Here is a 1147326-nt window from a genome sequence, read left to right as displayed (position 1 = left end):
TATATTTTTGTTCGAGCTTCATCTGCAACCCTGAGCTAAGGCATGATGCATACATACCATACATGCTTTTGTATTATTCGAGTGTGCACGCCCCTTACGGCTTCTATAAATGTTGCCGAACTCCACAGCTCGCCGACTTGTCAGACTACCATGCATTAGAAGCGGGTTTAAAACGCTTCATCAGCTAATTACTGGTCAGGCTAAAGTTTATAAGAGGTACAATCCTTTCTGTGTAGCCTTTCTGTGCATTGTGTTTGGGTCTCCCTTGTGCAGTATCCTGTCCTGTCTATAGATATAATTCCCTAAAGATGTTTCTGTATTGGGGTTGGGCATGCCCACTCTGAGACCCAGCCTTTCCTCCTCTAAAACTCTTCAGAAACAAGAAGCAAAAGAGCCCTTGTACCCAATTTGAGTGGCTGATATTGCAGCCATTTACTACTCGCATCTAACAACTTAAGCTGTCCAAATGAGCATGTATGGTTCATGGTTACAAACATTTTAATGTTAGGGTGAGTATTGTGAACCGTGATGTGAGCACTAAGCAATATCGGTTATGTATTTAGAGATTCACACATACAATCCTTTTATCACAGACTTGTTTATCAAATGTATAAATCGCTGATCACTGTTATAGTTCTGAAATGCTCTGTGATTTAATGCAAAGCATACAGGAACCCTCACTGGTGCTATTTGTCCACTTTCCCACTCTCAGATAGGTATTTTGAAAGAGTACAATAAGAGTGTACCAGACTGTCCATCTTGGAATGATAAGCTACTACCAGAACATTATTCATATGGTTAGTCTAGTATTGCCCCCTGTGAAATACATGTGAGGTGGTACAAACAGAAAACCTGGCTGCAACACAGGGCCAGTGGTCAGTGGGCCCTCAGACCCCTGCAGGCTGATCACACCGCAGTGTGCCAGTACGGACAGTTTGAAACTGCATTCAGGCAAGCCCTTCACTAAGAGCAGGTGACAGAAAAACCATTAACTTGGGCAGCAACAGCTATGTTTTCACATTAGAATTGTAAAGTACTTGAATTACAATGTAATGAAACTAGCTTCATTTATATAGCAATTATTTATTCATATTGAGGAGAGGTTTTGTCGCACGACAGAGGTGTAGTTTGGAAGTGACATGAGCCAGTCGGGGTGGGGAAGGGGGGGCGCCAACGATGCTTCCCGCCTGGGGTGCAATCTGGTGTAAGACCCGCCCTGGTGGTGATGGTGTACCGGTCCAGGCGGTACAGGGTGTGGATCTGCTCAGCGGTTAAGTTGATTGGACTGGCTCTGATGCGTGGGATTGGGGGCTGCCTGCGTGGTGGCACTGGCTGTGCTGGTGGGGCATGCTGGCCCTGCCTTGCCCTCCTTCTCCTCCTGCGTCTCCTCTGTGCTACCTGTTGTTGTTGTTGTTGTAGCACTTCCACTGCTATCACGTCTTCCAGCCCCAGCATTGCTAGTAGTATTGGAATCATTGTGGAGTGTGACTGGGTGTGGGAAGGGGTAGGGTGTGCTCCTTTTGTGCCTGCCCAGTCTGTATTGCCTCCACCTGTACTGATTGTGTGCACCTGTGGCAGTTGGGAACACTGCACATGGCCATTTACGGTTGGTCCGCAATGGTGGTATTAGCACCATGGCGGTAAGGTACTTTACGGCCTTCACAAGGGCGTTAATTGCATGTCCGCGTAACTTTTAATGCTCCCCACTTTGCGCCATGCCGGTATTTACGGCATGGGAGGTCGCGTGCCCGCGCCCTTGGCGCTTTTACCGGCACCGTTGATTACTGTGCTGCTAATAGCGCTTTCTCAGGTCATAATCGGGCGAAGTGATAAGCGATGCCAGTAATCGTTTATCGGCATCGTTTTTCACTTACCGGGAGGGTCGTAATGAGGGCCATTGACTCGCAGTATTGGGATTAAACCTACCTTTTTGTCTTTACTTATAGCTGGATAAACATTAGATAAACAAACTTTGCTGCATGTATGCTCTGACCATGCCCACAAACAGCAGCGGGCACAGTACTTTATTTAGCAGCTGCCTTTTTGAATTTCCATGCCAGCATATATTATAGAAAAGCAAGTAGGTAATAAGGTGTTTAATGTATATTCAATATGTTAACTTGGAAAGGAGAACTAGACTGTTGTTTACTGACTGCAATCTTATAATTGTATCTCTGCTATAAAAGAATTAAACCTGCCATGCAAAACCGTAGGGATAAACCTGGGATGGTGGCTCAACAACATGACATTTTGTCTGCACCCATTGTGTTTACTTCAAGAAGAAATAGCATGGCTAGAGCCTTAGTGCTTCCTCTGCCGCCCTTTCCCCCCTATCCCACTTCCCCTTCTAAGATGGCAACTGGAACGTTGGACCAGTGTGGGGGTGAGTTGTCACAATTACTTTTGGATTCTGTAAGCTCTGCAGCTGTGGTACACATACCCGCTGAAAAAGACGCACTCAAGCAAGTTCATGCATCCACAAACTCAGCTGATTTATCCTTCTTGGACACTACGCCCATTTTTGGAGCAGGTGAAATATCCCTGTTAGCCCTGTCTCAGTATCCCTTGAGACAGGGCGAGGGGTTGGATTTATTTATTTATTTTGACATTTGTCAAGTGCACTTATCCAGGTGGCATCTAGGCGCTGGTTACAGAAGCGTGTTGGTTACAGTAGATATCTCCGGTTACATTCATGGATACTTCTTTACCCTCGGCCCAGGCGCCTGCCCAAATTCAGGAGGAGGGACCAAACCATACGTTCATGGGGGGACTTCAAGGGATGATACTGAGCGAATTGAGGGAGCACACAAAGTTCCTCCAGGCTATCACAATCCAACTGATCAATCTGAATGCCCACCTAATTGGAGATACAAACATTAGTTCTAGAGGAGCCACTCCTGACATGGTAATAACAACACCCAACACATTATCTAGTAAGGCAGCACAACTTGTAGGGAAGACGGTGGCAGCATGTTTGGATTTAAATAATTCTGTCCTGGTAACAGAACCAGGAGGAGTGGCTGTGGCCCATGAAATTCCAATTGTGTCCGTAAGTAAGCATATTGAGGAATCCAGGCCGGAAAAGAAACAAGGCCAGTGAAAAGAACAAAAATTATAATTTGGATTCTCGTAAAGAATTAAATAAGGGCCTCAGAAATTCTTGGAGAAACATGGTTAGGAGCGATATTGCAGACTCTCTTGAAATTGGGTTCTATGACTGTTCCATAGATGGTGAATCCAGTGACACTATTGAAATAATCACCTAAAAGTCTACATATCCCACTGTCCTGGAGGAGGGTGGTTGCGAATTTCAAAACTCGCCAAAATCCCAACGATTGAGTGAACCGACCTGTCAAAGAAAGACTGTAAATGCCACAAACCCCCTAGTTAGTGCCATGAAACGTAAAGGTGGGAAAAACAAAACCCTTATGACAGGGATGTACCCTCAGAACCAAAATGTGGTATTCTCGAAAAATAAAGGGAAAGGGGAAGGTGGGGGCTGTGCCTCACAAGGGTGTAAATACAAGATGTCTGGTATCCATGTGAAGGGGTAGGGGCAATACCATGGGGGTGGGGGGGAAATCCAAGGTAGAGAGTTGGGTGAGGGAGTAGTTGTTACCAAGGAGATACTGGAACAAATGGTTAAGACCACAATCATGAACATGATGGGCGTGTGGGATGGAATTAAACCTTCCACCCAGGGTGGAACCCTGGGAGACATAATGTCTAATCCAAAAAAGGCAGCAGGGCCCAACTATGGTAAAAAAGTAACCACAGAGCTCGTCTACTATTAGTGGAAGAACAAAACGACAGAGACTCGTTAAACCAAACGGGTCTGCTGTGGACAGAAAACAAAATATCCCAGAATATTGATGAGGACTTTACCTATAATGAGTAAACTGCTCCACAGCTGCATCACACGTCCATTCATTTCTCCCCAAGGGAGCCTAGGCTCCCAGAATCTGTCTTTTAACATTACACTTAGTACCATCCAATGGAAGAAATCAGGCTTTCCTGATGACCCAAGTCTAATAGTATATGTTCGGGTATGGGGGACCCGATTAATTAAATAGATGGAGAGTTCTAGCCCTCTTAACTAAGTCCCAAGCTTAAAACATATACCATCTGGGGAGTTACAATTGGTAGAGTTCATCCACCCAGATAGGTACAACCATGTTCGACTGGTTTTTCACTCCCGTGTCGTTTACGAGGCACTGTTAGCGGAGGTAAATCATTGAAACAAATTGGGATATGATCTCTTAACCTTTACCAGAGGATTTAGCAATCCTCACTATGGCACCCAAAAGGGTGCTACATGGCAAGGACAACATGATTGCAGTCCGGAACAGCGAATGGGGGGCTTGATAGATCACTTGGAGGAGGATCGGAATTGGAGATGGTTAGCTCTCTCATTGAGAGAATCCATCTCTCAACTACAAGACCTAAAAACCCAGCTTTAGCCAGACTCAATACTTCTCGATAACATCCTGCAATTCCTGAGGCTTTCTAAATGTATGCACCTCTACGGAATTATGTCTCAGCCTAAAGGAATTTCCAATAATCTGTCTACAGGAACATGGTTGACCTCCATCGCATGTTTTGACGGATATGATGTTAGAGCTGAATTAGAGCTGAATTAGCAACAAAGGGAATGAGAGGGAAGCCTGCAGGTGGGCTGTTAGTAGCAATAAAAAATAATGGGCATGATATTAACGTGATTAACTCCTTAAATGTCACCAAAGGAGTGGTAGCCGTCACATTAGAGTTCTCCCTAAAGTACCTGTGTCAAGACCTCCTGCTGATGAATATATATTAGAACCCCCTATCAAATCTTAGAGAGACGCTAAGAGCAATAAATGAGTTGATCGAAGATTGGATGATCAAGACGCCTGGGGGCCAGATAATTATAGTAGGAGATCTAAACGACCAGTGAGCCTATACACTTAAATGGTCCCTTTTTGCGTACCAGAAAAACTCTTCAAGGCCAAATCTGGTTAGATATATTTGTCAACTGGGGCTTATATACTATAAATGCACTTCTTGACCCCACTGCAAGCACAGCCACATTGTCAGATGGAAATCAAACATTGAAGTTTATGTCTAAGGCTCTTTTTCATCAGGTCCAAGAATTCAAAATTAAAGACACCAAATTTAGCGATAACACAATGCTTCAGGCCCTCTTATATGCCTCTATAGGACAAAATACAAGGAAACACTATGTCACCTTTATGCGTGAATACTAATAAATCTAAAATTGTCTGGCATAAAGGAAATGTTGGTAAATTAAATACTCTTTTTATGACTGACTTCATTAGCTCCACCATAGGTATGAAGTTGTATACATACTCACATACCAACTTTGTTCCTTAAATCCAGAGTTATTTTAAAATAATTGTGAAAGACCCGGGTGTTCGGCCGCTATCCAAAAAGCATAAATATGGGTTTGATCTGATGGCACAGAGTATGAAGAAACTGTGCCACGAGAAATACGTACAATACTGAAAGATCCAATACCTATTTAGCAAAAGCGAATGGCGTAAATAAGCCTAAACAAAACTTCAGAAACTGGACAAGGGGACACAGGGTGCGTATGTATCAAAATGACAATGAAAATATGATTGAAGCCTTGAAAGATGGTAGTACCAGACAGTTTTGGACGCTAGTAAATGCCATGAAAATCACTCAGTCCTCAATTCAAAGCAATGTAATATCTGAAAGGACTTGAACAGGGCATTTTGGTAGTATCTATTGAAAAAAAAGTATGGTATTTATGGAAATGGATGCTCTGAAGGCTTGCACCTTGGACATATCCTTCACAATTGATGATATTAAGAACTTAATTAACAAGGCCAGCTCGTCAAGAGCAGCGGGACCTAACGATTTAACAAATACTCTGTTCAAAGATATTGTTCTAACTAAATGTCTGCCCTCTTCTTGGATGTTTTCATTTCTTGTTCCTATCTCCAAGAAGGATGGCAGGGCCTCCCCTCAGAACTACCGACCAACAGCACTACTAGAGGCAGATTCTAAAATGTATTCTAGTATTGTCTTAAAATATATTGAGGAATGGAGTACTAAAAACGAAATCCTATCTATTCAACAAATTGGATTTAGAAGGCAGGTGGGAACAGATGTGGGACGCCTTCTAATATGTGCCATACAAACAATGGCTTGGGGTAAAAATGGCTTGGCAGTTTATATGGCCTTCATGGATTTATCCCAGGTGTTCGATTTGGTTGACGGGAATGCACTATGGACTAAATTAAACAAACTGGGTGTTCCGGGGGGTCGCCTGTCCATACTAATCAATTTGCATGAAGGGTCAAAAATCCAAATAAATATGAAGCATGAGGGGCTTCTATCCAATAATATTTGTACTTACAATGGTCTCCGACAAGGCTAAATATTTGCACCAGCCTTATTCAATTTGTATATGGCTGATGGAGGAAATATACTGGATGAGGCAACCTTTGTCCCTCAGAATATCAAGGAAAGAAAATGTGTTGGTCGGCCTAGCAAGACGATTGTATATTGTGAGACCATACCCCTATAGGACTTCAAAGACTAATAATTGTGTTCAATGATTACATTGCATCAAACTCTTTAAAGGTAAATTCACAAAAGATAGCTGTAATGAAGTTAAGTAACTGTACTACTCCTCTTGGCCCGCAAACAAATTGTGCAAATGAAGAAAATAGATATGAAATACGGTACATTTTATATGTTCCCAATTTTACGTTTCTGCCATTTAAAGATCCTGCCGCGGTTGTGTTATGGCCTAGAACTATTCCCAGTATGGGCAGTTGGAGAGATGAATTAATATCAAGCTCTGATCTGGAGGTCTCTTCTATGCTGTTTACCAAAGTGTGTGCCACTATCGGTAATTCGTTACGAGTTAGGACTTCAATCTTTTGAAAGTATAGTGGAATGGAGAAGGATGTCTTTGTGCAGAAAACCTTTTATGAGTCTGAATGAAACCCTTCACTCATTATGGGGGAAGAGGATTCATGAAGGACCGCCACAGGTAAGCTTTATCTACTCGTTCTATGATGAATGTCTTCTGTCACTAACAAATTTGGCGTCATCTCTTAAAACCTTACTTCAATATCCATTGATGGTGAAAAGATCCTTGCAGCATAATGATTGGGCCAAAACTGTGGACGCAGTGTAAGTAGCATATTGTACGCTCATACTATTTCGCATTAAAAAAATGGGTTGTCCATAATCATATTTAGTAACATTCCCTGATAAGATTAAGCGGCAAAATGTAATGCGTTTCAAATTTAATGTATTATCGACAAGGGAGATCTTGCTGGTAAGAGGCGAGATAAGTAGAGAAATGGTGCTATGTCGCTTCTGCAATAAATGTGAACATAGGGAAACACTGTAGTATCTGTTGACGGAATGCAAAGCTTTGAGGGGCAGCGTATACCATGGCACACCATCCTTCAATAAAGCCAGAAACATGCCCTTTCTAGACACGTGAGAATCTCGGCTGTCAAACCTCTTCCCAGAAGTGCGCCTTTCATTTTGCCCCTCCCTCTCTCCCTCTCTCTCTCTCTCTCTAGGTCGTTCCTCCGGTCTTTTCCATTCCCCTAGATCTGTCAATTGTCTAATGGCATCCACTACTTCATCAGTTATTTTACCCGTCATTCCCACCAATAGGGTCATCGTGATGTTCTTATATTCAGGCGGGGAAGTTCGAATAAGGGTGTTTCTAGCAGAAACAGATAGGTTCAGCAACCCCATGTGCTCCAGAGTTTCCACATGAATGGCTTCCTTCAACGTGTACCATTTCTTTTCATCTGTCAGTCAATCCAACGTAATCGGGTAGTTGTGATTACATCCCTATGCTGCTAACTGCAAAAGAGACATCTGTCTCTCATCACCATTAGCATACCGAGGAGGGCCCACACACAGGGTCTCCTGTATCTGGACTTCTTGTGTCAAGGGTTGGAACCTAGCGGAATATGTTGCATCTATCAAGAGACCTGCTGCCCCTCTATCTAACAGTCTAACCATCCAGGATAGCAAAGACTCACCAGCCCTCTGTTTCAATTGGTTAATTATCTCCCCAACCTCCTACGGTGAATAATCCTCAAGTGCAGTCATATCCACCACACCCCCTCCCATATTCATTGGATGATGACCCATCCTTCTGCGTAATACGGGTTTAACAGTCGCCTCTTTACGAGCCGGTTCTGGCTTGGATAAAACTTCTGGTTCGTAACCACTATCTGTAGAAGTACTATCGAACATATCCCCATCCCACTGATCGGGATCCCAATCCACACCTGCGGAAGCAATCACAGTAGCCACTTTATGAGAATTAACCCTTCCTCTTCTCTTCCGATATTTATAGCGAGCAACCCTCACAGCAGCTCGTTCAGCTACCGCTTGGTAGTTGTCTGCTTTATCATGATACAATTTCATTTGGAGTTGCTGCATTAACGCAATTTGTTTTTCAGCAGATAATTCTTTCTCCAGTTTTTCAACACTTGTTTGTAATTCCACATTCTGTTGATGGAATCTTTGAAAAGCATGCAATAGAATCCAACCTCTTTCTAGAGCCAGACATTCTTTACCCTTCTCTACAGACACTTGTTGCAAGCATTTTGCCACTTCGGCTGGACTCGCTTCTCCTATACTTGTATCTCAGGTCTCACTCAATCCTGCACCACATGCCCAAGTTTGTGCGATCTTATCATATGGGCCCTTAGTCCATCCTGGGATAGTTACCTCAGGACAGTCTCCGCCGGCGCAGTTTCCTTTTTTCCTAAATAGGGAACTCATTGTATCAAATGGATGTTTCACCTCCCTATCGTTAATACTTCAACATATACACACCTATGTACATGTTCTTCTTTTCCCTTTTTCTCTCCTCCGTCTACACCAAAAAATTCTCCCCCTTTTTTTATTTTATACATTTTTCACCGCTCAGAGTCCAAAACTTAAAATTCAATTTATTAGCAGGATCCTTTGGCATCAATATCAGCACAAAAACCCTGCTCACAGCTCCAAAATGTTTTGCTTTTACTTGGCCACGTGAGGAGAACCCTTACGCTTACGTTTTCCCAGGCCCCTGGCAAAACAAGTTATTGGACTCAAACAGGCAAAAAATCACACTTAGACTAATTGTTATAATAAAAATGAAAATGGCTCGTTTTAGGCCCTTTATTCACTCAATATGTATATATGAACTCAGCATACAAAAACAAACATATACTCAGATATATAAAAACATATAGAAAATGGCATCACTGTTAGCAAGGAAGCAGAAGACACTTTCATCTTAGCCACTATGACACTGCTTAGTCCCAGAGCAGGTAGGCGAAGAGATCACTCGTACTAATGAGGTCTGAGGCGGAGCATCCTCCCTCTCAGCGAGACTGCATCACCCGGGGGTCCAAGTTCTAACTGCCTTCCACAAAATACCCTCTTATCTTTATAGGGGCATGTCCCCGCCCTTCTCAGTTGTGACTACCCTCGGCTGAAGAGCAGATCACAATTGGAAGGGGCAGAGAGTGGAAAATATCAGTCAGGAGTGGAAAAACCCAGCGCCCCTCTCCTTGCATTCATTCCCAGAACCCCCTACATGCACCTGCAGAACGCTCCAACTCCCTCCCCATATTCGTCCTTCAGTGGACAATACAATAACTATTGTCCACAGTTCGTCCACTCAGCAACAATATTTATGTAGGTATGTGACCTTGCTGTGCTTTTGCTACTGAAATATTCGTTCATTTTACCAAGCCTGCGGAGACGCAGGCTTTTATTGCAGTGATCGGAGATGAGTGTCCAAAATGTCTGCGCACTGATGCCATGTTGTTTCAACTTGTATTTTGCAGAAGCATTACAGGGAGATGCTGGTTTTACACACACTAGGGAGTGAAACAGCAGCAAGAGGGATTCCCGTGTACCTCAATGTGTTTATTTATGGGGTTACTGTGTTGATGAATACCGTACCAAATTTGGTCAACCTGTGTTGGAGAGTACCATCTGAAGACTTGTTTAGACCAGCTCAGCCCCAGGAACATGTTGCAAGGACCATCATTGTGCTGGGGCTAGAAGGGGTGTTGTTGTCCAAGGAGAAAGTTGTTCTGATTGGGACGGACATGGAGGGAGGAGAGTGGCGTACAGTTTGTGCATAGACCCAACTCAGCTTTTAAAGAAAGTTTGACAGACAGCAACTTGTTTGAGGACAGAGACAGTGAAGGGGAAATAATACTGACAGTGTGTGATTCATGTGAGATAATGATTCAATAGCGATCTGTCCCATGCCCAATGTTCCTGGCAGAGACATTCCTTCCTTTGCCCAAAGTGACTTAGCGCAGGTACCTGACAACTTGTGGACTAACAATACCCATGATGTAGGACGTTTGCATAGTGTTGCGCCAATACAGATTACGCTCAAACCAGGGGTGTTGGCCAGGGTCAAACAGTATCCCCTATCCACAGAAGCGGAAGAAGGAATAAATGACAGTATCACGACCATCTTACACCAAGGCATCATCGTGCCATCTAATTCTCCCTGCAACACGGCCATAAACCCCATTAAAAAATCAAAGGGATCTAGTTGGAGGATGATTCAGTATTTACACCCTCTGAATGATATAGTACAGGCAGAGTTTCCAATTGTGCCCAACCCTGCGACTATATTAAGTAACATACACAGCACAGCATCCAAGATCACGGTCATTGACTTGAAAAATGCATACTTCTCTGTTCCACTAGACCTTGACTCTCAATACCTCACTGCATTTACACATGGCAGGAGGCACACTAGGCTCCCACAGGGGTACCGTGAATTCCCTAGTATCTTCAACTGATTGTTACATGCATATTTGGCCAATATACATGTGCCCAATACCATCATCCAATATGTAGACGATCGGCTAGTATGTAGCACTAATGAATAACAGTGCAGAGTTACCTCCATTACCTTACTGGCTGACAAAGGATATAAAGGAGATAGAGCAAAATGGCAGTACTGTCAACAAGAGTTGTTATACCTCGGCCAACTGATTTCTGTACACAATAAGAAATTGACACCAGAGTGTGCAGCAGCAGTGAACAGTGCGCAGCACACCCCAACCAACGACGGTTACTGTAGAGCATGGATTTCTGAGTACACAGCATACTGTACAGGAGGGTCCTTTTCCATCAAGCTTTCTGACATCTGTGAATTCTGACTCAGAGACAGGAACAAAGGAACGGACACCTGGTTGGTTTTTCACAGCAGTCTTTTATTAGCTGAGGTTACAAGACACTTCTGGAAAAGCACACACAGTCATTCTACCTTCCCCTGCTTATATAGGCTTAGTTGGATGATGCAACACCCTCATGCAAATTACTACTTTGTTTGAGCATATACCTAATAGGTCCCATTAGCCAGAGAAATACCCTCTCTGTTTTTTGATTGGTTGGCGTATCTGCAGCTCATCAAGCTCACATTAGGTCATAGTTGCCAAACACTTGCTGTCTGACACATACCATGGATAAATACATATAAGCTCAATTTTGATGCCAAGCTGGTCTGTCCAAATTGGTAGCTTCCCCTGCCTTTATCTGACTTCATCATCAAGTTGTCTGCTTTCCTGCCAAATCCTAAGATTAATCTCACAGAAGTAATTATGTCGTAGTGAGATGCTGCCAAAGACCTTCTATTGTATCAGCATGAGCCAGGTTCTCTCATACCTGCCCTTAAACTAGGCACCATTTTGTGCCTTGGGCATCCATTTTGGAATATATCCTTGTCTGCCTACTGTGCTACCCAGCAAGGAGTCATCATTTAATTATTTAAGCATTTCTCGCTTTGTACCTCATATTCATGATATATGTGTGATACTTAAAGCACCCTTCACTTCCTGGGTCATTTTAACCAAGATATTGACAGCGCTACGTGCACTTTTTACTATTTTTAAAAGAGGCGCTATAACCTTGATTTCTGCAATAATGGACTCATTGATCTGCCTATAATGTTGTTTGTACTCTGTTGAGGGGGAAGGGGGTCGGCACCCCTCTACATTACACTTCACTGTGCAGTAGCACCTTTTGGTGTACTTATGCGCAGAATGCGATTTCCATAATAAATTATCTCAGACCCAAATAACCGGACAGACTCAAAGAATATGGCAAAATACGGCTTTATTATCAGTTTGATAAAGTAGGGAAAGCTGGCAAACAACAAATTGTAGCCCAAACACGCTCAGTTACATTTCGGTCACACAAATGCTTTATACCTCGATGTGCGTCAGCTATGACGTCATTCTACTATCGGACAGAGGGATTGGTTAGGGGAACATATCTACTCATAGTTTATGTAGGTGTTAGTGACATGATTGGATGATCCTCAACTGGCAGGCATACCTTGGACCTCCCTCCAACTATGTAAAATACAGACTATAGCAGCATAACAACAACGGATTGGCCCCTGCAAGAATGCATGCTCACCATTGCATATTCCTTCCTGCTTAGTTGGCATTCGCTCCTGACATTGGACATACGGCTCGTTAGCAGCACATAAGCAAAAATAAACCCAGTTGCAGAGAACAACGTCAGACTACTGTTCACTTGCCCAATTAGTCTACCATCTCTCATCAGCCAAACCTACAACCAAGGCTTCGCCTTTATAGTTGACCTTGCTGACTGTTCTCTTCTCTGGGACTTTTAAGGGAGTGTAGGTACATCACTATCTTCAGTTAAAGCCTAATGAATAGGCCTTGTTTTCAAATCTTGAAAGTGTGAGGAGCCCACGATTTTGCCCATCTCGCCGTTCTATTTAGTGCTATTTGATTCCATTATATCAGGTGTCATTACCCTGTTCGGCCTCTGGAGACTTGGTTACTCCGTCTCACATATGCTTTCTGCATCTTTAATTGTTCAATAAGTAGCACTTGCAGATGCTTTCTTCTGTGCTTAATCTAAGAGAAATATGCCATGCGTACATGGCCTATCTTGGTTGACTCTCCTAGTGCCTTGAAATTATTTCTTGAAGTGGCATTCTTAATCCCAGGTCAATAGATATTCTTTGCTCCTCACACAAAGCTGTTTTCCAGTGACTTTCAGCTCTACAGCCCTGGTCTTTCTCCTTCAAGCTACTTGCTTACTTTTATTCAGAGCTGACATCCATCCTTTCAACATTGCTGATTTACCTGTGTTATATTTTCTACTGCAGAAAGCTTCTATATGACTCCTCGACCTTGTGTTTCTGCATATATACATTTACTACTTATCTGGTTACTTATCTTCTTTGTATATATGGTTTCTTCTCACTCGTATATATGTTTCCTTTGCTTCTTCATTCCTTATTCTTATATCATTTCTGTGCGTCATTGAGTCTTCTCCTTATGACATCACTTTGCACTTGTCAGATTTCCTTTACAGCTCTTCGATGTTTAGTAGTGTCTGCAAATCTCCTACTACCAATTCAGTTTGAGGGTACATCGGTAAGGTTATCTGAGTGCATACTGTCTCTCATACACTCGAAGCAGCATTAGAATGAAAACTGGTATCATTCACAGTATTTCTTGTTATTCATCCAGTATGTCAGAGGCGAGGAGGCGGGTTCTGTCAATGATATACACCTCTGCTTCTTTACATTCCACCCTCGGGTCAAGTCCTCAACCATCTCCTCCTTGCACTGTCGTATGATTATTCTTATAATACAGAATTCCAGCAACACTAACACTAGTATTGCTCCAAGTAGTTTGAAGGCGTTTGCCAACCAGGTTGGAGCCCATGAAAACAACGTCGAAAACCATCCTCGGTTTTGTCTACTTCTTCCACCATCTTCGTATGCAGGGTTGACAGCATAGTTATTGCTTCTGTCAGGGTCCCATTTACTCCATCGTGGGCAGGTGGGTATGTACAACAGGAAGGGCCGATCTTGGTGCACACGCCTCCTTCCATAGCTGTAATTAATCCCAGGACATACCTGTTCTGGAGGGCCATGAGCCTGATGGCCCTTCGTTCTTCCATGATCGCATTAAATCCTTTGATTGTCGTGTTGATCATTTGTAACAGCTCCCACCTAGTGTTTGTAACCACTTGGCATTTACTGCAGTTTGAATTCCTGGCATGAATATAGCTGTAAATATCACTGCCATTCTGCTGAACAATTTATGCTCATCTGGAATGTCGTAATAGGCTTCTATTGATTTTGCCAAGAAGTAATTCTCCCTCTTTTGTCGAACAAGTTTAATCGATCTTTTCTTTCTCTGTTGTGTATCCATTTTAGAAAAGTCTGTGATCTGCAGATCACTTTGTGGTACTACTAGGGCTGGTATGTTCATCACTACTAAAGAACAAAATCCTCCCCATTCTGGTGGCAACTTCATATCTGCTCTTGATCCACAGGCCCAGTAGTGGTCCATCAGGACTGCTGGTCCTCCCTTCATGCCTGGTATGTCAAACACACGACCACACTTGAGGTTTTCCCAAACTTTTATCATGCCATTATTTCTGAAGCATAGGGATGCATTCTTAAGGGGTAATATCCGCAATGGTCCCCCCTCATCGTCGACCTACGTTAACAACCTTGTGATGTTAGGCCATTGGTCCATGCATTCTTTTTCTGCATTCACCACAACTGCTTCCCATTGTCCTAACAATGCCATTGCCTTGCACACGATCAGTCCATTGGCCCATCCCTCAGGAGTATGAACTGTTCCTTTGATTCGTAGTTGACCTCTTTCACAGCATTCTGGTAGTACGTTCCCTTTCTTATCCTTGTATTGTAACATCAGATTTTCATTGAGTCTGATTCCTGCTCCATTTATTTATGACTGCTCATATTTTATCATTCGACTCTGCTTTGCTCTTGACTTCATCTCTTGTACATAATTGTCTTCCCCTTGGGATTTCGCTTTATCCACCCATACTAATGATGCTGTCTTGCCTTGGAATTGTCATAGAATTGGGGATAAGGGAACATACATTACAGCTTTCATCTGACGTTCTTCTCCCTACTTCCTTAATGTGTTAATACCACGTTATTCTTTAATTGGCCGAATTATCAAGATATGAATTTATATATTCATTATCTCCCCAGCATCCCTTGTAAGTCAGACAATTTGTTTAGAAATGTCAGGAAAATTATCACTTGTGCTTTTGTTGGGGATACGAATGAGTGTCTCATTCTGGGATACTTCATTTGAATCATAATACAATATATCACGAAATGTAAAGAACATAAGCAAATAAAGACAACACATAAAGCAAAATGTAGTTGTAAGAAGTATTGCTGGTATTCGGATGCCACATTATCTCTTTTGGAGGTGCTGGTCTTCTTGTTAGCAATGTGTTTCTTAAAAAATTAACAATTCCCATTTTTTATGCAGTTATTCACCTTCAATCACGTTTTAAAATGAACAGGAACTGAATTAGGATTGTGATAATAACTCTGCAAATGATAGGACTGTTTTTAGGATTTCCCAAAAATACAACAACATCCATGTTTTGTTGCATTAGAGCTGGATATGTTCGGAGTATGAGCTCAATACTGGAACGCCCTCCCACTCAACATTAGGACAGACCAATCCTACTATAGCTTCTCAATACTGGAACGCCCTCCCACTCAACATTAGGACAGACCAATCCTACTATAGCTTCAGGCGAAACACCCTCACCTGGTTGCGGGCCAATGATCCTCATGACTAACCCTGCCATCTCATCTGCCCATGCCGTTGTTCTAACCTGACTGCCATGCACAGCTTTAAATATGTAAATATGTAAGTGCAACCAAACTGCCCCTATGCACAGCACTAAATATGTAAATATGTAAGCATTCGTTTATGTATATATGTACACTCCACGCAATGTAATGCTATGTCTCCTTTTTTTTTTTGTTCTTTGCTCATGTGTGCCTTATCCTGCAACTAAGTTTTTATGTAATCCTATCTTCCTGCCCTCTGTTGCACCCTGTTACCTCTGGGTTTTGCGCGCCATACTAAATAAATAAATAAACAAACAAACAAACAAAAACAACATGTGTGCATCTGTGTGTTTGGTGCTACGCTGAGTTATTGGAGTCCTTCCTTTTGGCCCGTGACTTTGGAGGAGGAGCGCTGTGCGTGGCAGAGCAAGCACAAGCTTGAAATACACACTCCTATGCATGGAGCGTGTGAGGTGTGCAGCTAAGTGTTTGGTGTTTGGTGTGTGCAGGAGATTTGGAGGGGCAGCTCCCATTCCTACTGATTTACAAAACACAGCTGATTGATAGGGTGAGAAATCCTTCTCCCCTTCCTTCAAATTTGGATTTAATTGCAAATTGACTCATAGTGCTTCCATATACAGTGTAGTCTGACAATAATGGCATATTCTCTGTGCACTGTAATGTCTTGCCAAAGACTGTTGTTCCAAAATGCTGCCTCTCTGTCAAAAAAGGAAGTAACGTCTAATGCCTTGGCTAACGGGAATAATGAAGACGAACTGCTGAATTTGGAAAATACCGTGGCAACAATTAAAACATGAGATAATAAAGATGATAAGTTTCTACTTCCTTCTTTTATGGAAATCATTGCAGTAAAACCGAATAAGGAAGGAATATTTCAGTCTCTATACTCTGTAAGGAAATCATTAAACACCTCTGTGAACCTCTGTATGGATCAATTGGAGGTTTCTATCCAGAACTTTTCTGAGGCGTCATGCTCGCTGGACCACGTTGATATAGAGGATTTTATAAATTGTGCCCACAAAGACCTTATCACTGATGTATTCATGCTGGGGCCTATTGTTTCTCATGAATTAGCCAAGCGGCTTCGACTGTCTCTGGGTTCAGAGAGGGTTCAGTCTCCGGCATGAGACAAGCAAGAGAATGTTTGTCTGTTCAGAACCCTGATGGTTCTAGGAGAATCTTCTCCCAAGTTGAAAAACAAGGCTTGATTAGAATATTTGGGCCTGTTCCAGCGACATTAAACAGCTTGGTTCCCAGTTTCCCTTGCCACCAGCAATTCAGGAGACACATGGTCCCCAAGGCACAGAGCAGCACCATCAAAGTGTGCTGCTGTTTTCACCTTCCATTGTGGCACTGCCGCTTGTTGTACTGGTGTGTGCTGTGATTGCTGTGGGATCTGCTGTGCTTTCTGTGTTTGTGGCACGCCTGTCTGATACTGCGTGTGATCTTGAGCATACTATTCCTGTGGTTCTGTATTGTACTGCAGATAATACCCTAGCACCTCCCTTGGATATTAACAGTTTTGTTGCATGCCTCCCCCTCTACATTTTCTGGCTATGACCTGTCCTCCAATAATTCCAGCATTGTTGTGGCTGTCTCCCATTAAATCCTCCTCCCCTTGAGGTTTTTGAAATCTGCCTCGTCCTCTAGGTCCATTCCCTCTAACTTGTGGCCAAAGGTTGTACCCACTTTGATCCATAGGGTACACTACATTACTCGGCTGCACTGGCTGTACTTCTTGTGTGGCTACGCCTTCACCACTTGTCAATACTGCTCCTTCTATAGCAAACTTTGACAATTCTTTCTGAACTAGATTTGCTACCTCCAGCTTTATATTTTCAGCTTTCTTCTTATTTTTCTCTTTTTACAATCGACAATGGTGTACAATAGTCAACTGTATTTCTGGCCATGGCTTCGCTTCCATCCCTTCTTCATCTGCCATTGCACTGGTTAAGGCAGTTCCTGACATAAAATATGATAAAATAATGCCACTGTTTTATTCCATGGTTCTTTCATCTTGAGATGCCAACGTTCCTGAATCTCCTGGATAAAAGCAACAGGATCTTCGTACTCTCCCATTTTCCTTGTCATAATAGCACCCATGTCTGATGAGTCAGGATACTGTACTCTAAGCATCCTCCATGTGTCTACCATTCAATTATTAAATGGCGCACATCCAGGTCATTCCCAAATGCTGCCAGTTCTCTCCCCTAGAATAGCTGCCAGTAGGCTTTTTACATCACCCACTGCTAGTAACATTCCTGCTGTCATTCTTTCTAACTCATTAATCAATTTTTCACACCATCAGTCAAACTAGGTAATTTACATTTCATATTTTCTTTATCCATTTGAGGCCATGGAATATATTGTGGTTGTCCTCCCCCCTTTCTCTAATAACGGGAATTGTGTAAATCCTGGTCCAAAATCATATCCCCTACACTTCCCATCTTCCATGTGGGGTTAGTTTCGCCCGTTTGTCTTCTTCTTGGCAGTGACCTTAACCTGCTTACATAAGGCGGGGACATATCCCCTACACTACGCAACCCTGCTGGTGGTCATTCAGAATATGGTATAGGTGCTGGTGTTTTCTCTTTCGGGTCTTCTAAAACCAGCCATTTGACCCCTCTCTCTATGTTTGGATCTATTGAAAAACTGCTTTCTCATTCTCCTTGTTCTCTTTGTCTGACTTCATTATGCCCTAACTGGTATGGCTGTTATCCCTTTACTCATCATCAAGATCTAGTCTACTTAGAGACAGCCTTCTATGCCTTCCTTTAATACGTTATCTGCTCTAACTGCTGTTACCTTCGGTGGAGATCCTGTGATGCTCCCCATAGTCTCATAACCACCCTTCTCGCTCATCTGTCTATATAGCTCCCCAATCCCTTTCCCTATGCCTTCTGCCTCATGCTCATCGGCCCATGGCTGTATTCTCTGTATCCCTTACAGCTCCCTGGGGGCTGTTGTGATCCTCTCTCTTCTTCCTATCTCTCTCGTGCTTCAATGGGTATCATACTTCTATTAACAATATGATCCTGAAACAGAGGTCAAAGCCAGATAGCCCTCTAACTGGTATTTATCAAAAAAGAGACAACACACAGTGATTGTGGTATACCAAATGCAAGGCAACCCAGCTTTATTGCAATATAGACCGGGGGGAAAAGCAAGATTAAAAGCCAAGCTCTCACTCAAGAATTTCTCCACATCTTGACAGGAAACAACAGGTTTTATAGGCATTATGATGTCACAGTTATGAAATCCTATCACTCCTGGTCATTGGCTCGCTCTACTAAGCTACATATATCATTCTATATGTCCACAACTAGTGATTGGACAAGCATTATCTAAGATCCCACCCATAACCCATCCCATAGAAAATGTGCTACTCATCATACTTGAATATTATTGGTAGGCCCTAAATTACTTCTGCAGTGAAAAAAAGGACATGTGCTCATCGGTTAACAGGCGGTCACACTCTCCATGAACTGGCTGCCTGATGACATGACTTATGTAGATGGGAGGAGAGAGAGGACAAGCATATTGTTTTGTTCTTAATTACATAAAATAGCCCATGTTATCTCCTGCCATGATGTCCCAAGCCTCAAGGACCTGTTCTCGCAACAGTGACCGCTATCCTGTTCTTGACACATTTATGAATAACTATTTTGTGAGTCATGCTACTTCCACCCTGTTAAGATTTAAACACAGCAATTAGTTGTCTTTTTAGTCGCACCGCGTTCCTCCGTCACGCCTAGTCGATTGCAGAGGCATTCATCTGCCAACCACATATGAACTTCCTTGGATGTTTATGTACCATAATCGTGAAATGGTCTGCTGTGTTATCATAATTTAATTTACCTTAACAGCTGGATGCACACAATGGTATCTCGTTCAGCCATGTAACCCTCCCCCTGCAGCCTTGGGTTTTGACATTCCTTTGAGGCAGTGTGATAGAGAACCTGTAGCAGCGGACAGGTTATTGGGAAATGATAAAGAACAAAACGGTACAAAGGGGTAGACCTCACACATCACAGCAGGCGGAATGATTTCTACAGTAACGACACGGACTACAACTCCCAGAATGCCTCAACAGATGCATTCTTTAAATAAAAGCCAACAACGGGGAAAAGAAAACAGGGAAAGAAGGCAAGAATCCACATTTCCTTATATGAATAGACTCTCCCAGTTAAGGGTGAAAACTAACGCTGATTCCGCGTGTATGGAGCAGGAAGGAGGGGAATTATCATCGGCTGTACTGCGCCCAGAGGCAGCACCTGTGATTAATTGCTGGGGAGGAGGAGGGGCACACGGGTTTAAAGCTGCACTAAACGCCTCAACGTGTGTCTCATTTTTCAGGAGTGGAAAGCGACGGCCGGCGTGGATTCCGAGTGGGAAGAGACCAGCTCACAACACCGGTGGGCTTATTAGAGGAAGAAGGGAACTCCGCAGGACGAACCCTTATCGAGACGGCAGGCAACACTGTGCGCGGAGCAGAGCACAGTCACCACAAGAGGGACTGTTCACAAGGTGATAACAAAATACTGGAGTTTTGAGTTTGTTCTTTCACTTCAAGGACGGCAAGAATACTGGAGGAACTTTACATGCCAGATCGTAATGAAAGGCTAGATCTCTCTCTCCCGCGGGTGCTCAGACGAGCGTGTGAAGGAAACCGCTCAGCACGGCACGAACGAAGGTACTAACGGAGGACTTTAACCCGTGAGGTCACGGTATAAACTGAAGGGGGGGGGGAGTGGAAATAGTTGAATGGCTGTGACAAACTGCCGGTTTAAACATACCGATCCATTGTATTCCTTCTTGATATGATATCGTTTTCTTGGAGGTAAACCTGAACTTATGATTATGGTCACATTCTGAAAAAGGAATTCTGAGAAGCCTGGTTGGCACTTTAATTTCGAATTGAGACTTTCTGCATAACCTCCCTTTTTGCAACTTGAAGTGCTAAAAAAATAAATATCATTTGTCAAAATCCTCTGGTGTCTCCGGCTCACTACTTAACAGTGGTGGCAGCGGTGGGATGCTGTAGAGACACGTCTACTTTGACATAATGGAAGCAGTCATCAAAGCATTGGCTGAAGGCCAACAACAATTACAACAGCTGGTACAGGTTCAAGGACATCAAGCCCAAGCAGATCGACAAGCCCTGCAACAGGCTCTACAGGTACAAACAGCAGCCCAAGAGCAGGGCAGGGAAGCTCCGCGAATTCTGGGAGAATCAGTAGCGGCGCACAGGACACATCCAGCCATTCCACCCACAGTGCTTCAAAAATACCAAGCAGGAGACAATCCCAGTTTCTTCTTTGTGAATTTTGAACGCATAGCCCGAGCGGCACAATGGCCCCAGGACAGATGGTCTTTCTTTTTGGCGCCCCTGCTCATGGGAGTAATGCAAGGGGCATATCAAGCGGCCAATCCGAACGGGGACACCCCGTATGTGGACATCAAGAAGTCAGTACTGGAGAGGCTAGGGTTGATGAGGAATCCTATAGGCTCCAGTTTAGGGAAACCAGACTAAAACCTGGCGAGAGCCCAAGACAGTTGTTTTACAGAATACAAGATCTAATGGAGAAATGGTTGCAAACCAATACTGCCACGATCGGGCAAATCAAGGAGAAGATAATGCTCGAGCAATTTATTGAAGCACTGCCAGGTCCTATCCAACGGTGGGTTAGGCAACATCACCATTTGAAATTGTCCGAAGCCATAGACGTGGCCACAGCCTACCAAAAAGCTAGAATTCCTCGCAGTGTGGCAGCACCAACAGCAAAGCATCACTATGATCTTCCCGCCTTACGCAGTAACCACCGGGGAAGTGCACCTGAGCCACGAGTCAGACAGGAACCTAAGGCAACCAACGGAACCAACATAACAAAAGGAGAGGCACCCCAATGCTTTGAATGCGGGGAATGGGGTCACATCGCCCGGTTCTGTGCAAAGAGAAACAAGACCGAACCCATGGAAATAGGCACCTTACAACCGCAGGGGAATAGAAGAAGACTTCCCTATGTGATAGAAGTTACTGTGGATGGTCATCCTCAACAAGCCATGATGGATAGTGGAAGCCGGCAGACAGCCATACAACCCCATGTGAGTGAACAAGATCCAGGACAGGTGAGAACTATTGACATTAAATGTGTACATGGGGACGTTAAAGGGTATCCCACAAAAGACGTTGTGTTAGGGTTACAGGGAGAAGAAATACCCGTTAAAGTGGCTATTATACCCACCCTACCCCCACCCGTACTAATAGGGACAGACATTCCCGAATTTGATAAATGGTTAAAGGAAGCTCCCTTTTCACAAACCGAGATAAGAGGGAGGAATCCAAGGGGAAAACTCACCAAGAAACAGAAAAAGGAAAATAACCAGGCTGGGCATCTGGGAAGAGATATTGCCCTTATAGATTGGAGGGTTGGCGATCATCTGCCATCCTTCAGGACCGAAGTCGGTCTTGACGAGACTCTAAAGCGAGCTCGCGAACAAGCTTTAACCATAAAAGACTCACCAGTTACCACTCCCTACTTCAAAGAAAAACAAGGGCTTTATTACAGAGTGACCCGAGGAACAGACAACCAAGAGAAGGAGCAACTGTTGGTTCCTCAGTCATATCGGAAAACCTTGATCCAACTGGCACACGATCATACTACAGGGGGTCACTTAGCTGAAAATATGACGGGAAAGAGGGTGTTACAGAATTTCTACAGGCCTGGGATTTATTCTGAAATAGCTAAATATTGCCAAGAATGTGTCATATGTCAGAAAACAAGCAATCATATCCCGGCTCGGGCACCCCTTCAAAGAATGTCTTTGATCAAGGAGCCCTTTCAAAGGATAGGTATAGACATAGTCGGTCCGTTAGAACCCTCCAGTAGAGGTTTTCGGTTCCTCCTGGTCATAGTGGACTACGCCACCAGATATCCCGATGCTTTTCCTCTAAGAGGTATCTTTGCCAGACAAGTGTGTGATGTACTGTTAACATTCTTTGCTAGAGTGGGAATACCCCTTGAGATAGTGACAGACCAAGGGAGTAATTTCATGTCGGTAGTAATGAAAGAGGTGTGCAAAACCTTGGGTATACACCACTTGAGAACCTCAGTGTATCACCCCCAGACAGATGGGTTAGTCGAGAGGTACAACAAGACTATCAAACAGTTGATAAAGAGAGCCACCAGCCCTACCGGTTTGGGATGGGATCGGGTATTGCCATGGGTTTTAATGATACTCAGAGATACCCCTCAGTCCTCTACAGGTTACTCCCCTTTCGAGCTGTTATTCGGAAGACAACCCAAATCGTTGTTACAGATCCTAAAAGATAAATGGGAGCAACAAGAAGAAACGTCCCTCACCGAATATGTTCAGGACCTAAGAGAACAGCTGGGAAAACTGAGGGATTTTGCTCAGGAAAACTTGGGTAGAGCACAAGAAAAACAAGAGAAGTACTATGATCAGGGAAGCAGACCTAGATCCCTGAAGATAGGGGACAAGGTACTGGTGCTACTACCGACCCACACGAACAAAATGCTGGCTCAATGGCACGGGCCGTATCAGATAACAAAAATATTAGGACCCGTGAACTATGAGGTGGAACAACCAGAACGTAAAAACAAGTATCAGAATTATCACATCAATTTACTCAAGTTGTGGAAGGAAGGAACCCAAAGTGTGCTGTGTTCAGCCTTATCAGACACATCTGTCCCAGAACAATTAATCCCAAACCATCCTTGTGGTATACGAGAAGTACAGTTGGGGGAGCAACTAAGTGAGTCCCAAAAAGCTGAGTTGTTCTCTACTCTAAACCCGATATCTGAGACCTTTTCTAGCATACCAGGACGGACCCATTTGGCTATGCATTCAATACCTAGAGAGGAGGGGAAAACGGTACGCCTCAGACCATACCGGATTCCAGAAGCAAAAAGGGGAGAGATTGCCAAGGAGATAGAGAACATGTTAGAATTGGGAACCATTGTCCCTTCAAAAAGCGTCTGGTGTTCCCCTATAGTATTAGTTCCTAAACCGGATGGCACCACCCGGTTCTGCATGGACTTTAGGCAACTAAATGCTATTTCCCGGTATGAGGCGTATCCGATGCCCAGAATTGATGAGCTCATAGAAAAACTGGGTTCAGCCACATGCCTAAGCACACTGGATTTAACAAAGGGATATTGGCAGATTCCCCTCAACCCAGTCGACCAAGAGAAAACCGCATTTGCCACACCACAGGGTCTGTTCCAATTTACGGTCTTGCCTTTTGGGCTACATGGGGCCCCAGCAACCTTCCAAACCCTAATGGACAAAATACTGAGGCCTCATGATCAGTATGCAGCTGCATACTTAGACGATATTGTAATATTCAGCAAAACATGGAAAGAACATTTGGCACACTTAACCCAAGTAATAATGGCATTGAAAGAAGCCGGGTTACACATTAACCCGAAAAAATCGAAACTGGCAGCCAATACCACAAAATATCTGGCGTATGAAGTAGGGGGCGGAATGGTAACCCCACTGTTAGATAAAATCCAAGCCTTGCAAAAGCTAAAAATGCCTGAAACCCGAAAGTAAATTAGAGCCTTCCTGGGATTTGTAGGGTACTACAGGAGATTCATGCCTCATTTTTCTACCATAGCAGCCCCACTTACGGACTTAGTAAAAACAAATAGACCCCTACATATATCCCATGAAGCAAAACAGGCATTCCAGACATTAATACAAATGATTTCCTCCAAACCAGTTATCCATTGTCCGGATTTCGGCCAAGAGTTTTACTTACAAACTGATGCCTCGGGATGTGGTCTAGGAGCGATACTCTCACAGGGTACCGAACAAAACCTGTGTCCAATTGCATTCATCAGTAGGAAGCTCCTTCCACACGAGCTTCCGTATTCAAGCCTTGAAAAAGAATGCCTGGCCATTAAATGGGCAGTAGAGTCCCTCAGATACTACCTATTGGGGAGGAGGTTTACCATCTTCACAGATCACGCCCCACTGAAATGGTTGGCAACACAAAAAGACTCCAATCATAGAGTACTATGGTGGTTCTTAACTCTACAACCATATCACTTCATAACAGTTCACAAACCTGGAAGGTATCAATGTGTGGTGGACTATTTATCCAGAGCAATGGACATGCCCGAACGGCATGGGTCTTCGGGGGGAGTATGTGATAGAGAACCTGTAGCAGCGGACAGGTTATCGGGAAATGATAAAGAACAAAACGGTACAAAGGGGCAGACCTCACACATCACAGCAGGCGGAATGATTGCTACAGTAACGACATAGACTACAACTCCCAGAATGCCTCAACAGATGCATTCCTTAAATAAAAGCCAACAATGGGGAAAAGAAAACAGGGAAAGAAGGCGAGAATCCACATTTCCTTATATGAATAGACTCTCCCAGTTAAGGGTGAAAACTAACGCTGATTCCGCGTGTATGGAGCAGGAAGGAGGGGAATTAGCATCGGCTGTACTGCGCCCAGAGGCAGCACCTGTGATTAATTGCTGGGGAGGAGGAGGGGCACACGGGTTTAAAGCTGCACTAAACGCCTCAACGTGTGTCTCATTTTTCAGGAGTGGAAAGCGACGGCTGGCGTGGATTCCGAGTGGGAAGAGACCAGCTCACAACACCGTTGGGCTTATTAGAGGAAGAAGGGAACTCCGCAGGATGAACCCTTATCGAGACGGCAGGCAACACTGTGCGCGGAGCAGAGCACAGTCACCTCGAGAGGGACTGTTCACAAGGTGATAACAAAATGCTGGAGTTTTGAGTTTGTTCTTTCACTTCAAGGACGGCAAGAAAACTGGAGGAACTTTACATGCCAGATCGTAATCAAAAGCTAGATCTCTCTCTACCGCGGGTGCTCAGACGAGCGTGTGAAGGAAACCGCTCAGCACGGCACGAACGAAGGTACTAACGGAGGACTTTAACCCGTGAAGTCACAGTATAAACTGAAGGGGGGGAAAAAGTGGAAATAGTTGAATGGCCGTGACGAACTGCCGGTTTAAACATACCAATCCATTGTATTCCTTCATGATATGATATAGTTTTCTTGAAGGTGAACCTGAACCTATGATTATGGTCACATTCTGAAAAAGGAATTCTGAGAAGCCTGGTTGGCACTTTAATTTCGAATTGAGACTTTTTGCATAACCTCCCTTTTTGCAACTTGAAGTGCTAAAAAAATAAATATCATTTGTCAAAATCCTCTGGTCTCTCCGGCTCACTACTTAACAGGCAGCTACCATCTAGCTGACCAATTTTCTGAATTTAATGTATTTGTTCAAGCGTGCTTAACTGGGGGCTTTTTCCTTAAAGCTGCAGAGCTCAATATCTGCTGTGCTGGTGCAATTTAAAATGGCAACTGCTTTTCATGTTATTTTCCTCTATAGGACACATATGTTCTGCATTTATTTTGCTATCTACCGAGTCCTGGTGCATGCCTTACACATGATACCTCTACCTATGGGTAGAAGCAACCTGATCTTACCTACAGTCATTCTGCCCTACTTGTGTAGTGAGACCCTATCTTGGGTACACGCCTCCCTGTCTATTCTATTTTAAAACACACTTATTGTGCAAGCTAATGACTTATCTGTCCCCTATTTTGTGCCAGATGCATTACCAGGAGAATTTAAAGTGCAGTTTTAAATGTGTCCTTTCTGATTTTATAATTCTGTTCCTTCTGAGGAAGACAGGGGTGCACATGCTCTCTAGTCAACAATTGCCCCACTATAATCTATTTCATCATCTTTTTGTCCCCTCCTCTTTCTCATTTCTTCTTCCCTTCTTGTCGTCTCTATTTTCTCTTCTTCCTCTCACCTTCTTTGCAACCTAAATTCTTTTATCTCTTCACGTTTCTTCTCATCTATGCTCTCTCTCTCTTTTTCTGTTCTTCATACCTTCTCCATTCTTCCTTTCATTTCCTAGATCTTTCTTTCTCTTCCTTGTGTACCCTTTCTCATTCCTTTACCTTCTTTTCTCTTTCCTCTGTGCTCTAGCACCTTGAAGCGTCTTAGTGCAAGATGGAATTATCAATAAAATGTCTTAGAACAAATAACCGGACAGACTCAAAGAAGATGGTAAAATACTGCTTTTATCTCAAGGAAGGAAAGTAGAGTAAATCATCATTCATCAAACTGATTCATACAGGATCACAATGTCTCCTTGATTATACTTAGTTTATATAATGCTAGATGTGTCATCTATGTTGTCATCCTACGTGACATTACAAAAACCTAATGAGGGGTGGAATTGGATTAGGGGAACAAGTCTACACATAGAATACATGAATATTAGTCTCCCATTGGCGGTCCCTTGTCTGTAGAACATGCCCTGAGCTACTCCTAAATATGTATGATACTGAATACAGCAAAGAATATAGCAGCGGAATAATACATGCAACTTTAGATGAAAAAGTGCATGGCAGGCTTTTCTGATTGGTTGGCAACCCAAATTCAACCTTGGACGTTCGGCTCCATAGCAGCACGTACATAGAAATGAAACCCAGGTGCTCTTCCCTTGTTTTCCCAATTAGTCTACCCTCTCTCATCGGTAGGCCTCATGCCAGTGTCGTCTGTTCAAAGATTGGCTTTGCCAGTATGCCCTGTCCTAGAACATTCAAGGGAGTGTAGGCACACCATTATCTTAGTTTCAAGCCGCATGAATAGCCCTTGTTTGCAAGCTCTGTATCCCGTGTTAAGAGACCACAAATCTGTCCATTTCGGCGCGTATTTAACATTATTTTATCCAATTATACTGGGTGCAGTTGCTTCTCTTTGCCTCTAGAGACTTGCTCATTATATCCCATTAGAAACATTATACTCTTTTAATTGTCCAATACTTGGCATCTGTACATGTTCATGTTCTTGTAAATCTGAATCTTGAGAAATATGTTCTTCGAACATGATCTGCTCGTTAGACACCCTTCATACTTTGCCTTCATCTCTCGAAATAGCATCCTTGGCCCTAGTCCAATGTACTTGTTTATTTGTCAAAGGAAAAACAGCCTCTTCATCGTCTTTTCACTTCAGGATCCTGGGCTTGTATTTTGAGGTAGCTGGGTTGATTGACATGAGCCGGCATCCATCTTGTTCTAATGGTTGTCCTAAACGCAAGCTTCTTTCTACCTTGCGTTACAGCGTATTTACAGTTATTGATGAGTGAGTCACTTCATTCATCTTTATGTTCATGATTACTGTATCATTGAATACATGTGAATTTTCATATCGTTTCAGCATAGGTTCTTATATCTTCTTTATGACATTCTTTCACTGTCGTCAGACTTTGTTTTAATGTACATCCATTCTATTCATGGCTGCATTTCAACAGCTCGGAAAAGGACATCCTTCTTGGTAGCTTTCCTCTACTAAGTCAGCTTTCGGGTACGCTGTAAGTGGTTGCCTGAGTGCATATTGTCTCTCGTATACTTGATGTGGTACAGGAATATTGCAAGAATTCATGCACGGATTCCCAATTGTGGCTCATTCCAAGAGGATAGTGCTAAGTGGTGGAGATCAGGGAGAAGGTGTCCACCTGCTCCTCTACAGCTCTCGTTCTTCTCTCTCTTTAACATCTTCAATGCCCTTTCCGTCTAATTTTGGTAGTATCTGTCCTACCATCCACTTGTTTTGTACTATTGTCATTACACTTGCTTTGTCTTTCTTTCTCGTCTCCCGACTTCCTCTTCTATTTCTGTCTGTCCCTTCTCTCATCACCCTTTATGTTACCCTGCCGCTGCTTTTAATCCCTATAGAGGATAGATTCCCTGTTTGTCTTCTGTTGTGCCATCTATATTAGGAGGAGAAAGAGGAGCTGAGGGTGTTACTTCCTCCTCTGTATGCTGATTGAGCATCCACTTCTTCGCAGGCGGGTCTTCCCGCTCACTCTGATACATCTTCCATAGTTCTAAAACAGCTAACCTTTTCTGTAGCTTCTTCCGTGTATATGTTGTATGGAAGTATGTTGTCATGTGCCACAGTACTGTTTTTGATAATGAGCCTTCTTGAGGCCACTGCATGAGTGTTTTGTTAGTCGTGCCTTTTACCCACTCAGCGTGATACTTTCTAATTGTAGGTGTGTATCTTGGTAATGTCCTGCATCAATCTAAAATGGGAGTGTCCCCCATAATGACAAGTCGCTTTTAACTGTCAATACTTACTGCGATTTTTCATTTATTATTTATTTAATCACACTACAACAACCACTTCCAGCCCCATCAATCGCCGCCTATTGCCAAAAAACTATTTCTTCAAACAATTTCCAAGCCTATACAACAATATCCATTTTATCTCTTCATTTATAATTGTTATCAATTCGTACTATCCTTTTATTATTTTGGATAATTTAAGAATTTTATTTCATTGTATTTTTCCTCAAATACTACCCTCCTATTGGTGCCAATCGCTTGCTTTTCTACAGTTTAATACATTTCTCAAATTGTATTACTATCGTACTACCCTCCTATTGGTGCCAATCGCTTGCTTTTCTACGGTCCAGTACATTTGTCAAATTGTATTACTATCGTTCTTATAGTATTTAAGCTTTCAACCTATTTTATCACCACTAATACAAAACACGTCCATATATCTGTTTTCACATTTTCACTGATATTGTTTCCAAACCCCCAAACACTTGTGTTCACTTTTTCTATGATCATCTTGTCTTAATCTCCTGATAGACGTATCTCATCACTACTTTACTCCATTTTGGAGTGTGTCACACACCCTTCTTTGGCTGTAGCCACAGGAATCCCTTAATTAAAACTCCATACGGAGTTTGGTGCGGTCCCTTCTCCCTCTTTGAGGACAGGTATTGAGGCATCTCCTTTTCCTTCCCTAAAAATCCCATTGCATTCCATATATATATTTGAATATATATATGGAATATAAATATATATATATGTATACACACACACACACACGTAATACGGCCCCTCCCCTTTTATTTGGCATTTTTCAATGCTTCTACTAACATCCGTCATTCAGTTTGAGCCCTTCTGTATCGACACTTCCCCAATCAACCACCTCTCTTTAAGTCCACGGGGCGTTTGCGGGGACCGGACAGGAATGTCTCCAATGGGGTACCTGCCAACCATCTCATGTCACACGTGTTGTACTACAACTCTCCACAGGAAACTCTGCGAGCTTCTAGCTAATGGTAGAAGACATAAAGCATCCAAGGGTCTGGGTCTGAACCATCTGCACCACTACCAAAATGTGCAATAGCACCTTTGGGCGTTCTTATGCGCAGAATGGGATTACCATAATAAATTATCTCGAACCCAAATAAAAATACTACTTTATTATCAGTTCAATAAAGTAGGGAAACCCGGCAAACAAAAAAATCATAGCCCACACACTCTCAGTTACATTTTGGTTACACAAAGGCGTTATGCCTCGATGTGCGTCAGCTATGACACCATACTACCTACCAAATTATAAAACCTATTGAATGGAGGGATTGGTGAGGGGAACATATCTACTCACTTTATGTAGGTGTTAGTAACATGATTGGCTGCCTCTCATCTGGCAGGCATACCTTGAACCTCCCTCTAACTATGCATAATACAGATTATAGCAGCAGAACAACAGCGGATTGGCCCCTGCAACAATTTATGCTCACCATTGCATAGGCCCTCATGATTGATTGCCATTCTCTCGCAACCTTGGGCATTCAAAAACAAAACCAGGTGCAGAGAATAATGTCAGACTACTGCCCACTTGCCCAATTAGTCTACCATCTCTCGTCAGCCAAGCCTCCAGCCAAGGCTTCTCCTTTATAGTGGACCTTGCTGACGGTTCTCTTCTCTGGGACTTTTAAGGGAGTGTAGGTACATCACTATCTTCAGTTAGAACCTAATGAATAGGCCTTGTTTTCGAGTCTTGAATAATGTGTGAGGAGACCACGATTTTGTCCATCTTGCTTTTTTATTTAGTGCTATTTGATTCAATTATGTCACTTGTCATTACCCTCTTTGGCCTCTGGAGACTTGGTTACTCCGTCTCACATATGCTTTCTGCATCTTTAATTGTTCAATACTTGGCACTTGCAGATATTTTCACCTGTGCTTAATCTAATAGAAATATGCCACGCGTACATGTCCTATCTTCTTTGACTCACCTTGTGCCTTCCAATTATTTCTTGATGTGGCATCCTTGATCCCAGGCCAATGGATATTCTTTGTTCCTCGCATGAAGCTGTTTTCCAGCGCCTTTCAGCTCTACAGCCCTGGTATTTCTCCTTCAAGCTTCCTGCTTACTTTTATTCAGAGCTGATGTCCATCCTTTCAACATGGCCGCTTTACCTATGTTATATTTTCTACTGCAGCAAGCTTCTATGTGGCTCATCTCCCTTGTGTATCTGTGTATATACATTTACTACTCATCTGGTTACTTATGTTCTGTGTGTATATGGTTTCTTCTCTCATATATATGTTTAATTTGCTTCTTCAGTTGCATCTTCATTCTTTAAGTATTCTTATCATTTGTGCGTCATTGTGTCTTCTCCATCTAACATCACTTTGCACTTGGCAGATTTCCTTTACAGCTCTTCGATGTTCAGTGGTGTCTGCAAATCTACTACCACATCAGTTCAAGGGTACATTCGTTACAGTTTTCTGAGTGCATATCGTCTCTGATACCCTCAATACAGTATTGGACTGATACCTGATGTTATGCACAGGGTCATCTTGTTCTTCGTCCAGTATGTCGGAGGTGAGGGGCGGGTTCTATAAATGACATACAAGTCTGCTTCTGTACATGACCATTACTGCAGGCACTCAAAGAAGCTCAAAAGACAAAGAGTGCCATCACATGGACTGAAGAAATGCGTACTAGTTTTCAAGAGCTCAAACATGCTATTGCTACTGCTCCAGTTCTAGTGACCCCTGACTATTCTCAAGAGTTCTATCTCTTTTCACACTCAGGCGGCCAAATTATGACAGCAGTGTTGACACAAACAAGCACCATGGGCCACAAACCTCCAGCATATTACAGTGGTATGCTGGACTCAGTTATGCAGGGTCAATTCCTGTGTATTAGACAGATTAATGTATGCCCTGTTGTGTCCCACTCTAGCAGCAGTGGTCAAATGTGCCACGCATATCAACATCACAGACTTAATTTGTCTTGGGAACGATGCAGCAGACCAAGCAGCCAAGATAGCATTCTGTCTCAAAGTGCCAGACATTACTGATAACCAAGGGATAGTGAGTAGGCAGTTAAAATGACAGGTTCCATACCCTTCACTACCAATAACTCAAATAATTGAATTGCAAAGTCAAGCACCACAAGCCGAAAAACTTCTATGGTAAAAAGAGGGTGTGAGCAATCTCCCACAGATCTCATATTTAGACAGGGTAGGTGGTAATGCCCCAGGAACCGGTGCTGGTAGAATTTTAGGAACAGCACCACCCATCCCATCTGTTGAAACAGCACATCGCTATGGACATACAGAAGAATTGGTTTGTGCCGAATCTGCAGGAGTTACTGAATGTATTCATCTCCAATTGCTCAATATGTCACACATACAACACAGAGAAAACATTACAATTGCTACAAGGTACCTTGCCCCGCCCCAGGAGGCCATTCAGAGAGCTAGTCAACGACTTTGCTGACATGGGAGAACGGTGCAACACATTTCGTTATCTGATTGCCATTGTTTGTCCCTTCACCCGTTGGGTTGAGGCTGGACCTTGCGCATATCCAGATGCTAGGTTTCTAGTACGAGAAGTGTTTCCTCCCTGTGGAGTGTGCGAAGTGCTTGAGTCCAATCATGGCACCCATTTCTTTAATGAGCTATCTAAAGGAATGACAGCTCTATTACGAATCAGACATAAACTGTGTTCCATCTACCATCCTCAAGCCAACGGCGTTGTCGAGCGGATCAATGGCCTCTAGAAGTCTAAGCTTTCTAAGTTATGTGTCACCCTGAAAAAGAACTGGGTCCATTGTTTGCCCATGGCTCTTTTCAGTATGCAGACACAACCCTGCAAAGACAATCACCTATCACCTCATGAAATAGTGACAGGGCAACCCATGCGAAGTGGCTCTGATGGTCACGGGGCAGCATCGATTCTGGTTGATGAATTTAAAATGTACTTATATAACCTCATAAAGTCAATAAAGATTATCTCTCAACAGATAGTGCCAAGGAGAACAGAAGAAGAAAACAGCACTGCACCAAAATCTGTGACTTCGTCACCCCTTCAGCTTAACCCAGGAGATGTGGTGTATGTCAGGAATGTTGTCCACAGGTGAAGTGAACCAAGGTATAACGGGCCATTCACTGTGGTTTATGCCACTCCATTTGCGGTCAAAGTAAAGGAACTGCAGTATTGGGTACACCTCTCGGATGTCCTGCGGTCCACCCCATACAGCACCTCCTTCATCTGAACCACCAAATTAATTGATGTCAATTCTGTTTCTTTATTGTGCACCAGCAACAAACTCTTATTGTTCATTGATTGTTGTTTATATTATATATCTATTTTCTACTATTCTAGTATTATTCTTTTCTATTGCATCAACCGAACTACCTCAATACAGCACTACTACCTCATCTCACCCAGGATCGATCACAGCATCAGCAGTAGATGTCAGGTTTCTCCTGTTGCAATGCTCACTGGATGCTATCAAACAATTACTACTGGATTTGTACATTTGATGGGTACCTTAGGAAATGCAAAATTGACTAATACTGCTCGCTCTCTTTAGAATTCTCATCAAATGTTTCTATTGATCTTTGTTATATATGTGTTTTGGATTTATAGTAGGTTTCAGCATTTATACATTGAGCCAAGTTATATGGTTGAGACATATAAAGGGACGGTATAATATAGGAGGGTGTATGGAAAATGATGGCTTTGGGTAGGGTACAGTCTGTACTGATGGTCTCCCAGACAATCTGATGAATGTACAAACACTGTTACTTGGCAATGGAAACATAGATGTAAAAGGGGGCTGGGGGCTGGCTCAAGAAAGGGTATATGACCAGTATAAAGAGGTTGTATTCGATACAATGTGATGTGCACGATCCGGAATTCAGTAACGTGTGGTACAGCCACATGAGCAGAGTGGGGAAGCAGAGGGTGAATGGGAGCTGCTATGTTTGCTCTCTGATCCCCCATGCATCAGGAGCCCCCAAAATGTTAGTGCCCCAAGTAATGCCATCTCTATATACCCAGTTTTTAGCTTAGGAAGGGCCTTGAATAGAGAGTTAGTCTTGAGAAAGACTTAGGGGTCTAAATACGTGTCGACTGTATTTTTCCAGGGCATGACAGCTCTGAATTATGTTTGAATATATTATGTCAAGGCACCTAATATATGGCAGATGATATGATAGGAAGATCAATTGAAAATATTGAGAATTAAAAAGCCAAAGATATATTATATTATGCTAAATATATAATCACGGTGCATCTATACTACATAATAGGTGTGGGGCAACACCTATCTCAACTAGGTTTGCATCTTACCTACTACCTATAGATTGGAGGGTACCACAGCACACAACTACCCTGACATTACCCCAGGTTTGTCTTTAGTTGTGTAGCAAGTTTTGTAAATTTAAGTAGGGGCGGTGTGTGTGTGGGTGTGGGTGTGTGTGTGTGTGTGTGTGTGTATATATATATATACACACAAGAAAGCCTTCAGGCCTGATAGATAACATATAATTGTAACATGTTGCAGGCCTGATAGGAATGTGAATGGCTGAACACAGGTAGGTCTGCGCCTGCCACAGACGACAAACCCATGGGAGCCGGGGCAGAGGCCTGCACTGCTAAAACAACCCATCCCTGATTTAGGTCACTAGTGACCCCCAGAAAAATGGTCGTCCCATTTGAACTGCCAGTTGGCCGCAAACAGAACCCCTAAATCCTTCACAATTTGGCTGATTAGTGTGGACCTGGAGAGATCCAGGTAAAGCTCCAGGGATGGGCAGCTGTCAAGGGAGGGGCACAGAGCACAATGTCCTGTTACTTGTACTACAAGGTGCAAGGGGTCATGCCAACAACTCTAGTTCTGCACCGGGCAGGCATGGAAGGCGCCCCTGCGTGTCTGGGATATATGATATGATAGTTTATTTGTATAGCGCCTATACACAATGTGTTTCAAAGCGCTCACGAGATATGCTTCTTTATTCCAGAAGGTCAATTTGACCTCAAAAGTATCCACTGAGCTCATGTCAATGGCACATCACATGATTCCACCCATGGGGAGGGTAACATTCTCAGATGCCTGCCAATCATGTAAATATGACCCAAGGTGGCGAGGTAGAGGATCACATGTCAGGGGGGCTGAAATAGATTAGATGCAGCCAATCAGTCCAGGTACCATAGAAGACTGGTAGTATGTACATAGGGGTAGCCAATGGAGATGGGGAATGAATACTGTATATTGGTTGCATCACGAGTGGTAACAATGTGATTTAAAAAGCCTTGCTTGCTTTGAACTAATGCAGTGCGCTCTGTGGCAGTTGGGTTCTGAGGCACCCTCTTTCACTTTTTCCTTTTTATATACAAAATAAACCTTGTTATCCTTGCTAGAGGTGCACCAGGCCTTTTTCCTTGGTAGATTGTTTTATTTTGTCTGGTGGTCTGCTCTACAAGTGAAACAGGCAGAGCAGTACGTTATGCATTCCCCACACGTCCCGAGCATAGCCCTGGTTAGCCACAGTCCTTTCATGAGTCGTGTCAATGGTGCAGCTGCCACGCAGCATACGGACACGCCTTGGGATCTAGAGCCTAGGCCTTGCCGACTTAGCTTTGGAGAATGTTGTAGGTTGTCTCTTCTCATACAAGGGTGGGCCACTTTCCTTGAATGGTGAAGCCATTTTAAAGAAACCTTCTACCAGCACAAATGTAATTTTGCACCGCAGTTGCAGCAAGGCAAAATGTACCTTAATTCAAGTACATACTGTTTCAATGCAATTTAGTACCTGGACAATTTTTATCCCAGTGCGAATACTATGCATAGTTGCACTGCGCAGGTGCACCTTTTTTGTAATACAGGTCTTGATGTCCTTGTTAAAGCAGAAGCCATGCCTGCGCAGGAAATATTTAGGTGTGCACTTGGCAAGGCAACACCGCTCCCACCCACTCACATGCACTAGCTCTGCCCCTTATAACGCACACCCAGTAAATGGGCCTCATTACGATTATGGTGGTCTGGGTAAAAACACATTTACAGCTGAAGAATTACCACTTGTTGTAAATCTGAAATAATCCCTCTGGAGTCATATGGATTCCCAAATTCTATCTCTATATAGAAAGCAGAAAATATGTTAGTTTGTTCCTTATACAATTTCACATTGTTCGACCAATCTGCACTAAGTTTTGCATAGCTACCTGTTATAACCCTCGGGACATTACTGGCTACATGACATTTGGACACCCCACGCTTTTCCCTGGATTTCAGCCCCTTCACACATGAGACGGTTCCCTGAAATCGGAGAAACATCAATGTGGTCATAGAAGGACCGGACAGAGCTCATTTTAAGCGTATCAATGCGAGGAACTAAACTGACCTGTAAAGGCCATAGGATTCACCATTTCGGAGATATTTGCACTGCAATACACCACGCCAGGGTGAGGCGACAGGTGAGAGGAGCGCACATAATGCCCCAGTATGCTGCAGCATGCCCACTCGTGCCTCCCCTCCATGTCGGCTCCAGGATATGTCAGCCAGCCGCACGCGCCCCTTCTCAGTGCAGTTCACTTCAGACTGCCAAGCACATCAAGCAAGAAGCAACTCCAAACAGCAACCTACAGGATCATTGATTTTCAACAATTGATGAGAGTGTTATCATGTCTGTCTACAGAACCTGTGCGGAGTACGGGTACTTTTTTGCTAGTAGAGCTTTAAATTACAGTGCCTTGGCACAGCTCTTCATCCCATAGTAACTCCATGGGTCCGAGTGGTGGCAACAGTAAAGGCCAAGTGTGTCCATCAGGGAGAGATTCCGGCTACAGGCAGAGTCTTCTGCAGGCACCTTGGAAAGGAAGGCGGGGCTGCATTCCTGCAACTGCTCTTTCCACGCCTCATGCTTTCTGTGCTCTTTAGGTCTAGCTCACTTTAAGCCCTGATTTCTCCTCCATTCCCATGCTGTTTCCATCCCTTGTTGCTAGCCCCCCCATCTTCTCTTCTAACATATACAGCACTTTGAAGTGGCCTGCATGCAGCTTGAGTGCTTTTCAATAAAACAACCATCGTTCGTTCACAGGCTCGGACTGGCCTATAGGGCAATAGGCCCATGGCTGAACCAAAAATGCAAAATGCTGGGGTGGGCCAGTTTTTTTGGGTAAAGTGGGCCACTGTTTTGCCTAACGTGTGCCAGTTCGATGAGTTACTTCACTATACAGCTACACAGTTGGGACCAGTGTTGCTGAATAAATGTTCTTTATAATGCACAATTTGCATCAAATTGTATCAAACATCTCCCCCCTGGGTATAAAACAGTTGGTCACAAAAGTAATGAATTGCCATTTGCAACGGCAGGTCACTTTTTCACTGGTGCACGAGACAGTTTTGTGGCCCAGTCCGACCCTGATCTTTCATATATACAGTAAATAATTGTAAGGTAGAGCACGTATGGCACAGGTCAATGACTAAACCACTGCTTGGCATATCTCAAAACAGAGACATAGAGCCTGATTCATGGAACGTTTTCCTATGGGATTGCGCCATTATAAAACACTTCCATGAAACAGGCCCATAGTTTATGCACATGTGGAGTATTAATGATATGTACTGGCTGAACACTGAGGGGTTGGTTAATTGGGTTCCGGTAGGTCTTTTCAGACCCTTTCAGAATGTATAGTGTGGCACGCTTACCGTAGAACGCTGTGCAGAAGTTAAATGTTAAAGGTATTTGTACCGCGCACCGTCACCAACGAAAGAGGGAGTAGGATATGATATGATATAGTTTATTTTTATAGGGCCTATACACAATGGGCCTCATTACAAGGATGGAGGTAACCATGCTGTTTTTTGCGGCATGGGTACCCCCATACCAGGTACCAGGTCCGGGTTCCCTGAATGGGGAAATACCGGGCCATTCCGACCTTGGAGGGCCCGGTATTTCCCCATTCAGGGAACCCGGACCTGGTACATCCCCATTCCCATTGAGCCCCTATAGGGCTCAGTGGGAATGGGGATGATGCTAACAACGGGCCCGTTAATGACAGCCCAGTTGTTATCATCCTGGTCTGCTTGCAGGGCCCACTAAGGACGCCTGGTTTTACCAGGCGTCCTTAGTGGGTCACGCGACCAGACCTCACAATGAGGCGGTAGGTGGTTAACGGGGCCAGCAGCTCTACTGGCCCCATTAACCCCCTACCTCCTTCCTCGTAATGAGGCCCAATGTGTTTCAAAGCGCTTCACGACAAAGGAGGGAACAAGGGAAAATACAAGACATTCTCACAGGACATGAACAATAAGAATGTTAAATTAACTATCGTACTCGGCTTAGCGACATTAAATAAGAGAAGTGGTGTCCTGTTGGTAGCTTCAGTTCGGTTTACACTGTGCGCTGGGATTTGGTGCGAGTATGGGATCGAGGTCAGTCCTCGTGTGCTTTTGGTGCAGCTTATGTGTTGTTTGTTTGGCGAAAGTGGGCGAAATTTCTACCAGCTAAGTGAAAATTGAGGATTTCGTCTATATTTAACTTTCGCCTGCATGAATCCCACAGTTTCACAGCCGAAGTTGCCGCAATTTTGCTGCAGCAATTATCGACTGTGAAGTTTCATAACGTTTGGTACAGGAAAACACACGTTTTCAGGTGTGGTGAAATGTGGCCAAATAGGAGCATTGCGCATGAAATTTCCACGAAAGGGATTAGCAAAATTGCAGCCGCCCCTCATGGTGTGGGAGAAACGTACAGTGAGTGCCGTTGATACAGCCTCACTGCACGGCTATGTGTGAATGACTTACTGTGTCCTCAGAGCAGTAACAGCGAGTGCATCCTAGTAGCTCTGTACACACTCGTCGTATGGTCGCACAGGGGCGTGCTGGGGGGGGCTAAGGGGGCTATAGCCCCTGATCTTTTGGTTGTAGCCCCGGATAGAATCTCAGGAGCTACAGCCAAAAGACTAGCTAGCCCCCAGTCCCAACAGTTCCGACATCAGCTTAGCCCCGGGTCTTTTCCAGACCTAGCAACTCCAGGTCGCACCTTTGTCTAGACGTCACTGGATTGTTGCACGCCCAGTTCATTGTCCTAAGTTACTAAACGCATGTTTTATGTGAGGCACAGCTCTTTGCTGTGGAAGGACAGACCCGCATGTCCCGAGTCTCCTTGTAAGACGTGTTTAGCTCAGTCGTCTTTAAGTTGTTTGTTATCTTGGGCACAAAATATGTGGCGCTGTACATACAGAACGGGATTCGCGGTAGGAATAATGGTGTATTTTACATACAAATTCTAGTCGGGGCATCTGCTAAAAGAAATAGTGCCACACACACCACAATTGTTTTCCCTGACTAATAACATGGATTTGTAATGTCCACCTCACACTCTGCGATCTTAAACTCTGCTCAATCTGGCAGCCCCTATCTGCACCTCACTGACCCTATGGGAACAACGCGTCGATAATAGCTACTGTAACTAATGTATTATGTTGCCATTCTGTGACGCCCCTGCCCATGCTTCCAGGTAGTTAGTGGTCACTGCATGCCGCGCGCTCCGTGAGCCCCCACACCCTTGAACACAGACACACAGACACAGTGCTGCTGGTGCCGGCTCCCCAGTGGCTCTGAGGCTGCCGGGAATGCCCCGTTTATTTATACAGGCACGCAACGGAGTGAGACGTCACTCCGTCGCGTGCGCGCCCTTAAAGGGCCAGCGTCACACTCCTCCTTTTCCATAACAACAAACAACTGAAAAGGAAGACCCAACTATCAAACCATCACAGCACACAATATCAACATGTCCCTGGAAACCCCTTTAATGATACCCACCCTGGGTCCCCCAGTGGCATCCATCATACTCCACAGGCTCAGGGATATTAACAACATGACAACCATCACTTAGTCCAGGACATAGTCCGTAAGACGGGCAGATTTCCCTCGCCCTGTCCTCAGGGGGTACCTCCTGCCTGTCTCTCTGGTTGGTGTTCCTTCGCCATGCAAGTCGCGGGTCGGGGACTCCACTCGGACTGAGGGTCCGCCTCCTTCATCTGGCACCTCCTCCAGGTCCATGTCCGCCATAGTCTCTGCCCTGGGCTCACCCAGTCTCTTAAAGAAGCTGGCATTCCTGGTGACAGATGCCGTTCCATCGGACGCGGTCACCATTGACCCCTTGACTGCCACCACGTCCAACTAAGCTGGCTCATAAGTGAGGCAGAGCTTGACCTGAGGGTGACGATTTCTCACCAGAACTTCATCCCCCGGGGTGAGTCTTGGTGGTCTTAAACCCCTCCCGACGTTCTCCATCTCTGTCCGTGCCCTTCTCTCCTCTTCCACCTGCTCATTGTTGATGACGGCAGGTTCTCGCTCCCCCACCTCTGGTATGATGTCCCTCGGGCAACATTGGAACAACACCTCTGCTAGCGCCACCCACGTGGATGAGTGTGGGGTGGCCCTAGTACCCCTGCAGGAACACACAAAGTGCCCTTTGCAGGCACTCGCCTTTGCCTTGTGCGATCCGGAAGACCTTGTTCAGCGTGCACATCATCCGCTCCACTTCTCTGTTCGCTCGGAGCCACAGAGGAGTGACCTTCCTATGGTGGATGCCATACCCATTCATGAGGTTGGTGAAGCTCTCACCCTGGAACGGGGCACCGTTATCAGAGCATAGTACCGTGGGCAGTCCATGGGTTGCGAAGAGTTTCTCCAATGCTACCACCACTCTTTCAAACGCCACAGACTCCACAAACTCTACCTCAGGATATCAGGACCAGTCATTGACAACCACCAGGAAGTGGGTAGCCCTGGTCGTGGAGCCAAAGTCTGCGTGGACCACCTTCCACGGGCTTGTCCCTCGGGGCATGGTTTTGATGGTTGGTTCACGCAGCGCAGGTGAGGCTGCCTGGCACCACACACAGGAGGCCACAAATTCCTCCACTCTCCTTTCTAGCTCCGGGAACCACACTTTCTGCCGGAGGCGGGACTTCATCTTGGGCGCGCCTTGGTGTCATTGGTGTGCCAGGGCAATGATTTGTTGCACCTTGGCCTGTGGGATCGCTATTCTGTCCCCTCTTAGCAGCAGTCCAGAGTCCGAAAACGCCAGCTCCTCGCGGACCCACCAGAGTTGTTCTCCGGGCCAGGGACTCCATCATCGTCGTCCTCCATGGCCGCCTTCAGGATCCCGAAACACTCATCTGCCTGCGAGGCCCGTTCCAGTTCTTCTACCGGCACCGAATTTGGCGTGGCCACCTCAACCACCAGCCGGATATGTTCAAATGCCTCCTCTGCACACATGGATGGCTGGTCACCCCCTCTTGGGTGCCTAGAGAGATAGTCTGGAGCGTTGTTGCTGCCCGGATGGTATACCAGCGACACACCATATTCCAGGAGCGCCAGCATTCACTGTTCTATCCTCACAGGAGGTTTGGAAGATGACCCCGCTAGGATGTGAAGTAGGGGCTTATGGTCCGTGACCACCGTCACCGGTCTCCCTTCGACATACAGTCGGAAATGTCTGCAGCCCCACAGCACCTCCAGCACCTCCAGCTGAATTTGAGAATATCTCTGTTCCGTGCCCAATAGTGCCTTGCTGGCATACGCTATCGGGCGAACTTCCTGGTCAGCCCCCACTTGAGAGAGGACCGCTCCGAGGCCATAGGGGCTGGCATCCACCATGATCTCCGTCTGCAAAGCTGGGTCAAAAAATGCCAAAGTGTCCTCGGGAGTGAGGGCGCCCTTGATGTCATCGAAGGCAGCTTGTTCCAGTGGCCCCCACTGCCAGGTGATATCTTTCCTTGTTAGTGTCCGCAGTGGCTCAGACCAGGATGCCAGGTTCCGATTGAACCGGCCACAGTACGTGACCATGCCCAAGAAGCTCCTCACCTCAGCCACGTTCTCTGGCGGCCTGGCCTCCTGAATGTCTCTCACTTTGCACGGATCAGGGGACACTCCGTCCGCTTTAAAGACAAAGCCGAAGAACTCTATGGTGGTCTTAAGAAATTCACACTTGTCCCTGTGCAGTGTGCGTCCCAAAGAGCGCAGGCGTTCAAATGTCTTTGCCAGATGGGCCAGATGTTCCGCCTCTGACCTCGCGAACACTAGGATATCATCATTGATATTAAGCACCCGTCCAGGTCTGCGAGGGCCCTTCTAATGATATTTTGAAAGACCTTTGCTGCTGACGACACCCCAAAGCTGAGCCTCTTGTATCTATACAGCCCCCAGTGAGTGGTGAATGTGGTGATATATCGTGACTCTGGGAGGAGCACCACCTGATGGTACATGGCCCTGAGGTCCAGTTTGGAAAATAACCTGGCACCATGTAGCTCTGTTATGATGTCATCAATTGTGGGGGTTAGGTGTCTCTCCCGCTTTATCGCCTTGTTGGGCAGGCGAGTGTCCACACAGATTCTCACTGACTCAGGCTGTTTGGGTTTCCCGGCAATCACAATCAGGGAGACCCATGGGGTGGGGTCCTCCACTTTTTCAATAATGTCCAGCTTGACCAGGTTATCTACTTCTTGATCCACTAGGTCTCTGAGGTGTTATGGCACTCGCCGATGTTTCCGCGCCACTGGCTGGATAGACTTGTTGATGTGTAGCCGGACAGGTTCACCAGCCATCTGTCCTATGCCCTCAAACAGAGGAGTTTGCTCAACAGCACCTGGATGTCGTCTACGTACACCGAGTACGCAAAGGTCACGATGCCTAGAGCCTCTGCCGCAGCACAGCATAGTAAGGTGTTGTTACTCACTGGTGTGATGTAGAATCTGGCCCGGATTTTGGCTCCACTATACCTCACATCTGCAATGAATGCACCATCCAGCAGGATTGGCTGTGCCCCCTCAAAGGTGAAGATGTGCGACTTTGGTGTGGATAGGCAAGGCGGGGATTGCATGGTGTCATAATGTTCCCTGGCCATTACGTTCACAGATGCGCCTGTGTCCACAAGCATCGGTACAGAGTCCTCATTCACCAGAACATTACATCTGGGCTGTCGCTTGGAGTTGGACTGCAGGACACCACACTGGACATGAAGAATACGTCTTCTTCTTCTTCTTCTTCCCCTTCCTCACCTTCCGGACCATTTCCATCGTCCCCCTGGTCCACCTGAGCCACATTTGACGATCGCTGCTGGCGGAAAAAACCCACCCGGACCGGCCCTCTTGGAACAATTGTCGGTGTCACGCTTTGCACATACGGGCGTAGTGATCAGCACCTCCACAGCAGCCACACGTTTTCCCAATGGCTGGGCACTCTGCAGGATGAGGGAGGTTGTACCCGCACTTCAGACACGAGTTGACTGATGACTGCCCCTTATCCCCTTGGTTGCCTGCTGGGTATCTAAACCCTCTGCCTCTGCCAACGGCGCAGATGCCCTCCACCTTGTTGGGGCGCACTCGCGCCTCCATGCGGGTCACCCGCAGCTCAGAGACTTCATGGCACCTCCCCAATTCCAGGATGCGGGGGAGGGTGATGGCAGGCTCCCTCACGATCTGGCGGCGCAACTTGGCAGAAACACACCCCTGGATGAGTTGGTTCCTTATCATCGTATCGGGGTCATTCCAGGAACAGTGAACCTGCCAGCCTGTGCAGTCTCCCATAAAATATGTCCAGTGTCTCATCATCCTTTTGACGGGCTGCGCCCATGAGGAAGCGTTCATAGTCGGCATTTGCAATGGGTAGAAAATGATTGTGTAGAGCGTCCTTAACCGCCACATATGAACCATTTGCAGGTTGGAGGGACAGGAACACCTCATGTACCGCAGGGCCAGCACAGTACAAGAGGGTAGCCACCTTACTGTCATCACTAGTCTCCATGGTGGCTCTAAAGTACATTTCTAACCTGTCCATCCACATTTTCCACCTTGGCCCTAGACTTGATGGTGCGCCTGAGATATCAAACTCAGGCATTGGCTGCAGCGCTCCAGGTGGTTTCAGTAGTGGTCTTGGTGGTAATACTGGCAATGGCTGTTGGCCCACTATTGGAGGGGCTTGCTGTTGGTCAGCAGCTGCAGCTTGGCCGGCATCCATGATGGCAAGCTCACAGGCACCCCTGATGTAGTGAAATAACAGGGGCCGCAACTCACCACCACGCCTCCTTCACAAATGGACCTAGGCAGCCCTTAGGTGATTGACAGGCACCAGATGTGGCCACTAGCCTCCAGGATCAAGGTTCCCCACAGTCACAATGTTCCTCAGTATGGCAGGGCAGATGCCAGGCAGTTCAGAGGTCCCAAAAATGTTACAGGGTGGGCTCAGGGTGTGCACACAATAGGCCTTCCCTGGCTCCACGCCCAATTCCCGATGAAAAACAGTGAAAATGCGAAAAATTCACTTCAAGAAACACATTCAGTGCATCATGTGGCTCTCCACCACAGGAATATCCAAAAATCATGCCTGGATGACTCACCGTCGCTTCAAACGAAGCCGCGACCTCCCAGGGCCTATTGTCAAAGATGGCCGCCGACCGTGTGGATTATTCCCCTCTCCACGGCATGTTACATGAAGTGCACTTCACATCCGATCATTCACGCATCCGGATACTATTTCCACCTCGTCGCCACTGTTAGCGGTACCCCATGCTGCGCGCCCCGTGAGCCCCCACACCTCTGAACTCTGACACGCAGACACAGTGCTGCTGGTGCGGGCTCCCCGGTGGGTCTGAGGCCGCCGGGAATGCCCCGTTTATTTATACAGGCACGCAACGGTGTGAGACGTCACTCCGACGCGTGCGCACCCTTAAAGAGCCAGCGCCACACAGGGTATCTTCACCACTCCCCCACCTGGTTCACACACTGCTCAATCATTCAATTATCAATTTGATCGATTGCAAAGCGTTTGCTCAGCTCACTGCGTCAATCCTCATGCTCCGTGTTTCTGACTGTAGTACTCGCCTTTCTTGCGCAATAAAGACAAAACACAAATACAAACAAAATATACATTAAAGTTACATTGCAATATTTTGGCGGCCATCTTGCCTGGCCATCAGGTCTGCAACAATGATTACAGCAGTGCTTGCATTGCGTGCGTGCCATGCCCCAGTTACATCACACTTCTCACCAGCTCCCTTCCGGGGTTACAGTAATGTTAGCACTGCGCTTTCTGAAGGGTCTGACACCTGCGGCTCTCAGATGTTTTGGGCTACTGAATCGGAGCTAGTTGCAGTAGTTGATGATATCCACTGGATGAAGGAGGCGCCAGGGCCTTGTTGTACCATTCCATGGCCTTCCATTCCATTCCATTCTTCAGGAAGTTCTCTTGGGATGCGTTTCAGGGCTTGCTGGAGAAGGTGCCTTAGATCGCATTTGATCGTTTCTTAAACATAGATCGCAATCTGTGGTGAGGGCACATCCCAAGTCCTTATTTCAACCTCCGTTATGTGGCGTCCCATAGCAGTCTATGTTGCCTCCCCTTCTTTTTAATATGCATATTGTCCACTGGACAAACTGATGAGATCAGTAGTGCTGACCTTTGACATGTACTGTAATGATATGAATCTCCTGCACTGCACCATTCACCACTATCGTGATTTTATTGTGCCAATCCCTTGTCTGAAAACATGGTGTATAGTGCCCCTGCCTCGGGTAACCAGACTATAATCTGGGGAGGGAGAAGACAGTGCAAAAAGTGGGGGGCAGAAGCATGTATAGTATAGGGACGCGCAGAGCTCACAAAATAGGACGATATGATGATTGTGGTAGAGGAAATGGGATTGTACAAGTAGGGGTACGTGGGCAATGGATCTGGCGGGAATGCTGATTGAAAAAGAGGGAAAATAAGAAAACTTCTGATAAGCATTTTCTGGTGATAGTGGTTTCTGGTACCATGAAAGAAGTACAGCTATTGGAATCATGCTGGTGCAATAATCCCAATATATCTGCAGGAAGCCCTTGATGCATGGCGGTCAGAAAGGGCAGGTAGCGTTTGTTTAGGCGCCCATTGAAAGTGGCAGGTGTATAATCTGGGAACACCAATACAGCTGCCAGAAGTGACGGAGCCAAGGATAGGCTGTGTAAAAAGGTGAATGCATGGAACCACAATAAGAGAAAGAAAATAGAGAAGAAGGCAATAGAACACATTCTGTAGGGGCCATACCTCTATGGCTTCTCCATGAGTGCAAGTTCTCTGATGTGAGCAGTGGAAGATGTAGAATTGATAACTATGGCTTTTACGCCCCAGCACAGGAGTGGATGGAGGGCGGACATGGGCTTTAACGGCCCGCAGCCTGAGCTTTGGTTGCGAGGCCCTCAACCCATGTCTGCCACCCTACCGGGGCGTGAAAGCTATTTGCAACCTGGGATTTACCAGAGTGCAGATAATTATTTATTTATTCCCTGACTTCCGACAGGAAATCAGCTCAGCGCTAGCCCATTTACCATCAGAGAAAAAAAATGGCTGCCACAATTGAAATGGAAAAGGGACTAGGTCCCTTTTCAGATGATCGTGGCCATGGAAAACATGTTCCAAAATGGCCACCGACATTCTAAAAGGGACCTATCCCCTTTTTTCTTTCAATGGCGGCAGCGGCTAGATGGGAGGAGTTCAGGACCCAACAAAAGGACAGGGCAGATCCATGGAGCCTTTGTTAGTTAATAAGGCTAGCTATGGCAGGGGGAAGGTTTGGTCCTCCCACTTTTGGAGAGGCATTGGGTACTTCTCTGGTCATATCCCAACTAAATAGGACAGGACGGACTGCGCCTGTAGGTTGTGTCCACCCAGAGTTCATGGGTCTATGCATATGTCGTGCAGTGAACCTAGGAAAATATGTGGGTGTTAGCCCCACACTTTTTCCGGAGGTGTATCTACCCTTATTTAATTTCATTAAAAAAGTTCAACAAAAAAAACAGGCGAGTGCACATCACATCAAATCCCTCACACTGACTCCAAGCGCTTCCAACAGCCGGCTATAAAGCGGGCTCCTGGCTGTCACTGGACCCCAGGCACATAAAGTAATATATGAAAGATGGGGTTTCTAACACCATCAGTGTTTTCCTAGGCTTTATCTAATTTGTTTCTACAACTAACCCTGGTGAGCACTACCAAAAGGTTGGGGTATGCAACAGACATCCCTGGACCCTGGCTCAAAGAGTGGGGAGGATGGCAACTCCATTAGCACACCGCTGCACCGCTCAACCAGACACCCCAAGATGGAAATACAATCTCTGCTGCAGGCAATATTGAACGAAATGAAGATCATCAGACAACAGATGCAAGAATAACGAATAACACTGTCCAAGATATAAGGAGAGAACTGCAGGATGTGAACACCCGTCTGATCACCCAAGCCGAAAGAACTACAGACAATGAACAACGCATCAGCACACTGGAGAATAACCAAGACACAGTGTCTACAGACGTCGATGAGATCATCAAGGAAGTGTCACACTTGGGCGACAAACTGGAGGACCAGAAAAACAGATCCAGGTGCAATAATCGCTGCCTCATTGGAATTCATGAAAATGCAGAAGGTACCGATCTGGAAGGTTTTGTTTATGATCTCCTGCAAGATAAGCTGCATTTAGAACACCCCACAAAATTACATCATTGAAAAAGTACACGAGCCCCTATTCCTAAACTAGCCGCACTTTCAACATAAATTGCCGATTTTGAAGGCATCTCACACTGCAGAAAACATACATTTTATTCATTGGATATTTGTAAGGTGCCTATACAAGAAATGGTGTTTTAAGGCGCCACAAGAAGGGGGTGGAGGAACATGGGAGAAAAATACAATAATGGTACTACTAGGCCTTGTGACATTCGGATCATGCAAGTGCAGAACAAGAAGCATAAGGGGGTGTGGGGGAGGAGTGCAGGTATGCACACAAACAAAGTGCTAGGGTGGAAGGGAAAAGGGTGAAGAGGCGAGGTGCAAGTGCTAAAGGGTTGTCAGAGGGCCAGTGCCAGGGATTGCAGGTAAGGGAAGGGGGGCGGACTGGGACGAGGGGGCATGGAGCCCTGTAGTACTCAGAAGGAACCAGGCAGCCAGTCACTGAGGCAGAAGAAGTTGTTAGCAGGGGAGGGGGGAAGTGAAGGAGGAGGAGAAAAGAAGGGTCTTGAGGAGTTTCCACAATATATGGAGAACTCCAGTATACAGATCTACAACAATTAATCACTCAAAGTCTCTAGGCACAGTTAGGGCTTTAACACATTAATTGAGACATTGAAAAATACTGAATATAAATACTATTAATACTCAAATTTCTGGCAGTGTGGTGCATACAGATGAATTTGGCAATGGCACTCATTTGAGGACCAAGAAGAGGCCTGGCGATTACTAAAATTAGATTTTGTCACTACTGATCATGTCCCAATGGTGGACAAGGATATGCAGGCAGACCAACTACCACAGCACCATCCTAGGGCAAGGGATGGATGGAAAAAGGCAGGTAAAAAACCCAGAGCTATTGAGCGCAGGCAAGAAGCGATTTCAAAGTAATGGTCTAATGGCTACGCACTCAGGGTTATCAGGCAGGCTTAGACGAGTACTAAACAAGAAAAGTCCCTGACCTGCTCCTTCCATCAAGGACATCCTGTGCATCAATAATGCAATATCTGTCTTAAACTCCTTTGCTATAGACTGCCGTATATGGACTCAGGATACATGGATGCTCGATTCGATCAATATGCTCCTGAAGGAATGAGATGTGATGTATGGCTCTCACCCATGGTACACTTCTTTCCCCACCTTACAAATGTACCATGCACAAGTAAGGTAAGATACCCAATGTCTCATCTTCAGGGACACTGGTATGCGAAGGGAGGGGGATGGCCTGCAGGCCCCACCCGTCATACCCCACACATGGGCTGCATTTGCTATGTATTGGGATACAGTTTTTCGATCCCAATGTTTTACTTGCTCTTATTGTTACTGTTTGTTCTATTACTGAGGAAAGTTTCAAGTGCATGCTTTCTGTCATGAAGGTAATCTGGCTGGAAATGACTGCACTAACGCTGATTACTTTCAACATCCAGGGCCTGTGCCATCCCATTAAAAGAAGCCAGATGCTCAATTATATGAGGGATCTCCAGGGTGATGTAATTTTCTTGCAGGAGACACATGTAAATGCAGCCGAATCCATGAAATTGGGTTGTGGCTGGGTGGGAATAGCAGTGCACTACCCATGTCAAGGGAAAAGAGGGGTCTCCATCCTGCTCCATAACGTGTTCCCCTTCAAATGAATAACACAGTGACAGATAAGGAGGGGCTACATGTTCTGACCAGCAACCTATCATATTGCTCAACATTTATGCACCCACCACATCTACCCCCAAAAGTATTTACACACACTTTGACGACAAGTGCGCACTTCGTACGTAATCTGACATTTTGTTAGGGGAGTGGTTTGAATGTGACCCTCAATCTATGAATGGACAGGCAAAGTGTGGGCACAACCTCATGCACTGCCACCCGAAAAGGTGTCACCCGTGGTCTTCTCATGGAGGACCTTAGATTAAGAGTAGTTTGGCGCCTCAAAAGCAAGGGACAGAGGGATTATACTTGTATTCTAATGAACATCACAGTTACTCCAGACTGGATTACTAGCTTCTCCAGGGCCCTACACATGGTTCCAAACTGTAGTATACGTCCCATGACTCTTTCGGATCATGCACCAATACTATTACATATGATGCTGAAGAACGTATTGCGACAGGTATCGTCATGGAGACTAAACCTTAGGGCCCTGAAGCACATGGATTTTGTAGCACAACATGAGAAGGACTCCACGGTTTTCTGGCAGACTAACCTGCTGCCAGAATACACAATTCATGAGCGTTTGGATGCCTTTTAAGCCCTACATGCGTGGACAATGTATATCTCAATGGTCATTTAAGCTGAAAACATCGGTTGCGTACGAGACACAATTGTGATCGGACATTCTCGAGACAGACAAATTGCATAAACGCACGCATGACCCAAATATAGGCACACCTACTTAAACTTCACACTGAATTAAAACAAGTGCCATCAGTCTGGGCCCAAAACTTCACAAGCTGGTCCCAAACCTTCCACTCAGAAAGTGACAGACCGCTTTACATGATGGAGTTGGCCTTAAGGGGCAGACAAATGGCACAAATGATCGCCTCCGTCCGGGATAAACATGGTGCCCCCATGGTGGGTAATGACAATATTAGCATCCGATTTGCAGAATACTATAGTGAGGTATATGCAGAGCCTTCATACCGAGATTTACAGCAGGTTCATGATTTTCTCCACTCCATTCTGCTAACCAAGATTACAATAGCCCAAGCATACACTCTTAATGCCACATCACCACAGATGAAATAATTCAGGCAATCAAATCCCTTACAGCAGGTAAGGCTTTTGGCCCGGATGGCTTGCCAATCGACCTCTACAAGAAGCTGGCCGAATCGTTAGCCCCAATACAGGAATCTGTGTTCTCTGAGGCGAGGGAGTGTGGTCAGCTCCCGAGCACTATGCTCACTGCTAATATTGTAGTCTTCCTTAAGAAGGGCCATGACCCTGAGGACTGTAGCTAATACCGTCCTATTTCGCTGATCAACTCAGAAGTGAAAAGGTTTGCAAAATGTCTGGTGCATCAAGTGGACGGGATACTTCTGCTACCGATTCATAGTGATCAGACCAGATCCATCCGTGACAGGCACTCAGCAGATAATGTAAGACGACTGCTCCACATCATCGCAGGGGAAGCAGACCCAGGAGGCACAATCCTATCCCTAGATGGCGAAAAGGCTTTTGATACGGGTAGATGGGATTTTATGCTCGCAGTCCTAGACAGTTTTGGCTTTACAGCTCAGATTATAAATCTGATCAACCTGCTCGATAATAACCCTAAAGCCTCCGTAGTCACAGTGACATCACATCTGCCCCATTCTCCCTACATACGGAGACACACCAAGGGGCACCCTTTATTGCCCCTCTTATATTCACTCACAATAGAACCACTGACGGTGAAACTACACAACGACCCGGGATGGGCAGGTATCCCAACGGGTCTGAAAGAACACAGTTTCCATATATGCAGACAACCTTCTGCTCTATATTAGTTAATGCTCGATGTCTCTACCACGCATACAGCTTCTCTTGCAGGAATTCGGTCCTATAGCAGGGTATAAAATCAACTGGGACAAGTCAGATATCCTTCCACTAAGAACTGACATTCTGTGAGACCCAGGTGGATTTGCACCTTTTAGATCACAGCTATATATTAAATACCTAGGGATAAATATAAGTGCAAAGCTAAATGACTTGCTCAACCTGAATTACTTACCAGTGCTTAGTAGAATTCAACTGGATTTATCCAGGTGGGACTCGCTGGCCCTATCGCTCTTGGGCAGGATAAATGCTTTCAAAATGAACTCCCTACCAAAGCTGATATGCTTAGCCTCAATGATGCCAACCTCACCCACGCCTAAGCCATTTGAAGAATTACACGCACTAATTTGTAAAATCACATGGTGATGGAAAAAAGCACAGTTTAATCTGAAAATGCTACAAGCTTCTAAAGCTGATCGTGGTCTGGCACTTCCTTCCTAGAGAATTTACTACCTGGAAACTTAAGCATGTTGGTCCAAGCGATGGCTGAACCCGGAGGACCTATCGAGCTAGCGAAGGGTGGAGCTTTCACTGTTAGCCCTTCACTCACCACTTGAGATCCAAGCCATCTCACTGGCAAAACATTCAGGTCAGATAAAGACACAACCCATTTTGGGTACCGACAATTAGTTGCATAAAATGAGATCCATGGTGGGTACGGACACCGGGTGGCCCCAGCCGGGATCAGTGTCTGAGCAATACTGTCATACTGACTGAAAAACAAACTGCACCCCAGGAAGGATTTATAATGGCAACACGTTAGGGTAATGGACCTGTATGATGATGAGGAACCCTTGCCATTCCAGGAGGAGTGGGTTTAGGGCAGTCGGACTGGCTTCAATACAAGACTCTACAGTCAGTGATCACTGCAGACACCTCTAGACAATCCCGAAATACTGGACCATCTATATGTGAGGCGGAATCGGAATGGGACACAGCGATGTTCCCATGCCTACACATGTTCTATTCCATGTGCATCCCCAATAATATGGGCAGAAATAACACCTTGGATTAAATGTGGTCTGGTGACTTGGGACTCACACTAGATTCTGGAGATATTTATGAATATTTTGCCAGAATTCCACCAGTATCCTTCAATCTCAAGAATAAATAAATTCAGTTTAAAATAATTCAGCGGGCGCATTACACTCCTACCAAGTTATATAATATGGGGCCAGCACATTCACTGACATGCTGGAGACATTGTGGGGGTCTGGGCTCCATGCGACATATAATGTGGACTTGTCCCCGAATTGGACCATTTTGGAGCATGGTACATCCACAGATCTCACAGATAGGTGACATTGAGATTGAGCAGTCCCTGTGCCCCATGGTATTTGGGGAGGGTCGAGATGACTGGCATGCTGATCCAGCGAAACCCAGATGTATTCATATTATGCTTTACGCCGCCCGCAACTTATCGTTCTTAATTGGAGGGTAGACACTCCACCCACTAAGGCCCTTTGGTCAGCCCTACTATCTAAACTGTGTGAACAGGAGCAGAGTAGTTAAAAACAAATGTCTAACTCCACACATGCAGATCAATTCTGGGAATTAGTTGACTTATTTGTACAAGGGATTAGCGACATAATACAGGGTGGACCACACACTCTACAGTCGGATCAATGGTGAGATTGGGACACAAACAGATGGGCCGCGACCTGATGCTGACCTGATGCTGAAGGGGAATGGATGTTGATATGTGTATATATTTATGCCTGTGTATATGTTTACACACAGTCATAATGCTTATTACCTCATCAATGCCTATGCCGGAAGCAGGACCTCACATGAACATGAAGTAAACAGTCCAGAGGTGCCAAGGCTTAAAGCATTAAAGCCATAGATCAGACCATCTATATAATATGTTGTACCAAGCAATATGACGCATAACATGTAGAGTGGGGTGGGGAAATGGGAAGGGGTGGCGGATAATTTGATTCTTGATTTGGGTTGTATAACTCAGCCGATGTATGTATCTTTCTTTACAATTGCAATTGCTATGAGGTCCTCCGTGTATTGTTGGGTTTGACTTGTATTGTGTTTTATTTTATAAATAAAAAAGAGATTAAAGTAAGAAAAAAAGGATGAAAAAACATCATTTATTTGCTGTTCATAGGAACTGAATGAAGAGTTATGCTAAGCTCAGTGATTTTTCCACAGGAAGCCAAAAGGTCAAGCACTGTGCCTTCTCGCTCTATCTAAAAATCACTTTGAATCTCACAGAGCCAGGAAAAGGACAAAGCTTGTGCTAGAATAAAGTTTTATGAGGTGAATAGGTGACCCATGTCAAAACAGAACCAGCTAATGAAGGTGTACTCAGAATTAAAATTTGATTCCTGGGGATGTCCAGGATCTGAATGACAATTTACATGTACCAGAGAATGGCCCATGAGAGAGTGGGTGAAGTTGTCTTCCTCTGTTCGGATAAGATAAGCAGATCTATGGCCCGGCTATTCACTTTGAAAGGAGCTAATGAATTAATAGCAGGCCATGTCAGCAAAGGAGCAGATGGCTGGAAATACATGTTCATTTTCTTGAAGAAAGGAAATGTAATGTGTAATTGAAGTTAAAATTATGCATATGACTTGAGATTACCATAGGTGCTATGGGGAAATCCTAACTGTTGATTATCTCAGGAACCACAAAGCGCACAAAAATGATTCAAATATGCTCGAAAATCTTATGAGAAGACCGATCTGATGAGCCAACTTTGATAACAATTCAACCTTGAGAACTAAAGTTTTAAACTGAAATGTGATGATGGCTTCCCAATTAGACATCTCTATAGAAAATCTTGTGTTGATAACATATTCGTTGAATAAATTACAAAAATCTGCCATTCGAACCTGCGACATCGTGCAGACACATTTCATTAAGTCTGGCATGGTCAGACTAATTCATATACATATATTTTATGATGCTTATTTGTAAATTGAAAAAGATCGCCATGCTGTAAATTTTAGTTGCAACTGTGAAATTGTTCAGAAAGATAAAGTAAGTGGAGTCATAAAACAAGAATTCAGCCTAGTAACTAAAAGGGACCAATCATAGAAAAGGGGAGGGCAGTAGATGTCCAATCCAGATCAAGAGCCAATAAGCTGGCACCTGATCATTTATATATTTTGTGGGACTCGGTTTAGATTTTTAGAGGAGATGCACAATGGGAAAGGGAGAGAACTGTCTGAAATCATCCGAGTGGGACATGCTGGAAAAGTTTCAGGAGAACCAACATTGCCTGGGAGGTGGAGGGAACCAGGGAAAGAGACATACGTTGGGATCCATACAAGGATAGGCAAATAAAAGGATGCTTGCGCTTATCCAGGACTTATGTTGGAGTCTGTCCAAGCCCCTGTCCTTTACTGTAAGATGACCCATGAGGTGATGTCCTTTCTGGAGCACAAAACCCGTAGATGTTCAATGTAAGTAAGCTTGTCCAACAGAACCAGGTATTATGGGGATCTGTTTGAGTTAATACCATCCCCTTATTTAATGGGTGGGGTACGGAAGTAGATCCCTAGCGTGTTCTTACCAAGTAATAATTGAATTAATTCCCCTATAGCCGAATGACACAGGGTGTTTTTTTGAAGTTCTTCCTCAACAATATTGCTTCCAGTGTGAATAAGAAATATAGGGGGTCATTACGAAGTAGGTGGTAATGGAAAAACGATACTGGTAAGGGATTACCGGCATTGCATACTGCTCCGGGCTATTACGACTCAACAGCCCGGTATCAGCGCCACCTCTGATACCGTATACCCCCGTATCGACATGAGTGCGGGCACACGGCCGTTCGGCCCAGCAATACCGGGATGGCGCTAACAGGAGGACATCACAAGTCATGCGGACATGCAAATACCGGCATCATGAAGGCGGTAATAAGGGATACCGGGATGACGGCATCACCGGTATTGCGAATCACCCGCAAACAGCAATGTGCAGTGTTCCCAACTGTCACAGGTGCACATAATCAGCACAGGTGGAGGCAATGGAGTCTGGCCCTGCACAAAATGAGCACACCCACACACCACACCCCTTGCCACACCAAAATGATTCCACTTGCAGTAGCAATATTGGATTTCTACACCAGCAACAACAACAACAGGCACCACAGAGGAGACGCAGGAGGAGGAGGAGGGTGAGACAGGCCCAGCAAGCCCCACCAGTGCAGCCAGTGGTACCACGCAGGCAGCCCCCAATCCCTCGCATCAGAGCCAGTCCATTCAACCTAACCCCTGAGCAGATCCACACCGTGTACCGTCTGGACCGGGACCATCACCAGCATTATGGACATGATACACGACGACATTGTAAGCCTGATTGAAATATGCACCCCCACCTCCCCTCTACTGAAGGTAGTGTCTGTGCTCCACTTCCTGGCCACAGGCACCTAGCAGCACACAGTGGGGCACATGCATGGCATATCACAACCCTTATTTTCTCGCATGCTGAACCAAGTGCTGGATGCCCTCCTAAAGCACTCGAGGAACTACATATGCCTACCATGGACTGCCCAGGAGATCTTTGTCACAAAAGTTGGCTTCTATGCACTGGCAGGCATGCCAAATTGTATTGGTGCACTTGACTGCACCCATGTAGAATTAGTGGTCCCGCGTGCCATGGAGGTGGTGTACCGCAATCATAAGCTATAACACTCCATCAATGTACAGATGACTCCAGCAAGATCATCACACATTGCTGTGCTCGATTTCCCGGATCAACTCATAACTCATGTCTCAATGGTCCTACCAAACTCCACGCTACCATGCTACATGTAGCGACATGCAGGACGACGTGCCTGGCTGCTTGGTGAGTCGCATGACAGGCACATGGCAGTGTAACGGGGGGGAGAGATGCACACACCACCATGGCGTCATTGTTGTGGTGACAGCACAATCTCCACATCGCCAGGTCCTGTGTATCGAGGATGGCAATGGATTGTGTTTTTCAAGATGGCCGCCGCGCCATTTCACGTTCTGGCGGGATGACGTTACTTCCGGTTCCGATATTAGCAGGCTCGCTATTAGAGGGCCCGCTAATGCCGGATCCGTTAATGTTAATGTTAATTAGAGGTGGACGGAGGCGGAAGGGCTGTCAGTGCTTTCAATGATGCCGCTAAAGGATGTTTTAGGGACTTTTGCAGCAAGCCGGTGCTGTCAATACCGGCATGCCGCTACGCGCGTGCACGCATTCTCGTAATCGGCCGCTGTTAGCGGCGTCATTGCTACCCGGGCCTGGTATTGCCTCCATGCCGGTAAAAACAGGTTTTTACCGCAAATCTCCTAATGACCCCCATAGTCTGTTATAGTGATTGGTTACTCATTTTCTTTTTGCCAACCCCAAAATTCCCTAAAGTAGAGAATGCATAAAAAACAAAATTCCCTACTGCTTCCCATTCACCAGACCCTTCCTTAAAGCAGAGTGGTTTCAATAGTAAACTGAGGTTGTGCTGGGGCAGAAAAGGGTCTTGCAAAATTAAATAGAATGCAGTCCCAAATTTAAAAGCACACTCTCTGTAGAGAATGAGAAAGGGACTCCAGGTAGAAGAGAGATTCTTCATTGCATAGTGGTGAAGGAAAAAGGGTTTAATCTCTAGAACAAGTGTTTTGTTCTTGTTTGTGCTCCAACACTGCTGGTGTTGCTAAGTGCACAGGGAGATCAAAATAAAGGGCGCTGCATGTGTGAAATGTATTATTCCAATAGAAAAGTGCTGCATGTTATTGAAATCAATCTCAATGTAAAGTATATTGTCAAGCGTATGATCCACTCAAGTTTCAAGCTGCTGCTTAATTTATTACATTAAGTATATCGTGATTAACCCCATCATTTGAAGTGCTTATTCAGCCTGTGTGTCTTTTTACATGAGAGCAGGATTGAAAACTCACATGTGGAATTTTGAATATTTGTGAATTCCATTATCAAAAAGTGAATAGATTTCAACCGATTTGTAATGAAGTTTGTGTCACAGAGTAAGGTGGCGTGTCTTGTGATTTGTGCAATATTGACTTTTCCTATTTATTATTGAATATATATTCTTTCTACACACTGGCCTGAGTCTTGGCTTATCTATTGCACACGGGTGAGGGAAAGAAGTGATGGTATATAGTTCACAGACAGGGCTAGATTTATCCACCTCGCACCGAGCAGAGTGCACAGACGAGTGCTGTTCTGCTGTTTCATGTGCTGGAAGCAATTTTGGTGAATACTGTTTGTGTTCTTGGGCCCAGCCCCTTTTTGAAGTTGCAGTGGATAAAGGTAGCTGTCACACACACCGAGCAGAGTGGACAGACAAGTGCTGTTCTGCTGTTTGGTTTGGGCCGCTGGCGTAGGAAGACCTTGGAATGCTACAGGTGCATTTTGGCAGCTGGAGGAAACCTTTTCGCACCCAGTGTGGTCAGGTTAAAAGTTCCCCTTGCTTGAACTGTTGAGCTGACTGTGTTCATTGTGCATTATGTATGATTTGAGGGAAAGAAAGAGGGGTTCCCAGTCTAAAGTGACGCTATCGGAAACCCCATTGATCGTCTCCAACAGACGCGAGAAGTAGGAGTTTAGCGGTTGCAATGCTACTCCTACCATGTTGCTCGTTAGTCTGCTCCTTGTATGTGTAGCAGTGGAAACACACCAATTATCGGGACAAACAAGAGGAAAATTAATACTCCCGAAGCACACAACTGATGACTATTTCTTATCCCACTCAAGCACTGTAACTGATTTTGTTGCTTCTTAAGGCAGTGACCTGGGCTCCTTATCCCCAAACCATAAAAAATCAGATCCTTGGAAAATCAGCTCCTCCTGAGTATGGGGTGGGGGTGTAGGGGAGCAGAGGGCAGGGATGAATATTATTGACTTACCCCAACTATCAGCCTTACTGCTTAATACTCCCCATATTTTTAAAGAGAGGACTTATCAGTTTATGGCTCTGAGTCTGGACTGAGGTTGAGTCAGAAGTAAAGAACACTAGAGAAATTAACTGTATTAAAAATACAGCCCCAACGCCTCCTACTGATATGGTGGCGGTGGTTCCATCCCCGTTAGGCTCCTCACTGAAGGAAATATACAGGGGACTGCTGGATGAATTAAAGGGCCAGACAAGCATTGTGAAACGAATTGCTGCCTCACTTAAATAACAACCAGTTGCGTAAATTGGAGACTCAGGTCCGTCACTCTTGGGGCTGGAGGAAAAGGGAAGTAAAGCTAATGGATCACAAGCAACACCTTCTTCAAAACACACTGAACCTCCCAGGTCAAAGGGACTGTGAATGTAATAACTGAAAAGAATGGTGAGAGGGATAAGGGCAATGGATTAATGAAGGATGTGGGTCAATCCAAGATGGGCAAGGTCAAAGGGAAAAAGAAAAGAAAAAACTTCCCAACCAGCATCCGAATCATCCAGAAAGTTCCTATAGACACTTCCAGAGTTCATTAGGAATTCTTTAGTAAACAAAAGGAGGACTCTCATATTCGGCATATGTCTTCGGTCAACTTTAATCCAGCCCTGACATGTTCAATGATGGAGGTTAAAGACCAAGTCTCCATGATTACAGTGGGGAGCTTTCTGTACCATGACAGATCGGTATCCCCTGCTCATCTGCCGACTTCAAGCCTAATAAAATGCCTGTGGAGACGGATGGGATGAGCAGCTGCAACTGTAAACAGACCCAATGGAATGGTCAGTAAGTGAAAACCTGAAAGACATGGTCCTGGAAACAGGTAACCTAGGAGTGTCTCCCTTGATGATTAGAGCTACCAATGCTCTCTGTCTAACGACTAATCATATATGGGACTGGAGCACCCAAAGGGATGTTAGCTTGAGGTGGGTTACTGGGAAGGACTGCCAGCAAATCAAGAAGCCTCTCCAGAGAGAAGCCTTACTTGTGCCCAAGGATGGGACCAATCACCCGCGATCTGGATCTCTCAGACCCCCAGTATTGTTCCTCTCCGGAACACAGTGGGAGAAGGGTGATGAAGAGGCTGGGTCAAGTCAGAGACATGCAGACTGCCAGACATCCAGGTTATCGGGGCTTGACCAGGGCTAAGATCTCTCAGAGGGAACTCATAAAAGCAACAAGGAGGCCATGGTGGGAAAGTGTGCTTCAGGAAAAAGCGTGGCCTAAAGATGTCTCAATTAGAGATCCAAATGGTACCAGGTTGCTGTTAGAATATATGTTCCAAGTAGGTGGCCCTGGTGTGCTGAATAGAGCTAAGGTGTTGGAGTTATTATGTGAGATACCTAGCTTATGCCTCATTACCTCCACAGATATCTACTTAGTAATTGTGCAGCTCAAGTGGTATTGACCGTTCCATCACGCCTGGTATACAATGCATTGTTGGATGAGATAGGCTTCCTGAAGCATACGGGCTATGATCTTGCATCCTATAAAGCAAGGGCAATTGTCATTGAGGGAGGGTCGAAAGTGAATGCCCAAGAAGGCAAGCTTAAGTCAGCATTTGGGAGCCATGAAGGCCCCCTGTAAAGAAGTAGCATGGCAGGAGGAGCCACAAGTAACCACAGCTGATGCTAACTTGACCAGGGCTATTGAGTGGCGATGGCTAGCCCTCACGCTGAAAGAATCAATCACGCAATTGAGAGATCTAAAGCACCAGCAGCTTTAGAGCTGTGGAAGCCTTTAGTTGTCTATCTTGGAACTGAAGAGGCCAAACATGCCTAATGAGCAATGAACGCCTCTGCCAGGGCCTATTTAACCACCCTATTGTGTTCCTCCAGGAAGTTTGGCTGACCTCAACCCCAGTAATTAATGGTGTACAGATGAGGCTACAGCCAGCTATAAAGGGCAACTGGGGTCGGTCATTCTTCGGAGGGGGGGGGGGGTCAGAAACGATGCAGGGCTTATTTTTGTAGATCAATTGGAGTCAAACAGGGGTATTGTAGCCATCGGCCTACAAAGGAGGGGTGAAGTGGAAGAAAATGTCTGGATTATGAATATTTTTTTTAGAGGCACATTGTGGCCTCCAGGTATTCTTATTTAGTTTGGCGGAACTCTTGGAAGGTTGGCTTGTAAGATTCCCAGGAGGAGGACACTATTTCTTTTTGCTTGCAGCGAGTAAATGGGTTGGGCCTGTGCAACAATGAAAGAGTGCACAGGGGCGAATTGTGGTGCCAATTTGCAGAGAATTGGGGTCTATATGTTCCCTAATAAGCAATTTCAGGGTGACCACACTAGCGCCCCCACGTGGCACAGAGGCCAATCCAGCTCAATCGTTGACTTTATCTTTGTCTTCCGGAAGATGCTGGATAAATGTATCCCTTTCGATATTGGGCCAACTGATCTCAGTGATCACAACATGTTGATTGCTAGAATCAAGGGACCAAATAAAAAAGGGATGCCATGAACCTGCGTGAACTGAATGTAAACTGCGTTGGCAACAGGGTTAAATGGAACCATCAAAACATTGGGGTCATTAGGAGTCAGCTTAGGTATGTAATGATTAATATTATGTAGCAAAAGGTGGATATGCTAACGGTTAGGAATATGGGCTTTTGATAGAACAGCTCTGGGGGAAATTACCACAATGTCCCACTACCGTACCATTCAAGAAGCTCAGCCATCGAATGGATGGGAACGTGTGGCCGAACAAAAAAAATACTCAAGAAGTGTAATTCAGTATATTTTAAAAAAGTAACTGAAACTAATAAGGCTTGTGCGGAGCTGGTTAGGCAAGAGAGGCAGAGGTATAAAAACTGGCTGGCCAACCACAGACATCAGTTATTTCAACAAGATGGAGACAGAATGTTATCCCTATTGCTGCAAAACCAAAATTCGAATTTCTGGTTGTTGGTTAATAGCTTGGAGCTGAATCAAGTAAAGGCCCAACCTATGTCACTCCTGGAGGAGTCATGGAAACATTTTGTACAATTGTCAGGATGTAACGAAGGCAAGGAGATGCCAGTAATGACCAGTAAAAAAAACCTCATGGCAATTACAATTCACAGTGGAAGATGTGGAAAGGGTAATTAGGAATGCAAGCAGTTCTAGAGCTGGGGGTCTGAAATAACTTGCCAATAAACTCCTTAAAAGGGAACCTGAGCTGTGGGCAGGGGTAGTATCTAGTTATTCCTTGATATAATAGAAGAAAAAAAAACAGACACCGCTATCATAAAAGAATGCTTTGATCAATCCAATTTATAAGAAAAGCAGTCGAATAGATATAGTTAACTATGTTCCCATAGTGCTTGTAGATAATGATAGCAAGGTTATCGCTGTGCTACTATTAAAAGCAGAGGCGTCCCTAGGGGAGGGGGGGGGACTGAGGGGGCTATAGCCCTGCGTCTTTTGGTTGTAGCCCCGGATAGAAGCTCAGGGACTACAACCCAAAGGCTATAGCGTGCCCGGAATCCCGCCAGTCCCAACATTAGCTTAGCCCCTGATCTTTTCCAGAACTAGCAACACCCCTGATTAAAAGATCCAGAAGCCTGGGCCAATCAAAAGGGCATCCTAAAAATAAATCAAACAGGCTTCAGAAGGGGGATAGGGACCGACTGCAACGTGCTCATAATGTCATGTATTAAACTCCCACATTTGTTACATCATTTGACCTATCTATGGCCTATGACATGATAGATGGAAACGTGCTGTGGACTAAATTAGATCCATGGAGAATTGTTCAAGGCTTACTAAATATATTAGTTCATCTGCATAAGAACACTACGATGCAGGTTAAATTACAGTGAGGGCCATCTATCTGGTAAAATTGATACCATCTTAGGATTGAGGCAAGGATGTGTGTTGGCCCCCTGTGTATTTAACCTGTATGGCAGATATAGGGGTCCATCTAGACAAGGATTCCTTCGTTGCTCCGCGTATTCGGATATCTTAGGATAACATGGCTCTCCTATGTGGATGACTTTGTCCGATTTGATTAGACCCCAATAGGCCCCCAACGACTCTTGACAGCTTTTAAAAAGGATATGAATTCCTCTATCTCTACCTGTGGTGTCCCCCAGGGGGTCTAACCTCTCTCCCTGGCTGTTCAACCAATACCTGGCACTTCTTGCCCACCACATTGCCGCTCTCTGCCCCAACTTTCAGTGCTATGCCGATGACACTCAGCTCATTTTCAGGCTACCCTCGTCCACCTCTTCTCCATCTCTCAACTCTGACTGTCTGTCTGCCATCCAGGAGTGGTGTGCCGCCAATGATCTCTGCCTCAGTGCCCGTAAAACCGTGATTCTCGTCATTGGCACGCCCGCTCCCTCCTTTCCTGTCACTCCCTGGCCAGCCTCTCTTGGCCCTCTTCCTGCTCCCACCGACGAGGCTAAAAACCTTGGGGTCATCTTCAACTCCACACTCTCCTTCTCTCCTCCCATCTCTGATGTCTCTAAGAAGTCAGACTACCAGCTGCACCTCCTCAGAGGTATTCTTCCTTTCCTCACTTCCCACAGAATCTCACTGTCTCCAGAGCTCTGGTTCTCTCTAGGCTGGGCTACTGCAACAGACTCTTTTATAAATCTGCCTGCTTCTACTCTCTGCCCTCTGCAACTCATCCAGAACAGGACTGCGAGACTTGTCCTTGGCCTCAAGCCCAGAGATCGCATCTCTCCAGGACTGAAATCTCTGCACTGGCTCCCAGTGGCTGAGAGGATTACGTTCAAAACCCTCTGCTTTGTCCACAAGGCCTTCTGTGGCCGGGGACCTCAATACCATCAACTCTCTCTTCCTAAATATCTTCCTTCTCGAGCTCTTCGCTCATCCGCCTCCAACTCCCTCAGGGTCAGTCGCTTACTCCAAGCAATGAGTTGGTGGCAGATCGCTTTCTTCAGCTGGGGCCTCCCTCTGGAACAGCCTCCCTGCCTCCCTGAAACTTGAGGAAAACCATCTCCGGTTCCGGAAGCACCTCAAAACCTTCCTCTATGCTTCTGCTTTCTCCCTTCCTCTCCCCTACTGAACTCATGGCTGAAACTGTACTGGTTACCTGGCCACACCCTGATCTCGGGCCCAGACCCCCCCAGTTGCACACCTGCACTGCCTCTCTGGCAACCCCTGCACTTGGGGACTGTTTTCTGTATTGCTATAGTCCCCCACCAGCACTTGACACCTGATGTCTGAACTTACCCTTGCACTTGCCACCAGCTGGCCGTACTTCTCTTATTGTTTTATTTATTCTATTTATCCCATGTACTGCACTGTCCCCACCCCCCTCCAACCCTGCACTTTGCCCCTTCCCCCTTCCCCATGCACTTGTACGATCTGAATGACACTAGTAGGATCGTTGTCTCCGTCTTCCCTCTGCCCCCCCCCCCCTTTGCGGCGTTGCGCCTTGAAACACTTGTGTATAGGCGCATTATAAATGCCATATCACATCAATAGACTAAAGATGAATCCCCTGAAAACAAAGATTCTAAGCATCAGAAGCAAAAAGAATAAGCAGAGTTTTGCATGGTTTATGGGGAATACACAATTGGAAGTCATGGACAATCGGATATATCTTGGCTTGTCTGTTATGGCTACCCCAGTGAAATCATCTTTGCGAGAGCTCTTGCTGGTGGTTCCAGTCCCAATGCTCCCCTAGAACAAGTATGGGGTAGGTTTTTGGTACCCTATTCAGCTTCTGAAGGGTGAAACCCAGTCCATTTCCATTTTGATAACCAGTCCATTGCTCCTGTTGCAAGTTGAGTGTTGTCCATTTGGCTCAGGTGCATTGTGTTACTTGTAGTTTTTTCCCAGGTTCCATGATCCATGCAGGTTTCTGATGAGTCTTGTGATGCTGGTCATCGTATTCTCTGAAAGAATAGAGAAAGACATGGCCAGGAGAGAGGCTGATAGATTTTGGGATAGAAGGACCAATGTACATGCACATCTTCAATCATATTGAGTAGCTGGGAACAAAGGTCCCCCTTTATTCAACTACACGACCTCTGGGGTAGGTTCAGCCTCTCTCTTTGGACTCACTTTTCCTCATCTGACTTCACCTGGATTATGGGGCCCTGTGATTTGAAAGGGCATCCTGTGACAGGTGTGTGTCCTTGGAAGGGTTGTCTCTTCACACAACATGCCAATTTTACTGGGGGGTCTCCCCCTGCTTCCCAGTATTGGGTATCGGGGATGGTGCTCTTTTATGTATTCCTTATCCAAAGTTTCCTCACACCATCTATTCTCTGGAAATGGTCCTGTGGATCTTCCTCCTGTGCACTAATCTTGAGCTTCTTGGTCAGGAGTTCCTTCTAACCGTGTCGTTCTGCATTAATCTTTTACCTTCCCGAGGTGTCTGGTTACTTATTGGTGTCAGGCAATCCTTGATTAAGATCTAGGTTCTTTTCAGGCTCTTATCTCTTTGTTGATATCATCCCCTGCATGTTCGGGTATCAGGCTGAAAGGTTCCTGTGGAGGTCGGGGCTTCACGTCCTTTTCAGTAAGGGATCCTACATTTCCTCCAGTCAGGGCTCCCGCTTTTCCTGGAATTGGTTCCTCAGCCTTCTTGCTGACCAGTGTGTATTTTGGGGCAAATGTTTTCATTCTGTTGCTGACCCAGGTTTCAGCATTCCCTCTGATCTGTGCTTCTGAAAGTTGTTAATCCATATCCTTGGCCCAGGGTCAATGCCAGGCTTCTTTAGATTTTCCATAGACCACTTCTACACCTGGGCTTTCATGGATTTCTTGTAGGAGTTTTCCAGACTTTAAGCAATGTTGCTGCTCTGCAGGTTTCTACCTTACCTGAATATTATGGGGTGCATCCTTTTGGCAGAACACCCAATACACAGGTTCTGGGTTTATGGAGGGTTGGTAGGGTCAAATGTTGAAGCTATTGCTTTAGTTCCATTAATGCCCCCATGCCATCTTTCCATAGCCGCCTGACTCTGCACCAAATGGGAATAAAGTTCTCCATGTTTACTTGTCCTTTGTTACTCAGGGTTCAGGTTTAATATCTGCTCATACTCCTATGGCAATGTCTCCGTCAGGTGGTTGGATGAACTTGATAGCTCAATATTGTCCCTGGATGGGACATGCACCAGCATCTGGGCTCTGTCCTGCTAGTGTGTGCCTTAACAGATCAACTTGGCCTTAATGGGGTCTCTGAATTCCCCCGAGGCCCTTCATGCCTATGTAGCAGTCTTTTGACGAATCCCCCTTGGTTGATTGCAGCATTGTGTTCTCCTTGGAAGAGGTAGCCTTCTGTCCCTTGAGATGTAAAAATGTTTGCAAAATCTCTGAGACCAGCAATGAATTCATCCTCATCTGTCTTCCATTTGCTTGGTCTTTTTAGCCATCTCTCATTCCACTTGTATCCCACAGGTAAGGTGTGATTTTGACTAGACATCATCCACTCACCATCTCAGGGCTCTCTCCAGTAGTCCTCTTCAATATCTGACTAGTCCACTTGCTCCTGCCAACCACACTGCTCAGTTTTGTTGTCAACCTTGCTTTGGTACGTAGGGCTGGTCTATTGTTCTCTAGTGTCTGGACTCCGACATAGATATGTACTTTAGATAGATATGTTCTTTATTTCGGTCCTCACCAATTACAAACGCAATAAAATACAATACAAAATTCATTATTAAAAACAATCATGTTAAAATATAGAGTGCAACTTTTAAGAACAAGACTTGATAAAAGGGGAGAGAAATATAAACTTAAAATGTCCTTGCCATGCGCTTAAAAGAGGCAATAATATACTTGCATAGGTAGTTAAAGCAAGCATCAACATATGACAATTCATTGAATCTGAAACAAGCCCAATAAAAAGTGTTTTGGTACCACATCTTGAGTGGGTAAACATTTGCAGTGTGTTCTGGGTTAAGCAGTATGGTTCCTTACCTTTGAACTTGAACATTGTCAAGGGCTACTGAACAGGTACTGTGCCAGATTGTTGGTACTTAATGCCCATCTCTATGCTACCCTTGTGAACTCTCTATATTGTGACCTAAACTATCCGATTGTAACACCACTCCGAGAAAGGTGCTCAGTGAGCCAAAATCAAAAAGTTTCAACTTTTATTCTCAAATATGTACACAAAACAATTTGGGTTCCAGTCTAGGGGTGGTCCCAGTACCCTTCCCCTAAACCTTGAAGGGGGCTCCCTATTCCACAACGGCTTGCTCCGAGGTTGGTTTACTAACCTTGGTTTCCATCCTTCCTCATCGTGGGGCGAGGGCAGGAGCCCCCCCAGCACCACCAGCCCAGCAGAGGAACCACGCGCCGAACCGGGAACTCGGACAGGGCCTGCCTGACCCTGTCCCCACACGGCGCCTGACTCGCCCATGCCGGGCGCAGCGCGGCGCGAAACCGAGGCTAAGCCTCAATTTCATCAGCTGGAACCGCCGGCAGGCGGATTACGCCGGCGGCCAGCTCGAAGGCCATTCTAAGGCCTGTTGGGTGCCTGTTCGGAGCCACAGGAGCTAGGGGCCAGAAACTCTGCCCTTACCAATCCAGAGCCACCATGAGCAGGAGCTCCTTCCATCTACTGCTGGAGCTACTGACACCAGGTATGTCACGAGTCCCTAGCTACAGCACGAGCGTGCATCTTGAAGCAACACGCGGCAAATTATTTAGTAATATCCGCACTGCTCCAGCGTTGCCCAGTGCGGCCCTTCCTGCCAGGATCTGCCCCATTAATGCACTCTAAGTGCATCCAGCCACCAATCGAAGCCCTGAGGTTCACACCATTTAAAGATGGCTGTCCGCCGCATCTTTAGCCCTCCATCCGGCCCCGCTACCCTGCAAACATCGTGATTGGCCCCTCTCCTCTATTGGGAGCCAACCACAAGCCAGCAGGTTCCGAACCGGCCCACCTCGAAGGCACTGTGCACTGTGCCTATCTCTAGCCTGTATACACCACCGAGCATAGGGCTAGATCCCCTGCCCATCTCCTTTGGGGTAACATACCGCCCCTTACTGCAACCTTTTTTCAACTGTTCCAGCCAGCAACCTGAACTGTTTCAAGCCTTCACTGAACCCTGTTCTCGCAGTACGGTATAACACAGACTACTGCTCACATTGGGTAGTGCCTTATGGTCGCTTAGAGACCACTATGACCACTTGTGTAGTGTCTTATGGTCGCTTAGAGACTACTGTGACATTGTGTAGTGCCTTATGGTCGCTTAGAGACCACTGTAACATTGTGTAGTGCCTTATGGTCGTTTAGAGACCACTGTAACATTGTGTAGTGCCTTATGGTCGCGTAGAGATCACTGTGACCACTTGTGTTGTGCCTTATGGTCGCTTAGAGACTACTGTAACATTGTGTAGTGCCTTATGGTCGCGTAGAGACCACTGTGACCACTTGTGTTGTGCCTTATGGTCGCTTAGAGACTACTGTAACATTGTGTAGTGCCTTATGGTCGCTTAGAGACTACTGTAACATTGTGTAGTGCCTTATGGTCGCTTAGAGACCACTGTGACAACATTGTGTAGTGCCTTATGTTCGCTTAGAGACTACTGTGACATTGTGTAGTGCCTTATGGTCGCTTAGAGACTACTGTAACATTGTGTAGTGCCTTATGGTCGCTTAGAGACCACTGTGACAACATTGTGTAGTGTCTTATGGTCGCTTAGAGACTACTGTGACATTGTGTAGTGCCTTATGGTCGCTTAGAGACTACTGTGACATTGTGTAAGTGCCTTATGATCGCTTAGAGACTACTGTGACATTGTGTAATGCCTTATGGTCGCTTAGAGACTACTGTGACATTGTGTAAGTGCCTTATGATCGCTTAGAGACTACTGTGACATTGTGTAATGCCTTATGGTCGCCTAGATTACACTGCGTATTAGTACTGGGTATCAGCACTGTGCACTAGCATTTCTCCGATTCTCTGCGCTAGTACCCTCACTGCAGCACCATTGTGTACTAACATTGCGCACTAGCTTCTCTCTGACGATTTTGTGCGTCAGTTCCCTCTAAACTCAGAAATGATAACCTGGACCTTCCTCATTATGTTCCCATTCTGCCTGGTCCCCCATGACACCCCTTGTACAGGGTCACACTTTCGCTTACACCCCAACGGCCTCAGCAGACTAGCCTGCCCCAGACATTATCCCATACCCTGCCCCACCCCCTTCCTACCCAACATCAACCCCTTCCAGCCTACCTCCTCCATTGACTCTCATCGCATAGCAGACACCCCCAGCCCCCAAGAAGCATCACAAACTACTCCCATCGGCCAACCCACTATCACGAACCTCACTACCAGCAGATCCTATCCCTGCTCAGGATTATCGAGATTCACCCGACTCAGATCCAGAACACACACACCCGCATCCTTCCCCAATCTAGGCAACAAACAAAACATAACCTTTACCAAATCTGCCCCTCACTGCACACGCCCTACACTTCCGACAGACCAGATATCACACGGCCTGATCGCACCCTCCCCCCGCACCCACATCAAAAAATCATGCATCACCACCGAAACCATTAAAGGTGCACTCATCAATGCGAGATCTGTAGTCGCCCATGCCTTAGACATTGCCGACATTATTACCGTTAATGATCTCGACTTCATAGCTATTACAGAGACCTGGCTCCACCCAGAATCTGGCCCCTCTCTATCACTTGCTATACCCAATGACTATACCATCTATCGTGCAGACAGACAAACAGCTAAAGGTGGTGGAGTAGCCGTTATTGCAAAAAGTTCCATCAACATTAGACACATACAAAACCAATCACTGACATCAGCGGAATTACTCACCCTCAAACTATCCACAACGCACACAAGCACTATCACCATCCACCTCATCTACAGACCACCAGGCCCCATACTATCCTTTAATGACGACATAGCCCTTCTACTCTCTAACAATATCAAACCTAACTCTCGACTACTCATCCTAGGAGACTTTAATCTAGGTCTCAATGATGAGAAAGATGACAAAGCTCACACTATCGCCAACACTATTTCAGAATTAGGACTCACCCACCATATCGCACAACCCACACATAACAAAGGCCGCATCCTTGACTGGATAGCTGACCTCAATTGCAACACTACCATCCTCTCCAACACTCCATGCGCCTGGACCGATCACCACCTTATTACCTTCACCATCAACAAAGGCACTCAAACACCAGGGCCCTCCTCCAATGCCCCACCCACACTCACAAGAAACAACAAAAATATCACACTAGAGAAACTCCTCCCGCTACTCCAACCCATCATCGACTTCTCACCCACCATGACCAACCCTACTGAATTAGTAGATTTATACAACACAACTATCCTTAAGGCCATAAATACCATAGCACCACTCAAGCTTCGGAAAGCCAAACCACGAGCACACCTCAATTCCTGGTTCACCCCCAAACTAAAAACACTCCGCAAAGCCAAAAGACAAGCTGAATTAGCATGGAAACAGTCACCATCCACTATTAATAAGACATCCTACGCACTAGCATCGAACATCTATAAATCAGCCATCATCCAGTCTAAAAAAAACATGTACAATGAAAGAATCAGCAACGCCAAATCTAATACCAAAGAGCTCTTCAATATCCTGAGAGAACTCGAATCACCCTCCCCCATTCCAGACACTTGCAACAAAGACATCCACTGGTGCACGAACATCCAGGAAGCACTCCTAGGCAAAATTGCCACGCTACAAGCCAAAATCCTGACAAAGAAAGAAAGCCTCACCCTCTCCGATAACATCACCCCCTCTACACACACCCACACCACCCCCCAAAATGATGACAATAACCTCTTTGAGTTTTCCACCATAACCATTAAAGAGGTTGAAGAAATAATCTACTCTCTTAAACCGTCCAAATGCCAAGGCGACACTTGCCCAGCCCCTATCATTAAAGATGCTGCCAAACAACTTGCTCCCTTCATCACCTCCCTCATCAACGCATCTTTCACCTCCAACATAGTGCCCAACAACCTCAAGGACTCCTGGGTTCTTCCTTTACTTAAGAAGCCCACCCTTGACCCTAATGTCCCCACCAACTACAGACCCATAACGACTGTACCCTTCCTACTAAAAATCCTCGACAGAGCTGCCTATCTCCAGATACAGAACCACCTCGAGAAAAATAACTTACTAGGACTCAGACAATCAGGATTCCGCCCCAAACACGGCACTGAGACCGCCCTGATTGACCTTAAGACACAGATGGACAACATTAAAGACAATGGTAAACTAGCCCTCCTTCTCCTCCTTGACTTATCGGCCGCCTTCGACCTGGTCAACCACGACATCCTCTGCAAACATCTATCCTCAGCAGCCAAATTTTCAGATAACGCCAACGCATGGATCCATTCCTTCCTTAACAACAGATCCATGAGAGTCTTCGTACCCACAGCCTCTGCCATCCCAGCCCCAGTCACTTGCGGTGTCCCCCAGGGCTCCTGCGTCTCCCCCACTCTATACAATGTATTCACGAAACCCCTCTTTGACATACTGGACCGCTTGGGTGTCATCTACACCAACTACGCAGATGACACCCAAATACTGATCCCTTTAACAGGCGACTACTCCACCGACCTCACTGCTCTCAACAACATTTATTCCATTATCCAAGAATGGATGGCCAAGCATGGCCTATGCCTTAATGACGACAAGACCGAGCTTCTTCTCCTAGGTTCCCAACCCAGACTTAATAAACTCGACAAACTCTATCAAACATTCACTATAGACGGCAATAACATCACCGTCTCTAACAGCGTCAAAACCCTAGGAATCTACCTCGACTCCTCCCTCACACTGACAAGACAGATCAATTCCATCTCATCAGCCACTGCTTACACTTGTAAACTTATCAATGCCAGCAGACCTTACCTCTCACCATCCAACTGCATCACCTTAGCCAGAGCGCTAGTCCTTTCCAAAGTTGACTACTGCAATGCGCTATACTTGGGAACCAGTCAGAAAAACATCAACAAACTACAAGTCATACAAAACAACGCCTTGCGAGCAGCCCTGAACATACCCAAACAAGAACACATCTCGGACGCCAGACGCACCTGCCATTGGCTATCCATACCACAAAGAATTGAATATAAAACCATCTCACTCACACACAAATGCCTAGCTAACCAAGCACCCAGATACCTATCCGACAACCTCAAGCACCACACCCCAGCGCGCCCTACCAGATCAGCTCAAACACACTGCTTAAATATCCCAAGATTTAAGCTCCAAAAAGCAGGTGGCTCCAGCTTCCCCGTGCTTGCCTCCAAACTTTGGAATTCACTTCCACTCGAGCTGAGATCAGAACCGTCCTTTCACAGATTTAGACACAACACCAAAACTTGGCTTCTATCCAAAGAAACTGCCTAGCCCTACCGCACTAGCATGCACCAAGACTGTACATTTGTAAATATGTAATCGATTTGTACATTTCTGCTGCATTATTCTTGTTGTATTCATTATTCTTGTTGTATTCATCGCAAGCGCCTGGATGCCCTAGGGCCAGGCGGCGCTATACAAATAATAAACTAAACTAAACTAAACTAAACTAAAGCCAGGGTTCTCCTACTGTCTAAGCACTCCCTGCCGTAGGAAGGCTTAAAGTCCATAGCCTTATATATCAGACTCCATTAGGGTCTGCCTACGGGACCTGAAGGGTAGTATGGGTGTCTTAGCACCCTTATCATCCAGATGGCCGTCTCTTAAGCTTCACCTCACTCGCTAGACTCCTCTCTCTCTCTCTTTCTCTCTCTCTCTCTCTCTCTCTCTCTCTCTCTCTCTCGCTTTCTCTACACACTCTTTCCCCTGGTCTTATGGTTTTCACTTCTTTCTCAGTATCCACTGTACAACTGATCTCTCCTGGGCTCTCCCTTTTCATTTAACTCAGTATTCTGGTTTTATCTCGCTCTTCCATCTCATGTCTCTGCCAACCAGCTGTCTTCTGATCCCATCAGAGTCCCTCCAAATCTCATAGCAACCTCCCGTTTATTCTCCTCCCTTATGCCTCTCACTTCACTCTCCTCTCTCCTTCTTTCTACCCTCCTACTACTTGCCCTCCAAAATTACCTCCAAGCAGCATCAACCACACCAGGGGCAGCTCTTCTATAATGAGCGACAGGGCACTGACCGGCCACCGTCCCCATTATGGATGAGCTAAAGCCAGCCCAGCAATAGCGCGCCCAAACACTGCTGGGTTGGATTTTACTGTCAAAGGGAATCAGTTTCCCTTTGACAGTTTCCTTTCCCCAGAGAGCACGCCCAATGAAGATTACACCTGCTAGCTGTGCAGGGAGTATTAATTCCATTAAAGACTAGGCGGCAAGCATTATGCTTCAATTTCATTTATTTACTACTCTTCAGCAGTTCAACAAACTTATATAAACTTTGCAAAGTGTTCAACAGAACTCTTTCCTTTAAAAACTACAAAATCCATAAGTCTCTGTAGTCCATACCCTCTCAGCCAGTCACAATCCACTTCCTGTGCTTGGACTCCTCCTCTGCTTTTACTCACTCTGTCAACTCCTCAACCTCCATAACTGATCCTCACTAACGGTGCAAAGTCTCTCTTGAACTTGGTAACTCAACTGCCGGTGAACATCCGGGCTCCTGAAGTACTCTGCTACTGGTCTGCCTTCAGTTATTCTTCTGATCTTCCCCTATCAGACAATACAATAGGAGATTTTAGGGTGGTGTCTATGTAGTGTTCTTTCTAGCATGCATACAATACAATTTTAGACAGTACAATACTCAGGAGGGAATTTAATGCTCGCCTCCTAGTCTTTAATAGAATTAATACTCCCTGCGCAGCTAGCAGGGGTAATCTTCATTCTATGACAAGACTGGAGCCGAGCATTATGCATGTTCAAAGCTTTCCCAACACCGTTCCTGCAAGACTCTGTAGATTTAAAATAAAACTCTTTAAATGTATGATCACTCGACCAATCTGCTGCTAGCATGATCTCACTTAATGATACTCCTGCTCTCACGGCTTTCAAGGCCATTGCTCCTCTCACTGAATGAGCCCCATAGATGTTCACATTCACACCTGCTGCTTGCATAATCTCCTTAACACATCTCGCGATGGTCGTTGTAGCAACTGCGTGAAAAGGCTTCCTACACGCTATTAGTAGCTGTGTGGTGCCTACCGCTCTATTCTCTGCAGTCCTATATTCATACTCCTTAATGCATCATGAAACGCACCATTTCGTATTATTCGGGAAATAGGGGTAATGGACCGTAGTAGTCCCTGTCTTGGTCCTCCTGACTATTGAGAATGTCACTCCCTCCGGTCCGAAGGACGGACTGTTAATCTCCAGGGCTTTAAAGTCTGATACTTGTTTACAGGAAATCAGACATAATAACATAGCTAGCTTTCCCGATAGCTGCTTGAGGGAGAGGTACTTGTCTGTTGGCCAATCTGATAGGAAACGTAATACTACAGCCATGTCCCACGTTGTACTATACCTGGGCTCAGGTGGTACTTTGAATATCGCACCTCTGATGAGCCTCACTACTGCAGTGTGTTCCCCTGCTGGGGTGCCTTCTATTGGCAGGTGACTTGCTGAAATTGCTGATCTGTACACACCTATCGTACGGAAGGCACTTCCATTCTGTAGCAAGTTTGCTAAAAAATTCAGTATCTCCACTACAGGTGCTGAAACGGGATGAACACTTCTGTTCTTACACCAGCTTGTCCATTTTGCCCAAGCTGCGTCATAGCTCCTCCTAGTGGATGGAGCCCAGGATTCAGCAATGAGCTCTGCAGCCTGCGCCGAAATTCCTGGCAGTGCCCAGCGTCTCCTGATATCCTGCACGTGACTAGCGGGAGTGTCCCTCTCACTCTCAGAGGATGATATGACCCAGCTGGGTCCGTGAGCAGTCGCTCTCCTTCGGGTAGCACTCTAGGTATGTCCGCTACTATCTCCATTAGCGTTGGAAACCACACCTGAGATTTCCACAACGGCACTACTAATACCAGCTCTGCTTTCTCCCTCCGACATTTCGCTAGAACTCTGCTCAACATCACGAAGGGAGGAAAAGCGTAGTGAGGGCCTCCTGTCCACTCCTGCAGGAAAGTGTTGGTTCCCTGCGCTCCCGGATCTAGTCTCCAGCTGAAGTAGAGACTCGTCTGAGCATTGAGCCGGGAAGCGAAGAGGTCCATGTGTAATGGTCCCCATCTCGTGTTCAGCTTCTGAAACACTGCTGGATCCAGTCTCCAGTCGCTGGAGTCTGTCAGATAACGCGAGTTCCAATCCGCTACTACGTTCAGTGTACCCAGCAGATACTCTGCTGTCACTGATGTCTCTGATCGCAGGCAGAAATGCCACAAGTCTTTCGCTAGATCCGCCAGCATCTTGGACCTTGTACCGCCCGGGTGGTTGATGTACCGCACTGCTGATATGTTGTCCATCTTTAGCAGGGCGCAAGATTTTACTCTGTCTCTTGTGAATGACTTGATCGCGAATGACCCTGCTAGGAGCTCCAGGCAGTTTATGAGGAGACAAAGCTCCTCTTCGCTCCACTTGCCTCCGGTCTGTATAGTTCCACATCTGGCCCCCCAGCCCTTCCAGCTGGCATCCGATTCTATGATCAGATCCGGTTTGTCTCCGAATATGGCTCGCCCATTCCAGGCATCCATATTCTTTAACCACCACTCCAGCTCCCTAATGGACTCCTGATCTAGGGGTATCATCTGATGATACTTCAGTCCCTGTTGAAGGTGCTTTATCTTCAACCTCTGCAGTGCTCGGTAGTGCAGGGGACCTAGAAATATGGCTTGAATAGATGCTGTTAATAAACCCACTATTCTCGGCAAGGTTCTGAGGGATACTTGCTGCTTCTCTAAGCATGCTCTGATCTCTCTCTTGATATCTTTTATCTTCTGAGCCGGAAGCTCTAATGTCACTCTCCTGGTATCTAGTACAAACCCTAGGAAGTCTAATCTCTGCGCTGGCGTGCTATCGGACTTCTCTGTATTCACTAGAAATCCTAGCGATCCCAGAAGGTCCTGTACCCATCTGGTTTGGTACACTAGTACCTCCCGATCTTCTGCTAAGAGTAAGAGATCATTCAGGTAAATGATCATCCTGACGCCCTACTCCACGAGCGTTGCCGCTACTGGCTTCATGAGCTTCGTGAACGCCCAGGGTGCTGCTGCAAGCCCGAATGGCATTGTCTTGAATTGCCAGAATTGTCTTTGCCAGCGAAAAGCTAGAAATGGTCTGTACTCTTTGAGTATTGGTACTGTAAGGTATGCGTCTTTCAAATCTACACGTGTCAACCAGTCTCCCTCTCTCAGGGAGTCTCTGAGCTGATGGATGTCTTCCATCTTGAAATGTCAATATATGATACATCCGTTCAGCTCTCTGAGATTTATAACCGGGCGTATCTTCTCTTTCCTGTGCACCAGGAACATGTTGCTCACAAACCTCGGGTTTGTTACGCATCTCTCTATCGCTTTCTTGAGGACTAGCTGCTCTATCTCGCTGTCTAGGCATGCTTGTTCCGCTTGCGCTAACCTCTGACTCTGAGGTCTGCTTAGCTGGACTGGGGCTTCTATGAAATCTAGCTGCAAACCTCTGATGGTCTGCATTATCCAGGAATCACTTCAAAGCGCACGCCAATTCTCTAAAAACATGCGCGTCCTCCCCCCTAGAGGGGGATACTGACTTGCTCTCACCTGGTGTAAATCCCTAGTCTCGTCCTGTTCCTCGGGACCTGCGGCCTCTGGGAATCTCCCTCTGGATGGGAAGAATGTGTCTTGGCTTTTGTTTTCCCAGTATTGCGCCCTGGGGTCTTCTTCCTCCTTGATTGCGACCGGCTGCGTGACCCCTGAAGCGGCCGGTCCCTCTAAAAACTCTATTCAGAAAATGTTTGCAGATAGATGCATGTGCCTTCTCCAGTGAAGCGTACGTTCCGACGAACTGCCCCATCTCTTTCCCAAAGTTCTCTCCAAACTGGAGGCATTGGGCTCCTTCTCGTGCTTCATATGATGCCAAATAGTCCTCTCCTCCTTTCCGAAAGGATGGCACAATTCGCATTTCCGAGGAGGCAGACTGCTCTCTGAGCCCGGCCGGCGAGAGCTTCGGGGTCTACTTCTTCCTCGGTGTCCTTTGCCCTCTCTGCGAGGTCCATAATCTTGGCGAGGGGCCCTGCCAAGTCCAGCACTTTTTCCTGGCAGCTTCTCCAGGACCTCTCAATACCCTTGCGGGGGTCTTTACTCGTCTTAGACACGAAGGTCAGCATTTTCGGATCGAGCTTGGGCGTCTCCGCCACCTTTCCAGGCAGGTCTGGTCGCGGGCACTCCGCTCTTAGCCGCTGTCTCACTTCCTTAGCTAGCGGTTTGCGCAGTCTCATGGTCATATACTGCGCCACTCGAGGGGATGGTTGCCATTCAGTAGATCTCGGATTCCGGATGCTATCCGGGTCAAACATATCCTCTGCTAGGAGGTGTTTCTCCTTCCGTGCTCTCTTCCCCCCACTGGGTCTTGCCCAGTCGTCATCCGCGGCCTCTTCTTCACCCTGTGAGACCTGATCTTCTTGCTGCTCCTCTTCCGAGCCTGGGTCTTCTCCGGTATTGTCCTCCCCTGGAGAGGGGGTCATGAGGTCTGGCACCGCCTGACGCTGAAGGTAAGCCTCTTTAAGCTTCGTGAAAGCGTCGGCTACCTATGGGGCCTTCTCTTCTGCCCCGTCCAAAGAGCCCTGGGGGTTGTCAGAGGCTTTCCTCTTGAGGGCTAACTTACTCCCCTTATGCTCCTCTTTAGAGGGTTCTGTGGGCATGCCCTTAAGGTCTTTGGTGCTACTGGGTTGGGAGAGCATAGCTTCCAGTATCTCCAGTCTCTCTTGCAAGGGTCTGACCCCTTCAGCCACTTGATCAATAAGGGAGCTTCCCAGCACTTGCTTAAAGCTGGCAGCAAGGTCCTGCGTTTGTTCCTCCTCGCTCCACTCAAACTCTGACATTTTCTCTACTGTGCTGCGTGCCCATATACCTGCATCAGGTGTCTTTATAGTCTTCTAGTGGATGCACCAACTTGTCTGTCTCTTGCCTTCAGGCTGCTGCGAGTGTCCTCGCTTCTGTCGTGCCAATCTACTGCCTCTTGACAGTGTAGGGAGATGATTCCCTGCGGTCTCTTGCTCACGCTGCCAGAGCTGCTGCCTCCTCAGCTGTCAGTGCAAAGCTGATGGCACTGGGCGCGCTCGCGATCGTTAAGACCGCTTGTCTTTGTAATGTAATTGAACTTATATTGCTCGTATGAGCGTTCACTGCGATGCGGTCGCTGCAGAAAAACTCGCTTAATAGCGACGTATACCGTGAAGCGCGGGCTTGTCGCACTTAAGCTCCTCCCACCTGCGGGTGGGGGCTAGAATGTAGCTGCGCAGTGCGCTGATCTACGCGAGCGGCCGCTCCGACCCCCCGAGGGTGGGGGCTATCGCTGTGAGTCTGCACTGCTGTGCAGGCGTGCTTGCGGGCGCAGCTCCTCCTACCCAAGGGTGGGGGCTAGGCCTTGCGAGTGCAATACGTGCTCCGGTACACCGTCCGCGAGGCTGGCCGCACCCCTGAAGTGCCGAAATTGCGACACGGGGCCGCCGGCCTCACGGACAAAACTCCTATAACTTACCTGACCTGATGTCTATTGACTCAATACACCTATATTCTCAAAATAGGTACCAAACCTATACGCGTGCGTGCACCCGGACAGAATGATACGTAATATTTAAAATCTTACAACCAATCTTCCTCCACACGTTCACTGTGCTTTATATGTGCATGATTAATGAAATGTTATCCTTACTCCCTCACTCATTCCTGACTAATTCTCACACAGGAAATATGGAGAGAGAAGAAATGGTACTTATCTGCTTGAAGAGCAGTAAAAGAAGAGAAGGAGTCCAAGCACAGGAAGTGGGTTGTGACTGGCTGAGAGGGCATGGACTACAGAGACTCATGGATTTTGTAGTTTTTAAAGGAAAGAGTTCTGTTGAACACTTTGCAAAGTTTATGTAAGTTTGTTGAACTGCTGAAGAGTAGTAAATAAATGAAGTTAAAGCATAATGCTCGCCTCCAGTCTTGTCATAGAATGGGCCATGTAAAGCTGGGGAGTTTTGCTTCACCAGCCATGCACGGCCCATTTTGAATGCAGGCTGGGGAAATGCAGGCCTAAATGTCCTCAGGGGGTGCTTCGACCTTCACAACACATTTAGGTTCTCCTCGGCCTGCATGAGGGAGGCTCTTCAAGTCCACCGTGTTTGGCTTTAGGAACCAGGACACTTGCTCTGCTTCTTGGATCGTGTAAATGCTGCGCAGGAGCCTGCGGGCCTTCGCGGAAGATGACATCTGGACCTGGGCTGCATGTAAGGAAAGTCATTAAATAGGTATGAATGGCAATGTTTGTATCTATAAGTGAGCACGAGTGAACGAGAGAGTGGTGTTGTATGTTATGAGTGGGAGAAATTAATGAATGTGTATGACTGAGGGCCTGTGTACCGCCTAGGGAGCGGCCCTCTGATTGCATGCAGGGTTTAGGGAGAGTGAGGGCGGTGGTATTAAGAGTGGCCCACGCTAGAGGACTAGTTTGAATAAATGTTCATTTCGTGGCATGTTTAAATGGGCATCAAGAGTAAAACTAACACAATAAGTGTTATTAAATGGGTAGGTTGGGCCTTTTTTGATAGAATCAGTCTGGATATTTTTTTTTTTTGCAGCATTGCATTTTTCACTGGCATCCAGGCTAAAGCCAGTATGATATGGGAATGCTGGAAGATATTGGTGTAGTGAGCATGAAAAGGTATAGGCACAAACCGAACGAAAAAGCTTTTTTATACTGGGATATATTATGGAAAAAGGCACCTTGGAAATGGGTTGAAGTGCGTTGTCGGTGACTTGCATCTATTGTATTTTTTAAAGAAGCAGCCTACAAAACCAATTGCCAACTGTGTAGCTTTTTAACCACTTTAAGAAAGTAAAACGTGCAGTAAAAAGCACAGTTTTAACCATTATTTTAAAAATCTTAACGCAAACAGCATAACGCATATATCGAACTGCATTAGATGTCCACCAACAAAATGGAAAAATATGTGTAAAAAATAACCTACCGAATATTAATTCAACTTATCTCAAGCACACAATGGTGTCCCTCATCGTTAAATACTGAATATGAAGTACTAAAATACGTATTGGTATATACTACTTTCAGCGCCACGGTATAACAGGGTTACACACCAAATCTCGTTCTTGCCTGAAACTTGGGACTGCAGGAGCTGCAGTAGGAAATATAACCTCATAACAGAGAAAGCGAACTATACCAGCGCAGAGATCCTCAGTTCCCATAATCTCCTGCCTCTGAGCCTACATCTTTTTGATTCAGTAACATGTTCCCGTGGGCCAAGGTTGCTGACCGCACCAACGGCCCAATTCTAAGCTGTTTGGAGGTTTTTAGATTGTTTTTTGATGACCCAGCCATAAGCAAGCCGGGAGTTTACAAGCGCAGTGGCTAAAGAAGAGAGGTGCTTAAATGATAGGTAGGGCTTAATTTGTTTTAGGAGTTTGTTAAGCGCAGGATGTTTTTACATGCAGCCCATGTTGTTTTATAGTCAGCCCGAAATCAAGAACTCCTCCTACTGTTTTTATGGCGAGACCTACTGGAATAGTACGGTTTGAAATTGTGAAATCACTAGATTTCAGGTCAAGCTTTTGTATCTGCTGATTGGAGCCGACAATCATTAACTCTTGGAGTTGAACTCTAATGAGTTAGCAGTCATCCAGCCTTGTATCAGGTTATAGGTTTTATCAATGAGAGCGGAGTCAGTGTCATAATCTCCCGAGAGCTCAAAGACCAGCTGGGTATCGTCATCGTAATTAGTGAATTTAACGCCAACAGTATCTAACAAGCCGAAAAGGGGGTGCGTATATACATTGAACAAAATGGGCAAAAGGCATGCACCCTGTGGAACTCCACATGAAAGAGGCTTTGGGGGGTCCTGGAAGACACTCACGGCAACGCTGGCCTTTCTTGGACCAAGCAATGATGCACTTATCAGTTTCCCTAGTCTCTCAAGCAGTAGAGGGTGATAAACCAAGTCGAATGCAGCAGAAAAATCCAACAACGTAAGTAGTGCGATCGTGCAGATATCGACAAATGCGGCTAGATTAGTTTGCAGGTCTAACATGGCTGTCGCTGTGCCATGCATGGCACAGAATCGAGACTGATGGATACTTAAGAGACTGTGGGCCTCATTACGACCCAGGCGGTAAGGGGTTTACGGCAGCGTAAACAGCGCCGACCCTTACCGCCTGATTCCGAGGTCCCTTAGCGCCATGGAGGATTTAACACCTGCTTTTAGCAGGTGTTAAAATCCATGGCGCTAAGGGACCTTGTTGTTAATTACGCCACCGTAATTTACGGTGGCGTAATTAACGCCTTCCCCACTCCCATTATGCCCTATGGGGCAAAAATGGGAATGGGGAAGGCTAAATGGGGATTGGGGACTTACCGCCCCGCCAACCTCAGAATGGGGCGGTAAGTCCACCAACCACCATGGCGTAAACATAGTTTACGCCATGGTGGTAAAGGTACGACCCAAGCGGTAACTTACCGCCTGGGTCGTAATGAGGCCATGTTTCTCAATATGCTCTTGGAGCTGTAAGTACGAAGGCTTATTGAGAATTTTCAACAGAAACTGAGCATTTGTGATTGGTCGATAATGCATCCATGCATTCTGGGAAGCTTGGGACAGATGTCCCAAACTCCCACACATGCCTCTGGAGTAGGACCAGCTCAGACGCTGCTCTGGAAGGCCACCTACCCCTGGTTGAGAGGGGTCCTCGACCCCCCTTGACCGGTTTTACCCATGACACTGTCAGATATTGATAGGGTTTGATATTCCTACGACCCATTTAAAGGAAGTTGATATACATTGGTTTCAATAAAGAAAGAAAAAACAGCACCTCTGTATTAATTATGTAGATTTCACCCCACCAAAACACATCTTTAAGGTATCTTTCCTCCTCCATATACCCCTGCTGTAAGGGTTCAGAAGTAAGAGACCAACACAAGAGTAGCATTTTTATTATTATAAACTTTTATTCAACTTAATAAGTGTTGGGAAAATACCTCATTAGCCGGAATGCTAAGAGGGGATTCCTTACCTGAACAAAATGTTCTAATAGGTCGCACAGAATGTCCAAAAGCAATTTAGTCCACCATCTTGTTAAAACACCATCTCTAACCCTCACACTAACAACTCAAACTAAAGCAAAGGGTGTGGGGGTGGGTGTAAGACTACTTATTGCTATTTCCACTGTAGCTAAAAACACAAAAGTTCTCAAAGGATGCAGTACAACTCCAAAATGATAGGCAGCCTTGGCCCTGCAGTCGATCAGCTCCTGGTGTTGCCAAGAGAGGGTTTACTGCCTCTTGGCGGATGACAATTCCTAATTTCCTTCAAGGGCTTTGTTTAACAACACAGTTCAAGGGTGCATGTGCCCCTTCCTCTTCTCCTATTCTCACTGTCAATCCGGGTACACTAACCTGCCAGACATTGTGGTTTTGAAGATCAGTATGGGTGCAAGCATTGTTGCTCAACTCGCCCTTCTCAGGATTAGGTTCAACAGTCTTGGTTTTATGTCTCTTACAGTCCCAGCCAACCTTGTACACAAAACCTGCCAGGTGTTGTGGCTACGGAAATCTCTTTGGACACAATTCATCTGCATATGTGGGTTCCAGACCCTTAGTTCTCTTCCTTGTGCCTGTAGCAGATCTGGTGCATTCACCTCCCAGGTACTGCCACAAAGAAGATTGCCTTGGATGCATATGTGTGCGGGTCGCAGACTCGCCTTATTCTTTGTCCCATTTCCTTGTGCTTCCTTTTAGTCCACCAGGGGCCCTGACCCTGTATTCAGGGTCTCTCCCCTTCAGGCAACTTCTGCAACCACTTGTCAGGGCCCCTGCATCTACCCAATAGCCAACTTACTTTGTTTCTTGGTCCGCAATGGCTGTGGTTCTCTCACAACACCAGCGGTCTGCTGTGGGGCTCGATCTGCTTTTGCTGTCCTCCGGCATTCCTCTGTGTACCGGCAAAGGTGAGGCATCAGGGACGCAGCGCTGCTTCCACGTGTCTCCCACGGCCAAGCACACCAGAAGCTTCTGCTTCCTTGTGCAGAGAGCAGTCTCTCATCTTGGGGCAAGCTTCTCGCCTTCTCGCTCTCTTCTTGGTTTCTCGCTCTGCCTGCTTTACGAACTTCGTGAACCGCTTGTGACTGTGGTTCCTCCAGGGAGGGCTTGACCCCATGCCAAGTCCTTCTTTTATCTTTATACTGGTAAGCATTCTTAATTGTCCACATTGACTAGACCGCAGTATTCATCATTTTTCTGCGCTTCTTTGTCCCAGTAGTTTTGCTCTAATGTTCATTTGGGTAGCTCTTGTTCTTCTGCAACTCAGTACATGGTGTGGCATTCATGTAGTCTACCCTAAAGCACAACATGGGGGAGTCAAGGACCATGTTACCCTGTGGATTGTCTAAGGGTATGGGAGTTTGGTAAGGGGTATCTGTATACCACATTCTCCCTCATCACATGAGGGATATCCCTCCCCAGTTGATCCTGCCGCTGCGTTCCACCCCCAGGGAATTATTGGACTGTGGCCGCACTGTCCTGGCCACATGAGAATTGTTCTCCCCCATGGGAGAAGGGACAACATCTAGGGATTCGCCACACCATTAATAATGCGTTGCTCCTTATGGACTTTTAAAATGTCATCTTATAAAGTGCAATGCTCAGTTTGTTATGCTGTGTTTTGCTCAGCTTGTTCCCCCTGCTGAAAGTGGGTGGCTCCTTTTGGACCTTTAAAATGTCATTTTATAGAGTTTTACGTGATGTTCACCAAACCCCATTTCTAAGGTGTTCGCCCTCATATGTATACTCTGCTTATTATGAGAGGCAATTTCTGGCGATTTAAAATGTCATTTCAAAGTGATAAATTCTTTCTGAAATTGCCACTTTGGAAACTTGGATGAATGGAATAACATTTGTATCAAGTACTACTTATATTTTCTCTTTTTAAAATAATCATTATTGATAGTTGAAAAGCAAAGTGCTCTATTGGAACATCTTATCAAGTTCTACTTCTACAAATCTTTGTATCCTTGGCACTGGTAGCATAGCTCAGTGGCAACATGCTTATTTTGGAAGCAAGACGACGCAGAGCAACAAAAGTACGGATCCTGGGTTCGTGCTTAGAAACCTCTTCAGTATTAAGCGTGTTATATAAAACCAATCATAATTTGTTGTTACTGATGTTGGGGAGATTGCATTGTAAAACTTTGGTACATAGTTGTCATTTTGAAACGATGCAAACATTTTGTTTATTTTTCAAAATTAGAACACATTTACATCAAATTAATAATTGGGGAAAACATTTCTTACAAGGCTATAGAAGAGGATTGTGATGTTATTAGATTAGTAACCTACAATGGATTTTTGGTTAGTGTTGAAAAAATTAGGTCTTTCTTTGTGCAACATCATTGATGGAATGGGATTTAAATGTTTGTATAGAGAAAGTTGTGATCAGAATGTTTGAACTTTATTTTTTATTTTGTCTCTAATCCTAGTTATGTGTAATATAATTGGATTCTACCATATTCGTTGTGTATATTTAGGTTTCAAGATCACAAGACTAAAATAACCCATTTTGCGTCAATGGTATATTTGTCAAATATGGCAGTGTTTTGTCTATATATTATTAACCGATGGTTTTACCATAAGTACTTGTTAGATACACCTTCATTTTGAAATATTCTGCACGTAAATGTAATTTGTTGATACAGGTTTCACAGAACTTTTACATATTTCCTCAAATTACTTGACATGTTTCTTTTTTGTTAGCATATGTTAGAATCACCACTTTTCTTTTGTGGCAGTTGAGACCTGTATGAGTAGGTGACAAACAGATGTTACATACTTATGTTGTCTTAATTTTTGGCTTAATTTGACCATTTTAACAGCATGCTGACTTACTGTCAGTTTCCCCATTTTATTTTTTTAGATTAGCAGCTGGGCAAGATTTTCAAGCTGTAGTTTATTTTTTAAAAGTTATGTTTTTTTGCTGCCACATTCGATTTACTATATTTGAACATGTGATATTTCTTTACATTACCTTATATTTACATGTTGGAATCAACTCTCATTAGGGACTTAATAAGAATGCTTTGTGTGAAGTTGTACCTTATTCAACCAACAATGGACATCAGCAGACTGTACAATAATATTCCTACTATGAAGAAGGGTTTCAGAACAGCCACTTTGAGAATGTAGGAGAGATGTTTAACTAATTAGAATAATATGAATTTTATTTAGAGCCATTTAAATTTGTTACAGTAGGTACTGATACAGTCCTTTGTTTCCGTTTAACAAATTATCACTATTCGTAGGGCTGCCTATTAATACATCTAATATAACATTTTTGCTTGGACAGAAAATACATCAATGGAACTTAAGAGCAGAGTATTCACTAGTGAATAGCTTCTCTGAATAATTAAATATTTGAAGCACTTCCCTTTGTAATTTCTTTTTTGTTAAATTGTGGGCAGTCAGATTTACTCCTGATGAAGGGTTAGTAAATGGCCTGAAACACATCTTTCCTGTCACTATGCTAAAAATCCCTAAAATATTGTATTATTTCTTTAAATATTTTTGAGATTACAATAAGCTAGAATTAAAATTGCTTTTAATTTCTCAAAGCAGATTTCACTAATGTGTTGTTCAGGCATAATATTTGAACTGTTTAAAATATAAGATTCAGAGGCGTTGAAACTTCATAGATTTCAATGTAGATTACGGTTTACAGTGAAATTACCTACATCAGTTTGGCCATGCCACATTTTACAGAACTCCTATTTGTAAGGAAGGCATGGTATCAACAGCAAGACAGATACAAGTGACCACAGTTCAAGGGTGTTTATTGAACTTCAATTGGGTTTGAAAAACACCCATCTAATCCTAAATCTAAAAATGGGAGCAATAACGATCATAAAATAATAACACAGCCCTAGTGGTGTCTTCTCAAAATAAAAGGGCCTATACTAATAAACCTATTTCCAATCCTTACTTCTAAATACAAATAGTGTGGGAAACAATGCTATGTAAAAGAAAAGTGTTCAAGAAATATGTCAGGATGTTCAAGCTGTGGGCTTCCCTTCCTCACCTTTTTAGCACGGGATAAGGCGGCACACTCGAGCTTAGCACAGTCTCTGGCTTCTCTAGCACAAGGGTGCAGTTCAAGACTCCAACATCATGGCCTTCTGTGCCAAAGTCTCTTTGCCGGTCAAAATTTCTTCTTTCAGAGGGCCTGATGCATCATACACATAATAAAGCTCCTTTCCTTTCAATATTCTCCTATGTACACTTTTCCCAGGTGATTTACTGTTCACTTCGGATCCACCTCTGCTGGGCTCAGATCTACTTTAACACAGTTCTTATTTCACATATGCACAGTTCAGATCTGTTCTAACACAAAATCTTCAATTGAACTCCCTCTCCCGGACTCATACCAATGTATCTATTGTGACACAAACTTACTTTAACACAAAGCTTTCAATTGATGTCCGTCTGTCGGGCTAGGACCAAGTTTATCAATTTTGCCATCAACTGTATCAACATCGAAGACTTTCAATTGTGCACAGGATTTTGCTTAACCTGTTGCAGGACCACTTCGATTCACAATCCTTTGCCACTCTTTCATTTTTGTCAACTCAGCTGGATACCTTACAGAGACCTTTGATTGAGCATGCATGCTGTGCCGGACCACTCTGTCAAAGGTATCGTATATCTTGGTTTCAAAGTTCAATCACTCATCGGCAGTTCTACTTTACTCGCGCTGGTTATCACACGCATTTCATACAATGTTCGCTCCAGCGCTCGCCTATACAATGTTTCTGCTTGCAACCTTGGCTTCAACACAGACCAGTCTTTTATCAGTCTCCCCAACTCACTGTCTGTGTTGACTTCCCTGATGCTCTTTCTTGTTGGAACCAAGGACAGTACCACAGCAGCTGGCAATTCTCCCCGCCTTGATTATCGCTGTGGGAGGGCCCAGGATACCTCCGACACACAATGCAGGATTCCTCAGCCTGGTTGCCTGGTCTTACGCTTTCTACTCGAGGCTTCATGAAAGTAACTGTTACTTGTCAAAAAGGTCAAAGGAACTTCCCTCCTTGTGATCCCCTTCGGTTTCGACATCTTTCTCCTTGTGTTAAACTGCCATTTTGGAACTGCTGTTTCCTTGCATGCTTTGACTCGTTCAGAGTGTGCTCTCATGCTCCGTCTTTTATCCATGTCGTGAAGAGTAATGGAAGTCATGTGTGTGATGGTCAGTAATTGCCTGACCCTGCCTGAACATTGTATTGGGACACATCAGGATTATGGCTTGGGTGTTAGTCCGTTTTCTCTCATAGCGGGCTGTCCGCAAGAAAGTTTTCATTTTGTGAATGGAGGAGGGGCTGAGTTCCTAAGTATCCTACCTGGTAGGATGAGGTAAAGGTAGACTGGTGAATGGTTACCACCTTTCCAGTGAGTTTGGTATAAATAGAGGCCTAAAGCAGGGATGTATGTTGGCCCCCCTCCTCTTTAATTTGTACCTCACCGGTTTGATTTGCCGTTCAGAAGCATTATGTACATGGTCACCTAAAATTGGGCAAGATCGACTCATGTCGATTTTGTATGCAGACAATCTGGTGCTATTGAGTCATACCATACTTGGAATGAAAACCTTACTAGTGTCAGGATCGGCCAGAAACACTCATTGCCTTATATGTCACAAGGCAGTATCTCTGGCAGAACCCTTGCAAAACTCACGTCACGTTCGGATTCCCGTTACATACACACCCAGTTCAGGACGCATACAGCTTCATTGCCATGGCGGTTGTGGCATCCACTCCACAAGCGTAGCGCTATCACGTTCCGCAGGGGAGGAGTCAAGCGGAAGCGAGGCCGCGCTCACCCGCTATAATCCCTTCCGGGTTGCCGCACTCGTTGCTTCTGATTCTGATTTCAAGGCCAGTTTGTTCGTACCTTGCTCATGTTCTTGACCCCCCTGTTTCCCTCTTTTGCCTGGTTTGCTCTCCCCCTGGCACACGACTCCAGACTGTTTCTCTGGCCTGCATTGTGGATACGTCTTACCTCTTGTTGATTACACGCTGCTGAATTCGACCGTCCAACGACCTGCCTCATCTTTTCGGATATTACCTGCATTGCACGCACGCTGCTTGATCTCGGTTTGTTCAACGACCTGCCTCCTCTTTTCGGACATTACCTGTGTTGCTCACCCGCTGCCGACCCGGAACGCCCAACGACCTGCTTCCTTTTCTTGGACATCATCTGCATCTGCCACACGCCATCAACTGGGGAGCGGCTCCCGGTCTGCTACGGCTGATTGGGCGGCCGTGTTTACTTGCCTCCACTACTGCCTAGAGCGAGCCTACACCATCCCATTCTCGGCGCCTGGACTAGAGACTGTGAACATTGGCGCATAAGGCGTTAGGCGTCCTTGTTTTGTTGGGATAGTACCTTGGACTAGAGACTATTTCCGCATAGGCGTCCTCGTGTCGGCGAGGTGTTAGGGTTAGGTTGGATGGTGTACGACTTCCTTGGTAGTAGTCTCACCATAGACCCCAGTGGTAAGTGTACTACATTTCATCTCCTCGTTTCTTCTTGCTCCTTGCTGTTCAATGTTCTTGTTTGGTTCTGATGTTCATGGCCTTGTATAGTTCTTGGGAGAATACCTTGTTTTGAACTCAGGTCTTTTCATTTAGGCAGTCATCAGTATTGGAGTTTCCAACCAGAGGCTAACAACGGTGTCTAAACTTGCCAAACTACGGATGCAGTGATCTCCATCTTTTGGCTAATTGATCCCTTTGTAGTTTTGATTAATAATACAAAGGGGTACATTGGTAGGAAGAACTCTACAGCGACGCTTCCAGCTCTTCTACCGGATTATTCTCAGGACCAGCAGCCTGACAACTAGAAGACCTGGTAAATTATGGGAATGAAAACGAGCTAGTACTAAATCTTGATAAAACAAAGGTGATATTAGTATCCTATAACAAAATAAATAGGGTATGCACTGAATTAAGTAATGGACAGATCCAGTACACACCCCTATATAAGTACCTGGTCTAAACCTGATGTACAATGCAAGTTACTAAAGTATATTAAAAATGAAGACCTCAAAGGCAAGACAATTGACTTTTCTGATGAGTCCTTTTTCAAGAGGGCATTCTGGCTTCTCTATGAGTGAAATATTATTGCTATATAGGCAATGGTTCTGCCATACTATAATCTATGGGCTAGAAAGACTGCAGTTGCCAAAATTGGAATGGTTAAATCGGTTAGAGTTTTTCTTTTGGCGTAACATACTGAGATTACCTCAAAACACTGCCATGGAATATCTGCGCTTAGAATTGGGTTATCGCTAAAAGCAATGGTGATGAAACGCAAGGGTTAACTGTTCATCCACACACAGGGCCTCATTACGAGTTTGGAGGTAGCCATGCCCTTAATAAGGGCATGGCTACCTCCAAACTCGGGTCCGGGTTCCTTGAATGAGGAATTACTGGGCCATTCCAACCTTGGAGGACCCAGTAATTCCTCATTCAAAAAAGCCATCCCCATTCGAGCCCCCATAGGGCTCAATGTGAAAGGGGAGGGAGCTAATAACGGGCCCATTAATAACGGGCCCGTTATTAGCTCCCTGGTCCCCTTGCGGGACCTGCAAAGGACATCTGGTCTGACCAGATGTTCAGAGCGGGTCCCGCAAGGGAACCTCATAATAGGGCGGAATGGGTTTACCGGCACCATTACCGGCACCGTTAAACCCATTCCGGCCACCTCGTAATGAGGCCCACAGACTTTAGCCAAGGGCTCTCTGATGGCCCATATGGCTAGTTATGGCCATGCGAAGACAAATTCAATTGATAAATACTGAGCATTGATAAATTAACTATTTATAAAAGTAAACTGGCAACCAGATTTTCACGGAGAACCAGCTATGTAAAATTTAAAAAAGTGTTTATCAGGAAGTTAGCTCAGTGGGATTGGCTGTGCAATTATACCCACCTGGGAACTTTGCATGGTTACACTCAGGTATCACGAGTGGTTCATTGTTTTATGCGTCCCAAACCATATCTTTTCATCTGCCCTGATCCTAAGGTAAGAAGACTAAGACTTCTTACAAGGATCAATCGTCTCCCGGTGCTTTCATCTATCGGTGGTCGACTAAAACTGAGCCAAGAATTTAGATTCTGCAGAATATGCAGAAACCCTGGGAACATGGAAACCACACAACATATCTTTACTGAATGTCCAAAACTTGGTCCTTTATACATCGCATATCTAGGACATCTGGTACACAATTACGAATCAATATTGAATGAAGATTTCTGGATTTACCGTTTACGTATTAATTCCACATCGGTACATATCGCCCTGTACCAAATTTGGACAAATATCAGAAGGCACCTTGAGTAGGAGTAATACCGCACCTTGAAAAAATGGGGGTAAACTCTAAGAATTTGAAGATTTTAAGAAATTCTGTGAATCATTCATATGAATTTTTGGAGATTAATGATAATTTTATGTGTGATAACTTGTTTTAATTATATATGCAATGTAAATTGTTTAATCAGCTTTTAGATATGTTGCTGAGTAATATGAAAGATGAACTTCATTAATGAAGTTAGTTTTAGATTTTGCAGGTTATGAAATATCCCAGTAGAGGCAATTAATTTATGTTTGCAATGAGGCCTCAGGTCTGATAGTTGTTGATGTAATAAAGTATGTAATGTATTTGCAAACGAAATATACAAAAAGTTCTATGAACTAAAACGTAAAATAAATAAATTAATTAAAGGGAAGGGGATACTGCGTCTCACCATCCGGTGTCCCACTCCCCAAAGATCCTCACCCAGGTGATCATTGCCCCCTCCCCTGCACTGGTCCACCCCCAGGAACTGGATCCAAAAGCGATGGCCATGTCCTGGACACCTGGATGACAGATCCCCGGGGACTAGTGGGTAAGACACCTTCTGGTTTCTCACATGCCGTTCCCCTATGCAAGATGGATATAGTTGTTCTTGTTCTTTCCCAGGTCTTCAAATTGAAGAACCTGGACAAGACCAATAGATATCCAAGGACTCTCGCATATTCAACAGGTTTCTTTTCCTCTGTGTTGACAGAGGCAAGATATTTCTATTTTTCTCTCGAAGGTATGCCAAAAACTGATCTCGAGTGGGTGACCCTGGATTTGTGGGCTCTTTGTGCCTCGTGGAAGGTTCTTGGTAAATGGTAGGTTCAGGGTGTTCCCGTCTCCTTCCAATCCCATATTGGGGAGTTTGGGGAATAACAGTTAGAGTGCCAGTAGTCTTCAAGTATAAATTCCCTATGGGGAGTTGGGGATTTCTGCAAAAGAGTGGAGAATGTAGGCAAGTCCCTTCCCACAATGACTTCTTCGGGGAGCCCAGGAATGATGGCTGATGATATCAGACATGGTTCGCCCCTGATGTTAATGTGCACAGGTATTTTAGGGTATATTTCGTTATCACTGTGTACAGAGGTAACTAACTAGGGTGGCATTCTCGAGGTCTGTTGTTGTGACCAAATCGGCCCTTATGGTGGTTTGTTTGCTACCTAAGGCAATTAATGCTTTTACTTGTTTCCCATTTACCCGGGGCCTTTCCATATGTGAAGTCAGCAGAGGACTGACACACACATATTTTAAAGGTTTCCAGATTGTCTTCGGGTTATTCCCACCCTTCCCCTTTTAGACAGCTTATTTCCATGGGTTCTTCCTTTACATTTTTCAGACAGTGTCTGGCCAAATGGCCACTTTTTCTACATGAAAAGCAGATAGGAGGAGGTGGTTTGCTCCCTTTTCTCCTCCTTTTACTTTCCACTCTACTTCTAGGGTCAGGTCTTTTAACTTCCATTCTTTCTTTCGGTATCTACTCCTTGGTTTTATATGATCCTCATCCCCTATCTAATACCTGGGGTTGGGGCCAGTGATTAGGTCTGTGATCTTTCCGCTCCTCACCTCGGTGTACCAAGTGGAAGTGTTTGACTGCATCCGAGTGGTTATGGGCAGTCTCAATGGCCATGGCTAGGGTAGGTCGATTTAGTTGTAATACTGCCTTTTGCAAAAAGGGGCGGTGAGGGGGAATTGGTGTTCTAAAGTAATCATTTCTACCAATTCTTCCATTGTTTTGTTGTTAATCGGAAGAGCGATTGTGTTTTTAATTCGTTAGCCCATTCAAGGGGGGGTTTCCCTGGGATTTACTCTAATAGCCTTTAATTTTTGCAGATAGAAGTTACATATTTGGCCTACTCTTTTCAACAGTCCCTCTTATATGGATATCATGGTAGTTCCCTGGGCAAGATTAAGTATCTGGTAGGTGGTCTGTATCTCACCTTTCAGCAGAGGTCCCAGATACATCTTTTCTTTTTCTTCCCATCCCAATTGCTCAGCTAATAGTTCGAAGTTAAGAAAGACATTCCCTAGATATTCACCCTCTAGGTATGGCTGAAGTATCCCTTGAGGAAGCAGGGACCTTGCTTGTAACTAGACCAATTTTGTCAAGCACTATTGCAGCCTAGCTTCGGCCTGAATTTGATAGATGGCCAGCTGGGCCATGACAGCTGCCATGCCTGCCATTTCTTCCCTCGTGGTAAGGGCTCCTTCTGTAGTTTTTTCTGAATCAGAAAAGAAACAGGTCTGGACTCCCTTTGATGGAGTTTCAACATCATCTGACACCTCAGAGTCTGATACCGCCAAAGGGAAAGAGATAGATTGGTTTCTAAACCTGATGAACCAGGGACTGACGTTAACTTGGTACCAAAAAAAATTTTGGCACAAGGGGGATTTAGAGCACTAGGTCTAATGAAGGTGTGGTCTGGCCGTGTTTTTAGTATTATTCGATACCACTATTATAGTTGGATAATGGTAGGGTATCTAATAACAACTGGGTTTTAAAAAACAAATCTTGTTGACCAGTTGGTATGTGTAGCTGGGAGAGTAGATACACGGTCAGAGTCAAGGAGTTCAACAATTCCATTTTCCCATTCTGGTGGTTCAACGATTATCAGCATGGATGCTCAATTTTTATCCATGTAATCATATCCCATTCCTGACACCACATGTAAGGAAGGCATGGTATCGACAGTAAGAAAGACACACGTGACCACAGCTCAATGGTGTTTTTTGAACTTCAATTGGGTTTCAAAAATGCCTATTTAACTCTAAATCTAAACATGGGAGCAAGCTACAACCATCAAATAATAATACAGTCCTTGTGGTGTCTTGTCAAAATAAAAGGGTCTATTACTAAAACCTATTGCCAATCCTTCCTTTTAAATACACAGAGTGTGGGAAACAATATTATGCAAAAGAAAAGTGTTCAAGGAATGATATGTCAGGATGTTCAAGCCGTTGGCTTCCCTTCCCACATTTTCAGCACAGGATAAGGCAGCACACTCAAGCTTAGCACAGTCACAATTCTCTAGCACAGTGGTGTAGTTCAAGACTCCAACATCATGACCTTCTGTGCCAAAGTCTCTTTGCCGTTCAAAGTCTCTTCTTTCAGAAGCCTTGAAGCATCATACAAATAAAGCTCGTTTCCTTTCTGGATTCTCCTACGTACACTTTTCTCAGGTTATTTACTGTTCACATTGGATCCCTCTCCGCCGGGCTCAGATACACTTTAACACCAAGTTTGTATTTAACATATACACAACTGTCTTAGGATTTCCACGTGTCCAATTTCTCGAGTGATTAACAGTTCACCCTGGATCCCCCTCTGCCAGGCTCAGATCTGTTCTAACATTAAATCTTCAATTACTCTCCCTCTGGTGGGCTCGGACCAATGTATATATTGTGACACAAAGTTTTCAATTCATCTCCCTCTGTTGGGCTCGGACCAAGTTCATCAATTTTGCCATCAACTCTCTTTACTGTATCAACATCAAAGAATTTTGATTGTTCACAGGATTTTGCTTGACCCATTCTTGGACCACTTACATTCACAATCCTTTGCCACTCTTTCACTTTTGACAACTCTCAACTGGATACCTTGCAGAGGCCTTCAATTGAGCATGCACGTGGTGCCAGAACACTCTGTCAAAGGTATTGTACATCTTGGTTTCAAAGTTCAATCACTTATCTGCAGTTCAATTTTACTTGCGTTGGTTATCACACGCGTTTCATACAATGTTCGCACATGCGCTCACAATACAATATTGCCGCTTGCAACCTGGGCTTCAACACAGACCAGTCTTGTATCAGTCTCCCCAACTCAAAGGCTGTGTTGATTTCCCTGATGCCGCTTTGTTGTTGGAACCAAGGACAGTATCACGGCACGTGGAAATTTTCCCAGTCTTGATTATCGATTATATATTGTATACATGTCAGTTATATGGGTCGGGTGTTAGTCCATTTTCTCTAATAGCCGGCTGTCCATGAGAAAGTGCTTGTGTTGTGAAAAGGGGGGTGAACTGAGTTCCTAGGTATCCTACCTGGTAGGATAGGGTAATGGTATTATTGGGAAGGGGATACCGCGTCCCACTATCCGGTGGCAAATAATACACAATGCCATAGTAGGTAGAAAGCTCCTTCAGCAAGCGTCTACAAGTGTCTCAGGGTTCCCCTATTTTGTAAGGAAAGGCAGGAGTGCAGACAAGGGAGAGTCAGGGGGTCATGAGGTATGATCTACAAGGGTTTTGGGCACCCCTAATTGTTAATTTGATGGAAGTGGAAAATGAGACTGATTACCAACTACCCTTTGGAAGTTGGATTCTGTGTTATGCATAAAGATCCCTGGACTTCTATTTCAAAAGGTTAAAAAAGGTGTTGACGAAAATGAAGTCGAGTAAAAATGGCAAATTGGGGTCTGTGTGTTGACGAAATAGTCGATTTATGATTTTGAATTAAGAGATTTTTTAAAAACATACTTTATTTCATTAGAAGTAGATAGATTTAGCTGGCTGTGAATATTTAGGGAAATGAAAAATGTGTTGCAAACATTTGCATTAGAGCTTTCAGTTCCACTGATAATGCAGAGGTCCTGATGAAGCCAGATTTTTCATTAATTGTTTTGAAATCTAGTTCACTCGAAGGGAAACTGGGAGCAAGCCGTACAATAGAGGTGTGAAGCCATATTAAAGTAAAGCCACTCTAGAATTAGAGTCCATCTTAACCCCTCCCCTGTAGATGTCGTCCATGGTGTCATTTTTTGTCTCGTTGTTGATCCCTGCTGTGATTTCATGTATGTGCTCATGGGCTCAGCAACAAGGCGGGACTCAGAGTTACGATGCTCGTTGCCATGAAACATATCGTCTAAACTATTATATTTGTTTCACTGAATTTAAAGCTTTTTTATGTTAAATCTTCTCCAAGGCCCGCTAGGCAATGGCCACTGACTTTGCTGTGGCCACTGTCCATATTTTACCAATTACTTAAAAAGACAGAGGCCTTAGGCCATGCCCGGTGGCCCCGGTCTACAGCCATGGCCCATATTCCCCTTCCTTGGTAACTAACCAGATCCCACTGGCCATGGCCTTTCGGCAGTGTCCACATTGCACAATCTAGGCAAAAGGACCATGACCATAGTCATGGTCCAGCGTACAGCAGAGACCCCCATCCTACTCTATATTATGGGTGCGGACCCGGTCTCACATGTTACACTATTTGTAAAATTAAATTCAGCCCGATACATAAATATATCTATACATATGAGATTTTCATGCAGGTGCTAAATCCCTGGACTGCTATGGAATCTGCTTGCTTTCATCATCTGATAAAAGCATGCGGAATCCATTCTAATTATCTGCAAAGTATAATTTACATGCACCATTTACATATTTGTTTTGTAAAGGCACGTTCATCTGGTTTTACTGTTCACCTTTAAATTCCATTATGGAAGGGTTTTCATTTGCAAGCAGTGATGCCATAGCACGTATGTACTAATATTGGTGGACCTCTGCATGCAATGAAACATTTTTTGCACAATTACCAACTTGTTGATTTAGCATATATTTTAAAAATAGTTGTTGGGAACTTCCCATGTTCGCTTTAAATGCGACACAAAATTACTGGGATTTTACCGCAAAATGACCCATGAAAACTTCTTGCATTGATGAAAAAGAATAAGATGGCGGTTTTTCATTTCTGAAAAGCCCCCGTTGCTATATTGCATCATGGGTGAATTAAAACAAGATCTGTGTTCTTCCAGGGGTACTCGCCTCACTGTCGAATATTTTGAAACCTATTGGACGGATTTACAACCATCTAAAATAAGACATCTGCTGAGCTTTGTGCCCAACTAGTTTCTTACAAAATGTCCAGTTTCGAGGGGCCTGTGGATGCGATTTAGTTTTAAGGTGTATCGCGAGCCAAATGTTGTTAGCAAAAACCTTTAGGCAATATTACCAACCTTTCCTCCATTCCCTCAGTGGAGGCAAGAATTTAGAGGAAATAATTGCAGGTACTTTATGAGGTATTTCAACTCCTAATTAGGTCAATCTAAGTAGTGAGTGAGGGTGGAGTTTGTCCTTTCGTTCTGGGGCAGTGGATTTATGAGAGATGTGCCGGCTGCATGGCGAGTGATGTGTGGTAAACCCTTATGCGACTAAGAATAAAGTATAAAAAGACCACTTGCACTATGTGCTTCGCCACTATAATTATAATAAGTCTCCTGGTAAAATGCCCATCAAATTAATATTGCAAAATCTTTAATGAGATCAATATCAGTTTTACAGGGTAATTCATAGAATTTCGCAGAAAAGTGTCGCAAGCGGCTGGCGCAGAGTGTCCGCGTGCGATTGTCTGCGCCAGGCACGTGCGCTAAAACCGATTTCCGCGCACAGCGTATTCATGGATTTTAGGCTCCCAAACCAGCCGTGGCGCAGAGTATCGCAGCGACCCTGCAGCAGCGCCAGTAACGCCCCCAAGAACGCCCTCGCGCAAGGAAAAGCCATCAAAATCGCTAAATCATCGCAAAGGGCTGCGCTAACCCTGGACCAGTCTACAGGGCTGCCAAACAAGGAACGCAAAGCGGGTAACGTGCATATCAGGGGTACGCGTGAAGTTATACACGCGATTAGCCAGGGTACGTGTATTACAGGGGTACGCGTGAAGTTTTACACGCGATTAGCCAGGGCACGTGTATCACAGGGGTACGCAGGAATTCTCACACGCGATTTGGCTGGGTACGTGTATTACAGGGGTACACGGGAAGTTCTACACGCGATTCGGCTGGGTACGTGTATTACAGGGGTGCGCGGGAATTCTCACATGCGATTTGGCCAGGTACGTGTATTACAGGGGTGCGCGGGAATTATCACACGCGATTTGGCTTGGTACGTGTATTACAGGGGTGCGTGGGAAGTTCTACACGCGATTGGCCAGGGTACGTGTATTACAGGGGTACGTGGGAATTATCACACGCGATTTGGCTGGGTACGTGTATTACAGGGGTACACGGGAAGTTCTACACGCGATTCGGCTGGGTACGTGTATTACAGGGGTGCGCGGGAATTCTCACATGCGATTTGGCCAGGTACGTGTATTACAGGGGTGTGCGGGAATAATCACACGCAATTAGGCTGGGTGGGTCCTCACAGGTGTTCCCTGTACACCCTCCATGGCCCCTGCAGGCAGCCCACAAAACAGGGGACTACCCTGCACACCTGCTCATGTCCCCCTGCACCCCCACCCCCCAGCAGTGCAGGGGCAGCCTCCACCAGGCCCCCACCCATGTCTCCCAACACCCCCACCCCCCAGCAGTGCAGGGGCAGCCTCCACCAGGCCCCCACTCATGTCTCCCACCACCCACACCCCCCAGCATCCAGGGGCACCCTCCACCAGGCCCCCACCCATGTCTCCCACCACCCCCAACCCCCAGCCACCAGGGGCACCCTCCACCAGGCCCCCACTCATGTCTCCCACCACCCCCACCCCCCAGCATCCAGGGGCACCCTCCACCAGGCCCCCACCCATATCTCCCACCACCCCCACCCCCCAGCATCCAGGGGCACCCTCCACCAGGCTCCCACCCATGTCTCCCACCACCCCCACCCCCCCGCCACCAGGGGCACCCTCCACCAGGCCCCCACTCATGTCTCCCACCACCCCCACCCCCCAGCATCCAGGGGCACCCTCCACCAGGCCCCCACCCATGTCTCCCACCACCCCCACCCCCCAGCCACCAGGGGCACCCTCCACCAGACCCCCACTCATGTCTCCCACCACCCCCACCCCCCAGCAGTGCAGGGGCAGCCTCCACCAGGACCCCACTCATGTCCCCTATCACCCCCACCCCCCCCGCCACCAGGGGCACCCTCCACCAGGCCCCCATCCATGTCTCCCACCACCCCCACCCCCCAGCAGTGCAGGGGCAGCCTCCACCAGGCCCCCACTCATGTCTACCACCACCCCCACCCCCCCGCCACCAGGGGCACCCTCCACCAGGCCCCCACCCATGTCTCCCACCACCCCCACCCCCCAGCCACCAGGGGCACCCTCCACCAGGCCCCCACTCATGTCTCCCACCACCCCCACCCCCCAGCAGTGCAGGGGCAGCCTCCACCAGGCCCCCACTCATGTCTACCACCACCCCCACCCCCCAGCCACCAGGGGCACCCTCCACCAGGCCCCCACCCATGTATCCCACCACCCCCACCCCCCAGCAGTGCAGGGGCACCCTCCACCAGGCACCCACCCATGTCTCCCACCACCCCCACCCCCCAGCAGTGCAGGGGCAGCCTTCACCAGGCCCCCACCCATGTCTCCCACCACCCCCACCCCCCAGCAGTGCAGGGGCAGCCTCCACCAGGCCCCCACTCATGTCTACCAACACCCCCACCCCCCAGCCACCAGGGGCACCCTCCACCAGGCCCCCACTCATGTCTCCTACCACCCCCACCCCCCAGCGCTGTGGGGCACCTGCCAGCAGGCCCCCACCCATGTCCAACCCATGTCTCCCACCACCCCCACCCCCCAGCCACCAGGGGCATCCTCCACCAGGACACCAACTTCCCTGGCACTGAAGCTGGTGCCCCTCTGCCTCCTTGGCCGGGGGTTGCCACTGGTGCCAGATGTTGTAGTGCCCGACATGGCAACCCCAGAGGCAGGAGTGGGTGGGCAACTGGGTCCTGGGGCTGGGCTGTGGGGCGACGGAAAAGCAGTCGGGAGCCTTTGGTTCCAGCAGGGGTGGTCACAGCAACAGCACCCCTGGCTGATGTGCAGGCAGCAAATGGCAGGGCACGTGGGCAGCAGGCAGTCAGGCAGCAGCAGATGGCAGATGGGAGCGTGCTCAGGGCTCTGGGGGGCAGTAATTTGGCCTCCTGGGCAGGAGCGTGGTCTTTCGTGTGTGAACGCGTGGACAGCTTGATACGTAGTGAGTGATTTTGCACGTGAAAATCCCACACGTCTGCGTGTAAATCGATGAAAGGCCCTTAGCGCGTAAACGCGTATGCGCGTCTATGAAGTCACGTGCACGCGTAGGAAAAAGTTGCGTGACATGTCCGAGTGTCAAAGCGTGTTATTGGTGGAAATGGACCTACACGCAGAAGTGTCAAAGCGTGTAATTGGTGCAAATGGACATACACGCAGAAGTGACAAAGCGTGTAATTGGTGCAAATGGACCTACACGCAGAAGTGACAAAGCGTGTAATTGGTGGGAATGGGCCTAGCACGTACACGCCGCGTAAGTGACGCTGTACGTGTAGAACACCAATTCCTTGTACTGCTTTTCGTGGAGAGCGAGTGGGTGAATTCTGTACTTCTTGTCGTTTCACACGCGATTTACTTCACAGCGTTTCAAGTTCGTACTCCCTGTTACCTCTGACAGCTTTTTCTATTTTTTCTCTTGTACTGGTTTACCTGGGCCTGTTCCCTCAAACAGTGTTCCCTTCTACTGTTGTCCTGTCTCCTCAGACAGCGTACATATCTTCTTTTGGCGGGGGTGTTGCCAACCAAACGCGCTCATTTTCACGCTCTTTTACCTGGCAGACGGTGAGTCACGCACGTATCTAACATCTGTGCTTGCCCCGTGTGTAGCCTACCCCTTCAGAGGTCATTCTAGGCTGCGTGTGACACGCATACGTTCATTCTTGTGTTACTGGGTGCCACAGCGTAGTGCAGGTTTTTCTTTCTGCACACGTGGTCTAGGAGGGGTTGCGTGCACGTCATCTCCCTTTTTTGGGCCTCCTGTGCGTTGCGTGACCCGTCATCTTTCCCCAGGGGTTACATTCAGCCTTGCTAGAGCACTAGGGTACAATTACCATCTGGTACCCAACCCCTTTGACCCCCAATTGCCCAGGACAATAGTCTACATCCACTCCCATACGCACATTAACATCAGTGCCATGGCTGGGAGGCGAGGATTCCGTAAGGGTGGCAAAGGTGGAAGAGCCACAAGTGGTGGCTGTGGTGGATCCGGTAGGGGACGTGGTCGTAACTTGCAGGGTGAGCCTGTCCCCCCATGTGTGGAGGACCAGTCACGGGCACCCATAATTCCCCCCCCCCCTCCCGTTGAGGCTGATGTGGCAGACACCATCCATGCTCAGCCCTTGTTGGACCAGCCCATTGTGGCACCAGACCTGGCTGACTCCATGGCTGACTTCCAGGTCAGCAGGGCTACGACACGTGCGGCTGGTGCACGTTGATGCCATCATGCCACGTGGATCTGGGGCAGCAAGGTCATCTGCTGCACCAAGGAGGCAGGGCGGAGAGGCTGCAGGGGCAGCTGCGGCTCCATCCACCCCAGCCCTCACACACCCAGCCAGGACAGTGTTGGTCCTAGTCCATGCTGCTGACATTCCCCCTGACACCATCACACTAGAGCCAATGCCTGCACCAACTCCCATGCTGAGTGTGCAATCCCACACTCCTGATACAGAGTCCACCAGGGCTCCTGCCCCTAGTGTCCAGAGCGGCGCAGGACACTCAGGATCACCACCACCTTCCAAGCGGAAGAGGAAGAGTGCTCGTCCGGCCCAGGCTGATGCCCCAGACACGGCTACACAGTCCGGCCCGTCCAGGAAGCCCAGCTTCACGGATGACGAACTGAATGCACTTGTCGAGTATGTGTCCGGACATGACAACGAGATGGTCATTGTTGCAGGATCCAAGACCACACCTGCACAACGCCAGGCACACTGGCAGACCGTTGCGGACATCGTAAGTGCCCTTGGAATCGTGAGGCGCACAGCCAATGATTGCTATAAGCGCTGGAATGACCTAAAGCGCAGGGCAAAGAGTAAGCTGGCCTCAAGTCATGCCGCAACTCTAGTGACTGGAGGTGGGTCTCCAGTAGTAGACATGGAACTCACTCCACATGAGTCAGTCGCTGGGACCTACGTCACGGAGGAACAGATCCAAGGCGTGGGAGATCTGGCTGATTACGAGGCATTGTCCGGTGAGTGCACATGCATGTGTGTGTCATCCATGTGCATGGTGTGTGTGTGAGGGCTTCTGTTTGTGTGCCAGGTGAGAGTGTGTGCGCCTGAGTCGTATGGGTCAGCCATGTGCTTCATGCAATACTTCCTGCGCAGCTGCATTTGGCCATAGCAGTATCCCTTCTGCCAACAGTAGACATCTAGCCCAACTACACGCCAGTTGCCCTTGAAGTGTCACCTTGCCACAACATAGTTGCTTATTTTTCACTGTTCATTCAGTCAGATTGTTTGCATTCCCCCACTTTTACTAGCCATGTCGCTGTCCACTATTCACATGTCTGACATGGCTATGGTAAAGTGGAGTGACTTTGTTACCTGGATATCATTTGTACACACATGTCCCTGTGCAATTGGACCATTTCAGACTGGCAGCTCCAGGTGAAAAATCTGACCTGTTAGAATTAGAAAAGCAATTACATGCGGGAACTGGACTGAATGAATAGGTGCTGCCCTCCTCTCCATCTTCACTCAATAGCAATGGTACATGCCATCTGTGTGATGGCATGTGTGTTTCACCTGGCAATCACAGGCCAATGTGTGATGCCACTGCCAGGCAGCATGCAGAAAATGTGTTCATCTTCCATCTTGGTGTCATCAGTGTGTGCCATTTGCCTGCACTTCATACGCAGTGAGGGTGCATGCATGGGAGGGTTTTAGTCATGTGGGACATGTGTCAATCAAGTACTGGTTCTCTTGCTTCTCAGCCCTCATTGTGTGCCATGGTGCTAATGCCTGTTTCCATTTCTTTGTTTTCATGTCTTTGCAGGGGAAGACGCACCTGATACTGCTGGGGTTGTGGAGATGGTGCAGACCCAAGAGGGGTCCGAGGGCCGACCAACCACCAGTGAGGGACGTGGTGTGGTGGTGGGGGAGAACCCACAAGTGCTGCAGGTCGTGCTCTCAAGGGGTGTCTCTGGCTGCACCTCCCCCGAGCTGTACTCAGGTGTTGATTCGGATGAGACCTACGTGCCGTCGCAGGTGAGTGTTCCAGGGAGGGATTCTGTTCTGTCTCACCCACCTGCACCAGGGTCAGAACCCTCCATGGGGATGTCAGTGTTGGCAGCTACGCCTTTGGTGGTTACGGATGCAGGGTCACACTCCGCGACATCTGATCCTGTTCCTGGGCCAGCAGATCAGAGGGGGAATGCAGTCCTGCAGCCTCAGGCAGTGCCGGCACAGCAAGGCGCAGTTCGCCTTGCCCCAGACAGGTGTGGTGCCCGCCGACGTGGTGGCCGTATGCCACCTGGCAATACCGCATGGGAGCAATCCATTTACGGTATGGCAACCCAACAGGCTGCATCATCCGAGATGATGGCTCAGGCCATGGATAGGGTGGCCACTTCCATTGTCCCCCCAGAAAGGCTGATGGAGCGACTAGAGCAGGCAACCGACTCCATCTGCCAGTCACACAGGGAGGACATGTTGGGGTCCAACAGGGACAGGCGGGCGGCACTGGCGACTCTGCAGGAGGCCATCTCCATTGAGTCCCAGGGCCACAGGGAAGCCCTGAGGCAGGAGCTCCTTCACCTCAGGACGACTCTTGTTGAGCTTGAGGCTTCAACACACCAAAGGACAGAACAGCAGCTGGAGCGTCTCACCCGTACGCTCTCAGCTGAGATGCAGGCAACGAGGGCGGAGGTCCGGGCATCCCGTGAGTTGTTGCATGGGGACCTCCGCACACTCATCCTCCAGAACCAGACCTACCACACCCGCATGCTTGCAGCCATGGAGGAGCAGACTAGGGCCTTGCGTGGGCTGCCTCCCATAGTGCAACCACCTCCGGATGCAGCTGCACAGGGTGATAATAGCGACAGTGATACTCCCACAATAGGGTAGCCATGTGGGCCATAAGCCCATTGAGGTGTTTTATTTTCCCAGGATCCACGCAGGTGGGTTCTGGTGTGCATCCTGTCCTCGGACCTCCTGGGTGGCCTCCCCAACCCCCCCGGGCCCATCAATGGCCATTTTTGATTGTTTCTTATTTTTATTTTTATTTTTATTTATTTTATTCCCTATTTTTTTGGGACGATTTGTTGGCTTCCGTGGTTCCTGTGGGCATACGCTGCATTGTGGCTGGGCACATGCAGGCTTGTAATGTATTTGGTTCAGATGCTTGGGTTTGAGTCACACACACCCCTCCTGCTTCCCGTTTCCATGGGCTTGCAAAGGGTGTGCCCAAGTGACAGTGAATTACACAGTGACGTTGGACTCCCATGAGCTGTGTGGGCAGTCTGTAGTCAATACTGTGTATACATTCCTAGTGCATATTGCTGTTGTGTTGTACACTGCATGTTGCATTGATGTGTAACTCATCTTCTGTGTCTACCTCCCAATTTGCAGGTCCCTTCCTCATGTCTACACAAGGACCTCTAGTCTGGAGATGGGGTCCATGTTGGCAGCAGTGCACCTACAACTCTACATGGCGCCAACACTGCACAGTTGGTAGTGGTGGGAGTGCAGGCATTTCCAGGTGGTGAGACTACTAATATGTAACATTTGTGATGTCATGTTAATGGTAGTACGTGCTCAAGTATGTTGTTGGTCCGGCATTGCTGTGAGCATTTCAGGTGTTGCAGGTTTCTAATAGGGACACTGTACATAGTGACACTAGTGTCATGTTGTGGGGATTACTTTGTTTACCTGCAAATAGCATGACATGGCACGGTGTGTCATGTGGCGGTGCTGGGGTTGGGTTGGCTGACATGGCACTGTCCTCTTGTTGCATTTTGCAAGTGGGTATTCTTTTTAGCTGCTTGAATGTGTAACTCCACAAAACTGCATTGGTGGTGTCTGTGTGGGTAGGGATGCACACATTGTGACACTTCCAGGTGAACAATCTCAGGCTGATATGGTATTCACGGTTCATTCTCCAGACATTCAGGATCAGTGTCAGGTTGAGTCATCATTGATTGTCAGATGGAATGTGCCAGGGCAGTGTGCACTCCACAAGGGTGTGATTTCTATGTGAAGTAATTAGCCACTAGCTGTGTACGGGCCGCCTCCCCCCGTGCCCTTTCCCCTCCCATGCGCAGCGGCTGTGCATGTGGTTGGGGATGTGGGGCCACCACCATGTCCACGGCCAGGCCCCGGCGTGTTGCAACGTTGTGCAGGACACATGCTGCCACTATGATCCTGCACACTACTGGGGGAGCGTATAACAGCTGGCCGCCAGAACGGTCAAGGGAGCGAAAGCGTGACTTTAGCACTCCGAATGTGCGCTCCACTATGCCCCGGGTCGTAATGTGGGCTGTGTTATATCTTACCTCGGGTGGCGTGGTGGGGTTCCGAATTGGCATCATCATGTGGGGGCTGAGAGGGTAGGCACTGTCCCCTGTGGAGGTGGTGATTGGTATCATTGGTGGGGTTGTGACCTTGCTCAGTATCCAACATGCATGCATGTGCAGTGGCATACATACTCACCAAGCAGCCATGTATCGCCATGCCGCCCAGCTTCTAGGTCCCGGCTTAGGGTGGACATTCGGTAAATGAAGCTGTCGTGGGTGGACCCGGGATAGTTGGCATATACTGAGGTGATGATTCCCTTGGCATTACATGCTACCTGCACGTTGATGGAATGCCAGTGCTTGCAGTCCCTATAGATGTGCTCAGATGCCCTGGGGGGACGTAGAGCCACATGGGTGCAGTCGATGGCACCTAGCACTTTGGGGAATTGTGCCACACCGTAAAAATCCAGGGCGGCAGCATGCCTTTCTGCAGGTGTTCTGGGCAGGTATATGTGCCTGCGGACTGATGGGCGTGCAGTGATGATGTTCAAGACCTGGTGTAGGCAGCGTGACTGGGTGGCCTGTGACACCCCACCCACTATGGCACTTGTCCGCTGAAATGATCCAGTGGCTAAGAAGTGCAGTACATTGAGGACCTTCTCCAGGGGGCTGAGTGCTTGGGAGCACAGGGTGGGTGATGTGAGGTCATCCTCCCACTCACTCACCAGGTCCAGTATTATGTGTGGTGGAAACCTGTACCTCCCATACACCTGGTCATCAGGCATCCCGAAAAGGCTGGTTCTGGGTGTGAATATTCTGGCCCTGCCTATCCTCCTCCTCCTCCTTTGGTAGCCCACTGCCACTGCTGCTAGGAACGGTATGTTCATCCTGGCGTCTGAGCTTGTTATTGTTAAAGTGCGCAAATTTATGCTTTGCGCGTGTTCTAGGCGAGCGTGTGACCCGCGCACCCCTGGAATCCAGTTCCCAGTCCAATAGCGTGTGGAAATTCCCACGCACCACGGGATACAGGTGCGCTGACGTACTTGCGTGTGTAAGTGCCCGCGCAACCATGAAATACACGTACATAGGCCAATCGGGTGTACGCGCACTTTTGTCCAATTACACGCTGACGTGCAGTATTTCCACGTGTGCTCCGTCATCACGTGCTGAGTGGGGAACACCCGTGCGGGTCACGTCACAGATGCGCTTACGCGCTGAGGGACTCTGGTCCAATAGAATCGCGTATGCGTGCTTACGCGCTAAGGGCCTTTCCTCGGATTTCACGCTGACGTGCAGGATTTTCACGTGCCAAATCACTCCGTATCAAGCTGGCCACGCGAAAACACACGGAAGACCACGCTCCTGCCCAGAAGGCCGAGTTACTGCCCCCCAGTGCCCCGAGCAGCCTCCCACGTGCCATCTGCTGCTGCCTGCCTGCCTGCTGCCACCGTGCCCTGCCATTTGGTGCCTGCACATCAGCCATCTGCAGGGGTCCAGTTGCTGTGTCCACCCCTGCTGGAACTGAAGACTCCCGACTGGGATTACATCGCTCCACAGTTCAGCCCCAGGACCCAGTTGCCCACCCACACCTGCCTCTGGGGTTGCCATGTCGGGCACTTCCACATCTGGCACCAGTGGCAACCCCAGGCCAGAGGGGCAGAGGGGCACCAGCTTCACTGCCACCGAAGTTGGTGTCCTGGTGGAGCATGTCCTGGGGCAGTATGATGCCCTCTTTGGATCGTCCCGCGCCAGCAAGGAGGGACGGGAGAGGATCTGGGCTGACTGTGTGGTTGCCATCAACGCGGAGGGGGTGGCAACCCGCAACGTCCTGAAGATCAAGAAGCGCTGGGAGGACTTGAGGTCCAGGACCCTTGTGAAGGCCCGGCGCCTCGTGGAGGGGGGGCCGGGGCCGCATGAGTTCCATCCAGATGAGGGTCCTGGAACGCGTTCGCCCAGCGCTCCACGCCCAGATCCTTGAGAGGGAGGCCCGTCTGGAGTTGAGCGGTAAGTGTCCAAGCATTACTGTGTGAGACAGGGCATGTTGCGGTGTGCTGGTTCTATGATACTTGCCTGTATGTGTGCCATAGGCCATGTATGCATGTATGTGTGCAGGGACATCATAGTAATGCATGTGCGACCAGTGATGTGTGACCCACATGGTTGTTGCATGTGTTCAAATGCCGCATGGGGAGCCCTATGCAGATTTGTGCAGGGATGGGTGCTGATGCCAGGTACATATATGGTAGCCATGTCTGTGTGCCTGACCTGCGTGTCTGTGACTTGTGCATGCCATGGATGCATGACACATGTGTGTGACAATGCACAGATTCAGTGAAGCAGCCAAATTACCCGTGTATCCGCTGTGTTTGGGGCCAGATGGATGTGACTGAGGTGAAGTGTGTGCATGTGATAGGCATGAGCCATGATGCATGTGAGTTACATATCATTGAATGTTTCAAGAGTCCATTGGACATGCATGGAAATGTCCATGGCATGCACCATGCCTGTTACTGTGTGTGTTTTGCCTGGACTGACCCATGTGTTGTGGAGGGACATGATGGAAGTGTACTTTGACAGTGGTGCTCATCTGCTATTGCTTCCTGTCTAGGGGACCATTGTACAGTACCCTGATGCTTGTGTTCTTTGTCTCCCTCTACGCAGCGGCTAGTGAAGAAGAGGGCGGAGACGGCACTGTGGAGCAAGGCGGCGGGGATGCCCCCACGGCTGCAGCGGAAGGGGTGGGTGAGCCCCCACAGGGGCCTGCTACGGTGGGAGATGGTGAGAAGCCATCCAGGTTGGTGGTTTGCACAGAGGAGGAGGAGGCCGCCACTGGGGCACACATGGGGCCTGGTGGGGGCATCCCTGCTGGTGCAAGTGGTGCAGTCCAGGGCCAGGGGCAGGAGGCAGCACAGGTCACCGTGGAGGGGCCTGTGCATGTCGCTGTCCCTGACCCTGTGAGTGCACCACCATGCACCAGCAGGGATGCCCCGTCCCAGGCCCGTCCGCAGGTAGAGGGGATGTCCATGTCACCTGACTCCCCTCCACCTGCGGACGTGGGAACCCCTGGCCGTGTGGAGAAGGTCCTGATTGGGGTCGCGATGCGCACGGCTGTGATTCGTGATGCCGTGCATGCTTCCCGGGAGGAGCACGCACGTCATCACGAAGTGCACCGTGCCGACGTGGCCCAATTGGGATCGGCCATGTTTGGGGGTTTGCTGCATGTGTTGGCCAATCTGGCGGCCCTCTCCTCCTCTGTGCAGGCTATACACCAGTCGTTCTCCTTGCCGTCTTCCGGCCCAGATGCCACCAGGGCCCCCTGTGGACCTGCCCCGACCAATGCAGCCAGCTCGGTGGGGATCCCATCCCTGCCACAGTTGGGAGTCGGAGGTCCAGCAGGGGTGGACAACACAGCAACTGGACCCCAGCAGATGGAAGATGTGACAGCATCATCGGGCAGGGCACATGCACGACGGCGTCGGTGGTTTCCATCAGCCTGGATGCCGTCGTGCTGGCAGAGGCAGTGGCGTCGGAGGCAGCAGCAGGCTCGACGTGGGAGGCATCATGGCTCGGGGCCATCAAGATCAGAGGGGCAGGCATCGGCCGGAGGGCAGGGCAACCCTGGGATGGTGGTGTCTTCCGTGTGGGAGCAGTTGGTCCAGCGGATAGGTGCGGAGCGGCAGCGGGCGGAAGAGGAGCGGCTCACCATGGTCAGGGCGGAGTTCTCCATGCGTCGGGCGTTGAGGCGGGCTGAGTGCCTCGAGGAAGCTCGCAGGGAGTTTGAGCTGGACATGGGGTTATCCCTGCGAGACCTCGGGGCCAGGACAGAGTCCCGCCTCCAGGACATCGACATGGAGTTCGATGATGCCCTGGCCAGCAACATCACCGAGTGAGCCGCAGGACTTGCCCGCTGCCTTTGTATATAGTTATTTAGTTAGTTAGTGTTATGTTTCCTTTATTCATTTTTATTTTTTTGGACCGCTCGGACAATGGCCACTTTTTTGTAGATATTTTTTTCATTAGGTAGTAGTAGGTTTCATTTATGGTGTTGGGCTCATGGACCCTGGAATATTCGTGTATATAGTTTGCTTTTTGAAGAAACATTTTTTTTTATTGATTATTGTGTTCACCATGAGGAAATGGTTTTTCATTATTTTCCTTCCACATGACATTGCTTTGGACAACATTTGTTTTTGGATTACTTTGTTTTTTTTATTTTTAAATTTGTTCTCGGACATGGACCATTTATTTTGTTATCCCCATTGTTGTATGTTTGATTTGTTTACTTATTTTTCATCTTTAATACATGTTTTTTTAACTTTCACTTGTGGTATTTTCTCATTGGTTTCATACATGTCATGATATGGGTTTTGACATTCACTTGCACCCGTTGTGTATGTGTGTGTGACGGACATGTGTTCATTTACATACTTGCCATTGGGGTTGTATCATGTAATTGCATTCACTATGTGGGTGGATGCAATCCTTGCCTGGGTGTTTGTGCTGGGTATGCTGCCCATTACTGCCATGATTGAGTATCGTCAGGACCTGGGGGCAGGGGGACATGTGTGGGTGCCTGGTGGAGGATGCCCCTGCACTGCTGGGGGGTGGGGGTTGTGGGAGACATGGGTGGGGGCCTGGTGGAGGGTGCCCCTGGTGGCGGGGGGGTGGGGATGATAGGGGACATGAGTGGGGGCCTGGTGGGGGCTGCCCCTGCACTGCTGGGGGGTGGGGGTGGTGGGAGACATGAGTGGGGGCCTGGTGGAGGCTGCCCCTGCACTGCTGGGGGGTGGGGGTGGTGGGAGACATGAGTGGGGGCCCGGTGGAGGGTGCCCATGGTGGCAGGGGGGTGGGGGTGGTGGGAGACATGAGTGGGGGCCTGGTGGAGGCTGCCCCTGGATGGTGGGGGGTGGGGGTGGTGGGAGACATGAGTGGGGGCCTGGTGGAGGGTGCCCCTGGTGGCGGGGGGGTGGGGGTGATAGGGGACATGAGTGGGGGCCTGGTGGGGGCTGCCCCTGCACTGCTGGGGGGTGGGGGTGGTGGGAGACATGAGTGGGGGCCTGGTGGAGGGTGCCCATGGTGGCAGGGGGGTGGGGGTGGTGGGAGACATGAGTGGGGGCCTGGTGGAGGCTGCCCCTGGATGGTGGGGGGTGGGGGTGGTGGGAGACATGAGTGGGGGCCTGGTGGAGGGTGCCCCTGGTGACTGGGGGGGTGGGGGTGGTGGGAGACATGAGTGGGGGCCTGGTGGAGGGTGCCCATGGTGGCATGGGGGTGGGGGTGGTGGGAGACATGAGTGGGGGCCTGGTGGAGGGTGCCCCTGCACTGCTGGGGGGTGGGGGTGGTGGGAGACATGAGTGGGGGCCTGGTGGAGGCTGCCCCTGGTGACTGGGAGGTGGGGGTGGTGGGAGACATGAGTGGGGGCCTGGTGGAGGGTGCCCATGGTGGCAGGGGGGTGGGGGTGGTGGGAGACATGAGTGGGGGCCTGGTGGAGGCTGCCCCTGGATGGTGGGGGGTGGGGGTGGTGGGAGACATGAGTGGGGGCCTGGTGGAGGCTGCCCCTGGTGACTGGGGGGGTGGGGGTGGTGGGAGACATGAGTGGGGGCCTGGTGGAGGGTGCCCATGGTGGCAGGGGGGTGGGGGTGGTGGGAGACATGAGTGGGGGCCTGGTGGAGGCTGCCCCTGGATGGTGGGGGGTGGGGGTGGTGGGAGACATGAGTGGGGGCCTGGTGGAGGGTGCCCCTGGTGACTGGGGGGGTGGGGGTGGTGGGAGACATGAGTGGGGGCCTTGTGGAGGGTGCCCCTGGATGGTGGGGGGTGGGGGTGGTGGGAGACATGAGTGGGGGCCTGGTGGAGGGTGCCCCTGGTGACTGGGGATGTGGGGGTGGTGGGAGACATGAGTGGGGGCCTGGTGGGGGCTGCCCCTGCACTGCTGGGGGGGTGGTGGTGGTGGGAGACATGAGTGTGGGCCTGGTGGAGGGTGCCCATGGTGGCAGGGGGGTGGGGGTGGTGGGAGACATGAGTGGGGGCCTGGTGGAGGCTGCCCCTGGATGGTGGGGGGTGGGGGTGGTGGGAGACATGAGTGGGGGCCTGGTGGAGGGTGCCCCTGGTGACTGGGGGGGTGGGGGTGGTGGGAGACATGAGTGGGGGCCTGGTGGAGGGTGCCCCTGCACTGCTGGGGGGTGGGGGTGGTGGGAGACATGAGTGGGGGCCTGGTGGAGGGTGCCCCTGGATGGTGGGGGGTGGGGGTGGTGGGAGACATGAGTGGGGGCCTGGTGGAGGCTGCCCCTGCACTGCTGGGGGGTGGGGGTGGTGGGAGACATGAGTGGGGGCCTGGTGGAGGGTGCCCCTGGATGGTGGGGGGTGGGGGTGGTGGGAGACATGAGCAGGTGTGCAGGGTAGTCCCCTGTTTTGTGGGCTGCCTGCAGGGGCCGTCGAGGGTGTACAGGGAACACCTGTGAGGACCCACCCAGCCTAATCGCGTGTGTAACTTCCCACGCACCCCTGTAATACACGTACCAAGCCAAATCGCGTGTGATAATTCCCGCGCACCCCTGAAATACACGCGCCCAGGCTATTCGCGTATGGAAATTCCTGCGCACCCCTGAAATACACGTACCCTGCTGAAATCGCGTGTTAAACTTCCCGCGCACCCCTGAAATACACGCGCCCAGGCTATTCGCGTGTGGAACTTCCCGCGCACCCCTGAAATACACGCGCCCAGTCTATTCGCGTGTGGAACTTCCCACGCACCCCTGAAATACACGCGCCCAGGCTATTCGCGTGTGGAACTTCCCGCGCACCCCTGAAATACACGTACCCAGCTGTAATCGCGTGTGGGACTTCCCGCGCACCCCTCAAATACACGCGCCCAGGCTATTCGCGTGTGGAACTTCCCGCGCACCCCTGAAATACACGCGCCCAGGCTATTCGCGTGTGGAACTTCCCGCGTACCCCTGAAATACACGTACCCTGCTGTAATCGTGTGTGGAACTTCCCGCGCACCCCTGAAATACACGCGCCCAGGCTATTCGCGTGTGGAACTTCCCGCGCACCCCTGAAATACACGCGCCCAGGCTATTCGCGTGTGGAACTTCCCGCGCACCCCTGAAATACACGCGCCCAGGCTATTCGTGTGTGGAACTTCCTGCGCACCCCTGAAATACACGCGCCCAGGCTATTCGCGTGTGGAACTTCCTGCGCACCCCTGAAATACACGCACCCTGCTGTAATCGCGTGTGGGACTTCCCGCGCACCCCTGAAATACACGTACCCTGATGGAATCGCGTGTGGAACTTCCCGCGCACCCCTGAAATACACCTACCCTGATGGAATCGCGTGTGGAACTTCCCGCGCACCCCTGAAATACATGCGCCCAGGCTATTCGCGTGTGGAACTTCCCGCGCACCCCTGAAATACACGCGCCTAGCCTATTCGCGTGTGGAACTTCCCGCGCACCCCTGAAATACACGTACCCTGCTGTAATCGCGTGTGGGACTTCCCGCGCACCCCTGAAATACACGTACCCTGATGGAATCGCGTGTGGAACTTCCCGCGCACCCCTGAAATACACCTACCCTGATGGAATCGCGTGTGGAACTTCCCGCGCACCCCTGAAATCCACGTACCCGGCCAAATCGCATGTGAGACTTCCCGCGCACCCCTGAAATACACGTACCCTGCTGTAATCGCGTGTGGGACTTCCCGCGCACCCCTGAAATACATGTACCCTGATGGAATCGCGTGTGGAACTTCCCGCGCACCCCTGAAATACACCTACCCTGATGGAATCACGTGTGGAACTTCCCGCGCACCCCTGAAATACACGCGCCCAGGCTATTCGCGTGTGGAACTTCCCGCGCACCCCTGAAATACACGCGCCCAGCCTATTCGCGTGTGGAACTTCCCGCGCACCCCTGAAATACACGTACCCTGCTGTAATCGCGTGTGGGACTTCCCGCGCACCCCTGAAATACACGTACCCTGATGGAATCGCGTGTGGAACTTCCCGCGCACCCCTGAAATACACCTACCCTGATGGAATCGCGTGTGGAACTTCCCGCGCACCCCTGAAATCCACGTACCCGGCCAAATCTCGTGTGAGACTTCCTGCGCACCCCGGTATACACGCACACCTATTTTTTGTCAGCGTGTCCGTGTTTGTGGGTACCCCTTTGCACGTCATTTGTCCTGGAGGGCCACAGTATAGGACATTCATCATGGCAGTATATGGGTGCTATTTGTTGCCGCACCTTTTGCGCACATTTCTTACAGCCGCAGAGACGCTACCGCCTGCTTTCTTGTGGCGGTCGTGTTTGTGCCTGTGCGCTGGTTTGAGCGTGCGCTTTTTTGCCCTATTCTATTCCATGAATACGTGTTGTAGGCGAGCGTGTGGGTGTTCCGCGCACTTGTGCCCTGTACTTCCCCCGTGACGCCCACGTTTTTGCAAGTTGTTCCCCATTCTGAGTGTTACGCCCGTGTTCCGCCTACTTTTGTTGCGTGCGCCGCGCTATGTGCGAATTTCGCTGTGGCCTGTGCGATTTTCGCTGTGACCTGGCGCACGCTGTTAGATGGCCTGTGCGCCAACGTGCGCGGCACACTTTTTATCGCACATCCGCTGGTTTTCTCGCGCACGGACTTCCATGAATCGACGTGCGCTGCTTTTCGTGCGATTTTCGCACTTGCACTGCGATTTTCGCTATTCCACTGCGATTCGCACGTTTTTGCCCACTTGCGCCGCGCTAATTATTCCATGAATCGGCCTGTTAATCTCTGATAATAAATTTTGTAGAGAAGTAGCCAACACGTGTTTCGACAATGAGTCTTTTTCAAGGCTGTATGTACATATATTACAAAGAAATCATACAGCAATAGGCATGTTGATAATGTTTGATTCACATTATACAAGTTAAATTGCAAGATATAAATTGATAAAAGATCCAAATGTAGCATTGTGTCAGATACGTGTGTACAATTCATTGGTGCATACCACAGAAGGAAAAGTCCAGGGAGAGAGAGAAGAGATATATGAACATTAGAAAGATTAATCATTCACATTTGTTTGATTGGTGCATCTATTGTAATTGGTTACAGTTTGTCTTGTATAGTGCACATGTCATCCATGCATTTTTTGATTGCATCTCATTGGTCATCTTTTAAATCCTACAAAACATGCACTGTGAATAATTACTATGAAATCACTTTCGAGGTTGTGGTAATTGTGCAGTGGGGGTGGGCAGTGGGCCACTGTGCCAAATAACTATGAACAGGAGAAGGAAATAAAAGCATGCAGTTAAATAATGCATGTATAATAACATCACTTTTCTAGAATTATGGTTCAAATACTGTAAACAATCAGTATAGACTTCATATCGAGAAGGAGTTCTCCTCAGGCAACCGCCTCTATTACACCACTGTTTGTGTTCGGATCCAACATACTTGACCATTCCCAGTTATCTAAGCACATCAGACCTAGCAGAAGGCAGTCCATCTAATGTGTTCATGTCATTTCTTCACTCATTCTTAAAGATTTTATTTGTCTCTCAACTCACATTACATTTCCTGCTCTTGAAACCTTTTTCCAGTAGCCACTCAGCACATTTGTGGTGACCCCTTTTTATTTCATAGTTTGCCACCTGTGACTCCGATGGCATTTCATATAGCCTTCACAATTTGCACAGGTTCAGCATATTTGGACATTCATTTATCTGGAGTAGAGAGGTCCCAAATAAAGCGTGCACTCCAATCGTCCATTTTGAAGTACAAGGAACATTCACACCGAGATACGGGACGTATGATGAGCAAATAAACCAGCAGAGAGCCGCAGTTGGGCTCTGCCCATTACCTATCAGAAGAGCAACACCCATTGAAGTCCCAATACCCAGAAAACCATGGACAGTAAGATATCCATTAAGAAAACCCTAACGGCAAATAAGACGAAATGAAGATTGCCTCAGTACTGTTCCCAAAGAAACCAAAAAAGCCTTAATGGAAGACGAATGGTGACGTCACGAGGGCCTGGACAGACTCACAGATAGAAGAAATGATGACCCGAGAATGACACACAGACGAAACGCCATGAATAAAAATATTGTGAACCTAAAAGGGGAGAACGATGTTGAAATACAAAGAAGCTTAAGCTGTAAGCAAGATGAAGATATTCAACCAGATAACACCTGTAAATACGCTTGAAACCGCAAGAAAGCTAAGAAAACAGTGCGGCTTGCTATGCCAAGAAGAATAGTGCGGCAAGCGCTATTTTACATAATCTACCTCAAAACGAAGCACAGTATTATAAGTGCGATTCCACTTTGCACAAAAGGCAGAATCAACCCAGGTTACTAGAGGCCAAACAAGAGAAGATTCATATTCTAGCTAAACGAGAAGAGGCGGCTGAATCGAAACTCAGCAGATGCAACTCGTGCCAGGAGAGCGAAGGTCATACCAATAGAAGGAACAAACAGTAGCCACTTATAATTGAAACTTAAGAACAGAATATCCTGTCTTTGAAGAGTCGAGATAAGGAGGCGTAGGCAGGTGGCAAGCCGAATAAGAATTACATGCACAAATTGAGAGAAACTAGACAAATTCACGGTGTGGGTAGCACGCGACCAGCAGAGCGGGAAAAAGCACGGGTTCACACCTACGCTTGCCATCCGCCCAGGCAGAGATATCAGAACTTTTCCAGACAGAAGATGCAGTTTTGAGGCCAACCACAGTGAACTAATTGACACATAGCCACTAAAGTGATGATATATCGAAGGAAGGCCGGGTGAATCGGGGGGCACCCTGCACCTGGCTGACCATTCTGCGTGCTGCTAAGCAAAGTGGAAATATATGCATGGGGTTGGGGCCAACCCAATCACAATGGACCAAATAATCTACGGTCCTATAGTTAGTAGAACCAATGGGACGTTGTACTTTTAGTGATGTCTACAGTAGTCATTTTTGAAGGAAGGGCTTAGACGGCCACCTGACAGTGTTTACCCAATCCACTCACTCCGTTACCATATACAGATATAGTACCTATAATAAAGTTACCTTTTCCCAACCAATAGAATTGCATGTTAACTTTTGAGTGTTAAACGTCAATTATGACGAGTTTTGAGTATAAATGTTACAACTTGTATGAAGTTCATTGGAGTTGAAGCGAGACGGACTATCGCATCACTGCTGATTTCCATGACTTCCCTGTTATTTGTACTTGTCATTAAACGGACTCCCTTTGCCAAACCATTGAGGTGTCCTTATTGATTGGTGTTGGAGTAATAAATCTGCACCCCCATCCATCTCAAAGGTGCAGCTATCTCGTCTTAAAGTACTTCGGAGCAAACCTCGGCTCTATGGGCCGGCCGGGGGTCTCCCGAGTACACTTGGTAGCAGAGATTTGCTGGTTATCGATTATTGATTAGAATAAGACACCTATTGACCGTCGACATAAAGTAACTGTAGGTCTTCGGTAATATCACAAGTCCTTTGCCATTCGGCTGAGTAGACCGTGAAGTTCCCCGTAGACAGTGGTAGTATAAAAAAAACTGCAGACCAGGGCCTGAAGGGATGCATGTTCCCCACGCATCCCTTCCCATTCCTACGGGCAGCTGAGCGGGTGAAAAGCCGCAGAAGGCGGTAACGAAGGCGGTGATCCCGATGGTCTAGAGAGGAACCATGTGAACGGTGAGTAAAAAAGACTAAATGTTCTGGCAAAGTGCATGCTTTAGAACAAGTAAAAGGAAAAGGTAACGGAGGGAGGCGGGAAAAAACTAAATATAGTTAGAAGTAGAGAAGACTGTATATATGTAAGGGGATAATGACTCGAGAATAATTAAATAAATAAAGGTTACCGGGGAGGACACGCAAGAAGAGAGAGGTTACCAGGGAGGACGCCCGAGAAGAGAGAGAATTTGCCTTATTCCTACGCTTTTAATACAAGTGGCTAAAAGAAACGTGTACCCAGAGTCCCAGCTAAAGGGGGAACGATTATACTACCACAACGGTTAAAGACATCGTGAAAGGGGTACGTTTAGACTCCATGAACGGTTAATGATTAGAGGCAGAGATATCTGTGACCAGCTGGTGTTCGTCTAGCCTGTCAAGCATCTGTCTTACATGTTTTTTGTTGTGACGTCATAGACCAAAACATTTTCTTTGAGAAAACTGATTTAATATTTATGCGATTGAATAGTTGAGATAATATTGCATACGAGTTGATGGTTTTTGAGTAAAATAGAAGATATAACATTTTGTGGAAAATTTGGGATTGGAGCTTGCAGTGTTTGGTGCTCGTTCATATTGTTGGATCTATTTGACAAGTGTTATATAAGAGGAAAAGGAACAGATTTAAGCATGGTGGACATAACTCCATTGACACACTTATGCAAACAGTTGCCGAAACACGCACCCAAACTGAAGAAATAGAGTACAGAATGGGTTAAGGGAACCGCCCACAAAATGTTTATGCCATGGCCACATGGTGGGTCCTTATCTAAAGCCATCTTGCAGCATATGATGACATATTTTCATGCCACATACACGGGCAAAAAGCTAGAAAAACGCCTAACTATTTTAGAGCTTTGGAAAATGTATGAACAAGAGAAGGGAGAGGAGCCGCCAGTAGATTGGATACTTAATATATGCTCAGATGGGGGGCGAGACGCCTACCGCACCACCCACCCCATCCGAAACAAAGGTTGAAGAAAATAAGGATGAGGGATTATACCCGTTGAGAGCGTAAAGCAGCTACGGGGTACAGCATCCCTGCATATGAGTCACCTATGCATAGTAGTGACGAAAATCAAGGGAACGATAAGGGCAAGGATATTACCTCCACAATCCAAAGGAGAGACGGGATGATGAAAGAAGGGATCAAGCACAGACAAGTCATCTCTCGGCAAGGAGAGAGAAGGGAAAAGATGGAAGGGAAACGAAAATAGAACCGATGAGATAGCATTCGCAAAAAATGAATGCATGGGAGGACACATTTTATTAAAACTTGATGGCAAAGGCATTGATGGCGCGAAACAAAAAGAAAGGATAGAGGATGTACAGGGAAAGGGGAATGAGAAGGAATTAAAAGACGAAAGGATAAGAAAGAAAGACAAAGGCGAGAACAGCTATATTGCGAAGAGCAAGAAAGACAGCTCGACGCAACCCAAGAGCAGCCATTGACCAAGACAGACAGAAACAGCAGAGGTTAGAGGAAGAGCAAAGAATACGCGAGAAAAGAATAAAGAGACGAAGAGATGAGGAAATTCGAAGGGCAGACGAATGTAGAAATGAAAAGAAAAGGGAAGAAGAAAAAGTTAGAGAAGAGGCGAGGAAGCACAAATAATTTGATGACAATGTAGAATGTAAGCGAAGACAGAGCACACGATCTTGAATATCTGGGAGAGAGGTTAGAATACCCGCTCCAGTAGTAGATTGGGAAGAAATAGAAGAATTCTTTCCTGCATATGATTCAGTAGCAGGCACGTCTAGGGCAGACATTGAGGATGACTTCCACACCAGAAGCATCGGAGATTGATAGAATATATGATGAAATGGGGTTAGAACAAACACCCCAAAGGGAAGGGGAAGACGAGCTCCTAGAGAGCACTCAGCTCTACGACACTGAAGATGTCACCTGAAGTAGTGGGAATAGGGAACTATCCTTGGATAGGCTAGAAATAAGTAAGAACAATGAAGATACAAGAAGTTGCGCAAATTGGGCACAGACAATGTCCGACTCGGAAAGGGAGGAGCGTGAGGAAAATGAAGAAAGGAGGCGAAGCGAAAGACGACTCCCAAGGGAAAAAGGAATAAAATGGTCAGACGCTAGTGAGTCTGCACCAAGAGCAACAGAATCAGCCACACAGTTAGACCGGCATGACAAAGTATCTCACGGTCAGAGGGGGGCGTCTTCACCGCCCTATGTAGACAGGCTCAGGACATTGCCAGGCAGACGGTGATGCAGGAATATTACCGCTGCAATAGACAGGAGAACAAAGAGAAGAGAGAGGGCTATGCATTCCAATTTCTGCTACTCCAGAAGGGGGGAATAAGATCGCATTATATTCCATGGCCACACATGGATCGGGAAAATTTGAAAAACAAGCTTCCTATGTTGACATCGGGAGCCGGAAAGTGGATACATGAGTCAGAAAAAATGATAGGAGGAAACACGCTAGCTATAGGGACATCAAAGGTCTCCTAATCGCCATACTTGGTGAGGAAGCAGACGATGTGTGGGCATGAGCAGGCTACCCTGGTGTAACCACAATTAATACCTCACATGACGGAGTTCCATTTAACAATTGTAGAGCCACAGTATGGAAAGCGCTACAAGTGCTATACCCAGATACTTCCGATATGGGAGCTATAATGACGCGGAAAATGAAAGTGAGGATCTGTTAATTTACATGCAGAATTTTCAAGACTCATGGGTGCTGGTGGCTCATGAATCGTGGACAAAATCTATACCTGTGTTTTGCCATATATTGTGCCAAGGGCTGCCAGAGCCAGTGCAGAAACAACTCAAGAAATTGGTGGGAATTGAGGCCAAGCCTTGAGCTGAAATACAGTTGACTATTGCACACTATTGTAGGGTGCTGCAAGAAAAGAATCAAAGAATCGCAAAAAGGAAGCTGCACGAAAGGTTGAGGAAGTGAAATTGGTGCAGAAGAAATTGTCAAAGTATGCTCTTAAAGGAGCCATGATAACTGGCACAGCTAGATCGAGCATGCAGCAGGTGACTAATCCACAGCAGAATAATCAGAGCAGTACTGGGTTTTATCTCAGGGGGAGAGGATTTAGGGGAAGAGGACGTCAGAGTAATCAGGGAGGCTTTCAGAATTACCAAGGAGGTTTTCAGAATATGCAAAATGGCAATCAAGATATGTCAAATGGGCAAATGATCCGACCACCGCCAGTATGTTGGTTGTGTGGAACGACAGGGCACTTAGCTTGCACATGCAGAAATCAAGGCATGATGCAGAACGGCCAAGGGACAGGTGCAGGCATGGCGAATCCACCTGCAGTCTTACAGCAGGGTGTTTCACAGAATCACAGTGCAACAACAAGCGCCAGGAGTGCAACAAGTCGTGCAATCTCAGAGCATGGGGAATTTTCCACAAGGACAGTCCCAACAGGCACCGTTGCAATTATCACAGACAATGAGCGCAGGGCAGACCCCAAACCTTGGAATGGGAGGTAACAATGGGAATGGGGGAAATCCATCAGCACACACTGGGCCAAAATTGTATATGGACTAGGACAGCTCACTGAGAACCCTGATGTGTTCTATCCTATCAGTGACACCAGACTCTCACAGGGAACCTAGGGTGGATGTCGTTATACGGGATAAAGATAATTCCTTCCTAGTTGACATGGGTGCAACACGCTCGTGTATACGTGAAGGCAAGTTTTCCTTGTCCGGCAAGGCCATAAATACTCAAGAGTTTTACAGGAGCTACCAGTCGCGTTCCCTTCACAAATGCACTTCCAGTCTCCATAGGAGAATGTGAAATGAATGTGCCTTTACTATACTCACGTCAGAGCCCAGTAAAAATTTTGGGTCGAGATTTAATGAAAGTTAAACATGACAATCTCGTTCACAGAGGAGGGCATAATATGTTCAACTCCAGGAATGCACTATTAAAATGTATGCAAAATGATCAGGGCCTGCTCAGGACACATAGCCTGAGGGCTATACCATTAGAGCGAGAAATATTTGCATATGGTATGCGTGTGCTCATGGCAGGATTGCCAGGCCTAGCAAACAAAAACATGAGAACCCCTGATGAATTCTTATTTAGACAGAGAATATCGATGCACAAGACAAAGGGACAAGTATTTCCTTTACTGATACACACAGCTGCAGTACGAGGGAGGGTGGCTTTGGTTGATGGTTATGATGACGAGGGGCGATAGTGGTGCGCAATAATTGCAATTGAAGAAGGATATTGAGTGACTGACATCACCAATGACGATCTGTTCGAAGAACAAGCAGACATGGGAGAGACAATGGTGGAAGTGAGTCTCACCTTTTGGGTAAAAATTATCAAAAGAGAAGTACCTCAGAGAATGATGTTGGCACGAAATAGTCATGAATATTTGTCAGGAGTGCACTTCGATCTGGCCACAAAAGATTGGGGAAGTTACCTGCTCAGCGCCCTGTGTTCCGAGTCAGGGTTACGGGCAGGTCCGCCAACAGCGCACCGTTTTTCAGGCATTGACAGTTACCATGGCGCCATGGACGCCTAATGGGCGTCCCACGTCACGTGATGCAGCGTCACATGACACAGCGTCGCGCCAAGATGTTCGCTTCCAGAAATAAAGGTGGAAAGGGAAAATGCAGTGGTGCTTCTGATTGAGCATTATTTGTGTACAATCTGGTGGCGCTTCGTTTTGGAACACTTTGTTTGCTCTGACCTCGGCCTGCTTTTGGACTTCTCTTGGAACTTCCTTTTGTCACTCTGCCTTCATGTGTACTGAACCTCGGACTGCTAATTGGATTGCTTAGGGTTTGCCCTGTTGTTGTCGTGGCCTCTTACCTGGATTACTACGGACCCGCTTCACTGTTGCTTTTGGATCCTTGTTCTTCTCTGGTTCTTGGTACTCTGGGATATTCTACCTTGGAATTTCGGATAACATCTTTCTGCATCACATAATCAAACCAGATATATAGACACATTCCTGTTTCTCTTTAGGCGTCCTCGTGCTGGCGGGGTATGTGGTGTTTTTCAGCAGCTTGGAACGAGAGACGCTTTCTTGTCTGCTGCGTAGGCGTCCTCGTGCCGGATAGGTGTATTTTTGGAAACTGTGTCTCCCATCTGGATTTCCTCATGGAATTGCAAGATCATACAGCTTTTGAACTTCGAATGTCCCAGACCTTGGCTCATGGTAAGATCTGACCAGTTTTTTATTATTTCTTTCTGGATTACTGTCTGATCAATTCATTAATTCTGGGTCCTCTTATGTTTTCATAGGTTTCTGGGTGTGCTCTCGGATATCACTTTCTTGATTACTTCCCTGTCCTCTCCGCCTACTAATATTATATACAGGTGGGAACCTTTCTGATGCGGGGCAGGGAGACATTCTAGTACTACTGAATAGTAACCTGTGTTATTTTGTTTACAAACAGGTGTTCGGAGTTATGTCCAATTTTTCCGACTACTAGACCCCTTTGCTTGTCAGTTTAAAACAACAGAGGGTTACAGTTGTAGGAAGAATTCTTCTTCTACTGTCTGATGATCCATAGTGGTGGAAACCTATTACGAAGTTGAGGAGGATTCATGACAATATTTTGATGATGATATGCCTGCCTCAGTATGGACTACAGGCCGCTATGACGTAGGCCTCTTGAACGGGGTTGGAGAAGTGAAGATTAAACTGAAACCAGGAGCAATTCTACCAAAAGCCCGACAATATCCCATGTCCAGAGAAGCAGATGAGGGGATTTTTAAGACAATTTTTGCAATGATGGAACAGGGCTTCTTAGTGACATCAGAGTCATCATGTAACACTGCGGTTTATCCGATCAAAAATTAAAGGGAGGGTGTTGGCGTTTAATCCAAGACCTGAGGCCAATAAATGATATTGTTGAGGCAGAGTTCCCTCTAGTCCCTAACCCGTCTACAATTCTATGTAATATACCTGTTGAAGCAAAATATTTCACGGCGATTGACCTGAAAAATGCATTTTTACTCAATCCCATTTCACCGTGACTCACAGGGTTCTGACGTCATTCACGTTCAGACAAATGCATCTGAAAAGCACAAGGCTGCCACAGGGGTACCGTGAGGCTCCTCCTTCAACAGAGTCCTGCAGATGGACTTGAGCTATATTACATTAAAAAGTGTCGTCCTGCAATATGTGGATGACATCTTAATCTGCCGCACAACAGAAGAACAATGCAGGCACGATTCTGCTCAGCTATTGACTGTACTGGCTGAGAAAGGATAGAAGGTGGACAATGAAAAATTACAATGTTGTCAACAAGAAGTGCTGTACATAGGCCAGCTGATCTCACATGAGGGAAAGAAAGTGACCGCAGAAGGGGCTGAAGCCATACTGAACACGGCTAAACCACACATGATAAAACATATTCAGAGTTTATTAGGCCTATGCAACTATGTCAGAGCATGGGTCCTTGACTATAGCTCTTACACTAAGCCTTTACTTCAGGCCCTAAATAAGGCCCAAGTAACGAAAGAAAAGATTGAATGGTCTGAGACCATGGAGAAAGGGTTTGCTGAACTCAAAAGAGCCATTTGCACAGCACCAGTTCTCGGGATTCCCAATTATGCAGAGGAATTTTACCCATTTTCACACACGAATGGCAGCCTTTTGACAGCAGTACTTACGCAGAGAACCACGTAAGGGTACAAGCCCCTGGCATATTACAGTGGAAATTTTGACCCAGTAATGAGAGGTCATTTCCAGTGCGAACAAAGTTTAGCTGCTGCAGCGTTCGCCATAGAGAAGGCTACAGCCATGACATTGTACGTCGAGCACTCACTATTTGCCATTCTAACGAGACCAAAGGGCACACTGACATCTCAGAGAGCTTCTGCTTATGAAGTGATCATATCAAATCCATCGATTAAAGTAGTCCAATGTAAGATAGTGAACCCAGCTATGTTTATAGCAGAGCCAGTCACTGAAGGAGAACCAATACATGACTGTGCAAACTATGAAGAATTCTATGATGAAATCCCCAAGGTGAAAGAAAATGCCTTGCCAGGAGTTGAGATCGTCTTCATTGACAGGTCTTCAAGGATCGATCAAAGTGACGGACAAAGATATACAGGCGTTGCTGTAATGAAGCACACAGCAAATGGTGAATTTTGAGTACTTGTTAGTGCGCGAATACCATCTCATTACTCAGCACAGGCTGCAGAATTATTGGCGTTTATACTCGCCATTGAGAATCACGCAGACTAGGAAGTAATGGTGTACAGTGACTCCGCCTTTGTGACGTCAACAGTGCACGCAGGCCTAGCGTACGGGAAAAGGAGGGGCTACCTCCGAGTGGACGGCACACCAGTGCAGCGCGCAGCCTTATTCGACGGACTGATCAAGGCACAACAGCTCCCAGTGGGCATATCGGTCAGAAAATGCGCCGCCCACATGAAGGGGACAGATTTTATTTCACGTGGAAACCAAGCGGCCGACACAGAAGCAAAGTGTATCCCATCCAAAAGTTAGATGATCATGGCAGTGGAAGTTATCCATGCCAACGAACAAATGATGGTTACACGAACTGCACCTGAAAGTTACAGTAATTTGGGGAAAACACAGCTAATGGAACTCCAAGGGGAGGCACCACAGGAAGAGAAGAACCTGTGGAAACGTTGAGGGTGTTCTTTAAACCCCTCTGACAGCTTATGGCAACAAGACAGCACTGCTAAACCAGTAATGCCTGTAGCCCTATTAAAAATAGCACTGGAACAGTTACATTATCTGGCGCACATGACAAAAGAGAATCTAGCAGCAATGCTCGCTGAAGATTGGTTCATACCGAATTTAACTGAGCACGTTGCATTCTTTATAGTGAACTGTATAATTTGCCAGCAATTCACGGCAGGGCACACATTAAAAGTAATGAGAGGAGTCATTCCCAGGCCGAATGGGCCTTTTCAGCACTTGCACGTTGATTACATCGACATGATTCAAGTATGTAACGGGTACAGATATTTAATTGTTGTGGTGTGTCCATTCTCTAGATGGATTGAGGCAGGTCCATGTACACACCCTGACTCTACCTGTGTGGCCACATTTTTAGTGAGGGAAGTGTTCCCCAGGTGGGGGTTGTGCGAAGTCATGAGATCAGATAATAGCCCTCTTTTTGTCAATCGGTGTTCGAACAGATTAGCTTGCTGCTTGGTATAAAGCACAAGTTCTCGTTGGTGTATCATCCGCAAGGTAACAGGGTTTGTGAGAAGCTCAACGGCTTGTTAAAGGAAAGGATAGCCAAGTTGAAGCTTACTCTAAGGAAGGGATGGTTGCACTGCCTTCCACTGGCACTGTGTGCACTTCGGAATCAACCCCGGTTCCGACCATCATTTTACGCCACATGAGATAGCCACAGGAAGAAAAATGAGAACTCCTTTGACACCCCGAGATAGAGCTAGATGTGATGCCCAGTCAAAAAGCAAAACTATCTGAACTGCATGACATCTTGCCTTACTGTAATTTCAGACCAGCTGCAGCAATGACGAAAGGGGTGCAGGGCAGCACGGAACACAGAAGAAGATACTACTACCAACCCAGCTCAAGGGTTTGTTTACCATCCATCTTCCCTGGAGACACCATCCTTGTGAGGAATCATACCAGGAAAAAGTGGGACGAGCCAATATTCAATGCTCCTTTTACAGTGGAGGACTGCACCCCATCCGCAGTCAAACTACAAGGCAGGAGAGCTTGGATTTTTCTCGGCGGTATCAAACCCTACATTGGAGAAGGCCCCCTGCCTGCACCCCAACGAGAGGAATCGACAAGCAACTGGGGAAGAACCACAGCACGTGCAGACGAGATCCATGAATATGAAGAAGGACGCATGACCAGCTAGACAAAGAACCTTTTGCAAGTCGTGGCTTAAATTGAACACTTCCTCTAAGCAAAAAAAGGGGATAAGAACATAAAAACTGACACTCTGTTCATCCTAGTTGCAGGGTGATGAAGAAGAATTGCATGCATAAGCCACAAAATAGCCTGCAAACTTTGATCTTTGGACTGAGGCACACTTAAGCCTTGACGAGAAAAGAATATGCCAAATTTTGACCAAGGCCACTTACATTGGAAGCAAATACAGTATCCCGACTCAGTCCACACCAAGACCCTATTCTGAATCACTTATGGTGTCCCACAGCAGCGACATCGCCAAGGATGTGGTCACCTATTTTGATCTAGTGCTAAGATCATACCAGTCATTGGTAGGGAGGCTCACCAATGTCGCTGACTTTCTTCAAGATCCTGAAAATGAAAAGACAGTAAGACAACTGCTCACTGTCATTGCTGAACAATTTTTCCTACTCCTTGAGTACAGTGATGAGAAACCAAATGTCTCAAACACAGGCGGAAATCAATGAGCTTATCAACACATTGTTCTTTTGTATAATCGAAGACTGTCCAACTCTTATCGGGAGATACACTCACGTTTCTTCGAGACCCAGCAAATACAGAACATTTAATCCAACTTTTAAATAAAATAGTGATCCTAGTCGCACTCCATGCGCCCGGACAATGCAGACATTGTTTACATTAAGGAGAAAGTATACAATCTTGAACCTCAGCAAGACAGGACGATGTCCCTGTCACTAGAAGACAGCAGATTGGCTCACAATGTCCTTTTTTGCCTAGTCACTGACTTTCCAGATCTAGTGGGGAGATTGAGCCATTTTGACGTCCTCACATTCATCAGAGATCCAGCTAATGTTGCACAGATGGGCTTGCTCTTGCATGGAATCGTGTTACAGATAGAGCTCTCGAACCATCAACAGAACTATCTGAGGAGATTCTAAAAAGCTTTCCGCCGAGAGACAGATCGAGGAAACAGTGTCAAGGACTTCACGAATCATATTTGTCATTATCCTGTCTTTATCTTTTATATTGACCAGCATACAATATGTCCTCAGGACTGAAGCAAATTTGAGGGGTGGACTGGGAGTTTACTTACTTTGAAAATGCACAGTAAAAGGACATACTGAGGTGTTATTTAATTTGATTTTTTCCATAGTCTAGCAAAGGAACTGTATCCTGAAAAAAGGAGACAATCCATCACCCACAAGAGGGGGGACACTTGTGGAGCATCTGACACTCTTAAACACAGAACTCGAAAGACGATATTTGTTAAGGGAATATAATACATTTGACATTTGGAGAATGATCGAGATGGGGGTCAGAGCAGCAATTTGGTCCTCCTGCAGGAGGAGAGAAACCATGTTTCTCTGGAAGTAAATGCCGCCTGACATACAGAGGCATAATGTATCTATGCATCATATTCATTATTGTTTTACTGTCATTAACGATCAGAACTGCATTTTTCATTGGTGCACAACGTGTTCCAATTGCAGTGCAACCCCTAATGCACGCATGAATCCCACAAAAGCACACAGACCTTATATAGTCATTCCAGTCCCTAGAAGATCTAATGGAGGAGTGAATGAATGAACTTGAAATGGATGTGATTAGAAATTATACACACACACACTTGTGGTAACAAACAAAAAGAAAAGCGGAGACAGGGTCGGTAAAGAATGAATGAAGAAAGGTTATTGACAACTACATGCACACACAACAGGCCTAGTGTCAATAACTGCAGAACCACAAGCCAGACCAGCAGAGAAAAAGAGGCTGCCTGCCATACGAAACATCACAACAGACATTGTGGACGGACAAGGAGAATTGAAGAAGAAACCAACAGAAATAATGATGATAAACATTCCTGAGACTACACTCATGAAGAAAAAGACGAACTCAAAAAAGATCTCACAAGCACAACTGATAGTAGACTCATTATTTCAGTTCATAGCCAGAGCCAGGAAAATACAAGAGGAACTAAAGAAAAAAACCGCAAAGGCTGTATTGCCAAGCATATATATTCCAACACAAGGGACAAGTACCAGTTCCACAGTACAACCATATACTATTCAGAGATGTAGTGATAGCAAACTACATGAAAACCTTAAGGACCAAGAGAAGCATGCATGGAGATGACAATGAACTGAATGACTACCTGGACAGCACAGCACAGCACACATGGGAAATAACATTTGGTACCAGCACATGAAGGAAGTTGGAAGACGAAATTCCGTAGGGGAATGCTTTGTTTGTGCACTCCTACCATAAAGCATGGGGGAAGTCCAAGATCTTCGTGGCTGTAGAAATTGATGTCCAGATAGCACACTGTCTTTCACACGTAGCTATGTGCAAAACTAGAGGCCAGTTTATGGGAAGTGACGCGTCCCTAATATGGGCAACTGAAAAAGCCTATCCCGATGAAGATGATTATGTTCAAGACTAAGACGAGAAACTGAGCTCATACTAGGAATCATGTGATTAGGTACGAGAAGCATGGAGTTCAAGGAGCAGGAATAAGATGGGAAGTGAACCTGAGACTAAATGTCCAAGGGAAAACTCCAGAGGAAGCTCGAAAGTGGAAGAACAGAGCCCAAATGCAGATTTGGGGAACAGTGCTTTCACCAGATGGATGGGAAAAAGGAGTGGTGATTTGCAGAGCCTGGGTGATCACTGGACTCTACAAAGAAACTGTTGACATCGTGTAGAATGGCTGCAAGCCATTGTGGCCAAAACTTGCAAAACTATTGACATGGGTCGAAGACAGAGGACCCTTGCAGATAGTGCCACTAGAAAGCCCAAAATTCTGCTTCAGGAATAATGGCACAAGAAGGATAGGAGAGAATCGGAACTCTGCACAAGTATTTGATGCTCCAGGGATGGTGCATGGAACTGCAGTGATTATGGATCATTATTGGGCATGCGGATCCAAGGCATACATCAGGCTGCCAAGAGACTGGGTAGGTATATGCACAATAGTGAATGTCCACGTTCCAGCATTAGTGATCCCGAAAAGTGACCTGAATAATGACAGTTTCCCAAAAGCAAATGCTCACTTAAGGAAGAAGAGATCTGTGAAACTCATAAACTGAATGAAGAGAGAATTATTTCTCTGCTAAATCAGAAGAAGCATTTCAAGCAATCCCATTTGAACAAAGGCTGTTCAGCTTCACCTCTTGTGTGTTCACAATGATTTTCATGCCCAGGATCCAAGTTGGGGTAAATACAAAATGGTTGCAGATAACTAGATGGGAATTGCTGCAGACCATCAACACGACCATAAAAGGATTGAATGCAATCAAGGAAGAGGTAAGAGCCATCCGACTGATGACACTCCAGAACAGATATGTCCTTGATGTGATCACAGCTATGGATGGGGGAGTTTGTGCAAAAATTGGAGAATCATGTTGTACATTCAAACCTTCTCACGGTGAGGAGAATGGAACCTTAACAGAAGCCATAGGTATGTTGATGAAGCTACAGAACCAGATGATCGACGAAACTGACGAAGTTGATGACAATAGCTTGTTTGGATCACTATTCCCGTGGGTCCCGCAATGGATGGCAGATGCGTTCAAGTTCTTGGGAGCCCTGCTAGTGATGATATAAGTAGGATTTTGTGTTATCAAGATAATAATCTCGCAATGCCAGAAGACTGCGAAAAAAGCCATAGGGATGAAGATCATGATTGATGTCAAACCAGGATGGAAGCCCAAAGACCTGACTAATGAAGAAATAAGAGACTTTGTGAAGGCCAGCATTCACGCACCAGAAGGAACAACGTTTCTCTATCCCAGAAACCACATAAATTATGTGGGAAGATGGGTTTACTGTAGCCCAAATGGACAATGTCAACTAATGACATGGAATAAACACGAAAATTTAAGAACAGCAGGAAGCCTGAAAGGAGTAATAAAAATATGGACACCAAAGAGACACTTCTTCAAACCATCATGTATAGACCCAGAAGATGAAGAAGGAATGAACCCAGGCGATGGAGTGAAGATAAATACAGAAGAATCAAGTAAGTTGAATTCAAAGACGGAGGTGAAAGATACGTGATGTATGATGAGCAAATAAATCAGCAGAGAGCCGCAGTAGGGCTCTGCCCAGTACCTATCAGAAGAGCAACACCCATTAAAGTCCCAATACCCAGAAAACCATGGACAGTAAGGTATCCATTAAGAAAATCCTACCGGCAAATAAGACAAAATGAAGATTGCCTCAGTACTGTCACTGAAGGACGACCTTAGAATGACACACAGAGACGAAACGCCATGAATAAAGATATTGTGAACCTAAAAGGGGAGAACGATGTTGAACTACAGAGAAACTTAAGCTGTAAGCAGGATGAAGATATTCAACCAGCTAACACCTGTAAATATGCTTGAAACCGCAAGAAAGCTAAGAAAACAGTGCGGCTTGCTATGCCAAGTAATAGAATAGTGCGGCAAGCACCATTTTACATAATCTACCTCAAAACGAAGCACATTATTATAAGTGCGATTCCACTTTGCACAAAAAGCAGAATCAACCCAGGTTACTAGAGGCCAAACAAGACAAGATTCATATTCTAGCTAAACGAGAAGAAACGGATGAATCAAAACTCAGCAGATGCAGCTCATGCCAGGAGAGCCAAGGTCATACCAATAGAAGGAACGAACAGTAGCCACTTATAATTGAAACTTAAGAACAGAATATCCTTTCTTTGAACAGTCTAGATAAGGAGGCATAGGCAGGTGGCAAGCAGAATAAGAATTAAATGCAAACATTTAGAGAAACTAGACAATTTCACGGTGTGGGTAGCACGTGACCAGCTGAGCGAGAAGCCGCACAGGTTCACACCTACGCTTGGCATCCGCCTAGGCAGAGATATCAGAACTTTTCCAGACAGAAGATGCAGTTTCGAGGCCTACCACAGTGAACTAATTGACACATAGCCACTAAAATGATGATTGATTGAAGGAAGGCCAGGTGAATAGAGGGCCACCCTGCACCTGGCTGCCCATTCTGCGTGCTGATAAGCAAAGTGGAAATGTATGCATGGGGTTGGTGCCAACCCAATCACAATGGACCAAATAATTTAGGCTCCTATAGTTAGTAGAACCAATCTGACGTCGTACTTTTAGAGACGTCTACAGTAGTCGTTTTTGAAGGAAGGGCTTAGACGCCCACCTGACAGCGTTTACCCAATCCCCTCACTCCGTTACCATATACAGATATAGTACCTATATTAAAGTTACCTTTTCCTAACCAATGGAATTGCATGTTAACTTTTCAGTGTTACACGTCATTTATGAGGAGTTTTGAGTATAAATGTTACAACTTGTATGAAGTTCATTGGAGTTGAAGCGAGACGGACTATCGCATCACTGCTGATTTCCATGACTCCCCGTTTTTTTTTTACTGGTCATTAAACGGACTCCCTTTGCCAAACCATTGAGTTGTCTTTATTGATTGGTGTTGGAGTAATAAATCTGCACCCCCATCCATCTCAAAGGTGCAGCGATCTCGTTTTAAAGTACTTCGGAGCAAACCTCGGCTCTATGGGCCGGCAAGGGGGTCTCCGGAGTACACTGGTTTGGTATGAGATACATTACTCATCGTAATCGTATTTCTGGTGCTTGTAGCTGGTTAGATTCACATGCTGTGCATATAGTCCAAAATCTAGTGGTAATCTCGGAGTATTGCATTTTATTTTTTTAAGATTGAGAAAGGGAAATCGACCAGGGCATGTCTAACACTATCCCTACTGTGAAGTGTAGTGTACCCAAGATCCCTCACGCATTGAAGTCCTCCCGTTTTTTTGTTCTGCCACAAGGGGGCCTGAAGAGAATGCACGAGTACAGACAAAAAGTAGGTGTAAGATGTCTATGTTGCTGTGCAGTAGCATTTGGAGCGCTCAAGTGTCAGATGGGATTACCAATAAATGATCTCAGGCCCAAATAACCAGACAGACTCAAAGAATATGGAAAAACACTACTTTATTATCAGCTCAATAAAGTAGGGAAACCTGGCAAACAAACAGATTGTAGCTCACACACTCTCAAATACATTTCCATTACACAAAAGGCTTTATACCTCAATGTACATCAGCTATAACATCATCCTATTTATTTTAATGGTAATTTGTATGGTACCTATACAAATGTGTTTCTATGCGCCACAAGACCAGTGGGGGTTGGGACATGGGAATCAAAAAGAAAACAGTTATATTGGCCTTGTGACAATCCTACCATGCAAGTGCATGACAAGGTGGTAGTGGTAAGTGCACTGGGGGCGGGGGTACCCCTAAGGGCGGGGGCAGCAAGTGCTGGGTGGGCCAAGGTGGCAAGTGCCTTGGGAAGTGGGGGGACGGAGGATTAGTGCGGTGGAAAGGGAGGACCAAGTTGGGCAAATCCCGTAAAGGGGGCCCGAGAGCAAGTGCTGGGAAAGGATGCTGGGCGGACTGGAAGTTGGTGGTCTGGCCCCTGTATGACTGATGGGGCCAGGCCCCTGTCGCAGCAGCAGATGGAGTGTTAGCACACGAGGTGGAGAGGGAAGTAAGAGGAGAAAAGGAAAGTCTTGCAAAGCTTTCCGGAACTTAAGAAGATCCAGCTCAAGTCTGAAGGGGGAGGGAGGCTGTTCCAGAGGGAGGAACCAGCCGAGGAAGGGGATCTACCTCCCAGTCTCTGCTTGGAGAAACATTTGATCTGCAGAGTGTTGGAGCCAGTAGACCGAAGGACTCTGGCTGGGAGGTATTTAGGGATGGAAAGCTGGATGTAAAGAGGTCCCAGGCCCCAGACAGCCTTGTGGATGATGCAAAGGGTCTTGAATTTAATCCTTGTGGTCACCAGTTGCCAGTGGAGAGCCTTTAGTGCTGGAGAGATGCGGTCCATGGGCTTGAGGCCAAGGATTAGTCTCACAGTCCTATTCTAGATTAGTTGAAGGGTCGAAGGGAGGAAAGAGGCTGTTACAGTAATCTAGCCTAGAGAGAACCAGGGCTCTGAAAAAGCTGAGCTCCTGGGGGAAGGTGAGGAAAGGAAGACTGCCCCTGAGGAGGTGCAGCTGAAAATTGGATTTCTTGCCAAGGTCCATGATGTGTGGAGAGAAAGAAAGGAGTCAAAGATGATCCCAAGGGTTTTTGTCTCACAAGTGGGTGAGGGGAGAGGATCAAAGTAGTCTGGCCAGAGAGTGTGGGGGTCAGGGGGACCAAGAAGCAGGGGTCCCAATGAGAAGGATCTCCGTTTTACTGGCATTTTTTATTTTTACTGTGTTATAGTTAAATGTAACTTTTTTTAACACTCTTCCACCATTGCAACAATCATCTGCATCTGGCAATTCTCACATTAAAAAGTCTTTAGTCTTTTGAAGCGACCTAGCACTTACGTGACTTACTTTGTCATTGGTTCTTCTGCTTTTAGCACATCATTCAAAAAGTTAATCCCTGCACAGGTACGGCCGATTCTTTCTCCAGCTAAAAATAGCCTCCACCATTCATCAAGTGACAGAGTGAGTGTTTCTTCTAAATACCTGCCCAGATACAGTGATCTTTTTCCTTTCAAATGTTTGCAGCTTGTTATTAGATGTTTTGTAGATTCTACAGTGTTCTCTAAACCACAGTTTCTGCAATTGTTGTCCTGGATCCCGGGTTGACGTCTTCTATTTAGAACTTCCTTTGTTTGGTATGCATTTAGTTTTAATCACAAGAATTGGTTACGATGGTAGGGGCTTGGAAATTTCTTCAAGTATGTTTGAATCCTATTCACTGTTCTATGCTCCCAAGGAATCCGTTCTAGAGACTTGTAATTCATACTGATATTTAGACTTAATATCCAGTCATATTCTTTCACCTTTTTTTAACCGCATCCGGATTGTTAATCAGGAGGTCCATGGTCGTATCCAGTTGATTTAATTCAATTTGACATTGTTGTTGCCATTCTCCAATAGGCCAAGATTGGGACCCACTTTCTTTCTGCCACAACATTTTGTATGCTCTCGCCGCATCTTGCATTATTGACTTCCTAAACAAGGCAAGGGTTTTCCACGTTAATACGGATTGAAGGCCAAGTTCGTTTCTTATAGCTGCTATTGGGGTACTCTTTGGAAGTCTCAGCACTTTTTTCCAAAAACAGCCTTCTAAAATGGGCCAGATGTTGCAGTTCATACTTGGGGCCGTTTCACATCCGAAGGTCACGGCTGGCACTACTTTTTGTTTATAGAACAACAACAAGGCCATGAAGGTGAATTTCCCATGTCTGGAATGAATTATGGATCCTTGAGTCGCTTGGACTTTCATTTTAACCTTTAAGTTGTTTATCCAGTCTACTTCTCCTAAAGATTTTGAGAATTGGATCTCCAGATATCATATCACTTCAACCTGTTCTATGTGTTCTAGGCCTATGGACCATCGGAAGCCAGAGTGTTTTTGTTTTTTTCCACCTGGTCTTGCTGTCAGATTCACAATTTTGGATTTTTTAGAGTCGATTACTAACAAATTTACTTCCATATAACTCTTTTGTGCTGCAAGCTTACATTGCAATCCAATTTGTGTCTTGTCAATCAGTACAGTATCATCAGCATATATGATCCATGCCACATGCTGGTTGTTTAGCTTTGGTGGAAAATCATTCATCTTGACCATAGCCTGTGGGGGGTCAGCCAAATAAAGGTTAAATAATGTGGCTGCCAATGGGCAACCCTGTTTGACACCATGTTCTGTCGATATGGATGCAGATGAGTACCTTGTTTGTCAAGTATCACTTGGACCGACATGTTGGTATAAAAGGCTTATATTTGTTCAACTAGCTCTCTTGGGCATTTCCAGTTTATTAATTTCTTCCACAGTGTCGCCCCACATTCTCATTCAGGGCTTGTTTCAATGGGGTTGTGCGTTTAGGCAGTTCATAAACAGTAGAATTTGTCAAGAAGCTCTGTAGGAATGCTTTCAACCCATTCATTTTATTTGGCTGTGAAGCCCGATTACATAGTCTTTTAGGTGGCCCACTCTCTTTCTGGACCTGGTCTGAGGACAAGCACTCCATTCTGGCCCCTCCAGAACTTTTTCCAGTTTTTTCTTCTTTTTAAAAAGATCATATAATTGAACATTTGATGCCGCTGGAGCCTTCGATTTTGTTCCTTCATGATTTCCTTGTGTGCATGGGTTATCTGTGGTAACTATTATTTCGTCAGTCAGAGGCGTTTTTGGTTCAACTGAACATGAAACCGAGTCATCTGCGTTTGGCTCAACTACTGTGTTGAGTACATTTCTTAGAGGGATAGAACCCCGTTCTATGTCTTGCCTGCTGTCTCCATGTTTTTCAGGGTTTTTACTCAAATCTCCATTCTCCGTAGTACCGTTTCCTGATTTTTTCTTTCCAGTTTTTACTCTTTCTTTATTGAAGCATGTAGGGAGCCCAGGCTCTTTGCATCCTTTCCTTTGTGTGTCCTTCCCACTTATTTCCTTCTGGGTCTCGTTTGAATTGGTGCTATTAACAGGAGCTTCGAGTGTTCGCGGCGTGGCGGGGAGGGGGGGATCATGCTGTTTTTCTGCATCCATTTAAGACAATCAAGAAAAGGGTCCATCTTATTTTTCCTCTCTACATGTTCACTCTGCGCCAGATCACTGAGTCTTGCATGCCTCATTGCTGACGCTTCCGCTTCTTTTTTCAGTCTTTCCTGAATCGAGTCAATTACAGATTCGATTGGGTTTATTTTGGTTTGTATCATGGCCGGCAAGATTTCATGGTCCTTTAGAGAGTCATGTATATTTTCATACAATTTAAGGTAAGGTGCCAGTGATATGGTCAGGGCAGCCGAAATGTTGTTATGAATTTGAGCCCCTAAGTCACTTGGGAGTCGTAATGGGTTCACTTCTTTTTTTAGACTAGGTGACGTGGGCTCAGTTGATATGGATAGTTGGGAGTCTGCAGATTTATCCTCGTTCAGAAGCTTCTTTCCTGGAGCACTTTTATGCAGAGTTCTTATAGGATTTTGCTGGACATTTGAAGGTAAGGATTCCACATTGTTATCACACCAGCGACCGTCCAGTTCTTTGTCTTGCTGCACATATGGCACACGGTGTTCATTCATAATAGTTGGAGAGGAGGCTGCTCATTTTTCACTAAACCTTTCGTGGCATCCTTCGAAAGAGAATCTCAAAGATTGTTCACATATTTGTTCTCTTATGTCTTTTAGGTCTTTATTTAGCCTTCGTTCAAACTTCGCATCACATTTTGCTATGAGTTTGCTAATCTTGTAATACGCCCTGCAGAGTCTGTTACAATAATGTCATGTACTGACAATACAGCTCCTTTAAGCGTATCTGCCTTTTCCAGACTTATCAGCAGCATTCAGTTATCCTCTTTGTGTGTACTGTGTCTCTCAACATGGGCTGCAGTATGTGTGAGCATCCCTGCAGTCCTGTCTAAGAGCATTTCCCTCAGTTTGTTCCATAATTTGCTGTTTATACAGTCAGTGCCTGCTTTTGTCCTCATTATTGGGGTCATAGCAAAGGAGAGGTTTCTTTCTATGTGGCTTACATGATTCTGGGAGGAATCTAAGCCACTTCTATTGTTTATGCTTTCCACAACTCCGTTCTCCCCGGGAAACGTCCTGGGGGTTGGGTCTCATTGAAGTGCCCAAAGTGCTTCTTTGACTTCTACAGGGCTGTGAGGTCTGCCCAATATCACAGTAACAACCGCCTTTGTGTCTGGGGATGGGCTAATACTTTGCAGAGTCTCCTTTGGTATCGCACTGGATAGTCTAGCTGTCATTTCTAAGAGCTCTGCGTCTGTCACGTAATTCGTGTCAGAAACTGCATACTGTCTTTCACTCATGTCCAGCGGTATGAACTCATTTGTGCTCAAATCTCCCCCTTGTATTGTATTTGCATCTACCATCTGATTTTGTAACTCCCTCAGTCATTTCATTTGATGTTTGAATATTTGCTACTTTATGAATATTCTTTGTTATGTGTTCGTTTGGAAGGAGGAGGGGAAGCGTTGTTTCACTTACCGGCGGGGACATGGAGGAGAAGCCGATGTTGCTGCTTCCTGGTACGCGGACCCGGCTGCTCCACCATAGTTCCAGGAAGTAAAACAAAGATTATTGGTCCAGTGGCTGTTTGTCAGTTACGTTTACTTTCACTGTAAACGGATTAGTAGTCGGAATAGCAACATTCCTACTGATAAATTCTCTCTGCGTGTAAATCCTCGCTGGCACCTCAATGGCACTTTCAATAGGACTCGCGGGGAAATGATGAAATGCAAAGCCCATGTCCTTTAAATATTCCTTTACAGCACATGTTTTCCCAAACACAGTAGCAGAGTAGAAAACGTTGAAACTGTGAGACTTTGCTCACGACTTTGGGCACGCTTCGCGCTTGCCCCCTCATCCAGCATCCGTGACTAGCCGACCTTGCGAAACTCCAGGGCTTTGTAGTTGATATTGGCGCAGCTTGCAGACTTGCCGGATTGCAAGAAGGACTTGAACTAATAAGGATACACAGTAGCAAGAAACACGTCAAGATGACACAGATTCCGCCAACGCTCAGTGTAACTGTGAGACTTTGCTCACAACTTCACTAAGGCAGCGATCATTGGCAGAGCACCATGCCTGAATAGCAGTCAGGTATGGGGGAGGAGGTAGGGGAAGGCATCTTGAAAGAGCTGTGTGTCATCTGCATAACACTGGAAATAAGGGGAGATGGTAGAGATCAGGTGGACCGGAGGGGCCAGGTAGATGTTGAAGAGCCATGGCAATAGGATAGATCCATGAAGGACGCCACAGGTAGAGAGTGAGGTGGAGGAGAGAAAAGGACCCATTTGCACTTGGGAAGGTATGTTTCAAAGAAGGTCGTCAGCCGCACCAGGGCCCTGGCCGTGATGCCTAGGGTTTTATGGAAGCGGTTTATGAGGATAGAGTGGTTGACTGTCAAAAGCAGAAGAAAGATCGAGCAGGATCACAACAGAGGGAGTAGTAGAGTCCAGGTTAGAGAGCAAGTGTTCAGGAGAGCTGTTTCCGTGCCTCTGGTTGCCCAGAAACCGGACTGGTGGTCATGAAGACAGCCAGCCATTGGGAAGGTCTGTTTGAAAGGAAGGAGGTCGGCCTACATGGCAAACAGTAAAAACCTATCAAAAGGAGGGATTGGTTAAGGGAACATATATACCTATAGCTCATTTAGGTGTTAGTAACATCATTGGCTGCCCCTCATCAAGTAAACACGCCTTGAACTATTGCTAACTATGTATATACAGATAATCACAGAATAACAGCAGCGTATTGGCTCTTCCAACAATGCATAATCCATCAGTACATAGGCCCTCATAATCGGTTGGCATTCTCTTGCAACCTTGGACATTCGGCTCGATGGCAAAACGTAAGCAAAACGAAACCCATGTGCGGGGATCAATTTCAGACAACTGTCCACTTGACTAATTAGCCTACCATCTCTCATCAGTTAAGATGGTTGCCAACTGTTCGCTTCCTCTGAACTTTAAAGGGAGTGAAGGTACATTGCTTTCTTCGTCTGGTGCTTTATGAATAGGCCTCGTTTTATTGTCTTGCACCCCATGTGAGGAGACCATGATTTTGTCCATTCCAGCCTTCTATTTACTGCTATTAATTCAATTATTTTGGTTGCAATTACTCCTGTTGACCTCTGGAAGCTTGGTTGCTCTGTCTTGCATATGCTTTCTGCATCTTTAATTGTGCAATACGTGGCACTTGCAAATGTTCACTCCTTTGTTTAATTCGAGAAATATGTCGTACATATGTAGCTTATCCTTTTCAACTCCTTTCGTGCCTTGCAATTGCTTCTTGCTGCGGCATCCCTGATCATAAACCAAGCAACGACAGACATTCTTGCACAGAGCTGTATTCCAGTGCCAGTCAGCTCTTCAGCCTTGGTCTCTCTCCTTCGGGCTCCTCGCTTACTATTTATAGTCGATTGCCATTTTCTTATCAGGGCTGCTTTACCAGTGTTATATTTTCTACTACAGTAAGCATCTATATATCTCATCTACCTTGCGTTTCTGCGTATATACATCTACTGTATCTTTTCTCACTCATCTTCTTAGTCTATATAGTTTTCTTCGTATTCGCATAAATGTTCACTTTGTTAGTTCATTCACTTCATTCTTTAAATATTCACATATTTTTTCAGTGCGTCTTCGTGTCTTCTCTTCATGAAGTCACTTTATACTCACCAGACTTTAATTATAGTTCTTCTATGTTCAGTGGTGTCTGCAGATATCCAACTACCACGTCAGTTCGAGGGCACGTTCGATACGGTTATCAGAGCGCATAACTTCTTTCATATTATCAAAGCAGTATTGGGATGATACCTGGTGTCACAGTGTCTTCTTGTTCTTCAAATAGGGCAGAGGTGAGGTGGCGGGCACTATAGATAACATGTACATCTGCCTCTCTACATTCCTTCAACTCGAAGAGGGAAGGAAGTGTGGGTACATGTGAATGTAAGCAGATGCAAGCACCAGAAATACAATTACGGTGAGTAATGCATGTCTTCTGATGCTAGTGAATCTGCTTAGAATCACATGCTGTGCATAGACTAGCGAGCAGTACCAGTCGATGGTAGTGGGATGTGTGAAAGAACAGAAGCGAAGAAATGCCTTAACATCATTCGACCCATCTGAGAATCAGTTTTAGAATGTGCATCTAAGCAGTAATGTTGTGTAAAGTGTGAAAAGAACTCCAGGTAGCTGCTTTTCAAATAGAATATATAAAAACATTTGCAATTAAAGCTATAGTAGCTCCTGTGCCGTGAGTAGAATGTGCTCTAGACGTGATGGCCTCTTGGAGAGAGTAACACATTTCAATACATTTAGCGATCCATTTACAGATTGCTGACTTCGAGACAAAGCCTCCTTCTCTACCAGCGGCAACAGAGACAAAGAGCTGATCAGTCTTTCGAAGTGGTTTTCTCCTAAGGTACTAAATCACTACTCTCCAAACACCAAGTGCACGAAAGCTTCTTTCAGCCGAGTTAGTGGGATTCTGAAAGAAAGTTGGAAGTTCAATAGACTGGTTCACGTGGAACTTGGAGATGAATTTAGGCGCAAAGCTTGGATATGTGGGCAAAACCACTTTGTCCTTATGAACAGTACCAAATGGGTCTTGAACTGGGAGCGTCCACAGCTCACTAACTCTCCGAATGCAAGTAATAGCCACCAGAAAATCAGTCTTGTAGGTGGGAGCTTTAAGACTAGGTTTGAACATTGGTTCAAAAGAAGGACCCATAAGTTCAGTAAGGATAACATTCAAGTTCCATCCGGGAGTTGGATTAGAAATGGGTAGGTCAAGTCTTCACCCTTTCCATAAAAGGCTTGTTTAACGGGACTTTCTACCAGGAAATCTTGCTCTGAGAGGTAGTGTAAGCAAAGAGGGCAGAAAGGTGCACCTTCATGAAGTTAAAGACTAGTCATGAGTGAGATCAAGGACAATGTGTGTGGGTGAACAATCAACGGCTTGATGTTACGAGTACCACACCAAAGGGCAAAACGTCTCCATTTGCTGGAGTAACAGTATCTGGTATTTAGTTTTCATGCCTCCCTAATAATGTCCATACATCTTTGAGGTAGTTTGAGAAATCCAAACTCAATGATCTCAGGAGCCATGCTGCTAAGTTGAGAGCTTGAGGGCATGGGTGTAGAGTTGTCCACTGATCATGGGACAGCATGTTGTAGGGACAAGGCAGTTTCAACGGAGGGAGAGATGTGAGAATCATGTTTGACAAGTCCACATTGGTGCCATCAAGATTAGTGTAACTTGTTTCTGGTGCATCTTCTGAATTATTCTGTTGAGGAGAGGAGTTCCGGGAAAAGAGTAGGCACATCTCCCTTACCATTGAGACCGTTCCCATTGGACATCTTTTGGTGATACCAGGAGGCGTAGTCTGGCCATTGCACGTTCTCCAGTACTGCAAAGAGGTCGATGTCTGGGTACTCCCATTCTGTAAAGATGTTGTGCAAAATGTGTTTGTGTAAACGCCACTCATGCTAAGGGTAGCTGAACGTCTCTGCTGAGTAAGTACCAAAGAAAATGGCGTTTCCCTGACAGACGGAACAGGTTGTGTTTGAGTGCCCACTTCCAAATGCTTTGTGACAGTTAGATATCCCTGAAGAGTAATTACCCCCGTTAGTTTATTTAAAACATGGCTGTGGTGGTTAAGACCAGAACGGTCTTCCCCTGTAGTCGTCGTAGAAAAGATTTTAGTGCTTTGAATAATGCTGGTAGCTCTAATAGGTTGATGTGTTTGTTCGCAACACATTGTGACCACGTTCTGTGCGTGGCCTTTTGGAGTAGGTGATCTCCCCACCCTGACAGGGAGGCGCCTGTGTCGATGGGTGACCTCTACTACGGGGGTGGTGAATTATTTTCCCTTCAGAGGGTCGTCCTTCATCCACCGCTGCAGTGATAGAACAAGGGCTTTCCAGACAGCCACTAGATCATCCCACTGGCCGCTTGTTTGACACCATTGGCTCAAGAGCTACTCCTGCATAGGACACATGCGCAAACAGGACTAGAAAAATGCAGGATGCCAGTATTCCCAATAGCTGCATGGCTCTCCATACGGTTATCTGAAAACCGGCTATGTAGGGAGGGATCTGCAACAACATGTTTTGGAACCACTCGTAGGAGGGGAAGAGAAGTTAGTCTTCTGTCCAAATTAGGGCTCCCAGAAATTGTTTCACTTGTCTAGGGACTAGATGATTTATTTTCAGTGACAGGGAACCCCAGTTGAAAAAGTAGGTCTATAGTTTTCTGGGTGTCCTCTAGACACACCCGATGTATGGCTCCTCTAATGGGAATGAAAAGGAAGTTCTCAAATATAGGAAAATTCCCGTCGCCTGCACACTGTCAAAGGCTGAAATAATTCAGCCAGACATTCAAATGTTCAATAATGGTTGAATTCTTATGTAGTATACCAATTGATGATAACATATTTACAATTCAAGATATATATAACAAAATATCTTTATTGAAGTATCCCAACGCATTTCAAGAATTAACTCTTAATAAGGGGTAATATTTCTGCAAAGAAAATCATACAAAATATTCTATGAGTGTGGACTCATTATAATTTCAAATGAAATGTTGAGAAATAAAGTAGTCATACATAGTAATTAAAAGTTCTACTCTTATTGACAAAGTATTGAGTGTACGTTCAACTCATCAGTTAAAGTAGTATCTTCAATTCATAACCATGAGGAATTATCACACGTTTGTTAAATATTTGCCCACAATGGTAATGATCATCTAAATCTATCATAGCTGAACCGTTCTAGTAGACATCTGGATGACAAATATCAATGGATATGTTATAATACAATGGAAACATTCTATGGTTCTAAAAAAATGCTACGAGTCTACTATACATCATACGTACCTTAGCATTCAATAATGCCTCTTATGTGAATGCATAGATGTCGGCCATGTTGATGGCTTCCTAGGTTCATTGAGAAACATAATATTCCTTAAGTGTCAATGTTTAAGCTAAGAATTTTGCAAAGATTCTGTAGATTAAAGGACTATTAATGGTTACTCTGGAGCTGAATCCGGTATGACTACTAGATAAGTGGTCTTCTCTATTGGTATCGGTGGGTAGGAGCAATGTGCAATTCTAATCCTCTTATTTTAGTGAGGAAATCATAGGTTTTATGCTAAGAAGTGGCTCACTTACCAAAGGTAGCCACTGGTATCCGTGATAGTTAGTGAGTCCTATCTGAATAAGGGTGGACTCGGTGGGTACCTACAGTGGAAAAACTGGAATTAGCTAGCGTCCAGTATGTTAGAATTAATTCTAAAGTCACCTACAAGTGTGGACTTTTATGACTTACCTCTAAAAGTCCTTTGTGTCTCCGGTTATGGGCCAGTCATCTAAATAAGGGTACATCGGGACGGACCATCTGCACAAGTGAGCTGCCACCACTGCCAGAATCTTGGTAAAGACCGTTCGCGCTGAGGCAATACCGAAGGGGAGTACTTTGAATTGATAGCGAGTGCCCTCTGTCTTGCACCTCAGGTACTCTGTGCGCTGGCAACATTGAAATATGAAAGCATGCATCTTTCATATCCCTGTGCTTCAGCAGTGGAATTACCTCCTGCAGAATGGTCACCCTGAGTTTTTGAGGCTTGACATACTTGTTTGCAGGGCGCAGGTCTAAAACAGGTGGCATGGTCAGGTCCTTTTCGGGCATAAGGAAGTATATTGAATAAATACCCTTGTTTACTAGATGATCTGGGCCGAATTCTATCGCTCCCTTCTGCAGCACCGCTTCCACTTCTACCTGAAGGATGAGGAGATGGTCCGGAGACAGTGTTCCGTTTCTTGGCAGTTGGTACCGAGGTATCTGAAGAAACTCGATGCAGTAACCCTCAGCCACTGTCTTGAGCACTCAACTTGTCTGAAGTGATCCGCTCCCATGCGTGGGTGAAGCATGTTATCCAACCTCTGCCTGGAGATGCATGGGAGGGGACCTGGATCAGACAGTTGGCAGGGGCAGGTGAATCTCTGGCGGCTGCATTTCTACCCCTTCCTTTGCCATGCCGAAACCCCCACTGTTGCGGGGCTTGATATGTGTTGGACACCTCTTGGCCAGAGTACAAGGGAGGTCCTGATGTACTAGAAGAACCTTGTGTGGTTCTAGAAAAGCATTGCCCCCGAAAGGAGCAGGGGGTATTAAAAACCCCACCAGCTGGCCACACTTACCTACTGTTTTTATTTATTCTATTTATTTTGTACTGTTGATCCTGTGTTGCACTGCCCCCTCCCGGCACTTTCCCTTTTCCCCTGCAATTGCATGATCTCAGTGTCACCTGGCCTAGTAAGATCGTTGTCTCTGTCTTCCCTCTGTTCCCCCTCCATTGCCTCGTTGCACTTTGAGGCACTTGTGTATAGGTGCGTTAGAAATGCCATATCATATCACGCTGCACGTACGGCTTGCTGGAAATCTGGTTTACAGACTTCAGGGTCTCGTGTTCCTTCTTTACCGTTTCAAGTGCGTCCTCCAACGCCTTACCAAAAATACCAGATTCTTCAATGGCCTTATAAGTGAGGCCAGCGTCTTGAGTTTAAAACCCTAGTTGTTCAGCCAGGCATGGCGCTTCAAAAGGGTCCCTTCCTTTAACACATCTCAGCGGTGTCCAATGTGTTTTAAACAATATTTTGAGTAACTTGGTGTCCTTCTTCGACAGTAGCTAGTAGCTGTGATTTAGCTGGTTCAGGAACAATCTGCATACCATCCTGTAGGAGACCCCACTGGACATCATTGAAGCTGGTAAGCAAGGTGGTGTTATTGGCAATGCAGTCACTATTAGCTGCAGAAGAAGTTATTCTTTTGCCTAAGGCATAGAGTTTCTTAAAGCCTTTGTCAATAAGAGCCTCAGAAGATAAAGGAAAAACCTACTCTCTTTATGGTCATGGTGACCACCAGGGAATCCGGGATGGAGTGTCACCGAATGTAGAGGAGGGGGGTCTGAGGGAGCGGGCCGAAACATTTTCTTAACGCGTGGGTTCAATGCCCGAGTTAAGGGAGGGTGTGAGTAAAGAAGGGGGGGACATACACTTCTTTATGGAGTTGAGAAGGAGGATTGACTGACCGGTATCTTTTTCCTTGAGGGTGTCTTCCAAAAATTCTGAATCAGGCACCACTTCCTGGGTGACAATCTTAAAATGGTCTGCTGCCTTATTAAGAATGTTATTGAAGTGCAGCGGGTCGACAACAGGGGAAGCCTCCCTGGGCTGAGTAACGGGCGTGGCGTCTAAAAAGATATTGGGGGTCATTACGACCTGGGTGCAAAGGGATACCGGGCACCGGTAATGACACCGGTGCCGGTAATCGCTTTGCGCCCTATTCCGAGGTCCCTTTGCGGGTCCCTCCCTTAACGCCTGGTTTTACCAGGCGTTATGGACGGGACCCGCAAATGGATACTGAGGTCAATAACGGTACCCCAATTTGCAGTACCGTTATTGCCGCCTTCCCATTGAGCCATATGGGGCTCAAACGGGAATGGGGAATGGCTCTGGTGAATGGGGAATTACCGGTCCCGCCGACCTCGGACTGGACCGGTAATTACTCCCTTCACTAGACCGGAGTCGGACCGATTTTGGAGGCAGCCATCGTGCTAATAGCGCGATGGCTGCCTCCAAACTCGGAATGAGGCCCATTCTCAGGCTCTGCCTTGTGAGCAGGTGTAGTGGGCCAACCCCCCGGTTCCATGTGTTAATTCTGCCACAAAAATATTGCCATATCTTTGCTGTGAAATTCACACCTGGACCCTGCGAGGGACCACCCCGCAAGCCCTGCATAATTTTTTAATGTGCGGGGGACACCCCCGCAACCTCCGCTCCCACATAATATCCCCCCAAAAATATCGCCTATGGCGAACCAAACGGCCATATCTACAGGGATATTATGTAGCGATACCCAAAACCCCCAGTCATCAGTATTAATCCAGGTATCCCGGTGCTGAGAGGTAGGATCTTGGGACACATCCTCCTGGTCAGGAACATAGAACAATTTGTCCTCTTGATCATATTGATCATCCTGAAAAATATCCCGCAAGGGGTCAGCCAATTTAGGTGCAGGAGAGGTAGAGCAGAAAGCAGAAGGCCGAAGTCTAGGAGATTTGCAGGGCATAGGGTCTTCCTCAAAGGAGCAAGCCCTCTTATGAGCAATCTCATCAAACTCCTCTGAAAAATCAATGAATTCAGACACCTACAAACATTCTTCAAACCTTGCCCTGGTCCAGGACCAGCTAGTTGGAATCTCAGGGAGTGGAAAAGCCAACTATCCCTGGACAGGAGGATTCTGATCATGAAGGGACTGCGGCGACAGAGAAGAGGAGGCCTGGACATAGCCTTGAGGCAAGGCAGGAGCCTGGGGCCAGAACCACGGGAATCAGGGTGAGAAAGGGCCTTGGGGAACTTTCCCTTTAATTTCTGGTGTTTTTTTACTTGAAGACATGTCTTTCGAAGTGCCTGAAACAGGTGCCAAAACTTTAGGGGGAGCACCTTGAGTAGCAGAAAGCTTAGGACCATGCGTCAAACACAGATGTAGAGGGTCTTGAACCAGATGGTTCAGCATGGGGAGTCTAAGATTTCAAAGGTCTTGCGGGTGCCATTGGCTTCTTCGATAGCTAAGGGGCTTTGTGCTTAACCTTGGTGTGAGTGTGTGTGCTCTTATCGCCATTGGGGGTTTTCCCCCTTAGCAGTGTATTCGGCATGCCTAATGGGGCTGGGGACGGGCACGCAGAATCGGAAGACTCTGCCACAATGTCTTCAGCCTCCGAACTGGAGCCATTGCTGCTGGAGGGTTCCTCGCCCAAGGTGACAGCGCCGGTAGTGGAATGGGATGAGGCCTGCATGGCATAGGGTGCCCTCTGCTTGGTTATGAGGTAAGCAGTTATTACACTCCTTAGTGTCCATCTAAGGAAACATCCTATTGAAAAAAGGACACCATTTAAATTTAAATGGAGTTCTCTCGATCGTGAAGTCGAAAAACAGCAGCCAGACAAGGTGAAAGAGGGGAAAAGCAAGAAAAGGCATTCTCTAAAGAGTAATGTTGAGAAGAAAGGGCCCCGAGTCTCCTGACCGTGAAAGGCCGAAGCCTTGAAGGCTGCCACCAGCCGTCTAGAGGTCAGCCAAAGTCTGTAGATGAGACTAGGAAACAGTCATCGAGTCAAACCATCAAAAGTGTGCAAAGACACAATAATATACAGCAATAAATCTCGCTAACATGTGCTCTGCATTAAAGATACTGACCAGTATAGCGGAATATAACAATCTGGGGGACCTCGACATGTGAGGGATTCATGGGTACACTACACGTCACAGTGTAGTGTAGATACCTTTTCGATCTTTGAACAAAAGATGCAATACTACCACTAGATGTCAGACTATATGCACAGCATGTGATTCTAAGCAGATACACAAGCATCAGAAATAACTTTACCTTCACTCAATATCCTCCCAGGAATTAACCATAGTACTTCTTTACACCACTTCTATTGTCAGAAATATCTTTGGCAATCATAACCGGTATGGCATTAACTTGCAATTTTTTTTGTAAAATCACCACACTACACATTTAACGTTATTTCCCATCAGTGCTATGAGAGTGGTGGTAATTATTTTAAACACAAAAAAGCAGTGATAAAGAAATTACTGACCCTTATTTACTGCACCACCAGACTCATAATGAGGCCCTTTGTACTTCACTTTGCTTCTTCTCAGCTTCAACATTTACTTCATCCCTGTTCTTACGCATTTGCCAAACAGGACAAATATTTACCATGGGCATGCAACCTTTCAGACTGAAAGATATCTCTCCGGTATCCACATGATCTGTGGTTCTGCAGCTCCCGAACATTACTTTCTTACTGTTCACCATTAGAACTCTTCTTTAATGGTCAAGGTATACATTTCCAGAACAGTTGATCTGTTCAACCTGCCCTTTATTTTTCAGAAGGAACACTGGAGTAAACTTCCACTCAAAACGTTTCTAGTTAATTGAGCTCCATTATCACTCAGCACAGACTGGGATACACTTCTTACACTAAAAATCTCATAAGGACCAAGAATAGCAATTCACAGTTCTAACCAGGAACCTTGTGGGTGGGGTAAGGAGTTCAAAGGTTGTTTGAACACTGTGTTTATCATTGATTGCACACGTGTAGCACTGCTGAACACCTCTTTCGATCATCAAATTCAACACTGGTTACCAAGAAGGTTTTCACACTTGTCTATTTGTGAAAGTGATTCTCATGCAGTCTCCTTGTGCCATTTTAACTATCCTTTCTCTGTCCTTCTGATGGTATCTATTTCTCTTCTCTCATCACTTGCTCACTCTCCAATTCATTCCCATCTTCCCAAAAACCATTATGCTGCTCATGTACATTTTGTTTACTTGGCCGTCCATTCATTACACTTCCGTATAGTGAGCACAGCTTCATCTTCTTCCCAAGTTGGCCTCTCCTATTATAGGTATAGCACTTGCAAAACTCCCAATCCGTTGTCATCTCTTAATTCGTTCAAGGCAATCTTGATAAGCAATCCTCCCTGCAGTTCTTTTTTACCTGACAAGTAAAACCCTCCCAAAATTGCATTCCTGCAGTTTCACACACAACCTTATTTATATTCAGACAAGCTTTCAAAATTCCCTTGAACATTAGCACATGCTGTAAAAATACATCCGTTCTGGCCTAAGCACACACACATTGAATCGTGCAATCACACCATCCAAACTCCATCTTGGTCATTTTGCTCACTTTTCAGGTTTTCCCCTCTACCAACGGTGAAGGTTCACAGCTTGGAAAGCTCTTAACGTGTCTTTGCACAGAAATGCAAGAAATGCTGAGCACATTGTCTTTAGCTTAGGGCCTTGAAGAGCTGACACGAATGTAGATAATCAGTAATGTATGTGCCTTCCTGACTTTCCGAGGCTGTGTGCGACTAGATGATTAAAAGGAGCACAATTGATGCCATGTGTATTTCTGAAAGTCTGAACTACCAAGTCGAAATACAGAATGACCTTTTAGCTAGAAATAACATATAAGATAATGGAGGGCGAGGAATGTTACCTTGTGCTAGAACAAGACATACTCCTACACCTTGCTCTTCTGTTCCCAGACAGTAAATTGTCTGAGGGATGACGTAGAGCGCTGCAGCATGTGTCGCCATAGCAAAATACCCACGTTTCAAAGGTCATGAACTATTATCACGCAATGGACTGGGGCGAATTTGAAGTGTTTTGAGAATGTATAAAATGTGTTTGCTCCCCCATGCCTTTGCTCACCTTCTCTATGGCTGAACACAGTTATGGTTGGATCTGGGTCCGCTTAAGTGACAATAAAATGTTATACATTTGTTTCGTGACTGGTGTGTCTTCATTTATTCACAGTTAACTCAGATTTGGGACTGACAATGTATCAAGAGTTTACACGCACACCTTCTTCATGCACCTAAAGGAATCACTCTTACTTCCTGTCTAGTTTGTACCTCAGTCACTTCTCTAGATGAGTGATATTATGCACTTCTGTCCTTCCTGAATTTGAGACAAGGCCAACAAGAGGCCTTTTGCACGCACCTACAGTCACAATGGAGGACACTTTAGGATGAATCCACTCGGACGCTGCCACACAATGCTGGTGTCTTACATATGTTGTTTGGTTATCAGAAAAATTACTACATTCCTTATCCCATGCAAACCTCACATCCTTCTTCATTTTCATTCTTGGAATCAGTTAATTCAGAACCATTTTTGATGACCATACAGTAATATTGCACCAGCCCTAAAGGCTCAAATTGGGTCCATGTGCTTTTATGTTTTCTACATATGTTTCACCCATTTTCCGCAAAGCCGCATGTGGATATGACAACCAGGCAGGCATAGGAGTCCAAAGCCATGTCAGGGATCCACATGGTAGGAAGGGCCTCGTGGGTGGACAGCCCAGAAAAGGGAGACACTACAGACCAGATTGTCCCCTAGATAATCTTTACTCTGTTTTTGAAATTTACAAATGGAAGGCTCTGTTGTTGACCCCCTGCCCTTTAGTCACTTTAGCACACTTTCTAACTTCCCAGTAAATCTTTCTCAATCTTTCCCCATTGTGAATCCTTCATCAAGTAATATCAAATGCCACCTTTTTAAAATTCATTTTTGCAATAAGTCAGTCAATGAAGCTAGCCAAAAAGGCATGATATTATATTGGAACACTCGAAAGGGTGTGACGAAAAAGGCCAGCGTTTCAAATTCATGTGTACAGGTAGCTCGTGGTATGCAGGTGACAGGTTTGCAAACGTGAACACCTCTGCTCCTCTTAACGAGTTAAGCTCGGTTCCTACGCCAGATAATTTCTCTTGGATTCACACACACAAACTCTTAATTTGTTTAACATCTTTCCAATACCAACTGGTGACAAGCAATATAAGTTCAATTACTTGATTAAGGAACCCCAACACCTAGCAACCACGACGTAGCCTGGTTCAACAGCAACTTTTTTCAAATGAATTCCCAGGTTACCCAATGGCATTCCACATATTTGTGCAGGATTCCAAAAGAAGTTAGAATGCTACACAGCCACTAGGCTTTTCCTAATTACAGGAAAATAATTAAAAAGAAGTTCTCTTTCAGAGAACAATACTGATTGATCACACAAACACACTACTATTGAGGCATTGTGGAGCGCTGTACAGGTGCAGTGTTTAAAGAAGGAGAACAGCCACACTGAGCACTGTCTCCCTATCTCCCCCAAGCCCCCGCCCCACCCTCCGTTTCAAAGCAGCACCCCTCTATAAAGCCAACTAATACAGGAACACAGATGTAGGCTATACAAATCTGAAGCTATTTCATAATCAACTCAACATTTGTTAACAATGTCCTTTTCTTAAACCGTGGTATATAAAGGCAAATAGAGTCAGATGAATTCTGGGCGTTTTGCTTTTTTGGGAAGAACTATACCTCACCCTGACTCACTTTGTGGACTCTGGGCCAACATTATAAAGTTTTAGTGATACACTGAAGTGTGTGTACAGCATGTTTTTATGCTAATGATTTGTATGTTGTAATTGTTATTTGATGTTTTGTAAATGTGTGAAAAACAGTTTCAACTGTAACACAACTAAAAATAAAAACGAATACATATAGGGGTAATTCATAGATTATCGTGCAGAAGTAGCGCACGCGGCTGGCGCAGAGAGGGTGCGTGCACCAGCAGTGGCGCTGCGAACATCCAGCAGCGCCAGTAACGCCCCCAAGAACGCCCCTTGCACCAGAAAAAGCCATAGAAATCCCCAATACAGCACAAAGGGCCGTACTAACCCAGGACCAGCTCACAGCCCCCTGTAATCGCGTGAAAAACTATGCGTACTCTGTCGCGCTGGTCAAATCATGTGAAAAGCGCACTTGCGTACCCCGGAATACACGTACCCCGGTCGCGGCGGCCAAATCGTGTGAAAAACGCACTAGCGTACCCCGGAATGCACGTACCCTGCTCGCGCCGCCAAATCGCATGAAAAGCACACTCGCGTACCCCAGAATACACGTACGCCGCTTGCACCAGCCAAATCGCGTTGAAAGCGCACTCGTGTACCCCAGAATACACGTACCCCGCTCACGCCAGCCAAATCGCATGGAAAGCGCACTCGCGTACCCCCTGATTCGTGCACAGCGTGTTGAGGAGCCAAATGCACCCCCTGCAGGCAGCCCACACCACAGGGGACCCCCCTACACTCCTGACCATGCCCTGCAGGCAGCCCCTCACCCCTGACCATGGCACGCAGGCAGCCCATACCACAGGGGACCCCCCTACACTCCTGCCATGCCCCGCAGGCAGCCCCTCACTCCTGACCATGGCACGCAGGCAGCCCACACCACAGGGGACCCCCCTACACCCCTGACCATGGCCCACAGGCAGCCCCTCACCCCCGAATATGGCCCGCAGGCAGCCCACACCAAAGGGGACCCCCCCCTACACCCCTGACCATGCCCCGCAGGCAACCCCTCACCCCTGACCATGGCCGCAGGCAGACCACACCACAGGGGACCCCTCTACACCCCCTGACCATGGCCCACAGTGTTAATTCTCACAACTGAAGTAACAAAGTTTTAACAATCTCACTTTGACAGATCGAATGGTCCGTTAGGGAACAATCAAATGCTGCAGTGAAAGCTCCCCTGTAACTGCCCTGCCCTCTCCATCCCGGAATGGGAGTAACCAGGGGAAAGAACAGGACTGCCAGGGAACCCCTCGAGAGGGAAGAAAACCCTAGTCGAGTCCGGGCGCTTCGTGGATCGGGATGGATGCAGAACTGTCCTCGATTCGTGGCAGTGGGTGGCAGGTGGGAAGGCTTCTTCTGGATGCACAAAAGAATATGGTAAGAGTATTGCAGAGAAGGATGGAATCTGAATAGTATAGCGGAAGGTTGAATAAAGAGTACTCTCACCAGAGACGGCGGGACTCGAGAGTTGGATGATCGGTCTTTGGTCTCAGGAGAGAGACGACTGGAAGGTGGGAGCTCTACAATACACAATCAGGTAAGTGCCAAAGTCGAGAGAAGGGAAAGACCCCGATATAAAAGCACTTACTCCTAGCGAGTGCCAAAGAAATGACAAAGCCGGGCTAGAGCATTTGCATAGCCGATGGAGATAAGGGCTTGGTGGGTAGATCCGAACGCTAGAAAGGCTAGATTCAAAGGGGAGAGCTGGTGACGAGATCTGGGAAGGAAGAAAGTACAGAGTTAGTAAAGCGGAGAAGTTTGAAGAACTAGTGGGTAGTAGAAAGTCTAGTAAACTCACGGAGCGTCAGTAGAAACAGAAGCGACGCAAAGAGATGTCGGCTCTCATTCCGGATAAAGGATCACATGAGCGGTCATGAGCGTCTCAGGGAGACGTGAAAAGACTAGACTGCTACCCTCTGCTCGGAGATCACCTTGAGCATTACTCCTGGAAGTCGTACTGTGAAGCGTATCACACAAGTGGTTACGAGCCCCCAGAGACCATCTCCCACAATGTGTAACACACAGGCAGCCCCTCACCCCTGACCATGGCCCACAGGCAGCCCCTCACCACAGGGGATCCCCTACACCCCTGACCATGGCCCTCAGGCAGCCCATACCACAGGGGGCCCCTCTACAACCCTGACCATGGCCCGCAGGCAGCCCACACCATAGGGGACCCCCCTTCACCTCTGACCATGCCCCGCAGGCAGCCCCTCACCCCTGAGCATGCCCCACAGGCAGCACAAATGGCACCATGCACCTGCGAGCCCCGACTCATGCCCCCCCACCAGTGGCGGGCACATGCCAGCAGGCCCTGACTCATGTCCTCCCAAACACATTGGGCCTCATTACAACCTGCCAGTCCGGGACCGTGCAAAATCTGTGACGGCGGTAAAAACGTTTCCGTGTCCGCAAGGTTGCGGAAAAACCGTCTGATTACACGCTGTCGGTCGCGCGCCCCACACGGACTCGGAAACGTTGTTACCGCCGTCACGGAAAACCCCACGGAAATGGAAATAACGCAGCCACAAGTGGCGCAAAACCCATTTCCGCCTCCGCCGCCACGGAACCGGAAATACCATGATCGCCAAAACAGGAAACAGAGAGGCGGCCATCATATAAAAGCACAATCCATTGCCATCCAGAGCCAGCACAAGCACAATCTTAACTCTGAGAAGCCAAAAGGGACCACCAGCATGTCTGCCAGGATTCCTGCTCAGAGGCAGCGCAAACACCGCTTCAGCGAGGCGGAGCTAACCGTCTTGGTGGAGCACATTGTGGACAATGCGAAGATGCTGTTCAGCGCCGACCAACGGCGTGCCACACAGCAGTGGAGGAAGGAGGCGTGGGCCGAAGCTGCACGCAAGTGCACCGCTGTGGGCGTGGCAGTGAGGAGCGTGAAGGACTGCCACAAGCGGTGGGACGACCTGAGGCTGAGGGTACGCAACCTCATTTCCACGCACCGCCAACGCAGCAGTGGGACAGGCGGAGGACCCCCTTCCCCACTGAGGCTGCAAGCATGGGAGGAGCGTTGCAGCAGCGTCCTCCACCTAGAGGGAATCCATGGGATCGGGCAGGCTGAGGCAGGAGTGAGCCCACCTGCAGATGCCGGTAAGTGCCCAAACATGAATGCCACATGTAAATATGCAGTTGTGAGTACTGGGCCAAAGGACCCATTAACAACACCCTCCTCCCCCCAGGCAGTACATGTGTGGGCCAAAGGACCCATTTACAACCTTCCCCCCCCAGGCAGTGCATGTGTGGGCCAAAGGACCCATTAACAACCCCCCCCAGGCAGTGCATGTGTGGGCCAAAGGACCCATTAACAACCCCCCCCCCCAGGCAGTGCATGTGTGGGCCAAAGGACCCATTATGATCCGTATGGCAACCAATAACACAGAATGCATACACCAGCAATCAGATGCATGTGACTAACACTATTCAATGTACAATCTTAATGACGCATGTGATGCACCCATCTGCCACCACAACAACACTAATTGCATGCCCTTTGTGTCCCCACAGCCGTTTCAAGTGACAGTGATACTGCACAACAGGCCAGCCAATCTGCACCGGCAAGTACACAAGCCACCGCCACCACACAGGAGGATGCTGTCGGCAGTTCTGCACCTCTGGCCACATTACCAGCCACTACAGATGTGCGGCCCACCACCACCACCGACATCCCCACCGTCTCCACACTGGCTGAGTCTAGACAGGTGCCACGGGAGCCTATCATGGCCACCCAACACAACACCGAAGGCAGCAGAGGGGGCGGCCTGCAGTGATAACAGTGCCCCGCAAGAGCACTCGGAAACGGGGCCACAGGGGGAGATGCCCACATTGGAAGACCTGGGCTCCTTCCATGAGCTGGTGTTCAGCCCCACTTCACTGGGGAGTCCCATGAGGTCGCACACCCCATCCATGGCCGAACTGAATGCCCGCATGCAGCGGATGGAGGACCAGCAGGCTACCCTCACCCAGCTGGTGGAGAGGCAGCTAGAGGAATCCAGGCTGCAGAGGGAGAGCTACAGCGCCTCAGTGCGTCGCCTGTCGAGGTCCATCAGACGCTTTGCGAGCACTATAGTAACCCTTGCACGCCATGTGCGGGAGGGCAACGACCACACCTCCAGGCTTGTAGAGGCCATGTTGGTTGGCCAACAGGCAAATCTGGCACGGATGCCTTCAATCCCAGATTCTGGCCAATCAAACACAACCACCCCATCCAGCTCCACTACTGCCAGTCCAAGGAGGCACTCGAGGAGGCTAACGGGTCCCTCGGGCAAGGTTGCACAGGCACAGAAGCGCACACGGAAGTGATGGCATGTGTGTGGGGCAGTGCAGGACACATGTGGACTACAAGGGTGTGAGAGGGGTGGGCACGTTTGGGTGGTGGGGTAGGTAGTTTTGGGGGTTTGAACAATGGGCTCGGGTGGGGGTGGGCACGTTTGGGTGGTGGGTGGCCCCGGGTGTACAGCTTCCCTAACCAATGCACCTCCTTCCCTGTTGTTATTACATCAATACATCACCATTTCAAATCAAGACATACATGTGTGGACATTGATCATTTATTTTGCAGTGCAACTATTAATTCATTGTCGTCACCATGTTCGTGCATTTCTGTGAATGTGCTGTGACTCAAAAGTAAATGCGAATCAGGGCATCCCGTGCTCTCTGGCCATCATGTGGACCCCCAGGGGGAGGCGGTGCCATCCCATCCCCATCTCCATCCCCATCCCCATCCCCATCTCCATCTCCATCTCATCCCCATCCCCATCTTCCTCATCTGCGTCTGGTGGCATTGGGATGTTCCTGCGCAGGCATATATTGTGCAGCATGGCACAAACAAGCGTGATTTTACCCGTCTTCACTGGGCTGTATAGCAGTGATCCGCCAGATCTGCTCAGACAGCGGAAACGGGCCTTCAGCAGTCCAAATGTCCTCTCAATCATTCCACGTGTGCGGATGTGCCCTATTGTATGCCTCTTCATGCCTGTTCCTTGGTCTCCGTACAGGTGTCATCCTCCATGGCGTGAGTACATATCCCGCATCACCTACATGGGATGTAGATGGGGGAACATGTCAGTGTTTGTGGCATCATGTCCTCATCTGCTGCTGTGCATTCTTGTATCATCATTCATTCATGCATATGTACCATGCAGTGTATGGAGGTATGTTTTGGGCATCACAATGTATGTCGCTGACTGCATATGGGCCTACACATTAACTTGCATGACTGTGCCCTGCGGGTGACATTTGATTGTGTGCATGTCACGGTGCAGTGCTGTCCACACATGGCAGAGTGACTCCACTGTACGGAAGTAGTATATACACGTCGTCTCATTTACACGCCCCTCGTGCTTTTTGAGGCAGTGTTTCAATTGAGGGTGGGTGTCTGCAGTGGCACAGGGTTCATGGGACAGTGACGGGATTGGCTGTGCCAGCGTGTGCACGGGCACATTGTGGTGCCCTGTCATGTCTTCCTTCATGATGTTTGGCATCCGCTGTGTATTTGGTAGATGGAAGGGGGGTGATGCATGTGCGGTCACAGCGGCACACTCACAATGCTCATTGGCCTGGACACACACACACCACTCCGACAGGGTTGTAGCATCGTCAGCTGTACTCACCCAATAGCCATGTGCTTTGTCCGGCACAGCGTTCCATGTACCGTGGCAACGTGGAATTCCGCAGTATCATTGAGTCATGTGATGAGCCTGCGAAACGTGCGCAGCAGTGTGTAATCAGTTGCATGGCATCACAAACCATCTGGACATTCAAAGAGTGATACTGTTTCCTATTGCTCGACGTGGGTGCAGTCAACTGCGCCTATGCAATTTGGCATGCCTGCTATGGCATGGAAGGCCAACTTGGTGGCAATGACCTCGGGGAGGGTGCGGGGTAGGGCTATGTGTTCCGACACATGGCGCAACAGGGCATCCAGTACCTGTACCAGGATTTTGGAGAAACAGGGTTGTGATATGCCATGCAGCTCACCAACTGTGTGTTGATAGGTGCCAGTGCCAAGGAAATGCAGTACTGAGACAACCTTCAAGAGGGGGGGGGTGGCGGTGGGGGTATCAATTAGGCTGCTGATGTTGTCCTCAATCATGGCGGTGATGTGCAGGATTGTTGCACGGTCCAGCCTGTATAGTGTGTGGATCTGTCCTGGGGTGAGGTTCCAGGGTGAGGCCCTGATGCATGGTATTGCTGGCTGGCGGCGGGGTCGGGCTGGCTGGGCAATGGGGTTTGCCATAGCTGCAGGGTTGGCTGGTTGCCGCCTGCGCCTCCTCCGCCTATGCCTCCTCCTCTGCGCCATTACTGCCACCATGTGCAGTGCTGCCTGTTGGTTGAGTAGGCCCAGTCCCAGTGCTACTAGACCTGCTGCCTGCATGGTTCTGTGTTGTGTTGTGTTGGGCTGGGTGTGGCCCTTTTGTAGGCTCCCAGTGGCCTGCTAGGTCCAGCTGGGCTGATTTGGTGCACCTGTGCCCTGATTCAGTTCAGCAGGCAGTGTATAACGCCATGTTTGCGGTGGCGGCGGTTCCGCCACCGTGATCACGGTATTTACACAATTTTTTTGCCGGTATTTCAGTGTCCGCGCTAGTTGTGATGCTCACGGTGTTTCGTGTTGACGGTAACGGAGGGGTTTCCGTGCAGACGGACTTAACGGGAACCCTATTTCCGCGGTGGCGGTTTACGGTGGTGCTATTACCGGGGCCGCGGGTCATGATTGGGCGGACATGGAAACGGTGCCGGTATGGTTTTACTGGCAGTGTTAATTCCGGACCGGAGTACTTGTAATGAGGCCCATTGTCACAGCATACATGCATGTACCAAATGTCCACCCAAATGCCACCTCACACTGCAACTCCACACCCACTTCCTAGTACAGGTCCTATAGCAGGTCATGCACAGAAGGATACATACATGCATGCATGCACCCAAAGATATGCCCAACATGGCCACACACCACCGACACATGACTGAGGCAATGACGACTGACACATGCACCAAACTAATGAGAGCACACAACACAAATATATGAACAGATGAAAATGTATTAAAATAACTGAAATCTCACAAACGAAAACCAACCATGACAAGGATAAATAAATGAAAGTGAACTGAAGTGAAATGCTAATTCTAAAATATATGTGATCAAAAAAATAAGAAAAACATGAAAGTGGTCCATTCTCCAGAAAAATGAAAATCCGAACCCAAAAGGGTAAATGAAAAAAAAAAAACATTCCATCATGGGTGTGAAAAAATCAGAAAATAATAAAGTCCACAGTTCCACAACTATATACAATGAAAGTTCTCAGGGTCCATGATCCCAAAACCAAATGAAACCTACTAAAAATACATACAAAAAAACAACTATGTACAAAAAGTGGAGCAAAGTCCATCAACTCCAAAATAAAAATTAAATGAAAGGAAACCTAAGCCTAATAAACTCCATACAATGGCGGTGGGCTAGTCCTACGGCTCACTTCTGTTGTTAACGTCTCAAGCCAGGGCATCATTGAACTCCATGTTGATGTCCCGGAGGCGGGCCTGGGCACTGTCTTCGAGGGCTCGCAGGGACGTCGCCATGGTCTCCTCCAACTTCCTACGAGTCTTCTCAAGAAACGCTGCCCGTCTCAATGCCCTCTCCGCCCACTGCCACTGCTGCGTCTATCTGCTGGCCCAACTGCTGCCACATGGAAGACACGCGTAGTCTAGGGTCCTCATGCCCATCGGCCGATGCCTGCCCCTCGTGATGTAGACGGCCCTGAGGCCCGACGCCTCCCATGTCGAGCCTGACGCCGACTTAATGCAAACTGCCTCTGCAACCACAACTGCGCCCGGGAAGATGGAAACACCCGGGGCCGTGGTGCACGTGCCCTTATTGATGTGCCTGCATAACCTCCGTTGCCAGGAGTCCAGTTGCTTGGATGACCACCTCTGACTCCTGACTGTGGCACGGATGTGATCTCCACCAGCGTGGCCGTGGTGGCTTGGGCAGGACCACAGGGGGCCCTGGTGGCATGTGGGCCGGAACACGGCATGGAGTACGACTGGCGCATAGTGTGTAAAGAGGAGGAGTGTGTCGCAAGAGCGCCCTCCACATGGAGGAAACCCCCGACCATGAGCCCTCCCAGCTGGCTCACGTTGACACACATCTGTTCGTGATGACGTGCATGGTCCCCCCAGGAGCACATCATCATGAATGTCATGTGTGCGCAACGCGATACCGATTAGGACGGGCTCCACTCTGTCACGGATCGCCACGTCCGCAGAGGAGCGCCAGTTGACATGGGCCTCCCCCCTACCTGCAGGCGGGCCTGGGACGGGGCATCCCTGCTGGTGCATGGTGATGCAGTCTCAGTATCAGGGACAGGAACATGCACAGGCCTATCCGCAACGGCCTGCGCTGCCTCCTGCCCCTGCACTGCACCACTTGCACCAGTGGAACCACCCCCACCAGGCCCCATGTGTGGGTCTGATGCGGCCTCCTCATGCTCCTCCTCCTCCTCCTGGTTCTCCTCCTCCTACTTTTCCACCTCCTCCTCACCCACCACCAACCTGGATGCCTCCGCACCATGTTCTGCTGTGGACAGCCCCTGTGTGGGCTCACCTGCCCCTACCGCTGTCGAGGAGACCACTTCCAAACTCTGCCTTGGACGCTGCACCAGTCCCCTTGCCCCCGGAAGATGACATGTCCTGGGAGGGTGACTGGGCCATACGTCCCGCCTGGTGGAGGCATCCCCGCCACCATGCTCCACATCGCTGTCTCCGCCCTCTTCCTCAGCCGCAGCTGTAGACTACTGAACAATAGTCTCCTAGACACAAAGCAATTGCACATGAGTGGCACTGTCAAACATCACTTCCATCATCACCCTCCACAACACATGGGTCAGTGCAATCAACACACATGCAGAAACAGGCATGGCACATGCAACAGACAGTTGCATCCATGTCCAAGGCACCGTTGGAACATCCGATGGGGGGCTGAACCTCACATGTATCATGGGACATGCTGATCACATGCACGCACACCACCGGACAGTCATGCATCTGGCCATATCTACCCCCTGACATAGTGGATTCATAGAGAACTAGGCCGCATCAGTGAATTCACACATCGTCATGGACATGTGTCATACATCCATGGCGTTTCCCAGTCAAACACATACTACTCAGACACTTGCACATGTACACCATTCATGACGGTGACAGCAGCATCCATGTCTCACACCCCAAACATGGCCAAGTACAGACACAGACATGCAAACATGTGTGCATTCTCACATGCTGCTGCGCATTATGCATTGCAACACATACACTATCCATGTGGAACACGCCTGACTGGACTCAAATGCAGCACCATCAAGTCCCTGCACACACACTCATCCATACATATGACCCGTGTCACACATACAGTCAAGTTGCAAACTCCTTCCACACTGCAACATGCACTGTGTTGTACGAGAATGCATGGGATCTTACCGCTCTACTCCAGACGGTTCTGCATCTCGAGGACCTGGTGGTGAAGCACTGGGCGAATGCGCTCCAGGACCCTCATCTGCTAGATGGTAAGCTGGCCCGGCGCCCCACTGCGTCCTCTGCATCAAAGAGGCGCCGGCCTTCTTGAGGGTCCTGGACTTGTAGTCCTCCCAGCGCTTCTGGATGGGTTTCAAGTCGCGGGGTGCAACCCCCTCCGCATTGATCGCACCCACAATGTCCTCTCAGATCCTCCTCTGTCCATCCTTGTCGGCACGCAATGGTGTGAAGAGGGTATCATAATGCCCCAGGACTTGCTCCACCAGGATGCCAACTTCATTTGCACTGAAGCTGGCAGCCCTCTGCCTCTCTGCCGGGGGGGTTGCCACTGGTGCCAGATGGAGTTGTGTCGGACATGGCAATCCCTGAGGCAGCTGGGTCCTGGGTCTGGGCTGTGGAGCGACGAAACACCAGTCGGGAGCCTTCTGTTCCAGTAGGGGTGGTCACAGCAACTGGACCCCTGGCGATGGCTGATGTGCAGCCACCAAATAGCAGAGCACGATAGCAGCAGGCAGCAGCAGATGGCTCGTAGGAAGCTCCCAGGTGCTCTGGGGGGCAGGTAAATGGCCTTCTGGGCAGGAGCATGGTCTTCCGTGTGTTGTCGCGTGGCCAGCTTGATGCAGACTGAATCCGCACGTGCAAAACCAGCACGTCAGCGTGAGATTGTGTGAAATCCGAGGAAAGGCCCTTAGCGCGTTAGCGTGCAAGTGATATTACACGCGCAGGCGTTTCCCTCAGCACAGGTTAAAGGTGAGCGCGGGCCAGCAGTTCCCTGTACGTGCTTTTCGTGTAGACCGACGCGTGTTTACACTCCTCTTGTGGTTTCACACGCGATTACTTCACAGCAGATAGGAGTTCGTACTACTTCTTTTGGTGGAGGTGTTGCTTACGCGCACAAGCGCGTGTGTTTTGCTTTTCCATGCAAGGCAGACGGTGAGTCGCGCACACTATTTTTCCCACTGTTGATCCCCCTGTGCATCGTGTACCCGTTTGAGGTCATAGTAGCCTGGTGTTGCACGCGTATGCGTTTTTTGTGTCCCTGGGTGCCACAGCGTACTGCGGGAGGTTTCTTGCGTGCACATTTATTATCTTTTTTTGGGGTGCCTGAGCGTTGCGTGACCCGTCATTTATCACCAGGGGTCACAGACAGCCTTGCAGGATCACAGGGGTGTGTCTAACATCATGTACCCTGCCCCCTTCACCCCAATTGCCAGGACAATTGTTGAGTTCACCTCCCATTGGCAATATACCATCTGCGCCAAGGTTGGGAGGCCACCAAAGGTAAAGGGCTGCAAATTTGGTTGTCCACCCAGTGTTGTGCATGGTCGGGGACGTGGCCGGGGTGACCAGGGGGTACAGGGAGTCCAGGGTGGCCACAAAGGGGAAGAGACAGGGGTGCACCACTAGGGCAGGATGTCCAGCTACCACCCCCAGTGGCTCCAGGAGATGCAGCTGTTGCATCTGGCCAATGCGCCCATATGACCCGACAGTCAGTTACATCTGCTGTCACAGGCCCACCGGTAGTGGTAGCTGCAGGTGCAGGTGCAGCTGTGACTACCACCACCAAGCCTCTGGGTCGGCCAGCGCATGATGTGTTGGAACTCCCAGGCAGAATTCCAGGTGGTCAGGAAGCACAGGCCACATGTGTCCAGGGTTACTGTGACCGAGGCACACGTATCTGGGGAAGTGGTGACATATGCTTCCCCAAGCAGCCAGGTGGTGGTAACTGCATGGGCAGATGCAGCCAACACCACTCCGGCTGTGAGTCTGCCAGCCAGGACTGTGTCGGTCACAGACCTTGGCACTGCGGCAGATGTGACGCTGGATCCTGGCAACAGCACCCAGCAGCCACTGACTCCATTCAGGCCTTCCGTCCTGGTTCCGCCAACCACTCCTTTGGTTCAGTCCACCAGCGCCACTGCCCCATACAGACCAGGGTGACATTGGCCACTCAGAGTCCGTACCACCGCCCAAGAGGAGGAAGCGTGTTCCTGCGTAAGAGGCTGGGACTCCAGACACGGCTCTGGCCTCTGGCACGTCGAGGAAGAAGCCTTTCAACAAGCAGGAACTGGACTTCCTTGTGGGCTACGTGTCGGTACACAAACACAATATATTGGTGGGCCCACAGTGCCTTACTACGCCTGCCCAGCATTGGGTCCACTGGCAGCATATTGCGGATGGTGTGAATGCCATGGGATTTCAGGTGCGCACAGCTCAAGACTGCTACAAGAAATGGAATGACTTCCGACGCGGTGCAAAAAAAAAAGCATGCCTCCAATTATGCCATGACTCAGGTGACTGGCAGTGGGCCAGCACCAGAGGAGGATGCACTCATTCATCACGAGGAGGTTGCTGCAGAGTTCACCAACAAAACTGAGATCCTCCTCATTGGTACACCCCCATCCATCCTTTCCCCTCACTCTCTGGCTGGCCTACCTTGGCCCTCCTCCTGCCCCTACCGGCGAAGCTAAGAACCTCGGGATTATCTTTGACTCCACACTTTCCTTCTCTGCACACATCTCTGATGTCTCCAAAAAGTAAAACTTCTTACTGCACCTCCTTAAAGGCACTCTTCCTTTCCTCTCCTTCCCACAGAAGCTCCTGGTCTCCCAAGCTCTGATTCTCTCGAAGTTGGACTACTGTAACAGCCTCTTTCTAAATCTACCTTCCTCCACTCTCCGCCCTTTACAACTAATCCAGAACAGGACTGCAAGACTTGTCCTGGGCCTCAAGCCCTCGGATCATATCTCTCCGGCTCTGAAATCCCTTCATTGCCTCCCTGTGGTAGCAAGGATTACATTTAAAATGCTTTGCATTGCCCACAAGGCCTTCTGGGGCCTGGGTCCTAATTACCTTCAACTATCCCTCCGTAAATACCTCCCTTCTAGAGCCCTCCGCTCCTCCTCCTCAAACTCCCTCAGTGTCAGCTGTTTTTCAAAGAACAAGCTGGTGGTAGATCCTCATCTTCTGCAGGGGCCTACCTCAGGAACTGCCTACCTGCCACCTTGAAACTTAAGGAGAACCATATACAGTTCCGGAAGCTCCTCCAGACCTTACTCTTCACCTCTGCCTTTGCCCCTCTTCTCCCCTGCTGATCTGCTTTCTCTCTCAGCAATGCTGCACCTGGCCACCTTCTGCCCTTCGAGCCCAGGTACCTGCTCACCCTACCACCCTCCTGCACTGCCTCCTGGCCACCCCTCGCACTGGGGCCTGTATCTGTACCCATAAAGCCCCCCCCCCATCCCCCCACTCTTCTGCACTTGTCAGATACTCCCTTTCTGACTAACCTTGCACTTGGCCACTCACAGGCTGCACTTCCACTGTTTTGGATCACCATATTTATTTATTTACTTATTGTTATTGTTATTTTGCATTTATATAGCGCCTTATATACCATTGGTATGGTCTGAAGGCGCTGGTAGGTTGAACGCCCTTGGGAACCGAAGTTCAGATCAGTAGAGAGAGTAGAGAGAGTCAAAAAGGTGCATGCGAGCACCGGGTATGTGTGCAGCTGGTGCGGTATTCGTGTAATAGCTGCTTCTTAGCGGTAGGTGTGGTGGTTGAGAGATCAGTAGTATGTGTTCGGTCTAGCAGGATTTATCCAGACCGAGCGTGGCTGTGTTAGGCCTGAGGAGAACGCCTGGCTGGGGGGTGTGTAACCAGCAGTGTTTTACTTAGAGTGGTGTGGAGTATGCGGCGGATGTTGGTATGAGAACAGTTATACCGAATGGTGTCATAGTATCTCTGTGTTCTACTTGAGTGGTGGTGTAGAGGGGAGAGTAAGCGTGGTGGTGTGATATGATGGGTTGTATGCTCATTCAAAGCGTTCTCTGAATTCTAAACCATACTATATACTATATACGTCACGCAATTCTAAGCACTCCAGTCCGTTCCATGCACTCCTATCCACCCCAATCTGCTCCACACACTCCAGTTCGCTCAATGCACTCATGCGCTCCCGTCCGCTCCACGCGCTCCAGTCCGTCCCACGCATGCACTATGCATTCATCTGTTTTGCGCACTCATCCCCTCTACGCATTCCCCCCCATTTACGCACTCGCCCCCTCTACGCACTTGCCCCCTCTACCCACTCATCCCTTCTACGCACCCCTTTTTTCATATGCACTCTTTCGCTCATATGCACTCGTCTGCTCTATGTACTTGTCGGCCCTACACACTAGTCTGTTCTATGCAGCCCTCCATTCTATACATTCTTCTGGTCAGCTCATCCATCCCGCTCTGCTCATCCATCAGTTCCCCGCACTTGTCGGTTCTACACACTCATCAGCTCTGCATGCATTCCACACTCAAACGTTCTACATGATTATCTGTTCTGTGCACTCATCCGGTCTATGTAACTCCTCCGCTCTAGGCATTTGTCCGCTTTATCCCCTCGTATGCACCATACCTTCATCTGCTCTACGCATTCATCCACCCTACGCAATCACATTCTCCCCCGCACTCGCCCGCTCCCCAAACTCACCAGCTCTCCATGCGCATCCGCCCTCCGCACTCATCCGCCCTCCGCACTCATCCACTCCCCGCGCACATCCGGTCCCTACGCATTCAACTGAAATATGCACCCACCAGCCTTATAAAGTCATTCGCTAATACGCAGTAATCCTGTTCTATTTATTCGTCTGCTCTCTACACTCATCTGCTTTGTACACCCATCCGCTCTGTACACCCATCCGTTCTGTGCACTCAGCCGCTCTGTTCACTCAGCCGCTCAACCTGATCATCCATTCTATACACTCATCCAATTTAGATATTCATTCGATTTATACACTCATTCAAATTATATAGTCATCTATTCTTCCACTCAGTGCATTCATCTGGTCCACACACTTCATCTATTCTAACTATTTCACCCATGCCATTTATTTCGTTCACTCCTCATGCATTATGTCCATTTCAGGAGTTTCAGTCTCTTTACTGTTTCCGTACGATTTATTCTTATTAACCACTTCATTGTGATTGTCCTTTTAGTTTAAGTTAGGGGTTTACTAGCTGTAAATTTCTTGCATCAGGTAGTTTGTTGGGTTGGTGTCATTGAGATGCTGTTAGTCTGTTTGCGTTAGTTTGGTATGGGTTGGTTTTAGGGGAAGAGCCAGGTTTTCAGCAGTTTGCGGAAAGAAGTTAAATCCTCATTTAGGCGGATGTGGGGTGGGAGCGAGTTCCATAGGGTGTGGGCCAAGGCTGAGAATGATGATCCGCCTAATCTGACTGCGTTTGTCTTAGGTATGACTAGGAGGACGGCTGAGCTTGATCTTAGGGTGCGTGGGGGGTGATAGGGTTTTAGCTTGTCTTGAAGATATTGAGGTCCGGTTTTATGCAGTGCTCGATGGGAGATGCATAAGGATTTGAAAGTCCCCCTTCGCACTACAGGAAGCCAGTGCAGCGTCTTAAAGGCTGGGGAGCTGTGGTCTCTTAGGCCGAGCGCAAGTAGCATTTTGGCTGCTGTGTTTTGTGCCCTTTGGAGTTTATTCAGTTGGTAGGTGTGGATTCCGAGGTATAGTGTAACGCTCACCTGATTCCCGTAGAGGCGACTGGGCGTATACCGTATCTGCAAAGGTGATGTGTAACACACGGCTGGCTCTTTGGGCTGGACCTCTGTGCACTGTATGTCTGACTTGAAGGGTAAGATGTCTGCAGAAAGAAAATATGGGATTAAGGAACTGGGTTATTGAATGTCTCTCTCTTCTTCCCTTTCTCTTCTCCTGTAGAACCCCAAAGGTTAACGCTCTCACCTTAGGTAAGTGAACGCCGTGCTCTCCATCTGCTTCGGGGCAGGGTGCTGTAACCAGTTTCTTCACTGGATAAGGGAAGCAGGCCTCTTGACTTCAGAGGACTGCTGTCCGTCGTTTACTGCACGAACGGTAAGTTTCGAGTAATTCTAATGTCTTTAAAGTCTTTAGTAATGATGTTTCTTGTTTTGCAGGGTTCCGGCGATGGCGGATGACGGGCTGAAGTGAGTTGAAGATGGAGCCCGTGTGATGAATAGAAGCGCCTGGAAGCAAGTAAGTAAGCGCTTGTTGCCTGCTTCACGATGCGCTCTAACTGTCTTTTTATTTTGCAGGTATAAGTTCGGAGCGGCTGCAGGGTGCCGGAATACCCACTGGGTTAGATGTGGAAAGGAGTAATGGCACGTGAGTATTAAAGTTCCCCAATGTCTTTAAACACACCTTGTTTTGTCTTTCAGATGCGGGATGCAGAGCCGAAGGCCTCCGGAGCGTGCGAAGAGTTGGTAAGCTTTTGTCTTTCAGATGCCGGAATGCAGTGTGAAGACCTCCGGAGCGCACGAAGAGTAGGTAAGCCTTTGTCTTTCAGATGCCGGAATGCAGCGCGAGGCGTTGGTGACAGCCGATGGACCAGGTAAGTGAAGAGCTGTCACTGAAGACCGTAATGCTAACCTGTTCTTTCTTGTCTTTATAGGTGTTGCTGAAGACTGGATTCAGGATGGTAAGCCTTTTTCCTTAGGCCCAGGATCAGATGCAGAAGACACGATGAACGTTCTGCTGCAGAGGATGCAGAATAACGCAAAGCAAGATTCATCCATCGGGTGTGGTTTAAATAGCCTCCTGTAGTGCTTAGGTGCCTCCTTCCACAGCCACGCCTAGGTAAGAAAAGAGTTCCTGCTTTCCAGAAGAGTTCCAGTGTTCTGATTCTAGGGAGTGGCTCCTGCCCCACCCAACAGGAAAAGTAGTTCCAAACAGAAGAGGATCAGAGGCTCAACTGGCAGGCAAGTAAGCAGCATGGTCTGCTGCAGTTAAGTCCACCCAAGCATTATGAGCCCGGCGCTTCCAGCTCTGGGACTGGGCATATTTATGAGCCTGGTGCCACTGGCGCCAGGACTGGGTCCAAAAGGTCCCAATTGGGACTGGTTGGCACTCGGAACCTGGGTTATGGATCTGCTTCCAAGGGAGTTGGGAAAACCCTGACCTTTTGGAAGCAGAGATCATGACATATAGGGGGTTTGCGTAGTCCAGTCTTGATATAACGATTGATTGGACAGCGGAGAGTGTGTTGGGAAAGGAGAGATATGGAAAGATGCGCCTAAGGGTTTTAAGGTGGTAGTGGCAGGACTTTGGGACGTTGTTGACTTGGTGCGAGAGAGTTAGGTCAGAGTTGAGGGTGCATCCAAGATTTTTCACTGAGTTGGAGAGGGTCGGTGAGTTGCCCATGGTGGGTGCCCATGGTAGTGGGAGCGGAAGAAGATCGGAGTTGCCACAAACCATGATTTCCGTTTTGGAGGGGTTTAACAAGAGGTGGCTTTGGGTCATCCAGAGTTCTATGTCAAGGAGGCAGGAGGCCAGGTCAGGTCAGGTCGGAAGTTGGGTTTTGAGTTCAGGAGTTTTAGAATTAGTTGAGTGTCGTCGGCGTTGTTGTAACACAGGATATTGTGTGAACGGATTATTGGTGGGAGGGTGATCAAGTAGCGATTGAATAGGAGGGTGGATAGGCATGCTCCTTGTGGGACTCCCGTGTCGACCGGTTGGGCTTGGGAGGTATAGGTGGAGAGTATCGTTATTTGGTACCTGTCTTTGAGGAATGAAGCTATCCATTTAAGAGCGGTTCCACGAATTCCGAGGGAGTGGAGGCGATCTAGTAGGATTGAGTGATTGATTGTGTCAAAGGCGGCGGATAGGTCTAGAAGGATTAGTGCAGCGCATCCCACGGAGTCTGCTGTCATTTTAAGGTCATCCCAGATTGAGGTTAGGGTGGTTTCAGTTCCGTGCCGGGCTCTGAAACCTGATTGTGCGGGGTCTAGGAGATTGTTGGCTTCGACAAAGGCATTTAGTTGGGAGTAGGCGACTAGGTCAATGAGTTTGGCAAGGAACCTGGTGTTTGAGATGGGGTGGAAGTTTTTGGTCTCGAGAGGGTCGAGGGAAGGTTTTTTAATCAGAGGTTTGACATGGACTGTTTTGAATGCGTCAGGAAAGATACCAGAGGAAAGGGAGGTATTTATGATGGATCTTGCATGTTCTCCTGCGCAGGTGGAAGCGAAAATTTCTTTGAGGGTTGTTGCTGGGCAAGGGTCTAGCGGAGAGCCAGATGGTTTGTGGGCATATAGAAGTTTGAGAAATTGCTCTGGTGATATTGGACTAAAGGATTCGAACGTTGGTTGCGTAGTGGTTGCAGCTGATGGGCAGGTCGGTATGGGGGGGGGGTATTGCCTGGTGGATGTAAGAGCACCAGTTTGGTGGCTAGAGTATTTGTTCTTTCGAGAGCTGTGGTGTAAAAGTGGAGGGAGAGTGAGTCGCACAGTAATTGCGAGGGGGTTGGGACGGTCGTGGTGCAAGCCGGTTTGGTGAATTCGGAGATGATGTGGAGTTCTTTGCTCTGGTTTTTGCAGTTTAGGATTCAGGAGTTGTAGTGGGCTTTTTTTGCTTTCCGGATTTCGGCCTTGTACTGATAGAGGTGTCGGGCCACGGTGGCCCTGCTCTCCTGGGTTTTGTCCTTCTGCCATTTGCGTTCTAGGTATTTATGTAGTTGTTTAGCGGTCTTCAACTCAGGAGTGAACCATTTGGGGAAGAGGCCACGGCGGGTTGATGGTTTGCAAGGGGGTGTGAGCCACATCAGAGATGCGTTGAGCCATGAGTCAAAGGCATCAGGGGTTAGTTGTTTACTGAGTTGGCAAGTAGGTGGCGGAGACTGGATGAGCGTGTCGGCTAGGTCCGTGACGATAATTAGTTTTTTCAGGCATTTGCGTAGATTCGGAGGTTCAGATTCGAGTACGGGAAGGGGGTCGGGTGAGCGAATGGCGAACGAGAGAATGAAGTGATCGGACCAGATGATAGGGGTGGGGGGGTTTAGATGAATCTGGGTGTTGGAGCTAAAGATGGCATCAAGAGTGTGTCCTTTATAGTGAGTCGGGCCATTTATGTGGGGTTGGAGGTTAATTGCGTCTAAACCGTCAACCAGCGAGTGTGTCATAGGGTTGGTGGGGATGTCGAGCCATATGTTGAAGTCTCCAAGAAGGGTGAGGTTGGGATGGTTTAGTTGAAGAGTGGCAATTGAGTCGCAAAGGTTGTTTGCAAATTGCCTATCATAGCCAGGGGGCCTGTAGATTATTAGGAAACTGTGTGAGAGCGAGGCAGAGAGGGATAGTTTAACGAGGAGAGATTCGCAGGAAGGAATGGAAGGTTGGTTGTCGATGATTGAGGCGTGGAAGAGAGACTTGAAGACGAATGCTACTCCCCCTCTGGAGGGACGGTTCAGTGGGATGAGGGAGTAGTCAGGGTGGAAGGCTTCCTTAGCGATTGGGGCGAAGTCGTCAGAGAACCAAATTTCGGTGATGAAGACCAGGTCTGGTTTGTCAGAGGCGAGGAGGTCAAAGATGCAATATCTGTTTTTTGCTACGGATCAGGCATTAAATAGGATGCAGTTCACATCGGCAGGCGAGGTTGGTCTCTGAGCTGGAGCGGAAGGGGGTGGAGGCGGAGAGAGTGGAAGCTGGAGAGGGTCGGTGATCGATGGGAATAGTGGGCGAGCAGAAGTATTGGCGGGCTTCGGGTGGCTGCATGTGTTAGGATGATCCGGTCTGGCTCTGGGAATTTGAAGGCGGGGTGTGGGCGGTTAGAAGTTTCAGTTGCAGTTGATGAGAAATCGAGGGAGAGGGGTTTCAGGAAGGGTGAAGCCACGTGGGAAGGAGGTGAGAGGGGAATGAGGTGGTGGGTCGAGACAGGGAAGCGAAGAGAGCTGAGAGTTGTGGGGGACCAAGTACGTTTCCGCTTTAGTGTCTTTGTTGCAATTGGAGTGTAAGAGAGGGTAGGGGGGGTCAGAGGGGGAGAGGGATGCGGCTTCGGTTCTTGCTAGGGCTAGGGGTGCAGTTTTTAGGGAGGGGAAGGGTGCAGTCGGGGGGGGGAGGTGGCGGGAGTTTGAGGGCAAGGCGGCAGGTGGATGCTTGCAGGGCGGGGTGTGCCAGGTATGATAGTGAGGGGAGCAGGCATGGTCAACGTTGGCTGGTTGGTGGTGGGGTTCAGGGGAGGAGTGGTCTTAGGGTGGTTGGCTCGCCATCGTGCCCCTCTGGCTTGGTGTTTGGAGAGAGGAATGGCAGGGAGGGGGGCGGGAGGGAAGGAAGATCTGGGAGTGGGGGCGGTCCAAGGCAGTCGTTTCCGACAAACTGTGGGTTTGTGGGTGCACTCATGCTTGGTACTGGCCTTTAGGTGGATTTAGGAGTGCTTTCTAATTGTAGTTCTAAGTTCAGGCACACTTCCAAGTTCAAATTGCACAGAGATAATATTAGGCTATTAGGTACTATTAGGAACACTTCTAGGATCAACTGTACACAGATGACATTAGGTCCAACTCTAGATTCAATTTTGTATAGAGGGGATATTAGATTATTAGGCACAGTTCTAGATTCTACATGACACAGATATACTATTAGGTATAGTAATAGGATTAAATAGGATATTTAGGCACACATCTTAGCCCTATTATTTATCTTGTTCTTTCTTATGCTCTGCATTCTCCAATTTGTCCCCCCTCCCATGCACTTTCCCCCCTTTCCCTCCCCATGCACTTGCGCATTCTCAATGTCACTGGGCCTAGTAAGATCGTTGTTTTTGTTTTCTCTCCTATTCCCCTCCCTTTGCCTGGTCGCACTCAAACACCTGTGTACGAGTGCGAAATGAATAAATGATATCATATGTTCCTGCTCACTCACATGTCTGCATGTAGCCTGTGGTGTTGTTGCACTCAGCCTATCTGATCACATGACTGTCGTGTATGTGTGGACAGCCTGCAAGGTGGTCCTCCTAACGGGCACGCTTCCTTGGCTCTCAAACCCAATGCTGCTCAATTTCAACATGGCACTGGTGAGTCACATATTGAACTACTGCAATTGCCTGTTCCCCGTTCCTGTGTACATGCACACTTCCCTCTGCAAACCTGCAAAACACGTACTGTGGTGCAGTGTCTCACTCAGACTGTGCAGATGGCAGTGGCTCCCTGTGGACATGAGTGCCCATTCATGCTACATGTGCATTCCATATATGCCCCTATGGGTCCTTGACAGGCTGATCATTGTGGTACATCTCCAGGATTATATAAGTGTCATGGTATTTGGTCATCCATTCGATGCTCACTCTGGGTCAGTACCTCATCACAAGTTTAGGGTCTCCTTGTCTGTGTCGTGCACAGGCCTCACTCTGTTACAGGCCCCCTCTGCTTCTGTTCAACTGGTGGCGTGGATTCTGCATGCATGGGTGTACTTCTGATGGTTCCTCATGTGTCCTGCTTAATGTCCACTTCTCATCTGCTGCAGTGTCATTTGACTGAAGAGATTCAATTGACGCATGCCAACACTGTCTGCCAATGCACTGTTCTCTGGTCAACCTTTCATTGCCATGCACTGCCTACCTGCAATTCCACAAAGGGTGGGGGGCTCACTGTATCCATGTAACTCAGAGCATGCACTTTGCACATGATGGCTGCACTTGCCCTTACACTGCTGTCATCTTAAGAGATTGACATCACTATGTACGTGTTAATGTTGGAAGTTGAGGCGGTACACATGCACTGCACCCAACCACTTCTGAACAATGTTCCAGCCTTCAGCATACCTACACAATGCTATGTCAAACTGACCTGACATGTATGTTCCCATGTTCATTCCTTCATTGTATTGAAATGCACTAACGTAGGTGCATCCTGTGATACATGTACTCTGTATTGGATATGGTTGTTGAGTGCTGCATGTCAACATGCATTTTACATGTGTCATGGTGTGTTTGCTTTCACTTGCAGCTGTGGCTATTTGGGTGTTCCACCATGCTTATGCTATGTGCCATCTCTTTGTGGCCATCTCTCATTTCTGCCTTGAATCTGTGCCTGCCAGAGGTTGTGTGTGATGCAGGTGATCTGCAACATGCAGTACATGTGTAGGCTTCACATTTTACACACATCCATTTCTGCTTTCAGGATACCCTTGCATTGCAATGACACTGGATGCATGTCGGAATCTGAGTTTTATGTGACATGTGTGCTTCTTGTGTTGGCTGTCGATGTTGTGATGTCTATGTGTGTGGTATGTGCTGCTGACATGTGTGCTCATGTTTCTTTTGTTTACATTACAGGTGATGAGGTACTTGAGGCAGAGGATGTGATTCCAGACACGGTGGTGTGTTTACGTCACCAACCTAGCACCAGTGGTGGTCGTGGGGTGATAGACCACGAAAACCCATTGTTGCTCAAGGCAATCGTGTCCAGGGCTATGAGTTGAGCTCTGATGAACTCTCTAACCACAATGTTGAATTGGATGTGCATCATGACATCCGCCTGTGGTGGTTACGGGTGCACAGTCACACTCCACACCAGTTGCTCATGTTCCTGTGGCATCAGGTTGACGGAGGGAAGCAGTCCTGCAGCCGCAGGCAGTGCCAACCCAGCAAGGACCACAGCTCCTTGGGCACATCAGGTGTAATGTCCGGCAACGCGGTGGCCGTGCGCCACCGGGAACCACTGAGTGGGGGAATGCCATGTAAGCCATAGCACTGCAACAAGGGGGAGCAGTTGAGATGATGGCTCTAGGCATGAAAAGTGTGGCCCGTTCCATCCCCACCCCCTTAGAGGCAGGTGGAGCTCAAGCAACAGGGAACGCGGTCCACGTGCCGCTCACTCAGTCTGGGCATTGCACCTCAGACAGGGCACGCCAGACTGAAATGGTGGCTCTGCGCGAAGCACTTGCTGCTCAGGCAGAGGCACACAGGGAGGCCGGAGGGAAGAACACCAATCCCTCAGATCTACTCTGAGTGTGCTTATGATGACCCAGAGGACGCAGTCAGAAGAGAGGATCGAGCAGCTTGAAAACCCCAGCTCGGCTGAACTCTGTGCAAGCCGGGAGGTGCTCCGTATATCATGTGAGGCCATGCAGGCACAAATCAGTCATACACATGAGACCTTGCAGGAGGAAGTATGTGTATCACGTGATGTGGTGCATGCAGACCTACGTGCCATAGCCATGCCGGACTGGGATTACCAGACCCGCATGCTTGCTGCTGTCGAGGGACTTGCTGCAGATGGGCGTGGTCAGGCAACTGTGCCACGTCCACCTTCTGATTTACATCCAAAGGGTGATGATGACAACTTATCTCTCACACAGGTCAGGCCGTGCAGGCGTTGAGCCCATGGAGGATTTTCTTTTTTTATCTCAACATCAACACATGTTAATGTGGGTGTTGAGGTGCACCCTGTACCTGACCCCCCCCACCGCCTCCCGGGTGGTATGTGGCCATTTTTATTTTTGTTTTCTATCATTGTTTGTCTATTGTGCATTCATGTGACAGTGTGGTGCTTTGTGGCATTTGAAAGCATCCACTGTGTGTTCCAGCTAAACCCATACAGGCTTGTCTCGTGTGTTTGTGGCTTGGGGTCAGGACACATATGCCACTCCAGCTTCCCCTTTCAATGGGCTCGCAAGGATGGCTCGGTGTGACAGCATCTTACACAGGGGCATTGGGCATCAGTCATATCTGTGACCAGTCTGCAGTCCTACTTGTGTATACACCCCTAGTGGGGATTCCGGATGGTTTCTCCAATGCATGTCTTTTTATTTTTTTAAATATCTTTATTAGATTTTAACAATTTAAACAAACCATAGTCGTAATCAATGAAACGTTCTCAAATCATACATCTAATCTCCAGCCCCACCACCCCCCCCCCGACCACAGACATTTCATCAGTCCTCTTCGTGCCAGCTTTCGAGCTAGGGCTATCCATTCCATCTGAGGTACTGAAACTTTGGGATGGAGCAATGGTACTGTTAGCGCTACCCAATGGTGTAGTTCTTCGCTGGAGTCTAGTCTCTGTTCATGAATTGCGGTTTCCCATGCTCCAGTCTCAGCGGTTATCCACCTCCCAAGATCCCCCCACCATTGTGCCTCACTCAGGCTTTTGGGGCTTTTCCATCCCATGGCTATGGGACTTTTTTGCCGTAATATATATATATTAGATCCTTGAGTCTGTTTAGAGGCTTGTTTTTTCTGCTGCACTTGTATCTGCCCAAAATACAGGCCACCGGCTGATGTACTTCCACTTCAATGTCCACGTCAGCCACTCTTATCTCCAATGCATGTCAGCACTTCATTTTGGTGAGTATTTTGTTGACTGTGCATTTCATCATGTTTCTTGTGATGTTTTTTTATGACTTGCCTGTCTATGTTGCAACACACACTGATGATGGGAGGGGTCCGTGTGGTGACAATGTCACATTGGGACACTTGGGCTACAGTGATTGGTCACTGTCTGACATTGTCAATGTGGTGCACTTTGTACATGATGTGTTCTGCTGGTCAATGGATGATCCTGGGTTGTATTTGCTTTTGAGGTGACGGGATTGGTGTGGTTTACCACACAGGGGGGTCCACGAGGGCAATGTTCACATGTGCTGTGTACAGAACACTGAGGGTCACTTCATTTCACATGCATGCATTCAGTGCATGCCCCTACTGACACAGGCACTTAGACAATGCACCCCACACCAACAACATCATCATCATCATGCGCACACATGCACCCAGATTGCCTTCTCAGACATGCTGTGTCCACGCAGTGCATAATCACTTTCAATTCCTTGATCATGTACATGCATCACAGGGTACTTTTGGTTGATTGTACTTATTTTTCATGATGCTCAAGGGGTTTCACCAATGCAAAGCACACTCACTGTGCTGTCTGGTGAGCGGCGTGTTGCTGCACACAGTGTTTCTGTTGGCAAATTTCTATTGCCCGATGTGCATGGCAACAGGCATTTTGACTTTTGTTGCTTGTACTGCTGGTGGCATGCATTTGTGCCACACTTTTTATGGGTGGGAGGTTTTGGTCAGTCATTTCATCAGATTCCATGTCAGGTAATTGTCTCGTGCCTGTTTACATTTCTCACATGGCACTTCATGACGATTTGGTCATGTGTTGTGCATTTGGTTTGCTGTTTTGCCATTGCATGCCATGGCGGACAGGGGTCATGGGGGTTGGGAGGGTTTAGGTGACATACCAGTATTTTCATGCCCCGTTTTGCAGAGGGGTGGTGGGATATGCACCTTGCATGTGTTCCTTTTGGTCACACGGGATTGGTTATGTTTAAGTAGCTAGAGATGCACACAATGTAGCACTCCCATGGACACATTCTCAGGGTGGTAAGGTTGTGACAGTTGACTGTCCCTTTGTCATCATCAATTGTCACCTCATATGTGCCAGGCCTATGTGCACTACGCAGGGGTGGGAGTTTAGGTGAAGAATGTGGCCACAAGCTGGGTACGGGCTGCCTCGCCAAATGCCCTTTCCCCGCCCATGTACAGCACCTGTGCATGTGGGGGCACCACCTTGCTGCGTTGCAACGTTGCGCAGAACACATGCTGCCACAATGATCCTGCACACTACGGGGGGGGGGGGGGTGCAAATAGCTGTGCCCACCAGAGCGGTCAAGGGAGTGAAAGCGTGACTTGAGCACTCCGAATGTGCGCTCCACTATGGCCCTGGTTGCAATATGGGCTGCGTTGTAGCTTACCTGGGGTGGGGTTCCGTATTAGGGGGTCATCATGTAGGTGCTCAGAGGGTAGGCACTGTCCCCTGGGGAGGTGATAATGGTTGTCATTAGTTGGTTTGGTGTATTGGTCTGTGTGTGGCATGCATGCATGTGCACAGCAATTTGTACTCACCAATGAGCCATGTGTTGCCATGCTTCCCAGCTTCCAGGTCCCGGCTCAGGGCGGACATTCTGTATATGAAACTGTCATGGGTGGACCCTGGATAGTTTGCATAGACAGAGGTGAGGATTCCCTTGGCATCGCATACAACGTGCACGTTGATGGAATGCCAGTGGTTGCGGTAGATGTTCTCGGTGGACATAGGGCCACATGGGCGCAATCTATATCACCGAGCACTTTGGGGGAGTATGCCACCCTGTAGAAGTCCTGGACCACGGCCTGCCTTACTGCGGGTGTTCTGGGCATGTATATTATATGTGCCTGCGGACTGAGGGGCGCGCAGTCATGATTGCCAACACCTGGTGTAGGCAGCGTGACTGCGTGGGCTGAGCTCCTCCGGCAGTTGTCCGCTGAAATGACCAAGTGGCCAAAACATGCGGGACATTGAGCACCTTTTCCAAGTGGGTCAACACTTGGAAGCACAAGGTGGGTGATGTGAAGTCATCCTCCCACTCAGTGACCAGGTCTAGGATGATATGAAGTGGAAACCTATACCTGCCATAGACCTGGTCAACAGGCATCCAAAAAAGGCTGGTCCTGGCCAAAAAAAAATGCAAGGCCTGGCTATGCTCCTCCTGCAGTGTCCCGCAATCACTGCTGCCAGAAATGGGACATTCATCGTAGCTGTATATGCTGGTTTGTTGTTTATGCGCACTTTTATACTGCGCAGGGGCGCTTCCGCCTGCTTTCGTGTGGCAGACAAATTTACGCGTGTGCGTGTCTTTGGCATGCGCAGGTTTTCCCTATTCGATTCCATGAATACATGTTTGAAAGTGTGTGGGCATTGCATGCATTTCCCAGCGGCACTTCCCCCGTTACGCCCACATTTTCACGCGTTGTTCCCCATTCCATGTGTTCCGCTCCCTTTTTAGGTGTGCACTTTTGCTGTGCTGGTTGCGCACAGCCTTTGGAAAGTCGCAGTGACGTGTAAGGTAAATATGGATTTGGTGCAGCTCACGGAAAAGCCACGCGCAGAGCCTTCCATGAATCACTTGCGTGCGAATCGCATGCGTGCGCTGGCTTTTTCACGCTTGCGCCACACAATCATTCCATGAATTACCCTGATTGTCTTTGCGTATCGTCGATTTTGGAAAATGCATACACAACTTAGATTACATGGACTTGTGGCAGAATATGCTGGGTGGGAGGTCTGTGGCCCTTACACTTGCTGTGGTGAAATTTCTTCACTGTTACAACTTATTTCCGAGAGGGTAAAAAGTCACCTCAGTGGGGTACTGCATTTCCTTTGTCTTGCGCCTAAACCTTATGCAGGTTTTACACAGTTATAGGCCATGCCATTGAACACTTGAGACCGCATCTCCTTTTCGGTCTAATAACACAATGAAAAATCTGCTACTTCCACTTTGTGAATTGCAGTTTCACTAAACACGTTTTCCGCAGTTAACGCCCATTTCCCATACTCGTCGCAACCTGTATCTCCAGCTCCAAGCCATTTTCTCCACCCAATTCCCATCTCGTGCATCACACACTCTTAGCAGGGGGACGAGCCTGGCAAGGCCTGGATCAGCCGTGGCTCCAGCCTAACCCTCCTTTCAGGCCGGTACCACCGGATGCCACGGGCACACCCATGGTTGCCCAATGCAAAAATAAAAATGGAAAAAAAAAGCATTTCTATCCAAATTGAAAGCACTTGTTAAATATGAAAACAAATAAATGGCCATTTCTTTCCATTTAAAGAAATGCCTATTTATTTGTTCTCATTTGACCATTTATTTCCATTTTGCCTGCTCGGACCTGCAGGCTCGGCCCTGCCCATGAAATCCCTGGCTCCACACACTCCTCTGCCGCTTACCTTTTACGCTGTCAGCTACCCTCACACTCCCGTTCGGTCTTCCGCTTCCTGCCTTGTTGGACTGTCTTGTTTAGTGCTAGATGTGCTATTTGGGTATTGCTAATTTTGGAGGTGATCTTCCCATCTCTGTTGCCACCGCCCATTTGTGCCTCTCTTATTGTTACCTCTTCATTTCCATGCATTACTATTGTGCCTATTTCATCTAAACGGCCCGTTTGGTAGAATTTCCTTTGTGCAATATATTCTTCCCAATTGCGAGTCCCCCAACACTTTTGCTGGACACTTGGATTTTTTTTAATCAGTTATCCTGAGTGGGTGGGTGGGTGGTAACCGTTTTCCCCACTCAGTCTTTCATTCTACCACTGGGAACCTTTTTCAACCCTTTTGGTTGTATCTTTTTGGAGTAGTTAAGGCATCTGCAATTATTGCAACTCCCATCTTCTGTGCAGTGTTGATGGGAGCTGTTCGAGTGGCCCTTTTTATTTTCTTTGTGATAACTACGGTTTCCGGGGATGGGGGATAAAACTTTATCCTACCTTAATAATATTTTGAGGAATCAGCACCCGCCCCTCCACCGTATGTGGCATGCCGAGGAGACACAACGCATCCTTTTTCCTCTTCTCCTGTAACCTTCTAGTTACAGTGACAAGTTAATCAGAGTGGCTGGTTGCAATGAACGTTTTATACTGATTTTTAGTGAAATGTATACACAGGCTGTAACGTGAATTAGAGACACCTATTAAGTTTCCGCACCTCAAAATTGTGTTTCAATGATAGGCTTAGACTTGCTTTTACTTTATTGTAGTGAAAATGTATTTGATTTGAATATAGATTAAGTTAGATGTTACTTCACATCAAATCCGTGGTTACTGGTCATTGAATACTTGAAAGTCAAAAAACAGAAAAATTTGAAAACTCAAAGACCCTAGACACGTGTTCCTCCAAAAACAGTCATTTCAGGAGGGTAAGTCATACATTTAGACTTGTTAAGGGCTGTAAGCAAAATATAACATATGTAAGCATTATTGGCCTGTTAAAATAATCATTTGTAAATTAAATAACATGCATTTCAAAAAAGAATCTTGCATAATTATAGAAAGAAAATTCACTATTTTTATAGTGGTTCATAGCAAACATACATCACAGCTACGGAAAGGGACACATGGGCAACCATAAATCTAAAAGGGTGCTGGTCGTCTTTTTTCACGAACTCTTGGTGACTTGTCCTTTCTTGAGCCTTCTTCTACTTAGCTGGGTGGGGGGAGGTCTTGATAGATCTTTTGTCTTTGGTGGGCTTCCTTGCGAAAGCCTACTAAAGCTCTCAGAGTGCCTGAAAGGACAGGAAGTGGGGGAGGGGACCGAAACTCCCCTTGTCTTTGTCCTACAGTGTGGCTGCCTAGACCCAGTTTGACCTTGGAGGCTGTCTTTTTTCTTAAACAAGCCAGCCCCCAGATTTGAATGGTGATTTGATGTTCCGCCATTATTTCCTGCATAAAGGCCAGGGTCCTGGAGCAGCAAGAGAGAGTTAGCCCATGGAACGAAGAATCTGCGGAAGACAGATGTCTGCAACCACCACCAGTGACTGCTTTTGTGCCAACCTCCTCTACTGACCGACAGGGAAGACCCTGATCAGACTACTTCCTCCCCTTGACTGGTGGGCCTAACCAGTCTTGAGAACCTGCATTTTGAGCTGTCCCTCGAAGAGCTGCCACAGTACTGGATTGCAATTTCCCAATACCCTGTGACCTAGACCAATTTGCTGCGCATCGGCTCCTTAAGCGCTGTTTCGGTTGGAACTTTTTGGGCATACGGCTGGATCTTCAGTGACTCTTTCCCTCCCTGAGAAGTCTACCCTTCCAAGTCGGGGACAGAGAAACAGAGCAAAGTCTGCCGTGTGACAGTCACTGAAACCTTTTGGAAAAATGTTTGCAAACAACTTGGGATTGGTCACCCTGAGTTACCTGGGGGAACCCAGATGTGAACTCCCTGCTCACTGTGCTCAGAGGTACAGCTCCACCTCACTGATGAGGCCCAACAAGGCCGAAACACGTGTATGGGGTTGCTGTTGGTACTCTTGTTCAGAAGGGAATTGCCATAGCATTTCGGTGCTGGACAGCCCATCTGGGCGGGACAAAGACTGATATGCAAATCCCATCTGTGAAAGGTACAATGAGCAAAAAGCGATGGCTGAGAACTCTCGAAGTGGGGGAAAACCCACAGAACAGGTTATCATGCCATGTTCTTTCTGGAGAGGGGCGCCTGCTACCTTTTTTGAAAAAAGTAGCTGAAGCAAAGCCTCTGTCAAGTCCCAAGTCCCTGTGTCCCAACGAGCAAGTATCGTCTGCTGGTCATCCCATCCAAAGAAACTGATCGTCTGCTCCCGCCAAAAGTTCCTGCTTTAGCATCCGGGCCAAGAATCCGAACAGTAGCTGCTGTCGCCGCACCTGGGGACCCGCCAGTGTCAAAGTCTTCTTTCTTCATGAAAAGGCACTGTCCCGCTTCTAGGTACTCAACTGGGTGCTTTCTGCGTTAAATCAGACTCTTCTTGAGCTTCTTGACACACATTGGGGTGGACAACCCAAATGTATTCTCCCAGGCCCAAGTACACTGGTCTACAATCCTTCTACCCGACCTCCCTGAATCACCTTTTAACTAAACATTTTACTTACCTGCAACACAGAAGAAATCTGCTATTTGGCAGCATCTGCCTTCCTTTGTTTTGCCATCCAGGGGCCCTGGTTCCCCAGACCCTCCTCCGACTCCGAGACACTTGTCCCCAGATACGGTTGGACTTTTTTTGTGTAGACTGCCTAAAAGTACTTTGCAGTATCTGTGTTGGGTTAATGTTGGTTACAATAATTGATTTGCTACTCTGATTACTTAACTGTATTAATCTAATATCACTTTGAGTAATGCTTACATGTCTTACTGTATTAATGTAAATACATTTTCATACCTCATTCTAATATTGCGTTAGTTGCCTTAGTATTTATAATAAATACCATTTTTTTATACCATATTTTTTATAAAACTTACTGTGTGGAAGTATATTCTTTCCCAACGCGGGCTGAGGTGAGTGTTTGTTGCCTTCCCAGACATCCAGGCCCCTGACTAGTTGCTCTCTCCACCGGAATTGTGGCCCCAGGTCCGACAGCACTCCATGGCTGCTCCTTCCCCCATACCCGAACCTTCTCCCTCTTCCGTGTCCCTCCCCCTCCGGTCAGATTGGCTGATTTGCCCACAACACAGGTTCCTATTGGGCCTCCCACCAACTCAGCTGGGTCTACAGACCCGCTGCGCTTGCTCGACCCAAATTTCCCAACGCAGGCTGAGGTGAGTGTTGCCTTCCCAGACATCTGGGCCCCTGACTAGTTGCTCTCTCCACCTGAAATTCAGCCCTAGGCCCAGCACCACCCTGTGGCTGCTCCCCCACCCCCTCCGAACCTTCTGCCTCTTCCGTGTTGCTCCCCTCCCACCAGCCCGGATTTGCCCACAACACTGGCTCTATTGGGCCTCCCAACAACTCAGCTGGGCCTACAACTCCCACCTCCTAGACCCACTCACCATCCCGGATTGGATCGCCAGACGGCCATTGGCAGGCCTTCCAGGGCAGTCCTCTGCCCATGCAGCCCCCGTGGCCAAGGACCCCCCAAAGCAAGCGTTGTCTCCAACAGAGGCGGCTCCGGATCATGTCCACAGGGGAAGCATGTGGCCAGCCGTCAACCAGCAACAACTAGGACCATTACAGTATGCGTGGTCTAGGTGGGAAATATAGCAATTACTCTACACCAGAAGCCTAGACACTTATCAAACTCATCTATAACACTGATTTCCGCCCTCACCCACACACTGTCAAATCTAGCTGTGTTTAGTACTCCATTCAATTGCTTTTAGGCGTAGGCCTTTCTCCCACTATACAGGATTTTCACATCTGGCTGTGTTTAGTATGGCAGTCACTTGCTCAACTGTCTCAAAGCTAGCTGTGTTTAGTATTGCAGTAACTTGCTCTACTGTTTCTCAAAGCTAGCTGCGTTTAGTACTCTACTCAATTACTCTGTTGGGAGTAGGCCTTTCTCCCACTATACAGTATTCTCACATCTAGCTGTGTTTAGTATTGCATTCACTTGCTCAACTGTGTCTCAAAACTAGCTGTGCTTAGTATGGCAGTCACTTGCTCAACTGTCTCAAAGCTAGCTGTGGAACAAGTTACTTACCTGTAACTGTTGTTCTCCAGCATGGGTCTGGCATGGATTCACAGGCTCATGAATATTCCCCGTCAGGCTGGGAATCCTCGGTAAAGAGGAAAAAAAAAATCAGTATCAGTTTTGTTTCTGATCTGTCTTTCTTAGTAGTAACCAATCACTGGTCTCTGGGTCATACTGCCCCCAGCCAATGACTGCCCTCTCCCTAAGGCCCTCTCCCTAAGCCCCTCCCCTGGCAGCCATCCTCAGATTTGGTAGCACGTAAAGTGGCAGTATGACCAAGTGAAGAGCCACAGAGGGGTAGGAGGGAGTGTTCGCATGTGAATCCATGCCAGACCCATGCTGGAGAAGAACAAGTTACTTCTTACCTGGTAAGGTTCTTTCAATGGGATGTCCCTCCGACATATTCCTTATCTTTGATAGATCATCTCCCAGCTTGCTGGCCTCGGAAATTTTTTTCAGTAGAGGGCGCTGCGCGTCGATGTCCCTCGACAGCCTCCGTATCGGCGCCGACGTCATCACGCGTATAAATAGACTCACGCAGCGTCCGTTGCTCATTTCCGTTTTGACGTTAAGTTGTTTTACATGAATTGGTTATTGACCTTGAAGGAGCGTAAACTGCAACCACAAGGGAAGTATTACTGCGGGGATGGATGGGAGGGGAGATAAGGAATACGTCGGAGGACCATCCCATCGAAAGAATGTTACCAGATAAGAAGTAACTTGTTCTTCGAAGGGATTGTGTCCTCCGACGTATTCCTTATCTTTGATAGATTCCCATAGCAGTGGTGTGTAATTGGAGGTGGGAGTAAAACGCCATGTTTCCTTTTAGGAATGAACAGAATGTAATACGGCTTTGCCAAACCTAGTCTCTTGACTAGAGGAATCCAGGTTGTAAAATCCTGTGAAGGTATGTGCGGACGACCATGTGGCAGCCTCACATATGTCTCGAACCAGAACCCCTCTTTGGAGGGCCGAGGAGGCTCCGATACCCCTGGTTGAAAGAGCCCTAAGATTTTGAGGAGGCTCTTTCCCTGCTAGTTTGTAACATTCCAGAATGGCCAAAATAATCCATCTGTAAATGGTTTGTTTGGTTATTGGTAGTCCAAACTTGTGTCCTGAGTAACCTACGAACAGTTGGTCTGCTTGCCTAATCCTAGCAAGTCTGCTGATGTAAAAGCTCAAAGCCCGCCTTGAGTCCAGCCTATGTAGCCTTTCTTCCTCTTTCCCCAGATGGGGAGGTGGATAGAATGAAGGTAAGGTCATTTTCTGAGTGATGTGGCATTCAGAAACCACCTTTGGGAGGAAATTAGGCTTCACCTGTAGGACAACTTTGTCTTTATAAAAAATTGTATGGGGGGAGGGGGGGGGGGGTTTACAAGATAGAGCTTGTAATTCGCTCACCCTTCTAGCAGATGTTAAAGCCACTAATAAGACAGTTTTAAGGGTGAGAAATCTTAGCAAACAAGAGTGGAGTGGTTCGAAAGGAGTACCCATCAGGAAATTTAAGACTAAATTTAAGTCCCATAAAGGAACCTGGAACTGTCTTGGAGGGTAGACATTAGTTAATCCCTTTAGAAATTGTATTACTAAGGGTAATTTGAAATACGATGCTCCTCTGCAGTGCGCTTGAAGATCGATAGTGCTGCGAGATAGCCCTTGATAGCAAATTCAGGCCTTCAAGTTGGCACCAAGTATAGTAGAAAGGATAACACCCTTGGTGTACCACATGAAAAGGGGTTGATATTCTCTTCTCTACACCAGCTGCAAAATTTGTTCCAACGGCAGCGGTATAAAGACTTTGTTGCTGGCCTTCTGGCCGAAAGCAACACCTCCATGATGTCATCAGGGAGGTCCCAATCCTTGTATCTCAACCTTTCAGAAGCCAGGCGTGAAGGTTGAGGGTTCTGATGTCTGGATGGAGAACCTGACCTCCCTTCTGCGAGAGAAGATTCTCGAGTGGAAGACGTATTGGAGGGCAGATGGACATGTCCAGAAGGTCCGGGTACCACGTCGTTCTCCTGACCCAGTCTGGGGCAATTAGGATCATGGTCCTCCGGAATCTTCTCAACCTCCTGATCATTTGAGGAATGACAGGGACTGGTGGAAACGCGTACAGGAGTGGAAACTCCCAGTCCACTACGAACGCGTCCCCTAGAGCTCCTCTCGGGGGAAATTCCCTTTAACAAAACAGATTGCACTTCCTGTTGGTACTGGTGGCGAACAGATCCACCTGAGGGGTTTCCCCAAAGGGCGAAGATCTCCAGAAGGACTTCCTGAGCTAGTTCCCACTCGTGGGAGACTGCCCTGACTCCTCAGAGCATCTCCCGTCAAGTTCTTCTCTCCGGCTAGGTGAACTGCCGATAGATTCCTCCTTGAATTGCCCAAAACCAGAGCTGCATTGCCTCTCTGCACAGTGGCAGTGATCCTACGCCTCCTCTTTTGTTGAGGTAGTGCATGCCCACTGTGTTGTCCGTCATTATCAGGACATTTTTTTCCCCCTGTACAGATGGCAGAAAAGCTTTCAGCGCTAGTCTGATTGCTCTCAGCTCTAACAGGTTGATATATAGTCTGGACTCCGAAGGAGACAAACGACCGCTGATGGTCAAGTCGTTGGTATGGGCTCCCCACCCCGTGATTGAGGCATCTGTGACTACTGTTATCACCGGCCATGGTTGCCAAAACAGTTCTCCCTTCAAGAGGTTTTTCTGGCAGGCCCTCCACTGAAGGTCTCGAGCCACCTTGTCCAGAACCTGAAAGAGGTCTGTCATTCTCCCTGAAAATTGCGACCACTGAGTTCTCAGTTCCCACTGAAGAGATCTCATTCTCAGTCGAGCCTCTGGCACAAGGAAGATGCAGGATGCCATGAGGCCAAGCAACCTCAAAAAGTCGAAGGCTGGGAGACATTGGGCATTTTGAAACTTGGTGACCATCCGCAGAATATCTTGAGCCCTCACCTCTGGTGGCGAGGCTTTTCCCAGGGAAGTGTCCAGGATCGCTCCAATGAACTGGAGTCTCTGTGATGGTATCATCTGTGACTTCTTTAAATTGAAGGAGAAGCCCAGTTTGTGAAGGAAGTGGCAGACATAATCTAGCTGAATCTGAGCTTGCTCTGGAGATACAGCTCTGATCAGCCAATCGTCCAGGTAGGGGTAGACGTGAATCCCTTCCCTCCTTAGACTTGCAGCCACCACCGACATTAGCTTGGTGAAGACCCTCGGGGCAGAGGTCAGCCCAAATGGCAGAACTCAAAATTGATAATGAGAGCTACCAATTGCGAACCTCAGGTATTTCCTGTGTTTGAAATGGATTGGCACATGGAAATAAGCATCCTGGAGGCCCAGAGATACCAGCCAGTCCTGGAGCTGGAGGGCCTGAAGGATCTGAGAGAGAGTTACCATCTTGAACTTGTCCTTCCTGAGGAACTTGTTCAATTCTCGCAAGTCCAAGATAGGTCTCAGCCCTCCGTCTTTCTTTGGTATGAGAAAGTAGGTGGAGTACCAGCCCTTGTTCATCTCCGCTACAGGTACCGGTTCTATGGCACCTTTCTCTAGCAGGTCTACAATTTCCTGCAAGAGGAGCGGATCTGGAACTTTCAGAGAGCTGTTCCCTGGTGGATGACTGAGGGATGCGTAGAAAAGGCAGGCAGTAACCTTGGGCAACTGTCTCCAATGCCCAATAGCCTGCCATTCCGTCAGATGTTGAGTTAACCTGCCCCCTACTGGTGTCTTGTGAGGAGAGTCCTCAGAGCAGTTTGGAGGCGGCTGATGCAGATGCCAAGGGTAAAGAGGCACCTGCTGTGGCTTTTGTATTTTTACCCCGTCCACCTCGGGTGAATTGTTTCTGACCCCTTTGAACCGGCTGTCCTCTGCCTCTTCCGAATGTGGAATAGAAGTGAAAGGACTTACCTCTCCAAGAGGTTCCTGAGGGGCGATATGGTGTCTGACGGATTGCAGCTCCCAGGGATTTTGCTCCTGCCTTTGATGTTTGTAGTTTTTCTAAACTGTCATCCGCCTTCTTACCAAACAAAGAAGAGCCGTCAAAGGGTATATTCAAAAGTCTGCTCTGCACATCTGGAGCAAAACCAGACTTCGCAACCAAGCAAATCACTGGGTTGTTGTACTTGCCGCTAAGGCCCTGCTGATGCGGTCAGCAGAATCGATGCCAGTTTGAAGGGATACGCACATAGCGTCCTTACCATCCTTGATGTTTAGGAACGCTTCCCTTTCTTCTCCCTCCGGGAGGCAGTCAGCCGCTGATTAAGCACACTCCCAAAGTGTGTGGCTGAACCTTGCGAGCATACAAGTAGCATTGATGGATTTCAGCGCCATGCTACATGCAGAAAATACTTTTTTGGCCATAGAGTCTTATCATCCCTGTCCTGTGGAACAGTAGGGTAAGCCGATTTACTACCTGATGAAGTAGCTGCCTGAACAACCAGACTCTCCGGAGTTGGGCGTTTGGATAAATATTCAGGGTCAGCAGAAGACACCCTATATTTAGCTGATAATTTTTTTGTTAACCGCCGGGATTACCTCAGGTGTTTCCCAGTTTGCCAATATTCTCCTTTGTAATGCTGCATGAAATGGCACCACAGGATCCTCCTGTGGACCTTTAACCAAGATGTCTGTGAGGTCGTCTTGCTGAAAAGCAGGTGAGGGTTCTGGGGAAGTGTCCAACCCACTTGCTTCCTTTAAGGATTCTTGGAGGTCTTTCAACCTAACTTCCTCAGAGGCAAATTCCTCTGGTACAGGAGTTGCAGATCCCTGCAACTCAAAAGGCCTTTCCTGATCCGAATCCTCCCCTTCTTCATAAATAGATAAGACTCTGAAGTGATCAGGTCTTGAAAATGGTATAAATCCCATTTCCAGAGCAGAAGGAGCCAAATTCATCATGATTGGTTGAGAAAACGTCAACGCAGACATTAAAGGCTTCAAAGCCGTCGAGAAAGGTGGTAGGGGCCTCGATGAACTCTAGAGTATCGGAATTCTAATCGAGGTTGTCGACATTCTCGTGATGGAGGCTCTGGGTATGACCACTGGCTGTGAGGTGGTCGTGGGTTTGTCCTTTCTCAGCGTCGAAGACGGCGTCAACTCGAGTGACCTGTGCGTCGAAGAACCCTTCGATAACGGCATCAAAGACGCCGATCTATGCGTCGAAGGGATCTTCGACGACGGCGCGACCTTGCCTTTACTCGAGGGTTCATGACGCTCGAGTGGCTTCTTTCGCCAGGTGCTGCGACTCGCAGTGTTTTGATTTTTCGGGTCTTTCACCCAGGGTATCACCCTCAGCCGTCTTTGAGGGGGTCGAGGCCGCTTTCTCGAAGACGCTCAGCATCTTTTTCCTGAATTCCTCCCACTCAGCCTGAGAGCTATGTTTCGTGGGGCAGGAGACCCTTTTTGGGGAAACGGAAGACGAGGAAGGGGATCTTCAACGTCTCTTTTTTGAATGCTTAGATCTCGAAGAGTGATGGCAACTGCTTCGAGACCTAGAACGAGAATGTCTTTTGTGATGGGGAGGAGACGAATGTCTCGACTCCGCCGAGGAAACTTTCGAAGAAGTTTTAACTTCCTTACCTCTCTCGAGCTTCCCCTTACGCTCCTTCAAGGCTTTCGCCGTCATGGACATGCAGTCCTCGCACTCCGAACAATGGTGCTCGATTCCCAGGCACCACAAACAGATCCTGTGAGGATCCATCAACGACATTTTCTTTCCACAGTCTCAACATTTTTTGAAGCCGGACTGTGGAGTCGTCGGTTTGGGTGAGGAAGCCATCGAGTACAAATCGTTATTCACGAGGAATATGAAGTATATTTGACTGAAGAACTGAGCAACGATATTCCGATGCCCCACGAAGCGCAGAAAAACGGAACTGAGCAACAGACGCTGCGCAAGTCTATTTATACGGGTGATGACGTTGGTGCCGATATGGAGGCTGTCGTGGGACATCGGCTCGAGGGACGTCGACGCGCAGCGCCCTCTACTGAAAAAAATTCCGAGGCCAGCAAGCTGGGAGCTCTATCAAAGATAAAGAATACGTCGGAGGACACAATCCCTTCGAACAACAGTTACAGGTAAGTAACTTGTTCCTTCTCCAACATGGGGTCTGGCATGGATTCACATGCTCATGAATATAAGAATATATAGCAGCACACAACCAAGGGAGGTGGCAAGGCTCAACATTAAGTATTACATAAACTCTCAACATTAAGCAACTCTTACCTCCTCACAAGGCCCACCTTCAGACGAACAGGTTGCGCAGCACTGCTTGGCCGACCCTGGAATCCGTCGACGCAGTAGAATCTCGTGAAGGTGTGAGTCTACCTCCACGTAGCAACCCTGCAGACGTCCAGCAGGGGTACACCAGACAAGAACACTGTTGTAGCAGTGATCGCTCTGGTCGAATGGGCTCTCGGACGGCCGGGCAATGTCGGTTTGCCAACCGGTGACAGTGCATGATGCAGCCGGAGAGCCAACTGGAAATGGAAGCCTTCGAGAGGGCCTTCCCTTGGTTCACAGGTCCAAAGTTCACAAACAGTTGTGATGTCTTCCGAAAACTCTTTGTGTGGTCCAGGTAGAACTTCAGCGCTCTAGCTACATCCAGAGAGTGCAAAGTCCTCTCGGCCGGCGACGGGAAGAACACTGGTAACACCAAGGGCTTGTTGCGATGGAAGTCCGACGGCCCCTTCGGCAGGAAGGAGGGGTGCGTCCTCAGCACCACCTTCATCTCGTGAAAAGTCAAGTATGGAGACTTGCAGTATAGGGCCTGGATCTCTCCCACTCGTCGTGCGGAGGGGTTGGCCACAAGAAATGCTGTTTTCCACAACAAGAATTTCAACGGTGCCGAATGCAGAGGCTCGAAAGGCGCCCCCATGAGCCTGGTCAGCACCACGTTGAGATCCCACACTAGGGCCGGAGCCTTCACCGGTGGGAATGAATGGAATAGTCCCTTCATAAACTCCTTCACCAGGCGATGAGACCACAGGGAGGATCGTCCCGTAGTTCTGGTGTAGCGAGAGATCGCCGCCAGATGTATTTTGATGGAGGCATGAGCCAGCCCCGCATTGGCCAGCGACAGCAGGTACGGCAGCACTTGAGGGGCCGTAATTCACAGAGGGTTAATCTTCTGTGCACGGCACCAGACAGAACCTCTTCCATTTGTGTCCATAGCACGAGAGTTGAGGACGCCCTGGCCTTTGCACGCACCTCCTTGCACTCCGCCAGGATATCATATCCTCCAAACTCTAGTGCCGCAGGAGCCAGCCCTGCAAGTTCAGCAACCCCCGGGTCATGATGGAGGGTGGCACCTCCTTCTCTGGAGAGAAGGTCTGCGTCCGTCGATAGTTTGATTGGGTGGGGGGGGGGACGCTGACAAGTCCAGAAGGTCCGGGAACCAGATCTGTCTCGGCCACGCCGGTGCGACGAGGATCATCCTGCACTGGGACATCTTGAGTTGGTTGATGAGTCGCAGTAGCAACAGAGGGAACGCATACAGGAACAGGCCGTCCCTGGGGGAATGAGAAAGCATCACCCCATGCTCCTCGGCTGGGGAAACCTGCTGGTGAACCTCTGGCACTTGGAGTTCGCCGCCGTGGCGAACAGGTCGATCTGGGGGTTGCCCCATCGTCGAAAAAGCCGATCCACTTGGTCCTGACACAGTTCCCACTCGTGGCATGAGCCCAGCTCCCTGCTCAGCGAGTTGGCGATGGTATTCTTTATCCCTGCTAGGTGGAAGGGCACCAGAAACATCCCCTGGGCAACGGCCCAATGCCACAGATCCTGGGCCTTCTTGGATGGGGCCAGGGACCTGGTTCCTCCCTGCTTCCGGATGTAGAACATTGCGGTGGTGTTGTCGGTGAAGATCCTTACCACATTGCCCTTGAGGGACGGGAGAAACGACTTGAGAGCCCAGAACACTGCTCGGAGCACTAGGATGATGTGGAGTGACCTCTCCTCCGGGAGCCAAAGACCTCTCACGTGAAGATCTCCGGTGGGTGCTCCCCAACCCTCCAGGGAGGCATCCGTTGTCACCGGCTCCTGGTGTGCTGGGGTCTGAAAGTCTGTGCCGCCACAAGATGCACACGGGTGCCCCACCACCGAATAGCTTGTTGAGCGGGATCCTGTCTTCGAAGCGGCCCGTCGCTTGAATCCAATGGGCGTCGAGGAACTCTTGTAGAGGACGCATCCGTAGGCTGCACAGGCGCACCAGGTAGATGCATGAGGACGTCATTCCGAGCAGGGACTTGATGGATCTCACCCTGGCCACGCCCGTGGCCAGCAGGCGCTGCACCTTGCCCAAGATGGCCTTCGTCCTCTCCTCCGACGGCGGGGCCAATCGTGCCACTGTATCAAGTTTGGCTCCCAGAAACATTGCGACCTGCAACGGAATCAAGTGGGATTTCGCGTAGTTGATGGAGAAGCACATCCGTGAGAAGTTGGACGGTCTCTGCTGTGTGTGTTCGATGGAGTTCTCTTGTCCTTGCACGCATGAGCCAATCATCCAGGTAGGAGTAGATGTGGATCCCCGCAGGCGCCGCAGCGCCGCCACTGGCGCTAGGCACTTGGTAAATACCCTGGGCGCCGACTTCAGCCCGAATGGCAGGGCCTTGAATTGGTAGTGCCGCCCTTGGACTATGAATCTGAGAAACCTTTGGTGCCCTTTTAGAATGGGGATGTGGAAGTAAGCATCCTCCAAGTCCAGCGACGATAGGAAGTCGCCTGCCTCCAGCTGTCCCAGCACGTGCTGGAGGGTGACCATCCAGAACTTCTGGGCTTTGATTTATTTGTTTAACCGACGCAGGTCCAGGATGGGGCGCCAACCGCCTGTCTTCTTTCTGACGAGAAAGTATCTTGAATATACTCCGGAGCCTCTTCGGGACGAGCTCGATGGCCCCTTTCTTGAGCATCGCCCTTCCCTCTAACAGCAGTTGTGGGATGCGATTTTCCTTCCTGGCCACGGGAGGAATTCGGGGGCACTTCTTCAGAAATTGAAGAGTGTGCCTGTGGGCCAGGGCATCCAGCACCCAATGGTCGGTGGAGATGGACTCCCACACGCTGATGAACTTCGCCAGCCCGCCTCCCACTGGGGTGCTCAGGTGGGGGCCCGACGCTACGGCCGGTTCAGTCCTGCTTGGAGGCGGCCTTGCCGCCCTGGCCTCCTTGGCGACAGCATCCTCCTGACTTGCCGCGCCCTCTGTAGGCCTCTTGTGACGAGGAGCGGGCTGCCTGGCAGTACGTCGAGGAGCGGCTGCCTGGAGGTATCCTTTGGAGGCACCTTGCTTGCCTCCGGAGTTCCGAAAGGGCGGCCGTCGTTGCTGCAAAACTCCAAGGCCCGAGCTGTCTCTGTGTCGGTCTTGATGGCCTGAAGTGACTCATCCACTGTTTTCCCAAACAGGTTGTTCCCATCGAAGGGCATGTCCAGAACGCTGGTTTGCACGTCCTGGCGGAAATCTGTTGCCTTGAGCCATCCCCGCCATCAAAGGCAAACGCGTTGCCCAACTGGCGGAACCCGGTACCCGCGATGTCCGTGGCCACCATTATGGCATGATCCGACGCCATCTCACCTTCCTGTAGGATTCCCAGGGCCTCCGCCCTCTTGTCGTCCGGTAGGAAGTCCAGCAAGGGGGGGTGGGGCGATCTTGTACCACAACTCCCTGCTGTAGCGGGCCACAATCGCTAGGGAGTTTGCCGCCTTAATTGTCGTCGCCGCGGATGAGATGACTCATCGTCCCATGGCGGCCAGTCTCTTTCCCTCGCTGTCAGGTGGGGAGGTTGAAGTTGAAGCCGTCGCCCCAGCCGCTTTCTTCTTGGCCGCCGCCGAGATGACAGAATCCGGGGTCGGCTGCGCCCTAAGGGGCGGAATCGGGGACCCGGTATTTCTTCTCATACCAATCCCTCTTGGCAGGTGTCGTGGACGGGTTCTTCAGGAGAGCAAGTCCCTCGTCCCAGATGTCGTCAAGCAACGGCACCGCAAGGACAGTCTTCCTGTTGGCCTTGCGCCGTTGATAGAGGAAGCGTTCTTTCTTCTGTTCTTCGGGGCAGAGCTGGAAGAGCTTGGATGCCCTGGAAATCATGGCGTGGAAGGAGCCAATTTCGTCGGGCGGGAAGGCACGAGGGGGTGGTGATGGAAGGCCCATCCCATCGTCACTACCGTCGCCATCCGTCCCCGTCGTGGCCGTATCTGTTCCCGTGTCATCCCTAGGATCAGGGGAAGGAGATGAAGGCTGAGCGGGCCGTGAGGGCTGGGAAAGGCGGGGGTGGGGGGGGGAGGGAGGGATGAAGTCTCCTCCGCTTTTTTGGAGGGCTTCCCGACGGTTGGGGGGTAGAGGCAATCTTGTCCTCATCTCCGTGCATAAGGTTTGGATTGCCATCAAAATGGCCACTGAGTTGTCCGGCAACGGCTGCAAACGGCACAATGGTTGCTGCTCCTCCTCCTCCGGGACCTTGTCAGCGCCACCGCCGCTTTCTTCATCCGCCTTCCCGGGGTTCCGCCCGTGGGACCGGACCTCCTAGGCCTTGCACGACTTCAACCAGCTCCTCCTCAGAGGCTGTATCTGTGCCTGTGATGGCCACGCCCCCCTCTTTTTCCACCAGGGTTTTCACTGGGGTCTTATCGATGGGCTGAAAAGAGGATTCCCTCTGCTGTGGCAGGGAAACTCTGGGCCCCCGAGGTAGTCTCCACTGGGGTAGCCTCCACAGGCTTCACCAGGGCCATCACGACTCCCTCGATAGAGTCCATAGCCGGGTGAATCAGGGCCTTCACAACGTTTGGCGTGCTTAGGGCCTTCACCTTGGAGGGAGGGACACCGCCTCGCTCTCCATTGGGATCGACTGGGGCTTCTCCAGAAGCTTACCCGGGATCTCCGACTTTCTCTTCCGAGCCAGAGCGTTGGCTCGTGGATGGTGTCGGTGAAAGTGCGCCCTGTCTGGCAGCTGAGGAGCCCAACCGTTTGGCACTCCCGGTGACCGCGGACTTGTGGTGCTTAGCCTTCTGTTGGGCCCCCGTTGCCGGAGCACCCTCAAAGGACTTAGAAGACCGCTCGGACCTCTTCTTCTCACCTACCGCTGGGCTCTTTCTTTCCAGCCAGTTGGTGAGGCGGATCCGTCGATCCATCATTGTCCGCTCTGACATGTTCTTGCAAAACGCACATTCCTTCTCCATGTGCGTTTTGTCTTCGTGAAGCCAGTAGAGCCATCAAGAATGCTCGTCCTCCTTGAACACATTCTGTAATCCTCATCCAGGGAAGTTCCTGAACAGCTTGGATCCGGGTGTCGAGCTTCCCTTGTCCTGGGCCATGTCCACGGGGTAGGCCTCAAAGTCCTCTGGAATCCTCCAAGAAGCATACTCGACGAAAACTTCACCCTTGAGGGGCATAGAAAATTCCGAAACGGGTCCCCGTTGATCGGAAGTAGAAACGGTGGAGCTTGGGGCTAGATTGACCGAAAAAATTACATTAAACTCTGAAAAAAAACCGCAGTAAAAGCTCAAGAGCTATAGCACGAGGACTCCCAACACTTGAACGTGCGGTACAAATCTGAGGATGGCTGCCAGTGGCGGGGCTTAGGGAGAGGGCAGTATGACCCAGAGACCAGTGATTGGTTACCACCAAGAAAGACAGATCAGAAAGGAAACTGATACTGATTTTTTTCTTTACCGAGGATTCCCAGCCTGACAACTGGGAATATTCATGAGCATGTGAATCCATGCCAGACCCCATGCAGGAGAAACTAACTTTTTGTCCAATACCACCCTTGCAGAGGGTGGCAGCCAATCAGGAGGCTACGAACGCTGGCTGATACTGCCGATCTAGCCCGTGTTCCAAACCACCTGATAGCTGGCTCCCCTGCCTGCCATCTCCCAACCCCGACCGGCCGTCCCCTTTTAAACAAACACCCCTTTACACTTACCTCATTACTGCGGCTGAGAATGCCGTCACTGCAGCTGCTGCTTCTCCATGATGCCACCATGGAAATGGAAGAGCAGCCCCGTTTTCCCAATACATGGCATTCATTTTGTGCAGTATTTTCTTTCCACGAACGGGACGCAGCGAGGAGATTCCTTCACATAAAGGAAATACTTTTAATTAGCCCCGTTCCAGCCCGTGGAATGGGTGCTAATGGCGTGGAGTACCCGTCCCATGGGTTATACCTGGGGGTGGGGGATAAAGTTTATGGCCCTTGTTAAAAGCTTTAACTCGGACCCGGGCCTCAGCCCCCCCCCCCCCTCCTCCCACAGTACACCACATGGCCGGGTACTTAACGCCATATTATGTATGATCCATTGTGTTATGTATACTAGATCTGTTCCAATACTTCTTTATTAACATTCTCATATACACAGTTAATATCATGTATGCATGTTTGTAAGACATAGTTTGGCCCGGAGATCCAAACGCAGCTCCTGGGAGCTTTTGATTTTTTTTACTAACCAGGCTCTCCTAGCCGGAGTTAAATAGCTACCACCTCCCAGCAATTTCAAACCCTGAGCTATATGGCCACATAAGGGATCTGCAGGCACCAGATTACATAAGTGGATGCACAACAGAATTGCAGTTCAGGAAAATGTTTTAGAAACGGGCATCAGGCCAAAAGGCTCCAAGTCTCTTGAAACTTATTTGGAACAAGTAATTGCAAAAAAAGCACCAAGCAGACCCAAACAAACAAGATGCATACTTTATAGAACAATAATGCGCTCTTGAGAGGTTTATTAGGAATGTACAAGTTAAAGATAAAATTATATATTTTCTTGTTTTGTAGCCACTAAAAAATAAAATGTAGGTTTTTCTGGCTTGGCGCATATGATGTTTGCTGGGCATGGGGCCTCCAATATATGAAATTATTTGGAGAATGAATAGTCTCTACTGATCGAAAGAGGGATTTGAACTCGATGCACGCATCCTTGGCTCATGCATAATGTTGAATCATAGATCGCTCCAGCAGGAAGACTTCAGGCACTTGGCGCATACTGTAGGACCAACCGGTCAAATTCATTTTCCTACAAAAACAGAATGAGGTTAGCAAGCTTGATGGTAATAAACTCACAGTTCTCCCTTAATGCATACTGTCAAAACAAATCTTTAATAGTTATTTCTTTTTTTTTAGCATCTTTCAAGTTGAGGACGCCAACAAATTAGATAACAGTGCATCATGAAAGTAAAAGGAAAAATTTTCTCTAGAGGGCGCTGCGCGTCGACGTCTGCCGAGTCGATGTCCCTCGACAGCCGCCGTGTCGACGTCATCCTGCCTATAAAGGCCGCGCGCAGCGTCCGTTGCTCAGTTCCGTTTTGTAGCCCACAATAATTCTTTCTGGACTAATCACCCTGAAGGAGCGTAAGCTGCATCAACAAGGGAAGTAGAACTGCGGGGATGGATGGGAGGGTCGATAAGTAATACGTCGGAGGAACATCCCATCGAAAGAACGTTACAAGGTAAGAAGTAACTTGTTCTTCAAAGGGATTGTGTCCTCCGATGTATTCCTTATCTTAGATAGGCTCCCATAGCTGTATTCTGTTATTGGAGGTGGGAGTACTGACTGCATGCTTCCTCTTATTGATGAATAGAGTGCAATACTGCCCTTCCAAACCTAGTCTCTTGACTGGAGGAGGAATCCAAGTTGTAAAACCGTGTAAAGGTATGGACGGACGACCATGTGGCAGCCGCACATATGTCTGTAACCGGCACTCCTCTTTTGAGGGCCGATGAAGCTGCGATACCTCTGGTCGAATGAGCCCTAAGATTTTGAGGGGGCTCTTTTCCTGCCAGTTTATAACATTTCAAAATGGCTAGAATGATCCATCTGGAAATGGTCTGCTTCGTTATCGGTAACCCCAGCTTGTGACCTGCGTAGCCTACAAACAGGTGGTCTGCTCGTCTTCTCCTAGCCAGTCTACTGATGTAAAAACTTAAAGCCCTTCTTGGGTACAGCCTGTGTAACCTCTCTTCCTCTTTCCCCGGATGAGGAGGAGGATAGAAAGATGGAAGGGTAATCTTCTGAGTGATATGAAATTCAGAAACCACCTTTGGGAGGAAATTAGGCTTCACTTGCAGAACAACTTTGTCTTTGTGAAAGATTGTATGAGGGGGTTTACAAGAAAGAGCTTGTAACTCGCTCACCCTTCTAGCAGATGTAAGTGCTATTAATAAAACAGTCTTAAGGGTAAGAAATCTTAACGAACAAGAGTGGAGTGGTTCGAAAGGTGTGCCCATCAGGAAAGTTAGGACTAAGTTTAAATCCCATAGGGGAACCTGGAATGGTCTTGGGGGATAAACGTTAACCCCTTTAGAAACTGTATTACCAAGGGTAACTTGAAATAGGATGGTTCTTCCGCAGTGCGCTTAAAGATGGATAGCGCTGCGAGATAGCCCTTGATGGTGCCAACTTGAAGGCCTGAATTTGCTAAATAGAGTAGGAAGGACAAAACCATTGGTGTACCACATGAAAAGGGGTCGATATTCTTTTCTCTACACCAGCTGCAAAATCTGTTCCAACGGCAGCGGTATAAAGATTTTGTTGCTGGCCTCCTTGCCGAAAGCAACACCTCCATAACATCACCTCCATAACATCATCAGGGAGGTCCTGTTATGACCCGGTCTGGGTCATAGTGATATAATCAGGATACAGTTGCAGGTACGCTTAATGGTTGCTTTATTCAGGTTATTCAGTTACAGGTACAAATCAGGTCTCATCAAGTCCATAAGGAGATAGGAGGAAATCATTAAAGAAACCCACTGGCTCCCACCACCCAGGCTTCCTTAGATCAACTGCCTGGGTTAGAACCCATTCCTACACAAACACTCCACAGTGGCTCATGCATTCCACTTATGACATCACCACATACATACAGCATACAGAAGGTGAACCATGGAAAGGAAGGCTAATCCTAACACCTCCTTCCCTTACAATCCCAAACAATCCAGTCTCACTCTTTCCCTTACAATCCCAAACAATCCAGTCTCACACCTCAAGCACACCGTGACCTAAAGCGGTCATCTCACCTAACCATTGGAAAGGCCTCAAGCACCATGCCCTGCCAGTCACTCTAAAAGACCAAGAAATTAACAGCTGGACAAACAGGCGTAACTAACAATCAGGTAGCGGCACCCCACCAACTAAACAACAAAACTTCTGTCCTTCAAGAAATCACGCATCACCTTCCACCCGTCGCCGCCACCAACGGGTCACCAGCCTGCCACGCTGGAACACAGACCTGCCCCTCTGGGCTACTAACCAGCATTCCATACACAACCTGAGGAAACAAAACACCTCCCGTCCACCACTGCCACTGGTAGACCTCAGGACTGCCACACCTGAGCACAAACGGCCACCTATACGGGCTGGCACGAAGTCCGCTACACACCTACAAGGAACATGTCTAACCTACTACACCAGACCGTAGACTCATGGCAACTAAAGAGGCAGGCGCCTCCAATCAACCAAAACACACTCACTTGACTCATCCTCAAGCACTCAACATTCATAGCAACACTCACAACAGAGGCAACCAGTGGAGAACCAGTCAACCATACCACCATACTTCCTTGAGGTGTTGGCCAGACACCTCGAGCCCTCATAGCTACTAAAAACAACCAGGTAACCCCACTACCAAGATATTCTGTTGCCATGCTCCCAGAACCACCCAGAACAAAATCCAGGATGACTCCAGAAGCAACACTTCAAGTAAAAACAATAATAATCAATCACTCACCATCATGGCTCAGCACAAGACACTATCCTGACTCCTGAGCCACACAAATCATTACCCTGACTCCTCTGAGCTACGCAATTTACCATCATGACCCCGCAAAGCCACACCAATTACTATCATGACTCCGCAGAGCCGCACAAATTACTACCATGACTCCACAGAGCCGCTTGACCAGACTACCACTAGTCACACAAATCACTAACATGACTCCGCAGAGCCGCTTGACCAGACTACCACTAGTCACACCAATCACTATCAAGACTCCTCTGAGCCACTTGACTAGACTACCACTAGTCACACAAATCACTATCGAGACTCCTCTGAGCCACTTGACTAGACTACCATTAGTCACATACACAATGACTCTGCAGAGTCACTAAATTAGCCACAACCAGTCAGCGCACACCCACTTCACACTGGTTACATGCATGCCATGCATCTTCAAACAGTTTTGCAACATAACCACTCAACACTTAAAAAAAAACATGTTGATACTAACAGGTGGAAATAGTGGGGTGTGGGCAGGGCCCTACCCACACTCCACATCAAAGAACATGTCCTTAAAATACTTTTGACAAAACTAAACACATGAATATGACATTACTCAGAAATTATATCTATGGTGTCACAATCTATAAGTCCATGTTGTCCATTGCAGGAAACAACGCTACAAGCTGCAAAATCCTCAAAATGGTTAAAAACTAGAGAGATCATGGAACATAGGATTAACAGACATGAATTGCAACATAACTCATTATTCACATACTGCATACTGCAAAATTCTCAACATTGTTATGAATGTTAGTGAGATCTGTCAAACTAACTCTCCATGCCTAAAACTAAACAGTTTTAATGCAACCTTTTCTGAAAAATTCCTGGTGACATATTAAAAGTTCACGTTGCCACCTTTGCCACGAATCCTAGCTGCAAAGCCTCAGAAACTGTTAAACTCATTCCACGTTAAACTACAGAGCTGTAAAACTTAAAAGGCATCCATCTCAGTCATGCACACAAGGCAACTCTAATAACATCCTTGCATTCCATAAGTAACGTTACATTGGAATTCCGGAAAGGTAAACAAACACTTCCGATCCGAGCTAACTGCATAGCGACTGAAAAACCATGTGCATTTCAACTACCTCACATGGCCACTCTCACTTGATCACGGAGCGGTTGGCAATTTTAACTGCCGCTCAACAACTGTACCTCACTGAATACAGTTGTATCCTGGGAACACAGCCTCGAGGCACATACAACTCCAGCTGTTGTCCATTGCAGATTAATTGCGCCGCTAACCACAGACACGTCACTGTCTGTAGCTAAGAATGGACGACAACAGGATTGCTTCCTGAACAACGCCTATGGACACTATGATTGGTCCACTGCTTGCTTCCTGGTCACGTAGGGACGCATATGGGTGCTTTATTCTGATAATCAATGCCGAAACACGGCAGCTCAAATGGTTTCGGAAGCGATCGCCGGGTAAGCGCCCAACATTCCATGGTAAGGCCAGCTCGCGCAGAATGCCGCAAAGCCACACAATCAGAAAGTTCCAAACGATTGCTAGCTCCCACACTAGCTGCGCTGATGTCATCAGTCTCACTGAAGCGCAGAGCTGCTCTGAGCTCTGCTCACCAACCGTCACACAGCTGACGAAAAAACTGCTTTTACTGTGTCCAACTAATTTTATGAAAGTCTTAAACACGGGACTGATCTCTTTTCGCTCGGAGCTTGCTGAGGTTTCCTTGCTGAGGTCCTCCATTTCTCGTACCATTTTAAAGCGCTTTCATGACAGAACTGTGCCATTATCTTGGCTGCAAGCAGTCTACGACACCACGGGGAGATGGGAACTCGCTCCCTCTCTTCTGTTTACCTCTTCAGCTTGCTAACCTGTCTCTGGCTAGTGGGCACATCCACTCACTGGCGCCGTGGGCAGATGGAGTTTAGCACTCTCTCTTATGTTTACCAACTAAAAACTGCCTCTGCAGCCCAGGCTTTATTCCCAGTGTATAAGAACAATCCATTTGCAGCTGGGTGCTTACTAGGGCCGCCTGCTTTACTCCGCCCAGGGTGCCTACCGGGACTTCCAGTACTTTTGAGCCCTGCTCAGTGCACAAACACTTCCTTAGCCCTGGGTGCCTGTCCTTGCGCCTACCAAGACACTGTCACTTTCTCAGCCCTGGGTGCCTGTCTTTGCGCCTACCAAGGCACGGTCACTTTCTCAGCCCTGGGTGCCTGTCTTTGCGCCTACCAAGGCACTGTCACTTTCTCAGCCCTGGGTGCCTGTCTTTGCGCCTACCAAGGCACTGTCACTTTCTCAGCCCTGGGTGGTGGGACTCTTCCTGGACCATGGGGGCAGTGGGTTCCCTCTCCTTGTACAGTCTCTCACTTGAGCTTCCCTCCTGCTCTGCACCCCCCGCAGCAGTATCTCCTTTCTCCTTATCCTGGACCACACACACAGGTACCTGTTGCCTTGTAGCCTTTGTAGCCTTCAGGGTCCATCCAACCAGTCCTGTTGGAGACCAGTCCTCGTCGCCAATTGTTATGACCCGGTCTGGGTCATAGTGATATAATCAGGATACAGTTGCAGGTACGCTTAATGGTTGCTTTATTCAGGTTCTTCAGTTACAGGTACAAATCAGGTCTCATCAAGTCCATAAGGAGATAGGAGGAAATTAAAGAAACCCACTGGCTCCCACCACCCAGGCTTCCTTAGATCAACTGCCTGGGTTAGAACCCATTCCTACACAAACACTCCACGCTGGCTCATGCATTCCACTAATGACATCACCACATACATACAGCATACAGAAGGTGAACCATGGAAAGGAAGGCTAATCCTAACAGGTCCCAATCCTTGTACCTCAGCCTTTCAGAAGCCAAGCGTGAAGGTTGAGGGTTTTAATGTCTGGATGGAGAACCTGACCTCCCTTCTGTGAGAGCAGATTCTCTCTGAGTGGAAGTCGAATTGGAGGGCAGATGGACAAGTCTAGAAGGTCCGGGTACCACGTTCTCTTGGCCCAATCCGGGGCAATTAGGATCATGGTTTTCCGGAATCTTCTCAACCTGATCATTTGAGGAATGACAGGGACCGGTGGAAACGCGTACAGAAGCGGAAACTCCCAGTCCACTATAAACGCGTCTCCCAGAGCTCCTCTCGGCAGAAATTCCCTTGAACAGAACAGATCGCACTTCCTGTGGACAATGGTGGCGAACAGATCCACCTGAGGGGTTCCCCAACGGGCGAAGATCTCTTGAAGGACTTCCTGAGCTACTTCCCACTCGTGGGAGACTGTGCTCTGCCTGCTCAGAGCGTCCGCTGTCAAGTTCTTCTCTCCAGCTAGGTGAACTGCCGATAGAGAGATTCCTTCTTGGATTGCCCAATACCAGAGCTGCATCGCCTCTCTGCACAGAGGTAGTGATCCTACGCCTCCTCTTTTGTTGAGGTAATGCATGGCCACTGTGTTGTCTGTCATTATCAGGACATTCTTTCCTTGTACAGATGGCAGAAAAGCCTTCACCGCAAGTCTGATGGCCCTCAGCTCTAACAGGTTGATATGTAGTCTGGACTCCGATGGAGACCAACGACGCTGATGGTCAAGTCGTTGGCGTGGGCTCCTCACCCCGTGAGTGAGGCATCCGTGACTACTGTTATCTCCGGCCAGGGTTGCCAAAACTGTTCTCCTTTCAGAATGTTCTCCTGACAGGCCCACCACTGAAGGTCTCGAGCCACCCTGTCAGGAACCTGAAGAAGATCTGACATTCTCCCTGAGAATTGTGACCACTGAGTTCTCAGTGCCCACTGGAGGGATCTCATTCTCAGGCGAGCCTCTGGCACTAGGAAAATGCAGGATGCCATGAGGCCTAGCAACCTCAAAAAGTCGAAGGCTGGGAGACGTTGGGCATTTTGGAACTTGGTAACCATCTGTAGAATATCTTGAGCCCTCACCTCTGGTGGCGAGGATTTTCCCAGGGAAGTGTCCAGGATCGCTCCGATGAACTGGAGTCTCTGTGATGGGATCATTTGTGACTTCTTTAAATTGAAGGAGAAGCCCAGTCTGTGAAGGGAGTGGCAAACGTGATTTAGCTGGATCTGAGCTTGTTCCGAAGATACAGCCCTGATCAACCAATCGTCCAGGTAGGGGTAGACGTGAATCCCTTCCCTGCTTAGACTTGCAGCCACTACCGACATTAACTTGGTGAAGACCCTCGGGCGGAGGTCAGCCCAAATGGCAGCACTCGAAACTGATAATGAGAGTTGCCAATTGCGAACCTCAGGTATTTCCTGTGTTTGAGATGGATTGGCACATGGAAATAAGCGTCCTGAAGGTCCAGAGATACCAACCAGTCCTGGAACTGAAGGGCCTGAAGGATCTGAGAAAGTTACCATCTTGAATTTGTCTTTCCTGAGGAATGTGTTCAATTCTCGCAAGTCCAAGATGGGTCTCAGTCCTCCGTCTTTCTTTGGAATGAGAAAGTAAGGGGAGTACCAGCCCCTGTTCCTCTCCGCTACAGGTACCGGTTATATGGCACCTTTCTCTAGCAGGTCTAAAATTTCCTGAAAGAGGAGCGGATCTGGAGCTTTTTGAGAGCTGATCCCCGGTGGATGACTGAGGTATGCGTAGGAGAGGCAGGCAGTAACCTTGTGCAACTGTCTCCAATGCCCAAGCATCTGACGTGATAGCCTGCCATTCCGCCAGATGTTGAGTTAACCTGCCTCCTACAGGTGTCTTGTGAGGGAAGTCCTCAGAGTGGTTTTGGGGCGGCTGATGCAGATGCCGATGGTAAAGGGGCACCTGCTGTTGCTGCGGCTTTTGAATATCTACCCCGTCCACCTCGGGTAGTTCTTTGTCCCCTTTGAGCCGGTCGTCCTCTACCTCTTCCGAATGCGAAATAGAAGCGAAAGGACTTGCCTCTCGCAGAGGATCCTGTGGAACGAAAAAAGGTGTCTGACGGATTGCAGCGCCTAGGAATTTTGCTGCTGCCTTTGATGTTTGCAGTTTTTCTAAACTGTCATCCGCCTTTTTCCCAAACAAAGAAGAGCCATCGAATGGCATGTTCAAGAGCCTGGCTTGCACATCTGGGGGAAAACCAGATTCTCAGCCAAGCGAATCTCCTGGTTGTTGTACTTGCCGCCATTGCTCTGCTGATACGGTCAGCCGAATCAATGCCCGTCTGGAGGGATTCGCACATAGCGTCTTTACCGTCCTGTATGATATTTAGGAACGCCTCCCTTTCTTCTCCCTCCGGGATGCAGTCAGCCGCTGTAGAAGCACACTCCCAAAGTGTATGGCTGAATCTAGCAAGGGTGCAAGTAGCATTAATAGATTTTAACGCCATGCTACATGCCGAAAAAACTTTCTTAGCCATAGCATCATATTTTTTTATCATCCCTGTCCTGTGGGACGGTAGGGTAAGCAGTCTCGATGTCAGTAGAAGATGCTGCCTGTACCACCAGACTTTCTGGGGATGGGTGTTTGGACAAAAACTCCGGGTCTGCAGAAGATACCCTGTATTTAGTAGACAGTTTTTTTATTTACTGCCGGGACGACATCTGGGGTTTCCCAGTTCGTCATGATTTTCCTTTGATGAGCTTTATGAAAAGGCACTACAGGATCCTCCTGTGGACCTTTATCAAGAATATCTGTGAGGTCATCTTGTTGGAAAGCCTGTGAAGGTGTTGACCACCCCATAAATTCTGAGATCCTGGCCATTAAGGCTCTATAGGGGGTTTCAGCATGCTCCCCCGGGTCTGGCCTCGCGAACTCCACCTCAGGAGAAGTGTCTAAATCACTTGCCTCATGTAAGGAATCATGGAGTTCCTTTAATCTGCGTTCCTCCGAGGATAACTCCTCTTGAACTGGGGTTGCAGATCCCTGCAACTCAAAAGTCTCTTCTTGGTCAGATAGTTCTCCCTCTACCATAATTGAGGACATAGTTCTCAATTGGTCTGAACTCACAAAGGGTGTGAAACCCATCTCCAAGGCAAAGGGTGCCAAACTTGTAATCAGCCTCGAAAAACGCTGATGTCGTCGACGCCGAAGGCTTCGACCGTGGCGTCGAAAACAAAGGCGGAGGCCTCGAGGTCCTCGATAGAATTGGGATTCTGCTTGAGGATGTCGGCAATCTCGACGACATCGTCATCGAAGACCTGGGGATAGCCACTGGGTGCGCCGCAACCTTGACTTTCCTTGGCGTCGAAGATGGCGTCGAGTCGACAGACCCGTGTGTCGAAGGTCCCTTCGACAACGGCGTCGAAGACACCGACCTCGGCGTCGACGGAACCTTCGTCGGCGGAACCTTCGAAGAAGGATTCGAGGTCTTCGCTTTACTCGAGGGTTTGTGATGCGGTCGAGAAGCTTCCTTCGCCGGGTACTGCGACTCGCAGCGTTTTGGACCTTCGGATCTTTTGACCAGAGCATCACTCCCGGCAGTCTTCGAGGGGGTCGAGGCCGCTTTCTCGAAGACGCTCATCATATTTTTCCGGAATTCCTCCCATTCAGCCCGGGAACTATGTTTCGTGGGGCAAGGGATTCTCTTAGGTGAAACAGAGGAAGAGGACGAAGAAGGGGATCTTCGACGTCTCCTCTTCGAGTGCTTCGATCGAGGAGTGATGGGACCCGCTTCGAGACCTGGAGCCCGAATGGTGACGAGGAGACGAATGTCTCGACTTCGTCGAGGAAGAAGAAGCTTTAGAAGTCTTACCTTTTTCCAGCTCCCCCCTACGCTCCTTCAGGGCCTTAGCTGTCATGGACTTACAGTTCTCGCACTCCGAACAATGGTGTTCAGCTCCCAAACACCACAGACAAACTGAGGGTCAGTCAGCGACATCTTTTTCCCACAGTCTCGGCATTTTTTAAAGCCGGACCGAGGGGTCGTCGGTTCCGACGAGGAAGCCATAGAGTATGGATCGAATATCGCGAGGAAATTGGATTAATTCTCTACGAAAACTGAGCAACGATATTCCGAGGCACTGAGTAAGCGCAGAAAAACGGAACTGAGCAACGGACGCTGCGCGTGGCCTTTATAGGCAGGATGACGTAGACGTCAATACGGCGGCTGTCGAGGGACATCGACTCGGCGGACGTCGACGCGCAGCGCCCTCTAGAGAAAAATTTTTCCGAGGCCAGCAAAGCTGGAAAGATATCTAAGATAAGGAATACGTCGGAGGACACAATCCCTTCGAAATACAAATTATATGAAGTAAACAGTATATAAAATGCCCAACTCAGAGTACTCCCTTTGCAACGCCACATTCATTTGGTTACCATATTTCCTTAAGTCTACAAATAACCCATGTTTTAGGAGCTTTCCTGCAAGTACAAACAAAAGCCGTCCTATATAGCTTTATGTTTCTGGTTTAAGGGAACAAGGCTAATATAATAAAACTTCATACTGACGCTAGTACACTCTCAGACATTCAGCGTGTGTAGGACTCTTGCTGGATTTCCCCATTGTCAATATGGATTAAGCTACTTACCTATAACTATTGTTCTCCAGCATGGGCGTGGCATGGATTCACATGCTCATGAATATTCCCGGTTGTCTGGCTGGGAATTCTCAGTAAAAGAAAAAAACAGTTTAACCTACACATACAAATGATATTCCTCCTCTAAACCAATCACTGTCCTCTGGGTCATACTGCCCCCATTCAATGACAGTAATCTTCCTAAGCTCCACCCCTGGTGGCCATCTTCATATTTGGTAAGTACGTAAAGTGGCAGTATGAACCAAGAAGAGCCACAGAGGGGAAGGAGGGAGGGTTTGCATGCAAATGGACGATAGCACAGAGGCAACGCGCTGGTCTTGGAAGCAAGTCCACGCAGACCAACAGAGGTTCGAATCCCGGATCCGCGCTTAGAAAGCAAACTCAGGTATGGTATTAGGCATGTTATGAAAGAAAACCAATAAATCCATGCCAGACCTATGCTGAAGAACAATAAGTAACTTAAACCTCTCCAGCATGGGGTTTGGCAAGGAGTCACATGCTCATGAATAATGATTACACAGCAGTACATATACACAACGGGAGGTGGCAAGGCTCAACAGAAGCGTTAAACACCTCTGGAACAGACACCTCAAACAAACGAGTTGCACAGCACTGCTGTGCCGAATCGGGACTCCTCCCTGGAATCCCCGTTGACGCAGTAGAACCTTGTGAAGGTGTGCATGGACCTGAATGTAGCAGCCCTGCAGATGTCGAGCAGGGGCACACCAGAGAGAAACGCTGTTGCAACAATGGTTCTGGTGGAGTGAGCTCTTGGTTGGACTGGCAGAGGCATGCTCACCAGTCGATGACAGTGCATAATGCAGCCGGAGAGCCACGTGGAGATGGAAGACTTCGACAAGGCCTTTCCCTGATTTACAGGTCCAAAGTTGACGAACAACTGAAGTCTTCGGAAAGTTCTTCGTACGTGCCACGTAGAACTGCAAGGCATGAGCAACATCCAGCAAATGCAAGGCCCTTTCCGCTGGCGATTATGGATTCGGGAAAAAGACGGGCAACACCAAAAGTTCATTGAGGTGGAATATTAACAGTACCTTTGACATTAAGGTGGGGCGAGTACGCAGTACCACCTTTAAAGCCAAGACAGACAATGAAGGCTGCTTGCACGACAGGGCCTGGATCTCCCTGACCCTCCTGGCTGAGGTGATCGGCACTAGGAAAGTAGTCTTCCACGAGAGGAACTTGAGCGGGGGCTTGATGCATAGGCTCAAAAGGAGCTCCCGTGAGCTTAGTCAGTACTACATTGAGTTCCCAAGCCGGGGCTGGTGCCTTCAACAGCAGAAAGGTCCAGAGAAGCCACTTGAGGAATTCGACAAGTCTGTGCGACCACAGGGAGGTTCTACCTGGTGTACTGGTATTTGGCATAGAGGCGTGTGCCAATCCTGCCTTGTTCAAGGAAAGAAAATAGAGAAGAAGTGGAAGGGCTGTCACCCGCAGAGGGGTAATGTTCTGAGTCCGGCACCACACAGAAGGGCTTCCATTTATGGCTGTAGCATTAACGTCGACAAAGCCCTGGCTCTGGCCAGGATCTCCATACATTCTGCTGATAAAGCATAACCCCCAAATGCTAGGGCTGCAGGAGCCATACCCTGAGGTTCAGTGACCACAGGTCGTGGTGCAGGATCAGCCCTTCCTCTCTGGCGAGAAGGTCCGGGAACAGCAGTAGCTTTATGGATGGGGCCACTGCCATATGCAGCAGGTCCAGATACTAGATCTGCCTCGACCGTGTTGGAGCGATGAGTATTATCTTGCAGTGGTACTGTCTGAGTGTTGATTACACATAACAGGAGTGAAAACTGAAGAAAAGCATACAGGAACCGTCCCTCACACGTGAACAAGAACAAGGCCCCCCCCCCCCCCCCCATTCCCCATTCTCCTCGGCTGAGAGAACCTGCTGGTGAACTTCTGGCACTTACCGTTCGCGGCCGTTGCGAAGAGATCAATCTGGGGTTTGCTCCATTTGTCGAACAGAAGGTCCACCTGGTCCTAGCGAAGCTCCCATTCGTGGCAGGAACGCAACTCCCTGCTGAGTGAGTCCGCAATGGTGTTATTGATGCCCGCCTAGTGAAATTGGCCCAGAGCAACAGATCCTGGGCTTCCTTGGAAAGCGCTGGTGAGCATGGGCCCCCCCTTGATTCTGGATGTAGAACATGGTGGTGGTGTCTGAAGATCCTAACCACCTTGCCCTTCAGAAGCGGCAGAAAAGACTTGAGGGCCCAGAATATGACCCGAAGTTCCAGGACATTGATGTGGAGGCCCTTCTCCTCCGGTTGCCAGAAGCCTCTGGCGTGCATGCAACTGTCCAGTGTGGGATACCCATCCGTCCGTGGTGACTGTCTCCTTGTAAGGAGGAACTTGAAACCGAGTCCCTTGGACGAGATGCAGTCTTAAACCATGCCACTGTATCACCCATCGGAACTCCTTGTTGAGGGATATCTTGTCCACAAAGGTCCCCAATACTTGCATCCACCTCGCTTCCAGCAACGACTGGAGAGATCTCATGTGAAGTCTGAAGAGGCAGACGAGGTCGATGAGGTCGATGCAGGAGGTCATCATGCCCAGGAGCGACTTGATGGATCGCACCATCGCCATCTGTGTCGATGACAAGTGCTGCACTTTGCCGTGTATGGTCCTCACCCTCTCCTCCGAGGGCGAGGCCAAACACCTCACTGTGTTGAGTTGGGCACCTAGGAACAGAGCATCCAGAGAAGGCGTCAAGCAGGATTTTGGATAGTTTATGGAGAAGCCCAACTCAGTCAGCAGACTTACGGTCCTCATGTGTTCGCTTACCAGAGTGTGTGAGCGGGAACGCACCAGCTAGTCTTTCAGGTAAGGGTATACGTGGATACCTTGTAGAATAAGATGTGCCGCCACCAGGGCCAGGCACTTCTTAAAGACCCTCGGAGCAGACTTCAGCCCGAAGGGAAGAGACTTGAGCTGGTAATGCTGACCCTGAACCATGAATCATCAGGAATTTTCAGTGTTTTCTTGTGAATGGGGATGTGGAAGTAGGCATCCTCCAGATCCAATGACGTCAGAAAATCCCCTTCCTCCAGTTAGCCGAACATGTGCTGCAACGTGAACATCCAGAACTTTTGAGACGACACAGATCCAGGATCTGCCTCCAACCCCCAGTTTTCTTTCGAACCAGCACCAACGCTGTCCTCCACTGCACCGAGAGAGACCCCTGTACGTTTCTTGCGTGAAGGTTGCCAGTACAGGGAATTATAACCATTGGAAGATCTGCCTGGTTTTCCTCTGGATGAGTGAAAGAATGACAGCCGTTGCTGCTGCAAGGTTCCCAGGAACCGTGCCGTCTCCGTGTCAGCCTTTATTGCTTGCAAAGAGTCGATTGCCTTGCCAAAGAGGTTTTCCCCGTTAAAAAACATATCTAGTACCTTAGTCTGAACTTCCAGGCGGATGTTTGTTGCCTTCAACCAACCTTGCCGACGCAGACCCTGTTCCCCATCTGGCGGAGAAACCGGTGTCCGCAATGTCCACTGCCCCTGTGATGGAGTTAAGTGGCCTCCGACCACACTATTTGAAAAAGTGCTAGCGAATCAATCTACTTAACCTCGGGCAGGAAGTCTCAAATAGGACCCAGATTTTACAATAGTCGCTGATCATATCGGGGCAAAATGGCTAGGGCATTGGCTGCCTTGATTGTAGAGGATGCTGTATAAATTATCCTCTTGGCCATTGCATCCACCTTCTTCTCCTCCTGGTCGGGGGGGGGGGGGGGGGACAGGGCGACCATGGCTTCATGATGGATTCACAGAGCGCTTCCTGGCTGCGGCCCAGACCACAGTCGGACGAGGGCTGAGACCTTAAGCACTTGGGTGTGGAATCTGGTACCCTGCACTTCCCCTATCTGTCTCGCTTGGGCGGGTCGTACTCTGGCTCTTCATTGGCACCAGGCCTTGCTCCCAGATTTTGTCCAGGAAGGGATCAGGCATTCTTTCTTCATCTCTTCGGGAACCAACTGAAACAGCTCAGAGGCCCTGGACATCATGGAATGAAAAGATCCAACTTCGTCCGGTGGGGAGGCCCTATGGGGCTCGTCCACGTGTGGAGTTTCTCCACCCGCCGCAATAAAGACATCCTTGTCAGGGCCCGCAACCATGGGAGCAGTGTCCGTGCCTGTGTGGAGAGCCGGGGCTCCGGATGGGTCCATGTCACAAGGGGGTCGGGTGATGTCTAGGACCAGCGTCGCCCTTGGACTTTCTCTTCTGCAGGGGCTCTTGAGGGTCCTGTGGAGGTGTAGATCCCAGTGCTGAAGGCATCCTCTGCTGGAGTTCTGTGACCAGTTCCCCCAAAGCCCTGACTTAACTGGTGGTGTTATCCGTTCTGTTCAGGGTATATGGGCAGTTGGCTTGCATACTTGTTTAAGTTCCCCACTGGTCTACACTCACTAAAAAAGTCCTACCCAGCAGCTAGGTTTGCCTCAGGGTGGTGGACAGTTACATAAGATTTCTCTTTAGGCAACTTTCTTTCCATATTCTATGGACCCCCCCACCCCCAAACTTTTTAATTTTGTTTTTAGGACCCATCCTGACTTTTTACAGGGAGGTGAAGTATTCAGCATCACTCCCCTGGAATTTTACAAATTTTTTCATGCGTGAAACTGATCAGTCCTTCAGACTATCAGTACTGGGAAACTATGTTTCCCTTTGGTCTTTTTACATTTTTGGGTAATTTAACAGTGCACACAGTATCTTACAATGCAGTGGTGATACTTTCGTATCAGCCTAGCCTTTTACACTAGGGATTTTTGTTACTTTTATATGTGCCTAAAGACAAGCTGATGGCAGCAGATACATTTTTACCATTTCTGGTGCACACATTCACATTTACTATGCATTGCTACTGAACGCGGCTAGTGCCTTAACATTGCTGAGCTGCGTGTGTGGGACTGTCTGGTCCCACTTCCCATCTATTGTGCCAGAGTCTGGGTTTGGGGCATAAGTGAAACCCACAGTGATCCCCGATTGGACCACTGTTGGCGGTTTGAATGATATAGATCCTTACCATTTGTGGGCTTGCCGCCACCCAGGATTTAAGATAAGAAGAGTACGCTGCAGTCATTTCTTCAAATCAGCATTGGCGCCAGTATCCTGTGTAGAAGACCAGCCGACTGAAGCGCCATGGATGATTCCCTAAGAGGCCTGGCATATCTTCCTGCGTTTGGCTTGACGAAGCCCTGCTGGACTACCTGTTTGGCGAAGGCCGAGCAGTGCTTCAAGCCTTGGACTGGTGGGACCAACTAGTGTCTACGCATTCGCGAGGATCAAGCAGTCTTGAGCCTTCGGAAGTATCCCTGGACAAAGCCTTGACCACTCTCCACATTTACCTTGATTGGGTTTGGCTAACCTCTGCGAGTTCCCCTGTTCACTATAACTAGGGTGGCCTCCTAAAAACGGTCGACCATGCCAGATTCTAGAAATTCATCTCAAAATGGACCCTGGGTAAATAATTTCCACCTGGTGCCTCCTCCACATCCAGAATTGCGAGCTGCCTCCTCACCTCCCAAATGGGAAACTCCTTTTGTTATACTATGGAAAGTGTCCCTGCCTAAAGTGCCAACTACTCTGTTGCTTCCTCTAGGAGAACGTCGAATAACTTAAAATTCCCTTCAAGTAGCCAACATTTGGTTTCTTACCTTGGCACTGTTAAACACTTGTTCTTAGGTTAAGGTTGGACGTATTAAGTTTAGTTACTGCTTACTGGTGCCACCTTTCAACCTTATAAGGCATGAGATAACTTGTTTGAACATCTTTTCACACCAAGTTGTGGTGTTGGTTTGTTGGTTGTCTCCACTGCCACTAGTCTGGCCTCAGAGCTGCCAGAGGTACAAAAACCTCTCCTGAACAACCGTGAAGACTTGCTTGCTAATCTCGATTCCAACTCTCCTTCTGTTCTCATCCTACTTGACCTGTCCTCTGCCTTTGATACAGTCAATCATGCCACCCTTATAAATTGGCTCTGTGATATTCTTGGCCTTACAGACCTGGCTCTGGACTGGGTGATCTCCTTCCTTCTGACCAACCTTCCCAGATACAACTTGGCCCCTTTTCTCCTCCATCTCACTCTCCACCTGTGGTGTCCCACAGGGCTCTATCCTCTCGCCTTGGCTTTTCAACATCTAACTTGCCCCTATAGCACATTTGATTTCCGCCTTCTCTACTAACGTCCAGTGTTATGCGGACAACACACATCTCTCCTTCAAGCTCCCCTCCTCGGCCTCCTCCTCTCTCATTCCCAACTTTGTTATTCAGGCATGGTGTGCTGCTAACGATCTCTGCCTTAATGCCAGCAAGACTGAGACACTTCATTGGGACCCCAGATCCCTCCTACACTCTGGCCAATCTCCATGGCCCCCTCCCCCCCTCCTATGAGGCAAAGAACCTTGGGGGTCATCTTCAACTCCCCTCACACCACGGACCTTTCCAAGAAGGCCCACTTTCAGCTGCACCGTCGGAGGCATTCTGCCTTTCCTCACCTTCCCCCAGAAACTCAATGTCTCCAGAGCACTGGTCCTCTCCAGGCTGAACTACTCCAACAGCCTCTTCCTCAACCTTCCGAACTCATCCCTTCAACTAATCCAGAATAGGACTGCACGACTTATCCTTGGCTTCAAGCACAGGGACCGCATCTCTCCGGCCTTAAAATCTCTCCACTGGCTCTCAGTTGATTAGGATCAAGCGCAAGACCCTCTGCATCATTAACAAATCTTTCTGGGACATGGGGCCCGGTTACACCCAACTCGCTCTGCCTAAATACCTCGCTGCTAGAGCCCTTTGGTCTTCTAGCTCCAACTCTCTACAGATCAGATGCTTTTCCAAGCAGAGTGGGGGAGGGGGTAGATCTCCCTCCTCCGCAGGTGCCTCCTGGTCTCCTTGCCCCTCTCAGACTTCAGGCGGATATCCTTAAGTTCTGGAAGCTTCTCCAGACCCTCTTTTTCTCTTCCTCTTTTCCTCTTTCCCTCTTCCTTCCCCTGCTAATGTCCCCTGCTACCTCTAGACTGGCTGGCTGGTTCATTCAAATTCTTATAGGGCACCAGGCCCTCCTCAACCAGCCTACCCCTGCACTTTGTCTCCACTAACTCTCCCTCCCCCACCCCCCACATTCTGCACTTGCCCTCTGGGCTCCCTCCCACTGCACTAGCCTAGCTGTGCCTGCACCCCCAGAGCAATACCAGCCCCGTCCCTCGCACTTAGCACGCGGACCTTCATCCGCTGAACTCTCTGCATTCCCCTGGCACTCTTACCAATGCTTCCTTCTGCCCCGACTGACACTCCATAGGCGCATTACAAATACCCAATAAATAAATAATTGCAACAGTATGTGCCGAGTGTCACAATCTGTTTGTATATACATATAATTATTTCTTACTTGTAGTATCCTAGCTTATTGCATCAGAGTAAATGTTACTTGTGTGGAAAAGCTATTCCTTGACAAACTCTTCCAAATGTTAACTGTACTTTACACCAAGCTACAGACCTTAGTCCAAGCCTTACTACTCAACCTTCTTACCAAGTCAGAGTGGGTTTTGACATTTGTGATATGCATGTTTGCTTCTCTAAACCCTGCTCTAATAGTAGTTCTTAAAAACCTTTCAATGCTTTGCAAAACACCTTGAGAAGTTCTAGCCAAGGCTACGACCAACATCTAGTTTGGGGCACAGTATAGCACTCAAAGACCACCACCCATTTGTGTGACCCATTGGGAAAAATACATTGAGCCTGCAAAAAGTGGTGCAACAGTACTGCTCTTTGTTTTTTTGACAAAACATTCTTTAGGAATAAGTTGTTGAAGATCTCCTCCCCCTCACCAGCTGGGGACAGCATGCAGCACACTACACAGAGACTTCAACAATGTTCCTGTTTAAGATACACTACACAGACTTAATGTGTCCAGGCACAAAAAATATCTGCCCAAGGACATACCACTGAAACCGGAGGTAGTCATTTTAGTCTTTCAATATGTTTTTGTGGGGAAATCGGGAACTGTAAAAGACTACACCATTAAGTTACTCCATACAAAAGGGCATGGGGTGTGGAAGGCAATACATTGAAAAATGATTGCTGGCTTGGCGACGCAGCAGGCAATAAACACAAATAATGTGGCCAGAGGGAAAGATACTGTATCATAGAGAATAATAATGGTTGTACTTGCAGATAAATGGCTATTCCATTACCACTCTTATTTATTTGGCCTATCCATGTAGCCAGGAGGTGTCATATCGACAGGGATTGTAGCAGATCTCTTTAAACCACATTTCAGTGATGATATGAGGTCATGATTCTAACAGGGAATAGCATAATGGAAAACAGCAGACAGTAAGATTTGAGGGTTATCTATTGGGAGATTTGAGGGATGTTACCAATTGTGTTTTATAATAGCTAGGTAAATTGTGGGCTGTGTCCCAAACACCTTCATTTAATAATGTGGTTACAGGATACATAATTGAATAGGTGATGTGTGAAAAAAACTATTTTGCAGGATATACTCCAGACAGTGGACCACTCTTGGCATCTCCAAGTGCATTGTCTCGTGAATGGTCAGATTATATGTGATTTGTACGCTAGCAGTTTGCCAACTGCAGACAGCTGCTGCTGGTACATATGGAAACCAGTCATGCGATCCGGGCCGATTCCCATCCAAATGCCAAGGAGAAGACTGCAGGTGGTAACCAATAAACAACAGCCTTCTTAGAGTGATCATCAGCAATTGGATGGGAAATAGATGCCCTGGGTTCGGTGAACTTTATAAATATCAATATGTAAAAAAATAATAATAATAAAAACGACGATATAAACATGGAGAGTAATGAAAACATGATCTTGATTGCGCTATCCCGAGGTGGGGCTCTCAGACGTTTGCAATCTCTGCGCAACTGTAACAAAACGCCAACTCAACTGACCAGGTGGCTCCAGTGGACAGAATGGAGGGGGCACTTCTCACTGGACACAGACCTTTTTGGGAATGTTTACTTACGTTTTAGTGCCAGGAGTGAAAGCCCAAGTTCTCCAGTGGTGGTCAGATCGCAAAGATATCCCTATAATAATGCTGGCAACTCTCGACTGACATGGCTAAAAGAGATATGCACAGCAACACGGTGGAATGGGGCTCTGGTCATCTACACAAAGCAAGCAGTACTTGTCAGCATCATTCTCAAAACGTGGAGATCCACATCCGCACTTCTTCTAGGCTTTGGCCTGTTGTATAAGCAGCAGTTCCAGAAGCAACAAAGCGGATGAAGAAAAGCTCCTGCCAGCTAACGAAGTGGAACACCAATAAGGAACACCTTACAAGGGCCTGTCTGTGGCTGTCCGCGAAGGGGCCGCAACCTATTTTCTCCAACAAACCAGACTCTTGCACCCCTTACTGGAACTAGACTGTGGACCAGTTTACATTACCTGCAAGTAAAACAGGCTGTAGAGCATGACGAGCGTTTGGGTGACATATCTACGACAATATTGCTCTTTGTGTCCTATCAATCAGTGCTAAGAGAATGAGTAGTCTCTCGCCATACACAATACGGTTATTTATTATTATACCCGTTTGGGACTCATGTTTAGGAATGATTTATAACAGCTATGTTTATCATGCCAGCGCTAAACCACTACGCCTTCTATTACTATTCTCGCTAGGCAAATAGTCAGGAAGAATGTATGCAATCAAATACGTGTACGCCACCACCACCCCTCAAATCCATCTACTATGTATCCGTACACTAAGATCTGTAAATGAATTGATTATGCTATGATTGCAAAAGTATATGTAATAACTGTGCAATATACCTAAAGGTAATCACTAGTGCAACTAAGCAATCTAGGCCAGCCCATGCTCTGTTAAACTACCTTTCCTGACTTAGAACGGCTGTATTAGCAATTTGCCGCTGTTAAACTGTGAATCCACTACCAAAAAGTAGTTATGCCAGCCTGGTTTACTCTCATGTTTACTTTTTGTATTGTACCCTTTGATCTGCCATGCACATGATCTCATTTGCTCTCCTATTTAAACGGTCTTAGTAGGCCAGCATGTCCCAGACACTACCCTATCCCATGTCCTACCCCATTGCTGCCCAATATAAGCCCATTCCATCCCCACCATAACCAGAATTCCTCTGCGGATTGGAGTAGCAGCCAAAAAGCTAGACCTTCCCCCATCCCATGTAGTCCTACCATGAATAACAAGTCCACAAGGAATTCCTATCCGAGTTTAGGCACAGTGAGATGTGACCGGCTTAGATAGCGGACCCACACCACTTCGCCTTATCCCAATATAGACCACACCAAATAAAAAAAACAATGTAAACTGAACATATTACAACTCAGCACTAGAAATCAACGGCTCGGGTCAGGATCCTTTAATAGTCCAGATATCAGTGCTGCCACCAACCAATCAAAGATTACTTCCACCATTTCCATAGTGGATTTCCCACCCAAACCTCACCTCAAAAAAAAGAAAAGACCACTACATACACTAGTGAGTTTCAGGTCACCCCAAAAAACTTGGTAACTCCCACTCAATACCTATACCAGAGACACAACCCATTACTGAACTCAAATTAGCACTCATTAACGCACGATCCATAGCTGCCCATGCTGTAGAAATACATGATTACATCATTGATCAGGGGCTTGATATGCTTATAGTGACAGAAACTTGGCTCCACCAAGCCTCTGGACCTATTCTCACCATTGCCATACCAAATTACACCATCCTTAGAATGAATAGAACCAAATCAGTAGGTGGGGGGAGTAGCCATTATTGCAAAAACCCACCTCAAACTAAGTATGCCCTATAGATAATCCAGAGGGATACGAAATTCTACTCCGTAAACTTGCTACTAATCATAAAACCACTATTAACCTTTTAACAATATATAGAGCACCTAATAATAATTCTCAGCCAGACAGATATACCATTACTACTAACCCCACTTATCAAACCAAAAACAAAATTTATCGTCTTTGGCAACCTGAACCTCGGATTTAACGACAGCCAGGAACACAAAGCAGAAGCCCTACATAATGCTCTCAAAGACATGCTATTCACACAACTTGTGAATGCGCCTACCCACAGTAAAGGTAGAACGCTGGACTGGTATTATCCCTCAATACTTTAGTCTCCATAGAAACGATCACCTCACTGCCCTGGCCAGATCACCACAGCATTAATTTCTCTATCTCATGCAACAAACCATATCCGCCCAAGTCCACCACGCTGGACTCTTATGTAACTAGAAATATTTGCAAACTTTCCGCTGAAAATCTCAACCCAATTCTAAGGAATACCCTCACTGAAAAGATGATTACTAATGACAACCCTTGCAGATACCTACTGTAACTGCCTTACAACGACAATAGATACTTTAGCACCTTGTGTCACTAAAACTAGACGATTGGACAAAAAAAAAAAAAAACTTTGTTCTGGTTTGACCGGGAACTAGTAGCCTTAGGCGAATCAAACACTTGTGTGAACATCGCTATATGAAATACCTTTCTCCTGAAACAACTGACGCTTTCAACACTGCAAATAAAATGTATAAAGCAACCATCACTGCACATAAAGCAAATGCGCTCAACACCAGGATCAATAATGCATCCTCAGAATCAAAAGAATTATTCTCTATCCTCAAAGAGTTGGAAACCCCATCCCGATCATCAACCCTGTTCAACCTTGCAAAGAATGGTGCACTACCATTCAAGATGCTCTGGCCGCTAAAATCCAACTATTACAAAATTAAATCACTAAAAAGGAAAATACTAGCAGAAAAACCTACCCTAGTGGAAGCAAATTCCTGTCCCTCGGTATGTAATACCCCAACCTTCCATTTCTCTCCAATCTCCCAAGAAGTAGTGCTCAATACCATAGACAAACAAAAGGCATCTAATTGCAAAGGAGACAATTTGACAGCGCACCTAATTAAACTATGCACCCTCGCCCTCACCCCTATCATCACTAACTTTGTTAATGCATCCATCAGCTCCAATCTCGTCCCGGCCAGAATCAAAGAAGCTTGGGTCACACCATTACTAAAAAAGCCGACGCTGGACCCACTAATTCCAACCAATTATAGGCCTATAACTACGGTCGGATTCCTTCTTAAAATTGATAGAATATAACCAAATACAAACCCATCTAGAACAGAACAAACTCCTAGGAGCCAGACAATTTGGGTTCCGACCGAACTATAGCACCGAAACCGCTCACTGACCTCAAAATCCAAATAGATACCATCAGAGATTCAGGAAAAATGGCCATATTGCTGCTGCTGGACCTATCAGCAGCGTTCTACCTTGTAGACCATGACAATCTCTGCGATACATTAGCCAAAGACTTTAGTTTCTCCACCAATGCCACCCTCTGGATCAAATCTTTTCTAGCTGAACAAACTTCCAGAGTTGCCATTGGGAAAGAAGCGGCTGACCCTATAGCGGTGCTCATTGGCGTACCCCAAGGTTCATGCCTCTCCCCGACCCTGTATAATGCCTATACCAGACTCCTATTCTCAGCATTAGACGATATGGGTGTCATCTACACACATTTTGCAGAGGACACTCAGATCCTTATCCTCATCACCGGGGATTACAGCCAAGATACCCAGCCCATAAATAAAATCTACGCTATCATTCAAAACTGGATGGCAATGAACAGCCTCTGTCGCAATGAGAAGACCGAGGTCCTCATCGTAGGATCCCAATCTAGAATAAGCTCTCTCCATCCCGATTACACACATCAATATTGACGGCACCTTGATACCAGTACTCGAGCAAGTTAAAACTCTTGGTGTTTATCAAGATGCCAATCTCACCATGTGGCCCTTTCATCCTCCACAGCCTACACAGCCAAACTCATTGCGCTGAGCCGTCAATTCTTACACCCGCCAATTGTATAACACTAGCCAGAGCGTTGATATTAACTAAGCTCGACTGCTTATATTATCCTTGGAAGTTCCTAGCAGGAGGACGTTGCAGTAAACTGCAATTGCTGCAGAACAAAGCTGTTAGGGCGGCTCTAGGCATAAAGAAATCAGACCATATCTCTAAGATTAGGCAAGAAAATCATTGGCTGCCTATCAAAGCCAGAATCATTTTCAAAACCTTATGTATTGTATACAAATGTCTCATGAACAAAGCCCCTAGCTATCTTAACTTAGAATCAAAAATGAAGAAACTATTGCAAGTTTCAAAAGAATCACTGAAGACATGGTTGTTTAACAAATACTGATTGACCAGGCCCTCCCACCTCCACCTTCCTAATACAGATTCATCTCATTGACTAAATGACTATCCATGAACTATGCAGGACCTCATTGGAACTGCTTTGTGTTTTTTCTTCTAATCTGTTTTCTACATTGTTTCTACACTTTTAGGAGCCACTTGCCCTACTGTTATTCTAACTGCTACTGTAACATTGTACAAGAAATCTGATGAGCTGTCTGCAACCTCGCCTTGATACCCAAGGGTCTGGGCGTGTAGCAAATTAAATAAATGAATTTTAGGTACTTGCAGGTTTACATGAGTAGAGACATTCAAGGTCTTTAAGCAAAAAGATACAAATGGAGCTCTTGAAACCGTTGGGTGAAGGTGGGATTTGGAGTCAGTGTTCAGATTTTGAAAGAAAACAGTCCCATACTGTGCAAAGGTAAAATCAAAGCAAGTAGGGCAATGGTACATGGGAGTAGCACGGAAAAAAGATCAAGTCAAAAATTGGAGCACTTGTTAGGCCACTTCGTAGATTGCACCTGTGCCCCAAACACCCTTCAAAGGGCCGTTTTTTAATGTCATTGGTTTTCATTTACAGAGAGTACATATTTACAACAAACTCTGTGCTTTGAACCAAAGCGAGGTACCTGTGCATTCTTATAGGTAAACAAATGTTGCTAGTTAGACACCACTGCAATGGGAACGCACAATGAATGGATGTGTGAATGTCCCTGACAATGCACCAGTTTCCACTGACACTTTCGGGATTAAAGTGGAGTTCCGAGCACATGGCATGGCCATCCTATACTTGTCTTCTCTCTGCCAAGCGTAACAGCTAGTAAGTAAATTGGGACAAGGTCACAGAAAACACAGCTGCAGTATTTATAGACAATCAGCGATGACACAATCAGGTGAAACAAGAGCCATTAAAGTAGAGATACAATTCAATGGATATAATTCAATGTTTTACTTGTTAAGGTGACCTGTTTAGTGAACATGGATAGTATGCATGCCCAAGTAAACTGCATCGAAACCTTAAATAGGAAAACAAGGAAGCTTTGGAAAATGTGATGCATCTCACGGAAATACTAGCCACAGGTGAAAATGTCCTCTAATGTTGAAGCATAACAAGAACAGCACGCAGTAGGTCTGGGAAGTGTGTTTAAAGATGTACTACGTAGATCAGTGCTGTTCAACACTTTTTCTGAGGCAGCACTGACAGTGACTAAAGTCAAAGTAACATTGTTACATTACATACCTTGGCCAGGTATTCCTTAACAAAGGGATGGTTTCTGTGCGCGTCTTTAAGCTGGGATAAGTAACGGTTTGTCACCTAGATGAGGAAAAACGACCACAGATTTAAAATGAAAAAGCTCTACTGAAACGCTAGCACCACTCACACATTTCAATGGTTAAAAGGTCTCAACAGTAGATAGTTAGGAAACTACCACAAACAATATCACATCAGACTTCAGCATTTGGCCACCTTGAAAGACACGCGAGTGCCAAAGCTAAACCACCCCTATGGAGAGGTGGCTCAAATTTAATATTAGGCTTTTACAAATGTACAAAGAGTTGTTTAGCTGAGAACATAGGTGTGCAGTTTAATGCACTTGGAATCATTTTAAATATGGACTTAATTGTTTTGCGAGCGTCAAATCTGTGATTAATTGATTAAATAATTCACACACAATATGCATTCATGACTGCCACCAATTGTGTTTCGACTGACCCAGCCTGTTTGACTTGTTATTCACATTAGTATTAATGCAGTCTTGCCAGTAAAAAAAGACCAACACGAAGTTGAACATTTACCATAGCTTGAATTAAATGAGTTATTTATAAAAACAGCAGGGGCCCACTTCTCGTTTTGATGTGGGCACCAAAACATGTGGTTTAAAGGCTGCAATCTGTTGGCAATACAGGAATGGGTGCTAAATGTAAGTAAAATGTAATTGCCTTACCTCTGGTGCTTTTCCCAAGTGTTGAGTCAAGACAATGAAATTAATCAGGGTCTCTGGGTGGCTGCTGTCCTAAATATGACAAAAAAGCACACATGGGTGAACTTGCACTATTGTACATGCCCCATTTTAGTTTCCTCCTTGAATTCCAAATAAGTGGATACATCTACAGGCATGCATTACATTAAGCTTTCCACAGAAGGCAAGCCATTTATTTACAGTAAGTACCCAGCAGTAAATAACACCTGTCACAGATGGCAGACAAAATCTCAGACTCCAAAAGGTGGTTCAAGGATCTTTATTTCTCAAATAGAAAGATGTATAGCTTTTACTCTGGTTAGGGTCAAGGGCAGGTTCACAAAGGGGCTTACCCATCAACCTCCGATGGGTATCCTCCAACCTAACCCAGGCGTTCCTAAAACCCAGGTTTTCCGGCTACTGATAGGAAACACTTTCTAAGGCTAGCCATTCGTGATGGCCTAAAGTCAAAGATCTTATCTGTCTGGCTCTCTCTGAGGTCCTCCTAGGGCAGGGCTGCACAACTGGAGGGCCGAATTTACCACACTACTCTCATACAGTGTGCCAGACTGTCCAAAGGGATGGCAGCGGTCGGGGAAGTCGTAAGAACATTTCAGTACACAATTGGGGTTTGAGGAGCACTGATTTATTGCACTAGTTTATAACTATAACCTGTATAATACATTGCCTTGTAATGGGAATACCACTGACTAATTTCTATTATGGGACTCGAATCTGTTTTAAACTGTACGAATCAGAGTACAAAATGAAAAAAACGGAACAAAAAGAGGCTTTCACACACCTGACAGGAGGGAGAGTGACAGACCGAAGGTGAACGAGAGAAAGGCAAAATGTGTCCTGCCCTAAAGTCAATCATAAAACTCCGTGAACTGCAGGGTTATACATGTCCTGAAGGGCCGCATCTGTCCCTGATGTGCACCACTGTCCTAGGGGTTCCCTACCCCAGCATTCTCATGTTTTAGACTGTGCCAATGTCAGATAATCTAGTCTACTCTCCCCCAGTCGCTCGCTTTTTCGCCCCTCTACCTCATTTTACAACTCCCTCTATTATCTGATACTTCGGTTCCGTCTGGTCACTTGTAGCACATGGTCTGTATGACACTAACGGAGCTTCATCCGCAGATCAGGTCTTGGATGAAAGTGTGTAGAGTCCATCAGAGGTAACTCACCATTTCACTTTGGGTATGCATCTTCTGGTTATTTTGGGACTCACTCATAGGTGACAATTTAAGAATGACAATTTAAGAATGAAGAGCCCCATGCCTCCCTCCTGCGCGCCCCCCCCCCCGCCCAGGTGTTCTATGAACTTCGGTTCTAAGAAGTCAGGGTTGCATCCAGTACATACATCCACGTTCAACTTTCATGGGCATATTGCCAGGCTTTTTCTCCAGGTAAGGATTGATGTCCGAATCCAGATATCATTCACAAACATGAGAAACTGTAGTCCCTGCTCTTCCTGGCAGGCAGTAAGCAGGACTATTCATAGATCAAAATGGCTGGGAGTTATCCAGATCCTGCTATAGCCTTGAAGAGCTTTGTAAGCTTATATCAACAGCTCTTCAGACAATGGAGGCCCACTAGTGTCATACACAAATACCTAAATTACATTAATTCAATTCTGTGTGCGTTTGTTTATTAAAAAGGCAATTCGACATGCATAGACTATATCAAAGAATAATGGGGCACATATAAAGGATACCAATCATAGTTTGCATTTCAAGTTGAAGTTCAATTTGCAGCATGCAATGTAAAAACGCCTCTTTCCCCAGAGGTAATTCCTGGCCACTAGGAGATGGCCCGATAGCAAGCAGCTACTTCAGCTCCTGCCCATAAAATCTTTATTTCAATTCCTACCATATACGACAGCCCTTTATATCCATTCCTTATCTCTTAGGAAACAATATCTATCTGCTGAACAAAGGAGTGGTGCTTTTGCATAAAAGGTCCCTCTAGGACCACCCAGGTACAGCAGGCTGCACCCCACTATAATTCAAAGGTCCACCATCAACCAGAGGAGCAGATACAGCCAGCTATGAGTGGAGGAAACCCTATCCCCGGGAGGCATAAAGGACACTAATGGGACATTTGGGATGTGTGCCCTGCTGAGGCCTTTGATAAAGGCAAGCCAAGGGAAAAAGGTTAGTAATCCGCAGGAAAAAGCACACAAAAACCCTGCAAAAACAGAGGTTTCGCAGCAAAGGTACTGTTTAGGACTTCCAACCTCACAAGCTCATAACCAAAGTTACCTTATCGAGTGCCTCCTGTAGCACACCCTCTGCATCCTCCCACTTATTCTGAGCCATGTAGCAGGCTGCTTGGCCATTCAGCAAGAGCAGGGTGCCTGTGTACTTATCTGCCATCTCTTGAAAGATGTAGTAGGCATCCTGAAGCTTATCCCCGCCCTGTAAAGAAAAGGTGATTGTTTAAAACATACAGTGTATGAGATTCTTCTTAATTAAAAGCAATCGCAACATACTGCAGGCGAGGCTGTGCACGACGACTCTAACGTATAGTGTGCAGGCTGGCCACCCAATGGAAACCTTACCTTCAGTAACATGACGGGAGGGTCAGAAGGGTTGTAATCTATTGTAATTGGTTATTTATAACGCGCCTCATACCCAGAGGTTTCTAAGCGCGGACCCGGGGATCAAACCTGTGTTGCTGCATGTCTTGTTTCCAAGGCGAGCACGTTGCCCCCGAGCTATCCTCCCGAGACAGTTTAGTGTGGGAGGTTTTTCAAAAGTAGTTTATGTGCAGGGTTTACAAAAAGATAGTCCTGACCCTCACAAAGCTAGTGTGGCTTAGCAGTTTGACTTCATTCACATGACGGGCGGTACTTGCGTACAGCTAGACATCCATTAGCATACACTACAACGTTTTACACTGTTGATTTTCACTAAAAATATAGTTTATTATTAAGCAAAGCAATATTTACTGTTCAGGTAAACTCTTAAAAATAGTCACAACCATCACACAAACAGTAAAGCAGTTGATAAGACTATCAGAACAACATAGGCAACAACGAAAGCAGAGCCCCCTCGAAATGCATCAGGTATTGCATCAAACCTCTGCTCACCTCACCCATACTGCACTAAATCGAAAAATCCAGTGTCATCTCTTTCTTCATCATCGAGATCAGCATGATCTGACGGCAAAAAGACACCAACCCCACAACTGACAGCACACTATACATTCCATCTCACAAAACCACCACTACTTGGACAGCTTTTAAGATACTCACCATTGGTGATGTGACTAACACCCTAGCATCCCTCAAGGTCACATCTTACAAGGACATCCTCCTCCCTGCCTCAGTACTCAAGATCCTTCTGACAGAAGTACTCCTCACTTATCTGGAAAACCTCAACAGCTCCTCAATCAAGACACCCTTTCCTCAAACCTCAAGACTGGGCAAATCATGCTGCTTCTGAAGTAACCAACACTGGACTTCCGAGGCAAGATCTTTAAAAAAGCAGTAGCCACACAACTCCCCTAACAGATCGGCAGGAACAACCTCTTTCAATCCTACCAATCTGTTTTCACACCCAGATAGAGTCGGAAAACTACCACCATCAATGTAAACTATGATGCCCTCAACATACTAGACAGCCATCCTTGCCTTCTGGTTCTCCTTGACCCCTCAGCAGCGTAGGGTAATTACGCCGACATTTTTTAAAAATCTTTGGTATCCTTTCACATGTGTTGGTTTTCCCCACTCTGACGCGGGAGCTTACTTCCAAGGCACTCTTCAGTTTTATTGTCAAAAGAGAAATTATATCGTGTCTCCTATTGCAAAACATCTATTTATATTGGCCTACGCCAAGCTGCTCGAAAGTCGGTTGCAAAAGAATCTGTGTTGCAAGGTCCTGACCTTAAAATCAATGTAAGCAGCCATTTTAGGTTCACTTTGTAAAGTCACCATGTGAGTTAAAATGGTGGACGATGTCATTCCAAAATACAACATGGCCGTCTTGACCTCTGTACATAGCTAATATGTAGCTTGCCTGCAGGCCACTTGTTGAGGTCGTGAACTGAGACCTTGCCCTTCGTTGACCTGTGTGTAAGGGATTACTCGTGTAAAGAAACTAATCCACGAGTATACTATAAAGACAATGTATTCAAATACTGAACATAGAACATTTGTTTAACTACATAGTATTAGTGTTTAAGAAGATCTACATGGAAAATCCCAGAATACACAGTTGCTGTATAGACTTGTTGATACGTGTATTAAAAGCAAACCAGTTATATGCGGTTGTTCGAGACTTGGCATGAACCCTAGATCGATGATGTATTAAGTGGAATATTAACCCGAAGTGGGGCTGGACATCGTGCTCATGAAATGTATAAAAAGCCAACGCATTCTAATGTACAGCGTCTCTCACGGACCACATTGAACCACGCTGGAGTTCGTTGTGTTGTACGGAGGGCCGATAGCTATCTGATTTTGCTCTGTTTTTGTAACTGGATTCAGTATAAAATAAAGTACTTTGTATGTTTCTTTGTAACCCGTGTTCGGTGCATTTCCTTTTGGGGTACTCCGCCTCGATATTTTGATTTTGTTTTCTCCGGATTGTTGAAGGTCGACACACTACACGCTATCGGAAGGTGTGACAAAAAGTGGCCCCACTGAACGAGTTGCAACACCTCAGCAGCGCTTCACAACCCGATCCCTAGACGATTAGCTTGTGGTCCGAGACGGCATCTTGACGAGGGTCCACTTATCGAGGCGGGCAGATTTGCCGAAATCACCATACACGAGGTAAGATTAGTTAGGTAAGATTCTTTGAAATCTGATCGGACCTCCTTAGGTTTGTTCAGGTGAGTCGTGACTCGACTCTTAATTCAACCCTGATAATTTGAATTTGGCGCATTGTATCTGCAATCACAATTATTGACCAGGTAACTCCAATAATTTGATATGGCTGGGAAATTGTCTACCTCCTTCAGGGTGTTGTTCCGTAGCGATAGACAATCTTTGGAATTTAGCCGTCGGCACCACAGGAGGGGTCGCCGGCATGTACTATGTACTGTAAGCATGGCATTGGAAGTATAGTATTTAATGACATTAGGCACAGACAAACCAGACATGCCTCTGAACTTCAGTGGCCAATCAATGGTAGTTTTGAAATCCCTTGTATTGAGTATTTACAGTCAATTCTATTAAAGAAAAAGGCTAGACCTGCAGCATTTGATGTTTTGCAGAGAAAAGCATGCGCGCCGTCATAAGACGAACACCGAAAAAGCATTATTGTATGACCAAGATAAACATTCTGAATCAACTGGGAATATGGATAGGGCTTTCTCACTTGGAATTAAAAAAATATATCCTTCCAAAGACCTCCATGCTTCCGATGAATTCATAGATAAATTGTTAAATGAACGAAGGCCTGGTGCCTCTGCACCACCTCCGTATGTTCCTCTTCCTGCTGCTTTGCCTCTCCCTCCTGTTACTCCTGCTCTACCTGCTGTTGTTCCCGCTCTTCCTAATGTGCCCCTTCCTCCAGCTCCTCCACCTCTTCTTATCGCACCAGTAACAGTACCTCCATTGAATTTGCCTGCTCCCTCTCTTCCAAGTGGTCCTGAGCCGCTTGTAATCGATCGAGGTGCAGGGTCAAAGGTTGTCGCTCGCAATACTGTACCACCGGAGAAGAAACGTGAGTTAATTGCATGGGCTAAGTATTGTATGGAGAAGGATGATCAAACTAATGTTTTTGCCACACTTTGTAATATGGATAATTTTCCTGAGAAAAATGTTTTTATTGAAGGTTTAGGGATTCAGTTATGTGTAATGTGGGGAAAGTTAAATAATACAGATCTCCCGCAAGGGTTAAGGGATCTAAATACTTTAGCGCTATCTAGAGACACTGAAGAAAGTAAATGAGCATGTCGAGCGGTTATTTGGGTATAGAAAGGAGTTAGAAAAGTTGCAGAATGAGGATGACGAGGAGGAAAGTATGTATGTACAGAAACGGTTCCTTCCTTGTCGTAAATCGATATCTGAGGAAGCACGAATTTGTACGAAGGACGCGCTTAGATGGATTTCGGATTTGTTGATAACTCCAGTTGAAGTATATGACATATAGTCAGTATACGCCAGAAATGCAGAGGAAAGTGATACAGGATGATTGTGTAAAAAGAAAGATTAGTTGTCCCACAGAGTTATTGAGTATTTACAAGAGAGCTTTTTCACTTGACACTTCGACTGCTTTAGCGCTCGATTTAGCTCTGTTGCTTAGTAAGCGTTCGGAGACCCCTACTTCTCAGTTGCCTATGAGAGAGGTTCCTCCGACATTTGTCCCGAAGGTTGAGATTGCGGCTGATGTTGCACGAAATATAGTCGCTGTGGACATTCCTGCACATTATGTATCGCAGTTCGTTCACGTCCCGTTCTCAAGACAGGAAGTGAACACTATTAAGCAATCTATTCCTGATATTAGGAAAAATACGACAGGATTCTATAAAGAAATAGAGTCCGTCTTGCAATCCTCAGTATTCACCTTAGGCAATATCAATTTGTTATTCCCTGTACTCCTGCCCGTAGATTTGTGGAAGCAAGTTAGAACTATAGACGACGTGCCAGGGTTGGGAGATGCATGGGTAAATATAACTAGACTCGATGGAGAAAGCCCAGCTGGTGAAAGACCGCCTAAGGTGATATTAACTTTGCCTGATAGAATCATTGCTAAATTGAAAACCAAAATTACAGAGAAAAGAATTATATGGGACAAACTTACGGCCTGTGTCCAAGGAAAGTCTGAGGGTGCTACCGAGTTCTTTAATCGGTTCGAACAGGTATTCTCGGATTTCAGTGGACAAGGCCTAGGCACAGAGTCTGGGAAAAGGTTATTTGTGGACAAATTTGTGCGTGGATTGCTGCCTGGCATCCAGTCACAAATTATGTCTTCTGAGAGCGCTTGGCAGGCGAAATTGCAATCAGAAGTACTGCACATGGCTCAGTACTACGAGAACCGTGTCAATGAAAAAGATAGAGTTGAAAAACAAAAAGGTGATTTGAAAACTAAAGTGCTATTGCAGCAAATTGTTAGAGGCCCCAGAGGGGGTAGTTCTCAGATTAGAGGTCAGTATGTCCCGCAAGGGAATGTGCCCTTGGGTCCTGTGAACATTAACCAGTGCACCTATTGTCGTCAAGAGGGTCATTGGCGAGGACAATGCCCAGTCCTGCAACAAAGGTCAAAACACATTTGGAAATATGGGTACCCAATCCAGAGGTCGCCCGGGTGTGGGGGGCCCTGGTAGAGGTCAGTTTACACAGGATCCTCAGCAACCTTTCTCACAGGACAATCAGACTTCGAGTGTGGACACCAGGAACATATTTGATCAGGAGGGAAGAAGATGGACACCTGAAAGAATAAAACATATTTCTGGCATGTCTGTCCCAAATACACAGAAGGAAGTGAGTGCCTTGATAGGTATGGCTTCTTACTGTAGGTTGTGGATCCCAAATATTTCACTAGTGATCAAACCGATGTTGGCTTTGACAAAGAAGGGCATTTCTTCACAATTGCCATGGAACGCAGAACACCAGCAATCGTTTGACTTGCTTAAGACTGCATTATGCTCTGCACCAGTTTTGGGCACACCAAACTATGAAAAGGCCTTTGTGTCATTTGTCCATGAATGTGATGGATGTGCTTTGGCTGTAGTAACACAGGAACATGGAGGGAAGAATAGGTTGTGCGGTTACTTTTCTTCCGCCCTTGATCCTGTAGCATGCGCTTTGCCAAGATGTTTGCGAGCGGTCACTGCTGCGTCTGTAAAACAGAGTGAGGGAATGGTGCTAGGCCATGATCTAACCCTGATGGTGCCTCACTCTGTAGATGTTCTACTGAACCGAACTCAAACGCAACACCTCACTTCTGCACGGTTGACAAGATATGAATTGATCTCGTTTGCTCCTCACATTCAAATTAATAGGTGTTGTGTTCTTAATCCGGCTGAACTCCTACCTTTCCCGCAAGATACTACTTGCGGCGATGAAGAGTCACATGATTGTATACTACCGAACAAGAGACAGAGTAGAATTGATTTGAAAGACACCCCTTTGGATAATCCGCAAGGAGAACTGTTTTGTGATGGCTCCTGCTTCAAACTTCCGGATGGTACATCCACAGCTGCTTATGCAATCACCACATTAAGCACGGTTGTGGCAACTAAGAATCACGCATAATTCTGCGCAGGCCGCAGAGATTATAGCATTGACCCGAGCTTGTGAACTTTCCAAAGGGCTTGCAGTAAATATATATACTGATAGTCAGTATGCCTTTGGGGTGGTTCACGACTTTGGTCAGAGAGAGGGTTCCTAACTTCACATGGCACCAAAATCCAACATGGCTCCCTAATAGTACAACGTCTCTCAGTGCTTGCGCTCCCTACTCAGTTAGCAGTTATGAAATGTGCAGCACATCGAAAGGTTACAGATGATATAGGGAAAGGGAATGCTTTCGCTGATCAGATAGCTAGACAAACTGCTACCGATCTCCTTACGGAGATGTATGTTTCAAGGGAGACTGTAAATGCTTATGCAATGGATGAGGGTGTTGGGTCCGTACGGGATATCCAAGCTGATGCCACGTTAAAAGAATCCAAAAGGTGGGCTGAAGGCTTGGGGAAACTTGATGACGGGTGTTGGGTGGATATAGCGGAAGGGAAATGGCTACTCCCGGACGCGTATGTAATGATGATGGTCATAATGGCCCATGGTCCCACGCATTTATGTGCCCAGAAGATGACAAAAATGTTAAGAGAAAGTTTGGGTAAATGATAAAATTTCCAAAATTGCCCAGCGCTACATCCAGGATTGCATGATTTGCCTACAACACAATGTGGGAAAGGGGACAGTGCTCCAAGGGGAAGTTTTGGGCCACCTTCTGTCCCCTTCGAAGTTATCTACTTTGACTTTATTGAAATGGAACGACGTGATAATAAAAAATATGTGCTGGTGGTTATCTGCGCTTTTAGTAAATGGGTTGAGGCTTTCCCTGTTAAAGATGCTACAGCCATGACTACTGCAAAAACCAAGTTAAGGGAATACTTCCCGCGGTTCGGGCTACCAAGAGTTATCTGGTCGGACAATGGTCCACATTTTGTCGCTGCTGTAATTCTGCAGATATGTGCGGCATTACAAATTGACAAACGGTTCCATTCGGCCAGACATGCTCAGAGCGCCGGACTAGTAGAAAGACAACGGCATCATTAAGAACAAGCTCGCTAAAGAGTGTGCCGGCACCAAACTAAAATGGCCGGTGCCTTACCGATCGTGTTATCTATAACTACAACCCCTTAAACTAAGACTGGGTTCTCTCCATTTGAGGTGGTAATGGGGAGACATGCCAATATTTGGAACCTTCCTAAATGCAATTCATTGAGAAATGTTGAAAATGTATTACTTTCAGATTATTGCAGCCAGTTGACTAAAAACCTGTATTTGATTCATCACCAGGTACGACAAGCTTTATCTGTGCGATACGAGGGCCCGGGCCACAGCATACGGCCTGGAAGCTGGGTGCTCATCAAAGCATCGCTGGCGTGGGCCGTTCCAAGTCCTGTTGGTCACCCAAACAGTGGTGCGGGTCTCTGGGAGAAAGAACTGGATCCACGCGTCCCACGTCAAGAAACTTCCTCACCCTGTGCCACACGTTTCTGTCAGGAAAGGCAGAAGGCCTTGACTATGGCAAGGGGTAAAGTGCACAGAATTGCACAGGGAACAACTTTGAATCTAACAACGTGCATAAAATACCCAAGGCTTGTGTATGTATAAACCCAGGAGTGCAAATAAAGTATTTACCAATATACGAAAAAGGAATGTAGGGTAAGCACTTAAGACCTCCTTATAACTGAAAGGAAAGTCAGCAAACTCTTTACCCACTATGCTCTTACAGATACTGACGGCGCTAAACCCACGTAGCGGGCAAGCAAGTACAGATTCTGTGGACTGACACTCTGTAAAATACTGAATAAGTAACAATCAAACAGTACTCACGAGGACTGGAAAGACCACTAGAATGTCAGTAATGTCACGAACCCTGTAGATCAAACAGGAACCCAGAAGGCTGTAAAAGCAAAGTGTTAAAGATAACAAAAATACGTTAACCCTAGTCAGGGGCAAGTGAGATTTGTGATATAAACTTGTGAGGCAAACAAAAGGGGATACACACTGGAATATGTTGCAACAACACCCACACCTAATATGCGATGAAAAGTAAATGCTGAAGTGCAATGGAAAATATGGAATGGAATCTGAATGGATCAGGAGCTGGGGAAACGCTATTACAAAGAAAACCTTTCCCACCCAACCAAGGGAAAAGGCAGTAAACTAATACTACAAAAGTAAGGTTAATGCATCAAGTCTTCAGTAACCAGAACAGCATAAAGAGACAGAACGCTCCGGCAACCTGGTCTGCATCAAATAGTAAAGCACAGAGAAAGGCTGCCTGCAGACAGAGGAAGAAAGAAAGGGAAATGCAGAAAGCATAAATCAATTAAGCACATTAATCCGAAATCCAGGACAGAGGAATAAGATACAGGAGCTAAGAACTGGGCACAAAAGCTAGGAACTGGAACTAGGTACAAGGCACGGAAACCAGGAACAAGGAACAAGGAACAGGAGACTAGTCACAACAGGAACACTGCTACAATGACCAGCGCCGGACTGAAGCAAACTGAGGCTTTTAAAGCTGCTAAACGAGCACACCCCTCAGGCGTGCCGCCTGCTGCACCTGCAGCCACAGGTGTTGCCTATTCTCCACCCAGCCTTGTGCTGCAAGGGAGGAGACGAAGCAGTGAGCCAGGCATTCTGTGAAACATAGTCATTTGATTTAAGTAGCATGCTGGCTGCCAAAACCCTGGAATGGATCCGGAAGGGAAGAAACTTGGAAAATAAGTTTGTAACGGTCCCAATTCATCAGAACACTGTAGCATAAGGTTCGAAGGAAATGTCCAGTAGGGAATAAACCCCAAAACATGCCCCCAAGTGGCGGGAACGGGAACGAAGGGAGCGAGAACGGGAGCGAAGGGAGCGGGTCGTGACAGTTACAGAAGAAACGGAACCCCTCGCTAATACTGCAACCAACGATCCCAAAGCATTAAGTAGCACTGAGTGTGTGTCAGAGAATCTCTCCGAACCCGTGAGGCTTGGGGAAGCTGCCATTTTATCTCCACACTCTCCAAAAGTTTTGCATCCGGAAACTGCTATTTCAAATTCGGCATCTTCACCTGTCTCCGACACGTTGCTTCCAACAGGAAGTGACGACATTGTTTCCGGATCAATCAGTACCGGGAAAAGTTGGGTACAATCTGCGTCAAAGAAAATAGACTTACGGCACGGTTTTGCTGTGCATTTGAAGAAAAGGATCATCGAGGGCTGTGTTTGCCCAAATTTGAGAAAGGGGATTCTGTTGGCTAGGGTTGTGGAAGGACTAAGAAGTCGCTCGACCGGGAGGTCACCAGCAAAGAAAATTGGGGTATCCGTTTGAAGACTACAATGCGTGCTACCGCTACCGCTCGTATGGGACTTGTAAATGACGGGGTGACCAACCGGGACAATGGAGAAAATGCCACTGTTTTAGGATTGTGGTACTTTGAGGAAATGCATCCTTTAAAATCCTTGTTGCCCACTGAAAGTATACCTGCTGTTCCTACTCCCTTTGTACATTTGCATACTCTGTCCCCTAGGGACTCCCAGCATAGACAAAGTTACCACAATAACTGTTACTGATCATGAATGCTACGCATGCCATTTTTAATAAGTCTAACTGTTGGGTCTGCTCACATTTACCGCAACACGGGGATAAGGGGCTAGGTTGGTGTATTTATCCTTTACCTTTGACAACTGCTTGCTATGCTTCTCTTAGAGCACTGTTCTTTGGCCGTTGGAATGATAGCATCTCGGGGAACTTTGATGGCACCAATTTGAATAGTTTTGAGAAACGTGTTTTGACTCCCCTGGGATGCTCGCTTTTCACAAACAGGAGTAAACCTAATGTTGCTTCTATTAGGCCTTCTGATAAACTGTCTCGTCCTTTCCAATCTTTGATTTCCTTTAAGATGACGCCAATAAGAATGCCATGCCTCCTTACACTGTTAATCATAGCCCCGATTCAGTTTCTTTTTGCATACAGAGGAATGGAACTCCGTCAATTGGAGATTTTCTAGGTTGTGCTAACGTTGCAAATTTGACTGGGGAAAACAGACCTTTGTATGTAGGCGAACCTGTCTACTTTTGTCTGCGGTAATGTAGCATTCCCATGGTTGCCCAGGGATTGCAGGGAACCTGTTATTTAGGGATCCTGTTACCTGGGGTGTTTATAGCTAGTACAAAAGAAGTTTCAAAGGCTCGTCCATGGCGGGACGCGAATGGTGACACCCCAGAACAAATCTTGGGAGATATAGCAAAATCGGTTGTGCCATTTTGGGGGCAGATAGCGAATTCAGAAGATATCAGAAAACTAGCGAGAGTACTGGAGAGAACCATCAACCGGACCATGGACATACTCTATAATATGACGTTAGACCAGAAGGCGATAAGACTAGTAGCACTTCAAAACCAGATGGCATTAGATGTCATTCTGGCTGAATGTGGAGGAGTGTGTAAGTGGGGTCCGCTTGCTGTGTTTTCGTACCAGATTCCTCCCCAACCATCTTCAAGGCAATACAGAATCTGCATGTCCTTAGTTCAGAAGTGCATGTTCCCGAGGGAAACTGGGATCTTAGCGCTTGGTTCTGGGACTTCTTGCGATCTTGGGGTTGGAAGGTACTTTCGGTCTTGCTGATTATTTTGGGGATCTTGTTTCTTTGTTGCTGTATTCAGTGTCTACCTGGTATGTGTTTGATGCTAGGGAGATGTTGCGCACAAGCGATAGGTTCGATAGGACATCAAGTGTATGCTCCAAAGAATATGTGTTGAAAGAAATTTTAGCGAATGACCTAATGGGAATAGATATTTCCGACAGTGATTCAGGGTGCATGGACGATGATGCATAGAGTTATTTGCAAGGAGATCCAAAGTAGTTTTAGCACTTGGCATAGGCCAAAAGGAGCGTTTGTCAAAAGAGAAATTATATCGTGCCTCCTATTGCAATAAATATATGTACATTGGCCTACGCCAAGCTGCTCGAAAGTAGTTTGCAAAAGAATCCGTGTTGCAAGGTCCTGACCTTAAAATCAATGTAAGCTGCCATTTGAGGTCAATCCGCCATTTTAGGTTCACTTTGTAAAGTCACCCTGTGAGTTAAAATGGTGGACGATGTCATTCCAAAATACAACATGGCCGTCTTGACCTCTGTACATAGCGAATATGTAACTTGCCTGCAGGCCACTTGTTGAGGTCGTGAACTGAGACCTTGCCCTTCGTTGACCTGTGTGTAAGGGATTACTCGTGTAAAGAAACTAATCCACGAGTATACTATAAAGACAATGTATTCAAATACTGAACATAGAACATTTGTTTAACTACATTGTATTAGTGTTTAAGAAGATCTACATGGAAAATTCCAGAATACACAGTTGCTGTATAGGCTGGTTGATAAATGTATTAAAAGCAAACCAGTTATATGCGGTTGTTCGAGACTTGGCATGAACCCTAGATCGATGATGTATTAAGTGGAATATTAACCCGAAGTGGGGCTGGACATCGTGCTCACGAAATGTATAAAAAGCCAATGCATTCTAATGTACAGCGTCTCTCACTGAACACATTGAACCACGCTGGAGTTCGTGGTGTTGTACTGAGGGCCGATAGCTATCTGATTTTGCTCCGTTTTTGTAACTGGATTCAGTATAAAATAAAGTACTTTGTATGTTTCTTTGTAACCCGTGTTCAGTGTATTTCCTTTTGGGGTACTCAGCCTCGATATTTTGATTTTGTTTTCGTGTCACTTCTGTGATGAGTGAGATTATTCCAGAGGAATGCTCTACTCTTGATTCTTTGGGTATCACTATTGTGACGAGAGAGTTCACGCCTGAAGAATACTTGACTCTTTGGGCTCCCTGGACAGGACCCGGCTTTCCTGCAACTCCCGTTACCTGCATCTTCAATGGGGAGCGCTACCGGTTCCTGCCGGGGTCTCAGGTCACATGTGATTCTGCACATGTTCAATGCATTTTCCTGCTTTCGTCATGTATGGTCTATGCCGGTGCGCAGAGTCGTTGCTTTGGCGGTCTCACCATGTTTTATGGATCACACGGTCCACCTCGGAGAGGCCACGCCACCGTTGGATTCTTCCTGCTTCTGCAGCGAGCCGGGTTTTGCTTGGTTGGTGTGGTTCCTTTCGGTTTCCCCTTCCGAGACACTGTCTCTTGATGTTTCAGGCAGCACAGGTTTGAAATTACCAGGCCCCTATTGGCAGCACCTATACCTTTAAGATCAGCCAGCCACAACTATAAAGGGCATTTTATTTATTTTGTATCCATTTGAAACATTTTTATTTCAAATTTTTGCTCTCTTCTTTCTGAAGGGCTTTTTGTTGAGAGCGTATGAACTGTTTCACAGCGTCCTGAGGAAGGCTTGCCTTTATATCATTGTGCATGAGACCCGAAAACTTAAGTGCTTAAGTTAATGCAACTATCATTGCATATTGTTCTTGTTCTATGTGCGCCCTGAGGCCCACGGGCATGTGGGCGCGTTACAAAAATTAAAATAAATAGTTATGAATCATTTTGCTCCGGTTGAAACAAATTTGAATGCTTTTGTCAGTTTTATTTCTGTCTTTATTCACCTATGTGTTATGGTGTTTCTAACAAGTAACCCTAGGGGGTCATTGTTAGGCTTTTAAGTTTTGCACATGTCGAACCATTGTTTTTTTGGATTTTGTTTTTCTAATTAACACTGTATGCACCTCTTGTCCTGTCTTTACATTGTATAATATTGTGTGTTGCACTGTTTTGATGATTTTTGCATGAAACTAAATGATTTGTGGAATGATTGTGTGCAGCCACAATCATACATTTTGCATTTAACCCCAAAGTGTTTTAGAAGTACACCTTTTTGCATAGGAGAATAAACAAAGCAAGCCTACAACACCAATAATTTGAATTAATTCAATTGCACCTCTTCTAGAGAATTATTTTTGCCCACTGGGTTAGTCCCTTGTCACTCCTGCAGGATGTACACCAGCTTCCCAAGCTGCTCTTTCTGCGTCGAGCTCACCTAGGTCCCTTCCTCGATCTTTACCTTATGGGACCACCCCCAGTGTAGCGTCGATGTCTGTCGTCAATGGCTCTTAAGTTATCTTCATGCCTCCTAGTGGTCACCTCGTCACAGTTCTTTGGTAACCCCTTCTACTGTTCTGTAGGATTCTTTGGTTCTTTTTCACAGTCCTTTCCGACCCTAGATTTTACAATTATGCACAGTAGTAGTTTCAGGTTGGGAGGGAGAAGGAGTAAATAAGGCCATGTCTTGTGGGAACAAGGGTTTAGGGAGGTCTTTCATGGGACGGAGTCCTTATCCCCATGAGGGGAGTCCCTCCCTAGGAGGTGGTCCTGCTTTTTGCTACCCCTAGAGGGACTATTGCGTAGCAGCCTCATCTCCTTAGCCTCATAGTGAAGGGCTCCCCTGTGGGGAGTAGTGATGAGATCTTGTGAATCGTCAATGCCTACTGCTGACCCACAGCACCAAATACTGACACATCCAGACCTGGCTCTCCGCTATGCACTTCAAGGGCTTCACACCTCGGGTGACCACCTGCACCAAGTCCCTTTTGTTATACAGACGCTACTCCTTCAAGGAGCACATAGCAAGGAAGACACCGCTTGGTAACAATTTTCTCTCCTGTGGAAAACTAAGCCTTTCATAACAATAACTTCAGATCCGCTTTCCAAGGCTTAGTCCTTTCCCACCTGAATGGGGGCTATGGGAGGCCGTCTGGCAACCACTTACACTCATCGAACTGCACTGGCTGCTGCTACAAGCCTGTATCTCCTTCAAATCCTGCTGCATCATTTCCAATGCCGTCTCCCTAAATTTCCCAAGCTACCTCGCTGAGAAGTTAAACATCTCTGAAGGTCTACAATCCACCAGAAGTAAGGACATGTGCACACTTGAACCCTGCCACTGCAAGAAGGAAAGAAGGAGAAGACAGGCCTTCTCTGGGTACACCTGCGGACCCTGGAACCTCCTCCCCGGCACCACCAGACTTACCCCCTAGTTTCTACCTTTCAGGAAGGAGCTCAAAACCCTCCTCTTCAAGGAATAGTTCCCACCTAACACCTAGGTTCACACACACATTATTTAACCTAAAGCTGGGTGATCAACACTCCCATAGTTTTCTTCCCCGTTGCTTGTAGCTCCCTTGCTGCCCAACTGTCACCCTACCACTCCCGGGTTGTTGGGTCCCTGCTCCCTTCTATCTCTGCTTACCTCACCATAGTCTTCATCCGGTGACTTGTAAAGCACTCTGTTGCTTTCTCAAGCTATGTCAGCACTCAATAAGTATACACCTAACACCAACAGCACACAATTTCACAGATGAGTACAATGTTTAAGCTATTTTAGTAAACTTTAAAAGTTTGGTTTGTAGAAGCAACCACCATCTAATAGGACCCTACTGAGTATTTTAGAATCCCATATTTCGGTTTGGATTAAATGTCATGAAAGAGGGGGCATATATAAAAAACAACTACTAACTCATGAACAACTGTGGTTTCTGTCCCTAGATGATGGTACGTATACACCCTATATAAAAACAGCTAGTGAAAGAACCCTAACTCACTAACAAGATTAACAGTGACCAACAATGAAAAAATAAACCCATTTTCTACAAAATCAGTGCTTCTAATAAAACCTTATACATTCTATGGGCGATTCGAAATATATTAAACTACCATAAGAGTGCATTTAGCTTAAACTACGTTTGGTCTTAGAAGGCAGCTCCTTGATGTGATGCTGTCATCCACTGAGGTCAACCTGATTCAGCAATCAAAGTAGCAGTTGCGTTCTTCAGGACCAACAGGACCCTCATTTTTAGGGTACATAGTCTCAGGTTTCTGTATTACTTCAGATACACAACTTTGAATTTCACCAACTATTCCATCTCAGTGTATAAATGACAACCATGATCTTCTAAACCAGAAGGGAATCACCTTTTCCTTTCTTCTAAAAGATCAGAAGAGTTGTCCTCCAAACATTGCGATTGCTGTTTTGTGCTACCATTTCATGAAGATTCTATGGACTCCGCTTGCACATATTTTTTTAATCAAAAATATATTCTGAAACCATCTACCAATGGCCTGGCATCTCTTGTGTCATACACTGTGGTATGCGACCGCCAGTCTACAGTATGTGACGCATGGTACGCCTCATGCTGTCCATTAGGAAAGATTTATCTTTTTGCAACTTTCCTGCCGTAGTTCGAGCGAGAGCGTGAGATTTTTCAGATTCCAGATAGTCTAGGTGTGGGGCATGAGTGAAACCAGTAGTTGTCCCTGATTAGACAACTATTGGCTGGTTGAAGGATGCAGATCCTTGTCATTGGTTGGTTTGGACTTACTTCGAGCCTGAATTACTCATGGTGGCAACAGTAAAGACAGACCAGTGATCACAGTTCAAGGATGTTCATTAAACTGTAAATGCAGGGTGGAAAAATGCATAACCTACTTCTAGGATGGGCACAAGCTTCCACCATCAAATGAAAAATTAGGCAGTCCTTGTGGCGTCTTGGCAAAGTAAAAGGCCTATGCAAAAAAACAAAATTGCTAAATCCTTACAACTAACTACAGAAAGTGTGTGGAATAGGGTTTTTATAAAGAAATAAGTGTTCACAAATACTAAATCAGGATGTCATTGCCAGGGGTCTTCCTTCCCCTCATTTTAAGCATGGGATAAAGTGGATTTCCTGAACACAGTACGCGTTCAAGCTTTCCCAGCACGATCTGACAGTTCTGTTCCTTTTTTCAATGAAAAGTCTCTTGTCTTCGAGGGCCTGATGTATTCAACAAAACAGATAAACAAAAAGTTACTTTCCAAATGGATTTTGGGTGATTACTTTTCACCCCTGGATCTTCCTCGATCAGGCTCAGATCCAAATACCCACGAGGACGATCACTTCCCGTGGTCTTGCAATACTCCTTGCATTTACACATCTTAATGTGTTTTTAAACAGCTCCTCAGGCTTCACCCCTTTTTTTTTCTGCCTCCCTCTGCCGGGTTCACTCTTGCCAACCTTTGCTAAACAGTTCACTGTGGACAACCCTCGATCGGGTTCACTCCTGTCAACACACTGTTCACAGAGACTTCCGGCCTCGCCCCTTTTGTTAGCATCCCTCTACCGGGTTAGCGCTTGACAACTTTTACTAATCAGTTCACTGTGGACTCCTCTCGGTCGGGTTCACTTTTGTCAACATACTGTCTTGTATCGGCATCCCTCCTTGGGGTTCACTCTTGTTAACTTGTCATTCGTATCTTTTCCATTAATTTCTTGCCATGTGGGACTCACTTCCCTTCGCTTCACACAAATCTGCCGGACAAAGACTTTCGACTGTACAGAGGATTTACAAGAACCCCTATGAACATGTTGACCCCCTTTCGCCTTTTCCAAAGACCCTCTGGTTACAGTATTCTCCATCATCGGGTAATCGGCCAGAGTTTCATGCGTGAGCACCCACGTGGTGCCGGACGACTCTGTTGCTTGTTTTCCCCATATTTCTATTAATAGCTCTTTAAGCCCTTCACCGTTCAGATTAGCCTTTTGTTCCTTTTCGTCCAACACAGTTCGGTTTCTTATCGACTCACCGGCTGTGATGAACCATTTGCCTTTCTCTCTCTTTGGAGTCAAGGTTGGTACCACAGGGACAAGCGTCTCGCCTGGCAAGCTAATCAGCGGAGGAGGGTCTTGTGTACTGTTGACATCTGCTGCAACACACAGTGGCTATTGTTTGCGGTCTTCTGATTCTTTCTGCAAGGTTTCACGGTCCTTGGTCGTAAATGGCAAAGTCCCTTCTCTCCTTGTCACCCTCTCGGAATGAGCAGTCTTTCGCCTCCTCTTGAACTGCCATGCTGAGTTAGCTCTCACGTCGAGCCGTCTTCCTTGCTCGACCTGTGCTCTCGTGCTCCACCTTTTATTCCTGTGGGGAAGGGAAAGGGCCGGCAGGTGTGTGATTCTGGTCAATTGCCTGACCCTTGTATGGGATAGTCAGGTAAACGGCTCTGGTGGTAGTTCGTTGTCTTTTGTGTTGTGCGAGAGTGTTCGTGTCGGAAAAGGGGGGCGGGCAGTGTTTTTGGAATATCCTATGTGGTAGGATAGGGAAAAGGTGTTGAAATAAGGGGGAATACTGCGTCTAACATGTCGGTGTCCCACTCCCATCCATGTGATCCTCCTTCACTGGTCCACCCCCAGGAACTGGATCCAAGAGAGGATGACAGATCCACGGAGACACCTTTGGATTTCTCACAGGCTGTACAAGGTTCCAACTCTTAAGTTTGGCCTGAACCACACAAAGATTAGGAAGAATGGCTGAGCAGCTAGGCTTAATCTAGGAGGGGAGAAGGGCTATATGACGGAACAAAGAACTCCGAGCATACATTTATTCAAGATAACACTTATACACTAAAGTTATATAGGATACATTACTCACCGTAATCTTATTTCTGATGCTTGTATCTGCTTAGATTCACATGCTGTGCGTAAGCCGGCATCTAGTGGAAGCTGCAGAGTATTACAGTTGTTTTCGAAACTCGAAAAAGGGGCGTCGACAGGGCGTGCCAGTAATCCTATCCCTAGTGTGACGTCCACTGTACCCAGGATCCCTCATGCGTCGAGGTCCCTCAGATTGTTATTTTTCTGACATGAGGTGTAGCACGAGTACAGCAGTATCCAAGCAAATACGTATCCGACAGGCTCATAAGCATCCATGCGCCTTCTCTCCGAGGGGAGGAACGGTGGGTCGCATGTGAATCCAAGCAGATACAAGCATCAGAAATACGATTACGGTGAGTAATGTATCCCTTCTGAGGCTTGTGGAATCTGCTTAGATCACATACTGTGCATAGATTAGCGAGCAGTGGAAGGAGGTGGGATGTGAGAAGGTTCATGAGCGAATAAATGTCTTAGAACCGCTTGACCCACTTGTGTATCTGTCTTGGAATGGGTATCAATGCAGTAGTGCTGAGTATAAGTATGAACAGAGCTCCAAGTAGCGGCCTTGCAAATACTGTCTAAGGGGACATTTGCAATGAAAGCCAGAGTGGCTCCAGTAGCTCTTGTGGAGTGGGCCTTGGGCGTAAAAGGCAATGTTTTATCTGATAGGGAATAGCACAGTTGGATACATCTGACTATCCACCTAGAGATGGCATTTTTAGAGATGGTCACCTTTTCTGCCTGGCGCTATGGAGACAAAGAGTTGATCTGTTTTTCTTAGCGGTCTGGTCTTGTCTACGTAGTAGAGGACTGCTCTTCTCACATCTAGAGTGCGAAGTTTTATCTCAGCTGAGCTGTTGGGTTCCTGGAAGAAAGCCGGTGGCTCAATCGACTGGTTTACATGAAATTTGTAGATATATTTAGGTGAGAACCTTGAGTGAGTATGCAAAACCAGTTTGTCCTTGTGTACAACAAAGAAAGGATCCTGCACTGACAATGCTTGGATTTCACCAACCCTTTTTATGGAAGTGATAGCCACTAAGAAGGCAGTTTTATAAGTCAGGTGTTTGAGACTAGACTTGTGCATAGGCTCGAAAGGGGGTCCCCATGAGCTTATCAAGTACCACATTGAGGTCCCATCCTCGCGGTGGTTTAGAAATTGGAGGGTGTAGTCTCTTTACCCCTTTCATGAATGCTTTGATGACTGGTATTTTCCACCATGAGACCTTATGAGAAGTTGCATAGGCTGATAAAGCTGCCAGGTGGACCTTTAAGGAGTTTACCAACCCCACGTCTAGCAAATGGAGCATATAAATTAGAATGTGAGATGGAGTACATTCTACGGGGTTGATTTGTTTAGCTTGGCACCAGGTTACAAATCTTTTCCATTTGTCAAAGTAACAGTGCCTAGTGTTTGGTTTTCTTGATTCCTTCAAGATATCCATGCATCTCTGAGGCAGTTGAGGTGTCCGAACTCTATGACTTCAAGACCAATGCTTCCAAGTTCATTGAGCGCGGCTGCGGGTGCACTGTTAGTCCCTCGTGCTGGGTGAGTAGGTTGTACTGGCACGGGAGTTTGATGGGATCGCACATCACCAGTTTGCGCAGCTGTGGATACCATTGTTGTCTTGCCCACATACGAGCAACTAGGAGCAACACATGGTCTCCGTCACGATAGCTTAAAATCTTTGCAATTACAGGCCTAAGGAAGTCTCCAGGTTTGGGGCATGGGGCCAGTGCACAGTGGGCTTGCTCAATAGTGAAAAAGGGAGACGGGTCGGGATTGCCCTGTAGGTCATTTAGCAGGTTCTCAACAGCTAGCTCAATCCTTCCTGTAAGTGCATCCTCGGACACGCCCACAATTCTAATGCATCTCTGAAAGCGAGATTCCAAGTCATCGCACTTGGCCTTGACAGACTTCAGGTCACAAGTGAGGGAGGCCACCGTGACCTGGAGCGCCTGTATCCCATCCAAGTTAGCTCAGATTCTAGTTTCGGCTTCATTAACTCAAGTTCCAGCATGATCTAATTGCGTTTTAAGTGATTCAACATTTGCGTTTTCATGAAAGGTTGAAAAGTCTTTGGTCATGGATTCCATCATGTTGGTGAGGTCGGGGTAGGTGTAGTAGCAGGCGGAGAAGTGTCATTGTGGCACTTTGTGGATTGCCCCTGTTCAGGTCTGGGAGTAGCCTTCGTAAATGTATCCATGGCACTGGACTTATTGGCACGCCGGGCCTTATTGGCCATTTTCTGGGTAGACAGCCGTCTCCGCAATCCAGCAGGTCAGAGTTGGGTCCCAGATGGCACTGGATAGCATGGAAGTAGCGCCCCGTCATGGGCCCAAGGGGTGCACCTCGTGGAAGCAACGTGAGAAGTTTAAGGGCGAGGAGTAGGGCTTTGTGCAGCGTGTTGTGGGTGACTCCCGTGCATGTTTGGCAGTCGTAGAGTGTGCCACTCACAAGGCTGGGTCAGTAGGGCTTTCCACCGGACGTTTGCCAGGCTCCAGGGTGTATTTTAGGAACTAGCCAGAAGAATGACCAGGAGCAGGAGCGGGGGGGGGGGGGGGGTCCCTCCATCTCTCAGCGGTCAGCCCCACTAGCCAGTGCGGGTGGCAGCCCAGCACCCGGATCTTCAGCTGTGCCAGATTACAGTTGAGATGGTGAGGTATCTGATATCGATTGTCCAACAGCGTGCAGCGAGTGGCTGTCACTTCCAGAAGTAAATACTATGTCAGTGGGCACAGGAGGGGGGGCAGATGAAGAAGGTCTTGAGAATGGATTTAGTATGGCGTGGGATTGTGCCCCCAGTTCACGCTGGCTGTGCACATGGGCGCCTCAGGCAAATGGTGAACCACTTTAGCACTTACTTGGTGATGATGTAGGCTTCCATGGTTGAGTCATCAGTGCAGCCATAGGATTAATATGGGCCTGGGGTCGGCCAGTCAGTAGCAGGAAGAGCCCCGGTCCAAGCGGCCCCCAGCACACACGGGAGGCAAGCAGGTCCAGCCCCCAGCCCAGGTCACGTCGCTGGCTGCGTATGACTCTCCTATGGACTCAGCTTTTGTAAATGTCTTGGCGCGTTTGGCCCCAGAGGTGTGGACTGTGTTGCCTCGCTAGCCCCAGCCACCTCCAAACCCAGGTGCCATGTGCCGCTGCGGCAGCTGGTATGTCTGCACACGAAGTAGGGTGGGGCCGTGATCAGGGGAGAAGTATGAGGGGCCGCACAACCCCACCGTATGCGGCCTCAGGGTGGCGTCCTCCCACAGCCTGGTGTGTGTATATGAGTCCTTACGGCCTCAGCCGCCTGGCGTATCCCCACCAGCGCTGCAGGCAGGCAAGCGAAAAGGCGCAGGCAGTGTTCCGCTGCAGCGTGCGGGCAATGGGGAGAACAAAGTCGACGACTACAGGCGAAGCGGGCAACAGCCTCCCACCCGCACCTCAGTCGTCCAGCACCGCGCAGCAGCCCCCGATCAGGCCCTGGTTCCAGAGCAGCAGGAGTGGGAGGGGGTGTCGGCGCACACTCCCCGGACCTCTAGTCGAGCCCCATTAGGGCGAACGGATGGCCGCCATAGGCGGCCCCTCCACAAAGGCACTCGATATCTCGGCTGTAGCTGCGTATCTTCTTTGGCGGCACCGGGGCACTAGCTCTGGCCGCACTCTGCGTCACAAGCCATGCAGTACTCGTTCTACTTGCTGGGTTGAGCAATTCGCCCAGGATTTGGTTCAGTGATGCACCCCACCGTCAGCATTCAGCTAGGGTATTTTTGATGTCAGGAGCTCTGTAAACTGCCACATTAGATGGATTAATGTCGGCTATGTGTGGAGCTGGTTCACCAGGCAGCCATTTCCTAGGCTGCTCAACCTCCTGCTGTATTTTCAATCTATTTTTGGCGGATGCAACCAACAGCTTTACTTGTGGTGTAATTGCTGGTTTGGCTATCCACCCCTTGATTGTTAGTATTATGATGTTATGATGTTGATGTTATGATCACTACGCTTGGAGTTGTACACCTCCAGGCTTGACAGGTTTGCATGTAAATTGTCTGAGACGAAGATATAATCCAATATCTTTTTCGCCCGTCCCCTCTTCCAAGTTGGAGTAGCCGGTATGTCCCCTTTGGTGTGCCCATTCGCCAGGAGAATATTCCTCAGTGCTAGATCGTTCCTCTATTCAAGGCCTCTTGCTGCTTGTGGAGATAGCAATTGGTAAGCTCTTTAATCAGTTGTCGAAGCAATGGATATTGAGATCCCCACATATCGCGAGGTCCAAATTTGGCCAGTTACCCATTGCTTCGTCTAATACTGATCTTACAAATCTGCCTCCCTTAGATGATGCTACATTCCAGTACAGGTTAATTATTACCGTCGTCAAGATTTCTTCTTGTTCGGAGCCCATCCTTATTGTTGAAGCCTGTATGAGTAGGGAAGGCCATTTTTCAGAAATTACTTTAAAGCCACAGGTATTCTTTAGTGCCATCAGGAGGCCCACCATAAACCGATTATATCGTAATCGTCAAACTTTAGGTCCCCCTTTCCTAAGAGATGAGCAAAACCGCTCTAATTCCAACTACAAAGCACCTTCTGCGGGCGATCTATTTCCTTCCCCGTCTCCACCTTTGGCTTTGGGCGCAATGCACTTGAACTACCAGCAGCCAGAGCACCTGCCAGCCGGCATCAACTTACTTCATCCTGTTCAAGCAGTTAGGCCTCTTTTAGTGATTGGCTATTTCCTTCTACTATACAGAGTCTGATTTTTTTGAGTCATCGCTTGATTCAAGAGGATAGACCTATGATCCGTTTTAGGCCCCTGTTTTGCCGCTGATGTTGATTAGGGCTTCAAGGATGTTCTTGCGGAAGTGGCATTGCTTCCGCCCTGGTGTACTTGATCTTTTAAGTCGTATTTCGCTAAGGTGAAGCCCATGGGCAGTAATCGCCCCCCGCATCCCCAAGCAGCAGAACTTTTTTCGCTGTTGAGGATAGGTAGATCACAGCTTTGTCCAGAGGGTCTCCTTCTGGAAATTCGATCAGATTCAAATCTTTAGACTGGATCCCCCTTAAAACGGGGATATACAATGGATGAGGCGCAACACATCGACTCTGTTTAGGATTAAATCATCTTTTATATATAGCACTCTCTCCAGAAGCAATCTAAATGTGTTGCTAGCCCAGTCTTGGCTGCTTTTTGCCCCCCCCCCCCTCGCTCCCCTTTATTGGACCTCTGAATTTGAAGGGGATTCCCTCCCTTAGCCCTCGTATCTCCCGACAGTTCAATCCTTCTTTGCTCCAAAATCTTGAACTGCATCCGCGACACAAGTCTGTCTTTTCATTTCTCAATGGGGTAGAAGCTGCCTTGATGTACATCAACGTCGCCTCCATCTAACAGGGGGATCCTTTCTGGAGTTTATCTTAATTCTCCTGTGTCTATACCTTTTCCTTTTTATCGACTACTCTTCTTGGGAGGTCGTTTTTCTCTAAGATTTCCTTTTCACTACTTTTCTCCTACTCACTTAGGTAGTCTTGAATGTTGCACCTTCAGGGGAGGGATTCCACCTCCCGTTCTTCTGGGGCAATACTTTCCTCTTCATCATATGATGAAGTCGTCGAGAGGTTGGTTAAATCCACCATCTCGTCTCGATATTTCCTCTGACGGTTAAAGTTTTTCTAACCACCTTGTGATTCCCCCTGGTTTATTATCATCATCTACTTTCAAAGTGAGGTCAATTTTCTCTCAATTTCTGAGTGAGGGGACCAGTATCTTTAGGAAGAGTTAGGTTTCTCAATGCCGAGGTTTCCTTTTGTGGAGACCGGGGCTGGGACCACTTTAAATTGTGACAGTGATTCTTTGCTTTATTCACATGTCTCCTCGGTTTAGTAATTTTCAACTTTAAGGACTCTTACTTTGGCGTGACTCGTCTAGGTTAGGACTCATTTTCCTACCATCCAACAATTTGGAATACATCTCAAACAACTTCTTTGGAATACTTTTAAGTGGCTCCATATCCGTGGGAGGCAGTCCACCACCCCCCCCTAAATTAGGCTGCCATGTAGTAGTGAACCCCACGTGCGGTACCCGAACTCCAATAAACGGGCCGGCAGCCCTGTGATGGAGAAGACACCAGCGGCCAAGGCCTTCCAAGTAGAGATCACTTGGATTGGCACTCCAGTCCTATATAGAGAGAGTGATTTAAGTAAGAATATTAGCCTCAAGATTGTGGAGACATTGAAAGTATTACAGAACTAATCAAGACTTACCCTGAGGAAGACCACAAGTTAGTAGAAACACATGTTGGTGGTCCATAAACAATATTATATTTAGGTGTTGATCATTTCATTAGCAATCCAACTGGATTCTGATTAGAGTTGTGATGAGTGTGGCAAGGTGGGGTGCAGGTGGCCAGTTTTGTTGAATGTATCTTTTTTCTTGTGACTTTGGTCACACTCAGATTTTGGCCGATGTTTGCCTTTCTATGTTATTAAAGACTTTGTTTTTCAAACACGCTGGCTGTGGTCCAAGTAGTTGGCTCAACTCGGTAGCAGCCTTCTTGAAGTCAATTGAAAAAAAAAAGTCACACCGAGCTCTCATCCACACTATGAAAACGTTGGTTTTCCCCATTCATCCGCTTCCATCAATGATCATATTTTATGGAAACTAAGTGGTTACCCTTTTTCTTTGGCCTGGATTGCCAAGTTACTTGATACACCGAGAGGTCATTGTAGGTATGACCTTAGCAATGATAACCGACATAACAGTATTAACATAGCACTTCGCATTCCATATCGTACAGAAAAAGTGAGCCCAACACTAAACCTAACTATTATATCTTTCTAACACCGAACTAATAGGTTTGCAGTAGTTGAGCACTGTGTAAACATTTGTGCATATTTCTTTTACACAACATATTTCCTTAAGAGGCATCACAGCGCCATCTCTGTATTGGTTTGTATTATATGGTTCTGTCTGGCTCAGACCAGGCCACAATAACCCTTCGCGTCACTAGAGTTTTTTTCAAGAACTGCCCGACTACCTTTCATGAGGAAATGAGAGTTCGGATAGTGGAAGCAAACGAGGGCTTCATAATATGGGGTGTGGGGTTTGAGGGTGAAGGACACAACTGCAAGTCGATTGGGTATTGATCTTCATACACTGTGCACCTGGTAACATTAAGTGACACTTCTCAACCAGCCAAAAGCGGCAAAGGTTTGCTGGAATCCACAGTTTGATCCTAAAATAAAAAGGTCACTCGCGGGTTAAGGCTGCACTGAAATAAAATGCAACATCCACAATACACTCTTCTGTAGTACAGTAGTCTCAGTTAGAAGGGTGGGCACATTCCTAGTGTAATGTTTTATTTAAGCTACTTGAAAGCTTACAATGGGGAGAGCAATAGGCAAATACAAAGGAGGAGCTGTGGACGGATCCAATTTTAGGTGGAGATCATTCCAAGTAAAGCCCATTAATCCACGAGGGACACTATTGATCTGCTCGAATATCTGTAAAAGACCTACTCAATTTCAATATTGAATTACAATTCATGTAAATACATTTTAAAAAAAATACCCCAGACATTTTGCGGATATTACAGTGCGACTACTTTGCAGGCTAGGTGGTACCAACAATTTAGGAATGTCTTGTCTTTACTGAGTCATAAGCCAGTTGGCATCTAAATATTCCAATGTATAATACATGCCTTAAGGTTAAACTCCCGCAATTTAATTGTACCAACGAATGCATAAGTGTTTAACAGCCGTAACCTTATTTTCTTGATGGTGTCGATTTTCATAAGATTAAAACAGATAAAATGGCTTGATACAGCAAAGGGAAATAATCTTCACTGATATATTAAGGTAAAACTCCTACGTAGCCTACAGAATGGTTTTATTGAATCATGTTGCGTTAACGCCTCAACACAAAACAGTGCTTCTATAAAACACATTCACTCATCTTATGCAGCATACGGAAATGGAGTATACACGCTTATCTCTCCCACAGGGGTGCATGATGCAACAGCATGATTAACTGCGGCACAGAAGGATGAACAAGTTGCCTGCTTCATTTTGTGCACGATTATAAGGCGGCTTTCCAACACGTGTGGTTCATGAGCAGATTTTGGAAGAAGAGAAGGGGGCTTTTCTGAACCTGATCCGACAGGGACCTCAACTGTAAAATACAGAACGGAACCTGGCCAAGTATGACAGAAACAGAAGGTGTTTCATTGCAGAGCTCGTGGACTTGGATCTGCACAGATGCATGGGGCCACCATCAGTGGCGTATTTAGGCTTTCTGCTGCCCTAGGCCAAAATAAGTGCATGCACCCTTCCCAAACTTTACTCCACCTCTGGCAGACTATGCACCTTCACTAGATTCCACCCCTTCAACAAACTAGTAAGCATTTTCCAAACTATGCCCCTTCACCCCCATTTTGGCTCCATAACATAAGGAGGTTTTTAAGGTTGCAGCGAACAGATAGTTATTGCTTCCGCTCTATTAATTCAACTGCTATCTTTCATGTTATGTTGGTGGAAAGAAAGTTTTCAGACCTGTGCTGGCCAAGAGTTGGAGAAGGCAACGTATTCTACAGTTGGGTGCACTAAGGGTACTTGCTACGGCCATTTGTCTACTTTCCGTTAGGTCCGAAAAAAATCTTTAAGAAGCAAGGTCCGGAAATAATCTTTTTCAGGAAGCAATAAGAAAATAAGTGGTTTGCTAACCAGACACAAGTGAAAGAAGGTTGGAAAGAGGAATTTTGGTTTCAATGCTAAAACATGCATTACTTACCGTAAAAGCATTTCTGATGATTGTATCTGCTTAGATTCACATGCTGTGCATAGTCTGACATCCAGTGGTCACTGCAGAGTATTGCATTTTGTTTTTCATAGTCGAAAAGGGGACGTCGACATAGGCGTGTCTGTAATACTATCCCTATAGTGACGTGCAGTGTACCCAACATCCCTCACACGTCGAGGTCGCTCCGTTTGTATTTTTTCCTCGCCCTGAGGAAGCCTTCTAGGCGTGAGTGAGTTCATAAGAGAGAAAGTAATACGATGTCTATGTTCCTTCCATCCGAGCGGTGAGGAAGGGTGGGCCGCATGCGAATCTAAGCAGATACAATCATCAGAAATGCTTTTACAGTAAGTAATGCAGGTCTTCTGATGTTTGTTAATCGGCTTAGAATCACATGCTGTGCATAGGCTAGCGAGCAGTACCCGGAGTTGGAGGTGGATTGTGAGAAGGAACAGTAGAGAAAAGATGTCTTAATACTGCTTGTCCCACCTGGGAATCAGATCTAGAATGGGCATCTAGACAGTAGTGTTTTGTAAAAGGTGTTGTTTGTTTGTTTATTTGTAGCGCGCGCCAGACCCGAGGGTATCCGGGCACGTGTTCAAGAATACTTTAAGCTTACATGTTACAGTTACACATTTCAGGAGGGTTACAAGGTGCATTAGCAGTAAATGATGACAATGTACGTGTTACAGTTACACATTTCAGGAAGGTTCCATGGGGCCTCATTAAAAGTACTCCGGTCCGGAATTAACACTGCCGGTAAAACCATACCGGCTCCGTTTCCATGTCCGCCCAATCATGACCCGCGGCCCCGGTAATAGCACCACCCTAAACCGCCACTGTGGAAATATGGGTCCCGTTAAGTCCGTCTGCACGGAAACCCCTCCGTTACCGTCAACACGAAACACCGTGACCATCACAACTAGCGCGGACACGGAAATACCGGCAAAAAAAATGGCGTAAATACCGTGATCACGGTGGCGGAACCGCCGCCACCGCGAACATGGCGTTATACACTGCCTGCTGAACTGAATCAGGGCACAGGTGCACCAAATCAGCCCAGCTGGACCTAGCAGGCCACTGGGAGCCCACAAAAGGGCAACACCCAGCCCAACAACACAGAACCATGCAGGCAGCAGGTCTAGTAGCACTGGTATTGGGCCTACTCAACCAACAGGCAGCACTGCACATGGTGGCAGTAATGGCGCAGAGGAGGAGGCGTAGGCGGAGGAGGCGCAGGCGGCAACCAGCCAACCCTGCAGCTATGGCAAACCCCATTGCCCAGCCAGCCCGACCCCGCCGCCAGCCAGCTATACCACGCATCAGGGCCTCACCCTGGAACCTCACCCCAGGACAGATCCACACACTATACCGGCTGGACCGTGCAACAATCCTGCACATCACCGCCATGATTGAGGACAACATCAGCAGCCTAATTGACACCCCCACCGCCATCCCCCCCCCCTCTTGAAGGTTGTCTCAGTACTGCATTTCCTTGGCACTGGCACCTATCAACACACGGTTGGTGAGCTGCACGGCATATCACAACCCTGTTTCTCCTAAATCCTGGTACAGGTACTGGATGCCCTGTTGCGCCATGTGTCGGAACACATAGCCCTACCCCGCACCCTCCCGGAGGTCATTGCCACCAAGTTGGCCTTCCATGCCATAGCAGGCATGCCAAATTGCATAGGCGCAGTTGACTGCACCCACGTCGAGCTGACAGTACCACATGCAATTGAGGCGGTATTCCGCAATAGGAAACAGTATCACTCTTTGAATGTCCAGATGGTTTGTGATGCCATGCAACTGATTACACACTGCTGCGCACGTTTCCCAGGCTCATCACATGACTCAATGGTACTGCGGAATTCCACGTTGCCACGGTACATGGAACGCTATGCCGGACAAAGCACATGGCTATTAGGTGAGTACAGCTGACGATGCAACAACCCTGTCGAAGTGGTGTGTGTGTGTGTGTGTGTGTCCAGGCCAATGAGCATTGTGAGTGTGCCGCTGTGACCGCACATGCATCACCCCCCTTCCATCTACCAAATACACAGCGGATGCCAAACATCATGAAGGAAGACATGACAGGGCACCACAATGTGCCTGTGCACACGCTGGCACAGCCAATCCTGTCACTGTCCCATGAACCCTGTGCCACTGCAGACACCCACCCTCAATTGAAACACTGCCTCAAAAGGCACGAGACACGTGTAAATGAGACAACGTGTATTTACTACTTCCGTACAGTGGAGTCACTCTGCCATGTGTGGACAGCACTGCACTGTGACATGCACACAATCAAATGTCACCCGCAGGGCACAGTAAAGATGCAAGTTGATGTGTAGGCCCATATCCAGTCAGCGACATACATCGTGATGCCCAAAACATACCTCCATGGTACATATGCATGAATGAATGATGATACAAGAATGCACAGCAGCAGATGGGGACATGATGCCACGAACACTGACATGTTCCCCCATCTACATCCCATGTAGGTGATGCGGGATATGCACTCACGCCATGGATGAGGACACCTGTACGGAGACCAAGGAACAGGCATGAACAGGCATACAATAGGGCACATATCCGCACACGTGGAATGATTGAGAGGACATTTGGACTGCTGAAGGCCCGTTTCTGCTGTCTGAGCAGATCTGGCGGATCACTGCTGTACAGCCCAGTGAACACGGGTAAAATCACGCTCGTATGTGCCATGCTGCACAATATATGCCTGCGCAGGAACATCCCAATGCCACCAGACGCAGATGAGGAAGATGGGGATGGGATGGCACCGCCTCCCCCTGGGGGTCCACATGATGGCCAGAGAGCACGGGATGCCCCGATTCGCATTTACTTTTGAGTCATAGCACAATCACAGAAATGCACGAACATGGTGACGATAATGAATTAATAGTTGCACTGCAAAATAAATTATCAATGTCCACACATGTATGTCTTGATTCGAAATGGTGATGTATTGATGTAATAACAGGGAAGGAGGTGCATTGGTTAGGGAAGCTGTACACCCCGGGCCACCCACCACCCAAACGTGCCCACCCCCACCCAGACCCCATTGTTCAAACCCCCAAAACTACCTTCCCCACCACCCAAACGTGCCCACCCCTCTCACACCCTTGTAGTCCATGTGTCCTGCACTACCCCACACACATGCCATCACTTCCATGTGCGCTTCTGTGCCTGTGCAACCTTGCCCGAGGGACCCGTTAGCCTACTCGAGCGCCTCCTTGGACTGGCAGTAGTGGAGCTGGATGGGGTGGTTGTGTTTGATTGGGCAGAATCTGGGATTGAGGGCATCCGTGCCAGATTTGCCTGTTGGCCAACCAACATGGCCTCTACAAGCCTGGAGGGGTGGTCGTTGCCCTCCCGCACATGGCGTGCAAGGGTCACTATAGTGCTCGCAAAGCGTCCGATGGACCTCGACAGGCGACGCACTGAGGCGCTGTAGCTCTCCCTCTGCAGCCTGGATTCCTCCAGCTGCCTCTCCACCAGCTGGGTGAGGGTAGCCTGCTGGTCCTCCATCCGCTGCATGCGGGCATTCAGTTCGACCATGGATGGGGTGGGCGACCTCATGGGACTCCCCAGTGATGGGGGGCTGAACCCCAGCTCATGGAAGGAGCCCAGGTCTTCCAATGTGGGCATCTCCCCCTGTGGCCCCGTTTCCGAGTGCTCTTGCGGGGCACTGTTATCACTGCAGGCCGCCCCCTCTGCAGTGCTGCTGCCTTCGGTGTTGTGTTGGGTGGCCATGATAGGTTGCCGTGGCACCTGTCTAGACTCAGCCAGTGTGGAGCGGTGGGGATGTTGGTGGTGGTGGTGGGCCGCACATCTGTAGTGGCTGGTAATGTGGCCAGAGGTGCAGAACTGCCGGCAGCATCCTCCTGTGTGGTGGCGGTGGCTTGTGTACTTGCCGGTGCAGATTGGCTGGCCTGTTGTGCAGTATCACTGTCACTTGAAACGGCTGTGGGGACACAAAGGGCATGCAATAAGTGTTGTTGTGGTGGCAGATGGGTGCATCACATGCGTCATTAAGATTGTACATTGAATAGTGTTAGTCACATGCATCTGATTGCTGTTGTATGCATTCTGTGATATTGGTTGCCATACGGATCATGATGGGTCCTTTGACCCACACATGCACTGCCTGGGAGGGGGGGTTGTTAATGGGTCCTTTGGCCCACACATGCACTGCCTGGGGGCGGGGGGGGTTGTTAATGGGTCCTTTGGCCCACACATGCACTGCCGGGGGGGGGGGGGGGTTGTTAATGGGTCCTTTGGCCCAGTACTCACAACTGCATATTTACATGTGGCATTCATGTTTGGGCACTTACCGGCATCTGCAGGTGGGCTCACTCCTGCCTCAGCCTCCCCGATCCCATGGATTCCCTCTAGGTGGAGGACGCTGCTGCAACGCTCCTCCCATGCTTGCAGCCTCAGTGGGGAAGGGGGTCCTCCGCCTGTCCCACTGCTGCGTTGGCGGTGCGTGGAAATGAGGTTGCGTACCCTCAGGTCGTCCCACCGCTTGTGGCAGTCCTTCACGCTCCTCACTGCCACGCCCACAGCGGTGCACTTGCGTGCAGCTTCGGCCCACACCTCCTTCCTCCGCTGCAGTGTGGCACGCCGTTGGTCGGCGCTGAACAGCATCTCCGCATTGTCCACAATGTGCTCCACCAAGACGGTTAGCTCCGCCTCGCTGAAGCGCTGTTTGCGCTGCCTCTGAGCAGGAATCCTGGCAGACATGCTGGTGGTCCCTTTTAGCTTCTCAGAGTTAGGATTGTGCTTGTGCTGGCTCTGGATGGCAATGGGTTGTGCTTTTATATGATGGCCGCCTCTCTGTTTCCTGTTTTGGCGATCATGGTATTTCCGGTTCCGTGTCCGTGGCGGCGGAGGCGGAAACGGGTTTTGCGCCACTTCTGGCTGCGTTATTTCCATTTCCGTGGGGTTTTCCGTGATGGCGGTAACAACGTTTCCGAGTCCGTGTGGTGCGCGCGACCGGCAGCGTGTAATCGGACGGTTTTTCCGCAACCTTGCGGACACGGAAACGTTTTTACCGCCGTCACGGATTTTGCACGGTCCCGGACTGGCAGGTTGTAATGAGGCCCATGGTGTATCATTAGTAAGTGATGACAGTATGCGTGGGTACATGCGCAGGTGATTGTGCACAGGGATGTGTACACAGTAAGCATTGAGTGTCAGGAGAAAGGTGGGTTAAGCGGGTGATGAACGCGGTATGCGTTCGGCTGCGGATTAACAGGTGGGTCAGACGTGAATAGTCCTAGTCTAGTAGGTTATAGGTCATTCTCTTTGAGCCATTTAATGCAATTGAGTCTGAAGTGTGGATAAGATTGGACAGATCTTAAGGATGATGGGAGGGAGTTCCATAGCTGGGCCGCTTTGACAGGGAAGCTGGTGCCTCCGGCTGTGCTCAGTTTAAATGGGGGCACGGCTAGTTGGTTGGTGTATGCTTCTCTGGTAGGTCTGCTAGAAGTTCTCCTTTTGAATCTTTCTGTTAGGTATTTGGGGGCTAGGTCATTAATACTTTTGAAAGTCAGTGATGCTGTTTTGAGTTTAATTTTGTCAGCTGTGGATAGCCAGTTAGATTGTCTTCTGACGTCTGAGATGTGCTCTCTTCTTGGGATCACTAGGGCGGCTCGAAGGGCGTTGTTCTGCAGGGTTTGGATTTTTTGCAGTGAATACAGAACTCCAGGTTGCCGCTTTGCAAATGGACTCCAGAGGGATATGAATGCTATGGAAGCCCCAGTGCCTCGAGTAGAATGTGCTCTTGGCTTGAAGGGAAGTTCTCTCTTGGCAAGAGTGATACATTGGACAATCCATCTAGATATAGTGGACTTTGAAACTGCATATCCTTCTCTTCCTGCCGCCACCGAGACAAAGAACTGATTAGTCTTTCTCAGTGGTCTAGTTCTTTCCATATAAAACATGACCGCTCTGCGCACATCAAGTGCGTGCAGGCTTTTTTCTCCCAAGTTTGATGGGTTTTGAAAGAACGTTGGTAGTTCTATAGACTAGCTGACATGGAATTTCGAAATTAATTTTGGTGCAAAACTAGGATGTGTGCGTAGAACCACCTTATCCTTGTGAACTGTTACAAAGGGGTCTAATATAGAGAGCACTTGTAGTTCACTTACTCACCTAATGGGGGTGATAGCCATTAAAAAAGTGGTTTTAAGAGTGAGGTTCTTAAGTGTTGCTTTGTGCATGGGTTTGAAGGGGGAGGCCATGAGCCTGGTTAGTACCACGTTCAGGTCCCATCCGGGAGCTGGTAAGCGTAAACAAATTTCCCTGACCATGTTATCCAGAGACCGTTCCCCTTGGAGCAGTTCTGGGGGTATCTGGAGGCGTAATCTTGGCATTGGGTGTTCTCCAGAGTTGCGAACAGATCTATTTCTGGGAAGCCTCATAGTGCAAAACCGTTGCGGACGATGTCTTCTCGTAAGCGCCATTCGTACTCTGCGGGTAGAGGGAAGTCTCTGCTGAGTCGTCTGCCAGCAGATTGAGTTCCCCTGGTACATGTTGTGATAACAGGAACATGTGTTTGAGAGCCCACTTCCAGATGTTCTGGGACAGCTTGGACAGTCCTGGAGAGTGAGTGCTCCCTTGTTTGTTCAGGTAGTACATGGCTGTGTTGCTGTCTGTGAGGACCAGCACGGTCTTCCCTTGAAGGTGTGCCTGGAAAGCCTTCAGTGCCTTGAAGACCGCCAGTAGTTCCAGCAGATTTATGTATTTGGACGCCACACTCTGAATCCAAACTCTGTGTGCAGTCTGATGGGATAGGTGAGCCTCCCATCCTGTGAGGGATGAGTCTGTGATTAGAGTGGCTTTCACTGCGGGGGTCGTGAATGGTTTCCCTATAACAAGGTTTTCCTTCGACCATCACCGTAGCGAGAGAACCAAGGCCTGCAAGACCACCACTAGATCATCCCATTGTCCACTAGCCTGACACCACTGGCTGTTGAGCCACTTTTGCATTGGGGCAGTCGCGCATGAGGTACCAAATATATACATGACGCCATAATTCCTAGCAAACGCATTGCTGTGCGTACCGTCGCCTCTCGACCAGCTACATATTTAGGGATCTGAAACAGCATATTTTGGACCCTCTCGTTGGAGGGGAAGACGAGGCCGTCCTTTGTTCGAATTGGAGCCCCTAGGAATTGCTTGACCTGGCTGGGGTCTAGGCTTGACTTCTCGTTGATGGAGAAGCCCAGTTGGAACAAAAGGTCTACAGTCTTTTGGGTATTTGAGAGGCATGTCTCGTAAGAATCCCCGGTTATGAGCCAATCGTCTAGGTAAGGGTATACGGGAATGGACAACCTGCGCAGGTGGGCCGCTGCCACTACTTTCGTGAATACCTTTCGGCGCTGACGCTATGCCAAAGGGTAGCACTTTGAACTGGTAGTGTTTGCCCTCCATCATGAACCTGAGGTATTTTCTGTGCGCTGGCAACATTAAAATATGAAAGTATGCATCTTTCATGTCCAATGTTGTCATGTAATCTTCCTGTGAAAGCAGGGGAATTACTTCCTGTAGGGTCACCATGCGAAATTTTTAAGCCCTTTTTGGGTACAAGGAAGTACACTGAATAAATACCCCCTGTTGTCTGTGATAGAGGCACAACCTCTATTGCTCCTTTTTCTAGTAGCAGTTGGACTTCTTGAAGAAGGATGTCGAGGTGCTCTGGTGATAGGCGTCTTCCCCTTGGGGTCTGTACTTAGGGGTCCTACTGAATTCTATGCAGTACCCATGGGCTATAGTTGACACTACCCAGCGGTCTGTTATACCCTCCCATGCTGGTAGAAAAGATGTTAACCGGTCCCAGACCGGCGACGCATGGGAGGGGACCGGAACCTTCGGGTCATTTGGTGTTGGTAGCCGGGTAGCCTCTAGGAGTGGGGCCCTGACCTCTTCCCTTGCCGCGATGTTGTTCTCTGAGCGTATTGGCCGCTGGTTCCTTGAGTAGAGGACCAGTTGCCTGCTGAGGAATATTGTTGCTGTCGCTGGCCTCGAAAAAAAGTGTGTTGCCGTAACCTGGCTTATTTGGAGGCCTCGAGATCTGGTCTAGAGTTTTAAGGGTATCAAAATCCTTCTTAGCAGTCTCTAGCGCATCATCCACCACCCTACCAAACAGGTTGGAATCCTTGATTGGTTTATTGATGAGCGACGACTGGGTCTCTGGTTTAAAACCTGAGTTCCGGAGCCAGACATAACGCTTGAGAAGTATCCCCTGAACTAAAAACCGGCCCGCCGTCTCCGCAGCATCTAGTGCGTTTTTGATGATGCTTTGGTTAACCAGGGTACCTTCCGTTACAGTGGCTAACAAGCGAGTTTGTGGGGCTCAGGGACTTCGAGGTCTTGGCGTAACTTTCCCCATTGGGCATCGGCATAGCTTGCCAGTACGGTATTGTTATTGGCAATTCTGGTGGAAAAAGCTGCTGAGGCTATAATCCTCTTTCCCAGGGTGTAAAGTTTCTTTCCTTCCTTGTCTGGGGGTGCTTCGCTAGTAGATAGCGGAACCCCTGCCCTTTTCCTTGTGGTTGTTACTACCAAGGAATCAGGTATTGAGTGACCCTTAATGTATAATGGGTCAGAGGGTGAGGGACTAAACAGCTTCTCAATTCTAGGGTTGACCCCTCTAACCAAGGCAGGTGTTGATAACGATGGAATAAGTCGTCTTTTGACTGAGGCGAGAAGGGGAATGGCCTGGCTAGTAGCTGGTTTCTCCTTGATGATTTTTTCTACAAAATCTATTTCAGGAGTAATTTCCCCTGTATCAATCTCAAAATGTACTGCTGCTTTACGTAGTAGCGCATTGAAAGTAGGTTGGTCATCTATAGGTGACGGATTTCTAACTGGTGTGGTTTGAGGAGAGGACAGGTCCAGAACGTCAGGGTCTGTCGACACTCCTGGGGACTGCTAGGGCTGTGAGCCAACTCCATCTGGGTCTTCTTTGAAGCCCCCACCACCAATGTCTGGGTTTTCCTCAAAACCTTCCTCTTCTTCAAGGTTTTGTTGATATTCAACATTTAGGAACGCCTTATCCTCTTGGAAGCGAGTCTTCAGTGAGGTCATATGTATTAACCCCCTCTTGAAGTGGGTTAAATAGTCTTGGGTATTTAGCCCTAGGTTCTTCAAGAAGTACCTCTCGATCTCTTGGGTGTTACATGTGCAGGGGTGGATATGAACCTATCCAGCTTATCCATACATGATTGGAATCTTTCTAAAGTCCATTGGGGTAACCCAGAACAGTCTGGAGGCGTAAAGGGAAGCTCTTCCGCCTGAAGCCGTCTAGCTCTTTCATATAACGTCAAGCATAAACTCCCCTCGCCCTCTGAGAAGCCTTCTCGTGGGCTAGGTCTTTCCTTCGACATAGGAGGAGGGTCCTGCCTGCCTTCCGATTGTCTCAGCGTCTCACTGGTTTTGTGAGTGGGGCTCCGCGAATCCTTCGCTGCCCGTCTGAGCATCAGTGGAGACTATACGAGCCAAGCTCTCGACGACTAAACTGTCCGTCGAGAGTTCAACTGGCATTGTGTTGGGAGGTGCCGAGGCCTTGTCGCCGACGGCCGCTCTCGTACGAGGCGCGTCTGTTTTAGTGGTAGCGCCCTTATCTGTGGACAGCCCAGTCGCGGTTGCGGGGAGGGCTTACGACCCTTACGGTCAGCGGAGGCCGCCGATAGGCTCGGCATCTCCGTAGGCGCTTGGGCTTTCTTCGATTTTGAAGAAGAAGTGCCATGGGTTGTGTGTTTATCTTTATGTTTTTTGTGTGCGTCAGTGTCGCCGGGGTGCACTTCCCCCATAAGTAGGGCGTAAGCTGAACTTGTCGGGCCGGGGACAGACGCGGAGGAGCGGGAGCGCTCCCTAGAGAGCGCTACAACCTCCGATACGGAGGTAGTGTTATCACTGTCCTCGTCACATTCGGCGGCGGCGGGTGAGGAATCAGCTCTAGACATAGCGTAGGCTGCCCACCTCTTGACCCTGCGGTCCTTTAAAGTCTTTGGGCGAAGAAGTTTACAGGCTGCACAGCCATCCTCTTTGTGGTCGAGGGGTAAGCAACGGTTACACCGCTTATGCTTATCCTTCCACGTGAATTTGCCCTTACAACGCGGGCAAAATCTAAAATGAGTCCTCTCCATAGCAGAGGATACAGTTAAAAGTGATAACAACCCCGAAGGAAAGGGGGGTGAAAGAGAAAGGCATTCTTAGAAATAAACACAAGTGTCCCACGTCCCCCACTCACCCTACTGTATAGGCCGGCGAGGCCGGGCCACGTGTTCGGCAGCGTTGAAGGATCGCCTCTGTCGAAATCACAGCCGAAGGTCTTATTCGGCGGTGAAACAGCTTAGCCGTCGAAGGAGGGATTGATTTAACGTTATTTAAAATAAAAACGACCAAGGGACGAATAAATGGCATTAGCAATTTGTCTCCAACGAGCTCCGCATTAGTGCGACCAGATTCTGGGCGGGAATAAAACAATCCGAGGGACCTCGACGCGTGAGGGATGTTGGGTACACTGCACGTCACTATAGGGATAGTATTACAGACACGCCTACGTCCCCTTTTTGACTACGAAAAACAAAATGCAATACTCTGCAGTGACCACTGGATGTCGGACTATGCACAGCATGTGATTCTATGCAGATTAACAAACATCAGAATATCTGGTTTCTCTCACAAATTTCCTGCTGTCACTATGAGAAGCACAGACTGGTCTGTAGTATTAATGCAACATAACTACATTTCCCTTGTCAAATGGTAATGTTCACATATGAAATATTTGCAAGTGGTACAGGCACATCTTATAAAAAGAACTCTACTCCCGTCTCATGGCTACAGCTCTGGTGTTAGCAGAGGGCAAAATTGAAATAAGGCAAGTTACCTGCTACAGTCTATGTACAAATTATAAGTGAAGTTTGTAAACTTTGCCTGGGCATAAACCCCTCAGCAGAGTAAAGGCAGTTGGAGAAGGTTCTTGGAATCTTTGGCTGTGCATTCTCAAGCAGTAAAGGATAAGCATGTTCCTCAACTTTCATGTGTGAGAAGCAACAGCATTCCTCCTGGCTGCACAATGCAGGCACCATTTATAACAAATGTAGTGGTACATACTGTTTACATCATGGCGGTTTGTGCAATTGTCCACAATATGGAACACTCTAAGAGTGAAACTGAGCAATGGATGAGGCGTCCAGCACAATACTACCTTTGGCTATGGGTATTGCCTGCCTGGATTTACGAGCCACCCCTCGTTTTCCACCATTTTGTCTTGCATTTCAGGCTCTGGGACTTGACCAGTTCTTATGAATCCCGGTGGGCTCTATCATTAGCACTAATGCAGGCTAGATTGGGATGTGCTGTTGCTGGGGGAAATGAGCGGCTCAAGTAATTACTGATAAATGGGCACTTCGCTTTTCTTACAAAAACGCTGCAGTGTTAATAACTAATGTAACAAAGATATCAGTCTCACGCCAATGTGTACTGTGTTGCAGAGTATTGCCTTTAGAGCTGGCCCTAGTTGAGCTCGCCAGAGCAAGAATTGATGCTCAACAGTTGAAGACCGTTTTGTCACTACAGTCCCTACACATAGGTCTACGTTATCAGACATGCACTGCATTTATAACTTGGATTTATTTCACTCCAGGGTCACCAGTGCCTAGTGCATCCTGGCAGGTTATGCTCACAACAGCAAATTGTGGAATATAAAATGAATCAGTGTATGGAGGTGCAGGTTCATAGAAAATGGCTGAATACTCCTTTCGAGGAGTGATGGAGACAATCCCTAAACTGTAGTGTCAGTCGAGAATGGGAGCATAGAGAGGCCCGGATGTCCTTGGAGCAGAGCTTCAGGTTTCCTTGCGAATCACATATGTACAGAAGAAAGGGTTATATTTTGGGAGTATCGATTCGACCGTTGTTAGACTATGTGCATTAATGAATGATAGCATGTTTCACAATCACTTCTCAGCACTGGGTGTGATGAATGTTACCATGGTGGATCTACCACTAAAGAGTAAGTCAATTAAAAGGTGTCCAACATTGTGAAGTATTCTGTGCTGCACCTCCAACAATCTGAGGCTGAGAGTACCAGTTGATCAAAGAGATTGCCCCCCCCCTTTCTTTTAGGGGGAAATGTGTTCCCAATGTGGTTGATAAGTGCAGAAGTCCACTTTATACAGGAACGTTTTAATCCCTTCTTGAAGGCGGTTCCCCATGAAAGTCAGGAGATGAGCTTCAATTCCACATGCTATTACGATTATGGAGGGGATGTAAAGAGGCGCAAGCTTGTGCACATACTGCAGTCCTTTGATACAGTACATTTTAAAAAGAAACGGATTTTTTCAAATAAAGTGGACAGGAGCAACGTGATGGGGTCTCCTCTAGTTCGGCAAGAGTCTGGCTGTTCGGATTATTTGCACTCAATTAATTCCGGTTTTAGGACCCTTTGCAAATGAGTCTGCAAGTTGCGACAGGAAAGCAGCAATTCTCACGAGTTTCATGTGATAGATGGCCAGGAGGAGCAAGAGGATTTGTATGCCCATTGTAAAGCTGAAAGCGTGCTTTTTTTGGCAGCAACTTTTATCCATGTTACGCGAGACATCAGGCAAGTAGTTTTGTGCGGATGGGCGGTTCGGAGTCGTTTAGTCCCGCAATTCTGACTGCAGAAGACACCACACTCTTCCCTTGCTATCGGAGGCTAGAACAGGCCCCACTGTCAATTAAACGGGGCACCAGCTTCAGCAATGTATCTCCATCGCCCGAACGTCCTTAATAGGCGATTACTGGATTCCTTCTCCAGATTTCTTATCTGGTTACTAGAACCTCAGAACTTACCAGCAGCACACCTCTTTTTACACCATAAAATCACAGACGAGTGTACCTTCACACATTCTTTCTGCGGGGGATAAAGTCCCCAGTTTGTGCATAATCGCATCAAAAAAGTGCAAGAAAAAAAATGTACGCATGGTCCAACACACACAGGCTTGTCAAAAATGGTGAGCTGTACATAGGGGGATTAGGGGAGGCCCTGGAGTCCCTCCGATACAGTTTTCAAGTGACCCACTCTAAAATCTGCCTTGCACCCCCCCCCCCTACTTCCATTCCCTGCCACTAAGAATCAATGGCCAAAAACGAATAGATCAGCGCTTGGTTATAGTGAAAATAAATACCCGAACTCCAGGGGAGCTCTTAAAACGGCTACCTTCTGGCTGGGAAGGACCCCACCAGACGAGAGCCAGACCTGGTTCAATGACCAGAGGCCCGGAAGATGGAGGTTGCAAAGAGAACCCCAAGGGTCACGGTGGTGGTACCGTGGAAAAGGATCTGCACACAGGGCTCCTCCAAGCAGCTCCCACAAGCAATGGATTCAAGGTTCCAAGACCCCCACCTAGCCACCCCCCCCCCCCCCAAGGATGTGAAAAAGGTGTCCGAGTTCTACAGAAACAGCCCACAGTTCAAGGGTGCAGTGGTGAGGTGGTCAAATTTGTGCATGACGTGGTTCTAAATTACGATTGAAAGACTGCAGACACAGCCTCTGGGCTCAGAAGTATGGTTCCTGCAACACAGACGAGGTCAGCAAACTCAACAGATGACCCTCAAGATGGTGGAAGACAGGACAGCTAATCCCCCCCCCTAACCACTAACACTGGGGAAAATGTCCAAAACCGAAGACCGGCATGCTCTTGTAGCTGGGGTAAGGTGCAGCTAGGCTTTTCCCAGATGGTACAGTTCCAGCACTGGGCCCATGCATGCCTGATCCAGCAGTCTCATAAGCAATGGACACCTCCCAGCACCAAGATCTACAGCATTCCAATGCTCCCACCTCTTCATGACTATCCCGCAATCCTTCAGTTTGGTAGCATCCTCTCGTGTTTAGGTACTCATCTCCATGCCAGACAAAGTAATAAAACACAATCCCAAATTCTGTAGTAATATTGGGAGCTGCGTAAACATTTTTCCTCTAAAAACGAGGAAGGATCCATTTAAAAACTTGACATACATTCAATCCGTGGCATACATCCAATCCTTGGTGGTAGCCACATTTAAACATTGACAGACTACTTCACGGGTACACACTTAAATGATGGCCGGTATTCCAGAGTGGCTTCGTCTGCCCCACCCTAGGAGGATCTTATATTGCATGTTCTCGTCCTTTCACAAGAAAAAAAACAAGGTTTACCAGTAAAACTCGATTTCCGTTTCTAATACAGCATTGCCCCCTACAGCCTTCTTAAAGTAATTCACAACCAGTGAAATGAGATGCTACTAAACGGTGAGATGAATCAATCGCAAAAGAAGAGGGCGCCTTTGGGACTCACTAGCTTTAAAAAGCCAGGAGTCTCATCTGCACATCACAGAGTTGCATCCAAGGTGAGTCCATGGAATCGGATTAATCTGCGAAAGTGCTGAAAATTATTTAACACCGGGGGCTTCGTCACTAGGTGAAATCTATGACGGTTACCTTTCATAAACGCCCACCAATCGCCCAGTGCGGCAATCTTCGCAACGAAATGGCCAGCTCCAACACACATTGCTCTGTCCCACCACTCTTGCCGTGCCTCACGCAATGGCCCCTTTTGTCCCTGCCTGGCTCACCAGTCTTCAAGCCCAACCCATTTCAGGTCCTAGTTGTGCACGTTATTACAGCACATTATTTGAGCGCGTGTTACTAGGCACTCAAACCCTGTTTTTACCTACAAAATGTAACAGAACATACCATACTGCGGCTATTGTAATGTCACTACACTCGTCACCTCCGCGAATAACCGAACAGTTGCTTGAAATTATAAAGACTATTTGCATGCAATGTACTGCTCTTTTCATTCAATGTCGGCTGAAATTACGGTCTGCTGAAGGGCCATTCACTCTATAGTGCTTCGAAGCCATTGCAAGTGCGGTAAGGAACTATACAACTATGAAGTAACATAACATCCTTCAACCTTACGTTTATTTTCCCTAAATGCTGCGGATTGAATTTGTACGTTTTCGTCTTCGTGATTTTCCCCCCACTCTTCCCCCAACCAGCTCTCCTTTTCACAATTCACCTCTACACGGACAATGCTCAGCGCTTTAAAACCACTATGTTGGTGATGTGTGCAGCATAAAAGACAGATATCATAAAATAGAAGTTTGTGAGTTTCTGCAACATTCAACATATTGTGACTGATAGGGTTTATAAAACAAACGTTCTTGGGTCCGCCATAACAAAGAAATATTCATGTTTGCATCTATCCTGTACAATAGGAGCACGCTGTACACAAATCTGGGTGACCATGCTTTGTAGGGCCTGGCATAATCCAATAACTGAGCTTTTTAAGAAGCAGGTCACAGGTCTGTCCTTTTTCAATTTATCCCCATGAGATTGCATTCCTTGCCTGGGTTTTAGGATATGCTAAATGGGGTTTAGCTCTGACCCGACCCCCTCAAACCGGTTTTAATCCGGACACTTTATAGTTTCCAGGTTTCTCGATATCATAGTATAGTGGCAAGATAAACAGTGGTATACAACTCGTTTTGTTCTAGAAGTTAAAATCCTTCCCAGATGTGTCATACATGGTTTTCTTACCACAGCCAGATTAACCCACGCTGTTGCCAACTGAGTAAGTGTAGCATCTTCATCCTGCTCCTGCATCTTCTTCAACTCCTTCCTGTAGAAATGAGGAGGAAAAAAGAGCCATGAGAAACAAGGCCACTTCACAAGTTCAGTGGCTACCCCACATGTAAGGACAGAGAGAGTAGTAGCATACATCCTGCTGCACCTTTTGAATATACAATTAAGACTATCTGGAAAGGAAAGTCGAAACATTTCCAGGATATGGATGCAAGGCAGAGATGAACCGTAGTTTTACCCTGCACCCAAATTCACCAACACTACATGTAACAAACCACATATCATGAAAGAATTTACATATTTCATATGCAACTGGTTGGGAAAAATCTGGTATAAGTTCACAGGTGTATAAAGGCTTTTAATTTGATGACAGAAAGTTTTAAAACACTTTGTTCACTGTCTTCACTGCAGCCTTAGGCTATACACTCCCTGTGATCTCACTTTGGATCCAGAGATGTAGACCAAGTCCTAAAGGGAAAGTATATAATACATTACTCACGTAATCGTATTTCTGGTGCTTGCATCTGCTTAGATTCATATGCTCTGCATAGTGTGAAATCTAGTGGTAGTCGCAGAGTATTACAAGATTTGTTTTCGAAACTCGAAAACAGACGTGACTGGGTGCGTTAGTAATACTATGCCTAGTGTGACATGTACTGTAACCATGGTGCTTCACGCGTCGAGGTCCCTCAGATTGTTTGTTTCTGACATGAGGTTGCATGAAGTACGGCTTTAGTACAGATGTGAAGAAGCAGAAACAGTGATAACTCAAACCATATATGCGCCTTCTACTCCTGACGGGGGAGGGGGGGAGGGTGGGCGCATGTGAATCTAAGCAGATACAAGCACCAGAAATATGATTACAGAAAGTAATGTATCCCTTCTGGAGCTTGTGGATCTGCTTAGATCACATGCTCTGCATAGATTAGCGAGCAGTATCTGGAGAATGTGGGAAGTTAGGAGGTACAGCAGCGAAGAGATGTTTTTAGGACTGCTTGTCCCACCTGTGAATCTGCTTTAGAGTGTGCGTCAATGCAATAATGCTGTGTGAACGTGTGGATGGAACTCCATGTTGCAGCTTTGAAAATGGCGTCTAAAAGGGACACTTGCAATGAAAGGAACAAGTTACTTACCTGTAACTGTTGTTCTCCAGCATGGGTCTGGCATGGATTCACATGCTCATGAATATTCCCCGTCGTCAGGCTGGGAATCCTCGGTAAAGAAAAAACCAGTATCAGTTTCGTTTCTGATCTGTCTTTCGTAGTAATAACCAATCACTGTTCTCTGCGTCATACTGACCACAGCCAATGACTGCCCTCTACCTAAGCACCGCCTCTGGCAGCCATCTTCAGATTTGGAAGCACGTAAAGTGGCAGTATGACCAAGTGAAGAGCCGCAGAGGGGTAGGCGGGAGGGTTCGCATGTGAATCCATGCCAGACCCATGCTGGAGAACAACAGTTACAGGTAAGTAACTTGTTCCTTCTCCAGCATGGGGTCTGGCATGGATTCACATGCTCATGAATAAAGAATACATAGCAGTACACACATGCACAACCACGGGAGGTGGCAAAGGCTCAACATTAAGCATTACATCAAACTCAACATTAAGCATCTTACCTCCTCACCAGGCTCACCTCAGGCGAACAGGTTGCGCAGCACTGCTTGGCCGACCCTGGACTCCTCCCTGGAATCCCGGTCGACGCAGTAGAATTTCGTGAAGGTGTGCGTCGACCTCCACGTAGCAGCCCTGCATATGTCCAGCAGGGGCACACCAGAAAGGAACGCCGTGGTAGCTGCGATCGCTCTGGTGGAATGGGCTCTCGGACGGCCAGGCAGCGGTCGGTTTGCCAACCGATGACAGTACATGATACAGCCGGAGAGCCATCTGGAAATGGAAGCCTTCGAGAGAGCCTTCCCCTGATTGACAGGTCCAAAGTTCACAAAGAGTTGTGACGTCTTCCGAAAACACTTCGTGCGGTCCACGTAGAACTTCAGCGCTCTAGCCACATCCAGCGAGTGCAAAGTCCTCTCAGCCGGCGACGAAGGCGACGGGAAGAACACAGGCAACACCAAGGGTTCGTTGAGATGGAAGTCCGACGGTACCTTGGGCATGAAGGAGGGGTGCGTCCTGAGCACTACCCTCGTGTCGTGGAAAGTCAAGTACGGGGCCTTGCAGGAAAGGGCCTGGATCTCTCCCACTCGTCGTGCGGAGGTGATGGCCACAAGAAAAGCTGTTTTCCACGATAGAAACTTCAACGGGGCCGAGTGCAGAGGCTCGAACGGAGGTCCCATGAGCTTGGTCAGCACCACGTTGAGCTCCCACGCCGGGGCCGGAGCCTTCACCGGCGGGAACGATCTGAACAGTCCCTTCATGAACTCTTTCACCAGACGATGAGACCACAAGGACGTCCGCCCCGTGGTTCTGGTGTATCGGGAGATCGCAGCAAGATGAATCTTGATGGACGCGTGTGCCAGACCAGCTTTGGCCAGCGTCAGCAGGTACGGCAGTACTTGGGGAGCCGTAATCCGTAGAGGGTTAATCTTCTGTGCGTGGCACCAGACAGAGAACCTCTTCCATTTGTGTCCGTAGCATTTAAGAGTCGAGGACGCCCTGGCCTTTGTAAGAACCTCTCTGCAATCGGCCGGTATGTCGTATCCTCCAAACTCTAGCGCTGCAGGAGCCAGGCCTGCAAGTTCAGCGACTTCGGGTCGTGGTGGAGGATGGCGCCTCCTTCCCTGGAGAGTAGATCCGCGTCCGCCGGCAGCTTGATCGGCGGGGACGCTGACAAGTCCAGCAAGTCCGGGAACCATATCTGCCTCGGCCACGCAGGTGCGACGAGGATCATCCTGCACCGTGACCTCTTGAGCTGGTTGACGAGCCGGATTAGCAGAGGCAAGGGAGGGAACGCGTAGAGGAACAGGCCCTCCCAGGGGAACGAGAAAGCATCGCCCATGCTCCTCGTCTGGGGAAACCTGCTGGCGAACCTCCGGCACTTGGTGTTCGTCGCCGTCGCAAACAGGTCGATCTGGGGTGTGCCCCACCGTCGGAAGAGGCGATCCACCAGATCCTGCCGTAGTTCCCACTCGTGGCACGAGCGCAGCTCCCTGCTGAGTGAGTCGGCGATGGTGTTTTTTATCCCTGCCAGATGAAACGGCACCAGAAAAATCCCTTGGGCGACGGCCCAATGCCACAGGTCCTGCGCCTCCTTGGACAGCGCTGGGGACCTGGTTCCGCCCTGTTTCCTGATGTAAAACATGGTGGTGGTGTTGTCGGTGAAGATCCTCACCACCTTGCCCTTGAGGGACGGAAGGAAGGACCTGAGGGCCCAAAACACTGCACGGAGCTCCAGGACGTTGATATGCAGGGACTTCTCCGTCGGGAGCCAGAGTCCCCTTGCGTGCAGATTTTCGGTGTGCGCTCCCCACCCTTCCAGGGAGGCATCCGTGGTCACAGTCTCCTGGTGGGCTGGGGTCTGGAAGTCCATGCCCGCCGTCAGATGCGCGCGGGTGCCCCACCACCGTATCGCTCGTCGGAAACTCTCGTCGAGCTTGATCCTTTCCTCGAAGCTGCCCGTCGTCTGGATCCAGCGCGCATCCAGGAATTCTTGCAACGGGCGCATCCGGAGCCTGCACATGGGAATGAGGTAGATGCAGGAAGACATCATCCCGAGGAGGGACTTGATGGACCTCACTTTGGCCGCGTCGGCCACCAACATCCGTTGCACCTTGCCCAAGATGGTCCTGGTCCTCTCCTCCGACGGGGAGGCCAGAAGGGACACTGTGTCGAGCCTCGCTCCCAGAAACAGTGCGACTTGCGCGGGCACCAGGTGGGATTTGGCGTAGTTCACGGAGAATCCCAGGTCCGTGAGGAGTTGGACGGTCCTTGCCGTGTGGACCACGGCGAGCTCCCTCGTCTTGGCGCGGATGAGCCAGTCGTCCAGGTAGGGGTAGACGTGAATCCCCTCGCGGCGCAGCTGCGCCACCACCGGTGCGAGGCACTTGGTGAATACCCTGGGTGCCGACCGTAGTCCGAAGGGAAGGGCTTTGAACTGGTAATGACGCCCCTGGACCACGAATCTGAGGAATTTTCGGTGCCCCTTTAGGATGGGAATGTGGAAGTAGGCATCCTCCAAATCCAACGACGATAGGAAGTCTCCTTCCTCCAGCTGACCCAGGACGTGCTGGAGGGTGACCATCCGGAACTTCTGCGCCTTGATGAACTTGTTCAGACGTCGCAGGTCTAGGATGGGGCGCCATCCTCCCGTCTTCTTCTTCACGAGGAAGTATCTCGAGTAGACTCCGGAGCCCCGAAGCCTCTTTGGGACGAGTTCGATGGCGCCCTTTCTGAGCATCGCCTTTACCTCCAGGAGAAGTTGAGGGACGTGAAGTTCTTTCCTGGCCACGGGGGGGACGCGCGGGCACCTTCTTTGAAACTCGAGCGTGTGGCCCCGGGCCAGGGCGTCCAGCACCCAACGGTCGGTGGAGATGGACTCCCACACGCTGACGAAGCCCGCCAGCCGGCCTCCCACCGGGGTGCTTCGGTGGGGGCCCGACCCCACGGCCGGTTCAATCCTGCTTGGACACGGCCTTGCCGCCTTGACCTCCTTGGCGACGACGGCGGGGTCCGCTAGACTTGCCTCGTCCTCTGTAGGCCTCTTGCGACGACGAGCGGGCCGCTTGAAGGTAGGAAGCGAAACCGCCGCCGGAACCTTTGGAGGCGCCCTTGCCTCCGCCGCTCCGAAAGGGCGTCCGTCGTTGCTGCAGAACTCCAAGGGCCCGGGCCGTCTCAGTATCCGCCTTGATGGCCTGAAGGGAATCGTCCACTGTCTTCCCAAACAGGTTGTTCCCGTCGAAGGGCATGTCCAGGACTCTGGTCTGGACGTCCTGCCGGAAGTCCGTAGCTTTGAGCCATCCACGACGTCAAAGGCAAACGCCGTTGCCCAGCTGGCGGAACCCAGTGTCGGCGATGTCCGTCGCCACGGTGATGGCGTGGTCCGAGGCCACCTCACCTTCCTGCAGGATCTCCAGGGCCTCCGCCCTCTTGTCGTCCGGCAGAAAATCCAGCAGGGGAGCTATCTTGTACCACAGCTCCCTGTCGTAGCGAGCCACGATAGCCAAGGCGTTGGCCGCTTTAATCGTCGTCGCTGCCGACGAGATGACTCTACGTCCCATAGCATCCAATTTCTTTCCCTCGCCGTCCGGCGGGGAAGTCGATGTGGAGGCCGCACCCCCCCCCGCTTTCTTCCTGGCTGCCGCGGAGACGACGGAATCCGGGGTAGGCTGCGCCCGGAGGCATAGGGGGGCCCTGTCCGGGACCCGGTACTTTTTCTCGTACCGGTCTCTTCTAGCTGGCGTCGTGGAAGGGTTCTTGAGGAGGGAAAGGCCCTCATCCCAAATGTCGTCCAACAGAGGCACTGCGAGGACCGTCTTCCTCTTGGCCTCGCGCCGCTGATAAAGGAAGCCTTCCTTTTTCTTCTCCTCAGGGCAGAGTTGGAAAAGCTCGGAAGCCCTGGAGATCATGGAGTGGAAAGATCCGATCTCGTCGGGCGGAGAAGCCCTGGTGGGAGGCGACGACGGAATATCCTCGTCGTATGCCTCGTCGTCCGTACCCGTCGCTGCCGTGTCAGTCCCCGTATCATCCCCTCGGGTGGACGGGGAGGAGGGCTGGACGGGGCGCGACGGTTGAAAAGGAGGTGGTGGATGGATCCTTCTTTTCTTGGTAGGGGGAACACCAGAAGGTCCTGGTTCTGGATCCCCCGACGGGAGAGGTTCCTCCGTCGGTAACGGTAGCCTCGTCCTTATCTCGGAGCATAAGGACTGTATGGCCAACAAAATGGCCGCCGAGTTGTCTTGCGGCGCTGGCAGAGGGGAATCCGACGGGCGAGCAGGGGCCCCGTCGGTATCCTCGACGATGTCGTCGTCGTCACCTGCGTCGGGGTCCATTCCGACGGGCTGGCCTTCTTCCACGCCTAGGCCGTGGCTTAAGACCTCGATCAGCTCCTCTTCTGAGGTTGAGGCCGAATCTACGACGACGCCCTGCCCCCCCTTCTTCTTCCCCACGGAGGGTTTCACGGGGGTCCTATCGATGGGCACAAAAGAAGACTCCCTCCGAGGAGGCAGGGAGATTCTGGGCCCTGAGGTCGCCACCACTGGTGCAGCCTCCACAGGCTGAGCCAGGGCCGCCGCGACCGTTTCGATAGAGGGCTTGGTCGGATGGATCAAGGCCTTCACCACCTTAGGTGCGCTCACCGCCTTATCCTTGAGGGAGGGGGCACTGCCACGCTCCTCCTCTGCCTTAGAGCTCGACCGGGGCCTCTCCAGGAGCTTCGCCGGGTGCTCGGCCTTCCTCTTACCCGACCCAGAGCGTTGGCTCGTGGTTGATGGTGCCGGGGAGGGTGCGCCCTGCCTGGCGCCCTTAAGGCCCGACCGTTCGGCGCTCCCGGTGCCAGCGGACTCGCGGTGCTTGGCCTTATGTTGGGCCCCCGTCGCCGGGGCGCCCTCAAAGGTCTTAGAAGACCGCTCGGATTTCTTCTTCTTCTCGCCAGACGGGCTCTTACCCTCCAGCCAGTTGGCGAGACGTTGATGGCGGTCCTTCATGGTCCGTTCCGACATGTTGCCGCAAAACGCACAGTCCTTCTCCACGTGCGTCTTGTCCTCATGAAGGCAGTAAAGGCAGAAAGAGTGTTCGTCCTCCTTAAAGACGTTCTGCAGCTGGCATCCAGGGCAGACCCTGAACAGCTTTCCGGGCGTCGAGCTTCCCTTCTCCTGGGCCATCTCCGAGACCGGGCCTGAGAAGCTTCTGGAGTCCTCCGAAGTGTAGCTCGACGAAATCTTCACCCTTGAGGGGCGCAGACGAATCCGACACGGGTCCCCGTTGATCGGATGTAGGATCGGTGGAGCTTGAGGCTCTTTTGACCGAAAGAATCGAAGTTTTTGTGAAAAAAGCGCGAAAAATAGCACTAACGCTCGAGAGCAATAGCACGAGGATCCCAACACATGAACGTGCGGTAAAAATCTGAAGATGGCTGCCAGAGGCGGTGCTTAGGTAGAGGGCAGTCATTGGCTGTGGTCAGTATGACGCAGAGACCAGTGATTGGTTATTACTACGAAAGACAGATCAGAAACGAAACTGATGCTGGTTTTTTCTTTACCGAGGATTCCCAGCCTGACGACGGGGAATATTCATGAGCATGTGAATCCATGCCAGACCCCATGCTGGAGAAGCTAAGTTAGCCCCTGTACCCCTGGTAAAGTTTGCCCGGGGGGTGAAAGGTAAGACTTTCTTGGATAGGGAATAGCAGAGCTGTATGCATTTCACTATCCATCTGGAGTTGGAGTACCTTGATATGTGATCGCCCACCCTTCCAGGTGCCATGACAACAAAGAGTTGGTCTGTTTTCCTTAGGTTTAGTTTTGTTCACATAGTACAAGACCGCCCTCAGCACATCAAGTGTATGGAGGCTTCCTTCTGCTGAGTTAGATGGATTTTGAAAGAAGATAGGAAGTTCTATGTACTGATTAACATAGAACTTTGAAATGAATTTAGGTGAGAACCTCGATGCCTTTTAAGGACTTGTCCTTGTGTATTATGAAGAAAGGGTCCTGACGGACAAAGCCTGTAGCTCACCGACTCGTCTTATAGAGGCGATAGCTACCAGGAATGCAGTCTTGTAAAGCAGATGTTTTAGGCAGGCCTTGTGCATAGGGTCAAAGGGTAACCCATGAGCTTGGAGAGTACAGCATTAAGATCCCAAGCCGGTGGAGGGTTGGAAATTGGAGGGGTATAGCCTATTTACCCCCCTTCCATGAATGCCTTAATGACAGGAACTTTCCACTAGGACACCTTGTTTTGTGAAGCGGTGTAAGCTGACAGGGCCACTAGTTGCACTTTGATGGAGTTGAATACTAGGCCGGAGTCTAGTAGGTATAGCATGCAATGTAGAATGTTGGCTGGAGAACATTCAGTTGGGTTTAGTGTTTGTGACATGCACCAGATCACAAATCTCTTCCACTTATTGAAATAGCAGTATCTGGTATTGGGTTTTCGTGCTTCTTAAAATATCCATACTGCTTTGTGGAAGATTTAAGTAGCAAAATGTTATGACTTAAGGAGCCAGGCTGCCAAGTTCATAGATTGAGGGCGTGGGAGGAGGGATGCTCCCTTGTGTTGCGTTAGCATGTTGTATGGGCACATGAGCTTGATTGGGTCGCACAGCGCCAGTCTGAGCAGATGTAGAAACCAAGTTTGTCACGGCCACATAGGAGCAACCAGGATTAGAGTTACTTTTTCTTTGTGCATCTTGAACACTATTTTACTCAGGAGTGGTGTCCGGGGAAAAGTGTAAGCACACTTCCCTGACCAGTTCATCCACAGGGCGTTCTCCTTTGACCCTGGTTGGGGAAACCTGGACGCAAAGTCTGGGCATTGTCAGTTTAGGCTTGTGGCAAACAAGTCTAATGGGGGGGTGACCCTGTTGTGAGAATATTCTATCTAGGATATCTGTCGAGTTGCCACTCGTGTTCATCTGGTAGAGGGTATCTGCTTAGAGTGTATGCCAGAGAATGGAGTTACCCTAGAATATGTGGTATCTGGTATTTTCATCCAATGCACATCCATCGACCTTTATTCATTGAATTGCTTTTCCATCGAAAAGCATATTCAATGAATGAATTTTGATGGATAATTTCAATGGATAATTAGGGTTATCGTTAGATTTGTGGTTGGGGTTAGATTAAGAGTTAGATTCAGGGTTACAGTTGCAGTTAAGGTTAGGGTTGGGTTAGGGTATACAATAAACACAAAAATGTTAGACGGAGCTGGCCAGTGCTGACATTTCCATGTACCGTTTTAATGTTAAATAAAAAAATGCATCGAAATGCTAGCTTTTACATTTAAAAGAACATATCCATAGAAACTTGTTCATTCCTATTTTCGATGGACAAGTTTCGATGGATATGTACTTTTAATGCAAAAGATAGCATTTAGATAAATCTAGTTTCAATGGATTTCTTACGATGCATTTCAATTTCGATGCATCATTTTCAATGCAAAGACCATAAACCGAATAAGTTAAGAGTTTATGAAAATGTTCCGCTTGAGTGCCCACTTCCATATTTTTTGGGATAGCTTGGACAGAGTGTGCCTCCTTGTTTGTTCAGGTAGAACATGGCAGTGGTGCCTTCTGCGAGGACCTACACTGTTTGACCCGTAAAATGTTGCTGAAAGGCCTGAAGAGCCTTGAGGACTGCCAAGCGTTCTAGGACGTTGATATGCCTTTTCTTTGGGCAGTAGCAGGTGTCCACTGACCGTGACGAGTGAGGCCTCTGTAGTTAGAATCGCTTGTGCAAGGTTGTGCCTGGACCACCAGCGAAGAGGCTGTACTAAGGTTAGAGAAACAACCACTGGATCGTCCCACTGACCGCTTGCCCGAGACCATTGTTTTGCGAACCATTCCTGCATTGGGCACATGCGCAGGCGCGTCTGACAAACCAAGTAAATGCATGAGGCCATCATCCAGAGCAAGTGCATTGCTTTGCCTACAGTTATCTGGCGACCAACCTTGTAGTGAGATACTTGCAACAGCATGTTGTGTACTCTCTTTTGAGGGGGAAGCCAGCTCCTACTTTGTTTTTAGAATAGCCCCTTGTTTTATTTGGCAGGAGACTAAGCTTGATTTGTGCATCGAGTATTTTGTTTACAAATTTGAGGAGATTCCTGGTAATTAGCCAGTCGTTCCAATAAGGGTATACTGGGCTGTACTTTCTGCGCAGGTGTGCTACCACTACTGCAAGTTACTTTGTGAATACTCTTGGTGCTGAGGCGATACCAAATGGCAGTACCTTGAACTGGTAGTGAACTTCCGCTATCTGGAAACGCAGATATATTTTCTGTGCACATGGAGAATTTAAATATGAAAGTATGCATCTTTCATATCCAATGTTGCCATGTAGTCCTCCCGTTTTAGGAGTGGGATTACTTCTTGGAGCGTGGTCATGCAAAACATTTGGGGTTTGACATATTTGTTTGCAGGGCATAGATCTAGAACTGGGTGCATGGAAAGGTCTTTCTTTGGCACAAGGAAGTAAGTTTAATAAATATCCTTGTTTACCTGATTTGCTGGGACGATCTCTATGGCGTCCTAGTCCAGCAATGCCTTAACTTCTTCCAACAATATGAGTTTTTCTTTGGATAACATTTTCCTTTGTCTTGGTGGCCGGTTGGCTGGTTTATGTAACAGGTTGATACAATACCTGCCTGCCACGGGGGACAACACCCACTTGTCTGACGTTATCTCCTCCCATGCGTGGGTGAAGTGTGACATTCAGCCTCCTACTGGAGTGGCATTGGAGGGGACTTGTAGCGGAGTGTCATTGTTTGGAAGCGGTGGAGTCTCTCCCAGGTGAGGTTTTGCCTCTTCCTCTACCCCTTTTAAAACGGGATGAGGAAGTTTGCCCTTGGGATGGGCCGGTGATGAGGATTGTCTGCCCAGAAAATAGCCAGAGGAACGTTGAGCACCCCGAAAATCTTCTAGAGTTTCGGGAGCACCGTTGAACATAGGGCTTGTTTGTTAACTGGCCAAGGGATTTGACAGGGTAGTATCCCTCCTAAGCACTCTCAAGGGTGTACTTGACGGCCTTTCCGAACTGTACATTTGGCTCCACCGGCATGTTTAGGGGAAGGGCTCGAGTTTCTAACGTAAACCCAGATTGTCTGAGCCAAGTATGGCGCTTGATGATCGTGCTCTCTGCTATGATGCATCCCGCATTATCTGCTGCATCAAGGTTATTTTTTAAGATGCAGTTTGGTATCTGCTTGCCCTCTGCAATAGTGTTTAACAATTGAGACTTTAGGGGTTCCAGGACAGCTTTGATTTGGTGTTCCATGTCATCCCATTATTGGCAGTCGTAACTAGCAAAAAGCGCAGTGTTCTTGGCGATCCTGGACTGGCATGCTGCTGAAGAGGCGACTTTCCTCCTGAAGGTATATCTTTTTTTGCTTTGTCTGGCGGGGTCTCGGGTGACGCCAAGGGAATGCCTGCTCTTTTCCTGGTAGTGGTGACCACTAATGACTCGCTTGAGCTGACCCCTAATATACAGTGGGTCATTGTGAGCCGGCCTGAACAGTTTTTCTCTTCTGGGGTTGACCGCCCTTGTGGTACTAGGCTCAAGTAGGGAGGGCTGGATGCGTCTTTGTACAGACTGCAGGAGCGGAATAAACTGGGTGGCAGACCTTTTGTCTCCCAAAATGTCTTCCACAAAGTCTGTTGACCTGTGCTTCCTGAGCGTCGATGTTAAAGTGCTGTGCACCCTACAGTAGCAGTTATTGTATTGTAGTTGTTTGTCAACAGGAGAATCTGCTACTGGCTGGCCCTGGTGGTCTAACGACTGCATTACGTAAATATCGTCGTCATAGAATTGGTCCTGACTACAAAGGTCACCTTGAGAACCCGGGTCTTGTGCCCCTGAGGGGTCGTCATAGTACATGTCCTCTTGTTAGCTGGAGGCAGGGGTGCCTAGATGAGGCTTTTTGGCAGGGGGCTGGTGTGCTGAGGCCCCTGGCTGTGAGGCATCCCCAAGGGATGAGGGTTCATCTGGGTGTCTGTCCATATAGTCCACAAAACTTGACATCCTCCTTAAAATCCTATTAAACTGTTCAGGAGTGTAATCGCATTAAAGGTGGCAAACCTAATAGGGGTGAACTGGGAGGACGTTTGGTTTTAGTGGTGCATAGCCCCTGAGAGAGCATCTACGGGGGTGGGGCGGTAGATCTACAGACTGTGTGCCTTGAGGCCATAGAAGTCTACATTTTTTATTTTTTCTGTGACCTAGCCTTAAGTAGGGTGGAATTGACAGGTTTCTTGATTAGCTCCTGCATCTTTGGCGTTTGCTTGGGGGACGCCAATTCACATTTCGCTGCCTTTTTTTTGGTGCATGAAAGAAGGGTGCTGGTGTGCAGTGTTCAAACCGACCTAGGGGTTCGGTGGCCTGTCGTGAGGGGAAAGCATACTAGACGGCCCAGAGTAGAGGGACGAACCTGAGGCATTCTCCGTGGACACTGCATGGGCTTCGACGCTCAACGGTATTGTCGAAGGTTGGCCGTGGGGTATGTATTTGGTGTTCTTGTGCTTATTTGTGCTCTGGCCGCCAAGTGTCTTCTCTATCACAGAGCCACCGGCCTGCTTATTGGAGTCTGGGGCCCGCACATGGGGTTCCGGACGAGCCCCCGTCGCCTTCTGTGTCACTAAATAATCCGATACTGCCCTCGCTGGAGGCTTCTGTTACGTCGATTGAGGCCTCGCCTGCATCGCGTGAGCGGCCCATCTTTTGATGCGTCGATCCTTCAGAGTTTTTGGTCGAAAGAGTTTGCAAGATTTGCAAACCTTTTCGGGGTGATCCCTCGGGAGACAGTAATTGCACACTTGGTGCGTGTCCTTCCACAGGAATTTTCAGTGGCAGGTAGCGCAACATTTAAAGGAAGTTTTTTCCATTATTTTCAAAGGCAGATTGTGAGCAAAAGGGAAAGGGGATAGCAGAATATACATTCTCTAAAGAGGTCAGAATGAAGATCCTCCCCCCTCTCTCCGTTATATAAGGGCCGAAGCCCGAAGAGGCACATGTAGGCTAAGTCTGGTCATCAGTCAAGTAGTCGATGATGAGGTTGGCCGTCTAGCAGTCTGTTGGCCGTGCGGCGAACGCGAACAATAAGGAAAGAAAGTCTACAAGTAAACTTTCAACTAATTAAAAGGCATCAGCCTGGAAGAGAACTCTGCATTTGCAACCGACTTCGATGTGGGGGGGATACAATCTGAGGGACCTCGACGTGTGAAGGACCATGGGTACAGTACAGGTCACACTAGGGATAGTATTACCAACACGCCCGGTCGACGTCCTTTTGAGTTTCGAAAACAAATCTTGTAATCTTGCAGAGCATGTTATCTAACCAGATTAGGGTGAAACGTGTATGCGGTTATCAGTATTCTTGAGAGCTGTATCTCTTAGGTTAATGAAAATACGTAGTACACATCGCTGCTCTGTACGACAATTATGGTTTTCTAAGTACAAGGCATGCTTTTGAGGTAACCTGCATACCCGTAATGCATTGCTCACTGGCTCTGCACCAGAGGTGAACGTTCCAGAATGGCTACTGGGTAGCACTGACAGATTTGACTGGTTAGGTGAAATTGCTGATTCTATTTGGCACTCTGATCCGCTCAGAATTAGAATGGGGGTTCAGTGGGGAGGAAAGAGCGCCTTCCCTCTTAAAATATATTTTTGCTATTCAAAAGTATGTTTAGAGCCATCCAAGTGGGGAACTGTGGTGAGTCAGAAGGAGGACAAGGACTCGGATCTGCCATTTTGGTTCTTTCTTAAACACAAAAGGGTAGAAACTCCTAAATGTCCCTATCCCATGGGTTTCCCTACCTAACAAACTAACTAGGGTGCTCATAAGTCGTCCGAGTCCAAAATGAAGACCAGTCCTCTGTCTAAAACCATTCTGCCATTCTGACCTGTCCCTGCCACTATCAAAACTAACTAAGGCACAGGAGGAGATCTCTTCTCCTGTGATCGGTTTTCCTGCAAGTTCTTTTTCGGAACATATTCATAGGTAGTTCTTGGCAACTTCTTTGATCAGTTCCTATAGTTCATATATTGGGCTCTACTTTCTCAATCGTGTCCTAGACACTGGTTTCCCCTTCTGATCATCTTTTTCTCTTTCCTTCTTTGTCAAACTTGTCACTTTGACTCTACTCAATGTCCATTCTTCACCCTGGTTGAGCCAGTTAGGAATATTACCAAAATGTTTCTCTCTTCCACTACTTGATAGTTACTGGGGTGAGTATCAGGCTTCCAGTAACAACTCCTTACCTTATTTTCCACCTCTAGATTTTTACTGGGATGAGTATGAAGGTTCCAATAGTAATTCTCTCTACTGCTTGGGTTTTACTGGGACAATTATGAATGTTCCAGTAATGATTCCGGTCTTTTTCTATCACTCCGTTATTAGGATGTGTATCATTCTCCCCATAAGGATTCTTAACTCCCTCTGTGAACCCTTCTTTACTGAGACGAGTAGGCATGCTCTCTCAAAGATTCTCACTCTTCTGTTACTTTAACATAAGGTCTTCACTGGGACGAGTAGGATATTCTCCTTCGTTATTATCAGTACGTTATTATCAGTATCCCTCTCGTGTCTCCCACCTTCCTGGTTACCTTGTTCTCGCAGGGTCAGAGTTACAGGGCCTGTGTTCAGGATGGGGACCCTTTTTTTTCCAGTTTGTCAGGTTGGCTTCTTCCTTTCCAGTGTGCTTCTCCCCTTCGTTACACCCGTTCCATGTCACAGTCGATTAAGTGGTTTTGGCGCCTTTGCTGGACTTAGCAGTCCACAGACTCTCGGTCACGTCACCACCTTGGACTCGGTACCTCTCTGAGGTTTCCTTCCCCAAGTTTCTCACTTTTGGTCTTCCCCGTGTAGCGGTTCCAAGCTTGCTTTCCTCCTGCCTCGGGAACTGCATGTCCTGGTCTCATTCAGCTCTCCACGCACAGCCGACTTGAAACTCCCAGGGCATCTCTCTCATTCAGGACTCATCCTCAATTTAAGGCACGTTGCTGGGTCTTTCTCCATCTGTTGTCCGAGTACTCTGTTGTACTCGGATGATTAAACCAATACTGCTTTTCATATTGACTTTCTGTATGGCAATAACAAACATCAGCTTGTTCATTTGTTCTCCTTTGGGTAAATGTTATTAGTGAAGTCAGTCGTTTTTCAAGAAGATCTGTCTTTGGCTGGGGCCTGCCTTTGGAACAGCCTCCCTGCCACTCTGAAACTTGAGAACCATCTCCGATTCCGGAAGCACCTCAAGACCTTCTTTGCTTCTGCCTTGGGCCCCCTCTCTCCCCCGCTGATCTGTTTCTGTCTCAGAACTATGCACCTGACCACCCTCTGTCCTCCGGGCCCAGTTACCTGCCCTCCCAGACACCCTCTTGCACTGCCTCCGGGCCACCCCTTGCACTGGGGTCTGTATCTGTACCCATATGGTCCCCCAGCTCGCTCTTTTCTTTCTGCACTTATCGGACATACCCTGTCTGCTGCCTTAAACACAGCACTTGCCACTTACTGGCTGCACTACTACCGTTTATTACCTGTATTTTATTTATTTTGTATTCCGTTTCTCCTCTGCTACGCACTTTCCACTTCTCTACCCTTCCATGCACTTTTCCCCTCTCCCTTTCCCATGCACTTGCACGTTCTCAATGTCACTGGGCCTAGTAAGATCATTGTTTTGTTCTCCCCTGTTCCCCTCCCTTGCCGCGCTCTGAAACACTTGTGTACGAGCGTGATATACATATATCATAAGGATTATGGACGAGTGATTTAGGGAGTTTCTCATCAGACTGGAGTCTAATTTGCAAGGGGGTAGGAGGGATCTCTCCTGGTGAGGTCCAGCTTGCCTCTACCCCTAGGGAGGGTATTGCGTAGCGGGCTCACCTCCCTAGCCTCACAGGGAAAGGCTTATTCCTCGTCCCCCCCACCTACCTCCCCAGGGAGAAGTGACAATCCCGCGATTCGTCATAGAACCCACAACTAATTAATCCTATCTGAACTTTATACAGAAAGGCTTGCCTTAAGGGCAATGTGTACTGCCCTGCTGAGATAATCTAAGGCAGAGGTCTGGAACCTTTGGCTCTCCAGATGTTTTAAAATATAGCTCCCCATCAGCCCTAACCAGTATAGTGTGGCATCATATGAGTCGTAGTCCAAAACATCTGGAGACCCACAAGTTGCAGACCCGTGATCCAAGTAGATGAATCGATTTGCCCATTTGGCTTTACTTTTCTTCAACTCCCCCATCCCCCAATTACACCCCCCCCCCAAATTATTCTTGAAAAAGGGACACTCGGGCTGCATTTAAACAGGTTTTCAGAACTGTAAAAGTAGGGAAAAACAAAGGAAAACGATATGAATATATTTGGAACATGAACAAAAATGACTGACTTAATGTCAGCTGCTCCGAACTTTCAGGTTGCACTGTACTGTTAAGAGGCTTTTGTGTCAAATGCAGCCCTAAGGATTTCTTTGTTGTGCCATTTTCAAATCCTGTTTGCATGTGGTGGGATGGTGGGTTGTTTATGAATTTGATGAGGATGCCTATGATGGAGAACTAGAATTATCAATAACTCTTGCTCCATCGTAGGATCTATAATATGATTCTTGAAGTCAGAATAGTTTAGCAAGCCCATTCCGTCACAATGGAAGAGGGGAAATCTGGAAAGTAGAGTAAGAGATTCAAATAACTATGAACCGCCAAGGTAAGCCTTTTAACCAAATAAGTTACTTAAGGAGGCTTTTATGATCCCAAGCATCAGCATCAAATATAGGATATGTCCAATAAATGTATGGACGAACTTCCAGGTAACGACTTTGCAGATTTCTGAGATGGAGAGGTTTTCCTGTAACGCAGTCACCTTTAATATTGGAGAATGGGGCCTGGGATTACCAGTCACAGCAGTCCACGCAGTTTGGTAATAGAACAGAATATACAAACATATCAATATAACAATTAATGGCTTTCATCTCAGTGCAAAAAGACCCAAAATTTACAGACAGTTTATTCGACGATCTTGTATCTTCTGTTCCATCAACTGATGGTTCTCCTAACATTCAATGTAAGAAGGACCTCTCTGCTGATGAAGGTACTCTGATGGTTTTTCTCTTCCCTGTTTTGAGAGGGTGGGGAAGGAACTGACCCCAGCAGGTTTTCTAGCAAGATTTCACTGGCTCACCGAATAGATGTGGCTGAGCAGTCACAATTGATTGACAATGGGGTGGTTAAGATACAGTTCACACAGAACATTAAAATAGGAGATTGGGGCGTGGCTTGAGCAGCCATGGAGTAGGTCGTGCTTCCTGTGGAGCTCCGGAGGATCCGACAGATGATCCGTACAAACTACCTTTAAAAGTGCGCCACTGGTTCCAGAATCGATCACACACGCATGGGAATGGATGCTTCGCTCATTGTATGAAGATCGAGAAAAATCATAAGCGGGAGCCTGGAGGAATTGCTCGACAAACGACGGCGGCGGCTCGGTCCATTGTTACACAAGATGGCCGACAACAAAAGAAACGAAACCAGGGTACCCAAAGAGGACGAATAGAGGCGGCGACCACGAGGAAAAGAACGGCAATGGCGAGGTGAAGGCGGAATAAAAAACCCCCGGGGGCCGTGCCTGGAGACCACCGCGACAGCCGGTAAAGAGCTGGAATTGCGGCTGGGGAGACACTTGGTCACTGAATAGTGATAGGGAGACCCTACGCTAACCAGGAAATGGTGGCGCGAGGGGCCGTGGGCAAGAACAAGACCAAACAACCCACAATGGACATTTTTGCGAAAGCACAACCGTCTCCTGCGGCCACCTCAACCAGAGGCCCAATGGCACAGGCTGAGGGGGCGCGACAGCGGCTGATAATCGTCAGATTTTGGAAGCCATTACGGCGCTGAAGGAATCTTGGGGGGTTGCGATGATGGACCTACGCACTTCCCTGGAGGCTAAAATTGAAGCAGTGGGCATCGAAGTCTCCCTGCTGAGACAGGATGTCAGGGGACTGGCGGAACACACAAGCAGCCTGGAGGGCGCGGTGAAATCTAATACGGACACCGGTGCCAACAATACAAAAGAGATCCATGTCCTCAAGCAACAGGTGGCCAACCTGGAGTCTCGAGCAGAAGAAGCAGAAGGGAGAGCGAGGAGAAACAACATTCGTGTGGTGGGTCTGCCGGAAGGCGAGGAGGGCCAGGACCCGACTGAATATATCGAGAACTTACTCCTACAAGGAATCGGGGCCGGTACACACTCGCAAGGATTTGTGGTCGAGCGTGCACATAGAGCCCTCATGCGGAAGCCGAGACCGGGGGCCCCTCCACGAGTGATAATTGCCAAGATAATGAACTATAAAGACCGGGAAAAAATATTAGAGTATTTTCGGAAAGGCGGAATAATCGAGAGGGCCTCGAGCCCTATCACGGCATACCCGGATTACACTATGCTGGTCTAGAGGCAGCGGTACAGCTACGTAACCAGTAAAAGAAGGCTGCGGGCGGCTGGGATAAAATATATGCTGCTGTACCCTGCGAAATTGAAGGTCGTGTATAAGGGCAGAATGCACTTTTTTGACACTCCGGAAGAAGCGACAACGTGGTTGGATCTGCAGGGCTGCCCGGATCAAGACACGGAGGAGACACAAAATGGATGAGAAAAGTGACTCGGACACGGTATGCAATTTGCTATGGCGGCGAGCGAACATCCTAGGTGAAGGCTGAGAACGATGGGCCTGGCTGTAGGAGGCTGATATCCGATAACATATTGCGGTTTGTGAGAGACTTGATGGACTGGAATATAGTGGCGGTTACATATATTTAAACTGTACAGCAATGTGTAGTTCTTTGATGTGCTATTGGAGCGGCAGGGCGGTAGCACCCCACCCCCCGAATTGTAGTTGTAGTAGGTTGGCCACTAGGGCAGCCTCACCCTGCGGAGCTTCGAGTACAGGCGAAAGCCGTAAAGAGCTAGATGCGGGGGAGCCTGAGATCCAGGGATGGAGCTGGGCAACAGTTGGGGTGGCGGGGGGAAGAGTGTTGGGGGAAGGGTTGGGAGACGGGGGGGGAGTGGGAAGTTCGGTGTGTTTTTGGTTAATGGGGTTTAAGAAGGGGATGCAAGCCTATATAGATTGGAATGGAACTCAAGGTTACACTGCACCCGTTTCAGCGGTTGCAAGTGGTGGCTGAGACAGACGGGAGGATGTTATGCTGAGGGGATTGGTAGAGAATAGGGAGATAAGTATTGTTAACACGTACGCCCCGAACCAGAACACGGCGGCGTACATTAGGACACTGAGTGCGAACCTGAGCGTGTGTGTGGGAAGCGCGGTGATCTGGGTAGGGGACTTCAACTGTTTATTGAACCCGAGGGTGGATAGATCAGACGGGAAATTGGATAGACCGGACCCTAAAGCCAGGGCGCTACAGACACGGCTTGATGACTTTGGGTTGGAAGATGCATGGAGTGTGGGGCACCCTGGGGAAAGACAATATTTGCATTACTCGGCCCCACAGCAGTTATCAACAAGGCTGGACTATGTCTTCGCATCACCAGAAATGATAGTGGAAATTGCGCACAGAGTACAGGGCCAGGGTCCTCTCGGACCACTCCCCCCCCCGATTCTTGCCTGGCAATATTGCCCCCCCGAGGGCGAGGATCCCGACATGGTGCCTACGAGCTGAGGCGTTGAGAGACCCCTTCTTTAGAGAAGATTTACGGGAGGAGATAGTCAATTATTTTGAAACCAATACTGGGAGTGTGAACTCGGCGGGGACACTATGGGAGGCCTTTAAAGTGGTTATGAGGGGGGCGGCCATGGCGAAATCCAAGGGCCTACAGGGTGGGGTTTCAACAGAACGGAGGGAGACAGAAGCAAAATTGGAAGAGGCCTTAAAAGCTGGCGACGATACAGCGGAGAAACTAGATTTGATACTTAAGCTGCAGCAAAAATGTGCGGATTACTGGGAGAGGTTGTGCAACCTTAACTATAAAAGGTACATAGAGAGACAGCATGCGGGAGGTGATAAACCGGGGTGACCTTTGGCGTGGTTATATAAGAGCGAGACCCCTAGAGCCACAATCAGAACTATAGAGAGGGAAGATGGTAGCGTAGAGGACACCCAGGAGGGGGTTAACCAAGCGTTTGTGGATTATTATAAAGTGTTATACTAGGAAGACGGGGAAAGTAGCTGGGCAATGATAGCAGAAACGCTTGAGGATATGGGGCTGCCCAAGATAAGTGAGGAGGAAAGAGAGATTACCCTGGAAGAACTGGGGGAGGTGGTGAGGCAGTTGCCTACTGGTAAGACCCCGGGGACAGACGGGATCCCAAGTGAATTTTACAAGGTATATATAGAAGAGGTTCCCCCCCCCCCCCCGCTGCTAGAGATGATAAATGAGGCGTTCAAGACGGGCCGCCTGCCGGAGTCACAGAGAGGCTGTTATAGTACCTCTCCCTAAACCAAATAAACCAGGGCGCAACTGTGGTTCCTTCAGACCTGTGTCAATGTTGAACCAAGACGAAAAAAAAAGAAAAAATAGATTGCTGGCACAAAGACATTATAAATATAGCCTTCATCTTCACGAGTGTATGTATCTGTTGCAGACTACAGACAAGTACATTTTACTAAACAGAGCCTTAGTGTTCTGAAGTTTCCACCCTACTAGTTTTGGTCACTGCCAACACCCAATGTCTGGTGCATTATACAGGAACCATATCTGCTAGTTAGAACCCCAGGAGTCCCTAGTAATCTGAATTTGCGTAACCGGAGGACAGCCTCTCATAGGAATCATTGAGAAAATCTGGTTTCTAAGAGGCTGAGCAGTATACAGTCCCAAGCTTTAAGTACCCATCAATGCAACAGATCGTCCTGATTGTAAACAAAATAGAAAAACTTTGGAAAACGATTACGCCATTCATTATTTCAAATCGTATTAGTGTCTTTATTGACCAATTAAAAAACAAAAGAAAATACATGGATTCATATGGCATACATTGTCCAGATCTTGGTAATCAAGTGTTTGTTATTCTCCATATACACAGTCTTATATAATGATCCCATTAGATATTTTTTGGCTGGGTCCTCAATATTTTTAATTTAGAATGCTTGTGCTAAGGAGATTTCTTTGGTTGCTCAAATGGTGTTAAGTCCAAATGATAGTTTACCTTGTGCCAAATGTTCGTTTAAAAATTGAATCTTCGTATAAAACACCTCGTTTGTAGAAAGACCTCATATTTATAATCTTATTTTGGAACTTAATGGTGAAGGCTTATTTGTAATCCAAAATATTGACTTTCTAGAAGTAAATCTACTTGCCCATTAATATACCTAACCAGTGCCTTGATGGAGCAACCTCTACACATGTTTCGCCACTCACGTGGCTCACCAGGTAGAAAAGAATCTCAAAAGAAAAAGCAAATTAGTGTCGAGTTGTGGACCAGGCGTCTAACACATATGGCGTATATTACTAACCTTATGGATTTTGCTTTTGTTCTGAATCACGCTCCTTGCTGTGCATTTAGTCCGACATCTAGTGGTAATCACAGAGTATTGCATCTTTCTTTCGAAGATCGAAAGGGGACGTCGACATGGGTGTGACTGTTACACTATCCCCAACGTGACGTCTAGTGTACCCAAAATCCCTCATGCGTCGAGGTCCCTCTGGTTGTGTTTTTTCTGCCATGAGGGAGCCTTATAGTCTGCGTGAGCGAGTACAGAAGAGAGTAGGTGTAAGATGTCTATGTTCCTTCTACTTCACGAGGGGAGGAAGGGTGGGCGCATGTGAATCTAAGCAGATACAATCCTCAGAAATGCTATTACGGTGAGTAATGCAGTTCTTTTGATGCTTGTGTATCTGCTTAGAATCACATGCTGTGCATAGACTAGCGAGCAGTACCCAGAGATGGTGGTGGGATGTGTGAAGGAACAGCAGCAAAGAGGTCTTAGCACTGCATGTCTCACCTGAGAATCAGACCTAGAGTGTGTATTTAGGCAGCAGTGTTGTGTAAAAGAAAAAGTGTGCACAGAACTCCAGGTTGCTGCTTTGCAAATGGACTCAAGGGGAACATTTGTAATGAATGCTATGGTAGCCCCTGTGCCCCGAGTAGAGTGTGCTCCAGGCGTGAAGGGCAGATCTCTCTTGGCAAGAGTAGCACAGTGTGATGCAGTTTGCGATCGACTTAGAGATAACTGATTTAGGGACAGGGTCCCTTTCTCTACCAGCTGCCACTGAAACAAAGAACTGGTTTGTTTTTCTTAGTGGCCTTGTCTTTTCCAGATAATAGTTCACCGCTCTCTTCACATCTAGTGTGTGGAGGCTTCTTTCTGCCATGTTAGTGGGGTACTGGAAATAGGTGGGTAGTTCTATGGATTGGTTGGTGAGCGTCATCGACCGCTTTACCAAAGAGGTTGAGTCCTCAACGGGTTTATTAATAAGCGAGACCTGAGTTTCTGGTTTAAAATCCAAGTTCTTCAGCCAGGCGTGTCTCTTAAGAAGAGTTCCCTGGGCTAGAGGGTGTCCAGCAGTCTCAGCAGCATGCAGGGTGTTTAATATATTGTGGGTCACTCGTCTGCCCTCAGACAAAACCGCCAGCAGGCATGATCGCGTGGGCTCTGGGACCTCTTGAAGGCCATGGAGCAGGCCCCATTGGACGTCGCTGCAGCTAGCCAGGAGATTTTTATTATTAGCGATCCTGGTTGAATAGACCGCAGGAGGTAGTAATAAGTTTCCTGAGGGCATAACATTTTTGCAATCTTTATCCGGGGGAGCTTCCGCCGTTGACAGTAGAACCACCGCCCTCTTTCTAGTGGTTGTAACAACCAGGGAGTCCAGTGTGGCATGCCCACATATGTACATAGGGACAGATGGGGAGGGTTGACTGCCCCTGTGGGAGATAGTGACAATGAAGGAGGAGCTAGGCATTTCTTCATTGAATGGAGTATGGAATAGCAGACTAGTGGGAGGCTTCTGCTTGAGAATATTTTCAACAAAGTCAGGGACTGCATCACATGTGGCGATCTCAAAATGATCGGCCGCTCTTTAGAATAGAATAACATTTGGTATTCCACAGGCGAGGACTGCCTCTGTTGAGGGGAAGGTGGATCCAGACAAATGGCGTCCGGGTCAGGGGTGTGTATTTGTTTATTTATAGCATTTATTATACACCCAAACCCGGAGGTATCACGGTGTAGGTTACATGGTTACAACAGCATACATATCTGGGTAAATGTGTGTGGGTGAAAGCCAAGGCCCCTGATCTGCTGGCTGAACAAGATCCCAGTCTGGGTCCTGGTCAGCTGTGTCCTGATGAAAAGGATTGTCCTCATATGTATCATCCTATTCGGAGTAGTCCAAGACCTCCTCTTGGTGGACTGTGTAGACATGGGAAGCTTCTGCAATTTTTGTGGAATGGGACAGCAGTCCTCTTCCCTAGGCCTCTTGTGCGTGATATATTTATCAGAGTAATCTAAATTGGGCCATTTTGTCCATATCATGCTCAAGTCTCTGCCTAGAGCACAGGGAATGTGCAATAGGGTCAGGAGGTGGAAAAGGTTGGTCAGAAGGGGGAGATTTCCCTGAAAGCCTCCAAGAGAGGCTGGGGGGCTTCAGAAAACTCCTCTCGATGAGAGGGGGTTCTCCTGCTGCTGACATAATAGCTGCAAGACTCTCGCGTATTTTCAGCAGCTGAATGCTCGGTCTCGACACGCCTGCCGGCGTGGTTGACGACTTCATCGAAGCCTTAGGTGCTTGTGCGACCTTGGACAGTGTTGGCGACCATGTGTTTTTTTGAGGGAACGCCCTTGTTAGAGGAAAGCCCAGTCGAATGCCGAGAAAACGGTTACGCGGACGGCGCTGAACAGCGAGGTTCAGAAGGCCCCGAAGTTTTTGGTGGTACTGTTGGCATTACACGCTTCTTCAGAGTTTCCGTCGAGGTGGCCATAGGGGTTGTGTGTTTGAGTTTTTTTGGTGTGTGCGCCTTTGTGGCTGGGGTGTGAACAACCCATAACAGAGCCAGCGGCCTGTCAGACCAAGGACCATATAACTGGAGGTTTCGGGCGAAAGATTGATTGCTTCCTTTTCGGAGCAATGACTGCCGATGGATTCATCATCATTCGAAACGACGGCGCCAACGGGGAATGACATTCGGCCTACATCGCGTAGGCCACCCACTGTTTTGTCCGCCTGTCCTTTAACGCCTTGGGACGAAAGAGTGCAGGATTTACAATATCGCTCGTCGTGGTCTCGAGGTAGACACTGATTGCATCGGCGATGGGTGTCCTGCCAAGGGAAGGGAATTTGCTGTTACACGACGGACACAATTTAAAGGGCGTCCTCTTCATAGGAGAGGGAGACGGCAGCCAGACCAAATAGGGAAAGAGAAGGGAAAAGGAAATGCATTCTTGGAAAGAATAAACCCAGGGCCCCACTCTCCCCACTATAAGGGCCTGGCCGGAGGGCCAAGGACACGCGGGCGACATACGTCGATCAATTCACCAGTCGCTGAGCAGTCGTGGAAGTCTTCGGCGGCAGGAAGGCCACATGGTAGTCGTCAAAAAGAATTAGTTGGGAGACTAGACGACCATCGGTCGTGAGACAAAGTGACCAATATTGTGCAATATTAACTCTGGCAAGCTCCGCATAAGGCGACCAACTAGTTGGGCGGAAAAAAACAATCTGAGGGACTTCGATGCGTGAGGGATTTTGGGTACACTACACGTCACATTGGGGATAGTGTTACAGTCACGCCCATGTCGATGTCCCCTTTTCGATCTTCGGAAGAAAGATGGAATACTCCGCAATTACGACTAGATGTCACACTATATCCACAGCATGTGATTCTAAGCAGATTCACAAGCATTAGAAATATACATTATATTCATTCAGTGAAAAAAACTAAAAAGGGGCCTTCTGAAAAAAATATTGAAACCTACACCTAAAGAACTATATACAATGGCAGTGGGCTAGTCCCTCAACTCACCACGTCCCCTCAAAGTCTCTGCCAGGGCATCAATCGAACACTGCGTCCACTTCCCCTAGGGGGGGCCTCAGCTCTTCCTTTGGAGGCTTGCAAAGACTCAACATGCGCAGGACAAAAGCCAGTGAATTGCCTAATACGGCGCAAGGCCCTGTGCCATCCGTGGGCCAGCACATACCCCCCCATCGTAATCGCGTGAAAAATCAGCGCGCACTCCGGTCGCACCAGCCAAGGTCCGCGCATACCCCTTCTGCACCCCAGCGTAATCGCGTGCCCCGGTCGCGCCAGCCAAATCGCGGGGAAAGCACCCAGGCGTAAATCACATACCCCGGTCGCACCAGCCAAATCGTGTGGAAAGGCCGGCGCGTGCAGCCATCAGCCGCAAACACACCATGCAGGCAGCCTACACCAAAGGGCCCCCCCCCCCCATGACCATACCCCCCAGGCAGCCCACACCACATGGGGGGCCCTCCCCACCCCCCCAATCACCCTTGAACATAACCGCAGGGAGGCCCCGTCTCATGGGACACCCTCAGCCACCGCCAGGCAGGCCGCGCCCCCCCCCAACACACTGTGGACCGATAGACAAATGCAGCAGATGTGAAATGAAATGCCACCACACGCTGCACACTCCAAGTGCACCTTAACACCCATCCATCGTTCATGCACACCACAACATGCCACTGGAAGTCAAACATGACACATGCATGCATGTGTGTGCACACACACATGAACAGAAGCCAGCATCATGGACATAGAACAGATGAGCAAGAGTGAAACTTTGGCTAAACCAATCAGACCAGCCACCACTTTGATATACCATTAAAAAAATATATTAAAAACAGTGAGTCCTACTCGTATAAAATGAAATCAAAGATGTGGTCCATGTCCATGCATGTAGGCCCAAATAAAAAACACAAAAAGAAAACAATTACTTCATGGTGAACATTAAAAAGAAACTGTGAAAAAGATAACTATATACAAACAACCAGGGGCCATTGTCCCAAACCATGTGCAAAAATCCAGAAGTATAAAATCAGAAAACTATGTAAATAAAGTAGAGCAAAGTCCAATAACACCAAATAAAAAAAAAAATATATTGAAACCTACACCTAAAGAACTATATACAATGGCAGCGGGCTAGTCCTTCCACTCACCATGTCCACTCAAAGTCTCTGCCAGGGCATCATCGAACACTGCGTCCACTTCCTCTAGGTGGGCCTCAGCTCTCTCCTCCCCTCAAGGGCTTGCAAAGACTCCAACATGCTACTCCGAAACTCCCTGCAAGTCTCCTTGAGGGCCTCCGCCCGCCTCTCTGCCCGACGCAGTGTATTCTCTGCCCTGGCGATGGTGAGTCTAGCCTCCAGTGCCCGCTGCCGCTCTGCTCCGATCTGCTGGCCAAAACGCACCAACCCGGAAGACATCCTTGTTGTAAGGTCCACGTTTTCCTCCTGCCTGATGGTCGATACCTGCCTCTCTTCCACTGGAAGCCTAGAGTCCCGTCGCCTCCTACGCTGAGCCTGCCGCTGCCGAGTAGCCCGGTCCCTGCGCCTCATGGACAGCCTCCAGGATGATTACAAAACCTGCGGCCGTCGTGCGCGTGCCCTGCTGCTTGCTGCCTGCTCTTCCTCCATTGCAACATGTCCCGTCGCCCGATGGATCTCCCTGGTGCCCACCTCTGATCTCCACCACACTGGCCGGCGGGGTTTGGGTAGGTGCACAGGGGGCCCTGGTGGCAAGTGGGCTGGAAGACAGCAGGGAAGACGACTGGTGCACAGAGGAGGCAAGCGAGGAGGGGGTCCCAGCAGTGTCCAGCATATGTACCCAATTTGTGACCAGGAACCGAGTTAGCTAGTTAATGAGGCGACAGACCTCATTGTGATGATGTGCAAGCCCCCGATTGGAAGCCTGCACATCATCACGAATGGTGCCTGTTCGCCTCGTGATACCAGCTAGCGACGGCTCCACCCTGTCACAAATTGCTTCATCCGCAGGTATTGGTGTATCTGTTTGCGTGGATACATCCGCCACCTGCGGGTGGGTCCGGCCTGAGGCATGCCCGCAGGTGCAGTCCCAGGGACAGGATTAGGCACAGGCACCTCCACGGCAACCTGCACTGCCTCCGGCCCTTGATCTTTGACTGCACCAGTCACACCTACGTCGTGTTAAGCAAAGTTTGTATGCAGTACCCTTTGGGACCACTACACAACTAGGACTACAGGTGTAAGCAAAACCAACCTTTGGTATAAGTCTGTACTACACAGTTTTGTGGTAGCGCTGCTGAGCAGTCAGGCTTATCTCAAGAGGCAATGTGAGCTGTAAGGGTGTTACACAGAGGTCTATAATTACAAGTATTCAAATAGACTCTTCACCGTATTTTCAATCAAGTGTTGATATCTGGTGCCATCCCTGAAACCTGGAAAAAGTTAATTATCCTCCCGATTTTTAAAAAAGGCAATCACGAGAATCCTAGATCGTATAGGCCTATAGCATTACTGGACTGTCCTGGCAAATTGTTTGCCAGACTTCTCCTAAAAGAGTTTAATACATGGCTACAGAAGAGTAACCTGCTAGATCCATACCAAACAGGTTTTTTTTACAAGGAATAGGCACTGGGATAATCATCACCCTGTCAAGCCTCATCCAGCGAGCCTATCAAAGAAAACAGCCCCAGTATCTCGCCTTTATTGATTTTCAGATGGCGTTTGATGCGGTGCCAAGAGAGCTCTTGTACAAGAAACTGGTAGATGCTGATTGTCCGTGGCACATCCTAAAATGGATAATACAACTATATACCAATACTACAATTCAAGTACGGCTCACCAACGGTGGCTTACTAACTCCTCTCATTCCAACAGCTAGAGGCCTGAAGCAAGGCTGTTTATAAGCCTCAGCCTTGTTTAATTTCTTTGTTTCCGATATCCAGCGTAGCTTTAGCAAATTGATATCTGACTCTCCGATGGCTAATGGGAGTTCAGATACAATGGCTATTGTATGCTGACGACATGGTCTTGATGTCGCACACTCCTAAAGGCTTACGCCAATTACTAGGTACCCTTGACGCCTATACAAAAACAAATGGCATAACAATCAACATTGCCAGGACAAATGTCGTCCAATTTGGCACCAGGAAACAAAGCCTAGCTCAGCATCACTGGCCTCTTCAGAACAGTAAGATTACTGTTACTAATGTCTATGTATACCTAGGCATCACCATCTCTAATCTGTGTGCCCATGACCAGTACAATAAACGAGGGCTCCACAAACTCCAAATGTGCATCTCGCAAGCTATGATCATCAAGGCGAGATATTGCAAATTCTCTTACCGATTCTTACGTACTATACGCAAAAACTGGTACCGGTTATTTTATATGGTGCTGAGACCCGCCATATTATGTCATACACCTATTGGGCCATTAGGGAAGGTCGGCTTTGGAGGCAAATTTTACAGCTACCAACTTCGCAGCCCTTACCACTTGTAAGATATGAGCTAGGGTTAATCTCCCTATATGCAATCTATAAATGGAACCTATGTGCTTTATACCGCAAATGCCTTCTAAATCAAGCCACAACAGGGATTACCAATATCATATCTATGTACTTACTAAACTCCATGGATACTTTCACGAAAGCATGGCGACAAAAAATCCAGTCAATTCTAAAGAAAGCCCAGATAGATCCAACCTTGTTATTGGAGAACCCAGATAAAGCAAGATCAAAAATCTGGGAAGTTGACTGGATTCGGACACGCCTGGCTTGTGTAAACTAAAAATTTTGAGGCTTTTCCATTCGCACTGAAATGCTACAATACTATGGCCGATTATATGGTGAGGTCTCCCAATTCAAGTCACCGGAATGGATTTATGAGATTTAGGTTAAATTTGTGGCTAACCAATGAATTGGTGAATCGACGGGACAATGTTAACAGCCAATTACCCTGCCGATTCTGTAAACAATATGTAGAAACCCTTCAGCATTTATGTACAGAATGTGATAACCTATTGCCAATTCGCTGTGCTCACTTCAAACCCTTATTTTTGGCCCAAGAGATCCTGACCCCAGAACACCTATGGGTCTTATTATTTCACACTAACAGAAAGGCTGTAAGATATGCCGTGGTTAATTACTTACATCAGCTCAAAATACTGATGTATGCATTGTCAAAAAGCTGATTTGTGAGCAAAACATATTGTGTTAGGTCTACTGGTGAAACTCCATAAAGAGTAATGTTTTAATTTTTGTTTTTTTACATGTAAAGATCTAATCACCCTTTGTTATTTATTTTGTATACATGTCAATTATGTAAATTGTAAATTTGTGTATATGAGTTTTTAATTTTGCTAAAAGTTGAAAGGTCTCGATTTTTGTCGAGACCAAACCAACTATAATAAAAAAAAAGTTATAAAACATTCACTAGAAGGAGGCAAGTACTTCACAATATCAGGTTCTGAGGCATTTAAACTACTTTGAAGGAGGAGCAAAAAGGCATAAGTTAGTTAAACAAATATTACAGTTACTCTTAAACAGTGCAAATAGTTTGAGTTCACCAGAGGAGTTGATTCAATGCAATAGGTTAGGCCAAAGTCAATGGGCTAAAGTCTTGTATATGATAAAGCAGTTCTGGAAGTTCAACGGAAAAGTCTTTGCCAAAGTTCATAGAAGTAGTTTGTAAAAGAAAGATTCATATGTTGGGTCACAAGCCGACTAGGCCTGCAAGTTGCCAAAGTTTCAAGCACTTTCGCAGCGAGATGCAAGTTTTCTCGGTAGGGTTTTCACAGTACCTTACAATGAAGAAAAAGATGCAGCTGAAGATGTCTGTTCCTGGCAGTTCCTGCAGATCTCGCTGTTCCTGAGCCTCAGTCATGAGGACAAGATGGAGGACGTCGGGGGACTCCTGCACTGCACTGGGACTGATCAAAAAGCTGGCAAAGGCAAATCTTCAATTCCAGTAGCTGTAGTCAAGCACACAAACTGGTGTCCTTCTCCCTGGCTATTCGGTTTCCTGCAGCACTCTGGAGGAAAATACAACCAGCTCCGAGAACGGTATCCAGGTGGCTTACGAGTTGATTGGTTCCACCAACTCAAAGGGAGAAGTCATCCTTGAAGGGCTTCTCTGTCGAGATGAACTTGGCGATTCAGACCTGCAGCAGGGCTTCAACGGTCCAGGAGTTGCAGCAGCCGTCCTCTTCCAGCTCGTCTTCGGTGCTTTCGTTCCAGTGGTCAACTCGACCTTCCAATTCAAGAGACTCGGATTTTAAACAGTTTTCTCCCATTCATTCCAGCCTAGCTGCCACTGCCGGACAGTCAGCCAGCCAATCACGCTAGAGCGCATTTGGGTCTCCTAAGAGACTAAGCACATGGATTTTTGGGCACCTCCCTCACTTCCTGCCCTCCCCAGACACTCGGCGCCAGAGGCTGTCTTCAGTCCTGAAGCCCGCCAAAGGCATAGGAACAAAGGGACCAAACCTGGTTTGGCGCACAGAGACAAACTCTAGAAGGACCTTTCCAAAAAGAAATGGCGAAAAAAAGGCTGGGACCCGTTTAAACAAAGGAGGCTCAGACTCCATCTTGAAAAACATGGCTCCTGTGATTTAACGCTACCGGTGTTCGCAGTCGGGAAAAATCATGGTAGTTCGTTGTAAAACCACTGCCACCAGCCATTGAGAGGAAAGGGCAGCAATTGACTGCTACATGCATTTCTAGACATAGGGGATACTAAGTTGCCCCTCCAGCACTCTAGTGTAAGATAGTGTGTGCTGGGTCTAGGAATTTGGCAAGACTAGTAAAGTCAATTTCACTTTACTTTCTCTGGGAAACAGTTTATCCCAGAGAAGGTATTTAAACCTTGGGACAGCCTGAAAGTCTTCCCTGTGTCACTGCACTGAGGATGCTGTGTGACACATGAAAAAATGATGCCTATGGAGTTGTCAAACTCCACAAACAAAGAACACAAGAGTAAAACATATCAAAATACATGAGAGAGTGGGGAAATAAGGCTCACACTCTCTCCAGGTAAAAAGGCCAAGTCATAATCCAGCAAAGTTGCTGTGGGTCTCCAAGGTGAAGGGAATTATCACATTTATGACAATTCTCCCTAACACTACATCACTCCAGCCGGGCCCCATGGGCTGGGCTGATGTGGCCTCCTCCTCTCCCTCCCCCGCCAACCTGGATGCCTCCCCACTGTCTTCCGCCGTGTCTTGCCCCTGTGCGTTCTCACCTGTCCCTCCCCACTGCTGAAGAGTCCTCCACCACCTTCGCCCTCTTGGACGTACCCTCAGCAGCTGTGGCCTTTGACTCAGACGCGGCACCAGTTTCCTCGCTGCAGGAAAATGACAGTACCTGGGAGGATGACTGAGCATTGCGTCTACGCCTGGTGGAGGCTTTCCCTGCTGTCGTGCTCCACAGCGCCTTCTCTGTCCTCTTCTTCCATCGTCAGTGTGGATAGGGAAACATAGTACACAAACATCAGGGTACTGAACATGTGTATTTGTCACAATGATAATGTACATCAGTGTCACTGTCAGTGGTCACAACCATCATCACCGTCCACTACACACAGGGAAATGCTATTCACACACATGCACAATCATGTCTGTCATTAACAGACATTCGCATCCTTGGACAAGGCACTGGCAGCACCTCTAAATTGTGCTTCCAGCTCACACGCATCATGGGTCATAGACATCTCATTCACACACATCACCTGACAGTCATGAAGCAGGCCATGGAGCTATCACGTCAGAGTGCACTCGAGGTCAAATTGGCAGCGTGAGGCAAACACACAATCAAAAACTCTAGTAACATACATCCCGGAGTGTTGCCCAGTCTCTCTCTCACAAACACACACACTACTCTGAGACATGCACGCCATGCATGCCTGTGATGTTGATGAAAACACACGTGTAACACCACTCACATGCCCCAGTACAGACACATGCATGCAAACATGTGCATGTCGCTGCATGCCTGCGCGCATCACGCATTGCAATTCAAACACCATGGCCGTCACACATGTTTGAACAGACTCACATGCAGCACTGTCTGGGACATGTACACAGACATTTGTATAAGAAGCATGCCAGACATGAGGCCAAGGTGCACACTCCAACCACACCAACATGCACCATGGTGTACGAGAACACATGGACACTTAGCAGTCGACTCCAGACAGAGCTACAAATCCCAGACATGGGTGCACAGAGCTGGATAGAACCTCTCCAAGACCCGATAGTTGTCGTTGGTCAACCGCCACCCAGCGCCTCACTTGGTCCTCACCAGCCTGGAGGAAGCGCCAGGCCTTGTGGGTCCTGGCTTTGCAGTCCTCCCAGCGCTTGTGGACATGTATGTAGTTGCGGGGTGCCACCCCCTCCGTGTTGATGGCACCCACGACATCCACCCATATCCTCCTCCGTCCTTCCTTACTGGCTTGCGATGGTCCGTAGAAGAGGTCATGATGCCACAGGACTTGCTCCACCAGGATGTCAACTTCGCTGTATGAGAAGCGGACCGCCCTGCCTCGCTGGTTTGTTTGTTTGTTTATTTGGTATAGCGCAGAACCAAACCCGAAGGGGTAGCTGGGTGCAAGAAGTACAAGATTACTTGAGAACTTAGTTACAGAAGACATACAGTTTATACAGTTCACATTGGATACAGTTTATACAGTTCACCTAGGTCAGAGGTAAGTGTATAGGGAAAGCAAAAAAAGAAAGGAAAAGTGCAGAGCTATAGTTCAGTCTAGTTGATCGAATGTCGTTCACCTAGTTACAGACGTCTAGTGTCTATGTAGGAGGGGGAAGTCGAGCTAAAGGTCATTGGCACGAATCCAAGTAATGACCTTTCGCCTGAAGCTAGAGTAGGATTGGTCCATTCTGAGATCCAAAGGGAGTTTGTTCCAAGTTTGCGCAGCTATGACTGGGAAACTAGAGCCGCCAGCTGTACTCTTTTTGTATCTAGGCATCACTAAGGTAAAGGCATTGGTCGATCTAGTGGGGCGGTTTGAGGTTCTCTTGTGGATTCTGTTAGCCAGGTTGGGGGGGGGCTATGTTGTTAAGACATTTGGATGTGAGGGAGAGTATTTTGAGGGTGATCCTGTCTGATTTTTAGCCAGTGGATTTTTTCCCTAGAGGTGGAGATGTGAGCTCTATTAGGAATATTTAAAGCTACTCTGATAGCGTTATTTTGGAGAGTTTGTAATTTGTCAAGGATATACTTGTTAGATCCTGCATAGAGGGCATTGCAGTAATCCAGCTTGGATATGATGAGGGCATTAGCTAATGTGATGCAGCTAGTCTCTGTTAGAAATGGTCTGCATGGGTGGTTGCCACTGGTCACTTGTCAGACATGTCAGTGGGAAGGGAGGCAAAGTTGGCCGGGGTGGCGGAGGCATGCGAGGTGGCGCCCGAGGTGGTGGCAGGGGCAGGGAGTGTGAGGTGGCAGAGGCGCACAAGGTGGCAGAGGTGACCGGCCCCGTGCAGGGAGAGCCATGCCCCCCACCCAACAGGGTCAGGAAGCTACAGGGGCAGCTGTAGCAACCACCACCACCCAGCCTCCGGGTCACCCAGCCATGCCTGTGGTGCTCCCTGCCCCGGTCCAGGGAGACGCACGGGCAGATGCTATCCGTGCATCGAAGGGGAAGGGAAATGCTATGCAGCGAGTTGGCACCGGCACCCATGTGCAGCCACCTACAAGGGCACCTACAGTCACACCATCAGTGTGAGATGCCACAGCCCAGGCCACCAGTGCTCCAGCCCCTACTGACCCAAGTGGTCCCATCCACTCGGGGGTCTGCACAGCCTCGTAAGAAGGCAAAGCGTGCAGTAGGCAAACAGGCTCAGTCCCAAGGCACGGCACAGGACACCTGCACGTCGAGGAAGAGGAGCTCTAGTGATGAGGAGCTCCAGGTCCTCGTGGACTACGTGCAGGTACATCAACATGACATGCTTGTGCAAGCAGGGAGCACACAAAGGCCTGTCCAGCGTATGGCCCCACTGGCAGTGTGTCGCTGACCTTATTAATGCCTTGGGCCAAGAGAGGCGCTCAGCTACTTACGCAATGAAGCGTTGGTATGACCTCCGGCGCCTAGCCAAAGGTAAGATGGGTGCCAAGTACGCTTCTACTATGGTGACTGGAGGTGGGTCACCACGAGAGGATGAATAACTCACTCCACAGGAGGAGATCACGGGTGGTATGATTGAGGTGGAGCAGATCCAAGGCGTGGAGACCTGCCAATTTATGAGGGAATGTGTGGTAAGTGGTGATGCATGTGTGTCCAGGTCATGCGTTTGTTGCTTGGATGGAGTGCGTTGGTTGTCTGGCAGTTCTGGCTGCATTTGAATGACTGCAATGGGTGAACCAGGTCATGGTGGACGGACACATGCTGGTTGACCTGCATACGCAAAATGTGCTGCACACCGTGACAAACCCCATCACCACACCTGCTCACTCCTTCCATATCACTCTGTCCAGGCTCTCTTGGCCCTCTTCCTGCTCCAACCTGTGATGGCGGATAGCCTGCGACAATATTGCACTCCACACTGGCCTTCTCTCCGCACATGTCTGAGAGGTCACCTTGCCAGCTGCACCTCATCAGGGGGATTCCTCCTTTCCTCTCATTCCCCCAGTAGCTCAGTGTCTCCAGAGGACTGGTCATACTTATGGTGGGGTACTGAAACGGCCTACACCCAGATTTCTGTGCCTCTACTCTCTTCCCTTTGCAACTCATCCTGACCAGGACAGTGGGGAGTGTCCTTTTGTCATGGTGCCAAGTATTGTGTCTCCCTAGGACTGCGATTATGGCACTGGCTCCCAGTGGTTACGACTGTTCATTTTCAATCGCAGTGCATTTAAAAAAAAAATTATTTAGCACTTTGGTTTACAAAAATGAAAACCTTTGCCTATTGTGTTACATAATTCAATTGGTATATTACCAAAATAAAAAAAATTTAAAGGAAGAATCAAACTCAGCACATAAATGTTCTCCCTTAATGCAATACAGCTGGGGAAAATCAAAGAAAATCTGTTTCCCGTCAATGATTCTCCTAATCCTCGATGTTTTAGTGTGTACCGGGATTGGTCAAATTAGAACTCTTAGGAATCTAAAGTTAATTGTTCCCTTGTTCCTCCCAAAGAGAAGTTTTCAATTTTCTTAAAAATAACCAATACAAATTTTGCCATTGCTAAGTTAATACGCATTTTCTCGCCTTCAAAGAGAATTCTCCACCAGGTATCGATCTCTCTCAAGCGATATCTTTCCAGATTTCACCCAGATAGGTGTCTTTCATTTGTAAGAGCCGGACATTCGAGTGTCAAATGTTTCAAAGATTCTATAGCATCTGAATCTTGACACAATCTACAATGCTTAGTCTCATTTTTGACTCTTCTCCTGTAATGATGGTCTCTGCAAGGCAGAATATTCAGATGAAATCTTGGATAGCTAGTTTTCAAAAACCAGTTTGGGAAAAGAGTCAGATATTTTGGCAATCCGTTTCATTAATAGGAGTCAGATCAAATGTCTTTGTATCCATGATATTTGTATATTTCCTCATGCGTTTGAATCCAGTCATATGTGAAAAAATATTTCTTCACACAATCTGGATTTTTGGATAGAGATTCTTCATTTTCATTCAAGTTTGCTAAAATAGCATTACAGGTGGTTTTCCAATTCTGAGTGTTGGCTCTGTTTGTTCTTCAATGGCTTTTTTCAGGGCTTTAAATCTGCCCGACGATGACTTTTCCAGGCGTTTGCGATAGAAAGAAATAACTTTCCACTCTGAAATTGCTTTCAGCGATGTTAGTGCCAGTTCTTTTCAAATCATTTGGTTGGGGAAAGTTTTAGGCAGTTGAAGTACTGTCCTCCAAAATATTCCTTCTACTATTGGCCATATTTTAGCTGGTAAAACAAAAGAGGTTTCTGCCACATAAATTAGGATTGCTACAACCTTTGCTGTGTAATATGCCACCAACATTCCCTCATAAATTGGCAGAGTCTTCTTAGCAAAATGTTTGCTTGACTCGCCAGGATTTTTGCCTTATTTCTGAGGTTGATGATTCTCGGGGCCTCGTTTCTGTTGTTGATACAGACACCCAAATAGGTAAAAAGTTATTTCTAAGATTTTCTTGCTTTTTAACATTCATCCAAATTTCTTCATCTCTTTTGCTCTAATGAGGTTGAGGTTGCCAAGTCTCAAGATTCTTGATTTTTCAGGATTGTCATGTTGTTGGCGTCCATGTAGGTCTGGAGAGCTGTCAACCTATGGGCGTCTGGTCAATCAGAACTATATCGACGGCGTATATTATCCTCCAAACTGGCGACCCAGCTATCTTCGGCGGAAAGATTCTGATGAAAAAGCTTCCTCGATGTCCGATATGAAGAGATTGTATAGTTCAGGCGCCAACTGGCATCCTTGTTTCAACCTGAGAGCAAGCCTTGTTTGTTCAATCTCACTTCAATTGAGGTATCTTCATGTAGGTCTTTGATGTTCTCCAAGACCACTTCAGGGCAGTTACAATGGGTTAATTTTCTTCCATAAATCTTGCCTTAATTGTGTCAAAAGCCTTAGACAGGTCGATAAAAGCCACATAGAACTTCAAGTCATTATTTCTCAGAGTTCTAACTTTGAGTAGGTTTAGTATGAAAATGTTCAACGGGGTTCCTCTGCCTTTTACGAAACCCAATTGCCATTGATCTCTATGGCCAGTTGACTCACTCAACCTTATTAAGGCTTTTAGCAGTATAGAGGCAAAGATCTTACCGGCCACATCTAATAAAACTATTGGCCTGTAATTTTCCGGGTTGGTTTTCAGGCCTTTCTTAAAAGGTGGGAACCACTAAGCTCTGCTTCCAGGATTCTGGTACACTTTCCAGATTTTAAGACATATTTGTAAAGTTCATGTAGAAATGTTGCTCATTGTTCTGGGACACTTTTTAGACCGTCGTTCGGCAGCCCAACCCGGGGCGGGGGCTCTAGAGTTTAATTTTCTGATGATGTTCTCGATTGTGTTTATGTCAATTGTTAGGCAGAAACCTGTGCAGTTCCCTTAGGGACCACTGCAAAAGGCTTAAGACTACAGGTGTTGGCAGTGAACCCAGTCTGTACCACCCAGATTTACCCGATAGCTGTGGCTGAGGAGCCAGACTTCTCTCAAGAAGAGAGACAGTATATAGAGTATACAAGATAGGTACCAAAATACAGTAGCACAAGCAAACACTGACCAGAGCTTTGGTATCAAAGTATATAATTATTTATTTAAAGACACACTTATAGAAACACTCCAGCACTATTATTGTAAGCAAGTTCAAAACACAGTCACTATTAATATATGTATATCCCTTATTCCTTATTAGACAAGTCTTAGTTATCACCACTTATTTTCAGACAGAGGTGAGCGCTTAACTGAAGATGGCACTCCAATAAGTTATCAAAGAAGGGAGGGGAAAAGGCAGAAATTAGAAAAGCCCACAACACTAATACTTTAGAAGCACCCAGCAAGGCAGGAAAGTCAAAGTCTACTTGTTAGCAAAAAGTTCATGGGCCAGGCTCCCTCTTAGAGAGAGCTGAGCACCAATGCGCCCAAGATCACACAGTTTAAGAGGCTCGAGAAAGTCTTGCAGAGTTCAAAAAGGAATTAGTTCAGCTTAGAAGAACAAGTTACTTTCTTACTTGGTAACGTTGTTTCGATGGGATGATCCGACGACGTATTCCATATATATATATATATGACAGGTAATGTCCACAGCTGTGCTGCTTCGGAAAATCTTCGGCGTCTGTATCGATGACGTCGATGCGTCGTCCCCGAGGACCTCCTCCGACGGCCGACGTCACCCGATGTGATAAGTAGGACGCACGACGCCCGTAGCCTCAGTATTTCTTTCCCCCAGAACGTATGCCATCAGTTTTCTGCCCGTCAGACAAGGCCTTGCGGAACGCAAGCTGCAATCGCAAAAGAAGTTCTGCAGCAGGGAAGGTAGGGAGGGAGCAATATGGAATAAGTCATTGACCATCCCATCGAAAGAACGTTACCAGGTAAGAAAGTAACTTGTTCTTCGAGGGGATTGGGTCCTCCGACGTATTCCATATCTATGACAGACTCCCAAAGCAGTACCAAGCAAGGAGGTGGGAAAAGAATTTAGAACACAAATTTAGCATGCCCAATCAAATTGCGGAATAAAGGACTGCCTTGCCAAAGGCCAGATCCTGCCCTCGGATGGAATCGAGGGAGTAGTGACGTACAAAAGTATGTACTGAAGCCCAGGTGGCTGCATCACAGATGTGACGAATAGGAACACCCCTCTGCAGGGCAGTAGACGCAGCCACTCTCCTGGTAGAATGGGCCCGGAAGCCAGCCAGAGGGTCCTTACCCGCCAAGCGGTAACACTCCGAGATGGCCAAAATAATCCAACGAGACAAAGTCTGTTCCGTCACAGCTTGTCCCAAACGCTTTCCAGCGTAACCAATGAAAAGTTGATCGTCCACTCTGACCCAGGACATGAGCGAAATATAAAAGCTCAACGCTCTCCTAGGATCAAGCCTATGAGCCTCTCCTCTTCCTTACCAGGATGTGGAGGAGGATAGAACGCCGGAAGAACCACCTTCTGGCTCAAATGAAATTCCGAAACCACCTTCGGAAGAAAGGAAGGACGAACTCCAAGGACAACCCTGTCCTTATGAAACACAGTGAAGAGTGGCTTAACTGAAAGTGCCTGTAACTCACTCACTCTGCGAGCGGAAGTAACCGCAACCAAAAACAGTTTTCAGAGTTAACAGTCTCAAAGGGCAAGAATGCAAAGGCTCAAACGGAGCACCCATAAGAAACTGAAGAACAAGGTTCAAATCCCAACCGGGCACCAGAAAAGGTGACGGAGGAAACACATTAGGGAGCCCTTTCAAAAACTGAGAAATTAAAGGAATCTTAAAATAGGAACATTCTTCAGACGAGCGCTTAAAGATGGAAAGCGCCGCCAGGTAACCTTTAATGGTCTCCACTTGCAAGCCCCTGTGGGCCAAGGAAAGCAAAAAAGCCAGAACCATGGGAATGTCACACTCAAAAGGATCCACATTCTTAACTCTGCACCAGTCACAGAACTTTCTCCAACGGCAACGGTACAGAGACTTTGTTGCCGGCCGCCTGGCCGAGAGCAACACCTCCATCACGTCTTCAGGGAGGTCCCAATCCTTATACCACAACCTTTCAGAAGCCAAGCGTGAAGGTTGAGGGATCCGACCTCTGGATGGAGAACCTGAGCCCCTTCCCGTGAGAGCAGATCGTCTTGGTAGGGAAAACGATGTGGAGGGCAGATGGACAAGTCGAGAAGGACCGGGTACCACGTCCTCCGGGCCCACGTCAGAGCAATGAGGATCATCCGGGAACCGAACCTCCGCAGTACTTGTGGGATGACGGGGACTGGAGGAAACGCGTACACCACGAACGCGTCTCCCAAGGCTCCTTTTGGAGGAAATTCCCGTGAGCAGAACCTTTCGCACTTCCGGTTGACACTGGAGGCAAAGAGATCCACTTGAGGGGTCCCCCAAAGGGCGAAGATCTCCAGGAGAATCTGCGGAGCCAGCTCCCACTCGTGAGAGATCGTGCTCTGCCTGCTCAGAACGTCCGCCGTCTCGTTGTCGTCTCTGGCCAGATGAACAGCCGAGATCGAAACTTCCTGCTGGATGGCCCAGAACTCGAGCTGCATCGCCTCCCTGCACAGAGGAAGTGACCCTACACCCCCCCACCCCCATTTTGCTGAGGTAGTGCATGGCCACCGCGTTGTCCATTAGAATCAGGACACTTTCCTCGCACAGTTGGCAGAAAAGCCTTCAGGGCTAGCCTGACGGCCCTCAGCTCCAACAGATTGATATGGAGTCTGGACTCCGACAGAGACCAACGACCGCTGACTGTCAACTCGTTGGCATGAGCTCCCCATCCCGTGAGGGATGCGTCCGTCACAATCGTCACCTCCGGCCAGGGCAGCCAAAGTGGGGCCCCCTTCATCAGATTGCCTTCCACGGCCCACCACAGAAGGTCCTGGGCGACCGAGGGCAGCACCTGAACTGGGTCCGACAGCCTGCCGGAGGACTGAGAACACTGGAGCTTGAGAGCCCACTGCAAAGATCTCATCCGCAGACGAGCCTCTGGCACCAGAAGAATGCAGGATGCCATGAGGCCGAGCAGTCTCAAGAACTCGGACGCTGGGAGATTCTGGGCAAGTTGAAACTTGTGCACCATCTGCTGAATGTGAAGAGCCCTCATCTGGGGAGGAAAACACTGCCCTAGGGATGTGTCGAGCACTGCTCCGATGTACTGGAGCCGCTGTGTTGGTGTCAAATGGGACTTCTTTAAATTGAGGGAGAAGCCCAGCTTGTGAAGGGAGTGGCAGCTGACGGACAGATGATCCAGGACTTGCTCGGAAGAGCGCCCCCTGATCAACCAATCGTCAAGGTAGGGGTAGACTTGAATCCCCCTTTCCTGAGATGCGCTGCCACCACCACCATGAGCTTGGTGAAAACCCTTGGGGCGGAGGTCAATCCGAACGACAGGACCCGAAACTGAAAGTGCGAGTCGCCAACCGTGAACCTCAGGTACTTCTTGTGCTTGGGATGGATCGGCACAAGGAAGTAAGCGTCCTTGAGGTCAAGAGACACCAACCAGTCCTGAAGTTGAAGGGCCTGGAGGACTTGAGAGAGAGTAACCATCTTGAACTTGTCCTTCCTGAGGAGTTTGTTCAAACCGCGCAAGTCCATGATGGGTCTCAATCCCCCGTCTTTCTTCGAAATAAAAAAAAATAAAAAAAGGGGAATACCATCCCTTGTTCCTCTCCGCTACAGGCACCAGTTCTATGGTGCGTTTCTCCAGCAGGGCTTGAATTTCCTGCACAAGGAGCAGATCCGGACTCTTCAAAGAGAGGTTCCCAGGTGGATTGTCGTGAGGCCTCTGCCGAAAGGGAAGACAGTAGCCGTGGGTTATGATCTCCAGAACCCACACATCTGAATTAATGGCTCGCCACTTTACAAGATGCTGCGCCAGCCTTCCCCCAACCGGTGAACCATGGGACCTGGCCTCATGACTGAGTGGTAGCGGCTGCGGCGTTGCCTGAGGGCAAAGAGGCAACTGCCCGAGCAGCCTTGGCACCTCGAGTACCCAGTTTTCCAGTTTTCCACCTCTGGCACTCTTACGGTGGCCTCTTTGACTGCTAGCTCCTCTCGCTCTACTGAAGGATGAGTAATAGCGAAAGGAACCTCCCCTCCATTGTTGAAAAGGTGGAGGTTGTCGAACTGCAGCGCCCAACGACTTTGCTGCAGCTTTGGAGGTCTGCAACCTCTCAAGGCTCGTCAGCCTTGCTGCCAAAAAGATGTTCACCGTCAAAGGGCATGTTGAGGAGCCGGGACTGCCCATCAGGAGCGAACCCAGACTTCCGCAACCACACAAACCTGCGTATTATGGTGCTCGCCGCCATGGACCGGCTGACACAATCTGCCATGTCCAAACCCGACTGAACGGCCTCACACATGGCATCCTTGCCATCCTGAACCATAGCAAGGAAACCATCCAGTTCGTCCCCTTCGGGAATATGTTCAGCCGCTAATGCAACACAGTTCCACAGAGTGTGTGTGAAATGAGACAAGGCACATATGGAATTGGCCACCTGAAGCGCCATACCCCCTGAAGAAAACACTTTCTTCGCCCAGCCGTCAAAACATTTGTCGTCCCTATCCGGAGGGATGGTAGGATACGATGCCTGCTTAGCTGGGGCTGTAGCCGCCTGCACCACCAAACTCTCCGGAGTGGGGTGCCTGGAGAAATAGCAGGGGTCGCTACTGGCTGGACGGTATTTTCGCGACAAAGACTTGCCCACTGCCGGGAGACTCTTGTGGAGTCTCCATTTCGTTTATCAGCATCCAAGTGCCAGCAGTGTTTCTATTAGCGATAGTCGCTAACATTCGTTGAGTCTTGGTTTTACATTGTTTTTTTGTGCATTGACAACCAGTTATGGTATTTGTTTCATTTTGTGGATCTCCATTGATGTAGACACTTTATTAATTTTATTTAGTTGTTTAAGATTTTTACTTAGTGTTCTTTTTTTTAGCACGATTGCTCTGTCATATGCAGTGACATTGTCGGTTTATTACAACCTATTTTGAAAGTGGTTTCAAAGATTTTGAGTAAGGGCACAGTCAATCGTTTGCAGAGGTGTTTGCAGGTATAACTGAGATCGTATTGGATAATTTGTTGTTCAATGCTGGAATTTTGGCAGGTTAGAATTTAAGGCCATTTCTGCCCAGGTTCACTGACAGCTTATATGGATAAGTTGTTGATGTTTTTGTTTGTTGAAAACAAAATTGGAAGTTAGCGTGACCAGATTATGGTCGCTAGATTCCGTTGATCTTACTTAAAATTTTTTGATGAGTTTGACATATTGGATGAAACCAAGACGTAATCTAAAACGTCTCTCAATTTTCTCTTGCCAAGTCGGGTTTCCTGGTATATCGCCATCTCTTATCCCATTTAGGATTATGCAATCTAGCGATTGCATTGAGATTCTCCATGCTACGCCCTGTTTCTGTTTAGGCATTATATTCATTATTTCGTCCATTATTATGTTTTTCTTTTTGTCTATACATGTATAGTTTAAGATCTGACAATTATTAAAAAAGGATCAGGCCATTTTTTCTCTGCCTGTCAATTAGCAGCAAAATGTCAGCTGGAAGGTTGTTATTCTTTTCTTTCCCGGGGTCCAATAAATGTTTATTATAATTAATATCTGGCTCGTCTTGTTTGAGGAGGTTTTGGTATTTGGACCACCACCAAGATGTAAGCAGAAGGCATATCACAGTACAATAATGTCCAATTCAGGTCATTTTCGATGGCTATAATTAACCCTGCCATGGGTCTTCCTTTGAGACCTTTCACTGCTGGATTTGTGAAAACAGAATAACTTTCTATCAGCGGACATCTTAACCAAGTTTCTTGAAGGCATACGACTTCTGGCCCCTCCTTTTGAAATTAATTTTTTGTTAATAGATGGCTGAATCCCCTGGTGTTCCATGTTGTCAGTGACCAATTTTTTTTATTTTTTTTTTTAAAGAGTTTCCCATAGGCGTTATTGGTCTTTCATTCTTTCAGCCGCTAAATTGGCCAGCCATTTCCATTTTGCTTGGTCTCCGTCGGCTACCTCTTTTCGCTGATTCTGGAACACAGATTTCTTGTGGTTGTCATAGGCTTCTTGGAATTGGGATTTCCCTTTTTGTTCTACATGTTCTTTCTCTGATTTCATGAATGGTACTTGGATTTCTTCACTTAAATCAAAGCCCATAGAACGAAAAGTGGGCACTTCAGCCAAGAGGAGTTGGTGCACTATGTGTGAGGCAATATAAACATGCACTCTATCCATATATTCTTTGTCAGGGAATTCAATTAATTCTAAGTCATTTGAGCGGATTAGACTGAGGGCAGGAATGCGATGAAGTAATCTCATCATGTTTGCACAATTTAAAATCATTCCATCCTTTAAATGTAAGATTCTTTCCAGAGATGGTCCTATTCCCCCCCCTCTGCTATCTTCTGGTTGAAGTTAGACAATCCCTGAGGGTTGCAGGGTCGTTCTTCAGTACATTTATTTTGCTCCTTTTGTGCGTTATTGTTGTCCGCATATTTTAAACCATAAGAAACTTGTCTGAGATAAATCCCTTATATTCGATGATGGAATGTGACATTTGGCGGTGGACTCGTTTGTCAGAGATTCAGTTGTCTTGCTAATAGGCAATCTCTGCACTTCCTGCACCTTTGCCATTTGGGTTGTTTCCCTTAATTCGGGTTTGTTCAGTCTTTTTTTTTGCTGATAATCCATCACAAATCAAAAACACAAAATACTTTATCTGTGTTTTATTTGACGATAGGACAGGTTGATCGTCTTCTTCAGTGGACGGATCATCCATCTCAACTTGTTCATTTCCATTGTCAGACAGATCCTCAAACTGTTTCAGCTTCTGGCATTGATGTCTCCTCTTCAGAGATCAGATAGGTGAATACATGCATTAAATCTGTGTCCGACTGTTCCACCAATTTTGGTCCTTCCAGTTCAGTGCTTTTTTTCTCAGATGAGATGAGATGAGATTTTTCTCTCTCTTGGTTGTCTGGTTTAGGAGCGTTTGATACCATGCCTTCTTTTGGAGTTAAGTTTTTGATAAAAGTTCTGCTTTTATTTGATTTTCGGGCCCTCTGGGGGGCTTAGTTTTTTGTTTTTCTTACCCAGATTGCAACACGTTAGATGTCCTCCTTTCAGGTTCCATATTCTTCGAGATAGTCTTCCTAGGTGCCACTAGCTGCTTTGTTTGGAGCAGTCTTTCCTTTTTTGATGAATATTTCACAAATTTTAGAGTCTGTGGAGTCATTGATGTCAGACTCCCCAGTGGGCTGGGAGCCCATTTTATTCGCCAGATTGAGAGTTTTTGCTGGACCGTTTGTTAGCTCAACAACATTAGGTGGTTGACAATCATTTGGGCCTGGCTTTGTCACTTACGGCAGACCGATCCTCCTTTGTGACATTTATGGTCTCCTTTACAGCCTTTTTCGTTTTTTGAGAAGCTCGTCTGTGTTCCATTGGTTTCCCATTCTCGTGAGGCTGGGTGCCCCGTTTACGTTTTAAGATGTTAAATTGTGTGGGATGGTCAGGCTCTCCAACAATTGTTGCATCTGACAATTTATCTGCCAGTTTGTGGTTGCTGGCAGACAATGGCATTACCAGTAAGTCGGGTGACGCCGGGCTGCCTTGCTTTGGTAATGCGTTGGCAGTTCTGTTGGAGTGTTCTGAGGTCACGCTTTGACATTCTCCAGGACCGCGATAATTATGTTCTTGTCTCTTGGCAATTGAGCTCTTGCCATTTCGTTGCAGTTCTTCCGCCACTTCTGGAATTAGGTCTACAGGGTTGCCAGGCCCCTCTAATGAATACTCCCTTCTCAATGTCTTCCATCTGTGTCTCTTTGCCTTCGTTTTTGGCTCTAATATGGACTGTAAGTGTTGGGAGATTCGCTGTTCAACGTTATTCATGTTTTGCAAAGCAGTGATGAAGCCTTCGATGAAAATAGTCTTTGAATGGACCATAGCAAGTAGCGTAGTGTGATCTTTTGAAGTATCAGTTGCATATTCATGTAACTTCATGAAGGGTGCTAAAATTGCCGCCATTGATGACACCATAAGAAAGCTGTCTTTTTGAGACAGTGTTTGTGCCTTACCTTCATTGATAGAACCCTCAATGTCATTGAAGGGATGCTCCACAGTCTTTGGTGGCTTTGTCGCCAGATTATCAATGATCTGCGTGCTTTCCTCGTGCTGAGTTTGCATTATTTGTCCCCCCCCCTCCCCAAAAGTTCATCCCCAGTACAATGGGCGGTGTCCCACAGCCCGTCATTTGTGTTGATACTTCCACCCTCTCCATAGTTTTTTTCCATCAGCAAGGATTTCTCCAATAGTATTGCATCTGGCATTTCCGTGTTCTGCATCATTTGTCTTTGTTTATCATGATATTGAAAACGCCTCTAGGCTTCAGTTGGTTTTACTGTCACTTTTTGTCCAAAGAAAGCCTAAGATGACCCAAGGCTGTGTGTTAGTGATCATTTTTGTGGTTTCCAAATGTTTTTCTCTCGACCAATGTACGTGATAGGTCTCAAACTGGCCCTTCCTCCGTTGGCGATTTGTTGTTTCCATTGCATAATTCTTTAATTCTTTGCCAGTTTTCGTTTGTTCTAAAGTTTGTAATCCTTTCAAAATGGATGTTTCAGTCGGACTGGTTGCCATGTCCGCCATCTTTTTGGGAATGGTTTCCCTGAGGTCTATGGAAGCCTCCACCATGTTAGTTTCCCTTTCGTCCGTGTTCACCGGGGGGGGGAAGGGGGAATGGGAATAAGCATTCATAGGTGCTTGCCATAGATGGAACCCCGATGGACGACTTAGTGAGGTTTCCTTCCCCCAAACCTCCATCGGGGATCCCAAGGATCATGTTTGTTTCGGATACCCAGAGCTGGGTTAAGCTCTTTAAATGATCAGGCTTATTTTTATCCATTAGGGCCTTAACCATTCTGGAGTTTACGGTCTGCGCCTTGACCTGCATCAGCAGGCTCCACTATTTGAATATCACAAAGTTTTTTGGTTTCAGTGATAGATCCGGCCTTTTTTGCACATCATTTACTTTCAGAGACAGTTTCCATATAGCGCGCAGTAGAGTTTTCAATGTTTGCGTTTACGGTAAACGGGTATGATGTCTTCTTAGCTATGATTTGAAAATGTGAGCCCATTTTTGTCTCCTTTGGAGTAGAGCAGTCGGGCCATGGGTTCCCTTCACAGACCAGGTCTCTCAGAATCACTTATTAATGTTTGTGAAAAAAATCAAAGTGTAATGATGCAGGGTTTCTTGTGTGTTTAAATTAGATTCCAGTGACATGGTTTTTAATTTTGTTTTACCGGTTAGTAACAGATGAAGGGCTTCTCTCTTCTCCTTTCTCAGTCGAAGCCCAACACTCTGCTTCACTCTGCTACGCTTCGCTAGGCAGCCTGGTTATGACTGACTCTGTGTGTTAGCAGGAGGCGGAGCGTTCCGGTCCCAGCAGCAGAAAGCTAAGAGAGAGACTGCTCCTTTCTCCTCCGATTTTTGAGGGCCTAGTTAGATCACACACAGTGGTCCACAATGTTAGTCCGTAGAAGCAGGCAAGTACAGGCGACACACCGGTCACTGCTTCGCTAGGCAGCCTGGTTAGGACTGCCTGCGCGCGTTAGCAGGAGGCGGAGCGTTCCGCATTGTCCACAGGGCCTTATGGGTCCTGGTGCCGCAGTTCCTACAACTCCATCTTTCCAATTTGCTTACTTCTCATGGTATTTGATGATCCCTTTCCTACTCCCTCAGGGTCAGTTACTTCTCAGAGCAATTAGTTGGTGGTTGACGTCCCTCTTCGGCTGGGGCCTGCCTCCCTCTGCTACAGCTTCCCTGCCTCAATGGCACTGGAGATGTACTTTCTCTGGGTCTGGATGCTCTTCTGATCCTTCCTCATGTTCTGCTTTCTCTGCCTCCTCTCCCCTGCTGGAGTCCTGGATGACAGAATGCACTAGTCGCCTGCCCACACTATGATCTCCGACACGGGCCTCTGAGCCACCAGTTGTACCCATGCACTGCCTCCATGCCACACTCCACATCCGGTGACTGTTTACTGTATCCTACAACCCTCTAGCAGCTATTGACAGCTCATGTCTGCACATACACTTCCACCAGCCCACCATGTTTCCATTGATGATAATGTAGTTGTATATAATTGGTATGCCATTCCCATGTACTGCACTGCCCACGCCCAACTCCAGGTCTCGCCTTCACCATGCCTACTGACTCGTGTGATGTCAATGTGAGCTGGCCTCAGGGGATGGGTGTGTCCGGCTTCCCTCTATTCCACCGTTGTTGCACCGTGTGACACCTGTGTGTATTGAGTTTGTGATTTACATGTCATGTCACATCCATTGTACATGGCTCTGGAACAGTAGTCAGCAAGTCACATCTCATGCACTTTTACAGATCAGGCATGGCTATGGTACGTGGCATATGTGATTTTGCATCTGTGATGTTGGTGGATGAACTAAGCCAGTCAGGTGCTCATGTGTGTAGCAGGTTCTATGCACCATGCACTACATGTTGTATTTAGCCCTTCCACAAAGGTCCAGGGCTGCTTTCATGCTACCCTTCACTAGCATTGACACTGCGTAGGTGCGGGAGTTTGTGACATGGCAGGTTGATGTGTTATATGAAGACATTGCGATGCCTATGTGTGTGGTCTATGGTATTTACATGGCTCTTCATTTATTTTTCTATCCATGTGCAGGTGATGAAGCACTGGATGCAGAGGAGGAGGAACAGGATAGTGAGCCACGACCATCCACCAGTGGAGGACGTGGTGTGGTAGCCCATGAAGTTCCAATGGTGCTACAGGCCATCTTGGCGGCCCAGACTCAGTCCGAGTCCGCCTCAGAGGAAGCCTTAGGCTCAGGCGGTGAATCAGATCTGGAAACCTCTGATGTCGCAGTGAGTGCATCGATTGTGGGTTCTGTTGCATCCCTAATGTCAGGGGGGGTGGGGGGGATGGTCGGGGAGCAGAAAGAGACCCCTCACAGAGCCAGTCCGTGTCGGGACGTCCATCTGTGGCAATTACAGTTGCAGGTCACACGCCACAGTACATTCCTGGTCCTGGGGCAACAGATCAAGGGATGCAGTCCTGCAGCCACAGACGGCTTCGTCACATCAAGGGCCAGGTACCCTTGGCCTAGGCAGGCATGGAGTCTGCCAAAGCGGTGGCCGTGTGTTAGCTGGCGATACTGTGTGGGAGCAGTCTATGTATGCTGTGGCACAACAACTGGCTGCTTCACATGAGATGTTGGCTCAGGGCATGGATAGGGTGGCCAATCCATGATGCCCCCAGCAAGACAGGTGGAGCACCAGCATCAGGCATTGCAGTCCACATGCCGATCAGGCTGGACGTGGTGGCCAGCAATAAGAGCCGACGGGCAGAACCGAGGGCTCTGCGTGCATCCTTGGCTGCAGAGGGTCGGGCCAACAGGGAAGCCCTGAGGTCAGAGTATAGGTCCCACAGGATTACACAGACTACACCCGAGGCATCCTGTAGTAGACTGTTTGAACTGCAAATGATGACCCGTACCATCATGGAGGAACTGCGTGCATACCGTGAGGTGATGCATGGAAACCTCTGGGCCATCATGTTGCTGATGCAAGCATCTCAGTGTAACGCTCACCTGGTTCCCCCGGAGGCGCTGGTCTAGTCTGGGTTGCTGTGGCCTCTTCAAGCGTGATGCGCAGAACTCGGAACTCCGATTGAACAGGGCCTCCAAATCGTGCTTGCCTGGCCCGTAGGAATATCCTTCTTATGGTTTGGAAGGATGAACTCTCCATTCTGCTTCTGGCGCAGGGGCGCGCGTTCGTCCAGTTATTTCACTGGTTTTCGGATTGGCGCTGGCAAAATCCACTTGACTTTCCTGAGCGGTGCGCCGCAAGTATGAAGGTTCAAAAGTTCAAGTGTGAGCCCTCTTTCAATGTTGTCTTTCTAACCTGTGATCTGTCCTTTGTTTCAGGTGCAGAATGAAGGCGATGCGTCGAGGGGTTAAATTGCCGATGGTAAATCAGGTGAGTTAGTGATGAGGGCGATCCCTCTAAATGTCTTTATCATTCCCCAGTAATGTCTTTTGTCCTTTCCCCATAGGGACTGGGGTGCGGTAACTTCCAACGGGGCGGCGCCGACCCGAAATGTGGAATAGTTCACCAAGAAAAGCGGGTAAGTATTATGGCTGTAAAATAGGCTTTCCTCCGGTGTTCCTTCTGCTCACCTTTTGCTGCTTCTTCTCTCCCCTAGGCACAGAGATGTGGCGACCGGTGCTGACAGCCGCGATGGAGTCGGGAGATGTCTCGAGGACAGGTGAGTGAAGCGTGGCGCTGCAGCGAGCAACGCAATGCTTTTAAATGGAAGTCTTTCTTCAGGAATGCTGGCGTGAAGATTCTGGATGCAGGTAAGAAGTTTGAAGAAGTTCTTGGTTTTCACCTTTCTCTTCTCTTCTTTCCTTCAGGTGTTCCAGGCTCTAGGCGGGCGTGGCTGGAGTCCAGGTGCAGGAGCAGACACGGGGAGCGCTCAGCTGCTGGGATGCAGAACAACGCGAAGCATGAGCTGCTGTCTGGGGGTGGCTTAAATAGCCTCCAAAGTAGTCCCAGGTATGTATCCTTCCCCAATCAGGTATGTATCCTTCCCTGGCCACGCCCGAGTGGCAAAATAGTCCCAATGAAGAAATAGTCCCCTTCAGGTCTCAGGGAGGCCTGAATCTGGCAGCATGGTCTCCATCAGGTAAGTGCACAAACAACTTTCTTTATGAGCCTGGCGCCTATGGCGCCAGGACTGATGTCCAACATGAGCCTGGCACCAAAGGCGCCAGGACAGAGTCCAAAGAGCCCCTATAAGGGGCCGCTGGGCTTTTACCCGGGGGCATGATGCCTGCTCCCGGGGGTGCTGGGCCTGGCCTAGTGCTCCGGGGGTAGGCATCATGACACTCAGTCCTGCATGGCCACTGCCATGGAGGATCAGACCTGGGCTATACGTGGTTACCCTCCCTTTCTACTACCACATTCTGATGCAGCACCAGAGGGTGGTCTCCCACTCCATCATAGTCGTGTGGCCCATTAACCCATGGGGGGTTCTTTTTTGACAGCCACACATGTGGGTGTTGCCTTGCACCTTGCAACTCCTCCCTCCTGGTTGGGCCACCCTCCCTCTCCTCCCCCGGTCCCCAATGGGCAATTTAGATTTTTTTAAATTAGTTTTCTGTCTATTGTGCATTTATGTGACAGTTTGTTGCTTTGTGTGGCAGCCGAGGGCATCCACTGTAGGTTCCAGTTGGTCCCAAAGGGGCTTGTCTCGTGTTGGTGCCTTAGGTTCAGACACATATGCCACTCCCGCTTCCCCTTTCCATGGGCTTGCTAGGAGTGCAGCGTGTGAAAGTAACTTATACAGTGGCATTGGGCTTCCATTCTATCTGTGGGCAGTCTCAAGTCCGACCTGTGTATACACCCCTAGTGGGATCCATGATTGTTTGTCCAGTGCATGGTTGGCATTTTATGTTTGTACATGGAGATGCATCCTTTGTTCATGTTCCATCTTCATGTATTGCCTTGACTGTCATTGTTGTTAGCCTTCATGCTGTATGCGCTTCCCTGGCCCCCTTTGGTCATAAGTGCCGCACAAATTTAGAAGGGTGGCATGTGCAAGTCACGACACATTGAGGCACATGTGCATTTGGGTATGGTCACGGTCAGACAGATTAACTCTAGGGTACTGGGTTTCTGGTTTGTTGTACTGGCCAATTGATGTTCCTGTGTACATGATTATATTGATGAGTATTATTTCTGGACTTTTTAGGTTGATTGTTGCACTCTTTGTGACAGTAGTGTTGGCCATTTATTTCTCTGTTTGGACATTGCATACCATGGCATGGTGCGTCAAGCAGGTGACATGAAGTGTGGGAGGGTTTAGGTGACATACCGGCATTTAGATGTGTACTTTGGCATGGTGTTTGTGGCATACTCCATCTTCCATGTGTTCCTTTTGTGCACACCAAATTGAGATACGTTTAGTAGTAAGGGATGCACACAATGTAGCACTCCGAGGACACATGCTCATGGTGTTAAGTTTGGGACAGATGATTGTCCCTTTGTCATCGATTGTCACCTGGAATGTGCCAGGGCTTTGTGCACTCCGCAGGGGTTGGATTTTAGGTGATAAATTGTGCCACAAGCTGGGTACGGGCAGCCTCGCCACATGCCCTTTTCTCTCCCGTGCGCAGACGCTGTGCATGTGGTTGGGGATGTGGGGGCACTACCATGTCCACCAGTACGTAACGCGGTGTTGCAACGTTGTGCAGGACACACGCTGCCACAATGATCCTGCACACTACTGGTGGCGCATACAGTAGCTCACCACCAGAGCGGTCAAGGGAGCGGAAGCCTGACTTTAGCACCCCAAATGTGTGCTCCACTATGCCCCTAGTTGCAATATGGGCTGCATTGTATCTTACCAGGGGTGGTGTCGTGGGGTTCCGTATTAACATCATCATGTAGGTGCTCAGAGGGTAGGGACGGTCCCCTGTAGAGGTGAGATGGGTTGTCAGTGGTGTGGTTTTGTCTGTGTGAGACATGAATGCATTTGCAGGGCCATTTGTACTTACCAATTTGCCATGGGTTGTCATGCCTCCCAGCTTCCTGGACCCGCTGTAGGGGTGACATGCTGAATATGAAAACTGTCATGGGTGGACACCGGATAGTTGGCATACACAGAGGTGATGACTCCCTTGGCATGATATACAACATGCACGTTGGTGGAATGCCAGTGCTTGCGATTGATGTGCTCTGTAGCCCTAGGTGGACGGAGGGGCACATGGGTGCAATCGATGGCACCAAGCACTTTAGGGAAGTGCGCCACCCTGTAAAAGTCCTGGACCACGGCCTGCATTTCTGCGGGTGTTCTGGGCATGTATATGTGCCTACGGACTGCGGGGCGTGCAGTCATGGTTGCCAACACCTGGTGCAGGCAGCGTGACCTGTGAAATGCCGCCGACAATGGCAGTTGTCCGCTGAAATGACCGAGTGGCCAAAAAATGCAGTACATTGAGCACCTTCTCCAAGGGTCTCAGTGCTTGGGAGCACAGGGTGGGTGATGTGAGGTCATCTTCCCACTCCATGAGCAGGTCTAATAAGATATGAGGTGGAAACCTATACCTGGTCATCAGGCATCCCAAAAAGGCTGGTCCTGGGTTTAAAAAAGCGGGCCCTGGCTATCCTCATCACTCCTGCGAAAAATGGCACATTCATCATAGCTGTATAGTGCGTTGGTTTTTCACGCACCCTTTTTATGTATTTATTTTTAGTGCGCAGCGACGCTTACGCCTGCTTTTGCTTGGCAGACGTGTTTCGGGATTAGCGCGTCTTTTTCCGCATGCAGGAGAGCCCGGTTCAATTCCATGAATATGTGTTGTTAGCGCGCGTGTGGGCATTGCAAGTATTTTACTGTGGTACTTCAAACGCAATGCCCACATTTACGCTTGTTCCCCATTCCACGTGTTCCGCCCCCTTTTTAGGTGACTGCACTAGACGGTATGGGGCTTCGCTGGGCGTCTGGGTGTCTTGCTCAAGGCGTTCGTGGTGTACAGTGACGTGTAGGACCCGTGCGGATTCAGCACAAGTCTCCGGTAAGCCACGCGCTGTGGTCCATGAATCAACAAACTGGCGATTGTGCGCGTTTTGCACGCAAGCGCCCGTTTTTCAGCACTATTTTATTCTATGAATCGGGCCCTTAAAGTTGGGTCTAAAATCTTTTTGCAAACTTGTGTGCAGATTCATAAAACGGCACCAAATGTATAAGCTGCACAAACATTTTGTTACCCCACCTCTAATTGACCCCTCTAGGCAAAACCGGACCAAACAAAAGCATTCGAAATTGGGTCTAAAACGATATTGCCAAATTTCATGCAGTTTTATTGAATGGCGCCAAAAAAAACTGCTTTTCACTGATCCTACAATGCATAAATATGCATGATGTCCTCGATCTTTTGTCAAGTTCGTGAAAATCCCAGCAATGTCCAGAACATCTAAGATGTTCGCGGACAAGAACAACGAGCAGATTTTTGGCTTTTTATGGCCACATCCCTTCCTAATCACCTACCCAGAGATTGTTGCATTTGTTTTAAAAATGTAATTTGTTTTTAAATGTTTATATGGCGATGTTCGCGACTACGGGCGCATTTGGCAAATCCAAAATGGCGCTTTTTGAAATGTTTTGATGCAGCTCATGTTTTTAATTGACCAATCAGAAGGCGCGCAAGATGTCCGCAAACGTTATGCAACATTTTGATTGGCCCAGGTGTCCACGGACTCACTTCCTGATCCGGTGTCCGTGGACCGAACTTTTTATTTTGACCTACTTTTAGGTCATTTTAAAAATATCTACTGGATGGATTTACACCAAATTTGCAAAAGCACATTTTCAGAACCAAGCTGCTGCTCCTCACGCAAGTTTGGTGTAACTCTGTCCAGCGTTTTGAACTGTAGGCATGAGCTATTCTTTTTTATGGGAACCCCCCCATAAGTTTGCCCCCCCCCTGACGAAACCGCACCAAACATCCCAAAATCATTAGGAGGTGGCCATATATTTTTTTTTTGCAAAGTTTGGCGAGGATTAGTCAAATGGTGCCAAAATGATAAGCCACCCAAAAACTGCTCTTCCTATGGGCTGAGCAACTTCTCCATATCTACAGGTGGCTACTGCAGGCCCTGTGATATATACATTATATATCGTTGCTATTGTGCCAAATAATAAATAGTGCACATTTGATACTAGTTCTTAGTCATAACCTGAATAATGGATTACGATTTTTTTTTTATTACAGCAGAATATAATAGAGATCACTTGAATGATTATTACCTACATCTCAAACTTGTGGGGAACAAATTAATGTCTCCAGTTAGTCCAGCGGTCAATCCACACTATTCCTTCATACTAGGATTTCTACAAATGGGGTCGATTTCTAGTGATGCTACACAGTAATGCATTGACATCAGGAGCGTCGCTACAAATAGACAGTGCGTTGTGGCGTTATTAGTTATAGTTGGAAAAACATATCTAAGCATGCCTGATCGACTTTCTATATTTTGCAGTTACTGCATTCACTAGTGCAAATGAAGATATTTTTAGAGGTTAGTCAAATTATGATCGATGTTCTCTGTATATAGTTATTTAAGTTGTATAGTTTCGTAGTCGTTTATATAATTGGTTAAGCATTTAGGTTTTAATATTCAATTTTTTGTGAGAAGGAATACCCAGTAATGAGCTGGGGAAAAAATATGGGTTATAAAAACACCAAATAAAAAAATTCACTTTCTTGTTAGAGTCCAGTCTGGCATGTGTCCATATTGTTGATTCATCTTGCTTCCTTCTGTTTAAGGAGTTTTTCTTTATTTTCTCTGATTGGCGGTAGATGGACTACTTCCAGCACAATACATTTTAAATGTCCTACTTGATATATCTGATGGTCTTCGCTTGTAAAACCTGCTACAGGAACAGTGGCGGGCGGTTAATAAGGGCGGGGGGTGAACACCCCCTACACATTAGGGTGTGCAGAGATTAAAATGTGTTCATTTCTGAATCTGCATTGGTTTTGTTACGAGCAGCGGGGTGTGGCAGCAAATTTGTACAAAAATAAATAAACGTCTTGCATTGTGGCTGGGTCTGGGTCCAACCACAGAGGAGCGCGTCCCATTGTACGCAGTTTTCGTGTAGACTGCATGGATGGAGCTCAGAGCTCCACGCACTTTACTTAATCTATCATCTAGCAGATAATCTAGGAGACTGGCAGGGAGATAAATCAGTGGCCCTGCCAGTATAAATCTGTGCGCAAACAGCATAGTGGGTCAGCAGGATGAATCTGATCTTCTGCATACACTCAGTAACAGCATAGCAACACAATTTTACAAATATTCATTGGCTATTTGCCAGCCAATGAAATTCATTGATGTGTGGGTGGGGTGATGGGCGCGCAGTGCCATTTCTCACTTAGTTCCGTTGTTGGACAGTTTTCTGCAGTGAAGAGACAGGGCGTGGGCAGCCGCCCAGCGAACAGTAAGCAGAGCCACGAGCACAGCCTTGCCAACTCCGAACGGTAAGTATAAGAGAAGGAGTGTGCCCAGACGCGGCTGGACATGGACCAGTAGTCCAGCCGCTGTACAGCCTACATTCCACTGGGCAGGCCAGACTTCAGGACCTAGGTTTGAAGCTCTGTCTACCCGCTGTGACAACATGGTCATGACTGGAGGGAGACAGAGAGGCGAACCAGCCCTTACCCGCTCAGTGGTCCTAGCGACTGCGCTTTTCTAAACCGTTTAAAAAAAAAAAAATGGATAGTGGAAAGGTAATATGCATTCATCTGTGTTTAACAAAAGCATGAAACATCAAATGGGCTCTGCTTTAATATTAACCACTACATTCTGCATGTAACATCGGTTTACGATAAACAGATTTAACATGCTATGGGCTCTTCATATCTTTGCATCCCCAAAAAGGCCTGGCTTGTTACCCCTGATGCAACGCAACAATGCGCACACTGCCCCGAGGCCTTGCCAGGCCCAGCAGTACACTGTTGCTGAACGCCCTTCTTATTTCTCTTTACAAATGCAGCCATTAAAGTTTGTTTATTTATTTATTTAGTGTCAGCACAGGGCATTTGGCTGAGCTCTGGGATTGAACACCTTTGTCATGGTGGGGTCTGAGCGGTATTATTGATGTCCTGAAGGTATTGCGCTTGGACGAGCTCTCTTTGGTCATCTGAACTATGAACGATATTAAAACTTTGGCTCATGAAAGCACAACTACTGTTTACTTTTCAATGCATTTAACATGTTCTATGCTGGCTGTCGCTGGAACTCACCTTCCACCATCCTGTGAACAGGGCTGCATCAGTGAATCTTGCCTTTCTCCAACGCCAAGGGTTGCACTCTGTTCCAGGACCCCACTGGACAAATCCTTGCACCCGCAGCTTCTGGGCACCTCTCACCGGAGCAAACAGCAGGAAACCCAACCTCCAGCGACTCAGTCGACCCATCAAGACATCTGGGAAAATCGGAGTTGGAGGAGGAGTGGGGGGGAGAGGCTAAGTAAACAATGCATTTGTCTCCCCCTTGTCCTCCGCAGGATAACATTCAGAGCAAGTCTTTTTTATCCTCCCATTCCACTGCCTTTTGGTCATCGAACCCGGATAGTACCACCTGAAAGATCAGAACACATTTTACTTACCTAGTAACTTTGTTGCATACCTTCTTAAGAACAATCGCCAACACAAGTAACTTACCTGCTACAGATACATTCTGGGGAGAAGCATTGTGGCTCCTGTGACCTTTGGGCAAAAGACTCCATTCTTCTTAGGGATTGGACTGCTGAAGTTAAGGAATATCCCTTTTGACTTGGTTCAATCTTTCCTACATCATTGTACCTAACCTGAGCTGCTGTAAGTCACTGAATGCATTTTAGGAACCTATAGTGAATGTTTGACTATTGTGCGATAATATCACCTGCTGGTTTAATTTTGTTAGTGTATATTTAAAGCCTATAGTAAATATTTGTATTTTTGATACATTCCGGTCTAAAGTGAATTGTGTGCATCATTGTGCACCCCTGAACCCACTCACACTCTCCTGAGAATAGCATTGACTGCTCTCCAGTTTTAACTTGAGTGGGTTTATGGTAACCTCAAGAGTTCACTGTTCACTATAGATTTTAGGAGGGGGCACCTAAAATCTGTCCACCAGGCCAGATTCTTTAAAAAAAAAAAAAAAAAAAAAAATCTTAACAGTGGGGAGCAAGAGTAAACAGAGTGCCAGAGTGAGAAATAAGAGCAGAGTCCAAGACTGCAGGGAGATTGGGAAAACCCAGAGTGGGAAGTGGAGACTGAAAGAATCGCAGAGACCTGGGCTGGAACATCTTGACAGCATTCCATAACACAAAGAACTGTCGATCTGGACCTTGAACGGTGGGCAAAGGCATTTACTAAGAAGGGACAGGGTTTGGTTAGAAGCCAGCAGCCATCATTTCCAGAGTTATAGTTACAAAGTCTTTCTTTGTTGTTTTTGAAGACAAAGTGGTTAGGTTAGTGTAGGATTCTAGACAAAGGACTTTATTCACTTAGAGATCCCGACAATTACCCTTTGGACTTTTTTTTATACAAAAAGGGCTGTAGCTTGTGGGAAAGATAAGGCGAACAATAAAAAAATGAAATCCTTAAAACCAAGCCTCGGTATCAGAGTTCTGATTCTGACTTCCCACATAGTGTTAGGAGACATTGATTTCCTTAACATCTTTGTATGTAAATTACCCTTTTTACTGATATGTCCACAAAATCAAAATAGTCTTTATAGGGTGAAACAGAGCACCGAGCAATCGAGGCACTGTGTTTTGCCCTGGAATAGGTTACACGTTCTGGCGAGTGTCAACAGGTGCGTCGGGCACAAGTTTAGCCCAGGCCCAGTAGGTTTGCACTTTGTAATCTAACAAGGAAATTAATAGCAGCATTCCTCCTCACTCCTAATCGCTCAAGGCTCCAAGGAAAAAGTAGTATCGGGAAGAGAGCTAGCAAACCTGCTTGGAGCAGAGAGAAATGCATCACTCTGGCCACTGTGCCCGAATCACCTTAATGAAGCCCTAACTCTCTGACCCAGTTGTTTTCACTGATGGACACAATCTCTCTTCCAAAGTCAAGTCCTCTGCCCCTTCTAACATTTCTACTTCCTTCTATTACAGCGTTTGCAGGGGCCTGAAGAAGGGGTGACCACTATAGAAGAAATCCATATCCATTTACAATAAAAGAAAATGTAGAGCAACATCACTATCCAAATTTTGACCATGACTTCCAGGAACGATTTTCTACTGTGGTCCACATTCACAATTAGGCTGAATGCCATTTAAAATGTGAACATTAAAGTAAAACAGACATCCTTTCAGTCTGCATTTATTGACAGGGAAATGGAGTGCACTGTGCTTATACCAGGGCTGCAGCCTTTTTGTTACCGCATTCCACCCACCTCTAAATGATGTTCACTGAGTTGGTGTACCACAAATAATTTGTATAGGTCCAAGCACCTTTTGCTGAACGGATGGCAGGTACGTATGACATTCCCAGGACGAATTCAAGTAAATATTAATTATCCTATTCAGACCCTGGTTCCCTGGCAGTATGCACCAATCATACGTTGAAACGACCTCTTACCGAGCTAGATCCAGCCGGTCAAGCTTCAGCAACACTTGAACTATCATCGCCATGCTGTGGAGAACAGACACCAAGAGTTAGCTCTGAAGTCAATGTACTGACTAATAAAAAAAAAATAAAAGAACAAAAACACAAACATTAAGTGTTAGCCGAATGGCTGTGGAATTCTTTTAAGTGAAAAAAACGAGTGGTGCAAATTTCACACCAATCGACTGAACATTTTACGATAAACTTGCTTATGGGTCATAAGAAAGTGACCTCAATCAACTTTTACTTGCGGTTTGGTTATTAAATACGTCCAATAAAGGAAAAGAAAACAGTGTACACATTTATCTAATCCTTATGGTTAAATTATGAAAAACATTAATACTATTTAAATGCAGTGGGTTTAGAAACAACTGAATCTCGAGACAAATCTATCAAATTTGAGAACTAACACATGAAGAAAATATGCTCTAGGAAGACTCATTTAACCAGTATTTAGAATCCATGGACACAGGAGCGTTTCAACTTTGAAACAAGTGCAAGGACTATGGGATATTATGACTGCCCATCCAATTTTGTGACAACATTTACATTTAAAAAAACCGTTGTTTTGGACCAAGAATTGAGCTTTCAACTACTGAGTTAATGTTAAGAAAACCATTCAGTTTTTGGATAAACATGCCTAACTAAGCTTGTAAAAAGAACCCAATTGATCACTTTGCAAATGTTAAACATAGCTCAGAATAACGCAGCAATGCCAACCCACATTCTTTCATTCAACAAATTAAAACAGGTTCCGAGTTATGAAACAGCATGTTGAGTAATGTCAGTTTGGGGTGAGGAAGTGAAACTGAATTTTATTTTGAAAATCCATTCATTTGAAATTTAAAAGTAATTGCGTTGGTTGGGCAATAAAGTTGATTGCAATTAAGGTCCTGCATGAAATTCTCCTCCTTTGGATTAAGTCTTTAATGATATGATGTGGCACTTATAATGCGCCTGCACACAACCGTTACTAGGCGCAAGCCACTTTAGCAGTTCATTCCTGTAATCAAGGAGACTAAGCACAGGGAGTTTTGGGAACCTCCCTCTTTTCCTGCCCTGCCCTGCCAAACACGCTGGAGCCAGAAACGGGCTTCACCAGTGAATCCCACCAAAGACAAAACGAACAAAGGGACCAAACCTGGTTTGGCGTGCAGAGTACATTTCTAGAAGGACCTTTCCAACAAGAAATGGCGAAAAGAGACGACTGTGGCCATTTTGACAAAATGGGAACCCATGGGGGCAATACTGCAGCTGCGAATGCAGCCTGCGGTAAAAACGCACAATGGTAGGAAAAAGTAAACCACTGCCACCAGCCATTAATTGTAGAAAGGGTAACAAACATGTTACATGAGAAGGTAGACAAAGGGAACCCCTCCAGCATAGTGTGTGCTGAGTCTACAAAAAAAAGGGTAAGGAAAGTCAACTTAGTTTATTCAAGAGAAGGTATGTAAACCTTGCAGTAATCCAAATGACTTTGCGGTGAGACTGCACTGAGGGTGCTGGGTGTCACAACACAAAGATGATGCCTATGGAGTTTGTCAGACTCCAAAACCAAAAGAAACACTGGGTTCAAATCAAAGAAAAAATACATGAGAGAGTGGGGAAAAAGGTCTTGATCTCTCCAGGATAAAAATGAAAAGTCCGGCCAGCAAAAGATCTGGGGGCCTCGAAGGTAGAGGGAATTAGCACATTTCTGAGAATTCTCCCTAAGAGCCTGAACGAGGGAGACCAGTTGTGAACATTGTGTTAAAAAGGGTCTGAGCCTGATGGAGGGGGACCTGTGGTTAACAGTGAATCACCCGAGAACGTATGAATGCGAGAATCCTAAGAAAAAAGGAACTTTGGTGTTTGTTGCATCAGGCCCTCTGTAATAAGAGCCTTTGAATGGTAGAGAGACTTGGCACAGAAGGCCCTGATACTTAAGTGTTGAACTGCATCCTCGTGGCCGAGAAGCCAGTGTGTGCGAAGCTCAAGCGTGCCACCTTGTTCCGTGCTGAAAACGTGGGGTAGGGAAGCAAACTGCTCAACTATGCTGACATATCATTACTTGAACACTTTTCTTTTTGTATAACATTGTTTCCCACACCATTTGTATTTAGAAGTAAGGATTGGCAATAGGTTTATTAGTAGAGGCTTTTATTTTGACAGACTCCACTAGGACTGCGTTATTATTTGATGGTTGTAGCTTGCTCCCATCTTTAGGGTTAGCTAGGCGTTCAACCAACCCATATAAAGTTAAATATGTGATCACTTGTGTCGGACATCACCGTTTGATACCATGCCTTCCTTCCAGGGGTAACAGACAGACTGGATGGATGGCCACGGGCACATGATTGTCACGAAAAGATGCATTGACCAATCAAGTCAATAATGGGGCAAAGACTTTATGGTCCAGATTAAGTTTGGGAGGTAGAATGTTTTAGGGACAGAATGACGGACGCATGGTATGAAGTGTTCTTTCCATGTCCACAAGGGAGATAGGGGAGAACCTGAATTTAGGAAGTTCCAGATTTTTAGAATGATGATCAACAGAGTTGGTTCTAGCGTGAGGCAACTAGGTAGATTTTGATTTTATCTCATGCTTTAGCCACTTTAGAGGCAAAGGCTGTTTGTACATACAATCTTGAGAAGATGGCGAGAATGTAAGTGATTGAGCTCTAGGTATTTCCATGGATTTGAGAATCTGAAACAGTTTCCTGGAATTGCTCGGAGCTTCCTTAGTTAGTTGAAAATCTTTTATTTTTTGTAATGATGAGGGTATCTTTATAAAATGTTTCAAGATTTTTCCAGAGGGAATAGAAATGCTCCACAAGACAACACAAGTTACAGAGAACCTGCAAAAGACACGCTAAGGACACAGGCTGCAAAGCCTGGATGAGAGGTATGGGTGGACACCCAAACACCTTGTAGCTCACCCCAGTTACACTCGAGGGACTATTCAGATTAACATAAATTCTACGTTTAGCCCCACAGTACCTTAGGTAAGATCAAACAAACGAAGCTGGATTCTCTCCTTTGCAGCAGCGACAGGCCCGGTCTCCCGATTCCTCGTTCTGTTGACAAAAGGAAGGACTCTGAATGGGATGCAACAGCAGAGGTCACGAGAGAGGACCCTCAGCATGGATTTCTTCAGACTCCCTGATTGGTCTGCGGTTTTGGCACCTTTTTAATCAGCTCCAACAAAGGACTGTTATCGATTCTGATGTCCTGCACTCTGATGAGGGAACTGCGATGAGTGGGATCATGCCTCTAGAGGTCCAACTGGAGCACAAAACCTCTGGACGGATTCGGACTCGCAAACACCTTGCATTACAAATGGTTTGCAGGTCCCCCTGGTATTCACGGTTTGCAGCCCTTGAAGAGCAAAATACCTCAGGGGATGGCTAAATCTGCAGTTCATCTCAGGGCTGGTTGGTCCTACCAGCTAAAAGGAAAGAAGTCCTCTTCGGAGCGCCTCTTTCGAAAACATAACGGGGTCATGACAGCAGTGGTTGCTTCAGTTACTGAAAGGGTCTGCAGACGTATCTGGTCATCTTAATCTTTGGATTTTCTGTTCCAGTGGTCGACTTGTCTTCTACCTCTGGGACATCAACTTATATTCGGTTTTCCCACTCACTCCTCTGCAAACTCAGCATTTTACAGAACGGGGTGGGTGGATGTCCAGAACTGCTTCCATTCAGGCACTCTGGCAGACAAAGGGCAGGCGAGTGTTAACTCCTCTTCCACTTCCTGCCTTTGCTGGAGGAGCCTAGGCAGGGACATCCAAGGGGTTCCCGCCAAAGGCAAAGCACAAACACAGAATGGTAGAAGGGCTGACAAGTACGAGGAATGGCGAAAAAATAAAAAGGAACCACCATGTTAGAACATAGGTGACCGTATTGTGCATAACCGAGATTGTGAACACAGTCTGGTAAAAAAAAAAAAAAGAAATTGGCACAATAGTTGGTAGAACACGTACACTGCCGCCAGCCATAACTGTAGGGTTGTCACTGTGACTAGAAAGTCACAGGAGCAGAGAGAAGGGTGTTACTAGGTATCCCCTTAGCACTCCACAGAAGGTGGTGTGTGCTAATCTCTCATAAGCACAATTTTTCTGAAGGATACAAAGTATCCCTCTTTCCTTAAGAAGAGTTGTTCTAAGGAAATAAGATAGACATAAAAAGGAGACCCCCCAAAGGGTTCCCAGCAGCACTGCACAATGCTTCATTACTTTTAGAGATGTGGAGTGAAGCAGACTCCTTGAGTTCCAAAAGTCAGAGCAAATAAAGAATGAGGGGGGAAAAAGGCTCCCCTCGTTCAGGATAGAAAGAAAAAGGTCCAGGAGTCCAGCAAAAAAGTGCTGGGGGTCTCACTAGGAGAGGGGATTAAGCATAACAATGATAGTCTCCCTAGCATTAATCATGACTTTCTAAAACATATGTCACAGTGCGGCAAGTAATTATCACTTTTTTTAAATAAGTTCTTTTTTAGAAGACGTCCTACCTGAAAATGAAACAGCAGTAACAGATATGTAAAAGTCCAAGCAGACTAGCTCATAAGAGACCAAGAGGGACCAGTATTTCAAACGGAAAGTCTTTGGCAGGAATTAGTTACCTCTGTGTGACAGTGCCCCAAAGGAGAAGCTCCTATACTTCTGTTAAAGGGAGATCCTCTACAGTTTGTGAAGATTAAGAAGAGGCCCATTAACCGAAGAAAAAGGTTAGGAGTTTTACAAAAGTCCACCTTGTGTAGGACTTTAGAAAAACTCACACTTGGGACACAGGATCCAACTCTTAGTATAGGGCAGAAACACACACATTTTGTTGGTAGCAATGGCTGAGCAGCCAGGCTGATCTTAGGAGGGAGAAAGGGCTGTAGGTGGAACAAAGAACTAGAGTGTGCACGTAGGCCAAAGAAACACTGATCCTAAAGTTCCATCAAAATAATGGTTTATTTGATAAATACAATAAGGTAAAAGGCAAGTACTATAACATACAATAAGTAACCCACTTTGCAATACTTTTAGAATGGCAGTATGCAATTCAAATGTCAGCAAAATCTTTATATAATCATTCCGAAGAACAAGTTTTACCAACGGTAACGTTCTTTCGAATGGATGTTCCTCCCACGTATTCCTCATCTTGTGATAAATCGTTATCTCCAGCTTCGCTGCTTCGGAAAAAAATTCTCGCCAGATGCAAGTATGCAAGTCAAGAATTTTAATACTAAATTTAAGTCCCAGGTTGGTACATGAAAAGGTACTGGAGGATATACATTAGTGAGCCCCTTTAAGAATTGAATTATTAACGGTATTTTGAAGTATGAAACCTCTTCCGAGGAGCGCTTGAAAATGGACAGCGCAGCAAGGTATCCTTTTATTGTTCCTATCTGGAGCCCCAGATTAGCTAGATGTAGCAGAAAAGAAAGCACCTATTCCAGTGACATCGGTACAAAGACTTTGTCGCTGGTCTTCTGGCCGAAAGCAAGATTTCCATTACGTCATCCGGAAGATCCCAATCCTTGTATCTCAACCTCTCAGAAACCATGAGTGAAGGTGGAGTGTCTTGACCTCTGGATGGAGAACCCGACCTTCCCCTTGCGAGAGAAGATCCTCTCTTTGCGGAAGACGTATTGGAGGGCAGATGGACATGTCTAGAAGGTCCGGGTACCACGTCCTCCTGGCCCAATCCGGGGCAATTAGGATCATGGTTTTCCTGAACTTTCTCAACCTCCTGATTACTTGAGGAATCACGGGGACTGGCGGAAACGCGTACAGCAGTGGAAACTTCCACTCCACTACGAATGCGTCTCCCAGAGCTCCTTTTGAGGAAATTCCCTCGAGCAGTACTGATCGCACTTCCGGTTGATCGCGGTGGCGAACAGATCCACTTGTGGGGTTCCCCAAAGGGCGAAGATCTCCAGAAGGACTTCCTGAGCCAGCTCCCACTCGTGAGAGACCGTGCTCTGCCTGCTCAGAGCGTCTGCCGCCGTGTTCTTCTCTCCGGCTAGGTGAATTGCCGACAGAGATTCCTTCTCATATTGCCCAGAACCAGGGCTGCATTGCCTCTCTGCACAGTGGCAGTGACCCTACACCTCCTCTTGTTGAGGTAGTACATGGCCACTGTGTTGTCCGTCATTATCAGAACATTCTTTCCCTGTACAGAGGGCAGAAAGGCCTGCAGAGCTAGTCTGATTGCCCTCAGCTCTAATAGGTTGTTGTGTAGTTTGGACTCCGATGGAGACCAAAGATCGCGGATTGTCAGATCGTTGGTGAGTGCTCCCCACCCCGTGAGTGAGGCGTTCCGTCACTACCGTCATCTCCGGCCATGGTTGCCATAAAAGACTCCCTTGAGAATGTTGTTGTTGCAAGCCCACCATAGAAGATCCTGAGCATCTGCGCTCGGGACTTGCAGAAGATCCGACATATTCCCTGAGAACTGGGACCACTGAGTTCTGAGTGCCCACTAAAGGGATCTCATTCTCAACCTGGCCTCTGGTACTAGAAAAATTCAGGATGCCATGAGGCCGAGCAACCTGAGAAAATAGAAGGCCGGTAGACGTTGGGCATTCTGGAATTTTGTTACCATCTGCTGGATGTGGAGAGCTCTCACTTCGGGAGGCGAGGCTTTTCCCGATGAAGTGTCCAAGACTGCTCCGATAAAGTGGAGTTGCTGGGCTGGTATCATGTGGGACTTCTTGAAATTGAGGGAGAAGCCCAGTTTGTGGAGGAAGTGGCAGGTGATCGAAAGATGTTCCTGAGCTTGTTCTGGAGAACTTGCTCTGATCAACCAGTCGTCCAGGTAGGGATATATGTGAATACCTCCTTTCCTGAGACTTGCTGCCACAACCACCAACAGTTTGGTGAAAACCCTCGGGCGGAGGTCAACCCGAATGGCAGAACTCGAAACTGATAATGAGAATTGCCAATCGCGAACCTCAGGTACTTTGTGCTTTGGATGGATTGGCACATGAAAGTAAGCATCCTGAAGGTCCAATGATACCAACCAATCTTGGAGTTGGAGAGCCTGAAGGATCTGAGAAAGTCACCATCTTGAACTTGTCCTTCCTGAGGAACTTGTTCAAGTTTCTCAAGTCCAAGATGGGTCTCAGTCCTCTGTCCTTTTTTGGGATGTGAAAATATGGGGAGTACCAACCCCTGTTCCTCTCCGCTACAGGTACCACTTCTATGGCACCTTTCTCTAGCAGGGTTAAAATTTCCTGCAACAGGAGCGGATCTGGAATTTTGACGGAGTTGGCTCCCGGTGGATGATTGAGGCCTTTTTAGAAAGGGGAGACAGTAACCTTGGGCTACTATTTCCAGTGACCAAGCATCTGAGGTAATGCCCCGCCATTCCTTCATATGTTGAGAGATCCTGCCTCCCACTGGTGGTTTGTGTAACAAGGTCTCAGAGGGATTTGGAGGCGGCTGCAGGAGTGGCTGACGGTACAGATGCCGCTCCTGAGGCTGATTTTGCACCTCTTCCCCGTGTTCCTGCCCCTTTGAGAGGCCTGTCCTCTTCCTCTACCAAAAGAGGAGTAGTATCGAAAAGAACGACCCCTCCAGGAAGATGAGCCGGAATAGGGTTTTAGAGGCTGGCGCAAAGAGGCGCTAAGTGATTTAGCTGCCGCTTTCGAGGTCTGAAGTTTTTCAAGGCTTTCATCAGCCTTTCTGCCAAAGAGCCTCGAGCCATCAAAGGGCATGTTGAGGAGTCTAGCTTGCACGTCCGGTGCAAATCCCGACTTCCTCAACCACGCAAATCTGCGTAGCACAACGCTTGCAGTCATGGATCTGCTGATACCATCAGCAGTATCCAGTCCAGTCTGGAGGCATTCTCCCATTGCCTCCTTCCCGTCTTTGACTATATTCAGGAAGCCTTCCCTTTCCTCGCCTTCCGGAATATGATCAGCCGCCGCCGAAATACAGTCCCACAGGGTATGGGTAAACCTGGCTAGGGTACAGGTGACATTTGCCGACTTAAGTGCCATACTGCCTGACGTGAAAACTTTACGTGCCCAGTCGTCCATTTTTTTATCCTCTCTATCTGGAGGGATAGTTGGATAAGCAGTTTGTTTTGAAGTGGATGCTGCTTGAATGACTAAACTCTCTGGAGTCGGATGTTTATTCAAATATTCAGGATCCGATCCAGCTGGTCTATATTTTCTTGGAAAAGTGCTGTCTGCAGCAGCAATGGTTTCTGGTTTCTCCCAGTTTTTCTCCACAGTCCTTTGAAGGGCCCTGTGAAAAGGGAGAACAGGATCCTTCTGAGGTCCCTTGACGATAATATCAGTCATGTCATCTTGTTCAAAAATGGGTGAAGTATTACCCCAACCCATGTATTCAACAACCCTGGTCATAAGACCCCTTTACCCAGCATCTGCATGCTCTGCAGGATCAGGTTTGGCGAACTCTAATTCTGGGGATGTGTCAACTCCACTGGCAAAATGTAGAGTATCACTCAGGTCTCATTCTAGATTCATGGTCAATAAGTTCTTCAGGAACGTGTCTTGTACCATAAGTAACTCCCAAAGGAGTAACTTCGTCTTCTTCTGAAGCAGACTCTTCATATATTGCAGACATAGATTTGAAAAGGTCTGATCTGGGCAAAGAAGTGAATCTCCTTTCTTCCTCTTCCATGTGTTTGAGGGTGTCTTCGAAGTCGAAGTTTTCAAAGATGACTTTGATAATGGCGTCGATGACGCATTTGGCTTTGGTGTCGAAATTATCGACGTCGACGAAGTTGTCGAAGTCTTCGACGATTTGTGTTTCTTGGCCGGCACTGGAGAGGTGCTCGACTCGAAGATTCTGCGACGGTTTTACGTCGACTCGAGGTTTTTTGTATTCCTCGACGGTACTGGTCTTAGCCTTAGTAGCCTTGGACTTCCCTTTGTCGTCCAATGGAGCGACCTTAGGGGTATGGCTTTTTCAAGGTTCTTTCGAGGGGGTCGAGGCCGCATTCTCGAAAACCTCCATCATCTTTTTGCGGAATTCTTCCCACTTACTGGGAGAATCTAATTTAGTCGGACAAGGAATTTCTTCGGTCGACTCTGAAGAAGATGAGGGAGATCCATGTCTCCTCTTCATTTTATTCGATGACGAAGAATGTCTCGATCTACTTATAGATCGAGATCTCTTCGAGTGCCTATGGCGATCCGATCCCTTAGAATCAGTCGCTTTATGTTTTTTTGACGAAACCTTTTTTGAGGCCTCCCTCCCCACCGACAGTTTACCTCTCCTCTCACGAAGAGCTTTTTCGGTCATCGATTGGCAGGAGCCGCAGTCGTCGGTTCGGTGACTGGAACAGAGACCAGACACAAATCCGGTGGGGATCGGTAATCGACATCTTAGACCCACAATCTGCACACTTTTTAAACCCAGTTCTGGGTGTCGAAGATGATGACATTTTCTTCACAGAAAATAGAAGAGCGCCGTTCGATAGCGAAGCGATCGGAAAAACGGAACTGAAGCAACGGGCGCGGCTTGAGCTACTTATACCATCGGTGACGTCGACAAAGTACGGAGTACGTCGAGGGACAATCGACGCCACGACCTCAAGCACAGCGCCCTCTGCCGAGAATTTTTTTTTCCGAGGCTGGAGCTAACGATTTATCACAAGATGAGGAATATGTGGGAGGACACAATCCATTCGAATATCTGTTTCAGGTAAAGTAAATGAGACTAAACCAACATAAGGTAAGCAAATATTTTGCAATAATTTCACAGAGGTCTAAACACTTCAGATGTCCACCCCCCCTATAGTGATGTGTCTCGGAGTCAGATTGGAGGGCAAAACATGTAAGGCACAGCTGTAGAAAGTTCACAAGTTTCAGAAAGTCTTCCATAGCAAGTAAGGGAGTAGTTTCTTACCTGTAACTCCATTTCGTCAGCGTTGGCGTCTTTCATGAATTCACATGGTGTGAATATTCCCAGTCAGGCTGGGAAACCCCGCTAACTTTAATTTAAGTCATTTTCCCCATGGAAAAACCTTGTGTCCCATCAACATTGTTGTGGGTGCTTTTGACAGCGCCAATGGGTCGTCGAGTGTATAGCCCCGCCCCAGCAGCTTCCCCTCAGATTTTTAACAACTCTGAGCTGGAGGATGTCCTATAAAGGATGTTTGCCTCTCTGCTCAGGGGTACCCATCAGAGACATTTGCCAAGGTGCAACATGGGGGCGGGGGGTGCCCCACACTTTCACAAGGCACTACTGCTTTCACCAGCAGCATGCCGAGTATGTGCAGATGGGAAGGGCAGTCCTTCAACGACTGTTCCAGTTAGGTAAGCACTGCAGCTTCTGGGGTTGTCCTGTTCTCTACCTTACAGATGTATGCTTTTGCTTTAATGTACACATCTTTATAATATCTAACTTGTTTGCGCTCTGGTGGTTGAATGCAACGGCCTGTTGCCTCTACATGGCAGAAGGATTTTGTAGATGTAACCCATATTGATATGCCATGTTTCGATATGGATCTTCCTTTGTTGGATGGACCAAAGGCTAAGAAGAGTTGTTTAAGAGGATCTAAAAGATTTTGTGCAATCAAAGTAATATTTAAATGCCCTTTTGACATCCAGCGAGTGCAAGGTCTTCTCTGCTGGAGAAGAGGCATTTGGGTAGAGTGATGGTAGCATTTTTATGAAATTCAGATGGTACTTTAGCAATGAAATGCAGGTTCGTGGAGAGAACCACTTTGTCTCTCATGAACCGAAGATGGGGAGGATCAATAACCAAGGCTTGGAGCTCTGAAACCCATCTAGAAGAGGTAATGGGCAATAAATAAATAAGAGACACCTTCCAAGCTACAAACTGGATGTGGGTTGTTGACATGGGTTCGAATTGAGCCTTCATAAATCCTGCCAAGACCAGGTTCAGGCTCCATACAGGTGGAATCCCTTTCTTCGGTGGAAAGGTACAGAAGAACAAGTTACTTTCTTACCTGGTAACGTTCTTTCGATGGGATCGGAACATTTTTCGGCATCTGCGTCGATGACGTCGATACACTGTCCTCGAGGGCCTCCGACGAGCGGACGTCACCGGATGTTACAAGTAGGACGCGCGACGCACGCAGCCTCAGTTGTAGTTTTTTCCAAGAACGTGTGGCACCAATCTTCTGCCAGTATGAGCACAGAAAGCCTTGCGGAAACGTAAGCTGCAATCGCCTAAGAAATTCTGTAGTCGGGCAGGCTGGGAGGGTACGATATGGAATACGTCGCGGAACATCCCATCGAAAGACCGTTACCAGGTAAGAAAGTAACTTGTTCTTCGAGGGGATTGGTTCCTCCGACGTATTCCATATCTATGACAGACTCCCAAAGCAGTACCAACGTACGGAGGAGGGAAAAGAATTTAGAAAGCATAATTATTGCAGAATAAAGGACCGCCTTGCCAAAGGCCAGATCCTGCCCATGGATAGAATCTAGGGAGTAGTGTCTTACAAAAGTATGGACCGAAGCCTATGTGGCTGCTTCACAAATGTTACGAATGGGAACTCCCCTCTGCAGAGCAGTAGAGGCAGCCACACCCCTAGTGGAATGGGCCAGTAAGCCTACCTGAGGTTCCTTAACCGCCAAGCGGTAACATTCAGAAATTGCCAAGATAATCCATCTAGAAAAAGTCTGCTTAGTACAGCTTGTCCCAAACGCCTTCCAGCGTATCCTATAAAGAGATGATCGTTCACTCTGACCCGGGACATGCGTGAAATGTAGAAACTTAAAGCTCTCCTAGGATCCAACCTATGGAGCCTCTCCTCTTCCTTACCAGGATGCGGAGGAGGATAGAACGCCGGAAGAATGACCTTCTGGCTTAAATGAAATTCCGACAACTTTTGGAAGAAAGGAAGGACGAACCCTAAGGACAATCCTGTCCTTATGAAACACTGAAGGGTGGCTTAACAGAAAGTGCCTGCAACTCACTCACTCCGCGAGCGGAAGTAACCGCAACTAAAAATACAGTTTTAAGGGTTAACAGTCTTAAAGGACAAGAATGTAAAGGCTCAAATGGACCACCCATGAGGAATTTTAGAACCAGGTTCAAATCCCAACCGGGCACCTTAGAAAGGTGACGATGGAAACACATTAGTGAGCCCTTTCAGAAACGGAGAAATTAAAGGAATTTTGAAATAAGAACACTCCTCAGACGAGCACTTAAATATGGACAGCACCGCCAGGTAACCTTTAATTGTACCCACTTGCAGGCCCTTGTGGGCTAAAGAAAGTAAAAAGCACAGAACCACAGGAAGGTCACATGAAAAAGGGTCCACATTCTGAACCCTGCACCAGTCGTAGAACTTTCTCCAACGACAACGGTACAGGGACTTTGTTGCAGGCCGTATGGCCGAAAGCAACACCTCCATCGCGTCTTCAGGGAGGTCCCAATCCTTATACCTCAACCTTTCAGAAGCCAAGAGTGAAGGTTGAGGGATCTGACCTCTGGATGGAATACCTAAACCCGCCCCCCCCACTCCTGCGAGAGCAGATCGTCTCGGAAGGGAAGACAGCGTGGAGGGCAGATGGACAAGTCGAGAAGGTCCGGGTACTACGTTCTCTGGGCCCATGCTGGAGCAATGAGGATCATCTGCGAACCGAACCTCCACAGCACTTGCGGAATGACGGGGACTGGAGGAAACGCGTACAGCAGTGGGAAGGACCACTCCACTACGAACGCGTCTCCTAAGGCTCCTCTTGGAGGAAATTCCCGTGAGCAGAACCTTTGCACTTCTGGTTGACACTGGTGGCGAAGAGACCAATCGTGGGGTCCCCCAAAGGGCGAAGATCTCCAGGAGAATCTCCTGAACCAGCTTGTGAGAGATCGCGCTCTGCCTGCTCAGAGCGTCCGCCGTCTTGTTTCGTCTCCGGCCAGATGAGATCGAAATTTCCTGCTGGACGGCCCAGAACCAGAGCTGCATCGCCTCACTGCACAGAGGAAGTGACCCTGCACCCCCCCCCCTTTTTTGTTGAGGTAGTGCATGGCCACTGTGTTATCCGTCAGAATCAGGCCTAGCAACCTCAAGAACGCAAATGCCAGGAGACTCTGGGCATGTTGAAACTTGTGCACTATCTGCAGAATGTGATGAGCCCTCACCTGGGGAGGGAAACACTGCCCCGGGGATGTGTCGAGCACTGCTCCGATGTACTGGAGCCGCTGGGTTGGCGTCAAGTGGGACTTCTTTAAGTTGAGGGAGAAGCCCAGCCTGTGAAGGGAGTGGCAGGTGACGGACAAATGATCCAGGACTTGTTCGGGAGAGCGCGCCCTGGTCAACCAATCGTCCAGGTAGGGGTAGACGTGAATTCCCCCTTTCTCCGAGATACGCTGCCACCACCACCATGAGCTTGGTGAAAACCCTCAGGGTAGAGGTCAGTCCGAATGGCAGGACCCGAAACTGAAAGTGCGATTCGCAAACCACGAACCTCAGGTACTTCTTGTGCTTGGGATGAATCGGCACATGAAAGTAAGCGTCCTTGAGGTCGAGAGACACCAATAAGTCCTGAAGTTGAAGGGCCTGGAGAGAGAGTAACCATCTTGAACTTGTCCTTCTTGAGGAGCTTGTTCAAACCACGCAAGTCCATAATGGGTCTCAATACCCAGTCTTTTCTCGAAATCAAAAAAATAAGGGGAATACCATCGCTTGTTCCCCTCCGCTACAGGCACCAGTTCTATGGCGCCTTTCTCCAGCAGGGATTTGATTTCCTGCGCAAGTAGAGGATCCGTACTCTTCAAAGAGAGATTCCCTGGTGGATTTTCGTGAGGCCTCTGCCGGAAAGGAAGACAGTAGCCATGGGCTATGATCTCCAGAACCCACACATCTGAAGTAATGGCAGTCCATTCTACACGATGCTGCACCAGCCTTTCCCCTACCGGCGAACCATGGGACATGGCCTCATGACTGAGCTGAAGCGGCTGCGACAGTGCCTGAGGGCAAAGAGGCAACTGCCCAAGCGGCCTTGGCACCTCGAGTACCTTGTTTTCCACCTCTGGTACTCCCATTGGCCCCTTTGACTTGCAGCCCCCCTCAAACTACCAAAGGAAGATTATAGAAGGGAACCTCCCCTCCATTCTGTCCCCTAGGACGAAAAGGCGGAGGTTGGCGAACTGCAGCGCCCAACGACTTTGCTGCAGCTTTGGAGGTCTGCAACCTCTCAAGGCTCTCGTCAGCCTTGCTGCCAAAAAGATGGTCACCATCAAAGGGCATGTTGAGAAGCCAGGCTTGTACATCTGGAGCAAATCCCGACTTCCGCAACCACGCAAATCTGCGCATCACGGTGCTCGCTGCCATGGACCGGCTGACAGTCTGCCACGTCCAGACCCGACTGAATTGATTCACACATGGCATCCTTGCCATCCGTACAAGGGCAAGAAAGCCATCCTGTTCCTCCCCTTCGGTAATACGTTCAGCCGCCAATGAAACAATTCCACAGAGTGCGAGTGAAACGTGCTAAAGGCGCACACACAGTTGGCTGCTTTCAAAGCCATACACCCTGAAGAAAAGACTTTCTTCGCCCAACCGTCAACAGTTTGTTGTCCCTGTCAGGAGGGATGGTAGGGTACGATGCCTGTTGTGCTGGGGCCGTAGACGCCTGCACCACCAAACTCTCTGGAGTAGGGTGCATGGACTAGTAGCCAGGGTCGCCACTGGCTGGGCGGTACTTTTTCAGCAACGATTTAGCCACTGCCGGGAGACTCTCCGGAGCAGTCCAAGCCTCCGCAAACCCTTCGTTGCAAGGCCATATGGAATGGCAGTACCGGGTCAGTTGGTGGACCTTAGTCATCCTGCAGAAAATCTACTGGTGGCACAGACCACCCCAAGTACTCTTGTCACCCTCGACATCAGCCGCCTGTACGAAGAGTCCGCATGCGTACCAGGCTCAGGCCTGCCAAACTCAACCTCTGGGGAGGTATCAAGACCACTGGCGTCGTGCAACGACTGACGCAAGTCTTCGATCTGGCTATGACAAGACAATATTTCGTCAGGAACCTCATCCGGAACCAAACCTTCCTCAGACCCTTCATCCACCGCAGAAATATAATCCAGTATCAAGGACTGGAATAAATCCCTGGAAGAGGGCACAGAAAAAGGCTCAAAGAGAGGTCGCACCGACTTCTTCAGGGCCTTCCTCAGTGTTTCCACCGATGCACGGGGTACCTCCGATAAAGCATCCTAGAAAGGCGTTGACAGAATCGGCGTCGAGCCTGGCACCGATGGCTTCGACACAGGCCTCGACGCAGAGCCCCGAGCGTGTCCTTAGACGGCCTCGATGGCGTCGATGACTTGCTCACAGGCAGAGCCTCGGAAGAGTCCCTCGACGGACATGGCGCCGAGGTCTTCTTTGAAGACCTCACAGGCTCAGACGGTCTCGAGGGCGTTGAGGACCGGGACCTGGAGCCGGCATGGCTAGAGCGATCCACCTGGTCCGACCGGGACCTCGAAGGCATCCTGTTTTTCTGGGATAGAAGATTGGCCTGGTACCCTAGATGAATCGGATCGTCCACTGCCAACTGAAGCAGGTCGGAGAACCAGGTCTGCCTGGGCCTGTACGGGGCCATCAAGATTATCCTGCAAGGAGCCTTGCATATCATCTGTATGGTTTTCCTTATGAGGAAAAGGGAAGAAACGCGTAGGCGAAAACCCTGTTCCAAGGGAAGGAGAATGCGTCCCCTTGAGTCTGGATGTGGAATCCTGCTGGCAAGTTTTTGGCATGGTTTGTGGTCAGGGCTGGCACCCAGAGGGGGATGACCCCACTTTGAGAAAAAGTTAGCTATCTGGATGCTGTACAGTTGCCACTCATGTGTCTGTAAGGAGACCCTGCTGAGGGGATCTGCTTGCTTGTTCGCTCTGAATCCCTAGTAAGTGTAAGATTTGAATCAGAATGCTGTGCCGGATGGCCCAATGCCAGATGGTCTGTGCTTCTTGGGATAAGGAGTCTGAAGACGTCCCACCTTGCTCTGGCAGGTTAAACATTGTGGTTGTGTTGTCGGTGAGGACATGTACCACGAGTTCTCGATTAGGGGGAGAAAGGATTTGAGAGCCAAGTGTACTGCTCGCAACTCTAGTACATTGATGTGTAGTAAGGTTTCTTTGGGTGACCAGTGGCCTTCGATCTGGTGCTAGTCTAAATGCGTACCCCATCCCACTTGGGAGGCATCGGTCACAATGGCGAGTTGGAATTTTGGCTCCCCCATTGGTATCCTTTTGTGATGTTGAAGGGGTGTGTCCATCATTTCAGAGTGTCTGACAAGAGTCTGGGAGAGGTTTACCTTGTCTGACCAGGAACCCTTGATTTGGGACCATCTGGTTGCGAGGAATTTTTGCACTGGCTGCATGTGAAGGCGACAGTGGGGAATCAGCTGAATGCAAGAGGACATGGTTCCCAGCTAGGTGCAGTCCAGTAACAGGCCGTTAAAAGTCCGCACATGCATATGCAGACTGGTAACGGCCTGTTACTGGACTGCATCTAGCACCCATCTGTCTGTAGTTCAAGGATTGCCACCCGTTGAGGAAGAACGCCACATTTCCTCCTACTTGACTGCCCTTGCGGCAGTCATTGTCGAGTCTTACACTGCCTGTTTTGCAGAGCAGTGAGAGATTTAGACGTGTCTGAGTCTGCCTTCATGGCCTCAAGGCTTCCTCGATTCGGACGCCGAATAGATTTTCACCTTCGCACAGCATATCAATAACCTTGTGCTGCACTTCTTGGTGAAAGTCTGTGCAGCTTAGCCATGCCTGGCGTCTAAGGACTTCGCCATTGCCGATCTGCTTAAAGACAGTTTCGGCCAGATCTACAGCTATATTGTTGCTGTGATTTCACATCTCTTCTCCAGATCAGCAAAGCAACTCTATGCAAGTTCTACCAAGAGTCTCAGTACCTTAGGCGTAGAAAAGGAGGTTGCAGCACGATGCAGCAGCAGACCCGGTAACCTGATTTTGGGTCAGGAAGACAAAAGAAGGGGCACTGAAGTGTTTCTCGCAGCAGCAGTGAGCGAAGAGGCTTCCGCCAAAGGGTTCTTCGGGGTTCCAGGATTTTGGCAACTTTTGGGAAGCACCAGTGAAGAACGATTACAGCCGGTCGATCCCTAACGCTTGCTCGGTCCAGCACTCTGGTGAGGGGTCTTCAAGGAGTGGAATCTTGTCTCTGGAGGCCCGAAAGGAGTTGTCAGAAGTCGGGAGGATTTGATCTTTGGCAGACTATGCACTGCACAGTGGCCATAGGTCCCAGGGTATTGGTACTTTGCAGCCCATGAAGGTCACAGCTTCGAAATGCAGGACGTCTCAAGCATGATTGATCCCAACAGTCTAAAGAGGCGAGTTGTCCTCTTCGAGTTCTCCTGACACTTGGAAGAAAGGGTTAGACAGCAGCAATTACTCCGAAAGCATCTCCAGTTGTCTGAAGCAGCTGCAGACATCTCTCGTCTTCTTACTCATCTTCAGGTTGCAGGGGGTCGGCTTGTCTTCAGCTTCAGGATCCATGCCTTTTATGCAGTAGCCCAGCCAATCAGCACCCATGCACCATTCAAACTTGAGCCAGCCAGCCGCTTAGTCTGGAATGGCTCCAGGCAGGCAGACCAGAAGACCAAGAACAGCAGAGTTTCGGAGTCCACCCCAGTTTTCTGTCCTGAGACACTGGAGCCTTGGCGGCTTCACAAAGGGATCCCGCCGAAGACAAAAGTCAAAACAGAACCTTCACCACCCAGCACAGCAGAAGGACGAAGAAGGGACAAGCAAACAAAAAAATAGTGACAAAATAACACTGTCGATCCCGGAGGCCTTCTTTGAGGCACTACAGTCCCGAGTCCTTCAGTTCCTCTGGGCCGGTAAAAGAACAAGAGTCAAATTTTCTACCTTGACTCTTCCTAAGTCTCATGGTGGATTTGGCCTCCCGGACTTTAGACAAAGCAGCCCAACTCCGGGTGATGTTAGAGAACATGAGGGATGACCTGGGGACATATTGGACTTTCATTGAGGATGTCCACACCCACCCAAAAAAAAGTCAGGGACCTGCTATGGGCCCCTCCCTAAGGCTCCCCCCCCCCCCCCCCCCCTGAATCCATGAAAGATCCAATGCTGGAGAAGGGAATAGTTTCTTACCTGTAACTCCATTTCTCCAGCATTGGTATCTTTCATGGATTCACATGCTTAGAATCTTCCCAGTCGTCAGGCTGGGAATCCTCAGTAAATTATATAGACCTTTTCCATAGGAAAAATTGCGACACTTTTGTGTCCTATCTTATGTCGTTTTGGGCCGCGTACGCCTGCGCCACTAGGATGTAGAGGTATAAGTAGCCCCGCCCCCGCGGCTCCCTCAGATTTCGACCCCCAAAGTAGTATGGGGGGGGGACATTGGTTTGCATGCTAGGGGAGGCCGGCGGGCGCATGTGAATCCATGAAAGATACCAATGCTGGAGAAATGGAGTTACAGGTAAGAAACTATTCCCTTCTCCAGCATTGGATCTTTCATGGATTCACATGCTTAGAAAAGATTGTACAGTAGTATCCCCCATAGTTGGAGGTGTGTATGCAAACCAATAACACTAGAACCATAAACACATATTCGCCACGGCTAAACTTCAAATCATAGTACATGAACAGCTAAAAAACAACACTTTAACGTACATTAGCCGAAGGATATACCCCCTTTATTGGGGCCTACCTTATTGAAACAGGTGCCGTAGAACTGCACGACCCATCTGTGTATCCTCAGCATGTTGTTGTTCAAGGCAATAATGCCGGGTAAACTATGTCAGGAAGCCGCCTGACATATCACCCAGCGGAATCCCGGACCACAATGCCGCCGCCGAAGTGGATCTCGTCGAATGGGCTCGTGGACGTTTTTCCAGCGGTTTCCCAGCTTTTGAGTGGCAAAAAGAAATGGTAGATGACACCCATCGGGACAGTCCTTGTTTTGAGATTGCTTTACCTTTAGCCGAAGGGCCATAAGCCACAAATAGCTGTCTTGTGTCCCTGAGATTTTGAGTGCGATGGAGGTAAAATTTCAGAGCTCTTCTCACGTCCAACGTATGGAGAGTCCTCTCCGCAGCAGGCGAAGGTGTTGGAAAAAATGTCGGTAGCACCATAGAAGAGTGCTTATGGAACATGATAGGGACTTTAGGAATGAAATGAGGGTTAGTAGCCAACACAACTTTATTTTTGAAAAACCTCAAATATGGTGGATCGATCACGGACGCTTGTATTTCTGACAGACGTGGAGCCGAAGTAATAGCCACCAGAAAAACCAGTTTCCACGATAAGAATTTCAATGACGACATCGGCTCAAAAGGAGCCTTCATTAGTGCTGCTAGAACCAGGTTAAGACTCCAGATTGGAGGAAACTTCTTCGTTGGAGGAAAAGTTTGGAACAATCCTTTCATGAAATGTTTAATCAACCGGTCACTAAACAATGGAGTTGAAGGTCTCTTCCAAGAAAATCTCGAAATGGCCCATCTAAAAGACAAACCTTTTTGAGCCAGGAGTAGCAAGTATGGTAGAAGCTGCTCCGGTGTGATGTTAAGTGGATGTAAACCTGGCTGATCCCTACAGAATCTCTTCCATTTGTATGTATATGAAGCGTTCGTGGACGGCCCCCTTGCAGCTTGCAAAATGCGACAACAGTCCGGTGGAATTGCTAACGTACCAAACTCAGAGAAATCAGGAGCCAGGCTGTCAGACTGAGGCAGTCCGGGTCGTGGTGCCAAACCGCCCCTTTGTCCTGAGACAGAAGGTTCGGGATCCTCTGGAACCTCATGGGTTCCGCTGCTGAAAGATGGAGTAGATCGAAGAACCACACTTGTCTCGCCCAGTACGGCGCCACCAGGATCACCCGACATGGATATCTGTGGATCCATTGCAGCGTCCGACGTATGAGTGGAAACGGGGTGGGGGGGGGGAGGGGGAAACGCATACAAAAACTTGTTCGTCCACGGGATGGAGAACGCTTCCCCCAGCGAGTCTTGCTGTGGCCACCTGCTTGCGTATTGTGAGCACTTCCTGTTCTCTCTCGTCGAAGAGATCTAAGGCCGGACAACCCCACTTTTCGAAGACACGGTGTAGTTGTTGGTCGTTCAATTCCCATTCGTGTAGTCCATTCATCTCTCTGCTGAGAGAGTCTGCTTGCACATTTGACTCCTGGTAAGTGGAACACCAATAGATATATCCTTTGGCGGAGGGCCCAATGCCAGATCTCCTGGGCTTCGTTGAACAGAGTCCTGGAGCGAGTACCTCCCTATTTTCTCAGGTAAAACATCATTGTCGTGTTATCTGTCATTATCCGTACAACGGATCCCTTTATGCGTGGTAGAAAGGACTTCAGGGCCCAACGCACTGCCCTTAACTCCAGCACGTTGATGTGAAGGCTGGACTCCTCCGATGACCACCGACCTTTAACTTGAAGGGAATCCAGATGAGCTCCCCATCCAGTCAGAGAAGCATCTGTCACCACTTTCATCTGGAACATAGGTTCCAGTAAGGGCTTTCCTCTTGTTAGATTTTTGGAGATTCTCCACCACTGAAGTGCCTGCACGAGCTTGCTGTTGATGGTCAATTTGTCCAACCAACGACCTTGACTCTGTGCCCATCGATCCGTCAAGAATTCCTGAATGGGCTGAAGAGACAATTGTTGATCAAGGGTATACAGGACGCCATGGTCCCCAGCAGGGACATGTACCTTCTTACTGACACACTGGTGTTGACTTTCCATTCTGATGCTTTGTGCCGTAGTTTCCGAACTCTTTCGACGGATGGTTTTACCAATCCTGACTGCGTCTGGAACTCCGCCCCCAGAAAGACCAAGGTCCTTTATGGCGTTAAGGAGGACTTTCCGAAGTTTATTGCGAAGCCCAAACGCTGTAGGAGGGACATGGTGGCATTCAGACTGTCCCGTGCCCTTTCCGGAGATAACCCCCTTACCAACCAATCGTCCAGATATGGGTACACATGATGACCTTCCTTCCATAACCAGGCTGCCACTGGAGCCAAACATTTCGTGAACGTCCTGGGAGACGATTTTAGTCCGAATGGGAGGACCTTTAACTGATAGTGGGTTCGTCCGACGACGACGAACCGCAGAAATCTTGTGTCGCCGACGCATCAGGATATGAAAGTATGCGTCTTGAAGGTCTAGCGACGACAAAAAATCTCCCGGTTGTATTGATCGGATAATCTCTTGCAGTGTAAGCATTTTGAACTTTAGATTCTTTAGCAGCTTGTTGAGAGCCCGTAGATTTCTTGACCACGAAGTAACGGGAGTACACTCCCTTTCCTCTTTCTGCCACCGGGACCAGTTCTATAGCCCCTTTCTGCAGCATAAGCGTCACTTCCTGCACCAGTATCTGAAGATGGGATTGTGGCGAGAACACTGGCGGAATGTGTGGTGGCTTGTCCTTGAACTGTAGGGAGTGACCCAGATGTATCGTGTCCAAAACCCATTGGTCCGTTGTTATGCGTTCCCACTCGTCGACGAGACACTCTGCCTCCCAGGACGTCTTGAAACTTGTCATTGGTGGGTTTTTGCCTGTCGATCCTTTGCCGACGATGAGTAGGAGCCTCTCCTTCTTGAGGACTGATAATCTCTGCCTCTACGAGTAGCCTGGGCTGCTCATCTGTAGCCTTGGGAAGAGTAGGAGGGTCTACCGAAACCTCGGTCTCTAGGTGATCCAAACCGGGAGTTTCCGGAAGCTCCTCTGAAAGGACGAAAATTTCTGCCACTTTGGAGGGCTCCTAGTGACCGAGCATGCCCTTCAAGGCTTCATCCACTTTCTCGCCAAACAGTTGTTCCCCTTTGCACGGCATGTCCAGCACCTTGTATTGCACCTCCGGTCTAAAAGTCGTGCACTTAAGCCAGGCTTGCCTTCTTAACAGTACGCCGTTATTGATTTGTTTAAAACCGGCCTCCGCTAGGTCGACAGCGATATTTATGGAGTGATTGGAAGCCTCTTCCCCTTCACGTACTAGCAGCATAGCGGACTGCCTGTGTTCCTCTGGCAGATAGGTGCCAAACGATGCCACATCTCTCTATCATACTGCACCATAATGGCCAGGGAGTTGGCTGCTTTTACTGTAGTTGCACCGACTGACAATACCTTCTTTCCAAACGCATCTTGTCTCCTGGCATTGTTGTCCGGCGGGGTCGTGCATTTGTGTTGCGACCACGCTTAATTTCTTTTCCAACCGTCCTTTTATCGCCGGTTCTGAGAAAGGATGACTCATGGTCCTCAACCCCTCTTGCCAGACATGGTCCAAAATGGGGATAGCAAACATTGATTTTTTTCTCTTGCCCATATGATCGAAGAGAAAGCAATCTTTCTTTACTTCTTCCGGTGCTAGGCCAAATTCCGCACACGCTTTTCCCCATCATTGCATGGAAGGCCCCGATGTCATCCGGCGGTGATGGTTGTGCCGGGCTCTTTGGAGTTTCCATCTCCGCATCCGACTCCCATGTTGGGTCCCTTGAGGGGGATAATGAGACGTCTGAAAGAGACCCTTCACGTTCTGACTCCGACTCCGGCAGTTCTCCCTCCTCCGAGTGTGGGCGAGAACGATCCTCCTCCACCGGGCAAGTTGTAGGTATTCTGGTCGTCGAGCGAGGAGCCGGGCACAGTTCGGCGACGACCGGCGTAGCCTGCGGTACCGTCGGGACACTAGTGTTAGGCAACTGCGTGTCCAAACGCTGTAACAGCTTCTGTAACGTGTTCAACACCTCTAGGGACAATAGAGACTGGGGATTCAGCAAGGAAGAGGCGGCTGGGATGGCACTTCCACTCGGGAGCTCCACCGAACTGATTGCACGTAACCCCAGATCAGTCGGCTGTACGATCGGACCACGGTCATCCTCCGCCGACGAGATGGAGAGGGCCGCTTCTGGTTGCAACAAGGCCTCAGGCAAGATCGGGTCGAAAACTTCCGGTAGCCAACCCACCAAAAGTGCCACAGTCGACGACATTTTCTTCATAACTGCTGTTTGACCCGCCGAAGTGATCGCAGGAAGAGCAGGCGCAGATGGGAAAGAAGACGTTGACGATCTGACCGTCGTCGACAAAGTTTTTGGCGCAGAGCCTTGTGGCGCACTCGCCGGTTTTGAACTCTTCTGGTGGGTCGACGACACTCGACGTAGAGCCATGGCCGTCTCCGAGGAGGATTTCAATTTTTTTCTCCTTTTTTGATGAAGAGGAAGGTGGTGACGTTTTCTTTGACGAAGAGTCCCTCGCAGGATGTTTATCAGAGGGGTGTTTTTCCGATGAACGTGGTTTCTTCGTCGGAGGCTCTGCCGACGCAGAGCGACGAGGGGGCACCAGAGATTTAGATCTCGAGGCAGTAGAGCCTACCTCCGATGCAGGGTATGCACCCGCCCCTTCATCGAGCCAAGTTACCAGGCGTCTGTTTTGGTCCTTCAGGGTCTTCTGGGAAAAGCCTTGACAGATCTCACACGTGTCGGCCGAATGATGAGGGTGAAGACAGTAACACAGTCCATATGCCCATCACCTTCATACACTTTAAGACCGTATGTAGCACACGGACGAAACAACGCCTTTCCAGACATTTGAGGGAAGTCGAAGAAGAAATACGCACAACCTAGCAAAAATAGTAGATACTCGAGGTAATCCCACTACTTTGGAAGACGGTTGTAATCTGAGGGAGCCGCGGGGGCGGGGCTACTTATACCTCTACATCCTAGTGGCGCAGGCGTACGCGTCCCAAAACAACGTAGATAGGACACAAAAGTGTCAACACACATTTTTCCTATGGGTCAGGTCTATATAATTTACTGAGGATTCCCAGCCTGACGACGGGGAATATTCTAAGCATGTGAATCCATATGAAAGCTCCAATGCTGGAGAACATACAGATATTCAAATGTTCTCTCTGAAGCTTCTATAACCTGCATAACCTCTAGACCTGGTATGTTTAAAATGTTGGGTTGGTGGGATAAGAGTTAAAGATTAAAAAAAAAAAAAAAAACTGTAATTTAGGTTTGTTCAATGTATTGCTGGCAGGGATTGCCCGTGCACCCTGCCTTATATGTATGATGTCAATAAAAACAAAGTTAAAAAAACAAATAACACGGTCACCATTTTGGGTCAATGGTGATCTTTCTGTGTACTACTGCGGCTCCGAGAACAGCATGGGAGTACAAATTGCCCAAAAGTAGGTAGGATAAAAACACTGCCACCAGCCATTCAAAAAGTAACAGGATCAGTGAGAAAGGGGATACAGTGTAAACCCTCAACACTCCACATAAGGTGTGGTGTGCTGATCACACAATATAAAATATAGGAATGATAGAAATATCCTCTTATGACAGAAAATAAAAAGGGAATCCCAAGGGGCTCCTCAGTCACGCTGCACAGAGAGTGTTGTGTCTAGCAAAAGTCAAAGACAGATGCCATAAAACTTGGAAGAAAGTATTACTCCAAGAAAAAGGTATACACAGAAATACCAAGTATCCCAAAAGACGGGAAAAGAATGAGTGTGGAAAAAGGTTCCCACTCACTCAAGTTAACAGACCAAAAATCCATAAGCAAATAGTGCTGGGGGACTCACATGTAGAGGGGATTGTGCATAAAAAAAGAAAATCTACCCTAACAAAAAAAATGGAGAACAAATCCTGCCGTCAGTCCTAGATAACCAGGAGAGTAATTCTATGGGACTGCAGTTGGCGGTTTCCAGAGGCTGTTGCTGAGCACATTGGTTCAGCGACCAACAAGGGCTGCAGTGGTGGCACTCCAGTGCAAATGGGACCCCTGGACCCTTGGGAAGAAGATTATTCAAGACTCCCAGATCAGAGCAGAAAGAAGAGAGTGCTGCAGTTGAAGGTTATGCAGGGTTTCCACTACGCCCTTAGGGATAGGATCTGGCCCTGGAGTATGGGGGTCAGCTTGGCAAGACCCCATCAAACAGCAGATAAAGAAAGATCGAAAGAAAACACACAGGAGGAGCTAGCCACAAATGGTGAACCAGGAAGGAGAGTTTGGCAGTGCAGCCACACGAGTGCAGGTAGCAGAGGACTCGCGAGTATCCCAGACGAGGAGACACATAAGGGGAGTGCTTGCTTGGGGTCCTGTGCTTTAAAATATTGGGTCTATTTGGCTCAGAGTCTTCAGGGTCTTTGCAGCGAAGGGGCCCCCCGCTTCAGGATCCAGCAAAGCAAGCCTGATCAGGAGCTTCAGGGACACTAGGCCTTCAAGCAGGTTTTGTGAACCATTGGATTAGGAGAAAGGAGTGTTGGAGATGGTTCCTTTCATCGACTTGAGATGCAGAGCTTCGTTATCAGATTGTTTGGGACGTCAAAGGGCGTTAGGGTAGAGCTTCAGTCCTTCCTTGATCAGTAAGCCTTACAGAGAGGAGGATAGGAGCTCCAGCTGTAGACAAGGTGAGTGGGGAGGGGGGGGGGGTCTGCTTTAAAGCGCCCTCGGGAATGAATGAGTGAGTGAACACTGCACCCGATCACAAAGCATAATTAAAAGGGGTCGGCGGCCAAAAGGAGACCATCCCTCCCACATAGCCAGGCATCCTGGAAAGGTCACTCATACAAAGGAATGATCCCAAATTGGCCAAGCCAACAATCTACATATGCCAAGTAGAACTTGTTTCAGGCTGGCAACCAACACCAGTCCTGGAACAGACGGACGCCAACTATAGCCGTGGCCAAAAAAGCCCACCTCCCCAATCACACACTCTGAGGGACAAGGGATAGTCATGTGACGGCTCAGGTTTTCAAGGGAACAACAAATTCCCTTTTGACAAATGGAGTTGGGGTTTCAAAGGACCACAGCCAGGTAAACTGAAGACCGCCCAGTGGAACTATTTCCCACAGACTAAATCTCAACCACCACTGTAGCCAAATAACTAACAGAGGGAGGCTATTCAATCTGAGAGACTATGGGGTACATTTTTGATCCCCGCCACCCACCTCCCCCCGTCTTAGGAGTCAAATGGAATCTTGAGTACAAAAACACCGAACCACAATTTCCTTCTGGCTTGAGATTCAGCCGGCCTGGGATAATAGCAAGTCACAAGCCCAGAGAAGCCTGCAAACAGTACATGGGCTACCACATACGGTAAAATTGGACTTTCTGCCTAACAAAGTCTTATTAACAGACTTTGTCCAGGATGGATGAAAAGGACCACACAAAAAACAAAAATTGTCATGGAGGGGAGAGAACAGTTCTACAAGGCGCAAAGGAAACATTGAGAGTTTATCACATGAGCAAGATTGGAAAACAGATGAATGTGTGACTGCAAAGTAAGATTTATAGAAGTAATTCAAGCGAAAAGGAATGTGAAAACAGAACACAGGTCTTGTATCGAAGAACCATGAACACAGTTTTTTTTACATCATCAGATGGACATGTACAATAGTAGATATATTGCGTTGGTAAATACTGCTGCAAAGTGGTCCATTGGAAGGAAAGGCGGTAAACATAAATTTACAGAATGGCTTTTTGGGCTAGGAAGGAATGTAATAATGCTTGAAATATATACAAGGGTGGAATAAACTGAGTGCCAATAATCCTAGAACATGCATCTAGTTGAAGGGAGTCATCTTAGCACTTACCACTCCAGACTTTCTCCCTGGTGCAGTGATCGCAAGGTTGCATCTGTGTTATTGTCATGGAAATAGATTGAAGCAGCCATCAACAGGAAAGTAGTGTTTGCCACATCAACACTCTTTGCCATCTTCTTATCAAGATCAGCAAGAATAGCATCTCTGCAAAAAAGAATGAGAAAGTGAGCCACTGTCTAGCACATCTACTACCCACTCCAATCAGAAAAGAAAAGGAGAATGATGGTTACAGGGAAAAAAGGCACCAATACAGAGTGGATGTTCTATTCCCCAGCACGTAGTGATCATCAATGAGAACCACAGTGTAAGTGAGCCATGGTTCAGATGTATCACTGTCCCCACCACCTGCAGGGCAATGAAACAAACATTCAGGGTCAAAGAGAGCCACACCACTATCCTCAGCAACTCTTGGCCATCTTGCATGAATGAGCCTGGCGAGAGTGACTCTCCTCCACCCCCCCCTCATCCCTCCCCCGCCCTGAGCATGTGTACTATCTGCTGCGAGGTCGTAGCAGACATGGTTTCCCTCTCTGGCCATGCATGCTTCTCCAGCCCGTCGTCCTCACCTTTCCACAGCTGAAGTGCCCCCCTATAGGTAGAAGGGCCTCGCACCCTATGTTGTGGGACTTGGATCTTTCTTGCTTGGCATGGGCCCACCCGTTAGGCACCTCTTGTATGGATTCAATTCTATGCTGGCACCGAGGATAAACCGCATTTTGTTTGATTTGTCAATTTAAGGGCAGTCTTCATATTTCGTTAGGTTGACCTGGAACGTTATAACAGCATTTTATTTACCAAATTTGTCAGTAAACTGTAGATCTGGGGCTCATTAATTTCATCTTAAACAGAGCTTTCTGGTGAAGTTTGGCAGTGATCTGCAACTACTAAGGAGATGGAGATAAGGTGAATGAGAGATAGTGTTGCGAGATGGCTCATTCCAGGCCTCTGACCGGCGAGGACCCTTCCCTTAACTTTGAATCACTGGAGCATTCGTGGGTGTGTGTATGATCTATACAGCTCGCTGCAGCGCTACTTCTGCTATTATTGGCAGTGGCACTTCATAATGGGAGGTGTCTGTAGAGGCCAGTGTTGGCATTCTTATGCTGGTCATGTCTGTTTATGACTGGATAGGCTGCAGTATATCAGGTTTGGCTAGGTACGACCATGCTATGCCATGGCACAGACTCAGCGCTCACAAATTGTAGCAGATTTGCTGATATTACAACTTTAGAACCACTTAAAAAATAATAAAGCAAGGCTAGACATGTACTTTGAGCTAGTCGCCGACAGTTATCCACATGCCGTATCGCAACATTACCAAAGGACAGGCTACTATATTCCACAGATGCTATCTGCTTGAGGTTCTTGTTGCCCAATAATTACAAATAAAAATGCAATGAAATATCAATGCACATTGCAACTATGTATGTGCCAGACATGTATAATTGCATATCATCTAAATGTGCATACATCTAGAATTCAACAGTGTCTTAACTCAATGTCACTACTTTTGCAACACATAAGCAACAAGTGTTAACTTATCACACACCCCCCCCCACCTTTTTCTGGCCCCCAGCTAGAACTGTCCATTTAACTACCCTTGCGTTATAAACCACGGCTAGCTACCACATCTCAATAACTTGACAATCACATGAGAAGCTAGTCACAAACGCTGTGTAAATACCAGGGGTGTGCTATACAAATCCAGATTAACAAAAAATATCACGAAAGCAAAAACAGAAGGTTTCCATTATATAGGTAGATGATATAGTGGTTCAGGGTCTAAACCCCAAAAACCTAAGAGAAGTGCCCTTCTGTATGTTGGCCTGTAGGGTACAGTGTAGACTTACAACAATCAGCAAGGCACAGTACAGAGAAAGTTTTGGAGCACAAGCATTGAGGCAATAAGCCCAAACATCAAAAGCAAATTGTGTAAAAGTGTAAATATTATGGCACAAATCAGCCGACCCCAACATTACTCTACAAAGGTGGCCGGTCTCATCCATCATTTCCCTTTTGTAGTGTAAATGTCTGTTAACAGGTCAGTAGTGCCTTCCTGGCTCCAGAGGACCTGTTGTGGGGGTCACTTACACAGTGAGAATATGATAATTCAGTCAGCCCCTCCTTATCCCTGGACAACCCTCTAACTTGTCTTGGTTTCATTATGTAGGTGCTGCCTCAAGTGAGGGGTCAGAAATGAGAGGTGGGCACATAGTGGTAGTGTTTTTAACATCAGACATCTGCATTAAAAGAAAAGGACCCATCTGTACCTATCCTACAGAGTTTCCCTACTTAGGAAACTAAAACTAAAGATTTGCCTGTCTTGTCGTCAATATCATAAACACTGTCCTTGTGTCCAAAGTATTATTCCGACACTCACACTAGATAAAAACAACTAAGAGGATGAGGAAAATGTCTCTGAAGTAAGTTTACTGAGAAGTGTTCAAAAAGCGAATAGATGACTTCAACAAGACAATCCTTAGATTTAAATGGGGGGGGGGAGTTCCCTTCCCCTAGGTGTCTGTTTGAATGGGAAAAGTGTTCCCTTCAAATAAGTGACTCTTTCCCATAACCACTTCTCATGGATGTCAAAATTGTCTCTTTCAAACAACTGTTTAAGGACGGCAAAACTATTTTCCAAATATTCATTTTCTAAGAATAACACAAATTTCTCTTTTAAATCAATAACTTATTTTAGAAAGGCTTCTGGTATACTCTGCCAGGAACCCTTTAGGTCTTTGGGCCTGGATCACCTGGTATTCTCCCCTGCCAGGAATCCCTTTCTGGGGTCTATAGACCCCCCCCCCCCCCCCCGGTGTACTCTCCTGCCAGTATCTTATACCCAATTACTTCTTGCCTGGTGCACCTTTTCACCCAGACTTCTCTTTAATGCTCCCAATGTCTTAGTATATCACAGTTGCATTCCTTCACTGTATACACTTACACGGATTAAGGCATTACTTGTCCCAACTTTCTCTACACCAACATCTCATATGTGGAGATTTGTTCAAGTTTTTTCTCTCTTCCTTCATTAATATTCACTTCCTTCATTAATATTCATTGTCTTATGGCAACACTTACTCCAACCTTCCCCGTATTGACATTTCACATAGTACGACTTGGGCACACTGCAACAGGTCTTTGTTCTCTGGTTATTCGAAAAACAAAATTATGTTTTTAAAGCTACTGGTCGGGAGGCCCCCACCCCCTTCTCTGGGAAGACTCCCCTGGTGCCTGGCACTGCCTTTGACCAGTATCGCGTTGCTGCTGCAAAGTATTCACCCATGGGTGGCGTCTTCCGGGACCACCTTTCAGCTCTTCCGTTGTTCTGCGCCCATCTGCCAGTAAGGCTGCTGCTTCAATACTCGACCGCATAAGTAGCTTGCTCGCGACTGCGGGTTTACTAGTGGTCCGCTGTCACTGCCTGCGGCTTCCCCGGTTGACCAGCACCTCTCCAGCGAGCATTGCCTGCACAGAGCAATTTGAGAACACCTTGTTTTGCCGTTCCCTGCAGCACAATCCGTTCTCGCTTCTCCATTATGGCTTTGCTCCCTTCTGCCTTTTCAATCGGCTTCTGTCTCGTCGGTGAACAAGGAAAACCTTTCTAAATGGCCCATCTAGTTGAGCCTCTTCTTAACAATTAGCCTATGTATTCAGTGTAGTGGTTAATGTGCTCCACATTTACACCTTTGTCCTCTTTACGTCCAAGTATTATAGGCTTTATGGGAGTCCATAAAACCTATAGGATTTTTTTAGATTATTTTTTTGTCAGCACAAAACCAGAGACTGGGGTTGTTGTATAAGCGTTATGTAAATATGAGGTATTCCTCTCAGTACGACAGTATGCCATCATGATCCTAGTTGTCATAGGGTTTTCTTTATGGGAGGGGAAAAAGAATACTGGGCTTCTCCTAATGGAGTCATCACCTCCTCCCAATACCTGTCCCCTTCCACACGATCCTCCCTCATACTACCACCCCAAGGGTCAGGCTCTGGTAGCGACTGTTGTCCCATGGCCATGTGGGAGGAGACCCATCACAAGGGAATCAGTGATGACTCCGCTGGATTCATCACACACAGCACCAGGTTAGTGATGGCGGGTGAAGGTGAGTGGTGAAATTACATTTTGAGGTGTGGACTGTGTTGAGGGCTTGTGGGAGGACCCCTGGGGGCAGTCCTCTGGGAGAAACAACCAGGGATTCTGGCTCCTCATCTGACAAATGCCTCAAACGTGGTTCACAGCCCTGACGGGCAAAAGTCCAAGCTAACCACTGTGCGAGGCACCCGAGAAAGTTACTATCTTGGTTGGCAGGCAGAGAGCCACCCCAAACTGCTCTCTAAGGAAAGTGAAATGGGTGCAAGGGTTCCTCATACTTCAAGCATCCCTTTCTTAACTCCCATAACCCTTGGTATGTAGTGTATGCAGTATGGAATATGGTATCTGGACTGCCCCATACCCGGATCTGCCAATTCACAAATATTTGTTGGAAAAGGGACACAATATATGAGAGAGAAAGAGCAAGATTGATTGGTTTTGCAAGTGGCCAGTGGTAGAAGAGAAGGGTCAGGTTGCTTTGCCTTATATGGTCTATCCTGTCTTCTCCAAACTAACCCACTCTCCTCCATGATCTCCTACCACCTTACACTACACACTGTGGTAGGTCAGAAGGAGGAGGCAGTCCAATGGATGTAATATTCAACACGTTCCATAACATAATGGTTTCCCTTACCTTACACAACTAAACTGGGGTTCTAGTCGTGAATAGTGAAGCCCGTAACCAAACGTTTGTCCTCCGCCCCAAAACTAACCTAGCCTGACCCTAACACTTGTATTAAATGATAGAAAAACACAGGAACATGACTCCCTTCTCCTGGGTTGATTTTTCAGCACAGCTCTAACAGTTCTCCTTAATGGAAAAGCCATTGGCATAGCACAACATTTGCCCCCCCCCCCTGCGAGCCATACTGAGGACCCCCCGCCATACCCTCCGCCCTTAAAACAAACGGCCCGTCACAACCATGTGTGTGCATTGTCCTCGATGAATATGCCACAGCAGGGGCATGCACTACTTCAAGTGAAAAGTAATTTTTTTTTTTTCTTTCTTTTTTTTAAGTCAAAGCTTAAATGTTTCACCTAGCGTAGAAAGAAGGGGGGCAGTGCTTGGTTCCCAAATATAGCAGCCACCAGTAGTGGCTGGTGAGTTATTTTATTGGAGGGTGTCAATATTTGCCACAAGTATGCGATTGAGACCAACCGTAGCTAGGGAGCTCAAAATAACGAAAATGGGGTTCTTCCCTCTGCCCGAGATATATATATATTTTTTTAATAATGGGTTAAAATGGTGTATTACACAGCACACCTCCTGTGAAAATTTGGGTAAAAGGCCAGACAGTTTGAATCGGTTTTGTAGGGTAATGCGAGACACCTGAAGGTGTCTCACTTACTAGTCCCCGGGGAGACGTCATCCAGGTGGCCAGGACACGCCCATCACTATTGGATCCAGTTCCTGGGGGTGGACCACAGGGGGAGGATCATCTGGATGGGGTTTTTTTGGTGGGTTTTAGGGAAGTGGGACACTGACGGGTGAGTTGCGGTATCCCCCTTTTCATAACACCTTTCCCCCATCCTACCCCATAGGATACTCAGACACTCTTCAACCCCCACCCCCTTTTCCGGAACGACCACGTTTGCACACCACGAAAGACAACAGATGAACACCAGAGACGTTTGCCCGGCCCTTGTGTGGTGGAACATGTCAGGTAAAGTCAGGCAACTGACCAGAATCGCACACACGCCTGACAACCCTTTCCCTTCCACAAAGGGATAAAAGGTGGAGCAGGCGAGCACAATATGAGTAAGGCAGACCGCACGACAAGAGAGCTAACTCAGCACGGCAGTTCAAGAGGAGGAGAAAGACGGCGCAAATCGAGAGGGTGACAAGGAGAGAAGCAACCTTCCCCTTTCCAAGTCAGGCTCGTGAAACCTCCACAGAAGGAATCATAAGACTGCGAACAATAGCCAGCGTGTGTTACAGTAGATGTCAACGGTACACAGGGCCCTCCACCGCTGATAACTAAGCCGGGGTTAGAAGCTTGCCTCTGTGGTCCCAGCCTGGACTACAGAGACAAGTAAGGCCAAGCCATTCATCACAGCAGGTAAGTCGAGGAGAGAGCCGATAAGAAACTGAACTGCGAGTAGTCTGGAAAACCCACGTGGGTGCTCAATCAGGAAACTCTGGGCAATTACCCTATTGTTGAAACTACCAATACCAGAAGGCCTTGAGAAAAGGTAAAAGGGGTGAAAGGGGTCATACAGGGGGCTAGCAAAATCCTCTGTACAGTCGAAAGCGTTCGAACGACAGATGATTGTGAAGCTAAGGAAAGTGATTCCTGCATCGTAAGAACTGTTCAAGAAACTGTATGATTGACAAAGTTGGCAAAAGTAAACCCGACGGAGGGATGCAGATAGAGAGGGTGGCGAAGCCAAAAGTCCCAATGAATAGTGTGTTGACAAGACTGAACCAAATAGGGGGAACCAGGCATGAAGAAATATCACCTCAACCTCAATCAGGAAGGAACTTTTGGTTATCATTTTGAACCCATCAGACCCACGGAAGAAATCAACACTACCGAAGGTGCCGATATTGCAAATTACTTTTTGGCAGATCTGAGCCCAGAAGAGGGGGATCCAGGGGTGAAAAGGCATCACCCAACGTACAAGCAGAACAGAACTTTTGTTTATTATTTTGGAATACATCAGGTGCTTGTAGGCAAGAGACTTTTTGTAGAACGAGACAACCACCGAAGGCCCAGATAGCTGAGGGGGAACCGTTGGCTCGTGCTGGTAAACCTCGAGCGTGTGCTGTGCCCAGTCCCATGCTCAAAATGTGGGCAAGGGAGACCCTGACTAACATACCCTAACTATCATTTGTGAAAACTTCTTTATATGAACCTCATCCCACACTCTGTTTGTATTTAGTGTAAGGAATGGCAATAGGATTTTCTTAGTATAGGCCCTTTTATTTTGACAAGATGCCACTACGACTGCCTTATTATTAGATGGTAGTAGCTTGCTCCCATCTTTGATTTAAGTTTAGATTAGGCATTTTAGCAAGCTGCATATACAGTTTAATAAACACCCTTGAACTATGATCATTTGTGCCAGTCTTTACTGTTGCCACCATGAGTTCCTTGCAGGAACCCATGAAAAAAGTACAATAGATGCAAGTTACTAAGTGCACAGGCACATTTCCCGATGTCTTGTCATGCCGGTCCTTGCAATATATGCCAGTAAAAAAAACATTTCCATGCTGGCTCCTCCAACATATGCTAGTATTCTCATAAGAACATACTCATGTTGGCTTTGAGATTTTATTTTTATAGAATCATTACTGGCAATATGCACAAAGCTGGCTCTGACAATATATTCCAGTACTCCTGTGTAAGTAAATACTACCATTGGTTTGGCCATTAAGTGAAATGTCACAATAAGAAAGCATGTCCAAACTGGTTTCAATGTAAGCCAGTCGAGACCACTTATCATGCTTGCTTCATCATAGATGTTCAGTTTTAAGAAATATACAGGCCACTATACGAAAACAGTCTAGCGAGGTAATATTAATCATGCTTGCTTTAACAAAGATGCAGAGTAATAAATGTCATGCCACATGAGGCATGGCTAGACTGGACGCAGTAAAATGCCAGTCTAGCCAGGTAATGACACATGTAAGAAAATACCAGGAAAACATGCATAGTCAATAAAGGATTTGTCAAACATTCTCTAGTGATCCCCAATCTCCCAGGGCCACACACATCCCCTTTCACCCACCCATACATCTCTTCTCACATTAATTCACACTATTCACCACAAAGGCATGCACCCACCCAGAAAATTCACACACAATATCCCATTCATACCCATAAACCCACCAGTCGCTCACCCATATACCGACACACACACTTCCACTGCATTCTCCACACAGGCACAAACCCATCCAGAACATTCAAACACACCACCATCACATTCACCCACCAGTCACTCACTCATTATCATATTTATTTTTTATTCATTTTATTCCTATAAAGCGCCACATGCCCGTGGGCCTCAGAGCGCACAAAAAACAAAATAAGACGAAACAACAAAGCATAATAAAGTCATACCAGCTAGTCAGTAGAATGGAAAGAAACATTAATCTGGACTAAGGTTGAAGAGATCAGTTTTAATCGCTTTTTTGAATGAAGTTAGATTGCTATAAAGACGCATGGGGGTGGGAAGAGAATTCCAGAGAAGAGGTGCATGAACTTCAAAGCTGGTTCCGTCAAAGCGGGCCAATTTGAATCTTGGTTGGACAAAATGTGGGTGCCAAAGAGCGAAGGCTTCTGGTATGGACGTTGAGCTTGGCACGATCAGACAGATAAGCCGGGCATGAAAGAGAAAGGCATTTAAAGGCCAGTGTCAGGATTTGGTATTTAATCCTTTGATTAATGGGTAGCCAATGTAGAGCTTTCCTTGACAGAGACATGTGCGCAACGATAGACCCAAGGTCGCTCGTACCGCATTATTTTGGGTGTCTTGCAGAGCTCGAATGTTAGGAGCAGTAGTACCTGCCAGAAAGCTGTTACAATAGTCGGAGGTGATGAAGCAGTAGACAGCAAGGCACAATTTTCAGTAGTGATGAAGGGGCAAATATAGTGTATACGTTTGGTAATGAGACGCATGTGGAGCGGATGTAAGACACGAGGCTTCATAGATAGTTCTTCATCCAGAACTACTCCCAAGGTTTTGACCTTCTTGGAGACGAGAATAGTATGGCCCGCAATTTGAAAGGTAGAGTACTCAAGCGTTGGCTTGATCAAACCTGCTTTGGTAGCAACAATCATAAGTTCAGTCTTTTTACAGTTGAGCGCTAGTGATTTACAGGCTATCCAGTCCTGCAAGGCCTTGTAGATGGTATTAAGGGAACAAAGATCTTGTTTGTAGTGCCTGCTGAGCTGAAGAACAACCTGGATGCTGTCAGCGTAGGTGGTATAGCAGACACCCAGGGTGTCCAACAGGTCGAGCAGAGGTCGAAAATATATATATATTAAACAAGAGCGGGGACAACAGGAGCCCTGGGGGACACCACATGTTTGAAGGACAGGAGAGGTATGATCGTTCCCAGCACAGACCTGTACAGTCCGAGGTCCCAAAAAGGAAGCTACACATTTAGTTGCTAGAGTGGAGCAATTGGCGGCCTCTCCGAGCCTAGTGACTAGCAGTGCGTGATCTACTAGATGGAAGGCCGCAGAGGTCCAGGAGCATCAGCAGGGCGGAATGACTTATCCGCCATGCCAGCCAAGGTGGACTTGGGGTCAAGCATGGCGGTTTCTGTCCTGTGCTCTGTAGCCGGACTGTCGTAGGCCTAAGATGTTGTGTTCCTCAATATGCTTTTGAATTTGAAGATATGCTAATTGATCTATGATTTGGAGGATAAATGGCATATTAGTTATGGGCCTGTAGTTGTCCATAATCTATGGATCTAAACTGGCTTTTATCAGCAAGGGTGTGACCCAAGCGACCTTAAGAGAATATGGAACACCCCCTCATCGAGTGAGAAGTTGATAACGTTTTGTGAGCCAAGGCACCAATAATTCGAGAGTCCTTAAAGATGTCGATAGGACAGTCGTCTCCGGGACAAGGGGTGGATTTTAGGTCTTGAATGCAAAAGGAAAGAATTGTGGGATGTTATTGGACTTGTCTGCAGATTTATTAGGAGGGTTTTCCAAAAAAGCAGATTCATTAGGGGAGTTATAAATATTCCTAATGCTTTCTTTATGAGATGTTTTTTTGACAAGAAGCCAGTGTGGCTCTCTTGACATCAGGCAGCGTTTTTGACAAGGTCGCTGTTAGTAGAAGGAGAGTCCGGGAATTTAGCCAGAATTTTAAAGAGTTCTCCTACATTCGACAGGGCATTTATAATTCTTTCACTATAGTAGGTGGTTTTTGCTGAGATGATCAGGGCTTTGAATTTATGAACTGATTGCTTATATGACATAAGGCTTAATTAATTAGGGTTTTACCCGCCAGGCTCTTTCTAATGCTCTTTTGGCATGCCTGGCAGCAATGTCGTCTTCGGAAAACCAAGTATTCGGATGCATTTCAGGTTTAGTTTCATTTTCAGTGGAGCAAGAAGGGCAATAGCTTTGTTAATGGAGGTGGATAAATGTGCTACGAGAGAGGACGAGTCCTACATCTTCTCTTACATGAACTCTCACTGCATTCGCTACACAGGCCCCCAGCCACCCACAAACACTATCACCTTTCTTCTCATTTACCCACTGCTCACTATCCCATAGCACATACATACATCTGACACGCACTTCACACATGCATAATACACATCACATTAAAACAAAAAAAGCCTTCTTACCTTTTTTTCAGCTTCAGTCCGTCACTCCAGGCCACCCTTGGATCCTCTGTGCTGCTCACAGACAGGAACTAGGAAGCTGGTTCCTGAATATGAGCCGCAAGGAAGCTGGAGAAGAGGCTCAAGGTGAACATGGCATGCGGCACATGTCACGGTCAGTTCCAACCCCTAATGCGTGCCTGCTTCTCGTCCGGCAAGCCCTGGCACAGCCTTCACCCTGATGGGCGAGGACGGGGCTCCCTCTTCCCCAAGACATGGTGTGGTGCGTCCGATACGCCAGTGAGGAAAGCTTCAGGTAGTCCCTTGCTACTTCTTGCAGCAAGTCTTCTAGTACTTGAAAGGGGCTCCTCTCGGCCCTTGTATTTGGGTTCCTTTACTGCCTCCAGGTTTTCTCTGAATAATTCTCTTCTTTCCATAGTCTTCTGCTCACTAAACCATATAGGTTGAGTCCTTCTCAAACTTTCTCCCTTATTCGTCTTAGTAGACATCTCGCTCTTAAAAAGTTTTCCCTTACTTGGACAAGTATGATTATCCCTGCTGTAATTCTCACTCTTCTTAGAGGTTTTCCACTCACTGGGGCGAGTAGGATTACTCGCTGTTCGGTTTCACAACAGGTATTACTGGTTCCCTTTTGTTCTCACACCCGTTTTCCCAGGTCTCCCACTCTCCCCTTTACCTGGACAGTAAAGGAGCTGCATCAACGGTTTAGCATTTTTTTCCTTCGGTTTCACTGTTCTTTGGGATGGCTTTTCCACGTTCTTCCGATTTCTCTGGAGACACGCTCCAGTCTCTGAATGTGCTATCGGCTCAGTCAGGGTTCCACTTTCTCCCTCCCTGTTGGACACCATCTCTCATACTGGTTTCCCTCCTGGGATTTGCTTCAGTCTGGCAGATCTGTCGTGGTCTGTAGTCAGCAGGCTTTATACACCAGACAACCGGTTGGGGCCATTAGCCCTGGTCGAAAGTCCCACCTGGGACCATCAGCCTTTGGACACTCCGTCCGTCGGCTGCATCCCCCGCAGTGCTCCTCGGGCACTGCTTGCCTCGTTCGGTTTGCCTCTGTGCAAATCGGTGTTCTCCAAGAGTCACTGGCTTCCCTCAATCAGGCAGTTTGGGTTTCTCTGCCTGGTTCACCTGGACCTCCCACTACTGGGGCTTCCCCAGCCTCTCACCAAAGTCTTGCCTTTGTGTTGGACTTGTATTCTTTACAACTTTGTATGGTTTATTCATCTCAGCGGTTGACACAGTCGTCCTTCATAACTCCTGCATTCCTCTTCTTCAAAGTACCATACTGATTTCTGTCTTGAGTAATTACATTACAATAGCATATGTAGGAGATGTCTTGGTGTCCGTCACTTGATAGAACTCTATTGGGTGATTGAGGCTAATACAAAGAGTTCCTTATTGGAAAGGGAGTCCTTATCCCCCCAAGAGGGGAGTCCTTATCCCCCAAGAGGGGAGTCTCTCCCTGTGAGGTCCCGCTTACTGCCTCCCCTAGAGGGAAATGTTGAGTAGCAGGCTCACCTCCTTAGCCTCGGAGGAAGAGGCTTCCCCCATTGGGGAAAGTAACTGAATCCCTAGATTTGTCAATACATATGTCCCACAAACGGGCCCCACAGGTCTAGCCACTATCGCAGCAACACTAATTGAACTAGGACCACGCACCCCTCTTTAGCCGCATCACACAAATCCCCCAAACATCAGTGGTTAACCAGACCCAATGCGCTGGCCGGGAGGATAGCTCAGGGGCAACGCTTTGACAACACAGAGTAAAACAGGTTTGAACCCCGGACCAGCATTAAAAAGACTGGTCTCCATTAGTTAGCGCGTCACAAAAAAATGAATGCATTAAATCACTGTATTTCATCAGCTCTTGGGCTCTGCCTATCAAATAGTATATTCCCATAGTATTACCACCACATCCATAAAAAGTGATCTGCATACAGGACTTGAGTACTTATGACCTGCACCCATCAAAACAATAGGTTTCATATTTGCCTCTCTTGCTAACCCACAAACCCCTGGTTTCTTACAGGCCCAGGAGAAGTGAAGCCAACAAAACTGACAGAAGGGTGCTATACTAGATCACTTTATATTTAATTTCATTACATGGGACGTATCGCATGACTTCAGCAAGAAAGTGAACCAAAGCAAAGGGTGTTGAATGTCCAAACCAGCCACCACAGAAAGAAAATTAGATCCACATCTAGTGGACACGATATGGCTGGGGCATGTCAACAAACCAGATCTATTACAACTGGTGAGTTTTTCGATTATCCTGCGGCAGGTTGCAGGATGCCAACACCTTTCATATCGTTCCTAAATTCAAAATTCCAAATAAAAACAAATACTGGAAGCACATGGCATCACTCCAAAATAGCTACCAGTCTTTTTAAAGCACTCTCCCTCATTCCTGGATCACAAAACCTCACTGGCAATAGAAGCCTTGCCACAGAACAGGTGACTGGTGCAGCCAACCATACAGATGCTAGCTGGTGGGCGGGGGCAAATACTTCTGGGTGAAGAGAATGTTGAGAGGCAGATGAATGAGTCATCCATAGCATCGGCTCCTCCCCTGCCTCAATACCATAGGAATAAGAAAAGCACATCATTTGTAGAGTCTGCCGCCGTATCACAAGTATGAAACAGGGTACTCACCAAGACAACCCTACCGGACTTAACCCAGAACAGCCAAAGAAGAAACGAGTCTGCAAGCGCTAGTAGACATAGGTTTGCTGTAACCAAAGACGAAAGCGAGTGAAATCACTGCCGAAACTGACAGACGCACTAGACACAAAGAAGACATGCATTCACCATGAAGTTACATGTACGCCAGGTCAAACTGCATTTAGACACGAAGAATGTTCTTGCAGCCAAAAGACACTAAAAAACCATATACTCAATACGTATACACTAAAACGCAAGAGGCATCATATAATGCTTGCTTGACACAACAGTAACGAGTAGCCATTTTGGACAAAATGGATTACACAGCCAAATTCAAATAAATGGGAAGCATTGAGGCAGCCTCGAAGCTGCAAAAAGAATAGACTTGCTGGATCTGCTAAGAACACAGATCCGAGCAGACAAGAAGGTACTTGCGCAACTCCTGCCAAGGTCACCGTGGAAAAGGGAGGCTTTGACTAGCAGCTATGAGAACAGAAGAGAACGATCCCCAAAAGCAAGGAACATTTCTCTTAAGATTAAGTAATGAAACAAACAGCCCTTGATGACCAGGTGCTCGTTAAATAAGGCTTAATATAGGAAGAAGAATAGCTCAAACAAGTCTAGTGGAAGGCAAGGGGTAAAAACAACTGCATTAATAGGAGTTAAAATCCTAGTAAAAGGCGAACAGGATAACAAAACGTGGTCTCCTCACATGCGACTCATAGTTGGACAACAGTGCCTATTCGTTAACCCCAGACACAGAAAGACTGAGACCTTCACTCCCCTCAAATTCTCAGAACAAGGATACAAGACAAAGCCAAGTTCAAAGTTAGAAGTCCTGGCTCGTAGCCTAGGGATCAGAGATTGTATGTTATAATTGGGAAAAGTAGCACCTCAATGTCGCTCATCCTGCCAATATTGTTCCTCATGTGCCAATGACCTGCAAAGTAATCAAGGTTGATGAAGCCAATGCCAACCAATTCCTGTCTTCAATTAACGCGGTACTATAATTGTTGCAATAACCAATCCAGAATTATAGAAACTACATGTACTCCCTGCTATCAATTTAGAGGTGGTCTCATGTGGAGCAATCAGATATAGTGTGACCAATGAAAAGACTAACCTTTATGTAATGTATACCTAGATGTTTCCCCTAACCAATCACACATTCCCGTAGGTTTTTAATGTAATGGGGCGCATTTATGCTTTTAAGCTGTTGTCGGACTCGAGACAGACGAGAGCTTGAAGATTTGATGTTCATTGCGGTCACTGTTTTATATTAATTGTTAAAGCAGCCTATGCCATTTCCTTGACTCATTCGTGTTTGGCCACAGGATTTTGCGTCCCATCTAGTATTTATTTAATTTATTTCTAAAGCGCTGGAACAGAGCCCATAGGCATAGAAGCGCTGAGACAAGGACAAACGCACAAGGAACATAAAGAGTCAGACAGCTGTACCGTACATTGAGAAGGGGAGGTCAAGACAGCAGTTATTCAAAAACAAGGTCTTCAAACTGTGTTTGAAGGTCACTAATGAGGGGCATGATCTAAGGTCTGGTGGGCAAAACATCCCAAATGCACGGGGCTGCCATGGGGAAACACCCCTCTGACACAAGAGACAATTTGGCCTTTGGAGTCTGTAGGAGGAAAGAGTTGTTTGATCTCGGTGTTCGCCTGATGGGGAGCCAGGAAAGCCGATTTGAAAGATAGGATGGGCTTTTCCCATAAAGGCAGGCATGAGTGATAGAAAACTGATTACGTTTCGGACCTTGTCTAATTGGTAGCCAGCATAGGGATCTCCCTGCTGCCGAAACATGATCAGCTTTTCTAAGTCCCATAACCACCCAACCACCGTTATTTTGCCACCTGTAGACAATGGCGTCCTCCTCTGCCCACGCCCTGCAAAAGACTAGAGCAATAATCAAGGTGGGCTCCAATAATGGCACAGGCCAGAATGGCAAAACTGGATGAGTTAAGTTAGGAAATGGTAGGAGTTGAGCAAGGAGCTGGATACAAAAATGCTGTTGTGCGCTTTCATAATGAGCTCTTGATCAACGACTATTCCAAGAATCTTGACTTTAGGCAGAGATGCCAGCGTACAATCTGCTATTTGAAAAGATAGATAAGTCCAATTTGCGTAATTTGGGTGCAGTGCCAGCAATCCTAATTCGGTTTTGGCATTGTTAAATGCCATTCCATTGTGCAACATCCATATGTGGTTGTAGACCGCGTTTACTTTCACGGTATCCAGTATGTGACTGCCAGGGAGTGGAATAAGGCACCGTGTGTCATAGTTGGTGTACATAATGCCCTCTTAGTCTAGCAACTCAAAAAGAGGAAGGGTGAACATATGAACCAGAGTAGGAGACACAGGAACCCTGTGGTACACCACAGGATAGCACATAACCCTCAGCTATAGTGTCTTCATGATGAACTCTGGCCGGCTGGTTCCTCAAGAAGGATTAACCCAGTTAGAGACCTCACAGTAGAAAGAGGCACAGTTTTGTAGTCTAGCTACCAGAATGGAATGGTCCACTAGAGTGAATGCTGCGGTTAGGTCCAAAAGCATCAGGAGAGCGGTTTTTCCCTTATCACAGCACTGCCTGATGGTAGCGGTAAGATCCAGTAAGGTGGATTCAGTACTGTGAGCACTTCTGAAGCCTGATTGCTTTGGACCCAAGATGTTATGGAGACTTAGGAAATCTTGTATTTGGCGGTGGGCGACTTTATCCAGAATCTTCAGTAAGAATTGAGTGGTTGTAATAGGGTGGTAGTTGCCTGCTAGGTTTGGACCAGAGTAGGTTTTTTCAAAAAGGGAGAAATCCAAGCTGGTTTAATATCTGCTGGTACATGGCTCTCTAGGAAGGAGGAATTGACAACAGTTGGTGATAAGAGTGGCGAGTAGCCCAGCACATGATTTAACAATAGAGGCCGGGCAGCCATCACCCCTCCAGTTTGTCGGCTTAATGCTCTGAAGGATGTCCAGAATAGCTGCAACAGCTCCCTCCCTAAACTTGAACTGGAGCAGAAGGGCAACTGGTCTGCTGTTCTTGGCCGTGGGGGTACCACGATTTAGAGTACTCCGATTATCTGCAATGTCCCCCTTGATTTTCTAAATTTTGTGCCGCATTGCACACCAATTTGCATCTTTCGTGATCATGGAGATTGGAGGGCAAGGATCGTACAGCTCTCAGGATCTTAAACAGTTCCTTAGTGTCAGAAACAGCCCCCTCAATTATTTTGTGAAAGGAGGATTTTTGCTGTGCAGATGGCAGTTTTGTATGCCTTACCTGTTCATGTATAGTTGATTTTGTCTTCCGGAGATGGAGGAAGTCATTGTCTACTGAACGCCCTCTTTTTCTGATTTTAATTTCTGGATTTCAGAGGAGTACCACATTTTACAAGGTTGTGTTTGCACCAATCTTTGTCTCAACGGGGCAAGGTTGTTAACAGCTAGGGATGACATGGATTACCCACCGTAATAGCATTTCTGATTATTTCTGATGATTCTATCGGCTTAGATTCACATGCTGTGCATATAGTCCGACATCCAGTGGTTGCATCTCGTCTTTCAAGGATCAAAAGGGGACGTCGACCTGGGCGTGCCTTTAACACTATCCCTAATGTGATGTATAGTGTACACAAAATCCCTCAGGCATCGAGGTCCCTCCGATTGTATTTTATCGGCCATGAGGGAGCCCATTGACTATCGTGAGCGAGTACATAAAAGATAGAAAGTAGTAAGACGTCTATGTTCCTTCCACCGGAGCAGGGAGGAAGGGTGGGCGCATGCGAATCTAAGTAGATACAATCATCAGAAATGCTATTATGGTGAGTAATGCATTACTTCTGATGCTCGTTTAGCTTAAAAAAAAAAAAAAAAAAAAAAAAAAATATATATATATATATATAATAATAAATCACATGCTGTGCATAGACTAGCGAGCAGTACCTGGAGTTGAGGTGGGTTGTGAGAAGGAACAGAAATGAAAAGATGTCTTCGTACCGCATGTCCCACCTGAGAATCGGATCTAGTAATGAGTGTCTAGGCAATAGTGTTTTGTAAAGGTGTGTAAAGAACTCCAGGTTGCCGCTTTGCAAATGGACTCTAGGGGAACATATGCAATGATGCTATGGAAGCCACAGTGCCTTGAGTAGAACATGCTCTAGGCTTGAAGGGCAGTTCTCTCTTAGCAAGAGAGAAACAGAGTGATGCAATTGACAATCCACCTTGAAATGGCTAATTTAGAGACTGGATCCCCTTCTCTACCAGCTGCCACTGAAACAAAAAAAGCATTTGTTTTCCTCAGTGGTCTAGTTCTCTCCAGGTAAAACATGGCTGGGTGAGTGCGCTGAACCACCATCTCTATGGACTGTTACGAAAGGGTCTAGGACAGAAAGGGCCTGTAGTGGACTAACTCTTCTTATAGAAGTGATGGCCACTAGGAAGGCTGTCTGATATGCAAGATCCTTGAGACTTGCTTTATGCATAGGCTCAAAGGGAGACCCCATAGGTCTAGTGAATACCACATTCAGGTGACATCCGGGATCCGGGTTAGAAATGGGGGGATGAATTCTTTTAACCCCTTCCATGAAAGCCTTAATAACTGGTACCCTCCACCACAACACCTTCTGTTGCGATGTGGGGTAGGCTGAGAGGGGAGCTAGGTGACTTTCAGGGAATTAAAAACCAGCCCGGAGTCTAGTGAGTGAGTCAACTACAACACAATGTGTGTAGGAGAGCAGTCAATGGGATTGATGCCCTTGGAGTTGCACCAAATAAAGTGCTTCAATTTACTGGAGTAGCAATATCGGGTGTTCGGTTTCCTTGCCTCCCTAAGTATGTCCATGCATCTCTGAGGGAGTTGTAGGTGCCCAAACTCTATGACCTCAGGAGCCTGGCCGCTAAGTTCAGGGTTTGGGGTCATGGGTGAAGTGTTTCTCCCTTGTACTGAGATAACATGTTGTACGGGCAAGGAATTTGCATTGGAGGAGATAGGGATATCTCCATCAGATGAGGGAACCATGGTTGGCGGACCCACATGGGGGCCACCAATATCATGGTGACTGGTTCCTGGTACATCTTGTGCACAATCTTGTTGCATAGGGGAATTCGGGGTCCGCCAGAGAATGGAGTTCCCCTGGAACGTGTTGGGATAACAGGAACATCCTGTGTTTGGGAGACCATTTCCAAATGCTCTGGGACAGCTTGGATAGCCCTGGAGAGTATGCGCCCCCTTGCTTGTTCAGGTAGTACATGGCCATGGTGATGTCTGTCAGGATTAGGACTGTCTTTCCCTGTAACTGTGTCTGAAAGGCGTTCAGTGCTTTGAATACAGCCAATAGCTCCAAAAGATTTATGTGGTTGGATGCTACTTCTGGGGACCACACACTCTGCGCCACCTGCTGTAGCAGGTGAGCCCCCAACCACGCAAGGGATGAGTCTGTCGCGAGAGTGGCTTCTACTGCGGGGGTGGTGAAGGCTTTCCCCTTTAAGAGGTTTTCTCTCGACCACCACTGCAGAGAGAGAACGAGGGCTGGCGAGACAACTACCAGATATTCCCATTGTCCACTGACCTGACACCAATGGCTGTTGAGCCACTCTTGCATAAGATGCGTGCGCAGACGCACGTGATGAACTAAGTAAATGCAGGACGCCATCATTCCGAACAGTCGCATGGCCTTGTGTACCGTCACCTCTCGACTGGCTACATAGTGAGGGATCTGAAACAGCATGTTCTGAAACTTCTCGTTGAAGGAAAGACGAGGCTGTCTTCTGTCCGAATTAGAGCCCCTAGAAACAGTTTGACTTGACTGGGGTCTAGGTTGGATTTCTTCTCGTTGATGGAGAATCCCAGGCAGAATAAGGCCTCTATCGCCTACGAGTGTTCAACAGGCATGTTTCCCTAGGACTCCCCTGTTATGAGGCAGTCGTCGGGGTAAAGGTAAACCGGGACGGATTCTCTGCGCAGGTGCGCTGCTGCCACTGCTAGTGCCTTGGTAAACACCCTTGGCGCCAAGGCAATGCCGAAGGGGAGTACTTTGAACTGATAGTGCTTCATCATGAACCTTAGGTATTTTCTGTGCGCCGGCAACATTGAAATATGAAACTATGCCTCTTTCATATCCAATGTTGCCATATATTGCCCCCGTTTCAGCAGCGGGATTACATCCTGTAACGTGACCATACAAAACTTTTGAGGTTTGACAAATTTGTTCGCTGGGCGACAGTCTAGCACAGGGCGCATGGCGAGATCCTTTTTGGGTACAAGGAAGTACACAGAATAAATACCCTTGCTTACCTGTAGAATAGGGATGACTTCTATGGCGCCCTTTTCATGCAGGATCTCGATCTCTTGAAGTAGGATGCGTAGGTGTTCTGGCGTCAAGCGTCTTGATTTTGGCGGTCTGAACTGTGGTGGTCGGCAAAATTCTATGCAGTTCCAGTGGGTGATGGTTTTGAGTACCCCTCCCATGCATGAAGGAATGATGTTATACACACCCCGACCGGGGTGGCATGGGAGGGGACCCTGAAGTAAGGGGCATTTCTGACCCGAGGCCAAGACGACTCTGGGGGTGGAACTCCGGCCTCTACCCTTTCTACGCCGCTGTCCTCTAGGTGGATACGTGGTGGTGGTGTTAGATCCTTGTACCGAATTCCAATCGTTTCCCGAACCATACTGGTTTTGAGGGTAGTGAGATTGCCCACGAAAGGAACGAGAGCCGCCCCCTCTCTGTTGTGAAGGCTTCTGGGTAATTTGTTGCAGGGACTTGAGAATCTCATGTTCTTTTTTTTGGGCGTCTCAAATGCTTCGTCCACTGCCTTGTGAGGCAAATTATGAGGCCTTTCTGCAACCCAACACAATTACTCTTGTATTGTTACGGTACAAGGCATAAATTAGTTTTTAAAAATTGATTAGCAGAGTTTGCCAATTACATTTCTTGATTAGAAAACAAACCTATTTGATTAGCAATTTTGTACTAATGTTTTTAATGCCACCAGAAGATACTTGTACCCAAGATATAAAATGAGCAACAATACAGCAGTTTTGTGTACCACTGAAGTAAGACATTAGTGAGATAAATCAGGCCTTGCAAATTCTTTAAAATTCCACTAGACCTGAGTAACTAAGTTTAGCCACTAGACTAAGTTTAGCACTAGACCCATGGCAACGGATGACAATTTTTAATGCACTTTATGTAAAATGGTGGATGTCACCGAAAACCCACTTTAGTTTGGCACACTGCTGCAAGCCAGAGGTTTTACTTAAAACAGGGTAAAGATTAAATAAAAGTTTCAACCACTGCAAATGGTACCGGCCCTTCTTAAAATATACTCGACTATGCAAGTGGGTGAAAATACTTTACGTGCCCTGGATGAATCTCTATAAAAAGGCTAGCTGAATGAAATGACAAATAGATATGATAAAAAAGTTTCTGAAAACAGTTTGGCTAGCTCTCTACTGCAGGTGCAAATATAGAATGCAACTATAATCGTAGAGCAAAGTGTGCTCTGGAGGCCAACTACAGTGTACAGTTTTGCAGTAGGTCTGTAGATGTACAGACTGGATAAAAGTATTGATCGCTACTTTAAGTAAATATCAAGTTAGCTTTGTGTATTCATTATGTATAAGACTAAGCAGAGTGGATGGCATAGCAGGCAGAGAACTGGGCAAACTTGGCAGAATATTGTAGTTTGCGGCCATCTCACTTTCAGTGTAGCGGGTATAAAGCAACATGGTAAGATGTCAAGGAGTATGGGATCAGCTCAAGGATTGAGCACCTGTTGCAAGCTGTATGTAACCAACAGGCCACAGGACTAGGTTTGCCATCAAATCATTTGGCCGCATGGTCATGTACGTTTTCAAAAGTGTCCTCTAGTCCATATGATGCATCTTCCCTAACAAAATAAAATCTGGTTCACACTGAGATTTAGATACACTTCACTGTAAAGCATTGAGACAATACAGTTTCACAGTAGCAATACTGTAATTATGCATTATGTAACCTATATTTTGAGAAAAGAAATTGAAAGCCAACAAAACTAACTAAAACATATTGGTCTTTGGCAGACAGGATACAGTTAGCTTAATAACAGTATTATCCCGATTTATTTCTGGTTTGTAACTATTTGAAAAACAAAAAAAAAAGTGCGTAGCACTCGCACACAGGCCTTTTGGTACATGAGTGAAGGGGAGGATTACTGCTACACACTCTCTCCATTAGCCCCTTTGAACTTGCAGTGAACGGAGAAAAGAGGGTGGAGAGAGATCTGGAGGGAAGAGAGGAATGCAGGGTAACTTAAATAGCTAGCTTTGCTACACAAGTTCCAATTTAATTAGCAAACCTACAGAAACGCATAGCAAATTATACATTATAGTTTAAAAAAATTGTCAAGTACTTCGGGACATACACCAAAACACATATAGGACAACAGCAGTAAAGGGATACATTGGTTCCTCTTCCCAAAGGACACACAATATAGGAGTCTAACATAACAGGTAGGTACTAAGCCTACGAGGTCACCAAAAGTGGCAGAAGGGCACCTTACATTATAGAAATCCTAGAAATAGAAAAAGGAAAGGTTAGAACATTTCAAGATACATGACAAAAAGGAGCCATCAATAATAGATAGCAAATTCAGAAACAGTACTGGGCCTAAACAGGTTCAAGTTCAACAACAGAAAGACAGAAACAATATAATCCATACCAGTTACGTAACGTTATTTGTCCTCAAAACAGGGTGAACTGCAGCCATTTGTTATAGTGTTCAAAACAAAAGCTTTATTCAGCAATAAGTACCATAAAAGTATCAATACATATAGTACATCTCAAAATACAATTCATGAACAAATACCAATCATCACTACATACCGTTGATTCAAAGATAAAACAGGAAAATAAAAATAGAATATTAATATCAGTGGATAGATAAAAACAAGTCTTCATAAAATTTAGCTCCACACCCTTATGATGCCAATTTCGCCCTTCTTATCCAGGCCCTATAGAAAAATTTTGCAGCATAAAACTTCATTCACATCGGTGGTACTTTTACAATATACCAAGGCCTCTTCAATATACACAATACTCTGTAAAGAGGGGGACCAAACAGCGCCTCCTGAGAACCTGGTAACCAGAGCAAATTAAGAAATGTTTTAGCGTTTCCACTGGGTTACACAAACTTTACATTGTCTATCTAGGGAACTAGCCCATGTTGCAGTAAAGAAACCAAAAGGTGTCTCACTTGCTAGTCCCCAGGGATCGATCTCTCAGGTTGCCAGGGCACGGCCATCACCTTTGGATCCAGACCCTGGGGGAGGACCAGTGTGGGAGGATCACCTGGGTGGGGGATATTCAGGGAGTGGGGGCGAGGCAGCTGATGGTGAGACGCGGTATGCCCCCTTTTCCCATACCCCATCCTATTTTATAGGATTCTCCAACATTCCACCTCCCCCCACCTACCTCCTTTCTACACAAATACTGGGCAGAGGAAAAGGAGGCCTGAGAGTAAAGAAGCCAACACTTGTATATCTCGGTGGACATGTCCCGTTAATCAGGTCAGGCACTTCACCTTAATCACATACATAGATAACCATTAGCTCGCCCCACACGGATAAAAGGCGGAACAGAGACACACTCTGAGCAAGGTGGGACACGAGAAGGAGCAGATCTTCCGGCAAAAGGATAACCCATTGGAGCAGGATGACCGATCGAGGGACAAGAGCGAAGGGTAGGGAAACCCTCAAGATCCCTGCAGGTCATTGCCTTTGGGAAACTGAAGGATACGCAGAGAAAGCCAAATTCCAGACAAGAAGAAGCCTGCATTGTGTTTCAAGACACTAGCAACACTCCCGGGTGAATGGCAGAGGCGGGGGGGGGGCGGGGGGGGGTGAGGCCAGGTCTGTGGTATCAAACTTGATTTGTGAGTCAAAGACAAGAATAGAATGCACACAACCAGTGAGTTAGCGAAAGACAGGTTTGTGTCAAGGAAAGATTAAAACCACAACAGTATCTCCGATTGAATGTTGCGCGCATGCTGATGAGACGCGAAAGAAAGCAGACTAATAGTGAACTTTAAAAGTATTGTGGTCCGGAGAAAGGATATAGTCCACTCTAAAGTCTCCGCAAAATGTTTGATGTCTTGTTGCAAAGTGACAAAGCGAACGAACTATGAAATGACAAATAGTCAAGATTAATCCTATCGAAAGGGAAAGTTAAAAGGGGATTGCTTTAAGAGAAAGATTTATCTGAACTTTTCTGAGTGTGTTATGGAACTACCAAGACCAAGAAATACTGGGGCAAATAACACAAGGGAAAGGTGAACTGAAAGTCGAAGTGGTCCTGCAGAGGTCAATGGAAAAGCCCTCACACATTCGAAAGTATTCGACATCAGTGAAAGGTCCGAGCCTGAGTGAGGGAGACCGGGAACAGGAAATAAGTTGGGGAAGGGAACCCCTAACGAATGTAAATGAAGCTTAGGGAAGGTAATCCCTGCAAGTGCTGCTGCGAGTTCCAAGCCAGGCTGAGGGAGAACTACATTGAATCAAGTACTTTATGCCTGGAGAGGTCCTAGTCAGACAGAGGGATACCTATGTGAATTTTGGCTGAACTGAAAAAGAACTTTGGGTGAATTGGAAATAAGTGACTAATGTGGAAAGCCAAGTGGGCCTCGACCCACGTTTTGAATTGCCTTTTTTTTGAGAACCTGTAACGTGCTCGCCTTGGAAACAAGACGACACTCAGCAACACAGGTTTGATCCCCGGGTCCGCGCTTAGAAAACTCTGGGTATAAGCGTGTTATAAATGCACAACTAAGACCTATTCCTGTAACAGTGCCTCGATGCCCCCGGGCTGAGTGAACGCTTTAAAAATGCAAAAAATAAATAAAAATAGGAGTGCGTCATCCCGTCTACAGGGGACGCTTTACTCCATGCTGTCCAACATGGGGAGGAGAGCTGACTTAGCCACCTTGATATTTTATGTTCTAACACCGACTTTCCTTAACATACACATTCCCCTTTACACAATGTATGTATAAGAGACAGGGCAGGCATACGGTTGTTAGTATAGGCCATTTTGATTTGACAGACTGACTAGGACTGTTTTCTTTATTTGATGGTAGAGACTACTCCCATAATAGCTATAGGGCAAATTAGGAGTTTTTCCAAACCATAAGAATGTAATAAAGGTTTGGAAACTTGTAGCTCTTGTGTCAGTGTCATACTTGTGATACCATGCCTCCCTTACAGTAGCCACCTTAAAAGTGTTAGTGCTGAGATGGAAAAGCAAAGCTTGTGCATACAGAGGGGGTCACACAGTCTAGATAGTGCTCAACATCAACTGTCTTCTTTACCAATAAATAAGGTGCTCAAGTCTTTAGAACAGCACATGCCCTTTTCCCGTTCCTTGTAGCTTCAAAACATTTTGATTTAACCATATTTTTTTAACCAACTGGAAGCCCCTTTAAACTGGGCCAAAATGTTGACAACTCCAAATTCTCTAGCCCTGTACGGTAGCGTTTGAGTCATGGGAGTGAACTCGGCCCAAGCACATTCCGCAGATTAATAATAGTTTCCCTATATTTTCGAAGTTCAGGCGTACACCACATTCTGGGCCAAAATAGCAGTGGAGTGCTAGCTGTTACTTCACACAGGGGCATAAGATTGCGTTCCCAGCGCAAACAGGCCATTGGGGCTCCCTTTGGTTGCAGGAGTAGAGACCTCAGGAACTGGTTATCGGCCACCTTGATTTGAGTGCAGGTGCAATGACCCCACAACTCAGCTCCATATTTGGCTGACCCCCACACCATTTTCTAAGGTGGTCACAGTCTTAGTGCAATGCGCAGACCAGGATGGATCTTTCGCAAACGTACCCCTAAATAAATCGTAAAAACAAACCTGCTCTAAAACATGCTCAGCAATTATTTTCTTGCTAGCTTTGCGACCAAACACCATTACCTTTGTTTTTACTATGTCAAGTTTCATAGAAAGTTTGTTGCACATTTTAACAAAGGTACTCAGATTGCATCTTAAACCCATAGGGGTAGTAGATAACACTGCATCATCTGCATGAAAGAGGGCTGGGACTATATCAAATCTAAGATTGGGGGGGGGGGAGGGGCGGTGGGAGGCTCAAGACCACACACTAACAATTCTTCAATTATCACATTTATATAAATACAAAATAGAAGGGTGGCGAACACACACCCTTGTCGGACCCCCCCCCCCCTACCGAGAAGGTTTTGGTGCCCTCTCCACCCAACCCCCACCTTACAGAAGCTCCATTATTGCTTTAGAGTGATTGAATACTAAAAAGGCAGTGGCCCTGGAATACCCTTGCTTCTCTAAACTGACCACAGCTAGCATCACAAGACACTATTTAATGGTGTACACAAGTCTACAAATACAGTGTGGATCCTGTTTTGTAGGGACATATATTTGGACAAAACTGCATACAGTTGAAGGCATTGGTCCATTGTGCAAATGCCGGACTGAAATTCAGGCTGCAGTTGGTTTATGCGATTACCCTCTTGAGCTCAGCACTGCAGACGGGCCAGTAACACCTTTGCAAAGACTTCCCACTGCATCAAGCAGCAAGATCGGTTTATAATTTCCAGGATCCTTATGTTCTCCCTTCTTGTACAAGGGGATAAAGTTTGCTTCACACCATGGTTAAGGCACATCCCCACGCCATGAATGAGGCACATCCCCCATTCTTGCAACAAAATCAAACACTCCCATTAAATGGGGCACCCAAATAGATAGTTCATCTTTTAGCAAATCAACCAGGATTCCATCAGGCCGTGGCGCTTTCCCACTCCCTAACCCAATAATAGTTCTTCCACTTAAGTGGTTAAGAACGTCAATGGAGGTTCATTGCAATTATCCCCAACCAACTGCTGTAAATATGCAAGTGGCTCTTTCTGTCCCTTCTTATAAAGTAGCATACAGCAAGTCCCACCGGACAGAGTTGAACGCCTTTATAGCATTTAGGGAGGCCACTGTGCAAACCTTGTGCGGTTAGTGCAGTCCATTATGTGATGCAATCTTCTCAGGTTCCAGGACGTACTCCTGCCCGGGACATACCCAGTTTGGTCTTGGTGCACTAGTGTGCCTATCACCCTCTGGAGTCTATTAGCTAGGGTTGTAGTATGGATTTTTGCCGTCCGAATTTATCATGGAAAGAGTCCTATAAGAGCCACACTCCAAAGTGTCTTTCCCAGGTTTTAAAAATTGGTATAATTATGGATTCCTGTAAACTTTACGCAAGTACCCCCCACCCCCTTTCGTACGCTGCCCCAAACACCTTCAGTAATCTGGAAGCCAATTCCTCTGTATACTCTTTATAAAATTCTCCAGGCAACCAGTCCATTCCAGTTGTCTGCCAGTGGGGAGTGCTCCCAACGACCTCTTGCAATTCTTCCATTGTCAGCGGAGCATCCTGCATTTCCGCCTGCACTGTATCTAGGATCTGCAGTAGGATTTGGGTCAGTGCCTCCTCCATTTCTGTGCAATTCCCCATCTCACCCTGGCTATACAGGTCTCGTAGTACTTAGCAATCACGTTTATATCCATTTGCGCCCTTTGCATTATTCCAGTCATCATTAATGGCGCAAATCATTTCCCTTCTCTCTGCTCCTTGGCACAGCCATGCAAGCAGCCTCCCTGGTTTATTACCCTCTTTGTGCAACCTTTCCATGTATTTTGCATAATCAAACTTGCCCAGCCTGACCCTTGCACCATGCATTGCTATCGTAACTGCACCAGTAACCCTTCCTTTCCCCCTTACTCCATTAGGTCTCTACTCAGCCTCAGCCATTTACTTTTCTGTGTCTGAGAGGGCATGTAATGAGCCCTTCCTGATGCCTCCCCCCCTTCCCTATTGCCTCTCCCCTCATCACCATTCCCACTGTGAGCCCTCACTTTCCACACTTCCCTCATTGTTCTAAAAAAGCATCTATGTCATCTGCCATGTGCGCCCAGAATGCGTCATCGAGCAATGCCTCAGCTCGTAGTCTCCATACAGGGATCAGTGGCCTATGCACACAGTAACTAGTGGGGAATGGTCCGATTGGGTCCTTGGTATTCTGTGCCCTCAAATTCTCCCAGTGTTTCTGCTTTGATGAATAAGTAACTTATACGTGTATGCACAGCGTGTGGGGCTGAATAATTAGAGTAGCCACAAGCCTGACCGTGCGAAGATAGACACATCTGTAAGCGCAAGATGGCTCAACGCCAGGGTTCTAGTTGGGGGACGGCCTTTTATATTTCCCACCATACCAGTCAACTGAGGGATTCAGCGTGCAATTGAAGTCCCCCTCCACTCCCCCCAAATCCATAGTGCCCCACTGTGTGTGTTCAGTTGCGGTACAGTGAACTAAAGAAGGGGGTCCAGGATCATGATTAGATGCATATGTGTTAATACACACCTGGCGATTTTCCAAAAAGCCATGCACCAGTATCATTCCCCTACTCATCGTCCCGCTTCATCACCAGGACCTTAAAGGAGACCATAGGCGCCACCCAGATCAAGACCCTCCCCCCCTAGCATATGTAGAATAATGAGAGCCTACGATCATCCCTCCCCACCTTTTCGCCAGGGTGCTCTTTCTTTCTGCATTGAGGTGGGTTTCCTGAAAGAGCGCTATTCCAATTATTTTCCTGCACCAATGTGTGGACTCTTAACCTTTTTATATAGTTGTTGAGGACCCCCTACATTCCAAGTGGCTATTTTAACCCCACTAATCATCCACCCCAGCTCTTTCCCCTTCCATCCCTCTTCCTCCGTTTCCAATGCTTCATCTGACGGTACACAACGCCGCAATGCATAATAAGGCCGCCCCGACCCTGTGTGATATCCCCCACCCAACAGGTTATACAAACCTTAGAGTCCAAACAATTTGGAAAGACCAACCGGTCTACCATCAAACCATAAACCAATGACCCAATAGCCCACAGCATATTCAGGCATAACTCCGTCTCCCTCTCGGGCAGCAGCTAGTACCCTAAACTGGTACTCTAAATGAACTGACAACAAGGGTGTAGATGGCGCCAGTTGTGAGCTCCTGCCTCTTGCGTTTTGTTCCTGACTCGTAGCGCAACATTCTCTGTGCCCAATAATTTCCGCTGACACCACCATGCCGAATCAATGGCCCCTTCTCTCTGGAACATTCCCACTCTGTTCATCCAGTCATATGCGCCAGTCATGTTCTCAAAGAAGTACATTTTGCCTTCATGGATCACTCCGAGTTTTTCTGGGTAAAGTAGCATATATTTCTCATTGGCATGGCGTAGTCTTTCCTTGATGGGGCCAAATTGAGCTCTATGCTTCGGTACCAGCAGAGTGTAATCTGGGTACATAGCCATCCTTGAGGATCCTCTGGATAATCCCTTCTCCTCCGGAAAAGGCCAATATGCACGCCCTGTCCTTATAATTGATTTGGCCATTATAGGTCTGGGTGGGGCGCCCGGTGCGGGCCTTTCAATTAGGTATTTACGCGCCCATCTCTGCCGTGAAGCCCCGAGTTACTGTTCCGGCCCCAATCTTTTGTAGAAGCAGATTTTCGATGTATGATGTCGGGTTGAGCCTTTCTTTGCCTTCGGGCAGGCCTACGATCCTCACGTTGTTCCTTCTTGCCCGTGCTTCAGTAACTTCCGCTCTCCGTTCCAGGTCTTTCACTCCGTCAGTTGCTCCATAATAGATTGGGTACGGTCTATATTGGCTTTGTCTTCCAGCACCTGTGCCCAGTCTTTCCGCTAGCGAGCAGACATATTGCCTTAAAAGGCCCACATCCAGAATGACTGCATCAATCTTGTGCTCCAACGACACCTGCAGAACTGCAATACCTGCCAATATCAGACCTTCCTCATGCTGGGTAATCGAGATAGTGGTCTATGCCTCCAGTGTAGCTGCTGCAGAATCACAGAGGGTGCTGCCTTCCTTTGTCGTGCAAGTCTCCATCATCATTTGTTTACACTTCCCTTTATTCTGTTTTCCCGGCATATATGCTGCAACTTGTGCGTCTTTTACTTATCCCTCGCCGGGGCCGCGCCGTCTTCTGTGCACTGTTTTCCAGGTCAAAGAGATATATCTATTCTGACACCTATGTCGTTTTAGTTCTAGTTGTATATTATGTCGGTCTCTGGCAGCACTCTCCTCCTTTCTATTTTGTTTGGGGGAAGACCCCCCCCAGTTCTCTCAAGTATCATGATCCACTTTTCCCTGAAGGAGTGCACTCAGTTCAAGTTGGCGTAGCACGATCTTAGCCAGAGGGCCAGAGGAGGCCCGTGTGCTTTTCTGGGCATCAAGAGACTCCTTCCTGGGTTCTCATTTACCACTCTGCCAGCCCTCAGCGTAGGTGTCCGGTTCCCTGAAACACAGCGCTATGCGCCTCCAATGTTTCTTGCGTGGGAGGGGGGGGGGAATCATTCACTTGCTTGGGTGTCACAGTCCCCCCCCCCCCATCCAGGAATGCGCCTGACCCAAGCCATCTCAGCGGGGCAACAGCCCAGGGGACCAGAGGTCACCTGTGCACCGATTCAGGTGTCCAGAGACTCTCTCGTGGGGTCCCTCACTCACTGCCCTGCAGCCACTCTCACTACCATGCTGTCCCAGTCTCTCACCTTTTCCCCTCTCCAAGGGCAGAGCTTTCAGTCAGCCACAGCTCTGCCACAGTCTGTCCCTGTATGCACCTCAAATTCACAAAGTTTTAGGCAATATATTCCTCGGATCAGTGTCGGATCATGCAGGAACTCCCCGGGTCTGCGTCTCTACAGCATGGCTGTTGGCCAAGCCCCTGCAGCTTACTCGAAAGTTTTGCATAGTTGCATTTTTTTGGGATGTTTTTATTACCTAATCAACTAATACAGACTACTGAGTATTGTATAGCATGTTTGCCGAAGCAAAAGAGTATATTTGTATAGTTCTACTCCATAGACATTCCCAAATTTTGTGTTATCCTACCCTTTCCTTTCTTTCTACCCCATACCCCGCCTGAGGGTGTAGCCTTGACTACTCATCTATGCCTAGCCCTTGGAGAGTAAATTGCAAAGCACCTTTGTATAAGCAAGAGGTCTGGGTTGGCCTTCATGTACACTAAACTTAGTGTCTAGGGCAGGAGTCTGCAGCCTTTGGGCATCCAGATGTGTTGGACCATAAATCCCATCAATCCGAACCAGTATAGTCAGTCAATGAGGGATCATGGAAGTTGTAGTTCAAAACATCTGGAGAGCCAAAGGTGGCAACCCCCTGGATTAGAGCAATCCTCCAAACAACTCCCCTCCAAACCCCCTCGCCACCCCCAGCACAATGCTCTTCAATATAAGGAAAGTCAATTCGATTCTACAGTAGTACCCCCATTTATCATCAGTGCTCCACAGACTGGTGCCCACAAGGATGTAATATGGGCTATACTGCTAGGCGACCACAATGTTAAGGCACATTTTGTATAGCCCTCTGTTGAGGCATCTACATCCACCGACCTTAATTGTGAGGCTGACACCCCATGCAAGAAAGGTCTCATTAAGCCATGTATAAAGCAGCAATGCCCTGCAAGACCAGGACAATTTCCTGTATTAAAAGGCTTACATTTGGTCTAATTTGCATACCCAAAATGCATTGCTGATGTGGCTCTGAACTGGAGGTTAACTTCCAAAAATGGCTACTAGGTGGTGCTGTGGCATGTGCGACTTGGCTCAAGTGGATTCTAATAATGATGTGTTATTTATATAGCGCCTTAATCCAAAGAGCTTTACAGAGCACATATTTCAATACAATATCACCCAACCGAAATTAGTACTCCTTTATCGACCTCAGAAGGATGAAAGGCTGAGTTGGCCTTGCCAGGATTCGAACCTGCGACCTGCAGATTACACTCTGATCGCAGCAGCGAGCGCTCCACCCGCTGAGCTCTTACCGGCTAATATCGACTCTTCTTTTGCACCAACATTCTATTCAATCCTTGGATAAGCATGGTACACGCAAACTGAACATTATATGTATGATAAAGCTAAAAGTGGTCGCCCTTTAATTCCAAAAATAGGGATTAGGTTTTCACAATCAAATATAGTTCTTCAATACATTGCACCAAAGGATTGTCCCCCAGCTCCCTTCATAGTACAATCATCCAGTGTTCACTACAAAACTACATGCTTTGTGTTCATGCTGGATGCAACCTTAGAGTTCAGTTGATAAACAGACACGGGCAGAGACACCTTGAAAGATTCTTTGCACAAGGAAGGACCATTTACAGACTGGTTTACTCACCTGCAATCTAGGAGAAGTCCGCTAGTTGCAGGAATAGCTACGAGTAGCCACTGGTTTTCTGGAGTTAATCAAATCTATTTAGCTGATCTGAACATCTAGAGCTTTTTCTTTTCAGCCAAGTGAAACTAATAAAGTGGATCTGCACAAGTGACGTTCACAGGCAGCAACATTCTAGGCATTTTTGTTTGTGGCTCCTGTTGGGTCAAACAATACACAGATTTACCTCCGGCTCTCATTCGAAAGATACTCTGCAAACATCCGTACAGCCTGGAGTTCTGGACTGGAGCTTGGTTTAACATCATCCAAGACAACACCATATTTTCTCTATTAGTATAAAAAAGAAGGATTATTTTACATACATTTGAATTTTACATGTTTTTTCAACAATACTAAAAATGCAGCTGTCTTTATTTTGAATTGTTGCATGTGCAAAGCACGGAAGCAAATATGAAGTCTTATTTTTTCTAGCTCACAAACAAAACATTATTAAAATAGATTTGAAGAGTGAATCAAACAATGTAAGCTATTGGATATAGCAACCTTACACAGTGGTCAACAGGTTAATTTCTTATCAACTTAGGCTTATGTACCAGACTTCTAGAAAATCCATCCAAACACCCAGTTGGCATTAACTGGTGGCAGCTAGAAGTTGACTTGCCTGGGAACATAATCAGCCAATTCTTTTCCTGAAAGTTAACTGTGCTTAAAAGTTTAAGGGTTTTGAAAAACGGAGCATGTGTATTAACATGGCAAAATCCCTGATCGGCATGTCTTCCAGAAGATGCTTAGATACGGTCACAGCTCCAAACACAAGAAAACCTCCATTCACGTGCATAACTGTAGATACTGAATTTGTTATGTTGGGATTCAAACAATTTGGTTGGGGATTTACTTGTAGAAATATAGGCTAATATACACTTATAAAATGAGGTATTCCAATGCAACAAATGTTTATGCGCTCATTTTTACAGAGTTTCATTTAAGAAACTCACTCAATATGTGGGGAGAATGAATCAATATTTAGTCGTTTATATTCAGAAATGTTAATGCTCACAAAAGTTACATATATGCACAATTACTAATTAACAAACACAACTGTCTTATTTCACCCTGACACTTATGATTGAGCATCCAGTTAGTACCAATTACTCCCGTTAGGAAAGCAGCGTACCCATTAGCCACAAATCTTTTAAAATGATTCAACAGATGTTTCTTTGCAATGGGACTCAGATTTCTCCTTTCCCTCATCTTCTTCGGAACAAACAGGTGCTCTTTACGTATGGATGACATACACCATACTCGGGTCAGAAAACATCAATTTCATTAAAACCCTCGTGTTCGGTTTCACCAGTCCATTTTATTTTTTTATTTTTTTTCACGTGTGGACTTCTGATTAGTGCCGCCTCTTATAATAAAATGTTTCTTAACTAGGGTTTTAATGCAACACAAATAAGCTATTTTGCGTCAGTTATCCAGAAGACATAATCCCCTTAAAAGAAAATACCCTACTATTAATGCATTATACACCAATTCACCTAAACTACATATTCAGAAAACAGGGGTTCCACATGGTAAATTCCAGAAATATCCTGCAGTTTCATTGAGACTTTTACATCAGACATGAATGTAGAGAACAGCAACTTATATGCAACATTATTCCAGAACAAGAATAGGGGAAGGGAGCGATGAGGTGTTCCATTCCCCATTCCATGGAATTATAAACCATGACAAGGTGTTTTCAAATATGCTGCGAGAGTAAATGAACTTGTAAATGTATTAATTCATGATGGTTTTCATGATGTTTATTTAATGTTCCCAAATGGATAGATGAGTTCTAAATGGAAATTGGAAGGCAAAGGAAATGCATTTCAGCTAATGAGTAAATGTTGCATTTATGTAATTTCTGTGAGCAATCATATTTTAATTGTATTGCTGGGTATACGTTAAAACTGGCATCAAAATATGTACTCGCAACCAGCCATTGCTAGTGATAAACTTTGAAAGTAAGAAATGGTCCGATGTGTACATGTGGAAAACTGAGGAGGCAAGGGAATTTTGATGCCTGGCTAGTAGCGTAAATGTGGGTTAATTGTAACCACTTTAAATGAGTTCTTTATGCAAGAAGGGTTGACCATTTGGACCTCTAAAAAAAAAGTAAGCACAAATAACTGCCGACTGAGAATACTACGTTATTTATAATGGGAGGAATGATACTTATAACGTGTGACAACTTAGTTATTTTGATTACTCCATGATATATATATACAAACCTGAGCAAGATAGGCTCTGTACAGGAAGACATCCCTCTCCACCTCCTTCTCAGGATTTGATGGCTAAAATAAAAACATATAATTGGAGTATACAAATGTCAACGAAAAAAACCCCCAGAGCAAAAACAGTTCAATTATTTGTGGCAATCAAATGGTCTTTAAAGGTTCAACTACAATATGGATTTAATTGTAACAAGTGAAAAGGCTCATATTACATCAAAAACATAATATTACACTGTGGTAGGATGAATTAAAGTACGATTAGGACAAAATATTTAAAACTTTTAATAAAATAAAAAAATAGCCTCTTCTGGAGATTGATAATGATCTCATGAACAGAATGCCTCCACTGACTTTCCAGAGTGGCAGGTGCAGAATCAGCAACGGCTTAGCATTCTCAACACTATCTAAATCTTGTCCTTTTGAAAGTGGGTTCGACACCCATAAAAGGTGAGAAACCTACCAAAAAGGTGGGGCGGGTGCCGGTCACTCAGTGAATACCTTGCCATTTTTGCTTTTTTATTGAGTTATTTTAGAAGGGTGCACACTACAGAAGCCATTTTGGGCTTCGAGAAGTAGGGCTTGGTCCCTGCAGTTCGCAATTAATATGGCAACTTGCGTTTAGATGTCCAGTAGGACGCCACGAGGCTGTGTTTACCTAGTAACCACAGAAACAAAGGTCATATTATGTCGGGCTGTTCCGGAGACTGGAAGTATGAACGGATGTCTGGGATTCATGGATGAATGCACATGCAGAATGTTTGCCCGGAAAGGTTTTAATGTAGCAAACATCACCGATTGGGTAGCTGCCAAATGTTAGCATGATAGTGTAAATGACAGGAGGCTGGATTTCAGTGAACCCCACCATCCCCCAAAAACAGTTTGATTAGAGGGATATGCACCATTCCCTGGTCAACCTCTGTCAGCTGAGAAAGGATCTCACACAAGGAAGAAGAAAAAAAAAAAAAAAAAGGCTTTGCTGAAGCACCTCTCCCAACATTCAAATGATGGCAGAGTACTGCTGGCTTTGCAAAACTCAAGACTTCTTCACATTACCAGGAGGGATCTACACCAGCACTCCCTTCCCTTGGCACGATGTCTGTATAACTTTCATCTAGTACTCCCGGGTCCACAGAACATCACTAGCTTGCCAATATATGGCTTTCCTTGTGTCCGTCATGCTGAGTACTGCTGCTCCTTTACGGGAGAATCAGAGTGCGGAAACCACAATTACCCAAGACATCACAATACCCTTCCCAAACTGCTGGACCACCACCTGCAACTCTGACTACTGAGGGTGCAATTCTGGGCTACTGAAGTAGCTGCGTCACATTCCAGCATCTGCTGGTTCTTTCATCCCTCCAGCATCATTGTCCAGAGTCCTTGGATCGTCATTCTTGGTCAGCCCACCTGCACACCTTGTAGCCCCTCTGCTAGGGGTGCACTTTGATACCTCCTTTTAGCTTAAACCATGAGGCTTCCCCCTTGTCTGCTGTATTGCCCATAAACCCATAGGAAACCACTGGTTGCAAGCAAAGCACAAGATTGACTTGTTTTCATAGCTCCAATTTCTCATATACAGTGCTTTACTATTGACTTTGTGGGGACACCAATGGATTTTTCTAAGTTACAAAACACTAAACACAGTTTTAGGGATGCAAAAAACAAACATGTGCAGTGATATCTACAGAAAGCCACCACCCTGTCCTTTTAAATGAACCCCTGGGAGAAGCATACATACAGAGAAGAACTGCAATCTAGATGTGGATTGGTTTTCATCATCCCCTAAACATAGCGCTACGGAAATGGAAATGCCCGTTAACACAGGGCTTGCACCAATTTCAAAGGGCAGTGACCGCTCCCTCATAGCAATGAGTATTCGTTTATAAAGCATCTCTGCGAATGCTTATGAGGTTGGCAGATGGGGTGGTTGGGGCGGGGGGAGGTTTGGGATTACCTAGAATGGCACAAATTTGTCAAGAGGGGAAGCCTAGATTACAGCGATTGTCTTCTGATACCACTTACTGCTTTTGAACAAATTTCAGCAGCAAGATTTTAATGCTTCGCCATTTAGTATAAATACATTTAGAATACATAGTTGCCATTTGATTAGCTTCAACTCAAGGAATCGAGAAGGTGTACTATATTCTACATTCCCATATGCTTTATGAATGCAGACGCAAATTGCTTAATATGGAAAAAGAATTTCCATCACTAATTTGGCTATCTGAAAATAAGGCAGCCGCAAAGCTGTTCTAAACAGAATACTCTGTGTTACTACTTTAAACCTACTTTCCAAAAGACTTTGAAAAATATTCGGAAGACTGTCGAGTAGTTTTAGATCCGGATTCTCGTATGTTATTCCTGACTCTCACTGCACTATTAGTGGTGTAACTTAGCAGTCCAGCGTTCACTCTTGGTCGGGGTGATAAAAAGCTACAGCTTAAAATGAGCACACCAAGGTTTGTGATAGTTTGCCACGTTCTCTTGTCATCGTCATCCTCCATCTAGATTCTCACCAATGCAACAAATATGAAGTGCCCTTATGGCAACAAGCATACATTTTACAAACTGTCACCAGTCACCTTGGGGCAAGTGCATTTCTGGGATTTCTAAGAATTTGCAAGGCCTGATACAAGGATTTGATATTTCCCCAGCTACACACTTGTAATGCCCAAGATGGTTAAGTTTACAAACAATACTTTCAGAGAAAGATGCACCCTCTATGCACCTGTTTCTCTTAATTTCTACTCACACTGGGACACATTTTGGTTGTCATGGTTTACCATTCATTTTTACATGTCTTTTACAGAGAATGTTGCCCGACATCTGATCACTTCTACCCTCAACATCTACTTCAATAACTATACAGCTCTCACAAAAGCAAGAAAATGGGACCTTGTGTTACGATTTTGGTCTTAATTCGCTATACACGGTCAATGACAGATCTCAATTATCTCTATGAATGTGAATGGTAATTCCTTAAAAGGTCAAAACCTTATACTTTGCGTCAAATAGCCAGTTATTGCATTATCCCAAGAGACCCATCTCACACCAGATGACTTAGCTACATTAAAACAGGACTGTTGAAATATATCCAAGCTCCCTCAATTTTGGTAAGAGACGCAGAACATTCGATCCAGATTCATAAAAAACATAATTACCATATTTTTAAGTTTCGGAAAGATAGGGAGATCTTGATTAAACTGTATGTTATGGATAAATCCTTGATTGCAGATTCAGAGTATGCTCCCAATTCAGATAAAACTGCTTTATAAGATACCTGAATAGCCAAATTTCAGAAACGAGACATACTTCCATCATGATTGGGGACAGCTGGAATCTAACTTTAGATCCCATTCTAGAGGCAGGACAGGTAAACCAGACGTATTTCACAATACAGACCGTGAAATCCTTCAAGACTTACTTAAAGTTAATGGCCACAACTCACTGCCTCAGGCGTCACACATGTCACCCCTTGTGCTACCAGTACGGTCCACTGCCCTGCAACATCTAAGCAGCCTGCTACCGCTCCTGCCCTAACTCTGTCCCTCCTAGCACAATCTCCAAGCCCACCCCCCCAGCTAGCCCTAACCACAGCGTCTCTACCGAATATGCTACAAGTCCATGGTGCAAATCACAGAGAAACAAAACTCTACCAAATGCGTCACCAATATTGTTAATGATGCCTCCAATTGTACTATGACTGGCACCACAGGCGTAACTTGCGTGGCACTCACTAACAAAATTTTAATCCCCCCTCACATGACGGGTCCAACTGGAACAATTATGTCTCTGCCCCCAATTCTAGGGAATGTGTGGCTAATATTGTTAATACTTACATTTGTCAAGGGACAGTCTATGATAACCTTGGCTTTTACCTGTAACAACGCCTCGATGACCACGAGTTTTGTGCGCTTTATAAATGAAAAAAATAAAATAACACAAATAATGGAGTGATGGAGCTTTGTAGGATGTTACATGCGACAGGAGAGACTTAAAAGTTCACTTTCTGCATATTTATCACACTTACATGCATAGACTAATTTATCAGCTCCCAATCCTCCCTACCCACGAGCAAACCCTGCACTATTATGCACATTCTTAAAAATCCCACTGGGCTTTTTCTCTGACTTCTAGTACTTTCTTTCCCATTTAACATGTAGGAAAACATCAAGTCACTGAAATGTAAGCACACACACACACACACACACACACAACTGGATGGCCGCATCACAGATGGCCATGGGAAACTTCAGCACCCTGGAGACAGAGGTGGCTTGCAGCTGCAGCAGCACTGCTGCAAGAAGACTTTTCACAACACAAAAAAGTTACTCCATCACATCTAAGCTGTTCCACAAAATGGCAGCTGATGCTGGGCTCCTTTGTGTTGGCTCCTTATTCCCAGTACAAGAAGCAGATCTTTTAGCTCCTTGACTTCATTTTGCTATCTTAGCTACATGCTTTCCATTTGTTCAGTACCTCGCTCAGAGCGACTCCATCTCCAACTCTCAAAATGATTCAGGGATAGAAATTACAATTGGATAACTGGGAGCTTAAAGTACCTGCTGGGTATCCAGCGTTAGCCAGTGACCAGGAGCTACCACTGGGGAATGAGGCGATAGTGGATAGCGTTTAAATATTGACCCCCTGGCATGTCTTGTCCTGTCCCGTCCCCTGAAATGCCCTTGTGTTGGTGTGCCATGATGCCGGCAGGCTTTGTTTGGCGTGTGACAAATACATTTTAATTTCCAGATAAGATGCAAACATAATTGTGTCCATTATTCATGACCCCTTATGCTTTAAATGTTGTGTAGATATGGCCTAATGTTTCTTTAAAGACTGTCCCAAATGCACAGTTAAATTCAGGTATGTGTGTCTGTTCAACATTAGTTGGCCTGGGGAGATAAAAAAAAGATCATCCTGGAAGCTAACCAGGCTCTTCTAAACTAGCAAGAGCTAAATGGCTCCCACCTTCCCTCAATTTCGAACCCTGGTGATTCTCATCGAGTCTTGCTCCGATGGTCCTCTCTGGTAGTCTATCCTTTCCAATCTTTGATCCATCTCTTTAGCTCCTGCCCCATCTATACTATTTTCACTCATTCTCACTCCTTCCTTAAGTTTGTCTTAGTGGTGTAGGGTTTATTCCATTGTCCTGCTTGATTTGATTAATGCCATTACCTACTTGGAAGAGTGATGGGGGCGGGGGTGGGGTTAAACTTCATGGGAGTGGTTGCTGATGGACAGAGGTAGGAAATTCCACAAAAACCCTTGATGAGCTGCCGACATTTAACCAATCAGTTTACAAATGCAGCACGTTTTGCTGAGGAAGGCTGTCCAAACAGAACTGTACTGGATGAAAATTCCATCAGGTACAGTGACCCCCCCCCTCCCTGATCCCCCCCATTAGTACCAATTTGATGGGGGAGGAGGGGTGAGAATAGGGTGCAATAATGCCAATTGTAGATTGATTGCTGGGGGTGTAAGGAAATGGCATAACGGTTGGAAAATGTATTGTCTATTGTCTATGTGAGATGGCATTTGGTGAGCATGTGCAAGTGGATCTAGGTCACCTGGCTCACGTCCCGTCCACCTTCTGAGCCCTGCCTCTTCCTTTCTGCTCTTAACTCTTAGATCAAGGACATCTAAGGGTGTCTCTCGGCCAGGCAGACAAAGAAAAGGGCAGTTCCTTGTTGGTTGGCCCTCCCACCGCGCTCCCATTGGTTGGTATCGGCCACCCAAAGCACCCCCTGCCGTGGCAGCCCCCCCCCCCCGCCCCGTCAGCCAAGGACCAAAGGCTAAGGAGAGCTCCAGTTGCGTCTGCTGGTGTCCGACGTGGTAGCATGTAGCCTGCAGCAATCTACCTGCTGCGACTGAGGTAAGACGAATCTGGATGTGTTGGATTGTGTTGTGCTCAAAACCCTGTCCCCCCCCCCCCTCTCCCAATCCTCCTTTTCTGGGAAAGGAGAATATGGGGGTTTTTGCATTCCGGTAACTGGCATTGTTGCTGGTTCTCTCTAGGCTCCCACCTACACCCCTTCCCCCTGGCAAGACGTGCCGTTGAGAGTTACTTGTTCCCCCTCCTGTGTCTTGCGTTGTTGTGACACCCGGTCCCCCAGCTCTTCCTCCCCCTGCACATTCTGAGTTGTGTGCCACAGGGCTGTGTGTCTTTTCTCACCCCCTTCTCCTCCACCTACCTCCTTGTGCTCTCCGTCCCTCCCATCTTCTCTAACTGCTACTCTATCCCTTACCCTATCCCTCTCTCAAAACCTGGAAGGGAAAAAGTTCAAGAGGGACATCCTGGTCTCCAACCCAGACCTGTCCATCGCCAATACCTATACCAGCGCTTCCTCCAGACAGACTCACCGACATACTCAGTCGTCCCTTCTCCAGACCTATGGACCCTTCATACGGTCTATGTTATCTCTCCTTTCTCCTCCTCTCCCATTAATGGTGGCACTACGTGGGAGGTCCTCTTGGCCCTCTTACACTCCTCCAAGACCATCATTAATGTCAACCTGAACAGCAGAGTCTTGGTTCAGGGCCCTCAGCTCAAACTCCACCTTTTTGATAGCCGTTTTCCGCATCTTATCAGCTTCCTCCCTTCTCCCGCTACTCCTTCTGGCACCCTCACCTTCTTTCTCTGCCCAACCTCAGGCTCCTCTACCAACTCCGCAGGGTGTACGTCAAGCATGTACCCCTCCACGGACGTTTTTCAAATGTGGCAACTTGCACCACGACACCACTCAACTCTTGTTCTGCCGTCAAACACTCCTCCGACATCTGTCACCTCCGTGAAAAACTCGACCTAGATGCCCTTGCTCTCACGAGACATGGTTTACAGCCAGTATGGTCACATGTTTTTACACTCTCCTGCCTGAGGGCTACAAGATCCTCTCTGAACCAAGAACCAACAGTCCTGGAGGCGGAGTAGCCCTGCTTTTTCCGGAGTGGGTCCCGGCCCCTCATCCCTACGCAGGCCTACACCCCCTTTCAATGACTGATCAGCAGGCTCCCCCTCTCTCTCTCCTGGCCTCTCTCCAACTGTGGCCATCATCTCGAGGCCACCTGGCCAAGACGCCCTCTTCCTCTCTGAATGGGCCGACCACTCCTCTTCTCTCCTTGCCTCAACTTCTCCTCCTCCTCCTCGGAGATCTCAACATGTCACCTGGATGCTTCCAATCCCTCCTCTGGGCTTTTCCGCGAACTCTGCGACACCCGCTTTAAATTCTGCCCTCTGGCCCGACCCGCACTCTGCCAGACATACTTTGGATGTTCTCATCACCTCAGACATCCCCCTCTCCAACCCTCTCACCTGTCCTCTGTCTTCGACTAACTTTCTACTCGCCTCTCAACTGAAAACCTCATCCGTCAGGCAAAGCCCTCCCCCCCCCCCCTCAAACCCCCAGCACTACCACCTACTGGTCATTCGGCCTATGTAGCTTGTGTCAGTGGATGCCTCTGCCTCATTCTCTACTCCTGCGGCTGACTCGCACCCTGACACAGCCCCTTCTAATCTGCATCTTTCGATTTCCATCACCCTGGACATCCTTACCCCCGTCAAGAGAATCCGGCTGAAGCCTACCTCCAAGTGCAACTCTTGGTATGATTCCGACCTCGCTGTTCTGAAACACAAGTGCATGGTGGCTGAGAGCAAGTGGAGGGCTTCAGGCACAATCCTCTGACAAACTGGCCTGCCGCCTGCTCCAAAGGCAATACAGACTGTCCTGTCCAAGAAGAGCACACATTCAAGCCTGCGTCCTCTAATAACATGGCCAAACTCTTACCTGCAAGCAACTGGACAATCCTGTTGCAGTCACTACCTCTCCGGTTCCCCCCCAGGCCCTCTGTATGGCTCTGGCCTGTCACTTCTCAGCCATTTCCTCTTACTCTCCTTCCTCCCTCGGCCCCCCTTTGGCCATCTCTCCCTCTCCTCCTCCTGGCTCCTCTCTCTCTGACAACAACCGACCAGTTTCTACACAAGTCCAATTTATGAAAGTGTCATCCAAACAGGTGCTCCCCCAGAACCATCAAGGACCAGATTGACACCCTCTCTCTAGCGTCAGACAATTTCTGTAATCACGCTTTCGCCACTTGAACTTTCCCCTCTCACCTTAAGCACTCCCTTGTGCACCCCCTCAAGAAGCTGTCTGCCGATCATACCTTCCCAGCAAACTAATGCCCAATCTCCATCACCCCTTTCTGGGCAAACTCTTGGAAAAGCTGGCCATCACCCAGCTTATTCTCAACACTGAAGCGGTTGGTTGTCTCCATAGCCATCAGTTTGGCTTCAGAGCTGCCAGAGGCACAGAAACCGTTCTCCTGAACACGCGTGAAGATCTGCTGTCTAAACTTGATTCCAGCATGCCTTCAGTCTTCCACCTCCTTGATCTTCCTCCGCTTTCGAAACGGTCAACCACGCCATCCTGATCAATCGACTCCAAGAGGACCTGGGCATCACGAATCAGGCCCTGGAGTGGCTGACCTTCCTCTTGCACCGCCCCACCCAGATCCAACTGGGTCCCCTTCTCTCTGCCACCTCCATCTCTAGCTGTGGCGTTGCCCAGGGCTGTATCCTCTCACCCTGGTTTTTCACCCTCTACTTGGCCCCTTTGGCCCACCTCATCTCTAGCAGGCCCCCTTCCGCCCCCCAGCATCCTTTACCATCACTTGCCCTCAGGGCTCCTTTCCCAGACTATGCCAATTCAGTCCTCTTGTCCACTGCGCTCCTCCTCCCCTACTCTTTGCCTGTGAACATGCCACCTATGCCTAACCAGCACTTGCTGGCCCCCACTCCTGCATTTGTCCCTCTATTCTCACCCCTTGCACTTATCACCTTGTCATGCACTTGCACAGTAGGATTGTCACAATAACTGTTTCTTTGTTGTTGTACTCTTATGATTCCCCTTGCTGCCCCACCCCCTCTTGTCTAGTGGTACCTCGAAACACCTGTGTACAGGCACCATACAAATATCCAATAAATAAATAAAATTTAAAAAAGTAGGTTTGCAAACCCCGACATCTTTGACTGCTACAGTGGCACACATAGGACAGCATCTCTGCCGAACGTGCTCGCGCTCTAGTCCCCGACTCATCCCTCCACCCCAAACACAGTGTAGATCATCTGAAAATGATGATGAGGCTTAGATTGGAGGATCAAATGCAGAGATAGGTACCAGGACACAGTTAGAATGCCTTGGACAAAGAATGCTGGTCTCCAACAGCCTCCGTCACTACATTAATAGGCTATGGTGGCCTCTGGTACAACAACTCATGCATCTTAATCTGTTTAATCTCCGAGGCAGTTGAAGTCAGATATTTATGGATTGTGAGTCAATTGAAGTCAAAGGCAATGCATCCATTTTTGGAAGGAAGATTAATGTTTTCTTTTTTTCGTTTTTATTTCTTATAATCATGTGTGGTCTTTCCACAAAAATCACATCTACATTTCCCAAAAGCAATGCAATTAAGAGGGAAGGTGGGGGGAGGGATTAGGGAGTTTAGGGGGGCAGCGCAGGGTGAAAGGGAGGAGAAAGCAAGAAAAAAAAATACATTAAAAAAGGTGCCAAAAATATGGGGAGAAAACGTATCTTCCAGGTTCCACTGGTATTACACCAGACTTCAAGTAACTCCAAATCCAGATCAAGTAATCTACCCCAGATGTCTTCAAATTGTTGCCTTTCTGCTGTGGCCGCAAAGCAACCCTCTTGGCATTGCAGATAGAGTACATTTCCTGGAGCTACATATCCTCGGTAGGGAAGACTAAATATTTCCAATTCGCCAAAATGATTCTCTTGGCCACCATCGAAGGCCTAAGAAGCCAGTTTACCTGCTGGTCGCCAGCTCTTCTTTAGACATGTGTCCTCTCTCAAAATTAGAGTCATGAAGTCATATTCTCTGTCCACATAAAGAACAGTGTTCATAAGTCTCCATAATGTCTTTACTCCAACAAGACCACAACATTTGTTTTCTTGCAATGAGGTTAGAAGGCATGCTAGGAACGTTAAAATAATCCCAGGCCAGGCCGTAGTGTCAAAATAAGCATGAATGGTGAGGTACTGCAAGTAGAGCATGGAAACAGAGATGGGGATTGGGCCAAGTAGCTAGCTGAACTAATTTTGAGGAACCGGTTTAGGAAAGCTGAACTCAAATTGCATGCCCCGTGGGGGGGTAGTGGAGGGGGGGGGGAACCAACGACACTTGCCCAGCTCGGGGCAAGCAGTGTCTGTCCGACATCCTGTCCCACCCACTAACACAATATAGCCTAGCTCATAAACCCTTTTTCACACATCTCTCTACAGTCAGATATAAGCAGGGCATATAAATGGGAAGCTCTTCGGGTACAAGGCTAAGGGGGCAGCAGCAGTGAATTGGGTGGTCTGTTAAGCACTATTAAGATTAGCCAAACAACCGGATAGGCATATTTGCCCATGAAATCCTAGCCCACACATAGCTTTAACTACTGTGCAAGGCTGATGCCAGTTAAGAATTACAACTAGACCCCCCCCCCATTTTAAGCTGTCTGTTTTATCTCCAGGCCGTCTCAAAACGAGGATTTTCTTTTTGTGGAATGTTGAATTTGTTCACATCATACACGACCTGCAAGGCCCGTCTCAAACAATGAATACAAGCAAGTGGCCTTTTCACACTGTTTGCTATGTGCATCCAAGTCTTACAAGTACAGTTGTAAAACCTGTGGGACATTTAGGCTAACATTATTTTGCATTCTATTTTTTTATTTAATTTTTTGTGATGCAGTTGAATATTTAACCTTTCACCATGAACACAAAATTAATAAGCACACCACTAAAATACATGATTTCATTAGTACATGAAAAAAACAATTAAAAGAAATAAAAGCCGAGTCAAGATTCTGTTCAACAGACCTCAAGCTAAGTCCAATCAATTTACACCATTATTAGAGAAGATATCAATAATAAATCGCAGTGGCCAAGTTAAATGGCACTTCTAGTCATTCCATAATCTTTTTCGAAAATTTGTGCTACTGTAACATATTGTGTGTCCTTGTAAAATCGTGTGGCCTAATAAAATGTATAAAGATATAATCCTCTTTTATCCGCTCAGTACATACACTCTGTGCCCAAATGTCTAAATGTTTCTACAACAGCCTTCTGTTCATAAACTCACAAAATCTACATGACCGCTGTACTCTGTGGATGTTATTTTGTGCACTCAGCATTAGCGAGTTGACACAGCAGGGCGGGAACTGCTAGACTGTTACCAGTATGAAGCATCACGCACCATCAAGTGGATGCATAGGTTACATCTGGAAATGGATCCTCCAGTTGTATATATTCGCCTGTGAAAACATCAGCGTGGCTAAGAAACCAACACAGAGGAGTGAAACATAACGTTAGGAGTGAGATATTGCAAAATATCATGAACAGCATTTGCTGCAATTAAGAGGAACATCAATTAAGAGTCTTAAACGCGGGCGATTTAGAAAACAAGGGTCTAACACGCCATACAATGAAAGTCAGCTATTACAGTTTCCACATGGGGATTTAACTCCTCTCTTTACCCTGATTAAGGGCAGAGAAAAACTGAGGGGCATTCAAGTTTAGAGCAGACCCCACTTCATAAAGGCCAAAACACAGGTTTGTCGATACTTTGTTAATATTTATTAGTGAACTAATGCTTGTCTGAGACGTAGTACACAAAGTTTATTACCGGTTTGCCATTGTTTGCCAATGTCGCTTGGCCAGTAGGAAATGTTTGAGCGGATTAATCGGTGTGGCCAGATGCAATGAGTTTAGGCTTCAGGTCCACACCAATTTCTGTGTAATATAGAAGGAAGTTTCTGCCATTACCGTTTGTAATACGTTTGTGGTAACCCCATAACAATTTTGTGGAGAAACTAACAGTGGGTGAGAGACTGTCACTTATTGGTTTTGAGGAAATAAATATTTTTGTCCATTGAAACAATAAATAGAGACATATTTTGTTGTATTTGAGTCTTTGGGTACGCTGCTGTAAGGAAAGAATAACGAATGGATTTCAATTGTGAAGGATTAAGAATGAGAGGGGAACAGTGAGTCACAGAATTTGCACGCGTCTCCCACAGGTGATTTCTACCTTGGTTGAGGGAGAAATTAGTCCAGCCCCACATTTTTCAAAGTGCACCCAGCACCTCCATTGAAGGCAGCAGGTTCAGTTTTGCATGCATATAACAGTTCCTAAATCTAGCAACAGGGAATTGTACACAGTAACGTGGCAGAGCATTCCACAGGCTCTCCATTTCCCTGATGTTAGTATATAGTTTCTAATTTTTTTGTAGTCTCACCAGTGGGAATCCAGTCTATAGCATACAATTTCTTCTTAAGTTTATCTGGGGCATGTCTGCGTTGGGATCAATAGACTTCAGCAGTTCTTCCCCATAAAAAATCCATTCACGCAGATTAAGGTCACTGAAATTCTTGATAGAATGATTTAGGATGCTAAATATCAATGCGTCAGGTGGAACTAACATTTTTGTGTAGAAGCTGAGATATTTCCAGTCTGTCATAGCAGTAAGCGATGTCAGCCCCAGTTTGTATCTTTTGTATTCCAGCTACATACACTTCTTGCTTAACAAAACGATTTGCATGTTTTTTGGGAAATAGTCCATAGATTTTTGTTTAAGTACTCTAAATAAAATAGCATTATTTTAGTACTTTGAAACGTTCAAGATGTATTTTCAGAACTAGCCCCGTGGACGTCCTCTGAAAGGCCAACCTATTCAGTGTACACAGTTATTGAACCTTCAATCTAGGCAAACTCGATCAGGTGAGCTGAGCATTAAGACATACACCACTCCCATAGCCCCTGAAGCCCAAGTACAGTTAATCACACATACATACAATAATATACTAGAGTTCACACAGACGTACACAAATAAACCAATTTATTAGGCCTTAAACAACAACTAAAGCATACATCATACATGTACACAGTTGGTAATCCCAAAGTGAGGTTACCTATACTGATGCTAAAAAAAGTAAAAGCAGTTTGATCAAGTAAAGCAAAGAAACTGTAGCAATTAACATGAAAGGACAATGCATTAAAACAAACCAAAATAACCTTCCTTATAAGTACAAGCAGACACTACACATCAACAGTCCTTTTCCATCATGTAAGTAGGCCTAGTGCCTCAGAGTCAAAGTTCCAGGTATAGTAGGCTAGTCTCAAAAAGCCCCCCCTGTCACAAAACATTGCCAAAGATAATGCCAGACCACCTTTATTGGTTAAAACACACCAACTTTATTTCTTAATGGTTGTTCTTAACCTTGCACAATGTTTGTTCTCTTTATTATCTCAAGGTGAGAATGGGGTGTCTCTGTAGCTTTGCCCACTGTTGGTTCTCTTTGTAATGTCACGAGAGACCGGGCCCCCCCTCCCCTCTTGCTTTGCGCAATGTTAATTCCCTATATGACACAGGAGACCGGGCATTTTACACGGCTGATAGCTCAAGGCTTCGAGGTTTCAACTCCTCCACAACGATAACTTCAGCCTCCAACACGGCTTTTCTCTCTCAGCTTCCACGGTTTCTTTTGGCGTCTCAGTATGCCCACGTTAATGGATCCTCATTCCTTCACACACCTCCTGAGGGACCTTCAAACAAAATCACACATGAAAGACGTTAATCCCCCCCCGTCCCCGACTAGAGAAAAGCACCCAACAGGCACAGACTTCCTGGATCCCACCCCCTCCTGGCTCATTAACCCGGCCTCTGCCGGCTGTGGGGATATCCTGCGCTGTCTGGGCCCTTATCCTTAGAGCTCCCCTGCACAAGTTTTGAGAAAGCCAACAGATTTTTGAAAGAATGTTTTAAAATCATCTTTAGAAGGCAAGTAAACATTTTAGGCGTATACCACACAGGAGTTACCCAGGGAGGGAAGTGTCCTTGCCTAGAACTCCACCGATCACAGCCAGGCAGGACCGTGTAGGTAGTGGACTTTGTTGTACCCATACAATACCTATAGGGAGAGGGGGCATACAACAGATAAGTCACTCGTGCCCCCTATTTGGATTTTCTGAGTGACCACCCCTAGGATTCTCAAGAGTCGCCGGTGCTTAAGTCTACTTTTGCCATTGGATCAACAATGCAGGGAGTAGGAATCACAAGTGCAGTAGCTAACAATTGTCTCTCGGATTGGGTGGGACTACGAAGTGCTTCCCATTGCTGGCTCTGGGACGACTCTGGCTGACTTGCAGCTGGACAGGCCAGATACCTCAGGACAGCAGATCATCCCATGACACAAAGACCTTTAGAACACAGACGCAGGGCTAGAAGAAACCCTGGTCAGTGGACACCGGAAACATTTGTGGTAGCAGTAAGGACAGCCCTGAGAAGGTTCTGCTTCAGGAGAGATTATCTGAGGCAACAGATCTATGACTTGCATAGTGCCAAGCTCCAGCTCAGAACTGCAACCGATGCAGCAGAGAGGCCTTTGTAAAGGATGGGCACACCACAGGATGGTTCCGGGACACTTCGACATTGGCTGATGATAGGCTTCTGGTGCAGAGTTCTGTTTTCTCAGCAAGAGTAGCAGGCCTTTACCAGGCGATTGCTTTGGAAATGGCGATTGTAGCAGCAGTCTGAGGTATTCAGCGCATGCTCCTCTTGTATGAGGTCTTTTCTCCAGTGGATGAACTGAGCAACAACTGCAGGACTCCCCTTATTTCATTTATAGCATAACTCAGCTATAGAAATAAAGCATACATTTTATACAGTAGAATTGAGCCGATAAAACATAAGAAGTGAAATAAAACGGTAGACTTCACATTTTTCAAGGATGATCAAAACTTGGTACTCATACTATAGGCAAACGGCACAGTAGATTAGGTCGCAATCATTACTCTCCAAGAGTCTAATCCAAATCATGTTCATCCAGGTATGGCATACGGTAGTCACTCTCCTAGACATGCTTCTGGCTTAATATAGTAACAAATGTTTTTAGTCTCCACCCATTCTGTTCTGCATATTCGACAACTTGTAAGGGCCTATCATGCCATACATTAATGACATCCATTGTTGAAGGTGTGTTGAATTTAAGGCACAAATAATCTCATCTGACCGCGTTATTAGGGAATTGTAACATGTATGGAGGTAGCTGAGGGGGGCATGGTGCACATAACATTTCTTAGAGAGGGCTTTCGTGGCCAAGTCAATAAGATGCTGTTTATTAGCCGACTCCACTGTCATCAATAGTCTATGGTGGCAACAGATCTGGCAGGATCGGAGTGTCGAGATATTTTGACCAATGAAGATTATTGCGCTGTAGATGCCCAATAGCAGGTGTTCCCATGCTTCAATGAGGCCAAAAGATGCCTGGGGATGCTTGTGGTTTCATCCAGAAGGGATGTGAGCAAGCAGTGTGCTCGACTGTCCCTTTTGGGGTGGGACCAAGCCCGATATGTGGAGGTTAAGATCAACTCTCAGCCATCACCCCTTTTGTTTTGCTACACTATGTTCAGAAAGCAGACATTCAGCAACATGTGCATCAAAGATTTTGGTAGCGCCAAATTAAGTTTGTTATGAAAATGAAGGTTCCATTTCATTATATTGAAATTCGCTGAAACTAGACACAATTCAGCATATAGCTATCCAGCCGAGAACCAGAGAATATTTTTTCCCCCCCTTTAATGTAGATCATTTGACAAAATAATTGATTTCAAAAGCAATTACATTTCAATTCAATATGTGATACATGGCAACAATGAAAAAAGTGAACATGTAAAACAAGGCTAAACAAAAATGTAATTTTTTTTCTTTATCTTTAAAAACAGATTAGAACCAAGATAGTATATTGATTTATCACAATTTTCGGAGGTAAAATTTGCAGTTCGGTGTTAATACAAATATATCTAAACAGATAACATAAAAACAAATTAGGTTTATATATAAAATACAATCAATGATTTTATAGGGTTATTAAGAATAATAAAAATGACAAAGAAGGAAAGAGGGAATTACAACAGTACATTTTCGGATACAAAAACATACAATTGCATGATAACATAGAAATTAGAATCAATAGAACTAAAAATTCATTACATATATGGTCTGAAATAGAAAAATAGTAGAGGACTTTGAAACCTTGTCGTGCATAATTGAGAATTAATCATTTAGTACAAGCATTGACAAGTAAGTCTAACATCATTACAGAATATTTTTGAAATACATACGTGATAGATCCTTCTAAGGCAGTGGTATTCAAACTGTGGGGCGCGACTCCCTAGGGGTCCGCATGTGCATCCCTGGGGGGCCCTGAGAGCTCGGCATGAATTTTAAAAAAAACAATTTCCTTTTTTTTTTTTTTTTTTAGTTTAGATTCGAAGAATTGGGCAGGGGTGGCTCACATGGTCGGGCTGAAGCATGAAACTGTCTCAGGCAACAATGAAAAAGTGGCCCACAGTTGTAAATGGATATTCATTCCTTTAGTCACAGACTGGGCCTCATTACAACTATGGCTGTATGGTAACAACGGTGCCGGTAAGCCACTGGCACCGTTGTTACCGTACCGCCATAGTAAGAGTTGTGCTTGCGGGTGCCTGACAGCCCACCAGGTCTGACCTGGCAGGCCGTGCGGCACCCGCGATCACAGTTCGTCGGATGCACCGGCACCGTTATTAACGGTGCCGGTGCATCCGAGCTCCCCATTCCCATTGAGCCCTATGGGGCTCAAATGGGAATGGGATCTACCGGTAACGGCACCCGCGAAAGGGCAATTATCAGGTCCGCCTAACTCGGCATGACCTGGTAATTGCCCATTTGCGGGTGCCGGATGCGGATGCAACTCCAGCGGCAGCCGTTCCGGTTTTACCAGCACAGCTACCGCCAGAGTTGTAATGAAGCCCACTGTTTCAATAGTACCCAAGGGGGTGCTTTGTGTTAAAATGTAAGTAAATTGTGATATATTCAGCAACAACGGTCAACATTACTAACTGCATAGTTAAGTAACTCATCAAACTGGTCCACATTGGCCAAAATGGTGGCCCATTTTGACTGGCCCACACTAGCATTTTACATTTTTGGTACAGGCTTTGCCCTATAGGCCTGTCCGAGCCTGGCGGCTCATCCATAATGGCGAGGGGGCACCCACTCAGTGGCCCCTCGCCCATTATGGAGGAGCAAAGGAGCCAGCCCAGTGAAACAGTGAGCACTCCCTCAGCTGCTTTATCCAGCTAATGGAGTGCTCCTGGGCTGGCTGAACTGTCAAAGGGAAACACTGTTTCCCTTTGACAGTTCAGTTTAGTTCCCCAGCCGCACATGCTCCCTGAGCCATGCAAGTGCTGGGGCGTTTTGCTTCGCCAGCATTGCATAGCTCATTGGAAATGCTGGCTGGGGCACTGCATGTCTGTGTGTCTGAGGGGGAGCTCCTGCACCTCCTTGCACATACGGACAGAGCAGCTGGAGCAGGCCGTTTCAGCACCCACACGCAGGCCAATGCAGAAGGTACGTTTATGTTCATTGTTTTTATTTAAACATGTGTATGGATGCGTGTATGCTTATGTTATGAGTGAGTGTATGGTGATGGATGCTCATGTGAATGATAGTGATTGCTGTATGAATGTGCAGCGCCTTGCATACACACAATCATGTTGATTGTGTTAGGACCAGTGGGGCCCAGGGGACAGGGATGGTATCTTTTTACTGGACATCTATCATTCAAAACCCTCTGCTTGTCCACAAGGCTTTCTGGGGCCTGAGTCCAGAATACCTTCAGCTATCCCTCCGCAAATACCTCCCCTCTCGAGCTCTTCACTCCTCTACCTCCAACTCCCTCAGGGTCAGTCGTTTATCAAAGAAACGAGCTGGGGGTAGATCTATGTCTTTGGCTGGGGCCTCCCTCTGGAACAGCGCCCTGCCACTCTAAAACTTGAGGAGAACCATCCCCCCTTCAATGCACTTTTCCCCTCGCACTTGTGCGTTCTCAATGTCACTGGGCCTAGTAAGATGGCTGTTTTCTTCTCCTCTGTTCCCCTCCTTTGCCTTGTCGCGCTCTGAAACACTTGTGTACGAGCGCGATAGAAATAAAATATAAATATCAATATCAATGCCTGCCCCCTGGACTCCCAGCACCAATTGCAAACTGTTTGGCTATTTACCCATTTCTTGTTAAAAGTATGCTCTACAATGCAACATTTTAACCCATTATTTAAAAGAAATTCACAGGGGGAAACCCCCCCGAACTCCCTCTTATTGGCTCGAGCTCCCTCACTATGCTCGGTAGCTATTACATTTTTGGCGGAAATAGTTATGCCCCTCCTCTTAAAAAAAAAAATCACCAGCCGCCACTGGCCCTCAGACTGTGTTGGGAACGGGATGAGGGAACCCAGGGACTATGGTGGGAGCACAATGGGCGGGAACCATGGGATAGTGGTGGGAGCAGAGTGGGGAGAGCCCAGGGTGTGTGATGGGGTGGGGACAGACCAGCGACTGGGTAGGAGTCCGATGAGGGTACCCAGCGACTGTCATGGGAGCAGGTGACGGCGCGCAATATATACTGTCCATTTGGCATTTCTGTGGGGTCCCGACCTGCCCAAATTTTGCTCAGGGGGGCCTCGGTCAAAAAAGTTTGAAGACCACTGTTCTAAGGTTAGCAATTTTTAATAACATATTTTTCAAGTATTGTGTCAAAAAATGAAATAATGCCAATATAAGTGATTGATTAAAACCCCACATCAGATGGTCCCATAACATCTCTCGAGAACCTTCAGTGAATCCTAGATAAAAGGGACCTAGAATTTCATTTCTTTTTACTTCGAAATATGAACAAAACAAAGTGAGATGTTTCAGGGTTTCATTATGTTGTGTATTTAGGCAAAAACGACAATAGGCTGACCTATCAGTTTTGGTTGTCAGTTTGCAAGATTTGTTTTTTTCAAGAGTGGGATAAAGATTTAATCTGAAGCGTAACTACACATCGCAGGCTTTGTTACAATGGAAAAGCTGTATATAAGACAACCGCGGTTGCCTTTTAGAAAGAAAGAGTGCATACTCTTTGTAATGCTTGTAGGATGCGATAGAATCTAGAGTAATTCACCAGTTGCATTCATAACGCTATTTTAATATACAATATATATATATATATATATATATATATATATATATATATATATATATATATATATTTATTTTAAAACACATACGTGGGACGAGATAAGATCACCGCGAGTCGTGTTGATCCTGTCTAAAAGTTCAAGCATTAGTTCCTCGTAGGGATGCATGGAACAGGGGTTTTGGTGTTTCAACATATTTGCTAAATCTAAGTAAAGAGAATTACGTGGAGGAGATAGCATTTTGTCATAATTAGTAAGTAGACGCCAAGCATATTTCGCAGACAAAGCGGATAAACCAAGTTCATGGCGTAGAACTGGATTAGGAAGCGAGCTGACCAGGTTCAGCAAATTTTACCCTGCAATTGGTCGAGAGTCGAGTTGATATTTAACAAACACATATCCAGCCCAAAAAGAAGGATGGCTTCTACCTTTAAAGAATAGAAGTCAAGGATTGGGAGGAGTGAGAATTTGCAAAATTTCATATAGAGAAGCTTCATCTGTGAGATAAGTGGCATACTTTTACAGCTAAGAGCAGCAATCTGCAGATTTTTAGAGGCGATATCACACAGATGGTATCCAGGATCTCTTAGAGAAGTTTTATAAATAATCTCCTTGCCAACATACCATGTGCATTTACATGTTTTCCTTTTCATATTATTAAAAACAAGAATCTTGGATTTAGAGGCATTTGATAGCAGGTTAAGGTTTCTGGCATAGACAAGCAATGGAGTTTGGCTAGCAATCCAAAGGGCGTACAATCAAATATATTGTCAGCAAACGCCATCCATTCCAGCTTAAGATTACCAAGTTTAACAGGAAAACCTACATCGTTAGACCAAATTTTATCAATGCCACAAAAATGTATATTAAAAAGAGTTGCTGCCAAATTGCAACCTTGTTCACCCCTACATGGGTTTTAATGGATCAGATAAAGTACCTTCAGCATTTAGCCTAATATGATGGCTAGTATTTGTATGCATTTTAGCCATCATCAGTATCAAAGCCATGGGGAAACCTAAGTGAAACATTTTTTCCCAGAGTATCTGCCCGATTACCCAATGAAAAGCGGCAAAAAGGTCCATGGATGCCATATAGATTGCACCTGTGTTTTATATTTTAGATCTCTGCAAAATATGGGCTAGAATGGTTGCATTTAAAGTAGTCTCCAACCTTTTGTGAAAACCTACTTGGTTGCGCGAATAGAGGTCATGATGGATGATAAAGCTGTAGAGTTCCCCACGTAGGAGCATAGCAACATTTTTAGCAGAGACGTCCATGAGAGCTATAGGACGATAGTTCTCGGGGAGAGCTGGATCACCTTTTTTGAAAATGGGTACAATATGTGATGTAAGCCAGGATGCGTGTATATTGTTAGTCTGAAAAAGAATATCAGACAAAGTATAGAAGCCCATAAGGGGGGATCAAATAACAGGATGCAGGCCGGAATACCATCTGGACCTGCTGCCTTAGAGTATGAGCTTCCAAATGGTCTATTAACGATATAGAGGGTGCCAAGGACAATTGCCGGTACGAGTGTGTATGGCTGATAAATGAGTCTTTATGATATTCAGCCGGAAGCAGAGAGCCAAGTCTCAGCAGATATGGACAAATGTAGCATACGGTCTGAAGCTTTATCTGAACATTTCAAATTGGGCCCAAACCTACCTCTTGTTGTTCGAGCAGAGAACAAATCATTTTTTGAGTATCTTTAAGATAGAGGCTTTAAGAGCTAGAATATCTTTTTTTATAATTTTGGCAAATGACAGATTTCTTGATCGAGAAGAATGTTTTTGTGAAAGCAATCTGAACTAGTAAACTTTTAATCGTACAACAGTTCACATTCAATATGTGCAAGATCACAATCATACGGGTGTTCTTTAGGATGTAATAAAACATTGTCAGAAAGCATATCCTACATGTTGGCGTTCAGGCACTGACTCACATTTAAGAATGTCAAGATAAAGGTTTGTAGTAATAATAAAGTGGTCGCTGATATTAGGATCACGGGTGATTACCGGAGGAGCCAATTGTATTAAGTCCGTAGATATGCCAAAAAAGTCTATGTACATCTCCTCTGTGTCATGTAAAGTCAGTGGAGAGAAAAAAACAAAATGTAGATCCAATCTAGGAAAAAAGAAAATCCATTTTCTGTTTGACATAAGAAATAGATTTGAAGTGGAGATTACAGTATGGTGGAGATATGAAGGTGGCAGAAGAACAATTACAATTGAAATCTCCACCTATAAAGATTTTATACTCAGAATGAAGAGCTAGGGCATTAACCAGAATAGCGTCAAGTTTTTCAAACATATCATTCAAAGGAACAGCAACAGGGTTCCAAAAAAGACAGATCAGTAAAATGTAAGTAGAGCGGCATTCAGGTAAGTGGAAATTAATTACCAATATATCTTCAGATACTAGAATTAGGTCAGCAGCAAATTTCATATAATCAGTGATAAGTATTGGCAGCCCACCTCAGGGACGACCACAAGAACCCTTTACTGCAGGGGATATAAATACTACAAACCCATTGACTTTAAAGTTAGCCAAATACATAGATTCTTGAATAAACATCAGGTCCGGTGTAGTAATTCCAGTTAAGGAGTTTAGCCATTGACCTAGATTAATGAACCCACAAGAGTTCCACGAGGCAAGTTTAATAAAATGGCTACGGTTTGGATGCTTTAATTGTTGTGGAGCAAAGTAGTTTAATAACTGTCCAAGCCAGGACCAGTCTAACAGCAGATGGCACTGTAGCGAGTTGCACTAGGTGAGAGACAACTGTGAAGTTGACGTTCTCGATGGAAGAAGGAATAATAGACGTATTGGAAGCTTCTTGGAAATCAAAGAGTAAAGCTTCTTTCTGTGAATTGAGTATATGTGGGGTAAGGCCTAAAACTTTTAAGTCATCTCTAAAGTGCATTCTCATTTTTGTAATAGCTTCCGATTGCAATTGACAAATCATTCAGTTATTGTTTTTAGAGCTAAGAGTTTGTCATGATTTATGAATGTTACGAATGAGCTAAAACAGTTAAGCCACAGATCAGTAATGGCAACAGCAAATGACCACTACTGTGCAGTGAATACAAAGTACAAAGTACACAGTAACACATAAGGCGAGGGCTAGTGTCAACAGACAAAGGTAGGCATTTGCTATAGACGATACATTGCCGTTGATGAATAATGCTCGTGGGTTCAGCAAAGAACAAACGCATAGCTTGTTCCTTGCAATTAACTCAACATGATCAATTCCTCTTTCTAACCACAGAATAGCAGCTTCCTGTCTTCAACTGCTAGGTTTCACACCAGGCAGATCAGATAAGAAGCCGAAGGCAGGAAACAATACCAAAATAGAAATACAAGGTTAGAGTGACTGAAGACAAGTGTAGCCGTTTTCCTCTGAAGAAAGGCATTCACGAAAATGAGGTTTTAAAGGGGCCAACGAGCGAATTACAGACTTTGCTCTTGTCCCTACAGGAAGCACATTCACTGTGAGGGAAATATCAAAGAGGCGATGACGGTACCTGTCGATTGAGTTTTCACATAGGTAAATCATGTGTGCAATGCAAAGCTAAGCTCAAGAGCAGGTTCAGACTGTAGATGTTCTGTCCAGGCCAAGGAAATGACACACACAGTATATGTAGACTAAGTCACGCGTGTTAATATAAAAAGCAAAAAGCACAACAGACCAAGGCTAAAAAAAAAAAATCTGCAGCAGGCAGCTGAGAGCAGACCACGAGATCGTGGACGGCTGGGAAGAGCCTTCGATAGCAGGTGCCGGAGCAGCAGGCCCCATCCACAGGCACTCGTGGTAACTTTGCATGCCGCCAGGCAAGGCATGACAAACGCGAGTTTAAATGAGCTGGTTGAACTTTTTGCGAGACCGAAGGTGTGCTTTATTGTGTCACTCCACTCCTGATCATACCATAGCATAGCTTAGACAACATAACATGAACCCCATGATTGCTCAAGCTGGCATTTTAAAAATTATGTACTTAATCTTTGTTAGACTCCAATCGTGTTTTTAGCTTATGCAATAATGCTTTCCATATATATATATTAGTATGTTACATTATTATTGCTTTCACTATAGCAGGCATAATGATGATCAAAGCTGGTAGAGAACAGAAGTGATAATAAAAATATTGACTTGCTACTTTTAAGTGTCAGCTTCATATTAAGGTCTCACGAGTCAAAACGAACCACGTAATATTTTCTGCCTGTATTTCTGTCAAGTATGACAAGGGGTGCAGAACTCAAGGAACTGTCAAAAGCGCTAGGCCGAACCCCTGAGGCGCTTCTCATCATAACTCAAGATTTGTGATTCTGTACCCACTCCACATAGCCTTACCTAGGGGACGAGGGGGGCGGACAGGGAATTATGCCCTAAGGGGCAATCAAGTCAAGTTATCCATTCAATATCATCAGATAGTGTGAGCCTTAAGGAAGGGATACGTTTGAAAGACTACTTTGTTCACTGTTTATTTTGGCATCAATAATATTCAAAAGTGCAGCAGCGATGTCACTAGTGTTCATGGGAATGGATTCGGCACTAGTGAGAGCAGGAGAGGGGTCGAACAGGATAATCTTTGGAGCAATATCACCTGGAATTCCAGGAGCCGAGTAGGGGTCTTTGCAGTTTGAGTTGTGCATGTTAGTGCAGCTTCAGGGATGTATGTAGTAATTACAGCAGCTTGATTTTCTGTCAGAAATTGGGAAGAAAGGTTTGGATTCAAGAGAGAAGAAACTGATTTTTTTATTGTTGGGACAGGGTTAAAGTTGGATAATTGAGTCTGTTTAGTTGAACAGTCGATACAAGGGACTCAGGTAATATAGGAGAAGGGACTGAAATTGATTTAATGACATCTGATTCAACAGTCTGCATTGTGTTTGAACAAGTAGGATTTTTCTTTATATTGGTGTGGGTCTTTGCTCTAAAACCACTGCTTAGGGGTTCAGTAGATATGAGGTTGAATGTAGTTGAAGAGCAGATTTACTTGGTTATGGTCGAGCATGACATCTTCAACAGATAGATTACACAGGTTCTTTATGTTAGAATTGTGCCTGTTAGATTTAGAAGGAGCCCGATTTTTTCCTCGGTAAGAAAGTCATGTCTGGATTTGTTTCATCTTAATCTGTCTAGATTCTAATCGTTTGGCTCTATGTGAGATTGTATTTTGTAGGACCATTACACACAATTTCAGGCACTGGAGAAAGAGGTATCGTCTATATTGGAACAGGAGTATTATTTTTGATGCGTTCTTCACAAGCGATTATTTTCAGCAAGGCAGAAAGACTATCAGTCAACATATGAGATGTTATTCTCAGAGGTGATCGTGGGATCAGTCACTTTGGAATGTTTAGCAGCCTTACTTTCTTGAAGTTTCATGAGCTGTTCTAATATGGCAATCTTTTCTTGATTACTGGATATAACATGATATAGTGCAATTGAACTGGGATCATTTATTTGAGACACTGGATTAGCAACTTTGGCATATGATCTCCTCATTGAAACGATGGTGGAATTCAGAGGCTCAGTTTGGGTGTATACAGAATGGGCCGCAATAGTAGCACGTTTGGAAGGAGAAGGCCGTTTTAAAGTAGATGAGTGCTTATGGTCATGGGTAAATAGAAACCCCTCAATCCTATTAATTTTGGATAGGATGTCGGTACATAAAAATCTCATGTTTTGAATTTCTATGTGTACGTGCATGCCCCTTATCCAAACGATTCAGGATGCGTTTAATGACCGGAAATGATAACTCATTTTCGTTTATACTATTGAGGTCAATTTAAGGAAGATGGTTGTCTTGAATAGAAGTGTTTGTAACATGGGCATAGGGAATCTGGGAGACTTCTTTGCCACACAGATCAATTATTACTTTGAAGGCGTCTTGATCAGATTCTTTTGGGTAAGTTCACCTTTTGCATGATTAGGTGAACTAGCCAAAATGACATCTGAAATATTGGTGGGAATATGGTCGCGAATGGGAAGAGAACTTTTGTTATTAAGGTTATAAACTTATTGATTATGTAAATGAACCTTAGCAGGGCCCCTCCGAGGATGTAACCGGCGTGGATGGGCCCATAGATAAACGCACTCTTATCAAGTTCAGATAACACTGCCGGTGCTAGCATAGATACATCAATGCGCGGTTTAGTAGTTAAAACTGGTGTATTTGAAGTTGGTAGAGGGTGTGATGCTGAATTGTGCAGGTGAGAGTAGTTTACCTGGGAGGGCGAGTCAATATCATTAGTTCTTGAATAGAAAAGGAATGAGAGTTTCTGGAGTGACAGAAGGCATATGACTGTCAGTCTTCATATAGGCAAATGCGATGTGGCATAATAATTCTGGAAGAGGAGATGTCGTTTGATGCCCACTGTATAGGAGGGGATATGCCTGAAGGAGCATCCAAAACAGCGTGGACCTCTTTGCTTAGTTTGATGGATGCATCAAGGCGATAAATACGTTCTTCCGTATCTGAGGATGAGGATGATAAATTGAAGTGAAAACGCCCACCTCAAGCCTGCAGCCCTAATTACAAATAGAAAAGGTGTAACGCTGGCAAATGGACAGTGTGTCCACAAGGTGAAGTTGCCAAACAGCAATGAAAATGATGTGTGAAACTGAAATTTACAAGCAAAGTTAGCGCATATATAGGTGTTATGTGCTCGTGGAACAATTAGCAACAATACTGGTAAGCCCTCAATATAGTTTACACAAGAGAAGTAAGCAATATTTCAATATAGCCAATACAACTCGTTGGTAAGACACAGAGCACAGCGGTATCAAGGCTTCCGATTATAAAAAATAACGGAAGATAGGTAGCGCAATATAAGATGCAATTCAAAATCACCTTGTCGTATAAGACAAACCTTCACAAACAGCCATAGTCCTGAAATCAGTGGGCCCACGCGCCACGCCGCACACCTGAACAGCCAAACAGTGAACACTTGCGAGGCACTTCGGGGTGTGCGCAGAAGCCACCGATGTAGGGAGGCTGCTGGGAAGTGGGAGGAGCAAGGAGGCAGGTTTAAGGTGACAGAATCCAGCAACATAATCTAAAATTCACAGCGCCTTACGCTTCCTTGGTTCCCATATATAGGCTCCATACTGTTAGGAAAGATTTCGTAATTGAAGGTAATTTTCCTTCCATGTGGCAACCCCTAAACTTTTTGCTGTTGTTTTTCACCTTGTTCTCAACTTTGCCAGAGAAGTGCAGCCTTCTGCCGCACTCCTCTGGGCTTTCGCTCCTTTCTTACGGGGAAACTGACATGCCCTTAAGACAGTCAGTACCGGGAAACGCTGTTTTCCGTAGTTTCTTTTATCATGTTGCGGCTTTCGTGCAACATGACACAATAGGGCACTGTAAGCTAAATTACTGCTCTCTTGGGTCTCTAGCCTTCTACAGGCCCTGGATACTCTTTTAGGATTGTAACTGATCGGTGCAAGTGATTCACGGACGGGAATGGTGGCAGCGATCGTTTCTTGTGTTTTGAGCTCCTTTTGGCGTTTTAACCGAGTTTCTCGCGCTTAGCCCAAAATGGTGGCCCGGCTCCCAAAATGGCCAGACCACGAGGCTCCTTTGTCCTGTCCGCTGACCGTCTTGCTCCCTTCACCTTCCCCAGGTCGAGCCGACCCGGGGCCTTCCTTATTTGGGCATGTACTTTCCCGCGAAACACGGATGCTTTCGCAGGCTTCTACATGCCTGGTGTGTGCCTCCAGGATGTGGGCTGGGATGTCTGGTCCCAATACACTTCCTGGGTGCCAGAGAGTCTAGGGTGGTGTGAATGCCTGGGACCACCGTGGTCCGTGATAGGTCCACGTATGGTGTGAGTGTTGATGAGCGGATCTCCCATTGGGTCGCCTCCGTTTTGGCGCGAAGGGAACCGTGGATAAGAGGGGGCTGGAAACACCACTACCATGTCGATCTCCTGAGTTCTCACGAACGAAGGAATACAGGAGCCAAGTATCCTGCAACCAAGAGGCTGAACCGAGGAATCGCTGGTGACCCGCGGAAGGACTGCTCCTCTGCACTGCTGTCGCCTTGTGAAACCCTTTTCACCTTTGATCGAACCAGAAGGCCTGTACTGGTACTTCGAACCTTGGAATAGCGGGGACAGCTATTCTCGGCATCTTCACCATCTCCTGCTCGTAAGCCTTCGGAAGCGTCTCTGGGCCATCCAGCAGACTGACCAGCTTACACAGGAGTCTTGCTCTGTAACCGCCGCCAGGTTGTGTAGTATTTCGAGTCCTTGTCACTCTCACACGCTTTGTACACTTGGCGTTCCCAGGTCTGAAGTGAGTAGTGTACATTTGGCTCAGATACACACGGCCACTCCGTTGCCCTGCTGTGGTAACAAACTGTGCGGGTTCACTTAGTTTGGGACATCTTTAACTCAACTCTGCTGCTGCAGAATCAACACGACGAGACGTCCCCTGCTCTCCTGAACCTGCCAGCGACTGAAACTGACGCGGAGAAGCCTGGGTCTGCTTGCATCGGGGACCGGTGAGTAGCATAGCTAGGAGCTGGTCGCCCTCCTGCAGGAGCCCATAGCTTTTCCCCGCTGTGTCAAAACAGCACGCCTTTCCGTACTCGCGCTCTGCTTCTGCCCACAGTGGAGGCTGCCCTTGAGTCGCGGAACTCTGCTCTTCTTCATTCGTGCACTAAACTGAACTGCCTGATCTCCCTCGAAGAGACTCCCCTTTTTGCCTGTTGGCACCAGCGTGTGCAGGTACTTTTGAGCACAAGGCTCCACTCTTCGTAGGGCTCGGACTTCCTTTTAGTTAGTTGCCTCTGAAGGCGGACTGGGTCTAAGCATTATTTCGCACTGCCTGTTTTTCTTCCCTTTTAGGTGGACTACACATTTCGTGCATCTAACGCTTGAGACTTGTCTGTATTTGTATATATATTGTATTGGTATGGTATGTGTTGGTTTACTAGAGTTGTATTGTGATTTCTCGCTACGGTCATTGTTTTAAAGGCCTTGGAATAAATGTGTATATATTTTTAATATAACACCTGTTTGGAGTAGTTTGTAAGTGTCCTTGCTTTGTGTGCTCATTGCGGGCTTTCAGTCACCCTCACCCCTCTTGAGACCTAGTCTTGACCGCCGCGATCGCTACCCTGATTGGTCTGGCTTGTCCAGAGGTTACCCTGTTCCAAGTAATTAGATTGGCCTTCTGAACTTCTGCGCCACCAGGACAGAATTCAGAAATCCGTCTTAACACATACAACATAATGGGTACCAATTTTTATGTATAAAATGTCTATTAACAGTTTTAGTGTGCACCTGCAGTTTCTGGTGGAGAAAGCCCTTATTTCCACTTGTTTTATTGTGCACTGAATATATAGTAAAAATTATAATTCAATTTCAGACCATTATCAATGTGGACTCAGATCTATAGCATGGTTCTAAAGGGATTTGTTTAAGTGTCCAATTATATCTTTTCGTTTTCACGTTCCCATTCAATATCATAAGGTTAGTTTTCTTCACATTGATGTTCAGGGATGGATCATCTGAGTGTTGTTGTAGCACTTTCAAATGCTTCTTTAATCCTGCTGGTGGGTGCAATCCAACAGCACAATATCATTGGCATAACCAAGCCACTGAAACCTCAATGTACCTATTCTAGGAGGGTATGCAGATGACAAAGTTAAGACAGAATTTAAGTCAGCGATGTACAGTTTAAACTGGCTGGGTGCAAGCACACAACCATTTAAGTCCCGTGAACCCTATCGGACGACCATGACATTTTCGTGTAGAGCTATTATTATATGTAGCAGACATATTACATTTTTATCGAATTATATCAGGGTTTCTCCCTAGGTATCCAAGGGAGATTTATGATCCCAGTCTTCAGTCAGTCAATAAGCCAGGTCATGAACACTAGTAGATGTATATTCAACATTATTGGCTGTCCATCCGATGCTGTTGGAACACTGATCGACTTCGGGTGCATCCTCATTTAGCTTCTGGCAATGATTGTACTCCCTATCTCATAATGATCGGGAGTTATCACTTTTCTCCCAGGGGCATACTGTAGGTCATACCCGCGTATAAGTCAGTAGTGGTGACCAGCGTTTGTTACCCTGGTATAGTTGCCATGGCTACAAATGACAGCTTGGTTAATAAGCCAACTGTAAAGCACAGCAGGAATCTTTGATTCAACACTCCCTTGAAGCTGTGCTCATGCAGTCTATAGAGCCCCAGGTCATTTTTTATTGGGGCTTGGGTTCCATAGAACCTGGCATCTATGAAAGAACCACTACAGCACTGCGATATGTGTTAGATTAAAACCAAAACGAAAAATCATAATAGGGGAAACAGTCCCTTGCACTAGTGACCTTAAGGACTAACAAGTGCCCCAAAATAAATGAGCTGAGCAATGGAAGTGTAGCAAAAAGGCATTACCTCTAAAGTAAAGCAATGGTTTAGGATGTAGGTCAAGTGACTATTTCTTTGATGTGTAAGGCGCCTATACCACAAATAGTTTTTCAAGGCATCACAAGACAAAAGGGTACAAGGGAGAAAGATACAATAATGGTCCTACTAGGTCTTGTGACATTCGGATCGTGCAAGTGCGAGGCTGGGTTGCTGTCCGCGCAAAAACGCAGTGCTAAGATGGGAAGGGGTGAAGAGGCGAGGTGCAAGTGCTAAGAGGAGGCTAGAGGGCAAGGGAATGCAGTTAAATGTAGGGGGGGGGAGCAAGACTGGGAGGGGCAACTGGAGCCCTGTAGTACTCCGAGGGAGCCAGGCAGCCAGTCACTGAGGCAGAAGCCGGTGTTAGCAGGGCAGGGGGACAGTGAAGGAGCGCCTTGAGGAGCTTTCTGAACTGAAGGAGTTCTGGCTCAAGCCTAAGATGGGCAGGGAGACCATTCCAGAGGGAGGCTCCTGCGGAGATCTACCCCGCACTCTTTGCTTAGCAAAGCTTCTGATTTGCAGAGAGTTAGAGTTAGCAGACTGAAGGGCTCTGGCAGGGTGGTATTAAGGGAGAGAGAGTTGGATGCAGCAAGGTCCCAGGCCCCAGAAACCTTGTGGATGATGCAGAGGGTCTTGAATTTGATCCTAGCAGCAACCGGGAGCCGGTGGAGATAAAGAAGGGCTGGAGAGATGTGGTACCTGGGCTTGTGGCCAAGGATAAGTCTTGCAGTCCCATTCTGGATTAGTTGAAGGAGGCAAAGGAAAATTGAAGAGAATGTTACAGTAGTCAAGTCTAGAGACAACCAGAGCTCTGGAGACATTGAGTTTCTGGGGGAAGGTAAGGCAGGGGAGAATACCTCTGAGGAGGTGCAGAGGATAGTGGGCCTTCTTGTCAAGGTCTGCCATGTGAGCAGCGAAGGAGAGAGAGAGGAATCAAAGATGACACCAAGGTTGTTTTCCTCACAAGAAGGTGACGGGAGGGGACCCAGAGAGAGCAGGGTTTCAATAAAAAGGATCTCAGTCTTACTCAGTGGGGTCGCCAGGAATCAAATTTAGAAGGGACAGACAAAGTAAGGGGGGGGGGAGCGCCTATAAAAGGGCAATGTGCGACATCAAAAGCACTCCAGCAGAGAATATTTTGTGCACAGCAACTACCACACCCCTTTTGTGTACCTCCTCGCCCATCAGAATGTAGCCACTAAACCATTAAGTCACTAATGACCCATTATTAGCAGTTTCGTGTCCTACATTCGGATTAGAGGGGCTGCTCTTGGCTGCAGGGCGACTTAACAGCTCTTTATTATTGTGCGGCAGCAGCGATTGCGGCCATGTGTGGGTGCTGTGCTGGTGGACACAGCACTGCAGACAGTGCTGAGGTGGGGGGGGGGCACAAGGGGAGCCTGTCCCCCAGCGACACCACCGGTCTTACTGGCATTAAGACTGGAGAACAAATTGTGATTTTATATCTTATTGAATCTTAGACACTGTACTAACGGTTTTAAATGTGTGTTTTAATGCTTTGTGTAAGGTTGACTAGTTTCAACCAAATCAAAATAAAGTAAATTAAAACTGAGATCATTGGCACTGCGCCATGACTGAATAGCAGCCAAACAGTCAGAAAGGAGGCAGAGGAGGGAAGCTTCAAGGAGAGCTGCGTGTAGCCTGCAGAACACATACTTGCCAATCCTACCGATTTAGGCGGTAGGATACCGCTTTTTAGGCAGTCCTACCACCTAGCGATTTTCATGCAACAACTATGGATTTACAGGCCTGGCTGCTTCTGTCTGAGGCCCAGTGAGCTGCAGAGCACTGCAGCATCCCCAAGGGGCGTGTTAATGGCCCATCATGTAATTATTTTGATTGATGAGAGCGTGGAACAGACACTCTCTGTCCTGCGCACTGCAGGCAGTCTTGGTGTCAGAGCGTGGTGACGGCGTTGCCCATGAAATCCCACGCCTCTCAGCTGCCAGCCAGGTGTCTTCCGTCTCCACTCGCAGGGTGAGCAGCAGTATTCTTCCGAATTTGAGCTGAGCTCTGCCTCTGCTATAATGCCGGTTCATGTCCAAATTCAAAAGGTAACCATTTAAACTTGGGTTGTTGTCACTTCTGACATGTGTCTGGCAAAGTCTGTCCTGTAAAGCCACTGTGAGGGCACGGTTCACCCCTCCCAAAAAAAAAAAAAAACAAAAAAAAAAACAGTCAGCCCTCAGTCAGACACAGCAGTATTAAACTCAGCCATAAACACTCTGAAAAAGTGCGCCCACCTCCTGGCACTCCACCAAGCCAGCATAGGTCCCCTTCCCCTTTCATCACGCGTGCGCTTCCTTCGAGCCCCCATTCGCCTAGCAGGAGAGAAGAACCACCTCTTGCCCACTTCGACCTGGCAGTGGTGTGTGCCGCAGGGCATTGTTCTGCATCAAACCCAGAGCCATGCACGTGGTTCTGACTGATTAGAAATCGTCCACCCATCACCTTTCGTTTTGTTTAGAGGCCCATGTGCAGGTCACATTGTATAATCAGTCTATGCAAGGGAAGGGCAGCAAATGGAGGGAGCCACTTATCTGCTGCTTATAGCTGCAATGGAGGCCGATGCCTGGCTTTACATGTACAAGAAACCTAAATAAATACATTCACGTCGTTGCTACCGCGCATCAAACGTATGGAGGTTATCTTTGATATTTTACACACGTTTGTGGTGGACAGACGCTCCCGCTCTGGAAAATTAGTTGAGCATTTGGAACCATTGAGATTTCATTGATGCTGAATACGTTCTGCTAATTGCCTTCAGGGACATCATTTAGGGGTCGCCAGAGGTCACAACTGCGACCTCTGAGGTCTCCCTTGCGACCACTGTGGTTTCCCTTTCGACCTCTAAAAAACTTGTAATGCAAGTTCCTGGGCTGTGGCCAGCACCATGTGGCTCTTTACTTCTCTGTAGTGGCTGGATTTCTTGTTCAGGCCACTTAAAAAAAGAAGAAAAATAAGAACAGCAGTGCCACAAGTCTAACACTTTCAGCACTGACCCCAAATAAGAAAGAATAGGAATACCAAATAATGGGTCTTTCTGGAATTCTATACAATAATTGCTAGACTTATTAAAGGTTTATTTCAGGCACACTTCAGGGGGTGAGTCACTGATTTAGTCTGTTCTTAAACGCCCAACTCAGCCTTTCATCCTTCTGAGGTCGATAAATAAGTAACAACACAGGTTGGGTGATATTGGGTGTATATTTTTTCTATATAAAGCGCTTAAGCGTAAGTGCTATATAATAGCACATCATTATCATTTGGTCATGGACGTCTGCTTGCATTCACAGACATTTGGGAAAATGGGCCTATAGACACTGATCTTAACAATACATATGGTGATCCATTCTTGTATGAAATGTACATCACATTATAGTGATATCGTAACCATATTTATCGTAGTGTACAATGCTATGTGATTCCACTTCCTGTTTTGTCAATGGGTGAAAGGTTGTGTTCCATCGCTTCCCGCGATAGCACTTTGGGGTGGGGTCAAATGATCACTTCCTGTGATGTCATCAGGATTCAAGGGTCGTGTGATGTCACTTCCGCTACCCCTGGCATTTTGGTGAAATGACGTCCCTTATTGCCTTTCCCCTGCAATAAGAGTGTTGTGTACTCTGTGAAGTAAAGGAAAGTATTACAATTTACGGATTAAAGAGGCTCCACCTTTGTATAAGGAGGTGGTAAAGGCCCTGGAAAATGCTAATCTGGGGGTCCCTTCTCTGAATTGTGGGACATTTCCGACTTTCTTTTCACAGGCTGAACCACAGGCCAAATTTAATACCTTGAGCCATATGGTACAGGAAGCTACTTGTGATGATCAATTGTTTGGTACCGTCACAAGCTGCTTCTCGGGATGAGGGTGAGAGCAAAACAAGGTTTTAGAAATTGAAGAAAAAAAAAAAAACAACATGAGATGTCTTTGCAACAAACAGATGCCGAAACCATGCTTCTAAAACTCAAAAATAAGAACTTGAGGAATCTGTGGAATTTGCTAAACCATGACCCCAATCACCAACACCTGATGGTCTCCAATGTCTCGGAACAAAAATGGATCTCACACTTCTCTAACTGTATAAATCCCGGCGCCAAGAAGAAACCTCGGCAGAACTAATATCGAATCAATGGACCATTCTTTGGGATAAACATTTCCAACAGATCAAAAACTTCAATGCCTCTCGTGCCCCCGGCCCCGATGGCCTGTCTAATGCCATTCTGAAACAGGCTCCGGAGACTTGGCCAAACTTAATGGACCTTATTCTGACCTTAATCAATAAACTAAAATCGATACCAGAGACTTGGATGAAAGTAGTGCTGATCAAGATCTATAAACAAGGTGATAGAGATAATCCATCTAACTTTAGACCTATTGCTCTCCTAGATCCACTGGGAAAATTGTTCGCGACATACCGCCTTCAAAAACTGACTGCATGGGCCAAAGAAACAAACAGCTTCAATGCTCGACAAACAGGCTTCACGCCAAATGTAGGCACAAATGTGAATCTTCTGATTCGAAACTTAATAAAGCATGAAGCCCTAAGAAACAACTCAAGTGTATGCAGCCTTCATAGACCTCCATATGGCATTTGACGCCATAAATAGGACGCTGGCAAAAACTTGCAAAATGTAAATGTCCACTAGAGATCAGCGAACCCATCAAGCTACACTACTCCAATACGTCTGTCACCGTCAGATTAACAAAACAAGGACTCGCTACAGGCGAAATAAGAACACACAATGGCCTAAAGCAGGGATGCCCCCTCGCTGCAACTTTGTACAATTTATACACTGCTGATTATTTCACCCACATCAAATCTGACTCACTTAACCCGCCAAAAATCAATTCCTTTCCGATTGCATACCTCATGTATGCTGACGACATTGTACTTCTGGATAAAACTCCATTAGGCTTACAAGAGAACCTGCTAATGACAGAAACATACATAAACACCAACGAGTTGCAGATCAATGTAAAAAAAAAAAAAAAAAAAAATAATGACATTAACTAAACATCAAACTACAAACACCCGACTTAGACTTACAAATTTCATCATGGAGAGCAAACCACTTGAAGCAATTACAACTTTCAAGTACCTTGGTGTACTAATTAATCAGCAGAAGGCTGAAATAGCTTGGGTGACTTAAAAGATCCGAAGGTTAGCCAGACAAGGAGTGATGTTACAACGACGCTATTGCAAATTCTCCCTAAAACCCATCCTGGCGTTCTACCGTCAAAAGGTCATTCCCATCATAACATACGGGAGTGATGCCATGGTTATAGCAACAGAGGTAAACTGGCAAACCTTAGAAGCAGCTTTCTGGCAAAAGATTCTGAACCTTCCTAAAAGTTTTTCCATGGTCAGAATACGGTTTGAAGTGGCCCTACAATCCCTCTCCTCGATTGTATGGTGGAAGCAGATGGACCTCTTGCGCAAGCTGATAAATGAAAACGAAAATCCAATCCCGGCACTTCATATTCTACGAGAGACCCCGCATGCCATGAACACTATGCTGAAAACGTGGAAAGCCGCTTTATTCCAACAAATGGCGAAAGAAGACATAACAATAGAAATGCTTACCAACCGCCCTCAGCGCGCAAAGCTAAAAATGCAGCAAAACGACTGGGCTAAAACATCTGCAGAAAAACAAAGATACTCCATGAACCTACAATGCTCGATTGACATCCGCGCAATTCACAAACTCCCGCAAATATATGGCACTTTTCCCAGATCCAATCGCCCGTACTGCTTTCATGAAAATCCGTCTGATCACCTATCCAACCAGACAAAGGCTAGCTAATATTCGACAAATACCCATGAAGGATCAATTTTGCCACTTCTGCTTGGACAAAAACACACCTGAAACCTTGAAACATCTCATTATGATCTGCCCAGCCCATGCCGATAAGAGAATTCTATTTGGCAATTTATTTAATATTTCTGAACAGCAAGAAGAAGGAGAGTCCAGATGGCTTAAGATCTTAAGAGGCCAAGACAAGAAACTGATTTATACAGTTGTCCAATTTCTTGCGGACATCCTCGAGTATCCAAAAGAACCAAATTCATAAATTGTACATTGTAGAAACTCGTTCTTTTGCAATAACTTTATGCTATGTTACTATTAAGATGTGATAGAATTCAATGAAACCAAATGAAAAGTTTGTTTAAACTAAATCATTTTAAATAAAAAATGTTTTTTTTAAAATGCAATAAAGTGGCGTTAACGAACTGCTGAGTTAGATTTGAACTTGTAAAGTGCCTGTACTCATGCTATACAGGAGGGCCAGTTGTGGTGAGGGGCACTACACTGAATCACCAAGTTCTTCGCTCCCGCTCCTCTGCCTGAGTAACTGCTTTCTGAATAGTTGCATGTGATATGAAGGGCAGAGCCATCCCATTAGAGACCCACCTATATTTATAGCACTCATTTAGCACCTTGAAACATTCACATTGTCTGTATAACAACTTTGCAGCAAGCTAAGGCAATGATCTATTTTTTGCTTCACATCGAAGCATCCAGTATGTACCCATTTGGGTTATGGACTAAAGGGCACAGCAATATATTTGTCTCTATATTACTTTTGTTCTAGGGATGGCCTCAGAAGCGTAATTTGCAGGAGCCCTTGCAGCTGTCACATCCTTGGGGTATAGAAGTGTTATCACCTCGCTTTTCACACCCATTCCTCCACAGCAGACACTTGCTGACATAGAAGGATTTATTTATTTTCAGTGGGCATTTCCTGTTTCAGCTCCCTGCTGGCTGGCCATCTCCTCATAACCATTATGTTGAGCTTTCCTATGATCTCTAAAAGGCCATATGTCACTTGAGGCCATTTCCTCTGATTTCAGAAGGTCAAAGTTCACATGACTTTTTCTGTGATGTCACGCCCTGCCACTTCATTGGGTCACATTAATGTGACATTTCCTATGATTTCATCCTTATGCTAATTACTATTTTTGAAACTTTAAGATTCCTACAGATTTGTTGTCACAGAATGTTGGCATGTATGAGAACACTGGAAGTGAGGAGAGAAGGAAGAGATCTGTTGTGGCAGGAACGACTTGAGCCATATCATATGGTGTTTTACTGGTCGTGCTTGGCTATTAGACCCAGACCCCATAGCTGGGTATGCCCATACATTCAAGTTGAACTACTCTTACACGCCAATCATTTAGATCAGACAGGAAGGCGAATCTCACTCCCAAAAAGCAAGGGTTGCCTCACTCGTCATATAGCGCATCTCATTCCCCGCCGCCTCACCTTAAGCCTCTGCGCTTCGTTTATGCACTGCTGGTAGCTACCGATGTAAAATGAGTTCTTCACATCGAACAGCTCGTCCACATCCCCTTGTTGTTGCTGTGCCGCCATCCTTTTCTTACCGGTTCGCAGTACACGTAGCTCTGGCAACGTCACTTCCGGGTACAGGCAAATCCCTAACAAGCCGTCCACGCACATTGGAGTCAGCACAGGGTGTCAGAGCGCTCTCTTGTGGAAACAGAAAGAGGACAAAAATAGGAAGTCGCCGACAAGCAGACGCAATCATGTTAGCCATCTCAAACTCTAATCTTCAACGTGTTTACACAGCGAAACACAAGTGTATGCCGATTATGTGAGTAGTAGAAATTATTTTCTTTGAAAATAATGTACTGATTATAGCAGTATTGTTAGAAATATCTGATGTTTAATTTTGTATATAAATATCCGGGTGAGAATGATGTATAGGAACCAAAATACATTTCTCAAAAAGATTTCACAGCACTGGAAATATCAATTCCTTTTCAATTCTCTGCTTCATATAAACCTGTTTTTCAACTAGTTCTGCAGATACTGTTTCCCTAACCTTAACTGATCTTTGGAGAGTGACATCACGGCGAGCGCCGGAAGTATTGCACACCGAGAAGTGTACAACTTCTTTTGGTTCAGGCTGCCTGCTGGTTCTGAAGGTGTCAGGCATGTGTACTTTTCTGTCGCTCGGTCTTTCCTCCTGGTTGTTGGACCAGTGTCAACAGCTGGGGATCAGCAACCCCAGTCCTGTGCAGGAAGCCTGCATCCGGCCCATACTGGAAGGTGAGCACAGCCAAAACATTACCGCTTGTGTCAGAACATCAACATAGAAATCTCATTGTTGGACCTCTTCGTTTTTGTAAAGAGCTATTTTTGGACAGCTTCTGTTGTCACGGACACCGATCTGACCAGATTTGACCAACTTTGGAACATCGTTTTATAGTTCCTGTGTTAATGTTAAAGCTTTTTATAACGTGCACAGGTGCCACTTTTGTGGTCTCTTGGTGCTCTGCTGGTTCTGTGAAAATAAGAGCGGAGAGGGTACGGTCAGTGGGAGGAGCGGGAAAAATAGCAATTAAGCTGGGATGTGCTGTTGTCAGCTGAAGTTCGCATAGACCAGCTTCAGTTCGCATGAACCGTTCACTGAGCCTGAAACTGCTCAAATCCTGGCTCTTCACAGCATAATTAGAAGACCACCCACACCGCTTATCATGATGAATAAAGAGACCGCCCTCGGGCCCCCACCAAACAACCAAACTCGATAAGAATATACCCCACGACAGTCCATAAGACCACGAGAGATAGTCACGAGAGGAGGATGCTACAGACCGAACACATAGACCAAGATGAAACCACTCAGTCGACTCACCCACTGCATCACGGCATGTCCGACACAGAAAGTTCAAGCAGACACTCTCACTTATATGGTAGGGTAAGAGGAGACCCCTACTCCTGCTCCAACATCGAAGGGGAGAATAGACACTCCAACCTCATTATACACAGTTCAATAATATACTACAGTAGACCTAGCTCATTAAAACACAACAGGGAATACATCGCTCAAAAACGGAACCTTTGTCAGGTGTGGGCCTCTCTCTCGCTTTGCAATTCGCGATTCTAGTTGTGTTTTAGGACTGCACTAAATTATTCATTTGTCTCTGAAATCCAGTGAAGTAAGTTACTATAGTTCAGTTGGGCGTGGGCCTCTCCCCCACTATGCGGGTCTCTCAAGTCTAGCCGTTCCCGCACCAGGCAGGATTCCCGAAACCCAGGCTTTCATCCATACTGTGATTAGCTGCAAAACATTTTAACCCACTAACCAAAAAAACTCTAAACTTTCTACATTCTTACGTCACTCAAACTAACACAACCACCTCTCGCACTACAATCTGCATGCACTTCACCACACAACTACAACACATAAACCGCACCAACAGCACACATGGACTGACATTGCCCTATACTCGCACCAAAAGCTCAGCACACAGTGTATACCGAGTTGAAGCTGCCAACAGAACACCACCCCTCTCACTATCCTACTCACTCTTCACCCTACTAACCCATCCCACCTTCTCATTTGCAGATCTGCCAGAGCGCCTGGGGACCAACGCCGTTGGTGACGGTGCGCGGTACAAATATCTTTAACATTTAACATCAGTGCCTGCCTGCACTCTGGCGTGCAGGTGCGGGGGAGAGAGGCTCTGTTGCAGACATATCTCGTTGTGCTCCACATTAAGGCATGTGTGCGCGGCTTTACGTGTTTGTCTATAATTGCGGTCCATTAGAGGAAGGTTTAGGGTGCTCCAGAATGGAGCTTGTGAAAAAAAATAAAAAAGGGAGTAGCTCATCTCGTTGAGCTCCCTGCCGGCAGCTAAGTTGAAATACAGTCTCGAGTGAACACATTAATTAATGAAAGTACTGTTGCATATATTTGACACACTTCATTATCAGAGTGCATGTTGAGGGGAGGATTTAAGGTACCTTTGCATTACTTCCCTGTACTCCGTGGCTGGGGTTTTTTCATTCAGTGAGGCATGTGAGACAGGAATGGTATCAAGAGACACAGACTCAAAGATACGTTTTTAAAACCTTTAGTTCTAAAAGGTCCTTGGTTGGTGTAATGCCTAACTGACCCTAACACTAAAGGGATGATACCCTTAACTGATATTTCTAAGGGCCGTCAAAGTCTAGAAGTCCAAAATAAAAATCAGTCGGTATCTAAACCTATGCTTGCCCACACTCTTTGACAAAAATATGTTGGGTAGTATTTCAAATGTTAAAAAAAAGTGGTGGTTCAACAAAAATAGGAAACCAGGATTGGTTTCAGGTGGTACTACCACCAAATGTAGGTTGGCCAGCTTCAAAAGGATGAGTTCAATAAAAAGTGACTGTTCATAGGATGCTCTCCGTAGTTAAAACAATGTCTTTAATACCTTGGTGTTCCCTTAACCAATCATTTGTTCCTTCAGTAACACAAAATAAGCAAGATTCCACTCTGATAGGCCTCTTAGGGTTCCCTTCCCCAAGCTTAGGCCTCTTCCAAGTTCAAACACTTCAAACACAAACTTCTTGGCATCTCAGGGTTCCTTTACCCAAGCTCAGGCCCCTCTTGAGCTAAAAAGAAAACATGAGTTCAGTTTGTCAGGATGTACCTTTTTTTTAATTTTTTTTTTTATTGTTTAATCAAAACAAGATTTTTACAATATATTTACCTTATTCTCCATGAACAGTCCTTTCAGAGGGTTAGCATCAGAAGCTTTTTGAAAACGCCAGGTTATTTGCTCCTCCTAAGTGCGACCACTCTGAGCTTTAACCCCTCGCTCTTAATGTTTACTTTCAGAGTCTTTCTGTACCCCTTCTTTTTTCCCTCTGTTTCTTTCTTGTGTCCACTGGCACCTTTTTGTTCCTTTTTCTTCCTTTCCTTTTCTTGCACACTTACTTTTTTTTACCTTTCCATGTCCACTGGCACCTTCCTTCTTGCTTTCCCGCGCACGCTCGCACTTTCTTTACTTTTTCGTGCCCACTAGCACCTTTACCACTCTGCCAGGTCGCTTGCACCCTTCTCTCTCGTTTCTGGTTGCTTGTGCCCTCTTTACTATATGCCTTTTCCTTCGCATCCCTTGCACGCTCTGCTTTTTGACTTTCTCTCGACCTCGTCACTTTTCTGTCTGTTTCTCTACTAGTTTCCTTTTCTTTCCTCTTTTCCACTCCATGCAGTTTTTATGACTTTCCTTTCGCCCACTCTGCTTCAGTCGGGGTTACGCCCTGCAGTGGGCAGCGGTTCTCTAACTTGGCACAGACTAAATATCGAACACGCATCATTATCGGCGCGTTGCCGCGCCCCTCTGGCAGTGTTGCCGCTTACCTTGGCAATGCACGCAACAGTCTGTTGCGCTACACGGAGACAAAGAGCAGGTCACGTGAACAATCATCTGACTAGTCCCGCGACGGGACTAACGAGGACCTGCCTCTCTAGCAGGCTTTAAAGTTGGCGTCTCAATTCGAAATGCTGCTTCTCTTCGCAGCATTATTCCTACATAGCTATCCGGGTACGTTGTTTCCCTCAACTCACCTTGGCTTTCAAAAAGGATTCCTCCTGTCGCACCTCTCGGACTTCTGATACTCCTGCACTCGACCCAGACTGTTATTTGGATTGCCTTTGTCGTCTGTTTGTTTACCTTGCTCCTCACGTTGCCATACCTGTCCCCAGACTTCTGCGTTGATTGCATTGCAATGAAAATCAACCCGTGCATAGAACCGCACAGTGTGTTTTCTCCAGCAGTCTTCATTCCACTGGTAAGCTCTTTTTCTCCACTTGTTTCCGCAAAAAGTGTGAGATTTACAGTGTATTCTTGTTGCACTTAGCATACTATTAAAAAGCCTTGAGTTAATTTTCCTATTGTTTCCATAACAAATGTGAACTGCACAGTGCGTCTCCTCTCCAACCTGTTGCCACTTGCTTCCATCTACGTTGGTTCTGAGACATTCTTCTGACCCTCCATGACTATTTGCTTACTTACCATTCAAACTTCATCTGTTGCCTACCACAAGACTCCCCTTACCTCCTTCAACCCACTCAGGGATTACAGCTAAGAACTTTCCATCAGTGCACTTAAGGACGCCTTGAAGATTGTGCACCATCCCGGACCTAGTGCGACCCTCGTGTTGTTCGGGGTACTTACCTCTACTAACTTCCTGTTTATTATGTTACCCTGTCGTTGTTTCCATTTCCTTCCTGGGATTCAAGAGTTTCCAGCTCCCTGTTGTGGTAAGTGTTGTAATATGCATATGTATGGGCTCGCGCATAGGCACACTGGTGGAATGTTGATGCACGTTCAGCAATCAACATTCCACAGTGGCCGTTGAGCGAGGGGAGCCGGAGCTTGTGGCTGTGGGGTCTCGCCAATAAAGAAAGATAAATATAATTACCTGTGTTGGATAGATTTTGTCATTGGCGACGAGGATTGGGATCTTGACGAGACCCTGTCCCACGCGTGTGCGGATCAGCTGCGTGGCTCCCCATCGGCTTTGGCGCAGTCGGCGTGGACGGTGGCCGACCGGCGCTGGATCGGTTGCAGCGGCTTCTGTGGGCTTGAACCGGCGCAGGGCCGGGCGGGAAGTTGCCTTGTGCAGGAGCGGAGGGCGAGGAGCTGTGGGCTGCTGCCGGCCCGCTGCGGAGTCTGCGTGTGCCCCAGTGAGGAGCGGAGGGCGAGGAGCTGTTGGCTGCTGCCGGCTCGCCGCAGGTGCCTGGATTTGTTGAGGAGCCGGGCGGGCGGCCGTTCGGTGAAGGAGCGGAGGCCGTGGCTTTCGGTTCCCCTGGTCACGGAGGAGTGGCGAGGAGCAGTTGGCTGCTGTCTGCTCGCTGCGGAGTCTGCGTGTGCCCCAGGGGAGGAGCGGAGGGCGAAGAGCGGTTGGCTGCTGCCAGCTCGCCGCCGGTGCCTGGATTGGTTCGGGAGCCGGGCGGGCGGCTGTTCTGTGGAGGAGCAGAGGCCGTAGCTTTCGGTTCCCCAAGTAGCGGTGGAGGCTGTGTGTGCCCCTGCTCCAGGTGGATCGGCCTGTATGCGGCAGTTGGCTCCGCCCCCGACAGCGTGTTTACGCTATACGGCTTAGCGTGGGCTGAGTCCAACGAGGAGGGGCCGGGTGGACGCCCGGGCTGCTCTGCGCTGCCTGCGGTCGCTCCAAGGAAGCAGGAGGGGCTGCGGGGGCAGTGCGCAGAGTGTCTCCACAGCTGCAGAGCCACAGTTCAGAAGTAAGGTGGTTATGAAGGGGTGTTGCTGGTAAGGTTGGAGCACCCTGTTCCATTGGGCCCTGACAAGTAAAGGCTACAGCTTGTCTGGGGCTGGGATTGTTTGTACACATCGTGGGAACATCATTGGTTGTGACTCACCCGGTGCCAGGTCCTGGCTGTACTGCACATGCGTGGGGGTGCACGCTCAACAAGGCTACAAGGGAAGATATGCATGTGCGGTCACCTTGGTTGGTGTGGTGACCACTGACTTGAAGTGAAAGAGAGGAAAATCCTTGGATTAGAGGGGGGCACGCAAAAGAACAGTTTTGTGTCGATTACTTTGGTGGGCACAAGGTCTTGGGCAGTAAATTTTGGCCATGTTGCATACAGCTGCTAGGCCTCCACCAGCATTTTTGCCTAACCCAGGAGAGCCGGTTGCGCCTTGGGAGCAGTGGGTAGATGCCTTTAAGGTATATTTGCGGGCTGCGGGTGGGGCAAAGTTCAACGACGATGAAAAGGAGGCTGCTTTGCTTAATTGTATTGGTACTGAAGGCTTGAGAGTTTTTCGTCACCTGCCTGGAGAGAATGTAATGGTTCAAGGGGGAGGCGAAGGGGAAATGGTTGTAAGTGCCTATGAGACGGCTTTGAAGAAACTGCAAGTACGGTTTGGAAAAAGAGTTAATGTGGTTTTAGAGCGTTATAAGTTTTTCTCTAGGGCACAAGGTGCTGCGGAAAGTATAGACTCATACGTTACTGCCTTACGTGCGCTCATGGCTACATGTGGGTTCCCGGGTAACGGAGAGGAACATATAAGGGATCAGATTATGATGAAAACGTCAAATCAAAAAATTAGAGAGATTGTGGATTGAGAACGATCCTTCTCTTGATAAGGTTTTAGAGATTGCTAGAGCAATTGAAGCCTCCAAGGCGAGTGTACAAATTGTTACTGAAAGGGAGGGAAATAGGGAAACTGTGCATGCGGTGGTGGCAAGGAGCAAGAAGGGTTTGGACAAAGGGGTTGTACAAGGGAACAGAGCACCTAAAGGTAAAGAGGTGTGCAAAAATTGTGGGTGGTCAAGTCACACAGTGGATGCGAAATCATGTCCAGCTAGCAATGTAGAGTGCAGGAAATGTAAACGGGTGGGCCATTTTGCACGAATGTGTAAAGGGCAAGTGGTCGCAAATGTAACTGCAGAAGAGTTTACCACGGGGCTGGAGGGAGCATCAGGTGGGGGTCCCAAACAGAGTGTCATATTACATGTGGAGGGTGATGGGCGGAAGGGTCCATGGGTGTCGGTGTTGGTGGACCAGCACCCTGTGGATATGCTGGTAGACTCTGGGTCACCTTATACCCTGGTGTCTCCGGAAGTGTATCAAGAGGTTTTGGGTAAGCCGATATCTACGCTGTTGGCACCAGACATCAGACCGTATGCATACGGGCAAAGTTCCATTGATCTACTTGGATATAATTGGTCAAATTTTTCATTCAAAGGAAGGCAGACCTTAGGTAAATTGTATGTGGCTAAAAAAGGGACAAGTGTGTTGGGTTGGGATGAGCAGGCTGCACTAAAGATACAAATTCATCCAGGTGAAAAAGAACCGGTTCTCAGTGTCAGGGAGGGAATGGAAGAGAAGGATGTAAGAGTTACCCCTACAGTGCTTATGAGTGAGTTTCCTGAAGTATTTTCTGACATTCTGGGTAAGCTTAGGGGCTTTACGCATCGCATTGTGTTGAAGAAGGGTGCAGTGCCTAAAGTTCACAAGGTGAGGGGGGTGCCAGTTTCAGTGAGGGAGGCATTTAAGGCGGAATTGGCTAAGTTGCAGTCGGCAGGAATAATAGAACCCATTGAGGCTTCGGAATGGTTATTTCCGGTGGTTTTAGTGAAGAAGAGTGATGGCAGCATTAGAATGTGTGTGGATCTTCGGGAATTAAATGCCAGCATATGGGTGGATCGGCATCCTTTGCCTAATATTAATGAGTTGCTATTGACGTTGGGTGAAGCTAAATATTTTTCAACATTTGATTTGTCAACTGCGTATCACCAAATTGACCTGCATGTTGAATCTAGACCTCTTACGTCATTTGTGACTCCGTTTGGTGCGTTCAGATTTTGTCGAATGCCTTTTGGTTTGGCTTCGGCTTCGGCAGTATTTCAGAGGCTGATGCATCAGTTGTTTGAAGGGGTGGTGGGTGTCAGCTACTTTCAAGATGACATTTTGGTTTGGGGCAGCAGCAGGGAACAACATGATGCGAGGGTGAGGAAGGTCATGCAGATTCTTAAAGAAAAAGGTCTGACTGTAAAATTAACAAAGTGTCAAGTGGGGGTGGAGGAGGTCACATATTTGGGACACACGTTGAGTTCACAAGGCGTAAGTCCAAAAAGGGAGTTGGTACAAGTGTTGAGGGATACGCCAGCTCCGGTTAATAAGGATCAGCTGAGGGCTTTTCTGGGTCTTGCAGAGTATTATGTTAAATTTGTGTCAAATTACGCTGAAAAGACAGTGGCCATGAGAGCTCTCATGAGAAAGTGTGTAAGATTTGTATGGTCTGCGGAGTGTGCGGCAGAATTCGAGTTGGTTAAGAGGGATGTGGAGAAGGCTACCTGTCTGAAATCATTTGACCCAAAAAATAGAACTGCGTTGACGGTGGATGCAAGTGAGGTGGGCCTAGGGGCAGCCCTAGAGCAATACATTAATGGTGAATGGGTCCCGGTGGCTTTTGCTTCAAGGACATTGAGAGATTTGGAAACCAGGTACTCTGTAATTGAGAAAGAGACTTTGGCAGTGCTGTGGGCTTCGAAACATTTTAGGACATTTGTGTGGGGCATACCCTATGTAGTGAGAACAGACCATAAACCGTTGGTACAGGTGTTTTCTTCCAAGGGAGTCATGGCAGTATCCCCGAGGATTGCGAGGTGGTCAGTACAGTTGCAAGATTATAATTTTTCCTTGCAGTACTTTCCGGGGAAGTTTAATGTTGTTGCGGATTGTTTGTCCCGTTTGCCAGGGGTCGAAGAGGACAGTGAGGGGGGAGTAGTGAAGGAGGATGATTTGCAGGAGTGTCAGGTTGCATCGGTTACGTCTGCAGTGGAGAAGTCGGTGTGGGATCAGGAGTCTGAGGATGATATTGAGTTAAAGTGGATTAGGGAAGGTCTGGTGAAGGGTTGGCACACCGTGAAGGAAAGGCTGGAAGGGAAAGGATATGCCCAGGTTCTCCAGGAATTAGCAGAAGGTCCCTGGGGTGTGTCGAGGGGCAGCAGATTGATACCCCCGATAAGTTTGAGGGGAAAAATGGTGGAATTGGCACATGAAGGTCATTTGGGCCGATCCTTGACCAAAAGGAGATTGAGAGAGGAGTATTGGTGGCCGTCAATGGACAAGGATATGGAACGAGTGGTGAAAGAGTGTCAAGCGTGTTCTATTAGTGATAAGAGCAAGGTACTGCATCCACAACCAGTTCATCCTGTTGAGGTTCCAGAGCAGGTATGGTCGAAATTGGCTTTGGATATTATGGGTCCGTTTGACTGTTTAGAGCCTGAGTCCAAGTATATGTTAGTGTTGGTGGATTACACATCCAGGTGGATTGAGGTGGCGGCGTGTTCAGATGTTACGACCAATACCGTAATTGATGTTCTGAGAAAAGTATTTGACCGTGAGGGTTTACCGGCAAGTTTAGTTACGGATAATGGTGTGCAGTTCACTTCTAGAGCCATGAGAGAATTCTTGGAAAAGCATGCCATTTCTCATTATAGGACAGCTCTGTATAATCCTTCGGCAAATGGTCTGGTTGAAAGGGCCAATGGCACTATTAAGTCAGCCATACAATTGGCTTTGGCCAATGGTTTGAATTGGCAAGAGGTTGTGTCACAATACCTGGCTGCATATCGGAGAACACCTACCATGCTGACGGGTAGATCTCCATTTGAATTAATGAGGGGCAGGAAGGCAGGCACAATGTTGAGAACCTTGGCTATGGGGGGCGGTGGTCCATGCTATATGGATTTGCGAGAAATCCATCGCAGCATTTTAGAGCGGCAGCAGACTATGGGGTCCTCACAAATGAGTAGGAAGGAGTTGAACGTAAAGCCTGGGGATCAGGTGTACATAAAGAATCCTAGGCTAGTTCATAAAGGATACAGCACTTTTATGCCCTTAAGGAAGGTTGTTAAAGTTGGAAAAGGGTATGTGCACTTGGAGGATGGATCTGTGTGGAGTAAGAGGCGAGTGGTGGTGGATGGATGCAGACGTGTGGTCAGGGAAGGTGTGGAACATGAGGAGGAATCACAAGAAAATGCACTGGATTATAATCCTGTGGTTTCGCAACCCTTCGGGGGTGAACAGCAAGAGGGTGTACCACGTCCAGGTCCTGTTGATCCACAGGTCAATGTGGAATTTCAGTCTGCTATGGATCTGCAACATAATGAAGTTCAACAAAGGGGTCGTGTGGGTAGGAGCTGTGGACGACCCATAAGATTTAGGGATTATGTTTGTTAAGAGTGAAGCACATTTAATATTACCCATGCTACTTGTATGGATACAGCTTTAAAGTAAGTTGGAATATGACATGTCATGTGCTGTTGTTTTCTTTTTCCATGTTCGAAAAAAAAAAGAAATGGTGTTGGGTGACAACATTTTTATCCAAGGGAAGAGGATATGTTGTAATATGCATATGTATGGGCTCGCGCATAGGCACACTGGTGGAATGTTGATGCACGTTCAGCAATCAACATTCCACAGTGGCCGTTGAGCGAGGGGAGCCGGAGCTTGTGGCTGTGGGGTCTCGCCAATAAAGAAAGATAAATATAATTACCTGTGTTGGATAGATTTTGTCAGTAATCCTTTGCACTGCCCTTGTCATACTTTGTGGTCCTTCCAGAAATCCTGTTACTGATACCACTGTTCTCTCCTATTGTAGGTCCTTACGTCACCTAGCTGTATAGTCTTGCTTAGAAGGTATACCAAAGAAGAACTAGAGTAATTAACTGTCTCCACTCCATTTCGCCAGTACTAACCTGTTGTCTTTTTACTCCTACAGCATTGTGGTTTGGCGGTGTGCGTGTTCCCCGCTCTTTAATTTGGTTTACTCCTCTTTAATTTGGTTTACTCCTCTGTCTGTCCGTATCCTCCAGCAGAGGGGCGTATCATAGTAAAGGGTTCCCTCAAGTTGAGGAGGCCCAGGTTGAGGATGATCCTTGGCTTGCTTTGGAGGACCTCGGAATTCCTGCTGTCGGCCCTCCTTCTGCCACTTCCGGTTCCTTACTCAACGCCCCGGCTGGTGTGGTAACAGTCAGTCTTATGCTCCTGAGTGTCTCTCTCTTTCTCTCACTTCACAAGACTCACCCGGGCAGCAGCGCGGTGACCAGCGGTCTCTCCTGGTTATATGGGCCTGAGGTCAGGGTCTCGCCACCTGCCCCTCAGGCACCCTTGGGGCGGACACAGGTCCCAAGGAAACGAGCAATGTTCCAACTGCCAACAGCAGCATGCAAGATGCTTCCCTCTGACTCTCTGGAGACACGGCTCCCTAGCCACGCTGTAGCCGATCAGAAACACAGGGCCAGCGTCTCAGCATGCCGTTCTCCCCTGAGCTGTCGATCCTTCTGCTCTCTGCTCCTTTGCTTCACTGGTTCAAACAACATCCCCAGCTCGCTCATTCAGCTGTGCCCAACCACACCTTTTTATAGTTGGAAAAGCAGGCAAGTGGAGTCAGATGGAAGTGATAATTAGTGAATGCCTGACTTTGCCTGACACTATCAATGGGACAACTTGAGTTCTTTCTACAACCGGTTCCCCTTATACTCCCCATGTTATTCGTATGGGAAATCTTCACCACTCCCGGTTGCCTCTTCCTCGTCCCAGTGTTTGTTGGAAATGGGGAGGGGTGATTGTAGCGGTTTGGAAATACCCCATGAAAGGAGGGAAACGGTTTTGAGGTTGAATGGGAAAAGGGGGAATATCATGTTTCGCCCTTGGATGTTCTCTTCCCAATCCCCTGTGACCCTCCACTCAGGTGATCCTCCCTTGCTTGTCCACCCCCAGGGTCGGGATCCAAAAGCGATGGCCCTTCCCTGGCCACCTGGCTAGAGGATCCCGGGGGAGTAGGTGGGAGAACACAGTTCGGTTTCTCACAGGAATCGCAGACAATATTTATCCTTGCTCAGGAGACTTAGAGGGACATTGGTCACAGTGTGTTCACGTGGTGGCGGCAAGTGGAGTGTGCTCTCAAGGCTAGGCCATGGTGTGTGCTCCGGCCTGGAGACAAGACAGTCCAACAGAAAGACATTGCGGGTACCCAGCACCACACTCTGGGCTGTGTGCCCTTTTCCCAGCGTGTGGGAGGGTGACGCACAAGAACAATCTCCAGTTTTAGTTATTGGGGTGCCAGGCACCTTTACACGTTAACGGAAACACAGAGGCTCACCATCATTGTACATACACAGGCCACCCTAGCAACATATAAGACGCCATGGGAGACGACGATGGCGAACAGGCGGGTGGCGCTGCTCACCGTCAAAAAGGATAGCTCCCGCTGAGTGGATTTTACATAGTGGGAGCCCCAGCCAGCCTTGGGACTTAGTGAACCACATGGGTCAAAAATCCTGAACTCTACTTCGAGGCTGTTGAGATCAGTGAACGCTTGAAACGGTCAACCTTGCTGTATTCTGCAGGTCCTGCGGTCCAAACTTTATTTAAGACACTGCGACCTAGGGATTTGTTATATGCAGCTGCCCTTGAGCTCCTTCCTGAATGAGTATTTTATGCCCACGATCAACCGTGACTACGAGCGGTTCAGGCTGGGGCAGCAAGGAAGGAAGGAAGACTGAGACAGCCTGGACGCGTTCCATGGACGGTTGTGGCACATTGCACGATCCTGTGTGTTGGGAAACAATGAGGATGACCATATTAGGCAACAAATCCTCTTTGCCTGCAGCTCGGCCAAGCTGAGGAAGCAGGTCCTCAGACAGCCTGCTACAACATTGGCCAGAATTCTAGAGTTGGGACATTCCCAGGAGCTGGCAGAAGTAAGAGCGTCCGCCCTGGACGTGTCCATGCAGCGGGTGAAGCTGCAGGACGTTTGTCTTATAGGAAAATGGAAGGAAAGCAAGGCCTTCAAGAAAGGGTAGTGGCTGCGGAAGGATCCCGGCGTGGGAGGCGAAGTGGTATGGCCACAGTGTGGCTGGGGCCTGCCACATACATGCGAGTGTCCAGCCAAAGGACACACATGCAGGAGGTGCAGAAAGGAGTACCATTTTGCGAGAGTCTGTCAAGCCCCATTGCCAGCCGTCCCAGTCGCACCGGTACCAACCACGGCCTCCAGGGAGGATACTCGACAAGCAGCGGGAATGAGAGCGCCCAGACCATCCGTTGCTCAGTTGGTGTCACCAGAAGGAAGAGGCCCTGCATGGGAGGAAGATGAGGACGAGGATGTGTGCTTCCTATTTTTTGCCAGGGAAGTTGATCAGGGGCATCGCCAGCAAGCATTGAAGGACTGGAGCAAGATTCCACTGGTTGAGTAGTTTGACCATGGGATTTGGGATCGTCAGGTGACAGGACTGTTTGCCTCCTATAACGGAATGGGTGCACGGACTGTAATGCATTGAAGGTTGTAATGATTGCATACAGGCCTTGCCTGTCAGATGCACCCTTTCGCAGGCATTCTCCACCCTGCTCCTTCTAGAGCCCACAGAAATAAGGAATGTATGCTGTCCTCTGAGCCATCGCCCCTCTCTCTGCTACTCTCACCTCATTCCTGGTGAGGACAATAGTCGGGCAGAAATCCTTTATCCCACAGACCAGGATATGTGGACCTCAGTGAACCTACTGAGCTTCTCACAAAAAGTAATCTTTGGATGTACACTGAAAGCACTCTGATACATCAGGTACATAAGCAAGAAAAATAGCAGGCAGTGACCAACTGTAGCATGCCTGTCTCGGAGGTCACGGATAAAAACTTGTTGGATCCCCAGAGTAAGTGCTCCTTTTAAATGAGCCAGGACTAGGAGGTGTAAACAAAAAAGGGAAATGCATAAGCAAGTTTAGTAGTGTCTGTCAATGGATGCAGGTATCATCCTGGAAAAAAAATAGGACATGGGTAGGAACGTGGATGTAATGAGGAGCTGTCGGCTAGTTTTCTCAGAAATCTGTATAGCTTGATTTCAAATTCTATACACTTTTTTTTATGTTCTTTAAGTATGGCTCAGCGCCCTTCAATGAAGTGCCTTCTTTGAGGCTAGTGGATGGAACTAGGGGGCTCCTGGTGGCTGGCAATGACCACATCTTTCTCACACTAGCATGATCTGAATGACATAAGGCCTAGTAAGATAGTTTGTCATGTCCTCCCTCTGCCTTCCCTCTCTTCTCTTGCCACGCCTAGAAATACTTGTGTACAGGCGTGTTTTAAATTACATATTTTACCACTATTTAATACAGGCCCCAGAGGAGGTACGTGCAGAGTCCCCCAGTCCATCAATAACATTCTTGGTGTTCCACACAATGCTAATCCCAAACATCATGAGAAGCGTGAAGATAGACCACAATATATGTACCCTAGAAGGATAGCATAAGAAGGTTATGCAGACGGTCTGCAATATCTGGATCCAGCAGAATGCCAGACAATGAGCATGCTGTTCATGTGGCCGCCATCCTCGTACTGGGTAAAAGCGAGGCATGTGCTTTTTAAAGGCAACAGAATGTTACGTTATTGAGATTTATACCATGCACCGTGGGCATTTTCATGGTCTCCAGGCGCTGAGATCTAAAAAGGAACGAGGGTTAGGGGAGGCTTAGTTAGTGGGACGGAGAGAGAGAGAGAGCACAGGAATGCTTTTACTATGCTGTTGGTAGCTTCAGTTTGAAACAAGTCACTATTTGTTGGGTTTGTTTCTAGGTAGGATGGGTTTGATGTTCTTTGGTGCTTGGGCCAACATGGGATTGCTAGTGTGTCAGTGGTCTCGTGTTGGAGATTTAGTGTGTTCTGATTGAGTGGGGTGTCAAGCTTGCTGTATGATTTCTAGTCTCTGCTGTAGAGGTATGTGTGTGTTGTATTCAGTAGTGGAGTGCTGTGTTGGTAAGAATATGGAGCGTTTTAGTAGGATGGGTGGTTATAAGGTCTGAGTGTTCTTGTTGGTTACATTGATTTGTTTATGTTGTAGTTTCAATTTGTGAGATTGTTGTCTTTCCATAAGGCCTGTCCAGTTCGATTAAGTCAGTTTACATGATGCCGTGATTTGTGATTACTCTCCTTGGGTCTCCGTAGCCTGTTTTCTCTTTGATAGTACTTCCTGCTTAGTTTTTGAGTTAAAGAGCCATGTTTTTAGAGGTTTCCTAAATATCAGGTGTTCTTCTGTTGTACATACTTCATTGGGAGTGAGTTCCAGAGTTTAGTTGAGAGGCATGAATAGGCTCATCTGCCATATTTCAGTTTTGAATATTGTTTTGTTTCGAGGAGTGAATGTTATTGCAGGATCTCGGGGTTTGTTTCCGTCCATAGATTGAGGTTTTTTTCTTGGAAGAATTCCTCTCCATGGCCATAAATTGCTTGGTCTTTTGATGAGGGTTACATGGTGACTGTTATGAAGGCTGCTGAACGGTCTAGATATCGGTGCTGAGGTTATGTTGGAGACAGCCAGGTCATCCCAGGTTGATAGCAGTGCTGCTTTCGTTCCTCTCATAGGTCTGAAGCCGACTTGTTGTTCTAGTAGCTGGTTGCTTTCTACATTCTTTCTAAGCACAGCTCAGTCTGGCAGTCCAGGGACATTGTAGGAGCTTGTTCACAACTGCGAGCCATCAGAGTCAGGATGGTAAAGACCCAAAGGCTCTTAGTCTCGAAGCACAGCATGAACAGTCCTGTACAACTTTAAGCTCTCCCCTTTTGCTGCACAGCAGGCAAAACCTCTTGAATACTAACAAAAGCGACCTTGTAACCGGAATTAGGCTTCTTTTTGTGCCCTGTATAGGTGCTGTCTTGTGAGACACTGTTTCCCTTTGCCCTTGTCTAACTTAATTGGGGTACCTGTGGTCAAGCCAATAAGAAGTTGGGTTACCCATATGAATGGGCTGCTGAGAGAGGGCGGCTCTTTCAAATCGCTTATATGTTGTAGACTATTCCTTGAGAAAATGAATGGTTTTCAACACTTTGCCTTCAGTCATTTACTGAGAATGTGTATGTCGCCCTCAAAACCTAAACCGAAATACAATGACATTGCAAGTCTTTCCTGCAAGTGCCTGCTCTCGTTTGATTCTCTATACGGTGTAGAACATTTCAAATTTTCACAGTGGAGGGCAAAATGGCAGTACTACATAAGCCTTCTCTGGCGCTTACAAAGATGGACTTGGATTCCAGCTTTTCAACGTTCTATACAAGGTTGCAGAGTGATTTTAAAGCAGAAATTGCCACACTGTGGCAGGCGCTCTCCTCGCCTACCTCCTCCATCAGGGTTGAAGTAAGAGACTTTGAAGAAATCTTAAATGCCACTGAGACATCGACAGTTGCTGCCTCCGTTCTCCAGTTTCCCTAGAGGCACAAGTGAATACAGCACAAAAACAATCCTCCTTCTTAATGGCAAAAAGTGAAGTTGCAGTAAATCATGCCCGCATGGATGACATGCTAATTTACTGGTTAATTTTTCTAACTTTTCCATCTAAAAGGAATCTTTTTGATATGGTATTGTTGTGTTGGTGGAGTGATTACTATTTTGGCCAATAGTGTTGTCCATTGGGGGTACTGGCTGAGGAGTCTCTTGTGCACATCTGGTATTTCAGATGAGTACTGGCCAATCACATTGGTCCCCCACACCAAAAACACAGCTGAACACACTTACTAACCTGACAAACACAGACGTGTGCCCTTGCAGGGATGAAACAGACTGGGCCTGAAAAGGGTGTAGGAATTGTGAGTACAGAGAGCGCAGAGGTGTTTGTAGCATGAATTTGTGGAGAGGAGGAACGTTAAGAGGGAGAGTGTGTAAAGAAATTAACAGAGTGGGAAGGCAGAGAAAAAAAGCAGAGGAGGTATGATAGAGAAGAGTGGAATTGACAGAAAAAAGCACAGTGTTGAACGAGTTGAGCGTGGAATTGGTGACGTGTGTAGTTGAGTGAGGGAGAAACCAGAATGGAGGTGGAGAAGTGATCAAGAGGCACAGAGAGGGAACACATGGAAGAAGGTGACTAGAAGAGACAGAATCTGTAAGAAGGTAAAGAGAAAAGCAAGACGTTGGGGATTAGGAAAGAGTATGATGGAAATGAAGAGGAGACTTAGAGGGGTGCACAGAGAATGTAGAATTATTAAAGATGCGCAAGGAGGTGTCAGAAAGGAAGGAGCAATGAAGAGTGAAGTTGAAGGATGTTCAGTGGAATGGCGAGGGAACCCTGAGAAGGGGAAAGAGGGAGGGAATACAGAAAGCAAGAGAAAGGAGATGTTGGAGTAGAAGGGGAAAGGAGGAAAGCCACCAGTAGGCCCAATCGTACCGTGATAGAGAAAGTGGAAGGCATGTAAGAAAAACTTGCTGAGCTAGGCCCCCACCACTGTTCGGGGGAAAGAAGCTTGTTTATCCGAAGGGCCAACAACAGTACAAGAGTCTTATGCCCAGCCTTCCACCAATATGACCCAAACTACCAGTGATGGTGGTTCGAGGTATTCCATGAGGCCAGCCAGGAGCAACGCAACATCCAGACAGCACCACACCAAGCCAAAAAAGTAGAAGGAAAGAATTGTCGGGTGCTTAAAAGGTAATGCTCAAAAATTTCAAATAACAAAATACCGAGGCTTAAAAAGGAATTTTTTTTTGTCGAATATATTTCATCTTTTTGCACCTTTTTGGCAAATGAATAGATAGGGAGTGGGGTAAGGGAGTAGATTAGGATGGGGGGAATGTTGGGGTGGCCGTGGCGGGTCTGCCCCTGCATGTCTTTAAAAAGAAAGTGCAAAAAAAGTTGAACAATTTGAATAGAAAAAACTCTGCCTTTTCAGCCCTAGTATTTTTTTTTATTTCAAATATTCACAAAGATCAGCTTAAAACTCCAGAGACTGTGACAGTTATCCTGTGCGAGGTGGATTTGCTCACTGGGGAATGACTGAGGCATGGCCCTGAAAGAGCTGCTCCATTTGTATATACAGCCGAGCTCCACTGCGTGGGGTAATCTGACCAAATTTCCAATTTTGTTTATTTATTGAATTGCTAGAGGGCCTTCGCCAAGGCATTTTACAATATTAATGAACTGGTACAAAAGTTGAAATGAGGACAGTTTAAATAAGACAGAAAGAACCAGAGAGTGATAAGACATAAGGAAAACCAGCAAGAAAGACATGGGAATGAAAATCCAGAATACTGACCAGGTGAAGGTCCAAACTACATAATATGCAAAAAGTTGTAGGACAAGCAAGCCGCTCCCAACTAAGTGGGAGAAAGCAACATTAAAACAAAGTCGTAGCCAGAAAAAAAAGAAACCCGGTCAAATCATGTGCAAAAATTCAAAACACAGAGAATGCACAGTACACTAGTAGAGGGGAAAGGCCATAATTGTACCGACTCTGTAAAGAATCCCCCAAAAAAGTAGCCAGCCTAGAGAATGACCCAGCCCACAAGTAATAGTTTGTTTCCAATTAACAAGACCTTGGCTTTAAGTGGTCTGTTGATCCCATTTCTGTGAAATTCCTCATTAACTGCTTGGCATCTCCTTTTTGCTTTGGGCAAGCACAGTATGATGAGAGTGTTTTTGATAACTTGTTGGTTGAGGCATCTGTGGGAGCGCCTTGTTTGGGAATGACTTTCTGTTGTCATCTCTGAGGACTTTGAGAGTGCCGATGTTGATATGAATTCGGAATTGGACCTACTCCGCTTCAATTTTTTGTCCACTAGCCTTGAATATTACCAGTATTTTAAGGGGTTCGAGGAATCCTGCGGATCCCCCCGTAAAGCCGCCTCCCAGGTGGCCATTGAAAGGCAGACTCTTCCTGATCTTGACCTTGGGGGGTGGTGTAATGCGGGAGGATCCCCTGGGAGGAGACAAGGTCCTGGGTGGTGAGGTGATTGCGCAAGATCAGACACTGATTGCTTGAGCGAACAATGCTGGCAACAGTATCCTTAAACAATCACTCGCGTGCGAGAAAAGCGATGGGAAGTTGACCATTGATTGCCATGCAATGGAGCACTTGAAATGTAGCGATTGCATATAACTGAATGTCATTTCTTTCAATCGGGTAAGAAAGAAATGCAGTGAATCTTAATTGTGTGGAAAACATGTAAAGAAGTGGTCGCGTGAATAAAGCTTCTCAGAGGAAGAGTGACCTCTGAGTTTTTACTAAAGCAATTAAATAGCTAACAATAGAAGTCGAAGTCTTCTTACAAGTTGGAAAGAGCAAGCATTGCTCAAGCCAAGAGTGAATAACATGTCTCCACAATTACGCGAGTGAAACCAGCCTTTCTCAAAGCCAAGAAATGGTGCAAGTATTGTCTTGCTTAGTTTTTTATAATGTGCTTAATACCGAAGAAGTTTCTAAGAGCAGACACGGGATTCAAACCTGTGTTGCTCTGCGTCGTTTTGCTTCCAAGACGGGCACGTTGCCACTGAGCTATAGTACTTAAGTTGGAAGGATAGCTCAGGGGCAACAAGTTTGTCTTGGAAGCAAGACAACACATAGCAACACAGGTTTGAATCCCGGTCTTGCGCTTGGAAACTGATCTCCGGTATTACGCACATTTTATAAAAGAGCAATTATATTTTGTATGCACATAACCGAACATCAGCATTGCCCAAGCCAAGAGTGTGCAAGCATTACCTGAAGCCAAGAGAGAGTGGCAACAAGGCTTCTGAGTAAATTATCATGGCTGGCAGAATACAAAGAGGCAAAAGCAAGTTTGGGGAAAGGGATGCTTGCAGCTTGTGATTATTCTTTAAAAGCTGATACAACCTACATTGCCAAAGTCAATAGGAGAAAGAGAAATATAGTCTAAAGGAAATTTTGGGTTGTTGCAGACAGACAAGAGTGACAAATAGGCTGCCCTTCTGGAAAGTGAATGTTCAGAAGAAGAGTGCCGTACTTGAAAGCGTTAAATGAATCTCATCTTGCATACAAAGTTCTTCATAGTCATAAAGAAGCAGACTGTTCAAGCTGTTGTAATATTTTTGTTTTCAGTGAATTCGAAACATCATAGGCACAGTTGAACGTGGAACATTATGGTACAGGCGAGTAGACCGACATGGTGAAATCTTGCAGAAGTTACCCTGATGAGAGTGGTTCTGGTGGAAGTAGAAGTGCTGTGAAGTCATCCTGACAAAGATGGCTGTGTTTATTAACTTTACTAGAAGCTGTGTTTCATTTACCTTATCAGAAGTTGTCTATTTTGAGCATATCAAAACTGTGTTTCTTCTTTGACCTGTATAAATTGTGGTAAAGCATCTTGGTCGGAAATACCACTGATGCTATTGGATGAAGTGGAAAGTCATTATTCAAGCAAGAAGAGACGCTCTTCTACTGTTTTAACTTTGGTTAATAGACCTTTCTTTTGACACATGGAAGGAACCAAGTACTGAATTAAGACTTTCTTTTTACCAACTCTGATTTCCTTGTTTCTTTTTGTTGAAAATTGGAACTGAATTTACCTTGAAACCTGGGGAAGGGGAGTTCACCCAGGTTACCAAGAGAAGACTGTGATTATCATTGTTGATGTTGTTGTGAATTGTCATATATTATTTATGTATGTTTAAGTGTGATGGCCTGATATCCATTGTTCGTTTTTTCCTTTAGTGTTGCTAGGCAGGGAAATCCTTGTCGGAGTAGGGGTAGTGAGGCATTTGTTGAAACTTATAGATTAATAAAATGTTAAACTTTGAGAACTTATCCAAAAGTTGCCAGCCTCACATTTCTGACTACTCACAGTGGTAGTTTGTTTTTCACTGTTTGAGTGCACTGAACATTCTTTTGGAGGGTAAATATAGCAAATTTAACAAACCCATGGTTAATTGGGCAGTGCTTTCCATAAAAGGGTAGGGTACTGCACACTGCGTAGGTGTTCAAGACAAATGACTTACTAACAAAAGTAAAACTCCTGGAGTGCAGAATGATCGTTACAGCTACTTACAGGCAACATTTTCAATCCTAAGGTCAGGACTGCATGGCCTGTGCGAAGACTGGAAGTGGCAAGACTGCTGCTTTTGTGCTCCCAATCCTCCAGAAGCTTTCAGAGGATCCGTATGGGATATTCTGTCTTGTGCTCACGCCAACCAGGTAAGTCCTAAAAGTTGAAACGTATTCACAATAGCAAATTAACATGAGGTGCCATTCATTGACAGTTGGCTATTTCCAACTCTTATTCCTTACACATTTCTAATTTTTTCTGCGTGTTGGAGTCTTGCAAAAGGGGAAGGTTGAGAATAGACCTACGCTAGTAGCAGTATGTTTTGTTGGGTACTCACTTCTCATCTCTCCCCTCCATCATCAGTCTTTGCTGATGACGAGGGACACACTGCCTTCCCTTTTTATGAATTTATTTATTGAATGGGTTTAATGCATGATGTGTTTCTCTGAGACTGTTACAGAGCCATTGCCTTTTAGGCACATGTAAAAATGCTTATTTTGCTATCTGAACTTTGGTGATTGTCATCTATTGATTATGTTGCCACAGGTCTGAAGGAGAACCAGTAGCAGTGTTGTCTAATTCGTGGTGCCAGGTCCATCAGCATGTGGCTGGTAGTGGTGGGGATGGTACAGGACTAGTTGGCACAGGGGAAAAGCTGGCGCCTCAGTTTACTTGTCTACAATAACTATGAGCACTTTACAGTGGCCTAGCTGTTGGAATTGGGGTTTTGTGGAAATTGGCATTTAAACCCTTATAATTCTTTACACAAGATGGGAAAAGCAAAGTGAGACCTCTGCTACCCAAGTTCTGCTTTCTTCTCTTTAGAGCTGTGATAGTGATGTCTGTCTGTCGCATGAATTACTTCACCACGCCTTCCCACAATCGCCATGCCTTCTGTTAAGATGGGTTTTCAGTATCTACCCTGTGGGAGATTTCTGAGAAACCACTGCAGTTGAAGAGCAGGGAAATTCACACGGAGGTCTACCCAAACTCTTATCAGTAAAAGCATGGACTGAGCAGTACAGCAGAATTCAGAAGCACAGTCAACAAGACTGCAAACCACATTTTTACTGAGACTTGCGGGAAACCTGGGTTGGGTGAAATGGTGCTGCGTCCATTTCATCAGGCGCAGCCTAAGCACCAGACAATCTCTGTGTTCGACACCTTACGACATTCAGCCCTGTGAGCATAACCGAGACTACTGGATAAAGCGCACACCGGTGCTCCGCAGATCCCAGAAAGCGACATACGAGTGCGAGTGGCTGTCTAGGGCCTCAATGAGTTCCCACAGAATAACTCGCAACAATTCAGCTTAGACAGTATGTATAAAACACAATTCATTAGGCCTTTGCGAACACACTAAGAAATTAAACTAGCAGGTAGTATTATCACATAAAGCCATATATCACACATATATACATTCCGAGTAGGTTCACTTACAATGCATCATTCGATCATTTAAACCAGGTAAGTATTCAGATGCATCTATTAGCACAATTCTCTTTAATTAAGAAGTCCAACCCTATGCTGCATGCTGCCTAGTGCCCAAAAGTTAGAGGTTCCAATACAGGTTTCACGAGGGAGGATAATCTCTAAAAGGATGCAATGGGCTTGTGGTGGTGATTTCAAACAGTGGTATATGTATTTGTCCAAAGACAGGCAAGTTCTACTCTCTCTTCCAGTCTCAAGGCTAGCCTAGGGGGTTGGATACTTAAGCCAGGTTTGATGACCAAAGGTATGTAAAGAGCGAGTTAGGCGACAAAGGGCTTTGCACCCAATGTTATCCTAGGGCGGACGCGGGCAGTGGGAGGACAGGAACAGTTGCGTTTACTTACACCCCTTACATTTGATTTTCCCAGATGACATGATGGCTCGTCTGGGGGTCGCTGGGGACACAATTTTCCGCCCTTTGTTCGGGGGAGGCGTGCCCAGAGGTTGCAGGTTCAATTCCTTCATCCAGTCTGTTCCAACTTCAAAATGCAACACTCTACGATGAAGAATGCAGACTTTCCATGGTGCAGATTCCTCCAGGACGCCTCCCAGACGAGTTCCAGCAATGGTCACCCTTAGCAGGCGACGACAGGTGATCTTCCAGTCACGATCACAGAAGCAGCTCCAGGAAAGGTTCTCTTGATGCTAGGAAGCTGAAATGTCGGGTCGCGAGAAAGCAGCTTTTGGCATAAGCTGGCGATCACCAAAGTTCCAGAATTGAATGCAGAACAGCGACATCTCTGGCGGGTTATGCCACGAGGGTGCTGGTTAATCCACCTTGCAGTCCTTGGACACTTCCAAAGGCTCTAGGGGCTTGCAACCTGGAAGGCATCGGGACTAGTTGGTGCCACTAGTCCAGGGGCTGAAACACCAATGAGTCTTCTGAGATCTTGCAAAGGAGCAGGACTTCATCGGGCCAGTGACTGGTGAGGAGGCTGGTCCACTGCAGAAACACCAAAGTGTAAGAGTAAAATAGAGTAGAATGTGTAAAAATGTGACTGCTGCCACAAGCATGTCTTGGGCACATATAAAAAGCGACCAAAAAGATCAAAAGTTATGGGGATACTAAGTATTCCCATTGCACTGCACTGCAAGGTGCTGTGTGGAATTGCCAAAATACAATACAAAGAAAAACAAAGTTTCTCATTACTGATAGTCTGAAGTATAGGTCTGTTTCCCCATAACAATGAGGGGAAGAGAAGCTGAAGGTTTTACTTCCCTTCAAAAAGTCAGGACAGGCCGGGGAAGTGTTGGTCAAGGCAGGGTACCCTGGAGGAAAACTAGATGGTGATGCGCACAATGGGGCACCTTTCAACAATATTAGGGCACAAGTGTGGGACGCACTGCGACAGGCGTACCCCGATACACCAGACTTAGAATCCATAATGCAGTACACCATGAGGGACGATGAAGATGCCGCTTAGTACACTTTAAAAGTGCAGGAGATGTGGCGAGCGGAGACTGGTGACCAGTGGGACTGATCCGTTCCTCCTTTTTTTATTTTGTTTTTAAAAGGGGATTGCCCAAGGAAGTTCAGAAAGTGCTTGATAAGATAGTGGGCATAGAAGCGAAGGGGTGAGCCGAGATTGAGACTATAATACACGATTGCAGAAGGATTAAAGAACGAGAAAAGGAAACTGCTCCAAGGTTGCAGGCAGAGGAAGCAAAACTAGTACAAAAGAAGTTTGATAAGATAGCAGTGGAAGGAGCAGTTTATGGCAAACTCGGAGGCTAATTCAGCGCAGCAGGCTGCAGCACCCGCAGATGTAAGGATAGCAGCGTTTTGGCCAGGTGGAGTGAAGTGGGGGGGTCGAACCCCCACATCACTATCCTGAGTGGCACCAAGGATGTCAGCAGTGGGGGAGTGGAGGGTTTTAAGGGAGCAGAGAGGGGGGGGCGGTTCGGTGGGATGGGACCCATAGGTAGTATGGGACATTCTCGGTGTTGGAGCTGTGGGAAATGGGGACATTTTGCAAGAGTGCAGAAGCAGGCAGGGAGCAGGGTATTCAACCTGCCCCAACCCTGCCGCATCTGCCTATGTTCCCCTCCATACGTTATGAAATACATCAGGCCTACCCCCAGTTGCCCCAAACCCACCACAAATGCAGGCCCGCGCGACGTCTAGTGCGCAACACGAAGAGGACCAGCAGAATAGCTTGTACAGAGGCCAGATGCCCACATCCATTGCAGTGCCGAATGGAACGGTAGCATCTTACCAAGGGGTCAGTGTGATGGAAGGAAACCCCTTCACATTCCTGTGTACTAATACATATCCTGATTAGGACAGCCCACCGAAAGCCCCTGCGTGCCCAGTCCTGTCCATAACTACCCACCCCAAGGCATAAATTAGTTTTCAAAAATTGATAACAGAGTTTGCTAATTACATTTTTCTTGATTAGCAATTTTGTACTAATGTTTTTAATGTCACCAGAAGATACTTGCGCCCAAGATGTAAAGTTAGCAACAATACAGCAGTCTTGTATACCGCTGAAGATAGATATTAGTGAGATAAATCAGGCCTTGCAAATTCTTTCTGTAAAATGGTGCACATCACCACAAACCCACTTTGGTTTGGCACACCGCTGCAACCCAGAGGCCAGCCATGCACAGTGAAAGTAAAGTTTAAATAAAAGTTTCCAACATCCCCAGCAAATGGTACTGGCCCTTCTTAGAATCTTCTTGACTATGCGAGTGGGCAAAAATACTTTGCGAGCCCTGGATGAGTGTCTATCTGTAAAAAGGTTAGCTGCATGAACGGACACAAATAAAAAGATAAGATAAAATGGCTCTAAATACAGTTTGGCCAGCTGTCTCTACTGCAGGTGCAAATATATAATGCAAACATAATCATAGAGCAAAGTGAGCTCTGGAGACCAACTACAATGTACAGTTTTGTAGTACGTCTGCACATGTACAGACAGGATGGAAACTACTTTAAGTAGATATCAAGTTAGCTTTGTGTATTCATTATGTAAAAGACTAAGCAAAGTGGATGGCATAGCAGGCAGAGAACTGGTCAAACTAGGTAGAATATTGTAGTTTCCGGCCATCTCACTTTCAGGGAAATGGTTATAAACCAACACGGTAAGATAGAATGTCAAGGAGTGTGGGATCAGCTCATGGGTTGAGCACCAGTTGCAAGCTGTATGTAACCAGCAGGCCACAGGACTAGGTTTGCCATCAAATCATTTGGCTGCATGGTCATGTACATTTTCAAAGGTGTCCACTCGCAATATGATGCATCTTTCCCAACAAAATGAAATCTAGTTGACACTGAGATTTAGATACACTTCACTGTAAAGCATGAAGGCAATGCAGTGTTTTACAGTAGTAATACTGTAATTATGCATTATGTAACCCATTACATTTTTAGAAAAGGAATTGAAAGCCTTTAAAAAAAATATCTAACAAATACTGGTCTTTGTCAGACAGGATACAGTTAGCTTAATAACAGTATTACCCCGAGTATGTCTGGTTTGCAATTAATTGAAAAATAAAAATAAAATGTGCATCGCCTTTTGCCTCCCACACAGGCCTTTTGGCACATGAGTGAAGGGGATGATTACTGCTGCTCTCTCTCTCCATTAACCCCTTTGAACTTGCAGTGAACAGATAAGAGGGTGGCGAGAGCTCTGAAGACAAGAAAAGAATGCAGGGTGAGCTGTGCTTTCATTGAACAGGGTAACTTAAATAGCTAACTTTGCTACACAAGTGCCAATTTAATTAACAAACCTACAGAATTGCATAGCATATTGCTGCGCGACACTGCTTATTTTAATGCCTTGCACCCTGACGCGGAACCCTTGGTGGGTGCTGATAGGTAATAAGCAATTCATTTTGGTCGATACAGGTGCCACTTAATCATGCCTCAGTGAAAGAAACTTCCCGCTATCCGCTGAAACGCTTGACCACAAGGATTCTCTGGGACTATCGCGATTGTACCCTACACAGAAGAGGTAGCTATTAAAATAGGGAGGGAGAGTGGTCTGTACACCCTTACTATAGTCAGTTGCCTCCCCTATAAACCTGTTGGATGGGATTTGTTGAGCAAGCTGAACATGACCATTCCCTTTACGGACCGCAGGGTGGTATGCGCCATTCTGGCATGTGTGCCTTAAGGGCAATGGTCCTCATTCAGGCCTGAGGAGAGGTGATGTTCCGCGGCATCCCCTTAGACCCAGGCATGTTTTTCTATGGAATAACAGTATTGCTTGATGCAGTGCCCCGGATTGGAAGGCGTGTTGGCGGTTACCATCAAATTTCATTTTCTGACCCGTGCTAACCCCAGAGCTTGTGTCTGGTACAATACTGTCCTTCGATTTGCCGGGCCTGGTTGTGTTGGACAAAAGGATTGTTGTGGTTGTGACAGATACTCATGGATGCGAGTGGCGATCGGGGCTGTGTATTGACCCAACGGTGCCCTTCAAGGAAGTGACAGATGCAGAGTTGTTTGAAGGTTGGGATGATGATGGAGAAATTGTGTTAGCAAGCTGTATCCCTTGTGACATTATGGTACAGTACCAGAGTGCAATGATCCTTGATGGCCCTTGACACCCCAGCCCCATTTACTGAGAGTGACTAGGAGCAAGTACCAGAAAGGTTATGGACAACTAACGCCCACGATGTAGAGCTTTTGCTGGGGGTGGCGGCAGTTAGAATAACACTGAAGCCAGGTGCAGTGTTGCCCCGAGCTAAGCAGTACCCGCTGTCCAAAGAAGCGGAGAAAGGCATACGGGATACTATTGTGGCACTCCTGAATCGGGGAATAATAGTGCCCTCTACCTCCCCATGTAACGCAGCAATCTATCCGATTAAAAAAGGCAAAATGGGTGAGTTGGAGGATGATCCAGGACCTTCGTCCTCTAAACGACATTGTCTACACAGAATGTCCTGTAGTTCCAATCCTGCAATGATACTATGCAGCATCCCTAAGGAGGGGACCAACTTCACTGTGGTAGATCTTAAAAATGCCTTCTTCTCCATACCCCTGCACCCTGATTCGCAGTACCTCGCAGCATATACACATGGGGAATTCATTTCGAGCACATGAGTTTGCCGCAGGGCTACTGCGAGTCCCCCAGCATCTTCAACAGGCTCTTACATGCTGACTTAGGCAACATCCAAGTGCCCAGTACTATCATTCAGTATGTTGACGATTTGCTGGTGTGTAGCAACCGTGAACAGCAGTGCAGGAAGGATTCCATCACCCTCTTACAGCTGCTGACGTACATGGGGGACAAGGTAGATAAGGCAAAACTGCAATATTGCCTCCAAGAAATGTTAGATTTGGGCCAGTTGATATCTGTCCATGGGAACAAATTATACCCGATTGTGCCGCTTCAGTGCTTAGCACTCCCCAGCCCAAAACTGTTAGAGATGCAACAATTCCTAGGGCTGTGTAATTACTGTAGGGCATGGATCCTAGACTATGCTGCGTACAAGAGGCCCAAAAGAATGACCATAAGATTGCATGGGCGGAGTACATGCTCACCAATTTTAATGCTCTAAAGGAAGTGATCTCCACAGCCCCACTGCTGGCCACCCCTCATTACACAAATGGCCAATTGATGACTGCAGTACTGACACAAAAGGGCACAATGGGCCACTAGCCATTGGCCTACTACAGTGGACTGCTAGATTATGTAATGCAGGGCCAATTGCCATGCAAACAAGCACTTGCTGCAGCTGCATTGACGATTGACTAGAGCTCCACAAATGTTATGGGGTGCTCTGAGACACTGTACATGGAGCAGCAGTGTTTGCCATTTTGGAGCGGTCCAAATCAACTTTGACCACGTAGCTGGCATCCGTGTATGAAATCATCCTTTCTAGTCCTAACATTCATATTGTGAGGTCTAAAACTGTAAATCCTGCCACTTTTCTAACAGAGCTGTGCACCGAGGAAGACCTGATAGCACATGATTGTGCGTCATTTGCCCACTTTAAAGGGTTGGGGGACTTTTCATTGATGGGTCAGCAACTATCGACCGGAGCTCAGGTTTCAGGCATACTGGGGCAGCAGTAGTACAGCTGGAGGTAATGGTGCAGAAGAGATTACCTATGCACTATTCGGCCCAAGCAGCAGAACTTATAGCGCTTATCAAGGCGCTTTTAGCATCTCAAGGGTGCTGTGTCTTCATCTAGTCTGATTCGACATACGTCACCACCATGGTACGCTCAGGCCTGGCACGGTGGAAAAGGAGGGGATTTAGGAGAGCTGACGGGTCCCTGGTACAACATGCAGCACTGTTATACAAACTAATTGACACAGTAGCCAAACCATCCTTGACAGCAGTGGTGAAATGTATCATCCATACTAATGATACAGAAGAGGTCTCACTCTGTAATGCTGCCACGGATGCATTTGCTATGTAAGCTGAGTATTTACCGGTGGCGAGTGTTTCTGGGTACCCAGTGGTAGCGCAGAGCAGGGAACAATTGTCAGACTCCAATTACTTACTGATTGCACAACTAATAGAATTGCAGGAACAAGCCCCACAGGGTCAGAAAGAATTGTGGTTAAAGAGGGGATGTAAGCAATCCTCTACAGATGTATTGTCACGACAGGAAACATCGGGCAAAGCAGTTATGCCATAAATGTGGCTGCTGGTCACGTTTGACCAGCTGCATCACCCTTCCCATGTATCCAAGCAACACATCGCTGCAGATATACAGGAGGACTGGTTTGTCCCCAATCTGCAGGAGGCAATAACTGAAATGGTCATCAACTGTACCACGTGTGAGTTGCGATACTGGTCTCAAGTTACGAACTATCCGAGGTACACTGCCCCGACCCTACTGGGCCATTTTGCGAGTTGCACATCGACTATGCAGACATGGGCGAAGGTGTAACGGATCCTGCTACCTGATAGTGTTTGTGTGTTCTTTCTCACGGTGGGTGGAGGCTGGTGCTTTTCACACCCTGATGCGAAATGTGTGTTCACATTTTTAGTGCGAGAGGGGCTTGTGTGATGTTTTAGTCCGATAATGGCACACACACCTTCAATTAGCTTTTTGAGGAAGTAACCGCAATATTACCCATCAAGCATCGGATGTGTACAACTTACCACCCACAGGCCAACAGAATTGTGGAGAGGATCAATGGTCCTCTCAAGAGTAAACTTTCCAAGCTTTGCACCACCCTAAAAAAGGAATTGGCTGCACTGCCTGCCTCTTGCTTTGTTCAGCATGCACACGCAGCCCTCTAAGTATCATTTATTGCCCCATGAGGTGGTAACGGGGCGCCAGATGCACACGCCTCTATGTCCATTCTAAGAGATGAATTTCGTTGCTACTTGTGTCCCCTAACAAAAGCCATAAAATTGATCTCTCAACAGATTGCGCTGCCAAGGAATGAAGAGACAACCAGCGCTGCATCTGATACTACACCCACGTAGCCTTCTCTTCGGCTTTTCCCTGGCAATCACAAAAGGTTGTCATCCGGTGGAACGAGCCTAGATATAACGGCACCTTTTGAAGTTGTTTATGCTATTCCTCTTGCAGTAAATGTTTTTGAATTACGGTACTGGGTGCATTTATCTGATGTTCGCAAGGCATCTCAGGCCAAAGTCCCCGCCCAAACTCAGTAGACTACTAAACTGTACACGTTCAGTTTCTGCCAAGTAATACCCCCTTCTCCAGGTAAAAATTCTATAGAACATCGGTCAGCTGCAGATTGACTGCTGGCGTCTCCCCAATGTGTTTTTCACTGTACAACAAAAAAATAGGGTCCTACAACAAGCATACCTCTGTGACAAATAAAAATGCTGCTAAGCATTGTTTGCACTGTGAGCTCTCTCACCCCACCCTTTCTTTCTCTCCCTATTGTTTCTCTTTCAGTAATTTACTTTGCAATGGATGCACAAGCGTCCAACAACTACATTTATAAAAAAGCAGCGCTCCTGTTTTCAGAAAGATTCTCTTGTAACTGTGTTTTCCCCCACATACATATGTGCAATGCGTTGAGCAGATGGTTTATTTGCTATTTCTATGTTTGGACTAGGAATTTATTTAGGATGTAGTTTTATATGGAGTAGTGATATAAAGAGGGGGGATTTGAAATGCAAATGATTGTTTACTAATGGCTCTGTGGGATGTTCAACACATGACCATGTTACAAATCCAATTACAAATATAATTGTCACAAATAAAACTGCAGCTGCAGTCCATGATAAACAGCTTGATGCATTTCTCAATGGTACTCTTGTCACCCAGAAACGTGTAGGGAGAGTTGCAGATATGCTCATGTTATCGTTATTTCCTAATGTGTTCTCTAACAGAAGTGTAAATGACAAATTAGAAGGATTAAATATCAATACCAAGGGCTTGGATCAGACACAATAGAGGATGTGCACCATCCAGAGTGAAGTAATAGCTGGTATGCAGGCTTGAGCTCAGTGGGGAAAACGAAAATGGAAGTGGTTATTTATTTATTTGTATTTGTAGCGCGCACAAACAGCCCGCAGACATCGAGGCGCTGAATCAGAACTTAAGGAGGCTTACTTAAGGGTTACAAAGAAGCCGCCCCAGAAAGAAGTTATTTACATTTAGGAAGTTACATGTTACAGTATATTGCAGGTTCTAACACATCAAACAAAAAGGTTGGTCTTGATGGCTTTACGGAAGACAGTGTGGGATTCAATGGCTCTGAGGTGGGGAGGGAGAGCATTCCAAAGGGTGGAGGCAACTGATGGGAAGCTAGAGCCGCCCGCTCAAACTTTGTGTGCCCTGGGGACAGACAGGAGGTTTGAGTGCTGTGATCTAGATGGTTTGTGAGTGGAAGGTTTGGTAATCCTACGTGTTTGGTAAGGAGGAGCAAGGTCATGGAGACATTTGAGAGTCGGGCCAGGGCCTTGAAGATGATTCTTTGTTTAACAGGAAGCCAGTGGATTTGTCTCCTGAGTTCAGAGATGTGCTCTTTACTCGAGGCGTGTGGCGGCTCTGAGTGCGTTATTTTGAGCAATTTGGAGTTTAGCGATATTCTTGGCAGAGGTGCCAATGAATAAGGCAATACGTGTGCTTCTTGATTCCACATGTGTGTGGAGCCTCCAAAGTATTAATGCCACAGGAAATGCCAATTGTGTAGGCTCAATATTTACTGCGTCTGACATGTAGGCTGCGAAGCACTTTTCAGGCACCATGCATATGACTAGAAGTGGCGGACCCGAATCAACTGCAATGTGCTCAAAACCCCAAGAGTGTGCAGTGCTTGCAAATACTGTATCTAAAGTTGGAAGGTGTCAAGTTCATGGAGAGCAGATGTCAAAACGAAAATGAGCTGCATGGCACAGGGACTTGTAGGATTCAGAGAAGAAGTGATAGATAAAGCGACCAGGGTATGCAGCAAATACTGGAATGAACAAGTGGCATGGATCGAGGCAATGGACAAACCAGGGAAAGTGCAAAAGCAGGAAGAAAACAAACTGTGCTTTTACAATGAAGGGAGCGTCCTTGTGGGGGTCTATAGTAGGTGGAACAAAACATTATACATTCCATATCTCAAAAAATGTACAGCTGCCATGATGGATGACTACTATGTGTTCGGCCAGCAGGCGTTTCTGCACCTCCCGCCATCATGGAGGGGCACCTGCTCGCTGGTCTCGTTAGAATCGGCGCTCCTGGTGGTCCCTGAAGGACATTTGATAGTGCGACAAGGTGGCTTGTCGGATCCAACAACTACATCAAGGTCGGGCATCCCCACCAGAGTGTGCCACCGTAGAAGCATACCTTTTGCATCCTACCAGAGAAGGCGAAAAGAGAAACATTGCGCAGGAGTAGAAGAAAGAATTATCTATGGCAAAACTCCTCACAATTACTAAAAGAAATCCCAGATCAATACTGGCTCTACAGCAAAGAAATATTTTTCGCATCGCCGTTGCCAGCGGGGGTGCAAAGCGCTGCGAATGCCAAGTGGCTCCAAATCGTGCAGTGTGAAGTGATCCAGCTGGCCAATAACGCAGAACAAGGCCTCAACACGATCAAGATGGAAATGCGTGCAATCAGTCTGACGATGCGGCAAAATAGATGTGTGCTAGACCTCCTCACTGCCATGGAGGGGGAGGGGCCTGCAAAAAGATTGGCGATTCCTGCTGTAGTTTTGTACCTCCTAATGACGCAGAAAACAATCGGGACCCGTACCAATTATAATAGGACACCTGCACGTTCTCGGCACTCGTATGCAAATAGAAGCAGGCATACAAGAGACTGAATGGTTTGGCAACCTATTTTCTTGGGCACCATCCTGGATTGGGGCGATCGTGAAGATGTTAGTTCCTGTGGTCATGTTCGTATTGGTACTATTCTGCACTTGCCAGTTGCGTCTTTGGTGTTGTGCCAAAGCAGTGCCTAGCAGCGCAATGATGATAGTTTCATCATTTAATATGGGTACAGGAAGCACCTTGTGGTTCAGAAGATAGCACAGTTCAGACTGAAGATCCAAACAAGCAACATTTTCACCCCCCAGGTACCACCACAGTTCCCCCACCTGACCCTGAGAACTACACAGTAGAGTTAGCAGGCTGTATGTATGTATGTATGTATGTATGTATGTATGTATGTATGTATGTACCCCTGAGCAATGTGCCAAAGGAAGGGTCGCCTCCATGCTTGGAAGCTGAAAGTTGGATAGGGAAAGAAGGGGTAAAAAGGACAGGGGGTTCACATGGGTGTTTGTTAATGTAGTATTAACAAAAGGGGGGAATGTTGGGAAGGAGGGACGATCGTCCCAGGCCCCCCAGCGCTTTCGGATGAAACCGAGGCCTGGGAATGTGCAGTAGGGGTTAGAGGAGGTTGCAGGAGGGAGGGGTGGTCGCTAGGAGCCATGGTGCAGGGTGAGTGGTGTACATGTTTGCTCTGGTATACATGGGGAATCAAATGCCAGTAGCAGCCCTATTGGAATTAAGACCTAGTTTTGCGCTGAAGCCAGGGCCGCAGGCCTGAATCACACAAATAGAAATAAAGTGTATACATGCAGTAATAGATTTTGTAGCTGCAGAGATTCATAGACCCTTCATTGTCTCATGTTGCCAACATTTCGTATCCCAGAAGGAATGCGCCCTGCAAGGCTACGAGGGGGTTGAGACCTCACTGTGAAAAGTGATCCCACGAGAAGGAGGGCACGAGCCTCTAACCTTTCCCGTCCCAGCTCTAAATAATAGCACCCGAAAGCCCCAGTCCCAACACCCCCCGCATTCCAAGATACCAGTCAGTCCCAGACCACCAACCATAAAACTGTTAGACCCCCAATCGATCAAAAAAGATCTGAAAACGGGGATCAGGTGCCTTCACTAGAGGTCGCGTGATTTGTGCTGCGAAGTGCCGGGAGGAATAAAACATAGCTAAAACGAGGGTGGGGACCTTTGGTTGGGCGCCATCGTGTTTGGAATCGAGCTGTAGTAAATTAGAAGCGATGGCCTCGAAGTATCCTCTTAGCCCATGTCTGCAGTACCAGGTGCACACCGGGTTAGGCATAGAGCCAGTATTGTTTTTCTTCACATAATTGCCAATTATTTGCAGCTTTATGCCTGATGAAGCAAACGGATGAACCCACATGGAAGAAGATGGACCAAAGTGGCTGGGACCAATGACCTGGTATCCCTTATGGATCAGGTTGCCTATGTATAGGGTCTCGACCAACCAGCCACGCAGGTTTGTACATTATGTAATTTACATCACTGATGACGCTGTATGCCTTCATAAAATGTTGTTCATACTGATTTCTGCAGACCGTTCTGTGGATGCAGAGTTCTTTGTTGGCGCATTTCTATTTTGTTTTCCTTGCAAGAGATATGCTGGGCCTTTTTCCCTAGTTGGTTGTATTTTTCTGGTGTGAGCGTGAGTGGCTTCTTTATAGCAGTTAGGGGAAGAACTTTGTGCGGTGCGATTGGTTGCACTTCAGAACAGATTTGTTTTGGAAATGCCCACAGCAATGAAGGGAGGCGTCTGTCGCAAAATAGGAAGCAACTGCTGCCGTTTGCTCAGTGATCCCCTGATGCAACCAATGTGACTGACTGAGGCCCGCGAGTAAATGTGCACTCTCCACGAAAAGATGAGACACATGCTATAACACAGGACAGTTGGATGGATTCGATGTTTGCTTGGCTGCCCACATGGTTGACGGCGATACTTAGTGACTGTTCCCATGCCCGTTTTGGTGCTCCTCGCCTTCTGTGCAAGCAAACTTTTATTGTGGTAAGAGGAGGACAAGTCATATAATGTCTATAATTGATGGTGCGAAGGAGGGTAAAGGAGAAGGTAGAGGCTCCATCTTCTGAAATGAATGAATGCGATACATAAGCAGTTTTTGCAGTGCACCGGCTAATGCAGAAGATTATGATGCATTTTGGGTAGCATGCTCAACATATGGGCGGCATTGCATGGTAATACGATCCACTTTGGAGGGGTATGAAGAAGAGGGGGGGCATAAACAGAGTGGCAAGGTTATGGATACCAAAAACGGTAAGCCAAGAAATGGTGGGAAAAAGAGCCGAAGGGGGTAATGCAGTGAAGGTGCAGATTCAGCACTGTCAAGGGGTCGCACCTTCCAGCTGTGGGAATGATGGGAGCAGGGATGGGGTGTCCCTAGATGGGGAAGGGAAATCCTTGACAGCTGCAATGTGTAGTATAGGTGTTGAGTGTGCACATGTAGCTTGGGGGCACTCAAAAGGAGGGACACATGGGGACAATGGGGTGGAAATGGTAGTATAATGCAATGTGAACCACATAACTGCCATCGTGGGGTGCAAACCACAGGTAAGGAAACCACTCAGGTTGCACACAGACAGGCCCTGCATAGCAAGCAGACGTGAATTTCATGAGCACAACGCGACAGCATCTGGCTGTTCCCAGGAGTCACTGGGGCTGTGGCCTGCAGATACATACAAGGTTAGTGAGCCAGACTCTCGGGCGCTCTCTGGGAAAGGAGAAAGTTAAACGCATAAATGCATGCTATGAGAGGCAAATTCACAGTGGGGCCAGCAGTTTTAAATTGCCCCTTGGCAGATGGACCTTGGACGAAGGCTGTGGGGTGAGAGGAGGAGACTGGAGGGAGCCAATCAGCAGATGAGTTTTGGTGTCCCTGAGACGCATCAGCGTTTTGCGCCCTCGCTGATGTCCGCAAGGGACCTTTTGGCCGGATGCCGTGTGAATGTCTCCCTTCTGTGAGAAACCTGGAGGTGTCTCATCCATTAGTTCCCAGGGATCTGTCATCTAGGGGCCAGGACACAGCCATCGCTATTGGATCCAGTGCCTGTGGTGGATCAGTGTGAGAGGATCACCTGGATGAGGAATCCTCGGGAAGTGGAAGTAGGATATTCAGAATCTGCACCCCACCCCCTTTCCGACACAAACCCTTTCTTACACCATGAAAGACAACAGACTAAAACCAGGGCCATTTACCTGACATATCCTAACACAAGGGTCAGTCAGAGTCAGGCTATTGACAAGAACTACACACACACCTGACGGCCTGTTCCCTTCCCCACAGGGATAAAAGGCGGAGCACGAGAGCACACTTGAAGGAAGGCAAAACGCACGAGCAGGCGGCTGTTCCAAGACGGCAGTTCAAAAGGATGAGAAAAGCTGCAAGACCTGAAAGGACGACCAGGAGGGAAGTGCCTTTGCGAACCAGACCCACAAAACCTCAGTGAAAGGATACATGAGACTGGTAACAACAGCTAGCGTGTGGTGCAACAGATGTCAACGGTGCACAGGCCCCTCCCACACTGATAACCAAGATGGAGAGAGGCGCTTGGTACCATCCTGGACTCCAGAGACAAACGCAAAGGAGTTCAGCACAGCCAGTGAGTCGGGGGGCGAACTGATAGCAGACCGAGCTGTGTTGAACGAAGGTTGCAAATGGCAACATGAATTGAAAGAGCTTCTGAACAAAGAAATTGTATGTATTTACTGAACTTTGGGGAACCAGGGGAAAACCAGCTGCATAGTGGTCAGGCGCTCTTTTTCGAAAAACTCTGGTTGGTCCCCTTTTGTTAAAACTACAGATACCAGCTTGTCCTAAGAGAGGCTGACTTAAGAGGTCAAGGTGGTCATACAAGGGTGGAGTATAACCTCTTGTACAATCGAAGGTCTTTGACCCGTAACTAAGAGAAAGCTTGACTGGGGGCTTAAGGGAAAGGCTGAGACCCATTGGGTAAATGGAAGAACCTAAGGGGTCTAGATGACCTTTTGTTGAAATGTGAACTGTGGAACGCGTGAACCCGACTGAGGAATGTCCACAGTGAATTGATGGTCGGAGCCCAATTGAGGGAGGCTATCGTAAACCAAGAGAAAAGCTAAGGGAAGTGAATCCCGCATTGTGATAAAGCAAACTGTGTAGCTTGCAAATGTGAACCCGGCTGAGACATGCCTGCAAAGCGGGGCGAAGCACGATAACACCGGCTGAAGGATGTCCACAGTGAGAGGTTGTTTAAACGGACGTTGAGACTCGTGAATACGACATGTGAAATTATTCTGAGTGAAATGTCTTGGTGAACCTGACAGAGGGAGGATAACCTATGAGAGGATCGGAGCCCGATAGAGGGGAATCCAGGGGTGAAGAGTCAATCGCCCTACAGAAAAGAATACAGAAAGGAACTTTTGTTTGATTATTTTTGACACATCAGCCCTCCAAGGAATGAGACTTTTTTAGCAAATAGACTTTACCACCGAAGGTCCTGATATCGCTGCAAGCAACTGTAGCCTCCTGCTGGAGAAGCACAGGAGTGTGCTTTGCTAGAGAGTCTTGCTGTCGGTCTAGAAAAATGGACACCTCTCACGATTGACGGCAAACGTATTTTGGTGGCGGAAGGCCAACCGTCTCATGTACATAACAATAGAAATACAGGTTTCTGAGTTTGACCAATGAGCGGCCATTTTGATGTAACAAGGATCGCCATTTTGTTTTCTAACGATTGCTCATTGCTTTCTGTTCAAACTGCTTCGCAGCACATTTCTGCGTACTCTGCTCGAGTGTTAACATTGTTGTCTGAACGTGAAAGGACAAGGCCGCAAGGCTAATAAGGAGTTCGTTGAAACACAACGTAGGCAGCTCCGGAGAGGAATGCCCGGCTCCCTCCCGAATGTAGCCTTGAAGGAGAGCCGCAGGGCATTTAATCATTTCACAGCTGCCAGCCAGTCTCGTTATATGGTAGAATATGTTAGAATAAAGCAGCTAAAGGCTTGAATTATGCTCTTCTTACGGCCCCACTTTCCCGAACTCTGTAGAGCGGGTCGGCCCCCAGGACACGAATAGCACCTCATAGATAGCAATGTCTGGAATGTGACTCTTCCCCCGTATGTAGCTCGCTTACAAGAACAGAAGCACTGTGTTCTGTTCAACAAAGAAAAGATGTCTCTACACTTGCAAGGTTGCATATTGTTGCTAGAATAGATATTTGAAGATGTCATATTCATCGAAATTGTCCATCAAACCGAGTTCAAAGAAACCCAATAAAGGGGGGTGTTAAACATGTCACAGCTGATTGTATGATATGCATTTTGTATATATGTAACTGATGTACGTAATTCGCTCTCTTGCGTCCCTCGAGGTCTAGATGCACACGTCGCGGGGCGTGAGACCGATTTGGCCAACTGCAATAAACCCTAGCTTTGGGAATACAACCTTGTGTCTGGCGTATCTATCGTGTGTGGTGACTTGCCTTGTTTCCACAACGCGAGGGACCCCTAGGGGCCCCTTTCACCGCCTTGTCCCGTTCTAAAAAACGTGGGGTAAAGGAGACCTCAGCCCTAACATCCTGACTTATAATTTGTGAACACTTCTTTCTTTTCTTGTAAACACTATCCTACACTGTTTTATAACTTAGCGGTAAGAATTGACATTAGGTTTATTTTTGTATAGGCCCTTTTATTTGACAAGACGCCACTAGGACTGCCTTATTATTCTTAGATTTAGGTTAGGCGTTTTTCTCACCCATTTATACAGTTTAATAAACACCCTTGAACTGTGATCACTTTTGTCTGTCTTTACTGTTGCCACCATGAGTTCCTTACACTTCCCACAAGCTCAGAGTGTCTCGTGTTTTTCATGTGTGCCGAACAACGGCAGATTAATAAAGTTCCGGAGGACAGCACGATTACCTTTAGCTAATATAAAGTCATTTCTGGGGTGAAGCGGGAATGTATGTGACGTCACATGGGTGGTAATGAACAGAGGGGTCAAGATTGTTTGCTCCAATCATTTTGATTAACTTATGTCTAGCTATACGGAACTGACCTAGTCTCACTAATCAGTTTTGTAGGATGTGTAATATTTTGCAACAATGCTTGCATACTGTTATTATGCAAATAACGCGTACCTGTATAAAAGATTTGACCGCAGTGGGCGGTTTTGTCAGCTCCTATCAACTAGTTCTATTATAATGTGCTGTTTGATTTGTGCTTTCCCAGCTCGAATAAACCGTGTTACTTCTTGCCTGGTGTATGCTCCTTTTTGGATTACTTTTGGTGTTCCGTTAGTTGCCTGCCTTTGGAGGACCCCTGATGCACAGTTTCTATGAGCACTAATTCGAACAGACTGACTTGTCTTTTCCAACGTGAGGGTTCAATTCATGTTGTTCCAGATCCCTCAGTATGTAGCCAGTCATCAGATAACCGTACGGAAAGCCATGCGGCTGTTGGGGATGTTTGCATTTTGCATCTTCCTAGTTACAGTAGCAGCCTCTCTCACCACTGACGCATCTATCTTTCATGATGGCCAGCTCACCTCCTAGAACAGATACTGCACGTCATGTGGTCACAATCCGTAGCAGCCAAACATATCTATCTGTTGGAACTACTTGCTGTGTTCAAAGCCGTGAAGACCTTTCAAACGTACCTACAAGGGATGAGCGTTCTGGTCCATACAGACAGCACTACGGCCATGTATTACCTGAACAAACGGGGGGGTGGGGGGGTTCTCTCTCTCTCTCTCTCTCCAAGGCTGTCCAAACTGTGTCCGACCATTTGGAAATAGTCACTCAAACACGACCTGTTCCTGGAACACAATATGTTCCAGAGTAACACAATCTGCTGGCGGACGTACTCAGCAGAGACTTGCTGCTACCCATAGAACACAAGTGGTGCTTGCAATAACGTATCTTACACGACGTCTTGGGGTCCTCCAGACATCGACCTTTTTGCAACCCTGAAGAATGCACAATGCCCAGATTACTACTCCAGTCCAAAGGGAGCGGTCTCTGGATAACATGGTCAGGAAGATTAGACTACTAAATCTAACACCAGACATTGTTACTCCAATAAATGGAAACGTTTTGTCATTTGGTGCAACCCCATTGCCTGTTCACCTAAAGATATAGTCCTTTATCTAACGCACCTCTTAGATTCAGGACTTGTTTCAAATCGCTAAAGGTCCACCTTGCTGCCCTCTCTGCATGCACCGCATCTCGGGCCAAGTTTTCCTGGTGGAAAATTCCACTGATTAAAGCATTCATGGAAGGGGTAAAAAGACTTCACCCTCCTATTTCCAGCCAAACTCCCGGATGGTACTTGAATGTTGTTCTTAGAAAACTAATGGGACCTCCATTTGAGCCAATGCATAAAACTAGTCTTAAGGTTCTCACCTATAAGACTGCTTTTCTGGTGGGTATTCACTCTATCAGGAGGGTTAGTGAACTGCAGACTCTCTCAAGACCCATTTGTTACCATTCATAAAAACAAAGTGGTACTAAACACACACCAGCGCTTTGTGCCTAAATTCATTTCAAAGTTCCATGTGAACCAATTTTTTCAGCATCTCACTAACTGAGCAGAAAGAGGCCTCCATACACTAGATGTTAGGAGAGCAGTGGTATATTACCTTTAAGACAAAACCACTAAGAAAGACGGACCAATTCTTGGTCTCTGTTGCTGTTGGTAGAGAAGGGGACCCTGTCTCTAAGTCAGCGATCTCTAGATGGATTGTTAAAGGCATCCAACTATGTTACTCTCTTGCTAAGAGGGATTTACTCTTTACGCTTGGAGCACATTCTACTCGAGGCACAGAGCTACTCTAGCTTTTATTAATAATGTTCCTCTTGATTCTATTTGCAAAGCGGCTACTTGGAGTTCTGTTCACACTTTCACTCAACATTACTACTTAGACACACACTCTAATGCTGATTCTCAGGTGGGGCAGGCACTGCTCAGACATCTCTTTGCTACTGTTCCTTCACATATCCCACTCGCTAGTCTATGCACAGCACGTGATTCAAAGCAGGTTCACAAACATAAGTAGACATACATTACTCGCCTTAATCGTATTTCTGGTGCTTGTATCTGCTTGCATTCATATGAGCACACCCTCCCTCCACTCTTGGAGTTGAAGGAACATAGACATCTTACACTGTCTTTCTTCTGTACTCACTCGAGCATTCTATCAGGCTCCCTCATGGCGGAACAAAAGCAACCAAGGGGACCTCGATACGTGAAGGATTTTGGGTACACTACACATCACATTAGGGATAGTGTTACACAGTCATGCCCATGTCAATATCACTTTTCGATCTTCGGAAAAAAGATGCAATACTTTGCGATTACCAATAGATGTTGGACTATATACGCATCATGTGAATCAAAGTAGATACAAGTACTAGAAATACGATTGCAGTTAGTAATGTATGTCAGTTGCTGCCACCAGCTTGTCTTTAGGCACATATAAAAGTAACCAAAAATCCCAAGGGTAATTGTAAGATGCTGTGTGCAATGTTAAAAAGTTACAAAAATGTTAAAGATAAAAAGGGAAACATTAGTTTCCCAGTATTGATAGTCTGTAGGACTGATCAGTTTCCCCATAACAAATGAGCAAAAGGCAAGGCAAGGGAAGTGCAGCTGAAGGCTTCCCTTAAAAATAAAAGTCAGCACTGGTTAAAAAAAAAAGCTTGGGGGTTCAAAAACAAACTATGGAGGGAAAGTTGCGAAAAGAACATGCACCAAGGCTTGGACGAGGCAATATCCCCCCAATTGCTTTTGATCGGTGACTCGATCCTGGTTTCCAAGACCCCTGCGGGCCTGTAGAAGCAAGTGGCAGCATTCCACAACTGGTGTAAAGAGAGTTGCCGAACCATCAACACCGACAAAAGTAAAGTGCTGGTACACCCATCTTCTAAAAAACAACCAAGATTACACAATGCTATCGAGGTGCCTTTTAATCTAGCAAGACGATGGATTTGATTATCTAGGTACGAGATTTGCAAGTAATTAGTTGGTTCGCCAAAATGTAAAAATCCAGTCAGTTAAGAAAGAACAAGCAATGTCGTTTTAAAACTGGCATATATGCATAGTAATGGTGCCCTGTTCCCAGCGCTGCAGATTTATAACATGCAGGCTAGGTCTACAGCTGTTAATGGAGCTGAAAAATGGGGATATGTCAAGAACGCAAGTTTACTGGTAGTAGAATATAGATTCTTTAAAAAGATTGCGCTTCTCCCTTGTACCACAGTAAATATGGCTGTACATTCGGAACAATATAGACCAAATGAACATTTAAGATATAATAGTTAATCGGCCAATATTGTATTGGGTACTCCTCTTGGCATCTCCATACTTTGAGCAATACAGAGGGGCGATATTGAATCTTTTGTCCCAGAGTGGTGGGATGGACATTCCTTGGTGTAGGTCACCCTAGATATAGTGAACACGGTACCTCTGAGAGGTTAGCCAAGACCCAAACACGGTAGCAATGCAGAGCAGCGAAGGCTATTCTTAGGAAGAGTGTGAGTGGTGTCAGGGGTCCGCAATGAGTCCACACAGTGAAGCGGACAATAATTTGATTTAGACTGGGATGTACAAAAATACTATGTTTATTCTAGGTTTCAAACACACTAAAAAAATGAACGAGCAGGTGCTCATATCACACAGCACTGAATAATAAACCTATGTACAGTCACCATAGGTTCTTAAAATGCATTCAATGGCTTAAATCAATAAAAGAAAGCAAGCAAGTAAGTGATGCAGTAAGATGGAACCAAGTCACAAAAAATATCATGTAGCTTCAGAAGTCCAACCCCTATGAAGAGCGGGGTCTTGTGCCCAAAAGTCACAATGCAAACATCTGTGGCATGCCCATTTTAGGACACTAGCCATGTTTAGTAGACGCGCACGGTAAACACTAATGTGGACACTGGAAATAACACTAAAATGGTAAAAATATAATTGCTGCCACCAGCTTGTCTTGAGGCACAGAGAGGGGTCAGAAATGTGAGGTAGACAAGTTTTGGTTGATTTCTCAAAATATGCCATTTTATTTAATCATAGGTTTTATCAAACGCCTCACTATCCCTTCTCTGACAAGTATTTCCCTGCCTATCAAAACTAGTGGAAAACACTCTAATACAGGATATCGGGCCCTCGCACGTAAACATCAAATACATAAAGGAATATATGGCAATTCATAATAACATCAAAATGATATTCACAGTCTTCTTTGGTAATCTGGGTGAACTCCTCTTAACCAAGTTACAAGGTAAATTCAGTTCCAATGTTCAACGAAAAGAAACAAGGAAATCCAGTTGTGAAATAAAGTCTCAAATCAGTTCTTGGCTCCTTTTTAATAGTTCAAATGCAACAACGGAAAAGCTTTGCTTTTTGCTGCAATGAAGACTTTCCAATTCATCAACTAGCATAGATGTTAGTTCTATTTGCCCAAGAAGAGATACCACAGTTCTTTGTTGGGTTAAGGTAAACACAACTTCTAGTAATGTTAATGAAACACAGTTTTGTATTGTCAGGATGACTTCACTGAACTTCTACTTTCATCTCAGCAACTCTCAACTACAAGTAACGTCTGCAGGATTTCACCATGAGGGTCTACTTCTCTGCCTCATAGTATTCCACCTTCAATTGTGATACTGAAGTTTCAAATCTACTGACCACCAAATACACCACCACAGCTTCAGTACTTTGTGTCTTTAAACCGTTTTCAGATATGACAAGATTCACTTTATGGTACTTCAACACCTTCAAGTAAGCAAGGCACCCTTCCTCTGAATATTCCCTTTTCAGAGGGGCAGCCTCTTTGCCACTCATGCCGTCTGCAAAAATGACAACCCCAAATTTGCATTTAGGACACTCTTCTGTCTTCTTCCTATCGACTTTGGTTATGTAGGTTGTATCAGCTTCAAAGAACAATTACAAGTAGCAAGTTTCCCTTCCCCAATCTTGCCTTTATCCCTCAGTCATCGGCTACCAGGATAATTACCCAGAAGCTTTGTTGTCACTCTCTTAGCTTCAGGTAATGCTGGTACACTCTTGGCTTAGGCAATGCTGGTGTTTTTAGTTCAGGGTAATGCTAACACCATTCTTTAGCTCGGGTAAAGGCTGGTTTCATTGCTAACTGGGGAAACACTTTGTTCACTCTTGGCTTGGGCAATGCTTGCTCTTTACAGCTTGTAATAACAATGTTCAAACACTTATCTTCTATTGTTAGTTTTGTTTATCAATTTTAGCATAGATTCAGAGGTCACTCTTTCTCCCTGAATCGTTAATAAGCACACGCAACCATTCCCTTGGGTCTTTTCACAAGTTTAAAGCTCAACAATAAAGTTTCATTGCGTTTCTTTCTTACACGAGTGAGAGAATGTTTGTTCATACATGAGTGCTACATTTCAAGTATTCCCTTGATAAACCATCAGCATCGGTTTAGCATTGCTTTTGCTCATGCGTGAGTGCTTGTATTTCTGTATACTGTTGCTGGCAGTGCTTGTGCAAGGTATCGGAACGTTCGGTTAAACTCACTGTACCTTCCGTCGCAGGACGTCTGCTACTTCTGGCTTCAATTAGAACCCCACCCTTTGTCGCGGAAGGCGTCTCTGGTCCGGCCATGCTATTAAGGTACCCCTCTTGCTCCCGAGACCCACAGCTTCACAACACCTTCTGGCCACAGTCTCCGGCAAGCTTACTGCTGCGCAATCTCTTCAATTAGGTTCACATGGTGGGGAAAGCAGTTTTCCTTCACGCCTTCCGCTGCGCAACCTCTTCATTTCAGAGTTTGGGAGTGCAAGACCCTCGCAGGACAAGCAGGTGAAATCTGCTGCATCAGAGTCCTTCGGTTCTCCCACTTCTCCCTGGATTGCCAACACTGCTTCTTCTTCTTCTTCCTGCTTCTACTGCTGCTGCACACACTCTCAGCTTCCCTCGGGTGTGGGCTATTGGGCTGAATTGCTTGACTACTGCTGCAACATTGCTCTTCAGCACTCTTCGCTGTCCCAGTGTTTATGCGAAAATTTGGTGTTTTTTTATTTGATTTGAAAGGTAACTTTATTTCCCTTAAAGGTATTTAAGGGTAAATTACCAGAATTCATTGATAAAGAGGAAGGCAGTATAAGCTGTTATTTATAAATTCCCTTTCACTGTACCTTTGGGAGTAAGGGGGATTTGTATCCCTAGGGGTCTCAAATGGTCTTTCCTTCCTTAAAGATTGTACAGATTTTACATTAGCTGTGGCCCCATACACAGATATAATATGGGTTTCATACCCATCATAATGATATTTGGTCATTACATGCTATGGCAACTTTAAATGTTTCTCCCTTTTTACAGGTAAATACTGGGTCTCATCCCACAAGATCTCTTCACCCTCCTGGGCCTTGCCTCCTCCCAGGTGATCCTCCAGCAGTACACCACTCCCAGGCTCGGGATCAAAAGCGTCTGCCCTTCCCTGGCCACATGGGAGGATACTTTAGGCAGGGTTTTAGTGCTGAATTTAGAGGATTCATCACAGCACATATAAAAGGCAACCTACATCACAAGTGTAAAACTATTGCACTGCAGTGTTAAGGTGCTATATGCAATGTTAAAAAGTTACAAAAGTGAAAGTCAAAAAGGGAAATATAGTTTCCCATTACTGGTGGTCTGAAAGACTGATCCGTTTCCCCATAAAAAAATTATCATATGGCCAGGGGGGTGAAGCCAAAGGTTCCAGTAGACAGTCTGTGGAATGGCTGCAGGACTCCTACTTTTATCCCAAATTCAAACTGGGGGCTGCCCCAATCCTCTAGCGTTTGAGATCTGTACCAGGGCTGTACAGTCTCCAAAAGACTCTTGCCCTGCAACAGACATCCCCTGGCTGGAATGTGGATTGGGACAAGACAGTCCCATCCCCTATGTCCAGCCAGAATACACACAACTCCACTTTTCCATATGGTATTTCCATACCTGCGAGGGCAGGAAGAAGGCTATTTAATGACAAGCTGTCCAATGGACAGGGCAGAACCACATGGGATGGCCATTTGGGTATATGATATTCTGAATGCCATTATGTGGTAAAGCATAAACATGCATGCAAGTTAAACAAAACGGAAAAACACAAATATCTGCTGCCATTAACCCGCATGGGACACAAAAAAGGTACAAAAATGTTACAAAAGGAAAACTTGGTACTCCTGCAACAATTCACTGTAAGGTGGTGTGTGCTCCTGTAAAATAAGACACAATGGGGAGAGGATCTCCTTGCACTGGTAACCGTATGGTCTGACCAGCGTCCCCAAAAGAGACGAGTTGACCAAAGGAAGTAAAGCAAAAAGACCATACTTAACGCCAAAAGTCAGGACCGGTTCCAATCATTAGCAAATAGCTTATGGTTCCATTAATGTCAATGGAAGGAATACTGCAAAAAGAAGAATCTTTTCTAACATGTTTCCTGACGCGTGACTGTCTAGGTATTTCCTTCTGGACATCTTTCAGTTATTGTACAGGTTCATGCAGTGAGATTTAAGCATAGAACAGACCTCCTAGATCCATAGAATAATAAAATCCTATCTGGTTCACTGTGGCAAATCAATTTACTGGGGACCAGTGGTCCAGGGATGAATATCGGTTTCTGAACCATCAATCAGCCCCACACATCTAGTACACCAGAAGGGATCCAAACAGATTGGAATACAAGTACATTATAAGACCTTCTTGTCCAGTTTTGGTAACGTGGACGGAACGGCAGGCATATCTCTGCAAGGTCGTGGATCGTTGGTTGCAACACAGCGAAAATATAATTATTACCCAGTGATAAAACGGACCATCCAGTCAAGGTTGTATAAAAATATTTATTTTGTTATTACTACAACAGACCGTTCTAGCACACTACAATTACAACCCACACTGTAAAGGAACACAAAGGACAGACAGTTTCACAAAGGAAAGGGATCCACTCTGGATACTGACAGGAGGGCAGTTGGTAAAGTAATCAGTCTTCTAGTTCAAGATCATTGGTTTCAACACCAAAGGGGCAAAGGGTCTTAACTGTCTCTGGGGGCCTTTGGAAAAGGACCAGAGGTGCAGAACCACAATGTACCTTATGCTGAAGAAGTTCTTGGTGCTCGACAGTGTCGAGGCGGATCCAGGGCGCTTCGCAGCCCGTTAGACAAGAGTAAGTGGTGGGAGACAGCTGTGGGGGTATCAGGCGGCAGGCAGTTCGGCAAGCAGTTCGGCAAGCGAGGCTGGACAGACATCTGCGGGCTGTCCGGCGCAGCATTTTGAGGCCAAGAATCGTTGTCTCTGTGCTGGTTGGCGGATCTGGAATGCTGGTCACGGCTTCCTGGATGGAAACGTCCAAAAAGCCAGGGGATGCTGAGGTGTCCCCCACAGCCGATCCCCAAAAAGTAAAAAAAGAAAAAAAGGAAAGGACCCTGCGGGCAGGTTCCCGATCACGGAAGTGAAAGGTAACATGCATTGCAGGGGCAACGGCGAGTCAGCAGCGCACAGCGAAGTGTGCTGCCGCAAGGTAAGTAGGGGCTGGGGATGCGGCTGAAGGTGGGGGTGTGGGCCAAGTCAGCAATGTCTTGGGAAGAAAAGACCAAAGGTTATTTTCGGTCTTTTCTCCCTCGAACATTTCCGTCATGGGATTCTAACCCCGATCCGTCCCGGACGGCTCTTGAAACAGCGGCTTGACAACAGTTGGCGGTGCAGCCGGATGCGGTTCGAGGACTGGACTGTCTCGAAATTGTCTATAAAAAGATGGACCCTGGTTGATGCTTGTGTGGCACTCCTAACTTCTTTGCAGGTCCTGTGTCCTTTCAAGGCGGACGGCCCAAAGATCAGGAGGGTGTTAGCAGGCAACAGCCTTATCCTTTGTCCAGAGACTCTCTGGCACTTCCCACCTAGGAAGCTTACTGTCGGAACCTAGCAGGGCATGCTGTTTGCTAGCTGGGTACTGGTTCTGGAGCTGCTGGATGGGTCCTCTGAGTCCGGTATCTCCCTCTGTTCCCTGGGAGATGTTTAGGGTAGGAATGTTGCTTCCCTCTTGGAACTCCTGGCCTTCCTTCACTGGCAGAAGATGTAAGGTCGACTGTACCTTCAGATCGGTTCCAAATTAATCCTCCTTCTTACTCCTTTTGAAGTCTTCAGATGATCTGATCCGTGAGGGGTTCAGCCCACTTTTAAAGCCAAAGGCGCCCCAGTGATTGGTGTAGGCTAAGCCCACCTTAATGGACCAATCCTGGGCCGCCACCAACAATCTTCAGTGGTGCTTCAGGTCAGAACCAGGACGCTTGGCAACAGACAGGGGAAGGAAGGCAATATATACTTCTAAGTCCCACCCATCTTTCTGTCTGCTGTACATCAAAGTGTCTCCCTAATTAACTGAGCCCTATGCATCGCTTGATCACAACATGGGCCTCCTTTGAAGTAGGGGATTGCAGGCAGACTTTCCTCTCCTACAATTCACATACTTCCCTGCTCTGAAAGGGGTGGTTCCAGACAAGACATTCACTGCCCTTTTCATACCAGGGAGGGTTGTTAGTACCAAGTTGACACATTGCAGAAATCGGGCAGGGTCAGACCACCACCTCACGCCCCACGAGCTAGTTACAGGGAGGCGCATGAGAACGCCTCTGACTCCTCCATCGAGGACTAGGAGTGATGCTGCAACAACTGCAGAACTGTTAGGAAATTAGTTACATGCGTACTTAACATGTATGACCGATAGTATCGCTGTCATTTCAGATCAATTCAAGCGGAAGGGGTGTCGGTCTCCGGACACAGATGAAGGCAATACAGCAACCGGACTTGAGATGTTACGTGTTCCTAAATTATTTGCTGGAGACACTGTTCTAATTAGGAACTTGACGCTGTCATGATGCCTACCCCCGGAGCACCAGGCCAGGCCCAGCACCCCCGGGAGCAGGCATCATGCCCCCGGGTAAAAGCCCAGCGGCCCCTTATAGGGGCTCTTTGGACTCTGTCCTGGCGCCTTTGGCGCCAGGCTCATGTTGGACATCAGTCCTGGCGCCATAGGCGCCAGGCTCATAAAGGAAAGTGTTTGGTGCACTTACCTGATGCAGACCATGCTGCATACTCACCTGATGCAGACCATGCTGCATGAAGACCCAAGCCAAATGAGGCTTAGGAGGGACTATTTTACTGAAGGGACTATTTTGTTACTTGGGTGGGGCTGTGGAAGAATACTTACCTGGGACTTCTTCCAAGGCTATTTAAGCCACGCCCGGACAGCCACACGTGCTTCGCGTTGTTCTGCATCCCAGCAGCTGAACGCTCACCGTGTCTGCTCCTGCACCTGGACTCCAGCCACGCCTGCCTCGAACCTGGAACACCTATAAGGAAAGAAGAGAAGAGAAAGGTGAAAACCAAGAACTTATTCAAACTTCTTACCTGCATCCGGGATCTTCACGCCAGCATTCTTGAAGAAAGACTTCCATTTAAAAGCATTGCGTTGCTCGCTGCAGCGCCGCGCTTCACTCACCTGTCCTCGAGACATCTCCCGGCTCCATCGCGGCTGTCAGCACCGGTCGCCACATCTCTGCACCTAGGGGAGAGAAAAAGAGACAAAAGGTGAGCAGAGGGAACACAGGAGGAAAGCCGAATTTTCAGCCATAATACTTACCGGCTTTTCTTGGTGAACCATTCCACATTTCGGGTTGGCGCCGCTTCGTTGGCAGGTACCGCACTCCGGCCCCTATGGGGAAAGGACAAAAGACATTACTGGGGAATTATAAAGACATTTAGAGGGGTCGCCCTCATCACTAACTCACCTGATTTTACCATCAGCAATTTAACCCCTCAACGCATCGCCTTCGTTCTGCACCTGAAATAAAGGACAGATCACAGGTTAAGAAGACAACATAAAAAGAGGCTCACACTTGAACTTTTGAATCTTCATACTTACGGCGTATCGTTCCGAAAAGTCAAGTGGATTTTGCCAGCGCCATTATGAAAACCAGTGAAGTAACTGGACGAACGCGCGCCCCTGCACCAGAAGCAGGATGGAGAGTTCATCCTTCCAAACCATAAGGTGAGCTGAAACCGGGGGTTTTGGTGGAAGTCGGAGAAGAACGAAGGGGGGAAAGGGGGGAGCAAGCACACTATTCTGTAGACGGTTAATCCCCTTTCTCATCTGCAGAAGGATATTCCTACGGGCCAGACAAGCAAGATTTGGGGGTCCTGTTCAATCGGTGGTCCGAGTTCTGCGCATCACGCTTGAAGAGGCCACAGCAAACCAGACTAGACCAGCGCCTCCGTGGGAGCCAGGTGAGCGTTACAGACAAGGAAATGGCACAAGCCCATGTTTAGTGGTCCTTTTGTAGTGAAACATTATTCCTTCCATCTAAATACAAAGGCGACCACATTATTAGAGGAGAACCAAAAGGTGACTCAGGCCAGACCGACTCTCGAATCTTCTACATGGGCCTGGTTACCAAAAGCTTTGTCTACATGCCTCCACAGATAGCCATCAGAATTTACAAAGACTGACCACGAGCAACATTCACGGTCTTTGGCGAGCTGGAACACAAGAGGGTTTTTACACTTGACAACCCCTGGTGATATCAACTTAGGGGAATTTGATATCCTATGTCTTCAAGAAGTTTGGTTACAATCTAAACCTACACTGGATGGCTTCGAGATTGCCTTTTCAGAAGCATTAGCAGGATCTAAAGGAAGGCCTTCCTCAGGGTTAATCGTTGCAGTCCGGATGGGCGTGGGACTAGAAATAATTAAAATCATTCTGAAGTCCCCTTACGTCATTGCGGTACTCATTTCTTGGCGGCGAAAGGAGTCTGCGGAAGAACAGCACATGCGCACCTTCTTGCTGGTGATGTCCATCTATTGGAACCACAAAGCGATTCAACAGTCCACTGTTCGACATAGTGATTTCTACGCTGGACTCAGTTTACGAGTTTGGGGTATGTGATGTTATAGTATGTGGAGATCTAAACATCAAATGTCCAACGGCTAGTCCGACCACCATAGGTTCCGCACAGAGTAATCCCTGCAGACAAGGTTTAGCCTGGCATAAGCTGATGATGGCCAGACAACTTTTTAACACCGCAGCCGCACTTCCTGATTCTACTACTCTACCATCATGGAAACGAGGCACGACCTACTCAACAATAGACTACATCTTTGCTTCTGAATTTCTGTTAGCTCGGTTGACAGATTTCAGCATTTGCCAGACTAGCCAAAGCGACCATAATTTGCTGGCGATTTAAATGGGCCTCCACAAAACCAGCTCCAGCCCATTACTCTGGAAGAATTGAACCGGAAGGAAAAGGCAACCGGGTAAGGATCACTCGGGATAACATTCAAGCAATCACTTCTTCATATGGAAGTAGGCAGGAGGCTGCAAAGGTTGACTACAGACCACTCCTGGAACCTTACAGAGCCATGATAAAAACCTTGAAGGGGTCATATACAAACCAAACACACCATGCACACTATTTCGACACCCTCTTGGTGGCACAGCGAAATATCCTTCGTAGAGCGAAAAGGATGGCCTCGAGAAACAACACGCCCTCCAATAGGGTACATGTAAAGGAGACAACAAGAGCCTATAAAGGCTGGCTACGGGCCCATCGTCTAAAATTACATCAACACGACTCTGAAAATATGTTCGAACAAATCGAAAAGTCCAATTCTAGAGACTTTTGGAGCCTGGTTAACCCACGAGCTAAAGAGGCATCCACAATGATGCTAAACAGCATCTCGGAAGCATCATGGACTGGGTTCTACTCAACACTCTTCAGATCTCCAGATTGTGCTGAGGGCCCTTCACCACCTCAGACGACAGCACAGTGGGTTGATCTCTCTGATGGAATTGAAATTTTGGACAAAATATCCAAACTAAAGAAATCAAGGGCAGCAAGGCCTGCTGAGTCTAATTTTCTTCAAATGTACAACCTTCCGCTCAATCCCGCCTACTTGGACCTCAGCAGTCATCATCCCCATATTTAAAAAAGGAAGGAAGGATGACCCCAGGAACTTTCGCCCGCTGGCCCTCCTTGATGTTATAGGGAAGGTCTATGGTTCCCTTTTGCTGGATCACTTCAATCAGTGGGCAAGAAGTGCACCCTGTAATGACCCTCTCCAATAGGGGTTTAAAAAGGGAGTAGGAACTAGCATAAACATCTTTATCTTCAGTCTCTTAAAAGCAAAAGCTTGTGAAACCAATCAGAACCTATACCTGGCATTTATAGACCTCTCCCAGGCCTTTGACTTGGTCAACCGTAGGAAACTCTGGGAAAAACTTACCAGTTGGGACTGTCCTCAGGAGATTCTGAATCCTATCAAGGCTCTACATGCTTCCACATCAATGCAGGTACGATTGTGAACACCAGTGGCCTACTCTCGTCATCCATAACAACTGACAGAGGGGTTAAACAAGGCTGCCCATTAGCTCCAGCCCTCTTCCTGTCATATTTTGGGGACTACAAAGAAACTTCAATCAGGTCACGAGCATTTCCCCCAGAATTGGGTAAAGAGAAGATCCCAAGACTCTTGTATGCAGATGATCTTATTCAATTGGATCAGACCCCAATTGGCTTACGCCAGCTGTCTGCTCTGAATACATATACAGCTGCTAATGACCTAGTGGTAAACAAGCAAAAAACGAAGATCATGGTGTTTGAAAAAAATCACAAAAAGAAAAAGAAGAACTCGTGGTTCCTCTGGAAACAAAATCGAACAAGTGACAGAATTCAAATATCTTGGAGTCCTCATTGACTCCACGGCTTAAGACTCAGCGATGCAACATCATCCCTTGGAAAAAATGAAAACTCTAGCCTCGCAAGCAAAAATATTGGATAATAAATACGGACGCTTTTCATTGTTGCCCCTACTTAATTTCTACAGGGGCAAAGTTATCCCAGCTATTACCTACGGAGCTGATGCTATGCCATCATTACCCAATTTTCTATGGGCTACCCTGGAGAGTCTCTTCTGGCGCTCAGTACTGAATCTACCATCTTCTACTCCGATTGCCTTGATAAGACGTGAACTCTCCCTCTCCTCTCTAGAGTAAATAGTTAAAAGACCGTCAGTCATGCTATACCGGAAGATCAAAGATCCCTCTTCGTCAGCAATTTTTTTAATGGTTCAGGCGGAGATGAATTCAAGTAAATCCATGCTATTGTCCAAATGGGAGCTAATGTGCCTACAGCAACTCGAAATCAGTGGCAGCTCCATGGAAGAACTCTTGGGCAATACAACAAAAATTAAATTACGAATCGAAGAAATTGATTGGATAAGTACATTGGTTAAGGCATCTGAGTACAAGCTAACTAGTCACTTACCTCCAACACGCAGAAAATTGAATGTAATTCAATCCTTTCTGATAAAACATCCAAACAGAAAAACTCAAACACTCTTCTGCGTGCAAGGTTAAATCTGTTACCCACGAATGAAATCTTGCACACAAGGGGTCTTTCTCCAACTAATACTTGCCGCTTTTGCAACAACACCGAATAAAGCGAAACACTAGGGCACCTCTTATTACTGTGTGCAGGTACAGACAAATTCAGATCACCATACATACTCCATCACCTAAAGAATGCCTACCTGAGGGAAGAAGAACTTTGGTGGGAGCATTTAATAGGAGGCTTGAGACCATCTTGGACTATAGCAGCCACTAAAATTTTGGACCAGATCTTTGCTCACACACCTCTGTGATAGAGTGAGCCGATACAAACAGATGGTGGGGAGTGTTCTCACTCTGTGCTTTTGTCTCCGCTTCCACCCTCCCTATTCTCGTCTTTACCTTTACCTCCATCTTCATTTTACTTTTAAAACCTCATAATTTGTTCACGACTTTTCGTTTCTTTTTTTTTTTGATTAGACAAATATGCTGTGAAATTTCTGTTCATCTTCTTGTAAAAATCACTACGGTGATTATATACTCGTATAATAAAAAAAAAAAAATGTTTTTCCTTCAGCAGTTAAAGTCCAAGGGAGGCGAGCTTGGATCCACTTAGGAGATTTGAAAATCTACGCTGGTGAGGCTGACATACCCCCCCCCCCCAACCCATTTGAAAGCAAGTCGAGAAAAAGTTGTTCAGCATGTGCAGACTCGACCGATGACGAGGAAGGACGCAAAGACTATCCAGTAGATGAAAGTGTACATTTGGACCATAGCTCCACTGAAACACTCCTTATAGATATAGCAGGAAGTGAGAAAGTTATTCTTCTTGAGCCACAGGAGCTTGTTGACATTGGACCCTAGGATGTGCTGAAGTAAAATGAAAAATGCCCGACCTTGACTTCATTTTCGATGATTGGAAAAGGGAGTAGCTCCCCGATTCTTTTCTTACTGAATTTCTCTTTGGACGCGTAAATGGTCCTCTCAGATGTTTATGTTTACAGACTACTTCTTGCTGTCTTTATTTTTATACTCTGAGCTTACCCTGCTGCTGTTGGGCACGGCACTGACGTGCACACTTTTGTCCAAGACCCTAAAAATGGCCTGGCGATTAGACTATTATTGGCAGTAATCCTAGAGCAAGTTAGTCCGCTGCCTGAGCACTTGACGAGATTGCCTGATTAAAGAAGGTTTTCCTTCCTTAGGCATAATGTGGTCTATTGAACATATTGCAATTCCAGAGAGTTAGCAGAGTCAACGATGTTTGAAGAGACACCGATGGTGGAGTCTTAATGTATTGGTGCATAAAATATGCCTGTTCAGCATTTATTATTGTTTTTCCACACTGTTTATTTTGTTGGTCCCAAGAAAGAGAGTTTCTTTGATTCTTCTTACTCCAGTGATTTCTGCATAGCCAGATATTGCAAGAAGGCCAAGGCCATATGTGATCGTTCCTACACCAGTGGTGCATGTAAAGTCACCAATTTCTCTGACAAGTGTCCCTATGATTCCTCCTGTAGGATGAATGTATTCTGATGTATTTCACGAGTTGCTTGTACGAGCTCATTTAGCAAGAAAGAGACCCAAGCGAAGTGCAAGGGAGGATGATTTCGGATTAAATTACTATTTAGTACAGCACATTTGGCTGGTATCTGCACATGCAAGAAGTGGGAAAGACTTCTGAGGAGGATTGCTATGCATTTGCTCTCCTGCCTTATGCTATGGGAAAGTCTAAGATATTCATAGCTATAGGGTTAGATGTCCAAGAGCCCATTGTCTAACTCACCTTGCACTCTATTATACAAGAGTTCAATTCCAGGGTTGAACGGCATCTTTGATTTGGGTGACAGAATGGTCAGCACCAGATGAAGATGATTATGTTCAAGATTTGAAAACCAGAGCAAGGACGTTTACCAGGAATCATGTTATAAGATATGAACTGCCTGGAATGAAATGGAGCAGGAATCAGATGGGGAAGTAAATGGAAGACTCAATTGACAAGGAAAGACTTATGAAGAAATACAAAGTTGTAAGGAAAGAGGCCAGATGGGGTAACAGTACTTTCTCCAGATGGCTGGGAAAAATGCATAGTCCTTTGCAGAGCTGTGACAGTAACTGGTCATCACAAGCCAGTTATCGATCTAGTGGAAAAAGGATGCAATCCTCTGGCTGAGGCTTGCGAAGTTCCTGACATGGGATGAAGATAAAGGAAGCCCGTTGCAGATAGTGCCTTTGGCTAGTGCAGAGCTATGCTTCAGAAACAATGGCACGAGAAAGGATGGAGAAAATCGGCAGTGTGGTCTAATCTTCGATGTGCCAGGAATGAAAGATGGAACAGTGGTGATAATGGATCACTACTGGGCCTACGGATCCAGAGTTTACATGAAGCTTCCCAGAAATTGGCGAGGACTATGTTCTATAGTGATTGTTCATGTTCCAGCATTGGTGATTGCAAAGAGTGACCTGAACATTGGCGAGTTTCCAAAACCAGGTGCTCACCTGAGGAAGAAGAGATCTGTTGAACTCCTTAATCGAATGAAGGGGCAAAACTATTTCTCAGCTAAGGCAATAGAAGCTTTTGATGCCATTCCATATATTCATAGGTTGTCCAGTCAAACTTCAGCAATGTTTGCAACAATCTTTATGCCTGGGAACTATACAATGGCAAATGCCAAATGGTTGCAGATCACCAGATGGGAGCTTTTGCAGACGATTAACACCACCATAAAGGGATTCAATGCTGTCAAGGAACAGCTGAGAGCCATACGACTGATGACTCTCCAGAATAGATATGGCGTAGATATGATCACAGCTATGGATTGAGGTGTTTGTGCCAAAATCGAAGAATCATGTTGCACATTCATATCTTCTCATGACAACGAGAATGCCACCTTGACAGAGGCTATAACTATGTTGACGAACTTGCACGTGAAGATGGATGATGTAGTGGAAGACATTGCAGATGACAGCTGGTTTGAGTCAATCTCATGAATTCCACAATGGATGGTGAACATTTTCAACTTCCTTGGAGCCCTCTTGGTGATGATCATGTTTGGGTTTTGTGTGATCAGGATAATAATCACACAATGCAATAAGACTGCAAAAAAGCAGTGGGAATGAAGATCATGATTGATGTTGAATCAGTGTTCAAACCCAAAGCTCTGACAGACGAAGAAATCAGACTACGTAAAGGCCAGTATTCATGCACCTGAAGGAACTGAGTTCCTGTATCCGAAGAACCACAACAAGTATGTGGGAAGATGGATCAACTGCAGTCCAAATGAACAGTATAGTCTTATGACCTGGAGCATTGATGAACATGTGAAATCAGCAGGATGTCTAAAGGGAGTCATAAAGATATGGGCTCCAAAGAAGCATTTCCTCAGAAAAGGGTGTCTGGATGTGAAAACTGGTGAGAGAGTGGTCGATGAATCGCCCAGAGGGGGGAGTGTAGAAGGGGAGCCAAGTTACCTCTACCAGAAGCTCTGCCCCCATGTTGCCTGTATGTTGAGAACCAGAAATTGCGACATGTGCAGTCCTGTAAGGATTCCTATAACGCAAAGAATTCTTGAGACAAGGTAACCATTGAGAAACCATATATGCATTCACGAAGAAATAACTGTCTTCTGGAGAAAGTCCCAGAAGAAGTGTGAAAATGAACAGGAAAGAAAACTGGTGACGTCATATGAAGCAGAACTGACGCACCAAGAAAAGATAAAAATGAAGAAGAAATATAAATATTCTATAGGATCTGAGGATGAAGTATCAAAGCAAAGCAACATTTCGGAATCAAAATGAAGATTGCTTGTGCGGAGAAACACTGAAGAAACTGCAGTCATTTTACAATTGTACAGATGCAGTAACGCAAGTAGACGAAGTAATCCAACCGGACCTCAAAGCTTTCTAGCACTCTGTCGGGGAGTTTTGCAAAAGTCCACCAACAGTTAATACTTTAGAAGACTCACACTTGGGACACAGGGCTCCAACTCTTAATATAGGCCTGAACCACACATGTATGTTGGTAGCAATGGTGGAGCAACCAGACTTAGGAGGGAGAAAGGGCTGTAGGTGGTACAAAGAACTTGGCCAAAGAAACAGAGAGACTAAAAGTTATATAGAAATAATGGTTTATTTTATATATACACAGTACTGTATCACAGAATTAGTAACGTTAGAAAAACCACCGCATTATTCACAGTATGTGAATCACTTTGGTAATACTTCCATTGGCCAACCACAGGGGTTAATGCATTAGCGCATATGTCAGCAACCCTTACCTTGAATATATTTACTTTTTGAATCCCTGTTCTTTTTCGGCTCTTCCCGCACCCGTTATCCCTTCTCCCCTCCTGCCCGCCTACATCATAATTCACCTGTCCCTGCCTCCCTTCCAACCCCGACCTGTGATTGGGTCTTACAGCCTGTTAACGCAACCTCCAAGGGCAGCTCTGCCTGGGAAGACCTCGGCTAAGGGCCACAAGGCAAAGGGTAGCTCCCGACTGAGCATCTCCTCTGCGTGTTTGACCGTGTTCGCCTGCCACAGTCAACCAGCAGCGAAGGGTAAGGTAATTGTAATGTGGACAGGTACTACAACCATTACTGTAATCCCTTGAAACCCCACCACTCTCGTTACCGATTTATAATGAAGACCATTTGTGATAGCCATATTTCGAATATTGCCAAATTGTGTATGGTCGCTTTACCTTGTGTGAGGAATCTGAGGGCGTCCTCACTTCTTTCCCCAATATATTGTTACACATCGCCGCAAATGGTCTCTATGGGCACGGACCCGCTTGTGCGGCGCTTTGATTCCTAACGCCTCCAAGTTTGAAGCTTGTGATTCTCTCCGACCGGCTGGTAGCGGTTTAGTTGTTGCACGCTCCCATGACGTGCGGCCGACCGATCACGTGATCCTTTATCCAGAAACAATGCGGCCAGTGCTTCGCGTCGCTTCTGCTTTTGACGCTCCGTGAGTTCGCTTCTGAATCCTCCTCTCTCTCCATGCTTTCATTTCCCTCTGTGCTTGCGGTTCCGACTTACCCTGTGTTTACTTTCCCTCTTCAGATCCTTCCCTCAGCTTTCGCTAGTTTCGTTCTCAGTCAGCCTCGCGGATCAATCTCATTTGTTTCCTGTTCTGGCCAGTCTCCCATCTGAGTAAGTTCCCATCCTCTAGGGCTCCCTTGTGTATTTCTACCTGGTTCTCATCTCCTGTTATCCTTCCAGATTCTCCCGAAGCTTTCCTACTAAGCCAGGTTCCAGATCCGAACTCTCATCCTCTTCCCTCAGTCCTTTTCGGGTGAGAGGATTTCCATTGATCTCTTTCCTTTCCTTGGGCTCTCCTCTAACCTGCTCCCTATTTCTTCCCTTCTCATAACTGCAGACAAGGTGTCTTGTGTGATTCCCAGGGGTTCCTGTCGGAGACGTCCAACCTTCTACCATCAGCCTGAGCTGCACGAGCGGGGATTTCGTCCAGGGTTTTCTTCCCATTGAGGGTTTCTCTGGGAGTCCCGCCCTCTCTCCTGGGTCACATTACCCTGGGTTTAGTGGCCAGGGCTGTCACTGGGAAATCTTCCCATCTGCTTTGGTTCTCCCAGTTGGAGTCATCGATTGCCAAGGTGAGCTGTTTGTGGGTTCTTACCTAAAATTTGTGCTACAACAGCTTTAATTACATATATATACAGTGGATTATCAGTAAGCGACGCCCGAAAGAATATTGGTAATTGTAATTCCAAATAACAACAAATGCAGCAGCTAATGGTGGCCATGCAGGCCATGCAGGCCATGTCATTAGAGGTACAATCCTTGAAACAGGATAATGCTCCACTACGACATCAAGTAGCTAGAGCCTTTTCCGACACTCCCTCGTCGTCCTTACATTCCGTTATGTACGACGGTGACCCCTACAAATTAAAGGAATTCCTTGATAGTTGTACCATCCAATTCACTTTCAAACCTCGCTTTTACCCTACCGATAAAGATAAGGTAGGCTATGTTATTTCACATCTTTCTGGGCCAGCCTTAGCTTGGGCGACCCCCTTTAGTTATCTCCAACAATGTGATTCTCGATTCTTACACCGCCTTCACTAACAGCCTCAAAACCATGTTTGGAAGAAAGGAGATTTCGGTTGCCACACAAGAACGGCTTCTCTATCTAAAACAAGGAAACAAAGAATTACTTTGGTATATCACTCAGTTCAAGCAACTATCCTCTGAACTAGGTTGGCCAGATGAAGGTCTCCTCACTATTTTCCGGAGAGGTCTCACGGATGAACTCAAAGATGAGGTCTCTAAAGTCCCTCGTCCCGCTAATCTAGCTGATATGATAACCTTAACCATGCAAATTGATTACCGTATGCATGAAAGGACATATGAAAAGAAAAAGGGGACAGGAACACAACCATAGTTGGAGTATTCCCCTATCATTCAGAAATCTCTGTCTTCTACTGAAGAACCCATGCAAATTGGGACCGTTCGAGGACCAATTTTGGCTACTGAAAGGGAGAGGAGAAGGTCTTTGAAACCATGTATGTACTGTGGGTCCTCTGCTCATGTTTTGAAAGACTGTCACTTGGTTCCTCCTCGTCGCTCTCCTATTCCTAAGTCGGGAAACTTCAAAGCCTTACCGTTAGGGGAAGACCGGTAAGTGCCCAGCAACATTCTTCCCCGTAACAGACCAGTATGTCACTTGATAACTCATCAACCAGTCCATGGTGGTAGTTTCTCTTTCCATCTTGTTACCAGAAAGTGTCATCCCAGGTATTCCAGCTTTAATAGACTGTGGAGTGGCTGGTAATTTTGTGGATGTGGAGTGGGCGAAATTACACGGTATCTCTCAGGTACCAAAGACGTTGGTTACTCCTATTCAGGGAGTAGATGGTACCCCACTGAGTTCGGGTCCCATTAGAGAACAAACCATTCCGCTCACTTGTATGATATCGAGTCATAAGGAAACCCTGGTTTTTGATGTTATCAGGACTGCCCATTACCCAATCATTCTAGGGCTCCCTTGGCCGAGACTGCATAACCCGTTCATAAACTGGGCTGCTGGAACCCTTTTTCTAGGGTCAGAGTATTGCGTCCATCATTGTCTTTCTCAAGAATCAGTGGGGATCCGAATACCGTCGGATGAGACTCTCAAACCAGCTGTATCTTCCATCAGCCAACTTGAGATTCCTGACTGTCATGTGCCTTACCGATCAGTGTTTGAAAATCCTGAATTTCCTACTCAGCCTCCTCATCGAAGAGATGACTGTCACATAGATCTGCTTCCCGATCACCCCATTCCCTTTGGCCGCATGTACGTTCTTTCTCAGAGAAAAATCGGTATTAAAAGAATACCTTCAAACCCATTTACGGAATGGTCTCATTTCTGAGTCGGTGTCTCCTGCAGGGGCTTCATTGTTCTTTATTCCCAAAAAGGACTCGGATGAGCTCCGTCCCTGCATTGATTATCATGGTCTCAACACGATAACTACCGCTGACAAGTATCCCATGCCTCTCATCACTGACATCGTTGAAGCGGTTTGAGGGGCTTCTTGGTATACCAAGTTGGATCTTCGTGGTGCATAACATCTTATTCGTATTGCACCTGGAGACGAATGGAAGACCGCATTCCGGACTCCCTTTGGACATTATGAATATCACGTACTGCCATTTGGTTTAGTGAATGCTCCTGCGATATTTCAGAGATTCATGGACCACCTATTTGCTGACATATTGTTCCGGTTCGTTATCATTTATCTCGACGATATCCTTGTTTATTCCAACAACCAAGAAGAGCACATTCATCATGTTAATACCATACTAGAACGCCTTCAATCCAACCATCTCTACTGTAAAGCATCTGTGAATTCCATCAGAAACAGGTTACCTATCTAGGCTTTGTCCTATCTTCCCAGGGTATTTCCATGGACCCCAAAAAGATATCTGCAGTTGTGGATTGGCCTATTCCAACAGGGATAAAAGACATACAGAGGTTTTTGGGGTTTGTAAATTATCGTAAATTTATTCCTTCCTTCTCAGAAATCCTACTTCCCTTGACTCGACTTCTCAAGAAAGGCGTCTCATTTGTTTGGAATGAATCAGCTCAGAAGGCATTCGACATTTTGAAGGAAATGTTTACTTCCGCAACCATTTTGATCAACCCTGACCAAACCAAACAATTCATTGTTGAGACGGACGCTTCCCAGAATGCTTTAGGAGCTGTGTTGTTACAGTCATCAGAGCAAGGTGAAGAAAGACCGTGGCATACTTATCCAAGACATTTAATTCTCCTGAGGTAAATTATTCTGTACTAGAGAAGGAACTGATGGCTATCAAGCGCGCCTTCGAGGAATGGAGGCATTTGCTTTTGGATTCCCCTTTTCCTGTCTTGGTGCGTACGGATCACCAAAATCTCAAGGATCTTCAAAATGCTTACACCACAAATAGTAGACGAGCACGTTGGGCTTACTTCTTCTTACCCTTTCGGATAGAATTTATTTACTGGCCTGGCAGACATAATTTAAGAGCAGATGCTTTATCCCGCCAAGATTCTCCAACTTCTGCTTTTTGCCCAGAAAGGATGTTTCCCAATGCTCGGTTCATTGCAGTACTTAACGATTTCCTTCAAGAGGTACGAACAGCCACCACTCTTAATAAAACTTTCTGTGAAGACCTGGCATCTACTTATCATCTCTCCAAGGAAGCTGAATACTACTTTCATGGTACTCCAGTTTTGATTCCCATTCCTTCATTACAACTGGAGGTGTTAAAGATTTGGAAAACAGAGAGTACCACAAGGCACAGAGAATTAATTACCCCTTACTACTCTAACTCCAGAGATGACAGAAATCAGAATACTATAGTCACATAAGTTTACAACAGACACACAAAGATCACTATCATACGAGCGTGGAGATCTAGAGAGAAGAAAAACTTTCACCCAAAGCAAATGTTCACAGATACTTTAATTCATATAGATATAAAAAGACAGAGTCTATTCCTACACCAATGTATCAAGAAGATACCAAACACTTAAAAAAGACATAAAATACATCGATACAAATATAAATGTGTCAAACAATGACCCTATTTTTAGAAAGAATTCATAAGCTATATTGTCACTCATTAGACATTAGCTGAGGTATAAATTGTTGACATGTTTCGGCCCATACAGAAATCAGACATTTCCTCAAATGTCTATTTCGAGATAGATATTGTGGCCATCTTCAGGACATATGATTTCTTCACACTTGGTCTTTTATGTGATGTAGATGGGACATCATAGATTTGTTGACTCTAGAGAGAGTGTATTTCATTCGATGATACACATTCATCCGTATTGTATATAAAATTAGTCCACGCCACTGTGGATTATACACTGACTTCACTGGCAAGGCTCACCTTGTCCTTCTCTTCATTGAGGTCCGCGCAGGCACGGTTATTTAGGGGGCGCAGTAATGGAACGGCTGTTCACACATGAGACGCTCATGCAGGCGTGTCTCAGGTTCCCGGATCAAATGTATCCAGAGTACGAGGCAAAGATTGCGTTGTATTCGTATGAGGCCGCTCGTCAGGGTTGCTTCGTTTACAGGCTTCACCTGTGTTAAAGATTTGTCATGACTCACGAGCTGCAGGACATAGGGGCATACTTCCCACATTGGAACTCATCCAACAACATTTCTGGTGGCCTTCCATGAGATCTGACGTCCGCGACTATGTTGCCGCCTGTAAGATTTGCGCTCATGCCAAGTCTCCTCGTTCACCACCGTTAGGATTATTAGCAAGAATGCCCATACCAGACCGACCGTGGCAGATCATTTCCACTGATTTCGTATCTGATCTACCGCCATCAGCGAATATGACTACTATCATGGTAACGATCGATTATTTCACCAAGTTAGCACACTTTACTCCTTTGCAAAGACTACCCAGTGCTCCTTTCATGGCCAACATTTTTCTCTCTGAAGTTTTTTCTCGCCATGGTCTACCAGACACTATTGTGTCGGATAGAGGTCCCCAGTACACCTCTCTCTTTTGGCAACAGGTTTGTCGCATTCTGGGTATTAAACGTGCCCTCTCTTCTGGATACCATCCCCAGACGAACGGTCAAACAGAGCGATTTGAACCAAACCCTCGAGGGATACTTACGGTGCTTTATTTCTGCAGCTCAAGACAATTGGGTGGAACTGCTTCCATTTGCAGAATTTGCGTACAATAACATAACTCTTTGCATTCTGCTCTCCAGTCCACCCCCTTCTTTTGTACCTATTGTTATCACACTTCCTTTGCTCCGAATGTGTCTCCCTCCGATTCTGGCTGTCCGGGTGTGGATTCTCTGATTGCAGATATCCACGAGGGACAGAGACTTGCTAAGCAGTCGTTACAGAAAGCTCAGGATCGAGCGAAGAAGTACGCTGATCTTCGTCGTCGAGACTTTAAGGAACTGACCATCGGGGATTCGGTCTGGTTGGCTTCCAGATTTCTTCCTCGTCATTTAGTCCCGTCTAAGCTATCTCCCAGGTACTTGGGTCCCTTTCTAGTTCTCTCCAAGATTGGGACTGCCGCTGTCCGACTTGCCTTACCTGCTTCCTGGTCTTGGATTCACCCGGTTTTCCACCTGTCCCAGATTAAGCCAGTGGTGCGGGATCGTTTTCATCGCGATGGGGATTCTCTACCGCCTCCAGTTCTCACAGACAGTGGTCCTGAATTGGAGGTGGCTGCTATCTGTGATTCACGCTTCCGTCGTGGTCGATTGCAGTTTCTGATTGACTGGAAGGGTTATTCTCCTGCTGAAAGAACTTGGGAGCCAGCTTCTGGGGTTCACGCACCCCGTCTTGTGTGGCGTTTTTTCCTGCTTCATCCGGGTAAACCCGGGGCGCCCTCCCGGAGGAGGGGGCATACTGTTGCACATCGCCGCAAATGGTCTCTAGGGCACGGACCCGCTTGTGCGGCGCTTTGATTCCTAACACCTCCAAGTTTGAAGCTTGTGATTCTCCCCGACCGGCTGGTAGCGGTCTAGTTGTTGCACGCATCGTTGACGTGCGGCCGACCGATCACGTGATCCTTTATCCGGAAACGAAGCGGCCAGTGCTTCGCGTCTCTTCTGCCTTTGACGCTCCGTGAGTTCGCTTCTGAATCCTCCTCTCCATGCTTTCATTTCCCTCTGTGCTTGCGGTTCCGACTTACCCTGTGTTTACTTTCCCTCTTCAGATCCTTCCCTCAGCTTTCGCTAGTTTCGTTCTCAGTCAGCCTCGCGGATCAATCTCATTTGTTTCCCGTTCTGGCCAGTCTCCCATCTGAGTAAGTTCCCATCCTCTAGGGTTCCCTTGTGTATTTCTACCTGGTTCTCATCTCCTGTTATCCTTCCAGATTCTCCCGAAGCTTTCGTACTCAGCCAGGTCCCAGATCCGAACTCTCGTCCTCTTCCCTCAGTCCTTTTCGGGTGAGAGGATTTCCATTGATCTCTCTTTCATTTCCTTTCCTTGGGCTCTCCTCTAACCTGCTCCCTATTTCTTCCCTTCTCATAACTGCAGACAAGGTGTCTTGTGTGATTCCCGGGGGTTCCTGTCGGAGACGTCCAACCTTCTACCATCAGCCTGATCTGCACGAGCGGGGATTTCGTCCAGGGTTTTCTTCCCATTGAGGGTTTCCCTGGGAGTCCTGCCCTCTCTCCTGGGTCACATTACCCTGGGCTGAGTGGCCAGGGCTGTCACTGGGAAATCTTTCCATCTGCTTTGGTTCTCCCAGTTGGAGTCATCGATTGCCAAGGTGAGCTGTTTGTGGGTTCTTACCTAAAATTTGTGCTACAACAGCTTTAATTACAAATATATACAGTGGATTATCATATATTCTCATCCCAGCGGGCCTGGGGAAGGCCGGCGCTATCTGATCCTGACCCTGGGGGTGGATATGCAAGGGAGGATCACCTGGGTGGAGGAAACTTGGTGAGATGTATGAGAAACCAGAAGGTGTCTCACCCGCTAGTCCCCGGGGAGGTGTCATCCAGGTGACCAGGACACAGCCATCGCTTTTGGATCCAGTTGCTGGGGGTGGACCAGTGTGGGAGGATCACCTGGGTTGGGGTCTTCGGGGAGTGGGAGTTGGACACCGGATGGTGAGACAAGGTATCCTCCCCCTGCAACATCTTTACCCCATCCTACCAGGTAGGATACATGGAAACTTACCCCACCCCCCTTTTCCCTTTCTCAGTGCCTTTACACAGACAACCCGTTCTGGGATTAAACAGACTCCCACCCGAGCAGTGTATCTGACATATCCCGCTACTGTGGTCAGGCGAGGTCATGCAATTACTTACAATCACTTACACCTGACTTCCATTAGACTTCCCCACACAGATAAAAGGCGGAGCACGAAAGCACACTTTGAGCAAGGCAAAGCCCACAAAGGTACAGCAGTTTCAAGTCGGCAGCTGAACGAGGGAAGAAAGACATCAAACCAAGAAAGGTTCGTAAGGAGGGAATTGCCCTTGACCTTTTCAGCAAGACGCTGTTACTTTCAAGAAAACGTAAGGCCAGGAAACCAGACTGCAGAATCCTGCATTGTGTGTCGGAGATACCGACGGCACTCCCGCGTAACTGACCAAGGTAGGGAAGAGGAGGAGGAGGAGGAGGAGGAGGAGGAGGAGGAGCAGCAGCTGTGGTATCGTCCTTGGCTCCAAGAACAAAGTGGTGTCAGAGAGATCAACACAGCTGGTGCGTTGGGGAGACCGATGCAAGACCAGTCTGTGTTGAAGTCAAGGTTGCAAGCAGCAACATTGTATAACGAGTGCTGGAACAAACATTGTTAAACGTGTGTGATGAAAGATGCGAGTAAAGCTAAACTGCTGATGAATGTTTGAACTTAAGAAGAAAACATATGATACTGTTGACAGAGTGGTCCGGCACCATTGATGTGCTCAATCGAAGGTCTCTGTAAGGTATCCCGCCAAGAGAAAAGAAAGTATATTATTGACGAGAATAATTGTCTGAATGTTAATCGAAGTGGTCCTGTGATGGTAAGCAAAACCCATCGCACATTCGAAAGTCTTCAATTTTGAGATCAAGAGGGTCCGAGCCCGAACGAGGGAGGTCCATGGTCCGAGCCCGAACAAGGGCGACCAAGTGTGAACATTGTGGTAAAAGGGGGTCTCAGCCTGAAGAGGGAGACCCATGACGAACATTGGAAACGAGAACTTGTGCATGTGAAAATCCCGATAGGACTGGAACTTTGAGACTTTGTTACAACAGACCCTCTGCAGTAAGAGACTGTCATTGGAAAAGCGGCTTCGGCAGAAGGCCCTGATGTCTGTGCTTTGAACTGCATCCTCGTGGCCGAGAAGCCAGAGTGTGTGCAAAGCTCAAACATGTCGCCTTGCCCCGTGCTGAAAAATTGGGTAAAGGAAGCCAACTGCTCAACCGTCCTGACATATATTATTTCTTGAACACTTTTCTTTTTGCATACACCATTGTCCCACACCCTTTTGTATTTAGCAGTATGGATTGGCAGTATGTTTATTAGTATAGGTCTGTTTATTTGATAGAGACTTCACTAGGACTGTGTTATTATTTGATGGTCATAGCTTGCTAACATCCTTAGCTTTAGATGGGTGTTCAACCTATTTGAAGTTCAATAAACACCTTTGAACTGTGATCACTTGTGTCTGTCTTCACTGTTTGATACCATGCCTTCCTTACAGCGGGGATGACGCACCATTGGGCCAGACACGGCATCCCCCATTTCCCTTTTCTAATGAAACCAAAATCCCCATGGCCTTTTCAAGGATTCTCGAACTCTCACAGGTGCAGGACCGCTGACTGCAGCTTACCTGTGCTCCGACATAAGCAGCGGGGAAGCTGTGGAAGACCCAGTATGCCACAGGGAACCAGCAAGATCAGACTGCAAGTGGAGACGAGTCTCCGGAAAGCCGCAGATAGTGGTTAGCAGACCATGAGAAGGTCAGTGAGTTCTGCCTGGGTGAAAAGGGGGCCCCAGACACAGTGGATGGGCAGCTTAGTGCAAAAGATATTTAATTTTGAATATCGTAATTGACTATGTAAAACCAATGTGAAAACGTAATGAACGAGGAGAAGCCGTGAAAGTAAGCATTGCCAAGAGAAAAGAATATTTGTGTCAAATAAGCAAGCATTGCCAAGAGCCAAGAATAATTGTGGGAAGGAAAGATAATGGGAACACAGCCTGTATGCAAGAGAATCCTAGGGAGAGGGCGCCAGATGCGATAATCAAGAAATCCGAAACAGAGAACACTTTCCTAGCAGGAAAGTGTACTGGGAAGCCTATGTTGGTTTTACAAGTTAATGCTGCTAAACAATTGAATGATGACAACTCGTGGTAATGAAGCTTGAAGGGAACCTGAAAGGAGATCAAGTAAAGCCTCACTGTGGCAAGATATCTATGAAACGGATGCAAGGTGTGTCAGTTGCGTGACCTGGGATGGGTTGACCGGGTGGTCCGAAAACTGCGCCTAGACAGAACACATTCACCTAAGGAAAAACCACTTTGTGATTGTTGTGATTGAATAAAGGTAGAACATCCTTGTGGACTGAAATTGAGGAACTGAACTTTATATTTTGGAACATTGAAGATCCCAAGGAATTATTATTTTGAAACATTGAAAGACTTGAAAGCATGGGGAAGGGCCCCCCTCTTTTGGAATGTGAACAGTTTGAACCTTGGTGAAGGGAGACTTCTTTTCCATCTAAGAAGCTCTCAACTATTTTGAACAATTCTCATTTGATTCTGACATTCCTACACATTGTATACAATTCGATGTCGGGGCAAGTATAGGTTTTGGACACACAGACATTTGCTTTGGACTTTCTGACACAGACGATCATTTGTTTCAGTTAGGTAGGGCAATCCCACCTTAGCATAGGGCAAGTTTGCCCTTCTTTCAACCTTATTTTTATTTTAATAAAAGTTTGTAGCCCAAACTTCGTTCAGTTGTCTGTCTCTACTTCATGATGCCTTCACACTTGCTTTTAGCCCATTTGTGATAGTCGGCCATATCTCGCATTTTGCCCAGTTTGTGTAAGGTAGCCATATTCTGCACTTAGCCTAATTATGTAAGATAGCAATGTTCTATATTCAGCAATTGCAAGGACTAACCACATCACACTTAGATTTGTGAAGATGCGCCACAGTTAGATTATGAAAGTAACCATGCAAATCACTGGATAGGATTGTGCAGATTAATTGTGCGCCACATTAGACAGAATTGTGTAGATCAGTCACATAGGAGAACCAGAAGAGTAGCCAATGTACTAACCACCCTGCTCCCCTCCAACACACCATCCAAGTACTACACATGCCCACTGGATTAGCCAATTCATACACAAAGACATATCCAACATTAGCAAGACTTGCATACAACAAACAATCCCTGACACTAGACCATACCCATACAGATGCAACCTACCAGTGCGCACAACCTTAATTGGAAGCCAATCTACACACAAGGCACAAACGCAACCCAGCATAAAAAGCATTCACATAAAAAACCAAGCCAGGCATTGGGCCTTACCCGTTACGGATACAACAAGCCAGTGCACACAATCCACCATCTGCAAGCTAACACACACAGATGCAAGTTTCTCCTGGTTCTGGACCCATCCTTTCCCTCTACCCTCACTAACCAATCCAGTTCTCTTTCGTGCAGTGCCACATAAGTGCCTAGAGACTGCCCCTGGGTGGTAGTGGTGCGCGGTATAAATCAACATAACAATACTTTTAAAATGGCAGTATACAATTCACGGGAACGTAAAACCTTCGTAATACCGTTTCAGAATATCTGTTTCACGTACAAATGGATGAAACAAAACCAACATAAGGTAAGTAAATACTTTCCAATAATTTCAGAGGCCTAATCCTTTAGAAGTCCATCCGAATCGAGTGTCTCAGGGTCAGATTGGAGAGAAAAACAAGTAAGGCCCCGCTGTAGAAAGTTCAAAAATTCCAGAGGAAGTCTTCAGTAGCAATACTCTGTTGCAAAAAGGGGTCAGGGACTCCGTAGAAGTCTCCCTGAAGGTACACGGGCATTAGGCCTAGGCAAACGTGTATGGGCGAACTCCCAACCAACACAAATCCGCACTCCAGCAACACAGGAGCAGCGAAGCAACACTAGATATGTTCTACCAAGAGTCTTGGAGTACCTTAGCAGTGCAGAAGAGGATGCAACACTATGCCCACATGATGCAGCAGCAGACACGGTCACCAGATTCCTGGTCGGGCATCGAAAGGAGGGACACGAGAATGGATCTTGCAGCAGCAGTCTAATGAAGAGGCTCTCGGCAACGGATTCTTCTCTGTTATGTGATATTGGCACCTTTTGGGAAGCACCAGTGAATAACTAATACCTCCTGGCTGATTCAGCTTGCTTTCTTAGTCCTGCAAACTGGTGATGGGAACGCAACTAGTGGAATCATGCCTCTGTAGGTCCTGAAGGAGCCCTCCAAAGTGTCGGGAGGATTCGATCTACAGAAGACCATGCACTGCACAGTGGCCACAGCTGCCAGTGTATTGGCGCTTTGTAGCCCGTGAAGGTCACAGCTCGTCGTGGGATGGCTCGAAAGGCAGGTTGTCTCCAGACTGATTGGTCCCACCCTAAGTGAGAGAATCATCCTCTTTGGCGTTCTCCTGACACTTGGAATGAGGGGGTCACACAGAGGGCATCGCCTGTCATCTGGAGGTGGCTGCGGGTGTCTCTCCTCTTCTTCCTTGTTGTTTCTTTCCAGTGGTCAGCTTGTCTTCAGCCTCAGGATCCATGCCTTTTCTGCAGGAACCCTGTCAATCGGCACCCATGCACCATTCAAACTCAGTTGGAACTGGTTCAAGCCAGGCACACCAGAAGACCAAGAAGAGCAGAGTTTTCTGTCCTCAGACACAGTGGAGCCGTGGTGGACTTCACAAAGGATTCCTGACAAAGACAAATGTCAATCCAGGACCCTCCTCCCCCACCCAACGCAGCAGAAGGACCAAGAAGGGACAAGCAAACAAATGTCCAAAAAATGATGGACAATGGTAGGTAGGATAAAACCACTGCCATCAGCCATTCAGATTACCCTGTCACTGTAACCAAAACATTACAGGGGTCAAGGAGAGAGGAGATACAATGTAACCCCTGAGCCCTCTAGAAAGTGTGCTGATCTCACAATATAAGAGTTAGGAAGGATACTAAATATCCCCCTGCCCTTGGGAACATGAGATCTCACCAGAAGAATAACAGAAAACAAAAAGGGAGGCCGAAGGGGCTCCCAGCCACACTGCACAGAGAGTGCTGTGTGTGGCAAAAGTAAATGGCAGCTGCCATAGAACTAAAAGCATTTCTCCAATTAAAATGTGTAAGGAAGACATGCCATCACAAGTATGCCACTAACACGAGATACAATTTAAAAACCTTTTAGATTTGTGGGGTTTGGAAAAACTCCTACATCACCCTATAGCTATAATGGGAGTAGTCTCTACCATCAGATAATAAAGAAAACACAGTCCTAGTCGGTCTCTGTCGCATCAAAATGGCTTATACCAACAACACCTAATGCCAGCCCTCTCACTTATACAAAAAGTGTGTTAAAGGGAATATGTATGCAAAGAAAAGTCAGTGTTCAAGATGGCTGAGTTGGTGCTCCTTTCTACGTTGAACACCACGGAATAAGGCGGTCCTCCCTAGGCAGGGTGACACACTCTGGCTCAGATGATCAAATAGCAGTTCAAAACGTGGGTCGAGGCCCGCTTGGCCTTCCACGTTAAAATCGCATAGTTCAATGAAAAGTTCATAGGTCTCCCTCTGTTGGGCTCAGACCTCTCAATAAATCATACTTCAACAAAATGTTCACATAGGTCTCCCTCTTTATGGCTCGGACCTCTCAAAACAAAAAGTACCTGATTCAGTGTAGATCTCCCTCAGCCGTGCTCAGAACTCGCAATCACAGCACTTGCATGGGTTCCCTTCGCCAAGCTTTATTCACATTCGTAGGGGGTTTCCTTCCCCTAAATTATTTCACATTCCAGGTCTCCCTCAGTTGGGCTCAGACCTTTCACTGCTGTGGAATACTTTCAAATGTGTGATGCTTTTACTATGCACCTCTGCAGGACCACTTCGACTTTCACTTCCACTCTCCTTTTGTGTTATTTGCCCCAGTGTCTCTTGGTAGTTCTGTACCATAAGCAAAAAGTTCAAAGAAATCTTCCTCTTCAAGCATTCACCTTTTCAATTCTCCTTTTGTCTGGATTAATCTTGACCATTGTGCATTTCAGAGTTAATTCACTTTGCGGCTTCAATTCAGGAGTCGAAGTTAATAACACAGGCTTGGCCTCGCCTGCCCAACTCTGTCGTTCACCCAGGAGGGTCGCTGGCGTCCTTGAAACACAATGCAGTCCTTTTATGAGATTTGGCGCTCTCCTGGTTTTCCGGAGGCAACAACCTCCTGCAGGGAACTTCAGGCTTTCCCAGCCCTTTCCCAACCCTTTGCTCTGGTCCATGGATCGGTCGGTCTTCTCCAGTGGGTTCGCCTTTGCCCCAGAAGTTCTGCTCCTTCTCGTGTTCCACCCTGCTCCAATAAAAAAATCCACAATGCATCAGTCTCTATTTCGCTCCCACTTCGCCTGCTCCCCAAAATTACATTCTGCAGGTTCTGGGACTTGTGGGGTTTCCAATGGGGCTTTTCTGGGGTCTGGCTGCCTGGAAGCGCAACTCTCTTGCCAAACTACATCCTCTCCTGCACTCACAGGCCCAGTGACTTGGCAGCCTGTCATCCTTCTCGGGGTTCCTTCCTAGGGTCTCTGCAGCTTCTCCTTGGCACCTCTGGAGAGCATGATCCTCTCGGCCTACCCAGCTCACTCAGTGTGCCTGTATGCTCTGCCTTTTATACTGACTGGGAGGCTTAACAGGTTTCAGGTGGGAATGGTTGTGGGGGGGAGGCCTGACCTTGCCTGGCCTCATTATGAGGACAAAATGGCGACTGCCCATAGGAATCCCTAGTGCATTGGCTCCTATGGCTAATCTTCATAGCTCCCCATTTCCTCTTCTTAGTATTGTTTAAAAATGGGGGGTCGGAGGGACATATAATGGCACTGTACATATTTTCTAAAGGCAGAGTTGGCGTGATGGTGACTGAGCGCCTGACCCTGCTTGGTTTTATTAGTGGGGCAGGGCCGTTACATATCTTTATAGGCAATCTTCCTAGTCTCTTTTGGGTTTTCATAGTGGATGAAGGGATTGTGGGAGTTGTAGTTTTCTTATGGTTCATGGAAAAACCATGTGGTTTTTTGTCAGGGTGAAGAGGGCAGATGTATTGTTGTGGGTGAATGGGTTTTGGGTGATAATATCCCATGATGACTGAGGGGATGTCGGGTAGGGATGTATTGGAAAGGGGAGGGATACCATATCTCGCTCGAGGGCGTTCCTCCCACAGTCTCCAAGGGTCCCTTTGCCAGGTGATCCTACCTCGTTTGTCCTCCCCCGGGGTTGGGGATCCAAGAGCGATGGCCCTCCCCTGGCCACCTGAGTCAGGGACCCCCGGGAGTAGCATGGGAGAAACACCTAAGGTTTCTCACAAATGTATGAAAAGTAATACAAAGTATCCCAAAATATAGGGTAAAAGCATGAGTGAGTGTGGGAAAAGGTTCCCACTCACTCAGGGGAACGTACCAAAAGTCCAGCAAAACATTCTGGGGCGCTCATAAGGTCCTAACACAATTCTTCAAAAATTGTTACAGCCTCAATCATGAGCTCTTTAGATTACTGCCCTGCAATGCAATTGATCTTGGCCAACCTCAGAGGTTACTCCAACGCCTTCAAACCCTCCCGCTGCATCACGTCTTGCTCTTGAAGCTTCTAGACTTGCTCACTCTCGAACTCTTGCTTCAACTACACTGGCTTCCCATCAGAAGCCGAGTTAAGTTTAAGGTTCTCTGTATGGTTCACCATGCTTTTCATAATGTTGGGGCTTAATTTCTGTGTTCCAAGATCCAGCCCTACATTCCTAATCGCCCATTACATTCGAAAACAACTTTTTTGCTAAGCATTCATAGATTTTTCCTCACCAGAGCGGGAGGGAGATCCTTCTCTGTTCTCGCCCCTACGCTCTGGAATGCTCTACCTCTTGACCTTCGTAAACTTCAAGAGTTCTTCTAATTCCGTAAGGCTCTAAAAGCTCACTTGTTTTAACTTTATCAGCCTTTCTCTCTCACCCTTAGCACCTCTATACATTACGGTCTATGTGCGCTTTATAAATACTATATTCGAGGGGATTGGGTCCTCCAACGTATTCCAAATCTATGACAGGTAATGTCCACAGCTGTGCTGCTTCGGAAAATCTTTGGCGTCTGCGTCCTGCGTCGATGACGTCGATGCGCCGTCCCCGAGGACCTCCGACGACGGCCGACGTCACCCGATGTGATAAGTAGGACGCACGAAGCCCATAGCCTCAGTTCCGTTTTTTCCGTGAACGTGTACTATATACTATACAATACATGTGGAGGAGATTGTAAAAAAAAGAAATGAAAATCTACCCTAACACGCTCTCCCTCTCGATCCCCTTAAACAATCCCCCCAACCCCCTGTGATAAAGCTACTGTACTGCACCCAGTTATTGTGCAACCTGGCTCTGTCAATACCAGGCTGATCAGCCATATGAAGGGTTAATTCTAACTTGCAGCCCGGAAGGAAATGATTGACAGTAGTGTGAGTGTCAGAGTCTGACTTTCAACATTGTTCTGACAACAACTGTTTTCTTTGCTTACTTGTGGTTGCTAGGAGACAGAAGAGCTGGAGAGCCAAATCGACGGTTACAAGTGGGCTTACTAGAGCGGAAGAAAAAATGGAGGAGTTCACAGAAGATATAAGTAAAAAAAGTCAAGTTGCGCTGTTGCGCTTATCTGAAGTTTTGTTAATACGGAGTTAAAGCGATCGTCTGAATCGCCATGTTAAAAGAAGTTCACTGGTGCCCGTGTCCTGAATAGGAGAGTCACGCTGCCAGTTACGTTGGAGTCGGAGAAGCTCTTGACACGGCATCGCTTTAGAAGAGGGTGTGTTTGGTGTGTATCCTGTCGGCTGTTATTACGCCGACGAAACTTGCCCAACGCCCGCGGAATCGCTGAACCAATGCAGCGTAACAACGGAAGGTGAGAGAAGGGGGACAAGTTCAGGTGGCGCTGCTGAGCCGCGTCCACAACTGAAGGAGGCGAAGTCCAGAACGCCCTGCTGAGAGCGAAAACAGCTGTGCGAACGATTGAAGCGCTGGGATACGCTTCAACTCCAACGCGTAATGACAGTGAAGTAAAGAAGAAGGTATGTGGAAATCCGAAAGCATTCGAATGGGCAAAGACTCTTAAAGGGAAATCGCCGTTGTGTGTGTTATGAAACCTAGTCAGGGAAACAGTCTGTATTGTGAAGTGACAAAAGTGAAAGTTAATGCTCGGCTCATTCAATAAAAGCTGACTCTATAGAAATAATACCGGAGCCAGACTATTAAAATAATAACAAGGTTCCCTAAGAGGTAGTTGAGAATAATTAATTAAAAGTATAGGAAATACTAAGTAGAACGAGATGCAGAGACGATAACAAAAACTGGAAAAGACTACCAAGAGAGAAGAGAGTAGAGGGAGAATCATCTGAAGACACGTATATCATTGGGCAGGAGCGCCCATAGAAGAGCAACACAGGAAGAGTCCTAAAAGCTAACATAACGTACTGAGACCAAAGTACTGAATTCTGAGAAGAAGTAAAGAGAGGAAAATCTAGACACTGTCGAAAATTGCAGAGACTTACCTGAGCGTGAGCTAAGAATATGGCATGAAAAGTATATACAATTCAAGAAGCCTGAAGAGAAGAACACGTATCCTATTTCCTAAGAGAAAAGAAACAGTTAAAATTAATAAAAATTGTTTCTGAAACAAATTACCACCTACTTTATGTCTCAGTGTACTTATTCGTTATCATAACAAGGTCACTCTTCACGATTAATTCCCCCCAAACCCCCAAGCCCTCCTTCCTTTTCAGATCCACCCGAGTGCCTGGAGACTATGAAAATGACATGCATGGTACAAATCGCAATAACATAATTTCCTAGGCAGTTCAAGCAGGCAGAGTGACTGCCTGAGATTTTGCCAATTAACGCAATCCAAGACTGAGGTCCAACTCGTACACCCCAAATAAATTGGATTCTGATAGCCTAACCATATTATTCTAGGATTAATCTGAGATTTAACAATTGCTCAATGGTTCCTACAACTGTTCTGAGCTCATATTGTCCTTACACAGCAAGGTTATTTGATCTGACCCAATCAGTGATTCGTGCAAAACTATTTTGTAGATGAGTGCGTTGGTGGGATTGGCTGATAGCATCTTGGGTATAATCTGTCACCCGTCTTGGAAAAAAGGAAAATAATTGACCTTCCAACCCCCAGCTGTCTGAAATGTATAAGATTGAAGTTGCTAATGTAGTTGATGAGAGTAATGCATTTGAACACTAATCTTGCACTCTTTCTTTACTTTTGTAGGGAGCTTGCTTACCAGATTGCAGAGCAGTTCAGAGTTCTTGGCAAACCCCTTGGGTTAAAGGACTGTATCATCGTTGGAGGCATGGGTATGTCATTTGCAGGAGCTACAATAGGGGATCAAAATGTACTGTAATTCCTGAAATGTTTTTCTACTAATCGTATACATGATGAAATGGCCTACAAAAAAAAAGGGAAAAGATTAAGAACAAACCCGTAATGACTCTATGCAGCATTCTTTTTGTTTTGTGGCAGAGAGGTGTTAAATGTGTAGACGTGTTAACGCACAGCATGTAAAAGTGAAAGGAAACGGACGAGTGCCTGGGGGTAGGTGGGCAGAAATGGGCATGGCCATCTTTAAAAAAAAAAAAAAAAGGGTGGCAGGTGGACCAAGTAAAGGAGAGGTATGTAGGAGGGAGCATGATGGCAAAAAGGATGATGTGGGGTTCCACTTTGTTAGGGAGATTTTTCATTGTGTTATGCCAAATCCCCTCTAGTGAGACCCCAGCACTTTTTGCTGGTCTCCTGGATCTTTTTGTCTTTTCTCGTGAATAAAGGGGAGCCTTTTTACCCTTTTTCATTCTTTTTGCTCAGACTATAGGACCCTTGTTCATTATGTTTTATTTTATGCAGTCTTATTTTATAAGGCATCTATGATTCACTTTTGCAGCACATAGCACCTTTTGTGCAGTGTTGTTGGGAGCCAGTTGGGCTTTCCTTTTTATATTTTTTTCCTTCAGAACCACAGTTCCCATGGATAGGGGGATACTTTTTATCCTTCTTACCTTATCTTTTGTGAGATCAGCACACACCACCTTATGTGGAGTGCTGAGGGGGTTGCACTGTATCCCCTTTCTTCATGCTCCTGTAACATTTCTGTTACAGTGACAAGCATACCAGTGGCTGGTGGCAGTGGACTTGTTGTACCGACTTTTGTGTAATTTTTACTTGCAGACTTCTTCACAGCTGTAGGAATTCACTAAAGGGTCACCATTGACCCAAAATGGTGCTGTATTCTTTTTTTCACAATTTATTGTAAGCTTGCCCTTTCTTTGTCCTTCGTCTGCCATCCTGGGTGGTGGAGGTCCTGGTTTCACTTTTGTCTTTGACGGGAATCCTTTGTGAAGCCCGCAGAGACTCCAGTGTGTCTGCAAGGACAGGAAGCAGGAGAGGAGCTGAAACACTACTGTTCTTTGTCTTTTGGGATGCCTCCCTGGAACCAGTTCCAACTGGGAGACTGACTGTCCTGAAAGGATAGCTCCCAACCCCAAAGTTTGAATGTTGCATGAGTGTTGATTGGCTTGGTTCCTGAAGACAAGTCAACCACTGGAACAGAAGAAGCAAAGAAGACAGCCAGACGCCTGCAGCACCATCCAGTGACCGGAGAAGCCTGCTGATGGACGGCTGCTGTCCTGGCCCCATTTTCAAATCAATAGGTAAGCTCCGAAGAGGACAACATTCTCCCTTGGACTGGTGACCAGAATCAGTAATAAGATGACCTTCAATTCAAGCCATTCCACAACGAGCCACAACCTTCCTTGGCTACAAACCGCCAATACCCAGTGCAGTGCATTATCTTGCCAAGAACGAATCCTCCCGAAACATTGGCAGACCCCTTCCGTACCTCCAGAGGCAAAATCCACTTCCTCAAAGGGTTCTCACCAGAGAGCAGGACCGATCAAGTAAGGTGAATCGTTCGGTCAAGAACCGCTCTTCATTGGAACCTGTGAAAAGGTGCCAAAACCACACAGCTGCGTTGAAGCATGGAGAATCCTTTGCTGGGAGTCCCTTCTCTTGACTGCTGCTGCGACATCCATTCCCCATTCCAGAGTCCCTCCTGGTCATTCAAGAGCAAGGAACAGGAGACCGGGTCCACTGCTGCTGTATCGCGAAGACATCCTGCTTCAACAATTTCATCACTCCTGAGGTACGGTGGGACTTGGACTACTACTTAACTTTTCTTTCGCTCCTTTATTGCTGCATTGCTGATTCCTGTGTTTGGGTGTTCACCCAGGCTTAATGCTTATGCATATACAGGGAGCCATCCCCGAGGTCCCTGAACCCTTTTATTACCAACACAAGCTTTATACATACTTATGCTGAAGAATCCTCTGGGACCTTGCCTTTTCTACAGATGTGTCTTACCTGCTTTCTCTCTAATCTGACTTTGAAGAACTCGTAACTAGATAGGGTTGGTCTGCTAAAGCCTAGAGGCCTCTGAAAAGTAGAAGTCTTGAAAAGTACTAACCTGCTATTGTTGGTTGTGTTCATCATTTTATTCCTCAAAATAAAAATGTTTGTTAATAAAACAGTGGTTTTACTTTTTGAATAGTGTTCATTAACCAGATGAGTTACCCTATGGTTTACTTACCTGAAATATTGCATTGTTTTTCTATTCTGCTTATTAGTTTGAAATGGTACTTACCAGAAGATTTAACTTTAGCATGAGTATATAAAATAAATAACTATTTTGATATAACTACAATTGTGTGTTTGTTTGGGCCTACGTATATTCCAAGTTCTTTGTACTTACCTTCAGCTCAATTCTCCCTCCTAAGGTAAGCCTGACTGCTCTGCCATAAAACCTCTGAGGAGCCAGAAATGAGACACACAGGACTCATGGTTTTGGATATAGAAGTTTATTATATGAAAAAGGGGTTGGAACATGTCTCACTATCCCTATGCTAAGAGGTATCTTTCCTATCTCAACCAAAACGAAGGGTCTGTATGTTGTCAAGATGTCCAAATCCAAAGGTACGTCCTGTGCCCGAAATCCTGTCCTAGCTCTCACACTCTAAAAACGAATTTGAAAGTGCTAAGGATACTTAGTGTCTCTGATTCTTAAAGTGCACAAATGTTCAGCTCCAACAAAAAGTTCTCTGGGAAAAATATTCACAGTTCAGCAAATGATTCTCCTTCCCCAGCTTTCTCTCCTCTCCAATGAACTAAAAATAGAAGTTCCAACAAAGAATAATCAAGTTCTTTGTAGTCCAAGAGGGTAACTCCCTCCTCCCGGTGTACTCTCAATCCTAGGGAACAACTCCCTTCCCCAGATTCCTCCTTCTATGCAAAACAAGGCACAGTCCCAAAGGTATAACCCCTACTTGGGTTCCTTTCCTACTACTTGAGGTTTGGGTGCAGGTCCCTGACTTGCAGGTCACCTGCTATACTCCCCTGCCAGGATTTCCCTTCCCTTCACTTTAGAAAACAACTCACAATCTCAAGGGCATAGGCCCTCTTTGGAATTTCCTTTCACTGTTGTTTGTCACACACCTTTTCACTTGGCTTGGTGCACTCTCCTGCCAGGTCTTGGATACAGTCTTTCAAACACTTAAGTTTCCCTGGTGTATTCTCCTGCCAGGGTTTCAACAATTGAGCTTGCCTGGTATACTCTTCTGCCAGGACTTTTGGGTAATCTTTCAATCACTTCATGTACAGTCTCTTTGAGTTGCTTTATTGTTCCTGGTATGCTTTTCTGGCAGGACTTGTAGGCAGTTTTCCTCCCTTTTGCCCAAAAATAGATATTTGCCCACTGTTGTCTTCACACTGCTGGTTTAATAAAGTTTGTTTCCACAATCGTATCATTATTTGTTATATTTCGTCTTTTCAAGTATGGGGGCCAGTGACCCGTTCGTGGTAGGGGTCAAGATCCTTTCATACCCTTCACACGTTTCATTCAGCATCCTTTCAACTATTATCATGGAGTGGCATGCATTTTCAGGCACCCTGTTAACCAACTTCTCTTCTGTGGGCATACTGGGTGCTTTCAACGTCTATTACGCCTCTTCGTTGCTTCTCCGGGACGCCCGCTGGCTGTAGCTTCGACGTGTTTGGTTCCCCTCTGGGCTGCTCCCACAGGCTCTCCGATACAGGCGGCGGGTCCTCTGCCACTCGGCTTCTCTTTGTACAGTTGCGGTCCGCTTCGGTTTTGCTTTCTCTGGCGGGCTCTGCTGTAGCTTGCTGTTCATTCTTCTCATGGCTTGCAGCTCCATTCAGCTTCCGTGGGTCTCTCTCACCCCTTCTGTCAGCAATTTACACTTCCCGGCACCTCAGAGTAACTTCCAAAGACTAGACCACACTGTTTGCTTATGGGCTCTAGTCATCTTTATGGCTGTTCCTCTTTCTCGTCTCAGTGGTGTTTGCAGTGTCTTCAGTATGATGTTCTGGGAGCTGACAATGGATCTCATTGGGAGTAATCCGCACTGCTCCCCATCTCGGTTATCAATATATAACGCCCTGTTGGATGTTGGTGATTGTATGAAGCAGATATAACAGTGGTTTGGGGGAGAGGGTTACAATATGCCATTGAGGCATGAGGAAGAGGAGGAGTATCCCTGAAGGGAAAAGGGGGACATGTGTTTTCCTCCAATGATGTCTTGTCATCCCCCTCAGGGTTGCCTTCCCCCAGTGTGGTCCTCCCTCACATAAGTGCCCCCAGGGTCAGGATCAGGTAGTGGCTGCCGTCCTCTGGCCACATGGGAAGAGGCTAACTCAGGGAAAGAGGTGATGACATCAATGGATTCATCACATAGCCAAACCTTCAGTAGTACCGACTTATACTAGAAGTTGGGGCTTGGAATACCAAGGGGATAGTTGAAATCCTTCCTTAAGTGGACTTTAGAAAAACTGCTCTAACACACTTCTCCCGATAGAGAATAAATAAACTGAGTGGCAGCGAAGGGTGCAGCAGGGTGGAGGTGGCTGGCGGGGGACATGGGTCTCCCCATATGGTTAAATCTTTGCTGTAAAGTTGCAGCCCATAAATCAATGGCTTGTGATGCTTTACGTACCCTCAACTCTAAAATATTGTGTGTATATATTGACATAGAAAGGAGGCAACAGCAAAACATGATTTGCAGTCCCGTCAGAGATGCATAACTGAGCACTTGGGTTAACCTATACAGGTACAGACCTGGATAGCTGGACTACAATTGTCACCTGTCTGCTGGGTACAAGAGCAATTTATGTTAAGGAACCTTTGAAACTTGTTAGGGTGAGACACTGGCAGGGAGGAGTTTTACATAGTGCATCCTTTAGGGCATGGCCATTATGGGTTAAGGGCAAAAATTAGGATGGCAGTCATCTGTGCCCCTTGAGGTGAATCACAATGTGCTAATGTGGACTGGATATTCCAGAAAATTGATTCCTAATTTGAATGTCAAAGTTATTCCATTCTGCCTGGAGGAGGAGCAGAATATGGTATGAGAGAAGAGCTTAATCCAGCGCTTCAAGGATTCCCATCAGTATTTGATTGCATCCACTTTCTGAACCTGTCAAACCAAACCAACCAATCATTTAATGCTATGAGAGGTGGCATTTATTTAAAGATTATAGAGAATATTTAAGAATGTACAAGCTATCATGTCCCCTTAAGTTTCTAATTCCTTTAAAAGAGAAGATTTTACTGAGTAATACATATTTAAACAATAACCCCCATGGCAGCAGGCTGGATCAGCCAGTAAGTGTCAGGGGCCCAAGTTCTAGTTCTAACGCTGTGCGTGAGGGCCATTACAGTCCAATCTAGCCTGCTGCCATAGGTATTATTATTAGCATCCTGAGCCATGGGCTATGATATATTTGATTTATATCGCGCTCATACACAAGTGTTTCAGAGCGCGACCAAGCAAAGGCAGGGGAACAAGGGAGAGCAAAAAAATGATCTTACTAGGCCCAGTGACCTTAAGAACGCGCAAGTGCATGGAAAAGGGAAAAGGTGGAAAGTGCGTGGAAGGGGGAGAAGTGGAAAGTGCAGAACAAAGGAGAGAACAGAATACATAATAAGTGCAATAAATAAATACAGGCAGTGAACAGTGGTAGTGCAGCCAGCCAGTGGCAAGTGCAATATTAGTCAGATAGGGTATATCTGATAAGTGCAGAAGAAAAATGGGGGACTGTATGGATACAACTACAGATCACAGTGCAAGGGGTGGCTCGGAGGCAGGGTGAGCAGGTACCTGGGCTCGAAGGACAGAGGGTTCCCAGGTGAACGGTGCCAAGAGAGAAAACAGATCAGCTGGGGAGAAGAGGGGCAGAAGCGAAGAGGGAGGTCTTGAGGTGCTTCTGGAACCAGAGATGGTCCGCCTCAAGTTTCAAGGTGGCCAGGAGGCTGTTCGAAAGGGAGGCCCCAGTCGAAGACAGAGAACTGCCCCCAGCTCGTTTCTTTGAAAAACGACTGACCCTGAGGGGGTTTAGGTAAGGTTACTAAGGGGAAGTATTTTTGTTTTTGTTTTAAGCTGCGTGCTTGTCGATTGTAGTGGAGCCAGTCATAGATCTGAAAGTCATAGATCTGAAAGACGAGCTCCCCATGGAGTCCATCTTACATTTCTAAAATGGCAGGAGGCGAAGCCCAATGAAGCAGAAGATCCAAAGCCGGTGCAGAAGTGCGGGGCAAGAGGAATTTGGGAGGGGGCAGGTGGTGGGGAGGGTGCCAGGACATTGTGATGTGTGGGAATAACAGAGACTTGGGGAGGAATGTGCCAGCCACAGGAGACTCCCCCGGAGTTCCTCAGCCCCCAAGTGACTGGCACCTTTTCCCTGGGTGCTAATGTGTTTAGATAGTGCCTTGTTTTATAGGCACCAATAGTGAAACTGTTATCAAACATTTGGAATCCTGGTGTTGTGGACAAATTACCACTGACTATTCCGGTGGATTGTGTGAGGGGTCAGAAATGCGAGACTGGGACAAAGGTACATTTTTCTCAAGATTTGCAATTTTATTGAAAGAAAAAAGGGTAGGATGAACGTCTATCTTTACCTAACCTAATAAAGACGTCCCTGCCCATCAATCTAAAACTAAAGGATAATGACCTAGTGTCCAAAATTCTCTGACCCTCCTACTAATACACACCACAAAACAAATCAAGGAAAGTATGGATAACTTTAGTTTCACAAAATACCTCAATTCAAACTTAATGGTTTGTGGAAGCACTCCTTCTGGCCAGGGTGGAACTCCCTTCCCCTGGATCATTTCAGGAATACCTTGAGCACAGTTCCGATTCAACAAAGTTCTATTCAAGGTAATGTAAAAAGTATTTTCCAACTACTGTGTCTTTCTCTGGGACACAACACATGTCTTTTCCATAAAGGTTTGTTGACAGTTCAAAACCAACCAGTGTTTTCCACAATATCCTACTTCAAAAGATAAATGTCTTTCATAACACAAGTTCAAAACCAATACAATTGTTATAAACCACTTTTTGTCAAGACAGCACATCAACCTTTCTTAATGCACCTTCTTCAAATAAACCAATTTTGTCAGGATAGCGCATCAACCTTTCTTTGCTGATACCACTGCTTGTCAAACAAATGATAAAGTAGATATGTTCTAGGATTCAAAACAGGTTCTTTCACCACTAAAAGTGTCAAAAGAAGTCAAAACACTGGGTGTGTATCTTGACTCGACTCTCTCTAAAAACAAATTAACGCCACCATCTCATCTGCAGCCTACACCAATAAAAGTATTAATGCCTGCAAACCATTCTTATCCACCAACAGTCGCCTCACACTGGCTAGGGCCCTCATATTGTCCAAACTGGACTACTGTAACACACTCTTCCTCTGTTAGACTAACCACAACCTGAACAGACTACAGATACTCCAAAACAACACCCTCAGATGCGCCCTTAATCTCCTCCGCAAGGCGCACATGTTCACCGTCCGAAAGGAATTTCACTGGCTCTATATCCGTGAAAGAATTAAATTATGAGCACTGGTCATTACACATAAATGCCTCTATCTGACAGCCCCATGTTACTTATCAGACAAATCTATAAGACAGAACTCTACCAGACCAACTAGATCCCCATACCCACACCAACATAGCATCCCGAGGTTCAACCTGAAAACGGCTGGGGGAGCAAGCTTTCCTGTGCTAGCAGCAAAATGCTGGAACACACTACCAATGACCATCAGAGCCGACACGTCATTCTGGTCGTTCAGAGCCAAGGGTAAGGAACTACTTACAACTCAGCAATAGACTGTTAACTGCACTTAGCTAAATCCTGCTTCTTTGTTTGATTGTATCAAAGGTATGCCACCATGTATGCCACTCGTATCTTTGTATCAAATGTATGCCTTTTCTGAGACGGACCAACGTGTAACCTGGTTCCCCTGAAACCTTACTTTGCCACTCATCACGGACTATTTTACAACCTGTTCCCTCACACTATTTATTGTACTGTATCATCTTCTGCTGTCTTCTGTATGCAACCTTCTGTAACAATTGCTGCTAGGGATAAAGCGCCCAGTTACCTTAGGGTTCGGCTGCCCTATATAAATAAACTAAACTAAACCACACTTTTTTGCCACATGTGCATTTCACGAAACCATCTTCTTTTCTTGTCTACTTGCCTGCCAGGACTAACTACTATAATCCCTTTCCTTTTAAACTCGCCTGCCAGGAAGAAACCTCCTACAACTACTTTCAAATTTGATGGCAATATTGTTTCCAAGATTCCCCACAACAATCTCTCTCGCAAGGAGGGTTGAACAATGACTGCCCTTTTGTATTATTTCTTGACTGTTGGCAGTTTGGGCCACTGTTTTCCACCAGTTGATATCCCAAAAGAGCAGAGTTGCACCCTTTTCACCTTTTGGATGTACTCGCAGTCTCTTGGCTGTTGGCAATGCGGGATATAAACTTTCCCCAATGGTGTTCTTATGGGGTCTTCTCAGAACCTCTTGGCTGTTGGTAATGCTAGTTATAATCATTCCCCAACAGTGGTCTCCTGTAAGGGAACTTTCTTCTTTGCCAGTTCTGTTCGGTTTCTTTACTTCTTCGGTATTTTAGATTTAAATGGTTTCTGATTTGTTTCATTAATAGTTCGATATTAAAAATGGTTATATTTCAATAGCTTTCTTTTATGGAGCACCCTGAGATCAGCATTTACATCTAGCCAACTCAGCGGCTCACTGCGGCAGCTTCTTCTCGCGATCAGGCGTTGCAGCGGACCTTCGGTGTCCTCACTGCGCTCTCCTGCTTCCGTGTACCTTCGACAAGCTGCGCATCAGTCTTCTGGAGCTCCGAAAGCTTTGTTGATCTTCCGTGGCTTTACCGTATGCTGCTTTGGGAGCACATCTCGTCCTCAGCTAGGCTTCTTCTTGACACGCTGCTTCCCGCTGCGCGTACTCTGCACTTCTGCTCGCCTTCACTCTTCATGAGGGCCTCGAATAGCGTTCTTTGTTCCGTGGCTGCTCCTGCACCTCGGATAACTGCTGCTTCAATGGCTACGCCTCCTGCATCTCCTTCAGCATTGCCTTCACCTTCTTCTCCTACACCTGTCTCTTGCAACTGTACCTCATTTAGAGATTTACATGTCCTGCTCGGGTGCTTTGGTCTCTGTCAACTAGACAGCACCTCTTGATAAACAGTATTCTGAATCCTTATTGCCCCTGTGCCCTTCCTCGTCCCAGCATTATGGCACCTGAAGGTGTCTCACCCGCTAGTCCCCGGGGATCTGTCATCCATGCAGCCAGGACACAGCCATCGCTTTTGGATCCAGTTCCTGGGGGTGTGCAAGTGTGGGAGGATCACCTGGGTGAGGGGTCTTTGGGGAGTGGGACACCGGAGGGTGAGACGCTGTATCCCCTTATCCTCTTCCCTGTAACACCTTTACCTCCATCCTATCAGGTAGGATACTTAGTAACTCAGCCCCCCCCCCTTTCACAACTGAAACACTTTCTCACAGACAGCTCGCTATGAGCAAAAACGGACTAAGACCCACTCCGTATACCTGACATGTCCCAATACAATAATCAGGCAGGGTCAGGCCATCACGTACACCTGATTTCCATTACACCTTCCCACATGAATAAAAGGCGGAGCATGAGAGCACACTCTGAGCGAGGCAAAGCACACGCTGAAACAGCAGTTTCAAGATGGCAGTTTAACACCCAGAGGAAGACGGCAAACAGAAGGGGATCAAGGAGGGAAGTGCCCTTGACCTTTTCAACATGGAACTGTTACTTTCACAAAACCTCGAGAATAGAAAGCGTAAGACCAGGAAACCAGGCTGAAGAATCCTGCATTGTGTGTTTGAGGTACCCACGGCCCTCCCTCGTCGATAATCCAGGCGGGGAGATTCGCCTGCTGCCGTGGTACTGTCCTTCGCTCTAACGACAAAGCAACCCCAGTGAAATCAACACAGCTGGTGAGATGGAAAGACCGATACCAGACCGGTGTGTTTTGAAGCCAAGGTTGCAAGCAGCAGCATTGTATGGTGAGCACTGAAGCGAAAAGTCTATGAAACGCATGTGATAACCAATGCGAATAAAATTTAACAGATGAGTGATTGTTTTTTGAAACCAAGATATGATGCCTTTGACAGAGTAGTCCGGCACTGCACGTGTGCTCATTCAAAGGTCTCTGTAAGGTATCCAACTGAGAAGTGGCAAAGGATTGCGAACCGAAGTGGTCCTGCAGCGGGTCAAGCAAAATCCTGTGCACAATCGAAAGTCTTCGATGTTGATACTGCCAAAAAAGTTGATGACAAAGTACATAAGGTTGGCCAACGAGGGAGATCAATTGGAAGTTTTGGGTTAAAGCAAGTTTGTGTTCAAGTGAATTTAATTGGTCTGAAACCGGCAGAGGGAGCCTGATTGAACATTGTGTTAAAACGGATCTGAGCCTGGCTGAGGGGGATCTGGAGTCAACCGTGAATCACCCGAGAAATTGGATACATGGAAATCCTACAAGCAGTGTGTTAAAGGGGATCTGAGCCCGGCTCAGGAGGATCCTAGGTGAATATTGAATCACCTGAGAAATTGTGTACGTGTGAAATCCTAAGAGGAAAGGAACTTATTGTTTGTCGCATCAGGCCCTCTGAAAGAAGAGACTTTAAAAGGCAAAGAGACTTCGGCCCAGAAGGTACTGATGATAATGTTTGAACTGCACCCTTGTGCTAGAGAAGCTAGAGCGTGCCGCTTTGTCCCGTGCTGAACACGTGGGGAAGGGATGCCAATGGCCTGAATAGCCTGACCTATCATTTCTTGAACACTTCTTTCTTTTACATAACATTGTTTCCCACACTATTTGTATTTAGAGGTAAGGATTGGTAATAGTTTTTTTAGTATAGGCCCTTTTATTTTGACAAGACACCACTAGGATTACGTTATTATTTTTTGATGCTTGCTCCCATCTTTAGATTTGGGGTTAGATAGGTGTTTTTCAAACCATTTTTGAAGTTCAATAAACATTCTTGAACTGTGGTGACTTGTCTGTCTTACTGTTGATACCATGCCTTCCTTACAAAGTCCATAGTCTGTTGTATTTTACAATAAGCCATCATTATTTTAGGCAGTGTAGGGGAAACAAGAGATAAGGAGGTCGCCGATTTCCCCCCTGGCAGGAGACCCTCCCAGGTGATCATCCCACATGATACCACCCCCAGGGTCAGGATCAGGTAGCGGCTGCCTTTCCCTGGCCACATGAGAAGAGGCCCATACCGGGGTCGTAGTGATGATCTTACTAAATTCATCACAATTGGTGAACAATTTATTAGTAAAAAAGGAACAGGATAAAACAAACCACTGACAGTACAAGACTTAGGTGCAAGTGAGAACCTCCCTCCCTCCGTGCACTATTCTCTTATACCCAAAGGAACACATGAATTTCAATGGAAGGGGTGGTCCAGACAGGGCAAGGAATCGTATTGCAACAATCTTGCAAGCGGGAAACAAAGCCCCACCATACAAGTCTTTGATACCAGCTACGTTCTTAGATGTTAGACAGTGTTATCAGGGAGGGCCACATAACGTAATGCATTTAGTGATGTTGCGAATACTCCTTATAGATTCGCGCACACTCGGAGGCAGGTGAGAACGCTTGCAGTGTGAGGACTTCCGTCAGCTAGCATCACTTTTCCCAAGAAAGGTGGCGGATTTACATAGTAAACCTGCGAGAAACATTTGCAAACTATCCACTCTTAATAACTTTTTATAACTTCTGCAGGATCGGTGGAAATAAGGTTGTCGCTGCTGTCAACTATACTCGGTTTTTCGGTCCTTGCCTCTGATGATGGCACTCTCTGGAGTCCATTGGAGTTGTTGCAGAGTTGGAAGGGTGCCCTTGATGTTGCAGGTAAAAACCACACTTCTGGAGACGTTGCACAGAGATGCAGCACAGGTGACCAGGTATTGGAGGTTTGAAGGCCCGGGACGTTGCAGTTCTTCTGGGGGTGGTGCAAATTGTAGCTTATCTCAAGGCTGATCAGGCCCACCAGTCTATGGGAGGAAGTCTTCTGTGTCGATTTGGAGTGACGAGGTCCGGTCAGCAGCTGCGACTCAACTGGCTCTGGCCGTCGTTGGGAGTGCTGGCGGAGTCCCTTCTCTTCGGAATTTGCTTGTTCCAGTGGTCGACTATGGGTTTCGCTCCGGGGCCTCGGGATTTATATCCCATGCACCATTCAAACTCTGGGCTGGCTGCACAATAGGGACAGCCAGTTTCCCAGTCTAAACTGGTTTCAGCCAGGCTCGCACTGCAGACAGAGAGACTGGGGAGTTTTGGTTGACCTCCCCCACTTCCTTTCCTGCCGGACACTCTGGGAACCTTTGCATGCTTTCTATGAGAAGACTGGTGAAGACAAAGCAAACTTCGCGCACACAGCATGGTAGAAGGGATCAGGAAGGACAAGTCATCTTGTTCAGGGCTTAAAAAACAAGGCCACCACAGGTAGGATGAAAAGTATCCCCCTAACCTGGCAACTGCAAGTGTCAAGTCGGGGAAAGAAAAGAAACGACGAAGGAGAACCTTTAGGAGCTTCTGACAACACTGCACTGAGGGTGCTCTGTGTTATACAAAAAGGTAAATACCTACAAATCTGAGGAAAGCATAACTCCAAAACGAAATCCCAAAAAGGGGACAAGAGTAAAAGAAGGGATGAGGATGGAAAAAGTTTCTCACTCACCCAGAACAATTAGTCAAAAAATCCAGGTGTCCAGCAATAACTGCTGGGTGACTCGCAGGGAGTAGAGATTTCACATAAGAAGAGAAATCGACCCTAACACACCCTAAGACACTCTTACATATGCCAATAGTGAAGCCCGTCTGAAACGGAAAAAAAAGCAAAAATAGCTCTCCTGTAGTCAAAGAGACTTCATTGCAGAGTCATGCACAGTAAAGCCTAAAGCCCCACCTCGCACAAGCAAGAAACAGTAACATGGCAGTTTGCAGCATCTCCTGTGAGGAGTGAGAAATGAGAGGTGGACACAAAGTTGTAGTGTTCTCAACATCAGACATCTTTATTAAAAGAAATGGCTTGGATAAAGGCCTCTGTCCCTTTCTTAAATAATGTTTCCCTACCTAGGACATCAGTCTGTGTCTCGTCAAAATTAAGTAAACTGTTCTTGTGTCCAAAACATATCTGACCCTCACACTAGAAATTAAACAATTCTTTTTAAAAAGTGAGGAAAATTGTCTCTAATCTAGGTTTAGCCAAAAAGTGTTCAAGTGTAAAGCAAATGGATGATTCCAACAAAAATGGTTTCTTCTGTAAGCAAATGGATGAATCCAACAAAAATTGTTTCTTCTGTAAGCAAGGCATGGTATCAACTTTTTGAACTTCAAAAAGGGTATGATAAATGCCTAGCTAATCCTAAATCTAAAGATGGGAGCAAGCCATGACAATCAGATAATAACGCAGTCCTAGTGGTGTCTTGTCAAAATAAAAGGGCCTATACTAAAAAAACTATTGCCAATCCTTGCCTCTAAATACAAACCGTGTGGGGGATCATGTTCCAAAAAGAAAGAAGTGTTCAAAATGATTTCTCAGTATGTTCAGGCCGTTGGCCTGCCTTGCCCATTTTTTTTTTTGCACTGGACAAGGCGGCGGACAAGACGGTTCACTCGATCGTAGCAGTCTCTGGCTTCTTCAGCACGAGGATACAGTTCAATCATAACATCGAGACCTTCTGTATGGAAGTCTCTTTACTCCTCAAAGTCTCTTCATTCAGAGGTCCTGATGCAACCAAACAAAAACGAAAAGTTATTTTCCTCTTTGGAATTCAAGTATTCACTTTAGGTGATTCACTTTTCATACAGATCCCCCTCAGTCGGGCTCAGATCTCTTTATTACAATGTTTGTTGCCTTTTGAACCCCCTCCGCCGAGCTCAGATCTCCTTAACACAATGTCCGTAGGATATTCTTTCAGGTGACTCACGGTTCACCCCGGATCCCGCTCAGCCAGGCTCAGATCCCCCTTTAAACACAATTTGTCTCCCTAAGCCGGGCTCAGCCCAATTTCAATCAAGCTGTGCTGCCTTCACTGGCTTTTCTATGTTGTAGGAGCCAAGGATAGTACCACGGTGGCAACCGCTTCTCCCCGCCTTGACTATCCACCTATCCACGCGGGAGAGCCCCGGCTACCTTCCACACACAATGCAGGAGTTTTCAGCTTTGATTCCAGGTGTTAGATATTCTATTCTCGAATGCTCATACAAGTTACGGTCTTTCAGTGAAAAGGTCATGGGCTCTTTGTGTTTCTTTTCGGTCTTGCCGTCTTCCGCCTTGTATTAAACTGCCATCTTGCAACTGCTGCATCCTCGTGTGCTTTACCTCGTTCAGAGTGTGCTCTCATGCTCTGCCTTTTATCTGTGGGGGGGGGTTTGATGGAAGTCGGGTGTGTGTAATGATCAGTAATTGCCTGACCATTGTGTTGGGACATGTCAGGTATACAGCTTGGGTGTTAGTCCATTTTCCCTCACAGTGAATTGTCCGTGAGAAAGTGTTTGTTTCGGAAAAGGGGGTGGGGAGTTGAATCCCTAAGTATCCTACCTGGTAGGATGGGGAAAAGGTGTTATAGGTAAGGGGTTACCACGTCTCGCCGACGGTGACCCACTTCCACTCCCCGAAGACCCTCCATCCAGGTGATCCTTCCACAATGGTCCACCCCAGGAACCGGATCCAAAAGCGATGGCCGTGTCCTGGCCACCTGGATGACAGATCCCTGGGGACTAGCGGGTGAGACACCCTTTGGTTTCTCACACTTCCAACAAGACTTCTTTGTATCCTGAGGATGGTTCCCTTCCCATCGAAGGATGTTGAAAGTGTCTTTTCCAAACATTGTTCTCTTTTAGAGAGTAGGAATGTCATTTCCGTATAACAACTTCCCAAGGCTGGTAAAAGTGTCTTTTGTACCACAGACACTTAAAGGTTGGCAACAATGTCTCTTTCACGCCATAAATGCCTAACTGATCACTTCCTGGTATACTCTCCTGCCAGGAATCCTTCAGGATATTCTTTAGATCCCCTGGTGTACTCCCCTGCCAGGTATCTATTCACAATGTATTTTACTTTCTTATACTTTACAGGGATTACGTGGTATACTTCCCTACCAGGAATCCCCATCTGGATCTTGCAGATCCCCTGGTATACTCTCCTGATATGACTCTCTTTCCCAAAGGCTCACTACATGATGATCTTTATTTACCAGGGCTTCGTTTAATGTTCTCTCAATCTTTCAATATAGCACAGTTGTACTCCGGCATGGTCTACTCTGTTGGCTTTAGATACTTGCTTGTTCCAATTTTCCCCATATTGACATTTCATATATGGATACTTGTTTAAGGTAAATCGTCTAACTTCTTCACCGTCTAACTTATTTTCCAATGCTCATTTGCTTGTTCATTTGCTTATGACAATATTTGTTCCAATTTTCCCCATATTGGCATCTCAGGTATGGAGACTTCTACAAATTCCTGCTTTCAACTTCTTCATTAACATTCATCTGCTACCTTTGCTCCAACTTTCCCCTTCTTGACGTTTCATGCATGAGGATTTGTGCAAATTGTCTTTCTGCTTTACTTGGTTGGTATTTAAAATTAACTTTCAACTGTTTCTGTGCCTATCAGTAGGAAGCCCAGGGTGTACAATCACTGGGCCAACTCATCTGTTTTTTCCGACCCGTGGCACACTGCTGTGTTAAAGTCCTCACTCGGAGATGGCATCTCCCGCTTTGCAGACGCTCTGTTAGCTTCCCTGCCAGCTCTTTGTTCACTCGCCAGGGAATCTGCAGTTTACCGGCACGACCGCTCTCTAGACAGCGGCGCTGCTGTTGCCGGTTCTGAAGTGGTTCTTCCCTGCTGCCTGCCTCACTTCCCTGGGTCTCTCTCCCCTCCGGCAAGGAAGGTTGACAAGCGTCGCCTTGAAAGCCTCTGCCTTCTGCTGCACGGTTCTTTCATGTGCGTCTGCCTTCACTTTCGGTTCTGCTTCTCGCTTCGCCTGCTCTGCTCACCAACGCCGACTTGAAATGGCAAGCTATATTTAAAGGTCCTGCATTACTGATCTCTTACCATAACAACTAGCCTGCGTCTTGGACTTTTTCTTTCAATCCCTACTAACTCCTTCTTCCTCTTCCTCGTGCCAGTACTTGAGGCGTTGTGGGAGTTGTAGTCCATATGGTTTTTGTCAAGAACAAAAACATCAGAGTAACAAGATGGTAAATGTGAATTATGTGTATTTGATGTGTGCATGTTATTTTGCTCAGAACGTCTATGAGGGGGTTTTAAGATTTTATATTTGTAAGGATTTGTATAGTGACAACATGCCATCAGGAATTTAGGAATTCTAGGCTCTTCACATTTAAAAGGGAAGAATACTGCGTCCCTCCTAATGGGGTCCCCACATCTCCTCCCTTGTGATCCTCCCTCATAATACCACCCCAGGGTTAGGATCAGGTAGCAGCTGCCTTCCTTTGGCCACATGGGATGAGATCGTTGACTGGGGATCAGTGATGGTTTCACAGGATTCATCACACTCCTTACTATTCTAATGCAGTAGTGTGCAAGGGGAGTACATACAATTTTCCATACCGCAATGGGTACCCTTTTTGGCCCGAGGTTTTGTGAGCCTTGCTTCAGTGAGATGGGTGCGTGCCAAGGCTTCTCACAGTGCTTGCCATTATGTGGTATGGGCTGTAGGGCTATATGTTGTCTTTTCCGTTTAAGCTCGAGCATCAAACTGGGAGCATACTAGTAATGCCAAGCTGACTTGGAACATCAATCTGAAAACTTACTGGGCATGCCAAGCTTACTTAGGAAGTCGAACCGGAATCGTATCAACACTGCTGTGTCCTCTACCAAACCAAGAGCAGCCTCATTCATAAATATGTAATCCAGTGTAGATGTACTCTTCCCACTAACTCGCGTATGGGATTTCATGGCATCTCCATTGTAGTGTCCATTTAGCATGATCCTATTGTGTGAGTACAAGACCTCTGGCCATCCCTTACCCTGTTTGTTACACTCACCCCAACTCACCTGGAGCAGATACACTCTGATCAGACCAATCTTCCACCTTTCCTGGAATTTTAGCATTAAAATCAGCCACAATTATGATAGGAATTATGAGTGAGATCTGCCTCATGATGTCTCCAACTTTCATCGTGTTCTCGATATGGGCCACTAGGTTCGGTGAGTCCTATATATTAATGAATATTAGATTCTGCTGCGCTAACAGTTGACATTTGATAGTTACTGACTGCACCATACTAATGTACTGCATGCTGTCCGACCCCTCCCATGGTGTTCTACTGTCACTAGGAGTCCTCCCTTAGGTCTCTCTATGGGTCCCTTTATTGCCATGATCTGGTGAGTGCTACGGCCATCGATTTCACACTCTGAGGTCATCCATGTTTTTTTTGCAGGGCCACAATGCTTTAGAGGTTTATATTGGCCAGAAGGCCATCCTGAGCAGTTGGGTGGCCGTGGCCCCTGCTATTCCAGGAACAAATTAAACTATTGCTACCAACTATTTTCTGAGAAATGTGCCTTAAAGGCTTTGGGAAGCCATTGCCAATATCCAACATTTTCTGTTATTTTCTAAAGATTTAGTTGATTGTTATTCTCATCATCATTAATGATGTTAATATTTACATTTTAATTTTTCCGCAGAGATGCAATCTTCTTAGCAATTGGATTTATTTGTGACTGAGGTTCATAGTCCTACTTATCAGGACTTTCATATTTTGTCAATGGGCATCTGTATTTCGGCACAGCAATATCACATCCTGAACAGGCCGTCTTCACACGGGAGGATAAGATCTATAATACTCTCTGATTTAAACCATATATTCAATGTCACATTTTTCCTATTATCCAATTGGTCTACCCACCAGAATGTCATCAGTGTTAATCCCCTGAAATGGCACAATTTAGCACCACAGCCCTATTTAAGTGAGGGTGGCGATCTATGCCACAGATGGACCTCGTATGCAGGGCTTGTACTAGCTCCTCTGTGTCTACCATGCTTTTTTGATTAGTTCTCTGCACCACTGCTCTCGTCACACTCTCTCTGCATTTGTAATTTTCATTCATGATCCATGGGCTAGTTTTCGATGCAACGTTAACTGTTGCTCTGCTCCACCTTTATCCAACACTCTGGTGTGCCCCGTTTCCTTCGGTTTATCCCCACCATTTTCTCAAGTGTCACTAGGTTCAGTTGTACATTCACTACCAATCAAACATTGTTCTGATTCCAGTACACAGTCACTAATATCTGCTACCTGTGATTGATTGTTCTTGCGTCTTTCCAAAATTTGATTCCCATCATTCACTTAATTGTTGGGCATGGTCTCATAAAAACGTTAGTGGGTTCACATAAATATTGGCGGAAGAGGCTTTTTTCCACCTACTGCCATAACAATGTGGTTTTTCTCCATCTCGCAAACGGTCCAATCTATCCTCTGTGCCTGACTTTTATTACCAGTTACATGTGTACCCTCCTCTCTTGCATAACTCTGCATACAGCTACTTTGTTCCCCTTCAGTGATTGCTAAATTTGTATCACTTATGTTAATAAAACCATTTCTAGTTTTCAATGACTTCCTTTTATCATACATGGCAGGTTGTGTAATTAGCTGCTTCTTATTTTTCTTAATTGTTTGGCTATTATCTACCAGTACTTGTTTCTTGGTCTCACTATGCTGCTCTGTCTCAGCTATTGGGGTGTCTGTACTCCTATGACTAGTAAGGGTGCAGTTGTCGACTGAAGTGCTGCACCAATCTGGGCTCGATTTCTTGAATCTACCTCATCACATCTGCCTCTATCGGCACCCTTGTTTCCACCATGCTGCAATAGATCACCATTGGTACTCGTTGCACATTCTCTGTTTTCCTGCCCCAATTTATGCTTTTGTGTAACAGTGATTTGATGTAATGTTTCTTTTCCACCCCGTGCACGTTGTTTCACCAGATTAGGCGGGAGGTTTTCAAAGACTGCAAACATTGCAGTCGATGACCTACCGCGTCACTGATGTTGGCATCTTGGGACAAGTCTAGATTTGTTGTATCCGCTTGTCTCACCACTTGCCCACCCTCACCCACATTTACCACTGAGCATAGTATTTCATCACTGTCATCTTCGAGCAGATGAAGGTGGTGAAAGGCTTCGATTGCAGGGTCCGCCAGTATTGTCCTGAGTGAATTAGAGTTCCTAGGGGCCATAGACCTGTTTGTTACTACCCTGAGTGATTGATTTTCCCTGGTTGTTGCACCCACTGACTGGAGTGGACACTGCTGTATCTCCCTCCCAGCCCACATTGTCACCACTGCTCAGGTGACTAGCGGGCCCATCACTGTTGACAACAACCATGGCGTCAATATCACACGCACCTAGCTCTTCACTGCCACCACCCCCCATGAATAAATGATCATTCATATCTTCAAAAACATTGTCTTCACTCCCACATGGATTCAAACCTGCTATACCTTCATTACTCACAATTGTTCCTTGTTTTTCGACAACCATTATCTCATTAGTCAAACATTCACTAAGTGGTGTGAGATCTTCTGTGTTGTTTACTTCTCTGTCTGGTAACACCTGAGGCCATAATACCCTTTCAAGAAGTTTCAAACCAAGACAGGGTAGCGAAGCGTTCAAGTCAACCACAATCTCTTTCACTACCCACTCCTCATCAATGGAATCCATTCCACTGTGACCCTCCACTTTATCAAAGTAGCTGGTCATTTTTGCAATTTTGTTTGGCCTACTAATTCTCTTGGGTGGGTATGTTCTACTAGCCCTTCTCGGATAAGTGCACCCCGGAGACAACAGGGAGATCATGTGCTGGGGTAGACTGGGCGAGGAGGGCCTGGTGCCCTGTAGGACTCAGAAGAGACCAGGCAACCAGTCAATACGTCAGAGGGGGGCATTAGCAGGGGAGAGGGAAGGAAGAAAAGAAAAGGAGTGACTTGAAAAGTTTCTCGAACTTAAGGAGATCCGGCTCAAGCCTGAGAGGGGCAGGGAAGAGAGAGATCTACCCCCACTCTCTGCTTGGGAAAGCATCTGATCTGCAGAAAGTAGGCTCTAGAAGACCGAAGGGCTCTAGCAGCGAGGTATTTAGAGAGAGAATTGGATGTAGCAGGGTCCCGGGCCCCAGAAAGCCTTGTGGGTGATGCACAGGGTCTTGAACTTGATCCTTGCAGCCACCAGAAGCAGGTGGAGAGATTTTAGGGCTGGAGAGTTGCAGTCTCTGGGCTTGAAGCCAAAGATTGATTTATTTTATTTAGTCCTAGTCTGGATTAGTTGGAGAGGGTGAAGGGAGGATACAGGTAGATTGAGGAAGAGGCTGTTGCAGTAGTCTAGCTTAGAGAGGACGAGAGCTCTTGAGACGTTGAGTTTCTGGGGGAAGGTGAGGAAAGGGAGAATGCCTCTGAGGAGGTGCAGCTGAAAGTGGGCCTTCATGGCAAGGTCCATTGTTAGAGGAGAGAAGGGGAGAGAGGAGCCGAAAATGATGCCAAGGTTTTTAGCCTCACTAGAAGGTTAGGGGACCCATGGAGGGCAGCCAAAGAGTAGGAGGGAAGGAGGGAGCAGGGGTCCCAATGAGAAGGAGTTCAGTCTTACTGGCATGAAGTCAGAAATCGTTAGCAGCGCACCATGCCTGAATAGCAGTCTGTCAGGAATGAGAGGAAGGAGGAAGTGGAGAAAAGCTTGAAGGACAGCTGCATGTCGTCCACATAACACTGGAGGTGCCGATCGGGTGGGCCAGAGGGGCAAGTTAGAGATTGAAGAGCCACGGCGAGAGGATAGAACCCTGAAGGACGCTGCAGGTGGAGAGAGTGGTGGAGGAGAGGAAAGGGTCCTGTTCAACCTGGGACGGTCGATCAGATAGGAAGGAGGTCAACCAGTCCATTGCCAGGTCTGTGATGCCAAGGGTATCTCGGAGCCGATTTATCAGGGTTGCATGATAGACCATATCAAAGGCAGAGGAAAGATTGAGAAGGATGAGAACGGAGGGAGAGTTGGAATCGAGATTTGAGAGCAAGTCTTCACAGGCGTTCAGAAAAGCAGTTTCCGTGCCTCTGGCTGCTCTGAAGCCAAACTGGTGGTCGTGGAGACAATCAACAGATTCAGTGTGGTGGATCAGTCGCAGGAGATTACCAACTTGTCCAAGTGTTTGCCCAGGAAGGGGGTAATGGAGATAGGGCGGTAGTTGACTGGGCTGGAAGGGTCAGCAGAAGGCGTTGTAAGGAGTGGATGAACAAGGTACTGCTTGAGGGGTAGTCGGAAGGAACGTGTGGCATAGGGGTGATTGCAGAAATCAGCCAAGGCTAGAGCAAGGGAGGCAATGTTGCCCTTAAAGGGATGGTCTAGTAAAAAAATTTATTTAAAAAATAGATGGGCAACATAAAAAGAAAATACTAGCATTCTCTGTATTAAAACTTCCTATGTAAAATTTTGAGCTATTCAAGCTCTAAATTCGCAAAAGCAAGCACATGGGCGCATCCATTTTGTGAAATGGAGGCCCTCCTGTGCTGGCTTTTGCTTTTGCGGCACTAATGAAGGAAAAGCCAGCCAGCTGTAGTAAACAAAGGCTACCGCTGGGTGGCTTTCCCTTCATTAGTGCTGTAGGCGGAGGACGGGGACCGGAGACCAGAGCAGGAAAGCTGCAGCTGAATCTCGGTAAGTGCTATTTATTTATTTTTTTTAAAAATAAGCACTAGCTGCGTTTTTTTCTAAGTTTTCCGGGCTGGAGGAGCCCAGAAAACTTAGAAATAAAACCGCAGCTTTAAAAACGTTGTATTTATGTTTGCAGTCGCTTTTGAAGCGTGTGAAAAGTGTGCAGTTTATGCAGTCGGCAACCCCACAGGCAAGAAGGACTGCACAAGGACCCTACTTTCTGGTTTGTTGCAGGAAAGATCAGTCCCAGATGAAGTGTCCTGAGATTAGTAACTCTACTATGCTGCTGAGTCAAGCAGAGGGCACCATTTAGGTTTCCTTTGTTTGGTCCTGGAGTAAGGTCTACAGCATGCAGGTTCCAGCAGTACTTTGTGGTCCAGGTGAGTGCAGTAGTAGTGCCTCTGTCTTTCTTGGGTACTTCCTTCTTCAGCTTGCAGCTTACTGAAGTATCCAAAACTTTTACTAAAAAAAAAAACTTTTAACGCTACTAAACTTTTAATTACCTCCCTTATCTTCTCCAGACTCTTCTACTGTACCTCCCTTCTCTTTGGACTCCCCTCTTCTCATCTCGCCCCACTCAAATCTATCTACCACTCAGCCATCCGCTCCCTCTGCCTTCTCTCACCTCTTGATTCTATCTCCTCCTCTCTCACCTCTTTAGGCTGGCTCTCTTTTCACTCCCAGCTCAAATTCAAGTTCCTCTGTCTTGTTTTCAAATCCCTCTATGGTCTTGCCCCCCCCCCTACCTCTCCTCCCTTCTCACTTTCTATACCCCTTCTCGCGCTCTCCGCTCTGCTAATCTCTTCCTACTCTCTCCCCCTCCTCCTCCTCCCTGTGCCCCCTCCCGCTTCCGATCTTTCCAACTCCTTGCTCCCTTCCACTGTAACCTCTTCCCCCTTCACATCCGCTCTTCCCCTTACTTCCCTTCCTTTTGCTCTTCTCTCAAATCTTATCTTTTCCACTCACCTCCCTAACACCCTTCGTTTCCTCTTGCTCCTCTCCCTCTGCCTCATTCCTCACCTCCTACCACTACTCTCCCTATCCCACCCTACCTCCTTCCCCCACTTGCTGCTCTCTTCTAGTCCTACTCTTCTCTCTCCTCTTCCTCTCACACTCATACATTCCCTCTTACTCCTGCTCTTACCTCCACTAACATCTCCCTTTCCTTCACTTTCCTCTGCCCCTCCCTACTCACCTCTGCAATATTGTAAATTGTTCTTTACACTGTTTTCAATTTATGATTCAATTTCCATATTATGCTTGTTGTATTTTGCGTGTTCTCATGTAAAGCACTTTGGATTAAAGGGCTATATAAATTTAATAAAATACAAAAATACAAATATAACGGCTGCTTCCAGCTAGTGAGCACGCTCAAGGAGCCAAGCTGGGCGACCTGTGTATGTAAACACTCTGCTGTTCACTCTCTGATTAGTAGTGAGAGGCAACCAGGCAGTTACTGCGCCTTACAAAACAAGTAATGACATAGCATGTGTTGATCACAAAATTACATTATTATTCCAAGATGGCGTCCGGCAGTGTTCGGACGTGAGCACTCAAGTTCTGCTGAAGGGCCGCTAAATAGAAGCGTACTGCTGCCAAGATGAAATTCTAGCTTCTACATTCCTCCCCTCCTACCTCCCGCATTGAAGGGAGCTCGACCACCAGTCGCATGCGATGCAGCAGGGTCCCGTGGACATGGCCTTTTATCTTCGGCCAGTGATGCGGAAAGGTCTGGGAGTGTTTACCCTCGGAAACCCACTGCTGAACTGGCAGGGACCCCCCATTCCTTGTGCTAGCTTGATATGGGACCAGCGTATTCAGCTGTATTCCCCAGCGAAGGAGCCTGAGCAGGCTGCTCAGGGTCTGTATTCTCCACTTGTCTTGATGTTCTTCTGGACACTGTGATGAATCAGTAATGATTTCCCCCCAGAAACCTGGCCTGGGACCCTTCTGATGTGGGCAGGGAAAGGCAGCTGCTTCGTGGTACTGACCCTGGGGGTGGTGCTCTGCGGGAGTATCACATGGCGGGTGGGTGGTTGAACAGCGCAGGAAGACTGGGAAAACCCCATTCTTCATAACCCCACACTTTTAATGGCCGTTTGTCAAACGGATGAAGTCAGAAAGGCTAATTTTGCTGACAAAGACTACAGGTCCCATAATCCTAGAAGTACTGGGACGAGGAAGAGGGCTGAAGAGGCATGTTATGGTAGTAGTCTGGCAATTAAGCTTGATAACCCACACATGAGGAGAGCTGGGAGGCTTAAAATGTACCCTGAAGATGCCGTCAATAGAGAGGAGCTGGAACTGTGGCTGGAGTTTATGCAGCAGAAGTGGAAGCAGAAGGAAGAAGGCACAGTGTTGGCAATACAGGCAGAAGTGGGAGAGCCGGAGGGACGCCTGGACTTTGCTACAGCAGATTTCACCCGCTTGTCTTGTGAGGTTCTTGTTCCCCCAGACTCTGATGTGCTGAGGCTGTGCAGCAGAAGGCGTGAAGGAAGACTGCCTATCCACATGTGAGCCTAATTGCAGAGATTGCGCTGCAGGAAGCTTGTCGGAGACCGTGGCCCGAAGTATGCATGGAAGCAGTGTCTCAGGAGTGAAAGCAGCTCCATATGTACGTGGCTGGACCAAAGACGCCTTCAGCGAGGAAGGGTGTGGGTCCAGAGAAAAGCCAGAAGTTGTGCAGCCTGCGGAGAAAGGAACAGATAAACTGGTGAGTCAAATCGGGAGTTCTGTTCCCTTGCGCGAACACTGCAGCAACAGCATCCAGCTAAACAAGCACTCGCGTAAGAGTAGAAGCGATGCAAAGTGAAGTATTGAGGCTTTAATCATGGAACATTTGAATTGTAGCACTCGCGTGTGAATAGATATTCTCTCTTCACTCGCGTAAAGAGAGAGCGTGAAACATGATTTTTGAACTTAAACTTGTAAAAAGCACACAAAGGAGTGCTTGCGTGTGCCTAATAATAAAAATTTGAGGAGAAAGAGTAACCTCTGAATCTTTTGTTAAAGCAGTCAACAATTGTACCAAGAGAAGGCAAGTGTTAAAACATTATTTGAAGCTAGAAAGAGCAAGCTTTGCCCAAGCAAAGAGCGAACAAGGTATTTCCCCAATTAAGACTAAAATCAGCCTTTCCCAGTGACAAAGAACAGTCTAAACCTTACTGTGAGCCAAATAGAATATCGGCATTGCCGAAGACCAGGGTGTGCAAGCATTACATGATGCCAAGAGAGTGGCAACAAGGCTTCTGGGTAACTATTCTGGCTAACAGGCAGAGGGATAAAGGCAAGGTTGGTGAAGGGAAACTTGCTACCATTAATTGTTCTTCAATGCTGTTGCAACTTACATTGCCAAAGCCAATAGGAAGAAGATAGAAGTGTGTACTAAAGGCAATTCTAGGTTCTTGTTAGTTGCAGACAGACCAAGGAGGCAACAAGACTGCCCCTTTGGAAAAGAAATATTCAGGGAAGAGTGCCTTGCCTACTTGAAGGTGTTAAAGTACCAGAAAGTGAATCTTGCCATAACTGAACACGGTTTAGAAACACAAAGCACTGAAGCCGTGGTGGAGTATTTGGTTATCAGTAGATTTGAAACTTCAGTAGTACAATTGAAGGTGGAATACCATGAGGCAGAGAAGTAGTCTCTCCTCTTGAACTCTTGTAGAAGTTGTTTACAATTAGAAGTTGTAAAAGTGCTGTTAAGCTATCCTGACCATGATACCTACTGTGACTCATCTTGTAAAGAGAAACGTACTAAGTGTTAACCAAGAACTGTGCTTCATTAACATTTGCAGAAGTTATAAGAACCGTGGTATTTCTTCTTGAACAACGGAAAGTTGTCGCAAAGCATCATGGCTGGGAATAACATTGATGCTATTTTGAGGAAGTGGAAAGTCTTTCTTACCACCAATTAGAGAAGCTTTCTGTTTGAACTTTGGTTAACAGAACTTTAACACTGAAGGAGCTAAGAACTGAACTGAGACTTTATTACAAATATGATGTCCTTGTTTCCTTTTTGTTGAACGTTTAACTGAATTACCTTGAAACCTGGGGAAGGGGAGTTCACCCAGGTTATCAAGAGAGACTGTGAATATCATTGTTGATATTACTATGAATTGTCATATATTTCTTTATGTAGTTGATGTTTAAGTGTGAGGGCCAGATATCCTATGAGAGTGTTTTCCTTTCGTTTTGATAGGCAGAGAAATCCTCTTCAGAGTAGGGCTAGTGAAGCGTTTGATAACATTTTATGATTTAATAAAATGGCATATTTTGACAAATCACCCAAAAGTTGTCTACCTCACATTTCTGCACCCATTGGAGCTGGAGCACGCTGCTCTGGGCGGAGGCTGCTGATCCAGCTTACATATATGCATGGCAGAGGAGGTTCGATTTTCCTCTTCTCTTCCCCTGACCTCTTATCAATCTGTCTCGGCTCCCCTATGTACTTTTGAGCCTGCTGGACTCTTCTCCTTGGTGGGACAAGAAGCCTTCTAGTCCCAGTTACTCAGAAGGCGAGTGATCTCCTTATTGGTAGGGAACGGTGCAGTCTTTGGTAAGTGCCTCATTGGGTATCAATTTAAAACGCAGCCTCCACATGTGGCAGAGCAACATGCCACATGCCCCTGAAACTGGGCGGGTGACCGAACTAAGCTCCCAAGGCTTGTCGCGGTTCCAATCAGTTGAGCTGACCGCAAAGACATATACTCTTCAACTTTAGGACCTCCAGGATACTAGCAGCAATATTACCGTGGGTTCCAACCTGTGGAAACTAACTCTACCGATGCCAAAGGGGAGAGTTAAAGACACCCCTCAGTGCCCAAAACCTGAGAGCCCTCCAAATAACAGCCTCTGGACTGATCCAACTCAGGAGAAACAAGACGACACTGTGGCAGACTTAGTTTGGAGGATCCCCTCACACTGCAGCCATAACTAAAGAGGACTTCCAGTAATGTCTGTCGACCTTCCAAGAAAAGCTTTCGGCAACAATCAAGGACCAATTTCAATCTCTCAAAGCTGATCTGTGATAGTCGCTGGCCAAAATAAAGGGGGAGATAGCCTAGCTTGAAGAAAGAACCGACGCAACTGAAAAAGACCTGCAAGATCTCACAGATGATGTACATCGGAATGACGACTTGATCAAGCACATCTCAAATTTCACAAAATCGTTCCAGATGGTCAAATATTTATGCGAAGAATCGAACAGATGACATCTTTGACACAGAACCAAAGTAAACTATTCAAAACCTGTTCAGAGATCTACTGGAGGACTCTCCCTCAGACTCCATTCAGAGAAACAGAATCCATTGCGTTGGTCCTAGGAAAACGGATCCCAACACTAAGAGATGTCCTGGTAGCAATGTCTCCATATGCCCAGAAAGAAAACTTCCTGCAAGCAGTGAGTAGTAACAGCCCTCCTCGGCTAAACAGGATGGAGGTGCAGCTATATCAAGATAACGCCTTCTCCACAGTTGAGAAGAGAAGTGGAGCCGCTAATTAAAGAACTCCTAAAAAAAAATAAAAAAAATTTGGTATAAATGGACCTTTCGTTTTGCCCCCCTTCACTTGGAAGTCCTCCCAACGCCACATCACAGCTCTCAAGGAGGGTTTCGGTCTACTACAACTAGATGAGGTCACCATGGCCAACGCTCCAACTCCTCAGAAAGATACGCAAAACCAATGTCAGCAGCCAGTGATATAATAATCCTCTCCTGGAATGTCCAAGGCCTAAACTCTCCACGCAAACGCATATCAGTGGAACACAGATTGGGCCAACTATCGGGAGACATCATACATGTCCAAGAAACCCACTTGCTGCAGAAAGACGACGACCGGGTGAGATTCAGCAGGTATAAAAGGAGATACTTCGCCTCCTCGGGACAAAAGAAAAGGGGAGTAGCAATTCTCCTAAGCGACAAAATCCCATTGTCAAAGATCACCATAAAGAGAGACCCAGATGGGCGCTTCCTCCTCCTAAAGGGCCTCTTCGAAGAACTCCCGATCACCATTATCTCGATCTACGGCCCCAATACATCTCAAGCTAATTTCATAGCAAACCTAACATCTACCATCACAGCATTCCGCGAAGGCCACCTCATCATGGGCAGGGACTCCAACTGCATGCCAAATCCACAAATGGACAAGACTCTACCCCCTACAAATGCAGACTTTACTCATGCTCTATCCATTGCAAAACTCCTCATAGAAACCGAATCTGTTGATGCCTGGAGATTAGTCAATGAATCTGCGAGAGACTACACCCACTACTCCTCCGTCCACAAAGGATTCTCAAGAATAAACCTCATACTAATCTCTGGAGTCATTTTCCCCTGTGTTAACAAAGCAGAAATCCACACAGGTATGATATCGGATCATGCCCCAGTCTCGGATAATCAGGCCAAAAACACCCCCCTCAAAGACACTGGAAGATCAATGACTCACTGTTATTAGATATATGTATCAGAGCAGAAACCGAAGAAACTATTTCCAACAACTTCAAGGAAAACACAACAGAGACATCCCCCATCAACATTATCTGGGATCCCATGAAAGCAGTTGTCAGAGGCACGTTGATCAGTGCCGCTGCAGAACAGAGAAGAATCTCAAATATCGTGTCGACCAGGCTGGAGGAAAAAGTAAAATAACTAGGGAATGAACTGAAATTACACAGCTCCAGAAAAATAGAAAGAGCTCAGAGAAAAGCAAATTCGGCGCTTGAAATGCATTGCGCCGACCGCACGGCCAAATCCTTAGTGTTTACAAGGCAATTTTATTACAGTAAAAGTAATAAGGCGAACAAAGTCCTAGCGCATAAACTGAGTAAGATCCGCACCCGGAACAACATCCTGAAACTAAAAGGGGAAGACGGAAAATTGCATTACCCCGAGGCAGAGAAAATCGAAGAACTCCTCAATCACCACAAAGCTATTATGTCAGGTAATCCCACCACACTAGACAACCTGCCGGATTACCTACGCGCAACGCCTTCTAATGACACACCCCAGCTGGAAGCTTTATAATCCCACATCACCAGTGAAGAAATTATGGAAGCCATAAAAACTCTCAAAACCTGACGGCCTGTCCGCAAACTTCTATAAAATATTTGCCAGAATCCCCGCACCTCAATTGGCAGCCCTATTTAGCTCCTTTCTATCCTCGAAGTCAGTCACTGGCTCAATGGCAGAGTCGCTCATAGTCTTGCTGCACAAACCCGGGAAAGACCCCGAACTGGCTGCCTCTTACCGCCCAATCTCACTCCTCAACAACAATGGCAAAATCTTCGCCAAAGTGCTGGCTAGCAGGCTGGGCCCGATCCTGCCATCCCTGATTAACCAAGACCAAACGGGCTTCATACCAGGGAGAGCGACCCACGATAATATTAGAAGAACGATAAATATCATCGAAAGCGCCCATAGACTAAAGGTCGGATTGGCGGTCATTTCCCTAGACGCTCACAAAGCCTTCGATCTGGTCGACTGGGGGTACATCCGGGCAGTTCTCGGATGCACTCGCAGTCAATTTATCTAAACAAGAAAAAGCCTCCCTCATGCCGATCCCATGGTCAATAGGCCCAATCGCGTACCTCGGGGTACAGATCCCAATGACCCACTACGCCTGTACTCCAGCAAATTCCCGCAACTGATTAAAGAGCTCCAAAAGGATCTCAAACGATGGAAACCCCAGGGAATTTCCTGGTTTGGGCGAATTACTGCCATTAAAATGAATGTACTCCCTAGATGGCTATACCACTGCACAGCACTATCAATTCAGATCCCCGGCCCAGCCCTAATAGCCCTACAAAAAAAAATCCAAGAATTCGTATGGGGGGGAAAGAAACCCTGCATCGGCAAACGAATAATGTTGAGGGGGATAGCACAGGGCGGGTTGGGAGTCCCAGACCTGGCCAGATATACCCTAGCGGCGCAACTATCCCACGCATTCTCATGGGTCCAAGAATCAGACCCACCGAAATGGACGCATCGTGAAGAAGCTTGGTGCCCGGTCCCACCCTCCGCACTACCACACCTACCCAACATCCAACCCCCAAGCTACCACTGGCCCCCTACTAACAACTAGAACTACAACCCGCTGCTGGAAAGCTGCAGCCCGAAAATGGGGCGTTCGTGGCTCTCTAGGCCCCCTAACTCCCATATGGAACAACCCAGAATTCTCCCCAGGCATGTCGCCACAGAACTTCCAACCATGGAGGGAGGGAGGATTGCAAATAACCAGGGACTTCCTAGAGGCAGGTACACCCATTTCATTCGAAAGGTGCAAAGCAAAATTTGGGGTGAATGAACGAGAAAGATTCCGGTATGCCCAAATCCGACACTGGCTATCCCACAGAGCGACCAGAGAGAAATGCTCCAGAGAACTAACTGCATTGGAACGATCTCTCACGACCCCTACCAGCAAAGGGAGAACCTCGACCCTCTACCGACTCCTAGATAGGGCAGACCCAGCTATAAAAGAAAGATACATTCTTGAATGGGAGAAGGACCTGGGCAAAGAAATAGATATTGAAAACTGGGTGAAAATCTGGACTAGGCTGCATAAAAGCGTCCAATGTATCACGAATAGGGAAGGGGGCTACAAACTCTGCTACAGGTACTATATAACCCCCGCACAAATCAACAAAGCCAACCCGAACATCCCTGGAACAGGCTGGCGCGGTTGCGCGACACCAGTCTCACTATTCCACATGGTATGGACGTGCCCGAAGGATGAACTGTATTGGAGAGAGGTAATCAAACATATGTTATTTTGCATTTATATAGCGCCTTATATACCATTGGTATGGTCTGAAGGTGCTGGTAGGTTGAACGCCCTTGGGAACCGAAGTTCAGGTCAGTAGAGGGAGTCCAAAAGTGCGTGTGCGCACCAGGTATGTGTGCAGCTGGTGCGAAATCAAGTGGTAGCTGCTTCTTAGATGTAGGTGTGGTGGTTGAGAGATCAGGAGTATGTGTTCGCTCTGGTAGGCTTTATCCGGAACGATTGTGGCTGCGTTAGGCCTGAGAAGAACGCCTGGCTGGGGGGGTGAGAAACCAGCAAGTGTTTACTTAGAGTGGTGTGGAGTAAGCGGGAGATGTAGATATGAGAACAGTTATACCGAATGGTGTCATAGTATCTCTGTGTTCTAGATGAGTGGTGGTGTAAGGGAGAGAGTAAGAGTGGGGTGTGGAATGATGTATGTTTTCACGCGTTTCTTTCATTCCAAGGCATGTTAAGAATCGTCCGTTGCACATAATCGTCCGTTCCTCATACTTGACCGCTCCACCATTCGTCCAGTCAGCAGCCAATGTTTGGTTCATACCCTCGTCCAGACCGCGCATTCGTCCTGTCCGCACACTCGTCAGGTCTAGACACTTGCACTTGTCCAGACTACATGCTCGTGTAGTTTATCCACTCGTCCAGTCTACATACTGGTTTAGATAGAGCTAGGACACTCGTTCAGTCCATAATGGTCATTCAGTCCACCCACTCAACGGCGCATCAAACTACTCGTCTGTTCTATGTGTATCTATTTAACAGACTCATCTGCTCTATGTATTTGTCTGGCCCATGCATTCGTCTTTTACACACACTTGTGCGCACCACACATTTATCCGCTACACCTACTCGTCCGCTCCATATATTCATCTGCACCAGAGACTCATTCGGTTCATATACACATCTACTCCATACGCTCATCCACATTACACATTCACTTTTTCGCTCTCCTCATTCGTCGGCTCTCCTTATTCATCGGTTCCCCACTAATCTGTTCTCCACACTCATCCGTTCTCCACATTCCTCCGGTCTCCGCACTCCTCTGCTCTCTTTGGTTCTTTATACTAAATCGCTCTACACACACAACCGCTCTCCGCACACAACCGCTCTCCACACTCAAACGCACTCATCCGCTCCTGGCATTCATCCGCCCCCCACGCCCTCATCCGCCCCCCCACGCCCTCATCCGCCCCCCCACGCCCTCATCCGCCCCCCCATCCGCCCCTCCACGCCCTCGTCCGCCCCCCACGCACTCGTCCGCCCCCACGCACTCGTCCGCCCCCCACGCACTCGTCCGCCCCCCACGCACTCGTCCGCCCCCCACGCACTCGTCCGCCCCCCACGCACTCGTCCGCCCCCCACGCACTCGTCCGCCCCCCACGCACTCGTCCGCCCCCCACGCACTCGTCCGCCCCCCACGCACTCGTCCGCCCCCCACGCACTCGTCCGCCCCCCCCACTCATCCGCTCCCCCACACTCATCCGCTCCCCCACACTCATCCGCTCCCCCACATTCATCCGCTCCCCCACACTCATCCGCCCCCCATGCTCATCCGCTCCCCACACTCCTACGCTCTCCACTCTCATCCGCTTACCTCTTTCATCCGCTCCCTACACTCATGCGATCTCCGCTCTCACCCGCTCTCCGCACTCACCCGCTCTCTGCACTCACCCGCTCTCTGCACTCACCCGCTCTCTGCACTCACCCGCTCTCTGCACTCACCCGCTCTCCGCACTCACCCGCTCTCCGCACTCACCCGCTCTCCGCACTCACCCGCTCTCTGCACTCACCCGCTCTCTGCACTCACCCGCTCTCTGCATTCACCCGCTCTCTGCATTCACCCGCTCTCTGCATTCACCCGCTCTCCACTCTCACCTGCTTTGACTCTCACCCGCTCCCCACTCTCGCTCTCCACTCTCATCCGCTCTCCACACTCTTCCGCTCTCCGCACTCTTCCGCTCTCTGCGGTTCCTCATAGTAAACAGCTCTACATCCTCAGCCGTACTCGGCACTTATCTGTACCCCGCGCTCATCTGCGCTCATCCGCTCCCCACAACTCATCCGCTCCCCACAACTCATCCGCTCCCCACGCTCATCCGCTCTCCGCACTCATCCGCTCTCCGCGTTCCCCTCATACATCCGCTCTCCCCACTCATCCGCTCTCCCCACTCATCCGCTCTCCCCACTCATCCGCTCTCCCCACTCATCCGCTCTCCCCACTCATCCGCTCTCCCCACTCATCCGCTCTCGCCACTCATCCGCTCTCGCCACTCATCCGCTCTCGCCACTCATCCGCTCTCCCCACTCATCCGCTCTCCCCACTCATCCGCTCTCCCCACTCATCCGCTCTCCCCACTCATCCGCTCTCCCCACTCATCCGCTCTCCCCACTCATCCGCTCTCCCCACTCATCCGCTCTCCCCACTCATCCGCTCTCCCCACTCATCCGCTCTCCCCACTCATCCGCTCTCCCCACTCATCCGCTCTCCCCACTCATCCGCTCTCCCCACTCATCCGCTCTCCCCACTCATCCGCTCTCCCCACTCATCCGCTCTCCCCACTCATCCGCTCTCCCCACTCATCCGCTCTCCCCACTCATCGGCTTCTTCATACTCATTCGCACCCCACGCTCACTCTCATCTGCACTACACCCTCGCTCTCATCCGCTCTCTGCTCTCATCCGCTCTTATCCACGCTCATCCGCTCTCATCCACACCCATCCGCACTCCATGCTCATTCGGATTCCACGCTCATCCGCGCGTCACGCTCATCCACGCGTCACGCTCATCCACGCGTCACGCTCATCCGCGCGTCACGCTCATCCGCGCGTCACGCTCATCCGCGCGTCACGCTCATCCGCGCGTCACGCTCATCCGCGCGTCACGCTCATCCGCGCTCGGCTCTCATCCGCGCTCGGCTCTCATCCGCGCTCGGCTCTCATCCGCTCTCGGCTCTCATCCGCTCTCGGCACACATCCGCTCTCGGCACACATCCGCTCTCGGCACACATCCGCTCTCGGCACTCAACCGCTTTCCACACTCAACCACTTTCCACAACTTATCTGCTCTCCAGTTATATCGACACGCTTCCGTTAAGTGTAATCGTCAGTTCTGTACACTTCATTCTAACTATTTCATTCATGTCATTCATTGTATTCGCTTCTCAATTCATTAAGTCCTTTTGATCGGTTCAGATCTCCAACGTTTCTCAATTATTTATTCGTATTTTCTGTTTCACTGTTTTGATCTCCTCTACTCGTTTAAGCCCCCTTGTCTTAATAGTTTACATTTGAGGTTATTTAGCTGTCATTCTCGCTTCAGGTAGTTTGAGTCGGTATTATTGTGATGATGCTGGATTGGTTTTATGCGAAGAGCCAGGTTTTCAGTAGTTTGCGGAAGGACGTTAAGTCTTCAGTTAGGCGGATGTGGGGTGGGAGTGAGTTCCACAAGGTTGGAGCCAGGGCAGAGAATGATGATCCGCCTAGTCTGACTGAGTTTGTCTTGGGAATTACTAGGAGGCCGGCTGAGCTTGATCTTAGGGTGCGAGTGGGATGATAAGGAAATAGTTTGTCTTGAAGATATTGCGGTCCAGTTTTATGCAGTGCTCGATGCGAGAGGCATAAGGTTTTGAAAGCCACCCTACGGGCTACAGGAAGCCAGTGCAGTGTTTTAAGGGCTGGGGATATGTGGTCTCTTGGACTGAGCGCAAGTAGTAATTTGGCTGCTGCGTTTTGTGCTCTTTGGCGTTTATTCAGTTGGTAGGCATGGATTCCGAGGTATAGGGGGTTTCCGTAGTCCAGTCTGGATATAACGATTGATTGGACAGCAGAGACTCTGTTGGGAAATGAGAGGTATCGAAAGACGCGCCTAAGGTTTTTAAGGTGGTAGTGGCAGGACTTTGAGACATTGTTGACTTGGCGCGAGAGTGTTGGGTCGGAGTCTAGGGTGCATCCAAGATTTTTTACTGTTTTGGAGGGTGTAGGTGAGTTGCCCATTGGCGGGTGGCCAGGGTAGTGGGTGCGGAAGAAGGTCGGAGTTGCCGCAAACCATGATTTCTGTTTTGGAGGGGTTTAACAAGAGGTGGCTTTGGGTCATCCAGCGCTCTGTTTATGAGGCAGGATGCCAGGTCAGGTTGGGGGTTGGGTTTCGAGTTCAGGAATTTTAGAATTAGTTGAGTGTTGTCGGCGTAGTTGTAACAAAGGATGTTGTGTGAACGAATTATTGGTGGGAGGGTGATCAGGTAGAGGTTGAACAGGAGGGCAGATAGACATGCCCCTTGAGGGACTCCCGTGTCGACTGGTCGGGCTTGGGAGGTAAAGCTGGAGAGTGTCGTTATTTGGTGCCTGTCTTTGAGGAATGAGGCTATTCATTTAAGAGCGGTTCCACGGATTCCTAGGGAGTGGAGGCGGTCTAGGAGGATTGAGTGATTGATCGTGTCAAAGGCAGCGGATAGGTCAAGAAGGATTAGAGCGGCACATCCCGCGGAGTCTGCTGTCATTTTAAGGTCGTCCCAGATCGAGGTTATGGTGGTTTCAGTTCCGTGACGTGTTCTGAAACCAGATTGGGCAGGGTCAAGGAGATTGTTGGCTTCAACAAAGGCGTTTAGTTGGGAGTATGCGGTTCGGTCAATGAGTTTGGCGAGGAATCTGGTGTTTGAGATTGGGCGATAATTTTTGGGCTCGAGAGGGTCGAGGGAAGGTTTTTTAATTAGCGGTTTGACGTGTACTGTTTTGAATGCTTCCGGAAAAATACCGGAGGAAAGGGCGGCGTTTATGATAGATCTTGCGTGTACTCCTGCGCTGGTGGAGGCAAAGATTTCTTTAAGGGTTGAGGCTGGGCAGGGGTCCAGAGGGGATCCGGATGGTTTGCGGGCAGATAGAAGTTTGAGAAATTGTTCTGGTGATATCGGACTAAAGGATTCGAACGTTGGTTGAGTAGAGGATGGAGTTGACGGGCTGGCCGGTAAGGGTGGAGGGTTGTCAATTGGTTGTAAGAGAGCCAGTTTGGTGTTTAGAGTTTTTGTCCTTTCAATAGCTGTGGTGTAAAAGTGGAGGGAGAGAGAGTCGCACAGTGATTGTGACGGGGTCGGGACGGTTGTGTTACAGGTTGGATTGGTGAATTCGGAGATGATTTTGTGGAGTTCCTTGCTTGGGTTTTTGCAGTTTAGGATTCTGGTGTTGTAGTGGGCTTTTTTAGCTTTCCGGATTTCGGCCTTGTACCGGTACAAGTGTCGGGCTAAGGTGGTCCTGCTCTCGTGGGTTTTCTCTTTTTGCCAATTGCGTTCTAAGTATTTGTAGTGTCGTTTACTGGTCTTCAGCTGAGGAGTGAACCATCTGGGGAACGGGCCACGGCGGGTTGATGGTTTGCATGTGGGCGTGAGTCGCATTAGAGATGCGTTGAGCCATGAGTCAAAGGCTTCAGGTGTTAGTTGGTTTTTAGAGTGGCAGGTAGGTGGTGGAGACTGGAGGAGTGCCTCGGCTAGGTCAGGGGTGATAATAAGTTTTTTCCAGCATTTGCGTAGGTTCGGAGGTTCAGATGCGGGTAAGGGAAGGGGGCCGGGTGCGGGGATGGCAAATGAGAGAATGAAGTGATCGGACCAGATGATAGGGGTAGGGGGCTTTAACTGAATCTGGGTGTCGGAGCTAAAGATGGCATCGAGGGTGTGTCCTTTAAAATGAGTTGGTCCGTTTATGTGGGGTTGGAGATTAATTGCATCTAGACCGTCGATCAGGGCGTGTGTCATAGGATTGGTGGGGATGTCGAGCCATATGTTGAAGTCTCCGAGAAGGGTGAGGTTGGGATGGTTTATTTGGAGGGTGGCAATAGAGTCGCAAAGGTTGTTTGCGAAGTGTCTATCGTAGCCAGGGGGCCTGTAGATTACTAGGAAGGTGAGTGAGAGCGACGGGGAGAGGGATAGTTTAACGAGGAGGGATTCGCAGGATGGAATGGAGGGTTGGTTGTCCATGATTGAGGCTCGGAAGAGAGATTTAAAGACAAATGCTACCCCCCCTCCTCTGGACGGACGGTTCAGTGGGATGAGGCAGTAGTCTGGCGGAAAGGCTTCATTTGCGATTGGGCTGAAGTCATCGGAGAACCAGGTTTCCGTGATGAAAACTAGGTCAGGTTTGACAGAGGTGAGGAGGTCAAAGATGCAATGTCTGTTTTTTGCTACAGAGCGGGCGTTAAATAGGATACAGTTCACATCAGCAGGGGAAGTTGCTTTTGGTACTGGAGCAGGATTGGGCGGAGGGGGAGAGAGTACCGGGAGAGGGGTAGGGTTGGTGATGCTAGGGAAAAGTGGGCGAGCCAAAAGTTTTGCAGGCTTCGTGCAGGGTTGGGTGGCTGTGTGTGATCGGATGATCGGGATTGGGGTGGGGGATTTGAGGATTGGGTGAGGGCGGTTGGGAGTTTCGGTTGTGGTTGAGGAGAAAACGAGGGCGAGGGGTTTTAGGGAGGGCGAGGCCACGGGGGAGGGGGGAGATTGTGGGAGAGAGGTGGTGGGTCGAGACAAGGGAGGCGAGGAGAGCAGAGAGGTAGAGGGGGACCAGGAACGCTTCCTCTTTAGTTTCTTTGTTGCGATTGGTGTGAGAGAGAGGGTAGGGGTGTCGGAGGGGGAGACAGAGGCAGCTTCGGTTCTCGCTAGGGCTAGGCGCGCAGTTTTTAGGGAGGGGAAAGGGTGCAGTCAGATGTGGAAGCAGGCAGGTGTATGATGGGAAGGCGGGGGTTGGATGATTGCAGGGTGGGGTGTGGTAGTGAGGAGAGTGGGCATGGCAAGTGCTGGCGGGTCGGCGGTGGGGTTCAGGAGATGAGTGGCCTTGGGGTGGGTGGCACGCCATCGTGCCCCCCTGGCTTGGTGTTTGGAGAGGGTGCTGGGAGGGATTGCGGCAGAGGGTGGGTTGTCTTGGGAGCGGGGGGGCGTGGGAGGGCAGATCGGAGAGTGGAGGAGGTTCATGGGAGTCGTTTCTGGCGGGCATTGGTGGAGTTGGTGCGCTCAAGATTGGTGTCCAATTGGGTTTACTTCTAAATGCAGGTGGGAGACGATTCTAAATTCAACTTTCACAGAGAGGCTCTTGGGCGTAACTTCTAAATGCGATTGGGTACACTTCTCACTGTAGGTGGGAACAATTCTAAATTCAACTTTCTAAGAGAGGGTATAGGGTACAGATCTAGATGCGAGTGGGAACAGTTCTAAATTCAACTTTCACAGAGAGGTTGCTGGGTACACTTCAAATGTGAGTGGGAACCATTCCCCTTCAACTTTCTCAGAGAGGCTATCCGGCGCAACTACTAAATGCAATTGGGTACACTTCTAGATGCAATTGGGTACACTTCTAAATGCGGGTGGGGGCAAATTTAAACTCAGCTTTCTCAGAGAAGCTATTGGGCGCAGCTTCTAAATGTAATTGGGAACACTACTAAATGTAGGAGGGAGCAATTCTAGTGGAGGAGGGAGCAGTTCTAAACTCAACTTTCATGCAGAGGTTGTTGGGTACACTTCTAGAATGAGAGTGGGAACAATTCTAAATCAACTTTCACAGAGAGGCTATTGGGTGCAACTTTCAGGTGCAACTGGGTACACTTCTAAATGCAGGAGGGAACAATTCTAAAATTCAACTTTTCACAGATAGGCTATTGGGTGCAGTTTTTATGCGATTGGGAACACTTCTAAATGCAGTTGGGAACGCTTCTAAATCCAATTGGGAACACTTCTATAAGCAATTGGGAACACTGCTACAATGCAAATGGGTACACTTCGAGATGCGGGTGGGATCAAATCTAAACTCAGTTTTCACAGAGAGGCTATTGGCGCAACTACTAAATGTAAATGGGTACACTTCTAAATGTAGGTGGGAACAATTCTAAATTCAACTTTCACAGGGAGGCTATTGGGTGCAATTTTCAGGTGTAACTGGGTACACTTCTAAAATGCTGTTGGGTACACTTCTAGAATGAGAGTGGGAACAATTCTAGAATCAACTTTCACAGAGAGGCTATTGGGTGCAACTTTCAGGTGCAGTTGGGTACACTTCTAAAAATGCCGTTGGGTACACTTCTGAATGCAGGTGGGAGCAATTCTAAAATTCAACTTTTCACAGATAGGCTATTGGGTGTAGTTTTTATATGCGATTGGGAGCACTTCTAAATGCAGGTGGGTTCACTTCTAAATGCAGGTGGGAACAATTCTAAATTCAACTTTCACAGGGAGGCTATTGGGTGCAATTTTCAGGTGGCACTGGGTACACTTCTAAAATGCTGTTGGGTACACTTCTAGAATGAGAGTGGGAACAATTCTAGAATCAACTTTCACAGAGAGGCTTTTGGGCGCAACTTTTAAATGCAAAGGAAAGAGTCTGAGTGAAAATGTGATGGAATTACGTTGTTGATTCTATATTAGAGGAGTGGTAGGGTAGTATGGCCTGAAGTAGTTGCTTCAGGCCCTGTCCTTGCCACACTTACTTGTTGTTGGCTTCTTGCTTCTCCTGCGGATACCTGCAGATACGACCTGGAGCCGTCTTAGTGGAGCAGTCCTTTGCCTCACGGTCCTTAGCCGGTGGGGCTGCCGGGCAGAGGGCTGCCCTGGGGGGGTCGGAGATGAGCTGATTAGAGGATAGCTGGACCAATCAGGGCAGGGTGGGCGGGATGGGAGGCAGGGAGGGGGAGACGACCGGGAAGAGGGATCGAGGGCTGTGGGCAGGCAGAGGGGAGGGCTGGAGGGAGAAACCAGGAAGCGGCAAAGATGGCGAGGAGAGCGGCAATGGTGGCGAGGGGAGCGGGTTACAAGGACGCTGGGCACGAATTTCAGGCAAATTTACTAATAATGGGGCTCAGATGCACTCACCAGGCACGGAAGGCAATGAGAGGGCTGGGGATGCCGGCGGCTTGTTAGCTTCAGGGACGAGCGAGCAGGAGACCAATCAGGGCAGTGGGCGGGCACAGGGGAGGGCTGGCGGGAGAAACCAGGAAGCGGCAAAGATGGCGAGGAGAGCGGCAAAGGTGGCGAGGGGAGCGGGTTACAAGGACGCTGGGCACGAATTTCAGGCAAATTTACTAATAATGGGGCTCAGATGCACTCACCAGGCACGGAAGGCAATGAGAGGACATCTCTGGCCTCTCCATCCCCCGAGACCCCGGAATCATCCTACTGGGAGACACTGGCAATGGCGCTTTCCCACTCTCAGGCCATACCTCACGACTATGCTCACACCTACTCCTAGCAGTGAAAATCGCAATGGCCCGGGTCTGGAAAGATAAGGAAGGTCCCTCAGTGGCACTCTGGTGGGTGAAATGCTGGGACATAGCGGTCGCCGAGAAAATCACGGCGATCCGATCTGACTCTCTGAACAGAGCCTTAAACATCTGGGACCCATTCATGGACTACGCTGCCAAATTCCCGGCTCTCACCAGAAGGCCTCCACTAACCAGATAGCTCCAAATCAACCCTCCCCACTGATCCCCATCCTTGGTCCCTGGCCCATGGACATGATCACTCATTCCATCAATATGACCCTCCTACCCCCACCCCCTCTTACTGCCCCCACCTAGAGTCAATGTCATTTTACTATGCTCTGATTGTTGATCTGCTGTCCTTGTACTCATTGTAATGATTGTTTATAAAAACCCAATAAAATGTTAAGAAAAAAAAAAACAGCCCATTCAAGAAGAAATCCTGGGAGTGGTCTAGGATAACCCAAAAAAAACAATGTGCGAAGACCTAGTCGCCTGTTTCTTTATCCTAAACACCCTTAAAGTCGTCAATGCTTGCAGTGGACTATTGATTAAATCATTAGATGCACTGTTGCTAAGGATCGATTGCCTGGAATGTACCGGCAAATGGGTGTCCCGGAGAAACTTCTGACTTGCAAGGTGGCAGCGATAAGAACTGAACATCAATACAATAATACACGGTGGCCCAATTGGTTTGTTACACATCATCCACTCTGCCTCTTTGCTCTATTAGGAGGGTCTTGGAGTACCCTTAGGACAACAAAGGCCATCTGGGTTAATACCCGAGACCTCGCAATCTTAGGAGCCGTAGGTGTTTTGGCTATGGCCTCAAAGATTTCTGTTATTAATGTACACTATGAATTTCTGTCCGTTTTTTGTTTTTAGCTAGTTATGTGAGATGGATGGGAGTTGCAGCCATACCTAACAGACACCTGCGTCAAATTAGGTGCTATACCAGGAACGATTGCCACAACAGGCCTTGGCCCTTGCGAATCGAGCAGAGCACAAGCGACCCCACAAACACAATTCATATTAACGCAAACCATTCAGTGCCTAATAATGCACTGAAAAGTAAGAAAATTGTACATAAAGATCTGATATTGTAGCTTTACAAGAGACCCATATTCATAAATCGGACGGGAACATAGTGAGTTTCAGGAATTATTCCCAATTGTTTCAGGCAAATTACTCTGATAAAACATGTGGCGTACTCCTAGCTTTCAGGAATGGAATTAATATAAAATGTCTAGTGGTGAGGAAGGATAAGGAGGGCCGTTCCTATTCATTAAGGTGCAATATGGGCTCCTTTTGCTTTACCGTAGATATATTTCTGAGGCTTGTGGAATCTGCTTAGATCACATGCTGTGCATAGGCCGACATCTAGTGGAAGCTGCGGAGTATTACAGTTTGTTTTTCGAAACTCGAAAATGGGCGTCGACACAGGCGTGCCAGTAATACTATCCCTAGTGTGACGTCCACTGTACCCAAGATCCCTCACGCGTCTAGGATCCTCAGATTGTTTTTTTCCGCCATACTGGTCGGAAGCATCTTGCGGAGTCCCCTGGCATTAGCCATACTTTTGCTAAAAATTATAATTCTTTATTGACATCCTTCCCCACCCCCACCCCCAACGTCGACACTCGACGACGGTTGGAGAAGACATCGACCATCGGCTGCTGCACGACGGATCTGGGCCTAGTAGGCCGCTGGCCTCGGCCCTGCAAGTAGGGAGAGTGGGGGGTGGTACATACTCTTCACTCTTGGTATATAGATACACTTATATATTTCCTACACTTACCAGCCCGCTGCCTCAAGGTGCGTATGGAGGGTACCCCTTTCCAATTCTGCCCCAAGTGCAACCGCAAATACCCTTGGGTCGACAGGCACGCCACGTGCAATCTCTGCTTGCCGAGGGACCACCCCGAAGCGAACTGCAGAGCGTGTAGTAGGTTTAAACCTAAGACACTTAAGGACCGTTCGACAAAGTGTTGGGCCCACCACGCCAGGCAGGCGGCCATGGCAGCGGAGGGCGCCTTCAGCGATGGCAGCGACGCCGTACTTTCGGACGGCGAGGGCATTACGGCGTCGAAAGACAGCCGAGCGCAGGTCCCCGACCTCGGAAGGTCGTCCGGCAGGGCGGCTATGGGGAAGACCCCCGGCGACGCAAGCGCTACACACCCTACACACACTAAGCACACTAAGTCCAACCGAACCTCGACGACGTCGACTTCTCGGAAAGAGGCACAGATAGAACGGTCCGACTCGGTGTCCTCTGGGCGCTCTCGATCGAGATCGCCTCATGACGCAAGGCAATCATCCACTCTTGCCAAGAGTGCCTCGCTCCCTAGACTAACGGAAGTTCGATCGTCGGAGGACGAAGACGACTTCCACTCCCAGGCCGCGCTCCAAGAGACGGAGCCCGCAGTTAACACCAGCGAGGCCCCACGCTCGAAAAACACAGATACCTCTCCCGATCCTCGACGCCAGGCGTCGAAAGTCTCCGGAGCCTCCAAGGGACAGGGGAAACATTTTTCCACGCACGGGGAGGGGGGACACAGCGGAAAGCACATTCTTCCACTCCTGTAAGATCATCCTTCCCCCCTAAGCAGACAGACAAATACAAGTCTACTGAGAGATCAACATCCAGCAAGGGTACCCTTGATAAGTCCCCTAAATTGCCTACTAAAGTCATCCCCTGTTCCAAAGAATGGTCCAGCGAAGACATAGACAGGGTCATGTCAAGGATGTCTTCCTTGGCTGATTTCTACGACAAGAATCCAGAGCATTTCCTCTCGTATGACCCTCAGGGGGCCACACCCTCAGGTTCCACTGATCCTATCCCCCTAAGTAAAAATGCCCGGTTCGAAAGACCTGAACCCTTCGAGGTACAGCCTTACTCTACTCCATACTCTACTCCACACCCCAGGTACCAAGGAGAGCCTTTCCCTGAGGGGGACCAGGAGTTTGAAATTATGGAGGAACAAACCGGGACGGAATACTATGCGGATGATGAGGACCAGGAGGAGGGAGAAGATGAGCAGGAAATTTACAAAGTAGATTCCCCGGTAGAGAACGAAGCCCCAGTTACCGACTCGCCAGTCGATAACCAGCCCCTCCTTAATGAGGTTCTCGCTCGCGCGGCAGCACATTTTCACATCGACACCCACGGTGTACAGGAGGAAAGGGACTTCGCAGAAGAGTTGGTGGGAGAGAGGAGACCGGTCGCTCAGACCATCCCTATCCTTAAATCCATCCAACGAAGAATAGATCCGTCCCTGGTGAACCCAAACCTCACCAGAGCAGTCAACCCCAGGGTCGAAAAACTTTTCCGGGCAGCCCAGTCTGACCCTCTCTATATAAGAGGACATCTTAAACCAGACTCCCTAGTTGTTACCAACACTCGGAAGAGGGCTGGAACACCCTTATCTTCGTCGGAAGCTCCTCCCGACAAGGAGAGCAAGAAACTTTACGGGTTTGGCAGGAAGGTAGCCTCAACGTCCGCCTACCAAGCAAGGATTGCTAACTCCAGCACCCTGTTGGCCAGCTACAACTGCCATCAATGGGAAGAGGTCGCGGCACTCATAGCCTCTGATCCTGAGCCGTTAAAGGGCCAATTGGCTCGGATCTCGGCAAAATGGAGAGCCGTGTCTAGTTGCATATTGAAAGCAACTTTCGACGCCGCGGACAACGCAGGGAGATTGATAGCAGAAGGTACTGTTATCAAAAGACATGCGTGGTTACGGCAGTCGGGGTTCAAGACAGAAACTCAGGCTTCATTAATAGACAAGCCGGTGGAACCCGATCTATTGTTTGGGAAAGCGGTCGAAGACGCACTGAAAAACGCCAAGGACGAATACGAAACACTGAAATCCCTTGGCCATCTAACCAACAAACCCCCTAACCAGAGGGGGAACAGTAATTTTCGTCGCCCACGCGGCCAAAATTCACAAAGAGGCAACTATGCCCAGGGACAAGGTACACAGTGGAACAACAGCCAGCAGTCTACCCAAAGTTACGGCAGGGGTAACAAAAGAGGTCGTGGGAGAGGCAGAGGCAGCCCCAACAAGGGAGGTGGCACGCCTCCACCAAAGCAGTGACGCTCAGTTCAGGGTCCCTTCTCACGCAACCCCAGTAGGGGGACGCATTTCCAACTTCACCCAGGCTTGGGAAGGGATCACCTCAGACAGATGGGTGCTGTCAACAGTGTCCACAGGATATTGTATAGAATTACTGCAGCGTCCCCGGAACCATCCTCCACGACAAAAAGTACACTCCTTAGAACATCAGAAGATCCTTCTCGAGGAGATTGCCATTCTGCTAGAAAAGGACGCGATAGAACTCGTCCCAGGACACCAGGTAAACAAGGGTATCTATTCAACTTACTTCCTTGTGCCAAAGAAAGATTTGACAATGCGCCCAGTATTGGACCTACGGCCTGCCAACAGGTATGTCAAGCCCCAAAAATTCCGTATGACCACGCTACAAGAGGTAATCCCCCTCCTAAAAAAGGAGGATTACATGGCAACCTTGGATATGAAAGATGCTTATTTTCATATTTCCATGCTCCCGGCGCACAGAAAGTACTTGCGCTTCAAGGTGGACAGTCGCCACTACCAATTCAAGGTCCTACCCTTCGGGATAGCTTCAGCACCAAGGGTATTCACCAAGGTACTGGCGGTGGCAGCTGCACACCTACGCAGGGAGGCAATCCCAGTGTACCCTTATCTGGACGACTGGCTCATAACTGGGGAAACCCCAGGAATTTGCAGGACAAACATTCAAAGGAGTATCGACCTCCTCCACGAATTAGGCTTCTCAATCAACGAGAAGAAGTCAAGCCTGGTGCCAAGCACCTCCAAAACAGTTCCTAGGAGCAATTCTAGATACTCAGAAAGGGTTGACCTTCCCTTCGGGAGAGAGAATTCGGAATATACTACTGCAAATTCCACATTATCAGTCCGGTCAACAAATAACGGTACGCAAAGCAATGCGGTTACTGGGCATGATGGCGTCATGCATTTACCTGGTCCGCCACGCGCGACTGCGCATGCGTCCCATGCAGGAATGGTTGGCGAAACAGTGGTCTCAGGCAAGTGGTCAGTGGGACGATCTAGTGGTCGTTTCGCCAACACTTGTACAGAGCCTACACTGGTGGACAAGAGAGAATCTCGCAAGGGGAAAACCCTTTTACGATCCCGAAGTACAGGCAGTGGTGACTACAGATGCATGCCTGACTGGGTGGGGAGCTCACCATCTCCACCACATAGCTCAGGGTCTCTGGTCTCACTCAGTAGCCAAGAACCACATCAACCTCCTAGAGCTTCTGGCAGTATTCCGAGCGCTTCGGGCGTTCGAGCCCCATCTACTAAACTTGTCGGTGCAGATCCGGACGGACAGCACGACAGCCATGTTCTATCTGAACAAGCAAGGAGGGACTTGTTCGCCAAATCTGTCCAAGCTTGCCCAGAAAATCTGGATATGGGCACTCAGACGGAACATCTTCCTGTCATCGCAACATGTTCCAGGGGAGCTCAATTCCCTAGCGGATGCTCTAAGCAGAGACTCCCTCCCAGAAGAACACGAATGGATCCTTCACAGAGAGATCGTAGAAGATCTCTTCTCTCAGTGGGGTTTCCCCACTATAGACTTATTCGCCACAAGCGAAAACAAACAATGCCCAGGATTTGCATCCAGGTTCCCCCAGCCAGACTCCCAAAGGAACGCCCTGTGGATGAACTGGTCAGGGATGTTTGCGTACGCTTTTCCACCAACTCCTCTCATCGGGAAGGTGGTGTACAAGATGAACAAGGAATCGATGACGCTCATCCTAGTTGCTCCCATGTGGGCGAGACAACCATGGTTTCCACACCTACGCAGGATGGCGGTGTGCGAGTCCATCAAACTTCCAGCCTGGTACAACCTACTGTCCCAGCAACAAGGTCAAACAGTGCACCAGCAACCTAACTCAATGAACCTGGCAGGATGGCTCCTGAGGTCATAGAGTTTGGACATCTCAATTTACCACAGAGGTGTATGAACATCCTAAAAGAATCCAGGAAACCAAACACAAGGCACTGTTACTTTGACAAGTGGAAGAGATTTGTTATTTGGTGCCAGAATAAACAAATCAACCCTGTTGATTGCACTCCTTCCAACGTTGTGACATACATGCTCCACCTGCTGGATGCAGGACTGGTTTTTAACTCTCTGAAAGTACACCTGGCAGCCTTCTCGGCTTACACCACATCCCATAACAAGGTGTCGTGGTGGAAAGTACCAGTAGTTAAAGCCTTCATGGAAGGAGTAAAGAGACTTCACCCTCCTATTTCGAACCTACCGCCAGGATGGGACCTTAATGTGGTGCTAGCTAAGCTCATGGGCCACCCTTTCGAACCCATGCATAAAAGTAGTCTCAAACACCTGACTTCTAAAACGGCCTTCTTAGTAGCCATTACCTCTATAAGAAGGGTCAGTGAAATTCAGGCTCTGTCAGTGCAGGATCCTTTCTTTACTATCCACAAAGACAAACTGGTTTTACGCACACACACTAGGTTCTCACCTAAATTTATATCAAAGTTCCATGTAAACCAGTCCATCGAGCTTCCGGCTTTCTTCCAGAACCCGCAAAGCTCGGCTGAGGTGAAACTACACACCCTAGATGTGCGTAGGGCGGTCCTCTACTATGTAAATAAAACCAGACCGCTAAGGAAAACAGATCAACTGTTTGTCTCCGTAGCTACAGGCAGAGAGGGAGATCGCGTCTCTAAAGGCGCTATCTCGAAGTGGATTATCAACTGTATACAGCTGTGTTACTCTCTTTCTGAAAAAAACTCTGCCTTTTACGCCAAGGGCCCACTCTACTAGAGGCATTGGGGCCACTCTGGCTTTCATTGCAAATGTTCCCCTCGACACCATTTGCAAAGCAGCTACTTGGAGCTCTATTCACACTTTTACTCCGCATTACTGCATTGACACTCATTCCAAGACAGATACACAAGTGGGACAAGCGGTTCTAAGACACCTGTTTGCTCATGACCCTTCTCACATCCCACCTCCTTCTTCTGGTACTGCTCGCTAATCTATGCACAGCATGTGATCTAAGCAGATGCCACAAGCCTCAGAAGGGATACATTACTCACCGTAATCGTATTTATGATGCTTGTATCTGCTTAGATTCACATGCGACCCACCCTTCCTCCCCTCCGAGAGAAGGCGCATGATTGCTTGTAGTCTTACCTTTCTGTCTATCTGCTTGGATTATCTGTACTCACGCTACTCCTCATGCTTCCTCATGTCAGAAAAAATACAATCTGAGGATCCTAGACGCGTGAGGGATCTTGGGTACAGTGGACGTCACACTAGGGATAGTATTACTGGCACGCCTGTGTCGACGCCCATTTTCGAGTTTCGAAAAACAAACTGTAATACTCCGCAGCTTCCACTAGATGTCGGCCTATGCACAGCATGTGAATCTAAGCAGATACAAGCATCAGAAATACGATTACGGTGAGTAATGTATCCCATATATATATATACACACCCCTAACACCGGTCAGGATAGCTTTTTACGCACTGTCCTCTCCCAGCTGGAGGCCAAAAGTGACATAATTCTCCTGGGGGGCTTCAATTTAGTGTGGTCCCAAACATTGGACAGATGCCACAGAGCCCTAGGGCACTAAAGCCCCTTCCAAATCCTTGCAACAATGGAGAGGCATGGAGAGGTTGAAATTCAGACACATGGAGAGAGAGAGAGAACGCATGAAAGGGTGTTTACATTTTACTCACACGTTCAAAGGACGCTTTCCAGAATAGACTATGGGTGTCGGTCCAATTAATAGGAAGAGTAGAAGAGATTGAAATGGGCACCATCTTGCTGTCGGACCATGGCCCGATAAAAGCAAACTCAAACTCCCCATAGTAGGGTATAGACTGTGGAAATGGAGCTTCCCCTCCGACCTACTCAAGGACCAGGTTCTTACCAACTAAATTGAAAAGGCAATTCATAATTACTTTGAGAGTAACAATGTATCCCTCACCTCTGAATCTAGAACATGGGCATCCTCTAGTGCGGTAATCCGGGGAGAATTAATTTCCATGAAAGTCATAAGGGAGAGAAAAATTAGAATGCTAGAACCGGCCCAGGAACCGGTATTGGGACTGAATTGAGTGAGCATGACGGTCTATAGAGGGACTAATGGACAACCAGAGGTGTTGCGTAACAGAAGGGCTGGGAAAGCACTAGTATACCTGAGACAAAAATACTGCGAGAGAGCTAACCGAGCAGACAGATTGTTGGCGAGAACCCATAGGGAGCAAAGGGGATCCAGGACTGTCGAGGCATTTAGAGATGTAGGGGGCGATTAGATCACAAATACAGACTCTATTAATGAACTACTTACCAAATACTATGAAACCCTATACATCTCCTGAATCTACTCCGGAGACGATTCAAGACAACTATCTGGAGAATCTGCCCCTGCTTAAAATGTCAGTGCTGGAAAGGGAGCGTTTTGATGCGCATATTACAGAGATGGAGTTCCTAGAAGCTATCAAAAAGCTACCTACTGTAATGGTGCAGAAGAAGGACTCTGACACAAAGGTAGCACGTTTGGGGCTAAAGACTTTTATTACCTAGAAAACCTTTCTTTTCCTATTCCTAAGAGGGGTTCCCTGCTTCACCTAAATATCTAAGGTCAGGATGTCTGTCGGAAGAGGTGTCCACCGTTCTGTGTCACGAAAACCCTACTTCTGGCTCTTACACTATGCCCTAAAGAATAACCTAGTAGTGTTCTGATACCAGGAGAATGTCTTCGCTTCTCCTAGTTTATGGTTCAAGTCTCATACCATGTTTCCTTGGTGAGCCACAAGAATGTCTCCCTTTTCCTGGCATTCAGTCTCAAAATGCCTGCGGCATTGACTCCTTATCCCAAGCCACAAAGTTCCAAAGCAATAGTCACTGTGTAGGCCAGGAGAATGCCTCCCTTCTCCTGTCGTTCAGTCTCAAAGTGCCTGTGGGAATGTCTCCCTTCTCCAGGCCACAAGTTCCAAAACAATATCAAACAATATTCCCTTTTTGCTGGGCCAGGGGAATGTCTTGGTATCAAAAAGACCGGAGGGTGGGAAAAATTACTCCCTTCCCCATGCCTGTTTCACCTTCCCCCGGTCTTCTTCTTTGGCCTGGTCTACTTCCCTGCCAAGTACTGCCACGGGGAAGATGACTTGTATTGCTCTCTTGGTTTGGGTCCCTGACCCTTGTTTCTCTTCTTCTTTGGTTTGGCCCACTTGGTTCACTTTCCTGCCAAGTACTGCTACAAGGAAGATGACTTGTATGACTTTGATTTGGGTACTCAACCCTTCTTGGATAACCAATGGGCTTGTGTCTGTGACTGTAATGAGGGGTGTCCCCTCTAGGGTTTCCTCATATGCTGGGGGTTTCACCGACCCGTCCCTGCTGGTCCGTGGAGTTATTCCTGCCACTGGAATGAGGTTTGTGGCACTCAAGTCTGGTACGTCTCCCCTGCCAGTGTCAGCAGAGAGACTATGGGGCAGTTGCTCTTGCCGGCATGCAGTTCTCTCCCAAGTGTGTCCCATTGCCTTTCTCAGGGTTGTAGCACATCGGTGAGACTTCCATGGACAGCGGAGGGATGGCGCGGCTCCCCCGGCATCTAGCTTTCACTGCCTCTGTGGGATGGTCTTCCCTTCGATAGCCTCGGCTTGCTTTCCCTTCGGTTACTTCCATGTGTGTGACCGTTCTTGCGAGTCTATCGAAGACCCGGCTCGGCCGTCCACCAGTCTCTTCCTGACTCTCCCTAGGTCTTGCAGACCCGTAGAAACTACCGCCTCCTGCACGCTCGACGGCTGCACCCTATTGGGGCTGGATTCAACAATCCCTTCTCTATTTTGACTTTGTTACCGTTTAGAGTCCTTTTGTTGTTTTCCCCACTTGGTAAAACTTGGATCTTCACAGGGCCACCTCGTCTCGGTACCGACATGGTTAGTACTCCAGTTGTTCTTCTTGGTCTCAGTACTGACCATTGCCTCTAGAGGTTCTGCTTTACAGAAATAGACAGTCTTAGAGTCAAAGTGAAGATTGTAATCAGACAAAGGGGCTAAAGGAGGTAGGGGTGTGATGTGACTTGGTATGCCACCCTGTAGGTAGTCGGCCTTCTCCCTGGAGGGGAATGGTGGGGGGAGGGGTGGCCCTCCCATGAATTCCTTCCTCATTATACCACCCCTTCGGGGACTATCGGGTAGTGGCCGTACCTTCATGGCCTCATGGGGAAAGGGCTCCCCCCTTGGGAAGAAGTGACAAGTAGTGAATCGTCACATACCCTTCCCCTAATGCCGGTAGCTTTCCCTTCTAAAGGGTCTCTTGTGCCTTCATGGAGGATGGTTTGGTCGTGGTGGGAATATTACCCTTCAGCATTTCCACTCTTACTCAACTTGAAAGATCCATTAATCAAACTATGCTAAATCACTACCTATGATTAACTGGGCCGTCCAGCTGGAAATTACTGCTACTGTGAGCCACAGTTCTTTCCCCAAGATGGTTACGGTTATCTTTGTCCAAGGTTACGTTTTGGTAATCCTGTATATGTACTGCACGTCCTTCTTGGAAACTGTGGATAGATGGAACAACCCTGGCTACCACTATCTAGGTTCGTCCAAACTTTCTTCCCTTGAATGGTAACAGGTGTTTTGTAATGGTTAGAGTTTCCTGAAAAGAAACATTTGTTCTTGCCTCTTTTCTTAATGGTCTTACCCTTAAGACGAGGGCTATTTCTATCCCAATTTGATGTTATGGGGGAGGCATGTAAATAGATTATTTTGGCATACGATATCTCAGGGCTGTCCCACTTTTTCCTCTGACCTTTTCAGGTCCATGTATAGATAGATGTCAGAGGTGAGGAACTAAGCAAATTTATGAGGCAATACCCTGTGGGGTGACAACATAGATGATCACAAGCATGAGAGGGAAGTAGAGAGGAGACTAACCATCCTGACTTCCTACAGTGATGGTATCCGAAAAGGGTATTTTATTTGGGGTGTTCTGTGGTGGTTCCACTCCCATGAGCGGTTTCAAAATTCCCTCCTCTTCTGTGTAACACAGGCCATGCTTTTCTGCTGGGAAACTATTCGGGCAGAATTCCTGATAGGAGGGTTTCGCACTCGTTTCCCATGGGCCTGTTGTCCGGTACAGATCTAAAGCCCTTTCACTTAAGGTGTAGGACAGGGTTTGGGCACCTCGGGTGGTAACAGAGGATTTCGGGCCTGGGGTTTCTATTTTGTTGGTTGGGAAAGACAGATTTATATATTTTCCGTGAAAATGTGTACACAGCATTTGGGCCGCCGGGATGGGCGTGAAAGCGACTGAGAAGCAGCCACAGTGTCTGTCTGCACCTTTGGGGAATTTTGGGTGGATAGAAAAGGTTGGCAGGCAAGGTATCCCTACGAAACAGTTATTTTTTCCGTCTTGACCAAAGTCCCCATCTGAACTGCATACAGGTCCCTCAACAAAGGTTAACAATGGTAGGCTATGGAGTTGATCCCGTTGTTTTCTTCAGCTGGAATAACAACATCGGATGCTCTTTTTTGGGAGTTGGCCAGGGTTCCTTTTTTTAGGGGTCCAAGTATTTCAGAACTTTTTATGTTGGGAATGGTGTTCTCAGCTCTAGAGCGTTGTCCACTTGGGGTGATGACAATAAGGCGGTAGGTAGCCTATGCAATGCCACAATTTCCTATTTCCAACGTGGGCGCAATCCCACAAGATGGTGGGGAACTGAGGGGGCCGATTTCCCCATGAGGATTTTGATTCGGTTTTATCGTGAGTCTTGTCCGAGTTTAACTCTGTTCCCAATTTGAGTGCACAGCTCAGTGCTGTTAAGCTGTGGGAATCTGCTTGTGCTGTGAGCAGTTGCTGCGATTCCTTAAGGTTTATTGGAGACTTTTATTTGATGCATATTGGTCAAATTTTGCTTTAAAAGGATTTACCATGCTCCAGCCCGCCTAAACAGCAGAAAAACAGTCCACACACACCAACTGAGTGCTGTTAGGCTGTTGGGCGGTTGTAGGTGGAGTGGGGTTTTGTTCTCTTTGACAAGTATGATGATTAGCCTATTGAAGTAAGCGGTAAGGTTGATATTAGATTGCTAAAAGGTTGTGTAGAAATCGCCGGATATTTATGATATTTAGTTACCTTTTGGTTCTACAGAATTGATTGTGGTTTAATAAAAGACATATTATGCCAGCTGTCAGTGACAAATTATACATTTCATAGTTAGATTAAAATGGCCTGTAAACTAACTAAAGGCACGGTAGAGTGTAAGAGGACAATTTCTAAGAAACGACAGCCGAGAAAAACTGTGCAAAACCTTCAAACGATGGGTGCGGCCGTAGGTGTGATTGAGGCTGTCTGTGACAAAAGGCGAGAGCTGCACTTGGCCCAAGACAAAATTACAACTTACCTTTAAACCTTTCAATGCTCAGCCCGCTTTGTTGATGCAAAACATTCAAACTGAGTTTGACATACAGTACGGTGGTCGGGAGACTTCTGTGATATCCGAGGCTGAACCTATTGATAATAATTTGTTGTTGAATATGGTCCTTAACCTTAAAAAGGTGACGGCGGTCAATAATGAGATTGGCTCAATACAGCAAGCTTTGAATGAGATTGAAGTGCATGTACCCCCCTACTAATCTAGATGGGTCACCTGATTATGGGAAAATTGTGGCCAGTGCATATGCCTCCTGACCTATTAATGAGACTTCTTACTCTTCAACTGATTATTTCATCGAGGACGATATGCCGGAACCAGAACAGAGAACAATATATTGTCCAACACGCTAGGTATTGAAGATATTTTTTCACTCCCATTGATTAAAACTACAAAAATCCAAATAATACGCAACATCTAGCGTGTTCCTCAATAGAAATATTTTTTTTGAAGGATTACACCAAGTGACTGATTTGGAGGTGATCACATCAAAGGGCATCAAATTAGATTCCACAAACCTTAAAGGAAGCTAATTGCATTATAATTGATCTTGTCACACACTATAACCAAGCTCATACTAATATACTCTGTTTTTTGTGAAATGAGCAAAACCGATGAATAAGACAAAGAAAAGAATTGATGCATATTGTGATAAACAAACGGCTATTGATGTCGACAGTCTGATAAGATAAATTGTAGAAGGACTTAGTGAATAACCAACTTGTACCTGTACAGCCAAGCTGTGAGGAATTAGATGGATACATTGATGACTATCTAACTTCAGTATGATATCATGGAATTCAAGGGGGTTCCACTCTTTTGTTTCTGACCCAATAGGTATATCCTTTCTATTAGATGCTAATGTATTTGTGATTCAAGAAATGCATTTACTGGATAATCCTTTGATTGCCAGGTATTCTGTTATACATAGGAACGCCTGCAAAGGTAAATGTGGTAGACTATTGGTGGATTGTTGATTTGGAGCCCGAAATCATCTAGTCCTGAGTCAATCTTGTCCTACAGGCAAAAGTTCCCACATGCTGGTAAAATATCCTGGGATAATGGAAGTGACACAGATCATATTCTTGTAGTAAATGTCTATAATCCCCCTAATAATGACTATACTTTAATAGTTATTGATGATTTGGAAAAATATTTGATGCAGGAATTGTGAGTATACCACCTACCCATTTATTATTATGGGGATTTAAATTACCAACGATTTAGGGGCTTATCAAAGGAGGATGCTCGACCTATCAGACAAATGAAGAACCAATAGAGTGCAAATGTTGTACAAACCTGGGAGGAGGATTCTAGCAAGATTGATCCATGGTTAACATTTATAAATATCAATGGCCTCTTACAACTCTGTGAACGTTGGAATTGAAAGTGCCATGCCCTTTACATAGTCTGTGGGAAATAAAAGATCCTGGATTGATTATGTATTGTTTTCAGGCCCCTTGTTGGATCGTATAGGGCAACTTTGTCACATTATTACCTCGCTTAGTGACCATGTTGTACAGAAGTTTGAAATCATTACGCGTAATAAAACTAGAGAGATTTTGTTGAGCACAGCTCATCTAAATCGTACCGGCAATAGAATTCACTGGTCACTGTATAATATCGAGAGATATATTATTTTCTTTGAAATACTACAGCCGTGTCTTAAGGAAAGATGGATATAGAAACCTTTGAAGGGATTGTCCAGTTATCAAGACAAAATATACAAGAGCAATCTAAAAACAATAAGGGTAAATTCCTGCATAAAAGTAAGACCTATGACAGTGATCACACATGAGAAACGTAAACTCTATAGACGGATAAAAAAGTGAAGAGTTCTAATCTACACAGGACAGAAGAGGTAGCACTTTTATTTTCTGTTTCCGGCCAAGTTCGTCAAGGGGCAAGAGTTGTTGGGCATCTCTACCCTGAGGTCTAAGGAAATTACAATGTTGTCCCTACTGGGAATCTGATATTCGTGGGGGGAAAAAAAAGATTAGTTATTTCTCTCTGCACTCTTCCTAATGGACAAAACGGCTTGCACAGTCAGGGGAAAAAACCTGACTCCTATCCTCTGGCCTGTATGGTAAATGGGCACTTGGGTTCTCTCTAGAGGATTAAACCTGTTGGTAGAATAGATTCCCAGCCTCAACCCTTTCCCAGAGGTATAAGTAGCGGGACTACACACAGTCTTGGTCAAGTTATAAACTCTTGGGGTCCCCCCCTTGTGTCATTTGGGCTAGATCCCACTTCACACACCATATAAAACGGGTGCAGAAGAAGGACTCTAACACAAAGTTAGTATGTTTGGGGCTAAATCTGTTTAGGTAGAAAAGCGAGAGAAAACCTATCTTTCCCTATTCCTAAGAGGGATTTCCCTGCCTCAACTAAAGATCTGAGGTGACCTGTCAGGATGTCTGTCAAAGTAAGTGTCCACCGTCCTGTGTCAAGAAAACAATACTACTTATACTATAACCTAAAGAATAACATAGTATTCTGATAGCAGAAGAAAGTCTTCCCTTCTCCTGGCAGTCAGTCTGAAATAGCCTGGGGAATGACTCCCTTCCCCAGGTCACCAAGTGCTTTTGGGACTGTGGCACCCATAGAATGTCCCTCAAAGGAAACCTCTCTTGAAATCTCTGATGAAACTAACTGTTTAAGGAAGTACCGACGGTACAGGACTGGATACGGAAAGTATGAGAATTTGTGGCACTGGAATGGGTGACGTAAGCACTCCAATCAGGGTCATGCTTCATTTTGGTTGGGAGCGATTTTGTACCCACCCCCTGACCCCCCCATGTCCACAAAGGCTGAACTATTAAACATATCGGGACCGAAATTGAGATTGGATAAGCAGGAGCTAAAACCAGCTCCTGGGTATCCAGCATTAACCACTGACCAGGAGCTACCACTGGAGAACCTAACTACCACATAAGATGCAAACCTCTCATTGTGTCCCTTATTTATGACCTATCATGCTTTAAATGTTGCATAAATGTGTTCTCCTGTTTATTTATGGTTTGTTCCAAATAAACAGAGTTAAATTCACATAGGTGTGTTTGTCTGGCATCAGTTGGCCTGGGAAGCCAACAGTGACTCCTGGTAGGTGTTGATGTGAAGCTAACCAGGCTCTTCTAAACCACAAGCAGCAGCGAAATAGCTCCCTGCTCCCCTCAATTTTGAACCCTGATATCATAGAGGACATTTGGCCAGTGCAGCAATCATTGGTAACTCATCGATAATGATGCTCCGTTAGTCATTTTTGGGAGAGAGGGAATAGGGTAGCAGAGGGTGGAGGTGAGGGTTGAGGGGGGGTCATTTATCTTTTGATTTCGTTACTAGTTTTGTTAGTATTGTGAACGTTTTTAAATTGCAAAATGGCAATGAAAACAGGTTTTCTTTTTTTGTTATTACATCATTGTCTACAGTATCCACATGATTGCCATTTTTATTGTGTATGCAGCTCTGGCCTTCCGCTGGATAACAAGTCATGACGCAAACTGGGAATGGTGAGGGAGTAAAGGGGACACAAGCTCGGGCACACTTGTGCTCCATCCGTAAGGCATTGGCAGTCAGTTACATGCTCAACTTGCCTCTGAATCAATCATATGTTATGCTTATGTAAAGAAGCCGTGCTGGTTGGACACGCAGCCAATCCCATCTACAGTCTCACCTCTTCAAATCCATTCAGCCCAAGGTGAAGTGATCAGTCTTTCTTCCTCTGTTTTCTCTCTCTCTCCTTCTTGCACAGTCTCACATTGAAGCGCTTTTTTTTCCTCCTTCACTTTTTCTTTCTACATTTCAAGGCATGCATTTACCACAATGTTGTTTGTATGTAAAAACTGGATCGGTTTTGTCTTTGCCATGTAACACACAATCACATGTTTCGTGGCTTGCCTTTGGCAGAACGTTTTGTTGCCAAGTGTATAACATTTATTTGGGTATGATGGATGTAATGGCAGACTATGACCCTTCTTCTTTGCCTGGTTCTTTTTCTACTCCTTAAATCTCAGACACTAAGTGATCTCCAGATTAACCTTTTTATTTTTTTATTTGTATTGCTCCGCGGCTACAACTACTTTGTGAAGCCATTCGTCATTTTGCCTCCATCACTCCTTTTCGTAGGCTGTTCCAAATGTTAATTTCCATTTCTTTGAATGGAAGGGAATGGGTCTTCTGCCACTTGTGTTGGAGGGAGTGCAGAATGGAAAACACAGTTCACGACCAAGCTGACTCCAGGCGCTCCTTCTCGGGCCTCAGTCTTGAAGTTGGATTCACCCCTCAACTGAGGAATGCATACTCCTTGGGGGTATCCTAGCCCCCTCCTCCTTCACCCTGCACATTTTAAGATCTTCCAGTATCCCCTTTTCGAGGGGATTGGGTCCTCCGACGTATTCCATATCTATGACAGGTAATCACCACAGCTGTGCTGCTTCGGAAACTTTTTTTCTGCGTCCTGCGTCGATGACGTCGCTGCGCCGTCGTCGGACCTCCTCCGACGTCAGACGTCATCCGATGTGATAAGTAGGACGCACGACGCCTGTAGCCTCAGTTCCGTTTTTTCCGCGAACGTGTTGCTTCGTGAATCTCGGTTAACGCCTCGACTCTTTGGAGTTTTTCTCGGTTCTTCGAACCTGTTCGTTTTTGTGAGTAAATCCTTCGTGTGAAGATTTCTTCTACTTCGTCTTCGACTGTAACGCTCACCTGATTCCCACGGAGGCGCCGGTCTTGGAAGATGGTGTCTGTGACTCGAAAAGTGAACTGCAGGACTCGATGGGCTTCCGGGGCTGAACCTCTTCGTACTGTGTGTCTAACTCAAAGAGTGAGATATCTGCAGGTGAAAGAATATGGGGTTAATGATCTGGGGTTGTCGGGTATCTCTCTCTCCCTTTCCCTTCCTCGCTTTTCCGTGGAGCCCCAAGGTCAACGTGCTCACCTTAGATAGGTGAATGCTGGACTCTCCATCTGCGTCTGGTGCAGGGTGCCGTTGCCAGTTCCTTCACTGGGTGAAACGTAGGCCTCTTGATATCAGAGGAATGCTACCGTCGTTAACTGCACGAACGGTGAGTTTCCGGACACCTTTTAAGTCCTTACAGTCTTTAGGTGCGTGGGCACGTTAATGTGGAACAGGGCTCTGTATAATGCTTTTTCTATTTGTCTTGCAGGTCTCTTGAGGTAGAAGACGGTGTGAAGAAAGCCAAAGTTCGAGCCAGAGTCTTGGAATGACGCGCTTGGAAATGCGTAAGTAAATGCCGGAGTATTTGCAGGCGCCCTATTGTGGCGGGCGCGATGGCGTGTAAGTAAAATACCTGTCTAATGTCTCTTCTTTTGTCTTTCAGGTGCAGGATTGCAGCGTTGAAGAAAACCGGAATTCCCGGAGTGCAGGCGGAGGAGCAGCGTGAAGAGATGGTAGCTGCCGATGGATCAGGTGAGGAAAGCGCTGCGCGTGAAGGTTGCCGTGCTAACCTGTTGTTTCTTGTCTTTGCAGGTGTTACTGAAGGCTGGATACAGGAATGGTAAGCGTTTGTTCTTGCAGGTTCAGGATCGGGAAGAAGAAAACTGGAGCAGACACGGTGAGCGTTCTGCTGCAGATGCAGAATAACACGAAGCACGTTTCATCAATCGGGTGTGGTTTAAATAGCCTTGGAGTGATGAGGCGTCTTCCTCCACGGCCTCGCCCTAGTAAGAAAAGAGTTCCTGTTCCAGAAGAGTTCCAGTGTTGTATCCAGGGAGTGGAGCTTGCCACACCCAGGTATGAAAGTAGTCCCGGCTCACAGAGGATTTCTATGTGGCTGGTAAGTAAGCAGCATGGTCTGCTGCAGGTAAGTCCACCCAAGCATCTTCATACAAATTAGGAGCCCGGCGCTTCCAGTGCCGGGACCAGTGACTTTGATGAGCCTGGTGCCACCGGCGCCAGGACAAGGTCCAAAAGGTCCCTGTGGGGACCGGCTGGTGCCTAGAATGAAGGTTAGGGGCCTGCTTCCAAGGACGTTGGGCTGGTCCTAGCTCCTTGGAAGCAGTGATCATGACATCGACCCCGCGTCCGGGCTTCAAGAAGTGTGGGGAGTGTGGGTCCAAGATGTCGCTGACGGATTCGCACGACGCCTGCCTCTGGTGCCTCGGGGAGGCCCACGACATGGATGACTGTATCGACTGCCAGTCGCTCACGTCCAAAGCCTTACGTGAACGTAAGAAGTTGTTGTCGGTAGGTCGGGTGTCCAAGCCCCGGAAGTCTAAGTCTGCGGGGCTTTCGACGGATGATTCGAGAGGTGACTCTCCGTGTCATCGTCGGAAGTCTCGTGGGTCTCCTTCTAGGAGTCGGTCTCGCCACTCCTGGGCCTCTTCGAGGCATTCTCGGAAGCGCCGACAGCGGTCGTCTTCCAGGTCCTCTTCTGAGGACTCTGCCCCGCACGTCGCTTACCCCTCCAGCCGTGCGACGCCGGAGGAATGGGCTTCCTTCGGGAAGAAAATGCTGGCGATTCTCGAGTCGCAGGGTACTAAGCCGTCCGCGCCCCTGAGTGGGGTCGGCCGTGAGAAGTCGAGAGACACCGCTCGCAAGAGTGGTCGGCACGAGTCACGGGAGAGGTCCCGTTAGGACAAGGGGACTCGTTCTCGACGTACCCGTTCCAGGTCCCGGTCCTCGACGCGTTCGAGACCGTGTGCACCTGTGATGTCTTCGAGGAAAACATCGACGTCTGAGGCGTCGAGGGCGTCGACAGGCTTTCTCGAGGATCTGAGGATGTCAAAGCCGTCGACGCTCAGGTCGTCGAAGGACACGTTCGGAGCTCCGGCTTCGAGGACTGTGTTGATGCTGGTGGCGCTGCATCTGACGTCGACGCCGATTTACTCGACGCCGATGCCTGTTCTCTCGACGCCGGCGCCGATTCACTCGACGCCTTTCGAGGCCGGGGTGTCGGAGGTACCCCCTAGGAAGGCTCTGGTTAAGAGCAAGCACTCTCGGGTGCCTTCTTTTCGCCACCTGGAATATATTTCGGAGGTGGATGAGGATTCTGATGGCCTGGTTCCTAGTCAGGTTCCAGATGAAATGGTCTCGGGCCATAGTCAGTTTGACGATTTGAGGCAGTCACTGCATGATGCCAGTGGACTGGACACCTCTCCAGAGGTGGAGTTTTGTAGGCCTGAGCCTGGCTCTCATGCCGATTCCTCGTACCGGCGCCTTATGGCTAGGGTTTCCGAGTACTTGGGATGGTCTGCTCCCCCAGGGGAGTTTGTGCAGGATGATCTCACGGACATCCTTGATGTTGGTCCCCCATCTGACCCGGTACTGCCGTTTCATATGGCTCTACAGAGAAGGGTGGCGGCAGCTTGGACTGCTCCGGAGAGTCTTCCGGCAGTGGGCAGGTCTTTGTCGCGAAAATACCGTCCAGCCAGTAGCGACCCCTGCTACTTGACCAGGCACCCCACTCCGGAGAGTTTGGTGGTGCAGGCGGCCACAGCCCCGGCAAAGCAGGCGTCGTACCCTACCATCCCTCCTGATAGGGACGACAAACGTTTTGATGGCTGGGCGAAGAAAGTGTTTTCTTCTGGTGGTATGGCACTTAAAGCGGCCAACTCCATTTGTGCCTTGTCTCGTTTCACACACACTCTGTGGAACTGTGTTGCGTTAGCGGCTGAACATATTCCCGAAGGGGACGAACGAGATGGTTTCCTTGCTATGGTCCAGGATGGTAAGGATGCCATGTGTGAGTCCGTACAGTCGGGTTTGGACATGGCTGAATGCGTCAGCAGGTCCATGGCGGCGAGCACCGTGATATGCAGGTTTGCGTGGTTGCGGAAGTCGGGGTTTGTTCCTGATGTGCAGTCCCGGCTCCTCAACATGCCCTTTGACGGTGAACACCTTTTTGGCAGCAAGGCTGACGAGCCTTGAGAGGTTGCAGACCTCCAAAGCTGCAGCGAAGTCATTGGGCGCTGCAGTTCGCTAACCTCCGCCTTTTCGTCCTAGGGGACAGCAATGGAGGGGTGGTTCCTTTCGCTATTACTCCTCCTTCAGTAAAGCGAGAGGAGCTGGCAGTCAGAGGCCAACGCAGGGGTACCAGAGGTGGACGACAGGGTACCCGTGGTGCCAAGGCCGCTCGGGCAGTTGCCTCTTTGCCCTCAGGTAACGCCGCAGCCGCTACCTCTCAGTCATGAGGCCATGTCCCATGGTTCGCCGGTTGGGGGAAGGCTGGCGCAGCATCTTGTAGAGTGGCGTGCCATTACTTCAGATGTGTGGGTTCTGGAGATCATAACCCACGGCTACTGTCTTCCCTATCGGCAGAGGCCTCACGACAATCCACCGGGGAACCTCTCTTTGCAGAGTCCGGATCCGCTCCTTGCGCAGGAAATTCAAGCCCTGCTGGAGAAAGGCGCCATAGAACTGGTGCCTGTAGCGGAGAGGAACAAGGGATGGTATTCTCCTTATTTTTTGCTTTCAAAGAAAGACAGGGGATTGAGACCCATCATGGACTTGCGCGGTTTGAACAAACTCCTCAGGAAGGACAAGTTCAAGATGGTTACTCTCTCTCAAGTCCTCCAGGCCCTTCTACTTCAGGACTGGTTGGTGTCTCTCGACCTCAAGGATACTTACTTCCATGTGCCGATCCATCCCAAGCACAAGAAGTACCTGAGCTTCGCGGTTGGCGGCTCGCACTTTCAGTTTCGGGTCGTGCCGTTCGGATTGACCTCCGCCCCGAGGGTTTTCACCAAGCTCATGGTGGTGGTGGCAGCGCATCTCAGGCAAGGGGGGATTCACGTCTACCCTTATCTGGACGATTGGTTGATCAGGGGGCGCTCTCCCGAGCAAGTCCTGGATCATCTGTCCGTCACCTGCCACTCCCTTCAGAGGCTGGGCTTCTCCCACAATTTAAAGAAGTCCCATTTGACGCCAACACAGCGGCTCCAGTACATCGGAGCAGTGCTCGACACTTCCCTGGGGCAGTGTTTTCCTCCGCAGGTGAGGGCTCTTCACATTCAGCAGATGGTGCACAAGTTTCAGTATGCCCAGACGCTCCCACCGTTAGAGTTCTTGAGGTTGCTCGGCCTCATGGCATCCTGCATTCTTCTGGTGCCAGAGGCTCGCCTGCAGATGAGATCTTTGCAGTGGGCACTCAAGATGCAAAGGTCGCAGTCCTCCGGTAGGATGTCGGACCCGGTTCAGGTGCCGCCCTCGGTCGCCCGGGACCTTCTGTGGTGGGCCGTCAAAGGCAACTTGATGAAGGGGGCTCCATTTTGGCTTCCCTGGCCGGAGGTGACGATTGTGACGGATGCATCCCTCACGGGATGGGGAGCTCATGCCAACGAGCTGACAGTCAGCGGTCGTTGGTCTCCGTCGGAGTCCTGACTCCATATCAATCTGTTGGAGCTGAGGGCCATCAGGCTAGCCCTGAAGGCTTTTCTGCCGACTGTGCGAGGAAAGAATGTCCTGATCCTGACGGACAACACAGTGGCCATGCACTACCTCAACAAAAAGGGGGGGGGGGGCAGGGTCACTTCCTCTGTGCAGGGAGGCGATGCAGCTCGAGGTCTGGGCCATCCAGCAGGAAGTTTCGATCTCGGCAGTTCATCTGGCCGGAGACGTAAACGTGACGGCGGACGCTCTGAGCAGGCAGAGCACGATCTCTCACAAATGGGAGTTGGCTCCGGAGATTCTCCTGGAGATCTTTGCCCTTTGGGGGACCCCTCAAGTGGATCTCTTCGCCTCCAGTGTCAACCGGAAGTGCGAGAGGTTGTGCTCGTGGGAATTTCCTCCAAAAGGAGCCTTAGGAGACGCGTTCGTGGTGGAGTGGTCATTCCCGCTGCTGTACGCGTTTTCTCCAGTCCCCGTCATCCCGCAAGTGCTGCAGAGGTTACGGAAGTTCGGTTCCCGGATGATCCTCATTGCTCCGGCGTGGGCTCGGAGGATGTGGTACCCGGACCTTCTCGACTTGTCCATCTGCCCTCCACGTCGTCTTCCCTACCGAGACGATCTGCTCTCACGGGAGGGGGGTCAGGTTCTCCATCCAGAGGTCAGATCCCTCAACCTTCACGCTTGGCTTCTGAAAGGTTGAGGTATAAGGATTGGGACCTCCCTGAAGACGTGATGGAGGTGTTGCTCTCGGCCTGACGGCCAGCAACAAAGTCTCTGTGCCGTTGGCGTAAGTTCTGCGACTGGTGCAGAGTTCAGAATGTGGATCCTTTTGCATGTGACATCCCCATGGTTCTGTCCTTTTTACTTTCTTTGGCCCACAGGGGCTTGCAAGTGGGTACCATTAAACGTTACCTGGCGGCGCTGTCCATCTTTAAGCGCTCGTCTGAAGAGTGTTCCTACTTTAAAATCCCTTTTAATTTCACAGTTTCTGAAAGGACTCACTAATGTGTTCCCTCCGTCACCTTTCCTGGTGCCCGGTTGGGATTTAAACCTTGTTCTTAAGTTTCTTATGGGTGCTCCGTTTGAGCCTTTGCATTCTTGTCCTTTGAGGCTGTTAACTCTGAAAACTGTGTTTTTGGTTGCGGTTACTTCCGCTCGCAGAGTGAGTAAGTTACAGGCACTTTCGGTTAAGCCACCCTTCACTGTATTTCACAAGGACAGGGTTGTCCTTGGAGTTCGTCCTTCTTTTCTTCCGAAGGTGGTTTCGGAATTTCATTTGGCCCCGAAGGTTGTTCTTCCGGCATTCTATCCTCCTCCGCATCCTGGTAAGGAAGAGGAGAGGCTCCATAGGCTTGATCCTAGGAGAGCTTTAAGCTTTTATGTTTCACGCATGTCCCGGGTCAGAGTGGACGATCAACTCTTTATTGGTTACGCTGGAAAGCGTTTGGGACAGGCTGTGACGAAACAGACTGTCTCGCTGGATTATTTTGGCCATCTCGGAGTGTTACCGCTTGGCGGGTAAAGACCCGCCGGCTGGCTTGCGGGCCCATTCTACCAGGGGTATGGCTGCATCTACTGCCCTGCAGAGGGGTGTTCCTATTCGCAACATCTGTGATGCAGCCACCTGGGCTTCTGTACATACATTTGTACGTCACTATTCCCTCGATTCCATCCGAGGACAGGATCTGGCCTTTGGCAAGGCGATCCCTTGCTCTATTTGATTGGCAATTCTAAATTTTGATTCTAAATTCTTTCCCTCCTCCTTGCTCTGGTACTGCTTTGGGAGTCTGTCATAGATATGGAATACGTCGGAGGACCCAATCCCCTCGAAGAACCAGTTACTTTCTTACCTGGTAACGTTCTTTCGATGGGATGGTCCGACGACGTATTCCATATCGCTCCCTCCCTGCCTTCCCTGCTACAGAATGTCTTTTGCGATTGCAGCTTACGTTCCGCAAGGCTTTGTGTCTGACTGGCAGTTGACTAATGTCACACGTTCTGGGGGAAAAAACTACAACTGAGGCTACGGGCGTCGTGCGTCCTACTTATCACATCGGATGACGTCGGAGGAGGTCCTCGACGACGGCGCAGCGACGTCATCGACGCAGGACGCAGACGCCGGAAAAAGTTTCCGAAGCAGCACAGCTGTGGTGATTACCTGTCATAGATATGGAATACGTCGTCGGACCATCCCATCGAAAGAACGTTACCAGGTAAGAAAGTAACTTGTTCATTGGCCTTCTAGTTTCATTCCTTGTGTATTGTTTTGCTTCTATTAAGAGGTGTCGACTCAAGGATACCCTGATGTTGTCTAATCATTGATCGTTACTGGTACCATACGTTTTTTCTGTTTCTTAGGCTCTCCCAACTGCCTTTTTAGATATTTATGACTCAAACTGTAGTCCTCTGTTGGGTAGATTTCTCCAGCATATAGGGTCTGGCATGGATTCACATGCTCCTGAATATTCCCCGTCGTCAGGCTGGGAATCCTCAGTAAAGAATAAATCAGTTTCAGTTTCATTTCTGAACGGCCTTTCTCTTAACAACCAATCACTGAGCTCTGGGTCATACTGCACCCAGCCAATGACTGCCCTCTACCTAAGCCCCTCCTCTGGCAGCCATCTTCAGATTTTTACTGCACGTTCAAGTGTTGGGAGTCCTCGGGTTTAGCTCTCGAGCTTTTACTGTGTTTTTGCGCTTTTTGGAAGAGTTTTACTCTTTTCGGTCAATCGAGCCTTGTGCTCCATTGATCAGCCTTCCGATTAACAGGGGCCCTTTTTTTTGGACTCTGCAGTGCCCGTCCAGGGCGAATTACGTTGAGTTTCTTCGTGGAGGCTTCCAGAATATTCTTCGGGCCTATACCGCGTGGACCATGTCGGAGGAGAAGGATTCAACACCCCTGTTCAGGATTTGCTCCATCTGCGGCTCGTGGAATGTCTTTTCGGACGACAAACATTTCCAGTGCCTTGACTGCCTGTACCCGACGCACAAGGAAGAGAGTTGTGCATTTTGCCAAGAGATGGCCCCTCACATGAGGAAGAATCGGCACAGGAAGAGTGGTTACAGGCTAAGGCCCCTGCTCTGGGTGGGTACCAGCAGCATGCCTCTCTTAGTTCCAAGAAGTCTGAGCGGGTTTCTAAGACCTTTGAGGGGCCCCTCCCGTGGGGTCCAACAAAAGGCTAAACACTGCGAGTCCACTGCCACCGGGAGTGCCGTTGCAACGGGCTCCACGGTGGCCAGGGCGTGTTCGACGTCTCCAACTTCAGTCACCAATCAACGCTCAGGATCTTCAGCTAAGATGAAGTCGGACCATCCGGGCAAACTCAAGGAGAAGCCAAAGACCGACCTGTCAGAGAAGGCCAAGAGGGATCGGGGCACGGACCCTCCCCCTAAGGAGAAGGCCAGGCAGGACATGGCCGTACAGAGCAAGGCTCCAGCCCCGACGGTGAAGGCCCAGGTGCACCCGGCGAAGGCCCAGCCTTCAATCGAGGGTGTGGTGGCGTCCCTTGCAAAGGCCACGAGACGGCTCTGCAGGGCGCAACCCCGAAGGTGAGGGTATCCCTTCCTCCCAGGAGGGAGGCTGCGTTCCGGCCCATAGAGAAGAACCCGGAGAAGAAGATGCCCATCATCTCCCTGAGACCTTCCCCTCTGGAAGCGAAGAAGTGGGGGGGGAAGGCGCAGTGGCCCTTCAGGGTATGGATATCTCCTATGAGGAAGAGCTGGTCTGCCTGCAATCCATCCAGCAGGAGGAAAGCATAGGGAACAGGCACTATGACGAGCGCGCCAACGAAGGCGACGAGGGCAAGGACGGCATTGAGGAAGAGAGCAACAAGGCGACGAGGGCCTGGTCTCCCAGCCAGGGCCCCAGCTGCCTATTCCGCCTCTACCTCAGCTGCTACCCCCACCTCAGCTACCTCCTAGAGACCTCTCAGTGGCCATTCTCTCTGCACTTCATACTCTGGTCTCTGAGATACAGATAAGGAGGTCTATCGCGCTGGATCCACAGCGCCAGCGGCCGACCCCTTGGCAACAGGGGAGCCTCCGGCCAAGAAGAGGAGAGAACACCCTCCACATCCTTCCCCTTTCCCCCCACCCCGAGGGGTCCTCCCGTCACTGCCTCCCAGATATTCCCCGCCTCGCAGATCTTCCCTGCCGGACGAGATAGGCTTGTTCCACGCGATGATCTCCAGAGCCTCTGAACTCATCCGTCTCGCTCCAGAGGATAAGAAGGAAGGCGCTGTGAGCCGAAGAGAAAGACCATCCTCTCGGTCCCGCTCCTGGATGACATTTGGGACGAAAGTTTGTCTCTCATGAAGAACCCTTCTGCGGCCCCAGTGAAGAGGGATCGCCTTGAGAAGAAGTACAGGGTCCGGAATCTGTGCCCAAGTGCTTGCGGCCCAACCGTCTCCGGATTCTGTGGTGTCAGCGGCGGCCAAGAAGAAGTCTTCGAGCGATTCTTCTTCGACTGCATCCACCCCTCCGGACAGCAAGGGCAAGCAGTTAGATGCCATGGGACAACGGGTCATCTATTCTGTGGCTACGACCATCGCCACCAACGCCCTCACCATCGTAGCACGCTACGGCCAGGAGCTGTGGATCAAAATCGCCACCATCCTGGAGTTTCTTCCCGATGATAAGAGATCGGAAGCAATGGAAATTCTGCAGGAAGGTGTAGTGGCATCGGACCACGCCATCACGGTGGCCATGGACATTGCTGACGCGGGGTTCCGCCAAATGTGCAACAGCATTTCCCTTCGTCGTCATGGCAGGCTCAAGGCCACCAACTTTCGTCAGGACGTTCAATCGAAGGTGTTGCATATGCCCTTCGTCAGGGGCAATTTGTTTGGAAAGGCTTTGGATGAGTCTCTACAAGCCATAAAGATGGACACGTAGATGGCACAGGCCTTGGGCACTCTTCAACAACAGAGGCAGGCCTTTCGGCCCTCAGGCAGCAAGTCCCAAGGTTCCTCCAAGGGGTTCGGCGAGGGCTCCTCTGCCTACCAGCAACCCTCCCGCTCTTCGGTCCAGGAAACCAACAGGGGCCGCTCCAAGACCTTCGGAGAAGGACGTCGTCGCCAGGGTCCCCAAGGCGTCCCTTCGACATCCAAGTAGAATTGAACCGGCTGGCACACTTCGTCACATGGTGTGGAAGACCATCTCCACCGACCATTTGGTGCTGGACGCTCTCGCCCACAGACACACCCTGGAATTTCAAAGGAAGTGCCCCTGATTACCACTGGTGCCCCGGCAGGAAACCCATGTCCCTCAGCTGTTGCTTGCTTTGCGGGCCATGTTAAGAAAAGGCACTATAGAACTCGTCCAAAAGAGGCTCTGGGGCTCCGAGTGTACTCAAGGTACTTCCTTGTGAAAAAGACCAGCGGCTGGAGGCCCATCCTAGATCTGTCGATTATACAAGTACATCAAGTCACAGAAATTCCGGATGGTCACTCTTCGAGGCGTACTTCGGGCAGCTGGAAGAGGCGGTCTTCTTGTCGTCACTGGACTTGGAGAATGCGTACTTCCACATCCCCATTCACAAGGGGCACCACAAGTTTCTGCGCTTTGTGGTTCAAGGGAAGCACTGCCGATTGAAGGCCCTTCCCTTCAGATTGAAGTCGGCGTCAAGGGTTTTCACCAAGTGCCTGGCGCCAGTGGCGGCGCAGCTGCGACTGCGGGGGATTCACGTCTACCCTTACCTGTACGACTTGCTCATCCGGGCCAGTTCAAAGGGCATCGCCGTCAACCACAGAGCGAGGACTGTTCGCCTACTGACAGATCTGGGGTTCTCAGTGAACTATGCAAAGTCCCGCTTGACTCGAGCTGTTTTTGGGATCCCGACTCAACACAGTGTCGTGCCTGGCGTCTCCGTCGGACGAAAGGATAACAGACATCTTGGGCAAGGTACAACTGCTGTCGGCCCTGAACGTCGCCCCGGTGAGGTCCATCAAGTCTCTTCTCGGTATGATGTCGGCATGCAGCTACCTCATCCAGCTATGCAGTCTAGTTCCTCAACGCCCGTTGGATACAAGTGTCGGGAAGCTCTCAGGACAAGATCACACTCGACAAGACCTCCGTCGAGCGATACAGTGGTGGGGAGTTCGCGCACATTTGTCCGCAGGCGCGGATTTCTAGATTCCACTGCACCAGGAGATGGTCACGACGGATGCCTCCCTGGAAGGATGTGGAGCCCAGACCAGAAGTCTTCACGCAAGAGGCCTGTGGCTGCCGTAGGAGAAATCATTGCACATCAACGTGTTGGAGATGCAGGCTGTGTTTTGGGCCCTCAAGTCTTCATCTGTCCCTCAAGGGCAAGGTGGTGCGGGTCTTCACGGACAACACCGCCACAATGTTTTACATCAGGAACCAGGGGGGCACCTGATCCCCGGCGCTCTCCAAAGAAGCGCAGGACCTATGGCACCGAGCCGTCGCCCAGTGGATGTTCCTCATCCTGTTTCATCTGGCAGGACTGAAGAACACCGTCACCAACTCCCTCAGCAGGGAGATGCGCTCTTGCCACGAGTGGGAACTTCGGCAGGACCAAGTGAATCACCTGTTCCGCAGTTGGGGCAATCCCCAGATCGTTCTATTTGCAACAGCGACGAACACCAAGTGCCGGATGTTCGCCAGCAGGTTTCCCCCGCCGGGAAGCATGGGGGACGCATTCTCATTCCCCAGGGATGGCCTGTTTCTGTATGCGTTCTCTCCGCTTCTTCGACTAGTCAATCAACTCAGACGGTCCCGGTGCAGGATGATCTCGTCGAACCGGCGTGGCCGAGGCACATCTGGTAGCCGGTCCTTCTCAACATGTCAGCGTCCCCACCAGTCAAGCTTCCAGTGGTCACAGATCTTCTCGCCAGGGAAGGAGGCGCAATTCTGCGTCACGACCCAGGATCGCTGAACCTGAAAGTATGGCTCCTGCAGCGTTAGAGTTCGGGGGTTACGATCTCCCAGTGGACTGCAAGGAGGTATTTGCCAAGACCAGAGCATCGTCTACTCTTAAATGCTACGGACATAAATGGAAGAGGTTCGCCGTTTGGTGCCGTACACTGAAGATCGACCCTCTTCGAGTCACCGGTCCGCAGGTGCTACCGTATTTGCTGTCATTGGCCAAAGCAATACTGCCCCATGCCTCCATCAAAGTTCATCTGGTGGCTATCTCCGGCTACACCAGATCTCCGGGACGGTTGTCGTTATGGTCACACCGTCTGTTTAAGGAGTTTGTCAAAGGACTTGCGTTCGTTCCCGGCGTCATATCTCAATGTGGCACTGACTAGGCTCATGGGGCCTCCATTTGAACCTATGCAGACAGTTCCATTGAAGTTCTTGTTTTGGAAGACAGCATTCCTCGTGGCCATCACCGCTGCACGTACACTTGGCATTCCCAGTTCTGAAGTGAGACGTGTGCTTTGGGACCGGAATACCTGCGGTTGCTGAGTTGCCCTGTTGTGTTAACAAACCTGTGCATGTGCGCTGCATTTGGGACACCCTCGACCCTGACTCCTGCTGTCGCGGAATCTACACGGCGTCGAGACATACTGCTGATCGCATCTGAACCTGCCAGGACCGAAACGGAACCGGAGAAGCCTGGGTCTGCCTGCATCGGGGACCGGTGAGTAGTCAATACCCTAACCGGTCGCCCTCCCGCAGCAACCCTTTTCCACACTCGCGCCCTGCTTCTGCCCACAAGTGGAGGCCGCGCTTGAGTAGCGGGAAACTGTTCTTCATCGTCTTGTTCACCTCTCTGAACTGCCTGATCTCCCTGAAGAGACTCTCCTTTGCCCGTTGGCACCCGCGTGTGCAGGTACTTTTGAGCACAAGGCTCGACTCTTCGTAGGGCTCGGACTTCCTTCTAGTTAGGTGGCCTCTGTCTAACGATTACTTGCACTGCCTGTTTTCCTCCCATCTAGGTGGTCTGCATATTCCGTGCTTCTAACTCTTAGACCCCTTGGTCTTGTATATATATTGTATTGATTGTGATGTGTTGGTTTACTTGAGTTTTATCGTGATTCTTTACTATGGTCGATGTTACAAAGGCCTTGTAATAAATGTGTCTATATTTTTAATATAACACCTGTCTGGAGTAATTTGTAAGCGTCCTTGCTTTGTGTGCTCATTGCGGGCTTTCAGTCACCTTCACCCCTCTTGAGACCTAGTCTTGACCGATGCCATCGCTACCCTGATCGGTCTGGCTTGTCCAGAGGTTACCCTGTACCAAGAAACTAGGCTGGCATTCTGAACCTCTGCCCTCCAGGACAGAGTTCAGAAATCCATCTTAACAGAGTGCACAAAGAGTTTCCGGAGGACGTCGCAACTTTTTGTGAACTTTGGTCCTGTGATCCATGGGAAGGCCCTCTACAAGGCTTCCATTTCCAGGTGGCTCTCTGGCTGCATTACCCATTGTCACTGGTTGGCAAACTGACCGTTGCCTGGCCGTTCGAAAGCCCATTCGACTAGAGCGATCGCTGCAACTTCAGCGTTCCTGTCTGGTGTGCCCCTGCTGGATATCTGCAGAGCTGCTACATGGAGGTCGACGCACACCTTCACGAGATTCTACTGCGTCGACAGGGATTCCAGGGAGGAGTCCAGAGTGGGCCAAGGAGTGCTGCGCAATCTGTTCGCTTGAAGGTGACCCTGGTGAGGCGGTGCTAGGTGCTTATGTTGAGCCTTGCCACCTCCAGTGGTTGTGCATGTGTGTACTGCTATGTAATCTTCATTCGTGAGCATGTGAATCCATGCCAGACCCCATGCTGGAGAAGGAACAAGTTACTTACCTGTAACTGTTGTTCTGCAGCATGGGTCTGGCATGGATTCACATGCAAACCCTCCTGCCTACCCCTCTGCGGCTCTTCTCTTGGTCCTAGTGCCACTTTACTGCTACCAAATCTGAATATGGCTGCCAGAGTAGGGGCTTGGGTATAGGGCAGTCATTGGCTGGGGGCAGTATACCCAGAGCTCAGTGATTGGTTGTTAGGAGAAAGACAGTTCAGAAATGAAACTCATTTTTTTCTTTACAGAGGATTCCCAGCCTGACGACGGGGAATATTCATGAGCATGTGAATCCATGCCAGACCCAAGCTGGATAACAGTTACAGATAAGTAACTTGTTCCTTTTCATTTGTATACCAAATCTCCTCCACTTTTGTGATTTTCGCCCCCCGCCCCCACCTCCCCTGCACTTTCTGGTGGACGATTTTCTTTTCTGTTCTCCTGTGTGAGTGGGAGCCCTTACTCCCACTCACTCATTCTTTTGCTCTGACTATGGGAACCCCTTTTCATTGTTTTTGTACTTTATTTTATGGAGTCATGCTTTCCTCCATTGTTAAGGCATTTGCAATTTACTTTTGCAGCATGCAGCCCCTTTGTTGCAGTGTTGCTGGGTGCCCTGCAGGCTTCCCCTTTTATTTTACTTTCCTTGTGAGAGCAAATGTTCCCAAGGATAGGGGGATACTTTTCATCCCTCTTGCCTTTTTTCTTTTGTGAGATCAGCACACACCACCGTATGTGGAGTGCTGAGGGTTTACACTCTATCCCATTTCTCACTGCTCCTGTAAAATTTCTGTTACAGTGACAAGCGTACTTTAATGGCTGGTGGCTTCAGACGAGTTATACTGACTTTTGTGTAATTTGTGCTCGCAGGCTGTGTTCACAGACATGGCAATGCACAGAAGGGGCTGTTCAGACACGGCAATGCACAAAAGGGGATCACCATTGACCCAAAATGGTGGCTGTTTGATTCTTTCGCTATTTCTTGTTTGCTTCTCCTTTCTTGACCCTCCCTCTTCCGTGCTTGGTGGGGGAGATCCTGGTTTGACTTTTGTATTTAGCGGGAATCCTTTCTGAAGCTTGTCGAGGCTTCAGAGTGACCGGAAGCGGGTGTGGATCCCAAAACTCTGCTGGTCTTTGTCTTCTGGCATGCCTGCTTGGAGCTCGTTTGAACACCCCCCAAAGTTTGAATGTAGCATGAGTGCTGATTGGCTGGGTTCCTGGATAAAAGGCTGGATTCCTGGTGCACAGACAGTCGACGACTGGAATTGATGATCCAAAGACGATGATTAACAGTGAAACCTGCAGCACCTTCCAGCGACCAAAGAAGCCTGCTGAAGGGACTGCTGCTGTCCTGACCCCGTTTCCAATTAGAGGGGGAAGCTGTGAAGAGGAAGACTTCCTCCTTTGGACTGCTGGGCATAATTCGTCCTAAGACGACCTCCAATTTCAGCCATCCCTCGACATGCTGCAACCTTCCTGGGCTGTAACCCGCTAATACCCTGGGACCTGCGACCACTTTTGGAGTGCAACATCTGGCCATGAACAAATCCTTCCGAAACTTTGGTGGTCTCCTTTCGGGCCTCCATATGCAAGATTCCCCCCTCCTCAAAGTCCCCTCACCAGAGTACAGGACTGGGAAATCAAGGAGAATCCACCAGGCGGTCACCGTTCTTCATTGGTGTCTGGGAGAAGGCGCCAAAACCACAGATCTGCATTGGAGAATTAATAATCATTTGCTGGGTGTCCCCTCCCTGGACTACTGCTGTGAAAACCCTTAGAGTCCCTCTTTTCATCACCCCGACCAAGTGACAGGAGAACGGATTTGCAACTGCTGCATCGTGAAGGCATCCAGCTTCATCTTCTTCATCACTCCTTCGGTACTGTAATACTTAATGTCGCTCCTTTGTTGCTGGAGTGCTGATTCCAGTGTTTGGGTGTTCACCCACACACATTTGCCCTGGCCTCACGCTTGTGCGCATTCAGGGATATTTCCCCGAAGTCCCTGAACCCTTTTTACCAGCAAAAGCTTACTACTTGTCAAAGAATCCTTTGGAACTTTGCCTTTTCTACAGATTTTCCTTTCCTTAAATGCTTTACCTCCAAACTGACTTTGAACTTCCTAGATCGGGATGGGCTGCTAAAGCCTTAAGGCCTCTTAAAAGTATTAAGTCTTGAAGTGCACACCTGCTATTGTTGGGACTGTTCATCATTTTATTCCTTTAACAGAATATTCTGAGTTTACTATAACGCTGGTTTTACTTACCTTTTGTATTCCATTTATTGGCCTACTAAGTCTTTACACTGTGGTTATTAACCTGAATTAATGCATTGTTTTTCTATTGTGTCTGTTAGCTTTGAAATATGACTTGCCTATCTGAAGATTTATCTTTGCCTTGTGTATATATAAAAGAAATAACAGTTTTTATATAACTGCAACTATTTACGTTTTTCTTTGGGCCTATGCATGTTCTAAATTCTTTGAACTAACCTACAGCTCACATCTCCCTCCTAAGATAAGCCTGACTGCTCTGCCATAGCTACCATTACCTTGAGTGGTACAGGCCTGTGCTAGAAGTTAGGGATCTGTATGACAAGGGGTTAGTTTTATAAAGTCCTACCACAGGTGCACTATTAAAAAAAGCCTCCTTAACATCCTCCAATGGGGAACTGCTAAACCCCCTTTCTTTGTGGTGACTAATCGTTTCTCCTTGTTGTAGACATGATTGCACAGGCCTTGGAACTCTCTCGAAAGCCGCATATTGTGATTGCGACCCCAGGACGTCTGGCAGACCACATCCGTAGCTCCAATACCTTCAGCATCAAAAAGATCAAATTCCTGGTAAGGAAACTAAAGAGTCGCTGGGTGAAGGGCCTTCCTGAAACGTGTCTCTATCTGTAACCTTTAATAATAAACTTTTAAACCATTTTAATTTCCGAAAGTGTCTGCTTATTAATTACTTGCCGTGTTTTAGAGCAACTCTATTGCATGTAGAATGTAGCTGCAATATATGTAATCTGAATCATTTACAGACACAGAAGAATTTAAACTCACTGTTTGTGAAAGGGATTTGAAATGCAATAGCCACATACATATAAGGTGTTCTAGTTGCTTTATTTGTGGGTTGCTTTGCGCCACAAGCCTGTAACGGGGTTAATATCATTTCTGGCACAGGCCCTCCCCTCCACCCCCATAGCAGATCCACCAGCAGAGGGTACTGATGATGATGGGATTGTTTCAGTTTTAGTCTGCCCATCATCCGCAACTGTCTCTACTTCCTCATGGACATGATCATTGTTTCATCTCTCATTGCGGTTAGGTCCTAGACGAAGCTGACCGGCTTCTGGAGCAGGGCTGCACAGATTTTACCAAAGACCTGGAGGTGATACTGGGTGCTGTCCCGGCACAGAGGCAGACGCTTCTCTTCAGCGCAACACTGACAGACACCCTACAGGACCTGAAGAGCGTTGCCATGAACCGGCCCTTCTTTTGGGAATCATTATCAGAGTAAGCCAACCTGCCAGATATAATGTAACCCTTCCTTTCCGTCACAGAGACTAGTGTGTGTTAGGTTTGTTGTTAGACCAGCACCTACTGGGCAGACTTGTTCTTTGGTATCTTTATGCATGTTTGTTTTTTATGACTTTCAGTGCTTATTCAATGCTTCTGCAGAGAACCTTGCACCCTTTGATCATTATTATATTCTTTCAGTGCATTCCACCTTTTACCTTAAGTTCCTATTTGTTTAACTATATGGATTGTTCTATCTTAGAGTGTAAATGTAGTCTCTCCAATTGCAAGACTATTTGCATGTTGATTTCCATAGTTGAGAATAGAATCATATGCTTGCATTGCCTTTTCAGGCCCACACTTGGCATAAAAAATTAAGTTGCTCCACCTACGTATATAGAATTTCTCAATACACAGGCTTTTCTTGATCAAGCACATCTAGCTTGATCAATGACATCTTGTACTGTAGTTCGACCCTCATCCATCTTCTCCCAAACCTCCCCAAAGTGTCAGCTTCCCCCTACCTAGAAACATGTGGATTTGCCTCGTAGGAGGTGTTGCATTAAGTAATCTGCTTGAAATGGATGATACCAATCTGGGCTAAACATGCACGATCATCATAACACTCCTAAATCAGAGCAGCGCAATATATTAATTTCATACATTTTAAATGACTGAGGCACTTTCATAATGATCTGGCTAGGATTTGAACAGAGCATGGTGTTAAGATGGATTTCTAGAATCTGGCCTGGTGGACAGATTTTAGGAGGCCACCATAGTTCTAGTGAACAGAGGAACTCTGAGAGGTTAGCCAAACCCAGTGAAGCTAAGCATGGAAAGTGGCCAAGGCTTGCTTAGAGCGGAAAGTGAGTGGGGTCAGGAGTCCACAATGAAACCACATAGTGAAGCACACAATAATTCAATTTAGACAGGCAAGTACAAAATGCTCTTTTATAGGCCAAAATCACACATACTAGAAAATGAAACAAGCATGTACTAGCATCATACAATAATCAAGTATCAAATATATATGCAGTCAACTTTAGGTTTTTAGGAATGCATACAATAACGTAGAAAACTAAAAGAAGGCAAGTAGCAATGTAGTAGAGGGAAACCTGTTCACAAGAATATGCAGTAACTTTATAAATCCAATCCCTATGATGTATGGGGCCTTGTGCCCAAAGTCACAAAGCTTCTTCTTAGGAGAGACCACAGATGTAGGTATTTATTTATTTGCATTTATAAAGCGCACATCTGCCCAGGGGCATCGTGACGCTGTTACAGCTTATTCACTTGTCAGGCAGGCATATCATTAACATTTAGCGGTATAGTACAGTAGCGGGTCTTAGAGAAGACAGTAAATACAGAGCAGGCATGCTGAGCTGTCACTAAGGTTCCAGGTGATCCAGCGTGGTTTTCAGCATTTTGCGGAAGGCGGTGTAGGATCTTTCGTTCCTGAGTGTGGTGGGGAGGGCATTCCAATTTTTGGGGGCCAGGTGTTGGAAACTGGACCCTCCCGCTTTAGTTCTTTTAAAGGCTGGGACGTAGATCTGATTGGTCATGTGTGATCTAATGGGTCTGTTAGATGTGTTGATGGTGATTCTTTCTGCTACGTAGGGTGGGGCCTCAGTGGAGAGGCACCTATGTGCGATGGCAAGTGTTTTAAAGAGGATGCGTTCTTTAACCGGTAGCCAATGTGCTTCTTTCCTCGCCTGGGTGATGTGGTCCCTTTTGGGAATGCTTAGGGCTGCCCCGCACGCATTATTCTGCGTGATTTGTAGTTTAATGTTTATTGCCGAAGTGCCCAAGAGTAGGGGGTTGCAGTAGTCCAGTTTAGTACCTACTGTGGCTCTGGCAATGGATAGGCAGTTTTTGATGGAGAGGAAAGGCTTAACTGCATTGATCACCTTGGTGGTGAGTGCGGCTGAGGAAGCTATTGCATTAACCTGGCGTCATGGACAGAGATGCGTCAAGGTATACTCCAAGAGTCTTGACAGCATTTGAGACTGTGATGGTGGAGTGGTCTATGGTGAAGGTTTTATATTGAGGAGGGAGCTTGTTGAGTGTTTCCCTGCTGCCTGCTTTGAGGATCTCTGTTTTTACAGGTACAGTTCTTGTGGTGGTGAAAATGTTCCAGAAGATATTTTAACAATATTATAGGTCAGTTAAATTATTTCTGATGCTCGTTAATCTGCTTAGAATCGCATGCTGTGCATATGGTCCGACATCCAGTGGTAACCGCAGAGTATTGCATCTTGTCTTTCGGGGACCGAAAGGGGACGTCAGCATAGGCGTGTCTAACAATATCCTGATTGTGACGTGTAGTGTACCCATGTAACTGGTCGCCCTATTGCGGAGCTCTTCATAAGAGACATTGTTAATCCTTGTTTGCCAACTTTGTCGGTTATTCCCCTAAAGTCACTTCGACGGTGTTCAGATACTATGACGAAGACTGCAGGAATTTTCAACGGCGGTGGACTTCAACGCCTAAGATCCGGCGGCAGAGCCATCCACGTGGCCGTGCCCTCTGGCCAGCCTACACAGTAGGGCGTGTGGTGTCGGGTGGTCATATCTTCCGCTATGTCTCTCCTCTTTCCCCCTCTTTACCCTCTAGGTCTGGTCATCACCTTCATTACCTTTCGCTATGGAAAGGACACCATTTAGGTTTTGCCTCTGCAGGGTCGGATACCCATTGAAGGACGAGCACGATAAGTGCAATAACTGTCTGCCCCTTGACCATGACAAAGCGTGGTGCACAGCATGTAGACTCCTTCGACCGAAAACACTTAAGGAGCACTGCGTTAAGCGGTGGGCCGCCTACGGCATGTTGCGTGCTGGATCTTCTTCCCCCACCGCCGCACCCGCTGAAAGTGACCGGAACAATAGTGATGACCATGCATCCATAACAGATGCCATTGACCTTTACGACAGACCCTTCTCGGTCCACCACGCCCGTCCCCGACCCCGCTAGGCCTGACGCAAGTCACGCTATGGGGACAACAACCGGCGACGGGCGTACAAAAAACCCACACTAAACACACAACCCCAAGCCCAGTTTTGACGGTTCCGGCGAAACGGGCGAAAGCGCTGACGGGACCAACGAATATTTGAACAGATTCCTCTGATCTTGAAGATCAACAGCTTTCCCTGTATCCGCAGCAGCGTCTTGCGAATGGGCCTTCAAAAATAAAGGGCGCTACCTCAAAAACACATTTGGCTGGTGAAGCGCGCTCAGCTGACGCTCCGACGCCCCCTAAGGCCCTGGTAGGAGGAAAAAATCTACCGCTAGGCCTCCTAGTCATACGGCACGGCCCACTTCACCGCCAGACATCGCCGAAAGCATTGCGAGAATTACTTCCGGCCTTGGGGCTGAAGCCTAAAGAGTCGATGAAGCGCAAGGAGTGTGCCACGAACGCGTCGAAAGACGCGCCACAGCACCCCGATGCTCACAAGGACTATGAAGACAGTCGGGAGCCTTTGTCTAGCACTATTAGTAACACATTTCGGCGCCATAGGGAGGAATATAAAAATGTTCCACCCATTGACCCTTCTGGTTCATCTAAATGTACCAGGGAAAAATGTGAAGGGTGCATGGACCGTTTGGAAAGGTTTGTCTTGCTTTAAGAGCACCCTACAGCCAAGAGACCTCGGGAGGACCCCCCTTCTGTGTCAACTTTGAGGTTTCCTGGAAATTTAGGACCTTCTCAAGAACATTTCACTTCCATCCACCCTGAAGATCAAATCCAGATGGACACTTATCAAGACATTTACGATGAGGAAGAGGATACTACCTTCCTACAGGACTACACTGCGGATGACCAGGCGGATGCCACAGAAAACTGGGAGGACACTCATCGGGTTGAGACAGACCCATGGGCGCTGCCTACTCACGATCCGGACACAGATGTCCTATGTTTTGGATTCCCCTCCTTCCACTCCGGCCCTCCAGGCTTCACCAGTAGACTATCAGATGGCTTTCAATGCCATCTTAAGGAAGGGAGCCGATAATTTTCAGATCGCCACCCAAGAGGCCATACCTGAACACGATTTCGTGGAGCTCATTCTTAAAGAGAAGCCCCCCCCTCCAGCCAAGCCATTCCTCTCCTAAATTCCATTAAAAGGAGATTGGCTCCTTCCCTGGTCACACCAGCCCAGGCCACGGCTGTGAATCCAATGGTGGAGAAATTATTTCAGCCATCACCTACCGACCCTCAATATATTGAAAGGCACGCCACCCCTGATTCCCTAGTGGTTACCACCACTCGGAAACAGACAGGTGTACCCCTTGCTATGGGAGAGGCACCTCCCGATAAGGAGTCGAAAAGACTGTACGCCTGGGGTAAGCAAATTACTACGGCAGCTGCTTTTACTACGCGCATAGCAAACAACACTACGTTGCTTGCTAGTTATGCCGATGCACAGTGGAACCTGATGCATGAAGGTCTCCAGGAAGTGCCTGAACCCGCAAGAACCAGATTACTCGCTATCGTGGCCGAGGGCAGGCAGGTCAACCAAAATGTAATACAAAACACCCTGGATACTGCAGAGGCGGCAGGAAGGTCCCTGGCTCAGGGCACCCAGCTCAAATGGCACGATTGGCTCCGAAACTCGGGCTTCAAGCCGGAGACCCAAGCAGCCCTTATAAATAAACCTATCGAGGAATCAAACCTCTTTGGTAAAGCAGTCGACGATGCTCTAGAGACTGCCATAAAAGAGCATGAGACTCTTAAGTCTCTTCAGCAAATACCTCAAAAGCCCACCCGCCCCCAGAGGGGAAGCAGTTCCTGCCGGTCCTTTCGATGCCAATCCCGGTCTTCACAGAACATGTACAATACGGAAAACAACTGGAACTCGGGCCAAGCATCGAGCACCCCTGCCAACTATCCAACTAGCCAACTATCCACCTAGGGGTCAGCGACGCGGGAAAGGTAGAGGCAGAGGCCCCAACTCCAGAGGAGCCACAGACTCTGGTCAGAAATGATCTACGGATTCGGGTCCCCTCCCATGTCAACCCGGTCAGGGGGCGCTTAACATCTTTCTCCAGCATGGGGTCTGGCATGGATTCACATGCTCATGAATATTCCCCGTCGTCAGGCTGGGAATCTTCGGTAAAGAAAAAACCAGTATCAGTTTCGTTTCTGATCTGTCTTTCGTAGTAGCAACCAATCACTGATCTCTGCGTCATACTGACCACAGCCAATGACTGCCCTCTACCTAAGCCCCGCCTCTGGCAGCCATCTTCAGATTTTTACCGCACGTTCAAGTGTTGGGATCCTCGTGCTATTGCTCTCGAGCGTTAGTGCTATTTTTTCACGTTTTTTCTCAAAAACTTTGATTTTTTTCGGTCAAAAAGAGCCTCAAGCTCCACCGATTCTTCATCCGATCAACTGGGACCCGTGTCGGATTCGTCTACGCCCCTCAAGGGTGAAGATTTCGTCGAGCTACGCTTTTGGAGGACTCCAGAAGTTTCTCACGCCCATCTCGGACATGGCCCAGGAGAAGGGAAGCTCGACGCCCGGAAAGCTGTTCAGGGTCTGCCCTGGATGCCAGCTTCAGAATGTCTTTAAGGAGGACGAACACTCCTTTTGTCTTTACTGCCTACATGAGGACAAGACGCATGTGGAGAAGGACTGTGCGTTTTGAGGCAATATGTCGGAGCGGACCATGAAGGACCGCCATCAACGTCTCGCCAACTGGCTGGAAGGGAAGAGCCCGTCAGGCGAGAAGAAGAGGAAGAAATCCGAGCGGTCTTCTAAGACCTTTGAGGACGCCCCCGCCAAGGCCTCTATCGAGACAGTCGCGGCGGCCCTGGCTCAGCCTATGGAGGCTACACCAGTGGTGGCGACCTCGGGGCTCAGAGTCTCCCTGCCACCGCGGAGGGAGTCCTCTTTTATGCCCATCGACAGGACCCCCGTGAAACCTCCGACGGAGAAGAAAAAGGGGGGGCAGGAGGTCGTCGTGGATTCGGCCTCAACCTCTGAGGAAGAGCTGATCGAGGTCTTAAGCCACAGCGTTGGCGTGGAAGAAGACCAGCCCGTCTGGAGGGATCCCGATGTAGGAGACGACGATATCGTCGAGGGTGCCGACGGGGCCCCTGACCGCCCGTCGGACTCCCCTCAACCAGCGCCGCAAGACAACTCGGCGGCCATTTTGTTGGCTATACAGTCCTTATGCTCGGAGATAAGGACAAGACTGCCGTTACCACCAGCGGAGGAACCGCTCCCGACGGGGGACCCGGAGCCAGGCCCTTCTGGGAGCCCTCCCCCTAAGAGAAGAAGGATTCACCCTCCACCTCCTTTTCAACCATCGCGCCCTGTTCAGCCCTCCTCCCCGTCCACGTCTCGTGGGGATGATACGGGGACTGACACGGCCGCCGAGGCGGGGCTTAGGTAGAGGGCAGTCATTGGCTGTGGTCAGTGACGCAGAGATCAGTGATTGGTTGCTACTACGAAAGACAGATCAGAAACGAAACTGATACTGGTTTTTTCTTTACCGAGGATTCCCAGCCTGACGACGGGGAATATTCATGCGCATGTGAATCCATGCCAGACCCATGCTGGAGAACAACAGTTATAGGTTAGTAACTTTTTCCTTCCTTTCGGCATGGGAGGGAATTACATCAGACCAGTGGGTTCTAAAAACAGTCGCCCACGGATACTGTGTGGAATTCGCCTGACCCCCACAATTCAGACCGCCCAAAGCATGACGCCTGACGCCAGACCATCTGCAAATCCCAATACAAGAAGCAGAGGCACTTCTGTAAAAGGACGCCATAGAAGCCGTCCCTATTCTTCAGGTAAACAAGGGTATTTATTCAGTGTACTTCCTTGTACCCTTTGTTAAACTTGCGCCCATTGAACAAATGTACCAAACCTCAAAAATGTCATATGGTAACCCTACAGGAAGTAATCCCACTGTTGAAACGGGGGGATTACATGGCATCATTGGACATGAAAGATGCATACTTTCATATTTCAATGTTGCCAGCGCACAGAAAATATCTAAGGTTCATGATAGAGGACAGGCACTATCAATTCAAGGTACTCCCCTTCGGCATTGCCTTGGCGCCAAGGGTGTTTACAAAAGTCCTGGCAGTAGCAGCAGCACACCCGCGCAGACTATCCGTCTCTGTTTGCCCTTACCTCGACGACTGGCTCATAACAGGGGACTCTTACGGAGCATGCCTAAGGAATACTCGGAAGACAATAGACCTCCTGTTCAGTCTGGGATTCTCCATCAACAAGAAGAAATCCAGCTTAGACCCGAGTCAAGTCAACAATTTCTAGGGGCCCTAATTCAGACAAAGGACGGCCTCGTCTTTCCCTCCAACGAGACGGTTCAGAACATACTTTCTCAGATCCCTCAATATGTAGCCATTTGGGAAGTGACGGTCCGCAAGGCCATGCGCTTGCTAGGTATGATGGCGTCATGCATTTTCTTGGTTCCCCACCCGCGGCTGTGCTTGCGTCCCATGCAAGAGTGGCTCAACAGCCAGTGGTGTCAGGCCAGCGGACAATGGGAAGATCTGGTAGTTGTATCGCCAGCCCTCGTTCTCTCTCTCTGCAGTGGTGGTCGAGGGAAAACCGCTTGAAGGGTAAGACCTTCACCAACCCCGCAGTGGAAGCCACTCTCGCGACAAACGCAGACAAACGCATCTCTCACAGGGTGGGGGGCTCACCTACTTCAGCAGACAGCGCATGGAGTGTGGTCGCCACAGGTAGCATCCAACCATATAAATCTGTTAGAGCTATTAGCGGTGTTCAAAGCACTGAAGGCCTTTCAGACACAGCTACAAGGGAAGACAGTTCTTGTCCTGACAGACAGCACCACGGCCATGTATTACCTAAACAAACGGGGGCACACACTCTCCAGGACTATCCAAGCTGTCCCAAAACATTTGGATGTGGGCTCTCAAACACAAGATGTTCCTGTTGTCCCAACACGTTCCAGGGGAACTCGATCTTCTAGCAGACGGGGTCAGCAGAGATTTCCCACAACCCATAGAATACGAATGGCGTCTACACAAAGACAACGTCTTAAATGTCTTCGCAGAATGGGCTTCCCAGAGATGGACCTGTTCGCAACTCAGGAGAACGCCCAATGCCAAGACTAAGCCTCCAGGTATCCCCAGAATCGCTCCAAGGTGAACGGACTCTGGATAGCATGGTCAGGGAAATTTGTCTATGCCTTTCATCCCCTACTCAACAACATAGTGCACAAGATGCACCAAGAACCAGTCACCATGATATTGGTGGCCCCCATGTGGGCCCGCCAACCCTGGTTCGCTCATCTAATGGAAATGTCCCCCCCCCCCCCCTGTGAGACTACCCTGCCCGTACAACATGTTGTCTCGGGACAGGGGGGGAGACACTACACCCATGCTGGCAAACTCTGAATTTAGCAGCCTGGCTCCTGAGGTCATAGAGGTTGGACACCTTCAACTGCCTCAGAGATGCATGGACATACTCGGGGAAGCTAAAAAACCTAACCCTCGTTATTGCTATGGTGGTAAGTGGTAACGCTTTGTCATCTGGTGTAAAACCAAGGGCGTCAATCCCATTGACTGCTCGTCTACCCACATAGTGTTGTACCTAACTCATTTGTTAGACTCAGGTTTGGTTTTTAATTCCCTGAAGGTTCATCTAGCTGCTCTATCAGCCTACACTACGTCACAATAGAGTGTCGTGGTGGAAAATACCTGTTAAGGCTTTTATGGAAGGGGTTAAGAGAATTCACCCCCCGTGACCCCCCTCCCCCCGCATTTCTAACCCAGCTCCTGGATGGGATCTAATTGTGGTTTTGACCAGACTCGTGGGGTCTCCTTTTGAACCGAAGCATAAAGCAGGTCTAAAAGACCTTACTTATAAGACGGCTTTCCTAGTGGCTATCACTTCTATTAGCAGGGTTAGCGAACTACAGGCCCTTTCAGTTCTAGACCCTTTTGTTAAAGTCCACAGGGATAAGGTGGTTCTGTGCACTCATCCCAGATTTGCACCTAAATTCATCTCTAAGTTCCATGTAAACCAATCAATCGAACTTCCCACTTTCTTCCAGAATCCCACTAGCATGGCCGAAAGAAGACTACACACACTAGATGTGCGCATGGCAGTCATGTTTTACCTGGAAAGAATTACACCACTGAAGACAAACCAGTTTTTCGTTTCAGTGGCAGCTGGTAGAGGAGGGGATCCTGACTCTAAATCGGCTATCTTGCTAAGAGAGAACTGCCCTTCAATCCTAGAGCACACTCTACTCTGGGCACTGGGGCTTCCAGTCCATTTGCAAAGTGGCAACCTGGAGTTCTGTACACACCTTGACAAAACACTATTGCCGAGACACTCATTCTAGATCTGATTCTTGGGTAAGATAAGCAGTATTAAGACATCTTTTCACTACTGTTCCTTCTCGCAACCCACCTCAAACTCTGGGTACTGCTCGCTAGTCTATACACAGCATGTGATTCTAAGCAGATAAACAAGCATCAGAAGTCCTGCATTACTTACCGTAATAGCATTTCTGATGAGTGTATCTTCTTAGATTCATATGCGCCCACGCTGCCTCCCCGCTCGTGTGGAAGGAACATTGACGTCTTACTACTGTCTCTCTTTATGTACTCACTCACAATAGCCTTGGGCTCCCTCATAGCAGAAAAAATACAATCGGAGGAACCTCGTCGCATGAGGGAGTTTGGGTACACTACACGTCACGATAGGGATGATGTTACAGACAGGCCTATGCTGACATTCCCTTTCGGTCCCGAAAGACAAGATGCAATACTACTCGGTTACCACTGGATGTCGGACCATATGCACAGCATGTGAATCTAAGCAGATACAATCATCAGAAATGCTATTACGGTGAGTAATGCATGTCATTCTGATCTTTCAGATGCAAGCTTTTGGATCCAACAATCAAAAAAGTAATGGCATGGAATAACCAAACTTCATTCTAAGGAGAACAGGGGGTGGTGAATGCGTTGCAATTACTTACCCCACTGACTACGGTTTTCCCAGGTGACTAGGTAGATCGACTGGGGGTCGCTGGAGGTAGGGTTTCCCGCTGTTGTATCCAGTCGAAGATGCTGTGAGGGGTCCGAAATGCAAGGCGGTCACAAAGGTAATGTTTTTATTTCAAAATGTGCCATTTTTTTGAATGAAAAAGGGTTGGATGACCGCCTCTTTCCCTGACCAAATAAAGATGTACCTGCCTAGCAAACTAAAACTGAAGTAAAATTAATTTGTGTCCAAAAAGTCTCTGACCCTCAAACTGATGCACACAACAAAACTAATCAAGGAAAGTATGGGTAACTTTAGTTTCACAAAAAAATTACCCAATTCAAACTTTAAAGTTCTTGAAAGCACTCTTTGCAAGGCATAAATTAGTTTTCAAAAATTGATTAGCAGAGTTTGCTAATTAAATGTTTTTTGATTAGCAAACAGACCCATTTGATTAGCAATTTTCTACTAATATTGCTAATGTTACAAGACTTTATTTGGACCCAAGACATTAAATGAGCAACAATACAGCAGTTATGAGTACCGCTGAAATAAGATATTAGTGAGAGGAGTCAGGCCTTGCCAATTCTTTACATTTCAGCTAGACGTACAGGTTGCGTAAATTAGTTTACCTATTCAGCCTAAGAGAAATGCACTCGACCCATAAGAACGGAGGACAACAAATTTAAAATGCGATTTCTGTAAAAGGGTGCATGTTACTACAAACCCACCTTATGTTTGGCACACTGCTGCCCCCCAGAGGCCAGCCATGCACAGTGAAACGTTTATTTGATATTTACTGCAAACAAAGTAAATATTTAAATAAAGGTTTCAAACTTCTCTTGTAAACGCTACTCGCCCTTCATAAAATCTACTCGACTATGCAATTGGGCGAAAAGACTTTGAGAGCCATAGATGAGTCTGTAAAAGGTTAGCTGCATGAATGGACACAAATAGTTAAGATAAAAAAGGCTCTGAAAACAGTTTGGCCAGTTGTCTCCCACAGGTGGTAATATATTATACAATCCTAAGCATAAAGAACGCGAGAGCTCTGGGGGCTAACTACAGTGCTTGGTATTGCAGTAGATCTGTGGATGTACAGACTGGATTGAACTACTGATCACTACTTTGCATAAGCATCTAGTTCGCTTTGTCTATTGATTATGTAAGTGGTAAGAAAGAGACTAAGCAGAATGGATCATCTAGCAGCCATAGAACTGGGCAAACTAGGTGGAAGATTGTAGTCTGTGGTCATCTCACTTTCAGGGTAACTGGCATAAAGCAACAGCGTGATTGGATAGAATGTCAAGGAGTACGATTTACTCATGGGTTGAGCACCAGTTGCAAGATCTATTCAACCTGCAGGTTACAGAACAAGGTTTGTCATCAAAAGCATTTGATCCTGAACATTTTCAAAAGTGTTCACTCGTCAATATGATGCATCTTTCCCAACAAAATGAAATATAGTTGACACTATGCTATTTATATACACTAACCTAAACATTACTGTAAAGCATGGAGATGATGCAGTGTTTTACAGTACCAATACTGTAATTATGCATTATGTAACAACTTACATTTTATGAATGGAATTGCACGACTATCTTTAGAAAAAATATAAAGTTGACACATACATCTTTTTGCCAGACAGGATATAGAAAGCTTAAAAGTATCATCCTGATTTATTCTGGACTGCAATTATTTGAAAAAGAAAAAAAATCCTGCCTAGCATTCCCACATTTGGCACTCAAGAGTGGAGGAGACGATTACTGCTGCACTTACTCTCCATTAGCACTTGTAACGCTCACCTGGTATCCACGACGACGTCACTCATCCTGTTCTGACCTCTTACGACCTCAAACCCTTCCCTGGAGGCTATTCCACTGGAGACTGGGCCTGAAACACAGGATAAACACAGTTTAACTCCCTATTGTCTGTGTGCTTGAACCCCTTCTTCCTCCGGGGTCCAACCCTTCCCTTTGATCCACAGCTCACCTTGTTTTCTTGGATAGTGTGCTCTCCGTCCTGCTTTCAGCGCAGGGGCGCGTTGATTGATGCGGGCTCGTTGCTGCCTAGTTACTTCACTGGCAAGAGTCCGACAAGTAAGTATGAGTCTTTTGAACAGTTCTCTAACTTAGTTCCTTTCCTTCCTTAGATGATGGCCGGCGTCCGGGGATGGCGGCGTGCTGCTGGGATGAGTAGCGCTGAAGGTGAGTGAGAGCGCGATGCACCCCTTTCGTATTTGCATTGAACTGAGTTATTTTTCTGTGTCTTTTAGGTGCCGCGACGTTTTCAGCGTGGATGCCGGTTATGAAGAAAAAATGCGGTGGGTAAGCGCGGTATGCAGCGCCTCTAGATGTTTCCACCGTACCTGGAGTGTCTTTTCCCTCTTGCAGATGGATGAGGAGTTCCGGAGACAGAGTTCCCCCAGAGCGGCTGGGATTCAGGTAAACGTTTGAAGCTTGTATATTATTTAAAAATAAGCAAAGATTTGCAGAATGCGTACTAATGCCTTTTTTCTGTTCTTTTCCCTTTTCCTTAGGAAGCGGCATGCCGGGATGGGAATGACACCGCCGAAGATGCCCGCAGAACAGAAGGAGCGATGAGTGATGGGCAGAAGCGCCGCAAGGTAAGGCTGTTCCTAATAGTGTTCTTGTTCTTGCAGGATCTGAGCGCAGAAGAAAGATGCAGGCCTACTGGAGACCGATCCGAACACATTGAGTGTCACGCTGCAGGTGCAGAAAAACGCAAAGCATGTTTCTCAGTCTGGGTGTGGCTTAAATAGTCTCTGGGTATCCCAGGTGTCTCTGGGCTGAACCACACCCAAAAGACTAGACCGCACATGCAGTTCTGGGAACCGAAATATGTGGGGGCATCCATCCTTTCCCCCATCAATGCATTACATGTCCAATCCCCAATGTTATCCTATGGGAGTGAGTGAGTCTGGTGCCACAAGCGCCAAGTCTGACTCCAAGTCGGTCTTTGGAGGGATGGAGAGGCCCTTGAGGGCTATGTAGGTGAATCGTGGCCTGGCTCCAGCCTGACATCTTGGAGGGCTGGGGACACGAGGGGCAGGAATCATGTCGGCACTTGAAGTGAACAGAGAAAAGAGGGTGAAGAGAGCACTGAGGGTAAGAGGGCGAGCAGAGCCTTCATTGAAGAGGGCAATTTAAATAGCTAAATAAATAGCTAACTTTGCTACACAAGTGTCTATTTGATTAGCAAATTTACAGAATTGCATAGCAAATTGCTATGCGACACCGCTTATTTTATGCCTTGCCTTGTTACCAGTGATGGACTCCCTTCCCCTGGATTTATTCGGGAACGGTTTGAGCGCAGTTCTGATTCAACAAATCTATTCAAGGTAACGTAAGAAGTCTCTTCCAACCACTTTTTTTTTTGGAACACAACAAATGTTTTTTCCACAAAGGTTCATTGATCGTTCAAAACCAACTGGTGTTTTGCACAATATCCGCTCGTAACACACATTCAAAACAAAAAAAAAATTTTTTTCAAATTATCCACTATTTGTCAAGACAGCACTTTGATCTTTCTTAATGCACCTAGTAAACCACTGTAGTCAGGATAGCTTATCAACATTTCTTTGTTGATGCCACTGCTTGTCAAACTAATAATGAAGTAAATACGTTCTTTGCTTCAATACAGGTTCTTTCGCCACACATTTTTGCCACAAATGTATTTCATCAAACCATCTTCTTCTTTCGTGGTCTACTTGCCTGTATAATCCCTTTCCTGGTAAACTCTCCTGCCAAGAGGGAAAACTCCTACAAGTACTTTCAACCTTGATGGTAATATTGTTTCCAAGATTCTCCACACCAATCTCTCTTGGAAGGAGGGTTGAACAATAACTACCTTTTTTATAGTCTCTTGACTCTTGAAAATGGCTCTTAACAGCTTCTATACAGTCTCTAGACTGGTGGCAGTTTGGGTTAAAAGTAACCCCCAGTTGAGTTCCCAGAAAGAGAGAGTTGTTCTCTTGTCGCCTCTGTATGTTTTCAGTCTCTTGTCTGTTGGCCGTATGGAATATAGGCTTTCCCAAATGTATATTTCCTAAAAGGGGATTTAGGCCTTGGTTACTTTATTGGGGTCTTCTCACAGTTTCTTGTCCGTTGTTAATGCTGGTTATAAGCTTTTCCTAGGAGCAGTTTTAATGTGGCTTTCTCACAGCTAGTTGGTTGTTGGCAATGCTGGTTATAATCTTTCCCCAATATCAATCCTCTATAAGGAAAATTTCTTCTTTGCCACTTTTGTTCGGTTTCTTTGCTTATTCAGTATTTACAATAAGCGGTTTCTGCTTTTGTTTCATTACTGGTTTGGTGTTCAAAATTGTTATATTTCAATAACTTTCTTGTATTGAGCACCCCAGGGTCAGCATTTACATCTAGCCAACCCACTGGGTCTCTGTGGCAGCTCCTTCTCACAGTCCAGTGTTGCGGCCAGACTACGGCATCCTCCCTGCTCTCTCTCCTGCTTCCACGTACCTTCGGTAAGATGCTCATCTGTCTTGTGGTATTCTGACAGCTCTGTTGACCTTTACCAACACGCTGTATGCTGCTTTGGAAGCTTGTCTCCTCAGTTGGGCTTCTTCTTGACACCCCAATACCTGCTGCGCGTACTCTTCATGAGGGCCGCGAATGGCATTCTTGGTTCCGTGGCTGCTTCTACTTTTTTTTTTTCTCATTTAGTTTTTTTAATTGGTTTATTTAAACCTTTAAAAAACAGAAAACATTTGTCATCTCATTATCACAATTAATCATCATGTAGTCATATACCTGTCATTAATCATTTAGTAATTCATTGTTCTATCCATCATTTGGGAGTACATGCTAAACTAAATCCTTGCAGGTTTCAACCAGAAGTTCTTTTATCTCTTTCAAAAGAAACGTTAGCGCAATAATCAGCTTTCTGTCAGTCCCATCAAACATTGACTGCCACCAGTCATCCGCACTCATCGTTTGCTGTTCAAGAAACACTGGACCTAAATACCTAGTTCTTAAAGTTCGAAACTTTAACGTTTCAACATGTGAATTACCAAACCGGCATGTTAGGTTTATTTTGACCACATGCTTAGTCGCTCTTTTGTTTTAAATGCATTTAATCGAAAATGCATATATAAGGATCTGTGATGCGAACTTGGAAATAGTGAGACGTAGTTTTGCAAGTCACTGTGTGCTCTCGCCTCACAAGGGACATCTTTCATAAGTCTAGATTTCCTTCTTAGGTTGCCCGTCTGAATCCAATCCGATCTCCACAGTTTCTTTTTTGCCAATTCTGGATTGTCGTGCAAATTAGTTAGGTCAATTTCGTTTCCTTCTAGTACTTCAAGGCTTTGCTTATTCCATATAGATAGCATGGAATTTGGATTCCCACCACCAGGCTTATGTAAAATTTGAAACTGTAGCAATGGATTTTCCAGTGTTGTTTTCCGAAAAAAGGCATAAAAGATTCCAACACACTCGAGCATTAATCGATATTAGACCTAGTTGTAGCGCAGACACGCAGTTGAGATTCCTTTGGGTAATTGAGGAACTTTAACCCAAAGTATATTTTCCAGAGTAGACCAAAGATCGTGTGGATATCCAAACGCGTTTTCAGCTCCAAAGATTAATGTTGGCACTACCTTTTGTTGGTAGAAGTTAATGACGTCTTAACGAAAATGTGCCATATTGTTTGTTTAGGACACTTGCTTGGCTAGCCAAAGAGCGACATTTGCTTTTGGCTGTTGCCACCCATGATGCGTCGTTAATATTTGCACTGATCATCATGCCTAAATATTTTGTCTCAGCTGTCATGTTCAGACTCTTTTCCCATGTGCCAAACAAAAGCATCTTTGTTATTATTTTTCCTCAACCTTGGATTTTGGAAGCACACAAATCACATTTTGGTTGATGTGAAGACAATTAATTTTGGCGTATGCTTCAACCACATCCTATTTGCTTTGGAGTCCATTTGGAGTCATATCCAGTAAGATTAGGTCGTCTGCATACATCAACCAACTCGCATGAGATCCGTCAATTTTTGGTGAAAAGGAATGTGCTTCGTCAATTGCCAAGCCCACATCTGAGATGAATAGATTAAATATGATCGATGCAAGAGGACAACCTTGTTTCACACCCTTGTGGGTGTCATGGTCATGAAGTCAGGGGCACAGGCATGCAGGGGTCGCATGCACAGGAGACCTGGGTGGACACTGTCCTGGCGCCTTTGGCGCCAGTCTCATGAACAAAAGTAAACAAGAACATCCATTTAACACCAAAAAGCTTTTATTATGGGCATATCACTTCAGATGCATTAACCTTGAACATTCCATCCATTAAGCAGCCCCAAGTGTATTCTTGGGTGTGGCTGCTAAAGGATTGCCTTTGCACGTGCTCACTCTCTAGGAGTGGCAGGGTGTGGCTGGTAAGCCGGCCCTAATGGGCGTGCCCACGATCTCAGCTATATAAGCTGCACCGATCCTCAAGACAGACGTTTTGCGTTATTCTGCACTTGCAAGCAGCGTAACGCTCACTGTTGCCCGAGGTCAGACTTACCTTTGAAGATCCTGCTTCCTGAACATCCTGCTTCCTGCCAGCATACTTACCAACTGGGGGAAGCTGCTCTTACCTGTACATCTCTTCGGCGAACCAAGTATTCATCTTTACACTTTCCGGAACACCGAATCTTCATCTTGGCACCGCAGCACGACACGCTCAATCGTCGACAGCAGCACCTGCAAGGAAAAACAGAAGACCAGGATAGACATCGAAAAAACAGTCAGTTTAAGGTTGCGCTTCGCCATATTTTGCTCTTTTCCTTAAACCATCACTTACCTGCTGTTGAACATTGCGGTAGCATCCATCTTCCATCTGGCCTCGTCTCGCGTCTCAAAGCTGCATTGAGGCCGCATTTCCATCTAAGGGAAGAAAACAGAAAAGAGACATTATTGCGGGCATAAATGGGAGCAACATATAAAGACATTAAACGGAGCGAACAGCATCACAAGAGCTCAAGAAAGACTTAAGAATCCTAAGGAGAAGCATAGTCGCAGCTGGACTGGTCTAATCCTTATCAGGGGTCAGTGAAGGTACTAGATCCCATTCGACGTGCCCCTGCCAGAAGTAGCAGGACGGAGAGCTTTTCTTCCATAATTGACAGGAGCAGTATCACCACGTACCACCGCTCACAGCTTTTCTACTGACGGAGAGGCCTGAAGGGGGTGATTCAAGTTCAGGGAGGGCTGCAACCGTGCCCCAAAGCCTCTGCAGAGACCAGGTGAGCGTAACAGTGGGTGTTAATTTCCGTTGATAATGTCCCCTTAAAATCCAGCCGAATTTTAATGCTGATGCCCTTATGAAGTTCTCTAATGGCTGCTAATAAGCTAGGAGGACACTCCCAATTCTTCAATTTTCTCCAGAGTTTGCATCGATCGATGCTATCGTGTGAAAAATCTACAAAGTAGATTTTGTTCTTGGTTCGTAGTGCCTCCATTTTAAAAAGATTTAGGATTAAGAGATTCAGGCAACATCCCACATCCTTCACAAACCCGGTTTGTCTAATATCAATTTGGTTACTTTCTGTAGACCATTTTAGAAGTTTCTGTTGAAGAGTTGCATTTACCTTGCCCAAGACGTCTAGCAGCGCTATCAGACGATAATATTTAGGATTAGCTTTATTTCCTTTTATTAAAAGCGGCACGACAACTGCAGTTTTCCACGATTTTGGGGTTGCACATTTGTTGGTAATTCTCTTGATTAAGGTATCGCAGATGTCTGCCCATCTTTCGGGATTTCTCCTAATTGTGTAATTTGTTAGGCCATCCGGGCCTGGGGCCCTTGATAGGCTTGCCTTTTTAATAATACTCAGGCAGCCTCCGAAAACATATTTGTCTGTAAGGCAGTCTGTGGCACACATTCATTGTTAATGAGCCTCCAGAACTCTGAAGCGTTTTGATTCTTCAATTTTGACAGCATTAATTCAGCATCATTTTGTAACATGACTGCTTTATGCGCTATGATCCAGTTTTGTATTTCTGTTTTGCTATTTTTTCTGTTGCCAGAAATATTATTGGATCATCCTGTGAGGTATTTCTTATTTCACTCCGCATCAGCAGTTTATGCTTCAAAATTTCCAGTTCGTATTTATGTTTTGGCACAAAATGTCTCGAGCCTTGTTTTTTCTCCATGAATTGACAAAACAAATGCTGATATTCGATCCTCATCTACGTTATAATATCTTCGAGCAATTTCGTTCACTGCCTCATCCTTGAGTTTAAGTCTTATTCTACTTGAGTCTACTACAGCATGTTTCCATTCTAGTTGTTTATTTTCACCTGGAAAAATTAACTTCAATTTCACCATGTCGTGGTCACTTGAGATCATAGGTGTAACATCTAAACTGTCCACCATTGTATGCAGGGCCTCAGATACAAAGATGTAATCAAGTGTTGACTTTTGATCAGCTCTTCTCCATGTTTCGTTAGCTGGAATATCACTGACTGTGTTGTCGTTTAACATGAATATCTTTCTAAGGTCCATCTCAAGGCACCACTGTGATATTAATTGGGCTTCTGCATGTCTATTTGTTTCGTTCTTGTTTTCAGCTCTGACACAATCAATGTTTAGATCACCACAGAGGATTGTGAGAGGAGTCATTTTCCTCATATATTGTATCCAAGATCGCAGTTACTTGATCTATAAAGGAGGAGGTACCTGTTGCAATGTGGTTCCAGTATAGATTAATGATGTATAGTAACTCAGCTCCGCCCTTGGGATTCTTTGATCTCATGACAGTTGTGACTTGAATGTATGGAGAAACGTGATCAGATTTAACAATCCTGAAACCAGAGGATTTCTTGACTACAGTTAAAAGACCTGCCATTGGTCTTCTTTTCAACTTTTTTATTGCCGGATTTATCGCAATTTCAAATCCGTTCAAAGTTGGGCATTGTGAACGCCATGCTCCTTGTAGACATTCTAGGTCTTTAACCCAATTTATCTGAAATAAATGCATGAAACCTCTGGTATTCCAGGTTCCAAGGGTGCATAGGATGGAATCGCTCACATTCTGGCACTAGGTTTCATATTTGTGGCTCAAAGTGGTGGCCAGCCAGGACCAATAATTAGATTTTTCTATGTTGGTTTTAGAGCGACTTTGATCTTCACTTGTGGTAACCTTGTCACCACTACTGCCTTCAATGGTGATTTTTATTTGATCATCGGGATACAGTTTTAAAGATGTTTGTGTCACCACTACTTGGCTGTGACCCACAGCAACTCTCGATTCCTCAAGGACTGCGTGTGCTTTGCAGACGGAGACCTTTTCTCTGCCGCAGAGCGAAATCATTGTGGTGAGTTTGTGTTAGATTGCTCGTTCATAGAGCTACACATCACCTGGTCTGTTAATTTGTGTATGTCAAATCCAAGTGATGCAAGCAGAGAGGCGGCTTCAAGCACGATTTCAGCTATTATTATAGATTGTAGATGGACAATCACTTTGTCGTCCCTCTCCTCTTCTGGAAATTCCACTGTCGTTAAGTCTTCCGATTCGATAGTTCTTAGACTTGGCACGAGGTAGAACAACGGCAACACATAGTGCCGATTGAGGATTAAATCGTCACTATTGTCGATCCGTTCTAGCCGCAGTCGGTGTGGGGCTTGCGTTTTAGACTTTCCTCGTGTAGTACCTTTATTATTTGTTTGTGGGACCAACTTTGTTCTTCTTTGCCACCCCGTCCTTGCATATTTTTTGGTACTTAAACCGGTTTGGTGGACATGGCTATTTCAGAGCAGCTAGCATTGCTGTTTCCCCTAGACACAAACATTGTCATTTGACAACGATACGTGCTTTTTTCCACCTCGGATCATGTCCATTATCTGTGTTTGTCGGGTAAGTGTTTCCCTTTATCATTTAAAGTAGTAAAAATTTGACTTTTTTCAGGAACCTCCAGTCTGGTCGGTATCTCTCTCTGTACTAATGTAAATTTGACTGGTTTAGACATCCCACTTAATGCCTCTGCGATGGATTTTTCCGGGGCTGCGTCAATTGTTATTATGGGAGTGATAGGCACACTCTTTTCATCCGCTTCCTCATCTTCATAGGTTGACATGTTCACTAAGTCGATAGATGTGTTGTCATTGCAGACTGTCTAGCCCTCAACATCTTGTTTTTTTCTTGTGCTCCACCTCAGTGTTTTTCTTTGCTTGGAAGTACTTTCCCCTTTTGGTTGTTACTGTTGACTATTACGTTCACAGTCTTGATGTTGCAGAGAAACTTCCTCGAATTGTTGTTACGCCTTGTTTTTTTGACAGTCTGGTTCTTGGTCTTTTTAGTAGGCCCACACTTTAATGTTGATTTGGATGAGATGTTAGGGTCTTCCAAAGAAGGTCCTTTTAAATATGGAGAAAAGGCCATTTGCACTGTTAACGTCAGTTGCCGCAGGATATGAAGTTTCCTTTACTGGTATGTTAGTTCCAGACATTAAAGAAGTAGTATTGGCTATTTGAGGATTTTGCAGTGCAGGATTGTCTAAAGCCAAACAATTTTTTAATCGACTCATCACTTTGGGACAATAAGGACCTCACTTCATTGTCATCCAAAGGGACAACTTGAACAACTTTGTCTTTGTCATTTGAATGCAGAACTTGAACCACCTCACAACCAATTTTTTGCAACTCATTTTTGTCATTGATGGTTGTGATAGAAGTTGGCATTCTTTCCAAGGTCAGGCCGACATTATGATTACATAAACTGCCAGGTAGCTGACCTTGAGCCATAAGTCGATCTTATTATTGCATTCCTCGATCTTGTTATGTTCAAATTTCTGAGGCTGACACTCCACCCATTGACAAGTCATAGTCTGGGTTACTATCTTGTTTGTGACCTTCTCCTAAGACAGACTTGTTTTTAAAGAGGCCCAGCACTTTTTTTGCCACCTCGGCCAAAAGTTTTTTTTCCAGACTGTTGTTTTTTTTGTTTGTTCTGTCACGGTGTTTAGAGACACTTACATTTTTTATTTAAGTCAAGGTGAATTAGTTTCAATTCTTGATTGTCATGTTCCAACTTAAGTATTTTTAATTTCGTTATTGCGATCAAGGTTGAAAGGTGCTTAATATTGTCATTTAAATGTTCATACAGTTTGACAAATGGAGCAATGGTGATAGCCATTGATGCCATTATGGTCGATTGAATTTCACGAGTAAAGTACTCCCTTTGGTAAACGAGGCCTACCAGCTTTTTTCACCCACCTGACTTTTGGGAACTTAGTTCCATGATTGAAGAGTCAGTCGTGGAAGACTCCAGAGATGATGAACTTCCTGTATCTGATATTGCTAATTGATTCAGTTTTGAACGAGTCACTGTTTCAAACTCTGTCCTGTTATCCAGGTTTGGTGTGATCCTTTTTTTTGGTAGTTCTTTGCTGAGAAAAACAAATGCTAGGAGATACGCTAGACTCAATTCTTCTGCGTTTGGCTTGACTATTTAGCCATGTATTTGATGGTGTATCAAGTTCGGCGTCAATTGGTGTTAGAACATTATGCTCGCCTGTGACAGATTTGTCTCCTAGAGGGCCTTTTGAATTTCGTGCTTTGTTTATTCGCTTCAAATCGCACAGCAGTTTATTTACTACTTCTAAAGAGTTTTGTCTATCACTGTTAGCAGTTAAGTCATGTAGAGATCCTTGTGTGAAACCTTGGAGACCACCTGACCCTTTGTTGGTAATTTCAAAACAATCCGAAGGTAAGTGAAATACTTCATCATCATTTGATATGGGTATGTTATCAAACCCAAGACCCATATTTAGCTCCACAGAACTCGTGAATGCACTAAAAAATTAATTGTGACCTCTTCCTTTGTCTTTTGTTTAAGGGATTTGTGACTGTGTAGCACTTCGGTAGATTTTGTTCTCTCCCCAGACTTACTTCTTTGTTAAGACTTGAACATCCCTTGTAGGCTCTCCATGCTAACACACGAAGCGGAGGTACTGAAGACCATGTTCGCCCCGTGAACCCTGCAGGCAAATCGTCAACGAAAGAGGGGACAAGGGCGACAGCACAAAGTTTGCTATTCGGACCATCCACCTTAGAATCTTTATTTTCCATAGCTAAGGGAATCCTCACCTCACTTTTTGTGCAGATACAGGTGTTTCCAGTTTGAAGGTTGTCATGCACGAGGACTGGGTATTCATCTTTAGATCTTTCTCATTAGCAGGCTCGTGGGAGCTAAGCGAAGTCATGTTGTTTTCCGCTCGGCCGGCAAAGAGGTCAGAAGAGTCACCGGCAACGGAAGCAACAGAAGTTACAGGAGCAACAGCAGTGAAAACATCTGCATGCGAGGTTAGGTGAGTCATGGTAAGTTTTCCCACAGAACTCCGTTCATTCAGTATCAGCAAATCCCCAGTAAGTACCGCAGCAGTGTGTTTTACAGGGTCACTTACTTGAGGGCCTGATGAGGTGGGAAGTAGCCCACCTGCTCCAGCTCCAACTTTGGCACAGCATGCTTCTGGAATCTCAAGCCTCTGCTGCGCTGGCATATTTGGTGAAGCCGCTTTCTGCTTTTCACGCGCACCACAACTCATCGTTGATGAAGATTAGTTGGACACACGCATTCAAAGGACCAGAATTTACAACTTCCCCAGACTTCCATTGACTCCAAATGACTCTACTCGACTCCGTGACCACTCTGCGGTGCGTGTCAGTTTATGAAGAGTCACGCCCACTGCCACGGAAAGGGAAAACCCACTCCAGCAGCAGCAGGGAAACAAGAAAGCTGTCCTCTCGCGTCTCGACTCCAAATGACTCTACTCGACTCTGCTGCTCCTTCACCTCGGGTAACTGCTGCTTTAGTGGCTATGCCACCTGCACGGTCTTCAGCATCGCCTTCACCTTCTTCTGCTCCCTCACCTCCTTATTGCAGCTGTGCCTCTTTTAGGGATTTAAATGTCCCGTTCAGGTGTCTTGGACTCTGACTACTAGACCACACCTCTTGATAACCAGTATTCTGAATCCTCATTGCCTCTGAGCCCATCTTCATTGCCCCAGTACCACAAGCATTATGGGAACTGAAGTCCATAAAGAATTGTCTAACATTATTCTGTTTTTATTTTAGCATGAGGTCTGGCATGGATTCACATGCTCATGAATATTCCCAGTTGTCAGGCCGGGAATCCTCGATAAGAAAAGAAAAGCAGTATTCCTTTAAAAGCTTGAATACTGCCTTTTGCCTGATATCCAATCACTGAGGACCGGGTCATACTGCTCTCATCCAATGACAGTCGTCTCCCTGAGTCCCGCCCTGACGGCCATCTTCAGATTTTTACCACACGTTTCGGTGCAGGGAGTCCTCGAGTTTTGCTCTACAGGCTTATGTTGATGAAATTCAGTTTTTTTCCAAAGGAAAATTCAGGGTTTTTTTGTTGTAAAATTTCAAAGACTGCTGACGACTAGTCAGCTCCGGTAACAGTTGCCGGTTAAGTTTTGAAGTCTACACGACATGTCAAGTGGAAAGGCCCACCGAGGCCTACTTCATCGCGCCTCGCCATGTCGGTGGAAGGCAGGAGAAGTCTCTTCAGGCTCTGCCCCCGGTGTGGCTTGCAAAACATCTATGTGGAGGACAAGCACACTAAATGTCTTTACTGTCTGCATCCTGACCATGAGGAGGACCGATGCTACATCCGCCGACGGTTTTTAGCCAAAGCCAAGGGGGACCACTACAGACAGTTGGTTCAGTGGTTGAAAGAGGATGGGGACCCCGTCGTGGCCACCGGGCACCCTCAGGTGAAGCCCAGATCAGGCCGCACTCCAGAGCGTTATCCACCTGGTAAGTGACCCAGTTCGGCCGAGGAGGTACCCCTGGAGGGCTCTAGTAAACCCAAGCACCAGGCAGTTGGTCCGGATAGAGATGCCACTGACGCGGGTCCTAGTACAGGGCAAACGTGCTCTGTCGCCTTGCCTGTCTACGATGAGCTTGGCACAATGTCCTCAAAGCAAAGTGGCTTGTTGCAGGAGAAACCAAAGAAGCACTCCCGAAGGAGCCCTCTTCGAATTCCACTCCTACGGCTTTGTTAATGACTACAAGACCGTATACGGCCATGACTACGTCAACCAGTCCATCGTCGACTGTTACTTTCGTTATTGGCTGCTTCGTAGACGGCCATCTAGGCAAGGAAAAGCTGCTGGCAAAACCTGCGGCAAGGGTTTCGCTGCAGCCAAGAACCACGACTACTGCTTCTTCAACCACCACTATCAAGTCAATAAAGGCGCCGGTCATGTCTGTAGCCCTGAGGGAACTGGCTAGACCAGGAGACCAGTACACAGAAAGCTCAGTTGGTCCTTTGGCCTTTTATACTAGCTCCTATGATGACACTCAACATGAGTGCCTGGATGCAAGTGGCTGCAGCCCTAAAGACGTGCATTCGCCAAGGCATACAAGCCTGTAGAGGCACACCAGCATTCCGCCTGCTGGCCGAGGGGCTCCTCTGTCAAGTGCCAAGAGAAATGGCCCAGGAGATCTTCACAGTAATCAGTTCTCTGATCAGAGATACAGCAGCGGCTACCACCCATGGCAGGCCTGTCGGGGAGCGACTGTAGGTACAGTCCTCCAAGGCCTCCACACAGGCATCGCTCTTCTACCCCTGAGGTGATCACGCCTGTCCAACACCGCCAGTTGAGGTGCTGCACACTGCTATGGCAACAAACAGACACTGACACAACAGACACCGATGACTTCGATGACTTTGTTTCAGCCGATGACTTTCTTTCAGCGGATGGTACCCCCAGAGCTTCACCTCTAGATGAAGTTGGGTCATTCCATTCCATGATAGCGAGGGCATCTGCCCTTTTTAATCTGGTACCAGAAGAGAAGAGGAAGGAGGATTTCCTCTACCAGAGACGTACCTCAACCAGGAAGACTATGCTATCTGTCCCCTGGCTGGATGAGGTGTGGGAAGAGGTCCTGGCCCTGATGAAGTCCCCAAGCTCCGAACCAGCAAAGCCTGACCGGTTGGAGAAAACATACAGGGTGCCAGACTGAGTCCTCAAATATCTCTGCTTGCAGCCATCCCCGGATTTAGCGGTTTTGTCCGCAGTGAGCAAACGGTCGGCATAGCCATCCTCCAAGTCTATGGTCCCGTCGGACCAAAAAGGAAAGAAGCTGGATCCTAACTGGGTCCTCATCACCCATTGTGCACTGCATTAAAGGATGCAAGTCAGGGGTATCTGGGTACATCTTTCGTAGGGAATCCTATACCCTTGCCCTTACTTCATTAAAGGCTGCTCCATCATGTTCGTTATTTGCAAGAATTATCCCAGGGTACCCAGCTCTTGCCCATAGGTCCCCAGCCTGGTCCCCAACTATGGCGACCAGTAAACTCTTAAGGTCTTCTAGTGCTAAAGCTACCCCTGATGTTTGTTTTTCAAATTCATAGATCCATTTACTGGCTCAGGCTGTAAGCGCGGGGAGAGCGTTAATCAAATTATTTTTGTCCATTTGAGGCCATGGCACATGCTGCATTATCCCTATTCTTTTATGTATAAGAAGCATCTGCGTGTCTATTTTGTTTTTAACCCCTTTTTAGAATTCTTCTGATCTTGTACTACCACCATTAAATCTGGTCTCTTTCTTGGTCTATCCCTTCTCACTGCCTCTTGTGGTGGGGATGGGTTTCTCGCTGCCTCCTGTCCTTGATCTCTTTCTTGCCCTGCCTCTTCATTATTTCTGCCACCTTGATCTTCCTATTCATTTTCCCTTTCTGGTTTGACTTCTTGCCCCAGGACCGTCCATACCCTCTCCCCATCATCTTTTTCGACACAAACATTTCTTATTGCCCCAAGATTGAACCTAACCAAAAAATCTTCTGACTTTCAATCCCCTATTTTCTGCACCAGTACCTTTATTTCGAGGGCATTGGGTCCTCTGACGTATTCCATATCTATGACAGGTAATGTCCACAGCTGTGCTGCTTTGGAAAATCTTCGGCGTCTGCGTCGATGACGTCGATGCGTCGTCCCCAAGGACCTCCTCCGACAACACCCGATGTGATGAGTAGGACGCCCGACGCCCATAGTCTCTGTTCCGTTTTTTCCGCGAACATGTTCGCTTCGTGAATCTCGGTACGCCTCGACTCTTTGGAGTTTGCTGTTTTCTTCTCGGTTCGTTGAACCTGTTCGGTTTTTTGTGAAGACCTGTTCGTGGCGATGTCTACTTCGTCTTCAACCCCGCGTCCGGGCTTCAAGAAATGTGGGGACTGTGGGTCCAAGATGTCGGTCACGGACACGCACGACGCCTGCCTCTGGTGCCTCGGGGAGGCCCACGATACGGACGACTGTGTCGACTGCCAGTCGCTCACGGCCAAGGCCTTGCGGGAACGCAAGAAGAAGCTGTCGGTAGGTCGGGTGTCTAAGCCCCAGAAGTCGAGGTCTACGGGGCTTTCGACGGATGACTCGAGAGGAGACTCTCCGCGTCATCGTCGGAAGTCCAGTGGGTCTTCTTCCAGGAGTCGGTCTCACCACTCCTCTGCCTCTTTGAGGCATTCCCGGAAGCGCCGGCATCAGTCGCCTTCCCCGTCCTCTTCTGAGGACTCCGCCCGTCGGCGAGTCGCTTATCCCACCATGCAAGCGACACCGGAGGAATGGGCTTCCTTCGGGAAGCAGATGCTAGCGATTCTTGAATCGCAGGGCACCGGTCCGTCCGCGCCTCCGAGTGGGGTCGGTCGGCACCGGTCGAGAGACACCGCTCGTACGCCTTTGGGCTTGGGTGGTCGGCACGGCTTGCGGGAAATGTCCCGCCCGGACAAGGGTAGCCGTTCTCGCCATGCCCGTTCCAGGTCGCGGTCCTCGACACGCTCGCGACCGCGTGATCCTGTACCGTATTCGAAGAAGACGTTGACGCCTGTGGTGCCGAGGTCGTCGACGATTTCTCTCGAGGCTCTCGACACTGTCGGCACCTAGGTCGTCGAGAGACACGCTCGGAGCTCTGACTTCGAGGCCTGTGTCGACGCTGGCGGCGCTGCAGCTGACGTCGACGCTGATTCGCTCGACGCCGTTTCTGTCGACGCCGGCGCCGACTCGTTCGGCGCCCTCGACGCCTTTCGAGAGGTGGTGTCGGAGGTGCCCCGTGGCACGGGGTTAGCCCCTAGAAAGGCTCTGGCTAAGGTCAGGCATAGCATTGGTCCCCAGGTGTCTTCCTCTCGCCTGGAGTACATTTCAGAGGGTGATGAAGGCTCTGATGAAGGCTTGGTTCCGGTTACGCTACCAGATGAGCTTCTCTCCGGCCATACCCAGTTTGATGACCTGAGGCAGTCACTGCATGAGGCCAATGGACAGGACACCTCTCCGGAGGTGCAGTTTTGTAGGCCAGAGCCTGGCACTCATGCCGATTCTTCATACCGGCGCCTTATGTCTTGGGTCACCGAGTACTTGGGATGGTCGGCTCCCCCAGGGGAGTTCATTCAGGATGATCTCACGGACATCCTTGATCTTGGTCCCCCCACTGACCCGGTACTGCAGTTTCATATGGCTCTGCAGAGAAGGGTGGCAGCGGCTTGGACTGCTCCGGAGAGTCTCCCGGCAGTGGGCAAGTGTTGTGAAAATACCGTCCAGCCAGTAGCGACCCCTGCTACTTGTCCAGGCACCCCACTCTGGAGAGTTTGGTGGTGCAGGCAGCTACGGCCCTGGCAAAGCAGGCGTTGTATCCTACCATCCCTCCGGATAGGGACAACAAACGTTTTGACGGCTGCGCAAAGAAAGTGTTTTCTTCAGGGGGTATGGCGCTTCAGGCGGCCAACTCCATATGTGCCTTGTCTCGTTTCACACACACTCTGTGGAACTGTGTTGCATTAGCGGCTGAACATAATCCCGAAGGGGACGAACGGGATGGTTTCCTTGCTATGGTTCAGGATGGCAAGGATGCCATGTGTGAGGCCGTTCAGTCGGGTTTGGACATGGCAGATTGAGTCAGCCGGTCCATGGCGGCGAGCACCGTAATACGCAGGTTTTCGTGGTTGCAGAAGTCTGGGTTCGCTCCTGATGTGCAGTCCCGGCTCCTCAACATGCGTTTTGACGATGAACATCTTTTTTGCAGCAAGGCTGACGAGAGCCTTGAGAGGTTGCAGACCTCCAAAGCTGCAGCAAAGTCGTTGGGTGCTGCAGTTCGTCAACCTCTGCCTTTTCGTCCTAGGGGACAAGAATGGAGGGGAGGTTCCTTTCGCTATTACTCTTCCTTCAGTAAAGCGAGAGGAACTAGCAGTCAAAGAGGCCACTGTAAGAGTGCCAGCGGTGGGAAACAGGGTACTCGAGGTGCCAAGAGCGCTAGGGCAGTTGCCTCTTTGCCCTCGTGCAACGCCGCAGCCGCTACCACTCAGTCATGAGGCCAGGTCCCATGGTTCGCCGGTTGGGGGAAGGCTGGCACAGCATCTTGTAGAGTGGCGCGCCATTACTTCAGATGTGTGGGTTCTGGAGATCATAACCCACGGCTACTGTCTTCCCTTTTCAACAGAGGCCTCACGACAATCCACCTGGGAACCTCTTTGAAGAGTCCGGATCCGCTCCTTGCGCAGGAAATTCAAGCCCTGCTGGAGAAAGGCGCTATAGAACTGGTGCCTGTAGCGGAGAGGAACAAGGGATGGTATTCCCCTTATTTTTTGATTTCGAAGAAAGGCTGGGGATTGAGACCCATCATGGACTTGCGCGGTTTGAACAAACTCCTCAGGAAGGACAAGTTCAAGATGGTTACTCTCTCTCAAGTCCTCCAGGCCCTTCAACTTATGGATTTGGTTGGGGTCTCTCGACCTCAATGACGCTTACTTCCATGTGCCGATCCATCCCAAACACAAGAAGTACCTGAGGTTCGCGGTTGGTGACTCGCACTTTCAGTTTCGGGTCCTGCCGTTCGATTGACCTCCGCCCCGAGGGTTTTCACCAAGCTCATGGTGGTGGTGGCAGTGCATCTCAGGAAAGGGGGGATTCACGTCTACCCCTACCTGGACGATTGGTTGATCAGGGGGAGCTCTCCCGAGCAAGTCCTGGATCATCTGTCCGTCACCTGCCACTCCCCTCACAAGCTGGGCTTCTTCCTCAATTTAAAGAAGTCCCATTTGACACCAGCACAGCGGCTCCAGTACATGGGAGTAGTGCTCGACACATCCCTGGGGCAGCGTTTTCCTCCCCAGGTGGGGGCTCTTCACATTCAGCAGATGGTGCACAAGTTTCAACTTGCCCAGAATCTCCCAGCGTCCGAGTTCTTGAGACTGCTCGGCCTCATGGCATCCTGTATTCTTCTGGTGCCAGAGGCTCGTCTGCGGATGAGATCTTTGCAGTGGGCACTCAAGCTCCAGTGGTCTCAGTCCTCCGGCAGGCTGTCGGACCCTGTTCAGGTGCCGCCCTCGGTCGCCCAGGACCTTCTGTGGTGGGCTGTCGAAGGCAATCTGATGAAGGGGGGCCCCATTTTGGCTGCCCTGGCCGGAGTTGACGATCGTGACGGACGCATCCCTCACGGGATGGGGAGCTCATGCCAACGAGTTGAGTCAGCGGTCGTTGGTCTCCGTCGGAGTCCAGACTCCATATCAATCTGTTGGAGCGGAGGGCCGTCAGGCTTGCCCTGAAGGCTTTTCTGCCGACTGCGCGAGGAAAGAGAGTCCTGATTCTAACGGACAACACGGTGGCCATGCTCTACCTGAATAAAAAGGGCGGGGCAGGGTCACTTCCTCTGTGCAGGGAGGCGATGCAGCTCGAGTTCTGGGCCATCCAGCAGGAAGTTTCGATCTCGGCTGTTCATCTGGCCAGAGACAGCAAGACGGCGGAAGCTCTGAGCAGGCAGAGCACGATCTCTCACGAATGGGAGCTGGCTCAGGAGATTCTTCTGGAGATCTTTGCCCTTTGGGGGACCCCTCAAGTGGATCTCTTCGCCTCCAGTGTCAACCGGAAGTGCGAAAGGTTCTGCTTGCGGGAATTTCCTCCAAAAGGAGCCTTAGGAGACGCGTTCGTGGTGGAGCGGTCATTCCCACTGCTGTACCAGTTTCCTCCAGTTCCCGTCATCCCGCAAGTACTGGGAAGGTTACGGAGGTTTGGTTCCCAGATGATCCTCATTGCGCCGGCGTGGGCCCGGAGGACGTGGTACCCAGACCTTCTCAACTTGTCCATCTGCCCTCCACTTCGTCTTCCCTACCGAGACGATCTGCTCTCACGGGAGGGGGGTCAGGTTTTCCATCCAGAGGTCAGATACCTCAACCTTCACGCTTGGCTTCTGAAAGGTTGAGGTATAAGGATTGGGACCTCCCTGAAGACGTGATGGAGGTGTTGCTCTCGGCCAGGCGGCCGGCAACAAAGTCTCTGTACTGTTGCCGTTGGAGAAAGTTCTGCGACTGGTGCAGAGTTAAGAAAGTGGATCCTTTTGAGTGTGACATTCCCATGGTTCTGTCTTTTTTGCTTTCCTTGGCCCACAGGGGCTTGCAAGTTGGGACCATTAAAGGTTACCTGGCGGCGCTGTCCATCTTTAAGCGCTCGTCTGAAGAATGTTCCTATTTTAATTCCTTTATTTCTCAGTTTTTGAAAGGGCTCACTAATTTGTTTCCTCCGTCACCTTTTCTGGTGCCCGGTTGGGATTTGAACCTTGTTCTTAAGTTTCTTATGGGTGCTCCGTTTGAGCCTTTGCATTCTTGCCCTTTGAGGCTGTTAACTCTGAAAACTGTGTTTTTGGTTGCGGTTTCTTCCGCTCGCAGAGTGAGTGAGTTACAGGCACTTTCAGTTAAGCCACCCTTCACTGTGTTCCATCAGGATAAGGATAAGGGTTGTCCTTAGAGTTCGTTCGTCCTTTTCTTCTGAAGGTGGTTTCGGATTTTCATTTGAGCCAGAAGGTTGTTCTTCCGGTGTTCTATCCTCCTCTACATCCTGGTAAGGAAGAGGAGAGGCTCCATAGGCTTGATCCTACGAGAGCGTTCAGCTTTTATATTTCTCACATGTCCCGGGTCAGAGTGGACGATCAACTTTTCATTGGTTACGCTGGAAAGCGTTTGGGACAAGCTGTGACGAAACAGACTTTGTCTCGTTGGATTATTTTAGCTATCTCTGAGTGTTACCGCTTGGCAGGTAAGGACCCTCCGGCTGGCTTGCAGGCCCATTCTACCAGGGGATTGGCTGCGTCTACTGCCCTGCAGAGGGGTGTTCCTATTCGTCACATCTGTGATGCAGCCACCTGGGCTTCAGTACATACTTTTGTACGGCACTACTCCCTCGATTCCCTCCGAGGGCAGGATCCGGCCTTTGGCAAGGCAGTCCTTTATTCCGCAATTTGATTGGGCATGCTAAATGTGTGTTCTAAATTCTTTTCCCACCTCCTTGCTTGGTACTGCTTTGGGAGTCTGTCATAGATATGGAATACGTCGGAGGACCCAATCCCCTCGAAGAACAAGTTGCTTTCTTACCTGGTAACGTTCTTTCGATGGGATGGTCCGACGACGTATTCCATATCGCTCCCTCTCTACCTTCCCCGCTGCAGAATTTCTTTTGCGATTTGCAGCTTGCGTTCTGCAAGGCCTTGTGCGTCTGACTGGCAGAAAACTGGTGGCACACGTTCGGGGGGGAAAAAACTACAACTGAGGCTATGGGCGTCGTGCGTCCTACTTATCACATCGGGTGACATCGCCGTCGGAGGAGGTCCTCGGGGACGGCGCATCGACGCAGGACGCAGACGCCGAAGATTTTCCGAAGCAGCACAGCTGTGGACATTACCTGTCATAGATATGAAATACGTCGTCGGACCATCCCATCGAAAGAACGTTACCAGGTAAGAAAGTAACTTGTTCTTCTGGTGGTACTTCAGGTTCTTGTAACCTGACCCACCTTTCCCACAATGGTTTGAACTCGTTTATATCTGCTTGTGAACCTCCTGGGTGCACTGATGCTACGGGCATGTCGGCGCTTGTGGATGGGTTATATCATGGGTGCACAACATACGGCCTGTGGACCAGTTGCGGCCTGCCATGCCATTTTGTCCGGCCCGGAAGACGACAAAGACTTTCCTAATGGAGGGCGGCCCGCAAGCAGCATCGGCCGCCCTCCATTAGGAAAATATTTGTTGTCTTCCGGGACGGACAAAACACTGGCCCTCATTGGCTCAGCACACACGCACCACGTCGCTCCTACGAGCCACGTAGTGCGTGTGTGCTGCACCAATAGAGTGCCAGCACTACGGCTGGCGTGGTCCATAAGGCTTGATGCCGGAAGGCATTTCAGCCTTGGACCACGCCAGCCGTAGTACGATTCCAGTTACCTCGCCAGCGTTCCATCTTACCTGCCTTCCAGCACGTCTGCGGTAAGTGGTCTGTTTGTGTTTGTGTGTCGGGTCTGTTTTGCTGTATGTTTGTGTTGTGTATGTTGGTGGTGGGTGGGGGGTTGTCTGGTGTGCATGAATGTTTGGTTTTGAATGTGTGTTGTGTATGTTGAGATGCGGGGCTGGAGGGGTGTCGGGTGTGCATGAATGTTTGTTTTTGAATGTTTGTGTTGTGTATGTTGAGATGCGGGGGTGGGGGGTGTCGGATGTGCATGAATGTTGTTTTTGAATGTGTTGTGTATGGTGAGATGAGGGGGTGGCGGGGTGTCGGTGTGCATGAATGTTTTTTTTGGAGTGCAAGTGCGGTGTATGTTGAGATGCAGGGTCTGTATGTGTGCATGCTTGCTAGTTTGTATGCTGATTTGGGGGGGTGGGGGGTTCTGGTCTGTATGGGTGCATGCTTGAGAGTGTGCTGAGTTGGGGGTTTGGGTCTGTATGGGTGCATGCTTGAGAGTTTGTGTGCTGAGTTGGGGGGTGGGGGTTGGGGTCTTTATGGGTGCTTGTTTGAGAGTGTGCTGAGTTGGTGTGGTGGGGGGTTCTGGTCTGTATGGGTGCATGCTTGAGAGTTTGTGCTGAGTTGGGGGGGTGGGGGTTTGGGTCTGTATGGGTGCATGCTTGAGAGTGTGTTTGCTGAGTTTGGGGGTGGGGGGTTTTGGTCTGTATGGGTGCATGCTTGAGAGTTTGTGCTGAGTTGGGGGGTGGGGGATTCAGGTCTGTATGGGTGCATGCTTGAGAGTTTGTGTGCTGAGTTGGGGGTCGGGTCTGTATGGGTGCACGTTTGAGAGTGTGCTGAGTTGGGAGGGTGGGGGGTTCGAGTTTGTGCCTGATTGGGGATGGGTACATCTCTTCATACAAAGCAAACAAAACCAATTGAAGAGGAACTGTATTTACAAGGGAGACTACTTCATTTGCAATAGATTAATATCAAAAGTGGCCATGGGGCATAGTGTTTGGTTGGGGGTGGGAACCATGGGGCATTGTGTTTGTTTGGGGTGAGGGACATGGGGTATAGTGTTTGCTTGAGGGGTAGGGGACATGGGGCATAGGCTTTGGTTGGGGGTGAGGGGGCCATGGGGCATAGTGTTTGGTTGGGGTGATGGGGAGCCATGGGGAATAGTGTTTGGTTGGGGGTGATGGGGAGCCATGGGGCATAGTGTTTTGTTGGGGGTGGTGAGGGGGCCATGGGGCATAGTGTTTGGTTGGGGGTGGGAGCCATGGGGCATAGTGTTGCACTCCAAGAGTGAATCCAATAATAAAGCTAAAACAGGCACAGTTAATAGGAGATGTACATCCTTTGCTTTTTGAGGAAACCTGACTCAACGAAGGCCATACTACTCTTGGGCAACCCAAACAGCAAAGTATAGCAGTCCAAAATAACGGAATGTCCAATCAAGGGTCAATAAAAGATGTATAATTTAGTTAAACTGATGATATACAATAACTAAATAGAAATAAATTATAACAATGGAAAATGTGCAGTACAAAATGTAAGTTTGAAATGCAGATAAAAATCGTTACCCCTCAAAAACATTCTCTTTCCATGTGTTTTAAACAAATTGGGGGTTGAAAAAGCCTCCTGCCACGCCCCGCCTACCGCCCCGCCCACATTTACTTTTCGGCCCACTTTAGCCCTCATGTAAGATACTTTCGGCCCTCTGTCAAAATCAGTTGTGCACCCCTGAGTTATATGTAGGTGCAAAAACTCTTGCTCCCCCCCCACCCCCAGTTGCTAATCCTGATAATCCTGTTGTTGACACTTTCTTTACCACCAGAGGCTTATCAACTGGATTTGTATACCCTACTGCAGGTTTAGGCGTTACAGGGTAAATCCCCTTATATTGGATCTCTTTTTCATCTTCCTGATCTTCCATATCCTCGAATAATCGCCAGAGATCTAGAATCTCATTTTCTTTCTTGGAATTTGTTTCCCCTTCTATTCTGCTGCTAACAAGATGAACATTTTTGCTAGTGTACCTCTGTTATGGGAGCCCTGCTCTGACCAGGAGCAAGATCTCCCCCCTTCCTTCGTTTCCAATACCCATGTTGTAATATTTGTCTATCCTGTCACAATACAGTGGCAGGACCTTATGCATGTGTCTTATTGGGGTTTCTTCCCCCATAATGTCGCGCATGTCCCTAATGCTTCACTTAGACCATAGTGCTATGCTGCGCACGGTGCTGCTTGTTACACAAAAATAAAGATCAACCCACTTTTTCCCTGACCCCCATTTATTCTTTTCCACCTTTTCACACACACACACACACCGCGACTCGTCCACCTTCCTTCCTTTTTTTTACCACAAAAGACAGCAAGAGAAAATATACAAAAATTGAATAAAATCCAGGCCCATTCCTTATACCGAGCCACTACTTTTTTTTCCTCATAGTACCACCTTCTCAGCTTTTTTTATATGCTTAGGATCCCGTTGCTTTTATCGTGATAAAATAATACTTGTGGCACTACCTTCTCAACCTATTATGGCTGATGACCCCTTTCCTCTGTCTTTATACGCGGAGGCTCCCTTTTTCTAATAAGTAGAAAAACAGAAAAACGTGACAATTTCAACACATAACCCACCTCATATCCAATCTATGCCATAACACATCACCAAAAGCCCTATTCATTGGTTCATAGACATAATTTCGAATACAAAATATTTGAAAGTCAAAAAGTCGAAAAAAAAAATGTCGAATTTTTTTTTAATGACTTTTTTTTTCGAAATGGGGGGTCCCCCCCAACCCCCCTTTTTTTTTATTTTTACCTATTTTTTTCACAGAAACTAGAGCCCAAACAAAAATATCGAAAAAAAAAAAAAAACAGTTCGACATTTTTTTTTTCGACATTTTTGATTCGACTTTTTTGACTTTCGAAATTGTTTTCGAAATTATGACTGGACACCCTATTCAATCTATGTCATTGACATTGTATTTCTTCCATTCACATCAACATACTGTCATACATACATGTCCCCTTGTTATCTCTTTCAAAAGTCTACTCACATGGGCGTGTTCAACGTTTCCTCCATTACAAAGTCCTAATACTGGCCTGTCTTTCTCACTGGAGCCACGCCAGATTGTGAGCGCAGAGGATTTCTTTTCAAATGGCTCCTACTAAAACAACCCAGGAAACGCGTGTTTTTTTTATTTGGGGGACCAATTGCTGTAGATGGCATGAGTCCTTCATGGTGACTAGGCCTGAGCCTTCGCAAAGTACGGAGGAAAACTAGATCACGTCGGGAAAGTCACCACTTGTAAGGGTGTCCTTAATTACGCGGACACCTGAATAAATACACCCCTCTAGGGAAATAAGGCAAAAAGTCTATCTTGTAAGGATAACAAGTTTAATCTTACAAAATGAGGATGGTAGCAAAGGACTCTGCTGCTTGAACGGGTTTCTCCTGTTGCTCTTCTGTTCCTGCTTGCCAAAGTGGTGCCTGGCAGGGGTTTATATAGTCCTGTCTTGCCATGGTGGTGTCACTGGATATGAACCATAGCTTCATCCCAAACTGTCCTTCTTCCATAATAGGAATGCACCAAAGCCTTCTTTTCTTCATTGTCAGAAGTTATTGTCACTGCATGCTGCTCTACATTTTGCTACCTTATTCAGAAACACACTGCAGCCATGCAGACTTTTACAAACCTTGAAGCCTAGCCCCCGGAAAAACGAAACATTTTAATAAACAATTTTCATTCATTCCATCCATATTTCACTCCTCCTGTTAATGTTATCCGGGCCCGATAGGTTCACCCACACTTCTACATTTTGTTGCACAGAACATGTAAATCCCTATTCCTAGCCTGTATGGACCCTTGATGGACAGACAGCTGGTGAATCACTTTGTGTGCTGCCAGCATTAGTGATGAATACTGCGGAAGTGCCTGTATTGAATTTTTTGAATCTCACAGGCTGCATTCCGTTCTGGGAAGGAGCTCAACTTTTCTATAGCATTTAAGATTTTACAATGCCTACGATCTGACATTACAAATCTGTCCAACTAATAGTTAATTGCGCCTTCTATTTAGACAAATACCTTTTTCAGTGGCTGCCCATGTCTGTGTATGTGATTATATTTGCGTGAGAGAGCCTTCCCAGTGCTGCTCCTCCCCCCTAATCCATTATAGCCCCTAAAAAGTGGTCTTTCTTAACTCTAAAGCACTTGGGGGTCTGGGTGGACCCAGGTTCCTTCCCAACACTATTCCTGTAATTGAAATAGTGTAAATAGTTTAAGAGTTTATGAGCAATAGGATTTTACTAGCATTGAATAGCTGCTGTCACAATGGGTTATGCTTATCTTGAATTGCTTAGTGCTATTCTAGAAGTCTTACAGAGTTCTTATCCATGAGGCGCTGACTGCCCCTCTGAAAAGTATTTTACTTACCTTACCTATTTTACTTACATTATGTTGCGCCTATGCAATCTTCATGAGATGAGGTGGCAACAAGAGTGGTATGTACACTCGGGTCCCGTACTCTGATTCAGGAAACAACCACCCAAGCTTAGGTCCGGTCGTTCCAGAGGTATCTGGTCCAGTAGTTAAGTAGGTGTTCGGCTAGGCAGCAGTTGTCATCTCTGAAGCAGGTGGGGTTGCAGGAGACTCCCAGCTGGACAGATCAACTGACCTCGGACGACAACCACTGCTTCTCCCACAATGACCCATAAAGCTGACCAGCATACAGCAAATGAGGCGATAAGGAGAAGAAACCCTGGACAGAAATTGCCAGGTTCAGGACTTTGTGACAGTAGACAAACCCCATTTCCAGGTGGTGAGCAGCTGCTGCAGGCAACAAGGTTTCTGGGCCACAAGCTGACAATAGACCAAGGAAGAACTCGGATGGTGTGCTCTGCAGCAATGTTGCCCCTTCCATGAATGGTTAGCCCCAGTAGCTCCAGGGTCACATTTGAAGTGCACTGACGTTGGGATCGACATTTTAAGACCTCAGACGGCTTAGGTGCTCCAATTTGAGGAGAAAGGCGCAGGCTGTCTTCCCAGGTCATTGGAAATGAAGCAGAGGATCCCCAATCATTGGCTTTGGCATGCTAGTAACTGATGCAGTACTCTGGGTTTTCTCAGCTCTGAATCTTTCTTTGGATTCTTGGCTCCAGTGGGCGACCGCCAGAATGTGATTGCGGTCTATAGGCCAAAAGGGTACGGGTTGGGGGTCACTGAGCAGAAAGTGCACCCGCCCCACCCCTGTGGTAGTGAGGAGAGGGAGCAACCTTGTGGTGCAGCCTTGAGTTGGCAGCCGCGCAGCATTATTCTTTTGTCAGCTACGTTTGGAATCCAGATCGGCTCCTGCCCTGCCCCTTGCTCTCACCTAGACTCCAGTTGGGGATTACCACACCCCTCCATTAAGAAGGATCTATGCTGTTCAATGGACAGCCAGCTACCCCAAGACTGCCCAGCAACAGATATTCACTGAGAGAAATGTGTATTAGGACCATACGGTCCCAATCCCAGTTTCAACCAGTTTGTCACACACATCAGTGGCTGGGAGTACTGAGCAGGACCCCTTGAAGTGCATGGCCTTATTTGGAGCTTTCCAGGCTGAGAGGGTAGGAAGAAGGCCAAACGGCATGATGGATACATTTGTGATGCAATATCTTGAGCAAGTGCAAGTTTCTAACAATTATTTGCATGATAGAAAAAGCAAGCTTGATGGTCTGTTCTACAATCTCAGCCTGAGGAGTGGGCCGTTCATGGGTTTTTAATGCCATGCTGCTTGTATCGGTTGCTTCAGTGTCATAGAGGTAGTGAAAGCTTAAGGAGGCCTATAAAAACATAATTGCTAAAGTATGTGTCGTTTTCATTTTTAGCACTTCACTTAAATATACATTCTTTACACCCTTTGCTTTGGTGTGAACTATTTCTTGTGCTCCTGTTTGATCACATTGTGAGATATTCGTGCACTTTTAACCTGCGACACATTGGTTTGCGCGTAGATTGTGAATGGCTTGCAGCTGAGATTGCATTGACCTGTATAATGGAAAGTGTATGTTGTGTCATTTAAATATACTACTTTTGCCTCTCCTCCTAGAGTGCGGACGGTAGATGAACTGGACCAACGCTACATCCTGGTACCAGAAAAGGTGAAGGATGCTTACTTGGTCCAGCTGATCCAGAAATTTCAGGATGAGCACGAAGACTGGTCAATTATGATTTTCACAAACACCTGCAAGTGAGTTTATTGCAAGCTTGTTTTCTATGCTGTTCATTGTTGGGTTGGGCAGGTGGGGGAATTCAATGATGATTGTAGTTAAAATATGTGCAAATATTACGCTCATGTAACATTTAGTTAGAAGTTAATGGATTTAACTGACTGGATAATTCAAGCTTTCCTGGAATTTCACATTGCTATTTTACAATGGCTGAAATAAAAAGGCATGCTTGCTAAAGAGCCACTGTTGAGGAGTTTTTTCAAAGGTCCACCTATTGTATGACTTGTGTAGACTCACTCACGCTTGGGACAGAGGGCACCAACTCTTATAGTGTAGGCCTGAACCACACAGCTTTTGTTGGCAGCAATGGCTGAGCAGGCAGGCATATCTTTGGAAGGAGAAAGGGCTGTAGGTAGTACAAAGAAGTATACACATAGGCCAAAGAAACACAGACACACTAACATTTATTTTTAAAATAACAATGGCTTATTTTATACTAGCGTACAGGCCTGTGTACAAGTGCAGGTTTTCATTGACACAGTTGGACCGCTGTATATCCTAAGGCAACAGCTCCCTCTAGCGGAGCATTCTGTGCATTCAGGCAGCCTCTACTGTGCATGAACCCATCGGACACGCATACATCTGGCCTTTATTATTGTTAGATATGCACTAAGGTAAAGTAATTCTTCAGAACGGTAAGTACTAAGTTTAGAACAGCTAATGCAATCTTACAGTAAGTAAATCACCATGGTAATACTTTTAGAATGGCAGTATGTAATTCAAAAGTAAGTAAACTTTTTGTAATACATTTTCAGAATATCAGTTTCGGGTACAAATGGATGAAACAAAACCAACATACATCAGGTAAATACTTTTGATTATTTTCACAGTGGCCTAACACTTCAGAAGTCCAGCCCTATCTAGTTATCACTGGCACAGAGTCAGATTGGAGGGCAAAACAGGTATGGCACAAGCTGTAGAAATTTCCAAAGTTCCAAAAGTCTTCTGTAGCAAGTGACGCTTTTGGTTGGAATAAGGGTCAGGGATTTCTGGAAAAGTCTCCCTGTAGGCTCGGAGGTGTTCAGCCTGGGCAAACGTCTATGGGCAAACTCCCAAACACGCAAATCGGCACTCCCTCTTGGTAAGTTCTGCCAAGAGTCCTACAGTACCTAGAAGTGAAGAAGCGGATGCAGCACAATGCCCCCACTATGCAGCAGCAGGCCTGGTCACCGGATTCTTAATTAGGTAGACACAAGAAGGTATTCTGGAATGGATCTCGCAGCAGCAATCGAGTGAAGAGGCTTCAGGCAAAACATTCTTCAGAGTTCTGTGATTTTAGCGCCTTTTCCAAGACATCAGTGAAGAACGGTTACCGACTGGTCGATTCATCTTGCTTTCTCGGTCTAGCACTCTGGTGAGGGGAATTCAAGGAGTGGAATCTTGCCTCTGGAGACACAGAATGGGTCCAACAAAGTTTTGGGAGGGTTCGATCTTGGGAAGTCGATGTACTGCACAATGGCCACAGGTCCCACAGTATTGGCAGTTTGCAGCCCGTGAAGTTCAAGCTTGTTGTGGGATGACCCGAAATGCAGGTCGACTGATTGGACCCACCAGTCTAAAGGAGAGAGTCTTCCTTTTCGGGGCTCTCCTGATGCTTGAAAGAACGGGTCGGACAGTAGCGGTTTGTTGGTGAGGTGTGGTATGAGAGAGGTCTGGGTGTTAGTACGAGCTTACCCGTTCAACTCCCAGGCCCCAACAGCCCCTCCACCCCCCTAGTAACAAATGGAAGACTCGACCAATGGCAAGTTAGAACTGTTGTCTATTACAAAAACCGACAGGGATCATACAGGACACTCAAAAATCTCTGGATTCACCGCTCCCAAACCTGTGTGAAGACTTTTTGTTGCAAAGTAACATCACAATATGGGCCCTTCCCCGAAAAAAAAAAACCTATCCCACTTTCTGTTTGGGTGATCAGACTGGTATACCGTATAGATTGCCCATATGGATCTTAATTGATTAGCCCTCTCATGTCAGATGGCTGACCTGCCCCTTCCCCAAGAAGTTATCTATTACATTGTTGTAGGGTTTCAGGATTACCATTGGCCCTTGCCCCCTGCCATCCACCCCTGGATTTCTGTCCCCTGATTGGTTGGAACTGGTCTCCCCAGGCCTGGGACCCAGCTCTGTTCTCAGCGCCCTGTGCATCTCTTCAAGGTGATGAGAGTGATTGTGTTCCCAATGTATCTGTTAGCAATACCACTTTTGCCAGTGAGAGAGCCCTCAACGTTGCAACGTTGTTGACAAGTTCATGTGTCACTTCATGTCTGTGTTGCTGCGAACCGTCTTCCCACCGCAGGTGAATAACCATTGTCTAACACGGCCACATCACCTGGTTGAAGACCACGAAATCAAGCTTTTCTGGTCTGCAATTTGAGGATTTATTTAGTTTTTCTGCAGATGGCCCCTTGTCGTTTTAGGTTTGGAATGTGTTGCTCGTCTTCTGACATTGGCTGCGAACCCTGGCCTTCCTGTTCTGTGCAGCCTGGTTCTGCTTGCCCGCGTCTCTCATCCTGTGGCTTGTGGCCTTATGTGATCCTCGTTATACTTATACTATGATTTCTATATATATATATATATATATATATATATCATGCTATATTTCCTATAGGTTGGTCGTATTTGGTCCTTCCAGGCTTCTTATGTGATCATGAAGTTCCATAGGGTTAGTTGCCATAAGCATCAGCAAGCTTGCTCTGCATCTCTTTGTTGCCTTGCGTTCAGTGTTTCTGCACTTAGCTGCTGAGAAAAATTACAACAGCTTTGACAGTATGTATATGTATCTGTCCTCTAATCTACAGAACTGTGTAAGCTGTTCTTCGTGTATACGAGTGTGTGTTAGTGTAACTCCCTGCATGGCTGGGAGTGTACGTCGTGACTAATGTGGCGATGTCGTGGTGTCACTAATGACGTTGGCACAGGGTTTTCCCTGGATTAGTCAACTTCATCCATCGAGGCATTTGGATCCATGACCAATGTTGAAGCACCTGTATCCATAAAGACATGGATAAGGTTTGATTGCTGTCCAAGAGAATATCTTTCTGCATACGTGTCGGTCACTGGTCCTCCTGAGGGGCGGTCTGAATAGTGAGTGACTTTGTGCATTTTTGACTGTTAAGGCCATCATGTTCATGGGGGTGAGGAGGGGCATTCCAGGGACCCTCTCTTCAGCCCCCCGCTCTGGTTGACCTGTTGATCAAACCTCCATACTTCGTCACTCTTGCTTTGGGTAGCCATATCTTTGTTACTCCTCGAAGATGTCCAAAGTAATTTGCATGGTCATCGAAACCCCAGGTCCTATAGCTCCAGTCTCTCTCCGGGTTGCACCATACCCATTTCCACCAGTATCTGTTGTTGTCGAAGGGATTGTCAAATGTTATCTAGTCTGGAACAGTTGGCATTCCTTTATCCTTGCTCTCAGGTTATTTCTTTCCTCTACTATATTGTCCTTTTCTTCTTCCATGTTCACATCCACTAACGCCTTCATCCCTATTGTCTTCTCAGTAGTTTTGCTACATTGTGTAATGCAGATCTTTACCACACACAGTCCCACTAGTACTAGTATTGGTGCTCCTAGTAATACGTTCAGTCCGTCTGCGAATCATGTTGGCATCCATGACGATATGTATGACAACCAGCTCTGGTCCTTTCCTGTTCTTTTAGTTTCCTCCTTCATCTTGGTGTGCTTTTTGGATAATCTTGTCGCCTCTTCTGTCAGTGTGCTATTCGCTCCATCATTTGCAGGCATGAAAGTGCAACAAGAAATCCTGGTCTTGGCACAAACCCCTCCTTCCTTTGCTGTGAGAAGGTCTAGAACATATCTGTTTTGTAGTGCCATCAACCTTACTGCTCTGAGCTCTTCTTTTATCGCATTGAAGCCATTTACTGTAGAGTTTATCGTCTGCATCAGTTCCCATCTTGGTTATGTGCAACCATTTCGCGTTTGTATTTTTCTGGACAGCTGGAACTACTGACTCGAAAAACATCTCTGTCCTGCTGAACAACCGATGCTCAGGTGGTACATCGTCTAGTGATGCTTCTGATTCTGAGGAGAAAGCTGTTGTTACACTCTACTCACTTCTACTGACAGTTTCTTTCTTCCCTTTTCTTCCAATTCTATATCTCTTCTTTCTTTTTTTAGTATCCTGTAGAGGAGCAGTTGAATGCCTCTGCAGGAAGTCCCGTCCCCCTACCTCTTGTATGTTGGAAGCCTGAGATTGTACCATGCTTGACACCAGCAGTTGTGACCATACCACAGCGAATATTCGAAAGAAAATACCCTCTAAGAAAGCCCTATCAAATGTATTCCCGAAGAGACGACAATCTGAGGGAAGAACTCCCAGAAGGAATATGAAAAGAGCGAAAGAGGAGCTGGTGATGTCACGAAAGACGAGCGCGACGCTGTGAGAATACTGGCTGAAGAGAATGTATGGACCTTATACAAACTGATGACAAAGTTAAGAATCGAGTAAACTTTCATATGTAAAAAGAAGATTGCATGTGTGTGACACACTGCAGGAAATGCAAGCCGTTCAATAATTGTACAGATGCTGTAACGCAAGTAGACTAAATGATCATAGAAGCTAGCTATAAGTAGTGAAACGACTGCAGGCGAGGCTGCCATTGTATAGAAGCTGGACATCAGTGTCATGAATTTAGTAAGCCCGACCCATGGAGAAGAAAGGCCGAGAACTGTGTTGCAGCAAAGAATGAGCTGAGATCATGGACACGAATGGCGAGGCTGTCTGGCCTGGTACCAAAGCTGAAGCAGCCAAGACAGGTTATCTGTTCTTCAAGGCGGTGAACGTGAGAAGCCGAATCATCCCTTGTTAAGGTGCAAAGAAAACACCAAGCATGCCAGGTTTGATTCATTTAAGACATTTAAATGCTGCAAAATGGACCACATCGTGGTCTCCTGTCACATGAGCCAAGGATGGAAATACAGTTCAGCGTGGAGTTTTAGAACGATAGTGCATGCTCACACTCCCTTATATTCCCAGATACAAGAATACTCTGCAAGGCCAAGTTCAAAGACAATCTGCATGGCAGAAGGCATTGGTGATGAGATGGTGGGCTAATTGGGTGGGGAGGTAAAGTTAAGTCCACCTCCTGGCACCTGGGGCTGAGCTTATGTGCTGCTAAGTGAACCGAATGTTCCAGACATGGCATGAGCGTGCCAGCCAAATATAGAGGGCCATATAACAAAGGGCCTTATAGTTTGAAAGCCATTGATATACCGTGTAGTAAATGCTGTTGAAGATGACATGTTTTTAGAGGTCAAGTTGTCCACCTGACCGTAGACATCCAATCACAATCCCACCCCTTATAGAAAGTATACTTGGATGTTCCCCTTGAACGTATCACAAACCCTCGTAGGTTTTTATCATTTGCCACATAGTATGATGTCTCCTCTGATGAATTTTTAGTATATAAATGTGTTTTTATGAGAAATGTGCGAAAGATCGAGCGAATGCCCGTTGATGTCTGTTGTAACTCCCTGCTTTAGATACTTGTTAATAAAACAGCAACCTTTGCCATCTTCCTGAATTGGTTCGATTATTTGGTGTCTGTTATTCTGCATCCCCATCCATTGCATGCGTGTTATCCAAAGGGCCTTAAGCTCACGCGGTAGCAGAGGATGGTTTAAAGATCCAAACTAGTTTGTCTCCAGTCTTTCGGACGATCGAGTATCTTCTGCCATTAGACTGGCTATCGCAGGGTTTCCTGTGGAGAGCGGCCAAATAGAAATTAACTTGCAAGAATCGAGACGGTGGGCAGGTCCCCCTTTGACGAAATCCCTGCCTGGTTTCCTGGGGCACTCTGCGAACGGAAGGCGAAGTGGTCGGATTGAAGGAGGAGTCGATACCGAAGGCCTCGAGTCGATTAAAGAACGAATGGTGAGTAGACTAAGGGGAATGGAAAATAAAGGGGATGGGTTGTGATAATTTTTTGAGTAACATGAAATATTGTGTGAAGAGAAAATACCGCCTAGAGTCCTAGCTGAAGGGAGTTCAGAAGGAGACGTTTCAAGCTCCAGTGGGAGTAGAGTGAAAAATATAACACGTGAACATGTTCACGTACGGTGACATCTCGAGCCCTGTACACGGTACAAAGAAAAGGCGAGAGAGAAAAAGGTGATCAGTGTTTATTAAGGTGTAAAGTCGACTAGTATGTGTGTTGGTTGTTGAGTAAAAATATCAAAGATCGATAGAAGTTGTGAAGTAATTGGAAAAAGTTAAGGAGCAATAGTGATTAAAACCTAGCAAAGTGGTTGGTACCAATACAAAGGTAGATGGCTAATGAAGAAATTAGAGGCTTGAGCGCTGATTGATGGTGCACGCTCATATTTGTTGTTTTAAAGGCGTTGAAAAAGTGGTGATTTAAGCAAAAGTATAATGGTTATTTCATAAGCCATGTAAGTATTCACAGTCAATTGAGCCTTGTCATTATGTCTCTTAGTTGCGTATTTATGGGACCTACTCCTCTGATGCACTTATGCAAGACATTACCAAAGCACATGCCCAAGCTCAAACCATATAGTGCGGAATGGGTGAAAGGCATGGCTGATAAGATGTTCATGCCGTGGCCACAAGGGGGTTCATTGTCAAAAGCGGTATTGCAACACATGACAACATACTTGCACGCTGTGTACATGCTGAAGAAATTAGAGAAAAGGTTTGCGATTCTAGAGCTTTGGAAAATGTATCTGACAGAGAGAGGATCTGCCACCTGAGTGGATGCTTAGTCAGCATAAGGAGGAAGGTGTTGAGCCCTCGCCTCCCCTTACCTCGCCCGAAGTAAAAGTCGATAGCACGGAAGAAATAGGGTTGTATCCTTTAAATGAATTGAAAGCAGTGACTGGGTATAGTAATCCAATATACGAACCTCCTGCTTATAACCGTGATGATCGTCCAGAGGAGAATAAGAAAAAAGAAGAGATCTGTAAGATCATAAAAGACCAAGAAGAAAGTAGTGAGGGGTCGAATCTGTCGACAGAAATAGAAAGGGAGATTAAGAGATGGAAAGGAGAGAAGGATAAAGCTGATGAGATGGCGCTTGTGCAGAATGAGTGGATGGGAGGACCGATATTACTTAAAATAGATGGGAAAAGTATCGAGAAAGTTAGGCAAAGAGAAGAAAAGGATGTACAAAGAAGAAGAGACAAACAAGGAGAGAAGAGATTGAAAGAAGATGAGCAGAAAAGAAAGAACAGGGATCAAAGGAAACAGATGTATCAGGAGGAGCAAGAGAAAACTTGACTGTTCTGACAGCACCAGCGAGCGTGTTGTACTAGCAGCTGCCGTGCCTGGCATTTAATTGCTTAATTCCATCTGGCTGAAAGAAAAAGCCCTCCCATTTCTGCATTTACATATTGTACTTGTAACACTTGCTCTTTGTGATCCTGTTTGTGAGCGCGTTTGAAGCGCGGCCGTTAACTACTTGTAACACTTGCTCTTTGTGATCCTGTTTGTGAGAGCGTACGTAGCACGCCCGTGAACTACATTACCCAGGCTTCCCTGGGTCCTATTTACTGAACCGGCGGGAACTTCAGCGCCAGCGCTGCAGCAACAAGCCTGTTTCCGACGGTCATCGGCATTCAGGGCACCAGGGGGCTTCTTTGCACAAGTAAGTGCTCTAACTTCTAACAGGCTCTCTTTTCATCTTCTCCTCCCATTCCCGGTAGCCACCATAGGTTAACCCCCAGAAGTCCCCCTGTCCTATATTAACAAATTAAAACTAACGAAACTGGATAGCCTCCTGACTGTACCACCAGTTACTCGCCTGGGTAGGGACAGCATGGCGCCAGACCCTGCATCCTCCTTAAAGGAAACAGTCTCGGCAGCTCGAATACAACCCGGTCCCTCAGAACCTTCACGTGTCACCCCTTTCATTACAACCATCTCCCCGGAACAAGGGCCTTTGAACCTAGGCTTACTACCTCAGGACATCCAGACTTCTATCTCAACCTCTTATTATCCCACTGTTTAGCTCTTTCAACCCAGACATTACTATTACAAATACCACCACTCATGTGACCATATGTAACACAACCACACTAAAAATTGCACTCCTCAACACAAGGTCTCTGATTAGCCATGCTCGAGACATTCATGACCTGATAATCGATAATAGCTTGGACATTCTCTGTATCACTGAAACCTGGATCCGGGATACTAGCGGACCTTCTATCAACCTAGCAGCCCTCCAGGTTTCTCCTTCTTTGGCGCAAACCGCAGTTTAGGCTATGGTGGCGGTGTGGCCATTATTGTAAAAACTGAGTTGGGCCTTTCCCAGCTCCCATCTCTTGTTCAGGTTGCGTAACTTTACATGTAAAAATGACTCCAACCAACAATAATTGCATTAGTAATGTCCTTGTCTACAGGCCCTCTAATCCAATGCACGATTTCAGTAACGAAATTACCAAAATTCTAAACAACCTGTCCAGTCCCAACTCGGCTATGCTTTTTCTGGGAGACCTGAACAGGTGCAGAGGGAATAAGTTCAAGCCATTGAATTAGAATCTTCCCACGTTAGCATAGGTCTCGAAGTTCAAAACAACGAACCCACAAACAACCATAGTGACAAGGAACCTTACAGCTAACCACTTCCTAACTAATCCTTGCATTTGGTCAGACCATTCTGTTGTCCCCTTCACCACCAGAGCCCTCACCCCCCCTTCAAACGTCCCAACCCTCTAAAAACAGTGAACGTGCGCAACTTTAAAAGAATTACACACCAGACCTACATTCTTGCCTAAGTAACATTGTGTGCAAAATAACACCTGAGGACTCGGCCGATAATATGGTCTCTGTTTTTTGGGAACTATTTACCGAAATGCTTGATCAATCAGCTCCTTGGAAAACAAAACGAGCCAGGGACAATCCTACAAACCAATCCTGGTTCACTCCGGAGCTAAAACTACTGAGAGAGCACAAGCGGGCACTAGAAGCCCGGTGGCTTAAAAAGCAATCCAAAGAAACCAGGTCCGCCTGGAAGGATGTCAGTAATACATACAAATGTCTAATTCAGGAAACTAAGAAAAAATTCTACAATACCCAAATTGAGTCCCCTTCTAACCATACCGGGAAACCTTTTGAGATCCCTGGAAAAACCCAAAGCCTCGCAGATATCTTTCACCCACACTAATTCAGACTGTTCTACAATTCAGACTGCCTTAGAAAAATAATTGTAAATGCCCAACTCAAAATTGTAGCAGCTCAAGCTCTCAATCCCACCCTAACAGAACAGGATCTCCCCCAAATAATTGATAGGACCTCTCAAGAATTCTCCTTCTCAGAAATCTCTATTCAGGACATGTACAGCATGCTGTCCTCCATGTGCCCCACCTCGTGCCCACACAATTTGCTCCCAACCAATCAAGTCACTATCACCCCATCCCGAAAAAACCCAATGTTGATCCAAGAGAACTCAGCAATCCGAGATCCATTACAAATTGTCAATTTTTACTAAAAATATTAGACAAATTTGCCACCTCACAGTTGCAATATTTTGTGGAGTCCAATTGTATCCTTCACAACCAACAATCTGGTTTTCGACCTACCTTCAGCACAGAGACCGCCCTAGTCGACCTCCAGACCCAAATGTTGGAGATCACAGACAGAGGAAAGGCTATTATGTTGATCTTATTAGATCTTTCTGCAGCGCTCGATCATATTGATCACAAAGCTCTCCTCAGCCGCCTAAAGGCCCCTGGCCTTTGCTCCAAGAATGCAGCGAACTGGCTCCAGTCCTTCCTTATGGGACGGGAGTCCAAAATACAGGGGTTCTGCTTTTTCCCCTTCTGCGCTTATTCGCTCTGGAGTGCTTCAGGGTGCATCCATTTCTCCAGTGTTGTTCAACTTATGCATCAAATCCCTTGTGACCTCCTGGAGAAGTTAGGTGTCACTTTTACAAACTATGCCGATCACACCCAAATTATCCTGGAACTCACTGGGACTTGCGCTGAAGACTCCAAAACCTTGTCCAACATCTACAATCACATTGACAGTTGGATGTCTGGAAATTGGCTGTGCCTGAAAGAGCAAGACTGATCGGACTTTCTGTTACGAAGTTCGTTGGTCGTGTAGAGTATGAACAACCCCTCTGTCCCCAAGAAACACCCTGACAACACCAGAAATACTGTCAGCGTGATTATTAAGGCCACAGGTGGAAGTCCCCAAGCCAGGACGCGGGACAGCCGGAAGAACCCCTTGAGCGCTGTAAGGCAAGGTACAATGGTTAGGTAAGTAGGAAAGCAGGACACAATTTTCCCAAATGCAAATACCAAAACACTGGAATACCTGTGAGGACTTGTGTCTTTCCCAAGGCTGAAAGAGGCGTGAACCTCCAGGCTGTGGCTGGACAAGGCTGTAAGGTAGAGCAGGTGACCACCTATTGTAGGACCGAGGTCCTAATGAAACACGTGATCCGTAGAGAACTCCAGGCAGTCCGAGGTCAGAAAACAGATGATTCAATGTTCCAGAGCCAATGAGGGGTTAAGCAAGGACAATCCGTGTAACAAGCGTAAGTCGGCAATAGGCAATCAAAAGTTCCAGAGTCAGTGAAGGGTTAAGCAAAGACAATCCGTGGAGCAAGCGTAAGTCGGCAATAGGCAATCCAAAGTTCCAGAGTCAGTGAAGGGTTAAGCAAAGACAATCCGTGGAGCAAGCGTAGGTCAGAATAGAACAGGTCCTTGAACGAAGAGAGAGCGTCACGTGATCCTAGTTGAAACAGCTGTGAAGCAACGCCTTCGGTTTTCGAACTCCTTTTATCCCTGGAAGGGACTCACGTGACAGTATCACGTGAGAAGCGAACTGAAAGCGTTGCAGCGTTGCTAGGCAACTAAGGGTCACGTGATCCGTGACGCGCCGGGCAGCGCCGGTCTCCGCGAAGGATGTGAGTTCCTGGAGTGAAGGAGTCTCCACTTGGTTTGCCACAGCCGCGAAGGGCGATAAACGCCAGCTCCGCCAAACATGCCCTGCCGTGCCCTGTTGTGTGAACGTGAGTGGGAAATGAAGTACATGAATCTGAGCGTGTGTGCCGGGGAGCGCGGATAGAGGTAGACGCATAGGGGCGTGTCCTTGACGTAGTGGGAAGCGGTGTGACATTTTCTTCGGATCCAAACAGGCCCAGGACAAACTGAGCATGGATCACAGCAGCTTCCCCCTGAAATATAATGTTATAAAAACGCAGCAAAAAGTAAAAAGCCTAGGGGTCCAGTTGAAGGCCTCTCTGAATGTTGCCGCCCACACCACCTCTGTCAACCATACATGCAATTACTACCTACGACTCCTTAAAAATATCTGCCCAAACATACACGAGAGAAACTGCGCCATGATTGCACGTGCCACCATTCTAACTAGATTAGACTATTGCAACTCCCTGCCCATCGGTGCTTCCTCCTCCAATCTCAAGAGATGTCAGATGACTCAAAACGATGCAGTCCGAATTGTGACCAATACCTCCAGAAGATCACATATCTCAGATCCTAGAAGGAACCTGCACTGGTTGCGGATACGGGAACAAATTGCTTTCAAGTAGGCACCCTGGTCCATCGCTGCCTCTTTGGCTCTACACCGGAATATTTTAAATTACTGGTCCCTCCATACCAACCAACCAGATCCCTTCGCTCTTCCGGGTTTAGGGTTGATTCAAGGCCCCATGATAAAATCCATGAAGGGCTTCAGGAGATATTATCCAGCCAAAGCAGCCAGTCTCTGGAACACCTTGCCTCTTTCTCACAGACTTGACCCTGAAAAGAAACCCTTCAGAAAAGCCTTAAAAACCTTCCTTTTTAACTGAGTATAATCCGTCCCACGGCTGTTGTTTTAGCTTTGCCCGTCCCGTCTTGAGTGTTAAGTATACTGTGTCAGTGTTTGCGCCTCGATGCCTGCGGGCTGTCGGTGCATTATAAGGAAATAAATAAAAAAGGACGTGCAGAAGAACAAAGAAAATATAACAATAGACAGAGAGCAATAGAAAATGGGGATAGAAGGGAAATGAAGAGAGAAGAGGAGGAAGCACGAACATTAAGGGATAAAGGTATAGAGACTAAGGGAAGAAGAGGAAAGAAGGGAAGGAGTAAGGAGAGAACAACGAAGGCAAGAGAAAGAAAGAATTAGAAGGGATGCGAGAAAGTGAAGAGAATTAGATAAACGAAGGAGACGACAGCAGGGTCTTGATGCTAGTCTTATTCGCAAGGAACCAGTAGGACCAAGCCCAGAAATACGATGGGACCGAACAGAAGTGTTCCTTCCAATAAAGGAAGTAATGCCAGGGGCATCTAGAGTTGCTTTGGACGAGGAAAGATTTGATGCGGAAAGCATCAGAGAGCAGTAGGGAGCATGGAACCTGAGGGAATGATTATCGATCCCTAATGCCCTGATCATAAAGGGAGGAAGGAAGCCTGTTCAGTGATGAACGTAGAGCATTGTCCTTAAACCACATGAACCTAAACAAAGGTGAAGGGGATAATGGTCACACTGGTTGGGGACAAGACATGTCTGATGAAGAAAGAGAATCTAGACTTGGCGTAGAAGGGTGAATCGCGTGTGCCCCCGAAGGAAGCCTGCAAATGGATAAAGGTAAGATGGTGGGATCTGGAACAACCTAAGGATAGGACGCCAGATCCCATATCATATCCAGAGCGTGTCAGAGGACGATTGTATAGTGAGAAAGGAGAATCACCGCCATATGTGTGTAGGTTAAGATCGCTACCATCAAGGAGACGGACAGGGACCATCGTCCCTGCCATGGATAGACTAACTATGGGAGCTGGCTGTGGGTTGGGGTTTACGCAGTTTCCCTTTTTGGAAAAAGGGGGAGCAGTATTTTCCATGGCCACAGATGGACAAGGATAATTTAAGTTGTAAGCTGCTGAGTTTGACTTCAGGTGCTGGGAAATGGATATACGAGTTACAAAAAATGACGGGAGGAAACGGCTGGCCATAGGGGACATAACGTCTCCTGGCAGATATTCTTGGGGAAAGAGCTGATTTCATATAGGGGATTGCAGGGTATTCAAGTTTCGACAGCATAAAACACAGCGCATGACGGAGCGCTGTTTAATAATTGTTGAGCAGATGTTTGGAGGGCTCTCAGGGTACAGTATCCCGATATATCAGATATGGGTGCAATTATGACACTTAAAATGAAGACCCTATCGCTTACATTCAAGATATTCGAGAGAAATGGTAACTTGAGACTCGTGAGCCGTGGGGAAAAACAGTGGTATTTTACCACTTTTTATGCCAGGGGTTGCCCGAGCCAGTGCAGAGACAGATGAAGAAACAAGTGGGAATGGAAGCAAAACCGTGGGCTGAGATACAGCTAATGATAGTGCATCACTTTCGGCTATTGCAAGAGAAAAATAAGAAGAAAGATGAGTCTAGGAAAATCAAGGAAGCCAAGTTAGTTCAGAAGAAATTGTCAAAACCTGCCATGTAAGGGGTGGTATTGACAAGCGGAGAAGGATTGGGAATGCAGGAAGTAATGGGTGCATCGCAGGCGAATAATCGGCGCCCGGTGGGAAAAGGTGGATATGGGTTTCAGCCACGAGGCAGAGGTATGGCCTATAGATGAAGAGGAGGATTCCAAAATATTCAAGGTGGGTTTCAGAATATAGAAAATGAGAATCGGAGTACCCAGAGAGGATGTAACCAAGGGGGACTTGTCAGACGAGCAACACCGGTATGTTGGACTTTTGGGATGACGTGGCACATTCCAAACGTATGTGGGAGCCAAGGGAATGTACAGAATGGACAAATTTACAAGAGGGGGGACAGCTTATCCTCCACCATATAGCGCTCAAACTAGGGAAGGGTTCTCCCAAGATCACACAGTGTATCGGGTGCAAGCGCAGCGAGTACAGCAGGTATAGCAACAAGAGCGAGTACTAATGAATCCATCACAAGGGCAGTCGCAACAAGCCCCTATGCAGAAACAGCAGTATGCAAACGCAGGACAAGTGCTGACACCCAGAATAGGAGGTGCCACTGTGGCAGAACGGAATCCTTTCACAGGGCAGGGGATGAGCCTGTACCCACAATAGGACAGCCCACAGGTTGACTTGATGTGTTCAGTACTATCTGTGATACCAAACCCCCAAGAGGAACTAAGTGTCGTTTTGACGAGAGGAGGCAAATAGTTTTCTTTTCTAGTAGACACTGGGGTTACTCGTTCATGTATACGAGAGGGAAAATATCGAATGTCGGGAATTGCCATGAATGCTCAAGGGTTCTCTGGAGCTACGAGTCGAATTAGTTTACTGATGAATTACCAGTCTCTATAGGAGAGTGTGGCATGCCTGTTCCTTTGTTATATTCACGACAGACGCCAGTTAACATTTTGGGAAGGTATTTGATGACAAAACTTAACATGGCGATTTCATTTACTGATCAAGGAATAGTGTGCTCTACTCCAGGAATAGACTATATAAACGTGGGTGAATTTATATTTACATTGACAGGGCAAGTGGCTCTGCAAGGTGTTCCAGTAGATTCATAGGTTTTTATTTGTTTTTGGTTTCTTAGAAAAAACCTTTACAAAATAACATTTTACTACACAATAACCAATGCATTTTTTTGCCATAGAACATTTTTAATACATACATAATCTGCCATATCATATATAATTAAAAAAAATCATTTCATTTGTGATCCTTCATATCACTTCTTTTCTTTACATTCCCCGTGGAATTAGATGTGATTTTTTTTACAGAAGTAATGTCTATTAAACCACATACTGTAGACAAGAATCCTACAACTACCATTTTTAGAGATACCGATTTTCCATGGAGCATATTCCACCAAATTACCTCTTGATATACTACTTCTGTATTAGCCACTAATTTACCGAAGTATTCAAGTCTTTTTCCAGATACACTCTCATTCCAAGAGCAAGTGTTTAATGGTTTCCTTAACTGTAACACATGCGCCCCCCCCCCAGTGCGATCTCTAATTTGATATCAAATGGCCATACAGTGATGTATTAATTACTTTCTGCGTTGTTTCCGCCCATTCAGAATATTGGAGCAAGCATTTCACCTTCTTTCGGTTTAATACCAGAAGTCCAAATGTCCGCTCCAATTTTGTTTAATGAGTTTCTACAGCTTTCATACATGGATAACAACTGAGATTTCAAATTACCAGCTCTTAGTTTTAGCTCTAAGATTGTGTATAAGTTGTTACCAGTAGCCTGAGTCAGTTTTCTAAATAATGCAATTGTACTCCATTCAACTATACTTCTCAGGGACTGCAGTCCCAACTCATATCTGAGAGCGGCAAGCTCACTGAGGAAAGTTCAAGACCATAACTTAACTTTGATATCGTCTTTAAATTATAGAACCGAATCAACGGCTGCATTGAGTATCTGTAGAACTTTGTGTTAACCCTTCTCATTTGTGTGATCATGTGGCCTGCACGTTCTTCCAGACAGTTCAAGTAAGCACATTTTTTAAATGTTGTAAAGATGGGGTTACCCAGATACTTAAATGATTTCCTGCTTGCCAATTTATAATTTAAATACCAAGCAATCCATGGCAGGTTTTTCCGATTACCTAAACGTAGAACCATGGACTTCTTCTCGTTTACTAAGACCATTTAAATCGACATTTTTTTAAAAAAGCATCTATTAGGCGCTTCAGACCTATCGGCGTGTTATCAATCAATAAAAAATCGTCTGTCGGCGCACCAGTTGAGTTTCGCCCTCTCAATTTTTTGTGTAATAGAAGAGGCAATATCTAAAAATTTCCATGCATCAGATTTGAAGAGGGTGGGGCCAAAAATACACCCTTGGCATACACCATTCATAGTTCTAATTGGAATTGAAAGTTTACCCTCAGTATTCAAACGTACCTGAACCATAGAACCTTCATGAAGATGGATTACAATTGATAGAATATCACGAGGCATCCTTAGTAATAATAGTTTTGACCATAAGAGGACCCGGTCTACACGGTCAAATGCTTGTGACAAATCTATTGCCGCCACATAAATGGGAGAGACCTCTTTTTTTTCCATGCTTTTTCTTGGAGTAAAGAGAACAGCAAACCACCTATTTCTGTACCCATTGACTTTCTGAATCCAAATTGCTTACGTGAGAATATAGTATTGTGTTCTTGTTAGGGAGAATTCTCAGAAATGTGCTAATTCCCTCCACCTTAGAGACCCCCAGCAACTTTGCTAGATTTTGAGGACTTGCTTTTTTATAACCTGGAGAGAGTGAGACCCTTTTTCCCACTCTCTCATGTATTTTTAAATTATTTTGAACACTGTTTCTCTTTTGGTTATGGAGTCTGACAAACTCCATGGGCATCATTGTTTACATTGTCACACAGCACCTTCAGTGCAGTGACACAGGGAAGTCTTTGAGATTTCCCAAATGTTTCAATACCTTTTCTGGGATAAACTACTGTGTCCCAGAGCAGTAAAGTCAAATTGACTTTACTTATATTTGTAACTTTCTAGACCCAGCACACACTATCTTACAATAGGGTGCTGGACGGGTTACCTAGCATCCCCTTTTTCTAGCTTCTCATGTAACATTTTTTTGTTACCCTTTCCTCACTGAATTGCTGGTGGCAGTGGTTTCGTTTTAACTACCATGGTGTACATTTACCGCAGGCTGTGTTCACAGCTGCAGTTAAGCACCCAAGGGTGCAATTTTTGTCAAAGTGGCAGGTGGTCTTTTTTTCGCCATTTCTTTGTGAAAAGGTCCTTCTTGAGATTTACTCTGCGCGCCAAACCAGGTTTGGTCCCATTGTTCGCTTTGCCTTTGGCAGGATTCACAAGTGAAGCCTGCTTCTGGCTCCAGGGTTTCTGGGGAAGCAGGAAGTGAGGAAGGTGCCTGAAACTCCCTGTGCTTAGTCTCCTAGGAGACCCAAATGCACTCTGCAGTGATTGACAGGCTGACTGTCCGGCAAGGACAGCCACCCTGCTGGGTGACTGACAGCTAGGCTGGAATGAATGGGAGAGAACTCAATAAAAGGGCAGTCTTTTGGCTTGGAAGGCAGTGTCGACCACTGGACGAAGGAACTGAAGAAGAACTTGAAGAGGACGCCTGGTGCAACTCCTGGACCGTTGGTTTGACCGGTGAAGCCCTGCTGCAGTGCCGACAACGCCAAGTTCGCATCGACAGAGAAGCCCCTGCAAGGACGACTTCTCCCTTTCAGTTGGTGGGACCAATCCACTCCAAAGTAAGCCACCTGGACATCCATCTCGGAGCTGGTTGAATTTCCACAGAGTTGGTGCTGGAAACCGTACAGCCAGGGAGAGGAACACCAGATTGTGTGTGTTGCTTTTACGCTAGTCTAGAGCTCCTCCAGGAAGATCCTCCAGACTCACAGGAAGCAGAACTGACCAAGCCTGAGCCCCCTCAGCAGAGTGCGGGACCCCAGAAGCAAGGAAAGTCCATCTCGACAGCCAGGAACCGCGGTGTTGCTATTTGCGGTAGACGCGAGTAGCTGAAATGCTGAACAGCCACTGAAAGTGAAGTTTACCCCACGACTGAGGCCCAGGAACAGTGATATCTGCAGAGCTGCACTGGAACAGGAGTCATCTGCTCTATCTTTTCTTAATTTTAAAGGTACTGTACAAAGTCTAAGAGAACTTACCTCTTGCTGTAGAGTTGCTTGCATCTTCTACTACTCACAAGTCTAATCAGCTTGTGGCCCTACGCTTGATTCTTCTTTTCTTCAAAGACTTCTAAAACATTGTGCAAAGACGTTTCCATTTACCTACCAGAAGTAATTCATCCTATATAAGACTTTTGCCCATTGACTTTGGCCTAGCCTATTGTACTGAATGACTCCTCTTTGGGATCCAAAAATGTTTTCCTGCTTAAGAATATTTGTGGTGTCTTGTATGTTCTAAATAATCTTTTCCTTTGACTTATTACTATATGATCCTAAATGCAACAGTGATATATCAATGTCGCCAGACCCTAGCAATTGAAGTCACCTGAGGGTGTAGGTAGTGTCTATGGGCCATCCCAATAGGGTATCAACTGATTTAGAGATATTAAGAGTGTATTTCATGAAGTGTATTTGAGTGCTACTATTATATTGCTCCCTTCTGAAGAAGGCTTATTCTTTCGAGGGGACTGGGTACTCCGACGTATTCCATATCTTTGACAGGTAATAGTTATGGAGAATTCTCTGTTAAGGCTAATTTCCCAAACCTAGTGAGTCCCCCAGCAGCTTTGCTGGATTTTTGGGGTTTATTTTTTTTCTCCTTCTAAGAGTGAGACTCTTTCTCCCACTCTTAGGCATGATTTGAGAATGTCCTTTGACTGTAAATGTGTTTTATGGGCTATGGGGACTTTCACTCCATAGGGCTTCATGTGTTTTTGGTATGTGTGTTGCACAGCACCCTCAGTGCAGTAACACAGGGGTGTCCTAGTGACCCTCAAACATAGACTCCATACCCTGGGACTGACTACTGTCTCCCAGGGCATGTAAAGTCACCATTGGCTTTACTAGTCTCAAATTGTGAACAGAACCAGTACAAACCATATTGTGGAAGTACTGGTAGGGGTAATTCGATTGCCCCTGGGTCTGTTTTCCAAGGGGGCACTGTCCAGTCCCCCCTTGTCGAGTTTCTGGCTGGTGGCAGTGGATACCACGCGAAATATTCCACCGGAATATTTCCTATGAGATTTTCCCATAAACGCACCACTTTTTGGTGCAATGTTAAAGATACTGCTGGGGTATTTATTTAATATTTATTCCCCGGTTGGGTCTTTTTGCCAGGACTCGGTTTTAAAATGGCGTTTGTGTTCGCCTCTGAAACTCTAACCCAAGTCAAGCCCTTTGTTCCACCTTTTGGCGGGCTTCTCCACAGAAGCCCCCCAAATGGTGCCACTCTGTCTGGGGTCTACAGGATGTGTGGGAGGGGGATTAGACACCCTGGACTGAGATGCCTTGGCAACTCAAGTCGCACTCTTGTGTGATTGGCCCAGTGCCGCCCGGCTCACCACTTAGCATGTTTGAGTGACAGCTAGGCTGTTGAATGAGTTTTTTTTTGCATAAAAGCAGGGCTTTGGGGACTGAAACTTCAGAAGTCACCACAGGACCTAAAGATTCCGAAGAGGGGAGAAGCTGAGCCGTCTACAACGACGACACCACCGGTGGAGCCCTGCTGTACGAACCCACCACTTCCACGACGATAGAGGAGATCTTCTTCCAGGAGAGTCTTCTTCCCTTTGAGCTGATGGGACCAACCAGTTCTCCTTTTTCTGGATCGTCTCGTGGTCGATTCGCCCGTGCCAAGCACCCCGGCGGCCAGATAGCCACGCTTCACCACTATCGCGAATAAAAGAGTCGTACCGTTTAACCGGGAAACTCTGCGGCTGGTTTCTTCCCTGGCAGTGCAACGACCTCCAGCTTTCTTCCTCGTCGAGATCCTCTCTTCCTCTGGTTGAAGCCACGACTTGCATCCGCTGCCAGGAACAACTGCCACCGCTGGAGCTTTCTCACCATTTCAGGTACTGTGTCCCGCCTGGTCTGCCTTCCAACAGATTGTCCAAGGTGTCCTGTAAATCCTTGACTTTCTATCTGGGTTGACCTCAGACCTGCTAACTTTGCCTGTCTGAACTGATCCAACCTCTTTTGACTTTTCTGCAAAGACTTTAGGTGCATTTCCTCTGTGTGATCTTGGGCACATTCCGCCTTGCTCTCTCCAAGAGTGGGTCTAGCCTATGAACTTTTTGCTCTACAGTAAACCCTGCCTTTCTTGACATGCTGTATTTTATTGAAAGTGTTGGTACTGTGTTATTTTCCTACTCTGCCTTTTCTCTCCCTTTTTAAACGAATTATTGGTGTGCCATCTACGGTTACGCGCTCACCTCTGTTTTACTAAATAAGTGGTGTCTTAACCTGGACTTGTCGAATAATTAACTAGGGAGGTACATATACTTATAGTGACTGTGCTTGAACTTGCTTGATATATTAGTGCCAGTGTATTTTCATAAGTGTGTTTTTAAATAAATAATTATATACTTTTATACCAAAGCTCTGGTCAGTGTTTGCTTGTTCTACTGTGTCTTTGGCCCTATTGTGTATACTCTATATACTGCCTAACTCTTCTTGAGAGAAGTCTGACTGCTCAGCCACAGCTACCAGGTAAATCTGGGTGGTGCAGACTGCTAACAATTGGGTTTACTGCTTACTCCTGTGGTCTTAAACTTTTTGGAGTGGTCCCTTAGGGAACTGCACAGGTTTCTGCCTAACAGTAATCACCACAGCTGTGCTGCTTCGGAAAATGTTCTGCGTCCTGCGTCAGTGACGTCGATACACTGTCCTCGAGGGCCTCTGTCGAGCCGGCGTCACCGGATGTTATAAGTAGGACGCACAACGCCCGTAGCCTCAGTTCCATTTTTTTCCACGAACGTGTTCGCTGTGGAGATCTCGGAGCGCCTCGGTTCTTCTGAGTTTCTATCGGTTCTATCAAACTTGTTGTTTGTGAAGTCATGTCTTTGTCGTCTTCCACCCCGCGGCCGGGTTTCAAGGAGTATCGGGACTGCGGTTCTAAGATGTCGCTGACGGACCCGCACAACGCCTGCCTCTGGTGCCTCGGTGAGGACCACGCCACAGATGACTGTGATGATTGCCAACGTTGAAGGCCTTGCGGGAACAGAAGAAGAAGCTTTCTGTCGGTAGGGTTTCCAAGCCTCGAAAGTTGAAATCCGCTGTGCTATCGACTGACGATTCGAGAGGCGACTCTCCGTATCGTCGGCGTAATTCCAGGGGGTCTCGGTCCCAGAGTGGGTCCCGCCATTCCTCTGCCTCTTCGAGGCACTCGTGGAAGCGCAGTCACCGGTCGCCTTCCCCGTCCTCGTCTGAGGACTCCGGCAGTCGGCGGGTTGCTTGTCCCAACAAGCACTCTTCTCCTGCGGAATGGGATACCTTTCGCACGGAGATGATGGCGAAAGAAGCCAGCAGGGAACGTACTAGGGCTACTGCTCGCACGCCTTCGGACTCGGGCGGTCGGCGCGGTCATCGGGCACCTTCGATGTCCGATCAGACAAGGTGGATCGCTCTAGTCCTGCCCGCTCCAGGTCCCGGTCCTCAAAGCCCTCGAGACCGTCAGAGCCTGTGAAGTCTTCGAAGAAGACGTCAATGGCATCAGCGCCATGTCCGTCGAGGGACTCTCTCGAGGCTCCACCTCCGAGGAAGCCATCGGTGCCGAGGCCGTCGAAGGACACGCTCGGGGCTCTGCGTCGAAGCCATCGGCGCCACACACAACGTCGATTCTGTCGACGCATGCTTTATCGGAGGTACCCCGTACATCGCTGGAAACGCTGAAGAAGTCGGTGAGACCTCTTTGAGCCTTTTTCTGTGCCCTCCTCCAGGGATTTATTCCAGCCTCTGGATTATATTTCTGAGTTGGAGGAAGGGTCTGAGGAAGGTTTGGTTCCGGGTGAGGTGCCTGACGAGATTCTGTCTGGTCATAGCCAGATTGAAGACTTGCGTCAATCTTTGCACAACGCCAGTGGTCTTGATACCTCCTGGGAGGTGGAATTTGGCAGGCCTGAGCCTGGTACGCATGCTGACTCTTCGTACAGGTGGCTTATGTCGAGGGTGATAGAGTACTTGGGGTGGTCTGCGCCACCAATAGATTTTCTGCAGGACGACCTGACAGATATCTTGGATCTTGAAGGTCCACCAACTGACCCGGTACTGCCATTCCATATGGCTTTGCAACGAAGGGTGGCGGCGGCTTGGACTGCTCCGGAGAGTCTCCCGGCAGTGGGTAAGTCGTTGCTGAAAAAGTACCGCCCAGCCAGTGGCGACCCCGGCTACTTGTCCATGCACCCTACTCCAGAGAGTTTGGTGGTGCAGGCGGCTACGGCCCCAGCACAACAGGCGTCGTACCCTACCATCCCTCCTGACAGGGACGACAAATGTTTTGACGGTTGGGCGAAGAAAGTCTTTTCTTCAGGGGGTATGGCTTTGAAAGCAGCCAACTCCATGTGTGCCTTAGCTCACTCTCTGTGGAATTGTTTCATTGGCGGCTGAACATATTCCCGAGGGGGAGGAACGGGATGGCTTTCTTGCCCTTGTACAGGATGCCATGTGTGAATCCGTTCAGTCTGGTCTGGACGTGGCAGACTGTGTCAGCCGGTCCATGGCGGCGAGCATCGTGATGCGCAGATTTGCGTGGTTGCGGAACTCGGGGTTTGTTCCTGATGTGCAGGCCTCCTTCTCAACATGCCCTTTGATGGTGACCATCTTTTTGTCAGCAAGGCTGACGAGATCCTTGAGAGGTTGCAGACCTCCAAAGCTGCAGCAAAGTCGTTGAGCGCTGCAGTTCGCCAACCTCCGCCTTTTCGTCCTAGGGGACAGCAATGGAGGGGAAGATTCCTTTCGATATTACTCAACCTTTGGCAGATCGAGGGGAGCTGCAAGTCAAAGAGGCCAACGCAGGAGTACCAGATGTGGAAAACAAGGTACTCGAGGTGCCAAGGCCGCTCGGGCAGTTGCCTCTTTACCCTCAGGCACTGCCGCAGCCGCTGCAGGTCCGTCATGAGGCCATGTCCCATAGTTCGCCGGTTGGGGGAAGGCTGACGCAGCATCTTGTAGAATGGTGTGCCATTACTTCAGATGTGTGGGTTCTGGAGATCATAGCCCACGGCTACTGTCTTCCTTTCTGGCAGAGGCCTCGCGACAATACACCAGGGAATCTCTCTTTGAAGAGTCCGGATCCGCTCCTTGCGCAGGAAATCAAATCCCTGCTGGAGAAAGGCGCCATAGAACTGGTGCCTGTAGCGGAGAGGAACAAGGGATGGTATTCCCCTTATTTGTTTTATTTCAAAGAAAGACGGGGGATTGAGACCCATCATGGACTTGCGTGGTTTGAACAAGCTCCTCAGGAAGGACAAGTTCAAGATGGTTACTCTCTCTCAAGTCCTCCAGGCCCTTCAACTTCGGGACTGGTTGGTGTCTCTTGACCTCAAGGATGCTTACTTTCATGTGCCGATTCATCCCAAGCACAAGAAGTACCTGAGGTTCGCGGTTGGAGACTCGCACTTTCAGTTTCGGGTCCTGCCGTTCGGATTGACCTCCGCCCAAGGGTTTTTACCAAGCTCATGGTGGTGGTGGCAGCGTATTCCAGGAAAGGGGGGATTCACGTCTACACCTACCTGGACGATTGGTTGATCAGGGGGCGCTCTCCCGAACAAGTCCTGGATCTGTCAGTCACCTGCCACTCCCTTCACAGGCTGGGCTTCTCCCTCATCTTAAAGAAGTCCCACTTGACGCCAACACAGCGGCTCCAGTACATCAGAGCAGTGCTCGACACATCCCTGTGGCAGTGTTTCTCTCCCCAGGTGAGGGCTCATCACATTCTGCAGATGGTGCACAAGTTTCAACTTGCCCAGAGTCTCCCAGCGTTTGAGTTCTTGAGGTTGCTCGGCCTCATGGCATCATGCATTCTTCTGGTGCCAGAGGCTCGACTGCGGATGAGATCTCTGCAGTGGGCTCTCAAGATGCAGTGGTCACAGTCCTCTGTCAGGATGTCGGACCCCGTTCAGGTGCCGCCCTCGGTCGCCCAGGACCTTCTGTGGTGGGCCGTCAAAGGCAATCTGATGAAGGGGGCTCCATTTTGGCTACCCTGGCCGGAGGTGACGATCGTGACGGACGCATCCCTCACGAGATGGGAGCTCATGCCAACGAGCTGTCAGCGGTCATTGGTCTCCGTCGGAGTCCAGACTCCATATCAATCTGTTGGAGCTTGCCCTGAAGGCTTTTCTGCCGACTGTGCGAGGGAAGAATGTCGTGATTCTGACGGACAACACAGTGGCCATGCACTACCTCAATAAAAAGGGGGGGGCAAGGTCACTTCCTCTGTGCAGGGAGGCGATGCATCTCTGGTTCTGGGCCATCCAGCAGGAAATTTCGATCTCGGCAGCTCATCTGGTCGGAGACGAAAACGAGACGGCGGACGCTCTGAGCAGGCAGAGCGCGATCTCTCACGAGTGGGAGTTGGCTCAGGAGATTCTCCTGGAGATCTTCGCCCTTTGGGGGACCCCACAAGTGGATCTCTTCGCCACCAGTGTCAACCGGAAGTGCAAAAGGTTCTGCTCGCGGGAATTTCCTCCTAGAGCAGCCTTAGGGGACGTGTTCGTGGTGAAGTGGTCCTTCCTACTGCTGTACGCGTTTCCTCAGTCCCCTTCATCCACCAAGTGCTGCAGAGGTTACGGCGGTTCGGTTCCCGGATGATCCTTATTGCTCCGGCATGGGCCCGGAGAACGTGGTACCTGGACCTTCTCGACTTGTCCATCTGCCCTCCACGCCGTCTTCCCTACCGAGAAAATCTGCTCTCACGGGAGGGGGGGGGGGGTCAGGTTCTCCATTCAGAGGTCAGATCCCTCAACCTTCACGCTTGGCTTCTGAAAGGTTGAGGTATAAGGATTGGGACCTCCCTGAAGACGTGTTGGAGGTGTTGCTTTCGGCCAGACAGCCTGCAACTAAGTCCCTGTACCGGTGCCGTTGGAGAAAGTTCTGCAACTGGTGCAGGGTTCATAATGTGGATCCTTTTTCATGTGACCCTCCTGTGGTTCTGTCTTTTTTGCTTTCCTTAGCCCACAAGGGCCTGCAAGTGGGTACCATTTAAAGGTTACCTGGCGGCGCTGTCCATATTTAAGCGCTCGTCTGAGGAGTGTTCTTATTTTAAAATTCCTTTAATTTCTCAGTTTCTGAAAGGGCTCACTGTGTTTCCACTGTCACCTTTCCAGGTGCCCGGTTGGGATTTGAACCTGGTTCTAAAATTCCTCATGGGTGCTCCATTTGAGTCTTTACATTCTTGTCCTTTAAGACTGTTAACCCTTAAAACTGTATTTTTAGTTGCGGTTACTTCCGCTCGCTGAGTGAGTTGTAGGCACTTTCTATTAAGCCACCCTTCACGGTGTTTCATAAGGACAGGGTTGTCCTTAGGGTTCGTCCTGCCTTTCTTCCGAAAGTTGTCGGAATTTCATTTAAGCCAGAACGTCATTCTTCCGGCGTTCTATCCTCCTCCGCATCCTGGTAAGATAGTGGAGCGGCTCCATAGTTTGGATCCTAGGAGAGCTTTAAGTTTCTACATCTCAAGCATGTCCTGGGTCAGAGTGGTCGATCAACTCTTTATAGGATATTCTGGAAGGCGTTTGGGACAAGCTGTTACTAAGCAGACTTTGTCTAGATGGATTATCTTGGCAATTTCTGAATGTTGCTGCTTGGCGGGTAAGGACCCTCCGGTAGGCTTACGGGCCCATTCTACTAGGGGTGTGGCTGCCTCTACTGCTCTGCAGAGGGGTGTTCCCATTCGTAACATTTGTGAGGGAGCCACATGGGCTTCGGTCCATACTTTTGTAAGACGCTACTCCCTAGATTCTATCCATGGGCAGGATCTGACCTTTGACAAGGCGGTCGTTTATTCTGCAATTTAATTGGGCATTCTAAATTTCTGCATTCTAAATTTCTACATTCTAAATTATTTTCCCTCCTCCATACGTTGGTACTGCTTTGGGAGTCTGTCATAGATATGGAATACGTCGGAGGAACCAATCCCCTTGAAGAACAAGTTACTTTCTTACCTGGTAATGTTCTTTCGATGGGATGTTCCGACGACTTATTCCATATCGCTCCGTCCCTGCCTGCCCCGCTACAAAATTTCTTATGTGATTGCAGCTGACCTTTCCGCAAGGCTTTCTGTGGTCATACTGGCAGAAGACTGGTGCCACACGTTCTGGGGGGGAAAAACTACAACTGAGGCTACGGGCGTCGTGCGTCCTACTTATAACATCCGGTGACGTCGGCTCGACGGAGGCCCTCGAGGACAGAGTATCGATGTCATTGACGCAGGACCCAGACGCCGAAAATTTTCCAAAGCAGCACAGCTGTGGAGATTACCTGTCATACATATGGAATACGTCGTCGGAACATCCGATCGAAAGAACGTTACCAGGTAAGAAAGTAACTTGTTCAACTGACTGATAAATAAATTGTTTATTCAAGAAACTTTGAATGTAAGAGTTTATTTGAATACTTGTAACTGTAAATCTCTGTGTAACTCCACTACAGCTCCCATTGACCCCTCTTGAGATAAGCCTGGCTGCTCAACACGCTACCAAAACTGTGTAGTACAAGCTTATACCAAAGGTCTCCCATGCCTGTAGTCGGAGTTGTTTGCAGAGGGTACTACATACAAACTTTGCTTAACAGTTCTGCCCAATCGTCCATAAGCTTTAAGACCAGCCCTGCGAAAATCTTTGAGTCAGCATCCATTATCGGAATGGGTCAGTCATTTTTAGGGTTCCTCCTCTCCCCCTTTTTATATACTGGGATTATGTATGATATTCTCCCGGAACTTAGGATATGTTTATTTACAATGATGTCAGAGAACAGAAACACAGCCTTTGCCCACATCTCTGGGTTTGCCTTTAGAATGACATTGGCTAGGCTGTTGGGGCCTGAGGCTCTAGATGGATGTGATTTTTGGATTTGAGTCGCCATCTCTGCAACTGAGAAAAGGCATTTCCATGGATGCGTATATAAACCAAGAATTGCTTTTGGAGGAGAATGTTTAGATGCATATATGTTCCCAAAATAGCCCACCCATACTTCCTCTGAAACACAATTAGTTTGAGTCGGCAATTGGGTTGAAACTATATCATTTATCAGCCTCCAAAATTGGCGCGCTGATCCATCCTTAAGTGCAGACAACATAGCCTCGTTATCAGCTTGTACCATAGCAATCTGATGGGACCTAGTCCAATTCTTCAACTTCTGCTATACCTTGCAAATAGTTAATGATTTCTCTGCCCACTCCAAGGAACTATTTCTCAGTCTTCGCACCTCGTTATTGGATGCATTTTTATTTTATTGACTAGTGGGTCGAATATGTGAGTATGATTAGGTCTGGGATTTCCCACCCACTTTACTTTGATTTCAAAATCATTCAACGGAACCTGAGAATTGGCCACAAGTAAATATCGAGCTTTTCTCTTCCAGCTGCAAATTGGGACTATCCGTTAAGAATACCGTGTTAAACTTTCCCCCATGCTGTGTTATTCTATTTTTGACATTCATGTTCAGATTACTGTGAATAAAATCTCTAGAGAGCATTTCACCCCTTATATTAACTATCACCTTTCAGAGTCTATGATGAACAAAATTAGTTTCAGTCAACTTAAAAGATTTGCATGCTTCGAATAATTTATCGGACATAAATATATGGTCAATAGTTGATCGTTTTGTCCCATTAAACCATGTATAACGGTCTAGTTCCTGCTTTAGACTAGAATTTACATGAGAAAGGCCCCAATTGGTTAAAAATGTGAACCTAATATGCCCCTGAAGACATTTCCTTGTGGACCCATTCGGTCCCTCCACAATGTTAAATTTCCCCTCACCCTTTGACATTGTAAGGATACCCAAGTCAGATTCCATCTTACTATTCAAGTTGTTTCCTGTAGGAATCTCAGCATTAAGGTCACCAGTTACCAAGAAGTAAAGACCTTTAATATTTCATAATCATATCCAAAAACAGAGTTAGTCTTTTTGTTGGTGCATGATAGGTCGTGCAATGAGCTCCAGTACATATTTACAACTAAGATGTAAGTATTTACCTGCCCAATTTTTGTATTCTACCACCACTACTAACTTACCTATTACCAAAAAGACAGATTCCAGAATTGTAAGCCCCACTCCAGACTTTACAGCAATTATAAGGCCACCAAAAAGGGCGGCCTCGCTTTACTTTTTTTTGCAAGTTGAAATCTTGAATCATAACCATCAAGCTGATATTCTTTTATAATCCCGGATTCCTGGATGCATATGATGTTATTTTTTGTTAATTTACTGCTCCTTTGAAGCAGATAGATGGGCGAAACCCTGGGAATTCCAGGCAACTAATCATTTTTTTTTTCTTTAAAGATCTGGCTTTAGTAATTTAAGGTGGGCAATTGATTCCCTTTATTATAGAGCAAGCCATGTCCAAGATTGTACACCATCTTGTTTTGGGAGGGTTTCACTGATTATTCATTACACCCAGCTCTTTCAGAATGTTTATTTTTGAATATTCCAGCTGTTTCGGTATTAATGAATATATTGTTACCCTTATTTTTATTTTATTTTTTTGTTGTAATGTTTGAGGAGCCTTCATTGTTCCCAGACCTTATTCGTCTTTCCTTGTCTCCATAGAGATTTAGATTCATTGTCTAATTGTTGAAGAGCTTTAAGTACGTCTTCACTAGATAGATTTTTATGTTTTTTTTTCAAAACTTAGCTGAGTTTTCTTTTGGTGTGCTCTTCGTTTTTGTGCTCTTAGGGCCAAGCGTTTTTCTTTGCGTGTAAGCACAAGCACAGGTGTTTCATTGGGTTCTGCATCCCAGTACTCAATTTCATTTAGGGCTGTTGTCAATTTCCGACTCCAGGTCAATTAGATCCGTCGGTGCTGATGGACTGTTGGGTCCCTCAATATCATCGGGTTTATAATACGTGCAGAGCTGGCCCTCATTTGCTTGTTTACTGAGTGGGAGCATTTGGGTCTCAGTCAGTCCCTTTACAACCTTGGTAAACCTTTACATTTTTTCTATGTTAGAGGCAACTGCTTGGGATAGAGATCCCTCCAATGTCCCAAAACGCACTTACCTATCTGTGTTAGTTTTACATACTACATCTGCGTATGACATGAGATTGTTATTAGGAAGAAGTGGGACACCAGTAGTTTGTGTAGATTTTTCTACCCTGCCACCATCCTTTTTAGTACCTAATGCAAGTGATGAAATTGCGTCGCAGTTGAATAGTAGGCCTCTAACTTATTCAATTTACTGACAATCTCATCGACTGCCAACTTAATTACCCTTAGCTCCCAGTGTGTTTTAGGTGTCCCTTATCAGGAAGGTTTAATATACGTGTAATTACTGGGAATGAGTGATTATCCTCCATACTGCTGTCAACTGACTGAGGAGAAGGGTCCAGACCTCCAAATACAAAATTGCCAGTTTAAGATTCCTGACCCCGAGGTTCATTCTCATATTCCAGAGGACCCCTTTGGCCATCGGGTTTGTTATAGGGGGATTTAGTCTTTACGTCAGATGTAGGGGAACTTGCCTTGGGTATATGTATGCCTAATGAATCCGCGTGATCAAATGGAATAGGAATAATGTTTGCCCTTCTTGAAGGCATTACTTTTGATGGTATGTTCATGGCCTACAATTACCAACTTTGTTGTTAAACATAAAGACGTTTTCAACTCCTGTCCTCCTTTGAGCCACGGGAGTTTAAAACGCCCATAGAGAGTCTCCAAGTTCTACCTCAATAGCTGGTGCTATCGTAGTATAATCGGATGTTTTATTATTAAACTGTTCATCAGAGTCCCCACTCAGAGGGGTTTTGCATGTTTACGTCCTCATTTCCTGGAATGGCAATACCAGAAGCTTTGTGATGCATGCCATTTATTTCGTGCAAGTTGAAAGTTATTGGTGGAATAGAGGCTAAACTATGTGGATGCGCTGTTTCCAGAGTGGCGTTTAAATCTGGGCCAACGGTAGTGGTCTGGGGCTCAAGAGTCTGCCAATTCGAGATTTTCTGTAGTCATGGTTAAGGTGGTCCCATGTAGCTTTCTGCCACTTCTTCACCCATTGACCATGTTATTCTCCTGGTCTCCCGACAAGTTCTAGTTTGTGTGAAATACTAGAATTGGCAGCAAGCACGTTACAAAAAGTGCGCAATGCCACTATCTCAATGTAAAATCCGTTTGCCAAGAACAAGAAACGCAATTCAGCAAAACATACGTTATTAAGTAACACACTAAGACTCCTATTTCAGTTACTCGTGTCATAAAAAAAAAAGTGGCTCATGCACATGGTTTTATATGTGCTGAGATCGAGAACCACAATTTAACGCTCCAAAAGGCAATCCGTTGTGTGCAGAATCATGTTACAATACAATTTATTCCCCCTTTCATATTTTTCCCCACCCTCTCACCACTTCACCGCCTAACAGTACAACAGCCCATTTGCGTGTACCCGTGGTGCTTTGTAGGTTGGCAGGGTGAGGAAGGGGGCGGAGCCACAGTGTCAAAATGACACTACAAAAAGAAAAAAAATTAACTGTGACGAATGTAATGTGGAGTCCCAACACAAGTCCCAACACTTGGTTAATTGGCATAAGTCCCTGCTGATAGTTACTTGCAATTTGATTTCAGGCAAGTTCCTCCGTGTTACTGTTCAGAGAAACACTGGTGCTTCCTCTTGCTGACGCGAAGCACAGGCCCAGCGAGGAAAAGGCAGTAAGTGTCCAACAGCCCACTTGCAGGCCACTTGCGGGTGGTTTTTCTATATGGAGTGAGTATTCTATTGACATGGCTACCTAGCTTAGTGGAAAAGATAGTGAGTATACCTGAAGAGTTTTTGTTTAGACCCCGAATACCTATGGACGAAGAGGGGGGGGACAGATTATCCCTATAGAATTGAAAGCAGCTATAGTATGAAGGGAAATGGCAATGCTCGAAGGAGTAGACGATGAGGGTAGACAATGGAGAACAGTAATAGCTCTCGAATAAGGGTACAGATTGACTGACATCGCTGATGACGACATGTTCAGGGAAGAGCAAACAGACGATGAAGTGGTGTTCTTTATGAGCATCACATACTGGATAAGAATAGAGAAGAGGTAAGTGCCACAGCGAATGGCGATAATGCAGCAGCATCCAGCATTCAGGAAGACTTGGAGAAGGTGCCAAGTGTCCTTTGGACCACAGGTCATTATGACGTAGGTTTATTAAAGGGAATAGGGGACGTTAAAATAAAGCTGAAGTCAGGAGCGATTTTACCTCAAGCAAAGCAGTACCCCATGTCTCGAGAGGCTGATGAAGGTATATTTCAGACCACTTCAGCACTGATGAAACAAGGGATTCTGGTGCCATCAGAATCGTTGTGTAATACTGCAGTGTATCCGATCAAAAATCTAAAGGAGGGTCGTGGAGATTTATACAAGATATAAGACTGATTAACCAGATTGTAGATGCAGAGTTTCCTTTAGTTTCTAATCCGTGATGATACCATGCAGTATCCCAGTGGAAACTCGATATTTCACATTGATCAATTTGAAGAATGCGTTTTTCTCGATCCCGTTGCACAAAGACTCACGATTTGGCTTGCTTTACGTTCCGCCAAACTCGACTGAAACATACTCATTTGCCCCAGGCCTACTGTGAGTCCCCATCGATCTTTTACAGAGTCCTACAGATGGATTTAGGCAATATTGATCTTAAGACTGCAGTGATACAGTACGTGCATGACATTTTAATTAGTAGCACCACGGAAGATGAGTGCAGACAAGATTCTATTTAGTTGATGACTGTTCTAGCAGCCAAGGGATAGAAAGTAGATGAGGAGAAGTTACAATATTGTCAAGAAGAGGTGGTGTACATAGGGCAGTTGATTTCACATGAAGGAAAGAAGGTGACACCTAAAAGGGCTGTGGCGATTACAAAAACCTCAAAACCAAATACAGTGAAACCGATGCTACAGTCTTTGGGGCTATGCAACGATGCTGGAGCCTGGGTGTTTGATTACAGTTCATAAACAAGACCCCTTTTGCAAGCTTTAAAGAAAGCACAAGTGGATAAGGTAAAAATAGTGACCTGAGGAAATGGAGGAAGTGTTTGAAGAGCTGAAAAACGCAATTTGTAAAGCCCCTGTTTTAGGAATTCCCAATTATGCTGATGAATTTTATTTGTTTTTGCACACCTGGGACAGTCATGACAGCAGTGCCTTTAGCAAATTACAGTGCGATTTTAGACCCAGTTATGAGAGGACACTCACTGCGAACAGTCGTTCGCAATTGAGAAGTCTACAAGTATTGTCATGGGCTGCTCTATGACCCTCTTTGTGGAGCATACTCTGTTTGCCATTTTACAGAAACCCAAAGGCGCATTGACATCCCAAAGAGCTTCAGTTTATGAGGTGATGATTGCTAATCCAACGATTAAGATTGTAAAATGTAAAATAAGGAATCCTGCCACGTCTATAGCTGAGCCAATAGCAGAAGGCGATTATGTGCATGACTGTGCTAATTATGTTTAATTTTATTATACCCTGCGTGAAGGAAAATGCTTTAAGCAAGAGGGGAAATTCTCTTTATTGATGGTTCTTCGAAAATTGATCAGACTAGTGGGGAAAGGCATTCAGGCGCAGCAGTAGTAAGATTAAATGGTGAATTTGAAGTTGTAGCAAGTGCAAGACTACCATCTCATTTTTTAGCAGAAGCAGCAGAGTTAGTGGCGCTTATTGCCACGCTCGAGAAACATGAAGGGCAGGAAGTGTCGGTGTACAGTGACTCAGCCTACGTGACGTCAACCGTACACACAGGGCTAGTACGTTTCTAAAAGGAGGGGCTACCTCCGTGCGGACGGCACTCCAGTGCAGCACACATCTTTATTGGATAGGCTTATGAAGGCATGTTGGGGAGAATTCTCTGTTTAGGCTGAATTTCCTAACCTAGTGAGTCCCCCAGCAGCTTTGCTGGATTTCTGGAGTTTGTTTTTTTCTCCTGCCAAGAGTGAGACACTTTATTATTTTTTTTTTTTCTTCTCCCACTCTTGGATATGATTTATGGTGTTCCTTAGAATGTTAAGGTGTTTCATGGGCTATGGGGTCTTTTACTCCATGGGGTCTCATATGTTTTTGTATGTGTTACACAGCACCCTCCGTGCAGTAACACCGGGGTGTCCTAGTGACCCCCACCATACACTCCACACCCTGGGACTGACTACTGTCTCCCAGGGCATGTAAATTCACCATTGGCTTTACTAGTCCCAAATTACTAACAGAACCAGTACAAATTGTGGACGTACTGGTAGGGGCAATTCGATTGCCCCTGGGTCAGTTATTCGAGGGGGCACTGTCCCGTCCCCCCTCGTCAAGTTTTGGCTGGTGGCAGTGGATACTACTTCTTATATTCAACCGCGAATATATCTCTATGGGATTTTCCCATTGTTCGAGGCTAATACTTTTTAACATAGCCTCTAACATACCGGCGGTTTATTTATTTAATATTAATTCACCGGTTGGTATTTTCTGCCAGAACTCGGTTTTAAAATGGCGTTTGTGTTCGCCTCTGTAACTCCAAACCAAAGGTCGAGCCCTTTGTTCCACTTTTTGGCGGGCTTCTCCACAGAAGCCTCCAAAAGTGGTGCCACTCTGTCTGGGTACCACAGGGGGCGTGGGAGGGGGTTTAGGCACCCTGGACTGAGTTACCTTGGTAACTCAAGTCACACTCTTGTGTGATTGGCCCAAGTGGTGAGTCTGCCGGCTCACCACTTAGCATGTTTGATTGACAGCTAGTCTGAGTGAATGGGGGTGTGCTGCATAAAAGCAGGGCTTTTTGGACTGGAACTTCAGAAGTTGCCACATGACCTGAAAATCCGATGAGGGAGAAGCTGAGCCGGCCTGCTACGACGACATCACCGGTGGAGCCCTGCTGAACCGTCTCACCACTTCCCAACGACAGAGGAGATCTCCCGGCTGGAGAGTCTTCTTCCCCTGACTGGTGGGCACAACCAGTTTACCTTCCTTTCTCGCATCCCAGGACGTCTTGTGGTCGAATTGCCCGTGCCAAGCACCCCGGCAACCGGATAGCCACTTACCACTGGACCGCGAATAAAAGGACTGCTCCTTTTAATTGAGAACTCCGCGGCTGGTTTCTTCCCTGGCAGTGCAACGGACTCCTGCTTTCCTCCCCGACGAGATCCTCTCTTCCTCCGGACGAAGCACCGACTTGTACCCGCTGCCAGGAACAACTGCCCCCGCTGGAGAGTTCTCACCATTTTAAGGTACCGTGTCCGCCAGGCCTCCCTTTCTAAAGATTGCTACAAGGTAACAATAATCCCTTAACCTTCTGGACTGGGCTGGCCGCCTTGACCCTCTAACTGGTCCCTTTCTTTTTTGGTCCAACTCTTTCTGAACTTATTGCAAGACTTTTGGGCACTTTGAACCGTGTGACCTTGGACACATTTCGACCGGAGCCTCTTAAAGTGGGTCCGGCCTTGTTAACTTTAACTTTACGGTTTTAATGTGCCTTCTTCTCCTGCTGTGTTCTTCTGAAAGTGTTGGGATCTGTTTCTATCTTTGCTTTGCCTTTCTCGCCCTTTTAAACCGATTGATTAGAGTGCCATCTTCGTTAAGCGCTCACCGCTGTCTGAAAATAAGTGTTGCTTTACTTAAGAGTTGTCTAACTAATCGTTGAAGGGAGTGTATATCTTTTAGCGACCGTGTTTTTGAACTGCTTCATATTAGTGCCAGTGTGTTTTACTAGATGTGTTTTTAAATAAATAATTATATCTTTTACACCAAGCTCTGGTCAGTGTTTGCTTGTTCTACTGTGTTCTTTTGACCTATTGTGAATGCTCTGTATACTGCCTAACTCTTCTTGAGAGAAGTCTGCCTGCTCAGCCACAGCTACCAGGTAAATCTGGGTGGTACAGACTGCTACCAATTGGGTTTACTGCCAACCACCTGTAGTCTTAAATCTTTTGCAGTGGTCCCAGAGGGAACTGCACAGGTTTCTGCCTAACAAGCCACTGCAACTCCTAGTGGCCACAGCGGTCGCTAAATGCGCAGCTCATTCTAAGCAAACAGATTTTCTCTCTTGCTGGAACGAAGCCGCAGAAGCCAAAAGGGTTGCATTTCTGCAGATATTTCGAGTTTTGATACACGAGTATATAAGAAAAAGGAGACACGACCATAGTAATTACAAGAACGGTTTAGTAAATTGTTGATATCCCAATTAATGGAGATTCAAGAGAGTACACCTCAGGAAACGCTGGAATTATGGAAGCGAAGGGTGTGTTCTTTATCCCCCACAGAAGCATTATGGCGACAAGATATTGCTGGAAAGCCGGTGATGCCAGTAGCGTTATTAAACGTTGTGCTTGAACAGCTGCATTACCCTGTGCATATAACTAGGGAGAGTCTTGCTGCAACGATTGCAGAAGACTGGTTTGTTCCAAATTTGTTGGAACACGTTGTACTATTTATGGTAAACTGCATTGTGTGTCAAGTTTACTGCTGGGCATATACTAAGAACAATTAGAGGGGTAATACTGCGACCGATTGGTCAGTTTTAGCATTTACATATTGACTATGTGGATATGCTGCAGGTGTGTAATGGATAAAGGCACCTATTAGTGGTGGTGCCCCTTTTTCAGGTGGATCGAGGCTGGTCCGTGCACGCATCCTGATGCCACGTGCGCAGAGAATTTCTTAGTGTGCGAAGTCTTTCCGAGATGGGGTGTGTGTGTATATGTGTGTGAAGTGCTGAGATCCAACAATGGGCCACATTTTGTTAATGAGGTATTTGAACAGATAGGGCTTCTATTGAATATTAAGTTTTCTTCTGATAGTCACCCACAAACAAACAGGATATATGAGACTCAATGGCCTCCATAAAGAAAGGATTGCCAAGATTAAATTGACTTTGAAGAAGGGATGGCTATACTGCCTACCTTTTTAGCTTTATATGCCCTTCGGAATCAGCCAGGATCAGACCATCACCTCATCACTTACAAGCTAGTGACAGGGCGGCGAATGAGAATGCCTCTTACAACCTACCTCCATCTAGGAGTAGAATTGATACCTTGAGTGTAGCTAAAACGTTAGGTGATCAATTGCATGACTATTTGACATGTATGACCTCTAGCATCTCTCTCATTTCTGATCAAGTCAAGTGCCGGGGGGGGTTGATTTCAGAACACAGATGAAGACAATTCAACAACCGACCCAGTTCAACTTCTGTTGACACCTAAACTGTATGTTGGCGACCTAGTATTGATTAAAAACTTCACCAGAAAGTGGCATGAGCCACGTTTTAATGACCCCCCCTTTGCGTTGAAAATATAAGATCTTCAGCTGTGAAGGTCCAAGGGAGACGAGCTTGGCTTCACTTAGGGGATATGAAAGCCTAGAAAGGCGAGACCCGCCCTCCCACCGTTGCCGATCCAGAAGCAAGACAAGAAGAAGAATGTCAGCGTGTGAAAACTCTATCAATGACGAAGAAGGAGCAACTGCCAGTGAATTATGCAGATTTAGATTGGACTAAAATTCAGCGAATACTCCTTATAGATATTTTAGCAGGAGTACAAAGACTTGACGCAAATTTTAGTAGGCCAAAAATGAACAGTACAAACTCATTGACTTATGAAAGTTATGCCTGAATGTCAGTTCTTGAACAGAAATTTGAAATAAGATCAGTATCCAGATTAATTTTGTGGTGCATACCTGTTCTAAGCAGTTAAACATATGGTACTTACTGACAATGATGTTCATCGGCTTGTGCTTGCTGTTTTTATATTTATACTTCAAGCTTATCCTGCTCTTGTCAGAAGAGAGGTTGATATTCACACTTCTTTTTACAGGATCCTAAAAATGGCCCAGTGATTAGAAAGCTCGTCATTGCAATAATCGAGCACATTTTACAGTAGCAGGTGTAAAGAAATTTGATGATGATTGTATGACAAATGAAAAATATAGAAGCTGGCACGGTTCTAGTGAGTGAACCAGTGCAAAGAGTACCAGGATGGCGCGAAAGGTGGATGCCGATGTTTTTGTGCATAATATATGCCTGTATGATTACTCTTCGTCTTTCTGTTTATCACTTTTCAGTCTCTATCACAGTAGTACTTCAACTGAGGTAGATGCCCAGACGGTTCCCCCCACTATGAGAACTGCTTTTGACTTGCTTCATGCATATTACACAACCTTTACATTTGGGAGACATAAGAGAAATGCAGAGGAAGATGAAGATAATGAGGGGATAAATACCCATCTAGATAATGCAGCAGGCGTGGGTAATAGCATGTGGTATCGGTGGGAGAGAGAACATCTAAGGAGAGTTGCTACGTCTGAGAAGTTTCAGAACAAGATGCCAGAAGCCTCGTTCATCTTGCAGCATGCATGACCAGAGGACAATACCAGGGAAGTTGAGTCACTTTGCGATGGAGATCGGAATGGTCGTTTCCATTCCAGGATGATTCCATCAAGACTTGCAAAAGCAATGTGGATGGGAGATCAAGATGCTTGTGTATCCTACAGAAGGACAGGATGAGGTGGTCATGAAAGACATGAAGAGAATGGGATGCCCTAATATAACCGAGATAGCTGGATCGCCTGATGTTGGGAATGTATTGCCTGGATGTTGGGAACAAACTTAAGTCTTAATCTATGGACAGGTGAAGTCCAAGAATGGATGGGAAGGAGGACTGATGTCTTGTGCAGCTCATCTACTGAAGTCAGAATATGTGCAAGAGGTACAGAGAGTAAACGATGGGTGTTTGAAGTCATGGGCTAAGCATGTCAAACTGCTGACCTGGGTAGAAGATGAATCCTGTCCAATAGTTGTGATTCCATTGGCGAATGCAGCACTGTACTTCCGAAGAGAAGGAAAGAAGCATGTGGGAGAGAACATAGGCTGCAAAACTACAGTTGACGTTACCAGAATGGGAGCAGGGACAGCCGTCCTGATGGATCAGTATTGAGCTTGTGGGCCTAGGGCCTACATGAAGCTGCTCAAGGATTGGGGCGGAATATGCTCCTTGGTGCTAATTCATGTTCCTGCATTAGTGATTCCTCAGAGTGATCTGAACATTGGAGAATTTCCCAAAACAGATGCCCATTTGAGAAAAAAAACGCTTGAAAGTCTCAATCCAACCAGAAGAGGGAATTACTTATCAGTCAAATCAATAGAAGCATATGATGCCATTCCTTATGAACACATGTTTTTCAGCAAGACTGCTTCAGCATTTACAACTATCTTCATGCCTGGGATCCAGACGATGACCAATGCCAAATGGTTGCAGATTACCAGATGGGAGCTCCTGCAAACGATCAATACCACCATAAAGGGATTCAATGTTATCAAAGAAAAGCTGAGAGCCATACGACTGATGACCCTACGGAACAGATATGTCCTTGACATGATCACAGCGATGGAAGGAGGAGTTTGCGCAAAAATCGGGCCATCATGTTGCACATTCATACCTTCTCACAATGGCGAGATGGGACCTTGACAGAGGCTATGACGTTGCTAACAAACCTGCATAACAAGATGGAAGATGAGACAGAGGACATTATAGATGACAGTTGGTTTGCTTGCATTTTCTCATGGACTCTGCAGTGGATGGCAAACATCTTCAAGATCCTTAGAGCAATATTGGTGATGATGATGTTTGGATTCTGTGTTACCATGATAATGATTGCACAATGCAAGAAGCGACAAATAAGGCAGTAGGAATGAAGATCGTGATCAATGTCGAATCAGGTTTTAGACCCAAGGAATTGACTGACGAAGATGTTGGAAAATACATAGAGGCCAGCATCCTGTATCCAAAGAATCTTAAGTATGTAGGACGATGGGTCTATTGTAAGCCGAATGGACACTTCAACTACACCTGGAGTGTGGATGAACATGTTAAATCAGCCGGCACCCTGAGGGGGAGATAAAGATCTGGACTCTGAAGTAGCACTTCTTCAAGAAAAAAATATCAACATGTGGAGACCATTGAAGAGGTGGCCTGATAAATCGACCAGCGGGGGGGAGTGTAGAGGAACAGCTGAATGCCTCTGCAGGAAGTCCTGCCCCCTACCGCCTGTATGTCGAAAGTCTGAGATTGTGCCATGCTTGAAACCACTAATTGTGATCATACCACAGCGAATATTCGAAAGAAGATCATCTCTGAGAAAGCCCTATCAAATGTATTTCCGAAGAGGCGACAATCTGAGGGAGGAACTCCCCGGTGAAATATGAAAAGAGCAAAAGAGGAGCTGGTGACATCACGAAAGACGAGCGTGACGCCCTGAGAATGCTGGTTGAAGAGTGTATGGACCTTATAGAAACTAATGGCGAAGGTAAGATATGCGAAAGTTTGCATGTGTGTGAGACACTACAGAAAATGCAAGCCGTTCAATAACTGTACAGATGCTATAGCGCAAGTAGACTAAGTGATCATAGAAGATGGCTATAAGTAGTGAATAGAGACTGTAGCCGAAGCGGCCATTGTATAGAACCTGGACATCGGTGTCATGAATTTAGTAAGCCCGGACCCATGGAGTGGAAAGGCCGAGAACTGTGTCGCAGCAAAGAATGCGTGGAGATCGTGGACACGAATGGCAAGGGTGTCTGGCCTGGTACCAAAGCTGAAGCAGCCACGGCTGGTTATCTATTCTTGAAGGCGGTGAATGTGAGAAGCTGAATCATCCCTTGTTAAGGTGCAAAGAAAACACCAAGCATGTCAAGTTTTATTCATTTAAGATGTATAAATGCTGCAAAATAGACCAAATTGTGGTCTCCTGTCACATGAGCCAAGGATAGAAATAGAATTGAGCGTGGAGTTCTAGAACAAGATAGTTCGTGCTCACACTCCCTTATATTCCCAGAGACAAGAATACTCTGCTAGGACAAGTTCAAAGAAAATCTTCATGGCAGAAGGCATAGGTGATAAGAGATGATGGGTAATTGGGTGGGGAAGTAAAGTCAAGTCCACCTCCTGGCACCTGGGTCTGAGCTTACGTGCTGCTAAGTGAACCGAATGTTCCAGACATGGCACGAGCGTACCAGCCAAATATAGAGGGCCATATACCGAAGGGCCTTATAGTTTGAGAGCCAATGATATACCGTGTACTTAATAGTGTTGAAGATGACATGTTTTTAGAGGTAGGCATAATTTATCCACCTGACCTTAGATATCCAATAACAAACCCACCCCTTATAGAAAGTATACTTGGATGTTCCCCTGAACATATCGCAACCCCTTATAGGTTTTTATCATTTGCCACATAGTATGACTTCACCTCTGACAAATGTGTTTTTATGAGAAATGTGCAAGAGCTCGAGTGTACGGCCGTTGGTGTCTGTTGTTACTCCCTGTTTTAGATAAGTTAATAAAACGGCAACCTTTGCCATCTTCCTGAGTTGGTTCGATTATTTGGTGTCAGTTATTCTGCATCTCCATCCATACGATCAATCCATTTTAGGGAAGTCGTCTATCTTCACATCTTTCTGTGGCACTACCAGCGCTGGCATATTGATGTCCACCAATGAGCAAACTCCTCCCCAGTTGGGTGGCACCTACTCGTATGCCTTGGATCCACACGCCCAATAGTGACCCATTAATACTGCTTTGCCAACCTGCATTGCTGGATGTTTTTCTGTGTACCTACACTCTGTGTTGTCTCCAACCTTTACTGCACCTTCATTCTGGTAACATAATGCTGGTTTCTTCAGTGGTGTTATGGGCATTGCTCCAGCTTCATTGTCTACCCAGGTGAGCAACTTGGTGCTTGCATCCCACTCTTTCAGGCACTTGTCATTTTCTCCTTGCACTGTGTTTACCGGTGCTTGTACTAGGGTGTTTTCTTTGCTTCCTACTACTCCCTCTTTCCATTCTTCTGCTGTGTAACTTGACCGTACAGATTTGATCTCACTCCTTTCATCAGCAATGCAATCTTCTTTTACCTCAGGGGTCATCCCTGCGGCCTTGAAGCATGCACTTGTCTCACTACTTCTGAAGAAGCCACAGCTGGACCCAGCTATGGCCTCTAATTACCGGCCAATCTCATTACTACCGTCTGTTATGGAAATGATGGAGGCAGTTGTTACTCCCCAGCTCTTCTTGGAATCTGGCGGCTTGTTGAACCCCTGTCAGTCTGGCTTTCGCCCTATGAGAGGCAAAGAGTCGATTATGATCTTGGTGTTGGATCATCTGACGTGTCCTAAGGACCGGGGAGAGGTTGCAGTGTTGATTCTGCTCGACCTCACCGCAGCCTTTGACACCATTGATCACAGTATTCTGCTCTTGGTTTTGAAGAAGGCAGGAATTTCGTGGGCCCCTTTTCCCTAGTTTAGATCCTTCTTGGCAGAACGTACACAAACTGTATCAATGTTTCCCTTTTTCTCTTTAACCAGGTCTTTGGCTTATGGGTTCCCTCAGGGCTCATCACTGTCCCTGTTACTTTTCAACTTGTACCTGCGCTTCTTAGCTGACTTGATAGTGGAATTTGGTGTAAAATAACCTATGCCGATGATACTCTGCTTGTTTTTTTTCGACTAGATTCATCCAGTTGTGATCCACCGTCCCAACTGAGAAAGTGCCTGATGGCAGTGGGGGACTGGATGGAAAAAAATGGTCTGAAACTGAACTGGGATAAAATGGAGGTCATGGTGACTGGAGACTCGAAATCTCAGGTATTCTGGACCAATCACTTCTGGCCAGTGTCACTGGGTCCACGTCCTTTTCCTGTGAACTCGATAAAAATACTGGGAATCAAAGTTCAAGCCTCTGGCTCTTGGGAACTGCAAATTGCATCCATCTGCAAGTCCGGGTTTGTCAAACAAAAAATTCAGAGGAAGACCCTGTCTGATCTTCCTTTTGAAATCCTGCCCTAAGGTTGTCGCTGCTTCAGAGCTGGGAGCTATTGATTGTAACAGCATTTGTTTGGGACAACCGGTAGGTTTCATTTCAAGACTGCAGCTACTACAGAATGCCGCAGCCCGCCTGGCTCTAGGAGCGAATCGGATGGCCCATTCCGTCGATCTTCTGTGTCAACTGCATTGGCTACCGGTGCATAGCCACATTAAGTTAGGGCTATGTGCATTACTCACAGAGCTATGTATCAGGGAGGAGCCGAATATCTGCAGGCTAAGCTTACCCCGTACGTCCCTGATAGGTGCCTGCGGACTGAATCGCAGAGGCGACTGAGAGTCCCTCAGTTTCTAAGAAATCGACTGAAAGGACGTGCCTTTTTCTTGTCTCTCACCTATCATGTGGAATAAACTCCCTGTGGGCCTACGAAGTGCTGACGATCTACTATTTTGGAAAGCATTGAAGACTTATCTTTTTTAGTTCTGTAACGGTTAAAGTTTGGGGTAGGTGAGGTTGCTGGATTCTTCACCAGCCCCCATTGTTCCTGTCAGTGGGATGCTAATGGCCTTAGTAGCGCTCTATAAATGCTGTCACATTACATTACATACATGAGCATCTGTGTTCTTTCCCAGCATCGTGGTTCTCCTATTTCCTTGACCCCCTCTCCCCTCCTTCGGGCAGAGTAACTCCTTCAGTGTTGTTTTCATCTCTCCTTTCTGTGGGCTGTCAGTTATGTATTGCATAGCTTTGTATAATTGCCAGTAATTGTTCATCATGGACAGTCTTTATATAACTGTCTTCATAGCGGAACGTTGCCTTGGACATCCATCTCAATGTTGCCGTTTTCCCTTGGAATCTTATTCGGGTTGTAACCATAGATACATACATAAGGCATTGTGCTCTTGCTACTGGTATTTCAGTTGCTATAAATGTTCTGAAGGCACTCATGGCATAGGGGATTAGTGAGCAGACCTCGCAGCTTTTCCCAATGGTTTCTTTACCTACTTTGGTCATGTGCTTGTACCACATATTAGACAATCGAGCAGTGTCTGTGAGATAAAGGTCCGCCCCTCCCATGTCTGTATCAGCACTGCTTACCTCTCCTTACTGTGCTTAAAATGCTTCCCTGTCCACCTGACATGGTGGTTTCACCTGCTGAGGTCTGGGTAATGTTAGTAGAGGATACAGTGGCAGCACTAGATACAAAGGATATTTGCCAAAAAAGGAATTCCCCATTGTGGGAATATCTCCTGGACCTGGAATTTCGCTGCTCTAAGGGCGACCGGATGAGATCAAGGACCGGCCTCGATCCAAAGGGAAAATGGACATGTAACCACTATCATGTAGCGCTACCCTTGGCAGACTTGGATCATGTCGACATAGTCGACGTGTAGGTGTTGGCATGGACCCACAGGCGAGGTATGGCTCCTCTCACTACCCTTAATGTATGACCTGCGGTATATTGTTTACACACTAAACAATCATGAATTCAGCCATGTGTTCCGCCAAGTTAGGACAGTACCATGTTTCTCCAAGATGAGCAGCAACCACCTCCTTTCCTGTATGGGTTGGATAGTGTAGTTGTGTCAGTGCTGTGTGCAATAATGCAAGTGGCATTACTACCTTCCCTGTGTTGTTTTGCCGCCATAATGCGTCTGTTGGAGACACTGTACATCCCCTCCTTAGCCACAGTTCATTTTCCTCTATGGGTGCAGCTCATTGCAGCCCTATAATCTGTGTCACTGGTAATATGTTGTACCCCTCTTTTAGTACCATAGTTCTTGCATAATTGCGCAAGCGTGTGGCGAATCCTCCATTTCTAAATTGTCTCCATAGTAAGTGGCGCATTTTGCCTCTGCGTCTGCTGCTTCGGTAACCCTGGAGATAGGATCCTCCCCTTTTGTGTGTGCTTGGCATTTCACTATTGCTATTCGCTCTGGGAGATCTGACCTCTACCAATCTGCACAATAGGAGTTTGTGCTGCACCGGTGACCCATCAGCACATCTGAAGCCCCTCCTTATCCACTGACAGCCCAGAATGCATTGTGGATGTCACATAGGCTGAATCCAAATAAATCGTCAATTCCTTCTGTGCTCCAATGCCAATATTAAGGCCACTAATTCTGCTGCTTGTGCAGAGTAATGTGACAGCAGACATGCGCTCGTCGCTACCTTACTTGTCCCATCCTCTGTCTCACGACATCTGTCCCAGTATGTCTTTCCCCAGTTGTTTGGTCAATTGTTGAAGACCTGTCAATATAGAGCACATGTCTCCCCCCCCCCCTCCCAGGTGCGTCGTCCTGTACCTTGCGAGTGTCACTGAATTCTTGTGCATAGTCACCTTTCTGTAGAACATCAGTGAGAAAGGTCGCTGGGTTAACAAGTCTGTATCGCACTATCTTGAGAGCTGGTTTAGATTGTAACCCCCCATACCCAGAGGCCCTCTGTTGTCAGTGTGCTCTTCGGTCTTTCCAGTATTGCAAAGAGAGCATGCTCCACGTAGAGAGTGGTGCTGCCTTCCATGGTAATACTCACTGATATGTCCACTGCCGATGCGACTGCAGCCAATGCTTGTTCGCATGTATAGTGTCCTCTCATTACTGGGTCTAATTTCCCACTGTAATAGGCTAGTGGCTTGTGCCCCAAGCTGGTCTTCTGTGTCGGTACTGCAGTCATCACTACTCCTTCGGCGTGTGAGAACAGAAATAATTCCTTTTGGTAGTCTGGGATCCTGTGCATATTGCTTTCTTCAGCTCATTAAATGCCTGTCATTTCTGTTGTCCATTGTATTGTCTTTTACCCCTCTCTGTGATTCCTTCAGTGCACTTAATAAGGACCTAGTGTAAGTGCTTTAGTGAAATACCCATACCCTGCAGTATTTACAAGCACTGCTGCATCTCTCGGAGTGTTGTAGGTTTTGCTGTCCTGCGTATTGCCTCTGCCCTGTCTCGTGTCACCCGTCTGCCATTTTGGGAGATCTCTCCAATGTATAACACTTCTGTCTAGATAGATAGATATATAATCTCACACAGTGGCGTAAGCACTACCCCTGCCATTAAACGCACATCCCGGGGCAAGGAATCAACACTGTCGACTAAATGCCCAAGCACGGCATCAAGGGGGAGGTCTACTGAATCCCTGTCCTCTGGGCACTCGAGGTTCTGATCACCCCATGACAGGCCCCGTAAGTCTGAAGACAAAGAAGATGCTGTCGCTAAAACATCCACCGAACGTCAGCTGACGAGGCTGCGGACCACTCCAGTGCCGAAAGTCGACTTCATACGTCAAATATGGCCAGAGGCTCTAAAAACACTTGTTTATCCCACCTAGTAAAAAAAACACATTCCTGAGCGCCTGCTAAAGTCCAAGCACTCTAAAAAAACACTCCTCCAAGAGCCCCAATCATAAAGATAAGTCAAATAAGGACAAGTCTACCCCTACTATTAGGGGAAAACACTCTGTCCCACAAGAGGACGATTCATTGGCAGAAGTCTTAAGGAATAAGGGCCAATCCACACCCCAGAGCCTTCCTACACCCCTAGGACAAGACTCTACCCCCTCAGTACCCTGGTATCATTCCCAGTTCAGCCCAATGGACTGTGGAAGACCTAGACCGGGCCATGACTAGAATGACCTTAATGGCCAATTTCTTTGGGGAAAAAAAAGCCCAGGCACACCCAAACTTTCAAGTTACACCTCCTACAGCCCTCCGCTAAAAGAGCTCGAGCTGAGTCTCTATCTTTTAAGTACAGCCCAACCAGTACAAGTTGACCTGTACGATGTTCATAGAGACACTGAGGATGATGATGAAAACTACCAGCAGTCCAGTCTGATCATTATGATGTTGAGTAGGAGGGGGAGGTGTATACCCTGGCCTCACCAATTCATCAGGGCTCACCAGTGGCCAATGCGCAAGTGGACAATCATCCTCTCCATAATTGCATGCTATTTAAAGCAGCTGAAAACTTTGGTATCCAAACACAAGAAACTCGGCTAGACAAAGAATTTGTTGAAAATATTTTGGGGGACAAGAAGTCTGCCACCCAATTCATCCCAATTTCACAATATGTCCAAAGAAGGATTCAACCTTCCCTGGAGACAACAAACCAGACATGAGCAGTAAACCCGCGGGTAGAAAAACCTTTCCGTCCCTGCGCTGTCTGACCCGCTCTACATCAGGGGCCGTTTTAAGCCGGATTCACTCGTGGTTGCCAAAACCCGTAAAAGGGCAGGGACACCACTAGCCTCTTCTGAGGCACCCCAGACAAGGAGAGCAAAAAGCTATATACTATGACTTCGACAGCTTTCCAGACTAGGATCGCCAACAATTCTACACTGTTGGCAAGCTGTAATTGCCACAAATGGGACGAAATAACTACCCTGATAGTTTCTGCGCCAGAGCCTCTGAAGTCACAACTAGCCCTGGTAGCAGCTGACGGCAAAGCAACTTCCAGCTGCATCATTTAAAAATAACCTAGATGCTGCAGATAATGCAGGTAGGATTATTGCGGAAGTGACCATAATCAAGCGCCACACTTGGCTACGCCAGTGTGGGTTTAAGCTTGTGACCCAGGTGACGCTACTTAACATGCCGGTGGAACCATAGGTCTTATTCGGCAAAGCTGTAGAAGACGCCTTAGTCTGCCAAGGTGGAATTTGACACCCTAAAATCTCTCGGCCAGCTGACAAACAAACAACCAGGCCAAAGGGGAGGAAGCAATTTTCACCGATTTCGTGGCCAAAATTCACAGAGAGGTTCCGGTTACGGACAGGGTCAACATTCTTCCTGGAATAACAACCATGGCCAAGCCTCATAGGGTTACCAAAGAGGCCAGCGCCCATCTCATGGCTGGGGGAGATCTTCCACATCCCACTACAGATCCCTTCCCATGCCTTCCCAGTAGGGGGACGTATTTCACACTTCACCCACGCATGGGAGGGAATCGCCACAGACCAGTGGGTGGTATCGACAGTAGCGGGAGGTTATTGTGTGGAAATCATCCAAAAACCATCAATCCATCCCCCGCGTCAAAGAAAATCAATGATGGGAGAACCGCTCATCCTTCTCGAAGATGTCAACGTGCTGCTTCTCAAGAACGCCGTAGAGGTCCTACCGTCCAACGAGGTAAACAAGGGTATTTATTCAACCTACTTCCTTGTGCCAAAAAAAATCTATCTATGCGTCCAGTGTTAGACTTGCGCCCTGCAAACAATTCAGCATGACAACGCGACAAGAAATAATCCCCCTGCTAAAGCAGGAAGACTACATGGCAACACTGGATATGAAAGATGCCTATTGTCATATTTCAATGTTCCCAGCGCACAGAAAACTTGTGCGATTCAAGATCGCAAACCAGCACTATCAATTCAAGGTGCTTCCCTTCGGAATAGCGTCTGCTCCAAAGGTATTAACCAAGGCACTGGCGGTGGTGGACGCGCACCTACACAGGGAGGCAATCCCAGTGTACCCCTACCTAGACTGGCTGATCACAGGGGAATCACCCCATCTTTGCAAACAAAACATTCAAAGAACCATAAACCTTCTCTTCCAATTGGGCTTCTCAATAAACGAAAATATGCCAGGCCTTGTACCAAACACAACAAAACAGTTCCTTAGACACAAAATCAGGCTTGGCCTTTCCATCCATGGAAAGAGTTAAAAACATGCTTCCGCAAATACCTCTGTATCAAGCCGGTCGCCAGATAAGCGTACGCAAAGCAATGACTTTACTAGGCATGATGGTGTTGTGCATATACCTGGTCCCGCATGCACGTCTGCGCCCCAGGCAGGAGTGGTTTGCGAAACAGTGGGCTCAGGCAAGCGGTCAGTGTGACGATCTAGTGGTTGTTTCGCCAACACTAGTTCAAAACCTACGCTGGTGGACAAGGAAAACTTCTTAAAGGGAAAACCCTTCCACGATCCAGAAGCGCAAGCGATAGTTACAACAGATACATCACTCTCCGGATCGGGGGCTCATTACTTTCACCACACAGCACATGGTCTGTGGACTCGCATCACTGCACAGAAGCACATAAACCTGTTGGAACTACTAGCAGCATTCAAAGCGCTTCAAGCATACGAAGCGCAGCTGAGGAACCAGTCGTTGTGAACAAACATGGGGGCACATGCACTCTCCAAGTCTGTCCAAGCTGGCACAGAAAATATGGAGATGGGCACTCAGACGGGGGATGTCCCTATCCTCCCAACACGTTCCAGGGGTACCCAACACTCTAGCAGACTCTGAGCCGAGATCCCCTACTAGAGGAACACGAGTGGCAACTAGACTCAAGTGTCGTAGACCACATCTTCTCTCAGTGGGGTTATCCCACGCTAGACTTGTTCGCAACAGGAGAAAACGAGCAATGCCCAGATTTTGCGTCCAGGTTTCCACAACCAGACTCCAAGGGGAACGCCCTATGGATGAACTGGTAAGGGAAATTTGCTTACGCTCCCCCCCCCCCCGACTCCGTTAATGAGCAGGGTAGTGAACAAGATTCACAGAGAAGAAATGACGCTCATCCTAGTTGCTCCCATGTAGGCAAGACAGCCATTGTATCCACGTCTGCACAAACTGACAATGTGCGATCCCATTAAACTCCCGTATCAGACGAACCTATTGACCCAACACTGGGCAATAACAGTACATCCTCAACCACACTCAATGATCCTGACAGCTTGGCTCCTGAGGTCATAGAGTTCGGACACCTTAATCTACCACAACGGTGTATGGATATCCTCAAGGGGGCTTGTAAACCAAACACCAGAAACTGTTATTTCGACAAGTGGAGGAGATTTTTAATTTGGTGCCAGTCTAAACAAATAAACCCCATAGAATGTACTCCATCCCACATTCTAAATTATATGCTCCCCTTATTACGCTCAGGTTTGTATTTAACTCCATAAAGGTCCACCTGGCAGCTTTATCAGCGTACACCACCTCTCAGAGTAAGGTAATATTGCAGCCAGTAAGGCATTCTTGGAGGGGGTTAAGAGACTCCATCCTTCAATTTCAAACCCACCACCAGGCTGGGATCTCAGTGTTGTACTCGCTAAGCTCATGGGGTCACCATTCGAGCCTTTGTATAAGTCAAGTCTTAAACACCTGACATATAAGACTGCCTTCTTAGTGGCTATTACTTCCATAAGAGTTAGTGAATTGCAAGCATTGTCAGTGCAGGACCCTTTCTTAATCGTTCATAAAGACAAATTGGTGTTATGTACATATCCGAGGTTCTCCTAAATTCATTTCCAAATTCCGCGTGAACCAATCTATTGAGCTACCGGCCTTCTTTCAGAATCCTACTAGCTCAGCTGAGGTAAAACTCCACACGTTAGTTGTGAGGGGGGTGGTCCTTTACTATGTAAACAAGACCAGACCGCTAAGGAAAACAGACCAACTGTTTGTCGCTGTAGCACCAGGCAGAGAAGGAGATCGCATTTCCAAAAATGCCATCTCCAGGTGCATAGTCAGATGCATTCAACTATGTTATTCATTATCTGACACTGCCTTTCACACCAAGAGCTCACTCCACAAAGAGCACAGGAGCTACTCTGGCTTTTATCACAACTGTCCCCTTAGACAGCATTTGCAGAGCAGCTACATGAAGGTCAGTTCACACCTTCACTCCGCACTACTGCATTGACACCCATTCCAAAGCAGATACACAGGTGGGACAAGCGGTTCTACAACATCTAAATGCTGCTGCTCTTTCTCACAACCCACCACTTTTCTCCTAACACTGCTCGCTAATCTATGCATAGCATGTGATCTAAGCAGATTTCATGAGCCTCAGAAGGGATACATTACTCCCTGTAATCGTATTTCTGATGCTTGTATCTGCTTATCACATGCACCCACCCTTCCTCCCCTGAGAGAAGGTGCATAGATGTTGTATAAGCGTCTCTGATATTTATCTGCTTGGATATACCTGTATTCATGATACACTTCATGCTACCTCATGTCAGAAAGAAAACAATCTGAGGGACCTCGACACTTGAAGGACCATGTGTACAGTGGCGTCACACTAGGGATAGTATTACTAGCACACCCTGTTGACGTCCCTTTTTGAGTTTCGAAAACAACAATTGTATTACTCTGCAGCTTCCACTAGATGTCGGCCTATGCATAGCATGTGAATCTAAGCAGATACCAGCTTCAGAAATAAGATTACGCTGAGTAATGTATCATATATTGCATCCCTTTCCTGCTAGTACTGTCAGCATGTGTACTGAGTCATTTCTACACTGTTTGTCTGTCTTTCTGCAAATCAATGTCATCTATGTACTGTACAACTGTGCTCTCCATCTGTACATTGCCCAAGTCCATTTGGAGTACCCTGTTGAAGATGGAAACGGATTTGCAGTACCCTTGAGGAAGTCTTGTATGTTTCCACTTCTTATTTCTATATAGAAATTGAGTTGTCCTGTGAGTCTGTGTGTAATGGTATAGAGAAGAATGTGTTCTTCAAATCTATGACCGTGAAGTAGGCAGCTTCCGTGGGGATGCTGCACAGAATTGCAGCTGGGTTCAGAACTATAGGATATTCTGCTTCTACAATCTAGCTAAGAGGGCGCAAGTCCTGTACAAAATGCAATGTCCCCCACCCTCTGTCGCCATTTTGTCAGGATACACAGCCATGTTGCATAGCGATTCTGATGGCACTAGCATTCCCTGCTTCACTAGTTCTGCAATGGTCTCATTGAGATCTTCGTCTGCCTCTCTTGAACTTGGGTATTGTTTAACTCGTGGCATAATGGCTCCTGGCTTTAGTCTTATTGTTACTGCTCATGTCCCCTTTAGAAGCCTCATGTCATAGGGACTTGTGGTCTATAAGATGGGGAGTGGGGGGGAACGTTGCCAAATCCTCCTTGAGAAAAGTCGGCGGTGCTTTCAATGCCATCACCATTCTCTGTGGTACTTTTCTATAATATAGCCTCACCCAATATTCTGAACACCATCTCATGGTCTGATCTGTGGTCTTTGAATAGTTCTTCGTCTGTAACTGTAGTCAACCTGTACTCTTCAGCTATGGTGATCACTGCTTGCCATGGTCGCCCTGCTTCATCTGTCCCTTGTACTGCTATCCATTCGTCCCCCACGATCACTGCCTCTAATTCTAGTAGCACTATCGTCCCTTCCTTCTCATCTGGTGGTATCTCTACCCTGAATCAATACTTGTTTGGAAGGCGCCACATTTTCCCCTGATCCCTGGGAGTCATGCTATTATTATTTCTGTCCCATATTGGAACAGCTCCTCGTCCACTGGCACTCCTACCTGTCCACAATAAGCATGAATGATTTCCTTCACATTGTCAGTCAATCAAATGGTCATGTTAATTATGCTCATGATGTCTCTCCCCAGTATATTTACAGGTGTCTATCGAGAATAGAGTAGGGGCAAAGATAGATCATGCTCCCCTATAGAAAGTGTAATATCTTCTGTAAAAGGAGCCACTTTCGTCGGCACAGAGAATCGTTGAGCATTCATGGCATCGTCAGACAAACTATTTTTCCCTTCCCGGATGCAGGATTTTGTCGCCCCTTTGTCTACAAGAAATGAAAAATCGTGTCACCTATCGTCGCCCCTATACGTGGTTCCTCTGCAGGGTTGGATGTAATCGATAGGATGGAACACATCAAGTCCGTCTGTGCGCTGCCCTATTGAGGGTATAATGACATTCCGTTCCCAAGAATGGGTTACCCCCCCACTACAGGGATCCCCCTCCAGTTTCCTAATGGGAGTTGTCATTGAGTCTGCATGTGCCACTGTCCCGTTGTTTGGTTGTGTGCTGTTCTGCATCTGCAGTATTTGCTGTGCCATTTGTGCGTGTTGTGTGTGACCCTGCATCTGTGGTGCCCTCAAATACGGCTGCATAGGCGCATGCATTTGTGGTGCCTGTCATGGGCTGGTGTCTGTCCTTGTTGTGGTGCCTGGTCCTGGGTGTAATACTCTGTTACCCATGGTATGCTGGCAGGTATTGCAGTCCTCCATTCTGTTGCGCCCCTCCCCTGCTTCTGCACACCCTTAAGATATGCCCGATTGTCCACACACCCAGCATTGGGGTAGTTCTCTCACCTGCCTTTGGGAACCCCCAAGAAAACCCCTCTAGGCCCCGTTGCATTTGCTGCCCATATCCTAGAAACCCCTCCAGGAATACCCTGTGATTCTGCTGCATCTGATGCCCGTACCCGCGTCCTCTAGGTGGCCCCCTGTGATACTGGAAATTCATCGGAGGGACAGGGCCTCCGTATCCTTGCCCTTTACTGGTTTTTATTGTGTGTTCTGTCTTGTTTTCCGCGCAGGTGTTTGTGTGGGACTCCTGGTGGTGCAGCTCTCTTTTGGTTTGGTGAACAGACCCATGGGATACCCTTACGGCAGCCATGGGTAGGGGTGCTCTAGCCACGGGTGGGAACTTCGGCAGGACCTAGTGGAGAACCTGTTCCTGAAATGGGGCAATCCCCGGATCGACATGTTTGCGATGGCGACGAACACCAAGTGCCCAAGGTATTCCAGCAGGATCCCCCAGCAGGGGGGCATGAGGGATGCATTCTCATTCCCTTGGGAAGGCCTCTTTCTGTATACTTTCCCTCCGTTGCCGTTGTTACTTCGAGTCATCAGTCAACTCGTATGGTGCCGGTGCCAGATGATCCTCGTCGCACCGGCGTGCCGGAGGCAGATCTGGTACCCAGACCTTCTCAGCATGTCAACATCCCTACCAGTCAAGTTGCCAGTGGTCGCCGATCTTCTCGCCAGGGAAGGAGGCGCCATTCTTCACCACAATCCAGGGTCTCTGAACCTGAAGGCCTGGCTCCTGCAGCGCTAGAATTTGGTGGCTACGAGCTCCCGGCGGACTGCAGGGAAGTTCTCACCAAGGCTAGAGCATCGACTACTTTGAAATGCTACGGACTCAAGTGGAAGAGATTTGCTATTTGGTGCCGTTCCCAGAAGATCAACCCACTGAGGATCAAGGCCCCTCAGGTGCTTCCATATTTGCTGTCATTGGCCAAATCGGGACTGGCCCACACCTCCATCAAGGTTCATCTGGAGGCTATCTCCCGCTACACCAGATCCCCAGGACGACCATCCTTGTGGTCGCACCGATTGGTCAAGGAATTCGTCAAGGGACTATTCCACTCGTTCCCGCCGGTTAAGGCTCCGGCCCCGATATGGTAGCTCAATGTGGTGCTTATTAGGCTCATGGGACCTCTGTTCGAGCTTATGCATTCTGCACCGCTGAAGGTTTTGTCATGGAAAACAGCTTTTCTCTTGCCCATTACCTCTGCACGACGGGTGGGGGGATCCAGGCCCTATCCTTTAAACCACCTTACTTGACTTTCCACGAGACGAGGGTGCTGCTGTGGACGCACCTCTCCTTCATGCCCAAGGTGCCGTCGGACTTTCATCTAAACAAGCCCTTGGTGTTACCAGTGTTTTTTCCAACGCCTTTGTCGCCGGCTGAAAGGACTTTGCACTCGCTGGATGTGGCTGAAGCACTGAAGTTTTATGTGGCCCGCACGAACAAACCTCTCAGTTCTTTGTGAACTTTGGTCCTGTGAACCATGGGAAGGCCCTGTCCAAGGCTTCCATTTCCAGGTGGCTCTCCGACTGTATCGCCAACTGTCAACGGTTGGCAAACTGACTGCTGCCTGGCCGTCCGAGAGCCCGCTCTACCAGAGCGATCACTGCTACAACGGCGTTCCTGTCTGGTGTGCCCCTGCTGGACATCTGCAGGGCTGCTACGTGGAGGTCGACGCACACCTTCACAAAGTTCTACGGCGTCAGGATTCCAGGGAGGAGTCCAGAGTCGGCCAAGCAGTGCTGCTCAACCTGTTCGCTTGAGGGTGAGCCTGGTGAGGAGGTAAGAGATGCTTATGTTGAGCCTTGCCACCTCCCATGGTTGTGCATGTGTGTATTGCTATGTATTCTTTATTCAGGAGCATTTGAATCCATTCCAGACCCCATGCTGGAGAAGGAACAAGTTACTTACCTATAACTATTGCCAACCAGCATGGGTCTGGCATGGATTCACATGCAAACCCTCCCGCCTACCCCTCTGTGGCTCTTCTCTTCGTCCTACTGCCAGTTTACGTGCTGCCAAATCTGAAGATGGCTGCCAGAGGAGGGGCTTAGGTAGAGGGTAGTCATTTGCTCACGGCAGTATGACCCAGAGCTCAGTGATTGGTTGTTAGGAGAAAGAGTTCAGAAATTGAACTGTTTTTTTTCTTTACCGAGGATTCCCAGCCTGACAGGGAATATTCATGAGCATGTCAATCCATGCCAGACCCATGATGGAGAACAACAGTTGCAGATAATTAACTTGTTCCTTATGTTAGCTGGTGTTTGCGAATGCGCTTTGCTATGATCTCCCTGGTCAGTTCTGGCATGTTTATTTCCAAAGCACATTTGGGTCAACCTGCTTCATAATTAAAGGAGGTCCATAATGGTGAACACATCTCAGAACAAATTTCATTTTAATGTACCCAATAAATCGAAAAGAAAATTCTTTCTCACACGTTTTAAAGAAGTTTTGCTTTGTCAACTTTTAGCCAAAATTCATAATAAATGTATGTATATTAAATAAATGACATTGTTTTTATCACTTCCTGACACAATCATGCAGCTTCTTAGCACTCTTGTAATCAACAAATGTTTCTAAGACCCGTTCAATGGCACTCGTTTGATCCCTTTCAGTAGGATGCAAGTCTGAGTTGGCTCTCATTGGATGCAGCTGGCGCATCAATCCACTAAGCTATTTTACCACCTACGTCATGTCAATGTAGTAGATGTCCAGCAAAAAAGCTCAAGCACACATTTACTGAGCGTATTTACATGTGTTTATGAGAGAAGTAGCAAAACTGGATTCTGTAGAATTTTGGTCAGTTTGTCACGTGGCTTTGGGGCAGCGCCAGCTGAAGATGTAGCAAGGCTGGTGGAGATTTTCAGAATGATGTTTGGGAGCCCCCTTTGTCATACAACTGGTGAAAACAGTCAGAGGCGCAAGTGGGGTGTTTAAATTATAATAAAGTTAAAAGAATTCAGTTAGGTGGTTAATGGCTGCATATTATCACGGGAAAGGCAGCCAGCCAAGGGCTGAAACACTAAATGTTCCCTGAAAAGCTATTAATTGCTCTTTGGCAGTAGGATGCTAATGATGGGAAATTCTGAATAAAAAGTCAACAAGGTGCTAAGAACATTCCTAGAGACTGCCAGAAGGAGGTGACGGTCTGCAAGGTGCGCACTGCACACATTTAATGCCCCAAATGAAAGGGTTTTGTTTCTGTTTCATAAAACTTCCACCGGGGACACCGACCACTAGCCCCCAAAGCTCCATGGCAGATTTCAACTGAAAAAATGAAAAGGCCCTGACGCTATCCCTACTCGGGTGAGTGGCGAAGTCAGCAGGCAGCAACTCTCCAAGTAGGTGCATTAGGAAATAAGACCAAGAAGTAGCATATCCCGGGCTGGGGTGGCTGGGTGAATGATGTTTTACTTATGCATCTGTCTTTTATCTCTTCTTACATTCTGTACCTGGGTTGTGATTGCAGTGGAAATGTTACCCTCCCAACCTGTAATAACTGTCGCACCTGCTCTCTGTGGCAAACTTAAATATCAGTTTTGTAACATATTTCTGTTCAGGCCCTCAGCATGAAGTGCTAATAAAACACGCTTTCTTAATGTGTGATGTTTTGGAATCCTACTGGTCCAAAAGAACAGGTCTCCTCTCCAACCCATCACATACAAAAAATGACCAGCATTTGTTTAACAGGAGAGTAATTCTCACCTTGCTAAAAATAAATAAAGCAATCTAACGGTAAATGGGGGCAGGCCAATCGCTACCCTTCGGGCTTATCCGACCCCAGCACTGCCACCTACCTTCTCTCTCGGTCATCCAACCCATGAAGCGTGTCTCAGTTGAAGCTTTCGTCGCTACTTTCTCTGCTCCTTGGGCTGAGACACACCCTGACACAGCCCTTTCTAACCTTCATCTTTCTATCTCTAATACTCTTGCTGTACTTGCCCCTATACTTGCCCCTGTCATGAGGATCTGCTTGAAGCCCAAATCCAAGTGAAACTCTTGGTATGACTCCGACCTCATCACCCTCAAACGCACCCTCTGACAAACTGGCCTGCTCCAACAGCAATACAGACTCTGTCGTCCTCGCCAAGAAGAGAGCCCAAATCCAAGCCCGAGTCTCTATGGCATCTAACAACTCAACTCGACCAAACTCTTCAAAATCTGCAAGGAGCTGGCCAATCCTGCTGCAGTCGCTACCTCGCCTGTTCCCTCCCAGGCCCTCTGCACAGCCTTGGCTTCTCACATCACTAAAACTCAGAGCATCTTTCCACCATCTCTTCCTCCTCTCCCTCCTCCACCACTCCTGGCCTGCCTGTAGCCATCTCTCCTCTCCTCTTCCCTTCTCTTCCTTTCCCTTGTTCCGCCTTGACAGTGTGTCCAGACAAGTCCGATCTAGGGTACTTCCAACTCTGAGGGTCAGTCGCTTTTCAAAGCAGAGAGTTGGCGGCAGATCTCTGTTCTCGGCTGGGGCCGCCCTCTGCAACAGCCTGCCTGCCTCTCTCAAACTTGAGCAGAGCCATCACTGGTTCCGGAAGCAACTCAAGACCTTCCTCTTCGCGCTTTCTCTCTTCCCCTCCCCTGCTGATTTCCAACTGCTCCACGCACTGGCCACCCGGCTACCCTCTGAACTTGGGCCCAGGTTCCTGCATGTCCAGTTGTAACTTGCACTGCCTCCCGACTCCCCTAGCACTTGTGGTCTGCATCTGCAACCCTAAAGTCCCTTCTCTCTGTTGATATGAGCCACCCGATGGCTGCACTTTTGAGTTACCTGCACTTTCCCTCCACAATCCCCCCACTTCACCCTTTCCTCTTCCCTGCTCTTGCACAATCTGAATGACACAGGGCCTAGTAAGATTGTTGTTTTGTCCTCCCTATTTTTTCCCCTCCTTATCTTGTTGCGCCTAGAAACACTTGAGTACAGGCGCGTTACAAATGCCGTATCATATAATTTGCCAAAGATTCCCCTGCATGTGCTTTTGTCACAGACGTGTGGATGTGGTAGGGGCAAGGAGGGGTTAAATGGCTTTTATTTGTTTTTAATACATATTAAAATTCAATCCATTCTATTTGCATATTAATTTCTTTTAAACTCTGAATCATACACAAAAAATATTACTTGGTAACTTTGTGGGCTTAACTTTAAAATCTTGTCACTATGGGGGGCACTGGGAGCAGCCAAACGAGATGGCCGCCTGATTGTGAGGCTCCAACCCAACTAATAATCCTCGCAACATAAATCTGCTGCTTTGCACACAACAAAATATACGAGAGAAGATTTGTGCATAGGAACCGAATGGGCATCAGCCCCCCTAAACAAAAGTCCTTGGACGCAGCCATTCCCCAGCAATAGCCCTTCAAAGAAGTGCCGGGTGCTCCTTGGACCGCTGGGCCGATTATGGCCTGTGGAGGGGAAAGCGCTGTGTCCCGCCATTGCCAACGCGTCTGAGCTGCGAGAAGCTGTATACCGGGAACCATTGTCCAGAAGTGAGGGAACGACATCACCGCACAACGGGAGGAAACGGGCCGCTGTAACAGCGCCACAGAAACATCCAGAGGCTCCCCATTGAACCTCGAAGCCCCGGCCAGATTGATGTCAGCGGAAAAGCCGTGAAGAACAACGAAGCGACGTGGCGCTGAGCAACACCAACGCTCTGTGCGACAAGGCGGCGTGAAGATAGCCAGCGATCGCAGGAAATGTTAGTCTGGCGTGTCGGCCCGACTCCTCCACGAGAAGTTCAAAAAGTTCTTTAGGAAACACGGGGGCCGGCGCACCAGCACCCACTAATTCGGAGCAGTACAACAGGGATGGCCCGCGGGCCCCTGCGGCCGCGTGATATAGCAGAGCTGAACTTTCAAATGGATGGGCCATAAGCTCGACTGCCAAGGCTGAGGGCACTCCCAAATAACCTTTCAATACTGCCCATAATCGGTGTCGGAACCGGATAGTACGTATAGTAGCACGTGCGGTAGGCAACAATAAGCATGTGTAATCCGCTGAGATCGGATCTAACACCAAATAGAACAGAAAATAATTACTAACAGTCTGCTATGGTTACCGCACACCATAGGCCACTGTATCGGCACCATGCATCCAATAATCCTGCACATGAAACTGGAGACGAGCCCGCTGGAAAACACTTGAGTGCTAGACCTAAGAACCATAAACGGGCGCACCACTCCACTGTGAATAACTGGCACACACACATGGCAGCGAACAGTGCAAGGCAAGTTTGAAGCAAAGTTAAGCACAGAAGGAAGCTCGAGCCTACTGTGGCACCTCTGGCAAGACACGGGAAGTGATTAGAACAATCCAAGCATACAATTGCACTACATTTTGTGCACGTGTACTCCAAAACGGATTAACACATACTAGACTGAAGCCAGAAAGGGGCCTCACTCTGACTGTGCTCTACAGTGGGACGCCAAGCAGGCTGATATCTGCCACCAAGTGGTGAATGCTGCAATCCGAACACAAGGAACCAGGAAACACATAGCAAGGGGTAGATCATCATTGTCAGGTTGTCAACTGCTGCCACGTGCAACACCTCGACAAAGCACCCCACCGCAGGTCCGGGTGTGGCACATACTGAACGGCCCAAGCGCTTGGACTCCTTAACGGGAAACCTGGCAGATGCGGCTTGCGTGACGCGGCCAGTAAGGAAATCCTAGCCCTAGAGAAGTGCTACGCAGCTGACACAGAGAGAAACATAATCAACGGCATCACTAAAGGAGAAAATAAAAAGGAGGGCCCTCGGCCCGCAACTCCTGAATCACCAAATCCGACTAATCCTAAACGAAATGAAGAGGGAGGAAACCGCTCCTGTGAAGATCACCTACTCCACACAATGCAAAATGGATTGTCTATCAAGGCTGGACGATATAGTCGCCACAATAGGAACACTCAAGGCTAAAAATGAAAGAGAGCGGGCGAATCATGCAAGTGGAGGCACAGATTGTCTCTACGGAGGACACAGTGGCACACCATGACCGCGATCTGGAGCCAATCCATGCAAAACTCGCAACAGAATGAAGAACAAATGTGACGACCTCGAATCAAGATCCAGACGCAACAACATTTGTGTGGTGGGAGTGCCTGAGGTGGCGTGCAAGGGACCAATGGAGACTTTCCTTCAGGAGCTACTCAAGAGTCTGTTTGATCCTCGCAGTTCTTGGTTTAAAGAGCCCATTGTACGCTGAATATACTGGGCGCTCTCCCATGCACAATAATTGCAAGATTGTTGAACTATAGCGATAGAGATGCAATCCTCCGACTAGCAGGAGAAATGGGTACCCTACAATTCGAATCCAGTAGTATTCAGATCTACCCAGACTTTGCTGCCGAGGTACAGGCGCAGAAAAAGACGTACGATACTGTAAAGCAGCTTCTGAGAGCAAGAAAAATCCCATACTCTCTAAACCTTTTCTGCTAAATTGAGAATACAACATGGAGGGCAGGGCTCATTTTTTTGAAAACCCTGCAGACGCCCTGTCATACGTGGAGGCTTCATTTACAGCCCCCTTCCCGAGCCAGAACCAGGTTCCAAACAGGCCATTAAGGGACGAGGCTGAACATGGTGAGGACGACTGAGACCACCCCGTTTGAACAAGGTAGGGTCCTGTGACCGATATGAAACTAAGGTGTGCAAGCAAAAGAATGACTGTACTAGTTGCGACACATTATTTATTTGTATTTTTAAAGCGCACTAGCAGCCCACGGGCGTTGAGGCGCTATTGCATGAGATTGTCTTAGTTACATGAAATTGGCTTAGTTACATAGAGATACCTGGCTCATGGTTACAGTCAGCATGTTATAGTTAAAGTGAAGTCTACAAAACAGTCAAACTGGCGAATGCAGTCTTCATAGGGCAATGGTGCAAAAGATACTTATTTAGATAAACAACATGGTTTTAATTATTTTCCTTGAGCTGAAAGTTGGGACACGGCAATCAACATAGCACCCGGGGTATTTCCAAATGTTTCAGGGGACTATATCATCAAGTTGGGGTAGATGGTGGTGGACAGGGGGTAGAAGGGAAGGGGGTAATGGGTTGCCCAATTGTTAAATGTTCGAGTAGTCCGGAGCTCCGGCGGCCCGGAAGCTAGGGGAGAAAAAGTTGGAAAAGGAAGTGGCAATTGGCCTGCAAGGCAGGTAAAACGTAACTTGAACAGGGGTACACTAGTAATAAATCCTGTAGACGATGAGCGCTGTAATGTTACAAAATGGTTGACCACCTAAAATTGATTTTGTGGAATGGAAGGGGGCTAAATAACCTGATAAAATTGAGAAAGTTTGGGCATGCTTAGAACGCTGCACACCAAACATAATAATGCTACAAGAAACGCATGCACTGGAAGCAACACACAGACAGATGGCGCAAAGATGGGGGAAAAATAGATTCTATACAAACTACTCATCGCAAACGAGAGGAGTAATTACGCTTATACATAAAAACATTGACTTTAGAACCGGATCAACACATATAGAACCCGAGGGCAGGTATGACATAGTATCCGGCACCATTAACAATGTGGCAATTACCCTAGCTAACACATATGGTTCCAACACTGATCGCCTGGCTTTTTACATAAAAGTAGCAACGCTGGTAGGTCAGACCCCGGACGCCCCAATACTTTGGGGAGGGGACTTCAACACGATCCTTGACCTCTCCAGCGATGGATCAAGCACCAGACAGAGAAACGTGACCAATGCTGTCCTTACTATAAAACAGATCACGACTCAATATGGACTGCTAGACATATGGAAAATAGAACAGCCTAATACGGCGGAGTATACATACTACTCCATGGTGCATGACACCCATTCCAGAATCGATTTGTGGCTCATTTCTGATCCATGGACGGAAAACACATGCAAGACCACAATATTACCACACACTTGGTCAGACCACTCACCAGTGGTACTAAAAGTAAGGCAAGAGCCCGAAACTTGGCCCAAAACATTATGGTGGATGGCTCCGTCGGCACCGATGGACACCTCACTGGTGGAAACACTTAGGATTGATATTGAAACATTCTTCACAGTACACAAGGGCTCAGTAATGACCTTTTCCACAGCGTGGGAAACATTTAAGGTGTGATTTAGGGGGATAATGATGGTTCAACATCAGGAATCTTAAAAACCCTGAGAAAGGAATTCACTGAAACCGAAGAAGATCTGAGAGGTCCTGAAAACGAGAATGGCAAAACGCAAGACGGGGCATTACTAGGCCTCATTAAGGGCAATAGGCAAAAGTTCTGCGAACTGGCGGAACTTGAGATTCGATTCATGGCAGGAAAGGTGCAGGCCAGATGTTATGGTGAAGGAGAGCGGCCAGGCCGCCTGTTGCCGGGAATAATTCAAGGAGAACGCGAGACTAACCACCGTAAATGGGATCACAAAGTCAGACGGGGATACCACTATTCAGCTGGATGAAATAAATAATTTGTTCAGGGAATACTACCAAAAACTCTATGCCAAGAGCGACACAGTGATGATGGAGGAGGTGGTCGGCTACCTGGGGGGGACTAAACTTCCTATATTAGACCGCAAAGCTAGCAACAAATTGAGTAGTCCAGTAACAGTGGAGGAAATAGCTGACGCCATAACATCACTGGCATCAAGTAAGGCCCCCCGGCCCAGATGGCATAGGCATCGAGCTATATAAAAGTATACAAGGACATAATGGCCGGTACCTGCTCAGAGTGTGGGAGGAGGCATGTGGCTCGGGCGCACTTTACCTTCCCTAACCGAGGCTGTCATCATGGCCCTAGCAAAACCATGGAGGCCTCCAAACAAAATGTCTTCATACCGTCCACTGTCCCTAATTAATCCAGACGCGAACACTTTCACCAAAGCTCTGGCAAATAGACTATTGCCCTACATGCCTGAACTGGTACACCCAGACCAGTCAGGCTTCGTACCGGGCAGTTCAACAGCCCTAAACCTGCGGAGACTATTTGGCACAATGGCACAGATAAACCCAACGGTGCCCGCAGCAGCAATGGTATTAGATGCTGAAAAAGCATTTGATTCCGTATCATGGAACTTCCTCTTTGGGGTCCTAAAACACATGCGACTAGGGGAGGGATTTAATACATCTGTAAAACTACTGTATAGAGACCCCAAAGCCAAAATGCAGACAAATGGGAATTACTCTGATACAATGACGCTGGCCAGGGGCACCAGGAAAGGATGCCCATTTCCCCCCCTACTCTTTGCACTGACTATCGAACCATTCGCCAGTAGGATTCGGGAATTTCATAATCACAGAGGAATACACATATGGGGCCCACCACAAATAATATTGCTGTACGCGGACAATACTCTTTTATATCTTGGACACCCGGCAGAAAGCATAACTGATCCTAGCTGAAGTTAACAAATTCACGCTACACTCGGGCTACCACAAAAAAATCTGAAATATTCCCCCTGAACGACAACACAACCAGGCCACCACAATTACTTGGGATAAAATGGGCGGAGGAAACGGTCAAATACCTGGGAGTGAGGGTGGCACGTTCACGCAAACTACGGTATGAACACAACTCTGCGCAATACCTCAACATACTTGAAAACAAACTAAACCTTAGGGGAAAAACTCCCGATATAATTACACGGCAGAATCGCTGTCCTGAAAATGACTGTGGTCCCCAAACTTCTATACATTTTTAATACCATTCCGATTTGGCCCGGGCGACAGTTCTTTAATACACTACGGAAACTGGTGATGGGATTTGTATGGGGTGGTAACACTGCTCGCATGAGAGGGGAATCCCTAACCTAACCAAACCGTATAGCAGAGGGGGCCTGGTAGCTCCCGAGATCAAGCTGTACTATCTGGCGGCCCAAGCACCTTATGCTGGATTCTGGTATAGCCCGGACAATTCTATTTGTTTTTGATGCATACGGACTGTTAGGGAGAATTCTCTTACAAGGCTAATTTCCCAAACCTAGTGAGTCCCCCAGCAGCTTTGCTGGATTTTTGTGATTTGTTTTTTTTCTCCTGCTTAGAGTGAGACTCTTTTCCTCCCACTCTTAGGCATGATTTGAGGTATGTCTTTGTCTATTTGTGTGCTTGTGGGCTATGGGGTCCTTTACTCCATAGGGTATCATCTATTTTTTGTGTATGTTACACAGCACCCTCAGTGCAGTAACACAGGGGTGTCATAGTGACCCCCAAACATAGACTCCATACCCTGGGACTGACTACTGTCTCCCAGGGCATGTAAAGTCACCATTGACTTTACTAGTCCTAAATTGTGGCAGTGGTTACCACACCGGAATATTTCCTATGGTCCACCGGAATATTTCCTCTGGGATTTTCCCATTGATTTTAAATGCACCACTTTTTGTTGCAATGTTAAAGATACCGATGGTTTATTCATTTAATATTAAATCAACGGTTGGGTCTTTTTGCCAGAACTCTTTTCTAAAATGGCGTTTGTGTCCGTCTCTGTAACTCTAACCAAGGTTGAGTCCTTTGTTCCACTTTTTGGCAGGCTTCTCCACAGAAACCCTCCAAATCGTGCCACTCTGTCTGGGTTGTGTAGGGAGGGGAATTGGCACCCTGGACTGCATTGCCTTAGCAACCCAAGTCACACTCTATTCTGATTGGCCCAGTGGTGAGCCGCCCGGCTCACCACTTAGCATGTGAGAGTGACAGCTAGGCTGTTGAATGGGGTTTTTTCTGCATAAAAGCAGGGCTTTTGGGACTGGAACTTCAGAAGTCGCCACAGGACCTAAGAATCCGAAGAGGGAAGAAGCTGAGCCATCTGCAACGACGATACCACCGGTGGAGCCCTGCTGCAACGAACTCGCTACTTTCCCAACGACAAGAGAAGATCTTCTGCTGGACGAGTCTTCTTCCTCTGAGCTGGTGGGACCAACCAGTTCGCCCCTTAAGCCTTCCAAAGATGTCTCTTGGTCGAATCACTCGTGCCAAGCACCCCGGCGGCCGGATAGCCAAGCTTCACCCCTTTGACCGCGAATGAAAGGAACGCACCTTTTACTGATGAACTCCGCGGCTGGTTTCATCCCAGTGCAGTGCATCGACTCCACGTTTCCTCCTCGACGAGATCCTCTCTTCCCCTGGTTGAAACAACGAACTGCAACGACTGCCATGAACAACTGCCACCGCTGGAGCTTCCTCTCTCTTTAAGGTACTGTGTTCTGCCTGGCCTCCCTTTCTTCGGTTTGCCCAAGGTAACCCTTAAATCCTTGGCTTTCCAACTGGGTTGGCCCCATACCTTCTAACATTAACTTCTTGAGTCACCCCAACCTCTTGTGAACATTCTGCAAAGACTTTTAGTGCATTTTAAATCGTGTGATCCTGGGCACATTTCGCTTTGCTCCATTTAAAGTGGTCCTGGCCTATGAACTTTGGCTCTACAGTGTATACTGCCTTTATTCCCTTGCTGAGAACTCCTAAAAGTGTTGGGACCTGTTTTATTTCTATGCTCTGCCTTTTTCTCTCCCTTTAATTTAACTATTGGAGTGCCATCTAGGCTACGCGCTCACATCTGTTTTAACAAATCGTGGTGTTTTAACTCTGACTTGTCTAATAGTTATCAAGGGAGGTGTGTATACTTAACCTGACTGTGTTTTAACTTGCTTTTGATTTAGAGTGCTAGAGTATTGCCTAAAGTGTGTTTTAAATAAATAATTATATACTTTTGATACAAAGCTCTGGTCAGTGTTTGTTTGCTCTACTGTGTTTTTGGCCCTATTGGGTATACTCTATATACTGCCCTACTCTTCTTGAGAGAAGTCTGACTACTCAGCCACAGCTACCAGGTAAATAAAATCTGGGTGGTGCAGGCAGCTACCAATTCGGTTTACTGCTTACTCCTGTAGTCTTAATCTTTTTGCAGTGGTCCCCAAGGGAACTGCACAGGATTCTGCCTAACACGCACCTTTTACAAATTATTACAAAAATCAAATAAAACCAATCAAACAATTAACATAATACCCATTTAAAACATAAAACTCCTATTTTCGTATCTAAAAGAAACTAGATTTAAACAATATTTCCTACATAAAGAACCTAAGCAACTTTCCTCCTTCACTACTGTGTGAATGAGTGATGGTTAATACACAATGTCAAGCAACATTAAAACAAGTATGATGATCAACATTCCTGGCATGCAATTAGAGAGAGTATCTGAAACTAACAAACATCAGGCCTGCTTCAATATACCCTCTTCAACTCCAAGGATGCAATCCTGCTATGACAAAAAAGTTAGAAGCAATACTCAGGTTGTTATAGTTTGAGATTCAATGCATTCCCTCTGAAATTCTAGTTCTACTTCAATATGACATACAAAGCGTACAGTTGCCGAGATAATTGCATTACTCCTGCCCCACATACATCTACTCCAAATGAAATTTCTGGCTAGGATGGTATTTGCATTCTCAAAGTCCTGCAGTCTGATTACCTCAAAGTGCGGACAGAAGAGAAAAAGATGTTTTATAGTTTCATTAGAATCATTACAAATCGACATGTTGTGTTACAGCTCAGATTTTCACTGTGAGACCAATGTTTGTTTGTGTCTTAGTATGCAGTAAATCCAAACGGAATGTCATATATATGTTACGAGATTTATTGCACAGGAATAAAGTCAAATAAGGAAGCCGGAGATGTTGAGTGTGCCTAAATTTCGAGTATTCGAAAAAAAGAACCATAGGAAGAAATAAGGTCTGCATTATCAGCCCAATCATTTACAAAATGTCTTTTTTCGCTAGTCCATCTGCCATTTGAGGTCTTCAGGCTGCATGTTAATCTTATCAAGCAATCTAAGCATTCAATGTTTAAATTGACGGATAGATTCAGGCTGGGCGTTAAGATGAAAAGTCCTCACAGAGAATTTGAGGGCAGAAAGAGCATTTTCGTAAAGTTGGATAGGAGTCTCCAATTAAATTGGGAGGCCAATGAATAGAGCGCAAGTTCATGTCTCACGATCGCATTGGGCAAATAGTAAGGCAGCCCACACGTGGATTTCTGAATATTTCCTGGGAGCTTGTTTAGATATGTATCGATTTCAACCAGGCATAGATCTAATCCATACAGAACGACTGCTTCTACTTTCTTACAGTAGAATTCACGAAGGTATTTATTGAAAACGTGCAGTGTTTGTGATAAATTAGTTTCATTTGGCCCATTAAGGGCAGAACATTTTCAGCGAGTGTTGATTGCCATCTTGTCCATGAAAGATTGTTCGACACGTTGAAGCCCAGATATTTGAGATTTTGAACAAGATTGATTTTGTTTAGGTTAATCCGCCATTTGAATTTAGGCCATTTTTTGCGATTCAAAAAGATGATTATATTACATTTTGAGGGATTCACAGAGAGATTGTTTTGATTGATATACCCCGGACAATAAATATGCACACATAGACCTGGAGAAACGTTCTGCAGCACCTAATGATATTAGGACCACCCTAATATGCAGTCATATGGCCGACCCTTGCCCATTTGACCTATTGCACACCACACTGGAAGCCTGGAGACGTATAATGATTAGACTGGGTACAACAAACCCATACAGTAAAAATATCCCCCTGTGGAACACCCCAGACCTTCCCCCCTACGCTGGATGCAGATGTCCAGCGAACATGGGTTCCTGACAAGACTATGAAATTAAGGGAACCTTTTCCCAGAGGTAGATTTGTCACAATAGATGAATTTAAAGATAAACTGGGGAACAACCCAATAAAACTGCTTCAATACTACTGTATGAGAGCACCCATCAAACAGAAGTGGCCATCGTTCCCCCAAGAGCCAGACCCGAATGACTTTATCGAAATGATGGTACAATGTGAAATAGGAAAAGACTGCAGTCTCGATTATATACAAAGATACAAGACAGGGCGCCCCAAACAGATACACCGAGAAATAAATGGGAAAGCGACACAGGGAGTGTAAAAGACGAAGTAAAATGTCAGAAAATGCGAAGTTTTACTAGGGAGGTGTCGCTTAATGCACGTCTGATGTTGATACAGTTCAAAATATTGAATAGACTCTACTACACCCCCAAACACATTATCGGATTCAATCCACAAAACAAGCAACTATACCCGAAATGCAGTAGTGCGGAAGTCGACACAATCCACATGTTCTGGTGCTGCCCCTCAATTGCAAACTTCTGGCGGCAAATTGCAAACACATTGTATGAAATGTCGGGAGTGCCTCTGACGCTTCAACCCTTAAAATACCTCTTATATCGGCAAAGCAAAACTCACGTCCCCTAGACCTTTTAATATGGGATGCATACTCGCCAAAAAATTACTCAAATGGAAAGCAAAAGAGGTGCCTACAATACAACAGTAGTTTAGAGAACTGTCAAATGTAAACGAAAATGAGGAAGGGTATGTACAGACTGTTATAGCGACATCAAGACCTAAAGACATATGGGCCCCATACCACTCATATATTGAAAGCATGACTCGCTCCTGAAAGCATGAGGAGGCATGCTGAAATGGAAATAAGACCAGATTGCATAAGTGAATATTATAAATGTAATGATTTAAGTTAAAAGTAACAGTAATAGGCATAACAAATTAAAGCTGTGACTATGCTATGAGCACTGTTGAACCACCTGTAAGCCATTGCCAACTTGTTAAATAAAGTTTAAAAATATATATAGTGTCACTATCTCTGAAAAGGTGCTCTGAAGAATGCCTTGGATTTCTCGGATTTGCCCTCCAGCCTCTGACAAGAAGGTGGGAGAGGGTGAGACAGCATCCAGATATGCGCCCACTCTCCCCCCTACGCCACGGAAGGAAAGCACTGTCTGTTTACATTTCTAGCACTTGGGAAAAGAAAGGCAGCTTTCTATACAGAAGGCCATGCTTCCCAATTGGGAAAATTAACAGCCTTTCTTTTCACTTGCTCCAGATTGTGGGGGGATAAATCCTATTGTATTACCTCTGCTTAAAATTGTGTGGGGGGGTTTATCACCCCTAACCCCCACCCCCATTTCCTACGCCCATGTGTTGAATAGAATCCTGCTTGAATCTGGAGAAGGGGGAATTCACCCAGATTAGAAAGAGAAACCGTTATCAGATTGTGGTTCTAACTGTTATATTTGTCATTTTGATTTGCCATATATTATCTCAATGAAATGTTGTATGTGTGAGGGACAGAAAACTTTGGTAAGTGTTTCCTTTAGTTTATTTTAGGCAAGGAAATCCTAGTCAGGGTAGGGATAGTGAGGCGTTTATCCAACCTTTTAAGCTAATAAAATGGCATCTTTTGAAAAACCTACAAAAAATGGCCCGCCTCCCATTTTTGACTTCTCACTTATCTCAGAAGACCCTTGGCGGTGCTTCATCTCTTGGACTAACTAGGCTCAATGTCTTCTCAAGGTTGCATGCCCCAAGAACCTTCGAAAGTGTCCATGGACTGCCCGGTGGACTGACCTGCTTTCTCGTAGGCCACCGCCAAATGATCTATCGTGTCTTCTGGGAAAATCGGAGTAAGTGGGGTAACTAAGCATACCTGTGCCTCCACTCATCCCCCGTCCTCCATAGAATAACATTGGGTGCCCCTTTGTCCCTCTTACTTACCTTTGGTCGTCAAGCCTGGGTGAAGTGTACAGCCCTGGGTTAGCCTTGGGTTTAGATGAGAGAGGAGAACTTACCGGTCGTCTGACAAATTGTTATTGAGATTTGAAATAATTTTTAACTGTTTCAAATTACCACCACATGCCCATTGCGTCTCTGTAGTTTGATTGAGTACCACTCTGTTGGATAATAATGTTTACTGTTATTTCAGCGCTCTAAGACCTATGGGTGTGTAGCACTTCTTAGGACTGATTGTCTATGCTCTGGCCTGGTGGACAGATGTATAGAAGGCCATTCTGGTATTGTGGCAGGGATAACTCTGGGAGCTGTAGCCAAACCAATTCAAGATAGCAAGCGAGTGGTCTAGGCTAAGTCTCCAGAGGTACAATGAGTACACACAGGGAAGCGGTCAAGGAACACACTTGACAAACAGGTATACAAATACTTATGGCCAAATAACAGTGAAAAATGATTACTAAGAGGTAATAATATCACACAACAATAAAAATATGATGCATATACACAATTACTTGGGCAGGGCAAAATACTCCTCAAACCCCTGAATAGGAATGTACAGATTATTATAAGCACTACAGGTCCGTAGCAATTCAATCCTAACTCCAGAAGTCCATACCTAAGATGTATGGGTCTTTGTGCGCAAAAGTTCAGCAGTTCCATATAGTTTTGTGAAGCTGGAAAAGATTAAAGTAGGGCCTCTGGGGTCCAGTGAACAGTTCACATGGTTAGGGAACAAGTTCATCGGGCTAACAAATGTGCTCCCAACTTTCGGAGTGCTTGATATGATATGGCAATTATAACGCGCCTATACAAGTGTAAACAAGCAATGTCGAAGCAAAAATTATATAATCGTTACCAAAGGGTTTAAAATGGGGATTTAGGGTTTCAGGTAAGTATCGCTACAACTCACCCCCTGTACTCCGATTCTTCACAGGACTTGGCAGGTCGTTTGAAGAGGGTCCAAGGTCGCTTTTCCCGCTGTGAGCCTCAGCCCTTGATCCCCAGGGGTTGCAGGTTCGAGCAGTTCTCTGGTTGGTGACTAATGCTGGTGCAAAGTCTTCCAGTTGAAGAATGCAGCAGAACTCTATGCAGGGCAGCTCTCGGGACAGGACTGGAGGCAGGAAAGCAGTTTCGGATGACCGCCACCAATGCCCGGTGATGCAGAGATTCACTTGTTGCGGTCAGACTTTCCTCCTATCTCGGGTCCCCTTCATGCTAGGAACATGACATTTCGCAGAGGTAAGTCTTGTTGCACAGGCTCAAGATCCCCCAAGCCTCAACTCGGAACAGTGACATCTGCAGCATGGTAGCCCAAACTCGGAGCTGGTCAGCCACTGGCCGGTCCAGGGGCACTTCCGAATGCTCTTCTTCGCAGGACTCCAAGCTGACATCGAGAATGGATCTTCCCTCCGTTCCAAGGGTCATAACTCCCTTGCAGGACTGCTGAAGATCACCTCCAAGGCATGGCTCTCCCAGGACAGCAGCAGAAATTGGTCGCAGAGGCTCCTCCTTCTAATGGCTATCTGGTCTCCTTGCGGGTCTTGCAGCTGGACTGGAGTCTTGGCTCCTTCAGTTTCTTCCAGGATCTCTCTAGAGTGGGTGCAGGGGTCCTCTTTGTATCCTAAAAGCCAGGTAAGAGCAAAAACCCTAACTAGCCAATGACGAATCTGGCCAATACACACACCCCAGCAGTGGTCCAATAAGGACCATTGGCGGCAAAACTCTTGCATACCACTCGGACACACTGGCACCAGTTTGTGGACTAGCAGTCCAAGCCCACTTCCTGGCAGCAAACTCATATAGCCCTCCAAAATCCTCTGCTTTTCCGGGCACTGGAAGTCCATATAAGGATTTTCCTGGCCTAATAGCCCAAGATGTAGGCTAAAAGACAAGATGGCCAAAGGACAAGTGAAAAAACCTTGTGGCATGGCCATGTTTGACCACTAGCCACAGTTAGTAGCCAAACGCGGTAAACGCAGAAGGCTAAAACGAAATGCACCAACAAATGGTAAAAAGTCTGTTGCAACCAGCTTGTCCATTTAACACACCTAGGTAACCAAAAATCTGCTGAGTGTTCTTCTAAGGCAAAACAAAAAGTGTAGCTCATTGTACTGCACTGAAAGATGCATGTACAATGATAACAATTACCACAAATGGTAATAAGTTACTAAAAGTAGTAACAAAGTAATTTGACTAAGGAAAACAATATTTCCCAGTACTGACAGCCTGAAGAACATATCAGTTTCCCCATAGCAGACGAACAAAAGCCGGTGCAGTGAGACTTAAGGCTGCACTGCACTGTAAAACGAGCCGGTTAGATACAAAAGCAAAATGTTTTGGGGTCCATAGAAATGGAAGGAAAGGTGCAGTAAAGAATAATCTTTCCCAGCCCCTCCCAGACTAAGGACAGGGTGGAACTAATCCATCCCTGGATGGGGTACTCTGTTCTAGTCGGTTATCTTAGATGGACAGCCCATTAGCACTGCTAAATGTGGGATCTTGCCGAAGCCCAATAGTGAAGTTCAAGGCCTGTAGACTCATGAACCACCTGAGCCACTTTGGATTCTCTCCCTTAAGATCCACGAAGTACTTCAAAGGCTTACGGTGAGCATACACTATGAAGTGGGCTTAGAGTGAGCATACCCAATGAAGTGGGTCCCATGGACGTAGGACCTCAACTTCCTAAGGCACCATATAATGGAAAAGCATCTATTCTCCACCTGGGGCCAGCTGAGTTCTCCACTCCTAAACTGGTAGCTTATGTGATATATAGGTTGTTCCTCAGCTTTGTCATCAAGCTGTGAAAGTTTTCCAACTGTCCCAGTGTCTTGGGCATCTGTCTGCACTGTGAAAGGGCTCTTGAAGTCAGGGGCCCTTAAACCAGGGGCCTGACCAAAGGATTCTTTCAAGTCAGTGAAGGCCTTCTTACACTCCAGGGTCCATAAGAATTCCTTAGGGTCCCCTTGAAGTAGCGAGAACAGTCGTAGGGACAGCTGTACTTCACTGACAAGAGGTTGCATCTTGCCTCCACTTATACCAAACATATGCTGAAGGAAGACCAAGGGTTCTTGTTCAGTTTGACACTTGGTTGTCTCCCAAGTTGGCCTGACGAAGGTCCTGACACCCAGTCTCTCCCAGTTCCTTTTAAGTGGGGGTTGAATCTGCCATGTCATCCAGACATGTATTGCTGAAATCCTTTTTCCCATTCAGAACAGGCTCTAATCTCATTTGACATGTGTCTGGTGCGGCCACCAATCTAGAAGTCAATACATTGATGTAAGGATGTGAAAAGGCCAATTCGAGGGGATTGGGTCCTCCGACGTATTCCATATCTATGACAGGTAATGTCCACAGCTGTGCTGCTTTGGAAAATCTTCGGCATTTGCGTCCTGCGTTGATGCGCCGTCCCCGAGGACCTCCTCCGACGGCCGACATCACCCGATGTGATAAGTAGGACGCACTACGCCCATAGCCTCAGTTCCATTTTTTACGCGAATGTGTTCGCTTCGCGATTCTCGGTACGCCTCGACTCTTTGGAGTTTGCTGTTTTCAATTCTCGGTTCGTTGGACCTGTTCGGTTTTTTGTGAAGACCTGTTCGTGGCGATGTCTACTTCGTCTTCAACCACGCGTCCGGGCTTCAAGAAATGCAGGGACTGTGGGTCCAAGATGTCGGTCACGGACTCGCACGACGCCTGCCTCTGGTGCTTCGGGGAGGCCCACGATACGGACGACTCAACTGCCAGTCGCTCACGGCAAAGGTCTTGCGGGAACGCAAGAAGAAGCTGTCGGTAGGTCGCGTGTCTAAGCCCCGGAAGTCGAGGTCTGCGGGGCTTTCGACGGATGACTCGAGGGGCGACTCTGCGTCATCGTCGGAAGTCCAGTGGGTCTCCTTAAAGGAGTCGGTCTCGCCACTCTTCCGCCTCTTCGAGGCATTCCTGGAAGCGCCGGCATCGGTCGCTTTCCCCGTCCTCTTCCGAGGACTCCGCCCGTCAGCAGGTCGCTTATCCCTCCATGCAAGCGACACCGGAGGAATGGGCTTCCTTCCGGAAGCAGATGCTAGCGATTCTTGAATCGCAGGGCACTGGTCCATCCGCGCCTCCGAGTGGGGTCGGTCGGCAAGGGTCCAGAGACACCGCTCGTACGCCTTCGGGCTCGGGTGGTCAGCACGGCTCGCGGGAGAGGTCCCGCTCAGACAAGGGTAGCCGTTCTCGCCATGCCCGTTCCAGGTCTCAGTCCTCGTGATCCGCGTAATCCTGTGCCGTCTTCGAAGAAGACATCGACGCCTGTGGCGCCGAAGTCGTCAATGATTTCTCTCGAGGCTCTGCCTCCGAGGGGGTCGTCAACGCTGTCGGCACCTAGGTCGTCGAGAGACACGCTCGGAGCTCCGGCTTCGAGGCCCGTGTCGACGCCATCGATGCTGGAGGCGCTGCAGCTGACGTCGACGCCGATTCGCTCGACGCCGTTTCTGTCGACGCTGGTGCCGACTCGTTCGGCGTCCTCGACGCCTTTCGAGGCGGTGGTGTCGGAGGGGCCCCGTGGCATGGGGTTAGCCCCTAGAAAGGCTCTGGCTAAGGTCAGGCACTGCTTTGGTCCCCAGATGTCTTCCTCTCCCCGCCTGGAGTACATTTCAGAGGGTGATGAAGGCTCTGATGACGGCTTGGTTCCGGTTACGGTACCAGATGAGCTTATCTCGGGCCATAGCCAGTTTGATGACCTGAGGCAGTCACTGCATGATGCCAGTGGACTGGACACCTCTCCGGAGGTGGAGTTTTGTAGGCCGGAGCCTGGCACTCATGCCGATTCTTCATACCGGCGCCTTATGTCTCGGGTCATCGAGTACTTGGGTTGGTCAGCTCCCCCAGGGGAGTTCGTTCAGGATGATCTCGCGGACATCCTTGATCTTGGTCCCCCCACTGACCTGGTTTTGCCGTTTTATATGGCTCTGCAGAGAAGGGTGGCGGCGGCTTGGACTGCTCCGGAGAGTCTCCCGGCAGTGGGCAAGTCTTTGTTGCAAAATACCGTTCAGCCAGTAGCGACCCCTGCTACTTGTCCAGGCACCCCACTCCGGAGAGTTTGGGGGTGCAGGCGGCTACGGCCCCGGCAAAGCAGGCGTCGTATCCTACCATCCCTCCGGATAGGGACGACAAACGTTTTGACGGCTGGGCGAAGAAAGTGTTTTCTTCAGGGGGTATGGCGCGTCAGGCGGCCAACTCCATATGCCTTGTCTTGTTTCACACACACTCTGTGGAACTGTGTTGCTTTAGCGGCTGAACGTATTCCCGAAGGGGACAAACAGGATGGTTTCCTTGCTATGGTTCAGGATGGCAAGGATGCCATGTGTGAGGCCGTTCAGTCGGGTTTGGACATGGCAGATTGTGTCAGCCGGTCCGAAAGTCTGGGTTCGCTCCTGATGTGCAGTCCCGGTTCCTCCACATGCCCTTTGACGGTGAACACCTTTTTGGCAGCAAGGCTGACGAGAGCCTTGAGAGGTTGCAGACCTCCAAAGCTGCAGCGAAGTCGTTGGGTGCTGCAGTTCGCCAACCTCCGCCTTTTCGTCCTAGGGGACAGCAATGGAGGGGAGGCTACTTTCGCTATTACTCTTCCTTCAGTAAAGCGAGAGGAGCTAGCAGTCAAAGAGGCCACCGTAGGAGTGCCAGAGGTGGAAACAAGGGTACTCTAGGTGCCAAGGCCGCTTGGGCAGTTTCCTCTTTGCCCTCAGGCAACGCCGCAGCCGCTACCACTCAGTCATGAGGCCAGGTCCCATGGTTCGCCGGTTTGGGGAAGGCTGGCACAGCATCTTGTAGAGTGGCAAGCCATTACTTCAGATGTGTGGGTTCCGGAGATCATAACCCATGGCTACTGTCTTCCTTTTCGGCAGAGTCCTCAGGACAATCCACCTGGGAACCTCTCTTTGAAGAGTCCGGATCCGCTCCTTGCGCAGGAAATTCAAGCCCTGCTGGAGAAAGTCGCAATAGAACTGGTGCCTGTAGCGGAGAGGAACAAGGGATGGTATTCCCCTTATTTTTTGATTTCGAAGAAAGACGGGGGATTGAGACCCATCATGGACTTGCGCGGTTTGAACAAACTCCTCAGGAAGGACAAGTTCAAGATGGTTACTCTCAAGTCCTCCAGGCCCTTCAACTTCAGGACTGGTTGGTGTCTCTCGACCTCAAGGATGCTTACTTCCATGTGCCGATCCATCCCAAGCACAAGAAGTACCTGAGGTTCGCGGTTGGTGACTCGCACTTTCAGTTTCGGGTCCTGCCGTTCGGATTGACCTCCACCCGAAGGTTTTCACCAAGCTCATGGTGGTGCTGGCAGCGCATCTCAGGAAAGGGGGGGATTCACGTCTACTCCTACCTGGACGATTGGTTGATCAGCAAGTCCTGGATCATCTGTCAGTCACCTGCCACTCCCTTCACAAGCTGGGCTTCTCCCTCAATTTAAAGAAGTCCCATTTGACACCAACGCAGCGGCTCCAGTACATCGGAGCAGTGCTCGACACATCCCTGGGGCAGTGTTTTCCTCCCCAGGTGAGGGCTCTTCACATTCAACAGATGGTGCACAGGTTTCAACTTGCCCAGAATCTCCCAGTGTCCGAGTTCTTGAGATACTCGGCCTCATGGCATCCTGCATTCTTCTGGTGCCAGAGGCTCGTCTGCGGATGAGATCTTTGCAGTGGGCACTCAAGCTCCAGTGGTCCCAGTCCTCCGGCAGGCTGTCGGACCCTGTTCAGGCGCCACCCTTGGTCGCCCAGGACCTTCTGTGGTGGGCCGTCAAAGGCAATCTGATGAAGGGGGCCCCATTTTGGCTGCCCGGGCCGGAGGTGACGATCGTGACGGACGCATCCCTCGCGGGATGGGGAGCTCATGCCAACGAGTTGACAGTCAGCGGTCGTTTGTCTCTGTCGGAGTCCAGACTCCATATCAGTCTGTTGGAGCTGAGGGCCGTCAGGCTTGCCCTGAAGGCTTTTCTGCCGACTGTGCGAGGAAAGAGTGTCCTGATTCTAACGGACAACACGGTGGCCATGCACTACCTCAACAAAAAGGGGGGGGCAGGGTCACTTCCTCTGTGCAGGGAGGCGATGCAGCTCGAGTTCTGGGCCATCCAGCAGGAAGTTTCGATCTCGACTGTTCATCTGGCCGGAGACGACGACGAGACGGCGGACGCTCTGAGCAGGCAGAGCACAGTCTCTCACGAGTGGGAGCTGGCTCAGGAGATTCTCCTGGAGAGCTTTGCCCTTTGGGGGACCCCTCAAGTGGATCTCTTCGCCTCCAGTGTCAACCGGAAGTGCGAAAGGTTTTGCTTGCGGGAATTTCCTCCAAGAGGAGCCTTAGGAGACGCGTTCATGGTGGAGTGGTCATTCCCACTGCTGTACGCGTTTCCTCCAGTCCCCGTTATCCCGCAAGTACTGCAGAGGTTACGGAGGTTCGGTTCCCGAATGATCCTCATTGCTCCAGCGAGGGCCCGGAGGACGTGGTACCCGTACCTTCTCGACTTGTCCATCTGCCCTCCACGTCGTCTTCCCTACCGAGACGATCTGCTCTCACGGGAGGGGGGTCAGGTTCTCCATCCAGAGGTCAGATCCCACAACCTTCACGCTTGGCTTCTGAAAGGTTGAGGTATAAGGATTGGGACCTCCCTGAAGACGTGATGGAGGTGTTGCTCTCGGCCAGGCGGCCGGCAAAAAAGTTTCTGTACCGTTGCCGTTGGAGAAAGTTCTGCGACTGGTGCAGAGTTAAGAATGTGGATCCTTTTGAATGTGACATTCCCATGGTTCTGTCTTTTTGCTTTCTTTGGCCCACGGGGGCTTGCAAGTGGGGACCATTAAAGGTTACCTGGTGGCGCTGTCCATATTTAAGCGCTCGTCTGAAGAGTGTTCCTATTTTAAGATTCCTTTAATTTCTCAGTTTTTGAAAGGGCTCACTAATGTGTTCCCTCCGTCACCTTTTCTGGTCCCCGGTTGGGATTTGAACCTTGTTCTTAAGTTTCTTATGGGTGCTCCATTTGAGCCTTTACATTCTTGCCCTTTGAGACTGCTAACTCTTAAAACTGTGTTTTTGGTTGCGGTTACTTCCGCTCGCAGAGTGAGTGAGTTACAGGCACTTTCAGTTAAGCCACCCTTCACTGTGTTTCATAAGGACAGGGTTGTCCTTGGAGTTCGTCCTTCTTTTCTTCTGAAGGTGGTTTCGGAATTTCATGTGAGCCAGAAGGTTGTTCTTCTGGCGTTCTATCCTCCTCCACATCCTGATAAGGAAGAGGGGAGGCTCCATAGGCTTGATCCTAGGAGAGCATTGAACTTTTATATTTCGCGCATGTCCCGGGTCAGAGTTGACAATCAACTTTTCATTGGTTACGCTGGAAAGCGTTTGGGACAAGCTGTGACGAAACAGACTTTGTCTCGTTGGATTATTTTAGCTATCTCCGAGTGTTACCGCTTGGCGGGTAAGGACCCTCCGGCTGGCTTGCGGGCCCATTCTACCAAGGGAGTGGCTGCGTCTACTGCCCTGCAGAGGGGTGTTCCTATTCGTCACATCTGTGATGCAGCCACCTGGGCTTCAGTACATACTTTTGTACGTCACTACTCCCTCGATTCCATCAGAGGGCAGGATTTGGCCTTTGGCAAGGCAGTCCTATATTCCGCAATTTGATTGGGCATGCTAAATTTGTGTTCTAAATTCTTTTCCCACCTCCTCGCTTGGTACTGCTTTGGGAGTCTGTCATAGATATGGAATACGTCGGAGGACCCAATCCCCTCGAAGAACAAGTTGCTTTCTTACCTGGTAACGTTCTTTCGATGGGATGGTCCGACGATGTATTCTGGGACCCCTATCATGGGCCAGCAAGAAATTGTCAGGCCATTCTGGTGGTATCCTGACATTAGGATGAACCACCAGGGGAATATCACACACCAACTGCAGGAGAAAGGGCCTCACCTCCTGAGAAACCTCCCAATGTTTTCTCTGGTGGGCTATGTTGGCTTACTTTCTAGTAACCCACCTTCCGGTTGGATTCTTTGCTTCACTGGAGGGGAACCCTCCCATTGGAAGCAGGTCTTTCTCAATCAGCCTATCCAGGATGGTTTTCTTCTCTGCTGGCCCATACGTCTCTCACCCCTATGCTAGGTAGTTCAAGAGTCCTATGGGATCCAGTATTTTCTGGGGGTCCTTCTTACAAACCTGGAATAGGGACTCTACCAACTACCTCAACTACCAACTACCTCAACAGATGTAGGTAGGACACTTCCTCTTCCTCTTTTTCTGACTCCTCTGGCCATGGGTTTCCCCTTAGGCCCAGGCTTTCGCTTAGGCTTGGCTAAGGCAGGCCGATTCTGAGATCAAGTGCTTGAAGGGTCTAATGAGCGTCTATCAGGACCCTAGTCTTGAAGACTAAGCTCACCCAGGACTGTTCTAGGAACCACTCTCCTAACAGGGACAGGTGCCCTGACCATTCCACTATTCACAGCTCTGACTGGTGCTACTGGAACATTGAGAGAGAGAGCCTACCAGCCAAATGAGTATCCCCAACCGGATCTCTGGCAAGAATCCGTGAGCTTACCATGGAGGAAGCTACATCAGGAGACTGGGCCCAGTGTTCCTAACAGTAGAGGTAGTTAAACCTACTACCTGAACACTATCCTCAGAAGAATTATGACTAAGGGACAGGACTGCTAGTTTCCAAGGAATCTGGTCTAACTTCAGATTCTTCACCTGTGTGGAAGGAATCTAAAGGGAAGAACAACCCTGCAATCTCCTCTTCCTCATACTGAGGAAAGCCTAGACTTGTAGAGTGGATGCCCAATGTGTTACCCTTACACCTGGGGTCGCCCTTCTTGTGGTCACTTGCTCCACATGTGTAAAGTCCCACTGGCACTTGACACATAGGGAGGCTTAGTGAAACTACTCTCAGCTTTGGAGGATTAGTCCCACTACCCTGACCTGACTCTTGTGACTTCCCCATTTTTGTGGGCCTTCTTGGACAAAGTTGTATCTGTACCCACACCCTTTCTCTCTTTCTGCTTCTTTTTCGACCACCTGCTTACCTGAAGCACGCTTGTCCTTATGGGACACTCTGTGTGAGACCCATAAGTCAGCAGACATGGCTAACCTCGTAGGATTAACTCTAACTCCCTAGAGTCAGCCAGATGCTGCTTAAGCTCTGGGGAATAAGAGGCAACAATATGCTCAAGCATGACAAAATGAATAATGCCCTCAAAGGTGGTTACCTGATAACCTTCTACCCAGCCAGGATTTGTGTTGTTTGCCCGTAACAGAATGGTTTGTGGCCGAAAAGACTGTAGCTAACTTGTCAAACAGCCCAAAGTAAATGCCTCCCCAAGCATATCCTACATATACACTGCCTTCCTCCCCCCTTACTTACCTTTTGGTGGCACACCTCGTTGTGTGCCTCCGGCTCCCTGCAACACCGGTTCCCTTCACTTACGTGCTTGGGAACCAGCAGCACAGGCTCCTTTCCCTTTTTCTTTCTTTCTAACTTTATTCCCCTATGAGGGGGACACCCCTGCAGCCCCTGCTAACTTTCTTCACTCTAATGGTTTGTATAGCATATCTGACCTAATTTCTAGGCAATATGAGATTACATTCAGTCAAATATGGCATTCGTTTTTTTCTCTTTGGTCTTTTTGGGTGTTTCCCTTAAATAATCAGTGAGAAAAGTAACATAAATCATACATTCTTTTTTCTTGTACTTTCTAAATCTCCAAGTATTGGGCAGGAGTCTTCCCAAACTTTAAGATGAGTTTGTGTAAGTTTTGCAAAATCTTGCCTGTCAGCTTTTGACATTTCCATAATGGCACTGCAGCCAGAATGGGGCAGTCATCTGAGCAACCATGCAATCCTATTCGCATCACTCACTCCTTGTACTTCACATGCATACTCCAAAAGTTACAAACCAATCAATTATATCATTCTTCTCCCCATACACATTGAGCAGATCCTTTGGAAACCTTGGATGTGAAAGGGACCAAGATCCATCATCGGATCCTCTGGAAGAACCTTGTGAAGCCTGAAGCTTGGCCAGCTCCATCTGGGGATCTGTCCTTCTGCCTCAAACCTAGCCAAATTGAACTCCTGCTCATTCTCCTTGTGCCTGAGCTTTTCCTTTTTTAAGTCAAACATCGCCTCATCCTCTAAAGTTGTGACCAAATATAGTCCAGAGGATTCACCCTCTTCCTCAACATTAGTAGCTGCAGTGGCAGCAACTCCATTACTGCTGCTGGATCCAGGCCCTACTCCACTATCCGTACCATTAGGAAGGGGAGGCTGTGAGAAACCAGAAGGTGTCTCACCCGCTAGTCCCCGGGAATCTGTCATCCAGGTGGCCAGGACACTGCCCTCGGTTTTGGATCCAGTTCCTGGGCATGGACCAGTGCGGAAGGATCACCTGGGTGAAGTGGGAGTGGGACACCTCTTGGCGAGATGCAGTATCCCTCTCTTCCCTACAACACCTTTACCCCATCCTACCCAGTAGGACATATGAAAACTCCACTCCCTCACCCTCTTTTTCCTGCACAAACACTTTCACACAGACAGCCCACTCTGAGAGAAAACACTTGCACATGAGGCGTGTACCTGACATGTCCCACTACTATGGTCAGGAAAGTTCAGGCAATTAATGCTCATCATTCACACCTGACTTAAATTAAACTTCCCCCACACAGATAAAAGGCGGCGCAAGAGAGAGCACACTCTGAGCGAGGGAAAGCACACGAAGGAACAGTACTTTTCTGACGGCAGCTGAACGAGGGAAGAAAGACGGCAAACCAAGAAGGCTATGCAAGGATGGAGATATCCTTGACCTTTTCAGCGAGAAACCATTACCTTCCAAAACCCTCCAAATCAGAAAGCATAAGGCCCAGCAACCAAAACCGCAGTATCCTGTATTGTGTGTCACAAATACCTGGGGCCCTCCTGCACAGCTGACCGATCAGCAGCCGCTATGGTACCGTCCTTGGCTCCAAGATTAAAGCAGCACCTGAGAGATCAACACAGCCAGTGAGTTGGGGACACCGATACAAGACCGGTCTGTGTTGAAGTCAAGGTTGCAAGCGGCAATATTGTATATATAGCGCAACGACAAAGATTGAAACACGTGTGATGAAAGACGTGAAGAAAGCTTAATTCCTGATGGATGTTTGATTATTTACAGAAGAAAGATACAATACCAGTGACAGAGTGGTCCAGCGCTGCGTGGGTGCTCAATCGAAGGTCTCTCTAAAGGTATCCAGCCAAGAAGTGGCAGTAACGAAAGTAAGAACATTGTGTGAGGCGAATCCTGCGACGGTTTAAGCAAAACACATTGCACATTCAAAAGTCTTCGATTAGATGTCAAGAGAAAAACATAGAAAGTGAGATTGCATGGTCCAATCCCGAACGAGAGAGACCAAATATTAATATTATGCTAAAGGGATCCAAGCCCAAATGAGGGAGATCGGTTGTGAACGTTGTGGTAAAAAGGGGTCCAAGACTGAAGGAGGGGAGACCCATGATGAATATTGGCTACGAGAACTTTTACATGTGAAAATCCTGATAAGAAAGGAACTTTGGTGCTCGTTTGTTACGACAGGACCTCTGCAGTAAGAGACTTATTGGAAAGGAGGCTTTGGCAAAAGTCCCTGATATCAATGCTTTGAACTGTATCCTTGTGGCAGAGAAGCCAGTGTGTGTGAAGCTCCAACGTACCATCATGCCCTGTGCTGAAAACGTGGGGAAGGAAAGCCAACTGCTCAGCTACCCTGACAAATTATTTCTTGAACTTTTTTTTTTTGCCTACACTATTGTCCCACACAATTTTGTATTTAAAAGTAAGGATTAGCAATAGGTTTATTAGTATAGGCCCTTTTTATTTTGACAAACTCGACTAGGACTGCATTATTATTATTTGATGGTTGTAGCTTGCTCCCATCTTTAGATTTAGGTTTAGATGGGCGTTCAACCAAACCATTGTAGTTCAATAAACACACTTGAACTGCAATCACTTGTCCGTCTTCGCTGTTTGATACCATGCATTCATTACAAGGCACACCCTTACTATTCTCAAAATCGAGAATGTTTACAATTAGTTCAGCCTTAGTGCCAGAGACTGTCAGGACTCTGTCACTACGCAACCTTTTTAAGTGATCCACGTTTGAAGAACTTAATTAAGTGAAAGTAATTGTTTCCATGATATCAAATATAGTAGGCGACTCAACTACAAAGCAGTCAATTATCACAGTGTACTGTGTAAGTGTTATCAAGACTCTCAACCAGTGTACAAACTGAGGTACCCCATACGGAGCCTCACCCACTAAACACCTAGAGGTTAAGTGGAGAGGGTCATCCCACCGTTGTACACCAATCTGTTAAGAGTGATTTTCTATACTCTGGCCTGGTGGACAGATGTATAGAAGGCCAGCCTAGTATTGTGACCGGGACAAGTCTCAAGAGGTGGTGAGGTTGTAAGGGGTCCACAATGAGCACACACAGGGAAGCAGTCACGGAACAGACTTAGAAAAAATTGGCATAAAATACTTCTTTATTTATGGGCAAATAACACAGTGAAAAATGACTACTAACAGGTAATCTCACACAACACAAAAAAATGATACATGTACACAATCACTTGGGTAGGGCAAAATATTTATCAAAGCCCTGAAAAGGGAGGTACAGATTAGTATAAGCACTATAGGTCCACAGAGATTCAATCCTAACTTTAGAAGTCCATACCTAAGATGTATGGGGCCTTGTTCCCAAAGGTTTAGCCAAGTTCCATACAGTTTTGTGAAGTTTGAAAAATGAAGGTAGGATCTCTGGGGTCCAGTGAACAGTTCCATTGGTTAGGGCACAAGTTCATCTAACGTGTTCCCAAGTTTCGGAGTGCTTGTGTGAACGAGCAATGGCGAAGCCAAAGTAACATAAAGGTTTCTAAAAGTTACTAAAACATCTAAAGAATGCGGTTAGCGGTGTAGGTAAGTATCGATACAACTCGCCCCCCGTACTCTGATTCTTCACAGGACTTGGCAGGTCGGTTGAAGAGGGTCCAAGGTTGCATTTCCCTCCATCAGCATCCGCCCTTAATCCCCAGGGGTTGCAGGTTCAAGCAGTTCCCCGGTCTGTGTCTAATGCTGGCGCAGGGTCTTCCAGTTGAAGAATACAGCAGAACTCGATGCAGGGCCCCTCTCAGGACAGGACTGGACACAGGTAAGCAGATTCGGACGACGGCCACTGATGCACGGCGACGCAAAGGGATTCACTTACTGCGGTCAGACTTTTCCCTCCTATCTCGACTCCCCTTGATGTTAGGACCAACAAATTCGGAACTGTGACATCTGCAGCCCGGTATCCCAAACTCTGAGCTGGTAAGCCACTGGGCGGTCTAGGGGCACTTCCGAAGGCTCATCTTCGCAGTACTCCGAGCTGACATCAAGAATGGATGTTTCCTCCACTCCAAGGGTCGAAGCTCCCTCGCAGGACTGCTGAAGATCACCTCCAAGACCGGGCTCTACCAGCACAGCAGCGGAAGTTGGTCGCCAGGCCTTCCAACGGGTCTTGCAGCTGGACAGGAGTCTTGGCTTCTTCAGTATCTTCCAGGATCTCTCTAAAATAGGCGCAGGGTTTGGATCTTCTTATCCAAAAAGCCAGGCAAGAGCAGAAACTCCCACTAGCCAATGACAGATCTGGCCCACACACACACCCCAGCAGTGGTCCAATCAGGACCACTGGCGGCACAACTCATGCATACCACTCGGACACACTGGCACCAGTTTCTGGATTGGGACCAGACAGTCCCAGCTCACTTCCTGGCAGCAGACACAAATAGCCCTCCAGTAGCTCGCCAAAAGCCTCTGCTTTCCCCGGGCACTGTAAGTCCATAAATGGATTTTCCTGGGCTCACAGTCCAAGATGAAGGCTAAAAGACAAGATGGCCAAAGGACAAGCGAAAAACCTTGTTGCATGGCTATATTTGACCACTAGCCATAGTTAGTAACCAAACGCGGTAAGGTCAAAACAAAATGCACCAACAAATGGTAAAAAGTCACTGTTGCCACCAGCTTGTCCATTTAGCACACCTGTAGTAACCAAAAATCCTCCCAGCGTTAGTCTAGGGCAAAACAAATAGTGTACACCATTGTACTGCATTGTAAGATGCATTGTACAATGATAATGATTACCACAAGTGGTAATAAGTTACTAAAAGTAGTAACAAAGTAACTAGACTAAGGGAAACGATGTTCGGGGAAAAAGCTCTGGAGGATAGCTCAGCGGAAACACGCTCATCTTGGAAGCAAGACGATGCGGAGCAATACAGGTTCGATCCCCGGGTCCACACTGGAAACCTCTGGATATTAAGTGCGTTATAAATGGCCCATTACATTACATTTTCCCAGTACTGACAGCCTGAAGGACATGTCAGTTTCCCCATAACAGATGAGCAAAAGCCAGTGCAGTGAAGCTTAAGGCTTCAATGCACTGTAAAAGGAGCAGGTCAGATACAAAAATAAAAGCAAAACGTGTGGGGGTCCATAGAAATGGAAGGAAAGGTACAGTAAAGAGGAATCCTTCCTTACAGATCTATAGAAGAAAATATGTATTATTATTATGTAGAGAATATATTCCTTGGAGAAATCTTATATTGGACCCTGTGACTTTTGGGGTCTTGCCCCATACATCTTCGGAGTGACTTCTTAAGAAATAGGAATTGTACTTGTGACTGGTCCTATTCATTTTACCTACATCGAAGTACCAATCTGCTTCACCTGGTTAGTTATTTAGTGAACATAAGTGAACTCATTCCACAACTCTTTGCCTTACCCCAAGTCCAAAACTCCCAACCACCCCATTCCAGTGACATACCGAAACTATAAAAACATTTACAGGAATCTACTCGCTCAATGCCTTGCAAGCGCGGAAAACAAGTCAAGGTGAGAAGGACTCATGTGAATCCCTATAGACTATTTTATTAAGCCACCTTGAAAAATGTATAAACCAAGCAGCACCCCTTCAAACAAAACCATCCAGACCAGTAAAAAAAACAACTTTGGTTCACTAGTGAACCCACAGATCAAAAAAAGGTTAAGAGAAATAGGGAAAACAGCTGGCGAAAAAAATCCTCGTCTGCCAACAAAGCTTCCTGGAAAGAAAGTGAAACTAAATACAAACTTATGATACTAGAAGCTAAGAAAAATTATTACAATGACCAAATAACAGCGGCAGCAAATTCCACTTAACATCTTAAAATCAGTGGAAAAACCCATCGCCTACACCCACACAAGAAGAATGTGATGTTACCCAGACCGCCTTCTTCAATAAAATCTCCGAAGCCAGGGACACTATTTTAAACTCACTGACGAACAAAAAGAAATCAATGACCATGTCCCCGGAGAATCCACCTCCACTCTCTGAAACCTTCAAGTTCTCAGGAATCACGGTTAATGACATGACTAAAACCCTCACCTCTATGAAACCCACCACCTGTGCAGAGAACATTCTCCCTCCTAAAATAATCTTGGACAACATGGACATCTTCGCACCAATGCTAACTAAAATCATCAATACATCTTTTAGAGATCAGGAAGTACCTAAGGCCACCAAAAAAGTTAGTTACACCGTTGGTCAAGAAACCCAACCTCGACCAAAGAGATCCCAGCAACCTGAGACCCATTACAAATTGTAACTTTATATTGAAAATCATGGATAGGATCGCCACTAGCCAGCTACAGGCACATGTATAATCAACAAATTCCCTCCACCCTCAACAATCAGGTTTTCGCCCGGCTCACAGCACGGAGTCGGCCATGCTTGATCTACAGACCAAGATGCTTTGCATCATTGACAAGGGAAAGGCAGGCCTCCTCATCCTTCTCGATCTGAGCGCTGCGTTCGACCTATTGGACCATAATTTACTCCAGTCCGCTCTGATGAAAACGGCAAACTGTTCAGAGGAAGCAATCGGCTGGATAATGTCGTTCCTAAAAAACAGGATATCCAAGGTCCATTGGGGCGACAAGTTCTCCGTGGAAAAGGAAATTCTATGTGGTGTTCCCCAAGGCGCTTGCATGTCACCATTACTATTTAACATCTATCTGAGATACCTATGCCTTGTCCTCCATCACATGAACGCATTTTTTTTTCTCAACTACGCTGATGACACGCAGCTGGTGTTTGAGCTAAGTGGAGATTACCAGAAAGATTGTGACCATCTCACCATGATATATAACAATGTGGAACATTGGATGGACTCCAATTGGATGTGCCTTAATGGACAAAAAAACAGAGCTTATGATATTCGGCTCCTCATCAGTTAGAGCTAAACTATCTACCCCGTACAAATCCTTCAAAATAAAAGACACACAGATTCAGGTCTTGAGCAAGGTCAAACCCTGGGTATGATGCTTGAAGCATCCTTGGGGACCAATGTGCAGGCACAATACATTAAAGAAAACTGTGCTTACCACCTCAGATTACTAAAATCCATCCGTCCCTACATATCGGAGGACAACAGTGCCACCATTGCTAGAGCCATCATTATGTCTCGCTTGGACTATGGCAATGCTTTAGTTCTGGGTGCCTCCAAAAAATGCTTACGCAGCTACCAAGTTTTCCAGAATAATGCGGTAAGGATTGTTGAGCATAAAACCAGATCACAACACATCAGTGACTCCAGAAGGGAGCTACACTGGTTGACAATCGAGGATAGGGTACATTGCAAGGTTTTAACAATCTTGGATAGGTGTGTCCATGGAAAAGCCATGGCTTACTTAAAATCTAGGATCCAATCCTATGGACCAGGCAGAACACTTAGATCAACCCATCTCTGCAAAATCACAGTGGCTCTGCATAAACCTAAATGTGGTCTTGGCAGATCCTTTCCAATACTGGAGACCGGCCTTTTAAATAATCTAACCATCCACATTAGACTGGAAACCAACTACATGTGGTTCCGCAAACAAGTGAAAACTCTTATCTTTAAATAATCTTTTGTGGAAACCTATATCTAGGCTCCCTGCATACCTTTTTGTCAATCCCGTTTTGCAAAGTATTCTTCCTTATGCAATGTGTTCATGTTTCTGCGCCCCGAGGCCTGCAGGCTACCGGCGCAATACAAATATTAAAATATTAAATAAATAAAAATAACCTACCTGTGAATGTATATATTTGTGTTATATGGTTTTGTGTGCTATTACTACCTGCTAGTTCAATTTCTTGGTGTGTTCTTTAAGGCCTAAATAAATAACTATATTTTTATAACTAATCTGAAATATTGTGTTATTCTGTGTGGACTCAATGGAACCCCTGATCACACTCTCCTGAGACTAAACATTGGCTGCTCTCCACACTACTTTGATTATGCTTTGGCTAAACTCTGAGTCTCCCTGTTCGCCACAACGGGGGTGGCCTCCTAAAATCTGCCCACCAGGGTTGATTTTAGAAATCCATCTCAACAGGGTTTGTGAAGATTTCCCCTTATGTTGCATTTTTGCTTGTTTTTACAATACCCCCACAGTTTTTGCTGGATTGTTGGATCATTTCGGTTTCTTTTTAAATCTCACCACCGTAATTCTCTTTGGTACCCCTGGTTGTTCCTTTGGCTACTGTTAGGAAGATTTTCTTTTTGCGCCTTTCCTCCCTTAGGTTTCTATAGTACACCCTTACTTTTTGCTGGTTTTGAACCCAGTCCTGACTTTTTTAGACTTCCCATGCCTGTTTTCCTCATTCTTATGGGGAAACTGCCTAGTCCCTAAAACAGTACAGAGAGACTGTCTCTCTTTATTAATTCTTGTATTGTTAAGATTGCGCACCTCACCTTACAATGAAGTGCCGTAGAATACTTTGTATTCTTCTTTTTATCTAAGGGCTTTTTGGCTACTTTTATAACGTGCCAAAGGCAAGCTGGTGGCAGCTGTGATATTTTTATACTCGTGTACTTTTGAATTTACTCTAAGTGGCTAGCACCCTAAGATGGCACGTGCCACAGGGTTGTTTGCTTGTTCTTTATCCTTCTTCCATGTTCAGGACAAGAAATTACTCAAAAGGGGGGGGCGGGTCTGTGTGTGTCTGTCTGTCTGTCTGTCTGTCTGTCTGTCTGTCTGTCTGCCTGTCTGCCTGCCTGCCTGCCTGCCTGTCTAGTCCCAATCCACATCCCCGGTGTCTGAGTTGCTCGGCAGATGTTGTGGCGATCAATGAGTGGATAGCAACTGGCCATTTGAATGGTGCAGCTCCTTACTTTTGGCGGCTTGGGTTTGCTCCCAGCCCAAATCTTGGATAAAAGGAGCACTCCTACAGCTATTCGAAGGATTATCATTTGAGCCAAGACTTCTATGAAGAAGTCCAGAGGGCGGACGATCCCTGAAGTTGACCAGCATACAGTGCTGTTATGGTGAAGCCATGCTCCTCTGTCCTGATCCCAAGAAGACCCTCAACAGTGTTGAGATGGATTTCTAGAATCTGGCATGGTGGACTGATTTTAGGAGGCCACCTAGTTATAGTAAAAAGGGGAACTCTCGGAGGTTGGCCATACCCAATCAAGGTAATCGTGGAGCGTGGTCTAGGCTTGGCCTCAGGAGAAAGTGTGTGGGGTCAGGGGTCCACAATGAGTCCTCTCAGTGAAGCACACAATAATTCAATTTAGACAGGTAAGTACAAAAATACTAAAAGAATTAATCGGCTAGTAGTATCACACAATACTCATTGTCAAATATATATATATTTCTGATGTTTGTTAATCTGCTTAGAATCACATGCTGTGCATAGGTCCGACATCCAGTGGTCACTGCGGAGTATTGCATTTTGTTTTTCGTAGTCGAAAAGGGGACGTCGACAAGGCGTGTCTGAAACACTATCCCTATAGTGACGTGCGTTGTACCCACAATCCCTCACGCGTCGAGGTCCCTCAGATTGTTTTTTTCCGCCCAGCTTCTGGTCGCCTTCACGCGGAGCTCCTCGAGAGACATTGCAACTCCTCGACCTTTGGTCGTTTTTTCTCTAATATTAATAATCCCTCCCTCGACGCAGTTGTAAGCTGTTCTCCGCCGAAAAGAATCTTCGACGGAGGGTTGAGCGGAAGAAATCCTTCGGCGCTGCCGAACACGTGGCCTGGCCTCGCAGGCCATATACAGTAGGGAGAGTGGGGTCGTGGGACATCTCTGGGTCTTTTCTGAGAATGCCTTTCCCTTTCCCCTTCCTTTCCCTTGGGGTGTTTATCGCGATTTATTGCCTCGGCTATGGAGAGGACACCGTTTAGGTTTTGCCCACTTTGTAAAGGCAAATTCACTTGGAAGGACAAGCACTCACGGTGCAACCGCTGCTTGCCCCTCGATCACAAGGAGGAAAGGTGCGCGGCTTGTCGGCTTCTTAAGCCTAAAACTCTAAAAGACCGAAGGGTTAAAAGGTGGGCGGCCTACGCGATGTCGAAGGCCGAAGGTTCACCCGCCGCTGCTACCACCGACAGTGACGAGGAACGCGATAACATGACCTCCGCTACGGAAGTCGAAACCCCCTCTAAGGAGCGCTTACGCGCTTCGTCGTCTGTCCCCGGCCCCGACGGGCTCGGCTCACGCCCTGCTTATGGGGATGAACACCCCGGCGACACAGACGCACACAAAGATCCACATAAACACACAACCCACGGCTCTTCTTCGACGAAGTCGAAAAGACCTTCGGCGCCCAAGGAGACGCAGGTTCCACCGGCGGCCTCCTCGGACCGTTCGGGTTCGAAGCCCCTCTCGCAACCGCAGCCGCGACCTGCGACTGGGCTTTCGGCAAACAAGGGCGCTGCCACCAAACCATCGGCCGGTGCGCATCAACAGAAAGCGCAGACCGCCGTAGAGCGTTCGATACCCATAGCGTCGAAAACTCAAGCTTCCGCCGACAAACGAGTCGCCGACAAGCGAGTCGCCGATAGCTTAGCAAGGATCGCTGTAGCCGACGCCCAAAAGCGTGCGCCGAATATTACGTCGAGCGTTACGCATAAGTTAAAGGATACGCCGAAAAAGCCCGAAGGGAAGCAGGGACTACCCCCTTCAGTCAGGGAGTCTCCCGACACACCTGAAGGTTTTTCGGAGGGCGACGGGACACTTTCCTCGACGCTTTGGGAGAGGTCGAGCCATTTCGAGTTAGATAACCCTATGTTTCCCCCGCCAGACCGCTCTGGGGTACCCCATGAAACAATGGAAAGACTCCACCTCTGTATGGAGAGGATGGAAAGGTTCATGAGCACCCAGGCCTCTCAAACTCACAAGAGGACCAGAGAAGGGCCTCAGGAGGACCCCAGGGCCAAAAATCCGAGGCTAGTCGATCCCCAGCAGGACACAGCCTCAGACTTCCAAGATGTATATGACCTCACTGGGGAGGGACAAGACTTCGAGGAAGAAGATGATTTCATGGACAATGAAGAACAGAACCAGGAGGAATGTCTGGAAGACAGAACAGACATTATAGAAGAAGGCTTCGGGGTTAACCCAGAAGAGGGACCTTCACACCCCTGGCAATCACCATCAGTGTATTCCGACACTGATGTCCTAAACCTAACTCCTCCGGACAATTCTCCAGTTAGGAACACGTCTCCAATTGACGATCAGCCCACGTTCAATGCACTGTTGCGCAGAGCAGCAGCGCATTTCGAACTCGACACCGGGGAACTCTCTCCAGAATTGGACTTTGTAGAAAGAGTGACTAAAGAAAAACCCCCGGTCAGCCAGACCATTCCACTCCTCGCTTCAGTGAAGAGAAGGATCATACCTTCGCTGTCCACTCCCGCAATGATCAGAGGGGTCAATCCACGGATTGAAAAACTTTTCACTCCTTCACCCTCAGACCCCCTCTACATTAGGGGACATTCCATTCCGGATTCCCTAGTGGTATCTAATACTAGAAAGAGGGCAGGGGTACCACTTTCCACCAGTGAGGCACCCCCTGACAAGGAGGGCAAGAGGCTTTTTGCCCTTGCAAAAAGAGTTACTTCCTCGGCTGCCTTCTCAGCAAGAATTGCCAACAACAATTCCTTGCTTGCAAGCTACGCAGACGCGCAGTGGGCCAAACTGCGAAAAGACGCCGAGGAAGCACCGGAGCCTTTATGTACGCGCCTACTGTCAACTATTGGCGAAGGAACCCAAGTGAACCAGAGCATTGTTAAAAACTCTCTGGACGCGGCAGAAACAGCAGGACGTTCCTTGGTACAAGGAATACTCCTAAAGCCCCATGTATGGCTGCGCAACTCAGGCTTTAAACCAGAGACACAGGCGTCTTTGATAAATAAACCTGTCGAGGACGCTAACCTCTTCGGAAAAGCGGTAGATGAAGCCCTAGAGATGGCTAAAAAAGAGTTCGACACTATCAAGACTCTTGACCAAATCTCTAAGCCCACTACCAGGCGCGGCTATGGCAACAAACGCCTTTTTCGTGGCCAACGCCAACACCAACAACAAAATCAACATCAGCAATACCCTGCCACCAATTACCAAACCAATAGTGGGCAGTACAGCCAAAGAGGCCAACGCCGGGGCAAAGGGAGGGGTCAGGGATCCACCCCCAGAGGCTCCCAAGCCCCCAACAACTCCAAATGACGCGAATATTCGCGTCCCCTCCCATGCAACACCGGTCGGGGGCCGGATAACATCCTTTCTTCCTGCATGGGAGGAGATAACGTCAGACCGTTGGGTACTGTCCACCGTAGCCCACGGATACTGTATCGAATTCAACAGTTCCCCATCCTACAGACCCCCGAGGGGACGTCGCATGACACCGGAACATCTTGCCATCCTTCTCCAAGAAGTACAACAACTGCTGGAAAAAGGAGCCATAGAGGTCGTGCCTCTATCTCAGGTAACGGAAGGTATTTATTCAGTGTACTTCCTTGTACCCAAAAAGGATCTAACCATGCGCTCTGTATTAGATCTGCGCCCAGCGAACAAATTTATCAAACCCCAAAAGTTTCGTATGGTAACCTTACAGGAAGTGATCCCACTGCTTTCTCAGGGAGATTACATGACAACATTGGACATGAAAGATGCATACTTTCATATTTCAATGTTGCCAGCGCACAGAAAATACCTCAGGTTCATGATAGAGGGCAAACACTACCAGTTCAAAGTGCTACCCTTCGGCATAGCATCAGCACCAAGGGTATTCACGAAGGTGCTGGCAGTGGCAGCGGCCCACCTGCGCAGGTTGTCCATCCCAGTTTACCCTTACCTCGACGACTGGCTCATAACAGGGGATTCTTACGAAACATGCTTCTCCAATACCCAAAAGACAGTAGACCTTTTGTTCCAGTTGGGCTTCTCCATCAACGAAAAGAAGTCCAGTTTAGACCCCAGTCAAATCAAGCAATTCCTCGGGGCTCTAATTCAAACAAAGGACGGCCTCGCCTTCCCCTCCAAAGAGAGGGTCCAAAACATGCTGTTTCAAATCCCTCATTATGTAACCGGTCGAGAGGTGACGGTACGCAAAGCAATGCGCTTGCTAGGAATGATGGCGTCGTGTATTTATTTGGTACCTCACGCGCGCCTGCGCATGCGCCCAATGCAAGAGTGGCTCAACAGCCAGTGGTGTCAGGCCAGCGGACTATGGGAGGATCTAGTTGTGGTCTCGCAGGCCTTAGTTCTCTCGCTACGGTGGTGGACAAAGGAAAACATGGAAAAAGGGAAACCCTTTGCCACACCCGCGGCGGAAGCCACTCTAACCACAGACGCATCCCTCACAGGATGGGGGGCGCACCTATCCCATCAGACTGCTCACGGAGTGTGGACTCCGAACGTAGCATCCAAACACATAAATCTACTGGAGCTACTAGCTGTGTTCAAGGCGCTAAGAGCCTTCCAGGAACACCTACAAGGCAAAACAGTAATGGTCCTTACAGACAGCACCACAGCCATGTACTACATCAACAAGCAAGGGGGCACCCACTCTCCAGGCCTGTCCAAGCTGGCCCAGAATATATGGAAGTGGGCTCGCAAACAGGACATGTTCCTACTATCACTACATGTACCCGGGGAACTCAATCTGCTAGCAGACAGTCTCAGCAGAGATTTCCCCCTGCCCAAAGAGTACGAATGGCGCCTGCACAAAGACATCGTCTTCGACGTCTTCACACAATGGGGATTCCCAGAAATAGACCTGTTCGCAACCCTGGAAAACTCACAATGCCTAAGTTACGCCTCCAGGTACCCCCAGAACCAATCCAAGGGGAACGGTCTGTCGATGCAATGGTCAGGGAAATTTGTTTACGCTTTTCCCCCCGACTCCCCTTCTCAACAAAGTGGTGCACAAGATGCACCAGGAACAAGTGACCATGATACTAGTGGCCCCAATGTGGGCACGACAACCATGGTTCGCTCACTTGATGGAGATGTCTCTATCCCCCCCAGTAAAACTCCCCTGCCCGTACAACATGCTGTCTCAGGACAAAGGCAGGACTCTGCATCCATGCCCCCAGAACATGAACTTAGCAGCTTGGCTCCTGAGATCATAGAGTTCGGACATGTACAACTCCCGCAAAGATGCATGGACATCCTCAAGGAAGCCCGGAAACCGAACACTCGCCACTGCTATTCTAGCAAGTGGAAAAGATTTGTCATCTGGTGCAGGAGCAAAAGCATCAACCCTATTGACTGCTCTCCCACACATGTGGTCCTATACCTGACCCACCTTTTGGATTCAGGTCTAGTGTTTAACTCCATTAAAGTCCACCTAGCTGCACTTTCTGCATACACCACTTCCCAACTCAAAGTGTCGTGGTGGAGGATCCCTGTTATAAAAGCCTTCATGGAGGGAGTAAAGAGAATACACCCCCCGATAGCTGACCCAGCTCCCGGATGGGACCTTAATGTGGTACTTACCAGACTCATGGGCTCTCCATTCGAACCCATGCACAAAGCATCTCTTAAACACCTCACGCTTAAGACTGCTTTTTTAATAGCTATCACCTCCATCAGGAGAGTAAGTGAACTTCAGGCTCTTTCTATTCTAGACCCCTTCGTTACAGTTCACAAAGATAAAGTGGTTCTACGCACTCACCCTAGGTTTGCTCCGAAATTTATTTCTAAATTCCACGTAAACCAATCTATAGAACTACCAACGTTCTTTCAAAATCCTTCCAATTTGGGAGAAAGGACTCTGCACACACTAGATGTACGCAGAGCGGTCATGTTCTACATGGAAAGAACCAGACCACTGAGGAAGACTAATCAGTTCTTCGTCTCGGTGGCAGCAGGAAGAGAAGGAGATGCAGTTTCAAAATCCACTATTTCTAGATGGATTGTTCAATGCATCACTCTCTGCTATACTCTTGCTAAGAGAGAACTGCCCTTTAGGCCAAGAGCACACTCTACTCGAGGCACGGGGGCATCCATAGCATTCATTGCAAATGTTCCCCTTGAGTCCATCTGCAAAGCGGCTACCTGGAGTTCTGTGCACACCTTTACAAAACACTACTGTCTAGATACACACTCTAGATCTGACTCCCAGGTGGGACAGGCAGTATTACGACACCTTTTCTCTACTGTTCCTTCTCATAACCCACCGCCAACTCCGGGTACTGCTCGCTAGTCTATGCACAGCATGTGATTCTAAGCAGATTAACAAACATCAGAAGAGAATGCATTACTTACCGTAAAAGCATTTCTGATGATTGTATCTGCTTAGATTCACATGCGCCCGCCCTTCCTCCCCGCTCGGATGGAAGGAACATAGACTTCCTTTATATATCTCTCTCTTTTCTGTACTCACTCACGTCTAGAAGGCTCCCTCAGGGCAGAAAAATACAAACGGAGGGACCTCGACGCGTGAGGGATTGTGGGTACAACGCACGTCACTATAGGGATAGTGTTTCAGACACGCCTTGTCGACGTCCCCTTTTCGACTACGAAAAACAAAATGCAATACTCCGCAGTGACCACTGGATGTCGGACCTATGCACAGCATGTGAATCTAAGCAGATACAATCATCAGAAATGCTTTTACGGTAAGTAATGCATTCTCATATATTTTCTTTTTCTGATGCTTGTGGAATCTGCTTAGATCACATGCTATGCATAGGCCGACATGTAGTGGAAGCTGCGGATTATTACAGTTGTTGTTTTCGAAACTCGAAAAGGGACGTCGACAGGGCGTGCCAGTAATATTATCCCTGGTGTGACGTCCACTGTACCCATGGTCCTTCAAGCGTCGTGGTCCCTCAGATGGTTTTTTTCCGCCATAGTGATGGACGCTTAATCGCAGAGTTTCTTTTGGCTGATGCCATTTATTATTGTTAAATTAGAGTTAGTTACTCTTTCTACCCTTTCTTCACACCGACTTGGACAACTTCTTCGACAGCGGTGGAAAGGACGATCGTCGAACAAAGTCCTTGATTCGGCATACCCCTTCGGCCTTGGAGGGCCGCACCGGGCCACAGCCCTAACAGTAGGGAGAGTGGGGGGTGGACATTAGAGAATGCATTTTCCCCTTTACACTCCTTTTTCTCGCCTGGTTGCCATTTCGTTTAACTATGGATAGAACTCTGTTTAAACTGTGCCCTAGTTGTAATAAGAAGTTCTGCTGGTTAGACGAGCACAGGGTGAGCAATGTCCGTCTAGCACGGGACTAAAACAAGGGCCATTGTCAAGCAAAAGACACTCCGGGACCGAAAGACAAAGCGCTGGGCCCATAGCACCATGCAGGCAGAGGCCGCCATGGACGTGAAGGGGAACCACAGCGATGGCAGCATTGCGATCTCTTCGGGCGGCGAATGCGACGGGGAACCAGCAAGTGTAAGCCCCCACTCCAATAGACAGGCCGGGGCGGGTCTGTTACGGGGATGACACCTGCCGGCGGTAGCACTCACACTACTCTTAGCACTAAGCACATAGCCAAGGATCGACGCCAACGTCGACCAAACGCCCACACACGGCGTCAAGGGGGAAGTCCACCAAATCCTTGTCCTCTTGGCCGCACGACAGGCCCCGTAAGTCAAAACACAAATTAGACGCCGTGTCCAAACCCTCTGCTGAACCTCGGAAGACAAGGCTTCGGCCCGCTCCACCGCCGAAATGCGCCACACCACGTTGAAAACGGCCAAAGGCACCAAGAGCTCGGGAATAGCCCACTTGGTGCAAAAACATATCCCAGAAAGCCTTCTTAAGGCATTAAGTTCGAGGACTCTTGGCTGTCGAGATGGGCTTTCCTTGCATCTGGGGTCCTGCACTCTGTTGAGGCGGCTCAGGCACGGTCAGTCCTGCGTCCTGGGAGTCCAGAGGATCTTCCTAGAGCTCTTGGCCAGCTTAAAAGCAACACACACAATCTGGTGTTCCTCTCCCTGACGTTTTGGTTTCCAGCAGCAACTCTGTGGAAAGTCAACCAGCTCAGAGAGCGTGTCCAGATGGCTTACTTTGGAGTTGATTGGTCCCACCAACTCAAGGGGAGAAGTCGTCCTAGCAGGGGCTTCTTTGTCGATATGAATTTGGAGTTTCAGCACAGCAGCAGGGCTTCACTGGGTTAACCAATGGTCCAGGAGTTGCAGCAGGCGCCCTCTTCAAGTTCTTCTTGGGTTCCTTCCTCCAGTGGTCGATTCTGCCTTCCAAGCCAAAAGCCTCGCCTTTTATTCAGTTCTCTCCCATTCATTCCAGCCTAGCTGTCAGTCACCCAGCAGGCTGGCTGTCTTTGCCAGACACTCAGCCAGCCAATCACTACAGAGTGCATTGGGTCTCCTAGGAGACTAAGCACAGGAAGTTTCGGGCACCTCCCTTCTTGCCCACCACAGACACTATGGAGCCAGAGGTGGGCTTCACTCGTGAAGCCTGCCAAAGGCAAAGCGAACAAAGGGACCAAACCTGGTTTGGCTCGCAGAGTATATCTCAAGAAGGACCTTTCTACAAAGAAATGGTGAAAAAAATTACCAAGACCATTTTGACAAAAATGGCACCCTTGGGTGCTTTACCGCAGCTGCAAACGCAACCCGTGGTGAATGCACACCACAGTAGTTAAAAGTAAACCACTGCCACCAGCCATTAATTGAGGAAAAGGTAACATAAAACTGTCACATGAAAAGCTGGACAAAGGGGATACTAGGTAACCCCTCCAGCACCCTATTGTAAGATGGCGTGTGCTGGGTCTAGAAAGTTACAAATCTAAGTAAAGTCAATTTCACTTTACTGCTCTGGGGAATAGTAGTTTATCCCAGAGAAGGTATTGAAACCTTTGGGAAATCTGGAAGACTTCCCTGTTCCACTGCACTGAAGGTGCTGTGTGACACAATGTAAAAAATGATGCCTATGGAGTTTGTCAGGCTCCATAACCAAAAGAAACCGAGTTAAAAAAATCACATTAAAATGCATGAGCGAGTGGGGGTGGGGTGTCTCACTCTCTCCAGGTTAAAAAAATCAAATCCAGCAAAGTTGCTGGGGTTCTCTAAGGTAGAGGGGAATTAGCACATTCTCCCCAACACCGCCACCCAATTTATTCCCATCCTTCAGTCCATCCAAAGGAGGGTACAACCTTCTCTGGCGACCCCGAACCAAACGCGGGCAGTCAACCCACGTGTTGAAAAACTCTTCCGTCCTGCACCATCTGACCCACTTTACATCAGGGGCCAGCTAAAACCGTACTCCCTTGTGGTAACTACAACCCGAAAGAGGGCTGGAGCACCTTTTAGCTTCATCAGAAGCGCCCCCCGATAAGGAGAGTAAAAAACTCTACACTCTGGGAAGAAAGGTGAACACTTCAGCAGCCTTTCAAACGAGGATTAAGAAACACAACACTACTGGCAAGCTACAACTGCCACAAGTGGTACGAGGTGGCAACACTAATAGCTTCAGCTCCTGAACCACTCAAATCTCAACTGGCCCTAGTAGCAGCTTATGGCAAGGCAGTATCCAGCTACATCTTAAAGAACAACTTAGATGCTGCAGACAGTGCGGGCAGGATCATTGCCGAAGGTACCATAATTAAATGCCATGCATGGCTTCGCCAGTCTGGTTTCAAACATGAAACACAGGCAACACGCCTTAACTTGCTGGTGGAGCCCAACGTCCTGTTTGGGAAGGCCGTGGAGGATGCATTGAAATATGCCAAGGAGGAGTATGACATTTCAAAATCTCTAGGCCAGCTAACCAATAAGCCACCAGGCCAAAGAGGCGGAAGCAATTTCCGTTGACTTTTTGTGGTCAAAGCTCACAAAGGGGCTCCAATTATGGACAAGGTCAGGACTCATCCTGGGGTAACAACCAGGGACAAGCCTTGCAGGGGTTCCAGAGAGGCCAGTACCGATCTCGTGGCCCGGAGGGGGGGGGTCCTCCACATCCAGAGGTGGAGCTACACCTCCTAAACAATGACAAACCGCTTCAGGTCCCCTCGCATGCCTCTCCAGTAGGAGGGCGCATTTCACACTTCACCCACTCATGGGAGGGAATCACCACAGACAAGTGGGTGCTATCGACTGTAGCGGGGTTGGCTATTGTGTGGAGCTAATTCAACGACCTTCCAACCATCCCCCGTGACAATGAACAACCACGAAGGAAGAACAACTCATCCTTCTTGAGGAGGTTGCTGCGCTGTTACTCAAGGACGCCATAGAAATCGTCCCAGCCAATGAGGCAAACAACAGTATTTATTCAACTTACTTCCTTGTGTAAAAATAAAATCAAACTATGCGCCCTGTATTAGACTTACGCCCTGCGAACACTTGGGTAAAGCCACAAAAATTATGCATGACAACGCTACAGGAAGTAATCCCTCTTTAGCTGATGCTTGTATCTGCTTAGATTCACATGCGCCCTCCTTTCCTCCCCTTCGAGAGAAGGTGCATGGATGTTTATATAAGCATCTCTGATACATATCTGCTTGGATACACCTGTACTCGCGCTACACTTCATGCTACCTCATGTCAGAAACAAAACAATCTCAGGGACCTTGACGCGTGAAGGGCCATGGGTACAGTGGACGTCACACTAGGGATAGAATTACTGGCATACCCTGTCGACTTCCCTTTTCGAGTTTTGAAAACAACAACTGTAATACTCTGCAGCTTCCACTAGATGTCGACCTATGCATAGCATGGGAATCTAAGCAGATACAAGCATCAGAAATATGATTACGGTGAGTAATGTATCCCATATAGAGTCACCGTTAGGATTTTAGGAATGCATACAGTAACTTAGTAATCTAAACAAGGGTAAGTATTGATGAAGTAGAATTAAACCTGTTCACAAGAATTAGGCCCTAACTTTGTAAGTCCAATCCCTATGATGTATATGCCCAAAAGTCTCAAAGCTTCTTAGGAGGGGGGACAGGTGTACGAAGAGTTATTGTGGTGGTGAAAATGTTTCAGAAGATACTTCGACAGTAATCGGTACAATTATTTTCCTATATTTTAGATGCAGCTTTTGGATCCTAACATCAAAAAGCGATGGATTGAAATAACCAATGTTTGTTCTAAGGAGAACGGGGGGGGGGGGATTAATACGTTGCAATTACTTAATACCCATACTCTGATTTTCCCAGGTGACTAGGTATGTCAACTGTGGGTCGCTAGAGATAGTTTTTCCTGCTGTAGGATCCAGTAGAAGATGCCAAGGAGCTACGGGTGCAAGGGTTATTTGGCCTGTTCCAGGAGCAGAGTGTAACCCTTTGCGAAAAAGAAAGGTATTAGAATACGTGCTAGAAAAATATTTGAGCTAATTTTTTTTTGATAGTTCTTTCAGTCAAATTAAATAACTATATGGGGAGGGGTAAGGGAATAGGTTAAGGTGGAGGAACTGGGGGGTGCCATGGGGGTCTCCCTCTGCATTTTCGACCAAAAATTGACCCAAAGAAATAAGGTCAAATATTTTCGACCAAGTAGACCTAAACCAGTAGACCTGATGCAGACCTCTTCCGGTCAATTCGGCGAGTTCCAGCAATGGCTACCGCACACAGGCAACAGCAGTCGTCTCAAGTTGCGGTTGTAGACCACCTTCCAGACTAGGATCCCTTGATGCTGGGAAGCTGAAACTTGGCAGGAAGGCGACTTGCAGCACAAGCCGGTGACCAACGAAGTTCCTGTGACGAACATGGTACAGCGACTTGTCTACCAAGGTAGCCGACTGGAGAGCTGGTTAGTCCACTGGGTGGTCGAGGGACACTTCCGAAGGCTTTGGACAGCTGGATCCTCGAGTATCCGTTGAGACTGGTTGCCCTCACCAGTCCTACCATTGAAGCACCGCTCAGAGCCTTCATAGATCAGGTAGTCCAGCAGGGCTTCACCAGGCTAGTCACTCACATGAAAGGATGCTTGGCCTATTCAGGAGTCATCCACGGATCTTCAGTTGGTTGCTCATCTACACCGGAAACTTTGCTCCAATGCTGATCTGAAGTAATGACTGCAGGAGTCCTCTTCTTATGCTAAAACCTGGCAGGATGAAAGTCCAAGCCCACCAATGGTATGGATCTGCACCATTCAAACAGCCAGCAGTGGTCCTATTGGGCACCACTGTGGGTTTCGGTCATGCCACACACCCAGACTCTCTGGCACCACAGATGCGTAGTGGGAGCAGACACCAACACCCACTTCCTCAGCCACACAAACGAGGCATCACTAGTCCACGAAAGCAGCAGCGTTCCTTGGAAAGTGCATTACCTTATATGGGATTTCCTGACCCAAGAAGGCAGGAAGGCCAAACGACAATATTGCCAAAGGGCAAGTGAAAAACCTTGTGGCACGGCCATTTTAAGGCACTAGCCACATTTAGCAGCCATACACGGCTAAACACGAATGTGCACACTAAAAATAATGTAAAAATTGATCTGCTGCCACCAACTTGTCTTCAGGTACATATAAAAGTAACCAAAAATCGCAAGTGTAAAAGTTTAGGGTGATCGAAACGTTTCCCCATTGCACTCCATTGTAAGATGCTGTGTGCACTATTAAAAAGTTACCAAAAAGGTAAAAAGACAAAAGGGAAACATAGTTTCCCAGTACTGACAGTCTTAAGGGCTGATCAGTTTCCTCATGGAAAAAGGCCAGGTGAGTGAAGCTGAAGGCTTCACTTCCCTGTCAAAAGTCAGGAGAGATTAAAAAACAAAAGCAAAACATTTGGGTGTCCATAGAATATGGAAGGAAAATTTCCTATAGAGAAATCTTTCCTAACAGTCAGTGGTTCGACCACCTTTATCGGTAGGAAGAACCAATCTCCACCCCTTCTCGACGAGCCTTGCCTTCTGAGTTGGAAGTGTCCCTGGACCAACCAGTAGACGGACCAGCTGTCTCATGGGCTACCTCACTGGCACAGTTGCCATTCCGAGTGCTTCTTGGAACTTGGAGGATCTTCATCTTGTACAACAAGACACCTGCTCCTGCATTTTCAACCATCGTGCATGAGAACGAAAACGGTGCAGGACCTGCTCCTTTGTTCATCCCTGGATGATCGCGTGTCGCCGCCTGGCCTTGTTGACTCCGTTTGCAGTCCATCTCCTTTGCATCCTAAAGGTGTCCTGAAGCCATCTGCACTTGGAAGTCTTCCTCTTTTCTTTGTTTGGGTGTTAGCTGGAAGGTGTCGGGAACCGACTCCCAAGCACCTCGGCCGACCACTAAATTCTGCATCAAAAAGTAGACACTGCACCCGCGACCCCTGGTCTTTCCTCGACCAAACCAAGCACAGAAGAAAGATTGTGTCCCCAATGGATTCTGGATCCTCAGCAGTGGTATCTGGAGAAATCCGAGTCAGAGGGGTAAGTTAACCTACCCGTTTGTCCCCCCTAAAGCCCCATGTTCCCTATTGGGTTACATGGGCGTAATGTCCTGTCTCTAAACTACTCTTTTCCGACTTTGGTTGGTGGAGGCCTGGTCAAGGATCCCTTGTTATGCCTATCCTAGTGACTGGGATTGAGTAGAATTACTTACCTGAACTTTACTTACCTTTTTGATTTTGTGATCATAACCACTGGCATCTCTTAATAAGCCTGCCTGTGAAGTATGACTTTGGAGCTGGTGACTTTAGGGCACACACCATCTTAGTATTGGATTTGTTAAGTATTAGGTGTACTATTCTGTGGTTATTCTAAGTGTCTTTACTACATTGTATAATAATAATAATTATGTACATACATACCTGTGTTTTACTGGTTATTGCCGTATACGCTTTCTTTCTTCTCCTAATGGTGAATGTATAGATCTGTTTTATAGTAAGTGTGTGACAATATTTGACTAGAGTTTTTCCTTGCTTAGTGTGTATTTTGATGGCCTAATAAATCATTGTATATTTTTGTACATACCTCTAACTTTATCAAACTGGGTACTGACAAGTAGTCCCGTACTTTTTACCTTACTGCAGGTTATTGGCAAACTAATTGTAGCCCTTGACGACTCTCACAGACCTCATGAGACTAAACCTTGCCGCTTTGCTGCCTTACCTTGATTGGGTTTGGCTAGTCAACTGTGTCTTCCCCCATAGTTGATTTTAGAAATCCATCTTAACACAAGTACGTGCATACTGCTTATAAATCAAGTGGCTGAAGGCACATTTGCTTAAGACAATTATATTATACCAATACCTGATTTAAATCTCAAATTAAGCCATTAACTCTCAGAAGACTGCTTTAATACCGCCAGGCACTTCACAACATTTGATGTTATGCTTGATAAAGTGAATTCGAGATCACATCAGGATGTGTTGTGAGTGCTACTGGCCATAGGGATTAGGGGCTGTGATCGTTATGGGATCAGGCTGTCAATGGATCATTTAATTGTAGGTAAGAATTTCATATCCATGATAAATCTTCCCGACCTGTGGCAACCCCAGTTAAGGGGAATATTTTTTCCCTTCTGACCTAGGCTTTTACTCTTTTTATGGGTGACCTTTTTTTTTTTGTCTCTCCATAGTGTATGGTTGAAGTTATAGTTTCTTACAACTTTTGGGCTAGGCTGGGTTGCCCATATGGGCTGCCCCGTTAATTTCACTTTCATGTACTTGGGTGAACTACAGTTCCCAAGTAGTAAAGAGGGATTTTCATCCCCTTTTACATTTTATATAGTGAGCCAGCACACCCCACCTTATGTTAAGTGCTGGGGGAAACAATGTATCCCCTTTCTTAATTACCTGATAACATTTTGTTACAATTGCGAGTTTTACAGGAATGGCTGGTGTCAGTGGTTTTACCTTAATGACTTTGAGTCTATATTACCTGCAGGCTGTTAATTCAGCCTCAGTAATGCACAGAAGGACCACCATTTTTCTAAAATGGTGGGCTCCTTATTTCGCCATTTGTTGTGTGCTTGCTGTTTCTGAGGTTTTCCCAAGCCATTCTAGGTGGGAACAACCTCAGTGACAGTTTGGTCTTTGACGGGAATCCTGTAGATTCCCTGCCTAGACCCCAGAGTGAGTGGAAAGGCAGGAAGCGAAGGAGTAGTCCAAAACCGTGCCGCCCTTTGTCTTCCACCTTGCTAGAAAGCGAACAACTCCCAGTGGGGGGCTGGCTGTCCTTATTGGACAGCCAGACCGCGCCTTTCTGCAAAATGTGGGGGAGAGAATCCAGAAGTTGTGCTGTAGCTCCTGCATAAAAGTCCGATCCTAGAAGCTGAAGAGGTGGTCGACCACTGGAACCAAAACTGTAGAAGATGATTAAGGAAATGCGGCTGAGAAAATTTCCAGCGAATGGAGAGCCTGTTGTGTAACCGGAGCCTGTTGTTACCCTTCCTTCCCTTCCACTCGACCTGGGGACTCCGAAAACTAAGACCCGACCCAGAGCCTGGTGAGACCCACTGGACTCAAGGAGACCTGCATTTTGAGCCATCCCACGTTGTGCTGCGACCTTGCAGGGCTGCAATACCCCAATACCCTGGGACCTCGAACCAATGTGCGGTGCAGTCTTCTGAATTCCGAATTTTGCTGAAACTGTGCAACTTGCTGGACTTCCAGAGACGTGAATCAAGTTCAATAAGCCCCCTCACAAGAGTGCAGGAACTTGCAAACAACGAGAATCCAGCCAGCGATATTCTGTCTTCTTCTGTGCTTCTGAAAAGGTGCCAAATCCAGAGCCGCATCCAGCTGCAAGGAAAATCTTGCCTGCAGACTTCTTCCATGATCCCTGCTGCAAAAGTCCTTCCAAAGTCCTGTCTTCCGTCTTATTGACAAAGGAATCCATTGACTCGATCTTTGGCTGGAGATCCTGAGGTATTCCTGCTGCAACTCTTCTTCTGTGCTGAAGTACTGTTGGCTGGGGTATTTTACCTACCTTAAGCCTTTGCGATTTCTGTATAGCTTTGGGGTGTTTTCTGTGATTGGGAGGCCACTCATCCAGTTCACCCAGGCCCACTGCGGAATCCTCCAAGGGTATCTTCTCTGAAGTCCCTGGACCCTCCACTTACTTTAAACTGAAATACTTACTTGTTTGAACAGTCTTCCTCTGGAACTCTGACTTTGCCTGCAACTGAACCCTATCTCACCCTGCCTACAGTTCACACCTAGACCACTAGGGTCCCTCTTCTGCCTCGGAGTGGACTCATGCTATAGAATAAGGGAAGGACTGGATGAGAAAAGGGTTCTGCCTTGAAAAGGATAACCAGTGTTCAAATGTTACTTACTTGTAAAAGAAGTTGGTTGGTAACTGTAACTGAGTGTACAGTTACAAAATGTTATTATTTACCTTAGATATATTTTGCCATTGTGAAAAGTATATATAGGATTTACTTAACTTGAATAAGCTGTGTGCCTTCTTAAATAGGTATTCTCATAGTCTTTCTTTACTTAGAAATGTTCTCGCCATTCTAACAGAAAGTAGATAGGGTTAATTTACTCAACTGTGAATTGGGTTCCCATCTTCCTAAAGATTTTTGTATTCCTGTTAAGATAATTGTATGAGTGTCCCCAATTGGGCCTTGCCTCCTCAGAGTTGCCATTAGCCAGTCCAGAATAAGTCTGCCTAGGTCATACTTACCTTTTAGGTTGCTGGTAGCTCCTTACAAAAGTATAAAGGGTTTACCTACCTTGAGTATAGCTGTGATATCCTAAGTTAGTTATTGCTTCCCTTAATAATAATAGTCTGTGAACTGAAAAACAACTGTAATTGAATATCACACCCCAAGGTCCTACTCCCCTAGAAGAACTGTTATCCTAAATCCTAGTTATAGGTTTATACTGTTCCTGGAATAGGTGTTCCACTATTCTGAAAAGTATATTGTCCAGTTCACTTACTATGTGACGTCTTGCTGAGCGTCACAGTACAACTGCTAGGGTCTACTACCCTGTAAGTGATCCAAAAGTAACTATTGGTTTTGACTTCACTAGAACAACTGTTAGGTGTTCCAAATAAGTTTTATGCGCACCTTCAAGCATTGTGTTCTGTTATTATAATTGTGGTTATATACAATGTGATGGTACTTATTCCCCCCAAGATTTATCTGGGCCTACTTGTATTCAAATAAACCATTTATTTTGACTATTCTTAGTGTTTCAGTGTTTCCTTGGATCATTTGCATTACAATTCCTTTGTACTGATTCTGCAGCCTTCTTCTCTCCCTTATAAGATAATCCTGGCAGCTCTGTCTACCCTACCCTGAACTTGGGTGGTACAGCCTTAAACTAAGAGTGGTGTCTTGTACTGCCTACGTGGAATGGTTTTATTAGTCCCTTAGTTGGACTTCAGAAAAACTGTCCTAACATTAATAACCACACAACACCCACAAGCTGTTGCCCTCTCCTCATATCCCATTGTGTTCCTAGTTGCACTTCAGTGCAATAGTTTTGGCTTATAGGTAGAGCATTGGCGCCACCTTCTAGTCAAAACTAAATAAGTGCACTTTCTACACAACGTACGTTCTTCACTAGAGGGCTGTGGAAAAATCTCCCCAACACTGTTATTTTACTTGTTTGCACATCTAATATGAAGAATTTGGTTATAGGATACATTTTAAATGTTTTAACGAGATATCCCTTTTTTGCTAGAATTATTTTTCTGTTTAATTTTCAGGAACTGCCAAATACTGAACATGATGCTGAGAGAGTTTAACTTTCCCTCAATTGCTCTGCATTCCATGATGAAACAGGTCAGTGGACAGCATGGGAGTGCCATCATGTTTGTGGTTCTTAAATGGGGATGAGAACCCTATATGTGCTAGTTGTAACATTAGCAATTCAGGGGTTCCCAACTCTTGCTGTTCACCAAAATAAGGGACACTAGGATACAGATTAGATCTCTTAACGAGGTTGCCAAACCCAACAAAGGTAAAGAAGTATGATGAGAGACAGATGTGCCCTGATGTGTTGCACTTCTTTATTAGGGTATCTTAAACTGGAAACCAAATTCACGTCCTTAATACTTAGGAGAGTAATTCACCGGGATGTGATCATATCCCGGAATAAACTCAAAAGTTGGTGTCTCTCGGTGCAGTTGAACATTTTTTTCTTAAAGTTAAGTTCTACAGTTCTTAGTAAATACGGGTCCCTGTCTCTCCCGGGAGCTTAACGCAACAAAACAGATATGGTCAATAGGTGCAGGTTAACTCAACCAAAACCTAAAGAACTCCAAATCAAATGCCCCTCCGTTCCTCTTGCGACTTCTCTGGGTCCCTCCCCGTCGGTCTCAACCTTTCTTGGCGATGATCTCATGCTGCTAGTGGACGGTGGGTGGACCTCCAGTAAGGTCTCTAGAATGCACTGGTGCCTAGTGGTTCTGTAGTCTGAGCTGGATTTGGAATTAAAACTGGCCTGGAGCCATAGGAAGACATGACCACCTCAGGCTATCTGAGGCCTTCTTACTGGTCCTCTTGCTGCCTCCCGCTCTCAGGGACCTCAGTCAGTAGCTGCACAACCCTACCTGCAGATTTTCTTTATCTAGCTGCAAGCTCGTACCGAGTGGACCGCTACCTAAAAGATTACTGTCTATTGACTCCAAACGAAAGTACACCACATGCTCACACTCCCCGTTAGACATAGTTTGAGTGTATCCCTCTCTGTTCTTCTCTTTTCTCCACTTCCAAGCTCTTCCAAACTCCTCGACCAAGCCTTTCAGCCGCTCTCTACCCTAAGGGAACTTGGGTGTATCTGCCTTTTGTAAAGAACTCATGGTGGCAACAGAAAAGACAGACACAAGTGATCACAGTTCAAGGGTGTTTATTAAACTGTATTTGCAGGTTGGAAAAACGCCTAATCTAAACCTGAATCTAAGATGGGAGCAAGCTACGCCCATCAAATAATAAGGCAGTCCTAGTAGCGTCTTGACAAATAATAGGCCCTATACTAAAAAAAAAGATTGCCAGTCGTTACAACTAATACAAAGAGTGTGGGATGGTGTTCACAAGAAAGAAAGAAGTGTTCACAAATAATATGTCAGGATGTGGTAGCCGGGGTTCGCCCTTTCCCACGTTTTGAGCAGGGGACAAGGTGGGACTCCTGAGCAGCACACACTCGAGCTTTCCCAGCACGAGACAACAGTTCCGTTCTCAGATATCGGGACCTTTGGTGGCTGTCTCTTTTCCACAAAAAGTCTCTTGCCTCCAAGGACCTGATATGTTTAAAAATAACAAACAAAAAGAGTTCCTTTCCAATATACGTTGGGCGATGACTTCACCCCTGGATCCCCCTATTCGGGGCTCAGACCCTTCACAAATGTTTGCCTTCCTCCATCTGGTTCACTACGCCATTCACTTGTCGTTGGGTGATGGCTTCTCACCCCTGGATCCCCCTTTTCCAGGCTCGGACCCCTCTTGAATGTTAGCCTCCCTCCGTCGGGTTCACTACAGCTTTTTCCAAACAATCTCAACTGTTGCATTCACAAGTTTTAATGCCTTTTTAAACAATTCACTGTGGACCTCCCTCTGTCAGGTTCACTCCTGTCAACACAATGTTCCTTTTGCTTTCTCACTTTTCGGGACGCATCTTCCTTGGCTTTCCAATGGTTTGTCGGCGCAAAGACTTTCGACTGTACAGAGAATTATGCTAGACCATGGCACTTTGACCATTTCCTTGCGGCTCTCCTTAGGCCTTCTGGTATCAGTAGTTTCAACAAATGCAGGATCAACCAGAGTATCTCGGGTGAGCACCCACGTGGTGCTGGACCCTTCTGCAGCTAGTTTTCCCTTAATGTTAACAGTTCGTTAACCACTTTGCCACTTGCCACTTTGTGACTTTCGTTCAACACATTTCGGTTTCTTAGCACCGGTTTTGACGAGCCACTTGGCTTTCTTGTATCTGGAGTTAAGGATGGTACCACATTAGCAGGCGTCTCTCTGTGTCCTGCGTATCAGCGTAGGCTTGCTCCGTGTACCGTTGACATCTGCTGCAACACACGCTGGCTATTTTTGCAGTCTTTCGTTTCCTTGTGCGGAGGCTTCCCGGGACTGGTTCATAAAGGACAAGGTCATTTCTCTCTGTCACCCTCTTGATTCTCGCCGCCTTTCTCCTCCTCTTGAACTGCCGTGTTTGTATAGCTGTCTCATCCCTGCTCGTCGTGCTCCACCTTTTATCCCTGTGGGGAAGGGAAAAGGCCGCCTGGTGTGTGTGATTCTGGTCAATTGCCTGACTTTGCCTGACCCTTGTATTGGGACATGTCAGGTAAACGGCTCTGGTGTTAGTCCGTTGCCTTTCGTGATGTGCAAAAGTGTTCATGTCTGAAAAGGGAGGGGGGATAGAGTGTTTGAGCATTCTATGTGGTAGGATGGGGGAAAAGGTGTTATAAGAAGGGGGATACTGTGTCTCACCAGTCGGTGTGCCACTTACACTCCCTGAGGACCCCCCATGCAGGTGATCCTCCCTCACTGCTCCACCCCCGGAACTGGATCCAATATTTATGGTCGTGTCCTGGCCACCTGGATGACAGATTCCCGCAGACCAATCCCAATCAGATAGACACCTTCAGGTTTCTCACATTTTGCATATGGTATGGGGGGCTGCTTACAGTTTGATGTGGTATTTGTGGTTGGTTAGGCCGTCCCTGTGGTTGGAAGGGTTCTCTTTCTGCTTATCGCAACATAGTCCTGCCCTTTGGGTGATCTCCTTTTGCCTAACTGGTTTAGTTGACTGAGTGTAGAGAGTTTGCCATGTGACTGTGCAAGTTTCCTGAGCTATTTTAATTCTGATCCTGTTACTTGCCCTCATCATTTTTTAAAGAATGTCTGCACCCACGTGTGCAGAGGTGGCCAGCTCTGTGGGATTTCCACTCGTACTCTGTTGACTTAAAATGACAGTGGGTGTTGGCACTTCTATGTGGCTAGCCCTTTCCTTGGAGTAGCTAGTGTATCTTCCTCATGCATCCCCCAGGCCCAGCATTGCATTGTCTGTAGCGGCACTCGGCCCTCTTGGCAACCACATCAGCCATCATTAAGGACAGGCAGGAGACAGTTTCCTGAACACATCCTTCCGGGAGACATACTGAAGTGTGTGGCACAAAGTATATCACTTAAAGGTGCAAGGACATCATTTTGAATGGCAAAGTTAATGTATGAATGCCCAAGATCTGCATGTGTGAAATTGTGAGCTATTTTTTAGATCGTATCACCCTTTTTGTAAACCTTGAACACCTACACAGGGTGAATGAAATCCTGTTGATATTTTCCTGACTGAATTGCCCATTTCATCTTTTCCACAGAAACAGCGATTTGCTGCCTTGTCGAAGTTCAAATCCAGCATTTTCAAGATTTTGATTGCTACTGATGTGGCCTCCAGGTAGGTGCTGGAAATAAAAACTCAGTGTTTGTTTTTAGGTTGATGGTCCTACTCTGGGATGTTGTGTGTTGCCGCACATTTTGACTTTTCACTACTCTGAAGAACCTGAGGCGTTGTGACCTCCTATTCCCCAGAATCCTTCTTTCAGGTGGCCAGGGAAGGGCCATTGCTTTTGGATCCCGACCCTCGGGGTGGATATGCGAGGGAGGATCACCTGGGTGGTGGGAACTTGGGAAATGGGGAGAGGACGTCCTTAGGCGAGATACAGTAACCCCTTTTCCCCTTTCATGAGCCCTCTATCCCTAAAGCCTTTGTGGAATATTGTCAGCCCTTTCCCTTCTCTCCTTCCAAACTGTTCCCCAGAAACAACACCTTAGTACTGGGACAAGGAAGAGACCATCTAGTGGGACACAGCCTCATTTCACTGACGCACACATATATCAGAGACCTAACAGGTGTAAGCGTTTTTTTAAGTAACTGAGACAGTTCCAAACACCACTCTGTAGTGCATGTAACAGAAGTCAAGAAATACAGTTTATGAAACAAGTAGAGGCAAAGTTGTCGGGTAAGAATGAGTGCAGTCCAACTGGTGAGGACAACACAAGACTGATCTGCTTGGCATTGGGTAACCTACCTTTTAATATAGACCTGTATTACACAAGTTGGAAGTGTGACTGAGCAGCCAGGCTTATCTTAAGAGGGGTAATGTGAGCTGTACAATTGAAATCAGTAAGTACTAGTAGCCAAGTACACTTACACACTTAGTTATATATACATATTTATTTATAATATACACAAGGGTTAAATAAACATTCTTTAAAAAGCTTTATCTACTTGTCACATTCAATCAAAGTTTGGATTCAGTTTTAAAAGACAATAAAAGTTGGTAGTTACTTTTCTTACGCTAACACATGTTCCAGCACACGGAGTGACTTCAGTAAAGGTCAGTACTGCGCTTATTTTCAGTTACCAATTCAGTTATTGAGTTGTTTAAGGAAGGAAAGGTTATAATGTGACTTGGAACATACTTTCAACAGTTTGTAAAACAATTACAATCTCCTAAAGTGAGGCAGGTAAACCTTTATCCCAGCAATAATAGTATCCACAATTATAACCTGTGAGGGAACAAGAACTGCCAAAGCCAGTAGGTTCAGAGGATTGCCATTAGGGAGCTAAGAAAACAAAAGTCAATGGACAAAGTCGATAGTTCTGATGCACTTCTTAAATAAAGTCTTGACAAAGTTAGTAAGTTCAGAAGAAATCACAGTAACTCAAGTAAGATGCTTTGTAGAGAGCACAAGGGGTTACCAGACATTTGGTCGAATGCATTTGATCGAATTACAATATGGTTGAAGCAATTTGGTCGAAAAAATGGTCCTCTGGATGCCCACGAAGATTTGGACGGATTCAGACTCGTCAGTGGTCACAGAACTCCTGGAAATGGGTTTCTGCATCTCTGGTGAGGCACAGCAAATCGGGGGATGCGCAAATGGAAGTTTGTCCTGAGGTAAGTTGGTCCCACCATCCCAAGGGAGGAAGTCATCCCTTACGGGTCTTCCCAGTCAATAGGAAAACGGGTCAGCACAGCTGCAGGGCTTCACCGGGCACTTCTTGGTCCAGGATGGTGCTGCTGGTGTCACGTCGTCTTCTTCGGATGTACCTCTCCAGTGGTCGACTCTGCTCTAGTCCCAGAAACCTCGCTTTTTATGCGATTTCCCGTTCATTCACAGCCTATGCTGTCAATCACACAGCAGGGTGGCTGTCCTTTCAAGACAGCCAGCCGGCCAATCAGGACTGGTTTCATTCAGGCACCCCTAGAGACAAAGGACAGGGAAGTTTCGGGACTCTGCCTCACTTCCTGCCTTTCCAGACACACTGGAGTCTGGCCGGGCTTCAGGGCTGAAGCCCGCCAAAGGCGAAACACACAAATGGCTCAAACCAGTTTCAACTAACAGAGTTAAAGCACAGAAGAAACTAACAAACAGAAAATGGCAAAAAAAAGAGACAGGAGAAGTTGGATAGGAATGACTAAGTATCCCCCCAGCACTCCACATAGGGTGGTGTGTGCTAGTAGACAGCGATCATCTTACTATTCTTGAGAACGGTAGTTCACCCAAGAAAAATAATTTAAACATCAAGAGGAGTCCAAGGGACTTCTTAGTGGCAGTGTACCTAAGGTGCTGTGTGTCGCTACACAAAAAGCAGATGCCTATTGAGTTTGTCACACACAACAAAAAGGTCAAACAAAAAAAATCCCAGTCAGGAAAAATACATGAGGGTGTGAGAAAAAGGTCCCACTCCCTCAGGAGGAAACAATCACAAGCCCTAAGTCCAGCAAAAGAGCCGGGGGTCCCCAAGGTTGAAGGGAATTAGCACAGAAATGAGAATATCAAGGAGGGTATGAAGATGAGAAACTAAATATTGGCCGAAAGTCAAGAGAAGCCCAGGCATTGCAAGCTGAGAGAAACTTGTGTGCATGGTAGCTAGGCCAGCCACGGGACAGTGTCGGAAGAGTGGGACACTGAGGAACCAACTAAGCATCACTGTAAGATGGAACCAGTGGCTAAATGTTGAAGGAAGCCGTAAGAAGGGGTATTGGTTGCGTGGCCCATAATGGGTGGACTGTGTTGTCTGACAACTGCGCCTAGATCAAGTTCCGAATTGAAAAAAGTCAATGAAAGCATGTTTGAAGTCCAGCTTTTGTGTTGCTACATCCTTGTGTAAGAAACTGAAGTTAAGAAACAGAACTGTAATTTTTGAAAGCTGGACGTTTTGAACTCTTGGGGAAGGGAACCCCAATATTCTGAGAACTGTTTTGAACTTTGGAAAGGGAAAGCTGATCCCAAGCCAAGAGCTGGAAGGAACTCTGAACTTTCTTTTGAACACTAGTCTTTTGAGACTGACATCCCTACACATGGTATACAGTTAGTTGTGAGGGCAAGTATAGGTTTTGGACACAGACAGATATTTAATTTGGACATCCTGACACAGGCTATCCTTAGTTTTCTTTAGGTGGGGAAATCCCATCTTGGCATAGGGCAAGTTAGACGTTTCTCCACCCTAAACTGCTTTGAGTATTTATTTGAATCTGTTGTCTGTGTCTTGCTACATGTTTGATGCCTTCACACTACTCAAACCTTGTTCCCCAATGAGTCCCCAGCCAGGAGTCACTTGCGATGTAACTCAATGTATTGTGCCTCCTGGAGCCCCTATGACTCTAGCTCAGTGTGCCTGAAAGGTACACTGTACTCTTGTTCCCTAAGCAGCTTGTTTTGTATCTCATTTGCTGGTAAAATATTTTTGTCGATTTAGCCTGATGCACACTTCTGCAGCTATTTTACCTGTTCAGGTACACAGATTTTTTTTCTGTAGGAAAATGGCCATCTGATTTTCTAAGTCCAGTAAGATTCCACAATGAGGCTGTGTTAACCTGTACACACAGAAAGAAGTATATGGTTGTGTGAGGTCACTGTCTTCCTGAGACTCCCAAGTTGGAAACGCAGAATATCTTTGAGCGGAGTTGGCCACACGACTGGGTGGCTGGTGTTCACTGCTGAAACCACATTCGGAGCGTTTGCCCTGGAAGAATTCTGGGAAGATTTTAACTTGAGGACCATCTCCGATTGGTCAGCTGCCAAATATTTCAATGGTTCAGAGAACCTGATTGGAACCTGAAAGTACATTCAACTCCTAAGATTGTTCGGTTAATAATCCATGTTAGGACATCTTTGGGCTATCTTTGGTACTCCTTTTCAGTCGGCATCAGCTGTTTGATCCTTTCTGCTGATCTTCTGGATGGAAAGAGCTGTATGTGGAAGGATGGAAGGAACGGGCAGTGATTCACTGCTCCCTCAGAGAAGCCCAGAAAGAAAGATATTGGATTAAATACTATTAAATCTGAAGCCACGCCCACCCACCTTGTTAAAAGTAGCAGCCTGCGCACCATCCAGAGTTCCCCTAGAGTGCCTGTTCGCCTGGAGGGACCGCTGATGGCTGTGGATGGAGGAAGGATTGATTGGCCTGTGATTTATCTTTCATAGACTAAGTATGTACTTGGTTGCACTATAATAATTCAAAGGAACATGTGTATATAGGGAATGCTTTAATATCCTATTTTCTTTACTCTCCATATAGATATTGGATTAAATACTATTAAGTCTGAAGCCACGCCCCCACCCGCCTTGTTAAAAGAAGCGGGCCACTGCGTGCGTGCCCCCCATGAGTGCCTGTTCGCCTGTTCGCAGGCTTGTGGGCGTGTGTGCGGCACAGCTCCATGAACATTTTTACAGATTAATACTTCGAGTGGTCTACGACATGTGTGCATACAAGGTAATGTGGAAACATCGATGTGGATGTATGATGACATATTATCGGCGCCACTCAACTTCACTCCGGTTAAGAACACATTAAGAATGGCTCTTGATCTCCCTTTACCCCGCCCGCGCCGACTGTTTTGGCTTTGTTGGCGCTGAATGATGGTGAGTTATCACCTCTCCTGATTGAGTCAGGTATTCTGTTGCTGGGTCTTATGGTGGAGGAGGGCAGGCTCCAGGTGTGCTGAGTCAGGAGGGAGTGACAGAGTTTGTCGGTGACAGATCCCTTCTGGACCTCAGCCTAACCGGACCCCCCCCACCCCCCCCCCCCCCCACCCACCCGGTTTTTCTGCTGGGTGAGATATCACTCCTCGTCCTGTCCCAACACCCACAGGGGCAGGGCCGGGGAGGGGAGAGGGGAACCTACGGATGTTCAATCCCTCATTTTAAATGAACTTCAGGAAGATTCAAAATTGCTCTTGCGAATGCACATAGTATATGGGAACGCTGGGACGGGGAATCGGGAGACTATCCCGATGTCGCCTGGCACTCCCAGGGCGGGGTTGGGGCCTATATCCTGCCCCCAGGCAAAGAAAAAAAGAATAAAAATCAAAAGCTGGTTTTGGGAAAGAGAACAAATAAACCCTCCCATAACATCTGGAGACACTTGATCAGGGAGGACATGATTAGTTGCAATATCAGTTCGGGACTCAATGATTTTGTTTGTTTGTTTGTTTATTTTATTTGTATAGTGCTCCAAACCCAGGGGTAGAAGGGCGCTTAAGAATACGGTTACAGCGTTGAGAAGTATCTTTGTGTTGCATACTTCGTGCATACTTATAATACATGCATACATATATATACATTTATCAATATACAGTTACAGTATGCATACAGTACATGAGCCAGTTACCGCGCAAGGGGTGAGAGGTCTGGTGTTAGTGGGGCTACTCTTTGTTTAGGAGCCAGCTGATGACCTGCTTCCTGAAGATCTGGAAGGACTTGATAGTTTTGATGTTGAGAGGTAGGGTGTTCAGAGTTGGGGGGCAAGTACTGTGAAGCTTGCCCCTCCAGCCCTTATTAGATGGAATCTGGGCACTGTCCAACATAGTGTTGGAGGATCTGGTGGATCTGGTAGCAGGTTTCATGGTGAATTTGAATTTAACTAGGTATGGTGGTGCTAGGTGATTGAGGGACTTGTACGTGAGGCAGATGGTTTTAAATCAATTTTTTGGCGTATGGAGAGCCATTTGCAGGCTTTCCTAGTAGCAGAGATATGCTCTCGTCTAGGAATGTTGAGGGCTGCGCGCAGAGCGTTAATTTGCAGTACCTGCAGCTTGTTGAGTACGGATTGGTTAGCACCTATGTACAGGCTGATGCAGTAATCCAATTTGGATTGTATGAGGGCTCTGGCGAGGGTGAGGCAGCTGTTGGGTGATAGGAATGGTCTACTGGCCCTAATGAGCTTGCCGGTGTAAGCAGCGGCTGAGGCGGTCATATTGGTGTGTTTGGAGAGGTTGGTGTTGGCATCCAGATAGAAGCCAAGGGTTTTCACGCTTTTGGCAACGGGGATGGTGTGACCATCGATCGTGATGTTATTGTAGCTAGGATTGAGTTTAGTTAGGGTGTTGGGGGAGCCGACGATGAGGAGCTCTGTCTTCTCATCATTCAGGCAGAGGCCATCCATGCCTGAATGATGGAGAATATTTTGTTGATCTGGGCGACGTCTGCTTGGTAATTGCCTGTGATGGTGAGGAGTATCTGGGTGTAATCAGCGTAATTTGTGTAGGTGACACCCAGACGGTCCAGTTGGTCAAAGAGGCTTTGTAAATATATTGTACAGAGTGGGGGATACACAGTATCCCTGTGGGACCCCGCATGCGATGGGGATGGGTCTGCTGCAGCTGTTGTTGAGACAACCCGCATGGTTCTGTTTGCCAGGAAGGATTGTATCCATGTGATGGCAGAGGAGGAGAAGTGGGCTGCGGTGGCTAAGTGGCTACAAAGGATTTCATGGCTGACCAGGTCAAAGGCCGCTGAGCGGTCTAGGAGGAGTAGGATTACGGCATTGCCTTTTTTCATCAATCTGGCTTTTGAGATCAACAAGGGCGGTTTCCGTTCCGTGTTGAGGTCTGAAGCCAGATTGACGTATTCCTAGCAGTTGGTTGGATTCCAAGTATTCCTGAATTTGGATGTAGGCAACGCTGTCCAGGATTTTTAGTAGGAAGGCGACTGTGGTGATGGGCTTGTAGTTGGTGGGTATGGCTGGGTTGAGGGATTGTTTTTTCAGGAATGGGAGAACCCATGATTGTTTTAGGTTGCTAGGGATATTGGTGAAGGATAGGTTGATAAGTTTGGTGATGAAGGGGGAAGAGTTCTCTAGTTGCATCTTTTATGATCTGGGGGGGGCAGCTGTCTCCTTTGCAGTTTGATGGTTTCAAGGAGATGATGATTTTTTGGACTTCCGTAATGGTGACTTTCTTAAACGAGGAGCCCGAACTAGTATTGTTGGGCGTGGGTAGACTAGGGTTGGTGACCTTGTTATTGGAGAGTTGTTGGCGTTTGTCCTCAATTTTGGTTTGGAGTCCTGAGATTTTATTGTTGAGGGCGTTTTGGATGCTGGTGCACCAGGATTTGTCTTTCAGACAGGTATCTGGAGGTGAAATCGGGTTTTCTAGTTCCTTCAGAATTTTAAATAATTCTTTGGTGGAGGAGCCTGCCTGAACAATCCTGGTGTTGTATACATCTTTTTTGGTGTGAATGATCTCACTTTTGTAAAGTGAGTATAAGTTTTTGAGGTTGGATTTTTTTTCTGCGGAGGTGTTAGTTTTCCAAGTGTGTTGTGCCTTGGCTTTCTCTTTTCTGAGTAATTTAAACTCAGGGCTGTACCACGAGTTCAGATGAGCTTTAGGTTTGTCTTTGCGTATTTTCGGAGGTACAATGGTATCGATTGCCTTAGCCATAGAGTCATTGAAGGTGTCAATCAGCAGGTTTAAGTCAGCGTTGGCTGGGAGAGCATTGAGGGTGGGTAGGACCAATGGTAGTAGGGCTTCAGCAGTGATGTTGCGTTTATTCCTGGTGGGACAGGCTGGTGCCGGGGGGTATTTATTGGGCAGTACCTGATTGGTGTTGACCTCAAGAGGGATCATGTGATGATCAGTCTATGCCAGAGGTTGGGGGTCTTTGCAGGTTGTATTGCAATTGTAGGTTGCTACCCAGTCAAGGGTTCTGCCTTTTTGGTGGGTGGGGAGTGCAATGAGTTGAGTGAAGTCATGTTCAGTTAGGACATTGGCAAGGGATGCAGCATGTGCATAGTTTGGGTCCTGGTAACCGAGGTTGAAGTCCCCAAGGATTACGATTTGTGCTGATGGTTTGGAATTTTCGGTGATGAGGGATGTGATGTCTTCTTCAAAGACCCCAGGGGGGACTGGGGGTCTATATATGAGGTGGAGGGTGATTGTGGTTGTTGGGGAGGTTTGCAGTTTGGCTGTTAGTGTCTCGCAGGATGTGAGTGACACTGTGGGGGCTGATCTGAGGTCTAGGGAGGATTTGGGGATGATCGCAACACCTCCACCTCTAGCATTAGGTTTATCAGCTCTGAGGATAGAGTATTTGTCTGGGATGGCTAGCGATAAGTGAGGTCCAGACGCCTCATGAAGCCAGGTTTCTGTTAGGGCTAGGAAGTCGAGGTCATTGGTAAGGATGATGTCTGCAATTTCTGTGGGGTGGGCGGCCAAGGATCTGACATTGAGTAGGGCACCTTTTAGTGGGGGAGGTATGGGCTTATTTGGCGCATTGTGCTTTGTAATGGTTTTGGTGTTAGGTTTGGAATTGGGCCTAGTAGTTGTAGTGGGGAGCCTGGAGCCTAATCTGTCGTTTCGGGCTCTGAGGTTGGGAGTAAAGGGGGCGGGGGGTTAGGCCGGGAGGCTTGTTGCGGGTGGGCAGTTTAGTATTCAGTTTAGTTTGGTTGGACTTAGCAATAGTGCTGGGGGGGCTGTGCGTAGTGTTGGTGGGGGGGCTTGGGTTGACCTGGGAGGTGTGAGGGTGGTGGTGGTGAGTGGATGGGAAGGGGGATACGGAGGGTAGGAACGGTGTGGGGCAGGGGCTGGTGGCTGGGGCACCCTAGTTTAGCCAAGCCGTCCTGGTAGGCTATGTAACTATTATTGCTACAGGGTATGTTGTCCAGCGTTATGCAGAAAGGGAACATGATTAGGGCAAGCCAGAAGATCATGGTCTGGTAATAGTGGTGCGTGATGCTGGAGGCTAGTGGCACTAGTGGGGGAGCGGGCCAAACTATGATTGTTAGTGGCTAGTTAGAGCTGGGTAGAGTGGTCTAAAGGGGCAGTAGCTGGTTTAAGAGTAATGCCCTCGAGCCGAGGTGCAGTAGTTTTGAGTTGAGGTCAGGGAGTGATAGTTTAAACTAGAGAGCGGGGGGGGGGGGGGCAACCTCTAGCTTCAGGATGACATATTTGGCTAGAAACGCAGCCAGATTCAGCACAGTTGGTGAAAGTACGCCTTGAGGCGCTATAGTCACTACAGTTAAAAACACATCTATATTCGAAATTGCACATAGGTTAGAATACACCTACAGGAAATGCAGTGCAAAATACGGTGCAGCTAGATTCAAATGTCAGGCGCATCAGGGAATGCAGTGCAAAATACGGTGCAGCTAGATTCAAATGTCAGGTGCATCAGGGAATGCAGTGCAAAATACGGTGCAGCTAGATTCAAATGTCGGGCACATCAGGGAATGCAGTGCAAAATACGGTGCAGCTAGATTCAAATGTCAGGCACATCAGGGAATGCAGTGCAAAATACAGTGTATCTAGATTCGAGTGTCCGGCATATCGAGTAGGACAGTGCAGCATGCACCAGGTAGTAGTCGGGTTGTTAGAGCGGGAAGGCTAGGCAGTGCAGCGCGCAGCCATGTGGATGCCAAGGAAGGCGGAAGACTATGGAAGAGGGAGTTTGTTCCAACTCCAGACCTATGGTGATATCCAAGAACACCATAACAGACGAGATGAAGCACAAAGGCAAAAAAAAGGGAGGAATCTTTAAACGGGCTTTGAAGAAAGTTGAGAAGGGGGGCAGGGGTGAATACCCACCATGCCTGCCGATTAGAGAGGAACAAAGTGAAATAGTGGAAGAAAGGGAAGTGGTTATGGAAACACATAATGGAATTGAGAAAGAGAGGGTCCTGATATCTGCAGGGGGGATTTGTCTTCTCATCTGGGTGCAGAGGTCTTTGTTCCCCTCAGTACAAGGAATAATAAAATGCAGGAAATAGAGTATGTACTTACTGACAAGAAGTTAGGGCGGCTGGAGCACCTCGAGGGAAGTGCTTATACAGATAGGGTTCTATCCAATAGACAGAGAAATGAAATGCCGGTACGCAATCGGCAGGCACCCACCTTGGAAGCGGAAGACTTGTCGTCGAACAACCAATGGATAGAATCTCCGGTCAGAAACATAGTGAAATAGATGCTGGGCAACCAGAAGGTGACCCTAATGGGCCCCCACTCAGTTGGGTTCATTGTCTCACGTCCAGTTACGCGCAAAGGAATATAGGATTCAGGGGGGTTCCTTCCCCCATCTGCACAAGTCTTCCCAATACGGGCAGGGAATTGGAAACAGGCAACAGTGGGTTGTTAGACCTATGGCCTATGGTTCGCACTGAAGTTGAAATATCCACTAAACCCTTGGGTACAAACTATATTGAGAGAAATCAAGTTAGGGACGTCACTCAGGAAGGAAAGGGGAAGGTTCCAAAATCTGTCTCGGTTAGTGATCTGAACACAGTACAGTGGAAGCAGCACTGCTATCCGGACGACCCCAGTATTCTTCTGAACTACATGTTTTTTGCTATGGTGTCTGCGTTATTGAATGAAATCCCCTCTTTGAGAATATTGTCTTCAGCAGACATCAAACTAGTGGATTTTATTAATCCAGAAAGATATGACCACGTCAGGTTAGTATTCCACTCACGTTCTGTACTTGACTCACTGCTCCGGGAAGTAAACCAATTTAACAAATTGGGATACGATATATTGGCATTCAGCACTGGCTTCCCAAGCTTACAACACAGTAGTCGAGATACAGGAAGGGCCCATGGCTCTAAGACAGAAAGAAGAACCTGAGGAGTGGTAGAGATCAGGAAGAAAGCCAAAGCTTGAGGTGGTTGGTGCTAACTTTGCACAACTCCATTCTCAAGCTCAAAGATCTAAAGTCCAATCTTTAAACCGAATAAGCAATTGGCGTTCCTGTCCTGGAATTTGTGCGGTCATGCCCATCTAAGTAGCTCAATAGAATGGTGTGAAAGGCATGCTCTGTTTGCTATCATTTTCATCCAAAAAACCTGGATGATTAGCCCACTTATCCTGGACGGCTGAACTGGCCACGCAAGGGCAGAGAGGGCGCCCTTCGGGCGGGCTACTCATTACTATTAAAAACTGTGAGGACATGTAAATAATAAAACTGCATCCATATATCTCATTGCGTCTTAGCAATTTGATTGGAGGTAAAAATACCCCATACCATTTATTATTCTCATTATAAATATTTATTGGTCCCCTGACCAGAATTTACAGGAAACTATAGAGAAAATGTATTTGTGAATTATAAATGAGATTATTATTTACACAGGGTTACAGATAGCTATTATGGGTGACCTAAATACGGAAATACCACACGTAGGAGGTAATGCTTGTTTAGAAGACACACTTGGGCCCTTTATCATCAATATCTGAAGGAGATAAGAACCTCATAATCGGTGGACCGCTGGGTTGCACCGAAAGAAACTTCAGGGTCACCTCTGGAGTGATTTCTTCTTAAATTGGGGGCTATATTCAGCAAATGAAATTCCAGGTCAAACAATTGATCCAACAACTTGGACAGATGGGGCACGAACTTCCATAATTAATTACATATTCGCGTCTCAATTTCTTCATGATGCGATTCACTCTTTTAACATCACAAAGACCTTGCTGAGTGTTCATTGAATGCTGGAAGTTATTTGGTCCTTTCGAACAGAACTGAGCTCCAGAGAGGAATATTCCGCAAACTTAGTGGTGAACCATTTTAAATCCCGAATAGTGTGGCATAAAGGAAATGTGGAAATATTAAATGCAGACTCTACTATAGACTAAAAACTGTCCCTTTTTTACACACAACTTTGCGCACTACATTAATTAAACTGATTATTAAATCAATTAAGATTCCATCAATTAATAGGATGAAAGCAAGGCACAAGCATACATGTGACAACTTTGTAAAATATAATAAAAATCTCTGCAACAGAGAGGTTCGTCGTTTGAGGAATTTCGGTCTCCAGTGAGGGAAAAAAGGAAGGGGTGAGAAGAGCATAGCAGAAACTAAAATATTGGCTCAAATGATATTGAGCCGCCATGATACAATCAGACAGTGAAACTATGTTAGAAGCATTAAAAGATGGCTCGACCAGAAAGTTCTGGCTCCTGATAAACGCCATGTAGTCTTCTCAAATTAGTACACAAACTACATCTATCTCTGAGGAAGTCTGGGATGACCATTTTGGCTACCTATATACATCTGTTGATAGTACGGTAGTTATCTGGGATTCTGTGAGGAAGTGGATGGGAATGACCACTCTGGACACAGGTAAGTGGAACTGGAATTAGTTTATATTAATTTCGAGAAAAGAACAAATATAGTCGATGTGATTCTATCTGTGCCAGACTTTGTACTTTGCTTCCGGATACCAGTCTTTGGGATAACAGGCCTCTCTAGTTGGCTGTTCTGTGGGTTATGTGTTCATCTCCCCTTTGCTTCGTCTATTATGGGTTCCCCACAAGTTCAGAGGTTGATCCAGAGCAAACTGGGCCCAGTGGGGTTCACCCTTCCGTTGACCTAACGTGCTGATGACTCGCTTGAAAGTTATTAGTCTTTTTCACAACTTTCCAACTCACTTCACAGCTCACAGTTCATTGCGTATACATTTCCTCCCGTGGCCTGGCCTTTATACTGCCTTTCCCTTCTCACCGTGTTCTGGCCGATTCTTCAAGTGACAGCCCTTCTCACAGCCCGACCTCTCCGATCGATGCCGTGGCACCGATCAGCTGTGTAAAAGGGAGGCGCGGCAGCCTCCGTAAACTCCTGGCCCCTCCTCTTTCCGTTGTCGCTTGGATCGGCTGCCGACTGTTGTTGCGGCTTCAGAGCTTCTGAGGACGCGGCATATCGGCTGGGAGGCCCGTCTCAGGCTGGCTTACGACGCTGGCTCCTCCCGCACAACGGTGGGGGCCCGGAGCGAGGAGTTCAACGCTTCAAAGCTCCTTCTCAGCTGGAGCTTCACACACCGTCTGGCCACACAAATACTGTGTCCTCCGGTTCGCACTGGCAACGTCTCCTTCAAGGAATCCCTTTGAACTCGAGGGATTTGTATAACTGGTCTCTTTAACACATCAAACGTGGCTCAACAGGAGCATCCCAACTTAATTTTGCTATGAAGAGAGGTCAATAGGCCCATTCAAACACGGCCGCCTCCTCCGGTATAACTGCTTCTTCTTCCTCTCCCAACTGCTGCTGTTCCAAAAAAAAACGGAAAAAAATAGAGAGATAGTATTAAAAAAAAGCACCTTAAGTCAATCATCCAGTCATCATTGGGCCAATGACATGTCTATCTTCCAAAGATAGAGATCCTCCCATTATGACTCATGCTGACATCATAATCGCTTCAGACTTCAACACTTCAGGCTTCATGGCTTGCTGACCATTGTCTAGCTGGCTCTGAATAATGCTCTGATCTGCCTCTTCTCCTCCTGCTTTGTCACAGATTCTGTCAAACACCACCCCTGGAATTTCGTGTTCCCTATCCAAGATATAGTGCTTCAAATTCAGAAGGCCAGCTCATCTAAAGCGGCGTTGCCAAATCAACTTTCTAATGCTTTATTTAAAGGTAATCCCGAATTATGGGCAAAGGCCCTCTCAATACTGTTTGATATTATTCGCACTAGAGGTATTCCGGTCTCATGGTATTTTTCATACGTCGTCCCTACATACAAACAAGGGGACAAGACCTTACCGCAGACCTACCGCCCGATCAAAATACTGGATGCAGACACTAAAATCATTGCAGGGTTCATCCTGCAAAGATTAGAGGATTGGTCGGCACAAAATTTCATTCTATGACCACTGCAATTTGGGTTCAGAAAGCAAGTGGGGATAGAAGCAGGTGGCCTACTTGTTTCCCTATTGCAGGAGAAGATGTGGAAGGGAGGGGCTATGCCGATTTACATGGCAGCAATAGACCTGTCAATGGCCTTCGATTTAGTGGATGGGGATTTGCTTTGGACGAAATTGAATAACTTGGGGATGCCGGGACAAATTCGAACAAACGGGTTACCACAAGGATGTATTTTTGCACCTGCTCTTTTTAATCACTATATGTCAGACGCAGGCAAAAGTCTGGATGGCGTCTCCTTTGTGTCTCCCAAAATTGAAGGGACTAAACTATCATGGTGTGCGTATGTGGATGACTTTCTGCTTATTGATCACGTGCCAAAAGGCCTACAACATTTGATTACGGCTTTCTCCAACTACATTGCCCCTAATGGGGCATGAATTAATCCGAAAAAAATTTCATAATGAGGTTGAACAACCGAAAGACATGGTTTATAAACCATGAAAAGTTAACCATCAGAAGCGCAATGAAATATTTAGGTTTTCCTATATTCGATAACCCTAGGAAATTCCAATATCGTCAACATCTGGCGCATAAGGTCCGTAATCAAATCGCGTTAATGAGAAAAATGGATCAAAAATTTGGTAAATACTCCTTGAACCATTTATAACGCTTTTATAGCTCCCAAATCATCCCTAAACTAGCTTATGGTTTGGAACTATATCCTGTTTGGATGACTACAGGACTGTATAAGACGGATTCACTAAGATGGAGAACCATCCTCCACTGTTTGCCAAAATCTGTTTCCATAGCCGCCTTAAGATACAAGCTTGGGCTCCAATCACTGTTTAGCATCGTGGAATGGAGGCGCTTTTCTACGTATAGAAAACTGCTTGCAAATACAGGGGCAAATCTGTATGCACAGCTGGGAATGAGTCTTAGGCAAGGATGCCCGGACGCCCCACTAGTGTTACATCTACAAGCATCTAGTATAAGTACACTTGATAAATTAGGCCTTTCAAGAGAAACTCTTAATAATCCTCTGAGTGAAAAAGCTCCTACAGAATTCTGAATGGACAAACTATGGAAATAGTGTGGAATACAAAATTATATTAACAACTAGTATCCTACTATAAAAAACCTGGGCTTACAAGAGTCCTATTTGGTTAGATTCCGTGACAAAAACTGGCGCAGATATGAGATTTAGGTTTAATGTCCTATTGACAGGTGAGATGCTTGAAATAAGTGGCGAAAAGGCTCCAGGGGTGATATCGTGCAGATCTTGCAAATGTGGAAATGCCAAGGAAACTTTGACATCTGCTGCTAAACTGTACTGTTCTTAGGTCAAATCGTGTACATGGTTTTAAAGAATTTGTGAATAATTTATAAAGAATCGATCTTGATAGTTTATGGTGGGACATGCTGCACAGTACATCGGTGGCCTTAAAAATGGCTGTGGTGCGATTTCATTCTGACACATGTGGGCTCATCCAGCGTGGTAAACTAAATGTCATCTAAATAGGGGCCCAATTTTATGTTGACCTCTGTGATTGCTAATTAATTTGCTTGTGTATCAAGCCAATTATATGCAATCTGCTACTTAATCTCGAAATTGCTAAAATGTAAAGAAAGGTCCTGATCATGTCTAGATAATCTATTCAAATTTTGAAAAATGCAGTATTGACATAACATGAATTTATTAATAAGTTTTGTTTTAAATATCAACACTGTAGATTACTATGTCACTGATTTTAATTTTAATTTGTTTGTAATTTTGTATAGGTTTAATAGTAACCAAAAACAAATAAAATAAATAGAAATAAGTACTCTGCTAGATTTCTGCTCACCTTTTGGTGTTCAGGCTAATTTTTGCTTACAGAGAATTTTCTTTTCCAAAATCGGTCTGAAAGCTGCAACTCAGTAATGTGCTGCCCTTAGTAGCCCATATAGCTTGCAGGGCCAGGAAACTGGCAGTGCTCCATTGTGTCCCTGTGTGAGGTCCAGTTCATCTGTTGGATACTTCCACTTGTGTGTTTTCGGGGGACCTGACTCGCGTTTGGAATAGTTTAAACATATAGCTGTCTGTAGGAGAATGGTTACCCCTCCCTTAGTTTAGGAGCAGAAAAATGCTTACACCATCTAAATTGTGCCGCTGTTTCTAGTGCATACAGCTCAAGAGAATGAAGACCAGAAAGTCTCATGTCACTCATTTATTTTAGAAACATCCGTATACAGTGTACAAAGAAGGCAGTAAAAATTGGCAAAATGAAAAAAATATATGCATTTGACAAAACTATGAAGCCAAATAATTATTAAATTTCATACTTGCACAGAAAAAGGTTTTAAACACAAACATTGGTGACTTGGGGGTTAGTATACTGTGATTTACGTGATACTACTAGACACGAATAGCACAGCGCTAAAAAGGCAACCACTACTGAATGCGAAATTGTACTGTGATCTTGGTTTTACATCAGATTGACTTGCTGCACATTGAGTTTATAGAGGTGCAGTTGTAAAAACTGTGCTGTTAGTCAGTGTCTTTTTTTCCTTTTGGGAGCACAAAGTAAAAAAGCGTTGATATTCGGCTTGGTTTCTCAAGTCATCGACACGTGTTTCAGCTCTTGACTCGTGATGCACTGTGACCACGTGTTCACGATGTAGATTTTATGGAGCCATCTTCAGGACATATAACTAATTCTAGTGCAGGATAAGTCAGATGACCACACCACTGTTCACATGAGCTACAATATAAAATAAAAAATCGGTTTCACATCCTGGTTAGACATCACTCTTGTAACTATTATTAATGTTATGTTCTACCATTAAGGCAATTAAAGCCGGTGTGCTACCTTTCGTTAAGGCAGGTGACATATTGATTTTATAGGGCGGTTGTTTCTAGTCAAAGTACTGGATTTTGCTTGATTTCTTCTAGCAGGAGCAACCGCTTCCTTCTACACTGGGACAAACAAAAAGCTAAATTGGTATTGTTTCTCCTGCAATCTAAATATAAAACATCATTATGTATAAATCAGTTGCTTTTGCCTACCAAGAGTCTTTACTTAGTTTTCTGGGAGGATTGATGTGCAGTGCAGGTACGTTTTCCTTGATGCAGCCCAATAACAGGATTGGATCTGAATGGAAAAAAGACTGGTCAAAACATCCTTGGTTGTGCTTCAAAGACTGCAAAAAGTATTCAGATAATAGAATGTTATTTTCTGTGGTATGCTTATTGCATCACACAGGTAAGAATTTCTCAAGAGTTTATGCTGTCTCGAGAAAGAATGTAGTCTATTGTTAGCAAATTATGCCACCTGGTTTGGCAATTTATTGTTTCAGAGCAGTTCTAATTTTGCACTCATCAATTATTTTACAGAAATGGCTGCGTGTATAGATGGCTAGGATAGAGCATTTTTAGCTCGTAATTTTGACCCCAGTAGAAATGCGCCCAGGGGCGAAAAAGCGAGAAAACGGCACCCCTGAAAACCAAGGCTGCATTTCTCATTTCCCGGGGGCTTACCTTGTGCAGTCTTCAATAGCTGCAATTGGATGCTTGTCTGTTTGTGACGGACGCGACCGTCAACTTCAGTGGCAGTAAAAGCCTGCGCGTCTTCCAAGTCGTGTTGTCCAGGAGACGGCAAAGCCAGGTCTCGTTGGGGCTTTGGTTTGCATATGTTGCTAGGGAAACTCGTATAGCAGCATATTGTATGCTGCCTGTCGCGCATACGCATAAACACGGGCATGATCGTATTAGTCGGTGTATGTCTAAGCCAACAGATGCTAGTCTGTTTATGGAGGATGCGGCGGTCAAAGTATGCGAATCTTCCTGGTAGTGTTGTCAAGGAGATGGCATAACTAAGCCTTGTTATGAACACGAGGATTGGAAGGGATGGCGGATGCCATCTTGAATATTTCATTATTATGTGTTGCTATGGAAGCTAGTATAGCAGTACAAGGTGTGTACATGCTGCCTGTTACACAATTGGGGATCAAAAAATCATCAGGTGTGATGGTAATTGTAAATCTATGCCTGAGCCAAAGGTAGTTAAGGCAGTTTACAAAATTTCAGAAATGCAGGGTTATATTTCTGTTTTCTCCCCTGTACATTGAATGAAAGCTTTGAACGCTGGGAGGCAATTACACACACACATGCACTTTCTCTCGGACTCTCTCTCTCACTCTCTCTCAGCTATGCTGTAAAATAGCTCTTGTAGGGCCTCTTTATTCACAGCATACATAAATGCAATAAGAATAATAAATGAGTAAATTAAAAGAAATCTAGATAAAAAAACATCACAGTTGACACAACTGCAAAATACACCCTCATCTCGCTAGCAGTCTCTGAAAAGCTCCCAACAGTCAGGCAGAGAGATTGGCAGCAACGGGCCAGAAGCGATGTGTCCATCCTCCAGTGAAGCTTTCTGCCTGACTGCTGCTGCCGTCCCTCATTTTAAGCCATCCGCAAATTCATGACATTTTAGAGAACTTTCTCGCTTTCCAAGTCTCTACCTGTTGACAGTTCCCATGGGCCCCTGGCCGGAGTGATCCATGGTAACCGCAAGAAGCAAAACTCTTCCCTTTCTCAAGAAAGCAGCCAAAACAACTACATAACTTCTCTTCGTCTTTACCAAACTCCATAACCACGTTATCAGGTACCAGCCTGCACAGGCTCAGTCTATGCATGCATCTTCTCTCCTCCGTGTCCTTGGAGCAATGCAGAATAACATAAGAAATAGGCAGCACTGAAAACGTGGGAACCCAAAATGCACTGCACACACGTGCAATGTTTTAGTTGAAAGCATTACAATCCACCCATGGACATTTAACTTCCATAACTCAGTGACACTAAACAGACCCTCCAACTTAGTGATTTTGCGATCCTGCAAAATGCAGCGAAAAACTGTTGTTTTTGCAAAAAAGCGCAAAAAGTCGTGTTTGCAAAAAAACACACAAAAAATTATATTTTTGAGAAAAAAACTTTAAAAAAAACTCAAGGTGCCAGTTTCTCAGCTCATTTTCTTTTGGACTCAAGAAATGAAATGCAGAAGCACATTTGATCACTTGAGCAAAAAGGAAAAGAGCAGTCTGATCCACAACGGACATCTGAATGGACGCTTCTTATATGCGCCCATTCAGATGTCCTTTTTCACCCCTTTGCGCAAATCAGCGGGCGTTTCTGTGCATTTAAAAGCGCATACCAAATTCACAAGCAAGATGCGCTGTTAAATCTGTAGAAATTGTAGGCCACCTTATGCGCCCACTTTAAATAAGTGCACGAGGGGGTACCACTGCTTTACAGGGTCTTGACTGACCCTTCAGGACAAAATCTACAGTTTTCTTCAAAAATTGAAAAATTGTCAATATGTGAGAGAAAGGAGTGTGAGGGGGTGATGGGTGAGCTGTGGCGTGGTAGGCAAGAAAGCAAAGGAGATAAGCGGGAGAGCAGGGGGTCAGAGGGGGAAGTGGTGGGCAAGAGAGCAGAGCGGATGCAGTGGGATGGTGGGCCAGGAATCAGAGAGAGCGAAGGTATTGAAAGTGGAAGGAACGTGGGCTCGGGGCTTGTAGTGGGCCAAAAGCAGAGAGGGGTTGGCCGAAAAAGGGGCAGTAAGCTGCAGATTGGGAGAAAGGATGAGGTAAGAGTCTGATAGAATGGGAGAAAGGATGAAAGATGCAGAAGAAGCATGCATGAATGAAGGACTGTATGCTACGGGAGGAATTGGGGAGTGTACGGTGTGAGATGGGAGTATGATTTGGAGTTTAGCAGGGACTAGAGAGCGCAAATGGTGACTTGGCAGTGTGACAGAGCATGTGAGTATGTGTATGACTGAGCGTGAGGTTCAAAAATACAAGTTGTGATGGGGGAATTGGTGAGACGTGTGAGGTGTGTTGGGTGAGAGAGGAGTGTTGGTGTTTGCGGGATTGGGGAACATAGAAGGGGAATATTTTCAGCATTACAACTGATGATGATTAATAACGTTAATAATAATAGGCATGCACATTAAACCAAAAAACGTAGCCAAAACAAACCCTGTTCTGCCAAGCGATAGACATCTAGGATTCTTCCTATTTAATATAAAAGATACATATTGACACCCTGGCTCTCTTGTAGCCTTGCAAACAGCCTCTCTCCTGCAATGTACCAATCTTGCACCCTCCAGTTAATAACAATTGTGCTGCAAAAATGGCGCCATAAATAAAGGTTTGTGCTGCAAAATTTTCCATTTCATGCTGCAAAATTTTCCATTTCATGCCGCAAAATCCTGGAGGGTCTGACTAAAGGCTTCTGAAACCAACAAAACATCATAACTAAGTTAGGAATACATTGAATACAACAACATCAAAAAAATATGATGACAACAATTATACAAATACAAGTAAAGGTGTAACGCAGAGTTCCTCCAAAATCTCAAATCCAAGAAAACAGCCATCACACCAATTCCCCATTATGATATTGAGTTACCTGTTCCATTAAGTCATTCAAACTTTAAATGTGATTTTCAATAGACTGGAAATGGTCACTTAAATTAAAACAGTGCATGCCTTCAAATGCATTACAACATAGGTTCTGTTTCAGCACCAAATAATCAATAGAAGCTCGGTTTTGCAAGGTTGCTTTTCTAATAGTTTGGTTATCTTGAAGAAGTGCCTCTAAAGCTTCAGGCATGGTTGAGTCCTTTTATCACTAAACATTCTAGCTTAATTAATGATTTATAGCTCCCAGCAGCTGATCTCCAAATTCCCACCAATGAATATGCAACAGCCAAAACATCTGATTCTGACAAAAGGTGCGCATTTGAATCAATCTAGGGCTAGCCCTATAGATTTGAAAGTTGATCTTCTCATTTGATGGAATGCTGGTTGCATTAAACCAAGCCATGTTAAAGCACATGGTCCTCCGGAAATATTAGCTGGAATGTGTTGCCACATGAAAAAAGCCATCCTGTCGGATGTTTCACCACACATCTCAATCCTCCACTAAAGAATCATTGTGCAACACTCCAAAATTCTGTCTCAAAATTGAAGCAAGCATTGGCAGCGCTAATAGACATGTGGTCAGCAAGCCTCCTGCATTGTGCGTGTCAGTCAAACAGAAATCTAAAATGTTCAGAAACTTTCTTTTGTGGGATATGCCCACATGGTCTCTGTTTGGGCAATCATCGGCGATACCTCTGTCGTGCTATCACCTGTCCAGCCGGCGTCATTGTTTCTCGGGCTCGTACCTCGCGTATTCTCAACGCTTTATGAATCCGGTGCCTGTTGTCTGGTGCGTTGGCGTCGGCATTGGGTAGCCTCTGGACATCATTTCTCATCATGATCAGATTCACATTGGTCGACTGTGCAGATACAACAGCTTGCTGTAGTGTGCCGCTTAACCCTCCCGAATGGAGTCCATTTAGTATCACAATTGCACCAGCCAGGCATAGGTTCTTCAAAGCAAACCCAGAAAAGACATATCAGTTTTGATAATCATTCCCTTAAATAACATTTGTCTGCTTGCACATAGTCCCATTTCTCTTTGCCAGGCTCCATTACCAAAACTACTTGGTCCTTGCCTGACGCTGACATCCACAGGTACGGGTGGGCCAGTTGGGATTTTCTAACAACACCTTAGCACCCGGTACCCTGCTGTCTGAGCCAAAACCACAGTCCCCACGAGTAGTTAACACTGTAGGGGGCTTTCCCTTTCTGATCATGGACAATTTAACAGGTATTACATTGGGCTATCCTGTCTCCCTTATGAATAGATAGCACTTGGTCTCCGCTGTTCATTATAGTGACTTTAATTTCTCCTTGGTTATCGGTGTCTATTACTCCTCCCAGTACTTGGATGCCCTTTAATGCTAACCCAGACCTAGTGGCAATCAATCCCATGTGTTCTGGTGGCATCTGTACTCCAATCCCGGTTTCAATTAATATTATAGCTCTTGGTTGGTTCTAACCCGATTTCCTGATGAGAATGTAAGTCTACCCCTGCAAATTATTTCGTTGCGCTGTATGGAGCGAAAGCACCTGGCGTTATTTCCCAGTATAACCTAGTCTCTTCACCAGAATTAGGTTGCATCTCTAATGCAGGTGTTACCATTCGCATCAACGGTGTCTCATTCTCAGTCAATGGTTAATTTTTTAATATGTGCACAGCATCAAACACACAATCACCCCAGCTTGTCAGGCAGCCATTGCCTGATTTGAACAGTGGTTCTTTCAAGAAACCATTCATGTGTTAAGGATTTCAATCAGGCAACACGCACACCGTGGTCTCGGCCTAGTATGTAGCACCTAACTGAGGTGCTTTTTTCTCCTTATTTATGTGGATTCAATTTTGGGATGGTACACCACTCATATCACACCCCCTTTTCAAATACCCCGGGTCACAATGGACCATGAACCAGGCTGGTTGGTCAAATGCAATATTTATTTATTTAAAAATCAAAAGAAATCACACACTTTTAATATAGGGCAGCAATCACCAATGGAGTGATAGTTATAAATGATAGTTATAAATGAGAATGTGAGAAATGCACTGGGTTTGACTTTTTAGTGGAGTACTTATACAGCACAGCCGAATAGGAGCACTTTTAATTTAGGACAGATAGCACTCAAGTTAGGATTTCCCCCTGCAAAGTTCCCTCAACCCACAAACTATTTTTGAAAAGACTTTGTTCAACTAACATTGATCTCATTCTGCCCTTACAGGAATACGATACGGTTTTATAGATACCTGTTTTGTGGCCAAAAGAAACTGCACTGGAAGCATTTTCAATTTTTCCACAATGACGGGGGTACATGGGAATGCACTCAGCCCGAACTGATACGTTGTGCCTCCTAATCCTTAAATCAATCCCTCCAGAATATGAAAACCAATAATATATTCAGGGATGGGGACAATCAACACTTGGTATTTATTCCATTTTAAATTACCAATTTCATGTCAACTCTCGTTTGGACTGCATGGTCTGTTTCCCTCTCAGTCCCGTAATGGTAAAATATCTGCCATTAAATCTTGAAGGATTCCCATGAATTGATGAGGCCTCTGCCCCGGTATTAATCAAAACCCGAACCTCTTGCATGTTTCCCGATTGCCAGAATAATTTCACATTCACATGAGGTCATCTGTCTACCTTAATCCAGGCAAACGCTACCAGAGTTTGGCCTCAATCCTATTAGTATTTTGAATGTGGCGCTTTGGACTCTCCAACATCGCTCTTGCCACCTTCCATAAATCAGCATAGGTCGGCTGGTATGGTGAAGGCATCCCCATGGAGCCGCCATCCATCTCCTCAGGCAGTGTGAAAGTGGACTTATCCCCACTTTGCTTGTTCACATCCTGCCTTTTCACTTGTTTATACCGATCTTTCCCTTCAAGCCCTCACTTTTTATACAGCTAATACATTTCGCGAGTCTCTATTCCATCAATATCTTTGCACACGGCACACCATCTTTTAGCAGCGCCAAAAACATGTATTTTCTGGATACACGTGAATCTCTACTATCGAACCTCTTTCCAGGGGTCTGTTTATCACTTTGCCTCTCTCTCTCTCTCTCTCTCTCTCTCTCTCTCTCTCTCTCTCTCTCTCTCTCTCTCTCTCTCTCTCTCTCTCTCTCTCTCTCTCTCTGCCTTTCTCTCTCTCTCTGCCTTTCTCTCTCTCTCTCTCTCTCTCTCTCTCTCTCTCTCTCGGCCTTTCTCTCTCTTGTCCTCTCTCTCGGCCTCTCGCTCTCTCTCTCGGCCTCTCGCTCTCTCTCTCGGCCTCTCGCTCTCTCTCTCGGCCTCTCGCTCTCTCTCTCGGCCTCTCTCTCTCTGCCTCTCTCTCTGCCTCTCGCTCTCTCTCTCGGCCTCTCTCTCTCAGCCCCTTTCTTTTGACCTCTCTTTCTCGCTCTCAGCCTCTCTTCCGTCTTGTCCCATCCCCCTAGGTCTGCTAACTGATACCATCCACCACCTCATTTTTGGTCGTCCCCACCAGCAATGTCATAATGACATTTTTGTATGCCAGTGGCGCAGTCTAAATGATTGTTTCGTGCTGAGACCGATAATGCCACTACCCCCATATGTTCTGAATCTTATGGATGGCTTCTTTCATGTCTTGCTCCCTTAGTCTTTGAATTGCCTCTCTGTGTGTACCACTTCTTCTCATCGCTAGACCAGTCCGATGTAATCAGATACTTGAGATTACATCCTTGAGCAGCTAACTGCAACAAAATTGCACTTGCAAATCTCTCCCTTGACCATCGGGAGGTGGCCCTGCACGTAATACTTTTTGAATATGGGTTTCATGGGACAATGGCAAGAACCTTGGAGAATTGGTCGGGGTCTACAAGAAGACCTGCCGCACCTCCGTCAAATAATCTAGCCATCCATGTTTCAATCGGTTAATCATTTCCCCAACCTCTTGTTGAGAATAATCCTCCCAACTTTGTTAAATCCACCAAACCACCTCCCGGATTGTTCGGATGAGGCCCCGCACGTCTGCGTGTGACTGGTTTAGCGGTCACCTCTCTCCGATCAGGCTCTGGTTTGGACAGTACCTCCCTCTCCGGACCACTCTCTGAACTAGTACTACCGAATACATCCCTGTCCCATTGGTCGGGGTCCCAATCAACTTTTGCGGAGGCAATCGCTGTTGTCACCTTGCAGGCATTCACTCGCCCTCTTCTCTTTCGATATTTGTATCTGGCAACTATTACAGCAGCTTGCTCGGCTACTGCTTGATATTGATCGGCCTTATGATACAATTTCATCTGAAGCTTCTGCATTAACGCAATCTGTTTCTTAGCAGCCAGCTCCTTTTCCAATTTCAAGACACTCGTCTGCAATTCTACATTCTGCTGATGCACCTTTCTGAACGCATGTAACAAAATCCAGCCTTGTCTGCTCAAAGCTGAGCACTCCTTTCCCTTTTCTACAAGTACCTGTTGCAAGCAAGCCACCACCTCGGCCGGACTCGCCTCTCCTATACCTGTATCCCAGGTCTGACTCAAACCTGCAGCACATGCCCAAGTCTTTGCCAGTTTATCATACGGACTCTCTAGTCCACCCTGGGATCGTTCGTTCAGAACAATCTCCGCCTGCGGATATTCCTTTTTTCCTAAATAGGGAACTCATGGTGTCGTATGGTCTCTGGCATCAATTAAAGCACAAAGACCCTGCTCACAGGGCCATTATGTTTTGCTTTTCGGACACGTGTAATGACCTCAGAACTACTCACTCTTTTACACAGACCAAAAGTTCTTGGACTCAGGAAGGCAATAATACAAACATAGACCAACAATTGGAATATAATTGGCTTTTTACAGGCCCTTTATTCACACAAATTATAAGCATACAAATAACTATTGGAATAAATGCCATTGGTTATCCATAAACATGCAAGCATGAATAGTTAGTCTACATCACCATTAGTGCAGTTATAGGTGAAAGCGTAATCTCAGCCACGACGACACTACCCGGTCCCAAAGCGGGTAGGCAGAGAGATCACACATACTAATGGGGTCTGGAGCGTAGCGTCCTCCCTCTCAACGAGACTACATCACCCGCGGTTCCTATTCTGTCTTCTCATCAGGATACCTCTTCTTATGGGAGACAAATCCCCGCCCCTCATAGGTTGCAAACTGCCGCCGGCCGAAGGACAGACAGCAAGCATGGGATGCAAAGAGCAGAAAAATCTAGACCGTAGTGGAAAAACCCAGCTAGTCTCCCGCACGCACGTTCCCAGCACCCATTGTCGATGTACTTGCACATTTCTGACTCCCTTCTCGGTTCGACCTTAAGCGAACAATAAAAGAACTATACTTCATAGTGAGCTCCTCGGTTTCATAATATAATATAATGCATCCGTTGCAGACTTCATGTCTGCCTTCTAACTGACCTCACAGAAACGTAGACTTTCATGGCGGTTTGGAAGTGAATGTCCAAAATGGCCACGCACCGCTGAAGTGTCCCTTTTCAGCTTAGTCACCACCTGACTCTTAACTTGTTTAAAGTGCGCCTTCCCAGTAAGCCATCTTTGTTTAACTCCTACATCTCCCTGGTTTCAATACCAACAATCTTCTCCTGCAGTGTACCATATTTTAACAATGCCTAAAACATGTCCTTTCTTGATACCCAGGAGTCTCTACTATCTTGTCACTTGACCTCCATTCTTCTCTCACTGCGCTCCTCTCTCTCTTGGTCTATCCTCACCTTTGTCCCACTCACCCAGGTCTGACAGTTGCCGAATTGCATCAACCACCTCATCAATTGGTTTTCCAGTCATACCCACGAAGTCATAATGACTTGTATATGCTGGTGGGGCAGTTCTTATAACCATATTTCTGGTTGACACTGACAGTGGCACCGACCCCATATGTACCGGTTTGTCTACATGAATTGGTTCCTTCATGTCATGCGCCCCAATTTTCTGAATCGTCCCTTTCAACGTGTGCCACTTCATTTCCTCACTGAGCCAGTCAGTGGTGATAGGATACTTACGGTTACACCCTTGGGCCGCTAGGTGCAACAGACACCTGCAAAGCTTGGCCATTTGCGTCTCGGAGGCCCTTCCCTCAATACTACGTTATATTGGTGTCATTGGACAGAGGCAGGAAGCACAAGGAATCTGTGGAGTCTGCCCACAGGCCCCCGGCACCCCATCAAACAGTTGCACCATACATGTAAGCAAGGGCTCACCTGTTCTGTGCCTCAACCGAGTAATAAGCTCCCCAACCTCTAGTTGTGTGTAATCTTCTAGCGTAGTCAAATCCACAACTCCCCCCTCCTGGGTTATGGGGATGGGCCCAGCCCTATAGATCGTTAATGGTTTGGCAGTTACTGTCGTTTTTTTCAGGTGTCAATTTAGATTCTGCATCCACCTCAGGGCTAAACTCCGAGTCTGTGATCTTCCAAATATCACCATCCTACTGACCCCTGCTGTGGCAATTAGAGCTGCCACCTTCCTTTTTGTTTATATTACCTTGTCGTTTTTTATATTTATATCAAGCAACCCTGATAGGTGCCCTCTCAGCCACTGTCTGGCATTTATCTGCTTTACCGTGCTAAAGTTTCCTTTTGTGGTTGCTGCGATGCAGCTAACACTTTCTCTACACGCAAAATATCCTCATTCAACTCAACATTTCTTTGGTGCAACTTTCTGTAGGCATAGAATAGAATCCACCCCGCCTCCCTAGTGCAGCAAATTCCGTTCCCACTGAAACCTGGTGCAAACAAAACACAACCTCTGAGGGTCCTGCCTCACCTAAACTTTCATCCAACGGCTCTCTCAACCCAGCACTGCATGCCCATTCTTATGTGAATTTATCATATGGGCTCTTGGCCTACACTGAGATCATAACACTAAGGCAATCTCTGCCAGCGGAGGCCTCTTTATCTTTTTTCTTTAACATAGTGTTCATATTTACAATAAATTACAATGATCTATCCACAGTAACTTATTCAAGACAACCGAAATGCAGTCATGCAAAACGCACATATAAAACACTTATCAAAACAGCCTGACTCCCACTGCAAAGGGAAGAAAGAAGGAAAGAAAACCTCACTTTCTCTATAAATCTTGCCCACCAAGGTTAAAGCACAGATCCCTGGATGCTCGGAATTCTTCATTCCAAGGTGCCCCGCTCACAGCGGCAAATGTGTTTTAAAGCTTTGTATGCTGGGAGGCAATTATTCTCTCTCTCCCTCTCACCTTCTCTCCCTCTCTCCCTCCCCAAACCATGGATAAATGAAGTGAAAAGAAATCTAGATAAAATACATCACCGTTGACACAGCTGCAAAGTGCACCCTCATCTCGCCAGCAGTCTCTGAAAGGCTCCCAAACAGTGAGGCAGAGATTTTGGCATTTAAGTAAGGGCCTGAAGCGATGCGTCCATCCTCCAGTGAAGCTTTCTGTCTGACTGCTTCAGTGCCCCTCATGTTAAGCCATCCGCAAATGTATGATGGCATTTTCCAGAACTTTCTGGCTTTCAGACAGTCCCTAGCCAGAGTGATCCGTGGTAACCACAAGACGCAAAACTCTTTCCTGTCTCAAGAAAGCAGCAAAAACAACTACATAACTTCTCTTTGGCTTTAGCAAATTCCATAACAACTTTATAAGGTACCACCCGGCACCTTCTCTCCAATGTGTCCTTGGAGCAATACGGAATAACATGAGCAATACACAAAAAGGTCTGGGAGCCCCTCTACCAAGAACGAACAAGGCCAAATAACCTGTTCTATGGGAAGGTGCCCACTAGGGGGGGGGGGTCTACAACCACATTTTAGCTCTCTGTACCTTTCACAGAGGAGAAATATCCATTTGCATATCAGTCTTTGTCCCACCCACAAGGGCAGTCCAGCACGGAAATGCTACGCAATACTCCTCTGAACAAGAGTATCATCAGCAACCCCGGCCATTAATTTCGGCCTAGTCGGGCCTCATCAGTGAGATGAAGCTGTGCTTCTCTAAGCACAGTGATAAACGTCTGGATTACCCTGGGTAATTTAGGGTGAAACCCTACGTTCCTAAGAATGCACAAAAAGGTCTGGGATCCACTCTACCGAGAATGAACACAGCCAAATAACCCGTTCTATGGGATGGTGCCCACTCAGGAGGGTCTACAACTACATTTGAGCTCACTGTACCTTTCACAGAGACGAAATATCAGTGTTCGTTCTCGCAGAGGGGTGCCCAGACCTCTTTTTTTTTTTTGCATGTTTAGGGACTTTGGTGTGGTCACCCTAAGTTATCCAGTGTTATCCATACTTGGACCCCCTGCTCACTGTGCCTAGGGATGCACAGCTCCTCCTCACTTATGAGGCCCGACTAGGCCAAAACACGTTTCTGGGGTTGCTGTTGGTACTCTTGTTCAGAGAAAAATTGCCTAGCATTTCGGTTCTGGACTGCCCAAGTGGGCGGGACAAAGACTGATATGAAAATGTCTTTCCTAACGTGTATAATTGGGTTAGGCTTTCCCTAAACTGCTGTAGAGTGTTTCTAAAAATATGAATAAAGTTGTTACCTTAGAAACTGTATTATACACATTTGAAAAGTACACTGGGTATAACTATCGCATAACTATTTGCTACCTATTAGCTAACTTGCATTGAAATACATTGTGTCTTTCTTAAACTATAATTGGGGTTTGCTTTCCCTGAATTGCTTTAGTACATTCTAAAATAGTTATTGAGTGTTCGTACTTATTGAGTAGTGTACGGCCTCTCAAAGTATGAGTTGTTTTACTATCTCTAAACTGAGTTATACAAAGTAATATATGTTTCAAGGTGTGTACTTGTAACATGGTTGGTTTCTTAAGTGATTCTGTAACTGAATAACACTGTGTGACCTGACCAATACTGTCTACTACCCTTGAATTACTTCTTGTCATCTAAGAGTAACTAACCAGGTCTTATTCCCCAAGAACAGCAGATTGCTATTCTGAATGTAAACTTTTTTGGTTTGACTCACCTTGAGTTGGCTATTGCTTCTTTAAATAAGGTTATTTGTAAACCATAAGTATTGTGCTGGTTTTTATATATGGGTTTATAACTTAGTGAATAGTACTTCCCCAAGATTTATCTTGGCCTACTGTATTTAAAATAAACAATTATTTTTACAATACTTGGTGCATCAGTGTTTTGTTGAACCATATGTATGCTTCAATTTATTTGTACTGACATACAACCCTCTCTCCCTCCTAAAATGAGCCTGGCTGCTCTGTCCATGCTACCCCCATCTCAAGTGGTATAGACTTATGCTAAGAGTTGGAGATTCTGTATTGCCCAAGTTGTATGGTTTTAGGAAACCGGTAGTGGGACTTTAGAAAAACTGTCCCTAACACAGGGGAATCTGGGAGTCTTGATAATTCAGGGTTCAAGCGCTAGTCCAACCTTCTCCTTGCTTGGGATGCAGAGAACAACCTGGCAACAGTTTCAGATTTCACACTGGCTCAGTGAAGATTCTAGATCTATATCGTCAGCAGAGAAAGTATCCCCTGTGAGCTGTAACTTGTGGTTTTTGCCTTATAACAGAGGATTGGATATTCCAACCGTCCAAGTGGTCATCAACCACAACACTCCAGGATTGCCTAAACTGTACATCCATCGCGTGGGACGCACTGCCAGAGCCGGTAAGTGCAGTTGAACTAATGTTTTTGCACAATAAAAGTTGATTTTAATAGCGTCCCTTTGTGGCATGTGTAGTAGGTAGGATTGCATGCTGTAATTCAGCGATCATAACGTCATAATCAAAATGAAAAACTGTGGAAAATGGTGGGTGAACAGCACAGAGTATCTGGGAGGAATGACTTGTACTTTCCGTTGTACCACTTTCTGTTGTAATCATGATTTATCCTGTGAAGAATGCCCTTGCTAACAATTGAGTGGCGAGTGAAGGAGTGTGCGTGATTCATTTTATAGCGCCTGGTGGACTTGCTTTCAGGTGTGACCAGTACATTTTAACTGAACTGAATGGTAACTGAAAGGGGTGCAAAGTGTGTTGTGTGTGAAAATATAAGTCTGAAAGATAACCTTTTGAAAATAAAATCATAGCATGGAACAATTAAAATGCACCAGAGTTAAACATGAACAAGAATGAAAATGGGAGGAATGGGTGGATTGAAGTCTATGGCCTGCTTAATCTACCTCTGCCCCACTACCCATCGGCTAACTCCCCCACCCCATACCCTATTTCCCAACCCTTGCGCAAGCGACACTAAACAGGACAGCGACATACAGCTCAACGGTGCCATGATCAAGGCCTGCTCCATGTGCCCGCATGCCACCCACATACATGACCTCATTATCTAATACCACCTTGATCTCCTGGCAGTCAGTCCTGGCTTAATAGAGCAGCTGGACCAGTCCCCTCACTCACCATTCCGCCAGGCTACTCAATCTTTAGATCTGACCGATTGTACAGACCAGGAGGTGGCGTTGCACATCACCAAAATCTATGTCGCCATTAGAGAGGACCTACCCCCTCAACCAAGCTACAAATTGTTACTTACCAAAGTAATGCTCAATTCTCAAACTACCATCAATGTCCTACCTATTTACCACCAACCCAAATATCTGCACTGGCTATCCCCCTACTCCTGTCCTCACTCATCAAACTGGCAACTAAGTTCATACTATTAGGTGACTTCAACCTAATCTTCAATGATGCCTTAGACATCAGAGCACAGGATCTCACCAAGGCTCTTTCTGCAATGAAATTCACCGACTAATTTCTATCCCTACCCTGTCCAAAGGATGCACCATTAATTGGCGTCTCATGCTGAACACCACTGTCACTGCCATCAGCCCTATGGCCTGGTCCAGCCACTCTCTGATCTTTCACATGCCCAATACTGCAGCTAGCTCTGCTACCCAACCAACCCCTTTCCCCTCTCGCAACATGCACAGGCTTAATCCAGAAAGCCTTACTCCTACGCTTCTTAATCAGCTCTCCCACCATGTAACAACTCCTAACGACCAGCAGGCCACGCCTCTCTGATCCTCGATGCCGTGAGGAGTCACAAATGTGAGGCAGAGACAAAAGTATAGTTTTCTCAATGTTTGCCATTTATTAAATGAAAAGGGGTGTGTTGGGTAAAATGTTCACAAAACTCGTAAATCTTCCTGACCTGGGTCAACCCCATAACTTTTTGCTTTAGTAGTGGGATATTTTTCCTTAATACCTCAGTGAGTGGGAACCTTTTTCCACAGTCACAGAATCTTTCTCTTTTTTATGGGTGTTATTTTTTTGACTCTCCATAGTGTCTTTTTAAAGTTATCCTCTTTAACAACTTATTAGCAATAAGTGCCTGTTGTTGCTGGGTTGCCATAGGGGCTCCCCTTTTTACTTTCACTGGCTAATCTTGAGGGAACTACAGTTCCCAAGGGTAGAAAGGATCTTTGGATCCCTTTTTACATTTTGTTAGGTGAAACCAGCACACCCCACCTTATGTGGAGTGCTGGGGAGATACAATGTATCCCCTTTCACACTAAAACTGTAACAATTATGTTAAAGGGACAAGCTTACCTTCAATGGCTGGTGGCAATGATACCTTGTATTAATTTGGTGCACCTTTAACGTGGGCTGTGTTCACAGCTGCAGTAAAGGCACCCAAGGGTGCTCATTTTAGCAAAATGGCAACTGTCTTCTTTTTTCGCCATTTTAGTGTTTCTTGTCCTTTTTTGTTCCTTCCCCTGACATCCAGGGCGGGAATTTCCTTTGTGTGATTTTTCTCTTCGGCGGGAGTCCCCTGGACTCCCTGCCCAGGCTCCAGTCTGTCTGTGAGGGCAGGAAGCGAGGGAGGAGTCCAAAACTCCACAGCCCTTTGTCTTCCTCCTTGCCTGAATGGGGACAAATCCCAGTGGGGGACCTGGCTGTCCTTATTGGACAACCAGACAGCCCCTTCTTGTAAAATGCAGGGAGAGAATGCAGAGGTTTTGTTGTAATTCCTGATAAATACTGCGAATCTGGAAGCTGAAAAGAAGTCGACCACTGGATTTAAACCGAAGAGGATGATTAAGGAAAAGCAGCGAGACGATTTACAGCGACCGGAGAGCCTGCTGTGTAACTGAGCCTGCTGTAGCCCTTCCTTCCAATCGACCTGGGAACTCCGAAAACGATAACTCAGAGCCTGGTGCGACCCACTAGACTCAAGAAGACCTGTTTTTTGAGCCATCGCATGCGTTGCTGCGACCTTGCGTTGCTGCAGTACCCCAATACCCTGGGACCTCAAGCCACTGTGCGGTTCACAGTCTTCCCAATTCTGAATCTCACTGATACTTCGTGGGCATCCTGGTGGATCTCCAGAGACACAAATCGAGTCCGAAAAGCCCCCTCAACAGAGTGCTGGACCTTTGTAACAACGAGAATTCAACCATGATTTTCTGTCTTATTCTTTGCTCCTTGAAAAGGCGCCAAATCCGCAGAACCGCATTCAGCTGTGATGAACACCTTGCCTAGAGCCTTCTTCATCGATCCCTGCTGCAACGGTCCTTCCAAGGTCTGTTTTCAGTCACCACAACAAGGATTCCACTGACCGTGTTTTTGGCTGCAGATCCTAAAGTAGTCCTGCTGCAAAATATTCTTCAATGCTGGGGTACTGTGTTGGCTTGGGTATGTACTTAACTTAAGCCTGTTAGGATTTCTGTGTAGCTGTGGGTTTTCTGTGATGGGTGGCCTCTCATCCAGTCCCACTGCTAAAATCCTGCTGGGGTGTCTTCTGTGAAGCCCCTGGATCCTCTTCTGACTCAAGTAAAGTACTCACCAGTCTGCCCAGTTTTCCTAAGGAACTCTGATGTTTGCTACTTAAGAACCTATCTTGACACTGCCTGTTGGTCACTAGATCCAGGTGACCCCCCCCACACTTCTGCCACTTTGAACACTCATGCACCAAGAATAAGGGAAAGACTTTTAAGGGCTTGGGCCTTTTGCCTAGAAAAGATAATAAGTGTTTCAAAGTTACTTACTTGTAAAAGGGTTGGTTTGTAAGTAACTCTGAGAGTGAACAGTTACAAAAGTACTTACTTACCGTGGATGAGTGATGCACTATAGTAATGTGTTGGTTTCACAAGATTATTCCTGTAGGGTAATTGTATGAGTGTCCTCCAACTGTTGGTGTCACCAGATTAGTCCTGATAGGATAATTGTATGAGTGTCCCCCAACTGGTTCTTGCATCCCCTAACTTGCTGCTAGCCTGTCCAGAATAAGTCTGTATTAGGTTGTTGCCTACCTAGAATAACCTTGAGTCATTCAGTAAAGTGTAACATTGGGTTTTACTTTCCCCTTCATTGTGAGGTTAAAAACGTATGTGGGTTTTACTTACCTTGAGTTAAATAAGTTACAAGAGTTACTGCTTATCTCAATCTGTGTTTCACTGATCTCAAAAGCACCTGTAATTGAATTTACATCCTTAGATTTTACTCACCTAGTATAACTGTGTTATCACAAAAGTAGTTATAGGTCGGAAGTGGGGGAGAGGTGCTGTCCTTTATCTGCCAGAGTGTGTGAATGGGACCAGCTCCCACTGTGGGTCTGGCTGTCCTGACTGGACAGCCAGCCAAACGCCCCTTCTTGTAAATTGCTAAGGAAGAATGCGGAGGAGTGAGTGCTGGAACTGTATACAAGGTGAGGCTCCTGGAGTGAAAAGGAAGTCGACCACTGGAAGCTGAAGTAACTGAAGACGACAATCAGACTCCTGCAGATCCTTTGCAACACTGTGAAGCGACCACTGCTGTCCTGACCCTGATTTCTGTGCGACAGAGGAACTCTGAAGAGAACCACTCCTTTCCTTTGACTGGCGGGAACAACCAGTCCCAAGACTAACTTTGATTTGAGCCATCTCCTGAGGTCCTGTGAGTTTCCAGCACTGCGGAATCCCAATACCAGGAGACCTGCTGCCCATTTTGAGTGCAACGTCGTGGAAAGGCCGAATCCGTCCAAATCTTTGCCGAGCCTTCAAGGATACTCCAGAGATCCGATCCAACTCGCCCAGACCCCCTCATCAGAGTGTGGGACTGTAGGAAGCGAAGAAGATTGACCAGGCGAATCGTGTACTTTGTAGGTGCTGCAGAAAAGGCGCCAAAACTGCAGAGTGACCAGAAAAGTTGATTAAAGCAGTTGCAGAAGTCCTCCCTCGAGAGTGCTGCTGAGATATCCCGTCTATTGTCCTGCCTTTCCTCACCAGACCAAGGAATCTGGAGGAAGGGTGCAGAGCTGCAACATCGCTGAGCATCCCCGATGAACGTTTGCTTCAAAACTAAGGTACTGTGGGGAAAAAGGTATTCCTTACATTATTCCAGAAAGTTGCTCCAGAGCATTGGAGTGCACGTAGAGGTGTCCAGGGCAACCCCCCACCTTACCTCCGACTGTTGCATGTCCCTTTAGCAAGTCTTTTAACAGGGTCTCTGACGTTGGTTAAGTCTTCTTGTATCTTCTTTCCTAGAGGTTAGAAAGTATCCACATGAACTTTTGACTACTGCAGCTTTTCAAGACTTTAAGCCCTCTGAACTACCTTTTTAGCTACGGTTGCGTTTTGCACTTGACTTGCTGTGCAGGGAATCCCCCTCTAGAACCTGAAGCCCTGTTAGGATAACACAAACCAACTGTTTTCCTTCCTAAAAATCACTATCTTATATGTGTATGCTGACTAAATGCAATTACTGTATTACTTTGTGGGTGTGCGTTATTACCGATAGTACGATAGACCTGTCAAACTCCTGTAAGTATTGTGCACGTTCAGCAATTGCCAACTACGAAGTTGCCTTTTGAATGTATTGTAAAGTATACCTATGTGTGTTGCTTTAGTATTTAACAGTGACTCTTGTGTAAATGTAATACATCTATATTTTAATATAAATGTATAAGTAAGTGTTTCTCTGATGTGCATTACTAACTGGGTTAGGTACTTATCTACAGCTCACATCCTCCTCTTAAGAGAAGCCGGACTGCTCTGCCACACTACCAAGGTCTCTGAGTAGTACAAACTGATATAAGAGTTGGGGATCTACAAACCACTGGGATAGCTTACTAAAGTCTTACCCCCAACAGGGGCTTTGGGGAGAACTCCCCTAACACCTCCCTTCCTACCAACTACCGACTGATCACCACAGTACCCTTCCTCTTCAAAATACTTCACTGCATAGCCTACTCTCAGGTCCAAGCCTACTTTGTCTGGAATTCCTCTTGTTGATCTCAAAATCCAACTTGATAGATTCCGAGATTCGAACAACATCGCCATCCTGTCTGCTCCTCCTCGACTGTTCAGCTGCCTTTGACCTCGTGGATCAAGACGTCCTTTGTCAACACCTCCATTAAATTTCCACTACTCACAAGAGGCAGCACGATGGATCAAATCCTTCTTAAGCGATCGCAGCGCCAGGGTCTTCATTGAAGATACTGCTGCATCCCAGTACCATTCAGGATCCCTCATGGCTCTTCCATCTCCCCAGCCCTCTAGAACACATACACTAAGTTCCTTTTTAACCACCTTGATTCACTCAGCATCTCCTACACCAACTTTGCTGACGACACCCAAATCCTACTCCCCATCACAGGGAACCACACCCAAGATGTTGAATCTATCCATCCGACTTAAAGCATCATCCAAAATTTGGATGGCCTTCCACAACCTATGCCATGAGAAAACCGAGCTGCTCATTGTAGGATTTCCTCAATGCTTAAACTCACTGGATCTCCTCCTACTCCTCCTTTTCCATTGATAGTGTTAGGACAGTTTTTCCGAAGTCCAACCAAGGGCTTAGTAAAATCATTCAACTGAGAGAGTACAAGACTCCACTCCTAGTATAAGGCAGTACCACCCGAGTATATGGTAGCGTAGACAGAGCAGCCAGGCTTTTTAGGCGCTAGAGAGGGCTGTAGAATCAGTACAAAGAAATTGTAATATACTTGTGGTCCAAAGAAACACTGACACACTATGGTCCGAAGGAGAATGTCACAAATGATGGCAGAAGCAAGTGATAACTTGAAAGCTGGACAAGCATTGGTCAAGCACTGGCATGACCAAAAGGCTGACATGGCTGAGTTTACTCAAGACCAGCTAGTTCTTGTTATGATTCCAACAAGGCAGAGAGCCTTGCAAGACAAATGGATGGGACTCTTCAAAGTTGTGGGTAAACTTGGAGAGGTCAACTATCTGGTGGACTTGGGCAATCCCAAGGAGGCTCCAACAGTCTTCCACACCAACAGGCTAAAAGTCTATGTCTCCACACCTGATGTGGGAGATTTGCTTCTAGCATCATCAGAGGAAGAAGAAGAAAGCGAAGCTCTTCCTGATCTCCTCAGAGGCTTACCTTTAGACGAGAAGATTGAAGGAGTAAATCTCTTTTCAAATCTGACACCTGAGCAACAGGAAGAGTGCAAATCTATGTTAAATCAGTTTGCCTCTCTGTTCTCACTTTCACCAGGCTTGACCCCTTCGGGACAGCATGACATACTCACTGGTGACTGTCGGCCAGTCAAAAGCAGAGGATATCGAATGTCAGAGGATGTAAGAACCCACATCAAAGGTGAGGTCAGCAAGATGCTTGATCTCGGGGTAATAGAACCCTCTACTAGTCCTTGGTCTAGCCCAGTTGTGTTAGTACCAAAGGCAGGATCTAAAGAACTTAGATTCTGTGTGGATTACAGAGCTCTTAATGCAGTCACTAAGACTGATGCCCACCCTTTGCCAAGGACCGATGAGTTGTGGATAGACTTGGTGCAGCCAAGTTCCTCAGCACATTTGACTTGACGTCAGGCTATTGGCAAATAGCCCTGACAGACCATGCCAAGGAGAAAAATGCATTTTCTGCCCCAGTTGGCTTATACCAGTTTAAGGTTATGCCTTTTGGATTGAAAAATGCACCTGCTACATTTCAAAGAATGGTAAACCAGGTTCTGAATGGGATGGAGGACTTCTGCATGGCATACTTGGATGACATAGCAGTGTTCAGCAATTCCTGGGGAGAACATGTGGACCACTTGATATATGTTTTGCAGGCTCTTGGAAAGGCCAATCTGACCATAAAGGCGAGTAAATGCCAGATTGGGCAGAGTAAAGTGGTCTACCTTGGACATGAGGTAGGAGGTGGAGAAATGAGGCCTTTGCCCAGTAAGGTTGAAGCTGTGCAAAATTGGACAACACCTACTACTCAGACACATGTGAGAGCCTTCGTAGGCCTCACTGGGTACTACAGGAATTTCATAGAGAACTATGGGACCATAGCTTCTCCACTGAATGTCATCTCCTCTCCTAAATTCCCTAAAAAGGTTAGATGGAATGAGGAATGCAATCAGGCCTTTGAAACCCTGAAAAAGGCTCTTTGCCAAGCCCCAGTACTCAGAGCTCCTGACTACCACCAAACTTTCATTGTGCAGACAGATGCTTCCAATGTAGGAATAGGTGTAGTCCTCAGTCAACTGGATGGGAAAGGTGGGTTTTCTTCATCAGTAGAAAACTGAAGGATCCTGAAACAAGGTGGGCAACCATTGAACGAGAGTGTTTTGCTATTGTGTGGGCTCTGAAGAAGTTTAGGCCACCAACCCTTGAGATGGTTAATGCAAATGAAAGGGGAAAACCCAAAACTATTGAGATGGTCAATCTGCCTGCAAGGGTTTGATTTCACCATTGAGCACAGGTCAGGGTGTCACCACCAAATGCCGATGGTCTCTCTAGGATGTATGTCATCGACTAGAGGTATGAGATTCATCCAGGAGTGGATTAAATCCTCCTGTCCCTTAGTCTGGGGGGGGGGGGGGCGAGTGTTAGGGAGAATTCTCTGTTTAGGCTGAATTTCCTAACCTAGTGAGTCCCCCAGCAGCTTTGCTGGATTTCTGGAGTTTTTTTTTTCTCCTGCCAAGAGTGAGACTCTTTTCCTCCCACTCTTCGACATGGCGGTTTGTGGTGTTCCTTTGAATGTTAATGTGTTTCATGGGCTATGGGGGCTTTTACTCCATAGGGTCTCATATGTTTTTTTTGCTAGGTGTGTTACACAGCACCCTCCGTGCAGTAACACCGGGGTGTCATAGTGACCCCCCACCATAGACTCCATACTGACCACCATAGACTCCATACTGACTACTGTCTCCCAGGGAATGTAAAATCACCATTGGCTTTACTAGTCCCAAATTACTAACAGAACCAGTCCAAACCATCATATTGTGGGCGTACTGGTAGGGGCAATTCGATTGTCACTGGATCTGTTGTTCGAGGGGGCACTGTCCCGTCCCCCCTCGTCGAGTTTTGGCTGGTGGCAGTGGATACTACTTTTTATATTCAACCACGAATATATCTAAATGGGATTTTCCCATTGTGCGGGACTAATACTTTTTTTTAACATAGCCTCGAACATACCGCCGGTTTATTCATTTAATATTAATTCATCGGTTGGTATTTTATACCAGAACTCGGTTTTAAAATGGCGTTTGTGTTCGCCTCTGTAACTCCAAACCAAAGGTCGAGCCCTTTGTTCCACTTTTGGCGGGCTTCTACACAGAAGCCCTCCAAAGTGGTGCCACTCTGTCTGGGTACCACAGGGGGTGTGGGAGGGGGTTTAGGCACCCTGGACTGAGTTGCCTTGGCAACTCAAGTCGCACGTTTGATTGACAGCTAGGCTGAATGAATGGGGGTTTCTTGCATAAAAGCAGGGCTTTTGGGACTGGAACTTCAGAAGTCGCTACAGGACCTGAAAATCCGACGAGGGAGAAGCTGAGCCGACCTGCTATGATGACACCACCGGTGGAGCCCTGCTGAACCGACTCACCACTTCCCAACGACAGAGGAGATCTCCCTGCTGGAGAGTCTTCTTCCCTTGACTGGTGGGCACAACCAGTTTACCTTCTTTTCTCGCATCCCAGGACGTCTTGTGGTCGAATTGCCCGTGCCAAGCACCCCGGCAACCGGATAGCCACTTACCACTGGACCGCGAATAAAAGGACCGCTCCTTTTAATTGAGAACTCCACGGCTGGTTTCTTCCCTGGCAGTGCAACGGACTCCTGTTTTCCTCCACGACAAGATCCTCTCTTCCCCCCCGGAAGCACCGACTTGCACCCGCTGCCAGGAACAACTGCCCCCGCTGGAGCGTTCTCACCATTTTAAGGTACCGAGTCCGCCAGGCCTCCCTTTGTAAAGATTGCTACAAGGTTACAATAATCCCTTAACCTTCTGGACTGGGCTGGCCGCCTTGACCATCTAAATGGTCCCTTTCTGTTGGTCCAACTCTTTCTGAAACTGTTGCGAGACTTTTGGGCACTTTCAACCGTGTGACCTTGGACACATTTCGACCGGAGCCTCTTAAAGTGGGTCCGGCCTTGTTAACTTTGACTTTACGGTTTTAATCTGCCTTCTTCTCCTACTGTGTTCTTCAGAAACTGTTGGGATCTGTTTCTATCTTTGCTCTGCCTTTCTCTCCCTTTTTAACCGATTGATTAGAGTGCCATCTTCGTTAAGCGCTCACCGCTGTCTGAAAATAAGTGTTGCTTTAGTTAAGACTTGTCTAATAATCGTTGAAGGGAGTGTATATCTTTTAGTGACCGTGTTTTTGAACTCCTTAATATTGGTGCCAGTGTGTTTAACTAGTTGTGTTTTTAAATAAATAATTATATCTCTTTTACACCAAGCTCTGGTCAGTGTTTGATTGTTCTGCTGTGTTCTTTTGACCTATTGTGAATACTCTGTATACTGCCTAACTCTTCTTGAGAGAAGTCTGACTGCTCAGCCACAGCTACCAGGTAAATCTCGGTGGTACAGACTGCTACCAATTGGGTTTACTACCAACCACCTGTAGTCTTAAATCTTTTGCAGTGGTCCCAGAGGGAACTGCACAGGTTTCTGCCGAACAGCCCTGAAGGGCATGAAGGAGGACTCTGACACGGCGCGTTCCTTGGGTGCCCTCCAGAGTGGTTGAAGTTTCAGGTCTTTTCGTCCCTTTAGGGGAGCATCGGGAAACTCCAGATTCTTGGCATCAAGAGACAGATCCTTCAGTAGGCCGGCGTACCCCTCCCAAGGATACAGACGGGCTTCTCAAGTGACAAAACGACACTGCGACTACCAGACCTCCAGGAAAAGAACAGGTTACTCATCGTCGACGAGAGATAAGCAGACCAAGGACCAGCAATGACGGGCGTCAGAATGTTCTGAGAGTATCGTACTGCATCGACGAATGGGAGCAAATAACAACGGATCAGTGGGTGTTGGACACAGTAAGGTACGGACATTCCCTGCAATTCAAAAGCACGCCTCCGCACATTCCACCGCCGTTTGTAGCACAACCCCATCTGAGTGTGTTGCAGCAGGAAGTAGCACTTGTGCTGCAAAAAGGAGCTATAGAATTGGTTCCGTCATCGCAGAAGGGTCAAGGGGTTTATTCCCGATACTTTGTGGTGAAAAAACCAAACGGAAAATGGCGTCCCATTCTAGACCTGCGCGATCTCAACAAGACGTTGAAAAGCCTAAAATTCAAGATGCTCACGCTCCAGGAAGTGATCCAATCAGCTCAGGAAGGGGATTTTCTGGTGTCTCTGGACCTGCAGGACGCATACTTCCACAAAACAATGCGTAGGCGACACAAAGTTCCTACGGTTTGTGGTAGGACGGACTCACTACCAGTTCACAGTACTTCCCTTTGGGCTGAAATCCTCTCCCAGAACAGAACGTTCACGAAATGTTTGGCCCCAGTGGCAGTCTGGCTGAGAAGGCAAGGTCATCATGTGTACCCATATCTCGACGACTGGTTGGTGAGGGGGTCCTCCCCTATGTCGACTCGCACAAGTTTGCAGGCCACCATGCAACTTTTACAACGGCTGGGGTTTGCGGTAAACTTCGAGAAATCTTCGTTGATGCCGTTGAGAAGCTTGGTGTTCCTGGGCCTGCAATTCGAGACTCAGTCAGGGTTAGTGAAGCCATCCCTCGACAGAATCACCAAACTCAATCGATTGGCAAGTCGGCTGAGAATCAATACCACACTATCAGTGAGAAAATATGTGTCGATTCTGGGCGCTATGGCGTCCTGCATTCCTCTAGTAGGCAACTGCCGCCTGTTCATGAGGCCGGTTCAAGAGTTCCTGGCGGACCGGTGGATGCAGGCCCAAGGGCTCTGGTCGGACAAGCTGACCGTCGACGCTGATGAGCTCCTGCTAGCTCTTCAGCAGTGGCAGAGCTTTCAGAATCTATCCAGAGGGGTACCCCTACAGGAGCTGGAGTTTCGGCTAACCATAGTGACGGACGCATCCCTGACAGGCTGGGGAGCACACATGGGTACTCTACAAACGCAAGGTCGATGGTCCCGGAGGGAGTCAGACCTGCACATCAACGTTCTGGAACTGAGAGCAGTGCGCTGGGCCTTGAAGTCTTTCCTGCCGCACATCAGAGGGTCAGTAGTGAGAATATTGACAGACAACACGACAGCAATGTTTTACTTAAGGAAGCAAGGGTCCAGAACCCTTTCCATCGAGGCTCAGAAGGTGTGGCATTGGGCTCTGAAACATGGTATATCCATCGTAGCTCATCATCTCCCTGGAGTAAGGAACAAACAAGCGGACTCACTCAGCAGAAAAATGGACCAACTACACGAATGGGAGATAGACAGCGTTCAGTTGTCGAAGGTCTTCGAGAAATGGGGGCAGCCTCCGCTCTATCTCTTCGCAACGAAGGGGAACAAGAAGTGCAAGCTGTACGCCAGCAGGTGGCCACAAGAAGGTTCTCTGTGGCAAGCGTTCTCCTTCCTGTGGACGGACAAGTTCCTCTACGCCTCTCCCCCCCCCCCCCCCGTTCCCTCTTATACGGAGAAAGCTGCAGTGGATATGCAGGTACAGGTGCCGGGTCATCCTAGTGGCACCGTGTTGGCCAAGGCAGCCGTGGTTTTCCGGCCTGCTTCACCTGTCAATAGAACAACCAATAACATTTCCGAAGGTTCCGAATCTCCTGTCCCGGGACGAAGGGACAGTGTGGCATCACAATCCAGACAGTCTCAATCTCTCAGCTTGGCTCCTGACCTTTCGGAATTTGTTGTCTTGAGCATTTCGTCGGATTGTCGGAGAATCCTGCAGGCAGCACGGCCCCTTCCACCAACAAGTCGTACGCATGTAAGTGGAGAAGGTTCTGTACGTGGTGTCAAGGGCAGCCGGGAGTGCAACCTCTAAGGGTAACTCGGGAGCAACTTCTACCGTATCTGCTACACCTGGCGAAGAGCGGGTTATCTTTTTCATCAATAAAAGTACACATTGCGGCCATCTCGAGGTTCACGAGGAAGAGGCAGTAGTCAGGCTGGTGAAACACTTCATGAGGGGTCTGTTCCGAACATTCCTGCCGATTAAACGCTTTCCACCAACGTGGAGTCTTAATGTGGTGCTAGCAGGGTTAATGAAAGCACCCTTTGAACCAATGGCCACAACGTCGATGAAGTTCTTATCATAGAAGTTGGCTTTTCTAATAGCTATAACATCAGCAAGGCGGCTCTCAGAATTGCAAGCATTGGTCGTAGACCCGCCGTACCTAAGGTTCTTTAAAGACAAAGTGGTTCTGTCAACTAATCCTCGTTTCATCCCAAAGGTTCCTACTGCTCATCGTAAACACTAGTCCATTGTCCTGCCTACCTTTTTCGCGACCCCCTCATCGGCTGCGGAAAAAGCCCTCCATACCTTGGACGTGAAGAGAGCTCTAAAATTTTATCTTCATCGGACTCAACAACTTAGATCTACGCAGCAACTTTTCATTGCATATGGTCCGTCAACGAGAGGAAAAGCAATTTCAAAGCAGGGACTGGCTCGATGGGTCTCGTCGACGATTGCCTTTTGTCATTCCAAAGTGGGAAAACCGCTACAAGGGCGTCCGAGAGCTCATTCCACAAGGTCAACTTCGTCTTCGACAGCCTTGTGGGCAGGAATCCCGCTGGCAGACATTTGCCAGGTGGCGGCGTGGTCAGTGCCTCACACGTTTACCCGCCATTACTGCCTCGAACGGCAGCATGCGGACGATGTACAAATGGGAAGAGCAGTCTTGCGCCATCTGTTTCAATAAGGTAAGCCCTTTTCATGAAGGGTCTGTACTTATTTTAGCATATGTATATATAACATATATATATATATATATATATATAATTTCTGAGGCTTGTGGAATCTGCTTAGATCACATGCTGTGCATAGGCCGACATCTAGTGGAAGCTGCGGAGTATTAGTTTGTTTTTCGAAACTCGAAAATGGGCGTCGACACAGGCGTGCCAGTAATACTATCCCTAGTGTGACGTCCACTGTACCCAAGATCCCTCACGCGTCTAGGATCCTCAGATTGTTTTTTTCCGCCATACTGGTCGGAAACATCTTGCGGAGTCCCCTGGCCTTAGCCATACTTTGCTAATAATTGAAATTTATAATTCTTTATTGACATCCTTCCCCACCCCAACGTCGACCCTCGACACTCGACGGCGGCTGGAGAAGACATCGACCGTCGGCTGCCGTACGACGGATCTGGGCCTCGGAAGGCTGCTGGCCTCGGCCCGGGCCTGGTAGGCCGCTGGCCTCGGCCCTGCAAGTAGGGAGAGTGGGGGGTGGTACATACTCTTCACTCTTGGTATATAGGTACACCTTATCTTATATATTTCCTACACTTACCAGCCCGCTGCCTTTAGGTGCGTATGGAGGGTACCCCTTTCCAATTCTGCCCCAAGTGCAACCGCAAATACCCTTGGGTCGACAGGCACGCCTCGTGCAATCTCTGCTTGCCGAGGGACCACCCCGAAGCGAACTGAAGAGCGTGTAGTAGGTTTAAACCTAAGACCAGGCAGGCGGCCATGGCAGCGGAGGGCGCCTTCAGCGATGGCAGCGACGCCGTACTTTCGGACGGCGAGGGCATTACGGCGTCGAAAGACAGCCGAGCGCAGGTCCCCGACCAGGGCGGCTATGGGGAAGACCCCCGGCGACGCAAGGGCTACACACCCTACACACACTAAGCACACTAAGTCCAACCGAACCTTGACGACGTCGACTTCTCGGAAAGAGGCACAGATAGAACGGTCCGACTCGGTGTCCTCTGGGCGCTCTCGATCGAGATCGCCTCATGACGCAAGGCAATCATCCACTCTTGCCAAGAGTGCCTCGCTCCCTAGACTAACGGAAGTTCGATCGTCGGAGGACGAAGACGACTTCCACCCCCAGGCCGCGCTCCAAGAGACGGAGCCCGCAGTTAACACCAGCGAGGCCCCACGCTCGAAAAACACAGATACCTCTCCCGATCCTCGACGCCAGGCGTCGAAAGTCTCCGGGGCCTCCAAGGGACAGGGAAAACATTTTTCCACGCACGGGGAGGGGGGGGAAACAGCGGAAAGCACATTCTTCCACTCCTGTACGACCATCCTTCCCCCCTAAGCAGACAGACAAATACAAGTCTACTGAGAGATCAACATCCAGCAAGGGTACCCTTGATAAGTCCCCTAAATTGCCTACTAAAGTCATCCCCTGTTCCAAAGAACGGTCCAGTGAAGACATAGACAGGGTCATGTCAAGGATGTCTTCCTTGGCTGATTTCTACGACAAGAATCCAGAGCATTTCCTCTCGTATGACCCTGAGGGGGCCACACCCTCAGGTTCCACTGATCCTATCCCCCTAAGTAAAAAGGCCCGGTTCGAAAGACCTGAACCCTTCGAGGTGCAGCCTTACTCTACTCCATTCCCTGAGGGGGACCAGGAGTTTGAAATTATGGAGGAACAAACCGGGACGGAATACTATGCGGATGATGAGGATCAGGAGGAGGGAGAACATGAGCAGGAAATTTACAGAGTAGATTCCCCGGTAGAGAACGAAGCCTCAGTTACCGACTCGCCAGTCGATAACCAGCCCCTCCTTAATGAGGTTCTCGCTCGCGCGGCAGAACATTTTCACATCGACACCCACAGTGTACAGGAGGAAAGGGACTTCGCAGAAGAGTTGATGGGAGAGAGGAGGCCGGTCGCTCAGACCATCCCTATCCTTAAATCCATCCAACGAAGAATAGATCCGTCCCTGGTGAACCCAAACCTCACCAGAGCAGTCAACCCCAGGGTCGAAAAGCTTTTCCGGGCAGCCCAGTCTGACCCTCTCTATATAAGAGGACATCTTAAACCAGACTCCCTAGTTGTTACCAACACTCGGAAGAGGGCTGGAACACCCTTATCTTCATCAGAAGCTCCTCCCGACAAGGAGAGCAAGAGACTTTACGGGTTTGGCAGGAAGGTAGCCTCAACGTCCGCCTACCAAGCAAGGATTGCTAACTCCACCACCCTGTTGGCCAGCTACAACTGCCATCAATGGGAAGAGGTTGCGGCGCTCATAGCCTCTGCTCCTGAACCGTTAAAGGGCCAATTGGCTCGGATCTCGGCAGAAGGGAGAGCCGTGTCTGGTTGCATATTAAAAGCAACTTTCGACGCCGCGGACAACGCAGGAAGGTTGATAGCAGAAGGTACTGTTATCAAAAGACATGCGTGGTTACGGCAGTCGGGGTTCAAAACAGAAACTCAGGCTTCATTAATAGACAAGCCGGTGGAACCCGATCTATTGTTTGGGAAAGCGGTCGAAGACGCACTGAAAAACGCCAAGGACGAATACGAGACACTGAAATCCCTTGGCCAACTAACCAACAAACCCCCTAACCAGAGGGGGAATAGTAATTTTCGTCGCCCACGCGGCCAAAATTCACAAAGAGGCAACTATGCCCAGGGACAGGGTACACAGTGGAACAACAGCCAGCAGTCTACCCAAAGTTACGGCAGGGGTAACAAAAGAGGTCGTGGAAGAGGCAGAGGCAGCCCCAACAAGGGAGGTGGCACGCCTCCACCAAAGCAGTGGCGCTCAGTTCAGGGTCCCTTCTCACGCAACCCCAGTAGGGGGACGCATTTCCAACTTCACCCAGGCTTGGGAAGGGATCACCTCCGACAGATGGGTGCTGTCAACAGTGTCCACAGGATATTGTATAGAATTACTGCAGCGTCCCCGGAACCATCCTCCACGACAAAGAGTACACTCCTTAGAACATCAGAAGATCCTTCTCGAGGAGATTGCCATTCTGCTAGAAAAGGACGCGATAGAACTCGTCCCAGGACACCAGGTAAACAAGGGTATCTATTCAACTTACTTCCTTATGCCAAAGAAAGATTTGACAATGCGCCCAGTACTGGACTTACGGCCTGCCAACAAGTTTGTCAAGCCCCAAAAATTCCGTATGACCACGCTACAAGAGGTAAATCCCCCTCCTAAAAAAGGGGGATTACATGGCAACCTTGGATATGAAAGATGCTTATTTTCATATTTCCATGCTCCCGGCGCACAGAATGTACTTGCGCTTCAAGGTGGACAGTCGCCACTACCAATTCAAGGTACTGCCCTTCGGGATAGCTTCAGCACCAAGGGTATTCACCAAGGTACTGGCGGTGGCAGCTGCACACCTACGCAGGGAGGCAATCCCAGTGTACCCTTATCTGGACGACTGGCTCATAACGGGGGAAACCCCAGGAATTTGCAGGACAAACATTCAAAGGACTATCGACCTCCTCCACGAATTAGGCTTCTCAATCAACGAGAAGAAGTCAAGCCTAGTGCCAAGCACCTCAAAACAGTTCCTAGGAGCAATCCTAGATACTCAGAAAGGGTTGACCTTCCCTTCGGAAGAGAGAATTCGGAATATACTACTGCAAATTCCACATTATCAGTCCGGTCAACAAATAACGGTACGCAAAGCAATGCGGTTACTGGGCATGATGGCGTCATGCATTTACCTGGTCCCCCACGCGCGACTGCGCATGCGTCCTATGCAGGAATGGTTGGCGAAACAGTGGTCTCAGGCAAGTGGTCAGTGGGACGATCTAGTGGTCGTTTCGCCAACACTTGTACAGAGCCTACACTGGTGGACAAGAGAGAATCTCGCAAGGGGAAAACCCTTTTACGATCCCGAAGTACAGGCAGTGGTGACTACAGATGCATGCCTGACTGGGTGGGGAGCTCACCATCTCCACCACACAGCTCAGGGTCTCTGGTCTCACTCAGTAGCCAAGAACCACATCAACCTGCTAGAGCTTCTGGCAGTATTCAGAGCGCTTCGGGCGTTCGAGCCCCATCTAATAAACTTGTCGGTGCAGATCCGGACGGACAGCACGACAGCCATGTTCTATTTGAACAAGCAAGGAGGGACTTGTTCGCCAAATCTGTCCAAGCTTGCCCAGAAAATCTGGATATGGGCACTCAGACGGAACATCTTCCTGTCATCGCAACATGTTCCGGGGGAGCTCAATTCCCTAGCGGATGCTCTAAGCAGAGACTCCCTCCCAGAAGAACACGAATGGGTCCTTCACAGAGAGATCGTAGAAGATCTCTTCTCTCAGTGGGGTTTCCCCACTATAGACTTATTCGCCACAAGCGAAAACAAACAATGCCCAGGATTTGCATCCAGGTTCCCCCAGCCAGACTCCCAAGGGAACGCCCTGTGGATGAACTGGTCAGGGATGTTTGCGTACGCTTTTCCACCAACTCCTCTCATCAGGAAGGTAGTGTACAAGATGAACAAGGAATCGATGACTCTCATCCTAGTTGCTCCCATGTGGGCGAGACAACCATGGTTTCCACACCTACGCAGGATGGCGGTGTGCGAGCCCATCAAACTTCCAGCCTGGTACAACCTACTGTCCCAGCAACAAGGTCAAACAGTGCACCAGCAACCCAACTCAATGAACCTGGCAGCATGGCTCCTGAGGTCATAGAGTTTGGACATCTCAATTTACCACAGCGGTGTATGGACATCCTAAAAGAATCCAGGAAACCAAACACAAGGCACTGTTACTTTGACAAGTGGAAGAGATTCGTTATTTGGTGCCAGAATAAACAAATCAACCCGGTTGATTGCACTCCTTCCAACATTGTGACATACATGCTCCACCTGCTGGATGCAGGATTGGTTTTTAACTCTCTGAAAGTACACCTGGCTGCCCTCTCGGCTTACACCACACCCCATAACAAGGTGTCGTGGTGGAAAGTACCAGTAGTTAAAGCCTTCATGGAAGGAGTAAAGAGACTTCACCCTCCTATTTCTAACCCACCGCCAGGATGGGACCTTAATGTGGTGCTAGCTAAGCTCATGGGCCCCCATTTCGAACCCATGCATAAAAGTAGTCTCAAACACCTGACTTATAAAACTGCCTTCTTAGTAGCCATTACCTCTATAAGAAGGGTCAGTGAAATTCAGGCTCTGTCAGTGCAGGATCCTTTCTTTACTATCCACAAAGACAAACTGGTTTTACGCACGCACCCTAGGTTCTCACCTAAATTTATATCTAAATTCCATGCAAACCAGTCCATCGAGCTTCCGGCTTTCTTCCAGAACCCGCAAAGCTCGGCTGAGGTGAAACTACACACCCTAGATGTGCGTAGGGCGGTCCTCTACTATGTAAATAAAACCAGACCGCTAAGGAAAACAGATCAACTGTTTGTCTCCGTAGCTACAGGCAGAGAGGGAGATCGCGTCTCTAAAGGCGCTATCTCGAAGTGGATTATCAACTGTATACAGCTGTGTTACTCTCTTTCTGAAAAATCTCTGCCTTTTACGCCAAGAGCCCACTCTACTAGAGGCATTGGGGCCACTCTGGCTTTCATTGCAAATGTTCCCCTCGACACCATTTGCAAAGCAGCTACTTGGAGCTCTATTCACACTTTTACTCAGCATTACTGCATTGACACTCATTCCAAGACAGATACACAAGTGGGACAAGCGGTTCTAAGACACCTGTTTGCTCATGACTCTTCTCACATCCCACCTCCTTCTTCTGGTACTGCTCGCTAATCTATGCACAGCATGTGATCTAAGCAGATTCCACAAGCCTCAGAAGGGATACATTACTCACCGTAATCGTATTTCTGATGCTTGTATCTGCTTAGATTCACATGCGACCCACCCTTCCTCCCCTCCGAGAGAAGGCGCATGATTGCTTGTAGTCTTACCTTTCTGTCTATCTGCTTGGATTATCTGTACTCACGCTACTCCTCATGCTTCCTCATGTCAGAAAAAATACAATCTGAGGATCCTAGACGCGTGAGGGATCTTGGGTACAGTGGACGTCACACTAGGGATAGTATTACTGGCACGCCTGTGTCGACGCCCATTTTCGAGTTTCGAAAAACAAACTGTAATACTCCGCAGCTTCCACTAGATGTCGGCCTATGCACAGCATGTGAATCTAAGCAGATACAAGCATCAGAAATACGATTACGGTGAGTAATGTATCCCATATAATATTATATATATATATATATATGTGCATGTACATTTGTGTATTTATACGTTTGCAGTTATATGCAAGCATGGTTATGTATATGTATGCTTAGGAGGGTGTTGGACTGCATTCACACCTACCCTTTTTCAGGATCACTGCTGTACATTCTATTCTAAGTATGTGAATCCATGAAAGATCCAATGCTGGAGAAGGGAGTAGTTTCTTACCTGTAACTCCATTTCTCCAGCATTGGTATCTTTCATGGATTCACATGCGCCCGCCAGCCTCCCCGGAATGCAATGAATTTGTATAACTAGGTTTTCACCCCATTCAGCTTTGGAGGGGTTGAAATCTGAAGGGAGCCGCGGGGGCGGGGCATTTATAGCGCGACGTCCTAGTGGGGCATGCGTAGGCGGCCCCGAAAACGACGTAGATAGGACATAAAAGTGTCGGAAGTTTTCCTATGGGAAACGGCTATATAAGTGTACCGAGGGTTCCCAGTCTGTCGATGGGGAATATTCTAAGCATGTGAATCCATGAAAAATACCAATGCTGGAGAAATGGAGTTACAGGTAAGAAACTATTCCCTTATTGGTTACGCTGGAAGGCGTTTGGGACAAGCTGTGACTAAGCAGACTTTGTCTAGATGGATTATCCTGGCAATTTCTGAATGTTACCGCCTGGCGGGTAGGACCCTCCGGTAGGCTTACGGCCCCATTCGACTAGGGGTATGGCTGCCTCTACTGCTCTGCAGAGGGGTGTTCCTATTCGTAACATCTGGAAGCAGCCACTTGGGCTTCGGTACATACTTTTGTATGTCACTACTCCCTAGATTCTTCCCATGGGCAAGGTGATCCTTTACTCTGCAATTTGATTGGGCATTCTAAATTTGTAGATTTTAAATTCTTTTCCCACCTCCTTACGTTGGTACTGCTTTGGGAGTCTGTCATAGATATGTAATACGTCGGAGGACCCAATCCCCTCGAAGAACAAGTTACTCTTACCTGGTAACGTTCTTTCGATGGGATGGTCCGACGACGTATTCCATATCGCTCCCTCCCTGCCTTCCCCGCTACAGAATTTCTTATGCGATTGCAGCTTACGTTTCCGCAAGGCTTTCTGTGGTCAGACTGGCAGACGATTGGTGCTACACGTTCTGGGAAAAAAACTACAACTGAGGCTACGGGCGTCGTGCGTCGTCTTATAACATCCGGTGACGTCGGCTCGATGGAGGCCCTCGAGGACAGCGTATCAACATCGACGGAGGACGCAGACGCCGAAAGATTTTCCGAAGCAGCACAGCTGTGGTGATTACTGTCATAGATATGGAATACGGCGTCGGACCATCCCATCGAAAGAACGTTACCAGGTAAGAGAGTAACTTGTTCCTCTGATTCAGGAGAACAGCTATTCTAGGGGATTTGCACCTTGGGGTGTAATATACAATTACACTTATTTTCAGCTCAGTGGAACACAATCTAAGATCCTTAAGAACGTATTACAACATTTTTGGATGGCTCAAGGCAGACCAAGGTTAGCTACACCTAAGAACACTTTTCAAGAAGGGCACACAGCTATTCTCGGCAGGTAAAACCTAATGTTGTAATATAACAGTTTGCTTTTTAGATCAGTTCAACACAGATTCATTCAAGCAATAACAATTTTAACTTATTTTAGGATGGCACACACTAACACAAGCTAAGTAAAACCTATTCACTTTTCAAAAGGAGCTATCATTAACTTGGAGCTGTGTATAACCCAAGGAAGACTTATTCTGGACAGGCTAACAGCAAGTCAGGGGAAGCAAGACCCAATTGGGGACACACATACATTTATATCCTAACAGGAATAGTACAGTGGAACCAACAGCATTACTTTTGGGAAAATGGGGAGAAAATTAATCTACTATCTACTTTCTTTTAGAATGGCGAGCCAGTGTCTAAGGAAAGTAAGACTTTGAGTACACTTATTCAGAATGGCACGCAGCTATTCCAGGTAGGTAAAACCTATATATACTTTTCAGAATGGCAAAACAGATGTAAGGTAAGTAATAGCTTTACATATACTTTAACAAGTGACAGAACACTTTCAAGGTAATAACCTTTATAACTGTTCACTCTTAGAGTTGCAGTTACCAACTAACTCTTTTTACAAGCAATTAAACTTCTCAACACTTGTTCTCTTTTCAAGGCAGACCCCTCATATTATCCAGCCCTTCTCAATTCTAATACATGAGTTCTCTCAGAGGCAAAAGAGGGACCGTAGTGGTCTAGGAGCCAGCTGTAGGCAGGTTGAGATAGGGCTCAGTTGCTGGCAAAAAGAGTTCCTGAGGAAGACTGTTCAAACAAGTAAGTATTCTACTTTCAAAGTTATTTGAGGGTCCAGGGACTTCACAGAAGACACCCTAGGAGGATTCTGCAGGGGCCCTGCGTGAACTGGATGAGAGGACTCCCAATCACAAGAAACACCCCAAAGCTACTGAGGAATCACAAGTGACTTAAGGTAAATAATACCCAAGCCAACACAGTACCTCCGCACAGAAGAGTTTGCAGCAGGACGACTTCAGGATCTGCAGCCAAAACCCTGGTCGCTGAATTCCTTGTCATTAAGACAGGACCCTGGAAGGACTTTTGAAGCAAGGATCAACAGGGAAGGCTCCAGGCAAGAGTTTCTTCATGGCTGGATGCCGTTCTCTTGTTTTGGCGCCCTTTTCGAGAGCCAGAAGCCGATTGCTGGTTGGATTCTCGTTGTTTGCAAGGTCCAGCACTCTGGTGAGGGGACTTTTCGGACTCGATTCACATCTCTGGAGGTCCAGCAGGAGGCCCACAAAGTTTCGGCAAGATTCAGAAGTCCGCGTACCACACAATGGCTCGAGGTCCCAGGGTTTTGGAGTATTTCAGCCCCGTAAGGTCGCTGCAGGACGTGGGATGGCTCAAAATGCAGGTCTTCTTGAGTCTTGTGGGTCCCACCAGGCTCTGGGTCAGTGTCGTCTGTTTCAGAGCCCCAGGTCGAGTGGAAGGAAGGGTAACCACAGACTCCGGTTACACAGCAGGCTCTCCGGTCGCTGGAAATTCTCGGCCGCGTTTTCTTCATCATCTTTTTCGGTTCCAGTGGTAGACTACCTCTTCAGCTTCCATGATCAGATGTTTATGCAGGAACCCAGCCAATCATAGCCATGCAACATTCAAACTTGGGGGGGGGGGGGGGGGTTGGCAGACCTTTCAGGACATTCAGCCTCCCAGTTTGAACTGGATTCTCAGTCAGGCTGGAAGACAAAGGGCTGCAGAGATTTGCACTCCTCCCTCGCTTCCTGCCTTCAGACACTCTGGAGTCTGGTGGGGAATCCAGAGGTTTCCGCCAAAGACAAAATTGATACAAAGGATTACCCCACCGTGGAGGTCAGGGGAAGGAACAAGAAAGGTAGAAAGGTCAAGGAACACTGAAATGACGAAAAAAGAAGACTGACCATTTTGGTCAAATGAGCACCCAGGGCTGTGGAAAATAAAAAGCTTCACTGCCACCTGCCATTAAAGGCCAGTTTGTCCTTGTAACATAAATGTTACATTTAGAATGAGAAAGGGGACATCCAGTGTCTCTCCAGCACTCCACATAAGGTTGGGGGTTCTGGTCTCGACTAATAAAATATAAAAGGGATCCAAGTATCTTTTCTACCCTTGGTAAGTCAGAGTAACCTAGGTTAGTCAGAGTAAGTTAAAAGGGGAGCCCCAAGGGCAGCCCAGCAACGATAAGCAATATATGCCAAACGTTGTCAAAGAGGATACAATTAAAAAGACAATATGGAGAGTCTTAAAAATGGCACACATAAAAAGTCTAATAGATTCTGTGAATGTGGAAAAAGGATCCCACTCACTGAGGTATAGGGAAAAATAATCCACCAAGTTCTGGGGTTGACGCAGGTGTGGAAGATTTCATTTTTATGAAAATCTTACTTAACAGATGGCACCTCCATCCACATCTCCAAGTTTGTCAAGACTCCGGGTGTCTACATCGACGCTGAACTCATTATGTCCCGCCATGTAAATGCTCTGGCCTCTTCTACAGCCTACACGCCAAACTCATGACGCTGAGTAAAAAATTCCTTTCTCGTGCCAGTTGCCTAACTCTCGCACATGCTATTATATGTAGCATATTTGACTACTGCAAAGTTCCTTTCTCAGGAACCTCCTGAAAGAACCTCTCAAAGCTACAATTTCTACAAAACAAAGCACTTGAAGCAGCATTGGGCCTAAAACTCTGACCACATCTCTTCCTCAAGACGAGAGTCGCACTGGCACCCCATCAAAGAGAGAATCGAATTCAATACTCTAGCAGTCACGCACCGATGCTTGCACAAGAATGCCCCTTCCTACTTTATCTCCCGCATCTCAGCTAAAATCGATGTGTGCCCACTCCATTCTCTTCCAGACGATTTCTTCAAACGCCCAGATTCAATCCTAAACGAGCTGGGGGCTCCAGCTTCTGTGTCAATGCGCCTACTGTTAAGCGATTTTTCCTCAAGTCCTACTGGCAGTAAGACTTTAGTAAGCAATCCTTTAATAGATCCCCAACACCTAGTATCAGTCTGTACTAGCTCAGGACCTGGCAGAGCAGTCAGACTCATCTTAAGAGGAAGATGTGAGCTATAGGGAAGTACTCTGAATCTTAGCTAGATAGGCACAACAAAGAAGCAGTTAAATGATATATTTTCATTATGTTTACACCACGTTTATGGTAGAACACTTGGGAATATTAGATAACACACTTGAAAGGGCACTTTCACTTCTGAGTTTGTTCACGGTTACAATTGTAGCAACGTTAGAAAGGGAAAAGACAAGGTTATCGTATTATCGGTAGCTGCGCACTCTTGCGGTTTTCACCAGGTCATACGGTAAGGCATTTACTCGGCAAACGCATATAGAAAGGTCACTTAAAGGGAGGAAAATACCTGGTTAGTGCAACATGAGCTTAGTTCAAGGTTCCAGAGACTATTTCTTCAACTGGCAAGTCTTCTAAGTACAAATAGGCAACCTTAGCTACAGGCAGGAAGTCTTGCCAAACAACGAATAATGAAGAGTTCCTCCAGGTTTCTTCCAGTGTATAAAATGATTCAAGCAGCAAGCTAGCAACGAACAAGGGAGACCTGGCTCTCCTTGCCTACCTCTCTTCCCCCACATACCCCTGCTCCCCCTTCTCTTCCCCTCCCCCCTCCTCCCGTCAACCTCACATTGGACACTGTAACCACCATAGTGCGCAGGAGGTCACCTGGGGGCTCCCCCCCACCCCTCCTCCTTCGCCCCTCCCTCTGATTAAATTGTTCTAGATATTGTTCCTCTGATTTGTTTCATGTTTGTATATTATGCTTCGTTCCTTACTGTATTTGTTATTCTCTAAAGTGCTTTGGTGTAAAGTGCTATATAATCTCAATAAATATAAAAACGGACTCGAGAAGGGGACACAAGCAGCAGCTTGTGTCAGAGGTAAGAGGTGGTAGCCCTGGACACCTCTACGTGCACTATAGTGTTCGTGTTGACTCCTCCGTGATGTGTCAGCTCTGGACCCGACCTCCGGATCCCTTGATCTGGTGACTGAAGGCAGGAAAATGGACAGTGTCTCTCAGCAGCTGTCTCGAGGAAGGACCTGTAGCACGACTTTCAGCAAATTCTTGGTGCACTCTACTGTTTTGGCGCCTTTTCAGCAGCACCAACAAAGTACGCGGATCGTCCGGTCAATCTTCTTCGCTTCCTTCAGTCGCGCATTCTGGTGAGGGGGTCTGGGCGAGTTGGATCAGATTTGTGGAGTGTCCTTACGGGCTCAGCACAGATTTGGACGGATTCGACTTTTCCACGACGTCACACTGGAAATGGGCAGCAGGTCTCCTGGTATTGGGGTTCTGCAAGCTCTGGAAGCTCCTATGACCTCGGGAGATGGCTTGTTTCAAAGTTCGTCTTGAGACTGGTTGTTCCCACCAGCCAAAGGAAAGGAGTCGTTCTCTTCAGAGCTCCTCTGTCGCATAGAAAACGGGGCCAGGACAGCAGCGGTCGCTTCACGGTCTTGCACAGGGTCTGTAGGCGTCTCTGGTCATTTTCTTCGGTTACTTCTGTTTCCTGTGGTCGACTTGCTCCTGTGGTCGACTTGCTCTACACTCTAGAAGCCTCACCTTTCATACAGTTCCAGCACACACTCGTCTGCAATATCTCTGAGCATTTTACAGAAAGGGGTGTTTGGCTGTCCAGTCAGGACATCCAGACCCCATGTGGGAGCTGGACCTATTCAGGCACTCTGGCAGACAAAGGACAGGGGGGTTGAAATACTCCCCCATCCCCTCCCCCAACCACCTCTTACTGCCTGCCCAGATTCTCTGGAGTCTAGGCGGGGAACACACGCTCCTCCTACTCCTCCTCCTCCGTAGAAGAAGGCGGGCTAACAAAGAACAACAACACTAGTTATGGCGGAAAAAGAAGGGATATTCAAAATACACAATAGTTGGTAGAACACGTCCACTGCCACCAACCATAACTAGGTTATTGTCTATGTGACTAAAAAGTCACAGGAGTAGAGAGAAGTATCCCTTTGGCACTCCACTAAAGGTGGTATGTGCCAATCTCTCACACTATAGAGTTTTTGGGAGAGACACTAAGTATCCTTAAGAACTGTAGTTACTTAAGGATATAGAAAAAGAACCTTAAAGGAGGACCCTAGGATTCCCCAGCAACACTGCCCATAAGGAACGGTGTACTGCACTCTTTAAGAGCTATGGAGCAGACAAACTTCATAGTACAGGTAGATTACAAAGAATAGAGTACCAGAAGACAGAGCCCACAAGAATTAATGAGTGGAAAAAGGCTCCACTCATTCAGGATTAAAAGAAAAAGGTCCACAAGTCCAGCAAAAAGTGCTAGGGGTCTCACTACAAGAGGGGATGAAGCACAATAATGATGCATCTCCCTAACGCCTACCCTGTGGAACGCTCTCCCTACTCAATGAACCCTCATAACCTTTCCTTCCCGAAAACTCCTGAAAACCTGGCTATTTAACTAATAACTAACATGTACTTATGTCTGACTTGTCTGGCCTTCCTTCACATCGGCATACCATGTACAAGCGATGTGATACCTCCAGGTCTGTGCACTACACAAATGCATAAATAAAAATAAATAGCTGAAGAAAGGGATCATAGGCTAGGAAGAAAAGTGTGCAAGGATCAGGAAGGCCGTAGGCAGGAAACCGGGGTTTGCCTTCCATTCACATGTCATTTTTAAAACAATTTTTAACTTTGTTTATTGAGGAGCAGACACAGCATACAGCGGCGTACATCACTTGTGCATATATATATATATATATATACACAATGTTAACAGTTCCTCGGTTCGTTTCATCCACATGTCTAAATTGTTTGATCATGAAGTATGAGAAGAAGAATTTGATGACAGTTCGGAGCAATTAATGGTGCTGTAGGAGAGTAATGGAGTGAAAAGCAACTTTAAAAAAACGAAATCATATTTGTATTAATTGTACAAAGCCAGAAAACACAAGTGTCACCTTATTTGCATAGCAAATGATAACTATTTAACTGTTTCTGTAGGGAAAAACAAATATGTGATGTGTATGGACAAAAATAAAGCAAACTTCAAAATAACATTTGGAAATTAAAAGCCATCAGAAAAAACAAATGTTTTAAACTACCGTTTTCAAACAAATGGGACTATATACAAAAAACTTTACTTGCAACCTCAATTTTTGAGAAAAAGATTTAAACTTTGGTGTTTTCAAATTTGAGTTGTAAAATACAAGACCTATATGAAATTTAAATTCCTAAACTTTACCTCTAGCCAGATACCCTGAACGTTTAGCTTTTTCATGACCGGTTTCCTTACCTTTTTCCCCATATAAGACTACATCCTTGGCCTTATTCAGGCCTTTGCTATGTAGTGTGGCACTTGAGAGGCCCTAAATCTCTTGTGGTTAGATTGTCCCTAAGACTGTGTTAGGGAGAATTGCAGGCAGTACCCTCTGGGACCACTACACACAATTAGGACTACAGGTGTTAGCCAAACCAGCCTTTGGTATAAGTCTGTACCACACAGTTTTTGGTAGCGAGCGGAGCAGCCAGGCTTATCTCAAGAGTGAATGTGAGCAGTACAAGTAGTTACAGAGAGGACTTTCAATCACAGTGGTTCAAGTAGACACTTTTTCAAGGTTTCTTGGTAAAAAAACTTAGTAATTTATTACACAATCATTTAGAAAACATTTCACTGGAAGAAGGCAATGTAATATAATATACCAATACACTTCAATACAAAATTGTAAGCTTTTGAGACAGTTTGAGCTACCCTGCAATAGGCGCCAAATGGCAGTTCAGTTACTTAGCAGCGAGCAAAAAGGACAAAACTAAGTAGAATAGATCGCATATACTTTCAAGGCAGTGCAAATAGTTTCAGTTCACCAGAAGAGTTCATTTCAAGTTAATAGGCCAGGCCAAAGTCAATAGGCTAGTGTTCTGGATAGGAAAGAGCAGTTCTGGAATCAAACGGTAAAGTCTTTGCAAAAGTTCTCAGAAGTAGTTTAGACGAAAAAGGATCTTTTGTCGGGTCACAAGCTGATTAGGCTTGCAGGTTGGGAAGGTTTCATGAACTTTCACCGCGAGAGTGGCGTTCTCTCAATCGGGTTGGCACAGTACCTTTGGATGAAGAAACAAATGTTGCTGAAGTCGTGGTTCCTGGCAAGTCCTACCTGTTCCTGAGCCTCAGTTGTGGGGACAAGAGTGAGGACGTTCGGGGACTCCTGCACTGCACGGGATTGTTGAAGAAAGCTAACAAGATGGAGTCACCTCAGTTCCAGTAGCTGTAGATTCAAGAACACAAACTGGTGTCCCTCTCCCTGGTTAATCCTAACCAGCCTTGAGAATGATATCCAGGTGTCTTATGAGTTGATTGGTCCCACCAACTCTAAGGAAGAAGCCGTCCTTGGAGGAGCTTCTCCGTCGAATGGAGTTTGGCAATTCGGACCTGCAGCAGGGCTTCACCGGGCAAACCAACGGTCCAGGAGTTGCAGCAGCCATCCTCTTCCAGCTCGTCTTCGGTTTTTTCGTTCCAGTGGTCGACTCTGCTTTCCAGTCCAAGAGACTCGCCTTTTAAACCGTTTTCTCCCTTTCATTCCAGCCTAGCTGTCACTCATCCAGCAGGGTGGCTGTCCTCGCCAGACAGTCAGCCAGCCAATCACACCAGAGTGCATTCGGGTGTCCTAGGAGACTAAGCACAGAGTTTCTGGCACCTCCCTCACTTCCTGCCCACCCCAGACACTCAAACGCCAGAGGCGGTCTTCAGTCCTGAAGCCCGCCAAAGGCACACGAACAAAGGGACCAAACCTGGTTTGGCTCGCAGAGACAAACACTAGAAGGACCTTTCCAAAAAGAAATGGTGAAAAAAGAAGACCAGGACCTGTTTAAACAAAGGGTCTTAAGGCACCATCTTGAAAAACATGACTCCAGTGATTTTTAGCTATTGGTGTTCGGGAAAAATCATGGTAGTTCGTTGTAAAACCACTGCCACCAGCCTTTTCAATAGGAAAGGGTAGCATTTGACTGCTACATGAGTGTTTAGACACAGGGGATACTAGGTTACCCCTCCAGCACTCCATTGTAAGATGGTGTGTGCTGGGTCTATGAATTTGGAAAACTAGTAATGTCAATTTCACTTTACATTCTCTGTGAAAACAGTAGTTTATCCCAGAGAAGGTATTTAAACCTTTGCGAAGTCTAAAAAGACATCCCTGTCACTGCACTGAAGGTGCTGTGTAACACACATGAAAAGATGATGCCTCTGTAGTTATCTAAAACCCCATAATCAAAGAACACAAATGCAAAACACACATCAAAATGCATGAAAGAGTGGGATAAAAAGCTCACACTCTTTACAGGTAGAAAACTCAAGTCCTCAAAATCCAGCAAAGTTGATGTGGGTCTCTAAGGTGAAGGAAATTAGCACTTTGATGAAAATTCTCCCCAACAGCCCCACTTTCTTTTCCCTGTGTGAGTAGTTAGTGTGGGATCAACTAATTCCAGCTTGCTGTATCACGTATGATCATATACATGGTCCTGTCTCAGAAAAGCAAATGCTGCAGTGCCAAGACCAAATCCGGGCAGCTGCCAGAATGATACCTTGATTCCTTAAACTTTGAGTAAACTTGGAGTAAAAACTCTGGAAAGCTTTCATGTGACAACGCCCAGTGATTGGGTAGGTGCCAACAATTTGAAGGAATGCATCCCTGTGATTTGAAGCGGAGTGTGCACTCCAGCCCTTATGTACCTATTTTACCAGGGATTTTGCAACCTTCCCTTTCTGAAGTCGTACCACAGAAGATGGAGACGGCCCTCTTAACAGCCTGTCAAGGAACCAGCACTTACTCCCTAAAAACGGGCAAATACTGCCAAGAAAAAGGGAAAAAAATAGGAAAAGAATTGTACCAACAAACAAATAAGACCCAATGGCCACAATCTGCCCTCCTGCTTCCACCCATACAGCGCCACGGATATGTTATTTTCATTTTATAATAAGCACAGACAAACATATAAAGGAAGCATCAGCAGAACATACAAAAACAAAGCGAAGAGCATAAAATACGTACGTCCATTCAAATCCATTTGATAGAAGGGACATAGAAGGGCAGGAATCAATGCATTTGTCAGGTACATTTCCATCAGAACACAACCCCCTAATGAGCGTAATCTACTAAAAGTTTCGAATACAATGAGATTTTGTAGAGATCAACATGTTCAGATGAGTGTTTCAAGCAGAGCATTTCCACAGGCAGAAGCCCTAATAATAATACTGCTTGATATGGAGATCAAATTTCAGATAACAGATATAAGAGGTATGGATTTCAAAAATGTATCTCTCGGGGTTAATTTGCATTTTTACTCGCCTAAAAATTACTCCCTTGTGAAAGGGAATCTCAAATCCCCATAATTGACAGAATAGGGCAGTATTTATTTTATTAAACACACGGATGAGTATTATGCTTTGCTTTCTTTTTACTTAACGTTCAACAGCGCACACATTTTAACATAAAACTAAATTTTCCAGCACCCTGGTCTCTTCAGAATGCATATGCATTCAAGTTTTCAAGTCCAAGTCTAAACCCCACAAAGTCCCCATGTCCTTGATTCCTGCCCTGTACTCTTCCCCGTTCATTGATGTGACAAGCCACAGACGGCACAGTAACGTACTCAACTTTTGACATTTCTTCACGCTAGAAGAGTCTATATGAGCAAAGGGGCAGTCCACAAATAATCTGGGCAATTGATGAGCAATGCCTCAAATGCTCCTAACAGGAGGTACCCAGTCGCAACAACTTCACGTATAGGACGTCATGACCGTAGTAGTACTTGCTAGAAAACCCTATATTTATCACCTATTGGGGTAATTCAAGTAATGCAGCATGTCCGAGAATGATGCAACTAAGCACATCGATCATCAGCATAACTTTGAGACCATTCCTATTTTTGGGTATTCCATCGGAACTTTTTAGTGCCTCTCAACTTCTTGCTTTTTCCCTTTATTTTTTTGGCTCACTGACTTCTTTTTAGTGGCCAAAGCGACTTCTGCTGAAGGTTCCCTGCCATTGTAACCTTTTTTTGTTTAGGTATATGGTATTGGGTCGGCCCTAAGGCGCCCACTCCCAGTGAGGCCTCTCAGGCACCCCGTCTTTGCTCCTGGTTGATTATATCACTCTAAATTTGATTTTTGGGAGTACGTTGTTGGTAGCTATAATTTAGTTTTGGCTGCCTCAGCTGTGAAAGCCATTTTAACGCCTGGGGAGCCCAATGTGCCTTTTTTGTAGGCTTTGCTGCACCAAAGCATTTTTTTTTTATTCTGCTCTCTGCCATTTTGTAGATTAAGGGTCCCTAAATCAGGCCAGCCACGAGGTGGCCTTAGAATGACCATTCTGATCAGGTGAACCCTTTTTGGGCCTACAATGGCATCCTTTGTATTTGTTTAAACTGGTTTTTGCCAGTCAAGTCCATGATCTACCCATCTCGCTTCCTCTGGTGATGGTGGTCAAGGCTGAGTGGCAGCTACACTGAATACACACACACACACTCTCTCTCACTCTCACTCACTCACTCACTCTCTCTCTCTCTCTCTCTCTCTCTGTCGCACTCTGTCGCACTCTGTCGCACTCTCTCGCACTCTCGAAATGAAGCAAAGGTTAACAAGCTCTCTGAACAGGTGAGTACTTTACAATCCCCCAATGAAGTATAGGTTAACCCTTTCCGAGCTTTACAAGTAACCGAAGTACCATCTATGAGGGACAGATAAAAACAAAGTCAAAGGGTCAGAAGAGTCTGCAGGGAGCCAGGACAGCCAATGTCCATTGAACTAAGTCGAGGGGAAGCTGAGGCACTTCTGGTAGATAGCACAAAAGTCTTGCACAATGTTATATCGAGAGTTTGCAGAAAAGAATCACTGTTGGGCCACAAGCTGTAAGGCTTGTGAAAAGTAAAGATGCAAGCAACTGTGCAAAAGGTAGCTACTGCAAATCTCCAGTGAGAGCATGCAAGCTACAGCCAACAAGAGGTAATACCCTAGTTACACAGTACCTTGAGTCTGAAGAAAAGGTTCCATCTGGCTTGTGTTCCTGTTGTAGTCCTGCAGATCCTGTTGTCCCTTGGCCTCAGTCGTGAGATGGAATGTCTGGTGATGATCGTAACCAACAACGGCAGAAAAAAACATGCTATAACTGCAACTTGCGAAAAGCAAAATACATGGGGATTTATTCACAGAACCGTCTTGTAATGGGGCAATCCCATAGGAAAACGCTCTATGAAGCAGGCCCAAGGTCAGAAATTGATGCTTATTCTACTCTAAATGCTTTTGGAGGTCTTTGTCTGCATTGTGAATTTGAGATGTTTTCCAACAAAGTAAATCAGCGACTCACCCCCTGAAGTGTGCCTGAAATAAATCTTTAATGAGCCTAGCAATTATTGTATAGAATTCTAGAAAGTCAAATTATTTGTTATTCCTATTCTTTCTTATTTAGGGTCACTGTTCAAAGTGTTACACTTGTGGAACCCCTTGTTGTTTTCAAGAAGCCTGAACAAGAAAGCCAGCCACTCTAGAAACAAAGAGCCACATGGCACTGGCACCAACCCAGGAGCTTCAATTCGTAAAAAAAAGTCTCGTTTCTAAAAAAAAAACTTTTTAGGGGTAGCAAGGGAGACCTCAGGGGTAGCAGGTGGGACCCCTGGCGACCCCCAGATGACATCCCTGAGTGAGGGTAACTTAATAAATGTCACATGAGTAAGTAGGAAAAGTGGCTACTAAGTAACCCCCCAGTACTTCCACATGAGATGGGCTGTACTGGACCTACATAGGAAAAACAGTTAAGTAAAGTCAATTTGACTTTACTACTCTTGGTAACAGTAGTTTACCCAAGAGAAGGTATTTAAACTTTAAGAGAAATCAAAAGGACTTCTGTGACACTGCACTGAAGGTGCTGTGTGTCACAATAAAAAAGGTGATGCCTGTAGAGTTTGTCAGACTGCAAAACCAAAAGGAGCAGAGTCCAAATCAGACATGAGAGGATGAGAAAAAGGTCTCGCTCATTCCAGGATAAAAATGAAAAGTCCTAAAGTCCAGCAAAAGAGCTTGGGGGTTCCTAAGGTAGAAGGGAAATGGGAATTCTCCCTAACACTGCCGCTGTCTAGAAGGGTGCTGAGTCTTCAACACTTGATCTTTTTCTTGGGACATGCAACGGCGCCTCCAGTCATTGTCCCCATCCTGGGTGTTAGGAAAGATTTCTCTTTTTTTGCAACTTTCCCTCCATAGTTTCCTATGGAACCCACTTCATTTTGCTCTGTTTCTACCCTATCATGACTTTTTGAAGGGATGCAAAGCCCTCCGCTTCACCTACCTTTGCGGAACCAACAGAGAAGATGGAGTCTCCAAGTCATATGGGAAAATCTGAGTGGGGGATAAGTAAACCAGTGTATCTTCCACTCCCCCGTCCCTCCATCCCCCATAGCAAGTCCCTTTGTCTCCCTTTTCCATTCCACTCACCTTTTGGTCGTCGAACCTGGGTCAAGTATCCTGCCCTAGGTTAGCCTTGGGTCTGCAATAAAAGAAAACACATACCACTAGTAAGATTTATTGTGGAACATTTTACACAAGCTTTTTGAACTTGCCTACAGGGACTCCATTCTGGTGAGAACCTGTGACTTTTGGGCACAAGGCCCAAGGCCCCTTTATCTTAGGGTTTGGACTTCTTAAGCTAGGTTATCCTCTTGTGATCCGATTCCATCATTGACTGCATCTAAAATACCTACCTGCTTTTACTAAGTTAATGTATATTTTTCCCTATGGTGACTGTATATATTGGTATCATAGTGTTGTTCGATAATAACACCTGTTAGTTGAGAGGGCGCTAGGGGGCCATCCAAGATGGCCGCTTAAGTCTCAGCTCCCGTGTAGCCCCGCATCAATCCTGCCTGATCCTGCGCTTCCTGGCTCTGCTGTGCCCCGGAACCCCTGTTCCTGAAGCGCTAGCCTCCTTAACAACACTCTCACGAAATCTGGAGGAAAATCGGCGCTCCCTGCCCGAAAATTGGCCCAAGCAGCCCGACCGCCGAACTAAGCAGGGCCGGCCCACTCGACTCCACGCTCCCAGGGCCGGCCAGTCTAACTACATCGAGCACCTCCCGCGCTGTCTACGGAGAGTGTGCCCAGAGAGAGGGAGAAGATCAGCAGCGGGTCGACGCGGGCCGAAGAACGCCCCCCCTCCCCGGCCGGTGACGAACCATCGGGTGAGCCTGACCGTCCTCTCTCCCCCACGTGCAGCGGAGACAACAGTCGGTGGACTGGACTGCCTCATCGTCCGCCCCCATCGGCTCCGGCAGCCGGCTTCCCAGCCGTGGGCCGTGGAGCGTAGCTTCACCCCCCAGCTGAAGAAAGCGGTGAAGAACCAGAGGGAGCAGCAGCGACACGAGGAGTCCGGGCGTGGCTGTTCCCCCCCCCCCCCCCCCCCCCCCTCCCCAGCAGCCTCTACATCTGAGCACGGCCTCCTCCACCGAGCCCGCCCGGCGATCGGTGCCCGATCAAGAGAAACATTGGAAGTGTGTGCCCAGTGCAAATCGAACACAGTTGGCGGCGTCACAGGACTGCTGGGAGGTAAGGAGGGGTGGAGAAACTGCGACTCTCCCCAGGAGCTACCCCGAGGGGTGGGGACCCGCTCCCCCAGCTTAACTTTCACAACAGTCCCCACCAGTCAAGGATTGTCGCTCGGAGCCCTTGAGGTACCCTGTACTACTACACAGGGGTAAGGGCATTAGACTATCCCCCCCTCCTCCTCCTGCGCCAGATTTACCCAACGGTAAACATCCCGGTCATCTATCAAAGGCACACCATGACTGTCGGCCCCCCATTCTAAGAAGCCCATGGGCGGGCATCCCTCGTCACACATCAGTCCTGCAACGAAGCTATTCGTGGAATCTGCGCCACCGTAGGAGGGCTCCATATACGACGAGAACCGAGGCCCCCTCCCACCCCTTTCCTGTATTGCTGCTAATTCTTCTTTTACGCCCAAAGGTAGTCCCCAAGAGAGGTGAAAGGACACAGCAAGACCTCCCGCATCCCAAATTTAAGCTGCTTCGATCCCGCAGCCGTGATGGGGAAATACGATAAATCACAGAGGAATCTGAACTTCGAAAGTGGCACGACCCCTAGGACTCTACCCCCCCAAGAAGACCTAGCTTCTTCGTCTGTTTGCCCCTAACAGGAAGCAATCGAGGAGAACCCCTTTGAAATAAAAGAAATCCTTCTGGACCTGAAAGCTGGCATCGGCAGTTTGAGTAACAAAATGGACGGCCTAGCGTCCAAGGTCGATCTCCTACAACATCGCATGGACTCCCATGCCGAACGCATGAACGAGATGGAGCAAAGGGTGTCGGATCTCGATGATAGCTCGGCAACCCTAACCAACAGAGTCTCTCAGCTGGAAACACAGATGAAACTAACCACTGCCAAGTGTGAGGACCTAGAGGGTCGATCGAGGCGGAACAACCTGCGGATAGTCGGAGTGAGAGAACAGCAAGCGCAGGAGAAAATGGAAGACTTTGTGGAATCTCTATGCACCAATCTATTTGGCCGGGAGGCCTTGTCCCAACTATTTATTATTGAGAGAGCCCACAGGATTCCCGCGACGAGACCAGCACCAGGTGCTCCTCCCAGGCCAATAATTGCGAGGGTGTTGAATTACAGGGATCGCAACGCCCTGCTCCGCCTCGCCAGGGAAAAGGGGGAGGTATGCTACGACGGGGACACAATCCACCTCTATCCCTACTTTTCCCCAGCAGTACAGCTACAAAGGAAAACATTTGCTAGTGTCAAGCAGAGACTCTGTAACAACCAACTGCCGTATTCAATGCTCTATCCAGCACGGGGGGAGGGTCCAGTTCTTCCAAACCCCGGACGAAGCAAATCTGTTCCTCGATCACCTAGGTCTCCCAGATCAGAACCAGGCTCGCCCTAGACCTCAAAGAGACAGGAACCCCAGGAATCCTCCTTAAAAGGCACTTAAAAGCTACGCACAAAATGCGGCACAGCAGCGCAGAGTATACCAGTTCATTTACAGCAGCACGAGTCGGGGCAAGGCCACTTGGGAGCCCCCAGGTGCCCCCAGCACAGCTACTGTTCAGTTACTGTTTGCCTACGTTGAGTCGGTACATTCGGGGTGTGATTTAACGCCTCGGCATGGTGACTCCATGGGCCTTTTTGGTTTTGGGTTGGGTAATGCAGAAACTCCCGGCGGGCCAGTTTGATGTTGCCCGCCCAGGGGAGTTACGTCTCGGGCCTGTTGAGGTTAGCCCGTTGTTCGAGCCCCTCGATGTTAAGGGGAAAGTTAAGCACCACCGGATCGCGTCTGTCCGTCTCCTCGCCGGCTCCCTGCCCGCTGCCGAACCCGTCGCCGCACCGAGGCCCACAGCCCGGAAGCAGGGACCCCAACGAAAGCTCAAATACCGCCAGACCTCTGCAACCCATGAAACCAGAAACACGGCTCGATATAAAATCTAAGTCGCCCCATTCAATGTTCTAACATGGAATATAAGAGGCGGCAACATTCCGGCTAAATCCAGAAAAATTCTGCAATACCTAAGGCGCCACGAAGTGGATGTAGCATTGATTCAAGAGACTCATTTTGCTCAAGGGAAGGACCACCAGTGGGCCAAAAGCTGGGGCTGCCACAGATACCTTTCATCTTACTCCACATACTCGAGAGGAGTCTCTATCCTTATACACAGGCGGCTCAGCTTCCGGCTACTACACACGGCAAAAGACGACGAAGGCAGAGCACTATTGGTGAGCGGCATTATCGCAGGTCAGAAAGTGACATTTGTTAATTCGTATGGACCGAATATAGATGTCCCCGACAACTTTGGCTGGGTGCTAACACAGCTCTCGTCGCTCAACCCGGCCACATCGTCTGGGGCGGAGACATGAACACGGCGTTAGATCCTGTAAGGGACAGATCGACGACCACTCAACACCCACCCTCCAAGGCCAGTCTCCAGATAAAACAAATTTGTAGAGCATTTGACTTACAAGACTCGTGGAGAGTCTCCAATGGGGAACAGCGCGAATACACCTTTCACTCGACAGTCCACAGTACAAGCTCCAGGATTGACTACTTCTTCACCTCAACAAACACCCCCCTATCATGCGGCCGGTGCTCCATCCACCCGAGAACACTCTCAGACCACTCACCAATCCTTTTTAAGCTCAAACCTGCCAACCCCGCTCCACCGCTACAGCATTGGCGCTTTAAGCAGGGATCACTAAGGGACGAGGTCTTTGCTTCCGAGCTAAGAGAGGAGATCGACGTGTTCCTGGAGGCAAACCTGGGGTCGGTCCCCTCAGCAGGCACAATCTGGGAATCCTTAAAATGCATCATCAGAGGAGTCTGCCTCGCCAAAGAAAATGGCATTCTCAAACTTATTAGAAGCGAGCTTACAACCAGCGAAAAAAAATTGAAGCAACTCGAGATCCAGAATCCGAACAAAACCAACCCGCAGTCAGCAGCCGCCATAAAAACGGAACTAGAGAAATTCAACGCAACAGCGGAACGTGAGGTTAAGTTTCTATACCGCACCAGCCAAGTCCGTCAATATGGTGAGGGCCAGAAACCAGGAGCTCTACTGGCAAATCTAATCAGAGCCGACAACAAGCAGTCCCAAATAGAAAAGATCAGAACCAGGCAAGGAGAGGAAGTCCACACGGATGAAAAGATAGCAGAAGAATTTAGGGTCTTTTATCAAGATCTCTACAGCGCCAGGCTCCCGAAAGACTCGAACCTCCCGCTGAAATACTTAGAAGACACCGAACTCTATTGGGTCGAGCACCAACTACGCGAACCTCTGAACTGATTTCACAGGAAGAGATCCGAGCAGCTATAAAAACCCTACCATCCTCCAAGGCGGTATCCAGTCAACTGGTCGACAACAAACTGGTCGACTGCAATTTGGTCGACACCATTTGGTCGAATGCCAAATGGTCGATTTTTTTTTTTTTTATATATATATATGTGTTTTGTGGGTTTTCGTGTGGGGAAAAAAAATAAAAAAGAAAAAAAAGGAGGTGGGGGGGGAACCCCCAAAAAAAACCAAAAAAAAAAATTCGACCATTTGGCATTCGACCAAATGGTGTCGACCAAATTGTCTGTCGACCAAATGTTTTCGACCATTTGACTGGTAACCCTCCAAGGCACCAGGCCCTGACGGCCTAACGGGTGAATTCTATAAAGCCTTTGCAGAAACCCTGGCCCCCCTGCTGGCCGCTGTATATGAGGAAGCATTGAAGCGTGGGTCCCTTCCTCACTCCTCCCGCGAAGCCAATGTCATTCTACTACACAAATCAGGAAAACCTCCGGAACAATGCACCTCGTACCGCCCGATCTCACTGCTTAATCTAGACAATAAAATCGTTGCCAAAATCCTAGCGAATAGATTGATGCCCCTGATGCCTGCCCTGGTGCTAGCTGACCAAGCGGGCTTTATACCAGGCCCAATACGACCTTCGGCATCCGAAGAATGTTTGGAATCATCGAGGCTCTTGACCCAGCAGACCAAGCAATTGCAGTCCTGTTAGACGCAGAAAAGGCGTTCAATTCGGTGAGTGGCCGTTTATGTTCCTGGTTCTCACCAGGATGGTGTTGGGGGCTCGCTTCATCAAGCTCGTCTCCCTCCTATACACCAATCCACAAGCTAATATCGTAGTGGGCTCGGCAAAATCATCCTTAATAAACCTACAGCGTGGCACAAGACAAGGTTGTCCTCTTTTGGCACTAATATTCACTCTGGTAATGGAGCCACTAGCCTCCAATCTGCGGGAACTATGTCAACAGAGGGGTCTCATAATAGGCCCACACAAGCTCATAGTATCCCTATACGCCGATGACGTGGCTCTATATATACGTGACCCAGAGGTTAATCTGAACCCAGTCATGCGGGAAGTCATCAAATTTGGGGCGGCCTCTGGATTGAAAATTAATCATTCAAAATCAGTCGTCTTCCCACTGACCTGAGACACAAAACAGTTTGCCGACGACTTCGGACTCACATGGAGAACCGCCGGGGTTCGATATCTGGGGATCCAACTGTCACTGGACCATCAAGCAGTGTTCCGGGATAACTATGAAGAGGTGCTCAAATCCCTGCACGACAAGGTCTCTCGCTGGGAGACACTCCCACTGACACTCTGGGGCAGGACCTCATTAGTCAAAATGGTAGTATTGCCAAAACTGCTGTACCTCTTCAACAATATACCGCTGTTACTACCACAAACCTTCTTGAAAAGGCTCAAAAGCCTGGTTCTTGAGTTACTCTGGGCTGGCAAACCAGCTAGAGTGGCATATACGATACTGACACTCCCCGTGTCCAGCAGCGGCCTGGCTCTCCCTGATCTTGAAAAATATTTTTGGGCAGCCCAGGCACAATACCTCAGCCACTGGTATGCAACGCAAACAATCCGTCCTCATGTACAGGTGGAACGAGCCCTGGCGACTCCAAACTTTCTGACTGCAGTGGTCTTCGCCCAGCTCCCCGTTCCCATTCGCACGATGAACGTGATGCTCACAACTTACAAGGTCTGGAGAACCGTGGCGAAGAAGTTGGGGGTGCACACAAGGTACTCTCCCCTCTTGCCAGTCAAATGTATCCCTGGGATCCCTCTGACATCAGAAAAAGTGTTTCTCCAGTGGGTTGATAAACTGCATATAAGATCCCTAGGGGACCTATTCACAGAAGGTGGTTTCATGACACCAGACCAAGCCAAACAAAGGGGGCAACACTGCGCTAGATGTGTTCCTCTACTTCCGAACGCGCTACACCCTGCAGACCCACCTGCCAGACTTCCCGCGTCAACCACCTACGTGGCAATTGTTGCACGATGTCATTCAAGCGCAAGGAGGCGGCAGGTTGGTGTCGCAAATATACAAAACTCTGACCACTGGAACACCCCCCGTCAACACTGGGGCGAAAAACAGATGGGGGGGAAAAAGCGCTAAACACAAATATACCAGAAGCAGATTGGAGCTACATATTGAATCAGACTCAGAAAATTGCACTTAATTCCCGGCTCAAACTTATTCATTTCAATTTCCTTCACCAAACATACTACACACCGGAAAAAGCTACCAAACACCATCCCGACATCCAGACAGAGTGCAAGAGATGCGGAACCATATCCGCGAGCTTTATACACATGGCATGGGAATGCCCCGAGGTAGCCCCCTTCTGGAACAGGGTGCTAGATACGTCAACGGCAATCCTGGGAGAAGCAATACAACCGAGATGCACGGCAGCCCTGCTGGGGATGACCAGGCTGCTATCGGCTCCTTCGAGGAAACTGGCCGGAGACTTACTAACACTAGCCCACAGGAGAGTCGCCATGGCATGGGGCCGCGGCCCCCCCCATCCTACACAGCCTGGCGAAAGGATCTACTCTACTACCAGGATGTAGAGGCAGACTTAATTAAACTCCTTCCTCAGCACGCGCGCCCTCCCGACATCTGGGGCCCGCTGATAACTTTTCTGATAAATGAAGATGAAACCTCCTCAACAGACACTTCGGAGTCAGGCAACGCACCCTGATACAGTCTGAAGTCAGGCCAATAATCCCTGGAGCGAGGACCCAGTGGGGCGAACTGTTACTAACCAGCATATCTGCCTTGAGGCGGCAGGGGGGGCAGGCGGGGGGGGGATGGAGGGGATCTAAGTTAACGGCGCAAAGTTGATAATCCACCCTAATGTGGGTGTGTAATTGTTCGGTGTGTTAAATACCAAAAATAAAGGTTTTTTTAAAAAAAAATAACACCTGTTAGTTTAATTTTCAAGTGTTCATAAGACCTATAATAAATAGTTGTACTTTTATAACTGACTGTTTAATTTGAATTATTGTGTGCTCTATATGGTGGACTCACTGATGGCTCCTTATCCCATGCACTATCCTGAAAAGCCTGGACTCCTTACCCACATACCTTGATTGGGTTTTGGCAAACTTCTCAGAATTCCCCATTTACTAGAAATGGGGTGGCCTCCTAAAATCTGTCCACCAGGGTAGATTCTATAAATTCATCTGAACACTGCAACCGTTGTTTGCTGAGCTGCCTGCCTTTGTCCACCATGCTACCGGGAACCATCTTCCCTGGTTTCTTCACCTTCCCCGAGTCTTGCTCACAAAAATCTTCACCTAAAGCTTGAATTTTAATGCTGTCGGAAGATCCTTTGTTCCTTTGCTTGTTAGGGGTGCAAGCCCTGGGCACAGGACCTTGGAATCTGCATCTGGAAAAGAAGCCTTGTACTTAGTGGATTGCTAAAAGGGCTGAGTTCATATCTTTTGAGTCCTGGGGTGAGCAGTTGTAAGTTATACTCTCCCTCAAACGTTCTTATGGTCCGGCGCCGAGATTCTTTGGAGGCGTGTCTCAATCACATTTCCCATATTTGGGGTCCACTGCACTGCTACATCTTCCTTCATTGCTCCTGGTTTGTCCTCTGACCTCTAGATCACTTAATTGGTGCGTGCCTTTGGTCCTCCCACTGATTCCTGTGGAACTTTCTACCTGTTGTGGACCTCTCCTAAATTGATTCTGGGGGTACTGTGAGGAACCTGAGTGCGTCCTCCCATGTACTCCCCTTGGGATTTCCTTTCAGGTAGCCAGGAAAGGGCCATTGCTTTTGGATCCCAACCCTTAGGTTGGATACAAGGCAGGATCACCTGGGTAGAGGGTTCTTTGGGAGTGGAAGGAGAATGTCATCAGGTGAGACACGGTACTCCCCGTTTCCATATCTTAGTACATGATACTTTTATAGGGCACTGTCAAAACCCCTCCAGTTCTTCTTTTCAAGTCAAACCCCGGATAAAAGCCCAATATCAAGGAACTAAGATGCAAACCCCAACAAGGACATCTCATTACAGAATGTTCCCACTTTCAAACCACCTGGTAAATTCGAGAGGTTATTAGAATACCCTCTGCCCTCCATTTACTTCTGTAGTGTATTATCAATCTTCCCATTACCACACACCTCCAACTGGCCCATATGTGCATCGCTATAGTACTGGGACAAAGAATAGGCGACTAGGAGTAATGCACGCTAACAGATCCTTTCACCAGTCTAGAACTGAGACGTGGAAGAGGCCTACTCACTGGTGTGAGGGTCGGGCATGTCCAGAGTGCTTCGCTAATTGTGGTCAGTCAATTGGGCCTGAAGACTCACACCTGCAAACTGTTAAACGGTTGCAGGTTTATAAAAGGTGGAGCCGGAGACACTGACAGGGAGGCCTGCAGAGGGAGAAATCCTATGGAGTATGAGGTGGACCATGGTTGGTCCTGTCGGGGAAACCAGGACGTCAGCAAGAACTGGAAGAAACTGTGGCACCGGGGCCAGGAAGGGGCGTGCAAAGGCCAAAGTATTGGGAGCCTCACTGGTCAGCGCATGCATCAGGAGCTGCGGGCCCGGAGAAGAATTGCAATCGTTGTCACCGGCAGCGTCCACGGGACGTGAGCGGAGCTGCCGGCAACCCAGAGAGAGGAGCGAACTGCGAGCGGGGCTCACCGTCCACTGAGGAAGTGTTTGCGTAGCAGAGCAGGAGTTGACAGACCCCCGGAGGAGATGCCGGAGACCAACGAGTGAAGAAAAGGGATCCCTCGAACCAGAGCACTCCTGGGGCTGTTACATGGCAAGAGGGAATGCCAAAGGAACGAGAAATAATGTGCACGATACGGTGAACCAAAGTAAATGGTTTTGATGATTACTACAAAGTGTGAGCAAATAAGAACTGGAAACTATTGGATACCGAACTGAATTAATGTTATTATTTTTTTTATTGCAATTTTTCAGACATCAATCTTTTCACCATCATGAACAAAATTTAATTCCAGAAATTCCCCTTCCCATCCACGCATTTCAATATTTCTCACCCCTCTGTCTCAACTAGTGGTGTCCTCTATCTCCCACTCTATTCTCCCTCCCCCTCTATTCTCCCAAAACAGGTTATTAGCCAAATGTGTTCAATAATAGCAGCCACATCCCTTCAATGTCCATCCGTGTTTAGTCCAGGAGATGTGTCAAGTATTCCATATCATAAATGGATTTCACCTTCGGCACCCACTCCCTCTCATCGGGCACATTCCCCCTTTTCCAGTGCTGTGCCACACTACTCCTTGCTGCAACCTACAGGGTTTGGATCTTATGACCCTCCTTCACTCTGTCGTCCTCTCTCTCCACACCCCAAACAGCAAGCTTAGTTCCATTGGCTTGCTCACCCCATCCAAATCCTTTAGCCATCCCAACACATCCTTCCAGTACTCCTGTATACAGTAGCAGCTCCACAACATATGATAAAAATCCTGTTTGCTCTTCTACATCGCCAACAACGTGAGTCCACCCCCGAATACATCTTCGTTAGGTCTCAATTTCAGTGTGTGTACTCTCAGATGCTATGTGGGTCTTCTCCTCCGACTCCTCAACTGGTTCTTCGTTGGATTTGTCGAGTGATTTGTCCTTCTTTCTTCTTCGTGGAGTTGTCTTCTTGCCTTTTTTCTGGAAGAGATAATGGCAAACTCCCCCAGAGGCCACTTTGCCTTGAAAGCAGTCTGCCAGGCAGTGGGGGCTCCGGGCAGCTGACCCCAGCCCAGGGAAAAGCCGTCGGGCAGAAAAACCCTTGTGGTCTTGAGTGGTGTAGTTAAATTCTTGTTTGATTGTCTTGAGGTTCAAATAGATTCCAGGTGGTACGGCTATCAGAAGATGCACAGGAGTAGTTCTGATACCAAGGTAATCCGGCAATGTGTAGACTGAGAGTTCCACCAGGCACACACACTGCTCGTAAGAAAATCCCAGAGAGCTTGACAGGGGAAAAGGAAACGGGACTCTAGAGCCTGAATGCAACAAACGAGGAAGCAACAGGTAAGAGAGGAGAAGCGGGCGAGGAAAGGTGGAGAGAGCAGTCCGCAACCGTAGAAAACAGCCCAAGAGAGGAAAAGGTAGCAGGGCAGCCCACGTAAGGCAACTGGAGCAGGGCGGCACCGCAGGTAGAAGCGGGAGCAAAGAAGCGTTGTCGGGGGAGACAATGCTGACATGTGTAAGCAGCAGACACCAGCCCGAGGCGAGAGAGCGAGAACGAGAAGCCCAAAAGCTCATTTTTCTCGGAGACGGGAAACCGGGCGGGGAGGGAAAGCGAGAGAGGGAAAGAAGGCACTAACTACGGAGAATATAACTTAAGCAAAGCGCAAGGGTTGCAATGCTCCGACTGGCTGAAAGTGAGTCGGTATAAGCCTGATGACAGCCATCCTGGTTGGAGCACTAGACTAAGCACCTTCTGGAGAGAACGTGTTGGGGAAATCAATGATGTCTCCAGCGACTCCGTAGCCTCCAAGGCTGCATCGTGACACTAGGGTTGGCGGTGCATAATGCCACCTATGTATTAATTTGAATGCCTGCATTCGATATTGCAGTGACAGCGTGGATGTCTTTACCCTCCTGCATATTGTGCCCCATAATTGTTCGGTCAGGTCAATCCCCAGGTCCTTGACCCATTTTACCTTTGTTGCTAATATTCCAACTGGCTCACCCCTTACTAATTCCCCATATATCCGGGATATCCACCCCTTTACATCCCTTGCCTGCAACAGCCCCTTCTGAAAAGGAGGAAGCTCTCTGCATATGTTTTCTCCCCAGTTCAGCCTTAGCGGAACCCCCTTCAGCTGCAATTGTCTGAAGGGTGATAAGCCCCTCATCCCCAAGCAGTCCTCCAGACGAGTTAAGGACATGAACTTGCCTTCCTCCCATAACTGCCCTGCAGTCCTGCCTCATACCACGACTGAAACCGCTGAGGCTCTACAATGGCATTTTGCAATGGTGGTGCCCAGATGCAGCTGAGGGGTGAGGGCCATGTCGCTCCAACACTCGCCTAGGTCTCACCCTCTGCAGGATACACATCCATTCACTCAGCGGTACTGGCTCGAAGACTGCGTTATCCAAGAGGACTCACCGTTTCTTCATGTTCAGGTCTAAACGATCTACCATTATCCTCAGCTGGGCCGCCTTGTAACCGGACAACGGTCCTTTAAGACGATTTAAGATTTGGGATGCATATTTTACTCCAACATCAATAATCAGACCGACTCAAGAAGTTGGCAAAAGGTAAAGCCCTTTTAATAACAAGTCTTTAAAACAGGGAGTACAACGGACGCTGCACAGACTTATCTCGAAGCATTTCTTAAACTACTTTTATAGTAGAAACTCATCATAAGTGACGTCACACTATGTGACAAATAAGAAAAACCTACGGGGTGTTGTAGTTGGTGAACGGGGAACATCTACATATATTTTCTATGGGATACAAGGATGTGACTGGATCTCTAAGGTCAGGTGGGCAACTAAGCCCATCCCAAGTGCAAGTCATCTTCCGTGCCATGAAAATATACGGCATACTATTGGCTTATCAAACTATAGGGCTCCTTAATACGTGGCCCTCTATAATTGGTTGGCACGCTTGTACCCATCTGGAAGTTTCCACTCGCTAGCAGCACGCAACTGGGACTCCAGGTGATCAGGGGTTTGGCCTGATCATGCCTTCTCTCCCCCCTTCTCCCCCGCCAGTTAGCCAAACATTCATCAACACGCCTGTGGTCTGCCATTCAATTAAATGTAATACTTGTGAACTTGGCCTTGGCCTTGGCCTTGCAGAGGCTCACTGCACCTCAGAATAAAAGGGAGTGAAGCATGGCCTTAGTTTCTGGTCTCTGTGTAGCTCGACCCAAAGTCTATTCACATCTTATCATGTGTCTGGAAACCACGTTTTCAAGCTCTTCATTGTATTGTAATACAATTAAATGAAGAAATCTTGGCACCCTCGATGGTTTTCATTACACCTCAAACAGGAGCTGAACTTGCTTCTCACGTTTGTGTATCTTCTTGAGTACATGGCAAGGCTCTCGGCGGCCCCCACTCTTGACTCTGGGCCAGACAAGCCTTTCTCGAATCTTCCTTCGCCGTCAGCTATTATTCTGCTGCGGCACACTTCCATTTCTTCCATATATGGGGTCCAAGTTTGTTAAAGTGCATTGTGGAAAATTCAGATTCTATATATTCCTATGTGTATACATTGGTGCATCACTGCAATCTATTCACTACATAGCCAGCCTTATGATTACTTTGTCTACTTGCGTTGTACAATTGTAAAATGGTTTTGCATTTTCTTCGGTGCTTCTCCGCACATACAATCTTCTTCTCACTCGTGAAATGTTACATTCTTCCTTACTTCGCCATCAGGTTCTATAGGGTCTATATCCTTCATATATATATCGTCTGTGTGCGTCACCTCTACTTCATGTGATGTCACCAGTTCTTTCTTTCATTCATTCTCACACTTCTTCCGGAACTTCCTTCAGAAGGTCACCATTTCTTTGTGGTTTCATAAAGGGTTTTCTCGATGGATACCTTGTCTCAAGGACTTTTCGTGGTATTGGCACTTTTACTGGTATTGCACATGTTGCAATGTCTGGTTGCAAACATATAAGCAGAATAGGGGTGGAACTTCCGGGAAAGAGTTAATTGGCTCCTCCTCCTACAATATGCCCCCAGATCTGGGAATCCCACTCCCCCTCTTCCATCCACAGCAGCAATGTTCTATAAGCTACCCTGGACCCGATTCCCGCCCACAGGAAATGCAAAAGGGCCTTCTGGGCCTTCGCCAAGAAATGGGCCTGGACCACAGTGGGGAACATTTTGAAAAAGAAACAAAAGCTTTGGGAGGATTGTCCTCTTTATGCAGTTTAATCACGCCATCCATGAAAGCTCGAGCCGCCCCCACCGCCGTAAGTCTACCCTTAGTCTACCCCACAGTGGGAGACAGTTCTTCTCAAACATGTCTTCAGCCCAGTTCGTAATTTTCACCCCAAGGTATCGAAATCCCTCCTGTTGCGTCACCAATCCCCATTTTCATATCCATTCCTTGTCCTCCGGACTCCAATTCCCCACTAGAAACACCACAGACTTGTCCAGGATGAGCCTGAATCCCGAAAAATCCCCATATTTCCTTAACCCCTGTAGCAGGACTTGGCACCAAGGTACGCAGTTTGTAAAATAGAGCAGTGCATCATCTGCGAATAAACTCACCTTGTACTCTTCCACCCCTATCGTTACCTCTGCTACATCCCTGCAGCCTCTCAGCTAGATTACCCATGGCTCCATCACCAATTTATATAATAATGGTGACGGCAGGCTCAACTTCCTGACGCCTCTGCTCAATCCTTTTGTCCTGGATGTATCTTCATTCACCACCACCCTCGCCTTTGGAGCAGAATACGAGGCCGTGATCCAAACCCATCCATCGTTCCCCCATGCCCACCTCTTGCATCACCCCCTTCATAAAGGCCCAGTTAGTCGTGTTGATAGCCTTTTCGGCCTCCAGAGAAAGGACCAAGGCCCCCTCCCTCCTCACCCCTGTGTCATTCCAAATATGTTGAGTTTTTCTCAGATTGTCAAAGCATTGCCTGTTTCGGATGAATGCAGTCTGATCTGGGTGCACCAGATGTGGGAGATATATCTCCAAACGGGACGCTAAGAACCTCGTAAATATGTTCATGTCTTCGTTTAGCAACGATATGGGCCTGTACGAGGCACAGCTCGATTGGTCCTTGCCCTGCTTCATAATCACTGATCTAAGTGCTTCCAGGAATGTAGGGGGAGATATCCTCCGCCCCCCGGAAGGAGTTAAAGACCCTCGCTAGGGGTCCTACCAGGACTTCTTGAAGCTGTTTATAGAACCCTGCTGTATGCCCATCTTCCATGGGTGCCTTGCCCGGCTTCAGATGGTTTATAGCCCGCCGGACATCTTCCCCCGTTATGTTGGCCTCCAGTATTTTTCTTTCCCCACTTGTCAGCCTTTGAATAGCTAGCCTTCCCAAGTATTTTTCCATCCCCCCTCTTCTGGCAAATCAGGCTGGGAATATAATTGTACATAATATTCTGCAAAACGATCAGGGATGCTTCCTGAGGAGCCAATCACCGCCCCCTGCTCATCCTTTAGACGGCGTACCCTCCTCCCCACCCTGCATTCCCTGATCCTATTTGCCAGCGGCGTCCCCACCTTGTCCCCTCTCTCTTAGAGCTGCTGTTTAGCGTAACTCATCATTTTCGCCACCTCACCTATCAGGAGTGAATATAGTTCCTTCCTTTTGTCTCACATTGTCCCTGATAACCCCTCTCTGTCCACTCCACGCCCAGTTAGTTTCGTTCTCATTTCCCTCAGTTCCTCTCTGATCCTTCCCTCTATCAGTTTTCTTTCCCTCTTCTTGTGGGCCGCTTCTGCAATCGGTAGGACTCGCACATTGCCTTCACCGCCTCCCACACCATCTTCCTGTGTACTTCATCCATGTCGCGAAATACAGGGTCTCGAAGGAGACCATTGTTAAATCTCCAACGTGGGGAGCCCTGCCTTCCTCCCTCTATACGCCATTCTGCCCAGACCATCTCATGGTCCGACTGCATCACCACCTCTACCTGTGGCCCCACTACCATGGCCTCCTGTTCCCCCGGTCGATTCTGGGGTATGTTTGGTGTGGGGGTGGTGAGAAGAAAGTATACCCTCCCGCTTTCGGGAACCTGGCCCTCCACACATCTATCTAAAAGTGGTCCTGCAGCAGCTGGGCAAATGCTTCATGTTCCCTCCCCCTCGTCTTGACCTTATCGCCCTTCGTTGACCACCAGTCCACTGCCGGATCTTCAATCAAATGAATCTCCCCCTACCATTATCATGCCCTCTCTCCACTCCTCTAGAACCAAAAACACCTTCTGAAGGAAGGCCAACTGATTCACATTCGGCTCATATATAGATGCAATGGTAAGCAATCTCCCCTCCAGGCGCCCCATCACTGCCACAAACCTACCGCCGAAACGTTGCTGCACCTGGTCCTCCTGGAGTTGCATGGCACTTGACAAGACAATCCCAACTCCCTCCTTTTTGCTTGTCTTATGTGAGGCCCAGTACATCTGCCCAACCCCAGGTCCTTTCAGTGTGCGCTCCCTCCCCGGTCTGAAATGTGATTCCTGCTAGCAAAGTGCTGCTAATCGACTCTTACGGGGCATAGTCACTGTGAGGGACCTTTTGTTCGGGGAATTCAAACCTTTCACATTGAGCATGCTACCTTCCAGCTAGCTATCTCCCCACCATTGTAACCTCCATCTTCCCCTGTCCTTGGTCTGGCCCATGCCAATATTCAGTTGTGACGGTATAAAGCATGAAGTACCCTTCCCCATCCCCCTTTTACCCCCTATAATAGCATTAGAAGCATTTCTATTTCTCCCCCTGTATACTCCACCCCCCCCACCGCCCTTCCTCACCTTCCCAAACCCTACCTACCCCTCCACCCTCCAGTGACTTTCGGATGTGCAACAAGAATCTCAGGGAACTTGGACGAACCACCAGGTTAACAGCCTCTGCCCAAATCCCTGGAAGTCCCCTTACCCTTCCTGCCCCTCCATAGTGTCCTGGGCTGCACCCCACTGCTCTTTCGTCCTCGCGGGTCTCCACAGAGTTCCCTTCCTTCCTCCCCCTTATTAGTCTGGTCTCCCCCTTGCGTACTTGAACTTTAAAAACTAGAACAGCAACAACTAGGAATCTTTTCCCTTCAAATTCAACCAGTACCCTCTCTTCCCCCCTGCAACGTATCCTCCCTCCAACAAACTAACTGCCCGACCAACCGGCTCACAGGCATGGAGTTTCACAGCCCCTGTAAAACAATGAACATGTGACGGTTAGCCTGAGGCTCTTCAAGTGGTTTCTTTCTAGAAGGCGGGGTGCCAAGTTGCTGTACTTTCCTGGCCCCTTGCATTTTGCGCCTTTCATAGTCTGCTTTTGCCCCACTAGGTTACCGTCTCCCAGACGCCCCTTCTTCCGTTTCTGCACCCTTGCTGTCTGGCTGGAGTCCCGTAAGATCTTCCGTAGCTTGTGCAATGCCCTCCTCCGATATCCGGTGGGATCTCCCTCCATCCCATTCGAATGAAGGTGATAAAGGGTAACCCCACCAGTATCTCACCCCCTTTTCTTGAAGCCACCTAGTAAGGGAGTCGCACTTGGAATATAGCCGCTTTAGAGTCCTTGTATTCAATAGTTTCCTTCCGCATTGCCTTTTCCAGGATGTCTGCCTTATGTCAGTAATAATGCAGCCTCGCCAGCACCGAGCGAGGGGACCTCTGTTTCCTCCTCCTGTGCCGAGTACGCCGATCCAAGGCTACTCGCTCCCCTTCCTTTGCTTCTAGGACTATCCCTATGATTTCTTGGATTTTCTTCTCAAGTCCAGCCATCGACTCTCCCTCCTTTTCCTTCAGACCGAATAAACAGAGGTTATAATGCCTCTCTATTCTCGCTATTGTCTCCCCTTAAGTTTTAATTCTGCCTCCTTCCTCTCAATGCCCCGGAGCCGAACGTCCATCTGTGATTCAAGCAACCCCGTGGAGGCTTGGTTTGCCTCAATCACATCCATCCGTTCCTCCAGTGTCACCACTTTTGACGTTAAGTCTGCCACTTTGGCTCCGATTTTTGTGCGCATTCCAAGAATTTCCACCAGGATCATCTGAATGTCCTTTTGTATTGCCCCTTTCTCAGTGGGGCAGGGCCCTCCATTGGCTTTTGCTTTCGCCATGTCACCACTGTCAAGATATTGATACTTTGCAAGTGCTGTTGTCCAACTCCTCCACCTAGCCCTGTCTCTGTCGTGTTGTTTCTCCCCTCCTTGCCGCTCACACCTCCACTGGGGGGTCTTCTGGCCCACATCCCCCTCCGCCAACACCCCGGGCTCACTTCCCTTCTCCTATGGCCCTCGGAGTGTGGGGGGTCTTTCTTTCAGCTCCTCATCACCTTCATGATCTGGAGCCGCCCCTGGACTGGCTCTTTTCCCCCTGCTTCACCGCCCCAAGGTGCTGTCAGTGTCACTGGCCTTCTCCGTCTGTCTTTTGGCCTCCACATAGTCTGCACTTATCCACTCTCCTTGTGGTCCCGGGGGGCTGGGATGCGCCTTTCCACTTATCCCTCTTTTGGCTACTGGATCCTGCCCGGGCTCCCACTGCCCGACATGGCTGGTTACCTTACCAGTCCTTTGGCCTGACTCTGCTTCTACTCCCCTAACAATTCCTCCTCCACTCAGAGATCCTCCAGACATACCACGTCTCGCCTTCCTGTCTGTCAGCTCTTCCAGCAGCACCACCTCGCTCACTGGGGGGGCCACAGTTGGCCCCCCCGTCGACCTCAGACCTCACCTCCTTGCTCCCCGCTTGGGGGGGGTCTCTCCACTGCTCCTCTTCCCCTCCACTCCTGGGCTCAGGGCTGCTTAACTGCCCCCCCGGTCCCATGTAGCCTTCCGGGCTACCCTTTGTGCCGCTTCTACAGGGGCTCTGCTCCGCCGCCGCTCCTCGTCACCTTAGGAGGGGAGTGGTAGAGGGGCTATGGTGGAGTCCGAGGGTTCGTCACCCGGCGGGCAAAGCACAGCTCCAGCTCCTCCTCTCTTCCTCCCAAGGGTTCCCGTCCTTGGCGGTGCCTCCCTTCTTCACCTTCTCCTCACTGGGGGTTCCCCTGCTGTCCCTCCTCTTGTGCCGCGCTGACCAACCCGGCCCGGCTCAAACTCCCGGGCCTAGCATCATCTTCGGCACTCCAAGCTGTCCCTCACTTTGTTCCCTTCTAACGGCCTGCCATCTCTCTTTTAGGGCTGGCCTCCCATTTCGGAGCCTAGTCGCCTTTGCTCCGGGCTGTGGGCATTTCACATTCGCCCCACTGTTGCTGCTCTCCACTCTCTGCTCAGTGACCTTGTTTACACGGTTCAGAAGCCTCCCAATCTGCCAAAACTCATAATTACCTCTGGGTAAGGGCCAGAGCACCTCAAACAGGCTGCCATTTTGCCTGCGCACCCTGGAGGCCTCTGAATGAAAGTTTTTGATGTGCATATGAAAGCTTTTAATAAACAGATGTGCAAACGGTAAGTTGGTGTGAAGAACGAATACCATATATTGCTAGTTAAGAACAAATCTGTTGACTTGCAATTTAAAGCAAGTATGGAACATTATTGAGGAGTGTGAGAGCAATGTGGTGAAGGGAAAAGATCACCAGAAAGTGAACTGTACAACAAAACTCATGGTGACAAAGTTCAGAGACTGGCAAAGAGTGAAACACTTTGTGGCAAAGCCAACAGGCTGGCAAAGAGAGCCAAGCGAGTGTGAACCAGAACACAGCTGCAGCTACAGAAGAACCTGTGTGGGCAAGCAAGCCTAGTGTGACCAGTTGCGTGACCTGTAATGGGTGCACCGTGTGGTCCGACAACTGCGCCTAGCCCGGGTATACCCTATCTGAGAAAGCCAAAGAAATATACAGAAAGTAATTACAAGTGCCTGAAAGAGATTGCTGAAGTGAAGCAGAAAGAAAGCAATCTGTGTGAACTATCACCAACTAGGAGAATAGAGCGGACCTGGAACAGGTCTTGAATATTGAGAGACTGACCTTAATTACAAGTTGGCAAGCTGGTGTCTTGGGGGAAGGAGAATCCGGAGACCAATTTTGAACTGTTGTTTTCTTGGGGAAAGGAACCCCTTGACCTCGTTTTGAAACTGTCTTGTCTTCTTGGGGAAGGGAACCCTGAGATTCCTCGTGGAACTGTCTTGAACTTGGGCAAGGAGAGCTGGAAAGTAAGCCCAGATCTGGAAGAAACTCAAACTTTATTTGGAACACTATTTTATTTATACTCTCATTCCTACACATTGTTTAGCTTGAGCTGTGTGGGCAAGTATAGGTTTTGGACGCACAGCCTTTTAAGTTGAACTTACTGACTTATACTATCCTTAGTTTCTTTAGGTAGGGAAATCCCACCTTAGCATAGGGCAAGTTAGACCTTCAACCATCGTGACCTTTAAGTTAATAAACCATTTTTGTTTAGAACTTTGAATCTGTTGTCTGTCTTGCTTCATGATAACTTCACAGTACTTACCTGCCTCTATTAAGTTGTCCTGTACACACAAGGGGTTCAGTGAGCTCTGGACCAAAAACTAGAATTTTATTACTTGCCTCTGATTTTCAATGTCATGCTCTGCATTTCAGAAATCCAGAGTGTATTTAACACATTTTTGGTAGCTGTACACATATTTTCCCTGAACTGTTACTAAGGTAACTGTTGCTTAACTGTAGTCTTAATTCTTGGAAGCCTTTGGCTATGGTTTTGGGTGTTCAATTATTTTGCCAAAGTAAGATCCTTGGCTGTTTACTTTCGACAAAACTACTCCATGGGAATTCAATATATATGTGTTAAGGGGTACGGGCATAGGTTGGGAGGGGGAAATGACCATTGCACACCCTCCCATTTAACATAAAAATGCTAAAATAAAAACAAGGCAGTTGTGTTAACGTAAAGTACCACAAAGTATTTTACTTTGGCATAACAAAGTAGAACCTTTCCCTAGAGGGCCCAAATGAATTTGGAGTCTTGATGTAGGCCTTAGGGATTTTGAGAATGTTTTTCCTGTTGGCTAAAATGGCTACTTCCCTTTTCTCTTATTCTCTACCTTTGTGTTTGGTGTTTGTTGACCCAATCAAGGTAGTGTGGAGAGTAGTCCAGGCTTAGTCTCAAGGTGAATGTGAGAGTAGTCTCGGGCCTCTCAGTGAGTCCACCCAGAATAACATGCAATAATTCAGCTTAGACAGTCAATGTATAAAAATGCAACTATTTATTAGGTGAACATAGCAGGTGTTATCACTCAAAATCATATATCGCAAATATATACTTTTACCAGTATCTTCACTTACAATGCATCAATCAATAATTAACCAGGTAAGTCGGGTAAGTTATCAGATGCAGATACAATTAATAGAACCAATCCAATCCCAATTCCCTTTTACTTAAGAAGTCCAGCTCTAAGATGTATGGGACCTAGTGCCCAAAAGTCACAGGCTCCAGTACAGGTTTCTCCAGAGAAGGTATTCTCAAAAGGATGCAAAAGGCTTGTGGTGTGGATGTAAAACGGTTCCAAACTATTTCAAAGTTAAATAAGTATCTGTCCAAAGACAGGTAAGTACTCCTTTCTATCCGAGCGCCAAGGTTAGCCGAGGGGTAGGATATCTGACCCAGGTTTGATGATCAAAGGTAGGCACAAAGGGGGTTGGGGTACAGGGGGCTTTGCACCATATGTTACCCTAAGGAGGATTCCAATTTTCCCTGGTCACTCTGTGGATCGTCTGGCAATCGCTGGGGACACTTATCTTCAGTCCTTTGTTCATGTGAGGTGTGACCAGGGGTTGCAAATCGAAAGCTTCTTCCGATAAGGTCCAACTTCAACATGAAAGCCGTTAGGGAGTTTTACGCAAGTTACTGTTTGGGAAAGAACTTATGAAAGCTCACCTTGGGTGAACAGGGTCACACTACTTCGGTTTAGCCTGAACCACACAAGGGTTTGGTAGCATAGCGAGTAGCAAGGCTTCATCTAAGGAAGGATGAGGGCTATATTGAGGTATAAAGAACTCGGAGCATACACTTTGTCCAAGAAAACACTAATACACTTATGAGTGATCTAGAAAATTAGGCATTTATTATATACACTAAGGCAGAGGTGAACATTCACAAGACACGGTGGGGGGGGTGGGGTGGGGTGGGGGGGGTGGTGTGGGGGGGGGGTGTGTGTGTGTGTGTGTGTGTGTGTGTGTGTGTGTGTGTGTGTGTGTGTGTGATGTTTTTTAAACTGTTAGCACGCCACTCCAAATTTGGGAAATGGCAAGGTTACTGTTTACTTAAGTTTATTCACGAGAAGAGAGCACAATCATTCTTTCTTGGACATTTTCTCAAATGTGCTGAACCCATTCAGTGACTGAAACTTGCCGCACAAAAAACGAACATCACTTGGAAATGTTCCATCTGATGCAAAGCGAAAATCAATATCAAGAGCTTATGAAACACAACAACAAACAGCAGCACGTCTTGCCAACCAGAGGACAAGAGCAACTTTCTCCAGGGAAAATGAAATGCCAGAGCAAACTGAAGCAAGACTTACTGATTTGAGGACAAAAGCAACATCCTCCAAGGCACATGAGACACCAAGTCAGGACACGGGCAACTCCAGGTACCCCACCCAGTAACTTTTTCCAGCCTGTCATAATGAGTCATAATGAGTCCAATCCTATCTTATGAGTCTGTGTTCAGCTGGGTCACTGGGATACCAGTGGTCAGGGGTTGAACGGCAAAGGCGGAAAAGCAGGGTAAAAGGTTCAGTACGGCAGACTCCAACAGGAGTCTCTTTGAGAATTGCAGGTAAGTAAAGTTAGTTTTATAAAGGCAAGGGAATCAGTATATTTCCTTGTAGGTTTGTGTTAGGTAGAATTTCCATCTTGTGTGTTATTCTCCCCACCTAATGAGTCACCCAGCACTTTTTGATTAACTGTTTTTTTTTTGTTTTTTTCTGTCTCTCCTGAGTAAGTGTTTCTCACTCAGGCAAAGTTTGTATGCAGTACTCTCTGGGACCACTACACACAACTCTGACTACAGGTGTAGGCAGCCCAACCTTTGCTATAAGCTTGTACTACACAGTTTTGGTAGTATGTTGAGCAGCCAGGCTTATCTCAAGAGGGGAAACTGTGAGCTGTAGTGGAGTTAAACAAAGATTCACAGTTACAGGTACTCAAATAAGCTCTTACACTCAGTTTCTTGCATAAACAATTATTAATTTATCGGTCAGTTATAAAGCCTTCTTCAGAAGGGAGCAATAGAATAGTAACACACAAATATACTTATACTGTACACTCTGAGTTTCTAAATCAGTAAAGTCCCTTTCGGGATGGCCCACAGATGCAACCTACACCCACAAGTGACTTCAATAACTAGGGTGCTGGGGACATTAATATTTTACTGTTGGTATTTAGAATACTCTTAAAAAGTTGGTAAAAGGCAAAGGTTATTAGAACAAGAGAGCACAAATATTCTTAAGCAGACAAGTACTTTCAGATTTTCCTAGAAGAGTCATTCTGTTCAATAGGCTAAGCCAAAGTCAATGAGCAAAAGTCTTGTATAGGATGAAGCACTTCTGATAAGTAAATGGAAAAGTCTTTGCACAAGTTCTTAGGCGTCTTTGATGAAAAGATGAATCAAATGTAGGGCTGCAAGCTGATTAGACTTGTGAGTTGCAGAAGTGGCAAGCACTCTACAGTAAGAGGTAAGATCTCTCAGGCTTTTTACAGTACATTTTAAAGATGAAGAAAAGATGCAGCAGATGACTTTTGTTCCTGTGCAGCTCTGCAGGTCTCACTGTTCCTGGGCCTCATTCGTGAGGACAAGAGGGAGGACGTCTGGGGACTCCTGCAATGCACTGGGACGGTCAAAACTTGAAACCGGCAAACTTCACTTTCAGTGGCTGTTCAGTGTTTCAGCTCCTCGCGTCCACTGCAAATAGCAACACCGCGGTTCCTGGCTGTCGAGATGGACTTTTCTTGCTTCTGGGGTCTCACACTCTGTTGAGGGGGCTCAGGTTTGGTCAGTTCTGCTTCTTGGGAGTCCGGAGGATCTTCCAAAAGCTCTAGGCCAGCTTAAAAGCAACACACACAATCTGGTGTTCCTCCGCCTGGCTATATGGTTTCCAGCAGCAACTCTGGAAATTCAAGCAGCTCCGAGAAGGATCCTTGTTGGTTTTCCAAAGGAAGCCCGGCAAAGAGAAAGGGTCGAGAGGACCCTCCCCCACCTAACAGGGTACATGAAGACCTAAGAAAGGACCGGCCATCTTGTTAGGGCTTAAAAATGTACAGCCACTATTTAGGGCAAATAGTGTCACTTGTGTCCCCTACTGCAGCTGCGACACCCTATGATTTGTGTAAAAGGTACACTGCCTGCCCCGCATATAGACGGGTGTCACGTAGGTGGCCGAGGCCGAACTTGGGTAAGGTTATGAATGTGAGTGTATGCCATGTGTTAAAGGGACTGTGAGTATCGGACGGCCCAGGTCAGGACAGAGATGCTCCCGCACCCACCTGGAGAGTATATGGAAATTCAGCACCTCACTTCCGGACAGCAATGCCAATTAACCAATCCACTAACCATTTCACCCCTCTGCATACACCTCTCAAACTCCAACCAAACACAACCACAAGCCTACAACACAGCAATCCGCACAAACTTCACTACACTGCAACAACAAAACAAACCACACATAGACTCGCACAACAGCACACGACGACTACCGACCGTAAGCCAGCCAACGGACCCAACGGGTTGAGGCCGCCAACAGCACATCACTGCTCTCTTGCACTTTTCCAGCTTATTCCCACTAACTCATTCCCCCCCCCCCTCTACCTTTTTTTCCAGAGCCGCCCGAGCGCCAAGGGACCACTCCGGTGGTGATAGTGCACGGCACAAATATCCTTTAACATTTAGAGCAATACTGAGTTTGGGTGTAAAAGATTAGATAGGGGAATACAGCAAAGGTTAACAAATAATTAATAAACTGGTCAGTACTTTATAAACCTTCCAATGCAAAGTAAATTAACCCTTTCCTGGAGGAAAGGCAAAAGCAGAAAGTCAGAGGTAAGAAGAGTCTCTCAGGGAGCCAGGACAGCCAATGTTAGAACAAAGTCTAGGGTAGCTGAAGATCTACTTGCAGGTAAGTACGAGTCTTGCACAATGTTTTTAGAAAGGTTTATAGAGATGCGATTCACTTGAAGGGCCACATGCTGGGAGACTTGTGAAGGGCAAAGCTGCAAGCAACTCTGCAATGGCAACCAAGACAAGTCTCAAATGAGAACAAGCAAGGCTATACAACAAGAGCTAAGTCCTCTTAGGTTTACAGTACCTTTGGTTAGAAGAAATGGTTCCACTGGCTTCTGTTCCTGTACAGCTCTACAGATCCTGTTGTTTCTGGGCGTCAGTCGTGGGGACAAGAGGGAGGACATCTGGGGACACCTGCACTGCAATGGGAAGGTCGGCGGCAGCAATGGGCAAACTTCAGATCAGCGGTACTTCTCGGTTTCAGCTCTTCGCATCTATAGCAAATAGCAACACCAGGGTTCACGGATACCACTTTCATTGCATCTAGAGTCCAGCACGCTGTTGGGCAGTCCTGCTTCAGGGAAGTTTGGAGGATGTTCCTGGAGTTCGGGTCTGACTTTAGAGCGATGCACTCGATCTGGTGTTCCTCTCCCTGGCGCTTCGGTTTCTGCAGCAGCAACGGAAGTAGAGCCAGCTCAGAAAGGATGTCCAGACGAGTTCACTTTGGAGTTGATTGGTCCCACCAACCCAAGGGGAGAAGTCATCCTTGCAGGGCTTCTCTAGTCGAGGCAAATTCCGATCTTCAGCACAGCAGCAGGGCTTCACCGGGCAAACCAAAGGTCCAGGAGTTGCAGCAGGTGTCTCTTCCAAGTCATTCTTCGGATTCTTTCGTCCAGTGGTCGACTCTGCCTTCCAATCCAAAAAAGCCTTGTCTTTTATGCAGGTTTCTCCCATTCATTCACAGTTTAGCTGTCAATCACACAGCAGGGTGGCTGCCCTCCAAGGACAGCAGCCGGCCAATCACCTTAAGGTGCATTCCTGTAACTAAGGGAATTAAGCAGAGGGTGTTTCGGTCATCTCCCTCACTTCCTGCCCCTGCCAGACATGCTGGAGCCAGAGGCGGGCTTCACTCATGAATCCCGCCAAAGGCAAAGCGAACAAAGGGACCAAACATGGTTTGGCGTGCAGAGTAAATCTCAAGAAGGACCTTTCCAACAAGAAATGGCGAAAAAAGATGACTGGGCCATTTTGACAAAATGGGCACCCATGGGTGCCTTAATGAGGCTGCGATTGCAGCCCGTGGTAAAAACACACAATGGTAGTAAAAAGTAAACCACTGCCACCAGCCATTAATTGTAGAAAGGGTAACATAAAAATGTTACATGGGAACCTAGACAAAGGGGATACTAAGTAACGCTTCCAGCACCCTAAGGTAAGATAGTGTGAGCTGGGTCTAGAAAGTTACAAAATGTAAGTCAATTTCACTTGACTGCTCTTGGAAACAGTAGTTTCACCAAGAGAAGATATTTAAAACTTTGGGAAATTTAAGAGACTTCCCTGTGTCACTGCACTGAAGGTGCTTTGTGTCACAATGTAAAGATGATGCCTATGGAGTTTTTCAGACTCCAAAGTCAAATGAAACGCAGTTCAAATCACAGAAAAATACAGAAGAGAGTGGGAAAAAGGTCTCGCTCTCTCCAGGTTAGAAATTAAAAGTCCTAAAGTCCAGCAAAAGAGCTGGGGGTCTCCAAGGTAGAAGGGAATTGGCACATTTCTGAGAATTCTCCCTAACAATACCTTGTGTTCCTGTTAATTTATGTTTGGTGCCTACCTGTTGTTGTGAACTTGAAAGTAGGCAGTAGGGTAAGGAGAGTACTTTAAGTGCATTACTGTTTTTATAATATACCTTGTATATTTTGATGCTGTGCATTATAACTGTATTATAACAAGTATTTGTTTAACTTGGTAGGTCTCCATATAAGTCTAAGTCTAAGTCTCCATATAAGTCTAGATTCAGTTTTTTCAAGCTGACCTTTGTGTTTTTTTTTTTTCTTGTTTTTTTTTGGTGTACTGTATTTTCAAGAGTTGGTGTGTGGACTAATTGTATGTTCGCTCCATTAATGATGAGGTGATTGTGGTTCTCTCAACAGAGGGTGGTACAAAAACTGCCTCAACAACTTTCCATTTGTATGGGTGGGACAAAATTCACCTCCATGTTGTTAATATAATTAGTACTCCCTTATAATTAATATGGAAAATCTGTATTCTATTGTGTTGGGAAAGGTTTGCTTTTGCAAATTTCCCTCCACAGTTTTCGAAGGATCCCCCTTCTTTTTGCTTTGTTTTGATCCTGTCCTGACTTCTTGAAGGGGAGTAAAGCCTTCAGCTTCACTTCCCTTTCCTTTCGCTTATTTGTTAAGGGGAAACTGATCAGTCCCACAGAATGTCAGTATTGGGAAATTGTGTTGCTCTAGCACCTTGAAGCGTCTTCTATGTGCTAGTTGGAATTACCAGTAAATATTACAGACCAAATAACCGGACGGACCAAAGGAAGATGGTAAAATACTGAGTTAATCTCAATTATATGATATGATAGTTTATTTATATAGCGCCTATACACAATGTGTTTCAAAGCGCTTCAAGGCAAGGGAGGGAACAAGGGAAAATACAATGATATTCTTACAGGCCATGAACAGTAAGGATGTGAAATTAACTATCGTACTCGGCCTGACAACATTTCAGATAGTGCAAGAGCCAAGACATAGATAAGGAAGGCAGGGGGAGAGTGGGAAGGAAATGGAAACAGACAGGCGACTACCGTACTAGGCCTGACAACATTTCTGGTAGAGCCAGAGAAAAACAAAAGGTGAGTGAGAGGGGTGCAGAAAGGGAGGGGAGGAACAAAACAAGCGACTATCTTACTAGGCCTGACAACATTTCAGATAGTGCTGGAGGGAGGGGGAAAGGGGCACAGTAAGGGGATGAAGGAGCGACCAAAGAGGTTGCTATCATACGAAGTCCAGGGACAATTCGGATAGAGTAAGTTCGTAGAAGAAAGTAAGGGTAGGAGATAGGAAAAGGGAGTGGGGAGGAGAGGAGAGAACCGAGAGTAAGCAGTTAAAAAGAGTGGAGAAGCAAGAGGGGAGAGCAAATACAACTGCAGAAGTCAGTAGTAACACATAATGTTGCAAGCCAGGATACAAGATGAAGATGGGAACAGCATGATTCAGGGTCACCATGTGTAAAAGATGCAAAGGAAGTCCAGCATGAGAGTTGAGAAAGGGTAACACACCGTGAATCAATGAAGTCCATAAAAGTAAAATCCAGCCTTGGCCACAAGACGGTGATGGTGAAACCAGAATGTAGCAGGACAGACTCCTGTGTGCGGGAAGGGGGGGGGGGACACAAGGGAACAATACGGGGGGGACCAGATAGGGTGGGGATGACCCATGGGGACAGAGGGTGTAAACACATGTTGGTGCATGCTTACCTGCTGTCTTAGCAGGGGTTCTGGTCCTGGATCCTCCTGGTCCAAACCGGAATTGCCCTTTTCTTTGACTGCCCTTCGCTTTGGACACCCGGGCGAGAGACGCCCTTGATCTAAGAGTTGAGAACAGGAAGAAAGAGGCAGGGCTAAGAAGGTGGGTGGTGCTTAGGCCAGGTGACCTAGATCCACTTACACCGGCTCCCCAGCTGTAAAGGAAAAGAGGCTGGATGGCTCCTTAAGTAGGGAAAAGAGTGGCAACCAGGAAGGCACCAGGTGGGCGGGGCTTGCTAAGTGGTGAAAAAGAGCGGCAACCAGGAAGGCACCAGGTGGGCGGGGCTTGCTAAGTGGTGAAAAAGAGCGGCAACCAGGAAGGCACCAGGTGGGCGGGGCTGAGGCCAGGTGACCTAGATCCACTTACACCTGTTCCCCAGCTGAAAGAAAGCAAGGCGATATGACCGCTATCAAAGTAGATGCTCAATGTTCACACATAATTTTGCTTGTACAGAGTTTATATACTTTCACATACGTCTTTTATGATGTCATCCTACGTGGCATTACATAAAACCTATCACCGGTAGGGATTGGATTAGGGGAACATATCTACTTATAGAATTGTATAAGGGTTAATATCTAATTGGCTGCCCCTTATCTGTAGAACACGCCCTGCGCTACTTCTACTTATGTCACATATTGATTGTAGCAGAGAATATGACAGCGGGCTAATGATTGCAACATTCTGTATGATAGTGCGTGGCAGGCTTTTTGATTGGTTGGCAACCCTATCTAACCTTGTACTTTCAGCTACTTAGCAGCACATGAACAGACCGAAACCTAGGTGTTCACGCTGCGTAAACTTGTTCTCTTGTTTTCCCAACTAGCCCATATGCCATTGTGATTGTTCAATACTTGGCATCTGCAAATGTCATTGTCTCCTAATCTTAGCAGAAATACGTCTCACGCACATGGTCTGTTCATTCGTCTCCCTTCTCTCAAAATATCCTCCTTGACTTCTGGCCAACATACTCCCTTATTCTGCACACAAAAACCGCTTCTTCATCAAGTCTTCAATTTACAATCATAGGCTTGTATTTTGAAATACCTGGATTTATTCTTCAGACCGTCTATTTTCTTCCAATGGCCGTCCTAAACGGTGTTTGTATACCTCTTTTTAGCAAGCTTCTATATGCTTTTCTACCTTGCGTTACACCGTATTTTTACAGTTATTGGTCAGCAAGTTACTTCATCTTCTTATTTGCACGGTTACTTCATTTTTAGGTACATGCTTATCTTAGTGCGTCAGTTATATCGTCAGTCTTAAGTACTTTCATATCGTTTCAACATAGGTTTATATATCTTCTTCATGACGTAATTCTGTTGTCGTCAGACTTTTACTTAGCGTTCATCTATGATTCCCATAGCTGCATTCTGGCATTTTGACAGTGGGCATCCTTCTTGGTTACTTCGTTCCACTGTCTCAACATGAGGGTATGTTCTGAATGGCTGTCTGAATGCATGTTGTCTTTCATACAATCAACGCAGTATGGACATTTTGCATAAACTCGTGCATGGCTTCACAATTGTAGCTCTTTGTCTGCTACTCCAATAAGACGGTGGTGAGGGGGTGGAGACTAGAGAAGAGGCATCCACTTGCCAGTGGCGTAACACAAAATTTCTGGGGCGAGCCATGCTGAGGGGGTTCCCCTCTGCCCCGCAACTCAGCAACAAACCACGGGTCGTGCCGCACTCTGAGCTGGCCTAGATTACGCAATGCGCACAAACGTGCTGCTGCAGGGATACGCCGCACATTGCACTAGGAGAAGATATAAATGTGTTTTAATGCATTATACAGCACACTTACTGAGAAAAATTGGCTAAAAGGCCAGAGCGTTTGCAATTGTTTTGTAGGGTAACACCACTCTAAAAATCCAATACATGCAAGCCACCAAAAGTGCACAGGAACATTAATGCTTTAATATACTTCTTTGCTATTAAAAATGACATGCCACAATGGAAAAAAGTCCAACTGGCTGCACAATCTAGACCAGTCTAGACATGTAATAACATATTACAGTAAAGCATGCCAGGCCACATTTAGACATACCTAGGCTGGTTACACCAAAATGCCATTTTATCACAGATGCCCAGAAAAATATACAATGCTGCATTAAGAAACGGCTAGACTGGCAACACACAAATGTAGTCTAGCCAGGTAATTACACTTCACAGGGCTGCTTTATCAGAGATGCCCAGTTAAAAAAAAAAAAAAAAGTCACGCTAAACTAAGAAATTACTAGACTGGGTGCACCGAAATGCCTCTCTAGCCACTAATACCACTTAGCAAGCCAGCTTAGCCTGGACATGGATGACCATTACGATTTATCCCACAATCCACATAATGCCCCATCGCCCCCCACACATCCCCTTTCCCTCCCACCCCAACCCCCAAAATCAGCTTCAAGGCCCAGAATTACATCCACACCCCTTTACCTTGTCCCAGTGCTTACATATGAGGCTCCTTGCCTCATAGGTACGTACTGGGAGGAGGAAGAGTGGGACTAGGAGTAATGAAGATTACAGGTAACTAAGCCAAGCATTTCCTCCATGTCCCTCTACCTCATTCCAGTGCTTGTTTACGAGTCAGTGCCTCATACACAAGTACTGGGATGAGGAAGAATAGGGCTATGAGTAATGAAGATTCTCAAAACATAGCCATGGGATTATAAACACAAGTAGTGGTGCAACACCATTGAGCTGGCTGGCTGGCTGGCTGGCTTCAGCCCTCCTCTCTCCCCCACCACTCCCCCCCTTTGACATTTTCGGGCTATGTTGACTCGACCTTGCTGACCTACAGAGCCGTTGCTGGACATAACAGGACACAGATGTTAATCAGCACCTGGGTTTCGGGAATTACTAACGTTAAGCATTTCACTGTTTGTGCCTGCATTCAAATGAATAGTTCTTTAGGCAATTGAAATCTTGATGTGGGTTTAGTACTTGCATGCCAGGGAAGTGATTGGAAGGTTAGATAGCGGACAGGAGAACGCTTATTCTCACAGCAGTCCATAAGTGGTGTGAGAAACCAAACGGTATTCTCCCAGGTAGACCATCGGGAAGTCCCTTATTCAGGTGGCGAGGGAAGGGCTGGCGCCCTCAGATCCCATCCCTGGGGGTGGACGAGTGAGGGAGCATCACCTGGGTAGGGGAACCCGGGGATGTTTGGGGAAATGCCCCATGTGCGACTCTGTATTGTACCGAAGGAGGAGAGAAGGACGAAATACCTAAGGCCTTTGTAGGGTGTAATACATCTACCCCCTTTCTGCCATCAAATCTCTCTTGTACAAATATAACCAATCCCCTGGAATCCCAAAGCCATTTACATCCAGAAACCAGCTCTCTCAGAATTCCTGCTTTGCCCCATCGTACCCGAATACTCCCAGTTCTCTTTCCCCGCCCTCTGATTAACATTTCCTGCATTCCCAACCTGCTCAGACAAAACACTACTGTTCCCACAAACCACCCTGTTTATTTTCTGACCATAATCCTGGTCATTCCTGTTTGTTCCACACACCCTACAAATCTCACCCTTCTAAACTTACCCAAACCCCTAGCACTAGAACTATATTCCCATACAACACCTCGTCCTCTCTATACCCCGTAGGATACTCGAACACTGTAACCCCCTCACACCCCCCGTTTCCGATACGAACCCCTTCGCACAAAACTAAAGACAACAGACTAATTCTAAAGCTGCTCACCTGACCTGTCCCAACCTAAGGGTCCGGCAAAGTCAGACAATTGACCCGAATCACGCACCTGATGCCCCTTTCCCTTCCCCAAAGAGATAAAAGGTGGAGAGCAAGAGCACAAGACGAGCAAGGCAGACCGCATGTCGTGAGAGCTAACTCCGCACAGCAGTTCAAGAGGAGGAGAAAGATGGCGCAGACCGAGAGGGTGACAAAGAGAGAAACGACCCTGCTTTTTCCGACCAAGGCCCTTGAAACCTCTGCAGAAGGAATTATAGGATGCAAACAATAGCCAGCGTGTGTTGCAGCAGATGTATATGGTACATGAGACCTTCCTCTGCTGATAACCAAGCCGGGGAGAGACGCCAGTCTTGGTAGTACCAACCTTGATTCGAAGGAGAAGAAAGCCAAGCGGTTCATCACAGCCGATGAGTCGATAGAAGAGCCGATAAGAAACCGAACTGTGTTGAACGTTAAATAGCCAATGGCTAAATTGAGCTTTGAAAAGCTAAACGAATACTATTGATGACAGGGGGGGAAAACCAGCCACAGAGGAGGCCGGCACCACATGGGAGCTCACGCAGGAAACTCTAGGGGATTACCCGATGGTAGAAAGTACCATAACTCGACGCCCTTGGGAAGAGGCGAAAAGTGCTCATACTGGGGTCTTGTAAAATCCTCTGTACTGTCGAAAGTCTTTGACCGACAGATGATTACGAAGCTAAGGGAAATGAATCCCGCTTGATAAAATGAGCGGATGAAAAGTGTGTTATAAAAGTAGGCAAGAGTTAACCCAGCGGAGGGATGCTAAAGAGAAGGGGCGTACTCTAAAGTCCCATAGAACATGTTGACAAGATTAACCCCGACCAAGGGATGTCCATAGTGAACTGTTGGTAAAGGTTGGCAAGAGTGAACCCGGCAGAGGGATGCTGATGAAAAGAGGCGAGGCCTGAAGTACCTGTGAATAGTGTGCAGACCGAAGTGCACCCGACTGCGGGGTGTCCACAGTGAACTGTCTGTAAAAGTTGGCGAGAGTGAACCCGGCAGAGGGAAGCCGACAAAAAGGGTCAAAGCCAGAAAAATTGTCTAAAAATACATTAAGATTCGTGAATGCAAGAATTATTGGACGACCAGGGGAAGTGAATTGTCCCCCTTGTCGTTTGGGTCTGAGCCCGGCAGAGGGAGAACCAGGGTGTGATGTTTTCCCCCATAGTTCATTGGAAAAGGAACTGTTTATTTGATTTGTTGAATACGATTTGTGAAGAGTCTATGCCCGGTAGAGGAGGACCCAGGAGTGAAGCCATCACCCAAAGTATACGTGGAACCGAACTTTGTGTTTGTTTCTAAGATACACCAGGCCCTCGAAGGCAAGAGAGTCTTATTCAAAACAGACTTAATCATCAAAGAACCTGATGGTTGGAACAGAACTGTCGGCTCGTTCTGGGAAAGCTTGAGTGTGTACTGTGCTCAGGAGATCTGCCCTGTGCCGTGCTCAAAACGTTGGGAAGGGATGACCCCTGGCAATCGCATTCTGACTTGTTATTTGTGAACACTTCTTTCTTTATTGAGAACATTATCCCACACTTCTTTTCGGATTTAAAGTAAGGACTGGTAATAGGTTTTTCTTAGTATGGGTCCTTTTTATTTTGACACAAAGCCACAAAGACTGCCTTATTTTCATTTGATGGTCGAAACTTGCTCCCAACTTAGATTTAGGTTTAGATTAGGCATTTTTCCACCCTGAATTTACACCATTGGACTGTGATCACTTGTGTCTCTTTACTGTTGCCACCATGAGTTCCTTACAGTGGTTGCTTTCAGACTTAAAGGGAGAGTTAACTACTTGTAACCTTTAAGCTGCACTAGAATAGTTGTTAGAATGCATAAACTTAGATGCCCCACACAGATAAGTGTGCCCCTCCCCCACCGCCTGTGAAGTTAGCACCTCTCCCAACATTTAAAGGGTTAGCACGCCCCAGACCCTGAAATTTAGGTTTTGTTGCGCATCTGCACACCAGCACACACACATTCAACCTACACACGCACTCCCAGCCACCCATACATTTAATTGTGTACCCTTTCACCATAGAGCAGAGGTCTTCTAACGGTGGGGCGTGCCCGCATCCACCGGCGGGGGGTGAGGGGGCGAGAGCCCAGCATGAAATGTAAAAAAAAATATTTATACATATATATATTTCTGAGACTTGTGGATCACATGCTATGCACAGGCCGACATCTAGTGGAAGCTGGAGAGTATTACAGTTGTTGTGGATGTCGATAGGGCGTGCCAGTAATAATATCCCTAGTAGGATGTCCACTGTACCCATGGTCCTTCACACGTCGAGGTCCCTCAGATCGGTTTTTTCCACCATAGTCGGATGCTATAACGCGGAGTTCCGTTTCAGCTAACACTGTCAATTATTAACGGGATTAGAGCTAGTACTCTTTCTATGCTTTATAATACTGACCTTCAACGAACATCTTCGGCGGCGTTGATCAAGAAGAACGTCGTCGGACAAAGATCCTGACTCGACGACACCCTTGGGAGAGTGGGGGGTGGACACTTCTTAGGCCACTAAGAGAATACATTTTTCCCTTTTTTCTCTCTATTTTCGCCTAGCTGTCCTTCGATCCAAATATGGAGAACACACCATTCAAATTCTGTCCCAATTACGACAAAATGTTCCCCTGGAAAGACGAGCACTGAGTGTGCAACCTCTGTCTTGCACGGCACCACAACGAGGGCCATTGTCTAACTTGTCAGCTCTTCAAACCTAAAACTTTAAAGGACCGAAATACCAAATGCTGGGCCCACCACGCCATGCAGGCCAAAGCCGCCATGGACGTGGAGGGTGCATCCAGCGACAGCAGCATCTGCGTCTTTTCAGACAACAAAGGCGATAGGGATCCGACATATTCCCATGTGCAAGCCCCCGACCCCATTAGACGGGCCGACTGCGCTGTTATGGGGGCGACACCCAGCGGCAGTAGCACACATATATCAGCCTGCACTAAACACATACACAAGGGCCGAGAGTCGACAACAGCATAGTCTACACGCCCACAAATTTTGTTGAGGGGTAGGTCTACTAGCTGCCTGTCCTCTGGGCACTCTAGATCCGGATCGCCACACGACAGGCCCCAAAAGTCAAGACGGCGCAGACGCTGTGTCCAAATCATTAGCCGAGTGTCGGAAGACACGACTTCGGGCCTCCCTTCCACCGAAATTCGGCACTCACAAACGTCGAAATCGGCAAAAAGCACCAAAACTTCAAAAATAGCTCATCTGGTGCAAAATAATGTCTTGGATACTCTCCTTAAGGGGAGAACTTCCAAAAAGCACTCTTCAAAGAGTCAACATTATCATAGAGAGAAAACAAGTTCACCACGCAAGGAGAAAGACATTGTTTCCCAAGGTGAGGATACCAGAGCAGCAGCCTTAAAGAACAAAGGCCAGCCTAATCCTATAACACCTCAAACTCATGTAACCATACCAGGTTCCTCTCAGTGGACCTCTGAAGACATTGATAGGGTGATGAGACGCCTGACATTCATGGCAAACTTTTTTGAACAAAAAAGAAATCCCCAGGGTATGCAAAGTTTGCAAAACACGCCACCAACTAGTGGGGCCACGTCGTCGCAACCCACAGCAAAGAGACCACATCCAGACACCCTTCTAGTTACCCCTCAGCAAGACCCAGTCCAAATTGATCGCTATGATCCAAATACAGGCTATGAGGAGATTGAAAATCTAAAGGAGGTGAACCAAAACTACGATGAAGAGGATGTGTATAACTTATGCTCTCCAATTAACCTAGACCCACCGGTGGCAGATTCACTGGTGGATAACCAACTTCAGTATAATGACATGCTCATAAAAGCAGCCGAGCATTTCCACCTTCATACCCAGGAGACGCAATTAGACGGGGATTTTGTAGAGGACATTTTGGGGGACAGAAAGGCTGTTACCCAATTTATACCTATTCTTCAGTCTATTCAAAGAAGAATCCAACCCTCTTTAGAGACTCCTAGCTAAATGGGGGCGGTGAACCTGCAAATTGAAAACATTCTCTGCCCTGCGCCCACAGACCCACTGTACATAAGGGGCCAATTAAAACCAGATCCACTAGTAGTGACCACAACACAAAAAGGGCAGGAGCACCTCTATCCTCATCAGAAGCACCCCCCATAACAAGAGCAAAAAGCTGTACACTCTTGGGAGAAAAGTGGCAACCTCAGCGGCTTTCCAAACAAGGATTGCCAACATCATCACTTTATTGGCAAGTTACAACTGCCACAAGTGGGAGCAGATTGCAACCCTTTTGGCCACAGCTCCAGAACATCTAAAGTCACAACTGTCCCTCACAGTAGCAGAAGGAAAGGCAGTGTCAATCTCAGAGGCATTGCAAGGGAGTGGTTGAGGGGGCTAGAGCCCCGGGTCTTTTGGTTGTAGCCCCGGATAGAAGCTCAAGAGCTACAACCAAAAGACTAACTAGCCCTGAGTCTCCACAGTCCCGACTTTAGTGTAGCTCCGGATCTTTTCCAGACCTAGCAACATCCCTTGTCAAACTGCATCCTAAAAAATAACTTGGATTCCGCAGATAATGCGGCCAGAATAATCGCTGCGGGACACTCTTAAAACGCCATGCATGGCTTCGCCAATCGGGATTTAAACTGGAAACGCAGTCAACACTCCTCAACATGCCCATTGAACCGAATGTCCTATTCGGTAAAGTGGTTGAGGTTGTGTTAAAATCGGCCAAAGAAGAGTATGATGCTCTGAAATCATTAGGCCAGCTGACTAATCAACCACTAGGCCAAAGAGACGGAAACTATTTTCATTGCTTTCGAGGACAAAACTCCCAGAGAGGTGCAGGATAGAGCAAAAATCAAAGCTCATCCTGGGGTTCAAATCCATGACAAGCCCCTCAAGCCTTCCAAAGGATCCAGCATAGATCTTGCGGCAGGGGGAAGACCTCCACTTTCAGAGGTGAAGCAACACCTCTGAAACAATGACCACCCCATTCAGGTCCCCTCTCATGCCTCTCCAGTAGGAAGGGCGTATTGCACACTTCCCCCACGCATGGGAAGGGATCCCATTGGACAAGTGGGTGTTATCAACCATGGCGTGGTGTTATTGCAGCGACCCTCAAACCATCCCCCGTGCCAAAAACCAACCACAAAGGAGGAGCAACGCATCCTTCTAGAAGAGGTTGCAACGCTGCTGCTCAAGGACCCCATCGAAATCGTCCCAGCGAACCAGGTAAACAAGGGGGTATCTATTCAACTTACTTCCTTGTGCCAAAGAAAGATCTAACAATGCGCCCAGTATTAGACCTGCGCCCTGCAAACACTTAAGTAAAGCCACAAAAACTCTGCATGACAACGCTACAAGAAGTAATCCCACTGCTAAAGCGAGGGACCTACATGGCAACCTTGGATATGAAAGATGCGTATTTTCATATTTCAATGTTCTCAGTGCACAGAAGATTCTTGAGTTTCAAGATAGCAAACTAGCACTACCAATTCAAGGTGCTACCTTTCAGAATAGCATCCGCTCCAAGGGTATTCACCAAGCTACTGGCGGTGTTGGCAGCGCACTGGCGCAGGGAGGCAATCCCAGTGTACCCCTACCTGGACGACTAGCTGATCAGAGTCGCCGCCCCAAATTTGCAGACAAAATACACAAAGAACAATAAACCACCTTTTCCAATTGAGTTTCTCAATAAATGAGAAAAAATGAAGCCTTGTACCAAACAAGACCAAACGGTTCCTAGGAGCTGCCATAAACACGGAAGAAGGGCTAGTCTTTCCATCAAAGGAGAGTCCAAAACCTGCTACTGCAAATACCTCAGCATCAAGCCGGTCACCAGATAAGCGTACGCAAAGCTATGCGTTGCTCGGCATGATGGCATCTTGCATTTACCTGGTCCCACATGCACGTTTGCGCATGCGCCCAATGCAGTAGTGGCTAAACAGTGGTCTCAGGCAAGCGGTCAGTGGGACGATCTAGTGGTGTTTCGCCAACACTAGTACAAGCCCTTCACTGGTGGACAAGGGAGGATTTGTTAAAGGGAAAACCCTTCCACGTTCCGGCGTTGCAGGTGGTCATTAAAACAGACGCATCACTATCCGGGTGGGGGGCATATCACCATCTCACAGCACAGCACCATATCAACCTGCTGGAACTTCTGGCAGTATTCAAGGCGCTTCTAGCATTCAAAGCACAGCTGACAAATCAGTCGGTACAGATCCTAACAGACGACACCACTGCAATGTTCTACATAAACAAGCAGGAGGGCACACTTTCTCCAAATCTGTCTAGGCTAGCACATAAGGAAATCGGCACTGAAACGGGGAATGTTCCTAACTTCCCAGCATGTTCCAGGGGAACTCAACACCCTAGTAGACTCGCTAAGCATAGATCCCCTACCAGATGAACATGAATGGCGACTCAACAAAAGCGTTGTAGATCACATCTTCTCACACTGAGGTTACCCCACGCTAGACTTGTTCGGTACAAGAAAAAACAAGCAATGCCCAGACTTCACGTCCAGGTTTCCCCAACCAGACTCCAAGGGGAACGCCCTATGATATATGTCATGTAATTTATAACGCTCCTATACACATGTGTTTCAAGGCGCGACGAGGCAAAGGAGGGGGAACAGAGGGAAGACGGAGACGACGATCTTACTAGGCCAGGTGACATTGAGATCGCGCAAATGCAGGGGATGAGCTAGTCAGGAAAATGTGCCTACGCTTTTTCCCCCAATTCCACTAATGAACAGGGTAGTGAACAAGATTCACAAGGAACAGATGACGCTCATCCTAGTTGCTCCCATGTGGGCAGAACAACCATGATATCCACATCTATGCAAACTGGTGATGTGCTACCCCATCAAACTCCTGTGCCAGACCAATCTGCTGACCCAACACAGGGGAATAACATTACACCCTCAACCTCGCTCAATGAACTTGGCAGCATGGTTCCTGAGGTCATAGAGCTTGGGACACCTAAATCTACCACAAAGGTGTATGGATATCCTCAGAGGCATGCAAACCAAACACCAGACACTGTTATTTTGAGTGGTGAAGATTTATAATTTGGTGCCAGTCTAAACAAATAAACCCTAGAATGTACTCAATCCCACATTCTTAACAATATGCTCCACTTGTTAGACTCAGGGTTAGTATTTAACTCTATAAAGGTTCACTTGGCGGATTTATCAGCTTACACCACCTTTCACCAGAAGGTGGTATGGTGAAAGTTTCCCGTCATGAAGGCATTTATGGAGGGGGTGAAGAGACTCCACCCTCCTATTTCAAACCCACCGCCAGGCTGGGATCTCAATGTAGTACTTGCAAAGCTAATGGGACCCCCATTTGAGCCTATGCATAAATCGAGTCTTAAACACCTCACATATAAGACTGCCTTCTTGGTGGCTATTGCATCCATAAGAAGGGTTAGTGAACTTCAAGCATTCTCAGTGCAGGACCCATTCTTTGTCATCCACAAGGACAAATCGTTTTTTACGAACACACCCAAGGTTTTCACCTAAATTAATTTCCAAATTTCACGTAAACCAGTCCATTGAGCTACCAGCCTTCTTCCAGAACCCAACAAGCTCAGCTGTGGGAAAACTCAATACACTAGAGGTAAGGAGGGCAGACCTTTACTATGTAAACAAGACCAGACCGCTCAGAAAAACAGACCAACTGTTTGTCGCCGTAGCACCAGGCAGAAAAGGGGACTGCATTTCAAAGAATGCCATCTCCAGATGGATAGTCAGATGCATACAACTCTGTTACTCTTTATCAAGATAAACACTGCCTTTCACACCAAGAGCTCACTCCACAAGGGGTACAGGAGCTACTTTGGCTTTTATCGCAAATGTCCCGCTAGACACCATTTGCAAAGCAGCTACATGGAGCTCAGTACACACGTTCGCTCAGCACTACTGCATTGACACTCACTCTAAAGCAGATACACAGGTGGGACACGCGGTTCTAAAACATCTATTTGCCGCTGGACCTTCTCACAACCCACCACCTTCTCCTAACACTGCTTGCTAATCTATGCATAGCATGTGATCTAAGCAGTTTCCACAAGCCTCAGAAGGCATACATTACTCACCGTAATCGTATTTCTGATGCTTGTATCTGCTTAAATTCACATGTGCCCATGGGAGTAGAGGGTGCATATATGTTTATCTGAGCTTTATCCAATACATATCTGCTTTAATACACCTGTACTTGCGCTACACTTCATGCTACCTCAAGTCAGAAACAAAACAATCTGAGGGACATCAACGTATGAAGGACCATGGGTACAGTGGACGTCACACTAGGGATAGTATCACTGGATCGCCCTGTCAATGTCCCTTTTTGAGTTTTGAAAATAACAACTGTGATACTCAGCAGCTTCCACTAGATGTCGGCCTATGCATAGCATGCAAATCGAAGTAGATATATGATATGATATGATATTTATAACGAGTCTATACACAAGTGTTTCAAGGCACGACGAGGCAGGGAGGGTGGACAAAGGGAAGACAGACAACGATCGTACTAGGCCAGGTGTCCTTCAGATCACGCAAGTGCATGGGAAGAGGAGAAAGGGAAAGTGCGAGGGGCAAGGGAGAGGGGAAAGTGCAGTACATGGGGTAGTAGAATAACGAGATAAATAAAGGGCCAGCTGGTGGCAAGTGCAAGGTAAGTGCAGACAAGTGCTGGGAGGGGGGCTGTAGGGATGCAGAGACAGTCCCGCGGTGCAGGAGTTGCCAGGAAGACAGTGCCGGGGGCAAGTGGATGGGCCAGGGACCGAGATCCATGAGAGTGGCCCAGTGCAGATTCAGTGCGATTTCAATCAGGAATTTAGCAGGGTAGAGGGGGAGAGAAAGCAGAAGCAAAAAGGAAGGTTTTGAGATGCTTCCGGAACCAGAGATGGTTCTCCTCAAGTTTTAGGGAGGCAGGAAGGCTGTTCCAGAGGGAGGCCCCTGCCGCGGAGAGAGATCTACCCCCAACTCGTTGCTTGGAGAAGCGGCTGACCCCGAGGGAGTTGGAGGCAGATGAGTGAAGAGCACGAGAAGGAAGATATTTAGGAAGAGAGAGTTGAAGGTATTTCGGCCCCAGGCCTCAGAAGGCCTTGTGGCCAATGCAGAGGGTTTTGAACTTAATCCTCGCAGCCATTGGGAGCAGTGAAGAGATTTCAGTCCTGGAGAGATACGGTCCCTGGGCTTGAGGCCAAGGACAAGTCTCGCAGTCCTGTTCTGGATGAGTTTCAGAGGGCGGAGAGTAGAGGCGGGCAGATTTAGATAGAGGCTGTTGCAGTAGTCCAGCTTAGAGAGAACCATACACACATCAGAAATACGATTATGGTGATATATATCCTGACGGGTGGCAGGGGCGCTACTCTGTGTCCCAGCTGCAGTAAACTCACAGTCCAAAGATGTTCTCCTCCTAGCATACATTCATGCCTCAGAAATCTTCATGGAGGCTGATTGGGTGCAGGTGTGCAGGGTTGAATCCCTCTGGTATGTACCAGGCAGAGGCAGCAGGGAATTCTGGTAACTGTAGTGTAGAGCCAGACAGGATCCAACTGTTCACCCATTTTCAATCTCAGCTCTCAGTGGGGAGGGAGGGAGTTACCATCAATCAGTATGGCACTCCAAATTTAGGCAAGAGTATCCCGGGTGCAGCCCCTCTGGAGCCCCAGTCTCCAGTTAGATGTGCAAACAAAACTTGCAGGGTGGCAGGGGCACTAGTATGGGTCCCAGCTGCAGTAAGCTCAAATAGTCCAAAGATGTTTGTTTGTTTTGTTTGTTTGTTTTATTCACTTTTTATGCGCGCCAGACCCAGGGGTAGCAGGGCGCAGTGGCAAGAAAATGTAAAACTTACATGGTTACAACATAGCATAGAATACAGTATAAAGTAAAATAAAAGGTCTTTAGAACACAAATAATTACAAAAAGTACAATGTTCCAGAGAGGTCAATCAGAGTTGCAGATGTAAAGAATTAATGCAAGTAAATACAGTGGGAGGTAGGTGACACAGGTCATCTATGTTCTCCTCCTAGCATGCTTTCATGCCTCGGCAATCTTCGGGGAGGCTGATTGGATGCAGGTGTGCAGGGTTAAATCCCTCTGGTATGTAACAGGCAGTGGTAGCAGGGAATTCTGGTAACTGTAGTGTAAGGACCGAACCATAATGAAAATCATTTCTTTATGAAGGCAGATGTTTCCTTTTTAAGTCATAGAGCTCCCCCACCCTTCCAGCCTAGAGACTTCCATGGCATGGGGTGGGAGGAGCCATCGGACTTCATCTTCTATCATCTCATATTTTCTTTTCTTTGGAACCCATATCTTTCAGGTGACCTAAGTTCTTTGTGTTCAGCCACACTGCAGGTCATATATCCACAATCCCCTGCTGGTGAACAGAATATCCATTGTCGCACACATCTCTTCCCATTTTAAGGATAGTAAAACTGTGTTCCTGGAGGTGTAAGAGAACTCTTCTTGATGTTTTCTGAAGTACTTTCTTCAGTCTGCATTTTCTCTCCAGTGCTGCTGTTAATGTCAATCATTATCTTCGTTCCAATAGCTGTTTTCTGGCATTGTCCCAAGATGATCCTTAAGAGACAGAATCCTAGCAACACTAACACTAGTATTGCTCCAAGTAGTTTGAAAGCATTTGCCAACCAAGATGGAATTCATGAAAACATGGATGAGAACCAATGGTCTCCTGCCATCTCATCAGCTTAGTTTTCCATTTTTGTATGCAGGGTTGTTAACATCATTGCTTCTGTCAGGGTTCCATTTTCACCATCATGAGATGGTATACACATACAGAAAGAAGGCCCGACCTTGGCACAGACGCCTTCTTCCATTGCTGTTATCAGATCCAGCACATACTTATTCTGGAGGGTCATCAGCCTGATGGCTCTCAATTCTTCTTTGAGTGCATTGAATCCTTTTATCGTTGCATTAATTGTCTGCAGCAATTCCCACCTAGTGATCTGTAACCACCTGGTATTTACTGCAGCTTGAAGTCCTGGGATAGATATAGATTTCATTATCATGGCAGTCTTACTGAATAATTTGTGTCCATAAGCCTTTATTAATTTTGATGAGAAATAATTCTCTATTTTTAGTCGACGAAGATGAAATTCGCTCTTGCTTCTGTTGTATTGATTAATTTTTGAGAACTCCTCAATATGGAGGTCACTTTGGGGAATCAACAACACTGGGACGTGTACATCAGGCAACTACATGTAGGCTCTGGATCTGCAGGCCCAATATCGATCCATTACTACTGCAGTTCCTCCATTCATTCCTAGCACTTGAATTATTACTCCACAAACTTTGTTCTTTCCAACATAGACCTTGCTATCATTCTCGAAGCAGGTATTTACGTTCTTCAATTGTAATATATGCACTGATCCTGCTTCGTTATCAATCCAGGGTAGTAGTTTTGCATGCTTGTCCCATGATTCCAGGCATTCGTCGTTCACCTTTTGCATCTTGTGGACTGTTTCTTTCTTCAATAAATGTGCAGAGCATAATATTAGTCAATTTTCCTGCCCATTAATGGTTGCTACACACCCATACACCAACAGCTGTGCTCTCTCGGCATCCTGGACCTCCTAATCTTTCAGTCATGTCTGAGCAGTTCATTCTTTTCATTTCAAGAGTTTGTATTTTCTCTCCATACTGGGATGGATACATATTATTTTGTTGGTCCATCCTAGTCCAGTCGCCGTTCTTTTTGTCTTCACGTATGTATCTTCGTTTTGTAAAAGTCTGTCAGGATCGCCATCTCAGAGTTGCCCATTTTCCTTCGAATTATCCTTTGGCGGATCATGCTGCCAGATGACCAGATGACTGAGACATTTTGCATTGTGTGAAGACATTTCTCTTGCAATAAATGTTCTTGCAGCATTCATAGCATACAGTATTAATGAGCAGACATAACTCTCTTCCGATGTACTTTCTCCCACCTCTGTCATGTGATGGTACCATAGATTATTAGCTAGATGAGCCGATTTAGCATACTTTCATTGTCTTCCTCAGCATCTTTTTATTCGTGAAAAATGTATTTTAGTATCGGGAATCAGTGGGGTTTTTGGACTCTTAATGGGGACAATGAGGGTAACGGGAACACTGGGAGATGGTTTTTCTTTCTAATCACTGATTATAATGTGTGTGAATGCCAATGTAATAAGAATAGCAGCTAAAATTTAAATACCACAAAAAGCTCCAATAAACATTTTAAGTATAGTACATCTTTTTTGTGTGGCTACAGTCCTCTTGAAACATTTCCATTTCTCTGATTATGTTTGACCTATATCAAATGTCATTTATTGAAGCTTTATGAATTTACAGCAAAAACTGCAAAATAATTGCCAATATAATTCTTAAAACAATAGTGTTATTTTTAGAAGGGCAAAAAAAGTCACTATATCGGTATGCCTAAACACTAAGTAAAAACCTGTGTGCAATGGGAGCATAAGAAAATAAGGTATTCTTCTTTTCTTCTGACTTCTACTGCTTCTGTACCATTGTCTCTTTGATATTAGTCTTGGGAAGATGTTCCAGGATCATTGCAAGTCCACCAGTCCTTAAGAAACCCTAATCTGAAAGCTTTGCTTCTTCTTTCTCTGGACGAAGTGTGATCATTCCACTCCTTTCAGCAGCAAGTTCAGATGAGGGTCCTGGACATGCCGTTCGACGGGGACAATCTCTTTGGGAAGGATGTGGATGACTCGTTGCAAGCCATCAAGACCGACAAAGAGACAGCCCCGGCCAAAGGCACGCTGCAGTAACACTGCGCCCTTCCTTTCGTGTCTCAGGAGGCAAATCTGCAAGATAATCTAAGGGTTTCTGTGGCAGATCGTACTCTTAAGGTCAACCCTCCCGTTCCATGACCCAGGCCTACAGGGGTCATTCCAAGGCTTTCGGAGGTGGCTGCTGTCGTCGTTGCTCCCAAGACGACGCGCAGGCCCTGAAGCAGGACTGAATCGGCCAGGATGTCGGGGGCCCCCACCCATGCACCCCGTTGGAAGGCTGGCCGACGGGCTTCGTCAGCGAGTGGAAGACGATCTCCAACGACTGATGGGTGCTGGACACTCTCGCCTACGGACACACTCTAGAATTCCAGCAGAAGTGTCCGACAGGAGCAGCACATCCCTCAGCTCCTGCAGGAGGTACGGACCATGCTAAAAATAGGGGTGATAGAGCGTGTTCCAAAGTGACTCAGGGGTGCCAGAGTTTACTCCAGATACTTCTTAGTAAAAAAGACTGGGGGCTGGTGGTCCATTCTTGACCTGCATCCCAAATATTCAGGATGGTCACGTTGCAACACGTGCTCAGCCAACTGGAGAAAGGGGACTTCCTAACGTCGCTGGATCTGGCGGACGCTCCCCATTCACGAGAAGCATCAGCAGTTCCTGCGCTACATCGTACAGGGAAAGCATTACCAATTCAAGGCCCTTCCTTTTGGGCTGAAGTCGGCGCCCAGGGTGTTTCGAAGTGCCTGGCACCAGTGACGGCTCGTCTACGTCTGCAAGGTATACATGTGTACCCGTACCTCGACGACTGGCTCATCGGGGCCAAGTCCAGGGAAATTGCCATCGACCACACGGACATGACCGTCCGGCTGCTGACTGGTCTGGGATTCTCTGCAAATTATCCAATGTCCTGCTTGATTCCATCACAGGACGCTCTGTTCCTGGGGTCCAGGCTCAACACGGTCTCCTGCATGCCGGCCCTCTCAGAAGAAAGGATTGCAGCCATCTTGGGCAAGGTACAATGTCTGTTGGTACTGAAGATTGCCACGGTGCGAGCCATCACGTCATTGCTCGGCATGATGTTGTCGTGTATCTACCTGATCAGGCTCTGCAGGTTGTGGATGTGACACCTCCAGGAATTCCTGGACGCCCAGTGGATCCAAGTATCGGTATGGTTCACGGACAGAACTCAGCTAGGATTTCCGTCGAGCGATAAGGTGGCAAGGCGTGCGCTCCAACATCGCCGGGGGCGCAGACTTCCAGCGCCCCCCCGTACCAGGAGATAGTCACCACGGAAGCTTCCCTGGAGGGCTGGGGAGCCCACACTGGACATCTCCACGCCGGAGGCCTGTGGCGGCCGGAGGAGAGGGATCTCCACATCAATGTCCAGGAGCTGTGGGCAGTGTTACGGGCCCTCAAGTTGTTCCTTCTGTCCCTCAAAAGTAAAGTGGTGAGGGTCTTCATTGACAATACCACCACAATGTTCTACACCAGATGTTTCTCATTCCTTTTCACCTGGTGGGAGTCGACTCTCTCAGCAGTGCGCCACGAGTGGGAACTTCGGGAAGATCAAGTGGACAACCTTTTCACCTGGTGGGGCAGACCCCAGATCGATCCATTTGCGACGGCGACGAACACCAAGTGCCAGAGGTTCGCCAGCAGGTTCCACCATCCGGGGAGCATGGGGGACGCGTTATCCTTCCTGTGGGAAGGCCTGTTGCTGTATGCGTTCCCACTGTTGCCTCTGCTACTACGAGTAATCAGTCAACTCAAACAGTGCTGGTGCAAGATGATCTTCGTAGCCCCGTTTTGGTACCCGGACCTTCTCAGCCTGTCGACGCCACCTCCAGTCAATCTACCAGTGGTGGCGGATCTGCTCGCCAGAGAAGAAGGTGCAATCCTGCACCACGACCCCTCGGATACTTCCGCATTTGTTGTTGTTGACTAACGCCTCCATCAAAGTGCATCTGCCCGATATCTCCCGCTACAAGTCTCCGGGACGGTATTCTCTTTCGTCACACCATCTAGTCGAGTAGTTCCTCAAAGGACTGTTTCGATCATTCCTGCCGGTGAAGGCGCCAGCCCCAGCATCGGAACTCAACGTGGTGCTGACGAGGCTCATGGGGGCCCCCTTCGAGCCTATGCATCAAGCTCCTCTCAAGTTCCTTTCGTGGAAGATGGCTTTCTCGTGGCCATCACCTCTACCAGGAGGGTAGGTGAGTTCCAGGCCCTGTTCCGCAAACAGCCTCATCTGACTTGCCACGAGACGAGGGTGGTGCTGCGGCCACACCCCTCCTTCATGCCAAAGGTCCCGTCAGAATTCCATCTTAACAAACCTTTGGTGTTGCCTGTGTTTGTTCCTTCGTCGCCGGCTGAAAGGACTTTGCACTCACTGGATGTGGCACGTGCTCTGAAGTTCTATGTGGCATGCACAGAGAGTTTCCGTAATACATTACTTTTTGTGAACTTTGGTCCTGTAAACCATGGGAAAGCTTTGTCCAAGGCTTCCATTTCCAGGTGGCTCTCCGGCTGTGATACATACTGTCACCGGTTGGCAAACCGACTGCTGCCCGGCCGTCTGAGAGCACATTCCACCAGAGCGATTGCTGCAACGATGGCATTCCTATCTGGTGTGCCCCTGCTGGACAGCTGTTACATGGAGGTCTACGCACACCTTCATGAGATTCTACTTCATCGACGGGGATTCCAGAGAGGAGGCCCGGGTTGGCCAAGCAGTGCTATGCAACCTGTTCGCTTGAAGGTGAGCCTGGTCTGGAGGTAAAGAGTAATTGCCTCTGTTTTGCCTTGCCACCTCCTGTGGTTGTTGATGGATACATACATGTATGTACTGCTATGCATTCTATATTCATGAGTATGTGAATTCATGCAGGACCCCATGCTGGAGAAAGAACAAGTTACTTACCTGTAACTGTTGTTCTCCAGCATGGGTCTGGTATGGATTCACATGCAAACCCTCGCTCCTGCCCCTGTGTGGCTCTTCTTGGTCATACTGCCACTTTACGTGCTACCAAATCTGAAGATGACTGCCAGAGGAGCGGCGTAGGGAGAGGGCAGTGATTGGTTTAAAGGAGAAAGACAGTTGTTAATTGAAAGTGAAACTTTTTTCTTTTAACAAGGATTCCCAGTCTGATGACGGGGAATATTCACGAGCATATGAATCCATGCCAGACCCATGCTGGAGAACAACAGTTACAGGTAAAGTAACTTGTTCCTAATGCACAATTGCCAATTGTATATTTGGCCATGGCTTTGCTTCCATTCCTACCTGTTTCTTTAACTGACTTTGCACCGGCTCTAGCAGCCCTTGACTTTAAATATGGTAAAATAATGCTACCGTCTTGTCCTGTGATTCATGCGTTTCTGAATTCTATCTGTCCTGAATCTCCTCAATAAAGGCAATGGGGTCTTCAGTTTCTCCCAGTTTTCTAGTCATTATTGCCCCAATATCCAATGTATCAGGATATTGTACTCTAAGTGATCGCCATACATCTGGTCTACAATTATTAAATGGCGATCCATCGTGCACCAAGTTTTGGGGAGTGACTTTTGGGTATCCTGCTCTTTTCCAAACGTCAGCTCTCTCCCCTAGAATGGCTGATAATAGGCCTTTAATATCGCATATAGCTAAAGTTACTCCAGATGTTCTTTTCTCTAGTTCAGAAATCTATTTTTCTGCACCCGAAATTAAACTTGTGCACTTTAAATTCTCCTTATCCATTTAGGGCCACAGTATATATTATGGTCGACCCCCTCGCCCCTTTCTCTAATAGGCGTAATTGTGACAATCCTGATTCATGTTAAGGCATTTATAATGCACCTGTACACAAGTGTTTCTAGGCGTGACGTAATAATACCCACCCACGCTCCTTGTTTTCCAAGCAGTATTGTTCTCCCCTGTTTGTTTCCGTCCTGGTAATGCCCTTAATCTGCTTATATAAAGTGGGATTGTATCCACTGTACTGCGCGATTGTGCTTGCGATCGTTCAATATATTTTGTTGGTTCTGGTTTTCCTTCTATGAGGTCTTCTAAATCGGACCATTTTATCCCTTTGTCTACACTCGATTCCCTTGAAAATCCAGATGTGCCTTCTCTCTGCGCTCTCTTCCTCCTATGACATCATTATGTCCCTGCTTGTGTGGCTGTTATCATCTTCTACATCGTCAAGCCTGCTTAAGGACATTGTTCTGTGATCGTCTGGTATGACGTCCCTTGATTTGCCTTCAGTTCCCTTTGATCAGAAACTTTCAGTATTCTCTTGAGTCTCATATCTTTCTCTGTCCCTCATTTATCTATATCATTTTCCAAGCCTCTGCTCTGTCTTCTGTATCCTGCCCACCAGCCCATGCTGATCGTGGCATTCCTTGCAGCTCCCTTCATGGCTGTTGTGACCCTTTTTCTTCTTCCAATTGTTCTTGTGGTTCTATAGGCACTGTGCTTCTGTGGCATAAATATTCTATTTCATGGTCTTTTAATCCCCTACCCCTGTTAATTTCTTCCTTTCTTATCCTTAATTCCCTTAACTCCCCTTCCTCTCATCATTGTTGCAACCTACGTACTTTCAATCTTTGGGAGTCTACCTCTTTTTGTTTCTCCTTCTAATTTCTCCTTTTCTTTTCTCATCTCACACCTTTTCCGTTCCTCCCTTCGCTTACATTCGTTGTCCCTTTCTTCTTTGTATATTCTCTTCTTTATCTTTTCTCTCTCTCTTCCCTTTCCTCTTACCTCCCTTTCCCTTACTCCGTCAATACCCTTATTGTCTAGTTTGAACAATATCTGTCCTCCCATCCATTCACTCTATCCTATTGTCATGCCCTTAGCTACATCCTTTGTTCCCTTTTCCTTGATCTGTCTGTTCGTCTTTCTTTTCTCTCATCGCGTGTTGCTATATTTTTGCTTTCTCGATTCCCGCTCTCTTCTGAGGTGTCTTCACTGTTCAAACGGACAAGCAGCTCAGACGTTGGGTTAACATACCCCGCTGCTGCCTTTAATACCATTATAAAGTCAATTTTCTTTAACCTTTACATCTTGCTTTTCAGGAGGTAAGATAGGAGCTATAGGTGTTACATCTCCTCCTTTATTCTTATTAAGCATCCACTCCCTTTCAGCTGGATCTTCTTTCTCACTTTGGTACATTTTCCAGAGTTCTAGAATTTCCAATCTTGTCTCTAACTCCTTTCCTTTATTCGAGGCATGTAAGTATGTCGTCATGTGTCGCAATACTTGTTTTGATAATTTACACTCTTGAGGCCACAACCTAAGTGCTTTATTAGTTGTGCCCATTCAGAATGATAGTTCCTAATTTTGGCTGTTTATCTCAGCAATGTTCTGCATAGGTGTAAAAGAGGTATGCCTTCCATGGTGACGAGTCAATTCAGACTGTCAATACTTAACCAATCTGTTCTTCTTTCTAGGTTTATTAAATATGTATATTTTTTATCTTTTTGAGCAAGCACCATCAATCAGCACTCGTAATCGGTGAATCAAAATATTTTGAAAACATTTTGCACCACTGATCTTACTCCTTTGTTTACACTTTCTAGCAATTATTTTTATATCGTACTTGGTTTTTTTAGTATCTTAAGGTTCTCTTCTTTATTTGTATATCAATTTCATTTAATTTAAACTTTTTGACGTCAATCCTTTATTAAGAGTCATAAACGCTTTTTATTCATTTGTACTGTTTCTATATCTATCCGTTTAAACATATAGAAATCTTTATAAAGACATATCCTACCCCGTAAACATCTGCACTTTGTGTTCCCCTACGTACACCTTTCTTTACTATTTTCAGTAAATGTAGCTCATCTCTTATTGACTCCGTCTCAGAGTTTAATACGCGCCCTTCTTATTGGCTTTAGCACTCCTATATGGAGTTATGGCGTGTATTCTTTCCGTCTCTCATCGGCCCGTGAAATCGAAGGAATCCCTCTTCTTTACTATCCCTAAAAATCCAGTTACTCTTTCTATATATATATATTTTTCCAGGTTGGGGTCTGGCATGGATTCAAATGCTCATGAATATTACTGTGGTCAGGCCGGGAATCCTCTGTAAAAGAAAAAACTTTCACTTTCACTTACAAACTGCATTTCTCTAAACCGATCACTGAGCTCTGGGTCATACTGACCCCAGCCAATGACAGGCCTCTCCCTAAGCCCCTCCTCTGGCAGCCATCTTCAGATTTTTACCGCACGTTCAAGTGTTGGGAGTCCTCATGTTTTGCTCTGTGAGCTGATCTACTTTTTTTTGCTTTTTCAGTAAAATGCCTGTGTGCTCTTTCTCTACGTCGGCCGACAAGCAGGGATCCGTTTGTCAGTGAATTTCAACACCCTTCAAGGGCAAGACTCGTCAAAGTTTCATCGAAGATTCCAAAAGGCCATCAGGCCTACTCCGCACTTTGGACCATGTCGGAGGAGAAGCTCTGCTGCGGTCTGCGGAATCTGTTTGTAGAGGGCAAACACCTCCAGTGCCTCTGCTGTCTCCATCCGGATCACAGGGAAGCGGATTGCGAAATCTGCCTCAGGTTCTCAAAACAAACCCCGAAGGATCGTCACAGTAGGCTGGCAGTGTGGCTCAGCGCCAAGGCCTCCACCCCATGCAGGAATCAGGGGCATGCCTCACCCAGGACCGGCCGGTCCGAAGAATGGGCCTCTAAGTCCTTTGAGGGAGCTCCACCCGTGGGGGCCCAAGACAATGCCAAGCACTGCAAGTCAATTTCCGTCTTCACCATCTGCCTCCATCTCCAGCCATCGCTCCAGCTCCTCCTCGAAGAGGAAATCGGCTAACCCAGTGAAGAAGCGGGAAAAGCCAGAGAAGACGAAAGCACACTAAAAGACGACCAACCTACCCCAGAAGGCCCAGGTGAAGTCGTCAACAATTGAGTTGGTGGTGGCCGCCCTCTCGAAGGCCAAAGGGGCTGACCCAGTCAAGGTATCCCCGGCAGTGCCCAGAGTATCCCTGCCCCTGAGACGGTAGGGATCGGCCAAGCCGGTGGAGAGGACACTGGAGAAGATAATGCCATCTCTGAGCCTGAAACAGACTCCCCGGGATGCAAAAGGGGGTGGGGGGGGGCATCAACCATACTCCAGGGCACGGATATTTATTCCTCGGACGAGGATGACCAGGCGTCCATCCACATGATCCAGGAGGACATGGGAGACGACGACGATGATGGTGAAAATCCTGATGGGGACGATGGCTGACCTGCCGAAGGCGCGGGCTCAGTAAGCCTACTGCCCGACTCCTCCGAGGGATGCATCGCTGGAAATCCTTTCGACACTGCACATCCTGGTGTCGGAGATTCAGAAACGGATGCTGACGACACCGCCGGCCTGGCCCCGGACCAACCCCCGGCGAAAAAGAGGAAGCGGCACCCTACGACACTGCATCAACCTCCACACGTGCCCTCATCCCCCACCGACCTCTCAGAGAGACGAGGACGGACACAACAATGACATGGCGACAGCGGGCTGTTCGCCGTAGCCAAGGGCCTCTCCTCCGGACAAGATGGGGTTGTTCCACGCCATGGTCGCCAGAGCCTCAGCACTCTTCCAACTGTGACCGGAGGAGACCAGGAAGGAAGGTTTCCTATATCACCGACGCACGGCCAAGAGGAAGACCATCTTGGTGGTGCCTCTCCTGGATGACATTTGGGAGTAAGACCTGGCTTTGATGAGGAACCCGGCCACGGCCCCGGCCAATAGGGATCGGCTGGAGAAAAAATACTGTGTGCCTGAGTCTGCACCCTACTGCCTACGTTCACAGCCCTCCCCGGACTAAGTGGTCTCGGCGGCAGCAAGGAAGTAGTCTTCTAACTCCTCTTCTTCCTTCTCCGTCCCTCCGGATAGCGAGGGGAAGAAGTTAGATGCCATGGGAAAAAAAGTAATCTACCCGCGGCATCAACAGTCAAGGCGGCCAACGCCCTTGCTGTCCTGGCCAGATACGGCAGGGAGCTGGGGTATAAGTTGGCCCCACTGATGGAGTTCCTACCCGACGACAAGCGGGTCAAGCCACTTTCCATCCTCCAGGAGGGGGAGGTGGCATCGGACCATGCCATCACGGTGGCCCTGGAAATCACAAAGTTCCGACAGATGGGGAACAGTGTCTACATCAGTCGTTGTGACTAGCTGAAATCCACCAACATTTGTCAGGAAGTCCAGATGAGGGTTCTGGACATGCCTTTAGACAGCGATAACCTCCTTGGGAAGGCCATTGACGAGTCGTTGCAGGCCATTAAGACTGACACTCAGACGGCCCATGCCTTGGGCATTCTTGAACACCGCCCGGCCTTTTGTGCCTCCGGCGGGAAGTCGGGCAGATCGTCAGAGGGTTAAGGCGGAGGTTCCTCTTCGTACCGTTAACCCTCCCAGTTTACGACCCAGTAGGCCTACAGAGGCCATTCCAAGGCCTTCAGCGTAGGTGGCGACGTCTCTCCCAAGGCGACATGCAGGCCCCGAAGCAAGATTGAACCGGCCAGGTCCACCAGGACGTCGGACCCGACCCAGGCACACCAGTGGGAGGCGGGCTGGCAGGCTTCATCAGCGAGTGGAAGATCATCTCCACTGACAGGTGAGTGCTGTATGTGCTCGCTCACGGACACACTCTAGAGTGCCAGCAGAAGTGCAGATAACTCTGGTGGCCCGGCAGGAGCAGCACATCCCTCAGTTCCTGCAGGAAGTACAGGCCATGATAGGAAAAGGGGCGATAGAGCTGGTTCCGATTAGAACGATAATGAGGGAAGATGGTAGCGTAGTGGACACCCAAGAGGGTGTCAACGAGGAGTTTGCAGAATATTATAAAGTGCTGTATGCAGACGAGATGGGGGGCAGCCTAGAGGAAATAATGGAAACGTTAGAAGATATAGGACTACCCATGATAAGTGAGGAGGAAAGGGAGGAGCTAGATGCACCAATCACCCTGGAGAAGTTAGAAGAAGTGGTGAGGCAGTTACCTACCTGTAAGACCCCAGGGGCGGATGGGCTTCCGAGTGAATTCTATAAGACATACAGGGAGGAGGTGCTCCCCCCGATGTTAGAAATGTTCAATGAAGCGTTTGAGGTGGGACGGTTGCCGGAATCACTTAGAGAGGCGGTCATAATACCGCTTCCCAAGCCTAATAAACCTGCACACAGCTGCGGCTCTTACAGACCTCTCTCGATGTTGAACCAGGACAGCAAGATATTGACGGCTTTCCCGGCAAACAGATTGCAGAGAGTGATTAGCTAATACACCCTGACCAGACGGGCTATGTCCCGAATAGGAATATAACTCATAATCACAGGCGACTTCGACGGGTTGTTGAAAGGGGTAGTACGGCTGATGGCGAAATGGCGATCGTGTCCTTAGATGCGGTCAAAGTTTTCGACTCGGTCAAGTGGCCGTGGTTGCTGGCGGCCCTGGAGAAGTATGGTATGGGGCCCGGTTATATGAGGGGCTGAAGATCCTGTATAGTGAGCCACTGGCCAGACTTAGAACGGGATCAGTAATATCTGAGAGGTGGCAACTTAGTAGAGGCACTAGGCAGGGGTGCCCTTGGTCCCCGATGCTCTATATATTAGCCCTGGAACCCCTAGCAATATACCTCAGATAGCAATATGATACGATAGGTATTGAAGTGGGGAGAGAACTACATCTGATCTCCTTATACGCAGATGACTTGCTGCAAGGTACCCAGAGGAAAATCTCCAGTACATACTGGAGGTGATGGCGAGGTATGCAGGGCTGTGTGGGATAGCGGTGAATCCCTGAAAATCTAGTATGTTCCCGCTAGGCGACTATAAGGGAACCCCTAAGAGACGGTTACCGGTGTTACAAATAACATGGGAGGTTAGTTCTTTCCAGTATCTTGGGATCGACGTGTACCATACGGTGGAGGAGGAGCACAAGCATAACACCGAGGTGGCACTCAAGAAAATCGAGAAGTGTATGCAATTTTGGGTTAAGTTGCCCTTAGCAATGATGGGACGGGGTGCAATGCTAAAAATGGTGGTCCTGTCTAGGCTTCTGCATTATTTTAGCAATATTCCATACATGATACCTAAGAAGTTCTTTGCTAAACTTAACAGTATGTGTAGGGATTTCTTGTGGCATTGTACCCGGAACAGAGTGGCGCTGTGGAAACTGCAGAACTTTTATGAAAAAGGGGGGATAAAATCGCCCAATTTTGAGGTGTATTACGTAGCAAGTCAGCTGCAATATGTGGCTCAGTAGCTTTCAGACGAGGCGACCCCTGAATTTAGGTTATTTGGACATGATTGTGCCCCATTTCACTTAAGAGAGATGATCTGGCTACCCAAGTCCGAAATGAGAGAGCGCCCTAGGATGATGATGCTCGGGTGGCAGATGTGGCGTCGGGCGTGCCGGATGATGGAGAACCCATTTCCATGCTCCCCGCAGGTACCGCTAGTCGCGTTGGCAGGGGAAGATATGCAGTTAAGGGTGATAATCAGGACCCATTGGGAATCGGTGGGGCTAGTAACGTTAGGAGACGTCTGGCAAGTAGGGGCCATTTTGGACTTTGAGGCCCTTGGGGAGTAAACGGGATTGCATGCGGCCCAGTACATCACATACCACAGAATTGTGCAGAGAATTCGGGAAACGTGGCCTGAAATTGTATTAGAAAAAGAACCAGATGCCATTATGATATATCGGATGGGGGGCATGAGATTTCTAGGCTGTATGAGATGGTGATGTTTAAGGTTGGGAAGGACTTGACGCAATTGAGGCTAGATTGGGAGGCGGAAGTGGGAACCCCGATAGAGGATGGGATTTGGGAACGGGCACTGGGATACCATAAGAAGGTGTCAAGGAATGCCAGACTAAAACAAATACAACTATATATAACGCACAGAGCATATATGACACCTATGAGGATATCCAAGTTTGAAAACGCTGGACGACAAGCGTGTCCCAAATGTGACGAGGAGAAAGCTGATATGAAACATATGTTTTGGTCATCCCCAGTAATTGAGCGTTTCTGGAGAGAAGTGGCACAAAAGCTAGCCGAGAAAGGGGTCACGTTAATCATAGATACAGCTTGGGCCTGCTTGCTGGGAGGGTTCCCCAGATCATCAAAACTTAAGCATGTCGGTAAACTGAAAGATCTGGCATATGTGCTTGCTAAACGAAGGATTGCCATGGGATGGAAGACTTGTCACAGGCCACGGGTGGAGGTGTGGTGGAAGAAATGGGCAGAGGCAGAAACAATGGTATGGCAAGAGTCCAACACTGTAGGGGGGGGGAGGAAGAGGCAGGGACCCTGATGGCATGGAAATCATTAATAGCGGAATTGTTTGGAGCAATACAAGATTGGACAGAATCTATAGGAAGCGAGACCCCACCGCGTGCGGCGGATACAGAGAACGATGAACAGACAGGCTCATAAAGGGGGGTGGGATGGGATGGGGGGAAGCAGTGACCAAGATTAAAGAATTAATATAATTATTTTGTTGCAAAATGCACTGCATGTTTGGTTGTATTGTTGTTTTGTTTGATTAAAATTAATAAAAATTGTTAAAAAAAAAAAACTGTCTTTATTGTCTTTACCCTGACCACGAGATTAACCACTGCTCTATTTGCCTCCAAACACATACATCTTAACCAAAATTGGGGGAGGGAGGGAAAAAACCATGATTATGGTTCTCCAAAGTGAGGGCATGACAACCCTTGGCGCTGCTGCCTCCAGGACCCGGGCTTCCTGCAACATTAAGTAAAAAAAAAAAAGTCAGGCGCGCACTCTAGTTCCCAGTCTTTTCAATCCTTAAACTAGTAATAACAGGGTTTGATCCCGGCAATGTTAAAAAAATAATAGGGTTGAATCCCAAATGTAAGTGGTAACAGGGTTGGATCCCACAAAATGTTCAAATAATATACCAGGGTTAAATCCCAACTGCCATTTCAAATGCACAGTAGTCCTGTCCTCCAAGTACTTTCGAGTCTCCAACTCTCTTCAGGGAGGCTGTGTTTCTTTTCAGCTGTTGCCAATTGCTTTTTGGTGTATCCAGGTGTCTGGAAGCTTCGTCGACAAGATTGCCCTCAATGAGGAGTTCCGTCGAGCGATAAGGTGGTGGGGCATGCGCGCCAACATAGCCGGGGGCACAGGTTTCCAGAGCCCCCCCCCCCGTTCCAGGAACAATCTCCACGGACGCCTCCCTGGGGAGCCCACATGTAACGTCCCCACGCCAGCGACCTGTGGCTGCCGAAAGAGAATGTTCTCCACAGCAATGTCCTGTAGCTGCAGGTAGTGTTCTGGGCCTTACAAGTAGTTCCTTCTGTCCCTCGAGGGCAAAGTGGTGAGGTTCTTCACTGACAATACCACTACGATGTTCTACATCAGGAAGCAGGGGGGCACCAGATCCCCAGCGCTCTCCAGAGAGACGCAGGACATGTGGCACTGGGCCGTCGACCCAAGAGATGTTCCTCATCCCTTTTCACCTGGCGGGAGTCAAGAACACCATCGCCGACTCCCTCAGCAGGGAGCAGCGCTCAAGCCACGAGTGGGATCTTCGACGGGATCTCGTGGATCACCTCTTCCTCAAGTGGGGCAGACCCAAGATCGATCTATTTGCGATGGCAACCAAATGCCAGAAATTCACCAGCGAATTCCACCAGCCGAGGAGCATGGAGAAACGTATTCCTTCCCGTGGGAAGGCCTGTTCATGTACGTGCTCCCTCTGTTGCCTCTCCTGCTGCGAACATCTGGCTAATGGAAGGAACCAGCGATTGGATCAACCCTAAATCTAGGTCGTTTAGACCAGTACTATCCCCACTGCTACCAAATGTGCTGTAGCACCTTGAAGCATCTTCTATGTGCTAGATGGAATTGCCAGTAAATATCACAGACAATATAACTGGACAGACCAAAGGAAGATGTTAAAATACTGCATTAATCTCAATGAAAGAAAGCAGGGTGATATGACGGCAATCAAAGTATATCACTTCACCTCACATAAGCTTTCGCCATTATCGCTGTCCACACTTGGCATCTGCAAATGTCCTCGTCTGCTAATCTTAGCAGAAATATGCCTCACGCACATGGTCTGTACTTTCGACTCCCTTTGTGCTTTGCACCCATCTCTCGAAATAACCTCCTTGACAACAGGCCAACGTACTCCCTTATTCTGCACACGAACACAGCTTCTACATCAAATCTTAAATTTACAATCCTGGGCTTGTATTTTGAGGTAGCTGGGTTTATTCTTTAACACGGACCGTTGTCCATTTTCTTCCAATGGCCATCCTAAACGTTGTGTAAATGCCTCTTTTTGGCATGCTTCTATATGCTTTTGGGCCCTGGGGCCAAAATGCCTTCAACTCTCTCTTCCTAAATATCTTCCTTCTCGAGCTCTTCGCTCATCCGCCTCGAACTCCCTCAGGGTCAGCCGCTTCTCCAAGCAATGAATTGGGGGGAGATCTCTCTCTCCGCAGCAGGGGCCTCCCTCTGGAACAGCCTTCCTGCCTCCCTGAAACTTGAGGAGAACCATCTCCGGTTCCGGAAGCACCTCAAAACCTTCCTCTTTGCTTCTGCTTTCTCTCCCCCTCTTCCCTGCTAAATCACTGAAACTGCACTGAATCTGCAACTGGGCCACTCAACAATCTCTGTCCTTGGCCCAGCCACTCTCCCCTGCACTGCCTCCCTGGCAACCCCTGAACTACGGGACTGTCTCTGTATCCCTACAGCCGCCCTTCCCAGCACTTGTCTGCACTTATCTTGCACTTGCCACCAGCTGGCCCTTATTATTTATCTTGTATTTTACTAACCCTGTACTGCACTTTCCCCTCTCCCTTTCCCCCTTGCACTTTTCCCTTCCCCTCTACCCATGCACTTGCGCGATCTGAATGACACCTGGCCTAGTAGGATCATTGTCTGTCTCCCCTTGTTTCCCCCTCCCTGCCTCATTGCGCCTTGAAACACTTGTGTATAGGCGCGTTACAAATGCCATATCATATCATATCTTGTGTTACAGCGTATTTACAGTTATTTTTCAGCAAGTTACTTCATCTCCTTATTTTCACGATTACTTCATTTTTAGATACATGTTTGTCTGAAAGTTCTGAAACGGACAGTAATTTGTGTCAAACACCTTAACACATGTCTTCTGGCAAATGGTTATTGAACTTGGAAATAGTTTTGAATAGTTTTAAATCACCACTACAAGCCCATTACATCAATGTAGAGAATACCTTCCTTGGAGAAACCTTGTATTGGAACCTGTGACTTTTGGGCATGAGGCCCCATACATCTTAAGACTGGACTTCTTAAGTAAAGGAAATTGTACTTGTGTCTGGTTCTAATCATTTTATCTACATATGAGTACTTATCTGTTTCACCAGGTTATATATTTAGTGATGCATTGTAAGTGAACCTACTGGTAAATGTGTATGGTTTGTTGTGATATTACTACATCCTTCCTGTTTCATTTCCTGGTGTTTAGAAAAAGCCTAAATAAATAACTGTATTTTTATAATTGACTGTATAAGCTGAATTATTGTGTATTATCCTGTGTGGGCTCTTTGGGCCCCCTGACCCCACACTTATTCTCCTGAGACTAAGCCTTGACTGCTCTCCACACTACCTTAATTGGGTTTCGGATACACTCAGTCTCCCTGTTCACCATAACTAGGGGGGCCTCCTGAAATCTGCCCACCAGGTTTGATTTTAGAAATCCATCTTAACATTTTGCAAGACACAGAGGCAGGTATTATTCTTGTTTAAAGCTTTCCATCCTCAAAGCTACATCCTCAGTCCGCTTATAAAACGATCCCTTGGTATACAAGTCCCCAACTCTTAGTAGAAGTGTGTACTACCCAAAGGATCTGGTAGAATGGCAGAGCAGTTGGGCTTATTTTAGGATGAGTATGTGAGCTGTAGGGAAGTACACTGAACCCAGTCAATACAATAGTCCAAAGAAACTCTTACGCACTGAATGCTATGTTAAAATATAATTTATTTTATATACACAAGGTAGGTAAGTAAATACTCTTCTAGACTAACCAATAAACACAAGAATTATTCACAATACTTTTCATGGGTGACTGCTTCAATGGTAGTTGCTTGCCCTTACAATTGTTACAGAAAATTACACTAATGACCGTTCTATTGTATTACCAGGTGATTTTGATAATTTTCTTCTTTAAAAAAGTTTGTAATTAACTGAATTTTAAATAAAAAAATTGCAGTGCTGTGCACTTGCATTTGTTACAGATTGTATTTATTTATTTTATTTTTTACTTTTATATAGCGCACATGCAGCCCAGGGGCATTGTGGCGCTGTTACTTGCAGCAAACTTAGTTACAATATGCATAAGTTACAACATTCGAGCGCAGAGATGTAGTACATGTTATACATAAGACGAACATAGTCATGATAGGTTCATTCTTTTAGTAAAGTCACATCAGACGAAGTCTGTAGGAAGGAAAAGGAGGGTTAGTCAAAACTTTAGCAGTAATTAACTTTATAGTAACACTTTTCAAGGCTTTTAATGCTTTGGAAGTCCAATCCCTAACTATCCAAAAGTCTGTGTAGGATGGGAACAAAACGTCTTATGTAGCAGCAGAAAAGGCCTAGTATCCGATACTTTAGTCACTAAAATAAAATTGCTTAGCAAGATAACAGAAGTTAAAGGGACCCTGCAAAGGACCCTCTAATAGGACACAAGCTGGGAATCCTGGACCAGAGATATGGATGGACACCCAAACACCTTGTAACATACTCCAGTCACACTGGAGTGACTCTTCGCCTTGAGGCAAGTCCTACCTTGAGCCCCATAGTGCCTTAGGTTAGAAGAAGTAAATGCAGCTGGATTATTTCCTGTGCGTCAGCGGTAGACCCAATCTCCTGATTCCTCGGTCTGGTGACGAAAGGACAGAGTCTGAATGGGATGTCACAGCAGCAGTCGCAAAGAAGGACACTTAGCAAGAATTTCTTCAATCGCCCATGTTAGTCTGCGGTTTTGGCGCCTTTTTATCAGCTCCAACAAAGGACGGTTATTGGCAGGTCAATCTTCCACGATTCTGCAGTCCTGCACTCTGGTGAGGGGACTTAGATAAGTGGGTTCAGGCCTCTGGAGGTCCAACTAGAGCTCACTAAAGTTCTGGGCAGATTCGTCCATACAAAGACGTTGCACTGGAGATGGGTCGAAGGTACCCTGGCATTTGAAGTAGGCATCCCTGGAAGGTCACAGCACTTCGGCAAATGGCTCGATCTGCATTTTGTCTTGGGGTTGGTTGGTCCCACCAGCCAAAGGGAAGGAGTCATCCTCTTCGGCGCTCCTCCGTTAATAAGAAAACGGGGTCAGGACAGCAGCAGTCGCTTCCTGGTTACTGGAAGGGTCTGCAGGCGTCTCGGGCCGTCTTCGGCTTTCGATCTTCTGTTCCAGTGGTCGACTTGCCTACTGCCTCAGAAACCTCACCTTTCATTCGAATTTCCCATTCACTCCTCTGCAAACTCTCCTTTTACAGAAAGGGGCGGGTCGCTGTCCAATCCATTCAGGCACTCTGGCAGACAAGGACAGAGGAGTGTTCAACTCCTCCCCTGCTTCCTGAATTCACAGACATACTCGAGCTTAGGCGCAGAGACCCAAGGGGTCCCGCCAAAGACAGAACTCCGATTCAGACCTTTCCCTGACAGTATGGTAGTAGCAGGGCTAAAAAAAAAAAAGGAAAACACAGGAAATGGCGAAAAAAGAAAGGAGCCACCATGTTAGAACATAGGTGACCCTTTTGTGCATAACCAAGGCTGTGAATACAGTCTGCAGTATATCAAGTTGTGACTTCTCAAGACTGCGCCAAATGAGAAATCGCACGAAAATGTAGTTGGTTAGCATAGGTTCATTTCTATTTGTTTTTATTTTTTATGATGCCATTTTAAGCTGACGCGTGTTTCGGCTGCTTCCAGCCGTCCTCAAAACTGGGCATAATCTAAGAAATGTCATAATTTGATTTGTTCCATGTACATGAACATACATTGTATATCCAAACATAACAGTAAAACAAAATTAAACATCCAATGAAATTGATGGCTTCACAAAAAACAAAACAGTTTGTTGTATGATTTCACAATAATCATGGATCAGCCATAATAAAGGCACAGATGACGTGCCCAAGAGTAAATAGTAAACAAAAAGAGATGCACAGAAACAAAAGGGGTTGGTATAAGGGAGGATTGTTTGGGAAGGAGAAGGAGAGAAGTACCATGTGTTAGAAATTATTTATTTAAGTTCGCTACAAGAGAGTGATAATGTCATTGGAAAAGACCTGTGAACAATTCTCTGATAAAGTAAACAAACGTGCTTACCAAGATTAGGCAGTATTATGTTTCATGGGTTAGATCCCTCATTTTCTGAAAATACAACACACTACCCATAAATGTGGTTGCACAAATTCATTGGACGCTGAGGTAACAGATTGCCTGTATTGTTACAGTAAGATCATATAAACAGTGCATGTGGGTCATAGAATTGTAATGCACACAAGGTGATCTTGGTGATATTTTTATGGCTAATTTATGCATGCACGCATGCATATCCCATTACATGCTGGAAGTATGGTTCTATGTGCCGCGGCTAATATGATGCCGCTCTCTTGAGAAAAGGCCATCATCCCTATATACGCATTGTAAAGTGCACATGGTAATCATAGTGATACTTTAAAGACTGGATTATATGTGCACTTGTGCATGTCTATTTCTATGCTGGAAGTGTGGTTCCTACATCTGCTGCTTTTTTGAGCCGCTCTTACGAGAAATGCCTGTCATGCCTCTATTAGGGTAAGGACTGGCATCGTATTTGCCTGATAATATTGAAAGTGGACCATAGCCTAAGTGCATCAAAATCTTGGCTTACCTAGCTTCTGATGAAAGGACTCGTGAGCGTGTCAGCTCAAACTATCGGGAGCCCAGCACCATGGCTACAGTTTTAATGTTATGTTGCCCGGGTAACTGAACGTAAAGTTTCAGCGTTGCCAACGCAACCAGTCTGGGGAACCAGTAGTCCTTTTTCTTGTGCTGCTAGCTGGGGTAAATGTTGCGGCCATCTTTTAGCGGAGTGTGGCAGCGTAATGGTGCACTAGATTGTGTTATGTGATTAAATCAACTTACTTATTGCTTCGAAACTAGAATGTTGCAGGTTGTAATAGTTGAAAAAATATAAGTTAGAGAAAAATATGCGTGGTTCAAATTCGGATCTACTTTGATGTCACGAGAATTCGGGTTCGTGGAGGCGTAATGCCCCCCCTTATTCACTCTGGATTCTGCATATAGAATCCTGTACTTTATTTGAAATACTGCTGATGTTAATTTGAGTATCTGAAAAAAATATATAGTAATACTTACGTCACGTTGCATATTCTATTGTGTACACATGTCCCATGAGTGCATAGTTGCTGAAAAGTAACAGATAGGACAAGACGGTAGCAAGGAAACAGTATGCAATACAATTTGACTTCAACTCTTATATCACGAATATTACTTTCTTAATCTGAGTCTTGCTATTTAATAATGTATTTAACTAGTTTTTTCACAGAAAAGGGATCATCTCATTGTCCGGGTTCAACCCTTTAACAGTGGTGTTCAAAAAGCGAATAGTCCTTGCTTCAGCTTGTCGTAGTCTCAGAAGTCGATCGCCCCCCCCTCTTCTTGTTTGAGGAAAATGTTGCAATCCTATGAATTTAATTGCTTTTTTGTCTTCGATCTGATGATGTGTCTGCCAGTGGTGAGCTAAGGGGAACCTTGGGTCCTGGCTCCCAATTGTTGTCATATGCTCACATAGCCTTGTACATAGCTCACTGTTGGTGCTCCCAATGTATATTTTGTGGCATATACAAATGATCCTGTATACCACAAATTTAATTCTCCAATTTATTTCCTGCTTCATCTCAACAGTTACTCCCTTCATATCGCAAAAAGTCTTTGTTTGCACATGTGCGTATTTGCACATAGTGCATATCCCGCATTTTCTGAATCCAATGTGGTCCTCTTCCAACCAAGTCTTGTTTCTTTTAGCCTTCATGTCCGGTAGTAGAGATGGGCTTACAATCTTTCTCAAAGTGTCTGCTTGTTTGAAGATCATAGTGGGTTTTGTATCAATGCAGTTCATGATATGTTCATGTAATCGAAGGAGATACCAGTGTTTCTCCAGGACTTTGCGCAGGATATGGTGATTGTCTGTACTTGGTGATGAATCTAACTGCCATTGTTCTGGTTGCACGCTCCTGTCTTTTCAAGAGTGTGTCTGATTGGCTATTGTCCTTTGTTACATTATAGGCTCTTTCTTTGTTAATTTTATTGTATCCTCGTTGCTTCAATCTCGTCCGCAGAAGGCTGCATTCTTTTTCACATTTTTCCTCTCTTTGGCAATTGCGTCTCGCTCTTGTGTACTCCCCTGTTTGGTGGTTGTCTATGGTTGGCTTGAAGTGACAACTTTTGGCATCCAATGTGGAATTGACTTCTCAATTCATAGCGCTTTTTTTTTTTAGGGTCTAATTTACACGCTTTAACCAAATCAGAAATGTCTGCGGGAGAAAAAATGAAAGCCGTTTGAACGAAAATGACTTACGGTTTTCTCTACCCCAGACGTTTGTGGTAACCTGCATCCCCCAGCCCCTTACTTACTTTTTGGCGACACACTTCGCTGTGTGCCGCAGACGACTCCATCCCTCTCCAACGCCGGTTCCCTTCAGTTATATGCATGGTAACTGGTGCTGCAGGGTCCTTTATATTTTTTTTTAACTTTATTTTTGACAAAGCGGGGGGGACACCTCGCGCAAACCCCATGCCATTGTAACAGAGTACAGGGGACACCCCTGGTCCCCTTCTTCGCTACAATGGTACTGTGTGGTAGATTTGTTCGACATTTTTAGCTGTTCATAATTTTCGTACTGTTGAAATTCGAACAAATCTACCATTCAAGGTTTATATCGTTTTATTTTTATACGGATTCCAATTTCAGAGGTGATCCATGGCTGAAGACGGGAAGTCTGAATGTGCGAGCAGGATAGTGTTAAATGGAGTCATACGTGCATTGTAAAAGTCAGAGACATCATTGTAAATGGAAGAGGCATAAATGGGAGAAAGAGAATTTCGTTTTAGTCCTTGAAGAGGGGAGACGAGAAGTTAAAGTGAACGATAGAGATCGGTGGGAGAAAAGGTTAATGGAGAGGTCAGAGGAGGAGAGTTAATTTAAGGGAAAGACAAGGTCAAGAGATCTCCCGGAGTGGATAGGGCTGGTCATTGAGATTGAGGGATAGAGGGAATGAACAGAGGAGGGATTTACGTTCAAGGCAGGTGGCTGCAGAGGGCTTGAGAAGTCCACCAGTATGACAATGGGAATGTTTGTAGGAAGTAACTCGAGGAGAAGGGTCAGATCATATGGAAGGGGTTGAGAGGACTAGCGGGTCGATAGAGAGGCGGAACTGAGAGGAGTAGGAGGGTGGAGTTCAATAGTAGCATATTCAACAGAGGAAGAGTTTCTGAGCTTCAGTGTTGAGGGTTTAGAGTTGTCTTACCAATGTGTCTGCGAGAGTGTAGCCAAGCCAATAGGGAGAGCTGCTAATGTAACAGAGTAATGAGGCGAGTAGCAGGTGTCTGTGATAGCAAGAACTGAAAGCTGAGGATCGTATGAGGCAAAGTCATCAGTGATGTATGAAGACTTGTTGCAGAGGGATTGGGAATTCCAGAGGCAAATTGAAAGAGTGATGGGAGGTGGGGGAGAGGAACAGGTGTTGTGCGGTAGGCAAGGGGCATACATGAGGTTGAAGATCCTGGGAGCATAGAGTGTCTTATTTGAAAGGTGCAGGTAGGAAGAAGCAAGATGGTGAGGCTGGAGACAGATGCAACAGTTGCACCAAGTTGAGGCTCAAAGCTATGAGAGGAGGAATAGAGCAAAGTAAAGATGCATGACGGAGGGCAGAAGAAGTAGTCCAGTGAAGACAATGAAGAAAGGGTGCAGCCCAAGATAGGGGAATGGTATGTGAGCAGAAAGAGAATGGGTATATGGTTGACTGAGAAAAAGCAGGCATACATTCTGAGTTGGGCTCAAATGGGGCTCTAGGTAACCAAATGACAATTAATAGACCCAAAAGAGCAGTGTTCTTTGATCCTGTGAGGTAACTGAAGCTTCACAGTGAATGGATAGTCAATGGGTGGAAGTATCGCATGCGTTGAGGAAGAAGTCCGGAAAAGGGTGCGCTTGGTGAAGTTCTGGCTTGAGAAGGCATTCTGGCCCTATGCCTTTGCAAGCCCTAACATGCCCAAATAGGCAGCTGCCCTTTGTTGCCTTTGGCCTTTGGCTGCAGACCCCGGGCTGGATGATCTAAGGAGACTAAATAAGGGAGGCAGTGTGTTGCATGTTGGCAGGACACTCTGCCGTTTGCATTGAGTCTTGGGTGATGGAATAAGGTAAGTTATTCTCCCACAAAGGGGAGGTTGGTTAGGAGGGCACAACTATTCTGCACAAACATTGAAGGAATTGGATAATGGGAGGGACAGTTTTTCCCTCCGGACTCTTAATAGGACTTGTGTGTTGGAAATGTGTAAGGGAACTCGGGGGGGCTCCCAGGGTGGAGGGTACTGAGGATGAGCTCCTCGTGATTAAGGCCGCTTTACTTAAAGCACGCTCAGCAGTCGTCCATACGGTGGAGCTTGGGGAATTTATAGATGAGTATGATTTTGATCTTTTATGACTAACAGAAACATGGTTCCCGGAGTGGGGGGTGGGGGGATCACAGACAATATTTCACAAATTAGTCCCTGATAAATACTGTACACAGATTATCACTCGTGTGCATAAGAGAGGGGGAGGTATTGCAATAATTTACAAATCTTCCCTTCTCATTTCACATCTGGAGGAATTGGACTGCCCTGATGATTCCCAATTGGGACAATTCACTATATCGCTTTCTCCTTCGCAGTCAGTAAAAGTGATTCTGGGTTATAGACCACACGGACCGGCAGGACCATTTTTGGAGAAATTAGATATGCACCCGACGTTGGTTGGGAGTAAATGCAAGGAACTCTGTTTGGGATATTGGAATATTTGGCTGGACAGCTGCACACATCCAGACTCCATAGAACTAGCTGAGCTCCTGGGAAATCATGGTCTATCTATATTGTCCACTGTGACTTTGCATTTTAAAGGTCATTGTTTGGAGCGACTAGCATCTAGAGGGAAGTCTGTATTGTTTTACGAGACAATCCCCATACTGTGGTCTGACCCTTGTGCCCAACTGTTTGGTATATCCAGGAAGGAGAAGCAGACTGGAAAGGCAAGGGATGGCATACTATTATGGACTCATAAAGCGAGTGATTTGGCTAAAATTCCAGGGGAAGAAATGCAAGGCAGATTGGCAGACATTGATATTATGCTTCCCTGTGAAGAATTTTTTAAGATTGGTACTGCCATATTGGAAGTAATATGTTTCAATTATGCACCCCTGAAAATGAAGAGGACTGAGATTTCAAAGCCTTGGTTTGGCCCTCTGGCCCTGCTTCGTAAACAGGTGCATCAAACTAACAAGCTTTGGAGGACTACCAAGCTAGGCACCGATGCGGACAGGGCAAAGATGGTATTGAAATCCTACAAGGTAGCGTTATTTGAAGCAAAACAGGATTTTCTCCATGGGGAGATTGAGCAGGCGGGGAATCAGGCAAGTGCAATATTTACAATTGTGTCCAAATTTGGCAGCCCAGCTTGTATTGCAGCTTCGCTTGCTCCTTCGCAGGAACAAGCAGACAACTTCAGTGCCTTCTTTGAGGAAAAGATCATTTCTATTCAGAAGAGTATCGATAGTGTGAGAGGTCAGGAGGGGCCGCTAGATTATGAGGAGGATGCTATGTTGGTGGAGGGGGCACAGGAGGAATATTTTGTTTTCCAGCATTTAACTGAGGAACTGATATTCCCTTATTCTCCAACTCAAATCGACTAATGTCTTGGCATTTGCAATGCCCGCCCATGCAGCCAAGCAGCTGGCTGCTAATATCACACCTTTTATGACCGTGTTTGTGAAAAAGTCCCTGTCTGAGGGTTGGATTCCTGATACACTTTAAAATGTAATAGTGAAATCTCTGTTAAAAAAACTTAATCTGGACCCATCTGTGTTGAACAACTACCAGCCAGTGGCCGACTTGATCTGGCCAGCAAATATTCTGGAAAATATGGTTTCTTCCCAATTCCAGGCATTTGTGGATAAAGAGGAGTTGGTGGATGAACTCCAGTCTGGCTTCCGACCCAAACATGGGACGGAAACGGCGCTTCTGGCAGTACACAATGATCTGTTGGAGTCTGCAGACGGTGGTGGATCTATGGTATTGTTTACTATCTGCGGCCTTCGACACGGTAGATCATCGGATTATGCTGCAGCGGCTGGGAGGAGGGGGAAAAGCATCAGAACAAGGTGTGAGGTGGTTCCGATCCTTCCTGATGGACAGAGTTCAAATGGTGTTGTTTGGGGGCTTCATCTCAGAGCGGTTGGCCTCGGATGTGGTGTTCCTCAGGGATCATCATTATCCCAGCTGATATTTAACTTGTACATGCGTACAGACCTAAATATACTGAGGAGGCATGGTTTGAGTTTTCACTCCTATGCCGATGATGCACAAATCTATATTGAGATGAAGAACATTGAGGATGCGTTTGAGAATGAATCAGTGCATGGAAGATATTGACAAGTGGATGGCAAGTAACCAGCTCCAACTGAACGCAGCAAAGACCGAGATTCTTCTCTTCGGTTCCCAAGGGGAAAATGATGGTTGATAGCCAAGCATTTTCCCCTCCTAATCGCGGGGGGGGGGGGGACTTCAGTTTGCCAAAAGAATTAAAAACCTAGGCTGTGTCTGGCAGGAGAACCTATGCAGTGAAGCCCACGTGGGGGCAAAGATGAAGGCAGTGAACTATATTCCTTGCGGATGCTCAGGAATGTTCTTCCCTTCCTGCCCTCAGAAGATCATGCAGTGGTGGTGGGGGCAATGACGAACACTGATCTGGATTATTGTAACATTCGATGGCAGGTATTCCAGCGAAGCAGTTACCTAGACTCCAGAGGGCCCAGAATGCTGCGATTAGACTGATGGGACATTTGCGAAAAAGGCACTATGTATCTTCCCTTCGCAGATCCTTGCACTGGTTGTTGGTCGAGGTTCGAATCAAGTTTAAAGTAGCGTGCTTGATGTACACATGTCTTAATAGCCTTGCCCCAGACTACCTCAGTGCAAAGGTTCACCTGTATCGTCCAACCAGAGCCCTTCGCTCATGAGATAAACTATTGCTGGCTGTTCCACACTCCAAACTTGTCTCCAGAGGGGATAGGAGGTTCAGAGTTTTTGGACTTAAGCTCTGGAACCATCTCCCACTGGAAATTCGAGCCTGTCGGCCATTGGGTCAGTTTAGAAAGACTTTAAAAACCCACTTGTTTAAGTAGAATCAATATGATGTTTAGTTTATGTCCCGAATCTAGCTGTTTTGACTGTTAGGGAGTATTCTCTGTAAAGGCTAATTTCCCAAACAGTGAGTCCCCCAGCAGCTTTGCTGGATTTTTGGGGTTTATTTTTTTCTCCTGCTAAGAGTGAGACTCTTTTACTCCCACTCTTAGACATGATTTGAGGTGTTCCTTTGCCTTTCCATGTGTTTTATGGGCTATGGGGTCTTTCACTCCATAGGGTCTCATGTGTTTTTGATGTGGGTTACACAGCACCGTCTGTGCCGTAACCCAGGGGTGTCATAGCGACCCCCAAACATAGACTCCATACCCTGGGATTGACTACTGTCCCCCACGGCATGTAAAGTCACCATTGGCTTTACTAGTCCCAAATTATGAACAGAAACCAGTACAAACCATCATATTGTGGACGTACTGGTCGGGGCGATTCGATTGCCCCGGGGTCTGTTGTTCGAGGGAGCAAGTCTCCGTCCCCCCTGATAGTTTTGGCTGGTGGCAGGGATTACTACTTTTTATATTCGACTGCGAATATATCTCTATGGGATTTTCCCATTGTTCGAGGCTACCAACTTTAATTATTTAATTGCTATAAACTCGAACATACCGCCGGTTAATTTATTTAATATTAATTCACCGGTTGGTATTTTTTGCTAGAACTCGATTCTAAAATGGCGTTTGTGTTCTCTTCTGTGACTCCAACCCAAGTCAAGCCCTTTGTTCCACTTTTTGGCGGGCTTCTCCACAGAAGCCTCCAAAAGTGGTGCCTCTCTGTCTGTGTACCACAGGGGGTGCGGGAGGGGGTTACCACAGGGGGTGGGGGAGGGGGTTTAGGCACCCTGGACTGAGTTACCTTGGTAACTCAAGTCGCACTCTTGTGTAATTGGCCCAAGTGGTGAGCCGGCCGGCTCACCACTTGTCATGTTTGATTGACAGCTAGGCTGAATGAATGGGGGTTTGCTGCATAAAAGCAGGGCTTTGGGGACTGGAACTTCAGAAGTCGCCACAGGACCGAAGAATCCGAGGAGGGAGAAGATGAGCCGACCTGCAACGACGACACCTCCGGTGGAGCCCTGCTGAACAGTCTCACCACTTTTCCCGACGACAGAGGAGATCTCCATTCCGGAGAGTCTTCTTCCTTTGACTGGTGGGGATAACCAGTTTTGCCTTCTTTTCACCTTCCTGGAGCATCTCGTGGCCGCCTCGACTGTGTCAAGCACCCCGGCAACCGGAATACCACGGCTTACCACTACCGCGAAGAGAAGGGTAGTACCTTTTAACCAAAGAACTCTGCGGCTGGTTTCTTCCCTGGCAGTGCAACGACCTTCATCTTTCCTCCACAACGAGACCTCCTCTTCCTCTGGATGAAACACCGACTTGCACCCGCTGCCAGGAACAACTGCCCCGCTGGAGCTTCCTTCACACTTAAGGTACTGTCCCGCCTGGCTTCCCTTGCGACAGATCGTTGAGGGTGACAGTAAAGCCTCGACTTTCTAACCTGGGCTGGCCTGGGACAACCTAGCTAACTTTTCCTGACTTTAATTTCATCCTTTGTGTGCAAATTATCTACAAGACTCTTTGGGCATACCCCCACTGTGTGAACCTGGACCCCTTCTGCTTGCTCTCTCCAAGAGTGGGCCTTGCAATTGACTTCCTTGCTCTCCAGTAGAACTCTGCCTATCCTGCCTTACTCTGGTTCTTTTAAAATTATTGAAATTTGTGTGCTTCCATACTTCTGCATTTTTCCCTCCCTTTTTAATAACTTATTAAGTGCCATCTTATGTTAAGCGCTCGCCTCTGTCTGAAAATAAGTGGTGTTTCTCATTAAGACTTGTCTAATAAGTAATTAGGGTTGTATATATATAATAGTGACTGTGTGCTGAATTTACTTACCTCTTTGTTGCTAGTGTAATTTACAAGTGTGCCTTTAAATAAATAATTATATACTTTTACACCAAAGCTCTGGTCCGTGTTTGCTTGTGCTACTGTATCTCTGTACCTATTGTGTATACTCTATATACTGCCTAACTGTTCTTGAGGGAAGTCTGACTGCTCAGCCACAGCTACCAAGTGAATCTGTGTGGTACAGACTGCTACCAAGTGGGTCGACTGCCAAACACCTGTAGTCTTAAATCTTTTGCAGTGATCCCTAAGGGAACTGCACAGGTTTCTGCCTAACATTGACCATCTGCACCTGGATACAGTGGAGTCTGTCTTGCAGTGCGATATAAATTATCAAAATCAAGCATGTTCCTTGGGGAGCCAGTTACTGTTCTAGATGCCTTCCACACTTGCAAGCAGGGTCCTGGGTGTTGTAGTACCGGAAACTTTGTTTTGTAGGCAGGCCCCTCAGATGTTGCACAGGGTCCTCTGGCAAAGCAGGATGTGACTCAGGAAAAATCAAGAAACTTTACTGAAAAATGAACCTCCAGACAGTCACATGTCCCTCTGGGATGTCATCCACACTTGCAGGCAAAGTCCTGAGTGTTGTAGGCCAATAGAGCTTTGTTGTGTAGCCAGGACCCCTCAGAATGGTGCACAGTATCCTCAGGTGTGAGCCACAGCATAGATGATACTTTCCAGTTCCCAGGAGGGGATCCAGTGCTAGAATCGTTGCAAAAGCAGCAGCGCTTTACTGGCAGATGGCTTTGGCAATGCTAGTTGTCCAGCTCTTCAGAGCAGACTATTCTTTTTTGGGGTTTTGGCTCCAATTTACAATCTGGCAACGGCTGCATGGCTGCTCCTCTTATCCCAAATTCGGAATGGAGGCAGCCCCAGCCCACCAATGGCAATGATCTGTTTCAAACAGGTCAGGGATGTCACGTTATGGGCCATCTCAAACTCCACATCTGCCCAGCAACAGTCATGGATATAGATTAGAACCAGACGGTACCAACCCCCATTCCACCAGGTCATTCACACAAAGCACTTTGCCCAGGAATTCAAGCAGAATCGCCATCTAGTGCATAACATGTGGTAACTTCTGGACCTGGGATAGCAAGTTGAAGGCCAGAGAAAAAGATGGTCAAACGGCAGGGCTTAACTAGAAGTATACGGTATTCCAAATGGCATTCTGTGTTAAAAAAAAGATGGTGAACTGAAAAATGTGCAAAACATGTCTCACTGTCAACCGCCTGTCCTAGGCACATCAAAAAAGGGAACAAATATGTTACTTTAAACGAAAGAGAAGGGATACAAATACTCCTGTAGCGCTTAACAATAAGGTAATAAGTGCTACAAAAACACAGGAATCGCAAAAGGGGTAACAAGTCCTCATGAGCTTGTAACCATAATGGCTGAGGAGCATTCCCAACATAAATGAGTTGAGCCGGGGAAGTGAAGCCAAAAGGATTTTCTTACCTCCAAAGTCAGGGTAGGCTTCAAGGCATAGCAATATAGCTGGGGGTTTCATTGATGTGAATGGTAGGGAAGCTGCAAACAGAACAATCTTTAACATCCACCCACTGCAGAGATCAATAAGTAACCTGCGGGCTAATACGAGTACATATTCACCCTTCATCTTCTGAGGTCAACGAGAGCTGCGTGCCATTGAATTTGGCAATCGGTAATACTCACTATTCAATGCCAACATACCTTCAGTTTGTTGTATAGACTGTATTAAGGAAAACTATTAACAAAAAACTCTCTGCGCCAGCACTCTTGCCTTGCACTTCCAAGACGATGCCTGCTCTGTGCTGTTGGTGCATTGGGTCAGACTCTTCCCCTCATTTTACCCACCCCTCCTGAGGATCACATAAGAATGCTGCACTATGAGCAAACCAAGAGAGCCAGCCCTAACAAAACGCACTTAAGCAGCCTGGGGAAACACAAGACCATTTTATAAAGCTCTGTCAACAGAACATGTCGTTTTTAAGAATGTTTTGATTCGTTTGTGCTCGATACAAAGTTGGAAGCAATATTGGTGTTTGCATGTTATCATTTGCTTTTATATAAACCTATAAGTCTAAAGATTGAGAAATGTTGATTTGTGTATCTTAATCCACTCTCGCTTAGTTGTTATGGTCTACTTGGCTTTAAGGCCACAAGCATATTAGTTTCTTGTGTAAAGCACACAGTAGGAGTATGCATTCCTTGTAAGCCAACCCCAGGTATCATTACAAAATACTGAATCCTATTAATGTGATGCTGAAAATGTTGGGTGTTTTTTCCTGATTTTTAGCACTTTTGTCAAAAATATAGAGGGTGTATGCGGTAGGAGTATAAATTAGGTGTTTTGGGGCGGTCTGCGGGCGTCTCCCCTGCTTTAAAGTGCTACAAATCGAAAAAATTAAGTCAACATTTTTGTCCTCACACTTAAAAATGCACAGTAATCGTATAGATCCAGCCACCCATGCCTTATGTGATGTGAAATTTAACATATCAATGCTTTGCTTACCCCTAGGGCTAAACCCTTTGAGGGACTCAAAATGAATATTGATTTCCTTTCCTTCCAGGGCGCCATGGAATCTCCATAACATTGGTGACGCAGTACGACATCCACCTGGTGCATGCGATTGAGGAACAGATCAGTGAGTTTAGTTTCCTTAAACGTGTGTACACCTGTAATTGGAATGGGCTAAGCTATCATTTCAAGTGATTTGCCTTAGGATTGATGCCTGCTGGAAGGAACCGGGAATACAGAGTGCATTCAGCAGTCATTTTCTGATGGGGGTGGCGGGGGAAACTCTTTGGGGGTCAAACGGTCCTGGAACAATGAATGCACCGCCCTGCCCACTTGGGCTAATCTACCATAATCGCCGCATTTTGTAGGCTTCTGCCCACTGCCAGCACACCTGCACACGAGGAAGCCGATTCCAAGATGGCTGACCGCTTCCCCGGTGCCATTGCCTGACCTGCCTGCCTGATCCAAGCGCCCCTCGCTCCCGATTGGCCTAACGGTGCCTTTTAGCACCCAATCCCTCGCTGGTAGGCGAGCCGGTCCCACCCACGAAGGACTACCCACTAAGGACTGTTTCCTGTCTTACACCTGTCCACATGCCTGTCCCTGCCTCCTGCTAGCCTAAGGTATTATTATTTACTGTCAGTCTTTATAATTAAGCTCTCAATGGCACTATAACTTCGATCGAATGCCACCCACCTTAGGCACACATTGCCACTTGCCACCTGATGCCTAGTGAGCCACACGCCGCTTACTAATACGAACTAGGAGGCATTAAAAAAACTGCTCTTCAAAAAGCCTCACCTGTTAACTTGTATGTGACGCCACCATCGGCACTTCTGATTAACCTCTAATGAACTTTATATGACTATATAGCCTATGGATACACTGTAAACTTGTACACTAATGTCCGTGCCACACTTACTCTGCTTACTGGCAACTTCCATCCTTGTCCCGACTGCTTCATTATGCCTTAACACTACTACTGTCTTCGCACATGTCACCATAGTATTGTAGCTTTAGGTACGACTCTGAACTCAGTTGTTGCCCCACTGTATTATTAGCTTAAGTGTCCTACCTGAATCTAGGTGTTGCCTAACTGCATTTCAGCTTATATATTATTCTGAACTTAGATGCTGCCCCACTGCATTATGTGTTGTTCCTTAGGGTCGCTAACAGACCGCATTTGATTGTGTTGCACCTTAGGGTCGCTAACAGTCTACATTTGATTGTGTTGTGCCTTATGGTCGCTAACAGACCACATTTGACTGTGTTGTGCCTTATGGTCGCTAACGGACCGCATTTGATTTGTGTTGTGCCTTATGGTCGCTAACAGACCACATTTGATTTGTGTTGTGCCTTATTGTCGCTAACAGACCACATTTGATTTGTGTTGTGCCTTATGGTCGCTAACAGACCACATTTGACTGTGTTGTGCCTTATGGTCGCTAACAGACCACATTTGACTGTGTTGTGCCTTATGGTCGCTAACAGACCACATTTGACTGTGTTTTGCCGTATGGTCGCTAACAGACCACATTTGATTTGTGTTGTGCCTTATGGTCGCTAACAGACCATATCTGATTTGTGTTGTGCCTTATGATTGCTAACAGACCACATCTGATTTGTGTTGTGCCTTATGGTCGCTAACAGACCACATCTGATTTGTGTTGTGCCTTATGGTCGCTAACAGACCACATTTGATTTGTGTTGTGCCTTATGGTCCCTAGCTAGCTGCTACATTAAACTTGCCTGTTAGTCGCGCCATTTACAAGCCACTTTGCAAGTGTGCTTCAATTTCAAATCCAACGCTACCTTAACTAGCCTGTCTGCCCAGGGCTTACAAGCACCAGTGCAGCCAACAACATCCACCATCCCTCTAGTATCCCGCACGGTATCCATATCTGAACTATGCCAGCCTGGCTAGTATTCATCATGTTCCCTTTCTGCATTATGCCCGATTGTATGCCATGTAGCAGAAATGGTTATATCCCAATCAGTAATGGACTCGCCAAGCTTGGCTGCCCTAGACACTACCCCATTTCCTGACCCACACCCTTCCTCCCCTCCCTGCCTCCTTTCCCCCACAATGCACCTACAGACCATAGTACTAAAATCAGTGTTACTTTAGGTAACCCTCCACCTAACCTCACCACAGATGACCATTCTGACAATATCCACAACTCGCGCAATTTGCTAGAACATCGCATTACAGCCTACCCTAACCCCATGACCCGTAACGACAGACTAGGTTGTAGACTCCCCACTTTACTTAGCAAAATGACCAACACTCCTACAACTAAAATCACTAATAAAAACACCATTGCAAACACTGTGCCACTCAAAGGAGCCTTACTTGATGTTAGATCCCTTGTGGCCCACCATACAGAAATTGCCGATATCATCCGTTCAGCAGACCTGGATTTCCTCGCCACCACAGAAACCTGGCTTCATGCCGCAGCAGGTCCCTCTCTAAACCACGCCGTTCCAGACAACTACTCCATCCTCAGGACCGACAGACCTAATGCCCGTGGAGGAGGTGTAGCACTTATATTCAAATCCTTGCTTGACATTAGATCTGTGACCTCCCTTCCTCTAAACTCCTGTGAACACCTATCCATTAAAATTCAAACCACCCCTAAGAATACTATCACCCTGGAACTAATATATAGACCCCCTGGTCCCATAGCTTCCTTCGAGGAAGATATAACTTCCCTCATAGCTGAAAAATCTAAACCTCTATCTCGGAATATTATTCTAGGTGACTTTAACTTGGGATACAATGATCCTCACGACACTCCAGCATCCTCCCTTGCTAATGCACTTTGCGAACACAACTACATTCAACTTAACACCTTACCTTCACATCAGAAAGGCGGAACCTTAGACTGGCTCGCTGCCCACAACTGTAACATTATCTGCAAGGACCCCCAACCACTTATATGAAATGACCACTTCCTACTTTCATTTGACATTAGCACTAATAACCCACACCACATATAGTGCCCACCTGCACCAGCATGTCTGACGAGAAATAATCGGAACATCACCGCTGAAGCCCTCATCCTACTGGTTCTATCCACCCTAAACATGATCCCTAACACATCGGACCTTAACTTACTAGTAGAGACCTACAATAACACCATGACCAAAGCTATCAACCTTGTTGCCCCTCTAAAACTACGCAAAGGCAAACCCAAAGCACATCTTAACTCCTGGTACACACCAGAACTTAAAATACTAAGAAATAAAAAGTCCAAAATGGAAACCCTTTGGAAAATGAACCCATCAGAGGAACACAAAACCAATCTCACAAATGCATCCTCCTTTTATAAAAAAGAAATAATTCGCACTAAAAAGGAAGTCTACAATATAAGAATAAGTAATGCAAGTTCCAGTACCAAAGAATTATTCACCATCTTGAAGGAGTTAGAAAACCCCAATCCACCTACGGACATGTCCGTGAAGGACCAACTCTGGCGCACTAGTATCCAAGATGCCCTTGCGAACAAAATTACTGGCCTACAAACAAAAATTGAAAGTCAAAGATTAAAACTTTCCAATAGTAGCCCCACCCCTAGCCCCCCTATCCCTAGCCCACCCACCACCCCCAACACTAACCATGGCTTCACCTTCAAAAAATAACCGTACCAAAAGTGCAAAAAATCATAACCTCCATCAAACTGCAAAGGGGACAGTTGCCCCGCACAGATTATAAAAGATGCAGCAAGAGACCTCGTCCCCTTCATTTCTAAGCTCATAAATGTGTCATTCTCCACTAATTTGGGACCCAACAATTTGAAACAGTCATGGGTCCTCCCGCTACTAAAAAAACAGACCTTGGACCCAGCCATCCCCACTAATTACAGGCCTATCACAACCGTTCCCTTCCTGTTAAAAATCCTTGACAGAGTTGCTTACTTGCAAATTCAGCATTACCTAGAGTCCAACCAACTACTCGGATTGCGTCAGTCTGGCTTCCGGCCTCAACATGGAACAGAAACTGCCCTTGTTGATCTTAAAAGTCAGATTGACGAAATTAAAGATAAGGGCAAGGCTGCCATCCTACTCCTTTTAGATCTCTCAGCAGCCTTCGACTTGGTCGACCATAAAATACTCTGCAACCCCCTCTCCTCTGCTGCCCACATTTACCCCCTCTGCTGTCACGTGGATACAGTCCTTCCTGGCCAATAGAACCATGAGAGTCTTCTCTCCGGTGGCAGCAGCAGACCCTATCCCTATCCCTATCACTTGTGGTGTCCCACAAGTCTCATGTGTTTCACCCACCCTATACAATATCTTTACAAAGCCCCTCTTTGATATACTGGATAGTCTGGGTGTCACCTACACAAACTACGCGGATGACACCCATATACTCCTCACCAGATCGGGCAATTACAATACTGATGTAGCCAGGATCAATGAAATCTTCTGTGTCATTCAGGCATGGATGGCCACACACGGCCTCTGCCTGAATGACGAGAAGATTGAACTGCTCATTGTTGGTTCCCCGAACAATTTACAAAAACTAAGTCCAAATTACTCCAACATCATAATTGATGGCAATACCATCTCGGTCGCCAAAAACGTGAAAACACTTGGTTGCTATCTCGATGCCAATATTAACCTCACTAAGCAAGTCAACTCGACTGCTTCAGCCACTGCCTATACTGGAAAACTAATCCGAGCCTGTAGACCATTTCTTTCCTCTAACAGTTGCCTCACGCTAGCCAGAGCCCTTATACAATTTAAGTTAGACTACTGTAACAGCCTCTACTTAGGGGCCAACCAAGCGATAATTAGTAAACTCCAAGTCCTTCAAAATAATGCGGTACGGGCAGCGCTAAACATTCCCAGACGTGAGCACATCTCTGCCACCAGAACCACATACAAATGGCTCACCATCCAACATAAAATTGATCTAAAAACACTCTGCCTCACCTACAAAGCTCTCAACCATCTAGCCCACCCGCCCACCTGACTAACAAATTCACCATGAAATCTTCCATCAGAACCACAAGATCTTCCAATACCTTTTGTCTCACAGCACCTAGATTTACTTCTAAATGAGCCGGAGGCTCGAGCGTCGCTGTCCTCGCCTCCCAACTCTGGAATGCCCTGCCACTGAATATTAAGTCATCCAAATCCTTCCAGTCATTCAGGAAACTTGCCATCTGGTGGCTTCTGACAAAAAGTCAACCTTCAAGTTAGACTTGGATATAAACTGTACTTATTGCACATGTCTCATTTATGTCATTATTGGTTGCTATCACCTCAACTGTCTGTATATTCTGTATATAACTGTTGTTCAAGTTGTTCAAGTATCACTGCTTATTACCATGTACTGTGCCTTGTAACTTGTACTAAGCGCCCTTTTACTCCCGGGTCCGGAGCGCTATAGAAATAAAATAAACAAACAAACAAGCTGGGTGAAGGAGTGGACCACTTAGTATTGGTTTCTTAATGGTGCCTTAGCTTTACCTCTAAGGAGATAAGGAACCATTTCACCAGGCATGCAGCAGGTGAGCGTCGCTGCCCAAGACCCTCTGGGCCTTTGTTCTTTGCAAATTGTTGGTTGCTCTGTGGGCCCCCTGCCCCTCTGTTCAGTAGTTTCCCCCAGCTTCCCTGTTTCCTTCTCCCTCATTCCTCCTGCCTCCCAGCCCGCCCCCGATGGGTCCACCCTTGGACTTCACCGACCCTTCCAGGGCAGCCTCTGCCCGGCAACCTCTGTGGCTAAGGGCGGCTACCATAGAGGCAGCTCCTGGTTGCGTCAGCAGGGGAAGCCAGTGGCCAGCCATCAACCAGGGTTGACCCGCACGCTACCCTGCTTACCCATGTCCACCAAGCTGACTCTCAAACTTAGGTGTTTTTTTCTCCTGTTTTAAAATTGCATTATGATAGTCTTTTAAATCTGAGTGTCTGTCGTCTTGTCCAGTTGTTCAACATGTCTCGCCTCTCTGTCTCATCTGTTTGCACTCTGCCCTGTGTCCTTCTCTAGTGTACTCCCCTTCCCTCCCCCTTCGCTCCTCTCCCTCCCTCCCTACCTACTCTATGGTGCTCTGTCTCTCCTATTGTCTCTAACTGCTTCCATATTGACTATCCTACTCTCCTCACTAAATCTGGTAGGAAGAAGTTTAAAAAGGACATCATGGTCTCCAACCCAGGCCTCCCTATCGCTGACACCTATACCAGTGCCTCCTCCAGGCAAACTTTCACTGACATCCTCTGTCGTTCCCTCACCAGACCTATGGACCCTACATGTAGTCTCTGTGCTCGCTCCCTTCCCATTAATGGTGGCACCGGGTGGGAGGCCCTCCTGACCTCCTTCCACTCCTCTAAGGTCATCATTAACGTTTATGTGAATAGTACCGTCTTGGTCCAAGACCCTCAGGCCAACCTTCTCCTCTTTGATAGACTCTTCCCGCACCTCATCAATTTCCTTACTTCTCCTGCTGTATCCTCTTTCCCCCCCCTTCCACGGCTTCCTTGCCTCCCCCGGCTGCCTGCTCCTTGGCTACCTCACCCTCTCCTCCTTCCCTTTCTGCCCCCCCCTCGGGCTTCTTCTACACCTCCGAAGGGCGTACCTCTGACTTGTACCCCCTCCCCAGAAGTCCTTCAAGCACAGAAACCTTCTCCATATTGCTACTCTTAACTCTCGCTCAGCTGTCAAACACTCCTCTGACAACTGCCGCCTTCTGGAGGAACTTGATCTCGATGTCCTCGGTCTCACCGAGACATGGTTCACAGCTAGCTCTGTCACAAGCTTTGGCACTCTCCTCCCTGACGGCTACAAGCTCCCCTCTCTGCGCCCAAGTCCAATCGTTCCAGAGGTGGTGTACCCTCATCTTCCCCGAGTGGATTCCTGCCTCTGTCATTCCTACGCAGGGCTACTCCTCTTTAGATTGCCTCGTCTGCAGGCTCTCTCTCTCTCTCCTAGCCATTCCATTACTGTGGCTACTATCTATCGGCCACCTGGTCAGATCTCCTCCTTCCTCTGAGTGGGCAGACCTCTCCTCTTCCCTCCTGGTCTCGACCACTCAACTCCTTCTTCTTGGAGACTTCAACATCCACCTGGATGCTTCCTGTCCTTCCTCTGGACTCTTTTGCAACCTTTGCGACTCTCTCTCACTCTCTATTCTCCCCTCTGGGCCAATTCACTCTGCAGGGCACACTCTGGATGTTCTGATCTCCTCAGACCTTCCCCTTTCTATCCCTCTCACCACTCCTCTCTCCTGGAGTGATCACTTTCTCCTTTCCTCCCAGCTCACCCTCTACCCCTCAGGCCAAGCCAACTCCATCACTGCCACCCACCTTCTCAGTCATTCGACCCATGAAGTGTGTGTCAGTTCAGGCTTTCGCCACCACTTTCTCACCCCCCGCCCCCCTTTGGCTGACTCACACCCTGACCCAGCCCTTTCCATGCTCCACTCTGCTATATCTGATACTCTCGATGTTCTTGCCCCTGTCATGAGGATCCGCCTGAAGACCAAAGCCAGGTGCAATTCCTGGTACGACTCAGACCTTGTCACCCTTAAACGCAAGTGCAGGGTGGGTGGGAGGAAATGGCGTGCTTCATGTACATCCTCTGACAAACTGGCGTGCCGCCTGCTCCAAAGGCAATACCGGCTCTGTCCTCACCAATAAGAGAGCTCACATCCAAGCCCGCCTCTCTGCAGCATCTAACAACTCAGCCGAACTCTTTAAAATCTGCAAGGAACTGGCCAATCCTGCTGCAGTCTCTGCCTCTCCTATCCCTTCCCATCCTGTCCTCTTTCCTCTCCCCTTCCTCCCTCTTCTTCCTGCTCTTCCTCTGGCCCTTCTTTGGCCACATCTCCTCCCTCCTTCTCTGCTTTTACCCTGTTCTCCCCAGAGAGGTTTCTAGACAAATCTGATCTATGGAAGCCTCATCAAAACAGGTTCATCCCTGTTCCTCCAAAACCATCAAGGACCACATTGACTCCCTGGCTTCTGCCCTGGCCGACTTCTGCAACCACTCCTTCACCACTGGAGTCTTCACTCCCCGCCCCCTCCACCTCCGAAGCACTCCCTTGTGCACCCTCTTCTTAATAAACCCTCTGCCGACCCATCCTGCCCAGCTAACTATCGCCCAATCTCCATCACCCCTTTCCTGGGAAAACTCCTGGAAAAGCTGGCCATCTCCCAGCTCAATTTTCACACTGAATCTATTAGTTGTCTCCATGATCATCAGTCTGGTTTCAGAGCGGCCAGAAGCACGGAAACTGCTCCCCTGAACATCTGTGAAGACCTGCTCTCCAACCTTGATGCCAACACCCCCCGTGTCCTCATCTTACTTGATCTCTCTTCTGCCTTTGACATGGTCAACCATGCCATCCTGCTCAACCGTCTCTGTGATAACCTGGGGATCACTGGTCAGGCCCTGGCGTGGCTGACTTCTTTCCTCTCTGATCGACCCTCCCAGGTTCAACTTGGGTCCTTCCTCTCCCCCATCTCTCTCTCTATCTCTACCTGTGGTGTTCCCCAGGGGTCTAACCTCTCTCCCTGGCTGTTCAACCAATACTTGGCACTTCTTGCCCACTGCATTGCCACTCTCTGCCCCAACTTCCAATGCTATGCTGATCCCACTCGGCTCATTTTCAGGCTACCTTCACCCTCAGCCAGCTCTTCTCCCTCTCTCATCTCCGACTGTCCGCCATCCAGGAGTGGTGTGCCGCCAGTGATCTCTGCCTTAATGCCAGTAAGACCAAGATTCTCCTCATCAGCACACACGCAGTCTCCTTTCCTGTCAGTCTCTGGTCGGCCTCTCTTGGCCCTCTTCCTGCTCCCACCTGTGAGGCTAAAAACCTCGGGGTCATCTTCGACTCCACACACTCCTTCTCTCCTTACATCTCTGACGTCTCTAAGAAGTCACACTACCAGCTGCACCTCCTCAGAGGTATTCTTCCCTTCCTCTCCTTCCCCCAGAAGCTCACTGTCTCCAGAGCTCTGGTTCTCTCTAGGATGGACTATTGCAACAGCCTCTTTCTAAATCTGCCTTCTTCTACTCTTCCCCCCCCTTTGGAACTCATCCAGAACAGGACTGTGAGACTTGTCCTTGGCCTCAAGCACAGGGATCATATCTCTCCTGGACTGAAATTTCTACACTGGCTACCAGTGGCTGCGAGGATTAAGTTCAAAACCCTCTGCATTGTCGACAAGGCCTTCTGGGGTCTGGGGCCTCAATACCTTCAACTCTCTCTTCCTAAATATCTTCCTTCTGGAGCTCTTCGCTCATCCGCCTCCAACTCCCTCAGGGTCAGTCGCTTCTCCAAGCAACGAGTTGGTGCGAGATCTTTCTTTGGATGGGGCCTCCCTCTGGAACAGCCTCCCTGAAACTTGAGGAGAATCATCTCCGGTTCCGGAAGCACCTCAAAACCTTTCCCCTTGCTTCTGTTTTTCTCCTCCTCTCCCCTGCTGGCTTCCTGGCTGAAACTGAAACTGCACTGGTTACCTGGCCACGCTCTGACCTCTGGCCCAGGTCCCCTCCCCCACCAGTCGCACACCTGCAATGCCTTCCTGCCAAACCCTGCACTTGGGGACTGTTTCTGTATCCCTACAGCCCCACTACCAGCACTTGACACCTGATGTCTGCACTTGCCCTTGCACTTGCCACCTGCTGGCCGTACTTTTACTTGTTGTTTATTTATTCTATTAACCCATGTACTGAGTAGGATCGTTGTCTGCCTTTCCTCGTCGCGCCTTGAATCACTTGTGTATAGGCACGTTATAAATGCCATATCATATCATATATCAAGGATAATGTCATGGACGCAGAACTAGAGTTTGGCTGTATGCAAATTGTTAAGGTGTGCGTTTTTCTACTGCAAGCCATATCCCATATATAGCACACTGTGTTCTTCACTGGCCCACACCACATCAGTAGGATATGGGTATCGAGATAAACAAGGACTTCCAGAAAAGTTGTCATCATGAGAGTGTGGCGTGGGATTCTTTCTCATTTGAAGACTGCTTTATCTCGGAGACCTTATACCAGGAAAAGACCATGGTTTCTCAGCTTTTGCTCTGACGCACTCAAATCCCAGGGAATGAAGTTATAGTTGGCAAGTCAGGGTGGCAGCAGAGGTGGACTGCCTTCATGAACATATTGCCCCACACACCTATCATGTACTGCAGTAGAAGGCATTGAAGCCCAGCATGCAGATGGGGTATGCGGAGGGCAGGAAGACAGTCACCAGCTTCCTTTTGGCATTCAGGTTCATGCTCTGGTGAGGCTGTTCAGTGCACAATTACCTTGAATGTTGCATTCTTAGTAAGTGAGACAGGCTTTGAATTCTGTATGGCATGTTCTGAAACCACCACTGTGGCATATGTGCCTGTGATAACCTTTCAAATAATAAAATAAAAAGCAAGTGTAACTACATATCTTTTACATGTTTGCTGTTTGCGCACCTCGGGGTCATCTTCGACTCCACACTCTCCTTCTCTCCTCATATATCTGACGTCTCTAAGAAGTCACACTACCAGCTGCACCTCCTCAGAGGTATTCTTCCCTTCCTCTCCTTCCCCCAGAAGCTCACGGTCTCCAGAGCCCTGGTTCTCTCGAAGCTGGACTACTGTAACAGCCTCTATCTTAATCTGCCTGCCTCCACTCTCCGCCCTCTGCAACTCATCCAGAACAGGACTGCGAGACTTGTCCTTGGCCTCAAGCCCAGGGACCGTATCTCTCCAGGACTGAAATCTCTACACTGGCTCCCTGTGGCCGCGAGGATTAAGTTCAAAACCCTCTGCGTTGTCCACAAGGCCTTCTGGGGCCTGGGGCCTAAATACCTTCAACTCTCTCTTCCTAAATATCTTCTTTCCCGAGCCCTTCGCTCATCTGTCTCCAACTCACTCAGGGTCAGCCGCTTCTCGAAGCAACGAGCTGGGGGTAGATCTCTCTCTGTGGCAGGGGCCTCCCTCTGGAACAGCCTACCTGAAACTTGAGGAGAACCATCTTCGGTTCCGGAAGCACCTCAAAACCTTCCTCTTTGCTTCTGCTTTCTCTCTCCCTAGCTAAATTCTTCACTGAATCTGCACTGAACCTGCACCCGGGCCACTCTCACCGACCTCGGTCCTTGGCCCAGCCACTCTCCACTTGCACTGCCTCCCTGGCAACCCCTGCACTGCGGGACTGTCTCTGCATCCCTACAGCCCCCCCCCCCCCTCCCAGCACTTGTCTGCACTTACCTTGCACTTGCCACCAGCTGGCCCTATTTATTTATTTATTTTTTATTAGACTTACCCTGTTCAGCACTTCCCCCTCTCCCCTTCCCCTTGCACTTTTTCCTTTCCCCCTACCCCTGCACTTGCGCGATCTGAATGACACCTGGCCTAGTAGGATCGTTGTCTGTCTTCCCCCCTGTTCCCCCCTCCCTGCCTCGTCGCGCCTTGAAACACTGGTGTAAAGGCGCGTTACAAATGCCATATCATATCATATATCATATCATTATCATTATCCCATCTGTATGTTTAGTATCTTAAAGCTCTCTTGTGAAACAAAAATGGTGGTATGTTGTTGCTATATAAGTACCTAAATAATCTAATGCTGAAAATATTCATTTTTGCATTTGTGTTATGCAGGTTTGTTTTTTCCATTGATAAAATGTAAGATGTTTTCTCATAATAGACACTCCCCGGCCTTCAGTGCAAGTGCAGTTATTTACAAAAAACGTATAATTGGCAGGTACAGCTACCTCCATGATGGGACCACAAGGACCTTGTAACCAGGTTTCCGTAGGACATATGATGTCTAGGTCATATTCCAAAATGAAATCATGCACACCAATAGCATGTGCACTAAGGGATCTTGTGTTTAATAGGACTATTATTAAAGCATTTGCTTTGATTTAAACTTATTTGGTCAGACATCTCAATTAAGGGATTGTTTTCATACTCCAGATTAGTTTTTTTCCTTTAACTGGCTATCCATATTTGTATGCACAAAAATTGTGGAGGGCTGGACATTACATTAATTTCCATTTTCTCAACATAAGAGATGTGCATCCAGATAATCAGTATTATTATTATGTGGACTTCCAGTGCCATTTTCCGGGCAGCTAATGATGAAAACTAGAGTGGTGGGACAGGCTGTCAATCCAAAAGTAGAAATGATGCTGAAGAGTAATTTGAGGGGGAAATACTAACATGGGAGAGTTATCTGTAATATTGGCAGCGTTCTTCGTCCCTACGCGTCCCCTACCGTCCTTTGTTGATGCTGAAAAAATGGCACCAAAACCACAGAACGATCAAGGAGACTGAAGAAATTAATGCCAAGGGTCCTCTCTCGAGACTGCTGCTGAGTCATCCCATTCAAGAGTCCTTCCTTTGGTGACCAGACTGAGGAATCAGGAGACTGGGTCCATCGCTGATGCACAGAAGAGAATCCAGCTAGGGTATTTATTCTATTCTAAAGTAAGGTACTGTGGGGTGAAGGGTACAACTCACTTTGAACCAAAGTGTTGATTCAATGTGACTGGAGTGCGTGAAGAGGTGTCCAGGGTGTCTACCCTACCTCTGACCCAAGCTTGCCAGCTTTTGTCCCTTTAGGGAGTCCTTTTGAAGGGTCTTCCTAACTTGTTTTATATCTTTAAGTATCTTATCCTGGAGACTGAAAGTATCATGTGGAACTTTGCTATTTCTGCTACTTCGTAAGAATTTGCCCACACTGACTTTTTCGTATAATTAGGGATTGGACTTTGAAATTGTTAGAAGCTCTGAAAAGTTTCTCTAGAATGTTAAGCTCTGCTGATGTGTGTATAACCAACCCTTTTCCCCTTCCTAAAGACTTCATCTGATGTGGTTTTGCTAACTAAATACAATTACCCTTTATCTGTAAAGTAATGTGAGTATGCGGTAGTACTGATAATAGGTTAGAACTATCATCAGTGTCAAACTCTGGAACAATTGTAACCACGAGCAACTACTATTGAAGTAATCACCTCTGAAATGTAGTATTAAGAATTCCTATGTGTGTTGGTTAGGGAAATAAGTATTTATCAACCTTCCTTGTGTATTTGTTATATAACATTTTCTGTGTAAGAGTTACTTTAGACTATTGTACTTGCTGGGTTCAGTGTACTTACCTACAGCTCACATCTTCATCCTATGATGAGCCTGGCTGCTCTGCCATTCTACCAAGATCTTTTGGGTATGTGAGAAACCTAAGGTTATTCTCCTGAATAGACCCCAAGAATCACTTATTCAGGTGACCGGGGAAGGGCTGGCACTCTCGGATCCTAACCCTGGGTGTGGAAGAGCGATGGAGGATCACATGGGTAAGGGAACCCGGGGTTACGGTCAGGCGGTATACCTCAGGTGAGACGCTGTATCACAAGGGGGAAGAAGGTGAGGAGGAAGTCCATGAAGCTTTTATAGGCTATTCCCACTCACCATCCCTTCCACTCCATGAATCTCCCTTACCAAAAGGTACATTTTTGCCCTGAACCAGGAAACTACCTTTCCCAAAATCCACAATATCATAAGTCCCCTCTTTTCAGTTACCCATCACCCTACTCCACCTCTGCATTTTTAGGACACTATGGTTCCTGTTCTGTTTCCCCTTTGTAGTTCTCCACATATGTCACAACCTATCCACACCACTGAAACCCAAACTTAGTTGCATTGGAAAATTAAATCTCCCAGAATCCCTATTTCCCTGTTGACCACCCAAGGACTCCCCTTTCACAACAACACACCTATTCTTCTTTTTCTGACAAGTTATATTATTTTTCAAAAAATACGAGAAAACACTGAAACTTCCACAATCCTTACAGACCCCACTGTTATGGTAAGGGAAGAAAGGACAGACCATGGAAGCTTTGTTTTTGTGACCTGCCATGGCTCTTCCCCACTAACAAGAGGCAAGTCAGGCTAACCAAGCCCAGAACCCACACCTGCAGATTGTTAACTCGCCCCACCTGGATAAAAGGCAGAGCTCAGAGGCACACTTTAAGCGAGGCGAGCAGAGCAGCGGTGGGGAGTTTCAACCTGGAAGGCAAGACCCTGGATGCAGAGGTGAACTGGTGAGACGATGACAGCAAGTCCGTGGCCGTATCAAAACGAAGGTCGTGAGGGGAAACTTCAAAGAATACTCCTTCGCTTTGTGGAAGGGTAGCCAGCAACTCCCTCGGGTGAACGATCGAGTTGGACGGAGCCAGACACTGAGGAATCAAAAGCCCTGACTTCACAATAACCCGTGATATAATGTAAAACGCAACCAGTGCGTGAAGGAAGTCGCAAGTGTGCGTAGGCAATCGTTTGATACAGTTGCATCGAGAAGGCTGCGTGTGTGCTGGGAAACCGCGATTGAGCTTAATTGAATAATCGCTTTGAGAGAAGGAAGATACTTAATATCGGAGTGGTCCGGTAATAGGAATTACCTTGTCGAAAGACTCTGAATGAACTGTGATAATATTGTGAAAGGGGTGTGAAGAGAACTACGAGTACCAGAAGGCCCCGGAAGAGCAGGCGAATATTGAAAGCAAAGAGCATTGTATGTTTTGAAGACAAGTATGAACCCGATGGAAGGGACGTCAATGGAACGTTAGGAGAGGTGAAACCCACATTGTGAATGTGATTACAAAGGCAAGTGCAAACCTGACCGAGGGATGCAGAGAGAAAGCTAGGGGAAGGGAACCCCTGCTTTCTGATTAGAGTGGTACATTGTGAACTGTAAAATCAAAGTGGTTCTGCAACGAGTCAAGCCAAACCCTGTGCACATTCGAAAGGGTACGATAGCTAGTACGAACTGCAATTGGTCAGTGCCCAGCTTAACGAGACTAATTGTGTAAAAGGGTTCTGAGCCCTGTTAGCACAGTTTTTCTGAAGTTCAACTAAGTGCTTAGTAAAACCATTCAACTGAGGCAGTACAAGACTCCACACTTAGTAGAAGTCTGTACCACCTGAGTTTGTGGTAGCGTAGACAGAGCAGACAGGCTTATCTTAGAAGGGAGATGGGGCTGTAGAATCAGTACAAATGCAATTGTAATACAAATGGTCCAAAGAAACACTGAAACACTATGTATTGTAAAAGAATAAATGGTTTATTTAAATACAAGTAGGCCCCGATAAATATAGTGGAAAATAAGTACTGTCACACATTATATGTAATCACAATTCTAAAAACACAACACTATGCTTGAAGGTACACAGACCAAAGCATAAACCTGATTTGGAATACCTAACTGTAGTCCTAGGGAAGTCAAACCTTTTCATACACATTCAGTATAGGTCACATCTATTCTTGGGGAGTAAAAACCAATGGTTACTTTCAGAGTGCAATTGAGTAATTGAAGGGTAGCAGACCCTACCAGTTGTACCGTGACACTCGGTACAAATCACATAATCAGTAAACTGGACAATATAGGTTTTGTGAATAGTGTAACACTTATTCTAGGTACAGGAAAAACCTATAACTACTTTTGGGATAACACACAGCTAACTCAGGTAAGTAAAACCCATATACTTGTTCAAGGAGCTATCAGCAACTTGAGGCAGGTATAAACCCAAGACTCATTTTGTGCCTGTCTAAAACAGCACAGGGAAAGCAAAACCCAGTCTTACACTTTACTGAATGACTCAGTTATTCTAGGTAGCTAAGACCTAATGCAGACTTATTCTGGACAGGCTAACAGAAAGTCAAGGGAAGCAAGACCCAGTTGGGGGACGCTCCTACAATTATCCTAACAGGAATAATCTGGTGAAACCAACAGTTGGGGGACACTCATACATACGAACAGGAATAATTTGGTGAAAACAACATTACCTTTGGGGAAGAGGCATAACCAAATCTCAGGTGAGTAATATACCTTCAAATCTATTTTCTATTAGAATGGCAAAACGGTTTCTAAGAAAAGAAAGATGTTAAACATACTTTTGAGAATAGTGCATCACACATCCAGGGTAAGTTTTTGTAACTGTACACTCTACAGCCAAATAACCGCTCGGTGGATTCCTTGTCATGGTGACTGAAAACAGGACCTCAGAAGGAACTTTGCAGCAGGGGTCAATGGAGAAGATCTAGGCAAGGTTTTCCTCCCCGCTGGATGTTTTTCTGTGGATTTGGCACCTTTTACAGGCGCACAGAAGAAGAAAGATTATTGCGGTCAGATTCTCGTTGTTACAAAGGTCCAGCAATCTGGTGAGGGGACTTTTCGGACTCGATTCGTGTCTCTGGAAATACACCAGGGTGCCCACGATGTTTCAGCGAGATTCGGAATTCGGAAGACCATGCACTGCACAATGGCCCGAGGTCCCAGGGTATTTTGGGTATTGTAGCACGCAAGGTCACAGCGACATGTGGTATGGCTCAAAATGCAGGTCTTCTTGATTCTAGTGGATCTCACCAAGCTCTGGGCCAGGGTTGTCTTTTTCGCAGTCCCCAGGTCGATTGGAAGGAAGGTCTACAGCAGGCTGAGGTTACACAGCAGGCTCTCCGGATGCTGTAAATCGTCTTAGCCGCTTTTCCTTCATCTTCCTCTTTGGTTTCAGTTCCAGTGGTCGACTTGTCTTCAGCTTCCAGGTTCACAGTATTTAACAGGAACTACAGCACAATATCTGCATTCTCTCCCTGCATTTTACAACAAGGGGCGGTCTGTTTGTCCAATCAGGACAGCTAGCCCCCCACTGGGATTTGTCCCCATTCAGGCAAAGAGGAGGACAAAAGGCTGCAGAGTTTTGGACTCCTCCCTTGCTTCTTGCCTTCACGGATACACTGGAAGGAAAGGAATTTGCCCACCCTGGATGTCAGGGGAAGGAACAGGAAACGACAAGAAACACTAAAATAGTGAAAAAAGAAGACTGGCTATTTTGGTAAAATGAGCACCCTTAGGTGGCTTTACTGCAGTCGTGAACACAGCCCGCAGCGGTAAAGGGGCACCAAATTAATGCAAGGTATCGCTGCCAACAACCATTGAGGGTAAGCTTGTCCCTGTAACTGAATAGTTAGTTTTAGTGTGAAAGGGGATACATTGGATACCCCAGCACTCCACATAAGGTGGGGTGTGCTGGTTTCACCAAATAAAATGTAAAAGGGATCCAAAGATCCTTTCTACTCTTGGGAACTGTAGTTCTCTCAAGGTTAGCCAGAGAAAGTGTAACAGGGGAGCCCCTAGGGCAACCTTTAAAAAGACTCTAAGGAGAGTCCAACAAATGACATCATACAAAGAGCGAAAGATTCTGTGAGTGTGGAAAAAGGTAGAAAAAGGTTCCCACTCAAGGGTATAAAAGCAAAAGGTTTTGGGATTGGCCCAGGTCAGGAAGATTTACAATTTTTATGAAAATCTTACCGAACAAGCCCGACTGAGCGGGATCTGGGGTGATCGGGGAGTCACCTGAGAAAAGATATATATGAACTGTAATTAATCCGATCCAGGCTGAGGGAGACATTGTGTAAAAGGGATCTGAGCCCGACTGAGGGGCATCCGGGGTGAAGACTGAATCACCCTACTTGAATATTTGGAAAGGAACTTTCAGTTTGTTTGATACATCAGGCCCTCTGAATCAAGAGACTTTTGATAACTTAAGAGACTTGAGCATACAAGGCCCTGATGCTTGTAATGGAACTGTGTCCTCGTGCCGAAGAAGCCCAAGAGTGTGCTATGCTCGAGTGAACCGCCTTGTACCGTGCTGTAAACGTGGGGACAGGAGTCCAATGGCCTGAACATCCTGACTTCTCATTTTGTGAACACTTTCCTTTTTCATGAATATTACGCCCACACTATTTGTAACTTAGCGGTAAGGATTGGCAATAGTTGTTTTTTATTTTTATTTTTTTTGTATAGGCCCTTTTATCTTAACGAGACTCCCTAGGAATGCTTTATTATTATTGGATGGTCGTAGCGTGCTCCCATCTTAGAAAGCCGTGTATAACACCCTTGACAAATTTCCATTAACACCCTTGAACTGTGGTCACTTGTGTGTGTCTTACTTTGATACCATGCCTTCCTTACAGGTAGTACAGACGTATACTAAGAGTTGGGGACCTGTATGCCAAGGGATAGTTTTATGAAGTCTTACCTCAAGTGGACTTAACTCCTCTAACACTCTTCCAATCCCACTATGTTAGGGGAAGACCAGGTGTGGGCCAACTCCACTGATCAAGCTCTATGCTTTGTGTCTTGGTTCTGTAGGAGAGGGTCTTGGGATCACTGGTGCGGAAGTCACTGACTGTCCGGAAAATGTTATCAAATATTTTGCTAGAAACCTGAGCTTTTTATCCACATATTGGAAGGCGTTAGGCAAGGTCACATTTCTAACCTTTGTGATAGTTTTAATCCTGTCTCCTATCTCACAAACAGTTTTAACTTTCTGGGGATTATTAATCAATGTCTCGAGGTTTAGATCGTGTTTTTTTTTTTTAACATGTTTTTATGGATTTTCGCATATCAACTCATAACAAACATATATTACCCTCCCCCCCAATTCCCCCACCCTACCTTTAGGGCACGCATGATCTTCTTTCAGGGTTACATTATGCAATGAAGATGTCGTTACTTTAATGTTGTGTGGGCACCATTGTTCCATAAAGTCTGATTGGAGATACTCTAGGACACCTCCCCATTCCTCTGCAAACTTGTCCCTCGTTCCTTGGATTGCGTGGGTAATTTTTTCCATCGCCATTTGTGCCCATACTTTTTATAGCCACGTAAATGTCAGTGGGGTGTCTTTCTTTTTCCAGCTTTGGGCTATTGTTGACTATGCCGCTATGAGTAGTCCCATGAAGCTTCTCCATTGGGCTATTTTGTATTTCCTTGCCCATTCGTCCCTTATTCCACACATCCAAACTCCATCTCCCAGTTGTCCCACGTCCCCATCTCTCCCTTCACTTCCTCCCAGAACGGCACAATCTCTTTACAGTTCCACCAGATGTGCTTCCACGTTCCCACCTCTCCACATTCCCTCCAGCATCTGTTTGATGTTTTGGGGAACATAGAATGTAGTCTCTCAGGGGTGTAGTGCCATTGTGTAACAATGTTGATCCACATTTCTCTTGTCTGGGCTGATCTGGTAATCTTGGGGAGCAATGACCATAAGTCCACCCATTGTTCTCTTGTTGGTTCCTCCCCCAATGTTCTACTCCATTTAATCCTGTATACCCACTTAACCTCTTCCTCTTGTGAGTTTATAAAGGAGTATACAGTCGATACCCATCTCTTTGCCCATGAGTTGGTTATAACGTATTTCTCAAACGGAGTAAAAGGCCTCGTTGCTGCATTAGTTCTTTCAGGGGTCTTTAGCCAATGTTTAAGTTGCTCATATCTGTATTTATCCCGTTTGGAGAGTGCTGAGCGAGGGTAACAAGATTTGTGAGGTCTGATCTCGTTATCAATGAACATTTCCCTAATTTTTGTTATCCCTGCCTCCTCCCATCTTTCGTATGCCCCCCTGCCCAGTGGGAACTGCGGGTTCCGCCATAAGGGAGTGAACAGACCCAGGGTGGTGGTCATTATACCTCTCCGTGTTTGGCTGTCCCACGCTTCCATTGTTCTCATTATTTCACTAATCCCTATGTTGGGGTGTCCGTGTTGTTTCTGCTTCCAGCGTTGCTCCACCAGCGGGGTTCCACCAGCGGGGTTCTTGCTACCGCCCTGTCTTGCTTTGCCCATATTGGTTGCAGGTTATCACCCAGCCATTCCCGGAGTACTTTTAGCTGCGCTACTTGGAAGTATCGCTGGAAGTGGGGAAGTGCCAGACCACCCTCCTTGGTTGGTGTGGTTAGGATCGCCCTGGCTAATCTCTTGAGTTTTCCCCTTCCATACAAAGGATGAGATCACTTTTGCTAATTACTTGAAGAGGGTTCTAGGGACCCCCACCGGAAGAGCCTGAAAGTAGTATAGAAGCTTTGGGAGGATGGTCATCTTAACCGATTGAATTTTGCCCCACCAGGAAATCATCAGCGGATTCCATCTTTCCAGGTCTCTACGAATGCTTGCGAGCATGTGTGGATAGTTCATCCCATAAAGCTGCCCCACCCTACTTGTTAGAGTAATTCCCAGATATTTAATGCCTTCCTCTGCTATTTTAATGTCCATTGTTTTAGCTTCCCTCTATATTTTGTCCCGGTCCCCTGCCAGTATTAAAATTTGATTTGCTCCTATTCATTTTTAGGCCAGAAATGGCCCAAAGTATTCCAGCGCACCCACTACCGCCACCAGTGTTCTGTCCGGGTCTTCTAATGCAATTAGCATATCATCAGCGTATGCTATCGCCTTGTGTTGCGACCCTGCCATGTCTATCCCTTTAATGTGTGTGGATTATCTAATATTCATTAGTTGGGGTTCTAAAAAGATTGCTTACAGAAGTGGGGAAACCGGGCAGCCTTGTTTTGTTCCTCTTGTAATTGGAACTTTTTATGTTACTTCCCAGTTAATGGCCACTCTACTGCACGGGCAATTGTAGTCCGCTTTAAGTCTAGCAATAAATTGTTCCACAAACCCCATATATTCCAAGGTTCTAAACAGCATGGATCATTCTACCCGGTCAAAAGCTTTCTCAGCGTCTACTGCAAGCAGAATCGCTGGGGAGTGCGTTATGCCTATTTTCTCCACTAGGTGGATGAGCCTTCTTATGTTGTCATGGGTTTGCTTTCCCGGGACGAAGCCGGATTGATCTAAATTTATTATTTTTAGAAGTAGCAGGGAAAGTCTTGCTGCCAGGATCTTGGTGTACATTTTTGCGTCTATATTTATTAGGGAGATTGGTTTATATGATGCGGGAAGAGCCGGGTCCTTCCCTGGTTTGTGAAAAACTAGGACTTTCGCTTCGTTCATTGTGGGTGTGACGTTGCCACTATCTTTAAATTAATTTAGGAGCTTTGTTAGGGCCGGGATCAGTATGTCCACATATTTTTGATAGAAAGGGGCCGTGAAGCCATCGGGGCCTTGAGCTTTATTTGTCGGGAGATCTTTTATTGCCTTTCTAACTTCCTCCTCTCTTATTGGGTCTTCCAGGGCCTGTCTGTCGTCTTCTGAAATTTGTGGGAAGTGGAGGGTTCTAAGATATCTGTCCTGTGCCACTTCATCTGGGTGGTCTGTGGAGTGGAGTAGAGTTTTTGGTAATATTTCCTAAATGCCTCCCCTATGTCTTGTGTGTTGGTCAGCTGCACCCCTGTCGTATCTCTGATATTCTTCACTGTTGTTTCTTTCTGTTTCGCACGGAGTTGCCTAGCCAGTAGCCTGTCTGCTTTGTTTGCTTTTATGTAGTATCTATGTCTTAGATATAGTAAGTTTCTTTCTGCTCCTTTTGTGCGAAGCATCTCTAATTGGCCCTGTATGTATTTTAGCTGTTTCTTTAGTGCTCTAGTGGGGTGGGTCGTTATTTTCTCCTGTAGGTCTGTTATTGACCTTTCCAGTTCTTTTTCCAACATATGCCTCGGTTTATCCCTGGTAATCTTCAGCGCCATAATCTTCCCCCGTATTATAGCCTTAAAAGCCTCCCAAACTGTGCTCATAGAGACTTCCCCAGTGCCATTTTGTGTGAAGTATTTGATTATCATTTCCCTTATGGTTTCCCCCATGACCGGGTCCTGTATTATGTCCCCTGGTAACCTCCACCTCCAGAGCCCATTTCTCCCCCCCCCCCCCCGGCAGATTCAGCTCGAGCCACAGGGTGCATGGTCAGACAAGGCAAGATCTCCCAATTTCAGCCCTTGTATCCTGCCCAGTAACCCCACCGATGCCCAGAAGTAGTCTATACTTGACATGGAGTTATGGACATGTGAGAAGTACGTATACCCTCTCTGTTCCCCCTTCCGTTCCCTCCACACATCATTCAGGGCCAATTGGTCCATCTGTTTTAGGCGTTTGGAGGGTGCCCCTTGGCCATGAATACTCCCTGTGCTTCTATTCAATTGTGGGTTCCATGCCATATTAAGATCACCCCCCCAGGAGCACCTCCCCCTTTGCAAAGGCTTCCAGTTTTTCCAGGGCATCTCTGAGAAAGCCATCTTGACCCAAATTAGGCGCATATACTGTCGCCAGTGTTATACTATGGCCTTCTATCTCCACATTTGCAAACGCAAACCTTCCTTATTTATCTGTGATTTCTTCCTCCAATTTGGCGTCCGATCCTTCTCTTATCGCCATCAGTACCCCCGCTCTTTTTTCTGTTGCATTTGCTTGGGCCCAAATTTTGTATCCCCTTATGCGTGTTTTATGTATGTCCCTTAATCTGATGTGGGTTTCCTGGAGTAGGAGATCCGCTCTTTCCCTTTTGAGGAATTGGGGTTATTCATGCCCCTGATGTTAAAGGTTATAATGCGTATCTTCCCCATCTTGTAAAGTATGTGTTACTAGACCTTGAATCCCCTCTCTTTGCAGCTGCAGTTATTTGCCTGCCCCCCTCCCCCCTAACCCCTCACCTTGAACTCTTCCCCCCCCCCAACCAACAACCATGAACCAAACAACTTGCCTCCGAGTAGGGTGAGGGTTCCTACTGATGCTAGAGTGTTGCGCCCAAAGCTCCCTGCCCTCCTTGCTCTCTGGAAATAGTTTCGAAGGGGATCCTAAACCCCACATTACCGTCCGATCTTACCGGAATCCAGGCCGGCTTGGCCCGCCCGGGCCGCCTACTCTGCCGTTTCAGTAGCAATTCATTCTCTTTCACCCACCTCCTGTGGGGCCATGTCAGCATCGCTTTCCTTTGTGTACCTCTTCTCTTTATATTTCATGGCAGCTCCCTGTGGCCTTCCCTTCCTGTTGTTGGCCCTTTTTGCTTAATCGTTTCCCAGCCCCTAGGTTTCCTCGACTGTTCTCCTCTAGATTTTGCTTGGTCTAGTTCCTCTTCATCCTCCTGGATTCCCATAATATTGAGGTCTTCCTCCCACGTGGTCGCTCTTCTCTGTTTCCCTACCCACGTGAAGGTCAGCCCAAAAGGGAAGGTCCATTTATATCGAATTTGTTTCGCCACCAGTGCCTTAACCAGAGGGGCCATCACGCTTCTTTTTTGCAATGGCACCAGGGCCAGATCTTGGTATAACTGTATTTCTTGTCTGTTCATTCTAATATGCTCCATTTCTCTGGCTCTTCTCAAGATCTGCTCTTTTTGTGGATAAGAGGAGAGAGCTACCAGAACATCCCGTGGTGTCTCCAGGTGCTCCTGATCTTTTCGGACCGACCCTGTGGACCCGGTCCCCCCAATCATGTCAGTCTCCGATGCATCTAGAATGTCCCTGAACACTTCTTTCACTGCAGTCTTAAGGTCTTTATCCAGGACTGTCTCTGCCATGTTTTTGATGCGTATATTGGACCGTCTGGAGCGGTTCTCCAGATCTTCATTGTATTTCCAGATTATGGGTGAGTCTCACCAAGCGTTCCTGCGTTTCACTGACTTGCTGCGTTTCTTCTTCGATGCCCTGTACCGCTCTCTCCAAAACATTGCGAGCTGAGGTCAGTTGACCACATCTGTAGGATGTTTGCGTCTTGCTTTAGTGTCTGTGGGGTCTTCTGGGTAGGGTAGCGTTATTTTTCCCTTTGGCCCTTGACATGATCTTTATGAGTTCCTGCGCTATGCGCGGGGCACCCCTCCTATGTCAGTGCTGTGACTGTGTTTCCTTCTTCTGTGGCTTCCTACTTGTATAATATTCTCTGCATATTCTGGAGGTTCCCCTCCTCTTGAATCCTTGCTTGGGCCGTTCCCCGCTGGCCCTTTCTGGGTCCTCCTTCCTCCTTAATTGGCGCACCTCCCCAGGGTATTTTCGTACCGTCTGGGTCCCCCTCTCTCACCATGTGGGCTCCTTCTATGTTCAGGGGATGCTGAATTGGGAGTCTATGCTCCAGCCGGGGGTCTCCTTCCTCTGTGCTCCCCACCTGTCCCGTCCCCACCCCTTTCCTTCCCCCTTTATTCTTGGCACAGTTCCTGCATGAGAGGGGGGGTAGCGGGGATATGCTGTTGAGCGGTTCCCGTTCCCAGCTCTGCTCCGCTCGCCTTTTGACAATGGCCTGTGCAGGGTGCCCGACTCTCCGCTGCAGTGCGCCTCGGGCTCCGGGCACCAAGCGTGACGATGGAGCCCCCCCCCCCGAATGAGCTGCCTGTCTCCCACCACCGGCGCTCCTCCTATGCTTATTGCGGTGCCGCTTCTGTCTCCTCGTGGGGGGTAAGGGGAGTCCCCTGATGTCTGCGCCTCAACTCTTTGCCTCGGCCTGGCCTTCATCCACCGCTGCTCCGGCTGTTGTCTGGGAAGGAGGGGCAGATCTCCCAGTCCTCCGATGCCGCCGCTCCTCCCGGGGCCCCTCGCCGTGGTATGAGCGCCACCAGAGGAGGGAGAGGTTAGTCCACCGGGGTCCCTCCGACCCAATATCTGGGTTCCTTTGCCACCGCGGGGGTGCCGCTACCCCAGTCCGCTCAGCTACGTGGCCAGCGGGCCCACGATCTCCTTCTGATGGGGGGGATGGGTCGTCTCACATCCCATGTCCATTCGTTGTGGACTGCGTATTAGGGGCCCCGATTGTCGTCCCGGGGCGCAGGGTGTGTCTGGGGAGCGATCCGACCGCTCTTTACGTCTTTATTGCTGCATTAAAATGTTTTTCTCTGGCGACCCGGGCGGAGCGCCAATTAAACGCGACCCACTTCGCCGGCGGCCATCTTGGATCCCCATAGATCGTGTTTTAACCAGAAGTCCTCGTCTTTTATTTCCAGGTGACTTAGATACTCTGATCTCGAGCATTCCAGATGAACTTTAACATCCCCATACAGTGAGTTGCATTCTGCTGTAATTATCTGCCGATAGTGATGTTAACTTCCAGCTTGCTAAGGAATATAGAGAGTTCAAACCTAGTTCGAACCTCAGGTTCCAAGATGGTTTACTCATCAGCAGACACAAAACCTTTTTCCAGATGAGTGATTCTAGCTTATCCCAGTTTGTGTTCCAAAGTAGAGGCTTAGCCTCTAAGCCGTAGAGGATGATTGGTATCGCCTTCACCCTAAACCTGATTAAGGGGAGAATTGAAAACCTAGTACATCTTCTTCATCTGGAGAATAAGTTGTACAGTCTTCATCTCCGCGTCTGCCCCCACCTTGTAAATTGCTGGGGAAGCATATATTTTATATCCCAGATAGATCAGGTCTTCTACCTGTGGAATGGTGTCAGTTTCCAGGACCCAATTGGAATAATGTACCTTTTTCTGTGTATGTTTGAAGACTACAATTTTATATTTCAATGGATTAATGGATATTCCATTTTCTCTGGCATATGCTCCCAGCCCGTTAGCAGCCGCTGCAAACCTATTGCAGTCCTGTCCAACAGGACAATATCGTCTGCGTAGGCCAGCCAGTGGATCTTGCATCCATTGATCACAGGACTGTTGCAACAATGAGTGTTGCATCTTGAGCTGGATGCTCCTCTTAATGGCAGCCTTGGCTCCAATGGCAATCTGAAGAATGGTTGCAGGAGTCCTCCTTTTATTCTGGATCTGCCCCCAAGCCCACTAATGGTGAGGATCTGCACCATTTAAACTGACAGAGGCTATCCAATTATGGACATCCTCTGGCCATCACATATGCTCAAAATGAGCCTCAATTTGGCCAGGATGTAGATTGGAACCAGACAGCCCCAGCCCTCACATCTGTCCACAAACAAATACCACCTTTTTACCCGGGAAAGGGCCTACCAAATATGGCGAATCCAGCCCTGGTAGGGCAGGAAGAAGGCCAAACGACAAGACAACTAAAGGACAGGGCAAAATCGTGTGGCAAGGTTGTTTTGGAGTGTATGGTACTCTAAAAGGCATTATGCTGTCGAATGAAAATGCATTAATGTAAAAGAATAATAATGCAAGTAACCAAAAAATTAGCAAAGAGAAAGTGATACAAAGTATCTCCACTGTAATTCACTGTAAGGTGATGTGTGCAGTACAAAACAAACTGTTTTTTTCACAATGGAGAACAGATGGGTAAAGGGAATACTCAGTACCGCCAAAGCAGATGAGCTAAGCAAAAGTGCTTTACTTAAAGGTCAGGGCACAAAGTTGGGTGTTCCGTAGATGTCTGTGGAGGGAAAACGGCAAAAAGAAAATCTTTATCAACAGAGATCAATCATGTTTTAGTTCACTGTACCATACTAGAGGATAACAATCCATTTACATATCAGTCTGGTCCAGCACCAAAAGGCTCGACAAATTGCCTCTGAACAAGAGTATAAGCTGCAAACTGAGGCACTTGTTTCTGCCTTGTACTACATCATTAGGTGGGTAAAGCATGCCTTTCTCGGAACAGAGAGCAAGGCATCCCGGATTACCCTTCTTTACTTAGTGTCGTTCACAATTAGGCAAAAACATGACAGCCTTCTTACTGAGAAAGATGGATTGAATAGTCTGTTCTGTGGGAAGGTGCCTCCTCAGGAGGGTCTACAATCACACTTGCACCCTCTGATGCTTACTAGAGGAGAAATATGGGTTTAATCTCTATCAACGTAACGTTGACTGAGCAGCAAGTCAGGCCTCAGTTAACCACACACACACTATAATAAAATGGGCAACACAGGCATACAAAAATATACAAATGTATCTAAGCAATATTAGCCAAGCAGGGGGACAGCATTACCGGGCCATGTAATGCCCCGGGGCAGCAGTTACAAGGGCATTGTAACTAAGCCCCAGGGCATTATCAGTCCTGCCAAAGCCCCCTGGCACCCCCACCTGGGTAGCATTGCTATTTGTACCCCAGCACGTTGTACCTGGGTACTAAGTGTTTTTTTTTTTAAGTTGTCAAACGACGGCAACTTTTTTAAAAAAAACAAGACGACCGACTACATGTAGTCCCTGCTCCCTTTCCATGGTGGCCATTGCCGGGCTGGTGGCGCGCGGGGAACACTAGTGAAATTAGGGTTCCCCGCATGGGACAGGGACCAGGCCGCAAAAGGTAGGTTTAGGGGGGTTTGAGGGTGTGGAGAGGAGATGTAGTAAAGGGGGGTGGTCAGAAGGGGGCGCGGGCATCGCTCCCTTAACTGTGATCCGGCATGAGAAGATGGCGACCTCCCGCTCTGGAGAGGCTCTGATCGGGGGCTGTGCCATTAGATAAAGCCCCCAGTCACCCTTTTTGAGCATCCACATTCACTGGGAGGCCTAAACCACGCCCCTTCCTGCTACTAATAGGCTTTAACTCAAAGTAGGTAAAGTAAAAGTCGGGCAGTTATCACTAAAACAAATTTATAAACACACATACGTACTCCGTTGGTGATCTCAAAGTGAGATCACCACAATTTTACAGTAAGTGCAGTAAATGCATTTCGAACCAATGAAACAGGAAAAACAGGAAGCAGTACATTTAGAACATAAATCAAATACTCTGCCGCCTCCATGGCTTCAGTTGTACTTACCCATCAGGTATGTAGGCCTAGTTCCTCAACATATCAGAGTTCCAGGTAAGTACCTGGGTAGGGAGCAGGAGGTTTTGACAGTCCCCCCAAGAACATGCTTTGGCCAAGTCAATAGGTCGGGTACAGTTCCAGCCAGAATAAGGCACTTTGGGGGAGCTTTCCCAATCCCACCACACTACGGCTTATCCCAGTGGTTCCTTGGTCAGGTCTCCTTCAATCACAACAGAGCAAGGGAGAGTTTGGTAGTGGACTTTGCAGCCACACAATCACTATGGTGGGAGAAGGGGTGCAAAAATAGGCTTACAGGTTGGCACCACCCTGAGCCCTGATTTTCTGAGTGACCACACCTAGGGTACGTTAAATCCTTGGAGACACTTGTTTTCCCATGAGTACAGTTGCACTGGGTCCAGGAGCCACAGATACAGTGACTGCAGTTGGCATCTGGTTTGGTTTGGTCTAAACAACGTTTCACCACGTGGGTAGGACTGTTCTGTAAATATTCTAGCAGGATGGCCCAGGTACTTCAGGACAGCAACCACAGTAGGTTCCATGACCGGAGGAGAGCACTAGAACATGGCAGAGATGGGCAGCGTAGTTCACCCTAAGTGCAGTGGACTGGCCTTTGCAGAGACTAAACAGCCCACAAGATGGTCCTAGGGTACTTCTGATATTGGGCTTCTCTTTCAGAGAGCCAGACTCGTTGGTCCCACTAGGCCAATGATCAAAGCACCAATGAGGGTCTTTAAAGGCATACTCTAGTAAAAAATGTTATTGTCCCTATGGGTCGGCCATGTTTTTTTAAGGCTAACTGGCTCAATTTTAGAAAACTTTCCTATGGACCTTACCCGAGTTTTCGTCCATTAAACGCACGCGAAAACAAGCACCTGGGAGCCGCCATTTTCTGAAAATCCTTTCTTTTCCCCGATCGCCCTGGCTCACCTGCTTTTGCGGCACTAAATCAATTCCCCCGCCCCTGAGCCTGACATTATCAAAACATTCATATTCCCCGCCTCTCCCCGTGACGTTACTGTGCTGCGTAGGCAAACGCGCCCAGTCGTCTTCTGCGCGACTCCACACAGAACCCGGAAATCAACACAGATCAACTCACAACACAGCGCGCCACAATTCGGAATATGAAACTGTACTTTACAATGAAACAGCAACACGGTACATTTGGTAAAGTACATTTATTTGGCATCAAATGTTTAGAGAATATTCATATGAACTCCGGAAGACATTTATTTTCTTTTATCTGTATCCGCAATAACTGTTCCGTTTCATCTTGGGTCACGCGCTGTTCCATTATGGCACACAGGGTGTTCATTTTCGTAAAAAGAATCACTTTGGAAGCACGGTGAACCGCAAGGCTGTTCCATCAACTAGGCACTAGTCCAGCCTAAAGTTTGTTATGTTACTTCTAGCCACTAGTACAGCATAAGGGCATGTGGGCCCTTGGCGATCGTCCCATAATATGGTGATCGTGCTCCAGTTGTTGACACGAAGCTGCAGGTGTCTGCTGAAGAATCCGTCCACCGGTGTCTCAAACAGGTGGCAGTTGCAGAACGGGATCAAATACCTGTTAAGAAAACAAATAAATGATAATTAGTCTCACTAGCCGAACTTCATTAATATTACTCATTTCATTCATTACGGCCGATCAGAAACTATTTGCTTGCAAGGGTAGTTCAATGGAGTATGTTCTTCTCTAACATAAATGCGAAAAGTAACGAGATAAATCTAGGGCAACACACAATGATAAACGACACTCTACATGCATGAGGAATGATATGATATATGATATGGCATTTGTAACGCGCGTATACTCGTGTTTCTAGGCGTGACGAGGCAGGTGGGGAACAAGGGCAGACAGACAACGATCCTACCAGGCCAGGTGTTTTTTTCTGATCGCGCATGGGGATGGGCTGTACAAGGATAGTTGAATACAAATTAAATAATAGGGCCAGCTGGTGGCAAGTGCAAGGTAAATGCCGGGACGAGGGGCTGAAGGATACAGAGACAGCCCCGTAGTGCAGGGAATAGTGGCTGGGCCAAGGAGCAAGATCGGTGACACCAGTGAACCTGCATGCCCATGTGCCCACTACGAACAGTTTTAACATCTTTTACAGTCATCATTCATTCATTTATTCATGCATCCATTCACTAAATCTTAATTCCGGTATAAAAGCGTGTAAAGATTTACTTACATTATATTTGAAATTTCCATTGTGTCTCTTCGTAATGCAGTCTGTAAAACGGACCATGCTCTTGACAATGATTTTTTGTATACTGACCTAAAAATGAAACTCGGTCTAGTTTCTGAATTTTCTGCCTTATCGTCTCTTACGTTATTGCGCACTCCCTTCAAATGTAGTTCTTTCTGCATGGTCCCTGTCTCAAGGTCAAAAAACAATAGACCCTTATACTTCCAGTGCGACTTGTGGGCCTCATCTGTGCACTGTCCTTCGCATTCTTTATTTGCAACATCACGTAGTATAGGCATCTGTGAGAACTTGAAGTTTAGAATCCGTCTATGTAGTGGGCCTCAATGTGCAAATGCGAACTGGCTTCTCATCCAAATGCCACGGCCTGCTTGGCTGGCGCGTTCTAAGTGCCCCAATTTTGTCCCCGTTGTCTGCGAGCTTTGCAGCCTAAATTGAAACATTTAATTCTTTGCGGAAGGTCAGGGAAAGTATAAAGTACCACAGGAGTTGAGTTAAAAGTGAGATTTATTGTTTGTTTGTTTGTTTTATTTTTTGCAATACGCAAGCCTCCCCTCCGTTAACAGTGCGCAGCATTTACATTTACATGAGATGAGACATGAGAAAAATATATACATACACGTATGTGAGGTGAATAGAGAGAATTCAAAGATGACACCCAGCTTCTTTGCCACCCATGATGGTGAAGTTGGGGGTTAGGTTTACTGGTACACTGTACAATAACATTTATTTACAAAAATACAATCCTATTGCAATTATTTAAACCGCGATTTGTACTTTACAATCAGCTGTGCATCGGGTGGGCATGGCACAGTCGCAATGTTTGGTGGCAATGGATCACTGCTCTGTACAGAAACGTCCAAAATTCCATATCTGTGCTTCTCTAACACAGCAACAATAAGGCCTTTCACAAAGTCGAACTGCATTTCATCATAGACTGGTTTGATCACCCATTGCTTACTTCGTTTTGAAAACACCTTGGTGTAGCGAGGCATCCTTACTTTGCCCCTAGTCCTAGATTGTTCACGTCCGACATTGCTGTTATGGGCCAAGACGGCTAGTAGAGTGCGATGTTTCATGCCCCGAAAGCTAAAATGCAAGCGTTTTGGCCTGTACTTTAGGCACATATTGTGGAACACCTCCAAATCTCCTGTGTGACAGAATTCTGTCAGTCCTCTCAAATCTCTTGATTGTCGAAAACAATCTTCTCAATGGCTTTGTGTGTCGGTGATGATGGAATCAACCACTTCTTCTCCCGTGCCTCCTCTGGGGACAAAGGGCCATGTTCACATTGGTGGAAATGTTCATTTGCTGTCCAGCGGTGAAAGTTGTACAGTGGTGCATCAGTGACCGCCATTTTTCAAGTAGTATTTCCACTGACCCCTCGCAAGTTTTTGAGCTCCACCAAAGATGGTTGGTGATAGAATGTGACCACTGCAAAATACTTTCAAAACCTTTTTTTTTTCCTGCAGCCGAGATTTTCTTATTGATTGATTTAGCGAAATGCCATACGTCAAATTGATGTTTAATATGTGGGAACTGCTCTCTCATTGTCTTGGCAATTGAAACGTGTCTATCCGTGGCTATGAGCTCGATGTCCATCCCCCTCGATTGTAGATGTTCCACTGATTTTATAAATCCTAGTTTCTCCATGGCCACTGAGGATGTACATTGTGTTACCTGCACGACCTCCGAACTCACAATTTTCTTACTATCCATGTCCTGAAAGTGGTAGGTGCAGTACTTGGCAGAAAACCCAGGGCTATCGCACTGTCCATCGCCGGCTAGCCTGAATCGTTTGCCTTCGAATGTACTTGCTAGAGTCAATTGTTCAATTCTCCAAGCATCACTAATGGCCGGAAACAGATAATCACGTTGGTATGTGTAGTACAGCGCACTAGAAATTAAATGGAGTCCCACAAACTGAAAAAAAGCCTCTAACTTTCTAAAACTGGAGCCACTAAAAAGTGATGCAGCTGCACACAGTAGATTGCCTGCTGGCAGTTTCCCCAGCATCGGTTGTGCAGACCATGAGAACCTATGATTTAATCTACAGGCGGCTTTTATTTTGACGTTAGTGCCTTTCATTTTACGAGTCACATTAATCAATGGCTTCCCACATACTTTACCTCTAACGGAATGCACACATTTCAGCATACTTATAATTTCCATCAAGCAACTGTCGAATACAATGTGTTTGCTCTCTTTCATTAGACTGTCATCCTGCGTCAACGTTGTTTCAGCTTTTGACGCTGTGGAGATGTCAACACATTGGAAAGTAATATCGCTGCTATCAAGTATTGTTGCGTCTATGGATGCTGCGGCTGGTTCATTCTCTCTCATTTCAACATCTGCTAATTCAACATTGATGGGAGAACACAACAATGTCGACATATTTTTTGGTGGCAATTTTTTGGCTGGTGTAGATTGTGTAAATTGATCTGCAACTACTTCAGAGCTATCTCCAATACATTCAATAACATCTTCTTGTAGTGGTCCGGTCGCACAGTAGCTATGGTCCAATGCAACTTTGCTGTAGTCTCCAAACAGAGCTAATTCATGTTCTGGCCATTGGACATGAGCATCTCGAGCCTGAACACGCCTCGCCTCAATTAATAGTTCCTCCATAGTGTACATGGTCTGGCAAGCCACATCTCTCATTCGCTTCAATGTCTGTGTGTATATAGTTCTGATGCCCACGGGTAACTGGAGGAGAGATTGGAAAAGGGATGTTCAGTTTAAACACAAGATGGAGTGTAGTAGAATTGACTAGAAAAAAACATAAAATAGTCCCCACCACAAAATTTTTTTTAAAGTTATGAACTGTTTGTAACTAACCTTTTTTTGTTTTTTTTTCTTTGCAACTTTTTTGACTCGACCTTCAACATCTGCACGCTGTAGCTCCGATTCGCATGTCCTCCCTTCCTCTTGCACTGCAACGGGTATATTTTCTGTATCCGCATAGACAGCAAGGAATGAGGCTCCATCGTCTCCCTGAAACATAGTACTTTCATTACTATGTATCAAAATATTGTTAGCATAAAACACGTGAGGACGAACACACAGGTACATCTCAATAGCCAAATACGATTTAAACATTGTGTGCAACAATCAAACGACAAGTATTCGACCAGTGATGATCTATTTCGATGGAACTGTCAGTATCCATACATACCTCCGGCTCTGCATGGACAGCCATGAATGGTTGTATTGGAGAGGAGGCATCCGCATCTCTCTGAAACACAATACTTGCATTAGTATGCTTTTCAATATTGGAAACATAACACACACTTGGGGTCGAACGCACAGGTACATATAAAGAGATAACCGCGAAAGATGCATTGTCCAAAAGAATCAAGGAAAATCCAAATATGATCATATTTCATCGACTTATTTCAACGATTCCTTTACATCTGCATCATCTAAATGAGATGTTGTGATTGGGGTGGAAGCTCCGTCGTCTCCCTGAAACACAGCACTTGCGTTTATAGGGAAGAAAGTATAGCAAATGGAATCACGTTATATGATCACGCATGATGGAGCTGTCAGTATCCATACCTCGTGCTGCTGAAGAATATCTATGGATGTTGCAAATGTAGTGCGCACTTCCGAAAGCTGTTGCGCCGATTCGTATACTTGAATGTCAGGCTCTGCATCAAGTGTAGGGGTTGACGCTCCATCGACTGCCTGAAACATAGTACTTGCATTAGTGAGGATTACAATTGTGAAAACATAACATACACCTGGGGTCGACAGCACAGGTACATATCAACGGCTAACCACGAATGAAACATTGTGTAGAACAGTCAAACGACGAGAATTCCAGCTCTGATGATGATGCTCGATGGAGCTGTCAGTATCCATACCTCCTGATGTTGAAAAACATCTAGAAATGTTGTAGATGTGGCGGACGCTTCAGCATCTCCCTGAAAGACAGTACTTGCATTAGTATGGTTAACACTAATTATAACTGAAAACAAACACCAGTGGACGATAACTAAGGTGTATATCAATTGGAAAGCACTAACCAAACATTCAGTAAAATAATTACACGATAGAATAAAACTATTACTTGACATGCATAAAACAAGTATGTAGCGGATTAGCCTAATAAGATTACCTGATACGCGCTAGAAGTGGTTGATAACTGCGACCACGTCAAGGATGTAGAATGTTCTTGCTTCAGATTCAAGGGATAGTCAAGAAGTTGTAAAGGTCAATTAATGATTGATAATGAAATGCCAATATTGAAAATAGCCATGTAAGCCGACAGAATACTTGAAAAATGCTCAATACAGCACAGTTCCCTGTCCCCATATATATATACATTGCGTTTGTGGGTTATGAAATCGAAAAATAATATATTGATAAATGTCATTATTCAAAAAACTATACACTCATATCAATATCGAAATTATTACAAGGGATAGAACACTTACAATATCAATTAATCCATTCGGCTACACACTACTGCAAGGCCGAAAGCTAAATCCGGACACTTGACTCACCGGTGGCGGAATGTGGACGAATAGAGTGGGAATAGCGTTTTCGAGCAATTTCCGTGTAGTTCGCCGTTTATTCTTCTTTGTTACCCAAGAAGTTGTGTACATGTCCAAGGAAAAGTGCCGGCTGCAGATGCGGTATCGATCGCCCCTCTTGTCCTCTAAGACTTGTTGGACTCTACTTTCCAGCTCATCCAGTGGATATCCGCAATGTCTGACCCATTCTCTTATTCGATCGACAGTTTTCGGGAATACATGCATTGTAGTTCCTTCAGATTTCGCATGGGTCTTCGAAGGGCAACCGCTAATCGAACAGGCAGGCATTGTTGATAAATCTGGAAAGTAAATATCGACATTATTATACCATCTTCAAGAATAAAGATTTGATACAAAAGTAAATGAATCATACAATGATCAATGCAAGGTTTGTTTTGGTCGCAGGAACTGTACCAGTTCATTATGTGCAGCTTCGTATTTGCATAAATTGCAGAAATGTATAAATGATGTGACTAAAATCTGAACATGTGACTCATCCCTTGGATGTTCTGTATTGCACGAGAAGGAAACATGCTTACATCATAGACTGGATCCCCGAAGGATGCAATTCGATGACAATAGACACAGATGAAAATAAATAGATCTATTGATAGCATAGCAATGGAAACTCTAGTCAATAGCAATGAGACCAATGAACATAGCACTATTGTGTACTCTACTCGCAAATAGATAGAAATTTAAAAATCTGCGAAATATGACTAGGATACATGGCCTTACCTTGACCAACAAACAGTCGGATTCAGCAAGCAGAGCAGTATGTTGCAGGAGAATAGGTGGGTGGCCACAGGTAGCACACTGATGGGTTTGCTCTAAGCGGTCACAGAAGTTCACGGATAGCACGACGACGACCAGATTAGCGTAGATCTCGGTGGTTGCCAGGTAACACGTTCAGGAGTTGACTTGCAAAGCACAAAGATGTTCTCATGAGACATATCAAGTGGTTTATAAAGTATTTGGAACAGGGGTGTGTTTGTGAATGAATGACGTATGTATGTCGTGGTCTTAGGGGGGCGGCCTGCTTCAAGGGGAGGCCTGGCTGGAGACACGGGGTCTGGGGAGGCCATGTGACCGATGGCCCCTTGGCGTGGGACACCTTTTGAAGTGAACATGTTGTTTGGCACCTTGGCCTTTCGCGCCCCGGACAGCCCCCCCCCCATGCCAGCGAGCATCCACCAGCGCGAACCGCCTTTGATACAGGGGTGTGGGATGGATGGGCCTGGGGCGTGCAGATAAGGTACAGGAAGACTGCTGAATGGAGACACACTTATGTGGATTGCAGGGGGGCGTCCTGCTTCAAGGGGAGGCCTGGCTGGAGACACGGGGTCTGGGGAGGCCATGTGACCGATGGCCCCTTGGCGTGGGACACCTTTTGAAGTGAACATGTTGTTTGGCACCTTGGCCTTTCGCGCCCCGGACAGCCCCCCCCATGCCAGCGAGCATCCACCAGCGCGAACCGCCTTTGATACAGGGGGGTGGGATGGATGGGCCTGGGGCGTGCAGATAAGGCACAGGAAGACTGCTGAATGAAGACACACTTATGTGGATTGCAGGGGGGCGGCCTGCTTCAAGGGGAGGCCTGGCTGGAGACACGGGGTCTGGGGAGGCCATGTGACCGATGGCCCCTTGGCGTGGGACACCTTTTGAAGTGTACATGTTGTTTGGCACCTTGGCCTTACGCGCCCCGGACAGCCCCCCCCCCATGCCAGCGAGCATCCACCGGCGCGAACCGCCTTTATATCAATTTACAGTATATCGCCTTTATATGAATGATAGTATATCGTTGCTTATCAATAACAAATGCCACATACCGCAGATTCTTGTGAGCACAGACCCACACTTCAACCAGTGTATTATAGTGGCCCAAGACCTGAAGGTCTGTATAATCCAATGGTGATTGATAGTATAGATATATGTGATTCATTTAAAAAATCGAGACAAACGTTGTTAAAATAAATGTGGTGTTTTATTTTGTATTTTATTTTCATGACACAAAAATACAATACTTTAAAGATTATACAGGTCAGGTTGCAGCACAGCGAGAGAAAATCCCCTGTACTGACCGCTGTCACTCGGGAACGTTTCTCTAATGGCACGAACGGCACAGGCGAGTATCACTCTTCGAACGCGGTGTCCAAGCCTCCCGTGAAGCCACCATGTATAGGAACGATAGGCCACCAGCCTGTACCACCTGTGAAAAGGAATGAAACAAACTGTTTTTAAATGACCCAGATAAGTTTAATAAACGTTTGTTGTCAATGACAATTCTTGTAACTAATGGCATTTTATACGGACAAATGCTATCTAGACAATGCACACTATTCAACGCCTTACATGCGTTACAATGATATGTAGATGTAATTTTGGATATAGTAGAAGAACATGAAATAGGAGTGGCATGACGAGCAGAGTATACGAAGTTCGTGCATAAGCACCATCAAGATTCTCAACACGGCCCGTGTGAGGCAGGCTGCCCTGAAGTCTGGCAGCTCGGTGATGCATTGCGGTCGTGGCTCGCCTTCCGAAATGTAGGCCAGGCATCCCGAGTTTTCTCGGCAGCAGCAGTTCTCGTCCTCGGTTGGCATTAGCTCGCACCGATTGCATGTGCACCAGGTGGAGACGCCGTCCATGCGACTAGGCCCAGGCTCTTCATCTGTTGAATCGTCCTCCCAACTGCCGTCCGAATCCCCATCGTTTTCACGTGCTTCCCTTTCCAGTAGTTCCTCCTCGGTATACTCAGGCTCGTACATGTAGGGCATTATTGTAGCCATTGTGTGGTAAACAGAGTAAAATAATTTACCGAGATGGTACAGGTGTTCACACGGGCTACAAGCGGCGAAGGTAGCTGACCAGAGCACTGAAACGAGTCACAGAATACTCAAAGTAACACAGAGAGAGGAATGGAATCGAAAACCTGCTGCTGTGTGTTGTGAAACGGTCTGTTTATACTTATTGAGGAAAGAGGCGTCCTGCCATTTCCATGGCGACACGTCATTAGCTGAAGCGAAGCGAATGTTGACACGAGACGTGCTTTGGCGTTGGGAAATGGGCGGTACGAGTCTGCTGATGACAGGCTCAGGGGCGGGGGAATTGATTTAGTGCCGCAAAAGCAGGTGAGCCAGGGCGATCGGGGAAAAGATAGGATTTTCAGAAAATGGCGGCTCCCAGGTGCTTGTTTTCGCGTGCGTTTAATGGACGAAAACTCGGGTAAGGTCCATAGGAAAGTTTTCTAAAATCGAGCCACTTAGCCTTAAAAAAACATGGCCGACCCATAGGGACAACAACATTTTTTACTAGAGTATGCCTTTAAGGATTGCAGCAAGCGAGGCAGTGCTTTACCGGGACTTGCCTTTGGCAATGCTGGTCGTCTTCAGCAGCAGATAACTTTGTGCGTGCCTCTCCTTCGTAGTCTTGGCTGCAGTGGTCGATCTGTGAAACAGCTGCAGGACTTCTCTTTGTATCCCAAGGTCTGGTTTATGGCTACCACTGCCCACCAATGGTAAGGACTGCTCCATTCAAAAAGTTATGGGCTGTCCAATCAGGGATGGCCTCAAGCCCCACATCTGCGTAGCAACAGGCACCCCGTGGCTGGAATGCAGATTCTCATAGACATTCCCAACCCTCGTATCTGGCCTGGTCCCACACACTCACTTTGTCTGGGAATCCATGCTGGATCCCGTGAAAATGAATGCCTTGTATGTCATTTCCTGCCAAAGAACAAGATGGCCAAATGACAGTGTGAAAATCACTTTGCACATCCATTTTGAGTATATGGTACTTGCAGTGGCATTATGTGGTAAATACCAAATGTGCACACAAGCTCACCGAAAAAACTACCAACTAGTCCGCTGCCACCAGCCAAAAAGGTAACAAAAATGTTACAGGAGGGAAAAGAAAGGGGATATTAAGTATCCCTGCAGCATATCACTGTAAGATGTGTGCACTTTTGAAAGAATACAGGAATCTCGGAGCAGTGGACAAAGTCCCTCTTCACTGGTAACCTTATGGGCTGACCAGTGCCCCCAAAATAATTGAGTAATGCAAAAATACTTTACTTCCCTTCAAAACATAGTACAGCGGTTAAGCCATAGCTAATTGATGGGGGTTCCATTGATGTCAATGGAAGGATAGCTACAAACAAACAAAAAAAGAAAATTCTTTAGTTGCTACCACCCTCAAGGATGGTCCGGCATCCACATGCTAGGCTATTGTCCTCTGAACAAGAGTACAAACAGTAAACCCAGAAACCTGTTTCTCACGTGTTGGGCATAGTCAGTGAGATGTGACTGGGGTGCTCCATTTCCCTAAGCAGAGATAAAGGGTTCAACATCTGGATTCCCCTTAGTAAACTAAGGTGAAACCACGATCAGTTCACAATTTACCAAAAAGAGGAGAGCCTCTCTACTGAGAATGCAAATGGATTCCCAATTGTTTTTACTTGTCTGCTGTGTGCCTTTACTTGCATTATTGTAGCTCATTTTAGCTCTTAGCTTCATTACTCCTGATTTGCTGCTTTTCCTGTGAATATCAAATCGTTTTATTTTAAATTACATCCCGTAAATTGCTTCCATTCTGCTTTTACCTTATATTAAGAGTACTTGTGTCTTCGCTGTGTGTGCTTGTACTTGTATGAACAGAGCGATTTGAATCAGCGTGGTCTCCGACTCACGCTGCACGCTCTGAGCTGAGACTTCGCTTCCCAGCATTGTTGTAGTTCACAGCTCGTTATTTTTGGTTTGCAGACACGACTGCACCTGGCGCGACTTGCTGGTTTGTCTTCGGTGCGCAATTGGGCGGCCACTCCAGACTGCCTCTGTTCCTTTATTTTCTAAGTTTCCTGATACTTATTTCTCTGTGTTAACATTATCTCACTCACAGATTTGATTGCGCGCATCCAGAGTAATCATAGAGCTACACTTTTGCACAATTCTACTACGACTCCGACATGCCCTTTCCACTTCTCTGGGTGCAATCACACAAACATGGTTGATTTCCTTGACTCTGCCTGCGTCGCAGCTCACACAACGAACGATTTGTCCCACTCGGCACACGCTGCTCTTACAGGGGACCCGTACATGCCGCCCCCGATTTCTGGTTCCTGGCACCAATTTTCTCTCCTCAATACTCGCTCCCCTAGAGCACATGCAGTGGAGGTTGGGGATCTCCTTATAATGTCCTGGCCAGATTTTGGGCTATTACTGACTCTTGGCTAAATGAAGACATCTCTTCCGAAGTGTTTCTTGCCATTCCTAATTACCACATTCTTTGGGCGGACAGTAAAGACGGCCGGGGCGCTCCTTTTTGTAAAAAAAAAACCTCTACAATTTCATCTGGTTCCCCATTAGACACCCGATGACTGTGAAAGTTTGATAATAAAAGAAAAAATATCTGTTAATACCTCAATCGCTATTGTTGTCTATCAACCCACCCCCCTTAAGGTTCTTCCCCTTTTTGAAGAACAGCTTATATGCATTCTAAATAAGATCACTAGGACCAACACCCTGGTCCTTGTGTTAGGTGATTTTAATAGTTGGGCCGAGGACTCTTCTGATAGATACCCTTACCGCCTCTCTTGGTGGTATTGGCTTTATGTAATGGATCTTGGACCCCGCACACTCTGCTGGGCATACCCTTGAATGGGATCTCTCTCATTTCCTTACTGTTGCCAATCTCATTGTCTCCCCCTGTTTTTGGTCCGATCACCATCTGATCTCCTTTCACGTCAACATCCCTGGGCCTCCTGCCAGGCTCAATACTAATCTTAGACCAGTTATTCTTACCAAGAACTGGAAAAAAGTCTCTCCGGAAAAATTATCCTCTTTGTTTACGGCTCAACTGGGCTCACTAGATAATTTTGAGAGGAAAGATGTACTATCCAGTCACCTCACTACCACACTGGAAAACGCCATTCATTTCCTGACCCCCAGTAGAACCTGACAAGTGAAGAGTGAAACCTTAAATAAAAGTTGGTTCAACTACAGTATCCTCCTTCTTAGACAAAAGAAATGGTCTGCTGAACACTGCTGGCACAATAACCCCTCTTCATATACTGCTACTTATAAAGTTATACAAATCGACATATAAGCAATACAAAGTAGCTATCGTAGAGGCTAAATCTGCTGTATACAATGATAGGATTCTCCAAGCTAAGTCCAGCTCTAAAGAATTATTCGCCTTCCTTAATGAATTTTAGAGTACGCCTTGTACAGCCCCTGGTCCAGTAAAGAATGATGGTTGGTGTCAAACCATTCACAGTGCCTTTACTAGTAAGGTTACATCTCATCAGAATGCCATTCAGTCCTCCAAGAGCTCTTAACTACGTTAAGTATCCCTCATTGGTCTGTTCTGAATTAGCTTCTTCTATAGTTTCCGAGTCTCCTATTTTTGCCTTTTCTCCTTGTACTGAGACTTTTATTTCACAGACTGTTTCGCATATTAAACCTACCTCCTGTCAGGGCAGTGTCTGCCCTTCCAACCTTTTTATCAGATGTATTGACGTTCTCTGTCCCTGGGGCACCAAATGTGTCAATCTTTCATTTGCAGAGGGATCTGTCCCCCCTTCTTCTCAAAGAAGCTTGGATCACCCCTCTCTTGAAGAAGGATTTTCTTGACCCCCTAGTGACAAAAAATGACTGCCCCATTACCAATATCTTGTTTCTTCTTAAGATTCTCGATAAAGTAGCTTACTCACAATTCCAGTGTTTCTTCTAACAGAATGACATCCTGAGGACACACCAATCTGGCTTCAGAGCCCGTCATGGCACGGAGACGGCCATGCTTGATCCCAAGGCTAATTTACATAACATCATGGACTAGGGCCAACCTGCAATTCTGATGCTCTTGGACCTCTCTTCTGCCTTCGATCTTGTGGATCATGGCATTCTGGTGGAATGATTACATTCCCTAGTGGGCTGCTCCAGTTTGGTCTCACCATGGATTTATTCTTTTCTTGGTCCACGATCGGCTATAGATTTTAGTGGGGAAGCCCAGTCTTGGTCCGCTCTTATATCATGTGGCGTTCCTCAGGAATCGTGTATTTCACCCTCACTTTTTAATGTTTACATTATTGCCTTTCTGAGATTGTTGGACGACCTGCGTGTCCAGTACACCAACTACGCTGACAACACCCAGGTTGTTATGAAACTCACTGGAAAGTATGCTGTGGAACAAGCAGATCTCAATCAAATCTACAGCGCTATCCATGAGTGGATGGCCACTAACACTCTAGCGCTAAACACAAAGAAGACTGAACTTCTCAATGTTACCACTGCCCCCAAGCTCAAACCTCTACCCCGGGAGTATGACTGCTTCACCATTCTCAATGCTGTCATGCCTGTGGCAAAAAAGGTGAAAACTCTCGGCGTCATTCTTGATTCCGAGCGAACAATGAAGCAACATGTTGCACAGATTCTGAGCTCCTGTGGCCTTCTTATTAAATTGCTCTGTAATATCCGGCCTTTTGTGACACACGAGAATGCCATAGTCCTCGTTACGGTCTCGTAAACTCTGACCTGGATTATTGTAATCGTCTCCTGAGTGGTTGTTCTCAGTCCATCCTATCCTCTCTCCAGGTTACTCAGAATGGCACAGTTTGTGCTATTACTCGCCTCTCTAAACATGCTCATGTTACAGCCACAAGACAAGACCTACATTGGCTTCCTGTTAAGCATAGAGTGACTCATAAACTCCTCATTGACTCATAAATGTATCCTTAACACGGCTCCCAAATATCTATCTGTTTGCCTCAACACTATACTCCATGTACCCTCAGATCCAAGAACCAACTGAGAGTCGTACAGCCCTGGTTCAGACTGGTAAAAGCAGGTAGCCGTAGCATTTATGTACTCAGCCTTACTGTGTGCAATTTACTCCTGATGACCCTTAGAGCCACTAATACGTCCATTGATTTAAAAAAAAGGGTTGATGACCAACCTGACCTTAACTTTTGTGTTACTTATCTGAGTCCATCCTGCCTTCTATCCTTGTGTGCGGCCTGAGGCCTGCGGCCTGTGGCACGGTATCCAAAAATTCAAATAAATAAAATAAATCTCTGGGAAGGCATAGTAAGAGAAGACATCATTCTAGAAACCCCTGAGTGGGCACCGTCCCAGAACACAGGCCATTTGCTCCTGTTTGTTCGCAGTGAAGGGGTTCTCACCTTTTTTGCTAATGCATATATACCTGCTTAGCTCTATTGGTGAACGCACAGTTAGTTGTCATTTTGTGAATGTGTTAGATTGCCTTCTACCACTCCAGGATGACTTGCTGCTTAATAAGTGAGTGTGAGCTCTAGATGCTACCCTCACCCTGCGACTCCACATCCCCCACCCCCCCCTCCCCACAATCCCTTCTCCCGAGTGCCCCGACCCCGAGAATTTGAGAATCGCCACAGTCTTGTCTTATTTCGCCAGAATCCTTTGTGGTTTAGTCTGCGTGGGGATTCTGGTCGCATTGTGTGAGGCCCATCAGAGAGCGTTTTGATTATTGAAAAGAATTAGATAATCAAACTTGAATGGGAGTCGGCCTTATTCACTTGTCTCCCCCGCTCATCAATACCCCCGCAACAGAAATGCTCTCGAATCTAGTACTAAATGCTAGTTTAAATATAGTGGTTTATGAGCATTTTCAACTCATGGTTTCTGCAACATTGAACATGTGAATGGAGAATTGCTGTTTTTGCGCAGTGGCAGCCACACTGACCTGAAAAATGAGCGAACTACTGGTTGTGGGATCGTATAGTGATCATTATGAAAGTAAGTCAGTTCTTAGAACTCGCCCTCCACTTTTGCTAAATGTTATTTGTGAATGTATGATGGGCCCTCCCTTTTCAACCAGGCCGATTTGAAAGATGTCTGTCCAAAAAATGTTCTTGTTACCTATGGGGTGGACTCTATTACAGGCAAGGAGCCTGCAGATTTCCTCGCAAAGCCACCGAGTGTATATAATACTTAAAGAGTTTTTACTTTTTCTGATATCCATGCATCAATGGTGTTGCAATCCAAGCTGCTCGCATGTGTTTTGGACATACGTTCCAGGCTGATAGCCAGGTCGGTAAGGTCATGCTGAACCTTTTTGGCTAGATTGTATACAAGACATCACATTTCCACCATCCCCACTGCAGTTGCGTAATGGATTTTTAGTCCCCTGCTCTCTTTAGTCATAAGACCCATCCTTCATGCCCGTGACACTATCCTGGCCATAATAAACGGCTACTCGCAGGTGAAGAAAATGTGCATTGAAGTACAGGGATGTGGGTCAAACAATTAAGAGCGCGGAGCCTAGGATTTGGGAAGGCACCCATTCTCCGGCTTATTTGTTACGTTCTAAGGCACTTGCCCCATTATTAGCCAATGGCAGAACACCCCATGCATGTTTCCAAAGGGCTGATGGGATAAGAGTACAGGACTTACTATAGCCGGGTACCTATTATTGTGTGTATTTTTGATTCTATGCGTTCATTAATTTTGCCCAGTGTCGCTCCCACTTTTAACCTTTTATCCATAAGGGGCATCCCAGACTGATGCGCAATCTTCGAGTCCTTACACCTATAGAGGACCCATGCACTGCGCATACAGTGCACAGTACACAACTCAAAATAGAGCCGTTTTATCTGATCCACTTAAGGTCCATTGATCTGTAATCTGAATATGCTCTGGCATAGCAGTATAGTTATGATGCATGCATTGCAATCGGCGCCCCTCTGGCCTGCACTGTTCAAAATACATAAGCTCCTCTTTATGGAAAGAGCTCTGAAACTTTGTCCATTTCTTTTTCATGTAAGCTTTTTTACATCCGTCAGTCTTTCTAATCCTGTGCTTCCTTGTTTCCATGCAGATATCAAATTGAAGGATTACCCTGTAGATGAAAAGGCGGTGCTGAATATATTGACGCAGGTCAACGTCACCCGGCGGGAATGTGAAATAGTGAGTCCTTTTCCTAGCCGTTACATTCCAGTGTGCCAAGTGATGAGCATGAGAGCATTCTATGAGAAGACAACAATGGCCCTGTAGACCTCAGCTGACTCCGTGCCAGGCATTGCAAATATTTTGTATTAGAAAGTGGGTTTGTTGCTTCGTTGATGTTTCTTGGTGAGGTGTTATATGGTGGCCACTGAGAGCTGGTGCAGTATGCAGTAGGTTCCGAGATCAGTATTGTCCACCGGGATTGGTTTTACAGCACACTCTAAATCGGGGGTCTGCAACCTTCGTCTCTCCAGATGTCATGGACTACAAATACCTCCCTTCTTAGCCAGCATAGACAATGGTAGGGGATCATGGGAATCGTAGTCCCAAACATCTGGAGAGATGCCGGTTGGAGAGCCATACCTTACAGTAACCTAAGTAACCTACATGATTTGCCCGTTTTGCTGGTGTGAAATGTGACAAGCGTGTCCCTTCATTGCAAGGGTGATGCAATAATGTTTAGCACAAAACTAAGCAAATTGAATGAAATGCAAAGGAATACAATCGTGCATTTTAGAAAATAAATCTATTTTTAATAGTGACGTGTAATGTGAACCCATAAAGAAGTGCAACGGCAGAAATCTCAAACATGATTAAAGGACACATTAAATGGGAGAACGAAAAAAAACGTAAAATGTGGCTAACAAATTGCACATAACGTCTGGTGATTTGCTTGGTTTGAAAAGAATCCCCCTGCAGGGGCCCCCGGGCATGGAGTGGAATGCATGGCCAAGCCCCGGCATGAAGGCTATTGGGTGGTACATTGCCTCCACCTAGCACACACAGGAGCACCCCAAGCAAGAGCGCAGAAGCGTGTTATGTGCACGCCCTCTCGAGCAGAAAGTGCGTGAACTAGATGTGACTTTCTGCTTGTTGGCCAGCATCTGCAAAGTTTGGAGATATAATGTGTTGGCAAGACATTCCTTAGTCCACAATGGCTGCAGGTTGCCGTCTGATCGTTTGTCTTTGCATGCCCCAGATACTGGCGGGTTCTTTACTGTGATTTCCTTAGGAATTGCAAGCCATGGGGACGTTACGGACTGTTCAGCTTTCTCTAGTAAGAGGAATTAACCCTGGACCAGGCCTCTAAAGGGGGATATGATGATTCATCCTTGCAAGTGTTTGACATTGGAAAACATATGCCCTGATTTGCCAAGGGCTGCGGCTTCAGCTCCACCATGATGTCACATCCAAATGAGCCGCAGGTGGAGCTGCCACCAGATGACGTTAGGAAAGTGCCCATGTGCAAACGTGGTCTATCCCAGCCACCACTCTTCATCACTCATTAACAAACTAGAGTGATGAGGCAGAACACCTCAGGCTATCCAGTGGAGTCATTCCATTTAATACACTGGCAGATTCAGGACAGTTAGGCGTCCCTGTCAGTTAGGAGCACAGGCATAGCAAGAAACTCTTGCCCTATCTTAACGTACTGTTCAAACAATAATTCCATGGTTACATAATTGTTCATTTGATGGCGTCGGCATGTGTAGGCTAGGAAGCACACCACCAGCTGTCACAAACGGACACATTTGCACATGGTTACTCGGATTTGGGTGTCAGATTTTCCACACTGACTTTTATTATTTTATAAGAGCAGTTTTGACCGATCATAAAAGATGGTTTGGGCGGCGGCAGGGGTTGGGGAAGGATCATACGGGGGTAGCAATGGAAACCTTGAGATATCCATGCACTCAAAAGCAGTCTATTTCCCTTGAAATCTAGTTTATTTCCTGCTCTTAACATGTGGCTTAGTTGGGGCCTTTGCTGTTCCAGCCACATTAGCATTGTATTCGTAGCTTCTTTCCAGAATTATGCGGTCTACCATAGCGCACTGCTGTCTTGTATGTGGAGGCAGAGGCTCACTGCCATCGTGCATTTCCAGGGGGGGGGGGGGTAATATTGTATTGCAGATTTCTTGAAAAGGGGAGACCAAGGGTTTTGATCCCTGAGTGAGTGGGCTGAAAGATCACCTGCCCATTGTCGCTGGAGGGCTCTCTGCTGCTAGTAGGCCTCTTTTGTGAGTGGGTGGTGGACCGATGTGAGGAGGGAGGCTGTTCCAGAGTTCTGTGGCTACGATAGAAAATCGTTTGCTTCCAATGCAGCTTTTGGAAGACTGCTTTAAAAAAAATCGGAATAATGGTCCCTATTTCGAAGGACGTTTGTGGCCATATTTGGTCAGTTTCTCTGTAGCAATTCAGAACACTTGCTGCGTGTTTTTCCTTTTTGCCTCTTTTACACTCCTGTGCTTTGAGACCACCTGCATATTTACTGATTTAGTTTTTCCTTTTTTAATACTTTCTGAAAAGTGAAGAGTTTTTTCACTTCGCTTGCGAGTGCCACTCATTTTTTGGGCAACAATCTTGTCCTTATGGCTTTTGTCCTATAGGTTATTTTTCATGGACCACTTCTGATTCCTATGACATCTAATGTAGGGGGGACTCTGTGTTGGGAAAGATTTTATTTTTGCTGCGTTCCCCCCACCCCCATATATTTCTATAGGAGACACTTTCTTTTTGCTTTGTTTTGAAACCCGTTCTTACTTTTTTGGAGGTTAGTAAAGCCTTCTGCTTACATTGGCTGTTTTTATTATTCCTGTGTGGAAACTGATTAGTCCCAAAGACTGTCAGTGCTGAGAGACTATGCATCTCTTTGAATGTTTGTATCGTTAAAATTGCACACATCACCTTTAACCCCTTAACTGCTATGGGTTTCTCCCCCCGGTCCCCCGTGCCAAGGCCTTTTTTGGTGATTTCGGTATGTCGCCATTCAATGGCTTCTAACTTTTTTGTTACATGAGAGATCTCGGCCAAAGTTGGCCCCTTTTTTCCCCACATGTAGGTGGTGAGAGAAAATAACCAAAAAGTGGGAACCTTTTTGGGTTGTTTCTAAAAAAAAAAAAAAAATCCAATAAAATGATGTACAAGTCTGTGATTTTTTTCCTTGTAAGAGCTAGGAACAAATGGTTTGCTGTGCTGAATTCCCCAATTTCCTGGTTTCAAGAACAGGTTGAGTGGAAACGTAAAAAACTTATTTTGATGTGGTTACCAACCGTTTTGTGAGAGGTAGGTGATTTTGGCCTTTTTTTACAATAGGACGTGGGTGGACAGAATGGAAGAGCAGAAAGGCATACATTTCTGAAAAGTAGACAAAATTCAAAGTATAGGCAGGGGTGATTTGTGCAGGTCAGGCAACAACTATGTGGGGAAAAATTCTATAGTTTGGGGGAAAAAGCAGGAACATTACAGAAAAAAAGATATGTGGTGGACATGGTTGGCCTGGTACAGCAATGGCTTGTATGAATTTTGAGAAAAACGATGCTCCGCTTCGTTCCCCCGACTCTTGCAGTTAGGAAATCATAAATTTATAGTGATGTTTCACAAAACAAGCAATACCAGAAGCCAAAAACGGAGCCATGGTACACAGGAGTTTTATGCTTACGGCCTGAACAGACGTATTTAGCATGTGTAAATAAGGAAAACAAATGCAGTGAGGAAGGGCAAGCATATGTTTTTTGAAAGAGCACATGCAGACCTTTTGAAGGGTAGGTCAATTGTGCAGGTTACAAAAGTGTATAGGGCCTAACACAGCGACTAAATGTAGGGCATGTTTGGGAAATTAAAGGGTTGTGTGACAAAGGGCAGCAGCAAATGGGTCAAAACGTTATGAAAACCACGCAAATGCAACAAATGTCATACGTTCCCACAGGTGTCCCGACAAAAACAGTACCTCATGTGTGGGTGCACCTACCTGGGCACAAAGGGGAAAGTCGAAAACATGGGTAACCCAAAGTCTTTCGGCACAGCATAATTTCAGGAATTCTGCCCATGTGCACACCCTACAGATTTGTGCCTAGGGTGTCCAATTCAGCAAGGAAAACAGGGAACACCATGCATTTCTAAAAAGAGGACACCCGTGGGAATCCGCAAAGGTCTGACTTGCGCAAATCGGCCTAGAATTTATTACCCAAAACCCCTGGCAAATTCCAAAATGTGACAAAAAAAACACAATTCCCGCACATTTCACTCGGCTCACCCACCGAAACACGCCGCCAACAACACATGGCCTGCCGACGAAAACAGTGCCTCACATTTTTGGGTGCAACTACCTGGGCAAAAGGGGAAAGCCTAAAACACGGCTAACCCAAAGTCTTTTGGCACACCATCATTTCACAAATTCTGCTCATGCGTGCACCCTACAGATTTGAGCCTAGGGTAACCGGCCACCAAGGAAAACGGGGAACCCCATGCATTTCCGAAAAGAGGACACCCGTGGAAATCCACAGAGGTGTGACTTGCGCAAATCGGCCCAGAATTTATTACCCAGAACCCCCGACCTACCTACCTGGGCGCAAAGTGAAAAGGCTAACCCACTGGTAACCCAAAGCCTTTTGGCACAGCATATTTTGTTCATGTGGACAACCTACAGATTGGGGCCTAGGATGTCGAAGCCAGCAAGGAAAAAAGGGAACCCCATGCATTTCCCAAAAGAGGACACCCGTGGGAATCCACAGAGGTCTGACTTGCGCAAATCAACCCAGAATGTATTACCCAGAACCCTGGCAAAGTCCAAATTGGGGGGGGGCACAATTTCCGCACATTTCACTCTGGTCACCCACCGAAACACGCCGCCAACAACACATGGCCTATTGTCCCACGTTCCCACAGGTGTCCCGACGAAAACTGTACCTCATGTGTGGGTGCGGCTACTTGGGCGCAAAGGGGAAAAGCTAAACCACTGGTAACACCCAACGGGTGTGGGGAGACAACCTACAGAATTGGGCCTAGGGTGTCGAAGCCACCAAGGAAAACGGGGAACCCCATGCATTTCTGAAAAGACACCCGTGGAAATCCAAAGATGTCTGACTTGCGCACATCTCCCCAGAATTTATTACCCACAAGCCCCGCCAAAGACCCACATGGGAAAAGGGTGCCCAAGCCCAGGGATATTACTGCCGACTTTGCTGGAGCTATGGCTGGCCTGCGTTGCAGCTTCTCCCTGTTACGCTCACCTGGCTCCCACAGGGGCGTCGATCGGACCCGGACAGCTGCGACCTCCTCCAACGTGAAGCATAGTGCAGATATGACAGACTGGACTGGACCGCCTAATCCCGTCTGCTTGACCCGTAGAAGTATTCTCCTTATGTGTGTAAATGATGAGCTCTCAATCCTGCGTGAAATGCAGGGGCGCGTAGATACCAGTTACTTCACTGGTTTGAAGGCGTTGGAAGAGTTCCGGATGAATATTGACTCTGAGGTTCCAGGCGAGAACCCGTAAGTATAAAGTTCAAAGAGTTCAATATGTCCGATGTTCACTCTTGTACATTCCTTTCTTGTGTTGCAGCTGGGTCCAAGGGAAGATTGTCTTGTGGCAGCAGATGGTGTTCAGGTGAGAGTCTGTATTACCCAACACTGTCCGGCAAAAGATGCGTGTGTTTAAATGGCTGGTTTCTCTCTCCTTACAGATGTGGCGTAAGAAGTTGCGGTTTGTTACAGAATAATGCCTCCAGTTGTTAATCAGGTAAGTTCTAGGTGGAGAGGTTGTATTTGTTGGCTCTCTCGGCTCACCTTATGTTTCTTTTGTCCCCTAGATGGTGGAATTCGGCGGAGAAAATGATGGAGGGTGCGCCGGATCGAAAAATGCTGTGAGGACTGGTGAGTATGGCGTGGCGCTGCAGCTGGCGATGCGACGCGTGTAGAATAATATCTTTTTCAGTTCGAAGGCGTGATGATCCGGAATTCAGGTAAGGATTGAAATAATATCTGTTTTCTAACCTTTCCTTCTTCTTTCTTCTATTGCTAGGAGCTCTGGATTCGAGACGGCGTGGCTGAAGACTGGATGCTGACTGCAGGCACGGTGAGCGTCACGCTGCTGGATGCAGAATAATGCCAAGCATGTGCTGCTGTTCGGGCGTGGTTTAAATAGATTCCAAAGTAGTTCCAGGTAAGAAGTCCCTAGAACCACACCAGAGTAAAAAATAGTCACTGAAGTAAAATAGTCCCATCCAGGCCTCACGTTGGCTTGCATTCATTTGCAGCATGGTCTGCATGAGGTGAGTAAAGTCTATGAGCCTGGCGCCTATGGCGCCAGGACTGATTTCTATTATGAGCCTGGCGGCAGGACTGAACCCAGACAGCGCCCAGCCGGGGCTGCTGGGGTTTTATTAAATATCTGGATGCCTGCTCCCGGGGCTGATGGGCTTGGCCGGATGCCCGGGGGTAGGCATCATGACACTCCCTCTGGGAAAGGTCAGGGACCCTTCCGGAGCTCCCTGAAACCGTTGCTGAGCTTTGGCCTTGGGGAAACCACATGGGAGACAGCCGCCCAAGGCCAGGGACATCAGCCCCGGCCATCGTGGAGCGTGGGCTGGGCTGCGATACAGAATTTTCCTTGGGGGGAGAGAAGTGGCCCCTGCCGGGGCTTCCTAGAGCTGCCGCTGTGCTTGGGGATTTTACACCCACATGGTAAACGGATGTCCAAGGCCAGGGACATCACCTCCAACCATCGTGGAGTTCATAGGGGCAGATTTCTGCCCCCAGAGAGGGCTGCATGAGGTGCCCCCCCACACACTCCATTTGGGGTCAGGGAGAGGGCCACCCCAAAACATCGGACAGGCCGCCCAATGGATGGGGCAGTAGGGTTTGGGCACCCTGGGGGCAGATTGGCACACTAATGTGCCCATCTACGCCAAGGGAAGTTTGGTAAACAAAGAAAGAAAATGAAAATGGTACGCTGCACTTTAGGGTGTGCTGAGGGACACCCTAAACCGCCAGGGATTTTTGTAATGTAAACGGGGTGCACCTCCCCCCCACCCCAAATGGAGGGGGGCATCTCATGTAGCCCTCCCTGGGGGCAGATATGGGGGGGGCATGTCCCACAGCGCCCCCTAAAATGCGGTCTACCATTTTCAATTTTTTGTTTGTTTACCCAACTCCCCTTGGGGCAGATGGGCACAATAGTGTGCCATTCTGCCCCCAGGGTCCCTGGCCCACCCATTGGGGGGGCCTGTCTGACATTTTGTGGTGGCCCTCCCCCTACCCAAAATGGATGGGTGGGGCACCTTATGCAAGCCTCTGTGGGGCTCCTACGAACGGCTGCATGAGGTGCCCCCCCTCCATTTGGGGTGCGGGTAGAGGATCACCATAAAACGTGAGACAGGCCCCCCAGTGGGTGGGGCAGTAAAGTTTTGGCACCATGGGGGCAGATTGGCACACCAATGTGCCCATCTGTGCCAAGGGAAGTTTGGTAAACAAAGAAAAACATTGAAAATGGTAGGCTGCACTTTAGGGGGCTGAGGGACCCCCTAAATTGCTGGGGAATTTTGGACTGAAAAGTGCACCTCTTCCCCCCCCCCACCCCAAATGGAGGGGGGCATCTCAACCCTGCTCATTTTAAACACACTTGTACAGGATTGCACACTATTTTTATGCATATCTGGGCCTTACTTTTTAACACATTTTAATTGGTCAGTTTACTAAAAGGTCAAAACACCATTCATTCTCCATTGGACAAAAAATACTTCCTGTTTAGGATGACTTGCTATTTCCTGAATGACCAGAAATTTTAAAAACTAAAAAAAATTGCAGTTCTAAAACACATAACTCCTTATGCAAATGAGCACATCTAGCTAATTTCCCAAATTTCCCTTGGCCATGCAATATATTTTGCAATTCTGACAATTACGCATTTGTTACATATTTAGCACACCATGTTCAGGACATGGATAAGCTGTCTGGCTTTCTATTAGCTAATTTTTTCAGCCTGTTGTGCCAGGTTTCACTTGCAATACAGAACTGTGAAAATACTGTTTCTGATGCTTGTTAATCTGCTTAGAATCACATGCTGTGCATCTAGTGGTAATCGTATAGTATTGCTTCTTCTCTTTCGAAGATCGAAAGGGGACGTTGACATGGGCGTGACTTAACACTATCCGTAATGTGTAGTGTACCCAAAATCCCTCATGCGTGCGTTTACTCGGATTGTGTTTTTTTCTGGCCAACTAGTTTGTCGCATTATGCAGAGCTCGCAAGAGTTGATATTGCTCATTACTAATTCTTTGTCCCACGACCGATGGTCGTCTAGTCTTTGCTACTTCTTTACGACAACTACTTCGTGGACTCCTACGAAAAAGACATCCACTGCTGTTCGGCTACTGGTACATTGATCGTCTGACGACCGCGTGGCCTCGGCCCTCAGGCCAGGCCCTTACAGTAGGGAGAGTGGGGACCTGAGTTAATTCCTTTTGAGAATGCATTTCCTTTCCCCTCTTTCCCTCTTTGGTCTGGCTTCCGCCTTCTATCTTTGCTATGGAGAGGACACCATTTCATTTTTGTTTGTCTTGCAACAGAAAATTCCCATGGAAAGACACCCATTGCAGATACAATAGGTGCTTACCTTGTGACCACGACAAGCGTTCCTGTAAGTCCTGGAAAATCTTTCGTCCCAAGACGTTAAAGGGCAGACGGACCAAGCGCTAGGCGGCCTATGCGATGCAGGCCGTAAGTTGTTACCCCGTTGGCGCCGTCGCTCGGATGATGAGAATTCTAGCGGCAGCCAAGGCTCCAACCTGGAGGCCATAGAGCTTTCGGCAGAATCCTCCGGTTCCCAGATGCCCATCCCCGACAGACCACTGGTTCTGTTATTAGGAGTTCACACCCCGGCGACAGGGGCACACACGCACCACCCAAAGTAAAACACACAACCCCTAAAGCCTCTTCGGACGTGTCGAAGAAGCGGCAGATGCCAACAGGCCTGCAGAAAACCTCAACCGTGCCTGCCGAAAATTGCGGTCCGCCGCCCTCACTACAACTGTCTTCTCGGCATGCGGCTGGACTTCCCTCTCACAAGGGCATCCATATAAAAAAGCACACGGCTACCGACACGCCGAACAAAGGTGTGCTCGCACCTAAAGATTCGATGGGCATATCGAAAATCACATGTTCCAGTCGCCGAAAATATGCAAGAGTCTTGCGGCTATTATTTCGGCAGCAGAACAGCCCAGACACACCCCTCTCATTGAGAAGAGTACTCTGAGGACCCCCAGCCCCTCTCTAGGGCATTATCATGTCAATCTCCCCCTTTTGAAGAGCTTTTCCCTCCTCCAGACCCCTCTGCTTCATCCCTGTGGACTATGCAGAGGTTTGAAAATGATATGGTTAAGATATCACAATTCATAGACTTCTCAGAGAAGTACATTACTCCCAAGGGTGGAGGACTCCTGCCCCATTCAACCAAAGCTGCAGAAGCTTCCTATTCAATCCCAAATCCACTAAGAGGAGGTTTTTCAGTATTCGGAACAAGAGGAAAAATATGAGGACAATCCTTTCGGTCAGGACACTGTTGACTAAGACCCAGACTGGGAACAAGATCAGCCAGCAGCAGATCAGGGGCCTTGGCTCTCACCAACTCATACACCAGACCCAGATTTGCCTAGAACCGCCTTCTTCACCTCAACAAAGGCAGCCATCGCCAATAGAGGACCAGATGGTATTTAATGCCATCCTGAAGAGGGCCGCAGATCACTTTCAGATCGCTACACAAGAGGCTGTCCAGGTCTCTGACTTCATTGAGGACATTTTAAAAGAAAAGCCTCCCACTAGTTGGACTATTCCTCTGCTCAACTCCATAAAGTAATGCCTTGCTCCTTCTTTGTCTCTTTCCCTCACAAGGGCCCTCAACCCTCTGGTTGAGCAACAGTTTCGCCCCTCTTCATCAGGAACCCATGTACATTCCAGGTCATGCCACGCCGGACTCTGGTTGTTAAAACGACCAGAAAAAGGGCAGGGGTGCCACTGTCCACGGCGAAGGCTCCCCCGGATAAAGACTACAAAAAAATATACACTCTGGGCAAACTAATTACCACATCTGCGGTTTATTCCACCAGAATTGCGAATAACACAACCCTTCTCGCTAGTTACAGCGACGTACAATGGAGCCTGCTCCAAGAAGGCCTCCAAGAGGTACCAGAACCCACGCGATCACGCCTGCTGGCGGTCGTCTCTGAGGGTAGACAGGTGATCCATAATATTCTATAAAACACATTAGACGTGGCTGAAACAGCGGGGCGTACTCTCGCACAAGGAACTCTCCTCAAGAGACACGCCTGGCTAAAAAAAGTCAGGTTTCAAGCCAGAGACTCAGGCCTCCCTGATAAATAAGCCTGTAGAAGAGTCAAATTTATTTGGTAAGGCTGTCGATGACTCCTTATAGCTGGCTAAGAAGGAACATGAGACTTTGAAATCACTCAACCGAATTAAAGCCAAGCCTTTTCAACAGCAGGGAGGCTCAAACTCTCGCTCCTTTCGAGGGCAGTCATTCTCCCGATCTCCCCATAATCAATATGGCACTGGCGGTACCCCATGGTCCTCTGGATAAGGCTCATCTGGCAACAGCCAGTATGAGCAAAGAGGACAGCGCAGAGGCAAGGGTAGAGGCAGAAACTCCACCCCAAGTGGCTCCCTGGCCTCCGCATCCAAATGACTCGCCAGTCTGGGTACCCTTCCATGCCGCCCCGGTCGGGGGATGCTTAACATTGTTCATTCACGCATGGGAGGGGATTTTATCAGACCTGTGGGTGCTAACGACCATCACCCACGGTTATTGCATCGAGTTCCACCGGCCACCTCGATTTCACCCGCCAAAGGGCAAGTGCCTATCACCAGCACACATGCAAATCCTGCTGGAAAAGGGTGCCATAGAAGTTGTACCCATACAACAGGTAAAGAAGGGTATTTATTCAGTGTACTTCCATCTACCCAAAAAGGATCCGACCATGAGCCCTGTGTTAGATCTGCGCTCAACTAACAAATTTGTCAAACCACAAAAATTCCAAATGACATTGCAGGAAGTAATAACACTGCTGGTTCAAGGGGATTACATGGCCACATTGTATATGAAAGATGCATACTTTCATATTTCAATGTTGCCAGCACACAGAGTACCTAAGGCTCATGATAGAGGACACACACTATTAGTTCAGGATTCTTCCGGCATCGCCTCAGCTCCAAGGGTTTTCAGGAAGGTACTGGCGGTAGTAGCTGCTCACCTGTGCAGGCAGTCCATTCCAGTCTATCCCTACCTCGACGACTGGCTCATAACAGGGGATTCGTACAGAACATGCCTAAAAATACCCAGAAGACGTTAGATCTCCACTTCAGCCTAGGCTTCTCGATCAACGAGAAGTCCAATCTAGACCCCAGCCAAGTAAAACAGTTATAGGTGGCTCTAATTCGGACCAAAGACGGCCTTGTCTCCCCATCCAACAAGAGGGTTCATAACATGCTGTTTCAGATCCCTCACTGTTTAGCCAGTCACCAGATGACCGTATGCAAAGCCATGCGACTATTAGGAATGATGGCCTCCTGCATTTCCTTAGTGCCACACGCTCGCTTGCGCATGCACCCCATGCAGGAATGGCTCTCGAAGCCAATGGTGTTAGGCGGGCAAGCAGTGGAACAATCTAGTGGTTGTCTCGGCAGCCCTCGGTCAGTCTCTTCAGTGGTGGTCAAGGGAAAACCTTCGGCAGGGAAAGACCTTCACCATCCCCGCAGTAGAAGCCACTCTTACCAAAGACGCATCCCTGACTGGGTGGGGAGCTCACCTCCTTCATCAGACGGTGCACAGCGTGTGGTCCCTAGCAGTAGCATCCAATCACATACATCTATTGGAATTGCTGGCTTTTCAAACACACCTCCAGGGCAAGACAGTTCTAGTCCTCACAGACAGTACTACGGCCATGTATTACCTGAACAAACAGGGGAGGGCACTCACTCTCTAGGGATATCCAAAGTGTCACAGAACATATGGAAATGGGCTCTCAAACACAAGCTGTTCCTCCTGTCACAACACATTCCAGGGGAACTCGATCTTCTGCCGGACGTACTCAGCAGAGACTTTCCCCTTCCTGTAGAGTACGAATGGCAACTAAATAAGGACTTTGTACCAAACATCTTCACAGACTGGGGCTTCCCAGAGATCAACTTATTCACAACTCAGGAGAATACACAATGCCCAGATTACGCCTCCAGGTACGCTCAAAACTGCCCCAAGGGGAACGGTCTCTGGATAACATGGTCAGGGAAATTTGTTGACGCTTTTCCCCCCCAATTCCCCTACTCAACAGACTAGTGCACAAGATGCACCAAGAGTCAGTCAGGGTGATTCTGGTGGCTCCAATGTGGGCCCGTCAACCTTGGTTCTCCCGTCTCATGACCCTACAGCATTCTATCTCAAGACAAGGGAGAGAAACTACACCCTTGCCCTCAAACCCTGAATTTAGCAGCCCGGCTCCTGAGGTCATAGAGTTTGGGCATCTCCAAATCCCTCAAAGATATATGGACATACTCAGGGAAGCATGGAAACCAAACACCACACACTGCTACTCCAGTAAATGGAAGTGCTTTATCTGGTGTAATAGCAGGGGTATCAATCCCATTGATTGTACACCAAAACATATTGTTCTGTACCTAACTTACCTGCTAGATTCAGTTCTGGTCTTCAATTCCCTAAAGGTCCACCTAGCGGTGCTCTCCACGTACACCACGTCCCAAAGCAAGGTTTTGTGGTGGAAAAATCCAGTAATTAAAGCATTTATGGAGGGGGTAAAACAGATCCATCCCCCTAACTCAAACCCAGCTCCCCGATGGGACCTGAATGTTGTACTTACCAGGTTAATGAGGCCTCCCTTAGAACCAATGCACAAAGCTAGCCTGAAAGCACACACCTACAAGACCGCCTTCCTGGTGTCAATCACCTCAATAAGGCGAGTTAGCGAACTGCAGGCCCTTTCAGTAAAAGACCCTTTCGTCACCCAAGATTTGCGCCTACATTTATTTCAAAGTTCCATTCAAACCAGTCCATAGAACTAACCACCTTTTTCCAATACCTCACTAACGTGGCAGAAACAAGCCTCCACACACTAGATGTGAAGAGTGCAGTTATCTATTATCTGGACAAGACTGAGCCACTAGGGAAAACAAACCAGTTCTTCATTTCAGTGGCAGCTGGTAGAGAAGGGGACCCTGTCTCTATATCAGCTATATCAAAGATGATCGTGAACTGCATCACACTGTGTTACATTCTTGCTTAAAGAGACCTGCCCTTCACGCCAAGAGCGCACTCTACTCAGGGCACAGGGGCTACCATAGCATTAATTGCAAATGTTCCTCTTGAGTCCATTTGTAAAGCAGCAACCTGGAGTTCTGTACACACCTTTACACAACATTACTGCCTAGATGCACACTGTAGGTCTGATTCTCAGGTGGGACAAGCGGTGCTAAGACATCTTTGCTACTGTTCCTTCTCTCATCCCACCATCATCATCTCTGGGTACTGCTCGCTAGTCTATGCACAGCATGTGATTCAAACAGATTGACATTGATGAAATGGATCATCTGGGTATCGCCTACACCAACTACGCAGACGATACCCAGATCCTCCTCCCGCTCTCAGGAGTTTACGCCAGGAATCTGGCCCTAGTGAACAGAATCTATAGTATCATTCAGGCATGGATGGCCACACACGGCCTATGCCTGTACGATGATAAAACCAAACTTACCATCCTAGGCACCCCACCCTATATATCCAAACTCAGCTCTGACTATGCCAACTTCATTATTGATGAGAACAACATATAAGTAGCTAACGAAGTGAAAACCCTAGGATTCTACCTAGACGCCACCATGAACTTTACCAAACAAGTTAACTCACTAGCCTCTGCTACAGCATACGCATGCAAACTTATCAGAGCTAGTAAACAATTCCTCTCCACAGACAGATGCATTACACTTGCCAGAGCCCTTATAATATCCAAATTGGATTATTGTAACAGACTCTACATTGGGGCTAATAAACAGACCATCCACAAAATTCAAGTCCTCCAGAACAATGCCTTGAGAGCAGCACTCAAGATTAACAGAAATGAGCATATATGCGCTATAAGAAAAGAACACAAATGGCTTTCCACCTCTGATAAAATTCAACTCAAGATCGCCTCCCTCACCCACAAATGCCTCAATAAATAAAGCACCACCCTACCACATGGACAGGTTATGCAAAAGAACCTCTTCCAGACCAACAAGAACAGCCAACGCAAACTGCCTCCAAGTTCTGTGCTTCAAACTCTCCACTATAGGAGGACATAGCTTCCCAGTCAAGGCTGCGCAGCTATGGAACTCCCTCCCCCATGACATCAGAGAACCTCAGCCCTTCGCCAATTTCAGACAGAACCTAACTAGATAGCTGAGAGCCAATGACATCTAACGACTCTAACCTGCATGACCCTTTAAATGCTCCTCCCCTGACTCCCACTCCCTGCTCCTGGAGCCTACTTACCATGCGATTGAAGCTCCGTGTGCAGCACATCATTCTGACATTGGTAACCTGATATGTCACACTGTACATAACTGTATATCACTACCTTATGACTATGCAGAAAATATGTACCCTGTTACCCTTTGTTCCTTGACCCTGACCTTACCTTGTACTTACCTGCCTATATTGTAACATTGTTGATGTCTGTATTTTTTTTCATGTACTTGCAACTAAGTTGAGCATATCCTTGTCTGTTTGCGCCCTGATCCCCCAGGGTATGGCGCGCCATATAAATAATAAACTAAACTAAACAAGCATCAGAAGACATGCATTACTCACTATAATAGCATTTCTGATGATTGTATCTGCTTAGATTCACATGTGCCCACCCGTCCCTCCCCTCTTGGAGTAGAAGGAACTTGGACATCTTACACCTTCTGTTTTACATACTCGCTCACGCTGACTATAAGGCTCCCTCACGGCAGAAAAAACACAATAGGAGGGACCTTGACGCGTGAGGGGTTTTGGGTACACTACACGCCACGCTCCGCCCATGTCGATGTCCCCTTTCGATCTTCGAAAGAAAAGATGCAATACTCCTTGATTACCACTAGATTTCAGACTATAGGCACAGCATATGAATCTAAGCAGATACAATCATCAGAAATGCTATTTCGGTGAGTAATGTATGTCATATCCTCTCATTTAATGCTAAATCACCTCACACTGGCTTCTGTTCAAATACACTTTTGTTTCTGCACACAACACTTCATTTCTGTGTTCTCGGTTTTTCTAAACATTTTGTGGGATTCTGAGATTTGTAGCCATTTGAACTGAGTATTAATTTTAAAAGAATGGATTATCTTGCTAATGTGCTCTCTTTTGTCAGGAAGCTATTATGCTGTATTTGTGCAAGCACTACATTTTGTAGATACATTATTCATAATATAGCTCTATAATATCTATTGAATATATATAATATCCTTCATATCTAAGCATAGTTTGGCCTATTGTCTGTGTTGAGTATGTTTGTGCATAATGTAAGCAAGCTTTTTATATCCTATGCTACCCTAAACAGACAATAATCTTGATTTTTTGCAATGTTGAACAGGAGAGTGAAGTATTGGCCCTAATTACCATATATATCTCTCTCCTTTAAGAGGGGGGGGCGCGGTATGGACCTCCTCTACATTACCCTCTCTGGTCGATCTATTCAACCACTACTCAACCACATACCTAGTGTTTACTCTCCCCCACATGCAGTGTACGTATTCAGTCCTATCTCACTCACCCGCTTCAACACAATGCTCTAGCTCAACATGGGTGGTATCATGAAAGACACTTCTAAAGAACCAATAGTGTCTCTGAACATCAGATGTAAAGATTCGACGTCATCACGCTGCACGTATGTACTTTTAGTGAAATCAGTTGGAGAATTCAATCGGAATAAAGTATCTCCATTAAATAGAATCTAAGACATCACTCGGCTTATCCTAACTAGCCACCTCTTCCTTTACGATGTAATACACTTAAAGAAAGAGTGTTTACTCAAGCGTGAGTGTTATTTGGATTAATGGAATCTCCAATGCCAAAATGAATCCAATATGTTATGAAGGTTAGGGTACTGTGAGGTGATTTAAGTATTATATCTGGGGCACCTCTGCTCACAATCGGACATAGCAGTTATCGTGCTTCCATCATACACATAGTGAATATTACATACAGTTCCTCTAATATCGCCAATTACTAGTACATTACCCAAATGTGCAGTGAATTATCCTGTTACTTACAAGGGTACAATGGTCATCAACAAAAACAGGCATCTCATGATATGGTATTGCTACACACCTATTTCAATCTAGCTCCTGCTAATCAAATGTATATGTAGCCCTTTTTGTCAAAGGTATATTTATTGCCCTCTTTTAGTGTGTGTATGTATGTCTCCCTAGCCAGTAACACTGTTTGCTGCAATCTTGTTCCCAGCCCTGTTACCCAATTAAATGTTACATGCACAGCAAGAAGTCATTTCTGCCACTACGAGAAACGGGAGATATCATTAAACAACATGTGTATTCCTTGTGGGGGTCCCATTAGCCACTCTTTTACTGTTACTTCCCTTCTTTTCTTTTTTCTTCAATTAAAACATGTAAATGTATTAATATTTTCTCTTTTCTCCCACCCCTTGATGCTTCCTTTGTCCCTGCCTTATTCCTCATTTGCCAGCTTCTCAAAGTTAATTCCCTCGCCGTCATCTTAGTTTTCTTTCATCTGTGCATCTTCCACTCGATTCTTTGTTGTTTTTTGAATAAAATAGTCAGTCGAGGGGACATTTTATTTTCTGGCGGACACAGGGATGGGGCAGTCCATGGAGAGAATTGTTTCTTCTTCCTTTTTCTTTTTTAAATCAGATAACAAACAGGCATCTGGCTAGGTCCCCTTTTTAATGACAATGAGGGCTTTGCTCCCTGCTCGTAGGCTCAGTTGCTGCGATCAATCGGAGTGCAGGTGCTTCCTGTCCATTTGAAATATGAAACACAGGGTGAGTTTCTTGAAAAATAAGTGCATTTTATCATCATTACTTCCTCCTAAAATCTAAACATTACTACTTCAGTGCTTCTATTTCTCTAAAACGTTACCCCTATCTCTTAAAATACTTGCTTCTAAATTTTCTCTTCCTTAATACAATTGAATGGATGCTTTTTCTCCCTTTCATGCATACCTTAGTCTCACCTATGTTCATCTATGCCTATACCTGGGTATGCCTGTGAGGTGGGTTTACACCTCACTGTCTTTCTTAGTGCCATGCTAAACTCAAACGTCATGTCCAAACTCCTCTTTTTAAGCGAATAAGGAAACATTTTGCCTCTATTCTTGATATAGCTTTTTACACGTAGCTGTGTTATTCTTCACACCACTGGGGTTACATTATCCCTTTCGTTATAATAAAAATAATAAAAGACAAAACAGACAACATAACAAATCCAACAAAATATTATTTTCTTCAGCCGCTCTTCTTCTTGGCGCATCCATGGATAAAATTGTCCTTTGCTTCCTACAGAAACCAAATAGAGGCAAAGTCATGATAAGCTAACAATGTATTTCCCTAAACAGGCCTTTCTTTCACCTTCTGCACAGAGGCCTTGGCCTTGTCGCTTAGGTTTTCCTTAACATAATGATGCTAGGGTAATTTCTTTATATCGCTAGCCAGGTAAAATGCTAATTTATTTTCTTTTAAGTAGAAATGATGGGGCATTTTGATAATTTCTTTGTTGGCAGGCCTATCTTTTAGCGCTTTTTGTCATGTAGAAAAGGTCTTCGCTGTGCTTTTGTAGTCCTTCTTTCAATGGTGTGGGACCATGGTCTCTTCTTTCTTTCCTGTGTTTATTCTGTTGAGACATACTAACACTTTTGTCACCCTTCCTACACTTATCTACCTATCCATGATGCTGAGAATAAGCGCTTGTCCTATTAAGTGCAGGTGAATGTGGCGAGTGAAGCCCGCCTTTGGCTCCAGGGTGTCTGGCGGGTGCAGGATGCAAGGGAGGTGCCCGAAACTCCCTGTGCTTCGTCTCCTAGGAGACAGGAATGCACTTATAGTTGATTGGCCGGCTGGCTGTCCGGCAAGTACAGCCACCCGCTGGGTGACTGACAGCTAGGCTGGAATGAATGGGAGAAACCTGCATAAAAGGCAATGCTTTTTGGCTTGGAAGGCAGAGTTGACCACTGGACGAAGGAATCCGTAGAAGAACTTGGAAGAGATGTCTGCTGCAACTCCTGGACCGTTGGTTTGCCCAGTGGAGCCCTGCTGCTGTCCTGAAGCTCCGAATTCACCTCGACTAGAGAAGCGCTGCAAGGACGACTTCTCCCCTTGAGTTGGTGGGACAAATCAACTCCAAAGTAAGCCACCTTGACATCCTCTCGGAGCTGGTTGAAATTCCACTGTAGTTGCTGCTGGAACCAAATAGCCAGGGAGAGGAACACCAGAATGTGTGCGTTGCTTTTAAGTTGGCCAAGAGCTCCAGGAAGATCCTCCCAGGAAGCAGGAGTGACCAAGCCTGAGCCACCTCAACAGAGTGCTGGACCCCAGATGCAAGGAAAGCCCATCTCGACAGCCAATAATCTGTGGTGTTTCTATTTGCTTAGACGTGAGGAGCTGAAACCGCAAAGTGCCACTGAGTTGGTCCTTTTTTGTTGCCGACCGTCCCATTGCAGTGCAGGAGTCCTCCAAACGTTCTCTCTCTTGTTCCCACGACTGAGGCCCAGAAACACAGGATCTGCAGAGCTGCACAGGAACAGAAGCCAGCCAAAACCCTTTTCTTGTAAAGTCTAAGAGAAATTACCTCTTGTCGTGTAACCTCACTTGTTCTCAGTTGAGACTTGTCTTGGTTGCTTCTGTAGAGTTGCTAACAGCTTCTTTACCTCACAAGCCTAACCAGCTTGTGGCCTTGCTTTGATTTCTTCTTTTCTACAAAGACTTCTAAAACATTGTGCAAGACTTTTACCTACCTGCATGAAGGACTTCAGTTCACCTAGACTTTTGCCCAATTGACTTTGGCCTAGCCTGGCTCCCTGAATGACTATTCTTCTGTCTGACATTGTGTTTAGTCTTCCTTCCAGGAAGGGGTTAACTTACTTTGCATTGGGAGAGGGGGTTACCAAAAGTACTTACCTGCTTCAGAATATTTGTGAGATCTCCTGTTTTGTTCTAATAACCTTTTTCTTTGACATATTAAGTCTGGTTCTAAATGCAAACCGTGGCATATTAATGTCCACAGTGTCCTAGTTACTTAAGTCACCTGAGGGTGTAGGAAGTGTCTGTGTGCCACCCCAAAAGGGTACTTACTGATTTAGAAATATTAAGAGTGTGCATTTTGGAGTGTATTTGTGTGTTACGATTATATTTCCCCCTTCTGAAGAAGGCTTACTGAAACTGACTGTTAAATTAATAATGTTTAATCAAGTAACCTTGTGTGTGAGAGTTTTATTTTAATACTGGTCACTGTGAAGCTCTGTGTAACTCGCCCTACAGCTCACATTGACCCCTCTTAAGATGAGCCTGGCTGCTTAACACAGTACCAACGTGTAGTACAGACTTATACCAAAGGTTCGGTTCCTATTGCCCAGAGGTGAGGGTTGTTGTAGTGCACCCAAAGGGTACTGCATTCAGTCTTGCCTAACACCTAATTATCCCTATGTTTTCCAAATCTCGTGCATAATGCCATATCTCAAAATTCCACTTCTTTTGACTCCTTCTAATAAGCTCATCCTCATGCGTAGTAGTGATCCATAACATGCTCCTTGTTTCGATTTGTGATCCTTTTTTTTTAAACAGTTTTTATTGATTTTAATAACACACATAACCAAACAATAAACAGTCATAGGTGCAACGACAATATATTATGTCCATCACTTCCCTGGTACCTCCCTCCCCTCCCGAGCTTACTGTGCTTCACCATTCTCTAATCTTACTTCTGCACCTGTGGAGGAGTCATCTTCTCCCGAGCCGATCTGGGTTGACTCAGTGTGGCTACTAAGTGCCTCCAAGCCATCAATGCCTCTCCAAGGTCATCCCCTCCTCTATTAACTGCTTCGCTCCACACCGCTGTCTCCGCCTCAACCCATTTCTGAAGGTCATACCACCACACTTCTACCCTTAGCCTGTTAGCTTTCCAGCCCATGGCAATCCTGCGCTTGGCCAGTATATAAGCCAGGTCCTCTAGTTTACTTACATGTTTAATCTTGCGTGGCCTGGGAAAACCTCCTACCATGCACGCCCACAAAGATTTCACTTCTAATTTAATCCATTTCTCTTTCAAGCGGTGGGATACCTCCCCCCAAAATCTCTCCATTTCAGGGCATGCCCAGAACATGTGTACCATTCCCGCATTTACTTCCCCACGTTTAGGACATGTTTGTATCCCGGCATTCTTGAATCGTGCAATCCTCTGAAGGGTCATGTACACCCTATGTGTAATATATAGCTGGATTTGCTGCAATCTTGCATTCCTAGATACTTTCTTGTGGTATCTCTGGGCACTCACCCACAACCTGTCACCCATAGGCTCCCCGGCTTCCTCTTCCCAGTCTCGTCAAAGTTGGAGCACCTCCTTACCCACCCTGGACATGAGCAGTTCGTAAATTCGGGAGACCTCGTGGCCTCCATCTGACGCGTCATAGATTGTTTCTAGGGCTTTGTCGGGCTGATCTTCTAGCACAGTATCTGCCCATGCGTCTCTTACCGTCCGCACCAATCTGGTATAGGTGATATATTGTTCCCGGTGCAGACCAGTGTCTTCTACTAGCGTGTCAAATTCCATCGACTTCCCATCCTGCCATATATCCCCTAGCGTTGCAACGCCATTCGGTTCCCAATGTCTCCGGATTATCTTCCGCAGTTGCTCATCCATCCCAGTCAATGCTATTGACAGTATCTGTGGAGAACACTGGGCAGTGTTCTCCATAGCCTGGCAAGCCCTCTGCCATACCCTCCCACCTAATTCCAACTTTCTCGTGCACCCCCTTTGTTGTGATTTTGGCAACCAGATCCATTCTTTCAAAAAGAACGGGGCATATTCCGCTTTCAATAATCTAGACTCAGGTGTTGAATCATCTGATAACCACCTGGCCACATATTGTAGTAGGCTAGCTAGGAAATAAAAATAAATCTGTTTATCTCTTAATACCCCCCTATCATAAGTGTTTTGCGATTTCCATAGTGCTACCTAGGCAATACCACCATCTTTAACAATGCCACTCTTCCCATCATGGTCAGGGGGAGCTTGGCCCAGAACCTCATACTACGTTCAATATTAGTCACCGACTTATGTGTTATGTTTATATTTGACCTTGGTCGCATAATATACATCAATCCCCAGGTATCTAAAGGTCACAGTCTCCCATTGTATTTGGAGTATCGGCAGCTTCTCACTAACTTCCAGTAAACACGCCTTTGTTTATTAAATTAATATATCTGTGTTCTTCACCAAGAGCCATTACTGTCCTTCAGTTGTATTCCCTCATTAGTGCAACTCCTAGCCTGTTTGCACACATTAGTCCTTCTTTCTCATCCATAAATATGTTTTATCTAAATAAACCCTATAAGTGATCTTAATAATCTATTATTTATTCTTGAAAGCCATACTAATCGGGGTGTGTGCTCCATAAAAAAATACTTTTTGGGCCCAGTGGCGCACTCATTTATATTTTCAGGCCTTAAAATACTAGTGTGACTCCTTGTGTATTTGCATAATTGATCCCTAAAAATAGTGCATGTTATCCCCTAGTTACTTAGTGACATCTCATCAATATATCTGTTAATAGTTACAAAAAATGTAATAATGTTTATAAAAAGATCATGCTCCCCTATCCTATAATGTATATTTCAAATGGATTGTGTCCTCCCACGTAGTCCTTATCTTTGATATTTCTTAATATCCAGCTTGCTGCCTCTGGAAAACATAATTCCCAGTAGAGGGTGCTGTGCGTCGATGCCTGTCGAGTCGATGTCCCTCGGAGGACTCAGTCCCAATGTCGACATCATCACAAGTATAAGTAGCGCGAGCAGCGTCCGTTGCTCCGTTCCGTTTTTCAGTGTTTCACATCTTCATTAACTTAACGGTCGGTTCTGTATATTCACTGAATTTCTTCGAATTTCCTGTGAAATTTCTTCGAGTCTCGACGAGATCGCCTCCATCTACTCCTTGGTCCAGTTTTTTAAAAAATGCTGCGACTCCGGGGCTAAGATGTCAATTACAGATTCACACAGGGTCTGTGTGGTGCCTAGGGGCAGAGCATCCCTGTTCCGAATGCGACGAATGCATGTCGATGACGGCCAAGGCATTGAGGGAATGCAGAGGGAAGTTGTAGAGAGGTAAATCCATTACCCCGTCCAAACGCAAATCATCTGACGAGTCGAGGCCTTCGTCTCCTCGTCATAAACACTCCCAATCACATTCTCTAAGTGTATTGCATCATTCTCCAGCATGGGGTCTGGCATGGATTCACATGCTCATAAATATTCCCCGTCGTTAGGACGGGATCCTCGGTATAGAAAAAAAATCAGTATCAGTTTTGTTTCTGATCTGTCTTTCTTAGTAGTAACCAATCACTGGTCTCTGGGTCATACTGCCCCCAGCCAATGACTGCCCTCTCCCTAAGCCCCGCCTCTGGCAGCCATCCTCAGATTTTTACCGCACGTTCAAGTGTTGGGAGTCCTCGTGCTGTAGCTCTCGAGCTTTTGCTGCGTTTTCGCGTTTTTCAGGAGATTTTTCTCATTTTTCGGTTAAATAGAGCCTCAAGCTCCACTGTTTCTACATCCGATCAACGGGGATCCGTTTCAGAGTTTTCTACGCCCCTCAAGGGTGAAGATTTCGTCGAGTTACGCTTTTGGAGGATTCCAGAAGTTCCGAGGCCTACCCCGGACATGGCCCAGGAGAAAGGAAGCTCGACGCCCGGGAAGCTGTTCAGGACCTGCCCTGGATGCCAGCTTCAGAATGTTTTCAAGGAGGACGAGCATTCGTTATGCCTCTACTGTCTCCATGAGGACAAGATGCACAAGGAGAAGGACTGTGCGTTTTGTGGGAACATGTCGGAGCGGACCATGAAGGATCGCCACCTCCGTCTCGCCAACTGGCTGGAAGGGAAGAGCCCGTCAGGCGAGAAGAAGAAAAAGAAGTCCGAGCGGTCTTCTAAGTCCTGTGAGGGTGCCCCGGCGACGGGGGCCCAACAAAAGGCTAAGCACCGTGAGTCCGCGGGCACCGGGAGCGCCGAACGGTCGGGCTCCTTGGCTGCCAGGCAGGGCGCATCCTCCCCGGCGCCATCGACCACGAGCCAACGCTCTTGCTCGGGTAAGAGGAAGTCCGAGAACCCGGCGAAGCTTCTGGAGAGGCCCCAGTCGATCTCGAAGATTCCGGCAGAGGTGTAGCGAGGCTCGGACCTTCGCCCCGAGGTGAAGGCCCCAGGCGTCCAGAAGGTGACGATGGCCTTAATTCACCCTGCTAAGACCTCGATTGAGGATGTCGCCGCGGCCCTGGCTCAGCCTGTGGAGGCTACACCAGTGGAGGCACCCTCGGGACCCAGAGTCTCCCTGCCGCCGCGGAGGGAGTCGTCTTTCAGGCCCATTGAGAAGACCCCCACGAAGTCCTCGTTGGAAAAGGTGGGGGAGGGGCTGGTGGCCATCGTGGATACGACTGAGGAAGAGCTCATCGAAGTCGTGGAAGAGGCCCAGCCCATCGGGAGGGATCCCGACGAGGGCGACGACGAGAGCGACGGTGTCGCCGACAAGGCTCCTCAAGAGTCCTCGCGCCCGTCATTTCCAGCGCCGCAGGACACCTCGGTGGCCATTTTGTCAGCGATTCAGTCCTTATGCTCGGAGAGAAGGATAAGGTTGCCCCTTCCCCGACGGAGGTACCTGAGCCAAACCCGACGGGGGAACCGGAGCCAGGACCTTCGGAGAGTCCACCGCATAAGAGGAGGAGGACACATCCTACGCCACCTCTCCCACCTCTGCGGCCTGCTCTGCCTTCCCCCGGTCTACTACCCATGGGGATGATACAGGCACGGACACGGCTACGACTGGTACAGATGACGGAGGGGACGACGGGACGTGTCCCCCGTCGCCCCCTGCTCGGGCGTCCCCACCCGACGAGATTGGATCCTTTCATGCCGTGATCTCCAGGGCATCCGAGCTTTTCCAGCTCTGCCCAGAAGAAAAGAAGAAAGAAGGGTTCCTATACCAGCGGCGCAAGGCTAAAAGGAAGACAGTCCTCGCCGTACTGCTTCTTGATGACATCTGGGATGAGGGGCTCGCCCTCCTCAAGAACCCTGCCACGGCGCCGGCAAAGAGGGACCGGTACGAGAAGAAGTACCGGGTCCCCAACGCTGCCCCCTTGTGCTTTCGGGCACAACCTACCCCGGATTCGGTCGTCTCGGCGGCGGCGCCAAAGAAGAAAGCTGGGGGGGCATCGGCCTCGACATCAACTTCCCCGCCGGACGGCGAGGGCAGGAAGTTGGACACGATGGGACGACGGGTCATCTCATCCGCAGCAACGACTATTAAGGCGGCCAACGCCCTGGCTACCGTAGCCCGCTACGACAGGGAGTTGTGGCTCAAAATCGCCCCTCTGTTAGACTTCCTTCCGGACGCCAAAAGGGCTGTGGCCCTTGAAATCCTACAGGAGGGGGAGATTGCTTCGGACCACGCCATCACGGTGGCTACGGACATCGCCGACACCGGTTTCCGTCAGTTGGGCAACAGCGTTTGCTTGAGACGACGAGGATGGCTCAAGGCCACGGATTTCCGCCAGGACGTACAAACCAAGGTTTTGGACATGCTCTTCGACGGGAACAACCTGTTTGGGAAGGCGGTTGATGAGTCCTTTCAGGCCATCAAGACAGACACAGAGACTGCCCGGGCACTGGGAGTGCTCCAACAACAACGGCCGTCCTTTCGGAGCTCCGGAGGCAGACAAGGTGCCTCCAAGGGATCCGGCAGTGGCTCCTCCACTTACCGCCAAGCGTCAAGAACTTCATCCCAGGAAGCCTACAGGGGACGCGGCAAGTCAGGTGGTGCCCGTCGTCGTCGACAAGGAGGTCAAGGAGGCAAGGCGGCCTCCAAACAAGATTGAACCGACTGTGGGGTCGGGCCCCGGTGGGAGGCCGGCTGGCGAGGTTCATCAGCGTGTGGGAGTCCATCTCCACTGACTGTTGGGTGCTGGACGCCCTGGCCCAAGGGCACACCCTTGAGTTTCAGAAGAAGTGCCCCCGCGTTCCACCCGTGGCCAGGAAGGAAAATCACGTCCCTCAACTACTGCTGGAAGTAAGGGCGATGCTCAAGAAGGGTGCCATCGAGCTCGTCCCAAAGAGGCTTCGGGGCTCTCGAGTTTACTCAAGGTACTTCTTCGTAAAAAAGAAGACAGGAGGATGGCGCCCCATCCTGGACCTACGACGACTGAACAAGTACATCAAGGCACAAAAGTTCGTATGGTCACCCTCCAGCATGTGCTGGGACAGCTGGAGGAGGGCGATTTCCTGTCGTCGTTGGACTTGGAGGATGCGTACTTCCACATCCCCATTCTAAAAAGACACTGAAAGTTCCTCAGGTTCGTGGTCCAAGGGCGGCACTACCAGTTCAAGGCCCTCCCGTTCGGATTGAAGTCGGCACCCAGGGTGTTCACCAAGTGCCTCGCAACGGTGGCGGCCCGGCTGCGCATACAGGGGATCCACGTCTACCCCTACCTGGACGACTGGCTCATCCGGGCAAGGACAAGGGAGCTCGCCGTGGAGCACACTGCGAAGACCGTCCAGCTGCTCACAGACCTGGGATTCTCCATCAACTTTCCAAAATCCCACCTGGTTCCGTCGCAAGTCACCCTGTTTCTGGGAGCCAAGCTCGACACAGTGGCGCGGCTGGCCTCGCCGTCGGAGGAAAGGACCAGGACCATTCTCGGGATGATGTCCTCCTGCATTTATCTGGTGCGCCTTTGCAGGCTTCGGATGAGACCCTTACAGGAGTTCCTCGACGCCCGCTGGATCCAGTCGATGGGCAGCTTCGAGGACAGGATCCCTCTCAACGAGACGTTCCATCAGGCGGTCCGGTGGTGGAGTACCCGCGCCCATCTGTCGGCGGGCACGGACTTTCAGACCCCAGCTCACCAGGTGACGGTGACGACGGACGCCTCCCTGGAAGGTTGGGGAGCACACTCCGGAGATCTTCACGCGAGAGGCCTTTGGCTCCACATCAACATCTTGGAGCTCCGCGCGGTGTTCTGGGCCCTCAGGTCCTTTCTTCCCTCCCTCAAGGGCAAGGTGGTGAGGATCTTCACCGACAACACCACCACGATGTTCTACATCCGGAAGCAGGGCGGAACCAGGTCCCTGGCCCTATCCAAGGAAGCCCAGGATCTGTGGCATTGGGCCGTCGCCCAAGGGATGTTTCTGGTGCCTCTTCATCTGGCAGGAATAAAAAACACGATCGCCGACTCACTCAGCAGGGAGCTGCGCTCGTGTCACGAGTGGGAACTACGCCAGGATCAAGTGGATCGACTCTTCTGACGATGGGGCGAACCCCAAATCGATCTCTTCGCGACGGCGACGAATTCCAAGTGTCGGAGGTTCGCCAGCAGGTTCCCCCAGCCGAGGAGCATGGGCGATGCTTTCTCGTTCCCCTGGGACGGCCTATTTCTTTATGCTTTCCTTCTGCTGCCGTTGCTGCTCCGGCTCATCAACCAGCTCAAGAGGTCCCGGTGCAGGATGATCCTCGTCGCACCGGCGTGGCCGAGGCAGATCTGGTTCCCGGACCTTCTGGACTTGTCAACGTCCCCACCAGTCAAGCTGCCGACGGACGCAGACCTTCTCTCCAGAGAAGGAGGTGCCATTCTTCACCACAACCCGGAGTCGCTGAACTTGCAGGCTTAGCTCCTGCAGCACTAGTGTTTGGAGGGTACGACATCCGGGCCGACTGCAGAGAGGTTCTTGCAAAGGCCAGGGCGTCCTCAACTCTCGTGCTACGGACATAAATGGAAGAGGTTCTCTGTCTGGTGCCGTGCACAGAAGATTAATCCTCTGCGGATTACGGCCCCTCAAGTACTGTCGTACCTACTGTCGCTGGCCAAAGCTGGACTTGCTCACGCCTCCATCAAAATACATCTGGCTGCAATCTCCCGATATACCAGGACGACGGGACGGGCGTCCTTGAGGTCTCATCGCCTGGTGAAAGAATTCATGAAGGGACTATTCCGATCATTCCCGCCTGTGAAGGCTCCTGCCCCGGCGTGGGAGCTTAATGTGGTGCTGACCAAGCTCATGGGGGCCCCATTCGAGCCTATGCATTCAGCGCCTTTGAAGTTCCTGTCGTGGAAGACAGCCTTCCTCGTGGCCATAACCTCCGCACGACCAGTTGGAGAGATCCAGGCCCTATCTTGCAAGCCTCCATACTTGACTTTTCATGACACGAGGGTGGTGCCGAGGACACACCCATCCTTTATGCCCAAGGTGCCGTCGGACTTCCACCTCAACGAGCCGTTGGCGTTGCCAGTTTTCTTCCCGTCGCCTTTGTCGCCGGCTGAGAGGACTTTGCACTCGCTGGATGTAGTTAGAGCACTGAAGTTCTACGTGGACCGCACAAAGAGTTTTCGGAAGACGTCACAACTGTTTGTGAACTTTGGGACTGTGAATCAAGGGAAGGCTCTCTCGAAGACTTCCATTTCCAGATGGCTCTCCGGCTGCATCATGCACTGTCACCGGTTGGCAAACCGACAGCTGCCCGGCCGTCCGAGAGCCCATTCGACCAGAGCGATCACTGCTACCACGGCGTTCCTGTCTGGTGTGCCCCTGCTGGACATCTGCAGGGCTGCGACGTGGAGGTCGACGCACACCTTCACAAGATTCTACTGCGTCGATCGGGACTCCAGGGAGGAGTCCAGGGTCGGCCAAGCAGTGCTGCGCAACCTGTTCGCCTAAGGTGAGCCTGGTGAGGAGGTAAGAGTTGCTTAATGGTGAGTTGTTGTATTGCTTAATGTTGAGCCTGTTGCCACCTCCCGTGGTTGTGCACTGCTATGTATTCTCTTATTCATGAGCATGTGAATCCATGCCAGACCCCATGCTGGAGAAGGAACAAGTTACTTACCTGCAACTGTTGTTCTCCAGCATGGGTCTGGCATGGATCCAAATGCGAACCCTCCCGCCTACCCCTCTGCGGCTCTTCACTTGGTCATACTGCCACTTTACGTGCTACCAAATCTGAGGATGGCTGCCGGAGGCAGGGCTTAGGGAGAGGGCAGTATGACCCAGGGACCAGTGATTGGGTACTACTAAGAAAGACAGATCAGAAACTAAACGGATACTGATTTTTTTCTATACCGAGGATTCCCGGCCTGACGACAGGGAATATTCATGAGCATGTGAATCCATGCCAGACCCATGCTGGAGAACAACAGTTACAGGTAAGTAACTTGTTCCTTCCTCATCTTCGAGGCATGGTAAGAAAAGGCGCCATAGGTCGCCGTCCACTTCTTCCTTTAGTTTTTCTGAGAGTAGTGTTTGCCCCTCGAAACACAGTTCCCCGGCACAGTGGGAGGAATTCAGAAAAAGTATGTTAAAGGTGTTTGGGAACACAGCCTTGCCTCCCTTGAGAACACCTAGAGGCGATACCCCAGGCGTAACACCTAGGAAGCAGAGGAGCCGTGAGTCCTCCACCTCCGCTGTGGAAACTCCTTGAGAGCTTGATAAACCCTCGAGTCGCTAGAGAGCATCTGTGACGCACAAGAAGTCATCACTATCTACCCATACGACAAAGCCGAAGAGTGCTTCGTTGACACCCTCGGCGCCCTCATGAAGGAGGAGCCATTGACACCTTGCGTGTTGACCTCCTCCACACCGTACAAGACAATACCTTTGACGCTTTTGTCGAAGATGTCGACATTGGTGACAATGCCATCGACGACATTGGAGATGTCGAAGCCATTGACGTCCTCATCAACGATTTTGACAATTTTGGCTCCAATTATGACATCTATAGCCCCCTTCTTCCACATTTGAGAAGAATTACACACCTCAACCTTGTCCAGAATATTTCAAAACCCTCTCCTCAATCTATGAGGATGCAGAATCATCTGATGAGGAAAGACCTTTTGGGCTTGAATATGGGGCACCTTCTGTTCCAGAAGAACTTGTGTCAGAAGAATCTCGAATGAAACATCTGCAGGACTCTCTGCATGAGGCATTGACACTTCCCCTGAAGTTGAATTCGGAAGAGCTGATCCAGGAGATCATGCTGAAGGCAATTAAAGACTGCTATGACTAGAGTGATGGAGTACATGGGATGGTCTAGACCCACACCTGTTTTCGAGCAGGATGACTTAGCTGGTATACTCGACAAAGGACCACAGGAACACCCTATTGTCCCATTTCACAAAGCTCTACACAAGGGGGTGTCTTCCAACTGGGAAACACCTGAAGTTATCCGAGCAGTTAGCAAAAGATTGACAGCTAAATATAGAGCATCAGCTTCGAACCCTCTATACCTTTTGAAGCATCCAACACCAGAAAGCCTGGTAGTACAGGCTGCAACCTTTTCCAGCAAACAAAATGCCTATCCCACAATCCCGCAAGCTAGGGATGACAAAAAATATGATGCCATGGCCAAGAAGGTTTTCTCGGCCGGTAGTATGGCGTTAATGTCTGCTAATGCCAGATGCACGCTGGTTAGGTTTACCCACACCCTTTGGGATTGTATTTTGATGGCGGCTGACCATATCCCCGAAGGGGAGAAATGGGGCGGTTTCTTGAACCTTATCAAGGATGGAATGGACTCTATGTGCGAATCCCTCCAGACCGGTCTCAACTCTGTTGACGGCAACAGCAGAGCCATGGCGGCTAGTACAGTAATCTGCAGGTTTGCGTGGTTGCGAAAGTCAGGATTTGCCCCAGACGTACAGTCCTGACTTCTCAGCATGCCTATTGACGGCACACATCTATTTGGGAGTAAAGCTGTTGAGAGTTTGGAGAAGCTACAAACTTCCAAGGCAGCAGCCAAATCCCTTGGAGCTGCAATAAGGCAAACTCCAAACCGCCCCACAGGTGCGCCCTGGAGGGGTAGGTCATTTCGCTAATATTGCACATTCTGAAGAGGCTGAGGGCATCCAGCTCAAAGAGTTCAAAGACGATTCCCCCGTGGTGGACGGAGTAGAGGTACTAAGACTGCAACAGCAGAGGCTGCTTTACCTCAGCCTCTGCATCAGCCGCCACAAAACCTCTCTGAGGTCTTACATCACAAAACAGCAGTAGGAGGCAGATTAACACAACACCTGACAGAATTGCAGGCTATTACTTCAGATGCTTGGGCATTGGAGACAGTTGCCCAAGGTTAATGCCTGCTTTTCCTACAAACACCTCAGAATCATCCACCGGGGACAACTCTTTGAAGGTTCCAGATCCGCTCCTTATGCAGGAGATTTTAACCCTGCTAGAGAAAGGTGCTATAGAACGAGTACCTGTAGTGGAGAGGAACAAGGGTTGGTACTCCCTGTATTTTCTATTTCCGAAAAAGGACGGAGGATTGAGACCCATTTTGGACTTGAGACTTGAACAAGTCGATCCTTCAGGCCCTCCAGCTTCAGGATTGGTTGATATCATTGGACCTTCAGGATGCTTACTTTCATGTGCCAGTCCATCATAAACACAGAAAGTACCTGAGGTTCGCCATGGGCAACTCTGACTACCAGTTTCCGGTTCTGCCATTTGGGATAACATACGCCAGGGGGTTTTCACCAAGTTAATGGCAGGTGTGGCAGCGAGGCTCCGGAGAGGGGGATTCATATCTACCCTTACCTAGAGGATTGGTTGATCGGGGCGCCACTTCCTCCACAGGCTGGGCTTCTCCCTCAACTTCAAGAACTTCCACATGATACCATCACAAAGACTCCAATTTATCGGAGCAGTCCTGGATGCATCCCTGGTTAAATCCTCGCCACCGGGGGTGAGGGATCAAGACATTCTGCAGATGCTGCTAAACATCTTCTGGCCTACGATTTTCTGAGGTTGCTCGGCCTCCTGGCATCCTGCATTTTTCTGGTGCCAGAGGCTCGCCTGAGAATGAGATCTCTCCAATGGGCTCTCAGGACCCAGTGGTCACAATTCTTGGGAAGGATGACAGATCTCCTACAAATCCCAAACAGAGTCTCACTGGATCTTCAGTGGTGGGTCTGTCGGGAAAACATTCTGAAAGGAGAACCTTTTTGGCAACCAAGGCCCGAGAGAACAGTAATGACGGACGCCTCACTCACAGGGTAGGGAGCCCATACCAACGATTTGACCATCAGCGGTAGTTGGTCTCCATCGGAGTCCAAACTGCATATCAACCTTTTAGAGTTGAGGGCAATCAGACAAGCGCTGAAGGCCTTCTTGCCACCTGTAAGGGTAAAGAATGTCCTGATAATGACATACAACATGGTGGCCATGTACTACCTCAACAAGAGAGGTGGTGTAGGGTCACTACCACTGTGCAGAGAGCCAATGCAGCTCTGGTTCTGGGCAATACAAGAAGGAATCTCTGTCGGCAGTTCATCTAGCCGGAGAGAAAAACACGATGGCGGACGTTCTGAGCAGGCAGAGCACAGTCTCCCAAGAGTGGGAGCTAGCTCAGGAAATCCTTCGAGATCTTCACCCTTTGGGGAACCCCTCAAGTGGATCTGTTCGCGACCAGTGCCAACCGGAAGTGCGATCTAGACTGCTCGGTGGAGTTTTCGTGGTGGACTGGAAGTTCCCACACCTCTACGAGTTTCCTCCAGTCCCCGTCATTCCTCACGTAATAAGGATGTTGAGGAGGTTCAGGAAAACCATGATCTGAATTGCCCCGGATTGGGCCAGGAGAACGTGGTACCCAGACATGTCCATCTGTCCTCCGATTCGTCTTCCACAAAAAGAGGATCTTCTCTTGTGAGAGTAAGGTCACATTCACCATCCGGATATCAGGACTTTCAACCTTCATGCATGATTTCTGAGAGGCTCAAATGTAAAGATTGGGACCTTTCAGATGATGTAATGGAGGTTTTGCTTTCGGCCAGAAGGCCAGCAACCAAATCTTTATACCGCTGCCATTGGAATAAGTTCTGCAGCTGGTGTAGAGATAAGAATGTTGACCCTTTTTCATGCAATACACCGATGGTGTTATCTTTTCTATTGCACTTAGCAAATCTGGAGCTCCAGATTGGTACGATCAAAGGTTTCCTAGCAGCGCTTTCCATCTTCAAGCGCACTGCTGAGGAAGTCTCCGACTTTAAAATACCCCTGGTAATACAATTCTTGAAGGGGTTAACTAATGTTTATCCCCCAACTCCTTTTCAAGCCCCCCTGTGGGATCTAAATTTAGTCTTAAACTTTTTAATGGGTCTTCCCTTTGAGCCTCTTAATTCGTGCCCATTAAGACTTCTTAACCTCAAAGCAGTCTTTTTAGTGGCAATAACATCTGCGCGAAGGGTGAGTGAGCTACAGGCTTTATCCTGCAAGCTTCCTCACACAAGGACAGAGTGGTATTAAAGGTGAAGCTTAACTTCCTCCCCAAGGTGGTTTCTGAATTTCACATCACTCAGAAAATAACCTTGCTATCTTTTTACCCTCCTCCACATCCGGTGAAAGAGAATGAAAGGCTGCACAGACTTGATCCAAAGCATGCTTTGAGTTTTTACATTAGCAGACTTGCTAAATTGAGATCATAAATTGGGTCTAGCCATCACCAAACAAACCATATCTAGGTGGATTATTTTAACAATTGCAGAATGTTATAAATTGGCCGATAAAGACCCTCCAGAACATATAAGGGCTAATTCGACCAGGGTGGTCGCAGCTTCGTCAGCGCTTCAAAGAGGAGTTCCAATAAAGGATATTTGTGCACCTGCCAACTGGTCGTCTGCACACACCTTTACAAGATACTATAGTCTGGATTACGCCACTAGGCAAGAATCTCAATGTGGAAAGGCAGTACTCTGTGCATACTTAATGACTACAGTTGGTCAGTCAAAAATGCAGGAACTCAAACCTGTTCATTTTAAACACACTCTTTATAGCAAATACAGGATTGCACAATATTTTTATGCAAAACTGGACCTTACTTTTTAACACATTTTAATTGGTCAGTTTACTAAAAGCTCAAAGCACCACTCACTCTCCATTGGACAAAAAACACTTCCCGTTTAGGATGACTTGCTATTTCCTGAATGACTGGCAATTTTAAAAACTAAAAAATGGCAGTTCTGAAACACATGACCCATTATGCAAATTAGCAAATCTAGGTAATTTCCCAAATTTCCCCCGACCATGCAATGTATGTTGCAATTCTGACAATTACACATTTGTTCCATATTTCTTTAGCACACGATGTTCAGGACATAGATAAGCTGTCTGGCTCTCTTAGCTAAAGTTTTCAGCTTGTCATGGCAGGTTTCACTTGCAAACCAGCCCTGTGAAAATACTGTATATTTTCTCATTTAATGCTAAATCACTTCCCACTGGCTTCTGTTCAAATACACTCCAATTTCTGCACACAACACTTCATTTCTGTGTCCTCAGTTTTTCTAAACCGTTTGTGGGATTCTGAGATTTGGAGCCATTTGAACTGAGTATCCATTTTAAAAGCTATTCTGCTCTATTTATTTAAGCACTACATTTTGCACATACATTATTCATAATATATCTTTGTAATATTTATTGAATATGTATAAAATCCTTCATATCTAAACATAGTTTGGCCTATTGTCTGTGTTGTGTATGTTTGTGTGTAATGCAAGCATGCTTTTTATATCCTATACTACCCTCAATGGCCAATAATCCTGATTTTTGCAAGGTTGAACAGGAGAGTGAAGTATTGACCCTAATTACCAGATGTATCTGTCCACCATGAGGGGGTGGGAGTATAGACCTCCTCTACAATAGTGTTTCAGTGTTTCTTTGGGTTAGATGTATGCTACAATTACTTTGTACAAAGCTACACCCCTCTCTCCCTCCTAAGAAAAGCCTGGCTGCTCTGTCTGTGCTACCAAATGTTCTCAGGTGGTACAGCCTTATAATAAGAGTGGATTTATGTACTGCCTCAGATATGTATGGTTTTATGAAGCCCTTAGTTGGACTTTCGAAAAACTGTCCTAACAAAACCCAATACCAATTCAATACCCAATAGAAAGATTATTTGTATGTAGACCAGACAAAGTGCAGCAACAAACCCCAAGCAAGTGCAGATGCAGGATTAGCCAATGTGGGGAAAGCTGAAGCAAGTTTTACCATAGGCAAATATACCAAGCACCTCAAGGTATATACTACTATGGTATAGTGAAAAGAACAGTGAAACAAATGAGAAGGCCTAGCAGGGAAGTACACCAGGCATCTGACAATGTGGGAGGATACTTGGCAGGGGAGTATACCAGGGGATCTAAGAAGCCCATGAAAGACATTCTGGCAGACCAAGTATATCGGGGATATGAAAAAACCCATAGGGGTATTCCTGGCAGTGGAGTAAACCAGGCAATCAGCAAAAGTTACAAGAACTAAAGAAAGGCTGTTCTAGAATGATTGTTTGAACAAGAACTTTGAGTCCAGTACAAAGACGCAAAGGAACTGTTGGATAAAAAGACACTCTTGCCATGCTACCTACAATGCAGGGGAAGGCTCTTTCCTTGGTAAACACTTTTGCTGAAGTCACCCTTATATTTTTTGTTGTGAACACTTTCTGCTAACATCATGTCAAAGACATTTCCTTGCACTTTTTGTTGTTTTGTTTCTAGTGTGAGTGTCAGCTTAGTGCGCGTTGGACACAAGGATGTTTTTTAAGTTACTGACTACTTGACACAGACAGATCTTTAGTCTTAGTTCTCTCATTAGGGAAATTCCTGTTTAGAATAGAGCTAGAGAGGCGTTTTCTCAACCCATTTCTGTTTAATAAAATGTCTGACTTTGAGAATAACATAACTTTGTGTCCGGCTCTCATTTTTGACTCCTCACAAACCCCATTCTTTTTGCTCTGAATTTGATCCTGTCTTGACTTTTTGAAGGGAAGTCTCCTTTTCTCAATTGTTAATGAGAAACTGATTAGTAATTCAGACTGTCAGTTCTGTGAAAACTTGGTTTCCATTTGGAATTCTTGTATTTATTGTACTGCGCGTAGCAGCTTACAATTCAGTGCAATGGGGATAATTTTGTAATAACCTATCTTTTTACACATGGGATTTTTGGTCATTTTATATGTGCCTAAAGACAAGTTGGTGGCAACAGTTACATTTTTATAATTTTTGCATTATTCCTAGTGTGCACATTCGCATTTACCACGTATGGCTACCAAACGTGGATAGTGCCCTAAATTAGCCGTCCCACAAGAATCTTTTGTTTCTTCTTTGGCCATATTGTAGTTTGGCCTTCTTCCAAGCTTCTAAGGTCAGGAAAGTTTATAGGTTCATGCACTTGCCTGGGAAAGCTGCTGCTTTTGCAGGCTAGTGAGCCTTTTTGTATGTGTGGCTCAGGAAGGGGGCTGGAACTGTCCAATCCCAGTCCACATCACTGCTGCCTGAAAGTCTGCTACTGGGGCCGATGTGTAACCAGTAGTTGTGCCCGATTGGACTTCTCCTGGCTGTTTGAATGGTGCAGATCCTTACCATTGGTGGGCCTGGACTTGCTTCCAGCTCAGGTTTTGGATAAGAGGCCTCCTGCAGCCATTTCTTCACATCTGTGTTGGAGCCAAGAACCCCTCGAAGAGCAACCCAATGATGGCACGGAGCATGCCCTCCAGTGTCTGGCCCTGCGAAGCCCTGCTCCTCTGCATGATCGCTGAAGACCCTCTGTGGTGCTTCAATCCTTGGGCTAGTGGAACAAACTAGTCTTAATGCCTTCTAGAGGATTCAGCCCCTCCGAGCCTTCAGAAGTGTCCCTGGACTGTCCGGCGAACTGACCACCTCTCTCATGTGTTACATCGCCAGAACTGTCTCCATTCTGTGTTCAAGCCCAGAACCTTGGTGGCCGCCAGCCTCTGCCACAAGTCGCTGTCTCCCTGAACTTCAGCTTCCTATCTTCAAGGGATCCTGTCCTTGGGCAGTTTCTGCGACTGGAAGTGTGCCTTTAGTCACCTCAAAACGGTGATCGTCGCTGGAACTCGATCCAGCTCAAGTCTGAGAGGGGTAGGAGGACATACCAGAGGGAGGCACATGTGGAGGAGAGGGATCTACCCCACACTCTCTGCTTGGAGAAGCGTGTAATCTGCAGAGAGTTGGAGCAAGAAGACGGTAGGGCTCTAACATGGAGGGATTCAGGGAGAGTGAGTTGGATGTAGAAGGGTCCCAGGCCCAGACAGTCTTGTGGATGATGCAGAGGGTTTTGAACTTCATCCTAGCAGCACCCAGGAACCAATGGAGAGGTTTTAAGGCTGGAGAGACGCATTCCCTGGGTTTGAGGCCAAGGATAAATCATGCAGTCTTATTCTGGATTAGTTGAAGGGGGCGAAGAGAGGAGTTGGGTAGGTTGAAGAAGAAGCTGTTACAATAGTCCAGCCTAGAGAGGACCAGAGCTCTGGAGACATTGAGTTTCTGGGGGAAGGTGAGGAAAGGGAGAATGCCTCTGAGGAAGTGCAGCTGAAAGTGGGCCGCCTTGGCAAGGAGAGAGGGGAGTCGAAGATGGCACCAAGGATTTTTGACTCACAGGAGAGTGAGGGGAAAGTGCCCATGGAGGGCCACCAGAGTGTAGGAGGTAGCTGGAGTCCCAATGAGAAGGATCTCCGTTTTGTGGGACATGGAAGACAGCATAGAAATACATATAGGCATAAAGGGATGTCATGAATTATAGAACACAATGAGTAAGCGAACACGCATAAGATTATTGTACACTGCCTGAACACATTGGCTGACGGTGCCCAAGCCTAAAGCAGAGCTAGATATTTATATCGCTTGGGTTTATGCGGGCCATGGTAAGCTTCTTACATATACTCCATGAAGGGAAGCCAGGTAGCCACATAGTAAGAGTATCTCCCTTCCGCCAGGGCCGTAATTTTCTCTGATGCCAGCATCTCCCATAACTTCCCCCACCACGTGCCAAGCTTCATCCCCATCTGCATTCTTCTAGTTCCGGGCTATGGCGATTTTGTTCAGAAGGAAGAGAGAAATAAGCAACCTGGCTTTGTGACCCATCGGAGGATAAAGCTCATCCCCACAATCCCCCAATAAAACAATCAACGGGTCCAGAGGTGAGTCAATAGACAGTAGGACTGGGCTTTAGGACATTGCCACCACATGTGGAATTAGGTTCCTCTTTCCTAGCAGCCCCTCCAACAATTCTAAGGGTACGAGGGTGCCATGCAATCGACTATCTTGGGCGTAATACCATCGGTAACAAAGCTTGAGCTTGCACTCCTTATCTGTAGTACACCTAGAAGTCCTGTGGTCCAAAAGTCCTCTCCAATTTCCCTCCCTAGGTTTCTCTCCCATCCCACCATGCAGGGTAAACGTTCTTATGGGTCAAAGCGATCTAGCAGATGGTAAAGTCCTGAGACTCTGCCCTTGAATCTACCTGCCAAGTATGTGAGTTCTAAGGCTCTAGTACCTCTGCCAAACCATTGGGTGGGACCCCCAGTGTTGCAGCTGAACGAACCAAAACCTTTCCCCCTCCTGCACTGTGCACTCCTGTTTGCACTCCTCAAAAGGGAGCAGGGACCCGCAATTGAAAAGCCGTCAGAGTTCCCTCAGGGCCCCCTCTGTCCAGGCTGCAAATGCTGCTGTGTGTTTACCTGGGGTGACCTCGGGATTGTTGACCACGGGTGATAATAAACCCAACCCTGTGGGTATGTGCCATTGTTTGGTAGCTAAGTTCCAACACCTGAGTGTATGAAGTGTCGATAACAAGAGTGCAGGTTTCATCGTGCTGCCTTTCACCTTGACATACTGACATATGGCAGCTGTTTCAGGGGGACCGGTGCGGCTGTCTGTTCCAGTTGTGCCCACTTTGGGATTTCATCAGACTGACCCCATGTGAAGATGTGCGGGAGGCGAGGTAATAGCTGTAAATGTCGGGGACCCCTAGGCCTCCCAAGTGTTCCCTACATATCAAAACTTTCTTAACATCTTTCGGTCTACGATGTTGCCAAATATAAGCCAAAATCTTCCCCGGTAGCCCATGTAGCTTTGGAAGTGGGACAGTGGTAGGAAGAGCCAAAAAATGATAGAGAAGCCTTGGAACAATAGTCATTTTAACAGCCATGACGTGCCCCAGCCAGGACATTGTTTGCTTATGCCACCTCTTCAAATCCAACTCCACCCCAGCGAATAAAGAAGGGAAATTGACTGAGTATACTATTTTGATGGAGCTGGGGATATTAACTCCCAGGTTGAATGTGGTTGCGCTTCCATTTAATTGGACAAGTGTCCACCAGTGTGTCAGTGTCTCGGGTGTTAATGCAATCGCCAGGTGAAAGTATTTTGAGTAGTTAACTGCAAACCCAGAGGCCCAACCACACCCCTTCAGTTCATCCATCAGAGCTGGGATCGATTGCCGCACTTCCCTCAAAGAAAGCAACATATCGTCTGCGTATAAAGATATTTTGTGCTCCCCACTCTGTTAAGGGATGCCCTGAATGTCCAGGTGATTACGCACCCGAGCTGCTAGGGGCTCCATCGAGAGAGCAAGCGGGCGAGAGGGGTTATAGTGCATCCTTGCCTCGTGCCTCTGCAGACAGTTCACTAGGATCCGGGTTGTCGGGCCAGATAGATGGCCAAGACCGACTGGCGAAATTTCGGGCATATACCCGACTTTTGAAGGACAGCCTCGAGGTAGGACCAGTCCAACCGATCAAAAGCCTTGTGGGCATCTAGATCCAGGAGGCTGGTTTTCGTTTGCATCCGGCCTGTTATCTAAACCAAGTTGAGAGCAAGCAGGCAGGGATCTTTGTATGGGTTCAGGAGCAGGATGGAGGAAGTTCCAAGCATCCTGGGCATGAGTGTGCCGGTTTCAGGAAAGAAATTAAAGAGTTGGGTCAGGTGAGGAGAGATAATCTCACAGTAGGCCTTATAAAAGTCTGCTGTGAACCCGTCCGGCCCAGGGGCCATATTTTTCAGGGATTTTATGGCTGGTGTGACTTCTATGACTGATCTACGCTGTTTCAATTGTGTGACCAGAGTGGGGGCCAGGATGAGGAAGGTGACAGGCTCCAAGTAGGATCGCAAGGTGTCTGTACTCGGCGGAGGGGCCTCTGCTGCCCCTTTGTGATAAGTGTGTACCCAGTGTAATTTTTCTTCCCCCGTAAGGTGAAGCCACCCTTCGTCATCCAGCAAAACCTGCATGTTGTTTCGGGCCCTGTGCTTAGCCAGCTTGTATACCAATATCTTGTTGGCTTTATTCCCGCAGGTGTAGTAAAATTGTTTAAGCTTGAGAAGAGCTTGGGAAGTATATTCCACAAGGTGGGCGTTGAGTTTATACCGAACTACACTTAGGAGATGTCTATCCCTGAGAGAGATAGAGCGCTTATGTGCAGCCTCCTGCTGCTGAACGTCTTACTCCAATTCACGCCGCACGCGGGTCCTAGCCTGCGTGTAAGAGGTGGTAAGGCTTATGATTTCTCCACTGACTGTCGCCTTCATGGCATCCCATACCATGGCCAAGGACACATCCGTGAGGTTGCGTTCGAAATAGGAGATGATGGCTGTCCCCATCTCCCGACAGACTATCGGTCCCTAAGGATCGGCCATAGAACTTCCAGGGTATAGGGGTTGGAGGAGATAGTCCAGCTACTGATGGTGAGTGTGAGACCGGAGCATGATCCGATATGGAGACCATGTGGATAATACTCTCCGGGACACAAGGGGCCAAGGATGTCGAGACCAATAACATGTAGATACGAGAGTAACCCAAGTGAGCGTGTGAGTAGTGAGTGTAGTCCATGGCCGTGGGATTCTGTAACCGCCAAATGTCTACCACACGCAGCTCGCGCAGAAGGTGCGTGAGTGCCAGAGAATTTGGAAAGTCCAGTCCACCTTGGATGCCAGGAGGGTTTTATCTGTGTCGGGATCTAGGGCCAAATTGAAATCCCCTGCCCCCCCACCGACCCCCCAATAACCAGAATGCTGTCAGCAAAGACAAGTAATTTCCACAAGAGGCCCTCCAGGAACAGGTCAGGTCTGTCGTTGGGGGAGTAAACAGCCACAAACGTGAAGGCATTGCCTAGTAGGGTGCCCTTGACCCCCCCCTACACCTCCCATTAGGGTCATGTAGGTTCCCAGTTTAGATGAAGGAAGTGGCGTTGTTGAATAGTATGGCTACCCCTCTTCGCTGTGCTCCACTAGTTGCAAAGTACCCAGGTGAGAAGTGGACACGTGAAAGTCTCCCCTCGTCTGTTTTCAAAAGATGAGTCTCCTGTAGGAAGACCACTGAAGGGGAAAGATTGTCCAGTTTTGCCATTACTGATTTTCGCTTAATGGATGAGTTTAGGCCCTGTACGTTCCAAGTAAGCATGGACAGCGTACTATCCAGTGTATCTAAAGCCGGGTTAACAATCTGGTTCTCTGAGCAATCCTTGTACCCAATCATCTGTTACGCCTGTGCTGTCTGTCCACCATCCCAATTTATGTCCCAAACAGTTTGTCCCCCCCACACCCACATAAACCAATTCACCCCAACAAACATTACCAACAACCAATTCCAGCTAATAAATGACCAATGAATTAGACTGAGGGAACCTGTAACAGGGGGAAGCCTGTGAATTGAGCATTGAACATTAACCATGACTGCCTATTCTAACTAAACATGAACTACCTCATTTCTAAGGGGGTGGCAGCGCCATCACTAAACATGATCCCCGGCCAACCAAAGCAACCAGTAACATTTCAGGCGCTTGACGTTGGCCAATGCTACGTTTTCCGGGGTCTCTCGAGTCCTCCTTCCTTTGGCCTTTCCCCACCTTGGTCCAGGGCCCCACTCTCGCCCCAGCTCTGGATAATGGGTACGGCTCCATGTCCGCTTGAGAGTCCATGTCATCCGGAGCCAGCTTAATCGATGACACCGACCAGGAGCGATTTTGATAGGTGAAGTGGAGGGCCGTGTGGAATCCCAATCTGTAGCGCACATCTTTTTCGCAGAGTCATTCAGTTAGTGGCCGGTGTGCGTTGCACTTGAATAAGATGATGCCCGCCAGATCTTGGTAGAGGGCAAGTGTGGCACAACGGAAGCAAATCTCCTCAGCTTGTCTGGCCTGGGCTAAGATCTTCTCATTCACTTTTTAAAAGTGAACTCCATGAGGACGTCGGGGGCAAGATCACGTCGCTCTGAGCCTGCCAGCCAGTGCTGGTGTGTTCTGTCCAGCTCGATTGGTTCATCTGCCGGGGCGTCTAGGATCTGACGAAAAAGTTATATGGTGTAGGACTCCAGGTCGCAAACCAGTATCTCAGAGGGGACCCCCCTGATTTGACTATTGTTGCACCAAGAGCAATTCTCTGAGTCCTCATACTTGTCCCCCAGAAAGGCAGCTTTGTCTTCCGATGTTTCCATGCATTGAGCCCATTCGCTGGTTTCGTAAGACCGCTCGCATAGGGTCATTTCGACTTCTTCCACTCTCCATTCAGTCGCGGTCAGGTGCTTATCGATGGCCGAAATCTGCCCTGACATCTCTTCCAGACATCCCTGAATGTCCTTCCAAATCTCGGTTAGCCATTGCAGAAGGTCATCTTTTGTTGCCAGTTGCGGATTGGGGGTGGGGGGGGCGCCTCTCCTCCATGAACCTGGGCCATCGTCATGCTTTCTTTCCTGCCCCGGTCCTGAATCTGTAGCAGTGATGCAATGTCGGAAGGAATATTTTAGATCTTTCCCTGACTTTGCCATGGCACCAGAACAGTCTCCAGGGTGAAGATCACCAGAAGCTGTAGGGTCACACTGCAGGTGTACGGTGTCGCTGATGAAGCCTGAGGGCCCCAAGTGGTAGTTCACAACTCCTGCCAGGCAAGCACCAGCTCAGCAAAGCAGGGTGGTGGCACGGGGGCCCCAGGCGAACAGTTGTGCCCACAGCGGGAACATAGCGTGCAAGTTGGGACACTCTTAAGTCAGGCTGGCCTCTAGGGCTGGACTCGAAGGACTCACAGCACGGGGGAAAGCCCATCCAGGCGGACCACAGCGGCTGGGAAGGTGGCGCTGTGAGCTTAGGCCCGCAGGTGCGTCCCTGCTGAGTCAGGGCGGCTCTTCGGCCGATGTGTGTGCCACGTGGGCACCACCAGCCTGCCGCTGTGGCCAACGTGGGCCTCAGGTGCAGGCCAAGGTTGCAGTGATCACTTCCTCACTCAGTGGCTCCCTGCACAGACTATGCCCATCCGGGTGGTCTGGTGGCATACAGCAGGCCGCTCCTCTGCTGCCGCAGGTCAGCCGGGAACCACATCAGGGAATGGGCCCCCTGCACTCAGTGTCAAGGGCATCATCATAGGGGCCTCTGTTTCCAGACCGACCCCCTGGCAGCACATTCCTGATGCTGGAGCACCCAGAGGCCCACACTCACCTTTAGGACTGACCTGCTGTGGCCACCGGGGTGAGAAAGGAGCCCAGAAGCTTACAGAGGCACGCGCTCCACTCACCGAGCCACAGGTTGCTGGAGGAGCCCCACCAGCTCATAGCTGACTTAATGGCTGCACCTCGGCTGACCACGGGGCCTGGGCGCCCCCCACCAGCATAACACAGGCGATGGGAACCCAGGTAGTGCCTGCAGGGGGACTTCACCTCTGGGCCTCCCAGCCCCAGCACACGCAGCAGCAGTAGCAGCTGCCTTTTGCCTGCTGTTGTCCCTGCAGGACGCTGCCCGAGCTGCGTCTCCTCGCTTCCATCACCAAGACAGGAGCCTGAAGCCCGTCGCTGGGCTTCCGGCTGCTCCGCTCTCAGGTTACAGAGCAGCGGCTATGAATGGCACCAGAGCGTCATGCTTCACTGGCCCTCGGGGACCAGCTGGATAGCAAGCAGCTGCAACCATCAAGGCCCCAGACATGTCAGGCTGAGTGCGGCCTGTGCTGGAGGCCCCTGCAACGCCGACATCCAGTTTGAGCCCTCCTGCAGCAGGCTGCCAGTTTTAACTTTGGCCCCGGGCCCAGGAGGATGTTGCACACCCCCACTGACCGTTAAAAGGTAAGTCGTGGTCCGCTATCATGTTGTAGCAGGCAATGTCTCCTCTGTTAAACGGGAGCTCTCAAGCCACCATGCTACTGCATTGTATGCCAGGCCACGCCCCTGAAGGATCTCAGTCTTACTGGCATTAAGGCAGAGATAGTTGGCAGAGCACCATGCCTGAATTGCAAGGAGGAGGACGACTAAGACTAAGCCCTGCCTCTTTCTTCCTGCTCTTAACTCTTAGATTAAGGGCGTCTCTTGCCCGGACGTCCGAAGCGAAGGGCTGGCGAAGAAAACGGCAATTCCTTTTTGGACCAGGAGGATCCAGGGGCCGACCCCTTGCTCAGACAGCAGGTAAGCATGCACCAACATGTGTTTACTCCCTCTGTCCCCACAGGCCATCCCCATCCCCTCTGGTCCCACTGTGATGTTCCCTTGTGCCCCCACCCTTCTCCTGTTTTGCTTGATTCTTCTACCCTGTTCCCCCTCCAACCTACTTCTGCAGGAGTCTGTCCTGATGCATTAAATAGTTTCACCATCACCGTCTTGTTTCCAATGCTGGATTTGACTTTTATGGACTTCATTGATTGATTCATGGTGCTTCACCCTTTCTCAACTCTCATGCTGGACTTTCTTTGTATCTTGCACTCATGGTGGCCCTGAATCATGTTGTTCTCATCTTCATCTTGTATCCTGGCTTGCAACATTTTGCTACTACTGACCTCTGCAATTGTATTTGCTCTCCCCTCTTGCTTCTGCAATCTTTTTGACTGCTTACTCTGTTCTCTCCTCCTCTCCCTTTTCCTACGTCCTCCCTTCCACCCCTTATTTTCTTCTATGCACTTACTCTATCAGAATTGGCCCTGGACCTAGTTGATGGCAACCTCGTCTGTCTCCTCCCACTCCCCTTGCTTGTTTTGTTCCTCCCCTCCCTTTCTGTACCCCTCTCCTTCACCTTTTGTTTTTCTCCAGCTGTACCAAAAATGTCGGAAGGCCTAGTAAGGTAGTCACCTGTCTGATTCCATTTCCTTCCCACTCCCCCCTCCCTTCCTTATCTATGTCTTAGCTCTTGCACTATCTGAAATGTCGTCATGCCGAGTACAGTAGTTAATTTCACTTCCTTACTGTTCATGGCTTGTAGGAATGTCATTTTCCCTTGCCTTGAAGCACTTTGAAACACATTGTGTATAGGTGCTATATAAATAAACGATCATATCATAACGTATCAAGGGGGAGGGGTTCTGGACGGGCAAGTGTAAGTTGAGGAGGGCGGGGGGCTTCCGAGGGTCAGGGGAAGACCAAGTGTAGACTGGAAGAGGCAGGCCTGGTGCCCTGTAAGAATCTGAAGGAACCAACCAACCAACCAGCCAGTCAAGCGGCAGACGGGGACTTTAGCAGGGGAGGGGGGCAGGGAAGGAGGAAGCAAAAAGGAAGGCTTTGAGAAGCTTTCGGACCTTAAGGGGATCCGCTTAAGCCTGAGAGGGGCAGTGAGGCCATTCCAGAGGGAGGCACCTGTGGAGGAGAGAGATCTACCCCCCATGCTCTGCTTTGAAAAGTGTCTGATGTGCAGAGAGTTGGAGCTAGAAGACCAAAGGGCTCTAGCAGGAAGGTATTTAGGGACAGAGTAGGATTTAGCAGGGTCCCAGGCCCTAGAAAGTCTTGTGGATGATGCAGAGGGTCTTGAACTTGATCCTCACAGCAACCGGGAGCCAGTAGAGATTTTAGGGCTGGAGAGATGCGGTCCCTGGGCTTGAGGCCAAGGATAAGTCTTGCAGTCCTATTGTGGATTAATTGAAGGGGGCAAACCGAGGAGTTCAGAAGTTTGAGGAAGAGGCTGTTGCAGTAGCCCAGCCTAAAGAGGACCAGTGCTCTGGAGACGTTTCTCGGGAGAAGGTAATGAAAGGGAGACTGCCTCTGAAGAGGTGACACTGAAAGTGGGCCTTCTTGGTGAGGTCTGTGATGTGAGGAGAGAAGGAGAGAGAGGAGTCGAAGATGACACCAAGGTTTTTTGCCTCACAGGAGGGTGAGGGAAGGGGGCCCAGGGAGGGTGGCCAGAGTGTGGGAGGGAAGGAGCTGGGGTCCCAATGAGAAGGTTCTCTGTCTTACTGGCATTAAGGCAGAGGTTGTTAGCAGTGCACCATGCCTGGATGGCAGACAGGCAGTCAGGAATGAGAAAGGAAGAGGAGGAGGCAGAAGAGGGAAGGTTGAAGGAGAGCTGCGTGTCATCTGCATAACACTGGAAGTTAGGGGAGAAGGTTGGATATCAAATGGGCTTTAGGGGCCTTGTGGATGTTGAAAAGCCAAGGAGAGAGGATAGAACCCTGGGGGATACCGCAGGCGGAGAGTGAGATGGAGGAGAGAAAATGACCCAGTTGAACCTGGAAAGGTCACTCAGAGAGGAAGGAGGTCAATCAGTGCAGAGTCTGGTCCGAGATGCCATGGGTATCACGTAGCCGATTTTATAAGGGTAGAATGATTGTCTGTATCAAAGGCAGAGGAAAGGATGCAAATGGGAGCAGAGCTGGAGTCAATATTGGAGAGCAAGTCATCACAGATGTTCAGGAGTGCAGGTTCCGGGCCTCTGGCAGCTCTAAAGCCAGTCTGGTGGGTGCGAAGACAACCAACAGATTCAGTGTGGAGGATAAACTGGGAGATGGCCAGCGTCTCCAAGAGTTTTCCCAGGAAGGGGGTAATGGAGAGGGTGGTAGTTAGACAGACAGGAAGGGTCGGCAGAAGGAGTTTTGAGGAAAGGGTGCACAAGGGAGTGCTTGCGGAGTGAGGGGAAGGATCCAGTGGCAAAGGGGTGATTGCAGAAATCAACCAATGCTGGAGCATGGGAGACAATATTGTCCTTGATAGTTCTAGAGGAGCAGGGGAGCACCTGTTTGGATGAGACTTTCATAGAGCAGACTTGTCTAGTAACCTCATCAGGTGGTATGGGAGAGAAAGGGAGGAGTGGGAGGGATGGGTGGGGGGGGCAAGGCAAGCCTGAGAGCGGATGAGGGAGAAGGGAGTTGTGTAGAGGAGAGTGAGGACTGGATGTCCTGGGTTTTAGTGATGAGGTGAGAGGCCAGTGAATTGCAGAGGGCCAGGGAAGGCGGAGGAGAAATGGAGACTGCAGTAGGATTGGCGAGTTCCAAGCAGATTTTGAAATGTTCAGCTGTGTTAGTGGCCCCAGAGTTGTGGGCTTGGATATAGGTCCTCATCTTCGAGCAGATGGCAAGTTGGTATTGCCTTTGGAGCAGGCGGTGAGCCAATTTGTCAGGGGATGTGCTCGAAGCCTGCCACTACAGCTCAGCTGCTCTGCACTTGCGTTTCAGAGAAACCAGGTGGAGTTAGACCAGGTGTTGCGTTTGGAGGCAGGCTTTGTGCGGATCCTCATGACAAGGGGCAAGGATGTCAAGAGTGTTGGAGATGAAGAGTTGAAGGTTAGTAAGTTGGGGTGGAATGAAGGTGGCAGCAAAAGCAACAACTCGAACTCGCTTCGTAGGTCGAATGACGTAGAAGGTGACTGGCAGTGCAGGCGGGGCTTTGGCGGCTGAACCCAGGAGGTCCAGGAGAGTATCAGACGAGGAGAGAGGAGTGGTGATCGGGTTGGAGATAGGGATGCCAGCAGAGATGAGCGCATCCAAGGTGCGTCTGGCTGAGTGCGTCGGACCTGAGGGAAAAATGGAGAGGGAAAGAGTGTCACAGAGGTTGCAGAAGAGTCCAGAGGCGGCATTAAGGGAGTCAAGGTGAATATTGAAATCTCAGAGGAGCAGAAGATTGGAGGTGGAGGCTAGGAGAGAAGAGGTGAGGTCAGGCCACTCTGAGAGGAAGAGGGAGCTTGCCAGGTGGACTGTACATGGTGGCCAAAGTCAGCGAGAGGATACAAGAGATACCAAGTCTGAAGACGAGGCATTCGAAGGAGGAGTAGGACTGAGTGGGTATGATAGTAGCAGGGACCCATTCAGGGAAGATCAGGGCCACTCCGCCCCCAGACTGTTAGGCTTGGGCTTGGAGAGGATTTTGTAGACCCCTGGGAGGAGAGTGTCAAACTTGTGACCGAGCTGGCCCCGTGAACCACATCTCGGTGAGAGCAAGGATGTCGAGGTCTAGATTTTCAAGGCGGTGGCAGATGTCAGAGAAGTGTTTGACGGCAGAGCGAGAGTTGAGGGTAGCTAAGTGGAGCAGGTTAGCACTTTTGAAGGTCTTCTGAGGAGGGGTGTACAGGAGTGTAGTACGCCTGTCGCGGGTGGCAGGAGAAGGTAGGAAGCTGATGAGTGACGGAAGATGGCTATCAAGAAGGGGGAGGTTTGGCTGACCATGACGATGCCATTTAGGTAGACATTAATGATGGTCCTAGAGGAAAGGAAGTATGCCAAGAGTACTTCCCTATGGGTGCCACCATTGATGGACGTGGAAGAGAAAGAGGAGAGCACCAAGACCATATGGGGAATCCAAAGGTCCGAAGCATGAACGACAGAGGATGCCGGTGACAGTCTGCCTGGAAGAAGCTTTGACATAGGTGTCAGCGATGGGCAGGTCTGGATTGGAGATCAGGAGATCCTTCTTCAACTTTTTCTTTACAGACTTAAAAGAGAGATAGGATAGGGGATAGAGTATAGTAGTTAGAGAAGATAGGGGAGATTGAAAGTGCCATGGAGGGAGGGTGCAGAGAGATGGAAGGGGGAGAGAGAGATGGAGAAACTGCATGATTTGCTCACCAGGCTGCCTATCGGCAAGACCGGCGCAGACGAATCAGGTGCAAGACGTCTCACAGGTCACCGAATGGGGTATTTCGCTGCTCCAACAGCAGAGAAGAATGGAAGGCGACTCGGGTGGGATGAATACTTCTCCAGGATTTGAGGAAAAAGCCTTATATCACCAGTCTAAGATTCCCCATTATGCAGTAGAATGCAAAAGTGCATGTGTAAAAAGTTTAAAACATGGTAGAAAAAGATCTGCTGTCTCCAGTCCATCCTGGGCAGATTGCATTTCAATCCATAAAGTTACAAACCTAAAAGTTATAAGGATACAAAATATCCTAACCACACATCTCTTTTATATGGTGATGTGGGCAACTTTAAGAATACTAGAAATTCACTAATGTAGACAGTCTCCCATTACTGATAGTCTTATGACCTAATCAGTTTCCCCATAAAAATGAGCACAAAGCAAGGAAAGTAAAGCAGAAGTCACTTAGCAGTCAAAACAAAGCAAAGAAAGGGAGTCCCATAGAAGTGTATGGTCTAAAGCCTCAAAAAGAAAATCTTTCGTAACGCAAAACAAGCAACTCTAAGCTTATTCACATGCCTTGGAGAATGAACATTAATTACCCAGTAATCCTCTTTCTGTAGCTTGAATCTGCTTAGCGTGTGCCTACCCAACCAAGAGAGCCAATGCTCAGTACAAAACACAGCTACATTCATGCAGTACATACAAAAACAATCTGTCTGAGGACGTAAATGCATGAATAATCAGAGACAACCATTACATTATATCCAGTGCAAATCGTGTGTGTGCGTGTGTATATTTTTGGAGCTTACATTCGCATGCAGCAGGTGAACAACTAGCAACAGTTAAATAAAGGTGTTAAAGTACTGCCTGTCCCACCTGTGAATCTGCTCTAGCCTAGATTTTAAAAACACAGTACTGGTGTGTGAAAATGTGCACTGAACTCCAAGTAGCTGCCTTTCAAATTTCTTTCAATGGAACATTGGCTATGAATGCAATGGTGGCTTCTGTGCTGTGTGTGAAGAGTGCCTTAGGTTTGAAAGGTAATGTTCTATTTCCGAGTGAATAACCTAGTTTAATACACTTGACAATCCATCTGGAGATAGTGGCTTTGGTTCCTGGACCTCCTTCTTTACCAGTGGTGAAAGGCACAAAGAATAGACTTGTTTTATGTAATTCTTTTGTCTTGTGTAAATAAGACATGACTGATCTTTGTACATCTAGTGTGTGTAGAGCCATTTGCCCTGTATTCTGTGGGTTAGGGGAGTTTGATTTGATTGGTTAATATGACATTTTTAGATATTTTGGAGAGAAACATAGGTGTGTGAGAAGCTGCTTAGGGATGTAACCGCTACAAGAAAAAGCACTTTGTAAGAGCGATCTCTGTGGCTATGACCCTCCCCAATACATCAGTCCACTTGGACAGCTTAATACTGAAAGCCCTACCCAAAGACCCGGGGAACCTAAAGGGTAATAAAACCCCCCTCCACTGTTCAGAGAGCCTGGAGCTCGTTCTAAACCAGGCCTTCAGTTTCAGTGAAGGAAAGAGTGCCTGTTTCCTTAAGGGAGAGCATTTTCCTCCACTAGACTCTGCAATTGTATGCTGTAACATTGTTAAAACTGCATCCAGGACAGCAGATGTGTCCGCTTACTGCGCAAAAGCAGCACTCGAGGAATCAGAGGGTCCAGCTGATACAATGTTGCAATCTCATATCTTTCCGACACTAATGGCTACCAAAAAGGTACTTTGGGCTCCCAATGCAGTAACATGGGTTGCACCCTTGGTGATGCTAAAACTAAGTCTAGCTGCCTCTAACCTACTCCGTAAAACATGTGTAGGGTGATAAACCACCCTAGTGCAAAAATTGAGATCATGAGAGCATGTGCCTTAGAGATGAGCCAATGCTGTATACCTTAAGGGAGGTATAAAGGGTCACAATGGCGGGGGAGGGGGGGGGAGCTTCAGGTGAAGTCCCTCTGGCAATCCATAAGAAATAGAGAGCCAAAAAAGACAATGGAAAAAAGCTAAATGTTGAAGAGCCCAAACAAGTGGCACTAGAATCCTCAAAATAGGAATTCTGACTTAAAACTTATATTTTAATGTATTGTCTTGATGCCTTTTAAGGTGACAAACCGCTGTAAAATAAGCCTATAGTTTGTATTTATAATATTTGGTATTAATAGGCAGTGAATATTTTTTTTTCTTTTCTCTAGAAATTAGAATCAACTGAATTTGATGAGAAGAAAGAGATCAACAAACGGAAACAAATGATTCTGGAAGGGAAGGTAAGCAATGCCAAAGTGCTTTTTGCTCGCATATCTTTCAGAACATAATAATTCCTTGTACTTCATGTCCATACTTAAAACAGACTGCTTTTCCACCACTGAGAAATACTATTTGCTTTCACATAGTACCCAAATTGTGATCTTCTGCACCCTCTTGAGGCCAACATATATCTCGTTTAAAAATGACATTTGCAGTTGGTAGGGCCAGGTTCAGTCTTTTGTCTCTTTGGATGATATAAGCAAAATTGGAAAGAAATCCGTGCGGCCTAATTTGGGTCCATTTGTAGGGGCTTGCGGACGTAGAGAAGTGGGCCAGCACCATCCTATCACATTAAACATTTGGCAGAGATGGGGCAAGGTGGAGGGTTGTACAATTGACAAAAGCAACTGATTTGGGAAAGGAATCTCAATAGTCTAAAGAAGTACTTTCATAACATCTCAGCTATGATACATCAGCACCTGAGAAGAACTAGCCAATCCACTTGAAAGGAACGCTGGCTTTATTCAGTGGTGTAAGCCCAGGCTCCAAGCTGGCCCCTCCCTCTGCCCACTGACTGGTTTACCCTGATTACTGATGATTTTCTTTTCTCTTTAATAAAACATACCTTACAATTCTATTTCCCCTCTCTCACCGCGCCAAGGTTCTGTTAGTCCATTTTCAGTCGTCATTAACATAACTAGTCAACCTATACCCTTTCGAATTCGAAAACAAAGACAGAATGTAAAATTCTGCACCTGCCGATATCCAGTGGTTGGTGCAGAATTTAACATTCTGTCTTTGTTTTCGAATTCGAAAGGGTATAGTTAAGGGGAGCATTTGTAACACTATCCTTAACCCATGATCCTTCATACATCGACTTCCTCTGTTTTTTTCGCTATTGGTTGGGTGCAATCTTGCAGGGTTGTATAAATGCTCAAGCGAAAGTGTAATATACTTAGATCTGTTCATATCTGAGCTGAATTTGAGAGACTGTTACTGGTTGACACCTAAAGCTTGATTCAAATATCCGTCTTCTCAACACCAACCACCATCTTCTCAACATTTTACACTTCAACGCCAAAAGGCAAACAGGAAAAGTGGGATGAGGGCAAAGTTGGATACATAAAGTTAGCCATCCAAGAATGCCTTAATGGCCCCTTTTTAAAAATATTGATGACTTCTTCAGCACCAATGGAGAATACTCCTTTTAGATGTTGTCCCTCCTGCAGGGGACCTCATAGAGGATAAGTGTCAAGCTTTCAAGCTAAAGACACTTCAGACCAACCACAGTCAATAAGCGGCAAAGGTGTCATCAATGTTAGCGTGAGACAAGGGAATTTTTGAGAACCCTAAGAGGCACTAAGCGAGTAGACAAACAGCCCCAGCTCTGCAGGGGCAAGAAAACGCACCGAGGGCACTTTCCGTGGCGTCCAAGAGGCTGCTCTCCAAAATATTAAGTCCCACGCCAAGCATGGAAAGACCTATAATACAGGGACCTCAACGCAGCGAGCAGCTCTGAAAGGCCGGCTCATAAAGATGGCACTATGACCTCAAAATATGTACCTGAAAATGACACTGATGGACAAAGCAATACTTAAAAACATGGAGTGCATCCTGAGGCGCAAATAAATCCCTAGTCGAAGTAAACACCACGACCGGCCAATTCGTCACAATCACAAGTCAACTCACACATTAGACATACTGGGACAGGCAAGAATTCACACAGTGCAAAGGTACCTTCTACAGAGGCTGTATAAGCACCACAAGTTATAATACCGAGAAGCAAAAGTAAAACAAGGGTAGCTTCAACTCCCAAACCCAGAGAAAATAGGATGTTTCTCAACATCATTGACACAGCGGTTTGCTCTGCTAACGGTTTCTGGCACATATTTCACCAGCTTTTCAGAGGAAGAAGCCTTTAGAAAGTTCCATTCAACATCTCAACACTCCAATCACTAGACATTACCTCCCTGATACTATGGAGAATATTATTACTTTCTTGTATGAAAGAAAACTGTCAACTTATTAAAAGGAAGGAAGCTATGTCATTGAGTATGAGCTTCAGCCGAAATATTCTGAAGCAAATATATATATCATTCATTCATCCAACTGACTTGCAAAAGGACTGTAAGGAAGAAAAGGCAGGAACCTCAAGAAGAGCAAGGGGCAGATTCCATACATGATATTCTAGACTGCCTGGAAGACTGTGAACGTCCAGTCCTTAATTCACCCACCCACTGATTGTGATCTTGGGAAATACCTTGCCTAGCTGAAACAGGTAGAAGAGGAAGAAACAGATTCTATGGAGAACACTTTAGAGCAACCACAGCGTGTTGCTCAATACCACCCCACTTTAAAAGTGGCCTAAAAACAAATCACATGAACACTAGAGAGACCTGCTAGTAGCAGGTCGGCTTATTTTGGAATAGAAACGAAGTATTGTCCCTACCCAGAAGATCCAAAATATGTCACAGCAAAGTAATCTCCGATTCCTAAGCTGTTACTACAGCAAGGAATAGACGTGGGGCCTCAGCATTAACGTCCAAAACACCACCATAGAAGGAAAGCAAAAAATATATTGATGGGAGATGGCAACTTCTGTGGCTTATAGCCTACTTACTGCAAATTCAAGAGTTCTGCTGGCCTGTTGGAACCAACTGGAAATGGTAGTTGAGGGCATGCCTCAAGCAATTCGGGCACAATTCCAGGCTGTTGTCAGAGAGGTGCAGAAGTCTGCATTGTGCATGTAGCGGAGAAATCGGGCAGACAAATGGAAAAACGCAGCAGTTGTAAAACACCATGTTTGGCTGCGTTGCAACGGGATCAAGCCAAAAACAGCCCTAATTTAATAAATATCTTTGAGATTGGGGCCTTTTCAGGAAGCAAGTAGATGAAACACTGGGATGGACTAAAATGGGATGTGCTGAGATCCTTAAGCCAACTGACCAGTCAACCTTATGCCAGATGGGGGTTCTCCAGCCCACGCAGACCTTTCAGAGGGCAAATTCACCAGCCTATCAGCCCGCCAGTCAGGGCGTTCAATTAACCCACAGCACGTGGGAGCAATCCTAACCACATAACCAATACCAGCAGTCTCAATTCAGGGCTCAGCCGCAAGGTTGAGACCGCAGAAGAGAGGACACCTTGAAGGGGTGCTCCTCCGAAACAATGACCTCCCATTCCAAATGGCCTGCCATGTAACCCCAGCAGGGGTAACATTATCATCATTCACCCACACATGGGAGATAATCACTCAGACAAATTGGTGCTAGCATGGTTATTACATGGAGCTCATCGCCAAATCACAAACAACCCTACAAAAAACCCACATACTACCCAAAGATCACACTGTGCTGCTCAACCAGGAAGTAGGCAACAAAATTCAACCATGTATTCACTCAACATAGATCTCTTTGGACCAGAAAGTAACATACTCGCTCAAAACACTTCATGGTTCCAAAGAAAGATCCAACCATAAGACAAGCCATTGAATTTCTCAAGCCACAAAAATTCAGAATGATGATTCTTTAAGATGTGGTGCCGTTTTTAAAACCGGAGAGACTGCTTGAACACCCAAGAAATGAAAGATTCCACTTTCATGCTTCCCTTTCCAGCACACCGTGACACCTTCCATTCAAGGTTGGCAACCAACACTTTGAGTTCAAGGTGCTTCATTTTGGGATAGCATCAGCATTCACAAAGGTGCTAGCAGTAGTGGCAGTCCATCTTTGCAGACTGGGTTCAAGTGCACCAGTAGTCGCACAACTGGCTCATAACCAGGAGCTGCGCCAAACAGTGTCATCACAACACACAAACTACTATAGGCATGTTACGTCTACTGGGCTTCCAAATAAATATTGAAAAGTCAAATCTTCTACCCAATCAAGCCAAAATATTCGCAGTTGCACACCAAAACACAGAATTAGCAATCGCCTACACAGACAAACAAGTGCAAGTTTGTTGTTGTCAGCCACAATAGTCCGTCACTGTATGAACAACCATGAGAGCCCTCAGCCGTGTTGGCATAATGTTTCTCCCTCATGCCCTGTGAATGTCTACAAATTCATCCTTTGCAAGAGTGTCTCTCAATCCAATAGTCCCAGGCAACTGTGGCGATCTAGTAATAATTTCATAAAATGTTGTGCAGTCTCTGCAGTGGTGGACACCAACAAACAAGTTAACGGAACATCCATGTGTGAATCCGCCAGTGGAAGTGACCATTACAACACACACATCTCTGATAGGGTGGGGAGCTCACTGTCAGTCTCTATCTCTTGAAGGAAAATGGTTGCCATATCAAGCAATCCTCCATATCAATATACTAGAACTGTGACTACTGAGCATCCAAATGGATCACAACCCTTTATTGATCCCGATTGACAATACTATAGACATTTTTCATAGCAACAAACAGGGTGAAACTCACTCTGCAATTTGTAACTGCTTGCGCAACAAATATGGCATTGGTGCATCTGTAAAATGTTGTTCCTGCAGGTGCAACACATACCAGGGATTCAAAGATACCTGGCAGACAGCCTAAGCAGGTCGCTCACACTAGAACACAAATTGGAGATAAACTCAAACACATTAACACAGATTTTCTGCAGGTAGTGATTTACACACATCGACTTATTCTCAACAAGTACCAGTACCAAGTCTTTACATCCGGGTATTGACAACCAGGGTCGGTAGGCAGCGGTGTGTGGATGAACTGTTTGGAGACATTTGCATACGTGGTGCTCCCCACACTCCTTTCCAACACAAGGTAATTCACAAGTAACTGCAGGAGATACTAACTTGTATTCTAAGCGCACCCATGTGGGCATGCCAATTATGGTGTCCTTACTCCACATGGCAGTAGACTCACCAATCAAACTGCTCCAAATTTAGGATGTGTTAACCCTGTGTAATCGCCAAATAACGCACCGCAATCCACAAACTATGAACTTTACTGCCTGGGTCCTGAGGTCCTAACATTTGGAAATGGAAATCTTGCTCAGCATTGTACCACGTCATTTGGTGCAAAACTAAGCACATCAACTACATTGACTGCACACCCACAGACATTGTTACCCATTTGCTTTGCTTGACTTAACTTGTCTCCAGCTTAGTTTTTAACTCGATGAAGGTCCACCTTGTAGCTCTCGCAGCATAATATTAATTGATCACTGAACTAATCCTATAAAAGGTTGCTTTTCTGGTGGCCATCATGTCTACATCCTGCATAAGTGCAACCAGTTAGTAGTTTCTTTTGACGCAGACATAGCGGGCAACCCAGTTACCAAATCTATTGCATGATGTATTGTGCATTGTATACAAGAATGCTACGAACAAACCCTTAACTTTTGTTCCAAAGGGACACTTCGAAGACGTACATGAGCCACATTAGCATTCATTGCAATTATTCCACTGGCCTTCATAGGCAAAGCGACTGGCGTTCAGTGTATATGGTTACAATCGATTATTGTGTAGACGCACAAACTAATGGGGTAGGCTATTAAAACATCTGTTTACCACTGTTCCTTCGTCTCATCCTCTACCTTCTTTAGGTAGCATTAGTCTATCCAAAGCATGCAACATCTAAACATATTAACAAGCCTCAGAAAGTAGACATTACTTACCCATTAATTCACATGTGCGTCTATTCAGAAAGTAAACAATTTGAGGCTGTCTACCTGCAGGTCATTATGGGTAGACGCATATAGGATAGGGATATGAGGTAATACTGTAAGAGAAACTCCTAGTTGAAAGCCTATGCAAAGCATATGACTATAAACCGATATAAGCCGCAAAAAGACAATCAATTGGAGTGTAACATCTGCCATTCCATACATATATGTATGTGTGTATCAGATCATCAACAGTGGAGTTAGAGACTATACCTGGGAGCAAACAACACCTTAAAATGTATCGTATCGAAGCTCTGAATCTGAAAGAAACTTATTAGAATCTTGTTGTTGTCATGCTTAAATTAAGGATTGGAGATTGTGAGCTTTCATAATTGAATCCTTTGGTGCAGGCGTTCTGCAAGCGGGTTGGCACTACTAGTTGTCCTTTTGTGTACTGGATGTGCATATCTGCATATTTATATATTTCTGAGGCTTGTGGATTTGCTTAGATCACATGCTCTACATAGTCCGATATCTAGTGATAGCTGCAGAGTATTACAAGATTTGTTTTAGAAAGTTGTAAACGGACGTCGACACGGCGTGTTAGCAATACTATCCCTTTTGTGACGTGTACTGTACCCATGGTCCTTCACACGTCAATGTCCCTCAGATTGTTTCTTTCCGCCATCGTGGTCGATCGTAAGTTGGAGTTCCTTTACAGGCTGATGCCTATGACTAGTTAAGTCTCTTTCTTTCTTTACTGTCCGCTTTTGCGGCAGCGTCATCCAACTGCTCGACAGCCCTCGACGGACAACTCCATCGTCTCTGACTTCATTGAATCGATCACCAGACGCGGCCTTCACGGGCCTCTGCCCTTACAATAGGGAGAGAGGGGGGAGGTTTTTCATACAGACTCCTTTTAAAGAATGCATATTCTGCCACTCATTTTCCCTTTCTCAAGCCTAACTGCCCTTTCCATTTATGATGAAAAAAACGCCTTTTAAATTTTGCCCCAACCTGCCATAGAAAATTCCTGTGGAAGGACACACACTGAGTGTGCCGTTACTGTGTCCCTAGGGATCACCCTGAAAAGCTTTGCAAGTCTTTCAAACTTTTCCACCCGAAAACTGTCAAAGACTGCCAGACCAAGCGCTGGGCCGTCCACGCAATGCAGGGGAAGCATCCATCGACATGACTGAGGATTCCAGCGAGGGCAGTATCGGTGTCTTTAGTGACGCCAAAGGCGAACGGGGTTCCTCTGAACCCCATGTGCGTGCCCCCTACTCCAATAATCAGGCCTGCGATGGAGCCACAGCACACCCACATCCAAGCACATAGCCCACGGCCGACATTCGATGAAATCGTTGAGCATCGATGCTCACGCGGCGTGTGCAGAAAAAGCCTCTAGAGCTTTCCTGTCCTCTGGGCCATTGCTTATGCCTCTTGACAGGCTTCCGAAACCTGCCCCCAAAGTCGGTTCGGACACCACGCACAAAAAGGCCCTTCTTTCGCGCACTGAAAAACAGGCACTGAAAGGCGCATCAGTTTCCCCTAAGCATACACCGAAAATGCAAGAGCTAATTAAAAAACACGTCCCAGCTACCTTTTTAAAGACAGTCACTGGAAAAATCAATCCTCAATGCCTTTGTCTTGACTTAGCTTGCAGATTATGGTTTCCTCCTCTCCTGTAGGCATACTGTTAGGCAAGATTGTGTGCAGTTTCCTTTGGAAGACTACAGCAACCTTGACCTCCTGGCAATAGGAACCAGTATAAGTCTGTACTACACAGGTTGGTAGTGTGGCTGAGCAGCCAGGCTTATCTCAAGAGTGGGGACAATGTAAGCAGTAGGGTTGTAACACAGAGTTTCACAGTGACAGTTATTCAAATAAACACTTACTCAAGGTTTCTTGATTAAACAATTATTAATTTATTTAAGTCATTTATATAAGCCTTAAGAAGGGAGCAAGATATGTGACAATTCTAATACTCTCTGTTTCTCTAAATCGGATGATACCCATTGGGGATGGCACACAGACACTTCCTACACCCTCAGGTGACTTAAATAGCTAGGACACTGTGGACATTGATTTATCACTGGTACATTTACAGCAATACTGAGTTTGGGTGCATATGGTTAGATGGGGGAATAAAACAAAGGGTAACAACTAATTCATAAACTGGTCAGTACCCTCCAATACAAGGTAAGTTAACCCTTTGTTGGGAGAAAGGTAAAAGCACAAACTCAGAGGTAGAAGAGTCTCTCAGGGAGCCAGGACAGTCAATGTTAGTTGAACAAAGTCTAGGGGAGCTAAAGATCTTCTTTGCAGGTAGGTAGGCCTTGCACAATGTTTTTAGAAAAGTGTGTAGAAATAAGATTCACTTGAAGGGCCACAATCTGGGAGGCTTGTGAGGGGCAAAGATGCAAGCAACTCTGCAAGTTTTACCAAGACAAGTCCCAACTGAGAACAAGTAAGGCTACACCACAATAGGTAGGTTCCCTCAGACTTTACAGTACCTTTGGTTAGAATAAATGGTTCCAGCTGGCTTCTGTTTTTGTGTGGCTCTGCAGATCCTGTTGTTCCTGTGCCTCAGTCGTGGGGACAAGAAGGAGAACTTCTGGGGACTCCTGCAACACAATGGGAAGGTCAGCGGCAGCAATGGGTAAACTTCAGTTGAGCAGCACTTTGGTGTTTCAGCTCCTCGCGTCTGACAGCAAATAGCAACACTGCGGTCCAGTCTTTCCTCGCATCTGGGGTCCAGCACTCTGTTGAGGTGGCTCAGGGTTGGTCAGTCCTGCTTCAGGGAAGTCTGGAGGATCTTCCTGGCGCTCGGGTCTGACTTAAAAGCGATCCACTCAATTTGGTGGTCCTCTCTAGCAGCCGCCGCTTTGGTAGTACAGCCAGCTCTGAGAGGATATGCAAACGAGTTCACTTTGGAGTTCATTGGTCCCACCAACTGAAGAGGAGAAGTATGTTAGGGAGAATTCTCTGTAAAGGCTAATTTCCCAAACCTAGTGAGTCCCCCAGCAGCTTTGCTGGATTTTTGGGGTTTATTTTATTCTCCTGCTAAGAGTGAGACTCTTTTTCTCCCACTCTTAGACATGATTTGAGGTGTTCCTTTGACTGTGTATGTGTTTTATGGGCTATGGGGTCCTTTACCCCATAGGGCTTCATGTGTTTTTGGTATGTGGGTTACACAGCACCCTCCGTGCCGTAACCCAGGGGTGTCGTAGCGACCCCCAAACATAGACTCCATACCCTGGGACTGACTACTGTCTCCCAGGGCATGTAAAGTCACCATTGGCTTTACTAGTCTTAAATTGTGAACAGAACCAGTACAAACCATCATATTGTGGACTTACTGATCGGGGCAATTCGATTGCCCCGGGGTCTGTTGTTCGAGGGGGCACTGTCCAGTCCCCCCCGACCGAGTTTTGGCTGGTGGCAATGGATACTACTTTTTATATTCGACCACAAATATATTCCTATGGGATTTTCCCATTGTTCGAGGCTACCACTTTTTAATATAGCCTCGAACATACTGCCGGTTTATTACATTAATATAAATTCACCGGTTGGTATTTTTTGCCGAAACTTGGTTCCAAAATGGCGTTTGTGTTCGGTTCTGTGACTCCAACCCAAGTCAAGCCCTTTGTTCCACTTTTTGGCGGGCTTCTCCACAGAAGCCTCCAAAAGTGGTGCCACTCTGGGTACCACAGGAGGTGGGGGAGGGGGTTTAGGCACCCTGGACTGAGTTGCCTTGGTGTGATTGGTGTGTGATCTGGTGTGATTGGCCCAGTGGTGAGCCGCCCGGCTCACCACTTAGCATCTTTGAGTGACAGCTAGGACTGATGAATGGGGGTTTTCTGCATAAAAGCAGGGCTTTGGGGACTGGAACTTCAGAAGTCACCAAAGGACCTAAAGAATCCAAGGAGGGAGAAGCCGAGCCGACCTGCAACGACGACACCACCGTTGGAGCCCTGCTGAACCGACTCACCACTTTTCCCGACGACAGAGGAGATCTCCAGTCCAGAGAGTCTTCTTCCTTTGACTGGTGGGGATAACCAATTTGCCCGTCTTTTCGCCTTCCTGGACCAGGTTGTTGCTGCTTTGCTTGTGCCAAGCACCCCGGCAACCGGAATACCACGGTTTACCACTACCGCGAAGTAAAGGGTAGTACCTTGTAACCGGAAAAACTCCGCGGCTGGTTTCTTCCCTAGCAGTGCAACGACCTTCATCTTTCCTCCACGTCGAGACCTCCTCTTCCTCTGGATGAAACACCGACTTGCACCCACTGCCAGGAACAACTGCCCCCGCTGGAGTGTTCTTCCCATTTCAGGTACTGTGTCCCGCCTGGCTTCCCTTGCGGCCGATCGTTCTGGGTGACAGTAAATCCTCGACTTTCTAACCTGGGTTAGCCTGGGGCCTGTTAACTAACTTTTCCTGACTTGATCTCAATCTTTTATGAACTATCTACAAAAACTCTTTGGGCATAACCCCACTGTGTGATCCTGGACACATTTCGCTTGCTCTCTCGAAGAGTGGGCCTGGCATTTGAACTTCCTTGCTCTCCAGTAGACTTTGCCTAACCTGCCTCACTGTGGTTCTTTGAAAAGTTTTGAAATTGTGTGCTTTCATAACTCTGCCTTTTCCCTCCCTTTTTCTATAACTAATCAGAGTGCCATCTTAGGTTAAGCGCTCACCTCTGTCTGAAAATAAGTGGTGTTTCTCACTAAGACTTGTCTAATAAGTAATTAGGGTTGTATATATATATATGTATCTCTGTACCTATTGTGTATACTCTATATACTGCCTAACTCATCTTGAGAGAAGTCTGACTGCTCAGCCACAGCTACCAGGTAAATCTGGGTGGTACAGACTGCTACCAATTGGGTTTACTGCCAACCACCTGTAGTCCTAAATCTTTTGCAGTGGTCCCTAAGGGAACTGCACAGGTTTCTGCCTAACAAAGTCGTCCTTGCATGGCTTCTCTAGTCGAAACGAATTCGGAGCTTCAGCACAGCAGCAGGGCTTCACCAGGCAGACCAACGTTCCAGGTGTTGCAGCAGGCGTCTCTTCCAAGTTCTTCTTCGGATTCCTTCGTCCAGTGGTCGACTCTGCCTTCCAAGCCAAAACACCTCACCTTTTTTATGCAGGTTTCTCCCATTCATTCTAGCCTAGCTGTCAATCAAATAGCAGGGTGTCTGTCCTTGCCAGCCGCCAATCGCCTTTGGATGCATTCCTGTAACCAAGGGGATTAAGCACAGGGTGTTTTGGGCACCTCCCTCACTTCCTCCCCCTGCCAGACATATTGGAGTCAGAGGCGGGTTTCACTCGTGAATCCCGCCAAAGACAAGACAAATAAAGGGACCAAACCTGGTTTGGCACGCAGAGTAAATGTCAAGAAGGACCTTTCCAGCAAGAAATGGCAAAAAAAGATGACCGGGGCCATTTTTACAAAATGGCCACCCATGGGTGTTTTACTGCAGCTGCGAACGCAGTCCGCGGTAAAAACACACAATGGTAGTAAAAAGTAAACCACTGCCACCAGCCATTAATTGTAGAAAGGGTAACATAAAATTGTTACATGAGAAACTAGACAAAGGGGATACTCAGTAACCCCTCCAGCACCCTATGGTAAGATAGTGTGCTGGGTCTAGAAAGTTACAAAATGTACGTAAAATCAATTTCAATTCACTGCTCTTGGTAACAGTAATTTCACCAAGAGACAGTATTTAAACATTTGGGAAATCTAAGAGACTTCCCTGTGTCACTGCACTGACGGTGCTGTGTGTCACAATGTAAAGATGATGTCTATGGAGTTTGTCAGACTCCAAAGTCAAAAGAAACACTGAGTCCAAATCGCAGAAAAATACATGAGTGGGGAAAAAGATTCTCACTCTCTCCAGGTTAGAAATTAAAAGTCCTAAAGTCCAGCAAAAGAGCTGGAGGGTACCAGGGGGTGCGCAGGCAATGGCTGCCTGATTCGCGTGCTCCTCCAACAGCCGGGTCGCAAGAGGGATTGAGCCAGCTCCCCCCTGCGGCAAGAGAGGAAGCTGGAGTGCGGGGGAACCCCCGGGGCCCCCACCGACCGAAACAGCGGAGTCAGAGGACCCCGGGAGAGCGGAGAACAGGCGCTGTGGACTTGATAGCGGGAGCGCCGCAGTGGACCCGGGCGGCCGCGAACCCGGAAGATAAAATCGCGGCCTGCCGACACAGGAGTTGGAGACGGACGGGCTTGTCCTCCTGCACAGCAGCGGGCCGTCCCCCACTGAGGTGGCGCTCGGAATGGGAATCCTGAGAACCCGCCTAGGGGTGTGGGCCGCCTGCACCCCCCGGGCGAAGACGGCGCAGGCCGCGTGTGACGCGCGCCTGAACGGAAAAAGAGAGCACCGGCCCTGATAGGCCTCCGGAGAGGCGTGGGAGCCGGCACAGGCCCCATGGGGGAGGCTTGCGGATCGCCCGCGAGGGAGGCAGCGGCTTCCCAACTTTCTCCCGCCCGCCAGCCTTGGACCCCCAGCCCCACCACCGGGGAGGACTACAGGCAGCGGGCGCTGGTTGGGCCCGCCGCCACACGGTGACCAAGCCCACCTCCCCCGGCAAGGAGGACCTAAGAGCACGGCGGAGGCCCAGAGGATACCGGGCGTGCACCCGCCCAGAAAAGACACCGCGAGACAGCCTGTCAGGACTGAAACGCCTAAAGAGGCTAACCTGGGTGAGTGGGACCCGGTGGGGCGAGTGCCTGCCCAGAGGCCCCCTCCCGCTCAACAGGCCCGATTGGGGGACTGCCCCACCTAAAACTAGGACCGGAACCCAGGTCGCGCAGACCCACAACATCCCGGGTCAGCGCAACATACCCTCAGGGGCCCACTGGGCCACGACACACCAAGCAGATGGGGGGGGCAATAAACACACTAACCCCGGAGGGAGACCCCACGATCACGCCGCCCGAGGGAACTGACGCACACCCCCGCCCTCCACCGCGCCATTGCACCCCCGGCCCATCTTGAACCCACAGGCTGCCCGAGACCCAGGTGAAAGGCCCCCGTCGCCAGTTGGCGGGGCGTGTGCCCGCCTGAAGGGCTACCCGAGCCCCCCGCGGGGGATATCCCATCGACCACAAAACTCACGGGCGCGGCGCACTACGGACTGATCCAGGGGTGGCACAGCACTCTCCCTTAGGGCCCCCCGGACTACAGCGAATCCCTCGCAAAGGACCAACGACATCCCATGAGCTGGAAGAAGGCCCTACAAACATTTTGCTTCCAAGAAACACCAAACACGACTGAGGTCCCCACTGTCTCCGGCGCTATGGCCCACACGGAACCCGCGGGCCAACCCGCAATGACGATGGAAAAGGGCTTCGCCTCCATCCTTCAGGAGATCAGAGAAATGAGATCCGACATTGCCCAGAAGTTCGAGAAGCTGGACCAAAGGGTAGACAAAATTGAGGATAGGGTCCTACAAATGGAAAACTATCAAACATCCTCCACATCTCAGGAAATCCAATTTGACACACGGCTCGCAGCCTTGGAGAAGAGGGACGAAGAGAGAGCCAGGATCATGGACGACTATAGGGAAAGGCGGAACAATCTAAGTTTCTTTGGAATTCCGAAGACGGAGGGTGAGACGAAGAGAGAACTGACTCGAGTGGTGAGAGACATCATCACCCTCTTGTTTGCTGAGGAAACGACAACAGAACTCACGTTTGACCGGGTACACAGGGCCGGGGGAAGAGCGGGGTGCCCCAGAACGGTTCTGGCCCGCTTCCACTATTACACGGAGAAAGCCAAAGTTCAAGAGGCTGCGAGGAAAGCGGGGACGATAACCTATAACGGCGCACAGATCGCCATTTTCCAAGACCTCTCTGCTTACACCCTAGCCAAACGGAGGATGTGCCGCCCTCTAACACAACAACTGAAAGAGAAGGGGGACCGCTGCAGATGGGGATATCCTTTCTCCCTGTCCTTTGAATACTCTGGCCAACGCACAACACTGGTAACCGAAGAGGACATAAAAGGCGCTATTCAAGATTATGTGGGCGAACCCGCCCCCCGGAGGGAACCAGTGGGCCTGGAGGCGCTCAGAGGGGGCACCCCCGGACAGCTCAACCCCAGAAGGAGAAAAACCGGCGCGAGAAAGTTCAAGAAACTGAACACACCACCAACGCCAATGGAGGATGACCGGGGTGACACCAGCGACCCCACGGAGATCGGGCCTAGAATGCACAATGACACTGGAGATGACTGGTTTGCTGCACCCCCTTGAACTGCAAGTATAAGGGGGCATGGAGGGGACCATAACTGTGGGTACCGAGTGATGCACCAACCAAGGCCCGGGAGAGTATCTAAAATAGGAGGTCCGGGGGAGTGAAGAGAGGGGGGCTGGGGGGGGCTCACGGTACCGAGCTTGGGATCTGACGCCTGGCCGAGGGGAAATCGGCTGGTGGTCCAGCCAACAACCCAGAAATGGAAGAACTACACGGCTGGACGCCAGGGAGGGGGGTGGGGGTTTGTTCACACGTTGGTGGTTTTAGGGTGGGGAATGCGTTGGAGGGAATGTTGGGGAAACGTTTCAAAGAGATCCAAACAAGAAAATACAGTAAGCAGGGAGGGAGGGCCCTTGCGACACTGGTGACCAAGGAGAAAGGCGACAGCGACTATGGCTGACGACCGACCGGCCCTAGGGGTGGGATCCCTGAATGTGCGGGGCTTGAACACCCCCACGAAACAGTAGGGAATTTAGGAGGGCCAAGCTGGGCCTGCTTTTTATACAGGAAACACACTGGGCGAGGGGGAGGGAGCCCAGGTTGCGGGGTGGTGGAATTGAAGAGATTTTCAATGCATCTCACAAAGGGAAGAAAAGAGGGGTTGCAATTTTGATTGCAAGGGGGCTGAATTTCGAGAGACTCCATCCTGAGGGACCCCGAAGGCCGTTACCTCTTCGTACGAGGCTCCCTACAAGGATCACCCATAACCCTGGCGGTTGTATACGCCCCGAACGAGGGCCAGGCCCAATTCTGGGAGGGAACGGGGGAAAGACTGAAAACCTTTGTCCAAGGCCCATTGGTGGTGGGAGGCGATTTTAATATGGTCCTAGACCCATCCAGAGATAGACAACGGGTGGGGGTTCCAAGCCCCAGACCCACTGGAGACGCCACGTCTCGCTGCTTCCAAATGGTGAATGATGACCTGAACCTGGTGGACATGTTACCCACTCCCCGAGAGGGGACTCACTCTTTCTCATACTACTCCGCCACCCACAAAGCCTTCTCCAGAATAGATTATATCCTTGCAGATGAGGTACTCCGACCACACACAGCGGGTTACAGGATAGATCCCGTCCCCTGGTCCGACCACGACTTGGTCAGGGTGACCTTGGCAGGGGACTGGTGCAAAGAACGGAGGGGTCGCTGGAGATGCAATGACGCCATCTTGAGAGACGAGGTCCATGCCCAGACTGTTCTGGAGGCCATCACAGAGTTCTTCGAGCTTAACGATAATGGGGAGGTGGGCACGCATAATCTCTGGGACGCCTTTAAGGCAACGCTAAGAGGAGTGCTCATAAAAATTGGTTCCCGACAGAAAAGGGAAAGGGAGGCCCAGGAGAGAACTCCGAGGGAAAAAATAGCACGCCTCCAACCGGGGGGCTCCCCGGCACGAACCCTAGAGCGTGGCCACATGGCCACCCTGGAGGATTACAGACTCCAATTGAAAAACCGACTCCTCCATAAAACGGAGAAAAGCCTCCAAATGGTCAAACAGAAATACTACGAGAAGGGGGAAAGAGCGGACAGGATCCTGGCCTGGAAACTGAGGGAGGTCCAGAGAAGCAGAATGGTGAAGGGAGTGAGGGACAGCAGGGGCACAATGGGATTTGACACCCCCCATATAAGCAAAGCCTTCCGTCAATATTATGAGACACTATATACCTCCGAATACGACGGCGGCGATGCCCATATCGAAGAGTTCCTCGACTCCATACAGATACCTTCCCTCTCACGAGATCAGGAAGAGGGCTGGGTGACCGAGGAGGAAGTGGAGAAGGCGATTAGTGGGATGAAGGTGGGGACTTCCCCGGGGGAGGATGGCTTCTCGGTGTATTTCTATAAGAGGTTCCGATCCACCCTGTCTCCGTATCTGGTGAAAGTTTTCAACTCGTTGTTGGAGGGGGGCACTCTCCCCGACACCATGATGGGAGCCATTATAGTGGTCCTTCGCAAGGAAGGAAAAGACCCGAGGGAGTGTTCGTCCTACCGACCCATATCGCTGCTCAATATTGACGTCAAGATCTTGGCTAAGGTGGTGGGTAGGAGGATGGAGGGGATAATGCAGAAGCTAATCCACGGGGACCAGGTGGGTTTCATTAGGGGCAGACAGGGTTCGGATAATATCCGCAAAACAATAGACTTGGTTCACTTCACCCAAAATTCTGGTCTTGAGGCATGCATCCTGTCCCTAGACTCGGAAAAAGCTTTCGACAGAGTAGAGTGGAGATACATGACCCTCCTTCTCCAACGAATGGGCTTTGGGTCGCACATCCTGAGCTGGGTCGCCGCTCTCTACAGAGCCCCTACAGCAAGGGTCCAGGTGAACGGAGTGCTGTCAAATTCCTTCCCCCTCACTCGAGGAACTAGACAGGGCTGCCTCCTCTTCCCCCTCCCCCCCTGTATGTCCTCACGATAGAAGCTTTGGCCATAGCGGTTAGGTCCCTCCCAGACATCAGGGGTATCGGCTGGGGAGAGGTGGAATTCAAGCTATCCCTATTTGCGGATGATATCCTAGCATATCTGGTGGACCCGGGCTCTTCGGCCCCTCCTCTCCTGTCCCTGGTTGGTTCGTTCGGGAGGTTCTCAGGCCTAAAAATAAACACCGCCAAGTCTGTCCTCCTTCCGATGCGACTGGTGGACCCGGTACTAGACCCCCTGACTAGGTTTCATGGGATAGCGGTGAGCAAGAACAAAATAAAATACCTGGGGGTTCTCCTCACTAGGGATTTAACAAAACTAGGATCCTCCAACTATGAACCCATGCTATCTGAGATCGCCGCTGATTTGAGAAGATGGGGAGGAATGATCCTCTCGTGGTACGGTCGAATGACGGAAGTCAAAATGAACATACTGCCTCGGCTTCTGTACCTTTTTACAGCCTTCCCTACCCGAGTACCCGCTCAAACATTTATAGACCTACACAAGGGGGTCCGAGATTTCATTTGGCAGGGGAAAACTCTGCGGGTTGGCAGGGCCACCTTGACGCTTCCGAGGGAGGAGGGGGGTTTTGGTCTCCCAGATTTCCAACTGTACTACCATGCAGCGCAACTGCGGGTCCTTCTAGAACACATGAAGGAAGGTTTACGGACATATTGGTCATACCTAGAGGACATGGATGTCCACCCTCTAAAAGTCAGTGACCTCTTGTGGGCTCCTCGCAGGTCAATCCCGAAGCAAGCTCTATCCCAACCGACCTCTGGGACATTTGGAGGGAGTGCCCCCGGACAGCACATCTTTCTTCATGGCCGTCCCCCATGACCTCCTTGGGGGGCCCTCCCTGAAATTGGGCAGCAGAGGGTTCAGACAATCCCAGAGTTGGTCAGATGCGAGAATGGAATGGGCGGGCCAGCTGTTCAGGGAGGGAGAATTCTTGAGTTATGAGGACCTCCGGGAGGGACTGGGAGGCGGGACCCTCTCCATCTTCGAATACCTCCGCCTCAAGGGCATCCTCAGCGACCCCGTGTGGGGCCCTAACCTGCGGAGACAACTAACGCCCTTCGAGAAACTCCTTGACTCAGCAACCTCTAGAAAGGGAGCGGTCTCCCGCATGTACACTGTCCTAAACACTCACGACCTCCAGGCTAGGCGAGGATTCCGGGGGTTTTGGAGTGACCTGGCGGGGGAGGAGATATCTGAGGACGCCTGGGCTCGCATTTACAAGATATCGTTTCATGGCAATCTTTTTACCTCAGACATGGAACACAACTTTAAAATCCTGCAGGGGTGGCACAGGGACCCAGTAAAACTCTCAAATGTTTGCAGGGGCGTCCCCTGAATGCCCGAGGGGCTGCGGCCAGTTAGGGGACTAGAAGTCATATGTGGTGGTTATATACCCGAAGGTACAAACATATTGGGAAGCGGTGAGAGATTGGATAGCGGAGGTAACTGAGGATCCTCTACCTCTTAACCCGCTGACCATGCTGCTGGGCCTCCCCCCGGAGGAAACGGAAATACACCGGTACCCTAGGATGTGGGAAACCATGTTGAGAGCAGGCAGAGTAGCCCTGGCCCACAGGTGGTAGAGCCCGGAAACACCTTCGAAAGACGACTGGACCAAAAAACTTAAGAACATGTTCTTGATGGACAAACTGACTGCATTGGTGAACAATGACTCAAGCTCATTCCTCGCTGAATGGTACGGGGTCCAGCAGGCATGGGGATGGGATGTCCACTAGTCCCGAAATCGTGTCCCCGGGTGGCCGGGGCGCGACCACCGCAGTGAAGGACAGCACCCAATCGGGGTGTCCCCACGGCCTGGGGCGATGTCGGCTTCTGGCCAGTAACTGAATGGGTCACATGTTGCGGCGCTCCAAAGATCTAGGAAAATACGTGAAAGTTTGGTCTCTTTTTTTGCTGTTTGGTTTGGACATGGTGAGGGGGTGGAAGGGGGAGGGCGGTGAAAGTGGGGGCAGGGGGGCCTCAGTTAGGCCCCATTTTCTGTTCTTTATGTTTTACAAAAGGCTAATAAAAACCAAAGTTTAAAAAAAAAAGAGCTGGGGGGTGGGGGGGGTCTCTAAGGTAGAAGTAAATAAGCACATTTCTGAGAATTCTCCCTAACCTACACTATCGGGGACTATGCAGCACAAGGGTCAGGCATCCTCCTTAACCAACCCACCCCTACAGGCGTTTCACCCTCCTATGACTGGACCACTGAACAATTCAGCAGAATTATGAAGAGGATGTCATGTTTGTTGACTTCATGGACAAGCATCCAGAAGAACTAACGTCCCTTAGAGATGCCTCCCAGTCAGGGACTGCAAAACATCAACCCCCTGCCAAAAAACCTCCTCTTGACCCACAGCCTACCACTTCCGCCCTAGGTGCCCCCCGGCCTCCACTTACCAAGACCCCTCTCAGGACATGTATGGCATTGATCTATCAGGGTCGCAAGACCCCGGTTCTCAAGCAGACCTATACAGTGAGGACCAGTACTACGATGATGACATTGTCCTCCAGTCGCCTGACCACCAAGATCAGTCTGTAGCACATTCACCTGTAGATAATCATCTCCAGTACAAAGAACTGCTGCTGAAGGCTGCCCAACATTTCAGTATTGACACCCAAGAGGCACAAGGAGATAAGGACTTTGTGGGGGACATTCTTGGCGACAAGAAGTGCGCGTTACACAGTTTATCCCCACTGGTAATCTATACAGACGTATACAGCCCTCCTTACTTACGCCTAACCTCATAAGGGTGGTTAACTCTAGAATCGAATGTTTATTCACAACAGTGCCCACAGACCCCCTGTATATTAGGGGTCACCTAAAACCTGATTCACTAGTCGTCACCTCTACCAGAAGGAGGGCTAGCACTCCTCTGGCGTCGGCTGAAGCCCCGCCAGACAAAGAGAGTAAACATATCTACACTTTCGGTAGGAAGGCTGCCTCCTCAGCGGCATATTAAGCTAGAATTGCAAATACTACACTCCTAGCTAGTTATGGCTGCCATAAGCTGGATGACTTGGAATATCAGGTTGAAGCGGTTCCAGAACCCCTAAAATTGCAATTACAAAGCACCATCTCAGAGGGTAAGCAGGTATCTAACTGCGTTCTTAAGAATAATCTTGATGCAGCAGACCATGCAGGCTGCATCATCGCACAAGGCACACATCAAGTGCTACGCCTGGCTCAGACAGCCTGGTTTTAAATTAGAGACACAGGTCACCCTCCATAAGATGCCGGTGGAACCCAATGGCCTTTTCGGTAAGACTGTCGAAGACGCCCTCAAGAGCATGTAGGAAGGGTATGGCTCTCTTAAATCCATCTGCCAATTAACCAACAAACCCTACATACAACAGGGCTCCTCAAACTCCAGGAGGTTTCAGGTTCAGGATTCACAACGCTCTTCTGGATACACTGGGGCCCATTGCAAGGACAATCTTCCTCTTCTGGTTTTAAAAGAGGAAATAAAAGATCCAGAGGAAGAGGCAGAACCTCACCTGGGAGAGTCTCCACCCCACTAGGTGGTTGAATTTCACACTTCACCCACGCATGGGAGGGGATAGCGTCTGACAAGTGTTGTCCACCCCGCCCGCCAAGACAGAGTAAGATGACACCAGAAGAGCGGCGCATACTATTAGAATAGGTAAAGACACTGCTGGAAAAGGACGCCATAGAGATCGTCCCAGCAAAACATGTAAACAAGGGTATTTATTCAATGTACTTCTTTGTGCCAAAGAAAGACTTTTCCATGCGCCCAGTCCTAGATCTGCGAACTAATATGTCAAGCCCCAAAAGTTACGCTTGACCACGCTTCAAGAGGTGGCCCCCCTTCTTAAAACAGGGGGGCTATATGGCATCATTGGATATGAAAGATGCATACTTTCACATTTCAATGCTCCCTGCAATTCAAGATAGCAGGAGTCCACTTCCAGTTCAAGGTACTCCCCTTCGGCATTGCCTCAGCGCCAAGAGTATTCACAAAGGAGCTTGCAGTAGTAGCAGCACACCTGCGCAGATAGTCAATTATTGTATACCCTTATCTGGATGACTTGCTAATCACTGGGGAATCTCCTCAAATTTGCAGACAAAATACCCCAAAACGATCAACCTTCTTTTCAATTTGGGTTTTTCCATCAACGAAAAGGAATCAAGTCTACTCCCCAGCCAAATAAAACAATTTCTGTGAGCAATTCTAAAGATAAGAGGAGCTGGCTTTCCTGTCAAACGAGAGAGTACAAAACGTGTTGTTGCAAGTACCTCGCTACAAGACCGGTTGCAAGATAACGTGTACGCAAAGCAATGGGCTTGCTCAGTATGATGGCCTCATGCATTCACTTGGTTCCACCCAATGCAGGAAGGGTTAGCGAAACAATGGTCTCAGGCAAGCGGTCAGTGGGGTGATCTAGTGGTTCTTTCGCAAACCCTGGCACAGGCTTTTCGCTGGTGGTCCAGGGACAACCTGCTAAAGGGAAAACCCTTCCACGTTCCACTAGCACAAGAAATCCTAACTACAGACGCCTCACGCACCGGATGGCGGGGCTCACTTCCTCCACCACACAGCCCACGGCCATTGGACATGCACTACAGCCTATAGACACGTCAACTTCCTGGAACGTTTGGCAGTTCTCAATGCTCTTCAAGCCTTTCAGCAGCACCACTGCCATATTCTACATAAACCAACAGGGAGGCACACACTTTCAAAGGCTGCCCAGGCTATCCCAAAAAATATGGAAGTGGGCACTCAAGCGGAACATGTTCTTAACCTCTCAACACGTTCCAGAGGAACTCCGTGCTCTGGCAGACACCCTAAGCAGATACCCTCTACCAGAAGAACATTTGTATTTGTATTTATTTGTATTTATTGTGTTTATATAGCGCTTTAATCCAAAGCGCTTTACATTATAACAACAAGATACATAAAAGTTCAAAACAGTCGAAGCAATTTACAAACATGAATCAAACCGATACAAAACAGTAAGTAGAGCAATTCATCTGTTAGGGTAAGAGGGAGAGGGGGTGAGCAGTGCAGAGAGAGAAAGGAGGGAAAGGAGAGAGAAATGGGAGAAGGTAAAGATATCAGGGTGGGGGATGGAGAAGGAGAGATTTCAGGGAAGTACGGAAGGAGGAAAAGGTAGGTATGGAGCAGATAGAGAGAAGTAGGGAGTTCCAGTGCAGGGGGGCTAGCAGTTGAAAAGAGCGGAAACGGGAGGAGGCACATGGAGAAGGGGGAATGGTGAGAAGGAAAAGATCAGAATGAAGTGAACGGGATGGGGTGTAGAAAGAGAGGAGAGATGGGAGATAACTGGTAGCAAAATCATGGAGAGATTTAAAGACAAGACAGAGGAAATGAAATTTAAGTTGGGAGTGAAAGGGAAGCCAACCGAGGTAGGAAAGCAAAGAGGAAATTGAGTTGTGAGGGCCAAGGAGACAGAGGGTATGGACAGCTGAGTGATAGAGGGCTTTGAGGGGGGCGAGATGAGATGCAGGCAGTCCAAAGAGTAAAGCAGAGCAATAGAAGAGGCGAGAGAAGATAAGGGAGGAGATTAAAAGTTTAGTGGCATGGAAAGTGAGAGAGGGGCAGACTTTGCGAATGTTGAAAAGGTGGTAGCGACAGGCGCGAGAGGTAAGAGAAATATGGTGGGAAAAGGAGAGGGAGGAATGAAAGTGAATGCCTAGATTGCGAGCGTGGGCAGAAATGGGAGGATTAGAGGGTGGAAAGTGAATAAAATGTGGAGGCCAGGGAGGGGGAAGAGTGTTGGAGGGAAAATAAGACTTCAGCTTTATCAGTATTGAGGGGAAAAAAGCGGGATGACATCCAGTTTTTAATGGCTGTAAGACAGGAAGAAAGTTTAAGGTGGAGATCAGGAGAGAAGGAAAGGAAGAGTTGGGTGTCATCAGCATAGAAATGGTGAGAAATACCGAAGGAGGAGATGATGGGGTCAAGGAGAGAGGTATAGAGAGAAAATAGGAAAGGGCCGAGAACTGAACCTTGAGGTATGCCGTAATCAGTGGGGAGGGTGGGTGAGTTACGACCATGAGTGGTAACTCAACAAAGATATCCTAGACGTAATCTTCTCCAAATGTGGTCATTCTGTGTTGGATTTGTTTGCCACAAGCCTAAACACGCAGTGCCCAGACTTTGCGTCCAGGTTTCCCCAACCAGGGTCCAAGGGGAATGCCCTATGGATGACCTGGTCAGGTAAATATGATTATGCTTTTCCTCCAACACGACTCCTCAGCAGGATTGTCCACAAGATGCACCAGGAACAAGCACTCTAATCCTGGTTGCACCTATCTAGGCGAGACAACCTTGGTTTCCACATCTGCTCAAACTGGCGATTTGCGACCCAATCAAGCTCCTGTGCCCCTACAACATGCTAACACAACACAAGGGAGCATCCCTCCACCCTAGTCCTCAATCTATGAACTTGGAAGCCTGGCTCCTGCAGTCATAGAATTCGGCCACTTAAATCTTCCACAAATGTTTATGGATATCCTAAAGGAGGCACGTAAACCCAACACCCAGACACTGCTATTTCAACAAGTGGAAGAGATTTGTGATATGATGCAAGTCACAGACCTTTAATCCAATCGAATGTTCCCCATCTAGCATTCTACTTTACATGCTTTACCTACTAGAATCCGGCCTAGTATCCAACTCCATCAAAGTACACCTAGCGGCTTTGTCAGCTTACACCACTTCACAAAACAAGGTGTCCTGGTGGAAAGTTCCTGTCATTAAAGCATTCATGGAAGGGGTAAACAGGCTATACGCTCCCATTGCTAACCCTCCACCGGGTTGGGATCTTAATGTCGTGCTCTCCAAACTCATGGGTCCGCCTTTTGAGCCGATGCACAAGGCCAGACTAAAACATTTAACTTAGAAAACTGCATTCTTTGTAGCCATCACCTCTATAAAAGGAGTCAGTGAGCTACAGGCTTTATCCGTACAAGACCCTTTCTTCATAATCCACAAAGACAAAGTGGTCCTCGGAACACATCGTGAGGTTTCACCTAAGTTAATTTCAAAGTTCCATGTTAATCAATCCAGAGAACTTCCTACCTTCTTTTAAAATCCATCTAACTCAGCTGAGAGAAGCCTCCATACGCTTGATGTACGGAGGGCAGTCTTGTACTATGTGAATGAAACTAAACCCCTAAGGAAAACAGACCAACTCTTTGTTTCCATAGCACCTTAGAGAGAGGGCAATCACATATAAAAAAAGCCATCTCCAAGTGGATATCCAAGTGCATATAATTCTGCTATTCCCTATCCGAAAGAGTTTTACCTTTCACTCACAGGGCTCTCTACCAGAGGTACCGGAGCTACCTTACCTATCCTTCATTGCAAACGTCCCTCTAGACGCCATTTGTAAAGCTGCTACATGTAGTACCATTCATAATTTCACACAGCATTATTGCATTGACACACGCTCTAAAGCAGATTCACAAGTGGGACAAGTGGTTCTAAAACATCTATTTGCTGCTGTTCCTTCTCGCATCCCACCTCCTTCTCCAGATACTGCCCGCTAATCTATGCAGAGCATGTGATCTGAGCAGATAGACAAGCCTCAGAAGAGATACATTACTCACCGTTATTGTATTTCTGATGCTTGTGTCTGCTTAGATTCATATGCACCCACCCTTCCACTCCTACTGAAGTCGAAGGCGCATAGATGCTTGATCACATCTGTACTCACGCTAAAGTTCCTGCAACCTCATGTCAGAAACAATCTGAGGGGCCTCGATGCGTGAAGGACCATGGGTAAAGTGTACGTCGTATTAGGGATAGTATTACTAACACGCCCTGGCGATGTCCGTTTTTGACTTTCGAAAACAAATCTTGTAATACTCTGCGACTACCACTAGATGTCGGACTATGCAGAGCATGTGAATCTAAGCCTATACAAGCATCGAAAATAAGATAACGGTGAGTAATGCATCATTCCTCAACACCACCTAGTAGCCATCGCTGGATGTTAACTCCAATTGCTAGCCACATCAGCAAGGCATTGTGGGTATGGAAATTACCCCAAATGCAAACCTTTTTCTACAGGAAATTAGTGTTTTGGAATGTGGGAGTTGGCTCAAATTAACTATTCTACTTTCAAATTTCAGGTTTTTTTTCCAAGCCTTTTTAGATGCACCATAGCTTTCCTGGTGTATGTGTATATATATATTTCTGAGGCTTGTGGATCAGCTTAGATGAAATGCTTTGCATAGGTCGACATATAGTGGTAGTCGCAGAGTATTACATGATGGGTTTTCAAATCTCGAAAATGGGACGTCGACTGGGCGTGTTAATAATTCTATCCCTAGTGTTGACATCTACTGTACCCATGGGCCTTCACACGTCGAGGTCCCTCAGACTGTTTTTTTTCCACCATCGTGGTCAGTCGCTAGTTGCGGCGTTCTTTCTGGCTAAGGCCTTTGATTAAACAAAGTTTAATTTTAGACTTTCTTTCTGCACTACTAACTGCTTCTGTGGCCTCGAAAGGACGGCTCCATCATCGACACTGCTCATCTGTCTAGACGAGCGAAGGTTATGACCTACGCGGGCCTCACCAGGCCTTGGCCCTTCACAGGAAGAGTGGGGGTGGTCATATATGATATGATGGGTATTTTATTACACGCTTAATACCCAGAGGTTTCTAGCGCAGACCCGTGGATCGAACCTGTGTTGCTCGTGTTGTCTTGCTTCCAAGGCGAGCATGCTGCCGCTGAGCTATCCCGTGCTCGCTTTTAGAGAATTGCTATTCTGACCCCTCATCCTCCCTTTTGTCGCTGCACTGCCCTTTTTATTAGCAATGGAAAATACTCCTTTAAATGTTATCCTTCCTGCAACAGGAAATTCCCTTTTGAAAGACCTGCACAGGGTGTGAAATCACTGTCTGCCAAGGGACCACCCAGAGAAAAACTGCAAATTCTGCAGATCTTTCCGTCAAAAACCCTAAAGGACTGTCGGACCAAACGCTGGGCCACCCACGCCATGCAGGCCGAGGCCTCCATAGACGTGGCGGGGGAATCCAGCGAGGGCAGCAGCGACGTCCTTGGCGACACCGAAGGCGATCGGGATTCAATGGAATCCCATGTGCAGGATCCCAGCTCCAATATGCAGTCCAGCGGCCCTGTGACTGAGGCATCACCCGGCGTCTCAGGCACACACTTCCCGCCACACTAAACACACACCCCAATGCCGACCGTCAACTGCGTCGTAGACCGTTGAGAACCAAGCTGTGTCAAAGGAGAGGTCCTCTAAGTCATCCTTGTCCTCGGGGTCATCACACTCGCCACACGACAGGCCTCCGAAACAGACACCGAAAGCTGTTTCAGGCCTTGCACCTAAATAAAGCCCTCCTTTCACGCACCAAAGGGCATGAGTCGAAAGGTGCTTCAGCGGCCCCCGCCTCAACATCTAAAATGAGTGAACTTAACAATAAACACGTCCTGGTCACCCTTTTAAAGTCAAAAATGTCAAACAGTAAAATCTTCACCTCTACCATACCAGCCCTCTACCTCCCAGGATAGCAGCCTTTTCCCTCTGGAGAGACCATTTCAGGGGTCACGAATCAAGGAACAGCCACCTTTACAACACACCCTTTCTGTCTTAGTATTTCCCAAATCAACTGAGTGGACCCCAGAGAGTTGCAATAGTATTATGAGGAGAATGTCCTGCTTTGTGGACTTCATGGACAAGCACCCTGAGGATCTTAAGAATCTTCAGGGCCCTAAACAAATGGAGTGGCCAGGGATGAACCATCTGCTAAAAGGCCATGTCTGGACAGATGCATGCTTTCATATTTCAAAGTGCCCAGCGCACAGAAAATATCTGCGTTTCCAAATAGGGGGAGAACACTACCAGTACAAAGTGCTCCCCTTCGGTGAAGCCTCAGCTAAAAGGGTATTCACGAAAGTACAAGCAGTGGTAGAGACGCACCTACGCAGAGAGTCAATCCCAGTGTACCCTTATATAGACGACTAATAACAGGAGTGTCTCCTCAAATTTGCAAATACAACACTCAAATAACAATCAACCTTCTGTTCCAATTGGGATTCTCAACGAGAAAAAATCAAATCTCCTACCCAGTCAAATAAAACAATTCCTGGGAGCAATCATACAGGCAAAAGAGGAGCTTGTCTTCCCCTCAAACAAGAGAGTACCACACATGCTACCTAGCCGGTGTGAGAAACCTGACGGTATTCTCCCACCTACTCCCCCGGTATCTTCCATTCAGGTGGTCTGGGAAGGGCCATCACTTTTGGGTCATGACCCTGGGGGTGGTCAAGCGAGGGTGGATCACCTGAGTGGAGGGTCGTGGGGAATTGGGAGGAGAATACCCAAGGCCTAACATGGTAATCCCCCTTCCTAATTGTACACAGCCCACTCTCCCTCAGCCTTTATGAGGTATTTCAACTCTCACCCCATCTCCCCTCCATTTCCAAGAAGTACTGGGACGAGGAAGAGGCAATTGGGAGCAATGGGGAGTACCCAAAGAAACCTAGGGATACAAAGTGAGGCCTGCCATCTAACGCCTTTGAATTGCTCCACTAATAGTCAGGCAAGGTCAGGCACATTTACCCAACTGTGCACACCTGACTCCAATTGACTCACATGCAGTATAAAAGGGGTGGTTCCGCCAGAATCATAGAGCGAGCTGGGGATGCTGACTGGACCAGAGTAGCCAAGGGGCAGGGATTTGCAGGAAGTGAAGCCTCAAGGATCCAGAGTGGAACAGCGTGCCGAGACGCTGGCCTGGTGTTAGTGAGGGGATGCAGCGTAACTAGGGAGCCGTCTCTCCAGGGAGCTGGAGTGAGGCAGCTTGTATCCTGCCGGCGGTGTTCAGGGAAATGGTCATTCCTTCTTGACATGTGCCAGTCCCAAGGGTGTGTGAGACCCAGACCTCGACTGAAACCCATTTGACCTGCTCGCCGGTGCCGCACTAAATGTTGGTGAGTTTCATGAGAGAAAATACAGAGCGTTGATGAAAGAAGATCCCGGTGAGTGAAAGCGGGCCGAAAGCAAGCGAAAGCTGGAAAGCGGTGAAAGTAAGCAAAACGGGTTGACAGAAAAGGTGTGCTAGAGGTGCAGAAGTAATGGAAGACAGCAAAGTGAGCTGGCGGTGCGGAAACAGCCAAGAGTGGGTGCAAGTGAGACCTGAAAGTAAGGAGAGGGGTGCAAGAGACACGAAACAGAGAGATCGCAAAGAGACAGTGAGATGCCGACGTCGCCAGGGCGTGTTAGTAATACTATCCCTACTGTACCCATGGTCCTTCACGCGTCGAGGTCCCTCATATTGTTTCTGACATGAGGTTGCAGGAACTTTAGCGCGAGTACAGATGTGAGAAAGCAAAAACAGTGATAAACCAGAAAACATCTATGCGTCTTCGACTTCAGTAGGGGTGGAAGGGTGGGTGCATGTGAATCTAATCAGATACAAGCATCAGAAATACAATAACAGTGAGTAATTTATCCCTTCTGAGGCTCGTGTATCTGCTTAGATCACATGCTCTGCATAGATTAGCGAGCAGTATCTGGAGAAGGAGGTGGGATGTGAGAAGGAACAGCGGCAAACAGATGTTTTAGAACCGCTTGTCCCACTTGTGAATCTGCTTAAGAGTGAGTGTCAATGCAATAATGCTGCGTGAATTTATGAATCGTACTACATGTAGCAGCTTTACAAATGGCATCTAGAGGGACGTTTGCAATGAAGGGTAGGTAAGGTATCACCGGTACCTCTGGTAGAGTGAGCCCTGTGAGTGAAAGGTAAAACTCTTTTGGATAGGGAATAGCAGAGCTATATGCACTTGACTATCCATTTGGAGATGGCGTTTTTTTATGTGATCGCCCTCTGTCCAAGGTGCTATGGAAACAAAGAGTTGGTCTGTTTTCCTTAAGGGTTTCGTTTTGTTCACACAGTACAAGACTGCCCTCTGTACATCAAGTGTATGGAGGCTTCTCTCCGCTTAGTTAGATGAATTTTGAAAGAAGGTAGGAAGTTCTGTGGATTGATTAACATGGACAGTCAAAGGAAGGGTGCAAGCAACCCGAAAGTGAGGAGGATGCAAGCGACCCGAAAGGAATATAGTGCAAGAGGCACGTTAACGAGCAAATGAAGGTGCAAGAAAGCACAGTGAAAAGTATGAAGAAGTGTGGAAAGAAGGTGCTAGTGTGTACGACAGAAAAGGGTGCTGTGCAGGAAGTACAGTAAAGTTGAAAAGGACAGAGGGAAAGAGGCACAAAAGAGGAAAAAGTGCCGGAGAAGGAGAGGGGTTAGAGGTCAGAGTGGTTGCACCTGTGAGGAGCAAAGAACCCGGCGTTCTCAGATACTACCCCCATGAAAGAACTGTACAGTGGAAGGTATATCCTGGCAAGAGCAACTTTTTGTTTGTTTGTTGAACTTCGTAAAGTGGGGCCTAGGCTTGGGAAGTGAGCCCTGAGAGGCCTAACAGTAACTGCGTCTTTTTGTTCGGAACTGCTAGGATCAAGGTTTGGGGAAGGGAACCCCAAGAGACCCAGAGACAGTGTGAACGCTATTGATTTAGGGCCAGAGCCCTACGTGGAAGGTTCCAGAGGAAACCCTTTTGAGTTGAACCATTTTGAACTGGCAGAAGTACACCTATTGGTAAGACTACCTGAAACTGTGCTTTACATTCCTTTTTGTAGTCGCCATTTTTCCTTTAGGAAGATCCCCTATCACATTTGGTTTAAGAGTGAGGGCAAGCATAGGTTTGGACACAGACTAACTTTGGTTTTGGATTTACGGACATCAACAGCCCTTAGAAGCATCAGTTGAGGGAACAATCCCCTTAGAGGTAGGGCTAGATAGGCATTACACCAAAATCACAAAGTTTGATAATAAAGGTTTTCAAATGGTTACTTTTGAGTCCGTCTCTCTCTTGATGCCATCCCTGTTTCACACTGATCGTCAGATAACTGTATGCAAGACAATGCTCCTGCTTGGGGTGATGCCCACATGCATACACCTAGTTCCACACACGCGTCTACGCCCAATGCAGGAGTGGTTAGCAAAACAATGGTCTCAGGCAAGCGGTCAGTGGGACGATCTGGTGGTTGTTTTGCTAACCATAGTACAGGTGCTTCGCTAGTGGTCCAGGGACAACCTGCTAAAAAGAAAACCCTTTGCAATCCACCAGTTCAAGAAAAATACTAACTACATACGCCTCACTCCCTGGATGGGGAGCCCCTTTCCTTCACCACACAGCTCACGACCAGTGAATACGCACCACAGCGTAAAACCACATCATCCTTCTAGAACTTCTGGCAGTTCTCATGGCTCTGCAAGCTTTTCAGCAATATCTAATAGGACCACTGCCATATTTCAAGTCTGTCCAAGCTATCCCCAAAAATGTGGAAGTGGGCCCTCAAGTGGCACATGATCTTAGTCTCTCAACAGGTTCCAGGGGAACTTGATGTTCTAGGAGATACTCTAAGCAGAAAGCCTCTACAAGAGGAACACAAGTGGAAAATCAACAGAAATATTCTAGACAAAATAATTCTCCCAGTGTGGTTATCCTGGATTGTGGCTTTTTCGCCACAATCCAAAATGTACAATGCCCCAGACTTTGCACTCAGGTTTCCCCAACCAGGATCCAAGGAGAACGTCCTGTGGATGAGTTGGTCAGGGAAATGTGCTTACGCTTTTCCACCGACACCACTGCTGAGCAGGATATGGCACAAGATAGACCAGGAACAAGTCACTGTAATCCTGATTGCTCCAGTGTGGGCAAGACTACCTTGGTTTCCACATCTGCTCAAACTGGTGATGTGCAAACCAGTCAAGCTTACGTGGCCCTCTGACATGCTGCCCCAACATGAGGGGACAACACTCCATACACATCCTCAGTCTATGAACTTGGCAGCCTGGTGCCTGAAGTCATACTTTGGTCCCTTAAACCTTCCTCAAAGGTGTATGGATATTCTAAATGAGGCAGGGAAACCAAACACCAGGCACTGGTACTTTAACAAGTGGAAAAGGTTTGTTGTCTGGTGCAGATCACAATCCTTTAATCCAATCGAATGTTCACCATCCACCATTCTACACTACACTACTTTATCTACTGGACTCTGGTGTAGTGTTTAACTCCATCAAGGTACACCTAGCGTCCCTGTCCGCATGCACCACTTCACAAAACAAGGTGTCTTGGTGGAAAGTTTCTGTGATCAAGGCTTTCATGGAGGGAGTCAAGAGACTGCACCCTCCCATTTCTAGCCCTCCACCATGTTGGGACCTTAATGTTGTACTCTCAAAGCTCATGGGTTCTCCTTTTGAGCCTATGCACAAGGCCAGTCTAAAACACTTAACCTACAAAACCGCCTTCCTGGTAGCCATCACCTCGATAAGATAAGTCAGTGAGCTACAGGCATTATCTGTACAAGACCCTTTCTTTGTAATCCACAAGGCCAAGTGGTCCTTAGAACACATCCTAGGTTTTCACCAAAATTCATCTCAAAGTTTCATGTCAACCAATCCATTGAACTGCCTACCTTTTTTTTCAAAATACATCTAACTCAGCTGAAAGAAGACTCCATACATTAGATGTCAGGAGGGTGGTCTTGTACTATGTTGGGCAGAATCCTGTGCAGTTCCCTTGGGGAACACTGCAAAAAGATTAAGACTACAGGAGTAAGCAGTAAACCCAATTGGTAGCAGTCTGCACCACCCAGATTTACCTGGTAGCTGTAGCCGAGCAGTTTGACTTCTCTCAAGAAGAGTAGGGCAGTATATAGAGTATACACAATAGGGCTAAAGACACAGTAGAGCAAACAAACACTGACCAGAGCTTTGTATAAAAAGTATATAATTATTTATTTAAAACACACTTTGGGCAATATACTAGCACTCCAAATCAAAAGCAAGTTAAAACCACAGTCAGGTAAAGTATACACACCTCCCTTAATAACTATTAGACAAGTCAGAATTAGAACACCACGATTTGTTAAACAAACGTGAGCGCATAACCTGGTGGCACTCCAATAGTTCCGTTAAAGGGAGAGAAAAAGGCAGAGCATAGAAATAAAACCGGTCCCAACACTTTTAGGAGTTCTCAGCAAGGGAATAAAGGCAGTATAGACTGAAGAGCCAAAGTTCATAGGCTAGGCCCACTTAAAAGGGAGCAAAACGAAATGTGCCCAGGATCACACGGTTTAAAAATGCACTACAAGTCTTTGCAGAATGTTCAAAAGAGGCTGGGGCGATTCAAGACGGTAAAGTTATAAGGTCTGGGGCCAACCCAGTTGGCAAGCCAAGGATTTAAGGGTCACCTTGGGCAAACCGAAGAAAGGGAGGCCAGGCAGGACACAGTATCTTAAACAGAGAGGAAGCTCCAGCGGTGGCAGTTGTTCCCGGCAGTGGTTGCAGTTTGTTGTTTCGACCAGGGGAAGAGAGGATCTCGTCGAGAAGGAAACGTGGAGTCGTTGCACTGCACAGGGATGAAACCAGCCGCAGAGTTCATCAATAAAAGGAGCGGTCCTTTTATTTGCGGTCAAAGTGGTGAAGCTTGGCTATCCGGCCGCCGGGGTGCTTGGCACGGGTGATTCGACCAAGAGACATCTTTGGAAGGTGAAAAGGGTGAACTGGTTGGTCCCACCAGCTCAGAGGAAGAAGACTCGTCCAGCAGAAGATCTTCTCTTGTCGTCGGGTAAGTGGTGAGGTAGTTGCAGCAGGGCTTCGCCGGTGGTGTCGTCGTTGCAGATGGCTCAGCTTCTTCCCTCTTCGGATTCTTAGGTCCTGTGGCGACTTCTGGAGTTCCAGTCCCAAAGGCCCTGCTTTTTATGCTTTTAAAAACCCTCATTCATCAGCCTAGCTGTCAATCACACATGCTAAGTGGTGAGCCACTGGGCCAATCAGAGTAGAGTGCGACTTAGCAACGCAGTCCAGGGTACCAATTCCCCCTCCACCCCTCCTATGGAACCCAGACAGAGTGGCACCATTTGGAGGGCTTCTGTGGAGAAGCCCCCCAAAAAGTGAAACAAAGGGCTCGACTTTGGTCAGAGTTACAGAGACGGACACAAACGCCATTTTAGAAAAGAGTTCTTGCAAAAAGAGCCAACCGTGAATTTAATATTACATAAATAAACCGGCGGTATCTTTAACATTGCAGCAAAAAGTGGTGCGTTTAAAATCAATGGGAAAATCCCATAGAGAATATTCCGGTGGAATATTTTGCGTGATAACCACTGCCACCAGCCAGAAACTCGACAAGGGGGGACTGGACAGTGCCCCCTTGAAAACAGACCCAGGGGTAATATAATTAACCCCTTCCAGTACTTCCACAATATGATGGTTTGTACTGGTTCTGTTCACAATTTAGGACTAGTAAAGTCAATGGTGGCTTTACATGCCCTGGGAGACAGTAGTCAGTCCCAGGGTATGGAGTCTATGTTTGGGGGTCACTATGACACCCCTGTGTTACTGTACTGAGGGTGCGGTGTAACATACACACAAAAAGAATAGATGATACCCTATGGAGTTAAAGACCCCATAGCCCATAAGCACACAAAGAGTCAAAGACATACCTCGAATCATGCCTAAGAGCGGGAGGAAAAGAGTCTCACTCTTAGCAGAAGAAAAAAACAAACCCCAAAAATCCAGCAAAGCTGCTGGGGGACTCAATAGGTTTGGGAAATTAGCCTTATAAGAGAATTCTCCCATACATACTACATGAACAAAACCTCTAATGAAAACAGATCAGCTTGTTGTTTCCATAGCACCTGGTAGGGAAGGTGATCACATTTCTAAAAGTGCCATCTCCAGATGGATAGTCAAATGCATACAGCTGTGCTATTAACTATCCAAAAAGACCATACCTTTCACTCTTAGAGCTCACTCTACCATAGGTACAGGGGGTCTAGCATTTATTGCAAACGTCCCCCTAGATGCTATTTGCAAAACAGCTACTTGGAGTTCCATTCATACCTTTACGCAGCATTACTGCATTGACACATACTCTAAAGCAGATTCACAGGTGGGGCAAGTGGTGCTAAAACATCTATTTGCCGCTGTGCCTTCTCACAACCCACCTCCTTCTCCAGATGCTGCTTGCTGATCTATGCATAGCATGTGATTTACGCAGATCTACAAATCTCAGAAGGCATACATTACTCACTGTAATCGTATTTCTGATGCTTGTATCTGCTTAGATTTCCATGCGCCCACCCTTCCTCCACTCCTGGAGGTGCATCGATGTTTCTTGCTCTATCAATATTTTCTGCTTTGTTACATCTGTACTCGTGCTACCCTTCAAACAGCCTCCTGTCAGAAACAAAACAATCTGAGGGACCTCGACGCGTGAAGGTCCATGGGTACAGTAGACGTCACACTAGGGTTAGTACAACACGCGCAGTCGACGTCCCTTTTTTGAGTTTTGAAAACAAATCCTGTAATACTCTGCGACTACCACTAGATGCCGGCCTATGCTTAGCATGTGAATCTAAGCAGCTACAAGCATCAGAAATACGATTACGGTGAGTAATGTATGCTATATAAAGTGTGTCTGTGTGTTGTTGAGCACATTAACACCTGTGTTTTGCGCTCACTGTGGTAATAACTAATGGGTTGCCCTGGGCCAGTAATCGCGTAGCCAAGCCAGGAGTTCAGTGCTGTTTATTCACTTAGGCCCTTAACTTGGGCAGTGGGGCATTACAGACCTGAACAGACTGTCTAACAAGTAATTATCATCTAAGTGCTTCTCCTCTTTGAGACCTAGAAAAGAACTAGTTATGCGTACAAAGTACAGTTTACTCACTATAGTGATTTTTGTGCTGGTCTCCATGCCTAGATTCTGCCTAGATACTGCCTAGATACTTGTAAGAAGTCCACAAGCGAATGCAAGGCCATCCCCTGTGTATGGATAAAGGCAGATAGGACATACCAGGCTTATACTTGTATAGTCAATATACAGATATTTTATAAGTGATATTGTTCATCCAAATCAATATGGATGGAGATGTTGAACAGTGTTTTGAAATATGTGCCTGGTAATTGAAAGAAGGGAAATTAGCTGACACATTACCTTGTTCCCTTTTTAGGATCCGGATTTGGAGCAGAAGAGGAAGGCAGAGCTGGAAAAAATCAAGGCTCAGAAGCGGAAGTTTAAGGATCAAATCCAGGGCACACTTCAGATGAAAAAGGATGTGCAACTGAGGAAGAAGCTGCAGAAGAAGAAACAGCGGCAGCAGAAGCTGGCAGAGAAGCTGGCCCACAAATGACCACAGCTGTCAATCTCTTCTCATGCTTGCAGTATCGAAAGTGAAACTGTTCCACTTGCAGATCCATGATCACGCAAGGCCAGACACAGGAAGGACCTTTGTGGGCTGTGGTGAAATTCACTTGCATTTTCTTACCTGCAAAGCCAAAGGCTGCGTGGAATCGGTCAACAATCCCCATCTCTGTTTCGGCGTGGAGAACTGGCACTGCTAAGTTGATACCTCTACATGTGTACTGTGCATTTCCTTTGGGATGGTTGTTTTGAGGAAACCAGGTTTTAGCTGTGTTGGCTGTTCATTGTGTTCTTGGCTGTGGCCTGTGATTGGTTGCCCCAGTGGATACGCCCATGGACTTTGCAGACCCATTGAAAATAGCACCGATCTTCAGTACCATTATGAAAGATTCCGAGAACTCCGGGTGCAGTGCCTTTTCTGGACTTTTTGAGCCAGATAAATAAGTAGTGGTCTGATTTCATTTTGGTTACCCCAGAAGTGAAATTGTTCATCTTTCTGCCAACCGTAATTCTACAAATGTTATAGCTTCTAGGCTATAAAATAATGTATTGTGTAAAAATATGTGACCGTGCTTTTGGATATGGAAGAAAGCTATTCTGTAGCACACCTAATATTTGTATAAAAGTTTTCAAAAAACCGCATTGTTGTGCTTTTCCATCCCATTCTATTTGATGCAAAAGTTGTGTAATACTGGTCCCATAAGCTACCATGACAATTTCCAAATGGCACAATACACTCACTGTGTGAAATACCTTTTCTCTTGTAGATCTCGGCACTCAACAGGCTGTGGCATACTAGTGTTCCCCAGCATGTCATCTTCTGTATATTAATTACCTTTTATTAAGAAGTGTATTTTCGCCCTCATCTCATACCCCGTTTCCACCCTTTGGTAGACGAGCCATGATGTTAAAACTGTTCTGTACCTTTTACAATTCCAAGCTCTGTGCCACCCGTGGCTAACTCTGCTGGGCAGGTTCTACCTTTGGCGTTTCAGATCATATTTCCTCATTTATTCTCAGTTTTCTGCAATAATGTGTAATTTTTACAGCATGCCTGGTATGTTGGTTGCATACAATGCCTGATTGCTTTGTAAAAGTTCGGAAACAATCTTTTGCGACTTTGTGGGGTATTTAGTAATGGCCCTTGAAGCTTATTCAGCAATCTTTGGTTTTGCAAACTAGGTCTCCCGAACAACCCTATGCCAGTGTTGAGGTCATCTGAACCACTCGGTGCCAGTAAGGGTATTTACCGAAGACTACTCGTTTTTCTCTCTACTGTTCCTGTGTTGTGGGCAATGGTCGAAGTGAACGGGAATGGTCGGGAGCAGCATTCCAGTCCTTTTATTATTTACTGTTAACATTTCCACTACTTTTTTCACACTTCTCCACTTTAACACCCAATAGCAGTTCCAGTTCAAATTAGATCTGTTTCAACTAAATTGGCTGTCAACCAGCATTGCTGCAACCCTTGAAAAATGATTTGCATGTTGCTCCCCTGCTGTCTGTTTTGTCCCCTGCCAGGGTCACAGCTCCACTCCTTTTTTTGATGCACTTCTACCACTGGTTGTGGGAGATTTTTACCGTATTAAAAGCTATGCCTAGATTGGTATTTTTAAAGCTTAAGTGAATGCTTGAATTTTGGGAACTTTCCAGAATCGCATTCAGTCCTGTAATACATTTGTTATGGGAAATCGTCCACATTTTGTTGTTTCCGTGGAGCTTCTTGGTTGTCATGCTTTACACATGACGTTTGCAGTTTTATAGGCCGTGAGAGATGTGCTAGTCCTTGATATCCTGCTGGATGCCTGTTAGGTTTTACATTGATCAGTTGAGATCGCTCCCCTCCTTTCTTTTTCAGGTAGGGTACCTTTCCATTCCAATTAAGGTATCTCCCTCTTCTGCGCTGCTCTCCTCTAAAGATGAATACAAGAAGTATTTGTACAATGACAATTTGTCAAGAAGCAGTGAGAAGATTTATTGGCAAGGATAGAACCCTTTAAACAGTTGCAATGCACAAATACGAGTGTGTCAATACAAGTGGGCCCATTAATGTGTATGTGTAAATGTGTAAAGCTTTTGGTCAGGTGCACTGAAGAGAACCCTATGGGTCGAAACACGGGTTGGCACACTTGTATATGGGCTCACTTGTATTGACACACTCGTATTTGCGCATTGCAACTGTCTAAAGGGTTCTATCCTTGCCAATATACCTTCTCACTGCTTCTTTACAAATGTAATTGTACAAATACTTCTTATATTCATCTTTAGAGGAGTGCCGCGCGGAGGAAGGAAATACCTTAATTATTTTGTCATTGGTGGGTTGGGGTTACTCACCCTTCCTTCCTTCCTTCCTTCTTCCTGCACCGCAGCTACACCCTTTTCCCTTTAATAAATAAATCTCACATTATAGAGATCACAAATATAGGAAAGACTGTAGCGCACTACTAACTAGGAACCCCGCTTCTACTTTTCCATTCCAGCTATGAATAAGGTGCCGCAGGGTTTACTAGAGCCAGGCGGAGTGATTTAATTGGTGTGAAGCTGCCCTCCCCCCACCTGAAGGTGATCAGATCGTTAATTGATAGGTTCAATTCCTCAAAAAGCACAGATTTAACACAGTATGTTTGATGAAAATCCTCCAGATAGAAATGTGGGCGGGGTTAATACATTGAAGGGCCGCATGCGATTGGTGCTATTATTTGCTGTGCAAAAAATGTGTTGCCCGATTTAGACTGGTAAAAATACATGTACGAATTGGCTCCTCAAAGTGCTTTCCCTGGGCAATCACAAAGCTAGTGTGGTTGTAGTGCGCCGTTTTTATGTGATTGGCACGATTGGGAAAAGAAGGTATTCTACGATATATTAATCTTTTTCTTCCTTCAAACACGCATGTGCAAAAGGACAGTACAAAGTAGGGGGTTGGAGGGACACAGTTCTCCGACATACACATGCAGAGCTAGTACAGATTTGGTTCATGGCATTGTTCTGTTGATTTTATACCGCCCCTCTCCATACCACTGCTTCTCCTAGTGCTTCAGCGCTGACAGTTAATACATTTTGGGAAGCCGCTCTAGGTAAAACAAACACCCAGTGCCACTGCCACAAACTACATGGAATCATACCGACATTCTTGACTTGGGTACATATGGCTCGCACTCTTCCACACCACAGTTTTAGCATCCACCTCTCCAACTAACCCGGTTATCCTTCCTACCCTCTTTTATTTATTTTTTCTCTCGGACCCCGCTATAGGAGGCTCCTAAAATAGCTGAGGTGGGCTAAGTCAATACCACTTTACATTACATTGTGAGTGAGTGATCGGTAACTAAGTAAGTGCTCCAAAAAGGCACTTGGGCCTGAAATTCCTCTCACTGCTACCAATGGGAGACGGTTCCTGCAAGGAAAGTAGGGAATCTGTTTTGCATTGCTTGCAGTGAAGACACCCTTCCATATTGCATTGGAAACACCTACAAATACAACTGCAGCTGGTACATGGCATTCACAAAAGATGCCCCATTTTTATACTTTGTATTCTAAACAGCTGGTGTCTTAAATTTCTTATTTTATTTGTGTAACACAATTGCCTACACAAACATAAAGCCACAAACTAAAGGATTCGCCCATGCAGGTGTACCAGGAGATTCATTGTTAGGTAGAATTCCATTTATGTGCAATATTCTCCCCCACTTGAGTCCACCAGCACTTTTTGCTGGACTCTTGGATTTTTGATCAGTTCTCGTGAGTGAGTGAGTGAGTACCTTTTTCCCCACTCACTCAGTCTTTTACTCTATCTCTGGGAACCTTTTTCAACCCCTTTTGGTTGTAATTTTTTGGAGAAATGCTTTCCTCCATCTTTAAGGCATCTGCAATTTGTAGCACACAGCACATCACTTTTTGTGCAGTGTTGCTGGGAGCTGTTTGAGCTGGCCTTTTTATTTTCCTTGGGATAACTACTGTTTCTAAGAATAGGGGGATACTTTTTATCGTACCTTACTTTTATTTTGGGGAATCAGCACACACCACCTTATGTGGAGTGCTGAGGGGATACAATGTATAGTTTTTTCCACTTCTTCTGTAACGTTCTAGTTACAGTTACAAGTTCATCTGAGTGGCTGGTGACTGGATATTTTCTATCGATTGTATTTTTTTTTTTTTTTTTTTTGTGTGAAACTTGCATGCCGGCTTCAGCTGCGGTAAGGAACACACGGGCCACCATTATACTAAATTTGTGCTTTGTCTTAGGTGGGCTTCCACGGAATTGATGTTTTATTTATATTGTGCTCGTACACAAGTGTTTCTGAGCGTGACAAGGCAAGGGAGGGGAACAAGGGAGAACAAATACGATATTACTAGGCCCAGTGACATTGAGAACGCGCAAGTGCATGGGAGAAGGAAAGGGGGGGTGGACGGAAGGGGAAAAAAGTGGAAAGGGCGCTGCAAAGGGAAAATCAGATAAATAATAATAAAAAAAAATAAATAATAAAAGGCAAAAAACTGTGGTAGTGCAGCCAGCAAGTGGCAAGTGCCTGGTTTAAGGCAGCAGGCAGGGTATGTCTGATAAGTGCAGGAAAAAATGGAGGGCGGGAGCTGCATGGTTACAGATACAGACCCCAGTGCAAGGGGAGGCCTGGAGGCAGTGCAAGTGGGTGGCAGGGTGAGCAGGTACCTGGGCCTGGAAGACATAGCGTAGGCCAGATGTACAGTGCTGAGCGAGAAGGGAGAGGAGGGGCGAAGGCAGAAGCAAAGAGGAAGGTCTTGAGGTGCTTCCAGAACCTGAGATGGTTCTCCTCAAGTTTCAGAATGACCGGGCGGCTGTTCCAGAGGGAGACCCCAGCCGAAGACCGAGATCTACCCCCAGCTAGTTTCTTGGAATAACGACTGACCCTGAGGGAGTTGGAGCTAGAGGTGAAGGAGCGAAGGCTCGGGAGGGGATTTACGGAGGGATAGCTGAAGGTATTTTGGACCCAGGCCACAGAAAGTCTTGTGGACAATGCAGGGGGTTTTGAATTTGATCCTTCCATCCACTGGGAGCCAGTGGAGAGATTTCAGGGCTGGAGGGATACGATCCCAAGGTTTGAGGCCAAGGACAAGTCTTGCAGTCCTGTTCTGGATTAGTTGCAGAAGGTGAAGAGTAGAGGCAGGTAGATTTAGAAAGAGGCTGTTGTAATATTCCAGCCTTGAGAGAACCAGAGCTTGGGAGACAGTGAGCTTCTGGGGCGAAGGAGAGGAAAGGAAGAATATCTTTGAGGAGGTGCAGTAGGAAGGACTTTTTAGGTATATGGGCAGAGAAGGAAAGTGTGGAATCAAAGATGACCCAAGGTTCTTGGCCTCGCAGGTGGGGGTAGGTGGAGGGCCAAGGAGGCTGGCCAGAGAGTGAGGGGGAAAAGGGGGTTAAGGTGTGCCGATGAGGAGGATCTCTGTCTTGCTGGCATTCAAGCAAAGATCGTTGGCAGCACACCAACCCTGAATGGCACTTAGGCAATCGGAGATGAGAGAAGGAGAGGAGGTGGCCGAAGGAAGCCTAAAAATGAGTTGTGTTGTCAGCATAGCACTGGAAATTGGAGCAGAAAATGGCAATGCAGTGGGCGAGAGTTGCCAGATATTGGTTGAAAAGCCAGGGTGAGAGGTTAGACCCCTGGGGAAAACCACAGGTAGAAAGGGAGATGGATGATAGGAAGGACCCAATTTGAACCTGGGAGGGTCGATCAGAGAGGAAAGAGGTCAGCCAGGCCAGAGCCTGATGGGTGATACCCACCCAGGTTGTCATGGAGACAGTTGAGCGGGATGGTATGGTTGACCGTGTCGAAGGCAGAAGAGAGATTGAGTAGGATGATTACTCCCCGGATCTTTGTCCTGCTCTGTGGCTGCCTGGATCCAGTTCGAACTGGGAGGCTGGCTGTCCTTCTGGACCAGCCAGCCCCCAGATTTACATGTATGGCTTGACTGGTGATTGGATGTTCCGGCTGTTTTTCCTGAATAAATGCGAAGGTACTGGAGCAGCAAGAGAGTTGGCAAATGGAGCGAAGAACCAGACGCAGGAGGAGGAGGACAGCTGCTGCCAGTGACCACCAAGGATGGCTGAGTGGCCGCTACAGCTCCAGCCTCCTCTTCTGGTCGACAGGGAAGAGCCAGACGGAATGACTGTCTCCCCTGAACTGGTGGGACCAACCATTCTCAAGACCATCTGCATTTTGAGTCATCCCTCGAAGAGCTGTAACCGTCATGGGCTGCAATTTCCCAATACCCTGGGACCTGGACCAATTTGTTGTACATGGTCTCCTGAAGCGCAGTTTCGGCTGGAACTTCGTGGGTATCCTGCTGGCCCTAAAGTGACTTTCACCTCCCATTCCAAGAGAAAATGAGTGCCGACTGCTTTGTGACAAGAAACTGAGAGAAGAATGCTGTGTGACAACCGTCCCTGCATCAATGCCTGTGTCGAGTCTCAACAAGCCAGTATCATGAGGATCATCTTCTCGGCGCTGATCACAAGAAGCGCACCGTCTGCTTCCACCAAAAGTTCCTTCTTCAGCCTCCAGGCCAAGAATCTGAACAGGAGTTCATGTCGCCTCACCTGGGGACCTGCCGGTGGCACCATCTTATTTCTTCAAGGAAAAGTATTGTCCCGATCATAGGTACTCAACTGGGTGCTTGTTGTGTGAAATCTGTCTCCTCCTAAGCTTTCTGAGACACATTGGGGTGAACAGCCCAACTGTATTCTCCTAGGCCTAAAGACACTGATCTCTTCGACCACAATCCTTCAGGGGGTCTACCTGACCACCCTGAACCACCTTTTAACTAAATATTGTACTCCCCTGTAACAGAATAAACCTGCTTTTTTGACAGCATCTGTCTTCTTGTGTTCTGCCGTCCAGGGGCCCTGGTTCCCCCTTGACTCCTGAGTCTTATCCCCAGATAGGAATGGAATTTTTAAAGTATTGACTGCTTAAAAGTACATACCCAATATCCGTGTTGTTACTTAATCTTGGTTACAAGAATTGATTTACTACTCTGACTACTTACCTGTATTCATCTAAAGTCTACTATTGCCTTGAGTAATGCTTAAATGTCTTACTGTATACATGTGAATAAGTTTACTTACATGTGACACTAATATTGTGTTATTTGCATTAGCATTTATAAAAAATGTTTTTTTAATAAATCTTCTGTGTATAAGTGTATTTTTGACTATAGGTGTTGTCTGAGTTTGTGTACTTACCTGCAGCTATTCTCCCTCCGAGACTAACCCTGGCTGCTCAGCCATAGCAATCAAACTTTGTAGGTGATTCAGGCCAAATCTAAGAATTGGATACCTGTACATCTACGAGTGAGTCTTCTCTAGTCCTACCACTGATGGACTTTAGTAAAACTCCCTAACATTCATCTGTCCTCACGTAGGAGGGGCACTTGCCATAACTAACGAGTTCCCAACTAGACCCATGACTTGCATTCACACTATCTGGCCCTTAATTTATGCACGTCTTGCCTGAGGCCAGACCCAAACATTATGAAACCGTCTAAGCTCGGCGTGTGCTCATGGTGACTAGTGTGGCACTGTGCCAGTGTCACAATGAAATCATGTGCTAATGCTTAAGATCTTCCATCACCTGCATCACGATAAGGGCATCTGACCAAGTGGACTTTATCGTAGTGCAATATGCATGTTTCCATGCCAACAGTCCCACATACACATAATCAGTGCTTGAGTTGTAAAACAGTATGTCAAGGGCTTGCATATCTGCTGTGTACTGTCCCACTGGAAAGAGGGCCAGAAGATTTATTTTTCTGGTTTGTGGACAGACTATTTCACAACATTTTAAAACTTTATATATCCTATATATAAATTAAAATGAGAGAGGAAATTGTGCATTTCAAAAGATCCTTGGCCTAGTGAATTCAACAAATTGAATATTATGGTTTGGAGACAATTCAGTTCTTTTTCCCATAAATTAAACCAGGCCTGTTCAACTAGGGACAACTCATCGGTGCTTCTGAGAAAGTCACTATTTTCTTCTCAGAGTGTAGCTATGGAAGGTTTGCGATGATACTTTGAGTTTCTGTGAAACTGAGGGAAGGCGGAAGCTACTAAGCAAGTGAACAAGCTTCAAGAATTGGTGAAAAGCGAGCCTGATGCTGCCCATATTGGCTAAGCAGCTATAGAAGTGTGATCCATATGAAGGGCTGGCTGCTCATGCAACAACCCAATACTTTAAAATGCGGCACAGTAGCCAGAAACTGGCTTTAGGCTGCGGGGAAATGTAATTCCTGTGGCCATCGGAGGCCTTCTGCTCGGCAAATAGGAGGGCTAGGAAGGTTTGGGCTCTGAATGCAGCAGTAGAATCATTGCAGCAGCATTGAGAAAAGTGCCGATGCTGAGCTGCTTTTTTAAAAATAAGTCTCGGGCCAGAGCACCTGAAAGCCCTAGCACAAATTAAGCACTAGGCTATGGTGCTCAAAGCTGCTGTAGGTTTGGGGCCCTTGTGTTTAGTGTAGTGGTACTACTAGATTGAACGTTGAGTCAGTTAGTTGGGTGGGAGAGAATGGTTGCAAGGGATTTCAGGAGGCTTGTTGTTGGAGTTTAAAGCTAGGCCAAGCTGGTTGTCGAGATGTATAATGTGTCACACTCCAAAATAAGGCAAGGACGTGGAGTCTTCATTAACACATCCTTTATTTCCACCCGATACCCAGGAGTGCCTAACCCACGTCATATCCTGTCCCTCCCCTTCCTGCTGCCCCGTGTTCTTTCCCACGTGACTAGGGAGTTATGTGACGACATCACACCCCCCCGATACTAAACATTAAGTTCGTTATCAGGGCATCTCCTCAATGAGACACGGTGGTCGTCTTCGAGTTCCTGAGGTAGCCAACGGGGCTCATCAGTGTCGGAATCTTCTTGGTCTCCTTCATAGGGTGCATCCCGCACCAGAGTGTCCCTTGGCATGTGATGTTCGACTAGGGGTATGATCCCTGGCATTTTCTTGAAGTGAGAGCTGTTTCTTGTCATCGTATGCGTTGTTTCTTCAGCCGTGATGAGAGAGCCTTTCCTCTGTGTGATGGTGAGGGGTTCTTCATTGAACGATGTCATGTTTTTGCGATTTTGTGGCTGTCTCGCAACGACAATGTCTCTCGGCTCCAAATTATTCTCCTCGGCCCTCCTTTTCTTATCCGCTGTGGTTTTCATATTCATTTTCTGGGACGCGTCTTGTTGTCTCATTTCAGCGTCACCTTTGTACCGTTCTTCCTCCAGTTCTATGTGGGGTAGTCTAGTTCGCACATTTCTACCAAACATGACTTCTGATGGTGATTTGCCAGTGGTACTGTGTGGGGTATTGTGATAGTCTCTCATTAGCTTACACAGTAAGTTTTCCACCGGTTCTCCAGTCAGGCGAGCTATCTGCGTGGTGCGTTTAATACTTCCCATGAATCGTTCAACTGTACCGTTCGCTTGAGGCCACAACGGTGTTACTTTTCTGTGATGGAAACCCATGTATTCTGCGAAGGTTTTGAAATCTTGTCCGGTGAATGGGGGTCCATTATCTGATTTCACTAATTTTGGAATTCCATATATTGCAAACATTCTATCCAATGCAGGGATGGTGTGATATGCTGCTGTTGACGGTACAATTTGTACATCTGGGAATCTTGAATACTCCTCGATTGCCACAAGGACATATTCACCCCCTTCCAGAGGACCATAGTGATCTATGGCAATTTCTTCCCAGGTTCCGTTTGGCAATTCAGTCATTCTGAGCGGTTCAGGTCTAGTTTGAGGGTTAAGAACCACACACGTGGGACAGCTTTTGAGCAGTTCTTCCACTTGTGTGTCCATTTGAGGGAACCATACTCTTTGTCGCAACATCCTTTTTGTGGACATTATTCCCCGGTGTCCTTCATGCGCAAGCTCAAGGACCTTTTTTCTCAACGAACGAGGAATCACTAGTTTTGTCCCTTTCAGTAAGAGTCCTTCTGTTTCAGCAAGCTCTTCCTTTACTGTGAGCAGACAGGTGATGTCTTCTCTGGTTTCTTCTTCTGCACCTTCTTTGAGTTGCTTTGCCTGTTTCCAGTGCCCTGTCTCAAGACATCTCATAATGATCTGCATTGCATGGTCCGAGTTGGTTTCTCTGGCTATTTGTTCCATGTCCAAACCTTGTGGTGTACTTTCTTGGACCACATACATGATGTATTGATCGGCAATGGATGGATCGGAGTTGCAATCTTGACTGGGATGACGCGAAAGGAAGTCTGCTGGATTTTGTTCTTTTCCTGGTCGATGAATGATGTTGAATTGATAGTCTTGTAGCCTTAAAGCCCATCGAGCTATTCTGGGAGGCATCTTGGCTTGAGCATTGCCATAGATGAATAATAATGCCTGGTGGTCTGTGACTACAGTGAAAGGTTTCCCGTAAAGGAAGAGATGAAAATGCTTGCATGCCCACACAACCGCCAAACCTTCCCTCTCCGCTTGTGAATAGGCTTGTTCAGTTTTTGAGAGGCTGCGACTGGCATAGGATACTATGTGTATGGACTGGCCATCTTTGTGATCAAGTTGAGTCAGAATGGCTCCTAGGCCAACTGGACTAGCATCCACTATTAATTCTGTGTGCTTCCGTGGGTCAAAATATGCCATATTTTTGGCATCTGCGATGCGATCTTTGATGATTTGGAACGCTTGTTGGCATTCATCCGTCCATCGGAAATCGGCGTTAAGTTTGGTGAGGGCTCTCAAGGGTGCACTGACCGATGCAAAATCCTTAATGTATCTCGTGCAATAACTTGCTAGACCTAGAAACGATCGCAGATCGGTGACAGAGGTTGGTGGTGTCGTGCTTGTGAGTGCGCTGACCTTCTCAGGATCCGGTGTCATTCCATTTTTAGAGAAGATGTGGCCGAAAAATCGTAGGGTTGGTTTTCTAAATTCACATTTGTCCTTGTTCAGGGTGAGGTGTGCTTCCTCCAGTGCCATGCATACACGCATAAGGGTGTCATCGTGCTGCTCTTGATTTTGTCCAAATACTAAGATGTCATCACTATAGTTCAAACAATTTGGTACGTGTTTTATTATGTTATGAATTTCCGATTGAAATATTTCTGCCGCTGAAGAAACTCCAAAACTGAGCCGCTTGTATCTACAGAGGCCCAGGTGAGTAGCAAAAGTGGTGATGTATCTGGACCTCTTGTGAAGTTCTAATTGATGGTACCCCTTATTGAGGTCCAGTTTTGAAAACACTGTGGCTCCATTGAGCAGATGCACCATGTCCGTTATCCTAGGAGATTGATGACGTTCTCTCAAGATTGCTTCATTAGGTCTTCGCATGTCCACGCAAATGCGAATGTCATCGGAGTCTCTTTTCGGGACTGGCACAATGGGGGATACCCAAGGAGTGGGGCCTTCAGCAGGTTCAATTATGTCCGCTTCTAAGAGTTTCATTAGTTCGGTTTCCACTTGTTTTTGTATATTAATGGGAATACCGCGGTAGTGTTGCGCTACAGGAGGAATGTTGTTGTCTATATGTAGTTCAATTTGTCTGTCCTTCAATTTTCCGAGTCCTCTGAACAGTGCAGGGAAAATTTTGTCAATGTTGGCGGTGGGGTCCAGGTGCTTGTGCATCATGAGTCTATACAGAACATGAATTAGACCCATGTCGACCGCAGATTTGTAGCTAAGAATGCATCCACTGTCAGTGGCAGCTTCAAGAACATGCATGGGTATTTCCTTTACGTGATCTTTGTACCGACATGATGCCGTGAAGAAACCTTTACACGGTATCGGCGTCTTGGAGCCATATGGAAAAATGAGTGCTCTAGCTGGTTGCAAACGTGGTGCATTTGGCATGTTGTTGTACACTTCCTCACTCACCACATTTACCGTGGCTCCTGTGTCCACCAGAAATTCGGCAGCCACTTGGTTGACATTGATGATGAGAGTAGGGCTATTTTCTTTTGCAGTGGGGTTTCCAAGTGCATATAAGTAGCCTTTTATCCGTGGTTCTCCTCTCCGTAGATTTAATTCCTTCTTGGGTTTGTCCTCTGAGGAGGAGCTAAAGATGCTGTCAGAATGTGATTGTTCTACCAGACACCTGACATATCTCCGGGGACGTCTTCTCCGTCCGGAGGATGTAGATTTGTTGTCACGCCATTCCTGTGAGGTCTTTGATTGTCTTCTATCTGACGGTTCTTCTCGTTGTCGGCGGCGTGTCGCGTCATTCTGGTAGTGTGATTCACGATTGGGACTCAAACGCCTCAGTTCTCTTTCTGGTGTGGAGCGTCTATTTCTTCCACTTCCTCGCATTTTGCTACGATAGATGAAACACACAGCCTTGTAATGATTTTCTCCCCCGCAGGCAGAACAAACTTGACCCCTGGCAGGGCATGTACCTTCATGAGGATATTCATGTCCACAACGATAACAAAATGGATCTGTGTTTCCTTTGGCAGTGCTCTCAAGTTTATGTAGATTTTCATGCTTCCCATGAATGATGGTGATGCCATCGAGACCTTCTACCTGTGCTGTTAGTGCCGCCTCGGATCGAGCCAGGCGTAGAATCTCTTCCAGATTTCGAGCCTTTTGTAGAAGCCGTTTTCTGAAATCACTGCTCACACCCTACAATTATCTGTGAGCGAAGGGCTTCCTCATTTGAGTAGTTGTTAAAATCGCAGTGTTTCATCTTTATTCTTAATCTCATCACAAACGCATCCATTGTTTCACCTTTTAGTTGTTTAGTTGTGTGAAAAATGTGACGCTCATAGTCCACGTTTGTGTGTGGCGTGAAGTAATTGGTTAGGGTTGTCTTCAATTTGGTGTAGGTGTCTGTCATCTTCAGGAATCTCATCTAGAATGTCTCTCACATTTGATCCTATGGCATGGGTGAGCAAGCTGTGTTTCCTTTCATCCTCCAAAGGACCTACCGCCTTGAGACACACTTCAAAATCCCTCACCCACTTTTTCCACCTTGGTCCCAGTGTGCTGGTGTCGCTCAGGTCAAAATTGGGGGGTAGCTGTGTTATCAGGCCGTCCGTCATGCTTGTGCGTGTTGTTTTAGCAGGAGTTACTTGGACTGTTAGTGATTCCTCAGACGAGTCATCAAGCATGACAGACAATATATAACTGCGCACTCACTAAGTGTAGTGGATGACAAACTGCTACGTTTTCACTTGAAAGCCTGAAGATGGTGGATGTTCCGTGTGACGTGAAAGGTGTTTGTACGGGGAGCTGATGCGCTCCACCCACGTGGCTTCCTCAATTATTATTATTTATTTATTTTTTTTTCTTTCAAAAGAGAAGGTCTCTGTGTGGAGCCGATGTGCTCCACTCGCGTGTGCTAGATTCGAGCGTACCTGTGTGAGCGTGGGGAGCCGATGCGCTCCACCCACTGGTGTCACTGCCTTTTGGCGGGAAACGCTGTGAGGAGCCGACACGCTCCACTCACACGCTTCAGCGCGAGGAGCCGATGCGCTCCACTCACGGGCCTAATCCTTTCCACGGAAAGTGAGACGTCGCGGGGAGCCGACGCGCTCCACCCGCGAGATTCCTGCACGCTGTTGGCGAGGAAACGCTGTGAGGAGCCGACACGCTCCACTCACGCGCTTCTGTGTGAAGAGCCGACGCGCTTCACTCACGGATGAATTTGCCACTCTGGAGCGGTCGCAAGGAGCCGATGCGCTCCACTTGCGAAACGTACGTGACAATTGCAGGGAGCCGCCGCGCTCTACCCGCTAATCTACCTGTCGCCGTTGACAGGTGCTTGCGCCCAAATCTGTAGGTTGCCCACATGAACAAAATGGGCAGTGGCGAAAGGCTTGGGGTTACCAGTGGGTTACCCATTTCCTTTTGCGCCCCCAGTAGGTGCACCCACACATGTGAGGTACCGTTTTCATCGGGACACGTGTGGGGACGCGGGAAGGTAGGCCATGTGTTGTTGGTGGTGTGTTGCAGTGGATAGCCAGAGCGAAATGTCTGAGAATTGTCTTCATTTCCCTGTGTCCACTCACCGAAACACGTTGCCAACAACAGATGTCATACCTTCTCGCGTTCCCACAGATGTCCCGACGGAAAAGGTACCTCACACGTGTGGGTGCACCTACCAGGAGCGCAAAAGGAAAAGGGTAACCCGCTGGTAACCCCAAGCCTTTCGCCACAGCACAATTTGTTCATGTGGGCAACCTACAAATTTGGGCCTAAGGAGTCGAAGCCAGCAAGGAAAACAGGGAACCCCATGCATTTCCCAAAAGAGGACACCCGTGGGAATGCACAGAGGTCTGACTTGCGCGAAGCGGCCCAAAATTTATTACCCAGAACCCCAGACAAAGTGAACATTGTATTTTTTCCCCACCAAATATCACACTTTGTCGGGGATTGTGGCTAATAAAAACTGGGGCAATTTGTGCTAGGCAGACCTCTGTGGATTCCCAGACACTGTCTTTGTAATACTCTTTAGTATTGTCTGGAATTGAATTGTACACATCTAAACTCTGTTGTTTCCACAGACCCAGGAATACTAAAGAAACACTGGCTGAGACTTTCATGGGTTCCTCAGCCAGTAAGTGAAAGTTTCCACTTGCCATTGGTACTTCATCCACTGGGGAGAAGGCTAAGTAGACAGTGTGGACCCCTGAAGGTTTACCCTTACGTCCGGGATCCGCTTTCACATGGTCAGTTGACCCACAAGCATAACATTTACCAAAAGTCTTTATGAATGGGGGGGTTCTGACCTCCTTCCGGTTTGTCCCCAGAAGGTACACTAGCCTCATTTGGTTTCCCTTGGGGCTTACCCTTGTTATGTTTGTGGCTCTCTTTTGGAGTGGAAGTATTTGAATTCTCTTTAGCATCTTTCTTGTGCTGCTTCCCCCTCATCCTTCTTCTGAGTTGCCCCAGAATCCTTGTGAGTAGCCCTGTTGGCAACCCACAAGTCATCAGCCCTTGCTAACTTCTTTGGATCAATTTCCTTAGAGTCAGCCAAGTGCTGTCTCAGCTCAGGAGAGCAGGCATCATAAATAGACTGCAGCATGATCAAATTTATCATACCTTCATAAGTGTTCACTCTGTAACCCTTAACCCAACCATCTACGTTTTTCAAACATTCAGTCACCCAGGTAGCCCTAGGGGTACCATCGTGCTTTTTGAGGGTTCTAAACCTCTTAAGATACTGATAAGGGGTCTTCCCAAATCTAGCTATCAAAGCTAGCTTCACAGTTTCATACTCATTTCTGTCTATGTCCCCCAATTCCATTACCACATCAGTTGTAACAGGGGGTAGGCTAGAAAAAAGCCAAGGAATCAACTGACTCCCTGTAATGTCTTAAATCCCATGGTTGTTTTCAAAAGCAGCCAACCAATCCAAAATATCAAGCTTAACCACATACATACTTACTGCATCTTTGGGCATGCAAGGCCTCTTAGGACTGGAAGACCTAGAGGACTCTGGGAGAGAACCAGTTTCAAGAGACAACTTTTTCATTTCAAGTGCATGATTCAATTCCATTTCTCTGAGTCTAAGCTCTTGATGCTTTGTTTCAGTTTGAGCTTGGATTCTTTTAAATTTTAACTCCAGTCTCATCTTTTCAAGTAAGACAAATTCAGGACATAGGTCTGGACCTGATGGAGTCCCTGTGGTCAGGTCAAAGGTTGAGGCCTATGAGCAGGTAGAGGTAAGACGGGGCCTACATTCGGAGACTCTTCTGCCTCATCTAAGTCATCCACAATATTAGAGCTGGGCTCTGGCCTATTATCATCCTCATCGACGTTTTCCACATTTGCTGCAGGTGTGGGGGTTTCAGACCCACTCCTCAGACTTTGGTATTCTAACAACTTTTCTATCAATTCAACCTTTTTGCCTTTTACAATGAGATTCCTAGCTTTACACATATCTGTTAATTAATCAATAGTTAAAGTCACTAGGGTCTCCTGTCTGTAGCTTTCCATATCAGTCATGATAAAACAATTGCTTTACTAGTGTTGCTTTGCTTGGGAGGATTATTTGAACAAAAGTAAAGGTAGTACTCTAAATGTAACAAGTATACTTTATCCTCACTGCTGTACACCAGTGTTAGGCAGAATCACCTGCAGTACCCTTTGGCAATGCTACAGGCAATTAAGACTACAAGTGTAAGCACAATTTAGGCTTTGGTACAAGCCTATACAATGCAGTAAAGTGGTAGCGATGGCTGAGCAGCCAGACTTATCTCAAGAGTAAGTGAGCAGTAGAACAAGTTACATAAAGGACCAACCAATACAGTGATACAAGTAAACACTTACTCATGGTTTCTTGATAAAAGAATATACATTTATTTACTCGGTCAGTTATAAAACATTACACTAGCATAAGTAGCGCAATATAACACACCAATACACCACAAAAATCCAACCGGTAAGTAAATGAACAAGTTTAGCTCCAAAATGAAGTGGGAGCAAAATGGCACTTCACTTCACTTAATACAGGAGGGAAAAGACAAGGTTATAAGAATAGACAGCCCAAATACATTCATAGGCAGGGCAAAGGGTTTCAGTTGAATACAACCAGCAATTCTTCTCAATAGGCCTGGGCCAAAGTCAATGGTTCAGAGTATTTTGTATAGGATAGTACAGTTCTGGTATGTAACGGTTAAGTCTTTGCCACGGATTTTTAAAGAATTTAGCTAGGCGAAAAGTTTGACAAATGTTTAGGGAAGGACAAGCCTTCGTAGTTGCGGAAAGTTTCACGCACTTTCTCGATGGCCGGAAAGATTTCTGGACCGCGTTTGCACAGTACCTTGTCAATGAAGAAAGCTGTAGCTGAGGCAGTTGTTCCTGGCAGTTCGAGCAGATCTTGCTGTTCCTGAGCTTCAGTCATGGGGACAAGGAGGATGTTGGGAACTTCCTGCACTGCCCAGGGAAGAGGCCAAAAGCTGTAGCAAGACGTCTGTTTAAGGTGTGAGTGCCTTAAAGTCCATGAGCTGGTTTCCTTCCCTCTGGCTATCTGGTTTACAACAGCTCTCTGATGAAAATTCAACCAGAATAGGATGGTGTCCAGATGGCTTGCAAGTTGGTTGTTCCCACCAAACTCAAGGGAAGAAGTTAACCTTGAAGGGCTTCTCTGTAGTCTGAGTTTCAGGCAATTCGGACCTGCAGCAGGGCTTCACTGGTCGTCCAGGAGTTGCAGCAGTCCTCTTCCTTCCTCTCCTCTTCAGTTCTTTCGTTCCATTGGTCGACTCTGCTTTCCAAGTCCCAGAGACCTGCTTTTAAACAGTTTTCCCCATTAATTCCAGCCTGGCTGTCACTCGCACAACAGGGTGGCTGTCCTTGGCGGACAGCCAGCTGGCCAATCACACCAGAGTGCATTCAGGTCTCCTAGGAGACTAAGCACAGGGAGTTTCGGGCACCTCCCTCACATCCTGTCCACCCCAGACACTCAGGTGCCAGAGGAGGGCTTCAGCAGTGAAGCCAGCTAAAGGCCAACAAACAAAGGGACCAAACCTGGGTTGGCAGGCAGAGACAAACACAAGAAAGACCTTTCCTAAAAGAAATGGAAAAAAAAGATGACTCGAGTCTGTATTTACAGATAGGTCTTGGGCAACATATTGAAAAACATGGCTGACCCGATTTTTAGCTACCGTTGTTAGCGGTAGGGAAAAATCATGGTAGTTTGATCTGAACCACTGCCACCAGCCATTTAAAGTAGGAAAGGGTAAGAATTTACTGTTACATGAGTGTTTTGACTCGGAGGAAGCTAGGCAACCCCTCCAACACTCTATAGTAAGATAGTGCGTGCTGGGTCAGTACATTTAAAGAGACTAGTAAAGTCAATTTAACTTTACATGACCCGGGAGACAGTCCCAGGGAAGGTATTTAAACCTTGGGGAGTCTGAAAAGACACCCCTGTGCCACTGCACTGAAGGTGGTGTGTGACACACAGAAAAAGATGATGCCCAGGGAGTTGTTTTAAAACACCATAACCAAAGAACACAAAAGTAAAACACATATCAAAATACATGAGTGGGGAAAAAGGCTCACACTCTTTCCAGGTAAAAAAAATAAAATCCTAGAAATCCAGCAAAGTTGCTGGGTGTCTCAAAAGGTATGGGAAATTAGCACAGATTGAGAATTCTCCCTAACACTTACCCACTACCTGCCCCTCTGTATCTCCCTGGGATCTGTTTGACTCTAGCTCTGTGCTTTTTGAGCAGCCTTCTGGGGCCAGATTACAGAAAGTGTATACCTGTGAAATTAGAAAGTACGACAGTATTAGCACTAGGGCAATGTTTGCCCTCGTGCTATCGGCACGATCTTCATGTGCACCACCCCATAGCTCTCCATCAGCTCTGAGAAGTGTTCGCTCTGGAAGGGCGCCCCGTTGTCCGAGCACAGCGTGCGTGGGAAACCATGGACCGCAAACACCTTTTCCACGGCCACCACGACGTGCTCAAACGCCACAGAGTCCACAAACTCCACCTCGGGGTACCTAGAGTACTCGTCGACCAGAACTAGGAAGTGGGTGCCCATGGTGGTGGACCCAAAGTCTGCATGAACAATTTCCCCAAGGGCGCGTCCCCCTAGGCATTGTCTCTATGGCAGGTTCACGCTGCAGGGGAGATGCCGCCTGGCACCAAACACAGGCCGCCACGAAGTCATCCACCTTGCGTTCCAGCTCAGGGAACCACACCTTCAGCCGTAGGCGTACCTGGTCTTGGCGGCGCCCTGATGACCACGGTGAGCCAGGGCGATCACCTCGTCCACCTTCGATTGGGGCACCACAATCCGATCTCCGCGGAGCAGAAGGCCAGATGTTGAGAACGAAAACTCCTCCCGGACTTTCCATAGTTGCTCAAGTCCGATCCTGGCCTCCTGAGTGCGCCCTGCCAGAACCTCCAGCACCGACTTCCAGGAGCCCTGTTGCATCGAGTGTCTTAAGATTTGGAAGCACTCATCTTGCGCTGCAGCTGTCTCCAGCTCCTGGAGAGGCATGGCATTCGGTGTGGCTGCCTCCACCACCACTCGGACGTGCTCTTCTGCCTCTTCTGCACTGGCACTGGTCTTCACCTGCGGACGCCCCAGTGTGTCTGGAGAGATAGTTTGCAGCGTTGTTCGCCCCTGGCCGGTATACCAAGGTGACTCAATATTCCAAAAGGGCAAGCATCCACCTCTCAATGCGTGCCGGTGGGTTGGATGACGACCCTGCTAGGATGGGAAGCAGCGGCTTGTGGTCTGTCACCGGGTGTCCAAGGGCGTAGAGCCGGAAGTGCCAGCATCCCCGCAGTACTGCCAGCGCCTCGTGTTCGATCTGCGAGTACCGCTGCTCCGCATTGGACAGGGCCTTGCTGGCATAAGCCACCGGGCGGATGCTCCCACCACTGTCAATCTGTGTTAGCACAGCACCCAGGCCGAATGGGCTGGCGTCGACGATGATCTCTGATGGTAACGCCAGATCGAAAAACAACATGGTGTCTTCAGATGCCAGGGCACCCTTTATGTCATCCAAAGCCGCCTGTTCTAGCGGGCCCCAGTTCCAGATGACATCCTTCCTGGTCAGTGCCCTGAGCGGTTCCGATCTGGAGGCCAGATTTTTAATGAATCGTCCACAGTATGTAACCATGCCCAGCAAACTTCGCACCTCAGACATGGACTCCGGAGGCTGGCCTTCTTTATGTCCTGCACCTTCCGGGGATCAGGAGACACCCCCCCCCCCTCCTCCTTGAATACAAAACCAAAGAATTCTATCGATGGTCAGAGAAATTCACACTTCTCTTTGTGGAGGGTGAGTCCCAAGGATTGTAGTCTTCCGAATGTCCTCGCCAACCGCCTCAGATGGTCTATCTCCGTTCTTGCAAACACCAGGATATCGTCGCTTATGTTCAAAACACCCTGTAGATCAGCCAGGGCGCCCCGAATAATGTTCTGGAACACCTCCGCTGCCGAGGACACACCAAAACTCAGTCTCTTATAGCGGTATAGCCCTCGGTGTGTCGTGAAGGTGGTAATGTACCTCGATTCGGGGTGGAGGACAACCTGGTGATAGCCCGCTGGGAGGTCCAGTTTCGAAAAGAAACAAGCGCCCTGTACCTCCGCAATGATGTCATCGATCGTCAGGGTGAGGTGTGTCTCTCTCTCTCTTAATGGCCTTGTTCGGGAGCCTCATGTCGACGCAGATTCTAACAGCATCGGGTTGTTTAGGCTTCCGTGCCACCACTATTGGGGACACCCAGGGCGTCGGGCCCTCAACCTTTTCTATAATGTCAAGATTGACTAAATTGTCCAGCTCCCTGTCGACAAGTTCACGGAGGTGGAACGGTACCCTTCGATGTTTCAGGGCAATGGGCTGCACCGACTCATCAATGTGTAACCTCACTGGGTCACCGGCCATCTGCCAGATCCCCTTAAACAGTGCATTAATGTCCTCTAAATAGACAGAGTATGCGAAGCTGACGATGCCGAGGGCCTCTGCTGCAATAACAACGTATTGGTGCTCACCAGTGTCACGTAGAATCGTGCTGTGATTTGGGAGCCCTCATGTTCTACTTTTGCCACGAACACACCGTCCAGAGGGATGGGGTCAACACCACCGAAGGCAAAGATGCGGGCCTTGGGAGCAGCCAGCTTGGGGGGCTGGTCCATGGCATCATAGTGTCCATGGGCCATTACATTCACCGACGCCCCAGTGTTCACCGGGACCGGGACCGGAGATTGGTTCACCTCGACCACGCACCTTGGCTGTCTCCTGTTCTTACTTTTCGGGATCCCCACACTCGAGACAAAGATGATGTTCTCTTCCTCCTCTTCTTCCGCTTCCTCCACCTGGGCATCCTCCTCAGTCTGATCCACCTGAGCGACGTTGGATGGTTGACCCTGGCGATTGAGACTGGACCCCCCCGGGCCCCTCGGTACCAACACCGGCATTGCTGCTTTGCATACCCTCGAGAAATTATCCGGTAGCCCACACCGTCCACAGGTCTTTCCAGCCGCAGGGCATTCAGCTGGGTGGGGCAGGTCATACCCACATTTTTGGCAGATTTCTCCTGCCCTTCCGGCTCGATCCCGGGGACTGCTGCCAGGTCTTCGGGTGCCCCTACCACCTCGCCATATCGCACATACCTCTTCGGTCTTGATGGGGCACGACCCGGCCTCCATTCTAGCTGCCCTCGCCTCCGACACCTCATGGCACCTCCCCAGTTCAAGGATGTGCTGAAGCGTGATTCCAGGCTCCCTTAACACCTGGTGCCTTAATTTGCCTGGATAAGCATCGTCCTGATCATGTCCTCAGCATCACCCCAAGCACAGGCCAGCGAGAGACGCCTTAGGCGCCCATAAAAAGTGTCCAGAGTCTCATTGTCTTTCTGTTTGGCAGAGAGCATGACAAAACGTTCATAATCCGCATTGGGGAGAGGTAGAAAGTAGGCCTGCAGAGCGGCCTTCGCCTGATCATAGGATCCATCCCCTGGCGGAAGTGATTCAAAAGTCTCTTGGACAGATGGACCTGCCGAGTACAGCATAGTTGCCAGCCGGGTGTCATCATCCACCACCTGGGCAGCCCGAAAGTACATGTCCAGGCGGTCCACCCACCTCCTCCATCTGGGCCCCAAACTGGAAGGTGGGCCCGATACATCAAACTCCGGAATGGGCTGCAGAGCCACCTGTGCACGTACCTGAGCTATAACGGGGGGAATCTGCTGTACAACAGGTGCTTCCACAGGCTGTGCTGGAAGTAGAGGACCCTGAAGACCTGCCTGACCACCTGGAGGCTGCTGTGCCGGCTGCACTGGAGGCAGCAAACCTTGAAGTGCTGCTGGCGCACGTGGAGGCTGCTGCACTGCCCCTCCGTCCTGGTCCTCAGTATCACTCATCAGTTTGACCGCACAGGCACCCCCAGCGTGGAAGACGGGGGCCGCAACTCAAACACCAAGTCCAAATGCCTCCAGCCTGCACCATTGGAGAAACAGCTGCTGAACCACACCTCTGTGATGATGAAGAAGATGAAGATCAGTGGGGCCACCAGTCTGATGATGAAGAAGATGAAGAGAAGCCTCAGCTTCCAGCTGCTCCAAAAATTAGGACAAGAAAGAAATGTGGGCTAGCAGGCCCAGCCATTGTAGCCCTCCTTCTTGCTTGCACTCGACGTAGGAGACCCAGGAAAATGCAAAATCACCAACTGGGCATAATTACATGCAGGTATCACTGCCTGCTGACAGGATTGCCAAAAATTAGGCCTGGATGCACTTCTCAGCTCAAACCGGAGCTCGGAGAAGTTTCACGGCCTGATTCACAAAATGGCCGCCAGCCGCGTGGGTAACGCACGGCCTGCGGGCCGGAGCAAAGTCTCAAGATGACCTCGCTGCAACAATAAAAAAATTGCCGGTCAAGTCACCGCCGGGCCCAAGCATTGTTTTCCCCCCACTCGCCGCCGCTGTTGGGGGTTGGTCGGGATCCCCAGCGCCTTCCGTAAGCCCCACACCCCGAAGGACTGACTCAGAGACGTCCTCTCGGTTCGGGCTTCCCGGTCGCTCTGACGCGGCCGGGAACACCCCGTTTATTTATGTTGCACGCGGCGGTGTGCAACGTCACGCTGCCGTGTGCGCACCCAGTCATCGGGCAGCGCCACACTACTCAAACAGGGTGAGGCAGGAATGAATTGCCATTTGCAAATGTGGCCCACTTTTTCATTGGTACCCGAGACAAACGTATGCCCCGGTGTGAACCTGGAAACAATAAATGTAATTTGCACGCCATTCCTACCCAAAGTATATATAACAAGACACCTACGGTGTGAGCACCATGTGCACCAAAAGGTTATGCACAGGTGTGAGGGGACACCATGCAAGGGGCTGATAAGCTCCTATTTCAGATACCCCCGCTGCTGTGGGTACAGAATGACAGTGATCTGGAGCTACCCCTGGTTCAGAGGAAGCCCCCTCCCCTTGTACCACGCGCCGTCAGACAGCATTGTAGAGCAGCACGGTTACTCCTGGAAATCGCCCTGTAGACTAGAATGTAGACGCTGTGTTCAGTAGCCGCACAACATGAGCCCCCAACCCCCCTCATCAGAGTTTTATTTAATGTCCTCCTCATGTTTATTTCATCTGCCCTGTTTATCACAGAAATCACAGCCAACGACAAGTTTCACTTCTGTATGCATGGCCGAGGAATTATGGCACTAAAGGCGAGAGGTGCATACCGCTGTCGCACTCTTTAATATTTAAATATAGCCTTAGATAAGAGCCGAGCCTCCCCTCCCGGCCCCGAGAGGAGTGACGCAGTAAGCGTTCAGATGCGTGCCCTCTTCCCAAACCACTCCTCTACCAGCGACGATCGTTGCATTTGAGGGTAAACCAGTGTGCATGTCCGTGTAGCATGAGGCATACCATGAGTTACCGTAAAGCTATACTTAGGACTTGCAGTAAGCATCACTGGAAATCCGTAGTAAGGGCGAGGGCAAACTAGGGGGCACAATTGGATCAAACAGGGGCGGGGTGGTGGCACATCAAATAAGGGTCAACAAGCCAAACTGATTTAAATATATAGCTATATTTTACCAAGCTGGTTAAAGAAAATGGATTTTAAGCATGTTCAGAGTAGGTTTAAGACGTAAATGTTTTGCATCAAGTTAATTTACAGCCTAAAAAGTTAACTCATAGGGGCGATGTTGCATGCGGAACAAGATGGCGGCCTAGTATCTGACCTCCTGCAACCCTGGTGCTCTTAACGGCCGCATCTGTCTCCTGGGGCTGCACTTTCCATGCCCTAAACGAAGATTTTAGGGCCTAAGTGTGTCGACACCTACTTGGTACCGCAGGCGAGACTGGGACCAAGCCTCTGAATTGTTTCGCACAGAACTGGACCTGCTGCACTGCACACACAAGCCGTGCTGCGGGGGCGAATGTGAATCCACCGCTGCCAGGATCGGACTGGGGCATAAAACTGTCTCGGGCACCAACAAAAAAGTGGACCACAATTGCAAATGGGAATTCATTCCTTTTGTGACTCTGTTTGAATAGTACCCAATGGGGAGGTTTTTGATAAAATGTGATGCAAATTGTACATTTTAAAGAATATTTATTCAGCAACACTGGTAAAAACTATTAACCACATCGTCAAGTAGCTCATCAAACTGGCCTTCATTGGCCAAAAAAGTGACCAACTTTGACCCAATAAACTGGCCCACACAAGCATTTTTCTGCGTTTTTGGTTCGACCATGAACATATTGCCCTATAGGCCAGTCCGAGCCTGCCCTCCTGGCTTGCTTCCACTCTGTGCCTACCAGATATATCCTTCAAAAAGGAGGGGGGAAACCTATGACACCACTCCTGAAATTCACACCCTCCACTGTGCCCTGCCTTTCCATTACACCATTTGAAGATTCAACAGTGGGCATTGTTTACCAGAAATGAATGGGTTTTTAAAAGGGCCAACAAATAAATGTACATAAAAATTCTGTGTTAGGATCCACCAGGGGGCGCCGAGATGTTCTGAAGCATCTCCGCTCGTCTCCCCAGCTGGGCGCTAATCGAGGGACCTGAGCCCCCCCGACACCCCCGGAGCGGGACATACACCCCCCCCCCAGTACGAAGGTGCAGAGCACCCCCAGCTCAAACCCGAGCCTCGGGGGTGCAAAGGATCCAGAGTTACAGCCCCGCGATTCCAGAGGGTGGAAGTCCCTCCCCCCTGCGGCTTTTGAGGCTCCGCGGCACGCAGCGCCGAGCCCGGGGAAGGCCCACAGAGACCCAGGCGACCGAGACCGCGGGCATCCGCCTCGGCCTGACGGTTGTCGGCGGCGGAGCAACGGCCCGAGAGGAGGTCCCGGGAGCCCGAGAAAAGGGCACTGCGGCAGATCGCGAAGCACTCCCAACGGGGAGACGAGAACGAGCACCCCAGAAGTGCGCGGAATCCCCCGATCGGCGCAGGAGAGGCCCCCCGAGGTAAGGAGGCCCAACCCGGGGCTGGGCACCCGGCGGGGGTAACAAGACTCATCGGGGGGGGGGGAGGAGAGAAACCCAGTGTAGCCCACACAAGCACCCTGAGACGGAGTGGGGCGCTGAGCCCAACTGGGAGCATCTACCCCCCGCAAGTGCTGCATAAAGTCGCTCCGAGGGGCCCGGGACCCCCTCCCCGCCCCCTCCCTGGCTAGCTACACCACCCCAGGCCACGGCCCCAACTGCGGCGAACTACAAGGTGAAGACCCGAGAAGGGGAGACCCCCACCCACACTAAGGGACCTGATGGCGGCGCTGAACCCCCCATAACCGGACCTCCGCCCTTGGCCCCTGGCCAACCAGGGGCCCCCGCCTCCCCCAGGATGCAAAGAGGCTAACCAGGCTCCACTGGCTACGATCTCCCGGTGGTGGCCCCCGCGGAGCAAGAGGGCCCGAAGAAGGCCTATGTCCTGGAGGGAATCGCTACAGAGGTTCCGGCGTCCGCTCCCAGAATCCCCCACAGCCCCTGGAATGGCGGCCCAAACGCAACAAGAAGCAACAGATGCAAACGTGGTCTCCAGGGGAATGGCGGCCCTTCTTGAGGAAATTAGAGGATTCCGCGCAGATATTACCCATAGGCTGGACACCCTAGACAAAAAGGTGGACAATCTAGATGACAGGGTGCAGGCATTGGAAAATAATACTACCTCGAATGGCATCTTCGAGACGCAATTTGACATGCGCCTATCGGAACTGGAGAGAAGAGAGGAGAAATGTTCTCTAAAAATGGACGATTTGGAAAATAGGGAACGGCGCTGCAACCTACGCTTCTTAGGTTTCCCGGAACAAGATGGCGAAACCCAGGCGAACATCGTCAAGGCCGTAAACGCGGTGGTGGGAGTGCTCTTTGACGGGGCCAATACCAACGAGCCCACTATTGACAGAGCCCACAGAGCGGGGGCAGCCTCCAGAGGCCCCAGGTCCGTCTTGGTCCGCTTCCACTATTTCTCAGAGAAAAGCAGGATCCTCGAGCTCGCTCGCAAGAAGGGCCCGGTGGACTGGGAAGGGGCCCAGATCTCGGTATATCAAGACTTATCGGCCTTCACTTTGGCGAGACGCCGCCTTTGTTCCCCTCTGACAAAAATGCTCCAAGCCAAGGGAGTCCGTTACAGGTGGGGGTATCCTTTTTCACTTTCTTTTGAGTTCGAGGGATATAAATATGCCCTGGTCACCGAGGACGACATCCATAGATTGACGGGTGAACTCCTAGATGGCTCGGGTTTGGAACCAGGTGACCACGATCGGGAGCGAGCCCCGAAGGGCCCAAAAGGGAACAATGCTCCGAAGGAGAGGCGCAGAGTACGAGGCCAAAGGAAATTCAGGAGAGTGGCCCCAACGTCTCCGGACATTCAGAATGGCTGAAACGAACCATTGGTGTCCGACGAACAATTCATTCAAGAACGTTTCAAGGGGGGAGGTTGTTATGATTTTCGATTTGTATTGTCCCCGAAGAAGGGGGGGGGCTCATAAGGGTGCTTATGATGAGGTAATGAGCCCGGAGGAGGGAGACATGGTTGGCCGGTTGTGTGACTTTGGGACGATGCCTCAACACGACCAGGCGATCTGGGGGGAGGGGGGTGGAGGGAGAGAAGGGGGGAAGTTGTGTTGTTGGGGAAATAGTTATAGTACGCCAAGGCTCGAGGACTTGACCACACAATTTGGGAACTACGACACTTGCATCCTTGAAATTGGAGCTATGAGCTTCAAATTGCGTCCCAATGGATGATTCACTCCAATCCTTGTCAGTGGGGTCTTTGAATGTACGTGGGCTCAACTCACCCACCAAGAGGTCGCTCCTTATGCGTGAATTTAAGAGGATGAATCTACAATTCCTCTTTGTGCAGGAGACCCAATGGGTTCGGGGGAAGGAGCCCAAACTCAAGGCCAAAAACATAGAACAGGTGCTCTCTGCCTCTGCCCAGACTAAGAAGAGGGGAGTGGCTTTACTGGTGTCTCCCGGGGCCCACTTTGGGTTCAAAGCGTCTAAAGCTGACCCAGAGGGCCGGTACCTCATGGTAAAGGGGGATGTGCGGGGACGTTTGTTCACCTTGGTCTGCATATATGCCCCAAACTAGTCACAGGACACTTTCTGGGAAAGTATGAAGGCGACAATAGTCGCTTTTGCGGAAGGCACCCTCCTGGTGGGTGGGGATTTTAATATGGTGCTGTGCCCCGAGAGGGATAGGAAATCCGTGAACCCTTGCCCTAACGTCCGTCTTCACAAAAAAATGGCATCAACCTTTCAGAAAGTGAATGTGAGGAATTGGGGTTGTGCGACTCGAGTATACCCAAGGAAGGTCTAAACCCCGGCTTCACTTTTTACTCAAAACCCCACGATGTTTTCTCGCGAATAGATTACATTCTGGTGGACTCGTCCATGCAGGGGGAGGTCGCCGGCGCAGGGGTGGAAACCGTCCCCTGGACAGACCATGACATGGTTAAGATTAGGATTGGCCTCCACCCTGCCCCGGCGATCTGTTCCCGTTGGAGTTGTAACGACCTCCTTCTGCATGACAAGGAGACACGCCAAACCCTCCTGAAGGCCATAGAAGACTACTTCTCCCTCAACGACAACGGGGAGGTGGGCACCATGGGAGTGTGGAAGGCGTTTAAGGCAACTATCAGAGGTACCCTGATTGGCATTGGGGCGGGAAAAAAAAGGGAGAGGGAACGGGAAGAGAAAGATCTGAAATCCAAGATAGAGGTCATACAACCGGGTGGAAAACTGAAAACACAGATGTTTCCGGGGCAGTGGGAGGAGCTGCAGAGGCTGTGCACTAGGCTGGCCGACCTGCAAGTAGGGCAAATGGAAAGGAAGCTCTCATTTTTGAAACAAAAATATATGGAAAAAGGGGAAAAGGCCGATAAGATTCTGGCCTGGAGACTCCGCGAACTTAGGAATAGCAGGAGAGTGTACTTCTACTGCAAGGGATTCCAAGATAGCGGAACAATTTAGGCTTTATTAAGAAAAACTATATTGCTCAGAATACAAGGGAGATGGGGTGGACATTGACAGGTTTCTAGATTCTCTCCCTGTCCCGGGCCTGCTACCTGACACAGCCGACACCCTGGAAGCCCCCATCTCCCCGGAAGAAGTAATCGATACAATCACCTCCCTAAAGAGCGGCACGGCCCCGGGGGATGACGGCTTCTCAGTCAAATTTTATAAGACCTATAGATCCACGCTAGCCCCCTTTCTGGCCAAGATGTTTAACTTTGCACTTAGCCACGGGTCTCTCCCTCCCACGATGATGTCGGCCCTAATAGTGGTCTTACCTAAAGAAGGCAAGGACCCCGCTTTATGCCAATCATATCGCCCCATTTCGCTCCTAAACACTGATGTTAAAATTCTGGCCAAACTTCTGGCGAATAGATTGGCAAAACTCCTCCCTACCCTGGTACATGGGGATCAAGTGGGTTTCATCCCGGGGCATCAAGGGTCAGACAACATAAGAAAAACCCTCGACCTTATGCATGAGGCATCCGAACAGGGAGTGGAGGGATACCTCCTCTCACTCGACTCAGAAAAGGCCTTCGACAGCGTCGAATGGCCTTACATGATCAAGGTTCTTCGGAAGATGGGATTGGGAGTTAATTTTTACGGGTGGGTCGCAGCACTGTACAACTCGCCCTCGGCGAGAGTGCTGGTTAACGGGGGTACATCTGAGCCTTTTTCCCTCTCTAGGGGCACCCGGCAAGAATGTCCCCTATCGCCCCTCTTATATGCCCTGGCCATGGAGCCCCTCGCCATAGCGGTCAGGAACGACCCGGTAGTCATGGGAATACGGTGTGGTGAGTGTGAATTTAAGCTCTCCCTATTCGCAGACGACATACTTGGTTACCTGACCAACATTCAACAGTCCCTACCGAGACTGTTTGATCTCATACACTCTTTTGGCTCCTTTTCGGGGCTTAGAATAAACACATCCAAATCGAGCATCATGCCCATGGGCCCGGGGGAACAAGATATCGGGAACAATTCCGACATTCAGGGGGTTAGAATCGAGCGAGAATCCACAAGATACTTGGGCACCACCATCCCCAGAGACCTGTCAAAACTATACCAGTGCAATTTCCCTGGAATCCTCGCCCAGGTCAGTAGCGATCTCAAAAGATGGGCTCCACTTACACTCTCCTGGCTCGGACGCATGGTAACGATTAAGATGAATATTCTACCTCGCCTCCTTTATCTCTTTTCTGCACTCCCCACTGTGGTTCCCGAGGCCTTTTTCGAGGTGCTCCAGTCCCGTGTTTCACACTTCATCTGGAATGGCAAAAGACCCAGGATCAAAGCGTCCACCCTGACTCTCCCAAAATCCCATGGTGGCTTTGGACTCCCCGATTTTAGGCTTTACTATAAAGCAGCCCAGCTTAGGGTATTACTGGAGCACATGCGGGACGACATGCGTACGTATTGGGCGTACGTCGAAGATACCCACGCTCACCCAAAAAAGGTCAGAGACTACCTCTGGGCCTCCCCCAGGTCCCTCCCCCCACAGCTCAGAACACATCCCACCTTAGCTGCTCTTTGGGCGCTGTGGAGACCCAGTAAAGCCAACAAAATGTTAACTACATGGCCTTCTCCGCTGTCATCACTCTGGGGTCCGCCCATCGACTTGGACATGAGGGGCTTCCGGGATATCCAGGCCTGGTCTGACATGGTCCTGGAAAGAGTCTCCCAGCTTTTACGAGAAGAGGGCTTCATTGAACACGCCGACATGGCGGAGGCTCTGGTGGATAGGCCCCCCTCGGTTTTCGAATTCCTGCGATTGAAAGGGATACTTACTGAACCAAGGTGGTCCGAGCTGCTCAGTCGCCCCCTCACCCCATTCGAACTTATTTTGGCCAAAAGTACATCACGTAAAGGCTCGCTGTCTAGGTTCTATAATGTACTGGTTACATCGGACCTGGAGGGCAGACAACCCTTCAAGCACATATGGGAAGAGAGGATGGGAATGTCACTGGATGATCACACCTGGAGGGCGGTCTTTAAGTGCATCTTCACGGGCTCCTTATACACAGCAGCTATGGAACATAACTTTAAAATCCTTCACTCATGGCATCGCCCCCGGCCTTGTTGTCTAAAATGTTCCGGGACGTCTCCCCTTTCTGCCCTAGAGGGTGCCACCAACGGGGGACTTGGTTTCATATGTGGTGGAGCTGCCCGCCCATACAAGTTTATTGGACGGAACTACTTAGCTGGATCAAAGATATAGAGGGTTATGGTCCAGCGCTGCACCCGTTGGAAATTCTATTGGGCTCCCCCTTGCCCGAGTCCGAGGTGAGTGCCTTCCCCAAGGTCATTGGCGCCATGTTGCGGGCAGGGAGGGTGGCGCTCGCGCAAAAATGGAAGAGTGCCCTGGCACCCTCTAAAGAGGAATGGCTCTGCAAACTCAGGGTGATTTTCAACTACGATAAACTCGCCGCAATAGCAAACGATACTATGTCAGATTTTATCCAAGATTGGACAGCAGTGCTGCTGCACGATGACTGTATTTCAATGCGATTATAATGGGGCAATTGTACAAACGTTTGCATGGCATAGGCCCACTCACTCCTCAGAGGTTTGGTCTTACCTTGGCCTAACCGCTTCGGGGTTTTACCCCACTGTTTCAAGGATCACTTATTACTAATGTATGCTAAGCAAGTGTTCTCCTTTAAGCCTAAAGTATTAGCATCTTCTCTGAACTTGGCAGGTTAATTGTTGGGGGGAGGGGACGGGAGGGGGTAAGAGGGGTTGGGAGTTTGGGTAACGGGGGGGGGGGGAACTATCGGAAAATGTTGCTGACAATATGATCTTCATCTTGTTTAACTCCTTTTTTGCTACTTGGATAGGCCCCATGGCCCTCCCTGTTATGTATGTTGTCAATAAACAAAAATTAAAAAATAAAAAAATTCTGTGTTGGGTGTGAGTACTGTTCTTCTCATCCGTTGCCCCACCCAGTGGCGTGTCCAGACTCTTTTGACTGGGGCACTGATTTATGCAGGGGTGGCATGAAGTACGAGTGCAATCACATAATGATCATAGTTTAGGATAATGAGGCGGCACCTGGGGTGGCCAATCAGATTCCACACATGCCAGGCCACTGCCTGGACACGCCACTGGCCCCACCTCTCTTCATATCAACCGTCACCTCACCTCTCGATCCTGAGCTCACATATTTCCAGCCCCCCTATTTTCCACACGGGCCCTCCAAAGTGAAACGCGTTGGTGGGGGAAGCCCCAGTAAAAACAGGTTTCATTCAATTTATGTTGCTCCAGAAGGTTTATAGTGATATTTTTGAAAAAAAGTTTCGAATAACAAAACATTCGAAAACAAAGTTTCGAATAAAAAAAAGCTTTGACAAGCTATATTTAACATTCAAAAATGCATTTCTTTCAAAACCAATGCATCGACAATAGACATGGACTGGTTTCAATTGAAATGCACTTTCACATGTTAAAAGTAGCCTTTCAATGCTTTTTCTGCAACTTTAAAACATTACATGGAGCTGTCCAGCCCCTGCAACCCCCATTCCATCCCCCAACCCAAGCCCCAACCCTAACCCTAACTTAACCCCTAAACTAACCCAAGCCCCAACCATAACCCTAATTCAACCCCTAAACTAACCCTAGCCCCTAACCCTAATTTAACCCCTAAAGTAACCCAAGCCCCAACTCTAATCCTAATTTAACCCCTAAACTAACCCAAGCACAACCCTAACCCTAACTCTAGCCCCAACCCTAATTTGAACTTCGATATGATAATCACATTTTTTTTTTAAAAAATGACTATTCGAAAAAATGACTTTTCTACAAAAAGTATTCTCAACATTTGTATTCGAAACTTTGTGTTTCGAAAAATGACCGAATACTGCTCCAGAAGGGTCTGGGAAAGGCGTATCATATTCTGTGGTCACACATGGACCATAATAACTTGATGAAGACACTCCCTTCACTCACTCCAGGGGCGGGGGAAGTGGATTTATGCATTAGAGAAACACACTGCCGGTGTCATGTTGGCTATAGGGGACATGAGGAGCTTATTCACAGCCCTAATGGGGGAGTGGTCAGATGAGCTTTGGATGAGATCAGGATTTCCGGGAGTTCGGCTGGATACAAACGCCCATGATGGAGCGGCTTTTAATAATTGCAGGACGCAGGTATGGAGGAACCTGCAGATTATGTATCCCGATAAGCCTGCTATAAGTTCAATTTTAGCTAAAATGGTTAAATTGGATGATGATCCTGCGAACACATCCAGTTAATTCAGGAAATGTGGAGGGCAGAAACTAGAGAAGCATGGAACAGGAATGTGATGAATTTTTACCGCATACTAAAGAAGGGACTTCCCAAAGAAGTCCAGCACGATTTAGATAAAGTGGTATCGATGGAGGACAAGAGTTGGCTGGAGATTCTAGCACATTTTGTGCATTTTTGCAAAAGAGGACAAGAAAAAGAGAGGGGGAGCATACAGCAGACACAAAAAGCAGAGGCTAAACTCTTTCAAAAGAAATTGGTGAAGACTGGTCTAGAAGGAGAAGTAATTACAAATTCTATGGAGGGACAGCAGGGGCAATCCAGACAACAGACACAGTGAACACGTTATGACACAGGGGTGGATGGAGGGGTATTTCCCTGGTCCAAGGCTGTTGAGAGGCGTTCTGAGGGAAGTGGGTCATTTGACGGGTTTGGAGGAATGGGTCCCTGGTTTAATGGGCCAATGTGAAATTATTATGGTAGATGTTATAGGATTCAGTGTTGGTCATGTGGAAGGTTGGCACACGTGTAACAAGGTTGTTGTGGCGGGCCAGAGTATTTCAATGTGGGAGCACAGCTGAAGAAATCCACGACCCTGCCATATGCCCCATGCTCTGTGCAATTGCAGCAGGCATAGGTTGAACAGAACCCAACGACTGGGATAGCACAGACTTATGAAATCCCACTGACCATGCCAGCACAAGCATCGGTGAAGACATGGGACAAGGAATGGTTACTCACTATACAGGAGCAAGTGTTTTTGGAGGGAATCCTTTATCTCTCCCTGGTGCTAATATATACCAGGAGTAGGACAGCCCACAGGGGTCTTTGATGTATCAGTCCTGTCCATTACCAGCAATGTGGAAGAGGAACCCATGATAGGTCTGCCTGTAGGTAACCAAACTTTCTCATTTATGGTCGATACAGGGTCTACAAAATCTTGCATTAAGTTGAGTCCCCCTTGTCAGGCACAACAATGGACACACAGAGATTCTCTGGGGCTATCCTGTCAATTCCTTATTCTGAAGACCTTCGTATTAAGATAGATAATCAAAATGTATCTGCCCCGTTGTTGTATTGTACAGACACCACAGCAAATCTTTTGGAAAGGGACATCTTGAGTATGCTGCATATGTCAATTGCCTTCATGGAGGAAGGTATTATATGCTCAACTCCAGGGTTGTATTCAGTAAGGGAAGCAGCATGCTTTCGCTTATTGTAGCGACAGTTTGATCAGAGGGGTACCCGTGTGTTGAGTTGGGTACCGGGGATCAGAAATCAGACTTGGCAGGTACCGATTGAGTTTTATTTCAGCCTGTTGTGCCGCAGGCCAGTAACTCCAGGCACCATTGTTACGATTCTCTTAGAGGCATTAGTGCTGAAGAACAACAGAGTGGTTCTCTCAGGCACAGGTGAGGAAGGCACAGAGTGGCGCTCAGTTCTGTGCATCAATCCGATCTCGTCACTGAGGGACGTATTCAATGAGCAATTGTTCAAAGATACTGAAGGTACAGGAGAGATGGTCTTTGAAATTGGGGTGTCTTGCTAGATAGTGATAGCAAAGGGAAGTACCACAGATCTTTGTTCAAAATATGTCGCCATTTTGGAAGGAGGATTAGGGGACAAGCACCGGACCATTTATGGACCAGCAATCCTCATGATGTGGAGCTGCTAAAGAGGGTTGGAGCAGTGAGGATAAAATTGAAACCTGGTGCAATATTACTGCGGCTTAAGCAGTACCCCATGTCTAGGGAGGTGTAGGAAAGGAATTTATGAGACCATCATGATGTTGTTAAAGCAAGGCATAACACAACCTTCTGTGTCCCCATGCAATATGGCTATCTACCCTGTGACGAAAGCAAAGGGGTCCAGTTAGAGGATGGTCCGGGATGTGCACCCCCTCAATAATATTGTTGAGGCAGAATTTCCGGTGGTACCAAATCCTGCCATCATTCTCTGTAACATCCCTATTGGGTTGACCCACCTCACAGTGATTGATTTAAAAAATGCATTTTTCTCTGTTCCCTTACACCCCGATTCTCAGTACCTCACAGCATTTATGTATTGTGGTCAGAGTTTTGAGCATACAAGGTTGCACCAGGGGTACTGTGAATCTGTGAGTATCTTTAACTGATGGATTTGGGGAATTTACATTTGTCTAGTATCGTTATTCACTACGTGGGCGATCTATTAGTCTGTAGAACTTCAGAGGAGCATTGTCGAGGAGACTCAATAATGCTCCTACCCTGCTTGTGGAGAAGGGGGACAAAGTGAACAAAGAAAAATTGCAGGGTTGGCAGACAGAGGTAGTATATCTGGGGCAAGTAATATCGCCTGCAGTAAGAAAGGTAATGCTGGAGAGAGCTACTGCAGTTCAGACAACGCCTCAGCCAGTCATCGTGAAACAACTGCAGCAGTTTTTGGGGCTCTGTAACAATTGTAGGTCATGGATCTTCGATTACTCTCGTTATGTGAGGCCCTTACTGCAAGGAAGCACAGAAGGTGAAAGGTCCGATAGAGTGGTCTAAGGAAATGGGCACTTGCTTTCGGGAACTCGAGGCTTGATCAGCAACGCTCCGGTCTTGGTGACCCCGAATAACAAGGAGACCTTTTATCTGTTTTCCCATTCGAATGGCAGGTGATGAGAGCAGTCCTGACCCAGAAAACATTGCTAGACACAAACCTTTAGCATACTACAACAGACTCCTCGACCCAGTGATGATGGGACAGTTCTCTTGTGAGAAAGTTTTAGCGACAGTGGCTTTAGCGATTCAAAAGTCTTTCACCATTACTATGGGTTGCCCGGTGACACTGTACGTAGAGCATGTCCTTGACGACCCAAAGAGTTTTGGGGGTATGAGGTAATTTTATCAAATTCGTCGATACATACCACACAGCGTCACCTAGTCAATCCTGTGACATTTGTAGCTGAACCAGTGAAACCTGAGAACATTGTTCATGATTGTGCAACTTATGAGGAAGAAGGGTGAATGTGAAAGAAGTTGCCCTGTAGGGGGATGAGGTACTTTTTGTTGATGGGTCTTCAACTATAAATCGGGACACTGGTGAAAGGCATACAGGTGCAGCTGTTGTGGGCCTCGTGGATGGAGAATTCCGGGTCTCACTGAAGATACAGTTGCCTTCGCATTACTCTGCATAAGGAGAGGATCTAGTGGCACTAGTAGCGGTGCTAGAAAGGAGTAAGGGGAAGGCAGTCACTATTTATTCTGACTCTGTGTACGTCACCTCCACTGTACACTTTGAGTTATAATGGTGGCAAAGAAGAGGGTTTAGGAGGTCTGTCGGTCCCCTGTCCAGCATGCTGCACTTGTATCCCAACTAATTGAAGCATTAACTTTGCCAGCAGAGAGAGGTTCAGTTAAATGCACTACCCATACTAACCATACTAATCCAATAGCTCTCTGGAATGATGCCGCAGATAAGGCAACGAAGGAAGCAGTATATTTACCTTTGACAGATTCCCAGAAAATGGAAACCGTGTACCAACAGGTTACAGGTTCAGTTACCGGCCCCATACCCAGCAGTCCCTGGCTTCAGATTATAGAAATGCAAGAGAGAGCCCCTAGAGAAGAACAGGGGCTCTGGAAAAAGTGAGGATGTGTCCTCTCGCCTGCAAATTTGCTGTGGGGACAGGAGGTGACCGGAAAGGTAGTAATTCCCATAGAGCTGCTTCTCTTGGCTATAGAACAACTACACAACCCATTGCATACTTCTCTGTGACAAATCGCAACAGAGCTCCAGGAGGGCTGGTTTATCCCTAACCTACAAGAACAGGTAAGTAGATTTGTAGGGAAATGTGTAATTTGCAAGGAATTCAATCTTGGAAATACCATGAGGACTGTAAGGGGGGTCCTGCCTAAGCCATCTGGTCCATTTATGGAGCTCCACATTTACTTCATTGACATGATTAAAAGGTGCAGTAATTTCAGATATTTGATAGTGGTGGCTTGTCCATTCTCCCAGTGCCTTGAGGTTGGTCCCTACATGCATCCTGATGCTAAATCAGCAGCCAGATTTCTGGTGAGAGAGGTATTTCCAAGATGGGGAATCTGCAAGGTCCTAAAATCTGACAATGAATCCCACTTTTTGAATGCCTTGTTTCAGAAATCACTTCACTTTTGGGAATAAAACACATATTGTGCTCAGTTTACCACCCACAGGCCAACTGGGATTGTGGAGAGGCTCAATGGGGTCCTTAAGGCCAATTTAGCCAAGTTATGCAATGAACTGAAAAAATCCTGGTACTATTGCCTTCCACTGGCATTAATTCACTTGTCAGGGAAGGACCACCATTTAAGCCCTCACGAAAATGCATTGGGGCATAGATTACACACACCTCTCTCACCTGCACACATGGCATCATATGCACACAAGACCACAGCGGTCCTAGGAGAGGAGTTTAGGGAGTACCTTAGGGCTTTAACGAAAAAGTGCTAAGATTATATCTTCACAGGTTGTGTGTTCTCACCAGCAGACAGCAGGAGAAAACTGGTGACACTACCAACGATCAATGCATGATAGTGCTGCTCCCAGGAGAGCAGATCTACTTCGGCACCTTTGTGCACAGCTGGAACGAGCAGCGTTTCAATTGGCCTCACTGAGTAATTGACTCGACTCCGACTGCTGTGAAGGTGGAGGGGAACAAGAATTGGATACATCTCAATGATACCCAAAGAGATGCCCACAGCCCCCCACCGGCACAGGAGCAGGCATGAAGGTTAAGTACGCCCAAAGGATTCACTGCTTGTTTCAATGCAAAGGGGGGTGCCAACGAAGATCTGGAATTTGAATCATTTTGTTTAGGAAAATAAATGATCTTTTTGATAATGGGGATGATGAACTAGTTCCCACAACAAATGCACATGGTTTTGCAGTAGATAACATATTCTATAGCCATATGAGGAAGGTGGGGAGAGAGAGAGATCTGTAGGATATTGCTACATCTGCTCTCTCATCCCTCATGCTTGTGGCATCTCTAGGGTGTTCATCCCGAGTGAGCTGAAGGTGGCAGATGCGCTATGCCTAGTGCACCTAGCTCTGTGCAGGGTCTGAGGGCAGTTTAAAGGGCAGTCCATTACAGCATCAGTTGTACCAATCGTTGAAGACTGTTCAGTTACCGAGCGTAGTGAACAGAAAAACGTCCTGTGTATTCAAAGAGCCCAATTGACTCTGGAAGAGGCTAAATAGATGGGAGCAATGGGTGAAGAGTTGCAGAGCTGGTGGAATGAGGGAATTCTCTGAAGAAGGGGCGGCACAAATGAATAGAGTGTGGGCTGTATGGAGAAACTACTTGCAACATCTGTCATGGCTCACGGAAAAGATACAGACACCCATTTTTCTCTGTGTTTAAAGGGCGATGGCATGATACCCATTGCCACAAATGGGAAATGGAGCTGCACCCTTCACAACGCAGAACTGGCTGGAGGTATGACTGCTCTTCTAGATAACCACTTTTGGGATGCTTTAACCCACTAGTCCATGCCCTGCAACAGCACTGTGCGCTGCCTGCATCAGAAACAACAGGATGGCCGCCAAAAAGATCTTTGCGCTAAAAATCTCTGAAAGTGCACAGGAAAACCTGAAAAACAGGCCGCCAATCCATTTTGCCTATGTCAGTGGTAACACAGGAGACCACTGCCAAAACCTATCATTTGGCTGCCCACAGAGGAAAATGAAACTACTTGAAAAAGCAGTGCTGCATTGCAAAGGAAAACCCAGAACTGCTTTGAAAATCCGTTTTTCCTTGACTGAAAGGAAAATGCTAATTTGGGTGTGACAGAAAAAAACTGCTGGCAGGAAGAAGCTTGGGACTGCTCTGGCCCAGCCCAAAACCTTGGGGGCGGAGACAAACAGTTTTGTTTATTCAGAGAGCACAGAAAATATCTTTTTTGAAAAAGACTCCTAGAAAACTGAACACAATTGGTAAAAATCTGTGAATATAGTGTTGTTAAAATGACATGGTCATGTTTTAAAACTACTCTAGAATTTGCGCGATATTCAGAGACTGAACCATGAAAATGTTGACTTTGTAGCAGTTGTGATAATGTTAAAAATATGGAACTTCACAGAAGTATGCCCAGATGTTATGTGTAAGTATCTGGAAAAATTGGTACAGATCTGACACTGCGTAACCAACCAAAAGCGCGAACAACTGTCATTTGTGAACCGAAACTCTTAGTACGATGAGACTTTGATGGATATGTTCCTTATTTAATCTGTAATGTAAATGTGTATTATTAGCAAGTTGGTGATATTGGAAATATGTTTTATATGAAAAACAGATTTTCTGTATAGGAACAAAGGGGAGGTTTTTCCCTGGATTGTAAATTGCCGCATCACTATGACACATTATGACACACTGTTGCTTCTCAAATCAGGGGAGTGGAAATTCCCTGACCTATCGCCTTCTTAGAGGGTTGGCATAGTATAATCAGCCTACCCACCCCCTTGAGAAATACATAAATAAGGACTGCTGAGGACCTAGAGAGACACATTCACTCATCAACTGATTTACTGGCGAAGCGCTATGCAGGAAGAACCCAGATCAAGACTCCAGAACACAGATTAAGACTCCAGGACTCTGAAAGCAGAAGGCCCAATCCAAAGCTGAAGCGTTCTCAGCTGGCCTTTAAAATCTTGCAACCTGATTTTAACCCCAAACTTCCAAGGGGCACAACCAATTCAACAGCCGGCTGTGCTGTTTTTCTGCTTCTTGTCAAGAACCTTGTTAGAACCCAGAGATCCAAACCAGTAGAGCAGAGCTGTAACCCAGGACCAGCCCGTCATATCCAGTCCAAGAGTGCCTTGCTGAGTGCAGAACCAAGCGCCTGAATCCTGTCCGGTGGCGAGCAGATTCCAGTCCAAACCATTGACCATATCCCTGACGGGCATATTCCAAAACCATAGTTGTGAGTATTTAGCATAGAATTGTCCATAGCCAATCTCTCATCCTTAAGTTATCCTATCCAACATATCCAGACTGCATTGTAGAATCTCTTTTGTCTGTTCTGAATCCTTCTTTCATCCATATAATCTTGTGATAATTGTAGTGATAATCATCTTTGCGCTAATATATATTTTCTGAAGAAAGGCAAGTGTCGCAGTGAACAAAGATCAGACAGAGGCGCCTCTGGACTGGTGGCTGTACCGTTGGTATCTCGCATCTTCATAGCCTCCCTTAGTGTTAATAAATTCTTGTTTGTCATCTTCAAAAGCGCATCTTAATTTGAAATCTTGACTCTTTTCTAAAAAAAATCCACCTGTACTAAAACCTCTAACTTTTGAACCGTACATGCTAGGAACGAAATTAAAGTGACAAATTGAAGCTAACATCTTCAACAAACTCCAACCCGCATTCTAACTCCTTATAGTTCTTGCGCGCTGAAAAGTTTGCCGCGATTCTGCATTTGGCTCAATGTCATCCAATATAAAACGGCTATTCTTTGCATTCAATCTCTGAATTCAGTTTCCTATCTACCAGTTATCCCACCATCATTGCTAGGGTTTTCCTGAAGCTATCCAAGTGGCTACCACTAGTTCTGAATCCTATTTAGCAAATTAAAGTAATTTTTCAGTATTTTTCCATTCATTACAAAACCACATTCAAAAGCAATAGACCGGTTTTAAAATCATTCCTGTGTCTCTCTAAGCTTACTAGGGTAACTGGGATTGAAACTGCATTTGTTGATTGCATATTCCTGAAACCTGTGTTCCCTCATTCGATCTCTTCATACTGCATATTAGGGGGAATTGAGTAGTATCAGGGGGAAAGAGTGATTATATTGCATTTGATTGAATTCATATCAAGTTTTATTTCTATGCTGCATTAATCTCATATCATTTTACTTCATTGAACCCACACAAAGTTTATTCTATGCAACATTATTCTTTTCATCCATACTCCTATTGATTAAAGAGATTGTTGATTATTGTAATACCACCCAACGCTGATCAATGTATAAATATTACTAGTGTGATATCCAGATATTGTTCAAATTCATAAAAGAGTGATATATATATATATTGTTCAATCCTTCAAATAAATCTTTTAACTCTGCAAAACAACCTTCTTCTTAGTTCAGTGAGACTGGGGGATTCAAAGAGAGGGGCGTGATATAAGGGTACATCGTTCAGAAATAAAATAACCTTTGACATAAATATATATAATTAAGGGTTCCAGCTGGGCATCTCACGCTAGGCATTGACTTAGTTGGAGTGCTGGGTTGAAACCACTTACAGATTGGGGGCTCGTAGCGGGATTTCTGGATTAGATATACCACTTGTGACAGCTTAATACAGTGTGCTAGCTGACAGGGTACATAAATCCTGTTGGGCTACCATGCTGTGTTACACTGTAAAAGCACCCCTCAAAAGGGAATGCTCTAAGGAAACGGTCTGTTTTGCAAAAATAAAAGAAAACCTCTGTAAATCAGGAAGGAAATCAATATTTCCAGAATAGCGACATTGGTAGAGATCAATATGGCTAGAGAACACCTTTTGCATAAGTTATTTGTGAGAGGTGAATGGACAGAGCAGGATCAGAATGTGTGGTTGCAGGCAATCACACAACAGATCACTGCAACAGGGTTAGATATATAGAAAGACCAGGGTCCCTTACATATGGCCCTGAGTGAACTATACATGGCCCCTAAGGCAAAGGATGAACAAAACAAGATTGCCAAAATAGCGGCATATCTATATTTATCTATACGAGCCATACAGGATAAATATGCTGAAGGCCAAGATCTGGCAAGTACGCAACGGCAAGCATTAGAAAGGGCCCAAACTGATCTGGACTCTTCTGAACAGAGGCTGCAGAGGAGCCAGGAGTCAGAAAACGAAAGTAGGCAGTATATAGTCAAAATAAAAGAGGACATGGGTATCCTGCAGCAGGAAAAGGCAGAACAGGATACCAGAATGCTGGCCCTGCAGAAGGAGTACTAAGAAAGTTTGGACTCTCTACTGCAGAGCCAGAAAGAGCTGGAGCAAGAAATAAACTTTAACAGGGCATGCGCAGAGCAGGTAGTTACCCTGCAAAGCCAATTGGATAGAGAGGAGAGCAATAAATTAATCCTGAAAGACCTGGGCACCCAGGCAGAATTTGATGAAGAGCGCCAGAAAGCTGGTGCACTTCAAAGACAGAGGGATGATCTGGCAGCACAGAGGCAGGCTCTTGCTCAGGAAAGGGACTCCTTAGGCCAGGAAGTCTGTCATTTAAAGGAGAAAGTAGAAGAAAATTACCTGGCCCTTCAGGGACTGGGTGACCTCCAAAAAGAGCATGAAAGATTGTTAGAGCACACCAGGAGGGTGGAAGATGCTCTAGCAAGAAAGGACCAGGCCAATATAGACAGGACTCAGGAGGTAACCCTCCTGCAGCAAAGACTGGCCCAGTACTCAAAAACAACCCCGGAAGCACAGAGAGAAAACAAGGCTCTCTGTGAGAACAATGACAGGCTCCACAGGCAGGTAGCCATGCAAGAGAGACTGATAGAAACTAGTAAGGCCTTGATTGAGGAACCGAAAGCTCAGGTTTTTGCATGGCAACAGGGATCAAGGGCTGATAGAGATGAGGTTCGCCTGGAAAGGGAAACACCTGAGCATAACCTCAGGAACCCTAGTACCAGAGGCCTTCATCTCTCCCAGTCCCTGGACTCTGCCACCCCCATGTCCACTGGCGCACATGAGCCAAGGGCCACGGGGATGGCAGATTTCAATCCAATCAGAAGTATGGGACTCATAGACCAGCACCTCCCAGGAATGGATAGGCGGGCATCTGGGTATGGGTACCAAGTACTGTGAAATTTAGTGGGGAACTCCATGAGAGTAGGCCCACTAAGGGCATCCTGAAAACAGGGGGGGGGGTACCCATCAAATCCTTGGAGCAGGGAGGAATCAGAAGACTCCTCTGAGCGCCACCGGACCGAGGAGACTAGGTCCCCACATTCTGCCAGCCATTCCCAGGCTCGCAGAATCCGGAAGAACTTAGAAGACCAGACGGGCACCTCTGGCAGCAGTGCCTCTGAGTCAGAGGAGGAATGGACCAGGGTTACCCGAACTAAGAAGGCCAATAAGGCAAAAAGGGCCTTGCTTAAGGACCCCTTAAAGCAAATCAAGGTGATAAGGAGCGTCATAACGCCTTATCATAAGAATGCTAAGTACTCTGTTTGGGAGCACTTAGAACTCTTTGAGCAGATGATGGAAACTTTCAATTTGAAAGACAGCAGTAGCTGTATTCAGTATGTGAAATGGACCTTCTCACCAGAATACTCCAGCTTCTTTGCGGGGCTGGAGGACCAAAATCATTCTAGATGGTCCACCTATAGGGCGGCCATCTTGAAGCATTTTTCTGTACATAAGAATCCTCAGGAGGCTCGCAAGGCAGCCTACAACTTACAATGTGGGGAGGATCAGGCCCCACAAGAATTTGTGCAGGAATTAAAGCGTGCCTTCGCGCAGACCACAAAAAGGGTACGCACAGACAGCAAAGAATTTGTCAATACTTTTTTCCACCCTCTACCAAAATACATCATGACCCAGCTAGTGAGAGATGTTCATGAGAAAAGATCACTAGACTGGGTCATTGAACAGGCCACCTGAATTTATGAGGTGCAAAAGCCCATAGAAAATAAGAATAATCCTAAAAGCCCCAAAACAACCAACACCCCTGCTGCTGCTAAGGTGGCAGAGGTGAAGGTTGCCCCGTTTTAGATTTGGAGATGGGGGGCCTAAAAGCCCGCCTGCACAAAATCAGAGCTATCCCAAGCCCAGAAGGCCCTCGGACCAGTCACAGACAGGGAGCCAAGGAGGTAGTCCCACAAATGGGATCCCTCACTCCCCTGACTACATAAGTCCCCGCTACAAGGGGAACAGACCCATCCTGGGTTATGTGTGGACCCCTCCAGCCCAAGAGGGGGGATCCAACCAAACCGCAGCTAACCCAGGGAACTTCCCTCCTCACTTCCCACAGGAGGGCAGAAATTCCCCAAAACCTGGACAGAACCTTTTCCCCAGGTACCCACAAAACTTCCAACCCCGGAACAGTCCATCCTTCTTTCCCTACTTTTCTGAGCCCAGACAACCTAATCCGGGAGAGGGGAGGTGAAGGGTGGAGGGGTACCCAAATCTTCCAAACCCGGGGTATTATCAGAGAAGGGATAGCTACCCTTCCCGGGATCAGCCCAGGGGAGAAATGAGAACCCCTTATCAGCCTGAGCGGGGGATCTGAGTCGCATGCTGAGGGCTCAACAGAACCCTCAGATGAGCATGCCGGTGCAGAATGCCCCAAACTCCGGACCTGGTGCGCCAGAGCAATGACGGGGGCAGAACCCCGAGAACCCACCGGTTCCCAGGGAGGAGCTTCCTTCACCACTTGTAGACAGCCCCTGGAAACCCAGGAACCAGAACCAAAATCTCCTGCCCCTGAAAGTCTGCCACCCAAGGAGCAGAGGGGGGGGGGGGGTAGGAGAAACAAGGAACCCAAACAGACCCATTTTGTGGAGGAGGTACAGATCTTCCAATTTGAAGGACAGGGATCCTCAGAGGATCCTGGGAAAAGGATCTTCTCCTTCAGAGATGGGGGAACTCCTCCCAAAGAGAAATGGGTCCCAAAGGATTCAAATCCAGACTGGGTAGATGTGGGGATTGAGCTAGCGCCACCCATCATCCACCCCAGAACCAACAGCATGAAAATCCCCTGGTTCAAACCTGTCCTGGTGACTGCCTCCTAAAAAGGGGGGACGGCCCAGAACCGGAACTAGGGGAACCCAAACATTCCCCCATATCTAGTTGCCACCTTTTCTTTGCAGATTCCCTAGACTCCTCACAGAATTCTGCCCAAATCACCTCCTTATCAGTGTCCAAAACTAAAAAACTAACCCACCAGTTGTCCAAAAATGTACATTATCTGTGCCCCCTTGCGGAGAAGGAGGGAAGATTCTATGCCCCGGTACAAATATAGGGGCAGGGTGCAATTTTGGCACTGGTGGACACTGAATTCCAAGCTACCCTTCTGTCCAACAAGGCCTTTGATAAACTGAATTCAGGAAGGGGGGTGAATTACCAAATTCCTCTCACCCTTCTTCCTGGAAAACCTCAGAACTTTGACGGGAAGGAAATTCCTGTCGAGGGGACTGTGGATTTGGACATTAAAATTGGGTGACACAAGGTGGAGCACCCGGTCATAGTTGTGACTCCAGAAGGCACCCCTTGTTTACTAGGGAATGACCTCCTGCGAAGGTTGTCACCCCTAATAGATTGCGTAAACAAGGTCCTCTAGACCCAGACTAGCCGACCAATAAAATTAAAACAGAGTGTCAACCATGTTAGTTTAAACAGCACCTGCCACATGGTTGAACACAAATCTGACCAAGTACAATTTCACTTCCAGAACAACCAAATACCAGACATGACAGTAATAGCAGTAGGACAACAAACTGGTGATGGGGTGTCCTCTCTATTTCTGAAAATCAACCTTCCTTCCAGTTTAAGGTGGTATTCCACACTGGAAGGAAACACTCTGAAATTCTTTACCAATCCACAATCAGACATTCCTACTCCTATAGTCCAGAAAGATGTGAAATCAGCTCAGAGCCTGGCTGATATTCAGCGAATTGGAGAGCAGTTGTTCATCCCTGTTCAGTTAAATGAAGGGAATGACTCTGTTCTCGCCCGCGTGTGTGTGAACAACGGTAAGAGCTTCATCAGCGAAGCCATGTTCCGCAAACTCCCAAAAGATCCAGCCATTCCCACATTTAGACTGATAGACAAATGGGAAATGGATCTGGAAACACTCAATTCCAAGCATCTCCTGCCAAGCAGGTGTATGCCCAAAATCTCCATAGGCAACAAGAGCTTAGTCCATAATTGTTGGGTTGTGCGAGACGTCACTGCCGCCTTTTACTTAGGCAGTGACAGTCTCAATCGCTTTGCCATTAGTTTGGACCTAATAAACTTCAATGCTTGAGAGGAAGTCACCATCCCAGAAAGGACCCGACAATTCTCACTGGAAGTGAAAGTTAAAAGAGGACAGAAATTGAAAAACCCTGATGCCTATATTCATCTAAATGCTTCTCTCCAACAGCAAGGGTTGGGGGTAAACCCAACACCACTAGTCAATATAGAACATGACACCATTCCAATAGAGGTGGATAACAGCGACTTAAAGAGTATCACTCTAGCCGCAGGCACCATTATTGGAATGGCGGTTGATGACTGACATTTTTCCATAGATTTAGGCAATGAACTGTTAGGACCAATGCCCAAGGACTGTTTCGATAGTGATAGTGATGACAACGCAACACCAGACAGGATCTTTACCCGGCATGGGGGGAACTTCCTGGTGTACACTTCCTGCCCTTATGGTAAGGAAGATGTGACTTGTGACTTCAGGAGGGATGAGGTGATTTTCCAAGTCCGCGAGGACTGCCTTCCCCACCTGAAGCCACCAGTCCAAATCAGCACTTTGACCAGGGACTTCTCCACCCAGCTGGAGGAGGCCGCTGAGATAGCAAAACCAGAAGTCTTTCCAGGCTTCAGGCAGATGGTTGAAGAGAGAGTCAACCTAGCTGAAGCCTGTGAGACTCTGGAGCAGAAGCAAAAATTGAAACAAGTTTTCTTGGATTTTCAAGATCACTTTGCGGTGGACTCTTATGACTGTGGTCGCACCGACATCCACACAACAACAATTCCCATGGACCCTGGCATGACTCCAGTGTTTGTGAAGCATTATCGCTTGCATCTCGCATCAATGGAGTCCCTTACTGAAATAATTAAGAACCTTGAGTCCCGTGGGATAATCCGTCCAGTCCACAGCACCTTCAATAATCTGGTGCTGGGGATATTGAAGCCAAACGGCCAGTGGAGACTCTGCAGCGACCTTAGGGAGCTCAACAAACGGGTCCATACTTCCCGATGGCCTCTTCCCTACATTGACCAAGGGCTGGCCCAGATCCAGGGGTCACAGGTATTCAATGCAATAGACCTGACCAATGGATACTGGACTGTACCTGTCAGTAGGGAGGACCAATACAAGCTGGCCTTTACCTTCGGGGGCAGCAGTACACATGGACTCGGATTCCCTTCGGATACATCAACTCCGGCAATGAGTTCAACATTTTTCTACATAAGGCCATGCCCGACCTGGGTGAAAGGGGTAACCTGGCCTATGTAGATGATGTTGTCATCAAAAGCTCAACTGTGGAGGAACACATAGCGGAGATCCGTTATGTTCTGACCCAGTTGAGGGCTGCCGGAGCAAAACTTTCCTTTCAAAAAGCAGAGTGGTGTAGAACCCGTGTACATTTCTTGGGGCATGAGATTACTCCTCAGGGTCTCTGTCCTCAGGAAAAGAAAGTGGAAGCACTCCAGAAATTGAAAGACCCCACAACTCTGTGGGAACTAAGGAGCCTCCTTGGACTGACTAATTACAGTAGAAAGTTAATTGAGGACTACACAGAGATCACAAGACCCCTGATTCATCTCTTGAAGGGGGGGGTAAAGTGGGAATGGGGTCCAGAACAAGCCGAGGCAGTAAGACAACCCAAAAGAAGCCTCTCACAAGCACCTTGCCTAGCTTACCCTGTCAAAAACAAGGAGTTCTTCTTGGAAACAGGGTTCTCTAATGCATGCTTGACTGCAGTATTATATCAAAAGCATGACAAGGTCAATAAACTAATCTTCTATGCGAGTAAAACTTTATCCTCTGTGGAGGAAAAATTCAACGATTGTGAGAAGGCACTCCTGGCAACGGTGTGGGCATTAAAGAATTACCGCCAGTTTATCCAGAGGGAACACATCATAGCGGAGACTCCACACCAGCCTCTGCAATAACTACAAAGTGACAGAATCCGGGCCGGAAATGTAAGTAATTCCCAAATTACTTCCTGGATTCTGTCAATGCAAGGCTTTCCTGTGGAGGTCAGATATGGCCAAAACAAGAAGAGTCCCCTCGCGCAAGGTCTGGCTGACTTGCATGATTGTGCCAGAGAAAACTGTCTCGAGGACAAAAGTCTAAAAATCAAGGACAACATGGAGGTATACCTTAATTCCCCACACAAAGTCTTTGAATAAGACAAGTGTGAGGGAATGCCCACTGTCTATGTGGATGGAGGCTCTTACCATGTTGACAACAACGGGGAAAAAGAACTTGTGGGCTGGCGTAGGGAATGCATGGTGAATGAGACCCCAGAACCCTCTGCTGGGTACAAGATTGTTCCCCGAAGTAGTCAATTGGCAAAGTTGATGGCTGTGCATCAAGCCATCCTCACTGCTGTCCAACATCAACTCCACAAACTGGTCATAATCACAGATTCAGATTATGTACGGAACGGGTTCGTGGAGCACCTGGTTAATGGAAAACCAGAGGCATGTTATGTGCTAACAACAAACCCTTGAAACATGGGAAATTAATTCAAAACATTGATGATCTGGTCACCTCGAAGGGAATGACCATCTACTGGAAAAAGATTACGGGTCATTCTAAAGTAGAGGGACCAGACAAAACTGGAAGAGACTTAGCTGATCAGCTGGTCAAAACCTTAGCCATCCAAGGGGATCTACTAGAGATCGAGTCCCTGTTGGGGGAAATCCAGGTCACTGCTATCACTTGGTCCCAGACAAATGCTCACAATAAACTCTCAACTGCACAATGGAGTAAGGGGACCCCAGATGCTGATTTGATTACGGCTCAAAAAGGGGATCCAATAATTGGTAAGTTTGATCAACACATTGAGGACCCTGAGAACTTTCCCCTGACGGATACCGATTACATAGGGAAAGAGGACCTTAGAGTGTTGATGAAATGTCCAAAAATGTTCCGAATCCAAGACGGTTTGTTGGTAAGGAGATCCCTAGCTGGCCATGATCAGTGGGTGGTCCTTACCTCATTCCGAAGCCTGATGTTAAGTCACGCCCATGACGCGGCCACAGTCGGTCATAGGGGGTTTCATACAACACTTGAAATCTTGAGAGGTTGCATAGTGGCCACACATGGGGCAGGACCTCGACCAATACTTGAAGGGGTTGTCTTGTGTGTGCACAATTTCAGCCAACATCCCTCACACACCGTGCGCCTCTCCAAAAGAGGGGGATGACAATGCCTTGGTCAGATGTGCAAGTCGACTATATCTGGCCCGTGATTCGCTCCTCTAGGCGAAACAAGTACATGTTGATAGTGACATGCTTGTTTACTAAATGGGTGAAATGTCTCCCGGACCCAAATTGCAAGGCAGAAACAGCAACTGCCCTGATGATCAACCACATCTGTTCGCGTTTTGGACTACCCCAAAGGATCGAGTCAGACCAAGGTAGCCATTTCACCAGCAAAGTAATGACAAAGATGTGGGAGATACTCGTGGTCAAAAGGAGTGGCGGTGAGTGGCAGTCTTGCAGTTTACTCCCACCACCCAGTCTTTTCTCCAGTTCTATCATTGGAGGTGTGTTTCCTGCTACACCCAACACTACAAAGCCTCACCTACTCCGCGGAGCGGACGCAGAGTGGCGGTGAGTGGCAGTCTTGCAGTTTACTCCCACCACCCAGTCTTTTCTCCAGTTCTATCGTTGGAGGGGTGTTTCCTGCTACACCCAACACCACAAAGCATCACCTACTCCGCGGAGCGGACGCGGATTGGCGGTGAGTGGCAGTCTTGCAGTTTACTCCCACCACCCAGTCTTTTCTCCAGTTCTATCGTTGGAGGTGCGTTTCCTGCTACACCCAACACTACAAAGCCTCACCTACTCCGCGGAGCGGACGCGGAGTGGCGGTGAGTGGCAGTCTTGCAGTTTACTCCCACCACCCAGTCTTTTCTCCAGTTCTATCGTTGGAGGTGTGTTTCCTGCTACACCCAACACCACAAAGCCTCACCTACTCCGCGGAGCGGACGCGGATTGGCGGTGAGTGGCAGTCTTGCAGTTTACTCCCACCACCCAGTCTTTTCTCCAGTTCTATCGTTGGAGGTGTGTTTCCTGCTACACCCAACACTACAAAGCCTCACCTACTCTGCGGACGCGGATTGGCGGTGAGTGGCAGTCTTGCAGTTTACTCCCACCACCCAGTCTTTTCTCCAGTTCTATCGTTGGAGGTGTGTTTCCTGCTACACCCAACACTACAAAGCCTCACCTACTCCGCGGAGCGGACGCGGAGTGGCGGTGAGTGGCAGTCTTGCAGTTTACTCCCACCACCCAGTCTTTTCTCCAGTTCTATCGTTGGAGGTGTGTTTCCTGCTACACCCAACACTACAAAGCCTCACCTACTCCGCGGAGCGGACGCGGAGTGGCGGTGAGTGGCAGTCTTGCAGTTTACTCCCACCACCCAGTCTTTTCTCCAGTTCTATCGTTGGAGGTGTGTTTCCTGCTACACCCAACACTACAAAGCCTCACCTACTCCGCGGAGCGGACGCGGAGTGGCGGTGAGTGGCAGTCTTGCAGTTTACTCCCACCACCCAGTCTTTTCTCCAGTTCTATCGTTGGAGGTGTGTTTCCTGCTACACCCAACACTACAAAGCCTCACCTACTCCGCGGAGCGGACGCGGAGTGGCGGTGAGTGGCAGTCTTGCAGTTTACTCCCACCACCCAGTCTTTTCTCCAGTTCTATCGTTGGAGGTGTGTTTCCTGCTACACCCAACACTACAAAGCCTCACCTACTCCGCGGAGCGGACGCGGAGTGGCGGTGAGTGGCAGTCTTGCAGTTTACTCCCACCACCCAGTCTTTTCTCCAGTTCTATCGTTGGAGGTGTGTTTCCTGCTACACCCAACACTACAAAGCCTCACCTACTCCGCGGAGCGGACGCGGAGTGGCGGTGAGTGGCAGTCTTGCAGTTTACTCCCACCACCCAGTCTTTTCTCCAGTTCTATCGTTGGAGGTGTGTTTCCTGCTACACCCAACACTACAAAGCCTCACCTACTCCGCGGAGCGGACGCGGAGTGGCGGTGAGTGGCAGTGTTGCAGTCATGCCAGGCAAGACAGGCTCGGCCGCCCTTTCGCCATCTATGCTACAGCTTTTGGATCCAGAAGATTCTACAGGCCGCTGTTTAAGAAGTAATGCAAAGTCGTTGTCTAAAAACACAATTACAACCCCTACATAAACTTTCAGCCATCCTTCCTTTATTCCTACAGAAACAACAGATGACCGGCATATCCATCTGAGTCCAGGTCTCAATCTACCACCACGCCTGGGAAAAGGACACTGCAAAGGTCACGGAGCTAACGTTCGTGTCCCCTACAAAAAAAGACAATGAAAAGCTTTTCCATTTCTTCAACAACAAACATTTACCACACCAATGCAAAGCTGACTTACCCGTGGAAAATGTCACAGCCCCGGCTGCCCGCGGCATTGAGCCTCCTCCGACCTCCGTGCCTGTTGCAACCGCCGTTCCCCTGCAGGCCGGCCTGACACTTCCCGGAGCTCTGCGGCATCCCGAGGGGGGGGGCCACTTTTGAGTCCTCCGGCCGTGCCAACTGGCCTTCCATCGGGGTGTGCATCAGCTACTTCAGCTGTAGCCGGCGCTCAGCGGCCTCCCGGAGGGGGGAGCGCTTCGAGTCCCGTGCCCACACCACCTGGTGCTCTCCCGGTGCAGGACGTGTCGATCCCTGCTGCACCGCAGCTCCGCGGTCTCCCGGAGGTGAGGCGGCATTGAGCGGGCAGGCGGCACCGCAGCAGGTGAGACCCGACCTAAGGACGGGGGAACTGGAGGAGGCCACCTCAGAGAGTGACACATCTGTTCTCCCTTCGGGGAAGAGAGAGGTCCTGGTGCCCGATCCATTCGGGAGACCCCAGCTCAAGGAGAGAGAGCAGGGGCGCCAGAGCGGGCTGGGAGCCGTATGCGTGACTCATGTTCCTCCAAGTGAAAGTGAAACAACAGCAGCGCCACCTGCCGCCGCAGTTACGGCAATAGCAACAATCCATGGCGAAAATCCTACCAATTTGCCACTTGACAATCCGAACCAAGATAAAAGTGTGACGACTCCATTAAGTCAACTATTGCCCCAGGAATCCAGGGCAATACTACCTGAGAATACAAAAAAAAAGAGAACTCGGCCCGTTGACGACCTTACCAAGAAAAACTCTGCTCAAGATCCAACAACTAAACAAGTGAAATCTTCAAGCTCTGTCAAATCCTTATTTAAACAGGCCAACCTCATTAAAACGCCCAGTGCGGGCCCTAAAGGCACAAGAAAGGGCTTCAAAAACCCCCAACGCCCTTTGAAATTACTAGCAGACTTTTTCCACAAGCACTCTAAAGCCATTCAAGAGAAGTGCAAAGAACTGACAGATGCGGAAATCCTCGAGGCAGCAGACGCAATTACACCACCCCGTAAGCATCGCAGGCTGATACAAGCCCAACGAAAATCTCCTCTTCCTCTTGCAAAAGAAGATAATAGGCTAGTTTACAACATAGACACGTCAAAATGGCACTTTTCAGGCCATGTTACTCCAATAATTCCACAAATAATGTCGGAAGAGTCGGGGGCCCAGTACGTCCGAAACCCGGCTTTACCATCAACACCCATCCACACACCATCTACGCCAAGTGCTAACATTGTAAAGGTGTCAATCTCTGCTCCTATCCGGGTTCCTCAACAAACCCCTACCATCATCGAACACGGAGCACAGAACCAACCACAGACTCACAGTCAAGAACAAGTTGAGGTAGAGAGACCTACATCTCTTTCAAATAGTCTGACCTCACCGAAGCAAATCGGCCCTACCATAATCAGTTCTACTCAACCTCTGCCACAAGACTTGTCGCTCGACTGCGACTCAATACATCGACCAAGTGACAGTGTCAACTACAAAGAACAGGCACTTGAGCCCTCGTCACCGTCACCAGGAGAGTCTCATAGACCCAACCCAAAAACCCTGGAAAAGGACCTTGGAAGCAAGCATCCTGCAAAATCTAAAAACAGACTCCAGTTTGAGAAAACCTTAGACTCCTTTTATTCAAACTTAGACAACTATAATAATCAAAGAAGACCCTCTTCAGATCATCCCCCCAGAAGGCTATCATCTGTAACTATGCCAATTACACGCCCACCATCTCCGACAAGAGGTAGACCAGCCCCGCACTGCTATACAACTTTGAACGACTCACAGCCAAAAAAGCTTGACACATGCACTGTGATGTCAGCACTATCGATAGCACTTAATCCATTTGTCAAGTTGTACGAAACAATCGGAGATACAATGAAAGACCATACATCGATTCAAACATCAGTGCTAAATAAATTAACCTTTCTGGAGGGCTACATTACGGCACTAGAAGCAAAGATTCTTGTGGCTGAGAACAAATCAACCCAAGAACCAACTACGCTTCTACCTCACCAATCGGCTCCGCCCATGTGTCTTACTTCCCAAGACAAACCACTAACAAACTCAGAAGGTACACAAACTCTTCCATTTATTGATCTAACTGTTCCATCAACTCTTTCGACAGAAAAAATCAGGTCGCCCAAAGGAGTGAAAGAAGCTAACCTTAAACGAAAAGGAACCGTATTACTAGAACCAATTTCCCATCAACCAGAACCAGTTAGTTCTAAAGCTTTAGCTGCTCAAAAAAGCTCCACAAACCCACCTAAACTGAAAGGGAAAGCAAAAGACACACGGGAGGCAAATAAGGTTGAGCGCTTTCCTAAACAATGAGGACATGATGAACATTACTCAACACATCTCAGACCTAACAACTTCTAACCTGGAGCTGCAAGAAACCTCTGACTCCACCATAATTCTTGCACACTCACAAGGAACCTCCAATAAAGAGATAGAGACCATTGAATCCCCTTTCCTCACTCTCGAAGAACGAAGACAGCGAGTAATTACGACCAGCCACAACTTAAAAGACCACCCATCCGGAGAGTCCCCGGCAGCACCTAGACCCAACCCTCAAAAACAAGAGAGAGAAAAACGCGACAATCATCCTCATTGGCAGCCATCGAGATGGGCCCACAGACCACATAGCAGCCCTCATACTTACCGGCCAAAAGCCCAGCAAAAGAAATCTCCATCAAGAGCCCTCACAAAGGAAGTCCCGAGGACGACTTATAAATCTAAAACTGCTAAATACCATACGAAGCCTCAAATACGATGGATACTAAAACTAGAGCAGATCCCTGGGAACCACGATGAAGTGACATTAAATAGAAGAGCAGGCATTGACTTATTCAGTTACATCCTGAAATTCCTCTCAGTGAAATCTGCCGACCTCCGGATTGTCGGCCCAAGCGACCAAGGCTCTAGGGCGATCTCACTCCTATATATAGCGTCACAAACAACAAACAACGTCCTAAAATCTGCCCTTGAGGAACTCCTAATAATGGGCTACGACCTCACCGAATCCTCGAGAGAAATTAAAACATGCAATCATCGAGAAAATAGAGATTCGCAAGAGTACACAAAAGTAACTGACCATCCTCGATCTTCACGCCAAAAACTTCGCTCTCCACTGAAAAAATCAATCAATACTACCGCCCTGGACTGAAAACCGAGTACCAGCAAAGCGGCCCAGAAACAAGAAATTACTCGGTCTGCTAAAAGTTCTGATAACCTAAACCCAACGCTCAAGATAACAAAAGCTTCTGAGATGCTCGCCAGACCCAAGCACCTAAAAGAAGACCTAAAGCTTCAAAGGATAGTCCAGAACGAGTTCCGCCTTGCGGCAGCAACTCCACCCCCAAGCTCGTCTCTGCACTCCCTTTGGTCATGGCTGCCGAAAGCCCTTGAAGTCAAACCAACAAAAATAGCCATTCAAGAAAATGATCTACAGCAACGCATCTGACAGTCGGAACCCGAACGGGCAAGACCAAATAAACATGTGTTCATGGAACACACAAGGTTTTCTTCACTTAACAGCACCGGGTTCCACAAACTTAACTGATTACGATATTATCTGTTTACAAGAGACATGGCTTCTTCACCCTCCAGTCCTTGATGGCTACGAGATTCATACAGTGTTGGCCAAGAAGGGGCCTTTAGGCCGCCCAACAGCGGGTCTTCTGATTGCGATCCGCAGTGGACGAGGCCTAATCGATTCACAAAAACTAAAGGAAAACCATTTCATACTGATGGTAAAGCTAAACTGGATAACAAGAGATGGAAAATCGAACAAAATACTGACGAAGACATTAATAGTCGTCACTATTTACTGGAACCCTGCCACCATTGAATGCGCCAAATTTATCAGCATAATTGAACAGGAGTTGGATTGGGCGCAAGTCACACATCAACCGGATCACGTAGTTTTATGTGGAGACCTCAATATCACCTGCCAATCTTCTGTTAATGTAAAGGGGTCTAAATTGAAAAAACCACCAACTGACCAGAGGTCAATCAAATGGCAAAATCTTATGAAGTCCAGATCTTTCGACAACTTGGATCAAGTTTTCGCCGACCCAAACAGACTACCAACCTGGGAAAGAGCGAAATCTAATTCCACAATTGATTATATCTTTGTATCACGCTCTTTATTACTGCACACCAACTCTTTTAAAGTGATCAAAACAAGGGAAAGCGACCATAACCTTCTGGAAACTACTTGGTCTTCAAATTCACTGTCTAACCACACCATGAGCGCAGATATCGAAGTTACTACGCAAGGAACAAGACTCAGCATAACTGAAAAGGAAATAACCACTATAACAGCACAATACAAAGACTGCAACAATCAATCTCCTAGGACGGACGTGGACTACACACCACTATTGACCACCTTTAGAGTCCCACAAAGAAAAAAGAAGACAACTACATCAGACCAAAAACATACTTATGACAAATTGATCACCGAAAAAAAGAGAGAGCTGAGAAAAACAAAAAGACAAGCTCGGAAACTCGATTTGCCACAGTCCTCCGTCATCATCAAAGCCGCTGTCAAAACCTACAAATCTTGGCTAAGGGGCCATCGCCACAAGCTCTATCAACAAGATGCGGAAGATATCCTTAAGGCTATTACTGGCAACCATGCCAGAGACTTTTGGTCCCTGCTCCATTCAACAACGCCAGGTGCCCGGCCATGTCAATTAAATGGAATTGGCCAATCGGCATGGGAAGCTCACTTCAGAACCCTCTTTAAGAGTACCACAACCGTAGCTCCTATGACGGATAACGACGACACTCCTTGGATCTGCTTGGACAACATTGAAGATATCACAGCTTTAATCAAAAAGTTAAAACCATCACGTGCTCTTGGCCCTGATGGCATCACGAACCTCGACTTGAAATCCCATCCCGAAGTCTGGTCACCTCTCCTGAGCCAAATCTTCAGACGCTGCTCCGCTACAAAATCCATCCCACCATCGTGGACATGCGCAAATGTAGTGCCTATCTACAAAAAGGGAAACAGGTCAGACCCAGTCAGCTACCGCCCCATCGCCCTCCTCGACCCAATAGGCAAGTTGTTTGGGTCTCTACTCCTAAAACACTTCACCACTTGGGCCAATGAAGCTCTGTGCCAAGACAAACTACAAACTGGCTTTAAAAAGAACTTGGGGACAAACGCCAACATCTTAATACTGAGCGCTCTCAAAAGCAAAATCTTGGAGGGACGTCCACGTCTATTCCTCGCCTTTGTCGACCTTACACAGGCGTTCGACAAAGTGGATCGTGACAGATTGTGGCAGAAACTCGACCTATGGAAGTGTCCACCTGACATACTCTACCCAATCAGAGCTCTCTACTCCAATACTTCCATGCGGGTACGCCTCAACCAACAAGGAGCTCTAACAGATGAAATAACTACGGCCAGAGGTGTTAAACAGGGCTGCCCTCTGGCCCCGGCACTGTTTTGGTCTTACTTAGGCGACTTTCAAGAAACTGAAAAAGTGGTCCGAGCTTTCCCCCCTAAACTCGGAGGAGACCAGATTAGTCGTCTTCTCTATGCTGACGACCTAATCCTTTTGGATAACACCCCAATAGGCCTACAACACCAACTCACAAACCTACAACAATACATGATGACAAACAACTTGGAAATCAACGAATCAAAAACAAAGATGATGGTTATCGAGAAATTTTCAAAAAAGAAAGCCACATTACCTCTAAAACTAGGCTCGACTACCATCGAGAAAGTCTCAAGCTTCAAATATCTTGGAGTTACCCTAGACAGCTCGCTCAGAGAAAAAGCGATGCAAGAGGCCTTGTACGCAAAAACTACCAAACTGGCCACACAAGGAAAAGCAATTGACATCAAATTTGAAAGATTCTCAATCATCCCTGTACGAGACTTCTACAAAAAGAAAGTCATACCATCCTTGACATATGGCGTCGACGCAATGCCGAACCTCTCCCCAGAACTGTGGCCAAAACTAGAAGCTACCTTCTGGAGATCAGTCCTTGGTCTCCCAAAAATAACTCTGATAACACTAATCAGACGCGAACTTACCCTGTCATCTCTAAAATCAACTACTGACTGCAACAGTGTTTTGTTGTACCAAAAATACATACAGAAAGACGCCCCATACGCTTATCGACTGGTAAGCGAAGAAATTCGACTTGGTACCTTTCAAATGCTCTCTCGATGGGAAACCAAAATCTTGACCATCTTAGACTCAGTCGCCTGCAACACGGAAGAACTTATCACCAATCCAGTCAGAGTCACCAAAAAAATCAAAGAACTGGACTGGATCAATACCAACGAAACTGCTACCAAGTATAAACTTACTAGCCATCTTCCTCCCTTTTCCAAGAAACTAGATTCTATCCAACCATACCTGAAACTATTCCCAAAGAGATTGGTGCGAAACTACTTCTTGAAAATCTGACTGAATCTTCTGGAAACCAACGAAATCCCGGTGATTAGACAGCTATCTTCGACCAGTTGCTGCCGTTTCTGCAATCCTGCCGCGGCAGTTTACTTCTGAACTGTCCTGCGACGACAGATATTCGCCGCACTTATCTGAAAGACATTTTCTCAAACTTCACCCTTCAGGACGAAGAATCGTGTTGGAACAAATTGCTAGACGGTGATAAACAGACATGGCAGCTAGCTACAATAAACATCATGAAACACATTCTCAACGTGCTCCTCCCAACGCAGATCTAATGCAATGTTCCACCGGCATTCTTGAAACAATTCTTCTTCATCTTTTAGACCTTCTTTCGTCCCGCAGGCGCATGCAGGACAGTTCGATATGTTTTACGAGCACTTCAATGTTTTGTTAAAAAATCTATAAAGATTATATACAAATAAAAAAAAAAAAAAGGAAGCTACACATTGCTTACCAGCTAGCCTCTAGTCTCTAGTGGTGCAGTAGATAGATACAATAAAACAATTGTGAGCATATTAAAAAAGTTTGTGGCAGATTCTGGGCCAAGTTGGGATATTCGATTACCTCTTGTCCTAATGGCCATCAGATCTACCCCTTCATCTGCAACTAAAATGTCACAGTTTGAGCTGATGACTGGATGCAGGATGGTGTTTCCCCAGCATCTGCTCTACAGAACCCAAGAGCAGACATTGATCAATGCCTCCACAACTCATGAGTATGTTGAAAATCTAAGAAAACACCTTCAACATGCTTTTGCCTATGCTCAGCGAAATCTAGAAAGATCTGCAGACAGCATGAAGACCCACTATGGCTTAAAGACTACCAGAAAAGAATACAATGTACGAGAGCGGGTCTACTTATACAATTTCCCAAGGAACCAGGCCAAACAGCGCACATTTTTGCCTTCCTGGAGGGGTCCTTTTGAAATTGTAGACAAAATCTCACCAGTCGCCTACAAAATCCGCATCCCCAAAGGCAGTTTGGCAGAGGGGGAAGATAAGTGGGTCCATATTAACCAACTAAAGTGTTGCCATCCTAGGCACACTCTGCAGCAACTAGAGGAGTCTTCTGGAACCCCAGAGGGGATCACTCCAGCTCCCTAGAAAATCCAACTATAAAATATTCCATATATAGACCATAACTTAAAATAGAAAAATATGTTCTGATTGATCAAAATGTATGTGTCCGCCCCACTACATTAATAGTGGTGGGGAAATGTCTACACATATGCTTTTGCTTTGTCATCCTAGGATTGGAAACCATGGAAAGTAAGACCAAGGAGGACTACCCAGGGACTGGGAGAAAGATCCAAGGGGCCCGGAGTATCGCTCAATACTCACATTAGGACTGGGCGAGGAGAACTGGTCAATCCACCCCTGATGCAAGAAAAGCTGATGAACTTTGCCATTTTGGAACCAAAAGAAATGAGACTGACATCCCAGTCTTGTGACTCCCCATTGATGGACGCTCAACGCCAAATCGCAAGAGGGGGGCTTGTGGGATGCTTTAACCCACTGGTCCATGCCCTGCAACAGCACTGTGCGCTGCCTGCATCAGAAACAACAGGATGGCTGCCAAAAAGATCTTTGCGCTAAAAATCTCTGAAAGTGCGCAGGAAAACCTGAAAAACAGGCCGCCAATCCATTTTGCCTATGTCAGTGGTAACACAGGAGACCACTGCCAAAACCATTTGGCTGCCCACAGAGGAACATGAAACTACTTGAAAAAGCAGTGCTGCATTGCAAAGAAAAACCCAGAACTGCTTTAAAAATCGTTTTTTCCTTGATTGAAAGGAAAATGCTAATTCGGGTGTGACAGAAAACAACTGCTGGCAGGAAGAAGCTTGGGACTGTTCTGGCCCAGCCCAAAACCTTGGGGGCGGAGACAGTTTTGTTTAGTCAGAGAGCACAGAAAATATCTTTTTGAAAAAGACTCCTAGAAAACTGAACAAAATTGGTAAAAATCTGTGAATATAGTGTTGTTAAAATGAAAAGGTTGGTCAAGTTTTAAAACTACTCTGGAATTTGTGCGATATTCAGAGACTGAACCAAGAAAATGTTGACTTTCTGGCAGTTGTGATAATGTTAAAAATATGAAACTTCACAGAAGTATGCCCAGATGTTATGTGCATGTCTCTGGAAAAATTGGTACAGATCTGACACTGGGTAAACAACCAAAAGCGCGAAAAACTGTCATTTGTGAACCGAAACTCTTAATAAGATGAGACTTTGATGGATATCTGCCTTATTAATTCTGTAATGTAAATGTGTATTATTAGCAAATAGGTGATATTGGAAATATGTTTTATATGAAAAACAGATTTTCTGTATACGAACAAAGGGGAGGTTTTTCCCTGGATTGTAAATTGCTGCACCACTATGACACATTATGACACACTGTTGCTTCTCAAATCAGGGGAGAGGAAATTCCCTGACCTATCAGCTGTTGAGGAGCTAGAGAGACACATTCACCCATCAACTGATTTACTGGCGAAGCGCTCTGCAGGAAGAACCCAGATCAAGACTCCAGAACCCAGATTAAGACTCCAGAACTCTGAAAGCAGAAGGCCCAATCCAAAGCTGAACCCTTCTCAGCTGGCCTTTAAAAACTTGCAACCTGATTTTAACCCCAAACTTCCAAGGGGAACAACCAATTCAACAGCCGGGATGTGCTGTTTTTCTGCTTCTTGTCAAGAACCTTGCTAGAACCCAGAGATCCAAACCTGTAAAGCAGAGCTGTAACCCAGAACCAACCCGTCATATCCAGTCCAAGAGTGCCTTGCTGAGTGCAGAACCAAGCGCCTGAATCCTGTCCAGTGGCGAGCAGATTCCAGTCCAAACCCTTGACCAGATCCCTGACGGGCATATTCCGAAACCATAGTTGTGAGTATTTAGCATAGAATTGTCCATAGCCAATCTCTCATCCTTAAGTTATCCTATCCAACCTATTCCAACATATCCAGACTGCATTGCAGAATCTCTTTGTCTGTTCTGAATCCTTCTTTCATCCATATAATCTTGTGATAATTGTAGTGATAATCATCTTTGCGCTAATATATATTTTCTGAAGAAAGGCAAGTGTCGCAGTGAACAAAGATCAGACAGAGGCGCCTCTGGACTTGTGGCTGTACCGTTGGTATCTCGCATCTTCATAGCCTCCCTTAGTGTTAATAAATTCTTGTTTGTCATCTTCAAAAGCGCATCTTCATTTGAAATCTTGACTCTTTTCTAAAAAAATCCACCTGTACTAAAACCTCTAACTTTTGAACCGTACATGCTAGGAACGAAATTAAAGTGACAAATTGAAGCTAACATCTTCAACGAACTCCAACCCGCATTCTAACTCCTTATAGTTCTTGCGCGCTGAAAAGTTTGCCGCGATTCTGCATTTGGCTCAATGTCATCCAATATAAAACGGCTATTCTTTGCATTCAATCTCTGAATTCAGTTTCCTATCTACCAGTTATCCCATCATCATTGCTAGGGTTTTCCTGAAGCTATCCAAGTGGCTCCCACTAGTTCTGAATCCTATTTAGCGAATTAAAGTAATTTTTCAGTATTTTTCCATTCATTACAAAACCACATTCAAAAGCAATAGACCGGTTTTAAAATCATTCCTGTGTCTCTCTAAGCTTGCTGGGGGAACTGGAATTGAAACTGCATTTGTTGATTGCATATTCCTGAAACCTGTGTTCCCTCATTCGATCTCTTCATACTGCATATTAGGGGGGATTGAGTAGTATCAGGGGGAAAGAGTGATTATATTGCATTTGATTGAATTCATATCAAGTTTTATTTCTGTGCTGCATTAATCTGATATCATTGCACTTCATTGAACCCACACAAAGTTTATTCTACGCAACATTATTCTTTTCATCGATACTCCTATTGATTATTGTAATACCACCCAACGCTGATCAATGTATAAATATTAATAGTGTGATATCCAGATATTGTTCATAATTTATAAAAGTGTGATATATATGTTTCTTCAATCCTTCAAATAAATCTTTTAACTCTGCAAAACAACCTTCTTCTTGGTTCAGTGAGACCGGGGGAATTCAAAGAGAGGGGCGTGATATAAGGGTACATCGTTCAGACATAAAAGAACTTTTGACATAAAAATATATAATTAAGGGTTCCAGCTGGGCATCTCACGCTAGGCATTGACTTAGTTGGAGTGCTGGGCTGAAACCACTTACACACTGGACCTGTGGACAAAAATGCATACAGGCAGTTGTATCCAGCCTGGCGAGATGTGTGCAATTTCTCTACTGTTCATGTGCCCGTTCTCATAATTCCAGAGGAACATTTAGTTTTGGCCTGTCCAATACCCGAAGTTACATCTGTGCCCCCTTTCACCCCTATGCCTCTTGCGTGACTTGCATGACCTTACATGGACAAATCAAAGAGTATGTTTGACTGTGAAAATCAGTAACAATTGCAACGTAGGAGGCAATCTAACTACCTTTCAGCAGTATCATCAAAGGCTTTAGCAGACATTCCTGATCGATATTTAGCCATTTAGCCACACCAAGACTTTCTCTGCTTCTCTTCTAGCACCTGGCACCCAAGCAGCGGCCAATGCCAAATGGCTCCAGGTGACCAGATATGAACTTTTGCTTTTCGTGGACACTTCCGAGTCAATATTTAGTGCCATTAAGGAAGAATTGCGGGCACAAAGGCTCATGGCTTTGCAGAACCGGTACAAACTCGACCTCCTGATGGCAATGGAGGGCAGAATATGCCAGAAAGTCTGGAATACCTGCTGTACATTTGTGCCTCCCAATGACACAGAGAATAGTACCCTCACACAAACCATTGCTGCCTTGCATAAACTCTAAGTGCTCATGGAGACTGAGGCTGTGATTGCAAACGAGTCGTTTTCTGTTGTTGCCAAATGCTCTCACAAAGTTGCTCTGCCCAGATACCAACAGCTGCTGCCATGATGTCTGTGACCCTGTCTAGGGCTAGGACAACTACCACTCCATCCCATATGGGTACTAGGACTGAAGTAGTGTTGTGTCTTGTGCCAAACAGGCATGATTGTGTAGATTACGGATATGATGGGGGGATGAGTTGAGTTTGCTCGGCAGAGGAGTATGCACATAATGGGACCACTGTGAGAGATGGTTGTAGGGTTGTTCTCCAAGAAGAGGATAATGTTTTATTAGTTAAAGTATTAACTAAAGGGGGGATGTTGGGATGGTTAGGAAAGGTCCCCACGAGCAAGATAGGTGTATGTTGCATGCACTCTATTGATGACTGGGGTTGCGACAAACTGAGCGTGATGTTGCAAATTATATATATAGTAGTTAATATTTAGTGTTTCTTTTGTTTAGAACTGTTAGATATTAGTTGCACGCACGCAGAAAGATAAAATGTTAGAACCACTGAATGTAACAAACACGATTCACACATGGGATGCTTTGAAGTACGTGGAAACAAAGATGGGGAAGGGTTTTAATGTACATGCAAGAAAGAGGACTGGGTATCTGAAGTATTAAACATACATGCACATTGATACAAATACATGGGGAATTCATGAATCTCAATATAGTGGGCTTTTTACAATTGAATCAAAAATACAGTAGTCAGGGCTGTTGGCAAAGTGAACTTTGACTGTTGAGAAACTGATTCTGTGAGGTTTCAGAGGCAAGGGGACGTGTGAATATGTAACTTCACGGCATTCGGGGTCAGCTCAGCGGCAGAAACTGCCCATGAGTTTAATGGTCTGATAAGTATTGCAGACGGCAGAGGTAATCCCTTGATGTATGGGAGTGTGACAAAAGGGGTTTCACCATTAGTTTTGGCTAGCAGTAAAACACAGCACGAGTCAATGCCCAACGTAATGGCAAACTAGGAGTTTCAATTGTATTTTCAGATGTACTATGTGCGATAAAGGGGCAGATTAGAGTGTTCCAATGAAACCAGTGACTTGGGAAATGAGGTTGTATCCCTAACTCAAAAGAGAAATTATTTACCCAGCCTTCCCCATATCACTCAGAATGTTTTCATTGTTAGATGAAGACTAACAATGAAAATGTAGGAATTGGAGAAAGATGGTATTTCTTTGAAGAGGGTTTTGTCCAATCACATGTGGGGGTGGATTGTAATTATGGCTTCCAGCTTTGTGTTTTTACTGATTTTTACGCATAAATACTGATGGAAATCAATCTGTTTTCTGTCTGTATTTATTTATAAAAATTGAAAAAAACAGACACACTTTCTGTCTGGTTCTCTATGATGTCACTCATTCATCGCGGCCCAATCGCATTGCAGGTTGGAAGCATGGAGAGTGTAAAAGTTGTGTAAAAATAGCATTAAAGTTCTCTAAATTGCTCACAGCACATATCTTAAGGCAGCAGCAGTCACAGGAGCAACCGTTAGTTGTTATGGAAAAAGATTGACTGAGCTAGCAATGCTTCCCTATGTGGCTGTATGTGTGCTTTAATAAATGCATTTCTTTTAATAGAATGAATGCAGAAAAATACTGGTTGCGAGTTATCTTTTGATATGACAAAAAACAAATGTGGTTAAATACATAAAAAAGGCCAAAAAATAAATATGGATAAATACATACGGAAATGGCAGAAACATAAATACCATAAAACTAGAAGCCTTAATTGTAATAAAGTATCTGTGTGCATTTTGACTGTTGCAAAAATGTATATAAGATGTCTACTGATTTAGTTTGTTGAGACTTGGGTTAGTTTGGTCCTACAGTACCATCTAACTGCTCCCCGGATAATTGTACAATAGACTTGCTTTATGTATAAAACATGCACTTGTTCTTCAAGTGGTGGGCCCGCTGGGGTTGAGGTGATTTAGGGACCCGCCCTTACAGTGTCATGGCATGTTTTAATGGACATCGAGTAAAGCAAACATGAAGATTATCACATGGCAAGATTGCCTTTGTTGTTGGGCAGTCTGCATATTTATTTTATACTGTTGAATGACATGTTTGCTTTACTCTTGATGCCCATAAAAAATTGATTCAACTTTGGTTTACTCTTGAGGCCCATTTTGTTATTACTTGGAAATACTGGACTAAATTGGTTTTCCAGTATGGATATACTTCTTTACTGTGACATGGCATGATTTAATGGGCACCAAGAGTTAAGAAAACTGTGTTTCATTACATGGACAGCCTGGCCTTCTTTGGTGCAACCACTCTGAATAGATTTTCTGACATGGTAGTGTATTTTTCACTGGAATCAAGGGAAAAGCCAGTAGGATAAGTATTCTTATGTTGCAAGACCTGCCTATATTGGTGCAGCCAGTTTTGACATCTTTTTTCTTATTATGGCATGGCCTTTTATTGGCAAAGACAGCAGAGGTACGTTCGTACACGGGGATACTGGCATATATAGACAGAGCCAGCATGGACATGTTTTCATATAGTATCTTTACTGGCATTAAATGTAAAGCATACATGAATATATTCTGATCTATATCTATATATATATACATATATTCTCACTTAAAAAACCTTGTTAAAGGGACGTTATGTTTAAGTTGCACTGATGAAAACCTACAAAAATCATTGAAGAAAAACGTTGTTAAAGGGACGTTATGGTTGCAAGGTAAAATCGAAAAACCAAAGAAGTTCACCAGTTATGGCAAGCTATGCAACCATAACTCGCACCAGCACAATGCACTGCTAAGACTGCTGTTGGTGCTGTATATGTAGACCGTAACTATGTTCAATGTTCTTAAGGTGCTTTCCTTAAGGTTTGGCCTGAGCTAATGGTGCACATACAGGGGACAATAAGCTGGCCACAGACAGACAATTCATTTTGTATACATGAAGATGGACTCTAATCTGTCATTTTCAGATCATGGTGTTTCTTTCCTCCTAGAGTTTCCCTGCATGTGCCTCAGATCTGTATGCATTGATGCTCTTCATATGTATTTTCTGTACTAACACGTGTTTAGTAATTCTTGTATTGTTAGCTGTTAATTCCAAGTTTAACATTAGTCAAGATTCTGATAGGTTTGGATTTATGTTTCTACTGGCCAATATTACCAGATAAAAAATACTCTACTTCATTGGTCCATAACGCAGCCATTGCCTAAGTGTATGCATTATTATATTGCTGTATTAACGACAACACTTTAATAGAACGTTTCTGTTTTAATAAGTACATTATTTGATACATGGAGTTTGTAAAAGTATTGAGGCTGTGGGTAAGCAAGAGGACGGTGGTAATCCCACGCTCAAAAATTGGAAGTTTCCAAAAATTGGACACAACTGTTTTATTCAACAAAATCCATATGAAAACGGGGGCAGCAATGGACATCACAGTGATCACCCAACTTTCGAACAACTTCAAGCTTGACAGTCCCTTAAAAAGGAGTATGATATCACAATTGACGTTTAATCTTAGAAAAACCTAAGGTGGGAAGGGATTGGTTAGGGGAATCAACTAGATAGATGTTCCATATTTGCTAGTACATTTATTTGTCAGGCTACATCTAGTAGCTCCACCTGAGGCCACCTACGACAAGAATAGAAGTGAAATCATGTCATCATAATGCACTGAGAGTCGCTGTTGCAATATTGATAGATGAGCGTTAAAGGTGGGTATTTATTGGTCAGTGGTGTCTTTCTCAGCCTTGGCACTTTGGAAGGTTACCAACGCATGAGCAACAATCGGGGGTGGGGAGAACGGCACCAAGGGGCTACTTGTCCCAATAAGCTTACAGTTTCCAGCTGAACTCCCTCATTCTAATTTCAGGCACGACCTGCAGTCGTTTGCCGACAATCCTATCGTCCACCTGAACCACTTTAGACACATGGTCATGGGTCCAGCGCAAGAAGAAACTTACCAAGGGCCTGGGCACTCCCTCCCCTATTTTATGGAACCCAGACATCTCCCTGGGAATGGATACAGCAAACTTTAGAAGATGGATCCAGGAGGGTCTTCGAATGCTCTCACAGCTGTTCGATAATGGCACTCCACTCTCCTTCAAAGAATGCAAAAGCTGCTTCCACCTGGCGGAAATAGAGAGGTTTACCCACGCCCAGATTAGGCACTGGATCTTGCAGCCAGTGCTCCGATGAGGTGCCACGAGAGACCTTCACTCTCTTGAACATGCGCTACAGGAGGGCTTCCGCCGGGGGTTGATTACCAAGCTCTACAGACTGTTGCAGGAGGACATGCTGACGACCAAACCAACATACATGGCCAGGTGGGAAGCAGATATAGGGCATCCCATTGAGGACCAAACATGGGTGGATATTTGGACGAGGATCAACTCGCCTCAAGATGCCTCACGAGCAAGAAATGCGCACTGAAACGCCTCCACTGCTGATATTACCCTCCAGAGCGTTTGCACCATTTCCAAACGTCCATAAACCAGGGCTGTTGGAGGCAATGTGACGCACGTGGAACCTTTTTCCATATGTGGTGGGAATGCCTGAAGGCAAAGGCCTTCTGGGAGGAGATCATACACATCATTGAGGATATAACCCAACGCAAGCTGCCCATGCACTCGGAGGTGATTCTACTGGGAGTAGCAAGATCAGAGTGCTACCCCGAAACAGGGCGCACCGCCAAACTACTCACACAGCTGTTGCTGGCGGCCAAGATAACCGTGGCCAGCAAATTAAAAACACAGGAGGGCCCCTTGGTCCCCTTATGGTGGATTAAAGTTTGGGAGATTCTGGTGTCAGAAAAAGTCACAGCGGCATAGAAAGGAGCATTACATCGCTTCACAGATTGCTGGACCCCAGTCCTGCAATACCATAGCCAGTTACCGGCATTAACCTTTCAGCCACAGTTGGCGAAAAGATTCCTAAGTTCTTAGAGACCCTCGCCCGCCCTCCAGCCGGGATGGATGCATGAACTCCGAATACCCGGGGGTGCTCGGGGGCGGGGGGTGACAAGAGGAAACTTTAACTTAATGCATGTCGCCCTTTGTAAGGGACTGGTCTGTTTTATGCACTAACTCTTTGAACATGCTGCTACTGGATATAAATAAAGTTGTTAAAAAAGAAAGAAAGAAAGAAAGAAAGAAAGAAAGAAAGAAAGAAAGAAAGAAAGAAAGAAAGAAAGAAAGAAAGAAAGAAAGAAAGAAAGAAAGAAAGAAAGAAAGAAATGAAACACAGCCACATTTGCGAAACAATGCTTACCGGTCTTTGCTGAAAATCCGTCTGTGTTTTATTTTTTTAAAGTGTCAAAATGTAGGTAAAAATAATAGTGATATAACCTAGCCCCTACTTGATAAAATCCTTTCAATCTTTGCACAAACATTCAAAGTTGGGTCTATAATCTTTTTGCAAACTTGTACGCAGATTTGTCAAATGGCACCAAATGTATAAGCCGTTCAAACATTTTGGTACCCCCCTCTAATTTTGTCCCATCATGACTGAATGGCACCAAACCTTGCAAAGCCATTCACAAATGGGTCTGAAATTATATTGCACATTTTCAAGCAGTTTCATTGAATGGCGCCAAAGTTAAAAGCCATCCAAAAACTGCTCTTCACCGTACTTATAATGCAGAAATCTGCATGGATGTCCTCAAACTTTTGTCAAAATCACGAATATCTCAGAAATGCCCCCGAACATCTGGGATGTTCGCGGACTTCGGAAACACCCAAATTCTGGCTTTTTCTGGACATATACCATCCGATCCTCATGACCCCTCGCCGCCCCAGAAATTGTTTCATTAATTGTAATGTTCTTTTTTTAACATGTTTTTACTGCTATGTCCATGTCCAAATGTGTTGATGCACCTCACCTTTTTAATTGACCAATCAGCAGGTGCGTACGATGTCTGCGAATGATATGATGTTCCCTGATTGGCTCAGAGGCATCCGTGGACACTGAACTAGGAATTGAGTACACAGACCAGACAGAGATATCACTAATTTTTGGAAAGCACATTTTGGGAATTTTTTAAAAATCTACTGGACGGATTAACACCAAATTGGCAAAAGCACACTTTTGGGAACAGTCTGCCACTCCTCATGCAAGTTTGGCGCAAATCCGTCCTGCGGTTTGGGCTGTAGCCATGAGCGAAAGTTTGTTTCCATTCATGTCTATCCGGATTTCAAATGTTTTGGGACCCCCCCTATAACTGAAACCCCTCGACGAAACCGCATGAAACTTTACAAAATCATTCAGAGGTGACCATATACTTTATTATTCAAAGTTTAGTGCAATTTGGTCAAACGGCACCAAAGTTATAAACTGCCTAAAAACTGTTCTTCATATGGATTGAGGAACTTAACTACAGACAGTATATGTGTATATATATATATATTATTTTTATTTTTCACAGAAAATATTTGTTAAAGGGATGTTATGGTTAAGTTGCACTAATAAATACTCATGAAATTCATTGAAAAAACTTTGCTAAAGGGATGTTATGGTTATAAGTAAAACCGAACCCCCCCCCCAGAAATTCACCAGTTATGGTAAACTAATTAACCATATCTCACACCACACCCATGCAATGCTAAGACTAACACCCAGGACATCAAAGATGACATCACAAATGTCATTGATGACCTTGCAAACATCTATACAACCTGGACACAGGGCGCCAGCTGTCTTCCGGCTCATACATTAAAGTAAGAAGCGCCGAAGTGTTGCTTAATATGTTGTCAGTACATGCATACCTGCCAACATGACCCATTCCATTGGACTACTGTGCAGGAATGGTGTAATTTACCATAAAAACTCAGGAAGATCCACAATAATTCCTAATGTATTTACTACAAGGACTGGAAAGCAAAAACATCTGTACAAATGAAATCTTCCAAATTAAATACACGTGGAAACATACATGCATTCTCACAAGATCACATCCCTTATGAACGATTTGTATATGTATCTATACAAAATTGTGAATACATTGCATTTCACCAGCTTCTACAGAATGCAATTCATGGCATATTATGCCATTTTTGCAATTCAGACAATCGTTCCAGCATACAAATCAACTCCATAGCCAATATGTCACACTAATGCTTCTAAGGTACAATGCAGATAGTACAAAGAATAACTGTAAGCTTACTGGCTGCACACACATCCAAGTATCTCTTGGGAAGAAAACCTTCACAACAATAGGTATAATATACCACACTGGTGCCACCACCACTTCAGGGCACTACACTGCATATGTCGAAAAAAGAAGTGGTTGGTTTGAATGTAATGACAACTCCGTTACTCCAAAACATAGGTTACCAGCAAATCTAACACATGCCTACTTAATATTCCTTCAACCCAAATTTACTAACTAAACTGTAGCACAATAAACCGTTAGAATATGCCAACAGGTACCTCACTACATCCACAATACTACAATGTACTTTTAAAAGCCAAGAAAGTTGGAATACGCCAACAGGTATCTAACTACTTAAAAAATACTCTTCATTGCAATACACTTGAAATAGGCCATCATAATTCTTGTTACTACAAAACCTCTTCAAAGTCTAATGCAGTTGGAATATGCCAACATGTATCTAACTACTTTAAACATTCCCTTAATAACAACTCTCTAGAAACAAACAGTGTATTATGTCACTTACACTGACATAATTGTAGAAGTGTTTTTTTTTATCCTCTATGGATGAATGATTATTCAAGTCAATGCAACAACAGTGTAGCACGCACTAATGTTGTACCAAACATAGTACTTAGAATGTATTGTTTATGAGGGTCAATAAAAGTAAATGTATATGTAAAATTGTACACAATTAAAGCTTTTCAACTATCCTGCGTAACCAATTATACTGTTTTTTCACAGAAAACGAACCAGAGATTCCAGCTTTACTACTGTATACAACCATACCAAGTGTAAACAAATACATATTCCATAAGCACTAGCCTTAATTGTACAACAAACATAAATATCACATACTTTCTACTCCCCCTAACATACCTATAATTACTATACACGGATCAGCGTTTTCTTTACCGTAAGGTGACTAAAGTTACAAATTCAGTCGGACAGCTAAAAGTCAATGAACATGGAATGAAAATGTATGTTTAAGAAATTAACTGATGTACAAAACTACTTCTTTTCCTCCTGATGAGTCATTTTTTCTCGATGGTGAAACACGTGTAGAGGAACTAACACTGAGGAATCAAAATACTCTTTTGAAGGATTCATTGCATTAAGAGCACCAATAAACCAGAAGGTCACCAAATGATTGATCTTGTTCTTTTTACAGCCACATACCCAACCAGAAAAAACCTCTAGTTGGCGTGTCAACTGTGCTTCATTTTCTTGTTACAATTGCAGTGGTTATTGGGCAGACACAATACTCGGAGCACAATGTCAGCGACAACAACACCAAAACAAAAATAGATCTGTTCGCCACAGGTTTGAAATATGCTTGCACATACTTAAATTAATATACACATATTACTGGAATTCCTTTGGACAGTGATCAGTTTCGTGGGGTCATGGCCTATGACCAGGACCCCAAGAATCTGGTCACAACCACCACAATATAATAAAACCATATAACAAGTACATACAGTACACCTTCAAATAACAAAACTTGCCCTGAACCCCAGGCCATTGAATTTGTGTCGGTGGACACTAAAATTGACAGCAGACTCGGTGGCATCTGCAAACCCCTTTTTCACCTATAAAAACCGCTCCATATCATCTTTATTCCACTGCACGCCCTTTCCAGGCCCTCTTTCGGCCACCAAATAACCCCAAATGTGTTTGCCAGACTTTTGCCCCAACTGCACCATCCACTGTCCGCAGATCCAAAGTGGTGGCCGTTAAAAAAAATATGACGCATCTCACGCTTTTCAGCACCCAAACAGCCAGCGAATCGGGAAGTGAGTCAGTGGACCGGACCCAGATATCACAAATGTCTTTTTACCTACTTTTTAGCTGTTTTTAAAAAAATCCTCTGGCGTGAGCAAAATTATTTTTTCCATTGCATCTATGGGGAAAAACACACTTTTTGTAACCCCCCCCATAACTTTGCCTCCGTAGACAAAACCCCACTGAACTTTGCTGAATCAATCCAAGGGGGCCATAAACTTTTTCTGCCAAGTCAGGTGAGGATTTGTCCAGAGGGGGCAAAGTTATAAACCGCCCAAAAAGTGCTCTTCCTATGGGTTGAGCAACTTAACAATAACCACCGCAGGCCCTGTAATGTAGTGTCATCATGAAAATGCTCCTGTGCACTGTTTGTGATTTGCATCTATTGTTTTTTATGAGTTACCCAACAGAACTACATGCAAACTGTCTAGATTTTTACCCATTATTTTTTCAAAAACAGTCCTATAAAATACTACATTTTAACACATTATTTTTAAAATTGTCTTGGGGGGAGAGCACCGCTTAGTTGGTTCCGCTCGGTAACTCCAACATATTTGGGGGAAGCACTTACACTCCTTGAATTAAACATTTCATCAGCCGCCACTGGTACTGGGAATCCTCAAGGATACATTAGGATTGGCCAGGTTAGAAATTAGTTAATATATACAGAATATTGTTACGTATGGCAATTCCCATTACACTTGGTCTCCTCCTTCATCTCCACACTCACTGAAATGAGGCCTCAGCAGCAGGTCTCAGTCTGCACTGACTCTGCATGTGACGTAAGACACATCCCCAAATCAACGTGCTGAAAAAGGATCCCTTAATTAAGCCCTAAAGAAATGCAAACAATAACAAATTATATGACGTTACATCGGCAGTATAATTTTCGATTAGTGGTTTGCCAAAAATGTTTCAACAAAAAACGAATCTAAAAATATAAGGGGGGGGGGGGTGGGTAAGGAGGATAGAAGGTGCTGGCGTTGGGGAATAGGGAGTAAATAATAGGGTGGGGGCGGTTGGGCAGAATCCCCATAAATAGCAGTTTATTAGGTGTAGGTGAGTGTGTTGAACCTTGTAAAGTGTACTGTGAACTGCCATTGTGCTATATTGCATTTATGCTACAAAGCACATTTTGTAACTTTGTAGAATACCTTGACCATTAGAAGTAAAGTGCCTCTAGGGTTAATTCTAGGGTTAATTCTCCCTCCTGGGGTAGAGGGCCGTCTATTTTTCGCCGATCAGCCTACAGGGATCTGTAGTTGCAGCAGCTTTCCCGTCTCTCCCGTCCCTCTTCGTGACGTTGGCGGCACGTTACACCAGCGTGTTTGAACAGGCCTGTGTTTGCTGGTGCGCCGTGTCGCGGGGTCTCAGCGTTACTCTCCGGATGCCTTTTGACATGGCAGAACCTGCGTCCATGGGTGGAAGGACCAGTGCATCCAAAATCTTACAGCAGTACCTCCTAATGGGACTCGCAACAATGGAGAAGGTAACTTCCCTAAAACATGCTCATGGGTGATTTCAACTTTGGCTATGGTGATTTATTTATTTGAATTTATAAAGCGCGCAGCGGCCGTGGGGCTTCGTGGCGCTGTTACATAAGATTCACTTGGTTACAGCGATGTGTCCAGACTGACTGCACTTGTGAACACCACGCTATGTGATTTAGGTTTTGTCCAAAACCCCCACCCATGTCAAAGGCAGAACCCTGGACTGGGTGCTTATTCAGAATCTTACTATTGACAACCTAGAGAGTAATGTCTGCCCATGGTCCGATCATTTTCTCCTGGACTGGAGCATGTCCTTACCCTCCTATCAAGAAAACAAACCAGACAAATCCTGGGTATCCTACAGATATCTGCGTAAAATGACTCCAGTTGCCATGGCTCCCTTCATTTCAGCGATTACTAACATCTTAGATAATCTGACTGTAGTACCCTTGAAAGGGCTGTTAATCACGTGGCCTTGATGAAAACACGACTGTCCAAATCCACTCCTAATAAGAAATGGTACTCTCCAGACAGCCACAATTTAGGAACTGCTAAATTAAGGACCCTGAAACAATGGAAAAAACATATTCCAATGAGGACAAACCCCTATTTTCAGTGGCTGCAAAAGCCTATAAAAAAAGGTATTGTGGATGCAAAACAATCCTACTATTACCAAAGAATTGCTGGGGCATCCTCCAGTTTCAGGGAATCATTTAAAATCCTCAAAGAACTGCCCCCCTCTCTCCCAGGTCACCAAAGACTCCAGTTGGTGTTCATCTACTGGACATGCGATGACCAACAAATTAAAGAACATCCAAAAAGAGCTTGCCACCAAGGTGAAGCTAGGAAGTTTCCTCACCTCTGAGCACTAAAGATGATCATCCTAAATTTCAATTTCAGCCCATTACTGAGCAACATCTAATTAAAGTTTTGAGAGAATTAATTGAGAGAATTAAAACCAACAAACTGCAAGGGGGCTTTCTGCCCCGCTATCACAGTCAAAGAGTGGGCCGTTCTGCTTGCTCCTCTAATCACCAAATTTCCCTCTTTTGGGGAAGGCTCTGTTCCTGCCAACATCAAAAAAACTTGGATCTCTCCTTTGATTAAATAACCCACTCTGGATGAGAATGTGCCAAGCAACTACCGGCTCAATACTACCATCCCTTACTTGCTCAAATCTTTGGACAATGTGGCAGAGCTTCAGATCAAAACATTTTTGTTTCAAAACAACATTCTGGGGAAAAAGCAATCTGGATTTCGACTGGGTTTTAGTACAGAGTCAACCCTTCTTAACTTAAAACTAACATCTACAACATATTTAATCAAAGGAAATCAGCTATGCTGGTGCTACTTAATCTGTCTGCGGCATTTGACCTGGTTGGTCATTCCATTTTCGGAATCTATGTATTAGGGGTGTTTAGAATATGGAATAAGTCACTTGTATATGTCTTTTAAAGTGTCTGTTTTTAGAAGGTAAATGAAATTGGCATGATTAGGAATTGTATGAATAATTTGATTTGAATTGTAATGTGTTTAATTGATTTTGAATAAAAATTGTGTCTTTTTTTATTATTCTCTAACAAATGTGCAATCGGTCATTTTCCAAGACGTCAATCGAAACTGTATTGTAAATTGTGTATGGGCTCTATCTCCCTTAACCTCGCTCATGGTCAAATTCAAACTTGGATGCAGGCCAATAGGCTTGCACTCAATGACTCCAAAACCAAGATTATGGTGGTAGGAACTGCTCCCCAACGGCGTAAACCTAGTCAAGAGTACTGCCAATTTGATATTGCAGGATGTTCCATTAAAACCCAATCCAGAGTCTTAACTCTGGGAGTCACCCTGGATCAAGCCAAGTCTATGAAGGCGCATGTGAGCTGCCTGGTGGCTTGCTTATCGACTATCTGAAGCTGCTGGTACAGCTCCGGCCCTTCCTGAACACCCCTAACTGTGCCATGATTGCACGCGCCATCATAGGAGCAAAACTGGATTATTGTTCCAGCCTGCTGCCTGGGATTGCCAAAGGGGAACTTGCCCAGTTGCAGGTCATCCAGAACAATTGTACACTTTGTGAAGGGGCTGCAGAGAACAGACCATGGGCCTCATTACAAATCGCCCGTTATGGAAACAACGGTGGCGGTAAACCCGCCGCCACCGTTGTTTCCATACCGGACGATCACAACTCCTGCAGGCGGGAGGTGATGTTCCCGCCAGGTCTGACCTGGCGGGTTTAACACCACCCGCCTGCAGGCGGACGAGGAAACACTGGCAGCATTACGAGATGCTTCCGGTGTTTCCATGATCCCCATTCCCATTGAGTCCCATAGGACTCAATGGGAATGGGGATTAACACCATTCCGCCTCCGTGATTCCCAGGAAACCGGGGTTTTAATGCCCCGGTAATTCCGGGAATCACGGAGGTGGAATGGTAATACGAATCCAGCGGTAACCAGGCAGTTTTACCGCTGCGGTTACCGCCGGACTCGTAATGAGGCCCCATGTCTCGCCGGCCAGAAGAGCCTTATGCTGGCTCCCTGTGAGCAGCCGCATTCTGCTTCGGGTACACTGCATTACCCATCACTGCCTCTACAGCCAGGGCCCTGGCTACTTGGCCAAATGTCTCTCCTGGCTGCCTACCCCCAGAACCTTGCAGTCTAATAATACGTCTCTTCTGGTCACCCTTCGGACCAAACTCACCTGTGTGGAAGAAGGGTCCTTCCCCCATGAAGCCCCTAGGCTCTGGAACACTCTCCCAGCTGATCTGCGAACTTGTACTTCACTTTCCATCTTCAGGCGGGGACTGAGAACTATTCTATTCTGCTGATATACTTTTCTTCTGACCTGCCCGTTTTGATTCTGATTTTGTTATTTGTCGTCTGTTTTGTTTAGCGCCTGTATGCTTCCGGGCTTTGTATTCGCGCTATATAAATAAAAACATTAAAAAATATATATATATTTTTTTTTAATCAATTCGTTTTTCCGTGAAAAAATATCGGCAAAAATCTCATTGAAAAAATTACTTGGGATTGAATCAACCTAATTATTCATTTTTCGAGCATCGGATTGATGTTGTCACAAAATATACCTCTAGGTGGCAGCATATACCCACAGGTAAAAATAGACATGGCCGAGTTATTTCTTTTTCGTGCGAGCTTTCCCCACGACATGCTGGCAAGGAAAAGAGATTCCAAGTATGTGATCGGGTCACTAAGGCCCATCACTGCGAAGACACTGTGAAACCAGCCCTACAGTGACAAGACCACACAGACCAAGAAGAAAAATAAAACCCACGACTACACACTCAACCCGAGAAGATGGAGTAATGAGGCTCAAGCCTCAGTATCCAAAAATCACAGCTGATGGATAAAAATCTATCAGCAAGAAGAAGAACAAGCGCAGATAGGTTAGCTTTTCCGACGGCGCTTCTTGACAGCGTAAACCTGCTTCTAAGCGCTCACAAGTTTGACAGACACGGGAACTGACTCGGGGCAATCAAGTTTGCTTTTCTCGGCATCAGTTTGCCCAAGCAAGGTAGCTGGGATTTGATACTCCCCCATCTCCACTTCCAAGCCACATAATTATTCTTTCTATTGTGTTTTAGTTACTGGAAGGTGGAGGCAGACTGGGTGGACCTGCCAATGATGAGCCTCTCAAAGGGTTGCAGTATGAAGCTTTTATTCATGCAAATATAAATATGTACCATTTAGATTCACTGCCCTAATATATATTGAGTCCTTGAAACATGGATGAATTTCAGAGAGTTCATAGGCAGTTATACCTGTAAGCAGGAGGAGCGCTCGCTCACTCTAGTCCTCTGAGCGCCCTCTGAGGCCCCCGTGCTGGTGCAGACAAAGTCTCGCGAGAAACACGGGCCGAGCCGCTCTTTTGCGAGACTATTGCTCCACATATATGCTTTTCTTGAGAAATGTGATGTCCTCATTCCATTACAAAATCCACGTACTTCACCCGCTTCCCTCTCATCCACTGCGGGCGGCTATCATTACTCACTTCAATGGGTGTGCGTACTTCGTCATCCTCTGTGCGTTTCATGTCATTTTTTTATTTTTTTTATTTGAAACTTCAGACTTGATTGCCTCAGTGCTCACACTGTGGCATCAGACTTTTGTTACAACATAAAGAGTTTTGTTAGTTTCCTCACTAAACATACAGTTCAGTATTTTCAATGACACTTCAGCATCTTGTCTAAAAGAAAACAAGAAAGAAACAAGGAGGACAACCAGTTTTCGATCAATGATCATAAAAAGCCTCCAGCTCTAAAGAGTCTATAAAATCTACCACAGCGCAGCTTAATTTCACTGAACTGCCAGCCATTGCATATGACCACCAGTCCCGAGATTCAAAGTTCACTGGACTGAAGCTTCCCAAGTGCAGAGTTCGTTTTTGTATGATCTGAGTAGATTTTGTAAGTAAATGTTCCAAAGATTCAATTTCTTTCAGGCAGAAGCGACACTTATTGTCATTTACTTCTTTTTAATGACGAAGCCACATCATCGCCTTGGTTTTTATTGAATTTAGGCGAATACGTAGAAATTGCTCACGATGATGTCGGGAAGGACAATTTGTTAGGTAGCAACATGGTACTCCTAACTTATGTGCTCCCAACCCGGAGTCTAAAGTCGTTGGCATCCTTAAACGTTCGTCATTATTTTGATTCCAACATGAAAGTTCAAATTTTTTTTTCACGGCTTGTGGTCTCGTTACCAAAGCTTCTACTGTTAAATCAGCTTGTTTTAGGATCTGTTCCATACATAATTTCCACTCTTCCAGGAGAATTGATTTTCCTGTGCCTGGTCTGGAGGAGAAAACTTGATAAGCTGGTGGAATTGGCGTCGAGATCATTTTCCGCAGAGCCATCAAGGATTTCCACATGACCTGCATGAAGAGAATTCAAAGAAAGTTCATATCTTAACTGCTTCATTGAGATATACGCCGGTATCTTCAGAACTCGCCGCCAAAAAAAGCCTTCTAATTTATTCCAAAAGGTGATGTCAATGTTCCATCCCGCTTCAGACCCAAAGGTTATTGCTGGAACTACTTTTTGGCTATAAAATGTCAGTACGGGAGTTAAGGTAAATTTTCCGAATGTTTTATACAACAACTGAGCTTGAATACTGAACTGAATCATTCGATTTGTCATGTCATTTTTCAAATGCTGTTCACACAATGAATTGTTAAATGAGATTCCCAGATATCTTATTGAGTCTACCACTTCCAGATGTTTATCATCAATTTTCCATCTAAATTGATTTTTTTTTTTGGTATTTGTCCTACCAATGATGATTATCTTGGTTTTTTCAGTGTTTAATACCAAATCATTTTTATTTAGATAGTCATGTAGATTTGTTATTTGCCTTTGTAAACCTATCGGGGTCTTGTCTAAGAGAACCACGTCATCAGCGTAAATGGTGCATCCGAATTCTGTATTATTTAAGATAGGCGGAAAACATCTTACATTTTTACGATGTGCTGGAATATCAGCAATAAACAGTTTGAATAACTCGGCAGCCAATGGGCAGCCTTGTTTTACGCCCATATTTGTAGATATCTGATTAGATAAGGTGCCTTGGTTATTCAACCTTATGCTGATGATGGTATTTGAATATAACGCTCTTATAGGTTCAATTAAGTTACTGGGACATTTCCAATTTTCCAATTTTTGCCACAATTTTGATCGATTGATGCTATCAAAAGCCCCCCGTAGATCAATGAAATCTACATACAATCGTGATTTAGTTCTTAAACTTTCAACTTTCAAAATAGTCATTAATAGGAGATTCACCTCGACACCAACTCCTTTGGTAAAACCTGTTTGCCGTATGTCCGGAATTTGTTTCATAACAGACCATTGTACCAGCTTCTGGCGTAAAAATGAAGCAAATATTTTCCCAATAGTATCTGACAGGGCAATCGGGCGATAGTTAGTTGGATCTGCCCGATTTCCCTTTTTATAGATGGGAACCCCGATTTCCCTTTTAATAGATGGGAACTATTATTGCTTCGCGCCAAGAGACCGGAATCGTCATTGTTTCTGATAATCGTAGGAACAATAATTCCATGAACATTGCCCATTCATCTTCATGTTTTTTCAACATTACATTAGTTATTAAATCTGGACCAGCGGCATGTGAATTTTTTAGGGTCCGTATTACTGCTTTTATATCTTCAGCTGAGATTTGCATATCCCATGATGACAAATTATGTTCAGCAGATCTTATTTCTTCATGCTGTGAATTTCTGAAGATTTTAGTAAAATGAAGTTCCCATTGTAACGCATCGATCCCATTTGACAAATCAGAGTGATGTTTTGAGTTTCCTGTGTTCAAGATTGCCCAGATTTCTGGAGAATTTTTCTGCAGTAACTGTTTCATTAATAGCTCTGCTTTGTCTTGCTCAATAATCATTTTTTGGGATTTTAGCCAATTCCGATACAATTGTCGACGCTTTTTTATTGCAATTTTGACGGATTCTATTGCAAAACGTGATTTTTTCCAATTTCCTCACGTCACGTTGCATGGCCTTTTTTGCTAGCGTCAATAATGTTGATGACAAATGTTTATGTGTTTGTCCCATAACCAGATTAGAGGCTCTTTCAATGACGAAATCCGAAAGCAAGGGAACATAATCAACCGACATTGTTTTGTCATAGAGAAGCTTCTGATTTAGTTTTTGTATTTTGGAACCATTTATCCTAAGGCGATTTCCACCAGCATTCACAGAAAGTGGTATATCATGAATTCTTGTTTCATTTGTCCATTCCAGTGGACAGGCCAACCGCAAGAAGTTATGGTCACTATTTGACATAGGAGATATTAACAGTGACAAATCCTTTTCAAATAGATTTTGGGAGACCCAGAAAAAGTCAATGATCGATTGTGCATTATGATCCGACCACGTTTGCTTTGGCGGTTGATCACCTGGCACATGACCATTTACCATTTTACAGTTGCGATTTCCTAATACGTGGCTCCAACAGTGCGCTCGACTACTTACTTCATTTTTTGGTGATAGTTTAAACACCTGATTAACTTGGTCGTATTTGAACCACGTACAATTTAAATCTCCAGCGCAAATTATTGAGACGTTCTTATAATTCAATATTGCTTTGTCAATAAGATGTTTTATTGAATCCAGAAACGATTTTATGCTGATTTTTTTCGGGTTCCAGTATCCATTTAGTATAAGCAGGTGCTTCCTTATATTCATATTTTTGTTATTTGTTTGAAGTAAGGCTCCTTGCACATATGGATTAGGACTAAAAGAGTCGATAAGCCGCCACCACGTGTTTATCCTAATCATCATCAACAGTCCAGAGGAAGGACGCCCCTTTGTGTTTTTAATAGCGGGGTTTAAGAGAATCACAAAGCCATCTCTTGCTGGTGGATCGCTTAACCATGTCTCTTGCAGGCAGATGGCAAAAACCTTTTTTATCTCGACATCAAATCGGTTGAACAAGTGAGTAAATCCTCTCGTATTCCAGGACAGAAATTCCCGAATACTTTCATTTTCAATTGCTGGTGGCTAGTGCCAAGCATTTGTGTTGTTTTGTGTTTTGTATTTGATGGTCTTCTTTGTGCATGATCTTTGGGAGCCTGGAATTTGCATTTCTCGATGTAGATTTGCACATCTTTGTTATAAATTTTTATGAGAGGTACTCTTCATACTGGTCAAAGAAGTCTTTGAACCAGAACTAATTGGTTCAACCGATATATCAAATCCAAACATCAACAGTTCGTCAGAGGCATTCAGGATAGTATTACGAACAGAAGCTGAGGAAATGTGCAGGAGCACTTGGTCACAACACCGCTCAGTTGCGTACTCCACAATTTTTATATCGTCGGATGTGATTGTTCGAAGTGATGGAATGCAAGAAAATAATTTCATCACATTATTGCGGTTTAAATTCAAATCATCCTCTTGATGGAGATTTTGCAGTCTCAATTTATAGTTTGAGGTTTTGTTGTCTGATTTCAAAGATGTGGAAGCACGAGAGAGGTAATGAACTTGTTTATTGTTTTGAGGTTGTTTGGTTGTTTGGGGTTCAAAAGTGATGGTGTGTTTTTCGAACTTTTCTCAGTCACCGTTGATCTGTATTCAGAACTCCTATCTTTTTGCAACTCAGATGTTAGAATTTGTGGTGGGGGAACACGTGGGGTTTCAGGAGCCATGCATGGATTTAAAGTTTGTCGATCACTTAATGTGTCATCCGAGTATGTAGACAGATCACAAATGTTGATCGAGGATCCTGAAGAGTGACTTCTGATACTTTCCGGTCCTGAGTCCACTCTTTGACGCTTGCTAGAGGGAGCTACAAAGCGCACAGGGTCCTTATTAGGATTCACTAGATCATGTATAGTATTAGGAACACTTGATTTAGATGTCTCGGAGCATTGAACAAGCCCAGCCTAGCATCTGCGGGTACATTTCGAATAAAATTTTGTGATTTCCGAGACTGTGCCTCCTTGTTAGTAACAGGCCTCCTTTTTTCTTTCGCTGATTTGCGCTGGTTTTGCCGATTTAGTGTGCAGTCGCCCTTTTTTGTTGTAATCTCGATTGACTTGGCTGATCCTTGGAAAATTCCAAAAGACATCGAGGGCATCAGGAAGACTGCACTTTTAATTTTTTCTTCCATTTGTTGGCTCTTTTTTTGTGCTAGAGCGGGAACAGTACAGCAAGTATCAAGATTTATATTATTTGCTGGCAAGTCCGCATCAGGGCACAGTATAGTTTGGGGAATCGTCATAGACGTCATTTCCACGTCTGTTCCATTTAGAGACTGCTCATATAATATATTCCCACCTTCAGTTGAGTTTTTTGATGTTATTTTCTATGCTGCATCACGTTTTCCTGCAATGGTTAATCCTTTTTTATGTGACTCGATTTGAGAGTTCATCAATGTAGAAGAGTGGCGCATCCATTTCACGGCATCAAGCAAGCCATCAGATAAAGAGTCATTCTGACAATGATGGCGTGCGGCAAGATCGCTTAGTCGCTCTTGCCAACGCAGTGTACGTTCAGCTTCCTGAGTCAACTGAGCTTGCAGAAAATGTGTGGCCGAGTCAAAACTATCCATCTATTCCTTTAATGATATTATGAGTAAGGTCTGATCTTTGTGGGATTCATGAAGAGACTCATACATCTTCAAAAATGGTAAAAGAGCTGCAGACGAGGCCGCTAATACATTGTTATATATCTGCATAGCTGCTGCCGAGGAGAGACTTGGTTTCGACTCAGTTCCAGTCTTATCTGCTGAACATGTATGTAGATTGTTTGTTGATTCTGAATTGGAATTATTTGTTGTTGACAAGTTCCCAAATTCGGTCGTCACAGGAACTTGTAAAGATTGCAATTGATTCAATCGTGATCCACTCTTTCTTGGTGAGCTCTTTGAAGTTCTCATGTGAGTTCTTCATTTGGTTGTGCATGTACTCGTATCTTGCTCAACTTCATCATGTAGATAGCAATTTTCTTGTAAGAGTGGGCCAGTAATATAGCATTTCCCCATCTGAGCAACATTGTGTTTCTCTCGAGATATTTTTGATGCTTCTACTTCAAGGTTATGGACGTTGCAAGATGTTTTCGCTTGAGAACTTTGATTTTCTCGTCCTAATGAAAAACGGCTCGATCGTTGCGTTGCATCAGCTTCATCAAATCGGAACCGTGAGTGCCTAGAAATACTTTCTGGTCATATCTGTGTAGTTGTTTTTGCATTGACCACTCGTGTAGGTATTTGAAACCGATCTTTCGTGTTTAAATGTAGAAGGTTTTTTTTAGTCATGCTAATCACTGACGAGGAGCCAGCTAAGATTGTGTCATCATTATCAACCAAATGAGTAATCATTTCTGGTGCTACTGTGCATTTTGTTACTTCATTTATATCCTCGTCTTGAGAAGCTTCCATTAGTTCTGCATCTGTTAATTTGTGGGCAGTAAAAAAAACATCTATTTCAGATTGAATTGGAAGTGGTGCATCTATTCCTAGAGCACTCTGGTCAAGTAAAGGTAGGTTGAGCAGAGTTAATAGTGTTTTTTGTAGTGGAGTGACAAAGGGAACGACCACTACCTCCGTAGCTTCAGAGGTAGTTGTCACTTCAACTTCACCGACATTCTCTGGTGCACTATTGGATCTACTAGGATCTCCAGAATGATTTGAATATTTTTGCACAACATCAAAAACTACAGGAGCAACAAAATAGTTATCGGCGACGTGTAAATCAGCCAATACTTGTGTCGGAAGACTATTTAAAGTTTCCATTTCATCAGACGGGGCAAAAAGGCTAGTTGACATGGTTTCATCTCTGTCCCCAACTTCAGCCCCAGCTTCTACAGTAGATAAATGTACAGATGCCTTAGGTAAATATTCCAAATCTTTAGTGTTTGTCAAAGGGGTTGTACAGTCTACTGATAGAACAGTGTGCTCAATGTGTTCGAATTGTAGACAAGGATCCACTAATTGCTTAGATACACTTTTTCTTGATTTTGAGCTTACCTTGGATGTCTCTAGGCCAGAGTCTGCTTTTAAAGCTGTCCATGGATTCTGCATCCGCCGTTGTTGTATGGTCTTTCGTCTTGTTTGTGGCCCTACCTGGCCCCCTGATCCCGATTGTGCAGTCATGCTATTTGTGATGCCGCACCACTCTGCGCACAAACTGCAGTTGGAAGTGACCAGAGGCCGAGATCTAAGCTTGACAGCAGATCCAGTGAGTGCCAAGACAGGACCAGGACCCAGCGCCAAACAGCAGCAAAACAGTTCTTGCCGCCGAAGCATGCGCCGCCCTTTACTCCGCGGCCGGGCTTAACGCCGCAAGGGTGGTAGCCTCTGTGTAATGAAGGCCCCTCAAAATCACGTGATCAGGACACGTGACAGGTAAGGCCCCGCCTCCTCCAGGAAGCGCGGCAGGACAATGATGCCGGCAGGAGTGCAATAGATGCTCGCAATGCCGGGTAAGCAATCACAGCCTTCTCTTCAATACGGGTACTCTCTCCAGCACAACGCACAGAGCGGGCAGCAGCCTCTGTGTAATGAAGGCCCCTCGAAATCACGTGATCAGGACACGTGACGGGTAAGGCCCCGCCTCCTCCAGGAAGCGCGGCAGGACAATGATGCCGGCAGGAGCGCAATAGATGCTCGCAATGCCGGGTAAGCAATCACAGCCTTCTCTTCAATACGGGTACTCTCTCCAGCACAACGCACAGAGCGGGCGGCAGCCTCTGTGTAATGAAGGCCCCTCGAAATCACGTGATCAGGACACGTGACAGGTAAGGCCCCGCCTCCTCCAGGAAGCGCGGCAGGACAATGATGCCGGCAGGAGCGCAATAGATGCTCGCAATGCCGGGTAAGCAATCACAGCCTTCTCTTCAATACGGGTATTCTCTCCAGCACAACGCACAGAGCGGGCGGCAGCCTCTGTGTAATGAAGGCCCCTCGAAATCACGTGATCAGGACACGTGACAGGTAAGGCCCCGCCTCCTCCAGGAAGCGCAGCAGGACAATGATGCCGGCAGGAGCGCAATAGATGCTCGCAATGCCGGGTAAGCAATCACAGCCTTCTCTTCAATACGGGTACTCTCTCCAGCACAACGCTTCATGTCATTTGGCTCCACCTGCTCTTCCCTGAGAACGCTTGACTGGACCCCACTGTCCATTGGCCCACTGACCAGCCCTTGTTCACACCTTTCCTCCCTCTCCATTAGGGACGCTCTTCTTCTGCTTGCTTGGGTGCAAGGCGATAAACTGCTTTCCACTCTCTGTGAATTCCACCTTTTACCATCTTGGGTGCACACATGAATTGTGCCCCTCCTTTGATAGGATCGCTGTAGCAGGATCCTGTCACCCGGCCCTTGTGAGGTAGTCTGAGCTTCACCAAATCTCACTCTTCTACTTTGGTGACATCTTTCCATCATTTTCTCTATATCCTGGTCCATGCAGGGCCGCCAGTATGCCTCCCTCATCCTACATCTCGTCATGTTGCTTTCTAAGAGACCTAAATGAGCCCTGTATAGTATGGTTTTTCTCAGCGCCCTGGGAGGTATCACTCGGTTACCCCTGAAGAGTAGGCCCTTCTCATCATGTATTTCTTCTGCTACTTTCCAGCATGGTCGCAGGCCTTCTGGAATCGCCCTTTCATCCAGCCACCCATTCTTGATCCATCTCGTCAACATCAGCACTGATTCCTCTCTGGCAGATTCGTCTTTCCTGTGTTGCTCACTCATTTCCATGAACTCCTATGATGCCACTAGGTGATTGTCTTGCAAGAACATGTTATCCTTTTTGTTTTGTTCAGCCAGTCGTGACATGCAAAAATCCTGCGAATTCTTCCACTCGGGAATGTGCTTTATTTCGTATGCGTATTCCTGTAGTTTGGCTGCTATGCATGCTCGCTGTGGAGTGGATGTTTTTGTGGCCCAGGGGCTTGTGATCTGTAACCAGATAAAACTTGGTTCCCGATACATAGGTCATGAAATAATCCACTGCCCACGCAATATCTCTTACTCTGGGGTTCAATCGTTATTCTCCACCTTGGTCAGTTCCTTAGACACAAACGCTACAACATACTCAGCATCACCTCTCCCCTGCGTGAGAATCGCTCCTAGCCCACAGGCACTTGCATCTGTGGTGATGTAGGTCTTCCACATCGGGTTGAATGGCCGTAGGCATGCACTTCCATTATCATCTTTTTTTTGGGTCTTTGAATGCCGCCTTCTGTTCCCTTTTCCTAGAGTACTGCACCCCTGTCTTCAGTACTTCCCTCTTGGGCGGTATCATTTCTGAGAATCGTGGTACAAATTTTGCATAATATTCCACAAGACATAGGAATGACCTCAGATCTTCTTGGTGGTCGGTCCTGGTGGCTTTGCAATTGCTTAAAGCACATTTTTCTTGGAGCTAATGCCATCTGGCGACATCTTGTACCGCAGGTATTCCACCTCCTTTGCCTTGATCATACACTTCTCACACCATAATTTCACTCTGTCATCCTGCAGATTGTTCAGCACCATGGGTCTCTTCATTTCAGCATAAATGACAATATCGACCTGGAAGTATGGTACATTTCCTATATTGCGCAGGAAATAGTCCTTCATCCTCTGAAACACTGAAGTGGCTGAGGATAGGCTGAATGGCATTCTGTTATAGCTGTACGTGCCAAAAGGAGTGATAAATGCTGTCAGAGACCTCGACTCCTTTTGCAAACTTATTCGATGATATGAGTCACACAGGTCGAACTTCAAAAAGTACTTGGTCGCTTCGATCACTAAAATCAACTCATTCGTGCTGGGTAACTGGCAGCTGTCCAAATTGAGGCTCCGCAGGTCTATTGTTGACTTGCTGCTTTTTGATCAGAACAACCAGACTCAACCATTCTGATGATTCAACTGTCTAAATCCCGACTTCCTTCACCATACCGGAGTGGATTTTGTAATGCAGTACTCGCAGTAGCTGGGATTGGTGGACTTTGTGTTTGACTGGCACAGCCCCATCTTTCAACTGAATTTTGTGCATGTGGATTTTTATTTTCCCCAGACCTTCTGAGAGCAATCCTCTCCGGTGGTGTTGTTCTTTCTGCTCTTATGGATAGGACTTGATCCTCCGTACTGGAATCCAGCTTGATATTCAATTCTACCTGGCAAGCCCACCCTAGCACTGCCAGTCCCTCCTATGAGAAAAATACTCTTGTTACTGTTTTTCTGCCTTTAAATTCTAGGTTTCCGTATATGTACCCTAATAGGCGTACAGTGGCAGCTCCAAATACTTTAGGTCAGTGTTTTGTCTTTCGAACCTCCACTTCGTGCTGTCCCACCATTTCTTTGTACGCGCATATGGGCAATATGGTCAGACCTGACCCCAAATCGGCCATCATTCTGGTTTCATTTCTATCTACTATGATCAGGCAGCAAGGCTTCTCTCTTCTGGCTGTGTTGTTTACCATAATGATCGTGAGTTGACCATCTTCTGACAACTCTTCTTCCGCCGTATCTTCCTTTACCTCTATGGACGTCACTTTTCTTCATGCAAAATGTCACATTTTCTTGCAGTGCATTCTTTTCCACTGGCCGGGCATGCTTTATCATTTGTGAGATGTCAAGTGCTAGCATATCTGTGGCATCTCAGAGGCTCTCTAAGTTTGTCTCTCTCTCACTGGCGTCATTCACTGGCCTTCCTCTGTTCCCTCGTTCGTAAGGGCGTGCACCCTATGCATGTTGCGAGTTTCCCGCCATTTCTTTGCATTTGAGTGTAGTCTCATCCGCCACTCTGGCAGTATGAATGGCTTTGTCTAACTGTAGTTATTTTTCTAGAAAGTACTTGTCTTGCACTTCCCTGCTGTTAGTATGCACCACCAGAATATCGCATTTGATATTTTCTGTGTTGTCCCCAAACACTCACAATGCCGCCATTTCTTGCAGTCTTGTGACATAGTCTACCACCTCAGTATTCTCCTGCTTCCTGGTGTAAAATCATACTGTGTAGTGCAGCGTTCTCTGTTGGAAAATCTCTTAAATATCCTCCCGATAGCTTGCTTATACACATCATCTTCCTCATGCGCGACAGGTTCAGGCTTCAATCCAGCAACTATTCTCTGCCCTTTCAATCCCTTCACATTCAGAGGCATAAGCCTTCTTCCTTACTGGGACACAGTCTGCCCCTCCCAGGGCATCCACATACATAGTAAATAGTGATTGCCACTGGGGCCCTGGAGTCATTGGCCTATCTGGCGCCTGTAGGAACGCTAAGGGTGGCGTTGCTCCTTGCAAGCCTTCTGTGTGGTCACTGGTGGGATCCCATCCTCGTCGCCAAATATGTTGTGTCCTGCCAATGATGAGCCCCTCAGAGGATTGCAATATGAAGCTTTTATTCATGCAAATACAACTATGTACAATTTAGACAGTTGGATTTGCTGTCTTAAGTCCCTTGAAACAGGCATGGAGTTCAGCGAGTACATAGGTGTTAAGCCAATAAGCAGGAGGATTGCTCCACGCCTGGTGCCTCAGCCCTCCTCATTCCTGGATATTTGTGGATCTATGATCAGAACCCTCAAAATAGTCCAGAACTAAGTACAAATACTTCCATTGCAGCAACAACATTCTGAGCAAAGACACCCTTACAGGTGACCAACGGCTTTAAAAAAGATTTTCTTATTTAAATGCGTATGGCTAGTTAAGCCTTTTGCATTATACAATCACAACAAATACATTACAACAAATTCATCAATCAAAAATATTACACACAATTAAAATGCATATTCTACAATTCATATACAATATTAGACATAATTCATAAATACCTATATAAATTACATTATTCATAATACAAACCATCTTTCAAGTAATATATTGAGGCCCATGGGTGACTCGAGACTAGTCTCATAGTTATTCCGTACAATTTGCCCTATCACTTATTTGTGTTTTAGGTGCATCTACTGATAACCTATTTTGTATACACTCCCATACATGCATTGCTGCTGCAGTAATCACAAGCCACTCCCCCGCCACAATCGTAGACCAAAACTGATCTGGTATGCAACGACCAGGCCGGAAGCAAATACGCTCGTAGCCCTTAGAATGAAGGTCAATAGAATTCTCACATGCCGGCAAAATGTGCCTACTAGTTCCTAATAGATTTGGCACAAAGTCAGCATAATCTTTCTTCCCAAGGGATTTTCTGCCAAGCACCCATATATTCTATTACCGGTAAAATATTTAATTTCAGTTACATGATGAAGCATCTTAATGTGTGGGAGAACATGGCTTAACTACACGGCTAGTGGTATTCAAAGCTTTGTTTGACATACTCTGCTTATTCTCTAGTAAACCAATAGATCGCACACAGTCCCAGTCATAAGACTTAAACTTGTGCTTATTTAAGTAAAAGCCAGTATCTTTTTCCTCATTCAATGGTAACCCAATATTAACCACATACTCTTGTAAAGTGTCTGCCAATTCGCGATGGGCTTTGTTACCGCTTCAGTAGACTATGTGTCCATTAAACATTGTAAATATATCTGATTTATCCATTGAGACACTGGATTGACTTATTTTCATGAATAACTTACAAGATAGTTTCCTAATAGTATATAAAGAAGTAATTCCTAGTTCCATTCTCATTGCAGCCACTGATACACTCGTCGGTAGGCCCAAAAGAGACCTGAGTATTCTTCCCTCTAATTTATCTAGCCAGCCCACATGGTTGCAGGAACAGTTTCTAATCCATATAGTATACATGGTACAATTACTTTGGTATGAATTTCCAGCAATCACTCTGCCGACTTTCCACCCGTCCCCCTCTCTTGATAAATCTCCTCAGTACCAGCCATCATCGCATAGCCTTTGCTTTGACGTAGGCATAGTATTGTATAGGTGTAGGTGCTCTGAAAAAAGGTAGCCCAAGGTAGACATAGATTTTGACCTGCTCCAATTTTGTATCCTTGATATACCTACTAAACCTAGTAATATGTCTGCCTTTACTCCGTATATGCATGATCTTAGTCTTAGTGTAGTTTATCTTCAAACAGTTCTCATCTGCAATCTGGGCAAGATTGACAATCGCTCTTTGTAGGTCAAGAGGGGTGCGGTCCAGTAAGACTGTGTCATCCGGATAAGAAATCCACGATACCACCACCCCTCCAATACGAGATGGGAAAGTATGCAATGTTCTTACTTTCTCGCCCATGTCAGCCAAATAGAGGTTAAATAACAGGGGCGCTAATATGCACCCCTGATTTAAACCGCTATTGGTAGGCATGGGAGCAGAGAGACATCCCGTCTTGCGAGAGACGGACAGTAAGTGTTGTGTCGGTGTATAGGGCATTAATGAAATAAAACAAATGTTTGTCTATGCCACACCTTTCTAATCAAATAATGTTGAATAATCGACAAAGCATATTTAAAGGTTACTGTCAGTCCCTCTCAATACATCAGCTGATAACAGGCGTAAGACCTACATGGCCTGTATCGTGGAATAGCTCTTCCTAAATCCCAACTGTTAAGCTTTTAATAGTTGTTTGTCACGGATTCGAACAAAACGTTCAAATAAAAATTACCGACCCCACCAAAAGACCTAAAGCACACACCACGAAAAGTTCTAACTACCAAAAGTTAAAACATTTCGTGGTATGTGTTTAGGTGTTTCGGTGGGGACACCCCCGCAGCTCATCCGAGCAAAAAAGAAATTAAAAAAAAGCCAGATGGCTGCGGGGGTGTCCCCCGCAACACCCCGCTCATTATACAATATCACGAAAGTGAAAGGGAACCGGCACTGCAGTGACACAGCTCGAAGGAAAGGTAAGTAGGGTGGTGGGGGTATGTTGGGGGTGTGGGTGGGGGTGTGTTGTGAGTGGGGGTGTGTGTATGTATGGTTTTCTATTGGATGTTCGCATGGAAATGTATGAACATTTGTAGTGCATACATTTCCCATGTGAACATTTCCGTTGCAGACTTTTCCGCAATGGAAATATCACGCAGATCCGTTTGTTACTAGCCCATTCATTAATTAACGGCAACAGAATAGTTGTGAAACTTTTGCTGATGGTATCTAGCATGGCTAGTAATCTATAATTGTTGGGGTCTATACAGGTGCCACGTTTGTGTATTGGTATCAATATAGAATTGTGCCAGCTCGAGGGAGAGCACTCCAGTTATACATATTTTTGTGTATATTTTGGGCAAACCTCAGGCCCAGAATTGAGGATTGGGTTTCAATACTACGTTGGCTAGTCCATCAGGGCCAGGGCCCTAGAAGATTTTAGTTTAGCTAAAATGTCAAGAATGTCCCTATTTTCTATATTCAAAACTGGACCACCCGTGTAAGAGAACAAAAGTTTACTTTTCGCTGTGGTTTGCTACCAATAAAGACCTTTTACGTGCACCCTCCAAGCTTCTTCTATAGCACAAATTTATTTGGGTGCCTTTGCGGCCAAATAGGTCCGATATAAGTGCCAGAATTTCTGTGAGTCAGTTGTGCGCATCAGCCCATAAACCATTTTCCAATTGGCTGATGCAAAACGGGCTTTATAACTACGCAGCTAGTTTATATATTTAGTACTTGTAGCTCCAATCTTCATTTTTTGCTCTTGATACGTAAGAATCTCTCTTAATGAACCTAACCTTCTTGTGCAACATACGCTTTTCAATTTAGGTCAGATAGTCAAATATTCTAGGGTCACTTTTACCTTGTACAGTCCCCTTCCCTGCCATGTAAAGGCACAGCTTAATTAATGCACACAATTCCCCCAAGTCGCCATTACAGTATTTTAGTACTTCTACTGGGGGACAGGCTATATGCACTATGCACTCATTAGCCCTTTTGAAATTGACCTCAGATCACACAACTCTTTTACCCTGAGCATTGACTGAAACCTTGCCCAATTCAACTTTCCTGTTCTTCTTTGTTTGCATAAAAAAAGGTGGCTTTCCTGATCACTCACTGGGGTAAATGCAATTTCGTACTTTGCTACTTTGCAGTGCACAGTATCCGCAAGAAATATACTGTCCAATCTGGAGGTGCTACGACCATTAGACCTCGTGACCACCTCAAACAGAGTATCATTTTTACTTGGTAAAATATTAAATTCCAGTAGTACTTCTGACCACCTCCGTCCCTTCCGTATCAATCCTCTGTCATGTTCCGAAAGCAGTCTCCATTGTACGTCTGTCTTGGTGTCATTTACCACATTAATACACTGCGCATTAAGGTCACCTGCTATAATTATAGTCCCTTTAGAGTTCTTTAACTTCCATGTTGACAGTGTCTCTTTCACCCATTTTAACAATGAAGTGGTGATATGGGGTCATATACATTTACTATTAAAGTGCGACTATTCCTTTCAGAGAAATGTGTGCCTTAGCACCTTGAAGCATTTGTTGTGCTAGATAGAATGACCAAGAAAATACTTTGGACCCAATAACCGGATAGACTCAAAGGAGATGGTAAAATACTGCTTTAATCTCAAGAAGTAAAGCAGGGCGAATAAACACTCATCAATTCAACTCATGCAAAATCATACTGTTTTATCATTTAGTTCTAGCTTTTATAATACTAGATGCGTCATCTGTGATGTCATCCTATGTGGCAAACTTCAAAAACATATTGAGGAGTGGGATTGGATTAGGGGATCATCTCTGCAAATAGAAAATGTGCGTGTTAGTCCCTCATTGGTGATCTCTTTTCTGTGAGACACACCCTCAGCTACTACTAATCACATGGTGTAGGGTAATCTTCATAGCAGAAAATGTGCCAGCGGACTAATACTTTGCAACATTGTATGTAAAAGTGCATGGCAGGCTATTCTAATTGGTTGGCCACCCAAATCCAGCCATGGACATTCGGCTTGTTAGAAGCAGGTACATAGAAACGAAACCCAGGTGGTTGGAGATAAGTCAGTTCTTCCTTTGTTTCCCAATTAGGCCACCCTCTCTCATCAGTAGGCCTCATGCCAGTGTCTTCTGTTTGAAGGTTGACCATGCCAGTCTGCACTGTCTCGGGACCTTCGAGGGAGTGTAGGTACACTGCTATCTCATCTCCAGGCCTAATGAATAGCCCTTGTTTGCGAGCTCTCCATCACGTGTTGTAAGACCATGAATTCGTTAATTTGGACAGTACATTTACCATCATTTGATTCAAAAATCCTGGGTGTAGTTGTTCTTTTGGCCTTTAGAGACTTGCTCACTTCATCCCATATTGACTTTATGCCTGTTTAATTGTCCAATATTTGGCATCAGCAAATGTTTTTATTCCTCCTTATCTTTGGGAAATATGTCCTTGCGCATGTTCTGCTCATAGCCTCCTTCATCCATCTTTCGAAATAGCATCCTTGATTCCAAGACAATGTACTCCCCTATTTCGCAAGGAAAACAGCTTCTGCATCGTCTTTCCATAGTAAAACTGTGGGCTCGCATTTTGAGGTAACTGGGTTGATTGACTTGAGCTGTCGTCCATCTTGTTCTGATGGTAGTCCTAAACGTTGAATATATACCTCTGATGAGCAAGCTTCTATATATTCTTTCTACCTTGTGTTTTAGTGTAGTTACAGTTATTGATCATTGAACATTTTATTCTTTGTACTCGTAAATACTGCATCATCGAGTACATGTTTTTCTTAGTATTCCAATTACATCGTCATCCTTAAAGGCATGGTCTAGTAAAAATTTTTATTGTCCCAATGGGTCAGCCATGTTTTTTTAAGCCTAAGTGGCTCGATTTTAGAAAACTTTCCTATGGACCTTACCCGAGTTTTCGTCCATTAAACGCACGTGAAAACAAGCACCAGGGAGCCGCCATTTTCTGATCATCCTATCTTTTCCCCGATCGCCCTGGCTGACCTGCTTTTGCTGCACTAAATCAAATCCCCCGCCCCTGAGCATGTCATCAGCAGACTCGTACCGCCCATTTCCCAACGCCAAAGCACGTCTCGTGTCAGCATTCGCTGCGCTTCAGCTAATGACGTGTCGCCATGGAAATGGCAGGACGCCTCTCTCCTCAATAAGTATAAACAGACCGTTTCACAACACACAGCAGCCGATTTTCGATTCCATTCCTCTCTCTGTGTTACTTAGAGTATTCTGTGACTCGTTTCAGTGCTCTGGTCAGCTACCTTCGCCGCTTGTAGCCCGTGTGAACAGATACCAGTATCACCGCTATCAATTATTTTAGTTTAACACACAATGGCTACAATAATACCCTACATGTACGAGCCCGAGTATACCGAGGAGGAACTACTGGAAAGGGAAGCACGCGAAAACGATGGGGATTCGGACGGCAGTTGGCAGGACGAATCAACAGATGAAGAGCCTGGGCCTAGTCGAATGGACGGCGTCTCCACCTGGTGCACATGCAATGGGTGCGAGCTAATGCCAACTGAGGACGAGAACTGCTGCTGCCGGGATCCCTGGCCTACATTTCAGAAGGCGAGCCATGACCGCAATGCATCACCGAGCTGCCAGAATTCAGGGCAGCCTGCCTCACACGGGCCGTGTTGAGAATAATGATGGTGCTTATGCACGAACTTCGAGCAACTGTTCGTCCTTGTAATCCGAGTAACGAGTAAGTATACTCTGCTTGTCATGCCACTCCTATTTCATGTTCTTCTACTATATCCAAAATTACATCTACATATCACTGTAACGCATGTAAGTCATTCAATAGTGTGCATTGTCTAGATAGCATTTGTCTGTGTAAAATGCCATTAGTTACAAGAATTGTCATTGACAACAAACGTTTATTAAACTTATCTGGGTCATTTAAAAACAGTTTGTTTCATTCCTTTTCACAGGTGGTACAGGCTGGTGGCCTTTCATTCCTTTACATGGTGGCTTCGCGGGAGGCTTGGACACCGCGTTCGGAGAGTGATACCCGCCTGTGCCGTTTGTGCCATTAGAGAAACGTTCCCGAGTGACAGCGGTCAGTACGGGGGATTTTCTCTCGCTGTGCTGCAACCTGACCTGTATAATGTTTAAAGTCTTGTATTTTTGTTTCATGAAAATAAGATACAAAATAAAACACCACATATATTTTAACAACGTTTGTCTCGATTTTTTAAATGAATCAAGTGTGTCTCCATTCAAGGATGGACGTCAGACATCTGTGCTCCGAATAGGTGAAGGTCTGGTTGCTGTGAAGCAGGGTGGTCACTATCTAAGCTAACATAACATATTCTCGATAATGCATGCACTAAATAACACTTATTCAAAGTCTTTCAGTAGGTTATGTCTCTATAAAAGTCACACATATATCTATACTAACAATTACCATTGGATTATACAGGCCTTGGGGTCTTGGCCACTATAATACACCGGTTGAAGTGTGGGTCTGTGCTCACAACAATCTCCGGTATGTGGCATTTGTTATTGATAAGCAACGATATACTATCATTGATGTATACTGTATATTGATATAAAGGCGGTTCGCGCCGGTGGATGTGCGCTGGCATGGGGGGCTGTGACGGGCGCAAACGGCCAAGGTGCCAAACTACATGTACACTTCAAAAGGTGTCCCACGCCAAGGGGCCATCGGTCACATGGCCTCCTCAGACCCCGTGTCTCCAGGCAGGCCTCCCCAGAGGCAGGCCGCCCCCCTGCAATCCACATAAGTGTGTCTCCATTCAGCAGTCTTCCTGTGCCTTATCTAAACGCCCCAGGGCCATCCATCCCACCCCCCTCTATCAAAGGCGGTTCACACCCGGGAATGAGCGCTGGCATGGGGGGCTGTCCGGGGCACGAAAGGCCAAGGTGCCAAACTGCATGTACACTTCAAGAGGTGTCCCACGCCAAGGGGCCATCGGTCACATGGCCTCCTCAGACCCCGTGTCTCCAGGCAGGCCTCCCCTGAGGCAGGCCGCCCTCCTAATACCACGACATACATACGTCATTCATTCACAAACACACCCCAGTTTCTAATACTTTAAAAACCACTCGATATGTCTCATGAGAACATCTTTGTGCTTTGCAAGTCAACTCTTGAACGTGCTACCTGGGAACCACTGAGATCTATGCTAATCTGCTCGTCATCGTGCTATCCATGAACTTCTGTGACCGCTTCGAGCATACCCATCAGTGCGCTACCTGTGGCCATCCACCTATTTTCCTGCAACATACTGCTCTGCTTGCTGAGGCCATGTATCCTGGTTATATTTCGCAGATTTTTAAATTTCTATCTGTTTTGGAGTAGAGTACACAATAGTGCTATGTTCATTGGTCTCATTGGTATTGACTTGAGTTTCCATTGCTATGCTATCAATAGATCTATTTATTTTCATCTGTGACTATTGTGATTGATTTGCATCCTTCGGGGGTCCAGTCAATAATGTTAGCATGTTTCCTTCTCGTGCAAGACAGAACATCCAAGGGACGAGTCACATGTTCAGATTTCAGTCACATCAATTATACATTTCTGCAACTTATGCAAATACTAAGCAGCACATAATGAACTGGTATAGTTCCTGCGACCAAAACAAACCTTGCATTGATCATTGTATGATTCATTTACTTTTCTATGAAATCTTTACTCTTGAAGATTGTATAATAATGTCGATATTTACTTTTCAGATTTATCAACAATGCCTGCCTGTTCGATTAGCGGTTGCCCTTCGAAGACCCATGCGAAATCTGAAGGAACTACAATGCATGTATTCCCGAAAACTGTTGATCGAATAAGAGAATGGGTCAGACATTGCGGATATCCACTGGATGAGCTGGAAAGTAGAGTCCAACAAGTCTTAGAGGACAAGAGGGGTGATCGATACCGCATCTGCAGCCGGCACTTTTCCTTGGACATGTACACAACTTCTTGGGTAACAAAGAAGAATAAACGGTGAACGACACGGAAATTGCGGGAAAACGCTATTCCCACTCTATTCGTCCACATTCCGCCACCTGTGAGTCAAGTGTCTGGATTTAGCTTTAGGCCTTGCGGTAGTGTGTAGCCAAATGGATTAATAGATATTGTAGGTGTTCTATCCCTTGTAATAATTTCGATATTGATATGAGTGTATAGTTTTTTGAATAATGACATTTATCAATATATTCTTTTTCGATTTCATAACCCACAAACGCAATGTATATATATATATATGGGGACAGGGAACTGTGCTGTAGTGAGCATTTTTCAAGTATTCTGTCGGCTTACATGGCTATTTTTAATATTGGCATTTCATTATCAATCATTAATTGACCTTTACAACTTCTTGACTATCCCTTGAATCTGAAGCAAGAACATTCTACATCCTTGACGTGGTCGCAGTTATCAATCACTTCTAGCGCGTATCAGGTAATCTTACTAGGCTAATCCGGTACATACTTGTTTTATGCATGTCAAGTAATAGTTTTATTCTATCGTGTAATTATTTTACCGAATGTTTGGTTACTGCTTTCCAATTAATATACACCTTAGTTATCGTCCACTGGTGTTTGTTTTCAGTTATAATTAGTGTTATCCATACTAATGCAAGTACTGTCTTTCAGGGAGATGCTGAAGCGTCCGCCACATCTACAACATTTCTAGATGTTCTTCACCAGCAGGAGGTATGGATACTGACAGCTCCACCGAGCGTCATCATCAGAGCTGGAATTCTTGTTGTTTGATTGTTCTACACAATGTTTCATTCGTGGTTAGCCGTTGATATGTACCTGTGCTGTCGACCCCAGGTGTATGTTATGTTTTCACAATTGTAATCCTCACTAATGCAAGTACTATGTTTCAGGCAGTTGATGGAGCGTCAACCCCTGCACTTGATGCAGAGCCTGACATTCAAGTATACGAATCGGCGCAACAGCTTTCGGAAGTGCGCACTACATTTGCAACATCCATAGATATTCTTCAGCAGCACGAGGTATGGATAATGACAGCTCCATCATGCGTGATCATATAACGTGATTCCATTTGCTATACTTTCTTCCCTATTAACGCAAGTGCTGTGTTTCAGGGAGACGATGGAGCTTCCACCACAATCAGATCTCATTTAGATGATGCAGATGTAAAGGAATCGTTGAAATAAGTCGATGAAATGTGATCATATTTGGATTTTCCTGGATTCTTTTGGACAATGCATCTTTCGCGGTTATCTCTTTATATGTACCTGTGCCGTCGACCCCAAGTGTGTGTTGTGTTTCCAATATTGAAAAGCATACTAATGCAAGTACTGTGTTTCAGGGAGATGCGGATGCCTCCTCTCCAATACAACCATTCATGGCAGTCCATGCAGAGCCAGAGGTATGGATACTGACAGTTCCATCGAAATAGATCATCACTGGTCGAATACTTGTCCTTTGATTGTTGCACACAATGTTTAATCGTATTTGGATATTGAGATGTACCTGTGTGTTCATCCTCACGTGTGTTTTATGCTAACAATATTTTGATACATAGTAATGAAAGTACTATGTTTCAGGGAGACGATGGAGCCTCATTCCGTGCTGTCTATGCGGATACAGAAAATATAGTCTTTGCAGCGCAAGAGGAAGGGAGGACATGCGGAAACGAATCGGAGCTACAGCGTGCAGATGTTGAAGGTCGAGTCAAAAAAGTTGCAAAGAAAAAAAAACAAAAAAAGGTTAGTTACAAACAGTTAATAACTTTAAAAAAATCTTTGTGCTGGGGACTATTTTATGTTTTTTTCCGGTCAATTCTACTACACTCCATCTTGTGTTTAAACTGAACATCCCTTTTCCAATATCTCCTCCAGTTACCCGTGGGTGTTAGAACTATACACACACAGACAGGGAAGCGAATGAGAGATGTGGCTTGCCAGACCCTGTACACTATGGAGGAACTATTAATTGAGGCGAGGCGTGTTCAGGCCCGAGATGCTAATGTCCAATGGCCAGAACATGAATTAATTGTGTTTGGAGACTACAGCAAAGTTGCATTGGACCATAGCGACAGTGCGACCGCACCACCACAAGAAGATGTTATTGAATGTATTGAAGATAGCTCTGAAGTAGTTGCAGATCAATTTACACACTCTACACCCGCCAATAATTTGCCACCAAAAAACCTGTCGACATTGTTGTGTTCTCCCATCAATGTTGAAGTAATAGATGTTGAAATGACAGTGAATGAACCAGCCGCAGCATCCATAGACGCATCAGAACTTGATATCAGCGATATTACTTTCCAATGTGTTGAAATCTCCACAACGTCAAAGGCCGAAACAACGTTGACGCAGGATGACAGTCTAATGAAAGAGAGCAAATACATTGTATTCAACAGTTGTTTGATGGAAATTATAAGTATGCTGAAATGTGCGCATTCCATTAGAGGGAAAGTATGTGGGAAGCCATTGATTAATGTGACTCGTCACATAAAAGGCAGTAACGTCAAAATAAATGCCGCCTGTAGATTAAATCATAGGTTCTCATGGTCTGCACAACCAATGCTGGGGAAAATGCCAGCAGGCAATCTACTGTGTGCAGCTGCATCACTTTTTAGTGGCTCCAGTTTTAGAAAGTTAGAGACTTTCTTTCAGTTTGTGGGACTCCATTTCATTTGTAAAGCGCTGTACTACACATACCAACGTGATTATCTGTTTCCGGCCATTAGTGATGCTTGGAAAATTGAACAATTGTCTCTAGCAAGTACAGTCAAAGGCAAACGATTCAGGCTAGCCGGCGATGGACAGTGCGACAGCCCTGGATTTTCTGCCAAGTACTGCACCTACCACTTTCAGGACATGGATAGTAAGAAAATTGTGAGTTTGGTGGTCGTGCAGGTAACACAATGTACATCGTCAGTGGCCATGGAGAAACTAGGTTTTATAAAATCAGTGGAATATCTACAATTGAGGGGAATGCACATCGACCTCATAGCCACGGATAGACACGTTTCAATTGCCAAGACAATGAGAGAGCAGTTCCCACATATTAAAAATCAATTTGACGTATGGCATCTTGCTAAATCAATCAATAAGAAAATCGCGGCTGCAGGAAAAAAAAAAGGTTTTGAAAGTAGTTTGCAGTGGTCACAGTCTATCACCAAACATCTTTGGTGGAGCTCAAAAACTTGTGAGGGGTCAGTGGAAATACTACTTGAAAAATGGCGGTCACTGATGCACCACTGTACCACCGCTCACCGCTGGACAGCAAATGAACATTTCCACCAATGTGAACATGGCCCTTTGTCCCCAGAGGAGGCACGGAAGAAGAAGTGGTTGATTCCATCTTCACCGACACACAAAGCCATTGAGAAGATTGTTTTCGACAAAACTCTATCAAGAGATTTGAGAGGACTGACAGAATTCTGTCACACAGGAGATTTGGAGGTGTTCCACAATATGTGCCTAAAGTACAGGCCAAAGCGCTTGCATTTTAGCTTTCGGGGCATGAAACATCGCACTCTACTAGCGGTCTTGGCCCATAACAGCAATGTAGGACTAGGGGTAAAGTAAGGATGCCTCGCTACACTAGGGTGTTTTCAAAACGAAGTAAGCAATGGGTGATCAAACCAGTCTATGATGAAATGCAGTTCGACTTTGTGAAAGGCCTTATTGTTGCTGTGTTAGAGAAGCACAGATATGGAATTTTGGACGTTTCTGTGCAGAGCAGTGATCCATTGCCACCGAACATTGCGACTGTGCCATGCCCACCCGATGAACAGCTGATTGTGAAGTACAAATCACGGTTTAAATAATTGCAATACGATTGTCTTTTTGTAAATAAATGTTATTGTACAGTGTACCTGTAAACCTAACCCCTACCTTCACCATCATGGGTGGCGAACAAGCTGGGTGTCATCTTTGAATTCTCTCTGTTCACCTCACATATGTGTATGTATATATTTTTCTCATGTCTCATCTCATGTAAATGTAAATGCTGCGCACTGTTAACGGAGGGGAGGCTTGTGTATTGCAAATAATAAAACAAACAAACAAACAATAAATCTCACTTTTAACTCAACTCCTGTGGTACTTTATACTTTCCCTGACCTTCCGCCAAAAATTAAATGTCTCAATTTGGGTTGCAAAGCTTGCAGACAACGGGGACAAAATTGGGGCACTTAGAACGCGCCAGCCAAGCGGGCCGTGGCATTTGGGAGAGAAGCCAGTTCGCATTTGCACATTGAGGCGCACTACATAGACGGATTCTAAACTTCAAGTTCTTATAGATGCCTATACTACGTGATGTTGCAAATAAAGAATGCGAAGGACAGCGCCCAGATGAGGCCCACAAGTCGCACTGGAAGTATAAGGGTCTATTGTTTTTTGACCTTGAGACAGGGACCATGCCGAAAGAACTACATTTGAAGGGAGTGCGCAATAACGTAAGAGACGATAAGGCAGAAAATTCTGAAACTAGACCGAGTTTCAGTTTTAGGTCAGTATACGAAAAATCATTGTTAAGAGCACGGTCCGTTTTACAGACTGCATAACAAAGAGACACAATGGAAATTTCAAATAAAATGTAAGTAAATCTTTACACGCTTTTATACCGAAATGAAGATTTAATGAATGGATGCATGAATAAATGAATGAATGAAGAGCTAGGAAAAGCAAGTAAAACTGTTCGTAGTGGGCACATGGGCATGCAGGTCCACTGGTGTCACCGATCTCGCTCCATGGCCCAGCCACTTTTCCCTGCACTATGGGGCTGTCTCTGTATCCTTCAGCCCCTTCTCCCGGCATTTACCTTGCACTTGCCACCAGCTGGCCCTATTATTTAATTTGTATTCAACTAACCTTGTACAGCCCATCCCCATGCGCGATCAGAAAGACACCTGGCCTAGTAGGATCATTGTCTGTCTGCCCTTGTTCCCCACCTGCCTCGTCACGCCTAGTAACACTTGAGTATAGGCGCGTTACAAATGCCATATCATATATCATATCATTCCTCACGCATGTAGACTGTCGTTTATCATTGTGTGTTGGCCTCGATTTATTTCATTACTTTTCGCATTGATTTTAGAGACAAACATACTCCATTGAACTACCTTTGCAAGCAAATAGTTTCTGATCGGCCGTAATAAATAAAATGAGTAATATTAATGAAGTTCGGCTAGCGAGACTAATTATCATTTTTTTGTTTTCATAACAGGTATTTGATCCCTTACTGCCACTGCCATCTGTTTGAGACACCGGCGGATGGATTCCTCAGCAGACACCTGCAGCTTTGTGTCAACAACTGGAGCACGATCACCATATTATGGGACGATCGCCAAGGGCCCACATGCCCTTACGCTGTACTAGTGGCTAGAAGCAACATATCAACCTTTAGGATGGACTAGTGCCTAGTTGATGGAACAGCCTTGCGGTTCACCGTGCTTCCAAAGTGATTCTTTTTACGAAAATGAACACCCTGTGTACCATAAAGGAACAGCGCGTGACTCAAGATGAAATGGAACAGTTATTGCGGATACAGATACAAGAAAATAAATGGCTTCCGGAGTTCATATGTCAATTGCTGAATATTCTCTAAACATTTAATGTCAAATAAATGTACTGTGTTGCTGTTTCATTTTAAAGTACAGTTTCATATTCCGAATTGTGGCGCGCTGTGTTGTGAGTTGATCTGTGTTGGTTTCCGGGTTCTGTGTGGAGTCGCGCAGAAGACGACTGGGCGCGTTTGCCTACGCAGCACAGTAACGTCACGGGGAGAGGCGGGGAATATGAATGTTTTGATAATGTCAGGCTCAGGGGCGGGGGAATTGATTTAGTGCCGCAAAAGCAGGTCAGCCAGGGCGATCGGGGAAAAGATAGGATTATCAGAAAATGGCAGCTCCCTGGTGCTTGTTTTCGCGTGCGTTTAATGAACGAAAACTCGGGTAAGGTCCATAGGAAAGTTTTCTAAAATCGAGCCACTTAGGCTTAAAAAAACATGGCCGACCCGTTGGGACAATAACATTTTTTACTAGACCATGCCTTTAAGTATTTTCATATCGTTTAAACATAGGTTCATTATTTTCTTTCGGACATTCTTATGCTGTTGTTAGACTTTTTTTAACGTACGCCCTTGTCGTGCACCATTTTATTCATGGCTGCTTTTCGACAACTAGGCAAGGGATACCCTTCTTGATAGGTTTCCTCCACTGTTACAATGTGAGGTTATCTTCTGAATGGCTGCCTGAGTGCAAATCATTTTTCATACAGTCGACGTGGTATGGAAATTTCGCATAAATGTGTGTGCGTGGGTTCCCAATTGTGGTTCCTTGTCTGTCACTCTAATAGGGTGTGCGTGAGTGGGCGTTGAATAGGGAGAATGCATCCACTTGCTCCTCTACATTAGCCCCTCTGGTCGCATTCTCAACCAGACTCTTTGCCTCCTCTTCTGCAATTCCTGCTTCCGGAATGGCGTCGTAAGCATCTATCGACTTCGATGAGAAGTAATTCTCTCTCATTAGTCAGCAAAGATGAAGTGATTTCTTCCTTCTGTTATATTCATTCATTTTCGGGAACTCTTCAATATGGAGTTCACTTTGGGGAATCACTAGTGCTGGGACATGTACATTTTCTATAGAACACACTCCTCCACAATCCTTAGACAAGTGCACGTAGGCTCTGGATCCACAAGCCCAATATCGGTCCATCAGAACTGCTGTTCCTCCATTCATTCCTGGTACTTCAATTATTTTTCCACATCCTTTGTTTTTTTCCATCATAGACCTTGCAATCATTCTTGAAGCAGGTTGTGGCATTCTTCACTTGCAATATGTGCACTGGTCCTGCTTCATTCTCAACCCAGGCTAGTAGTCTTGCCTACTTGGGCCATGATTCTAAGCATTCATCATTCACCTTCTGTACCTCTCTGATGCCTTCTTTCTTCAATAGGTGTGCAGGGCATGATATTAGGTCATCTTCCCATCCAGTGCTGGTTGCTACGTGCCCATACACCAACAGCATCTTTCTTTCCCATAATACTGCCTCTCCTGATTTTCTGTCATGTCAGAGCAATTCTTTCTCTTTATATCGACAACTTGTATCTTCTCTTCAAGTTAGGATGGATATTTAAGTTTTTTGTTTGGCCACCGTAATCCACTCTCCATCCTTTTTTCTCTTTACATATGTATTGTCATAAGTTTGTCTCGATCACCATCTTAAAGTTGCCCACTTCCGTTCGAATAGGCCACTCTTAGTGCAGGCTGCTAAATGACCGAGACATGTTGTATCATGTGGAGACATTTCTCTTGCAATAAATGTTCCTGTTCCATTCATGACATACAGTGTTATCATACAGTATTGTTATTAACATACAGTATTAACCACTTAACTGCCATGGGTATTTCCCCCCAATACCAAGGCCTTTTTTGGTGATTTCGGTATGTCGCCATTCAATCCCCTGTAACTTTTTTTGTTAAAAGAGATATCTCTGCCAAATTTGGTCCCTTTTTTCCCCCACATGTAGGCGGTCGTATCCTACTTTGCTCTGGGGGGGTGAGAGAAAATAATCAAAAAGGACAAACATTTTGGGTTTTTTCCTTGTAAGAGCTAGGAACAAATGGTTTGCTGTGCTGAATTCGCCATTTCCAGGCTTTCAAGACCAAAGTGGAAACCAAAAAAACATATTTTAATATGCTAATCAGCCGTTTTGTGAGAGGTAGGCGATTTTGGCCTTTTTTATCCAACAGGACATGCGTGGACGGAATGGAAGAAAAGGGTAGGAGAGCTGAATAGGAAGCCAGTAAGGCATACATTTCTGAAAAGTAGATAAAATTCCAGTTTTAGGAAGGGGTGATTTGCGCAGGTCAGGCACCAACTATGTATGGAAAAATGTCACAGTATGGGGAAAAATAAAATCGGGAAAATTACAGAAAAACCCCACAATTTCCGCACATTTCACTCTGGTCACCCACCGAAACACGAAACCAACAACACATGGCCTACCTTCCCGCGTTCCCACAGATGTTCCAGTGAAAACGGTACCTCACATGTGTGGGTTCTTCTACCTGGGCTCAAAGGGATAAGTCTAAAACACTGGTAACCCCAAGTCTTTTCTCAGAGCAGCTTTTCAGGAATTTTGCTTATGTGGACAACCTACAGATTTGGGCCTGGGGTGTCCAGTCCACCAAGGAAAACAGGTAACCCCATGCATTTCTGAAAAGAGGACACCCGTGGAAATCCACAGAGATCTGACTTGCACAAATCGGCCCAGAATGTACCACCCACAATCACCGGCAAAGTCCGGAATTTGGTAAAAAAAACACATTTTTCAGACATTTCACTCTGCCCACCCTCTGAAACACACTGCCAACACCACATGTCCTACCTTCACGCCTTCCCACATGTGTCCCGATGAAAGCGGTACCTCACATGTGTGGGTGCTCCTACCTGGGCGCAAATGAAAAAGGCTAAACCACTGGTAACCCATGGGCTTGGGGAGACAACCTACAGATTTAGGCCTTGGGTGTCGAAGCCACCAAGGAAAACAGGGAACCCCATGCATTTCCGAAAAGAAGACACTTGTGGGAATACACAGAGGTCTGACTTGAGCGAATTGGCCCATCATTTATTACCCAGCAAAGTCAGAAATTTGGCCACAAAACCCACCATTTTCAGACATTTCACTTTGGTCACCCACCAAAACACACTGCTAACAACACATGTCCTACCATCCCGCATTTCCACAGTTGTCCCGACAAAAACGGTACCTCACATGTGTGGGTGCACCTACCTGGGCGTAAAGGGAAAAGGCTAAACCACTGGTAACGCCAAGTCTTTCTGCAGAACAGATTTTGCTCATGTGGACAACGTACTGATTTGGGCTTAGGGTGTGGAAGCCACCAGGGGAAACCGGGAAGTCAATGCATTTCTGAAAAGAGGACACCCGTGGTAATCCACAGAGGTCTGATTTTCACGAATCGGCCCAGAATGTATTACTCACAATCCCCGGCAAAGTCCGAAATCTGGCGAAAAAACCCACAATTTCCACACATTTCACTCTGGTCACCCACTGAACCATGCCGCCAACAAAACATGGCCTACCTTCCCGCGTTCCCACAGGTGTCCCGATGAAAACAGTACCTCACATGTGTGGGTGCACCTACCTGAGCGCAAAGGGAAAAGCCTAAAACACTCGTAACCCCAAGTCTTTTCACAGAGCAGATTTTGAGGAATTTTTCTCATGTGGACAACCTATAGATTTGGGCCTAGGGTGTCCAAGCCACCAAGGAAAACAGGGAACCCCATGCATTTCCGAAAAGAAGACACCCATGGGAATCCACAGAGTCCTGACTTGCGCAAATCGATCCAGAATTTATTACCCACAATCCCTGGCAAAGTTCGAAATTTGGTGAAAAAACACATTTTCCAGACATTTCACTCTGCCCACCCGCAGAAACACGCTGCCAACACCACATTTCCTACCTTCCCGCATTCCCACAGGTGTCCCGATGAAAATGGTACCTCACATGTGTGGGTGCACCTACCTGTGCGCAAAGGGAAAAGGTGAAATATATATATATATATTTTTTATTGTTTTGTCCATTCCCTAGGGGCAGATGGGCACATGCATGTGCTCATCTACCCCTAGGGGGAGAAAAACATACTGCCTCAGGCTTGGGGGGCCTGTGCCTGTGTTTCTGGTGGCTTCTCGCCCCCCCAAATGGATGGGGGGGCATCTCATGTACCCCTTCCTAGGGGAATAAATCTGTCCCCTGGGAAGACTACATGAGTTGCCCCCCCATGCACTTAGGGTGGGTGGGGGAGGGCCACCCTGCTTTCAAAATTCCCTGGTGGCTAGTGGCCCCAGCCCCACCCACCCCCACCCAAAACTCTATTTTATTTTTGTTGGTTTTTTGCCCACCTTTCCCTGGGGGCACATGATCACCCGTCTGCCCATAGGGTATTGCCCCCATGCTTTGGGGGCCGGGGGAGAGAGGGCCGCTTACATAATCAAAAACAAATCCCTGGTGTCTAGTGGGCATTGCTGGGTGCGGATCGAGCGATCTGCGCCCAGCAATGCTTCAGAAAAGGTACCGTTGGAAAGGGGAGAGGCTCCTCTTTCCAACAACACCTTTCTCGTTCTGAACGGCACAAGTGCTGTTCAGATCGAGGGTTAGAAAGGTGCAAATGCCATTTCGGTTGCAGCAGTGAAAATTACTTTGTTTCATGTCGGCATGCAAAAAGGATGAGCTATCTCATCCTTGTCACTACAGAGGTGATGTCAAGGACGAGATAATTCATCCTTGGCATTTAAGGGGTTAAGGAACAGAAACGTTCTTCCAACGTTCTCTCTCCCATCTCTTTCATGTGCTGATACCATAAAATATTTGCCAAATGAGCTGATGTATCAAAATATGAATTAATACTTTCATTATCTTCTCCAGCATCTCGCTTTACCCCCAAGTAAAGGGTTTTTTTTAAATCAGATCGTAATGTGGCTTTTGGTCTTTTAATCTGGAAAATAGGAATAATGGGGCTGGTGGGTGATGTCTTATTTCCTGGTTTCTCACTACTCATAATATTTGTGAATGTGAGGTGTGAGACCCGGAGTCGTGAAGTGTATTTTACTTTTTATTTAATATACATTGAGGTTGTGTGTGATAGTGCGAGCCCCGCTCTCCAGCCACACCAATGGTCCTCTCTCTTCTCCCTGGTGCTGTCTTCCTCAAGCTCGTTCCACTTGCATCGCGTCATGGGTTCCATGACACAATTCATCCCAACACTACACCTTCCCTTTCTCTCACCACAATGCGTCTGCTGCTTCCACTAATCGGCATAGCCATCCAGGTCACGTGGTCTCCTATAACTCCTTCCGCATCTCAACGTGGATGGTGAACTATCTGGTATCTCTGAAAGGAATATTTTCCAATCCCTTCAACACTCCACTTCTCACCAACCTCACTGCCCACCTCTCCAATCCTTCTCCCAATCTCCAATCCGTCTTGATTCCATCACCTTCCCCCTTTCCATATTCCACACCCTACCTTCTTCCGTCCTCACTCCATGCTTGAACACCTCAATCACCTCAATTGGTTCAGACCATCAACAATCATCACCACGCAAGGCACCTGCCAATTTTATTCTGACCCAGCCTCCCACCTGGGGACCCTTGCATCTTCTAAACCGCTTGTTATCCTGGGCAACTTTGTTCTTCAGTTGACAATTTCTAATCCTCTCTTCCACACCACTCAACTTCACCTCCATTCCTAACATCTGCCATCCAGCCTGGAATGAGCCTGGTTGTACCATTTCTCCCTCTACTGTGTTTGAATGGAGAAATGCCCGTGGTGGAGTGTGGGGTAGACCTATGGGCAACAATCTTCCTCCTCACCACTTCTTTCCATTCTTTTCCATTACACCATACTCACCTAATGGCTTCCTTAATAATTATATTATATCTCTCCAGAATGCCATTTGTTTGGGAATGATATATCAAACTTGTCTTTTGTACAATGGCTCTCTTCTCGAGATACAATTCAATTTCTGTTGATTTAAATTGTGAACCATTATTGGTGAGAACTACACCCGGGTAGCACTCCCACAATTCTTCCAAAAACTCATACTAATACTTTTTGTGGTGACTTGAGGTGTCACCATCACCTCCGCCCATCTTGTCAAAACATCCACAACCACTATGCAATATGCATGACCTCCATCACTCCACACCGGTCCAAGCACATCAATCACCATTTTCTCTCACAGTCTTTTTAGTATATCTGTTAAAGCCATGGGACACACCTGATTTAGACACACCTTGTCACTATTAGCGCAAAGGATACAGTCCTGTACATTGTTCTCTATCTGTGCATTGCACACCAGCCACCAGTAACTGTTTCTTATCATATGTTTTGTCTTCACAATCCCTTGATGGCTCTCATGACCAAGATGCATTATTTCTCCTTCAATCCCTCTGGAGGCACCCCTCATGAGAATGCCATCATACAAATGTAGGTCGTCTCTTAAGTTCCACAAACCTTTAATACCCGCGTCTCCAGCTGTGCCTTTACTCAATTGTCCTTCCAACAAATCTTCAATTATAATTTGTATTTTCATTATGCCATTCCTGTTTGGATTGCAGATTCCCACACTTTACAAATTACCTCTTGCTCCTCGTCATCATTTTCCATTTCCACACTGTTGTTACGTGACAGGCAATCAGCGGCGTAATTCCTTACTCCTGGAATATATAGCATTCTGAAGTCAAACTCTTGCCACCTGGACACCCGCCTTCTTATTCTTCCAGATACCTTGTCTAATCCTTTAGTTGAATGAATCTAGACCAACTGTTTGTGTGCTCAAATGTGGTGCACCATGCAAAACTCCTGAACATTTCAGTAGCCCATTGCACCACAAGCGCTCCTTTTTCAATGGTTGCATAGGCTTTCTCTGGCCCCTTCAATAGACGAGATGCAAATGCTATCACATACTCCTTCTTATCGTCAATTTGTGAGAGTACAGCACCTAATCCCACATTACTGGCATCTGTGGAAATTATGATATGATAATTTATTTATATCACGCTCCTACACAAGTGCGAGTTATGATCTTTCGTCCCCTCTTATAACTGTGCAATGCTGAAGCCATCACCAAAGCTTGTTTAATATATTGGAACTCTTCCTCACAGTTCACATTCCATAACAATTGCACATTTGATCTTAATAAACTCCTTCAGTAATTTGTGTGATCGGCAAAGACCTTAATGAATTTAGAATAATATTTAACCATTCCTAAAAATGTTCTCACTTGATCTTTACAATTGGGCATGGCCATTTGCTCTATTGTGTTGACTAGTTCCTTCTCTAGTGAAATACCATCCTTGAAAATCAAATGACCCAAATACTCAATTTCTATCCTGTTAATTTTGGACTTTTCCTTGCTAAGCGTCATTTCTACTTTACACAGTTTTTTGAGTACTTTCTCTAATCTTCTATCATGCTGTTCTTTGCCATTGGCGTAGATCAAAATGTCATCCTGGAAAAAGATCACACCTTTCTCTCCATCAAATATTCTGTCCATAACTTTTCAAAACACTGAGGAGGCTGAAATTAGGCCAAATGGCATTGTGTGATATTGAAATAATCCCTCTGGTGTAATAAATGCTGTAAAATGACGAGACTCTTTGTATAATTCCATTTGATGGTATACTGCAATGTCATTTTATGGTATGCCGAGGTAAAGTCAAGCGTGGAAAAATATTTAGCAGGGCCCATTTTAGAAATTGACTCTCGAATATTGGACAGAGGGTGCCTTTTAAGTATGACATTTGTTTAGTTGACGGAGGTCCACACATACTGTGTTGTCCTGGCAGGATAGCTCAGCGGCAACGTGTTCGCCTTTGAAGCAAGACGACACGAAGCAACACAGGTTCAATCCCCGGGTCCGCGCTTAGAAATCTCTGGGTATTTAAGCGCGTTATAAATACACAACTAAGACCAAAAAAAATACAATTACGCAACTTAGAGAAAAAACTATTCCTGTAACAGCGCCTCGATGCCTGCGGGCTGTGTGAGCGCTTTAAAAATGCAATAAATAAAATAAATAAGGTTTCTGCACTACCACCAGGGGTGACACACATTCCGAAGCATCGATGCTTTCTATAATACCTTGCTTCTCTAATGGTTTTAGTTCATCTTTTACTTCCCCTCTCAAGGATAGCGGTATGGTGAGTTGTTTTTGTGCAACAGGTTTGCATTCATCCTTCAATAAAATTCTCAATGATGGCATTCTATTAAGAGTGGCACTGGACACCCAGGAAGAATTGGGTGGTTGTGCCAAAGTAAAGTGGACAGAAAAGTTCACACACAGCTGAAAGAAAGGAGAGCGAAGAGTAGGCAAGTGTAATAAGGAAAAAGGTACAGGATATATTCCCTCTAGGGGTGTACGCAGATATAGGGAAAGAGTATTCCACGAACCTTAGGAAAACTCTAACCTTCTGCACAGTTTGCTATAACAGAGGCCCACGCTGATTGCTCATGGCTTGGAACAACAGCTATGGGTGTCTGTAAAGTAGAAACTAGACATGGGAAAGGGCAGCGGTTGCCTGACGGAAACCAACAGACAAGCTCTGTACAAAGGGTTTACAAGCAGTACAAGAGAAGACACTAACAGATAAATCCAGGGAAAAGGAAGTGGAATAGCAAACTAGCAGAAGGAAAATGAAGGGAAGCCATATAGCAAGATTGGATAGGAAGAAAGTACTGAGGGTTGAAAACGAGGAAGAAAGCAAGGGAGTAGCAGTCAGGAAACAGAGGAACTGTGATAACTGAGAGTAAATAATGAATGTAAACTGATGTGGATAGCAGGGAATGGTAGGGTACAAGGTAGAAACTCAGAAAAGCAGGGAAAATATTGGGCAAGCCCAAATGGAGCAGGGCTGTAAGGAAGGAAGCCCCAAAGGATAGGTCTTAGGGCAGTAGAGTGAAACAGACTGCACGGCAAAGAGCCCAGAAGGACCACGCAACAAGGAGTGAGCCCAAATGGAGCAGGGCTGTAAGGAAGGAAGCCCAGAGGGAATGGCGGAAGGTAGCAGCGGAGCATGATCGGCAGCTTGGCTGGAGCTTGGAAGGCAATGGCGGAAGGTAGCAGCGGAGCGTGATCGGCTGCTTGGCTGGAAGGCTATGGCGGAAGGTAGCAGCGGAGCGTGATCGGATCGGCTGCTTGGCTGGAAGGCTGGAAGGCAAGGACGGAAGGTAGCAGCGGACTGTGATCGGCTGCAAGGCTGAATCCTGGAAAGCAATGGCGGAAGGTAGCAGCGGACCGTGATCGGCTGCAAGGCTGAATCCTGGAAGGCAATGGCGGAAGGTAGCAGCGGACCGTGATCGGCTGCAAGGCTGAATCCTGGAAGGCAATGGCGGAAGGTAGCAGCGGACCATGATCGGCTGCTGTGCAGAGGAATCGCATACAAGGATACGAATCTCGAAGCAAAAAGGAGCAGGAAGGACTCTCAATGCAAGAGACTGAGCCCCTGCAGGCAGCAGCTTTTATATTGCCCAGCCAAGCACAGGGGCAGGGTAATTGGTCGCACCTGGCTAAGCACACCTGCAGACAATCGGCCACCTCCCTCTCTGTTCCTGAGCTGGTGGAAGCAGAGCAAATCCCTAAGGCTTCTGGGGATTGTAGTTCCGAAGATGACGAATAGGAAGGGCCAGGAATAGATGGTTGTAGTCAAGTGCATTGTGGTAAGTGTAGTTTTGCAAATGGTAAATAAAGTCCAAAAAGTGAATATCAGTCTTCCACAGATAAATGAATATCAATTTGTCCATTTTGATCGCCAATGTAGGCGCCCATGGCGCAGGCATGACAAAAATGCGATGCGTGAACTCATTTAGGCATCTAATCCCTTCTTTGAACTCCTCATATCCAGTTATGCTCTTGTGCTGTTCCACATCTTCAATTGCAAACACTGCTTCATCAGCATTTGGATCCGGACATACTTTCAGGAGTCTTTGATGTGTCCAACTTAAAAGAGAGGACACACCCTTCTTTGATACAATACCCTCCTTCAGCATGTCTCCCTTTGAAACCCAGCGTTGCTTTGAAGCAGCCAATCAAATCATGCTTCACCCCTCCATAAGCTCTGGGTTTGTCTACCTCATGTAAATATTTAGGACCGATTCTCCTCCATGCCACTTCCGGCATAAGAGTGTATTTAGCACCCGAGTCAGCCATCATAATAATTGCAGCACCATTAACTTGGGTAGTTGTCATCGGCCTGTCTGTCATATTTTCTCCATCCCCAACAGCAGATATACATTCTTCTCCTTCATCACTCTCTTCATCCCCAATCCAATTGGTGAACTTTTACTTCTACAACATGTCGCTATGTGACCTTTTCCATTGCAAATCCTACATGTCAATCTTAATGCTCGGCAGGTTGGACTGTTGGCTAGTTGGGAGGGGGTGTCACACCTATAGCAGGTTCTGACCAATCTCTGTCCTCTTGTGTTTTGTCCATGGCCATGTCCCTCCATGTCTGATATTCTTCCAGAGCACCTATTCATTGTTCCGCTGCTATCGCTGTTTTATCTTAACCCTTTATTCTGTCCTCTAAGGTCTTTAAACAGCTTTCTGTATGTTCAACCTCTTTGGCCACCCTCAATACTGTCTCCAGTGGTGGCTCATTCTCTGCCCACAGCTTTTCACTTACTTTGCTACTTCTACATTCCAACATAAATTGGCCTCGAAGTCTCTCATACAATGGCTGATTAAATCTGAAAGTTCTTGCTAGTTTGCATAATGCAGTAATATATTGTTCAACACTCTCTCCCTCTTCTTGTATGCATTTACCAAACTTGTATCAATCCAGCATTTCTTCTCATAATGATTATACATTTTCTTTATGGCTTTTTCATATTCGTTCATTTCTTGACCCTCATCAGTGCGGTCCAGTAGATCTTCAAATAAGTTTTTCCTGTCCGGCTGGCCCTAGGCAGTGTAAAAATAAAGATTTCTTCCGGTCTACTCAGTAGTTTACACCACACACCACGTTGGCGTAGTGCTCTTAACTCTTTAGCCCTCTTTTCCAGGGTATGAACAGCCCACCAGTCTCCAGTAGGAACATAGTAGGCAGAGGACCACTGTGAATGGCCATGTCTCCACCCCTTCTGCGAGTAGCCGTGGTGCTAAAGTATCTATGTTGTCTTTGACCAGTTCATGTATTTAACATTTTATTCATTGCATTCATTGCATTTTATCAAGTCTGCCAATATAAAAACAAAATCTTTTTGACTGGGACGAGGAGGAGTATGTTAAGAGCAGATGCAGATCAGTATAATATTGCCTGGCCCTTCACAATGGCTGCACCTCATGTGACTGTGACACGTGGGGCGTGTGCTTTCCTTGAATGCTTTCAGACTTCATTTTTTTTATATAGACAGGATGCAACTGAGCTTTTCCGTAGCCCATTGCTGTCGGCCAAGTCGCAGGCACACTGATCTGTTTCTTTCACTCCATCCCACTCACCTGGATTGCATTGCAGCAATTGTTGTTTGCAGCAGATGTCATTTCCTGACAACCTGCTGATCTATGTAGGGGAGGCAGGGCTCGCTTGCTTCTCATCACCACTTTACATATGCGAACCGCAGATGCTAAGGGTGTTTTACTTTTATTTAATATACATTGAGGTTGCATGGGATAGTGTGAGCCTCGCACTCCAGCGACACCAATGGTCCTCTCTCTTCTCCCTCACACTCTCTTCCTCATGCTTCTTCCACTTGCATCGCGTCATGGGTTCCATGATGCAAAGCATCCCAACACTACAGAATGCCACTGTTATATGGAGAATAGTCCAAACCAGATTGCCACAGAAAATTCTACATTATTTTACATTTGGTACATGTTTTTCTTGGAGCTACAGTTCTCACCTCTTGGAACATTTCCATTGTCACCACTTTATTTTTTAAGATATATCAGTTTTCATTGTTTTTTAACTGTAAGTCATAAATGTATACAAGAACTGCAAAGTAATTGCCAAAACAATTCTTAAAAGGATGCCATTTTTATATTTCTTTGTATTAAAACTGGATAGGATTGAACTATGTAAGAGAAAACAGCAAGTTTTGCCATCATGCAGGTGGATCCAAGTCCTTCTTCCTTTTAGTTTTATTGCAGTAGGGTTTATGTCCTCCACCTCACATTGGCCTTCAAATCGAGAGATACTCCAGGTGCATCGAGAGATACAAATTTGCATACTAACACTTGGTCCCCTATGTATACTGGCAATTCCTTTAATGCAATTCCCAAATTGTTAGGCAAAATGTTCTCTTTGTTTACATTTGACTCCTCCTGTTGACGCTTGTTCTGTTGAGAAATAAAATAAATACTTTGAGTCATCGTTTTTAAATAATCCTGCATCTTGTCACCTAGTTCCCTTGCTACACTGTGGGCATCTGTATTTAGCCTTGTCTGGGGGGCGGGAGGAGTCCTCATTCAGCGTCCAGTCACCAACTCATTGGGCGTTAAATGGTGATCTGAACGAGGTTGGTTCCTCAGTGCATATAATGCAAGAGGTAGGCAATGTAGCCACCCTTTCTTTAGTGTCAACATTAGCTTCACTATCCTTTCCTTCAGAAGTCCATTTAATTGTTCACAAATCCCATTGGCTTGCAGGTGCTAGGCCGAAGCAAACGTATGCTTAATGCCGAATAGTGAGACTATATTTTCAAAGAGTTCATTCACAAAATGCGGTCCATTGTCGGATGGCAAAACTTCGCACACCCCTCCCCCCACCCCCATATTGAAATGACCTCATGGACCAAAAACTTTGCAGCACATGCAACCTCAGGATGCATGCACAGACATGCCTGAATCCATCTGGAAAAGGGACAAACTACACTATCATGTATCGATAGCCATTACATGTTTGCAACATATACACATAGTCTATGTGCAAATGTTGGAGGTGCCATTAGGTCTAGGGACTACTCCTCTCACCGTTCGCAGGGTGGACCCTGCTGTGATTATTTGGCACACAATACAGTTTACAATGAAATGTGCCACATGCTCACTGAGGTTTGTTATGGACCAGTCTTCTGCTATAGTAGCTAGAATCTCTCGAGTTACATGCACGGGATAGTGGAGCTGCTGCAATGCTACTCTCAATAAAGCTAGAGGCATAACTGGGTTTCCTGTGCTATCCTGCCCCCAAATTTCCTCAGTGGGGGATAAAGAAAACCCCTGCTTTTTCCATGACTCCTTTTCTTACTGTGATGCTCGTGCTTGTATCTCAATTAATTGTACAATGGACATCATATTAAATCCTTTATTCGGCATGCACTGCCTTTTCGCTTCTTCAAATCTTTTAACTCATCTTCACAAATAGTTGAGTAATATGCGGCACGTTGGGCCTCCACGTCTGCAGCTTCGTTCCTGCAAGAGATTAAATCTGTTCTTTTTGAATGTAGTACGCATTTCACGATGGCTATGGTTGCTGGAAAGCTTAAGGCTTTAATGAGATTATCTAATAGCTCTGCATGTTGCACTGGAGTGCTGTCTGCATGGAGGAAGCCGCTCCTCTTCCGATGTGCTACGCCTGCGTGTACTGTCGACATCACATAGAGTACACTGTCACTTCCTCATCCTCAAAACCTTGTAGTGCATCAATAAGTGTGGCTAATCTGCACTGAATAGGTTTGACGGTAATAGTCTGCTCATCAATACTGCAAAAGTGCCCTCCCGGGTCACCCTTACTACTGCCAATTCCAAATGTTTCACCCCAGTTTGTTGGTGGATTTGGAGAAACAATCAATGAAAACCACTGCCACTCTTCCTAAATTATTATCTCCTACCTGAGGAATATCATTATAACATTCAGTGTAAGTAACACAGTCATGAACATCATCATCTTCTACTGTTTTGGCTATGGACATTGCTGGATTTACTATTCTACACCTTACAATTTTAAGATAATTGCTCCCTACCCTGATGCTCTTTGAGTGGGCAATGTGCAGTTGGGCTTCTATTAAATTGCAAATAACGCATGCTCTGCAAATATAGTTATGGAACATCTCATAGTTATACTTTAAGCCTTTTCTATGGCAAATGTAGCAGCCACCAAAGATTGTTCACAGGGATAGTGTCCTTTCATAACTGGGTCTAGAATCCCACTATAGTAAGCCAATGGTTTATGACCATGTCCTAATGTCTTCTGTGCAAGGACGGCTGTCATGACTTCTCCATTTGAATGGGAGAAGAAGTAAAATTCTTCACTGTAATTTGGAATCTCTGTGACGGGACCTGTGCTGACCGCATTTTTTAATTAATGAAATCCTTCAGTCATGGCTCCTGTCCACATCAATTTAGTTTGAGCCACCTGTGCTTCGTTAAGTGCTTTTAAAAGATGTTGAATATATGTACTGTAGTCAAAGACCCAAGCCCTGCAGTAACTGCATAGACCTATAAATTGCTTTATTTGTCTCACTGTGTTTGGATGTACGGTTCTCATAATAGTTTCTGCTCTTTCAGCTGTCACTCTTTTCCCTTCATGCAATATTAACTGTCCTATGTATAATACTTCTTATTGACAGCGATGTAATTTTTCTTTGTCTACTTTGTATCCTTTTTCTGTGAATATCGTCATAAGTTTGAGAGTCTTCTCTGCATCTCTCTTCTGTCTCACTACACACTAAAATGTAATCTACGTATTGAATAATGCGCTTTCACGCTCAACATTCCCTAAGACCATCAAAAGGACCCTGTTAAAAATGGAATGTGGCTCACAGTGCCCCTGAGGTAATCTAGTATGTTTTGGACAAATTGTTCTATATGAAAAGGAAGTCAAATCCTGCGAGTCTTCGTGCAATGGAAATGAGAAAAAAAATGTTTTCAAATCGACAGCAGTAAAATACCTGGCTGTTGATGGGATGTTGCAGAGGGCAAAGGTCCTGGATAAATCTCCATGATCCCCTCCCCCTTCAATTTCTTAATAGGGTACACGGCTGTGTTGCACAGGGAATCTGATGGTACCAGAGTGCCTTGTTTCATTGGTGCGGTAATGGTTTAGAATATCCCCTCATCTGATTTTCTGGATATCGGATACAGTTTTGCTCGTGGCAAAATAGCTCCTGGTTTAAGCTTAATTTCACTGATCCTACTCCCTTCAGTAAGCCCATGTCATATGGAGTTGTGGTCCATAAAATACTTGGCACTTTTTCTATGTCTTCCTGAAAAAATGGTGGATTTTTTCCAACGCCATTCTCTGTGGTATCTCTATACTCTCAACTTTAATCCAATAAGTGAGACTTATGAAGAATACTAATTCATCATCTGAATAGTCATCCCTGAATAATTCCTCATCTGTCAAGTCTATCAGTCTATATCCTTCATTGATGGCTATCACTGTTATCCATCCTCTCTCCCATGAAGCATCACCCTTTCTTCTCTTACCACTGCTACTTCTAATTCCAAAGGAATAACTTTCCCTTCCTCATCTGGAGGACATTTCTGGCCTGAACAAAAATGTATCCAGCATCCTTATTATTTTACCTGTTAATTTAGGTAACCATGATAGTAAAATGTGCACTCCATGTAAGAATACTTCCTCGTCTAGAGGAACTCCCCTTAAGGCTTTCTTTCCTGCAAAGGCTAGCATACATTCCCTCACATTTATATAATGTATCTCAAGGGTTCAACACACTATGTCTTCATCAGTAAAAGATATTTGGACTCATTACAAGTCAGCCGGTCTGGAAACAACGGTGATGGTAAATCCGCCGCCACCGTTGTTTCCGGACCGGCTGATTCCGAGTCCTGCAGGCGGGAGGTGTAACTCCCGCCAGGTCTAACCTGGTGGGAGTAACAGCACCCGCCTGCAGGCAGACATGGAAACACTGGCTCTGTCATAGAGGGAACCAGTGTTTCCATTGTCCCCATCCCCATGGAGTCCTGTGGGACTCCATGGGAATGGGGCTTAACAGAATTCCGCCTCCAGAATTACCGGGTCACTGGGGTTGTAATGCCCCGGTAATTCCGGCAATCACAGAGGTGGAATGGAATTACCGGTCCAGCAGCAGCCTGCCGGTTTTTACGGCACGGCTAACGCCGGACTCGTAAAGAGGCCCATTGTCATGTTAGGTTTTGTCATTAAATCACGTCCTAATACATTCACTGGTTTCTGTTTAGAATATAGCAATGGCATAGACATGTTATGTTCCCCTATAGAAGCAGGTAACTTGTCTGTAAATGGAACTAAAGTTGTCGCCCCAATAAATCTGTGCACATTCTTGGCAATGCCCAACATTGAACATTGTCTCTCACGGACATATGAACAGGTCACTCCAGTGTCCAAAAGAATTAGTAAGTCTTGCCTCCTATCATCACCTTAACCCTTGGTTCTTCTTGGGGGTCTGGTGTTACAGATAGTACTGAACAAAGCCGGCTGGCCTGTGGGCTGTCCTATTGTGGGTATAAATTCATCCCTGTGCCTGTGAAAGGATTTCCTCCAACCAGTCACACTCCCTAGTTTGGGTTTGACTACCCGTGTAGCTCCTGTGTCCATCTGCCATTTTGATGCACTTGTCTTTTGCATTGATATACATTGTATCTGTTCAGTGGGTGCCTGTTGCATTTACATGGCTGCTTGCTCTTGCTCCCCCTATAATGAATGTGTTTGCATGGAATTTCTGTGGTTGCGACACTTGTGTCTGCATTGGCGCTTGCTGAAACTGCTGTGGTTGCAGCGCATATGCCTGATTCTCTGTGTGATCTTGGTCATAATATCCTTGTGAATCTGTGCTATACTGTGGAGCATATCCCATTCCCCCTCTATTGAAGATTGCCAATTCTGCTGTGGCATGGCTGCTCTACTGCTACATACTCTAGCCATGTGCTCTAATTTTCCACAATTCCAACATATTAATGGTTGTCCACCATTAAATCCTCCCCTTCGTTCAGGGTTTTGAAATCCTCCTTGTCCTCCTCCTCCTCGAGGCCCATTCCCTCTGTGTCTCGGCACATACTAATTCTCATTCTGATCCTCCTTGTCCTCCTCCTCGAGGCCCATTCCCTCTGTGTCTCGGCACATACTAATTCTCATTCTGATCCTGGGCATTGACTGTTATTTTGCTGTGGAAACTGTACTATTTGCACTGTGCTTCCCTCATTGCTTGTCAACACTGCCCCTTCTATGGCACACTTTGATAATTGTGTCTGCTTCTGCACCAACTTCGCCTCTTCAAGCTTTCTACCCTCAGCTTTTTTCTTTTAGAATTCTGCAATAATGCACGATTGCCAATTGTATCTCTGGCCATGGCTTTGCTTCCATTCCCACCTGTTTTTTTAACTGCCTCTGACTAGTTCTGACAGTCCCTGACATAATACATGGTAAATTAATGCTACAGTTTTATCCCATGGTTCATGGGTCTCCGCACTCCATTTATCTTGAATATCTTAAATAAAAGCAATGAGGTCGTCATCTTCCCTCATCTTTCTAGCCAATATCGCCTCAATATCCAATGTATCTGGATATTGTACTTTAGGCACTCACCATAGGTCTGCTCTAAAATTATTGAACGGCACCCCCATCATGCACTGTATTTTGCACAGTTACTTTGGGATACCCTGTTCTTTTCCAAATATCATCAGATCTTTCCCCTAGAATGACTGACAATAGGCCTTTTATATCACCTATAGCTAACGTAATTCCTGGCGTCCTTTTTCTCTAATTCATTAAACCATTTTCCCACACTGGAAGTCAAGGTCAGCATTGTGCATTTTAAATTATCCTTATCCATCTGGGGCCATGATGTATATTGTGGTCAACCCCCTCATTTCTCTAATAGTGGGAACTGTGAAAACCCTGATCCTTTGTCATACCTATCCACACTCCTTGTCTTCCAAGCAGCATTATCATCGCCTGCTTGTCTTCTCCCTGGCTAAAGCCCTTAGTCTGCTCATATAGGGCGGGGACGCATCCCCCTGTACTATACGATCGTACTTGTGGTTGATCAGTATATGGTGTTTTTCTTATAGGGTCCTCTAGATCTAACCATTTTAAGCTTTTGTCTATACTTGATTATTTGAAAAGCGATATGCACCTTCCTCTCGTGTCTCCTTATTCTGTTTCTTTTCCTTGTCTGACATCATTATACCCCAACTCGTATGACTATTGTCCTTTTCTGCATCCTCAAGTTCAACCGACTTAAGGATATAGTCCTATGATTGTTTATTCTGACATCTAAACGTCCTCCTATTCCCCTAAACGATGCTCCTTGTTTGCCCTCTTGAGGTCTATGCCCATCCTCATCCCGCATTTGACTACATAATCTCCCCATTGTTGTTCCTATGCTTTCTGTATCTTCTTCACTCCATGTTGGTATATCTAATGGCAGGGGAGTTGCTAGGTCTGGAAAAGACCCGGGGCTAAGCTGATGTCAGAACTGTTGGGACTGGGGGCTAGCTAGTCTTTTGGCTGTAGCTCCTGAGATTCTATCCGGGGCTACAACCAAAAGATCAGGGGCTATAGCCCCCTTAGCCCACCCCTAGCAACGCCCCTGCCTAATGGTCCTCACCAGTACTATATTCCTTTTTTCTCTGCCTCTTCTTCTATCTCTATCTGTTTATTCTGTCTATCCTTCCTCTCATCACTCTGTTCACTTTCATCGCGTTTCTGTATACATTTGTGTTCTCTACTTTTAGTTTCTTCTTCTGCCTCTTCACTAGTATAAGCAGGGGTTTTGTATGGTGGATTAACATACCGCGCTGATGCTTTCAATTCCTTTAAAGGGTAAAACCCCTCCTCTTTATTCTTGATGTCTTGTTTCTAAAAAGGGGAAGGAGGAGCTGAAGTTGTTACATCTTCCCCTTTATGCTAAGCACCCACGCTTTATAGACTGGATCTTTTTTCTTATTCTGATACATTTTCCAAAGCTCTAATGCTGCCAATCTTTTCTCTACCTTCTTTCCCTTATACATGACATACATATATGTTGTCAGATTTCTTATTCTATATTTGACAATGAACCTGCTGGAGGCCAGGGCATAAATGTCTTATTGAGCATGCTCTTAATCCATTTGGAATGGTACTGCATAATCTTATCTGTATATCTTGGCAGTCTCCTGCATAGGTGTGTGAGAGGTGTTTCCTCCATTACGACAAGCCGATTCAGGCTGTCAGTACTTACTCACATTTTTCTCTTACTTACAAATTAATAAAATATATCAATTCAATATTTTTGAGTAGGCACCATCAATTGCCACTCATATTCCAGAAGATCAGAATATTCCCCCATCTTTGTTTTATTATTTTCTGTTAATTCTGTTAATTAATACACTTTCTGTTAATTATTTTTATATCGTTCTTGTTTTTTTTGTATCTTTAGACTGTCTTCTTTACTTCTATTTTGGTTTTGTCCAATTCTAGCTTTTTGACTAACGTTAATACTTTGTCAAAAAAATCTAAGGAAAAAATGGTTATTTATTTTGCACTATCCTTTCATTGTTTTTGCTGTTTGTTTTAAACAAATGATCTTTTATACAATCACATTATACCCTTTATATATGTGCACTTTTAGTATATATTTTCCCCTTTACTTACATCTTCTCCCACTATCTTAGTGGGTGTATTCTCCTCTCTTTTTATTTACTCCCTGTGAGAGTTTGACACTCACTATTTTACCTGGCTCTGCCAGTAGGAATCCTTAATGTTCTGCTATAGAACTATAGTGTGAGCCCTTTCCGTCTCTCTTGAGCCTGTGAATTGGAGGTATCCTTATCTCTTCTTCTTTATATAATCCCCCAAAATCCTGTTACTCTCTATACAACATGACATAATTACAATCCCTCCCCCATATGCTTTTACCAACTACGATGGTCTACTTACGTGTGGTCCTCAGCTCGCGTCCCCCAGGATTGACTCTCCCGTAATCAACCAGTTTGCCTTTAGTCCGCGGGGCACCTGCAGAGACCAAACAGGAATTTTTTCAACGGGGGACCTGCTGACCATATATCAGTCACGTGACTTTAGTGGTAGCGCACCGCTCACTGCAAGGAACTCGTCTGGCTTATGGTGGGAATCGTCAAGCATCTGGGAGCCTAGGTCTGGTTTCTAGCTCTGAGTTCTAGGTATATTAGACCAGAACCATCCTCTGCTACCGAATGTGCTTCAGCACCTTGAAGCATTTGTTGTGTTAGATGGAATTACCAAGAAAGTACTTTAGACTAAATAACCAGACAGACTCAAAGGAGATGGTGAAATACTGCTTTAATATCAAAAAGTAAATCAGGGAAAATAAACACTCATCAATTCGACTCATCCAAGATCACACTGCTTTATCATTTACTTTGAAACACTTGTGTATGGGTGCGCTATTGTAACGCTCACCTGGTATCCACAGGGACGTCACTCAGCCTGTTCTGACCTCTTACGACCTCAAACACTTCCCTGGAGTCTACTCGACTGGAGACTGGGCCTGAAACACAGGATTGGTAGAGTTTAACTCCCTTTTGTCTCTGTGTGCTTGAACCCCTTCTTCCCCGGGGTCCAACCCTTCCCTTTGATCCACAGCTCACCTTGTTTTCTTGGAAAGTGTGCTCTCCGTTCTGCTTTCAGCGCAGGGGCACGTTGATTGATACAGGCTCGTTGCTGCCTAGTTACTTCACTTGCAAGAGTCTGACAGATAAGTATAATGAGTCTTTTGAACAGTTCTCTAACTTCATTCCTTTCCTTCCTTAGATGAAGGCCGACGTCCGGGGATGGCAACGTGCTGCTGAGATGAGTAGCGCTGAAGGTGAGTGAGAGCGCGATGCGACCCTTTCGTATTTGTATTGAACTGAGTTCTTTTTCTGTGTCTTTTAGGTGCAGTGACGTTTTCAGCGTGGATGCCGGTTATGAAGAAGAAATGCGGTGAGTAAGCGCGGTATGCGGCGCCTCTAGATGTTTCCACGCTAACCTGGAGTGTCTTTCCCTCTTGCAGATGGATGAGACGTTCTGGAGACAGAGTTCCCCAGAGCGGCTGGGATTCAGGTGGGATTCAGCGTTTGAAGCTCGTACAGTCTTTAAAAATAAGCGAAGATTTGCTCAATGCTTACTAATGCCTTTTTTCTGGGTTTTTTCCCTTTTCCTTAGGAAGCGGCATGCCGGGATGGGAATGACACCGCCGAAGATGCCCGATAAACAGAAGGAGCGATGAATGATGGGCAGAAGCGCTGCAAGGTAAGGCTGTTCCTAACGGTGTTCTTGTTCTTGCAGGAGCTGAGGGCAGAAGAAAGATGCAGGCCTCCTGGAGACCGTTCCGAACACTGTGACTGTCACGCTGCAGATGCAGAAAACACAAAGCATGTTTCTCAGCCTGGGCGTGGCTTAAATAGCCTCTCGATATCCCAGGTATCTCTGGGCTGAACCACACCCAAAAGACTAGACTGCACATGCAGTTCTGCGAAACAAAATATGTGGGGGCATCCATCTTGTCCCCATCAAAGCACTACAAGTCCAATCCCCACTGTTATCCAATGGGAGTGAGTGAGTCTGGTGCCACAAGCGCCAAGTCTGACTCCAAGTGGGTCTTTGGAGGGATGGAGAGGCCCTTGAGGGCCATGTAGGTGATTGTGGCCTGGCTCCAGGCTGGCATCTTGGAGGGCTGGGGACATGAGGGTCAGGAATCATGACAGCTATGTTAAGGATTTCAATCAGGCACACACACCCGGGTCTCACCAGGCATGTAATGCACAAATGAAATACTTATTTATTATGTCTATAGGTTCAATATTCTGAGTGATATACCACTCATATCACACCCGTCTCAAAATACCCCGGGGGTCACACTGAACCAGGAATCAGGCTGGTTGGTAAAGGTAAATATTTACTTATAATTTAAAATTCCAATCAAATATAATTTTTAATATATATGGGGCAGCAATCACCAATGTGGTGACAATACAAATCAGAAAATAAGTAAGGCAATTGAATTCACTTTTGAGCAGAACAGAAGATAAAACACAGGAAAAAGACAGTTTAAAGATAGCGCTTAGGTTAATATTTCCCCCTGCAAAGTTCTTAATTCAAACATGAGCAATTCTACACAGAGGTAAGTAAGCAGCAGGCATTTAGGAATAAAATAACAGTTTATAGGGTTTGATTGCAATCTTCCCTCCCCAAACGAGAGAGAAAAGCATTTTTGGAAATTTACACTTTTAAATGACAGTTGAAAATGGCTTTGTGAAACAATGAAAAGTGTTCAAAAATCTTTAAATTGATAGAAATTCCTATGGGAGCAATACTAAACAGATTCTAACCAACATGAGCTACAATATGAGCAACAGTACACACTTTAGATCAGAATGGAAGTTAAGAAACACTTTGAATGGGAAAAGACATGTGGAAAACTTTTGCAAAAATGCGAATTCACGCCTAATTTTCGCTATGCGATTTTTTATTAAAACGGGTCAAATACATTGTTTCACTGTATTTGGTTGTGGATGTAACTAAAGCTGTTAGGTTTAACTGAGAGCTGAAATTAGGTCTCTAGCTATAAAAGTGAAGAAGTTATGCAAGTTTAAATGAGAGGTGTTTTTGAAAATAAAGACGCAAAAATTAAAACAGAAATCAGTTCTTACAATGACAATTATGCTCTAAACTAGGGTATTCAGGCTGGTTACCAGTTTGAAACACAGTAAGCCCCAGAGTGGTCCGCGGAAACCAACCCAAGCACCTCCGTGTCTGCCTTGGAGCACTCAGTCGGATTACCCATGGGATGATTTTAAGGGTTTGGGATTTTTACAAGATTGAAGGATTTTCAAGAAATTATCAATAGCACAGAAAAATCAAAGGAAGGTTTCAAGACTGGTGTGATACTATTACAGGTTCTTAAGTTAAAGAGAGTATGGGTTGAGATTGGGATAGGACAAGGCAAATGTACTATGGGTTACTATGATTCCTGTTGATACTTACAGTCCACTGTAAATTAAGATGGGACCGCCAGGGTTCTGGTCATCCGGATCGGGTCTACCGGCGGCATGACACTTCTGGAGCGATTGGTCAGCTGGGCGGTTCTGGTCAATTGGACTGCACCTCAGATTGGATTGGCCCTTCTTGTCACTGGACTTGGCAGATTAGCGCGATTGCGAGTTCAGTAGGCAAGCTTGAATGGTAGCAAACCAGACTGGATCAGAATTATTCTTTCTTGAAGTTTAGGATGGTTCGGGATTAGGGCCTAGCTGAAAAAGAGTTCAGCAATTGCTGGGCCTTGGTTTTGCAAAGTATTCTGGATCAGGACAAGATGAAGTCTGGAACAAAACACCACGAGGAAATCAGGATGTAGTCAGGAATCAGTGTCTGTGTGTTGTGAGGTTCCCATATTTATCATGCCAAGTGACATCACTCAGTTTATGGTAGGGGCAGAATTACAGTCCACACCAACTCGGCTGTCATTGGTCAGAGGGACTTGCCTTTTTCTGGTTGGAAGTCAGAAAGAGCTTTCATATTTTATGATGTGACTTAGGAACTCCCACAGTGATTTGGACCAAAACTTTAACTTTTCCACAAATACACATTTCTATAATTATGCCCTCTAATAAAATCGGAAACGTGCATTACATATTTGATGGGTTATCTTTACATTCAGTTCCCATCTCAGTGAGAGCGGGCTTTGTCGTTCTGTGGAATTTTGTCAATTTTAACCATAACGGTTTGGCCTAACAATTCCTAATTCAGTACATATCTGTGCAATCACTACTTAGAACACGGGTATAGAATATTAGACTTGCAGCATTAATAGTTCTGGCACAATCAGTGTTTTGGTGCATCTTTGGTTCCTTATGCAGTACAGGGTTCAATCACGTCTTCAAAGAAAGAGTATCAAATTAGATTTACAACTACCAACTTTTAGATTGATCCTCCTTCTTGTGGCAAAGTTAAAAGTCTTTAAAGCTTAATTACAAATAGGCATTTAAACACCAAAAGTTCTTGGCAGTTTTTTTTACTTTCATTCAACTGGCAACAGCTGTCAACTTCCTTTGATCAGGGTGGGGGTCCAGAGGGACGTTTCCTGCCCCTCCCATGTGGAGGTGAGTGTTCAAGGCTGCAATAGTCTTTGCTTGAGACACAGACTAAAGTCTGATGAGGTCTTTGTTCAAGCATGCGAGAACCTCCCAGCAGCAATGAAGCCTTCCTGTAGCAGCAAGGTGTTACCCATTCCCAGGCTGAAGCTGTCCGCTCAGAATTAAATATTTGATTAACTCAAGACTAGGTTTGGACTTTAAAGAATGACCTACAGCTTTCATTACAACATATAACTTGAACACAGTTTATAGTTTAGAGATTTTGACATTTAGAGAGTTAGGCCTTTCCACAAAAACATACTTTTAAAGCAGGCTATTTTGTACTTTCTTCAGAGAAAAACACCTTTAAGCTGATTCTTTTACATCCGATTTTCTTATGCAGCTCACACACCTTTAACTCAGCATTACTCTGTCTTTGAGTGCTGGGATTTGTCTGCAATCTGGATGTACGAATCCAGCCTTTGCTTGGGGTTCTCTCTGCACAGCTGAATTTGCTACATGTTGTCATTTTTAGCTGCATTTTTCCCTGTGGAACTAAAAACAATGTTGATGGGCAGCCTTTTTCATAAGATACATTTCTTAGCTGCTGTCAGTCAATGAGACTCGGCTTCTCTGAAAAATGAATGGATCTAGCACCAAGGCCACAAAGGTGGGGTTTTGTTTTGTACCAACCAAGAACTTTTCCGTGCGCCTGGTTTGTGTTTACAGTTCAAGATGGTGTTGCAGTTGGTGTGGGGCAGAAAGGGGCTTCTGACCCCCACCCCTTGAGAAAACTGTTAAAGAAAAATGCTCCACACTAAGAACTGCACTAGGAACTGCACCACAGTGGTACTGATAATTCACAAAATCTTTTAATAGTTTTGGTGCCCTTTTGGATAACACGTGTTTCGACACACTAGTGTCTTTCTCAAATCAGGGCTGATAACAGAACTGCAAATAGTTCATGAAGTACAAATTTCCAAACATCATAGTGAACGGTGCAACAAATATCAAAGCAGTTCATGAGATCAAATGAGCAAATTAAAGTGAAATCACAGAAAAATAGGGAGGGGGGACGGGGAGGAAGTTGAAGGTAAGTGGGAAAAGAACATATAGTCGAAAATAAAAAATGGAAAAATGAAGGTACCAAAAAGATAAAAACAAACCATTAGTAGACACTCTTAAATTGGGTCTTTAAGTCTTATAAACACAATGTCATGTATCCTTTAAATAAATGGTATGGAATTATGCCCATAGAGGCCTTACCTCCATTCCAAATCATTAGTTTCAGTCGGTAGCACAGTAAGTCATGGGATAAATCCCCCTGTTTTAAGAGCATACCAAGATGTCACGAAGGTATATGGTGGTTGCAGAAACATGTGTATATGAGAAAGTTTCAAAGTGCCCGCATATCATTAAAGTCCGCTGCATCGTGTTGTTATGTAAATAAATGATAAATGATAATATTGCATTTCTTAAATAGCATTCACTTCAGAATATATATATGAGTTAGGTAAAAATGCTAGCGGAAGGATGCTGGATTAGATTTTGTCACCCGGTCAGTTTGGTGCTAAAATTTAGAAGTTAGCCCAACATGTTACAGGTTCTAAATAGGGGATTCAAAAGTAATAAATCCGTGCAGACACCGGATAGGAAACCGGGCACGGTAAAATAGCTGATTACCAATATTTGCATGCGCTATAGAGCCATTCTATTTATTTTGGAAACGGAACATAATTTCCTATTTTTGTTGCCGTGCACCATCTAAGCACAGAACATTTGATTTATTTTGAAAGCGGAAAATCATGTTCTATTCTGTTGCCGTGCAACAGCCATCAAAGATGTACATGCACTCGTACGGTTGGAGTTGAATGTAATCTAATCACGGCACCGTTGTGGTTGGAAATACAGCCGTTCGACGGACAGCGTTCGTAAGCATGAAATTAAGGTATCTAGTTTAACGGCCAGTGGGATAAAGGAAGGATAAATGCTGCAGCTTACCTTCGGCTATGCACACAGTGTCCTGACGTCTCTTCTAGTCTGCAATGCTACCTCTCCTGAATTTACAAATGGTTGTCTTGGCAACCCTAGTCCTACCTCTGTTTCTATTGAGTCCTGTCCATGAAGTCAGGGAAACGTAACTAGCGCCATGTTTGTAGTTCTTGTAAAAAAGAAGTTACTTCAGAGATATGGAATGTTTCGCAAGGTTCTCATGGGGCTAAGGTTATTTCTTTTTTCTTTTTATTACCTTAATGTTGCAGAAATAAAAAAAAAATGTTGATTCATATCTCATTAAATATTTTTACAAGTTGTGCGAAGCTGTTATGTTAGAATTGCGCACGGTTACTTTCCAGTCACTGTGTATCACAGGACCAGATGGCTGTAATCGGCCATGTGGCCAGTGATAAAAGGGCATACATCAAGAAAGTATAGTCGATCAGTGGGGTAGACTGGACACATGCCCTAGTTATTTATGATTCAAGTATTGGATAATTCAGAAGTATCTAATCACACATCATTCTCCAGTAAATTGTCATTGAAAATAATTGTTAGGTCAAATTGAGCTACACAATAGGGGAAATCAAAACCATTTTAGGTATAGTGAGTAGGTGCCAGTGCCAGTGCCTTCTGTTTGAAGGTTGACCTTGCCAGTCTGCACTGTGTCGGGACATTCAAGCGAGTGTAGGTACAACGCTATTTTAGCTCGAGTCCTTATGTATAGCCCATGTTTGCGAGTTCTCCATCACATGTTGCAAGACCATGTCCATTAGCCTATTCTGGACTTGATAATGCTTGGTGGCGTTTACTTCGAAAATGTTCTTTGTCGGGTTGAGCTTCAGGTAGGTGTTTAACATCCAACCTTGAGTGAGGGACAGACAGTGATGGGACTGATGAATGTCACTGATCCAATTGACATTTAAATAAAGATCCGGGTCATCTGCCTGTTAATGTATCATGCTATTGGTGTTGGTGAGGATTTCCCTCAGATGTTTCATGTAGATCATGGAGGTGGCATGGGACATGATGGAGCCTTGTATAACTTTGCAGATTAGTGGGTGGTGCTCAGAGGAGTTGGAGGTGAACCGCTAAAGGGCTGTTCTTTCGAAGCCCATGGGTATAGTGAGGATATTGAGGAGAGCTTAATGGTCAACGTATTAAAGACAGCAGAGAGGTGAGGAAGTATGAGTAAGCAGGGGTCCCCTTTATTCAGGATGTGGAACCTGTCATCAATAATTTAAGATAATGGGGGTCTCTGTGCTGCATCGCGGTCAGAAATCAGATTGGTAATCTTGTAGGAGATTGTACAGAGTGATCCTTTCCTGTAACTGGGCAGTGACAGTCTTCGCAGTCACTTTGCAGAGGAAGGGGAGATGTATGATTAGGCCATCATTAGCCAGGTCATATGTGTCAAGTGTGTGTTTCTTTAGCAGATGTTTGTAGTGCATCTGGGAAGGTAGGGGTGTGAGTGCTTCATCTGTGATGACCAACACAACAGAGGATGGGAGGATGTAATCTTAGTAGTTGATGAGTTTGAGTGCTGCAAGAGTGTTGGGAGATCTGCTGCAGTAATTGTCCTGATTTTGGTCTATTTTGATATGCTGCTGTCTGGTATTTTGGAATGTGTTTGATGTATTTGGAGATCTCAATGTTGTCTTACCTTGTCCATCTTGTCTATGAAGACGTTGTTGCTATTGTTGTGTTGGTGTGGTCGATAAAGTTCCCAATGAGAAAGAGGGGTTTGAGTTGTGCATGCCATATTGGTGACAGCAATGTTGCGATATAGTCAAGTCTGACAATGGGACCCACTTCTTTAGATCCTTGTTCTCAGAAATCACTTCGCTCTTGGGGATCATTCACAGGTTGTATTCAGTGTACCACCCTCATGCCAACAGTGTTGCAGAGCGGTTGAATAGAGTTCTTAAGGTCCATTTATCTAAAATGTGTAGTGATTTGCAAAATAACTGGTTTTATTGTTTGCATATTGTTCTGCTTTATTTGAGTAATCAGCCCGGGAAGGATCACCATCTCAGTCCACATGAGATTGTGATTGGGTGTAGGTTACATACAATACTCTCACCTGCACGCACAGTGTCAGATAGACACAAGTGAGCAGAGATCCTGGTAAGGAGCTTAGGGAGTACCTTGGGACTTTAACCAAGAGTGTCAGACTTGTTTCTTCACAGATTGTTTTCTCTCACCAACAGTCTACAGGAGAAAACGGCAAATAATCTGAGGATCGACACCAGCCACAGTTGCTATCCGGGGGGGGACCTGATCTCTGTCCACTCTTTCTCAGACTCCGGAGCGAGCAGCGTTTCATGGGCCACGCAGAGTCATATTTGCAGTGCGACTGCTGTGAAGGTGGAGGGCAACAAGAGCTGGATACAAATCAGTGACGTACGAAGGGATACAATCACCCCTCCACTTGCACAGGAGCAGACTCAAAAAAAATTGGGGAGTGAATGTAGACCAGACACTGTTAATATAATAGAGAGAAGAAACCTTGGATTTAAAATGTATATTAGAATGTTTGATTTTATGTTTTTATTTATTTTCTTGTTATTTGGTTCAGGCATGACAAGCAATAAAAATATGAATATTTTTCATGTATCTATTGTAGAATTTGATAAAGTATTATTTAGGTGACGAAGAAATATTGATTTTGACCACAGGGGCAATGATGACAATGCAAATTCAGATCCAATAATAGATACACATGGCTTTGCAGCAGATAACACTTGGTACAAGCATATGAGGATGGTGGGGAGAGCTAGATATGTAGGATCTTTGTATATCTACTATATCGCCCATGCTTCTGGTGTACCTAGAATATTTATTGCAGATGAAATAGAGTTAGCAGAGGCACTGTGTCTGGTGCATTTAACCTTGTTGTCAGGTCCCAGTGCCGGAATCCTGCAGGAGCAGACGGATAGCCCAGCAGAACCCCCAAACCGGTACACCCAACAGTCAAATGTAATAACTGCTGAGTTGACCAGAGCGGGGAAAAGGGGAAGTGGAGAAAATAAAAATTGTCAGGACACCCGTCGCCTCCTTCAATTCTTTGAACAATGGCGAACCTGCAAATATGCAAATAACAAAATAACACATTACTGGTTAAACTTCCATCTTAAAGATCTGCACCTGAAATAATGTATTCTACTCTTAAAATGACCAATTAATGACCTGACTGCCTCTGCTTGATGCCTAGAGGTTTAATAAGGGAATCAAGAGAGTTATAGTCTCCTAGGCTTGCCTTTGCAGAGAAAATTGACCAAAGCTATTGAACTCTCTGTGGCTTCTCTCTCAAAGTTAAAAAAATAAATGTGACTTTATGGATTTTCATTTATTCTGGCTTTTGAAATGCTTTCTCTGCTCTCCAAAATGAAGTTCAATTGCCGTCTCCTGTTTCCTTTTTCAATTCAACTTAAAACTTCAACAGAACTATAACCACTTGTTGCTCTGATCTCTGTGCACTACTTCTTCAATTTGAAGAATTACTTATAGTGTTCTCATTGGAATCTGTTCGCTTGCAGTCTATTCACGTTTCCTTCAGCTGACTACCTGTTCCTGGAAAACGTTGCCTTGCTACTTTTAGGGTTTGCATTTATTCTCTCTTGTGCGCTAATCAACTGCTTTTTGAATTGCCAAAATAACTATGACTTTCGCGCGTGCAAATGCATACCTTAAAACCGCTGCGCTGCATGGGATACTTCAGGAACTGTCTCATCTGGGCTCCGCGTGAAAACTGCTTCGTCTGTATTCTGCGCTTAACGCCTTGTCAGCTGCAGCGTCTGTTACCTCAGCTGATCGCCTCACCACAACAGTTTTCACTGCGCAATGTGCCTGCGCGCTCGCCCGACGTTGCTCCTTACTTCCTTATCATGCGTGGCATGCCGCAGGGTCCTTTTCCCTAGCGTGAAATGAATAGACACGCTGGAAATGAAACAACATGCCTTCTATTCTTCCTCCCACGTGCACCATACAAATCATACAAACGTTCTCTTCCGATGCCGGCAAAGCGCGCTATTACTACAAACAGAAAATTAACTAATTTACAATATGAAGATAAACCAATAAACTAACAGCTTTTAAAGTGTGATGGTTGCTTCTTCTGACTTCACTAAATTGACATTCTTCTACTCTGTACATACAGTCTTAACAAACACTCTTTTAGGTACAGTCTCTTTACATTAACCAAACTTGTTTTCACTTGTCACTTATCTGAGTAATTCTCTGTCTCTTTCTGAAGAATGATTTCAGGGAGATGTATTTTCTTTTCTATGGTTTCTAAAGTTGCCTCTGGAGCTCTTGAGTGCTGTGACCACTCCTGAACAGATCTTTAATGAAAGGCAGTTTAGAACTTTTTCAGAGGTTCCAAACTGCATCATAATAGTCTCTAACCAATCATTGCTGAGCAGGAAGTTCCCCATCTTGAACTAGGAGAATAACAGCTGGCTAACATGAAGGTCAAGGAAAATATTGTAAACAGAACCTACACTCAACCTAAAGCTGTAGACGTAAAGGCTCCAGATCACAGGAACCTGACACTTGTGCAGGGTCCAAGGGCAATCAGTCACAGCCTCTATCCGACCCGTTGACGAGGAATGTTTGACCTTAGATTGTAAACAGCAGAAGAATGTATGTAGTACGCAAAGTCCAGTCGAGCTTGGAAGGGTCCATCATAGTAAATAACCAATGGGAGCAAGAGGTGAAGAGTTGCAGAGCTGGCGGAATGTGGGGATTTTCGGAAGAAGGGGTGGCACAAATCTATCAAGAGTGTGGAAATATCTGGAAAAAGTACCTGAAATATTTGACATGGCTCGAAGAGCCAGAGAACCCTGTTAAGACCCAGTTACCCACACATTTCTCTCTGTGTTTTAAGGGTGATGGCAGTGAGTCTGTTGGCACAAATGGGAACTGCAGCCAAATGCTTAGCATTGCTAATCTGGGCTGGAGGTACATCAGCACTTCTTGGTGTGTTTTGTTCTTGTGGACAGTTCTCTTATCAACAATTACCTCCAACCTGGCGAGGTGTGTGTAGTCGCACTGTGTAGTCGCACTATGCTACATGTGCCTGTCCTTGTCATCCCTCAGGAACATTTGGTACTTGCCCACCCGATGCCCAAAGCCACATCTGCACCCACTTCGTCCACTGTGCCCTTTGCATCCCCTGTGCCATCATATATAGAGTATTCAATGACTTCGCCTGACCGTGAAGAAGAGGAACGATTAAAACAGACCAAGCGACATCTCACCAACATCTTCAGAAGCTCTGATGAACATTCCTGAGCAGTATCAACTGTTCAGCCAGTGTGATACGTTCTTTTCTTCTATCTTGGCCCCTGGTGTTCAAGCTATCGCAAATATGCAGGTGCTCCAGCTCACCCGTTACAAACTCTTGTGATTTGTGAATTCCTCTGAGTCAGCTCTTAATGCAATCATAGAAGAACTATGGGCTTTGAGGCTTATCTCCTAGCAAAATAGGTACATCCTCGACCTAACAGCTATAGAGGGAAGGGTGCATCAGAAAATTGTGAACTCATGTTGCACTTTTGTGCCTTCCAACGATTCGGAGAACGGAACTTTGACTCAGACAGTTGTCGTGCTGCACAAGCTTAGGGTGGTCATGTAATACTAAGCAGGAATTACAAATGGCCCTTGGTTGGAGACTCTTTTTCTTGGGTGCCGTTTTAGATGAGTTTAGCTGTCAAGAGCTTAATGCCAATTTTTGTGTTTTTCCTAATTATATTTTGTTCTGGTCAGATGCTCTTACAATGTTTCTCTACTAAGATACCGAAAGCAGCTTTCATGATGTCTGCGACCTTGTCCAAGGCTAGAACCACTACCATTTCACATCACGTGGGTACTCAGACTGAAATCTTCTCGTGTCCTCCACCAAATTAGGATGATTGTGTGGAACAGAAAAAGAATTACAGAAATGGTATGGGGGACGAGTTGGGTTTGTTCAGCAGAGGAGTATGCCCATACTTGGACTAGCATGAGAGATGTTTGTAGGGCCTTATTACCCCAAGAAGATGGTTTATAAGAACAAGAGATTGGTTTATTAGTTAATGTATTAACTAAAGGGGTGATATTGGAGTGGTCGATAAAGGTCCTAATGAGAAAGAGGGGCTTGAGTTGCACGCACCATATTAGTGACTGGGCTGACGGCGATGTTGCAATTTAGCATGTATCGAGTGTCGTTAATAAGGGAGGGATAAGTGTTACTTTTAGTGTTACTTTGTGTTTAAGTTCATACATTTTAGATTTGTACGCACTCAGCAAGATAATGTCAATTCTGCTGATGCAATGTCAAAAAATGAAGGTGTGAGGTGTGCCACATAGCGCCTAAAGATGAGCAGCGAGGAGTTACATATGCGCACGCAAGGTAGGAGATTTGTAATGAAGTAACCACTGTGAAAAGACACAGTAGTCTTGAACATACATGCACAAACATACATACATGGGGGTCCTTAGAGACAGGCTCAGCAATGATTGGTTAGAGACTATTATGATGCAGTTTGGAACCTCTGAAAAAGTTCTAAACTGCCTTTCATTAAAGATCTGTCCATGGGGGTCCAAATTACAGGCCCATTACAACTGTTCCCTTCTTGCTAAAAATACTCGATAGAGTTGCTTACCTGCAAATTCAGCATTACCTAGAGGCTAACCAATTACTCGGATTGCGTCAGTCTGGCTTCCGGCCTCAGCATGGAACAGAAACTGCTCTTGTCGACCTTAAAAGTCAGATTGACGAAATCAAAGATAAGGGTAAGGCTGCCATCCTACTCCTATTAGATCTCTCAGCGGCCTTTGACCTGGTTGACCATAAAATACTCTGTAACCAGATCTCCTCTGCCGCCCACTTCTCCCCCTCTGCTGTCTCGTGGATACAGTCCTTCCTAGCCAACAGAACTATGAGGGTCTTCTCTCTGGAGGCAGCAGCAGACCCTATCCCCATATCCTGTGGTGTCCCACAAGGATCATGTGTCTCACCCACCCTCTACAATATCTTTACAAAGCCCCTCTTCGATAAACTGGACCGCCTGGGTGTCATCTACACAAATTACGCGGATATCACCCAGATACTCCTCACTATCTCGGGCAACTACGATACTGATGTAGCTAGGATCAATGAAATCTTCTCCGTCATTCAGGCATGGATGGCCACACATGGCCTCTGCCTCAATGGCGAGAAGACCGAACTGCTCATTGTTGGCTCACCGAATCACCTATAAAAATTAAGTCCTAACTACTCTAACATCATAATCGATGGCAACACCATCCCGGTCGCCAAAAATGTGAAAACACTTGGCTTCTATCTTGATGCCAACGTTAGCTTCACCAAACAAATTAATGCTACCGCCTCTGCTACGGCATATACCGGAAAACTCATTAGAGCCTGTAGACCATTTCTCTCCCCTAACAGCTGCCTCATACTATCCAGAGCCCTTATACAATCGAAACTAGACTATTGCAATAGTCTCTACCTAGGTGCCAATCAAGCGTCAATCAACAAGCTCAAAGTCCTTCAAAACAATGCACTTCGGGCAGCGCTAAATATCCCCAGACGTGAGCACATCTCAGACACCAGAACTACATGCAGATGGCTCACCATCCAACATAAAATCGACCTAAAAACACTTTGCCTGACGTATAAAGCTCTCAACAATCTAGCACCCCCATACCTGACCAACAAACTCACCATGAAACCGTCCGTCAGAACCACGAGATCTTCCAACACCTTATGCCTTACAGTGCCTAGATTTAACTCCAAAAGAGCCGGAGGCTCGAGCTTTACTGTCCTCGCCCCCCAACTCTGGAACTCCTTGCCACTGAGCATTAAAGCATCCAACTCCTTCCAGTCATTTAGGAAACTGGTCATTGGGTGGCTTCTGACAAATAGCCAACATTGAAGTCAGACCTAGTTATATAATGCATTGACTGTTTATTCCTCACTTATGTTACTACTGCATGCTTTCACCTTCACTGCCTGTATATAACTGCTATTTAAATTGCTCTAGCTTCACTGTTTATTACCCTGTACCGTGCCTTGTAACCTTGTACTAAGCGCCCCTATACTCCTGGGTCCGGAGCGCTATAGAAATAAATAAACAAACAACATGGTTTAGCATACATGGTAAATATACAAATCTGTATGCCTGCAAGTCATCTCACAGCTGGTGATTGTACATGCCCAGAAATCTGGGTTGACGAGTTGAATGCTGTGTGACTGGGACACCTGGTTGAGCAAGGTTGAGGAAAGGCAGCGGGTAGCTGCGATATCAGATGGTCAGCTACAGCCAGGCTCAGGTTTTTAGGACTTGGTACTATTGTGGAGAAGAGATGCAATATTTTTAAGCCTGTTATTCATTGTCCAGGGAAGTCCGGCCATCTGGTAGAGTCAGTTTGGGACCGAGAAATAAACCTGGTGCAAGGGATGCTTAAGTGCAGGGTTGACAAATGGTTTATGGGTTTCGGTCAGGATGTGCCCAGAGGTCATGCTTGCTGAATTGGTAGTTGTATATATTAGTATGAAATGAGGACACCAGCAAGTCTGGGCAGAGGAGATATATATTGCCAGCTCAAATATAACTTGTTTGTTCCTCCCCCTCTTCATATTGTTGAAGTGTCATTGCAAAGAACATGTGCATAACGTTCAGGGTTAGAGGTCCCTGGCCAGTTGGAACTTGTAATGAATTAGGTTTGTTGTGTGAATGTATAACTATGTAATAATGTCATCACCTACCACAGAAAGATTCCAAAATGAGGGGTGCTGTAAATATGAGCTGATGCAAAAATATGTTGAATGGGGATGGTAGTTAAATAAATGTGTCCAATGAGAGCGTGGGAATTTAAGCAGATTACATTTCTTTGTCTAGGTTTGGCCAATCATGTGTGGGGGGATGATTTGCAATAAAATATGTGGAAATGTTTTAACTGTTGCAAAATGTATAAAATGTGTAAACTTGTGTGGTTCGTGGAGACTCGCATTAGTTCGACTTCACAGCGTCATCTAGCTCCACCCAGCCGTTTGTAAAATAAACTTGCTTTACGGACAAATGTGCACTCGCTTCTTAAGAGGTGGGCCTACATTGGGTTAAGGTGATCGGAGGTCCATCCACACAGTTGCATTTCTCTGTGTATTGTGCCATTGCAGGCAATTGATGCAGTGCTTCGCAGCATGGAAGATTGCTTTCCCCATGTTGGAAGTTTCCATGATGTTTTTTTTGTAGTAGTTTAATTTGCTGTGGTGATGAGTACCATGTGCGCTGAACAAAGGGTTTGGTTCACAGGATGACGTTTTCCCATTTGGAATTTTCCCCAGAACTTTTCATGTCTGCAGATTGTGCATGTGTTCATGAGTTCCTGTCTGTAGCAAGGTGTGGAGGGTGTATGATAATTGAGTCAAAGTTTCAGTGTTGCATAGTTATTGGTGATCTCAATTAGGGTGTTGTTGGGTCTGCTGAGCAGCACATTATAATTCACTGAGGGAGCAGACATTGAGGACAAGATAATGCCATTTCCTTTTGGTGCAACCATGTGGAAATTATTGAAAGAGCATTGAGGGGTCTTAGTCAATGTCAGTGGGGGTGAGCTACATGGTGGAGCAGGGTCAGTATGGCTGTGTGGTCTGTTCCTTCTAAAGCTAAGGGGGGGAGCAATCAATGAATGGAGAGGTGGTGACTCCACTAGAGTGTCGTGCTTTTGTTATGGGTAGGTTCTGTGATGAGTTGCTTGAGATCCATGGTGTCGAGCAGGTTGAGTAGTTAATGTATGCTGTTGTGATGAGGTCTGAGATTTCTAAGAGAACGGTTCTGTTAGTTAACAGTGGTTGATGGATCAAGTGGAAGGTGGTTCTGAGCAGGAAGTGGCAGGTGGTGAGTTCCATGGATGTTGGCATGGTTTTCTCCTGGTGGTTGCATGTCCATGAGGTCTTACTGAAAATAGCGAGCCCTCTGCCAGTCTTCCCTGTGTGGTCCTTGTGTTGGTGTAGCGTGATGGGATGAGGACATCCAGGATGTGGCTAGGTGAATGTGAGCCATGTCTCAGTGATAAACAGTGTGTCTCGTTGTGAGTGTTGAGGAGGTCAGCAATGTCTGCTGCATGTAGTATTGCAGAGTGAGCAATGATGAGCATGAGGTTGTGTGCGTGTTTTGCGGGTGGTGATGAGTGGGATGTGGATGAGGTTCTGTGGGTTGGATGTGGGACTGGGAGGTTGCATGTGTGGATGAGGGTGGGGATATGAAGGGGTGAGTAAGGTGTGCTGCACATGCTGCTCATTTAGCTGTGATGCAGGTGATGCAGTGTGTGTATATATATACACACACACACACAAAGGCACGCATGCTCTCTTTCTATCTCTCAGTTTAATAGAGTACAGCATTTCCCCATAGCTAATCGTTATTGTAGTGTATCGATGTATGCACTGATCCTGGTATTAAATCAATTGGAAACTCTCATTGTGCTCTCTTCCTTGCGCAACAGAAGTTCTCAAATGGAGCTCTCTCTATTAACCTCCACCTTCCCTGCTCACTCTCCAGGGGAAACAGCTGGAACCTCCGTTCTTCGCCCTAATGCACACCAACCCAAGCTCCCCTTTTCCATTATGTCAGCGGGACACCTCTTGAACTTCCACCACTCCCTTTTTTCCCCTCCCTCACACCTACAACCCCTCCTCTCAGAAGCCAATTTGCCCCTTTGCCTGAGTGACGCCCTTCAATTTAGCACTCATCCGCAGTCGCCTTTCGCTTTCATGATGGCGCAAAGCATGTATCCCACTCGTTACATGCGTGACATGGATTGTGTCATCATGAAAGCACACCAATGTATTGTCTCTTAGCTCCTTCATAGCATCATCACTCATGAACCTTGGTTCTCTCCTAACAGATAATTTGAACAATGATGTACAACATATAGTCACCCCGAGTGGGATGGGTATGCCAGACACGGGTACCAAACCGTCTGGGCCTAGAGACCCAATCTACTCCTCATTAATGATGCCCAATGAGGCTGAAACATATCTGGCATTGCTTGCAGTCTCTTGCAGAAGTGATGAGACCAAGCACTTTGGGGTAGATGGCTCTTTTTGGGGTGGGGCCAAGCTTGATTTGCATATTGTCTTTCCTCTTTCTTTAATGGCTTGGCAAGCAAAGCTAGATGGTCTGTGGGTTGCACAGAGCAATGCTGGAGGTGAAGATTAATTTTAAACCTTTCAGCCCCATCATCTCTTTTGTTTTGCTTGAGGGAGCTTTCCAGGGACATGAGCCTTGATTGGGTCTGGTTTTCTTTTATTTACAAATGGCATGTCTACTGCCTGTTTTTTTTTTTTTATCCACTCAAGCCAGTGGTATTTAAACTTGTTTTATGTTGCACCCCACTTGAGGGAGGAAGCATTTATTATCAAGCCAACAATAGTATGATCATATATATACAGAGCTCAAGTCAATGGTACACGCGGGTGGACAGAGTCCCCCACTTTTTTCAGGAGTCCCCCACTTTTTTTCAGAGGGCTCCTTGATATGCTAATTTCTGGTGACACCACATACAATTTGTATGTTACTGAGTCCCCCTCACTTTTTCTTTTTTTAGGACTTGACCCCTGAACATATATGATACCATCCAACGAGGACACCTCTTTTCTAGTCCTTTACTTGGTTTTAACAAACAAATGCATTGTTCTAATGGACAAGGATTCAATAGGACACAGTGTGCAGTGGGGGTGGGCTGAACTTGAAGGCACCGGATTGGGGTCAAGGGGAATGGGCCTTTACAGGCTTTTCATTTCTTGTATTTATGTGGCACTTTCATTAACGCATTCTATTTCATGATATCTAGAAAATACCTTTGCGAAAGGTCTGTACATAGAATTAGTACTAAAAATAAATTCAATAGGGATCTGCAAAAAACAAATCTAGAGGCAGAACCAGAAGATTAAGATGGGGTTGAAGAAGTGAGACTTAAGAGTAGGGAAGATAATACTGCAAGTGAGGGTGCAGCACAGATAGCCAGAGGAAGGGCATTGCACTGTATGGGCACTAGAAGAGGCAAGGAGAAGACACGAAGAGAAAAAGAACAATCTGAAAAAAAGGATGTGAGAGAAGGCAACTAACGAAGTGCAAAGACATGTTGAGATGAGCAGGAAAGGGAAGCAATGCATGGATTCCACATTCCAGAGCAAGCGAATGGGAAGGGGATAGAGGGAACAAGTGGCAGAGCGTGATGGGTTACGGGCCTGTGTCTAGGGCCTCGGTACGCAACTCTAGGCTATTTACTGTGCACGGTGTTACTGACAAGGAGACGCCCGAGGGGGCTGGGACCCGGCGGCAGGCTTCTTTAATGAACGGACAGGGAGGTAGGACTAGGTCATGCATGGCCGCTGCATAGCAGGCCGCCCCGCCTCATTTGGTGGACGGAGGGCAAGGATTCCCGGGAAGCTTTTGGGGGGCTTGGCTTTAATTTGGTAAGGTATGCAATTGTAACGCCATTCATCAAGAGTTGGCGCTCCAGGAGTATTACTTTTGCTTGCTGGCACAAGAGTTTCACTTGTCCAGGGGAAGTGGACACGTGGTATGGACCAACAAAGGTCTGATATGCATTTAGTGAATGTACCTCAGGGTCAGGGCCAAGCATCTAAAATACTCAGCAGATGTAATATGACTGTAGGAACGGGGGTTGCCAGGCCATAGCGGGTGTGCTGATTGAGTTGGCAAACGCATACTCGGGAGGCATATACACAGAGGTTTGGGGAAGACCATTGTAAGGGCAAGGCATAGCTTTAAATTTTGGAAGGACATTTGGGGATAGCACAATGGAACACAGATAGTGTGAGCTAACGGAGGATCTCAGACTGCGCAATTGTTAGGTGACCGGCGCAGGAAGGGGCGACTGCAGAGCGCATTTCTGGGTCGAAATACATTCGAGGAAGGATGATAGTTGTTTGCTCTGGAGAATGCACATGGGTGATAGTCCCGCCCATATTCCGTGGACACGGATGTTACTAGAGGTATAATGTTTGTAAAAGGAAGGTTAAATCAGGAGCAAGGGACTCCGAATGGGGGTTTAAGGCTCATTTCCAATGCCCTGGTGAAGGTACATTCAGTATGTCATGCGTGCAACATACAAAACGATGCAGTCTTGTTTATTGATTTTCAGGGACTGTGGTGGTTTAAGGCCCACTTAGGTAGTGGTGTTCTTAGGGTGAATTTTTGCAGGGGAGTACCTTTGCTGAAAATGTTAGGGGGGACATGACATTTGAAGAAGGGGTGCCCCAGCAAAATGAAGGGGGACAAAAAAAAATTTAAAAACAAAAAACAAAAATAAATGTTACTAGGAAAGTTGGGGGGGACAAACACCCCGGTCCCATCCCTAAGTTTACGCCCATGAAAGTTTGGGGCTTGCCACATACAAACGTGGCAGTCATGTTGCATGAATTATGGGGGACTTCGGTGGGGTTTAAGGAAAACGACACAGGTTTGAGGGCCACAGCCATATATAGGAGTAGCTGGGAAGCAAACGCATTATAAATAGAAAGGGGTTTATTAGCTCAGTCATTGGGCACAGCCACCAGTGGCTCATGTGGTAAGTGCTGCGTCTTGCAAGGCGGGAGACCCGAGTTCTTATGCGAGGTTCGGAATCCCCTGGGCATGTTTATGGATTGATTGATGGGAAACCACCTGGAAGCGGACAAGGAGTTGGTTATATCTGGTTGCTGGGGGACTTATCTACGATGCAGCGTGGTGCAGCATGGGTATCGGGCGAGTGATATGTAGGCATGAGGTATGGGACCATGCTGTGGGGAATTGTCACGACGGTGGGCAATGTTTTTCGAATGCCGTGTCTGATGTAAGTAACGTTGCTTGGGAACAGATAAAGGGTTGGCTCACCCGAAGCATTGTGTTATTATGGTTGGGGACAGTGATGGGATAAGATGTGGTGCGGACATCCATGCTAAGGGGGCAGGATGATGGGTTGGGAGCACAAATATTGCAATGGTTTGGGAAAAGGGGGTGGCAAGCCCCCAAGATACGAAACAGCTTGGCGCAAAGGGGGCACAAAGATGGCAGGTATTAGGATAAGAGGTTGGGCACGCCTGCATGCTATGATACAGGATGGCGTGCCAAGGGCACAGTTATTGCAGTCGTGTGGGGGCAAGAGGTCAAGCAGGCCCCCATACTATGATACAGGTTGACTTGTGGGGGGCACAAAGTCTGCATAGGTCTGCGCTTAGAAACCCTGGGTATTACGCACGTTATATATAACCTATCATATCATTTGCCAACTGCTCTTGATTCCCTTTGCTGGTTTTTTGTTAACAGTTCAGCAAGGCCAGCCCGTTCTATAGATTTGGGATTAGATTAATCAGATCACTAGTTGGGAGGTAGGACAGGGGGCCAGTGGTCAGGCGTACACACTTAACAAAGCTGCAATGTGATGCGAGGTTGGGAATAGTCTGGTTGGGGCTTAAGAAGTACTTGATATTAAACAACGCAGTGTGGTACACTGAGAGCAGCAGGAACGGGTTTAAAGGCACAGGTAGCAGGGTCAGCGCACCCTTGCACCCGACCAATGAAAATGATCAGGTAACAGGGGTAAAGGTGTGCATGGCAGGTAGCAATATAAAGTTGTGGGATAGGAGCACTAGGGACGCCTGAAGAGGGGCAGTCTTCTTGGCCATGGCAGTTGCCTTACATGATAAGTAAAATGGAAAGGGAGAGCCCTCTCGTGAATGTTGGGAGGTGGTGCGTACAGGACAGGTAAAAATGGAAGCTGGGCTGAGACAAGGGGGAAAAGAATGCAGAGGTACAAGTCTAACTAAGGACTAAAAAGTCAGCTTTGCCCGTCTAGGACGGCGATCCCCCAGTTGGTAGCTCGCAGCAGGCACAGCAAGGTTAAGGCAGGGGGGCATTAGTCTATTAAAGGGGTTGATGAATTTCTATGGGTGGACTATGTAGCCCCTGTTTGAATATACAAGAGAGCGAGTGCACTGGCCAGCATGGGGCAGGGGAAATTTCACTGGAAATTGGGCACAATGTGCTCTACGCTCCTGGAGATATGGTACACAGAGCAGGCGTGGGCTGATCGACCCAAAATCCCCGTAGTATAAACCAGTGGAAGGCAGACATTTGTCAGCAATAGGGATAAAGCTCCATAGGGGAATTCAGCACAAAACTCTGGGAAATGTAAAATGGGGAAAGATGGCTCAAGACCAGGGATTCTTGTGGGGCGAGTTTAGCCCGAGAGGACTGAGGAAAGGGGAAGTAAGGCAAAGGTGGCGCCCGAGATTCTAACTAGGAAACATAAGCTCTACTTCACCTGGCAGGAACGGCACTCCCCCAGCATGGTAACTCCTGCAAGGGCAGGCAGAGCAAGGTTAAGTTTGCTGGGGAGCTTTAGCCGAGTAAAAGTGGTGAGGAACCTATTGCGAGTGCAGTAGGAGGAACAAGTTGGAAAGGTGGCAGGGGCATAAGTGTCCCAGAGCAGGCGCACCCGGGTTCCGCCATGGTTGAGGCGGAGCATGATGGAAAGGTGGCAGGGGCAGAAGTGACTCGGAGCAGGCCCACTGCGGTTAAGGCGGAACAAGATGGAAAGGGACAGAGGCGAAAGTGTCCCAGAGCAGGCACACCCTGGTTAAGCCGGAGCGGGATGGAAAGGGGACAGAGGAAAAAGGGTCCCAGAGCAGGCACGCCCTGGTAAGGCAGAGCAGGATGGAAAGGGGACAGAGGAAAAAGGGTCCCAGAGAAGGCACGCCCTGGTAAGGCGGAGTAAGAGGGAAAGGTGGCAAGGGAAGAAGTACAGCAGGCATGGCCTTAGCATCTTAAATTCCAATGAATAATCTCTAAAAAAGGGTGTTTATCTGTGGGCAATGGGAAAGGAAGTCTGGGTGTAAAGAGGTATATCAGGCCGTAAAGAATATAAAATCGACATGCCACCTTTTCTCCCCACTAGCAGCAGCCCGGAGGAAATGAGATCGGTATGGGCGGGGTGCCGGGGAGGAAAGGGGCACAGCTGCAGGGGCAAGTGCGCTGATAGCATTGGAAACAGCAAAAGATGGACATATTGGCCATACATCTGGGAGATACCGACCTGACACGGGCAGGGGTTTTGGCCAGAGCAGTCACTGCTTGATTAATTTAAATTCCCTTGAGTATCTTCTGAAAAATGGGGTACATTTGTCACCTATGGGGTTGGAGATATTCTTCTGGACCCTTTGCACAGAAATCCAAGAAATGTAGGAAGAGAGCGGGGGCGAGCCACGGTGGGCGGTAACCCACCTGTGGCGTGGCAGTGTTTGGGCAACCAAACACAAGAGACAGACTCCGGATGAGCCAGGAGAAAGCTAGAAGAGTCTTCGCTCTTCCCAGACCAGCGCCCCTTGGGAGCCTAAACGGCAGGGACGTCTGGGGGAACAACAAGGGCTCAGCTTCCCCCAAGGAAACGCCGCTCTCCCCGCCCACGAATACCTGCATGGGCAGACGAGGCTCAGGCGCAATGGGCTGGGAGAGTTGGGCCTATGACGGACTTTTGGAAGGAAAGGGGGAAGCAGGTTTTTGGACACGGAGCAGTTGCCGCATCTTCTGAATTATTACCACTAATGTGTACAGAGTGTTTTATGATATTGTGGAAAATAAATCTGCGGCCTTTTTATGCCAAAAAACAAAGCAAGACTCATGTGACACTTTTCTGGGGAAAAAAGAGGAATGTGTTATTGCTAAGTAATGGGTCCAAAATGGACAGATGCACAGGTTATGACAAGAGAGGACTCCTCTCCTGTCAGTCAGTGTGTTCACGTTGCTCAGCGTGACCACACTGACTGACAGGAGAGGAGTTCTCTCTTGTAGGTCAGTGTGTTCATGTTGTCAGTGTGACCACACTGACTGATGGGAGAGGACTCCTCTCCTGGCAGTCAGTGCGTTCATGTCAGCGTGATCATGATGAGTGACAGGAGAGGAGTTCTCTCTTGTCAGTCAGTGTGTTCATGTTGTCAGTGTAACCACGCTGACTGATGGGAGAGGAGTTCTCTCTCGTCAGTCAGTGTGTTCACGTTGCTCAGCATGAGCCCGATGACTGACAGGAGAGTTGTTCTCTCTGGTCAGTCAGTGTGTTCATGTTGTCAGTGTGACCACGCTGCCTGATGGGAGAGGAGTTCTCTCTTGTCGGTCAGTGTGTTCACGTTGCTCAGCATGACCACACTGACTGACAGGAGAGGAGTTCTCCTGTCAGTCAGTGTGTTCATGTTGATTAGAGAGGACTCCTTGCTTGTCAGTCAGTGTGTTCACGTTGCTCAGCGTGACCACGCTGACTGATGGGAGAGGAGTTCTCTCTTGTCAGTCAGTGTGTTCACGTTGCTCAGCGTGACCACGCTGCCTGATGGGAGAGGAGTTCTCTCTTGTCAGTCAGTGTGTTCATGTTGTCAGCGTGATCGCGCTGACTGATGGGAGAGGAGTTCTCTCTTGTAGGTCAGTGTGTTCATGTTGTCAGTGTGACCACACTGACTGATGGGAGAGGAGTTCTCTCTTGTCAGTCAGTGTGTTCATGTTGCTCAGCATGATCACGCTGACTGATGGGAGAGGAGTTCTCTCTTGTCAGTCAGTGTGTTCACGTTGCTCAGCGTGACCATGCTGCCTGATGGGAGAGGAGTTCTCTCTTGTCAGTCAGTGTGTTCACGTTGCTCAGCGTGACCATGCTGCCTGATGGGAAGAGGAGTTCTCTCTTGTCAGTCAGTGTGTTCATGTTGTCCGCGTGATCACGCTGACTGATGGGAGAGGAGTTCTCTCTTGTCAGGCAGCATGTCCACGTGTCGGCTTCGTGGATGCTTTTTAAGGGTGCATGGAGGTAAGGTAAGTGTTTTTTATTTTAAATTAAAAGTGTATATGTGTATTTAAATTAAATTAGTATGTGTATGTATGTATGAATGCATGCATGCATGTTGGTGTTTGTGTCAATGCTGTCTTTGGTTTTATGTATTATACATGCATGTACGGAGTTGTGTAACTGGTGGATGAATGCATGGGTGAAAGTGTTTTTTGTGAGTGTGTGTTCAGCACCACCCCTAAATGTAGCCGCCCTGGGGACACTTCATTAAGGGGTGGGTTCATGGCATCAGAGGTGCACCTAGGCTAAAATGTCAGGGTGGAAAGGAGACTAACACTTCAAATGTTGGGAGAGGTGCTAACGTCAGTAGCTGTGAGGAAGGGGCAAGCTTCCTTGTGTGGGGGCACCTAACATCTTTCCACTTTTCGAATGAGACTATTCTGGTGAAGCTTCAATGTTACAAGCAGCTACTTCTTGCCTTCATTTCTGAAACATCACACTTAAGGAATGCTGTGAGAATGAGATGTCTCATGTCACCACTTCTCTTCTAATCACCAAAATAAGCACTCCCCTAGCATGCAAGTGCTAACCCCACATCACGATTTCAATTACCTAAAAATGTATGGATATGAATGCAGGTACTAACTGTGAAATGACTTCTCAGGGCCATGATAAACCCTATGGCAATTCTCACCCAGTCCCTGCCCTCCCCACCCAAAACAACGCCTCACTGGAACTCTTTGGGCTAGCTTTAAACATGGCTAGCCATCAAACTTTGCCCTCAATGGAGTTGTAAACGCGTAACTGGTATAATAAAAAATGTCGTAATCAGGTCTGCCTTTGGCCCCTCAATTTAAAAACACCCTGCATGTCTTTCGCTGAAGTTCTTTTAAAAATAAGCATTGGCAAAGCCAACAGTTTTGGCTTGTGTATAAGTATTAGGAATTTACCAGGCACTGCTATTAGCTGCTCGGGTATTCAAACCATTTTGCACTGGCACTATCAATGGCCAGCTAATCCCAATACAGAAGTGCCTTTCCCATGCCTACACGAATGCCCAAACTGTTAGCATTGCCAGTGCTCTTTTTACTTTACACTTGATGCACAGGACTAAACATCAAGGTTAAAGCAAACATACTACTTGGCTAAATTGCCCCACTTTGAATGTAGGCCAATCTAGCCAGTAATAACATGTATGGTACACAATCAGTCTGGATATACTTTCTGTGGCATGGCATTTTTACTAGCTGGGAATCCGTACATGGTAATAATGGCAAATATTTATGCAGCCTGCATCAACTTAATTAGAACAACCAGCATGAATATATTTTTATACTAGCATATCTCGCGTGGAAAGGCGGTATGAAATGTATTGGAAAATGTTCCTATGCACAATTTGTGATTTGCAACTATTGGGAATTTCCATGTGCTTCCATACAAAACCAATTGCATACTGTGTGGATTTCTACCCAATTTTGCAAAGAAAGTGCTGTAAAATGCATACTTTTTTTTGTTTTTGTTTTAGCTGATATTCAACTTTTCAAATATTTTATACAATTACACAAAAACCAGATTCCCTAACAAAGACAGTGCTACCACACTATACAGAAGCACATACAAAAACACAACACAAGCTATAAGCACATGCATAAAAAAAAGGGCAAAAGTAACCATAATTTATAAAAAAAAAGGGCTACTCCCCATATAACATTATGAACCTCGTTAATAATGACTTAATGTCACAAACCATCAGTGGGTATAAAACACAATATTAAACGCAATACTAAAATATTACTGAATGACACCTTTATAGTGACCTTGAGACGCACTTCATGACTTCGGTGACAGCTCTTTATTTTAGCCTCGAGTTTTAAAATTATTTCGCCTACTATACATCTTTGCCCCTTGGTAGCACCAATCTCAAATACTGCACTATTGCTATCCACACTCTTTCTCTTGGTGATGAAAACATAATTTGCCATTTCAGATCTTCTGAGGAATGAGTGTGGACGACAAGTGCATTCTGCAGACATCTTTCACGTACCAACTTTAATGCTGGACATTCAATTAGCAAGTGTTGCAGGGATTCCTTTTTCCCCCCATCCAGACAATATCTGCAGTAGTTCATTTCATGAGTAATTAGTTTACGCCTGGCTAATATGTCACGTGTGCTCCATAAGTTGAGCCTGAACCTCAAAAAATACATACTTTTAACCCAATGTTTCAAACATTTTCTTGGGAGTGAGAACCCCCCCCACCCCCTCCCCACTCCAAGCAACCCTTGTTTGATTTCGGCTCCCTCACTGTGCTCTGTTGATCCTGCCTAATTGGAACAAACATTTAAGCCTCTTAAGTTCAGAAATGTACCAGCCTCCACTGTACATCATTTGTCACTGTGTATGATGTGTGTTTTAATGCGCAAACAGGGGCAGGGTGCTCCTTAATGATATGATATGGCATTTATAACGTGCCTGTATGCAAGTGTTTCTAGGCGCGACAAGGCAAGGAGGGAGAAACAAAAGAGTAGGACAAAACACAGATCTTACTAGGCCTTGTGTCATTCAGATCGCGTAAGAGCAGGGAATGGGGGAGGGGAGAAGTGCCGAGGGTGGGGTAGGATGCAGAAGTGCAGGAACAAAGGAGAAACAAGAGTGCAGCCAACTGGTGGCAAGTGTGAGTACTCATAAGTGCAGCCAACAGGTGGACAATAAGAGCAAGAGCAGGGACTGTAGGGTTACAGATACAGACCACAAGTGCAGGGGAACCAAGAGGCAGTGCGGGATTGCAACAGGACAGGCAGGGACCTGGGCCCGAATTCAGAGCTTGACCAGGTGACCAGTGCATGGATCAGGCAGGTGATCAGCAAAGGAGAGGAAGAGAGAAGGCAGAAGCAAATGAACAGGTCTTGAGGTGCTTCCGGAACCGGAGATGGTTCTCCTCAAGTTTCAGCGAGACAGGGAGGCTGTTTCCAGAGGGAGGCCCCAGCCGAAGAAAGAGATCTGCCCTCAACGCTTTGCTTGGAAAAGTGATTGACCCTCAGAGAATTGGAAGTGGTGCAATGGAGAGCTCATGCCATTTTATATATATTTATTCATATGATAAAAAAAGTTAGTCTGGCATGAACCTTTCTTTAGTAGAGAAAGTAGTAATAAACCATATTTGGGAACCTGCACACAAACTCAAGGGTAGATTTCTCGAGTCTCCTGTGTGCGGATATGCTGCCGCTGGCCGAGTGCAAAACATTGTAAGAGGGCCTCACCAAATGTTTTGCCCCGGGCCTAGCCACATCTTCTTGATTTGCATATGTAGTGACATCATAGAAAATGATATCACAAAATGAGTCTTTAATACTCTAGGGGGTCATAGTAAGTTGCATTACAAGAAGCTGCTTAGAGTAAGCCAAGGGAGAAATACACTCTCTGATGTACAAACTATGAACGGTCACTGTAAATATTACACAGGGGCAATATAATAAGTGAGGCCTTTTGGATTAGTGCACAGTGTGAGCTGAATCGCTTGTAGAGGCTTCCAATGTTGGCAGATAAGGCAAACTGAGATAAAATGATTGTCCCGGGAGCGGATTTAACACGAGTATGTAAATCAGACCATCAGACACGTCGTCCAGCTGTAGTTGACAGAAATATTGTTTTCCGCAAGGTGTTTTGCAACTTTGGTTTGGAAATACGATCTGAATTTGGAATGTATTGAAAACAAATTATGATTGTATAATGTTATCTGGAGCAGATTTTCTTTTTGCAGCGGTTTCACGATTGCCATTATCTTTAGGGTATACATACTTAGCCACATTGTCCAAACTATGTATATGCTTTTAATCCAGATGCTACAGATGAGGTTTATTTTGACTGTCAAAAGAAATGAATCTCCAAACAATTCTTTTTTTAAAAACATGAGGGGACATACACACATAAATAATACCTCCTGTTGTGACTGCAGCTTCCCAAGATATGGGGCAGGGATTGGAGCTACGATGCAAGCAGATCGTATGAACCAGGGAGGCCTTGAGATCATGAGAGTAAGAACATTCACAAATCGTCAAATGTTAACAGAATCCGCACAAGGCTGGGACAGGGAAACAACCTTTTCTCACATGTCTGGACCTGGCAAATCATTGTGACCCACTTGCCCTCTCCTAATGTCCCCCTCCCCCCACGTTTGGCTTTCCACAGCGCTCCTTTTTATAGTGATGTGTTGAAAAGAACACACATCATAAAAATCATCCAACCAGACAAATAAATACATCCTTAGAGATATATCTTAACCCAAAATTGTTTCATTTTTGCATCATTTCTCTCATCTTTTTCAATGGAAGATTACAAACACCAGATTCAATATAGCATTGGGCTAAACAAATGGCCTGCATGCATTGTAAATGTTCTTTCAAGACTTGGGAGGGGGGGTCACTACAGCTTTCATGGTATCCGACTGGTAATTCCAGCGGAATATGGGGAAAGCTGCATTACCGTCTCCACCAACTAATATCCTGGTATTACCGGGATATTACGGGCAGCGATATTAAGCGCGTTATAAATAACCAGAGGTTTCTAAACGCGGACCCAGGGATCGAACCTGTGTTGCTCCGTGTCATCTTGCTTCCAAGGCTAGCACGTTGCCCCTTGGCTATTCTCTCGAGATGGGAGGGATTGCCTGAATCACCGGCACCAGGAGAGCCGGTGCTGGTGATTCCGGCATTCATTTGCTGGAATTACCGACATTTATTCCAGACTGGCAAAACCTTAATGACCGCCGTAGACTCGTACCAAAAGATGCGTGAAAATGCAACCCGGATATTTCTCGCTGCTTGGCAGAGGCGTGCTTCGTAAGCGTGAGCAACATGTGATATTCGACGAAATTAAATGCTTTTTGGTTTCAAATGAGTATAAATAAAAGTGAGGCAGATAGTTCGAAACTTTGCTTTTGTTTAACATATGTGCACGGTCTTGAAAGAAGGAATAGATCAGGGGAGCTAACTGGCGCCATGCTTTCCCTTTTACAATGAAAACGCCCAAACTACAGCTGTTATACCTTAAACGTTATAACTTACGACTGGTGGAAGAGAATCACTCAAATGAACCATCGGCTACAAACGGCGTTCTATTGAAATGCTCTAGTATAGCCAAGAAAATGTGGGGCTTCCTATGACGTTTTTCTCGATCAATGGGAGGCGGGGTAGGGGGTAGCTGCAGTGCCTCACAGGGGATCGGCTCGGGAGGTAACACCAATGCCTTCCCCTGGCAGGCAGAAGAAAAGATCTTCACGCCAGAAAGCATGGCAGGAACCGCAGCCGTCTAGAATAGGCTCTGTATTAGGAATTCGTGTGGTCCTGGGCACCCCCCATGCAGCGCACCCAAGGCCCCGGCGTGTGCTGCTGTCACCACGTTGGCCAGGTCTGTGTGCGGCCAGTAGATTGCGTACAGATCTTTGAAGGATTGGGCTAAACAAAGGCAGGTCTTAGGAGCTAAACACAACACTGTGTGTTCACATGCAGATAGCAAACGAGCTCTTCAATATTTCACACCCTCGCAAAGTCCAGTGTGTGCATCGCAACCCTCCTCCGTGGAGCCGGCTGCCGCACGGCGCATCCAATGGGTAGAGGCCTAGGATTCTACGTAGGCTGCGGTTACTAGAAAGAAAGAAAAAAGCCGGCGCAGAGAGAGGGGTCCCCCGGCGGAGGACTGCTGGCGGGGCGGGGGAGAGGAGGAAGAAGAGGGGGGTAAAGGAGATCTTCTGCACCCCACTCCAGGGCAGTGCCGGCCTCACGGGGGCCAATCAATACCAGTTCAATTGTCTGCGCTGCTCGGAGCAGGCCTACGGGGCCGAGGCGGAGCATTTCATAGCCTGCCTGCCACAAATCAACGAAAATGAAAATGAAAATAATAGATAACCCTTCCTCTGCGCTGCGCTGCTGCCTTCCCTAGTGCCGCCGCTGTATTCCTCTCAGCGTAAGCTGGCATCTGCTGGCTTTTGCTGGCCTTGATTTCAGGCTTAATGGTTCTTCCTTTATTTCTTACAGCCGGTTATTTAATAAATAATACCGGTACCAGAAGACTCCAGGTCAATTTGGACACCACTCTTCCTTGCACAAACTGCTGTGACATAGTGCTCCGCTCCAGTCCACTGATTTGCCTTAAACACTTACTCAAAATGCCATAGATGCTGGAAAGCCCCGCAGCTGACAAGTGGCCCCATGTCATGCATGCACCCCTCTCACCCTTTTCCATCATCAGGCCGGGGACGAGAGAGATTGGCAGGTGAGAGCACATTGACGTCTATGGACGTGCAAGGGGCCTGGTGGGTGAGTGACCTGACTCCAATGTGGATGTGAGCTGAGAGATAATACATGACACCTTGAGCCAGTCCTGACTTTTTACTTTGCATGCTGGAACTTGTAGGCCCATACTTACAATGGGGGAAACAACAAATTCCAAGTCCCAGCATGCAGCGAGGAAAAACGGGACTGACTTGCAGGGTCATGCATGACACAGAGCAACTTGGCGGCTATGACAATACATCATGGGCCCCTGTAAACATGTGCGTGGGGTCACTCAGCATGGTCCCAAGGGGTCTTGTTCGCATCCAGTCTGCATATCTTCTATATTAATAAAAGTCAGAATGGGATTGTGGCTTGGCGAACATTTCCACACCACTTTACCAATCTGCACCACATTTTGCATAGTTACCTGTTAGGACCCTCTGGACATTACTGGCTCATGACATTTGGACACCCCACTCCTTTCCCTGGATTTCAGCATCCTCACACATGAGACGTTGCCTGAAATCGGCGAAACATCAATGCCATCATAGAAAGACCATTCTCGACATGAAGAACAAAACTCGAGGTCCCATACGTTTCAAGGCCCTAGGATACACGGTTTCCGAGATATTTGCACTGCAATGAACTGCACCATCCCTGGGTGAGGCGATAGGTGGGGGGAGAGCACAGAAGGTCCCAGTATGCAGCAGCACACCAACTCTTGTTTCCCCACTTTGTCTGCTCTGGGGTATGCCAGCCAGCCACACACGCCCAGTCTCTGTGCAGTGTACAAAGCACATCAAGCGATAAGCAAATCGGAACAGCGACCTCTAGGATCATTGATTTTCAACAATGGATGAGTGTTGTCATGTCTGTCTACAGAACCCGTTCAGGGAGGAGGTACTTTTGTCTAGTTGTTGATGAATCTCTCTGGCTCAGGCTGTGTGTTGTGTGTAAATAAAACACTCTGCAACAAAGTTTTCCGCTAGCTTTTTTGACAGGTGGGTCAGTGGCTTGGTGGGCGGGTGCCCCCGAGCCAGTGGATGATTGGCCTGGGTGGAATGGGGAGGATCCCCAGAGCAGTGACACTCACACTAGAACTACCATATCCACTCCGCAAAGTGGGCGAACCACTATTAGGCCCCCTGCCCCCACCACTGAGCTATCATGGCAGAACAGCCAATCCTCAACATAAACCCTTGGATTAAACCTGCAGGATAATGATAAAGGAACCCTCCCAAAGTGAGAGAAGCTGCAGCTCCCATATAGTAACGACGCTTTAAACTTAATTCTGAACATTGGGGGGGGAAGTTATTTTACAACTTTAAAGGGGAATTCCATGAATCAGGCATCCCAGTAGACACAATCTTTCAATCCTGCAGCTGTCTGACAAGGGATGGGTTCAGAGGGAAAACCAAGTTAATAAAAGCATTGTTTCTTGGCGGAGAAATATCATGCCAAGAAAACAATATTACAAGTTCCCCAAGCTCACACACCATTTAGTAAACTGAGCGTAGAATGATTACCATGTCATTTTCGAGCATTACATTCACACATTAAGGAAGCAGACACTGTAGTTGTAGGCAGGGAATCACAGGGAGAGCCAGAGGAAAAATTCTAAAATCCAAAATGGCAGATAAACCAGATATAGGCTGGTCAAAATCTCTGATCACAAATGAGCTCTGGGAAGCCATCAGGGAAGCCAGCCAATCTCAGACCCTCAATCAATCAACACTCAAAGGTGTGGTAGCTGCCCCTTTAAGGGCGTACCCACGCGGCGGACGTTTCACTCTGCTGTGTATAGTATAAATAAAGGGGGCATTCCCAGCAGCGACAGAGCGACCGGGGAGCCCGAACCGTGCACAGTGTGCTGAGTGTCTCTGTGTGGTGGTAAGCTCACAGGGGGCCTAATGAGATCAGAGGTCCACAACAGTGGCGACGGGGTGGGACACTGACAACCCGGGCACAGGCGATGAGGGGCAGTGAATTATTTTGTCATTCTCCATTTCCGAATGCTGCAGAGACGGCGGTGTTCACACGGCTTGGCTGCCATTTTGACCACGTGTGTAGAAGGGTCGCTGATCTGATAAAGAGTGCCTGTGCGCCCATATACACACCATTTTTGGACTCCCTGATGGGGGAACAGCTGATGCTGCTGATTTATCACATTTGAAGTGTTTTACACACTTCCATTATGTCGAGTGTGAGGTGAGGAGCTGGGGGAGACCTCCATCTTTGTTCTGCTCCCCTGGGCCCACCCAACTGAATTTATGGAGCCACTTGTGTGGCAAGGAAGTTCCTTCTGTGCAATTCCTACCTGATTTGGACATTGATGAAAGCGGGTTACTGTGGTGCATGCCTGGTGACCCCATAAATTCATTTTTGGACAGGTGCCTGGGAGAGCATTTTGGCTGTTTGTATGGAGGTGGAGGAAGTCATCAGAAGTAGTCTGGAAAGGGGTGCATGCCTAACATCATCACACTCATCTGTGTGCAGCCGAACCACAAGAGCAGACCAGTGAGTTGCGGCCCCATTTCCTTTTGTGTGGGGTGCCTGTGTGCTTGCTGCCATTTGTGCTAATGACCAGGGTGCGGCAGCGCTTCCTGCCTCCGAAGCACCACCGATGCTGAGACAGAAAGGGGAACTGACACCAATGCCCGAATTCGACATCTCAGGTGCCCCATCCAGCCTAGGTCCGAGGATGTGGATAGATTTGACATGTACTTCAGGCCCACAAGAGAAACCAATGACGAAAACAAGGTGGCCACACTCTTGTACTCAGCAGGTCCGGCAGTTCATGAGGTGTGAGAATCCCAACAGCATGTGAACACTACCTATGGTGCAGCAAAAGATGCACTGCAGGAATACTTCCTGCCACTGGCCAATGCTGATTACAAAAGTTTTGTATGTGTAATGCCCGCCAGAAGGATGACGAATCATTGGACAACTTCTACGGCCGGCTGCGCCGCATGTCTCTGCCATGTGCCTGGGATAATGTGGACACAATGATCCGAAATGAGCTGATCCAGGGGTGTTCGTCCAGCAAGCTGCGCAGACAGTTTCTCCGAGAGCCTGAGATCACATTGCCTCACATATTAGAACTTGGACGGTGTCTGGGGTGAGAGCATCGAGAACGGATGCAGCTGCGTGCCCAGGGGAGGTGGAAGAAATGGGTGCGGTGGGCCGTGGTCAAGGTGGCAGAGAGGCAAGACATCCAGGCGGCAGTCAGAGACCGGAGTGCATGAAATTTAGGTATGATCTCCCACACCCCTCCGAATGCCCAGCACAAGGGAAGTTGTGTGGACCCTGTGGGGCGCTGGACCATTACGCCCAAATGTGCAGAGCTCCGATGCCGGTCCCAAGAGGGCTGGTAACAGCAGGGTTTTTCAGAAAACAGCGCCCGCCCAATGTCGCCCAAATCGATCAAGGTGACGATGGTGCCCCTCCGGAGGATGCCGATGAGGAAGAGGAAGAGATCATCATCTTCATTTCAAGCATCAGTGCTTTGCGGCCCAACAATAGAAGACAACCACTATGCCTAGTAAAGGTTAACAAGTCCACGGTCCCAGTGCTGGTGGATACAGGGGCATCTGTCAACGTCATGGCGAAAGTACACTATGATGCCATGACAGTGCTGCCTAAGCTACGGAAACCAAAAGCACGTATCTTCACGTTTAGAGGTGAACAACCCATCCCGCTTGCTGGGGCATTTGTGGCTAAGGTGGAACATGAAGGGTCATCCATCAGGGCCCGGTTCTATGTTACAACTGACAGCAGTAATGCCCTGTTGATTTATGCAGCAGCATAGGCATTGGACATTGTGAGTTTGCATGCGCAGTGTACGTGGAGGATGTGCAGGGGCTCCTGACGAAGTTCACTCAACTGTTGGAAGGCATCGGCCGCATGGCAGGTCATCCGGTGAGGCTTCACATTGATGAGTCCATCCAACCGATCACCCTAAAACACTGCCTGGTTCCATTCTATCTGCGGGACCTGGTAGACAAAGAGCTGGAGAGCCTGGTTGAGTTAGATATCATCGACAAGGTTGAGGGCCCGACGCCTTGGGTCTCCCCCATCGTCATCACCGGGAAACCTAAACAACCGGACTCTGTGCGCATATGTGTGGACACGCGACTCCCGAATAAGGCAAATCAAGTGGGAGCATCACATTACCCCCGCAATAGACAACATCATCGCTGAGCTACAAGGAGCTCGCTTCTTCTCTAAACTGGACTTTCGGGCCAGATGCCATCGGGTGGTGCTACACCCGGACTCGCGGTATATAAGAACTTTTACCACGCATCGTGGTCTATACCGTTACAAGCGTCTGAGCTTTGGAGTGTCATTGGCGGCAGAAATTTTTCAAAACATTATCCGCGGGGCCCTTGCAGACCTGGATGGCATCGCCCTCGTATATCGGCCTGGCAGCAACAATGCGGCAGACTATTTGTCCAGACACCCGCAATGTGATCAGGAGGGACAAAACAATATCGGTGTTGTGGAAGCCGACGAGCATGTCAGACTGGCAGTGGAGGCAGCCACTCCTAACTCAGTACCTATCTACGAGCTGGAACAGGTGGCGGTGGCCGACTAATGTTTTAACATCTTGAAGGCAGCCCTGCAACAGGGCTCATGGAAGTCGGTTGTGGAGATGTTGGCTTTGAGGACCCAAGAAGCGGCATCAGCACTGGAACAACTATGGAGGGTCAAGGACAAGCTGGCGTTCGTGGAGTCGGGGCAATTGCTCCGAGGGGACCAGATCGTGATTCCACAGAGTAAGGTCACCCAGGTGATTGAGTTGGCACACCAAGGAACCGCCAAGACTATGGCTCGCCTGCGACAGAAGGTGTGGTTACCGGACCTGGAAAGGCAGGTCGATTAGCCCCGGGGGATGAGGCGCTGGTGAAGAATCGGCACCCTCAAGGAAAACAGTCTTTAACGTATGAGCCTGGTCCAATGGACGTGGTGGCTGTGCAAGGCTCCATGGTAACGGCTTCAGATAGGACTGCCTCTGTCACCCGCAATTCTAGCTTCTTCAAGACGTTTGGAGAAGCCAGGTCGGAGGTGTTGCTGAGAAGGGACTTTAATGATGTACCGGACGAGGGCGGTGGTCTAGCCCATCCGCCGAGTTCCCCCAGGACAGAGGAACACAGGTGAGGAGGGCCCAATCCGGAAGGCGGGCAGAAAGTATCCCCAGAGGGTTGGGAGGGCGAAGTTAGCCCACCTGAGTGACTATGTTTTGGACCCCTGGACTGGAAATGACTCATGGGGCTAGGCGGCTGCGATTAAAGGGGTCATATGTTCTGTGTGAAGTGGCGTTATTATGCTTTGTGTGCATTGGACCTTCTTTGTTTTGTTATGAAAAAGGAGGAGTGTGGTGGCTGCTCCTTTAAGTGTGTACACACGCAGCGGAATGACGTTTCATTCTGCTGAATGTAGTATAATAAAGGGGGTGTTCATGGCCGCAGCAGAGCAACCGGAGAGCCCGAACAGTGCACACGTGTGCTGAGTGTCTCTGTGTGCTTTGGTGAAGTCACGGGGGGCCAGAAGAGACTGGAGGCCCACAACAAGGCCCTCAGTGAAAAGCACAATCCCGATAAGAGGGACCAGTCAATAAATGCAGCTTCTCAGTATGAGTTGCAAGAGGAAGTAGCTTGTGTTTTTAAAACACTGGACAATGGAAGGTGGTGGCAGGCTACAAGAATGGAGGAGGCAGTATAAGTGGTGGCAGAGGAGAGCAGGAAAACAAGTAGAAGGTACAATCTGCAGCGAATAGAGGTGGTGTTAGCAGAGGAAAAGAGGTAGGAGGTAAAAGCTGGAATTTAGTGGAAGTAGGTAATAACATCAGTGTAAATAGGGTGAGGCAAAACGTGGAGTTGTAGGATCTGGTGACAACAGATCAAAGAAAGAAAGAAAGAGGCAATAGGTTGTTACATCAGCATGAAGAGGAGGTAATCAGAGTGCAGGATTGAGACAGAGCCCGACATCAGGGCAGAGTCGTACAAAGGAGGACTAGGAGTGGGAATAACCAAGAGGAAGGTCAGGGGCTATTATACCAGATAGGCAGGTTCTGGTGGGCCAGGTCAGCCTTATGCAGGCTAAGACTATGGCAGGAACAACAAGACAGGGGCAGGGAGAAGGGCAATGACTCCCAGGTTTGGCGAGTGTTCTCAAGGGACCCCCTTCCAGTTCTCCCAACTCGCAATATCAAGACACCCAACCATTCAGGACTATTGGGAACTGCAATAGATCCTGGAAATCCCCACACCAAGAGAAAAGCAAACCAAACAAGAAGGTTCAGGAATCCCTCTGAGCCCACAATGCCAGTGGGAGGTGGCACAACTACCAGGAAGATGTAAGGACTAGGGCTTGAACCTCAATACTGAGGGGCCAGGCACCCACACCCAGCAGGAAAGACACCTACAAGGAGAAGTCCATCCTAACAGTTATGTTGTTCCGATTAGGTTTCCATTTGTTTTGAAGTGCCTATACATTACCTTTAAATCAGCATCTATACATACGCCTTAATAAACTATTGCACAAACTGAGTGGACTTGGTGTCTGCTGGCTTCTACATAACTACTTTCTCACTTAGTATAGAAACAATTCAACGAGTAAGAACATCACCCTTATTCTGTAAATAAATCACCTCAGAGAGGGGAGGGAACAAATCGCAGCAGTGTGGATACCTGGCTGCTTGCCATAAAGTCAAAAAGCATTATGGAAACATAACAATAGCTATATATTTTTATATTTGACAAACATGTCTATGCTATTGATTTCAGCATGAAACCCTGCCAAGCATGTAATACATGTGGTGCCCATTTAATTTGTAACAACACTCGCCTTAATAGTAAAATGTGATAAAATCACTAACCATATATACTTCTTTGGACAGCCTCAACTTTTGAGTGGGAGGCTTGGACTTTCCTGCTTGAGTAGAGAAGGAATCCCCATCTCCTTAAATGCATTCCTTTCACAGCTCGTGACTGGCTTGATGGCCTGTGCAATTCTCGGATACTGCAAGTCTACTGGCACAGTTTTGAGACTCCAGAAGCATGCACAGGAGAAATCACCTGGGGTGTTTAGTAGTGGATGACTGAGGGAGTCAGTTCCAATACTGGCACAGATTATTTGCCATGGGCACAGTAAATCACTTGTATGAAGCTGTGGCCACAGTCTATGCTGGCAAAATATGATCACTGTAGATCACTTTCATTAAGCTGCAGATACAATTTATACCAGTAAAGGTCACTGTAAATCCCTTTAAGGAAACTGCAGCAGCGATAACCATTACTGGCAGAGATTATGGCAGCAGGCTAATGCAAGTGTTTTACAGTGACAATTACTGACATAGATGGATTGGGGCTGCAGTTTCATGAATATGTTGTAAAACACTCCTGTGTACCGTTTGTGACATGGCATTTACTGAATTTTATCTGAAGTGTTTACCCTAGTATGTTCTGAAATTGAAAATGCACAATGTTAACATGTTATATGGGACAATGTCTTGGGGAGACCTCTCCCGCCCTGCTCCCTACTCCCCCATGTAATTCCCATACATTGTTTTGGGCACCTTTGTTCTAATTTATTTTTAAACTATATTTATTTGATTGTACACATGGATCTGCATTACAGCAAAACATTTTTAATGATAAAATGAAACAAATCTTCACAAAATACATGGCATTACATAACCATCCTGCCCTCTCTCATTCCTCCCAACCGTCCAACCATCAAATTGCCTCAAGAGCCCAGCAAGACAAGTCTAGAACGTTTGGGCTTGTATGTCAATGCTGGTAACTCTTGGTCATATTCCAGAAAGGGAGTCCAAATATCTGTAAATTGGTGTCCTTCTTTGGCTGCAGTGACTTTCTCTGCCACCAAGATATCCCATATCTTGACCCACCAAAGAGTTAATAACGGGACTTCAGGGGCTCCCAGTAGCGGGCTATTGTGATCTGTGTCGCCAACAAGATCTGTGTTATTAATTTAGTGGCCCTCCCAGATTTAGGGTAAACCTCTATTACTGGAGCACCCAGGAGAAGGACCTAAGGGTTCATTGGAATTTTGTGCTAATGTCTGGAAATATTTCAGCCCCTACAAAGAAAATATGAACCAACCATGAATTATTTAGGATCCTGGTGCCTCCTCGGGGGCCATGTGTCCCACCTGACACCATACTAAAATGAGAATGCTAATCAGAAAGGGGTTCAGGTTGGAATGGGCTAAAGAATGAGAGAGTGAATACCATGACATTGATGAGGCGATATGCCATGCACCCATTCTTGACAATTTTCATCAGGGACACACCAGAATAATTCATACTGACATAGGGTTGGGTGCAGTGTTAATGCAAACAGATGGCAACTGGGAGTGCACCAAAGCATTTGCCTCACCTTTGCTAAAAGGACACGAAACCTGATACTGAAAAGGGAGACATTGTCCTGTTTCCAGGAGGTTTTCTGCTTTAAGATGCATTTATGGGGGAGGAAGTTTAGGTTGGGAATGGGCGACAAGCCCTTAGTGGTAATATTCGATGTAAGAGGTCTAGATGGGATGTCGAAGCACACCTCCAGATGGGCGATGGCTAGCTGGGACTCAACCTTAGGATGAGGCATGTCTTCGTAAGGCTGAACATGGTGTCTGATGCCTTGTCCAGATGCCCCATAGATTAAAACATGACTAATGAAGAAGGCGAGTAGGACCATGGAGGGGTGTATGCAGTGATAGCATCCATCTTTGCTGATGGAGACGGGAGCTGTCCAGGATGATGCGTGCTATTCCGAGGTGAAAAGGATGGGAGGAGGCCAAGTAACGTTGAGAGCGCAGAAGCCAGACTTTTCAGAAATATCAAGGTCGAGCTACTAACAGCAAATGTCAGGCCAGTTAGGGGCAGAGAACTCATACCTCCCGATGGCCTGAGGAAGACGATAGTAAATCAGGCTCACAAGTGACACCAAGGCACAGATCTGATCTGACGATTGGTGATCAGAAATGGATAGTTTTATTGAGTGTATAATTTCGGGTTGCACTGAATGCTAAGCACACCCCTGAGTGCCTGCAATGTTGATTCCCAAACCACCTGATCTAGCATGGGAAGAGGTTTCCCCTCAACATTCTTCCTCCACAGAACACAGGGCATGGCCATGTGCCGTAGGTGGTCGTGCATATAGATCGGTCTTCCAAGTGGCCAGAATATGCACTGTAAATTAGGTCAGTTTAAAGGCAATATGGTTTTAGAAGTCTGTCTCTTGGCGCCGAAGGGTTCCCTCTTGTAGTTAATATCAGAATGACAAGCAAATGGTTTCCAATGAGATGACAGCGTTCCTTTTGCAAAATGGCATAGTTCACGTGTACACAGTTCTTCATCACCCCAGCCCCCATAGGTGCGTCAAGCAGCTTAATTGCACTCCCTTTGATAGCATCAGGATAGCGTTCGGGTTCAGAGGAGACTGGGTCCTTGCAGTTACGGAAAGGGTCTTCCAATATGGTCTGGATCCTTACGGCACTGCTCGTTGTCCCTCATTGAGCCTCTGCGATCATGCTAACCTCATTCTAGCTTGTGTCCTGGCTGGCATAATAGGGCAGGGCTGATTGAGAAAGATGATTAAGTTCAGAGGAGAATGCCTTGCAGCATGCAACGGTAGATTTGACAAAAGTAAAAGCGTTAGGTATGTGGGAGTAGAGAGCGTGGATGCTGTAAACACGCCTGTTAAGACATCTCAGGAAAAGGATGGTGGCCATTTCTGACAAGCAGAAGGTGGTGCAACGGTGCAGTTGCAAGACAGACGTGTGTGGAACAAGGAGAAATAATATTTGAGGGAAAGGGGGGCTCATCCGATTAATGCTGAAAGGGGGAGGTTGATGTGATATGGTACATGCCATTCCAATGAGTGTCATAACTTGCATATAGCTGCAGTGGAATGTCACTGCTGGTTCCCCAGCATCCATAGATGATTCCAGGATTGGACTGTAGCTTCTGATCCTAGAAATGGAAATTAGTGAACGGCTCCCCTGCCTTTTGGCAGCTGTGAGGCCATTAGTCCAGAGGAATTAATAAATCCTGGTCCGTTTACTCACCCATATCCTGAGGTCTTTGATGTGAAGGCACAACACAAGTCTCACCTTTTTCCACCCGTGATGTATATTGGCACAACAATCCGGCCAGTCCCCGCGTTCCTGTGCCATTATCCATCTCATGCTGAAAATGCACAGTGATCACTTTGGTTGGTAACCAGGCTTTAGCCAGAGCATCTCAACATTCCTGAGGCTTAGGGATAGATCCAAATTCTAGGAATACAGGAGCCAGGTTGTCAGATTGAGGAAGGCTGTATTGTGGTGTAGTACCGACCGGCTGTCTATGTACAGGAGGTTGAAGAGCAGCGGTAGCCTGATGGGGGTAGCCAAGTAGAGACTGAGGTCATCTCAGAACCAGCCTATCCGGGGCCACCAAGATCAGTCTGAATTGATGCAGTCTGAAAACCCAGAGTATTCGAGGGACGAGAGCAATCAGAGGAAATGCCTAAAGAAACATCCCAACCCAAGGGAACGTGAACGCGAAGGTTGCCCCTAAACTCTCCAAGTGATGGAACCTGCTGGCAAAGGCCGAGCACTTCTTCACCTAAGTAGCAAAGAGAAGGCGTCAAACATGACTTTACATAGTTGCCAGAGAACCCCAGCGATGACCAGCAAAGAATCATTTTACGAGCCAGCGTGAGGGACTCGGACCCTACCAACCAGTCATCAAGGTAGGGGTAAACATGGATCCTTGACCGACGGCGATGAGCTGCAGCTGGAGTGAGGCATTTGGTAAACATCCCTGGTGCGGATCTTAGGCTGAAGCCTTGAACCGAAAGTGACGTCCCACGACAGTTAATAATAGGAAATGCTTGTGTCATTGATGAATTGGTATGTGAAAATACAAGGCTTCCAGTCCCAGCAATTAAGGGAAATCTCCTTCCTGCAGTTGGCTTAGGATGTGATGGAATGTGACCACCTGGAAGGTTTGCCATGTAAGAAAGTTGTTGAGGGCGTGCTGGTCGAGTATGGATCACTAGCCGCCAGACTTCTTTACGATAAAGTATCTCAAATAAATGCCTTGGCCTTGCTGGTGGACTGAGGTGCATTTGACCACTCCTTTTGAAAGGAAGGACTGGACCTTCCATAGAAGTAGCAGCAGGTGCTTCTTGACTTTTGACAAAGGTGGGATGGAGGAAGGGCACCCGATGAATTTTAATGTGTGTCCATGCTGGATTAAAGACAACAACCATTCATCCGTGGTAATGGAGCACCACTGTTCGACAAAATTCGAAAGTTGCCCTCCCACTTGGGTGATAAAGTGGAGAGTAGACGTCGTGACCTGCACATGTGCTGCTTGGAGGATTGGCCCCCGTGAGAGAAACCGCTGCGGCATTGGGTCCCTCAGTAAGCCTGGAACTTTCCCTTGTTGTAGCTGTCTGAGGCGGCATGTGTCGGACCGGTACAACAGGCTGATAGGAGGTAGTCATGAGATGTCCAGGAAAAAATTGGCGCCGTTGCTGGTGCATGGCAAGGTAACAGGTTTTATCAATATCAGCTTTGATGGCCTGAAGCGGGTCATCAACCTTTTTTCTGAAACGGTCCTCCCGGTGGAAATTCATGGTGTGGAGTCACCCTGGCAGCGAGGCACTGCCCATTGCCCAGATGCCTGAAAACAGTTTTAGCAATGTCAACAGCCACACATATGGCATGGCCCGGGTCAGCCTCACCTTCGCAAAGTAGTGCAAAAGCTTCTTCCTTTTTGTGATCTGGCAGAAAATCCAGGATGGGCCCATTTTGTAGCAAAACTCCCTGCCATAGTAGGATAGGGTAGCGATGAATTTGCCACCTTAATGGAGGTTGCTGCAGTGAAGATGATCATTTTACAAAAGAATCAAGTTGCTTCCCCTCCTTATCAGTGGGACTGTGCATGTAGAAGAAGGATTAGCGAGTGTTTCTCCGCTGCTGCAGATACCACTGAATCTGGGATGGCCTGTGTGTCCAGACATTTAGTGGCAAAATCAGGAGCCTTATAACATTTCCCAAATCTGTCCTTCTTGGGAGGGGCTGAGAAAGGATTTTTCATGGTCAAAAGATCGTCTTCCCAAATGCCCTGGAGAATGATCTGGTAACCACATATTTTCTTGTGTGCGCTCTCCGCTGGCATAAGAAATCTTCCTGCTTCTGTTCCTCTAGTATCAGGTGAAACAATTTAGCAGCCCTAGACATGAGGGCGTGGAAGGAGCCAATCTCATCAGGGGAGAATCTTAGAGGGTCCTCCACTTCATCAACCCCTGGCACTAAATCATCAAATTCGTCAGTGGTATTTGTTTGAGTAGACACACCACCTTGAGAGATATCCTCAGATTCGGTATCTGTTATATTGGTGGGAGGCAGAAGAGCAGGTGTGGGGATGTGTGATGGGCATCCAATATGAGGTGGAGGAGCAAGTAATGGACCAGCAGGAGGTCTGAGGAGGAGGGACAGAGCAGGCAGGCTATTTTGCAATATAGAGTCTGCAGGGTAGACACAATGTCCATGGACAGATCTTGAGGCTCCAGTTTTGCAGGAGCCTGCTTTGGAGGTGGCCCAGAGGGTGCAAGAATTGCAGTGAGGGGCGGCATGGCCGATGGATGAACAGCTGGAGTGGATGGTGAAAACTTCACCTATTCATCGGAAAACATCTTCAGGGCCTTCAACATGTGTCAACAACATGTTCCAATATGTCCTCATGGGGGGGCCATCGAAGGACCCAGAACAGCAGGCGGTAAACAAGGAGCCAATGCAAAGAGTAGGTGCGTACAAGTAGGCCTTGGCAGGGCTGCAAGAGCCGCTGCCGAAACCAGGGTCTGAGAAACCCCTCTCAGAGTTACAAAGGCTGTTGTCCTGTTGACTGAGTCGTTAATGAGGTCATCGTCAGAACAGGGCCATAGACGACGACGGAAAGGAAGGTTTGACTTGTTTATGGGACATTGACTCAAGGGGTGCTTCTTCGCAGATGTGAAATGAGGACTAGTAGAAGGCATGGATAGGTGCTTCATAGACAAAGATCACTTAGTCACTGAAGGGTCATCACCGGTATTGTCATAAACAAAGTGGTCAACGCTTTTGCCAATGTCTTGCCAGTCGGCGCCTGGGCAGAATGGTCCTTTTTAACTCTCTTCCCATGGGGAGAATCGCTGTGAGACCTAAACCTCTGAGGAGGGAGTTCACTCTAGGAGTCGGCTGTGGTGTGGGGAAGCATGACTCTCGACAGAGGCCAAATTAGATGTTCCAGCACCATCATCCAACCAAGCCACTAACCTGCTGTGACAGTCCCTCAGCGTCTTGTTGGAGAAAGACTGGCAAATAGAGCAGTGGTTAATCTGGTGGTCAGGGTAAAGACAATAAAGACAGTTGTCGTGAAGATCTTCAATGTATACATTCTTCAGATGACAGGTGAAGCAGGACTTAAAAAGGCTTTTCTTCTTGGTGTCTGCCATTGTGTCCTGGACAAAATAGAAGGCCTCACTGACGAGTGCTGAACAGCCCTCCGGAGGTGAAGAGAAGCTAGACTTGAACCACTGACGGGCAAAGGAAGCTCAGAACGTCTCAAAAGTAGAATTATGCGTCAGAAATGCAGAAATAACAATAGCCAAAAGTATGAAGAGATTTCTTGAAGACTTCCAACACTGAATGCGCTTTAGTAAATCTGAAGAGATCCTTCAGGGATGGAGCTAAGGGAGATCCGTCTATTGGCTGTGGGGCAACATGACGCAAAATTACTCTAATAAAGCACTAAAATGGCAGCAGTTGTAAAATCGAAATGTAAACTGCTTTTGCCATTACTGAATGCAACGTTTCCTGGGGTAGCACTCACAATAAAACTGGAATAAAGTGGTCTATTTTAATGTACTCATATGATCTGGACTTCCTGAATGCTAATGAAGATGGTGAACCAACCCCTGGTAGTACGTGGACGAATGGCTCTGTATGTAGCAGAAATGATTATGTTTTCGATGCTTGTGACTTTAGTCGACTCAGAATGTGCCATTCAATGATCAGAACAAAGTTGAACAGTCAAAGATACTTAAAGTTGAGATACAGGGTCTGGATAGGAACAGTTCCGAATAGCTACAGGGGAATTATGAGATAAAAGGCCAGGGTTTACAGATAAGATGGACGGAATCTCGGATTGCTGCCTTAAACGACAGGATACGGAATGACTCTATGCTGGTGCACACTATTGAGAATGCCAATTACAATTGTGCAGTGGGTTACATAAGTGATCTTACTGCTGCATATGATGCCACTGCAATGGTAACAATGGATTGTAAGAATATGCTAAAAGGGAATGGCTACGATAGTGCTATTGAAGCAAAACAGAGATGGGTTCATAATGGTATGCAGAAAATAATACAGCTGGTAAGAAAAGGTCTCATTACATCTATTGGGACAAGTGAACAAATCGCCTCATTGCAAACCAAACATAGGAACTGGCTGTGCACACATAAGAACGCAATGCACACTGTCCAATGGCTTAATATGTTCCGACTGCATGACAATAAATCTTTTTGGAGAGAATAAACAAACATCTCTCTAATAAGAGTTAAAATCGAGGTAACCCCCATAAATGAGGATGATTGGGCAATTTATGTTGACTCCCTTTATGGTAAGCATTCTATTGTAGAATCGCTGGGGGTATCTGAATTGCCCCATCTGAAGAAAAGCTACCTCTCCATGATACTAGAAGGTTTGGCTATAAAAATCCCCAATATGAAAACCTTGAGGGCCCCTGGACCAGATGGCTTGGCTAGTATAGTGTTAAAAGAATTCCAGAGGAAAGGGCTAAGCTACTTTTAAAGATCTATCTAAATCTTCCCTGTATTGGAAGGGTGTCAAATCCCTGAGCCATGGCAGAGGACGATATTGATCCCAATTTATAAGAAGGGATCCAGGGATGTTCCAGGCAATTATAGACTACTTGCTATGCTGGACGTCCCAGGGAAACTTGTTTGCAGTCTTCTTTTGGACGAACTCCAAGAATGGGTCATGGATACGTTTCCGTTCACCCCCAAATCAGACTGGTTTGAGTGAAGGGATGTCAATGGTCCATAACATCTGGACGGTGCATATTTTGATTTGTAATACAATGGACTCTAATAAGGATCTTTATATGGTATATCTTTATATGGTATACGACTACTCTAATGCCTACGACAGAGTGGTAAGGAACAGATTGTGGGGCGAATTGGCCAAATGGGGATTAAGAATTGATATGCTCCATTTACTGATTCAGTTTTACTCTTAGACTTCTGTAGCGATCCAACTCAATTCCCATGATCGCCCTTCAGCCTATATATACACCTACACACAATCGATTAAAACAAGGTTGTGCCCTCGCACCAACCTTGTTTAATTTCTACATCGCTGATTTGGATGAAGTCATAAACATAGTACACAATTTCCCCCCCGAAACTATATACTAAAAATCATGTGGCTGTGCTAGGCTGACAACATTGTGCTATTTGATAGAACGCCTACAGGTTTAAAACACAATTTAAAGCCCCTTGAAACATACTCGGACAATAATTACCTTAAAATCAACAGTACAGTCTAAGATCATGTGTGTGACTAAAAAACGAATAATAAAACAACTTTACATGGGTGGTGGGAGGTAACATCATGGAACAAGTGGACTTGTATATTTATTTGGGGGCCACTTTTTCCTTCATTCTGTCGCCCAAGTCTTTGCAGTGGAACACAACGCGTGGATCAGATTATGCCCAATAAAATCTTATGTTTGTGTCAAAGCTGGGTACTCGCTTGAGGGTATGTTAAGTCTTGCATTACACCAGCAATTATACATGGTTTGGAAACTTGCTATGAAGAACACATAAGTTGTCTAAAGGTACCGGAGAGAAGGTTGTGGAAACACAATCTCGGCTTGCCTCAATCTACACTGATTGAGGCAATCCATATGGAACTGGGTCTGATCTGTCCAACTACGCAAGTGATAATTAAAAAAAATATTCTTTACTACAAAATATTAACTGATATGGCAAAGTCTCTGTTTTGTTGTAATACCAAGGATGGCTCTCAGACAATTAATCTAATACAGTAGATGAAATAACTGGTGGGATCCTGCCAATCCTTCTATGAACTAATTGGCTGGAATCTGGAGGACTATACTCATGACCCCTCTCCCCCAAAATATATTACTAAAAACTATGGAGGAAAAAGCAAGAGTACGGGATAGATCGTATGACATCGTCCATTTGCAGGGGGTCTATGAGGAACATGTCACCAGTCCTTCCTATATTGGGAACCAAAGCATAAAATTTGTAGCATCATTGACTAAAATGTAAGACGCGTTGTTTTGCAGCTCAGGCTAAACCTGTTAACCACTAATACGGTGAGAGGAGCTTAGTCCCATGTATTAATTGAAGAAAGAAAGTGCAGACTTTGTAATGTATCGCTGGAGACGTCCAAACATTTACTAAAACAATGCCCACTGTTAAAAATGTTTTCTGAGATGAATTATTCTAAATTTGTGAGGAGAATGTGTGATGTCTCAGAAAATCAATTTTGGTCCACAATATTTGCTGCGGAATCTAATGTTAATTCTAATGCTGCATTCTTGGTATGGGAAAAAGCAATGGAATTGGTGACAGGAAATTGAACTAATAGTATAAAGTGAAGGGTTATAGATCAAAATATTTAGCATAGGATTGGTTTTTTAATGAAACAATTTATGTATGGATTTTAACTTGTATGTATGAATGATATAACACAGTATAAAAGTTTATGCATAAACTGAACACTGAAATAAAAAAATAAGAGGTTACTGAGGATTCCCAGCCGGAATCTGAAGATCCAATGCTGGAAGAATTGTTATGTAAATGCGTGTGTACATGACAGAATACATCCCAAAACTACAAAACCTATTTACTGTCCCTCATCCTTGCACTTACCTTTCTTTACCTGTTATTAGCACCTTGTAATTGGTGTTAGCCAATCAGTGAGCAGTGAGTGAGGATTAAACATGAGCAGAAAAGTAACTCTATAACGTTTCTGGCAAAGTAGAAAATGGTGCACACCTTTTAAACGCAAGAACCTTTATCAAAATATCCCTAGAGCAATATCCTAACAGGAGACCTTTCATGCACATCGTGGTCTTGTGGTTAAGTGTCTGTCCTTGGGAGTCCCACCTGAAGCTGAACACACTAAGGGCCTGATTCACAGAAGTCTTTTATAATGGTGCAATCCCATTGAAAAATGCTCTGTGAATCCGGCCCTAAATCATTAGGTGATTGAAAGCAGCACATATTTAATTTCTCAAAACTGCCTGGTGAGTAAAAAAGAGGGCAGACGCCGTCCATCAGCATCTACAATCGCCTTGTGACTGGTACGGCTCCCCAAACAAAATGGCTGCCATACACACTGGTTGGCACCAAGTGATCCTCACTTGACACTAGTCGACATTATCACGAATGAATGGGAATATGCACGTTGTCTGGAAATGGTGGATATGGTCATTTGGCCATCATATGCACACCCACCCAGCATGACAAACCCAGCCACACAGGGGCTGCTTCAGAGTGCGTCACAAGGTGCAAACAGGTGTCCACCCCGGCCAACCCCCCCTTTCTCGCCCATCACGCCTGTACACCATGAACCGCAGCATGAGTGTACAGCTGCAAGGTATACTGCCTTTTGACATTATGCTCAAGAGTAGTCTTGTGCTCAATGGCTTTCTATGTTTATGTGGATGCACTAGGAGTGCGGGAACCACAACGTTTGAGAGGTCTCCTGAAGCACACGCTGGGGCCCACGGTGCACCACCTGGTTTATGAGCTGCCAGCCCAAACTACTCTCTCCTAGACGGACGTCATTGACAGCCGAATGCCTATTTCGCCCCACATCGAAATATTGACCGAGAGAGAAATGTTTTTCATACAAACAC

At 46.8% G+C, this 1147326-nt stretch overlaps 2 protein-coding genes across 2 annotated transcripts; one reads left to right on the top strand and one right to left on the bottom strand.

Moving 5' to 3' along the window:
* Positions 1–192446: 192446 nt before the first annotated feature.
* On the bottom strand, positions 192447–417233 carry COPE (COPI coat complex subunit epsilon). Its single transcript, XM_069649168.1, has 10 exons — positions 417069–417233; positions 380289–380351; positions 378242–378342; positions 346673–346825; positions 320132–320185; positions 262187–262268; positions 220463–220618; positions 218181–218249; positions 217475–217549; positions 192447–192782 (listed from the first exon to the last, which is right to left on the bottom strand). Exons 1-10 carry the CDS (start codon positions 417174–417176, stop codon positions 192735–192737), a joined length of 909 nt encoding a protein of 302 aa, XP_069505269.1. The 5' UTR covers positions 417177–417233; the 3' UTR covers positions 192447–192734.
* Positions 417234–417658: 425 nt separating this feature from the next.
* On the top strand, positions 417659–978845 carry DDX49 (DEAD-box helicase 49). Its single transcript, XM_069649167.1, has 13 exons — positions 417659–417875; positions 437920–438043; positions 492454–492539; positions 565656–565777; positions 566256–566443; positions 604801–604941; positions 709949–710024; positions 713564–713640; positions 743102–743199; positions 849749–849823; positions 893631–893719; positions 943592–943663; positions 978014–978845. The coding sequence occupies exons 1-13, from the start codon at positions 417761–417763 to the stop codon at positions 978191–978193; spliced, it is 1443 nt and encodes a 480-aa protein (XP_069505268.1). The 5' UTR covers positions 417659–417760; the 3' UTR covers positions 978194–978845.
* Positions 978846–1147326: the final 168481 nt, after the last annotated feature.

This window comes from Ambystoma mexicanum, chromosome 1p (assembly GCF_040938575.1).
Source record: "Ambystoma mexicanum isolate Mex_15411 chromosome 1p, UKY_AmexF1_1, whole genome shotgun sequence".
Classification (NCBI taxonomy): Eukaryota; Metazoa; Chordata; class Amphibia; order Caudata; family Ambystomatidae; genus Ambystoma; species Ambystoma mexicanum.
This window is presented reverse-complemented; position numbering and strand designations above follow the sequence as displayed.

Bases quoted from the DNA above. Each gene is read 5' to 3' on its own strand.
- COPE (XM_069649168.1), bottom strand. From the start codon at position 417,176: ATGGCGGCACAGCAACAACAAGGGGATGTGGACGAGCTGTTCGATGTG. The intron at 320,186-346,672 runs GTAAGTGCTAAG...TGTTCTCCACAG, and splicing joins CAGGGAGAAAGTCTGGAGTG to CATGGCGATGATAGTTCAAG. The intron at 218,250-220,462 runs GTAACTTTGGTT...TGTCATATTTAG, and splicing joins TACAGGAGGCACTCGATAAG to GACAGCAGCCACCCAGAGAC.
- DDX49 (XM_069649167.1), top strand. From the start codon at position 417,761: ATGTGTACTTTTCTGTCGCTCGGTCTTTCCTCCTGGTTGTTGGACCAG. The intron at 417,876-437,919 runs GTGAGCACAGCC...TTCAATCCTAAG, and splicing joins CATCCGGCCCATACTGGAAG to GTCAGGACTGCATGGCCTGT. The intron at 943,664-978,013 runs GTAAGCAATGCC...TTCCCTTTTTAG, and splicing joins AAATGATTCTGGAAGGGAAG to GATCCGGATTTGGAGCAGAA.